Source organism: Mustela erminea, chromosome 1 (genome assembly GCF_009829155.1).
Source record: "Mustela erminea isolate mMusErm1 chromosome 1, mMusErm1.Pri, whole genome shotgun sequence".
Taxonomy (NCBI): domain Eukaryota; kingdom Metazoa; phylum Chordata; class Mammalia; order Carnivora; family Mustelidae; genus Mustela; species Mustela erminea.
In genome coordinates, this window is record NC_045614.1 from 152,940,071 (window position 1) to 154,081,966 (window position 1,141,896).

A 1,141,896-nucleotide genomic window follows, 5' to 3' on the forward strand; every position below is an offset into this window, starting at 1 on the left:
TAGGACTGAATTTTACTTTAATCTCCTCTTTAAAGACCATATCTTCAAATAAATCACATTCTGAAGTCCTGGGAGTTAGGACTTGAACAGGTGCATTTTGTGAGGTCACAATTCAGCCTGTAACAGAGGCGAAGTGCCTTTTTAGGAATAGCAAGTGCAAAGGCCCTGAGTGAGTTTAAGGGAAAAGGAAGGCAGTGGGACAGGAGCAGAGTGAGCAAGGAAAGCCTGGTGAGACATGCAGCTGGATAGGTGGCCAGGGGCCAATCAGGGAGGCACTTTAGGTCACAGAGAGGTGCCCTCTCTTCTGTATTCAACCTCTGTCTCTGTCTCCTTCTCTATGTGTCTCTGTGTCTCAGAGGAGCAGGATCTGTGGGCTCCAGGGGTGATGTGAGGAACCTCAGAAGCCTCTCTTGTCCCTGTTTCCCTCTGCTGTCCTGGTGCTTGGTTCCTTCCGAAGGCCTTCTGAGCACTGACTCTGGAACCTCTTACAAATGGGGACCCTGGGGCTGCAATAAGGAGGGTCCTGACCTGGGTCCCCAGACCAGCAGTCCTGTGCTCTGCCATGTTCTTCATACACAGGTCCTCAGCCCCCCAAACCGCCATGCTGTCCTCTGCTCAGAAGGACCTCAAGGGAGTACAAAGCATTTACCCAGGACTGGGAGCACAGTGGGTTGGGGATGGAGATCTAAGGCCAGCAGACTCTTTTTTTTTTTTTTTTAAAGATGTATTTGTTTATTTGACAGACAGAAATCACAAGGAGGCAGAGAGGCAGGCAGAGAGAGAGAGAGGAGGAAGCAGGCTCCCCGCTGAGCAGAGAGCCCGATGCGGGGCTCGATCCCAGGACCCTGAGATCATGACCTGAGCTGAAGGTAAAGGATTTAACCCACTGAACCATCCAGGTGCCCCTCTACAGTCCTATTAACAGAAGAGTTATCTGAGGTCTTTTGTGCTATAGCCCTGTCCAGACTGGGGGGCATCTCTTCCTATTTCCAATAGCCCAGGGTGGTGATAGACATCAGACCCCAGACCCTGTCCTCTCCCAGTGCCCTGGCATCACCCCTGAGCTCCTTGGGGACCCCTTGACCATCAGCCTGGCCTGTCTCCCTTCCCCATGCTATGGATCTGGGTTCTTGCCAGGGGTCCTGATGCCCTTGCTCCATGGATCAGCTGTCTCTGACTTCTTTCTTCTTTCCCACTTATCACCCACCTTGCTCCCAGGGTGTCCACCCCTTCTGACCCTTAGCTGGGCAGTCAATGGTGTGTGTTGTGTGTGTGTGTGCAGGTGTGCATGCCTCTATCTGTCTGGGGATGCCCAGAGTCATGTACCCACGTGAAACAGGGTGGGTAGCTATCCCCGAGGATCTGAGGGCCTCTCACCCCCAAAGCAAACCTCATGGGAGGGTTGGGGCTGGCCTAGGACTGGAGAGCAGCCTTGCTCCTTGGTCTCTGTACCCCTCATTTGTCCTGGGCCCATCCCTACCTCTCTTGACCCCAGGTTCCCAACTCTCCCTGAGGGTTGGACATGGAAATGCTTGAACTTGGCCACTCCTCCAGGGTTAGGTGGAGGACAGGTGCATCAGGCACACAGACCTCCCTCCCAAGAGGGCCAGATATGCACAGGGGACCTGCACACAGCACCTGTGCCATGACCCAGCCCTGCAAGAGATGTGTACAAGACCCATGGCTCTGCACCTGACTGGTCCTCCATGTTCCCTCACCACTGCCAAGTGGTGGCCCCAAGTTCAAGGCCATGAACCCTGGAACCATGCCCACCCTGGGCAGCAAGCCTCAGCGTGCAAGGCCAGTTGGGTTGGACATCTGGGGATGCAAAGGTCACCAAATACTCCCCACCCAGCTGGCCGGGAATGCAGACTGCCTCCCAGGATCCAGCTAAGTGCAGGGTTGGGGCAGAGGACCTGGAAGCATCAGTGGAGGCCAACTCAGGGCAGGGAGAAGATCAGTCCAACCCTTCCCCTTCTCCTCTCCTCCTCCTGCCTTGTCTCCTGGTAGGACTCTGGGACAGACATCCAGCCTGTCCCTGGCTGTAGCCCTGGCTGTAGTCAGAGGTGTGGGAAACAGGCCGGGGAGGAGGGGCCCACCACCAGGATGCCTGAGTGTGAGGGTGTTGTTACTGTAATGAGGGACCCCATGGGCCTTCAGGGATTTCAGCCCTTTTTAGACATGAGCAGTGGCCTCAGGACGCAGTCCCTGCCCCATCCTTTACCCTCCATGAGGCCCCACATCTCCCCCAGGCCAGTCCTTGTCTGCAGCCGGTCCTCCCTCCAGCCCCAGGAAATCCAGCTGCTCTGGGAGGTTGCAAACTCATTACAAGCTAGAGCCAAGCTGGGTTCAGTTCCAGCTCCTGGAGCCCCATACTGAGGAGAGGTGATGCGGGGCAGGAGTGGGGAGAGGGCAGAGTGGACTCTCCCTGGGGGCCATGGCTCCCTGATCAGTGCAGACCCTGTTGTGTGCTGGCCCCTGGGGCACCCAGACTCCAGCTACCAGACAGGCTCTGGGAGGGAGACCAGGGTGTCACTCAGATGTGTCACTCTGTCCTGTAGCCACAGCCTGTCCTGCCAGCTGGACACCCTCTCCTAGTCAGCCGGCTGAGAAGAACAAGCCATCATTCAGCTCAGGGGGCAGTGTGTGGCTGGACAGGCAGTGGAGGGCTCCCTCTGGGCTTAGGGAGTCCCTGGTTGGGCTAGTAGGAGCTCAGAAGGGCTGGCCTTCCAGCCTCTCTGCTGAGCAGCCCTGTGACTAAAGCTATCTGCCTCCCTTCTCTGGGCTTCCTTGTTCACCTCTGTGCAATGTGGTGATGCTGAATGATCGCTCCCATGGCAGGAGCATGTGGGGTGCTGGTGACTGGCCGAAGCCGGGCACAGAACCTGGACTGCAGAGTGCAGTGGGGGATGGTGAACGGTGTCACTAGTGAGCACCCCTCCCCCCAAAACCAATCTCCCCTTTCCATGTAGCTGCCGGGCCCCTGGCAGACCACACTCCTGGCACCACGTCCCTGTGTGTGGCCCTTTGTCAGCAGTGGGAAATGGTGGGGAACCCGGGACACGGGGCCAGCTCCTCCCTCGGAGGGAAGGAGAGCAAGGAAGACTTTTCCTGGGGTCCCCCAATGACATGTAAGAAGGGAGGTGGCTATCCCCTAAGAGGACATGGAAATTCTGTTTCTGTTAGAACCTGAGCATTGGGGTTTGGTTCTTTCACTTGCTGGGTTGATGAGACACACACGCTCTCCATGACTCGTCCTGGAATGAAGAGCTCTTGCTGGGACCTGGGCAGGAGAGAGGGGCCAGTCCCCTCCCTGGCTCCTGAAGGAGACCTGTCCTCCCAAAGACATGATGGTTTCAGGTCAGAGACAGCCACTCACTGCTTCCAACTCTGGGGCTGAGGGGGCCTTTCTCAGGCACAGCAATGCCCCCTGGACATGGGGGCTTCAGAAAGAATACACACCTGGACCAGATCCTGTCCCAGGATGGTGGCTGCCTTCCCCAGCTCCGGAGGAAGAGGGACATCTTATCTGCTTCTCTGGCAGGGGTCCTTTGACACACAAGCAGGCCCTGGAAGTTTTCTAGTCCACCTCTGAAAGTGCACCAGCACTTAGTGGGCCAATCGCTGTGCACACACGAACGCGTACAGCATGCTAAGGAAGTGCTGGAGGTGATCTTGCAAATGGCCTGTGGCCAGCGAGGCTGGCTGCTTCAGTGCCCTCCAGTGGGCCCCCTTTCCCTGGGTGGGAATCTTCCTGGAGTCTGCTCTGCCCTCAGAGCTCCCTTCCTGCTGATTTTAGGACCAAGGGAGAGACTGTGGTGTGGCTTAGAAGGCTCTACCATAGCCTCCTCCCTTCCACACGTATCACTGCTCCCCCAAAAGCAGGGGCTGCTGCTCCTGTACTGCCTGGTGCAAGGCTGGTTTAAGGCACTCATTCACTTTAAAGCCCATCTGCTCTGGCTCTGTCACATACACGGTGGCCATGGCTGCCTGGCTGGGCCAGGAGTCCTAGGAGAGCTCTCCTTTCCTGGGATCAAATATTCCTGGCCAGAGAAAGAAGTCCTATTTGTCCTTTTCTAGGAAGTTGGCCTTCAGGTGCCTAAGGACATGTGGTCCCCTGCAGGTCCCCTGGAGAGAAGGGTGATGGGCACCCCTGTCTGGGAGAACAGTGACCAGCACCCATCCCAGGCTGCAGATGTACCCATCACCTAGCAGTGCTCATCCTCGGACTCACCCATGGAAACTCTGGCATGGTTTTTCACAGATGTATTTTCAGGAGTGTTCAGCACAGCAGTGGTGGAGAGAGCAGGAAATGCACCAATACTAATACCCAAGGAGATGGATGGTGGCTCAGTCAGTAAAGCCGCTGACTCTTGATTTCGGCTCAGGATGTGATCTCATGGTTGTGAGATTGAGCCCTATGTAGAGTCTGTGTTAAGTGCAGTGTGGGCTCATGATTCTCTCTTCCACCTCCTGCCTATCCCACCACTCTTGCGCCTCTCTCTCTCAAATAAGTCAATAAAACCTTTATAAAAATGGAATGTACTTTTATTTATTTTTTTTATTGTTGTTGTAAGGACATTTTTTTTCTTTTATATTTTATTTTTTTTGGTGTTCCAAGATTCATTGTTTATGCACCACACCAAAGAAGATGTGGTCCATATATACAGAATGTACTTTTAAAAAATTGTTAAAAATCATAACATTGTTTTTGCCATTTTAAACATTTCAATATAAAGTCTGATAGTGTTAAGTATATTTACACTACTGTGAAATGTATCGAGAATATTTCATCTTGCAAATCCGAAATTCTGTACCCATTATTATTTATTTTTCATGTAGAATGAATATATATATATATATATATTTATTTATTTTATTATGTTCAGTTAGCCATCATTAGTTTTTGATGTAGTGTTCAATGATTCATTAGTTGTGTTTAATACCTAGTGCTCAGCACAACACACGCCCTCCTTAATAACCGTCACCCAGCTATCCCATCCCCCTACCTGTCCTCCCTTCTGTAACCCTCAGTTTGTCTCCCGGAGTTCAGAGTCTCTCATGGTCTGTCTCCCTCTCTGATTTCTTCATTTTTCCTTCCCTATCCCTATGGTCCTCCATTCTATTCCTTATGTTCCACATAGAGTGAAACCATATAATTGTCTTTCTCTGCCCTACTTATTTCACTGAACATAATCCCCTCCAGCTCCCTCCATGTTGATGTAACTGGTAGGTGTTCATCCTTTCTGATGACTGAGTAATCTTCTGTCATATATATGAACCACATCCTCTTTGTCCATTCATCTGTTGAAGGGTATCTTGTCTCCTTCTGTAGTTTGGCTAATGTGGATGTTGCTGCTATGAACATTGGGGTGCCTGTGTCTCTTCTTTTCACTATGTCTATATCTTTAGGGTAAATACCCAGTAGTACAACTGTAGGGTACCTCTATTCTTAGCTTCCTGAGGAACCTCCATACTGTTTTCCAGAGTGGCTATATCAGTTTATATTCCCACCAAAAGTGTAAGAGGGTTCCCCTTTCTCCACACCCTTGCCAACATTTGTTGTTTCCTGCCTTGTTAATTTTGGCCATTCTAACTGGTGTAAGGCAATATCTCATTATGGTTTTGATTTGAATTTCCCTGATGACTAGTGATGTTGAACATTTTTTCATGTGTCTGTTGGTCATCTATATATCTTCTTTGGAGGAGTGTCTGTTCATGTCTTCTGCCCATTTCTTGACTGGATTTTTTGCTTTTTTGGGTGTTGAGTTTGAGAAGTTCCTTATAGATCTTGGATACCAGCCCACTGTAATGTCATTTGCAAATATCTTCTCCCATTCCATGGGTTGTTTCTTAGTGTTGTTGACTGTTTTCTTTGCTGTGCAGAAGCTTCTTATCTTGATGAAGTCACAAAAGTTCATTTTTGTTTTTGTTACCCTTTCCTTTAGCAATGTGTTTTGCAAGAAGTTGCTGTGGTCAATGTCAGAAAAGTTATTGCCTACATTCTCCTCTAGGATTTTGATAGATTCCTGTCTCACATTGAGGTCTTTCATCCATTTTGAGTTTATCTTTGTGTATGGTGCAAGAGAATGGTCGAGTTTCAATCTTCTGCATGTGGCTGCCAAGTTTCCCAGCACCATTTATTGGAGAGACTGTCCTTTTTCCACTAGATATTCATTCCTGATTTGTCAAAGATTGGTTGACCATAGAGTTGAGGGTCCATTTCTGGACTCTCTATTCTGTTCCATTGATCTATGTGTCTGTTTTTTGTCATTGTTGTTTTTGTTTGTTTGTTTGTTTTTGTTTTTGCCAATACCATTCTGTCACAGCTTTGTAATATAGCTTGAAGTTAGGTATTTTGATGCCCCCAGCTTTGGTTTTCTTTTTCGACATTTCCCTGGCTCTGTGGGGTCTTTTCAGGTTCCATAAAAATTTTAGGATTGTTTGTTTTAGCTCTATGAAAAATGCCAATGCACTGAAAGTGTAAATTGCTCTGGGTAGCATAGACATTTTAACAATGATTATTCTTCTAGGCCATAAGCATAGAATGGTTTTCCATCTTTTTGTGTCTTCTAAAATTTTTTTCATAAGTGTTCTATAGTTTCGAGAGTATAGATCCTTTACTACTTTTTTTAGATTTATTCCTAGGTATCTTATGGTTTTTGGTGCTATTATAAATGGAATAAATTTCCAAATTTTCTTTCTACAGTTACATTGTTAGTGTATAGAAAAACAACTGATTTCTGTGCATTGATTTTTTATACTGCCACATTATTGAATTGTTGTATGAGTTCCATAATTTGGGGTGGAGATTTTTGGGTTTCCCACATAGTATCATGTCATATGCAAAGAGGGTTTGCATATGACAAAGAGGGTTTGACTTCTTCACCAATTTGAATGCATTTTAATTTTTTTGTTGTCCGATTGCTGATGCTAAGACATCTCGTACTATATTGAATGGTATTGGTGAGAATGGGGATCCCTGTTGTGTTCCTGATCTTAAGAAAAAAAGCTCTCAGCTTTTCCCCATAGAGAATAATATTTGCTGTGGGCTTTTCATAGATGGTTTTTATGAAATTGAGGAATGTTCTCTCTATCCTTACACTCTGAAGAGTTTTAATCAGGAAAGGGTACTGTGTTTGTCAAATGTATTTTCTGCATCAATTGAGAAGATCATTTGGTTCTTGTCTTTTCTTTTATTAATGTGCTTTATCACATTGATTGATTTGTGAATGTCGGACCACACTTGCATCCCAGGAATAATTCCCACCTGGTCATGATGGGTAATCCTTCTAATGTACTGTTGGATCCTCACGCCTAGGATCTTGTTGAGTATTTTGGCATCCACGTTCATCAAGGATATTGGTCTGTAATTCTCCTTTTTGATAGGGTCTTTGCCTGGTTTTGGCATCAAGGTAATGCTGGCCTCATAAAACAAGTTTGGAAGTTTTCCTTCTGTTTCTATTTCTTGAAACAGCTTCAGAAGAATAGGTATTATTTCTTCTTTGAATGTTTGGTAGAATTCCTCTGGGAATCCATCTTGTGCTGGACTCTCATTTTTTGGGAGGTTTTTGATTGCTTGTTCAATGTCATTACTGGTTATTGGTCTATTCAGATTGTCTCTTTCCTCCTGTTTCAGTCTTGGTAGTTTATAAGTTTCTGGGAAGGCATCCACTTCTTTCAGGGTGGTTAATTTCTTGGCATAATTGTTTCTGTTTTCTTGGTGTTAGTTGTGTTCTCTTCCCTTTCATTCATGATTTCATTAATTTGGGTCTTTTCTCTTTTCTTTTTGATAAGTCTGGCCAGGGGTTTATCAATCTTTTTAATTTTTTCCAAGAACAAGCTCCTAGTTCTGTTGATACATTCTACTGTTCTTTTGGTTTCTATTCATTGATTTTTGCTCTGATCTTTATTGTTTCTTTTCTCATGCTGGGCATAGGCTTTCTTTGTTGTCGGGTTATGTTGTGTACTTGAGACCTTTCTTGTTTGTTGAGAAAGGCTTGTATTCTATATATTTTCCTCTCAGGACTGCCTTTGCTATGTCCCAAAGATTTTGAACACTTGTGTTTTCATTTTCACTTGTTTCCATGAACTTTTTATATTCTTCTTTAATATCCTGGTTGACCCATTCATTCTGTAGTAAGATGCTCTTTAGCCTCCACGTGTTTGAGTTCTATCCAACTTTCCTCTTGTGATTGGGTTCTAGTTTCAGAGCATTGTGGGCTGAAAATATGCAGGGCACAATCCCAATCTTTTGGTGCCAGTTGAGACCTAATTTCTGACCCAGGATATGTTCTACTCTGGAGAATGTTCCATGTGCACTAGAGAAGAATGTGTGTTCTGTTGTTTTGGGATGGAATGTTCTAAATATATCTGTGAGGTCCATCTGGTCCAGTGTGTCATTTGAAACATTTATTTCCAGGGCACCTAGGTGGCTTAGTGTGTTAAAGCCTCTGCCTTGGGCTCAGGTCATGATCTCAGGGTCCTGGGATTGAGTCCCACATGAGGCTCTCTGCTCAGCAGGGAGCCTGCTCCCCCCAGCCCCCACCGCCTGCCTCTCTGCCTACTTGTGATCTCTGTCTGTCAAATAAATAAATTTTAAAAAATAAAATTAAACCTTTATGTCCTTGTTGATCTTTTGCTTAGATGATCTGTCCATTTCAGTAAGGGGGGTGTTAAAATCCCCTACAATTATTGTATTATTGTTGATGTGTTTCTTTGATTTTGTTATTAATTGGTTTATATAATTGGCTGCTCCCATGTTAGGGGCATAGATGTTTAAAATTGTTAGCTCTTCTTGTTGGACAGACCCTTTAAGTACGATACAATGTCCTCTCTTTGCTTAGAGGACAACTTTCAATATATCCTGTAGGGCTGGTTTGGTGTTTACAAATTCTTTTAATTTTTGTTTGTCCTGGAACCTTTTTATCTCTCCTATTTTCAAAGACAACCTAGCTGGATATAGTATTCTTGGCTGCATATTTTTCTCATTTCGTGCTCTGAATATAACATGCCAGTCCTTTCTGGCCTGCCAGGTCTCTGTGCAGAGGTCTTCTGCTAATTTAATATTTCTATTGTTGAATGTTACAGACCTCTTGTCCTAAGCTGCTTTCAGGATTTTCTCTTTGTCACTGAGACTCGTAAGTTCTACTATTAGATGATGGGGTGTGGACCCATTTTTATTGATATTGAGGGGGGGTTCTCTGTGCCTCTTGGATTTTGATGCTTGTTCCCTTTGCTAAATTAGGGAAATTATCTACTCTATTGCTCCAATATACCTCTGCCTCCTCTTCTTCTTCTGAGATCCCAATTATTCTAATATTGTTTCATCTTATGGTATCACTTATCTCTCGAATTCTCCCCGTTTTGTCCCATAGTTCCTTGTCTATTTTTTGCTCAGCTTCTTTATTCGCCATCATTTGGTATTCTATATCACTAATTCTCTCATTTATCCTAGCAATAAGAGCCTCCATTTTTGCACCTCATTAATAGCTTTTTTTTATTTCAACTTGGTTAGATTTTAGTTCTTTTATTTCCTCAGGGATTTTATTTTTTCCAGAAAGGGATTCTCTAATATCTTCCATGCTATTTTTGAGACCAGCTAGCACCTTGATATTGTTATTCTGAACTCTAGTTCTGACATATTACTAATGTCCGTATTGATTAGGTCCCTAGCCATTGGTACTGCCTTTTGTTCTTTTTCCTGTGGTGCGTTTTTCTGCCTTGTCATTTTATCCAAATAAGAATAGATGAATGAGGGAACAAAATACTAAAAGGGTAGCAATGACCCCAGAAAAATATACACTAACCAAATCAGAAGAGACCCAAAACCAGGGGGAGAAGAAAGGGGGAAAATATATATATTAGACTGGTGTATAGAACAGAGCCACACACTTGACTTTGGGTGTATTTTGGTCTCTTAGAAGAAACTATCTCCCAAAATTTTAAAGAAAGAAAAACTTATATATATACAATATAAGGGTAAACATGATGAAGGGAAGGAATATGACTCTAAAGATGAAAATTAAAAAGTATTCTAAAAAAGGAATTGATAAGAAGTTGGTTGAAAAAAAAAGAGGAAAGAATGTGATCAGGCTGGAGACTAGAACAAAGCCATGATTTAGGGTATATTTTGATCTATTCGAAGAAATTGTATTCCCACTCCTCAGAGCACCCTCAGAGAAAAGCAGTCAATCCCTCCTCTCTCCCTGGTCTCCAGCTGCATTCTGAGCTCACCTGGCCTGTTTCTATCTCTGGTGCGTGGCCGCATTTGGTGTCTCCAAACCCAGCAAATTCCTGCTGCATGCTTCCATGCTACGCCTCTCAGAGGAGGAAGGGGGGCGGTTTCTCCGTATCTGCCATTTTTGGGGTCCCTGCTTGAAGAGCAGTGCCCCAACTTGCCTTGGATCATAGTTTAAGGTAAGCCTGAGCTGAGAGCACCCTTCATAGCTATGTCTCTGCAGCTGATTTCCCTGCTCTGATAGCTGGGAGCTATGCCACAGTCAGACACCCCTGGTCTTTTTGTGTTCCCATGGGTCCTGAGACCACACTGTCTCCACAAGGCCTCTACCACCCTCTTAGTCTCTGGAGAAATGTCCCTCAGAGAAGAAGACTTCTTAAAGTTCTGATTTTTGCTCCACTGCTCTCTCACTTGCTGGGAGCCAGTCCCTCCCCTCGCTGTCTATCTTCCCATCGCTTTGGATACACATCTCCGCACATTTTATCTTCCAGAAAGTCAATTTTCTATTCCTAGAATTGCTGCTGTTTTTCACTTCTATCTCCTATATAGTTTGTAAGTGTTCAGAATAGATAGCTAGAACTATCTAGCTGAAATCCTAGGACCTGATGATATTTTGGTCTCCTACTCCACCATCTTGCTCCTCCCCACCCTTTCCACTTTTTTGAGTGACTCTTGGATGGCTATGTATATCCCCCTTAGGGCAGCATTTGCATTATCCCATTGAGTTTAAAATGGGTCTTGGACTGATGTATTTTCATTCCCATTGGTTTCCATGAATTGTTTAAGTTCTTCTTTAATTTCCTGGTTGACCCAAGCACTTTTTAGCAGGATGGTCTTTAGTTTCCAAACATTTGAATTCCTTCCAATTTTTTTCTTGTGATTGAGTTTCAGTTTCAAAGCATTGTGGTCTGAGAATATACAGGGAATAATCTCAATCTTTTGGTATCAGTTGAGACCTGACTTGTGACCCAGGATGTGGCCTATTCTGGAGAAAGTCCCATGTGCATTCAAGAAGAATGAGTATTCTTTTGTTTTAAGTTGAATGTTCTGTATATATCTATGAAGTCCACCTGGTCTGATGTGTCATTCAAAACTCTTGTTTCTTTATTCATCTTCTGCTTAGATGATCTGTCCATTGATGAGAGTGGAGTGTTGAGGTCTCCTACCATTAAAGTATTATTATCAATATGCTTCTTTCTGTAAATTTCTGGTCTATACTACTCTTGGGGCCTTTCTTCTTTTATTGAATCCTCCTTTATATTTCTTACAGGGCTGGTTTGCTGGTCTCCTATTCTTTTATTTTCTCTTGGTCTTGGAATGTCCTTGTCTCTCCATCCATTCTGAATGACAGTCTTGCTGGATAAGGTATCCTTGGCTGCATGTTCTTCTCATTTAGTATCCTGAATATGTCTTGCCAGACCTTTCTGGCTTGCCAGGTCTCCATGGTCAGGTCTGACATTATTTTGATGTTCCTTCCTCCATACATAAGAAATCTCTTACTGCTGGTTGCTTTCTGGATTGCTTCCTTGGTTTTAAGACTTGCAAGTTTCCCATTTTTAATTCTAATAGTGTATTTATAGACTATTTTGGATTTTCTATGTACATCTTTATATTATTTGTGAATAGTCACAATTATCCCCTCAATAATTCTTCTCCTTTTTTTAAAAAAAGATTTTATTTATTTATTTGACAGAGAGAGATAAGTGAGAGAGGAAGCACAAGCAAGGGGAGTGGGAGAAGGAGAAGCAGTCTTCCCACCAAGCAGGGTGCCTGATGAAGGGCTTGATCCCAGGACCCTGGGATTATGACCTGAGCTAAAGGCAGATGCTTAACAACTGAGCCATCCAGGCACACACACACACTCCTCCCCCGCATTCTTTTTTTGTTTCTCTTACCTTATAACACTTGGTAGATTCTCCAATGCAATGTTGAATAGAGTAGCGTTGTTTGAAGATTTAATATGCCTTTCTCAAAAAGGAAACAAAAGCATTGGTAACAAATGTGACTAATTAACATATATGGATCATTACATAATAAGTACAGAATACATTTTATTTCAAGTGGTCCTAGAATATTTACCCACATAGGCAAAATATTGGGCCTCAAATCAATTCTACATATTTTAAAAGCCTGAAATTAACTGTATTATCTTTTTAGACCACAGGAAAATTGAGCCATAGTCATAATGAAAAGAAAACCAGGAAGTCCCTCAATGTCTAAAATTCATGTAACTTTGCTACATACCCTAAGGGTCAGAGTGGGAATCACAATGCTCATAGACAATGACACTCTACCTGTGAAGGGCACTATAATAAGGTAGAGAGTAGTTGAGTATTAGGTCAGAGTTCTGCCTTCCCCAGAGTTCTGGATCCTTGGCCTGTCATCTCCCTCAGTTGCTGCTGCCCTTTTTGGTGGTCATGAGCCAAGAGGGACAACACAGCCATATGGAAATGGGAAGCTCCGCACTCCTAGTGATGAGGGTGCCCAAGTTGCCACCCAAGCTGCCCTTTCTGGTGGCCCTGAATTGGGGGACAACATGGCCATGTGGTAATGGGAAGCTCCACACCCCTAGTGATGATGGTGCCATTGTATTGTCCTTACCAGTCCAACAACATGATTTCTGAGTGAAATATGACATAATAGCAACTTCTTGACCTTCCTTAAGATTTGAAAATAATCTTGTGAGTCATCTATTAGAAATATGGTTTCTGAAGAAAAAAAAAAAAGAAATATGGTGTCTGGGGCACCCAGGTGGCTCAGTTGTTAAGCATCTGCCTTCTGCTCAGGTCATGATCCCAGGGTCCTGGGATTGAGCCCTACATTGGGCTCTCTGTTCAGTGGGAAGCCTGCTCTCTCCCACTCCTCCTGCTTGTGTTCTCCTCTCTCACCGTATCTCTGTCAAATAAATAAAATCTTTAAAAAGAGATTTTTTCAGGGCACTGGGGTGGCTCAGTCATCAAGCGTCTGCCTTCAGCTCAGGTCATGATCCCAGGAATCTGGGATGGAGTCCCATGTCAGGCTCCCTGTTCAGTGGGAAACCTCCCTTTAGTAGTAGTTATAATGATAATGGAAATTATCTTCTGTCATCCATGGGCCCAGATCCTGGGCTCCCAGGGAAGCTATCCTTTAACATTTTACCAAGCTCAAAAATGACTGGGCAAAGCTCAGAGCATGGGCTCTATTTCTGCCCCAAGCACATATTGTACATTTGCTTTGAGAAGAAAAAGATAACCAAAAAATGTCATTGCAAACATAAAGATAAGAAAAACAAAAGAACCTCTCCTGCTCCCATAAGTTTAAAGTCATGTATTCAGTATGACTTGTACATACTGAAAACATAAGAAAAAGTCTGTAACTTTCTGGAATGTTCTTCCTCATGATGATGTGTAACTCTGTATGCAAAACAAAACAGAACAAATATAGAAACCTGCTTCAAACGTTCCTGCCCAGGAGCATTCCCTTCCTTGTGAAGATTGTGTCTCCCAAGCAGCTGTCCTGACTTGGGTTTGAATAAATCTCTCTTTCTTTCCCTCTAAAATGTTTAAAAGAGTTTTGTTCATTTAGTGTGTACAATAACAATATGCTTTCTTTTTAAGTGAAAAATCAGTGTTCCTGGTTCACAACTGCAGCAGTGCAGAAGGGGGGCTGTTTTTCATCCTGGAGGCTTCCCTGCAGAACTTCCAGCACAAATGGACTCACTCTAGAAGGATGCTTTGGAGGTCTAAGAAGCACTATCCACTCCATAGTTGAGACCAGAATGTGAAGCTCTTCCCGCTTAGAGCATTACTTTTTGGGTCTTAAAACCGCCTTGGAAATGGGGGAAACCATTGCATTTCTTAAGGCCCAAGCCTGGGAAGGTCTGAGAGCAGCTGACCTTGCCAGGGAGCTGAACCTGCCAGCTCCGCAGGCAGGGTTGATGCAGGAAGGGAAGGTGCAGAGTTCTGGGGGTGGTCTGCAGTAGGGGCCAGATGTCTGGGGCAGCCCTAGCCACTACCCTGCCCATGCCTGTGTCGCTGAGTCAGGTGCTGAGGGGAGAAGTCACCTCTTGGTCCACCTGCAGTTGCACGAAGGTAGGAGGTAGGATGTACCAGTGTAAGGCACGGCATCCAATGGCTCGGGGCACCACCCTCCCCAACCAATCACCACGTGGGGGTGGAGCTACCTCTCTGTGGCTGGACCTCTAGCTGCCTGGGGATGTGTAGGTGGGGTGGGAGAAGGCCCCTCTGAGAGAACCTAGGCCCCTGAGTGGGGATACCTGGGGAAGGGTGTGCTCTGGATGGGAGGCGAGTCCCTCGAAGGGCGCATGAAGTGAGTTCCTCGTGGGCACTCAGATGAATTTTCTTCTTCCTTTGACAATCTCTTCTGTCTGATGTCCATCAACTGGCCAGAAATCCAGGTGCCCGCTCACCCCAGGTTTTGTGGGATTGTTTGCAGATATCTCAGGGTTTCCCATGTTCCCCAGGAAGAGTGCACGTAAGGACAGTGCACAGGCCCCAACTTCAGTGGGGTACCCGTCCCCTGATACAGTGCAGGTGATGGACCTTGAGCAGCACCCCAAGTTCAGCAGGGTATTCCCTGTTCCCCCAAGCACAGGTGTGGTGCTAACAAGCCCCAGAGACATCCCCCAACTTCAGCGTTGTGTCCTGTGTCCCCTGGGGATGGTGGTAATAGGCTGTCAGAGTCCTGGAGGAGTGTCCTCAGGTTCCTGTTTCCCCATGCACAGGTGTGGCTCTAACAAGTCCCAGAGCTGTCCCCCACCTTCAGCATTATGTGCCCTGTCCGTGGGGGATGGTGGTAATGGGCTGTCAGAATCATGCAGGAGGGTCCTTCAGGTTCCCTCCCCTAGACATAAATGTGGTGGTAAGAAGCCCCAGAGCCAATTCCCAACTTCAGCATTGTGCCCCTTATACCCCCAGACCCATGGTGGTAATGGGTGGTCAGGGTCGTGCAGGAGGGTCCTCCAGGTTCCTGCTCCCCCAGGCACAGGGGTGACAGTAACAAGCCCCAGAACAGTCTTCCAGCTTCAGCATCGTGCCCCATGTTCCCCGGTGATGGGGGTAATAGGCTGTAAGGATCCTGCAGGAGTTTCCTTCAGGTGGGGGCCTGGAAGCTGGAGTAAACCAGATCCCACTCAAGTTTCATGAGGAACAGATGAGTTGAAGTGTTCATTTGGAAGAGTAATTTCATTATTCCAAAACAGACAAAGTCATTGGTCTGCTTTGGAATGAAGAGAATTACTACTTAAAAGACAAGTATGTGTTTCTCCTTCTCTCAGAAGCTGATGCAGGTGTGGAGTGTGCCTTCTTATGCCCACCTGATGACACTTCTCCACTCTGGCTCCAAGAGACCTGAAGTTTTGAACATCAGCATCTGAGTCAGTCGTGCAGCTTGTCACAGGACGTCAGCATCCTGAGAAAGCTGCAGGTACATTTGGCAAAATGTCTTACCCGTGTCAGGATATGGAGGTAAAACTTTTCATCGACCCAAGACCTCCTTGGCTTTTCTTTTCTCTAGTTGAGCCACAAAGTAAAACTTAAGTAACTGCCAGCATTCTGGGTTTGGTGCAGTGCAAGAGTTAATTAGTTTCCCTGCAGGTAGAACATTGTAGGGCATAACATTTTCTCTGTTCATTTATCACTTAGAAAATATATTCTGAACATCTCTTTCTTAGGAAATCACTTTTATTAAAAAGAGAAGATGATATTTACTCTTTGTGTGCTTTTAATATATAATTTGTTCCTTCATCTAACAGTGTTTATTCACTTGGGCCTAAGATATGGCTGAGTGGCCAGTATCTAGAGTTAGGTGACTTTTTGTCATCAGACACAGACTTTGATGATGTCATTTGTCAAAGGTGATATTTCACAATTGATTAGTCTTTTATTTTATTTTATTAGTAATTTTTAATTTTTTAAAATAAATATATAATGTATTTTTATCCCCGGGGTACAGGTCTGTGAATCACAAGGTTTACACATTTCACAGCACTCACCATAGCACATTGATTAGTCTTTTTATCAAAGGGTTACAATTTGGGTCTAGGGAAAATTCAAAATTATTCCAAGAAGACTTTTACCATTTAAAAGTTGAGCTTGCCTTTCTAGTTTGACTAAATGTATAATCTAGATTTTTCTAAAGATTTTATTTATTTATTTGACAGAGAGCACAAGTAGGCAGAGAGGCAGACAGACAGAGAGAGAGAGGAGGAAGCAGGCTCCCTCCTGAGCAGAGAGCCCAATGTGGGGCTCAATCCCAGGACCCTGGAATCATGACCTGAGCTGAAGGCAGAGGCTTTAACCCACTGAGCCACCCAGGTGCCCCTATAATCTAGATATTTTGACATGCTGTATTTTCTCTGCAGTTTCTTTGGTGGTGGAGTCAGAAGGAGACTGTTTGGGAATTCTTCTGGATAGAAGCATGCTGGTAGCTTCAAGGGGCTTGGTATCAGGAGCCCTGGGGTGAGTTCTGGAACTACTTGCCCAATGCTGAGTGAGTCAGGCTATCCCACAGAGTTTCTGTTTCCTCTTATGAAATTGCTGACAGGTCATATCTATGGAAAGGCTTTTTACACAGAAACTTTTCTGCCTTATTAAGAGCAACTAACAATGAGGTGATTTGGGTTGTTTTATTCTGTAAATAATAGTTTTAAACCCCCCTGTCAGGGGATATGGTATTTCATTGCACAAGGAGTCCTCAGAAGACTACAAAGAAAGATTCAGATCTCGGAGCATGTTCATGTTGCACTGATACGTTAGTTACAGTTTGCACTGTGGAGAGAAATACAACAGAAGGGAAAAGTAGGTGTTAACCATTCATTAGGTAGGTAGCTTTATACTTTTCTCATGGAAGACTTGGGCCAATGTAATTTTGGAAGAAGAGTGGGGGAATTCTGGAGCTTTGCAGTAGACAGGGCAGTTCCAGGTCTGGGGAGAGCTGACAGGGGTCTCGGAGGAGAGCCGAGTGCGTTCTGCAGGAGTGTGTGGGCAAGGGTGGCTGTGGGTCTCCTGTGTGACAGTTGTGACAGGCGAGGTCTGCGAGCAGGTTCTTGGCTGGGGACAGGTGAGGCACAGGTAGAGATCTGGCAGAGAACCTTCTTCTGTGCCACCGGCCTCACCCAACACATGCAACCTCATCGTCTGTCCCTGTCACGCCAATTCAGCCTTTTCAGAGTTGCCAGGTAGAGAGGTTTGGTTGTGCTTCTTTCTTGGTGTGTGTGTGTGTGTGTGTGTGAAGTTTCAAAATTTTGATGATGGGGATGCCTGGGTGGCTCAGTTGGTTTAGCAACTGCCTTAGGTTCAGGTCCTGATCCTGGAGTCCCAGGATCGAGTCCCACATCAGGCTTCTTGCTTGACATGGAGTCTGCTCCTCCCGCTGACCTCTCTCCTTTTATGTTCTCTCTCTCTCAAATAAATAAATAAAATCTCTAAAAGAAAGATTTCAAAACTTTGATTATGGAAATGATGGGTCATCAGGATATGTTACTTTTTTATTTCCTGCTCTTATTTAAGTCACCCCAGTGAATCATACCTGCTAGTGGAAGGTGCTATCTGAGCGTTTTAATTTCCTGTTTTAATTAAACAATGGGAAAACAATATTTTGAAATAGTAAAAGAAGCCTTTGTGAGTGTTCATGTTTTTCTCTTCCATGAACCACATTAGAAAATACTGTTTAAAGTAAAGCACAATCTCAGAGCTGTAACATGGCGTGGTGGCCTTTGTGAGGAGGAGAAATGGAGAAGGAGTGTAAGTTGTTGAGGAGCTCGAGGAATGGCTCATTGTGCTCCCAAAGGATACTGAGCCCCAGTTAGCTTTCCCTGGGGCAGGGGGAGCTGCTTACCTGGTGGCCTACCCTGGGCTCTGGAAGTTTGACTCAGTAAGTCACTTGTGACTTGAACTCAGGAATTTATGAAGGAAACAGAATGAATCCTGGAGGGTGCCTACATCCTGCATACACTGACAACTCCGTGTAGGAAAGGAACTCATCACCTGTAAGGCGTGTTGGGATCCCTGAGGGTGTGGTCTTGGCTTCATGGGAAGAGGTTGTGTCTTCATCCTTATCTGAACCAGAGCCATGTTGTCTGGTTACGGAGATCCAGACCTTTACATGATCATGTCATTATTATTATTATTATCTTAAGAAAGCAGTATAGACATTGTCTTTGAGATGCAAATATCAAAAGGAAAAGCACTAGGTCAAATATATATATGAAGTCTGAACTTGTGGTATCTCTCATTAGTATGGGTAATGTAGGGCTACCCATATGAGAATGACGAAGAAATATATTTTGATAGAACTGTGGAACTATGTTGTGCATATGTAGTGTTTTATTCTATCCTTTTCCTTACTTCTCTGAAGGGAAAATAGAGTGGTAACTGGAGCTTGGTTTCTGATTTTAAGGAATGGAAACAAGTGATTTGAAAGAGTAGTGTTCATGCTGATGTGTTTCTTTGTGCCCAGTGAGTGAGGGTTTGAAGCTTGGACTTGGAAGCATTGGTGTTCAGGGAGGAGTTTCCAGCATATCAAGTCATTTGGCTGGTCTGCCTACTCGGACCAGTTCCTGATTTTCTACGGGCAGCTTGAAAGTGGCTTGAAGCCCTAGGGTATTTGTGGAGTGGTCTGGGTGGGACCCTTGTGTGGGTCAGTGTAGATACAACCCAGGAAATTCAGAGCTAATGAAGAGCACATTTCTGAGGCTGGAGTTTGCTTCTCTGTGAGAAGCCTTGAGCTGGGGTTGAAAGAAGTCTCTGGGTCTTATGACTTACCGTGTAAGCAGGTGTGAAGCCTGGCAGGGTCATCGGATCAGATAGTTGGGAGATTGTGAGGCCATGGTTGTAGACCATCGCTCTTGATGGGCAGGCCAGCTTGCTCCAGGGACAGGGCTCTGCCCCCTGGCCAGCCCTCCTGCTGCAGTTGTGGTAAGACAGTTGCTTCCTGTTTGGTTCTCAAGCCTTGGCTCAGCAGGGGGCTTGGCAAGAAGCAGCCCACAGGCAGCATTATTAATTCTTGCCCAGCATGCCACCTGCTTCCTCAGAGGAGGAACAATGGGGGTCCTCTGCATGGTGTCTGTGAATTCAGCCAGCAGAAGTGCTTCTTCCAGAGCCATATCCCTGCACTTGTGGAAGATATCAGTGTTCAATTGGAACTGAAATCTCAGCTCCTGCCTTTAGGTTCCAAGGCCACAGGATGCACCAGTCTCCATGAAGCTCTAGTTCCATGTGGGGCCTGATGTGTGAGACTGAGGTTGAACCTAGGAAGCCTGTTGATGCTCCTACAGGTTCCTTCCTGAAAACTGTGCAGCAAAGTCTGCTTTGTGATGACATTCCAGGAAAGAGGGACAGGTGTTCCACTCTGCCCAGCCACAGGAGGTTTTTCTGATGTCAGTCACAGGTGGTTGGTGCAGGGAGGAGAGATGTTTGTTTCCCAGGACCTTGGCCAGGGGGAGATTTGGACCCTGGGATACTTCTCTGTTCAACTTTCTCAGATGAGCACATCAGGCAAGGAGAGGAAGTGTGTGTGCTCAACTATAATCAAGAAAGTTGCCTGGTTTCTGGCTTCATATGTAGGTAGATTCCTTGTGTGGCTTATTTTTCTGATGGTGTTCTGGGTGCTGTAGGTGGACCCCTTGTCCCCAGCATCCTGGCTGTGCATGAGCCCTAGGTCACCTTTTCCCCTAGGGCTTTGGACCGGGAAACCAGAGGGAGTCAATGGCAAAACCATCCAAGTAGGCCTCCGTTTCTCCTCTGCTGAGATGGACTGGTGACTGTGATAACTGCTGTGGAAATATAAAGCAGGACACAGGGCTAGGGTGCTGAAGGCGAGGTGGGGGTGGTGCTTGCTATTCACATTGGAGCCAGGTGGGACTTTACTAGGAGGTTGACACTTGAGTCAAGATCTAAAGAAGGTGAGTGATATCACATCAAGAGCATTCTAAATGGAGGATAAAACATGTGCATGTGCCTGTTGGCCACCTATGTTCCATCCTTGGGAAGTACTTATTCACATATTCTCCCCATTTTTTATATAGTTTTTTTGTTTTGATTTGTATGCATGTTTTGTGTATTTCAGATATTAGCCTCTTCTCATGCATATGATTCGCAGATATTTTTTCTCATTGGGTAGATCACCTTTTAAATTTTTGACTTTTTTTTTTTTGCCACACAGAAGATTTCAGCTTGATGTCGTTCCACTTGTTTATTTTTGCTTTTGTTGCCTTTGCTTTTGGTGTCCAATCTAAAGACTCTTTGCCAGGTGCCTGGGTGGCTCAGTGGGTTAAAGCCTCTGCCTTCGGCTCAGGTTGTGATCCCAGAGTCCTGGGAACAAGCCCCACATTGGGCTCTCTGCTCAGTGGGGAGCCTGCTTCCTGCTCCTCTCTCTCTTTGCCTGACTCTCTGCCTACTTGTGATCTCTCTCTGTCAAATAAATAAATAAAATCTAAAAAAAAAAAAATAAAATAAAGCCTCTTTGCCAAAACCGATGTTGAAAAACTTACTACTTGTGTTTTCTTCTCAGAGGTTTATGGATTCAGGTCTTATGTTCAAGTCATTCATCCATTTAAAATTTTTGTGTGCCATGGAAGAATGTGATCCAGTCACATTCTCCTGCATTTAGTGTCCAGTTTCCTCAGTATCACCTAAGAGCCAGTCCTCTCTGCATTGTATATTTTCTGCTCCTGTGTTGTAAGTTAAGACCACTGTGTGTGGGTTAGAGAGATTTCTATTCTGAGATTTCTATTCCATTCCATTGACTTGTGTGCCCCTTTTTATGCCAGTGCCATACTCTTTTGATGATTATAACTTTGTAATCTAGCTTGAAATCTGGGAGTGTGATGACTGCAGCTTTCTTTCTCCAGACTGCTCTGGGTATTTGTGGTTTTTTATGATTCCACATGAAATTTAGAACTGTCTTCTAATTCTTTGAATAATGCCATTGGAATCCAGATAGGGATTTCATCACCTCTGTAGACTGCTTTGGATACAATGGGCATGTTAACATTATTAACTCTTGCAGTTACTGAGCATGGTGTATGCTTCCATCTATTTGTGTCATCTTCCATTTCTTTGACCAAATATTCCTCCCCACCCCAACACACATATGTTCTTCCTTTCTTTTCTACCATGTGATCAGTGAACCAGGGCTTTCTCATTCTTGGTTACTTTTATTCCTAGATTTTTTTCTTCATGCAACTGTAAATGACATTGTTTTCTTAGTTTCTCTTTGTGAAAGTTTGTCTTCAGTATATAGAAATGCAACAAGTTGGGGCACTTGGGTGGCTCCATTGGTGAAGCATCTGCCTTCCGCTCGGGTCATGATTCTGGGATGTGGGGATGGAGCTCTGCATTAGGCTCCCTGTTTAATGGGAAAGCTACTTCACTCTCTCCCTCTGCTGCTCCTTCCGTTTGTGCTCATGCTCTATCTCTGTCAAATAAATAAGTGAAATCTTTTTAAAAAAGAAATGCAACAGGTCTTGGTATATTGACTTTGTATCCTGCAGCTTTACTGAATTTGTTTATTCTAACAGTTTTTTGGTGGAATTCTTAGGGATTTATATATATAGCAAGTCATCTGCAAATAGTGACAGTTTTCTTTTCTTATTTGGATTTCTTCTCTCTTTTTTTTTTCTTTTCTAAATGCTTTGTCTAGGACTTTCAATACTATGTTGGATGAAAGTGGTGAAAGTGGGCATTTTGTCATGTTCTTGATCTTAGTGGAAAAATTCAGCATTTGACCCTTGAGTATGATGTCAGCCGTGGGCTTTTTATATAGGGCCTTTGTTGTGCTGAGGTATGTTCCCTCTATATCAAGATGGTTTTGAGTTTTTTTCATAAATCCATATTGAATCTTGACAAATGTTCTTTCTGCATCTATTGTATCAATCATAAGATTTTTATCTTTTATTTTATTAAAGTGATGTATCCCATTGACTGATGTGCAGATGTGGAATCATCCTTGCATCATCCCTGGAATAAATCCCACTTGATTGTGTTGTGATTCCTCTGATATATTGTTGAATTCAGTTTGCTGATAATTTGTTGAAGATTTTTGCATGTATGTTCACGAGGGATATTGGTGTTTCCTTTTCTTATAGTGTCCTTGTCTTGTTTTGGTAGCAGGGTAATGCTGGCCTCATAAAATGAGTTTGGATGTATGCTTTCCTCTTTATTTTTTTAAAAGAGTTTGAGAAGGGTTTGTATTAATTCTTCTTGTACTGGCTGAAGTCCCCCGTGAAACTGGTCTTGGACATTTGTTTTTGATTATCAGATCAATCTTTTTACTAGTGATCAGTCTATTCATATTTTTTTTTCTTCACTGTTTAGTCTTTCTAGGTTGTTGGTAGGAACTTATCCATTTCTTCTAGGTTGTCCAGTGTGTTGGCCTCTACTTGCTCACAATACTCTCTTATGATCCTTTGTATTTTTGTGGTATTCATTGTCATGGCTTATTTTTCTTTCCCTTTTTTAAAGTTTTTCACATTTTTAAAATTTAAATTCAAGTAGTCAAGGTATTGTACATCATTAGTTTTTGATGTAATGTTCAATGATTCGTTAGTTGAGTATTACAGCCAGTGCTCATCACCACACGTGTCCTCTTTAATGGCCATCACCCCGTTATCCCATCCCTGTACCCATCTTCCTCTCTGCAAGCCTCAGTTTGTTTCCCAGAGTCTAGAGTCTCATATGGTTTTTCTCCCTCTCTGATTTCTTATTCATTTTTTTCCTCCCTTCCCCTATGGTCCTCTGTGTTATTCCTTATGTTCCACATAGAAAGGAAACTATATGATAATTGTTTTTCTCTGACTTATTTCACTTAGCATGATCCCCTCCAGTCTCATCCCGGTTATTGCAAATGGTAGGTTTTCATCCTTTGTGATGGCTGATTAATATTCCATTGTATATATGTACCACATCTTCTTTATCCATTCATCTGTTGGAGAACATCTTAGCTCCTTCCACAGTTTGGCTATTGTGGACATTGCTCCTATGAACATTGGGGTGCATGTGCTCCTTCTTTTTACTAAATCTGTATCCTTGGGGTAAACACCCAGTAGTGCAATTGCTGGGTCATAGGGTAACTTTATATTCAACATCTTGAGGATACTCCATACTGTTTTTCAGGTGCTTGTACCAGCTGGCATTCCCGCCAATTAGGAGAGTTCCCTTTTCTCCACCCTCACCAACATTGTTCCCTGTCTTGTTAATTTTTAGCATTCTAACTAAAGTGCTGTCTTATCGTGGTTTTGATTTGTATTTCCCTGATGGCAAGTGATGTGGAGCATTTTTTCATGTGTCCGTTAGCCATTTGTATGTCTTTTTTGATGTCTTTTTTGGAGAAGTGTCTGGTCATGTCTTCTGTCCATTTCGTGATTGGATTATTTGTTTTTTGGGTGTTGAGTTTGAGAAGTTCTTTATAGATCTTGGATACCAGCCCTTTATCTGACATGTCATTTACAAATATCTTCTCCCATTCCATGGGTTGTCTCTTAGTTTTGTTGACTGTTTCCTTTGCTGTACAGAAACTTTTTATCTTGACGAAGTCCCCAAAGTTCACTTTTGCTTTTGTTTCCCTTGTCTTTAAAGACATGTCTTGCAAGAAGTTGCTGTGGCTAAGGTTGAAGAAATTGCTGCCTGTGTTCTCCTCTAGGATTTTGGTGTGAGCCAGGAATTAATCATCTTTCTTTCCTGATTGTATTTGAGCCCTCTCTTTCTTGGTGAGTCTGGCCAAAAGTTTCAGTTTTGTTTATCTTTACAAAAAAGGCAGCTCTTATTTTCATTGATCTTCTTTTTAGTCTTCACTATATTTATTTCCACATTCCTTTTTTTTTTTTTTTAAAGATTTTATTTATTTATTTGACAGAGAGAGAGATCACAAGGAGGCAGAGAGGCAGGCAGAGAGAGAGGAGGAAGCAGGATCCCTGCTGAGCAGAGAGCCCGATATGGGGCTCCATCCCAGGACCCTGGGATCATGACCTGAGCTGAAGGCAGAGGCCTTAACCCACTGAGCCACCCAGGTGCCCCTCCACATTCCTTTTTGTTATTTCCTTATTTCTTCTGGTTTGGCACTTTGCTTGTCCCCCACCCCCCACCCCCCTGCCACTTCTTTCCCGTGTAAAATTAGGATGCTTATTGAAGAGCTTTCTGTGGATTGATGAGGACCTGAATTTCTGTGAACTTCCTCTTAGAACTACTTTTGCTGCATCCCATAAGTTTCTGTAGGTTCTCTTTTTTGTCTCTAGGTACTTCTAAAATTTCTTACGATTTTTTCTTTGACCATTGGTTGTTGAGTAGCATTTTGTTAAATCTCCATATATTTTTGACTATTCCATTTTCTTCTTGTGACTGATTTCTAGTTTCTTGCCGTTTTTTTCCTGTTTTGTTGTTGTTGTTTGTTTGTTTGTTTGTTTTTTCAAGAGCAGCGCATGAGTTCCATGGGGACAGAGGACGGTTTTGTGAGATGGGGGGGGGGCAGTGCCAACTCTTGTTAGAATTACTGACTACTGTTGTGCACCACCATTCACACCATAGTCCTGATGGACTTTTACTTCATTAGAAACATTTTCTAGGAGGTTTAGGGGTGGCCTTCTCTAGCAGAAAGGTGTCATGTGGGTTCATGGCATGGCCCCAGGTCAGCAACTAGGATGTATGGTATTGTGGGGTATCAGATTCAGGTTTTCTGTTGGAAGTGATAGAAGCAGGTCATGGTGAGCTCTGTGACAATAGCTGAGGCCCAAGTGACCCATCCGATGTTGGCAGTGGGTGAGGTAGTGGGGTCTATGGATCTTTCTTATCAGATCCTGTGGAATTCAGGGATACCCTCCTGTCTGGAGCTGTGTGGAGACAGGTAGACAGCAGTCTCTGGTCAGGCATGAGGGTTACACTGGGTCATCACCAAAGGGGCAGTGTGCAATGGGAGCCACTGTTTGATTTCCATTGGAGCTGACTGGGATCTGGTGACTGTGATTCCTAGCAGCAGCATGGAGAGGGGAGGGTGGTGGTGGTGGTGCACACTTCCTAGCATTGTGGTCAGGACTAGTTTGGAGCCCACGAGGTCAGCCATGTCTAGCACAGAAAGTACTCAATCACTGTAGCTGTGGGCACTGTGCCCGTGGCACTTTTGTGTCAGCTGGCTCCCATGCTGCCACCTCCTACTTTTCATCATCTTCATGCTCGTGAGTGTCTGCTCTTGCCCCATGGCCTCTGGGGTGTTTCCTTCCCTCCATCTGGCCCTCCTCCTCTGCCCTGTGCAACCTGATGCCAGTGTAGACTTCTTGAGAGGCAGCCCTGTCAGTCCCCTGATGGAACACTTCCATGGATCCCCTGTGAGGCAAGGACGATGCCCTGCCCTGGACAGAGGCTGCAAGTCCCCAATCAGGAAGGCCTCATCTCCCTTTTCAGCCTGACCTGCCCTTCCCTCAGTCTTCCTCAGGGAAGCTCTCCCCACTTTCTGAGCTGAGAGCTGACCTTAAAAATGAATATTGTTTTCTATTTCTCAATGCCTTAGTTCATCCATGGCATGTCTTTCAAACCTCTTAGTGGTTTTCAGCAGTCCTGGAGGGCTGCTCAAGAAGGGAATGACCTGGGAGCGGCAGCCTCCCCTCCCACCTCCCTCATCATGTACCTGAGTCCTGGAGCCAGCTGTCTCACTGAGGGCTAAGGGACCTGAGCTAGCCCATCCTGAGTCCAGGCTGTGTCAGCTGTGTAGACTGATGTATGTCAGGAGCAGTGGGCAGCTGGCATGGGCCAGGGGCAGGCAGTTTCTCCTTCTCATTCCTTCCTCGCCCCCACCCCCATAGGTAGCTCAGAGCAGCCTCCATGCCCCACATCTTGAGATCCTGTGACCTGTGCCTCCTGCCTTTAGCTGGTGACCTTGGTGGTTTTCCATTGCTTCTGCCTCCCATACCTGCTCCCATGGCTGTTCCTGGATTAGGGGATGGATCATACCCTTGTCTGTACTTGGTCCTCTTCCTGTCCTGCACCGATCCTACCCATCTTTGCATCTTCCATGTAGGTACTTGGAAGCAAGCCCATCCACAGGGAACCTATTAACCAACTGGATCCAGGTAATGACCACTGAATTAATTAGAGATCCAGGATATATAACAAACCTGCTCTGAAACCTGCCCCACAATCTGTGGCTATTTCACACTAAAACACAGACAATAATAGCTTTCTGGATTGTGAATTGGCATCTGTCTCTACTTACATATTGGATGCATAGGTGCTGATCTTGGACAGAAAGGGACCATGGCTCCCACGGGCTAGGATTAACAGGTAAAGTATAAGAACTCAGGGAAATTTGAATTCGAGGCATAGAGTGAGTAATTATTGTAGAGTAAATACTCCCAAGTAGGGCTCATGAACATTGCAGAGTGATAACTTTTTCAAATAGGTTACTGAAAGTAAATTCTTTTTTTTTTTTAGTGTTTATTTTAATTCTGGTTGAGCTAACATACAGTGTTATATTAGTTTCAGGTGTACAATAGAGTGATTCAGTAATTCTATACGTTACTCAGTGCTCATTAAGAAAAGTGTTGTCTTAGTCCCCTTCATCTATTTCAATCAACCCTCCATCCACCTCCCCTCTGGTAACCATCAGTTTGTTCTCTATTGTTAAGAATCTGTAGTTTGGTTTGTCTCTTCTTTCTCCTTTATGTATGTGCATTTGTTTCTTAAATTCTACTTAAGAGTGATATCGTATGGTATTGTCTTTCTCTGACTGATTTCACTTAGGATAATACTTTCTAGCTCCATCCATGTGGCTGAAAATGGCAAGATTTCATTCTTTTTATGTCTGAGTAATATTCCACTGTGTGTGTGTATTTGTGTGTGTGTACACATCTATCATCTCATTTATCACTTCATCAACAGATCCTTGTGTTGCTTCTATATTGTGATCTAGTAAAAAATGCTGCAAGAAACATAAGGGTGCATGTATCCTTTTGAGTTATTGTTTTCATATCCTTTGGGTAAATACCCAGTAGTGTGATTGCTGGATTAACGTCTTGAGGAAACTTTATGCTGTTTTCCCAAGTGGTTGCATGAGCTTGCATTCCCACCAACAATGCACGAGGGTTCCCCTTTCTCCGCATCCTCCTAACAGCTCTTATTTCTTGTGCTGTTGATGTTAGCCATTCTGACAAGAGGTAATATCTCATTGTTCTTTTGATTTGCATTTTTCTGATGATGGGTGACAGTGAACATCTTTTCATGTGACCATTGGCCATCTGTATTTCTTCTTTGGAGAAATGTCCATATCTTCTGCCTATTTTTTAACTGGATTATTTGTTTTGTGGGTGTTGAGTTGTATTAGTTCTACAGATTTTGGCTACTATCTCTTGATTGCATAGGATATTTGCAAATATTTTCTTCCTTTCAGTAAGTTGTCTTATTATTACTTTTTTCATTGTTTTTCAGCTGTGCAGAAACTTTTTATTTTGATGTAGTCCCAATAGTTTATTTTTGCTTTTGTATCCTTTGCCTCAGGAGAAAGTCTACAAAAATGTTGCTATGATCCATGTCAAGAAATTAAAGTCTGTGCCCTCTTGTAGGATTTTTATGGTTTCAGGTCTTCCACTGAGGTCTCGAAACTATTTTGAGTTAATGTGTCTGTATGGTGTAAGGAAGCAGAATAATTGCATTCTTCTGTGAGTAGATGTATAGTTTTCCCAGCACCGTTTGTTGTAAAGACTGTCCTTTTCCTTTTCAATATTCTTGCCTGCTTTGTGGAAGACTAATTGGCCACACTATTGTGGGTTTATATCTGAGCTTCTCTCCTGTTCCCTTGTTTACTGTGTGTATTTTTGTGGCAGTCCCATACTGTTTGGAGGACCACAGCTTTGTAGTGTAACTTGAAATCTGGAATCATGGCTCCTCCAGCTTTGTTTTTCTTCTCAACATTGCATTGGCTATTTAGTATCTTTTGTGGTTCCATACAAATTTTTAGGATTGTTTATTTGAGTTCTTTTTGCTTAATTTAAGTTCAATTAGCCAACTTATAGTACATCATTACTTCCAGTAATGTAGTATTCAATAATAGATCAGTTGTGTATAACACCCAGTGCTCATTGCATCACACGCCCTCCTTAATGCCCATCATCCAGTTACCCCATCACCAATCCCTCTCCCCTCTAGGAACCCTCAGTTTGTTTCTGTAGTTAAATCTCTCATGGTTTTCCTCCCTCTCTGATGACTTCCCATTCAGTTTTTCCTCCCTTCCCCTATGATCCTGTGTGCTGTTTCATATATTTTACATATGAGTGAAACCATATGACAATTGTCTTTCTCTGATAGACTTACTTTGCTGAGCATAATACCATGAAGTTCCATCCAGGTCGATGTTGATGGTAAGTATGCATCCTCTCTGATGGCTGAATAATATTCCGTTGTAAGTATGAACCACATCTTCTTTATCCATTCACTGTCCGAGGACATCTGGGCTCTTTCCATAGTTTGGCCTAGTGGATATTGGATCTAGTGGATATTGGATATTGGATATTGGATCTAGTGGATATTGCTGCTACAAACATTGGTGTGCAGGTGCCACTACTTTTCACTAAATTTGAATCTTCAGGGTAAATACCTAGTAGTGCAATTTCTGGGTCATAGGGTATCTCTATTTTTAACTTCTTCAGAAAACTCAATACCATTTTACAGAGTGGCTGTACAAGCTTGCATTCCCACCATCGGTTTAGGAGGGTTCCCTTTTCACCACATCCTTAGGAACATTTGTTGTCCCTTGCTTTGATAATTTTAGCCTGCCACCTGTTGTGAGGTTTTCTCATTCTCATTATGGTTTAATAATTCTCATTATGGTTTTGATTTGTATTTCCCTGATAGCTATTGATGTGGAGCACTTTTTGGTGTGTTTGTAGGTCGCTTGTATGTACTCTTCATAGAAAGGTGTGTTCATGTTTACACCTGTGTATTAAACAAGGCTAGAGATAGGCCAAGAACCATGGAAGGTGTGATCTGCTTAGGTGTGGAGACCTTCACAGAGCTCGGAATTGAGAGGTGGGATTAAGGAGAGTATTAGGCTCTGGTTTTGTGCTCAGTATGGTATTAAATTATAACAAAGCAGGGATATGTTTGAGACTTCAGTAAGATTTCTTCTTTCTTTCTAAAGCCTCTTGGAAGTTCAAAAAGGAATGATTTCTGACTTTTTTGTAGGATGAGTCACCTGCTTCGCTCAGGTGGCCCATTCCCTGGGATTTGGAGCCAGGTCCGCTGGGAGGGGTCCTTTAAAAAGTCAAACTAAAATTAAAGTTAGGACATGGGGGCATGGTAGGATGGATGTGCCAGCAAAGAGGAGAGTGGCCACGGAAGCTGAGTTGAGGGCATGGGTCAGGCTGAATATCAGGTTCTGAGATTGTTTCCTGGGGGCGGATGAGGGTGGGAGTGACCTCAGAGGGGCACAGCAGATATCTCCCGCTCTGAATGTTTTGCAGAGTTCCAAATGGCACAAGTTTCCTTCTGTAGGGTAGGCGGAGTCCTCTGATATGGCTCACATGTCCGCAATCTATGGGGCTTAAGGCCAGGCCTCTGGGAAGAGAAGATTGAAAACACAACATAGTGTTAGGGTTCTGGCCTGGGGGATGGTAGGCCTGATCTTTTGGTGCTGAGGTGAGCTCTCCCCTTGGGGCTGAGGAGTGGGAATGGGTCAGGCTGAGAGTAAGGCTCTGGAATTCTGTGTAGGAGGTCAGTGAACTTGGGGGTGGCCACAGGAGGGCATAGCTTATTTTGTCTGTTCTGAGTGTTCTGTCTGGTTCCTAACAGCACAGTTTTCCTCACAGTGGAAAACAGGGGGCTCTGGTATGGTTCAGGTATCCCCATTCTGCAGGGCTTAAGGGTCAGGTGCCTAGGGACAGAAGCCTGAAAATCTAACCTAGGGTTAGGGTTCTCCCACTCTGAGGGCTCTGAATAGCTCCAAATGGCATGGATTCCTCCTGGGTGGCAGGCAGATCCCTAGGATGTGGCTAAAGGGGTCCCCAATCTGGAATGCTTGATGGTCAGGCCTTGATGGATGGAAGACTGAAAACCCAACCTGAGCTAGGGTTTGGGCCTACGGGCATGGCAGGTCCCATATGCCAGCACTGAGGTAGGAACCCGGGGGGGCCCGAGTTGAGGATGGGGATGATTCAGCACATCAGGCTCTGGGTTTGTGGCCAGGGAGGCCACTGAAGGTGGGGGTGGCCTCAGGGCGGCATACAGGTTTCTCTTGGTCTAATGGTTCTGCACAGCTCCAAAGGCATGGTTTCCGCCTGGGTAGAAGGCAGATTCCTGGCGTGTGGCTCCAGGGTCCCCAATCTGGAGGGCTTGGGGGGATAGGCCCCTGGGGACAGAATCCTGAAAACCAGACCTAGGGTTCAGGTTCGGGCCTAGGGTCATGGTGGGACTGATCTGTTAGCGTGTAGACAGTCACCCCAGGTGGTTGACTAGAGGGAGGGTTTGGCTACGTGTGTACCTGGCTTTTAGAGTGCTTTCTCTCAGGTTTTGGGCCGAGACCACTTGGGACCTCAGTCTAGGCCCAGGAGGCTCCCCAAAGGCCTGCGCAGCAGGAAGGGAGTTCACTGGGGGTTTCTGGCCAATTCTCATGAGCTTTCTGCCCAAGTTGACATCGATTTGGGCAGAAAGCTCATGAGAATTGGCCAGCATTGTGCGGTAATTTGGGCCATGCTTGCTGTTTAGAGAGCTTTCTCGCTAGATGCATGTGGTGGCCATCCAGGATCTCTGGCCAGAGGCACAGGGCGCCTGTGAAGGTCCCTGCTGAGGGGAGATTTTTGGGGATAGAGTAGAGGGAAGAGCTCAGGCTGAGCATCAGGCTGCATGTCAGTGGCCTGGTGGGGCACTGTAGGTGAGGGTGGCCTCAGGGGGACATGCAGGTTTCTCCTGCTCTGAGGGTTTTGCGCAGTTCAAAATAGCACAGTTTCATCCTGGATGGCAGGCAGAGTCCTGGGGTGTGGCTCAGGGGTCCCCATACTGAAGTGCTTGGGGGCCAGGCCTCTTAGGACGCAAGCCCAGAAACCCAACCTAGTTTGTGTCATGCCTAGGGGCATGGCAGACCCGACCTGCTGGCACTGAGGCAGGATCCCTGGGGGTCTGAGTTGAGGATGGCGTTCATGCAGTGTGTCCAGCTTTGGGTTGATGGTCAGGACGGCCTGCCAAATTTGGGGGTGGCCTCAGAGAGGCATGCAGTTTCCTCTCGGTCTGAGGGTTCTTTGCAGCTCCAAATGGCACAGTTTCCATCTGGGTGGCAGGTGGACTCCTGGGTTGTGGCTCCAGGCTCCCGAATCTGGAAGTCTTGGGGGACAGGCCCCTGGGGATGGAAACCTGAAAACCCAGCTTAGGCTTAGGTTTAGGGCCTTGGGGCATGGCAGGCCTGATCTGCTGACGCTGAGCGGGCTCCCTGGGGGACTGAATTGAGAGTGGGGGCTGGCTGAGTATCAGCCCGCGGCTTTGTTTTCTGGAGGGCCACCGAATGTGGGGGTGGCCTCAGCTGGTTATGCTGGCTTCTCTGGCTCAGAGGGTTTTGTACTGCTCCAAATGTCATGGTTTCCTTCCGTGTGGCAGGTGCAGTCCTGTGGTGTGGCTCAGGGGTCCCCAGTCTGGAGGGACAGTGCCAGTGCGTCTTGAGACCAGCGCACAGTTGTGAGCTGCATTGGGAGATGCTGGAAGGCCGGGCAGTGCAGGTTCTCGCCACTGGAGGGAGTGGTGAGCTGTGGTGGGAGAGTCCCTGGAAAGCGTGGCAATGCTGCTAGCCACCACTGGAGGCAGTGGCGAGCTGCAGTGGGAAACACACTGGAAAAGGCATTCCAGCAATATGGGGGCTTTGAGGGTAGTGGTGAGGTGCTGGGTGAGAGACCCTGAAAGGTGAGGTACTGCAGCTTGTTTCTACAGGAGGGACTGGTGAGATGTCTAGTGTCTGTTTTCCCAGGCTCAAGAGTGGTGGTAACAACTCCTGGAGCCATTCCCAACTCAGCATTGTGCCCCCTGTCCCCAGGTTTGGTGGTAATGGACTGTCAGGATGGTGCAGGTGGGGCCTCCTCATGGGGGGGTCTGGAGCCAGGGGGAACAAAATCCGACTCATGCTGCATTTGGGACTGATAAATTGAATGTTTGGAAGAGTATATTCGCTTCTCCAAAAAGGACAAGGGCACTGGTCAACTTTAGAAGGAAGTTAATCATCACCTAAGAAACAAGCGTGTGTCTCTCCTCCTCCCAGGAATTGGAGCAGGTGTGCAGGCTTTAGGTGGGAGGTGCCTGCTTATCCCCACCTGACAACCCTTCTTCGCTCTGGCTCCACAGGCCTGAAATTTTGAAATCAGCATCAGAGTCAGTCTTGCAGCTTGTCATAAGATGTCAGCGTTCAGAGGAAACAGCAGGTCCATTGGGTGCAATGTCACATCTATGCCAGGATGGGAGGTAAAACTTTTCTTTCATCCCAAACCTCCTGGGCTTTTCTCTTGTCTCACACTGAAGCAGCTGTCAGCCATCTAGAGTGGGTGCCAGAGTTCCTGAGTTTCCCTGCAGGGAGCACATCAGGGGATTCCATTTTTTCCTGTTCATTTCTGGCTGATGAAGGTATTTGGAACATCTCTTTCTTAGGCAAACCCTTGGATTCGAAAGGGAAGATGAGATTGACTCATTGTGTGTTTTGAACATAGAATGTGTTCCTTCATCTAACAGTATTTATTCCATTGGTCCTAGGCTGTGGAGGAATGTCCAGCATCTACCGTTAGGTGACTGTTTGTGGTCAGATAGAGACTGGGATGATGTCTTGTCCTTTGTCAAAGGTGATGGTCCTAATGGATTTGTCTTTTCATCCAAAGTATTCCAATGAGGGCAGAGGGGAAATTCAAAATGATACTAAGGAGCCTTAGATGATTTAACAGGGAAGCTTGACTTTCTAGTTTCACTCAATGGGCCGCCTAGATCATTGGACATGCTGTATTTTCTCTGCAGTTTCATGGCTGATAAAGTCAGACAGAGAGTCTTTGGGAATTCTCCTGGATTGAGGCATGCTGGTGGCTCCAAGGGGCTTGGCATCAGGAACCCTGGGGTAAATTTCTGTGGCTGCTTGTCTGACGCTGGGTGAGTCAGGTTATCCTACAGGTATTCCGTGTCCTCCTTAGGAAATTGCGGGCAGGGAATGTTCTCCTTAAAGCAGAATCCTCCTGCCCTGTTGGTGGGCATATGGGTTGTTGCAGCCGCTCTGGAAAAGAGTATGGTGGTTCCTCCAAAAGCCAAAAACTGAACAATCCTAGGATCCAGAAATTGCACTCCTAGGTATCTCCCCAAAAGACACAAAAATGCACATTCATAACGGGTACAAGCACTGTTATGTTTATAACAGCATTATCAACAACAGTGAAACTATGGAGGGAATGCCATGTCCATTCACTGGTGAGTGGAGAAAGATGTGGGATGGATATCTATATATATGTATACAGAATGGAATAGGAACCAGCTTCAAAAAGAATGAAATCTTACCATCTGAAGGTATGGATCTAGAGTGGATTCAGCTAAGCAAAATCAGTAAGAAAAAACCAATACCCTATGACTTGAGTCCTGTGGAATTTCAGGAACAAAACAGATGAACATAGTGAGGGGAGGGAGAGAGGCCAGTGAGGAAACATTTCTGAGGAAACAGACTCAACCTTAGATCACAAACTGAGGTTTGCTAGAGGGCAGGGGTCTGGGGGGAAGGGTTAAATGGGTGATGGCTATTAGGGAGGGCACTTGCTGTAATGAGCTCTGGGTGTTCTATTCAGGTGAGGAATCAAGAAATCCTACTCCTGAGGCAAAGGAAGTAACATTGCATGGAAACCAATTGGAAATGAAATCAATGAAGAAAAGAAGACCGTGTTCTGCTTTTATGAAGAGTGAGGCAAAAATGGAGTGATTTTCACTATCCTATTCTGTGGAGGATCATTTTCAAACACACTGTGGTAGGATACGCTAGATTCTTATTGCATAATGGGTCCTCAGAAAACTGCCATGAAAGATTCCGATCTCAGAGCATGTCCATTTTCCACTGATATGTTACTTCCAGTTTGCCCAGGTACAAAGGTAAGTGGAGAGAAATAGGACAGAAGAGGAAAGGAGGTGTTAAGCATTGGGGAGGTAGTCTTTTCCCTTTCTCTTGAAAGCCTTGGGCCAGTGTAATTTTAGAAGAAGGAGGGGGGATCCCAGAGCTTTACAGCAGAGAGGGGAGTTCCAGGTCTGCCTAGAGCTGACAGGGGCCCCTCGCTGAGGAGAGCTGAGCTAGGGGCATGGCAGGCCCAAACTGCCAGTGCTGAGGTGGGTTCCCCGGAGGGCTGCATTGAGGATGGGGTCAGGTGGTGCATCAGGTGCCGAGGTGGGTTCCCCGGAGGGCTGCATTGAGGATGGGGTCAGGTGGTGCATCAGGTGCCGGGTTTGTAGCCGGAGGGCTGCAGAAGGTGGGGAAGTCCTCAGGGGAGCATGCAGGATTCTCCAGCTCTGAGGATTCTTGGCACCTCCAAATGGACTGGTTTCCTCCTGGGTGCAGGTGGACTCCTAAGGTCTGGGTCTGAAGTTCCCAATCTAGATGGCTTGGCGGACAGGCCATTGTGGATGGAAGCATAAAAACACAACCTAGGGATAGGGCCTAGGGACATGGCAGGTCCAATCTGCCAGCACTGAGGTGGGATCCCGGGGTGGGGGGCTGAGTTGAGGACAGGGTTCATGTGGTGTGTCAGGCCCTGGGTTGGTGGAGAGGGCAGCTGCCAAAGGTGGTGGTACCCTTTTTGGTGGAATGCAGGTTTCTCCCAGACTGAGTTTTCTGCACTGCTCCAAATGGTATATTTTCTTCTGGAGAGGCAGGAGTCCCCTATCTAGTGGGCTTGGGGGCCAGGCCTCTTGGAATGGAATGGAAGCCTGAAAACCCAACTAAGAGTTAGTGTTAGGGCATAGGGGTATGGGAGGCCCAATCTGCTGGCGCTGAGATGTGATCACCAGGGGTCTGAGTAGAGGGAGGGTTTGGCTACGTGTGTGCCTGGCTTTTAGAGCGCTTTCTTGCAGGGTTCTGGTTGCAACCACTGGGGATCCCAGGCCAGGACCAGGCAGTTCCCCTGAAGGCCCATACAGCCAGAAGGGAGGTCACAGCGGTTTCCAGCCAATTCTCACGAGTTCTCTGCCCAAATTAATATTGATTTGGGCAGAAACCTCGTGAGAATTGGACAGCGTTGTGTGGTGATTTAGGCCACACTTGTGCCCACTGTTTAGAGCGCTTTCTGGCTAGGTGCATGTTGGGGCCACATGGGAACTTGAGCCAGATACACGTGGCTCCTGTGAAGGCCCCAGCTGAGGGGAGATTTCTGGGGGCAGAGTTAAGGGAGGGGCTCAGACTAAGTGTCAGGTTGCCTGTTGGTGGCTTTGTGGGGTGCTGAAGGTGGGCATGGCATCAGGGGAACATGGTTTCTCCCACTCTGAGGGTTTTGTGCAGCTCCAAATGGCATGGTTTCCTACTGGGTGGCAGGCAGAGTCCTGGAGTGTGGCTCAGGGGTCCCCTATCTGGAGGACTTGGGGGCCAGGCCTCTTGGGACGCAAGCCTGGAAACCCAACCTAGAGTTTGTGTTCGGGCCTAGGGCCATGGCAGGCCTGATTGACCAGCATGGAGGAGGGATTGCCGGAAGTCTCAGTTGAGGACAGAGGTCATGTGGGGTGTCTGGCATCAGGTTGGTGGCCGGGGGGCCACCGGATTTGCGGGTGACCTCAGGGAGGCATGCAGGTTTCTCCCAGTCTGAGGGTTCTGTGCAGCAACAAATGACACAGTTTCCATCTGGGTGGAAGGCAGACTCCTGGCATGTGGCTCTGGGGTCCCAAATCTGGAGGGTTTGGGGGACAGGCCCCTGGGGACGGAAGCCTGAAAACCCAACCTAGGGTTCGGGTTAGGGCCTAGGGGCATGGCAGGCCTGATCCACCAGGGCTGGGGCAGGCACCCCAGGGGCCTGAGTAGCATGAGGCACTGGCCTGGTGTGTGCCTGTCTCCTAGAGGGCTTTCTCACAGGGTTCAGGCCTGGACCACTTGGGACTCAGGCCAGGCCCAGGCAGCAGCCCTGTGGACCCGTGCCGCCGGAAGTGAGTTTGCGGGAGTTTTCCAGTCAATTCTCACGAGCTTTCTGCCCCAAATGATAATGATTTAGGCAGAAAGCTCTTGAGAATTGGCTAGTGTCAGGCAGTGATTGCGACCATGCTGGTGTCTGCAGGCCTAGAGTGCTTTCTTGCTAGGTACGTGGTAGTGGCCATACGGGAACCTGAGCTGGGCCCATGTGGTTCCACCGAGGGCCCCCGTGCAGGGGAACTTTCCAGGATTAGAGTTGAGGAGGGGATCTGGCTGAGTGTCAGCATCCATGTTGTGGCCTACTGGGGCGCTGGAGGTGGGGGTGGTCCTGGGAGGGGGGAGGCATGCCCATTTCTCCCGGTCTGAAGAGTTCCACAGCTCTGAATGGCACGGTTTCCTTCTGGATGTCAGACGGAGTCCTGCGGTGTGGCTCAGGCGTCTCCAAGCTGGAGTGCAGGAAGGACAGGCCTCTGGGGACAGCAGCCTGAAAACTCAACCAAGAGTTAAGGCCAGGGCCTAGGGGCATGGTAGGCCCAATCTGCCAGTACAGGGCTAGAACCCCAGGTGATTGAGTAGCAAGAGGCCTTGGCCTCGGGGGTGCCTGGCTTTTAGAGAGCTTTTTTGCAGGGTTCGGGCTGTGACCTCTTGGGACCCAGGGCCAGGCCCGGGTGGCAGCCCTGCGGGTCCTTACCACCAAAAGCAAATTTGCCGGTTTCTCCGGCCAATTCTACCAAGCATTCTGCCCAAATTGACAATGATTTGGCCAAAAAGCTTGTGAGAATTGGCCAGCATTGGGTGGTATTTCAGGCTGCATGCTTGGGCCCTATTGGGAGCGCTTTCTTGCTAGGTGCATGTTGGGGCTGTACAGGACTGGGACCTGGGCCCACACGGCTCCCTGAGGGAGAAGAAGAAAGCTTCCTGGGGGCATAGTTGAAGGAGGGGTTGCGCATTAATGTCAGGCTCTGGCTTTTTTTGGCAGAAAGGGGCGCCGAAGGTGAGGGTGGCCTGAGGTGGGTATGCAGGTTTTTCCACGCTGAGTGTTTCCTGCAGCTTCCAAGGGCACAATTTCCTCCTGGGTGGCAGGCGGAGTCCTGCCTTATGGCTCATGGGTCCCCAAATTGGAAGGCTTGAGGGCCAGGCCTCTGGGGATGGAAGCCTGAGAACCCAACTCATGTTAGGGTTTGGGCCTAGAGGCATGGCAGGCCCTACCTGCCCAAGCTGAAGCAGGCTCTCTGGGGGCTGGTTTGGCAGGAATTCAGAGGCGATCTGGGCCGCGCCTGCATCTGGCGTTTAGAGCACTTTCTCGCAAACTTAGGGTGACACCACGAGGGATCCCGAGCTGGCTCGGTAGCTCCCCAGAAGGCCCCCCGCCATGGGAAATGAGTTCTCCGGGGCCTTCTGGCCAATTCTCACGTGGTTTCTGCCCAAATCGACATCGATTTGGCCCGCGCTGGCCTGCGTTTCAGGCTGCATCCTTGCCCCATACTGGGAACGCTTTCTGGATAGATGCGACTGTGATGCGACTGTGCAAGCCCGGGAGCCAGTCCCACAAGTCTCCCTGAGGGCCCTTGTGGGGGAAAGCTCTCTGGGGGCAGAGTTTAGTAAGGTGGGAGCATTACTGGCAGGCCCTGGCTTTTTTGGGCAGAAGTGGGGGGCCGAAGGTGAGGTGGCCTGAGGTGGGCATGCAGGTTTCTCCCCATCTGTGTGTTTCCTGCAGCTTCCAAGGGCACTGTTTCCTCCTGGGTGGCAGGCGCAGTGCTGTCCTATGGCTCAAGGGCCCGCAGTCTGGAGGCCTTGTTGGGCCAGGCCTCTGGGGATGAAGCCTGAGAACCCAACCCAGGGATAGGGTTTGGGCCCAGGGGCATGGCAGGCCCTACCTCTTGGTGCTGAGGTGGGCTCCCTGGGGTGCTGAGTATAGGGTGTGTTTGGTCAGTATCGGAGGCGACCCGAACCTCACATGCACCTGGCAAATAGAGCGCTTTCTCGCAGGCTTCAGGTGATACCATGCGGGACCCTGAGCTGGACCCAGGTGGCTTCCCTAAATCCCCCACCATTAGAAGTGCGTTTGCGGGGCCTTTCCGGCCAATTCTCACGAGCTTTCTGCCCCCAATCGACTTTGATCGGGGGCAGAAAGCTCGAGAGAATTGGCTGGTACTGGGCGGCGATTGGGGCTGCTCACTTGCATTGTGCTGGGAGCGCTTTCTCCCTAGGTGTGTGTTGGGCTGTGCGGAACTGCAAGCTGGACCCACGTGACTCCCTGACCCCCCCCCCCCCCCCCGCTTGGGGGGCGGAGCTCCCCCAGGGCAGAGTTGAGTAAGGTAGGAGCATTAGTATCAGGCTCTGGCCTTTTTTTTTTTGGCAGAAGCGGGCGCTGAAGGTGAGGGAGGCCTGTGGTGGGCATGCAGTTTTCTCCCTGTCCGTGTTTCCTGGAGCTCCCAAGGGCACAATTTCCTCTTGGGTGGCAGGCAGAGTCCTGCTCTATGGCAGAGGGGTCCCCAATCAGGAGGGCTTGAGGGCCAGGCCTCTGGGGATGGAAGTCTGAGAACCCAACTAAGTTTTGGGCCTGGGGGCCTGGCAGGCCCCACCTGCCAGTGCTGAGGTGGGGTCCCAGGGTGCTGAATAGAAGGTGGGTTTGGCTGGCATTCAGAGGCGATGCGGGCTGGTCAGTGCACCCAGCCTGGAGAGCACTTTGTCGCTGGTTTCGGGTGACACCACGAGGGACCCTGGGCCTGGCCCAAGCCACTCCCCAGAAGGCCCCTGCCATGGGAAGCGAGTCCTCCGGAGCTTCCTGGCTGTTGGGTCCATGATCAAAGGAGTGAGACTGATACAAAGTGAAGGTCAAGCAGAGCTTTATTTCATGCCAAGCATCAAGAATCAAACTGACCAGCTTTTAAGGGCAAGGGCCATGTGGTTGGGCCTGGCCACACACAGGTGACTAAAGAGATTGTAACACAGAGAAAGCTACACAGTCATGCTAGGTCACACATAAGTGACCAATTGGATTACAATTTACCCTATAGTAGATATTTGAACTAGCCTATCACCTTGGTCAGAATGGGTGCCCAAAAGGCACCCAAAGGGCGGGGCCCATACTCCTTGGTAGCTAGGAGACAGTATGCGCCCCCACTGATTGAATGCCTTCACCTGGCCTGACCCACCCTTGTATTTGGGCTTTGTTACCTGGGCCTGGTTTCTGGGGCCTTGTTTTTAAGTAAGTTCCCTGAAGGGGGAGGGGCAGGGCCAGGATGGAGCTGCTCTGGCTAAATAGGCCCTTACACTGTCCAATTCTCATGAGCTTTCTGCCTAAATTAACATCAGTTTGGGCAGAAAACTTGTAAGAAGTTGCCGGCACTTGGTGTTGATTTGGGCTGTGCGCCGGTTCCATGCTGGGAGCGTTTTCTCGCTAGGTGCATGTTGGGGCCCTGTGGGACTACTATGAGCTGGGCACACGCAGCTAGCTCCACGAGGGTCCCTGTGGAGGTGAGCTCCCCAGGGGCAGTTTTGAGGGAAGGGTGCGACTGAGAGTCATTCTCCGGGATTTTGGACCCAAGGGGGTGCTGAATTTGAGGGCATACCTGAGGGAGGTATGCAAGTTTCTCCTGCTCTGAAGGTTCTGTGCAGCTCCCTAGGGCACGTTTTCTTCCAGGGTGGCAGGCGGAGTCCTGGGGTGTGGCTTAGTTGTCCCCAATCTGGAGGGCTTGGGGGCCAGGCCTCTTGGGTGAACGCCTGCAAACCCAACCCAGGGTTACAGTTAAGGCCTAGGGCCATGGCAGGTGCCATCTGCCAACTATGAGGCGGGCTCCCCAGAGGGCAGAGTAGAGGCCAGTCTTGGCATGCATTCGGAGGCCATCCACGCTGCACTTGCATTTGGTGTTTAGAAGGCTTTCTTGCAAGCTTAAGCCTGCGACCACATGGGACCCTGGGACAGGCCGAGGTGGCCCCCACAAAGGCCCCTGCCTCCCTAAGCTAGTTCTCCGGGGGTTCCTGACCAATTCTCGTGAGCTTTCTTCCCAAATCGACATCTATCTGTGCAGAAAACTCTCAAGAATTGGCCATCATTGTGAGGCCATACCGGCTGTGCACCCACCCAGTGTTGCAAGCACGTTCTCGCTAGGTGGGTGTTGGGGATATTAGGACCATATTCCTTCTCCAGGTGGCTTCCCTGATGACTGCAAGGGAGGTGAGCTCCCCGGGGGCAGAGTTGAAGGAGGGGGAGAGACTGAGACTTGGTCTCTATGTTTGTAGGCCAGGGTGGCACAGAAGATGGGGGTGGCCTGAGGGGGGCATGCGGGTTTCTCCCATCTGAGGGTTTTGCAGAGCTCCCCATGGTACGGTCTCCTCCTGGGTGGCAGGTAGAGTTCTGGAGTGTGGCTCAGGGGTCCCCAATCCCAGATTGGGGAGCCAGGCCTCTGGGGACAGAAGCCTGACAACCAAAATTAGAGATTGGATTTGGGCCTCGGTGCATGGCAAGCCCTATTTGCTGGGGCTGAGGCGGGATCGCTGGGGGTCTGAGTGGAGGGTGTGGTTTAGATGCGTGTCAAGTCTGGGTTTGTGGCCTGGGGGGCCGCCAAGTATGGGGGTGGCCTCAGGGGTACCTGCAGGTTTCTCCTGCTCTGAGGGATCCCTGCAGCTTCAAAGAGGACGGTTTCCTCCGGGGTCACAGGTGAGCTCCTGGGGTGTGGCTCAGGGGTCCTCTGTCAGGAGGGCTTTGGGGCCAGGCCTCTGGGGGTGGATGCCAGAGAACCCAACCCAGGCTTAGGTTTAGGGCCTAGGGGCATGATAGGCCCATCTCCTAGTGCTGAGGTGGGCTCCACGGATGGCTGAGTAGAAGAAAGTCTTGGTCAGCATTTGGAGTTGATCCTGCGGGATTCCTGGTCCCAGTACCCCCACATCTGAACACTGGGGAGCAGGTGCCACTGCATTTAACTCAATCTGTATCTTTGGGGTAAATACCTAGTAGTGAGATTGCTGGGTCATAGGGTAGCTCTATTTTTAAATGTTTTTAAGTTCTGGGCGGTCTTCAAGATGGATTCTATCTCAAGAGTTCTGACTTCCACCATTTCTGCTCCTCTGGAGTTCCCCCATTGGACACAATAGCTGGTGAATGAAGATTCCCCATGGCAACAATGGATTAGCCAGTGTCTTCAGGGAGTGCCCCCAGACCAGCTGATGTGGCTGAGGGGCCATGAACAATTCTAAACTCAAACAAAGGTTTTGGGGGGTGCCTGGGTGGCTCAGTGGTTTAAGCCTCTGCCTTCAGCTCGGGTCGTGATCTCAGGGTCCTGGGATCGAGCCCCGCATCGGGCTCTCTGCTCAATGGGGAGCCTGCTTCCCCCTCTCTCTCTGCCTGCCTCTCTGCCTACTTGTGATCTCTCTCTATCAAATAAATAAATAAAAATCTTAAAACAAAACAAAACAACAAAACAAAACAAAACAAAGGTTTTGGCTGTGCAGCCTTACCTGCACATAAATAGCAGTGCCTGGCTCAGGCCTTCACTGCAACAGCTCAGCTGGCTTAGTGAGGACCTTGTCCAGGACACTAGCCCCATGACACTGTGAGGGCACTCGGAGTCCATAGTGAAGTCACGCAAAGCGACAAGGGATTCTACATCAGGGTAGTTGATGAAACGTATCGTTTCACAGCAAACATGATTTAAAAAAAAAAAAAGCCATTTAAAAGCCAGAAGAGTAAGTAGTTCAATGTACTCTCCATGATGGCAGCGATGGGAAAAGTGAATGATGGGGTCAGAAAGGGGAATGGGAGTTCTGAGAAGCGGACTGGAGTCGTCAGGAGGTAGGGAGTGTCTTGTAGAGGAGGGGACCAGGAAGCTCCTCCCGGGTTCCAATAGTGCAGAATCTCAGAGTGCACTCTGTCTTAGCCACCACCCCTGGGGGCAATGGGGGCATTCCACCTCCTGAGGATCTACAGAAATGCATATTGGCCCAAAGAGCAGAGCGCCTTCCTGGTCTGTCTCCTTGGGTGGGGCTCTTTCTCTGCTACTGGAGGCTGTTGAATCTCCTTTGTTTTCCTAGGAACGGCACTATTTTGTGTGGATTCAGGGCTGTTAGTTGACACAAATTCTTCCTGAAAAGAAGTGGAATAGAAGTCATCCTTGTTTCCTAAGTAGACCTGAATAGATTCTGTAAGAGTGGGTTAGTACAGGAATAGCCATCTTGAAGGCCGGGAAGCCATTTTACTGAGCATCCCTAACCAGCCCACAGGGCGTACATGACTTGAGACAAGAGAAGGTAGCTAAACCCTAAGAAAACAACTTAATCATATACCACCAGGGCAGTTAGGCGATGGCGCCACAGGGACCAAATGTTAAAGAAAAATAAATAGTTAACTCGCAGAGATCACAATTCTGCAAGACAGGAATCTCCCTTGGTTTGCAAAGGTTCCTGTGATTTACAACAAAAAGGGCTATCTCTTCAATGGCCCAATTTCCAGAGACAAATGGTTCAGTTCCTTAAGGCCTAAGGTGGCACCATAAAACTGAAGGAGGCTGAGGCAGAAGGAAATGTAAATAAAGTTAAATTTCTTCTAAACCTAAATCTCACTTAACTGCCAGGATGGCTCCAGGTTGACGCCAGGGTGGCAAAAGGTTAAACAAAGTTAAACTGTCAAAGTGGGGCATAAGAGATGTATGTAGCCATGAAAACGTGCCTTGAAAATGCTATATAAACCCTTGGCTTTGAGTGCTTGTGGTCCTTGTTGAAACCCGCGGCGCGGGGCGGATGCTTGGACCCCAGCTAGCTGGAAATAAACCTCGCTGTGTGACTTGCATTATTGAGAGTGTTCTCTGTTTAATTGAGGGGTGGTCGACTCCATACTCTAACAATTCCATAGTCATAGCCTTTTCCCAGGCTGGGCCTTCATGTGCTCTCCAAGTCTGAGATTTTAGAAAACCTCTTGTATTCTTAAAAAGTTGAAAGAATTAGTTTGGTTTTTAAAAAATTCAACAAAGTCACACTTTTCATCATCCCTATATGATCTGTAAACATTGAATGAACAAGGTAACGGGATGAAGGAAGAATGGGCTTTGCAGTGCTGCCACCGTGTGGCCACTCTCCAGATAGCACGTGGCTGAATGGGTTCTGATTCACCAGATTCAAGGGAGAATAAGACCCAAGGAGGTTGGTCCTTGAATTCCTTAGCTCCTAAAAACCATCCTCTAATATATGAGAAATTTTCGAAATCGAATACCTCTTATTTAGATATTGGGGTTAGGGTCAGGGTCAACTAACATACATTAACTTGGGACAGCTTTTTATAGGTCAATCTTACCTGCCTAAGGGTTTTTTTTTTTTTTTTAAAGATTTTATTTATTTATTTGACAGACAGAGATCACAAGCAGGCAGAGAGAGAGAGAGAGAGGAAGCAGGTGCCCTGCTGAGCAGAGAGCCAGATTCGGGACTCGATCCCAAGACCCTGGGATCATGACCCGAGCCGAAGGCAGAGGCTTTAACCCACTGAGCCACCCGGTCGCCCCTGCCTAAGGGGTTTTTAAAAAATACAGTGGGAGAGGATATAGTCACCAAGGCACTGAGCACATGACCTGTCCCCGGAAATAGGTCACTACACATAATGATTGTTTCATCTTAGCTGAGGACCAGGACCTGGCCCTCTAGGGACTTGGCAGGTAGCATCTGTGGCCAGTTGGCCATTTACCCCCTATAACCACACCCCACTCAGCCCATCCTCTGCTCTGCTCAAGGGCAGCACACAACAGACCAGGTGCAGGTGGGATCCCTCCTGTCAGGCATGGCTTGCTGCTGATTGGTAGAGAAGTGGGCCAGCTCACATGCACATGACGTCTTCCTTTGGTTCCTTGCTTTTGGCCTCCATTTTCTGTTGCCTTGGTCCTGAACCTTTAGCTCCTGTGAGAACTTGGGTTTGCAGATTTCTGTTGACATTTCAAAGTGTTGACATTTCGACTGTATTGCCTTTGTTCCCTGTCCTGGGGTTGGAGAAGAAGGTGGGGAAAGTCATCTGACTCTGAAATCCGCCCAAAGAAAGATCAATGTGCTCTGCCACCAGCACCATAGGTTTGAAAGCAATGGTGCACTATGTACTACATATTCTACACAGTCAGCTTTAGGGACTCACGGATGCATGTGACATGAAAGTGTACTGAAAGAAATTTCATAACTGAACTTTTGCCTTGCAAGAGACAGTTTAGGGTCACCGCCCCTCACCCACGCTGTCATTTCCAGTCTGGCCAATGCCCCGTCACACTGACACATGTAGCCACCCAAGGGCACAGCTGTGACATCCTCCTGGAGCACCCTTTGTCCCTCTACCCCTCAGTCTGGCCAACCCTGCACACCCCCAGTCCTCCCAAGCATCCCCTGTCATGACACAGCTGTGATCACCCTCCTGGAGTGTTCCCTGTCCCCCTACCCCCAGGTCTGGCCAGTCCTGCACACCACCAGTCCTCCTGAGTGTCCCCTGTCATGGCACTTGTCAAACAAGGCTATCATTTGTTGTCTCTCGGTCTGTCCATTCTACTCTGAGTGGATCTCTCTCACAGGTGTCTGGCTGGATGACAGGTGGAGGAATGGTTTTGGGATCTTTGGTCCTGGAACAGCAGGCATCCCTCAACAGCCTGATGGGCAGGGGGAGTCTCTGTCTCTCTGTGTGGCCCCAGCCTTGGTAGAACCTAGTGTCAAGGACAAGGGACTTTGGAGTCCTCCCAGATGAAGTTGGGACAGAATGCACACTACTGTATTGTGTTCTCCTTGCACACTGTGGCTACCAAAGAGGAAACACACGCTCACCCTCACAAGTTCACACTTACATCTCCGTTTCTGAGCATCACTACCATGGAAACAACAGTGAATTCCCATTGGGCAGCAGACCTGTAGACATGCTGTTCAAGGTGTCAGTGGAGGAGGATGGACATGGCATTGTGGCTAAAAGGATGGCAGTCCTTGCCTCTGAGGGTGAAGAAATTAGATTTGATCCAGACTATGCTACATTCTTCTCAAAGAAGGGACATGATCCTAAGATCTTTGAGACCAGGGATTGGCACAGACTCTTCTGGGAAGTCTTCTGTAAAGATTTTCTGTTAGGTGTTGCAGTCCATGTGGTGTCTTGCACTGTGGCTTGAAAGCAGCCACAGACCATCCACATCCATAACTAATGTTCCAGACACACTTGATTGTGAGAATATGGGGGGAAGTCCATTTGGCCCATGGCTGGAAGTTTTCCAAACCCCAGATCTGCAACATGATTGGCGAACACTTTTCTCGTGGCAGAGTAGGAAGACACTGGGTCCTATCCTGCTTGACCCAGGCCTCTGCATATGAAAGGGAAAAAAAGATGATAGATTGGCCAACAATGAAGGCCTTAGGAATTCTGCTCCCCCACCATTTCTCTGCAGGCCCCAAGCTTCCCACAACACGTTTGTCTGTGGTTGAATTCCATGTAGGTATTGTTTGGCTGAGTTAGTTCCCATTGCCTGGTGGGTATATCTTGTGGGTTCTATACCACATGGATGCTCATTTTGTGTTGCTTCAGGGCAAATGTGTGTGCTCATGTGTGGGCTTCAGGAAGAGTCTGATTGAGCCCTCAGCAATGTTATGGAGCACCTGGCCTCTTGTACCATCAATGAAGGAGAAGCCTAGCTTTTTCTATCTTCCTCTACCCTCTGTCAGCATCTGGGTTTCCCACCAACCATGTTTTTGCAGACAGGCTCTGAGAGGGTCCACAGCTTGGGGCTCCACTGTCATCACAGAGTCTCGTTATGACCAGTGTCAGAGGTTTCTGTGGCCTTGACATGACCTTTGTTCCCAGAATATGCCCCATGAAAATTCCCAGGAAAGTCTGGGAGTCCAGGAAAGATCAATGGGTGATTGCGGCTCTAGCTAAAGCCACTCTGGGGGATATGCTAGAGGCCATCTCCCATCTCAGTCTGGCTCTTTTGCTGATTGCCAATATGACCTAGGAGAGTCCCTTCATCAGAGCTTGAAGCTCTTCCTTTCCTTCCTTTTTTTTTTTTTTAAGATTTTATTTATTTATTTGACAGACAGAGATCACAAGTAGGCAGAGGCAGGCAGAGGGAGAGAGGAGGAAGCAGGCTCCCTCCCAAGCAGAGGAGGCTCTTCCTCTCTAAAATGAGGAAATATTTTAAGATGAATTGATTCATTCTAGACTATGGAATGAACTCCTAGGAAGTGCGGGGCAGTCTCCAAGATGGATTCTGACTCCCATAGTCCCCGCTCCTATGGAGTTCCCCCAGGGGACACAATGGCTGTTCCATGGATATTCCCAAGGGCAGCACTGGACTAGCCAGTCTCTTCAGGGTGTGCACTCACGTCATCTGATGTGCCATGAGCAACTCTGAACCCAAACCAAGGTTTTGGCTATGCTTGCCTTTCTTGCACACAAATAGCAGTGCCTGGGCCAGGCCTTCGCTGACTGCAACCACTGAGTCGGTTTAGTGAGGACCTTGCCCAGGACACTAACCCCATGACACTGTGAGGGCACAGCGAAGTCAGGCAATGCGACAAGGAATTCTACATCAGAGAAGATGATGTAAGCTACCATTTCACAGCAAATATGATAAAAAGCATTTAAACATTTGACAGAGTAGGAATTAGTTCAAGGTACTCTCTATGATGGCAGTGATGGGAAAAATGAATGATGGGGTCAGGTCAGGGAGGTGAATGGAAGTTCCAAGAAGCAGGCTGGAGTCATCAGGGGTGTCTCGTGGAGGAAGGGACCAGGAGGCTTGTCACAGGTTCCAACAGGCCAGCATCAGGGTGTGTGCTCTACCTGACCCAGGACCTCTGGGGCCCTGGGGACATTCTAGCTCCAGAGGATCTACAGAAATGCAAATTGGCCTGAACTGAGCCTTAGTGGTCTGTCTTCTTGATTCCTGGGTGTGGCTCTTTCTATGCTTCTGGGGACTGTTGATTCTTCTTTGTTTTCCTCTGAGCTGCACTATTTTGCACTATTTTATTGGTGTGGCTTCAGTACTGGTAGTTGACACAAATTCTTCCTGAAAAGAAGTGGAATAGAAATCATCCTTGTTTCCTAAGTAGACCTGAGCAGATTCCGTAGTTATGTAGCCCTTTCCCAGCCCCCTGGGCCTTCATGCTCTCCAAGCCCAAGATTTTATTTTATTTTTTATGTTTTAAAAATATTTTATTTGTTTATTTGACAGAGAGAAATCACAAGTAGGCAGAGTGGCAGACAGAGAGAGGGAGAAGCAGGCTCCCCACTGAGCAGAGAGCCTGATGCGAAGCTTGATCCCAGGACCCTGAGACCACGACCAGAGCTGAAGGCAGAGGCTTTAACCCACTGAGCCGCCCAGGTGGCCCTATTTTATTTTCCAAAGATTTTATTTATTTATTTGACAGACAGAGATCACAAGTAGGCAGAGCAGCAGGCAGAGAGAGAGGAGGAAGCAGACTCCCTGCTAAGCAGACAGCCCGATGCAGGGCTTGATTCCAGGACGCTGGGATCATGACCTGAGCTGAAGGTGAGGCTTTACTTTAACCCACTGAGCCACCCAGGTGCCCCCAAGCTCAAGATTTTAGAAAGCATCTTCTCTTCTTAACAGGTTGAACGAATTAGTTTGCTCTTTAAGAAATTCAACAAAGTCCCACTTTTTGTCATCTATACAATGACCTGTAAACATTGAAGGAACAAGGCTTGACAGGATGAAGGAAGAATGGGCTTCCCCTTGGTGTTTGGGGCGCTGTTTCCTCACTGCTGCTCCCGTGTGGCCACTCTCCTGATAGCACGTGGCCAAATGGGTTCCCATTTACGGGATTCAAGGGAGAATAAGACAGAAGAAGGTTGGGCCCTGGAGTCCTTAGCTCCTAAAAACCATCCTTTAATTTACAAGCAATGTTCTAAATCGAGTACATCTTCACTAGATATTAGGGTTAGGGTCAAGGTCAAGCTACATTCATTAACTATGGAACCTTTTTGTAGGGCAATCTTACCTGCCTAAGGGGTTTTAAAAAATACAGTGGGAGAAGATACAGTCACCAAGGTACTGAGCACATGACCTGTCCCTAGAAATAGGTCACTACATATAATGATTGTTTCATCTTAGCTGAGGACCAGCAGCTGGTCCTCTAGGGACTTGGCAGGTAGCTTCTGTGGCCAGCTGGCCATCTACCCCCGACAGCCACACCCCACTCAGCCCATCCTCCACTCTGCTCAAGGGCAATAAACAGACAGGCCAGGTGCAGGTGGGACTCCCTCCTACTAGGCATGGCTTGCTTCCGATCGGTAGAGAAGTGGGCCAGCTCACAGGCATATGACACATTGCCTTCGTTCCTTTTTATCAGCCTCCCCTTTCTGCCACCCTGGTCCTGAACCCTTAGCTCCTGTGAGATCTTGGGTTTGCAGATTTCTGTTGATCTTGCAAAGTGTTGATCTGTGTTGCCTTTGTTCCTTGTCCTGGGGTCAGAGAGGAAGGTGGGAAAAGTCATCCTACTCTGAAAGCCGGCAAAAGAAAGATCAAGTGTGCTCCACGCCCGGCACCTCAGGTTTGAAAGCAATGGCCAACTACATACTTCATGTTCTACACAATCAGCTTTAAGGACTCACGGACACATGTAACATGAAATCGCATTGAAAGAAATCTTGTTACCGAACTGTTGACTTGCAGAAGACAGTTTAGGGACACTGCCCCTCACCCACGCTGTCATTTCCAGTCTGGCCAATGCCCAGTCACACTGACCTGTGCAGCCACCCAAGGGCACAGCTGTGACATCCTCCTGGAGCACCCCTGGTCTCCCTTCCCCCAGGTCTTGCCAACCCTGCATACTCCCAGTCCTCCCGAGCATCCCAAATAGTGACACAGCTGTGATCACCCTCCTGGAGCATTCCCTGTCCCCCTACCCCTGGGTCTGTCCAACCCTGCACACCCCAAGTCCTCCTGAGTGTCCCATGTCATGACTCCTGTCACACATGGCTGTCATTTGTTGTCTCTCAGGCTGTCTTTTTTCCTTGAAGTAGATCTCACAGATACCTGGCTGGATGGCAGGTGGATGAATGGCTTTGGGATCTTTTTGTCCTGGAATAGCAGGCGTCCTTCAAAAGCCCAATGGGCAGGGGGAGTCTCTGTCCCTCTGTGTGCCCTCAGCCTTGGTGGAACCTAGTGTCAAGGACAAGGGACTTGGGAGTCCTCCCAGATGAAGCTTGTTCTATGAAGGTGGCTTCCTTCTGAGATCATTATTCAACCACATTGTGTGGCATTCCTGTGGAGCAGAATGCATGCTGCTATATTGTATTCTCCTTGCACACTGTGGCTACAAAAGAGGAAACACACGCTCACCCTCACAAGTTCACAGTTACACCTCCGTTTCTGAGCATCACTACCATGGAAATGACAGTGAATTCCCATAGGGCGGCAGACCTGTAGACATGCTGTTCAAGGTGTCAGTAGAGGAGGATGGAGATGGTGTTGTGGCTAAAAGGATGGCATCCCTTGCCTCTGGGGGTGAAGAAATTAGATTTGACCCAGAAGGTGCTATGTTCTCCTCAAAGAAGGGACATGATCCTAGGATCTTTGAGACCAGGGATCGGCACAGACTTTTCTGTAATGTCTTCTGTAAAAATTTTCAGTTAGGTGTTGCCGTCCATGTGATGACTCCACTCTTGCATTGGGGCTTGAAAGCAGCCACAGACCATCCATAACTAGTGTTCCAGACACACTTGATTGCAAGAATACGGGGGTGGGGGAGGTCCAATTAGCCCATGGGTCGTAGTTTCTGACACCCCAGATCTGCAACATTTTGGATGATGGGGGAGAGGGCTCTTTCTTTCCAGTGGCAGAGTGGGAAGACACTGGGATCTATCCTTCCTGACCCCAGCCCCTGTACTTGAATGGAAAGAAAGATGATAGTGAGATTGGCCAAAAGTTAATGCCTCAGGAATTCCCTCCTTCTCCCCCCATTTCTCAGTCAGCCTCGAGCTTCCCCCAACACGTTTGTCTGGTTGAATTCAACGTAGGTATTGTTTGGCTGAGTCAGTCCTCACTGCCTTGTGGGTAGATCTGGAGGGTTATATACCATACTGATGGGCATCTTATTCAGGCCAAGACCATGAGCACACTTAAGGTTCTTCTGAGTTAGTGGAGGATCTCTCATTTGTGGGCTTCAGGACAAGTCTGATTGAACCCTCAGTAATGTTATGGGGCACCTGGCTTCCTGGGTCCTCTGTGGCACTGCCATGGGCCTGGCCTAGGCAATAAAAAGCCTAGCTTTTACCATCTTCCTCTGCCCTCTATCAGTATCTGGGTTTCCTATTAACTGTGTCTTTGCAGACAAACTCTGAGATGGCCTATGGCTTGGCACTCCATTGACATCCCAGAGTCTCTTTATACCCAGTGACAAAGGTTTCTGTGGCCCTGGCATGACCGTTGTTCCCAGAATATGCCCCATGAAGAGTCCCATGAGAGTCTGGCAGTACAGGAAAGATCTGTGGGTACTGAGGTGGGATCGCCAGGGAGGTTAATGGAGGGCTGTGTTCACATGGGGCATCAGGTTCTGGGTTTGTGGCCAGGGGGGCTGCCAACGTTCATGGTGGCCTCAGGGGGGCATGCAGTTTCTCCCGTTCTGAGAGTTCTGTGCACAAAGGGCACTGTTTCCTCCTGGGGCCAGGTGGACTCCTGGGGTGTGACTTAGAGGTCCCCAATCTAGGGGGCTTCAGGGCCAGGACTCTGGGGACAGAAACCTGAGAACCCAACTCAGGGTTGTGTTTCAGGCCAAGGGGCATGGGGGGCTCACCTGCTGGTGCTGAGGTGGGCTCCCCAGGGGTCTGAGGAGAGCAAGGTTTGGTAGGTGTTTGGAGGAGATTCGGGCCACGTGTGCACCCAGTGTTTAGAGCACTCTCTTGCAGGCTTCGGTCCATGACAAAACAGAACCCAGGGCTAGGCCCAGGTGGCTCCCACGAAGGCGCTCCACTGCCGGGAGCAAGTTCTTCTGGGGATTTCAGCGAATTCTCACGAGTTTTCGGCCCAAATCAACATCAATTTGGCAGAAAGCTTGTGAGAATTGTCTGGTGTTAGGTGGTGACTTGGGCTGGGCACCTGCCTGGTGTTGGGAGTACTTTCTTGCTAGGTGCCTGTTGTGGCCATGTGGTCCACAAGCCGGGTCCATACAACTCCCCTGAGGGCCCCCACGGAGGCAAGCTCCCTGGGGTCTGTGATATGGGAGGGTGTGTGATATTCAAGGGGGTTGCTGTAGGTAGGGGTGGCCCAAGGGGGGCATGTAGGTTTCTCTGGGTATGAGGGTTTTGCGCAGCTCCAATGGTATGTTGCCCCCTGGGTGGCAGGCCGAGTCCTGTGGTATGGCTCAGGGGACCCCAATCCAGAGGGTTTGTGGGATAGGCTCCTGGGGACAGAAGCCTGAAAACCTAACCTAGGGTTCAGGTTAGGGGCTAGGGGCATGTCAGATCTGATCTGCCAGTACTAAGACTGGCATCCCAGGGGGCTGAGTAGAGGGAGGTTTTGGCCATGTGTGCACCTGGCTCTTAGAATGCTTCCTCACAGAGTTCAGGCCGTGACCACTCAGGACCTCGGGCCAGGCCCTGTTGGCTCTCCTGAAGGTCCGCACAGCTGAAAAGGAGTTTGCTAGGGGTTTCCGGCCAATTCTCCTGAGCTTTCTGCCCAAATCAATATCGATTTCGGCAGAAAGCTGGTGAGAATTGGCCAGTGTAGTGCAGCAATTCAGGCCACACTTGCGCCTGCTGTTGAGAGCAGTTTCTGGCTAGGTGTGTGTTGCAGCCATCCGGGAACTCGGGCTGGGGACACCAAATGTCATGGTTGGTGAAGTCAGAAGGAGAGTTTGGGAATTCTCCTGGATAGAGGCATGCTAGTGGCTTCAAGAGGCTTGGCGTCAGGAACCCTGGGGTGAATTTCTTGCCTGATGCTGGGTGAGTCAGGTTATCCCACAGGTTTTCCATTTCCTCCTTAGTAAATTGCTGGCAAGAAATGTTCTGCTTAAAGCAGAATCCTCCTGCACCGTCAGTGGGCATGTGGGTTGTTGCAGTCACTCTGCAAGAGTATGGTGACTCCTCCAAAAGCTAAAAACTGGACAACCCTAGGATCCAGCAATTGCACTCCTAGGTATTTACCCAAAGGACACAAAAATGCATGTTCAGTGGGGTAAAAGCATCGTGGTATTTAAAGCAGCAATATCAACAATAGCAAAACTAGGGAGGGAGTCCCAATGTCTATTCACTGAAAAATGGAGAAAGAAGATGTGGGAGATACATATCTATATATCTATATCTATATCTATACACAATGGAATAGGAGCCAGCTTCAGAAAGAATGAAATCTTACCATCTGCAGGAATGGATCTAGAGTGGATTCAGCTAAGCAAATCAGTAAGAAAAAACCAGTACCCAATGACTTGAGTCCTGTGGAATTTTCAGAAAGAAAACAGAGGAACATAATGGGGGGGAGAAAGAGAAGCCAATGAGGAAACAGACTCCACCTTAGAGCACAAACTGAGGGTTGCTAGCAGGCAGGGGTGTGGGGGGGAGGGTTAAATGGGTGATGGCTATTAGGGAGGGCACTTGCTGTGATGAGGTGTTCTATGCAGGTGAGGAATTGCGAAATCCTACCCCTGAAGCAAAGGAAGTAACACTGCATGGAAACCAACTGGAACTAAAGTCAATGAAGAAAAGAAGACCATGTTCTGCTTTTATGAAGAGTGAGGTACAAATGGAGTGATTTTCACTGTCCTATTCTGTGGAGGATCATTTTCAAACACACTGTGGTAGGATACGCTAGATTCTTATTGCATAATGGGTCCTCAGAAAGCTGCCATCAAAGATTGAGATCTCAGAGCATGTCCATTTTCCACTATGTTACTTCCAGTTTGCCCAGGTACAAAGGTAAGTGGAGAGAAATAGGACAGAAGAGGAAAGGAGGTGTTAAGCATTGGGGACGTAGTCTTTTCCCTTTCTCTTGAAAGCCTTGGGCCAGTGTAATTTTAGAAGAAGGAGGGGGGATCCCAGAGCTTTGTGGCAGACGGGAGTTCTAGGTCTGCCTAGAGCAGACGGGTCTCTGAGGTGAGCTGAGCTAAGGGCATAGCACACCCTGTCTGCCAGTGCTGAGGCAGGTTCCCTGGGGTGCTGAGTTGAGGGCAGGGTCAGACAGCACGTCAGACTGTGGGTTTGTAGCTGGGGGGGCTGCAGAAGGTGGGGGTGTCCCCAGGGGGGCATGCAGGTTTCTCCAGCTCTGAAGGGTTCTGCACAGCTCCAAATGGCACAATTTCCATCTGGGTGGCAAGCAAACTCCTGGGGTTTGGCTCCGGGGTCCTGAATCAGGAGGTCTTGGGGGACACACCCCTGTGGACAGAAGCCTGAAAACCCAATCTAGGGTTCGGGATAGGGCCTAGGGTCATGGCAGGCCCGATCTGCCAGTGCTGAGAATGAAACCCCAGGTGTCTGAGTATAGGGTGGGTTTGGCCAACATTCAGTGGTGATGGGAGTACACCTTACTTTTAGAGCGCTTTGTTGCAGGCTTCCGGCAACACCACGTCGGACCCCAGGCCCGACTCAGGCGGCTCCCCTGAAGGCCCCCACTGCTGGAATAGAGTTCGCCGGGGCTTTCCAGCCAATTCTCGACATCGATTGGGGCAGAAACCTCCTGAGAATTGGCCAGTGCTGGGCAGTGATTCGGCCAGCCTGTACTGGGAACGTTTTTTTGTTTTTTTTCTAGATGTATGTTGTGGCCCTTTGAGAATGTGAACTGGGCCCATGCTGCTCCCTGAGGGACCCCTCAGAGGACAGCTCCCATGGCACAGTTAAGGTAGGGTGTGAGCAATAGCATCAGGCTCCAGCGTTTTTCGACAGAAGGGTGCACCAAAGGTGAGGGTGGTCTGAGGTGGGCATGCAGGTTTCTCCTGCTCTGAGTGTTTCCCACAACTTCCAAAGGAATGGTTTTTTCCTGGCAGGCAGAGTCCTGCGTTATGGCTCAGAGGTCCCCAAACTGGAGGCCCTGAGTGCCAGGCCAGGCCTCTGGGGATGGAAGCCTGAGAACCCAACCCAGGGTTAGAGTTTGGGCTTAGGGACATGGCAGGCCCCAACTGCCAGTGCTGAGGTGGGCTCCCGCGGGGGGGGGCTGAGTAGAGGGCAGGTGTGGCCAGCATTCGGATGCCACCCAGGCAGTACGTGGACCTGGTGTTTTGAGTGCTTTCTTGCAGGCTTTAGGTGATACTATGCAGGACCCTGGGCAGGCCCAGGCTGCTTCCCTGAAGGCCCTGACACTGGAAGTGAGTTTTCTGGGGCTTTCCGACCAACTCTCAGGAGGTTTCTGCCCAAATCAACATCCATTTGGGCAGAAACTCCTGAGAATTAGCCAACGCCGGGCCGTGATTCAGGCAATGCTCTTGCGCTGCGCTGGGAGTACTTTCTCACTAGGAGTGTGTTGGGTCTGTGTGAACCTGTGAGCCAGGCCCACGCAGCTCCCTGAGGGGCCCTGCAGAAGAAAGCTCCCTGGCGGGGGGGTGAGGGGTGGGGTGGGGGGGATGAGGGAGGGGGTGCGCATTAGCGTGAGGCTCCAGCTTTTTTTGGCAGAAGGGAGCGTGGAAGGAGAGGGTTGCCTGAGGTGGGCATGTAGGTTTGTTTTTCCCCTCTTACTGTTTCCCGCAGCTCCCAACTGCACGGTTTTCTCCTGGGTGGCAGGCAGAGTCCTGTTAGGTGTGGCTCAGGGGTCCCCAATCTGAAGGGTTTGAGGGACCAGACCGCTGGGGATGGAAGCCTGAGAAACCAACTCAGGGTTAGGGTATGGGCCTAGGGGCATGGCAGGCCCCACCTGCCAGGGCTGGTGCGGGTCCCTGTGGGGGGGCTGAGTAGAGGGCGAGTTTGGCCTGCATTCTAAGGGGGCTGGGGTGGCACATGCACCCACCCTTTAGAGCTCTTTCCTCTAGGCTTTGGGCGACACCATGCGTTACACAGGGCAGGGCCCAGGTAGCTCCCCAGAAGGCCCCCTCCACCGGAAGCCATTTTGCGAGGGCTTTCCGGCCAATTCTCATGAGCTTTCCGCCCAAATCAACATTGATTTGGGCGGAAAGCTCATGAGAATTGGCCAGCATTGGGCTGCGATTTAGGCTGTACGCCAGCCCCATGCTGAGAGTGCTTTCTTGCTAGGTGTGTGTTGCGGCCATGCTAGACCACAAGTTGGGCCCACATGGCTCACAGAGGCCCTTTTCAGAGTTGAGTCCTGGGGGGTGGGGGGATGGGCAGAGTTGAGTTAAGGTGTTAGACTTCGCCTTGGGCTCCAGCCTTTTTCAGCAGAAGCGGGCGCCAAAGGTGAGGGTGGCCTGAGGTGGTCATGCAGGTTTCTCCTGCTAGGAGTGTTTCATGCAGTTCCCAAGGGCACAGTTTCCTCCTGGATGCCACACAGAGTCCTGCAGTATGGCTCAGGGGTCCCTAATCTGGCGGGCTTGGGAGCCAGGCCTGAAAACCCAAACTAGGGTTAGGGTTAGGGCCTATGGGCGTTACAGGCCTGATATGCCAGCGCTGACACAGGCTCTCCTCATGGCTGAGTTGAGGGCATGTCTCTGGCAGTGTGGTAGAATCCAACTTTATGGATGTGGGGTGGCCAATGGTGGGAGTGGCTTTAGGGGGGCATGCAGGTTTCTCCCCCTCTGAGGGTTTGGCACAGTGCCAAGAGTCACGGGTTCCTGCCTTGTGGAGGGCAGAGTCCTGGGGTGTCACTCAGGGTTCCTTAATCTAGGGGGCTTGGGTGCAAGGCCTCTTGGGATGGAAGGCTGAAAACCAAACTAGGGTTATGTTTAGGGCTTAGGGACATGGCAGGCCCGATCTGCTGGTGCTGAGGTGGACTCCCCTCAGGACTGAGTTGAGGGCATGCACCCAGAAGCGCAGTGGAATACGGCTTTATGGCTTGGGGGGCCGCCAATCGTGGGGGTGGCTTTAGGGGGCATGCAGATTTCTCCCCCTCTGAGGGTTCGGCACAGCTCCAAATGGCATGGATTCCTACCGCGTGGCTGGCAGAGTCCTAGAGTATTGCTCAGGGGTCCTTAATCTGGGGGGCTTGGGAGCTAGGCCCTTCAGAAAGGAAGCCTTCTGGGGGTTAGGGCCTAGGGCCATTACAGGCCTGATCTGTCAGCACTGAGGCAGGCTCCCTTCAGGGCTGAGTTGGCATCTGGCGCCAAGGCGGAATCCGGCTTTATGGCCAGGGGGGCTGCCGATGGTGGGGGTGGCTCTAGGGGGTCATGCAGTTTTCTCCCCTTCTGAGGGTTTGGTGCAGCTCCAGACCACAAGATTTCCTCTGCATGGTGGGTGGAGTCATGAATTGTCACTCAGAGGTCCTTAAACCTGGGACTTGGGGGCCAGGCCTCTTGGAATGGAAGCCTAAAAACCCAATCTAGGGTTAGGGTTAGGGACTAGGGACATGGCAGGCCTGATCAGCCGGTGGTGAGGCAGGCTATCCAATGGGCTGAGTTGAGGGTAGGCATCAGGTGGTGTGTCGGAGTCTGGGTTTGGGTCCAGTGGGGGTGCAGATGCTGGGGGTGGCCTGAGGGGGCATGCAGGTTACTCTGGCTCTGAGAGTTCTGTGCATCTCCAAAGAGCACCATTGTGCCCTAAGCAGCTGGTGGAGTGCCGGCATGAGTCTCAGGCATCCCCAATCCAGTGGGCTTGGGAGCCAGCCCTCTGGGCACGGAAGACTGTACACCCCACCTATGGTTAGGATTAGGGCCTAGGGGCATGGCAGGCCTGATCTGCTGGTGCTGAGGCAGGTCCCCTCAAGGTGAATTGAGGTTATGCATCTGGCATCATGATAGAACGCGACTTTATATGGCTGGGGGCCACCAATTGTGGGGTGTGGCTTTAGGGTGGCATGCAGGTTTCTACCCTTCTGAGGGTTCGGCGCAGCTCCAAGTGCATGGTTTCCTACTGCGTGGCTGGCGGAGTCCTGGAGTGTCATGCAGTGGTTGTTAATCCGGGGGGCTTGGGAGCCAGGCCCCTCAGAATGGAAGCCTGAAAACAAAAAATAGGGTAATGATTAGTGCCTTAGGGGCCCAATTTGATGGTGCTGAAGCAGGCTCCCCTCATGGCTGAGTTGAGGGCATGCATCTGGCGGTGCGGCGGAATCCGACTTTATGGCCGGGAGCCACTGATGGTGGCGGTGATCTTGGTGGGCATGTAAGTTTCTCCTGCTCTGAGGGTTTTGCGCATCTTCAAATGGCACAGTTTCCTCCTGAGTGGCAGGCGGACTCCTGGATTGTGGCCCAGAGGTCCCCAATCTGGAGGGAAGTGCCAGTTTGGCTTTAGATCTGTGGAGGGATTGTGAGCTGCATTGAGTCTGTGGAAGGCCTGGCAGTGCCCATTCGCGCCACTGGAGGGAGTGGTGAGCGGTGGTGGGAGAGACCCTGGAAGGCGTGGCAATGCTGCTTGCCACCACTGGAGGCAGTGGCGAGCTGCAGTGGGAAAGACGCTGGAAGAGGAGTCAGTGCATCCTGTTGGCACTGAGGGTAGTGGTGAAGTGCTGGGTGAGAGACCCTGAAAGGTGAGGCACTGCAGCTTGTTTCTACAGGAGGGACTGGTGAGCTGTCTAGTGTCTGTTTCTCCAGGCTCAAGAGTGGTGGGAACAACCTCTGGAGCTATCCCCCTCTCAGCATTGTGCCCCCTGGCCCCAGGTTTGGTGGTAATGGACTGTCAGGATGGTGCAGATGGGGCCTCCTGGTGGGGGGTCTGGAGCCAGGGGGAACCAAACCTGACTCATGGTGCATTTGGAACTGAGGAGTTGAGTGTTTGAAGAGAATATTTGCTACTCCAAAAAGGAGAAGGGCACTGGTTGGCTTTAGAAGGAAGTTAATTACCACTTAAGAAACAAGCATGTGTCTCTCCTTCTCCCAGGAATTGGAGCAGGTGTGCAGGCTTTAGGTGGGAGGTGCCTGCTTATCCCCACCTGACAACCCTTCTTCACTCTGGCTCCATGAGACCTAAAGTTTGGAAAACAGCCTCTGAGTCAGTCATGCACCTTGTCCCAGGATGTCAGCGTTCAGAGAAAACAGCAGGCCCATGGGGCACAATGTCACATCCATGCCAGGATGGGAGGTAAAACTCTCTTTCATCCCAAACCTCCTGGGCTTTTCTCTTGTCTCCACTGGAGCCACAAAATCACACTGAAGCAGCAGTCAGCCATCTAGAGTGGGTGCCAGAGTTCCCGAGTTTCCCTGCAGGGAGCATCTGGCAGGAGATCTCATTTTCTCCGTTTATTTCTGGCTTACAAAGGTATTTGGAACATCTCTTTCCTAGGCAATCCCTTGGATTTGGAAGGGACGATGAGATTGACTCAGTGTGTGTTTTGAATATAGAATGTGTTCCTTCATGTAACAGTGTTTATTCCACTGGGCCTAGGCTGTGGTGGAATGGCCAGCATCTACAGTTAGGTGGCTATTTGTGGTCACATAGAGACGTGGGTGATGTCTCCTCTTTTGTCAAAGGTGATGGATCCTGATGGATTTGTCTTTTCATTCAAAGAGTTCCAATGAGGGCAGAGGGGAAATTCAAAAGTATCCCTAGGAGCCTTGGATGATTTTAAAGGGAAGCCTGACTTCCTAGTTTCACTCAGTGGATCATCTAGAGAGTTGGACATGCTGTATTTTCTCTGCAGTTTCATGGTTGGTGAAGTCAGAAGGAGAATCTTTGGGAATTCCCCTGGATAGATGCATTCTGGTGGCTTCATGGGGTTTGGTGTCAGGAACCCTGGGGTAAATTTCTGTGGCTGCTTGCCCGACGCTGGGTGAGTCAGGTTATCCCACGGGTTTTCCACTACCTCCTTAGGAAATTGCTAGCAGGAAATGTTCTGCTTAAAGTGGAGCCCTCCTCCACTGTCGGTGGGCATGCGGGTTGTTGCAGCCATTCTGGAAAAGAGTGTGGTGATTCCTCCAAAAACTAAGAACTGAACAACCCTAGGATCCAGCAAATGCACTCTTAGGTGTTTCCCTAAAGGGCACAAAAATGCACATTCAATGGGGGTACAAGAACCGTGATATTTACAGTAGCATTATAAACCACAGCAAAACTAGGGAGGGAGTCCCAATGTCGATATGTCGATTGACTGATGAGTGATTATATATATGTATATATGTATATGTACACATACATGTATATGTATGTGTATATATGTATATATATGTGTGTGTGTGTGTATGTGTGTATATATATATATATATATATATATATATATATATATATATATATAATCTCCCACATCTTCTAAATGGAATGGGAGCCAGGCTCAAAAAGAATGGAATCTTCTGCAAGAATGCAATCTTCCACCATCTGCAAGGATGTGGATGGATCTAAAGTGGAATTAGCTCAACAAAATCAGTAAGAGAAGACAATAGCCTATGACTTGAGTCCTATGGAATTTTAGAAGGAAAACAGACAAACATAGTGGGGGTAGAATGAGAGGCCAATGAGGAAACAGACTCCACCTTAGAGCACAAACTGAGGGTTGCTAGAGGGCAGGGGTGTAGGGGGGAAGGGTTAAATGGGTGATGGCTACTTTCTGTGATGAGCTCTGGGTGTTCTATGCAGGTGAGGAATCATGAAATCCTACCCCTGAAGCAAAGGAAGTAACACTGCATGGAAACCAATTGGAATTGAAGTCAGTGAAGAAAAGAAGAAGACCATGTTCTGCTTCACAAAAAGTGAGGTAAAAATGGAGTGATTTTTGCTCTCCTGTTCTGTAGATGATCATTTTTTAACACACTGTGGTAGGATACGCTAGGTTCTTATTGCATAAGGAGCCCTCAGAAAGCTGCCATGAAGGCTTAAGATCTCAGAACTTGTACATGTTCCATTGATATGTTACTTCCAGTTTGCCCAGGTACAAAGGTAGGTGGAGAGAAACATGGCAGAAGAGGAAAGGAGGTTTTAAGCATTCAGGAGGTAGCTTTCCCTCTTTCTTATGAAAGCCTTGGGCCAGTGTAAATTGAGAAGAAGAGGGGGCGGGGATCCCAGAGCTTTGCAGCAGGCAGGGAAGTTCCAGGTCTGTCTAGAGCTGACAGGGGTCCTTGAGGAGAGCTGAGGTAGGGGCATGGCAGGCCCGAACTGCTGGTCTGGACAGGGGTTCCCTGAGGAGCTGAGTTGAGGAGTTGAGGATGGTGTTCAGGCTCTGGGTTTGTAGCTACAGAACATGAGGGAGTCCTCAGGGGGTCATGCAGGTTTCTACAGCTCTGAGGGTTCTGTGCAGCTCCAAATGGACTGGTTTCCTGCTGGGTGCAGGCAGAATCCTACTGTGTGGCTCCAGGGTTCCCAATCTAGAGAGCTTGGGGGACAGACCCCTGGGGAAAGAAACCTGAAAACACAACTTAGGGTTAGGGTTACGGCATTGGGGCATGGCAGGCCCAATCTGCTGGTACTAAAGCAGGCTTCCCTTGTGGTTGAGTTGAGAGAGTATGTCTGGCAGTGTGGTAGAATCAGGGTTTCTGGCCAGGGTGACTGCTGATGGTGGAGGTGGCTTTAGAGGGACATGCAGGTTTGTCCCTCTCTGAGGGAACTGTGGAGCTCCAAGTGGCACGGTTCCCCCTGCCTGGTGGTTGGATTTCCCGGTTGTCATAGAGGGGTCCTTAATCTGGGGAGTTTGGGGGCCAGACCTCTTGGGATGGAAGCCTAAAACAGAAACTAGAGTTATGATAAGGGCCAAGGGGCATGGCAGGCTCGATCTGCCAGTGCTGAGGGGGGCTCCCTGGTAGGTGACCTCAGGTGGGCGTCAGATAGCACATCAGACTCTGAGTTTGTGTCCAGGGGGGCCACAGAAGCTGGGGGTGACCTCAGGGTGGCATGCAGATTTCTCCCACTCTGAGGTTTCTGCAGAGCTCCAAACGGCACGGTTTCCTCCTGTGTGGTGGGCGCAGTCCTGGGTTGTCACTGAGGTGTCCTTAATCTGTGCCGGCATGAGTCTCAGTGGTGCCCAATGGTGGGGTTGGGGGACAGGCCTCTGGGCATAGAAGCCTGTACACCCCACCCAGGGTTAGGGTTAGGGCCTAAGGGCATGGCAGGGCCAATGTGCCAGCGCTGATGCGTGCTCCCCTCAGGGCTGAGTTGAGGGCGTGCATCCAGTGGCACAGCGGAATACGGCTTTATGGCCCTGGGGGCCACTCATGGTGGGGGTCACTTAAGGGGGGCTTGCAGGTTTTTCCCCCTCTGAGGATTTGGAGCAGCTCTAAGCCACAAGGTTTCCTCCTGCGTGGTGGGTGGAGTCCTTTGGTGTTGCTCAGTGGTCCTTAATCCGGGAAACGTGAACGTGGGGGCCAGACCTCTTGGAATGGAAGCCTGAAAACCAAAACTAGGGGTATGATAAGGGCCTAGGAGCATGGAAGGCCTGATCTGCTGGTGCTGAGGTGGGCTTCATGGTGGGCTAAGTTGAGGGCAGGTGTCAGGTGGCACATTGGATTCCAGGTTTGTGTCCAGGGAGGCACAGATGCTGGGGGTTGCCTCGGGTGGCATACAGGTTTCCACTCTGAGGTTTCTGTGCAGCTCCAAATGGCACCATTTCACCCTAGGAGTCCAGCAGAGTGCTGGTGTGAGTCTCAGCCATCCCCAATCTGGTGGGCTTGGGGGCCAGGCCTCTGGGTATGGAAGCTTGTACACCCCACCTAGGTTTAGGGTTAGGGCCTAGGGACATGGCAGGTCCAATTTGATGGCATTGAGATGGGCTCCCCTCAGGGCTGAGTCTAGGACATTCATCTGGTTACCCTGAAGAATCAGGGTTATTGCCGGGGTGCTGCCAACAGTAGGGGTGGCTTTAGGGGAACATGCAGGTTTCTCTCCTTCTGAGGGTTCAGCGCAGCTCCAGACAGCATGTTTTCCATCTGCGTGGAGGGCGGATTCCTGGGGTGTCACTGAGGGGTCCTTAATCCAGGGGGTTTGGGGGTCAGGACCCTTGGAGTATAAGCCTGAAAACCCAAACTAGGGTTCGGGTTAGGGCTTAGGATCATTGCAGGCCCTATCTGCTGGCTTTGAGGCGGGGCTGCCCTCAGGGATGAGTTGAGGGCATATGTCCAGTGTCACAAGAATCTGGCTTTATGGTCATGGGGGCCACTGGTGGTCAGGGTAGCTTTAGGGTGGTATGCAGTTTTCTCCCCTTTTGAGGGTTCAGGGCAGCTCCAGATGGCACGGTTTCCTACTGTGTGGCATGAAGAGTCTTGGGTTGTCACTCAGAGGTCCTTTATTTGGGGAGCTTGGGGGCCAGGACCCTTATAATGGAAGTCTGAAAACCAAAACTAGGGTTTCTGTTAAGGCCTGGGCATGGCAGGGCCAATCTGCCGGTGCCAAGGCAGTCACCCCAGGGGGCTGAGTAGCAGGAGGCCTTGGACTTGTGTGCGCCTGGCTCATAGAGAGCGTTCTCATAGGATTTCAGCTGCGACCACTCGGGACCCCAGGCTAGGCCCAGATGGTGGCCCTGCAGACATGCACCCCAGGAAGCGAGTTCGCCGGGGGTTTTCCAGCCAATTCTCACGAGTTTTCTGCCCAAATCGACACTGATATGGGCAGAAAGCTTGTGAGAATTGGCTGGCTTTGGGTGGCAATTTGGGCCATGCTGGTGCCCGTGGTCTAGAGTGCTTTCTCGCTAGGTGCATGTTGTGGCTATCCAGAAACAGGGGTGGGGCCCAGGTGGCTCCCATGAGGTACCCTGCCAGGGGTGCTTCCCAGGGACACAGTTGAGAGAAGGGGTTCTGGCTGAGCATCAGCCTCCGTGTTCGTGACCTGGTGGGGTGACAAAGGTGGGGGTGGCCTCAGTGGGGGCATGCAGTTTTTTCTGCTCTCAAGGGTTTTGCGCAGCTCCAAATGGCATGGTTTCCTCCTGGGTGGCAGGCAGAGTCATGGGGTGTGGCTCAGGGGTCCCCAATGTGGAGGACTTGAGGGACAGGTCCCTGGGGAAAGAAGCCTGAAAACCCAACTAAGGGTTGAACTCAGGGCCTAGGGGTATGGCATGTCCGATCCACCAGCATTGGGGTGGTCACCTCATTACAAGAGGCTGAGTAGGGAGAGGCATTGGCCTGAAGTGTGCCTGGCTCATAGAGGGCTTTCTCTTTGGGTTTGGGCCACAACCACTCGGGACCCCAGGATAGCCCCAGGCGGTGGCCCTGTGGATCCAATGCCACCAGAAATGAGTTTGATGGGGGTTTTCTGGCTGGTTCTCATGAGCTTTCTGCTCAAATTGATATCGGTTTGGGCAGAAAGCTCATGAGAATTGGCCGGCATTGGGCAGCGATTCGGGCCGCACTGGCACACGCAGCCTGGAGCGCTTTCCTGCTAGGTGCATGTTGTGGCCATCCCGGAACACAGGCCAGGCCCACGTGGCTCCCCCATGGGCCCCCGCACAGAGGAGCTTTCTAGAGCAGAGTTGAGGGAGGGATTCTGGCTGAGCATCAGCCTCCATTTTTGGGCCTGTGTGGGGTGGCCTCAGGGGGCGCATCAGGTTTCCCTTGCTCTGAGGGTTTTGTGCAGCTCAGAAGGGCACGGTTTCCTCTGGGGTGGCAAGCGGAGTCCTGGAGTGTAGCTCATGGGTCCTCAATCTGGAGGACTCGAGGGACAGGCCCTTGGGAACGGAAGCCTGAAAACCCAACCGAGGGCTAGGGCGAGGGGCTATGGACATGGCAGACCCCATCTGCCAGCATTGGGGTGGGCACACCAGGGGTCTCAGTAGAGGGATGTGTTCTCATGCGAGCCTGGCTTGTAGAGGGCTTTCTTGCTGGGTTCAGGCCGTGACCACTTGGGACCCCGGGCTGGGCCCAGGAGGCTCCCCTGAAGCCCCCAAACACTGGAAGTGAGTTAGGCTGGGTTTTCTGGCCAATTCTCATGAGCTTTCTGCCAAAATCGGCATCAATTGGGCAGAAAGCTTGTGAGAATTGTCTGGCTATTGGGTGGCCATTCAGGCCACACACTGGCGCCCTGCTGGGAGTGCTGTAAGACGTCTCCGTCGGCCCACTGGCAACCCTATAGCGCGTCCGCCAGGGCGTATTTGCCAGTCACCGCCCTGGGACTCTAACCCAGGAATACAGAAAGGACAAAACCCACAAAACACACAACGAGGACATAAGAACGAAGCATACAAACAACAGAGACAAAAGACAAAGCCGGCTTTCTCACCGATCGGTTGCAGCGACCTGTTGACCAGTTGTCTGGTGGGCTTGAAGGGGAGATCTCGGTGGGACCTCCAAATGTAATGCCAATTGAATATTACCCCCACCTTAAAAGACCACCAGAGACGTGAGTCAAAGCCAATCAGCAAGGGTCGTTTATTGCAGGTTCGAACCTGGACCTCTGCACCACTCGTTGCCGATAACGCCGAGAGGTCCAGAGCTGGGTTGGTGCAGGATTTTTATAGACAGATACAAACAAGTTTCGGGTGGGGCTGAGCTGATTGATTGATAGTTTGAACAGGCATACTTGGCGTCAGTGGATTGGGTCAGGGGACCCCGCACGAAAGCAGACAAAGCAATCTTAACAGAAGCAGATCTGGCCGGTTAGCCCACGCATGCAGAAAAAAGCACTACCAGGATATTGGAGGCCTGGTTACTTATCAAGTAAAGACAATTGGGAGTCTCCAGGTGGAATGTTACATTCCTGCTATCAAGCATCCTTGTTAATGAGATTTAGGTTTAGAAGAAATTTAACTTTATTTACTTTTCCTTCTACCTCCGCCTCCTTCGGTGTTTTATGGAGGGGAGGGTGACATTAGGGCTATTGATAAGGTAACTTCTTTGTTGTAAATCTCAAGGACATTTGCAAACCAAGGGAGACTCCTACCTTGCAGGACTGTGATCTCTGCAAGTTAACTATTTATCGTTTTATGGCAGTCAGGGGTGCCTGAGGAATGCTACACATATGGAGGGGAGCGGGTGAAGGGGGGGGTGCAAGGCACCAGTTTTTGCTTTGTCCTCAGCCAGCCTCCTGCCCCTTCAGTGCTTTCTCACTAGGTGTGTGTTGGGGGTGTGTGGGACTGCCAGCAGGGCCCACGCGGCTCCCTGAGGGCCCCTGCAGAAGAAAATTGCCCTGGGGCAGGTTTGGGAGGGGGGCAGTGGTGCACATTAGTGTCAGGCCCTGGCTTTTTTTGGCAGAAGGGGGCACTGAAGGTGAGGGCAGCTTGAGGTGGGCATGTGGGTTTCTCCCACCCTGAGTGTTTCTTGCAGCTCCTAAGGGCACGGTTTCCTCCTGGGTGGCAGGCAGTGTCCTGCCATATGGCTCAGGGGTCCACAATATGGAGGGCTTGAGGGCCAGGCCTCTTGAGATGGAAGCCTGAGAACCCAGCCCAGGGTTAGGGTTTCAGGTCTAGGGGCATGGCAGGCCTCAGATGCTGATACTAAGGAAGGCTCCCTAGGGCCTGAGTAGAGGAAGACCTGGGCTGGGTGTACACCTGCCCTTTTAGAGTGCTTTCCCATAGGTTTCTGGTGACAGAACTTGTGACCCTCTGCCTGGTCTAGGTGGCTCCCCAGAAGGTCCCTGCTGCTGGAAGCGACTTCCCTGGGGCTTTCTGGCCAATTCTCACTAGCTTTCTGCCTAAATCGACATCCATTTGGGCAGAAAGCTCGTGAGAATTGGCCGGTGATGGGCAGCGATTTGGGTCAGGTGCAGCCCCGTTCTGACAGCGGTTTCTTGATAAGTGCCTTCTGAGGTCTTAGGAGACCACGAGTCTGTCCAGCTCGGTTCCTAGAGTCCCCCCAGAGGGGATCTACCAGGAGGGGGGGGGCAAAGTTGAGTTAGGGTGTGACCCTGAGTCTCAGGCTCCAGCTATTTTTGGCAGAAAGGGGTGCCCTAGGTGAGTGTGGCCTGAAGTGGGCATACAGGTTCTCCAGATCTGAGTGTTTCCCTGCAGCTCCCAAGGGCAGGGCTTCCTCCTGGGCAGCAGGTGGAGATCTGTGGTATGGCTCAGGGGTCCCCAATCTGGAGGGCTTGAGGGCCAAGGTTGGAAGTCTGGGGTTGGGTTGGAAGTTGATGGCTGGGGTTGGAAGTCTGAAAAACCAACCCAGGGTTAGGGTTAAGGTCTATGGGCATGACAGGCCTCACCTGATGGTGCTGAGGTGGGCTCCGTGAGGGCTTGAGTAGAGAGTGGGTTTAACCTGCATTCGGAGGTGACCTGAGCTGCCAGTGCGCCTGCCCTTTACAGCGCTTTCCCATAGGTTTCTGGCAACAGCACACAAGACCCCGGGCCAGGCCCAGACGGCTCCCCACCCGATGGTCCCTGCTGCTAGAAGCGATTTTGCTGGGGCTTTCGGGCCAATTCTCCCGTGTTTTGTGCCCAAATCAACATTGATTGGGCAGAAAGGTCGTGAGAATTGGCCAGGGTTGGGCGGTGATTCAGGCCATGTGCCAGCTCCGCCCTAGAGCGTTTTCTGGCTAGGTGCGTGTTGCAGTGGCATGATACTGCAAGCGGGGCCCAGGTGGCTCCTGGAGATCCCCTGCAGAGGGTTAGACAAATAAATAAATAAATAAAATCTTATAAAAAAAGGAATAAAGGTAAAATAAGGACATTCTTGGATCAAGGGAAATACGAGATCAAGGGAAATACGAGACTCTGGCCAGTAGTCCTGTTCTATAGAAATGTTAAAGGAGGTTCTTCAGACTGAAGGGAAGTGATACAAAGGGAACATTGGAACTGCAGGAATGAAGGAGGGGCCACAGGAATGGTAAATATCTGGTTAACTCTAATCGACTAGTTTTCTCTTAAGTTATTTACACATACAAATACTGAAAGAAAACAATGATCACATTTTCTAGTTTTTTTTTTTTTTTTAAGTTTTAATTTTGGAATAATTTCAGGAGCACAGAAGTTGCAAAAAACAAAACAAAACAAAACGCCCAAAACAAAAACGTGTACAAGGTAGTCCTGTTAATCTTTCACCTCTCCCAGTGGTGACATCTTGCATAACTTCAGTATACTATCAATACCAGGAAAATGACATTGGTACAATCCATAAAGCTTACTCAGATTTCACCAACAGCATTTCTCAATTTAGACTGCACGATGGGTGAGCTTCTTCTACCCAGTCTTCCCTTCTCCTTCACTAGGGGTCAGGTTTGTGTTGTCGTCTGACAGCTCTTCCAACTTTCTCCATTTTATCCCACAGACATTTCCCCTAATAAAATCCTTGCAGGTTTAACCCTACCTGGCATGTGCTTCTTAGAGGACTGAGACTAATGCATTCTATTTTTGTGTGTTGTTAGTTAATCCATCCTGGACAATGGGATTCAGCTTGAGCCAGAAGCATTTGGGATTCTTTTGACTGCTGTAACTGTCCCTACTTCAAGGAGTGCTGTGGGTCCCCAGGAAAGGGGGGTCAGGCTGGAAGGAAGGTTCACTGTGATTAACTTTGCTTGCAGTATCATGTCAATGCTGTAATCATTCATGTAGATAAAAAGGATGGGTCTGGGAACAGGGCTTCCTCTGTTCATCTGGACACTGGAGGGCTGCATTGTTAAGTTTGTGGAATAAAGTTAACCAGGGAGTGGAGATGGAGAATGATGAGCTCATTCATTTCTTGGGATGCAGTATATTGAAGGTCACTGGGCTTAATCCCAGGTCACTCACATACTACCTCTGTGAATTTAAAGATAAGTGTTACTAAGCCTGTTTCCCCAGTTGAAAAATAATAATAATCTCTACCTCATAAGGCTGGGATGAAGATTCACTAAAAGCTTATCTTTAAACCACAAAGCTTGTTGCAATGGAATGCTCAAGGAGTGGGGATTGCTGTTATTTAGAAAAGTAGTTCAGACCCTGTAACGACCTCTAGAACCCTTCTATGACTACCCAGTGCAGGTGGGACAAATCCCACATCCTCAGGGGCTCTGGCCTAGGAAGACTTAAGGAACGAGCAGTGCCTCTTGTAGTTCTGGTAAAAAACAGCCCTTGTCTTGAGTTCCTTCATTGAATTCTGTACCTCTCAAACTTTAATAGGTATACAGATCACCCAGGGATCTTGTTAAAATACAGATTCTGATTCAATTGGCACAATCCATAAAGATTTGGATAGGGCTTAAGATCCTGCATTTCTAACAAGCTCCCAGATGATGCTGATATTACTGGTCTGTAAATAAGACTTAGCAAGCCTCTAAATGGGCCTCTTTTTTGTTCTTTTGTATGTGTTCACCCACTGGGCATAGTGTCATGACCATCTAGAATATGTGCCCACTTCTAAATCATACTCCATGTACCAGGGACCACATGATTTTCTAATGGCCCTGAGCCTGCACAGCCCCTCCCCTGAATTCATTCCCCTTAGGGGAGAACTTGCTGTCAATGTGCACCCCTCCCTGGCCCAAGACATGACCATGGGTCAAAGAGGTATCAACAGAGCCTGGACCTAGACATGCAGACAGGGGTGCAGAGTGGAGGGTGGAGGGGGTGGGGCTAGCTCTCCTTCCACTGCCATGTTCTGTGAAACTTCAGAGAATTCAAGAATTCAAAATCTGAATCTCAACTTCCAGGAAGATATATCTGCCAAGGTGGGCAAGTAGAACATATTTTACTTAACAGTTTGATAGTTCAGTTTACAATTTTTAAATACTGGTATGTGGGTCTTTTTAAATGGTACGTGGGTCTCCATTGGTATTCTTGTCTTGGCCTTGAAAATGGCACCTGCTGAGTTCTCCCCTCTTCTTGGCTGTCTGTGTTCTGGACACCTTAGGTTTCCTCCAATTCTTTGAGCAAGTCATGAGCTGCCTGTTTCCAGGTGTTTACATTTGCTCATCTCCACCATTATCTCCTGCTTAACACCAATTCATTACCCACTGCCTGTCTTTTCTCAGTTGAAAGGACAGGAACATGTAGAAGCTGATTTCTCTTAACAAACAACTTCACGATATTCCCTTAGCTCTTTCTTAGCACTATGGGCTTTTCCTTTTAAAAACAATTACAATTTTATTTACCCATTTATTTCGCTATTCCTGCTTTATTGTCCCTTTATTTTACCTTTGGAAACAATTGGCTATGAGGAGGTGATGTGTCAGTGGGAAGAGAATACAGATTAATTTTTCTATGGCTGGGTTTACAAGAGAGGGAAGGTGGGGAGGAGGGAGAGATGGAGTAAGAGAAAGAGGCAGTTACTATGAAAGATTGGATAACCTAGGGCAACAGTTCCCAGTGTGTTCTGAAGGCTCGTGGGCATCTCTGAGATCTTTTCAGGGGGTTCCCAAGGTCAAACAATATAATAATATTAACTTAATAATATTAAGTCTCCTTTGGAGAGCCCATTTTCAAGCCTGCTTGATACTCTCTCTGGAAATTGAATTTTTTTAGTGTGTCCTCATGATGAAATTAAATGTAATTTTTTGATACAATCAGACCCTTGCACTACCCTATAAACCTAAGGTCCTACCCCTCATTCATTCACTTAGTCATTTATTCATTCAATAATAGTGTGTTTAGAGACTAATATAATTGTTGCTGGAAACAGTCATTATTCTTTTTATACTCAAACTCTCTCTCTTTTTTTTTTTTTTAAATTTTACTTATTTGACAGATAATCAAGCTCTCTACTTTTGACTGACCCTTCAAGCTGGCTCCTGTGTTCTTTTAGTACCACCATCTCTTTACTTTTATACTTCCTTGTTTCCTTGTTTAAAGGGATACTTATATCTCTTTAATACAGCAGTCTGAATCTGAGAATTTTAATGTGGACTAAATCTGCTTATGTTTGATAAGATCATGATGAGTAATATGTTTGGACTGGTTTCTACTTCCTTATCTTCGTGTTTTTTTGTTTTTGTTTTTTCATTTTTCCTGCCTTTTGTTGACATGGTTACACTTTCTTCCCTCCCCCTTCTTACAATGGTATGTAATTACATGCAACATTTAAAGTAACCATTAATTCTTTCACATACATATTTGATTTTAAAAATTCAAAATTAATCCATTTCTCTGTACTGCTCACAAATATAATGCTTTTTCGATTCTTGACAGTGAATCCCATGCCTTCAGTCTTTCATGTTATTTTTGTCTGCTATTTTTGGTCAAATTTTCTTTATTGCCCCAAAAGTAGTCATTGTTATTTTTTGTCATAAATATTTATTTAGATTTACCCACATGTTTATCATGTTCTTTGGTCACCATTGCTTCTTTCATCCTCCTTTGTTCTTTTGGACACAGTTTTATTCTTCCTGAAGTACAGTCATTAGTAAGTTTTTTAGTGGTGGTCTATTCATTGTAAACATTTTCAAATGTTCTTGGGCTGAAAATATCAATGTCAATCCTGCATAATAAGTTAGGTGGGTTTAAACTAATTTATTTGAGAAGTCTACTGGAAGTCAAATTTTTATTCCTTTATAGGTGATCTTTCTCTACTCTTTAGTTGCTTTAAAAAGATTTGTGCTTTGTCCATAGTCTATGTGTTTACCTCAAAGTGCCTAGGTAAGATTTGTTTTTATTTATATTGTCCATGTCTTGCTATAAGTTTTCAATCTAAACACATTGAATTTCTTCAAGTATGGAAAGTTCTGAGTCATTATCTCTTTGCATAGTCCCTTTTTTTCAATGATCTCTTTGCATACTGTCTTTCTTATACTATCTCTACCAGCCTCTTTGGGAATTTTCATTAGATTTATATTAGACTTCATTCTGTTATTCATATTTTTTCAACTGTTGTTATTTTCCTTAACTTTTTGAACTGCAGCTTGTTTAGTCACAACGCCAAAATCTTGATATATATATTTTATCACTCTGGCTGATGTTTTTATTGACCCTTAATTTGTTTTCTCTGTGGTGCTTTACCCTCCCACCCTGCCAGCATCTTCCTTTAATGGACTGAAGTCTTATTCATTCATCCACTTACTCTTTTATTCACCCATCTATCATCAATTCCTTCCCTAATTTATTTATTTATTTTATTGAGTTATAATTGACCTATAACATTATTAGCTTCAGGTTTACGAAATAATTTGATATTTGTACATATTGCATATTAAATCTAGTTAATATCTAGTTTCAATTTTGTTCTTGTGACAACTTTAAGATTTACTCTAATAGCAACTTTAAAAATATATAATATAGTATTATTGACCTGACCCTTCTCAGCCCTCCCGTCAGCTAGCCCAGAAAGCCTAGGTCTTAGCCTAACCATAGATCTAGAAACAAAAGACAAGGTTCACACTCTGCATTCTAATGAAGAAAGGAGACGGAAACTCACCATATGACAAAAGAAATGTACCCTAAGTAAAGCACAAATATGAAAGAATGGACAATAGGAAGGAAAAGATTTAGGAAATGGGACAATAAATGAGAGATGTTCTAAAAAGAACACAGTACAGAGAGATCTCACAATTTATCCAAACACCACCCTCAAAATTTCTCTTATTTTTCCACCTCTCTCCAATTTCCAGTCTGCCTGGCTCTCTCTGGGTTTTACCTTGAGTGGACCCAGAGCATGGACCATCCAAGCTCTGCCCTCAGGCAGCTCCTCCTTCCTTTGCTCTGCCCCCCTTTCTTGGCCAGGTGGGCAAAATGCAGATTTTCCACTGCAGACAGAGGCCAATCTCTGTAGAAGTAGGACTTTGGGGTTGTGCTACAGCACTGAGGGGAAAAGAATGTGCTGGTTGCTGATGCCCTACAGAATCATGGCAAAAATTCCCAGTTTCAGAAGTTAGCGAGAAGAAAATGGTTGGCAGGGGTGGAAGCACAAAGCAAGTGTTGAGAGGGTGTGAAATTGTCTGGTACCCTAGGGATACAGCCTTATCCCCTGAGTAGGTCCTGTTTTGGAAAATCTGAATGGCTCATTCTTCCTCAATCCCAAGAAGGCTTTATTCCTGCTCTTTCTCTTCTTGGTCTGGGCAGAGATCTAAGACTCCTCCCTAAGTCTTACTTGACAGGGTCCTTGTTCAAACATAGAGAAATAATGGAAGGCAAAGGTGTAAAAAAGAATTTTGGCATTTCCTCCAGGAATCAAAATTACCCAAGATTAGTAAGTTTCAGGCAGAGGCTGCAGATAAAGAAGGAAAAGGAGAGTGAAAATCTAGAAAAGGGCCAGAATGTACACATCTAGGCTCCAGGGGGCAAGTTGCTTACCTCTCAGTGTGGTTCTGAGGTTAAAGTTGTATGCAACTGATGAATCACTGAATACTACCTCTGAAACTGATAATACAGTATATGTTAATTAAAATGAATTTAAATAACAAACCTTTTTCTTTTTTTAAAAGATTTTATTTATTTATTTGACAGAAAGAGATTACAAGTAGGCAGAGAGAGAGAGTTGAGGAAGCAGGCTCCCTGCTGAGCAGAGAGCCCGATGTGGGACTCTATCCCAGGACCCTGAGATCATGCCCTGAGCCGAAGGCAGAGGCTTAACCCACTAAGCCACCCAGGCGCCCATAATGAAACTTTTTTAAAAAAGCAATCAATGTCACCAAACAATTAAACAGAATAATTAAAGTAGTGGCTACCTCAGAGGAGCACTCGATGCCCCACGAAGACAGTAGGTCTGGAAGGAGACAGATAAAATAATAAATAACAGCTGTTATTAATTGATTGATTGCCCATTCTCACTTGATAGATCCTTCTTAAAGGTCTTCATAGTAATTCCCTTCCTCATGCCAGGAGGAAGAAAAAGGAAAATCGAACTGAGGAGAGTAGGACCCACATATCAAACTCCAGGAGATTCAAAGTTTAAGAATCCTTCTCAAATGCTCACAATTGATGTCCCTTCTATGAGCAGTTAATATTTTATCTCTCAGAGAACACAGCACATTCAATAAAGGCTTCCTGAGACTAAACCTCTATTTTCTAAAGCAAATAACAAGACTGAAAAATTTCAGAGAAGAGGGAGAGATGAATTAAGATCTGAAAGAGAGGAGACCATGTCTTTCTTTCATTACTGTATTTCAGAATGCAGAAAAATGCTTGACATAATTGCCATTCATCTAATCCACAAATATTTTGAGTGTCTATTGTGTGTCATAATTGTACAAAATGCTGGAAGTAAACAGAGAAGATGGCTTAGTTTCTGCCCTCATGAAGCTTACATTCTGGTAAGGAGATTATTCTATAAAAATGTAAAAAAATAATACATTTTTAAGCAGAAAGAGTTAGGGGGTCTCAGGAAAAAGAAAGACAAGACAAAGATTTGGGGATTGGAGAAGTCCTTTTAGTCCTCCAGCTATTTTCATAATCTGTGCCCTAGGCTCTCCTTGCCCAAGCGCCTTCCTGCCGAATTCCTAGGAGGTGTTAGAATTGCAAAGAAGTGCAAAAAACTCAGTAGTTAAGGATTTAAGGGAACAAGAGGAATGTAAAAACTAACAAGTTAGTTTGAGTTGGTTAGGCTGAGAAATAGCCTAACCATATCAGAGATAGTAAATTGATGATAAAACTCATAGTGCTGTTTCAAAAGTAAAGATAGAGCCCAAGTGTCCCTCAACTGATGAATGGATAAAGAAGAGGTGGTATGTATTTGCAATGGAATATTATTCAGTCTTAAAAAATGAAATTTTGCCATTTGCAATGATATGGATGGAGTTAGAGTGTGAAAAAGTCAGAAAGACAATACCATTTGGTTTCACTCTTATGTGGAATTTAAGAAACAAACAAATAAATATATGGAAGGGGAAAAAGAGAAAGAGGAGGCAAACAAGCTGTAAGAGACTCTGAACAATAGAGAATAAACTGAGAATTGATGGAGGGAGGTGGTTGGGGGATGGGCTAATGAACGATGAGTACTAAGGAAAACACTTGTGATGAGCACTGGGTATTGTAAGTGATAAATCACTGAATTCTACTCTAGAAGCCAATATTGCACTGTATGTTAACTAACTGCAATTAAAAAAAAAAACAAAACACCTAAAGATCAATTTAACACACATTCTTGGGTTATTTTTGTTTCTGCAGGATTTTAATCCCTTTGAGCACTCAAACACAGGACTATGTGCAGACTAAGAATTGATGATGCTGACTCTTGCTGGCCCTTGTGACTTCAATCAATTAGGACCCTGATTCTGGTCAACTTTTGCCCTAATTCTATACTGACCTCTCCTTTGCCAAGCCCTCCATGAATGTGCATGCACCTTTAGCTTAAAACTTCCCCAATTCTAGACTTCATCAGGATAAAAAGATTTTGCACAGGAAAGGAAGTACTCGACAAAACCAAAACAACCTATAGAATGGGAGAAGATATTTACAAGTGTATTATCAAATAAAGGGCTAGGATCCAAGATCTATACAGAACTTATCAAACTCAACAAAATAAAAACAAATAATCCTGTCAAGAAATGGGCAGAAGACATGAACAGATATTTCTCCAAAAAAGACATACAGAAAAAGCCAACAGGAAGAAAATGCCCCACATCGCTTGTCATCGGGGAATGCAAATCAAAACCACAATGAGATACCACCTCACACCAGTCAGAATGGCTAAAATTCACAAGTCAGGAGACAAAAAATATTGGTGAGGAGGTAGGTAAAGGAGAACCCCCATATACTGTTGGTGGGAATGCAAGCTGGTATACATTGGAAAGTGGTATACAGTGCAAGCTAGTATCACTCTGAAAAACAGTATGAAGTTTCCTCAAAAAGCTAAAAATAGGGCTACCCCACAATCCAGCAATTGCAGTACTAGGTATTTATCCAAAGGATACAAACATAGTGATCCAAAGGGCACCTGCACCCCAATGTTTATAGCAACAATGTCCACTACAGCCAAACTGTGGAAAGAGCTGAGAGGTCCATTGACAGATGTATAGAAAAAAAAAGATGTGGTATATATACAATGGGATATTAAATCAGCCATCACAAAAACTCTGAAATCTTACCATTTGCAATGACATGGATGGAACTAGAGGGTATTATGCTAAGAGAAATAACTGAATCAGAGAAAGACAACTATCGTATGATTTCATTCATACATGGTATTTAAGAAACAAAACAGAGGCTCATAGAAGAAGGGAGGGAAAATAAAGTAAGATGAAATCAGAGAGGGAAACAAACCGTAAGAGACACTTCACTATAGGAAACGGGGTTGCTGGAGGGGAGTTGGGTGGGGGATGTGGTAACTGGGTGATGGGTATTAAGGAGGCCACTTGATGTAATGAGCACTGGGTGTTACATGATGAATCACTGACCTCTATCCCTGAAACTATTAATATATGTTACTTGAATTTAAATTAAACAATAATAAATATTCTTAAAAAGGTGGTGAAAACAACGACAACAACAACTACAACAAAACCTTCCCCAATTCTGTGGTTCAAAGAGACACACTGCTTTGGGCAATATCCCCAGTGTTCTTCCTTACTTGTTGCAAGTAAAATCCTTCCTTTTCCTATGCTTTATCTGTTTGGCAATCCAGTTTCAGGTAACAATTTCAGAGAGTTATAGGTGTTATGAAGGGAGTAAAGCAGAGGGAGGGAAAATAGATTGCTGAGCCAGTGGATGAAGTTTAGAAAGGGTAGTAAAGGAAGACCTCTTTGAGATGGTAACTTAGAAAGCAAACAATTTGTTGAATAACTGCAGAGATTAATGTAATCTTTTTTCTTTCTCTCATTTATGAAAAAGATGGGTGGGCTTCCATCAACCAAAATTTAGAGGACAACAAAATACTTTAGGAAAACCTTAAGTCAGTGTTTAAAAGATGACCCTGAATAACTAAGTAACTCAAGATTTTCAAGTCCAAACAGCTTACTAAAAATTTTTCTTAAAGGACACAAGATAGTTAATGGAAAAAGAAAATTCAAGACCCTATTGTATCATCCCAGCTGCTGGAAATATCCTTTTCCCAGAGAGGGAGGGAGGAGAGATTAAGAGACAGGGAGAACAGAGTGGGAAAATATAATATACTGCTTTCTCTCTCTCTCTCTCTCTCTCTTTTTTTTTTTTTAAGATTTTGTTTATTTATTTGAGAGATCACAAGTAGGCAGAGAGGCAGGCGGGGGTGGGGGGAAGCAGGCTTCCCACTGAGCAGAGAGCCGGATTCGGGGCTCGATCCCAGGACCCTGAGATCATGACCTGAGCTGAAGGCAAAGGGTTAACCCACTGAGCCACCCAGGTGCCCCATATAATATACTTCTAAATGAAGAGCTGAAGGAGAGAGACAAAGTATAATTGAGCAGTACTTTAAATACAATATCTAATAATTTTCCAGAATGGATTCTGTACTTAGATTCTGGAAGCCCAAGAAACCCCAAGAGAAGATGGAAAAAATCCGCATGTAGATGCATTATGAACATCATAATGCTCATTGGTCATTACTGAATCACATGCCATACTTAACTGCAAGGAATGAAAAGAAATACAGTCTAAATGGTGGATTAAAATGGGTATATTTTTTTTTTTGTTTGTTTTTTTTTTTTTTTTTTTTTTTTTTTTTGGCTAGTTTTCCCATCAAGAGGGAGAGGCAGTAAGAGACAGATGGGATTTTTTGTTTGGGCTTATGGGCTCCATTGTGTCTTGGCAGGTTCCAGTTTATCCTCAATTTTCCCTGTATCACAACCAGGTTTCCTTCCCAACTGACCCACAGTGACTTCAAACCCACCCTGAGAAGCAGAGGTAGGAACAGTCTTTACCATATCCCACAAAAAAGTCTAATATGTGTAGTACATCTCTCATTCTGTTTCGTTCATACCATTCTGCCCTTTTAATCACACTATAGTCGACAGTCTGTGTTTTGGATGACAGTGGGCCTAGGTAAAATTTCGGAGTAGTTTTTACTGTACCAGAAGATGTGAATAGCTATTATGGGTTAACAGTTGGTTGCAATATCCAAGGAAGAAGAGTATAAGGAGTTTTCATGGTCCCCTCTCATTGCATTTTACTCATTTATGCTATTTTTCTGGGCTTTATAGCATGGAAATGTTTAAATGTAAGCAAATTAATGTAAAACGTAACAGCTCAGGGGCACCTGGGTAGCTCAGTTGGTTAAACATCTGATTCTTGGTTTTGGCTCTGGTCCTGTTATCAGGGTCTTGAGATCGAGCCTAATTTGGTCTTGCACTCAGTGCAGAATCTCAGCTTAAGTTTCTCTCTCCCTCTCCCTTTGCCCCTCCCTACCTCTCGCAAATAATTAATTAATTAATTAATTAATTAAAAAAAAGTAACAGTGGGACTCCTGGGTGGCTCAGACAGTTAAGCCACTGCCTTCGGCTCAGGTTATGATCCCAGTGTCCTGGGATTGAGTCCCACATCTGGCCCTCCACTCAGCAGGAGCCTGCTTTTCTCTCTGCCTCTGCCTGCTTGCATCCTTGTGCGCGCTCTCTCTCTCCATGACAAATAAATAAATAAAAATATTAAAAAAAAATGTAAGTGTGGCAGACATGGTAAGATCAAAATGGTATGGTCAGCTGAATTATGCTAAAGGGCTTCAGATTTAAAAAAAAAATTATTCTCAGTGGGGGCGCCTGGGTGGCTCAGTGCGTTGAAGCCTCTGCTTTCAGCTCCGGTCAGGATCCCGCGGTCTTGGGATTAGGCCCCGTATAGGGCTCTCTGCTCAGCGGGAAGTCAGCTTCCTCCTCTCTGACTGCCTCTCTGCCTACTTGTGATCTGTGTCTGTCAATAAATAAATACAATCTTAAAAAAAAATTATTCTCAACCTCTCTCTTTTTCTTACAGCCTACATTGACTCCATAAGCAATCTGCCTTCAGTATAGATGCACTAAATAGATGCATAATTTTCATCTGTTACCAAATTTTCACTGTTACCAAAAATCACCAATATTTCTTAAAGGGAGGAAGCCAGTAGTTATACAATACATTTCCTTCCTTCTGCTTTTGCTCCTTTGCATTCCTTTCTTTTTTCCCCCACATAAGACCCAGGGCCCTCTTTTAAAAACATAAACTGAAATGTGTTTTTCTTCCACTCTATAGTAGTTTTCCAGTGTCCAAAGAATAAAAGTTAAACCCCAGGACTTTTAAAGCTGTGCATGATCTGGCCCTTTTCTACTTCTCATGTTATCTTTCGCCAATTTCTCCCACCACTATCCAACATGTTGACCTTGCTTAAGTTTTCTAGAATTCTTCAAGGTCCCTTTAAAACCAGAGCCTTTGCTCACACTGGAATGTTCTTTTCTCCTGCAATATCTTCTAATGAATTTCTACTAACATTTCAGCTTTCAGTTCAAATACCCCATCACAGAAGCCTTTCCTGATAGGTGTCTTTGTTATAGGCACTCATATATATGACCCTAAACTTTCCTTTCTTGGTGCATAATGGAAAACAACTGTTTTGTTTATGTGTGTATGTGTGTATATACCTCTTTCCAAACACAAAACATTTATTTTTTCTAAATGACTTATGTCTGTAGAGTGTGTCTGTATATTTTTGTTTTCCTACAATATTTGGATCATAGTTCCTATTTTATAGGCCATTTTGTTCATTTTAATATCAAATATGAGAAATTTTAATTTATTTTGAAGTTAATTGCTCATCAGTCTAGCGTCAATTTTTCACTCTCTAACCCCTCTAAGGCAAAAGAGATACATGCCATCTGTACATATCATCTCCATCTCTACCACCCAGAGCAAACAGAATTAAGAATGAGAATTACTCATCTTACTGAAAATAGCCACAACGCATTATCTTTTTACCATGACATCATGTAGCTGATATCATGAATCTAAAAATTACAGTTGTCCCAGAATAAAATGCAAAGGTAGAAGATGACATTTTCATTGCTGTCATGGAACATCATCAGTGAGATAAAAATGAATCATCATAGATCCCAAAGAACCACCACACAACCACCAGCAATGGGTTAGAGTGGACTATCAACATAAATCACTATGGAATCACCATGAAATTACTTTGGATCACCATGAGTCATATTGAGATGCAGGGATAACAATATGTACCACTGAGCAATAGCTTTTATATAAAAATGCATGGGGGTGTCTGGGTTGCTCAGGAGGTTAAGCCTCTGCCTTCAGCTCAGGTCATGATCCCAGGGTCTTGGGATCAAGCCCCACATCGGGCTCTCTGCTCAGAGGGGAGCCTGCTTCCCCCCCTCTCTTTGTATGCCTCTCTGCCTACTTGTGATCTGTCTCTCTCTCTCTCTCTCACTCTTTGTTAAATAAATAAATAAAATCTTTAAAAAACAAAATGAAAAAATGCTTGAGGGGGGTGAATGTCTCTTCCAACCTCAGATTTATCCTCCTCTCTTTCTTTCCTCTCAACATACAACTAATATTGTCCATAAGGCAGGGATAATGTCTTGTTCATCTTCTTATGTCTAGCATTCATTACAGGCCTGCCAATATATATATATTTTTGGGGAAGTAATATAAATAGGAATGGAGACGTTCAGAAGTGTCAGTCTTGAAATCCTAGAACCATTGTGGGTTCTTGAGCAAAGGAAAGATGAAATGGAAGAGCCATTGGGTCGTTGGTATGTCTCACTAAGATTTTTGGGAATGGACTGGGTTGAGGTTCCTGAACATGAGGTGTGGTATTGTGAAGACTATGTCACTGGTCGTGGTAAGGGAGTGATTTTCTTTGCTGGATGGAGACAAGTGTGGAATGGTGAACAGGGATGGCTAAATAGGCAGTTTTTTAGATCCAGAATGGAAGACACCATAATACCCAAAGAGGTATAAAGGCTAAAATCTTCATATATAATGTTGAGTCAGTTTCACTCTTGTATGTCTCAACTAAAGATTTAAGCCCTTTATCACTGGCCCTAAAACTCTCTAACTTTGTCCTCTGCAATGCCCCTGTACACAACTAGGGTCTTAGCCTCTCCCACGGCCTCTCCAAATGCTTTCTATATACAAAGAGAGGCAGAAGAATATAGTAGTTAAAATCTCTGGACTTCGGTAGATCCAATCACGTCCTTGTTGAGTGATTCTGAACAAGTCATGTCAACTAGTTAAGGCTCAAATAAAACTAGGATAATAACTGCCTCAGAGCAATCTACATTCACTCATTGAGCAAATATTTATAGAGCATCTGCTACTTGCTAAACTCTGTTCTAGGCAATGGGAGTACGTCAATGAACAAAATACACAAGACTTTATCCTTTTGGAACTAATGTTCTAGTGGAGAGCTGGAGTGGAAGAAGACAAACAAGGTAGGACTTAGAGTAGTGAAGTACAAAGGACAGAACCTAGCCCACACAAAGTCCCCAGGAGTTATGTGTTAGCATTTTTATTCAAGGTTACCCCCCACCTCCAAAAATCTTTCAGATAATACCAACTTCATTCTCTTATTTATTTATTTATTTTTAAGATTTTATTTATTTGTCAGAGAGAGAGATCACAAGCAGGCAGAGAGGCAGGCAGAGAGAGAGGGGGAAGCAGGCTCCCTGCTGAGCAGAGAGCCCAATGTGGGGCTGGATCATGACCTGAGCCAAAGGCAGACGCTTAACCCACTGAGCCACCCAGGTGCCCCTTCATTCTCTTATTTAAATTTGGATATTGTTTAAAGAAAACCTCAGGATTCTAAGTACATACAAGTTTACAACTTTATCCCAAATGGTCTCATGAAACTATGCCCAGTGTTTGAATTCAAAGATGCTTACTTGAGCAAGTTCCAGAACTCTGAAATGTAACTTTTTCTTTAAATAGAAAAAAATATATATTACTAATAAACTCTGTAAGTGTTCTCCCTTTTAGTTCTTTTTTTTTCTATTCTTTTTTCTCCCTTGAAAATCTTGTTTACTTTATTATTATTTCCGAAGAACTATTTTTTGATAGGTTGATGTCTGTTGTTTTTCTTTCTTTTTCTTTTTTTTTTTTTGCTTTATCAATTTCTCCTTATCTCTACCATGATTTCTTATCATTTCTTTGAGCTTATTTTGCTGTTCTTTCTCTAAATCTTAGGTTGGTCATCTAGATTTAGAACTTTCCTTCTTTTCTATGATATATGTTTTTTTTTTTTTTTTTTTTTTTAAAGATTTTATTTATTTATTTGACAGACAGAGATCACAAGTAGGCAGAGAGGCAGGCAGAGAGAGAGAAAGGAGGAAGCAGGCTCCCTGCCGAGCCTAGAGCCCGATGCGGGACTCGATCCCAGGACCCTGAGATCATGACCTGAGCCGAAGGCAGCGGCTTAACCCACTGAGCCACCCTATGATATATGTTTAAGGCTAAATCTTTAGCTTGTGTATCACTGTAGCCTCATTCCACACATTCTGCTTTCAGTATAGATCAATGTTCTAAATATAAGTGTCTTGTATTTTCCACTGTGGCTTTTTCTTTAACCAATGACTTAAAGAAGTATGGCTTTACTTTCCAAGTGTATTAGTTTTTTTGGGAGGAGAAAGAAAATATTTTCCCCCCTTTACTTTTTATTTTATAGCATTACAGTCAGGGAGAAAGGTCAGTGTGATATGTTTTCCTTGGTATTTGTTGAGCTTACTTTTTGCCTTAGTTTATAGAAAATTATTATAAATTTACATTGTTATATGCATGTTTGAAATCAAAGTGTACTTCTAATTATTTACCCAAAGGATACAAAAATACTAATTTGAAGAGACACATGCAACCCAATGTTTATAGCAGCATTATCAACAATAGCCAAATTATGCAAAGAGCCCAAATGCCCATCAACTAATGAATGGATAAAAAAGTTGTCACACACACACACACACACACACTGAACTATTACTCAGCCATAAAAAATAACAAAGTCTTGCCATTTACAAGGACATGGATGGAGCTAGGGTGTATCACGCTAAGTGAAATAAGCCAGAGAAAGACAAGTACCATATGATTTCATTCATATGTGGATTTTAAGAAACAAAGCAGATGAACATAGGGAAAAAAAAACAGGCAAACCATGAAACAGACTTTTAAGTATAGAGAACAAACTGAGAGTTGATAGAGGGAGGTGGCTGTGGCATGGGTTAAATGGGTGAGGGGCATTAAGGAAGGCACTTGTTGTGATGAGCACTGGGTGTTATATGTAAGTGGTGAGTCACTAAATTATGTTCCTTAAACTAATATTACACTATATGTTAATTAGAATTTAAATCAAAACTTAAACAGGTGTTTTCTTATTATTTGGATTCAGAATTATATTTTATATATATATATATATATATATATATATATATCATATATGTCACGGCCGGCGTGACAAATCAACCAGGAACGTGAGGGTAAGAGGATGAAGAAAAGAAGTTAAGAGACAAAGAGATGGGGGCAGGAGGAGCACTGAGGAGGATTTCCAACAGTGCCAAGTTTATTCAAAGCACTAAGGCCATATATATAGTGATAGAAGCAATACATCTGTGCCTAGTTAAACAACCATGAGTTCCCATAATAAGTTTCACATTTAACTACAAGCAGACGTCGTGACGCCAAACGGCTGATGCCAATACAATTGTTCTGTATTGATACAGCAAACCTGAAAGTAATTTATGAGCAGTACTGGGGCAGCAAGGACCAGCAATGAACTTTTTTTTTTTTTCAATTTATTTATTTTAAGAAAAACAGTATTCATTATTTTTTCACCACACCCAGTGCTCCATGCAATCCGTGCCCTCTTTAATACCCACCACCTGGTACCCCAACCTCCTACCCCCCCTCGCCACTTCAAACCCCTCAGATTGTTTTTCAGAGTCCATAGTCTCTCATGGTTCACCTCCCCTTCCAATCTACCCCAATTCCCTTCTCCTCTCTAACACTCCTTGTCCTCCATGATATTTGTTATGCTCCACAAATAAGTGAAACCATATGATAATTGACTCTCTCTACTTGACTTATTTCACTCAGCATAATCTCTTCCAGTCCCGTCCATGTTGCTACAAAAGTTGGGTATTCATCCTTTCTGATGGAAGCAATGAACTTTTGACCCCAACCGAATTGTTCTCATTTGTTTAGCAAGCGTGTGGGAAGTCATGTAGGCGAGCGCACAACACACAGCACAGACCCTTTCTCAGTGCTACTCAACTTTTCCTGTCCTAAATCTTTTGTTAGGTTATTCGGACTTTAAAGGAGGCACAAGTCAGGGCCTGGTTTGGTCCTTGTCTCAAGCCTTATTGCGGCCTCCCACACATATATATCTATTTATAATAATATGTATATTTTATTATAAACAGAATATAAATGATACATATAAAAATATATATCTTATTCATTGTATTACTTACAACTTTTATAGCCTGATTGTTTTGCTTGTTTGATCTATCAGTTTCTTAGAGAGTTGTAATAAAGTCTCTTTAGTATATTGGTGGATATTTTTGTTTCTTTTTTTGATTCTGTCATTTTATGTTTTACTTATTTTGACTCTTTGTTTAGAGGCTCATACTTTGTAGAAATTGGTTAAAATAATTTGTTCTCTGAATTCCTTTCTTTCTCTCCAAATCTCTCGGTCCACCTGTGGACTTTTATGCCACAAGAGGAACTTTCGCTCTTTCTCTGCATGTCCCCCTCAACCCTCTTCCCATTTCTCTCTAATTCATACTTGGTCTGTGAGAGTGTCTCACCTAAGATTTGAGCATTTTCCCACAGGAGAGCAAGAAAGGGATATAGAGTCCAATGGGACTCTTCCCTTGGGAAGAGGGAAGAGAAGCACTGAGTAATGTATAGAATTGTTGAATCATTATATTTTACATCTGAAGCAATATAGCATCCCCAGGGCAATTCCTCAGAGAAAGGGGCAGCTGTGAGTTATCTAGGTAACTGGGGATTGGGTAAATTACCTAGTTAAAGGGATCTGGGTAAGACAATGACAATACACACTATACATGTCCGTTTGTAAAAAGACCATTAACAGTGTAGTCAAGCTTCTACTTCCGGTAAGATGAAATGGGTGTGTTTTTCCCTAGTCTCTCTGTTAACTAAAATCTAAGCTCTGAATATTACATATCAACAATCACAAGAAGATTCTGTAAGGTGGAGATAAGACAGACCAGCTAAGGACCTGGGTCCCCCCAAAATTCACTATTATGAATTCTGGTTTTGTTTTGTTCTGCTTTATATATCCAAAATTGGACACTAGAAAAGCCAACAACTCCAAAATCCAATGGGCACAGACCAAAAAAATGCCCCCCAAAAGCCTGCTCTCTATTGAAGGACCAGGAAAGGGGCAGCCAAGCAAGATAGACTATTAGACAATATGCTCTCTACAAGGAAACTACAACCCCACCTTTACCCTGGCCATCAAAGGCTGAATGAAGAGCCTAGACTTCCACTTTTGCCACACTGTAAAAAATGTATACCCTCCCCAGCTTCTTTGCACCTGGGAGGCAACACAGAAGATTGGGAATAGACCAGAACTTCCATTCCTGTAGGGTATAATAAGCACCTCTCCTTCCACACAGTGTCAGTTGAGACCAAGTGGGGAGCCTGGAGTTCTAATCTTACCCAGTGTTAATGAGGTGTTCCTCCCCATCCTTGCTGGGGTGGTATAAGATGAGACTTAGCAGAGAGTGAAGACTTTCACGACTTCTCAATAGTAGCAATCCTTCTTCCAAGCCCTCTCAACAGGTGTCAATGGAGGCCAAATACGGAGCAGTAATGAGGTGTCCCACCCTTTATTCAGGATGGAATTAACGGAGGCCTATTGGGGAACCTAATCTTCTACTCCCACCCAATTGTAATAAGTCCCTTCCCTTCCTTCTCCATGCCTCTTCCCCAGTGTCATGTGAGGCTGAGTGGAAAGCCTAGACTTGCACTTCCACCGAAGTGTCTGAGGAGGCCTTCTAAAATACAAGATTTAAATAAGCTCCTGAGTCTGGGGCGCCTGCGTGGCTCAGTTGGCTAAGCCTCTGTCTTCAGCTCAGGCCATGATCCCTGGGTCCTGGGATTGAGCCCCGAATCGGGCTCTCTGCTCAGCAGGGGGCTGACTCCCCTGCCCCCCTGCCTGCCTCCCTGCCTACTTGTGATCTCTGTCAAATAAAGAAAACATTTAAAAAAAAAAAAAAAAGCTCCTGAGTCTTATAACACAGTGAACAAAATGTCCAGGTTTTAAGTGAAAATCATGTCTTACCAAGAACCAGGGAGATCTCATACTAAGTGAGACAATCAACAAATGCCAACACTGAGATGACCTACGTGTCAAATTATCTGACAGGAATTTTGAGGCAGCTGACATAAAAATTCTTCAACAAAAAACATAGTTTCAGGAAATAGAAGACTAAAAAAAAAAAAAAAGAAAAGAAATATATAATGAAGAACTAATTGAAAAATTTAGAACCCCCCAAAAAATACAACCAAAAGAAAGAAAACTCAATGGACAGGCCCAAGAGAAAAATGGAGAAGACAGAGGAAGAATCAATGAAGTTAAACAGTAAAAGCTATGCAATCTCAACAACAAAGGAAAAATAGCCCGGGAAGAAATGAACAGACCCTTAGGGACCTGTCAGTAAAGATCTAACATTTGTATTATCCAAGTCTCAGAAGAAGAGAGTTGGCAGGAAGGCTGAAAAGTATCAAAAACAAAAACAAACAAACAAAAAAACAACTATGACTAAGAATTTACAGCATTTGGCAAAAATCTACATAAAAAGCATAAACCTAAAAGTTGAAAAAGCTGACCAAAACTCAGATGGATTAAACCCAAAGAAATTCATGCAAAGACATATAGTCAGTCTTCTGAAAACCAAAGACAGATTTGATCCTGAAAGTAGTCAGAGAGAAATGACATATTATTGAAGGGGAATTAAAGACATTCACAGATGAAGGAAAATAAAGAGAATTTGTTACTAGCAGACCTACCCTAAAAGAATGGCTAAAGGAAGTTCTTGAAACAAAAAAGAAATGAAAAAAGGACTTTTGGAAGACCAAGAAGTCAGAAGGAACACAGAGATAAAATTATAGGTAATCACAATACATTTCTTTCTCCTCTTGAGTTCTGTTTGATGTTTGAAGCAAAAATTATAATACTTTTTAGTGTGGTTCTCAATGAATATAGAGAAAATATTTAAACAATTATAAATGGGGAAAGGTAAAGGAACATAAAGGGAATAAAACTTCTACAGTTCACTCAAAATGTCAATACCAGTTGACTTTGATAAGATATATCTATAACATACTGTATAATAATATATTAAGAAGTTATATAAAGTATATAATTAATTATAATTAATTATATGTTATAAAGATTGTATCTATATATAATATATGAATGTATAATATTATAATTTAATACAATAATTTCAAATGTAATTATATAAGTAGGTTGAAAATTAAAGGATGAAAAAGATAAAATGCAAACATTAATCAAAAGAAAGTTGGAATGCCTTTCTTAATATTAGACAAATTATAGAGCAAAGCAAATCCCAAGGACAGAGAAGGATACTATGTAAAGATAAAAAGGTTAATCTCCTAAGAACTAGTCATCTTAAATGTGTATATACCAGACAACAAATATATGAAGCAAAAACTGATAGACCTGAGAGGAAAAATAGACAAAACCACAATTATATTTGGAGACTTGAACACTTCTCCATCAGTGATCGACAGAATTAGATAAGATTATTAACTCCCTTGGGGCGCCTGGCTCAGTGGGTTAAGCCTCTGCCTTAGGCTCAGGTTATGATCTCAGGATCCTGGGATCAAGCCCCACATCCGGCTCTCTGCTCGGCAGGGAGCCTGCTTCCCTTCCATTCTCTCTGCCTGCCTCTCTGCCTACTTGTGATCTCTCTCTCTCTCTGTCCAATAAATAAATAAAATCTTAAAAAAAAAAAAAGATTATTAACTCCCTCAAAAACCTGCAGTAAAGATTTAGGAAAGGAATGCCTGAGAAGCCTTCAATTGTCACCAGCAGGATAGGCAGAGTCAATCACAGTAGACTTGATCTCTGACTCCATGGAATTTACATCTAGTGGGAAAGACGGGTAATTACAGAGTCATGCTCAAGCATAGGTAAGCGGAGTAATAAGAAAATTCAGGATCCTTGAGGCACCTGGGTGGCTCAGTTGGTTAAGCATCTGCCTTTGGCTCAGGTCATGATTCCAGGGTCCTGGGAGAACAGGACCCTGCTTCTCCTCTGCCTGCTGCTTCCCTTGCTTGTGCTCTCTCTCCATCTCTTGGTTAAATATCCATTTCTCTGTCAAAACCTTAAAAAAAAAAAAAATTCAGGGTCCTATTAGAGTCAGAAAAGACTTCCTTTTGAGGAAGCATCATTTAAGCCAAGCTCTGAAGAATAAGTAGAAACTCTCCAAGTGAAGAAATGGATAAAAGTGCTTTAAGGATAGGGAATAGAGGGCGCCTAGGTGGCTTAGTGGGTTAAGGATAGGGAATAGCATTCAGCTATCCAAGATTCAAGAAAGCTTGCTCATCAAAAATAATAGTAAATCTGAATACTACAACTTATTTTTGTCTCAAATAGCTAGACTTCCCATTGATTCTAGGGTTTTCTATGTCAACTATACCTCAGAGGAAGATCAATCATATCTATCAATTATTGGATGTTTATTAAATACCAAATATGATACTAAGCACTACATATATAATATAATTCTTACCACAAGCTATGATAGAGGCATCTTTATGAATTCAACTTTAAAAAAGGAAAACTGAGGTTGTAAAAAGTTTTGTCTGAGGTTAGAGTGCTAGGAAATGGGAGATCTGGAGTTCAAACCTGTCTGCCTCTAGATTAGCTACCTGGCCTGCTGTGTTGGGCCGAGCCATGTAATTTTCATATTGAATAGGGGACATGTTACCTTCTGTTATGGACTGAATGTGTCCCCTCCAAACTCATATGTTGATATCCTAACCTTCAATGTGACCGTATTTGCAGGTGGGGGCCTTTGGGAGGATATTAGATCACAGACACCTTGTAAATGGGGTTAATGCCCTTAGGAAAAGGGCCCAGAGCACTTGCGTGCGCTCTCTCTCTCTCTCTTTCTGCTATGTGAGGATACAACTAGAAATTAGCACTCTGAAGCCCAGAAGAGGACTCTACTCAGAAGCCAAACATGCTGGCACTCTGGCCCTGCACTTCCAGTATCCAGAACTGTGAGAAAAACATTTCTGTTATCTTTGTATTTGGTTTTAGCAGCCTGCACTGACTAAAACACCTACGCTTCAACGATCTGTCACTTGCCTTAGAAAATGGTCCAAACCAAGTCATATCCTCCAGAGATTTTCCAACACGTTTGGAGTTTGGCAGATGATGAGATACATGACATTGTTGAACCAAAAGAAACACTCTTGCTTTGCCCTTGCCGGTGAGGTAATATACAGGAGAGGAATATCTATACGTCCTTGTCCTTTAGGATTGCCATTGACATAACCAAGGCTGTGCACACCATCAAAATGTGCTGTATAGATGTGATCTTTGTAAATTGGTCTCACCTTAGGAAAGAATGAGATGGAATCCTGAAATATATTTATTGAGGAATTCATGCCCAAAATATTATATGATATATAATAAAAATTACACTTAAGGACACCTATGAGTCACTTTAATGGCCATTTTATTAACCTGAGAACTACAGGTAAGTGTAGGTCCCCTTTAACATAAAAGAAGTCTTTCCTGGGCGCCTGGGTGGCTCGGTGGCTTAAAGCCTCTGCCTTCAGCTCAGGTAATGATCTCAGGGTCTTGGGATCGAGCTCACTGGGGAGCCTGCTTCCCTTCCTCTCTCTCTGCCTGCCTCTCTGCCTACTTGTGATCTCTGTCAAATAAATAAAATCTTAAAAAAAAAAAAACCCCAACTTTCTCATGGAAGCCATCCGAATTAAAGTCTTCAGCTCCCCAAATTACACCCAGACCAATTTACATCAGAATATCTAGGAGTAGGAGAGTAGTTTTAAAGCTCCCCAGGGAATTCTCAGGTGCAGCCTGAGAATGTTCAATTTAGAACCATCGAACTTCAAGCAGAAAAGCCTCTTAATTTGCATCTCTTTTTTTCTAAGCACATTAGCTCCAACTAGCACCACTTGCATCCCATTTCTTTTCTTGTATTATTTTCTGGTTCTTTCCTTTTTATAAATCACCTCCATTCATGTGAGAAGCACAGAATTTCTTCAGTGATTGATTCTAGACTTTGTTTTAAGTCAATTCACAAAGGTAGTTTGAGTAAATTTTATTTTTCTATACAATCTGCAATTTCAATAGAAAAATCACTATTATTTGTGCAAGCTTAATAAAATAATCAGATGACATACTTGAATGTTTATCTATTGTTATTTGAGTTTCCTTTGCTTGTTTTCAGCAATATTAGGCTGAACAAGAAACCACTTCTAGTACAACACACTTTTCTTAACATTCTGGATGTTATGTAACGAATACTTTTTAAAACATTCATGACTAAACTGGTAAAAATAAAAAAAAATAAACTGGTAAGATTCAAAGAACTCCTTGTAGGACAGAAATGTCAACCAAATAATCAAACATTCTAAAAGAGTAGGTGAAGCATTAAAACAAAAGTTTACCATAGTGATGTCTGCTGATCCCTGGTGGTTTAGTGGGGATTTTAATGGATTATGTATTCTGGGGGATAGGAGTCTGGGACTCCCAACAGGTGAGAGGTAAGATCTAAAAAATACAAACCTAAAACCCAAGAAGGGCAGAACTCTAAGTAAAGCAGAGAAATATGTGATCTGCAGATTGAGATGGTAAGGCTGGAAGCTCATCTAAATTTGTCTAGTATCATTTTACTATTTCTCTATCTTTAAAAAGCTTTATCCCAGAGATTCAGTTTAAAATGGCCCAGAATTGGTATGTCTCCCAGGTAACTGGAAGAAATACATCCACGTATTTTTCTTCTGGAAGATTTTATTTATTTGCTTTCTTTATTTTTTAAGTAAACCCTTATTTTTAAGTAAACACAATGGAACTCAAACTCATGACTGGGAGATCAAGAGTCACATATTCTACCAATTGTGCCAAACAGGCACCTCCTCTGAAAGATTTTAACTCAGACCTTGAAGAATTACCACAGGTAAAATTCCAAGGACACAAGCTCAGACACAATTAAAGGATGGGAAATACTTCTGGTGTATTAGCATGAATTATTACAATACCTGTTACTGTCACAAAATTTTTAAAAATTTTTGAAAAGTAGCTTTCTTTTCTCCATTTTTCTGAGTGTTCTTTTAAGTTAGAAACATGTTGAATGTTTGAAATAAACTGAAAATTTGGAAATATTCTCTAGGCTTTTTACTGGAATGACAAACTATTCCTTGCATTTCCTTTCTAATTATTTTCCTCATCCAATCATAGTTCACATAATAAAAATAGTGTGAAATTTGTGAGAGTTTTTTTTTTGTTGTTTATTATTTTCCCTTAAAATGCTGGATTTACACTGGAAGCATTAGGACGCTTAAAGATCACTTTCTTTGAATAGTAGTTATTAGTGGAGGGCACTTTCTAAGCACTCTACACACATTGACTTATTTAGTACTCATAATAACCAAATAGTTTATTATTATTATCCCTATCACATAAATGCCAAAAAGGAAGCCAAAGGGGTAAAGGCAAGTTGCCCCAAATCATACAGCTATTAAGTCTTCAAACCTAGACTGTTGGCTCCTGAATTTCACACTTGACCTCTATGCTATACAGCATCTCGGGAAGTTCTTCCATGACTGCAATGTAAATCAGGAGTCCGTCCGCTTCTTTGATAGCACTGTTCATTTTTGCCTGAATGTTAGTACAATTTAAAATTATTGATTTAATGTTTGTCTCCTTCTCCAGTCTCTTTCACTTTGAGAGCAGAAACCATTTCTTGCCATTTTCCTGCCATTTACCCAGATGCCTGGTACACAGAAGGTGCTCAATAAATGGTTGAGTGAACGAACGCAGGGCCCTAGCGTAAAAGAGAAGGATGAAAATGTTTTTCCTTCATGGAGTAATATCTCCATCTTGTGGAATTTTAGAATATTGCCATTCAAAACATTTTAAAAATAAGATCAGGTTTTCCCAGCATTTATTCTCAAATGTTATTTCCCAGACTTGTACTATACGTACTTGCACACATAATCTATAATAATTTTTTTTAAATTTTTTTAATTTATTTGACAGAGAGAGATCACAAGCAGGCAGAGAGGCAGGCAGAGAGAAGGAAGCTGGCTCCCTGCTGAGCAGAGACCGATGCGGGGCTCGATCCCGGCACCCTGAGATCATGACCTGAGCCGAAGGCAGCGGCTTAACCCACTGAGCCACCCAGGTGCCCCTATAATAATTTTTAAAACACCAATTTGTTAAGAGTTACTTCTCTGAGCTACCAATTATGGGCAACTCATTTTATGAAGTTAGCAAATCTTCCTATTCAAGCAAGAAATGGACAAAAAGAAAGTGCTTAGGCCAGGCTGATTATAAATGCAGGTTATACATACAGATCGTTCCTTCCGCCCCCAGCCCTTTATCTAGGTGCCGCTCAGTTTCTCTGACGCTGACCTCCAAGTGTGGTTAAAGACGGGAGGTCGAAGACACCAGTGGAACCGCTCCTTCCCCCACGATTCTATGGTTTTCAGGTTACTCTCACCACTGAGAACTCTATGGTTCCGGGGCGGGCTGGGAGGCCCGAGTTTGAAAGCCCAGGCGGGAAGATGGTGGTTGCACCTGTCACCAGGCCCGGTTTCTCTGGAGCGGGAGGACGCTGGCACTGTGGCTTTCCCTGAATCGCCCAGAAGAATTCGCGATGAATCCTCGGCGCTGGAGTGGGAAACTGCAGCGTTCAGCATCAAGCTCGGACTCCTCGGAAAGTGGCGGTGACGGCAGTGACAGCCTCCTGTTCCTCTCGGGCCCGTGTTGAGTCCGCCCCCGGGCCTGGGACGCTGCTTGAAGGGCCGCGGGCGCGGTGGGCAGCTCTGCCCAGCCCAGTGTGGGGAGGTGTAGTTTCAGCACAGAGCTTGTGTGTCTGCACAGCTTACTGAACTTCTACTCCCCTTCTCAGTTTGTGACTCTGGCCTAGCGTGGCAGGTCGCTTTCTGTTAGGACATGGACGTGCGGATTGGGCCACACCCTGGTAATGATATTCATCTGGTTTGTGGGTCTTTCGACCTTGACAGAAACGACTTTCTAGTTGGCCAAATCTAATCACCTATGGGAGGCTCACGCCTCATAGTGCCAAGTACTCCATACAGAGCCTTATACTGGAAGTGCTTTATGTCTGCATATGCTTTATATAGCCTCAGTCCAGCACGTAGGGACTCCAAAACACTGGAAGACTACTGAAGTCGTATGTTAGAATTAGGTTCAACTACTAATTTATTTATTTATTTTTTTTCCCTGAAAGGGGAATGCAAGCAGACAATTCCTGATGATTAAATACACAAGTTGCTGTTGGCAAACAGGGTCTTCCTGTAGCGGTTCTGGAGAAATACCACAGTTTTGGTGTAAAAAAGATGTTTGAATAGCAGGCAGAGTGCCTTTTGCTTGGACAAATCCTGGAAGGAAAGAATTTAGTCTACTCAGGTATTCAAATTTGTGTACATTAATTTCTGTACTACTTCATGACATGAATATAAAGGATACCCTTGAGGTAGTTATGAAGTAGTTTAAAAGGTAGTAGTTATAGGGTAGTTAAAAAGTAAATGAAACAGTGCTTTATAACTAGACACAGTCAAACTATGAAAAGTGGAGTCTCATCATACGCAATTTAAATTATGCAAATTCCATTATATTGGTGAGGGTGGGGAGCGAAAAAGCAGATAATTTTAAGATTACTATTCTGTTTGCCTTTCCTCTCAACAAACATGTTCCAGGATGAAAGTACAAGGGAAATGTAAATCTGCTCTTCCCCTGGTTGATCTCAATTCCTTTACAGCGTGTGAACATTATACATTACATATTTATAAATTGACCTGCTTGTGCAGGGATGTATACACAAAATCATATGTAATTTACCAAATAAAAGGCATATATAGGCTTTCAGGGTCAACTCTGACACTCATACTTTTTAACATTTTTACTCACTGTCTTTAGACCTTATTATTTGATAAGATGTGTTTTCTTTGTGTCCGTTTTTTTCTGAAGTTGTGAGTCATCCAGATTTTTCATTATGTCTTCAGCAGATAGTTCTTATTATGTATAATAAATTCAGGCTGTGGAGTCAGATTGGTTGAGTTTGAAAACTGTTACAGTTAATGCCTATGGTAATTAATAGCTTATTAATAGAAAACATGAGCAGATGCTCAGAAGAGTTGTTGGTATATACAAAGTACACCATAAATGTTACCTGGTGGCAGTGGTAGAATGGCCTGACCATTTCAACTGCTTAAACCAAAACTCGAGTGTCATTCATATTTCTGGTCACCAGCTTACATCAGTTAATCACCATGTCCAGTGTGTATTATCTCAAATATCTTGTTTTTTGTTGTTGTTGTTGTTGTTTTTTCAGATTTATTTATTTAAGAGAGAGAAAGAAAGAGAGAGAGCACACACACATGAGAGCATGTGTGGGGAGGGACAGAAGGGGGAGAGAGGGAGAGAAGAAGACTCCTCCCTGAGTGTGGAGCCAGACAGGGCCTCAGGCTCATGCCCCAAGATCATGACCTGAGTGGAAATCAAGAGTCAAATGCCCACTGACTGAGCCACCCAAATATTTTGATTCTGACTACTCTCTCTTTTTAGGTACACTATCTAGTTCACTATCCTCTTTCTTGTAGATTATGCTCATCTTCTAGATTATGCAACAGCCTGATAACTAGTTTATATTTTCTCTCTGGTTTTGTTCTGTCCTGCTTACAAAGTGGTCTTTATAAAGTACAAATATGATCTTAACACTCATTTTCATAAAACCCACTAGTCATTCTACATTGCTTTCAGGATAAATTCTAAATTCCTAAATAATTCTAAAATTTATATGGAACCAGAAAAGACCTTGAATAGCCAAAGGGATATTGAAAAAGAAAGCCAAAGTTGGTGGCATCACAATTCCGGACTTCAAGCTCTATTACAAAGCTGTCATCATTAAGACAGCATGGTACTGGCACAAAAACAGACACATAGATCAATGGAACAGAATAGAGAGCCCAGAAATAGACCCTCAACTCTATGGTCAACTAATCTTCGACAAAGCAGGAAAGAATGTCCAATGGAAAAAAGACAACCTCTTCAATAAATGGTGCTGGGAAAATTGGACAGCCACATGCAGAAAAATGAAATTGGACCATTTCCTTACACCACACACGAAAATAGACTCAAAATGGATGAAGGACCTCAATGTGCAAAAGGAATCCATCAAAATCCTTGAGGAGAACACAGGCAGCAACCTCTTCGACCTCAGCCACAGCAACATCTTCCTAGGAACATTGCCAAAGACAAGGGAAGCAAGGGCAAAAATAAACTATTGGGATTTCATCAAGATCAAAAGCTTTTGCACAGCAAAGGAAACAGTTAGCAAAACCAAAAGACAACTGACAGAATGGGAGAAGATATTTGCAAATGACATATCAGATAAAGGACTAGTGTCCAAAATCTATAAAGAACTTAGCAAACTTGGGACGCCTGGGTGCCTCAGTTGGTTAAGCAGCTGCCTTCGGCTCAGGTCATGATCCCAGCGTCCTGGGATCGAGTCCCGCATCGGGCTCCTTGCTCAGCAGGGAGCCTGCTTCTCCCTCTGCCTCTGCCTGCCATTCTGTCTGCCTGTGCTCGCTCTCTCTCCCTCTCTCTGACAAATAAATAAAAATCTTTAAAAAAAAAAAAAAAGAACTTAGCAAACTCAACACCCAAAGAACAAATAATCCAATCAAGAAATGGGCAGAGGACATGAACAGACGTTTCTGCAAAGAAGACATCCAGATGGCCAACAGACACATGAAAAAGTGCTCCATATCACTCGGCATCAGGGAAATACAAATCAAAACCACAATGAGATATCACCTCACACCAGTCAGAATGGCTAAAATCAACAAGTCAGGAAATGACAGATGCTGGCGAGGATGCGGAGAAAGGGGAACCCTCCTACACTGTTGGTGGGAATGCAAGCTGGTGCAACCACTCTGGAAAACAGCATGGAGGTTCCTCAAAATGTTGAAAATAGAACTGCCCTATGACCCAGCAATTGCACTACTGGGTATTTACCTAAAGATACAAACGTAGTGATCCAAAGGGGCACGTGCACCCGAATTTTTATAGCAGCAATGTCCACAATAGCCAAACTATGGAAAGAACCTAGATGTCCATCAACAGATGAATGGATCAAGAAGATGTGGTATATATACACAATGGAATACTATGCAGCCATCAAAAGAAATGAAATCTTGCCATTTGCGACAACATGGATGGAACTAGAGCGTATCATGCTTAGCGAAATAAGTCAAGCAGAGAAAGACAACTATCATATGATCTCCCTGATATGAGGAAGTGGTGATGCAACATGGCTTAAGTGGGTAGAAGAAGAATCAATGAAACAAGATGGAATTGGGAGGGAGACAAACCATAAGTGACTCTTAATCTCACAAAACAAACTGAGGGTTGCTGGGGGGAGGGGGGTTGGGAGTAGGGGGTGGGATTATGGACATTGGGGAGGGTATGTGCTTTGGTGTGTGCTGTGAAGTGTGTAAACCTGGTGATTCACAGACCTGTACCCCTGGGGATAAAAATATATGTTTATAAAAAATAAAAAATTAAAAAAAAATTCTAAATTCCTTACATGGTGGGATTATACAATTCTTTTTTCATGTGACATGTTAATATCTCTTCTCTTACTCCTCCTGGTTTTATTTCAGGCTTACTAAATTACTGTACTTTGAACTTACCACGCTTTCCTCTAGGCCTTTGCACATGCTGTTTCTCTTGTTTGGTATTCCTTTCCTCTTCCCTTCTCTTCTCCCAAGTTGCATTTCCTTTCTGTAAACTTCACTATAGCTCTTCTCTCTCAACTTCTATCATGGTTTTTTCCACAATATATGAAACTGTTTATCTCCTTCCTTAAAGCAGGGCTTTTAATCACTTAGTACTTAAAGAAAAGGATCATTAGGTACAAGGAGGGACTCAGTATTTATCGTTTATTGTTCATAAAAGGATTTGTTTAAGAATTCTCTGTTTTCAGTGTAAGGCTCTCTTGAGCACTGCTTTGAAGTCACGGTCATTCAAGTGAATAAAGTTTTCAGTTGCTAGTAGGGGACTTAATGATAGGTTAGTCTAAGGCTCTGTAGTTACTGAATTTGGTTTAAAACATTTATTAATGCAATATATCAAATATTATCTTTGTAATAACCTGTGGAATAACATGGAATAACAAGACTCTTGTTGCTGAATTACTTATGTTGAAGCGAGTTTTGGAAATGTGGAGGAAAGCTTTGTTTAGTTTGCCCTTTGTCTCTGTGGCTAAAGAGAAGAAATACTATCTCCAGGTAATGTTCTTATACTAAGAATATTATTGTAATAAGATCTATTACTGGCAGCTGTGTTAATAAAGGTTTCTTTTGTTGTATCCTGAAGTAGCTTTAAAAGTTGACCATTTATGAAGATAAACTTTTTTTTATTATTTATATAAAAGGAGAAAGGGTCATTAAATCAAAAGAATAATTGAAGATTGTGTTAAAATTTATGAACTTTTCCTTAGGAAGTAAACAGAATACTTCAATTGGTATATAAACATATAAATCAGAAAACAGCATTTTAACTGAATAGCAGTATTCAAATGAAGCCTGGAAAGGAAAGAGTGTTTAAGGAAACATATCCTATCTTGAGGGCCATTTGGGAGTAGTTAGGGGAAGAAGAGCCAGATTCATTGGTGCTTAGGTAAAACTTCAGGCCTGTGGTTTGTTCTTCTGCAAAAATGAATAATAACATTTTTCATTAGTATGATACTCACTGGTTTTTAAGGCGTTTTTACAAATACAATGTTACATTAAATTACATTTACTGTTGTGATTTCCGCAGGGAAAAAATGTATTGGAATGGCAAGATTATTATACTGGTGGTCCAAAAAATCTGGGTTCTAGTCCCAGTTTTGCCATTAACTATGTCTTTCAGGCCAGGAGCATAATCTCCTGGACCTCAGTATTTTCATTGGTAAAATAGGACTTTAACCCTAATATTATGGGTTAACACAATAACACTCAGAAACATTTTATTGAATGAATAGCTCTAAAGTTCTTGGTTCTAAATCTTTTTAACGTTATTTCAGAGGCCAAATAGCCAACAAAGCTGGTCCTACCTCGTAACATCCTCTCAACTTAGACCAAAGTAACAAAATGATTGAAAGGATCCTTTTTATTGAGAAGGTATGTTAGTTACAAGTTAGACTACCCCCCCCCAAAAAAAAAATTACATCAAGGTCCCATCGCATTTGACTTTTGAAAACTTCTATTGTATAAAGACTGTGGGATAGCAAGAATATTTTTTTATGAGGTATAAATTTGTTCCTTAAAGTGTTACATTTGTGTTAAAAAAAGAGAATCAGTTTCTTGCATGTTTATTAGATTAAAAGTTTAGTGCTTAAGATAGTTTTTTTCCAGTTTTGATTTCTATAACTCTTGGAAGTGCTTTGTAAATGTAATCGTTAAAGTGGCATACTTCTATTTGACTGTGTCTTAACAGAAAATCTCTGTTCTGTGTTTTGTCAGTTCTAAACTTCATATTTTTAGCATATGATTCTAAAAACAAAAACAAAACAAAACAAAACCCAGGGTGTCCTGGCCAGGAACAATCAACAGTAATCTAGTAAATATCTTTGGATACTGATGTCCGTATTCTGGGATAGAACCAATCTGTAATTCATGAATTTCAATTATTTTTACTTGTGTTATTCCTTTTCACTCAATTCGGAATCTGTTTCAGGAATAAATGGTTGGTTGGCATGGTAGGAATAAATGTGGATGGTTATACGGGCAGTGTCTCTCCAACAGGGTATTTCTGTTCCTTGGATATTGCTGTCTGCACAGTTGAGAGAGCCAATGGTCTGATCAGTTGCCTCATAGAGGAAAATAAAATGGATCTTTTAGGTAAAAAAAAGTAGGAAATAAGCAAATATTTTCTGTTGCTATTATTTGATGGAATGGAATGGAGTTGTTGTGATTTCTATGTCCCATTATTTTCTTATTGAGAATTGGCATCTGTAATGTTAGGAACTCTGTGTCAAAAAAAAAAAAGTTTTATGTCTTGCTTGCTGCTATTGACTATTTCTGTGTATGTTTGCACTTTACAAAACACAAAGGAATATCCTTGAGCCCTCAAGTCATTTCTTATTGCCTCTTTTCTGTCTGAACTTTACTGGGAATAGAAGGAAGCATGCTGGGACTGGTTCTTCCATATCCGCAGTTAGTGTGTATTCATTATCATATTCTGGTGCTAGGATAGCTAGATTTGGTCTTTACTCGGAGGTTACCATTTAGCAGGGAAGTGGTATGAAGCTATAGAAGTTGACACTGCATTTCAGTTAGAACTCTGTGAAAGCTTTCTACCTTAATGCTTTTTTTTTTTTTTAATTTTTAACCACTTAGGATTGTCTATGTAGGGGTAGCAACAGGAAGCGAATAGTTGTAGCATCAGCAAAAGCTGCAGGAATATCAGTTAGCTGCTCATTGAGATCCTGATGAACTTAAACAGTAAAACTGGGTAGGGTAGGAGTGAGGAATGAAATCAAAACTTAATAAGACATGGCTCTGCTTTATAAAGCTTAGAGAGAGAAATCAAATTCATCAGTTTGTATCAGAATTGTCTTATCATTTGTGACCCCATTGGATTTTATTTTATTTTTTAAAAGATTTTATTTATTTATTTGATAGATAGAGATCACAAGTAGGTAGAGAGGCAGGCAGAGAGAGAGGAAGGGAAGCAGGCTCCCTGCCAAACAGAGAGCTGGATGCGGGGCTCAATCCCAGGACCCTGGGATCATGACCTGACCTGAGCTGAAGGCAGAGGCTTTAACCTGCTGAGCCACCCAGGCGCCACCCCCCCATTGGATTTTATTTTTATTTTTATTTTTTTCTTATTTATTAATTATTATTATTATTATTTAATTTATTTTTTATTTTCAGCACAACAGTATTCATTATTTTTGCACCTACCCAGTGCTCCATGCAATCCGTGCCCTATATAATACCCACCACCTGGTACCCCGACTTCCCACCCTCTGCCCCTTCAAAACCCTCAGATTGTTTTTCAGAGTCCATAGTCTCTCATGGTTCACCTCCCCTTCCAATTTCCCCCAACTCCCTTCTCCTCTCTAACTCCTCATGTCCTCCATGCTATTTGTTATGCTCCACAAATAAGTGAAACCATATGATAATTGACTCTCTCTGCTTGACTTACTTCACTCAGCATAATCTCTTCGAGTCCCATCCATGTTGCTACAAAAGTTGGGTATTCATCCTTTCTGATGGAAGCATAATACTCCATAGTGTATATGGACCACATCTTCCTTATCCATTTGTCCGTTGAAGGGCATCTTGGTTCTTTCCACAGTTTGGCGACCATGGCCATTGCTGCTATAAACATTGGGGTGCAGATGGCCCTTCTTTTCACTACATCTGTATCTTTGGGGTAAATACCCAGGAGTGCAATGGCAGGGTCATAGGGAAGTTCTATTTTTAATTTCTTGAGGAATCTCCACACTGTTCTCCAAAGAGGCTGTACCAACTTGCATTCCTACCAACAGTGTAAGAGGGTTCCCCTTTCTCCACATCCCCTCCAACACATGTTGTTTCCTGTCTTACTAATTTTGGCCATTCTAACTGGTGTAAGGTGATATCTCAATGTCGTTTTAATTTTAATCTCCCTGAGGGCTAGTGATGATGAACATTTTTTCATGTGTCTGATAGCCATTTGTTTGTCTTCATTGGAGAAGTGTCTGTCCATATCTTCTGCCCACTTTTTGATATGATTGTCTGTTTTGTGTGTGTTAAGTTTGAGGAGTTCATTATAGACCCTGGATATAAACCTTTGGTCTGTACTGTCATTTGTAAATATCTTCTCCCATTCCATGGGTTGCCTCTTTGTTTTCTTGAGTGTTTCCTTTGCTGTGCAGAAGCTTTTGATTTTGATGAAGTCCCAAAAGTTCATCTTCGCTTTTGCTTCCTTTGCCTTTGGAGACATATCTTGAAAGAAGTTGCTTATATCAAAGAGATTACTGCCTATGTTCTCCTCTAGGATTCTGATGGATTGCTGTCTCACGTTGAGGTCTTTTATCCATTTTGAGTTTACCTAACCAAAGAGGTAAAGGATCTGTACTCGAGGAACTACAGAACACTCATGAAAGAAATTGAAGAAGACACAAAAAGATGGAAGACCATTCCATGCTCTTGGATTGGAAGAATAAACATTCTTAAAATGTCTATAATACCTAGAGCAATCTATACTTTTAATGCTATTCTGATAAAAATTCCACTGTATTTTTCAAAGAGCTGGAGCAAATAATCCTAAAATTTGTATGGAATCAGAAGAGATTTTTGTTTTGTTGAAAAACAAAAATAAAATGGGGGGCATCACGTTACCTGATTTCAAGCTTTACTACAAAGCTGTGATCACCAAGACAGCATGGTACTGGCATAAAAACAGACACATAGACCAGTGGAACAGAGTAGAGTGCCCAGATATGGACCCTCAACTCTATGGTCAAATAATCTTAGACAAAACAGGAAAAAATATACAGTGGAAAAAAGACAGTCTCTTCAATAAATGGTGCTGGGAAAACTGGGCAGCTATATGTAGAAGAATGAAACTCGACCATTCTCTTACACCGTACACAAAGATAAACCCCATTGGATTTTAAATAACTCAAAAATTGCAGTAGAATCTTACAAAACGTGATATCCAATATACCTAACCCAGTGCCTGGCACAGATTTTATCTGAATGACTGACTGAGTGAATAAATTCTGAAGTAACTTTTCATGCCATATGATTTTTGAGATAGCTTACTGATGAGGAAAAGGAGCATCATGTGCCATTACAAAATGGGTTTGAAAGATCTTGATTTAAGTGGGGAGGATTTGTCAGGGGTCAGGCGATACCAGTGCCTGTGAAAACCATGATCTTATGGCTGTGCTTAAAGAAGGCATTGGGTGGTACTAAATTTTCAGTACTTCTTGAGCATTATTCCAAGTGCACAGACTGGTTTGATTCTCCAAGTAGTGGAGAAGGGGATTCTGGTATACAAACATATTTATATTTTGTAGTAGGATGATTCATTAGCCTATCATCATCAAACAAAAACGTCCCTTAAAATAATTTCTTTCTTCTTGATCTGATTTTGTAGCTCTAAGCAACTTTCTAACATCAGTATGGTTGGTTGCCCTGGCTGTTTTACCCCATAGAGAAGTCAATACACTGAATAGCTATCCTAGGTGTATTTGATATCTCATTGTATGTATATTTACACAAAGTTGCCAATAAAGAAGTATCTGAGTAATGAGAGACAATTTCCTCTGAGTTAGCTAATCCTTGATTTTTAGATCCAGAATACAGTATAGTAGGACAACTTAAGACGTCTGAAATTTCTTCAGAAAAGATTGTCCATTATGTGAAATCTGATTTTTGTTTTATGGTTAGAAATTTGTATCACCTGCAATATATTGTAGTAATGGCAGCTACTTACTATATAAGATGCTGAGTCTTTAACAATTTTTACTGAAATTGTTAAATTTTGTAAAACCTAGTATCTGGACAATCTCTTTAGGAATGGTGGTTGTGGATGAATTGCATATGCTGGGAGACTCTCACCGAGGATATGTGCTGGAACTTTTGCTTGCTAAGATTTGCTATATTACTCCAAGTCAGCATCTTGGTGAGTACCTGAAATAATTGAGTTCCCGAGATTCTAAGCAGTGCTAAGGAAGTGTTTGCAAAAGTGCACAGTAAGTATGAATTAAATAAATTAAAGACGGACAGTAATACCTATTTAGAACAAAGTCAGGTATGGAAATTCATTTTTTTTTTTTTATAAAAAGGGTTGGTTTATTGTAGTTCAAATACATAAACTGAACATTCAAACATCTTAAAATTAACTTTAGAAACAAAAGTTTAACATTCAAACAGGAGTATAGTTTACAGGGAACACCCAAGAAAGATAATTTGTTGTCTAATCCAGAATATTGATAAAGATCACTTAATGGTAAATAAAATGTGTTTAACCAGCAGTCCTATTCTGACCAACATGTTAGTTATGACCATGGTTCCATATCTGAGAAGAAATTGCTAAATAAATCTTCTCTTAGGCTAAACAACAAGACTTGGCCTCTAATTCTGAGGGGATAATCAAAGCACATAAGTGAACAAACAAAACTAAAGTGTTCTTTAGAGACAAAGGTAAAAGTATGTCCATTATAATAATCTTAGCCTCTGGAAGATAAGAATTCAATTTTCAGTGTTTTCTCTTTTACCCGCTTTAAAAAACAAAATCAAAACAAAACAACCCCCAACTTAGGTTTTCTTGGAGTCTGTGGTATTTGCATTTTGTGAGTTCAAACCACAAATGCTCTTACGTCTTGCATGTTTAACACTGCTAGAAAGAACGTCACCAAAGTCACTGACTTCCACACCTCATAAAAGGATGATTTTTAGCTTCGAGATTTTAGATTTACTAGAGACAGCCTATATTTGAGTATGTATGTCAGTCATGCCACACAAAGAAAAGCATAAATTATTTCCAAAGTGTTCTCTGTTCAGAAACGGTTCACGAATGCTTCTCCTTCTGTTCGTCAGATGGTTCTGCAATAGTTTGACTAATGCACATACATGTAAAAACCTGAAAATTGGCTCATGCAAGCGTTCTGAATGAAGATCCCCCTGTGGAAGAGTACTGAGAATTATTTTGTTGATCGTCTTGTGGGCTCTGACGCTGTGGGAGGCGGGGGTGGACCCCGGCAGTCCAGGTCGTCCACATATGCCACAATCAATTTACGCCTCTCCTCGGGCACACAGTCTAGTACTAGATACCGTTTGTCGTTCTGCAAGATTTTTTCTACATCTTTCAGGTGCTGATCAGATTCCTGGATTAGCTTTTTGGATCTATAGGTTATAAATTTGGTCTCTTTCAAAAGCGTCCTGAAGTCAGCTTTGGCTGTGATGTATTTGTCTCTGATGTATTCTTCAAATTCTCTTTGTTTTTTCCTGTCACTGGAGGAGAACTTAATGCACCGAGGATCTTCTTTAATGATTTTTTTTACTTCTTTCCATGTGGATGTTAAGGTAATTGCAGAAGTTTCATCCAGAAGTTGCCTAAAGTGCTCCCTCTTCTTTTCGGTAAGTGCTTCAATGTGTTCATTAAAAAGCTTCTCTTTCGGGCGCCTGGGTGGCTCAGTGGGTTAAGCCGCTGCCTTCGGCTCAGGTCATGATCTCAGGGTCCTGGGATCGAGTCCCGCATCGGGCTCTCTGCTCAGCAGGGAGCCTGCTTCCCTCTCTCTCTCTCTATGCCTGCCTCTCTGACTACTTGTGATTTCTCTCTGTCAAATAAATAAATAAAATCTTTAAAAAAAAAAAAAAAAAAAAAAAAAAAAGCTTCTCTTTCTCCTCTCTTTCCAACAAGGATCCAGATTCCCAACGGTGATCTTTCCGCAGAGTCCTCCGAGTATCAGACCATGACACATCCGAAGACCATACCATGTCAGACAAAAGAGCCTTGAAAGTCTGGATAGCTTCTTCTCGTTTGTGTTGCTCTCTCTTGGTCTATTTCTTTTGTTTGCTCTGAACGAGCCTTTTGGACCTCTCTTTCTCTTTCTCGAAGGCTTGCCTCAATGCGGGCTTGCCTTTCAAGCTCCTTTTCTTTTTCTGAGTCTAAATTCTTGGCTATTTTTTCAATATACTGTTTGAAAAGGTCTTCTCTCATTGATGAACTGTCCACTGCTTTGTAACGTGGGTCACTTTCTACTTTGTCTTTCACTTTGCTCCATCGAGACTGACTGTCCAGGTGATGATTAGATAACAGTTCAAAGAAATCTGATTTAATCTTCTCACCTCTGGTCTTCGAATCTTCTTTCTCTTTCTTTCTTGCAGCTGCCACAAATTCATTAAACAAGGCTTCTCGATCTTTCAGCTTTTCAATCGCTTTGAATCTTGAATCTTTAGCATGCTTGGCTGCAAATTCACTAAAAGTAGCTCTGGGATTAAATTTTGCTTCTTCCATCATTTTTTTGAAATCTTCCTTGGCTTGCATTATTTTGTTTTTCTTTTCCCTGCGTTGTTCTTCTGCCCTCGTCTTTACATACTGATCAAATACCTGTTTTCTCTCTTTAGGATTGAGAAGTAAGTACCGAGGATCAAAAACTATCTTGTGCAACTCCTTCTCCCATGTTGAAAAAGCAGACACCCCTCTCTCTAGCAGCATGTCCTTGAACTGCTTCATTCGGGCCTCCAGAGGGACAATGGCCCTTTCTCGGGCAGCTTTAATTTCAGCTTCCATCGCAGCTTCTTTCTCTGAATCAATGTCTTTATTATCGTCTTTCCTAAATAGAGAAGCTCGGGCAATCCACATAAAGGACTTCTTTGACATTCTCTTCCGTTTTTTGGCCTTAACAGGTTCATCTTCATTAAGTTCTTCCATTAATTCTTGTTCTTCTTTAATTGCACTCATAGAAAACTGCCATTTTTGGATGGACAGCATTGTGGGAATTGGATGTCTTAGTTTCTTCACTTCTTCCATTCCTTTTTTATGAGGAGGCTCCTGAATAATTTTGTCAACATCTGCCCTTCCAATCAGATCATCAGGTCGGTCCCACATAGAAAGACAGGTGGTAGGATTATAAAAGAAGACCCGCTCATCACCAGTCCAAATGACACACCATGGAGTACCGGGAATAGGGGTAGTAGCTACTGGCTTTGCCTTCTGGGCAGCCTTTTCTTCTTCAGTCATCTCCTCCTCTTTGGGCTCCTCCTTTATCTCCTTTATTGGCTCTTCTTTAGGGTCCTCCTCCTCCGTCTCCATTGGCAGAGGTTCTTCAGAAGGTTCTTTAATTGGCTCTTTAATCTTCTCCTCTAATTTTTCTTTTTCCTTTAGCTCTTGGGGTTTTTCCCAGGTTGATTCTAAAGTTCTATTATTATAGTAATAGGTCTTTCCATCCGCTGTTTTATATTCAGTCCACTCAGAAACTGCCGTCGCTCCAGCTAAGGTAGCAGGGGAAGCTGCAATAGCAACCTGGGGATGTATCATAGGTACGATAGGAGGGGCCATGCCTGGCAACACACCTGGAAGTGGAATTGGCATGCCAGGAAGGGGAACACGAAACGGAGGTACCAATACTGGTGGAAAGGCAGGTATTGCTGCTGCTGGCTGAGGTACTGAATGAGGAACAGCAGGAGGTAACGTCTGGGGATGCGGCTGGGGAACAGTTTGCACAGGTGTGGTTGATACTGTCTGCGAAACCAAAGAGGCAGTTGTTGTGGTAGAAGTGGTAGAGGATGGGGTGGATGATGATGTTGAAGTGGACACTGCAGGTGCTGGGCTACTGGTTGTAGGGGTGGAAGCTCCTACTGCTTGTGCTTGTACTTGAGCCTGCACCTGGGCCTGAGCCTGGGCCTGCGCCTGAGCCTGTGCTTGTGCCTGAGCCTGGGCCTGCACCTGGGCCTGGGCCTGGGCCTGCACTTGAGCTTGTGCCTGCGCCTGGGCCTGGGCCTGGGCCTGGGCTTGGGCCTGAACCTGAGCCTGGGCTGCAAGCATAGGTGTCAGTTCTGACTGCTGAATAACCTTAACTCCATCTGGTTGGTCCATGCAGATTCACGTGTCCCAGCATTTTAATAATAAACCTTCTCATCTGGAGTTTTATTTTCAACCCATATCTCTTCAGTAGGAGGCAATGCTGGAGTACCAGGAGCAGTCACAGGAGGCATTCCTGGTGGAAACATCATACCCGGAGGAGGAGGCATGGTTCCCATGGGTGGAGGCATAAAAGGTGGTCTCTGGAGGTGCGGAGGGCCCATAGGTGGAGGAATCCCTCCTGGAGGAGGCATTGGCGGCATATTAGGATCAAAAGGAGGACGTCCAAAAGGGGGCCGAGGTGGTGGTGGAGGGCCTCGCATCATACCAAAAGGTGGCGGAGGCCGCAGAAGAGGTGGTGGGCCTCTCATCACTACATTTGGTGGGGGAGCCGGGCCTCGGAATCTCAAGGCCTGCTGTTGTGCCATCCTTAGTCTTCTGATTTCCTGTGAGTCTGCATCTCCCCTTTTGAAAAATTTACAGTAATTCTTTAGAATTTCACTTCCCAGTTACAGCTTGAAGTTAAGCATTTAGGCTCTGAGCTCCCCCGGGTTGAATCGCTCACCGTCCCCCCCCGCCCCACCGTCCCCGCCACGCTCTGCCATTACAGAGGGCCGCGTTCATCCACCCGCCCACTGAGCCTGGAAATTCATTTTTGTTTTAAAAGAAGTACTTAAGATTGAGAGTGATTTCAGATGATTTTGTAAACATTTCAAAATTTCGGGTTGTACACCACTTTTATGATAAAATTAAAAAAAAACCCCAGTTTTTGTATTTGTCAGTTATACATCATTCTATTTAAGCAATCAAAACTAATTTTGAAAAATAGCATTTCTTTATCCCCTCTTCCCAGAGGCAACTACTTTCAACTCTAGCAGCTTTAAAAAAAAATTATTTACAATGTTATTTCTAAATGTAGCCACTTGTGTTTTTAATTTTATTTATTTATTTATTTATTTGACAGACAGAGATCACAAATAGGCAGAGAGGCAGGTAGAGAGAGAGGGGGAAGCAGGCTCCCCGCTCAGCCGAAAGCCCGACACGGGGCTTGATCCCAGGACCCCGGGATCATGACCTGAGCTGAAGGCAGAGGCTTTAATCCACTGAGCTACCCAGGGGCCCCTGTATTTTTAGTTTTACACATTATATACTAACTAGTTATTATAAACGATGAAGACCTAGCTCTTCTCTAAAATTTTTACTCACCCAACCCAATCTCCTCCCACCTGACGCTACAGTCTCTCTTTGTCCTCTCATCATCTTCCCTTTCTCCAAATACTGTTAAGTCATAATTTTGCTCATATCAATATTTAACGTTAGACTGTTATGGCTATATAAATGCCTTTTCCAACTGAAGCATGTGGTATATTATGATTATGTTTATCTTCAAAATAACTTTTTGTTTTCTCTGACATTAATAAATATCTTTTTTGTTTGATGGCTTGGTTTGCTATGTACTTTTCACTGATTGATTCCTCAGCCTCTTTCCCATTTACGTAAATCTCCATCCAATATGTTTTAACACATTTGCTATTCTATCGAACTCATCTTCTTGAAGTTTCTCCAAAAGACTTCTGAATTATTCCAATCTGGATAGGTGGGCAAACTATACATGTGCTGCATAGTACTTATTTTAGGATCCTTTCTTTATTATTCATTCCTATTGCTTTGTGCTTCAGTCAGTGTCCCCCCCCCCTTTTAGATTACATATGTTTTTTTTCTTGATTTATTTCCTCATTTTGGTGGGGACACCTTCCAGGAAGTTCTACTTTATTTTAGTGTACCGTGTACCCATATGATTTTTTTGAAAGTTTGCATATCTGAAATGCCTTACTGTTATTTTGTAGATTGCCCAGGTACAGAAGTCAAGATTTTATGATGCTTATCCTTTATCCTTTGTATAATTTTTTTTTAATTCACTCTGGGAGATTTTAGGGGCTCCTTTTCTTCCTCCTCCATGTTGTGAAATTTCACACTGATGTGTCTTGGTGTTCCATTTTTGTTCATTGTGTTGGGTGCGCAATAGATTCTTTCAATGTGGGAGCTCTTGTATTTCAGTTTAGGGAGATTTAATGCTTCTTCTTCAGTATATGAGAAAACATGGAGATAATTGTTTATATACCAGATCAGTAGGAATATGGAATATATGACTCCTGTAATTAGCAAATTTGACCTAATGGATGTATGTAGAAGAATCACCAAATAAAAGCAGAATATATATTCTTTTCAGTGTGCATAGTAAAACTTTACTATATGCTGGGCCACAAAGGAATACATTTTAAAGAATTTAAGTAATTTAAAATATATTCTCTGACAAATGGAATTACACTAAAAAATAATTGTAGGAGAGGCACAACTAGAACAGTTCTCCTGGAAATTGGAACATATATTTTTACCCATTTTGGGTTAAAAAAATAATCACAGTAGAAATTGGAAGATAGTTTGAATTGAAAGTATATCTTCTAACAAAACTTGTGAAATGCAGCTGAAGTTTAAAGGGGAGTTGATAGTATAAAATGCATGTATTACTGAAGAAGAGAGACTGAAAAATTAATGTATTATTCATCTCAAGAACTTAGAGTAGTAAAATAATGCCACAGAAAGTAGAAGGAAAGAAATAATAAAGACAAGAGCAAAAATTAATGAAAGAGGGAAGCCATTATCCAGAACATTCAAGCAATTCAACAAATCAAGAAGAAAAAACCCAATATATCAATGGGCAAACACCTTCAACAGGCATTTATAAGATGGTATCCAAATGGCCCATAATAATGAAATGATACTTAATCTCATTGGCATTCAAAGCAATATAAACTACTTCTTCAAAGAGATATTATGACACACTCTCCAAAATAGCTAACATTAAAAAGATGGACAATACTAAGTGGTGACAAGTTGTGGAACAATAAAACACACATGGATCATGGAGATACTTTAGTACAGTCTCTTTGGAAAACAGTTTGACATCAATAAAACTGAAGATGATCTATAACCCAGTAATTTTACTTCTAGGTATATACCTTAAAAATGTCTGGGTGTATGCACCCAAGGACATGACCAAGAATAGTGTTAGCAGCACTATTTGAAACTAATTCAAAATGCATGAAAGACCTATCTGTAAGACAGAATGCCATCAGAATCCTAGAGGAGAGTATAGGCAGTAACCTCTTTGCCCTGGGCTGTAGCAACTTCTTACTAGACATGTCTAGTGGAGGGAATTTTAAAATTTCTTTGTTCAGGTTGCATCCTGATGCATTCCCTTTCCTCTCTGGAGGGAAGGGAAATAAAAGGAAAAATGAATTACTGGGAATTTATTAAGATAAAGAGCTTCTGTATAGTGAAGGAAACAATAAACAAAACTAGAAAGCAACCTTTAGAATGGGAGAAGATATTTGCAAATGACACATCTTTTTTTTTTTCTTTTAAGATTTTATTTATTTATTTGACAGAGAGAGAGAGAGAGAGAGAGAGAATACAAGTAGACAGAGTGGCAGGCAGAGGGAGAGGGAGAAGCAGGCTCTTTGCTGAGCAGGGGGCCCTGTGTGGGTCTTGATCCCAGGACCCTGGGATCATGACTTGAGCCAAAGGCAGCTGCTTAACCAACTGAGCCAGCCAGGTGCCTGGAAATGACATATATGATAAGGATTAGTACCCCAAATATAAAGAATTTATCCAACTCAACACCCCAAAAAACAAATAATCTAGTTCAGAAATGGAGAAGACATGAACAGATATTTTTCCCAAGAAGACATCCAGATGGCTATTAGACACATGAAAAGATGCTCGACATCACTCATCATCAGGGAAATACAAATCAAAACCACAGTGAGATACCATCTCATACCTATCAGAATGGCTAAAATTAAAAACACAAGGAAACAACAGATGTTGGCAAGGATTCAGAGAAAGGAGAATGCAAACTGTTGATGGGAATACAAACTGGTACAGCCCTTCTGGAAAATAGTATGGAAGTTCCTAAAAAACTTAAAAATGGAACTGCCCTATGACCCAGCAATTGCACTACCAGGTATTTACCTAAAGGATACAAAAATACAGATTTGAAGGGGTATATGATGTTTATGGCAGCATTATCAACAAATAGCCAAACTATCGAGAGAACCCAAATATCCATCAACTGATGAATATATAAAGAAGGTGTGGTATGTACACACACACACACACACACACACATACACACACATGCATAAATACATGTATACATACACATACATGTATGTACACACAATGGAATATTACTCAGCCATCAAAAAGAATGACATCTTGCCACTTGCAATGACATGGATAAAGCTAGATTATATTATGCTAAGCAAAATAAGGCAGTCAGAGAAAGACAAATACTCTATGGTTTCACTCATATGTGGAATTTAAAAAATAAAATAGATGAACATAGGGCAAGGGGGGAAAAAAGAGGGAAGAAAACCATAAGAGACTCTTAGCTATAGAGAACAAACTGAGGGTTGAGACAGAGTTGGGTGGGGGATGGGCTAGATGGGTAATGGGTATTAAGGAGATATTATAGTGAGCACGAGGAATGGTATATGGGTGATGAATCACTAAATTCTACTCCTGAAACCAATATTACACTATATGTTAATTAGAATTTAAATAAAAATTTGAAAAGAAAAAAAAGAATATATAGTTTCTAAAATTTTGAATTTAACCTTTTCAATTTATATAAAATTTTTATTATGCATATGTTAAAAAATATGTATATATATATACATACAAACATATAGAAGAATATTTTTATTGTATATAACATATGATGCATACTAATAAAATGATCCATCACCTAAATTACAAACTCAGTCCTTTTGGTTTTTTAAATAAAATTTAAAAATAAGCCAGGTAAGTATATATTCTTTATGCTGTTTTTCATTTACTCATTTATTTAATTCTTCAGCATTTTTTTATGCTGAAATGTGATGCATAAGCCATATCTCTACCCACAGTGACTTCATTGTCTAGAACAGGAGTCAACAAACTATAGTCTGCTGGTCAAATCCAGCACGCCATCTCTTTTTGTAAATAAAGTTGTATTGGAACACAATCCTGCCTGTTTGTTCTGTGGCTGCTACCACATGACAGTGCTAGGGCAGAATAGTTGCAACAGAGACCATCTGTCCTGCAAAGCCTAAAATGCTTACAGAAAAAGTTTGCCAACCCCTGGTCTAGAAGATGAGATAAAAGTATTCTAGGGTTGGCAGATTATACTCTTAAAAAGATAGACCATGGTGACTTCTTTTTTTATAGTCATGATAGCTTGAAAAAAATCTTTAGAGGCTTGTAGTAGATTACCAGATCTATTTGTAAGTGATCAAGTATGATATTTCTGTTATATTCACTAGTAAATATATGTTATTATAACTTCCTTTTGTTAGGTCTTACTTTTGAGGAGAGGGATATCGTTGAAGGAGGCTTCCGTCAAGGTCAGTTTAGGGTTTTGGCAGCAACTTCTACTCTTTCATCTGGAGTGAATCTACCAGCATGTCATGTGATTATTCAGACTCCTATTTTCAGTGGTCAACCTCTAGACATTCTTACTTATAAGCAGATGGTTGGTTGTGCTGGCAGGAAAGGGGTAGATACAGTAGGTAAGTGAATTTGAATTTAATTGTAATAGCATTGCTGAAGGACAGTGTCAGTCTACTTGAAATTTGACGAGTGCCTGGCAACTCATTTCTTATCATGCTGCATTTGTTATCCAAAGCACTAATGTCATGTTTTGCTTTACTTAATATATAATGAATGTAAGTTATAATTTTCATATATCAGCCATTGATTTTCTACTAATGTAGAATTAAAATTTTCTTTACCTTATGTACAGTGAAATGATTCAATTTTGTAGTCAAAATGACATCACATTAAATAGAAGATGATTTTTAATTTTCAGTATATTCTACTGCTAATGAAGGAAGTAATTTTCATGACTTTTAGTTCTGCTTGGGTGATTGGTCTAAGACTTCAAATAAGGATGATGAGAGCTGGGAAATACTCTCAGAGTTCGGGAATAGAAATGTTTTTGGAGCACCTGGGTGGCTCAGTGGGTTAGGGCCTCTGCCTTTGGCTGGGGTGGTGGTCTTGGGGTCCTGGGATCAAGCCCTGCGTCGGGCTCTCTGATTGGTGGGGAGCCTGCTTCCTGCTCTCTCTGCCTGCCTCTCTGCCTACTTGTGATCTCTGTCAAATAAATAAATAAATAAAGTCTTTATAAAAAAAGAAAAGAAAAAAAAAGAAATGTTTTCTCTCTAAATTGGTGCTGATTCTGAAAATAACTTTTAATTTCTTGTGTCAACAAGTAATGATAACCTTACCACAAACCATACAGAGGTTTTGTCTTAAGCAATGGGGAAGAGGTTTGTTTAATTAAATATCAAGATAGCAGAAAATACTATTTTTTTCTTTTTAAAAAAATTTTTAATTTTTAATTAACATATAATATATTATTAGCCCCAGGGGTACAGCTCTGTGGATCTCCAGGTTTACACACTTCATAGCACATACCTTCTGCAGCAAATACTGTTTCTAACGTGGTACATTATTTTGGGTGTGGCAAAATTTTTGTAAGTCTTCTAACATTGAAGAACTTTCAGAGGAACACTCTCTGTCATTCCATATTCTCTGGTATGTAGTTTATTGACTCCAGTATTATACTATATGTCAAACAGACAAACAGTTCTGAGACTGCTGAAGAGAAATTAGAGTATCTAGGAGAAAAGGGAAATTCTTAATGGGAAAATAAGTGGCATATTCTGGGTACAAAAAGCTGGATAGTATCTGAGGAAGTGACTTTTAGAATAATTTGACTTTGTCATCACATCTTCATTTCAACCATCAAGAAGGGAAGATGAGGAAGTAAAGGGCACAGCCTTCCCCTTAAGGGCACTTCCCTGGAGTTGCATGAAATATTTCTCCTCACATATAATCAGGGCACACAGTTACTTTCCCCAACTGCAAGGAAGACCATATCTCCAACTAACATATAGAGATTTTATTAAAGGAAAAATGAGGGGCACCTGGGTGGCTCAGTTGGTTAGACAACTGCCTTCAGCTCAGGTCTTGATCCTGGAGTCCTGAGATTAAGTCCTTCATCGGGCTCCTGGCTCAGCAGGGAGCCTGCTTCTCCCTCTGACCATCTCCGCTCTTATGCTATTTCTCACTCTCTCTCTCAAATAAATAAATAAATAAAACCTAAAAAAAAAAAAAAAAGTAAAAATGAAAGAGCAGCTGTCTGTTTCAGCCCTAGTAACAAATGATTCATCTACTTGAAATCCCTTCAGGGTCATTAGGCTGCCTCTCTTTTAGACCCTAAAAATTCTAACGATTAAAAAAACACCTTCCAACTCATTGGATTTCCCCTCTTATAGGCATCAGAGAAGTTTATCTTGCTTCTGTCTCTTACTTTACATATAAAATATGCAGGTTACGTGTGTTTAAAGAAGGCTGGAGAAAGACTATTCCTATTTGCTTCCCTCTTTTCTTTCCTCAACTGATTTCTTTGTAGACTTGTAACTCTGGAGAGGAAGTATAAGTTCATCTTACACACTGCTTTCTCTTAGGGTCAGAGGGTCTTTAAGGTAAGACAGAATATAAGGAGGTTTTCTTTGCCTTCCTACATTAGCTTGTACTTCTCTTTCTCATGGGGAAGAATAATTGGAAGGTTGGTGCCCTGGCCAAATTATCAAGCCTTAAATTAGATAACATTTAAACAGAACTAAAATATACCACAATAATTTTGTTTTTGACGTCTTGGAAACTTCTGAGATTTTGACTTTTTATAATGCTCCATTTCAGGATAGCATATGGCTTGCTCAGAACTTCCAAATTGGGGAATGTGTGAATAGTGTTTCATATCAATTACACAGATATGCGTACTTGGTCATGCTTTTTGGATTGTGTAGCATCTTTGTAACTTCTTGGCATTTTATAAATGATCTGAATATCTCCTAGACAGTTAATGGTGTTTTATTTAGATGATACTTGAATCTTTCTGTGGAATTCCCGGAACTTTCCTGGATAAGATGTTGGTGCTTTGTGCCAAAATAGTGATTTGTAAGTTAATAGTAATAATTGGTTTGATTCTAATTGACTTCTCTATTGTGGTATGCCTCTCTTTTAGACCCTAAAAATTCTAACGATTAAAAAAATCAACAACTTCCTCAGATGGGTTGAAGCAGGAATCTGAACTGTATATATTGCCATTAATTTGGACATTTTCATAAATCTTGCTTCATCTTGAAAAAGGTTATCCATTTTGTTGAATCAAAACCTGAAAGTGACATTTTTACTTTGCTGCTAATGCTAGTTGATACCTTTTGTAGATAATTTAAAAATCTTATGCTGGGCTATTTTGTAGTGCTTGCAAGAGCCTTGTGATACATTTTATTCACCTGTTTTTTTATTGTTTGTCTGATGGCACCTATCTTTTTGTAATTTTATCTGGGATAAATAATCAACACTCATCAAGTTTATAGTCCTTTATCTTTATTCTGTCTTGGTTCTCAATTTGGCAGTCAGTGTTAGGAAAGCAGCATTTTCTCTCTGCCTAGAATGGTTAGTATACTCTACCACAATGCCACTTTTGGCTTTCTCTAATGCAAGTGACCTTCCTTTTGCACCTTGAACATCTTATGTACTTGTATCTTTTCCCCTACTATTGGATACATTTCTGAAAAAAAATTATGGTTTTCTCTAGTTGTAATTGCTTTAAGTAGTATTTATGTTTGTATAAATTATATATTTGTATATGCTTATAAAGCATAAATGCTATCACATATTTTTATTCCTTTGTCACAATAACTTAAAGTGTTTAGATTAGTGAATGTTATAATTTCTAGGTTTCTGTAAATATTTTTGAATTCATATTATCATATATAACTAATAGTAATTTGCATTTGCATTTTCCTTTATAGTTTCCAAAATACTTCTATTATTATTATTATACACTTAATTAGCAAGAACTGACAAATGACAGTTTAATAGGACAGAAGGCCTACATATATTATTTGATATTAATATTTTCATTTTTTGCATACACAGAGGCTTTTATGGAAAAACAGTGAGGATCCAAAGAAGCAGTTAGATATTAGGGTCTTTATACCCTTTTAACAAAAGGCAATAGAATTGAGAAGTGACAAGGCAAAGGAAAAGGGCGTAGGGATTCTAGGGGTGGTAAATTGTAGGAAGGTAAATATGTACTGGAAACTAATGGAAGTTACAGATTTTTAAAAAAATTTTTAATTCAATTAGCCAACAAAGAGTATATCATTAGTTTCAGATGTAGTGTTTAACAATTCATCAGTTAAGGATTATTTAGAAAGGATTATGCAAAGCCACCCTGGTGCTCACTTCTGTTCAGTGGTAAGTGATAAGAGGAACACCTTCACGAAGAGAAATTTATATCTTGGTTCTAGACAAGCAGGGTGAGGGCAAGGAGCTCTTTCTGTTTCCTAAGTGCCTTCAGGTCACAATAATCCTTATGCCAAAGTGCCATAGGTATATTTGGATCCCCTTCAAAGTTCAGAAAATGAAAGCATCAGCAATAATTCTATGACCATAATAACTGCTATCATCTATTAACTTCTTTTTAAACAAGACAACTGAAATTCTCTTTGGCAGGTATCTTAAGCAAATATGTTGGGATTTTATAAATGTGTGGTTTTTTGGTTATAGATGAGTATCTTAGTTTGTAAGAACTCTGAAAAATCAAAAGACATAGCTCTACTTCAGGGATCTCTAAAACCTGTTCGTAGCTGTTTGCAAAGACAAGAAGGAAAAGAAGTAACTGCAAGCATGATAAGAGTGATTCTGGAGGTAATAAAGAGTTCACTAAATTACCATTTGCTCTTTTGTGCTTATAATATGATGGTAGAACGTAAACATGTGAAGAAAAATCTTAGTTTTGTTTCTTTATGTTTCTTTATAAGATTTTTTATAGTGTTTCTTTATGAGATTGTTTATAGTTTCCCTATTTTTCTTTATGTTTTCCTATGTTTATGTTTCCCTATGTTTCTTTATGAGATTGTTTATAGTTTCCCTAAGTCAGAATCTCTTGTATTTAAGTTATTTCCTGGAGTTTAATATAGCTAGTACTGTATCAGTACATTTCAAAACAGTAGATTAAAACCCAAATGCCAGATGATTCTTTTTATTTTTTAGGCATACTTTATTATTTAAGGTATACTTTATTATCTTAGGTATACTTTATGATCTAAGCCAAAATCAAGAGTTGGACGCTTAACCAACTGAACCACACAGGTGCCCCTATTTTCAGAATTTTTAAAAAGATGACAGAAATGGACAGTAGTTCTTCCATCCAGATAATACCTATGGCATTAAAATAAAATCAAATTAAGGTGCCTGGATGGCTCAGTCGGTTAAATAGCTGCCTGGGGCGTAGGTCATAATCTTGGTACTGGGATCCAATCCTGCATGAGGTTCCCTGCTCAGTTCCCTGCTTCTCCGTCTCCCTCTGCCTGCTGCTCCCTCTGCTTGTGCTCTCTCACTCTCTCTGTCAAATAAATAATATTTTTTTAAAAAATAAAATTACAAGTAGACATGCTTAGAAATTTCAAACAACATGGAAGGATCTAAAGTGAAAAACAAAAGTTTCTCTTCTGCATCCTCAAAGGTAACTGGCTTCCTTATTTTAAGTGTTTTGTGTAATTCAGGAAAGTTTTCTGTTTATATACCAACATGCCTTGCTCTGGGCTTCAGTGCTGGTACTGGGGGTACTGACACCTGTGCACATACTTTCTTCCTCCCACTTCCCTTTAGCTCTCCATTTGGGGGAGGGGGGAAAGAAAGTAATTAATACCATGGGGTTGTTAAGGATATAGAAAGTAGGCATTCTCATATACTGTTGAAACTCTTTTGGGAGGGCTACTTGGACATACCTACTAAGATTAAAACCAGGCAAGCCCCAGAACAAAACACATAGCCATTGAGCCAGTAGATTTACAATTAAGAGTTTTACCTAGGGAGGTATATGTGAAATTACATCAACTTAAATATACAGGAATGTTTATTATGGCATTATTGGTATTAAGAAAAAACTAGAAACAAACAAAATACTATTAATACTAAATAAATCTTGGTAAAACTATGTTTTGTGGTCATTAAAAAGTGTATGATAGCTCTGTTTAGGATGATTTGGTGTTTCAATATGTATTAAATGGAAGAATGCAAGGGAAAAATTAGTACATTTAATTAATTTATATATTTAATATAGTTGTAGGAAGATGATTTCCACAAGGCACAACTGACTTCATTTTTTCTATACCCATTCCCATCCTCTTTCTGAGTGGGAAATATTCAATACTAGCATTAAAAATTTTAAGGAAATTTTTCATATTGTTAGTAGGTGTTATCTACATGTACAATGAGTAATGATGGAAGAGTTAATTTAAAGTCTCTACATTAAGATGTTGAGAATATTTTAAGAGAATAAAATCAATACTTTTATATCATGAGGGCCTGCATGTCTTATTGAAAAGTTACAAAAACTTTCAAACCTCTTAACAGATAATAGTTGGTGGAGTGGCAAGAACATCACAAGATATGCAGACTTATGCTTCTTGCACATTTTTGGCTGCAAGTATGAAAGAAGGAAAGTTGGGAATTCAGAATAACCAAGATTCTGTTCAACTTGGAGCAATTGAGGCCTGTGTAATGTGGCTGCTGGAAAATGAACTCATCCAAATTACTGAAGCTAGTGATGGAACAGAAGGTAAATGTGACTTCTTAGTTGCAGTTGACTCATTTTTTCATCTTTTTTTTTTTTTAAAGATTTTTATTTATTTATTTGACAAAGAGAGATCACAAGTAGGCAGAGAGGCAGGCAGAGAAAGAGGAAGGGAAGCAGGCTCCCTGCTGAGCAGACAGCCCGATGTGGGACTCGATCCCCAGGACCCTGAGATCATGACCTGAGCTTAAGACAGTGGCTTAACCCACTGAGCCACCCAGACACCCTCATTTTTTCATCTTTAGTGACTTTAGACTGTTTAGTAAAAGAAAATTGACTTTTCAAACAGTATAAAAGGAAATTGGTTTTTCAAGTGGTATATGAAGCAGTTTTAGTAAGTCAGTGTTGCATTTAGCAACATCAGACATTTAACATAGAATCTGCTCATAAATATCCATGCATTGGGCAAAATTGATCGGATACTAAAAGGTTAATTACAGAATACAGAGAAACAGAGTTTTATTTTATTTTTAACATTTGGTTCATTATTTCCCTATTCCCACCCCTCAACCAGGAAAAGTGTATCACCCAACGCATCTTGGTTCAGCAATTCTTTCTTCTTTACTTTCTCCAATTGATACTTTAGATATTTTTGCTGATCTCCGAAGAGCAATGAAGGGTTTTGTTTTAGAGAACTATCTTCTTATGGTTTACCTGGTGAGTTCTGTTTTCTTCACTACTGTATTTGTGAAAATTGGGAGAAAATGTTTTCACAGAATCCTGAGCACTAAAGATACCCTAAGGGAACATCTTGTTTGTTTGTTTTGACTAGGGTATTAGTGGTGGGAATAAAGAATAGGTAAGAAGAAAGTTGTTTTAAAATAAGCTAAATGTTACAGTAGACTTTTATTTTATTTTTTTATTTTTAAAAGATTTTACTTATTTATTTGACAGAGAGATCATGAGTAGGCAGAGAGTCAAGCAGAGAGAGAGAGAGAGGAGGAAGCAGACTCCCTGCTGAGCAGAGAACCTGATGCTGGGCTTGATCCCAGGACGCTGAGATCATGACCTGATCCATAGGCAGAGGTTTTAACCCACCAAGTCACCCAGGTGCCCCTACAGTAGCCTTTTAATTTATTTGCCTATTTATCAATTTTCTCTAACCTCCTTTCAAAAAGTATTTGAGGCACTTTATCATAAATGACAATTAAGATAATAGGAAATTGAAAATAAGATCATAATGTAGAACTCAAGCAATAGTTGGTATGTAAATATGCATGTCTTTAAGTCATGTATAGTTCTGTACTCAACTTTGGTTCTGAGTTTTCTAGCAACTACAGCAAAGAGGAAAGCTTGATTAGTCTTAATATTGATAGGATACCTCTTAGGAAAAGTGGTACCTGGTTGGCTTAGTCTTGACTCAGACAGTAGAACATGTGACCCTTGATGGAACACTATCAAGCAAAACAATGTATACGTATTGAAGTCCAAGATGGAGAAGATAGAAGATGACAGAAAGTCTCTTTAAAGAAATAATAGCTAAAAATATCTCAAATATAGGGAAAGATATGGACTTCTATATACATAAGCTAAAGGGGGCCCCAAACAGATATAACCCAAATAGGATTTTACTGGGACATGTTATTATCAAACTGTCAAAAATCAAGGAATCAGAATTTTGAAAGCAGCAAAAGAAAAGATGCTTGTCATATACAAGGAAACTCATAAAGCTTCTGGTGGATTTCTCAATGGAAACTTTGCAGGCCTGTTTTAATGGTATGATAAACTCAAAATATTGAAAGAAAAAATTGCCAGTCACCAATACTGTATGTGGCAGTGCTATCCTTCAGAAAAAAAGAGTGAAAGACTTTACCAAACAAAAGCTGAGGATGTTCACCACCACTAGATGTGCTTTATAAGAAATGATAAAGGGAGTTCTTTGTGCTGAAATGAAAGGATACTAATTAACAAAATAAAGACACATGAATGTATAAAACTCACTGGTGAAGGTAAATTTCTAGAGAAATTCAGATTTCTGAATGTAATGGTATTATGTAAATAACTTCTAACTCTATACAAAAGCTAAAGAGAGACATATTAAAAATAACTATACCTAAGAGTTCTGTAGGAGACTCCAAACTCACCTTCTCCATGGAGCCCACAATATTATACCTATTAGTAGGCTAATTCCTCCTGAAGAAGAAATGTGGGCTGACTGAACAGCTACCAAATGACCAAAGACAGAACAGCAAGAGAACAACAAGAGAGACAGAGAGATACCGGAAAAAGGGAACCCTCCCCGCAAAGCTGCAATGAGGAGGGATAGGATTGAGGGACCTGGAACAGATCCCTCTGTCCTTGTGCACAGAAAAAGCATGGCTTAAAAGAGTCACTAGCATATAAAAGAGATAATACTAGAACTCTCCCAAGTGGTGGAGGAATTGTGGGAAAGTTCTTCAGGTCAGAGAGACTAGGGACCAACATGGTTTATATTCTTCTTCGAAGCCAGGACTAGAGCAATATCCAGACATTGTGGTGGGCATGTCTGGTTATCTCAGTCGACTTGTGACTTCAGTGAGTCCAGGGTCCACAGAACTACCCCAGCCCTAGAAGCACTAGCATGCAGAAGAAAAGCCACAGTTTAGAGAGGCTATGGAATTACAGGAATGCTCCCTCCTCTTCTGCCTTGAGGGTCCAGACCAGAGTAGTTTGGCCACCACAAGGGGCAGGTTTGGGTGCCATAATTGGAGGGTTCTGACTCCACAACTGGTGGGTCAGATCATCAGAGAGACTTTGTGAACTCAGCACAGCATTTCGAATTGTACTGGGGCACAGAAGAAATGCTACAGTTAGAAGGGCTGAGGAACTGTGGGAGCATACTCTTTCCCTCCACCTTAATACCTCAGACTGGAGCAGGGTCTGGCTCACTGTGAGCTTGCAACCTCAGCAAGTGCAGGGTCCAAAGCCCATACCAGCTGTCCTGTGGTTCTGGGACACAGAAGAAAAGTTGCAGTTTTGTATTGTTGTTTTAAATTTTTATTTTTTTTTAAACTTTAAAAAGTTTGTCTTGTTTTATTTTAATTCTTCCTTTTGGTTTGTTCTATTTCTTTTTTATATAATTTTTTTCTTTAATTTTCTCTGTAAAAAGTCAAAATTTAAAAGAGTAACTAGCGTATATAACCACAGCTCCAACCAGCCAACAAAGTCATCAAGCGTACACAGTCTGTTTAAGGGTCACCATACACAGTACAGTTCCTACAACTTTAGAAAAAGTAGCAAGCCATTTCGTCTAATCCATAGAAATAGACACAGAAAGTCAAGCAAAATGAGAAGACAGAAGTATATGCTTCAAAAGACAGAGTAGGGAAAAAACCTCAATAAAAGAATTTAATGAAACAGATAAGCAACATGCTTGATAAAGAATTTGAAGTAACAATTATAAAAATACTAGGTTGGAGAAAAGAATGAAAGAATTTAGTGAGACCTTCAATAAAGTGATAGAAAAATATTGAATGAATCAGAACTGAAGAATACAATAATTGAAATTAAAAAAAAAACACTAGAGGGAATCAACAGTAGATTAGAGGATGCAGAAGAAAATATCAATGATCTGGAAGACAAGGTAATGGCACATAAGTTGAACGGCAGAAAGAGAAAAGATTAAAAAAAAAAGGAGGACAGATTAAGAAATCTTTTGAACAAAAACAAACAAATTCATCTGATAGTGGTCCTAGAAGAAAAAGAAAGAAAGATTTAGAATACTTATTTGAAGAAATAATAACTGAAAAACCTCCCTAACCTAAAGAGGGAGATAGACATCCAAGTCCCAGATATTTCCAAACAAGATGAACTCAAGGAGGCCCACACTATAGCATAGACTAATTAAAATGTCAAAGGTTAAAGATAAAGAGAGAATCCTAAAAGCTACAATAGAGTAGCAAAGTTACCTCCATGGGAAAACCTATAAGACTACCTGTTGATTTTTCAGCAGAAGCTTTGCAAGCCAGAAGGGAGTGGCATGACATATTCAAAGTACTGAAAGGAAAATCTCAAAACCAAGCATACTTACACTTGGTAAGATTATCATTCAGATTTGAAGGAGCAGTAAAGAGTTTCCCCAGACAAACAAGAGGTAAAGGAGTTTATCAAAACTAAAGTAGCCTTACAAGAAATAATAAAATGTAGGTAGAAAAGAAATGGCTTTAGGTAGAAAAGAAGTGGCTATATTTACATATAAGAAAAATATGAATAGAGAGATGTAAAATATGACATGTACTATGACAACATGTTCATAAAATGTGGAGAAGGGAGTAGAAAGAGAAGAGGAAAAAGAAAAAAAAGGCCATCAGATTAATATGGACTATTTACTTAGTATATTATGTATGAACATTATGGTAGCCACAAACCCAAAATGTATGATAGATACACAAAAAATAAAGAGACAGAAAGACAACATTATAGATATTCATCATTATAGATATTCATCATTCCCAAAGAAAACAAGAGAAGAACAAAGAAGAATCACAAAAATAACCAGAAAACCAATTTTATATATTAAGTACAACAATTTTTTAAATGAAGTATATACCTATCAATAATTACTTTAAATGTAAATGGCCTAACTTCTCCAATCAAAAGACTAGAATGGTAGAATGGATTAAAAAAAAACCACAAGATCAATCTATGTGCTTCTTAAAAGAGACTTACCTCAAACCTAAAGATGCATATAGACTGAAAGTGAGGGGATGGCAAAACATTTGCCATGCAAATGGAAGCGGAGGGAAAAAAAGACCAGTGAACCCATACTTATATCAGACAAAATAGAATTTAAAAGAAAGACTGTAATGAGACAAAGAAAGGCATTACATAATGATAAAGGGATCAATCCAACAAGAGGATATAACTATAGTAAATATCTATATGCCCAACACTGGAACATCTAAATACATAAAACAAGTATTAATGGACATGAAGAGAGAAATTTATTGTAATACAATAATAGTAGGAGCCTTTATATTCCACTTACTTCAATAACTTCCAGACAGAAAATTAATAAGGAAACAGCGTCTTTAAATGAGACCTTGGACCAGATGTTCATAACAGATATATATATATATGAACCAGATGTTCATAACAGATATATATATATATATGTTCATATCTGTTTTATATATATCTGTTCATATATGTTTCATATATATCTGTTCATAACAGATATATATATCTGTTATGAACATCTGGTGTGTATATATATATATATATATATGTATATATATATATATATAAAACACAGTCCATTTCAAAACAAAAGAATACACATTCTTATCAAGCACACATGGAACATTCTCCAGAATAGATCACATATTAGGCTATAAAACAAGTCTCAATAAATTTAAGAAGATTGAAATCATAGCATGCATCTTTTCTGACCACAACAGTATGAAACTAGAAATAAATCACAAGAAAAACAAAAACTGAACAAAAAAACAAACACATGGTCTCTCATGGTTATGCTCCACAAATAAGTGAAACCATATGATAATTGACTCTCTCTGCTTGACTTATTTCACTCAGCATAATCTCTTCCAGTCCCGTCCATGTTGCTACAAAAGTTGGGTATTCATCCTTTCTGATGGAGGCATAATACTCTATCCCCAGGGATACAGGTCTGTGAATCACCAGGTTTACACACTTCACAGCACTCACCAAAGCACATACCCTCCCCAATGTCCATATTCCCACCCCCTTCTCCCAAACCCCCTCTCCCCAGCAACCCTCAGTTTGTTTTGTGAGATTAAAAGTCACTTATGTTTTGTCTCCCTCCCAATCCCATCTTGTTTCATTTATTCTTCTCCTACCCACTCTGAAAAACAATCTGAGGGTTTTGAAGGGACGGGGGGTGGGAGGTTGGGGTACCAGGTGGTGGGTATTATAGAGGGCACGGATTGCATGGAGCACGGGGTGTGGCGCAAAAATAATGAATACTGTTATGCTGGAAAAAAAAAAAAAAAAAAAGAAATATTAAAAAAAAAAAAAAAAAAAAAAGAAACACATGGAGACTAAAGGTGATACTAAACAATCAATGGGTCAAGAAGCAATCAAAGAAGAAACCAAAAGATACATAGAGACAAATGGATATGAAAACACAATGGTCCAAAATCTCTGAGACAGTGAAAGCAGTTCTAAGAGAAAGGTATATAACAATACACGCCTTCCTAAAGAAGCAAAAAATCTCTAACCTTACGCCTAAAGGAACTACAATAAAAGAACAAATATTCTTTTTTTAAAAGATTTATTTATTTATTTTAGAGAGAGAGAGTGAGTGAGCATGGAGAGGGGCAGAAGGAGAGAGAAACTTTAGTGGACTCCTTGCTGAGCTCTGAGCTTGATCCCACAACCCTGGGATCATAACCTGAGCCAAAGCCAAGAGTTAGATGCTTAACTTACTGTACCTTGGGGCCCAATTTGTTTTTGGTTTTGTTTTTAAGATAACTGTGGCAATTTCTTAAAATAAGATAATGATGAAATTTGCCACATCAATTGACTCACAGATGATTTCTTTGTAGCATGTGATGCTGTTTAATAACATTTTACCTGCAAGTAGAAATTCTTTGAAATTTGGAGTCAATCCTCTCAAAACATGCCATTGTTTTATCAACTAAGTTTATGTCATACTCTAAATCTTTTGTTGTTATTTTAGCAGTTCCCACAGCATCTGCACCAGGAGTAGTTTCTATCTCAAGGAACCACTTTCTTTCCTCATCCATTCAAGTTTTATTAAGAGATTGCAACAATCCATTACATCTTCAGGAACCACTTCTAATTCTAGTTCTCTTGCTATTTGCCCCACATCTGCACTTACTTCCTCTACTGGAGTCATGGACCCTCAAAGTCATCCTTGAGGGTTGGAGTTAACTTCTAAATTCCTGTTAATGTTAATATTTTGACCTCTTCCTGTGAATCACCAATGTCCTTATGGCACCTAGAATGGTGAATCCTTTCTGGAAAGTTCTTGATGTACTTTGCCCAGATCCATCTGAGGAATAACTGTCTTTGACAATGATATCCTTATGAAATACATAGTTCTTAAACAGTAAGACTTGAAAGTCAAAATTATAGTTGACCCTTCAACAGCATGGGTGTGAACTTTGTAGGTCCACTTGTACATGAATTTTTTTCAATGAGTATAGCACAGTACTGTGTATTTTCTCTTCCTTATTATTTTCTTAACATTTTATTTTCTCTGACTATATCATAACAATACAGTATATAATACATATAACGTAAAATATGTGTTAATCAACTGTTTCTGTTATTGGTAAGGCTTTCTGTCAACAGTAGGCTATGAGCAGTTAAGTTTTGGGGGAGTCAGAAGTTATATGCAGATTTTCAACTACACAAGCAGTTTGCACCCCAACCCCATATTGTTTAAGTATCATCTATACTCTATGACCCATGGACTGCAGAATGGATACTCAGCCGGCAGGAAGACATTTACCTTTACATCTCTGTCAGAGCTCATGGGTGACCAGGTGCCTTTCTGAGTAGGTCTCAACATTGGGTTTAAAATACTCAGTAAATCACATTGTTAACAGATTTGCTGTCATCGAGGCTTGCATTTAAAGAACACAGACAATAGATTTAGCATAATTCTTAAGAGGGTTAGGATTTTTGGAGTGGTAAATGAGCACTGGCTTCAATTTCAAGTCTCTAGTTGCATAATCCTCTATTAAGAGTCATCCTGCTTGACTTATTTCAGCATAAGGAATAGCATGGAGGACATTAGGAGAAGGAAGTGAAAAATGAAGGGGGGAAATCAGAGGGGGAGATAATTATGAGAGACTGGACTCTAAAAAATAAACTCGGAGGAGGAAAGTGGAGGGAAATAGGTTGGCCCAGTGATGGGTATTAAGGAGGGTACAAAATCCATGGAGCATTGGGTGTTGTGTGTAAATAATGAATCTTGGAACACTACATCAAAACTAATGACTTACATATGGTGTAATAACTTACAGTATGGTGACTAACATAACATTAAAAAGGAAGGGAAAAATGAAGGGGGGAAATCAGAGGGGGAGATAACTATGAGAGACTGGACTCTAAGAAATAAACTGGGGGGAGGAAAGTGGGTGACTAACATAACAATAAAAAAAAAAGTCATCCTGTACTTTGAAATTTTGAAGCCAGGTATTGAGTTCTTTCTAGCTGTGAAACTCCTAAATGATTTCTACTAGAAAGCTATTTTGTCTACATTGAAAATCCGTTGTTTGGTGTATCCACATTTATTAATGATTTTAGCTAGATCTTCTGGGTAACTTGCTGTAGCTTCTATATCAGCATTTGCTGCTTCATCTTGCACTTTTATATTATATTTAAACGTCTTCTCTTAAACCTCATGAATCAATATCCGATAGCTTCCTAGTTCTTGTGGGTAGCTTCCTCACTTCTCTCAGCCTTTAAAGAATAGAAGAGTTAGAGACTTGCCCAGGATTAGGCTTTGGCTTAAGGGAATGTTGTGACTGTTTTGATCTTTTATCCAGAGCACTGAAACTTTCTCCACATCAGCAATAAGGCTGTTTCACTTTCTTTTCATTTGTGTGTTTACTGGAGTAGTTATTTTAATTTAAAGGTTCAGGTACTTTTCCTTTGCTGTCTGAGCTGGGATAATGGAAGAGAACTATCTTTTGGCCTGTCTCAGCTTTTGACATGCTGCCACCTTCCTCCTCCTCCTCCTCTTCTTTTTCTCCTTCTTCTTCTTCCTCCTCCTCTTCTTCTTCTTCTTCTTCTTCAAGATTTCACTCATTTTATTTGAGAGAGAGAGAGAGAGTAAGACAGCAGGAGTAGGGGGGGGAGAGAGAGAAGCAGACTCCCTGCTGAACAGGGAGTTCGATGCGGGGCTCAATCTTGGGACCCTGAGATCATGACTTGAGCTGAAGATAGATGCTTAACTGAGCCACCCAGTTGCCCCTAGACATGCCTTCTTCACTAAGCTTATTAATTTCTAGCTTTTGATTTAAGAGATGTGGGACTCTTCCTTTCATTTGAACCATGGAGGCCATTGAAGGGTTATTAACTGGCCTAATTTAAATATCATTGTGTCTCAGGGAATAGGGAAACCCTAGGAGAAGAGAGAGAGAGAGAGAGTAGCAGTTGGCCAGTGGAGTAGTCAGATGACACATAATATTTATCAAATTCACCATTTTATATGGGTATTGTTATTGATTCCTTAAGACAATTACAATAGTAACATCAAAGATCACTGAGCATAGATCACCATAACAAAAATAATAATGATAAAATTTGAAATACTGTGAGAATTACCAAATGTGACCCAGAGACATTTGCTGTTGGAAAAATGGTGCCAACAGACTTGCTCAAAGCAGGCCTGTCACAAAACTTTAATCTGTAAAAAAGACAATATCTGTGAAGCACAATAAAGTGAAGTACATAAAATAAGATATTCCTGTATCTTTTTTTGTTTTATAAATATTAGCAAGAAGATATGTATGTTCTTAATCTACCTTCTTTTTTTTTAAAGATTTATTTTTATTTTTATTTATTTATTTGACAGAGATCACAAGTAGGCAGAGTGGCAGGCAGAGAGGAAGGGAAGCAGGCTCCCTGCTGAGCAGAGAGCCTGATGCAGGACTCGATCCCAGGACCCTGAGATCATGACCTGTACCAAAGGCAGTGGCCTAACCCACTGAGCCACCCAGGCGCCCAATCTACCTTCTTTTTATACAGAAGATATTATGCTATATACCTTTTTTGTACTATCTTTTTTTTTTCTTTCTTAACAATATATCTTAGAAATCACTCTGTATCAGCTCATGGAGATTTTTAATTTTTTAAAAAAATATCTGTATGACTCCACTGTGTACATACCAGTATTCAATCACTTCTCTATTGATGGACATTTGGATTATTTCCAGTATCTTGTTATGGCAAGTGATGCTACAGTGAATAACTTTGGTGCATATGTTGTTTAGTTTTGATGGGGTGTATCTTTAGGAAAGACCCCCTAAAGTACAATTGCTGGATAAATTATAAAGGCATATATAATTTTGGTTTTGCACAATTGCCCTCTGTAAGATTTCTATCATTTTCCAATTTTAACAGCACTATATGAGAGTAGTTATTTTTCCACAACCTGATGAATATATCGTCAAGCTTTTATACATTTTAGTATAGTTTTAATTTATATTTTAAAAATATGAATGAAATTGAACATTTTTTCCATTTGTTAAAGGACAGTATGCTCCTCCCCCATGAATTGTCCATATCTTTTGTTTATTTTTCTTTTGTGTTTTGATCTTTTTCTTAAGTTTTAAAGGTTATTTTATATATTAGGAAGAGTAGTGCTTTGTGGTATGAGTTGAAAGTATTTTTATCCTAGTTTTTTATGTGGCTTTGATTATTTATTGTATGTTTTTAGAAATGTAGTTGAATATGTGGGCTTTTCTATCAGTGAGGAATGCTTTTCTTGCTCTAAGATTATAAAGGAATTCTCTCACATTTTCTTCAAGTAGTTGAGTATGGTTCCCTTCTTTTGAATTATGTTCCTTTTGGAATTTATTCTAGTACAGTAGTCACTCCTATCAGTGGGGGATACATTTCAAGACCACCAGTGGTTGACTGACACTCAGTACCGAACCCTGTGTATATTTTGTTTTTTCCTGTACCTACATACCTATGATAAGTTAGACACAGTAAGAGATTAGTAACAATAAACAAGTATAACATAATAAGCTTTATAAGTGTGATCTTTCTCTGAAAATATGTTATTTAATCTACTAACCCTTCTTGTGAGGATGTAAGATGATAAATTGCCTATGCAATGAGATGAAGTGAGGTGAATGCTATAGGCATTGTGATGTAGTGTGAAGATACTATTGACCTTCTGATAGATCATCAGCTTCTGGACCATGGTTAACTGTGGACTACTAAAACCATGTAAAGTGAAATCACAGATAAGCCAAAGTGAAATCACAGATAAGCCAAACATTAATTTTTCAATTTTATCTTTTTTTTTTTTGATAGTGGCACTCTGTAGTCATAGGTTTATTTATTAAAAGGTTTATATACACACAACAAAGGAAAAGTTTTCTTCAGCTTTTATATTTTTTTTCTCCATTTTTTAAACAAGATTTATTTATTTTAGTGTGTGTGGGCAGGGGCAGGAGCAGAGGGAGGGAGAGAGAGAGAGAAAGAAGCAGACTCCTCACTGAGCACAAAGCCTGACACAGAGCCTCATCCTGTGACCCCAAGGTCAGAACCTGAGCTGAACTCAAGAGTTGGAGCTGAACCAACTAAGCCACCCAGGGTGCCCCCTCCTTCTTTTATAAGTTGATTGGTCTTATTCATGAAAAGGAATGTTCCTCTATTTTTTAAAGTCTATTTTTGGGCTTCCAAGAGTCTTCTGAAAATTTTTTCATACAGAATTTGAATATGTATTTTTAAAATAGCTTTGTTGCAATATGGTTCACATAGCATATTTACACTTACACATTTAAAGTTAAGTCAGTGATTTTTAGTTCATGCACAGAGTTGTGCAGTGATCATCAATATCTAATTTCAGAACATATTCATCACCCCAGAAAGAAACCTTGTATGCTTCAGCAGTCACTCCCAAATTTTATCCAATCTCCTCATTCTCCCTAAGCAACTACTAATGTAATGGAATGCCTTCTGTTCCTATAGACTTTCCTCTTCTGGAAATTTCATATAAATGGCATCATATAATATGTGGTATTTTATGACTGGTGTCTTTCACTTAACATAGTGTTTTCAGGGTTTGTCTGTGGCATAACATGTTTCCTTTTTAAATCTATTTTAGAAAATTAAAAAAAAAATTGAGTGTAGTTGACACATGATGTTATATTAGTTTCAGGTATACAACATAATGATTCAAAATTCTGTATGTTTTGCTGTGGTCACCACAAATGTAGCTACTATCTGTCACCATGCAGTGCTATTATAATACCATTGACTGTATTTCTTATGCTGTACTTTTTATTCCTATGACTTATTTCATAACTGGAAGCCTGTATCCCCCACTCCCCTTCATTCATTTTTGCCTACTCTGCCACCTTTTTCCCTCTGGCAACTCTTAGTTTTCTGTATTTATATGTCTGATGCTGCTTTTTATTTGTGTATTCATTTATTTTGTTTTTTAGATTCCACATATAAATAAAATCATGGGGTATTTGTCTTTCTCTGACTTATTTCACTTAGCATTATATAGTCTAGATCTGTCTATGTCACAAATGGCATGATCTTATACTTTTTTATGGTTGAGTAATATTTCATTGTATATCTGTACCACACACACCTTCTTTATCCATTCATCTGTTGATGGACACTTGGGCTACTTCTATATCTTGACTATTGCAAATAATGCTGCAGTAAAGCATGTAACAGTTCTTAAGTTTTTTATATTGCAGAATAATATTCCACTGTATGGATGTACTGCTTCTCTTCATCAATTAATGGACATTTGGTATGTTTTTGATTTTGGGCTATTATGAGTAATGCTGCTGTGAACATTCGTGTACAAGTTTTTCTTTTTTTTAAAAGATTTTTTCTTTATTTATCTGACAGAGATCACAAGTAGGCAGAGAGGCAAGCAGAGAGAGAGGAGGAAGCAGGCTCCCTGCAGAGCAGAAAGCCCGATGTGGGGCTCGATCCCAGGACCCTGGGATCATGACCTGAGCCGAAGGCAGAGGCTTAACCCACTGAGCCACCCAGGTGCCCCAAGTTTTTACATGGATATATGTTTCACATTCTCTTGGGTATATCCCTAGGAGTAGAATTGCTGGATTATATGATAACTTTATTTTTAACATTTTGAGAGTTTCCAAAGTCCTCAAAACTATCTGGATAATATTACACTTACACCAGCAGTGTAAATGGGTTCTTATTATTCACATTTTCTCCAATGCTTGTTTTTATTTCTCTTTTTTGAATATATCCTGATGAGTATGTGGTGCTCTTTCATTATAGTTTGGACTTGCATTTCCTTAATGGCTAATGATGTTGAGCATCTTTTCATGTGTTTATTGATTATATGAATATCTTAGAAAAATATTCAGATCCTCTGCCATTTAATTTTTTTTTATTATTGAGGTAAATATTTTTTATATATCATGGATACAAGACTTTTTTCAGATATAAGATTTGGAAATATTTTCTTCCCTTCTGTGGGTTGTCTTTTCATGTTCTTGATGATGATTTTTGAAATGCAAAAGTTGTGAGTTTTGGTCAGTTTATCAACTTTTTTTCTTTTGGTGTCATATCTGGAAATGTACTATGTAACTCAGTGTCACAAGGATGCATTCCTGTTTTCTTCTGAGTTTCATAGTTTTATCTTACATTGACACATATGATCCACTTGGACTTTTGTGACTGATGTATGATGAGAATCTAACTTCATTCCTTTGCATATACATATCCAGGTGTCCCTGCTCCGTTTGTTGAAAGTCCACTAATTCTTTTGTCATTTTTGTAAAAAAACCAATTGACCATGAATGTGAGGGTTTATTTCTGGGCTTTCAATTCTATTTCATTGATCTATGTATATCCTTATGTTGATACTGTTCTGTTTTGATCACTGTAGCTTGGTAGTAAGTTATGAAATCAGGAAATGTGAGCGAGCCCTCTAATTTTGTATTCTTGGAAAAACAATTTTGTTCCTGCTGGGTCACTTGCATTTCCTTATAAATTTTAAGATCATCTTGCCTATTTCTGCAAAGAAACCGGCTTAATTTTGATAGGGATTTTGTAGAATTGGTAGGTCAATTTGGGAAATATTATCATCTTAACAATATTAAGTCTTCTAGTCCTTGAAGATAAGCTGTCTCTTTGATTTATTTAGGTCTTTAATATCTTTCAAAATTTTTAGTTTTCAGAGTACAAGTTTTGTATTTTTTTGTTAAGCTTATTGCTAAGCATTTTATTCTTTTTGATGCTATCATAAACTATCAAAAAACTTATTTTTTCTATATTGATCTTGTATCCTGTAACCTATTAAACTTGCTCATTAATTTTAATAGTATTTTTGTGCATTCCTTAGGATTTTCTATATACAAGATCATGTTATCTGCAAATATAGATAGTTTTGCTTCTTCTTTTCCAGTCTGGTTGTCTTTTATTTATCTTTCTTTCTCCTAATTGACTTGGTTAGAATCTCCAGTAAAATATGGAATAGGAGTAGCAACAGCAGACATCTTTGTCTTGTTCCTTATCTTGGGGCAAAAGTACTCGGTTTTTCATCATCAGTCTTGGTGTTAGTTGTGGGTTTTTTGCAGATGGCATTTATCAGGTTGAGGAAGTTCCTTTCTATTACTAGTTTGTTGAGTGCTTTTATCATGAGAGGTTGTTAGATTTTGTCCAGTGTTTTTGCTGCATCTGTTGAGATCATCATGTGGTTTTGTCCATTTTATTGATACAGTTTATTACATTAATTGATTTTCAGATATTAGTCTTGGATTTTCTGGCCAAATCCCATTTGGTTATTTGTATAATACTCTTTATCTCTTCCTAGATTTGGTTTTTTTTTTTTTTAAAGATTTTTTAATTTATTTATTTGACAGAGAGAGATCACAAGTAGGCAGAGAGGCAGGCAGAGAGAGAGAGAGGAGGAAGCAGGCTCCCTGCTGAGTAGAGAGCCCGATGCGGGACTCGATCCCAGGACCCTGAGATCATGACCTGAGCCAAAGGCAGCGGCTTAACCCACTGAGCCACCCAGGTGCCCCTAGATTTGGTTTGCTAGTATTTTACTGAGCATAGTTTTATCTATATTATTAGATATACTGTCCATAGTTCTCTTTTCTCATGACGACTTTGTGTGGTTTTGAGGAAGAATTTGTGAAAGATTGCTGTTATTTTTTATTTAAACATTTGGCAGATTTCACCAGTCAAGCTATTTGGGACCATACTTTTCTTTAGAGTAAATTTATTACTAATTCAACCTCTTCGCTTGTAATAGATCTATTCATATCTTGTTTTTTCCTGAATCACTTTTGGTAGATTGTATGTTTCCAAGAATTTGTTCATCTCATCTGTTGGTATTCAGTTCACATTATTTCCTTATTAACCCCCCCCCCCATTTTTTCCTCTGTACATTCACTAGTGGTGTCCCTTCTTTCATTTCAGAATTTAATAGTTTAAGTCTTTTCTCTTCACTTCTGGACCAGTCTAGTTAAAAGTTTTTCAATTTTGTTGATTTTTTAAAAGCACTGTTAAAAGTGTTTAAACAAGAAGGTCATTAGACTGAGGTGATGCCCTGGTAGTTTACATAAGCAAACCAAAACTTAAGTCGGAGGCAGTATACTCTAGCTCAAGAAATTTAAACTTGAGAAAAACTAATCACAAACAGTTAATGAGGTTTCCCCAAATAAGGCAAGTGCTTCAGTTCTAACCAATCAAATAATTGCTTTGCTTTGCTTCAGTATTTTCTCTGTAAAAACATTGCTCCTCTCTCCTGTTACTGGAGGGCTTTTAACCAATGACATTTGGTTTGGCACTGTCCAATTCAAATCAATCTATGCTCAAATAAACTCTTGGAAAATTTTATGTGCTTCAGTTTGCCTTTTACCAGAATGATTTTTTTAAAGTTGATTTTTCTTTATTTTTTTTTTAGCTTTCTACTTCATTGGTTTCTGCTCTTTATTATTGTCTTCCTTCTTCCTTTGGTTTTACTTTGTCCTCCTGCTTGTAAGTGTCTTAATGTGGAAGATTAGGTATTGATTTGAGACCTTATTTATTTTTAGTATAGACATTTATAGCTATACATTTTCCTCAAAATACTACTTTTACTGCATCCTGTAATAAATTTGGTATATGATGTTTTCATTTGTTATATTCACTAATTTCAAGGTATTTTGCAATTTGTTATGATTTTTTCCTAACCCATTGTTATTTACTAGTTTCTTGTTTAATTCAGACATTGTAAATTTCCAAAATTTTTTTGTCATTTATTTCTAATTTCATTGTGTATGAAACATATATTGTGTAATTTTATTTTATTTTATTTTTTAATTTTATAAAACCTGATTTTTTAAAAGATTTTATTTATTTATTTGACAGAGAGAGATACAGTGAAAGAGGAACACAGACAGGGGGAGTGAGGGAGGGGAAGCAGGCTTCCTGCCAAGGAGGGAGCCCGATGCAGGGCTTGATCCCAGGACCCTGGAGGGGGTCTGAAGGCAGGTACTTGATGACTGAGCCACCCAGGCACCCCTGTTGTGTAATTTTAATAGAGACACAGACAGCCCCCCTCCACGTGTGTGTGTGTGTGTGTGTGTGTGTGTGTGTGTGTGTGCACAAGTATATATTAAGTAATCTCTATACCAAATGGGCTTGAACCTACAACCTTGAGATCAAGAGTCACACATTTCACTGACTGAGCCAGCCAGGTACCCTTATACTTTTATATATTGAAGCTTGTTTTATTGCCTGAATATGGTCTATCCTGGAGAATGTTCTGTGTGTTCAAGAAGAATGTGCAGTCTTCTTGGATGGAGTTCTATAGATGTCTGTTAAGTCTAGTTGATTTAGAATGTTGTCTTAGAAGACCAGGTTGTTCTGCTTGGTTGTCCTATCTGTTGTTGAAAGTTAGGGTGTTTAAGTCTTCAACAATTATTTTTGAATTGTCTTTTTCTCTTCATTTCCTTCAAGTTTTGTTCATGTATTTTGGCACCCTGTATATATTTATACTTGACAGATTGATCCTTTTATCATTATAGAATGTTCCTCTAATTTTTATTAACATTTTTTAACATTCTATTTTATGTTCTATTAGTATGGCCTCTCCATATTTATTATAGTTGTGGTTTGCATGATACTTTCCCTTTTCCCTTCCTTCTACTTTTGACCTATTTATAATTTTGTATCTATATTGTGTCTCTTACAGAAAACATATTGTTGGATTCAGTTTTTTTAATGTAGTCTGTTAATCTACCTTTGGTTATTTAACTCTTTCACATTTAATGTTATTAGGAACACATGTTTTATCTTTTTACTTTCTATGTTTTTTCTTTTTACTTTATATATCTCTTATGTCCTTTTGTTCTCCTGTATTTTTTTTTTACTGATTTCTTTTGAATTAAGTGAATATTTCTTAATGTAATATTTTAATGTATTTAAGTAATTTTTCTATATTTTTTGAACTTATTCCCAGTTGTTACTCAAGGTGTTACAATACAGCTTAAAATTTATACTAACTTAATTCCAGTGAGATATAGAAGCATAATTCTTGTATAGTGCTATTCTGTTTTTGTGCTATACATGCATACCTGTAGGTGTCACAAACCTAATAGTACATTGTTATTTACGTAATGTTGTGTGTTTAAAGAAGGTGAGAAGAGAGAAAAATGCATATTTACAGAGTTTGTTACATTAAAATTCTTAAGATTTGTGTTTTTCTTTATTTGCTCCTTGGATTTTAGTTACTATCTCTTGTCATTTCCTTGCTCCAATACAGTTTTGCTCTGTTAACTCTAAACAGAGCAAAGAGAACATTTATTTAAGTAAAAAAATGAATTTATTCAGAAATAGCAGAGGATTATAGTTTTTTTTTGCATAGTCTTTATTGATATATCTTCATATTTGCTCATTCTTCTGCTAACTTACATTTAATGCTGAGGTCTATAGTGATTTATTCTGTTATTATACTCTTCACCTTGAGTATTTCCATTTTTTAAAAATCATTTCTTTCCTTTTATTTTTATCCTCTACTTGATGAGACATTGTTGTCATACCTTCCTTTACTTCATTTAACACGTTTTTCTTTTGTTCTTTGACCACATTTGTCTTCTTTGAAGTCTTTGACATCCCCAACATCTGGAACCTCTCAAAGGTGTTTCTTGTGGAGGATTTTTCCCTTGTGACACACTTTCCCATTTCTTTGCATGTCTCATAATTTTTATTGTTGTTTTTGAACCCTGGATATTTTAGATAATATAGCAATTGTGAATATGGATTCCTCCTTTCCTTCCCTCCTTTTTCTCTTCTCTTGATTCTTTCTTGGAAATCAGAAAATACTTAAGATTGTACTTAGCTTCAGAATGTTGAGATTAATAGTGTCTAATTAAAGTTCTTTGAGTCTGTAAAATCCAGTTTGTATGCTCAGTGGTCTCTTTTCTTTTGGCTATGAGTTGTTTGTGAATAAATGAAATTTCCATATAAACAGATATTGTCACATTTAGAAATTTTTCCAAATGCTGAGGCCTTTGTTTTTAAAATAAAATTTATATTTATTTCTTTTGTAATTACGTTTGAGGATTGGACTACTATTGATTGGCATCAATTTTTCTGTTCATGGGAGAAATTGCTAACTCCTATGAAATGGGTGGCAGAGCTAGTGGGAGTTGAAGAAGGGTTCTTGGCTTGCTGTGTGAAAGGAGAAGTCATAGCCAGAACTGAGAGACAGCATCGCCAGATGGCCATCCATAAAAGGTAAATAACAAGAAGCTTGATTGTCTAGTATTTAACACAGTTTTAGATACATAGTAGTTGTTGAGTTTATTATAGTCACTTCCATTATCATTAAAATAAAAGTTTTAGGGGCACCTGGGTGGCTCAGTCAGTAAGTGTCTGTCTTCGGCTCAGGTCATGATTCCAGGGTCCTGGGATGGAACCTTGCATCAAGCTTCCTGCTCAGTGGGGAGTCTGATTCTCCTTCTTCCTTTGCCTCTCCCCCTGGTTTGTGCATTCTCTCTCTCACTCTCTCTCTCTCAAATAAATAAAATCTTAAAAAAAAAAGAAATAAGATCAAAGTTTTGGCTGAGTTGTCATTTTCTTGTGTTCACTGAATTTATCAATATTTCAGTTTCTCTTTTAATACTTGTTTAGAAGCCATTATAGATGAAAACCTTTTAAGGTAGAACATTTAAGGGGCACCTGGGTGTCTCAGTCACTTAGGCGTCTGCCTTCAGCTTAGGTTATGATCCCAGAGTTCTGGGATCATGCCCCACATCTGACTCTCCGCTCAGCAGGGAGCCTGCTTCTCCCTCTCCCTCTGCCTGCTGCTCCCCCTGCTTGTGCTCTCTTTTTCTGTCTCACTCTGTCAAAATAAATGAAAACAAAATCTTAAAAATCCAATTATTTTATTTATCAAATCTAATTATTTTATTTACTTATAGATGTGAATTAGAACTGACAACTTAGGGTAGCTTCATTTGAGGATATGCTTCATCTCATTATTATAAATGATTGATCATTACCATGGAGGAGTGAATTAAAAGATTCAGATGGGGAAATTGAATCATTTGTCTTCTTGGAAATATAATAAAATTATTTTTCTTAATAGTAGTCTCTAATAAATTATTTACAACATAAGCGTAAATTTTGTAAGGATTTATATACCTGGATTATTTGTGGTATTACTGCCATTCAAGTCAATACTGGTTTTTATTTTCAAATTCTGTCATTTTTTTGATATATGAGTAGGTGGTCATATAACTGTGTATCAAATATTCTTTTAAATTTTTTTGTGCCATTCTATTTCTTGAACTAAGTCTTATTTCTTGAAATTGGTTAGCAGTATTAAAATATGGAGATCTTTTTGTTATATAAATATTAGTTCCTTGTTATGCTGTAGTACTAATGTATGTCAGAATTTATTTGGTAAACATTGAGCTCAGTCTTTGTCCACTAATCCTATTTCCTATTAGGAATCTTCTCAGAGTATATAAATCCTCTCTTGTTTTTTGGCTCTTTCTTGTTTCTTAGCATATGTTGTATCTTCATTGTAGACATCTCTTACTATACTTATGGTGATTGACTTTCCAGGTTTTTTACTAGTCTTATGCTATTATATTTAATCAGTGAAGTTCTCTTAAAGGATATTAACCAGAAATATGGATGCAGTCGTGGACAGATTCAATCTTTACAACAGTCAGCTGTTGTTTATGCAGGTCAATTAAACAATTTATTGAGACTCTGTGGTTTGAGATCAAGTTAAGATTACTTTTTTTTTTTCCAAATTCCATTGTATTTTAGGCTTCTCTAAAAGTGAGTAGCTGAACATTTGTCTTCTTCTGTTGCTTAGCAACTACTGACCATCCACTTTTCTGTTTGTTTTTTTCCATTTTTCCTGTTACAAGAAGAAATAGACACAAAGTTGCCAAAAGTTTCCCTTTTCTCATCAAGTTACTGATTAATATTTGTTATTGATTAGGAGGATGGCAAATGGAGAGGGATTTCTGGATTTCTCTTGGACTGTTTTAAATATCTCTTATCTAGGAAAGCACTGATCTATCCTTAATAAATCTAAACTCTTATTTCTAAGCTAGGCAAACAGGGACGTTCTGGGTCTGATTTTACCAAGAAATTCTTACAGGCCCTTGGAAAGAAAACCTTGGGCTGCTGGAAGAGTATGGGAATATATATGTGTAAAAGGTTTCACTGTGAAGGTGTGTGCATATGTGAGCATACTGAGGGAAACATGGGAGGAGAAGGTTATAAAAAAGGAGAGATTCTTCAACTCATTGGCATGAAAGATCTCAAACTGCCTGTGGGACTAGTGTTCTCATAGGGCAGTGATTTTCTTAATGACTTGACATTGGCTCTTCTGGCCTCTATTTCATGGGGAATAGCTATTGAGCTGTACAGCCCTTCCTTGATGAAAATATCAGTGGGAGCTTCACTTTTTGTGCTCCTCTCAGCGCTTGAATATTTAAATCACCTCAAATTTTCTGTAGTTGAAAAGAGACCCTCACCTGTTTTTAAGAGTTCTCTCTTCCTTAAAAGAAAGTAAGGAAGAAAGAATGAGAGGAATGAAGAGTGGGAGCTTTTTGTTTGCTTTGTTTTAACATGCTCTACCTCAGTTGTTTCAAATATGAAGTTCGTGATTAAGAATAAATGAGAAGACATTTAATGTGTTTGGCCCATCTATTGACCAGTTAGCTAGGCCTTTAACATGTGTCTCTTATTCTGTTATTTACACTTTTTGACTCTTAAACTTTACAATTCTGCAGGTAAACAACACAACAAAACAAAAGTAAATCTAAAGAAATAGAATTATCTATAAAGAATTTTAATTCAATAAATATTATATGATTTTCTTAGGGATGATTACAGTATTTTCCAACTGCCTGGGCTGGCACAACATGGAACTACTACTTTCTTAATTTCAGAAGCGTCTTACATTTGGCATCCAGAGGGAGATATGTGACCTCGTCCCAGTGTCCTTACTTAATGCACAGCGAGCCAGGTTCCTCTATGCTTTCTTACTGTGGCAGATCTTACCAGAGCAAATATTGTGGAGATGGAGACTGTTGTGAAAAATGCTGTTCTCTAAGAGGTAAGAAAGTCCCCCTGAGGCGGCTAGGGACAGGGGCTTAAGTCTCCGGTCCCAGGACAGTATCCCCTGGCACTGAGGCAGAGATAGTGTGGCGGAGAAACCAGCTCTTGGTCCCTAAGCCACCAGCGCGTCTGAGAACGCTTGGGGTCCATTTGCTGTGAGGGGATGGGAGCCACGCCTGGCGGCAGAATGCGGGAGCCCTTCTATAGAGCCTGAGATACTCCCCTGAGAGAGATACAAAGGCCCAGCCAGTGCCCTTTGATACGCGCTATTGTTTCAGAGCCTAAGACTCTCCCCGCAGAGAGGTGCACGAAGGCCCAGCCTGGTGCTTTCGGACCCGCACCCCATTCTCAGAGCCTGAGACCCAGGCATGACCCACAGCCTCCCCTGAAGTTGGTGCATGCAAGCCGGGCGCTCTTAGAACCAGAAAGACCAGGCACTCCCAGCCTGGGCCAGCGGGAAAATCTCAGTGTGCAATTGCTGCTTGGAACCTCTCTGGCGGTCTGGAGCTGCCCAGACAGCCACCACTGCCTTGGCTTTGGGTACAAGCAAAAGATCCTCCATCTCCAGGGACTGCGACTTGGAACCTGCTCTGCCAGCGGCCAAGGGGGAACTTATTTAGGCTCTGCAGCCAGACTGAGGCCTCTCTCTGAGAGGGAGATCATGGTGCGGTTTGTTTTCCTCTAAAACTACAAAAACCATCAAAAGCGGTCAAAGTGAGAGAAAAAAAAAAAGTGAACAAACATAAAAACCTCCAGAGAACAAAAGCCTGAAAAAAAACCCCAGTTTCCTCAGAGCCCACCCCCTTGAGGGGGGTGGGAGGACTTAACTCAGGGAACATCATTGACTGAAAACCCACGTGGCAGGCCCCTCCCCAAGAAAACAAACCAAGAAAGAAAAAAAAAAAAAAAAGAGGAAAAAAAAAAAAAGAAAAAAAAAGGACTATAAGAGAACAACCACTACTTCATAGGAAAACTTTTATTTTTCATTCATTCCCACTATTCTGGTTCATTTTTTATTTATATATAGGTAATTTTTTAACCTATTTACCATCACAGCGAGCTGTCCAGTACATCATATTCCATAATAACCTTCTAACCTGAACTTTTTGATACATACACCTATGTTTTTCTTTTGCATTTCTATTTTTTGAATTCCTTTTAAAAAAAGTTTTAGTTTAGTTTAGTCTAGTTTATTCCTTTTTATTTTTATCTTCTAATATTCATACAGAGTTAAACTTCAAAGTAATCCCCTTTCCCCAATCAATACTACCCCTATAGGTAAACCAATTTTTAATCCCCCTTTATCTTAGGAAAGTTGAGTCCTTTAACAAAGATATCAAGATACATCCAGGAAGAATCAAAACAACCTTCCTCGCACACACTGAGAATTTATAACCACTCTCCCATCTTTTTCTTCCACCAGTGTTTCTGTGTTTTTGTGTTTGTTCTGATAGTATATAAATCTTATACTTGGGGTTCTTTTTGACAAGGTTCTTCCTTTATTTGCATATATATTTTTTTCTCTTGTCATATACTTTTATCAGTCTTTTTGTTTGTCTGTTTTTGTTTGTCTACTTCATAAATGTTACCTTGGGGCCCATTTGGGCTGAACCTTCTCTTTCATTTTCCCTTTCTTTCCTGTCTCTCTATCTCTTTCTTTTTCTTTTTCTTTTCTTTTGTCTCTCGTTTGGGTGGGGAATCCTGATTGCTCAGAAGTGTTCCAGGGTGCACCTTGACTGCACCATGGTTGATACATCCAGCTACATCTGTTCAGTCATCTCCCACCAAAATGACTAGGAGGAGGAATGCCCAACAGAAGAAAAATACAGAGGATGGACCTTCTGCAACAGAGCTAACGGCTATCAACATAGACAATATGTCAGAAAGAGAATTCAGGCTAACAATTATCCAGGCAATAGCTAGGTTGGAGAAAGCCATGGATGACCAAACAGAATTGATTAGGGCTGAGCTGAAAGCAACGAGAGATGATGTTCACAATGTTAGGGCGGAGCTTAAAGCTACCAGGGAGGAGGTTCACAATGCTCTCAATGAGTTCCAATCTAATCTAAACTCTCTCAAAGCTAGGGTAACTGAAACAGAAGATAGAATTAGTGATCTGGAGGACAAACAGATAGAAAGGATCAGGAGGATGCCTGGAACAAACAGCTTAGAAACCACAAAAAGAGAATCAGGGAAATAAATGATGCCATGAAATGTTCCAACGTCAGAATTATTGGAATCCCTAAAGAGGAGGAGAAAGAAAGAAGTCTAGAAGATAAAGTGGAACAAGTCATTCATGAAAATTTTCCTAATCTCACGAATGGAACCAGCGTTCATGTACTAGAGGCTGAATGGTCTCCACCCAAGATTATACATTCCAAAAAAAAATCATGACACCTGATAGTCAAATTGAGAAATTATGATTATAGGTATAATCTCTTGAAAACCGCTAGGGCAAAGAGGCTCCTTACTTACAGAGGAAAGCCCATCAGAATAACGTCAGACCTGTCCACAGAGACCTGGCAAGCCAGAAAAGGCTGGCAAGATATATTCAGGGCACTAAATGAGAAGAACATGCAGCCAAGAATACTTTATCCAGCAAGACTGACATTCAAAATGGATGGAGAGATAAAGAGTTTCCAAGACCAGCAAGGCTTAAAACACTATGCAACCACCAAGCCGACACTTGGGGAAATATTAAGGGGGGTTCTATAAAAGAGAAAAAATCCAAAGAATAGCATTGAACAGAAATATAGAGACAATCTACAGAAAGAAAGACTTCAAAGGTAACTCAATGTCAATAAAAACATATCTATCAATAATCACTCTCAATGTGAATGGCCTAAATGCGCCCATAAAATGGCACAGGGTTGCAGATTGGATAAAAGGACAGGACCCATCCATATGTTGTCTATAAGATACCCATTTTGAACCTAAAGATACACCCAGACCGAAAGTGAAGGGACGGAGAAGCATTTTTCATGCCAATGGGCCTCAAAAGAAGGCTGGGGTAGCGATTCTCATATCAGACCAATTAGATTTTAAACTAAAGACTGTAGTCAGAAATACAGAAGGACACTACATAATCCTTAAAGGGACTATCCACCAAGATGATCTAACAATTGTAAATATCTATGCCCCAAATATGGGAGCAGCCAATTACATAAGAAAACTGTTAATCAAGATAAAGAGTCACATTGATATGAATACACTAATCGTAGGAGATCTTAACACGCCTCTCTCAGAAATAGATCATCAAAGCAGAAAATCAATAAAGAAACAAGAGCATTGAATTACACATTGGAACAGATGGACCTCATAGATATATACAGAACATTCCACCCTAAAACAACAGAATACTCATTCTTCTCAAGTGCACATGGAACCTTCTCAAGAATAGACCACATACTGGGTCACAAATCAGGACTCAACTGATACCAAAAGACTGAGATTATTCCCTGCATATTCTCAGATCACAATGCTTTGAAACTGGAGCTTAATCACAAGGAAGAGTTCAGAAGGAAGTCAAACACGTGGAAGCTAAAAGGCCACCTTGCTTAAGAATGCTTGGATCAACTGAAGAACTGAAACAATTCATGGAAACCAATGAGAATGAAGACACTTTGGTCCAAAACCTATGGGATACAGCAAAGGCGGTCCTAAGGGGGAAATACATAGCCATCCAAGCCTCCCTCAAAAAAACTGAAAAATCCAGAACACAGCAGCTGTCTCTACACCTTAAAGAACTGGAGAATCAACAACAAATCAAACCAACTCCACACATAAGAAGGGAAATTATCAAGATTAGAGTTGAGATCAATGAGGTAGAAACCAAAGATACAGTAGAATGTATCAATGAAACTAGAAGTTGGTTTTTTGAAAGAATCAATAAGATCGATAAGCCATTGGCTACACTAATCCAAAAGAAAAGAGAGAAAGCCCAAATTCATAAAATTATAAATGAAAAGGGAGAGATCACAACGAACACCAAGGAAGTAGAAACAATCATCACAAGTTATTATCAACAGTTATATGCCAATAAGCTTAGCAGCCTTGATAAAATGGATGCATTCCAGGAAAACTATAAACTCCCAAAATTGAACTGGGAAGAAATCGACAACCGGAATAGACTGATATCTAGTAACGAGATTGAAGCAGTGATCAAAAACCTCCCAAAAAACACGAGCCCAGGACCTGACGGATTCCCTGGGGAACTCTACCAAACTTTCAAAGAAGAAATAACACCTATTCTCCTGAAGCTGTTTCAAAAAATTGAAGCAGAAGGAAAACTTCAGACTCTTTCTATGAAGCCAGCATTACCCTGATCCCCAAACCAGGCAAAGACCCTACCAAAAAGGAGAATTTCAGACCAATATCACTGATGAATATGGATGCTAAGATTCTCAACAAGATCCTAGCCAACAGGATCCAACAGCACATTAAAAAGATTATCCACCATGACCAGGTGGGATTCATCCCTGGGTTACAAGGATGGTTCAACATTCGCAAATCAATCAATGTGATAGAACAAATTAATATGAGAAGAGAGAAGAACCACATGGTCCTCTCAACTGATGCAGAAAAAGCATTTGACAAAATCCAGCATCCGTTCCTGATTAAAACGCTTCAAAGTAAAGGGATAGAGGGAACATTCCTGAACTTCATCAAATCTATCTATGAAAGACCCACAGCAAATATCATCCTCAATGGGAAAAAGCTTGCAGCCTTCCTGTTGAGATCAGGAACTAGACAAGGATGCCCACTTTCACCACTCTTGTTCAACATAGTATTAGAAGTCCTAGCAACAGCAATCAGACAACAAAGAAAAATAAAGATATCCAAATTGGCAATGAAGAAGTCAAATTCTCTCTCTTCGCACATGACATGATTCTTTATATGGAAAACCCAAAAGACTCCACCCCCAAACTACTAGAACTCATACAGCAATTCAGCAATGTGGCAGGATACAAAGTCAATGTGCAGAAATCAGTGGCTTTCTTATACACTAACAATGAAAATACAGAAAGGGAAATTAGAGAATCGATTCGATTTACTATAGCACCAAGAACCATAAGATACCTGGGAATAAACCTAACCAAAGAGGTAAAGGATCTGTACTCAGGGAACTACAGAACACTCATGAAGGAAATTGAAGAAGACACAAAAAGATGGAAGACCATTCCATGCTCTTGGATCAGAAGAATAAACATTGTTAAAATGTCTATACTGCCTAGAGCAATCTATACTTTTAATGCCATTCCGATCAAAATTCCTGTATTCTTCAAAGAGCTGGAGCAAATAATCCAAATTTTATATGGAATTAGAAGAGACCCCGAATCTCTAAGGAAATGTTGAAGAATAAAAATAAAACTGGGGGCATCACATTACCTGATTTCAAGCTTTATTACAAAGCTGTGATCACCAGCATGGTACTGGCATAAAAACAGACACATAGACCAGTGGAACAGAGTAGGGAGCCCAGATATGGACCCTCAACTCTATGGTCACTTAATCTTTGACAAAACAGGAAAAAATATACAGTGGAAAAAAGACAGTCTCTTCAATAAATGGTGCTGGGAAAACTGGACAGCTCTAAGTAGAAGAATGAAACTCGACCATTCTCTTACACCGTACACAAAGATAAACTCAAAATGGATAAAAGACCTCAACGTGAGACAGGAATCCATCAGAATCCTAGAGGAGAACATAGGCAGTAATCTCTTTGATATCAGCCACAGCAACTTCTTTCAAGATATGTCTCCAAAGGCAAAGGAAACAAAAGCGAAAATAAACTTTTGGGACTTCATCAAAATCAAAAGCTTCTACACAGCAAAGGAAACAGTAAAAAAAAAAAAAACCAAAGAGGCAACCCACGGAATAGGAGAAGATATTTGCAAATGACAGTACAGACAAAAGGTTTATATCCAGGATCTATAATGAGCTCCTCAAACTCAACACACACAAAACAGACAATCATATCAAAAAATGGGCACAAGATATGAACAGACACTTCTCCAATGAAGACGTACAAATGGCTATCAGACACATGAAAAAATGTTCATCATCACTAGTCCTCAGGGAGATTCAAAGTAAAACCACATTGAGATATCACCTTACACCAGTTAGAATGGCCAAAATTAACAAAACAGGAAACAACATGTGTTGGAGGGGATGTGGAGAAAGGGGAACCCTCTTCCACTGTTGGTGGGAATGCAAGTTGGTGCAGCCTCTTTGGAGAACAGTGTGGAGATTCCTCAAGAAATTAAAAATAGAACTTCCCTATGACCCTGCCATTGCACTCCTGGGTATTTACCCCAAAGATACAGATGTCATGAAAAGAAGGGCCATCTGCACCCCAATGTTTATAGCAGCAATGGCCACGGTCGCCAAACTGTGGAAAGAACCAAGATGCCCTTCAACGGACGAATGGATAAGGAAGATGTGGTCCATATACACTATGGAGTATTATGCCTCCATCAGAAAGGACGAATACCCAACTTTTGTAGCAACATGGGCGGGAGTGGAAGAGATTATGCTGAGTGAAATAAGTCAAGCAGAGAGAGTCAATTATCATATGGTTTCACTTATTTGTGGAGCATAACAAATAGCATGGAAGACATAGGGAGTTAGAGAGGAGAAGGGAGTTGGGGGAAATTGGAAGGGGAGGTGAATCATGAGAGACTATGAACTCTGAAAAACAATCTGAGGGTTTTGAAGTGGCGGGGGGTGAGAGGTTGGGGTACCAGGTGGTGGGTATTATAGAGGGCACAGATTGCATGGAGCACTGGGTGTGGTGAAAAAATAATGAATACTGTTATGCTGAAAATAAAAAAAATAATAAATTAAAAAAAAATCTGCCCATAGCCTTAAGTGGTTTCCCTTGTATGTAACTTTTTGCCTCTCCTTGCTCTTTTTAGAATTTTCTTTTTATCTTTAACCTTTGACATTTTAATTATATGTGTCATGGTGTGGACCTCCTTAGGTTTGTCTTGTTTGGAACTCTGTATCCTTCCTGAACCTGTTTTCTTTCCCCAGATTAAGGAAGTTCTCAGTTATTATTTCTTCAAATAAATTTTCTCCCCTTTTCTTTCTCTCTTCTCTCCTGGGACCCTCATAATGAAAATGTTTGTTCACTTGATGTCATTCTAGAGATTGCTTAACTTATCCTCATTAAATTTTTTTTTTCTATTTGCTGTTCAGCTTGAGTGCTTTCTATTACTTTGTCTTCTAGATTGCTGCTGATCTCCTCTCATCCCCTAATCTATTATTGATTCCCTCTAGTGTGTTTTTCATATCACTATGTTCTTTAACTTTGATTAATTCTTTCTCATATTTTGTATCTCTTTGTTGAAATTTTTCACTGAGTTCTTCCCCACTCTTGTCTCCAGGCCAGTGAGAATCTTTAGGATCATTACTTTAAACTTTATCAAGTGCATTGTTTCTCTTTGTTTCAAATAGTTCTTTTTCTAAGACTTTGACTTGTTCTTTTGTTTGGAGCATATTCCTCTATCTCCCCATTTTGCTTGATTTTCTGTTTGTTCCTTTGAATTGAATAGAACAGCTACTTCTGAATTTGAAGGAAAGGTATAATGTGTGATTATTCCTGTATAGTCTTTGTGTGCCTAATAACTTTGGCTGGCTGGCTGGAACTGTGACTGCCATGGGCATGGAGTCCCAGGTACTCCTCTTTTGGGCTGCTCTGGTAGCATGACTGGAGATGAAGTGGGCTTGGGTCAGGTGGTTCAGGGCTCTCTGGAAAGGGGTTCTGGCAAGACAGCAAAAACTGAAGTTGGTGCAGGCCAGGGAAGTCCCTGGGCTCTTTATATAGAGAACATCCTGGCAGGATAGCTGGAGATGAAGTGAGCATGGGCCAGGACAGTTCAGGGGATCTCTACCCACCGGGTTTTCACTGGGAGGACAGCTGAAGCTGAAGTGCGTGTTCTGGGGGGCTCCACACAAGGGGTACCCAGACAGGGTTGCTGGAACTAAGGTGGGTATGGGTCAGGGATTCTTGGAGCACTCTGTGCTGGGGGAATATTAGCAAACTGTCTGGAGCTAAAGTAGTATGGGCCTGGGCTGCTTTGCTCCTGGGTGTGCCACCTTGCTGCATCAGCTGGAGCTATAGTGAGTATTGACCAGGGATATCCTCCTGGTGGGTGCCACACTGGTGCTGCCTTGGTGGGAGGGCTGGGGTTGATGTGGGCTAAGGGTTTGGAGCTCATTGAGGTAGTAGGCCAGCTAGTATACCCAGATCCTGCTTCTGTCTTGCTCTCAAGGTGGAGGGGGAGCATAAACTGTGAAACTTGCTGCCCCTATGACCTGGAAAGAGTTCCAGCAGATCTTCCACCATGTGGCAAAATTCTAAGTCTAGTTTCTTTATGTTCTAGTTACTCTTTGTACTTCTATATTATACTGAGTCTACTATTGCTATGATTATGCCTCCTCTGTATGCCCAGAACTTTATTGTTCAAAATTACTAGTATCAGTGTTAGGACAAACCAATATCACATACTTCTTCATGTGACAAGTAAGAAAAACACAGCATTGTTTCTGGAGTATTCTTTCAAAAATGTCTAAAATAAATTTAATTATAAGGAAATATTAGACAAACCTAAACTGGGAGGCATTGTACAAAGTAATTGACTAGTACTCTTCAAAAATATCAAGGTCATGAAAAACAAAGACTGAGGAACTGTTTCTAATTAAAGAAAAATAAAGAGACGTGAAAACTAGATGCACCACCTTATTCTAGATTGGATTAGAAAAGGGACATAAGTGGAACAGTTGGTGAAATTTGAATAAGGTGTGTAGGTTAGATATAGAATTGTATTAATTTTCTGAATGGAAACTGGTATCTGGCAACTGGCTACCCTTTCCTTTTAGTACTTGGTACTTAAGAGCTAGAAAGCCCAGTTAGCCTTTTGATTTTCTCAGTTTGCCACTAACAACAATTCACAATGAATTATCTCTGCATATGTATTTTCATATTTTTGGTAATGTTTCCTCAGAGTAGATTCCTGTTTGGGATTTTCAAAGTTAAGGACTTATGTCACTTTATTAGATTCCAGACTGCCCTGCAGGTCACATTCTCACTAATCTATTACCCCACAGCCTTGCCAACAGAATCCATTTTTAGAGATTTTCATTTTATCTCATCTCATCTAACATTTTGAGCAATAAAGTTCAAAATGTTAGATGAGAAATTGTATCTCAGCATGGTTTAAGTGTGCATTTCTTCACTTGTGAGTGATGGTAGAGATGTTTTCATATGTTTCAGGATTTTTTTTCTTGGTTTCTTTGTGAATTTTCTGGTTATGTCTTTTCCTTATGTTTCTACTGGGTTTGGTCTTTTCCCTCTCCTTTAAAAGGATCTTTTCAAAATTGATTAGAGTTTTTAGCTGCTTTTATACATATATTACAAATATATTCGCAAAATTTATGAATTGTCTTTTGACTTTCATTGCATTGTTTTTGTCATGCAGAATTTTAATTTTTTACTGATTTTTAAAATCAGTCTTTTTTCTTTCTTTCTTTTTTTTCTCCTCTTGAATTATCATAGAAAACTTTGTACTGAGATTAAAAAATAATTCATTCAGGGACGACTGGGTGGCCCAGTGGGTTAAGCTGCTGCCTTCGGCTCAGGTCATGATCCCAGGGTCCTGGGATTGAGTCCCGCATTGGGCTCCTTGCTCAGCAGGAAGCCTGCCTCTCTCTCATCTCTTCCTGCTTGCGTGCTTTCTCTCTCTCTCTTTCTGACAAATAAATAAATAAAATCTTAAAAAAAATAATTCATTCATGTTTTCTTCTAGTATTTATAGGTTTGAATTTAGATTCCTGATGCATTTAGAATTTAATTTTGTGTATGGTGTGAAATCTGGTTTTAATTTCATTTTTTATCCAATGGTTCTCATTTATAAAAAAAAGGTCTATCTTTGACTTAGTAATTTGAGATGCTATCATTATTATATACTAAATATCTATAAATAACTAGGTTTATTTCTGGACTTTCTATTCTACTTACTATTCTTTTTGTCAATTCATGAGCAAGTGCCATATTTTTAATTATAAAGGCTTTATATAGGGGTGCCTGGGTGGCTCAGTGGGTTAAAGTCTCTGCCTTCGGCTCAGGTCAGGATCCCAGGGGTCTCTGCTTGCAGGGAGCCTGCTTCCTCCTCTCTCTCTGCCTGCCTCTCTGCCTACTTGTGATCGCTCTGTCAAATAAATAAATAAAATCTTAAAAAAAGGCTTTATATATGTTTTAATCTCTGATAAAGATCTTTCACAGATAGTTTTCAATATTTTTCTAGCTATTCTGTGTATTTGCCCATATGAAAGTTAAAGTGTTTGTTGATATTTTATTGGGATTGGATTGAAATGAAACTTAGAATCGACATCTTTATATTGTTTTGTCAACCTATCCAAGGATAGGTAACATCTTTGATTTTGATCTAGTTTTGTGATTTTCAAGATTTTTCAAAATATTTCCTCAAGTAAGTTTTTAAATGTTTTAGGTTTTACTCACACAGGTTTTATACATTTCTCATTAAGGTTTTCCAGCTTATTCTTTAGTGTTATTTTAATTGGTGGCTTTCTTCTATGATGTCTTCTACATAGTTATTATATGAGTATGTAAAGACGTTTTGTGTATTTTTTATCCTATTTTTAGAATTCTTTTATTGTTTGAATTACTTTAATCATTAATTCTCTAGAATATTCCAGGTGTATTATTGTATCATCGGCAAATAGCTATTTTACTTCTTCCTTAAGAATTCATGTGCTTTTAATTCATTTCTATTAATTGCATTAGCTGATACCTCTAATATGTGATAGTATTAGGGAGGGTGGTAATAGACAGTGGGCATTTTTGTTTTGTTTGGGATCTTAGAGGAAATGCCTCTGGTGTTACTTTAGGAGGGTACTGTCTTCAGGACTATGATGGGTGTGTATATATGTAGGTTTATATGTATGTATTATCATTTTAAGAAAGTGTCCATTAAATGAAACTTCCTTGAGTACTTTTATCATGATTGGATATTGAATTTTGTCAAAGGATTTTTTGGTATCTACGGAGATATTGATAGGGTTTTTCTCCTGTTTCACCTATTAACACAGTACATTATATTAATAGATTTCCTAACATTGAATCAAACATATGTTCCAAAATAAATTTAATTTGGTCATCTTATTTTATTACATGATGTTGGATTCTGTTTGTTAATGTTTAAAATAGTTAATTTTGCATTGTTATTTCTAATAATATTGGTCTATATTTTTCTTTCATTGTGTGTTTTTTGGACTATCTTTATTCAAGTTATGGTATCAGACTTTCTTCATAAAAAAGAATTATGAAGTGTTGTTTGTTTTTAGTGTTTTCCAGTAATTTATACAGTCTTGGGATCAGTAGAAGGTTTGATATGTTTACTGTATGAAACCACCTTGGATGGTTAGTTCTCAATCATTTTGTTGATTTCATTTTTTCAGAAATTAGTCTCTCTAAGCTTTCTATCTCTAATAAGGTCAATTTTAGTAATCTGTATTTCCCTAGGAAATTATCTGGATTTTCAAATATATTTTTATAGAGAATTATTTGTAAGTTAGTTTCTTAGGAATTTTAAGTATTTTTTCTTTTTCAATAGTTATTCCTTCTTTGTAATTTTCTTTTTTTTTCTTTTTTCTTTTTTAAAGATTTTATTTATTTATTTGACAGAGAGAAATCACAAGTAGATGGAGAGGCAGGCAGAGAGAGAGAGAGAGGGAAGCAGGCTCCCTGCTGAGCAGAGAGCCCGATGCGGGCCTCGATCCCAGGACCCTGAGATCATGACCTGAGCCGAAGGCAGCGGCTTAACCCACTGAGCCACCCAGGCGCTCTTCTTTGTAATTTTCTGTTTTGTGAATTTCTACTTTGTGTTTTTTCTTGATCAGATTAGCTAGTGGCTTATCTATTTTAAAATTCTTTAAAAATCTAGGATTTGGGGGCTCCTGGGTGGCTCAGTGGGTTAAGGCCTCTGCCTTCAGTTCAGGTCATGATCCTGGGGTCCTGGGATCGAGCCCCGCATCAGGCTCTCTGCTCAGCAGGGAGCCTGCTTCCCTTCCCCTCTCTCTGCCTGCCTTTCTGCCTACTTGTGATCTCTCTGTCAAATAAATAAATAAAAATCTTTAAAAAATCTAGGATTTTGTTTTATTAGTTCTATTTTTTAAATGTTAATGATATAGTTTATTTAAACCAATAAACCCCAAATATGGCATTTCAACTTATAATCAATGTAAAAACATGAATGAGATACTTCACAGTCCTTTTTATACTTAGAAATGGATGTATTTCCATCCATTTAGAAGAAATGGATGTATTTGAAACTTGCAACAGCCATCAATTCAGAAGCTATACTTAAATTAGAAAAAAAATGATCTATATTTAGATGTAATGTAACATATAGTAGAGAAAGTAGATTCACAGACTCAAATATTTCCAAATATACCTAAAGTTTGACCAAAAATTGAGTAGGGCATAAAAATAATTTTTATTTAAAATTTGTTTTTATAAAACCTAGTTTTTTAGAATAATTTAACTTCAAAGCAAACTGTACCATTTCAAAATTATGTCCATGATAAGTAAATTCACCAACTCACGTCAACTCTCTACTACTAAATTTGAATTCTAATGGGTGCTACATAAATTTGAAAGCATCTTTAAATTTATCAGTATCAACAAAATGTTCATTGAAAAATGTTATAGTTTTTGAAGCTCCCCATCATAAAATACTATCAGTTATAATTAAAGTCTTCTTCATATAGAGTTATATTAGGAAAAAATGTGCAAAATTATTATTGATCTATATTATGAAAAGTTTAAATTTTAATATAAACTCTTGCATTGTTTAGCTAAGTAACAAACTTTTCCCCCCTTACATCTTCAAATTCAATCTTTTATATGCAGTGGAATATTGGAGAGAAAAAATAAACAACATGACAGTATTTTTTTTTACCTTTTTTTTTTTTTTTTTTTTTGATTCTCGACTGTTTGGCAACCATTCCTTTTTTTTTTTTTTTTAAATTAACATATAGTGTATCATTAGCCCCAGGGGTACTGGTCTGTGAATCATCAGGCTTACACACTTCACAGCTCTCACTATTGCACATACCCTCCCCAATGTCCATAATCCAACCACCCTCTCCCTACCCCACTCCCCCTGGCACCCCTCAGTTTTTTTTGTGAGATTAAGAGTCTCTTATGGCTTGTTTCCCTCCCGGTCCCATCTTGTTTCATTTTTTCCTTCCCTACCCCCCAAATCCTCGCCCTTGCATCTCAAATTCCTCATATCAGGGAGATCATATGATAATTGTCTTTCTCTGATTGACTTATTTTGCTAAGCATAATACCCTCTAGTTCCATCCATGTCATCACAAATGGCAATATTTCATTTCTTTTGATGGCTTCATAGTATTCCATTGTATATATATACCACATCTTTATCCATTCGTCTGTTGATGGACATCTAGGTTTTTTCCATAGTTTGGCTATTGTGGACATTGCTGCTATAAACATTCAGGTGCATGTGCCCCTTCAGATAACTACATTTTTATCTTTAGGGTAAATACTCAGTAATGCATGTCCTGGGTCATAGGGTAGCTCTATTTTCAGGTTTTGGGGAATCTCCATGCTGTTTTCCAGAGTGGTTGCACCAGTTTGCATTCCACCAACAGTGTAGGAAGGTTCCTCTTTCTCTGCATCCTCACCAACATTTGTCATTTCCTGACTTGTTAATTTTAGCCATTCTGACTGGTGTGAAGTGGTATCTCACTGTGGTTTTGATTTGTAGTTCCCTAATGCCAAGTGATGTTGAGCACGTTTTCATGTGTCTGTTGTCCGTCTGGATGTCTTCTTTGCAGAAATGTCCATTCATGTCCTCTGCCCATTTCTTGATTGGGTTATTTGTTCTTTGGGTGTTGAGTTTGATAAGTTCTTTATAGATTTTGGATACTAGCCATTTATCTGATATGTCATTTGTGAATATCTTCTCCCATTCTGTCAGTTGTCTTTTGGTTCTGTTGACTGTTTCCTTTCCTGTGCAAAGGCTTTTGATCTTGGTGAATAGTTCATCAGGAACTATTCCCAACTAGAACATTTCCTAATAGTTCATTATTGCCCCTGCTTCCCTTTGCCTTTGGTGATGTTTCTAGGAAGAAGTGGCTGTGGCTGAGGTTGAAGAGGTTGCTGCCTGTGTTCTCCTCAAGGATTTTGATGGATTCCTTTCTCACATTGAGGTTTTTCATCCATTTTGAGTCTATTTTCATGTATGGTGTAAGGAAATGGTCCAGTTTCATTCTTCTGCATGTGGCTGTCCAATTTTCCCAACACTGTTTGTTAAAGAGACTATCTTTTTTTCCATTGAACATTCTTGCCTGCATTGTCAAAGATTAGTTGACCATAGAGTTGAGGGCCCATTTCTGGGCTCCCTATTCTGTTCCATTGATCTATATGTCTGTTTTTGTGCCAGTACCATACTGTCTTGATGAGGATAGCTTTGTAATAGAGTTTGAAGTCTGGAATAGTGATGTCACCAACTTTGGCTTTTTCAACATTCCTTTGGCTATTTGGGGTCTTTTCTGGTTCCAGATAAATTTTAGGATTATTTGTTCCATTTCTTTGAAAAAAATTGGTGGTATTTTGCTAGGGATTGCATTAAACATGTAGATTACTTTAGGTAGCATAGACATTTTCAAAATATTTTTTCTTCCAATCCATGAGCATGGAACATTTTTCCATTTCTTTGTGATTTCCTCAAATTCTTTCATGAGTATAGTTTTCTGAGTACAGATTCTTTGCCTCTTTTGTTAGGTTTATTCCTAGGTATCTTATGGTTTTGGGTGCAATTGTAAATGGGATTGACTCCTTAATTTCCCCTTCTTCTGTCTTGCTGTGGTGTATATAGGAGTTAATTTGATTTCTGTGCATTGATTTTATATCCTTACACTTTACTGAATTCCTGTAGAAGTTCTATCAGATTTGGAGTGGAGTCTTTTGGGTTTTCCGCATGTATCAAATTATCAAGTAATAGTTTGACCTCTTCTTTGCCAATTTGGATGCCTTTAATTTCTTCTTGTTGTCTGATTGCTGAGGCTAGGACTTCTAGTACTATGTTGGATAGAAGGGTGATAATGGACATCCCTTCTGTGTTCCTGACCTTAGCAAAAAAGCTCTCAGCTTTTCTCCATTGAGAATGATGTTCGCCATGGGTTTTTCATATATGGCTTTGATGATTTGGGGGTATGTACCCTCTATCCCTACACTTTGAAGAGTTTTGATCAAGAATGGATCCTGTACTTTGTCAAATGCTTTTTCAGCATCTATTGAGAGTATCATATGGTTCTTGTTCTTTTTTTTGTTAATGTATTGTATCACATTGATTGATTTGCAGATGTTGAACCAACCTTGCAGCCCTGGAATAAATCCCACTTGGTCATGGTGAATAATCCTTTTAATGTACGTTGCATCTTATTGGCTAGTATTTTGGTGAGAATTTTTGCATCCATGTTCATCAAGGATATTGGTCTCTAATTCTCTTCAAGGTAATGCTGGCCTCATAGCATGAGTTTGCAAGTTTCCTTCCATGTCTATTTTTTGGAACAGGTTCAGTAGAATAGGAATTAATTCTTCTTTAAATGTTTGGTAGAATTCCCCTGGGAAGGTTCTGGCCCTAGGCTCTTGTTTTTTGGGAGATTTTTGATGACTGCTTCAATATCCTTACTGGTTATGGGTCTGTTCAGGTTTTCTCTTTCTTCCTGGTTCAGTTTTGGTAGTTTATACATTTCTAGGAATGCATCCATTTCTTCCAGATTGTCAAATTTGCTGGTGTGTAGTTGTTCATAATATGTTCTTATAATTGTTTGTATTTCTTTGGTGTTGGTTGTGATCTCTCCTCTTTCATTCATGATTTTATTTATTTGAGTCCTTTCTCTTTTCTTTTTGATAAGTCTGGCCAGGGGTTTATCACTCTTATTAATTCTTTCAAAGAACCAACTCATAGTTTCGTTGATTTGTTCTACTATATTTTTGGTTTCTATTTCATTGATTTCTGCTCTGATTTTTATGATTTCTCTTCTCCTGCTGAGTTTAGGCTTCTTTGCTGCTCTTTCTCCAACACCTTTAGGTGTAGGGTTAGGTTGTGTATTTGAGACCTTTCTTTTTTTTTGAGAATATTTGTATTGCTATATATTTTCCCCTCAGGACTACCTTTGCTGTGTCCCACAGATTTTGAACAGTTGTGTTTTTATTTTCATTTGTTTCCATGATTTTTTTCAATTCTTTAATTTCCTGGTTGACCCATTCATTCTTTAGTGAGATGCTCTTTAGTCTCCATGTGTTTGGGTTCTTTCCAAATTTCTTCTTGTGATTGAGTTCTAGCTTCAGAGCCTTGTGGTCTGGAAATATGCAGGGAATGATCCCAAACTTTGGTACTGGTTGAGACCTGATTTGTGACCCAGGATGTGATCTATTCTGGAGAATGTTCCATGTGTACTAGAGAAGAATGTGTACTCTGTTGCTTTGGGATGGAATGCTCTGAACATATCTGTGATGTCCATCTGGTCCAATGTGTCATTTAAGGCCTTTATTTCCTTGTTGATCTTTTGCTTAGATGGTCTGTCCATTTCAGTGAGGAGGGTATTAAAGTCCCCTACTATTATTGTATTATTGTTGATGTGTTTCTTTGATTTTGTTATTAATTGCTTTATATAGTTGGCTGCTCCCATGTTAGGGGCATAGATATTTACAATTGTTAGATCTTCTTATTGGGCAGACCCTTTGAGTATGATATAGTGTCCTTCCTCATCTCTTATTATAGTCTTTGGCTTAAAATCTAATTGATCTGATATAAGGATTGCCACCCCAGGTTTCTTTTAATGTCCATTAGCATGATAAATTGTTTTCCACCCTCTCTTTATATCTGGAGATGTCTTTGGGTCTAAAATGAGTTTCTTGTAGACAGCACATTTATGGGCTTTGGTTTTTTATCCATTCTGATACCCTGTATCTTTTGATTGGGGCCTTTAGCCCATTTACATTCAGGGTAGCTATTGAAAGATATGAATTTGTTGCCATTGTTTTGCCTGTAAGGTGACTGTTACTGTATATTGTCTCTGTTCCTTTCTGGTCTACTACTTTTAGGTTATCTCTTAGGGGACCACTTTCAATACTTCCTGTAGGGCTGGCTTGGTGTTTACAAATTCTTAAAGTTTTTGTTTGTTCTGGAAACTTTTTGTCTCTCCTTCTATTTTCAATGATAGCCTAACTGGATATAGTATTCTTGGCTGCATTTTTTCTCATTTAGTGCTCTGAATGTATCATGCCAGTTCTTTCTGGCCTGCCAAGTCTCTGTGGATAAGTCTGCTACCAATCTAGTATTTTTACCATTGTATGTTACAGACTTCTTCTCCTGGGCTGACTTCAGGATTTTCTCTTTGTCATTAAGACTTGTAAGTTTTTACTATTAGATGACGAGGTGTGGACCTATTTTAATTGATTTTGAGGGGGGGGTTCTCTGTGCCTCCTGGATTTTGATGCTTGTTCCCTTTGCCATATTAGGGAAATTGTCTACACTAATTCACTCCAATATACCTTCTGCCCCCCCCTTTTCTTCTTCTGGAATCCCAATTATATTATTTCATCTTATGGTATCACTTATCTCTCGAATTCTCCCCTCATGGTCCAGTAGTTATTTGTCTCTCTTTTGCTCAACTTCTTTATTCTCTGTCATTTGGTCTTCTATATCACTAATTCTCTCTTCTGCCTCATTTATTCTAGCAGTAAGAGCCTCAGTTTTTGATTGCATCTCATTAATATTTTTTTTGATTTCAGCTTGGTTATAATTTAGTTATTTTATTTCTCCAGAAAGGGCTTTTATTTCTCCAGACAGGGTTTCTCTAATATCTTCCATGCCTTTTTCAAGACCAGCTAGCACCTTGAGAATCATCATTCTGACCTCTAGATCTGACATATTACCAACATCCATATTGATTAGTTGCCTAGTCTTTGGTACTGCCTCTTCTTCTTTTTTGTTTTTTAAATTGTGGTGAGTTTTTCTGCCTTGCCATTTTATCCAGATAAGAATATATGAATGAGAGAATAAAATTTTACAAGGGTGGAAAATACCCCAGAAAAATGTATGCTAATGAAATCAGACAAGACCCCAAATCTGGGGGGAGAAGAAGGGAGCTAAAAAGAAGTTTTAAGAAGATTTAAAAAATTTTTCAAAAATATATATATATATATTAGACTAATGAATAGAACAGAGCCACCGACTTGATTTTGGGTGTATTTTGGTCTCTTAGAAGAAACTACCTCCCAGAATTTTAAAGAAATTATATATACATATATATATATATGGGTAAACATGATGAAGGGATGAAATATGAGTGTAAAGATGAAAATTTAAAAATGGAATTGATAAGTTGGTTGGAAAAAGAAAGAAAAAGAAAGTGGAGAGAATTTGCTTGGACTGGAGACTAGAACAATGCCCTGTGCTAGATTTAGGGTATATTTTTATCTATTAGAAGAAATTGTTTCCTAAAACATTTTTAGAAGAAAAAACCCTATAACTATACAAAAAATAAAGTTAGATACACTGGGGGATAAAATAGGACTATAATAGTGAAGGTTTAAAAAGATTTTCTTTTTTTAGGAAGGTACTGTAAAGATAAACTAGTTAAGAAACTTTAAAAGAAGCAAGAGGAAAAGTTAAAAAAATTAGAATAAGAAAAAAATAAAATAAAAGAATAAATTTTGCAAGACTAAAGAATCATGTGGCAAAAGCCATGAATTCAATGCTTTGCTTTCCCCTCCTCTGGAATTTGCTCTTCTCCTTGATCAGTGAGCTTGGTCTTAGCTGGATGTTCTTGCTGATCTTCTGGGGAAGGGGCCTGTTTTAGTGATTTTCAAATGTTTTTGCCTGAGATGGAATTGTGCTGCCCTTGCCAGTGGTTGGGGTAAGTAATCTGCTCAGGTTCACTCTTGGGAGCTTTTTTCTTCTGAACGCTTTCTGTAGGGCTTGGAGATTAGGAATGAAAATGGCGGCTTCCCAATCTCCAGCCCAGAGGAGCCGAGAGCTTGGGGCCCCACTCACCAGTGCATCCTCGGAGAAATGCATTCAATCACTCCCATCTCCCTGGTCTCTCACACAGCTTGTGACTGAATGTTTCTGTTTCTGACACACAGCCCCACTTGGAGTCTCCAAACCCAGCAGATTCTTGCTCCTCTGCTCTTGCGGCAAATGAAGGTGGGTCTCCCCAGATCTGCCACTTGTGGGGTCCCTGCTCAAAGAGTAGTGGCCTGACTGTGCTGCAGATCACAGTTTAAGTTAGCCCCGAGCTGAGAGCTCACTCCTTGGCTCCATCTCTGTAGTCGGCATCCCCACTCCGATACCTGTAAACTCTGCTACACTCAGATACCCCCAATCCTTCTGTGACTCCATGGGACCTGAGACCACACAGTCCCCACAAGGGCTCCACCCCCACTTAGCCTCTGGAGCAATGTCTTCAGTGAAGCAGACTTTTAAAAGTTGAAATTTTGGGGGTACCTGGGTGGCTCAGTGGGTTAAAACCTCTGCCTTTGGCTTGGGTCATGATCTCAGGGTCCTGGGATTGAGCCCCACATCAGGCTTTCTGCTCAGCAGGGAGCCTGCTTCCCCTTCTCTCTCTGCCTGCCTCTGCCTGCTTGTGATCTCTCTCTCTGTCAAATAAATAAATAAAATCTTAAAAAAAGTAAAAAAAATAAAAGTTCAAATTTTGTGCTCCATTGTTCCACTGCTTGCCAGGAGCCTGCCCCTCCCCCCACGGTCTATCTTCTCATTTCTTTGGATTCACTTCTCTGCAGGTCCTACCTTTCAGAAAGTGGTCGATTTTCTGTTTCTAGATTTGCTGCTCTTCTTCTCTTCAATCTCCTGTTGGGTTTATAGGTATTCAGAATGGTTTGATAACTATCTAGCTGATCTCCTGCTACCTGATGTCATCTCAGTCTGCTACTTTTCTGCCCTCTTGGCTCCTTTGGCCTATTAGGTCTATTTTTAAAAATATACCTTATTAATTTCTTCTTTTAATATTACGTTTCATTCTTCCTGCTTCCTTTTTATTTTGTTGCATTTTTTCTAGTATTTTGTTGAACTAGGAATTTGCTGACTTATGTTTTTATTGATAAATGCTGTTTTTAGTGTAGTACTATGAATTTAGTACTGTGAATTTCCCTGTGGTCTCTATTTTAAGTATAGTCCACAGACTGTGTGACATGTAGAGATTTTTATTTTATTTGTTAGAAATTATGTAATTTTCATGTTTTCCTCTTTTGCCCAGGTGGAAGTGTTTTTTTTTTTTTTATTTTGTTAAATGACTTCTAGTCTTGTTACACTGAAATCTAATATTGTTCTTTGTAACACATATACTTTATGGAACTCACTGATGTTTCTTTGTGATGTAATACATGACCAACACAAACTAAATATGTTCTCTATTATAAAGATAAAATGTTTGAGGTATATTCATAAAGCCTGCTTCATTGGTTATGTTCATTAGGTCTTCTTTATTTTTATTTATTCCTCTCCTCAGCATTTCATCTGTCTTTTAATGAGAGTGGTTTACTGAAGTCCACTAATTGTTAATATATTTTTTCTCTGTCTCCTTGTATCTCTTGTCTTTGCTTCATTAAATAATTGCTTGTTACTTGGTGTGTATGTACTCATAATACATATGACTGATTGATAATGTTATCTTTATTATGATTGTTGTTTTTAGCAGTAAATTTTACTCTCTTTTGTTTAATGCAGTCTATCCCTCACTGCTTTCTTCTTGCTTTCCTTTGCCGAGAAATTTTTTTTGTCCATCCCTTTAGTTTTAGCCTTTTAGAATCAATTTGTTTTAGATATACCTTTTATGTACCACACTGAGATGTAATTATCTTTCCTTTTTGAACCAAATTGAAAAATCTTTTTATTTAAATTAATTAATTTATTTTCAGAAAAACAGTATTCATTATTTTTTCACCACACCCAGTGCTCCATGCAATCCATGCCCTCTATAATACCCACCACCCGGTACCCCAACCTCCCACCCCCCACCACTTCAAACCCCTCAGATTGTTTTTCAGAGTCCATAGTCTTTCATGATTCACCTCCCCTTCCAATTTCCCCCAACTCCCTTCTCCTCTCTAACACCCCTTGTCCTCCATGATATTTGTTATGCTCCACAAATACGTGAAACCATATGATAGTTGACTCTCTCTGCTTGACTTATTTCACTCAGCATAATCTCTTCCAGTCCGGGCCATGTTGCTACAAAAGTTGAGTATTCATCCTTTCTGATGGAGGCATAATACTCCATAGTGTATATGGACCACATCTTCCTTATCCATTCGTCCGTTGAAGGGCATCTTGGTTCTTTCCACAGTTTGGCGACCGTGGCCATTGCTGCTATAAACATTGGGGTGCAGATGGCCCTTCTTTTCATGACATCTGTATCTTTGGGGTAAATACCCAGGAGTGCAATGGCAGGGTCATAGGGAAGTTCTATTTTTAATTTCTTGAGGAATCTCCACACTGTTCTCCAAAGAGGCTGCACCAACTTGCATTCCCACCAACAGTGGAAGAGGGTTCCCCTTTCTCCACATCCCCTCCAACACATGTTGTTTCCTGTTTTGTTAATTTTGGCCATTCTAACTGGTGTAAGGTGATATCTCAATGTGGTTTTAATTTTAATCTCCCTGAGGGCTAGTGATGATGAACATTTTTTCATGTGTTTGATAGCCATTTGTATGTCTTCATTGGAGAAGTTCTCAATTCTCAAATTATTTTATAATTATGTGTATTGTATATTTACTATGTTTATTTTTCTGCCTAAGGATACTCTTTGGAGTTTTATTTTTATATTTGGAAAGGTATATATTTTTGTTCTAGCAGGTACCTGTGTCCTTTTTATTATTTGGTTTGTCAAGGTTTTTTTTGTTTGTTTGTTTTGTTTTTTTAAGATTTTATTTTTAAGGAGTCTCTACATCCAATATGGAGTCTCTACATCACAACCTGGAAAACAAGATTCACATGCTCTTCCAAATGAGCTGTCCAGGTGCCCCTGGTTTGTCAAGATTTTAATGGTATTCTGTAATACCCACATATTGCCTGAACAGTAGTCATCAACATTGAGCTCACTTTTTCTTTTTCTCTGTCCTTTTCCTTCCATTTAAAAAGTACATTATTTCTACTTTGTCTCAACATATAACATGTATACACTAATTTTCCACCCTTTTCCCCATCTTTGTAGGGTGTAGAGATGGAAAATTAATATAATCTACATTTTTATTTATTCAAATTCTTACCATTGGTCTTAATGCTGAACCACTTCTAGTCATCTCTTGACCGGATGAAACTTATCCACTAAGAGATTTATTGAGTACTAATATAGTATAGAATTTCCTACATCTTGTATGTTTAAAACTGTTTTTCCATAACCTTAATACTTGAGGCATATCTTGGCTGGATTTAAATTTTTTGTCCATGCTTTCTTTTATTGAGTTTTAGGAAAATGATCTTTCTTTGTTGTGCCTGCTGTTTTTAAGAATTTTAATGGGAATATAATTCTTTTGTGCTAAATATGTAGGTCTTAAGATTTCTTTTTCATATCTTTGAAGTTTGATAATTTTACTGGGCCAGTTAGTTAGCTAATGCTATGAAACAAATTAAGATCTTAGTAGCTTACGGGTGCGTGGCTGGCTCAGTCAGAAGAACATGCTATTCTTGATCTTAAGGTCATGAGTTCAAGCCCCATGTTGGGTGTAGAGATTACTTAAAAAAAAAAAACAACAAAACTTAAAAATATATCTTAGAGAACTTAGTGGCTTAAAGGCAACAAAAAATATATATTAACTCAAAGTTTCTGTGAGTCATGAACTTGGGAGCACCTTTGCTAGTGGTCTGGTTTGAGGTTTTAGTAAAGCTGTTGGCTGGGACTATAGTTATCTGAAGGTCTGAGATGGATCTGCTTTTAAGATCTTGCACACGCGGGCGCCTGGGTGGCTCAGTGGGTTAGGCTGCTGCCTTCAGCTCGGGTCATGGTCTCAGGGTCCTAGGATCGAGCCCCATATCGGGCTCTCTGCTCAGCAGGGAGCCTGCTTCCCACTCTCTCTCTGCCTGCCTCTCTGCCTACTTGTGATCTCTCTCTGTCAAATAAATAAATAAAATCTTTAAAAAAAAAAAAGATCTTGCACACGCACTGGCAAACTGGTGCTCAGTTCTCCATGTGAGCTTCTCCACAGAGCTGCTTGTTGTCCTTATGCATGATGGTTAGCTTCCCCTATAGTAAGTAATCCAAGAGAGAGAGCAAAATGGAAGCTGCAGTGTCTTTTAAGAGCTAGCCTTGGTTTTAGTTGTTTTGAGTGACAGGCTAACTTGGTCCCTATTACACCGTCCTTGTTGGAAACAGAAGTCTCTTGGCTATTACTTCTTTAATAATTTTCATATCTCATCCCATTTTTTTTTTCCTTTCTCTTCATGGTACTTCAATTTTGTGAATGTTCGGCCTTTTAGGGCATAGGATCTATTATTTTACATTGATATTTTATCAGTCAGCTTGATTGAACTCAAACTCTAAACTTTGTCTTCCTGTAGTAGACAGTAACTCAAACCCCTGTTCAATTGGTTAGACTTTTAACTGGCTGCTTGGAGTCTGCCCACACTTGCATAGATTAGAGGGCAGCTAGATATTTAGGCAGAATTTATATGAAGAATTTGGGGTTCTCCTTCTTTGGAGCTCTCATTTCTGAACTTTCTCCATTTTTTTTTTTAAATCTCTTGCAGTTATTCTGAGCTCTTTTTCAAATTCTGTCTATCAGTAAACTCCAAGTTTCAGTTTCTCTTTTTGGTCACTCTCCAGGTCCTTTAATTATTTTGTCCAGAGTTCATATTACATAGGATTTGTTTTTAATGAGAGTCTTATGACTCTATTTTGAATGATTTCTGCTTAATGGATCTTGGTGAGGCCTTCTCTAATTATGCCATTTAAAAATTACAGAACCACCCATCTCCTGGTGCTTCATTTTTGTACACAATTCTTACCAGTTGACATAGAATGCATTTTAACATTTGTTTGTTTTCTGATTTCCACAACTAGAATGTAAGCTCTAAAACAGTAGACATATTTCCCTCTTGTTCAATGCAATTTCTTCAGTTCTTAGAACAGATCAGATTAATGCTTAGTAAATATTTCGGTATGCATGAGTGAATCAATACATTATTTTTCCTGCATCCTTATATAGTGCCCAAAAGGCAATGGATGAGGAAGAAGAAGCAGTTGAAGAATATTGGAATATGTGAACTATTTGGGTGACTGGCAGAAAAGGTTTAACTGAAACGGAAGCAGCAGCCCTTATTCTGGAAGAAGCTAAAATGATTCTGCAGCAGGACTTAGTTGAAATGGGAGTGCAATGGAATTCATACTCCCTTTAAAATTCTGATACACACTCATTGACCAGCAGTGAGTCAGAAGTAAAGGAACCGAAATTTATACCCCAAACTAAAAGATCTTGTGAAAGGTTAACATCAAAGAAAAAAAGTAACTCGATGTTTAGTGATTCTTCTGCTAAGCATTCATAAAATACTGTGCAGGATTTAGAGAAAAGTGGAGAGCATACAAACTCCTTTTATTATAAGTTACAGAATGGGAATCAAGAATGCCAGGCACATTCCATTTCCAGAGCAAGAAAATGGGCTTCTTTGAGTTTAAGTAAAGAAAAGCTAAGAACCTCTCTGAATGAGGGAAAAAACATGCACTAAGAAAGTTGTTTGGATTCTCTTATTTGAGGAAACTAAAAAAGAAGCTGAGTTTCAATTCAGAAAAGATGAATCCTCTGGATCTTGGAAACATAGTAAACATGTAAAACAATCTAGACACAGTAGCCATATGAAAGACACTGAGATGTGTAGAATTGATTTATAGGAACAGACTATGTCTAATCCTGTTTATTGTGGAGATGCATTTACCTTAGATGAGAAGAATGTGGAATTTAGAAGTCCAGACCCTTTTGCTAAAAATGTATCATTCTGTGCTGAGGGAAAATATAGCAAAACATCATTCTCATTAGAAAGAGAACAAAGTTCAAAGAACAAAACAAAAACTAATGATGTTCTTGTGGAACATTTTATCACACAATCCCAGAGTAAAAAAGTGACTTGTCAACCCACTAGTATGGTTAGTGAAAATGGAAGAGGATTTGCTGTTGTTGAGTCAGAAAAAATAAACACAGTTTTGGTGGTAGAAAACGATTAAAGAGGGCACAGAATGCATGGAGCACTGGGTGTGGTGAAAAAATAATGAATACTGTTATGCTGAAAATAAATAAAAATTAAATTTTTAAAAATGCTAAAAAAAAAAAAAAAGAGGGAGTTGGGGGAAATTGGAAGGGGAGGTGAACCATGAGAGACTATGGACTCTGAAAAACAATCTGAGGGGTTTGAAATGGCGGGGGTGGTGGAGGTTGGGGGAACCAGGTGGTGGGTATTAGAGAGGGCACAGATTGCATGGAGCACTGGGTGTGGTGCAAAAACAATGAATACTGTTATGCTGAAAATAAATAAAAAATAAATTATAAAAAAAAATAAATTATGTCATACAAATATAAAAAAAAAATGCTAAAAAAATCCAGAATGTTTATCTAAAACATGACACCTACTTAGTTAACTACTGCCCAGAAAAACAGTCTGATAAACAGATGAACACTTATACCAAGCAGAAAAAAATAATAGAGAGACAAATGTCCTGTGAGACAGGCAGTAGTTATATGAATAAAGACTCAGATATTATTATCAAGTGTGGAATTATAAAGTTTAATAGTGAAGAAAATAAATCAAATAAACTTTAGGAATCAGGAGATAATACAAGCAAAGCTGAGATACTCCCAACTCGAGGATCAGAAGGCCAGCATGAGAATTTACTAAATATATCTAGAAAACAAGAAAAAACAGAAGCTTATGTGGCAAACAAAGAATAACTGTGTTTCTGAATTAGGTTTAGTTCCTTGTGAATTTGAAGATAGTTTCTACATGAATACTCCACCAGAGAAAATAATACAACAGATGGCAACTGAAAATGTCAAACCAGGAGCAAAGTGTGCCAAGCTGGCAACAGGGATGTTGCAGAAGAGCTTAGATGACCAGAGTTTGGTACGCTCTTTTCAGAATGAGATTTGTATTACATTTTCTGGTGAACAACATTCTCCAGAAGTGACAAATAAAGATCATTTGGAACTTAAGATTGTAGATACTATGAAACAAGACACTGATTTGGATGGGGTTGATATTTTGACTCCAAAAAGCTTAATTTTTCTTTCTCCAATACTCTTGAAGGTAAATGGCCCTTGTTTTAAAAGGAATGAACTTTCTGTCACTGACTCTCAAATAGTTTTCTTCAAGGTTATCAAGCACAAGAAGCTATGAAACCAGTTATATCTCTGGTTCTTCAAAAGAGAACTACCACTGGTATAGAAGCAGAATGTCTGCCAGTTTCTGAAACAAGTTTGAATTTGAGTCATGGCTTACTGTTTGACAGTTTGGTGAAGACTACCTAGTAAAAGAACAACCACCTGACATACAAGTGAAAGAACCCCTCTGTTCTTCACTAACATCAAACCATTTCAGTCATTCTGTGTGTCTGTAATGAGAGGGCACAATTAGAAAATCAAATGAATGAGAATCAAGATAATCAGCAACAGTACACTTGTTTCAGTGATGAGTCTATTATATTTTCAGAAGTGGATTCTGATCAGGTTGTTGAAGCTTTGAACAATGTAGAAATATGTCCTGTCCAGGAGAAACAGAATACTGCAGTTTTAGAGCATTAGAACTAAGTGATCCAGTGACTGTAGGTAATGATTATCTACAAAGAGAAGTAATTGGAGGAGATAAAGATGAAAGGTCTCAAAAACCCAAATTAACTGAGACAGGAAAATAATGCATTCATATGGTCAGGGGTACTATTTGATTTAAGTCCAGGACTGCAGAGAATTTTAGACAGTGTCCAGTCCTCTAGAAAATGAAAAGCAAAAATTAACCACTCTAAACTTGTCAATTTTTTTTAAAAGATTTTATTTATTTATTTGACAGAGAGAGATCACAAGTAGACGGAGAGGCAGGCAGAGAGAGAGATAGAGGGACACAGGCTCCCTGCTGAGCAGAGAGCCCGATGAGGGACTCGATCCCAGGACCCTGAGATCATGACCTGAGCCGAAGGCAGCAGCTTAACCCACTGAGCTACCCAGGTGCCCAAACTTGTCTAATTTGAAAGGAAAAAATGTAGAGGTAAATGACAGACAAAAAGTGATTTCAAATTTGGAGCGAAATCAAGTGCAGGGAATTTCATTTTCTCCCAATATTGAAGTAAAAAGCAAGATTGGGACACTGGGGACCAATGCCCTTCATGCTGAAACTTCATCCCACTTGCCTTGTAAGGAGAACTGTATAGTTGATAGTTGATGGTAATAGACTCATTCCTCTTACACCTCTTCCAGCATCTGCTTCTAAACTGATATTTCCAAGTATTTCTGGAACATCTTCTGTAAAACTTCAGAAAACACATACCGTTTTACAGCTTGGTGAAAGTTACTCCTTTGACTCATCTTCAAATATTAAAAACCAAGGTTTAAGTTCAGAGAGTAGAAATGGTTTAAGGAAGTCCTACTAGAGACACAACTTTTTACTGCGGTTATCACAAGATGGATTGCAGTTAACTCCAGCCTTATTCAGCTCAGGAAGTTTGGCCATAATTGATGTAGCTAGTGACCGAACTCTCTTTTGAACATTCATTAAGGAGTGGCAGAGCAAAAAGCGATTTTCTATCTCACTGCTTGTGAAAAGATCAGTAGTTTGACATCTAAAACTGCTGCTATTGGTGGTAGGTTTAAGCAAGGTAAGACTTAAAAAATTTTTTTTTCATATTTTCATCTTTATGTAAAATAGTGGGTTGGGATGGGCCTGAGCCTTTTCAGTATGGGATATTAAATGTAATAAACTTATTCAGAGTTCAATTAAAGTTTCTTCTATGTGGGTTTAGAACAGCTTTATTGTTGAGCACAACTAGATTAATAATTGTTGCCATCTGGTCTAAGAGATGGGTGACTCCAGGACATGTGGGTATGAAAGTCAAGCACTGAGGAAAAAAAGCTCAAGCGGGGCTACTGAACTCATGTAGACCACCAGGGCACTACTCATTTACCTAGCACTGATCCACTGTTGTAGCGGCCTATGTCTAATCAGGCCTGTGTCTGCCTCTTTCTTCACAAGCCACGGATCCCACCTAAACAGCCTTCCTAGAGTAGATCTCCACACTAGGTGGTCCAGAGGGAGTTCCAGATCAGTCTTTTCTCTCAGTACAAGGACATAGAAGCCAAGCTTCTTGCTGCTGCAGCCACCACAGTTGTGGCTGGTTTGAGGGCCAGCACTTGACCATTGGGTGTATCAGGAATCCATCTCTCAAATGGCAGCTCTTTCTCCAGGGCTAGTCTGGACTTGGCCTTGTGTCAGGCCATGGAACTCTTCTGTTTGATTGTTGACTTCCTTATCCTTTTCCCATTATGAGGCTTCACAGAGGTCACCTATCTGCCACTTCTTCTTCAACTCCAGGCCATATTTGGTACTAGAGTATGCTAAAATTTGCCGTTAAACATGGTGTTTCTTTTTTGAGACGATCATATGTGTGTGTGTGTGTGTGTGTGTGTGTGTGTGTGATTATTTATATATAATATATTAATATTAGAGTATAAGTTCGTAAAAACTATGTATTTTGAACAAGGATATCCTTTTTTTGGTATTTTAATGACATAGTGTCATGGTTTTTATTAATCATCAGTGCTCATGAATTATTTTTTATTACATTATAATTTCCTTATATACTTAAATAATCACAAAAGTACATAGAAAAAAGGCACTATATTTTAAACAATGTATATAACCTATATATTTCAGTACTTATGTCAAGTAGACTTGTACCTCCAACTGGTGTTCATGAATTCTGTGCCAAAATGTTGACCGTAAAGCCTCATAGAACCCTTCCAGGTTTAAGAGACTTGAACCTTTTGTTAAATAATGCCATTTTATATATACACCTGTCTTACTTCATGGCAAAAAGGATTTTGTATCATTGGTAATACCTGTAGTCAACTTGACAACCTTCTGTGGAAAGCAAAGATTTGATAAGGTTTCTTAAATCTCTGTATTTATGCATGATTTGTTCATCAAAATTTTATTATTTGGTCTTCAATTTATAGAACATGTATTTTTTAATTTTTTTATTTGAGTATAGTTGACACATATATTAATTTCAGGTATACAACATAGTGATTTGAGAAATTTAAACATTACACTGTGTTTACCAGGAGTATAAATACCATCTGTCCCCATACATTGCTATTACAGTATCATTGACTATATTCTTTATGCTGTGTCTTTTATTCCTATGACTTATTCATTACATAACCGGAAGCCTGTATCTCCCACTCTCTTTCACCCATTTTGCCCAACCCCCCACTCTTCTCTTCCCTCTAGCAACCACCAGTTTTTCTCTATATTTATAAGTCTGATTCTGTGTTTATAGCAGCAATGTCCACAATGGCCGAACTATGGAAAGAACCTAGATGTCCACCAACAGATGAATGGATAAAGAAGTTGTGGTATATATATACAATGGAATACTATGCAGCCATCAAAAGAAATGAAATCTTACCATTTGTGACAATGTGGATGGAACTAGAGGGTATTATGCTTAGCGAAATAAGTCAATCAGAGAAAGATAATTATCATATGATCTCCCTGATTTGAGGAAGTTGAGAGGCAATGTGGGGGGTTTGGGGGTAGGAAAAGAATAAATGAAACAAGATGTAATCGGGAGGGAGACAAACCATAAAAGACTCTTAATGTCACAAAACAAACTGAGGGGTGCAGGGGGAGGGAGAGGGAGATGGGGTTATGGACATTGGGGAAGGTATGTGCTATGGTGAGTACTTTGAAGGGTGTAAGCCTGGCAATTCACAGACCTGTACTCCTGGGGCTAATAATACATTATATGTTAATAAAAAAATAAAAACACAAAAAATAATAAAAAAATGTGATTCTGCTTTTTATTTATTTGTGTGTTTTTGTTTTAGATTCTACATATGAAGTGAAATCATATGGTATTTGTCTTTCTCAGTCTGAATTATTTCACTTAGCATCATACCCTCTAAGTTTATGTTGTCTTATAGGGCAAGTTCTCATCTTTTTTTTTTTTTTAAGCACTGTATTTCATTGTATATATGTACCACATCTTCCTTATTCATTTGTCTATCAGCAGACACTTAGGTCATGGACCACATGTGTTAATGACATGTTTTATGTACTTTTTGCATTGACTAATACTTTCCATTTTTTATTCAACATACATAAAATTGAGCACATTCTCTGTGCTAGGAGTTAGAGGGATAAAATTTTTCACTTAAATTTAACAAATATGTGCCATTTATTTTCAAGGTATTAGGGATCTTATTACAAATAATATATACTGGTTTTTGACCTATATTTGTAAAGTTGGAGATGCCTTATTTTAGAAAAAACATTGAATCCAGATACCAAATCATGCCTGATTCTTCACCAAGAAGTAAGATGCTTGTACTGTTCAAATGGTCTTTATTTCTGTTTGAGTTACAGCAATTCAAAATGCAGCTTTAAAAATATTTAGTTAATAACCATTTTACTTATTATTATAGATCTATTTTAGGAAATCTTTGGTAAATTTTTCATAGTGACAATTATCTTAATAGATGGAAAGCCTAGAAAGATCTTACACATATCTAAAAATGACCATCCAAATAATGCATATTTTAGGGATCTGGAAATTTTACCAATCAAATAGTTTTGTATTATTATCATTGTTTTTTTTAAATTTATTTTTTAAAATTAACATATAATGTATTATTTGTTTCAGGGGTAGAGGTCTGTGATTCATAAGTCTTACACAATTCACAGTGCTCACCATAGCACATACCCTCTCCAATGCCCATAACCAAGCCACCGCATCCTTCACACTCCCTTCCCTACAGCAATCAGTTAGTTTCCTGAGATTAAAAGTCTCTAGTTGTTTATCTTCCTCTTTGGTTTCATTTTGTTTCATTTTTCCCTCCCTTCCCCTATGATCCTTCATCTTATCTCTCAAATTCTACATATCAATGAGATCATATGATACTTTTCTTTCCCTGATTGACTTATATCACTTAGTGTAATACCCTTTAGTTCCCTCTATATCATTGCAAATGGCAAGATTTCATTTTTGATGGTTGCATAATATCCCCTTGCATATATACATCACATCTTCTTTATCCATTCATCTGTTAATGGACTTCTAGGCTCTTTCCATAGTTTGGCTGTTGTGGACATTTCTGCTATAAACATTGGGGTGCATGTGCCCCTTCAGATCACTACATTTGTGTCTTTGGGGTAAATACCCAGTACTGCAATTTCTGGATCATATAGTAGCTCTATTTTCAACTTTTTGAAGAACTACATAGTTTTTCAGAGTGGCTGCACCGACTTGCATTTCCACCAACAGTGTTAGGAGAGTTCCCCTTTCTCCACATCCTCACCAGCATCTGTCATTTCCCGACTTGTTAATTTTAGCTGTTCTGACTGGTGTGAGGGGGTATCTCATTGAGGTTTTGATTTTTATTTCCCTGATGTGAAGTGATGTTGAGCACTTTTTCATGTGTCTGTTGGCCATCTGGATGTCTTCTTTGCAGAAATGTCTCTTCAAGTCTCCTGCCCATTTTTTGATTGGATTATTTGTTCTTTGGGTGTTGAGTTTGATAAATTCTTTATAGATTTTGGATACTAGCCCTTTATCTGACATGTCATTTGCAAATATCTTCTCCTATTCTGTCAGTTGTCTTTTGGTTTTATTGACTGTTTCCTTTGTTGTGCAAAAGCTTTTGATCCTGATGAAGTCCCAAGAGTTCATTTTTGCCCTTCCTTCCCTTGCCTTTGGTGATGTTTCTAGGAAGAAGTTGCTGTGGCTGAGGTTGAAGAGGTTGCTGCCTGTGTTCTTCTCAAGGATTTTGATAGATTCCTTTCTCACATTGAGGTCTTTCATCCATTTGAGTCTATTTTTGTTTGTGGTGTAAGGAAATGGTCCAGTTTCATTCTTCTGCATGTGGCTGTCCAACACCATTTGTTGAAGAGAATGTCTTTTTTTCCATTGAACATTCTTGCCTGCTTTGTCAAAGATTAGTTGACCATAGTGTCAAAGGTCCATTTCTGGGCTCCCTATTCTGTTCCACTGATCTATGTGTCTGTTTTTGTGACTGTACTATACTGCCTTGATGATTAAAGCTTTGTAATAAAGCTTGAAGACCAGAATTGTGATATCACCAGCTTTGCTTTTCTTTTTCAACATTCTTCTGACTCTTTGGGGTCTTTTCTGGTTCCATATAAATTTTAGAATTATTTGTCCAAGTTCTTTGAAAAACATTGATGGTATTTTGATAGGGTTTGCATTAAATGTGTAGATTGGTCTAGGTAGCAGAGACATTTTCACAATATTGGTTTTTCTTATCCATGAGCATGGAACTTTTTCCATTTCTTTGTGTATTCCTCAATTTCTTTCATGGGTACTTTATGGTTTTCTGAGTGCAAATTCTTTGCCTCTTTGGTTGGATTTTTTCCTAGGTAACTTACAGTTTTAGGTTCAATTATTTTATTTTTTTAAATTTTTTATTTTTTATAAACATATATTTTTTATCCCCAGGGGTACAGGTCTGTGAATCACCAGGTTTACACACTTCACAGCACTCACCAAAGCACATACCCTCCCCAATGTCCATAATCCCACCCCCTTCTCCCAAACCCCCTCCCCCCAGCAACCCTCAGTTTGTTTTGTGAGATTAAGAATCACTTATGGTTTGTCTCCCTCCCAATCCCATCTTGTTTCATTGATTCTTCTCCTACCCACTTAAGCCCCCATGTTGCATCACCACTTCCTCATATCAGGGAGATCATATGATAGTTGTCTTTCTCTGCTTGACTTATTTCACTAAGCATGATACGCTCTAGTTCCATCCATGTTGTCGCAAATGGCAAGATTTCATTTCTTTTGATGACTGCATAGTATTCCATTGTGTATATATACCACATCTTCTTGATCCATTCATCTGTTGATGGACATCTAGGTTCTTTCCATAGTTTGGCTATTATGGACATTGCTGCTATAAACATTTGGGTGCATGTGCCCCTTTGGATCACTACGTTTGTATCTTTAGGGTAAATACCCAATAGTGCAATAGCTGGGTCATAGGGCAGTTCTATTTTCAACATTTTGAGGAACCTCCATGCTGTTTTCCAGAGTGACTGCACCAGCTTGCATTCCCACCAACAGTGTAGGTGGGTTCCCCTTTCTCCGCATCCTCGCCAGCATCTGTCATTTCCTGACTTGTTGATTTTAGCCATTCTAACTGGTGTGAGGTGATATCTCATTGTGGTTTTGATTTGTATTTCCCTGATGCCGAGTGATATGGAGTACTTTTTCATGTGTCTGTTGGCCATCTGGATGTCTTCTTTGCAGAAATGTCTGTTCATGTCCTCTGCCCATTTCTTGATTGGATTATTTGTTCTTTGGGTGTTGAGTTTACTAAGTTCTTTATAGATTCTGGACACTAGTCCTTTATCTGATATGTCGTTTGCAAATATCTTCTCCCATTCTGTCAGTTGTCTTTTGATCAGTTTTAGGTTCAATTATAAGTGGAATTGAATCCTTAATTTCTCTTTCTTCTGTCTTGTTGTTGATGTGTAGAAATGCAACTGATTTCTGTGCTTTGATATTATGTCCTGACACTTTACTGAATTCCTGTATGAGTTCTAGCAGTTTTAGAGTGGAGTCTTTTGGGTTTTCCACATAAAGTATCATATCAACTGCAAAGAGTGAGTGTTTGACTTCTTTGCTGATTCATATGCCTTTTACTTCTTTTTGTAGTCTGATTGCTTAGGCTAGGGCTTCCAGTACTGTGCTGAATAGCAGTGGTGATAGTGGACATCCCTGCTGTGTTCCTGACCTGCCTGTGTTCTTCTCAAGGATTTTGATGGATACACAGGCATACTTACTGCGGGCTTTTCATATATGGCTTTTATGATATTGAGTTATGTTCCCTCTATCCCTACACTGAAGAGTTTTAATCAAGAATAGATGCTGTACTTTGTCAAATACTTTTTCTGCATCTATTGAGAGTATCATATGATCCTTGTTCTTTTATTAATGTATTGTATTACATTGATTGTTAGTTAACATTAGTCAATGTTAATGTTAAAAAATAGGTGTTGACCTGTTTTTATTGATTTTGAGAGGGGTTCTCTGTGCCTCCTGGATTTTGATGCCTGTTTCCTTCCCCAAATTAGGGAAGTTCTCTTCCATAATTTGCTCTCTATACCTTCTGCCCCTCTCTCTGTTTCTTCTTCTTCTGGGATCCCAATTATTCTAATATCGTTTTGTCTTATGGTATCATTATGTCTCGTATTCTACCTCATGATCAGGTCGTTGTTTATATCTCTTTTTCTCAGCTTCTTTATTCTCCATCATTTGTTCTTCCATATCACTAATTCTCTCTTCTACCTCATTTATCCTAGCAGTTACGGCCTCTGTATTTGATTGCACCTCATTAATAGCCTTTTGATTTTGATTTGGTTAGATTTTAGTTCTTTTATTTTTCTGAAAAGGATTCTCTAGTACCTCCTTTGCTTTTTTCAAGCCCATCTAGTATTTCTATAATCATTATGAACTCTAGTTCTGATGTCTTACTAATGTCTATATTAATTAGGTCCCTGGAAGTCAGTACCGCCTCTTGTACTTTTTTTTGAGGTGAATTTTTCTGTTTTGTCATTTTGTCCAGAGAATAGATGAATGAGAAAGCAAGATGCTAAAAGGGTAACAAGGACCCCAGAAAATATACACTAAACAAATCATTAGAGATCCCAAACTGGAGAGAAAATGAAGGAGAAAAAGAAGGAAAGAAATAATATTATCAGGATAGTGAATAGAACAGAGCCACACACTACATTTTGAGTATATTTTGGTCTGCTAGAAGAAACTGCCTCCTAAAATTTTAAAGAAAAAAAATATACAAACATAATGGTAAATACAATGAAGGGATAGAATATGACTATAAAGATGAAAATTTAAAAAGATTTTTAAAAAGGAATTGATAAGAAGTTGGCTGAAAAAAGACAGAAGAAAAACTAAAAAAAAAAAAAAAGAGAGAGAGAGAATGTGATCAGGTGAGAGAGTAGAACAAAGTCATTCACTAAATTTAGGGTATATTTTGGTCTCCTAGAAGAAACTGTATCCCAAAACTTTAAAGAAAGAAAAACATATACAAAAAATAAGGTTAAATACAATAAAGGGATAGAATATGAGTGTAAAAATGACAAAAAGGATTTTAGAAAAGGAATAATTAGATAAAAAGATAATAAGATAAGCTCAAAATAAGGTAAGTTGAAAAAGGAAAGAAGAAAAATAAAAAGAATAGAAAAAGAAAAAATAAAGAAAATTAAAAACATTAATTTTGAAAGATCAAAGAATCTTAGAGAAAAAGTTTGAATCTATGTGCCCTATTCCCCTAGTGCCAGAGTTTTGTGGTTCTCAATGATTGATTAACTTGGTGTTGGCTGGGTATTCTTGCTGATTTCTGGCAGATCGACTGGTTGCAGTGGTTCTCAAAGGTCTTTGCCTGAGGTGGATGGAATTGCACTGCTTTGTCAAGGGCCAGGCTAAGTAATCTGCTTGAGTTCACGCTCACTAGCTTTTGTTCCATGAATGTTTTCCATATGGCTTTGAAAGGTAAGAATGAAAATGGCAGCCTTCCAATCTCTGGCCCCAGAGGAGCTGAGAACTCAGGGCCCCACTCAGAGAAAAGCAGTCAATCACTTCTCTCTCCCTGGTCTCTGGCTGCCTTGGATTCACTTCTTTGCATATCCTACTCTCCAGAAAGTGGTCGCTTTTCTGTTCATTGAACTGCTGCTATTCTTTTCTTTGATTTCCATTGAGTTCATAGGTATTCAGTATGGTTTGATAACTATCTATCTGAATTCCTGTGACCAGATAAAATTTAGGTCTCCTATTTCTCCACCATCTTGCTCCTCCCCAATCTCTGTTTTTTTTTTTTTTTTTTTTAAACATTCAGTTTAATGGCTTTGTTTTGAGATTTTAAACTATTTCACTTTTGACTTACTTTGTTGGCTCACCTCAGGAAACCCCTATTAGAGATGATGGCATTCCTCTTAAAGGTTGTGATGACATCCTGGTGGTTGGTCTGGCAGTATGCTGGGGTGGAAGAGATGCTTATGATTTTTCATTGCAGAAGGAACAAAAGCATCCTGGTAAGTAGTCGCTATTGGCTTAATCACCATATAATTTTAATTAACCTCTATCAGGATAATGACCTGTTTGTTGAGAATAACTTCCTGATACTTAACTAGAATTTATTTTTAGGCTTAAAAATTTTGGGTGGGATAGTGACTATTGTGTACCTTAGTTCATTTATTGACTAGAATGTTTGTCTTAGGCACCATCTTTATTCCCCTTTACTTATCCCATGGACTACTGATACTATTTTTTCTTCTTGAAGTCAGTGGAGACTTAGGGACTTCCTGGCCACCTTGAAAGTTTATTTTTAAAGATTAGATCATAGCAGTTTCTTTTCAGACTTTTTTCAGTTATTGACTGGGTCTGGAACTTATCGAGATACAGAGATGAGTTGAACATCTACAGTAGTTGAATCATACAGCCTTTGTAGATGTCTGTAGAACTGAGAGGTATGATCTGGAAATACCTTGTGATTTGATTACAGTTGTTGCATTACCTAGCTGATAGATTGGTTTTAGACAGTAGCAAAATTAACAAGTAAACATTTTAAATAATGCCATGAAGAATGGAATATTTTTCTGTTGTTTTGAGGGAAAATGTGTTATGTTAAATAGATACTTGAATTTCATTTTTTTTGATCTAGCATTATATGTTCATACTAAATCTTTTAAAAATAGGGAGTTCGTTTAAAATTCATAATACCTTTTATGTTTTTAACTCCTTATTCTGAGAAATGTAAATTTATTCCTAGAAATCTTATTTAAATATTTCACCTGATAGGTAGAGCATTATTAATTACATAGCACAAGCTGTAATTTTAAGAATATGAAGCACTTCATCTTTGTAGCCAATGAGACCTGAATAAGGTGATGCTGAATTATTGGTTCCATGGAGTTAGACCCTTAGGCTTTTCAGTCTTTTCATTAAAGATTGCTGCTTCAAATGAATGCATGTAATGTTTGCCTTAAGACTTTTTGTTTGTTTTCTAAAGAAATTAGTTCCAGTTTTGTCCCACTTTCTCTGGATCCAAGCCTGACTGTGAAAGAGGAAATGTGGTACCTTCTATCCTGCTTTCAAGAGGAATCTGATAGAGAACATTCTATTATCATCTATAACTTCATCCAGAGCTATAAGATTCTTCTTCTGTCTTGTGGTATCTCCCTGACGCAAAGTTATGAAGATCCTAAGGTTTCATGTATTATTTAATTTTTACCATACTTAAAAAAATTTTTAATGCATTGTGTGAATTCTTAAATGACTTGGTATTTATTTAGCCCCAACAATGAAGCTTAAATTTTTTATAGTAGTCACTCTTTTATCTAGTAATCTCATTCACCAAGAACAGAATGTGATGCACCAACTACCTCTGTGTAAATAAAAACAGAGATTCCACAAATTCGAAGCATTGAAGTTCATACCTTTCCTCAGAGATGTAAAAATTTTTTGATTTTGGTTATGTTTGGTTTTCTTTCTCTCAGTAAATTAGAAATGAAATGAGAACTGTCAGATTTAAATATATGATAGGAGAATGTTTCAAATATCAATGAAGACAGAGGCAGAAAATAGGAAAAATGTGTAAACCTAAGATGTCAAAAAGAATAGTAGTTAGGGCCATTTGGCATAAGACAGATTACCTTTCTAGCCCCTGAGAACTTTGCTATTATAATAGCAAAGCATGAAACACTTCTCATAATGATGATTCTGAGTTAAGGAAAGGGTAACTTATGTTATTGTAACATATATTTTTCAATATAATACATTTTCATAAGACATTTATTTATAATATCATAGCTTTCAAAGGAGTATCATTTTTCTTCCTGTTGATACTGGATACATGAGGCATATGGAATATTAATTTTAATTGATATATTATATTACTTGGTTCTTATTAGCAATATAATCATAATAGGATAAATTTTGATTTCTTAGTTTCTTTAGCTTTTTGAGGGAAAGACTTCCAAAGGCAGTATCAGATAAACTGAAGATATTGTCCTTTTCTGTAGTTCAGGCTAGGCTCGGTTTACATGTGATAAATTCTGTGTAGTTTTTTTTTTAATATTTTATTTATTTATTTGACAGAGAGAGATCACAAGTAGACAGAGAGGCAGGCAGAAAGAGAGAGAGGGAAGCAGGCTCCCTGCTGAGCAGAGAGCCCGATGTGGGCCTCGATCGCAGAACCCTGAGATCATGACCTGAGCCAAAGGCAGTGGCTTACCCACTGAGCCACCCAGTCGCCCTCTGTGTAGGTTTTTTTTTTTTTTTAAAGATTTATTTATTTGTCAGAGAGAGAGCGAGTGAGAGCGAGCACAGGCAGACACAGTGGAAGGCAGAGTCAGAGGGAGAAGCAGGCTCCCTGCGGGGCAAGGAGCCCCATGTGGGACTCGATCCCAGGACGCTGGGATCATGACCTGAGCCAAAGGCAGCTGCTTAACCAACTGAGCCACCCAGGTGTCCCCTGTGTAGTTTTTAAATTGACCTTTCCTGGATATAAAAAGTTGTCACTTAATTTTGATGTTCCATACTACTCAACCTTAAAAACAAAACAAAACAAAACAGGATCATAGAGAAAGAGAGGGAAAAGTAAAACAATACAAAATCAGAGAGGGAGACAAACCATAAGATACTCTTAATCATAGGGAAAAAACTGAGAATTGCTGGGTGGGGAGGGTATGGGGTAAGCACTGGGTATTATATAACACTGATGAATCACTGAACTCTATCTCTGAAACTAATAATACAGTATATGTTAATTAGTTGAATTTAAACAAAAGAACTCAAAAAAATTTTGATGTTCCAGAGTCCAAAATGAGAATATATTTAATACAAGTTTCTCATGAAAACTACTATACCAAAAACACAAAAACAACAACAAAAAACTATACCATCTCAGATTTATTATAGTACTTTTTGCATAAACTACTTGAAACATTGCATAGTTGGTTTTTTCAGTCATAACACTTTTGATGCAAGAAGATAAACTATTAATTTTTAAAATCTCACTTTTATAAGAAACATGTGTCAACTTTTACATCAAACTACCTTATTCAATATTCTCTAAAAGGTTTCTGATCACCAGTTTCTAATGTGGTGGTGGGGAGGTCCCCACACCTCCAGCAATTCCCTGGGTACCAGCTGATTATCTTACAGTTCAACTCAATTCTGACACTGCCTATGCAGTTGTTACCTGTCCTTCTGACCCACCAGCTATAAATTAAAGTTTCCTACCACTCCCTTCTTGGGTTCAATTAATTTGCTGAAGGGGCTCGCAGAACTCATGAAACCAGTTTATTCCTTAGAATTTTTTTTTTTTTTTTTACAAAATATATTCAAGGATATGAATCAGTAGCCAGATGAAGAGATAAATAGGGAGAGGTATGTAAGAAGGGGCATGAAGGGCGCCTGGGTGGCTCAGTGGGTTAAGCCGCTGCCTTCGGCTCAGGTCATGATCTCAGGGTCCTGGGATCGAGTCCCGCATCAGGCTCTCTGCTCAGTGGGGAGCCTGCTTCCTCCTCTCTCTGTCTGCCTCTCGGCCTACTTGTGATCTCTCTCTGTCAAATATATAAATAAAATCTTAAAAAAAAAAAAAAAAAAGAAGAGGCATGAACCTTCTATACCCTCTCCAAACACACCACTCTCCCTGCATTTCCATTTATTCGCTGACCTGGAAGCTCTCCAAACCTGCCTTTTGGGTTTTTATGGAGACTTCATAGATAGGCATGATTGATTAAATCATTAGCCATTGGTGTAGCCACCAGCCATTCCCCCGTCCCAGGAGGATGGGACCGAAAGTTCCAACCCTCCAATCACAGGAATGGTTCTTCTAGCAATCATCCCCCATCCTTAGGTGACCTAAGCCACCTCATTAACATAACAAAAGACTTCTTTTCTTTTCTTTTTTTTGGGGGGGGGTGTCTCTCAGTTTAGCAAATTTCAAGGATTTTAGTTCTGTGCCAGAAATGAGAAGGAGGACCAAATACATATTTATTATAAGTCACAATGTCACAGTCCACCCCTGGTCTTCAACCATTATTGTTAAAATGTGAGTATTATAGCAAAACAATAATCAGAGTTAAAAAAAGTTGGCACATTACTAGAATTCCATTTCAGTTATTAACTATACAGTGCATCATCATTATATGAAAATGTATCTCATGTTTGTAGACTTCCATTTGATTTTACCAGGTTCCAAAAACAAGAGGGTTGTCAGCAATATATGCTTTCAGGTGTCTAACATAATTGAACTAAAAGACAATATCATCTCTTGCTTAGAGCTTCTTTTGGGGTGTTAATATTGGATTTTCTTCATTACATAATCCATTTGTTCATTTCTTTACCCATAGCTACCATTTTTCCTTCTATGCTTTCCTTCTATGCTTCAATACTTTGTGTTAGAATTCTGAAGGGCCTGATGGGGTAGGATGTGCCTTCACCCCATCAGGCATGATTCTGGTTTCTTGCTTAGGAATCACCATTTCCATACCTTATACTTGTAGTCCTGGTCCTGTGACCCCTGCATCAGCTAGGAGGAAAGAAGTTGAGGTGATTTGGGGAAGAATGTATACCAACATCTTCCCCATCTTTACTTCCCCAGATCGAAACAGAGAAACACATCCAGTGGGGACACACCTTTAGCCCCATTCATGGTCATGTTGAATGGCAGCGCATACTCATGAAGACTTATATGCCAGCCCTTGCTGTCTTTGTTTTCCTCCATTTTAGCTGTTCATTCCAATTCTCTGTCAAACTAGCACTGAGGATATCTCTTTGCCCTTTGTTGAGTGTTATGGGCTATTAAGTGTCTTTGGTCTGAAGAAATGATGGTCAGCCATCCAAACTGGTGCAGTATCTTCTGTTCTGGTTCCTTTATAGCACTCAGAACTTTTGTACCTACACTCAGGAAAGCAAAGCATGGTCCAGAGTCAACGTCTGTTCCTATCTGGACCTATTTGTACCTCCCCAAGGCTACTAGCATTAGTATCACCTAACAGCTATATTCCTGGCCTTCCTTCTGGGGAATCCGCCAAATAACCATCTTCAGTCTCTGACTCTCTTGTTGACAGAATAGTTTGTTTTAGCTTTCTGTGCCTCAGAGGGTGCAGGAGGAATATGTCTAGATTCAGCCCATCTCTGCATTACTACAGCCAACCCTGTGCTCATTCCCCTCATTCATGGACCCTCATTCATGGGTCCAGGCAAGCATTTCAAAGGGACATGTAGGGACATCTACTTGATAATTCTAGTCACCTTCCTAACCTGGAAGGGAGTTCTTGTGAAAGGCATTAATGTGTTCTACTTTAATGCACTCTTTCAAATTTCTGTAGGAGCATCCGTTTCACAGGCTAGGTCTCCATTGCTGTCCTGACTGACATTTTGGCCAGGCTATCAGGCATTATTCATGAGCCAATGGAAACATAGGGCCTTTTCCCAGGTGTTCAATTCTTTCATCACTGCTAGGAAAATAGCATGCAATACAGCACACCAAGATGATCTGTTTCTATCTTCTTTTAATATAATGATGACTTTCCAAAACAGAGTATTGTCCATTCACTTTGGAACTGCCATCCACAAACCTAGCATCTTTTTGTCAGTCAAGAGCTGTTTATAGAACACTGTCATTGACGATAGAATCCAGCAGCAGCTCCTCATACAATTCCAGTATCAAGCCTAAGAAAAAAGAGGCTTCCTGCTCTTGAATATCTCTTCTTTGCATTCTCCAGGCAGCATGATCCTGTATAACCTTTTTCCAACTTATTATGGAACTCTCCTGGGCACTGCCAACTCCATTAGAGCATTTCTCAGATATTACCTGTGTTGGGTAGGTATTTCAGGTTTCAAGGTCATGGTATATCCTTTAGTCATAAGAATAACTTCAATTAATAATATCAGATAGCAAGGCCATAAATACCCTTAAATGGAAATCCTCTTGTTTAAAGTCCCCATAGTCATTGTTGGGAGGTACACCCAAGTTCTTGCCAGTAGCCCCAGTCTCCACATAGGGCTATTGCACGACGAATCTGTTGCTAGCAGCACTCAAGCTTCATTCTACACTGTGTGGGCTCAGGGAATCTTACTGGTTCACACTGAGCATTTAACATTGCTTGAAGGGTGGGACTTATATGCCTTGTGTTTTACAGTACTAATTACGGGACATATTCCTCTCTTAGACATAATGTCCATCCCTAAAATGCAATCAGGTAAAGACCCAATGACTACATCTAAAGCCTGTTCAAACATATCAGTTCTTCTACAGACTTTTTCCTTCATTCTGCCAACTCTGACATTTCTAATTATAATCTCCAGTAGGGCTTCATCAATGTGTTTTGGTTTTATAAAACCAGGTAGGTAGAGGAAGTGTTCCCCAGGCAGACATGACACTATTACCATAAAATATTCAGGTAAAGGTGATATTACTTCTTTTTCTTTTTTTCAAGGATTTTATTTATTTGAGAGAGAAAGCGCATGTGCTCACCTGACAACAAGTGGGGAAGCAGAAGGAGAGGGAGAAGCAGACTCCCTGCTGAGCAGGGAGCCAGGGCTTGGTCCCAGGACCCTAGGATTATGACCTGAGCCAAAGGCAGATACTTAACTGACTAAGCTACATAGACACCCCAGGAGATACAACTTCTTTACATAATACCTGCTTAAACATTCCAGTTTACATAATCCTATCAACCATTAAATTTTTGCAATTTTCTTATTCTAACTGTAGCCCAAGTCAAGTCTTTCTTTACCAATGGGTTTTAGTACTAAGGTTCTTATATCTCCCTTCAAGGAGTCCTAGGAACTTCCCTTTTCTACCCCCTGACAACTTTACCTACTGTTGTCTAAAGGCTTTGGGTCCCCAGAGAGGGGTTGAGCCAAGGGACCCCAGCCCTTTTATCAGTCTTTAACTTGATTAATCTGCCTAACCACTGATTGCTGGTCAGGTTTCTCATTGTAACTTAATGTCTTTAAGCTTCTTAAGTTTCTCCAAATTATGGTAAATAGAGCAGTCTTGTTTGGCCCCCCCCCTTTTTAAAAAAATTTTATTTATTTATTTGACAGAGAGAGAGAGAGATCATAAGTAGGCAGAGCAGCAGGCAGAGGAGAGGGGGAAGCAGGCTCTCTGCCGAGCAGGGCGCCCGATGCAGGGCTTGACCCCAGGACCCTGAGATCATGACCTGAACCAAAGGCAGAGGCTTAACCCACTGAGCCACCCAGGTGCTCCTGTTTGGGGCCATTTAATGGGGGTTGCTTTGACCCACCCAACCTTTGGTGATGATTTATTAAAATCTTTTTTTAATCCATCAATACAGATTTTATTCATCACTTTTCTTAATAACCATCTAAAATTTCCATCCTGCTGGGGTGAGTCCTGAGACTCTTTCCTTTCTGTTTCCTCTTTCCCTTGCTCCTATCAATATTTGCTTCACATTCACCTTATTTCTTAACCTTTTAAAAATTTCCACCTTGTTGGGTAGTCCCTTGACCTCCCCTGACTCTTCCCATTCTCTTGTCAATAAACCTAATGTTTTTATTACCATCTGTAAAGCCTATGAGAGAAAGCTGAGAAGGCAAATTTGATGAGGCTTTCCAAACTGTCTTTCAGTTTTGCAACAGTAAGGTTATATGCAGTGCCTGTGTGAAAGGGGCTGCCTTAAAGCACAGCATTTACTATGATCTGAGTAATGGTTAGATTTCAGCAGATAAATATCTCAGTTATCATAAAGCAGTCCCATATGGCTTGCATATGAAGAGTATCAGCTGCTTCATCTGGGGAATTCCAGCTGGCATTTGTAAGAGAAGAGGAACTGTTCCCATAGGAATAAACTCCCATGTGTCTGGATCACATACACTCAACTTCAATTGTACCATAGTGAGCTCTGTGTCCTACATCAACCCTCTCCTCTTTCATTCTGCAACATCCCAAACCAAACACTCCTAAATTACTCTCATTTTAATCCATTTTAGTAAAGGTTCCACAAGAAGTTGATGATACTGATCCACAAAATGAAACAACTCTGTCATACTATACTTCCTGGTTTTGATAGTTTCTAGGCATTGCACTCCTACAGGATTACCTTACTGGTGGCCAGAGGTCTTAGGGTTGTTTCATGTTGCCCCTGCACAGTTGACTTAGAGGCTAATAGCTAAAGTTCAGACCAACTCAGATCTGAGTTTTGTTTACCATTAAGTCCAGACCTATCACTTTCCTTTACTTTTATTTATCTATCGCAGATAACAGTAACCAAGAGATTGTATGTTTAGTATGCTTACTGTTTTTCATGTACTTATATATCCAATGAGCCAACTCCTCAGGAGTTAGGTCTGCCATTTCTAAATTGCATTAGTAACTTTTACCCTTAGTAACTGTAGTGTAGCTACAGTTTCATACATGGGTCACTAGGTATCCATCCAGGGATCAAAGCATCATCATCCCTATCCTTTTATCCTTTTTCTTTATATAAACTGTATGTTTCTGTGAGCCTGGCCCCTCTAGTAAGACCCACTTTTCTGACACCAAGTAAAATTGTTCTGAGACCAATTCTGATGTGTTTGTAGGGTTTCTCCCATATCATCAAGACATGTGGAAACACAAGCTGGGTTTCCTACAATTCAGCTCAATTCTGATACTGCCCCCCTGGTGATAGCATCAGGTTCCACAGGTTAAGGGTCAGTGCCACAGTACTGCCCACTATTTTGAGGCCAGCTGCAAGCCCAGGTTAACACCTGTGCTTCTGACCAAGTGACTATAAACTAGAGATTCCAAGGTTTCCCCCTTCCTCCAAGGACATCTGGCAAGGATATCAGATGCCAGTTCTAAGTTCAGGTCCTTACCTCTATTTCTGACTGACTATAAATGACCTCCTCCCCTTTCAGATTCAGTTAATCAGATGGAAGGGAGATTCCACGCTTGGTCTAGGCACACTACTCTTTTTTTTTTTTTTTAAAGATTTTATTTATTTATTTGACAGAGAGAGAAGTCACAAGTAGGCAGAGCAGAAGGCAGAGAGAGAGGGGAAAACAGGCTCCCTGTTGAGCAGAGAGCCCAATGTGGGGCTCGATCCCAGGACCCTGAGATCATGACGCCAGCCGAAGGCAGAGGCTCAACCCACTGAGCCACCCAGGCGCCCCTAGGCACACTACTCTTGCCAGCATCTCTGTGTTCATCACCTCGAAGCTCTCCAAACTCTATCATTTTGGGATTTTATGGAACCTTATTATAGGCACGATTGATTAAATCATTAGTCATAGGTGATCAGTTCAACCTCCAGGCACCTCCTAGCAGGTCAAGGGGCCAGGCTGAAAATTCCAACCCTCCAATCACAGGATTGGTTCTACTGGTAGCCACCCACCCTTAGATAACCTAGGGGCATTTCTAAAGTCACCTCATTAACAATAAAAGATGCCTTTATCTCACAGTTTAGGAAATTTCCAAGGTTTTAGAAGTTCTGTGCTAGAAATGGGGACAAAGACCAAATTTATATTTCTTATTACAATCCACAATATCACACTTCCCTATCAAACTACATTCTTAATGTACAGAAGTAATTGAATCATATAATTGTCAGAATTATGAAAAGGGATTAGGTTTCCTTATTCTAATTCAGTTTTGATTGGCTAGATCATCTAGTGTTAGAAACTACAGGAGATAAACCATAAGAGACTCTTAATCATAGGAAATAACTGAGGGTTGCTGGGGAGCAGGGAATGGGGTAACTGAGTGATGGATATTAAGGAGGTCACGTGATGTAATGAGCACTAGTACTATATAAGACTGATGTGTCACTGAACTCTATCTCTGAAACTAATAATATAGTATATGTTAATTAACTGAATTTAAATTTTTAAGAAAAGGAAATAAAAGTCATACACACACAAGAAACTACAGATTTTCTAATCTGGCAGGAAAGTTAAAATTAGCAATCAAATGATTTGTTGGATGGCCCTGTTGGCAGGCCCTCATCCTGAGGGAAAACTTAGAGGCTTTCTAAAATTTGGGATATAAAATTTTAATGGTATCACTTCTTATGATGTTGAAAGAATTTTTAAAAACCTGAAACTTATATAGGCCCATTTTTATTATACTAGCTTAACCAAAATCAGCCTTTGTCGAGAAGATTCCATCTACATTTTCAGAAATATGGTTTTAATTATCTGAGAGGCACTTGGATTTCAAGGCTATTTCAGAACTAGATCAGCAGGAGGGCTTAGTAATGGAAAAGTTGTAAGTTTTCTTTCTTTGAAAACTGCTCTCACTAGTACCAAAAATAAGTCCCTGTACAATTTACAGTTATACTTTCATTCTCTCCTGGGAAGACCACTGAATTATTATTAAATGAAAAGGAGTGAGATTAGAAATGAGCATTTTCCCCTTTTAACTTAAGTGTGTACAGATGTCTTTGAACACATTTAGGTGGTATGCTGGTTAATAGATCCAGATTCTAAGGAGCCAACTCTTCACAGCATAGTTTCCAGTTTTCTACCTCATGAGCTTTCCCTCCTGGAAGGAATAGAGACTGGACAAGGAATTCAGAGTCTGGGGCTGAATGTCAACACTGAGCATTGTGGGAGATACAGAACATCCATAGGTAAAAACAACCTTGTTGGCATTTTCATGATGTTACAGACTGGTGACTGTTCTATATTTAGCCACTTTTGATCACGGGTCTTCATCACTCTTTATCACACTTCCAACGCCAACTCTATTTTTGGGTTTTCTAGGACAGGGTCAACAAACTTTCTGTAGAGGCCCAGGCAGTCTTAATCATAAATATTCAACTCTGCCATAATAGAAAAGCAGCCATAGACAATATGAAACTAAGTGTTCTGATAAAACTTTATTTATATAAATAGGCATCTGGCCCCGGTTTGGCACTAGTTTGCAGACCTCAGACTCTATTGTGGCATTTTTGTGGCATTTTATCATTTATTGCTAATTTTATATTTAAAGTTTATCCAATGATTTTTATTCACACTTAAAACATAATCTATTATGGAATCTAAAAAGTGACCTGTTTTCTTTTTAGAACTATAAATCGTTATTTCTCTAGCAAAGAATATTCATGTGAATTTTTATGTCATGATAAATAGCATGGGCTTATTGTGCAGTCTGTTGGTCCAGAGTGAGTACCTTGACTTCAGAGAGCATATCATACGCTTATGGTAGAAATGATTAAGTGGAACAAAGTTGACTTCATTGTGAGAAAATTTAAACTGTGAATTTATTACCTGATCAAAAAATACTAGAAATAACAGATTGATGAATTTGCACAGACCAAGTTAAATATGGGCTGTATCACTTATTAGTGAGAGGCCTTGGGCAAGCTACTGATACTCTTTAAATCTATTTCTTATAATGTTATAAATATTAAATGAGAGAGAACTTAATGATGTGTTTGCTGGATTAGGTACTCGTGACTGTGTTAGTTGATGATGATGATGATGATGATGATGATTTTTATTACTAGTGTAAGCCCTCCATGCTGATACTAATGTTCTCCCCGGCATCACTGGGGTAGAATAATATAAAGATCAAACTGACTTGTTTGTTCATAGGAGACTTGCTTAAGTGATGTTAATTAGCAGCTCTTGAACATACACTGAAATATTTCAAACTCAGCTTCTCTAATATAGGCAGGCCAAGGAGTTGGAGTATATGGTACATATGCCAACAAGACACTTTCTGCATTCATGGGTGATAAGGCCGAATAAACATGGCTCTCTTTCCCTCAGTCAGCTTTGTTTGCCCTTAGAATCTAACGTTTGGTGCTGGTGATATGGATTAGTCTGTAACTTTTTATGAACATTTGTTGCCCATTAACAAAATTAAAACTTTCAATATCTTTGGGAGGGAACTTTTCCACTCTTAAAGACAATTTTTCACCTATAGGAAAAAGTATAAGCAATGCTCTAGATTCGTTATTTTTAACTTTTACAGTTTCAGTGTCCCTTGAAAACTCCTTTTTAAATGCAAATGTTCAAAAGTGAGTGAACTGGAGTTATTAAATGCATTCTTGTACAGTGCAGTCTTTCTTATTCATAGAGTCCATAGAATTGAAGTACATTGAGATAAAGTTTTTAGAGAGAATGTAAACAATTTTCAATTTTTTTGGAAAATGATTATTTCAGGATGTGTTTGAAGGATCTCTAGAATCTTCATCTTTTTCTTTTCTCATTTCTTGCCTGTTGGGTGAGTATGTTCTGGCAGCCCACCCAGTAAAGAAGTTCTTTACTTCTTTACTTCTCCCATTCTGAGCTGATTTTTTTGTGTGTGTCACTCAATTTTAATAACAACGTGACTTTGCTCAATGTGACTCAGGATCAAATATCCTGTTCTCTTCACATGGATCAATTAGGTCCTTTCTAAAGTGGTTTGAATATAAATGATTTTCTAGGGATGGAGTGAGTTGGTTTCTCTCTTTTTTAAAGTGGATCTCAACTATACAGATTTGTATTTGTCATAATCTTTCTTTCATGTACACTATCATCATTGGTCCCGTATGGTCCTCTTATTATTTACTATTTTTTTAATATGTAATATCTGTTAATTTACATCTTTAATAATAGACATTTGTGTCTGCCTATGTGGTCCTCCTTTCTTGCACATCCCAGCTTTTATGTTTATCATTCCCTTATTTTTTATTTTAAATTTTATTTATTTTTTATTTTAAAAAATTTAACATATATATGATAATAAATTTTACATATATATATATATGCTAAAATATATCCAAACAATATATTATTATATATCATTAATTTTTCTTGTTTTTGAGCTTCTTTATAAAACATATTTCACATTGGGACTTGCTTTTCTTACCCAGTACCATGTTAGTAAGATTCATGCATGTTATTACAAGAATCTATAATCTATTCATTTTCACTGTTCTGTTTTATATCACTGTGTGAATGTGCCAAAATTTTTTTTTTTAATGTGCCAAAATTTATTTGTCCATTTTACTGCTAATGAATGAGCAGGTTGTTTCTATTTTTTTTTAATCTTGTTTTTGTTTTTTTGTTTTGCTATAATGAGTAGTTCTGTATACATATTCTTACACTTATACATGCTTCCTGGTCCATGTGGGCAAGAATTTCTTTTGAGTGTGGAATTGCTCTGTCACAAGAATGGAAATATTCAATTTTATAAGATTATGCTAAATTGTTTTCCAAAATAATCTATACCTTTACTTTCTAAACAGCAATGTGAAAGAAATCTTGCTGATTCATATTGTCTCAACTTTGCCAATTCATTGGTTATAAAATGGCTGTAATTTTTAACTTCTTATGCTTTGTTTTTGGTAAAGAAGTTATTCTAGTTTCATGGGATGAGTTGATAGATATAATCTTTTTTTCCTTTGGAGGAGGAGTTTATATATCATAGAAATGTGTTTGTTTATATATCATAGAAATGTGTTTGTTCCTTGAAATTTTGGTAACATTTACCTATAAACTCTTTCTTTGTGGAAATATTTTTAGTTAATACTTTGATTTCTTTAATAACTGTAAGATGATTCAATTGTATCTTTAATTACGTTTGGTAAACTATATTTTTATTATATTATTGTTATATATTTTTATTATAATGAACTATATTTTTAAGAATTACCCATTTCATCTAGATTTTCAAATTTATCATCATTAAGCTATTATTGATTTTTTATAATAATTAAAAAAATTTTTTTATAAACATATAATGTATTATTAGCCCCAAGGGTACAGGTCTGTGAATCACCAAGTTTACACACTTCACAGCACTCACCATAGCACATACCCTCCCCAATGTCCATAACCCCACTACCCTCTCCCTACCCTTCCCCCCCAGCCACCCTCAGTTTGTTTTGTGACATTAAGAGTCTCTTATGCTTTGTCTCCCTCCTGATCCCATCTTGTTTCATTTATTCTTTTCCTACCCCCCAAACCCCTGACGTTGCTTCTCTACTTCCTCATATCAGGGAGATTATATGATAATTGTCTTTCTCTGATTGACTTATTTTGCTAAGCATAATACCCTCTAGTTCCATCCACGTCATTGCAAATGGCAAGATTTCATTTCTTTTGACGCCTGCATAGTATTCCATTGTATATATGTATACCACCTCTTTTTTAAAAAAAATAATTTATGTATTTATTTGACAGACAGAGATCACAAGTAAGCAGAGAGGCAGGCAGAGAGAGAGGAGGAAGCAGGCTCCCCAACAAGCAGAGAGTCTGATGCGGGTCTCGATCCCACGACTCTGAGATCATGACCTGAGCTGAAGGCAGAGGCTTAACCTACCGAACCACCCAGGTGCCCTATACCACCTCTTCTTTATCCATTCATCTGTTGATGGACATCTAGGTTCTTTCCATAGTTTGGCTATTGTGGACATCACTGCTATAAACATTTGGGTGTACGTCCCCCTTTGGATCGCTACATTTGTATCTTTAAGGTAAATACCCGGTAGTTATTGCTGATTTTTTTTAATTTTTAATTTTTAATTTTTTATAAACATATAATATATTTTTATCCCCAGGGGTACAGGTCTGTGAATGGCCAGGTTTACACACTTCACAGCACTCACCAAAGCACATACCCTCCCCAATGTCCATACCCTCACCCCCTTCTCCCAACCCCCCTCCCCCCAGCAATCCTTAGTTTGTTTTGTGAGATTAAGAGTCACTTATGGTTTGTCTCCCTCCCAATCCCATCTTGTATCATTTATTCTTCTCCTACCCCCATGTTGCATCACCACTTCCTCATATCAGGGAGATCATATGATAGTTGTCACTCTCTGCTTGACTTATTTTGCTAAGCATGATACGTTCTAGTTCCATCCACGTTGTCACAAACGGCAAGATTTCATTTCTTTTGATGACTGCATAGTATTCCATTGTGTATATATACCACATCTTCTTGATCCATTCATCTGTTGATGGACATCTAGGTTCTTTCCATAGTTTGGCTATTGTGGACATTGCTGCTATAAACATTCGAGTGCACGTGCCCCTTCGGATCACTACATTTGTATCTTTAGGGTAAATACCCAGTAGTGCAATTGCTGGGTCATAGGGCAGTTCTATTTTCAACATTTTGAGGAACCTCCATGCTGTCTTCCAGAGTGGTTGACCAGCTTGCATTCCCACCAACAGTGTAGGAGGGTTCCCCTTTCTCCGCATCCTCGCCAGCATCTGTCACTTCCTGACTTATTGATTTTAGCCATTCTGACTGGTGTGAGGTGATATCCATTGTGGTTTTGATTTGTATTTCCCTGATGCTGAGTGATATGGAGCACTTTTACATGTGTCTGTTGGCCATCTGGATGTCTTCTTTGCAGAAATGTCTGTTCATGTCCTCTGCCCATTTTTTGATGGGATTATTTGTTCTTTGGGTGTTGAGTTTGCTAAGTTCTTTATAGATTTTGGACACTAGTCCTTTATCTGATATGTCGTTTACAAATATCTTCTCCCATTCTGTCAGTTGTCTTTTGGTTTTGCTAACTGTTTCCTAGGCTGTGCAAAAGCTTTTGATCTTGATAAAATCCCAATAGTTCATTTTTGCCCTTGCTTCCCTTGCCTTTGGCGATGTTCCTAGGAAAATGTTGCTGCAGCTGAGGTTGAAGAGGTTGCTGCCTCTATTCTCCTCAAGCATTTTGATGGATTCCTTTCTCACATTGAGGTCCTTCATCCATTTTGCATCTATTTTCGAGTGTGGTGTAAGGAAATGGTCCAATTTCATTTTTCTGCATGTGGCTGTCCAATTTTCCCAACACCATTTATTGAAGAGGCTGTCTTTTTTCCATTGGACAGTCTTTCCTGCTTTGTCGAAGATTAGTTGACCATAGAGTTGAGGGTCTATTTCTGGGCTTTTTATTCTGTTCCATTGATCTATGTGTCTGTTTTTGTGCCACTACCATGCTGTCTTGATGATGACAGCTTTGTAATAGAGCTTGAAGTCTGGAATTGTGATGCCACCAACGTCGGCTTTCTTCTTCAATATTCCTTTGGCTATTCGAGGTCTTTTCTGGTTCCATACAAATTTTAGGATTATTTGTTCCATTTCTTTGAAAAAGATGGATGGTACTTTGATAGGAATTGCATTAAATGTGTAGATTGCTTTAGGTAGCATAGACATTTTCACAATATTTATTCTTCCAATTCAGGAGCATGGAACGCTTTTCCATTTCTTTGTGTCTTCCTCAATTTCTTTCATGAGTACTTTATAGTTTTCTGAGTATAGATTCGTTGCCTCTTTGGTTAGGTTTATTCCTAGGTATCTTATGGTTTTGGGTGCAATTGTAAATCGGATGGACTCCTTAATTTCTCTTTCTTCTGTCTTGTTGTTGGTGTAGAGTAATGCAACTGATTTATGTGCATTGATTTTATACCTGACACTTTACTGAGTTCCTGTACAAGTTCTAGCAGTTTTGGAGTGGAGTCTTTTGGGTTTTCCACATATAGTACCATATCATCTGCAAAGAGTGATAGTTTGACTTCTTCTTTGCCGATTTGGATGCCTTTAATTTCCTTTTGTTGTCTGATTGCTGAGGCTAGGACTTCTAGTACTATGTTGAATAGCAGTGGTGATAATGGACATCCCTGCCGTGTTCCTGACCTTAGCGGAAAAGCTTTCAGTTTTTCTCCATTGAGAATGATATTTTTGGTGGGTTTTTCATAGATGGCTTTGATAATATTGAGGTATGTGCCCTCTAACCCTACATTTTGCAGAGTTTTGAACAGGAAGGGATGCTGTACTTTGTCAAATGCTTTTTCAGCATCTATTGAGAGTATCATATGGTTCTTGTTCTTTCTTTTATTGATGTATTGTATCACATTGATTGTTTTGCGGATGTTGAACCTACCTTGCAGCCCTGGAATAAATCCCACTTGGTCGTGGTGAATAATCCTTTTAATGCACTGTTGAATCCTATTGGCTAGTATTTTGGTGAGAATTTTCGCATCTGTGTTCATCAAGGATATTGCTCTATAGCTCTCTTTTTTGATGGGATCCTTGTCTGGTTTTGGGATCAAGGTGATGCTGGCCTCATAAAATGAGTTTGGAAGTTTTCCTTCCATTTCTAGTTTTTGGAACAGTTTCAGGAGAATAGGAATTAGTTCTTCTTTAAATGTTTGGTAGAATTCCCCCAGGAAGCCGTCTGGCCCTGGGCTTTTGTTTCTTTGGAGATTTTTGATGACTGTTTCAATCTCCTTACTGGTTTTGGGTCTGTTCAGGCTTTCTATTTCTTCCTGGTTCAGTTGTGGTAGTCTATATGTTTCTAGGAATGCATCCATTTCCTCCAGATTGTCAAATTTGTTGGCATAGAGTTGCTCATAGTATGTTCTTATAATTGTTTGTATTTCTTTGGTGTTAGTTGTGATCTCTCCTCTTTCATTAATGATTTTATTTATTTGGGTCATTTCTCTTTTCTTTTTGATAAGTCTGGCCAGGGGTTTATCAATCTTACTAATTCTTTCAAGGAACTAGATCCTAGTTTCGTTGATTTGTTCTATTGGGTTTTTTTTGTTTGTTTGTTTCTATTTCATTGATTTCTGCTCTGATCTTTATGATTTCTCTTCTCTTGCTGGGTTTAGGGTTTCTTTCTTGTTCTTTCTCCAGCTCCATTAGGTGTAGGGTTATGTTGTGTACCTGAGACCTTTCTTGTTTCTTGAGAAAGGCTTGTACCGCTATATATTTTCCTCTCAGGACTGCCTTTGTTGTGTCCCACAGATTTTGAACCGTTGTGTATTCATTATCATTTGTTTCCATGAACTTTTTCAATTCTTCTTTAATTTCCTTTAATTTCAATTCTTTAATTTCCTGGTTGACCCATTCATTTTTTAGAAGGATGCTGTTTAGTCTCCATGTATTTGGGTTCTTTCCAAACTTCCTCTTGTGATTGAGTTCTAGCTTCAGAGCATTGTAGTCTGAAAATATGCAGAGAATGATTCCAATCTTTTGATACCGGTTGAGTCCTGATTTAGGACCGAGGATGTGATCTACTCTGGAGAATGTTCCATGTGCACTAGAGAAGAATGTGTATTCTGTTGCTTTGGGATGAAATGTTCTGAATATATCTGTGATGTCCATCTGGTCCAGTGTGTCGTTTAAGGCCTTTATTTCCTTGTTGATCTTTTGCTTGGATGATTTGTCCATTTCAGTGAGGGGAGTGTTAAAGTCCCCTACTATTATTGTATTATTGTTGATGTGTTTCTTTGATTTTGTTATTAATTGGTTTATATAGTTGGCTGCTTCCATGTTGGGGGTATAGATATTTAAAATTGTTTGATCTTCTTGTTGGACAGACCCTTTGAGTATGATATAGTGTCCTTCCTCATCTCTTATTATAGTTTTTGGCTTAAAATCTAATTGATCTGATATAAGGATTGCCACCCCTGCTTTCTTCTGATGTCCATTAGCATGGTAAATTCTTTTCTACCCCCTCACTTTAAATCTGGAGGTGTCTTCGGGCTTAAAATGAGTTTCTTGTAGGCAACATATAGATGGGTTTTGTTTTTTTATCCATTCTGATACCCTGTGTCTTTTGACTGGGGCATTTAGCCCATTAACATTCAGGGTAACTATTGAGAGATATGAATTTAGTGCCATTGTATTGCCTGTAAGGTGACTGTTACTGTATATTGTCTCTGTTCCTTTCTGACCTACCACTTATAGGCTCTCTCTTTGTTTAGAGGACCCCTTTCAATATTTCCTGTAGAGCTGGTTTGGTGTTTGCAAATTCTTTCAGTTTTTGTTTGTCCTGGAAACTTTTAATCTCTCCTTCTATTTTCAATGATAGCCTAGCCGGATATAGTATTCTTTGCTGCATGTTTTTCTCATTTAGTGCTCTGAATATATCATGGCAGCTCTTTCTGGCCTGCCAGGTCTCTGTGGATAAGTCAGCTGCCAATCTAATATTTTTACCATTGTATGTTACAGACTTCTTCTCCCGGGCTGCTTTCAGGATTTTCTCTTTGTCACTAAGACTTGTAAATTTTACTATTAGGTGATGGGCTGTGGGCCTATTCTTATTGATTCTGAGGGGTGTTCTCTACACCTCCTGAATTTCGATGCTTTTTCCCTTTGCCATATTGGGGAAATTCTCCCCAATAATTCTCTCCAGTATACCTTCTGCTCCCCTCTCTCTTTCTTCTTCTTCTGGAATCCCAATTATTCTAATGTTGTTTCGTCTTATGGTGTTATTTATTTCTCGAATTCTCCCCTCGTGGTGCAGTAGCTGTTTGTCCCTCTTTTGCTCAGCTTCTTTATTCTTTGTCATTTGGTCTTCTATGTCGCTAATTCTTTCTTCTGCCTCATTTATTCTAGCAGTGAGAGCCTCCATTTTTGATTGCACCTCATTAATAGCTTTTTTGATTTCAACTTGGTTAGATTTTAGTTCTTTTATTTCTCCAGAAAGGACTTTTATATCTCCCGAGAGGGTTTCTCTAATATCTTCCATGCCTTTTTCGAGCCCGGCTAGAACCTTGAGAATTGTCATTCTAAACTCTAGATCTGACATATTACCAATGTCTGTATTGATTAGGTCCCTAGCCTTCAGTACTGCCTCGTGTTCTTTTTTGTGGTGAATTTTTTTGCCTTGTCATTTTGTCCAGATAAGAGTATATAAAGGAGCAAGTAAAATACTAAAATGGTGGCAACAACCCCAGAAATATATCCTTTAACCAAATCAGAAGAGATCCCAAATCATGAGGGGGGATAAAGGGGATAAAAAGAGGTTCAGAAAGAAAGAAAGAAAGGGAAAAGAAAAGAATTATAAGAGAAAATGAATAAAGAAAAGTATAAAAAAGAAAAAATATATATATATATTAGATAAACTAGTTTAAAAACGTTAAAAAAGAAAAGGGTAAAAGTTAAAAAAAATTTAGCAGAAGAATAGAAAAAAATGAAAAAGAAAAAAAATTAAATTAACTGCAAGACTAAAGAATCATAGGGAGAAAGCCATGATTTCCGTGCTTTGCTTTCTCCTCCTCTGGAATTCTGCTGCTCTCCTTGGTATTGAAACTGCACTCTTTGGTAGGTCTTGGTCTTGGCTGGATTTCTTGTTGATCTTCTGGGGGAGGGGCCTGTTGTAGTGATTCTTAAGTTTCTTTTCCCCAGGCGGAGTTGCACCGCCTTTACCAGGGGCCAGGCTGAGTAATCTACTCAGGTTTGCTCTTGGGAGATTTTGTTCCCTGAGCGCTTTCCGTGCTTTCCGTAGAGTTCTGCAGGATGGGAATACAAATGGCGGCCTCCTGGTCTCCAGCCTGGAGGAGCCAAGAGCCCGGGGCCCCACACCTCAGTGCGCCCTCAGAGAACAGCGCCCAGTCACTCCCGTCTGCCTGACCTCCGTCCGTGCTCCGAGCTCACCGAGCCTGTGACCAGTTCAAGGTAACCCCGAGCTGGGAGCTCACTGTCGGCTCTGTCTCTGTAGCTGGCTTCCCCGTTCTAATACCTGTAAGGTCTGCGACACTCAGACACCCCAATCCTTCTGTGACCCTGCGGGACCTGAGGCCACGCTGACCCAGCGTGGGCTTCACCCCGGTTTAGCCTCTGGAGCGATGTCCCTCAGCGGAACAGACTTTTAAAAGTCCTGATTTTGTGCTCCGTTTCTCCACTGCTTGCCGGCATTCGGCCCCTCCCCCCGGGGTCTATCTTCCCGTCACTTTGGATTCACTTCTCTGCCAGTCCTACTTTACAGAAAGTGGTTGTTTTCTGTTTCTAGAATTGCTGTTCTTCTTCTCTTTGATCTGCTGATGGATTTGTAGGTGTTTGCAATCTTTAGATAAGCTATCTAGCCGATCTCCTGCTAGCTGAAGTAGTCTCATCCTGCTACTTCTCCGCCATCTTGATTCCTCCTGATTTTTTTAATATATCTGTGCTTTATTGGTTACATTGTCTTTTCTTTCACCATATTTGTTGTTTAATCTTATTAGAAGTTTATCCAATCATTCAGTCTTTCCAAAGAACCAACTATTGCCTTTGATTTTTAGTTCTGACTTTATTTTGCATCCCTTTTTCTAAATCCATAAGTATGACACTAAGTTCATTAGTTTTCAAATCATTTTTTCTTTTCTAATTGAGGTATTAAAGTTTATAAATTTCCCTCAAAGCTCTACTTGCATTATATCTTAGAAATTTTGACTTGTAATGTTTTCATTTTATCTTAAATACTTATTAACATTTTTTGTTATGACACTTTTGACTCATAAATTATTTAGAAGATTGGTTTTCAATTTCAAATATTTGGAAATGTTTTGTTTGTATTTTGTATGTTTGTATTTTTTAATATTCAAACTTAATTGTGTTGTGATTAAAAAGCATGACTACTCTTTTGAGAAGTGTCAGCAGATAGAAAAATCCTCTGATTCTTACTTTAGGAATCTTTCTCTTTATTCTTTGGTAAGAGCATTGGAAAATTTAAAAACCTCCATTTTTAGTTCTTTGTGCAAGCATTCATACCATGGAACCAGGAATATTGGAAATAATTTCAGGATATTAACTCATTGTAATAAGTTTAGCAAATAAGTTTGGTTTTCATGCTCTTGCGAAGAGTAGAAGCAGAACCATTGTCTTGGGAGAAATGCAATTTCTTGTAGTACAGACTAGTCATAAGATTGCCAGTTTTTCTGCTTTTTATGTAGGCAAGCGTAGTAGTCTAGTGCTGAAGTAGAGAAGTAGGAAGTACTTTTACGCCCTTTTTTGTTGGCCTGAGAGTGTTCCTCATGAGACTGGATCATGAAGAATAACTTGAGTAGCATCTCTGAATTTGCCTAGAAAAATTCCGTGTGTTTAGATGATAGTGTTGATCTAGTCACTTTACTGGCGAATTAATATTTTAGTTTTCTTTTCTTTCTTCCAGATATTTTTTGTAAAGTGGAAATGCCCCCTTGGTACTGCTTGGCCTTGATAGAGCTAAATGGAATTGGCTTTAGTACCACAGAATGTGAAATTCAGGAACACGTAATGCAAGCCAAGCTGGATGCAATCTGAGACTCAGGCCTATCAACTAGCTGGACAGTTTTTCCTTCACCAGTTCAGATGACATTGCCAAAGTGGTATCAAGGGAATGGGGAATTTTAGAGTTAAAAATTATTTGTGAAGACCTCGAATAGCCAAAGGGATATTGAAAAAGAAAGCCAAAGTTGATGGCATCACAATTCCGGATTTCAAGCTCTATTACAAAGCTGTCATCATCAAGACAGCATGGTACTGGCACAAAAACAGACACATAGATCAATGGAACAGAATAGAGAGCCCAGAAATAGACCCTCAACTCTACAGTCAACTAATCTTTGACAAAGCAGGAAAGACTGTCCAATGGAAAAAAGACAGCCTCTTCAATAAATGGTGCTGGGAAAATTGGACAGCCACATGCAGAAAAATGAAATTGGACCATTTCCTTCCTCCACACACGAAAATAGACTCAAAATGGATGAAGGACCTCAATGTGCGAAAGGAATCCATCAAAATCCTTGAGGAGAACACAGGCAGCAACCTCTTCGACCTCAGCCACAGTAACATCTTCCTAGGAACAACGCCAAAGGCAAGGGAAGCAAGGGCAAAAATAAACTATTGGGATTTCATCAAGATCAAAAGCTTTTGCACAGCAAAGGAAACAGTTAACAAAATCAAAAGACAACTGACAGAATGGGAGAAGATATTTGCAAACGACATATCAGATAAAGGACTAGTGTTCAGAATCTATAAAGAACTTAACAAACTCAACACCCAAAGAACAAATAATCCAATCAAGAAATGGGCAGAGGACATGAACAGACATTTCTGCAAAGAAGACATCCAGATGGCCAACAGACACATGTAAAAGTGCTCCATATCACTCGGCATCAGGGAAATACAAATCAAAATCATAATGAGATATCACCTCACGCCAGTCAGAATGGCTAAAATCAATAAGTCAGGAAATGACAGATGCTGGCGAGGATGCGGAGAAAGGGGAACCCTCCTACACTGTTGGTGGGAATGCAAGCTGGTGCAGCCACTCTGGAAAACAGCATGGAGGTTTCTCAAAATGTTGAGAATAGAACTGCCCTATGACCCAGCAATTGCACTACTGGGTATTTACCCTAAAGATACAAACGTAGTGATCCAAACGGGCACGTGCACCCGCATGTTTATAGCAGCAATGTCCACAATAGCCAAACTATGGAAAGAACCTAGATGTCCATCAACAGATGAATGGATCAAGAAGATGTGGTATATATACACAATGGAATACTATGCAGCCATCAAAAGAAATGAAATCTTGCCGTTTGTGACAACGTGGATGGAACTAGAACGTATCATGCTTAGCAAAATAAGTCAAGCAGAGAGTGACAACTATCATATGATCTCCCTGATATGAGGAAGTGGTGATGCAACATGGAGGCTTAAGTGGGTAGAAGAAGAATAAATGATACAAGATGGGATTGGGAGGGAGACAAACCATAAGTGACTCTTAATCTCACAAAACAAACTGAGGGTTGCTGGGGGGAGGGGGTTTGGGAGAAGGGGGTGGGATTATGGACATTGGGGAGGGTATGTGTTTTGGTGAGTGCTGTGAAGTGTGTAAACCTGGTGATTCACAGACCTGTACCCCTGGGGATAAAAATATATGTTTATAAAATATTAAAAATCAAAAAATAAATAAAAAAATAAAGCATAAAAAAAATTATGTGTGTGTGTGTGTATTTCCTAAATGTGTTTGCCTAAACACCGAAGATACTGAAGAACACAGTTCAAAAAAATTTTAGTTATCAGAGTGCTTTGGAGATAGAGTATTCTAGCATCTAATTTATAAATTATATCTGTGTTTATGAGAATAGAAGTTAGTAAAAAAGCCTCCTAGAATGTATGCTCCATGAGATCTGCCTAGAACAGAGGAGGTACTCTAAATATTTGTTGAACAAAAGATCCATAGTGATTGTTATATAACAATGTAGTTGTTTCTCCATGAAGTTAGTAATTTCATGAACTCTCACCCCTTCCATACCCTAAAATACCTTTTTGGACAATAAAATTAGATATTTTTCTCAATTATTACTGAAAAAGGATTTTTGGGATTGTTTGCTTTTTAAAACCTAAATAAGATTTTATAAACTTAACATAAATTTGGACACACTTTATTCTTATATTTATTTTTAGAGGTTGGTGATCTATTCTTTCCTCTCCCCACCACAGTCCACAAAGGATGGCTGGGTTCTTGTGGAATGGTTACAAATATAGGGTGGGTGCTTATACTTGATAGCATTGAAGTTCAGGTGACTTGTAGATGCAGTTCAGTAATGTAGCATGTTGTGAAGACCACAGGCTTTCAAGCCAGATTTCATGGGTTTGAATCCCATCTCCTCCATTTATTAACCCTATAACCTGGAACAATCCATCAACTCTTTGTATCTCAATTTCTACATCAGTAAACTGGGTTATGATAGGAATACCTCAGAATTGTTGTGAGGAATAAATGATGAATGTAAAACACTTAGAATAATGCCCATCTCATAGTAAAAGTTCAGTAAATGTTATGTAGACTCATAAAAAAATGCCCTTTTAAAAAAGCCACAGTGTTTTTTTTTTTTTTTTAAATGAGGAATTTTCATTTTTCCAAATCACAGGGTACATTTGTATGGAATTCAGAAGTGCTGTTTTTGTTTGTTTGTTTGTTTGTTTGTTTTGTTTAATTTTTTCTTTTGAGTTCTTTAGCTCGGAACACCCCAACCAATACCCAACTGACTGCACATAAAATTACATAGGGACCTTATGAAAAACAGAGGATCTCTGGATTTCAGCACAAGTAGGGCAAAGGCAGGAATCCATCCCTCTGTGATTCAGATACTAAGGCCATAGATTTAGACCAAACTCTGGGCCAGAATTAAAGGCCTTTGATGTTAATGGCTTGTTCTTCAGTCTTCATTTTAAAAGGGAAGTTATATTTAAGGTTATCTAACAGTTTCACATATTGACTTGTTAATCCTTGGTAATTTTAAGGGGAATCTTTGAACTGGGCAGGATAGTACTAATCCTCAAGAACTGTTATATAGCCACTTATAGCTATTTAAATTTGAATTAATTGGGACACCTGGTGATGCAGTCAGTTAAGCCTCTGTCTTTGATTCAGGTCCTGATACCAGGGTCCTGGGATTAGCCCCACATCAGACTCCTTGCTCAGCAGGGAGTCTGTTTCTCCCTCTGACTCTGCTGCTCCCCCTGCTTGTGCTCTTTCTCTCTCTCTCTAACAAAATAAATAAATAAAATCTTTTAAAAATAAATTTAAAAATCTAACTTAATTAAAATTAATTTAAATATCAGTTCAGTACCTTAGTTGTGTTAGCCACATTTTAAATGTTCAATAACCACATGTGGTAAGTGGCTACCATAATGGAGAGTGCAAATATAGAACAATTTCATTATTGCAAAAAGTTCTTTTGGATGACACTGGCCTAGAGTGGGGATCGGCAAAATACAGCTTGTGGGCCAGATTTGTTCTGCCACCTGTTTTTGTAAATAAAATTTCATTGGAGCATAATCGTACTTGTTCATTTACTTACTGTCTATGGCTCTTTTTGGTCTGTAGTGGCACAACTGAGAATTTGTGACAGTAAAAACTGCAAAGCTGAAAAAATCTGTTATCTGGCTCTCTTTGGGAAGTTTGCTGATCCCTGGTCTAGAGGGAAGCAGGAATTAGAGAAAAAGAAAAATGACATTTGAGTTAGAAGACTATGGTTTCTAATTCTTAATTTTTCTACATTATGGTCATGTAACTTGAAGCAAGTTTCTCCAACTGGTATAAACTTTTCAGAAATGTCACAGAATTATTGTACATATGACATGAGATGACACATGTTAAAGCTTCCAGCATGATGGCTGACACATAGTAAGTGCTCAATAAATATTAGTGCCTCTTACCCTCATCCAATTCAACCCCCTCATTTCACAGATGTATTCACTGAGAATTGGAGAGGTAATTTATATGAAGTTTTCACAATTAATTCTGAAGGTTTCACCAAAACAGGAATCTAAGATAAGAACTTATAAATATTAAGGTGAGATTTTTGAGTTGTCCTAATTATGGTAGGTCTCTCTTCCTGGGTTTGTTGATTTATTGCTATTTGAAAAATAATGTTTCATTTTTCTATTCAATTATTTGATTCTCTTTCCTCTCCTGGCATTTATATGCTCTTTGATATCTGTACTAGAGTTGCCTGGATAAAATACAGGACATTCAGCTAAATTTGAATTTCAGATAAACAATGAATAATTTTTTTAAAAGATTTTATTTATTTTATTTGACAGATAGAGATCACAAGTAGGCAGAGAGGCAGGCAGAGAGAGAGAGAGAGAGGAGGAATCAGGCTCCCTGCTGAGCAGAGGCCCGTTGCGGGGCTCGATCCCAAGACTCTGGGATCATGACCTGAGCTGAAGGCAGAGGCTTTAACCCACTGAGCCACCCAGGCGCCCCAACAATGAACAATATTTTAATATAAGTATGCCCCATGCAGTTCAAAATTTAACTAAACATCTTGTAATTTTATTTGTTATGTATGACAACCCTGATCCCTACACATGCAGCCTTCTATAACACAACTCTTGGGAAAAATAGTTATTAACATCCATAGCAAGCCTCAGTATCTTTCATACCTAAGATTCCAGTTATTCCTACTACTTAAAATTGAACCAGATCTTTGTTTCTATCATCACTGTTATTCTACAGAATAACAGATACAGATACAGATAACAGATACAGGCCTATCTTTCCTTCTACCCCTTGCCCAACTTGTGGCCAATAAAGATTCTTATATAATGCAAATGTTCTTAATTTTTAGGATTATTAAGTGGGAAAATAATCCAAGGTTCACTAAGCCCACTCAAGGTACATAAATGAATGAATGGAAGTAGTAGATAGTATTCTGAATAGCCTTGAGTTTTAAATTGAGCTAGTGATTTTAGGTATACATGGGAACTTCCTTTTGCCCCAGTACCTGGATCCTGTCCTGTGTAGGCTTAGTTTCTTCAGTAGGTCCTTATTAGCTCCCCTAGCTGTCATTACTGATTTCTGCATTGGGTTGGCCACCTTTCCCTGACTTTTTGTGTCCAAGGTTTCATAAGGTCTAGCCTTACTGTGGTGGGAGTAGATGGCTTTTTCTATCTCTTTCTACCTCAGTGTTCTCTGATTTTTGTGATCATATAATAGCCACAAAGGCTCCCATGTTGGTCCTTACTGAGGCTTAAATGATCGAGCAAACATGTTGATTAGTTTCCACATTAAAGGGTACTTAAGAGAGTTCACAGTCCTCAGAGAAACCTAAAGTCTCAATGTCAGTAGCTTATTTATCACTTGTTTAGTGATAAATAAAACTCAACCTGAGCCCTGCCCTCAACTCAGCATCCCCCAGACCCCAGTAGCTTGCCCCAGAACCCAAAGAGCAGTTCTGCCATACCCCTAGTCCCTAACCCTAACCCTTGGTTGGGTTTTCAGGCATCCATCTCTAGAGGCCTGGTCTTGATTCCCTCCATATGAGGGGACACAGTGTGTACATTCCTGTGTTCTTGACTTTTTAAAAGCCGCTAATTGATATTAATCTTATAGTGCCTACATTAGGTTATAGATTGCCTACTTGACATACGAATTTTCATTGTCATTATTTATCGAATGTGGTAATTTAATGTGTTATAAAAAGTTCTCACAACCCGTGTTGAATTGTATGGATTTTCTCAAATAACTTTTAAAAATGTTATGTGAATGACAATGCTTGTGATTTGATTCTTGACTAAAGAAGCATTAATTTCTTGCAGGTTTTATTTTTGGAATTGAAGTTGCCACCAAATGGAGAAGTACAAAACCAAGGCAGCAAGAAAACTTTGGGTTCTACCAGAGAGGGAATGACAATGGGCACAAGCTAAAGCTGGGGAAACAGTTCAGCACTAGTAAGGTGCTCTTCAGGACAGCTGCAGGGCAGAATTTGATTTACTTTTAGCACTCTGGTGTCTTGAAAGAAAGCTGATGAAGTCAAGACCTAGCATAGCCCATCATTTGAATGTATCCAGATTAAAACAAATTAGTTTGTGTTTCGGCTCACTGCAAAAACTGCAGAGACATTCCATCATGGAAAATCTGGACCAAAATCTGATTTAGCAGTTGTGTCCTTCCTATCATTAAAACAGTATAATGGTATATGAACTCAGACCCACAGACATTATTTAATTATTGGCATCTGATACTCTTGGACTTCAAGTGTAATATAATTTGAATAGTGTAGGAACATGAACAAAGATGTGGAAGAATTAAAAAAAGAAAGAACAAGCCATTACAAATAAACATTTTTTTTCAATTATAGGGCAAAATTTATATACATTTTTCAATTGTAGGGCAAAATTATAGGGCAAAAATTTTCCATGAGTTTAAGAATCTAGTCTACTAATTTCAAAGTGAAAGTATAAATTACAATCCATGGAAACCGTATGCTTAGGAGAGAAGAGAGAAAGTGCTTATTGTTACATTTTTACTGAATGAATTTTTAGTGAAATAATAAGGATAGAAAGTATCACCATAACAGGTAAGGAAAGAGCAGTTCAAGTTGCCATTTTGACCTTACTGTCATTAACTATGACTTACCTGCCCTAGGGAAGTTTCCACAGTTTCATTCTGTAACAAAACTTTTTGTTTTATCTTGCCCTCTAACCTCACAAGTTCCTGTTTCTTCACAGTTTACCCAAACTCTGTAGCATAGAAAGTTCAGAGTTTTAAAGATGAATGTCTTCTGACTTTCTTGATGTGGAAATGATCAAAGTATTAAGGCAAAAGGAAAAGAATGAGAAACTTCCAATCACATGAGAAGAGAGGAAGAAAATACAGACAAAGGAAAGACACGATATAGATTCTTGGCTGGTGTGAGACTGGGCAATTATAGTACCTTGTTAAGTTGACGTCTTTTTTTTTAAAAAGTAGATCTAAATTGATATTATTTGGCATTAACATGTTTGCATTTTACCATCTATAGTTGCTATAGTTTTATCATTATGGGGATGCAAAAACCCAAAGCGAAATTTTGAGTTATAGATATAGGAGTTAACAAATTTAGTTTTGAGATTGTATTATTTACCTAAGGGAGAGTCTAGTTTGGTATGGGATTTGGACAAGAATTTGATCTTACTTCATTATATTTCTTTGGCAAGATGTTTTAAATAAATTAAAGGGATTACATCATTTTCCAGGCTTGATATTAGAGTGGAGAAGAATCACTAATGCTATTACTAAAGTGGTCTTTCTTCTGCAGCGGGAAAAGCATCTAAATCTTTTTCTTGGAATGGAAAGAATCTATCCTGTATCACAGTCACACACTACTACAGGTAATGAGAAATCTTAAATATGGATAATACTCAATTTTGAAAGAAAACTTTTCATATCTAATATTTGCTTTGATGACCGAGGAATTCAAGTGTTGATCATTGGATTCTGTGAAGTTCCATAAACATTTATGTAACGCATTCTACATCCAGAATATAGATGGATACTATTTGCAGAGATGAGATTTAGTTAGAGTTCCAGCTTTCAAGTACTATATAGAGTAACTAGAATGTCTGTGACTGTGCTTCAGATCAATACTTATTTGAGTTAGTCATCTAATTTCAGTCCAGACCCTCTCCTGAACCTCCCAAGAGTCTGATGAATCTAGGTAATGCTGGAGAGCATCTGTGTAATAGATAAGTGTCTTATTTTACTTAACCAGAAAAGAGCTGTAGAGTCTTTTGGGTAACTTGTAGCACTCTTGGAATGGGTATGAGTAAGGAAGAAAGCATTCTTGTGTTAGGCAGTGCAAAGCTAAGTATCTGCCAAATGTAATGTGCATTAGAATAAAGGACAGCATTAATTCTCATCAGAGAGACAGTTTAGGTTGGCAGTGTAGAATGTGGGCTTTGATATCTGACTTTTACAAGTTTTGAATCTTTATTCAAGGTAGCTTTGTGCCTGAGTGTCCTCCTGTGTAAAACACAGTAATAATAGTCTCACTTCACCAGGGCATGCTGAGTATTAAATAGGCTAATACATTTCAAGTGTTTCGAATAGAGCAGAGCACTTTGTGCGGGCTCCTTACCAGCTGTTGCTATTATTACAGAAGGAGGCACCAGGAGGAGTTACTTTTTTTTCTGTGCTTTTTGTTGCCTGTTCTAAACAAACTCTTTTCCTTCTTCCGTATTTAGCTAAGCTCTTAGATCACCATAGCCATTTCTTGCCCTGTTGGTGTTTAAATCTCATTTTGAGATATATGCTAATGATGCAAACTTACATAAAATAAATCCTTGGTAAAAAACCAAAACCAGCCCAGAGTTTCTAAAGGTGTTGCATTTATCTGTTGCTTATAAAGTAGAAAGAAAGTAATCAATTCCTTTTTTTCTGATTGGTTTTCACCATACTATGCCTACCTTTAAAGAATATTTTGGAAATACAAGCCTACCTAAGCAAAGCAAAGCCATTTCATTAGAATTCATCTCCATGATGTTACATTCATGTTTTAGAATTTATTTTTGCCATCTTGTCTGCTAGTGTTAGTCTCATTAATTCAAAAAATAGACCTGAATATTAAATATTATTATAGAAAACAAGACAGTGTGCTGAGGCAGCAAGAGACTTGAACGCCTTCTGCTGTCAGCTAGTTTTATAAACATTGAGAAGGACATTTAATGGTAATAAGTATATTAATATCTACCATTCATTGAGCACTAATTTTTCTTAAAAGCTAAATAACAAGGACATATATCAGGGGTTTGTTCAGAAAAAGAGTATCCGAGGTACCTAAAATGTCTGACTCATCAAAAGAAGATGTAATTATATATACTAGCTGGTAGAGAGCCGTTACAATGAAGAGTATATTATAAAACAGAAGATTTTGTGTTGCTATATATGTATTGTAAAACTGTAATAAAAAAATCAGTTATAATAACAAAACCAGTTCCCCCAGACTCTTTGAATAATGCTTTCGTGTTTCAGAAAAATTCAACCAATAAATAAATAATCTGTAAAATATTTGGGGGGGAGAATAAAGGCTATAAGCATTAAAACATAGAGCTTTTTCTTTCCTAGAAAGTTCATTAATCTGATTCTAGTCTCTAGCTTTGTCAGTGCTACCACTGGTTCTCTTGTTTAGTGAGGATGGTGATAAAGGAAAGTGGCCAGGTGACGTCCGGCAAGTGATGTTCTAGTCATCACTTCTCATTACTCCATCTTCTACAGATTAGCTGGCCCCTTGGGCCCTGGGTTATCCCTTTCCAGCAGTCCATTGCTCTTTTGCTGCAGATCCTCTCTCTGTGTCTTGTGTATTCCTGAATTTTGAAGGTTTCTGACAGTCATTTTTCCTAGGATCCATTTGAATAGTCTTTACTCATTAATACCCCTGCTAACAGTCATATAGTGCTGACAGCTGGTATTCATTTTAGCACAGAACTAGTTCAACCTATCGAATTACTTCTCATCATGGGCTTGTTTTCTAGAGAGCTAGGTTAATGTAAAACATTCTATTGCAGTTGATGCATATATTCACTTACATTGGGATTGGTCTTGTACTTATTTTATCCTTGTTAGATGCATGAACATAATGAAAAACATTTATTTATTTATTTATTTATTTATTTTAAAGATTTTATTTATTTATCAGAGAGAGAGGGGGAGAGAGCAAGCACAGGCAGACAGAATGGCAGGCAGAGGCAGAGGGAGAAGCAGGCTCCCTGCCGAGCAAGGAGCCCGATGTGGGACTCGATCCCAGGACCCTGGGATCATGACCTGAGCCGAAGGCAGCTGCTTAACCAACTGAGCCACCCAGGCGTCCCAATGAAAAACATTTAAATACAAATTTAGTTTAGCATTGGTGAAAATGCATAATTCAGAAATGTAATTACTGTGAAAATAAATGTCAGATCCCCTCAAACATCTCAATTTTCTGTCTTCATTCTCTTTGATTTTAGGATGAATAACCTTTACAGAACCAAATATTCAGAATGTGCCAAGAGATTTTGAGATCAAAATGACAACACTAGTAGGAGAGAGCCCACCTTCCCAAGCCCTACTTCCCATGAACAGGTAGATGCTATTTCTCTGTATTTGTGTTATATACTTTTGTGAGTATGAAAGCCTCAGAACAAGACTAGTGGACAAAATAATGAAGTTAGTTTAATTTTCTGTTCTGGGCATACACATTTCTAGGTAATATCCATTTAAAATCCTGAGTCTGTCTATAAAAAAGCTAGTTGATGGTGAAAGACTGAAAACCTGGACCACGAATTAAATAATCAGCATGATGTGCTTTTCTAACTCAAATGTTACAGAGAAGAGTTTAACTATGTCAAAAGCCTCTCCCCCTCTGCCCTCCCCAAATTCACATGATTGGAAGGAAAAGCATAGATAATTTATGTTAGATATGGTCAAAAAGATTTGTTGACTTGAGATAAATGTCAGTAATTTTTTCAGAAGCAGTTTGTGGCAAAAGCTGTTACAGAAATGCCTTATTTTGTTTAATTAAATGTTTGCTAAAAAAGAAAATCTAGTATCTATGTTAAGCTTTAAAGTGAGTTTCAAACGATAAGGTTTTTAAGTTTCCTAGATGAAACTGTTGACTTCACTGAAAAATGAGACGTTCCTCATATATTTGAGACTGCTTCATGTCTATCTGCTGAAATTGTTTGACTGACGGAGGAAGAGATAAAGAGTCGTGGCCTGAACTGTGGATAGTAGGCATAGATGGAGGACAGAACCCCAGACAGAGGAATGCCATTTTCAGTCTGCATGCGGCATGTTTTTGTGCCTTTTCCAGGTAAGGTGATAGATGGTTTTTTGAACTTCTCATTGCTGTAGAAATGGTTTTCAAAGCACTGATAAAGCCTGCATTATGAATAAGACTCAGAAGTATGCATTGGTCCCTCCATCTTTCCTCTCTTTGGTGTAGCCTGTTTTTATCTTTGTGTAGCCAGGTTGTCAGTCACCATTGTCCTCATGATCTGCTCTGTGGAAAACTCCTGTGGTGTATGCTTGTCAGCAACAGTCTACAGAAACCATGTCTTCCAAAGCGATTGTAAACTTTTTTGCAAAGTCCAGCAGATTTCATTAGTCCTTGTACTCTTTGACAGACTCTTGTGCAGACTCTTCTGTACAGCATTTATACTGTTAATTAACCCTCCATTTCCTCAATTTCTGTCCTCCCTTGATCTCAAAGGGCACAATTTTCTTGTTTCTCTGACTTGCTTTGCTCTTTTGCTTCTATCCTCTCCATACCACTGTTTTCTATTGCATGGGTAACCCCCAAGGCTGCCCTTCTCTTGCCTAACCTTAGTACTCCAGACAACAGGCCTTTCATGAAAGGTTGAACTCAATAAACTCTAGTCATGAGACATTTGGAAGTCAGGATCTAACTCCTAAATCACCCCTACTATTTCTATATGAATTTGTGCCTTTATCTTCTGCTGGTTGGCAGGTCTGGGTGAGTGCAGCTAACTATCTGAATTGGTTTTAATTCTGTCAGAAAATATTCTAAGGGGGAATCTAGGTCCGTGACAGTGTCACCTGGTTGGTAATTTTCCGTTTTGCTCTCTCAGTGTAAACTATCAGCACTATATCATTGTAACCATCTTTAAGTGTTCAGTTCTTTGGCATTAAGTACCCATCATGGTTGTTTGTGCATCCATCACCACCATCCATCCCCAGAACTTTTTCATCTTCCACAACTGAAACTCTCTATTGAATAGTAACTCTCCCTCCCAGCAGCCCCCGGTCCCTGGCAGCCACCATGCTACTTTCTGTCTCTGTGAATTTGACTACTTGAGGTATCTACTATAAGTGCATTATACAGTATTTGTCTTTTTGTGTCTGGTTTATTTCTCTTTGCATCATGTCTTTAAGATTCATCCATGTTGTAGTATATGTCAGAATTTCCATTCTTTTTGGGTGCCTGGCTAGCTCAGTGGATTAAGCCTCTGTCTCCAGCTCGGGTCATGATCCCAGGGTCCTCTGCTTGATTCCTCTGCATCTGGCTCTCTGCTCAGTGGGAAGCCTGCTTCCCCCCCAACTCTGCCTGCCTCTCTGTCTACTTGTGATATCTCTCTCTCTCTGTCAAATAAATAATAAATAAATAAATAAAATCTTAAAAAAAAAGAATTTCAGTTCTTTTTAAGGCTGAATAATATTTGATTATATGTATATACTTTATTTTGTTTATCTGTTCATTCATCAATTTATTCTTACTTAAACAATAAAATTGTGTTTAACATGACCAATTTTATACTGCTTTTAAAAATTTTTTTAAGTTCATTGAAATTATACATATATGGATTAAATCTGAAAATTTCTGTCATTTAAATGTAGTGTTTAGGGGCACCTGGGTGGTTCAGTGGGTTGAAGCCTCTGCCTTTGGCTCAGGTCGTGATCCCGGGGTCCTGGGATCAAGCCCCACATCGGGCTCTCTGCTGAGCAGGGAGCCTGCTTCCCTTCCTCTCTCTCTGCCTGCCTCTTTGCCTACTTGTGATCTCTGTCTGTAAAATAAATAAAATCTTAAAAAAATAAAATAAATGTAGTGTTTAGTCCATTGGCATCTAAAGTAATCATTGGCATACAGTTGGTTTAACTCTACTGTCTTGTTATTTGTGTTTTATTCTATCTGTTCTTTATTTTTTAAAGCTTTAAGTGACCATTTTTATTGTGCTTCTTATTTCCTCTATCGTCTTCTTAACTATCTTAGATATTTCAGAGTATTCAATACGTATATATATATTCCATCACGTACTGTCTTTAAATAATCTTATACCACTACATCTGTAAAGTTTTTTCTATTTCCCCTCTTACATAATAGATTTAATTTCTATGATTTATAAACTCTACCATACAGTTATTATTTTTGCCTTAAAAAGTCTATTATCTTTCAAAGAAAGCAAGAAATAAAAAAGTGTCTTTTCTACCTGTCCACTTTTTACCATTTCTGGCACTTTTCATTTCTTGGAGTAATTCAAGGAATCTTGAAGTACTTCCTCCAGAGTACTTCCTTTAAGATTTCTTATAATGCAGTTCTACTGACAGTGATTTATCCCAGTATTCCCATGTCTCTAGATTTCTTTTGTTATCCTCACTTTTGAAAGATAATTTTATGTGACTTAGATTTCTAGATGTACAGTCCTTCTCCTTCAGCACTTTAAATATATATTTCCATTAGCTCCTGGTTTGTATTATTTCTATTGAGAAGTACGCCGTCATTTTTCTTGCTCCTCCTCTAAGCATAATACAACCAACTTTCCCCTGGATGCTTTTTAAATTTTGTTATTGAGACTCTTTGGGTAGTTTTTCATGCTTTGCTTCTAAGACTTTTGAGTTTGCTGGATATCCTAAGTTGGCTTAGTTTTTTTTTTTTTTAATATGTGTGCTTATATTTTTCAGTAAATTTGAAACATTTTCAACCATTATTTCTTGTAAATTTTTAATTTTTTATATTCTTTAATTTTTAAAAAGATTTTATTTATTTATTTGAGAGAGAGCAGCAGAGGAAGAGGGAGAAGCAGTCTCCACGCCAAACAGGGAGCCCATTGTGGGGCTCAATCCCAGGTCCCTGGGATCATGACCTGAGCCAAAGGCAGGTGCTTAACCAACTGAGCCACCTAGGCACCCCTCTTATAATTTTTTAAAAAGATTATTTATTTTAGAAAGAGAGAAAGAGAGCGTGCACAAGCATGGGGGTGGGCAGAGGGAGAGAATCATCAAGCAGACTCCCCTGCTGAGCACAGAGCCCCATGCAGGACTTGATCCATGACTTATGAGATCATGACCTTAGCTGAAACTAAGAGTCAGACTCTTAAATGACTGAGCCACTTAGATGTCCACTTGTAATATTTTTTGTTCATTTTTCTCTCCTCTCTCCTTTCTTCTTGTTGCTCCAAATATACATATGTAATACCACTTGGTATTGTTCCACAGGTCACTGAAACTTTTTTCTTTTTTATTCTCCCTCTTTTTTTTTTATTATTCTGTGCTACAGTGTATATTTTCTACTGACTGTTAAGTGTTCATGGATTTCTCTTCTACAGTGTCTAATTGCTGTCTTATCCTTCTAGTGAATTTTACATTTCAGATATTGTATTTTTAGTTTCAGAATTTTCATTTGATTTTTTGTCTGATTTTTATTACCTTATAGCAATTCACTATTTATTACATCATTATATGCGTGCTTCTTTAAACTCCTGAACATTATCTATGGTAGCTATTTAAAATTCCATCATCTCTTAATTTGGGGGTCATTTTTCTATTGATTAAATATTCTCCTGCTCAGCGTCACATTTTCCTGGTTCTTCTTATGTCTGGTATTTTTTTTTTTTAATTGTGTGCTGGGCATAATGGTTGCTACATTATTGACTTGGGATTTTGTAGTCTTCATTAGTAACATTTTCTTCTGGCAGATGATTACTTTCACATTCAGCTTGATCATTTTGTGATTTTTAAAACTTTGTTAGCAAATGTTTAAAGTGGCTTTTTTTCTAGGGCCAGATTAGCCCTGATTGTAAGCTGTGGCCTTGTTGAGGTCTCTACTTGGTGCTCAGCGTCTTAACAGGGTCTGTCTACTCGGTCTGGTCACAGCTTGAACATCTCTCAACATTCAAGAGGTTATTATTCAAGTAGTTGATCAGCTGACAACTATGTGATGGTGGCTGTTTCTTTGGTAGTAGTTATTTCTTTAGTATTGTTTTTTGCCTGGTTTCCTGAACTTTCTCGCTCCTTTAGTACTTGGTCAAATTACCACAAAATTCTAGCCTCCTCGGTAGGCATAAACTCTAGTCTCTGCTTCCTCAGCTCAGAACATAGTGCTTTGTTTCATCTCTTCTTCTCTGCAATGTGTTCTGGTAAATTCCTTTCAGAAAACTGAGAGAGTTGCATGGCTCCCCTTGTCTCCTTTCTCCTCCCTGCTTCTTAGAGACTGTAGTCATGCACTGTCTATTCCAACACCAAAAAACAGATTTGTCAGTTTTTTTCTTATTTATGGCAGGAAGGCCATAAAAGTTGTGGTAATTTGTTTTATATTATTATATATTTTTAAGTTGTTCATTCATTCTACATAGTTTCAAAATCAAAGTATATGAAAGGTATGTATGTATCCTATTGTCTACAGCTCTTCTAGATGACCTCCTATATGAGTTTCTTATATATTCCTGTAGTATTTTTTATGCAGAGGTTAGCAAATATGAATATATATTTTCTTCCTCTATTCTTACACAAAAGTAAAGATTCCAGATACACTGTTATGTATCTTTTCTCATGTAATGTTTTTATAATGGCAAGTTGTGATTATCAGTAAATAAATTTGAATGTAAACCAGTTTAATCTCTGTGCAGGTCATCTGTGTAACAAACTATGGATTTGCTGAGTCACAGAGTAAACCTGATCAATTTTGATAGATATTGTTGAATTGCATTGTAATAGGGGACAGTGACCATTTAGTTCCCAATAACAGTAAGTGTTTCTTTCTCAGCCTTGCCACAGAATGTACTGTCCAATTTCTGGATTTTTCACTAGAGAAAAATTGTTTCTTGCTATAGTTTTAGTTTACATCTCTTTTATTGTGAATGAAGTTGAGCATTCTTTGGTATGTTTGAGGTTCTTTTGGTTGTTTCTGTGAACTACTTGTTTATATTTTCTCTTGTTCTTGATTTGTAGCATGCCTTTTTTATAATATGGCAATGAGTGTGTGGTGATATCAGTCACATTTTCCCTCCTTTTTTCTTAGCCATAGTCTTTTAAATTTTATTTTTGCCATATATATCTAATCCAGTAATTTCCATTACATAGGTAAGCCTCTGAATCCTCTAAGTAACCCTTCTCCACATATCAACCCCTTGTTTCCACTGAATGCTTTTTTTCTTTTTAATTTTTATTTAATTTTTTTATTTAGGCTTTATTTTTTCAGTGTTCCAAGATTCATTGTTTATGCATCACACCCATGCAATACGTGCCCTCCTTAATACCCACCACCAGGCTCACCCAACCCCTCACCCACCTCCCCTCCAAAACCCTCAGTTTGTTTCTCAGAATCCACTCCACAGTCCACTGAATGTTTTTATTGTCAAAGCAGAGCACATGGTTCTCTCCAGCCCACTTACAATGTGCACACATTGCAAACCAGTTTCTTCATTCATTCATTCAACAACTATTTAAGGAGCTATGAAGTATCGGAACTGTGCAAGGTTTTTTTTTTTTTTTAATGTTTTCTTTATTTATTTGAAGAGAGAGAGAGCACAAGTAGACAGAATGGTAGGCAGAGGGAGAGGCTCCCCACTGGTCCGGGAGCATGACATGGGGCTCGATCCCAGGATCCTGGTATCATGACCTGAGCTGAAGGCAGACGCTTAACTGGCTGAGCCACCCAGGTGCCCCATGCATAAGGGTTTGCATAGAATGCAAAAGAAAATTAAGTATCCCATCCCTAATGGCTCTGTGCTATGTGGGAGAGGCACGAAAGAACCATTTTAGATTATGTGTCAAATGCTACAGAAACATTGAGGAAAGCACTAGCATAGTGGTTTAAGGGGCAGAAGTCAGGGGTGGCTTTACACATATTACATATACTTGAAAACTGATCAGAAAAAAAATTATCTAAGTTACAGAACTGAATTGCATCACATTAAGAGCAAAATTTTAACTTTTGGGCACATAATGTCTTTTTTTATGTTCAGTTAGCCAACATATAGTACATTATTAGTTTTTGATGTAATGTTCAATGATTCATTAGTTGCATGGCTCTCTTCACCACACGTGTCCTCCTTAGTACCCATCATCCAATTATACCATCTCCCAACCCTTCTCCTTCTGTAACCGTGTTTGTTTCGTGGAGTCCAGAGCCTGGTTTGTCTCCCTCTCTGATTTCCTCCCCTTCAGTATTCCCTCCCTTCTCTAATCTTATGGTTCTAAGTTAGAACTAAATTTCTGTCATCCTGCTCAGTTGCATAAAATGTGGACTTATTTTTGTACCAGCTTTTCTAAAATCATTTCTATTTCAGGTGGCTTAATATTAGCTGCTGTTTACTCTCAACTTGAACTGAGGATCTTGGCTCATTTATCCCACGATCATTGCCTCATTCAAGTATTAAACACTGGGGCTGATGTTTTCAGGAGTATTGCAGCTGAGTGGAAGATGATTGAGCTAGTGTCTGTTGGGGATGATCTGCAGCCACAAGCAAAGCAGGTGAAATGTTTAGCATATATGAGAATATTAATGATTTAAAAAATTTTAAAAATGCCTTCATCATTTGCAGTTGGGGAATAATGATTTCTCCATCTGTGGATCTTTCAAACCATATTCAGCTGAGCTTGTCTCATGGTATTCATCATACTCTCCTTCATAGAGTCAGTAGAAAGAATCAGCTAGACTTTGTCTGAGGCTAACTTGCATAAGGAAAGCCATCCACATTAGTGGTAGATATCGTGGTGGTAGTAGTTGTTATTTATGTGTATGTATGTGTATTTTAAAAAATGTCTTTCTAGTCTGTAAACAGTTTCATATTTTTATTTTTATAGGTGTTCTCTAAATGTTTATTGAAAAAGAATCACTGAACTGTGGATTATAATTAATAACTGATAGCTTTTTTGTTTTTTGAGATCATTGGTTAGCTAAACACATGTGAAACTTTATACTGTCCTTGGACTTTTTAAGGGGGTCCTTATTAGTTCTTACTCCTGGATGACTGTTACGCACAGAGAAAGTCAAAGGCCACATTTATACCATTTTCTGGCCTCTATTGACACTGATACTTCTTTCGCCACTTGGTCTGTGGGAAATCTGAAGCCATTTTTGAAAAATAGGATTGCTGGCTGAGACAAAAAACCATCACTCCCACTTTTACGATCCCACTGTGTTAGTTTTGCATTTATACTTCTAGTTACTCACAGCTGTAAGTCTTGACTGGCTCATTAGACATGAAACCCTTCCTCTCAGCCATTGCCTGTTCAGCACCAGCACATGTTTCTTCCACTCTTTAGAAAACCAGCTTTGCCCTCTCTGTTTAATAATCTCTGGGCTCCTGCATTCAGCAAGAATTGAACCCTGGATAAAGAACTAATGTTCCAATATTTAACCTTCATAATAAACCCATGAAATAGGTGCAATTATTATTGCCATTTTAAATAGGCATAAAGGGAAGCACCAAAAGTTAGTAATTTGCTAAAGATCATACAGCTATAAGTGGTGAAGCCAGGATGAGCTCAGAATGCCAGAACTTAGACATGCTGACTTTATCATCTAAACACTCATCCACTGATGATATCTGCCTCTTTTTCATAAGTTCTTACATGACTTAATAGTGTTTATGCTCTGCACCGTCTACTCCTTGGGTCTGACTGAGATCTCAGCCACTGCTGTGTACTAAAAAAAAAAAAATTAAAAAAGAAGCAACAGTAAAAAAACAACAACAACAACAAAAAAAACGTAGAACCACCAAAAAGGAAAAGATAAAAGGATGGAAAAAAAAAATCCTTCTCAATGTATTAAAAAAGACAGGTAAGGACAAAAAACTTGTAGTTGTTTTACCACATTAAAAGTAGCTTATGGGGACGCCTGGGTGGCTCAGTTGGTTGAGCAGCTGCCTTCGGCTCAGGTTGTGATCCCAGTGTCCTGGGATCGAGTCCCGCATCAGGCTCCTTTCTCCGTGGGGAGCCTGCTTCTCCCTCTGACTCTGCCTGCCACTCTGTCTGCCTGTGCTTGCTCTCTCTCTCTGACAAATAAATAAATAAAATCTTTAAAAAAAAATAAAATAAAAGTAGCTTATGGACTCTGATGATCATCTTTTACAAATTATATTTTAAAATTATATTTAATGATATTTATATGAACTTGCTTTATGTTAGTTTTCTGAACACTTAGAGGTAATAATTTAGTAATCTTCACAATTCCATGATGCAGGTATTACTATCCTCATGGATGAAGAAGTCAAGATATAAGAGTTTAGGTAGCTTCTGCAAGATAATCTTATAAATTCTGGAACTAGGATATAAACTGGTTATTTGGAACTAGGATTTAGTTAACTATTTATTTAAACTAAATACTTATTATTAAATTTACAGTTTCCTACTGACCTGTTTAGACTATTTCCTTCTACTACTCCCAAAATTTCCTCAGGAACTTGTTTAACCCAATTGAATTCTGCAATTGTGGGATATCAGGAGGCATATTTATTTCCAATCAAGTATTCCCTATTGTCGAACCCTGAAGCCTTCTCTTCCTGCTCTGTCCTATGCAGGATCCAGGATAGGAATGTTTGTAATGCTTCTCTTTCCTGACTCCTGGGTGCTTGTCTAAGCAGAAGTTAATGAGGTATTATTATGAGAGTAGAAAGCTACTCTGAAGACTACTGGATACATGACAAAGAGTCAGAAATAAATCTTCCTTTTAAATCACTAGGATTAGTTTCTTAAAACACACACATTCACAATTATTCATGTTCTTCCCCTTCCTCCCCCAGCCTGAAAGAATTGTTAAAAGGCAGAAAAGAGAAAAGATGTTCTCTGGATATCAGGTTCTATGAATTTAACCTACCAAAAGCAGATCTAATCATTTCTTTGACACACTATGAAATAAAATGTTTACCAAATTTCAATCCTGATCAACTTTTTATATTTGCAGTTTATGTAGTTATGACCTTTACTTTACTTACTGAGTGTGATGACTCCTTTTCAAATTTGCTATGGAATCATTTATGGAATGGGTACTAAATCAAAGAAAATGATACATTGATTCCTTCAAATCCTGATATACAGGTAAAGAAACATTAATTATTAGTTATCTTTTAGATACTAGTCAATTATCTTGCCATATTTTTTTTTAATTTTTTTTAAAGATTTTATTTATTTATTTGACAGACAGAGATCACAAGTAGGCAGAGAGGCAGGCAGAGAGAGAGAGAGGAGGAAGCAGGCTCTCCTCTCAGCAGGGAGCCCGATGCGGGACTCGATCCCAGGACCCTGAGATCATGACCTTAGCCGAAGGCAGCGGCCCAACCCACTGAGCCACCCAGGCGCCCTTATCTTGCCATATTAATTGAAAAAATAGTGTTACAAAATTTTCTGTTAACATTTCTATTACTGAAAAGTTTCCCCCAGATATTGTTAATTAAATAACATCATCCTTATGATTATTTGCTAAAATGGTCTTTTTTCATAAAAATAGGAGCAAAAATGGGATTAAAAAAACCCAACTGATGTATATGCTAGTTTGTCATTGTGAATATGCCATAAAGTCTTGGGATTGTGCTATGCTTTAGGTTTTAATAGCTTCAATTCGAAACAGTAAACCATTGATTGAATGTACCTGAAACTATGAAAGAACAAGAGCAGTTTGAGTATTATTGTTTAAATTATCTTGTATTTTGGCAATTTATTGAGGTACTATTTATATACAATAAAATTAACCCTTTTAAGATGTATATTTGTATAAGTTTTGGCAAATGCACAGAGTCCTATAACCTACATCACAACATAGATATGGAATCATGACCATATCATCCCAGAAGTTTACTTCATACCCTTTGTATTCAGCCCTGACCTCAGTCCCCAAAAAGAAAACTTTATTCACGTATGACATGATCTTATACATAAAAAATAATTTCGATTCTACGAAACAACTACTAGAACAAATAACTAAAAGTTTTTTTTTTTTTTTAAGATTTTATTTATTTATTTGAGAGAGAGCACAAGCAGGGGTTGGGGAAGTGGAAGAGGGAGAGGGGAAAAGCAGACTCCCTTCTGAGTGTAGAGCCAGGTTGGATCCCAGGATCCTGAGATCATGACCGATCCAAAGTCCGTGGCTTAGCCTACTGAGCCACCCAGGTGCCCCATCCCCATATAAAATTAATTTGTAAAAATCAGTTGGATTTTTGTATGCTAGTAATTAGTGAATGGAGTAAAAATAAAACCATTATGATAACATCAAAATACCTGAAATATGTGGGATAAATTCAACAGTATATGCAAGACTTTACTGAAAACTCTAAAACAATCCTGAAAGAAATCGAAGATACTTAGGTAAATGTGAGGTTTACCATCTTAATTTATTAGAAGGCACAATGTTATTGTGATGGCACTTTTCTATAAATTGTCCTATAGATTCAATTTAATTCCAGTCAACAGTTTATTAGATTTTTGTGTTGAATTTGACAAATTGATCTTAAATTTATATGGAAATTAAAAAAGCCTGGAAAAACTAGGAAAATTTTTTGGGGAAAAATACAGTGTTGAGTACTAACACTCCCTGGGTTCAAAACTTAGTAAAAAACTATAATAATTAAAGTAGGGATAAGGGTAGACATGAAAAAAAAAATGGGTCACAATAAGGGTTCAGAAATAGACCTATCGTGAGTGCTGGGAAGTGTGTAAAGCTGGTAATTCACAGACCTGTACCCATGGAGCTAATAATACATTATATGTTAATTTAAAAAAAAAAGAAGACCTTCAAAAAAAAAAAAAAAAGAAAGAAATAGACCTATACATATATGGTGGCTTTATTTTCAACAGTCACCATGGTTAACTCAATGGAGCATGGTCATGTCAACGATTGGTTCTAGAACAACTGGAGACCAGTATGGGAAAAAAATGAACTTCAACTATTATCTTATACTGTATTCCAAAGTTAGCTTTATATGGAGCATAGACTTAAAAGCTAAAACTATAAATCTTCCAGGAGAAAATTGGTGAAAAACACTTTGTGACATTGAGGTAGGCAAAGATTTTTTAGGTGATAATTACACCAAATTAAACATAAAATATAAACATTGGTAAAAGACACCATTAAGCAAATCTAAGGCAGGCCACAAAAGAGAAGATATTTGCAGTTCCTGTTGTCCAGTGAACTTGCATCAAGAATATGTAAAACACTCTTATAACTCAAAGCTGAGAAGGCAAACAATCCAATAAAATAAAGGTCAAAAGACACTTCACAAAAGAAGATGTATGAATGACCACGGCAAATGTTATCATCATTAGTCATCAGGGAAAAGCAAATTTAAACCACAAAGAGATACCATTACAAAAACACTAGAATGGCTAAAATAAAAAGCACTGTATTTCTTTTATATTGCTGATAGAGTTATACAATGGTACAACCACTTTGGAAAATGCTATGACTCTTTGATACAGAGTGAAACAATTATGTGATCCTGCAATTTTAGTATTGCATATTTGTCCAAGAAAAATGAAAACATATCCAAAGAAAGACTTATATGTGTATGCTATAGCAGTTTTATTCCTAACAACCAAATATCTATGAACAGGACCATGGTAACCAAACCAAACCAAAACAAATTTTGGTATATCTCTGCTGTGGAATACTACTTAGCAAAAGAAAGCAAACTCAAATGAGGATGTACAGCATAAGTCAATTTTTATGAATTTTAAAAACATGAAAAACCAAGGTATAGTGTTATAAAGCAGATCAGTGAGAGTTTGAGGCTGATAATGGAGGGCTGACTGATAAAGGTGATAAAAATTTTTCGTATCTTGAAGTGTACCTTTGTTAAATGCATCTAACTATTCACCTAAAGTGGGTTCCTTCTATGGTATGTAAATTATATATCAGGATTGATTTTTTTGTTGTTACGTACATTCCAGTTAGTTAACGTGCAGTATATTATTAGTTTCAGGTGTGCAATACAGTGATTCAGCACTTTCATACATCACCTGGTGCTCATCATTTAAGTATACTCCTTAATCCCCTTCCCTACTCACCCATTCCTCACCCACCTCCCCTCTGGTAACCATCAGTTTGTTCGCTAGAGTTGAGAATCTGTTTCCTGGTTTGCCTCCCCCAACCCTTCCCTTTGTTTGCTTTTTAAAAATAGTTCTTTCAGCCTATGAATGTTTGAGGACATCTGACAGGAGTTAGGTAAGAGAATTTGTAGAGATGCATTCTCTTCAATCTCATCATTTTCTTTGCTTTTCCCTCAATAATAACACAGTAATTCTTAAACAGAAAAGGTGAGAGCCTTATTGCTTTCTAATATTCTTATGCTGGTGGTTGAATACCACCAACAGCTTCATTTGGCAGCGTTTTCTCCCCTTCCTTTCACCCACAGTCTCCTCAAATGTCTCTCCTGTGCTAGTCACAAATGGAAATCCTCAAATGAGATGTTTTGGTTAAGGAGTTGTTAATGTTTATTATTTAGGATGAGCAGAGCTGTGAGAAAGCAGAGGTTGCACATATGAATAAAGATAGATCAGCACATATAAATAAAGATAGACCAGTTAGAGAAGACTTCTCTAACTCAGAGACAGGAATGAGCAGTGAAGACTTTGGCCTGCCGGGAACAACAAACTCACCCTGAAGATCTATAGGACATAATAATCTAAGGACATAATAATGAGCCTATATTGCAAAGGATGAATGCTGGTATAGGGAATATGAATTTGTTTGAATAGTATACTATACATAGTCTTTTTAAACTTTGTAACTTTTTAAACTTTTAAGAAGTGAATTGTATATATCCTAATGAAGTATTTATTATTCGTGTATTAATTTCAGTTTGGTCCTATTTGGATTGTAGCTTAGATGCTAACAAGGAGCTGTTAATGTTTTAAGCCTGGAAGTGGTAAGACCAAAGACTAAAAGATTAACATAATCAAAATGCAAGCTGGTGCAGCCACTCTGGAAAACAGCGTGGAGGTTCCTCAAAATGTTGAAAATAGAACTGCCCTATGACCCAGCAATTGCACTACTGGGTATTTACCCTAAAGATACAAACGTAGTGATCCAAAGGGGCACGTGCACCCGAATGTTTATAGCAGCAATGTCCACAATAGCCAAACTATGGAAAGAACCTAGATGTCCATCAACAGATGAATGGATCAAGAAGATGTGGTATATATACACAATGGAATACTATGCAGCCATCAAAAGAAATGAAACCTTACCATTTGCGACAACATGGATGGAACTAGAGCATATCATGCTTAGCGAAATAAGTCAAGCAGAGAAAGACAACTATCATATGATCTCCCTGATATGAGGAAGTGGTGATGCAACATGGGGGCTTAAGTGGGTAGGAGAAGAATAAATGAAACAAGATGGGATTGGGAGGGAGACAAACCATAAGTGACTCTTAATCTCACGAAACAAACTGAGGGTTGCTGGGGGGAGGGGGTTTGGGAGAAGGGGGTGGGATTATGGACATTGGGGAGGGTATGTGCTTTGGTGAGTGCTGTGAAGTGTGTAAACCTGGTGATTCACAGACCTGTACCCCTGGGGATAAAAATATATGTTTATAAAAAATAAAAAAAAATTAAAAAAAAAAAAGAGCAGAAGAAGCCTGTGAAAAGTATCATGGAATAATCTTAAAATCCTAGGTTTTAGTACCTGATCTGTTGTTCTGGAGTTTAGTTTCATGTTTTTTGTTCGTGATAGAGTTAGAGTATATCATTTCTTTTCTTTTCTTTTTTTTTTCATTTATTTTTTAAATTTCTTTTCAGTGTTCCAGAATTCATTGTTTATGTACCACACCCAGTGCTCCATGCAATACGTGCCCTCTATAATACCCACCACAAGGCTCACCCAACCTTCCATCTGTGGCCCCTCCAAAACCCTCGAATTGTTTTTCAGAGTCCACAGTGTCTCATGGTTTGTTTCCCCCTCCAATTTCCCCCAACTCCCTTCTCCTCTCCATCTCCCCATGTCCTTCATGTTATTCCTTATGCTCCACAAATAAGTGAAACCATATGATAATTGACTCTCTCTGCTTGACTTATACCAGTTAGAATGGCCAAAATCAACAAGACAGCAAACAACAAGTGTTGGAGAGGATGTGGAGAAAAGGGAACCCTCTTACACTGTTGGTGGGAATGCAAGTTGGTGCAGCCACTTTGGAAAACAGTGTAGAAATTTCTTAAGAAATTAAAAATAGAGCTTCCTTATGACCCTGCAATCGCACTACTGGTTATTTACCCCAAAGATACAGATGTAGTGAAAAGAAGGGCCATCTGTACCCCAATGTTCATAGCAGCAATGGCCACAGTCACCAAACTGTGGAAAGAACCAAGATGCCCTTCAACGGACGAATGGATAAAGAAGATGTGGTCCATATATACTATGGAATAAATAAATAAATAAATAAATATATATATATTCATCAGAAAGGATGAATACCCAACTTTTGTATCAACATGGACGGGACTAGAAGAGATTATGTAGATTATGTCATTTCTAAAGTCCCTTTAGTTTCTAACTTTCTGAGTCTGCAAAAAGGGAATGAAAGTTTATATGCAAAGTTTTTTTTTTTTTTAAGATTTTATTTATTTGACAGAGAGAGAGAAATCACAAGTAGGCAGAGAGGCAGGCAGAGAGAGAGAGAGGGGAGAAAGCAGGTTCCCTGCGGAGCAGAGAGCCCGATGCGGGGCTCGATCCCAGGACCCTGGGATCACGACCCGAGCTGAAGGCAAAGGCTTTAACCCACTGAGCCACCCAGGCGCCCCTATGTGCAAAGTTTTGATGATACAATATAATTTGAAGAATCATGGTAGGGTTTTGGCATATTTCACTATATTGAAGATAGTGAATGAGCTTAAGAATGGACTTTGGTTGCAATTATTTTTGTATTTTCTCTGTAGGCATTAATCAATTCATGAGAGAGACAGTGAAGAATTATAAAAGAAATGGGTTTGTTCAGACCATTTTGGGAAGGTGTAGATATTTACCAGGAATCCATGACAACAACCCTTATCATAAAGTTCACATATGTTGAAATGTCTCTGGATTTTTAGCTTAATATTTTAATGACATATGCTTTTTCTATAGACTAAACACTGCTAATTTTCCTTTTAGGGATCATTAGCATATTAATTGGATCTTCTGTTTCACTAAGGATTTTGAAGTGAAGGCTCATGCCTAAATTTGCTGAACACAGTCCTTAGAAGACTAATGTAAATATGGGTTCACTTAGTAATACTTCAAATACTTTAAAGATGTTCTGTTTCAGTAAACCAGTTACTTAGTAGTTTTGCTAATAAGTTATAAATTTAATTTTTATATCTGTTAATTGTTCTTTGTTTCAGTTATCATATACCAGTTTGTTGTATCACACCAAATTGCCAATGTCTCTAGAGATTAACCAATCATTATATGTGGTTCCTTCATTTTTGGTTCATTCTACTTGTGTGTTTGTTTTAAAAGCAGTGGCTCCACAGAGGTTAGTAGGATATCCAAAATATTGAAGAAGGCTGTTTTCTTAGCACCATTTTAAGTATTTATTGATGGTATGTGTTCAAATTATTATTAAAAACTCTGAAATCATTGGGATCCACAGAAAGTATTCTATGTATCTGAACATTTAAATTTCTATATAGTCCACATCTTCCTGTTTGAACTCCTTGTATTTCATCTTCTCCCAAAATTTCACATGTCAGTGCCCACTATACATTGTATATATTGAAAATTCCCAGCCCCATACTGCTAAACTTCTGTGTGGAGCAGGAAACCTTCAGAGCACTAGTGATCTTAGGGACCATGGAGGAATAGTTGGCTTTTTGTTATTTCTTCACTCTGTAGGCTCCCAAATAAGCAGACATCAAATATTTATCAGGCTTTTACCATATCTCTAAATCACTTGTCACTTAGGGGTAGATAGTTTTCTATTGGTCAGATGGAGTCAGCTAGTGGAAAGCTTTTAATGGCAGGCTGAAAAGTTAAGACTTGATCTAACAGGAGTTATGTTTCATGGGATTTTACATTATGAAAATTGGTAGATAGAGTCATATATGTAAATGAACCATGTAAGTTTTTGAAAATTAATATTTTTGCACCTAAAGATGTGAGAGTAAGCCTTTCTTTTTTAAAAATTTTATTTTATTTCTTCTCAGTGTTCCAGAATTCATTGTTTATGCACCACACCCAGTACTCCATGCAATACGTGCCCTCCATAATACCCACCACCAGGCTCACCCATCTCCCCACCTCCTTCCCCTCCAAAACCCTGTTTGTTTCTCAGAGTCCACAGTCTCTCATGGTTTGTCTCCCCTCCAATTTCCCCCATCTCACTTCTCCTCTCCCTCTCCCAATGTCCTCCATGTTATTCCTTATGCTCCACAAGGAAGTGAAACCATATGATACTTGACTCTCTCTGCTTGACTTACTTCACTCAGCATAATCTCTTTTGGTCCCATCCATGTTATTATAAAAGTTAGGTATTCATCTTTTCTGATGGAGGCATAATACTCCATTGTACATATGGACCATATCTTCTTTATCCATTCATCCACTGAGGGGCATCTTGGTACTTTCCACAGTTTGGCAACTGTGGCTATTGCTGCTATGAACACTGGGGTACAGATGGCCCCTTTTTCATTACATCTGAATCTTTGGGGTAAATACCCAGTAGTGCAATTGCAGGGTCATAGGGAAGCTCTATTTTTAATTTCTTAAGGAATCGCCACACTGTTTTCCAAAGTGGCTGCACCAACTTGCATTCCCACCAACAGTGTAAGACTTTCTTTACAACCTCTCCAACACTTGTCGTTTACTGTCTTGTTGATTTTGGTCATCCTAACTGGCATATGGTGATATGTCAATGTGTTCTTTTTTTTTTTTTTTTTTTTAAGATTTCTTTTATTTATTTGACAGAGAGTACAAGTAGGCAGAGGCAGGCAGGGCAGGGGGGGAAGCAGGCTCCCTACTGAGCAGAGAGCCCAATGTGGGGCTTGATCCCAGAACCCTGGGATCATGACCCAAGCCGAAGGCAGAGGCTTTAACCCACTGAGCCACCCAGGCACCCCTCAATGTGGTTTTGATTTGAATCTCCTTGATTGCTAATGATGATGAACATTTTTTCATGTCCCCTTTAGCCATTTGCATGTCTCCTTTGGAGAAGTGTCTGTTCATGTCTTCTACCCATTTTTTGACGTGGTTTTCTGTTTTGTGTGTGTTGAGTTTGAGGAGCTCCTTATAGATCTTGGATATCAGCCCTTGGTCTGCGGTGTCATTTGAGAATATCTTCTCCCATTCCGTGGGTTGCTGCTTTGTTTTACTGACTGTTTCCTTTCCTGTACAGAAGATTTTGATCTTGATGAAGTCCCATAAGTTCATTTTCACTTTTGTTTCCTTTGCCTTTGGAGACATATCTTGAAAGAAGTTGCTGGGGTTGAAGGGGTTGCTGGTTGAAGGGGTTACTGCCTCTGTTCTTCTGTAGAATTTTGATAGACTCCTGCCTCACCTTGAGGTCTTTTATCCATTTTGAGTTTATCTTTGTGTATGGCATAAGAGAATGGTCGAGTTTCATTCTTCTACACATAGCTGTCCAATTTTCCCAGCACCATTTATGAAGAGACTGTCTTTTTTCCAATGTATATTTTTCTCTGTTTTGTTGAAGATTATTTGACCATAGAGTTGAGGGTCCATATCTGGATTCTCTGAGAGAAAAACCTTTCAATCCAGATCTTTTAGGTGTCAAAGTTTAAACTGATTCATTATGTTGTTACTGAAAAAAGAAAAGAAAAGAAAAGAAAATTCCACCCTTCTGAATTATGAATAAACATAATCAGATGCAAAATTTGGTTTTGGTTTGGTTTTACTTTTTGTTTAAACCCTTATTATATTGAAAAATACACATAGGGAAAATACAGGAAACAAATGTAAATTTCAGTATATTATCACAGAGCTACACCTGTGTAGCAACTACTCAAGTCACATAGAAAATTCTTTTATGTTTCCTAATCACTACCCACAGCCCTTCCAGGAATAATTGCTATTGTCATTTCTAAGCCTATAGTTTTATGTATTTTTGACCTCTTTCTACATCATGTGTATATATTCTTGCATCTAGCTTCTTTCACTCAAAATTGCTTAGGTAAGTCATTCATGTTTCATTTGGAGTAACTATTTTATTGTAGTATATTCTATTATGTGAATATAGCACAGTTTATCCATTTTTCCATTGATGGACATTTAGGTTTCCAGTTTAGAGTTTATTATTATTGCTATTATTAATTTAATTTTATTTATTTTTTTAAATTTAATTTTATTTTCCAGTGTTCCAAGATTCACTGTTTATGCACCACACCCAGTGCTCCATGCAATATGTGCCCTCCTTAATACCCACCACCAGGGTCACTCATCCTCCCTCCACCTTCCTCCCTTCCAAAACCCTCAGTTTGTTTCTCAGAGTTAATCTTGCTGTTTTGAAAATTCTTGTCGAAGGTCCTTGGTGTGCATATGTTTCCATTACGTTTGGTAAAGACCAAGTCATAGAATTACTGCTTCTTCAGCTTTAGTAGGTAAAGCCAAATGGTTTCTTATGGTGGTTGTAGCAATTGTCCTCATCAGAAGTATGTGCAAGTTCTCATTGCTCTGCAACCTTGCCAACAGTTGCTATTAAGATGATACAATTTTAGCTATTCTGGTGGGTTTAAAGTACTATCTTGTTAGTTTTACTTTGCATTTCCTTGAATACTAATGAGGTAAAGCAATTTAACAAATATATATTAGCCCTTAGCTATTTTTTCTTGGGAGAGTACTTTTTCAAGTTTTCTTGATCATCTTTTGTTGTTGTTTTCTTTTTACTTTTTTTTTTTTTAAAGATTTTATTTATTTGAGAGAGAGAGAGAACACACAAGTGGGGATGGGAGGAGAGCTGAGGGAGAGGGAGAAGCAGATTCCCAGAATCCCAAGATCAAGACCTTTGTTGAAAGCAGATACCCATTTGAGCTACTCAGGCCCCCTGTCTTTTTCTTATATATAGGAGCTCATTATTGATTATATTTTTGGAAAATATTCTCTCCCACACTGTGTTTGGCCTTTGCATTCTTATCAGTAACTTTAGATGAGGAGAGGGAATTAATTTGGTTTATTCTTAAAATTTTTATTGAGAAATAACATGTACAGTGAAGGGTACAAATCCCTAAGCATAAAGCTGTAAGTCTTAATGTGTATACCCATATAACCACTATCCCAGTCATGACATAGAACTTTTCCAGCACTCAGAAGGCTTCTTTATGTTCCCTCAAAATCAATACCATCCACTTCCCACCCCAGCACACACATAAAAGTATAGGGTAGTTTTGTATGAAGTTGAATTTTATTTAAGTGTAATTGTACCGTATGTACTCTTGGGTCTGACTTTTTTCGCTCAAATATAGGTTTGTGAGATTCATTAGTGTCATACGCAACTCTAGCTCATGTCTTTATTTAACTGACATTATGGGAACACACCAACAATTTATTTATCTGTTTGAATGGTGGCAGAAATTTTCACTATTTCCAGGTTTTAGCTATCATTAATAAAGCTTCTATGAACATTCTTATTTGTGTCTTTTGGTAAACATATGCACCCAACTTCATTACCTTTAGAGTGGAATTGGTGAGTCATAGAATAAGCACATTTATGCCTGCAGTATATACTGCCTAACAGTTTTACAGAGTGGGTATCCCAGTTAACATTGCCATCAGCTCTGTTTATCTACATTCTTGCCATTGCTTACTGTCATTGTTCTTTTTAATTTTAGCCATTCTGGTAACTGTGTAATGGTACCTCACTCTGCTTTTTATTAATTAATTAACTAATTAATTAATTAATGTGTTATGTTAGTCACCATATAGTACATCATTAGTTTTTGATGTAGTGTTCCCAGATTCATTGTTTACATGTAATACCCAGTACTCCATGCAATACAAGCCCTTCTTAATACCCATCACCAGGCTCACCCATTTTCCTACTCCCCACCCCCCCCCCCAAAGCCCTCAGTTTGTTTCGTGGAGTTCACAGTCTCTCATGATTCATCTCCCCCTCTGATTTTTGCCTTTCCCTAATGACTAGTGATGTTGAGCTCCTTTTTTGTTTATTATCCATTTGGGTATCTTCTTTTGTGGAGGATATATTTAAGTCTTTGTCTCTCTTTTTTTGAATTAGCTATTTTTAACTGATTTATGAGAGTCCTTTATATATTCCAGATATGAGCCCTTTGCTTACGTAGATTTATCCATTTTTTATATTATTGTAGTATTTTCCTTGATCTGTTTTAACAAAGTTTTCTCTACCCCAACTTCAAGAAAATATTCAGTAGGAGCTTTTTTATTTTGCCATATATATTTGTATCTATAAATCAACCAAGAACTGGTTTTTATGTATTTTGAGAGACTGAGGGTCAAGGTCTTTCTCCTTCCCACTCAAGGATATACAGTTGTACCTAACTACTTATTGAAAAGACTGACCTTTCCCCCCACTACTTTACAGTGTCACCTTTGCCACAAATTATATTTTCAAATATGGATGTGTTTTTGGATGCATTACTTTTGTCTGTTGTATTTGATCATTATTTAGACAGTGCCACATTACCTTTGTGATACAACCTTGTAAGATGTCTTGATATATGATAAAGTAAGTCTTCTTATCTCGTTCTTTTGTTTGGTTTTCGAGTATTTGCCTGTTCTTGGTTCTTTGCATTGCCATATATGTTGTAGAAGCAGCACGTGAATTTCTAGACAAAAACAAAATCCTGTTGGGATTTTTTTGAGGTTGCCTTGAACTCATAGATCAAGATGGGATTAATGGACATATTTATACACTTGAGTTTTCTAATCCATGAACATGATCTATCTGTCAATTTATTTAGGTCTGTAGTTCTTAAATTCTCTTAATGTATAATTTTGGGGGAAGAGATCATATATGTATTTTTATTAGATTTATAGCTAGGTATTTGAAAATTTTGATGCTGTTACAAATGGCTTTTTTTTTTTTACTTTTTTCCTACTTTTTAAACCTTTTCTAACTCTTTGCTACTGGCACTTAGAAATATAATTTTTTTTTTTTTTGTCTAGAAGCCTTGCAAATATTACTTACTAATTCAAAAATTAGTAGATACTTGCAGATATTCTATCATCACAATTATCATCTGCAAAGTAGTTTTATAACTACCTTTCCAACTTTATTATTTTATTACTTTTGCTTGACTTACCAGCTAGGACATTGTTGAATATAAGTAGTAATAGTGAGGATCTTTGCCTCTTTTCTGATCTCAGAGGGAAATTTTAAGCATTTATTACTAAATAGAATTTTCCTTTAGGTTTTTAATTTTGCCTGTGTCTGATAAAGTAAGCTCACTTGTATATTTGCATATAGGGCATAGAGTCTTTGTCATACCTGCTAAATTCTGCTCTTACAGTGCAAATATGGTCAGAGACAATACATAAATGAGTGAGTGTGATTGTGTTCCAATAAAACATTTTTATGAAACAGAAGATAGGCCAGATTTGGCCTGAAGGCTGTAGTTTGCCCACCCGTGTTCTAACTGTCCCTTCTTTGAATATAATCTGCCTTTCTTCTTTAGGTTGCTTTCCATACAGTATTTTTCTTTCTGTCTCATTTCCATTAGATTTTCTGTGATATGCCTAAGTATGCATATGTTTTTAATTTATGTGCTTCTCTGTGAATATGTTTGTTTAATTGATCCTTTGAGGGTGTTAGGACTTTTTCAATCTGTGACTTGATACCTTTTGTTGATTTTGGAAATTTCTTAGTCATTTCTTCTTTAATTATTGCTTCATTGCATTCTTTCCTCTCTGGGACTCCTATTATAAAATTTCTTAATCTTAAAAAAAATCCTTATGTTTAATATCCTTTGTTTGTTATTTTTCACGTTTATATTGCATCCTGCTTAATTCTGGATATTTTCTTCTTTTAATTTTTTTTATTTTTAAAGGTTTATTTATTTATTAGAGAGCAAGCCAGCATGAGGGGAAGGGGAAGAGGGAGAAGCAGACTCCTTGCTGAGTAGGGAGCCTGACATGGGACTTGATCCCAGGACCCTGAGATCATGATCTGAACCAAAGGCAGACACTTAAATGATTGAGCCACCCACATGCCCTCTGGATATTATTTTCTTCTTCTTCTTCTTTTTCTTCTTCTTCTTCTTCTTCTTCTTCTTCTTCTTCTTCTTCTTCTTCTTCTTTCTTTTTTAAAAAAGATTTTATTTATTTAATTGACAGAGAGAGATCACAAATAGGCAGAAAGGAAGGCAGAGAGAGAGAGAGAAAGAGAGAGGAGGAAGCAGGTTCCTTGCTGAGCAGAGAGCCTAATGCGGGCCTCGATCCCAGGACCCTGAGATCATGACCTGAGGCGAAGGCAGAGGCTTAACCCACTGAGCCACCCAGGCGCCCCCTGGATATTTTCTTCTACTGTATCTTTCAATCTACTGATTTTGCTCTTCAGTTTGCTATTGAACTCAACTGTTGAGCTTTTTATGTTCTGAATCCTTTAGAACTTTTCCAGAACTCCAGAAGGTTTCTTTATGTTCCCTTCATGCCAGTACTATCCCCCACTGTACACACACACCAAACTACAAAGAAGGTACTGTTTTACGTGCTTTAAGTTTTGTTTTTTCCCCTGGCACAGAGTGATGCTTTTTAAAATTGGAGTATAATTAATATACAGTGTTATATTAGTTCAGGTGTACAATATAATGATTCAGCAGTTCTGTACATTTCTCAGTGCTCATCAAGATAAGTGTACTCTTAATTTCCTTTATTTCATTCCCTCACCCTCCCTTCTCTCTGGCTGGCAACTACCAGTTTGTTCTTTTTTTTTTCTTTGTTCATTTATTTCTTAAATTATACATATGACTGAAATCATATGGAATTTGTCTTTCTCTGATTAACTTATTTCACTTCACATTGTGCCCTCTAGGTCCATCCATGTTGTTGAAAATGGCAATATTTCATTCTTTTCTTATGGTTAAGTGCTATTCCATTGTAGGAATATACCACATGTTCTTTTTGCATTCATCTATGGATGAACAATTGGATTGCTTCATATTTTGGTTATTGTAAAATGCTGCATAAGCATAAGTGTGCATATATCTTTTCATATTAGTGTTTTTGTTTTCATGGGGTAAATATGTTTTTTGGTGGGGTCTTTAGTCTTTAGGTAAGTCACTGGATCATATGGTAATTCCATTTTTTAATTTTTTTGAGGACATTCCATATTGTTTTTCATGGTGGCTGCACCAATTTGCAGTATCACCAGTAGTGAACAAGGGTTCCTTTTTGTCCACATATTCAGCAACCCTGGTTATTTCTTACCTTTTTGGGAAAACACAACATCCATTCATAAAAAACAAAAAAACTTTCAACAATGTAGGTTTAGAGGGAACATGCCTGAGCATAATAAAGGCCATATGTGAAAAAACCCACAGCTAGCATCATACTCAATGGTAAAAAACAGATCTTTTCCTTCAAGATCAGGAACAAGACAAGGATGTCCACTCTCACCACTTTTATTCAACATAGTACTGGAAGTCCTAGCCACAGCAATCAGACAAAAGAAGGAAATAGAAGGCATCCAAATTGGTAAGGAAAAAGTAAGACTTTTACTATTTGCAGAGGACTTGATACTATATATAGAAAACTAAAGACCCCACCAAAAAACTACTAGAACTGATAAATTCAGTGAAGTGGCAAGATACAAAACTAATATACAGAAATCTGTTGCATTATTATGCACTAATAATAAAGTAGCACAAAGAGAAATTAAGAAAATGATCCCATTTTCAACTGCACCAAGAATAATAAAATATCTAAAAATAAACTAAACCAGGGAGCTGGAACACCTATACTTTGAAAACTATAAAAATGTTGATGAAACAAACTGAAGATGACACAGACAAATGGAAAGATTTTCCATGCTCATGGATGAGAAGAAAGAAATATTGTTAAAATGTCCATACTACTCAAGGAAATTTATGGATTAATGCAATCCCTCTCAAAATATCAATACCATTTTCCACAGAACTAGAATAAATAATCCTAAAATTGTTTTGGAACCACAAAAGACCCCACATAGCTAAAACAATCTTGAAAAAAAGAAGAACCAAACTGGAGGTATCATAATCCCAGATTTCAAGATATATTTCAAAGCTCTAGTAAGTTATTTTTATTTTTTAGTTCTTGAGTTGCCATTTTGCTCTTATTTTATGGGTATTTTGTTCTCTGTTGAAATACTCAATTTTGTCTTTTATTATCTTAACTACATTAAACTTTATTTTATAGTCTAATAAATTTGGTAATAGTCTATAGTCTAATAAGTCTCAAACTTGTATCCCTGTATTCTTTTCCTACTTTGTTTTTCTTAGTTTCTATAAGAACAGTTATATTGTCTCAATTCTTTGCTGTACTGGTAGTTTTTTATTGAGTGTCAAATGTTGATTATGAAAGATTGTGGGTATAATTTGAAGCTTGTATGATAATGTTACTTTGTTCAGAAGATTTACATTTGCTTTTGGCAGGAAACTAGAATGACCAACAGTCTAGGATGACTTTGATCCAATTTCAGGATTAGAAATTAATTGAAGCAAAGATGTTAAGACCAGATTATCTCTAATTTATCCTTTTTCCTAGGGTGTTAGTTTTGGGGTGGCAACTTGATGGTTTCCTAGTGCTCCTTCTACTTCTTGCCCCGTTTGTTCCCTAGGCCCCTCAAGACCATCAAGCTCTGCTCAGAGGTTCTTTCAGCTTCCTCTTCTGAAATCTGTTGATATCTCTGGGAGAAATGTGGCCTCCAATGCCAGGGTCATCTCCTTGGCTTTCTTTCTCCCGTGGTTCTCTAGGTTCTATAATTTCCCATATCTTTTTAACCATCTGATTCAAAGAGACATTCTCTATCCAGCTTTTCCCATTGCTATCAGTGGGAGGGTTGGTCCTAAAGGCCTAATCTCCCATTACCAGAAACCTATGTTTTTTATGCGTGTGAAAACCCCTGGTTGTGAAGGGATAGAGATTGTGAGACACGAAGAATCCCAAAGGCTGCCAAGTTTTTTTTATTTTGGAGAGAATCAGGGAAGTATAATATGATGAAAGTAAAGTGTATATCTTAGTTTTATTTTTATGCTTGCTTATGTCACAGTAAAAACTACCCTAAAATTTCAATGGCTTATAATAAGAAACTTTATTTTTAATTTATATTAGAGTTTGGCTCTGGGTTGACAGTGGCTCTGCTCCATATTTTCTTCATTCTGGAATTGAGAATGAAAGAAAAGTGTCTATCTGGGATAAGCCCTTTTTTTTTTTTTTTTGACAATGTTGGATAGCTGTAGATGGGACTATATGTCAATTTTATTCACGTTTCTCTTGCCAGAACAAGTCAAGGTCAACCTTTTAGAGTGAACATTTGAAATCACATGGCATTGGGTGGGGCAGCAAGTAAGAACAATAGTAACACAGTCCACTACAAAGTGGCCTATGGTTTCAAGAAGGAGAGGCATCAGTAGAACTCTGAAATTCAGTCACCCTTTAAACAGTGACAACTGAGTAAGTTTAGAGTGGATTCATCAGCATATGACAAAACAAAACAAAAAAAAAAAGAGGGGGGAAATTGTCTATCTCTTTAACAACTATTTACTATATTAGAAATTGGTTGTAACCCAGGTGACATAAAGCTAGTCTCAAGTTACATAAATCCTTCCAGAGTATAGACCCTTCCCACTCTCTGAGATCTTCTGGGACAGTAGATATGGTATTCATGGGTAGGTTATACCTTGAACATTAACCCAGATACCCATCCTTGCTACTTTAGGATGATCACTTTTAGCAGCTAGGGTTGCCTGCCAAGCAGTTCATGGCAGCAATAGTTTTGGGGAGGTCTAACTTAATACCTAGGAATCTAGGGTATGCATTTTCACTAGCAGCTAATGATTAACCCCAGCAGCCCATAAAAAAAGCTCTGATTCAAGCCAAGGGCTTCAGATGCTCTTGGGCCAAACTCTACATAGGACCAAGAAGCCACTTATATGGAAGATGCTCTTGGAACATTCTCACATCACAAAGAATAATATTCTACTTATATCTATTTAGGCTTAAAAGGAATTGTATCTTAAAGCATAGATCTTTTAGAGTGAAGTTTAGAACTAGAACATTGGTGACACATATGTTTATGAAATAATTTTGAGCTACTAAGTACATTTTAAGTGTAATACAGTTTTTGATTCTGGAATGTTGAAGATTTCTAAACTGAAGGGATCTGAACTTTTTCTATTTAGACTGTTTTCATGTGGATGATAGCCCAGAATCTAGAGCCCTAGATCATTCTAGTTGTTAGGATGCAGCTTAATAGTTGATGTCCTGGATTACATCTTGGTCCAGATTACAGATGTGAGCACTGATCTGTGGATGTGGATACTAAGAGCAGGTATGAAATCATGTAGGTGTATCTGATGGAGCCCTTGTTATTGATTTTCATAGGCGGAGTGTCAGGCTATCCACAGAGCAGTCCAAGGTTTGGCGGCTGATATTGTTAAAATAGCCACAGTTAACATTCAGAAGCAGTTAGAGACCTTCCATTCAACCTTCAAGTTCCATGGTCATCGGGAGAGTATGCTCCAAAGTGACAAAACAGGTTTGTTCATAAAGGAGAACCCTGCTATAATGTAGTAAGATTAATTATATCAGAAAAGAAAAAGGGAAGCATTTTACACATTATTTTTCAGCAGTTTTCAAATGTTTTGGTCTCATGATGTCTTTATATTCTCAGAATTACTAAGGGTCCCAAAGAACCCTTAGTTTATGTGGTTTATATATACTAATATTTACCATATTAGAAATTTAAACAGGACATTCAAAAACATATTAACATTTGAAAATAATAATAAACTCACAATATGTTAGCACAAGTAACATTTTCTTAAAAACAACTGAATGTTTTAGAACAAGAAAAAATTGGTGACAAGTGGTTTTAGTTTACATTTCTACAAGTCTCTTTAATGTCTGACTTAGGAGACGATATTTGGATTCTCTTATATATTTCTGCATTCAGTTTGTTCCAATCTCACCTATCCTGTAACCTCTGGAAGATTCTCTTATACAGTCTATGGTGATAAATGTCCCACTTTGTGGGGGACTGATGGGTTTCCCAGGATATGGGACTTCGGTGCTAAATCAGGACAGCTGGTTACTTTAGTGTGCACTTTGGAGAGAATGAGACTGAAAAAGGAAAATAAATTCTGAGTGTTATTAGGAAAACGATTTTGACTTTGAAGATACTTTGAAGGAATCTTAGGGGTCTTCTGGTTCTTGGATAACACCTTAAGACCATGTTGATTTTCCTATTCATCACCTTCCATGTTCTCGGAAGTCTGGGAATATATACCGAGATTAACTTCCTTATCACATATATTCTTTGCCAGTATTGCCCTCTGTTCTTATTCTTATTTTCCTAAGTTCTGTCCTTATTGCTTGGATAGATTATTTCTTGTTCTGACAAGTAGATCCCCTTCTCTATTTGTCCCGTGTCCATACTTTTGCTTTAAATACCATTTCACTGTGATTGAGATTGGCAAACCATACTGCAGCCAGGTTTTAAATTTTCCTGGGAGGAAGTTAAGGTTTGGGGCATAAATGGAAAGAATAAACTGCTGGAGATGAGTCAGAAAAAGTAAAATCAGCTGTTTAGGATGGAATTTGCTATTTCTAGAAGAAACATACATGTACATTGCAGAGAATAATAGAGACAGTCACACAGATATAAAGATGTTCACTTACATACAAAAATACATAGATATAAAGACTTGCCTATCACATGGGGATTATTAATTTTATTGTCTTACCTCTCCCCCTAATATCTAAGGCTACTCATTCAACATTTTTTGTATGGTAGTCAGTGTGCACACACATCACACTCGTTACCGCACACACCACACTCATTACCACACACACCACATTCTCTCTTTCTTTATAGGGAGAATAAATGATCAAACTAATTTGGGTAATAATACTATACTATGTGCTTCAGGGGATTTGGAAATAAAAGTTATCAATCTCTTTCAAGTCTAAAATTGAAGGAAAGAAAGGGAAGATGTGATCTGTGACTGAAATATTTACAGAACAGTTCACAGCAGAGTGATGCAGGGCCAGAATGAGGATAGGGACAATAACAGCTTTTGGAGTGGGTGAAAGGCAATATGGGTATGTTCCTGAGGATCACTTCCTGGGCTTGTGCCGGGGTAAAGGTAGTGGTAGGTCAGCTGAGCCCGAGGAAGCAGCCTGCGCAGGAAGCAGGAGGATCATAGCCAAAGAACAGAAGCCAAAGAACAACAGGAAATCCAGAGGATGAAGGTATGGTGACTGGAAAGCAGAAAAGCATCCTGATAACCAATGATGTGAGCTAAGTGGGGGCTGGTGGGGCAGAGCAGATTTTAGTCAGCTGGCAAAAAGATAGTTGCACAGCCTTTGCGGCCCTGGGATGGAAGCAGCTTGCCACAGCCTCATCTGTCTGTGCTCTTTGACCCTATAAGGGCCACCTGTCAATAAACTTGGGCTGCAGATTATGACAGCTGAAGAACCCTCTCTGAGGGAAGCACCAGATACTAAGGAAGATAGTGTTTGTGCTGCCTGGAACGAACAGTGGGAAATCTGGGTGGCAGAGAGGGAAATGATTAAGAGCAGTTACTCTAAAGTAACCTTATCTTAGTGATTAGTGGGCATAATCTGTGCCAGTAGGCCCAGCTTGTTAGGAGATGTAACTAAGTCTAATACAGTGGAGTTATAGGTTCTTTTGAGAATATACTGAAAGATCACTCTACAGAAAAATGTACAGATAACAGACTATAACACTTAACTTCAAGGGATTTGTACAGTCTCTGAAGTCCTCATTTGGACCCTGGGTTTAGAATTACTTGTTAAGTGTGGTGCAGTTGGGAAAACCCCAGTTCTACCTCAGCGACACTTCTGGCCATAAGAAGATATCAGGGAGTGCCCTTTTTATAAACCGCCTAAAGACAATACCAGCTTATTTTCCTGGGGGCAGAGATCAGGCCCCATACTACTCTGGTGCTATTATGCAGAGAAGTTGGTAGTAAGGTCGCCATGGAAAGTGAAGATGTTGGTTATTTATAGGAAATAAGTTAGACATCTTTTGGAGCAGAGTTCTTCAAACTGCATTTACTGACTTCTTTGTTACATTCCTCCTTTCTGGGAGAAAGCTGGTAGAGTTTTGAGTTTACCTGATAGGTGGGAAGTCAGCAAGTACATCCTTTCTAAATCTTACGTACTTTAATCTCTTAATTAAAATTCTCCAGAGTTTCTCAAAATCCCTAAAAAAACCTGTTCTTCTATAACACAGTGACATGCTGATCAGTTTTCCTACTTTTTTCATGGGGTAAGATTGTTACCAAAGAGAAAACTGCAAGGGATTTCTCCCCAATCAGGGGAAGCTTCTTTTTTTTTTTTTTAATTAATTTTTTATTTTTTATAAACATATATTTTTATCCCCAGGGGTACAGGTCTGTGAATCACCAGGTTTACACACTTCACAGCACTCACCAAAGCACATACTCTCCCCAATGTCCATAATCCCACCCCCTTCTCCCAAACCCCCTCCCCCCAGCAACCCTCAGTTTGTTTTGTGAGATTAAGAGTCACTTATGGTTTGTCTCCCTCCCAATTCCATCTTGTTTCATTTATTCTTCTCCTACCCACTTAAGCCCTCATGTTGCATCACCACTTCCTCATATCAGGGAGATCATATGATAGTTGTCTTTCTCTGCTTGACTTATTTCGCTAAGCATGATACGCTCTAGTTCCATCCATGTTGTCGCAAATGGCAAGATTTCATTTCTTTTGATGGCTGCATAGTATTCCATTGTGTATATATACCACATCTTCTTGATCCATTCATCTGTTGATGGACATCTAGGTTCTTTCCATAGTTTGGCTATTGGAAATAGTGGACATTGCTGCTATAAACATTCGGGTGCATGTGCCCCTTTGGATCACTACGTTTATATCCTTAGGGTAAATACCCAATAGTGCAATTGCTGGGTCATAGGGCAGTTCTATTTTCAACATTTTGAGGAACCTCCATGCTGTTTTCCAGAGTGGCTGCACAAGCTTGCATTCCCACCAACAGTGGAGGAGGGTTCCTCTTTCTCCGCATCCTCGCCAGCATCTGTCATTTCCTGACTTGATGATTTTAGCCATTCTGACTGGTGTGAGGTGATATCTCATTGTGGTTTTGATTTGTATTTCCCTGATGCCGAGTGATATGGAGCACTTTTTCATGTGTCTGTTGGCCATCTGGATGTCTTCTTTGCAGAAATGTCTGTTCATGTCCTCTGCCCATTTCTTGATTGGATTATTTGTTCTTTGGGTGTTGAGTTTGCTAAGTTCTTTATAGATTTTGGACACTAGTCCTTTATCTGATATGTCGTTTGCAAATATCTTCTCCCATTCTGTCAGTTGTCTTTTGATTTTGTTAACTGTTTCCTTTGCTGTGCAAAAGCTTTTGATCTTGATGAAATCCCAATAGTTCATTTTTGCCCATGCTTCCCTTGCCTTTTGCGTTGTTCCTAGGAAGATGTTGCTGCGGCAGAGGTCAAAGAGGTTGCTGCCTGTGTTCTCCTCAAGGGTTTTGATGGATTCCTTTCGCACATTGAGGTCCTTCATCCATTTTGAGTCTATTTTTGTGTGTGGTGTAAGGAAATGGTCCAATTTCATCTTTCATGAGTACTTTATAGTTTTCTGAGTATAGATTCTGTGTCTCTTTGGTTAGGTTTATTCCTAGGTATCTTATGGTTTTGGGTGTAATTGTAAATGGGATTGACTCCTTAATTTCTCTTTCTTCTGTCTTCTTGTTGGTGTAGAGAAATGCAACTGATTTCTGTGCATTGATTTTATATCCTGACACTTTACTGAATTCCTGTATAAGTTCTAGCAGTTTTGGAGTGGAGGCTTTTGGGTTTTCCGCATATAGTATCATATCATCTGCGAAGAGTGATAATTTGACTTCTTCTTTGCCGATTTGGATGCCTTTAATTTCCTTTTGTTGTCTGATTGCTGAGGCTAGGACCTCTAGTACTATGTTGAATAGCAGTGGTGATAATGGACATCCCTGCCGTGTTCCTGACCTTAGCGGAAAAGCTTTCAGTTTTTCTCCATTGAGAATGATATTTTCAGTGGGTTTTTCATAGATGGCTTTGATGATATTGAGGTATGTGCCCTCTATCCCTACACTTTGAAGAGTTTTGATCAGGAAGGGATGCTGTACTTTGTCAAATGCTTTTTCAGCATCTATTGAGAGTATCCTATGGTTCTTGTTCTTTCTTTTATTGATGTGTTGTATCACATTGACTGATTTGCGGATGTTGAACCAACCTTGCAGCCCTGGAATAAATCCCACTTGGTCGTGGTGAATAATCTTTTTAATGTACTGTTGAATCCTATTGGCTAGTATTTTGTTGAGTATTTTCGCATCTGTGTTCATCAAGGATATCGGTCTATAGCTCTCTTTTTTGGTGGGATGCTTGTCTGGTTTGGGGATCAAGGTGATGCTGGCCTCATAAAATGAGTTTGGAAGTTTTCCTTCCATTTCTATTTTTTGGAACAGTTTCAGGAGAATAGGAATTAGTTCTTCTTTAAATGTTTGGTAGAATTCCCCCGGGAAGCCGTCTGGCCCTGGGCTTTTGTTTGTTTGGAGATTTTTAATGACTGTTTCAATCTCCTTACTGGTTTTGGGTCTGTTCAGGCTTTCTATTTCTTCCTGGTTCAGTTGTGGTAGTTTATATGTTTCTAGGAATGCATCCATTTCTTCCAGATTGTCAAATTTATTGGCGTAGAGTTGCTCATAGTATGTTCTTATAATAGTTTGTATTTCTTTGGTGTTAGTTGTGATCTCTCCTCTTTCATTCATGATTTTATTTATTTGGGTCCTTTCTCTTTTCTTTTTGATAAGTCGGGCCAGGGGTTTATCAATTTTATTAATTCTTTCAAAGAACCAGCTCCTAGTTTCGTTGATTTGTTCTATTGTTTTTTTGGTTTCTATTTCACTGATTTCTGCTCTGATCTTTATGATTTCTCTTCTCCTGCTGGGCTTAGGGTTTCTTTCTTGTTCTTTCTCCAGCTCCTTTAGGTGTAGGGTTAGGTTGTGTACCTGAGACCTTTCCTGTTTCTTGAGAAAGGCTTGTACCGCTATATATTTTCCTCTCAGGACTGCCTTTGTTGTGTCCCACAGATTTTGAACCGTTGTATTTTTATTATCATTTGTTTCCATGATTTTTTTCAATTCTTCTTTAATTTCCCGGTTGACCCATTCATTCTTTAGAAGGATGCTGTTTAGTCTCCATGTATTTGGGTTCTTTCCAAACTTCCTTTTGTGGTTGAGTTCTAGCTTTAGAGCATTGTGGTCTGAAAATATGCAGGGAATGATCCCAATCTTTTGATACCGGTTGAGTCCTGATTTAGGACCGAGGATGTGATCTATTCTGGAGAATGTTCCATGTGCACTAGAGAAGAATGTGTATTCTGTTGCTTTGGGATGAAATATTCTGAATATATCTGTGATGTCCATCTGGTCCAGTGTGTCCTTTAAGGCCTTTATTTCCTTGCTGATCTTTTGCTTGGATGATCTGTCCATTTCAGTGAGGGGAGTGTTAAAGTCCCCTACTATTATTGTATTATTGTTGATGTGTTTCTTTGATTTAGTTATTAATTGGTTTATATAGTTGGCTGCTCCCACGTTGGGGGCATAGATATTTAAAATTGTTAGATCTTCTTGTTGGACAGACCCTTTGAGTATGATATAGTGTCCTTCCTCATCTCTTATTATAGTCTTTGGCTTAAAATCTAATTGATCTGATATAAGGATTGCCACTCCTGCTTTCTTCTGATGTCCATTAGCATGGTAAATTGTTTTCCACTCCCTCACTTTAAATCTGGAGGTGTCTTCGGGCTTAAAATGAGTTTCTTGGAGGCAACATATAGATGGGTTTTGTTTTTTTATCCATTCTGATACCCTGTGTCTTTTGACAGGGGCATTTAGCCCATTAACATTCAGGGTAAGTATTGAGAGATATGAATTTAGTGCCATTGTATTGCCTGTAAGGTGACTGTTACTGTATATGGTCTCTGTTCCTTTCTGATCTACCACTTGTAGGCTCTCTCTTTGCTTAGAGGACCCCTTTCAATATTTCCTGTAGAGCTGGTTTGGTATTTGCAAATTCTTTCAGTTTTTGTTTGTCCTGGAAGTTTTTAATCTCTCCTTCTATTTTCAATGATAGCCTAGCTGGACATAGTATTCTTGGCTGCATGTTTTTCTCGTTTAGTGCTCTGAAAATATCATGCCAGCTCTTTCTGGCCTGCCAGGTCTCTGTGGATAAGTCAGCTGCCAATCTAATATTTTTACCATTGTATGTTACAGACTTCTTTTCCCGGGCTGCTTTCAGGATTTTCTCTTTGTCACTGAGACTTGTAAATTTTACTATTAGGTGACGGGGTGTGGGCCTATTCTTATTGATTTTGAGGGGCGTTCTCTGAACCTCCTGAATTTTGATGCTCGTTCCCTTTGCCATATTGGGGAAATTCTCCCCAATAATTCTCTCCAGTATACCTTCTGCTCCCCTCTCTCTTTCTTCTTCTTCTGGAATCCCAATTATTCTAATGTTGTTTCATCTTATGGTGTCACTTATCTCTCGAATTCTCCCCTCGTGGTCCAGTAGCACTTAGCACTTCGGGTCTCATCTGTGTGAAGCATGAAGACCTTGGAACTGCTGTCTTAGGGGCATTTCCAGCCCTGTGCAGGATTCAGATGCTTGTGATGCAGACCCCAGCAGGAGCCATAGGCAGATAGAGATTTAGTTTCTCATAGACTACCACAGTTAGGCATTATGTGTGATTTTTTGGTCCAATATCAATTTAAGACTACCAGAGTAGTCTTTGTAAGCAGCATTGGCTAATAAATTCTGAAGTCTGTAAAGTGATAGGCTTGGTATGGATGTCGTCCAGGAATGGATTTTCATGAAATGGTGTTTCTTTTCCTTTTCCCTCCTCAATTCATACAATGAATGTATTTGTAATAGTTGGTATTATAAAATAAGCTACACCTCTTCAAGCGGTATCCTGTTCTGTAAGATCAGATATTTATACTGCAGTTTAATATAATAATGCCAGAGAAGGAAGACACCCCCATATCCATCTCTTAGTGCCCCTTTCTATGTTTGTGGCATGGTGAGGATACCCATACTAAAGAAATGATATTTTATAATTCCAACCAAAGGTGTATACTACTGACTTTCTTGCTGTTGAAATAAAATGAATTTATGAGAAATTTATATCATTATTTTGGTTTTTTAAATTGTGTTTCATCTAAGAGTGTCCAAAAGCTAAGTTCCTAGTTATTTATTCTAGGGTTTGCATTGTTGAGTTGGTTCAACAATGTCTGTGCACATAGGAAATGTTTCATAATCAGTTATCAGAAAAGTTCTTTTATGTTTATTAGCCAGAAATTTTAAAAAAGACAATTACTTTATAAACAAAGTGTAATACACTATTAGTAGTTGCATATTAGTGTACAAAATACTCAGACATGGTTTTTGGGAGGTGAGAGGGAGTAGGCAGAAGATGGCAAAGATAAGAGAGAAGTTATATCATTATTTCTTGAGTTTTTTCCATATTTACCTGTACCATGTTTTTCAGAGAGAAAAGCTGTAGTGCTGTCAGTATTCAGGTGGCCTTGAGATCCAGCACAAGAGAAGGCTCTTTTCTTCTCTAAACATGAGTGCAGACATATGGGTCATTTCCACCTGATCTTCTGGGGGTGGATGTGTAGTCCCATGCATCTTCTCATCCTTTTCATTTATCAGCTGGACTTAAAACAGGCAGCCCTTGCTATGCATGATTAAGTTACAGGCAAATTCCAGTTACCATGGTTTACTTAAATAAGACTAGTGCCCCTAATCACAGGATTGAAATTTCAGTTCTCATGGTATATTACCTGAGTAACTGTGGTAAGTTCACACTTCATTGGTAGCTCTTCAGTCCACAAATCATGATATAAATAAAAGACAAGCACTGTGGTAAGCAGAATAATTCCCCCCCATCCCCATCCTAATCCCCCAGACCTGTAACCATGTTATATTACTGTTAAAAGGGACATTGCTGAGGTGATAAAGGTAGAGATCTTGAGATGGGGAACCTATCTAGGTGGTTCCAATATAAACACATTGGTCCTTATAAGGGGAAGGCAGATGGTCAGAATCAGAGGAGGATGGTAAAGATGTTACACTGAAATTTGAAGAAGTTGCACTGCTGAACTTAAAGATGGAAGAAGGGGCCTTCATCCAAGGAATTCAGGCAGTCTCTGGAAGCTGGAAAAGGCAATGAAATAGACGTGGATTCTCCCCCTACAACCTCCAGAAGTGACACAGCCCTGCCAATGCCTTGTCTTAAGCCTAATAAGTTTATATTGGACTTCTGACCTCCAAAACTGTAAGATAATAATCAGTGTTGTTTTCTTTTCAGTTTTATTGAGGCATAATCAACACAAAGCACTGTATAAGTTTAAGGTATACAGCATAATGACGACATATATATTGTGAAATGATTATCAAAATAACGTTAACATCCATCACCTCATTTGGCTACCAAAAAAAAAAAAAAGAATAGGTTTTTTCCTTGTGAGAACATTTGGAATTTACTCTCTTGGCAACCTTCAAATGTACAATCCAGCAGTGTTAGCTCTAGTCATCATATTGTACATCACGTCCCCAGTGCTTATTTCTCTTGTAACTAGAGGTCTGTACCTTCAAATCATCTTTTCTAACTCTCCCCTTCCCCCATCTGGGACCTCTGGTAACCACATATCTGATCTCTTTCTCTATGAGTTTGTTTTTTTAAAGATTCTACATATAAGTGAGATCATGCAATATTGTCATTCTCTGTATGATTTATGATTTATTTCACTTAGCATATGTCCCTCAAGGGCCATTCATATTGTCTCAAATGGCAGAATTTCCTTTTTTTTTTTTTTGGCTAAATATTCCATTGAATATATAGTCCACAATTTCTTTATGTATTCATTCACCAATGGACATATAGGTTATCTACATATCTGGGTTATTGTAAATGATGTTAATGGGGCGCACAGATGCCTCTTTTTAAAAAATTTATTATTTTTTTAATTTTTTATTTTTTATAAACATATAATGTATTTTTATCCCCAGGGGTACAGGTCTGTGTACAGGATTACACACTTCATAGCACTCACCATAGTGAGACCCTCCCCAATGTCCATAACCCAACCACCCTCTCCCAACCCCCCTCCCCCCAGCAACCCTCAGTTTGTTTTGTGAGATTAAGAGTCACTTATGGTTTGTCTCCCTCTCAATCCCATCTTGTTTCATTTATTCTTCTCCTACCCACTTAAGCCCCCATGTTGCATCACCACTTCCTCATATCAGGGAGATCATATGATAGTTGTCACTCTCTGCTTGACTTATTTCGCTAAGCATGATACGCTCTAGTTCCATCCACGTTGTTGCAAATGGCAAGATTTCATTTCTTTTGATGGCTGCATAGTATTCCATTGTGTATATATACCACATCTTCTTGATCCATTCATCTGTTGATGGACATCTAGGTTCTTTCCATAGTTTGGTTATTGTGGACATTGCTGCTATAAACATTCGGGTGCATGTGCCCCTTTGGATCACTACGTTTGTATCTTTAGGGTAAATACCCAGTAGTGCAATTGCTGGGTCATAGGGCAGTTCTATTTTCAACATTTTGAGAAACCTCCAGGCTGTTTTCCAGAGTGGTTGACCAGCTTGCATTCCCACCAACAGTGTAGGAGGGTTCCCCTTTCTCCGCATCATCACCAGCATCTGTCATTTCCTGACTTGTTAATTTTAGCCATTCTGACTGGTGTGAGGTGATATCCATTGTGGTTTTGATTTGTATTTCCCTGATGCCGAGTGATATGGAGCACTTTTACATGTGTCTGTTGGCCATCTGGATGTCTTCTTTGCAGAAATGTCTATTCATGTCTTCTGCCCATTTCTTGATTGGATTATTTGTTCTTTGGGTGTTGAGTTTGCTACGTTCTTTATAGATTTTGGACACTAGCCCTTTATCTGATATGTCATTTGCAAATATCTTCTCCCATTCTGTCAGTAGTCTTTTGGTTTTGTTAACTGTTTCCTTTGCTGTGCAAAAGCTTTTGATCTTGATGAAATCCCAATAGTTCATTTTTGCCCTTGCTTCCCTTGCCTTTGACAATGTTCCTAGGAAGACGTTGCTGCGGCTGAGGTTGAAGAGATTGCTGCATCTATTTTGAGTCTATTTTTGTGTGTGGTGTAAGGAAATAGTCCAATTTTATTTTTCTGCATGTGGCTGTCCAATTTTCCCAACACCATTTATTGAAGAGGCTGTCTTTTTTCCATTGGACATTCTTTGCTGCTTCGTTGAAGATTAGTTGACCATAGAGTTGAGGGTCTATTTCTGGGCTTTTTATTCTGTTCCATTGATCTATGTGTCTGTTTTTGTGCCAGTACCATGCTGTCTTGTTGATGACAGCTTTGTAATAGAGCTTGAAGTCTGGAATTGTGATGCCACCAACTTTGACTTTCTTTGTCAATATTCCTTTGGCTATTTGAGGTCTTTTCTGATTCCATATAAATTTTAGGATTATTTGTTCCATTTCTTTGAAAAAATGATGGTATTTTGATAGGAATTGCATTAAATGTGTTGATTGCTTTAGGTAGCATAGATATTTTCACAATATTTGTTCTTCCAATCCAGGAGCATGGAACATTTTTCCATTTCTTTGTATCTTCCTCAATTTCTTTCATGAGTACTTTATAGTTTTCTGAGTATAGATTCTTTGCCTCTTTGGTTAGGTTTATCCCTAGGTATCTTATGGTTTTGGGTACAATTGTAAATGGGATTGACTCCTTAATTTCTCTTTCTTCTGTCTTCTTGTTGGTGTAGAGTAATGCAATTGATTTCTGTGCATTGATTTTATACCTGACACTTTACTGAGTTCCTGTACAAGTTCTAGCAGTTTTGGAGTGGAGTCTTTTGGGTTTTCCACATATAGTATCATATCATCTGCAAAGAGTGATAGTTTGACTTCTTCTTTGCCGATTTGGATGCCTTTAATTTCCTTTTGTTGTCTGATTGCTGAGGCTAGGACTTCTAGTACTATGTTGAATAGCAGTGGTGATAATGGACATCCCTGCCGTGTTCCTGACCTTAGCGGAAAAGCTTTCAGTTTTTCTCCATTGAGAATGATATTTTTGGTGGGTTTTTCACAGATGGCTTTGATAATATTGAGATATATGTCCTCTATCCCTACACTTTGCAGAGTTTTGATCAGGAAGGGATGCTGTACTTTGTCAAATGTTTTTTCAGCATCTATTGAGAGTATCATATGGTTCTTGTTCTTTCTTTTATTAATGTATTGTATCACATTGATTGATTTGCAGATGTTGAACCAACCTTGCAGCCCTGGAATAAGTCCCACTTGGTCATGGTGAATAATCCTTTTAATATACTGTTGAATCCTATTGGCTAGTATTTTGGTGAGAATTTTCACATCTTTGTTCATCAAGGATATTGGTCTGTATTTCTCTTTTTTGATGGGATCCTTGTCTGGTTTTGGGATCAAGGTGATGCTGGCCTCATAAAATGAGTTTGGAAGTTTTCCTTCCATTTCTAGTTTTTGGAACACTTTCAGGAGAATAGGAATTAGTTCTTCTTTAAATGTTTGGTAGAATTCCCCTGGGAAGCTGTCTGGCCCTGGGCTTTTGTTTCTTTGGAGATTTTGATGACTGTTTCACCCTCCTTACTGGTTTTGGGTCTGTTCAGGCTTTCTATTTCTTCCTGGTTCAGTTGTGGTAGTTTATCTGTCTGTAGGAATGAGTCCATTTCTTCCAGATTGTCAAATTTGTTGGTGTAGAGTTGCTCATAGTATGTTCTTATAATTGTCTGTATTTCTTTGGTGTTAGTTGTGATCTCTCCTCTTTCATCATGATTTTGTTTACTTGGGTCCTTTCTCTTTTCTTTTTGATAAGTCTGGCTAGGCGTTTATCAATATTATTAATTCTTTCAAAGAACCAGCTCCTAGTTTTGTTGATTTGTTCTATTGGTTTTTTTTGTTTCTATTTCATTGATTTCTGCTCTGATCTTTATGATTTCTCTTCTCCTGCTGGGTTTAGGGTTTCTTTCTTGTTCTTTCTCCGGCTCCTTTAGGTGTAGGGTTAGGTTGTGTACTTGAGACCTTTCTTGTTTCTTGAAAAAGGCTTGTGCTGCTATATATTTTCCTCTCAGGACTCCCTTTGCTGTGTCCTACAGATTTTGAACCATTGTGTTTTCATTATTAGTTTCCAAGAATTTTTTCAATTCTTCTTTAATTTCCTAGTTGACCCATTCATTCTTTAGAAGGATGCTGTTTAGCCTCCATCTATTTGGGTTCTTTCCAAATTTCCTCTTGTGATTGAGTTCCAGCTTCAGAGCATTGTAGTCTGAAAATATGCAGGGAATGATACCAATCTTTTGATACCAGTTGAGACCTGATTTAGGACCAAGGATGTGATCTATTCTGGAGAATGTTCCATGTGCACCAGAGAAGAATGTGTATTCTGTTGCTTTGGGATGAAATGTTCTGAATATATCTATGATGTCCATCTGGTACAGCATGTCATTTAAGGCCTGTATTTCCTTGTTGATCTTTTGCTTGGATGATTTGTCCATTTCAGTGAGGGGAGTGTTAAAGTCCCCTACTATTATTGTATTATTGTTGATGTGTTTCTTTGATTTAGTTATTAATTGGTTTATATAGTTGGCTGCTCCCACTTTAGGGGCATAGATATTTAAAATTGTTAGATCTTCTTGTTGGACAGACACTTTGAATATGATATAGTGTCCTTCCTCATCTCTTATTATAGTCTTGGCTTAAAATCTAATTGATCTGATATAAGGATTGCCACCCCTGCTTTCTTCTGATGTCCATTAGCATGGTAAATTCTTTTCCACCCCCTCACTTTAAATTTGGAGGTGTCTTCGGGTCTAAAATGAGTTTCTTGTAGGCAACATATAGATGGGTTTTGTTTTTTTTATCCATTCTGATACCCTGTGTCTTTTGATTGGGGCATTTAGCTCATTAACATTCAGGGTAACTATTGAGAGATATGAATTTAGTGCCATTGTATTGCCTGTAAGGTGACTGTTACTGTATATTGTCTCTGTTCCTTTCTGATCCACTACTTTTAGGGTCTCTCATTGCTTAGAGGACCCCTTTCAATATTTCCTGTAGAGCTGGTTTGCTGTTTGCAAATTCTTTCAGTTTTTGGTTTTCCTGGAAGCTTTTTATCTCTCTTTCTATTTTCAATGATGGCCTAGCCGGATATAGTATTCTTGGCTGCATGTTTTTTTTCATTTAGTGCTCTGAATATATCATTCCAGCTCTTTCTGCCCTGCCAGGTCTCTGTGGATAAGTCTGCTGCCAACCTAATATTAGATCTATGAGATTGCTGCCAATCTCATAGATCTAATTAGATCTAATTAGATCACATCCTGGGTCCTAATATTACCATTGTATGTTACAGACTTCTTTTCCTGGGCTGCTTTCAGGATTTTCTCTTTGTCACTGAGACTTGTAAATTTTACTATTAGGTGACGGGGTGTGGACCATTCTTGTTGATTTTGAGGGGCATTCTCTGCACCTCCTGGATTTTGATGCTTGTTCCCTTTGCCATATTAGGGAAATTCTCTCCAATATACCTTCTGCTCCCCTCTCTCTTTCTTCTTCTTCTGGAATCCCAATTATTCTAATGTTGTTTCATCTTATGGTGTCACTTATCTCTCAAATTCTCCCCTCATGGTCCAGTAGCTGTGTGTCCCTCTTTTGCTCAGCTTCTTTATTCTCTGTCATTTGGTCTTCTATATCACTAATTCTTTCTTCTGCCTCATTTATCCTAGCAGTGAGAGCCTCCATTTTTGATTGCACCTCATTAATAGCTTTTTTGATTTCAACTTGGTTAGATTTTAGTTCTTTTATTTCTCCAGAAAGGACTTTTATATCTCCCGAGAGGGTTTCTCTGATATCTTCCATGCCTTTTTCGAGCCCGGCTAGAACCTTGAGAATCGTTATTCTGAACTCTAGATTTGACATATTACCAATGTCTGTATTGATTAGGTCCCTAGCTTTCAGTACTGCCTCTTGTTCTTTTTTTCTTTTTTTTTTGTGGTGAATTTTCCCACCTTGTCATTTTGTCCAGATAAGAGTATATGAAGGAGCAAGTAAAATACTAAAAGGGTGGCAAAGACCCCAGGAAAATACACTTTAACCAAATCAAAAGAGACCCCAAATCGTGAGGGGGAGAAAGGGGATAAAAAGAGGTTCAGAGAAAAAAAAAAAAGAAAAAATTAAAGAAAGAAAACAAATAAAAAATATAATATATATATATATATATATATATATATATATATTAGATATACTAGTTAAGACACATTAAAAAAGAAAAGGGTAAAAGTTAAAAAAAATTAGCAGAAGAAGAAAAAAATGAAAAAAAAATTAAATTAACTGCAAGACTAAAGAATCATGGGGAGAAAGCCATGAGTTCCGTGCTTTGCTTTCTCCTCCTCTGGAATTCTGCTGCTCTCCTTGGTATTGAACCTGCACTCCTTGGTAGGTGAACTTGGCTAGATTTCTTGTTGATCTTCTGGGGAAGGGGCCTGTTGTAGTGATTCTCAAGTGTCTTTGCCTCAGGCGGAATTGCACCGCCCTTACCAGGGGCCGGGCTGAGTAATCCACTCGGGTTTGCTTTTGGGAGCTTTTGTTCCCTGAATGCTTTTCGTATTGTTCCGGAGGATGGGAATGAAGATGGCGGCCTCCCAGTTTCTGGCCCGGAGCTGCTGAGAGCTCGGGGACTGCCTCCTCAGTGCTCCCTCAGAGAATAGCACCCAGTCCCTCCAGCCACGCTCTGAGCTCACCCAGCCTGCAACCGGTTCAGGGTAACCCCGAGCTGAGAGCTCACTCCTTGGCTCTGTCTCTGTAAGCCAGCTTTCCTGTTCTAATACCTGTAAGCTCTGCAACACTCAGACACCCCTGATCCTTCTGTGACTCTGCAGGACCTGGGGCCACACTGACCTCGCATGGGCTTAACCCCGGTTTAGCCTCTGGAGCAATGTCCCTCAGTGGAACAGACTTTTAAAAGTCCTGATTTTGTGTTCCATTGCTCTGCAGCTTGCTGGGATTTGGCTCTTCCCCCCGCGATCTATCTTCCCATTGCTTCGGATTCACTTCTCCGCCAGTCCTACCTTTCAGAAAGTGGTTGATTTTCTGTTTCTAGAATTGCTGTTCTTCTTCTCTTTGTTCTCCCGTTGGATTTGTAGGTGTTTGCAATGTTTAGACAAGCTATCTAACTGATCTCCTGCTACCTGCTATATTCTCAGCCTGTTACTTCTCCACCATCTTGACTCCTCTCCCCCAGATACCTCTTTGATAAGTGTTCCCATTTCTTTCAGGTAAATACCAAGGAGTGGAATTACTAGATCACATGGTAGTTTTGTTCTTAATTTTTTTCAGAAACCTTCATACTGTTTTCCACAGTGGCTGTACCAGTTTGCTTTCCCACTAACAGCACACAAGTGTTCTCCTTTCTCCACATTTTAGCCAGCACTAATTTTTTGTCTTTTTTATGATAGCCATTCTAATGGGTGTGAGGTTTTGATTTGCATTTCCTTGATGATTACTGATGTTGTGCACATTTTCTTGTACCTGTTGACCATTTGTGAATCTTCTTTGGAAAAATGTCTATGCAGATGTTGACCCATTTTTTATTTGATTAATTAGGGGTTTTTTATTTTTTTTTGCTAATGAGTTGTATGAGTTTTAATATTTAGTAGATATTTACTCATCAGATTTGCAAGACTTTTTTTCATTCTACTGGTTATATTTTTGTTTTATTGATTGTTTCTTTTGATGTGCAGAAGTTTTTAGTTTCATATCATCCCACTTGTTTTTTATCTTGTCACTTTAGGTGTCTTATCAAAAATTCATTGCTAGGACCTATGTCAGGAGTTTTTTTCTTTTTTTTTTTCAAGGAGTTTTATGATTTCAGGTCTTAAATTTAAGTCTTTCATTTCAAATTAATTTTTGGGAATGGTTTAAGATAGAGGTTTACTTTCATTCTTTTACATGTGAGTATCCAATTTTCCCAACACCATTTTTTAAAAAGACAGTCCTTCCTCCATTAAGTATACTTGGCTCCCTTGTCTAATGTTAGTTGACTTACACATATCGGTTTATTTCTGGGTTATCAATTATGTTCCATTGGTTTGTGTGTCTGTTTTTACATGAATACCATACTGTTTTGATTACTATAGACTTATGATATAGTTTGGAAATCAGGCAGGGTGATGCCTCCTGCTTTGTTCTTTTTTTTCCTCAGGATTGTGTTATGAAAATTGTAAGTTGTAAAAAATTATAAAAACAATTTTAGGATTGTTTTGTTTCCTTCTGTAAAAAATGCCATTGGAATCTTAGGGATTGCATTGAATCTATAGATAATTTGGGGGTAATATAAACATTTCAACTTTACTAATTCTTCCAGTCCATGAACACAGGATGCCTTTCCATTACATCTTTGATTTCTTTCCTCAACTATAGTTTTCAAGGTAGAGATCTTTAACTGGTTAAATTTATTCCTAAATATTTTATTGCTTTTGATGCTATTGTAAATGAGATTGTTTTGTTTTTCAGATAATTCTCTTTTAGCATATAGAAACACTACTGATTTTTGTAAATTAATTTTGTATGATACAACTTTATTCACTGAGTAATTTTAAGGTTTTTTTTTGTGATCTTTAGAATTTTCTACATATAAATCATGTTTCTATAAATGGAGAAAATTTTACTTCTTCCTCTCTAATTTGGGTATTTTAATTTCTTTTTCTTGCCTGATTGTCCTGCTAAGACTTCCAATACTTTGTTGATTAGGAGTGGTGGAACTGGGCATTCTTGCCTTGTTCTTAGTCTTAGAAGAAAAGCTTTCTACCCGTCTCCCTTGAGTATGATGTTAGCTATGGGCTTCTTGTCATAAAACACTTTTATTATGTTGAGGTACTTCTTTCCATACCTAATTTGTGAACTGATGTTTAATTTTATCAAATGTTTTCTCTGCATTACTGAGATGAATATTTGATTTTTTTCTTTCATTCTATTAATGTGGTGAATCACCGTATTACTTTGTGTATGTCAAACCATTCTTGGATCCCAAAGATGAATTCCTCTTGATCATGGTAAATGATTCTTTTAATGTGCTGTTGAATTCATTTTGCTAGTATCCTCTTGAGAATTTTTGCATCTGTATTCATCAGGACCTTGGCTTGTACTTCTCTTTCCTTGTAGTGTCTTTTCTGGCTTTAATGTCAGGGTAATGTTGGCCTTGTAGAATGAGTTTGGAGAGTTCCCTCTCCTTTGATTTTTTGGAAGAGTTTGAGGATTGGCATTAATTCTTTAAATGTTTGGTGACATTCCCCCATAAAGCCTTCTGGTTTTGTTTGTTGGGATGTTTTTGATTAGTAATTCAGTCACCTTACTAGTAAGTGCTCTATTCAATTTTTCAATTTCTTTCTGATTCAGTTTTTGTAGGTTGTATGTTTCTAATAATGTTTCCGTTTCTTCTGGGTTGTCCAGTCTATTGGAGTATAGTTGTTCTTAGTAGCCTCTTAGAAATCTGTATTTATTTGATGTCAGTTATGATGTCTCCTCTTTTGTTTATAATTTTGTTGATGCAGGTTCTATCTCTTTTTTTACTGGGTTAGTCTAGCTAAAGTTTTCAATTTTATAATTTTAAAGAATGAATTCATAGTTTTGTTAGTCTTTTCTTTCTTTCTTTTTTTTTTTTTTTTGGTTCTCTCTTTCATTTTCTTCTACTCTAATCTTATTTCCTTCCTTTCTAACTTTGAACTTAGTTTTTTCTTCTTTTCCTAGTTCCTTGAGCCATAGAGTTAGGATAATTATTTGCGATTTTTCTTGTTTCTTAATATAAATGTTTATTGTCATGAACTTTCCTCTTAGAACTACTTTCACTGCATCCCATAAGTTTTAGTAAATTTTGTTTCCATTTTTATCTCAAATAACTTTTATTTTCCCTTTAGTCTCTTGCTTGAGCCATTTGTTGTTTATGAGAGTATTATTTACTTTCCATGTATTTGTGGTTTTTCCAGGTTTTCTCCTGTTACCAATTTCCAGCTTCACACCATTGTGATCACAGAAGATATGTGGTAAAATTTCAGTCTTCAATTTGCTAAGAATTGTTTTTACCTACCCTATGGTTTATCCTAGAAAGTGTTCCATTTGTACTTGAGAAGAATGTGTATTCTGGTATTGTTGGATAGAATATTCTGTATGTATCTGTTAGGTTTACTTGATCTGTAGAGTATTAAAGTCCCCAAATATTACTGTATTGTTGTTTATTACTCCTTTCAATTCTATTAGTTTTTGCATTACATGTATGTAGGTGCCCCATTGTTGGGTGCATATTTACAATTGTTACATCCTCAGTGGATTGACCCCTTTATTATTGTATAATAACATTCATCTCTTTTTATCAGTTTTATTTTAAGGCCTATTTTGTCTGATGTAATATACCTAACTCTACTTTTTTGTTGTTATTAGGATTTGTTTGAAATGTCCTTTTCATCCCTTTATTATGTCCTTTTTATCCTTTAGTCTATATGTGTCCTTGAGGTTAAAGTAAGTGTCTTATAGGCAGTATATCATTAGAACTTGTTTTTATCCTTTCAGCATTCTATGACTTTTCATTTGAAGATTTAATCAATTTACATTGATTAGGTAAGTAATTATTATTAGGAAAGAACTTACTGTTATTAGGTAATTAATATTAGTAAGAACTTAGTATTGCCATTTTCGTAATTGCTTTCTATTTTATAGATCCATTGTTCTTTCTTATCCTGCTACTTTTTAAAAATTTTGATATCTCTCAGTATCAGTATGCTTTGATTTCTTTATCATGTTCTTTTGTGTAACTACTGTAGGTTACCCTCTTGTGGTTACCATGAGGCTTACATAAAATATCTTAAAACTTTAACATCCTATTTTAAACTGATAACAACTTAACTGCTATAGCATTCCTAAACTTCATACTTCTTCCTTCCCTCACATTTTAGGTTATTGATGTTATACTTTACATATTTTTATACTGTGCACCCAATAATAGATTACTGTACTTCTGGTTATTTTTACTACATTTATTTTTTTAACTTTTAAACTAGAGTTAATTATGCTCCTCTGTTACCATATTATGGAACCTAACTTTGACTACGTATTTACCATTATTATTGAGTTTTCCATTTTCTTTTCTTTTTATGATGTTAATATCTTTTACTTCTGCTCAAAGAACTTTTTTTTTTTTTTTTTTTTTTAGCATTTCTAATAAGGTAGGTTTGTTGGCTATGAATTTCCTCAGCTTTTGTCGGTTCAGGAAAATCTTTATCTCTTCTTAGTTGTTTAAAAAGATTTTATTTATATATTTATTAGAGAGCTGCATGAGTGGGCGGAGGGACAGAAGGACAAGCAGGCTCCCCATTGAGTGGGGAGCCCAATGGATGGCTTGATTCCAGGATCCTGAAATCATGACCTGGGCTGAAGTTAGACACTTAACTGATCCCTGATCCCGGGACATCCCTCCAGGTGTCCCTCTTCATTTTTTAAAGGGCAACTTTGCTGGGTATAGAATCCCTGTTTGACAGTTTTTTATTTCAATATTTTGAATAGATCATCCCATTCTCTTCTGGTTTGGAAGGTTTCTGTTGAGAAAGCCACCCATAGCCTTATGGGGGTTTCCTTATGTATAATTTGTTTCTTCTCTTGGTGCTTTCAAAAATTTTGTCTTGGATTTTTGACCATTTAATAATAATGTATCTCACTGGAGTGCTATTGAGGTTGTTTATTTGGGGTTTATTGGGTCTCATGGATCTGAATATCTACTTCTCTTCCAAGATTTGGGAAGTTTTCAGTCATTATTGCTTTAAATATGTTTAAATATATTTTCTCTCCCTTTCTTTTCTTCTAGTTTTCTTATAATGTGGACATGTGGATTCTATAATTATATTCTATAATTCTCATAGGCTTTCTTCACTCTTTTTTTCTTGTTTCTTCTCTGAGTGGCAACTTAAATATCCTGTCCTTCAGGTCACAGTTGCTCTCTGTTGCATGTTTGAGCATGCTGCTGAAGCTCTCTATTGAATTATTCATTCCAATCATTGTATTTTTTGCTCTAGAATTTCTGTTTTTTGGGGTCTTTTTTGATAGTTTATATTTCTTTGTTGAACTTCCTTGTTTTGTTCATACATTGTTTTCTTAGTTTTGTTCAGTTGTCTATGTTTTCTGGTAGTTCTTTAAACTTCTGTAAGAGGATTATTCTGAATTCTTTTATTTATTCATTTATTTTTAAATAGGCTCCACACTAAGTGTGGAGCCCAGTGCAGGGCTTGAACTCATGACCTTGAGATTAAGACCTGAGATGAGATAAAGAATTGGACACTTAGCTGACTGAACCATCCATGTGCACCCATTTTGAATTCTTTGATCTTCATTTCTTTATGATTATTAGAGCTTCACTAGTTTCCTTTGGTGGTATCATATTTGCCTGATTTTTATTATCCTTGATTCTATGTGCTGGTTTCTGTGCATATGAGTAAGCTGTTTTATTTTTTAAACTTTATGGGTTCACTTTGGTAGAGATAGTTCCTCACCAGTTCACTTGATTTGTTGTTCTGGATGTTTTCAGCTGGTAATGTCCTTGGGCTAGTAGGGCTTATTATCACAGTCTGTATTTGGTCAAGGTCATTGTCCATCCTTTGAGGTCAAAGGGCAAAGAGATCCTGTTCACCAAGAACAGTTGGATAGGACTGATGGTTTGTTTTCCTGCTGTAAAGAGATTATAGAATAGATTCTGTGGTTGACCAGGTTCTCTGATCAGACTTTCTAGATGATTGGGAGTAGATAATTGTATTCAGCAGCACTTGTGGTTATGAGTTAGCTTCACTGTCCTCTCAGGACACCAGAATGGGCCCCAAGGCCTGCACTGCTCATTGTTTGGGGACCCAAATCAGGCTGGCTGCACACTGAATTTCCTGGCCAGAAAGGTTTTGCTATGCAGATGGAGAAAACTCCAATCTGTGGTTTCTTTTCAAGTGCCACTTTAAGTAAGGCTGTAGGATGGTCTCTGTAGCTTTCCATGTACTTTGTTAGGTCCTCTAGTTGGGAGTGGTGGGGTGGATGGTGAAGAGTATAACAGCAGTAGCTAGGATAGGAATTAATTTACTTGTCCAGACAGGACCCCATACATGCCCCAAAACTGTTAATTATCTTGTTTGGGAATCATATGAGACAGACCTACATGCTAAGCTCCCTGGGCAGATAGGGACACTATCTTGGTTCTGAGCATGGAGAGCTGCTGTCAGTGTCTTCACTTAGGTGTAATTATAATCAGAGCCATGGGTTGGTTCCAGAGATTACCAGCTGATACGGCCAAGCTTCCCAGTCTGGAAGGGCAGGGAGCTATGCTCAGCAGTGGGTGAGGCTTTAATTAGTTCCGTTTCCCAGGCAGGGCTGGAGAGCCAGCTCTAAGCAGCATCCCAGATGATCTGTTCCAACTTTCTGGTCAGGAGAGGCTAGGAGCTATACTCAACAGTGAATGAGACTATGAATTAGATTCTCTACCTGAATAGAGCATCAGAGCTGCCTCCAACTAGCCTCTCAGGTGTTCTTGTCAGGCTTTCTGGTAGTACAGGGCTGTAAATCACATTCATCAGTGAGTGGGATTATGAATCAGCGCCCCTTACGGGGTAAAGTCAGGTAATTGGCTCGAAGGCTGACAAGGCTCTTTGTTGCTGACCTGTGCCCCAAATTTCTGTCACACTATGACCACTGGCTTTGCTGTATGGATGAGCAGATCTGCCTGCTGGATTCTACACTTGAGCATTGCTGGGCTATGTAACTTTCAGATCTTCTGGTCAGGCTTTCTGGATAGGCAGGGCTAGGAGCTACATTGAATAGTGGGTAAAGATATGACTCAGCATCCCTGTTCAGCAGAAGGGGCCATGTGGGAGATGGGGGCAGACCAGGATCCAGGGCTGGAAAGACTCTTTGTTTGAGGTTCAAATCAAGCAAACCTGCACCCTGCCAAGTTCCCTGGTCAGACTATACCACTGTCTTGGCTTTGCAGATAAACATAGATGTTGTTTGTGACTTCTCCTTGGGTGCTCTAAGTGAGACCTTGGTCTGCCAAGATCCAAGTACTGGTTATTACAAGTCTCTCCCTCCTTCTCTGTCAGTCTGATTTCCAGCAGTCAAGCCCTACATATTCCCCCAAGATCCCCTTGGGGCAAGACTGGAGTGGAACTCACAAGAAGGGATTCATCATGTTAGGTGAACAGGATGTTCACCCTGGATTCTGATCCCATTGGAGAAACCATAAGCTTGGGGAGTGTCATGCTGTGCTGATATGGTAGAGAGACAGAGTAGTCAGTGTAGCCACTCCTTTTACCCTTCTAATGTGGTCTATCTCAGTCTCCTTGGTCCAGGGGGATGCTTCAGTCTAACCCTGTGTTCTAGGATTTTCCCATTGGTGTCTTATCTGTATATGGTTGTTAGTTGTTCTTGTGAGGAGATAGGAAGCTGGGAATGATCATGTCACCAACTTAGTGATGCCACTCTTCAATTTGTGTTGTTTTAAGCTGGTAAGTTTGTAGTAATTTGTTGTAGCACTAATAGGATTCTAATATATGCATCATGAGTTACAAGATACATCACTTCTTTCAAAGTCTGTCCATGATTTGTCACTGCACATTTGTCATTGATTTTAGGCATAAACAGTAAAACATGTAGCAGTGCTGACTTTTGGTTTCCCAGTATTAAATTCATGTGATGCTTTACAAAAATGGGTAATCAAAAGAGGAAATTGAAATTGTCTAATCAAGATGTAAGAAAAATAAAAAATGACAATACTAGAAGTGAAATTCAAATCAAACAGAGAGTCATAGAAGAAATAGCTCACTAGAAATATTGATATTGATAGTACCCAAGATGCTCTGGATGTTTAATGTAAAAAATTTAGTGACAGGGGTGCCTGGGTGGCTCAGTAGGTTAAGCCTCTGCCTTCAGCTTAGGTCATGGTCTCAGGGTCCTGGGATCGAGCCCCGCATCAGGCTCTCTGCTCAGCGGGGAGCCTGCTCCCCCTTCTCTCTCTGCCTGCTGCTCTGCCTACTTGTGATCTCTCTCTCTGTCAAATAAATAAATGAAGTCTTTACAAAAAATTTAGTGACAAAAAGAATGAAGATGTCCTGGAGGAAGTGATAGTAGCAAAAAACATTATTTGTTAACCTATAAATTTACTATAATTTCATTGAAAGTCTCAAGAGGACTTTTTTATTTTATTTTTAAAGATTTTTATTTATTTATTTGACAGACAGAGATCACAAGTAAGCAGAGAGGCAGGCAGAGAGAGAGGAGGAAGCATCCTTCCTGCTAGCAGAAATCCCGATGTGGGGCTCAATCCCAGGACCCTGGGATCATGACCTGAGCCAAAGGCAGAGACTTTAACCCACTGAGTCACCCAGGCACCCCTCAAGAGGACTTTTTAAAAAATAGGTGATATTCTAAAACTTTGAGAAATAAAATCAATATCTACCAAACTTGAAAAGGATCAAATATATCTATCAGGTATTAAGACAGATTATAAAGATAAGGTAATTTAATAGTTTGATATGGACAAAGTAACAGACAAATAATTACTAGGGCAGACTAAAGAATTTAGAAAACAGACATTTATGTATATGGAAAATTAAGATGTCATTTTAAATTAGTGGTAAAAGGATATCATTCAAAAAAAGGGGTATACTGATATGTTATCCATTTCTTAAAATATCAACTTAGATCTCTATTTTAAAACTCCAGGTGGATTAAAAAGCCTAAGTATAAAAATAAAACTATTAAATTAATAAAACTAAGAGGTTATGAGTTATTATTTTACAGACATAAAGACCTCTAGACAAAGTTAAAAGGCATAAAACTAAAAGAATATAAAATTTGATTACATTAAAAGAAAATCCGCAGTACGAAAAAAGAATGGCAGACATCTAAGACAGAACAGTCTAATCCAGGGCCAGGGCATGAGAACCCAAAAGGTATCCATAGCTTCTATGGGGCTGAATTAACAAGTGAAGATGAAAGGGCCCTCCTCCAAACAGGAGAGAAGACACACATTCACTAATTGTACTTCAGTACAAATCAGTGAAAGGTGCTAAAGTGTGTAGACCAGACCAGCCACTATTATAGAATGAGTGATGGAGAACTCACAGGGAAGCACAAGAACCACCACCCCTTCCCTTGCCATGAAATCCCAATGAACCTTCCTTGAAACCAGGAAGCCTGTCTTGCTAAAAGGAAAGGGAGAAATTATCTGAATGGCTTTTAGGAAGACTCAAGGAAAAATCAGTTATAGAAAACAAATAGGCTACATTAATTTCCTGGGCTGGAATAAAAACAAATAATAGAAAAGTGACCTATAATAAAGAGTCTGACTCCGTTTTTTACCGTTTGCTGACAAGTTTTAGGTCTCACCCTCTCTTACCCTCTGCCCCATCTGCCCCATATGTGGGTAAGTTGAGAAGCAGGACTGGATGCTCCCTTCTTTATTGTGCAAACTCCTTCCTGTAAATCCTGCACACAAAATTTGCCAGCCCGTCTTTTTTCCTTATTCTCTGAAGCTATTTTTGGCCAGTTTGGGAGCTATGGATCTCCCCAGAAACCTTGATTTTTCATACACTCTTAGGGTGTGTGTGGTGGATCAGTTTCAACATCCAAACCAAATGTTGGGTGGGATATCTAATCTTCTGTAGGATGGCCACAACATAACTATTCAGAGAATATAGTTAGAAATTATAAACAGGTCATAGAAGACAGAATAAGTGTGTTTGATTAAACATTAAAAGGTATTCAATTTCACTAATCAGGGAAATTTAAAAAAAACCAATAAGATCCCATTTTAGATTGTGAAACAACCTTTTAGATTATGAAAAAATTAGATTAATATTGTGATTAGGTGAAGATGTAGGGAAACAGTAATTTTTGTGTACTGGTGAAGAATTAGCAAAATCTATTTGCGAGGTTTGATTGAGCATGAATTTTGACTTAATTCCACAATATATTCCCTAGAGAACTGCTTGCAGATATGCAAAATGCATGTGCAACAATGTTTATTGCAGTCTTATTTGTAATATCCAGGGACTGGAAAATATCTAAATGTTTACTAGTAGAGGAATGGTAAGAAATTATGCTTTATGGACACCATGGAATAATATAAGTTAAAAAGGCTAAGTGATATTTATAAATATAGATGGTAGAAAGTTATCTAAGACATAATAGGTACATGAGTAAGCAAGTTACAGCATAGAAGAATGTTTGGAAGGAAAAAAAACTAGTAACTGAATAGGAAAGGGTAGGAGGTAACTGAGGGAAACTTTCACTTTATTTTGTCTTTATTATTTGGTGTGATTATAAATATATATATATTCATGTATTATTTGAGTAATTAAAGCACATTTTTAAAAGAAAAAAATTTTAAAAAATGGTTGGCTTCCCAAACAGTCTTAAAAAACTACTGGACTCTGAAAAACAATCTGAGGGTTTTGAAGGGACGGGGGGTGGGAGGTTGGGGTACCAGGTGGTGGGTATTATAGAGGGCACGGATTGCATGGAGCACGGGGTGTGGTGCAAAAATAATGAATACTGTTATGCTGGAAATAAAAAAAAAATGTTTGGAAGTTCAAAAAAAAAAAAAAAACTACTCTAAACCCACAAAGCAGTTGTCCATTTACTATGAAAGGTAGAAGACAATGTCATTGAAACGCAAGTAATTCGACAAAATTGAAAACATTTTATTTTTATAATTTTATTTTGAAGTAAATTCAAATGTAAGTAAAAGTTTCAAGAATAGTACCAAGAATCCCACAAGTGAGTTTTGTGAATTGCTGCAATTATGCTTTTAGAGCAAAAAGGTCCAATCCAAGATCACATGTTATACGCAGTTGTCATGACTCTCTGGTCTCCTTAAATCTTAAATCCATCTTTCCTTGACTTTCATGACTTTGATAATTTTAAATACAGGGCAGTCATTTTATAGAATGTCTGTCAATTGGATATTGTCCAATATTTCCTCATGGTTAGAACTGGGTTGTGTATTTTCAGCAGAATTATTACAGAGGTGATGTCTTCTTATTACATGCTGTCAGATGACACATAATGTTGATTTGTTCCCTTACTGGTGGTGGTAACTTAGACCACTTGTTTAAAATAGTGTCTACCAGGGTGCCTGGATGGCTCAGTGGGTTAATCCTCTGCCTTCAGCTCAGGTCATGATCTCAGGGTACTGGGATCGAGCCCTGCATTGGGCTCTCTGTTTGGTGGGGAGCCTTCTTCCCCCTCTCTCTCTGACCGCTTCTCTGCCTACTTGTGGTCTCTCTGTCAAATCAATAAGTAAAATCTTTTTAAAAATAGTGTCTACCATGTTTCTGTAGTTTAAAATTGTATATATATATATATTTTTTTGATTAACAAGTAGTTTTTGTGAAGATATTTTGGGACTATGTAAGTATCTTGTTCTTTCATTCCATTTTAACCCAGGAGTTTTACATTCATTAGTTTATTGCCCCTAATTTCTACAGTGACTGACAGAGTAATTTAAAAATTCTATCCACTTGATTGGTGGACATTCTATTGTAAGGATGAGCTTTCCCTTCTCCTAAATAATTAATTAACATCAGTGTGGACTCATGGTTAGCTTTTTTTTTTTTTTTTAAGGATTTAATTAATTTATTTATTTGAGAGATAGTGAGAGAGAGCATGAGAGGGGAGAAGGTCAGAGGGAGAAGCAGACTCCCCTTGGAGCTGGGAGCCCAATGCGGGACTTGATCCTGAGACTCCAGGATCATGACCTGAGCTGAAGGCAATTACTCAACCAACTGAACCACCCAGGCTCCCCATGGTCAGCTATTTTATTCGATTATTATTATTACTTTTGATAATCAAATTATCCTTGATTTGACCTGTGTGGGCCCTTTCAACTAGTTTCTGTGTCCTTTGGACACATTCCCAACATTCTTTGAATATTTTATTTTCTGGAATAAAAATATATAGTCCAGCCTTGAAACCAGCTATTTCTTGACAATCAAAATCCAAGCATTTTTTGTTTTTGGGGTTGTGTTACCATCCTCTCAGCATTCAGAAATAGAGTATGTCTTTGTGAACAACACGCACGTCGTGGATATATGTGTATGTATGTATTCACATAAAACTTACACTGATAGTTCCAATTCTAATCCAATAATAGAGGATTTATTCTCACATTCCTTTTTATTTGTACTTCTCCATCAGTGAGAAATCTGGATCCTGTATCCTCAAGATAATCACTTAATTGATCAGTCCCTAATCTGCTAACCTGCTGGGTTGCCTTCTGCTCTGCTCCGGTGCCTCTTTCTCACAGGCCATCATCATTGACTGCCTGAGCACTGACTGCAGGTCAGCCACCTCACTCCAGCTCTGTCCTCTGGGCAGTCACACTCACCCTGCTACTATGCACTCCTTGCACGGGGCTGCCACCCACAACTTGCTTAGGTTGATTGCCTTTTCGGCTGAATGAATGGAAAAATAGGAAAGGAGGAAAGAAGGGGTGAGGAAAAGGAAGGAAGGAAGTCATATCAGTATTTTAAATACTGAATTCGGTATGTGAAGCCCGAGTGATTGTTGTTCGAAGAAAGTGAGGATACTTTTGAGAAAATTCTGAAGAGAAGACTGAACATTTGGCTTTTAAATGGTCTGTTTTTACATTTGCACTTTTGATTGAGAAACATTTCTTATCCTCAGATTGGTTGGTTGTTTTTTTTTGTTGTTGTTGTTTATTTTATATGGAACCAAAACTAGGAGGGAAGTTGTGGTGATGGGAAAATCTTGAGATAATTAGCATTTGGAAGAATAAGCTTAACTGGCTAAGGCCACAGTATAGATCAATACAAAGAAAGTGTCTGAAGAGGAATTAACTGTGCAGATGAAAGCCAGGTGAGCAATGTCTTTCTGGGGAACTTTTGGAGGTTGTGGAGTTAACGAGTGTTCATTATAACCACTAGGAAGTGATATAAGCTCATAATGGTTTATGTTTTTTGCCTGGATGGGATTAAAGCCTGAGCTTTAAAGGATATTGGGTTTGTAAATATATCTTACTCAGTCTCAGATTTTTACTCTGTACCCTCACCAAACTTAGTTTTACTTGTAATTCACCAAAGGTCTAATCAATCAACATGCTCAAAAATTGTCTGTAAAAACATCCATAAAAAAGTTTCACAACTCCCCAGTTTGAAATCTGGAGAAAATACTCTAGCAAAATCTGTGATTCTAGAGAACTTGTGTTTAGTCCTTTCTTTCTGTTTTTTAGTTCAGACAAATGTGATGTACATGATTCCCCCACCCACCTCTCTGCCTTTTAAAAACAAGTATACTTTCAAAACCATGGTTCATAGTGTTGCAGATGAAAATCTTCCCTCTGCCCATCTTTAATCTTGGTAAAATGTTTAGTGGTGCATGACATCATAACATAAGAGCATCTATGTACAAACATATACAATTTTATTGATATCTCTACAGACTACAAGAATTTTAAGTATAGTCACAATTGCTGAGTGCAACAGAAAAATAGTAATTTGTCATTTTCTGAAAAGATGCAAAAATTCTGAAGATGAAAGAAAGATACATCAATGATGTCATCTGTTTCTTATTTCCTAGAATAAAACATCACATAATTAAGTACTAAAAATTACAGGTTATTAGAGATTTTGATTCTGTGTATACTTGTCCATAACCACCACCTAGTTTATTTTCTGGCTTTGCAGCTGAGAAGCACAGGCCAATACCAGAGGGGAGCAGTAAGAGAGGAGAGAACTCTCACATTTTCTCATTGAGGATTATTGCCTTGGATAGGCAGACTCTTCCTTTTTGAAGGTGAAAACAGTCTCTCAGGGTGCTGGAGGCCAGATAATAAGTTACAGACACTCTTCCTCCTTTAAACACGTATCCAGTAGCTAAGAAAAAAAATCCAAGTGGCCCTGGGAGCTAAGACAACAATCAAAAAGGAACTGCTGTTCTTCCTTCTTGCTAAGATCAAGTCCAATAAAATATACTATGGCAGAACAGGTACCTAGTACCCATGTTTCCTCCAAATGAAGAATGAATAATAAATTTGGGCCTGATTTAATAAATGCTTATTTTAATTTCCACTATCCAACTATTAAGTATTAGTTTTCCACTTAGCTTTACATGCTGTTGAGTTTCTTGATTTCTTCTGGTGTCTTGTGATGTCACATGTATAAGACAATCAAAACCTAGATGTTTGAATTGGAATAATGGCGAAGTCATATGGGAGAAAACCACAAAGACAGAATTATTATAAGTCAATGGGGCACTGCCTGGTCAGAAATTTGCACAGAACATTTGTTTTGGGTTACAACACAATAATTCTCAATCCAGACAACATTGTATCTCTTGCATCTTGCCTTCCACAACTCCTCAGAAGTGGGGCTTGGATACCAGCCAAGGTAGACAAATGTGTCTTCCTTAATCAGCCATAAAGCTGTGTTTATCAGCATTGGTTGACACTGGAACCATATTGGGGGCTTTCAAAAATAATAATGTTTGGTTCCCACTTCATGAGATTTTGATATAATTGGGATTTTAAAAGTTTCTTAGGTGATTCACATGTACAGCCAAGATTGAGAATCAGTTCCCTAAATAAATATATAAATCAAAGCAGCCATCTGTGCCTCTGGTTTCTCATCAAAACCTCTTCCACTTAACTCTGGTTTCTGTGTCCCTCACCATCCCAATCCTCTTGCACCAAATTGGCACTTCCTCTTACTTTCCAAAGTCAGACATTATCTTCTGCGTTATATCCCTTTAGAGCTATGTTATAGGCAAATATGTACACTAAACTTGCTACACAACAACCATACTCCCTGAAATGGTGCCATCCAGAAAGCATAACTTGTTGACAAGTATCTCTGGCACCTGGAACAGAGTGTATTTGAATTAGTATGTAGCCAGTAATGAGGTTGGTGTTACAGAAGACAAAGGTAAGGAAGCTGTGAAGGCTACTACTTTTCTCCTGATGCAAAGAGCAAAGCCTGATAGAAATGTCTGAGTCCTTTTGGCATTGCCCTCTCAAAGAAAGTAGTCAAGTTATAATGTCTTTCTGTAGAGCCAGACTATAATCATAGATATTCTCCTGGGTTGTCCCAATGATCCTAAACCAAGGAGAGGATTTTTAGCTTACTTTTCTAAACGTTTTTCATTTTCCCCCTCTTCCAAACATTTTAAACCAAGTATTTAAAAGAGCTCATCTTCATCTTCTTCAACTAACCTTAGGCATAATCTCTCTCTCTCTCTCTTTTTCTTTCTCTAAGCCCTGGAAATCCCTTGATGTAGATAACAGATAGATGGTGTATTTAAAACTGGACACAGAGGTCACATAAAAAGGGACTCCAACAGCAAACTTTTTCCTTTTATGATTCCTTAAGATCTTTGAGGAATAGAAATCTGGATTCTGATTTATTAACTTGAGAATCACTCCAAGGCTATATAAAAGATTTGAAAAATTATCTTTATGACGAAATTATCAGACAACATCTCTCTCAGTTCTATCACCGTTCTTCCAAAGTTAGATGATGACCCCGATAGTGATTGGGGCACTAAGTCTGAGTCTCAAGTATAGGAAGCAAAGTCAGTAATACTACTTTTGTAGGGAATTAAAATAATCATAATCATCCTTCCCTCCAAACACCAAGGTTAATGGATGATTTCATGGTAGGGATTATTGCTCACATTATTAGAATCAGGAAAACAAATACTTCTAGCTTCATTTTGGTAAATAGAGTGCAAAGACCCATTTTCTTCTGGAACATATAGGAAGGGCTTATCTCCTGAGGGAGTCATAGGGAGATAGAGTCAGCTTGGAGACTGTGGTTTACAAGCCTTATCTTCTGATGTCACCATAGTAGATATAGTGTAATTTTGATAACAAAGGCTCATTTTCTCTATCATTATCCAAGTTACTAGGAGTATTTTTCTTTTGTTCCAAGACAGAGGCAAGACACTCATAGAGAGGAGAGATGTAAAGAATTACATGGATCAACAGTACTCATTTTCCAAAGATGATGATGATAAGGTGGTGGTGGTGGTTGTGTTGGTGTATGCGCATGCACAAGCATGCTAAGGTCAGTGCAACAGAATAGAAATGTTTAAAGAGAAAAATCACATCCACATCAGATTCTTGTTATTGCTATCTCTTCGAATTATAAAAATAATTCTGATACAGTAAAACCTCATTAATTTGTATTCCACTATCAGGAGTTCAGGAGATGAAGTTACCTTACGTTAAGAAAGGGTCTTTAAAAACAACACTGAAAGACATATTTAAACTACTTAAAAATATTTATTCTTTTCAAGCATTTCAGAAGCACCTGTTTACTTCCACTTGATATGCTAATTCTAAGCATTTGATCTATTCATTAGAGCCAGAGTTTTAAGTGCTTCTGTGAAATGCTATGTTGTTTTTTGTGTTTTTCTCTGTATGCTTTAAAATATTCTGTAATTGTTATTTTCCACTGATTTGCATAAGCTTTCTCCAAAATAGGATTTTATTGCATATGAACCACATGTGTAATTTTGGGTATAATAATTTATCTTCTTAAGGTACTGTGTATTTGTGATAATTTAATTTTATGCAGGACATATATATTCACATTTAATCTGTCCTTAAATAATGTAGAGGAGTGGCTCTCAACTGGGAGCAGTTTTCGCAATGGTTGGAGATATTTTTGGTTTTCTTCTGGGCTTGCAGCTGGCATCTAGAAGATAGAGGCCAATGATGTTGCCAAACATTCTGCAGTGTAAAGGGCAGTCCCCCATAAAAAAGAATTTTCTATTAATAGTGAACTATTAACAAAATGTAGAACAAATTAAATCAAATCTTATGGAGGGCTTCAGAGATAATCATTGAAGTTGATGCCACTAAAAAAATATTTTTCTCTAAACGTTTTAAGCTTTTCTTTGAATTATAGAAATGATAAAGTATTTGTACAGAAAATCAGAATACTGGGTTCTTAAAACTGAGGTATAAATAGTGTACTATAATTTGGGTTCCATTGTGTTCTAAATTTTGATCCCAGGTTTCTATAATATTTTTACTGCATAATTTTATATGTGATGTTTGTATTTTCAAATCAGGTTTGGTTACTCTAAAGCTGTTCTCAGGAGTGGTGAGATTCATGGAGAAGCTTTTTTTGAGAAATTAGGAGAATTCAAGGACTCTAAGAAATGCTTTCCTGATATATATTTCCTACTTTATCATCTTTGCTCTTCTCAAAATTACTGGGAACATTTAAAGGAAGTGCAACTTCAAAAAAAAATACACTAAGAATTAAAAAATCTAAAAAAAAAAAAGAACTAAATACTATTTTAGGATACTAAAATAACCTGGACTTCAGAAAAAATGGTGAATTCTTAGGAAACACAAAAATATATCTAGTAAGACCTGGAAAATCAAAATTCATTAAGTCACACACATTTTTTTTTTTTTTTAATTCTCTTCGAAGGAACAACATATTACAGGATGGGTCCTAGAACCTGCGAATATTCATTTTCTATGACTTTTAGCTTCTAGAATCATGTTAAATAATAATAGCAGGTGTCTTTATTTATTTACTTTTGTCTCTAGAGTTCGTTGTTATGACAGGTAACTTTTATCATATTAAGGGTATTCCTTACTTCACTTTTTAAAGTGTTTTGAACAAGGAATAGGTGTTTGGTATCTATTGACATAATTTGTGGCTTATATCATTTAGCCTAATGAGTGACAAAATTATTCATTTTGTATCATTAAACTCTCTCTGTATTTTTGTTGCCCATAATGGTGACTAAGGCCAAGATAGCAAAAATACCATATTTTACAAAGATTTTCAATAATAAGTATTGAACTAAAAAATATTTACTAATGAAAGCCCTTGTTAATCAGAAATGTAATAAATCAGAATCCCTTTCCCAAAACATTTACTGAGGTTTTACTGAATCATACTAAAGAGAATGACCAGTTTGGTCTGTGAGTGTCAGGCTGCAAGAGCACCTTTGGATTGAAGACACTACTGGGCTGGAACAGTAATATACTGTGTGATTGGCAGACAAAGATACAAATGGAGCATTAAAAATATATGCCTTTAGAAACTGAAATCAGAGTGTGTGAAATCAGTTCTCAAAGATAACTGCACTGTTTCTGTAGTCTAGTTTCCCCAAACTTAATCATCAACTCCCCTATAGAGCACAAGCCAGGCTTGTGACCCAACCCTGCATGGTTTATGACTAAAAAATAGCCACTTGTTCTGAAGGTGACAAATGGAAATAACTGTTAGGAATGACTTACTATCCTGGCAATACTCAATTATGACTCATAATGGTGATGATGTAAAATAGTATGGAGAGACAAACAATCAGACTTCCCATAAGAATTCAATAATGTGCTAGTATAATGAAAGTTACAGATGAAAAGAAAACTCTAGTTTTCTTTTCTTTTTCTGTTGGGTATGGCAAATGTACTTGAAATACACTGATATCTTCTAATACAGATTTTTTAAATTGTCAGGTGTGGCCCAATTTATAAAAATAGTTTGTCATAATCTTTTTTTTTCTTCTGTCACAACATGCTTTTTTTTCTTTTCCTCTTAAGATGTTAATTTATCATGCAAAGATTTTTTTTTTCATTAAGTGCATTAATGCTTTTGTTTGTACAGGATTTTTTCAAATCAGAAGGACTCCCCATAGTTCCTAAATGTAAATCCTTAGCAAACAACATGCCAAAATGATAGCTCCATTCCACGTTAGGAAAAGGCAAATTCAGCCATGTCTTGGGATTTTAACCAGGGTTTCAGCCTTTGGGTTGTACAGTGTCTCTAATAAATTTCCCTTATGATAACTTCAGATAGACTGTAATGGAACATTTTGTAGAAGAAACTGGCTTCTAGCAAGTTGAATAGTGATGCTGGGAATAAATTTTGTTTCCCTGAATAATGGTTTCTCAAAGCAGTCACAGCTTCTTTAGAAGTTTAGAATTGGTACCATTTCTTATCCTTATATTTCAGCATTAACTGCAAGAAAAAATAGTCAATAAAATGTTTTTAAAAATCTTTAAAAGTACTAATCAAAGCAAGCTCATATTGAACCAATCATGCAGATCTAAATCTCAAAATTTATAAAATTTCCATTATTTTTTTAAAATAAAGTACATACGAAAAGATTTTTTAAAAATAATCAATCTGTAAAGACTCAACTGATTTTTAATGACTGAAGCAAAGAGGAGTGTGTGGGTTCCAGCTACTAGTACCCCTCCCACCTTTTTTGGTTGAGCGGGGAGGATCATGTAATATACCTAAGCACATTTTTAGTAGCAGATGCATAATATAAACCCAATATATCAGAACCAATGAATAATTTTTTTTAGATTATCTCCTAAGGTAAAGAAATATTAATATAGTATTTTAAAACATTTTTCTCCCAAATACTGGGGGAATCATAATACTTATAACAAGATCCAGATTACTCTGGCTCTCACACAGGATTATTTACAGTGGTATCTCTGGGCTTTCTTGTGCAAGGCCCAGTGTTTCAAGTTATTATTGTATGGAGATGCCTATATTAAGCCATTTACCTCATGTGCATGTTTGGAAAATGCTTCTGCACTGGTCATCATGCCTGCAGTCTTCTCCTCCAGCTCTCCTAGCCTCTGTCCTCTCTCATCAAGTGCGATCCGAGCGCGTGTCAGCTCTCCCATCACCCCTCCGGCAGCACCTTTCATCCCTTCTATACCACCTGGTCCAGGAATGTGCTGTGCAAGGCTGCGAGATGCTCTTCCCGCTGAAGCTTCCCCAACTGGGGATTCAAGCCATAGCAATTTAAGACATATTGTCAGTAATTCAAGTAATTAGGATGAAGTTTATCACCAAAACACTTACCTTAAATTCTGTCATAATTCTCATTGAGAGAGAGAGAGGGACATATTTGGTCCTATCATGGATGTATGTTTGGAGGTGCTGGCTTTTACCCACAAAAATGTCTGTGAAGGAGTCTGATACTGTGAAGTAACCGTATTTTTACTGCCTGTTTTTGTGTATATGTATGTGGATTCCATGCAATATGGCATTGCATTTCTTCTATGGCATTGAATTTCTTGACATTGCTGAATTGGGATGCTCACAATATATGATCTCATATTTAACCCATATCAGGGTCTGTTCCAAACTTAGGTCTGTTCATTTGTTTAAATTTCTGCCCAAGTCTTCATTCTTAACATCTCTCTTCATCTTGCTGTCATCCTTTGTAGGCCTCAGTTGTTGTTCCCGTTTTAAGATAGGTGTGTGTGTGTGGGAGTAAATACTAGAGAACAGGGTGTGCATGATGGACGTTAGTATACATATGTTGTAATTTTGTTACTTTATAAAAGAATAAAAATTTCCCTATCATTTACAAATTTCAGTTTAATTTCAATAATTTTTTTGGAAGTTTTTATTGAACGACAGCTATCTTGGTAGAAATTTAGTGAGCATTCTCAAGGATGTAATATTAGAAATAATATCAAAAGTTTTTTTTTTAAAAAAGAGTCTAATTGAGCTATAATTCACATACTTTATACAAAGTGTATAACTCGGTGGTTTTAGTGTGCTGACAGAGCTGTGCAAATTTTATCTATCTAATTTTAAAACATTTTCATTAATCCAAAATAAAACTCTGTGCCCATTAGCAGTCACTCCCCCTCCCAACTTGTCCCAGTGCTTGGCAACCACTAATCTACTTTCTGTCTCTATGGATTTGCCTATTCTGCACATTTCATATAAATGGAATCATACAATATGTGGCTTTATTTCCTTCTTTAATTTAGCATGATGTCTTCAAGGTTCATCCCTGTTGTAACATGTATCAAATTTCATTTCTTTTTATGGCTGATTAGTAGTCCATCACATGGAGGCATCTAGATCTTTTCCTTGTTAAAAGTTCAAGAGAAAAAGAATTTTGATCTGCAGGACCAAATAGGGTTGAGATATTCTGGGAAATACGTTCTTTCTGACAATGTTTTCTAGTGTCTTTCTACTCTTTTTTGATTATTCATCAGAGTTTCACTGGAAGAATTTTAATTTATTCTGTAGCATTGGTAAACTTTGTGTTCTGAATAAAGAATCTGCTTCCCAGCAGTCGTTAAAGGCAGGAGAATTCATAAACATTTTTTCCAAAATTTAGCAACTACCTTCACCTTGCCTTGCAGGTATGATCTATTTGCAAATGATGTATTTATTAGCTTACTCATTATTTGTTTGAACTGCATGTACTGTTTTTTTGTTGAACTATTTCCTAATATAAAGCAACTGATTTTATTCATGTTTGGAAAAAAAAATAATTTTCATGGTATAGAAGCAGAAAAAAAAACACCGTAGTCTAGAATTTGAAACCACCTATTACATTAAGTTAGACACACACACACACACACACACACACACACACACACACACACACAGAAATGGGTCTTCTGTGGTACAGTTTCATAATCAGTTTACTCACAGAGCTCTTCTCTGTCAAATGTTTGTCCACTGCCACCAAACAGCCCCTTGAGGAAGCCTCTGTTTTGAGCTTCTGGTGTCTCTATGGGAGTAAACAAATCTCCTAGCATGTCCTGTATCAAATTCAAACAAAAAAGCATTAGAATAACTAAAAATAAAGCAATAGAAAAAAGATAACACTATACTACGTTAAAGCACAGAATGAAAAGATAGTCTGCTTTCCATATATTTTCCTGGCAATTTTTGCTTTGTTCCCAGTTTTATTTCTGGCATTTCTTTCTCCACCTCCATTTCCTTTCCTTCTCTAATAACTGGAGTCTGAAAATTTTCATTTTTCTGCCCTGTTCTTTTCTCCCCTTTACTGTTAGAAAAATTGAGAAGCTAATATATTTATTTTAGGATTAATTTCCACCTGATCAATTACTCCCAATCTGGATTTCAGATACGTTTTCAATTACAATAGCTTCTTTCCTGTCTTAACCCCCTTCCCTGAACCAAGCACAGACCCCACTATGAAGAGGGAAGCCTTTGGTAATATGTGGAGAACATTTGGATTTATTTTTGTATGAAGTACATAACTAGGAAATGGCTCAAGACAAATGAATCAAAATAGCTCCTGCATAGTGAGACACAATTGTTTTCAGTACTTTTTTTTTTTTTTTAAGATTTTATTTATTTATTTGCCAGAAAGAGAAAGCACAAACAGAGGAAATGACAGGCAGAGGGAGAGAAAGAAGCAGGCTCCCGTTGAGCAGAGAGCCTGATGTGGGGCTCTATCCCAGGACCCTGAGACCATGACTTGAGCTGAAGGCAGAGGCTTAACCCTCTCAGCCACCCAGGGGCCCTGTTTTCAGTATTTTGATGTGTTTTAGAATGACTGGAAAAATACCTTGTTAGAAATACGGGTGCTTGGGCTTCATTCCTCACATACTGAATCAGAATCTGCATAGATGTGTTCTGGTTATATATATTTTTAATGTGCTCTCCATGCCTTTCTGAAGCAGACTAAAATTTGAGAACAACTGGTGTGGAGGAAGAAATGTTGGCCAAAAGTCTGTAGATCTGTGACCTAATATCAGTTTGTCTATGAACCTGCAGCCTGACATTCTTTATCCTCTTCCTCTCACCTCTGCTCACCAGACCTGAGCTCTTCCTCCTGGATCCCTTCTTTTTAGAAAATGGCACCGGTATCGACTTAGCCAGAAACCCAGGAATCATTATTAATTCCTTCCTTTCCCTCACTGCTACATCTAAGAACCCTCCAATCCAATTGATTACACTATATAGCTATTGAATATGCCAACTTTTCTCCATTCTCATTGCTGGCTGCCTTATTTTAAGACACTCATTTTTGGCCTTAATTATTAAAAAAAACAACAACCCCTCCTGATTGTTCTCCCTCATTCCTCGAAACCATATGCAACCAGAATATTAGTTTTCATAAACCAATCTGTTAAACCTTTTTAATGACTTCCTATTGCCCTTGGGATAAATGCCAGATTCCTTAGGCTCATATAAGGTGCTCCAAGATCTGCTCTGGAATAATTCTCCAGCATTATCCCTTCATCCTTTTCACTAATTCTGCACTTTGTTGGCAGTTTCCTGACCGCCCCCCGGGGTTTTGCATGCAACTACTCTGCTGGGAATATCATTTCTTTTTCCATTCTCAGCCATCCATTCTTATGAACAACTACTCAGCCCTTAAAACTCTTCCTAACTAGCCATCCCTGCTGTCCCATCAACCTAGGGGCCCCTCTTCCATGTCTCTCTGGTGCCGACACAGCCACATATAGGCAGTCTCTTCCACAAAGTGCTGTAGTTGTCTGTTTACTTAGCTCCCTTCACATTAATGGGTAGGGAGTCGTATCTTGTTTTATCACTGTATTTTATCATATGCCAAGTACCAGGTATGTATGTTAACAACTCAATAAGTATTTGTTGAATAACCATAATTATTATTATTTATTTTTAAAATATACTCAGTTCTAGGCACTACGTTCAGCATTTTTACTTAATTCTCAATGATGCTCCAAGATAGAGCATACAGGGTGTTAAATAAAATGCCCAAAGTTATACAAGTGGGCAAAATACAACTGAAATAGTTCAGAGCTTATACTTTCAACCTCTGTATTAAAATGGGTGAGTTTTAGTTTTCTTCTTTATAAAATAAGGGAGTTGAACCAACTAAGTCTCTAAGATGTTCTTTTAAAATTTTGTAACTGGTTATCCAAGGCATTTATATTTATTCTGTTTCAAGGCTCTGCTTACTTCTATGATAAAAGAAAAATGCCCATTTCTAACCTATAGGAAGTATATTTGTTCTGTATGGCTCTTAATTAAAATTTAGATTTCTTTAAAAAAAGTCCATGAGCTCTCTAAATTGTATGCAAAATTTTTGTGTGTACATGCATATTCCCCACCTTAGAAGGAAGAGTTTATAATCTTCTTTTTTTTTTTTTTTTGAGAGAGAGAGTTCATAATCTTACAGAGGATTCTCCATAGGCAAAAAAAAAAAAAAAAAGAATAATAAAATGAACAAACAAAAAATCACCCATTAATGTGTATGATCTTCACATTCTCTTTCTCACTTTCCCTTTTTCTAGACCCACATTAAACTTAACAGGATCCTAATGATGAACACATATTCAAAACATATTCTAGGGAAGGCATGTTTTTTGCCTGGCCCAGTAATATTTTAGATTTTAGATATCTCTCTCATTCTCTTTTTACAACCATGTCCAATGTTTTCATAAATGTGCCTGACCTACCTGTAGATTATCACACATCTCTTGGCTGTATGTTAAACGCTGAATTTCAGTAGGAGAGACGAGGTATAATGCCTGGCCTTCATTGGTAAAACAAAATGTCCGTGCTATCCTCATGTCTGTCAGTGGCAAATAATTAACATCCAACATTGGGCGAAGACTAGGTAGGCTGAATGGAAAAAAGCAAATCCACATTTCATATTCAAGTTGTTAGAAGCTTTAATTTCTGTGTTAAATGTGCAGACTCTTACATAAAAAATTATTTTTATACCACTATTTTATGGTTGTTTCTTTTTATTCTCTTGAAGTCTCAGTGGTAAAAAAACAAAAAACAAAAAAACTAGACTCATATAAAATCACATATATTCTCTTGAAGTCTCAGTGGTAAAAAAACAAAAACAAAAAAACAAAAAAACTAGACTCATATAAAATCACATATATACAAAAAATCTTGGGCCCAGTTCTTTATCTTAATCCACACAGATATTTAGCAGATATCCTTGAAGGTTGGATTAATGGTAGTGGCCAGAAATTTCAGGATATATTTTGCAACATTTCACAAATTCCTACAATATGGTTATAGTCTTTGGTTATGGCAAAAACACCATAGCTAGAAATGGCTGGCTACATAATTGGCCTACCATCTCCCTTCTAGGCAAAACTCCTGAGTCTGAGGAAGTTATGCACTAATGGACATGTGGAATGGATCAAGTACACTGTGCCCAGCAATTAATAAATAATCATGCTTGAGGTTATATGGGAATGAGAATAAATTACAGATAATAGATCAGAACTTGCATAGCCAAAGGAATATCACTCATGTCAAGTGTTTTACCAAATGGCTATAGTCTTATCCTAATGTTGTAGCCCATGATTTTGCTTAAATACTTATTAGAATGTCCCCTTGGATGCTGCCATGAGCCAGTTTTGCAAAATACTAAAGAAAATTAATCTCACTGCTTTTAGATCACACCTCTAATGCCAACAGGGGAAAAATCTGCAAACTTGTCATTAAATTTCAAACTTTGAATTCATGCAACTGATTTTGATGTGTATAATAATTTTAAATTATCCCAGATAATAAAACCAGTACCTTGAAAAAAAAGTACTGTTTTCTCTTATGAAAGTAGTTTGTAATTACAAGTTAAGCCTTCAAACTTCATCATATAAAAAGGGACCTGAAATCTGTGCAATTGGAATAAGCTTTCCATGAGTTTCTAGCACCAAATCATTCAATATGGTAGCCATTAGGCATATATGGTTATTGAGCAGTTGATATGTGTTTTGTGTGAACTGAGGTGTTCTCTAAATGTAAATTATATACTGGATTTCAAAGACTTATATGTTACAGCATTTCAAGTAATTAAGGTCTCTAAGATATGAGTCCAAAACAAACCCCATTAAACAGACTTCCATGATAGATTCAGTCAAATAAATGGGTAGCAATGGGGAAGGGATGCCAATAGACTTTTCTGATAAACTACATTATTTATGTAGCATAATAAAGGTAAGCCATGAAAACAAAAATGGTATAATTATTTTAGGGAGTAATTCAATTGCAAAAGACTAGGAACTAAATTTTATTATATGTGTTGTCTAAGCAAGCATGGAACTAAGTGATTTTAAAGCTGAAAAATAGATTTTTTTTTCTGTGCAGGGGACATTTTATAAGGAAATAGTTCACAAAACTAACAATGATTCTCACTAAATATGACTGTCACAGCCCAGTCTGAGAACTCATTTATAAATAAGCTTCTAGTATCACTTTCTACTATTTTCTAGGTCTGGGTACATTAGCATATAGATAATCATTAGCTACCCGCCAACTATCAGAAAAGTAGGACTTGAGAATGGACTCAGTAAAGTTCATTTCTGATAGGATTTGGGAAGATCTAGGAAAATAATAACTCTCCTGTTGCTAGGACTCCTATTGGTTTTTAAACTATTGTTTGTCGTTTCTCAAGAAATTTCCCTCCTCAAAGTGTCAGTGGTAGCACATATTTATTTAAATGGAAATAAATTTTCAGATATACCCCAAATCACTTGAGAAAACAAGACACACTAAAATTTTGCAAAAATAAGGTAATCACTATCAAGCCAAAAATCTCAACTGTGACAATAGTTTAATGTCTTTTAATTTAAAATAAAAATTTGGAGTGACTAAATGGGAGCTTAGGGGACAAAAGGATATGTGTGATATACATTTTTTTTCCCCTTGAAACTAAGGCATTCTAGGAGTTAAGTCATCATTTTCAAACAAGACTGGAATGATTTCCATGACAAATAACCAAAAAACAGTTTGAGAAAAAGAAACCAGATAAGAAGAGAAAGAACCAGAAATATCTAAGAGAATGAAAAGACAGTAAATGATTGTTTTTATTTTTTTTTAAACTTTAACTACTTTTCTTTGGATTACAAATATACTCATGTCTCCCCTATTAAAGAAAATAAAACAGTAAAAACACTCTTGAAAACCTAGTCTTGCTCTTGAACAACTTTCTTATTTCTCATCACTTTTTTTAACCAAAAAATTTCCTGAAACGATAATCTATACTGGGGGTTGGCAAACTTTTATTAAAGTGCCAGCTTGTAAATATTGTAGGCTTTGCAGGTCACTGGGTCTCTCTTACATCTACTCAACTCTACCTTTTTATGCAAAAGCAGCCAGACATTATGTAAGCAAATGGGTGTGGCTGGGTTCCAAAAATCCCTTTATTTATGGACATTGAAATTTGAATTTCATATATTTTTCACATATTATGAAATATTATCTGATTTTTTTCAATGTTTTAAAATTTAAAGTCCATTCTTACCTTGCAGGCTATACAATATCAGATTAGGGGAAGGTCAAGATAGATATAGTCTGTGGGTGGTAGTTTGTCAACTCCTGATCTATACCACTGCCTCTAGTTCCATTGAAAATTTACTTTTGTCTCTACCATGCTCCTAAGATTTGCCATCTCAAGGATCACTAGTACCTTTTAGTTGCCTGGCCTAATGTTTTTTCTTCTACCCAAATTATTTGGCTCTCTGCTATATCTGACTACTTTTTGACCATTGTTTTGGTGGTCTTCTTTCTTTTGTTTGGATACTCTTCTATCCTTTGATGAAGTTATTCTCATATTTTTCCTGTATCTCTGATGACTTCTCATTATCCTCTGCTGGATTTTGTCTCTTTTCTACTACATGAATGTAGAGATATCCTTAAGTTTTTGTTCCCAGATCAGTCTATTTCTCCTTTCTTTTTATACTATCTTCTTTGATGATCTCATTCACTCCTGTAACTTCCACTAATGCATTTACATGGATGACTTCCAAAGCTGGATATTCTATATTTTTTTAGAGTCCACACCTGAAATTGCTTGCAAAAGTTCTGTGGGATGGCTTAAAAACACCTCAAATTCAAGGCATTCATTCTCAAACTTCTCATTATCAGCTTTTCCAAATTTTCATGAGTTTCCTACCTTCTAATGGCATTACTGTTATTCAAGTTCATAAAAAAATTTTAACCTTTAAATTCTCTTCTAATCCCAAGATAAAATAATCTCCATTACCTTTCACAATCCGTTTTACATTCAGCAAGTTTCCCTCAATTATCCCTCACATCTGTTTCTACCTTGCTTTCTATATAGCTAACACTTTAGTTCAGAAGACCATTTCAAGCTCTCTGTATTATTTCCTAATGTATAACTAGAAAGGTTAGCTGCTCACTGATTAATATCAAACTCTTTAGCCTCCCATTAAAGTCCTCAATAATTTACCCCAATCTACTTCTTCAGGTTACTTTCTTTCCAACATCTCCTTTTTAATAACATATACTATCTCATGACTATGAATTCTGAGGAGTTAGTTTGTGTCTAGAAGATTTTACCCTATATTTCCTCTGCTGGGATATGTATTTTTTTGTGTGTTATAATTACTTGTGTATCTGTCTTATCTCCCCCAATTTGATAGTAAGCTTTTTAAGGACTAGGATTATGTTTTTACTAGCTTTTGTATCCTTCAAAGATATAGTATAATGCTTAACTGTCTCAGCGATTTTTGGAACCAGGTGAGTTATTAAAACAAATGATAGTGACTTCTACAGAGATTACGTTTATTAAGCGTTTGTTGAACTTATAAAATCATTATGTAATTAATTTTGTGTCTCATGAATTTTAATTTACTAACAGTATAATAAAATTTCTCAACTGATACATATTATTAAGATTTTTAAATTCTGGTGTTCTAATATACATGATGACTTACAGTTAACCATACTGTGTTATATACAGTATGTAAATAGTTGCTAGAAAAATAGATCTTAAAAGTTCTCACCACACACAAAAAAGTGGTAACTGTGAGGTGATGGATGTTTTAACTAATGTTATTGTGGTAGTAATTTCACAATATATACATATATCAAATTATCATGTTGTACACCTTAAACTTACACAATATTATATTTCAGTTGCAGTGATGTCTTTTAAAATACTGTTCAGTGCTATTCTTATTTTCTTAGACTTGCAACCTCAGGCAAATTTGAGCTTTAATTTATTAACATATGTAAAATAGAGAATGCAAATAATACTTTGTTTTCCTATGTCATATAGAAATTATAAGGACCAAATTTAACTCTATATGTAAAGTTCTTGTGTGGACTATAAAACAGTAAAAGTAAGTTCATTTCTTTTCCTTGTAGTTTATTCACTTTTATATTTTATGCCTAGCATAATATCTGGGAGATAACACTATTCAGTAAATGCTTGTGAATGAATGTGTGAATGACTAGAAAAATTACTCATTCCTTAGATTCCTCAAAATCAATGAAAATACATATTTCATTCATAATACAAAGCATTTTTAGCAAAAGCAAAAAGTAAAAAATAAAAACCTCATAGTCTCCTTAAATTTCAAACAAATCATTCACAAATATAATGAAGCAATAATCTCATGTTGCTTCTTGATTGCACATTACACATACTGTTCAGAACTGTACCTTGGTCACATTTTTGTGATTACCAGATAATTTATAAAGAAGGCAAGTACCTCATTATCATGATATGCCCATTGGCACAAAAGCATGCCAAGCAGGCACTGTTACACATGACCACCACATCTGCTTGCAGTATAAAAGATGTCTCGGTGATGTTATGAACATAAAGACAAGTCTGAGAAGGCAGTGAGAAGACTTTGGCTTGTTTCTCTGAGCAGATTATTGTATACTGATGATCTCCTATTTCTTGGGATGGAGAGGGGCAGTTCATGACCAGTTTCCTTCTCCAAGATTTTTCATTTTCATCTACGTTGTTTGGATCCCTCCAAACTTCATATGGCGGCTGCATTAATCCACCATTTCGGTCCATACAGGAGAATGTTAGCACAGCACCTTTCAGTGAGAGGAAGGTACCTATAAAAACAATGTGAAATTCAAAAAAAAAATGTGAAATTCTTTCTAAAATGGTTATTATTCATTTATGGGCAGTAAATGTTTTATAATGATAATTTATATCATGGTGTCATAATATTGCAGTAATATAAATAAACCAGTAGATTTATGAGTTCATCATTTGCAATAACTTGGCATCATAGAATGTTAGGTCTCAGAGGAGCCTAAGACATCAACTTATCAAATCTTTTCATTTTATTAATGAGAAAATGGAGACCCAGAAAAGTGATGAGACTTGGGGCACATCACATGGCAAATTAGTGGCTGAGCCTGAACTAGAACTCAGGTTTCCTAATTTCTAATCCAGCATTCTTTTACTATACTATATAGTCCCCCTTAACATCTTTTTTTAAAAAGCAAATTTTAGAAAATTCATAATTTTCATTTATTGAAAGAAGTTCAACTGAAAAAATCATACCATCTGATTCCATTTCCTTATTTTTAAAAATTATTTTTATTAAAATATAATGTATTATTTGCCCCAGGGGTACAGGTCTGTGAATCCTCAGGCTTACACATTTCACAGTACTCACCATAGTACATACCTTCCCCAATGTCCATTTCCTTATTTCTTAGGCTCATTTACTAGAAAATGTTTTTTTTTCTTCTTTTGAAATTGAACACTTCATGAAATTTTAACATATAAAATTCAGGCTAGCAATTTTGATTATATTAAAAAATCCTTTGGCTCTTAGGCAGGGTTATATATCTTTATATGGAAAAGAAATTTATTTACCTCGATTCTCCAAATTTGAATATCCATGACCAATTATTACCTATGGGTCTTTCTACCAGTCCCAGAGGACAGAATACGGTACAGCTTAGGAGGTAACTTGAGATAGATTGACCTTTGGACATCACCAGACTCTCCCTTAAGCAATGCCCCAGCAGTCTTTTCCTTCCTTTGTCCTCTGACATCATGCAGAGAGAGTAAGGGGATTAACCCAGGGTGATATGCCTCAGGAGTGTACATAAAACAGACACTTGAGAAAGGAAGGATGATAAATAAAAATATAGTCCATTTAGAAAGTACTCTATAATTTGAAGTACTTAAAATTGATAAAATTTTAAAATAACATGCTTAGGTGATTTACTATCCCATTTGTGTTTTAAAATCCACTTCAAGGGGCGCCTGGGTGGCTCAGTGGGTTAAGCCACTGCCTTCGGCTCAGGTCATGATCTCGGGGTCCTGGGATCGAGTCCCGCATTGGGCTCTCTGTTCAGTGGGGAGCCTGCTTCCCTCTCTCTCTCTCTGCCTGCCTCTCCGACTACTTGTGATTTCTCTCTGTCAAATAAATAAATAAAATCTTTAAAAAAATAAATAAATAAATAAATAAAAATAAATAAAAATAAAATCCACTTCAAAACTAAGAAGTCTTATAGTAAAGCTTGAAATCAGGTAATGTGATGCTGCCAGTTTTGTTTTTCTTTTTCAACATTTCCTTAGCAATTTGGGGTCTCTTCTGATTCCATGAAAATTTAAGGATTATTTGCTCCAGCTCTTTGAAAAATACCGGTGGAATTTTGATCAGAATGGCATTAAAAGTATAGATTGCTCTAGGGAGTATAGACATGTCTCCAAAGGCAAAGGAAACAAAAGTGAAAATGAACTTTTGGGACTTCATCAAGATCAAAAGCTTCTGCACAGCAAAGCAAACAGTCAAACTAAGAGGCAGCCCAGGGAATGGGAGAATATATTTGCAAATGACACTTCAGATAAGGGGCTGGTATCCAAGATCTATAGAGAACTTCTCAAACTCAACACTCAAAAAACAAGTAATCCAGTCAAAAAATGGGCAGAAGTCATGAACAGACTCTTCTCTAAAGAAGACATAAAAATGACTAACAAACACAGAAAAAATGTTCAACATCAGTAGCCATCAGGGAGATTCAAATTAAAACTGCAGTGACGTACCACCTTACACCAGTTAGAATGGCCAAAATTAACAAGACAGGAAACAACATGTGTTGGAGAGGATGTGGAGAAAGGGGAAAACTTTTACACTGTTGGTGGGAATGCAAGTTGGTGTAGCCACTTTGGAAAACAGTGTGGAGATTCCTTTTTTTTTTTTTTTTAAAGATTTTATTTATTTATTTGACAGAGAGTGATCAGAAGTAGGCAGAGAGGTAGGCAGAGAGAGAGAGAGGAGGAAGCAGGCTCCCTGCTGAGCACAGAACCCGATGTGGGACTCGATCCCAGGACCCTGAGATCATGACCTGAGCTGAAGGCAGCAGCTTAACCCACTGAGCCACCCAGGGGCCCCATAGAGATTCCTTAAGAAATTAAAAATAGAGCTTCCCTATGACCCTGCAATCGCACTACTGGGTATTTACCCCAAAGATACAGATGTAGTGAAAAGAAGGGCTATCTGTACACCAATGTTCATAGCAGCAATGGCCACGGTTGCCAAACTGTGGCAAGAACCAAGATGCCCTTCAACGGTCGAATGGATAAGGAAAATGTGGTCCATATAAACTATGGAGTGTTATGCCTCCATCAGAAAGGATGAATACCCAACTTGTGTATCAACATGGATGGGACTGGAAGAGATTATGCTGGGTGAAATAAGTCAAGCAGAGAGAGTCAATTATCATATGGTTTCACTTATTTGTGGAGCATAACAAATAACATGGAGGACGTGGGGAAATGGAGAGGAGAGGGAGTTGGGGGAAATTGGAGGGGGAGATGAACCATGACAGACTATGAACTCTGAAAAACAATCTGAGGGTTTTGAAGGGGAGGGGGAAGGGAGGTTGGGTGAGCCTGGTGGTGGGTATTATGGAGGGCATGTATTGCATGGAGCACTGGGTGTGGTGCATAAACAATGAATTCTGTTACACTGAAAAGAAATTAAATTAAAAAAAAAACTACAAAATGTTCATTAAAAAACAACAACAACAACAACAACAACAACAACTAAGAAGTCTGTTAATGTTCTACAAGGGTTATGAAGAAGATAGGAGAGCAGGGTTTAGGCATTTCAGTGTGAGGGTCAAGGACTAAAAAACAGTTGTACCAGTGTCCCATGGGAAAAAAGGATAATGCCAAAAACATTAGACTTTTACTTGGTATGAAGAAGAGTTTGAGAATAGAGTGTTGTAATCAAATTTTCATTTAACAGGATCACTATTCCTGCTAGGCATATTCTAGAGGGAATCAAGTTTGAACAAAGGGAGAACAGTTAATAGGCAAGAAATGGATGGAGGTTTCCTCCAGTGAGGTGTTAACAGCAGAGATAGTGAGCAATGATCAGAATATGATGATACTGTAAAGGTCAAGCCAACAGAATTTGCTAATAAACTGGATTTAGAGTGTGAAAGAAACAGAGTGGTCCAGGATGATTCTAATGTTTCTGACCTGAGAAACTGGAAGGATTGGATTGTTGTTAACAGATGTGGGAAAGAATATGGGAGAAAGGAAAGGAATACCAGGAACTCAGTTTTGGACATGGTAAGTTTGAGACGCTTATTAGACATTCAAGTGGATGTTATGTAGCTGGATATCTATGTCAGAAATTTAGAGATGGTTGCAGACAATAAATACAAATACATGACCCATCAGATTATCAATGGCACTGACGTCATGAGGATGGTAGATTTCATTTTGGCCTTGAATATAAATAGAAAACAGAAAAGGTTCAAGTCAGTCTTTGGGCATTCTGATGTTTTAAGTCCAGTGAAATGAGAAGGAACCAGTAAAGTGGACTGATAAGGAATGGCTAGAAAGTTAGGAAGAAAAGTAGGTAAATAAATTGTTCTGGAATCCAAGTGAAGTGTTTTTAATGTAGGGACAATGGTAAACTGTGCAATATGTTGCTGACATGTCAAGTAATATGTACACTGGGAACTCACCATTGGATGTAACCATGAGGTCAGTGGTGACCTAGATAGAGGTTATATTGATGGGTATGGGAGAAAGCTTCAGAATGGAGAGGAGAGAAACGGAGAAGAAAATTGGAAATAGTGAATACAACACAAGCATTTCAAGGAATTTTGCATTAAAGAAAAAAATGAAAAGGAGCATTTTGGAGGATAGATTCAGGAGAGTTTCTCTTATTTATTTATATAAGATTTTTTATTTTCTTTTAAGTAACTTCTACACCCAGTGTGGGCCTTGACGAACTCACAACCCTGAGAGCAAGAGTCAACTGAGCCAGCCAGGCACTCCCAAGTTTTTCTCTTTTAATGGGAGAACAAGCAGCATGTTTGTATAATGATCTAGCAGAAAGATAAGTACTGATTACCATTATAATTACACAATAAGGAGTAATAATGCAAATATAATATAATTATGTAAAGGAAACAGAGGAAAAGTTGCTGGATTGACTTTTTTGAGTGTACCAGTAGAGAAGCTGGCCAAGTTGGGCCGTTACACAGCTTAGTCATAACACAGGAGAGAATGTAGAGACCCTGGAGATATAAGCAAACAGGTTGGTAGATGTGGTGGTTGAAGTTGTTATCTGCTTGTTTCAATTTCCTCAGTGAAAGAGGACACATGCTCATTAGCTGACATTGAAAACAGCAAAGGAGATACTGGTGGTTTGAGGAGAGTGGAGAAATAGAATTGTTCAAGAGCATGGGAGAGAGGAGTAGGGAAATATAGTAAATATAATTATCTGGGAGCTTAGAAGCCAAGTTGAAGTTATTAATGATTTATTTCAAAATGAGACTATTTATTGTGTTTATATATTTTTCTCTAGGTATGTTCAGCTACACAAGTACAAAAATAAAATAGGTAGAATTAAAATTTTTTTTAAAAGATATTATTTATTTATTTGACAGACCGAGATCACAAGTAGGCAGAGAAGCAGGCAGAGAGAGAGGAGGAAGCAGGCTCCCTGCCAAGCAGAGAGCCCGATGCAGGGCTCAATCCCAAGAGCCCGGGATCGTGACCTGAGCCGAAGGCAGAGGCTTTAACCTGCTGAGCGACCCAGGTGCCCCGGTAGAATTAAATTTAACCAGAATTGTGATTAAGCTGAATATGCATGTGTAATACTGTGATTTATAATCAACGTATATTTGGTCTTTATTCTGTTTCTGACACAGAGTTCCTAAAACCCTTGGAATTTCTAAATGTGAGGGCAACACAAGTGTCTTTTATTATTGAGGTGACTTTTAGACCTCATCCAAGGATGGGGCTGGTTACCAGAGGAACCAACAATGTGATTAGAGGACTGGTACTTTTAGTCCCACCCCTTCCCCACTCCAGGGAAGGAGGAGGAGGAGCCTTGAGATTGAATTAAATCACCAGTGGTCAATGATTTAGTCAATCATGCCTATGTAATTAAAAACCCTCTGTAACCCACTTAAGCCCCCATGTTGCATCACCACTTCCTCAAACAAACAAACAAACAAACAAACAAAAAAACCCTCTGTAAGAACGCAAAAGGAAGAGGTATTGAGAGCTTCTGGGTTGGTGAATAGGTGGAGGTACAGGGAGAGGGTTTCTCTTGGAGAAGACATGGAAGCTCTGGCTTCTTTTCCCTATTCATCTCTTCCATCTGGATGCTCATCAGTATCTTTTAATAATAAACAAGTAAAAGGTACGTAAACAGTTTTCCTGAGCTCTGTGTGCTACTCTAGCAAATTATTTGAACCCAAGGAGGGGGTTGTGGGAACCCCAGATTTATAGCCAATGGGTCATAAGCACAGGTGATAAACTAGACTTGTGACTGGTGTCTAAAGGAAGGAGAGAGGGCAGTTTTGTGGAACTGAGCCCTTAACCTGTGGGATGTGATAGTTACTTGCAGATAGTATCAGAGTCGAGTTAAATTGTGGGACATTCTGCTGGTGTTGCAAAGAATTGCTTGCTATGAAGAAAAACCTCCACGCATTTGGTGTCGGAAGTGTTCCAAGTGTGGAAGAATGTGAAAGTAAAAGAGGTACATAGGACAAGCACAGAAGGAGGAAGCACTGGGTTTTTTCCACATAGGAGGCAAGAATCATAGCTTTTTCCATCGCAGCATGTAAAGTTGCATTTGTAGAATCACCTGGGAGCTTGTTAAAAATGCAAATCCTTAGACTCCACCCCAGACCTACTGAATTGGAAACTCTGGAGGTGGGGACCAATAATCTGTTTTGTAACATACCCTCCAAGTAATTCTGATACAGACTAAAGGGATAACTACACGGAATGGATAATCTTTAGGTGTTTTCAATTCTAAAATCCAATGATTTAGTTCACTTCAAATTTTCATATCCTTGAATTTGTTGTCAAGACAACCACAGTAAATAAATGTGAAAAGATTCCTTAAAAAGGAGAAGTGGGCTTTTCTTTGTTGAGAGGCTTTTGATTGCTGATTCAATCTCCTTGTTAGTTATAGATCTGTTCAGATATTTTATTTCTTCATGATTCAGTCTTGGTAGGTTTTATGTTTCTAGGAATTTATCTGTTTCTTTTAGGTTGTTTACTTTATATGCATATTATTGTTCATAGTAGTCTCTTAGATCGTCCAGTTAGGCTTTCTCTCTTTTCCATGGTTGTTTATGAAACACATCTGAACCTAGCTTCACAGTTAACTCTTTTATGTATCGCTTAAAAAATACTTTTTTTAAAGAAAAATTTTAGGGTTACAGATAATTGAGTACAGAGAGTTCTCATATGCTCCCTTTGTCCTTTGTATTTGTGTTATATTTGTTACAGTTGGTGAACTGATATATTAACTGAAGTCTTGAAAGAACTGGAGAATGACAGAAAATTGGAGAAGACAGGTTCCCATTATTTATCTTTAAATAGTTAAGGAAAAGCTTTGCAAATATTTACTAACCAGATACCACATTATTAAATTAAATCTCTACTTATTTTGTATTTTGCCATCATTTTTAGTCTATGTCGTTTGTTAAGAATGGTAAAGAACTTTCCTGTAATATTGAGAGATTCGTTAAATTAGTTCCAGATGTGTATATTTCTAGGCTTGTGACATAGAAAACCGTATTTGTTAGAATATCTCTTAGAAATTTGTCTTCCACTTACACTTGTAAACTTGTGTACACAAGAGTTAGATTTTCATCTTTAAACTTGTAAGGAATGCTTGGCGCTTATTAGGTATCCAATATGGATAACAATTTATTGGTTAAATAGTGGATTGAATTAATGTTTTATAATTCACTATGACTTTACTGATCTGACTCTAACTCAACCACTGTAAGAGAATTGTGCATATTTCTTTAAAATTAGGAATGTAGTAAAATATTTTCTCATCATGAAGTATGTTTATAATTAAAGTGACCCTAACAGATTAACTTTTAAAATACAGTGCATTTTGTGGGCTAAATTGTGTCCCACAAATTCATATGTTGAAGTCCTAAACCCTAGTGCCTCAGAAGGTGATTAGTTTAAGGTAGAGCCTTAAATTAATGAGTGATTAAGTTAAAAGGAGGTTGTTAGAGTGGGTCTTAATTCAAACTGACTGGTGTCTAAGAAGAGATTAGGGTACACAGGGTGATGCCAGAGGTACATGGACATAGAAGGACAGCCATGGGAAGTCATGGTAAGGGTGGCTATCTATAAGACAGAGGCTTCAGAAGAAACTAGAACCGCTGACACCTTAATCTTGGCCCTCTAGTATCCATAGTATGAGAAGATCAATTCAATTGATCAACACACACACACACACACACACACACACACACACACATCTAAATTGCCACACTAGTAGAGAGCTGACTATTCCACCTATAAGTAAAAATCTACATGAATTTAGCACACCAGTTAACAAAATATTACTCTAACCTAGTATTCTTTTTTAAAAAAAGATTTTATCTATTTATTTGACCCACAGAGATCACAAGCAGGCAGAGAGAGGGGGGGAAGGCTCCCCGCTGAGCAGAGAGCCCGATGCGGGGCTCAATCCCATGACCTGAGCTGAAGGGAGAGGCTTTAACCCACTGAACCACCCAGGCACCCCTCTAACTTAGTATTCTGTGTTTGTGTGTGTGTGTATACTTTTAAAATAAAATTCCTTATCCAAAAAAAAATTCCTTATCCTATATATCAATAAAAATCTTTGTTTTTCTACTTAAAAACTATCTGAAAACATCATACATAGGAAATACAAAGGAAGAGTTACGGAGAACAAATTTTAAAGTATTCAAAGGAATTGCATGAGGAATCACACTCTTCTCTTCTTTGGAAGGAAAGAAAGATAATTCAAGAGAATACAACACATGCTTTAGCAAAGTACTCCTAACTTATATTAAATTCTTTAGGCACTAGAATAAAAAGGAAATAAATTATGTGCCATGCCTTTGAAACAAGATGGGAAGGTTACCAAGGATTTTAGAAAGCCATGTCAAGTCAGACTGCTCCTAGATTAATCATTCTGAGTTCTTCAGGGATGATAAAAAATACTCATAGGATCTGATCTGGCATGGAACTTTAGAGAAATGTTTCAATTCATTAAATACTTTAAATTTTGCATTATGGTTTTCTTTCTCCCAAGGCATTGTTTAGGTGGGCAGTTCCACAGTTTCCTACCATAGAATTAATTGTATTATTTTATTCTAAGGAATGGTAATTTGCTGTATAACAAATGTTGGGATAGTATGATTTATGAAATTTTCAATAGTTTCCAGTACAGAGAATACTTATAAACTTTATTCCAGATCGATCAATACAAATTAATGTTCTACATTATTTTATATCTAAATGTTAAAAAGTAGCATTTAAGGAATAAATAAAAACTCTTACCACTTGGGAATACCATGACTGGCTCTGTAAATCTTTGTTCATCTGCTGAAGGAAGGTTCAGGGAGATGATTAACACCATTCCCAGACTAGTTCCAACAAACAAACAAGGAGAGACTGTAGGGTCATTTTTCCGAGCAAAGGACTCCATGAAGTATAGTGCTGTAATTGCTTCTTTTGAATCTTTGTCAATACTGGAGATGCTAGAGCTTCTAGAACGATTATAGGAATTTTCTCGGCTTTCTATAGAAATTCAGAAAAACAAAAATTCTTAGTGTATTTCCATAACAAGTAAAGTCAGACTTAGTTCATGAAAACCAAAATTATGAAAGGGAAGTAGAATTTGATTCCTTGTTAACTGATCTGGAAGACCTCTTCTCCAGTTCACCAGCTTATTTTGATAATAAAGAGACTGAAGCCCAAAAATGTAAATTATAAATTTGGCAGAGCTGGGACTAGAAGTGGTCTCCAGAGTTCCAGTTCACTATGTTTTTCTCCCTATATTACTTCACAAATTAGTTGAAAATTGTAATCTGGAAAAAAATATTTAGTCTGAGTTGTCAAGGTTATACGAATTTCTGGTACCATTTTAATTATGCTTTCTTTCTATCTCTCAATCATTGAAAATACTCCTAATGATTTCTTGGCAATTCCCACCTACTGACAACATTATGGTGATACTTACCTGAAAGGTCACAAGTGCTCTTGGTGAATACATTTCCCTGACATAATTTTTGGTTTTGCTATATTTGGAGTAACTATAGTCCTAAAAATTGGAATAGTTACCAAGGCCAAAGAGCAAATGCTATATTCCTGAACTACTTTCAGGCTACCTACCTGAATCCAAATCCAGTTCTAACTTTACCTGGGACCAAAGAAGCTGTAGGCAGGCCTATTTCATTGCTAATGGTAATCTTTGAGAGGGCTTCAGGACATCTAAAGGAAGCTGGATGGTTTCAAGTTTTCCTGCTCATCAACACTTATACATGAGCACACTCCAATAAGCATAAATGTACCTCCCTCAGTTAAATACTACTAGGAACGTTTTGTACTTATAATTGCTCCAGAGTTCAAGTTCCTCATACTCTTTTTTTCTACTGCATTCACTTTTTTTTTCTTGATGGGTGCCAGTTTGACTCATTTTTATAAAAAGAGACTCAATATAAGGTCCTTTGACTTTTTTTTTTTCTAAAAAGCAAAATGTAGTATTCCTGATTGCCTCCTTCTATCCCTCAACAAATTTGTAAAAATAATTATTTGTAACAGAATTTAGAGATGAGAAGGAGCTTGGATATAATCTATACAATTTTATAGATTTGGTGACAGAGACCTAGAGTTAAGCAATTGTCCCAGAATCCAATACAAGTTAGAGGCAAAAATATCTAAAACTCAAAATTCTCAACAATCCAGTGATTAAGTGTGCTACTTCTATAACTTTACATTTTGCTCCTATTATAAAATTCCTAGCTAATATGCTTTCAAAGTTTTTCCATTCATGGTTCATCAACATTCAAGTTTGTTACTCATACACCTGTGAAAGAGATAACTTCATTATCTGCACATCCATGAACTAGATTTAGTATTTAAAAATAGTAAATTTTTTAATCATTACTAAAAATTTTTTTTGAAGAGTGGTAAATGGGGAATTACTTTATAGAAAGAATTACCATAGAAAATCTAAGATTATTTTTTCCTGTCTTTCCTCAAAGTTCTTTGTCAGCAATACTGTTGCAACTAAGTTTCATGATTCCTTTTTTATTCTCCCTCTGAAAATTTGTGACCTTCTAGCTCTTACACTTTAATTCCTGCTCCAACACTCACTGCATAAATATGCAATAAATCCTTTTAAAAACATATGAAGATTGCAAACTTTAGAACTTAAGATTTTGCCTTTTTCTTGGTCTCATTCACTTGACAGTTGAGGAAATGAGGGTTGCAAAACATTAAATATCTACTGATAAAGACACTAAATGGCTTATCACTGAGATGGAAGGAAACTCAATTGCTGCTGGGAGTGTAGAGAACTGATTAAGGCATAGGTCTCCCCTTGAACAGGGGAGGTGTCTACCAATGAGAAGAACCATTCTGCTTTTAGAGATGAAGAAGGAAGTATAGTGAAGAATGAATTTGGAGTCATGGCCAACAGCTTGACCAGGCTTTCAGTTACTCATTGTCTAGAACTGACTGTAATAAGACCTATATCCCTTGTCCTCTAGCACCCATTATCATAGTATATAAAATTTTAGTTGTATCCACAAAAATTTGTATGTTTAACTTACCTTCTGTTGTGACTGGTAAAGAAATTTCCATGCAAGCAGCTGATTGTGCTTTCCGAAATGGTGGTCTTCCAGGACCCCAGCGATTTACTTTTGAAACATCAGCACTGGACAGACGTTTTCCAGAACTGCAACTCTGAGAAGTTGGACTTGTGCAGTGTCCATTTACATGATCTGTACCAAAAGGAAGAAGGCAGCATAAATATCATAATTAAATCTTCACATAAAGGAATCCAAACATGTAGATTAATGAAGAATGAGAATTCCTTTTTCACCAAACCATGTAAAGATGGCCAAGTCCTTGCTAGTTTAATATTTAGCTACATTTTTAGTAGTTAGCCAAAATTTCACAAGATTTATATTACACATAAATTCATTTTAAATATGTGGCTAATTAACATAGCTTAAGATTTATTCTATATCCGCATTAAGTATTATACCATTTAATGGCATTACAGAATAGATTATAGTATTTAACTTTCTTTTGCATAATTTAAAAATACACCTATTTATATAAGTTTTAGAAGTACCTCAAGTGTTTGGAGTTAAAAATCTAGAATGGAAACATCTTTTTAAAATTTAATTTAATTTTTTTCAATGCTCCAAAATTCATTGTTTATGCACCACACCCAGTGCTCCATGCAATACGTGCCCTCCACAATACCCACCACCAGGATCACCCGACCCTACCCTCCCCTTCCCTCCAAAACCCTCCGTTTGTTTCTCAGAGTCCTCAGTCTCTCATGGTTTGTCTCCCTCTCCAATTTCCCCCAACTCACTTCTCCTCTCCATCTCCCAATGTCCTCTGTGTTATTCCTTATGCTTCACAAGTAGGCAGTTATCATATGATTTCACTTACTTGCAGAGAATGGAAACATCTTACTGTGCAGTTGTGAATGTTAATTAAGAATATTGATTCTAGAGCCAGACTGCCTGGCCTCAAATCTCAATTCTACCATTTACAAGTTGTACAAATTACTGAAGTCTTCATACTTTAGTTTCCTTTTCTATAAGCTGGGAATATTATCTACCTCATGGAGTTTTTGTGATAATTCATGTCACATGCCAAAACACTTCTTGGTATATGGTAAATTCTGAACAAAAATTATTACTGTTATTCTTGTTTCAGACTGCTTTTGTCTAAGACAAATAGTACTATTCATTTAGAGCTTATGAGTTTATTTCTGTTTTGATATAACTTAAAAACTTGGAAAAACTACCACTAAAAATAGGTGTTTTGTTAATGCTCCTATATAATATAGGAAACAACATCTCATAGTTCTGTAATATTGAGTACATTTTAAAATGTACCTTGATCATTCAAAGGACAATAGAGTCCAATATGGACCTTGATCATTCAAAGGACAATAGAGTCCTACTGGACTTTGAATGATCAAGGTCCATATGGTACTAAGTACCTACTCCATTATAGCCTTTTTATATTGTAGAGTTTGAGAACTTAAAATTATTCATTTCCTGGTTTTCCTTGCAGTGAGTGTAAAGATGATGATTCAGTTAAGTTTCACCATTCATATGCATTAGTCTGTTTTACTATTTTTTTAAAAAGTGAATTAACATATTTATTAAATATTTAAATGCCAGGCACTTTATACACATTACCTATTTAATCTTAACAACAGCCCTGCAAAGAAGATGCTTTATTATCCTGATTTTGCAGTTGAGGAAACTGAAGCTCAGTAAAAAGAGTTTGGAAAATTGTCTTATATTACATAAATAATATTTTTGGAGGCAGAATTCAGATCCAGATTTTTTCACTTAGTGTCTATATGCTCAAAAACTGGGCTACAGCACAAACTAAAGTATTTGGTAAGGGGTAGCAACTTTGAAGACATATTTAGTAGGGTTTAGGTGTAGCTTATGTAATGCACATTGAGATCCAGGCCTTTTGGGGCCAGTCATCTTCCATATTAACACAGATATTGGAAATCCCAGATTTCCCAGATGGAAAGGCAGAACTATCCCTTAATGAGTTAGTCATGGGGAAGCTGAAGTCAAGATCTCTACCCCTTCTGCACTATCAAATGTAGTCTTATAAATAAGAAATACACTGAGAGTGACAGCTGGCACTATCAAAGACTTAGAATGAATTTAAAAAAATGGCAACTTTGGTGGCCCCGTCAGTTAAGCCTCCAACTCAGTTTCAGCTCAGGTCTTGATCTCAGGGTTGAGAGTACAAGCTCTGTATTAGGCTCTATGCCCTACTTAATGGGGAAAAAAAGAAAGAAAGAAAAATTGGGTACAAATTGCAAAAATGAGACCCCTTCTGGGTATATCTGTTAGGAAAAGTTGCCCCATCATCAGGCATGATGTCTTGGTTGGGGGACAAGTTGGCTTGTTAATTGACTTAATGTTGGTTTTCTTGATTAATTTGTTTTAGCAGGAAAAGAATTTATGAAGGATATTAGGCAGCTCAAAACTTCAAGGAGAACCTGTAAGGTATACTCAGATGCTTTGCAGCCCCAAACAGTGACCAACCACACTGGAGTTACTGTTGTTAGTGTCTCAGCATTGAAGATGTTGGTGTTAGATGCCAGAAGCTGTCCTCTTGCTGGCCTGATATAGCAGGACATCTCTGCCATCATAATTACCAAAACTGAGGTTTATGTAATTACAAATTAATTTTTTATTTTAGTGTTTTTTGACTATTCTCATTCTCTACCTTTTTCCTGACATTTTGAGGATTTTAAGGTCTTTATTTTTAGGATTTTTTTTTTTTTGAAGAATTTTAAGCTGAGACCCAAACGGACTGAATCACAGACTTCTCCTTGATCAAGTTAATTTTTATCTCCAGTTTTAATTTGATTCTTCTATAGCAAAATTTTCATAGCTATGATTTTGTTGTCAAAGCTAAAATTGCTTTAAATGAGCAAAGGTTTATATACCTTGTGTTTAATGTTTAGTTTCTGAAATCCAAAATTTCAAAGATCTTCTGTCTCTTCATTTCTCCATAATTAGCCATGGGTTCAAGTTTAACTTATAATTTGTTCATTTAAGTGGATATTTAAAACTATTTGGGACCAACTTTACAGCTTTAGAGAAAATAATCTCTTACTGAAAACATTGCCTAAGGCTTTGCCAGTGACGAATAGAATGTTTTAACTTGCAATAACTATTCTTAAAATTTCAGCTTCAATGAGGTAAAACTGACATAAAATTGTAATATACTTAAGGTGTATATCATGATGATTTGATGTAGATTGGGAAAGGATTCTCACCATCTAGTTAATTGACATGCCTATTTCACGTATTTATTTTTTGGTGAAAATATTAAAGTTCTCTCTTAGCAAATTCCAATTACACATTACAGTATTGTCAATGATAGTCATCATGTTTTACATTAGATTCTCAGAACTTACTCATCTTACAGCTAAAAGCTTGTACCCTTTTACAAATCTTTTCCTATTTGCCCTACTCCCCAGATCCTGGCTACCACTTTTCTACTCTGTTTGTATGACTATAATTTTTATTTTAATTTTTAAAAGATTCAACATATAAGTGAAGCCATTCAGTATTTATCTTTGGCCCATTTCACTTCACATAATGCCCTCAAGGTCTATCCATCTTGTTGCAAATGGCAGGATTTCCATCTTTCTCATAGCTGAATAATATTCCATTGTGTGTACATATACACACACATACACACACCACATCTTCTTTAGCCATTCATTCACTAACAGACACTTAGGTTATTTCCCTATCTTTGTTATTGTGAATAATGCTGAAATGAACATAGGAGTGCAGACAGTCCTTCAATATACTGTTCATTTCTTTTGAATATATACCCAGAAGTGAAATCATTAGATTATATGGTAGTTCTATTTTTAATTTTTGAGTAACCTTCTGTATGTTAAGAGCCAGATGGCTGGTTTGTAGAAGCACATCCTGAATGCCTCTGTTAATCATTATCTTGAGAATGTATAGATCTTGTGCATCCTTTCTGCTACTTTCCACAAGCAAGATAGGTAGAAAATGTTTTGTTCAGCATTCCAGGTCAAGGGTGCCAGGGTTGGCGAAACTGGAGTATCTCCTTGGTAATGAAGCATGTCCAGCTGGTGGGCTTTTATCTTCTTGGAATATTTGCCATGCAAGGAGGAGCAAGGCTACAGAGAACTGCTAGGATAATTACTACATTATAAAAGTTTGCTGCATTTAGTTTCCAGCAGCAGATGCTTTGTTCAGTTGGCCACTCCTGGACTCCACGTACTTGAAGTTTCCCCCATGAACTTAGGTCTCAAGCACTGTCTCTGGGTCATTCCTTTGGTCTCGCTGGGTCATCATCTACACTTTGCTGAGTCTTCAGAAATGTGGCTACATACCTCCACACTGTTTTTCATAGTGGCTGTACCAATTTTACATTCCTAACAACAGTACATAAGGGCTCCCTTTTCTTCACACCTTCCTTAACATTTGTAATTTCTTTTTGATGTTACCTACTGTAACAAGTATGAGTGATAGCTCATTGAGGTTCTGATTTGCATTTCTGTGATTATTAGTGATGTTGAACACCTTTTCATGTACCTGTTCACCATTTGTATGTTGTCTTTGAAAAAGTGTCTATTCAGTTCCTCTGCCCATTTTTTTTTTTTCCTTTTTTTTAAGTAGGCTCTGTGTCCAACATGGGGCTTGAACTCACAAGCCCTAGGGTCAAGAGTTGCATGCTGCCTGAGCTGCTTGAGCCAGCCAAGCACCCCCATCTGCCTGTTAAGTTGTATTGTATGAATCCTTTATATTTTTTTGAATTGTATGAATCCTTTATATTTTTTTGACATTAACCTCTTATCAGATATACGATTTGCAAATATTTTCTCCCATTCAGTAGATTACCTTTTTATTTTGTCAATGGTTTCCTTTACTATATAGAAACTTTTTAGTTTGATGGAGTGCCACTAAATCATATTTTTGCTTATTTATGCATATTTTGCTTTTATTGCTTTTGCCTTTGGTTTCAAATCCAAAAAAATTACTGCCAAAACCATTGCCAAGGAGCTCACCACTTGTGTTTTCTTCTAGGAGTTTTATTGTTAAGTCTTATGTTCAAGTCTTTAATCCCATTTGAGTTGATTTTTGTATATGGAATAAGATAGTGGTTTAGTTTTGTTCTTTTGTATGTGGCTGTATAGTTTTCCTTGTACCATTTATTGAAGAGCTGATCCTTTCCCTATTGTACATTCTTGGCTCCTTTGTTGTAAATTAATTGAAATATATATATAAATTATATATATGTTGTAAACTAATTATATATATAAATAATTAATTATAAATATATATAAATTATATATGTTGTAAATTAATTGAAATATATATTTCAATTAATATATATATATATTTCAATTAATTATGTATATATGTGTGTGTGTGTGTGTGTGTGTGTGTGTGTGTATTTGTTTCTGGGCTCTCCATTTTATTTCATTGATTTATGAATCATTTTTGTGTCAATACCATACTGTTTTGATTGCTATAGCTTTGTAATATAGTTTAAAATCAGAAAGTGTGATGTCTCTTTGTTCTTCTTTCTTAAGATAGCTTTGGTTTTTTGGAGTGGTTTGTGGTTCCATACAGATTATTCATTTCATTTTGGTGAAGAATGTTGTTGGAATTTTAACAGGGATTGCATTGAATCTATAAATTGCTTTGGGCTATATGGACGTTTTAATGAGATATATATATATATTTTCGTTTTAATGATATTAATTCTTCCAACCCATGAGCATGAAATATCTTTCCATTTATTTGTGTCTCCTTTAATTTCTTAATGTCCTATAGTTTTCAGTGCACAATTCTTTTATCACCTTGGTTAAATTTATTCCTAAATATTTTATTGTTTTTGATACAATTGTAAATAGGATTTTCCTAATTTCTCTTTGTAATAGTTAATTGTTAGTGTATAGAAATGCAACAGAGTTTTGTATATTGATTTTCTATTGGGAAACTTTGCTGAATTTATTAGTTTTAATAGTTTTTTATTGGAGCTTATGGTTTTCTATATATGTATTCTGCAAATAGTTTTACTTTTTCTGTTCTGATTTGGATGCCTTTTATTTGTTTTCCTTGCCCTAGCTTGTACTTCAGTACTATGTTGAATAAAATTGTTGAGCGTGGGCATTCCTGTCTTCTGAGCTTGGAGTGAAAGCTTTCAGCTTTTTGCCACTGAATGAGTTGTTATCCATGGCCCTGTCATATATGGTCTTTATTATGAAAGGCACGTTCCCTTTCTTCCCACTTGGCTATAATTTTTGTTATGAGTAGATAACGAAGTTTTGTCAAATGCCTTTTCTTCATCTGTTGAGATGTTCACGTGATTTTTATTCTTCATTTTGTTAATATGATGGATCATATTGATTTGCAGATTTTAGACCACCCTTCCATCCCTGGAATAAATACCACTTTATCATAAGATCCTTTTAATATATTGTTGAATTTGGTTTGCTATTTTTTTAAGGATTTTTGCATCCATGTACATCAGAAATATTGTGATTTTCTTTTCTGGTAGTGTCTTGAAAAATGAGAATGGAAGTTATCCTCACTCTTTGATGGTTTGGAAGAATTTGAGAAACATTGGTATTCTTTAGATGTTCGGTAGAAATCAAAAGTGAAGTCATGGGGCCCTAGAATTTTGTTTATTGGAAGGTTTTTAATTAATGACTTAGTCTCCTTGCCAGTAATTAGTTTGTTCAGATTTTCTATTTCTTCATGATTGTCTTGGTAGGTTGTATTTTTCTGGGAGTTTATTTTGAGGCTTTCCAATTTTTGTCATTTAATAGTCTTTTATGATCCTTTGTATTTCTGTGGTATCAATTGTAGTGTTTCTTCTTTCACTTGTGATTTTCAGTCTTTTCTTGGTGAATCTGGCTAAAGTTTTGTCTATTCTGTGTATCTTTAAAAAAAAACAGCTTTTAGTTTCATTAATCATTTTGATTATGTTTTTAGTCTCTATTTTGTTTATTTCTGCTCTGATATTTATTTCCTTTCTTCCACTAAATTTGGGCTTCATTTTTCCTTTCTCTAGTTTCTTGAGATATAAAGTTAGGTTGTTTAAGGTCTTTCTTGTTTTTTGAAGGGCAGCTATTGATATTGGCAGAGTATGAGAACCCCAGGCTTGCCTCCTTCCTGAAACACAGCTAGATAACTATCAAATCATTCTGAATACTCAAGACTTCAATATGACAACTGGTAGAATAAACTACACAACCAGAGGGAGGGTAGAGGCCATTTTGAGGAAGGTAGGAAGTGCCAAGACAAGATTGGGGGAAAAACAGATGGCAGGTGCTGTGGAGGGGAAGGAGCCTTGGTCATGGAGAAAGCTGAAAGAGTGGAATGCACAGACATATGCACAAGAACACTTCCCCAAAGCTACTTCTGAGAGAATGAGTGGGACTGAATTTTGTGAATGTTTCCAACCGCGGGACTCAAAGACTGGAGTTTAGGAAGTCCTGGGCTTGCCTGTGATAGAAACCTGAGGATGCTGCTCTACTCCTGGAGCAGAGGCAGGCAAACAACATGGGACAGACTATACAATCTGATGATTGTTTAAGGGGCACAGGGAGAGACTGTTAATTCTTTTGGGAATATATCTGTGAGAGGTACCATTTTCTCTCGGGGGGCAATAAAACTGAAAAGCACCATTTTCCTTCCCTGCCCCTCAGCCCAAATGTAGAGACACCTGCTAAGAGCTGCTAACTGAGACACTGGCTTTTTAGCTTGCATATTCCCAATCCCATGCTCCTGTGCTCTGGTGTGGCAGCCCTTCTGAGTCAAACCTGTATCAGTATCAGTCCCAATGCAGAAAGACCTTTTCCTAGAGGACTGACACAGGTCTTTGACACACCAGGTACCTGAAGTTTAGACTTCTGAATGTCAAAAGGCTTGAAAAGTGTAGTCCCCAATGTGTTCAGTGCTGCTCCAGGCAGGCAAGTGACCCAGAGACAGTATGAAATCAGTGATCTGAAAAATCCCTGTAACATGTGAGGGGAACTTATTCTTCTTCTGAAAGTGCTTCCCAGAGAGAAGCAAGCATAGGCCCCTGCTTCCTCAGCAGGGTCAGAGGAGCCAGCAGGTGCCTTCTCTCCTCTGCCCCTCAGCATAAACTGATTTCAGTAAGCAGCACAGTGCCAACAGTGACAGCATAAACCACTTACACCAATCCTGCAATCCCACCCCTTGCTAGTAATGCTTTTTTTTAGGCAACTGAGCCTGATGACCAGCACAGCTGGTCCCTACCTCAGAAGACCAAACACCTGCCCCCCCAACACACATACACACCAGGTCTATTGGCCATAGGGTTCTGCAAAACTTCAGCACTTGTAGAAATAGCATCAGGATTCTTTCAACCCAGCAGACCAGAGTACACCTAGCTAAAACTCACCACACTCTGGGTAAGGTCAAAACACTCCCCTCTGCAGGCAAGGAGAAACTCTGCAGAGGACTGACCTAGGGAAAGAACAGCCAAAGCACAGCAGCATAGTCCACATAGCACACACCAGAGACATTTCCTGAAGCACCAGGCCCTGGATATTGTATGATCTCTTCTTCACAACGCCTTTACTCTCAGAAGCAGGAAACATAACAGGCTTTCCTAACACAGAGAAGATGACAGAGACCTAGACAAAGTGACTAGAGGGAGGAATTCATACCAAAAGAAAGAACAAGAAAAGGTCACAGGCAGGGATCTAATGAGACAAATATAAGTAATAAACCTGATCCAGAATTTAAAGCAACAATCATAAGGGTAATAGCTGGGCTTGAGAAAATCATGGAAGACATCAGAAAGTCCCTTACTGCAGAGACAAAAGAGCTCAACCAACCAACCAACCAACCAATCAGGCCGAAATGAAAAATGCAATATCTGAGATTCAAAACCAACTGGATGTAAGGACCACAAGGATGGAAGAAGAAAAGTAACAAACAAGTTATAAAGAAGTTAGAATTACAGGAATTAAAAAAGAGAAAAAGAAAAATCTTGGATCATGAAAGAAGACTTAGGGAACTCAGTGACTCCATCAAATATAATAATACTCATATGAGTTCCAGAAGAAGGAGAGAGAGAAAAAGGTACAGAAGTTTATTTGAGAATATTATGACTGAAAACTTCTGTGATCTGGAGAAAAAAAAAAAAAAAAAACAGACATCTAAATCCAAGAGGCACAGAGAATGCCCATCAAAATCAACAAAAGCAGGCCAACACCAAGACATATCCTAGTTAAATTTCCAAAATACAAAGAAAAAGTCCTAAGAACAGCAAGACAAAGGAAATCCCTAACTTAAAAGACAAGATAAATAAGGTTAGCAGGAGACATATTGATAGAAACTTGGCAGGCCAGAAGAAAGTGACATGATCTATTCAACATGCTGAATGGGAAAAGTCAGCAGCCAAGAATACTCTATCCTACAAGGCTGGCTATTCTCCTATAAGGCTGGCTGGGAAACAAAGAGTTTCCCAGACAAACAAAAACTTAAAGGATTTCATGACCACTAAACCAGCCCTGCAAGAAATATTATAGAGTGGGAAAGAAAGACCAAAAGTAACAGACTAGAAAGGAACAGAGAAAATCTTCAAAAACAATGATAAAACAAGTAATAAGATGGCACTAAGTTAATATATATCAATAATGACTTTGAATGTAAATGGACTAAATGCTCCATGAAAAAGACACAGAGTGTCAGAATGGATAAAAACAAAACAAAACAAAACACAAAAACACAAGACCCATCTATATACTGCCTGGAAGAGACTTCTTTTGACCTAAAGATACCTGCAGATTGAACGTGAGAGGAGGGAGAAATATTTATCAGGCAAATGGATATCAAAATAAAGCCAGAGTAACCGTACTTGACTCAGACAAACTAGATTTTAAACACAGACTGTAACAAGAGATGAAGAAGGGCACTATTTCATAATAAAGGGGACTATCCAACAAGAAGGAACTAACAACTATAAATATTTATGCCCCTAACTTGGAAGCACCCAAATATATAAAACAATTAATTATGAACATAAAGGAACTCACTGGTAATAATACAATAGTAGTAGAGAATTTTAACACCTCACTTACTTCAATGGACAGATCATCTAAGCAGAAAATCAACAAAGAAACAATGACTTTGAATGACAAGCTGAACCAAATGGACTTAACAGATACATTCAGAAGAGTCCATCCTAAAGCAGCAGAATGCACATTCTTTTCAAGTGCATATTCTCCAGAATAGATCACACACTAGCTCCTAAATCAGACCTCAACAAATACAAAAAGACTGAGATCATACCATGCATGTTTTCTGACTACAATGCAGTGTACCTTGAAGTCATCCACAGGAAAGAACTTGGAAACCACAAATATATGAAGGCTAAAGAACATTGTACTAAAGAATGAATGGGTCAACCAAGAAATTAAGGATATAAAAGGGAACATGGAGGGGTGCCCGGGAGGCTCAGTGGGTTAAAGCCTCTGCCTCCTGCTCAGGTCATGATCTCAGGGTCCTGGGATCGAGCCCCAAGTTGGGCTCTCTGCTTGGCAGGGAGCCTGCTTCCTCCTCACTCTTTGCCTGCCTCTCTGCCTACTTGTGATCTCTGTCAAAAAAATAAATAAAATCTTAAAAAAAAAAAAAGAGAGTACATGGAAACAAATGAAAACATGACAGTCCAAAACCTTTGGGATGCAGCACAGGCAGTCATGAGAGGGAAGTATATAACAATATAGGCCTACCTCAAGGAGCAAGAAAAATCTCTAATACACAACCTAACATTACACTTAAAGGAACTAGAAAAAGAACAATAAATGAAGCCTAAAGCCAGCAGAAGAGGATAAATAATAAAGATTAGAGCAGAAATAAATGATACAGAAATTAAAAACAAACAGTAGAATAGATTAATGAAACCAGGAGTTGGTTCTTTGAAAAAAATTAGTAAAACTGATTAACACCTACCTAGACTTATCAAAAGGAGAAAGAACCCAAATAAAATAAATAAAATCACAAATGATAGAGAAGAGATCACAACCAACACTATAGAAATACAATTACTAGAGAATATTATGAAAAATCATATGCCAACAAAACAATCTGGAAGAAATGGATAAATTCCTAGAAACCTATAAACTACAAAAACTGAAACAGGAAGGAATAAAAAAACCTGAACAGACCAATAACTGCCAAAGAAATTGAATCAGTAATCAAAAACTTCCCAATAAACAGAAGTCCAGAGCCAGATGATTTACTATGGGAATTCTACCAAATACTTAAAGAAGAGTTAATATCTATTCCTCTCAAGCTGTTCCAAAAGAAATGGAAGGAAAACTTCCAAACCCCTTCTATGAAGCCAGCATTACCTTGATTCCAAGACCAGAAAAAGACCCCTCTAAAAAAGAAAACAAAGGGCCAATATCCCTGATGAACATGGATGCAAAAATTCTCAACAAAATACTAACAAATTGAATCCAGCAGTACATAAAAAGAATCATTTGCAACAATCAAGTAGGATTTATTCTTGAGCTGCAAGGTGGTTCATTCTCCCCAAATCAATCAAGGTGATACACCACATTAATAAAAGAAAGGATAAACCATATGATTTTCTCAATAGATGCATAAAAAAATTTGACAAAGTATAACATCCATTCATGATAAAAAAAAAAAACCCTCAGCAAAGTAGAGGTAAAGGGAACACACCCCAAAATATATAAAACCCCACAGCTAATATCTTCCTTAATGGGAAAGACTAAGAGATTTTCTTCTAAAGTCAGGAACAAGACAGGGATGTCCACTCTCTCTCTATTGCTATTTAACATAGTATTGGAACTTCTAGCCTCAGTAATCAGACAACAATAGAAATAAAAAGTATCCAAATTGGCAATGAAGAAGTCAAATTTTCAATATTTTCAGACATGTTACTCTATGTAGAAAACCCAAAGGATTCCACCAAAAAAATTGCTAGAACTGATATGAATTTATTAAAGTCATAGGATACAAAATCAACATACAAAAATATGGATTTCACTCATGTGGAGTTTAAGAAATAGATGAACATGGGAGAAAAAAAGGCAAATGATAAAACAGATTCTTAGCTCTTAACTATAGAAAACAAACTGAGGATCTCTTGTTGGAGTAGTGGGCAGGACAATGGTTTAAATGGGTGATGGCTAGTAATGAGAGCACTTGCGATGAGCATTGGGTTTGTATGTGAGTGATAAATCACAAAATTCTAGTGAAATTAATGTTGTACTATATGTTAACAAGAGTTTAAATAAAAAGTTAGAAAAGGCAAGTAGATAGAACAGTGATAATAAAATATAATCCCTTCTAGGCCTTTTTTAATCAAATAAGACTGAGGGCTATTTTAATAACTCCATAAAATGATAAAGGTTTTATCAAAAGAAAAAAATTACTAGTCAAAGCAATTAAATAAGTAAAATAAACATTATGTATATGTATTCAAAATAATGTGATAAGATTATACGTATAGGGGATAAAATTTTATACCTTAAATCTCAAGAGAATCAACTGAAAAACTAAGAATTCAGTGACATGGCTGGTTACAAAATTCATATATATATATCTATGACTAATATTAATAATTCATTTTTCATCCTAATCCATTTAAAGTTCAATCAGTGGAACAAAATAAAATATCTACAAGGAGACCAAATGGATAAAGAAATTTTGTAGTTGAAAATAAGTAACCTTAAAATGAGAGGGGTAAACATAATTCATTCAATAAATGCTTAGGACAACTAACTAGGCATTAAAAAACAATTTCTCTATACCAAAATAAATTCTAGATGATAAAAGTATAAATGTATAGAGAGAAACTATAACAGTGCTAAAAAAAAGCATAGGAAAATTTTTTTAATATTCTTAAAGATATATTTGCTAAAGATAGAACAAAACTTGGTACCCATTGTAAAAACCAGTAAATTTGATTATATATAAATAGTCAATATAGAGAAAAAAATGAGACAAATGACATTCTGCAATAAATTTGACAGAGGAAACCAATTTCCACAACGTCCAAAGTGCTTAGATATAAAAATAAGAAAAAAATAACACCAAAAATTTTTTACAATGTATTGGTAGTTCAGAAATAAATAGAAGTATGTTTAAATAAAAGGTTGTTCAATACTTATTAGAAATGACTATTAAAATAGTCTTTCAATTAGCTCAACAAATATGAAAGAATTGTATAAGCAAAATATTAGTGATGATGTGGGAAGACTGGAGTTCTTATACACTGTTGGTGGGAATCTAAGTTGGTTAAACATTCTTGGAAGTCATTTTGAAATCAAAATATACAATGCCTATTCTTTTGCCAAGCAATTTCAGTTGAAGCAATTTCAGTTCTGAGAATTTATTCTACAGACATTTATTCTACAGACATTTCAGTTGAAGCAATTTCAGTTCTGAGAATTTATTCTACAGACATAATCACATAAGTGTGCAAAGAAGTTATTACTATTCTCATTAAAGTTTGTTTTGAAATAGTAAAAGACCAAAAGCCTAATGTCTTTTAATAAAGAAATAGTTAAGTCAACTATTGTATAGCCTAAAATGGACACTTTATCCTTATATAAGCCATTATTTGATACTACAAAGAATTACATAGATCTGTATAGAATGGTCTTCAGGACACTGTAAAATAAATAAAAAACCACAAAATATTGTTAAAGTGCTTCCCCTTCTAATGAAAAAATGTTTAGACTAATTGTTGAATACTCAAAGAAGATATTAATGTTCTTTGTCTCAATGGATATGGGAATTAAGGAATTCTGAGATATAATTTTTAAATTATTTTAAAAAGAAAAAATAAATTGGTACAAACTACAATACCCAGAGAACACCCCTTGCATGTATTTTAAATGAAGTTTAGATTTTGAAGAACTGGCTCACTGAATATTAAGTACATGTATTTCAAACAAAAAAAAATCCACATCCTTTTCAAGGTTAAGGTAAATTTGTTCACATGGTGGGGGTGAAGGCATTTTACTCACATGATTATTATAGCTGTAGACATCAGCATTGCAAATGTCAGATAAAATGACTAGAAACAAGTAATCTAGCAACTCAAGAATTAATATTTAAGGAGGCTACAGTTAGACTAACTTTTTTATTTATCTCAGGATATGCTGTGCTTTTTTTTTTTTTCCTCTCCCCAGTCTTAATGTGAGACTTGATGTGAATATTTACTCATATGGTTCAGGACAAGGTGTCAGTTTGCTTTGTCAGTATCCATCAGGATAAATGGCATTTTAATGTTAAAATTTATTGTTATTTTGGGGTGCCTGGGTAGTTCAGTCAGTTAAGCATCTGCCTTCAGCTCAGGTCATGATTCCAGAATCCTGGGATCAGACTCCCTGCTCACTAGGGAGTCTGCTTCTCTCTCTCCCTCTGTTCCTTCCACTGCTCATGCTCTCTCTCTCTAACACTCACTCTCAAATAGATAAGTAAAATTTTTAAAAAATATTATTGTTCTTTTGAGTTCTGGTTCAAGACGGCAATACAGGAGGCTGCTGAATTCTTCTCTATCCATGGATACCACAGATCTATAGCTACACATGGAACAGTTCCCTCTGAAGGAAATCCAGACTAGCTGAGTGACTCCTATGCAGTGGATGAATGAGAAAGCACTTACACAGGGATGAATCTTTGCACACTTTCAGTTACAGGGAGACACTATGAATGAGAAATACCTCTTGGAAAATTGCAAAGGATTCAGAGGCCACTAAAATCTTGGGCCAGGGTGAATCATAAAGCTCATCTTTATGATTCTACACAGGACCATTCCATCAAGTCTGGGAGAGGTGCCTGTTTTCTCTTGTGTAGTAACCAATACAGAGAGTCAAGGAAAATGAAGAAACAGGAATATATTCCAAACAAACAAACAAACAAACAAAAAAACACACAATAAAACTCCAGAGACATATCTAATGAAATAAAGATAAGCAAGTTACCTGATTACCTGATAGAGTTGAATACAGTGGTATTAAAGATGTTCACCAAGGTCAGGAAAATCTTGCATGAACAAAATGAGAATTTAAACAAAGAGACCAAATACCTAACAATATGCTAACAAATCATAGACCTGAAGAACACAATAAATACACAGAGAAATTTAATAAAGTGGTTCAACAACAGACTGAAGTAGAAGGAAGGATCAGTGAATTTAAAGGCAAAGCAGATTTCATCCAATCAGAGAAGCAAGAAAAAAATGAAGATTACTCAGGGTACTAATGGGACAGCTTCGAGTGGAATAATCTCCACATTAAAAGGATTTGAAAAGGAGACGTGTGAGAGAAAGGAAAATTTATTTGAAGAAAAAATGTCTGAAACATTCTCTAACCTGGGGAAAGAAACAAACATCTAGATCCAGGAAGACCAGAAACTTTGAAATAAGCTAAACCCAAAGAGACCAATACCAAGACACAAAATTGTCAAAAGCAAGGAAGGATCTTAAAGACAACAGAAAAACAACTTGTTACATACAAATGAATCCCCATAAGACAATTGCCAGAGTATCAGCAGAAAATTTGCAGACCAGAATGGACTGTCATGCTATATTCAAAGTGCTCTGAGAAAATATTCTTGCTAACCAACAATATTCTACCCAGGAAAATTGTCCTTCAGAATCAAAGCAGAAATAAAAGAATTTTCCAGACAAACAGAAGCTGGAGAAGTTCATCACCACTAGACTGGCCCTACAAAAGTTGTTAAAGGGACTTGAAACTAAACAGTCCTAACTAGTAAAACATATAAAAGTATAAATGTCACTGGTAAAGGTAAATATATAGTAAAATTTATAATAATCAAATGCAATGGAGGTGGGTAAATCACTTATAACATCAGTCTGAAGGCTAAAAGATAAAAGTTGTAAAAATAACTACAATAATTTGTTAATAGATATGTGAGATAAGGTAAATTGTGATATCAAATACAAAATATGGGAAGAAGAATAAAAATATAGGCCTTTAGAATGCATTTGAACTAAAGTTATCAAATTAAATAGACCATTAAAAATATTTCTACACCTAAAACTAATATTTTATGTTCAAAAAGAAGATAAGTTTTAAATAACTTAAATAACATTTTTTATAATCATCATGGTAACTGCAATGCAAAAACCTATGGTGAATACATAAAAAAGAAATCTAAGTATACCACAAGAAAAGCATCAAACTGCAAAAGGGGAAAAAAAAAAAAAAGAACAAAAAAACAAAGCAGTTCTTCAACCACCAAAGACAATAAGGCAATAAGTCCTTAGTAAGTCCTTACCTATCAAGGTTACTTTAAATGTAAATGGACTAAAGCCAGAGTGGCTGAGTGGATTTTTTTTAAAAAAGGAGATACAACCATATACTGCCTACAAGAGACTCACTTTAATTTTAAGCTGAAAGTGAAAGTGTAGGAAAAGATATTCCATGTACTCATAATAGAGAGCTAGGGTAGCTCTGTTATAATATAAATATATATTATAAATAAACTTTGTTTATTATGACACTATAATATCTCTATTATAGGCTATAAAATAAATTTTGAGTAAAAAAAATTCAGCTATATGTAGAAGAATGGAACTTGACCATTCTCTTACACCATACACAAAGATAAACTCAAAATGGATAAAAGACCTCAACATGAGGCAGGAATCCATAAGAATCATAGAGGAGAACATAGGCAGTAACCTCTTCAATATCAGCCACAGCAACTTCTTTCAAGATATGTCTCCAAAGACAAAGGAAACAAAAGCAAAAATGAATTTCTGGGACTTCATCAAGATCAAAAGCTTCTGCACAGCAAAGTAGTTAACAAAACAAAGAGACAACTCATGGAATGGGAGAAGATATTTGCAAATGACAGTACAGACAAAGGTTGATATCCAGGATCTATAAAGAACTTCTCAATCTCAATACACATGAAATAGATAATCATGTCAAAAAATGGGCAGAAGACATGAACAGACACTTCTTCAATGAAGACATACAAATGGCTATCAGACACATGAAAAAATGTTCATCATCAGTAGCCATTAGGGAGATTCAAATCAAAACCACATTGAGATGCCACCTTACACCAGTTAGAATGGCCAAAATTAACAAGACAGTAAACAATGTGTGTCGGAGAGGATGTGGAGAAAGGGGAACCCTCTTACACTGTTAGAGGGAATGCAAGTTGGTGCAGCCACTTTGGAGAACAGTGTGGAGATTTCTTAAGAAATTAAAAATAGAACTTCCCTATGACCCTGCAATTGCACTACTGGGTATTTACCCCAAAGATACAGATGTAGTGAAAAGAAGGGCCATCTGTACCCCAATGTTCATAGTAGCAATGGCCACGGTTGCCAAACTGTGGCAAGAACCAAGATGCCCTTCAACAGATGAATTGATAAGGAAGATGTGGTCCATATACACTATGGAGTATTATGCCTCCATCAGAAAGGATGAATACCCAACTTTTGTATCAATATGGATGGGACTGGAAGACATTATGCTGAGTGAAATAAGTCAAACAGAGAGAGTCAATTATCATATGGTTCCACTTACTTGTGGGGCATACCAAATAACACGAGGACATGGGGAGATGGAGAGGAGAAGGGAGTTGGGGGAAATTGAAGAGGGAGATGAACCATGAGAGACTATGGACTCTGTAAAACAATCTGAGCATTTTGAAGGGGTGGGAGTTGGGAAGTTGGGTGAGCCTGGTGGTGGGTACTATGGAGGGCACACATTGCATGGAGCACTGGGTGTGGTGCATAAATAATGAATTCTGGTACACTGAAAAGAAATTTAAAAAATATAAAATATAAAAAAATATTCACAAGAGACAGAAAATGTCCTTGTATAATGATAAAAGGGTCAATCCAACAAGAAGATATAACATATTTAAATATTTATGGACCCAACATTGGAGCACTCATTATATGTGAGACATATATATATATAGATATAGATATATCTATATATATAGAAAGATATATATATATCGATTAACAGATCTAAAGGGATAAATAGCAATACAAATAATTAAATTCCCAACTTGCATCAATGAATAGACTATCCAGACAGAAAATCAATAAGGAAGTACTGTACCACTTTAACATGTTAGACAACATGTTAGACCACATAGACATAACAGACATACAGAATATTCCATCTAAAAGCAACAGAAGACAAATTCTTCAAGTGCACACAGAACATTCTCCAGGAGAGATCATATGGTAGGCCACAAAACAGGCCTGAAAATATGTAAGAAGACTGAAATTATATTCAACCTCTGTCCTGACAACAATGGTATGAAAATAGAAATGAATTAGGGGAAAACTAGAAAATTACAAATATGTGGGGATTAAACATTATATTGAACAACCAATGGGTCAAAGAAGAAAAATATATAAAAATATCTTGAGACAAATGAAAATGGAAATACAGCATATTAAAATTTATGGGATGCAGCCAAAGCAATTGTAAAAAGGAAGTCTTTAGTGATAAACGCATACATTAAGAAACAGATTTATTTTTTTTTGGTCCTGGTTTTTCAAGTCTTTATTTAAATTCCTGTTAACATACATTGTAACATTAGTTTTAAGTGTAGAATATAGTGGTTCATCACTTTCATTCAATACTCAGTGCTCATCGTAAGGAGTTCCCTCCATAGCACCTTCATCCATTTGACCCAGTCCTTGCCCACCTCCCCTCTAGTAACCCTCAATTTGTTCTGTATATTTAAGTGTCTGTTTGCTGGTTTGCCTCTCATTTTTTTCTCCTATGTTCATCTGATTTATTTCTTAAATTCCACAGTATCCATTCATTAGTATATGAGCATTTTGGCTCTTTCCATAATTTGGCTATTATTGATAAGGCTGCCATAAGTATTGAGATGCTTGTCCTTCTTCAAATCAGTATTATGGTGTATTTTGGATAAATACCTAGTAGTGGAATTGCTTGTTCATAGGGTAGGTCTATTTTTAACATTTTGAGGAACCTCCATACTGTTTTCCAGAGTTGCTGCACTAGTTTGCATTCCTACAGTGTAAGAGGGTTCCCCTTTCTCCACATCCTCGCCAACATCCATTGTTTCTTGTGTTGTTAACTTTAGTCATTTTGACAAGTCTGAGATGATATTTCATTGCAGTTTTGATTTGTAGTTCCCTGATGATGAATTATGTTGCGTGTCTTTTCTGGTGTCTGTTGGCCTCCCATATGTCTTCTTTGGAAAAATTCCTATTCATGTCTTCTGCCCAATCATTAACAGATTGTTTTTAGGGTGCTGAGTTTGAGAACTTCTTTATAGATTTTGGATACTAATCTTTTACCAGATGTCATTTACAAATATGTTCTCCAATTCTGAAGGTTAGTTTTTAGTTTTGTTTCTTTTGCTGTGCAGAAGTTTTTTTTTTTTTCATCTTGTGAAGTCCCAATAGTTCATTTTTGCCTTTGTTTCCCTTGCCTCCAAATATATACCTAGTATGAAGTTTCTATTGTTGATGTTCCAGAGGTTATTCCTTGTGTTCTCCTCCATAGTTTTGATGGTTTCCTGTATCACATTTAGGTCTTAAATCCATTTGAATTTGTTATATGGTGTAAGAAAGTGGTCCAGTTGCATTCTTCTGCATGTTGTTGTCCAATTTTCCCAACATTTGTTGAAGAGATGGTCTTTTTTTCCATTGGATATTCTATCCTGTTTTATCAAAGATTAGTTGATCACATAGTTGTGGGTCCATTTCTGGGTTTTCTGTTTGGTTCCACTGATATATGGTTCATCCACTGTATTGATGACCACATACTGTATTGATGACCACATACTGTATTGATGACCACAGCTTTGTTATATAGTTTGAAGTCTGGATTGTGAGGTATCCAGCTTTATCTTTTTTGAGATTGCTTTGGCTATTTTGTCTTGCTGTTCTTAGGACTTTTTCTTTGTATTTTGGAAATTTAACTAGGATATGTCTTGGTGTTGGCCTGCTTTTGTTGATTTAATGGGCATTCTCTGTGCCTCTTGGATTTAGATGTCTGGTTTTTTTTTTTTTTTTTTTCCCCAGATCACAGAAGTTTTCAGTCATAATATTCTCAAATAAACTTCTGTACCTTTTTCTCTCTCTCCTTCTTCTGGAACTCATATGAGTATTATTATATTTGATGGAGTCACTGAGTTCCCTAAGTCTTCTTTCATGATCCAAGATTTTTCTTTTTCTCTTTTTTAATTCCTGTAATTCTAACTTCTTTATAACTTGTTTGTTACTTTTCTTCTTCCATCCTTGTGGTCCTTACATCCAGTTGGTTTTGAATCTCAGATATTGCATTTTTCATTTCGGCCTGATTGGTTGGTTGGTTGGTTGGTTGAGCTCTTTTGTCTCTGCAGTAAGGGACTTTCTGATGTCTTCCATGATTTTCTCAAGCCCAGCTATTACCCTTATGATTGTTGCTTTAAATTCTGGATCAGGTTTATTACTTATATTTGTCTCATTAGATCCCTGCCTGTGACCTTTTCTTGTTCTTTCTTTTGGTATGAATTCCTCCCTCTAGTCACTTTGTCTAGGTCTCTGTCATCTTCTCTGTGTTAGGAAAGCCTGTTATGTTTCCTGCTTCTGAGAGTAAAGGCGTTGTGAAGAAGAGATCATACAATATCCAGGGCCTGGTGCTTCAGGAAATGTCTCTGGTGTGTGCTATGTGGACTATGCTGCTGTGCTTTGGCTGTTCTTTCCCTAGGTCAGTCCTCTGCAGAGTTTCTCCTTGCCTGCAGAGGGGAGTGTTTTGACCTTACCCAGAGTGTGGTGAGTTTTAGCTAGGTGTACTCTGGTCTGCTGGGTTGAAAGAATCCTGATGCTATTTCTACAAGTGCTGAAGTTTTGCAGAACCCTATGGCCAGTAGACCTGGTGTGTATGTGTGTTGGGGGGGGCAGGTGTTTGGTCTTCTGAGGTAGGGACCAGCTGTGCTGGTCATCAGGCTCAGTTGCCTAAAAAAAAGCATTACTAGCAAGGGGTGGGATTGCAGGATTGGTGTAAGTGGTTTATGCTGTCACTGTTGGCACTGTGCTGCTTACTGAAATCAGTTTATGCTGAGGGGCAGAGGAGAGAAGGCACCTGTTGGCTCCTTTGTCAGAGGAAATACCACCTCTCAGATGCATCCGGGAAGTGGAACACGTCTCTTCTGGTGCATTCCATGGGATCCTCTGTTTTTGTTGTCTGCTCCTGGGCTACCTGCCTTTCTCCACAGAAGCACTGCAGTTCTTCGCTCGTCTCCACACCTGCCATGCTGTGGACCTTTCTAACTCCAGTCTTTGGAGCCCGTTGGGTGTAAAAATGTTTGAAAATCATCTGCTCTCATTTTCCTAGTCAGTGGCTATGAGGAGGTGTTTTCTTTGAGTGATTATCTGTATGCTCTTCTCTTTGTCTTGCTTCTCTCTATGACCAGGGCTCTATCTTCCTTCTGTGGCATTCATGATCTGTTTCTCCCCCAAATCACATTTATGCACTTCCTACTTCCCACAGTGTGGCTTCTTCTCTCTGTATAGTTGTGCAGTTTGTTCTGTCAGTTCTGAGATAGATTTCTTGGGTATTCAGAATGATTTTATATTTATCTAGTTGAGTTGGGGGATCAGGCAAGCTTAGTATTCTCTTACTACTCCCGCATCATAGCTCCTGCTCTGCTAGTACTTAAATGTAAGTTAAATAACAAAATTGTGAACTCTTAGTTTTAGAAATCTGAGAACATCATTCTTCTCCCTCATTTTTAGATGACAGATCGTTATTTGACAATTATATTCTTCAGCACAGGTTGAGACACAATTGACATACAACAGACTATACATGTTTAAAATTAAAAGAAACTGTTTCAGTTGTCATAGTAAAAATAATGAATATATCCATCACCTCTCCCAGTTGCCTAAATCTTATTTTTAATGCTGCCATCCTGCCTCTCTCCCTTGGCTCTATATCCTCAACAACGACTGATGTACTTCATTACTCCAGATTAGTTTGCATTCCATGGAATTTTATACAGGAGCAGCCATGCAGCTTATATTTGTTTTTGTCTGACTTCTTTCATTCACCATGCTTAGTATGAGATTCTGCCATGTTATTGTATTTATCAAGAGCTCATTTCTCTTTATTGCTGAAGAGCTTTCCACTGTATGGATAAGGCATAATTTAACATTCACTCATTGATGGATTATTTTGGATGTTTCTAGTGATCAGTTATTTTTTAAAGAAATTTAAAAACTAATCTGTTTTACTGACCCACATATTTACCCTTTCCAGGGCTCTTCATTCCTCCATTTATATCTCAATTATCCTCTATATTATTTTTCCTTCTTTCAGAAGGACTTCTTGCAATGTTTCTTGTAAAGCTGAATTTTTAGTCCTGGATCTTTTCAGTTTTTGTATGTTTGTAAAAGTATTTATTTCACCTTCATTTTTAATGATATTTTGTTTAGAAGAGAATTCTAGATTGACTTTTTTTCAGTACTTAAAGAATGTTCTTTCACTATCTTCTAGCTTGTAAGTCTGATGTTATTCTTGTTTTTTTACTCTATTTGTTAATAATTTTTTTCCACCCTCTCTGGCTTTTTTTAAATGAATTTCAACTATGATGTACTTTGGTATAGTGTTCATCATGTTTCTTATGCTTGAAGTTCATTAAACTCCTTGGATCTATGGACTTACAGTGTTCATCAAATTAGGAAGATTTTTGGTATGATTTATTCAAACATTTTCCTGTCCCATCCTTTCTTTTCTCTTCTGAGACTCCTATTGTATGTGTATTAGGTAACTTGAAGTTTAACAATAGATCACTAATTCTCCATTCACTTACTTGGGTCTTTTTATTCCTTTGTATCATTTTAGAGTGCAAATTTGAGTTCAGTAATTCTTTTTTCATTGTCAGTTCCCCTGTTTGTCCCATCTAGTGTTTATTGCATGTAATCTCATACATTATATTTTTCATTTCCAGAAGTTCAATCTGAATCTTTTTGGTATCTTCCATGTGTCTTCTTAACATGCTTATGCTTTCTTCTAGCTCCTTTAATATATGGAGTATATTTATGATAGTTGACTTAATGTCCTTGTCTACTGAATTTATCCTATGTATTACTTCTGGATTAGTTTCTGTTGATTGATAGTTTGTCTTCATCATGGACTGTATTTTCCTGTTGATATGCTATCATTGCCTGAAAGCTAGACATTGTGAATCTTATGTTATTAGGTGCCATTTGGTTTTTATTCTTCAGCTATGCTTGAACTTTGTTCCAAGGCACAATAATGTTTCTTAGAAACCACACTAAGTTGCCAAAAAGTGTATAGGATAGCAGTGTAGTTTATGGATAAGTGAAATGAATGACAGTAGTTATTCAAGAAACAGGGAGAAATTAGGAATGCTTTGTTACTATAAGGTACTTGTACTTCCCATTAAGCAGTACAATGTTACTTTAAACAGGACTTAGATCAGTTGTAAATGTATATTGCAAACTCTACAGTAACCACTAAAAAATTAAAAAAAGAGAAATAATACAGATATACTAAGAAGTGGAAAAGAATCATATATAAAATGTGCAGTTTAAAGTAAAAAATCAGAAAAAAAGTAAAAAGAAAATAATAATAAGGGTAATGAATAGAAAACAGTAAGGACCATGGTAGACACTAATCCAATTATATTATCACTTTATAATCTATTTTTCATTTTCCAGCTCTGTATTTTGGAGCAATAACTGTATGCTGAAAATAACTATCATGATTTTGGCAGTTATTAGCTTATTAAGCTATCTCACAAAATTAAGTACTGTATAGAGCTTAAAGTGATGTTTGTTTTTTAATTTTCGCCTGGAAAATTAGCATGAAAAGGAAATGTCATAAATGTCATTCCTTTCCTCCCCCGCCCCCTTCTTAATGTGCCCTTTCTTATATATTATCACTTTAAATGTGCATGTTCTAAATAAACTAAGAGATTATCAGAGTAGCTCAAAAAACAAGCTCTAAGTATTATGTTGTCTACAAGAAAACCAGTTTAAGTATGAATGCATATATAGATTAAAAATAAAGGTATAATGAAAGGTATAATGAAAAGTAAAGGCTAACATTCATTAAAAATTAATAATACATATGTATCTATGCAGTTGCTCCAGGATAGTGGAGAACATGGTAAGACCAATGAACCCCATAACCACTTGCTCACTGCCACACTCCATTTGTTATGAAATTAATTTCTTGATGCTGTGTGCATTACCATGGTGGTAGATAAGGTATGCTGTAAGTCAATGGATGGTAGTTTTAGCAGAAACATTTCATGCAGGGAAGGTAGATCCATATCCAGAATAATATCTATTCCACTAAGAACAACATCTTTCCCTTCCTTGATGAAAATGATCCAATGTAACCAAGCTTCCACTAGGTAACTGGCTGATGACCCAGGGAATGGTGCCAAATTGGAAAAAGTGTTGGTTTCTGCTGCTATAAAATTGGGCACTCAGTAGTGGTTGTCGCCAGGTCAGTCTTGGTAAGTGAAAGTCCATGTTGCTCAGTCCATGCATAACCTCCATTTCTGTCGCCATGGTTACTTTGTTCATGAACCTATTAAGTGCTAAGAGAACTGATTGGGAAAGAGGCTAACTGGTATCCACAGAATGGGTCATTCTAACCAACTTGATTATTAAAATTTTCCTCTGGGGAGGTTACCCTTTGGTGAGCATTCACATGGGACAAAAAGGAACACTACATCAAAAACTAATGATGTACTGTATGGTAACTAATGTAACATAATAAAAAAAGATAAAACAACAAAAAAGTTTTCTATATACTAGCTATAGAATTTGAAATTAAAATTGGTAACATTTACATTGGCACCCTCAAAAATAAAGTACTTAGGCATAAATCTAACAAAGCATTTATGAGATCTCTATGGAGAGAACTATAGAACTACAAAAAATTTCTTTACTGAAGAAACTGAAGAACAAATAAAAAGATATTCTGTGTTCACAGGTGGGAGAACTCAATATTGTCAACGTGTCAGTTCCTCCCAACTTCATCTATAGATTCAACATAGTAAAAACCCCAGCAGGTTATTTTGTGGATATTGACAAACTGATTGTATACTTACATAGAGAGGCAAAAGACCAGGAATAATAACATAATATTTCAAGAGGAGACCACTGTCAAAGGACTTGTGCTACCTAACTACAAGACTTACCATAAAGCTAAAGTAAGGAGGACTGTATTGGTGACAAAACAAGACAAACAGATTGAAGGGGCACAGAGCTGAAAGTCCAGAAATAGATCCACATATAGTAGCCAACTGATCTTTGACTAAGGAGCAAAGGAAATACAATGGAGCAAAAACAGTCTTGACAAATTGTGCTAGAAGGAATGGGAACTCACATGCAAAAATATGAATCTAGGTACAGACACTATATCCTTCAAAAAAATTTTAACTCAAAATGAATCATAGACCTAAATGTAAACACAAAACTAGAAAATGACTAAAAGAAAATATAAAATCTAGAAGACCTTGGATATGGTGATGACTTTTTAGATAAAATATCATAAACATGATCTATTAAAGAAAAAATTGATAAGTTGGGCCTGCTCTGTGAAAGATACTATCAAGAGAATGAGAAGATGATACAGACTGGGAGAAAACAATTGCAAAAGATACACCTGATAAAGTTTGTTTTTTTAAGATTTATTTATTTTAGAGGGAGAGTCTCAGGCAGATTCCTTGCAGAGTGCAGAGCCCAATGCAGAGCTCGAGCTCATGATCCTGAGATCATGACCTGAACCAAAACCAAGAATTGGACACTTAAGTGACTACACCACCCAGATGTCTCAAGATACATATGATAAAGGACTGTTATCCAAAATACACAACACTTAAAGCTCAGCAATAAGAAAATAACCCAACTAAAACAACCCAACTAAAAAATGGGCAAAAGATCTGAACAGACACTATACCAAAGAAGATGGACAGATGGCAAAAAGCATATGAGAATATTTAAAATTACAAATTAAAGCAATGAAATTAATTTAGTGATTAATGAAACTTAATTTAGTGATAAAATCTCAGACACCATCAACACCGAATGCTAGAATGAATATGGAACAATAGGAACTCTAATTGTTAGGGGATGCAAAAATTATACATTGTCACATTGGAATACAGTTTGTCAGTTTCCTAAAATAAACATATTCCTATCATGCTTCTTGGTATTTATCCACCAAAGCTAAAACTTATGCCCATATAAAAACCTGCACATGAATGTTTATAGCAGCTTCATTCATCAATTGCCAAAATCTGGACGCAACCAAGATGTCCTTCAGTAGGTGAACAGATAAATTGTGATATATCCAGACAATGAAATATTCTAAAAAGAAATGAGCAATGAAGCTACCAAAAACATACAGAGGAAACTAAAATACATATCACTAAATTAAGTCTATCTGAAAAGGCTACATATTGTATGGTTTCAACTGTATGACAATCTGGAAAAGGCCAACTAAGAAGACAGTAAAAAAATCAGTGGTTGATTGCCAGGGTTCAAGGAGGAGGGAATGATAAATAGGCTGACAGATTTTTAGAGTGGTAGTATTCTGTATTATAGTGTATTACACGATAATGATGGATATGCTTGGTGTTTTGACCTATATATAATGCCACATGAGCTCTACTGTAAATATGAATTCTGGGTGATAATGATGTATTAATGTAAGTTTATCAATGGTAACAAGTGTACCACTCTCATGGAGTCTGTTAATAGTGGGGAGGCTATGAGTGTAGACAAAGGTATATGGAAACTCTACTTTCCACTCAGTTTTGCTGAAACCTAAAATTACTTTAAAAAATAAAGTGTATTAAAAAGTATATTAAACCTAGTCCTATCTGTTTTTTACAGTGGTTGTATCATTTTGGATTTTACCAGCAGAGTAAGAGAGTTTCTGCTGATCAGTGATATCTTCACCATGAGGTTGTTTTGCCAGTGTCTTTTATTATAGTTAATCTAATAGGTACTTATTTAGTTGTAGTCCATTGTTGTTTTAATGTGTATTCCTCTAGTGGCTAATGATGTTGGAATATCTTCCCATGTGCTTACTTGGCATCTATATATCCTCTTTGGTAAAGAGTCTATCCAAGTAGTTTGCCCATTTTTAAAAAATAAATGTTTTATTTTGGAAAAATTTTAGATTTAGAGGAAAGTTGCAAAGATGATATATAAATTTCTCACCTTGGTACATTACTCTTATCTAAATTCTAGACTTTGCTTCACTAGTTCTTTGAAATTTTTTCCTACATTTTTGATTGAAGTGAAATTCATATAATATAGAATCAACCATTTAAAAACGTATAAGTTAGAGGCATTTAGTACATTCATAATGTTGTATAACCACCACCACTATATAATTCACATTTTTATCACCACAAAGAATAGCACTGACTCATTAAGCAGTTATTGCCCATTCTCTTCTTCAGCCACTGGCAACCATCAGTCTGCTTTCTGTTTCTAGGGACTTAACTATTCTGGGTATTTCATATAAATGGAATCATGTAATTTGTGCCCTTTTATGTATGGTTTCTTTCACTTTATATGTTTCTGAGCTTCATCCATTTGTAGCATGGATCAGTACTTTTTAAACTTTAATAAAATATTTTAAAATTATGGTAAAATACATGTAACATAAAATTTATAATCATACCCATATTTTAAGTGTTCAGTTCATTGGTAGTAAGTATATTCATATTGTTTTGCAACCATCATCACCAGCCATCTCCAGAATTCATCTTGTAAAAATGAAATTCATTATTAATTGAACTGTAACTCCTCATTTACTCCTCTCCCAGGCCCTGGCAACCACCATTCTACTTTCTCTTTGCATTTGACTACCCTGGGTGCCTCATATAATTGAAATCTTGTATTTTTGTGTCTTTTTATTGCTGACTTATTTTACTGAGCATAATAGCCTCAAAGTTCATGAATCTTGTAGCATATGTCAGAATTTCCTTCCTCTTAAAAATTGAATGCATTCCACTGTAGGTATATATTCCACATATTGCTGATCCATTTTAACTCTTGTCAATACTGCTGTTATGAATATGTGTATACAAACATCCCTTTGAGACTCTGTTTTCAATTTTTGGAAATATATACCTAGAAATGGATTAGCTAGATCATGCAATAAATCTAATAATTTTTATTTTTTGAGGAACAGCCATAGTGTTTTCTATAGCTGCTGTACCATTCCACATTCCTACCAGCAGTGAACAAGGGTTCCAATATCTTCATATCCTTAACACTTTTTATTTTCCATTATTATTATTATTTATGGTAACTATCACTATTGTGTGTGAAGTGGTATTTCATTGTGGTTTTGATTTGCATTTCCCTAATGATTAGGGATGTTGAGCATTTTTTTATGTGCTTATTGTTCATCTTTATATCTTTTTTAGAGAAGTGTTTAAATCTTTGCCCATTTTTAAATTTTATTGTGGAACTTTAGGAGTTCTCTGTATATTCTGGGTAATAGACCCCTAGATGATTTGCAGAAAATTCTCTACAGTCTGTCTTTTCACTTTCTTAATAACAATCTTTGAAGTACTAAAGTTTTAAATTTTGATGAAGGCCAATCTACCTTTTTTTTTCTCTTTTTGCTTATATTTTTGTGTGCTAAGAAACCACTGCCAAAGCCAAGGTCATTAAGACTTTCCCCTATGCTCTCTTCTAAAAGTTTTATAGTTTAGCTCTTAAAGTCACTGATCCATTTTTTCTATGTAATGGGAGGTAATGGTCCACCTTCATTTTTCACATGTCAGTTTCTAGTTGTCTTAGTACCATTTGTTGAAGAGACTATTTTTTACACCATAGAATTGTCCTAGCAACTTGTTGAAAATCAGCTGGTCACAGATGTATGGTTTAATTTTTGGAATCTTAATTTTACTCCATTGGTATATATGTTTATCCCTATATATGTATTCCTACACTGGTAATGCCATTTTGATTACTATAGATACTGGTACTGGGAAGTGTGATTCTTCCTACTTTCTTCTTTTTCAATACTATTTTGGTTATTCTTGCTTCAGCATTTCCACACAAATTTTAGGATAATCTTTTCCATTTTGCAAAAAAGGCTTTTGGTATTCTGGTAGGGTCTGGGTTGAATCTATTAGATTGTTTTGGGTGATACTAATATTTAAACAATATTAAGCCTTTCAGTCCATGAACAGGTGATATCTTTTATCGGGGCCTCTTTACTTGCTTTAACAATGTTTTATAGTTTTCAGTGTACAAATCCAATATCTCCTTGGTTAAATTTATTTCTAGGCATTTTATTCTTTTGGAGACTTCTAAGAATTTTTAAATAGATTCTTTTAAAAAATTTTCCTTAAATAGCATGGAGGACATGGGGACTTAGAGTGGAGAAGGGAGTTGGGGGAAATTGGAAGGGGAGGTGAACCATGAGAGACTATGGACTCTGAAAAACAATCTGAGGGTTTTGAAGGGACGGGGGGTGGGAGGTTGGGGTACCAGGTGGTGGGTATTATAGAGGGCACGGATTGCATGGAGCACGGGGTGTGGTGCAAAAATAATGAATACTGTTATGCTGGAAATAAAAAAAAAAAAAAATTTTCCTTGCTGGTATATAGAAACACAACTGATTTTGCCTATTTATGTTATACCCTGCAAGTTTGTTAACTTCATTTATTCTAGTTGTTCTTTTGTGGTTTCTTTGGGAGTTTATACAGGATTATGCCGTCTGTTAGAAGGGATAATTTCATTTCTTTTTCATTTTGAATGCCTTTTATTTTTTGCTTAATTTCTCTGAGTAGAACTTCCAGTACAGTGCTAAAAATAGGCATCCTTATCTTGTGCTGAATTTTAAGGAGGAAAGTTTTTAGCTTTCATCATTGAGTAGGATCTTGTCTGTGGGTTTTTTGGGAATACCCTCGGTCAGTTTAAGGAAGTTCCCTTCCATTCTTAGTTTTCTGAGTATTTTTTTTAATGAAGGAGTGGTCAATTTTATTAAATGCCTTTTCAGTAACACTTGAGGTGTATCTGTATCATTTTTTTTCTTTTGTTCTATTAATGTTGTTTTTATATCTTTTATTTTCTTCTGTTGAACCACCCTTACATTTCTGGAATAAATCCCACTTGGTCATGGTACAAAATCCTTTGAATATGCTGTTGGGTTCTGTTGGTTAATATAGTATTGAATTTCTACATGCATATTCATAGGGGATATTGGTCTCTTATTCATTGTGGTATTGTCTAGCTTTGAAATTAGGGTGATGTTGATATCATAGAAGGAGTGAGGAAATGTTCCCCCTCTTCTATTTTTTGGTAGAGATTGAGAAGGATTGGCATCAATTATTTAAATATTGAGTAGAATTCACCAGCCATCTCATCTTTGGTCTTCCTTTGTTAGAAATTTTTGAGTACTGACTCAATATCATTACTTACTTTAGTTATGTTGAGATTTTCTTCTTGAGTCAGTTTTTGAAAATTCATGTGTTTATAGGAATTTACCCATTTCATTTAGGTTATCTAATGTTAGTATACAGTTGTTCAAAGTATTATCCTCTTTTCTGTAAGTTTGATATAAATGTCCCTACTTTCATTTTGATTTTAATTATTTGTATCTTCTCTCCTTTTTGATTAGTCTAGGTAAAGTCTTGTTGATTTGTTGATCTTTTCAAAGAACCAACTTTTGGTTTTGTTGATTATTGTTTTCCTGTTTTCTGTTTTGTTTATCTTTAATCTTTATTATTTCCTTACTTCTGCTAGCTTTGGGTTTAAGTAAGTCTTTTCTAGTTTGTTGAAGTATAGAGTTGGGTTCTTAATTTGGGATCTTACTTCAACATAGGCATTTAGTTATAAATATCCTTCTGAGCAATGTTTTTGGTATAACCCATAAATTTTGCTTTTATTTCATGTGTCTCAAAGTATTTCACATTTCACTTGTGATTTCCTTTTTGACCTTTTGGCTGTTTACAAGTGTGCAGTTTAATTTCCAAATTTTGTGAATTTCAGTTTTTACTGATTTCCAGTTTCATCCCCTGGTGGTTAGAGAAAAAACTTTGTATGATTTTAATCTTTTTGTTTTTTGTTTTTTTTAAAGTAGCCAGAGAGACAGGCAGAGAGAGAGGAGGAAGCAGGCTCCCTGCCGAGCAGAGAGCCTGACTCGCGGCCTGATCCCAGGACCCTGAGATCACGACCCGAGCTGAAGGCAGAGGCCTAACCCACTGAGCCACCCAGGCGCCCCTGATTTTAATCCTTTTAAGTTTATTGAGGCTTGGAGCCAAAGCTCTCTCTTCCTCCACCTCATGGCAGAACCCCAGGACAGAGCCTCAGATGAAAGAAACTATCATGAACCAGGAGAAACTCACCAAACTGAAAGCACAAGAGCGCATTGGTGGGAAAGGAATTACTTCCCAAAACAAGAAAGTGTTCATAGAACAGCTACAGCAGATGGTAAAAAACTTCAGTTCTCCTTAAAGAAGTTAGCGGTAAACAATATCTCTGATATTGAAGAAGTAAATATGTCCACAAACCAAGGAACAGTGATCACTTTAACAACCCCAAAGTTCAGGCATTGCTGGTGCTGAAACTTTCACCATTTTAGGGCATGCTGACACAAAGCAGCTGACGAAGTGCTACCCAATATCTTAAATCAACTTGATGTGGACAATCTGACTAGTTTAAGAAGACTGGCTGAAGCTCTGCCCAAACAATTCTGTGGATGGAAAAATACCACTTGCTACCTGAGAGGATGATGATAATGAAGTTCCAGATCTTGTAGAGAATTTTAATGAAGCTTCCAAGAATGAAGCAAACTGAATTGAGTCAAATTCTGAAGAAGATAAAACTTGAAGTTACTGGGAGCTATTATTTTATATTATGACTGCTTTTTAAAATTTTGTCCATGGATCTGATGAAATCTAGGTCTCTAATATTTTTAAGACCAAGCCCCTTGGATACTGCAGCTCTTTTCACTTTTTGCTTATACACAATTCATTCTTTGTAGCTAATCAGTCTGAAGAAGCCTAGGAATAATGTTGAAACAAGGTTAATAAAGTTTTTTGCCTAGGAAAAAAAATTAATGAGGTTTCTTTTGTGGCCTAAAACATGTTTTAGCCTCAAGAATGTTCCATGTGTACTTAAGAAGAGTATGCAATTCTATTGTTATGTGGAGTACTCTGCCTGTTAAAACTAGTTGGCTTATAGCATTATTCACATTCTCTATTTCATGTTTAATCTCCTGGCTAGATTTTCTATGCACCACTGAAAGCAGGCTATTGAATTCTTCAACTATTATTACTAATTCTCTAATTAGTAATTAGTTTCTAATTAGTTTAATTCTCCCTTCAATTTTTTTAAATGTTGCTTCATATATTCTGGGTTCTGCTGTTTGTGCACATTTGTCTGTAATTGTTATATCTTCTCACTAAATTAACTCTTTTATCCTTCTTTGTTTCTTGTAACAGTTTTTTACTTAAGGTCTATTTTGGTCTTAGTATTGCCGTACGAACTCTCTTTTTGGTCATTACTTGCATGGAGTCTTTTTCCATCCTTTTAATTTCAACCTATTTGTATTTTTTGATCTAAAATGACTCTCTTGTAGATACTATATAGTTAGATTATATACTTTTAAATCTCTTCTGCCAGTCTGTCTTTTAATTTGTGAGTTTAATCCATTTGAAGTAATTACTGATAGGGAAGAATTTCTGCCACTTTTTAAATTTGTTTTCCAGAAATGTACCTTTGTTTATGAATTGCTCCAATACTGCCTTCTTTTATATTTAATTTTCCCCAGTGCATCTTTTTATTCCCTTCATATTTCCTTTTGTTTTTTTTAGTTATTAATGGTTATGCTGGTGATTACAAATTCACAACAATGCCTTTTGAATTCTACCAATTTAGTTTCAATAGCATACAAAACTCTGTTGCTTTAAATGTCCATCACCTTCCCTTATATTGTTGTCTTCATATCTTTATTTATTACAGGTCCATTAAAGATTTATATCTTTGACTCTTAAATCATGTAGGAAATAAGAGTTGAAACCCAAAAATATAATAATATTGGCTTTTAATCTAACTATGTAGTTACTTTTACCAATGTTCTTTATTTCTTTATATGTCTTCAGGTTACTGTCAAATGCCTTTTCATTTCAGTCTGTAGAGCTCCCTTTAGTATTTCTTGTAGGGAAGTTCTATTAGTCATGAACTCTCTTTGCTTTTGTCTGTCTGGCAATGTCTTAATTTCACTTTAATTTTTGAAAGAACATTTTACCAGATATAGGAATTCTTTGTTGATACTTTTTCTCCATCACTTTAAATATGTTACCCCACTGCCTTCTGGCCTCTTTGGCTTCTTACGTGGATTTGGCTAGCAAAATTATTGAGGATTTCTTATTCATGATGAGTCACTTCTCTCTTGCTTCTTTTAAGATCCTCTTTTTGTAAAGTTTGATTATAATGGATCTGAGTGAGTATCTCTTTGAGTTTATTACATTTGGAGTTTGAAATATTTCTTGGATGTGTGGCTTATGTCTTTCCTCAAGTTAGAGAGGTTTCCAGCTATTATTTCTTCAAATATTGTTTCTTCTCCCTTTTCTCTTCTCTTCTTCTCTTTCTCTTCTCAAATATTCCCATAATATGTTGGTATGCTTGATAATGTTTCACAAATCCCTTAATCTCTATTCCTTTTCTTTTGTTTTACTTTTGTTCTTCAATGTCAGTAATTTCAATTGTACTTCAGGCTGGCCAGTTTCCTCTGCTACTCAAATCTGGTGTTGAACCTTTCTGGTGAGTTTTTCATTTTAGCTATTGTAATTTTAGCTCCAGAATTTCTACTTTTTTCCTTTACAAAAAATTTAATTATTTATTTATTTCTTTGACAGACAGAGATCACAAGTTGGCAGAGAGGCAGGTAGAGAGAGAGGAGGAAAAAGGCTCCCTGCTGAGCAGAGAGCCAGATGCAGGGCTTGATCCCAAGGACCCTAGGATCATGACCTGAACTGAAGGCAGAGGCTTTAATCCACTGAGTCACCCAGGTGCCCCTACTTTGTTCCTTTTTATAATTTCTATTTCTTTGTTGATGGTCTCTGTTATTCAAGATTCTTTCTTTGTTGATGGTCACTGTTATTCAAGATTCTTTTTTTTTTTTCTTTTAAGATTGATTTACTATAAAGAGAGCATGGAAGAGAGGGGCAGAAGGAGAGGGAGAGAAAAAATCTCAAGCAGACTCCCTGCTAAACAGAGATTCCTATGTGGGGCTCAATCCTAGGATCCTGAGATCATGACCTGAGCCAAAATCAAACATTGGATGCTCAACTGACTGAGCCACCTGGGTGTCCCCAATGTTATCCAAGATTCTTAATTGGTTTTTAATTTGGGCTTGCTTTAGATTCATGGTTTATTAATCTTTTTAAAAATTAGTTATTTTTTTATCATGTTTTAAGCATTCTAAAAAGTCACTGTATAGTACATCATTAGTGGCATGTGGCCAATGCCTATGTTCCCCTCTAAGATTTTGATGGATTCCTGTCTCACATTGAGGTCTTTCACCATTTTGAGTTTATCTTTGTGTATGGTTTAAGAGAATAGAAGGTCTCTGTTATTCTTTTAATAAAATTCATTTCAACTGGAATGAATTATTATGGTAAATTTTTTGTAGCATGCCAGAATTTTTTCTCTACCTTCCCTTCTTTACTCTCTACTGTAGGAGTTTTGTAGTTAGTCCACTATCTTCTAAATCCTTAGTCTATAATTTTCAGAATTCTTGATCTATGATATTACTAGAGATCTGAAACAAAAATTTTGCTACTGATCTAGTTAGTGAGAAACCAGGCCCTCACACAAGTGAGGGTTCAAAATCCTTCAGTCTTTAGGGTTTGTTTCTGTTTTTTACATTTTGTTTTTCTTATGTCATTAATTTGTAATTAAGGAATACAATTTGAAATAGTCTATAAATATTAAGGTTTTATTGTGGCTTTAATATAGGTTTAAATTTTGTAAATTTTTCAATGGGTACTTGAAAATGATATTTCTAAGATATAAAATTCAATATATATGAAGTAACTCTTCCATGTAAACTCTCTTTTTTCCTCAGTATTCTTTCTTATTTTTTGTTGAGTTATCATTAAATTATGTTGAAATCTCTCATTATTACTGCATTTCTGTTTCTTCTTATGCTTATGGTTTTTGAAGTATAATTATTAATCCACATTAATTGGTTTATTAATTTTTTTATGTTTACACTTTCATTTTATGAATTTTATCATTTATTTTCATTCATTCTTATTATTATGTTCAATTAGCCAGCATATAGTACATCATTAGTTTTTGATGTAGTGTTCAATGATTCATTAGTTGCATAGAACACCATTGTGGATGTACATTTCATCACTGTAAATATAAGCACTCTAATTTAATGTATTTTGTCTTGAACTCAACTTAGATATTAATATAATAACTCCTGTCTTATTTTTGCCAGTAGTTTTCTAATATATCCTAGTACTAAACTTTGAGTCACCTTGCTTTAGATTTTCTCTTATTGGATTTTATTATGTGATAAAAGCTGAAAAATCTTTTTCTTAAAATAAAAGCACATTAATATACTACATCTATTGACATGAGAGACAGTTCATCCTAGTCCTATTTTAAAGAACATATTGATTATTTTACTTAATTTTCTATGTGACAATTTACATACCACCTTATCTCCCCTCTTAAGTTAATGAAACAATTTTCCATAATGAACTGCTTAAAAGCAGCTTTGGTAAAGAATGGGATAAAGCAGCAAAAAAAAAAAAAAATTAAACATTTGCCAATGATATTTAAACACAACATAGAAATGATATTTGCATGATACATGTTTTCATTCTTTCCTTGTGGTTGGTTTTCCTCACCATCATGCAAATGACAGACCTGAAGTCAGGTACTGTTTGTCATACTAGGTCAAAGAGATGCACTCAGCTTCAAATTATTTGAAGGGCTTGGAGGGCTTGAAGATTCTAAGATTTTGAAATCCCAAATTTTCATGGCTCCATTAATTCCTGTGGGGCAGAGTTTTCAGCAATCTTGCTTTTCCACTTGAGTAATGCTATCTCTTCTGGCGCAGTATCTCTGATGCTGTGATGTAGTACTCAGTTGTGACTCTCTTGTCTATGTTCTGGAAGTATTCCATAGCTAACCTCCTGTGCTAGAAGCTGTGTTTTGGAATGTCCAGTTTGGAGACTAGAGCCATGGTCATCTTAGTTAAAGAACACTGGGTAGCAATCATGGCTGGCAGCTACACAACGCTGTATTGTCTGAGACAAATAATTCATTCAGCATTCAGGAGTGGCAGCAACTGTTTTCAGATGAAACCTGAACACCGTTTGAGGCATCAGCAATAGGCACATTGCTGTCATGGTTGACCTAGGTCATAGAGCTCCTACAGGCAGAGAAGGTGAAGCTAAGACGGAGTTCCCAGTACCAGTGAACAGATATCAGCTAACCAAAATGCATCTTGCTGCGCTACAGTATACTGGTTCATCTTCATCCACTTCTTCAATGTATACAGGAGCACTCTGCATTTGAAGTCACATAATCCTACTGCTAGGAAAACATTGTTGGGATGCCATTCCAAACCAAGGACATTTTAATGTGTTTGCTTATCCACTTGCCATTTTCATACTCAAGTAATAAACAGAAATGAATTGTGCTTCACTATTCACAGCAAATTTGTTCTCTAGAGGGGATGACTTCAGAAAAATGGTTACATAAGTAATTCTGAAGAGCAGGGTTAGCTTCCCGACACCATCTTTCTGACTTCAGCAAAGGACAATGTGGTCATTCTTGAAAGACCAACAAATACCTGCGATGTGTTCATTGTGTTCCTGGAGTTCATGCGGTTTCACCCACTGGCTCCCATTCTTATAAATGTGAACTCTGGTTATTGTGGCTAAGGTCGATCTCAGTATACTAAGCAGGACAAGTGATTGGCTCTAGTAAAAAGTAGTTGTGGTGAAAATATTCTTGGTGTTTTCAAATCATAGAAAGCTAGAATCAGGGCAGTCTTGAGAGTTTTAAAGTGGAGAATCTGAAGACTCTAGTCAATCAACATGACCAGGTTCTGTTGTACTCTCCCACTTTATAGTGGGTTGTATCTTCCTGATTTTTTTCATATGTATTCTCCTTTGGTGAAGTTTTGGAGTATTTTACCTTTTTTCTAGTGGTGACTGTGTATTTTTCTTCTTAAATTGTTATCTATGAATAATTATTTCCCCTTATGAAAAATGAAATTAGTGCAGTTCTTCTTCTGCTTGTCTTTGTTCTCACTTTACCACCAATTAACCACCAAATTTAGCTATAGAATTCTCTTTTTGGCAACTCTAACCTCCTCTCTACATTCCATCTCTCAATTTTAAAATTTCATTATGATTTCTATATTATTACAGATTTTAAGTTTATGATATTTGCCACTGTTGCTTGACTTTAGTTTTACACTTAAATAAGTTAAATAATCATTACAGTTCTTTGACCATGGCCTCCCCATGCATCTTTTCATTGGCTAGAATTCATCTTGTAATAGATACTTTTTAAGGGCTTATGGGTTTCATTTATAGTATTATAGTGTAAATATAAATATAAATATACTCTAAAGTGTTTCATTTATAGTATTCTATCATGCATCTATAACAATATATTTTTAATGTTATTTGCCAGCCCTTGGATTATGTACACTCAAGTCTTGAATTCTATAAGATTGATTTTTAGGTTTTTAATTCAAAATATTGTTAGGAAAGAGAAAAGTCTATTTTTTTGTTAAAAATGAGAAACAAGGGGTGCCTGTGTGGCTCAGTGGGTTAAAGCCTCTGCCTTTGGCTCAGGTCATGATCCCAGGGTCCTGGAATCAAGCCCTGCATCTGGCTCTTTGCTCAGCAGGGAGTGTGCTTCCTCTCTCTCTGTCTGCCACTCTGCCTACTTGTGATCTCCGTCTGTCAAATAAATAAATAAAATCTTAAAAAAAAATAAGAAACAAGATAGTTTTCTACTAAATGTAAAAATGTTAGGTATAAAATACCTCATAAAATGCTAACTACTTAAGAGTTCTAACTGCATTAGGTATGAGGTTTTTGCTGCTGCTACTATTATTTTACTGTTATTGTTATACTGTTCTTTATTTAAAGATTGTTATAACAAAGAAGTTGCATTAGTATCTAGAACTCTCCAACACCTTGTCATTTTTCCCTTTGTCTTCAGTGAATAGTTCATGTACCCAGTTACTAATACTTTGATATAAATGAAAGTTATCAATAATTTCTAATTTCTCATTGAATGATTAACGTGGATGTCTCTGTAGAAACTCAAACTCATTTTCCTTTCCTCTCAAACCAGACATTCTCCATGAGAACTATTCTTAACATTTTGTACTCGGTCTTGACTCCTCCTATTTCCTATGCATTAGGAACCCTGTTCCACCCACAGTCTGTAATCCCATCAGTTGTAAATTCTCCCATGGGGACTGCTTTTCTCTTCATTTTCTTTGTTGTTATTCTACTTTACGCCCTCATTTGGCCTTTGGCAATAACTTCTTAAACATCTTCCTCCTCACTAATGAATTATATACTACTGGAAAATAATCTCCCGAAGCATGTTATAAGCAACCTAGGTATATTTTATACCAAGATTTTATATGTCAGAATTTACATTTATATAGATATTTATCCTTGTCTAGAAGCCTTAAGATTTTTTTCTGGGAATTTCATTTTTTTAAAAGAAAGTACATTAACATAATTAGAAGTAGAAATTTAATGAGATTTTACTGTTAATCCTTCTAAGTGCAAAAAACCTTTAGTAAAGTGACAAGCACTTGACAATTTTCTGTATATCTGAATTTTCATAATTTATTTTTGCTCAAAATATGCATGAAAATGGTGGGAATGAAGCTGTTGGGAGGGAGACTTTGAGAAACTAACTGGAGACTGAGAGACTAACATTTATAGAAATTGTTAATGTTTATTAATAACAACTATGCTAACTGATCTCCAGATCAGAATTATAACTAATAGAATTATAACTAATAGCTTTCTTTGCTATTTTTAATAAATATAGAAGTGGATTGGAATTTTCTTTCTTCATTTGTAAAGTGGGAACAATATCAACTACCTTGTCTTGGGCAATATGTCCAAACATTTAGCATAGTATCTGACACAAAAATAGAACTTTCAATAAACAGAACTATAATGTTGATTCTTCCTTTGATATCCATTATCAATTATAATGGTAAAATACCAATGTATAACAATTTAATATTGAATTAATAATAATATTACCTAATATGTTAGTGCTTTGCATTTATAAAACATGAATTAATCAAATTCATAAAAGATTATATGTAATTAGATATTAAATGTAATAAATTATATGTTGTTTAACAGTTATTTAATTTAGATACAATGAGGTGAGATATGTGAATATGCTGCATAAACTTTGGGTAACATATTCTATGACCTAGCTTCAAATCTTTACCATTTATTAACATAACCTGTTTCTGCTCTGAAGAGAAAAAAAAAAAGTTTGGGAATACCAAGAGCAACTTTAAGGAGCTGCTATAAGTAAATCAAGTAAAATAGTCTATGTGAAGCAGCTTTATAAACTCTGAAAAGTAATGCAAAGACTAATTACTGTATTTTTATTGTTTTAAGCATGACATTAGCAGGATTTAATGCTATGGCTTTAAGTTAGAATAAAGGAGATGAAAACAAAGGTAATTAAATTAAAAAAGAACTTATGCTGGAAAAAGCAGATAAAAGTTCTAAAGGAAAAATTTATGAAGATCTATTTAATAAAGCATTATTTATTTCAGAGCTTAAATTATGAATAAGCCTGTGACCCCCACAATAAATAAACTAAAAGTGAATCAAATTTTATGTAACTTTTCTAAAATTAAAAAAAAAGCTAGGGCTCCATTCTTTTATGTATCATGCTTTTGTTGTTTTGTTGTTGTTAAATAGCACTAATTCTACATAATACTAATATGCAGAATACGGAAAATAATTCTGGGAAAAAATGATGCTCCTTTACACGATTACAGTCACAAAGGACAGGGTCCATATGCATGATTATTCAATGTTCAATAACATTTTCATGCTAAAAAGAAATGAAACATTATATATCTTGGTATATAATGATTTATCAAACATAATTTTGTAAAATGATTGTTACAAATGAAATGTTGAATGCTGCCAACAGAACTGTATGGTGATTTTTAAGAAAGCCTTTTTGGAAAGCCATCAAACACTGCCATCTAGGAAATTTTTCATTCATGGACTGGTTGGTAAAAATGTTCAGCCAAATGAATATAAGAAAACTTATGATTGTTGGCGTACCGTACCAAGATCAGCCTTAAGATCTGTTGGCAGACTTAACTTTCTTGATCCTTTAACTGAAACAACAGAAAAAGGAAAAAGGCAGTTGTTAATTATATAAAATTAAAGAGGAGTGTGGGGGAATAGTTGTTTTACAGTATAATTATTAAATCCTGATGAGCATTATATTTAATGAACATGTATAGAAGCAGAAATACTGTCTGGTGTTAGTTTGTCATCATTCAGTAGTAAATATTTAATATGTAAACAGAAACATGAGAAAAGCAATTATTCTTACAGTAAATAATTAAGTATATCTCTGCATATTTTTTTTTCACATGTGGTATGAGATGTGATTTTTTTAATTTGGGAAGAAGCAAAAATCTATTTCAGATCAATCTAATAGGTAAAGAAATATTGCAACATATGTATGAGCTCATTTCATAAATAACTGATAAGTGTAAAAACTGATGATAAAACTCTCAACATATTTTTGAAATAGAAAATTCTATTATAGATGTATATGATATAGTTAAAGAAACTTTACCATGCCAATGGCAGATGAAATGACTTCAGTATTCAATATTACAAAGTTAAATTCAGTACATAAGATCTTGAAAATAAAAAATATTTGAAAATGGATTTAATTATATTATAAATCAAGCTATCAGACAATGTTTGAATAGACAAAGAAAACACCTATAATTTATTTAAAAACTTTCCTTAATAAAAATTTCACATTGTGTATCTCAAAATATTTAACTGGAATGCATGTTATCATAGAAATGCACAAGGGGAAATCATGTTAGACGTTTTTCGTCAATACTTTAAGACTCTAATTGATATCATCAATTAATTTATACCCTCTAATCAGTGATTTTTCTTTACAAATAGGAAAGTTATTTTAAAATAAAGATGCAGAAGATAGACTTGAAAGAATATTCAATTTAAAATCAGAAAACCTGGCTCACAAATTTCTGAATTTTGCTATGTAATATTACTTTGAAAAAAATCCCTTCATCAATTTGTAGCTTAATCTCATAGCTTAATCTTATCTGCCAAATGACATTCTTTTTTTTTTTTTAAAGATTTTATTTATTTATTTGACAGAGAGAGATCACAAGTAGGCAGAGAGGCAGGCAGAGAGAGAGAGGAGGAAGCAGGTTCCCTGCTGAGCAGAGAGCCCGATGCAGGACTCAATCCCAGGACCCTGAGATCCATGACCTGAGCCGAAGGCAGCGGCTTAACCCACTGAGCCACCCAGGTGCCCCAAATGACATTCTTGATACTATCTTTAATGTTTCCACTGGAATATAATTGGGATACATTTTATAACAAACTTTAGAAAGCCTAAATTTATTATAAACTTAAATATATTTTTATGGGTCATAACATATTATCTCTTGATTTTCTCCCCATTTAAAAATTAAAAACCCATTCTTATTTCACAAATCATACCAAGATAGATGGCAAGCTGGATTTGACCTGTGGACTGTGGTTTGCTGACTACTATATTCCATGCTAAACTACTTGAAAAAGGAAACCTAAGTATTATCATTCTAATAAAAATAATAGCAACAGGCAAGTGTTGCTATAAAGAGACATTAAAAATAATTCTATTAAGATTAAGGCACAAAAAAGAAATCAAATTTTAGTAATTTGGGTTTAGAATTAGCATAAATGAAAGTTATTTATATCAGAATATGGCAAACTAAATATATGTCATATGCTTCATAAGAGGTTGCAAATGTATTATATAAATTCACAGTTCAGATAACCTGAACGAGCTGGGGTGTGTTCAGCATTTACAATAGTCTCTAATTTTTTAAATAACTTTTTTTATAAACATCTATTTTTATCCCCAGGGGTACTAATAATAATGAAAGGATTTGTATCATAATTTATCTTGTTTCTATTTTGTTTTTAAATATGGTATTTTGGGTCCCCTGGGTGACTCAGTCTGTTAAGTGGAAGACTCTTGGTTTTGACCCAGTTCACGATTTCAGGATCCTGGAATTGAGCCCTCTGACAGGCTCCATTTTCAGCGGGGAGTCTGTGGATTTTCTCCCTCTCCCTGAGCCCCTCTCCCTGCTTGTTCTCTTTCTCTCTTTTTCATATAAATAAATAAATCTTTAAAAAATAATGGATGGAACTAGAGCGTATCATGCTTAGCGAAATAAGTCAAGCGGAGAAAGACAACTATCATATGATCTCCCTGATATGAGGAAGTGGTGATGCAACATGGGGGCTTAAGTGGGTAGGAGAAGAATCAATGAAACAAGATGGGATTGGGAGGGAGACAAACCATAAGTGACTCTTAATCTCACAAAACAAACTGAGGGTTGCTGAGGGGAGGGGGTTTGGGAGAAGGGGGTGGGATTATGGACATTGGGGAGGGTATGTGCTTTGGCGAGTGCTGTGAAGTGTGTAAACCTGGCGATTCACAGACCTGTACCCTTGGGGATAAAAATATATGTTTATAAAAAATAAAAAATTAAAAAAAAATAAGGCATTTCAACATATCTATATAGTATTATTTTTATTTTTTTTAATTTTTATTTTTTTTTTTAAAAAGATTTTATTTATTTATTTGACAGAGAGAGATCACAAGTAGGCAGAGAGGCAGGCAGAGAGAGAGGAAGGGAAGCAGGCCCCCTGCTGAGCAGAGAGCCCGACGTGGGACTCCATCCCAGGACCCTGAGATCATGACCTGAGCCGAAGGCAGTGGCTTAACCCACTGAGCCACCCAGGCGCCCCTATATAGTATTATTTTTAAATGGATTAAAAAGATGTTTTCAAAAAGAGGGCAAAGAGTTCCTGCCTATTGGTCAGTAAGCCCAGATACATAACAAAGATCACAATGTCACATGCCCTCCCACTTCCCACTATTCTTTTTGATGGAAAATTCACATCCTACATTCTAATATCTAACTAACTCTGGCTCCCAAATCTGCTCTAGTTTTTTGGATCCCCTCCTCCATTTTGTTACCTCTTTTTGGTTTTCTGTGGAAAGCCTGAAAACTGAGGTCCCCTCACAAACCCTATCTTCAGTTGTATAACTGAGGGAGGGAAAGGGAATGATTCGTGGTGGGATTAATTGGGGAACTTTAGTAACAGTGTTAATAATAGATGTCTATTATTCATGCACAGAATGAGTCTCCTCACCTGTCCAACTAGTATACTTTTTTGGGGAGGGAAGGGAGCAGTGCTCCTGTGCCAGATAACTAGTAAACTCTTACTTGTTCTTCAAGACTCCTCAAAAATCACCTCCTTTCTGAATGTAGTTCCAAACTCAAGGCTTCATCTGATGCCATTATCTTAACCTTCATAGCCCCTTGTGTACATTTCCTTTATTACACTTAACACCTTTTATTATACTTGATTATTTTTTTTTTACTCCTCATTAATATCCTGAAACTGAGTTCTCCAAAGGTGGGGGTTGTATTCCCAATACCTAATAAAGTACTGACAGAGAGTAGGTGTACAATGAGTGTTTCTAAATAGATGTTGAAAAAAAAAAACACCTTAAAATCACAAGGTAGGAGTTACTCTGAAAATGATAAGCAAACAGAGAAAGTATGTTTAAGTATTAGAGAAATATGTTGTTACACAGGAATATTTGAGGAATTTGGGTTGGAAGATAAGTATGGCAATTTGTCTTGGAAATGTATAGAATGGAAACAATACATATTAACCTTTGCAATGTGCCCCTGGGAATGTCATTCTCTGAATTTCTACATTTTTACTCTTCTCTAAGCTAAAGTATATACACCACTGTGATTACATATTGTTAGCGGAAGGGGAGAAAATGGTTAACAGAAACTTCTCACTACACTCTGGCTCAGAACATTGCACAAAAAAGAGAATCTTGGTTCAAAGGAATCTTAGACGTCTTTTACTCCAATACCTTATTCAATGGAACTATTTCTCCTACAACATTCTTGATATTCTGTCTGTTTAAATAGTTATGATAGAAAACTATAAAGGTATAAAAAATATTATATTACTGTTATATTACTACAAAATTTCCTTCTATGTGAGCTCAAACTGTTTTCCTTTACCATTTATAATTTGTCCCAGTTCTAATCTCTGGAGCAATAGAGTAAATGATTCTTGCTCTCACATGACAGATCTTAAAGCGTCTATGGAGACTTAGAGGCCACCTCCAGGTTACTCTCAGTAGATCAGCAAGAATTTTTAAGAAGGTGATACTGATATGAAGAGGTTGGCAGATCACATTTTGAGAATAACATTTTATGGTTTTATGAATATTAACCAACTTATGGGACTTTCACTAGCGACTCTTCCACAAAAAGTATTTCCTGAGGTGCACCTCAGATTTTTCACATGAAAGACCATATTGTCCACAGTTGTTAAATTAGGTGTAGATACAATTACAGATAGATATAGCTAATATTTTGATAAGCTTTTAAAATTGATTATTATATATTTGTGTTGACAGTTACTTTTTTGATTCCTTTAAGTAAAAAAAAATTCATTATAACTTTGATCTTACATTTCCTAATTTTGAATGAAACATGGTAGTTATAAGGACAGGAAAGCCCCTGTTAGAAGAGGTTAGATGCCTTTTTTTTTTTTTTTTCCTCTCTGTAAATTTCTACAAAGACATTTGCTGTTATTTAAGGCAGGTTTTCTGGTATTTGATGAAGTAAAATCCAGTGATCCAGAACACAAGGGAGCTGGATTATGACTCAACCATTTACCAGATGAGTGATACTGGGCTATGTACACATCACTCAAGAGTATGTGCCTCTTTCTCTATAAAATGGGAGTAATAATAGTCCCTACTTCATAGGGACCTCATCAAAATTAATTAAAGGAATGTGTGTAATGCATTTAGCATTGTATGATATCTAATAGCATTTAATGTTAGCTATATTCATTACTAGTTCGCAAGAAAATATTGTCACTCTGTGGTATTCTATACAAAAATTACCTTTCTTGGCAACATGTCCTATTTAAAATTTGGTGCTTTTGATTAAACACTGAATACCTGAGAAAGTCTCCAATTGTATATAACACTATTATTTGTATGCTCTGCACAATAGGACTTCCTAAGAGTCCACTATCTTTTCAATAGTAGTGTCATACCATTAGTTCATCATGGGCTTATTTTCCATGCAAATCTCTTTAATCATGTGCATTATCATATAGAATAGTATCTTTCATCCTTCACATGTTGAAAAACTCTATGTCTTGGCTCATAGACTACAAGGCAGAAAATAATGCTATAGGTAATCTAACTGCAGGGCAGGGAATATTGCTGCATAAAATGTTAGACTTAAAACAGTTTGATTTCTTGTGATTTTAGTTCTGTTAGATTCTGAGAAAATTGTCAGGAAATCCTTGTTACTTTAACATGTAATGCATATGTTTCTTTAAAAAACCCACGAAATTTATAATTATACACTAAAAAGGTGTATTTTATCCTATGTAAATTATATCTCAATAAAACTGAGTCAGAAAAATTGACAGGAAAGCATCCCCACAGGTAGGGTTAATCACTTACCTAATCACAAATATCACCTTCTGACTTACCTAGAGAATATTAGGTAAGATGGTATAAGAGATCAAAGATGATGCAAATGAATGAAATGATTGGCTGATAGCAAGAAACATATTAGTATTTAATAAATTCAGGCTTAAAGGTCAGGTGGCCAAGCCCTATGATAGCACCAGATCAGAAACCTTTGCAAGATTATTTATCTCTATTCTAGATTTTCTGCCTCTAAATTCTGTTTCAGTTACAGCAATGAGGCAGGGTAGTCTGGTGGCTAAGCATAGCTTATGCCAGAATGAGGTCATATGCTAAGCCCTAAATATGAACAGAACTTTATTTGTATGCTCTGCACAATAGGACTTCCTAAGAGTCCACTATCTTTTCAACATTTCAACAGTATTTTGCATAGGGGTCATGTATATTCCATGCATCAGATCCTTCAGTCATTTGTATATTCATTTGCTTTTTTCCTAACTCTTAATTCAAGTCAAAGTCAAAGGAAAGTACAGCCTAGATCATCTGAGGGATGTTGTATTGGCTTCAAACAACTATCAGAATAATAGAGAACAAACTGATGGTTATCAGAAGGGAGATGAGTGGGGGAACAGGTAATACAGGTGTTGGGATTAAGGAGTGTACTTGTGATGAGCATGGAGTGTTGCATGGAAGTGTTGAATCACTATATTGTACACCTGAAACTAATATTATACTATATGCTAACTTGAATTTAAGTAAAATTATTTAAAAAAATAACATATAAAAAAACCTCCTCAAGTCATTGGTGCCACATTTGAATCAAAATTTTAGGAACACAACAAACCCTGATTCATTCTGAATATGGCTTACTACCTTAATGGGAAATAACATAAAGAGATAGGCTAGAAGCTTCTAATTCAAAGCTTTTGATTAGTTCTTTCTTGGTTAGAAACAACTGGATTGAACTTTTGATTTCCATTGAAGGATTTTTACTTTGTTATGGCTAAACTACAACTAGTATTAGAAATTTAGAATGGTCAAGAAGATCAAATTCAGTTTAGGCCATGGATGTCCATTATTATTTTTATAATAACCACTACTATATATTATTGAGAATCTGTGTTCTGGAATTAGTATACCATTAAGGTTGAGAAACTTGGCTAAAGTTATAATGGTAGGAATAGCAGGTAAGTTCAAATTTCTGACTCCAAATCTATGCCCTTTCCAGTAAGAGTACAATATGTATGTTATGTATGATATAGCAGATACCATGTGTGTAGGCCTAGATGTCTTCTGCAAAATAAATAAATCTAATACTAAATTAAAAGTTTAGATTAAAATGATTGTAAAGTTTATCTATGTGTTGATTCATTTACTGACTAGTTGGAACAAAGTAATGAATTTCATTGGTCTCTATCTTCCCTAAGTTAGAAACTAATATAGAAAAAAAGCCCCCAGTATGTATATAGGTATAGTACACACACACAATTTGGAGTTGCCATACCATGGTAGAGCCCTGGAAGGTCTACATACCTCCATATTACCACCTCCCCCACCCTTCCTGTTATGAAGTGATGACGATAAAGTTAGGCAAAGAAGGATCTTTATTTGAATTTTCCCAGCTTAAAAAAATGTTTAGGGTCATGACTCCACTTTTCTTGGTATATTAAAATAGTATTATGTTTCTATCTGGATAATGTTAATGAATTAATGACTTTTTATTAGTGTTGTATGAACAAGAGTTAAATGATTATGAAACTTTATTTCTGTTCTTGTGTACCTTGAATTATAAACCTCCAACGATTACTACGTTATTCAACACACTTTTTTTTTTAAAAGCATATATAATAGTAGGATAAATAACTTGGGATCAAAGGACCTTGCAGTCTGAAGATTTGCGTTGATTCAGACTAAGCCATTTATTAGCAGGGTAACCATGGGCAAATGATGAAATTTTTCCTTAGTCATAATTTCTCCTCCTGTGTAAAAGGAGAACAATGCTAACCTTATATGGTTGCTATAGGACTGAGTAAAATAATACATATGAAAAACACTTTGCTTTAAAGTACTATACCAACACTAATTTTAATTTTTAGCAAACAAGGCTTAATAAATTCAAAATGTGATAATTTGGTGATTCTATGAACTATAAAAACTTAAAAACGACTTTTGAAACCAGTTTTTCCTGGAACTTAAATGGTAAACTATATTTCTAATGTTTCATGTAAGGTATATTACTTAAATTCTTTTGAATTCTTTGCTAAAACATTCTCTTCGTAACTTAGTAACTTTGTCACTGCTTGGCTGTCCTTTAATTTCAACTGTGATTAGTTTTTTGCAATTCCTATATATTTTTTCTCTTTTTATTAATGAAATCCAGGAAAAGGCATAGGTTTTACAACTAAATGTAACCAAGTTGAAATTCTAGCTCTACTTATTTAATATGCTGAGCATCACTTTTCTCCTCAGAAAAAGACCTATCACAGGGGTGTTCTATTACACAAGAAAAAAAGAAACTAGTGTTTGGAAAACTGTGGATTACAATTATTTTTAAGTTCCCTGGTCACTGACTTTATTTGGAATTTAGAACATTGGTAAATTATTCTTAAAATTGCAAATCTGGTCACAACCATTTTGTAATGAATGCTTAATTTAAGGGAGCTATACAACCTGTGTTTGATTTTGATTTGGTCCTTCTGAACAGCATCAAATATTCAATGGCTATGCATGATACAGATTATAAGACCTTCCTTTCTGTTCTCTATTTCTGAGAGAACATTGCCTCTTTGAGGTAGTTCTTTGGTGGAGTTTCCATGATCATCATAGTAGTTTGTGACCTTAGATAATAAATAACTATATTATGAAGAATGAAGAATTAGTAGAATTTTTACAAAACCATTCTATTTTTTGGCTCTTAAGTTTCCCTAAGTTCTCTGTTGGTCCCCCCATATTTTCGTATAGGTATGATAAAAGTATACAGGTTTAAAGTAGAAAGATATCACTATCAAAATTATATAGGACACTTCAAAATCACAGATGTCTTAGGAATTCCCGTTTTATGTCTTATGAAGTCAGTGTCTGTGGTTTTAATTGATTCAGGGAAATTTGTCTTCATTCACGATGCGGGACCTGTATTTTCAGCACAAATAAGAATAAAGCTTTTGAGACAAATTGTGAAGTCCAGAAAATTGTAGAGACATGAAAACCTTTTTCGTTCAAAGAGATTTTCACTTTCACCTGGCAAGTGATGTATTTGATTCCTCTGTCTCACAGCTGGTATTTCATTCCTATAAAAGCCTGTTGTTGCCTCAGGAGTTCTGGTAGCAAGTCCTAAAGGAAGGGAATAAAAGACTATTGGCATTTACCTTCTTAGCCCAAGTGAACCCAGAAGCTTTATTCTAGAGGTGAAATTCATAACTATTTGGAAGGGTCTCTACTTTGTGCCTTTATTTGAGTATTTTTATACTGCCCCAACACAGGTCTATCTGGAGGGAAGAAGCTTTTTCTTTGAAAGATGGAGTGGGGTTCTAGAAATGTAGAACCATATAGAAGGAGCATTCAAGCTAGGCTATAAGATGTAGTTCTAACCCAGGATTGAGAACAGAGCTGGTTAGTTCTTTGTTAGTATTTTGTGATGTTAGTCTCTATGACATTTTAATAAAGATATCTTTATTAAAGATACTTAAATAAACATATTTTAATAAAGATACATATTCCTATCACCTTAGTCTTCACTTGAACTTGATAGCATAGTTAAGTCTGTTGTATATTGTGGACAGTGAGAATTATGAGGATTGATGCCTATATAGATAACAGCAGTACTAGAACCTATTGCTAGCTTAGATAGAAAAAATGTTCATTTGAGCAAATTATTTTTAAAGTCATACCTTAAAGGAAGAAAAATTAGAAAAATGTACATCTTGTGGACAACTCTACAGTTGAAGTCTTGGTTAATTTTCAATTCATTGTCCAAAGACAAAAGGCCTATTTACTTTAAGGATTGCAGCTCTGTTCCAGGTAAGTGGAACTAGGGCTGAATATTAGTTCAGGCTCATACCTTTGGGATGTTTATGTAGTATACAAATTGTACAGCCTTACCTGGTGAGTGAAAAAGGGTTACATAGCTTTAAGAAAAAACAACTATTTGTAAAATTATTAGTTTAATGTTGGTTCCTTCATATAGACTCTATTCCATCTGGCACAGAGTATGTTATTTTGTTCATTAGTTTATTCTCAGTAGATAACATAATATCTACATAACTGCAGATACTGGAAATTACTTGTTGAATAGTTGGGTAAATGAATAAATATTATGAAATGGTTATATTTTCCTGGAAGTTAAGAACATCAGCTTTCTGGTTAGCTCACTGGAATTCTTTAAGCTCCCAATTCCTACTCCGTTTCTCCCATTATTTTCAAATAAATGTTTAATAGTCTTAAACTTCACTCTTTTTACTTGCAGTTCATTGGGCTAAAGGGGAGTTTGAGATCCACGCCAGAAATCAGGGTTATAAAATGATTATCGATCTCTGGCTTGCCTAATTACCAACCATTTTTACTCAGCTATTTGAATTCAATATTTTAATCAGACTTTAAAGGGGTGAAGGTTTAAGATTACAAAATAGATACTGAGAGAGTTAAGTATTGAAAAAACATTTTCACAGAGCCATGATTCTCAAGTGGTCCAGAGACCAGAAGCATAAGCATCACGTAGGAACTTGCTAGAGATGCAAATTTTCAAGCCCTACTCTAGACTTGGTGAAGTAGAATCTCTGACAGTCAGCATTCTGTGTTTTAACAAACTCTTCACTTGATTCTGATATAGGCTTACATTTGAGAAAAACTGCATTAAGAAAAAAATAAAGAGAAGGCAAGAATAGTATTGGCTCTTAAATGTTATATATACATGAAAAAGGGGAGATATACCCAGGTACAAACATTATAATTGCCATTATTAATCAGACCTAGTGATCTGTTTCTTAGTGTATGAATCAAGGAGACATCAGGAGGCATGGTTGCTTTTCTTAGTTTTTCCAAAACTTAGGTATATTACATATATTCTAGTTTCCCTTAATTATATACTATTGATTTTGTCATTCATAAGTTAAACATTTTAACTGTTTGTATCTTCATTCTTTTCTACTTTTAGAGATCATAGTCTTCATAAGTTTTGTAAACTATTGTTAAAATAGTTTTTTCAGTTACATTTTAGTTTTATGAGGTTGGGCTAAAAAATCTGCATTTACCTTAACTATACCTTTCCTGATAATCTAGATACAGTAATTCCTACAATAGGAAGAGATTGCAGAATGTAATTTTATGTATATGTGTTGTTGTAGTATTCTAGGTATAGCATTGTGTGCATTCTCCATTGTCGGCTTAGAAAGACCCTTTAATACAATACAATTATTTTTCTTTTTCATGGGAAATGAATGGAATATGCAAATAACATTTCAAATTTTCTTAAGGTAAAATACACTTTTATGGCACTGTTCCCATGAGGATAAATTTCTTTAATTTTTAACAAATCTATGACTTAAAATCCATAGTAAGAAATCTCTCATTCCTCATTTATGAATATTTGTATTCTAAGGTTACTACTAAAGAAGAGTGGGCCCTGCCCAGCAAACCAGTTTCAAATAAGGCACTGAAGTGATAAATGAATCTTATCACAGCCAATCATTTCTGGCCCAAGTAACTTAACAAAGTAGTCGAAACCTTCCTACTTTGAAACAATCTACTTTATTGCATGTGAAGTCTTGACTCTGTCTTGCAAAAGAAGTGTGGTGGTGATATTTCTAGATTTGCTCTAACATTAATGAAAAAAGAAACATCAGAGACAGAAGGCTAAAAGCAAGATGTCTAATAAAAACCTACAATAATTATAATAATTAGTTATGATACTGCCTTATCCCTGAGATTGGGAAGAAAGAAGAGATGTTTGCTAACACCACATATATTCAACATTGTATTGGAGGTCCTAGTTAAACTCTTCCTTTAGAAATAAGAAACAGAACTGTCATTTTAATACTGGATATAATTGGATAGAGAGTCCAAAAGAATTTACAGATTATTGGAATTTATGAAGTTTTCTGGATATGAGGTCAATATACAAAAATTAATTGTATTTTTATATTCCAGCCACAAACAATAAGAAAATAATTAATTGACAGCATCTAAAAACACAAAATGCCAAGGAATAACAACAATGAAATGTATATAAGACCTCTAAAAAGAAAACTAAAAATTGTACTGAGAGAAAAGATGTATGTGGAACAAGTAAAGCTTTCATGCACTGCTAATGGAAGTAAAATTGGTGCAACCATTTTGAAAAACTCGGTTGTATTTACTGAAGTTAAATATAGACATACCTTTGGACCCCCCAAATTCACTCCCAGATACATGTGAAACAAAAATGAGTTTATATTTCATTAAACATTTTACAAGATTGGTCATAACAGCTTTTCTTAAAATAGCCTCAAACTATAAACCACCTAAATGTACAGCAACAATAAAATGCACAGATATACATACAGAAGAATATCACACAGCAATACAAATCATTCACCAATGTAACTGAATATCATATAGATAAGGCTGACCAAAATTAGCAAGAAACAAAAGAAGCAAATAATGCATGTTTTCATTAATATAAGAATCTAAACTCCACAAAACAGATCTATGGTTAAAAGTCAAAATAGTAGGTACCTTTGTAGGAATAAGTGGCTGAGAGGCATGAGGGAGATTTCTGAGGTTCTAGAGACATTCCATATTGTACCTCAGTTTTAAAAGTTTACTCCCAATGAGGTAAGACCAAGGTAAACAAAAAATTCCAAGTAAAAAAAGCAAGAGAAATAAAGCAAGAAAAATAAAGGAATTAAGCATCTATTAAGTGAAAAATAAAGGGAAGCAGAGGATGGAACTAATTAAAAGCCGAAGTTAAGTTAAAATCCCCAAACCCAGTAAAACTTGCATTTACAAACCATGAGAGACTGTGGACTCTGAGAAACAAACAGGGTTTTGCGGGGGTTGGGGGCTTGGATGAGTCTGGTGGTGGGTACTATGAAGGGCACATATTGCGTGGCGCACTGGGTGTTGTGCATAAACAATGAATTCTGGAACACTGAAAAGAAATAATAAGACAAACAAAACACAACCAAAAAACCTTGCGTTTAGGTTTAAAAAAAAAAAAACAAAAACAGAATAGATTGACTATTAACTAGCCTAAAAGAAAGATAGAACCACAATCTTTGCACATGTTACATTGAACATTGTTAGAAAATTTCCATAATGGAACTTTTTTAATGAAAAGTTTTCTTTACCGATACTATGAACATACAAAATAAGTAATTATAAAGGTTAAATGACTTGATGGAAGAATTCTACCAAAACTTTAAGATATAGTTAACTCCAATAGTATTTAAATTGTTGGGCATAAAGAAAATCCTTAAAAGAAATGTCTGAATGCAGAAAACTTATAAGACAAGAGATAACACAAGCAAAGTTAAGAAAAATATTTGGATCTCATGTCATAAAAGGTTAATTTTAATTTGTAAAGAGGCAATACAAATTGATATGAAAGGGGAAAACAACCCTATAGATCATGGGTAAATTGTATGAATAGATGATTTACAGAAAAAAAATATTTAATGAGTTCTTAAACAATTGAAAAGGTATTCAATATCACTCAATGTGAGAGATAAATTGAAACTACACTGACAAATCCTTTTTTCCCTAACAGACTTACAAAATTTTAAAAAATGATAAGCAATAAACATTGGTTTATTGATGTTATTAATAGAGGGAGAGAAAATTGGAAGAATTTATAAAGGTTAGACATATACCCTTTGACTCAGCAGCTCCAAATTTAGGAATTTATCTTATACCTGTACACATTTAAAATGAAGAATGTACCAAGATTAGTCATAGCAGCATTGTTTGGCATGACATAAATTTGATAGCGAATTAAGTGTCCTTTAATTGGTGAAATGACTATATAAATTAGAGTAAATGCCTGCAATTAAATATCATACAAGTATAATGATTATGTAATCAAATGGAAAGACAAGATACATAGTAAACTGAAACAAGCAAAGTATAGTGAAATGTATATGCTACTTGTGTATAAAACAGGAAGCAAAAAAGAACGCTTGTCTTTTTGATTTGTTTACAAACACAAACTAAAAGAATAAATAAGAAAATAACTTTATTTTTCAAAAGGATAGAGACAATGTATGGGGAACAATGGGAGGGAGAATTTAAATTCCATTTCTTTTTGACATTTGAACCCTATATTACTATTAAAATTCAGATTATGGATGATAATTTAAAGTGAAGTTATCTAAATGTTATAGAAAATTGAATCGAATCTTAGATTGAACATGAGAAAATGTCAAGGTAATATTTTAAGGAGATTAATTTTGTTACATGATATGCGAAATGAATTATAAGAGTGAGAGATGGATAGCAGAGACACCTGTATTACATTTTTGTAATACTCTAAATGTGGAATAATAAATTGTAATACTCTAAATGTGGAATAATAAATGCCTATGTTAGGATGGTGCCAATAGAAATACAAAAGAAAGGGTAATGTATGAGATCATGTTTAAAATAAAAGCAGTAAGTTGGGGGAAATTGGAAGGGGAGGTGAACCATGAGAAAAAAAAAAAAAAAAAAAAAAAAAGAGACTATGGACTCTGAAAAACAGTCTGAGGGTTTTGAAGGGGCAGGGGGTGGGAGGTCGGGGTACCAGGTGGTGGGTATTATAGAGGGCATGGATTGCATGGAGCACTGGGTGTGGTGCAAAAATAATGAATACTGTTATGCTAATAATAAATAAAAAATAAATTAAAAAAAATTAAAAAAAAATAAAAGCAGTACAATAAAGATGAAATAGATACGATTAAAACAAAAATTTTTATGGACACAACTAGATTCTACTTAGCCTATATTCCTGAAGAATAAGGATAAACAACCAACAACTCCTAAGACAGAAAACTGAAGAAATGTCACAGTTCTAAATGAATTTATAAAAGTTAAAATTAATTCCTTTTTAAAGTATTAAAGTTTTATACATTTGTGTGAAGTTAAAATAAAAAAACAATTTTCGATACTCAATGAAAACATATCTGTAGCTCATTATCACAGATATACCTATATTTTTGGTGCTTAAAAATTTACATGTTACTATATATGCATTAGAGAAAAATCAGATAAATAAATTTCAGAAAATAAGCTAATTGTTCATAATCCTACCCCCCAAAATTTCTACTACTAACATTTTTTGCATACCTTAAAGACTTATTCCTAGGAATATTTATACTCACATTTTTTATATATTTTATTGGGCTCATGTTTTATCTTGATGCTTTAGTTCCAGCATGTTATCAATTTTTCTTTTTTTTTTCAGTGAATATACATGTTTTCAAACTGTGATCCAGAGGTATGAACCAACTAAGGTCCAATGGTATCATATTCTCTGCACCTACAGTATGTATTTCCCACTTAATTCAACTCTAGCTATAAGAGGAAAGAGTTTCTGTGTATCATTACCAATTTTTACTTCACATTATTTATCTGTAAAGAAACCTTCCTTTAAAATGTCTTTAAAAGTACTACATTCATACCTCTGGTCTTAATTATTTGGAAGGCCAAAAATATTTTTAAAGACATTTATTTCTAATTGATTGTGGAATCAAATTTGTTTATGATTAAATTTCAGAAACTACATTACAATGACTAAAATTATGAATTTCACATGGTAAGAATTATGAAAATAAAGCAGTAGATTACTGCAGTGAATTACCAGAAGACTGAAAGTTACCATTCATGTTTACCTGAAGTGGGAGACTTGCAGCGCTCAAGTTCCAGGGAAACTGGACTGTCATTTAGCTCAGTTAAACCTAAAAATGAAATGATAATAAATGAGATGAATTTTGCTAACACTTTGTAGATAATTCCTATTCCTGAAAATTTAGAAAGGTTTTTCTTCCCCCTGTGAAAACTACTTTTGTAGTCTCATGTTATGACAAGGGTTCTGATAATTTGTTTCAACAAGTGATATCAGAAACAATAAGGAGCAATAATTAATAGAGATGCAAAAAAATAATCAAACATAATGGTAGAGAACTGTAAAATCTTTTTTATTTTCTTATATGAAATCATTACTTTAATAACCTAAGCTTCACCTGAAAATAGACCAAAAATTATACAATTTATAATGGGTTTTAAAAAGGCCTAATCAAATTTTCTGCTTTCAAGAGAAACACTTACTGGCTTTTATAAAGAACATGAAAGGTATGCTACAAACTTTAAATACTATATTTAGTTATAAAAAGGTAGTATTGTGGGTTGCAGTGGGCAGAGGGGTAGGGAGAGGGTGGTTGGGTTATGGACATTGGGGAGGGTATATGCTATGGTGAGTGCTGTGAAGTGTATAAGCCTGACAATCCACAGACCTGTACCCCTGGGGCTAATAATACATTATATGTTAATTTTTTTTTAAAAAGGTAGTATTGTGTAGTACATATTAAAGTGATTTATTTGATGGTATCAAATTCCTTCTTAAAATAAGCACTATATTTTTCTCTTTTTAAAATGTTTTATTATGTCACTGTACTGACATACCCAAGTATCTACTGACAAATACAAGGATAGGCACAATAGGTTAATAAACATTTTATATTCTCATTACTATGACATGCATAAAATATCCTTAATTATGGTTTTCCTATCCTTGTAGGAGATTCTTGTATACTTTTTCTTTGTAAATAAATATTCAGAGTTTCTACTTTAATATAAATCCCCATACCCAGCATACCCAGAAGTACTTAGGGCTATTGTCAATTACCAAAACTATCTTTGTTCGTATTCCTTGCCACCACCCTTTATGTAATTTGTATGAATTAACTTGCTGTGGTTTCAAAAAATCATAGAATTTTTTAAAAAGTCTGCTGTGGTACTCTAGCCCAACTCTTATATTTTACAGGTAAGAAACTGACAGTTTGAAGATTTTAAATATTTAAAGTTACAGAACCAAGTTAATGCCATAGCTTGAATAGAATTCTTTATATATTTCAGAGTCTTTTGTTAGAAGTAGGTATTGTGAATATTTTCTTCCCATATGGGACTTATCTTGTCATTTTCTTAATGAAAATGAAATCTTTTGATGATCAGAAGATTAGTTTCCTTAAAGGAAAATTTATCATTTTTTTCAAAATTCCTATATGAGTAATCTTTGCCTTCTCCATGGTCATGAAGATATTGTTGTTTCCTTCAAGAAGTGTTTTAATATTCAGCTTTCATTTTTAGGACTATATTTCATCTCAATTTTGATTGTGGTGTGAAGAGATTAAGGTCCATTTCCCCCTATATGTTTGTCCAGTTTTTTGCATCATTATTTGTTAAAAAGATTTTCCTTCCTTCATTGATTTTTATTAGTGTCTTAATAAAAAATAAATTGGCTACATAAGTGTAGGTTTCTTTCTGGACTTTCACTGTGTAGTCATTGGTCTATTTGTCTATTTTTTTTTTTTTTTTACTACCACACTAATTAATGTACATTTATAGTACATCTTGAAGTCAGGTAGTAAAATCCTCCAACTTTGTTTTTTTCCAAGAGCTTTTAAATTATTTTAGATTCTTTGCATTTTTTAAAAAAAAATTATTTATTTGACAGAGAGAGAGAGCACAAGTAGGCAGAGCAGCAGGCAGAAGGAGCGAGAGAAGCAGGCTCTGCTGAGCAAGGAGTCCCATGCAGGGGGCTTGATCCCAGGACGCTGGGATCATGACCTGAGCAGAAGGCAGCCACTTTACCGACCCAGGTGCCGCTGATTCTTTGCATTTCTAAATAAAGTTTAGAATCAATTTGTTAATTTCTACAAAAAGATATGCCAACCTTTTGTTGGACTGTAATAAATCCATAGATAATTTTGGCGGAGTAAACATTTAAAAAATAGTCAGTCTCCCAACCCATAAACATGGTGTTCTCTCTTCATTTGAATGGTCTTTTAAATTTTTCTTTCTGTACCAGTTAGCAGATTTCAGTATAGAGATTTTGGTCATGGCATTTTTCAAGCCTTCTATTTTCTTTTTGGTTTTCTACCTAGTTCTTGTATCATTATTCAAAGTGTAGTATTAAAATTTCTAATTGTCTTTCTCCCTCTAATCCTGTTAAGTATTGCTTCATGTACATCTTAGTTCTGTTGTTAGATGCACTGATGTTGATAATTAAGTCTTCTTGATGGATTGACCATTTTTCCATTTTAGATGTCTCTATTTCTAGTAACATCTTTTTTTGCTTTAAAATCTGTTTTGCCTGATATTAACTACAGCTTTTTTATGTTTGCTGTTTGCATGACCTTTTTCTATCCTTTTACTTTCAACCTATTTGTATCTTTATGCCTTTAGACAGCATAGAGTTTAATCTTCATTAAAAAAAAAAAAACTAGTCCAACAATCTTTACCTTCTGATTGGATTGTTAAATCTATCCATATTTAATGTTGTAATTGATATAGATGGATTACACCTGTCATTTTACTTTAGGCTTTCTGTATGTCTCATGTCTTTTTTGTTCCTCTAATCTTCCTTTATTGCTTTCTTTGGCATTAAGTATCTTCTGGTACAATTTATTCGTTTAATAATTCTGCCATATTTTTGAAGTTCTTTGTAATGGTTCTAAGACAACATATACATCTTAATTGACCAAAATCTACTTCCAGATGTATATTAACTTAATTCCAGGAGGATATAAAAATGTTACTCATTTTTGGCTCTATTTCCTCTTTCCCTTTTATGTGTATTATGTATAATACACATATATGTGTATTATATTGGCATACATATTATATCCCTATGTGTTAGAAATCTAACAAATTATAATTACTTTATATAACTTTGTTTTTTATAAAACCTGAGAGAAGGAAAAAGCAAAAATTACTTTTATAAAGTTTGTGTATCAACTTTCTAATTTACCATTTCTAGCTCTCTTCATTTCTTGTGGTCAATCCAGGTGGTTTCGTCTGCTTACTCAAATCCAGCTTTGCTCCCATTACCTCCTTAGTGCTGTTATGTAAAAATATATTACAGGTCTATATGTTATAGGCCCAACAATACAATTTTATACATATAATTTTATAAATGAGTCTTTAAATCAATTAAGACATGAAAAATGTGGATTTATACTATTTATAATTACATAATTACCTTAATAATGTACTTTTTTCCTTTGTGTGAATTCAAATTATCATCTAGTGTTTACCTTCTTACAGCCTGAGAAAACTTTCTTTAGTATTTCTTGTAAAGCATATCATTTTTTCATCTACATTTTTGAAAAATCATTTTGCTGAATATAAGATTCTTGGCTTTAGTTTTTTTCTTTTGAGCACTTTGATTATGTTGTCTAACTGCTTCAGGCCTCCATTGTTTCTGATGAACTGTTAATCCTACTGGAGTTCCCCCATATGTGACAAGTCATTTTTCTATCAGTTCTTTCAAGATTTTCTTATTGTCTTTCCGCATTTTTACTATGATGTGTCTGGGTTATAAATATCTTAATATTTATCCTTTTGAAGTTCACTGAGTTTTTGGACATATACATTAATGGTTTTGGAACTTTTCTGCCACTATCTCTTTGAATATTTTTCTGCTTCTCTCCTCTTCTCTCCTTCCAGTACTCATTATGGACATGTTGGTGCACTTAAGCTACCCTAAATTTTTTTTTCTCTTCTTTAGAATGCACAGTGTCTATCAGTCTACCTTCAATTCTACCAGTTGCTGATTCTGTTTCTACCAGTTTAGGTTGACTGTTGAGTCCCTCTAGTGAATTTTTCTTTCCACATATTGTACTTGGTCCTTGTTTTCCTTTGACCCCATTCACTCATTTCACCCCCCTTCCACTCTCTGCATTTGGAAACCACCAGTCTGTCCTCTGTATTTTTGTACTCATTTTTGTTGTTCTTTATTCACTCTTAGATTCCGCATATGGATATCATATGGTATTTGTTTTTGTCTTTTTTCACTTAGCATAATGACTCAGGTCCATCCATGTTGTTGCAAATGGCAAGATTTCCTTTTTTTTTTTATGGCTGAATAATAATCCATTGTGCGTGTGTGTGTGTGTGTGTATAGCTCAATTGTATTTTCTTTACTCGTTCATCCACTGATGGACACTTAGGTTGTTTCCATATCTTGGTTATTATAAATAATGTTGCAGTGAACATGGGGGTGGCATTTATCATTTTCAGTTAATTTTTTATTTCTTTGCATAGACATCCAGAAGAGAAATTGCTGGATCATATGGTAGTTCTATTTCTAATTTTTGAGGAAACTCCATATTGTTTTTCAGAATGGCTATACCAATTTACATTCCTACCATCAATGCACAAAGGTTTCCTTATCTCTACATCCTTGCCAACACTTGTTATTATTTCTTGTCTTTTAGTTATAGCCATTCTTTTTTTTTTTTTTTTTTGGAGATTTTTTTTATTTATTTGACAGGGATCACAAGTAGGCAGAGAGGCAGGCAGAGAGGAAGGGTGGGTGGAGAAGCAGGCTCCCTGCTGAGCCGAGAGCCTGCTGCGGGACTTGATCTCAGGACCCTGAGATCATGACCGGAGCTGAAGGCAGAGACTTAACCCACTGAGCCATCCAGGAGGCCCCAGTGATAGCCATTCTAACGAGTGTCAGATGATATTTCATTTTGGTTTTAAAGATTTGCATTTCTCTGATGATTAGTGATATTGAGTACCTTTTCATGTACCTGTGGGCTATCTGCTTGGTTTTTTTGGGGAAAAAAAAAATCTGCTCAGATTGTCTGCTCATTTTTTACTTGGAATTTTCTTTTCTTTTCTTGCTATCAAGTGGCATAAATTCTTTATATATTTTGAATATTAACCCTTTATCAGATATATGATTTTTAAATATTTTCTCCCATTTAATGGATCGCCTTTTCGTTTTGTTTATGTTTTCCTTTGGTCTGCAGCAGCTTTTTAGTTTGATACTGTCCTACTTACTTTTGTTTTTGTTGCCTTTGCTTTTGGTGTCAAATCCAAAAAATTATTGCCAACAATAATTTTTTATTGTTTTTTATTTTTTATAACCCAGTCAAGGAATGTACTGGCTACATTTTGTTCTAGTATTTTTATGTTTTTGTATCTTATGTTCCACTCTTAAATCCACTTTGAGTTAATTCTTGTGAATGGTATAAGATAGTTCTGTTTGCTTCTTTTTCTAACTTTGATCTGTTTGTTGATCTTCTCTATTTGATGAGACATTATCATCATAGTTTCCCTTCTTTAAGCATGGTGTCTTTGGCTCCTTAAAAATTTTTCATGGCTGCTATGAGATTAAATCCAACATCTGGGCCCTCTCAGAGGCAATTTCTGTTGTCTTATTTTTCTGGTAAATGAGTCACACTTTCCTGTTTCATTGCAGGTCTTATAATATTTTGCTGATAACTAGTCATTTTACAGTACAGTAATTCTGGATATTGATTACTGATGCCCCCGTCCCCCTAGTTTTTTTTTTTTGTTTGTTTGTTTGTTTGCTTGTTTAATGACTGGGCTAGAATATTTTAGTGAAGTTTATTTCCCTTCATTGTGAAGACTTTGATGTTGCTTATCAGAGGGCATAAACTTCAGTGTGTATACAGTCACCCTAGGATGGCAATAGTTTTAAAAGTGGTCTCCTCGTCTCGTTCCCTGGACTCTCTGTTGATACCAAATCCAGCTATCAAATATCACAGTCACAGCCAGGTGAATGTGTTATTGTTTTTGACAATGCCTCAGGATATATATATTACTCAATATTCTAATCCAATTTAGGCAGAGGCCATATATGAAGCCAGTCTTCAAGGTCTGTTCAAATCTCAGGAGGGGTATTAGTTGTCTCTTTGTTCTCATGGGTGAGCAGCTCACCTATGGTCTAGCTGGTTATTCTTAATTAAGAAGTGCTACCAGCGTCTTATTTGATTTCCACCAAATACGTTATTGGTTTTGAAGCATCCTTAGGCTTGAACTTCCCTAACTTGTGTTTCAATAAAGCTAGTTTCTTTGGGGAGAACTTCAGAGTTCTCTGTCTTATAGACTGCCTCTTCCTCTGGGCAAAACCTCTGAGCCACAAGTCTGGATTCTGGGCAGGTATGGTAACTCTGGCCTTCCCAGATTTACTTCTCTGGCATGAAACATTTATTCTATGAGCAAGCTGAGTGAGAGCAGTCAGGGACTCAGCATTTTGGCTTGCTATGGTTGGGGTAGACATTTTGTCCTATGACTGAGGCATTGACAGGGGAAGGGAGCCTTTGACATTTTGGCCACACTCACCAGGAATTTGTCTTTTTCAACTTGCGGTTGGAGGGGATGAGAAATGCTGGTAACATGAGAGCAGGAGAGGTACAAAGCAAGTTGTGGCTCAGTGTCAAAGAGTCACTTTTTGCCAAGTGTCAGATTTTTTTGAATAAATGTTTCTTTCTTTTCTATCTCCTCTTAAGACGATTTCCAGAGATTTTAAGTAATTATTTTGTTAAAAAATAGTTTTCACTGGTTTTATGTTTTCTCTGGAGAATATGTCCATGGTGTTCCTCAAGATGCCATTTGGAAGTCTATCCTGTACCTGGTATTTTAAAAATAAATACACTTCTTAATTGTTTCCTTTTATTATATAGAAAGATAATTGACTTTGTATACTGTGTACTCTTCAGTGTTGCTAAATTCACATACAGTTTTTATAGCTTTTTGTAGATGCCTTTGCGTTTCCTCAATATACGATAATATCATTGGCCAATAAAGTTAAATATTTTCCTTGTAAAGCTTAAACATATTATTTTTTATCTTGCTTTTGCACTAGGTCATCAAAGACAATGTTGAACAAAGAGAGTGAGAGTGGACATCATTGCGTTGTTACCAATTTTAGTGGAAAACATCCAATATACCGCAATTAAGAATGATGTTATTTGTAGGATTTTCATTGATGGTCTTCATTCATTTGTAGAACTATTCTATTTCTTGTTTTCCAGTGGTTATTTTAAAGAAGTGTCAACTGATGACAATTTTTTTTTGCATGTATTGAGGTGATACAATTTTCTCTTCTATCTTGTTAAACAGGTGTTCTGCATTGATTGGTTTTCAAATATTAAACTTATATTCCTTGGATAAATGTACATTGGCAATGGCATTTTATCTTTCTTATGTATGTTTGTCTTTCATTTGCTAATATTTCATGTATGATTTTTGCATATATGCTCATAAGTGAGATGGGCCTATACTCTTCCTTTGGTTTGTCAAGTTTTAGTTCTTAGCATTGTGCTGGCTTCAGATAAGCAGTTGGAAAGATTTCCTTTTTTTCTTTTTTCTAGTCCCTAAAGCTGTTGGCATAAGATTAGTGTTATTTCCTCCTTAAATGTTTGATAGAATTAATCAGTCAAGTTATTTGAAGACTGCAGTTTTCTTGTTGTGGGTAATTTTTTTTAAAAGATTTTATTTATTTATTTATTTATTTATTTATTTATGAGACATACAGAGAGAAAGCAGAGGGAGAAGCAGGTCTCTGTTGAGCAGGGAGCCCCTGGGATCAAGAACCAAGCCAAACGCACATGTTTAACTGAGTGAGCCACTTGGGCGCCCATAGGTATCTAATTTTGAATAAAGATAGGAAGCTATTTATATTTTCCAGTGTGTTTGGGTCAGTTTTTATAATTTTTTTCTTTCAAGAAGTCTCTTAATTTTACCTATTCTGTCAATTTATAGGCATATAGTTGTTCCTAGTCTTTATTATTTTTAATGTTTATAGAAAATTCGTAGTAATGCCCTCTTTTTCATTTGTTATTTACTTTTTTCTTCTTGATCAGTCTTACTAGGCTTTTATAGATCTTAGTAGTTTCTTTGAAGGTGTGATATTGATTAAAGATTAAGATCTTGTGTTTTTGTTGATCTACTCTATTGTTTGCCCTCTATTTCATTCACTTTTGTCTTTATTCCCTTCCTTCTGTTTACTTTGTGTTACACTGTTCTTTTTTAGTGTTTCAACAAGGTTTAGATTATTGATTTGATATAATTTCTTTTCTAATATATGTACTTATGTTCCAAATTTTCCCTTAAATACTATTTAAGCAACATCTTACAAATTTTGGTATTTTGTGTTTATACTTTCAGTTCAAAAATACTTTAAAACTGGGGTGCCTGGGTGGCTCAGTGGGTTAAAGCCTCTGCCTTCGGCTCAGGTCATGATCCCAGGGTCCTGGAATCGAGCTCCATATTGGGCTCTCTGCTCAGCAGGGAGCCTACTTCCCTTCCTCTCTCTCTCTCTGCCAGCCTCTCTGCCTACTTGGGATCTCTCTCTGTCAAATAAATAAATAAATATAATCTTAAAAAAATTATTTTAAATCTGAGGCACCTGTTGCTTGGTGGGTTGTCTGCTTCTCCCTCTCCCCTGCTCGTCCTCTATTTCTCTCTCACTTACTCTCTCTCAAAAAAATAAATGAAATCTTTAAAAAGAAATCTTTAAAGTTTCCCTGTGATTTGTTTTTTAAGTCATGAGATTCCTAGTTTCCAAATATTTGGGGATTTTAAGACATATTTCTGTTAATAATTTCTAACTTAATTTTTTTTTATGACCAGAGAACATACTCTGCTTGATTTCAGTCCTTTGGAATCCATTATATACATGTGAATATTCCATGTCCATTTTTAAAAAAGGCATATTTTCCTTTGATTGGTGTAGGCATCTATTGACTTCAGTTAGGTCAACTTGGTGAAGAGAGTTGTTTAACAGTTTTATACACAACAATTTCTATTTATTTAATCAATTACTGAGGAGAAATGATGAATCCCCAGCTATGATTGTAGGTTTGTCTGTTTCTTTCCTTCATTTCCTATTTTGCTTTCTATATTTTGAATATCTCTTATTAGGTCTATACTTGCATAGGATTTTTATACCTTTCTGATAAAGTGATTCTTTTATAATTTAGAACTGCCTATCTCCTTGTCTTGAAGTCTACTTTTTCTTATAGTTACATCAGCTTTCTTGAGGTTAGGGTTTGGATAAAATTATTTTTCCCTTCTTTTACTTTCAAAACATGCAGCTCTTATAAACAACATATAGTTGGGTCTTTTTATATATATATTATTTCACAAGCTCTGCCTTTTAGTGGGGGGCTTTGCTCCATTTACATTGGTGTTTGCTCCATTTACATTTAGCATAATATAATCATTGATATAGTTAGGTTTACATCTATCATTTTTTTCAGTTTGCCCTTCTGTTATTTTTTCCACTATTTCTCTTTTTCATCCTTTGAGAAAAACAAATATATTTTAATATTCTATTTTATCTTCTCTTTGGCTACTTAACTACACCTCTGTTTTATTTATTTATTTTTTCTATTAGTTCTAGGGATTATAATATGCATCTATAATTCTCACAATCTTTTAATTATTGTACCATTTCTCTTATAATGAAAGAAACTTATAACATTATGTCTTTCCCATCCTTTGTTACTGTTGTCATATATTTTTCTTCTACGTGTTGTAAACTCCATAATATAATTAGTTTTTAATTCAAAAATTAAATGAACTCAGGGATTTTAAGAAAAGACAAAATAATCTTTTATATTTACCCACATAGTTATTCTTCACAATGTTTTTCATTCTTGCTATATATCTAAATGTCTGGTATTATTTCCTTCAGCTTAAAAACCTCCTTTACCGTATCTTATTGTACAGGTCTGCCAACAACAAATTTACTTACCTTTATTTTTTAGTTTTTTTTAAAATGACTTTATTTATTTATTTATTTGACAGAGAGAGAGAGACAGTGAGAGAGGGAATACAAGCAGGGGGAGTAGAAGAGGGAATGGGAGAGGGAGTGGGAGAGGGAGAAGCAGGCTTCCTGCTGAGCAGGAAACCCAATGAGGGGCTTGATCCCAGGACTCTGGGATCATAAGCTGAAGGGAGACAACGCATGAGCAACCAGGAGCCCCTATTTACCTTTATTTTAAAATATTTTTACTAAATGTAGAACTCTAGATTTTCCTATTCTTTGCAGTCCATCCATTTATAGAAGGGCCACTCTTTTCTGCATCTGTGCCCAGTCACTTGTCCCAGGTATGGAAGCACCTACAGCTTTCTGCTCATCTACGAATGGTTCTTTTCACTCTTGAGTTCATTCAATCAAGGCTTTCTTGAATCCACCACTTTTTAATATATCCATAGAAAATTATGCTTTTAAATTTTATCATTATATTTATCACAGGGTTTTATTATTATGGTCATCATTGTTGTTTCCATGGAAGTGAATTTTCATGTCTTTCAACATCCTATCTGGATCCCTCACTTTTATTTTATATCTTGGAAATACTGTGAAAGCTGGATTGAAGACACAGAAGACCAAAAGAGTTAAAACTAGTGAGATTGATTAATCCATTACTGATACTAGTAGGTATCCAATGAAATGCTCAGAGTACATGCCAAATGTGCTTTTCCCAAGATTATAGTGAGATTTCTCAAAGAGATTTCCCAAAGATAAGGTGGAGAAAGTTATGTCTGATATGTACATATAGTAAAACAAATTGACTAAACTTGGAAGATTTATACAGTGATTCATTAGAAAATATATAATAAATCTTGGTTGAGGACAGATACAGAAATTTTATGGGAAATCACTGAATATCAGAGGACAAAACTCTTTTGGTTATAGTAAATTATATCAACTTTTATTTAAAATTTTTTTTTTTTTTTTTTTATTATTTTTTTTTTTTTTTTTTTTTATTTTATTTTTTTTTTTTTTTTTATATTTTATTTCCAGCATAACAGTATTCATTATTTTTGCACCACACCCCGTGCTCCATGCAATCCGTGCCCTCTATAATACCCACCACCTGGTACCCCAACCTCCCACCCCCCGTCCCTTCAAAACCCTCAGATTGTTTTTCAGAGTCCATAGTCTCTCATGGTTCACCTCCCCTTCCAATTTCCCCCAACTCCCTTCTCCACTCTAAGTCCCCATGTCCTCCATGCTATTTGTTATGCTCCACAAATAAGTGAAACCATATGATAATTGTCTCTCTCTGCTTGACTTATTTCACTCAGCATAATCTCTTCCAGTCCCGTCCATGTTGCTACAAAAGTTGGGTATAGAGTTGACCCTTGTGTAACAAGGGTTTAAACTGTATGGCTCCACTTTCACATGAATTTTTTTCAATATATACAGTATAATGCTACAAATGTATTCTCTCTTCCTCATTTGCTTAATTATATTTTCTTTAGTGGACTTTATTGTAAGAACACAGTATATAATACATATAACATGCAAAATATGGTTGGAAAGGCTTTTGGTCAATAGTAGGCTATTAGTAGTTAAGTTCCTGGGTAGTCAAAAGTTAAACACAGAGTTTTAACTGCACAAGCACCAACTTCTAACCTCACACTGTTTAAGGGTCTCCTGTATACCTTTAATGTATCTTAGTGTATAATATGATTAAGATAGTATTTGAAGTAACAGCTTGTGAATGTTAAATAAAATATCAGTATTTTTAAGGGAACTAATACCCAGTATGCAAGTGTCTCCATGCATATAACTAGTATACACTTTGGGGGATTTTCTAACAAAACTATGATTTACCGAATAAATGTTCTGGTCTGAATATTTTCCAGTATGATTGACATTTCTGTGAGATAATTTTTTTGTTATGGAATAGTATATTATAGGATGTTTACAGGCATTCTACTTACTAGATGCCAGTAGAGTACCCCTCCCCTAATTGTGAAGACCATAAATATCTCCCCACATTGACAAATTTCCTGTCAGGAACAAAAATCATTCCTGGTTGAGCACCACTACTGTTTAATTATATTAGTTTGTTTTACTTGTTTGACTCACACTATTACTAACTAAATTCTAGAAAACTCACACATATTACTAAGTAATAACTCCCCTACTTTTTTTTTTCTTTGTTCATTTTGTTTAAAAGAAGAAACCTTATATTTTATCTACTACAGTTCAATGTAGTTGCTTTCTGGCACAAAGTTTTGAGGTAAAAAAATTTACACTGTAAAACTGATTTCAAAAAGAAAGGAAACTTACTAAAATATAGATCTGTAAATCAGAGATAGGAGAGCCACTTGTTTAACCAATCACACGTTTTTTAATTTATCCTCCATTCTATAGATCTTTCCTTTTCTTTTATGTACCTATTACAATAACAAAAGCCTCCTATTAACTAATCTTTGTACATATGTTCTGATTCCCATCCCCTATCACTTTCTTAAGGATTTTGCTCCTTAGGAATCCCTTCTCTCCCTTATCATCAATCTCTCTTTCTCTAGGTATCATTCCGTATTCACCTTAACTTTAAAATATGCTCTTTATCTAAAATGAAAGCACAAATATTTCTTCCTCTTAACCCTTTATTTCAGTCCAGGTACTCACCTATTTTTCTCCACCCCTTCATAAGACATCTTAAAAAAGTTATCTACTTGTTCTGTTTCCTCACTTGCCATTCTTTCTAATATAATTTTGGTTTCTATCCTAATACTTTTCCCTAACTACTTTTTAAAGAGTCACAGAGCAAAACCCACTAGTCATTCTTCTAAACTTATCTTATTTTTCCTATCTGCAGCATTTAACATGGCTAACCATTTCCTGAAATGCTCCCCTTTATTTTGGGTTCTATAAGAGTCTCTCCATTTTTTTCTCTTCTCTCTGGCGAGACCTCTGTGCCAGCTGCTTCTCTTCCTTTGAAATTTAAATGTTGAAATTCATGATGTCTCTATCCATAATCCTCTTCTTCCCTCCCACTCTTCCTCTTCTCTCCCCTACCTAGGTAATTTCATTTATTCCCATGTCATTAGACACTATCTGTATGCTGAAGACTCAAATTACAGCACCGATATTCAGATTTGTTTACTTGTCCACTTGACATCTTCACTTGACAAATGACAGACATACCATAATTTAACATATCTAAAACTGAAATATTCTTCCTTATTACCGTGCTCAACCCTAACCCTAGCTTCATCTTTGTATCATGACACAATCAGTGTCAATCAGTTTAAACCCAAATCTTGGAAGAATCTTTGATTCCATTCTCTGATCTTCCACATTGAATTATAATTAGTAGCTCTGTAAGTACTAATGATTTTTGGACCTATCCTTTTTCTACAATAACATTGCTAAAACCCTAGTTAAAGCCACTTTCTTTTCTTGCCTGGAGTATAACACTGGCCTCCTAAATGGTATGCTAGCTTTTTTTTCTTTTTTCTTTTTGTCCCACAATAATTTCTTCACGCAGTAGTGTGGATGATATTTTTAAGACATAAAACATATCATTCCTCTGCTTAAAATAAAATGGAATTTCTTATAATTGACTCAGAAACATGTATAATAATGTCCTCGCTCATACAGTCATCAAAATCTTAACACTTTTTTTTTTTTTTTTTCTCAACAGCTTTCTACTACACTCCTAGATTCCTTGGCCTTCTATTTCTAGAAAATAGGTCTTTACCACCTTAGAACCTTCTTATAGGGTGTTCACTGCTTGGAATATACTGCTCCCTGCTGGTTATGTGGCTAATACTTTTTTGAAGAAAGCTTTATTGAAGTTTAATTTATATGTTTATAAAGCATATGATTTGATAAATTTTGACATACACATACACCTGTGAAACCATCTCCACAATCAAGATAATAAATATATCCCTTATCCCAAGAATTTTTGTCTTTTTGTAACCTTCCTTCCAGCCCTTCCCGTAAGTGCCCCTTTCCATCCCCAGGCAACCACTGATCTGCTCTCTGTCACTATACATTAGTTTTCATTTCCTAGAATTTTATATTAATGACCATACAATATGCACCCTTTTTTGCCTGGTTTCTTTAACTCGGTGTAATTATTCTGAGATTCATCCATGGTGCAATACTTCGCAATAGCACACTCATCGGGGAAAAAAAAGAAAAAGAAGGCATACCATAAGAGACTATAAAGAACAAACTGAGGGTTGCTGGGGAGATGTGGAAGGGGGAGAATGGGGTAATTCGGTGATGGGCATTAAGGAGGGCACTTGTGATGAGCAGTGGGTGTTATATCATTGATCTCAAATTCTACTCCTGAAACTAATTGTACACTATATGCTAATTAAAATTTCTTTTAAGATTTCATTTATTTATTTGACAGACAGAGATCACATGTAGGCAGAGAGGCAGGCAGAGACAGAGAGGAGGCAGGCTCCCTGCTGAGCAGAGGCAGAGGCTTAACCCACTGAGCCACCTAGGCACCTCCGCTAACTAAAATTTAAATAAAAACTTGAAACATTTAAAAAAAAGGAAATAATACATTCCTTTTCATTGCTTAGTAAACAGATGAATGGATATAAAAATTTGTTTATCTATTTACCTAATGTGGAGATTTTAGTTATTTTTGACTACTACAAATATTTCAGTGTTTGGTTGCTATGAATGTCTTTGTATTGACATAAGCTTTCCTGGGGTAAATAAATATAAAATGATGACTTCATATTATAAATGTATGTTTAAATCTTTAAGAACCTGACAACTAAGGTAGAATGGGAGAGCTCTGTTTCTTCCACTTTTTGCCAATACTTGGTATGATCAATCTTTTTAAATTTTGGCCCTTCTAATGATATCTCATTGTAGTTTTAATTTGATTTTCCTAATGATGAATGTTGAGTATCTTTTCATATGCTTATTTTTTAGTGTTTACTTCTGTAATTTGTTGATTGAATTATAACAAAAGACCATCATTACATTTCCCAAATATTCCCTGTTCAGTCATTTTTGACATTTAGTTAGATTTGATTTTCTAAATGTTTCCCTTTATTTTCCAAGTTTTTTAAAAAAATTCCAGTTAGTTAACATACAGTATAATATTAGTTTCAGGTGTAGAATTTAGTGATTCATCACTTACATACAACACTCAGTGTTCATCACAAGTGTTCTCCTTGACCCATCATCCATTTAAGCCATCTTCCCTCCCAAGCTCCCCCTCCAGTAACTCTCAGTTTGTTTTCTATAGTTAGGAGTCTGTTTTATGGTTTTCTAATTCTTTTTTTTTTTTTTTAAAGCCCCCATGTTCATCTGTTTTATTTCTTAAATTCCACACATGAGTGAAATCATATGGCATTTGTTTTTCTCTGACCTATTTCCCCCTTAACATAGTACACTCTAGCTCCATCCACATCATTACAAATGCAAGAGTTCATTCTTTTTGATGGCTGAATAATATTCCATTGTACATATATACCGCATCTTTAGCCATTCATCAGTTGATAGACATTTGGGCTCTTTCCATAATTTGGCTATTGTTGATGTTATAAACATTGGGGTGCATGTATCCCTTTGAATCAGTATTTTTGTGTCCTTTGGGCAAATCCCTAGTAATGCTGGACCTAGTAATTGCTGGACCATAGGGTAGTTCTATTTTTATTTTTTCTATTCTATTTTTATTTCTATTTCTGTTTTATTTCTATTCTAAATTTTTAACTTTTTGAGGAACCTCCATCCTGTTTTCCACAGTGGCTGTATCAGTTTATATTCCCGTAAACAGTGTAAGAAGCTTCCCTTTTCTCTCTATTCTTGCCAGCACTTGTTGTTTTCTGTGTTAATTTTAGTCATTCTGACAGGTGTGAGGTGATATCTCTTTAGAGTTTAGTTTTGACTTGTATTTCCCTGATGATGAGTGACACTGAGTATCTTTTCATGTGTCTGTTAGCCATCTGGATGTCTCTTTTGGAAAAATGTCTATTCATGTCTTCTGTCCATTTTTTAACTAGATTATTTGCTTTTGGGTGTTGAATTTTATAAGCTATTTATAGATTTTTAGATATTAACCCTTATCATAGATGTCATTTGTGAATATCTTCTCCCATTCTGAAAGTTTACTTTTAGTTTTGTTGTTTCCTTCACTGTTCGTATGCTTATTTATTATTAGTGTATCTTCTTTTGTGAACTGTTTATTCAATTTTTTTGCCCATGTTTTTATTGGGTTGTTTGCTTTATCATTGAGTTTTTAGAACTTTAAAAGTATATTTTAGGTACAAATCCCTTATAAGATGTATGCATTGCAAATATTCTCTCCTGGTCCGTGGCGTAACTTTTCATTCTCATAACAGCGTCATTTGAAAAGTAGAAATTTTTGCTTTTAAAGAAGCCCAATGTAGTCATATGTTCTTGTATGAAGTATGTTATTGGTATGTTATTTAAAAACCTTTTGTGTAAACCACTGTCACAAAAATCTCCTTTTTTATAAATTTATAATTTTAGATTTTATTTTTATTTTTAAATTTTATTTTATAATTTTAGATTTTATATTAAGGCTCATGATCTATTTATAAGTTAATTAAAAAATTTACCACAAAGTATTGATCAAAATTGATTTTTTACACAAGGATATCCAATTGTTTAAATACCACCGGTAGGAAAGATTCTCATTTCTCTACTTACTTGCCTTTGCACCTCTGTCAAAAATCAGCTGTTCATATATGTGTGGGTGTATTTCTGAAGTCTCTATTAAGTTTCATTGATCTATTTGTGTTTGGACCAACATTAAACTATTCATTAACGCCAATTTTATTTTATTTTTTAAGTCTTGAAACCAGGTAGTATTGGTCTTCCAACATTGTTCCTTTTCAGAAGATGTTTTGGCTCCAAATCTTTTGCCTTTTTGTATGGACTTCAGAATCAGTTTGTCAATTTCTATTAAAAGCCTCCTTGGCACCTGGGTGGCTCAGGTGGTTGGATGTCGGCCGTTGGCAAAGGTCACGATCCCAGGGTCTTGGGATTGAGTCCTGCATTGGGCTCCTTGCTTGGCAGAGAGGCTGCTTCTTCCTCTGCCAGCAGCTCCCCCTGCTTGTGCTCTTTCCCCCTCTATCAAATAAATGAATAAAATCTTCAAAAAAAAAAAAGTCTCCTCGATTTTTATTGGAATTATATCGAATTACAAATCAATTTGGAGAGAAGTGACATCTTAATATTGAGTCTTATGAAACATTAACATGGTGTAATTCTTCATTTTGGGGGGGTATTCTTTAACTTCTCTCAGCAATGTTCTCTGGTTTTCATATCTGTTGTCTTACTATAGCTAAGTGTTTCATATATTAGATGCCATTATAAATGATATTTTCAAATTTCAATTTCAGGTTGTTGTGGGTATGTAGAAATAAAATGATTTTTGTACATTGACCATATATCCTGCACTTTGTTAAACTCATTTATTAATTTTAGAAGTTTTCTGTAGATTTCTTTAGATTTTCTTTATAGATGATAATGCCATCTATGAAAAAAGATGATTTAAGTTTTTTTCCAATCTAGATAACTTTTTTTCCTTGTCTGGGTACACTGGCTAGAATTTCCAGTACAATGTTAGCCAGAAGTGGATGTGAATTAGAAGTTTTTCCTATAAGGAATAGGCACTATTTCCTTAGGGTGCTGGGCACTATTTCCTTTAATCCTTCAGATGGCTCTTTCCCTGGTTAGTTCATTATAATTATGTGCTGATCAGTACTTTGTTGGGGAGGAAACTCTGTAGATTTCTGGATTCCTCTTTGTAAACTCTAGCTGCTTTCATTTCCCTGGTTTCTCATCTCCATCTCTTCAACTCCAGTAGTCAACAGATTTCCTCCTAGGTTTCCCCTCCTCCTTTGCTGCAGTCTAGAAATTCTTGGGGGCAGTAAGCATGTGGTTTTAGGGTTCCCATTTGTCAGAGATTACTGTATTTCATTGCTTGATGTTCTGTGTCTTAAAAAAACATAGTTTCATTTATTATGTCTGTTTTGTTTATTTATTTCAGGCTAGAGATTAAGTGGACCTGTTTTTGTTTTCTTTCTGAAGAGTAAGTCTAAAACATTGTCTATTTTCTTCTTAAACTTAAATGTTTCCTCTCAGATAGGCCCTTCTGTCATAACACTCTCAAAAATAGGTTCACCTTTTCCCCCTTATCTCATTTTTCTCCCTGACAGCCTTGATATCTTTTTTTCAACTGTAACAATACATCTATGGATTCTTTATATGCCTAGAAAAATGTATGACACAGAAGATGCTTAATATTTTTTTGAATGAATGAACTTTTCCCATTTATTATTTACCATAATTTTTGTTCATTTTTGTTCCTTGGGGCATTCCTTCTTTTCTTATTCTTCATTTTACTCCTCCATTTTTGATGTTTTCCAATTCTTTTTTTTCTAATATTTATTTGCCTCTTTTTGCTAGTTCTTTCTTATTCTTTTCTTTAAAATTTTTGCTTTTTTTTTTTAAAGATTTTATTTATTTATTTGACAGACAGAGATCACAAGTAGGCAGAGAGGCAGGCAGAGAGGGAGGGAGGGGGAAGCAGGATTCCTGTTGAACAGAGAGCCCGATGTGGGGCTCCATCCCAGGACCCTGGGATCATGACCTGAGCCGAAGGCAGAGGCTTTAACCCACTGAGCCACCCAGGTGCCCCTTTTCTTTAAATTTTCATTTATGCTTCTATTTGTGTTTCCAGCATCTATTACCATTTCCTACACTCTGAAAAAAAACCATGCAGTGAAAGCAGGAAAATATCTATAGAAAGATTTGAGATTTTCTAAAGCGTCTCCTATTACATAACTAGGAATTGATGTGCAAACAAGTTTGTCTGGCAATATTCTACAATAAGCCCACTTAAAAAAATTCCTTTTTGTTCAAACAGGATACTACTATTCTCTAACTAGCAAAAATTTTGTCATTTTCACAAGTAGGAAAAACACTAGACTATGCGGCAGTTGACTGGGTATGAGTCTTACCATAGACTGGTTGTGATTCTAGAAAAGTTATGTAATCTCTTTGTGGCTTTGTTTTGTCTTTTATAATAATAATAATGTCTTATTATTTATAGAAATGTTTTTAAAAAAGTTAACCAAGAAAAATTCCATAAGTCTCTAAGGGAGGTAGGGACTATGAATTTTTACTTTATATAGGAGAAAAAAAAACTCAGAGAAGTTAAGTGACTTGCCAGAGATTTCAGATGTAATGAGAAGTTTATTAGAAAAAGTAGAACTTGGTATAAACCTTCTGACCCTATGCCTGTTGCTCTTTCCAAATCATTTCACTGGCTTCACAATCATAGTCTGTCAAATACAGAGGCTTCCTTTGAGCCATAGAGTTTTATTATTCTATGATGTGAAAGATTTGCAGATGGAATAAGGTTTTGGTGGGGAGAGTTACTTGGAACCTAAACTACAATACAAAATGATCACTGAAAGAGCCCAGGACAAGACTGAAATTGAGGTGTTTCTCCAGAAATGAAAAGTATAAAATTCAAAATAGAATGTGGATCACTTTGAGAGCAAAACTGATATAACAAAATATAAAAGCCAGATTTCAGAGATCACCTTGTCCAGTCTCCTCAATTTTGAGAAATAAATTTGAATTATTTCATTTTTGAATATATTATTTTATTGATTGTGGATAAAAAACAGAAAAAAAGTGGGTCCTGATTATAGTATAATGCAATTAATTTCCAATGACCCTGAAACTTTCAGATACTTAGAGACATTGAATAATACAAAGGAAAGCATATGAAGTCTGTTTTGCACCAGATAGGTGTAAGTTAGTTTCCACTAATTGTAACTTTGGGAAATTATTATCTTTTGACTTCATTTTTGTAATCTGTAGAGGAATCTACAGATATATCTATGCTTAAAAGGGTTACAATGACCATTAAGTAATATAACACTGAGTCAAATTGCTGAGCACAACCCTAGAATAGAATAGACACTCAAAGGAAGTGGGTTAAGTTTCCCCAAATAGGGACAATGCAGATATGCTTTCCTGAAAATTAGGAAACAATTCATGAAACTGGCCAAATAGTCTCTATTATAATAAAAAGGAACTATAAAGATGTAATCAGGTTATATGATTAAATAAAAGAAAATTTTCATAAAATTAATTTTTAAGACATATTCTAAGATATACCATTAAGTCATTAATCAGTCCCTTATCAAAATATAGGATCCTGATTATCAAGAGAAGACTTAAAAGAAATTTGATTTCAAATCTCATGGCTTGTCTGAACTCCTAGGGAGCTCACTGGTAGAGACAAAGAGGATCTTTTAATGGTCATCTAAGAACTTGATTTTACTTCTGTCTTAACATTTCAGATCTTTGCTTAGAAGAAATTATGATCTGTTTTGCAGAATTCCAGTGAACCCAGTAACTACAGAAGCTATTTCTGCTCTCACTGTCAAATCTGAAAAATCCTCTGGCTATTCATATGAGCAAAAAGAGCCAGCTAAGTGCTCTGTCCTAACCATAATTTAGTTACTGAGCACATATTTGTGCCAGGTGTAGAGGGTATAAAGAATTTGAAATCTACTCTTTAGGTCCTTGCCATGCATTTGGAAAGGTAGAGCATATGCATAAAAATAACTAAACATAGAAATGAATTTATGCTAAGCTCTAACTGGTTCACATACTTCCACATACAAGCTTATACATTATAGGAATTTAAATAAAGGAACTGGCACAGCAGGGCTCTGATGGCAGCAGGAAATGTTTACAATAGGAAGTAAAATTTGAGCAGGGCATTTCCAGAGAGGAAATGATGATATGAATAAATTATAAGAGTAGCAAGATCTAGATATTTGGCTTAAGGGGAGTGTTTTTATGGAAGAGTAGTAGGAAATTCATTTGAAAATGTAGGTAGGAATTATATTTTAGAGTACCCCAAATGTTCAAAAACTTAGCTTTTTAAATCCGAAGGCAGTATAAGAATTATTGAAGGGTTAGAAGTAAGTGAGCCTGTCTCAGAATTTCTTTAACCTTTATATCATGGTTGATACTGTAAAATTCTGATTAAAAGCCTACTCCTGCTTCTTGTCCTCAGTATACAATTTCTCTTCTTACTATAAAAACATTACATGTTTATTACAGAAATATCAGAAAATACATAAAATATAAAAGAAGAACTTTGTAAAATCCACAATCTCATGTTCGGAAACATTTTCTATTTGTATAGATGGATTCTCTCTCTTTCTCTATCTCAAACACACACACACACACACACACACACACACAATGTTGGGGGCATCTAACCTTGAGAAGGCTAAAGTGGGATTCAGAAGCTCGAGTATGCATGTTAAACCACCTGGAGAATCTGTACAGGAAAAGTTTTGGCTGAAACTTTTTATATGGCGGGAAATGGGTTTGAAAGAACAGAATTAGGGTAGAAGTCAACTAATTTTTTATGTAAAGAGAAATTAGTAAGAATTTTGAGTATCATGGGTCATATGATTTCTGTTCAACTCTGCCATTGTAGTGTGGATGTAGCCATAGGTAGTACGTAAAATATCAGTGTGGCTGTGCTCCAATAAAGTTTTATTTATGGAAACTGAAATTTCATGTAATTTTCAGGTGTCAAAAAATATTATAATACCTAACAGGTTCTGTTTTAGAAGAAGCAGAAGTCAACGTAGATATCAGTGTTCTATCACAAATCCAAAGGAGCAAAGACAGTGAAAAGCATCCCAAAAGGGGGTATTCTGCTAGACTAGAAAATGAGAGGATACTGATGATGAAATATAAGGCACACTATGGGCATTCCCAGAAATATGTTAAGGATTTTACAGGGTTTATCTTTAGCTACAGGAAGATAATGTTTTAGTTTATTATAAGTGATGTGATCCCATTAATCATCTACAAACTGGTGAGTTGAAGTCTGAAGAAATTCAAGATACAAATAATATGTATATGTGTGTATGTGTGTACACATATATATATTTGTACAAATATGAAGCCATCGTATATATTATTAAGCAACCTGCTTTTTAAAAACATAACATTGATCAGTATATTGTAAATCTCTTCTCATCAATGAATGTTTGTCCCTAATATCATTAGTATTATCTGCACCTTCAGTCACACCTTCATTCTCCATTCTTTCCGCACTAGTTTATAGAATTGCTTACTTCACCATCTTCAAATTTGCATTTTCTACCATGAAAAATGTTAATACTATTGACTTTTTAGTTTGTGACTTTAATTCTCCAACTTTATAGTGTTTAGTACCTAAAGTCACTATAGAAATGTGTGTTTGTGTATTCTATTTTAATAAAAAGCATCAAAATTTGGAATACTTAGCTAATTCTAAGAAATCTAATTCCTTAGAAGAAGAAAACATTGTGGCCCTTGTTAGAACACTTTTATAAAATGGCCAGAGGCACAAGTTTTCCAAAACAAGAAAGCAATCAATTGTTATTGATACTGGAATGTCAAGCTTACTGCTTATAAGGACACCATGGCTCTTCCTCCTCAAAACAAAAGACAGGGACTCTTGAACTAAAAGAATGTGGTCTGCATAGTTTGAAGTAAACACTGGAGTAAAGGGTGTGAATAAATGGATATATGACATTAGCTATTTGAAGTATTTACATACTTGTTAAAATTATCAGGTTGCACTTCCATAACAAAACAAAAATTTGCATGCATGCTGAATGTGTTTTTAAAAACACATTACTAAGCACAGATGTATGGGTTTAACCAGGCATTAAGACTTAAAAAGCTGTTTGCCTAACCTTTATAGAACTTACTCTGATAAGAAGTACGGATCCGTTTCGTTAAATCAGGATAAAGGTTAGACAGGCCACGCATGCAAAAGTTGTCTTTGGAACATGCCAGAACATCAGCATCAGCAGCAGGCAGAGGAAAGAGAGAAAAATAGTCTAAAGTGAAAGGAAGTGATATCATACCAGAATCTAGAACAGCCAAGATGAAGAAATTGCAGCAAGTTTAGGTAATCAAATTAGAAAAGAGATATTAAAAAATAAATCAGTTAGAAAGAGGTGACAGATGAATGATGAGAGTGTTGTAATAATTTTATTTAATCAAATATCCTGTAAAAATAGATGTCATATTTTATTTTTATAACATAAAGTGAGTACTCATTGTAGTGATTTTATACACTAAATATGAACAAAGCTTATGATTTTATCTTTTTTTCCTGATTTTAAAGTCATCAAAATTCTAAGCTCTAATCATAATTAAGTCTTAATAAGTTTAAATTAAATAATAGTTTTATGATGCTTGTCACAATATATACCTTGTCATCCCATTGTGTATATCCAGTAAGTGACTTGGATGCTGTCATAGGATCCACAGCTTTTTTAATTCAGTTTTTGCTTTCAACATACAAATGTTGCCTCCTATCCCCTAATATCTTCCTATCCTAGAGTCCATAAACTTTAAAAAAATCAAATGTTCTCTTTCCCAGTCAATGGATGGTATGTGCATGCGCAATTTCTCTTATTCTGCCTTCTTTTCAAAAGTCAGAAATAGTAGAGGCAGAACCTATAGAATTTGAACTTTCTAGCATTCCTAAAATACTGCTAAAAGCTGAGATCCCTAATAAAAAACAGAGACTCCAATTTCTGAAGGAGAAATTTTGTGCTCCTGAAAAGGGTCTAAATTTAGCAATGTGAAAAGAGTTGATGTTTATTAAAAAAAAATTAACAAAAAGGGAGAATTTCAGTATGTCAAGTTAATTTTTCATTAGTCAAAAAGGAATTGTATTATAACATTCCAATATTAAGTTTGGCACATTTGATATTTAGAAAATAACAGCTACTATCATGTTATGTTTCTAGTGTAAAACATTTTTTACATTAGTATATTTAATAAAGGCTTTAATAATCAACTGAGTTTTTAAAATCAACTGATTAAAAAAATCTAATAGAACAAAACATAATACTCTAGAAGTATTTCCATCTGCAAATCTTTGGGCTCAACTAATTTTTTATTAACTATAGTATGTCAGTGGACAGAAAATATACAAAATTTTGTCTGTTTACAAAGTCAACTATTTGGATAAATAATGAAATTTCAGTTTACTTTGGATAATTTAGCATATCAGAATTTGACATTATATAGAAAATATTTCTGTTTATATCTTAATTTACCTTATATGTTTTTCTTTTATAGTTAAACAAATTTATTGATCCTGTCAAGCAAACTGTTACCTTTCATAGCATTTAAAAATGTTAATTAATAATGTTTACTGCATTTGTGAAAATGCCTCCAAGAAAATCACCATCCTACAAGGAAAGGTGACAGCTAAAATATAGAGTTTAAAAATTTAAAATAGTGAAATACTTAAAATTATATTTTTAAAGAGTCCAGTTATATTCAGAGAAAATTATCCTGTTAAATACAAGCATTGCAAACAAAATTTTCAACTACAGAACCCGATTTTCATAACATTTTTATATTTAATAGCTTATTTTCTCTTATTTCTTAAGAATTCAACCTAAGAAACTTGAGATGCTTCCTAACTTTGACAACAAATTGAAGTTTAAACACTTCCTTTACCCTTTCAAATATTCTCACTACATTTCTGCCCAAATTTACTTACATATTATAAATTGTGTTGAATTTATGTTGCCATGCATTTGAACAGTATCATAGGGAAAAAGATAAGAAATCTAAAGGTAAAAAAACAGATGAACTAATCAAGTTCATAACCATTTTGTTTTATCTCCTACCTGCAATGAACTGCTTGTTTTTTCGAGGAGACCGTGGTTGACGTTGGTATAGGTCACTTGATTTATATAGGTCAATGGTCCCCATGCTTAACAGTACTGTCTTCTGTATAAAATCTACCACAGCCAACCCATTGCAGTTCCCAAACGCAACTCTGAGAGAAAAAAAAAAAAATGCAACTAGAATGTATCACAGCAATCATTATTATTTTTATCTTTGAATAAAAATAAGATAATTAGAGAGTAATGCCTTAGGGTTGGGGAGGTTAGATCATGGTTGGTATAATGTCAGGAAGGATATCATGCCTTTACATAGGATAGGGTAATCTTGTATAGTAGCCATGACCACTGCAGTCATAGTTTATCATCAGTTTTATTAGTTAAGTAGTGATTTCCCAATCTGCTCTTAAACTTGGCCTTATATTTTTATAGTAGAATCATATAAAATCTTTTTGCTATGCAATGGGGAAATACATCAAGAAATGGCACACTTTAATAGCTATAGATCGTTAGGTATGTAATTAGAGCCTTTTTAAAATAAATTAGAATTGTTAAGATCCAAATTATGTCTCTTCTTAAACAGAGAGTATGTATTTAATGCAAAATGTTACATAAAATTAACTTTTTATATCTAAGGTTTTGATACCACAGTAGATATAAACATAAAATTTTCATTCACAAAAAAATTAAAATTTTCTTACTCTCTATTCTTTATTTGTCCTACTTATTAAAAGACAAACACAATTTGATTAATTTCTTCTGAGAAATTAAAACAGCTCCACTAAGCAGGCATTTTGAAGAATTATTTATTTATTTGAGACAGAGAGAACACAAGTAGGAGGGACAGAGGGGAAGGAAGAGAGATCATAAGAAGATTCCATGCTTGGTGCAGAGCTGAGGTCATGCCCTAAGCTGAAACCAAGAGTTGGTCACTTAACCAACTGTGCCACCTAGGTATTTTAATTTAGATTAATTTTCCTAACTTAGTGAATGGAGAGATTTCCCAGGCTACAGCACAGGAAAATGAAACATCAGTGGTCATGTTGAATTGAGGAGAAGGAGATCAGAGTCTGATAATGTGAAAGCAGCCAAAATTTAAAATATAGAGAAATGAGAGCTGCATAGAAAGAGTACACCAGAGAATTTATAGAATGGTTCTCTCGAGTATCCATGTAAAGTAACTACCCCAGGCTCAGGAAAGAATCACCAAAGAGATAAAGCTGAACAATTCCCAAAGCTTACACAAGGCTGAAAATATTTCATGTTACTACCAGCCAAACTGCTGAGATCTTAGAATACATTAAAAAAAAACCCCAGATATAAGTAGTATCACTTTAGTAGTGAGGACAAATTAGCCATGAACTAAAGGCTCTTCTGAACCCCATCCAAAAAAAAAGCTTAGAAGCATGATTCTAAATAACATAACTGCCTTCCAGAAAAATCTCCAACACTATTAAAAAGAATCAACAAAATACCACTATAATGTAAAATTCACAATGTCCTCTATATAATAAGTAGCAGACATATATAGAATTAAGAAAACATGACTGGTAACCAGAGGAAAAAAAAATCGACAGAAATGAAACATATGACAAAAGTAGCAAACAAGGATATTAAAAATACTTAATAAATAGGGGCACCTGGGTTGCTCAGTCAGTTAAACGTCTGCCTTTGGCTTAGGTCATGATCTTGGGGTCCTGGGATTTAGCCCAGTGTCAGGCTCCCTGCTTATTAGGGAATCTGTTTTTCCCTCTTCCTCTGCTCCTACCTGCCCTGTTTGTTTCTTCTTTCTCTCTCTCAGATAAATAAATAAAATCTTAAAAAATATATATTGCAGGTATTTGCGAAGGGGGAGGAAAACCTACACTAGAGCTATAGGAATAAAACAGACTGGTATTGAAATAAAGATAAAAAATAAATTTAATGAAACAGAAGAGTGGCCATAAACACACATAAATGGTCATCTGATATTTGACAAAAGTGCCATGACAATTCAGAAGAAAGATATCCTTTTTGATACATGATGTGAAACAATTAGATTTATATTTGTATTCCACCTCTCCACATTTTAAGTATATGTCATATTTTGTATTTTCTTATTTTGTGTATCCCTTAAGTAATTATTAAAGATGCAATTGTTTTTTTGTCTTTTAACCATTATGCTAGCTTTGTAAGTGGTTGATCTACTATCTTTACTGTATCTTTGCTTTTACCTGTGAGGTTTTATCTTTTATAATTTTTTACTTCTAGTTATGGCCATTTCTTTTCTTAAAGAAGTCCCCTTAACTTTTCTTATATGGCCAGGTCAGTGGTGATGAATTCTTTATTTCTCCTTCAATTCTGAATGAAAACTGCTGGATAGGGTATTCTTGGTTGTATGTATTTTTCCTTTCCACTCATTGACTATGTCATGCCACTATCTTCTGGAACCTTATGGGGTTTCCTTTGTCCATAACTAGTTACTTTTCTTTTGCTGCTTTTGAACACTACATAAAAAACTAATGATGTACTATATGCTGGCTAATTGAACATTTAAAAAAAAAAAAAGCTCCATAGAGTATTATGCCTCCATCAGAAAGGATGAATACCCAACTTTTGTAGCAACATGGACGGGACTGGAAGAGATTATGCTGAGTGAAATAAGTCAAGCAGAGAGAGTCAATTATCATATGGTTTCACTTATTTGTGGAACATAACAAATAGCATGGAGGACATGGAGAGTTAAAGAGGAGAAGGGAGTTCGGGGAAATTGGAAGGGGAGGTGAACCATGAGAGACTATGGACTCTGAAAAACAATCTGAGGGATTTGAAATGGCGGGGGCGGGTTGGGGTACCAGGTGGTGAGTATTATAGAGGGCATGGATTGCATGGAGCACTGGGTGTGGTGAAAAAATAATGAATACGGTTATGCTGAAAATAAATAAATTAATAAAAAAAATTAAAAAAAAAAAAGCTCCATAGGAAGTTGTTAATAATTGGTGCAGTTTGCCTTGAAATAGAAACTATTTTCTACCCTGCAAACCCTAAGATAATGTTAATAAATGTACCCAATTAACTGTGCCTAAACAACAAACAAACAAAACCCTCTTTTTATCTCTAATTTTGACATTTATTATTATATGTCTTAGTGTAGGCCTCTTTGGGTTCTTCTTTTTTGGAGTTCTCTGTGAGATTTAGACATGAATATCTGTTTCCTTCCTCAGGTTAGGGAGGTTTTCAGCTATTTCTTCAATTAAATTTTTTGCCCCTTCCTCTCATTCTTCTTCGGTAGCCCTTATAATATGAATGTTAGTACCCTTGAAGTCACAGAGATCTCTTATATTATTCTCAATTTAAATTTCTTTTTTCTTTTTGAAGTTCAGCTTGCGTGATTTCCAATACCCTGTTTTCTAGATCACTTGGACTTCTGCAGCATCTTAGCTACTGTTGATTCCCTTGAGTGTATTTTTCATTTCAGTTATTATATCCTTCAGTACTGATTGGCTCTCCTTTATATTTTCTATCTGTCTGTTGAGGCCTCACTGTGTTCATCTATTCTTTCTTAAGTTTGGTTAGCATCTTTATGACCATAGTTTTGAACTTTTTATTAGGTAGATTCCTTATCTCAGTTTCATTTAGCTCTTTCTCTGGAGGTTGTCTATTCTTTCATTTGGAATATATTCCTCTCTCTCCTCATCCTGCTTGACTTTCTGTGTTTGTTTCTACATATTAGGTAGAACAGCTGTATCTCCCCGTTGTGAAGGAGTAGCCTTAGGTAGATTTCCTGTGTGGCCCAGAAGTACAAGCCCAGCTGTTCACCAGAACTAGGTGCTCTAGGGTATCTCCTATGTGGGTTCTGTATTTCATTCTGTTGTGGCTGGGCTGCAGCTGCTACAGGTCTACTGGTATGTGGGCTGACCCTTGACACACCTGGCTGAGAGGCCTGTCTACAGCTTCTGTGAATTTTGCGGGTGGTCATGGGGGGCAGGACTAGCTTCTCTTGTGTTTGACTGCAAGTTCTGGCCATGACTGTTGCAGCTGCCCTGGTGGATAGGCCCATAGGGAAACACCAGGGTGGGATGAGTAATGTTAACAAGGTAGACGGAGAGTATCAGAAATGGTGTCTACCTGTACCAGGCTAGTTAGGTAGAGGAATATGAAAAAGTGCATCTATTCCTAAAGGAAGTTGCTACAGATACTGTCTCTCCAGCACACGTAGTAAAATTAGTCAATAAATCTCCTTCAAGTAGGACCCAGGTTTCTTTTAAATTGCTGCCTCTCTGTTGGGTCTTGGTGTAAATGAGTTGGTGCACAGGCTCTTTATGAGTAGAGTCTCATTTTCCTACAGCCCCATAGTTCTCCCACAGTTAAACTTCACTAATTTTCAAAGCCAGATGTTATGGGGTCACATCTTCCCAGTGCAGGTCCTCAGGGCAGAGATGCCTAATGTGGTGCCTTAACACTTACCTTCTCAGGGAGTACCCCTGCCTTTGCGATATCCTTGCCACATGTGGGTTGCCATACTGGGGATATAGGTCTTAAGTAGTCTGCATCTCTTCCCCTCTTCCTGTCTCTGTGTGGCTTTTCTTTTATAGCCTCAATTGTGTAAGAGTTATTCTTCTAGTCTTCTGGTCATTCTCAGAGAGCGTTGTCCTATATGTAGTCATAATTTTAATGTGTCCATGGAGAACGTAAACTCAGAACCTTTCTACTCTGCCATCTTGATTTTCTCCTCATCTATAAATTCTTTTTGTATTTGTTAGATAAAATCACTCTATTATCCATTTACTTTGTATTCAATAAATAATGTTTAGTAATTATGTCTTCAAGCTATTATTTTATGGGTGGTTAATGAAGCACTATCTTTTTTAGCCCTGAGATAGTACACTATTTTATGTTTATCTACATCCTAGATAAGATGCCATTGGTTAAAAACTCTTCAATTATTCTATTTGGATATGTCATGTGTATCCTGCCCTGAGCCTTAAAGTTACATTTTATTTTATTTTTATTTTTTAAGTAAGCTCTATGCTTAATGTGGAGCTTGACCTCACATCCTGAGATCAACAGTCACAATGCTCTACTGAGTCAGCCAGGCACCCATAAAAGTTACATCTTGTATGTGTTAATACATTTAATCCTTTCAACATTTTATCTTATTTTACTGATATGGAAGTCGAGCACAGAAACTTTAACTTTTCTAAGTTTCAACAGCTAGAAAACAGAATTAAGATTTGAATCCCAAAGAATCTGACTCTAGCATTCAAGCTTTTTAACTCTGTACTTGATTAACTCTGTACTAAAGAAACAGAGCTTCCACTAAGCCTAACCATCAAACTTTATGGCTCTGTATCCTCTGGAAATTATGGGAGGAAGAGTAGCTCATAATAATAGAACATAATTGCTTTTATCTTTGGAATAAAAGTAAAATAGTCACATTTAATCTTCTCACTAGATTCATTCAATTACTTTTATTTCTCACCCTGTTTTTTCTCTACACATTTTGCTCTATCAGTTTTGATATTTACACTTTCAAATGACTTTCAAGTCATTGGTCACATATCATAGGTCCAAGATTTTCTAAGCATTTCCAATGGCTGATGATTCTCACCAATTCACATTGCCAAGTCCCAAAGAAAAGTATGTTCAGAGGCACAAAGCAAACTTTTCTCTTTTTTTTTTAAGTTTTTTTTTTTAATTTTAAAAATTATTTTTACTTTAACAATTTCAACAATAAATATAAGATGAAATTCCCCTTAATTGGCCCACTGTATGCCAATCCCTCTTTCAAAAATGGTTGCTGTTAACAGTTATTATATCCTTTTTGCCCTTTTTCCATGTTTTAACAAGCTTATATTTGTTCTATAAATTTCTTATTTTCACAAAAATGTCAAAGACATATTTTCTTGTCTGTGTTCTTTAACTATTGCATTGTATTCTAAAGTACAGAAGTAGCATATTTTTAAAAAGAGCATCTTCTTATTTATGGACATTTATATAGGTTCTAAATGTTTTGTTATTATGTGTAAATAGAACATCCTTCTACAAACTGTGCATAAGTTAGAGTCTTTAGAAATTGTAAAAATTGCACTCAGATTAGAATTTTAGGGTCAAAAGATATGCTTAGTTTTATTTTAAAAGATAAAATGTATAAAAGAGAATTCATTTCCTCTTATTGTTAACAGAAAGTATTAATGATATTTAAAAATTCTCTCATATAATGGATAAAAATTGCTATTCTATTGTCTCCATTTTTAAAAATTTGTTACTAGTGAAGTTATAAATCTTTTCATATTTATTGGCCATTTGTATTTCTTCTCTGAATTGCCTGCATAGTTTGCTTATTTTTTTTTCTTATCAATTTATAGGAATTTAAAAAATATACTCTGGGTGTTTATGGCATATTACAGATAAGCAATATTGCATAGTATAAATAATATCCTGTACCTTTATTTTTTTTAACTTTATTAGATGTCTTAGTAATTATTCTATGTAAATTCATAGGACATGAACTTTTTAAAATAACTCCACAATATTTATGTGTAATCTGATTTATTTACCTAGAATTTTATTAATGGACAATAGGTTGCTTCCAGTTTTTTGTTATTAACAATACAACAGTGAATAGTCTTTATAAATTACTTGCAGTAATGGAATATGGAATATGAGCATACTTATGAGATAAATTTCTAGAAATGAACTCAATTTGCAAAAATCTTATATTTTACTTTTTTATTCAAGTGAAACATTCATAAAGTATACATAATTGTACACTTGAGTGAATTATCATAAAGTGAACAAACCCACATAACCACCACTATGTCAAGAAATAGTATGTTACAAACAGCTGCCTCATGCTTCTGCCAATTACTTCTTCTCTTTTCTCTCCCCAAATCTGACTTTCTACACCAGTTTTCCTTGTTTATGATAGATGTTTTGCATTTTTCATATATATTGTTACATGTAAATTTAGTTTTTCACTTTAATTGCTGTAGAATTCAAATGGATATGTTAACTATTTATTTTATCTACTCTGATGGACATATTCTATTATAGTTTGGGGCTATTATGATATAATATTGCTATTGCAAATAATGCTACTGTCTTTTGAAACACATGTGCTTGCTTTTCATTGGTTATATACCCAGAAATGAAACTTTTGGGTTGTAGTGTATGCCAACATATTGTATGCTAAGATGGAGTAAATAATGCTAACAATTTTATAAAGGAGATTTGACAATTTATTCTCTTAACAGAAATGTATGCGAGTTCCTGCTGCCCAGTGTCTTTGCAAACTCTACCAACATTACTAATGGGGTTGAGTACCTTTTCATATATATATGATAATATATTTGTCATTTATGTATCTTTCTTCATGACATACTCAAATTTCTTCTGCATTTTTTCCATTATTTGAGTTTTCCTTATTGATGATTCATGAGACTCTTTTCACACTCTGCATATGAATGAGGCTGCTGTCAGATACAATTAATCCAAATATCTCTTTCTGTCCTGCCATTTCACTCTCTTAATGATGCCCTTTTTTTCTAAGATGTTCTTAATGTTTTTATTTATGGTTAATACTTTTTGAGTATTGTTGAAGAAATATTTTCTTAACACAAGTGTAATGAGATATTCTCCTATAATACCTCCTAGAATCTTTGTGTATAGTCAGAAAGAAGAGTCAAATTTCAGTTTTTCTATATAATTTTTCAATTGGCTTTGTAGTATTTATTGGGGGGAAACCTGTCATTTCCTCTATTGCTCTGCAGAACCAATTTGGCTAAATGCCTGGATCTCTTTCTGCACTCTTTCTTCTGTTCACTGGTCTTTTTGTCTAGCTCCCCTGTGCCAATAAAAACACTGTCATAACTAATTTATCTTTATTTAATTTTGTTTTCCAATAGAGCAATCTTCTAATTCTGTTTTTCTTTAGTACTGTCTTAGCTAGTGTGGTCCTTTGCAATTCTCTAAATTTTAGAACTAGTTTTAAACTTCCAGGGGAAAAAACTTGCTAAAGTTTGTATTGGCATTGTGGTAAATCTATAGATCATTTTGTGAAAACTCGATATCTTTGAGATATTACTGAATTTTATAGTCCATGATTTAGCTTCTTTAATTTCTCTTAAGTTTTGTAGTTTTCTGTGTAGAGGTCTTGATCATTGTTTATTAGTTATAGTCCTAGGTATTTTATTATTTTTATTTTAAGTGGAATCTTTATACAATTTTAGTTTCTATTTTTTTTTCAGTGTATGGAAATGTAATTTATTTTTACATTGACTTCATACCCAGCAATCTTATTAAAATTATTAGTAATTCTAATAATTTATCTGTAAAGTATTTAAATGATTTACATAAATAATCATTTTTTTCCATTTCCTTTTTTCTAATCTATGTAACTTTGATTTATTTTCCTTTCTGTACTGGTTTGGCTAAGATTTACAGTACGGTGTGAATAGAGGTGGTGATAGCAGTTATCCTTGTCCTGTTTTTATTTCAGAGGTAAAACTTTCAACATTTTACTGTGAGGTATGAATGATATTTGCTGCCATGTATCAGGTTAACAAAGTTTCCTTCTTGTTACAGCTAATTTTTCTTTTAAAATCATCAACAGATTATAAATTTTACCAAGTGTTTTTGCTTTTTGCATTTCATGGCTCACTTATATGGTTTTCTATTTTATCCTTTATCCTTTAATGTGATGAATTGCATCAATTCATTTCAAATGTTAAAAAAGCCTTGCATTCCTGGCATAAGCCAAATATGATTATAATATGTAATTATTTTATTACTAGATTTATTTATATTTTGGCTGGGATTTTTACACCTATATTTTAGTAATGGTCTCTTCAAATTTTGAAATCAGACTATGCTGACCCATAAAGAGATGAATATGACATTTTCTTTCTCAATTCTCAGAAAGATTTTATGTAATATTGGTATTATTTATTTCTTAAAATTTTGCTGGGATGTATATAAGTAGCCACTTAAGCTGGAGTTTTTTGGTGGTCCAAACTGTCTATGAGAAAGGTGTCCAAGCTGTCTTTCTCATGTAAGATTGGTTCTTGAGAGGTTCTATAGTGACTGTCACTCCCAGTTATTTGATGTTGAAAATATGCTCTCTAATATATTCTAAACAACTTTCAGCTTCTGAACCTGGTGATATACTTTCCTAGCCTCTTAATTTTATCATTCCTTGCCTTTATAGGCCAATCTTTTGAGTACAGAACCCTGAAAATAGCTTGAGGTCAGTCATTGGCCACAACTACTTGGACTATATTCTTGCTGTATCAAATAATGGGATTATTGACTGTCCCACACTTTCATCCTTTCCACCACTCATTAAAGGGCTGTTTCTGTCAGTTTTCTTACCAAACAAGTTTTCAGTTAAGAACAAGTGCCCCTTATGTATATTCACCAGTAGACTTAGCTTAGGGGAAGACTGGTAAGTATAGAAGTAGAGCCAAATGTATTTTAAAAAATGTATTATTTGATAAAAGATACCAAATTTTGAGGAAAAAGATGAAGTATTCAGGAAGTAGTGTTGGCTACAACTCTTAATCATGTGGAAAGAAAGTTTAATCTCTATTTCATACCTTATACATAAATTAATGCTAGTTAAAAGAAATACTTAAATATTTAAAAGAGAAATATATTAAAAGAGAATATGAATATTGTTATGCTGAAAATAAAAAATAAAAAAAAGAGAATATAAAAAGGGAGGAAATCTTTTCTAAGTATTACATAAAATCCAGAGCCATAAAAATAGAGTTATTTAAAAAAAATTTTTTTTAATTTATGCATGGAAAAAAACATCCTAAACATCCCCATAAACAAAAGCAGGGAAAATACTGGCAAGTTACATCACATAGAAAGCTAGCTTTCCTACTTTGTAAATAGTTTTCACAAACCTATAAGAGAAATACCAACAACTCTGCAGAAAAATGGACAAAGACTATAAAAAGAAATGTCAATAGTATAGAAAAATATACTCAAATTCACTTAAGATATGAGAAAATTCTACTTATATACTTCTTAAGAAAATGTTTGGTTATACACCATTGTTAAGAAGGTAGTGGAAGATCAGGCATTCTTAAAACACTGTTGGTGGGAGTATAATTTGGCACAACTTCTATGGACTACAAGCTAGAAATAAGGATTAATTATAATTAAATTAGCTTTTAAAGGGAATACAACCCAACTTTCAAAGAATATCTGACTGGATTATGTTGTTCTCAGCTTTCAAATTCCTCTTAGTTTAGCCTGTTAGAGGAAATGTGAATACTTTTTGGAAGATAACAATATCACTTAGAACCTGAAATCATCTTTATAATATTTATTTATTTACTTATTTATTTATATATTATGTTATATAAATTCATATAATGTTCCATGAAAAAATTAGAAACAAAATCAGAAAGCAAATCTGGGATACATGAAGATAATATGATCAAAACCCAAGACAAATAATAAACTAGATACCACATAGGGAGTTATCAAACACATATTTAAAGAAACTATATTCAGCATGTTCAAGGAAATGAAGGACAAGAATAATAATTTAGGAAGATAAAAGTAAGCTTTAGAAAGGGCCAAATGAAAGGCATAGAACTGAAAAATAACTGAAACTGAACTCCATGGGTAGATATAGCATAATATTAGAAATGGTTGAAGAGAGAATCATGAACTCTAAAAGACAAGTCAGAAGAAAGTATCCAAGTTGAAACACAAAGAGGAAAGGGATAGAAAATCAACAAAAAAAGTATGTGTATTAACATCTTAACAACCTCCTAACATTAAAAGTGGGAATATTATCACAAGTTTGACTTCAAGCAAGAACAAATAATCATAGGTTTTATTTACATTATTATTATTCTTATACCATTTTCAATCAAGTTAAAATCTAAGTAAGGGTTTCTTCCCATTTTTAGGACTTAGGTATTTTAAAAGAAACATCTAAGTATATCAAATATATTCAATAATACAAAGTAGAATGTTTAACTACTTACATTCCATATGCTGAGCTTACAGCAAGACTAGTAATCTGTTGGGGAGGCTCACCATCCACCCACACCAACTGAATAACAAGCTCTGCTTGATATCCTGGAGGCATCCGCACTGGCCGTGTCTTAACACTAAAAAAAGAGAAAAATTAGTTCTATAATATACAGTTTAAATAAGTATGCTCATGATTATCTTCATATAGAATCTTCTATATGATTATCTTATATAGAATCTTCCTACAGAAATATATAATACCAGACCCTGAGGATAATACAGAGGTAGACAGTGTCTACCTCTAGCTTTTTAAAAACACATCTGTTTGCTTAGTTTTTCTTTAAGTAGCTTTTTAATTAGTCAAGGTCACAACTTCAAAAGGCCTTGATCACTTCCTTTTTAAAAATTATTTATTATTTATTATCTTTTTTATTTATACTTATTTTATTATTTATTTCTTATATATTATATAATATAGTATAAATGTAATTTATTATTTGTTCTTATGAGGATAGTGTTTTAAATTATTTTTATTATTTATTTTCTTTCATAGTATTTGGTACATATATGTAAGTTATGCATGACAATGAAAAGAATGATCATTAATCTACCACCGAACTTAAGAGTTCAACATGTCCAAGCAGGGGTGTCTTGGTGGCTCAGTCAGTTAAGCGTCTAATTATTTTTTTTGGTATATTTTTATTTATTTATTTGACAAGGAGGCAGAGAGGAGGAAGCAGGCTCCCTGCTGAGCAGGGAGCCTGATGCGGAGCTCCATCCCAGGACCTGAGATCATGACCAGAGCCAAAGGCAGAGGCTTAACCCATTGAGTCACCCAGGTACCCCAAGTGTCTAATTCTTAACCTCAGCTCAGGTCATATCCTCAATGTGGTTGATGTGGTTGAGCCCCACATCAAACTCCATGCTCAGTAGGGAGTCTGCTTGAGATTTTCTCCCTCTGCATCTCCCTTCTGCCCATTCTCTCTCTAAAATAAATAAATCAATCTTTAAAAAAAGGAGTTCAGCATGACGAAAACCTGAATTTCTGCTCATCCCTATAAGTTTGATTGACCTGCAGCCTTATCTACTCCAGTTAATAACAACTTGTATCTTTCCAGTTGTTCAATTTACAAGAACCTTAAAATCATAGTACTGTCCTCTTGTATCTTACATCCACTCAATCATCAAATGCTGTTTGTGCCACCTTCAAAATATATCCAAAATCTGAGCACCTTTTTAAGATTAATTTATTTAAATTCAATTTAATTAACATATACTGTTTTATTAGTTTCAGAGGAAGAATTTAGTGACTCATCAGTTGCATACAACACACAGTGCTCATTATAGTGTGCTCATTAATGTCGATAATCCAGTTACCCCATCCCCCCACTTCCTCTCCAGCAACCTTCAGTTTGTTTCCTATAGTTGAGAGTCCCTTATGGTTTGCTTCCCTCTCTGTTTTCATCTTATTTTATTTTTCCTTCTCTTCCCCTATGTTCATCTGTTTTATTTCTTAAATTCCACATATGAATGAAATCATATGGTATTTGTCTTTTTTGGACTTAGCATAATACCCTCTAGTTCCATACATGTTGTTGCAAATGGCAAGATTTCTTTCCTTTTGGCTGAGTAATACTCCATTGTATATATATACCACATGCTTGCCTATTCAACAATTGATGGATATATGGGCTCTTTCCCATATTTAAATCTGAATTTCGAATAAACAATAAATAGATTTTCTTTTTCCCCTTTTTTTTCTGTGTGTTCCACATAGTATCTAGGATATACTGATACTAAAAATGTTTACTGTTTATCTGAAATTCAAATTTAAATGGGTATCCTATATTTTTTTTTTTTAAAGATTTTATTTGTTTATTTGACAGACAGAGATCACAGGTAGACAGAGAGGCAGGCAGAGAGAGAGAGAGGGAAGCAGGCTCCCTTCTGAGCAGAGAGCCTGATGCGGGACTCGATCCCAGGACCGTGAGATCATGACCTGAGCCGAAGGCAGCAGCTTAACCCACTGAGCCACCCAGGCGCCCCAAGTATCCTATATTTTTATTTGCTGAATCTGTCAGCCTTTAATGTCATCTCTACTGCAATAGTGCAATAGTGCAATAGCCTCTTTACTGGTCTCCTGGCTTCTACCCTTCCCTTCCATCTCAAAATCCATCTTCAACAAAGCCATCAAAGTGATCAATTTAAAAGTTAAGTCTGATCAAGTCTTCTTTCTACTCAAAACACTCTAATGAGCCCCCATTTAATTAGGAATAAAAGCCAAGTACCTTACAATGGCCTATATTGGCTATTATTCATCTAACTTCATCTCCTACTACTCTCCCCATTACTTCCCACCTTGCTCTTGTTGTCCTAGGTACACTGACATCCTTATATGTGAGGCATTTTATTTTTTAAATTTCTTTAAATCAAATTAATTAACATACAGTATACTTAGTTTCAGAGGTAGAGTTCAGTGACCCATCAGTTGTAAATAACACCCAGTGCTCATGATATCATGTGCCCTCATTAATGCCCATTACCCAACTATACCATCCTTCCACCTCCCTTCCCTTCAGCAACCCTCGGTTTGTTTCCCATGGTTAAGAGTAGCTTATGGTTTGTCTCCCTCTCTGATTTTGTCTTATTTTTTTTCCTCCCTTCCTCTGTGCTCTTCTGTTTTGTTTCTTAAATTCCACATATGAGTGAAATCATATAATTTTTTTTTTTTGCTGATTGCCTAATTTCACTTAGCATAAGACCCTCTTGTTCTATCCATGTTGTTGCAAATGGCAAGATTTCACTTTTTGATGGCCGAATTTTATTTATATATATGTGTGTACACACACACACACACACACACACACACACACATATATATGATGTGATATATATAGATAGGTATCTATATATATCACATTTTCTTTATCCATTCATCTGTCAATAGATGTCTGGGCTATTCCCATAGTTGGGCTATTGTGGACAGTGTTGTTATAAACATTGGAGTGCAGGAGCCCCTTGGATCCCTACATTTATATCTTTGAGGTAAATCCCTACCAGTGCAATTTTTGGGTCATAGGTTAGCTCTATTTTCAACTTTCTGAGGAACCTCCATACTGTTTTCTACACTGACTATACCAGGTTGCATATCCACCAATAGTGTAGAAGGGTTCCCCTTTCTCTGCATCTTTGCCAACATTTGTTGTTTTCTGACTTGTTAATATTAGCCATTCTGACTGGTGTGAGGTGGTATCTCATTGTATTTTTTTTTAAAGATTTTATTTATTTATTTGACAGAGAGAGAGAGAGAGAGAGATCACAAGTAGGCAGAGAGGCAGGCAGAGAGAGGGGGAAGCAGGCTCACTGCTGAGCAGAGAGCCCGATGTGGGGCTTGATTCCAGGACCCTGAGATCATGACCTGAGCCGAAGGCAGAGGCTTAATCCACTGAGCCACCCAGGTGCCCCTCATTGTATTTTCGACTTGTATTTCCCTGATGCTGAGTGATGTGGAGCATTTTTTCATGTGTCTGTTGGCCTTTTGTATATCTTCTTTGGAGGAAGGTCTGTTCATGTCTCTGACTATTTCTTGACTGGATTATTTGTTCTTCGAGTGTTGAGTTTGATAAGTTTTTTAAGATTTTGGGTACTAAGCCTTTATCAGAAAAAAACGTTTGCAAATATCTTCTCCCATTCTGTTAGCTGTCTTTTGGTTTTGTCAATTGTTTCCTTTGCTGTGCAAAAGATTTTTATCTTGATGAAGCCCCAATAGTTCATTTTTACCTTTGTTTCCCTTGCCTTTGGAGACACATCTAGCAAGAAATTGCTGTGGCCAAGGTCAAAGAGTTGCTGCTTGTGTTCTTTAGGATTTTGATGGATTCATTGAGGTCTTTCATCCATTTTGAGTCTATTTTTGTGAATGGTGTAAGAGAATGGTCTAGTTTCATTCTTCTGCATGTGGCTGTCTCATTTTCCCAACACAATTTGTTGAAGAGACTGTTTTTTTTCCATTAGATATTCTTTCCTGCTTTGTTGAAGATAGTTGACCATTTCATTGAGGGTCCATTTCTGGGCTCCCTATTCTGTTCCTTTGATTTATGTGTCTGTTTTTGTGCCAGTACCATACTGTCTTGATGATGACAGCTTTGTAATAGAGCTTGAAGTCTGGAATAGTGATGGCATACAGCTTTGGTTTTCCTTTTCAATAATCCTTTGGCTATTTGGGTTGTTTTCTAGTTGAATACAAATTTTAGAATTATTTTTTGCAGCTCTGTGGAAAATGTTAATGATATTTTGATAGGGATTGCACTGAATATAGATGACTCTGGGAAGCGTAGACATTTTAACAATATTTGTTCTTCCAGTCCATGAGCATGGAACGTTACATGTGAGGCTCTTTAAGGCATTTGCTCTAGCTGTTCCTTCTGCCTGGAATGTTCTTCTTCCAGACACATTTCAGCTAACTCCCTCATCTACCTTTTGTTTAAATTTCACCTTCAAAGCATTAGTTAAAAAGAAGAAAAAACATTATTTTTGCAATATCCTAGCAATCATGAGAGAAATCCTTCTTTTTTTCTAACATGGTATTCTTGTAGTAGATAATGTGGTTTTCCTTTGGACTTTAAGAAAACAAGAAATTCCCTAAACATACTTTTTCAATTAGGTGATACCAAGCAAGTGGCCATGTTTCTGCCCTGCCATACATGTTCCTATTCTATTAATGTCATTTTTTAGTATCCTTCTGGAAAGGAAGTCCATGAATTTGTAATGAGGGATGAAAATATTGTGTTGTGTTCATGGATATTCAAAGAAAGACCACTGTACCCATTGGTAGACTGTAGGTCAAATGACTACAACTTAATAAAAGAGAAGAATAATTTTATTTGGCACAGTTTCAAAGTATTATATGATTAATATGTAAAATTATTTCAAAATTTGGTAGCAAAACTTACTTGAGGCATGGGATACTGTCCTTTGTTCCTCCTTCACTAGCCACAGTGTTAGTGCTTCCGGAAAGACTCCTTGAAGAAGGAAGCTGGGATGAGGGATCTGGAAATGGAGGACTTGTTTCTGGTTCTGGAGTAATAATATCTTCAATATCATACTGAAGTCGTACCTCTAATGACTTAAAAAAAAGTCAAGTTTTAATTTCATCTAAGTCATAATAAGTAATCACATTAAAGTTTCTGATAACTTTTTGGTAATTATTACTTTTTCACATTAATAAATTCAGTTTTAATTTATAGTAAAGTTGAGATATCCCAAATTGATTTAAATAGTGAAATACATGGACCATTCATTGACATTCACAAAAAATGTAAAATATTTCTTAATATTCAGATTTATAAGAAAAATACCTACTAGTTGAGATAAAGTTTTTAAATACTAAATACTCCTTTAAAGGTAAAAATTACAACTCCATATATAATGAAATGAGAAATTGGTCATGGTTATTCCAGTGAAAGAAAATAAACTGAATATGTTTACACATACACAACACACAAATTGTTATTTGTACAAGACTTTTAGTTTTAAAAAAGTCCATTTTGACTTTGAATTTATTAAATGTTTTCCAAAATAAATTCTAATTTTTGTTTCATTAGCTTAGCTCAATTTCACTAGCTTGGTTAGAATTGCTTAGTTTAAAAGTATATGATAAATGTATGGAAATAAAAAGATGATCCAAAACCTTTTTTAACCTAAAAATGTTTACAAATTAAGTACTTCATGACTGCATTCAAAGCTTTAATTAAAATCAATTTTATAACAAACATTTACTTTACAATGTAAAAATTGGCATTTAAAAAAATTCAGTTAATTACCATACAGTGTATTAGTTTCATAGGTAGAGTTCAGTGATTCATCAGTCTTATATAACACCCAGAGTTCATTACATCATCATATCTTAATGTCCATCGCTTATTTTCCCTATCTTCCCCTCTCCTCCCCTCCTTGAGCAACCCTGTTTGTTTCCTATGGTTAAGTGTCTATTATGTCTCTGATTTCATCTTGTTTTATTCCCCTCCCTTCTCCTGTGCGCCTCTGTTTTGTTTCTCAAATTCCACATATAAGTGAAATCATATGATTAAAAAAAAATCAGCATTTTTGAGGCTGAAAACAAATGCCATTATGGGGTGGTAATACAGTAATATCAAAATGGCTGTCATAATTATCTTAAAAACTTAAAAAAAAATTCTAGTGACTGTAACAATTGCCAGTTATTGAGTGCTAACTATACCAAAACACTATATTAATGATTTCATAGAATCCTCATAAGAACCCTATGAAATTGGCCATTATTTGTAATTTATTATTACTTTGTATTTTTCCATTTTATTTATACAGAAAATTATATAAGTGTATGAAACTTGTTCTTACCCAGACTCTACTACTGACTACTGAAACCTCATGACTTGCTCAGAATCATGTAGCTATTCACTGGCAAAGCCAGAATTAAAACATATGCTTATCTGACTCCAAAGGCTGGGTGGGATTTTAACTCAAATACTTTAATAGGGCAGTCCTTAAATTTACTGTTGAGGTAAAAACATTTATAGACAGGCCTTTAGTAGATAATTTTTATTTTCTGATAAAATGGTAAAATGGACTCAGTAGGGAAGACCAATTACCTATAGATACCTTAATTTAGATTTAATTTATCCTATCAGAGAATAAATGAATAATTAAATTGCTTGATTAGTTTAAAATTTAGATAAAGTAGCCCATAATTATTTCTATCCTATAAAAATATTGCTATCTAGAAAATTACTAAAGATAATCATTATAGTTGAGAAATGATCACTTGTGGCAATTGATAAGACAACAAACTTTAATAAAGGTACACAACAAAGTCTTCACTAATTTGACATTTATACATATAGCAATAAATGACTGTATAAATTCTATATACACATAATCCATTCTATTAATAATAGAACATTTTGGTAGAGAAATGTTTTTTTCATTATAAGCCAAAATATTTTAAATATGTTATACTAGGTAATAAGAATAATTCAAAATCCTATGAATTGGATTACTGCCCAAATACAATAGTCCTGAAGGCTTAAAAACCCTACCAAACACTAGACAAAATCTGTTAAGTTCTTTCTTTTAGTAACTTTAGCTGTAAACATTAAATTTTAAATAACTTACCACTATTTCTGTTGTTATTTCGTGTCTGCTGAATTTATAAATTATGACATATGCAGAGACTCCTGATACACAGAATACTCTGCTCTCTGGACACCAGTAAATCATCTGAATGGCATATGGATCTTCCTCTACAATTTCACATGTCGGTTTTCCTTCTCCTACCTTCTGTTTTTCAAACACTTTCGACGTTTTTAGCTTGTACAGCATCTGCAGAGTTACTATAAGATATTGAAGCATAGTTATCTTCTAATTTAACTTAATTCTTAGATATTGTTGAAGTATTTTTCAATATATTTGTTAAAGATCTAAAACAAAATCCAAGTAGACAAAATAAATTATATTTTAATTTTTAGTAAGCATTCATCATTACATTTTATCATTACAATTTATCTGGATGGAGATTCTAGAGAAAAATAAATATTTATTGCATATATACTATATACCAAAGAATTTCTAGGTCCTTTGTATGCATTGTCTCATGTGATCCTCCGAAAAATCCCACGAAGTGAGCATTTTTATCCTCATTTATTGACAAAAACACTGAGGCTCAGAAAGTTTATAATGGAAATACTGAACTAATTCTCTCTACAATTTCTCCCTTTGCTATATGAAAAAATGAAGCTATTCTTAGAGAGCTTAGTCTTCTCAACAAATTTCTAGATAACCATTAAGATGAGAAATATTTGTAATTTACTAACTAGTAATATTGAGAGTCCAATAATCTGTAATTATTTTAGAAAGAATCTTTTCCAAGTTAAATCTAATTAAAAGTTAATTAAATCTAATTAAAAATCCTTAGAAAAGGATTAGTTATAATTTTAAAACTCTGCAGTAATGAATTGTTTTCAGGAATATTGATTTGGGGGATTTTTTTTTACATTATAGACCCTGATGAAAACTCTCTTATAAAAAAAGTTCTGATTCTACAAAAGATCCTTAAGAGAATCTCTAAAAATCTGGGAATTGCTGTCAAAAATGCATAATATGAAGCTAATCATGAGAAACATCAGTCAAAGTGAAATTGAAGATTCTACAAAAATAACTGGCCCAAGTCCTCAGAAATATCAATTTCATGAAATAAAGATTCATAAACAATTCCAAGTTGGGGAAACTCAAAAGATGATAAATGCAGTAAATAATCCTCAATTTTCTTTTATTATAGAAGATATTATTGGGACAATCGGTGAAAACTGAGAAAGGCCTGGAGGTTAGTTAATAGTATTACATCTATTACTCTCCTGATTTTGATAACTATAATTTGATTATGAAAAAAAAAAAGTCTTGTTTGTAGGAAATATACAGTGAAGTATTTTAGGGCCATGTGGTGTAAGAAGATCATCACTTCAACTCACAAATGGTTACAAAAGCTATAGATATAGGTGAATATATGGAGAAGAGGGAGAGGGAGGAAGGTAGAAGAACAAATGTAGTATACACTGACATTTGGGGAACCTGGATAAAAGCTATGGAACACTGCATGGTATTTTTTTGCAATTATTTTCTAAGTCTAAAATTATGTCAAACTGAAACATCTTGCAAATGGTTAAGGCATTAATTATACAAGGTGCTATAGCCTGCCCTCTAGGTCAGATGGGGTATCACTCCCAAGATTACTTTATGCGACAATAACAATGGTAAAAGGATATTGCTGACATAATTAAGGCTCCTAATTAGTTGACTTTGAGTTAATCAACAGAGGTTATCCTTAATTGGGCTGACATAATCATAATTAAGAGAGAGACTGATGCCCTCCCTGAGGTTAGAGTGACACTCCCTTGCCAGCCTTGAAGAAACAAGTTGCCATGAGTTAAAACGCTGTAAGAAAATCTCAGCTACCTGAGACTGAATGAGGACACTAAGTCTTAGATGAAACTGCAGCCCTAGCCAACACCTTTACTGAATACTCAGGAAACCCTAAGCAAAGAACCCAGCTAAACTGTACCCAGATTTTTGACACACAGGAACTGTGAGATAATATATAAGTACTGTTTTAAGCTGCTCATAATTGTAGTAATTTATTACTCAGCAAAGAAAACAAATACACATAGTAACAAACTCAATTATTCAAATTTAGTATAACCTTACTTCTGTACTGGACAGTATTCCTCAAAATTGTCAGAATAAGTGATTTTTCTTCAATGACATCCACTAAATTGGAAATACAACCTTATAATTGATTACAGTAAAAATATTAAACATGCTGCAAACCTTTATAATATATGATCTGAATTTGATAAAATATTTAAAAAATAACTTAAAATATTATGCATGCTTAAGGGTGTCATATACTCTAATCATTAGGATGTTAAAGTGTCTTCTCACATTTTAGAAGCTAAAGAGTGACTTTGAGGTGATGAGAAAGGAACAATAATAATCACTATAAAATTATGTTCTTGGAACAACGTTAGATTTACATGAAAAAACTCATCCAGAGAAAATCTTTTGTCCTTTGGAATTTCTCCCCGAGTCATTGATCAGTTACTGTGAGTTCAAAAAGTTGGCTCAAAATTCATGGTTTTACATATTTTAATCATGGTTTTACATAATTTTCTCTTGCTGTTGGTTTGCTCCACTGTTGAAAGAGTCTAGCCTGCAGGCCAAGAGTGTCACCAATATTCAACCTTCTTCCATTTGCTTTTGTGTTTATCAAGGTCTTCCTCAGAAGCTGTTTACCTCTACAACTTCAACTATTACTTTTATGCTGCTTTCTATATTACTGTCCATTCTTGAGCATTTTTCCTACCACCTAGACACTTGGACTTTGTGGTGTAATTACAAAATTCAAACCTTTAGCACTCTCTTGTATTTCTCATTTCCAAAAGATTTATCTATAGCTTGCTGGTTACTCATCCTCAGAAATTGAGTCATTGTTCACTTATTCTTCTCCTATTCCTGACTACTAAAATCTTAACTATCTTCCAAAACTCACATTAAATATTACCCCATCAAAACACCCTTTCTGGATCTACCTGGTTCAAACAAATCTCAAATTTCTGATAACAGAGTTTAAGTTATGTTACATTAAGATTTCTTATCAAACTGTTTGCCTACTATTCATATATGTGCATTTCTTTATCTGATTTAGTAAATAAAAGTTTTATAAAGGGTGTATATGGAAATAATCAAGTCTAAAATACCTTTGCATGCCCTTCAACACTGAGAAGACTACTTTATTCTTTAAATTATACAATTTTCAAACATCTTAAAAGACATTTTACATTTATCAAATCATTTCTTTTGATTCATATGAGGCTTGATAGACAAGTTAAAAAGTGGACTGGTGAAAGAAAAGAACTTCTCCAGGACAAGAGCTGGAGGTAAAGGAAATTCCTTTAACAGAGTTAATATGACAAAGTTGGTACTTTTTCAACATACCTTCCCTTTTGTAAATATAATGGGTTACTGACAGTGAATTCAGTCCTGTTTATATTATAAAGGAAAAGTATACTAGAGATAGTACTTTAAACTGATCTAACATAAGAAATGGGTTTCTATAACATAGCCATATATGCATGCTAAAAATGTATCTGAAATATTGACTGTCCAAACTAAAAAGTGGTGAATGGCTCTGAGTAAATATTATACAAGTGTTTTCTGTTATAGAACAAGAGACTTAAAACTTACTTGCAGAAGCATCCCAAAATTTTATTGATCCATCTGCATGACTAGATAAAAAATATATTAGCATTAATTACAGTAAATCTAAAAAACCATAATCTTCCTAAATGTATAAAAACTTGAGTTATTGCTGAAATGTGATTCAAAACCCCATTCCAGTGAGAGCTAATGTATGTTAAACCATTCCCAAGCTCATAGCCATGGTTTACTTTTTAAATAATGCACTAAAGTCTAGATTTAAAAAAGAACAAAAGATTTTACTGTAAGAAGATTTTATGTGTAATAGAGAGAACAATGAAAACTGGCTTGAATGAGCAATATATTTTTATATAAAATTATTTACTCAATAAAAAATACATGACCTAATTTTGATTACATTAAAATAATTTTGAAGTGAATGTCATAGTGAAACTAAAGTTAAGTTTCAAGATATAAAAAGCAAATCCTTAAACCTATCTAGAGTTGTATCATTATTTGGCAATGACATAATGGAAATTCTATAATAATTCATCTAGAAATAAAAAGGATAGAATAATTACAACATTTTATGAGGTAGCTTCTTCCTGACACCAATACCAAAAAAGAAAATTATAAAACCTTATTCCTCAAGCACAAGTATAAAAGTTGTCCAAAAAATATTAGAATAAAAAACATAGGATAATACATTAAGACTAAGTTGCAGTTCACCCTAGGAATGCAAGAGTAGTTAAACATTAAAAAAATCAATCACCATATTGTGTTTCATGATACTGACAATTAAAGATGAAAACCATATGATCATCTCAATAAAAACAAAAAAAATAGTTTTTACTTTTTGGCTATTGTCAATAATGCTCCTTTAACATTCATGTACAAGTTTTGTGTATGCCTAAAAGTGGAAGTGCTTGGTTATATGATAATCGTTTAGCTTTTTGAGAAACTGTCAAACCATTTTCTGTATCAGCTGCATAATTTTACATTTTCACTAGCTATGTATGTAGTTCCAATTAATCTATATCCTTGTCAACACTTGTTTTACTCTTTAAAAAAATTTTAGCCATCCTAGTGGGTATGGAGTAGTACACATGATTGGGGCTTTGATTTTCACTTCCCCATTGACTAATGATGTTAAGAATGTTTTCATATGATTGTTATCCATTTTGTAGGCTTTTTTGAAAAAGTCTACACAAGTCCTTTGCTCACTTAAAAAAAGTTTGTCTCTTTATTTTTGAGTTCGAAGAATTATTTTATATTCTGAATACTAAGCCCTATCAAATATGACTTGAAAATTTTCTCCAACTCAGTGTTGTCTTTTCACCTGATGATGAAGGTCATTTTATCTACTTTTTTCTTTTGTTATTTATGATTTTGGTGTAACATCTTAGAAACCTTTGCCATAATCAAGGTCATGAGAGATTACTCTTTTGTTTTCTCTTTGAATCATGTAGCTTTAGCTGTTAATTCAAGTCTTTCATCATATTTCAGTTAATTTTTGTATAGGGTATGAGGTAGGAGTCCAACTTAATTTTTTTGTTTCAAGTTTTTACTTATATTCTAGTTAGTTAACAAAGAGCATAATATTAGTTTCAGAAGTAGATTTTAGTGATTCATCACTTACATATAAAATCCAGTACCCCCCTTAATACCTATTATCTATCAAGCATATCCCTGCCCCCACTTTCACTCCAGCAACTCTCAGTTTATTCTCTATAGTTAAAAGTCTCTTATGGTTTGCTTCCCTTTCATTTTTTTCCCCTTCCCCTATGTTCATCTGTTTTGTTTCTTAAATTCCAAATATGAGTGAAATCATATGGTTTTTGTCTTTTTCTGACTTCTATCACTTAGCATAATATACTCTTGCTCCAACCACATTGATGCAAATGGTAAGATTTCTTTCCTTTTTTATGGCTGAGTAATATTCCATTGTGTGTGTGTGTGTGTGTGTGTGTGTGTGTGTGTACGTACACACACATACATACATACATACTACATTTTCTTTGTTCATTCATCAGTGAATGGACATTTGGGCTCTTTCCATAATTTGGCCATTGTTGGTAATGTTGGTATAATCAGTATTTTTGTATCCTTTGGGTAAATAGTTCAGTTGCTGGGTCTTAGGATAGTTCTATTTTTAACTTTTTGAGGACTTTCCACACTGTTTTCCACAGTGGCTGCACCAGTTTTCATTCCCACCAACAGTGTAAGAGCAATCCCCTATTGTTGCATCCTCACCAACATCTGATGTTTCCTGTGTTAATTTTAGCCATCTGAAAGTTGTGAGGTGGTACCTGATTGTTGTTTTGCTTTGCATTTCCTTGATGAGAAGTGAGGTTGAACATCTTTTCATGTGTCTGTTAGCCATCTGGATGTTGTCTCCTGTCTATTTCTTAATTGGATCATTAGTTTTTTTGGGTATTGAGTGTGGTAAATTCTTTACAGATTTGGGGGAGGTTCTAGCTTTATTCTTTTGTATGTGGATATCCAGTTCTCCTAACATTTGTTGATGAGATTATCCTTTCTCCCATTAAATGGTCTTGGCAGTCTTATAAAAAATCAGACATAGATGCATGATTTTATTTCTAGAATCCCAGTTCTATTTCATTAAATTATATCTCTAATCTTATGACCACAGAGTCTTGATCACTGTAGCTATGGAGGAAATTTTACATTTGGGAAGTGAGTCCTTCAACTTTGTTCTTTTTCAAGATTATTTTGATTATTTGGGGTTACTTGCAATTTCATCAATTTTAGGATAACCCCATTTGGTTTTTTGATAAGGACAGTAGTGAATCTCTACATCACTTTGGATATTGCCATCTTAACAATATTAAGTGTTACATTCATAACATGGGATATAATTCCATTTAATTTTGTTTTTTAAATGTCTTTCAGCCATGTTTTATAGTTTCTAGTGTATAAACTCTTCATCTCCTTGAGTAAATTTGTTTCTAAGTTTTTTGTTACTTTTTGACACTCTTATAAATAGAAGTGCTTTCTTAATTTCCTTTGTGAATTGTTCATTGTTAGTATATAATAACACACTAATACATATTTAAGATTATGATATTGGCAAATAGAGCTAATGTTCTTTCTTTCCACAATAGATGATTTTTATTATTCTTGTTTCACTCTTCTGGATAGAAATTCCAGTACAATAAGAAATAGAAGTAGCAAAAGCCAGGATTATTGTCTTGTTCCTGATCTCAGGGGAAAAGCTTTCAGCTTTTTACCATCAAATGTGATGTTATCTATGGGTTTTGCGAAATTCCTTTTACCATATTAAGGAAGTTCCACTCTAGGTTAAGGAAGTTCTTCAGTTATCTGAATGTTGCTGCTGTGGTGGTGGTAAATCATAAAAGGGGCATCTGTCCAGTGCTTTTTCTGCAAGAGTTTACCATGTTTTTCCTGCTTTCTATAGATGTATTATGTTGATTTGTATATGCTGAAACATTTCTTGTGTTTCTAGGAAAAATCTCACTTAATCATGGTTTTAAATTATCACAATAATATGCTACTGGATTCCATTTTCTAGTATTTTATTGAATACCCTTGCATCTATATTCATAAGGAATATTTTTGCATAGTTTCTTGTGATGTCTTTATCTGGTTTTGGTGTTAGGGTAATGCTGACTCCATAGAATAAGTTAAAATTGTTCCTCTCTATTTTTTGGAAGTGTCTGAGAAGCACTTGGTGTCAATTCCTTAAATGACTGGTAAAATTCATCATAAAGCCATGTGATCCTGACCTTTTCTTTGATGAGAGGTTTTGATTACTGATTCAATCTCTTGTTATAAAGTTGTTCAGATTATCTATTTCTTTTTGAGTCAGTTTTGGTAGTTTGTTTCTCAGAATTTACCCATTTCATCTAGGTTATTTACTTTGTTGGCATACAATTGTTCATAATATTTTTTTATAACCCTTTTATACTTAAGTAGGGTCAAAAGTATCTTTTAATTCTGATTTTAATAATTTGAGTGTTATCTTTTTCTGAGTTACTACAGTTACTAGGTCAATTCTGTCCATATTTTCAAAGAGCCAACTTTTGGTTTTATTGAGTTCCTTTATTGCTGTTTTGACCTGTTTTTATTTATCTGTGCTTGAATTTTTGTTATTCCTTATGTCTGCTAGCTTTAGGTTTTCCCCCCTGCCGCACCCCCTAGTTCTTTGGATGTAGAGATATGTCATTGATTTGAGAACGTTTTCCTTCCTTTAATGTAGACAGTATAGTTGTAAATTTCCCTCTGGGTACTGGTTTTGCTACATGTCACTACTTTTTTTTTTTTTTTAATTCATCTCAAAGTGTTTTCCAATTTCCCTTGGGATTTCTATTTTGGTCTATTATTTAAGAACATGTTGCTTAATCCACATATTTGTGATTGTTACCATTTTCTTTTAGTTATTACCTACGAGTTTCATTACATTTTGGTTGGAGAAGAAATGGTATTGTTTCAGTCTTCCTACATTATTGAGACTTGTTTTGTGGCCTAACAACTGCTCTGCCCTGGAGAATGTTACATGTACCTTTAATTATGTGTGTTCTCTGTTTCTGTTATTCTTGTGTTGAGTGCTCTATATATTGTCTTAGGTTAATTTATAATGCTGTTCAAATCCTCTGTTTCCTTAGTGATATTCTATCTAGTTTTTCTATTATGGTAAAACTATTCCATACTTTAATTCTGTCCATCTTTTGCTTCATATATCTTGGAGTTTTATTATTGTATATATATGTTTATAATATACCCATATAATATGCATTTGATCCTTTTATCAATATATAATCTCTTCTTTATTCCTTGTAACAATTTTAGACTTAAGATATATTTTGTCTAAAATTAGTATGTCTACAAAAAATACAGGAATAAAAAAATTAAATTAGTAAAGCCTCTCTCTGTCTTTCTTTAATTTACTGTTTACATGGAACATCTTTTTTCCATCTTTTCATTTTCAACATATTTTTGTCTTTGCAATTAAAATGTGTCTCCTGTAGAAAGCACACAGTTAGATCATGTATTCTTACCCATTCTGCCAATCTCTGTCTTATAATTAGTGTAATTCACTTAATTTAATGGAAGTATTGAAAAGGAAGGACTTCTGCCATCTTACTATACATTTTCTATGTAACTCCAAGACTGCCTTCTTTCATGCTTGATTAAAAAAAGTACTGTTTTGCTTCCTTTCTTGTTTCTTATTTATTTTTCTGTATGTATTTTAGTTGTTTCTTTAGTGGTTACACTGGGCATTAAAATTAGCCTCTTAAATTTATAACAATCTAATTTGAATTAATAGTAACTTCAGTAGCTTCAGTACCAAAACTCTATTGCTCTTTGTTATATATAGCTGTTGCTATATAAGTCAACTATGTTGTTATTGTCACAACTTCTTTATGTGTTTTGCCCATTACCATGGATTTATAATTTATGGATTTATAATTATGCTTTTATGTATTTAGAAAAAAAGAGGAGTTAAATACAAAAATAAAATAATGTAGGCTTTTATATTTACCTATATTTACTTACCTTTACTGGTGGTCTTTATTGTCTCATATGGCTTCAAATTACTGTCTAATGTGTTTTCATTTCAGCCTGAAGAACTCCCATTAGCATTTCTCATAAGGCAGATCTACTAGAAATAATTTCCTCAGCTTTTATTTATCTGAGAATGTTTTGACTTCTCTTTCAGTTTTGAAAAATAGTTTTGGTGGATATAAAGTAGTTGGTCAGAAGTTTTTTTCTTTCAGAACTTTAAATACATCATGCTACCATCTCGGTCTTCATGGTTTCTAATGAGAAATTACCTTAATCTTATTGAGGATCCCTGTACTTGACAAATTGTTTCTGTCTCAGTGCTTTCAATATCCCTTCTTTGGATCTGCTCAGTCTTTGTCTTTCAACAATTTGATTATAATGCTTCAGTGTGGATCTCTTTGAGTTTATCCTACTCAGATTTTACTGAAATTTATATATATATATATTTTTATATATATATATAAATATATATAAATTTATATATATAGATATCTATATATATGTTAATTTTTTGTCAAATTGGGGAATTTTACAGCCATTATTTCTTCAAATATTCTTTATATTCTTTACCTTCTCTTTTCTGAGACATCCATTATGTGTATTTTGTTAAAGTTAATGATGTCCCACAAGTCTCCTAGATACTGTTAATATTTTTCATTCTGTTTTTCTTTTTGATCTGCAGATGGAATAATTTCCATTGACCTATCTTCAAATTCACTTTTTTTTCTGTCTGCTCAAATCTGAGGCTGAATCCCTCTCATAAAGTTTTCATTTTTGTTATTATACTTTTCAGCACCAGAATTTCTATTTTCTCTTTCTTTCTTTCTTTCTTTTTTTTTTTTAAACAAATCTTCTCTCTTTATTAATACTCTCTTTTTGGTGAGACTTCATTCTTCTGGTTACCTTCAATTTTTGTTCATGGTTTTTTTTTTTAACTCTTTAAGCATATTTAAGAGAGTTGAGTTAAAGTCTTTGTAAGAAAAATGCCTTGGCTCCCTCAGGGAAAGTTTCAACCAAATTCTTTTTTTCCCTTCTGAATGGGCCATGATTTCTTGTTTCTTTATATGCTTTGTATTTTATTGTTGAAAAATTGACTTTTGAGTATAATGAGGAGACTGAAAATTATGTTCTCCCTTTCCCAAGTTCTTCTGCTGATGTGTATTGTAAGTTTTTGTTGTTAGTTTAGAAAAGTCACTATGTGACTTTTTAGAAAGTCATTTGACGGCAATTTCATTAAATGACTATAGCCAAATAATAACAGCAATGACAATAATAACAATAACAAACCACCTCCTTGTCTTAGCAAGATGATTCTGTGTTGGGAAACCGCTGCAATCCAAGGCAGGTTATTTCCAGCTCTTCATTAGCCTTCACTTCCGGTTTTCATGGTGTCTAAAGTTCATGTAGAGGGGAAATCTTGGAAACTTCTCAGGTATTTTCTTAGCATGTATTCAGCTATAGGCATGCATGTGGATATCTAGATTTTGCAGTATAAGTGGGACCTTTACAAAGCCTTTTTTCCCCTCATGTGTTTTCTTATACAGCCTATTCTTTCCAAGAGTACAAACTAACTCTTTTTTGCCCCTGTTTTTATACCCTGTCCCAGGTAAGCTGCAACTTTACATTTGCCTTTAATTACTCAGACAAATGCCTTCCAGGAAGCCACTTTAGCCCTGGAAAAGCTCTGAGGCAGGGAAAACAAAGGTAAACCCTTGAGCTGATCCTTCAGGGAGGCACCAAACAGGCAAAAACAAAGGGCAGGTACAACTACAATTCTTTGAGAATAAAGTCTGTATTTATTACTCTTTCTGGCACCAGAAACTATATAAGAGGAATGTGGGCTGCTATCTTCATGGCCACCATTGAGGTAGGGAGTGGTAGAATGTAAATGGGTAAGGTAAAATACCATATGTTCTTGCAAAAATTCAGCAGCTTTTTAAAAAAAATGAGGTATAGTTGATATTTAACATTATATTAGTTTCAGGTGTACCACATAATTAGTTGTTTGTAAATTTTGTAAAATAATCACCAGAAGTCTAGTTAATATCCATCACCATACATGCTAAAAATATTTTTTTCTTGTGGTGAAAACTTTGAAGATCTACTCTTCTAACAAATTCCAAATATATAATACAGTATTAGATAGTCATCATGCTGTACATTACATCCCCATGACTTATTTACTTTAGAGCAACTTCTTTTTTCATTAAGCATTCTCCTGGTTGTTATAAATTTTCTGTTAGATTCTAGAGTTCAGAAAAATTTATTCTGTTTTTGTCAGCTTAATAATCATTTAGTGGAGAAATCAGTCCTACTCTGATATTTTCAGTAATATAACGTTATATATTTTGAAGTAATATTTCTTTACTTAACTGTAACATACCTACAGGATGAATCATGAAATTATACCACAATGAAGTATCAAAAAGAATGTATCTGTATAATCCCTCAGGTTAAAAAACAGAACATCAACAAAAACACTTTCATTCTCTTTTCCAATCATTATTCCTATATCTTCTCCAACAGTAGCCACTATTGTCTTTTAACATTCTATATCAGTTTTACTAGTTTTTGATACCTCCATTTTGGAGCATTTACATACTTTATTAGATACATATCTAGGAGTAGAATTAGTGGTTCAAAGAGTTACTACATGCTGCCAAAGAATTTTCCAAATATGCTAACTATTCCACAAAAGAGTCCTAACTATTCTATAACATCAGAAAAAGGTATGCACAGTCTTTTAAAAAATTTATCCATTTTGATGGGTATGTGCAATGTTATCTCATTATGGTTTGAATTTACATTACTCTGATGAATGATGAACACCTTTTCACGTGCTTATGACTATTTGGTTACTTCTTTTGTTAGGTCTTTTGGCCAATATTTTTTCTATTGACTGCCTCTTGACAGTCTGTATGACATACATATGATACATATATTTGCCATAATTATTTACATACCTGATACACACACTTCACTGTTCACATATGATGTAAAAACCTTTTCCCTGTGACGTGTATTTTCAGTGTCTTAATGGTGTCTTTTGAGGAAGAGAAGTTCTTAATTTTAAAAGTAATCTGATTTATAATTTTTTCCCTTTCTGGTTAGTGTCAATTATATTTTCTTTATGAAATCTTCACAAACATCAAGAAAATATTCTCCTCTATTATCCTCCTGAAGGTTTATTGTTTTCTTGTAGTATTTATTTATTTTTTTGCTTTTGCTATAGTTTTACTGATTTCTTAAAATTAACCCATTATTCCCATGAAAGTAGTTGGATATGTGGTGGGCCAAGACTCTTTACCAGTCCTTGTTGCATTTAAATCTATCATTTACATCAAATAATTTTTTACTATGCTATGTGGTAAAATAGATTCCATATGAATATCAAATTAACCAGAATAACTTATTTAAAAAATTATTTCCTCACTGCTTTACAGAGTCATGTTCATAAAGAATCAATTCTCTCTCTATATGACAGGTGCTTCTGGACTCTCTTTTTTTTTTTTTTTTAGATTTTATTTATTTATTTGACAGAGAGAAATCACAAGTAGTCGGAGAGGCAGGCAGAGAGAGAGAGAGGGAAGCAGGCTCCCCGTTGAGCAGAGAGCCCGATGCGGGACTTGATCCCAGGACCCCGAGATCATGACCTGAGCCTAAGGCAGCGGCTTAACCCACTGAGCCACCCAGGCGCCCCGCTTGTGGACTCTCTTATTCAGTTTTGTCTGACAGTCTATATTTCTATACACAATCTTAGTCATTACAGTTTTATAATAACTGAATGACTAGTAATTTTTTTTTTTTTTAGTTTTTAAATTCCAATTAGTTAACAGTGTTATATAAATTTCAGGTGTATAATATAGTTATTCAGCACTTCCATACATCTCCAGGTACTAATCACCAGTGCACTCCTTAATCTCCATCATCTATTTACACCATCCAGCTACCACACCTTCCTTCTGGTTACCATCAGTTTGTTCTCTATAGTTAAAAGTCTATTTCTTTATTTTTTTAAAAAATATTTTATTTGTTTATTTGACAGAGACAGTGAGAGAAAGTATTAGAGGGGGGAGGGTCAGAGGGAGAAGCAGACTCCCTGCTGAGTGGGGAGCCTGATGCAGGGCTTGATCCTGGGACTGTGGGATCATGACCTAAGCAGAAGGCAGACATTTAACCAAATGAGCCACCCAGGTGCCCCAAAGAACCTATTTCTTAGTTCACCCCCCCTTCTACCTTTGCTTGTTTTGTTTCTTATACTGCACATGTAAGTGAAATCATGTAGTATTTGCCTTTCTCTGACAGACTTATTTCACTTAGCGTAATACTCTGTAGCTCCACCCATGTCATTGCAAATGGCAAGATTTCATTCTTTTTTTATGGCTGAGGAATATTCCATTGTATGTATGTATATATGTACATATATATGTGTGTACACACACACACACACACACAACTATATATATGTACACCCCACATGTTCCTTATACATTCATCAGTTGGTGGACACTTTGTTTCCATCATTTAGCTATTATAGATAATAAACATCAGTTAACTGCTGCTACATCAATTAATTCATTCTGGATTAGTATTTTCTACTCGGATAAATATCTTGATCTGTTATTACTACATTGTGAGGTAGTTCTATTTTTTTAACTTTTGAGAAACCTCCATATTGTTTTTCACAGTGGCTGCACAAATTTGCATTTCCATCAACAGTTCAACAGGGCTCCCCTTTCTCCACATCCTTACCAAAACAATTGTTTCTTGTGTGGTTGGTTGATTTAAGCCATTCTGACAATTGTGAGGTAATATCTCATTGTAGTTTTGATTTGCATTTCCCTGATGATGAGTGATGCTGAGTATGTCTTCATATGTCTGTTGGCCATCTGTATGTCTTCTTTGGAAAAATGATTATTCGTGTCTTCTGCCCATTTTTTAACTGGAGTATTTGTTTCTTGGGTGTGGGGTTGTATAAGTTCTTTATATATTTTGGATGCTAGCCCTTTATCATATACATTATTTGCAAGTATCTTCTATTCCATAAGTTTCTTTTTGGTTTTATTGATTGTTTCCTTTACTGTGCAGAGTTTTTATTTTGATGTAGCCCTGGTAGTTTATATTTGCTTTTGATTCACTTATCTTAGGAGAAATATCTAGAAAGAAGTTGCTATGGTCAATGTCAAAGAAGTTATTACTTGTGTCCTCTTCTAGGATTTTTATGGTTTTGTGTCTCACATTTATGTCTTTAAACCATTTTGAATGTATTTTTGTGAATGGTATAATAAAATGGTTCAGTTTCATTCTTTTCCATGTAGCTGTCCAATTTTCCCAATGCTATTTGTTGAAGATACTTTTCCCCATTTTATATTCCTTCCTTCTGTTTCAAAGATTACTTGACCCCATAATTCTGGGTTTATTTATGGATTTTCTATTCTGTTCATAACTCGAAGTCTGGAAATGTGATGTCTCCACCTTTGTTTTTCATTCTCAGGGTTGCTTTGGCTCTTTGGGGTCTTTTATGGTTCCATATAAATTTTAGGATTTTTTTTTCTAGCTTTGTGAAAAATGCTGGTGGTATTTTGACAGAGATGACATTAAATGTGTAGATTGCTTTGGGTAGTATAGATATTTGAACAAAATAAGGTCTTCCCAGGAGCATGGAACATCTTTATTTGTTTGGGTAATCTTTGATCTCTTTTATCAAAATTTTATAGTTTTCAGAATACAGGTCTTTTCCTATTTTGGTTAGGTTTGCTGCTTCATTATTGGTGTATAGAAGTTCAATAGATCTCTGTACTTTGCAGGATGCTTGGGTGGCTTGGTGGGCTAAGTATCTGCCTTCAGCTCAGGTCATGATCCCAGAGCCCTGGAACTGAGCTTTGCACTGGGCTCCCTGCACAGCAGGAAGCCTGCTTTTCCCTCTCCCTCTGACACTCCTCCTGCTTGTGCTGTCTCTCTGTCAAATAAATAGATAAAATCTTAAAAAAAAAAGTTCTCTATACTTTGATTTGTATCTTAGAACTTTAGTGAATTTATGCATCAGTTGTAGCAGTTTTCTGGTGGAGTCTTGGGTTTTCTAGATATAGTATCATGTCATCTGCAAATAGTAGAAGTTTTACTTCTTCTTACCAATTTGGATGCCTTTTATTTATTTTTCTTGTCTGATTACTGTGGCTAGGACTTCTAATACGATATTGAATAAAAGTGGTCAGAATAGACATTCTTGTCTTTTTCCTGATCTTAGGGGAAACGCTTTTAGTTTTTGCTGATTGAGGGTTATACTAGCTGTGGGTTTTTTGTATATGGCCTTTATGATGTTGAGGTATGTTCCCTCGTCCCTATTTTGAGGGTTTTTATCATGAATGGATGTTGTATTTTATTAAACTCTGTTTCTGCATCTACTGAAATGATCATATGGTGGAGTGTGGAGCCCAACAAAGTGCTTGATCTCATGACCCTGATCATAACCTCAGCCAAAATCAAGAGGCAGATGCTCACCCAACTGAGCCACTGAGGCAACCTGGATAGAGCATTCTTAGCTGTAGACTTTTCCCATTCAGCACTTTGAATATATTATACCATTCCCTTCTGGCTTTTCAAGTTTCTGTTGAAAACTTTGCTCTTAGCCTTATGGATTTTCCCTCACAAGTTAATGACTTCTTTTGCCTTGCTGCTTTTAAGATTTGTTCTTTATCACTATAATCTGCAAATTTAATTATGATTTGTCTTGGTGTGGACCTACTTTTGTTGATTATACTGAGTGTTCTCTGTGCCTTTGGGATCTGGATGTCTGTCCTTCCCCAGATTAGGAAAGTTTTCAGCTATTATTTCTTCAAATAAATTTTCTGTGTTCTTTTTTCTCTTTTCTTCTTCTGGGACTCCTATAAGACGAATGTTATTACATTTGATGGAATCACTGAATTCCTTTACCTATTCTCGTTTTGTATAATTATTCTTTCTCTCTTTTGTTCAGTTTCATTGCTTTCCCTAATTTGTCTTCTAGGTCACTAATTTGTTCTTCTGCTTCTTCCAGCCTGCTGTTCATTGCATCAAGGTTTCTAATCTTGTTTATTGCTCTTCATTTCTGATACTTTTTTAAATTTCTTAACTCTATGGTAGAGGTCACACTGAAGTCCTCCATTCTTTTCTCAAGCCTAGTGAGTATCCTTATAATCACTGCTTTAAATTCTCCATCAGACATGTTACTTATATTTGTTTCACTTAGATCTCTGGACATGGCCTTACCTTGTTCTTTCATTTGGGATACATTCCTCCATCTTCTCATTTTGTTGAAGTCTCTGAGTTCCTTTCTGTGTTAGAAAAGCCAGTTATCTCTCCTGCTTGCTCCTGAAAATAACGGCTTTATGGAGAAGAGATTGGGTAATGTCCAGGGCCTGGTGCTTCAAGGAGTGCCTTCAGTGTGTGTTGTGTGCCCTGTGCTGTTGTGTTCTGGCTATTCTATCCTTCAGGCCAGTCATCTGTAGAGGCTCTCCTTCCCTGTTGTGAGTTGTGTTTTGTCCCTTGTCTGAATGTGATGAGTTTTAACTAGGTTTGATTTGGCCGGCTTGTGAAGTGAGATCACCACCTATTTTGGAACTGAGGCCCTGAAAAACTTGCTGATCAGGAGACATGGTGTGGGCAAGGGTTTGTGCTGGTGTTCTGGGGGAAGATGTCCACCACAATAGAGTTGAAGTTGATTAAGAAGTGCAGTTCCACTGGGGCACCTGGGTGGCTCAGTGGGTTGAGCCGCTGCCTTCGGCTCAGGTCATAATCTCAGGGTCCTGGGATCAAGTCCCGCATCGGGCTCTCCGCTCAGCGGGGAGCCTACTTCCCTCTCTCTCTCTCTGCCTACTTGTGATCTTTCTCTGTCAAATAAATAAATAAAATCTTAAAAAAAAAGAAAAAGAAGTACAGTTCCACTGACAAGCAAGTTAGGCAGCTAGTGTCTGTACTGTGCTGTACAGGTGGCTCTGTGATTACATTGAGGAATAGAGAAGGAAAATAGCGGCCAGCCAGTTCTTTGTTCCTAGAGAGATGTCTACCTCTAAGGCTCATGGTCTGAGAATAGCAAATAATCTCTTCACTGTGTGCCCCAGATACCTTTCAGATTATTGTTTCAATGTGATATGGCCCCCAGTTGTTTTCCTGCCTTCTTTTCAAGACCAGCACAGTGCCCTCTCACTGACTTTTAAAACTCCAGGCTTGGGGCACCTGGGTGGCTCAGTGCGTTAAAGCCTCTGCCTTCGGCTCAGGTCGTGATCTCGGGGTCCTGGGATCGAGTCCCACATCGGGCTCTCTGCTCCACAGGGAGCCTGCTTCCTCCTCTCTCTCTCTCTGCCTGCCTCTCTGTCTACTGGTGATCTCTGTCTGTCAAATAAATAAATAAAATCTTAAAAAAAAAAAAACAAAAACAAAACAACTCCAGGCTTTAAGCCCAAATGGTTGTAAGAACTCATGAAATTCATTCAGTGAATTTCTAAGCCAGTGGCTATAGGGAGATATTCTCCTTGTGCGTTCCCCTGCTCTCCTCTCTTGCCCTTCTCTTTGACCATGATTCTCTTCCCTTCACTACAGGCAGCACTGTTTCTCACGTAAACCATGCCTTTGTACTTCCTACTTCTTCAATGTGGCCTCTTCTTTCACTTAAGTTGTGGTTTGTTCTGTCATCCTCAGGTCAATTTCTGGGGTATTTAGGATGATTTGATAGTTATCTAGTTGTATTTCTCGGACAAGCCATAGCCTAGGGTACTTCTACTCTGGCCACTTTCCTCAATCTCTCTCGTAAATTAATTTCTCACTTTGTTCTTTTTGCCATGTTGTTTTGCAATTGCTCTTTATATTTCTATACAAATTTTGTAATCGGGTCATTAATTTCTTCCAAAAAAATTGCTGCTGGCAATCTTTTATCAGGATTATATTAAATCTTTAGATCAAATTGGGAAAAATTGTTATCCTTACAATATTGATTCTAATTAATGATTATGATATATCTCTCCATATATTAAAGTGTTTTCCTACTTAAGTTTGTTTCACAATTTTAATTATAGAAGTGTTACATATATTTTATAGGATTACTTCTAGATTATGTGATTTTTTGTATCTTATTTTAAATTGAGTAATTTTGTATTTTTATTTTATAATTATTGCTAGTATATAAAATATACTTTTTGTTGATTTTTGCACCCTGATGTTTCCAGTGACTTGCTATATATTCAAATTAATTAAAATAGTTTATTTATATATTATTTTTCACTTTCCATACACATAATCATGTATACTTTGTATACTCTGAGTATTAAGTTTATATCTTCCTTTTCAATCTTTATATTTTTTATTTCCAGTGTTTGCCTACTGATCTGGATAGGTCTACAAGTTTAATGTTGTGTACTAGGTGTGATGGAAGGCATTCTTGTATTATTCTCAATATAGGAGACAAAACTTTAAACATTTCACCAAATAAGTACAATGTTTGCTTCAAATTTTTTTAAAATAGAAATGCTTTTCAGATATAGAATTTCCCTATATTCCTAGCTTGCTAGGTGATTTTGTCATGAATAGATGATGAACTTAATCATATTCTCATTTAGTTATATGATCATGAGATTTTTCCAACTGACTTACTTAACGTGGTAAATTACATTGGTAAGTTGTTTTTTTTTTTTTTTTTCCCAAAAGTTAAACCAGGATTGCATTCCTGTCATGAAGTTGACTTGGTTCTGAGATATCACCCTTTCATATATCACTAAATTTTATTGGCTGACATTTTACATAGTAGTTTTGCATCTATATTCATAAAAGAGATTGGTCTATAAGTCTCCTTTCTTGTGATGTGTTTGCTGAGGTTTTGATATAAAAAATATACTGGCCTCATAATATAAAATAATAAAATATTCCCTCTTTCAAAAAAAATTCCTTCTTTCTATTCTCTAGGTTTTTCTGAAAGACTTATAGTATTTTTTATTTTATTATTTTCAAGTAAGCTTTATGCTGAATGTGGGGCTTGAACTCATGACCCTGAGAGCAAGAGCTGCATGCTCCACTGACTGAGCCAGCTCAGCATCCTGATAATATTCTTTTTTAAATGTTTAGACAAGGGGTGCCTGGGTGGCTTAGTGGGTTAAAGCCTCTGCCTTCAGCTTAGGTCATGATCCCAGGGTCCTGGGATGGAACCCTACATTGGGCTTTCTGCTCAGCAGGGAGCCTGCTTTCCTCTCTCACTCTCTGCCTGCCTCTCTGCCTACTTGTGATCTCTGTCTATCAAATAAATAAATAAAATCTTTAAAAAAAATAAATGTTTAGACAAATTTCCAATGAATACATCTGGGCCCACAGTTGTCTATGTGAGCAGTTTTTAATTTTAATTCAATTTTTTAATAGATATATGAATATTCATATTTTCTGTTTCTTCTAGAGCCAGATATATTAGGTTGTATTTTTTATAGTATTATCTCTTAAATTTTACTACTATAGAGTTGATCATAACTATCCTATTATCTTTTAATTGATGGTAAATAGTAGTAAATCCTTTTTTAATCTTGATGTCCTCTTATTTCTCCTGACAATCTTACAAAACTTCACCAACTTATTTCCATAAACAAACAAGTTTTTTTGATATTTGCTATTGAACATTTCTTTTCTATTTCATTAATTTTTTCCTTAATATCATTATTTTCTTTTTTATTTTGCAGAGGACAATTTTGATATTTTTAACTCAAGGGTAATTAGATAATTGAATTTTAGTCTTTTTTTTAAAAGTAACATATAGTTATGGGTATGTTTACCTCTAGACATAAATTTATATGTATCCATATATAATGACATGTTTATTTTCACTCTCTTCTTGTTTGAGATATTTTTTAAAAATTCTATTGTGATTTCTTCATTAACAACTAAGTTAGTTGGAGGCAAATTGCCTGATTTTAAAAGATTATTTCCTTTATATATTTTTGTCATTGATTTCTAGTTTAATTCCTTTGTGGTCAGAGAACATTCGATATAATTATTATAATTTTTTGACATTTATTGGCACTTCTATTATGACCCTGCATATGATCAGTTTTGTTCTGTATCCCATGTGCATTGGAGAAAAAAATGTACATTCTTGAGTTGTAGTTTAATGTTCTAAATATATCCATTAAGTTAGTTATTATTTCTGTTCAAAACTTATTATGCATTCTTTTATGACTTTTAAATCACCTGTAGAGAAAGGTTTGTAATAATTTCTTTCATTTATTGCAAAATTATCTATCCTTTCTATCAATTTTTGCTTGAGGTTCTGATTTCAAAATCTTGGTGGATTCATCATTTTATTTTGAAATAGTACCTTTCAGCTTTGGTAATACTTCTTGCTTTAAAGTAATCTGTGGTAGGCAGAATTTTAAAATGTTCCCCAGGATTCCTGTCTCCCAGGATAATCCTGTATAATCTCTGGGACTGTGACTGTAATAGATAATATATCACTCCTATGAGTAGACTTTAAGAAGGGAGACTATCTGAATGGACTTGACCTGATCACATGATCCCTATAAATGTAGGTATAGAGGTCAAAGATAAAAATAATTCTGAGATTTGAACAGAAGAAGTATTAAAAGCATCGTCCCTGGCTTAAAAATGGGAAATCCACATGGCAAGGAATGCATGCAGTCTCTGGGAGCTCAGATGGCCCACACTGATGACCAAGGAAATAAGTGAGGATGTTAATCCTACAACAACAAGGAACTAATTCCTTTCAACAAAAATAATGTGTTTGGAAGCAAATTTGTATTCCTTCAGAGCCTCTAATGACAACTCAGTCTGGCTGACCTCTTAATTTCATTTTAGAGAGACAGAGAGAAAAAAAGAGAAAGCTTATGTTATGCACAAATAAGCTGGGCAGAGGGAGAGAGAGATCTTAATCAGGCTCCATACTCAGCCTGGAGCTTGATCTCAGGACCCTGAGAGATCCTGATCTGAGTTGAAATCAGGAGTGTGCCTCTTAACTGACAGCCACGCAGACACCCCATCAACAAAAAGAATACATTTGGAAGGAAATCCATTTTCCTTGTGCCCCCAGTACAACTCAGCTTGGCTGACTTCTTGATTTCAGTCTCATGATGCCTTCAGTAGAAATCCCAATCATGCAAGAGTCAGATACTTGACCTATAGAAATCTGAGTTAATAAAAGGATGTTATTTCAACTTGCCAAGTTATTGGCAAGTTGATTAGCTACACAGGCATGGAAAAGTGATAGAAGTTATCTACACCAGCATTTTGAATTATTTACATAGTATAATTTTTCATACATTTACTTTAACATTTTTGCTATGCATATATTTAATGTGTCTCTTGTAAGCAGCTTAGAATTTGGTTTTGTTTTTTATTCAAACCGACCATCTTTGTCTTATAATTAGAGGATTCAGTCAAATTACATTTAGTGTAAATAATGATATATGCGGATTAAATCTACCAACCTCACAATTATTTTCCATTTGCCTAACCTGCTGTGTTTTCTTTCTCTTTCCTTTCTGTCCTTATAAGGATTAATCACATTAAAATTATTATTCTATTAGTTTTTGAGCATTATAATAGTATACTATTATTTTGATTACCACAAATATCATAAAATCGATCCTATAAATAGTTGACCCAAAATTACCTTGGTAAATTTACATCTTCCCAGACAAAACAAAAAAGTTAAGTATTTTATTTCTATTTTCCTCTCCAATATTTTGTGCTATTATATTTTCATTCTACATTGCAATACTATTAAAAATTATTAAACATTTTAATACTTTTACCAACACATATTATTCTTCTAAAAATTCAATATTTATTTAAATTTATTCCTGCAATTTTTCCATTGTTCTTATTTAATTTCTGTATTTTAATTAGCTAGGATTGTTTTCCTTCTACCTAAAACATTCCCTTTAGTTTAGTTTAGTTTTCTTTTGTTTGTTTTTTAATTAGTGCTGTTCAGCTGGCAAGCATGCAGTATTTGTTCTTTTGAGATTGGCTTATTTCACTGAGTATAATATCCTTAAGGTTCATCCATGTTGTAACATAAAAAGATTTCTTTCTTTTATTAAAGGCTGAATTGAATAATATTCTATGTATGCAATACTTTTAAAAACCTATTTATCTTTTGATGGTTATTGAGGTTGTTCCCCCTCAATGCTACTGTGAATAATGCTGCAATGAACCTTTTCAATTCTTGTGAATATCTAGCTAGAAGTGGGATTGCTGGGTCACAAGGTAATTCTACTTTTCATTATTGAGGATACATAATACTGTTTTTGATAATAACTATACCATTTTAGATTCCAACTATCAGTGCACAAAGTTTCCAATTTCTCCTCATCTTCGTTAACTCTATTTTTTTATTGTATTTTATAGTGCCATCTTAACAGGTATAAAGTGATATTGTGGTTTTCATTTGTATTTCTCTAATGAGTAGTGATTTTGTATAATCATTTCTTTTTCTATTTATTTATTTATTTATTTATTTATTTATTTATTTATTTGACAGGGATATCACACACAGGCAGAGAGGCAGGCAGAGAGAGAGGGGGAAGAAGGCTCCCCACTGAGCAGAGAGCCCAATGGGGGGCTCTATCCCATGACCCTGAGATCATGACCTGAAGGCAGAGGCTTAACCCACTGAGCCACCTAGACACCCCTAATGGTAGTGATTTTGAACAGCTTTTCATATGCCTGTTAGTCATTTGTATATCTTCTTTGGGGACATACCTATTTAAGTCTTTCGCCCATTTTTAATTGGATTTTTTTTTCCTCTTGAGCTGTAGGAGTTCTTTATATTCTGAATATTAATCCCTTATCAGATACATGCTTTACAAATATCTTTTCCCATTCCATAGGTTGTGTTTCTCCTCTGTTGATTGTTTCCTTTGCTTCACAGAAGTTTTTAAGCTCGAGGTAGTCCCATTTGTCCATTTTTGCTTTTGTAACCTGTGTTTTCGGTGTTACAACCAAGAAATAATTGCCAAATCCAATATCATGAAAATTTCTCCCATGTTTTCTTTCGGGAGTTTTATAGTTTCATGTTTTACATTTAGGATTTTCCATTTTCAGTTGATTTTTGTATTTGGCATAAGGTAAATCCATTTTCATTCTTTTACATGTGAAAATTCTATTTTCTCAACATCATCTGTTGGAGACACTATACTTTCCCCACTGGATAGCCTTGGTAACTTTATCAAAGATCTGACCATATAGATGACAATTTAATTATGAGTTATCTATTCTGTTCCAAAGGTTTATATGTTTGTTTATGTTTGTAGGTCTATATATGTCTCTCTCTATATATATGTGCCAATATAATTCTGTTTTGATTACTTTGTATTATATTTTAATTATCATGTGTTGAATCCAGGAAGTGTGAAGACTCTAGCTTTCCTTGTCTTTCTCAGGATTGTTGTAGATATTTGTGGTCCTCTGAGATTCCATGTTAATCTTAGGATTTTTTTTTTAATTTCTGCAAAATACACCATGATGATTTTGATAATGATTTAATCTGAATCTGTAAATCACTGTGTGTAGTGTGAGCATTTTGACAATATTAAGTCTTCCAGTCTATGAACATGTGGTATCTTTCCATTAATTTGTGTCTCTAATTTCTTTCTTCAATGTTTTGTGGTTTTCATTATTAAGAGTTTGCTTACTTGGTTAAGTTTAATTCCTAAATTTTAAATTCATTTTCATGCTATTGTAAATAGGATTGTTTTCTTAATTTCCTGTCATATTGTTCATTGTCAGTGTACAGAAATGTAACTGATTTTGTGTTTTGACTTTGTAGCCTGCAAAATTTCTGGATTTTGTTGTAAGTTCAACAGTGTGGGTGTATGTGTGTGTGTGTGTGAATTTATCAATTCTTCATATAAGATCATGTCTTCTACAAATAGAAATTACTTTAGTTCTTCTTTTCTTGGGTGCTCTTTATTTGGGTATTCTTTACTTTTCTTCTGTTTTGCTCTGGATAGATTTTCTAGTATTCTGTTGAATAGAAGTGAGTGGGCATCCTTCCCCTGTTCTTGATCTTAGAGGGATGATTTTCAGATTTTTCCATCATTGAGTATGATGTTAGCTATGTGATTTTTAAATATATGACCTTTTTAAATATATGGCCTTTACTATGGTGGGGCAATTTCCTTTTATTACTATTTGTTGAATGGGTTTTTTTTTTTTTTTTATTTCCAGCATAACAGTATTCATTATTTTTGCACCACACCCCGTGCTCCATGCAATCCGTGCCCTCTATAATACCCACCACCTGGTACCCCAACCTCCCACCCCCCGTCCCTTCAAAACCCTCAGATTGTTTTTCAGAGTCCATAGTCTCTCATGGTTCACCTCCCCTTCCAATTTCCCCCAACTCCCTTCTCCACTCTAAGTCCCCATATTTTTTTTTTTAATCATAAAAGGGCGTTGGATTTTGTCAAATACATTATCTGCATTATCTGAAATGACTGTGTGCTTTTTGTCCTTCATTCTGTTAATGTGGTTTATCACACTGATTGATTTTCATACGTTGAACTATCCTTGCATCCTGAGGCTAAGTTCCACTTGTTCATTACATATAATCCCTAAATGTGTAGTTGTATTCAATTTCCTAATATTTTGTGGAGGAGTTTTGCATTGATATTCCTTGGGGATATTGATCTGTAGTTTTCTTCTCAGGTAGTATCTTTGTTTGATTTTCATATCAGGATAAAGTTGATCTTATGAATGAGTTTGAAAATGTTCCCTCCTCTTCAATTTTTCCAAAGAGTTTGAGAAAGACTGGTATTAATTCTTCTTTAAATGTTAGGTAGAGTTGTTTAGAGAAGACACAGTCCTAAACATTTCTATATTGATTTTTTTAAATTATTACTACTTATTTAGTCTCCTTCTTAGTTATTGGCCTGTCCAAATCTTCTAATTTCTTTGTGATTCAGTCTTCATAAGTTGTATGTTTTCAGAAATTTACCCATTTCATCTAAGTTATTCATTTTTTGGCACATAGTTTTTCAGAGTAGTCTCTTATGAACCTTTTAATTTTGGCAGCATCAATTGCAATGTCTCATCTTTCATGTCTGGTATTTGCTGAGTCTTTCATCTTTTTTATTAGTCTATCTACAACTTTGTCAGTTTAGTTGATCTTTAAAAAAATAATTCATTTTTAATATTTTTTGTTTTCCATTCATGATTCAATTTTAATTCTGCTGTAACCTTTATTCTTTTCTTTTTTCTACCGCTTTTGAGTTTGTTTTTTCCCTTCTTTTTCTAATCTCTTGAGGTGCATAGGTAGATTTTTTATTTCCGGTCTTTTTTTAACATCAACATTTCCTACTACAAAGTTCTTAGATGTTTACTTATAAACCTCTTAGTAGTGCTTTTGCTGAATCCCATGTTTTGGCATATTGTATTTTTATTTTCATGTCTCAAGATATTTTCAAATCTCCTTGTTATTTCTTTGTTAATCTAGTCATTGTTCAAGACAGTGTTGCTTAGTTTCCACATATTTGTGGCTTTTCCAGTCTTCCTTTTGCTATTGACTTCTAGTTTCATTTCACTGTGGTTGCAAAAGATAATGTTATAGTTTCAATCTTAGTGACCTAACATGTGATCTGTATTGGAAAATGTTTCATGTGTAATTGAGAATAATGTGCATCCTGCTGTTGTTGAATGGGGGCATTTTGTACATGTCTGCTAGGTCCAATTGTAGGTTAGGTCCTCTGTTTCCTTCTTCTTCTTCTTCTTCTTCTGAGATCTATTAATTATTGAAAGTGAGGTTTTGGTTGCTGGTAGGAATGCAAGCTGGTACAACTACCTGGAAAACAGTATGGAGGTTCCTCAGGAAGATAAAAATTGAGCTACCCGACAACCCAGCAAGTGCATTACTAGGTATTTACCCCAAAGATACAGTTTTAGTGAAAAGAAGGAGCATCTGTACCCCAATGTTCATAGCAACAATGTCCACAATAGCCAAACTGTGGAAGAAGCTGAGATATCCTTCAACAGATGAATGAATAAAGAAAATGTGGTTCATAAAAGGATGAATACTTACCGTTTACATCGACATGGATGGAACTGGAGGGTATTATGCTAACTGAAATAAGTCAAGCAGGGAAAGACAATTATCATATGGTTTCACTCATATGTGGAATATCAGGAATAGCACAGAGGATCATAGTGGGAAGGAGGCAAAGCTAAAAGTGAAGAAATCAGAGAGGGAGCCAAACCGTGAGAGACTCTTGACTGCGGGAAGCAAACTAAGGGTTGTGGAAAGGGAGGTGGGTAGGGAGATGGGCTAACTGGGTGATGGGCATTAAGAAGAGCACATGATGTGATGAGCACTGGGTATTGTATGCAGATGATGAGTCACTGAATACTACATTGAAAACTGGAGATGTACTATATGTTAGCTAATTGAATTAAAAAAAAAAAGTGGGGTGTTAGGACCTCCTACTGTTTTTGTGTTATTACTTCTCTCTCTCCTTAAGTCTGTCAATGTTTGCTTTATATATTTGGGTGCTCTGCTGCTAGAAACATATATTTACATTGGTCATTTTATCATTATACAATTGTACTTCTTTGTCTCTTATGACAATTTTTTTTGTTGAAGTATATTGTTCCTAATTAAGTAAGGTCATTCCTGCTCTCTTTTGGATAGCATTTGCACAAAATATATTTATCCATCCTTTCACTCTCAGCCTATATATGTCCTTATACCTGAAGTGAATTTCTGTAGATAGCATATAGTTGGATCCTTTCTATTTTTTAATACATAACAACCACTTGCTTTGGGAATTAATCCATTTATTTTTAATGAAATCACTGACAAGGAAGAATTTATTATTGTCATTTTAAAATTATATTCTTTCTATCTTGTATTTATTTTGTCCCACACTTTCTCTCTTTCTACCTTCCTTTGTGTTTCATTGACTTTTTATAGTGACATGCTTTGATTCTGTTCTCACTTTCTTTTGTAAATATTCTATGGGGATTTTCTTTGTGATTACCATGTGTATTACATAAGAGATTTTATAATTATACCAATCTATTTTAAATAGATACCAAGTTAACTTCATTTGCCTTAAAAAACTACTCCTTTACAATTCCCCTTTCATTTTATGTTTTACCAATGTCACAAATTACATCTTTTTAGATTTTTTAAATGTTAAAATAGTTTTATGTAGTTTATCAATTTATTTTTTTCATTCTAAGTGTACTCTTTAATCTCCATACCCTGTATCACCCATCACCCCATCCCTCTGGTAATGATCAGTTTGTTCTCTGTAAAGAATCTGTTTCTGTTTTGTTTCTCTTTTTTTCTTTGCTAGTTTTTTTTTTTCCCTTAAATTCCACCTATGAATGAACTTATATGGTATTTGCCTCTCTGACTTATTTCACTGAGCATTATACTAACTCTACCCTAATGTTGTTGCTAATGGCAAGATTTCATTATCATTTATGGCTAAGTAATATTCCCTTGTATATATACTACATCTTCTCTATTTATTCATCTATAAATGGATCCTTGAGCTGCTTCCATAGTTTGGCTATTGTAAATAATACTGCAGAAAACATACAGGTTCACGTATCTCTTCAATTAATGTTTTTGTTTTTTGAGGGTAAATACCCAGTACTGCAATTACTGGATTATAGGGTAGTTCTATTTTTAATATTTTTGAGGAACCTCCGTACTGTTTTCCAGAATGGCTTCACCAGATAACATTCCCACCAACAGTGCATTAGGGTTCCTTTTTCTCCACATCCTCAGCAACAATTTTTCTTTCTTGTATTGTTAATTTTAGCCATTCTGACAGGTGTGAGGTGATGTCTCTTTATAGTTTTGCTTTGTATTTCTCTGATGATGAGTGTTATTTGCCATCTATATGTTTTCTTCAAAGAAATGTTCGTTCATGTATTCAGCCCATTTTTAAATTGGATTGTTCTGAAGGATATTGAGTTGTATAATTTCTTTATATATTTTGGATACTAACCCTTTATCAGATATGTCTCTTGCAAATATCTTCTCCTATAAGTTGCTTTTTTTGTTTTATTAGTTGTTTCCTTCACTGTGCAGAGCTTTTTATGTTGATATAATCCCAACAGTTTCAATTTTATTTTGTTTCCTTTGTCTCAGGAGACATGTCTAGAAAAAATTGCTATGGCTGATGTCAGATTACTGCCTGTACTCTCTTCAAGGATTTTTATGGTTGCAGGTCTTACATGTAGGTATTTAATTTATTTTGAGTTTATTTTTGTGAATGGTGAAAAAAAGTCCAGTTTCTTTTGCATGTGGATGTCTAGTTTTCCCAATATCATTTGTTAAAGAGAATTTTTCCTGTTGTATATTCATTCTTTTGTTGAAGACTTGTTGACAAAATAATTGTCGATTTATTTCTATTTTTGTTGTTGTTCTGTTCCACTGATCCATGTGTCTATTTTTATGTCAGTACCATACTGTTCTGATTACTATCACTTTGTAATGTGACTTAATATCTGGAATTGTGAAACTTCCAGCTTGTTTTTCTTTTTCAAGATTGCTTTTTATATTCAAAGTCTTTTGTGGTTCCACACAAACTTTAGGATTGTTTGTTCTAACTCTGTGAAAAATGATGTTGGTATTTTGGTAGGGATTGAATTAAATCTGAAAATTGCTCTGGGTAGTAAAAACATTTCAACAATATTTGCTCTTCCAATCCATGAACAGAGACTGTCCTTCCATTTCTTTGTGTCATCTTAGCTTTCTTTCATCAGTGTTTTAAACTTTTCAGAATATAGGTCTTTCACCTCTTTGGCTAAGTTTATTCCTAGATATTTTGTTGGTTTTGGTGCAATTGTATATGGGATTGTTTTCTTAATTTCACTTTCTGCTGCTTCTTTATTAGTGTACAGGAATGCAATAGATTTCTGTACATTGATACTGTATCCTGCGAATTTACTGAACTCATTTATCAGTTCTAGTAGTTTTTGGGTGGACACTTTTGGGTATTCTCTGTATACTATCAAGGCATCTACTAATAGTGAGTTTTATTTATTCCTTACCAATTTGGATGCCCTTTATTTCTTGATGTTGTCTAGTTTCTGTGGCTAAGACTTCCAATACTATATTGAATAAAAGTGATCACAGTGGACATTCCTGTTTTGTTCCTGATCTTAGGGGAAAATTTCTGTTTTTCACCATTGAGTATGATGTCAGGAATGGGTTTTCCATATAAGGCCTTTATTATGTTGAGGTTTGTTCTCTCTAGACCTACTTTGAAGAGGGTTGTTGTCATGAATGGGTATTTGTTAAATACTTTTTCTGTGTCTATTGAAATGATATGATTTTAATCCTTTCTATTATTGATGCAATTTTATATAGTTTTTTAAAAAATGCTTTATCTTATAAATTCTAAACTTGAATTTAAAGTTGTTTATATACTACCACTATATAAAGTGGTATATATAAAACATATAAAGTTATTTATATACTATCACTATATATACCATTATATACTATGTTATAAGATTTTGGTTTTGCCTATATATTTTCTTATGCTTTATTTTGCTGTCTAGTGTTCATTCATTTTGACTTGAAGGACTCCCTTTAACAGTTCTAGTAAGGCAAGTGTATTGGTGATAAATATGCTCAGCTTTTGTCTTGGAAGTTCTTTATTTCTCCTTCATTTCTGAAGTAGTTTTCCAGATACAGTATTCTAGGCTGGCTTTTTTTTTTTTTTCTTTCTTGCACTTTGAATATATCAAACTAGTCACTTTTATTCCAAAATGTTTCTTCTGAGAAATCCACTGATATCTTATGGGACTTTCCATGTAACTGATGAGTAGCTTTTCTGTTGCTGCTTTCAAGATTATTTCCTTGTGTTTGGCCATTTGATTATGATGTATCTCAAAATGGGCCTCTTTGGGTTCACCTTCATTGGTGTATTTGGAGGTTCTGGAATATATATGTTCATTTCCTAACTCATATTTGGAAAATTTTCAGCCCCATTTTCTCTCTCTTCTCCTGCTGGGACCTCCACAGTGCTTATATTGATTTACTTAATGGTATTCAATAAGTCCTTTAGGCATTTTTGTTTTTCTGACTTGATAATTTTCATATTACCTATCTTCAAGTTTGCTGATTCTTTCTACTAATCAAGTCTTCTGTTGTATTTTCCTCCAAAATATCTTTTTGTTTCTTTTTTGTAGCTGCTCTTCATTAATATTCTCATTTCATTCACTCATCATTTTCCTGATTTTATTTAGTTGTCTGTGTACTCTTATAATGCATTGAGCTTCTTTAAGACACTTATTCTGAACTGTCAGGTAATTCACAGGTATCCATTTCTTTAGGGTCACTTCTTGGAGGTGTTTTTTGTTCCTCAACTGGGCCATATTTCACTATTTCTTTGTGCTTCTTGTCATATCTTGTTTTGGATATAGCACTACTGCCACCTCTTATGAATTGGCTTTATAGGGGAAGACCTCACCAATCAGTCCAGGTAGAAATCCTGGGGGCTTCTCAAAACTTTAAAGAAGATGTGTCTTCTTTGGGCTTGTGCATATAATTTCCTAATTAGGTTTCCTGTTTCTTTATCAGTAGCTTGTAGTCTCTTGCTCACTCTGTTGTCTCCCAGCAGCACTGTAAGTTTTTTGGTGCTTCAACAAACCACTGAGCTCTTTTATTCTCTGCCTGAAGGTGTCCATGTTTCATCAGTACTTTAGATTCTGTTTCACCTGAGTGAAATCTCTTGGGGATACCCTAGAAAAGGAGGAACACTGAATGTGCATTCTGTTTCTCTATTTCCCTCTCAAGAAAGAAGATGCAAGTTGGACTTTCCACCTGAATATGAGCTGTGACAGTTTTTGTTAAGTATAGGATTCTGGATTATCAGTTGTTTTATTTCAGCACTTGAAACAGATCAGATTTTCTTCTGGCTTCCATGGTTTTTGATGAGAAATCCACTGTCATCAATTGGTTTTACACTATCAGTAAGGCATCACTTGTTTCATTGTTTTCATGATTTTTTACTTGGTGTTCAGTGTTCAGAAGTTTGACTATGATGGGTGTCTTGTAGATGACTTGTTCATTCAACTTCTGGAATCTATAGGATCATGTCTATTGCCAAATTTAGGAAGTTTTCAGCTATTATGCCTTATGTGATTTTTCAGCCTTGTTATCTTTCTTCTTTCCTTAGTAGACTTGCAGTCACCAGAGAAGAAGAAAATGTGTGGCTCCTCATTATTGCTGGGTGGTGGTTGGAATTATGGTTCCCACATGATCTCCTCTAACACTACAGGTGATGGGTTTCATTACCACCCAGCAGGGTTAAAAGTTCCCCTACTCTGTTTTTGCTCAATGTGAGAAACTGTTGCTCCCCTCTTAGCCTCTGGTGGAGTGGTTTGTTCTAGGCCATAGATTTTTCTGTGGTGATTGGATTATTTTCTAACACTTTTCTGTCTTTATAGGTCCCCTTAGCTCATCCTTTGGCAGGCTTTTTTTATTGTTTTGTGTGTGCCCATTGGCAGTTCTAAGTTCCGAAGTACTTCAGCTCCAATTCTGGGATATATGGAGCAAAAAGAAAACCCAAGAAACTCACCATCATGTCATTTCTGGGGTGTTGGGGGACCCTAGACATCATCACTTCTCTCCACCTTTTCCAGTCATCTTATGTTTTTTTTTAAACCTAATACCCAGGGCTTTGGGTGGTACTTAGTGGGAAAAATAGGAAGTATATCTGTTCCATATCTCATAAGGACAGCCTCTTATAATCTTTTAAATATCATCCTTATCTGTTGTTCTGTCTATTTTCATTCCTAATATTAGAGCATGAAGTCAGTTGGTATAGGAAGTAATAATATTTCTGGTACTTCCTAGAACACAGTTATAGGAAAGTGTAAAAATTCAATAAAATCTTTTGTTGATTAATTGGTGGACTCACACATCACATCCCACTTACCCAGTAATAATAATTTCTGGATATGTTTGTGTTCCAAGGTTCCAAGCTCCTCCACTGATTGGCCACTCCTAAATAGATTATTCAGGAAGAATTTATGAGTTTTATTTTTTAAATTTAGATAACAAACTTTAAAAATGAAAACATTTGAAAATAATGGCAAAAAATTCACTTAAAAATAAATAGCTGTAAAGTAACAAAGGATGAAGTGTGCAGCTAGCTTTTAATTCTTTCTTTGGACAAAACAATTCCAAATGCACAATTCCCTCTCCTTTAAAAATATAAAGTTTAGCAAATATTACTATTTATTTAACAAGAATTTTAATCATACAACCACAGTGTTGCTATATTTGTCACATAGTCTGTGTGCCACCAAACTATCATTAATTCTGCTTAACACAGAATACTATGTAAATTGTACTCTCTTGAGTTGTCCATTCCAATAGCTTTGTGCAAATAGAAATCATAAAAAGGGAGTCTATTGCTATTGTAAGTATTTAAATCCTTTAAATATAACAAAATGTAATTTAGAAAATTATTTAACAAATGACTGTTAATTATGTCTTATTAACCATCGAATAACAATTAACTTAAGAGTTGACTCTTAAATTTTGAGAAACACAATCATATAAAATAATTAAAAACTATATTTTATGATTCAATTATATGCTAATATAAATATATACTTAGTTTATAAATATATATGATAGATAAGTATATCTCAGTATGTATGTATATACTAAGTATATAAGAAATGTGTACTCTTCTTATAGGTTTAAAGCTGTGTAACATTTAAAAAATTTTAATTTCACAAGTTATGTCTTTTATAGACAATAGCTTATGGCCTCAAAAGATTTTAGTTCAAGTCTTCTTATATGGAAGGTCAGAAAAGAACATGAAATAGTATGATCATATAATATGAATATAAAAAAACTTATTTTTCGTTGTTACTTTTACCTTATTACTGTATCCTTGTTTTTTATGCTTGACTCCTATAGAGTAGAGTACTAGAATCAGGTCTGGTGGGCAATCAGCAAAGTATGCTGTGCATGTAACTGGTGATTCATGAATGTCCATGGGATACGGATTTTCAAAGATTGGAAAACTAACAGATGAAGACAATATATTAGTGTTATTTTTCAAAGATTAAAAAATGAAATCACTTATAAAACAAATCCTAATATCTTCTAAATATTATACATTTCACTTAAGTATCATAAAATAAGGATCAAATACATGAACAAGAATGCTCTTTTAAGATTATCTGTTTCACTTATTTGTGGAGCATAACAAATAGCATGGAAGACATGGGGAGTTAGGAGAAGGGAGTTGGGGGAAATTGGAAGGGGAAGTGAACCATGAGAGACTATGGACTCTGAAAAACAATCTGAGGGGTTTGAAGTGGTGGGGGGGTGGGAGGTTGGGGGAACCAGGTGGTGGGTATTAGAGAGGGCACAGATTGCATGGAGCACTGGGTGTGGTACAAAAACAATGAATACTGTTATGCTGAAAAAAAAAAGATTATCTGTAAAATTTAATATGAATACAGGTATAATTTTACTTGAATAAATTCTGTCTTCTCTGTAATTCCAAAATTCCACAGTGACACCACTTTGGTAATATGGGTAGAATGAATTATGTTAAACTGAAAGTGTATTCATCATGTTGACTTATTAGTCAATGTATTAAAGCATATTAGGTGTTTTATCTATGTACAATTTCATGTAAATATAAATGTTAAAATATCTTAGTAATTTAATGTGTTTTCCAGTGAGGTAATACATATACAAATGTTTCTGTTTTTTTTTTTTTCTTTTGGCAGCAATAATTGAAAGATAAGTTTTCTGTTTAGGTGTGTGTATGATTATATATGCTTAAGATCATTTCCAAAGTAATCTAGAGAATATCGTGGGAATATAGACTTATGGATATGGTATATTTCATATTCTCAAGCCTACCATAATTTAAAAAATGGGTATCTGTATAGAACCACATTAAGAATTCTTATTGCTAAAATATATTGGCTACTAAAAAGTGGCAAAATGTCATTTCACATATTAATATAAACTAATAAAAAGTGTAATAATAAATATATATACTGAAAACACTGAGTATTAAAGCTATAATGGGCCTTGAAAGATATTATATAAAATATAATTATAAATATTATGTAAAATATAATTAATGTAATACAATAATATAATTGGTTAATAGTAATTAATATAATAAATATAATAAATTCTTGGTTAGGAAACCAAGAAATATGGCACAGAAAGAAGAGTACCACTGAGATCAGAACAGTACATTTTGATAAAACCAATATTAGAACTTAGAGGAATAGACATAACTCCATACATGTATATGAAATTTAATTAAATTTAATGTTGATAAATAGAGTATCTAGGCAAAATCAGTGATGATGATCTTATGACCCTAATCCTATATCCCCTTCAAAATACTGAAATATTATATGCTGAAAATGAACATAAAGAACTTGGCTCTGGTATATTTTGGTAAAGATTTATTTATTTGAGAGAACATGGTAGGGAGGGAGAGAGAGAGCATCTCCAGTAGACTCCCTGCTAAGTGAGGGGCCCAGTGCAGGACTCAATTCCACAACTTTGAAATGAAGAGCCAGACACTTAACCAACTGAGCCACCCCCAGGTGCCCATCTCTGATATTTTTAAATGACAGAAAGTAGAACTCAGGCTGTATGTCATTCAACAAAAATTTACTGAGAACCAACTCCATGTGCAGACAAAGCTCCTCCTTCATGATACCTACAGTCTAGTAGAGAATCTTTAAAACAATTGTAAACAAATGGAAAATTTTATCTGGGCCAGAGCTATGAAGGAGAGGAGCAAGGGAAGTATGCAAGTCTGTAATAGGATATTTGACCAAGTTATATAGGCAATGAAAAAAAATTTAATGAAGTAATGATATATGAGTTGAGTTTTTTACAGATAAGATGCGAATAAGAAGAAAAAGGAAGGGAAAATTAATACATGCAGAAGAGAGAGAATGTACAAAACTTCTGCATGTAAAGGGCTAAGAGAAGATCAGTGGGTCTAGAGTACAGAATGAGGAAAAATCAGAGTCAGGAGAAAGATAGCAGAGTAGTAGGATCCTGAGCTTACTTTGTCGCATGGATACACCAAGATAACAATGACATCTGTGCAACTAACTCTGAAAATGATCTAAAGACTGGCAGAAGAAGACTTTCCATAGTCAGTTGTAGAGAAGAGGCCACACTGAAAAAGGTAAGAGGGGCAAAGATGTGGTTAGAAACCAAACTCCTGATAGGGCTAAACATAAATGACAGGGATACCAAGCATGGAGAAGCAAGAAGATTATACTCCACACCAGGCATCCCAGGCATTGGGGATCTGCACTGGGAATGGGTTTAACTCCAAGAAAGCCAGAGGGAAGTAGGAAACTGAGACTCTGCCCTTAAAGAGCCAGCATAATAAAAAACCCCACTGAGAAATAGCATAGAATCAGTAGTTTGAAAATTTACTAATCTCAAAATGTACAATGGAGGGACAGTGATCTTCAGGAGACTTCTCCAAGAACAAGAGTTAGTGGGTGCCATTTTTCCTTCCATCCCCCAGCCTAGATAGCTGGACACTTGCAAGGCAGCCCTAATATTCTCCACCTATCTTGCTAGCACTGTGTGCCCTACCCAATCCATCCCACCTGCCTTTGCAGGCATCATTGCAAAGCAGCTCCTGCCCCTCTGTATCCTGCAATTATCCCTGGTAGGGACTAGTGCCACTCCAAAACGACTCCTGACTTGGGGAGAGAGGGAGATAACCCCACACAACAGCATGTCTACAATTCCAGCAACCAGGCCTTTTAGTGACTATGCAGAGAGAGAGAGCCCTATTGGTCAGTGTACCCACAGTTATTGTAGAGACTGCAAATACCTAGTCTAGTTCTCGGCCCACCCATCAACAAAAGCCACTGTGGGCCAAACAGGAGAAAACCTTGCCATGGGGTGTGCCTCTGCAGAGGCTAACTGTAGACAGTTAGGCTGACTGTTGACCCTACCCACCTATAAGCCCATAGAGACCTTAGGCCCCTCAACAGCACAGGGACAAAACCCTGTCCAATGCACTCAGAGCAGGCAAAGTGGATCACTGCTGATGACTGGGCTGAGGATAGATACTACCCAGTCACAAACTAGGGTATACACAACCCTAGAGATTATCCTCCAGAAGCATCTAGCTCTGGTGACTAGGAGAATTATCATGAAAAGGCACCACAAGATCTCTTCCTCTACATAAGGCCATGATTTTCAAGACCAGGTGATATAGCTGAGCTCCCTAACACAGTAAAACATAGAGTTAGACAAAATGAGATAGAGGGGATATGTCCCAAAATGAAAGAATAAAATCACAGCAAAAGATCTAAGCAAAGCAGAGACAAGCAGTATGCCTGATAAAAAAGCAAAGTAATGAGATGGGATTGGGAGGGAGACAAACCATAAGTGACTCTTAATCTCACAAAACAAACTGAGGGTTGCTGGGGGGAGGGGGTTTGGGAGAAGGGGGTGGGATTATGGACATTGGGGAGGGTATGTGCTTTGGTGAGTGCTGTGAAGTGTGTAAACCTGGTGATTCACAGACCTGTACCCCTGGGGATAAAAATATATGTTTATAAAAAATAAAAAATTAAAAAAAAATTAAAATTAAAAAATAAATAAATAAAAAATTAATTAAGAATGCATAAATAAATAAATAAATAAAAAGCAAAGTAATGGTTATAAAGATATTCATTGGACTTCAAAAAAGAGTGGATGAATTCAGTGAGAACTTCAATAAAGAGATAGAAAATATAAAACAGAGCCAGGCAGAGATGGAAAATACAATAGTTGAAATAAAAACACACTAGACAGATTAAAAAGCAGATTAGGGTAGGTGGAAGACAGGATATTGGAAAGGAAGAAACTAACCAAGAATAAAAAATATGAGAATAGGTTAAGGAAACTCAGCAACATCATTAAGTATTAACATTCACATTATAGGGAACCCAAAAGGATAAGAGAAAGAAGGAGGCATAAAACTTTTTTGAAGAAATAATAGCTGAAAATTTCCCTTATCTGGGGAAGAAAACAGACATCTGATACAGGAATCACAAAAAGCTCCTAATAAGATTAACCCAAGGAGGTCAATACCAAGACATATAATAATTAAAATGGCAAAAAGTAATGGAATTTTAAAAGCAACAAGAGAAAAAAACAAAACAGTTACATAAATGGAAATCCCATAAGGCTATCAGCTGATTTTTCAGCAGAAACTTTGTAGGCCAAAAGCTAGTCGCATGATATATTCAAAGTGCTGAAAGGAAAAAACAAGCAACCAAGAATACTCTGTCTAGCAAAGTTACTGTTCGGAATAGAAGGAAAGAGAAAATGTTTCCCAAGCAAAAGTTAAAAGAGGTCATCACCACTAAACCAGACTGATAATAAATGTTAAACAGAATTCTTTGAGTGGAAAGAAAAAGCCCTAACTAGAAAAAAATTATGAAAGGAAGAAAGTTCATGGGTACAAGCAAACATGTAATGAATGTAGTAGATTAGTCACTTAGCCAGTATGGAGGTTAAAACAGAAACATAGAAAATTATATCTAGAAAACCAGTAAAAGTATATACAAAATAAAAATATGTAAATTATGACATCATATACATAAAACATGGAGACAGATTAAAAATTTAATACTTTTAGAATGCATTCAAACTTAAGCAACCATCAAGTTAATATAAACTGCCATACCCATGTTATATATAAACTTATGGTAACCACAAATTAAAAACCTACAGTAGATACACACAAAATAAACAGAAAGTAATCCAAGCATAACAATAAAGAAAGTCATCAAATCACAAGAAGAGAGAGAGAGAAGAAGAAAGGGACAGAGAAGAAATATAAAAACAACTAAGAAACAATTTACTTTAAAGGGGATAAATGCTCTAATCAAAAGAATTACATGACTAAATGGTTAAAAAAACAAGACCCATCTATATGCTGACTACAAGACGCGAGACTCGCTTTGGACCTAAAGACACACACAGAGTGACAGTGAAGGGCTGAAAAACCATAAACCATGCAAATGAAAGCAAAAACAAAACAAAACAAAACCTGGGGGTACCAATACTTAGATAAAAAAGACTTTAAAATGAAGACTAATGAAAGATAAAGAGTCACTACATAATGGTAAAGGGAACATCCAAGAAGATTATATAACAATTTTAAATACCTATGTACCCAAACTGGAGCACCCAAATACATAAAGCACATATAAACAAACATAAAGAGAAAAAAATTGATAGTTATACAATAATATTAGGGGACTTCACCACCCCATTTATATCAATGGATAGATCAGACAGAAAACCTAAAGGAAATAGTGACTTTGAATGGCACAACAGACCAGATGCATAGAGATAAATAAAGATCATTCCACACCAAACCAGCAGAATACACATTCTTTTCAATTGCACATGAAACATTCTCCAAGATAGATCCCATGTTAGGCCACAAAATAAGTCTCAAAAAATTTAAGAAGATTAATATCATCTCAAGCATATTTTCTAATGACAAAGATAGGAAAATGAAAACTGCAAGAAAATCTGGAAAGAACAAACATATAAACCAACTATGAACCAACCAATGCATCAACCAAGAAATCAAAGAGGAAATTAAAAAATACATGGAGACAAATGAAAATAAAAACACAATGGTCCAAAATCTTTGGGACATGGGGTGCCTGGTTGGCTCAGTCGGTTAAGTTTCTCCCTTTGGCTTAGGTCATGGTCTCATGATCTCTGGGATCTAGCCCCATGTCAGGCTCCATGCTCAGTGGGGAGTCTGCTTCTCCCTCTGCCACTCCCCCTGCTAGTGCTCTTTCATGTGCGCATGCTCTCTGTCAAACAAATAAATAAAATCTTTAAAAAAAAATATTTGGAACACAGCGAAAGCAGTTGTAAGAGAGAAGTTTATAACAATACAGGCTTACCTCAAGAAATAATAAAAACCTCAAACAATCTAACCTTATAATTAAAGGAGCCAGAAATTGAAGAACAAAGCTGAAAGCCAGTAGAAGAGAGGAAATAATAAATATTAGAGAGAAATAAATAAAAGAGAGACAAATATGCACACACAATAGGAAAGCTCAATTAAATCAAGAGCTGGTTATTTACTTTTTAAAAAATATTTTATTTATTTATTTGACATAGAGAGAGCACAAGCAGGAGGAGTGGCAGAGGGAAAGGGAGAAGCAGATTCCCTGCTGAGAATGGAGCCTGTTTTGGGGCTCAAACCTAGGATATTAGGATCATGACATGAGCCAAAGGCAGGTGCTTAACCAACTGAGCCATCCAGGTGCCCCAGAGCGGGTTCTTTAAAATGATTTTAAAAAACTGATAATCTTTTAGCCAGACTCATCAAGGAAAAAAGAGGGAGTACACAAACAAAATCAGAAATGAAGAAAAAATAATTAACACCACAGAAATACAAAATGGATAAATTTCTAGAAACATAATCCTCCATAATTGATTTAGGAAAATAGAATATATGAACAGAACTGTTACTAGTAATAGAATTGATTCAGTAATCAAAAACTCCCAATAAACAAAACTACACTAGACAGCTTCACAGACAATTTCTACCAAACATTTAAAGAAGAGTTAACCTTTTTCTTAAATGATTCTAAAAAATAGAAGAGTAATGAAAATTCCAGATTCATTCTATGAGGCCAGCATTACTGTGATACCAAAAGTAGACAACTACAAAAAAATTTATGGGTCAGTATCTCTGATGAACATAGATGCCAGAATCCTCAAACAAAATATTGGCAAACTACATTCAACAATATATTAAAAGCATGACTCACATGATCAAGTGAAATTTATTCCAGGGATACAAGGATGGTTGTTATATGCAAATCCATCAATGAGATATATCACATTAATAAGAAAGAGGATAAAAACCATATGACCATCTCAATATATTCAGAAAAACATTTAACAAAATACAACATCCATTACTCATAAAAACTCTCAACAAAGTGAGTTTAGAGGGAATATACCTCAACATAATAAAGGTCATAAATAAAAAACCCACAGCTAACATCATACTTAATGGTGAAAATCTGAGAGCTGAAGAGAAGGATGTCCACTCCTGCCACTTTTATTCAACATAGTATTGGAAATCCTAGCTGCAGAATTCAGACAAGAAAAACAAAACACATCTAAACTGGTAAGGGAGAAGTAAAACTGTCATTATTTGCAGATGCCATGAGACTATATATAGAAAACCCTAAAGACCATCAAAAAACTACTAGAATGGGTAAATGAATTCAATAAAGTTGTGGGATAAATAACTAATATACAAAAATCTGTTGCATATCTATACACCAATAATGAAGAAGCAGAAAGACAAATTTAAAAATAATCCCACTTAAAATTGTACCAAAAAGAATAAAATACCTTGGAATATACTGAACGAAGGTAATGAAAGACTTGTACTCTGAAAACTATAAAACATGATGAATAAAGAGGACATAAATGAATGGAAAGATATTCCATGCTCATAAGTTGCAAGAATATTATTAAAATGTCCATACTACCCAAAGCAATCTTCACATTTAACTCAATCTCTATCAAAATACCATCAGCATTTTTCATAAAACTAGAAGAATCCTAAAATCTGTATGGAACCACAAAAGACCTCAAATAGCCAAAACAATCCTTTTTAAAAGATTTATTTATTATATTGGAGAGAGACTGGTGGGGAGGGGAAGAGGGAGCGAGAGAATCTCAAGTAGACTCCGCACTGAGAATGGAGCCCTATGCAGGGCTCAATCCCCCAAGCCTGAGATCACAAGCAGGGCTGACACCAAGGGTCAGATGCTTAACTGACTGTGCTACCCCGGTGCCCTCCACCAAAGTAATCTTGAGAAAGATGAACAAAACTGGAGGTATCTCAACAGATTTCAAGATGTACTACTAGAACTGTAATAATCAGAACAACATAGTACTGGCAAAAACAAAATAAAACAAAACAAAAATCCAAAAAAACTCAAGACACATAACATAGTCCAACAGAACAGAAAAGAATGTCCAAAAATAAACCCACATTTATATGGTCACTTAATCTACAACAAAGGAGGCAAGAAGACACAATGGGGAAAAAACAGTCTCTTCGAATAAGGTGCTATGAAAACTGGACAGCTACAAGTAAAAGAGTGAAATTAGACCACTTTTTATGCCATATACACAAATAAACTCGAATTAAAGACCTAAACGCAAAATCTGGAACCATAAAAACTTTGGAAGAAAACACAGGCAGTAATTTCTTTGACATCTGCTGTAGAAACCATTTTCTAGATACATCTCCTCCAGTAAAGGAAACAAAAGCAAAAATAAACTATTGGGACTATAACAAAATAAAAAGCTTTTATGACAATGAAGGAAACAATCAACAAAATGACAAGGTAACTTACTGAATGGGAGAAGATATTTGCAAATGATATCTCTGATAAAAGGTTAATATCCAAAATATATAAAAAACTTACACAAATCAACACCAAAACCCCTATAAATAATCTGATTGAAAGCAGACACTTCTCCAAAGAAGACATAAAAATAACTAACAGACACATGAAAAAAAATGTTCATTGTCATTGGCCATCAGGGAGATTCCAATAAAAATCACAGTTAGATACCACCTTACACCAGTTAGAATGGCCAAAATTAACAAGACAGGAAACAACAAGTGTTGGAGAGGATGTGGAGAAAGGGGAACCCTCGTACATTGTTAATGGGAATGCAAGCTCATGCAGCCACTTTGGAAAACAGTGTGGAGTTTCCTTAGGAAATTAAAAATAGAGCTACCCTATGACCCTGCAATTGCACTACTGGGTATTTACCCCAAATATACAGATGTAGAGTAAAGAAGGGCCATCTGTACCCCAATGTTCATAGCAGCAATGGCCATAATTGCCAAACTGTGGAAAGAGCCAAGATGCCCTTCAACAGACGAATGGATAAAGAAGATATGGTCCATTTATACAATGAAGTATTACACCTCCATTAGAAAGGATGAATACCTAACTTTTGTATCAACACAAACAGGACTGGAGGAGATTATGCTGAGTGAAATAAGTTAAGTAGAGAGAGTCAAGTATCATATGGTTTCACTTACTTGTGGAGCATAAGGAGTAACATGGAGGACATTAGGAGAAGGAAAGGAAAAGTGAATTGGGGGATATCAGGAGGGGGAGATAAAGCATGAGAGACTGTGGACTCTGAGAAACAAACTGAGGTTTTTTTGGGGGGGATAGGTGAGCCTGGTTGTGGGTGTTAAGGAGGGCACATATTGCATGAAGCACTGAGTGTGGTGCATAAACAATGAATCTTGGAACAATGAAAAAATAAAATTAAGAAAGGGCGGAGGACTTGAATAGACCTTTTTCCAAAGACCTACAAATAGCTAATAGACAATGATAAGATGTCCAACATCACAAATCATTAGGAAATGCAAATCAAAACTACAATAAGATGTCACCTTACACTTGTCAGAATGACTAGAATAAAAAAGAAAAGAAATAACAAGTGTTGCCAAAGAGGTAGAGGAAAAGAAACCCTAGTGCACTGTTGGTGGAATGTAAATTGGTATAGCCACCATGGAAAACAGTATGGAGGTTTTTCAAAGAGTTAAAAATAGAAATACCATAAGATCCAGTAGTCATACTAGTGGGAATTTACCCGAAGAAAACAAAAACACTAATTAAAAAATATGTATGCCCCCTATGTTTATTGTGGCATTATTTCCACTAGCCAAGATATAAAAGCAATCTATTTCTATCTGTTGATCTATCGACCTATCTACCAAATATTACTTAGCCATAAAAACTAACGAGATATTGATATTTGTGACAAAATGGATGGCACTGGAAGAAATTATCCTAAATGAAAGAAGTCAGACAGATAAAAATACCATATAATTTCACTCACATGTGGAATCTAACAAACAAAACAAGCAAAGAAACAAAAATACTAGAGTCATAAATACAGAGAAAAAGCTGGTGATTGCCAAAGGGGAAACAACGGGCTAATAGGTGAAATAAAGGGGATTAAGAGCTACAAACTTTCAGCTATGATATATGTAAGTCACAGAGATGAAAAGTACAGCATAGGGAACAAAAATAATATTGTAATAATACTGTAACACAACAGATGGTGATTACACTTATTGTGGTAAACACTAAGTAATGCTGAATCAATATGTTGTACACCTAAAACTAATATAACATTGTTGTTAAATATACTTCAATTAAAAAAGGAAAAAAGTAAAGGAAAGTCAGTTTCATGCCTATCATTTACAATAAAAATGTATAGCAAGAAGACAGTGTTCATAAATTTCATCTACTTTTACTGTCCATGCAGTGGAGTTGAGAGAGCCACTCTAACAGCAGTATTTTATATTTGTTACCATTGCTTTCAACATAACAAGAAAGAAAAGAAAGTGAAAGAAGACCTCCATCTTGTCTACCCTCCAGACCCTGCTCTTCTGTATTTTTGCAGCAATAGTCCAATAATATGTGCCATTTTTCTTTGGTCAATAGTCTAACAGATGGCCATACAGTACACTGTACAAATTTTCATAACAGTTGTGTTTGTTTAGGTTAACAGCAGACACGTGATCCAATTTATGTGTCTTCAGTCTCCAAATGCATCTTTCTAAACATCTGGTGTTGCCTTTAAAATGTGTTACAATTTTTGGGGCACCTGGGGGGCTCAGTCGATTAAGCGTCCACCTTCGGCTCAGGTCATGATCTCAGGGTCCTGGGATCGAGCCCCGCATTGGGCTCCCTGCTCAGTGGGAAGCCTACTTCTCCCTCTGCCTGCTGCTCCCCCTATGCGTGCATACGTTCTCTCTCTCTTTCTCACTATCAAATAAATAAATAAAATCTTTAAAAAAATGTGTTACATTTTTATTTACCATCTATATTTACCATCTATTATATACTGTCAGTTATCTATAAGATTTTCCTATATTTTAAATGTAATGAATAGAGTATAAAAACAGTATTAATCTGTAAATGAATAACTTACTTGCTTTGTGTCAGATCAACTACAATGAGATCTTTCTCCAGAAGTACTACAACAGCATAAGGTTCTTGAAATTCTACAAGTAAAAAATAAAAAGTGGAAGTTTTCATATTACATATTATATAAAACAATGAACTTTCATTTCCTTTATCTCCTTACAAATGTTATTTAAATGATTTCAGAAGACCAAAATATGAGCCAAAGTAATAAGTAACAAAGAGCACTTTAAATAAATAATGTTTCTCAGACTTAGTATTTAAGATTATAGTGAATATGAAAATGAAAAGTTGAATAGGCATAGAGTTAAACATTTCTCAATAATCATGAGGCAGTGATAGTAGATTATTTGAAGAGAGTCTGTCATTTCTTTCTCACAAACATTTATCTTATTCTTCCATAACCTTCTAGTTTAGATATGATTTCATTTGTACAAGGAGATGTTCTAAGGACACAGTAATCTGCCTTTCTGAGCTGTGATACATTTTTCACATCCCTATGAGAGCAACACTCCTTAATTTCAATTCAATGTGATTTATCATGTACTTAAAGATATGTCCTTAAGAGTATATACCTCAAAAAGACAGGGAATCTCAGGATAGTTTAGGATTTTCAAATTCCTAAACTGTAACCCCCTCCTTCCTTCCAATATGTTCCACCAAGTATTCTCAGAACAAAGGATTTATGGAAAATAAAATTGACAAGGTCCTTACTCTCACGGAATTTACATTCTAGGCATGTATACAAACCATGAATAAGTAAACAAATAAGATAAATTCAGAGAATAATGTGAGCTATCAAAAGAAATATCAAAGGTAATGTTGTAATAAATGACTTTTGGGAGAGCACTGATTTAGTTATTGTGGTCAGGGAAGACACTGCTTTCCATCTATAATACTTATAAAGGAAAGGCACAGTTAAAGTGTTCTCAATTTAAGGAAAAAGTATTTATAAAAACATCTTATATCATGATATTTGATTCTCTATAGCTAGAACAGGTATTACTATTTTTCATTTCATAGAGAAAACTGAAGTCCAAAGAGGTTATGAGATTAGCACAAATTTACAAAGTTAGTTAACTAAAAAGGTGGAACTTTAACTCAAGCCTTATGATTCTAAATTCTCATGTGTTTTCATTATTCCAGCAGTTTCCACTAGTTACTTTAAGAGTATTTAATCCTAAACTCAACAATCATTTGGTAGGAATTTTATTGAGAGTATTCAAGTCTTAGGTGAGAAACTGGAAAAGATGGCCTTCACAGCCCTTCACAGGTCGTTATCATCTTGAGAGGCTATAGAACCTATAGACAACCTTGAGAGGCTATAGAACTTACTCATATTTAGAAGTCACATGCTACAAGAAAAAGCTAGAAGCAGAAACCCAAAACTGAGGAGTATACCCTTGTTTGGGTGTATGTCTATATGACAATATATAGTTTTCATACTGTTAGCCACTCAATCTGTTCTCAAACTTCTCCCTTATCTCTTAGAGCTGTTTTAAGTTTTCAACATTATTTTAGTATTTATGAATTTAGGGTTTTTAGGGTTTGGGCTTTTTGTTTTGTTTTGTTTTGGTTGGTTGGTTTGTTTTTCAGTTGAAAGACACTGGAGTTCCATACTATTACTTTTTTTCTTTGTCTTCTCTCTAGGGCAATCATTAGGAAGCAACTTCCAAAAATACAATACTGAGACATTGGCATGAATAAGCAAAATTCACAATCATTTTAGGTAGTTACAGCTGTTTTGTCACTTTAGATAGATACATCTGTTTTAGATTATTATTGCTTCTTTTCAAATAATAATGGTAGCAAAAGTTTCACCTTTGTAGAAGTACTTGCTATACTGCAGTAATCTCTGAATAAAAAGATTTCTTTAGGAGTAAGTATTAGGTTCAATTTTCTTTCTATTATTTATTAACAGTTTGATCTTAGGGAAATTCATTAACTCAATTAAATTAATTCCATTTCTTTACCCATTGATATGACAAAATAATAGCTACCTTAGACTTTTATGAATATTAGATGTATATGAAGATGTTTAATGCAAAGCCTGACAGACTACACGCTCAGTAGATGCCAATAGTATCACTTCCTTATTAGACTGGTCTATTTTTGAGCAGACTCAGTCTTTTAACTTTAGCCCCAACAGGTAAAAGTTTCCATCATAATTACTATTTCTCTGAAGAGAAATGCATTATTTATGACACTTGTAAAAGACCAGATTTAGTTAAATGTAAATGTAAAATTGAAAAATTCTGAGTATGGTTGCTTAGGTACTCTAGGGAATACCCCTTGAGATAAGAGACATTTGTGTTCTTTGAAAAAACAAGTTGATTTGTCAAATGTCATAAACAATTTATTAATATTAAAAATTAATAGATTTATTTTGTGTAACATATGTGTAAGATTTATCACTACATGGCTATAAAGAAGAATAAAGTTCCATTATGGAATCATACTCAAAATATACTGTTAAGTGAAAAACAGCATAATATGGAATAACATAGAATATATTCTCATTTGTACAAAAAAGAGATAATGTATACATAGATAAGTACACATAGATATATGCATAAACTTTTGGGGCGAATACATAAACTTAGAAATAGTCGCTTCTAGAAGGGCAGTGATTGTAGGGTCTTCTCTGTCACTTTCATGTATTATTGTTTTAGCCAGAAATAGTGAACTATGTTTATATTTTATGAGTAAAGTTAAAGTATTTCTCTTAGCTCCTGATAAATAAAAATTCCATCCTCATTATCACTACTCTGAAAAACAAAGACATTTTTGTAGCTTGGAAGTGATTAGACATAGTTACAATAAATTCATAATTTACTTAATATTATTAGAAATTATCCTAACATCTCTACTGATGTGTAGAAACTTATATATACACACACACATAAAAATACGTGGTTACAGAGATCAAACACTATCAGCCTCTATTACCGGCACATACATTTTTCTCCAAGCTCTTTTTATAGGAGGTGTTTTCCTAAATTCAGCTTTTGGTCTTTTGTTTGTTCTTTATTCCTTTATCATTCATTCTCATAACTCCAAAGAACACCTATATTCTTATAATTCATAAATAAATATTAAAGACCTTTTCTTTCTCTTTATCTGCTGTCCAAGCAACTCTATTGACTTATAATCAGACATCTTTTTCTCTTTCCAAAAACTGTTATTATTGCATATGAAACCACTGTTCTTTTTTTTAAATTTTATTTATTCATTTGAGAGAGAGTGAGCAAGCAGGAGTGAGATGAGGGTGGGGGAGGCAGGGGCAGAAGGAGAGAGAAGCAGGCTCAATCCCAGACCACTGGATCATGACCTGAGCTAAAGGCAGGGGCTTAACTGATTGAGCCACCCAGATACCCCTGAAACCACTATTCTTAATATATGTTCTCTTTAACTCATCTATCATGTCACTCTCTAAACCTAACTGGTGACCAAATTCAGTGGGTTTCCTCTATCCATTCCTACAGGCAGCCCTGTGTTACAGATCTTGATCATTTTAATGAACACTGTCACAGAAACCTCTAAGTTGGAATCTGGAATTTAAGATTTCAGTGTCTATTCAAACCCATAAACTCCTTTTTGGCAAATTTTACTAAAAACGTTGCTTTCTTTCATCTTAATATTTTCTCAAAATTCTTCTATTTCCAAATACCTCTAAAAGGCTTTCACTTTTTTCTCTAAGTTGATCTCACTCTAGTAAACCTTAACAAGTTCTAAACCTTTACTCAATATCCTTTTCAAGTGCCAAGTCATTCTTCAAAGTCTATCTAAAGCCTACTTTTTCCATGAAGACTTGCAAGAATATTTCAGCTATTGACTATTTTACTACCTATAAGTTAGTACATTATGTAAACTCTGAATCATATAACTCAGCACTTAAATTTTTTAAACTTAAGTCATAATTATCTCCTTCATCCAACTAGATTTTATGTGATTTGATATCAGAGATCGGTTTCATACTTTATCTTTATTCTCAATAAGCCCTTGTAGTACTGAGGCCATAGAAGCATCCAATAAATATTTGTTGATTAATTAACAGCACAGGTAACTTGTCTGTCCCAGCAACTTTGGAAATAAAGTGCCACATTGTTATTTCATATCAATTTATCCCAGCTTTAAATATGAAACTAAAGAATTTAAAGCCAATTAATACAGTTGTAATAAAACAATTTATAGATCTTCATAGTTAGAGTATGCTCATTTTGGCCTTCCAATAATCATGTGGGATTAATATTATTATTCTCTTTCTAAAAATGATAAATCTAACTCATAAAAGTAAAATGACTTACCCAAGGTCACCTAGCTCGTGAATGACATAGCTAAATCATAAAACCAAATACTGTGCCTCCAAGTCTAGTGTTCTTTCTCTTATACACGTTCCCTCTTGAAATTGTAGTTATACACACACACACACACACACACAAACACACACATACATACTATGCATACTACATTGTTTTAATACACACATAACATGTTGTTTTAATCATAAACTCATATTTTATGTTTCAGCCTTCTCAATTTTTAGATTCTATTACTAAAAGATTTCATTATTATTATATTTCATTATATAGTTTGCACATAAGTTTAGTTTTTATGTTTACAAAAAGTCTTTATATTTAGGATGCATCTCTCCTCTGGAAAACTCTTCTAATTATTCTCAAAGAAATAAATCACTAACCACACATCAGCAATCCTAGAGTAATCAGAGGTGCTGCAGTTGCATCTGAAGCAAAGCCAGATGTGAAACAGATGCACTACCACCAGAGTTATAGATCACTGATATCAGGTAAGTGCTTTAACTTTGATTAGTGTTGGAATGGGATGGGTGGAGCTGGTCTAGGAGAGGCTATTAGGAGACCTCAGATTCCCAAAGTGATTTCACCCTGGACCCCTATCGGACCCTCCCAGCTCAGCTTCCACCATCCTTATCAAAGTTTAAAGCACTTACCTGATATAAGAACCTGAAACTCCAGCACTGCTGTACTACATTTGTCTTACTTCCAGTTTGTCAAGTAGGTACAATTGCGGAACCTGCTCCAGCACCTGTAGCTCACAGTGTTGTACCACAGTGGATGTCAGCTGCCAAAACTAAAAATATTTAAGCTTAATTTTATTAGGAACTTACTTCAAGAATGATTTTCAACATTAATAGTTTAATATTTGTTACTTACCATTTGGATAGGGTGTTTCACATAAAGTAAGAAATTCGACAATAGGATGATCCATTTCAAGCACTGTAATTGCTTTTCCATGCATGATGGTTAAACTTGGTCTTCTGCAAGCTTTGTCATAAGACAGTCCACCAGAAAATATTATGAATGGTTCACTGCATAGAAAAAAAGTTAATGAGATTGAAAAGTCCTTTAAGATGATACAATATCATAAGACTGAACTAATGAAGAGTAAGTTTGGTAAGGATTATACACAATACAATTTGACAGCAAATATCTTTCTTAGTCCAAAATGTCTCACCCAAATAATTTCCTATTCTACCATTTCCCTTTTTCTAGTTGTAAATTCTCACCATTAAAATTACTAATGAATCAGTCTAAAGGTGATGAGGTGTGTTGGGGAAAAGGTAGAGAAGTTGGGAGGAAACAGAGGTGCTCATCGACTCAAAAAGACATCTCTACACGTATTAGTTGATTCTCCAAACTCCGTATCACTACCATTATATTAAGCTACGTTAATTTATCATATTAACCATTGGCATGCGGGGTCCAAAATTCCTAAGGGATAAAAGAGGCAAATTTCAATATAAAATTAAGTGTGATAATAGCAAGCCCAGAGTGGTAGAAGGTAACATATAAATTCTATGTAATGGAGTTTCTGTGAGAAAGGGTTATGATAAAAAGATGGAGAAATCTAAGAACAAAAAATATGTTTTTCCCAATTTTTCCTTGGGTCAGCCAGTTCTATCTAGCTGCTAAAACTAACATCAAACTTTCTAGGTTCTGTTAGTTGCAAGATACAATTAGATAAATTGTGTAGGGCTGAGATTACTATAAAATACTAGTTGTTAGAAAGTTATAAAATAGGGTCATAATTTTTCACTTTTCTTAAATTAATACTATATCTCTAGTTTATGTATATAAAATAAAATATGTTAATGTAATATTTTAAATAAGCAAATATCAAACTGAAAATACTCTCCAAAAGTTTTTTAAAAAGAACTAGACAATTATTTTACCAAATTCTTTGAGAATATATGCTTCTCTAAATAATTCATTTTTATCTATTCACTAAAGAACCTAAAAAATTCTAAAATTCTTAAGATTCTAAATTCTAATTCTGAGTCTAATTCTAAGAGATTTTAATTCTAAATTCTAAGAATTCAAGATTCTAAAAATCACTTTATAATTCCTTTTCTCATTCATTTCATACTGTACATGGTACTCAACATTACCAATGGGGCATTTGCTAATATTATTAGGGTGGCTATATAACAAGAACAAAAAGAGCTTTTAAAAAAAGTTTCCATTAAAATCTACATATAAAATGTGTATACTGATTTTTATTTATAATTCTATCTTAATATTTTAACATAAATATTTGAGTTGTAAGCTAAATACGAAAAATACAAAAAATTTATTTTCCTTGAGTCCTATGTTAGTTGATGAGTTAGTCTTGCTTCAGTAATTTGGTGTACAAAATTACCAACCTAGTAATGGTGGTTCTAAGCAGCAAGTTTTTTCCTATAAAATAAATGCTTATATTATTAATACTTCTCCAGATTTAAAAGTCATTTCTAATGAAATTAGTAAGTGTTCTTGCACATTTTTGTGTTGCTTTGTTTTACAACAAATGTCATGACTTAGAAAATATATTATCTTTTCATACATATTGAACTAACTATCTGCTCCAAGTGTTAGTAAGGTCATAAGTATCTATTTTTTCCATGTAAAAGGGGGGGTAAAGTTAATCTCATCTCCCAGTATCCAAATATAGGATAAGAAGCAATTTATTCTTCCTTTTTTTGGTAAGCACAATGGAAAAGATGTCCTTGTTATATTAGAAGAAAGCAAAACCTTTTCTGCTTTTATTATGAATGCATCAGAAAACACTGGGTCTGAAGTTAATTACCGATATATATGCACTTCTCTGTAAGCTACTGAATGACTGAACAAAAAGTTAATTCCTCAGGAAATCACTCATCTATAATTGCATTAGATACTTAATTATCACATTAAATTCTCATAAGTATAATCCTCATTTTATTAATGAGGTTAAATAACAACTAAGCAGAAAAGCCCAAAAGAAAACATAGCTGTCAGATTTCAAAGCCTATTCTCCCAAACAGATTTCAAAGCCTATTCTCCTAAAAAGTACTGCCATTAGCAGATGAGTCTGAGATTAATACAGGTGAAGTTGTTTAGAGGCAAGCAGCTATGGAATGGAAGGATAAAAAATGAAATCCAGGGACGCCTGGGTGGCTCAGTTGGTTAAGCAGCTGCCTTCAGCTCAGGTCATGATCCCAGCGTCCTGGGATCGAGTCCCACATCTGGCTCCTTGCTCAGCAGGGAGCCTGCTTCTCCCTCTGCCTCTACCTGCCTCTCTGTCTGCCTGTGCTCGCTCTCTCTCCCTCTCTCTCTGACAAATAAGTAAATAAAATCTTAAAAAAAAAAAAAAAAAAAAAGAAATCCAGACTCCAAAGCAGATGAGTCTGAGATTAATACAGGTGTAGTTGTTTAGAGGCAAGCAGGTATGGAATGGAAGGATAAAAAATGAAATCCAGACTCCAAAGTACATGTTTTTTACTTCTAGTCTAATGTTTCTAAAACTGTGGAATATAACTTTAAAAATGTTCTGAAAAAAAGTTTTTTTTTAAAGGTTTTATTTTTTTATATGACACACAGAGAGAGAGAGAGAGTACAAGCAGGGAGAGCAGAAGGAGAAGCAGGCTCCTAAGCAGGGAGCCTGATGTGGGGCCTGATCCTATGACCCTGGGATCATGACACCTAATCAACTGAGCCACCTAACCAACTGAGCCACCTAACCAACTGAGCCACCCAGGTGTCCCTGAAAAATAGTTTTTAATTTCAAATTTGACAAACACTAACAAACCATATCTCCCTTTGGAAATTTTATATTTCAGGCCATATAGCAAAGATTCTAAGAAGCTATACAGTAAAGAATCCAATTTGCTTTCATATAACCCAGAATATCTTAGATCTCTCAAATGTATTTGATTATAGATTCCTAATTTTCCATGAATACAGTTAGTGATCAAAGGGACACAATTTGATAAATACTATACCATATCCAATTTACTTTCATATAACCCAGAATATCTTAGATCTCTCAAATGTATTTGATTATAGATTCCTAATTTTCCATGAATACAGTTAGTGATCAAAGGGACACAATTTGATAAATACTATACCATACTAAACTGACCTTTACTATTTACTACAAATGTGTCCTGGTAGACTGATCAGATGGATTACTACCAAAAAATAACTGCCTATATAATTAACAATGTCTTCATACATAAAGAAAACATTAATAAAAATTAAATATTATTTTTTAAAAGATTTTATTTATTTGATAGAGAGAGCCAGAGAGCACAAGCAGGGGGAATATCAGAGAGAGAAGAAGCAGGCTCCCCGCTGAGTAGGGAGCCCAATACAGGACTCCATCCCAGGACCCTGAGATCATGACCTGAGCTGAACGCAGGCATTGAACTGACTGAGCCACCCAAGCACCCCGAAATTAAAGATTATTGACAATACCTTGGATAAATCCCAAAGGCATTATGTTGAATGAAAGAAGATAGGATCAAAATGTTATGTAATATATAACTGTATTTATATGACATCTTAAAAAGACAAAACTATAGTGACAAGGAACAGATCAATGGTTGTCAGGGGTTAGAAGCAGAGAGAAAAGTATGAGTATAAGGACAAAAGGAGAGAATTTTGGGGGTATGGAAATGTTCTGTATTCTTATGTGGTGGTGATTTCAGGCATCTATATATGTGTTAAAATTCACAGTATTGTACACCAAAAGAAAAAAGTATTTTACTGTATAATTTGTAAAATAAATATAGAAAAAGCATTAAATTCTTTTCTCAGTGAAGGCAACAAGATTAAGCAATAAACCATGCAACATAATATAGTACATACTAAAACAAGATTTGCTGAATATTTATGATATTCTGGGTATTGTGTGAAGAAATTTACTTGTGTTATTGTATTGAATCCTAATAATATCCCAATGAAAAAACTACTATCATTCTTACTTAACAGATGGATATACTGAGGCTTAGAGAACTTTACACATGAAGTCTACCAATAGGTGGCCATGATAGGAAGGGATTAAAAGACAAGCAAAAAGTAATTTTTATTAATTACAGAGAACTTGAAAATGTTAGTGGTAGCAGGTAGAGAGATCATTATTCCTTTTTTTGAATAGAATAAATTAATTAAGCAGAGAGGTGACTGGGGACCAATGATTCTTAAGCAGAATGGTTCTTTATCCCTAGAAATGTAAAGCCATTTTGTGAATGGTTGATCTAATATGAATTAAGCAGAACATACCCCTTGCATCCACTACCTATGCAATCCTTTGAGACCCTATTGCTGCAGCATATTTAGTAGAACTCTTCTTAAAGTTCTTGCTCCTGCCACAGCCATCCCAATTTTTGACGTCAAAAGTTTCTACTGTGTACTAGCTGAAGCAGAGATATATCTATTTATTGTCACTTCTGGGGTATGGCCCATTTTACTGTCAGAATATCTTTTAGTACTCAGTTTTGGTGCTCCTCTGCTGTTTAGTCTCTTTGTGTACTGAGCTGTGGAACCACTGCTTGTAAAGGTGACTTTTCTAATACAGTAGTAATCACAACAAACATACACAACGTACTAAAGTGCACAATAAGTGGGATGACAGTAATTATAATCAATAATATATAATTATTTCACATTAGAAATCTGAAGAATTATTTCTACACAAAATTGGGTTACTAATCACTAGAATAACTCATTAAATTAGTATCAGTGGAATAACTTTAACAACGCGAAATGTAATGGTTTTGATGACAACAATAGTAACTTCTTTTTTTGTTTTTGATAACTTATTTTTATCAAGAAACCCACTATGTATCACTCATTAAACTTATGACATTACACACTTTATGCATAATTTCACTTATTCTTCACAAACGTCACAATGAGATAGGTATAATTAATGAGGAAATTAAAATTTAAAAGAGTTAATTTCAAGGTCACATAGCTGTCTTGCCCCATATGCCACAGATCTTAATAATTATGTTACACTGTCGTGACTACAATCCCTGATTCCTAAAGTACCTTCTCTTTACCTTCACCCTTTTCTTACTCTGTGTGTCAATCCTATTATCCCTTAAGACCCATCTCAGTTATTCCCTTTCCCAAGAAGAAATTTACTGATCTCTCTTCACCGTTCTCTCCCCCACTCACTCTCTAGGCTGGGTTAGGTATCCTTTTGTTGTGCTCTTATAGCATATCTCTATAAAAGCACCTCACATGTTACACGGAAACTACTAGTTTATGACCTTACTTCTTCTACTAGACCATAACAGATTCAAAAGCAAGCAGTATTCTCTTTCATTTTAGTACACCAAACAAGTTGCACAGTGTGTAGTAAGTAGCAATAACTAATAATATGTGTACATAATAATAATATATGTATATATAGAAAATGTTTCCACATTAATATACACATATATGTATATATAATATATGTAAAATATTTCCATCCATAATAATTAAATTTAAAATGTTTTAATACTTTAATTTTAGTAGTACAAAACTGTGGTCATTTTTACTACTTATGTTTAGTAACATTCTACTGGACTAAGGAGTTATTGATCTATCACGTGTGTATGTACACACATATATGTGTATATATATATATACTATTGTAAAAATATATATGTTAAGTGTATTTATATACAAAATATATACCATATATTATAGTTTATATATATAAGGTAACTCATTAAAAATGGCCATATTTTTATACTATTAAATCTTTCAAAGAGCAGGTGTCATACATCTATAATACTGAGAATACATTCCACATGAACATGTAAGTAATATAAAGTAGAATTACCCAATTTAGAGTTAAAATAAAATTAAGGTTTAGGCAAGATTTGTAATTATGGTAATTCTGGATGAGAATATTGCCATTAATAATTATTATAAGTAAAAAAAATTCTTGATTTATAGGATGTTTGCTATATATATATATATATATAACCTTTTATTATATATTATTATTCAATTTAATTTTCTATATCTTAAAATATAGTACTATTATATTAAGCTAATTGATATAACTCTTTATTTTTCCAACTAACTATAATCTTTCCAAGTTCAGAATGTAAAATCATGAAGTACAGAGACTTGGTTATGTATTTAATTCTTTCACACGCAGTACCAATAGTTATGCTTCTGCTTAATAATACTAAATGATTGCTACATATAATGTACATGGCCCAAAAATCTGACATTGTTAAATTTAGTGTACATAATATTCATCTGAATATTCATAGAAAGTTAAAATAATTAGATATTCATCATAATATCACAGATACTCATATTAATAAAGAAGTTGCTATTATCAGTGAAGAGGATTTAGCCAATTAATATACTTACATAATTATATGGAACTTTAAATAATACATAATCAGTAAAGTTCATTTTTGTCTCTGTTTCTTATATATATTCCCATATCACCCAAAATAAAAAATGCATACCTGTTTCTACAAGTCTTGTATTCTACTTTTAGGATTGGTTTACAAGATTCAGATTTTCTTCCTTCTCTTTGACTTTTTCCTAAAGAAAGAAAAATGATTTGTTAAATCATATTTAAATTCTATACATCCATGAAAATTCCAAAAATATGACTAAAAGAATATAAAGAAAAAATAAGGTAATTAATGTGTTTTCCATAATAGGATAAATAGAATTCTATGCATTCTAACATATTTGTTGAATTTGTAAACAATCTGTTGAATCTTAACAATTGACTGCTATATAAGCAATAAAATTATTTGTAAACGTACCATATCTAATTGTTCCATATTCTCCATGAATAAATCTAGCCTCATATAGTTATTTTAATTATTTAAGTCTTAAGATTACTTTAGAATTAAAGACACATACACATACATATTTCTCTGCATAATGAAATGCAAAATTATGAAAATCCATACTAGGGCCATTATATATTGTCTATAATACAAGCAAACCCTTTTCGCATGCAAAAAGATTTGCCATTTAAAACTTATAATAGACTATCAAAATCATTGCATTTTCATCAAATTCGTTTAACGGAAAGCCCATTAGACAATGAACACAGATTGTATATTTCAAATATATTTCATATATTTGCATAAAAATATTTTCTTGTAGGGAAATGTTATGTTGTTTAGACTTCACGGATTTTGAAAAATGATCAAAAAGAGTAGAAAATTGAAGTAAAGCTATTTCTGCATATAATGTCTTTCCAGTTGTGATTTTGCCTATACTTCTATGTCTCATTTTGTTAAAATTAAAGTTTTTGAGATATGTTTCTTTTTTATTTTAATAAGTACCCTTATTTATTCTTGTATTGCCACAACTGTTTATAGACACAGATACCTATTATGTAGATAAATGCTTATGTACATTTTTTTTCTTTTTTTTTATTTCCAGCATAACAGTATTCATTATTTTTGCACCACACCCCGTGCTCTATGCAATCCGTGCCCTCTATAATACCCACCACCTGGTACCCCAACCTCCCACCCCCCGTCCCTTCAAAACCCTCAGATTGTTTTTCAGAGTCCATAGTCTCTCATGGTTCACCTCCCCTTCCAATTTCCAAAATCCTTGAGGAGAACACAGGCAGCAACCTCTTTGACCTCAACCGCAGCAACATCTTCCTAGGAACAACGCAAAAGGCAAGGGAAGCAAGGGCAAAAATGAACTATTGGGATTTCATCAAGATCAAAAGCTTTTGCACAGCTTATGTACATTTAAGTTTAAATTTTTCAGGATAGCTTCAGAATGGCACAGTCATAATCCAAATAGGATGTCAAAATAACTTTGTTTAATTTGTTAAAGGGCAGGGTATCAACATGTAACATATTTATCTGCTCCATGGCATGCTTTCTGAATTTGCTTTCTCTTTCTTTTACCCTACATCAACTAAAGAAGTAATCAATAATAAAATATTGGTATAATTATTCACACAGTAAAAAGTTTTTTTTAAAGTATTATATATTTATATAATTAAAGTATTTATATATATATTATGTATTATTTATATATATATTATATATATATTATGTATTATTTATATATATATTATGTATTATATATAAAAAGGAATTGCTGACATTATATGTAGATCATGATGCCTTACAAAGATAGAACTTTGGCTCAGGGACTCTGAACAGTGGTCTTAGGGATAAGAAACAGCTGGTTGGTGATTCCTGGTTGGGTAACATGTGGGAACAAAGAGAACTGAAGGAAATAACACAGGAAAGAAAAAGACTCATTCTCCTCAGTTGATATCTTTTTCATCCATTTCTTCTCTAATAATCGCCAAGCCATAAATCAAATCAAGATAGTATATTTGCTGTTTTATATCTATACGTGTGTGTGTGTGTGTGTAACCAATTATAATTTTTCAATGGATAAACACTAGTATTATGCAATGATTTCAGTAAAAATGAATAATATTCAAATTAATTAATTATTTATTTTAATTTCTAACTCCAATAGTTAATTTTTGGCTGAAAGTTTTCAACTTTGATTATGTTCATTTTCAATAATTGAAATATGTTTATATGTCATGTTATAAAAAATTGTTATAAATATTGCATTTATTGATACTCTTTATGTTCAAAATACTATACTAAATGGCATGGTAAAAAGAAATAACTGACCACCAGGAAACTTAAAATTTACTAGTTTAAGCAAAGCATATATAAACCTTATAATATAAGGTATCCTAAACAAATAAGTGATAGACTTGAAGTATTGAGAATAGTAGGAGTACATGAAGTAGGAGTTAAGAATATTATGGTTTTACTTCATAACAGAAAATTTTACATATTTCTGCAGATGACTTTCTAGAAGCTAGATTAAGCATTAAAAGATAGAACTTGGGAGTTATGGTCCAAGACGGTGACATAGGAAGTCCCTGAACTCACCCTCTCCATAGACATACCAAGTCTATACCTACTAATAGAGCAATTCCTCCTGAAGAAGAACTGAGAGCCAATTGAACAGCTTCTGCACAAGGAAAGATGGAGACCAAAAAGAGAAAGCACAAGAGAGGGAGACATAGTGAAAAAGGGAATCTCTAACACCAACACTGTGAACTACGGTGTGGATGGACAGGACTAACGGACCATGAGCAGATTCATCTGTCCTGGGGTGTAGAAAAAATCCATGGTTTAAAAGGGCAACTAGGATATAAAGGAACCAGCTAAAAGGGAGAGGAGCTGGAAGTCTCTTAAGGCTGGTGGGACTGGGGAACACCACTGTTTATGATCCCCCCTCCACCATAAGAGCAAAGATGGGAGCAGGGTTGAGGTACCATAGCTGACCTCCCACCTCAGCAAGACTTGGGCCCCTAACCCATACCAGACCTTGATGGCCTGTGCCACAGAAAAAAAGTGCCACAGTTTAAGAGTAACTACCATATAAAAGGTCAACCCCTAGAACTTCATCAGATGGTGAGGGAGCTGCTGAAACTTTCTTCTGGCTGGTAAGCAACATGATTTACATTCTCCTCTCCACCTTGATAGTATGAACAAAAGCCATGATCCAGGCACCTTAGCTAGCCTGACACCTCAATATCCCTGGGCCCCTAACTCCCACCAGCACCAGCCATTGCGCCAAGACAGCCCCAGTGCAGTGGACACTGGAACACTCCTGCTCAGTGCTCACTACAGATCAAGCTTTTGCCAAACTAACACATGGACAAGGCACTCCAGAACATTCCGGGCCCACATAATGTTGACTCCAGACAATTTACTAAGCACCCCTTGAATGGAGCACTCCAGAAACCTCTTGTCTATGCCCACTTTGGCTCCAGCTTCTCCACCAGGGCTTCCTCTGCATGGAGCACACTGGGAACCTCTGGCTCACATTTCTGCCTCAGTTCCAGCCTCCCCACCAGCGTTTCCCCTGCATGAAATCACTCTGGGACACCCTAGCTTGCACCAACTTTAGCTTTAGCCATCCTGCCAGGGCACACTATGTATGGAGAGCCCCAGGATGCCCCCACCTCCCACCCCACCCAGCACCCACTTCAGGCTTAACTATCTTGCTTGGGTGTTCTCTGTGTGGAGAGTCCTAGGACATCCCAGCTTGTACCCACTTTAACTTCAGCCATCCTGCCAGGGTAGACTCTGCCTAAAGTCCCAGGATTCCAACCCCCAACACAGCTTACACCCACTTCAGCTGTCCTGACAGGGCATTCTTGTGTGGAGAGCCCTAGGACCACACTGGCCTACACCCATTTCAGTTTCAGCCATACAACCAGAGAGTTCCCAGTACAGAATGCACTAGGACCTATAATACACAACAGCCACAGCTCCAGCAAGCCAACCGAAGTCACCAGGCGCAGTCTACCAGGGGATGACAAAACACAAGATCATTCCTTCAAATCTAGAAGAAATAGCTGTTGCACCTAACTCACAGAAACAAAAAAGTCAAGTTAAGAGGAGACAGAAGAGTATGTTCCAAATGAAAAAAGACAAAATCTCAGAAAAAGAACTAAATGAAACAACGATAAGCAACCTACCTGATAGAGTTCAAAAGTAATGGTAATAAAGATGCTCAATGACAGAAGAGTAGATGAATTCAGTGAGAAGTTTAATATGAGATTAAATATACAAAAAACCATCATTAGAGTTGAAGAATACCATAACTGAAGTAGCAAATCCAACAGAGGGAATCAACAGTAGATTTTAGAAGGTGCAAAAGTAATCTGAAAGACAAGGTAATGGAAAGCAACAAACCTGAACAGCAAAAAAGAAAAAACACTGTAAAAAATGAGGATAGATTAAGGACTACCTTGGACAACATCAACCAAACAAACATCCTCATTATATGCATCTCAGAAGGATAAGGGAGAGAAAGGGGCCCAAAACTTATTTAAAAAAAATAAAAAATAGCTGAAAACTTCAATAACCTGGGGAAGGAAACAGACATCCAGGCTCAGGAAGCAGAGGTCCAAACAAGATTAATCTAAGGACATCCACACCATGAAACATAATAATTAAAATGTACAAGATTAAAGATAAAGCTAAAGACCTAAAAGTGAGACAGGAAACCATCAAAATCCTACAGGAGAACAAAGGCAGCAACCTCTTTGGCTTTGACTGTAGCAACTTCTTACCAGACATGTCTTTGAAGACAAGGGAAACAAAAGCAAAAATGAATTATTGGGGCCATATGAAAATAAAAAGCTTCTGCACAGTAAAAGAAATAATCAACAAAACTAAAAGACAATTTACAGAATGGGAGAAGATATTTGCAAATGACATTATCTGATAAAGGGTTAGTATCCAAAATGTATAAAGAACTTATCAAACTCAACACCCAAAAATCAAACAACCCAGTTAAGAAATGGGCAGAAGAAATTAATAGACATTTTCCAAAGAAGATAGACAGATGGCTAACACATGAAAAGGTGCTCAACATCACTTATCATCAAGGAAATGAAAATCAAAACCACAGGGAGATATCACTTCGCACCTGTCAGAATGTTAACAATACAGGAATACAGGAAACAACAGATGTTGGCAAGGATGTGGAAATATTAGAATCCTCTTACACTGTTGGTGGTAATACAAACTGATGCAGCCACTGTGGAAAACAATATGGAGTTTCCTCAGAAAGTTAAAAATGGAACTACCCTATGACCTATTTGGTATTCACCCAAAAGACACAAAAATACTAATTCAAAGGGACACATGCACTCTGATGCTTATAATAGCAGCAGTATCAACAATATCCAAATTATGGAAAGAGCCCAAGTGTCCGTTGACCAAACACACACACACACACACACACACACACACCAGAATATTACTCAGCCATCACAAAGAGTGAAATCTTGCCATTTGCAATGACTTGGATGGAGTAAGAATGTATTATGCTAAGCAAAAGAAGTCAGAGAAAGATAAATAACATATGATTTTATTCATATGTGTAATTTGAGAAACAAAACAGATGAACATAGGGAAAAAAGAGTAGAGGAAGCAAACCATAAGAGACTCTTAACTATAGAAAACAAACAAGGTTGATGGAGGGAGGCAGGTGACAGATGGGCTAAATGGGTGATAGGTATTAAGGAGAGCACTTGTGATGAGCACTGAGTATTTTTTTTTTTTTTTAAAGATTTTTATTTATTTATTTGACAGAGAGAAATCACAAGTAGATGGAGAGGCAGGCAGAGAGAGAGAGAAAGGGAAGCAGGCTCTCCGCTGAGCAGAGAGCCCGATGCGGGACTCGATCCCAGGACTCTGAGATCATGACCTGAGCCGAAGGCAGCGGCTTAACCCACTGAGCCACCCAGGCGCCCAGCACTGAGTATTATATGTAAGTGATGAATCATTAAATTCTACACCTGGAACCAATTTTACCATGTATGTTAATGAACTAGAATTTAAATTAAAAATTGAAATAAAAAAAGGAAAAAGAAAGACTAAAGATAGAATCTTAAAAGCTGCGAGAGAGAAGCAACTAGTTATGTACAAAGGAAGCCCCAAAAAGCTATCAAGTGATTTTTCAACAGAAACTTTGCAGGCCAGAATTAAGCAGCATGACATATTCAAAGAGCTGAAAAGAAAAAGAAATCTACAACCAAGAATACTCTTTCCAGCAAAGTTATGATGCAGAATTGAAGGAGAAATAAAGGATTACCCAAAGAAAAGTTAAAGGGTCATCACCATTGAACTGGTCTTACAATGAATGTTAAAGGAACTTCTTTTAGTGGAAAAGGAAAGGCTATAACTAGAAGTAAGAAAATCACAAAAGAAAAAAAATGTCATGAGTAAAAGCAAATATATAGTAAAGGTAATAGAGCAATCACTTATAAAGCTAGTTTGAAGGTTAAATGAAAAAAAAATGCAGTTAATTATATCTAAGAAATTAGTGAAGGGGTACAGAAAATAAAAAGATGCAATTATGAGAAAACATACATAAAATGTGAAGGGAGAAATAACATAAAGTTATTTTAGAATATATTCACACTTAAGTGACCATCAAATTAATATTCATTTTAATATACCTAGAATGTTAGATATGAAACTCATGGTAACCACAAACCAAAAACCTATAATACATATACAAGAAATAAAGAGAAAGAAAACCAACCGTAACACTAAAGAAAGATATCAGAAAGAAGAGAAAAAGAAAGGAACAGAGAACTATAAAAACTAACAGAAAACAATTGACAAAATGGCAACAGTAGATACCTATCAATAATTACTTTACATATAAATGGTGTAATGCCCTTATCAAAAGACACAGGGTGGTAGAATAAATAAAAATATAAGATCAACCCATCTGTATGCTGCCTACAAAAGACTCATTTCAAACCTAAATACATATACAGATTTAAAGTGAAAAGATGGAAAAAGATGATGCAAAGGAAAGTGAAAAAAAAGAGGGGGATAACAAAACTTGTATCTAACAAAACAGACTAAAAAAAAAACTTAACAAAAGAGACAAAGAAGGGGATTATGCAATGATAAAGTGGTTAATACAAGAGCCAAAACAATTGTAAATATCTATGTAATCAACATTAGAGCACCCAAATACATAAAAAAGGGAGAAATTGACATTAATACAATAATAGTAAAGGTCTATAACCACTACTTAATACCAATGGATAGATTAGGCAGAAAAACAGTAAGGAAATGATGTTTTTGAATGACTTAACAGAACTATGCAGAACATTCCATCCCAAAACAACAGAATACACATTCTGTTCAAGTGTACATGAAACATTCTCTAGGATAGATCACATGTTAGGCCACAAGACAAGTCTCAATAAATTTAAGATTATTGAAATCATATCAAACATCCTTTTTGACCACAATAGTATGAAACCACATGACAATCATAAGGAAAAAAAAAAAAAGGAAAAACCCAAACACAAGTAGGCTACCAATATGCTACTAACAGCCAATGGGTTAATGAAGAAATCAAATAGAAAATTAATACATGGGGGCATCAGGGTGGCTCAGCTTGCTAGGCATCATAGTCTTGATTTTGGCTCAGGTCATGATCTCAGGGTTGTGAGATGGACCCTCACACTGGGCTTTGTGCTGGTTGGGAATGGAGCCTGTTGGGGATTCTATTTCCCTCTCCCTTTGCTCCTACCTCCCACTCATGTTTACTCACTCTTAAAAAAAAAAAAAAAAGTAGAGGAATAAAAATGAAAACACAGTGGTTCAAATCTTTGATGCAGTGAAAATAGTTCTAAGTGGGAAATTTAGAACAATACAGGCCTACCTCAAGAAACAAAAATAATCTCAATAAACAATCTAATCCTACACCTAAAGGTACTAGAATTTAAGAACAAAGCCCAATGTTAGTAAAAGGAAGAGAATAATAAAGATAGCAGAAATAAATGAAATAAAACTAAAAATCAACAGAACAATCAATGATACTGAAAGCTGTTTCTTTGAAAGGTAAAAAAAAAAATTGATAAACCTTTAATTAGACTCATCAAAACCAAAAAAAGGTAGATCCAAATAAATAAAATCAGAAATTAAAGAGGAGAAATAACAGCTGAAATTGAAGAAATACAGAGGATTATAGGAAACTACCACAAAAATTATATGTCAATGAAGTGGACAAACTTGAAGAAATGAATAAATTCCTAGAAACATAGAAACTTACAAAATTGAATCAGAAAGAAATAAAAATCTAAACAGATCAATTACTAGTAATAAAATTCAATGGGAAATCAAAAAACTTTCAGTAAACAAAAGTCTACATCCAGATTGAGTCACAGATGAATTCTACCAAACATTTGAGGAAGAGGTAATATCTATTCTTCTCAAACTATTCCAAAAGGTAGATAAGAACGGAAAGCTTCTAAATACATTCTATAATGTCAGCCATATTCTGATAATAAAACCAGACAAAGACACTACAAAGAAGAAAACTATGGGGCAAGATCCCTGATGAACACAGATGCAAAACTCCTCAACAAAATATTAGCAAACTACATTCAATGATATATTAAAAGGATCACTCACCATAATCAAGTGGAATTTATTCCAGGGATGCAAAGATGGTTCAATATTTGCAAATCACTCAATGTGATATATCACATTTACAAAATGAAGGATAAATATGATATTATCATCTCAATAGATGCACAAAAAGTATTTGATAAGTTTCAACATAAATTCACAATGAAAACTTTTCACAAAATGAGTTTAGTGGGAATATACCTTAACATTACAAAATAGATACATAACAAAAACCACAGGTAACATCATACTCAATGGTGAAGAACTGAGATCTTTTCCTCTAAGATCAGGAACAAGACAAGGCCGTCCACCCCTGCCACTTTTTAACATAGTAGAGGAGGTCCTTAGCTGCAGCAATCAGACAAGAAGAAGCAATAAAAGCCATCCAAACTGGGAAGGGAGAAGTAAAATCGTCACTTTGCAGATGTCATGACAGAAAATTCTAAACCTCCACCAAAAAAATATTAGAAGTAATAAATGAATTAAGTAATGTTGCAGGGTACACAATTAATATACAAATATCTGTTGCATTTCTATACACAAATCATGAAGTAGCAGAAAGATAAATAAATAATAATAATAATACATACATACATACATACATATGATTCCACTTAGACTGAAAAGGATGAAATACCTAAGGATAAATGTAACCAAGGAGGTGAAAGGCCTGCTCTGAAAACTACAAAACATGATGAAAGAAATTAAAGATGACAGAAACAAATATATTTCATGCTCATGGATTGAAAGAGTAGCATTAAAATGTCCTTACCACCCAAAGCAACTGACAAATTCAATGATTCCTATCAAAATTCCAGCAGCATTTTTCACAAAACTAGAACAAACAATCCTAAAATTTGTCAAGCCACAAAAGGTCCTGAATTGCCAAAGTAATCTTGAGAAAGAACAACAAAGCTGGATGTATCACAATTCCAGATTTCAAGATTTACTACAAAGTTGTAGTAATCAAAACAGTCTGGTACTGTCACAAAAACAGACACACAGTCCAAACAGAATAGGAAGCCCAGATATAAAACAGAAATGGATCGTGCTTATATGGTCCATTAATCTATGACAAAGGAGACAAGAATATCCAATAGGAAAAAGTCTCCAAAAACAATGTTAGGAAAACTGAACAGCTGTATATAAAAGAATAAAAGTATATCATTTTCTCATGCCATAAACAAAATAAACTCAAAATGGACTAAAGTCCTACATGTGAGACCTAAAACCATAAAACTCCTAGAAGAAAATCCAGGCAGTTATCTCTTTGATGTTGGCTTTACCAACATTTTTCTAGGTATGTCTCTGTAGGTAAGAGAAACAAAACAAAAATAGATTATTGAGACCACACCAAAATAAAAGGCTTCTGTACATTTAAGGAAACCACCAACAAAATGACAAGGCAATTTACTGAATGGGAGAAGATATTTGCAAATGATATATCTGATGATACATCTGATAAGGGTTAGTATCAAAATATATTTAAAAAACCAAAAAAAAAATATATAAAGATATTATAAAACTCAACACAAAAAACAAAACAAAACAAAAAAACAATCTGATTGAAAAATAGGCCAGAAGACTTGAATAGACCTTTTTCCAAAGAAGACATACAGATCGCCAACATCACTTATCATCAGAGAAATGGATATCAAAACCAGTCAGATGTTAGCTTACACCTGTCAGAGTGGCCAGAATAAAAAAGACAAGAAATAACAAGGGTGTCAAGGGAAATAGACCCGAGTGCACTGCTGGTGAGAATGTAAACTGGTGTGGCCACCATGGAAAACAGTATGGAGGTTTCTCAAAGAATTAAAAATAGAAATACCATATAATCCAGTAGTTCCACTACTTGGTATTTACCCAAAAAACACAAAAACACTAATTCAAAAAGACATATGTTTCCCTATGTTTATTGCAGCATTATGTACAATAGCCAAAAAAATGGAACTGTCCATCCATAGGTGAATATATAAAGAAGATTTTGTGTACACACACACACACACACACACAATGGAATATTGCTCAACCATAAAAAAAATCACATCTTGTTATTTGTGACAATGTGGATGGACCTAGACAGTGTTATACTAAGTGAAAAAAGTCAAGAGAAATGCAAATATCATATGATTTCACTAACATATAGAATCTAAAAAACAAAACAAATGAACAAACACACAAACAAACCCAGATTGAAATACAGAGAACTGATGGTAACCACAGGTGAGGTGGGTAGGGGATGAGTGAAACAGATAAAAAAGGTTAAGAGGTACAAACTTCCAGTTATAAAATAAATATATTATGAAGATGAGAAGTATAACATAGAAAATATAGTCAATAATATTGTAATAATGTTGTAATATAATATAATGTAGTAATATTGTAATAATTGTAATGGTGATGAATGGTAACCTCACTTATGGTGGTGAGCACAGCATGACATATAGGGTTGTTCAATCTCTATGCTGTACACCTGAAACTAATATTGTATGTTAATTATACTTCAATTAAAAAAAAGTTATATATGAATTTTCTACTTCACAGAGGGTAAGCACCCCAAATCCTATGTTGTACAAGAGTTGACTGTATAATGAACTGCTACAACACCATAATAATAATTAAAAAAAAAAAGAAATTTGTAAATGGGCAAAGGAACTAAAGCAATGTTTCTCCAAAGAATATTAGAAATGAAAATAAGCACATGACCAGATATTCAATATCTTTATTCAGTAGGGAAATGCTAATCAAAACTATAATAATATATTACTACATATCTAGTAGGATGGCTGTAATAAAAGATAGATATTAACAAATGTTGATAAAGAGGAAGAGAAGTTGGAAACCTAATATTGCTTGTGAGTATGTAAAAGCCTGAGGACTTTGGAATATAATTTGACAGTTCCTTAAAATGTTAAATATGAATTGTTATATGATCAAGTAATTCTATTCTTTGATATATACCAAAGAGAAATGAAAATATATGCTGGCACAAAAGTTACACATAAACATTCACAGAAAAATTATTCAGAATTGTCAAAATATGGGAACAACCCAAATGTCCATCAGGTGATGAGTAGATAAAGAAAAGTGGTGTATCTGCACAATGGAACAGTATTCACCAATTAATAGATTTGCTATGCTGGAGGAGTAGGGATGGAATGACTATTAATGAGTATGGTGTTTCTTTTGGGGATGACAAAAATATTCTAAAATTAGATTTTGTTGATGGTTGCATAACAAATGTACTAAAGTCACTGAATTATACACTTTAGTGAATTGAGAACTATATTTCAATAAATTTGTATTTTTTTTAATAGGAGTTTAAGTTCTCTGAAGTGTAACATAAAACTACAGACAAGGGGTACCTGTGTGGCTCTTTCAGTTAAGCATCTGTCTACAGCTCAGGTCATGATCTCAGGGTTCTAGGCTGGAGTTCTCTGTCAGGATCCATGCTTAGTGGGGTGTCTTCTCCCTCTCCCACTGCACCTCCCCCAGCTCGTGCTCACTCTCTCTCTTTCAAATAAATAAACAGTATCTTTTAAAAAAATACAAATTCTTTCTTTACTATTTATCTCTCAGCATTTATAGTTAAACAACAATGTTTTTTGGGATCTCTAAGTTTAACTTGTTTTTATTGTTGTTAGCTCAATGACATATTAAAAACAATTATTTCATTTCAGTAAGTATTTATTTCAGCAATAATTGTTTAGGGCATCTAACCTTCCAAACTGCCTGTAATTGACCATTACTCCTTGTTCAAATATTTTTTCCTATTTTCATGTTTATTTTTGCTACACATAAGCTCATCTAATTTTTAAAGCCTATTATTTTTCTTGGGAACAAACTGAATTTTGAATTAATATGTGGGGAGCTAACATCTCTATAATAACTAACCTGCCCATGCATACATAGGGTATTTTTTTCATTTTTCAGATTTCTTCATGTCCTTTAGCAGACACTGTTATTTAGGACACTGTTATTTTAAGTTTAATTTCCAGGTATTTTTGTGGATGCTATTTTTTAAAATGGTTTTATCCATACTCTGGTTTCTCTTCAGGTTGCATAAATCTTTCTCCTTTTTAAATGGTTTTATCTACCCATCATATTTTGTTCTCTATTTATCTACTCATCATATTTTGTTCTGTGTACAGAGTTTTCATGTTATACTTAATAGTATTCCTAATTAGTTTCATTTTTTTTAGCTGTACAATTACATTATCAAAAAATAATTATAATTTTGAATTCTCTAAACTTTTAAATATCATATTTCTTTTTCAAGTCTAAATAAATGGGATAATATTTTTAGGAAAATGTTAAATAACAGTGATAATTGTTGACATCTCTGTCCTGTTTCTGAGCAACAATGTCACTATTAAGTATTAGATGTGATTTGGTTTAATATCATGTGTGTAGAATGCATGTGTATGTGTATGCATGTGTTTAGCTGAGGGCATTATAACTGAAGAATAAGTATTTGAAGCCATTAAAACCTACTGTGAAAGAAAAATAATGTCTGTAGTACTAGTGAAAACCAGCTACAACAAGGGCAATGTCACCACGGTACAAATCTCAAGTGAAATAGGTATTAAGTAAACTAGTCTGTGACCACCCTCCCTCTTTTTCTTACTACTGTTCAATAATCTGAGTTTCAGACAAAGCTTACTTTTGTAGTATAGAAAATATCGCTTTGTAGAAAAATGATGAATCTAGTTATCGCTTCCCAGTTTAGGAGACACATGGTAGGGAGGAAGGGGGTAACAAAATATATTCTATAATATATACAACATAATATCCATAATATGTGTTATACATTTCCAATTATTAGATATGTGAAGTAGGAAAATGTGAGCTATTCTTATGAACAGAGTCCAACTTCCGGGGAAGCAGATTTTGGTATCATCAAACAAAGATTTAAAGCAGTGATTATAAATAACGAAGCTCAATATGGAAAAAGAAAGGGAAAGGAAAGGACAGGTAAAGAAAGAAAAGGACTCATAATGACTAAAAAGAAGAAATCTCAGCAGAAAAACAGAAAAAATAAAAAGGTAGCAAGTGGAATAAATATCTAATAACTTGGGGTGCCTGGGTGGCTCAGTGGGTTAAAGCCTCTGCCTTTGGCTCACGTCATGATCCTGGAGTCCTGGGATCAAGCCTCACATCAGGCTCTCTGCTCAGCAGGGAGCCTGCTTCCTCCTCTCCCTCTGCCTGCCTCTCTGCCTGCTTGTGATCTCTGTCAAATAAATAAAAAAATAATCTTTAAAAAAAATAAAATAAAAATAACTTAAAGGGGACGCCTGGGTGGCTCAGTTGGTTAAGCAGCTGCCTTCGGCTCAGGTCATGATCCCAGCGTCCTGGGATCGAGTCCCACATCGGGATCCTTGCTCCGCAGGGAGCCTGCTTCACCCTCTGACTCTGCCTTCCACTCTGTCTGCCTGTGCTCACTCTCGCTCGCTCTCTCTCTGACAAATAAATAAATAAAATCTTTAAAAAAAAAAAAAACTTAAGGGTTTAATAGTTGAATGGATATTACAGAGGAAAAGAGCAATTAAATTGATGATAGATCAGTGGGAATTATCCAGTTTGAAATTCAGAGATAAAAATGATTAACAACAACAACAACAAAGAGAGGCTCAGAAACAAGTGAGACAATAGTAAAAATTCTACCATACAGGTAACTGGTGTCCCAGAAAGAGGAGTAGAGAGAGGTTGGAGCAGAAAAATATGTTTGAAAAAAATATAAGTCTGAAATTTTCCCGAGTTTTATGAAAGATACAAATTTATAAGTGTATGAAGCTCTGTAGCTCAGTAGAACTCTAAATAGAATGAACTTGAAGAAAACAAACTAGGCATATCATAGCCAAATTGTTGGAAATAAAAGTTACAAAAATTTTGAAAGTAGCCACTGTAAAATGACACATTATACACAGGGGAACCAAAACTCAAAACACCACACATTTCTCACAAAAGAAACTATGTAAACCAGAAAACAGTGGAGTATTTTTAAAGTGTTCAGCACCTTAAAAACAACATGCACACATACAAACTGTGAACCTAGAAATCTACATTCAGCAAAAACGTTCCTCAAGAATAAAAGCAAAAAAGAGGAATTTTTAGATAAAGGAAAGCTAAGTGAAATGCTAAATGATGTTTCTGTACCTTCAGAACAAATGAAATTATAAAAAATTATAAATATAAAGTTATATTAAAGGAAATAATAAATAAGAGAAAATACAAAAGAATCTATTCCTTTTAATTAAAAAATGCTTAAGACTACTTAAAGCATAAATTATAACAATGTATTTATAAGTAATACATATAACTATTGCAAAAGTAAATAAAAGTAAATAAATATATATGATCTTGAAGCTTCTGCATTTTTTGGTAAAGTGCTACAATGTTAACTCCAATAGACTGTGAAAAGTTAGGAAAGTAGGGTAGGGTAGAGTAACTGACCCAAAACAAAAGTTCTGAAGATAAAACACCTGCGTGTAAATTAAAATGGAATTCTAATATAAACTTTCAAATAATCCAGAAGGCAAAAAGGGGAGGAAAAGGGAACAACAACAACAACAAAAAGATCGAAACAACAAAACAAATAGTAAGTTGGTATGCTTAAATCCAATTCCATCAATAATTACATTTAATGTTAACCGACTGAACCCTCCAACCAAATGTTATAAAACTGAATAAAAAAGACCTGACTATATGCTCTCTATGGAAAACCTAATGGATTCCTAACAATTAAGCCTCAAAAATACATGAAACAGAAAGGACAGAAATAAAGTAAAAAATAGATAATTCTATAATTATTAGGAAATTTTAATACCACACTCAGAAATTGAAAGCCCTAGTCAAATATCAGTAAAATCAGAGGACCTAATTAATGCTATCAGCCACCTTGACCTACTTGACTTAAAAAGTATATAAAGCAGAAATGAACAAAATTACAGGGAAAAATCCGTAATAATAGAGATTTTGACTTACCTCTCTCAAAATTGAAAAATCAAAGAATAAAAACTGAGCAAAGAAAAAAAGTTTGACCTTTGTGTAACAGGAAATGTACATTTTCTCAAGCATTCTTGGAACTTCATAGTAATTAATTGTGTATGTATAATTTAAAGCAAATCACAGTAAATTTTGTAGAACTAGTATCATGCCACATTCTCTGACTACATTTAAAAATTTATAACAAAATATATTTTTAGAAATTAGAAAACAAATGTCTAACTCATAGAAATTAGAAAATATAGTGTAAATATAATTTCTATAATTAGAAATTAGAAAATACCTCCAACTGAATATTAGTGAAAATTACACATTTTTAATAAAATAATATCAAAACTTATAGGATACAGCTAAAGTACTACTTAGAGAAATTTTTATTTTCTAAAATAAGAATAGCTGAAATGAAATGTAACAGAATGAACCATAAGAATATGTCAAAATCACTGATATTTGCTTTAAATCATGGGTAAGACTGCAGGAATTTAATCTGCTCTATATGAGATATAGATGCTGATGTTTTCAACAACCTGTGAACAGAATTTCATCTTCTTCAACAAGAAATCAGAATTGCAGTTGACCCTTGAATAGCATGGGTTTGAACTGTATGACTCCATTTATACATAGTTCTTTTAAAGGTTTTTATTCAAATTTTAGTTAATTAACATACAGGGTAATATTAGTTTCAGGTGCACAAGCTACTCTGGAAAGCAATATGGAGTTTCCTCAAAAAATTAAAAATAGAACTACCCTACAATCCAGCAGTTACATTACTAGGTATTTAGCCAAAGAATACAAAAATACTAATTCAAAGGAATAGTTTTTTTAAAATAAATAGTAAATATATTTTTTCTTCCTATTATTTTCCTAACAACATTTTCTTTTTTACGGCTTGCTTGATTGTAAGAATACAGTATATGATAGACATGACATATGAAATGTGTGTTAATTGTGTTTATCACCAAGGCTTCTAGTCAACTGTAGGCTATTAGTAGATAAGTTCTGGAGGAGTCAAAAGTTATATATAGATTTTCAACTGCATGAGGATAAGTGCCCCATCCCCCATATTGTTCAAGGGTTAACTGTATAGAAAACAACCCAGACTGATAAATATGGATATGGTGAAACATATGCAAATAAGAAATATCCAATCAAGCCAAAAAGAAATTGCATAAAAGTTGACTGTTGAGAAGAATTGAAGTAGAAAAATTATGAATAAATCATATTTTACACATAAAAGTAAAAAGCATAAGGAATGGGGGTAAGGGGTGGGGAGAAGAAGTAAACTCATCATAGAAACAAATAATTCTACCTGAGTGGGATATATAGCAAACACCTATCCAAGGTTTCCATAATGTCAATCTTTAAATGAAGCATCTAAAACTTCGTGTGTAAAAGCAACGTAATCTCTAAAGCCGTTAGGTTAAATGTTATAATAATTTAGTCATTTGAAGGTGAAGCATGCAACAAAAAAAGGCATGGTATAAAAAAGGGTAAATGAACACAAGATGAAATAATTTCATCTTGTGATTTATGGGTCACCATAAAAAACATAATACAAAATTTTACAAATGTGATACTATAATAAGTGCTCAGAAACTATAAAATAGGATGTGTTTGATTAACTACTAGGATTTGACCTCTCTATTCTTATAAACAACCAATGGTATAATGGAAATATAGAACTCAGATCACCACTAACATTCTCAGAAATAATATGGTCATCAAATAAAAAATATTTATTCATTTGAACTTTTTGTTCTTTCCAGTTAGGTGGAACATAAACAATAAATAAATAACTCCTTTTGATAAGAAAGTTAATAAAAATTCAATCTACAGCAAAAACCATAGTTCTCACCTTTGGTGGAATCAAATGGTAGAAATGGAAATAAATGAGAGAATCTAGAAACTGACAAACTATAAAATAGTATAGGAAATAGGTCTGAAAGTCAGATCTATATAATGTCATTCTCACTACCTCCTTAACCCTAAGGACTGCTTCAGATACATCAACCATCCATTCTGCAATTTTTGCTTGGAAAGGTCTTTATAAAAGCATCACAAAGTAGGAAAGTGGATAAACAGGGAGAGTGGTATAATGAGGGGATCTGAAGGAGATATAGAAAGGTATTTAGAACCTGAAGGTATATCCTATCACTTTCTTCCAAACACACTGATACCACCTGTTTTACTTCAAGTCAAGGCACTGTATCTCCAGAGTTTATTTCTTTTAAAAGCATACACCTTACCATGTGGAATTGTGGTCTGGAAAGGACGACTTGGGCTTTTCAGGTTCCATAAGGTCAAGCTACCATCTGAATGGCTGCACATGAATTGTTTGCCCTCATGATGCCAATCAATTGAATGAATAGCCTAATGAAATAATAATTAAAGACAAGTAGGAGGGGGAAAGTTGACATGTTATAGCATTCTATATTCCAAAGGAAAAATATTCTGAGGTAAAATTATTATATCAAAAATACTTAAGAAACATTAATAATTTTTCTGACCCAGATCATACTATCGTCAGCTTCAATCCTCTATAAGCTTATAGAAGACTACAGAAACTCATCTCCCGAGAGAAAGAAAAGTTCAGTACATTTCATAATGTCATTATAGCCTAGAACTTTTTGTTGTAAATTCTATGTCCTTCTTGTATCCTATATGATCCTTTGAAAAGTTATTTACATAAAAGCAAAAGTAAGGTTATAAGAAGATAATTTCTGGAAAGGTAGAGGCTTACTTCCACTTAAAGTAGCCAATTTAAGTAATAATTTACATCAAGAGCTACTATCTGAGGCTTACTATGTGCCAGTTCCCTTGCCAAAGTATTTATGTTAACTCTTTTAATTTTATAAAGCAGGTACTATTTTTTTTTTTCCAATTTACACATGGTGAAATAGGCCTAAAGAAACTGATATGCATTCCCAGGTCACACAATTCAAAGCCAGCTTCTATCTAACTACACAACCCATAATCTCAATCAATGTATTACCCTAACATATGCTATTTATATGGCAATTTAAGGTTTAAGCAAGAAAAGTTCAAAAATTCTTTTGTAAATTTACTCGGAAGATATGAGTTACATAAAATTTAAAAGTAATTATTCCATTTCCATATATTGTTTTATTCCCAGTGGTAGCACAATGCTTTGCATAAAGTAGATACTCAATATCTATTGAATGAATAAGTAATGTCATTACATATTCCCACTTTGTATTCTTTCTAAACCATGAAGTTTATTTGGTCTTTCAGTAATGTGTGAATCACAATGAGAGAAGCTCTAGAAGACATAAAAGCTGAATAGATGTATACAATGTTACCCTTTACTTAAAGGAACTTTCAAAACTGCAAGATAAGGAAGACTGAAATAAATGAATGTTAATAATATTGTTCAGAACTTCTAAGATTTAGTTTTTATGTATATATACACTATACTAACCTAAAATATGTGTGTTTAAAGCTATTATTTGTTTTCTAAATAATAAGTATTATTATTTAGGGTTACAGATAATTGTTGGCTAGAGTAATCATTAGACATATCATAAAGGACATAGGATATGAGCTGTACCTCAAGATAAGTAAGATTAGTTAAATGAAACAGATAACATGAAACTCTGGGCTTATGTTTTCTCTCACTGTATTCTTCATTACTAGGTAAACACTTCTTTTTTTTTTTTGGCCAGCATTCAGTAGAGACAGAAAGAAAACACTTGTCATCTTCTTCTTTGCTTATTCTCACTTTTATAGATGGCTCAGTGGAAATGCCACTTAAGGCTTCTTCTATGTGTTAAACTTGATGAACCTCAGTCAATTTAAAGTTCTCTCAGACTGCTCTGCTACGAATGGTGTGGGCAGAGAGAGAATCTCCAGTCTTAACCCTTCTTCCTATCTTACTGAATTTCTACCTATTAAAGAAGACAAATAGAAAAATAACAGCTACAACACAAAAGCAAAATAAGTTCCATAAAAGAAGTATACTTATTGTACAAAAGAGTAGGCATATAAAACCAGCTTGCTATTAGAGGGCGTCAGTCTATTACTGAAGAGCTGGATTTGAATAAATTTAATGGATAAGTATCCAATTCTTTTAACTTCATTATACCCTACTCCTTTTTTTAAAAAGAGCTTTAAGAGTTTACTAAACATACACACACACGCACGCGCACACACACACACACAAATACAACTAATTCAAGAAGAATTTTAAAAGATAGAAAACAAAATATGGAAGATAAAACACTAGTTGGTTTGGTTAACTCATGGCTGTGATCGAGTTTCTCCAAAACAAAAAAAGAGAAAGAAAACCCAAAAAGCTGGGTACCAACATGAAAAAAGGAAAAACAGCAGCTACTCAAGGAATTAAAAGGCTATATCCTCATATCAAACTCTGAGGGTTTTCTCTGTAAGAGATTATTTAGAAATATTGATGTAATAAAATAAACATTTCACAGCTGATATGTAAATTCATATAGTTATTTCTGAAAATTATCTTGGATTTACAAAGCAAAACTTTCAATTCATCTATGGCTATTCAAGGGGCTACTTTCGTAGTTGAAATAGTTTTACAGTGGCTACAAAGTTAATGGGATTTGATATGCAAAATAGGAAAGAAAGGAGTTCATGATAAGGAATTAACTGGAGCAAAGGCTTTAAGGTAGGAAATAAATAATATGTTTAGGAAATAGTAATATGTCTGAAGTGTGAGGAGTGTATAGAAGCATACACTGCATTAAACTAAAGGGAAAAGATAACATCAGGGCCTTGAATCTCAAGTAGAGGAAAAAAAAAAACTTGTATTGTTGATAACTGGGAGCCATTCAGAGGTTCTGAGGTAGAGAATTATATGATCTATGGCTTAAAATGATAATCTTATTAGTGAAAGATACTGAAAAGGTAAGATATCAGAGGAAATGCAATTAGTTAAAAGGCTACCATAGTCTTTTAGGCAAAACGTAACAACCTAGACTAGGACATTGAATGTGGGACTGAAAAAAGAGAAGAAATGAATGAGGGACAGTATAAAAACAGAATTAAGAGACTACAAAACTGATAGCATATGAGATATAGAGAAGAAAGGATCAAATATGACTCTACGAGGGCACCTGGGTGGCTCAGTGGGTTAAAGCCCCTGCCTTTGGCTCAGGTTGTGACCCGAGGGTCCTAGGATCGGGCCCCACATCGGGATCTCGGCTCAGTGGCAAGCCTGCTTCCCCCTTCTCACTCTGCCTGCCTCTCTGCCTACTTGTGATCTCTATCTGTAAAATAAATAAATAAAATCTTAAAACACACACACACACACACACACAAATATGACTCTAATGGTTACAAACAAATAATTTTGAAAAAATTTAAGAATAAAAACTTTTTTTAAATTTAAAATAAAAAAAATTTAAAACTGAAAAAGAAAACAGAAAAGTTTTAGGTCTTTAAGTATAAATTCAGTACCAATGAGATATTTATCTGGGCTTATGCAATAGATCATTAGATATATGGATCAAGAGGTTAGGGGAAAAGTAAAGGTGAGAGATACAAGGACTTCAAATTTATTAGAATAAAAATTTATATTTGAAATGATGGGAGAAGATACAAATGCAACCTGGAGGTGAAATGAAGAAGGTAAAGACATAAAATACTCGAGTATCTATAATTTAAAGGAAAGCTAAGGAAAGAATCAGTGATGGAAAAAGGAAGGGTGAAAAATGAGGTAGAAAGACAAAAACAAGGGAAGAAACCATTTTGGGGAAGAAATCATTTTTAGGAAGGAGGGGCTGATGTAAAACCACAGGTTTAATGAGGAACTTAAAAGACTATGAATGGGTAACTATGTATAGTAATCAAGAGATCACTGTATTGTAATCAAGAGAAACCACTTCATAATAGTATTAAGTGAATTGGGGGAAATCAGAGGGGAGATGAACCATGAAAGACTATGGACTGAGAAACAAACTAAGGGTTTTGGAAGGGAGTGGGCTGAGGGGATGGCTGAGCCCTGTGGTGGCTATTAAGGATAGCACGTATTGCATGGAGGACTGGGTATGGTGCATAAACAATGAATCTTGGAACACTGAAAAAATAAAATTAAATTTAGAAAAAGAAAAGAAAAAGAATTTTCTAAATATGAGAGGTAACGTGCTGAAGAAAGTTTTAAAAGTTTGGCAGTAAAATCATGTATATAACTAACTCCTAAACTCCTAAAATCATGTATATAACTAACTAACTAAAATGATAGGATGTATAATTATGCATTAAAGTAAATAGATTGTATGCATATATACATGTATATGTGTAAGTCAATATTTAAAACTATTTCTAGGTATAAAGTAGGTATAGTGTAGTACTCTACTTACTTAAATATCACTAATGCTTATTTAAACACTTCATTGCAAAATTACTTTCACTCACTTTTTAAGGTTAGAAAGTCTTCCTTTTACAGTGTTTTAGGCCACAAAAAAACTAGTTGAGGGGCACCTGGGTGGCTCAGTGGGTTAAGCCTCTGCCTTGGGCTCAGGTCATGATCTCAGGGTTCTGGGATGGAGCCCTTTATTGGGTTCTCTGCTCAGCAGGAGACTTGCCTGCCTCTCTGCAAACTACTTGTGATTTCTCTCTCTGTCAAATAAATAAATTAAAAAAGAAGAGGAGGAGGGGGAGGAGGGGGAGGAGGGGGAGGAGGAGGAGTAATAGTAGTTGTAGTAGTAGTAGTAGTAGTAGTAGTAGTAGTAGTAGTAGTATTTTGGGCATCTGTGGGTTAAAGCCTCTGCCTTCGACTCATGTCATGATCCCAGAATTCTGGGATCGAGCCCCACATCGGGCTCTCTGCTCAGCAGGGAGCCTGCTTCTTCCTCTCTCTGCCTGCTTCTCTGCCTACTTGTGATCTTTCTCTGTCAAATAAATAAATAAAACCTTTAAAAAACAAAAAACTAGTTGTTTTATCATTTTCTCTGTATGTCCTTTTTAGAAGACCTACTCTTTCCAATTGGTTATTAAGATAATATTTGTACTCTTATCTAGTTACTAGTCTTAAGAGAGGAAGCAATATCTAATATCATCTTTGTATTTTGTATTTTAATAAAAGAAAAATCTAGCTTAGCTCCCTAGGACCTTCTTTCCTTATGATTCAAGATGCCCTAGAAGTTGATCACAAAGAGCATAATTATAAGACATCACCTGCCAGAATATTTTCCACCAGTCATTACCAGATTATCCAATTGCTGTATCATTTACCACCGAACTCTTTCTCACTACAAGAAGTATCTTGTATATACCATAAAATCTTAGTTTCCCAGAACTCTTAAGAAATGAATTGGGGGTGTGTATACTTATGAGATATCCAAAGGCATATATCTTTAAGCACCAAAACTTAAAAATGCAACTGTTATGAGGGGATGGGAGGTGGCACACAAAGAAATGTGTTTTTAAAAATTTTTTTCTTTCTATTATATCAGAGGTGCCTTAAATTCTTCTGCATTCTTCTCATATAAGTGCAGGTGATACCAGATAATGATTATTGGCCTGTATTTTCTTCCTATCTCTCCTTACTTTACCATTTTTTAAATTGAATTAAGAGTTTACATGATCACATTTATTCCCAAAATTACAAGAGGTAATTACACTTTTTCACTTTTTGCCCCAGTCTATCTTCACATTAACTTCCTCTGAATGGGGAAATCCTTAATGGCCTAGAATCAATCTTTGAACAACTAAAGTAAAAACCTAATTAAATCTCAACTATGTACAATAAAACTCACTTTAAGATCTTACCCTTGTTATTAAGGTTTACCATTTTCAAAATCAATATTTATTCCGAGAAGGGAAGTATTATATGATAAGGCCTTTCAAACTTATCTCTTAAGTTTTCTGTCACAGAAAAAGAATTTTCTAAGAAAGGTGTGAATACTGTCTTTAAAGATTTTAAGGACATTGAGGCAAGACATAATAACCATATAACCTAACGTAAGCAAAAAGAGAGGTACTAAGCATCAATGTAAATTTAGATGCCAAAAAGGACCCCAAAATAGTCAATCAAGGCAGAATTCTCATTCAGGAGAACAATCCAGAGTTGGAACCCGGGCAAATGCCAGCAGGCAATATGAAACACTGGGTCAGACCCGAACAGTTACCCAATGTTAAAAATATTTGTAACATACAAAGCTTACAAGTAGAAAACAGGTACAAAGTCATAATATTCTTTTCAAATTATTCAGTAGAAGTGACTTACCTCATCATAATAAACTCTTAGTTCTGCTCTTTTAGATTTCAAGTCCCAGAATACTACAGTACCATTTTCATAACCTATCAGCAGCTGGAAAACATTAGAATAATCATTTTTATAATTCTAACATTAATTTTAACTTGTTCCAAATAAAGTTTAATGTTAATACAATAAAGTAAAATCATACTGTAAAATACAATTATATTTAGAATGCCAATTTTTCCAGAACCTGAATATAGATATCCTACATTTAAAAAAAATGGCAAATAAACTCTGCTTCAATAAATATTCCCAATGAAATCATCCTCATTCCCAATTTTCAAGAGAAATTGAGGAAATGTGTGTGTGTGTGTGTGTGTGTGTGTGTGTCTGTATGTATACACATATGTACATAAAATTAAATAAGAAAATTGGAACAAAAGAAAAATGGGATAGAAAATGAAGATGAAATAAAGGATGAAATGGGATAACTTTAATAACCAATGTATATGCAATTCAGTCCTATGCATTTAAAAAATATGGCATACATTTGGCTTATTTCTTTATATTAAAATCCTATTTTCTCTTTGACTTATGTCAGTATATTAAACTGGTGATTTATGAACCCTCAGAAGTGGATAAGGTATTCTAGAGATTTGCATCATTAAAAATGGTTATTTATTTATAAATCAATAAATAAGACAACAAAATACTTGGGTTCATTTTAAAATAGAAGTATTTGAGAGAAGATAATGATTAATAGATAATCATATTCAAGATTCACTCAGTTAAATACTGCTAGCCATGTAGATGATTTTTATTATCATATAATTCTGAGTTATATTTGTAGTTATCTTTTATTAAATTTACTGTATCATTAGTTTAAAAACACAGGAAGGTTAAAAAGATTATCAAATAATGATAAATGATAAAATTTCAAATGATATATCTGATAAGGGGTTAATATCCAAAAAGAATATCAAATAATGATAAAAAAGATTATCAAATAATGATAATAATGATAAATAGTGATAATATTCAGGCAGGCCCATGAATTTGCCTTAAGATGATTTTCCTGAAATCCGTTAGTAGTATTTCTCTGATGAAAATTCCTACACAATGCATAAAAATGTTCCAATAATTCCAAAACACTAGTGGTAAAAATAGAAAATAGACAGTGGCAACTGGACATAATAAAATAAAATAAAATAAAATAAAATAAAATAAAAAAAGAAAAATTTACTCCTAAAAAGAAATAAAACAAAATAAAATAAAATTGATGTTTAAAACATCAAAAAAAAAAAAAAGGTAAGGGGATTAAAAAAAAAAGAAAAAGAAAATCGTGTGGTGGTTGTAAGCTACTCCTATATAGCATCCTGAGACCTAACCATTTACCTGAACATTTTATAACAGAACACAAAAATTGACAAAAACAAATGAGCTAGTTTTAAAAGGAAATTTAAAAATTCCAGCTAACAGGTCATGAAGTCAATGTATATTTTTTGAAGTTTTAACATATTTAAAGATTTTATTTTTACTATTTTTTATCTTTATTTTTTAACCAACATTTTTTAAGTATAGTTGATCCAGAATGTTACATTAGTTTCAGATGTATAACATAATGATTCAACTTCTATGTTATTCTGTGCTCACCATAAATGTAGCCACCATCTGCCACCATACAACTTTATTATAGTATCATTCCTGGGAGTTATTCATTCAATAACTGGAAGAATGTATCTTCCACTTCCCATCACCTATTTTGCCCATTCCCTACCTTTCTCCTCTCTGGCAACCATCAATTTGTTCTCTGTACTTACAGATTCTGTTTTTTTTGTTTATTCATTTGATTTTTTAGATTCCACATATAAGTAAAATCATATTTGTCTTTTCTAATATGATTCATTTAGCACAATACCCTCTAGGTCCATCCAAGTTGCCACAAACGTAACACTCTCCTTTTTTATGACTGCATAATGTTCCATTAAGAAATTCCACATCTTCATTATCCTTTTGTGTACTGATGGGCCCTTAGGTTGCTTCAATATCTTGGCTGTTGTCAATAATACTGCAATAAACATAGGGGTGCATCTATCTTTTTGAATTAATGTTTTTGTTTTCTTTGGGTAAATACCCAGAGTGGAATTACTGAATCCTATTAGTATTCTATTTTTAATTTTCAAGGGTAACCTACTGAATGGGAGAAGGTATTTTCAAATGATATATCTGATAAGGGGTTAATATGCAAAATATATAAATAACTTACAACTCAACACCAAAAAACAATCTGATTAAGAGGCACCTGGGTGGTTCAATGATTAAGTGTCTGCCTTCAGCTCAGGTCATAATCTTAGGATCCTGGGATCGAGCCCCATGACAGGCTCCCTGCCCAGTGGGGAGTCTGCTTCTCCCTCTCCTTTTGTTCCTCCCCCCTTCTCATGCTCTCTCTTATTCCAAATAAATAATTTTTTTTAAAAAGCACAATAATCCAATTGAGAATAGGCAGAGGACTTAGACATTATCTCAGAAAAGACATACAGATAGCCAATAGACACATAAGATAGTCAACATCACCAGTCATCAGGGAAATGCAAATCAAAACCAAAATGAGATATCACCTTACACCTGTCAGAATGGCTGAAATAGAAATTTCATCATTAAATCACATACAATTTGAAAATTGATTTGACAAAAAAATTGAACTTCTTTACATACTAAATTAAATGGCATAATCACTTGCTAAATTCAAAGTCAAAATTTAGTGTAAACTTTAAAAATATTTGTTAAAATTTATATAATGTCATAAATACTGTCGAAAGATGCATTTTAACTTCAAATCAGCTCTTTTTTACATACTAGAGAAAATGATGTATCATTAAACCAGTTCCTATGGAATCCAAGGAGAGGAGATTTGTAAGTCCAAAAAGTTTGGAAAATCTCACTTAGCAATAGAATGAATAATATGACCTTTCAAAATTTGAGCCCTAAGATGTAAAGAAGTAATAATCTAAAATGCTATTATATTTTTTCACAGAAACATCTGAAACATAAAACTTGCTTTGTTTATAAAACACTAGTAATAACTACAGTAAATAACAAAATATAAATTATATAACCTCAAAATGTAAGTTATTGAGATAGCTATACAACATCATGATATAGGAAGTATGAAAAAATATTAGAATCACTTAGGGAATTGAGAAAGAGAAAAGAAATTCCTGAAATCTAGGAGACATCTGACAGGATAACTCTGTGACTATGATAAGACAAATACAAAATCATGCTGCAATCATGTCCGACCACAACAAAACATGAGTATCACCTTGGTCACAAAAATATGTTATATATTACATATGTTTATATATAATTGTATATTATATTCTTATATAATACGTATATATAATTTTTAAAAATTATCTCTCACAATAGAATTTAAGCACTGTGAAGGCAAAGAAGTAAGGTGACTTCCTGTTTACTATATCATCAGGACCTGGAACAGTATCTAAAGAAAATAAGTACCTGATAAATATCTGTTAAATTAATTATTAAATACCACAAAATCAAAATCACAGATACATATTTCCTAACAACTATGAAATAAAAATTGAAGTCACTAACAAAAATATTTTGGAAACTAAAAAATATATTCTAAGTAATTATTGTCAAAGAAGAAATTATACTGAAAAGTATGAAACAGAACTAAATAAAAATTCCTTATATTAAAAGTTATGGAGTAGGAGTCAAGATGGCGGAGAAGTAACAGGCTGAGACTACTTCAGCTACCAGGAGATCAGCTAGATAGCTTATCTAAAAATTGCAAACACCTGTAAATCCATCGGCAGATCAAAGAGAAGAAGAACAGCAATTCTGGAAACAGAAAAACAAACCACTTTCTGAAAGGTAGGACTGGCGGAGAAGTGAATCCAAAGTGACGGGAAGATAGACCCCGGGGGGAGGGGCCGGCTCCCGGCAAGTGGTGGAACAACGGAGCACAAAATCAGGACTTTTAAAAGTCTGTTCCGCTGAGGGACATCGCTCCAGAGGCTAAACCCGGGTAAAGCCCAAGCGGGGTCAGTGTGGCCTCAGGTCCCGCAGGGTCACAGAAGAATCGGGGGCATCTGAGTGTCGCAGAGCTTGCGGGTACGGGAACGGGAAAGCCGGCTACAGAGACAGAGCCGACAGTAAGATCACAGCTCAGTGTTACCTTGAACAGGTCGCAGGCTCGGTGAGCTCGGAGCGCGGCCGGAGGTCAGGCAAGACGGGAGTTACTAGGCGCTTTTCTCTGAGGGCGCACTGAGGAGTGGGGCCCCGGGCTCTCGGCTCCTCCGGGCCGGAGACCAGGAGGCCGCCATTTGTATTCCCGTCCTCCGGAACTCTACGGAAAGCGCTCAGGGAACAAAAGCTCCTGAAAGCAAACCCGAGCGGATTACTCACCCCGGCCCCTGGTAAGGGCGGTGCAATTCCGCCTGGGGCAAAAACACTTGAGAATCACTACACCAGGCCCCTCCCCCAGAAGATCAACAAGAAATCCAGCCGAGACCAAGTTCACCTACCAAGGAGTGCGGTTTCAATACCAAGGAGAGCAGCAGAATTCCAGAGGAGGAGAAAGCAAAGCACGGAATTCATGGCTTTCTCCCTGTGATTTTTTTTAGTCTTGCAGTTAATTTAATGTTTTTTCTTTTTCATTTTTTGTTTTTTTTCTCGCATTCTGGTAAAATTTTTTTTTAACTTTTACCCTTTCATTTTTTAAAGTTTTTTAACTAGTTTATCTAATATATATATTTTTTCTTTTTTATATTTTTCTTTACTCGTTTTCTTTTTTTTTAATTCTTTTTTTTTCTTTTTTTCTTTTTTTTTTCTTTCTCCCTCTTTGAACGTCTTTTTATTAACTTTTCCCCCCTCACGATTGGGATCTCCTCTGATTTGGTTAAAGCATATTTTCCTGGAGTTGATGCCACCCTTTTAGTATTTTACTTGCTCCTTCATATACTCTTATCTGGACAAAATGACAAGATGGAAAAATTCACCACAAAAAAAAAAGAACAAGAAGCAGGGACTAAGGCTAGGGACCTAATCAATACAGACATTGGTAATATGTCAGATCTAGAGTTCAGAAAGACAATTCTCAAGGTTCTAGCCGGGCTCGAAAAAGGCATGGAAGATATTAGAGAAACCCTCTCAGGAGATATAAAAGCCCTTTCTGGAGAAATAAAAGAACTAAAATCTAACCAAATTGAAATAAAAAAGCTATTAATGAGGTGCAATGAGGTGCAATCAAAAATGGAGGCTCTCACTGCTAGGATAAATGAGGCAGAAGAAAGAATTAGTGATATAGAAGACCAAATGACAGAGAATAAAGAAGCTGAGCAAAAGAGGGACAAACAGCTACTGGACCACGAGAGGAGAATTCGAGAGATAAGTGACACCATAAGACGAAACAACATTAGAATAATTGGGATTCCAGAAGAAGAAGAAAGAGAGAGGGGAGCAGAAGGTATACTGGAGAGAATTATTGGGGAGAATTTCCCCAATATGGCAAAGGGAACAAGCATCAAAATTCAGGAGGTTCAGAGAACACCCCTCAAAATCAATAAGAATAGGCCCACACCCCGTCACCTAATAGTAAAATTTACAAGTCTCAGTGACAAAGAGAAAATCCTGAAAGCAGCCAGGGAAAAGAAGTCTGTAACATACAATGGTAAAAATATTAGATTGACAGCTGACTTATCCACAGAGACCTGGCAGACCAGAAAGAGCTGGCATGATATTTTCAGAGCACTAAACGAGAAAAACATGCAGCCAAGAATACTATATCCAGCTATGCTATCATTGAAAATAGAAGGAGAGATTAAAAGCTTCCAGGACAAACAAAAACTGAAAGAATTTGCAAACACCAAACCAGCTCTACAGGAAATCTTGAAAGAGGTACTCTAAGCAAAGAGAGAGCCTACAAGTGGTAGATCAGAAAGGAACAGAGACCATATACAGTAACAGTCACCTTACAGGCAATACAATGGCACTAAATTCATATCTCTCAATAGTTACCCTGAATGTTAATGGGCTAAATGCCCCTGTCAAAAGACACAGGGTATCAGAATGGATAAAAACCAAAACCCATCTATATGTTGCCTCCAAGAAACTCATTTTAAGCCCGAAGACACCTCCAGATTTAAAGTGAGGGAGTGGAAAAGAATTTACCATGCTAATGGACATAAGAAGAAAGCAGGAGTGGCAATCCTTATATCAGATCAATTAGATTTTAATCCAAAGACTATAATAAGAGATGAGGAAGGACACTATATCATACTCAAAAGGTCTGTCCAACAAGAAGATCTAACAATTTTAAATATCTATGCCCCCAACGTGGGAGCAGCCAACTATATAAACCAATTAATAACAAAATCAAAGAAACACACCAACAACAATACAATAATAGTAGGGGACTTTAACACTCCCCTCACTGAAATGGACAGATCATCCAAGCAAAAGATCAGCAAGGAAATAAAGGCCTTAAACGACACACTGGACCAGATGGACATCACAGATATATTCAGAACTTTTCATCCCAAAGCAACAGAATACACATTCTTCTCTAGTGCACATGGAACATTCTCCAGAATAGATCACATCCTCGGTCCTAAATCAGGACTCAACCGGTATCAAAAGATTGGGATCATTCCCTGCATATTTTCAGACCACAATGCTCTGAAGCTAGAACTCAACCACAAAAGGAAGTTTGGAAAGAACCCAAATACATGGAGACTAAACAGCATCCTTCTAAAGAATGAATGGGTCATCTGGGAAATTAAAGAAGAATTGAAAAAAATCATGGAAACAAATGATAATGAAAACACAACAGTTCAAAATCTGTGGGACACAACAAAGGCAGTCCCGAGAGGAAAATATATAGCGGTACAAGCCTTTCTCAAAAAACAAGAAAGGTCTCAGGTACACAACCTAACCCTACACCTAAAGGAGCTGGAGAAAGAACTAGAAAGAAACCCTAAGCCCAGCAGGAGAAGAGAAATCATAAAGATCAAAGCAGAAATCAATGAAATAGAAACCAAAAAAACAACAGAACAAATCAACGAAACTAGGAGCTGGTTCTTTGAAAGATTTAATAAAATTGATAAACCCCTGGCCCGACTTACCAAAAAGAAAAGAGAAAGGACCCAAATAAATAAAATCATGAATGAAAGAGGAGAGATCACAACCAACACCAAAGAAATACAAACTATTATAAGAACATACTATGAGCAACTCTACGCCAACAAATTTGACAATCTGGAAGAAATGGATGCATTCCTAGAAACATATAAACTACCACAACTGAACCAGGAAGAAATAGAAAGCCTGAACAGACCCATAACCAGTAAGGAGATTGAAACAGTCATTAAAAATCTCCAAACAAACAAAAGCCCAGAGCCAGACGGCTTCCCGGGGGAATTCTACCAAACATTTAAAGAAGAACTAATTCCTATTCTCCTGAAACTGTTCCAAAAAATAGAAATGGAAGGAAAACTTCCAAACTCATTTTATGAGGCCAGCATCACCTTGATCCCAAAACCAGACAAGGATCCCATCAAAAAAGAGAGCTATAGACCAATATCCTTGATGAACACAGATGCAAAAATACTCAACAAAATACTAGCCAATAGGATTCAACAGTACATTAAAAGGATTATTCACCACGACCAAGTGGGATTTATTCCAGGGCTGCAAGGTTGGTTCAACATCCGCAAATCAGTCAATGTGATACAACACATCAATAAAAGAAAGAACAAGAACCATAGGATACTCTCAATAGATGCTGAAAAAGCATTTGACAAAGTACAGCATCCATTCCTGATCAAAACTCTGCAAAGTGTAGGGATAGAGGGCACATACCTCAATATCATCAAAGCCATCTATGAAAAACCCACTGAAAATATCATTCTCAATGGAGAAAAACTGAAAGCTTTTCCGCTAAGGTCAGGAACACGGCAGGGATGTCCATTATCACCACTGCTATTCAACATAGTACTAGAGGTCCTAGCCTCAGCAATCAGACAACAAAAGGAAATTAAAGGCATCCAAATCGGCAAAGAAGAAGTCAAATTATCACTCTTTGCAGATGATATGATACTATATGTGGAAAACCCAAAAGACTCCACTCCAAAACTGCTAGAACTTATACAGGAATTCAGTAAAGTGTCAGGATATAAAATCAATGCACAGAAATCAGTTGCATTTCTCTACACCAACAACAAGACAGAAGAAAGAGAAATTAAGGAGTCAATCCCATTTACAATTGCACCCAAAACCATAAGATACCTAGGAATAAACCTAACCAAAGAGGCACAGAATCTATACTCAGAAACTATAAAGTACTAATGAAAGAAATTGAGGAAGATACAGAGAAATGGAAAAATGTTCCATGCTCCTGGATTGGAAGAATAAATATTGTGAAAATGTCTATGCTACCTAAAGCAATCTACACATTTAATGCAATTCCTATCAAAGTACCATCCATCTTTTTCAAAGAAATGGAACAAATAATGCTAAAATTTATATGGAACCAGAAAAGACCTCGAGTAGCCAAAGGGATATTGAAAAAGAAAGCCAAAGTTGGTGGCATCACAATTCCGGATTTCAAGCTCTATTACAAAGCTGTCATCATCAAGACAGCATGGTACTGACACAAAAACAGACACATAGATCAATGGAACAGAATAGAGAGCCCAGAAATAGACCCTCAACTCTACAGTCAACTAATCTTCGACAAAGCAGGAAAGACTGTCCAATGGAAAAAAGACAGCCTCTTCAATAAATGGGGTTGGGAAAATTGGACAGCCACATGCAGAAAAATGAAATTGGACCATTTCCTTACACCACACACGAAAATAGACTCAAAATGGATGAAGGACCTCAATGTGCGAAAGGAATCCATCAAAATCCTTGAGGAGAACACAGGCAGCAACCTCTTCGACCTCAGCCACAGCAACATCTTCCTAGGAACAATGCCAAAGGCAAGGGAAGCAAGGGCAAAAATGAACTATTGGGATTTCGTCAAGATCAAAAGCTTTTCCACAGCAAAGGAAACAGTTAACAAAATCAAAAGACAACTGACAGAATGGGAGAAGATATTTGCAAACGACATATCAGATAAAGGACTAGGGTCCAGAATCTATAAAGAACTTAGCAAACTCAACACCCAAAGAACAAATAATCCAATCAAGAAATGGGCAGAGGACATGAACAGACATTTCTGCAAAGAAGACATCCAGATGGCCAACAGACACATGAAAAAGTGCTCCATATCACTCAGCATCAGGGAAATACAAATCAAAACCACAGTGGGATATCACCTCACACCAGTCAGAATGGCTAAAATGAATAAGTCAGGAAATGACAGATGCTGGTGAGGATGTGGAGAAAGGGGAACCCTCCTACACTGTTGGTGGGAATGCAAGCTGGTGCAGCCACTCTGGAAAACAGCATGGAGGTTCCTCAAAATGTTGAAAATAGAACTGCCCTATGACCCAGCAATTGCACTATTGGGTATTTACCCTAAAGATACAAACGTAGTGATCCAAAGGGGCATGTGCACCCGCATGTTTATAGCAGCAATGTCCACAATAGCCAAACTATGGAAAGAACCTAGATGTCCATCAACAGATGAATGGATAAAGAAGATGTGGTATATGTACACAATGGAATACTATGCAGCCATCAAAAGAAATGAAATCTTGCCATTTGGGACGACGTGGATGGAACTAGAGCATATCATGCTTAGCGAAATAAGTCAAGCGAAGAAAGACAACTATCATATGATCTCCCTGATCTGAGGAAGTGGTGATGCAACATGGGGGCTTAAGTGGGTAGAAGAAGAATCAATGAAACAAGATGGAATTGGGAGGGAGACAAACCATAAGTGACTCTTAATCTCACAAAACAAACTGAGGGTTGCTGGGGGGAGGGGGGTTGGGAGAAGGGGGTGGGATTATGGACATGGGGAGGGTATGTGCTTTGGTGAGTGCTGTGAAGTGTGTAAACCTGGTGATTCACAGACCTGTACCCCTGGGGTTAAAAATATATGTTTATAAAAAATAAAAAATTAAAAAAAAAGTTATGGGATACAGATTTAACTTCAGCAAGAGGGAAATTTATTATTTTATAAAAGCATATGAAAAGAAGAAAAAAATTTTAAATAAATTTCTTTTATCAGGAATAGGTGTTTAATTTTTAATAAATATTTTTTATTAAAGACTACATAGAGAAAAGCACACAAACTGTGGATGTCTTTAGCAAATTATGATGTTGAATATACCTGTGAAAATTCTACTTGGATCAAAAAATGTAATAGAAAATCAAGGAATAGAAAAAAACAATCCAAGATACTGAGAAGCCTATTTCATACCCTTAACCAATCAACATTTCCATCTGCTTTTTATCTTCTCTTTTAAAGACTTTTAACTATAGGTTATTGGTATCTGTTTTTACATTTTATGAGTAGAATTATATATAACATATCCTTTTCTGTCCTGCTCCTATTTCTAATCATGGTGTTTATAGCAATAATTCATTCACTTTTATTATTGTTATAATATTTCATTGTTTGGGTAGGACAATACCATAATTTATTTATTTTATGGGTAATATAATAACATTACTGTAAACAAATTTGTATATGTCTTTTAGAGAATATATATATGAATTTCTGTCAGGTATACATGGATTCATGGGGTAAGAGTATGTCTAACTTTAATAGATACTGCCAAACAGTTTTCCAAAGTGGTTGTACCAATTTTGATTTCCATAAGCTGCACATCAAAGCTCCAGTTCCTTTTCATCTTTTTAAAATAATTAATATTGTTAATATTAATAATTAATATTTTAAACTCCAATGTTAAACTGGAGTATGATATAAATCTTTGCCTTATTTCAGAATGTAGGTGGAAAGCTTATTAATTCATCATTAAGGAGGGTATTTTCATAGTTCTGGGTAATTATGTTCAGATTAACAAAGTTCCTTTCTTCTAATGTAACAAGAAATTTTTATCACAAAGGGAAGTTGATTTTTGTCAAACACTTTTCTAGCTTTTTATTGTTAAACACTTTTTTCTCTATATTTGTAAATAAGAAAATTCCACTGATTTTTAAAAATTATTTAAATTCAAATAAAATTTAAATTTAAATTGCATATAGTACAATATTGGTTTTGGGATAGAATTCAGTAATTCGTCACTTATATACAATTTACATACTTACATACAGTGCTCATCATAACAAGTGCCCTCCTTAATAGTTATCATCCATCTAGCCAATCCCCCACACCATCTCCCTCCATCAACCCTCAGCTTATTCTCTATTGTTGAGAGTCCCTCAAGGTTTCTTTCACTCCCTTCTATCTGTTGGGAGATTTTTTTATTATTATTACTGATTCAATTTCTTTGTTTTTTTAATCAGTCTGTTCAAATTTTCTATTTCTTCCTGTTTCAGTTTTGGTAGTTTGTATGTTTCTAGGAATTTACCCATTTCTTCCAGATTGACCAATTTGTTGGCATATAATTTTTCACAATATTCTCTTGGATTTCTGTGGTGTTGTTTGTGATTTCTGCTCTTTCATTGGTGATTTTATTTATCTGGACCCTTTATCTTTTCTTTTTGTTAAGTCTGGCTAGGGGTTTATCCAATTAATGATTCATCTGAAGAACCAGCTCTTAGTTTTGTTGATATGTTCTAATGATTCTTTTGTTTCTACATCATTTATTTCTGCTCTAATCTTTATTATTTTCATTTTGCTGGATTTAGGCTTTATTTGCTGTTCCTCTTCTAGCTCCATAGGTGTAAGGTTATGTCATATATTTGAGACTTTTCTTGTTTCTTGAGGTAGGCTTCTATTGCAATATACTTCCTCCTTAGGATTGCCTTTGCTGCATCCTAAAGGTTTTGGACTGTTGTGTTTTCATTTTCATTTGTTTCCATGTGCTCTTTTATTTGATCTTAAATATCCTAGTTAACCCATTCAATCTGTAGTAGGATGTTCTTTAACCCTCATGTATTTGTGGTCTTTTCAAGTTTTCTTGTGGTTGCCTTTAAGTTTCATAGTGTTGTCTGAAAATATGTATGGTATGGCCACAATTTTTTTATTTGTTGAGGCCTTATTTGTCACCTATTAGGTGATCTATTCTGGAGAATGTTCTGCTTGCTCTCAAAAAGAATGTGTATTCTGCTGCTTTAGGATGAAATGTTCTGAATGTATCTCTTAAGTCCATCTGGTCCAGTACATCATTCAAAGCATTGTTTTCTGTTGATTTTCTGCTTAAGATGATCTGTCCATTGATGTAAGTGGGGTGTTAAAGTTCCCTACTACTATTGTATTATTATCAATGAGTTTCTTTATGCTTATTATTGATTTATATATTTGGATGCTACGAAGTTGGGGGCACAAGTATTCAAAATTATTAGACCTTCTTGATGGATAAACTCCTTAAGATATAATGGTCTTCCTTGTTTCTTGTTACATACAGTTTTTGTTTTAAAATCTAGTTTGTCTGATGTAGGTATGGCTAAGCCAGCTTTCCTTTGATATCCATTAATATGATTGATGGTTCTCTATCCCCTCACATTCCATCAGCAGGTGTTTTAAAGTCAAAAATGAATTTCTTGTAGGCAGCACATAAGTAGATCTTGTTTTTTTAATCCATTCTGATACCCTTTGTCTTTTGTTTAGAGCATTTCATTCATTTATGTTCAGAGTGATTATTGAAAGATATAAATTTAGTGCTACTGTTTTACCTGTAAAGTTGGTGTTTCTGGTGATTTTCTCTATTCCTTTCTAGTCTTTGTTACTTTTGGTCTTTTTAAGAGTTTTTTGTCTTTTTAAGAGTCCCCTTTAATATTTCTTGCCGGGCTGATTTAGTGTTCACAAACTCCTTTAGTTTTTGTTTGTCTGGGAAACTCTCTCTGTCCTATTCTGAATGACAGCCTTGCTGGATGAAGTATTCTTGGCTAAATATTTTTCCCATCCAGCACATTGACTATATCCACTGATTTTGAAAAGTCAATTTTGTATTCCTGGGAAGCATGCAAAGTGGTTGTATTCCTTTTGTCTTCTTTGATTATTGATCAGACTTGCCAAAGATGCATCAGTTTTATTAGTATTTTTTAAAAGATTATTTTAGAGAGAGAAAGAAAGGGGAAAGGGGCAGAAGAAGAAGAAGAAGGGAAGTAGACTCTACACTGAGGATGGGTCCCAATGCAGGGCTTGATCTCATGACCCTAAGATCATGACTTGAGCTGAAACCAAGACTTGGACACTTAATTGAGTCACCCAGGTGCCTAAGTTTTATTAGTATTTTTACAGAATTGTTTTGTTTTTGCTAATGTACAATATTTTTCTTTTCTATTTCTTTTACTGTTTGCTGTCTTTATTTTGCATTAGAATTCTCTAGAGAAATAGAACCAATAGGATGTATCTAAACAGAAAGAAATTTATTATAAGAAGTTGGCTCAGGGGATTGCAAAAGCTGACTAGTCTCTGGATCTGCAGGACTAGCTGGCAAGCTGGAAATCAATAATGTAATTTTAGTCTGAGTATAAAGTCATGAGAACTAGAAGAATCAATGGTGTAATCTCAATCTGAAGGCCATCAGGCTCCAGATACAGGAAGAGCTCATGTTTCAGTTCAAGGCCAGGGACAGGAAAAAGCTGATGTCCCAGTTTAAAGCAGTCAGCCTATTTTAACTTGAAGGAAGGTCAGCCTTTCTGTCCTATTCAGGCAACTGATTAGATGAGGCCCACCCACAATAGGGAGAGCAATCTACTTCACTCAGTCTACTTATTTAAATGTTAATCTCATCCAGAACATCCTCACAGAAACACCCAGAATAATATTTGAACAAATCTCTGAGCACCCCACAGTTTAGCTCATGTTAACACATAAAATTAACCATCATATCTTTATTATCTTTCTTTTAGTTTCTTTGAGTTTATTTCACTATTTTTCTATTTTTACACTAAGATCATTGATTTACAGTTTTTCACTTGAAAAAATCATAACAAAAGGTATATATTTCCCTCTAGGCACAGCTTTAGCTATATTCCACAAGTTTTGACATATCATAGTTCTTCTATAATTTAACCTAAAATATATTCTAACTTCGATACTGATTTCTTCTTTGACATATGTTATGCAGAAGTGTAGCAGTTAATTACTAAGCATTTAGGAAACTTCCTATTTATATTTTACTAACAATCTTGCTGAATTCTCCAGAGGTTAGAGGATATATTGAATATTATAATAATCCCAAAGAAATTTGTTCAAACAAATTTGAACAAAGAAATTTGTTCAAACAGGATTTATGTTCAACGAATGAACAATTTTGGTAAAAACTCCATGTACACTAGAAAATAATGTATGATATGCAGGTATTTGGTGTAATGTACTATACATTTCAATTATTTTCTTTATGCTCACTAATTACTTCTTTATTTGCACTTTTGCTTCCTATGTTTGTGGTGGTATTAGGAAGTAGAAGCTTTGGCGAGTGATTTGATCTTAAAGGTTGAACCCTAAAGAAAATGAGGAATACCCTTATGAAAGAGACTCTACAAAGCTCTATTTCCCTTTCTACGGTGTGAAGACACACTAGAAGATGGCCATCTAGAATATGGACCCTCACTATACACCAAATCTGCTGGTGCCTTAATCTTGCCTTTCTCCGCTTCAGAACTATGAGAAATAATTGTCATTTAAGTCATCTAGTCTATGGTATTTTGTTATAGCAACCTGAACCAAGGCATCTACTTTGTTTGGTATTAGTATAGCTACAACAGTTTTTTTGTTTGTTTTTGCTTAGGGTAAACACACTGTATTTTTTCCTATCTTTTTACATTCAACTTTTCTATAACCTTAAGTTTAAAATGTGTCTCTTGTAACAATATGTTATTTTAACACAGTCTGAAAATCACTATGTTTAGACTATTTGTTCACATGTAATATAATTGCTGTCATACTTTAAAGCAAATCTATTTACTTATATTATATTTGCTCCATCTGTTTAATGTTATTTTTTCCATTGTTGTTTTCTTTTGGGTTAATAATTTTTGTTATCTTAGTTCCCTATTAACTTACCCATTATACTTATATTTATTATTCTTTTAGTATTAACCACATGAATATAAAATGTTTTTATGACTTATTAAACTATAATGTAAATTAGTACTTGTGTTACTTTTTGGATGCTAGAAGAACCTTGGAACTTTAATTCAACAGACTTTATCCTAAATTTGGACCAATTTTTAACTTAAATATATATTATTTTTCAATGTATTACACTCCCAGAAGTAATTATTTTTATAAAATATTCCCTAGACTTACATAATTCTTTACTCCTCCTACATCTCTGTTCTTTTATAATCAATTTCATTCCCATAGAGAATTACAGTTTTTTAACAAGAGCAGATTTGCTATTTATTATTGCAAATTATGTTGGGTTGCTATAATTTCATGACATGTTTTTTAAGGGTGTTCTTGTAGAGCATAGAATTCTGGGTAGGCTTTTTTTCTGTAGGTGATTTTTTTTCTGTCAGTACCTTAACATGCTCATTGAATTGTCTTCACATTTCCTATTTTTCTGTTAAGATGTGTGATGTTAGTCTTACTTTTTTCTATACTCTGCTTTTAGGATTATTCTCTTTGTCTTTGATATGTCTAGGTGAAATTTACTCTTTGTTAAGTTTTCTTTGAGTCTATAGTACATATTTTTTATATCTGTCATCAGTTTGAAAAATCATCCATTCATTCTTCAAATATTGCTCTGTCACATTCTCTTTTTTCTTCCTCTGGGACTGCAATTCATATATATTCCACATTTCATTATGTCCTAATCTATCTTCTTCCTTTTGGCTTACCATGTTTTCATTTGGATATTTTCTTCTGACCTAAATCCCAGGTCACTAATTCTCTCTTCTTCTGTTTATAATCAGTTATTTTGTTTTCAGTTACACTTTTCATTTTTCTGCTGAAACCTCTATCATTTTTATTTATTAAACATTTCAATTATACTTATTTTAAAGTCCATATTTGGTAACTGCTATTTGAATTTCCTGTTGGTCTATCTCTACTTAGTCTGTTCTCTTGTTTCTGGTGAATTCTGATCATTCTGATCATTTTATATACCATGTTATTTTTACTTTCAGTATAGAAGTTAAGTGTGGGAGAAATATAGTGATAAATAAAGGCTCTGGGTGATGTTTTATTCTTCCATAAAGAATTTTTTAAAAATTTTATGTAAATTAGTACTTGTGTTACTTTTTGGACGCTAGAAGTTAAACTAAGGTAGATCAACTTAATCCCAAAAGGATTCAGATAATGTTAAGAAAAATTTCAGTTATTTAAAGGACTAGTTTATTTCTGGTTCAACCTTATTTGTAGGGTAAATCCCTTTGGAGTCACACTGAAAGCCTGGAGTGACTATCAGAGACTTTTATTTTTGGCTTGCCCTGAACTCCTTTCCTTACTCACACTACTCTTCTGCCCATAAAACTAGAGAAAACTCTGCTTATCCTCTCAGCCAATAACTTTGGTTACTTAATATCTTAGCATTCTTTTCAAATAGGAAAATACCTAGAAGGGAAAATTGTGGCAAGTGTTTCTGGGTTTCTTTCTGTGGAATCAAGAGCTTACAAATGTTCACTGCCTTGGTTACTCTCTGGTGCTCTCAAACAGACTTTCAAAAATATTTTGTCTAGATTTTGTAGTTCTCCCAGTGGTAGGACTGATCTGAAATAAGATAGCCTTCCATTAACAAAAGTGGAATTACTGTGGATGTTAAACTGTATTCAAAGATATTTTCAGCATTGATGGAGATGATCATATTTTTTTTTTCTTAGATCTGTTAATGACAAACTGTATTGATGGATTTTTCTCATAGTAACTATCCTTGCAATGCTTGAATAAAACACCATTTATCAGTGTTTTGTTTTTGAATATGATTTTGGAGACTGTGTCCTATAAGATATTTTACTTAAGACTTTTTCACTGATATTAATAAATTCAATAAATTCATGTTTTCCTCTGTGCAACTTTTTTCAGGCTTAGTTATAACTTATAAAATAAAAACAAGTTTAATATTTTCCTTTCTTAAACTACTCAGAACAGAGGATGGTAACTTTTTCACTAAAGGGACAAAGAGTAAATATTTTACACTTTCTAGACTATACAAAATCAAAAAAGAAACAAAACCAAAAATAATTTATTTACAATAACAGGAAATAAACCAGATTTGTCCCATAGGCCATAGTGGCAATCCCTGCTTTAGAATAGTTGATGTAGCATTGTATTAAATAGTACTTTGAAATTTAGTAAAATTTCCTTGTAAAACCACCTGGGACTGGTACTTTTATTTGTGCATAGTAATTAAATAACTTCCTCATTTTCTTAAACTTTCTCTCTTTATTAGTGTCAATGATGATATCAATGATGATAAATTTATTTCTCTGGGAAATTACCAAATTTACCTATGCTTTTAAATGTATCTGTTAGAGTTGTGTAAAATAGTTTAATTTGGATGTTTAAAAATTTCCTTAGTTTTAGTATATTTCTTCTTGTTTTGTGTATCATTTGTATAACTTTGATTTCCCCTGCTTTTCTTAATGAGGTCAGATAGTAGTTTGCATTTTTTGTTTATATTCTGTGCAAAGAACCAGCATATTGATTAATTTATAAGACAGTTTAAAAATGGGAGAACTTGGGGTGCCTGGGTGGCTCGGTGGGTTAAAGCCTTTGCCTTTGGCTCAGGTCCTGATCTCAGGGTCCTGGGATCGAGCCCCCGCATCAGGATCTCTGCTCAGTGGGGGGCCTGCTTCTTCCTCTCTCTGCCTGCCTTTCTGCCTACTTGTGATCGCTGTCAAATAAATGAATAAAATCTTAAAAAAAAAAATGGGAGAACTCCCTAAGTTCCCCTTTTATCTTTACATTTCCTTCTTGCTTCTTTTTGTTTATTTTCTTCTTATTTTCCTAGTTTTTTTTGTTTCATATTGAATTTATTTAAATTTCTAAATTTTATTCACATAAGTATTAAATGCTATGTATTATTTTATAATTGTTTTTATTTCACAGAAATTTTATTTCATAATTCACATGTAGTATTACAGTATTACAGTATTAATTTTAATATATTTGTCAATTTTGGTTTGTATTTTCTATTTGACCTCATAGTTATTTAATGAGAGTCTTTAAATTTCTAAGTGGAAACGAATTTTTGCTTTCAGATTTTTATTATTGTGTTTCACTCTCTATATGAAATGCACAATTATACTGCTTGGGGATCAACAATTTTACTTCATCAGATCACTCAAGTTCACCCCTAAGTGGAGATGTAATTGAGTAGCAATGTCTAAATAATAACAACCAATTATCTGACATGTGAGGCAAGCCTGAATTCTGTCTTCCTCCATCAGTTGGTTTTAGGTATTCTACCTCCACCCTATGAGACCACATATATGGGTTAAGAGAAAGGCATTGTTGCAACAGATGAAATTCTAGGACTGTTTATCTAGTTATGCCTTTTAGACAGCTGAAGGCTAATTTCCTAAATAAATCACTTCCCGTATAAAATGGTTTGTCAGTTCCCTCACCCACTTGTATGATTCAATGAGTATTATACCATCTAATTCATAACAGAGAGCTCAGGTTACATTGTCATTTGGTGTCTCATGGTTATGTGTTCAGTCTCTACAAGAGCTCATTATACCAGGAGTTGCTTTGAAAATGGAGAATAGCTGTTATGACTTTCTCGCTGGGCTTTCCAACAGATCATTTTTATCTACCAGATACATTAATCTCTGTCAGACCTATTAGATCATATGCACCAAGTAATAAGGTGGCCTGCAAAGCAGCTTGGACTTAGTGAAGAGCCCTTTCACCTCTAGATCCCACTTAACACCAGCAGACTTTTTGGATAATCATAAAAAATGACTTGAAACAGTAATTTTGAAGATATTATATACTATTATCTGAATCCAAAAAGGCCCATCAAATGATATGACACTCTCTTAGCAAAGAGAAATACATAAGCTTATGCTTTACCTTAGAGGAAATACCCCTGCATGCCCCAGACCACTGAATCCTCAATATCCTCACATATAAGACAAGGTCCTAGATCTTTCTGGAATTTTCTTCCCAGCCTCTGACACAAATCTTGTTAGTTACAGAGGTACTTGTCACTTTTTCTCACCACATCCAATTAGTATTATATAATAAGGAAAATGAACTCATATCCTTTCTAAAGAATGTCAAGACAACCAAGTTTTCCTAGGACTATATTATGACAGAATATAAAAAATAACATAGTCCTGGGAAAAAATCAAGAAGTTATACTGCTTTTCCTTTCTATAAAAGCAAACTGCTTTTGATCTTCTCTACTGAAATACTGAGAAAAAAAGTTCACTAAATCAATAATTGTTTATCAGGAGACACACTGATATTGGTCTGCACCTTTAGAAGTATCAACAGCAAAGCCACTGTCATTGGGGTAATCTCTTGGTTAATTTTATAGTGGTCTACTAACACCAAGCTAAATCATCTTGTTTTTTTGCAGAGCCCAGACAATGGAATTCAACAAGGATATATCAGTGACCACTTATTGAATCATTCAATTCTATTTGTGCTAAATCTCTGCAACTCCTCCAGAAATACCTCCTGACATCCATTTACAATCATGGCAAGGAGAGACAAGCTTTAGGAGTTTCCATTTGTTCCTTCCAATTGTAATGGCTCTAATTCCAAAGTCAGAAAACCAGTAAGAGAATTATGACAGCTTTTGTGCATATCTATACAGATTATACAGTTGTGGTGTAAAATAACTGGGTGTGTCTGAAAATCCATTGGACCTACTATGAGATACACTTTAGTCAAAAGATCAATTATCACCTAGTTACATAATCCATACGCCATGAGTCTAACTGGAGGATCACACTTTTTGGATCTTTTGACATTAATGCCTGCTCCAACCCTATAGCTAATAATACTAGAAAAGTAAACAGTTACTTTTGCAAATGATCATAGATCCTTCCATAATTACAGTATGTACATATGGAAGCACCTCAGGGTCCTTCTTCAGAGGCAACTGGCCTCTCCCTTTCCATCAGTGGGCTCTAGATCTGTGAGCTGGCTTATATCTGGAAACCTGATGAAGTGTTGTGAATTTCCACTTTGATGGTCAATGTCAAGAGCTGATTTTTTTTTTCTGATTGTGCAAATCAAACAATATCCCAATCAGCTGTTCACCTAATTTTGCTCCTAGAAACAGCATGATCTACATTAGCTATTACCATAGATATCTGCATTGCCATCCAGGCTTGCTATGGCAATTATGTTCATATTGCCAGATGGTCAAATATTACCATCTGGCCTCTACCAATCCATGATATTTAATCCCCAGAGATACTATGGAACCTGGATCTCTGCCATCATCTACTGTCAACAAAGACCAAAAAAAGATAACCCCTACCAAATTTCTCAAATAGACCTGTACTCATTTTTTCTAGAGCACTTATTAGGTTAAGTGAAGACAGTGTCTTTAAGAACCCTCTAGGAGGTCAGAAAAAATATAATATGTCCATTTCAACATTCTCATCTCCCTATCTTCTGACCTCCTCTTTAATATTATACCAAAAGCCCTAGCTTCTCTTCTTTATTTACCATATGTTTTTGTTAAATCCATCATCAAGGGGCCATTCCAACAAATGATTAGGACCAGATCCAGATGTCCTTCTCAAAATACTGTCTCAAATCCATGGTTGAGTGCCCCCATGTAATGAACTCCCCTCTAGGTAACTCCTATGATCAAACCCTTAAAAAAAAACAATGTTCCTTAGAAAACCTGAACACATAACCAGTAAGGAGATTGAAGCAGTCATCAAAAATCTCCCAACAAACAAGAACCCAGGGCCAGATGGCTTCCCAGGGAAATTCTACCAAACATTTAAAGAAGAATTAATTCCTATTCTCCTGAAACTGTTCCAAAAAATAGAAGGAAAACTTCCAAATTCATTTTATGAGGCCAGCATTACCTTGATCCCCAAACCAGACAATGATCCTAAGAGAATTACAGACCAATATCCTTGATGAACACAGATGCAAAAATTTTCACCAAAATACTGGCCAACAGGATCCAACAGTACATTAAAAGGATTATTCACCATGAACAAGTGGGATTTATTCCAGGGCTACAAGATTGGTTCAACATTTGCAAATCAATCAATGTGATACAATACATTAGTAAAAGAAAGAACAAGAACCATACTCTCAATAGATGCTGAAAAAGCATTTGACAAAGTACAGCATCCTTTTCTGATCAAAACTCTGCAAAATGTAGTGATAGAGGATACAGACCTCAATATCATCAAAGCCATCTATGAAAAACCCCCTGCAAATATCATTCTCAATGGAGAAAAACTGAGAGCTTTTCCACTAAGATCAGGAACACAGCAGGGATGTCCATTATCAACACTGCTATTCGACATAGTACTAGAAGTCCTAGCCTTGGCAATCAGACAACAAAAAGAAATTAAAGGCATCCAAATTGGCAAAGAAGTCAAACTATCACTCTTTGCAAATAATATGATACTATATGTGGAAAACCCAAAAGACTCCACTCCAAATCTGCGAGAACTTGTATGGAAATTCAGTAAAGTGTCAGGATATAAAATCAATGCACAGAAATCAGTTGCATTTCTATACACCAACAAGACAGAAGAAAGAGAGGTTGAGGAGTCAATCCCATTTACAATTGCACCCAAAACCATAAGGTACTTAGGAATAAACCTAATCAAAAGGTAAAGAATCTATACTCAGAAAACTACAAAGTACTCATGAAAGAAATTGAGGAAATCACAAAGAAATGGAAAAATGTTCCGTGCTCATGGATTGGAAGAACAAATATTGTGAAAATGTCTATGCTACCTAAAGCAATCTACATGTTTAATGCAATCCCTATCAAAATCCCATCCATTTTTTTCAAAGAAATTGAATAAATAATCCTAAAATTTGTATGGAACCAGAAAAGACCTCGAATAGCCAGAGGAATGTTGAAAAAGAAAGCCAAAGTTGGTGGCATCACAATTCCAGACTTCAAGCTCTGTTACGAAGCTGTCATCATCAAGACAGTATGATACGGCACAAAAACAGACACATAGATCAATGGAACAGAATAGAGAGCCCAGAAATAGACCTTCAACTCTGTGGTCAACTAATCTTCAACAAAGCAGGAATGAATGTCCAATGGAATAAAGACAGTCTCTTCAGCAAATGGTATTGGGAACATTGGACAGTCACATGCAGAATAATGAAACTGGACCATTTCCTTACACTATACACAAAAATAGACTCAAAATGGATGAAGGACCTCAATGTGAGAAAGGAATCCATCAAAATCCTTGAGGAGAACACAGGCAGCAACCTCTTTGACCTCAGCTGCAGCAACTTCTTCATAGGACCATCGCCAAAGGCAAAGGAAGCAAGGGCAAAAATGAACTACTGGGACTTCATCAAGATCAAAAGCTTTTGCAAAGCAAAGGAAACAGTCAATAAAACCAAAAGACAACTGACAGAATGGGAGAAGATATTTGCAAACAATGTATCAGATAAAGGGCCAGTATCCAAAATCTTTAAAGAACTTATCAAACTCAACACCCAAGGGACAAATAATCCAATCAAGAAATGGGCAGAGGACATGAACAGACATTTCTGCAAAGAAGACATCCAGATGGTCAACAGACATATGAAAAAGTGCTCCACATCACTTGGTATCAGGGAAATACAAAGCAAAACCACAATGAGATACCACCTCACAGCAGTCAGAAAGGCTAAAATTAACAAGTTAGGAAATGACAGATTCTGGCAAGGATGCGGAGAAAGGGGAACCCTCCTACACTGTTGATGGTAGTGCAAGCTGTTGCAACCACTCTGGAAAACAGCATGGAGGTTCCTCAAAAGTTGAAAACAGAGCTACCCTATGACCCAGCAATTGCAGTACTGGGTATTTACCCTAAAGATACAAACGTAGTGATCCGAAGGGGCACTTGCACCTGAATGTTTATAGCAGTAATGTCCACAATAACCAAACTATGGAAAGAACCTAGATGTCCATCAACAGATGAATGGATAAAGAAGAGGTGGTATACATATATACAATGGAATACTATGCAGCCATCAAAAGAAATGAAATCTTGCCATTTGGGACAATGTGGATGGAACTAGAGGGTATTATGCTTAGCAAAATAAGTCAATCAGAGAAAGACAACTATCATACGATCTCCCTGATATTAGTAAGTAGAGAAGCAACATGGGGGTTTTGGCAGGTAGGAAAAGAATAAATGAAACAAGATGGGATCGGGAGGGAGAAAAACTATAAGAGACTCTTAATCTCACAATAGAAACTGAGGGTTGTCACTGGGAGGGGGATAGGGAGAGGGTGGTTGGGTTATGGACGGGGAGGGTATGTGCTATGGTGACTTCTGTGAAGTGTGTAAACCTGGCTATTCACAGACCTGTATCCTTGGGGCTAATAATACATTATATGTTAATAAAAAAATAATAAATAAAATAAAATGTTCTTATACATTTGATGTACTCTCAGTATTATCCAGGTCCTAAATTCCTTTGATGGGGAGAGGGTTCCACATAGTGTCTATTTCTTCCTGGAGGAAAACTTATGCTTACATTTTAGGCCGGGCTGAAATCTGAGATCTGATTCTGATTATTGGCCTTGATGTAATGGAATTGAAGGTTGAAGTTGTGACAGTAAATAAACATCATCAGGCAAGAAAACTACCTCATTTCCTTGGTCATTTACAGTCTTCTAGAAAAGGAGAAACCATTCTCTGGAAATAGGTCAAGAGGTACTTTTGTTGGCTAGGAGGTTTCAAGGAAATTAGAGAGGGTGGGGTTTATAATATTTTCAGGCTTATAAACACAAATTTCCATATCTCAGGTGTAGTGGTTTAATAGTGTCCCCACAGAGCCTCAGAATGTGCATTTATATGGAAATTGAGAATTTGCAGATGTAATTTTTTAAGAATTTTGATATGAGATATGCCTAACTGGCTCTGTCAGAAAAGCACGAGACTGCTGATCTCAGGGTTGTAAGTTTGAACCCTATGTTGGGTAGAGAAATTGCTTAAAAATAAAATGTTAAAAAAATAATTTTGAGATGAAGTCATCCTTGATTTAGAGTGTAGGCCTTAAAACCAATGACTGGAGTCCTCGTAAAAGAAGGATACAGAGACATAAAGAAGAAGGTCATGTGGAGAGAGAGGAAGACTGGAGTTATCTGCCACAAATCTAGGGACACTGAGAATCACCAGAAGCTGGAAGAGGCAAGGAGGGATTCTCTCCTAGAGCCCTGAGGGGGGAGCATGGCCTGACCAAGACCTTGATTTTGGACTTCAGGCCTCCAAGCTGAAATAATAAATTTCTGTTGTTTAAAGTAACCCAGTATATAAAATTTTGTTATGGCCATGCTAGGAATTGAATATACCAGGAGTCAGAGTCACATTCTTTTCTTATCAAGAATTTGACTTTAACAAATAAGACCTATCAAACTACATATTTATCTCTTTATAAACAGGCCCATTTTTAGCAGTCTTCCCTAGAGCTGCAGGAAGAATTCCTTTAAAGCTTACTTAAGAAGCCTCTGGCATGCCTTAAGTCTGGAATTAACTGTTTTGAGTTAAGCGTATTATTTTCATTCAGTCTCCAGAGATTTGGTAGGCAAAATAATGCCAACCACAGATGTTTATGCTCTAATCCTCAGAACCTGTAAATATATGACCTTAAATGACAACAACAACAATAATAAACAACAATAGCAACACAAAGACTTATCGGTTGTAATTAAGATTTGAGAGATGAGGAGAGTATCCAGGATTATCCGGTTAAGTCCAAACTAATCACATGAGTCCCTAAGAGTGGAGAAACTCTCTCAGCTGTAGTTTAAAAGAGATGCTATGATAGCTTTAAAAATGAAGGAAGGGAATTACAAACCTAGAAATGTGTACAGTTTATAAAAGCTAAAAAAGGCAAGCAAATTAATTTTCCTCTACAGCTACCAGACAGGAGTGCAACCCTGTCAATATCTTGATTTTTAGCTCAGTCAGACCTGTATTGGACTTCCAACCTACGAAAGTGAAGATAAGACATTTGTGTTGTTTCAAACTACTAAATTTGTTAATTTATATCAGAATAGATATTAATACAAGTGGCATCAAAGGAAATTGTTTTTTTCCATCATAATTATAATCACCTTTGCTTTTTATCAATTAAACACCACAGTACTTGATCAGCAATTGTCTTAGCTTTCCATCAGCCCCTTTACCAATTAATCAAAGTAGGATGTTTAAGTAATTGTGATGTCACTTCATGATAAAACTACTTCACTTGGTATTTTCAATGGGTTCTTTAATTTTAAGTAGGAGACAATTCAAGCCCAAAGTCCCATCCTCAAGGTCTATAATCTAGAACAGGAGTCAGCAAACTTTTTATTTAAAGGGATAGAGAATAAATATTTTAGGCTTTACAGCCTTTATAGCTCTGTTACAACTGCTTGGTTTTGCTCTTGTATTTGGAGAGTAAACAGATAATAATGGTGAGCATGACTTTGTCCCAATAAACCATTTTACAAAAACAGGCATTGAGACAGTTTTATCCCATTGACCGTAGTTTTGAATCCCTTATCTAGAACAATTCTGATAACTATTGTCTTAACCAGGGTTCTGTAGAAAACAGCCTGAGGCTAGGCTTAAGTGTTAATGTTTCATTGAGAAGTGCAATCTCAGAGCTGTAATAATAAAGGAAAAGTGAAGTAAAGCAAAGTAAAAGTAAGATGATATATTATCACACTAATCACTATTTCACAGGGAGAAGCAGAAAAGGCACAGCCAATCACTTAGCAGGTGTATCTGCTTGGCCTTGCTGGATATCTGTAACAGCTCATGTGGAAAAGTCATAATTCAGAATAGCCCAACCACAGGGAGGAAGAAAAAGAGAACTTTATTTCTTGTGTCTTTTCTAATATTGGTCAAGGTTTTCTCTGTGGAAAATTAACACCCCTTCACTTCAGAGTTGTATCATTTGACCCCTTTGGCAGCCATTAAGGAAGCCAGATCTCATGCCTTATAGTGTGGCACATTATCTGAATCCAGAATTAAAGGGGGAGCTTAGACTTCACATAACCAGTCAACTTAAGAAAATAGTACTATATGAAGCTGATTAATTCTGCCAAAACTGAGATGAAGCAAAAAGTCAAGAATTTGGGAGACAAGGCTGAGAGATTTCAAGGAGATATACACAATACAGGCATCTGCTCAGTTCAAGAACACACTCTTCAATTTGATATACTTATTCATAGTTTCTTTAGTAAATGGTATCTTAGAGGATGGTCTATTTTCTAATTCCTTGATACTGTGCTGTTTCAATACAAATCTTAACATCAGTAATTTGTTCCTTCTTACACTTCACCACCAAACCTCCATGGAAATTTGTTTTTTCCAAGTTGAATTTATACCAGAAATGTAAATTTTTTTAAATGAGAAAATCCATTAACATTTCAATAAATTAACAAATTAAGGAATAGTCATCTTGTAGTGTAAGTACCTGAGAGTCAGCTTTTTGGATTATAATATAAGTGCCTGACATTAAGCTTTTGATTGCTGAAGAATCCTCTTCAGACATCCATCTTGAATAAACACATTGTCAGCTACATTATTAGGTAAGAAGCCAAGCTGCCCCACCCATAAAGTTCCTCCTTTTTAGAAAGCTTTGGTTGACATAAACTGACAATTTGGTTGACAACTGCTTTTGCCTTCCCACACTTTAATTCCAGCTCCAATGTTTTAAATTCACAAATAAATTGAACATGTGAAACCCTAGGCACCCTGCCCTCAATCCCATTAAAAGCAGAACCCCAGGTCCATGTACTCTGTTTCTCTACCAATAGCTTCACTGAGTGGCCCCAATCATGTTGTATACCCGCTAACACTTGTAAATAATAAACTTTCTTTTTCAAAGTTCCCTGATGGTTGTTGCTGAGGTACATCTTGACCACTAATTATAAGAACTGAGGCTTATCCAAACACAACACTGGCTCTGAAAAAGGGAAATGTCTGGTGGGGCTGGCCTCAGGCCCAACTGAGTATTCCCAAGTTTTTCTAGACCATAAAATCATTATTAATAGGCTGAGATTAGTACAAAATATGTCTCAATACATGTGGAAAAGCATTCAAAAAATTAACACTATTTAACACTCTTAGAACAGTGGAAGCAGGTGGAAACTTTTTAACTTCACTAAAGCATCCAAACAACAACCTATAGAAAACCTTTTTTTTTTTTTTAAAGATTTTTATTTATTTATTTGATAGAGAGAGATCACAAGTAGGCAGAGAGGCAGGCAGAGAGAGAGGGGGAAGCAGGCTCCCCGCTGAGCAGAGAGCCCGATGTGGGGCTCGATCCCAGGACCCTGAGATCATGACCTGAGCTGAAGGCAGAGGCTTAAACCACTGAGCCACCCAGACGCCCCTATAGAAAACCTTTTAATGTTGAAATCTTGGGATGTATTTTGTTTGCAGTTGGAAATAAAAGAAAGCTCCCATTAAAACCATTTATATTCAATACTGCACTGGGTTCCTATCCAAAGAAACAACTATATATATGAGTAGGTATAAATATAAATATATAAATTTAGAAAGAAAAAAACAAAATTTTCTACATTTTCTATACTTGTATATGTAGAATATTTCAGATAATCCAAGGACAGCTTTTAAAAACAGAACATCTGGTGATAAAATGAACGCAAAATAAGTATTTTATATACAAACATCAATTAAAATTAAAATTTAAGAAAATTAACTCACAGGATCAATAAAATTTGTAAAGTACTTAGAATTCAGCTAACAAAAGACATGTAAGAATTTTGTGGAAGGGCATCATAAAGATGGCAAAGGAGTAGGGGACTTTATTTCAACTGGTCCCCTGAAATGGCTACCAACCAGAGCACTCCAAATATCCACAAAATCAACCTGAGACATAAAAAGATATATCTGGATCTCTACAAGCAGAATATCTCTGGCAGTTGGTTTCTAGGTATGAAGCAGGGAATCTTGATTCTGTGGGCGGTTATCAGAAGATAAATGGAGGAGGGAGGGAGCCTCCAGGATCCTGTGCCACCCGCACATCAAAGCCTCCTGTGCTGGGGACCCAGCAAGGACTTACAAAGGTTGCAGGGAAAGGACCTTAGGACAACCCCTCAGAGTGAAACTGGAGCTGCAGTGGCATGTGCATGAACTGGGGGCAGCTGGTGGTTTTAGAAGTAAAAAGGGCAGAGAATTGCCTGGACAAGGAAGTGAGGGCTGGGAGTGCTGCTATGGGGTGCACAACCCAGGATGCTGAAGTTTTCAGTTGCAGACAGAAATGGAGAAAGTGTGGCGTGGAAAGCATACTGAAGAACAGACTGCAACCTCTCTGTTCTGAGACAGAGGTTTGGATATGGTCAATTCTGCTCTCTCAGAAGAGATGCAGAAAGCTGCCAGGGAAAGCTGCCAGATAACAAAACCCAAATACTGGTTTTCACTGAGCCCATTACCCCTGAAAGGGGGTAGGGCTACTCTGCCCAAACATGGTTGCCTGAGTAACAGCACAGCCAGGTAGGTCCAACCCCCAGAAGAGAGGCTGGAAGTACAAGAGGCAGATAACCCTAAAGTCCTAAAAAAACAGGTGCATCTTTCTTGGGTTGTGGTCAATAATTTGGATTCTATACATTCCTTCAACCACCCCTCCACAGAATGACTGAGAGGAGGAATTCCCAACATAGAAAAGACTCAGAGACTGTGACCTCTGCCACAGAACCAATGAATATGGATATAAGCAAGGTGTCAGAAATAGACTTCAGGGTAACTGTTATGAGGACAGTAACTAGGATGGAGAAAACCATTAATGGCAACATAGATTATTTAAGGGCAGAAATGATAGCTGATCTGGCAGAACCTAAAAATGCTATCTATGAGATCCCATTTAATCTAGATACTCTAATAGCTAGGGTAAAGGAGGCAGAAGAATGAATTGGTGATCTAGAAGACAAACTGATAGAAAAGAAGGAACAGGAGTGGCCTGGAACAAACAGCTCAATATCCATGAAAACAGAATTAGAGAAACAAATTATGCCATGAAACATTCCAATGTCAAAATTATTAGGATTCCTGAGGGAGTAGAGAGAGAGAGGGGACTGGAAGATATGTTTGAGCAAATCGTAACTGAGAACTTCCCTAAGCTGGGAAAATAAACAAGCATTCATGTCCTAAGGCAGATGGGACTCCTTCCAAGATCAAGAAGAATAGGCCGGGGTGACTGGGTGGCTCAGTGGGTTAAAGCCTCTGTCTTCAGCTCAGGTCATGATCCCAGGATCCTGGGATTGAGCCCCACATTGAGCTCTCTGCTCAGCAGGGAACCTGCTACCCCCCCCCCCACCTGCCTCTCTGCCTACTTGTGATCTCTATCAAATAAATAAAATCTTAAAAAAAAAAAAAGAATAGGCCAATGACCCACCATGTAATAGTAAAACTTGCAAATCTTAGTACCAAGGAAACCATCTTAAGGGCAATAGTGGGAAGAGATTCCTTATATACACAGAGAGGAGAATCAGAATAATGTCAGACCTGTCCACAGAGACCTGGCAAGCCAGAAAGGAATGGCAAGATATATTTAGGATACTGAATGAGAAGAACATGTAGCCAAGAATTATTTATCTGGTTATGCTGTCATTTAGAATAGACGGAGAGATAAAGAGCTTCCATAACTGGCAGAAACAGTAAGAATATGTGAACACCAAGCTGGCCCTGCAAGAAATAATTAAAGGGAGGTTCTATAAAAGGATAACGACCCCCAAGAGTGATATAGAGCAGAAAATTACAGAGAAAATCTATAGAAACAAGGACCTCACAGGCAACATGATGACAATAAAATCATACTTTCAATAATCACTTTCAACATGAACGGCCTAAATGCTCCCATAAAATGGCACAGGGCTTCAGATTGCATAAAGACAGGACCCATCCATATGCTGTCTACAAAAGACTGATTTTGAACCACAAGATACATCCAAAATGAAGGTGAAGGGATGGAGAACCATCTTTCATGCCAACGGACCTTTCTTTTTCAAAAGAAAGCTGGGGTAGCAATTCTCATATCAGACAAATTTGATTTTATGTTAAAGGCTATAGTTAGAGAGCGCCTGGGTGGCTCAGTGGGTTAAGCAGCTGCCTTCGGCTCAGGTCATGATCTCGGGGTCCTGGGATCGAGTCCCGCATCGGGCTCTCTGCTCAGTGGGGAGCCTGCTTCCTCCTCCTCTCTCTCTCTGCCTGCCTCTCTGCCTACTTGTGGTCTCGATCTGTCAAATAAATAAAATCTTTAAAAAAAAAAAAGACTATAGTTAGAGATACAGAAGGACACTATATAACTCTTAAGGGTCTATCAAACAAGAGGATCTAACAATTGTAAATATCTATTATATCTATTCCCCCAACATGGGAGCAGCCAACTACGTAAACCAACTTTAACCAAAATGAAAAGACATACTGATAATAATACATTAATAGTAGGAGACCTCACCACTCCACTATCAGCAACAGACATTATCTAAGCAAAAAGTCAACAAAGAACAAGACCTTTGAATGACACACTGGACCAGATGGACTTCATTGGTATATACAGAACATTCTACCCTAAAACAACAGAATACTCATTCTTCTCAAGTGCACATGGCACTTTCTCCAGAATAGACCACATAGTGGGTCACAAATCAGGTCTCAACCAATACCAAAAGATTGAGATTATTCCTTGACTATTCTCAGACCATAATGCTTTGAAACTGGAACTCAACCACAAGAAAAAGTTTGTAAGAAATTCAAACACTTGGAAGTTAAAGACCATCCAGCTCAAGAATGTTTGGTTTAGTCAGGAAATCAAAGAACTTAAACAATTCATGGAAACCAATGATGATGAAAACACATTGGTCCAAAACATATGGGAAGCATGATACGCTCTAGTTCCATCCATGTTGTCGCAAATGGCAAGATTTCATTTCTTTTGATGGCTGCATAGTATTCCATTGTGTATATATACCACATCTTCTTGATCCATTCATCTGTTGATGGACATCTATGGACACTGGGGAGGGTATGTGCTTTGGTGAGTGCTGTGAAGTGTGTAAACCTGGTGATTCACAGACCTGTACCCCTGGGGATAAAAACATATGTTTATAAAAAATAAAAAATTAAAAAAAAAAAAAACATATGGGATATGGCAAGGCAGTCCTAAAGGGGAAATACATAGCCATCCAAGCCTCACTCAAAAAAAAAAAAAGAAAAAAGAAAAAAGAAAAATCCAGAATACACAAACTATCCTTGCACCTCAAAGAACTGGAGAATCAACAACAAACTAAGCCTAACCCAAGCACAAGAAGGGAAATAATTAAGATTAGAACAGGTATCAATGAATTAGAAACCAGAAATTCAGTAGAGCAGATCAATGAAACTAGAAGCTGGTTCTTTGAGGGAATTAATAAGATTGATAAACCACTGGCTGCACTTATCCAAAATTAAAGAGGACCCAAATTAATAAAATTATGAATGAAAGGGGAGAGATCATGACTAACACCAAGGAAATAGAAACAATTGTCAGAAATTACTATCAACAGCTGCATGCTAATAAATTAAGCAACCCAGAAGAAATGGATGCCTTCTTAGAAACCTATAAACTACCAAAACTGAAATAGGAAGAAATTGATAACCTGAATAGACCAGTAAACAGTAATGAGGTTGAAGCAATGATCAAAGACCTCCCAAAAAAACATTAGTCCAGGGCCTGAAGGATTCCCTGAGGAATTCTACCAAACATTCAAAGAAGAAATGCTGAGTGAAATATGTCAAGCAGAGAGGGTTAATTATCATGTGGTTTCACTTACTTATAGAGCATAAGGAATAACATGGAGGACATTAGGAGATGGAAAGGAAAAATGTATTGGAGGAAATCAGAGAGGAAGATGAACCATGAGAGACTGCGGACTATGAGAAACAAACTGAGGGTTTTGGAGGGGAGAGGGGTGGGGGGTTAAGTGAGCCTGGTGGTGGGTATTAAGGAGGGTACATACTGCATGGAGCACCAGATGTGGTGAGTAAACAATGAATCTTAGAACACTGAAAAAATAAAATAAAAATTTTAAAAAAGAAGAAATAATACCTATTCTCCTGAAGCTGTTTCAAAAAGTAGCAACAGAAGGTTAGCTTCCAAACTCATTCTATGAGACCAGCACTACTTTGATCACCAAACCAGGCAAAGACCCCATCAAGAAGGAGAATTTTGGACCAATATCCCTGATGAACATGGATACCAAAATTCTCAACATGATCCTACCTAATATGATCCAACAATACATTGAAAGGATTATCCACTATGACCAAGCGGGATTTATCCCTGGGATACAAGGGTGGTTTAATATTCACAAAACAATCAGTGTGATAGAACACAATAAGTGGAGAGAGATGAACCATTAGGTCCTCCTGACTGATATAGAAAAAGCATCTGACAAAATACAACATGCTTTCCTGTTAAAACTCTTCAGAGTGTACGGATAGAGGGAAAAATTCCTCAATTTCCTAACCATCTTTGAAAACCATAGCGAATATCATTCTCAATGGAGAAAAACCGAGAGCCTTTCCGTTAAGATCAGGAACAGACAAGGATGCCCACTCTCTCTACTATTGTTCAATGTATTACTAGAAGTCCTAGCAACAGCACTCAGACAACAAAGAAAAATAAAATGTATTCAAATTGGCAAAGAAGAAGTCAAACTCTCTCTTCACAGATGACATACTTTATGTGGAAAACCCAAAGATTCCACTCCCAAATTACCAGAAATCATACAGCAATTCAGTAATGTGGCATGATACAAAGACAATGTACAGAAATCAGTTGATTTCTTATACACTAACAATGTAATTGGAGAAAGAGAAATTAGAGAATTGATTCCATTTACAATAGCACCAAAAGCCATAAGATAGCTTGGAATAAACCTAACCAAAGAGGTAAAGGATCTATACTCTAGAAACTACGGAACACTCATGAAAGAAACTGAAGAATACACAAAAAGATGGAAAAACATTCCATGCTCATGGATAAGAAAAGTAAACATTGTTAAAATGTCTATGCTGCCCAGAGCAATCTACACTTTCAATACCATCCCAATCAAAATACCAATGACATTTTTCAAAGTGGTGGAACAAACAATACTAAAACTAGAATGGAATCAGAAAGGACCTGAAATCACCAAGGAAATGTTGAAAAAGAAAAAACAAAGCTGAGGGTATCACGTTGCCTGATTTCAAGCTGTATTACAAAGCTGTGATCACCAAGACAGCATGGTACTGACACAAAAACAGGCACATAGATCAATGGAACAGAGTAGAGAGCCCAGATATGGACTCTTCACTCTGTGGTCAACTAATTTTTGATAAAGCAGGAAAAAATATCCAATGGAAAAAAGACAGTCTCTTCAATAAATGGTGTTGGGAAAATTGGACAAGCTATATTTGGAAGAATGAAACTCAACAATTCTCTTACACCAGACACAGAGATAAACTCTAAATGGATGAAAGACCTCAATGTGAGATAAGAATCCATCAAAATTCTAGAGGAAAACATAGGCAGTAAACTCTTCAACATTGGCTACAGCAACTTCTTTCAAGACACATCTCCAAAGCCAAGGGAAACGAAAGTGAAAATGAATTTTGGGACTTTGTCAAGATCAAAATCTTCCGCACAGCAAAGGAAACAGTCAACAAAAGAAAGATACAACCCACAAAATGGGAAAAGATATTTGCAATGACAAAGGGCTGATATCCAAGATCTATAAAGAACTCTCAAACTCAACACACACAAAACAGATAATCATGTCAAAAAATGGGCAGAATACATGAACAGACACTTCTCCAAAGAAGACATACAAATGGCTAATGGACACATAAAAATATGTTCATCATCATCAAATCAAAACTACATTGAGATACCACCTCACAACATTTAGAATGGCAAAAATTGACAAGGCAGGAAACAACAAATGCTTAATAGGTTGTGGAGAAAGGGGAACCCTCTTAACACTGTTGGTGGGAATGCAAGTTGGTGCAGCTACTTTGGAAAACAGTTTGGAGGTTCCTCAAAATATTAAAAATAGAGCTACCCTATGATCCTGCAATTGCACTACTGGGTATTTACCCCAGAGATACAGATGTAGTGAAAAGAAGGGCCATATGTATGCCAATGTTCCTAGCAACAATGTCCACAATAGCCAAACTGTGTAAGGAGCCAAGATGCCCTTCAAGAGATGAATGCAGAAAGAAGATGTGGTCCATATATACGATGGAATATTACTCAGCCATCAAAAGGGAAGAATACCCAACTTTTGCATCAACACGGGTGAAACTGGAGGAGATTATCCTAAGTGAATTAAGTCCAGCAGAGAAAGTCTGTTTTCATATGGTTTTCCTTATTTGTGAAACATAAGGAAAGCATGGAGAACATTAGAAGAAGGAAGGGAAAAATGAAGGGGTTGTTGGAGGAGGAGAAGAACCATCAGAGGCCGTAGACTCTAAGAAACAAACCGAGAGTTTAAGGGGTGGTGATGGTGATGGGTTAGCCCAGTGATGAGTTATTAAGGAGGGCACATATTGAATGGAGCACTGGATGTTATATTCAAACAATGAATCTTGGAACACTACATCCAAAACTAATGATGTACTGTATGGTGACTAACAATGTAGTTTATAAGAAAAAGAATTTTGTGGCAAAATGTTCAAAGCTATACATAGAAAAAGGCAACAAAACCAAAGGAAATATATCATGTTTATAGGAACACTTGTATATTAATGAAGTAAATTTTTTTCTAATCAATATGTCCAAGTTTCAAACAAAATTCCAGCAGGGATTTACATAGAACTTGATAAAGTGATTCTAAAATGTATATAGTACAATTAAAAATCAGAAAAAGCCTAGATAGAGAAGGGAGATGGGGCAGACCTTCCAGATAACAAGATATTTTCTGCAACTTTTATTAGTTATTTCTAATAAAAATGTAGTAAAAGTACAATAATAAATAAATATATCAATACAATAGAGGAAAAAGTCAGGAAAAGAACAATCCAAATATGGGAACTGATATGTGAATGAGATGCTCTTATACATTAGTGGTAACTGAAATGACAATTCAATAAATGAATTATTTATATTTAAAAACATAATCTTATCTCGAACCAACATAAATTTATTTAGGCTAAAATCTAATTGTGAAATGGTAAGATTTAAAACTGATTTTTTTTGAAGGATTTTATTTTACCTCAGGAAGACATGTTTTCCTGAAGAAGAAACAAAATGCAAGAATCAAATGAAGAAACTGAAAAGTTGAATAAAAAACTTCTGTATCAAAAAGCTGTTTATGGAAAAACTAGTCTACAAGAAGTCAAATAATTTATTCAAGATTATATGCTAATAAGTACTAGAGCCACAATTCAAAGATACAACCTTCTGACTCTACTACTAACTTATTTTGCATCCCTTTTAATTTTAATTACAAAATTAACGTATTATATTCTTTCATAAAGATTTTAACATAAAGGAAATAATCAATACCTTTGATCATTTTCCCCAGTTCTGATTTCCAGCATCCTACCCAGATTTGTACATATACTTTCTGTACTTTTTTCTTGTGCATTTGAATATATAATACAAATACAAATGCATTTTCAAGTGTTTTTAAAGTGTATTTATTTTTCTGCAACTTTTCTTTAAAAAAAATCATGGCTTCAAGAACTTTCCATATCAGCACAGCATTCTACAGTGTGAATATATTTGCCTTCATTTATTCAATTTTCTATTCTTTGAACTTCAGGCTGTTTTCAATATTTTATCCCCTTGATCATATGAATAGGATAGACATCTGAAATGAATTTTCCAAATCATAATGAATATATGTTTTAAATGGTGATAATGCCAAATTGCCTACACTGGTTTATATACCTATACTGCTGTATCTAGATACCCATTTCTCAATTATTAATATTTTCCTTTTACCTGGTATCATTAATATTTTTAATATTTTGCCAGTATAATATAGAAAAAATAGGATAATTCATTTCCCTAGTAATAATTAGTAAAGTCATTTCCTCCACTTAGCAGCCAAACACAACTGTCTAGAGGTAAAAGGCAACCACATCTTCAACTCATACAATTATCTTTTCTAGTAGTCTTACTCCCATATTTCTAAATATCTTGGTATTGCCATTTCATGATATATTAATTAGACATTATCTACTGATTTCCTATTAGGAAAGATGAGGATTTAGTATAAGTTTCTATATAATTTGCATGTTTATTATTTGCCTACTATATGTGTAAGCAAATATCTCCCAATTTCTTGCCTGTCTCTTATCTTGTCTTGTTATGGTATATTCCTTAAAGCTTTTAGGTTTTATGTCTTGTCCAAGGCTACCCTACTTCAAAGTAAAAACTCATTTCCTATAGTTTCTTCTAAAACTTTCAGAGTTGTGATTTTAACATTTACATATCTTATCCATCTGGAATTTATTTCTGTGAATGGTGTAAGGTAGAGACCATATACCCTTTTTCAAAATAGCCAGTTGTTCAACACCATTTATTGAAGTTTATTATGTCCTAAATCATCTTCTCTAAAATCCAAAAATTACACCAAATGTATGAATCATTTCTGGAATATCCATTTAGATCTACTGGTCATTTTTATCCCCTTGTTCCAATTGACAATGTACTGTATTTCTTCTAAATGATAGCCAAATTATGGAAAGAACCCAAATGTCCATCAACTGATAAATGAATAAAGATTACACACACACACACACACACACACACACACACACACACACACACAGGAATATTACTCAGCCAAAAAAAAGAATGAGATCTTGCCATTTGCAATGATGTGGATGGAACTAGGGAGTATTAACGAAATGTCAGACAGAGAAAGACAAATACTATATTATTTCACTCATACGTGGAACTTAAGAAACAAAACAGATGAATGGGGTGGGTGGGGGGGAAGAGAGGCAAACCAGAAAAACAGATTCTTAACTATAGAGAACAAACTGAGGGTTACCTCCCTAGAAGGGAGGTGGGTGGGGGATGGTTTAAATGGGTGATGAGTATTAAGGAGGGTACTTGCTGTGATGAGTTTGGGTGTTGTATGTAAGTGATGAATTACTAAATACTACACCTCAAACTAATATTACACTGTTAACTAACTGGATAAATAAAAACTTAGGATAAATAAATAAATAAATAAATAATGCCTTAGGGGCACCTGGGAGGCTCAGTGGGTTAAGCCTCTGCCTTCCACTCAGGTCATGATCTCAGAGTCCTGGGATCAAACCCTGCATCGGGCTGTCTGCTCAGCAGGGAGACTCTTCCCCTTCTCTCTGCCTGCCTCTCTGCCTATTTGTGATCTCTCTCTCTCTGTCAAATAAATAACAAAAAAATCTTTAAAATTTTTTTTAAAATGCCTTAAAACATTTGCTTTTTTAAAAATTTAATTACTTATTTTTTCTTAATTAAAGTATAATATATAGTTTATATTAGTTTCAGGTATGGAATATGTATAATTCAACAATTCTATACATTATTCAATGCTCATCAAGGTAAGTGTGTTCTTTTTTTTTTTTAAGATTTTATTTATTTATTTGACACAGAGAGATCACAAGTAGGCAGAGAGGCAGGCAGAGAGAGAGAGAGGAGGAAGCAGGCTCCCCGCGGAGCAGAGAACCCGATGCGGGACTCGATCCCAGGACCCTGAGATCATGACCTGAGCCGAAGTCAGCGGCTTAACCCACTGAGCCACCCAGGCGCCCAAGGTAAGTGTGTTCTTGATCCCATTTATCTATTCCACTCCTGTCCCCAACCTTCTCCTCTGTGGCAACCACAGATTGGTTCTCTATAATTAAGAGTCTAGTTTTTTGCTTGTCTCATTGTTCACTTGTTTTGTTTCATAAATTCCACAAGTGAGTGAAATCATATTATATCTGTCTTTCTCTTATTTCACTAAGCATTATACCCTCCAGATTCATCCATATTGTTGCAAATGGCAAGATCTCATTCTTTTTTATGGCTGAGTACTACTCCAATGTACTGAGTACTACTCCACTACTCCACATCTTCTTTATCCATTTATCTGTGTATGGACACATGGCTTGCTATCATATGTTGGTTATTGTAAATAACCATGGGGCTGTATATATCTTTTCAAACAGGTGTGGCTTTTTGTTTTTTGTTCTTGTTTTGTTTTTTTTTTTTGGATAAATATCCAACAGTGTTATTACTGGATCATATGGCTTATTTCCATTTTTAATTTTTTGAGAAACAACTATTTTTCACAGTGGCTGTATCAATTTGCATTCCCAAAGTCAGTGAATAAAGCTGGAGGTATCACAATCCCAGAATTCAAGATACACTACAAAGCTGTAGTAATTAAAACAGTAGGATACTAACACAAGAACAGACATATAGATCAATGAACAGAACAGAGTCCAGAAATAAACCTATGCTTATATGGTCAATTAATCTATGATAAAAGAGGTAATAATACACAATAGTAAAAAGATAGTCTCTTCAACAAATGGTCCTTGGAAAACTAATTTGCATGTCATCCTTGTCCAGGAGCCATGTTAATTTTCTTGCTATCATTCCAATTTTAGTATATGTGCTGCCATTGTAAGCATTGGGAAAACTAAATGGCTACATGCAAAAGAATGAACCTGGACCACATTTTTATACTATACACAAAAATAAACTCAAAATGGATTAAAGACCTAAATGTGAGATCTGAAATCAAAACTCCTAGAAGAAAACATTAGCAGTAATTTAATTTCTTTGAAATTAGCTATAAAAATGTTTTTCTAGGTAAGTCTCTTCAAGCAAGGAAAACAAAAGCAAAATTAAGCTATTGGGACTATATCCAATACCCCTTGTACAAGAGGGCCTGGGTGGCTCAGTCCATTAAGCATCTAATCTTGGTTTTTTCAGCTTACGTCATGATCTCATGGGTCATGGGATCCAGCCAGGGTGGGGCTCTGCACTCAACAGAGTTTGCTTAAAAGATTCTCTCCCTCTGCCCCTCCCTCTCACTCACACTCATGCTCCCTCTCTTTAAAATAAATAAATAAGTCTTTTATTTTTTAATTATTTATTTGAGAGAGAAACAGAGAGCACAATCGGGGGGGGGGGGTAGATGGAGAAGCAGACTCCCTGCTGAGCAGGAAGAGTGATGATTTTGGGCTCAATCCCAGGATCCTGAGATTATGACCTAAACTGAAGGCAGAAGCCAATGGACTGAGCCACTTATGTAACCCATAAATAAATAAAACTTAAAAAAAAAAAATAGCTGGGCACCTGGGTGGCTCAGTTGGTTAAGTAACTGCCTCTACCTCAGGTCATGATCCTGGAGTCCTGGGATTGAGTCCTGCATTGGGCTCCCTAATCGGCAGGGACTTGGCTTCTCCCTCTGACCCTCTCCCCTCTCATGTTCAATCTCTCTCTCTCTCAAAACAATAAATAAAATCTTAAAAAAAAAAAAAAACCAAAAAACTTTTGTACCATGGAGAAAACCATTAACAAAACAAAAAGGCTACCTACTGAATGGGAGAAGATATTTACTAATGGTTTATCCAAAAAGGGGTTAGTATCCAAAACATATTAAGAACTGATACAACACCAAAAAAACCCAAATAATCCAATTAAAATATGGATGGAAGACCTGAATAGACATTTTTCCAAAGATACACAGATGAAACACACACGAAAAGATGCTCAACATCACTGATAATCAGGGAAATGCAAATCAAAACCACAATGAGATGTCACCTTACACCTGTCAGAATGGTTAACATCAAAAACACAAGAAATAACAATTGTTGGTGAGGATGTAGAGAAAAACATTTTCTCTTTCTTAAGAATTTTATGTTCTTAATTTTTATTTTTTTTTTTAAGAATTTTTATTTATTTATTTGACAAAGAAAGCACAAGCTGGTGGAGTAGCATGTAGAGGGAAAGAGAGAGGGAGAGCATGCTCCCCAGTGAGCAAGGAGGCAGATGTGGGGCTCTATCCTGGGACCCTGGGATCATAACCTGAACTGAAGGCAATCGCTTAACCAACTGAGCCTCCCTGGTGCCCCTATTTTATTTTTTTTTAAAGATTTTATTTATTTATTCATGAGACAGAGAGACAGAGAGAGAGAGGCAGACACAGAGAAAGAAGCAGGCTTCCCATGGAACAGGGAGCCCAATGCAGACTCTGATCCTAGAACTCTGGGACCATGACCAGAGCTAAAGGCAGCTGCTTAACCGACTGAGCCACCCAGGCACACTTTTCTTACGAATTTCAGAATCATTTCCTTAAAAATAAGTAAATTCTGATGACAGATTAGAATAACACTGTTTTGGAGGGGAGGGGGGTAGAGGGTTGCATGAGCCTGGTGGTGGGTATTATAGAGGGTCGTATTGCATGGAGCACTGGGTGTGGTGCATAAACAATGAATTTTGGAACACTGAAAAGAAATAAAATAAAATAGTAAAATTTCACTCTATTTAAAAGTTTAAAACAAAACAAAAGACTGTATTTATGAATCAATTTGAATAAATTCAATGTTCTTTCTATTACCACTAGGCAGACTTGACTTTCAGGCTCAGTATTTATTAGGCAAATTGAGTTTTTATCATTTAAAAATAAGCAAAGAAGTAAATCTATACTAACTAATTTACTCAGGTGTTTTCTATGGTGCTTAGCTAAAAATAAACAAAGAGGCTATAGTTATGGTGATAATGATGCTTTAGATCTTTTTATATTATCAACTTTGTTTCCTCATCATCAAAAGAAAATTATGAATAATCCAAATGAATAAGGATTATTTCTGTAATCTGAGAACATTTTCTATATAATTACCTATTTATAAAATCATGATTGGCTAATTTATGATTATTTTATATTGGCCATTTATCATTACCAAAACTGAATAGCAAAGGCCAATGATTAATGATATTGATAAATATATTGTTAAACTCCAGCATAGAACATTTGAAAACTCAAGTTGTTTCACAAATTCCATACTTTCCCCAAAATTCTAGAATTAAATAAGAACTTTAGCTCTAGGTAAAAATAAAGACTTAATTTGGGACCATTATTAGTGTGAATAATTCATTTATTCATTATTTGCTCATTCATTCAACATACTTTAATTTTAGAAAACGCTGAATGCTTTGAACTGTGCTACAAGTTAGGTACAAAATAATAGTAAGAAACGCCTTCATTCAAGAATGAGGAAAATAAATGCAAGAATAATGGCATTGTAATACTCACTTTCCCTTCATCTCTTGGGCTATCACTTAAATGTACAACTGGACCTGGATGAGTCTTCGTGGATCTGTTAAATCAATTCAAAATAGTAATTAAAAAATAAAAATTAAAATACCTTACCACTATAGACTGGAACAAAGAAATTACACTGGAGCACACTCCCAATATTCTGAGGTTTAAACTTAGATTAATTTGAATTTTGGTTTTTTTTTTTTTCTTTAAGACTACTTTTCTTTCTCTTATTAACTCTATTAAAGCAGGTATAATTTTTTAAAATCAGGTTCAAGAACATATATCCACATAACAGCAAGATTCTTCATTTTTATAACATAAAAATTATATAAAAGAGATAATATTAATAATGAAAGTGATATTTTAGATCTTTCCATGTTATCAACTTTGTTTCTTCATTATTAAAGAAAAATTATTATAGTCAAGATGAATTATGTCTTTTCATCAAATTATGAATTTATGAATTGGTATTTATGTTTGTTGCCAAATCTAAGCCTCTGAAAATTTGAAACTGATCTTATACAAAGAAATCTTATATGGCCACAAGGCTAATGCTATTAGTCTGTTTCAGCCAAATTGCAAAGTATATAACTGATTTATAACTTCCTTTGATATAAAACCTCTGATTTTCCTCCTAAGAAAAGTACAATAGTTCCTTTGATTTACAGATACTCTCTCTAGTGATAGCCAATGCACAGAAAACTGACAAAGTGGGGAATCCTAGTTTGCTGGTTATGTCTCATTTATGTGTTAATCAATAACAAGGTAATCAATAACAGATAACTATGTGTCTAAGTGTATATTGTTAAAAGGACCTGTGCTCTGTAAATCTGACTTTGAATTTATTCTACTCCAGTGCTCGCTTCAGCAACACATATACTAAATTTATTCTACTCTGATATCTGGCATGTTTCTTTTATATTTCCTACTTTAATATATCATTGTTGAGTATTATGCCATGTTAAATACAATATGACCTGATATGACCATGTATTTATTATTATTCATTTTCCACATCCTTTCTTCAATAGTCTAATTATGCCAGATTAACCCTATTATGATTATATTTTCAGTTATAATTTATTTCTTTTAAGTATAATTTATTTCTTATGCATATATGAACATCATCAAAGATTCTTCATAAAACAGTAAAGATGAATAAATTTTAAAACTTTTTGGGAACAGATAAAAGTCACAAATTAAATAACTCCAAGTTTCCCAGATACTAACTCCCCACAGAGACTCAGAGGAATAAATACAGACTTATTAGATATTTTCTTAATGGTTTTATCCTGAATTTTCTTATCTAAAAGTGGAGATAGTACTATTAATCCTACTGAGTAATTATGAGGATTAGAATATTTATATATAGCCTAATATAATGTCAAAACATAGTAAGTACTCAATGAATAGTATGTATTATGACTGTTGTAAATCACTGGAATAATTGGAAACTAATACTATCTACATTATAAATGCCGTGTTTTATTGGAGTAAAGGGCCTCTCATAAGGAACAGTGTCCTTCAATTATCCCTTGGAAACTAATAATATCCAAAAAACTACAAACTCCTGTTTCTTGGTATGACTGGAAGAACAAATGCCAAAGTGTACTCCATAATAAGCTAATGAATATATAAGGTGTTTCACATAAAGAGTGTTACATATCAAAAAGTTTGAGAAACCCTTAATTAAACATTTTTTTTATTCTTCTTCAAAGCTTCTTAGAGCCATAATATGCAGTAAATACTCACTGAAATATATTTTGAGAAACACTAATTAGACCAAATGCAAAACTCTTATTTAGACTCTCAGTTTGTAAAACACTCAAGTTCAGAAAATAATTTAGCATTAAACTTCAGTTATTTGCATTGACTTTTTCAGACTTCAGAAGATATATTATATGTTGTTTAAAAAAAAATTCCAAACTTACAAGACACTAATAGTCAACAGAAAAAAATCTCATATTATTTTACTCCCTAAATGTAATGACTACTAACATTTTGATACATTTTTTTCTTACTTTCCCCTTGACATTATAATTCCAAAAACCATCAAGCATTCCTTGAAAGACTTATGGCCATTAGAAACTGCCTTAAAAAAAAAATTGGTGTACTCTGGATTCTATAAATTCTACAAAAATTACTTTAGATAGACTGATCAATGAACTTAAAATCATATGATATCCATCTAAATAATGCCCAATAATTCTTCTAGGTATCCCTCTTTATCTCTATTCTTCTCATTTACCATAATAGCTTCTTAATAGTTTCTTTTATGGGCCTTCTTTCTCTTCTTTATCTTAAATACTGATATTCCTTTGTACTCTATCCTAGTCTGTCATCTATTCCCATATCATATGTGGTCATGAATTCAAGAGCACACAGGAGCCCGGCAGATGCAACTGAGATGCAAATGAAACAAATATGCTGAATGAGAGCTGTAGCAAACTGGATAGCACATTATCCAACTACAAAAGGAAAACTATTACTCAGTTCCAGGGGGTTACTGACTAAGCAATAAGGAGCTAGAATTGTCTCATTAGGAATTTTCATGAAAATCTGGAAATCCCAATTTTTATTGCTCTCTAATATTAGAACTTAGAACATATTTAAATACTCTGATAGCCAAATAAAACATATATGTGAGTGAGAATTGGTTGACTGCTAGTTTGCTACTTGTTTTCCATGCACTTTTCATGCACAATCTCCTCTTTTCAATGACCATAAATTCTATCTCATTACCTTCAGATCCGTATTTCCCACTTCCTACCACTTTCCCATACTGATTCCATTTGAATGTCTTATAAACAAATATAACTCAACCTACCTAAAACTGAACTCATTAATTTTTTTTCCCAGCTTACTCAATCTCCTGCTTTCTTTCACTAAATGACACCCTTATCCACATAGTTGCTAAAGCCTACACCTGGGGGTCTCTCTTAATTCTCCTCTATTGTTATATCTCCCCATAATACCCAACTCTTTTCTCTTCTGTCTTCTACTTATTTATGTCAGTTTATCTCCAATCCTAAATCAATGATAATGTTTGCCAAGAATATAGTCTTTTCTCTCTTTATATTTTTTTATTAATTGATTTATTTTCAGAAAAACAGTATTCATTATTTTTTCACCACACCCAGTGCTCCATGCAATCCGTGCCCTCTATAATACCTGCCACCTGGTACCCAATCCGCCCACCCCCCCGTCACTTCAAACCCCTCAGATTGTTTTTCAGAGTCCATAGTCTCTCATGATTCACCTCCCCTTCCAATTTACCCCAACTCCCTTCTCTCTAACACCCCTTGTCCTCCATGATATTTGTTATGCTCCACAAATAAGTGAAACCATATGATAATTGATTCTCTCTGCTTGACTTATTTCACTCAGCATAATCTCTTCCAGTCCCGCCCATGTTGCTACAAAAGTTGAATATTCATCCTTTCTGATGTAGGCATAATACTCCATAGTGTATATGGACCACATCTTCCTTATCCATTTGTCTGTTGAAGGGCATCTTGGTTCTTTCCACAGTTTGGCGACCGTGGCCATTGCTGCTATAAACATTGGGGTACAGATGGCCCTTCTTTTCACGACATCTGTATCTTTGGGGTAAATACCCAGGAGTGCAATTGCAGAGTCATAGGGAAGTTCTAATTTTAATTTCTTGAGGAATCTCCACACTGTTCTCCAAAGAGGCTGCACCAACTTGCATTCTCACCAACAGTGTAAGAGGGTTCCCCTTTCTCCACATCCTCTCCAACATATGTTGTTTCCTGTTTTGCTAATTTTGGCCATTCTAACTGGTGTAAGGTGGAATCTCAATGTGGTTTTAATTTGAATCTCCCTGATGGCTAGTGATGATAAACATTTTTTCATGTGTTGGATAGCCATTTGTATGTCTTGATTGGAGAAGTGTCTATTCATATCTTCTGCCCATTTTTTGATATGTTTGCCTGTTTCATGTGTGTTGAGTTTGAGGAGTTCATTATAGATCCTGGATATAAACCTTTTGTCTGTACTGTCATTTGCAAATATCTTCTCCCATTCCGTGGGTTGCCTCTTTGTTTTGTTGACTGTTCCCTTTGCTGTGCAGAAGCTTTTGATTTTGATGAGGTCACAAAAGTTTATTTTCGCTTTTTTTCCTTTGCCTTTGGAGACATATCTTGAAAGAATTTGCTGTGGCTGATATCGAAGAGATTACTGCCTATGTTCTCCTCTAGGAGTCTGATGGATTTCTGTCTCACGTTGAGGTCTTTTATCCATTTTGATTTTATCTTTGTGTACGGTGAAAGAGAATGGTCGAGTTTCATTCTTCTACATATAGCTGTCCAGTTTTCCCAGCACCATTTATTGAAGAGACTGTCTTTTTTCCACTGTATATTTTTTCCTGTTTTGTCGAAGATTAATTGACCATAGAGTTGAGGGTCCATATCTGGGCTCTCTACTCTGTTCCACTGGTCTATGTGTCTGTTTTTATGTCAATAACATGCTGTCTTGGTGATCACAGCTTTGTAATAAAGCCTGAAATCAGGTAACGTGATGCCCCCAGTTTTATTTTTGTTTTTCAACGTTTCCTTAGCGATTCGGGGTCTCTTCTGATTCCATACAAATTTTTGGATTATTTGCTCCAGCTCTTTGAAGAATACCGGTGGAATTTTGATCAGGATGGCATTAAAAGTATAGATTTCTCTAGGCAGTATAGACATTTTAACAATGTTTATTCTTCCGATCCAAGAGCATAGAATGGTCTTCCATCTTTTTGTGTCTTCTTCAATTTCCTTCATGAGTGTTCTGTAGTTCCTCAAGTACAGATTCTTTACCTATTTTGTTAGGTATATTCCCAGGTATCTTATGGTTCTTGGTGCTATAGTAAATGGAGTCGATTCTCTAATTTCCCTTTCTGTATTTTCATTGTTAGTGTATAAGAAAGCCACTGATTTCTGCACATTGACTTTGTATCCTGCCATGTTGCTGAATTGCTGTATGAGTTCTAGTAGTTTAGAGGTGGAGTCTTTTGGGTTTTCCATATAAAGAATCATGTCATCTGCGAAAAGAGAGAGAGTTTGACTTCTTCATTGCCAATTTGGATACCTTTCATTTCTCTTTGTTGTCTGATTGTTGTTGAACTAATACTATGTTGAACAAGAGTGGTGAAAGTGGGCATCCTTGTCTTGTTCCCGATCTCAACGGGAAGGCTGCAAGCTTTTTCCCATTGAGGATGATATTTGCTGTGGGTCTTTCATAGATAGATTTGATGAAGTTCAGGAATGTTCCCTCTATCCCTATATTTTGAAGCGTTTTAATCAGGAACGGATGCTGGATTTTGTCAAATGCTTTTTCTGCATCAGTTGAGAGGACCATATTCTCTCTTCTCATATTAATTTGTTGTATCACATTGATTGATTAACGAATGAATGTTGAACCATCCTTGTAGCCTAGGGATGAATCCCACCTGGTCATGGTGGATAATCTTTTTAATGTGCTGTTGGATCCTGTTGGCTAGGATCTTGTTGAGAATCTTAGCATCCATATTCATCAGTGATATTGGTCTGAAATTCTCCTTTTTGGTAGGGTCTTTGCCTGGTTTGGGGATCAGGGTAATGCTGGCTTCATAGAAAGAGTCAAGAAGTTTTCCTTCTGCTTCAATTTTTTGAAACAGCTTCAGGAGAATAGGTGTTATTTCTTCTTTAAAAGTTTGGTAGAATTCCCCAGGGAATCTGTCAGGTCCAGGGCTCTTGTTTTTTGGGAGGTTTTTGATCACCGCTTCAATCTCATTACTAGATATCGGCCTATTCAGGTTGTCGATTTCTTCCTGGTTCAATTTTGGTAGTTTATGGTTTTCCAGGAATGCATCCATTTCATCTAGGTTGCTGAGTTTATTGGCATATAACTGTTGATAATAACTTCTGATGATTGTTTCTACTTCCTTGGTGTTCGTTGTGATCTCTCCCTTTTCATTCATAATTTTATGAATTTGGGCTTTCTCTCTTTTCTTTTGGATTAGTGTGGCCAATGGTTTTTCAATCTTATTGATTCTTTCAAAAAACCAGCTTCTAGTTTCATTGATACGTTCTACTGTATCTCTGGTTTCTACCTCATTGATCTCAGCTCTAATCTTGATGATTTCCCTTCTTATGTGTGGAATTGGTTTGATTTGTTGTTGATTCTCCAGTTCTTTAAGGTGTAGAGACAGCTGGTGTAGTCTGGATTTTTCAATTATTTTGAGGGAGGCTTGGATGGCTAAGTATTTCCCCTTTAGGACCACCTTTGCTGTATGCCATAGGTTTTGGACCGAAATGTCTTCATTTTCATTGGTTTCCATGAATTGTTTCAGTTCTTCTTTGATCTCCTGGTTGATCCAAGCATTCTTAAGCAAGGTGGCCTTTAGCTTCCAGGTGTTTGAGTACCTTCTGAACTTTTCCTTGTGATTGAGCTCCAGTTTCAAAGCATTGTGATCTGAGAATATTCAGGGAATAATCTCAGTCTTTTGGTATCAGTTGAGTCCTGATTTGTGACCCAGTATGTGGTCTATTCTGGAGAAGGTTCCGTGTGCACTTGAGAAGAATGAGTATTCTGTTGTTTTAGGGTGGAATGTTCTGTATATATCTATGAGGTCCATCTGGTCCAATGTGTCATTCAATGCTCTTGTTTCTTTATTGTATTTCTGCTTCGATGATCTATTTCTGAGAGAGGCATGTTAAGATCTCCTACGATTAGTGTATTCATATCAATATGACTCTTTATCTTGATTAACAGTTTTTTTTAAGTAATTGGCTGCTCCCATATTGGGAGATAGGTATTTACAATTGTTAGATCATCTTGGTGGATAGTCCCTTTAAGGATTATGTAGTGTCCTTCTGTATCTCTGACTACAGTCTTTAGTTTAAAATCTAATTTATCTGATATGAGAATCGCTACCCCAGCCTTCTTTTGAGGCCCATTGGCATGAAAGATGCCTCTCCATCCCTTCACTTTCAGTCAGGGTGTATCTTTAGGTTCAAAATGGGTCTCTTGTAGACAACATATGGATGGGTCCTGTCGTTTTTATCCAATCTGCAACCCTGTGCTGTTTTATGGGCGCATTTAGGCCATTCACATTGAGAGTGATTATTGATATGTTTTTATTGACATCGAGTTACCTTTGAAGTCTTTCTTTCTGTAGACTGTTTCTATATTTCTGTTCAATGCTATTCTTGGGATTTTTCCTCTTTTATAGAACCCCCCTTAATATTTCCTGCAGTGTCGGCTTGGTGGTTGCATAGTCTTTTAAGCCTTGCCAGTCTTGGAAACTCTTTATTTCTCCATCCATTTTGAATGTCAGTCTTGCTGGATAAAGTATTCTTGGCTGCATGTTCTTCTCATTTAGTGCCCTAATATATCTTGCCAGCCTTTTCTGGCTTGCCAGGTCTCTGTGGACAGGTCTGACGTTATTCTGATGGGCTTCCCTCTGTAAGTAAGGAGCCTCTTTGGCCTGGCGGCTTTCAAGAGATTATACCTACAATTATAATTCCTAAATTTGACTATCAGGTGTCGTGATGTTTTTTTGGAATGTATAATCTTGGATGGAGACCGTTCAGCCTCTAGTACATGGACGCTGGTTCCATTCGCAAGACTGGGAAAATTTTCTTGAAGGACTTGTTCCACATTATCGTCTAGACTTCTTTCTTTCTCCTCCCCTTCAGGGATTCCAATAATTCTGACGTTGGAACACTTCATGGCATCGTTTATTTCCCTGATACTGTTTTCGTGGTTTCTAAGCTGTTTGTTCCAGGCTTCCTCCTGATCCTTTCCCTCTATCTGTTTGTCCTCCAGATCACTAATTCTATCTTCTGTTTCAGTTACCCTAGCTTTGAGAGAGTTTAGATTAGATTGGAACTCATTGAGAGCATTGTGAATCTCCTCCGTAGCTTTAAGCTCTGCCCTAACATTGTGAACATCCTGTCTGGTCACTTTCAGTTTGGCCCTAATCAATTCCATTTGGTCATCCATGGCTTTCTCCAACCTAGCTATTGCCTGGATAATTGTTAGCCTGAATTCTCTTTCCAACATATTGTCTATGTTGATAGCCGTTAGCTCTGTTGCAGAAGGTCCATCCTCTGTATTTTTCTTCTGTTGGGCATTCCTCCTCCTAGTCATTTTGGTGGGAGATGACTGAACAGATGTCGCTGGATGCATCAACCATGGTGCAGTCAAGGTAAGATTTATGAAGTAGACAAACAAAAACAGACAAAAAGACTGATACAAGTATATGACAAGAGAAAAAAATATATATATGCAAATAAAGGAAGAACCTCGTCAAAAAGAACCCCAAGTGTAAGATTTATATGCTATCAGGACAAACACAAAAACACAGAAACACTGGTGGAAGAAGAAGATGGGAGAGTGGTTATAAATTCTCAGTGTGTGTGAGGAAGGTTGTTTTGATTCTTCCTGGATGTATCTTGATATCTTTGTTAAAGGACTCAACTTTCCTAAGATAAAGGGGATTAAAAATTGATTTACCTATAGGGGTAGTATTGATTGGGGAAAGGGGATTACTTTGAAGTTTAACTCTATATGAATATTAGAAGATAAAAATAAAAAGGAATAAACTAGACTAAACTAAAATTTAAAAAGAGGAGTTCAAAAAATAAAAATGCAAAAGAAAAACATAGGTGTATGTATCAAAAAGCTCAGGTTAGAAGGTTATTATGGAATTTGATGTACTGTACAGCTCGCTGTGATGGTAAATAGGTTAAAAAAATTACCTATGTATAAAAAAAAAATGAACCAGAATAGTGGAAACCAGTGAAAAATAAAAATTTTCCTATGAAGTAGTGGTTGTTCTCTTGTAGTCCTTTTTTATTTTTTCTTTTTTTTTTCCTTTCTTGGTTTGTTTTCTTGGGGAGGGGCCTGCCACGTGGGTTGTCAGTCAATGAGGTTTCCTGAGTTAAGTCCTCCCACCCCCTTCAAGGGGGTGGGCTCTGAGGAAACTGATTTTATTTTCAGGCTTTTGTTCTCTGGCAGTTTTTATGTTTGTTCACTTTTTTTTCTCTCACCTTGATCGCTTTGATGGTTTTTGTAGTTTTAGAGGAAAACAAACCATACCCTGATCTCCCTCTCAGAGAGAAGCCCAAGTCTGGGTGCAGAGCCTAAATAAGTTCCCCCTTGGCCACTGGCAGAGCAGGTTCCAAGTTGCAGACCCTGGAGATGCAGGATCTTTTGCTTGTACCCAAAGCCAAGGCAGTGGCGGCTGTCTGGGAGCTCCCGACCGTCAGAGAGTTTCCAAGCAGCAATTGCACACTGAGGTTTTCCCTCTGGCCTGGGCTGGGAGTGTCTGGTCTTGCTGGGTCTAAGAGTTCCTGGCTTGCGCACACCTCTTTCAGGGGCGGCTATGGATCGCGCGTGCGTCTCAGGCACTGAGAACGGGGCGCAGGTCCGAAAGCACCAGGCTGGGCTTTTGCGCACCTCTGTCAGGGGAGAGTTTGGGGCGCGCGGCTTAGGCTCTGAAATGATGGTGCGGGTCAAAGAGCGCCGGCTGGGCCTTTGTAACTCTCTCAGGGGAGCATGAGGGACATGTGCACGTATCTCAGGCTTTGTAGCAGGGCTCTCACGTTCTGCCCACCAGCATGGCTCCCATCCCCTCACAGGATCCAGAACCCACACATTCTCTGGCGCGCTGGTGGCTTAGGGACCAAGACGTGGTTTCTCCGCCACACTCTCTCTGCCTCAGCACCAGGGGAGGCTGTCCTGGGACCGGGGACTTAAGCCCCTGTCCCTAGCCGCCCCGATTCCCACAATTTCCCCCCGTGATCCTTTGCTCTTTTGGAGTGCTTTCAACCAGTCTCCAAGTCAATGCTGGTCCCCAGACACAGGGCACTCCCACTCATATTGGGGTATTACTTTTCAACCGGTCGCCTCTGGTGGCTCCCTCCCCCTTTTGTTTATCTTCCGATATCAGTCACGTTCCCACTCTGCTTTACCTGCCCACTGGCATCTTCTGCCCCTGTAGAGATCCAGACGTGTATAATTCTGATCTCAGGCTGATTCATGGGTGAACGGAGTTCTTTGGTAGGTAATCAGCTCACTTTGGGGTATAGGCTGAAAAGGCGCTTCCTCCTACTTCCCTGCCATCTTGTCCCCCCTCCGTCTTTTCTCTCTTTAATCATTTCTCTATACCTGCCTTCAGAGTAATCTCCCTAAATGCAAATTTGATCAAGTCAATTCTCTGCTTAAACCCCTTCAAAATCCAGCTCCTGGCCTTTTTAAGTCAACTTCTCAAACTGGCCTACAAGGTTTTCATATTTATACCCTGATTACCTCTCTTCATCCTTTACCTTTTATCATACTCTCTCCCAGGTATTCCAAACAACTAAACTACCTAAAATTCCTATGCATGGAACAAAAACTCTCACACTCCATCCTTTTAATCTTCTATCCTCTCTTCCTAAAATACCCCTAACTCTGTCTCCCAAGTCTTCACTCAACTTACTAAAATTCTCATCCTTTGGATCTCAATATAGATATAATTTCCTTTACAGATATTTCTTTGAGACCACATGTTAGGAGTCCTTCTTATAGCATTGCCACATTTTATTTCCAATATATTGTAATTGCCTTTTTAATTAATCTCATTAGACTGAAAGCCCCAAGAGAACAGTAACGATGTCTTCCCAGTTCATAGTTGTTTTCAGTATCTAGCATACCATAGTGCACAATAAACACATTTCAGTGATTGTTAGTAAAACATAAGCCTTATACTTATGATTTCTTAATCAATTTCATGCTCAAACATTAATCATATGTGGAAAACAAGGTTGCATTTTTTAAAAAGTTGCGGCTGCCCTGCAGAAACATCTACTTCTACACTATAACCTGGAATAACTTTCCCATAGAAAAAAAATTTTAATGTTCCTTCAGTTCTATGCTACTACTTTATGAGATGTTCTACAAACATCAATGTTTCTATGGAAAATGTGTTCCAATTTCCAAATAATCAAAATATACATTTTGGGAACACTATCTATAATTATGAGAACTGCCTAAAATTATAATCAGGACACTTCACTAATAATAGAAACAAACTGAAAAATAACATTGAATAAAAAGTATTTAAAGTAAGAACTTAAATTGAAATAATTTCACATATCTCTTAAAGACAATTCTGCACTTGTCATACTTAGAAAATGTATTGTTGAAATATGTGTGTAAAATTATGACTATGAAATGACTCTTTTAAATAAATATTTTATTATTTTCCCATACACCTGGCACATACGAATTGAAAGTGGCATGCATTTTCTAATGTATCTCAATAGGAAGAGAGCAATTAAAAGACAGTTCTAGAAGACTGGCAGTTGGAATTTTAAATTATGTAGATCACAATGGATCTATAAGTCTATGGAATACACTTCGGGAAAACTGGTCTAAGTAAACCAAGATATATAAATTTGGAAACAAAATAGCAAAAGTGGTGAAATACTATAATAATCTATTACTAGTATAACAATCTATTTAGATTATAAACTTCATAATTAGGAGCATTCAACTGAACACAAATAATGCATATATTATTATTTGTACTAATATTAAATTTGTATAAAAGTTCTATAATTCAATCTCTCAAGTTTATTTACATTTTTATCAATATCCTGAGAAAATTTTGAAAGCAAACATTAAGTTCAGCCCTATTTACAACTTTTATACCACTCAGATTATAGTGGGGAAACCTTTCCCAAATAGCTAAAAAATTAAATAATTTTTTGGGAGACATAATTCTAAATAGTCTATAGAATAAATGTTTTTTAAAATACACATGTAGAACACTAAAGCATATCAGTAAAATAGTGCATATTAATTGTAATTATAAATGAAAGCTCTAAGTCAATATTAGTGTGTAACTACCATACTAAGTCTTCAATAATGTCATCAGTTATTTAGTTGCCTCTCTGTGGAAAGCACCAAACTAAGCCAAGTATAAAGAAAAAGAAAGGATTAATGAACAAAGATCTTGCCCTGGGCAGTTCTTATTCTAATCAGGGAGGAAGAATTATCATTAACAAAAGACTCATTATGACATAATACAAAAGGAATATTGTAATAAGAATATAATTAGTAACAACATTTCTTATATATACAGGCACACTGAAACATTAAAAATAGGGAATAGTAGATTTATTATAAAAACCAGATTTGAGCCTCACTTAAATAGGCTGCTTTAATCAGAATTCTGGAGAATAATTATGTAACTCAGAATATATATTTATGTATATATATTTCATATATACATGTATAAAAATGTCATATATATGGAAATGAGCCAGTCTCAAGTTAAACATATTATAAATTAAGGACCTAATATGCACAGAGTATAAACATTTATTAAAGAAAATTTGTTTTTAAGATTAACACAGTGACCAGGAGAATTAATCGTATACATACAAAAAGATGGCTTGGAATTCCATTACTTTTATATGTGCATAAACTTAAGTATCAGCACCAAAGTCAAAGTGGTAATTACCACTAACCACATATCCAAATAGCTGTATATGTTGCAACATAAAAAATATTGATAAATTGGTTTTTAGAACCCTAAACAATATGTTAGTGAGGCAGGTGAGAATGAACTACTAGTGATAAAAAAAATATATGAACTGATCATGATTATTTTTACATAAAACTAAATATAATCACAATCTACTTGTCATTCCCATTGGAAGTGGCTATACTAAGAATGACTATAAAAAATGAGATGATTTCCACGTATAACTTTTAGAATAAGTCTAAGTACTTTATCATCAAATTTACATACATAACTCCTAATTATTCAGACACCTTAAATATTCAGAAAGTCTAAAATTATAATGTTAATACTACAATATTTTTAAAAGTCTTTAAAATTCTTTATAGTTGTAAATTATTTTAGCTGAACTTTTCACTCAAATTAACTATAAATGTTAATTATAAATGTTCACTCATAAATTGGTTATAAATGTTTCAAATAACTCTGTAATTTGACATGCTTTATAAGCCATATAAAATATTCAAGCCAAATAAAGTGGTATTCAAGTTCAAACTTACAGCTCAATTGCCTTGTTCCACATGATAACATATCCAGAAAGAATGAAAGATTCAATATTTACAATATGTGTATTTCCTCTTTCTGTTCCAACATAGAGCCATTTACTCTGGAAAGGTAGATGACAGTAAGTAATTCTGAAAGAAAGAAAATTATAATTAAAATATCTAAATTTTATGTTTGGTCAGCATTTTATTTTCCTTATACTTATTAGGTAGTGATAACTACATGAATAATAAGATTTACTATACACTCAAGTAGAATTTAGTTATTAGTAGAGGGTAGAGCATAAATAACAAGAGTATAATATTAAAAACAATAATGATAACAATAACCACTATTAAATAAGTGTCTACCATGGGCATTAACATATATTATTTCTAATTCTCTTCAGAATTAGAGCACTCCAAGACAAATATATAATTCTATTTTATGAAGAGGAAACTGAGGCCAGGAACTTTTATTTTAGTTTCATTGGACTGGCAGCTAGTAAGTAGAAAAACCACGATTTAAATCCATTCCTGTTTGGTTGCAAAATAAGCAAATTTCTACACTGGTGGTTTTTCTTTGGTAATATTAACTTCAAATAGAAATTAGGTACATCTAAAACGTATATTTCAGAGATAATCAGAGAATTTGTAGCTTTCTTTCATAAGATCATAAATTATTTACTTTTTATGCAGATGCTTGGCATCTTAATAGTATAAAATAAGCTTATAAGATCAGAGATCAACTCTACTATTTCTTTATTTTTTGTACTACCTGTATCTGCACAATGGGCCTTCTGACCAATTCTAGGAAATTATTCTATAGCGAAAGAAACCATGATTCCTATAATTAAAATCTGGGAATTTACCAGAACCTTCTCTTCACTGCATATAACTCTAGTGTTGCCTACTCCCACTCATTAATCGCTCATTAAAAAGGGGGAGATAAGTTCACAGTTATCCCTTGCCAAAACCTGTTACCGAATCATAATTTTTAAATTTTATTTATTTATTCGACAGAGAGAGAGAGGGAGATCACAAGCAGGCAGAGAGGCGGGCAGAGAGAGAGGGCAAAGCAGGCTCCCCACTGAGCAGAGAGCCCAATGCAGGGCTCGATCCCAGGACCCTGAGATCATGACCTGAGCCAAAGGCAGAGGCCTAAACCACTGAGCCACCCAGGTGCCCCCTGAATCACAATATTTCCTAGAATTTATTCAGAAAAAGAGCTGGTACATTGTTAAAAGAGAAGGACAGAATTCTGATGCCAGGCAGACAGACCAATATGGAAAGTAAATGGACCAAAAAGGAATGCAAATGGTAAATTTACAACAAAATTCCACCTTTGCCTTATACGTCTTTTTATATAAAAGCGAACATCCAGTCTGTCGAATTTATATTCTCACTCTGGTTCACTGAATTATTCAACAGAAACCAAACTTCATCTATTCAAAAGGATTCTGCTGAAGCCCCTTGCACATTAGAAACCCTGCTATTAAATATGCACTTATGGTTAATTGAAGATCTAATTAATATGCAACCTATATGGTATTGAACAATTCTGATTGAAACCCAAAGTCTAGAATTGCTGTTGTCAAGGGATATTTAATAATTTCCCACAGGAAGTAACTTGATGGTCATGTTTTTAAGGCCACGAAGCATCTATTTTCAATTCAGTGTAAGTAGAAAAAGGAAATTCATTTTAAAGAGAATTTAAGATCACCTTTTCTGAATCACAAGGGAAGTAGAAAAAAACACTAATCCAATAAAAGTAGACAAAAATTTAGGAGTTAAGGTAGAAAAAGAGCAAACGTCAATATGACATAGTCATTTTCAAGGTTAAGAAGAAAAGGCTGATATCCAGGATCTATAAAGAACTTCCCAAACTCAACACACACAAAACAGATAATAATGTCAAAAAATGGGCAGAAGACATGGACAGACACTTCTCCAATGAAGACATACAAATGGCTATCAGACACATAAAAAAATGTTCATCATCACTAACCATCAGAGAGATTCAAATCAAAACCACATTGAGATATCACCTTATACCAGTTAGAATGGCCAAAATTAACAAGACAGTAAACAACGTGTGTTGGAGAGGATGTGGAGAAAGGGGAACCCTCTTACACTGTTGGTGGGAATGCAAGTTGGTGCAGCCACTTTGGAAAACAGGGTGGAGATTCCTTAAGAAATTAAAAATAGAGCTTCCCTATGACCCTGCAATTGCACTACTGGGTATTTACCCCAAAGATACAGATGTCGTGAAAAGAAGGGCCATTTGTCCCCCAATGTTTATAGCAGCAATGGCCACAGTCGCCAAACTGTGGAAAGAACCAAGATGCCCTTCAACGGACAAATGGATAAGGAAGATGTGGTCCATATACACTATGGAGTTTATGCCTCCATCAGAAAGGATGAATACCCAACTTTTGTAGCAACATGGATGGATGGGACTGGAAGAGATTATGCTGAGTGAAATAAGTCAAGCAGAGAGAGTCAATTATCATATGGTTTCACTTACTTGTGGAGCATAAGAAATAACATGGAGGACATGGGGAGATGGAAAGGAGAAGGGGGTTGGGGGAAATTGGAGGGGGAGATGTACCATGAGAGACTATGGACTCTGAAAAACAATCTGAGGGCTTAGAAGAGGCGGGGGTGGGAGGCTGAGTGAGCCTGGTGGTGGGTATTATGGAAGGCATGTATTGCATGGAGCACTAGGTGTGGTGCATAAACAATGAATTCTGGTACACAAAAAGAAATTTTAAAAATAAATAATTTAGGGGAAAAAAAGAAGAAAAGTATAAAATCTTCCAGGTTTCCATATGGAGACCTGATGTAAGAGGCAGAATTCCAATAAAGACAATCTTTACAGTATAAGAGCAGTGGAATACATGAAAAAGATCCAATTATGATTAGTATTCCTTGAACCAATACTGTGAAATTCTCCCTCATTCTTAATGACAAGAAACTAGACCCTTGATAACAAAAGGGTTTCATCTTATACTCAATGTTCAATTGATAGGTAGTGGTTAAACAACTAATGAAGACCCCAGACTTTATTTGAAACCAATACCAATAAAAAAGAGTAAAGAGGGTTGAGGAGTCAAGATGGCGGAGAAGTAGCCCGCTGAGACTACTTCAGCTAGCAGGAGATCATCTAAATAGTTTATCTAAAGACTGCAAACACCTACAAATCCAACGGCAGATCGAAGAGAAGAAGAACAGCAATTCTAGAAACAGAAAATCAACCACATTCTGAAAGGTAGGACTGCGGAGAAGTGAATCCAAAGCGATGGGAAGAGAGACCCCGGGGGGAGGGGCCGAATCCCGGCAAGCGGCGGAGCAACGGAGCACAAAATCAGGACTTTTAAAAGTCTGTTCTGCTGAGGGACATCGCTCCAGAGGCTAAACCGGGGTGAAGCCCACGCGGGGTCAGTGTGGCCTCAGGTCCCACAGGGCCACAGAAGGATTGGGGGTGTCTGAGTGTCACAGAGCTTACAGATATTAGAACGGGGAAGCCAGCTACAGAGGCAGAGTGGAGGAGTGAGCTCCCAGCTTGGGGTTACCTTGAACCGGTCGCAGGCTCGGTGAGCTCGGAGCGTGGCCATAGGTCAGGGAGACGGGAGTAATTGGGCGCGGTTCTCTGAGGGCGCACTGAGGAGTGGGGCCCCGGGCTCTCGGCTCCTCTGGGCCGGAGACCAGGAGGCCGCCATTTTCACTCCCATCCTCCAGAACTCTACGGAAAGCACTCAGGGAACAAAAGCTCCCAAAAGCAAACCCAAGCAGATTACTCAACCCGGCCCCTGGTAAGAGCGGTGCAATTCCGCCTGGGGCAAAGACACTTGAGAATCACTACACCAGGCCCCTCCCCCAGAAGATCAACAAGAAATCCAGCCAGGACCAAGTTCACCTACCAAGGAGTACAGTTTCAATACCAAGGAGAGCAGTGGAATTCCAGAGGAGGAGAAAGCAAAGCCTGGAACTCATGGCTTTCTCCCCATGATTCTTCAGTCTTGCAGTTAATTTAATGTTTTTTTTCAATTTTTTTTCTCTTCTTCTGTTAAATTTTTTTACTTTTATCCTTTTCTTTTTTAACGTTTTTTAACTTGATTATCTAATACATATATATTTTTTTTCTTTTTTATACTTTTTCTTTATTCGTTTTCTTTTTTAAATTGTTTCCTTTCTTTTCTTTTTTTTTTCTTTCTGAACCTCTTTTTATCCTCTTTCTCCCCCTTAATGATTTGGGACCTCTTCTGATTTGGTTAAAGCATATGTTCCTGGGATCGTTGCCACACTTTTAGTATTTTACTTGCTCCTTCATATACTCTTATCTGGACAAAATGAAAGGTGGAAAAATTCACCACAAGAAAAAGAACAAGAGGCAGTACCAAAGGCTAGGGGCCTAATCAATACAGACATTGGTAATATGTCAGATCTAGAGTTCAGAATGACGATTCTCAAGGTTCTAGCCGGGCTCGAAAAAGGCATGGAAGATATTAGAGAAACCCTCTCGGGAGATATAAAAGCCTTTCTGGTGAAATAAAAGAACTAAAATCTAACCAAGTTGAAATCAAAAAAGCTATTAATGAGGTGCAATCAAAAATGGAGGCTCTCACTGCTAGGATAAAGGAGGCAGAAGAAAGAATTAGCGATATAGAAGACCAAGTGACAGAGAAAAAGAAGCTGAGCAAAAGAGGAACAAATAGCTACTGGACAACAAGGGGAGAATTCGAGAGATAAGTGACACCATAAGACGAAACAATATTAAAATAATTGGGATTCCAGAAGAAGAAGAAAGAGAGAGGAGAGGAGAAGGTATACTGGAGAGAATTATTGGAGAGAATTTCCCCAATATGGCAAAGGGAACAAGCATCAAAATCCAGGAGGTGCAGAGAACCCCCCTCAAATTCAATAAGAATAGGTCCACACCCCGTCACCTAATAGTAAAATTTACAAGTCTTAGTGACAAAGAGAAAATCCTGAAAGCAGCCCGAAAAAAGAAGTCTGTAACATACAATGGTAAAAATATTAGATTGGCAGCTGACTTATCCACAGAGACCTGGCAGGCCAGAAAGAGCTGGCATGATATATTCAGAGCAAAAAACGAGAAAAACATGCAGCCAAGAATAGTACAACCAGCTAGGCTATCATTGAAAATAGAAGGAGAGATTAAAAGCTTCCAGAACAAACAAAAACTGAAAGAATTTGCAAACACCAAACCAGCTCTACAGGAAATATTGAAAGGGGTCCTCTAAGCAATGAGAGACCCTAAAAGTAGTGGATCAGAAAGGAACAGAGACAATATACAGTAACAGTCACCTCATAGGCAATACAATGGCACTAAATTCATATCTCTCAATAGTTACCCTGAATGTTAATGGGCTAAATGCCCCTGTCAAAAGACACAGGGTATCAGAATGGATAAAAAAAACCAAACCCATCTATATGTTTCCTATGAGAAACTCATTTTAAACCCAAAGACACCTCCAGATTTAAAGTGAGGGGGTGGAAAACAATTTACCATGCTAATGGACATCAGAAAAAAGCAGGAGTGGCAATTCTTATATCAGATCAATTAGATTTTAAGCCAAAGATTATAATAAGAGATGAGGAAGGATACTATATCATACTCAAAGGATCTGTCCAACAAGAAGATCTAACAATTTTAAATATCTATTCCCCCAACATGGGAGCAGCCAACTATATAAACCAATTAATAACAAAATCAAAGAAACACATCGACAATAATACAATAATAGTAGGGGACTTTAACACTCCCCTCACTGAAATGGACAGATCATCCAAGCAAAAAATCAATACGGAAATAAAGGCCTTAAAGGACACACTGGACCAGATGGACATCACAGATATATTCAGAGCATTTCATCCCAAAGAAACAGAATACACATTCTTTTCTAGTGCACATGGAACATTCTTCATAATAGATCACATCCTCGGTCCTAAACCAGGACTCAAATGGTATCAAAATATTGGGATCATTCCCTGCATATTTTCAGACCACAATGCTCTGAAGCTAGAACTCAATCACAAGAGGAAATTTGGAAAGAACCCATACATGGAGACTAAACATTATCCTTCTAAAGAATGAATGGGTCAACCAGGAAATTAAAGAAGAATTGAAAAAATTCATGAAAACAAATGATAATGAAAAAACAACAGTTCAAAATCTGTGGGACACAACAAAGGCAGTCCTGAGAGGAAAAGCCTTTCTCAAGAAACAAGAAAGGTCTCAGGTACACAACCTAACCCTACACCTAAAGGAGCTGGAAAAGAGTAAGAAAGAAACCCTAAACCCAGCAGGAGAAGAGAAATCATAAAGATCAGAGCAGAAATCAATGAAATAGAAACCAAAAAAACAACAGAACAAATCAACGAAACTAGGAGCTGGTTCTTTGAAAGAATTAATAAGATAGATAAACCCCTGGCCAGACTTATCAAAAAGAAAAGAGAAAGGACCCAAATAAATAAAATCATGAATGAAAGAGGAGAGATCACAACTAACACCAAAGAAATACAGACAATTATAAGAACATACTATGAGCAACTCTACACCAACAAATTTGACAATCTGGAAGAAATGGATGCTTTCCTAGCGACATATAAACTACCACAACTGAACCATGAAGAAATAGAAAGCCTAAACAGACCCACAACCAGTAAGGAGATTGAAACAGTCATCAAAAATCTCCAAACAAAAGCCCAAGGCCAGATGGCTTCCCGGGGGAATTCTACCAAACATTTAAAGAAGAACTAATTCCTATTCTCCTGAAACTGTTCCAAAAAATAGAAATGGAAGGAAAACTTCCAAACTCATTTTATGAGGCCAGCATCACCTTGATCCCAAAACCAGACAAGGATCCCATCAAAAAAGAGAGCTATAGACCAATATCCTTGATGAACACAGATGCGAAAATACTCAACAAAATACTAGCCAATAGGATTCAACAGTACATTAAAAGGATTATTCACCATGACCAAGTGGGATTTATTCCAGGGCTGCAAGGTTGGTTCAACGTCCACAATTCATTCAATGTGATACAACACATCAATAAAAGAAAGAACAAGAATCATATGATACTCTCAATAGATGCTGAAAAAGCATTTGACAAAGTACAGCATCAGTTCCTGATCAAAACTCTTCAAAGTGTAGGGATAGAGGGCACATACCTCAATATTATCAAAGCCATCTATGAAAAACCCACCGCAAATACATTCTCAATAGCCGCTAAGGTCAGGAACACGGCTGGGATGTCCATTATCACCACTGCTATTCAACATAGTACTAGAAGTCCTAGCCTCAGCAATAAGACAACAAAAGGAAATTAAAGGCATCCAAATCGGCAAAGAAGAAGTCAAACTATCACTCTTCGCAGATGATATGATACTATATGTGGAAAACCCAAAAGACTCCACTCCAAAACTGCTAGAACTTGTACAGGAATTCAGTAAAGTGTCAGGATATAAAATCAATGCACAGAAATCAGTTGTATTTCTCTATACCAACAACAAGACAGAAGAAAGAGAAATTAAGGAGTCAATCCCATTTACAATTGCACCCAAAACCATAAGATACCTAGGAATAAACCTAACCAAAGAGGCAAAGAATCTATACTCAGAAATATAAAGTACTCATGAAAGAAATTGAGGAAGACACAAAGAAATGGAAAAATGTTCCATGCTCGTGGATTGAAAGAATAAATATTGTGAAAATGTTTATGCTACCTAAAGCAATCTACACATTTAATGCAATTCCTATCAAAGTACCATCCATCTTTTTCAAAGAAATGGAACAAATAATCCTAAAATTTATATGGAACCAGAAAAGACCTCGAATAGCCAAAGAAATATTGAAAAAGAAAGCCAAAGTTGGTGGCATCACAATTCCGGACTTCAAGCTCTATTACAAAGCTGTCATCATCAAGACAGCATGGTATTGGCACAAAAATAGACACATAGATCAATGGAACAGAATAGAGAGCCCAGAAATAGACCCTCAACTCTATGGTCAACTAATCTTTGACAAAGCAGGAAAGAATGCCCAATGGAAAAAAGACAGCCTCTTCAATAAATGGGGTTGGGAAAATTGGACAGCCACATGCAGAAAAATGAAATTGGACCATTTTCTTACACCACACACGAAAATAGACTCAAAATGAATGAAGGACCTCAATGTAAGAAAGGAACCCATTAAAATCGTGAGGAGACCATAGGCAGCAACCTCTTCGACCTCAGCTGCAGCAACATCTTCCTAGGAACATCGTCAAAGGCAAGGGAAGCAAGGGAAAAAATGAACTATTGGGATTTCATCAAGATCAAAAGCTTTTGCATAGCAAAGGGAACAGTTAACAAAACCAAAAGACAACTGACAGAATGGGAGAAGATATTTGCAAATGACATGTCAGATAAAGGGCTAGTATCCAAAATCTATAAAGAACTTAGCAAACTCAACACCCAAAGAACAAATAATCCAATCAAGAAATGGGCAGAGGACATGAACAGACATTTCTGCAAAGAAGACATCCAGATGGCCAACAGACACATGAAAAAGTGCTCCATATCACTCGGCATCAGGGAAATACAAATCAAAACCACAATGAGATATCACCTCACACCAGTCAGAATGGCTAAAATTAACAAGTCAGGAAATGACAGATGCTGGTGAGGATGCGGAGAAAGGGGAACCCTCCTACACTGTTGATGGTAGTGCAAGCTGGTCAACCACTCTGGAAAACAGCATGGAGGTTCCTCAAAATGTTGAAAATAGAACTGCCCTATGACCCAGCAATTGCCCTACTGGGTATTTACCCTAAAGATACAAACGTAGTGATCTGAAGGGGCACGTGCACCCGAATGTTTATAGCAGCAATGTCCACAATAGCCAAACTATGGAAAGAACCTAGATGTCCATCAACAGATGAATGGATCAAGAAGATGTGGTATATATACACAATGGAATACTATGCAGCCATCAAAAGAAATGAAATCTTGCCATTTGCAATGACGTGGATGGAACTAGAGGGTATCATGCTTAGTGAAATAAGTCAAGCGGAGAAAGACAACTATCATATGATCTCCCTGATATGAGGAAGTGGAGATGCAGCATGGGGGGTTAAGGGGGTAGGAGAAGAATAAATGAAACAAGATGGGATTGGCAGGGAGACAAACCATAAGTGACTCTTAATCTCACAAAACAAACTGAGGGTTTTGGGGGGAGGGGGTTTGGAGAAGAGGAGTGGGGTTATGGACATTGAGGAGGGTATGTGCTATGGTGAGTGCTGTGAAGTGTGTAAATCTGGCAATTCACATACCTATACCCTGGGGGATAAAAATATATTATATAGTTTATAAAAAATAAAAAATTTTTAAAAAAAGAGTAAAGAGATTTATTTAAGATGCTTGACATAGGAGAGGGAGAGGTCATGATTATACTTATGCTATATATTTTATAACCCTAATAAGTAATCTATACTTTACTGAATTTAATTTATTGTATTTAATAGCTATACTTTTATTTGTAATGCATTTCTACTACCATCACCTGCAAACTGATGAATTTTCTGTTATATAGGAACCCTGGAAAAATAATATTTTTCCTATGTCTATATCCACTATCATTCTCTATAGTAAATCATTTAAGACATTGTTAGTGTTCTTTCCATTTATCCATTAATCCAAACTTCACCAAATAATTCATTATAAAAAGCACTGTCCTTGATTACAACAAATTACTCTTTTTTACTCATAAAAAATGCCATGCAATAGGAGAAATAAGACAAGTAGACAAGTAAGAAAAATAAAAGTAAAGTGTGTGAATTGCCATAAAGAATTGAAAGAAAGAAGGGATTAATTCCAGTAAGGGCAATCAAGGAAAGTTAATGTAGAAAACTTTATTTAAAATGGGCCATTACATTAAAGATCACGTAATTCTATAATTTAAAATATGTGTTACATATGTTACATAAGCATATGAAATAAACAAAATCAACGTTTTCAAACTTGAAAAATGTACAGACCTTTAAAATTTTTTTGCTTATCCTCACTTTTGACTGACTTTTACAAATTATTCAACTCGTTTATAAAAATGGCTGTTATGTATACATAAAACAAAAAATACAAAATAAATACAAATAAAACTACCACTAGAATTCAAATTAATGACTAGTGTATATGACAGATGGATTCTTTTAAAGAAGTAATTAACCTCATGATATATTTCTAACTTCACAGATTCTATTGAATTTGGTATATCTATATTTATTCTACCCTTTCCTTTTACCACTTGTCTCCACTTGAACAGTTCTGAATTCTATTCCATAGTACACCATCACATAATTTTACAATCTTATGGCATGAACACATAATACATGTGCATAGTCGACTTCTATTATATTATTAATCCATAAAAATTAAAATGACACTATTTGGTGCCAACATAATCATCAATGCAAATTTAAATTCACATATTTCACCTGTGTGACAGTGTTTTTGAATGAAGTGGTTTGTTCAAACCATTCAGAATCTTTCCATTAGTGTGATTATAAAAATAAAAATATTACAGTCAAAATTTACTATGGAGGGGCGCCTGGGTGGCTCAGTGGGTTAAAGCCTCTGCCTTCAGCTCGGGTCGTGGTCCCAGGGTCCTGGGATCGAGCCCCACATTGGGGGTTCTCTGCTCCGCGGGGAGCCTGCTTCCTCCTCTCTCTCTCTGCCTACCTGTGATCTCTGTCTGTCAAATAAATAAAGAAAATCTTTTAAAAAAAAATTTACTATGGAAAATTTATAACTCCAAGACCATGGCTATGGTTCCTAATTTGAGAAACACTGTCAACACAAGTCCAAAATATGTTTTTAAAAAGTAAATGGTTAAAAAAAAAAAAAAGTAAATGCTTTTGGGTGCCTGGGAAACTCAGTCAGTAAAGTATCTGCCTTCAACTTGGATCCTGATCTCAGGGTCCTAGGATCCAGTCCAACATCAGGCTCCCTGCTCAGTGGGGAGTCTGCTCTCTCTGCCTCACCCCCCACCCACGCTGGTGCTCTGTCTCTGTCTCCCTCAAGCGGATAAATAAAATTTTTAAAACATATACAAACCCAGTAAATGGTTTAAAATTATAGAAAATTTGCTGTATGAAATTGAGTGAGAGACTTCAAGTTTGAAACTTTTTTCCCCTAAGTTTTAACACAGCTCAATTTTAGTCTATTTTTTTCTCCAGATTCCACGTAAAACCTCTACTAGCAGGCATGATGACTCTGGCTCCAGTTCTTTCTATAATGTTTATAATTATACTTTACAACCAGATTACACTCAGAATCAGGTGTATTCTGCATATTAAAAATATAAATGCCAGAGAGGAAAATTCAGCAGTTCTGTAGTAAATCTAGCAATAATGTTTTAAACTCTTTCTGGGTGTTTTTTTGGTGCACAACCACAATTAAGAACTACTAAATTATGGCAATAATTCTTAATCTTTGGTATAAATAAATACTTCTGCATTCCAGGTACACAAATTGTTACTCATGGACTTGGGATGGAACATATGACTGACATTTTAACAAGTAACCTCAGTACTTGCTATTCAAAGTCCATATACCATCATGGACATCACTTGGAAGCTTAGTAGCCCTATCCCAGAATCCAACACTACATTTTATGAAGAACCAAAATATTGGTCATTAAAAAATTAAAATTTAGTTAGCACTTATTCGCTGATTTTATTACAGATAGCCTATGAAAAAAATAAATCTTTTATGAGATACTGTTTAGTGGTTGAAAGACTGCTGCTAACTTACAATTCAAGTTTTAGGATAAGAACTTAAATTACTAAGTTAGTAATAGGGATAAAGCCTTGTAGCTATGTAGTTCCCCCAAACTGAGCTAATGAAGGTGATAATAAGAACACACAAGAGCCATGGAAAGAAATAGCTAGCTACCTTAAGATTCCCTCAGCATCTTAATTCAAAGACTGATACTTAGGAGTTTTAGTGGAAAAACTCAAATCATATAAAAGAAAAAAATAAAGAATTAAAAATTCTCTAAGAAAAAGAATGCTAATTTTAGACAATCTGCACCTAAACGGAATTTAAATACGAGACAAAATTAAAACAATAACTGAAAATTTAGTTGAGTTTCATTCACAGTCTTAATGAACTAACGAAACAGTAAAAAACTTACAATTATTTGGAAAACTACCAAACATAAGTCAAATTTTTAAATAAGCCAAATCTTTGCACTTCCATAGGGAATAACATCATGATTTCTGGCAAATCCAAGTCTGAGAAGCATATTCTCATTCTCCTCTAGCAAAAGAAATAACATTTTCTACCTTTATTTAAAGGTATTTAAATTCACAGAGTAAATGCCAATGGGGAAAGCTGAACTACTCGACCTTTTAGTAACAAGATGACATCTGTCCTTCCACTGTCAGAACAATGTCAAAACAACCTGCCACAAATAGAAGGTCTAAATAAGACTTACAATGTTACAACATAATATACAAAATATCCAGTTTTAATAAAAGCTCACTCATCACACCAAGAAATAAGAAAATCTCAATTCAAATGAAAAAAAAAAAAGCGGAAGAGATACCAACACCAAGATGATAAAGATGTTAGAATTCACAGATAAGGGGTGCCTGGGTGGCTTAGATGGTTAAGCACCTGCCTTCAGCTCAGGTTATGATCTCTGGTCAGGGGATCAAGCCCCACATCGGGCTCCCAGCTCAGTGGGAAGCCTGCCTCTCCCTCTGCCTCTCCCTCTGCTTGTGCTCTTTCTCTTTCTCTCTCAAATGAATAAATAAAATCTTTTTAAAAAATAAAAATAAGAATTCACAGATAAATATTTAAAGGAGTTATCATAAAAATGCAATCTGAGGCGTCTGAAGTGGTGGGGGGGTGGGAGGTTGGGGTACCAGGTGGTGGGTATTATAGAGGGCACGGATTGCATGGAGCACTGGGTGTGGTGATAAAATAATGACTACTGTTATGCTGAAAATAAGTAAAAAATAAATTTAAAAAATGCAACAAGCAATTATGAATGAGAAGAAATGAAAAATATCAAAGACTCAGCAAAGAAACAGGAGATAAAAGTCAAATGCAAATTTTACTACGAAAAACACAACAAAGAAAATTTAAAAATCTATGCATAAGCTCAATAGCCAAATGGACGGGACAGAAAATAAACTCCATGAACTCACAGATAAAACAATATAAATGATCCAATCTGAACAACAAACAGAAAATAGATATTTCAAAAAAAAAAAATCCAGAGACTCAGAAACCTGTGATACAAAAAAGAAAAGATCTAGCAATCATGTTATCATGGCCCTGGAAGGAAAGAAAAAGAAAATGGGACTTGAAAAACTAGTTTAAAAAATCATGTTTAGGGGCGCCTGGGTGGCTCAGTGGGTTAAGCCGCTGCCTTCGGCTCAGGTCATGATCTCAGGGTCCTGGGATCGAGTACCGCATCGGGCTCTCTGCTCAGCGGGGAGCCTGCTTCCCTCTCTCTCTCTCTGTCTGCCTTTCCGTCTACTTGTGATTTCTCTCTGTCAAATAAATAAATAAAATCTTAAAAAAAAAATCATGTTTAAAACATAATAAACTTGGTAAAAGCACATAAACAAACAAACAAAAGATTCAAAAAGCTGAAAAAAACTAAACAGAATAAACCTAAAGAAATAAAATTAGGACAGATCTCAGTCAACTATGTAAAAAAGAAAAAAAAATCTTGAAAGCAGCAAAATAGAAATAACACCTTAACTATAGGAGAAAATATTCTAATGACAGCAGATTTCTCACCAGAAAACCAAAGGCCAAAAGGAAGTAAAAGTGCTATTCAAGTTCTTAAAGGAAAGAACGATCAACCCTAGAATTCTATACATCCCCCCAAAATATCCCTCAGGAATAAAGAAGAAGTCATGACATTATTAGGTGAAAAAAAAAAAAAAAGAAAGAATTTGTCACTAAAAGACAAACTCTAAAAGAATGGTTAAAAGGAGTTCACTAAACAGAAAAAAAGATCAGAAACTTTTTAATATCAAGTGTGAATAAAAACTATAGGGTGAGTAAAAATATGGTTAAATTCAATATATTTTCCTCCTTCCTTTGAGTATCCTAAATTATGTTTCATAGCTGAAGTAGAAATTATAACATAGTCTGATCCAGTTCTAAATACAGAGACAGAAAATTTATTTAAAATGGAGAAGTAAGGGAAAATTAAGAAAGGAAAGATCTTTGTACTTCATTCAAACTGAGAAAATTCAATAACAGTAGTTTGTGATGAATTGTTTACACATAATAAAATGTCTACAGCAACCACTCAAGAAGTGAAATGATACAAAAAGATACATTAAAAACCATACATAAATCAAAATGGTATTCTAAAATTTAAAAAGATCAATTAAACCACAGAAGGCAAAAAACAAAACAAAAAGAAAACAAACAAACAAACAAAAAACCAAACCCACATTTGAATGAAAAAATAAGCAGACAACAAAAAATAAATTGAGAACTTAAGCACTAATATATCACTAATTACATAAAATGTGAACAACAATTAAAATACAGGTTGGCAGAATGAGTTAAAAAAAAACTACCTACTATATGCTGTTTATGAGAAATTAATTCCAATATATTGACATGGGTGGCCTGAAAGTAGCAGGAAGTTCAAAGATATATAATACAAACATTAATCAAAAGAAAGTAGGAATGATTATACTAATACCAGATAAAACAAAAACAAAAACAAACAAACAAACAAACAAAACTTGGAAGGTGAGAAAATGACCACAACATTTTGTAAAGATTAAAAGATCAATTCACCAAGAAGACATGGCAATCCTAAGTGTGCATGCCCAAACAAGAGCCTGCAAATTAAGTGAAGTAAAAACTGAGAAGAGAGAAAGAGAATCCATGATTCTAGTAGATTTCAACACCTGTTCCTAGTAAATCAGCTAGAATAGGGTACCCAACACAACCACCAGTCAACAAAACGAATTGACATTTATAGAATAATCTGGCAAACAAAAGCAAAACATTCTTGTCATCACAAGACAAGATACACCAGAGTGTGGGCTAAAAAATAAACCTCAACAAATTTAAAATAATTAAGTCATATAGAATGTGTCCTCTAAACACAGTGGAATCAAATTAGAAATCAACAAAAGTAAAAGAAACAAAATCCTCAAATACTTGAAATACACTTCTAAATTACAGGTCCTAGAAGTCATCACAAGGGAATTAAAAAAACGCAGGAAATGAGAAGTTTTGTCAAGGATGTAAAGAAAAAGCAACCCTCATGTACTGTACATGGGACTATAAGCTTCTGCAGCCACTGTGGGAAACAATATGGATATTTCCCAAAAAATTAAAAACAGAATTATGATATGATTAAGTAATTTTATTACTAGGTATTTGCCTAAAAAAAACAAAAACACTAATTCAAAAAGATATATGTACTCATATTTATTGCAGCATTATTTCTTAACTTAAATTCAATTAGCCAACATATAGTATATTACCTTCAGATGTAGTGTTCAATAATTCATCAGTTGTATATAACACCCAATGCTCATCACACCATGTGCCTTCCTTAATGCTCTTCACCCAGCTGCCCCACTCTCCCACCTACTACCCCTTCTGCAACCCTCAGTTTGATTCCCAGAGTCAAGAGTCTCTCATTGTTTGTCTCCCTTTCTGATTTTTTCCCATTAAGTTTTCCCTCCTTATGCCTCTGATCTTTGCACTACTTCTTCTATTTCACAGATGAGTAAAGCATATGATAATTGTCTTTCTCTGATTAACATATTCCACTTAGCATAATACCCTCCAGTTCCATCCATGTCAATATAAGTGGTAATATTCATCCTTTTTGATAGCTGAGTAATAATTTCATGGTATATATAAACCACATCTTCTTTATCCATTCCTCTGTTGAAGGACAGCTCAGCATCTTCCACAGTTTGGCTATTGAGGACATTGCTGCTATGAACGTTGGGGTGCAGGTGCCCCTTCAGATCACTACATCTGTATCTTTGCAGTGATAGCCAGTAGTGCAATTGCTGGATGATAGGGTAGCCTTATTTTTAACTTCTTGAGGAAACCACACTATATTGCAGAGTGGCTCTGTTACCTTACATTCCCACCAACAGTGTAATAGCATTCCCCTTTTCCCACATCCTTGCCAACATCTGTTGTTCTCCGTCTCGTTAATTTTAGCCAATCTAACTGGCATGTGGTGGTATCTCATTGTGGTTTTATTTGTATTTCCCTAATGAAAAGTGATGTTAAGAATTTTTTCATGTGTCTGTTGCCCATTTTGTATGTTTTCTTTGGAGAAATATCTGTTCATGTCTTCTGCACATTTCTTACCTGGAATATTTGTGTTTTCTTGGGGGGTGTTGAGTTTGAGAAGTTCTTTGTATATCTTGCATGCGAGCCCTTTAACTGACATGTCCTTTGAAAGTATCTTTTTCCATTCTATAAGTTGCCTTTTAGTTTTCAATTGTTTCCTCTGGTGTGCAAAAGCTTTTTGTCTTGATGAAGTCCCAATAGTTCATTTTTGCTTATTTCCCTTGCCTTCAGGGACATGTCTTGCAGGAAGTTGCTGCACCCAAGGTTGAAGAGGTTGCTGCCCAAATCCTCTAGGATTTTGATGGATTCCTGTCTCACATTGAGGTCTTTCATCCATTTTGAGTTTATCTTTGTATATAGTGTAAGAGAATGGTCCAGTTTCATTCTTCTGCATGTGGCTGTCCAATTTTATCAACTGCATTTATTAAAAAGACTGTCTTTTTTCCAATGGCTACTCCCTCCTGCTTTGTCAAAGATTGGTTGACCATAGAGTCCATTTCTGGACTCTCTATTCTGTTCCATTAATCTATGTGTCTGTTTTTGTGCCAGTACTATGCTGTCTTGATGATCACAGCTTTGTACTATAGCTTGAAGTCAGGCATTGCTATGCCATCAGTTTTGGTTTTCTTTTTCAACATTCCTTTGGCTACTCAGGGTCTTTTCTGGTTCCATGCAAATTATAGGATTGTTTGTTCCAGCTCTGTGAAAAATGTCAATGGTATTTTGATAGGGATTGCACTGAATGTGTAGATTGCTCTGGGTAGCATAGATATTTTAGCAATATTTATTCTTCCAACCCATGAGCATGGAAAGTTTTTCCTTTTCTTTGTGTTTTCCTCAATGTCTTTCAGAAGCATTCTGAAGTTTTTAGAGTACAGATCATTTCCTCTTTGGTTAGGTTTACTCCTGAGTATCTTATGGTTTTTGGTGCAATTGTAAATGTGATCATTTCCTTAATATCTTCAATCACATTGTTAGTATATAGAAATGCACCTGATTTCTGTGCATTGATTTCTTATCCTGCAACATTACTGAATTGCTGTATGAATTCTAGCAATTTTGAGGTAGACTCTTTTGGGTTTTCCACATATAGTATCATGTCATCTGCGAAGAGTGAGAGTTTGACTTCTTTGCCAATTTAGATGCCTTTTATTTCTTTTTGTTTTCTGACTGTTGAGGATAGGACTTCTAGTACTATGTTGGACAGCAGTGGTAGAGTGGCCATGCCAGTTGTGTTCCTGACAAGGGAAAAGCTCTCAGTCTTTCCCAATTGAGAAAGATATTTGCTGTGGGCCTTTCATAGGTGGCTTTTATGATATTGAAGTATGTATGCCTCTTCACTTTTGAAAAGTTTTAATCAAGAAAGAATATTGTATGTTGTCAAATGATTTTTCTGCATCTAATGAGAGGATCATATGATTTTTGTCCTTTCTTTTATTTATGTATTGTATCACATTGATTTGTGGATGTTGAACCAAAGTTGCAGCTCAGGAATAAATCCCACTTGGTCATGGTGAGTAATCCTTTTAATTTATTGCTGCATCCTACTGGCTAGTATCTTGGTGAGAATTATTGCATCCATGTTCATCAGAGATACTGGTCTGTCATTCTCCTTTTTGATGGGTCTTTGGTTTGGGGATTAAGGTAATGCTGGCCTGAATGAGTTTGGAATGAGTTTGGAAGCTTTCCTTCCATTTCTATTATTTGAAACAGCTTCAGTAGAATAGGTATTATTTCTTCTTTAAATTGTTTAGTAGAATTCCAGGTTATTGGTCTTTTCATATTTTCTATCTATTCCTGTTTTGGTTTGGGTTTTGGTTGTTTATAAATTTCCAACAATGCATCCATTTCTTCCAGATTGCGTAACTTGTTAGCATATAGTTGCTCATAATATGATCTTAAAACTCTATCTCCTTGGTGTTTTTCATGATTTCTCCCCTTTCATTTGATTAATTTGGGTCCTTTCTGTTTTCTTTTTGATAAGTCTAGCCAGGGGCTTACCAATCATATTAACTCTTACACAGAATGAGCTCCTATTTCCATTGATCTGTTCTACTGTTCTTCTGCTTTCTATTTCATTGATTTCTGCTATAGTCTTTACTGTTTCTCTTTCTCCTGCTGGGTTTAGACTTTGTTGTTCTTTCTCCATCTCCTTAAGGTGTAAAGTTAGCTTGTATATTTCAGATTTTTCAAATTCTTTGAGAGAGGCTTGTATTGCAATGCACTTCCCTCTTAGGACCACCTTTCTTGTATCCTACAGGTTTTAAACAGATGTATTTTCATTTTCATTTTTTTACATGAATTTTTAAAATTGTTCTTTAATTTCCTGATTGACCCATTCATTCTTTAGAAGGATACTCTTTAATCTTCAAATGTTTAAGTTCCTCCCATATTTCCTCTTATGATTGAGTTCAACTTTCAAAGCATTGTGGTCTGAAAATATGCAGGGAATTATCCCAATCTTTTGGTATCAGCTGAGATCTGATTTGTGACCCAGTATGTGATCTATTCTGGAGAAAGTTCCATGTGCACTCGAGAAGAATGAGGATTCTGTTGTTTTAGAATGGAATATTCTGTATTAATCTGTGAAGTTCATCTGGTCCAGTGTGTCATTCAAAGTTCTTGTTTCTTTGTTGAATTATCCATTGCTACGAGGGGGGTGTTGAAGTTCTTTTCTGTTAATGTATTATTATCAGTGTGTTTCTTCACTTTGGTTATTAATTAGTTTATATAATTGGCTGCTCCCATGCTGGGGGCATAAATATTTACAATTGTTAGATATTCTCATTGGATAGGTGCTTTAAGTATGATACAGTGTTCCTCTTCATTTCCTGCTACAGTCTTTGATTTGAAATCTAATTTGTCTGTTATGAGAATTGCTACTCCAGCTTTCTTTTGAGTCCATTAACATGTTAAATGATTCTCCACCCCACTCACTTTTAATGTAGAGGTGTCTTCAGGTCTCAAATGAGTCTCCTGTAGACAGAATATGGATGGGTCTTGCTTTTCTACCCAATGTGATACCTGTGTCTTTTGATTAGAACATTTAGCTCATTTCCATTCAGAGTAACTATTGAAAGATGTGAATTTATTTGATATACCCAGGTATTTCCTATGAAGTTCGTTTCTGTAGATTATCTCCATTTCTTTCTGGTCTATGTTACTCTTGGGGTGTCTCTTTGCTTATAGGGTCCCCCTTGATATTTTCTGCAGGACTGGCTTGGTGGTCACATATTATTTTAGTTTCTGTATGTCCTGGATGGTCTTTATCTCTCCTTCCATTCTGAATGTCAGCCTTGCTCGATACAGTATTCTTGGCTGCATGTTCTTCTCATTTAGTACTCTGAATATATCAAACCAGTTCTTTCTGGCTTGATAGGTTTCTATCAGTAGGTCTGTTGTTAGTCTGATGTTCCTCCCTCTGTAGGTTAGGAGCCTCTTGTCTCTTGCTGATTTCAGGATTTTCTTTTTGTCTCTGAACTTTGTAAGCCTTGTTATTATATGTCAGGGTATTGATCTATTTTTATTGATTTTGGGGAGAGATCCTCTCTACCTCTTGGACATGAATGCTTTTTTCCTTCCCCAGATTAGTGAAGTTCTCAGCTATGATTTGCTCAAATATACCTTCTGCCCCCACCTTCTCTCTCTTCACCCTTGGGCACTCCAATAATTCTGACGTGGCTATGTTTCATAGCATCACTGATTTCTCAAAGCCTCTCTTCATGGGCTATAATTTGTTTGTCTCTCTTTTCCACAACTTCCTTCCTTTCCATCAATCTGTCTTTTAGATCACTTACTCTCTCTACTGCCTCATTCACCTTACTTGTCTGAGCATCTAATTTAGCATCTCAGTTACAATATTTTTAATTTCAGCCTGATCAGATCTCATTTCTGTACTAAGAGATTCTCTAGTGTCTTTCATGCTTTTTTCAACCTCAGCCATTAACTTTATAATTGTTAATGTGAATTCCATCTTTGACATCTTACTTAATCCATATTACTTAGATCTATGGCAGAGAACATTACTTTTCATTATTCCTTTTGTTGTGAATTCCTCCCTCTCGTCATTTTGCCCAGAGAAGATAGGATGAGTGAATGAGCAGAATCAAAAATATTACCACAATCCAAGCAACATACACACCACCAACTCCAAAGAGGTCATAAACCAAAATAGAGAAGCAATAAAAAACAAAACAAAAAGAAACAAAGCAAAAGAAAACAAATAAAAGGCAGGGCTGGGGAGAGAATAATCCTCACAGGTTGGACAAAACAGGGTGATCCATTTGTTCCTGAGTGAATTTTGGTCTGTGTGTTAGAAGACACTAAATCCCAAAATGGCAAAGAAAGCAAAACTTTATATATACAAAAATAAAACTGAATAGTGAAAGGGAGCCCCAAATGAAGCATATATTTATAAAATATAGATGTAAAAAATAAAAGTTAAAAAGCAACTTAAAAACAAAGAGCTGATAAAGTAAGAAACTAGTTGAAAAGGGAAAAAAGAAAAAATAGAAATGGAAAATTTTAGATTTCAAGATAAATGAATCATGAGGGAAAAAACTCTAGTTCTATATACTATTTTCCCCTAGTGCTAGAGTTTTACAGTCTTGTGGGATCTGTAAACTTATTGTGCACCTGTTTTTCCAGTTGGTCTGAGGGAGGGGTCTGCTGTGCTGCTTCTCAGTTGTCTTTGCCTAGACAGAGTTTCACTGTCCCTTGCCAGGGGCTGGGCTCAGTATAAGCTGGTCCTCTCTGTGGCTTTTGTTCCCAAGTCTTTCTGAGTCTTTTCAGAGGATCAAAATAAATATGGCCATGCCCTGATCTCTGGCCCCATAGCTGAAAGATTGCTGCCTCCTCTCTTCAGTAAACTCTCTGGGACTTCACTGTGTGTGCCAAACTCTTCAGACTCCTGCACCATGTGCCCAGAGCAATCCTCTTGGGAGGAGTCTGAGGGTCCCACATTATTGCCCTTGTGGGGCCCTTGCACTGAGAGTGGTTGCAGGGTCATGCAAGAACCCGCTCTGCCCCTCCCAGGGGATAATGGATGGTCTCCACATTTGAGTCCATTGCAAGGTGCCCAAGTGAAGAGCATGCACCTGATGGGGCAGCTCAGGGTTTATGGTGACCTGAGGTGGGAGCCCCTTCTGGGCTCACTGACCATAACCAGTTTCTGCATTCCACTGCTTGGGAATGCTACTATCTCAGGCATCCCCATTAGTTCTGGGACTCCTGAGATCCTGAGAGCACAATGACCCACCTGAATTCTGCCCATTTCATCCCCTGAGTCCCTTTCAGACAGAGGTATCTCTCACTGGAGCAGATTTCTAAGGGTTCCAATTTTGCCCTCCAGGGCTATATCACTTTCCAGTGGCTGGCTTATGGAGGCCCTCCTCACTGCATTTTTCTTCCAGTATCTCTCTTCAGATTTACTTCTCTGCACCTCCAATCTTGTAAAAAGCAGCTGCTTTTCTACTTATAGAGTTCCAGATGTTTTTTTCCTTATGTCTCAGGCTGAATTCATGGCTGTTCAGAATGGTTTGATAGTTATCTAGCTAAATTTAAGGTATAAGATGAAACAAGGTCCCCTACTCTTCTGCCATCTTATCTTCTCCTTGCAACATTATTTTAATAGCCAACAAATGGAAGCAACCTAAGGGTCTGTGCATAAATGAAGAGATAAAGAAAATGTGGTGTATATATATACAAAACAGAATATTACATAGCCATAAAAAGAATGAGATCATCCTATTTGGAACAACATGGGATAGACCTACAGAATATAATGCTAAATAAAATAAGCCAAAGAAAAACAAATACCATATGATTTCACTCATGTAGAATTTAAGAAAAAAAAAAAAAGATGAACAAAGAAAAAAAAGAGGAAAAAAATAGATGCTTAATTACAGATAACAAATAGGTGGTTGCCAGAGGAGAGATGGGTGGGGGAATGAATGAAATAAAGGGTATATTTATCTTGATGAGCAATGAGCAATGTATAAAATTGCTGAATCATTGTGCTGTACATCTGAAACTAATGTAACAATGTATATTAATCATACTTAAATAAAAAATTTGTATCCTAAGCTCATGGAAAAAATTACATTGAACTGAATGATAACTGCAAATACATGAAATCAAAACTCATGAAACAAAGCTAAAGCAATGCCACAGGGGAATTTATAGCACTAAATACTTACAGTAGAAAAGAGAAAAAGTTTCAGGTCAATAATTAAGCTCCCACCTCAAGAACCTAGAAAAGTAAGCAAAATAAACCTAAACCAACTAGACAAAAGGAAATAATAAAGAGCCGAAATCAATGAAATTAAAAATAGGAAAGCAATGGAGATGATCAGTAAAACAAAAAGCAGGTTGCCTGAAAAGTTTAATAAAGTTGAAAAATCTCCAGCAAGATACACAAGTTAAAAAAAAAAAAAAAAAAAAACAATAAAAGACAGCTGACCAATATCAGAAATGAAACAAGGAATATCACTACAGATCGGGCAAATATAATATAATAAATAACAACTCTATAAAAATATATCTGACACTGTAGGTAGAATGGACCAATTCCTCAAAAAGCAAAAATTGGCACAATTCCCCAAATTTGAAATAAATTAAATAGTCCTAAAACTATTTTAAAAATTTAATTAACTTCTTAATTTCCAGAAAAGAAATCTTCAGGCTCAGATTCACTAGTGAATTCTAACAAACATTTAAAGAAAAATTGAAAATCTTTACCAGAAAATGCAAGTGGAAAAACTTCAAAATTCATTCTATGAGACAAGCATTACCTTGATACCAAGACAGATAAGGACTCCACTAAAAAAGAGAACTGCAAGCCAATATCCCTGATGAACACAGATGTAAAAATTCCTAATAAAATACTATCAAACTGAATCCATCAGTACATTAAAAGAATCATTTGCCACAATCAAGGGGGATTTATTCTAGGGATAAAAGTATGTTTCAGGGGGCGCCTGGGTGGCTCAGTGGGTTAAGCCGCTGCCTTCGGCTCAGGTCATGATCTCAGGGTCCTGGGATCGAGTCCCGCATCGGGCTCTCTGCTCAGCGGGGAGCCTGCTTCCTTCTCTCTCTCTGCCTGCCTCTGCCTACTTGTGATCTCTGTCTGTCAAATAAATAAATAAAATCTTTAAAAAAAAAAAAGTATGTTTCAGTCTTTGCAAATCAATCAGTGTGATACTTCACATTACAAGGGAAGGGATAAAAACCATATGATAATCTCAATAGATACAGAAAAAACATCTGACAAAGTACAACCTCAATTCATTATAAAAATCTTATATAACCCCTCAACAAAGTGGGGTTAGAGGGAACATACCTCAACACAATAAAGGCCATCTATGAAAAACCCACAGTTAATATCCCAAATGAGGAAAATACAGTTTTTCCTCTGTAGTCAGGAATAAGATAGGGATGTCCACTCTCACCACTGTTATTTAACATAGTACTGGAAGTCATAGCCACAGTAATCAGACAGAACAGACAGAAAAAAGGCATCCAAATAGAGGAAAGAAAGAATCAAAGGAAACAAGGAAAAAGTCAAACTTTCACTATTTATAATTAATAAGAATATATATATATATATATATATATATCTCCACATATATAAAACCTGAAATGTTCCACCAAAAACTTAGAACTGATGCACAAATTCAATAAAGTTAAAGGATTATGCTGAGTGAAATAAGCAGAGAGAGTCAATTATCATATGGTTTCACTTATTTGTGGAGCATAACAAATAACATGGAGGACATGGGAGATGCAGAGGAGAAGGGAGTTGAGGGAAATTGGAAGGGGAGATGAACCATGAGAGACTATGGATTATGAAAAACAATCTGAGGGTTTTGAAGGGGCAGGGGTTGGGAGGTCAAGGGAGTCAGGTGGTGGGTATTATAGAGGGCATGTATTGCATGGAGTACTGGGTGTGGCGCATAAACAATGAATTCTGTTACACTGAAAAGAAATTTTAAAAAAATCAATGTACAGAAATCTGCTGCATTTCTATACACCAATAATGAGGCAGCAGAAAGAGAAATCAGGAATAAATCCCTTAATTTACAATTGCACCAAAAACATTAAGATATCTTGGAATAAACTTAACCAAAGAGGTGAAAGACCAGCACTCTGAAAACTATAAATCACTGATGAAAGAAACTGAAGATGACACAAAGATAGTAAGACATTCCAGGATCATGGGCTAGAAGAACAGTTGTTAAAATATTTATGAAATAAAGGGTATATTTAACTTGATGAGCAATGAGCAATGTATGGAATTGCTGAATCGTTATGCTGTACATCTGAAACTAATATTATAATGTATGTTAATCATGCTAAAATAAAAAATTCGTATCCTAAGCTCATGGAAAAAATTAATCTACACAATTAATGCAAATCTATACATTTAATGCAAACCCTATCAAAATACCAACAGACAAGAACAAACAATCCTGAAATTTGTATGAAGCCACAAGAGACTCCAAATAGCCAAAGCAAGCTTGAAGATAAAAAGCAAAGCTGGATGCATCACAATTCTGGACTTCAAGTTCCATTACAAAGCTGTAGTGATCAAAACAGTATGGTACTAGCACAAAAACAGTCACAAAGATCAATGGAGCAGAATAGGAAATCCAAAAATGAGCCCACAATCATATGGTCAATTAATCTGTGACAAAGCAAGAAAGAATACCCAATGGAAAAAAGACAGTCCCTTCAACAAATGGTGTTGGAAAAACTGAACAGCAATAGGCAAAAAAAAAAAAAAAAAAAAAATCAAACAAACAAACAAACTGGACCACTTCCTTACACCATACAAAAAAAAAAAAAAAAAAAAAAAAAATTAAATGGATGAAAGACCTAAATGTGAGACAGAAAACCATAGACATCCTAAAGAAGAACACAGACAGTAACATCTTTGAAATCCAACCATAGCAAGTTTTTACAAGATATGTCTCCTGAGACAAGGGGAAAAAAAAGCAAAAATAAACTATTGGGACTCCATCAAGATAAACAGCTTCTACAGAGTGAAAGAAACAATCAACAAAACTAAAATGTAACCTACAGAATGGGAGATGATATCTGAAAATGAGGATTAGTACTCAAAATATAAAAGAATTTATAAAACTCAACATCTAAAAAAACAAATAATCCAGTTAAAAGATGGGCAGAAGATATGAATAGATATTTACCAAAGAAGAAATAGAGATGGCCAACAGACACATGAAAAGATGCTCAAAATCACTCATCATCAGGGAAATACAAATCAAACTTCAATGAGATATCACTTCACACCTGTCAGAATGGCTAAAATTAACAACAGAAGAAACAACAGTATTGGTAAAGATGGGGGAAAGGGGGAAACCTCTTGGTAGGAATGCAAACTGGTGCAGCCACTCTGGAAAACAGTACAGAGATTCCTCAGAAATTCAAAAATAGAACTACCCTACAATCTAACAATTGCAGTACTAGGTATTTACACAAAGAATACAAAATAATAATTTGAAGGGATACATGTACCCCGACATTTATAGCAGCAATATCAATGATAGCTACATTATGAAAACAGTCCAGTGTCTGTTGGATGAAGAATGGATATAGAAGATGTGGTGTATATAATATACAATAGAATATTACTCAGCCCATAAAAGAATGAAATTTTGCCATTTACAACAACATGAATGGAGCAAGACAGTATTATGCTAAGTGAAACAAGTCAGTCAGAAAAAGACAAATGCCACTGACTTCACTAATATGTGGAATTTAAAAAATAAAACAAATGAGCAAAGGGGAAAAAAAGAGAGGCAAATCAAAAAAAGAGTCCTAACTATAGAGAACAAACTGGTGGTTATCGGAGATGGGATGTGGGAGGGGTATGAGTTAAATAGGTGATGTATACTAAAGAGTGAACTTGTGATGATCATAGGTGTTGTATGGAATGTTGAATCACTACACTGTATATCTGAAACTAATATAACTAACTGGAATTTAAATACAAACTTTAAAAAAACCCAACTAACGTATACTTTAAATATATAAAATTTTAATTTGTCAGAACTCAAAAAAGAGTGTGAGTTCAGGAGGAATAAACTACACATCAATACTCCCCAGGAATACAGACATAAAAGTCCTTAATAAGAAATTAACATATAATTATGCAGTACATAAAAAGGTCAAGAGGGGCTTATTCCAGGAATATAAGGTTAGCTCAACACCAGTACATCAATGTGATTCACCATATTAACAGGCTAAAACAGAAAAGTAACATGATCACACCAATGATGAAGAAATAGAATTTGACAAAATTCAATACTCATTCATGATAAAAACTATGAAAATTGTTATTATGTAGTATTTTCTCAGCTTAATAAAGAGCAACTACAAAATCCTGTAATTAATAGTGAAAAACTTAATGTTTTCCCCTAAAATCAAGAACAAGGCAAAGAGGCCTCCTCTCATAACTCTCCTTCAATATAGTATTAGAAATTGTATCTGGAGCAAGAAAGCAAGAAATGGAAATAAAACATGTAGATCAGAAATGAAGAAATAAAGCTTTTCTATTTGCAAAAAAAAGTGATGATATACATGGAAAATCCCAAGGAATCTACAAAGAAATTATTAGAACTAATAAGTGAGTACACCAACACTACACCATATAAGACAAACACAGATGACTTAGTTGTGTTTGTACATAATAACAATGAACATGTGGAAAGGAACATTTAAAATGCATTATCATTTAATCACACTCAAAATATGACATACTGAGGTATAAATATTAAAGAAATATACAACTTGTATGCTAAAAACTATACAAACTAGATGAAAAAAAGAAAGATCTAAGTAAAAAGACATACTATGTTAATGTATTTTAATACTCAATAGAGCAAAGATGTATATTCATATTTTTATAAAACTCAGACAAGACACTTTTGTAGGTTTTGTAGACATGCTTTTCTAAAATTTATATGGAAAGGTACATATAATATGCCTTTGTCTGTACCTTTATCTGAAAGTAGAGTAGCTAAAGCAATTATAAAAAAGAATAAATAGGAGTAATAAGTCTACCCAATTTCAAGACATAATATATAGCTATAGTACTCAAAACTGTGTGTTATTGGCAGAAAGACAGAAATACAGATCAATTGAACAGAACAGAGAACACAGAAAAGTAAATCCACTTAGGATGTAAAACTGACTATTGAGAAATATGCAAGGCAATTCAATGAAAGCTCAACAAAAGATATTAGATGAATGGATATTGTGACAAAAATAAACCTCAACCTAAATTTTAAACATTATACAAAAATTAACTCAAATCATACACTTAACATGTAAAATAAAACTTTTACCAAAAAAAAAAAAAAAGAGGAGAAAATCTTTGGGATCTGTGACTAAGTAATGAATTCTTAGATTTGATGAAAAAGCATAATCCAAAATGAAAAAAAATAAATAAACTGGGCTTCATCAAAACTTAAAACATTTTTAGTAGGGATGGCAAGATGGCAGAGGAATGGGAGACCCTATTTCAACCAGTCCCCTGAATTAAGCTAAATATCTACCAGAGCACTCTGAACACCCATGAAATCAGCCTGAGAAGTAAGATTACACACTTCTGGATCTCTACAGGGGCATAAGATTGTCAGTGGAGAGGTACAGAGGTGTTGGGAGCGTGTGGACAGATATCGAAGGATAAACAGAAAGGGGAGGGAGCCATCAGAAGTGACCCATTGGAAAGTAATGCCCCAATACAAATCCCTGTGTTTGGGACAAGCATTAACTTGGAGACTGATTAACAGCATTCAAAAGAAACAAACAAAAAAAACCCAAGGGGTCTTTGGGATTGTTGGGATCGGGTGTCCACAGGCACGAACATAAGCCCACAATCCCAGGACAGCCACAACCAATGCCCATTGGTGCCTGAGAGAGTCTGGTACGGACTGCAGTTGGAGGTCCTTGGGTCCACAGCCATCTGCGGCCTGCACCGCCACCAGGGCTGAGTGCACCCAGTTTGGGCATGGGCTCCAGACAGTAGTCCCAGGAATGGCAGTCACCAGGATTGGGCTCGCTGGTGGTTTTAGTGGCAAAGGGGTGCACAGACAATGGGGGCCTCAGGCGACCACTGGGATGGTGATTGTGGGTGCAAACCGCCTGTGGGAGGTTGAGATGTTAAATGGAGTTAGCAGAGGAGGAGTCTGTGTGTTCTGGACCATTCAGATGGGAGCTAACTGTGGTTTCTCTCTGAGGTGGAGGTCTGGGTACAGACAAGTTTACTTTGCTGTAACCCTCCAAAAAGGGGCAAAAAGCCGCCAAAGAACAAAAACTCCCAGAGAACAAAAGCCTGAAAAACCAATTTCCACAGAACCCAGCCCCTTGATAGGATACAGGGCAACTAAGCCCAAGCAAGACTGACTGAAAAACAATGTGGCAGGCCCCTCCCCCAGAAGACAAGCCAAAAAACAAGAGGACAACCACCACAGGGTCCCCATAAAACTGTAAAACTCCAACATCAGAGGAAAACAATATATTAAGCTCCCAGTATTGCCCCAAAACATGTACATTTCATAGATACAACTTTTCTCTTCCCTCTTTTTTATTCGTTCTCATGATTCTTATTCTTTATTTTTTTTACCTACTAATCATTTCAACTAGATGTTTAATATAACTTATTGCATAATAACTTTTTAACTTGAACCTTTTTCATACATATACCTTTGTTTCTTTTTTCTTTTTTTTTAAATTTATATATATAGATATAAACTTCAAGTAGTCCTTTTTACCTATTCAGGACTACACTATATATATACTATTTTAATTTTCCTGTATCTTTGGAAAGTTAAGTCCCTTAACAAAAATAAGATACACCCAGAAAGAACTGAAATAACCTTCCTTGCCTACATCTAGGGTTTATTACCACCTTCCCGTCTTATTCTTTTGTCAGTGTTTCTGAGTGTTTGTTTTTGGTTTTGTACTTTATAAAGCTTATTCTTGGATTTAATTTTGGCTGGGTTTTTCTTTTTTTTTTTCTTTTGTTGGTCGTTTTGTTTTTGTATTTTATAAATCTTACTTTTGGGGCTCATTTTGGCTGGGTTTTTTCTTTTTTTCCTCTCTCCTTCTTTTCTTTTCTTTCTGGAAGTGACTTCCAATTGCTCCAAAACTTTCCAGGGTACACCTTTCCTAGATTGTGATTGATATATTCAGCTATACATCCCCTCAACCACCTCTCCTCAAAATGACTAAGAAGACGAACACTGAACAGAGGAAAAATTCAGAGAATGTGACCTCTGCCACAGAACTACTGGATATGGACATAAACAATATGTCAGAAATAGAATTCAGGGTAATAGTTATCCACACAATGGCTAGGTTAGAGAAGACCATTAGTGGCAACATAGAATCTCTAAGGTGGAAGTGAAAGTTGATCTGGCAGAACTTTACTATCAGTGAGATCCAGTCTAATCTAAATACTCTAACAGCTAGGGTAAATGAGGCAGAAGATCAAATTAGTGATCTAGAAGACAAACTGATAGAAAGGAAGGATCAGGAGCAGGCCTCTAACAAATAGCTTGGAAGCCATGAAAACAGAATTAGGGAAATAAATGATACCATGAAATGTTCCAATGTCAGAATTATTGGGATCCCTGAGTGTGTGGAGAGAGAGAGAAGGCTATAAGATATAGTTGAACAAACCCTGGATATAAATTTCCCTAATCTGAGGAATGGAACAAGTGTTCATGTCCTAGGGGCAGAGAGGGCACCCCTGCCAAGATCATCAAGGGCAGAAAGACCCCCAGGCATATGATTGTGAAATTTGAGAACCATAAATTCAGAGAAGATGTCTTAAGGGCAGCTGGGGGAAGAGATTCCTTACATACACAGAGGGAGGACCATTAGAATAACATCAGACCTGTCCACAGAAACCTGGCAAGCTAGAAGGGCTGGCAAGACATATTCAGGGTACTGAATGAGAAGAACATACAACCAAGAATACTTTATCTGGCAAGACTGACATTCAGAATGGATGGAGAGATAAAGAGCTTCCACAGCTGGCAGAAACTGTAAGAATATGTGAGCACCAAGCTGGCCCTGCAAGAAGTATTAAGGGGAGAGGGTCTATAAGAGGAGAAAAACCCCAAGAGTGATATAGAGCAGAAAATTACAGAGACAATCTATAGAAACAAGGACGTTACAGGGAACATGATGTCAATAAAATCATATCTTTCAATAATCACTCTCAATGTGATCAGCCTAAATACTCCCATAAAACAGCACAGGATTGCAGACTGAATAAAAAGACAGAACCCATCCCTATGCTGTCTACAAGAGATAAATTTTGAACTGAAAGATACATCCAGACCTAAAGTAAAGGGAAGGAGAACCATCTTTCATGCCAACGGGCCTCAAGAAAAAGCTGGGGTAGTGATTCTCATATCATATAAATTAGATTTTAAGTTAAAGACTGTAGTCAGAGGTACAGAAGGACACTACATCATTCTTAAAGGGTCTATCCACCAAGAAGATCTAACAATTATAAGTATTTATGCCCCCAACATGGGGGCAGCCAACTACATAAAAACAACTGTTAATCAAAATAAAGAGTCATATTGATAAGAATACATTAATTGTAGGGGATCTCAACATGCCAATCTCAGCAATAGACAGATCATCTAAGCAGAAAATCAACAAAGAAACAAGAGCTAGAGCTTTGAATGACACACTGGACCAGATGGATCTCATAGATATATACAGAATATTCCACCCTAAAGAAGAACATTTATTCTCTCTCATATTTTTTAATAAATGCCATTCCAACAGATGTGAGGTGGGGTTATGGTTTTGATCTGCATTTTCTCGATGATCGGTAATATTGAGGATCTTTTCAAATTACCTGTTGGCTATTTATATGTGTTCTTTGGAAAAAGTGTCTACCACCTTCTTTCCCCATTTTTAATTGGATTTTTTGCTTCTTTGCAATTGAGCTGTATGCATACTGCATATTTTGGATATTAACCCCTTTTCAGATAATATGGTTTGTGAATATTTTTTCCTGTTTTCTAGGTTACCTTTTCAATTTATTGACTTTTTTTTTTTTTCTGTGTGGACACTTTTTACTTTAATGTAATTCTACCTATTCATTTTAATTTTTTTGAGGTAAAATAATATTCAGTTGACCCTTGAACAATGCAGGAGATAGTGGCTCTGACTCCCCATGCAGTTAAAAAATCATGTATATCTTTTGACCCCCCAAATTTAACTATTAGTAGCCTATTGTTCATTGGAAGCTTTACCAATAATATAAATAATTTACACATATTTTGTATGTTATATATATTATAAACCTTACTCTTACAGTGAAGTAATCCAGAGAAAAGAATATGTTACTAAGAAAATCATAAAAAGGAGAAAATACATTTATAGTATTGTCCTGTGTTTTTTAAGAAAAAAATCCACCTGTAAGTGGACTCACACAGTTCAAACCTGTGTTGTTCAATAGTCAAATATATTACATTAGTTTCACAGATACAACACAATAATTCAGTATTTGCAAATACTACAAAGTGATCACCACAGTGACTCTGGTTACCATCTGTCAACATCCAGTTCACTCTCTATATCATATTTGTCTAAGTTTTGTTTTTAGATTCCGCATGTAATTGAAATCATATGGTGTTTGTCTTTCTCTGTCTGATATATTTCACTTAGCATAATACCCTCAAGGTCCATTCATGTCGTCACAAATGGCAAGATTTCATTCTTTTTATGGCTGAGTAGTATTCCACTGTGTCACATCTTTTTAATCCACTCATCAATTGGTGGACACTTAGGATTTTTGCATATCTTGTCTATTGTAATTAATGCTGCAATGAACAAAGGAGTACATGTATCTTTTTGAATTAGTGTTCTCTTCAGACAAATACCCAGAAGGGGGATAGGTGGAAATAAAATAAAATTAAGATGTTAAAAAAAAGGAAGTTCCATTCTTAATTTTTTGAAAACCTTCATACTATTTCCCACCGTGCCTGTACCAAGTTACATTTTCATTAACACTACTTCCTTTTGACTTCAACCTCACCAACAATTGTTATTTCTTACCTTTTTTGATAGTAGCCATTCTGACCGGTATGGGATGATATCTGAATGCAGTTTTGATTTGCATTTCCATGATAATTAATGATGTTGAGTATCTTTTCATGCACCTGGCCATCTGCAAGTTTGCTTTAAAGAAATGTCTATTCAGTTAATCTCCCCATTTTTAATTGATTGTTTTTCTGTTATTGTATTGTTTGGGTTCTTTATATGTTTTAGATATTAGTTCTTCATCAGTTACAAATATTTTATCACTCAAAGTTTCTTTTTCATTTTGTTGATGGTTTTGCTTGCTATATAGAAGTTTTTGTTTTTTTTGGTGTAGCCCCATTTGTTTATTTGGCTTTTGTTGCCATTGCCTTTGGAGTGAATCCTAAAACAGAATCACCATGAGTAATGTCAAGGAGCCTATGTTTTCTTCTGGGAGCTTTATGGTTTCTGGTCTTACATTCAAGTCTTTAATCTATTTTGAGTTAATTTTTGTGTATGGTGTAAAATAGTGTCCAGTTGTTTTTTTTTAAGATTTTATTTATTTATTTGACAGAGATCACAAGTAGGCAGAGAGGCAGGCAGAGAGACAAACAGAGAGGAAGAAGCAGGCTCCCTGCTGAGTAGAGAGCCCAATGTGGGGCTCAATCCAAGGAACCTGGGATCATGACCTGAGCCAAAGGCAGAGGCTTCAACCCACTGTGCCACCCAGGCGCCCCATGGGTCTAGTTTCTTATATAGTCTTTTACATGTGGCTGACAATTCTTTCTCTGGATTGCTTTAGGTATTCACAGTCTTCTGTGGCTCCAAACAAATATAGCATAATTTTCCTATTTTGGGGAAAAATGTCCTTGGAATTTAGATTAGGATTGCATTAAATCTACAGATCACTTTGGGCATAATGAACATATTAACACTATTAATTCATTGAAACTGAAAACATAGAATATCTTTCCATTTATTTGTACCTCTTCAATCTCTCATCACTGTTTTATAGTATCCACTGTACAGGTATTTCACATTCTTGGTTAAATTTATTCCTGTTACTTTTGATACTATTATAAATGGAATAGCTTTCTTAATTTCTCTTTCAGATCATTTGTTTTTAGTGTATAGAAATACAACTGGGGCACCTGGGTGGCTCAGTTGGTTAAGTGTTGGGTTTTAATTTTAGCTCAGGTCATAATCTCAGGGTTGTGATACTGAGTCCCATGTTGGGCTGCACAGCCAGTAAGGAATCTGCTTAAGATTCTCTTTCTCCTTCTCCTCTTGCCCTTCCCTCACCTGCTGGCATGTGCGTGCACATACTCTCTAAAATAAATAAATCTTTTTTTTTTTTTTAAGAATTTGGCTGATTTCTGTATGTTGACTTTTTATTCTGCAACTTCACTGAATTTATTTATTAGATCTAACAGATTTTTAGTGGAAACCTTAAGGTTTTCTATATATAAGAACACATCATCTGCAGACAGATAACTTACTTCTTCCCTTCCAATATGGATGACTTTAAGTTCTTTTTCTTACCTAATTGCTCTGCCAGGACTTGCACTCTGTTGCTTTAAAATGGCAAGAGTGGGCATCCTTGTCTTGTTCCTCATCATAAATGAGAGGATTTTTACTCTTACCATTGAGTATGATGTTACCTATTGGCTTGTCATATACTACCTTTATTGTGCTGAGGAACATTCCTACTATACCCAATTTGTTGAGCATTTTTATCACAAAAGAATATTGTATTTTCTTGACTGCTTTTTCTGTGTCTATCAAGATGATCCTATAATTCTTATCTTTCATTCTATTAATGTGGTAGCTCATATTGGTTTATGTGTACTAAACCATTTTGTATCATAGAAATAAATTCCCCTTGATCACACAGAATGAATCTTTTAATGTGTTATTAAATTCAGGTTGCTAATATTTTGTTAAGAACTTTTACATTTATATGGGGCGTCTGGGTGGCTCAGTGGGTTAAAGCCTCTTCCTTTGGCTCAGGTCATGATCCCAGAGTCTTAGGATCGAGTCCTGCATTGGGCTCTCTGCTCAGCAGGGAGCCTGCTTCCCTTCCTCTTTCTCAGCCTGCCTCTTCCTACTTGTGATCTGTCAAATAAATAAATAAATCTTTTTTTAAAAAAAAGAAATTTACATTTACATTTGACAGAAATATTAATCTGTAAGCTTTTTTCTTGAATGTCTTTATCAGGCTTTGTTACCAGGGTAATGCTGGCCTCACAAATTAAGTTTGGAAGTGTTCCCTCGTGTCCAGTTTTTTGGAAGAGATTAAGAAGGACTAGTACTAAATTTTCTTTAAATGATTGGTAGGAGGCTTTCACCAGTGAAACCATCTGGTCCTGGGCTTCTCAGTATTGGGAAGTTTTTGATTATTGATTCAATCTCAATATTAATCATTATTAATCTGTTATTAATTATTAATAATTATTAATTATTAATAATAATATTATTAATCTGTTAAGATTTTCTATTTCTTCATAATTTAGTCTTAGTAAGTCATATGTTTCAAAGAATAGATCTATTTACTTTAGATTAACTAGTTTCTTGGCATATAATTGTTCATAGTAATCTCCCATAATCCCTTACATTTCTGTGGTATCAGCCATAATATCTCTACTTTCATTACTGAATTTATTTATTTGAATCCTCTCTTTTTCTTAAGCTGTTTGTCTATTCACTTACCTTTCCAAACCAGCTCTTCATTACATTGAACTTTTCTACTATTTTTCTGGCTCCTTGTTTATTTATATCTGCTCTGATATTATTATTTCCTTCCTTCTCTCAACTTTGGGCTTTGTTCTTTTTTTTTTTTTTTTTCTAGATTCTTCAAGTGTAAAATGAGGTTCTTGAGGTCTCAATAGATCTCTGACTGTAACCCTTTCTTGTTCTTCCTTTTGGGATGAATTCCTCTATACTGGAATTTTTGTCTAGGTCTCTGTCTTCTTCTCTGTGTTGGAAAAGCTTGTTAAGTTTACTGCTCCTGAGAGTAAGGGCCTGATGAAGAAGAGACGTGTCTCTTTAGGAAGCATCTCTGGGTGTGTTGCATGCACTCTGCTGCTGTGTTTTGGTTGCTCTAGCCCTCGGATCAGTTGTCTGCAGAGGATTTCCTTGCCTACAGTGAGCAGTGTTTATACTTTAGTCAGAGTATGCTGAGTTTTAAATAGGCATGCTCTGGTTGACCTGTTAAATGAGACCTGATGCTACTTCCCATAGAACTTAAGCCTTTCAGAATTCTATGGTTGGTATACATGGCACATGGTGGGGAAGGGGCCTGCTGTGCTGGTCCTTATTAAGCACACTTGCCTGAGAAAAGGTGGTAGTTGGTGTAAGCAGGTTAGGCACCAGTGCTGATGTTGCACTATTTACTAAAGTTGGTTTATGCTGAGGAGTAAGGGAGGGAAATGGCACCAGCTAGTTCCTTTATCCCCAGAGAGGAGACTCAGTCCTTGCTGCTCTCAAAAATGTCTTCCCACAAGAGCAAATAATTTCCCTTCACATATCCCAGGTGTTTTCTCAGATTACTAGTTTCACCATTCCTGTCTCTGGGTTGCTTGCATATCTGGAACAGCAGAGTGCACTTTGGGCTCTATTCTAGCCAAGTCTGCTAACTTTGAAAACTCTAAGTTTATCAATGTGTTGTGCTGAGGGCCTGTACTGGGTCTTCTGAGGCAGGGACTTGTTGTCTTGGGATGAATGCAGGTTTTCATAAGAATGGCAGTTACACTAGAGTGCAGGGTCATAGGATTTGGGGTAAGCCGGCTTAACAGACAATATCCAGGTTAGCTGCCCTAGCAGGTATCTCTGTGACTATGCTGAGGGGAAGAGGAGGGAAATGGCACTTTTATGCCTAGAGTGGTGTCTCTGTGAATGTCACTTCTCACTGATAAACTCCAAGAGCAAACAGTCTCTCCCGTACAGGTCACACCATCTGCCCCAGGGTTGCCTGCCTGCTTGCTCTCCAGGAGTAGGGCAGCACCCTCAGATCTGTATCCCAGCCAAGCCTGACAACTTCTTAAACTCCAGTCTTGAGCCCTGCTGGTTACAAAAATGGAAAGATCACCTCTCCTCATTTTCCCAGCCAATTGTTTTTGGGAAGTGTCCTCTTCAAGCATATCCCTATGTATTCCACTCTCTCTCATCTTTCTCTAAGAATGGGGATTCCTCCTCACCCCATCACCTATAATCTGTTTCTCTCCAAACTATATCTCCACACTTTCTAGCTTCCTTGATGTGACTCTTCTCTCCCTGTAGTTGTACAGTTCTGTCAGTCTTCATGTAGATTTGCTGGGTATTCAGAGTGATTTAGTAGTATGCTAGCTATGTTCAAACACTAAGTTTGTAAGTGAAGGTATAGCAAAGGATGCAGCCATCTTATCTCCTCCATTTTTTTTTAAACATCCTTTGCCATACCTTCACTTACAAACTGTTAGTGTCCTTAGTATATGTTACTTGAAGGTAGACTTACATTAATTATAAATGCATATTGCAAACTCTAGATAAACCATTAAATATTTTTAAAAAGAAGTATACTTGAAATGCTAAGAAAGGAGAGAGAATCAAATCATATAAAGCCTAATGAAACATCTGCTAACTCAGCCAGTGATCTAAGAAAAGAATAGCTGCAACTCTACAATCAGAAAAGTGACCACTTTCAGCAAGTTAGGAGGTACGGAGAAGTGACTCTGAGGCAATATATGGGAAGGTAAACCACGGAGCGGGAAGGGAGCCTCCGTTAGCTGGCTACCAGCAAGTGATACAGCAGTAGAGCGCAAAATCAGAACTTTTAGAAGTCTGCTCTCATGAGGGACATCACTCAGGTGGCTAAGCAGGGTACACCAACTAGGACAGTGTGGTCTCAGGATCCTTGGGGTGACAGGAAGACTGAAGTGGCTAAGTGTGGCAGAGTCCCTAGGCATCAGAGCAGTGAAGCTGGCTGCTGTTAGCCCACAAGTGGGCTTTCAGCTTGGGGTTGCCATAAACCATGAAATGCAGCACAGACAGGTGACTGCTGTCTGAGCAGGGACCCAATAAGTGGCAGTACTAGGGAGACTCCCCCCTTCCTCCCCTGGAAGGAGCAGTACGGGAGCACACCAAAGGACTTTGTAGGGTTTGGAGACTAGAAATGAGATTGCGTGCCTGAGATAAATGCTCAGTCACAGGCTGGGTGAGCACAGAGTGTGGCTGGAGACCAGGTAGACAGGAGTGATTGACTGCTTTTCTCTGAGGGCACAATAAAGAGTGGGACCCTAAGGTTTCAGCTCCAGGGATGGAGACTGGAAGGCCACTATTTTCATTCTCCTCTTCTAAAGCTACAGGGTAAGCCTTCCGGTGAAAAAAGCCACATAGAGCAAACCAGATCAGGCTGCTTAGCCTGGCCTTCTAGGATGGGCAGTATAACCCCACTGGTGGCAAAGACACTTAAGAATCAATGCAACAAGCCCTGACCCAGAAGATCAACAAGAACATTCAGCCAAGACTAAGTTTACAGATCAATGAAAACTGCAAAACTCCAGCACTAGGGGAATACAGCACATAGAATTCATGGCTTTTTTTCCCATGATTTTTAGTCTATCAAATTTAATTTTTTTCTTTCTCTTTTCAATGAATCTCTTATTTTATCAACTAATTTTTAAAATCTTTTCTAATTTTCATTTTTATGGTTACATTCCAACCCTTCCTTGTATTTAAGATTATGTGTGTGTGTGTGTGTGTGTGTGTGTGTATATATATATATATATATATATATATATATATATATATATATATAAAGTTTTTCTTTCTTTATAATTTTTGGGATGCAGTTTCCTCTAACAAACCAAAATACACCCAAAACCTAGTGTATGATTCTATTCTATATACCTGTCTGAACATATTCTCTTTTTCACTGTTTTTTTCCTTGTTCTTTTTTTGTTTTATTTGTTTGTTTTGTTTTGTTTTAATGTTCAAAAGCCTTTTTAATAAATACAGATGGATTTGTCTGACTATTAAGAACATTTAAATATCAGAAGATAGATCCAAATTAATGTAAAGAAGTTTTTTTTCATTTTTTTCTCCTGTATATGCTTTATTATTTGTTAATACCATATTCATATAAATCTCACATTCTTCAAGGTATAAAAAATTCCAGCTAATTGACTCAGATAATTCAAACATTATAATTATAGTCTATGTTCTGTTTGCTTTTTTAAAATATTAATTCCAGTATAGTTAACATACAGCGTTATATTAGTTTCAGGTGTATGATACGTGATTCAACAATTCTATACATTACTCAGTGCTCATCATAAGTGTACTCTTAATTTCTTTTATCTATTTCACCCATTACCCACCCCTGACCTCTGGTAACCATCAGTTTGTTCTCTATAGTTAAAAGTCTGTTTTTGGTTTATCCCTTTTTTCTTTGTACATTTAATTTTGTTTCTTAAATTCCACAAGTCGGTGAAATCTTTTTTTGTTTTGTTAAAGTCTTTTTAAATTTTCATCTTTACATTTACAGTCTATCTTTTCATTATGTTTAATTTTATTTTTGTATATATGTTTTTCTTTCTTAACAATTGTGACATGTAGTTTCTTCTAGCAAACTGATCAAAATACACTCAGGAGATAGTGTATTGCTCTGCTCTCTTCACCTGTCTGTTTACATCTTTTCCTTTTTTTCTTGTTGGTTTTTTGTTTTTTGGGTTTTTTTGTTTTTTGTTTTTTGTTTTTTGCTCTTCCGTTTTTCTTTGTCTTTTAACTTCCATTTTTAAAATTACATTCTGTCCTTCTGTTGTATTTAATTTTATTTTTGTGCATTTATAAATTTTTCTTTCTTCATAACTTTAAGATCTAGTTTTCTAAGAAACAGACCAAAATACACATAGAATCCAGTGTATTGCTCTGTTCTATTCACCTGTATGATTATATTCTCTTTTTTTCTCTCTTTCCTTTTTAACTTTTTTTTTTTTCACGGTTTGAGATCTCTGATTTCCTTAGTATATATTTCTCGGGGGCCATTGTTGCCATTTAATATTTTATTCTCTTATGCACCTATTTTTCTCTGGACAGAGTGACAAGATGAAAAAACAACAAAGAGAAAAAAGGCAGTACTGACTGCCAGGGATCTAATCAGTATGGAAATAATCAAATGTCAATACTAAAGTTCAGAGTAATGATTATAAAGATACGAGCTCGTCTTGAAAAAAGCATAGTGACACTAGAGAATCCTTTCTGGATAAATAAAAGAACTAAAATCTAACCAAGTCAAAATAAAAAAAGCAAGTGATACAGCAGTAGAACAAAAATCAGAACTTTCAGAAGTCTGTTCCAGTGAGGGACATCACTCAGGTGGCTAAGCAAGGGTACACTAGCTGGGACATGTTATACCATGTTAGTATATTTTAGTTTTTGTTTACATAGCATATATTTAATTCTTTTTTAATCTACTTTGAAAATCTCTATATTTTAATTTGCTTACAAAGATAATTTATATATAAACTATTGATAGAGTTGAACTAATATCAGCTACATAACTTTTTTCTATACCCTGGAGATGTTCTTTCTCTCTTCCTTCTTTCTTTTTTCTTTTCTTTTTTTTCCTTTTCTGTTCTAATGAGATGCAATAAAAAATGGAGGGCTCTGACTGCTAGGATAAATGAGGCAGAAGAGATCATTTGTGATACAGAACACAAAATGATGAAGAATAAAGAAGCTGAGAAAAAGAGAGATAGACAACTACTAGATCATGAAGGGAGAATCTGAGAGATGAGTGACACCATAAAGCAAAACAATACTAGAATAAATGGGATCCTAGAAGAAGAAAAAAGAAAGAGAGAGACAGGTATATTGGAGCAAATTATAGCAGAGAACTTTCCTAATCTGGGTCAGGAAACAGGCATCAAACTCCAGGATGCACAGAGAGCCCCCCGACACACACACCAAAACTGGTAAGAAATGTGTAAAAATCCTGATATATTAGTGAAAGTTGCAACTCTCAGAGTCAAAGATAAAATCCTAAAAGCAGCTCAGAACAAGAGGTCTGTAACATACAAGAGCAGAAACATTACATTGGCAGAAGACCTATTCCACAGAGACCTGGCAGGCCACAAAGGACTGGCATGATAGTTTCAGGGTGCTAAATGAGAAGAATATGTAGCTGAGAATACTTTATCCAGCAAGGCTGTCATTCAATATAGAAGGAGAGATTAAAAAACAACAACAACAAAACTTCTAAGGCTAATGGAAACAGAATTTGTGATCACCAGACCCATCTTACAGGAAATATTAAAAGAGATCCTCTAAGCAAAGGGAAAGCCAAAAAGTAACATAGAACAGAAAGGAACAGAGACAATATATGAAAACAGTGACTTTATAAGTAACAAAATGGTACTAAATTCATATCTTTCAATAGTTTCTCTGAATGTAAATGGCCTAAATGCCCCAGTCAAAAGACATAGGGTATCAGATTGGATAAAAAAGCAAGACCCATCCATATGCTGTCTGTAGGAAATCATTTTAGATCCAAAAACAACTTCAGATTTAAACTGAGGGGGTGGAAAACTATTTATCATCCCGGGAAAGCTGGGATGGCAATCCTTCTATCAGACAAATTAGATTTTAAACCAAATACTGTAATAAGAGATGAGGGAGGATACTCTAACATACTTAAAGCATCTATCCAACATAAGATCTAAAAATTATAAATATTTATGTCCCTAACATGAGAGCAGCCAATTATATAAGCCAATTAATAACAAAAATAAAGAAACACATTGATAATACTACAATAATATTAGGGGATATTAACACTCCCCTCACAGCAATGGAGAGATTATCTAAGCAGAGGATCAACAGGGAAATAAGGGCTTCAAATGACACACTGGACCAGATGGACTTAACAGATATATTCAGAACTTTCCATCCTAAAGCAACAGAATACAGATTCTTCTCAAGTGCACGAGGAACATTTTCCAGAATACTCACATACTGGGTCACAAGTCAGATCTCTACCAGCACTGAAAGATTGGGATCATTCCCTGCATGTTGCCATCCACAATGCTTTAAAACTGGAAGTCAATCACAAGAAGAAATTTAGAAAGAACTCACGTACATGGAGGTGAGCATTCTACTAAACAATGAATGGGTCAACCAGGAAATTAAAGAACTAAAAAAAATTCATGGAAACAAATGAAAATGAAAACACAACTGTTCAAAATCTTTGGGATGCAGCAAAGGCAGTCCTAAGAGAGTAGTATAAAGTACTGCAAGCTTTTCTCAAGAAATAAGAAAGGTCTCAAATACAAAAGCTAACCTTACCTGAAGGAGCTGGAGAATGAACAACAAATAAAGCCTAAACCAGCAGGAGAAGAGAAATTATAATAAAGACTAGAGCAAAAATCAATGAAATAGAAACCAGAACAGTCAAACAGATAAATGAAGCTAGGAGCTGGTTCTATGAAAGAATTAATAAGATTGATAAAACCCTGGCCAGACTTATCAAAAAGAAAACAGAAGGGGCCCAAATAAATAAAATCACCAATGAAAGAGGAAAGATCACAACCAACACTGAAGAAATACAGTTTTAAGAACATATTATGAGCAACTATATGCCAACATATTAGGCAATCTAGAAAAATGGAGGCATTCTTAGAGATGTATAAACTACCCAAACTTAAATAGGAAGAAATAAAAAACTTGAACAGACCCATAACCAGTAAGGAATTTGAAGCAGTAATCAAAAGCATCCCCCAAAACAAGAGTCCAAGGGCAGATGGCTTCCAAATAGAATTCTACCAAATATTTAAAGAAGAATTAATACCTATTCTTCTAAGCTTTCTCAAAAAACAGAAATAGAAGAAAAACTTCCAAACTTATCCAATGAATCCAGCATTACCTTGATCCCAAAACCAGACAAAGACCCCATCAAAAAGGAGAACAGACCAATATCCTTGATAAACATGGATGCAAAAATTCTCACCAAAATATTAGCTAATAGGATCCAATACTACATTAAAAGGGTTATTCACCATGATAAAATGGAATTTACTCATGGGCTGCAAGAGTAGTTCAGCATCTGCAAATCAATCAGTGTGATATACTACATAAACAAAAGGACAAAAACCATATGATCCTCTCAGTAGATGCAGAAAAAGCATTTGATAACATTCATTATCCTTTCTTGATTAAAACTCTTCAAAGTGTAGGGATAAATGAAACATACCTCAATATTATAAAATTTATCTGTGAAAATCCCACAACAAATATCATTACTAATGGAAAAAACTGAGAGCTTTTCCCTTAGGGTCAGGAACACAACAGGGATGTCCACTATCATCACTGCTGTTCAACATAGTACTAGAAGCCCTAGCCTCAATAATCAGGCAACAAAAAGAAATAAAAAGCTCTGCATTGGCAAAGAAGTCAGACTCTCACTCTTTGCAGAAGAAATGATATTCTATGTGGAAAACCCAAAAGACTCCACCCCAAAATTGGCAAAACTCATACAGGAATTTACCAAAGTGGCAGATATAAAATCAACTGACAGAAATCATTTGCATTTCTACACACTAACAATGAGACAGAAGAAATAGAAATTAAGGAATTGATCCCATTTAGAATTGCACCCAAAAACACAAGATACCTAGGAATAAATAGGAATAAACCTAACCAAAGAGGAAAGGATCTATACTCAGAAAACTACAGAACACTCATGAAAAAAAAAAATGATGATGACAAAAAGAAATGGAAAATATTTCCATGCTCATAGACTGGAAGAAGAAATATTGTTAAAATGTCTATGCTACCTAGAGCAATCTACACATTCAATGCAATTCTTATCAAAAATACATCAACTTTTTTCACAGAAACAGAAAAAATAATCCTAAAATATGTATGGAACCAGAAAGAAACCCAAATAGCCAAACGAATGTTGAAAAAGAAAACTAAAACTGATGGCATCACAATTCCAAACCTCAAGCTCTATTACAAAGCTATAATCATCAAGACCGTATGATACTAGCAAAATCAGACACATTGATCAATGGAACAGAATAGAGAGCCCAGATACGGACCCTCCACCCTATAGTCTACTAAAATTTGACAAATCAGGAAAGAATATCCAATGGAAAAGACAGTCTCTTCAACAAATGTTGGGAAAATTGGACAGCCACATGCAGAAGAATGAACCTGGACCATTCCCTGGCACAGACACAAAAATAAACTCAAAATGGATGAAACACCTAAATGTGAGAGAGGAATCCATCAAAATCCTACAGGAAAACACAGGAACCTCTTTGACCTTAGACGCAGCCACTTCTTGTTAGGCATGTATCTAAAGGCAAGGGAAACAAAGGCAAAAATGAAATACCAGGAGTTCTTCAAGATGAAAAACATTTGCACAGCAAAGGAAACAGTTGACAAAACCAAAAGACAACTGACAGAATGGGAGAAGCTATTTATAAATGTCTTATGAGATAAAAGGTTGGTATCCAATATCTATAAGGAATTTACCAAACTCAACATCCAAAGAACAAATAATCCAGTCAAGAAATGGGAAGAGGTTGAGTTCTAGCTTTAGAGCATTGTGGTCTGAAAATATGCAGGGAATGATCCCAATCTTTTGATACCGGTTGAGTCCTGATTTAGGACCGAGGATGTGATCTATTCTGGAGAATGTTCCATGTGCACTAGAGAAGAATGTGTATTCTGTTGCTTTGGGATGAAATATTCTGAATATATCTGTGATGTCCATCTGGTCCAGTGTGTCGTTTAAGGCCTTTATTTCCTTGCTGATCTTTTGCTTGGATGATCTGTCCATTTCAGTGAGGGGAGTGTTAAAGTCCCCTACTATTATTGTATTATTGTTGATGTGTTTCTTTGATTTTGTTATTAATTGGTTTATATAGTTGGCTGCTCCCACGTTGGGGGCATAGATATTTAAAATTGTTAAATCTTCTTGTTGGACAGACCCTTTGAGTATGATATAGTGTCCTTCCTCATCTCTTATTATAGTCTTTGGCTTAAAATCTAATTGATCTGATATAAGGATTGCCACTCCTGCTTTCTTCTGATGTCCATTAGCATGGTAAATTCTTTTCCACCCCCTCACTTTAAATCTGGAGGTGTCTTCGGGCTTAAAATGAGTTTCTTGGAGGCAACATATAGATGGGTTTTGTTTTTTTATCCATTCTGATACCCTGTGTCTTTTGACAGGGGCATTTAGCCCATTAACATTCAGGGTAACTATTGAGAGATATGAATTTAGTGCCATTGTATTGCCTGTAAGTTGACTGTTACTGTATATGGTCTCTGTTACTTTCTGATCTACCACTTGTAGGCTCTCTCTTTGCTTAGAGGACCCCTTTCAATATTTCCTGTAGAGCTGGTTTGGTATTTGCAAATTCTTTCAGTTTTTGTTTGTCCTGGAAGCTTTTAATCTCTCCTTCTATTTTCAATGATAGCCTAGCTGGATATAGTATTCTTGGCTGCATGTTTTTCTCGTTTAGTGCTCTGAAAATATCATGCCAGCTCTTTCTGGCCTGCCAGGTCTCTGTGGATAAGTCAGCTGCCAATCTAATATTTTTACCATTGTATGTTACAGACTTCTTTTCCCGGGCTGCTTTCAGGATTTTCTCTTTGTCACTGAGACTTGTAAATTTTACTATTAGGTGACGGGGTGTGGGCCTATTCCTATTGATTTTGAGGGGCGTTCTCTGAACCTCCTGAATTTTGATGCTCGTTCCCTTTGCCATATTGGGGAAATTCTCCCCAATAATTCTCTCCAGTATACCTTCTGCTCCCCTCTCTCTTTCTTCTTCTTCTGGAATCCCAAATATTCTAATATTGTTTCGTCTTATGGTGTCACTTATCTCTCGAATTCTCCCCTCATGGTCCAGTAGCTGTTTGTCCCTCTTTTGCTCAGCTTCTTTATTCTCTGTCATTTGGTCTTCTATATCACTAATTCTTTCTTCTGCCTCATTTATCCTAGCAGTGAGAGCCTCCATTTTTGATTGCACTTCATTAATAGCTTTTTTGATTTCAACTTGGTTAGATTTTAGTTCTTTTATTTCTCCAGAAAGGGCTTTTATATCTCTCGAGAGGGTTTCTCTAATATCTTCCATGCCTTTTTCAAGCCCGGCTAGAACCTTGAGAATTGTCATTCTGAACTCTAGATCTGTGGGACACAACAAAGGCAGTCCTGAGAGGAAAATATATAGCGGTACAAGCCTTTCTCAAGAAACAAGAAAGGTCTCAGGTACACAACCTAACCCTACACTTAAAGGAGCTGGAGAAAGAACAAGAAAGAAACCCTAAGCCCAGCAGGAGAAGAGAAATCATAAAGATCAGAGCAGAAATCAATGAAATAGAAACCAAAAAAACAATAGAACAAATCAACGAAACTAGGAGCTGGTTCTTTGAAAGAATTAATAAAATTGATAAACCCCTGGCCCGACTCATCAAAAAGAAAAGAGAAAGGACCCAAATAAATAAAATCATGAATGAAAGAGGAGAGATCACAACTAACACCAAAGAAATACAAACTATTATAAGAACATACTATGAGCAACTCTACGCCAATAAATTTGACAATCTGGAAGAAATGGATGCATTCCTAGAAACATATAAACTACCACAACTGAACCAGGAAGAAACAGAAAGCCTGAACAGACCCATAACCAGTAAGGAGATTGAAACAGTCATTAAAAATCTCCAAACAAACAAAAGCCCAGGGCCAGACGGCTTCCCGGGGGAATTCTACCAAACATTTAAAGCAGAACTAATTCCTATTCTCCTGAAACTGTTCCAAAAAATAGAAATGGAAGGAAAACTTCCAAACTCATTTTATGAGGCCAGCATCACCTTGATCCTAAAACCAGACAAGGATCCCACCAAAAAAGAGAGCTATAGACCGATATCCTTGATGAACACAGATGCGAAAATACTCAACAAAATACTAGCCAATAGGATTCAACAGTACATTAAAAAGATTATTCACCACGACCAAGTGGGATTTATTCCAGGGCTGCAAGGTTGGTTCAACATCCACAAATCAGTCAATGTGATACAACACATCAATAAAAGAAAGAACAAGAACCATATGATACTCTCAATAGATGCTGAAAAAGCATTTGATAAAGTACAGCATCCCTTCCTGATCAAAACTCTTCAAAGTGTAGGGATAGAGGGCACATACCTCAATATCATCAAAGCCATCTATGAAAAACCCACCGCAAATATCATTCTCAATGGAGAAAACCTGAAAGCTTTTCTGCTAAGGTCAGGAACACGGCAGGGATGTCCATTATCACCACTGCTATTCAACATAGTACTAGAGGTCCTAGCCTCAGCAATCAGACAACAAAAGGAAATTAAAGGCATCCAAATCGGCAAAGAAGAAGTCAAATTATCACTCTTCGCAGATGATATGATACTATATGTGGAAAACCCAAAAGACTCCACTCCAAAACTGCTAGAACTTATACAGGAATTCAGTAAAGTGTCAGGATATAAAATCAATGCACAGAAATCAGTTGCATTTCTCTACACCAACAGCAAGACAGAAGAAAGAGAAATTAAGGAGTCAATCCCGTTTACAATTGCACCCAAAACCATAAGATACCTAGGAATAAACCTAACCAAAGAGACACAGAATCTATACTCAGAAAACTATAAAGTACTCATGAAAGAAATTGAGGAAGACACAAAGAAATGGAAAAATGTTCCATGCTCCTGGATTGGAAGAATAAATATTGTGAAAATGTCTATGCTACCTAAAGCAATCTACACATTTAATGCAATTCCTATCAAAGTACCATCCATCTTTTTCAAAGAAATGGAACAAATAATGCTAAAATTTATATGGAACCAGAAAAGACCTCGAATAGCCAAAGGGATATTGAAAAAGAAAGCCAACGTTGGTGGCATCACAATTCCGGACTTCAAGCTCTATTACAAAGCTGTCGTCATCAAGACAGCATGGTACTGGCACAAAAACAGACACATAGATCAATGGAACAGAATAGAGAGCCCAGAAATAGACCCTCAACACTATGGTCAACTAATCTTCGACAAAGCAGGAAAGAATGTCCAATGGCAAAAAGACAGCCTCTTCAATAAATGGTGTTGGGAAAATTGGACAGCCACATGCAGAAAAATGAAATTGGACCATTTCCTTACACCACACACAAAAATAGACTCAAAATGGATGAAGGACCTCAATGTGCGAAAGGAATCCATCAAAATCCTAGAGGAGAACACGGGCAGCAACCTCTTTGACCTCAACCGCAGCAACATCTTCCTAGGAACAACGCAAAAGGCAAGGGAAGCAAGGGCAAAAATGAACTATTGGGATTTCATCAAGATCAAAAGCTTTTGCACAGCAAAGGAAACAGTTAACAAAATCAAAAGACAACTGACAGAATGGGAGAAGATATTTGCAAACGACATATCAGATAAAGGACTAGTGTCCAGAATCTATAAAGAACTTAGCAAACTCAACACCCAAAGAACAAATAATCCAATCAAGAAATGGGCAGAGGACATGAACAGACATTTCTGCAAAGAAGACATCCAGATGGCCAACAGACACATGAAAAAGTGCTCCATATCACTCGGCATCAGGGAAATACAAATCAAAACCACAATGAGATATCACCTCACACCAGTCAGAATGGCTAAAATAAACAAGTCAGGAAATGACAGATGCTGGCGAGGATGCGGAGAAAGGGGAACCCTTCTACACTGTTGGTGGGAATGCAAGCTGGTGCAGCCACTCTGGAAAACAGCATGGAGGTTCCTCAAAATGTTGAAAATAGAACTGCCCTATGACCCAGCAATTGCACTACTGGGTATTTACCCTAAAGATACAAACGTAGTCATCCAATGGGCACATGCACCCGAATGTTTATAGCAGCAATGTCCACAATAGCCAAACTATGGAAAGAACCTAGATGTCCATCAACAGATGAATGGATCAAGAAGATGTGGTATATATACACAATGGAATACTATGCAGCCATCAAAAGAAATGAAATCTTGCCATTTGCGACAACATGGATGGAACTAGAGCGTATCATGCTTAGCGAAATAAGTCAAGCAGAGAAAGACAACTATCATATGATCTCCCTGATATGAGGAAGTGGTGATGCAACATGGGGGCTTAATTGGGTAGGAGAAGAATCAATGAAACAAGATGGGATTGGGAGGGAGACAAACCATAAGTGACTCTTAATCTCACAAAACAAATTGAGGGTTGCTGGGGGGAGGGGGTTTGGGAGAAGGGGGTGTGATTATGGACATTGGGGAGGGTATGTGCTTTGGTGAGTGCTGTGAAGTGTGTAAACCTGGTGATTCACAGACCTGTACCCCTGGGGATAGAGTATTATGCCTCCATCAGAAAGGATGAATACCCAACTTTTGTAGCAACATGGACAGGACTGGAAGAGATTATGCTGAGTGAAATAAGTCAAGCAGAGAGAGTCAACTATCATATGGTTTCACTTATTTGTGGAGCATAACAAATAGCATGGAGGACATGGGGACTTAGAGTGGAGAAGGGAGTTGGGGGAAATTGGAAGGGGAGGTGAACCATGAGAGACTATGGACTCTGAAAAACAATCTGAGGGTTTTGAAGGGACGGGTGGTGGGAGGTTGGGGTACCAGGTGGTGGGTATTATAGAGGGCACGGATTGCATGGAGCACGGGGTGTGGTGCAAAAATAATGAATACTGTTATGCTGGAAATAAAAATAAATTTAAAAAAAAAAAAAAAAAAAAGAAATGGGAAGAGGAAAGACATTTCTCCAAAGAAGACATACAAATGGCCAACGGACACATGAAAAAGTGCTCAACATCACTAGGCACCTTGGAAATACAAATCAAAACCACAATGAGATACCACCTCACCCCAATCAGAATGGCTAAAATTAACAAGTTAGAAAATGGCAGATGTTGGCAAGGATGTGGAGAAAGGGAAACTCTCCTACATTTTTGTTGGGAATGTAAGCTGGTACAGCCACTCAGGAGAACAGTATGGAGATTCCTCAAAAAGTTGAAATCCCATCAACTTCCAGTAACCCATCAATTGCACTACTGGAAGTCTACCCCACAGATGCAAATGTAGTGATCTGATGGGGCATGTGCACCCCAATATTTATAGCAACAATGTCCACACTAGCCAAACTATTGAAAGATTCCAGATGTCCTTCAACAGATGAACAGATAAAGAAGATGTGTGTATTAATCCACTGTGTGTATATATACATATAAACATTGTGTATGGAATATTACATGGTCATTTAAAAATGGAATCTTGCCATTTGCAATGACATGGATGGAACTAAAGGGTATTATGTTAAGCAAAATATATCAGAGAAAGCAAATTATCATATAATCTCACTGATATATGGAATTTGAGAAACAAGGCAGAAGAACATAGGGGAAGAGAACAAAAAATAAAACAAGTGAAACCAGAGAGAGAAACATTAGAGGTTCCTAATCATAGGAAACAAACTGAGGGTTACTGGAAGGGAGAAGGGTGGAGAGATGGGGTAATCTGTGATGGACATTAAGGAGAACATTTGATTTAATGAGCAGTGGGTATTATATAAGACTGATGAATCACAGACCTGCACCTCTGAAACCAAGAACACATTATATGTTAATTAAGTAAATTTAAATGAAGAAAGAGAGACAAAATAAAAGGAAAATTATACCATCTAATACTAATCAAAGAAACTTGAAGCAGTTATATTAATTTTAGAAAAAGCAGACATCAAAACCAGGAATATTTTTGAGTATAAAGAAGGGCATTAAAAAATGATAAAAGAATGCTCCAAGGCAGCTTAACAGTTTTTAATGTGTATGTACCTAACAATATACATCAAAGTACATAGAGAGAGACTGTAGTGGAGACTTCAACATCCATCTTTCTAACTGATAAATCAAGCAGGCAGAAAGTAAGTTAGAGTATAAGCAACCAAAACAACACCATCAGTCTACTTGATCTAATTGACATTTATAGATTACTCTAATTAACAAAAGCAAAAATATTTAGGTCAGACTTACATAAAATATTCACTAAGATAAGTACATTCTGGATCATAAAACACCTTTTACCAAATTTAAATTATAGTGTATACAAAGTACATTCTCAAAACATGATGAAATTGAGCTAGAAATAAAATACAGAAAGATAGAAAATTCCAACACATTTAGAGATAAAATCTAAATAGAGCATGGTTCAAAGAAGAAATCTCAAGGGAAATTTTAAAATATAGTAACTAAATAAAAATACAACTAATTCAAAGCTTATGAGGTGCAGAAACTGGGCTTATAGGAAATTTTATAGCACTAAATGAAAGTTTTAGTAAACAGAGATAAAATCATTAATCTAACATTAGGAAGCTAAAGAAAGAAGAACAATGTAAACTTAAAGGAAGGAGAATAAAAAACAATTAGAGAAGTAAAACAAACAAAAAAAGTAAAAATTAATCAAACCCAATGCTCATTCCTTGAAATGATTGTAAAATTGATAAACCTCCAAGCAGGCTAATCAACAGAAAAAAAAAAGAAAAAGAAAACACATATTGCCAATATTGTAAACAAAGGAAGATGACTGTATTAATGCCACGGACATTAAAAAGATCATTAAGGAATGTGATGAAAAATTCTATGTCCACATGTTTGATAATCTTAATAAAATGGACTAAATCCCACTAAAACTAAGTTCCTACTAAACTCACACAAAATAAACAGTATGAATAGGCCTAGATCTATTAAAGAAATTGAATCAATAATTAATTAACTCACCAGAAAAAAGCACAGCTGAAACAGGTTCATTAGTTAATTCTATTCAACATTTAAGAAACCAAATTATACCAATTATCTACAATGTCTTCCAGAAAATAGAAGTAGAGACAATACTTCCTAACCCATTCCATGAGACTAACATTACTGTAATACCAAACTATACAAAAACATAACAATAACAGAAAACTATAAACTAATACCTATCATGAACATAAATGAAAATTCTCAATAAAATATTCATAAATTAAGTCCAAAAATGTATAAAAAGAATTTTATACTAAAACCGAGTACAATTTATTCTAGGTATGCAAGTCTAGCTCAATATTGAAAATTAATGTAATCAATCATATCACCAGTCTAAAGAAGAAAGAATATAATCAATAGATGCAGGAAAATCATTTGAAAAAATCTTATATTCATTTGTGAAACACTCTCAGTAAACTAGGAATAGAGAGGAGCTTCTTCAACCTGATAAAGAATTTCTACAAAAATCCTACAGCAATATCATTCTTATAATGAGAAACTAAATGTTTTCCCCCTAAGATCGGGAACAAGAGAAAGTTATCCCCTCACACCACTCCTATGCAATATTGCATTGGAAGACCTGGCTAATGCAATATGACACTTAAAAAGAAATAAAATGTATATAGATTGTGAAGAAAGATATGAAATTATCTATGTTCATGGAAGACATGATGGTCTTATTAGAAAATTCTGAAGAACTGATGAAAGCAACATCCTAAAACTAAAAAAAACAGTTATAATAAGGTTTAGGATACAGGACAATTGCTATTAGTTGTTTCACTACATACCACAAACCAACATTTGGGTTTGAATTTTAAAACATAATACTATCTATAATAACACTAAAAACAATTAGATATGTAGGTATAATTCTAACAGCATATGTATAGGATCTATATGCAGAAAACTTCCAAAATCTAACAAAAATATCAAATGAAAGGATATTCCATGTTGATGGATTAGAGGACTTGATTTTGTTAATATATATCCATTACTCTCAACTAGATTACAGATTGAATCAATGCAAACAATCAAAATATCAGAAGGGTTTTGTTTTGTTTTGTTTTTGTAAATACTGACAAAATAATTCCAAAGTTTATACAGAAAGGCAAAAGACCCAGAATAGCCAACACAATACAGAAGAGGAAGGAAGTAAGAAATGGGGAGAAAAAAGGAGTCAAGGTAGCAGGGAGGGGGAAAAAAGTGGGGGAAGGAATGAGGAGAAATACAATGACAATAAAAAAAGTTGGAGGACTCATATTAGCTAATTGCCAGATTTATTTCAAAGTGTTTACAATCTAGACAGCACTATACCAGCAAAAGAATAGAAACACAGATCAATAGAATAGACTAGCTAGTCCAAAACTTGACACACACAAATACAATCAACAAAGAGCAAAAGCAATTTATTAAAGAAATTATAATCTTTTCAACAAATGGTACTTAAACGATTTGACATCCATATGTAAATAAAATGAATCTAGATACAGACTTTACATCTTTCACAAAAAATGGATCATAACTTTAATGTAAAATGCAAAATGACAAAACTTTTAGAGGCAAACAGAGGAAAATATAAGACCCGAATTTGGCAATGAATTTTAAGATACAACACCAAAGCACAATCCATGAAAAAAAAGTGCTAAGTTGGACTTCATTAAAATTATAAACTCCTGCTCTGTAAAAGACACTGTTAGGAGAATTAAAAAACAAGCCACAGACTTAGCAAAATACATACAAAGTACATATAGGATTAGGGTCTTCTTTTAAAAAGGTATTTATTTATTTATTTATTTATTTATATTTTAGAAAGAGAGAGAGAGAGGAGGGAGTGAGAGACAAGGTGTTGGCGGGGAAGGAGCAGCGGGAGAGGGATAAGCAGGCTCCGTGCTGAGCACTGAGCACAATGCAGACTTCAATTCCACAACTGCAAGATCACTACCCAAGCCAAAACTAAGAGTCAGACACTCAATTGACAGACACCTGGGTGCCCTTCCAATTAGGGTCTTATATCTGAAGTATATAAAGAACACTTATAACTCAACAGTAAGAACACCACCAAATAAAGCTTAAAATGTGCAAAACAGATGCCTCATCAAAGAAGATGTAAGATGGGAAATAAGATAAAAAGATGCTCAACACATCTGTCATTAAGTGAATTACAAATACTACATTAAGATGACTCTACACACCATTAGAATGGCTAAAAGTCCAAAACATAAAGAAAACAAATGCTTGCAAGGATATGGAAGAACAGGAACTCTCATTCATTTCTGGTGGAAATGCAAAATGGTACAACCACTTTGGAAGACAATTTGGCAGATTCTTACATAGCTGAAAACAGTCCCATTTGATCTAGCAATTGTGCTCATAAATACTTTCCAACTGAATTAAAACCAAGGAAATCTGCATGCCAATTTTTATATCAGTTCTATTCATAATCACTAAAAACTGGAAGCAACAAGATGTCCTGTAATAGGTGAATGGATAAACAAATTAGTACAAACATACAATGGAATATTATTCAGCAATTTAAAAAATGGTTTATCAAGTGGCTAAAAAGACATGGAGAAACTTGTGCATATTGCTTACTGAAAGAAGACTGCCTGAAAGGACTACATATATAAAAGTACAATCATACAACATTCTGGAAAAGGCAAACTATAGAGGTATTAATACAATCAGTGGTTGCAAGATGCTCAGTGAAAAGGGGACAGGGTTGAATAAATGAAAACCAAGATTTTTATGGTGGTGATACTCTTCTTCATGAAACTATACTGGTGAATACATAATATTATGCATTTGTAAAAAATCAATACAAGTTTACAGCACAAAGAATGAACCTCAGTGCATGCTAATTTTTAAAATCACTTCTTAGAATTGAGAGGATTCCAAGAGGGAATGTAGACTATAACAAAATAATTTAATTCTGTTTCAAATGTATGAAACCGCCTTAATAAAGACAGCTGAGGGAAATGGTGCTGATCTAAATAATTATGGAAATGAGTACAGTCTATAAGACAAAATACAAAAAGAACTTCACATAAACACTACACTCTAGTTGCTAAAGTTTCTTCCAACAGGAATATGGATTAGTAATTCTGATACTGATACACATGGACACTGGAATTGAACAACTAGATAAATGGATAGTAGACAATACAAGTCAAGTCTCAGTGTTTGGATAGAAATTTATAGATAAGGGGGGGAATGACCCTTTGGTAATGAATTATAGTTGGAGACATCAAGATGAATTCACAACTTGATGTGAAGATGTAGGGTAAACTCACATTTACCTTAATATAGATATAAATAGAGAATATATATATAAGTATTTGTACGTATTTGTTTAGACATGGATTAGTATAGAAACATATGTTTCTTTGCTAAGTTAGGTAGTTGGCCTAGAAGCAACCATGTACCAGTAGCAATGAGCACACCTAGTATCCATATTTTGGTATCTAATATAATAAAATGAAAGTGGAGAAAAGACTGATTCTAGGACTAGGGCCTTAAATATGTAAGATGAGTTTGATGGAGTTTGATAGGAGTTTGAGAAGAACTGATCTTTGTCAAAGATTAGTTGACTTATTTATAAGGGTCTATTTCAGTACTCACTATTGTGTTTCTGTCATTGTGGTTTTTTTTTTTAATTTTTTATTTTTTATAAACATATATTTTTATCCCCAGGGGTACAGGTCTGTGAATCACCAGGTTTACACACTTCACAGCACTCACCAAAGCACATACCCTCCCCAATGTCCATAATCACACCCGCTTCTCCCAACCGCCCTCCCCCCAGCAACCCTCAGTTTGTTTTGTGAGATTAAGAGTCACTTATGGTTTGTCTCCCTCCCAATTCCATCTTGTTTCATTGATTCTTCTTCTACCCACTTAAGCCCCCATGTTGCATCACCACTTCCTCAGATCAGGGAGATCATATGATAGTTGTCTTTCTCCGCTTGACTTATTTCGCTAAGCATGATACGCTCTAGTTCCATCCACGTCATTGCAAATGGCAAGATTTCATTTCTTTTGATGACTGCATAGTATTCCATTGTGTATATATACCACATCTTCTTGATCCATTCATCTGTTGATGGACATCTAGGTTCTTTCCATAGTTTGGCTATTGTGGACATTGCTGCTATAAACATGCGGGTGCACGTGCCCCTTTGGATCACTACGTTTGTATCTTTAGGGTAAATACCCAGTAGTGCAATTGCTGGGTCATAGGGCAGTTCTATTTTCAGCATTTTGAGGAACCTCCATGCTGTTTTCCAGAGTGGCTGCACCAGCTTGCATTCCCACCAACAGTGTAGGAGGGTTCCCCTTTCTCCGCATCCTCACCAGCATCTGTCATTTCCTGACTTATTCATTTTAGCCATTCTGACTGGTGTGAGGTGATATCCCACTGTGGTTTTGATTTGTATTTCCCTGATGCCGAGTGATATGGAGCACTTTTTCATGTGTCTGTTGGCCATCTGGATGTCTTCTTTGCAGAAATGTCTGTTCATGTCCTCTGCCCATTTCTTGATTGGATTATTTGTTCTTTGGGTGTTGAGTTTGCTAAGTTCTTTATAGATTCTGAACACTAGTCCTTTATCTGATATGTCGTTTGCAAATATCTTCTCCCATTCTGTCAGTTGTCTTTTGATTTTGTTAACTGTTTCTTTTGCTGTGCAAAAGCTTTTGATCTTGATGAAATCCCAATAGTTCATTTTTGCCCTTGCTTCCCTTGCCTTTTGTGTTGTTCCTAGGAAGATGTTGCTGTGGCTGAGGTCGAAGAGGTTGCTGCCTGTGTTCTCCTCAAGGATTTTGATGGATTCCTTTCGCACATTGAGGTCCTTCATCCATTTTGAGTCTATTTTCGTGTGTGGTGTAAGGAAATGGTCCAATTTCATTTTTCTGCATGTGGCTGTCCAATTTTCCCAGCACCATTTATTGAAGAGGCTGTCTTTTTTCCATTGGACAGTCTTTCCTGCTTTATCGAAGATTAGTTGACTGTAGAGTTGAGGGTCTATTTCTGGGCTCTCTATTCTGTTCCATTGATCTATGTGTCTGTTTTTGTGCCAGTACCATGCTGTCTTGATGATGTCTTTCATTGTGGTTTTAATTTACAATTCCCTCCTGGCTCATTTTGCTGGACATCTTTTCATGTGCCTATTAGCCATCTGTATATAAACTCTTCATTGAAATGTCTATTTGTGTCTTTTGCCCATTGTTTGGGTTATTTTTTTAATAGACTAGTTTTTAAAAACAGTTTTAGACTTACAGAGTAAAAGAAAGACAGTACAAATGGTTTCCGTATATCCCGTCATCTAATTTCCCCTTTTACTAACATCTTACATTTGTTATAATTAATTAACCAAATTGGACTTCTTGTTAAATTCCATAATTTATTCACATTTCCTCCTTACCTTTCTTCTTCTACTCCAGGATCTAATCCAAGATATCACATTACATTTAGTTGTCATATCCTCCTAGGAACCTCTTGTATTTAATAGTAGCTCAGATTTGTTGTTATTAATGACTCACAATTTTGGAAGCTGCCTGGTCAAATATTTTGTAGGATGCTCTTCTATTGGAACTGGATGTTTTTCTCACAGATAGACTAAGGGTCTGTGTTTGGGGGAGGATGATCACAGAGGTAAAGTGCCATTTCATCATTTCAAGGGTATATACTATCTATATGATTTAACACTGTTGATACTGACTTGGATCACTTAGCTGAGGTAGTGTTTGTCAGGTTATCCCACTATAAAGTTATTCTTCTACTCTTCCATATTGTTCTCTTTGGGGAGTCATTATGCATAGCCTGCACATAGAGTAGGGACTTATGCTCAACCTCCTTAAGGTCAGAGGAACTTTAGAAATTATTTGTAATTTATTTGAAAAGGAGATTTATCTTTTTTCCCATTTATTTATTTACATATTTTTTCATTTATTCATTCTATCATTTATTTGTTGCAATATGAACTCATAAAATTTCATTTCATACCTTTGGTTATAATCTAATTCTAGTTTACTACTTTATTGCTCTTATCATTCTAATTTTGGTTGTCATTAGATCTTTCAGTGTCTCCTGTGTCCCTTTAGCATACCCCATCATTATACACCTTAAGAAATTTGAAATATTTTCATAATTCACAGTTCCTAAAAAGGAACTCTCTTTCATTGCTGGTGGGAATGTATAATGGTACAGTTACTTTGGAAGATAGGGTAATTTGGCAGTTTCTAAAAAAAACAAACATATTCATATGATAGTATCCAGTAATTACACTCTTCAGTATTTACTCAAAAGAGTTAAAAACATACATCTACATCTACACATGGATGTTTATAGCAGCTTTATTCATAATTGCCAAAACATAGAGGCAATCAAGATGTTGGTCAGGAGATGAAGAGATAAATAAGCTCCGCTATATATTCAGATAATGAAATGAGATTCAAGTCATAAAAATAAGTGGAAGAAAAAAAAAAAAACATGTGAAAGAAGCCAAACAGCAAAGTCTACATACCCTGTGATTCTAACAATATGACATCCGGAAAAGGCAAAACTATGAAGACAATAACAAAATAGTCGTTGCTAGGGGTAGACTGGGTGCAGAGATGAATAGGCAAATTATAGTGTATTTTTAGGGCAGTAACTACTCTGTATGATATTATAATGATGGATACATATCATTATACATTTGTCCAAATCAATGTCAGTATCCTGGTTCTGAATTCATACCATAGTTTTGAAAGATGTTACTACCATTAGGTGAAACTGGTCAAGGAATATATGAGATCCCTCTGCATTATATATTATTACTGCATGTGAACTTATAATTATCAATTTTTTATCCTCCTAAGCTTGAAAAGGGACTGCCTAGGGAGAGCTGGATTCCTCAAAATAAAAAAAATATTAATAAAAGTAATTAAATTAGAATCACTAGTTCTGACCAAGGAAAAATAGCCCTTTTTCTCCCTGATCCTCTGTTTTTACAACTAAAATATCCTGGATATAACATAAATAATGCAGAGTCAGAAGCTGGGAAGATAGTAAAGTAGGAGGACCCTATGCTCATCTTGTCCCACAGGTACAACAAAATAATACAACATAAATAACATCAGCAGGAATAATCCAGAAAATGAGAGGAAGACTGGCTGGCTGAAGTTGAACAAACTCCAAAGCCAAAGGTAGAAAAGAGGCCACATTGAAGAAGGTAGGAAGGATGAAGACAGAGATTGGAAGTGAAATGGACCACAGCCATCTGGAGAGGGGAGGGAGCTTGTGGCATGGAGAAAGGTGAAAAACAAACTATCGTACTAGGGAGTTCACACATGGAAGAGGAATCTCCTAACATTTGGTTTGAAAGTGAGAGGGGCCCAAACTTGTGAGTTCTTACAACTAGTGAGACTTAAAGCCTGGAACTTTTTAAATCAGCAGGCTCCACTCTTGGAAAGTCCAGAAGGCACCAGGAAGTGAAGTCCCTGACCTTAAAGAGATGCCTGACAAATAGCCACTGGAGAAACAAGGTGGAAGCATCAGATGAAAAACACCCGGGACAGACAGGAGGGAGAGTTATTTGCTCATCCCAGTACATGGACTGGAGAGGCAGGGATCATGGGGAAACCCCTCCAGGAACAAGGGAGGTGTCAGGCACCATTTCCCCCCCAGCATAGTATAAACACATGGCCACTTGCAAGAACCAGCATGGCACCAACTCTAGCTACCTAACTTGTTTACACCAAACCCCACTTCCCTGAATTTCAGTAGATCTACCCTTGACAGTCATCCTTCCCTCTGTTTCACTGCTACAGGAGCCCTCCACCAGAAGACCCCACCAACACATCTCCTGACCTGCACATTTGGTGGAGCTTCAGTTCTAGTGGCAACAGCAGGCCTCATTTCACAAGACCAGTACACACCTTGTTAAAACATGCCGCATCCAGCCAGGGACCAAACACGACCCAAAACAGCCAAAGAAAGCTTCTGCAGATGACTGGAATGAAGGAAAACACAGCCAGGACACTAAAGGCACACACAAAGCACATTGGATATACTCCTGAATTGTCAGGTCCTAGAGAAAGGAGACACTGCACTGCAGGGCACTATAGGATCTCTTCTTCATAAAGCCATTACCTTTAAGAGCAGAGGCCAAGGAAACTTGCCACAAAACAAAAGCATCAAAAAATCAGTTTTACTCAGTCTATCGCCACCCCTCAACAGGGGGCAGGGCGACTATGCCCAGAGTTGTTAAGGAACAATGTAGTGGGCCCCTTCCCCAGAAGACAGGCTGGAGGCCAACAACCCTAAGGTCCCTATAAAACAAGTGCATTTGCTTGGGTTGTGATCAATAATTTGGACTTTGTACATTCCCTCAATCACCCAACAGAATGACTAAGAGGAGGAACCGCTAACAAAGGAAAGATTCGGAGACCATGACATCTGCCACAGAACTAATGGATATGGATATAACCAAGATATCAGAGATTGACTTCAGAGTGACATTTATCAAGGCAATATCTATGCTTGAGAAAAATACTAATCACAATATAGAATAAAGGCAGAAATGATATCTAATCAGGCTGAACTTAAAAATGTTATGAATGAAATGCGGTCTAAGCTGGATACTCTGACTGCCAGGGTAAACAAGGCAGAAGAAGGAATTAGTGAGATAGAGGATAAGATGATAGAAAGTAAAGAAATTGGTGTGGCCTGGGAAAAACAAATGAAAACCCAAGGTATCAAACTGAGAGTTTAGTACTCAATGACACCTTCCAGTATGAGCATTACTGGGATCCCTGAGGGGGTGGCGAGAAACAGAGAGGTCTAGAAGGTATATTTGAGACAAATCATAGCTGAGAACTTCCCTAAACTGGGGAAGGAAACACACATTCATGTCCGAGAGGCAGAGAGGACCCCTCCCAAGATCAAGGAGAACAGACTGACACCATAACATATAATAGCACGATTTGCAAGAAACCCTCTTGAAAGCAGTGAGAGGAAAGAGATTTCTTACATACAGAGGGAGGAATTTCAGAATAACTTCAGCCCAGTCCACAGAGACCTGTCAAGTCAGAAACAAATGGGAAGGCACTGGGTACTAAATGAGAAGAACTCACAGCCAAGGATACTTTATCCAGCAAGGCTGTCATTCAGAATGGATGGAGAGACAAGTGAATTAGAAGAACAGCAGAAACTGTAAGAATATGTGAATACCACGTCGACCCTGCAAGAGATATTAACGGAGGGTTATATAAAAGGAGAAAGACCCCAAGAGTAATATAGAACAGAAATTTACAGAGACAATCTATAGAAACAAGGACCTCACAGGCAACATGATGACAATAAAATCATATCACTCTCAACATGAATGGCCTAAATGCTCCCATAAAATGGCACAGGGTTTCAGATTGCATAAAAAGACAGGACCCATCTATATGCTGTCTACAAGAGACTCATTTTGAATGGCAAGATACATTCAGACTGAAAGTGAAGAGCTGGAGAATCATCTTTCATGCCAACAGGACCTTTCTTTTTCAAAAGCTGGGGTGGCAATTCTCATATCAGACAAATTTGATATTATGATAAAGGCTGTAGTTAGTGATACAGAAGGACACTATATCATTCTTTTCTTTTTCCAATTTTTTACATATTTATCTCCCTTTAGAGAAATTATTAGAATACAATGTTATCAAAAGGATTATGGAGCAAGCATACATTTTATTCCTTTTATAAAACAAGTGAAATGTAGTAGAATAAGAGGTAAACAACTAAGAATTCCACAGCTGTAAAATAAAATTAGTTGTTAAATCCCAGGGTACATCTAGTGTTTGTAGCATTTTAGGTGGTTTACTTAGCCTCAATTATCTATTTTTTTTAAAAAGATGGGTATTTCCAGGACTACATTAAAACTTAATTAACAGACATTACCTAAAATCAACCATTTAGTCTTCTGCATACCCTTCACAAATTAATAGTAACATATCACCCAAAACTGTAGGTAAAATATTTTTAATAAATTCTTGAAAAAGAAAGCATTTATAAAGAAAGTTTTATACACATAAAATTGATTAGGTAATTAAATGGTTTAAAGGTTCAAAGAGCCCTGTAAAAGAAACAAAGAGAATCTCTGGCCTCTCAAGTGACAAACATAATACATAATTTTAGAGGTATTTATCTTTTTATTTATTTTTTAAAATTTAATTTAATTTTCTTTTTTTTCAATGTTCCAAAATTCATTGTTTATGCACCACACCCAGTGATGCATGCAATACATGCCCTCCTTAATACCCACCACTAGGCTCACCCAACCCCCACCTCTCTCCCCTCCAAAACCCTCATTTTGTTTCTCAAAGTCTATAGACTCTCATGGTTTGTTTCCCCCTCCAATGTTCATAGAAACAATGGCCACAGTCACCAAACTGTGGAAAAAACCAAGATGCCCTTCCATAGACGAATGGACACTTCTCCAAAGAAGACATATAAATAGCTACCAGACACATGAAAAATGTTCATCATGAGCCATCAGGGAAACTCAAATTGAAACCACATTTAGATACTACCTTACACCTGTTAGAAATGGCAAAAATTGAAAAAAGGCAAGAAACAACAAATGTTGAAGAGATAGTGGAGAAAAGGAAAGAACCCTCTTACATTGTTGGTGGCAATGTACTTTGGAAAACAGTGTGGAGGTTCCTCAAAAAATTAAAAATAGAGCTACCATCAATTACACTACTAGGTATTTATACCAGAGATACAGATGACGTAAAAAGAAGGGCCACATGCACTCTTACATTCCTAGTAGCAATGTTCACAATAGCCAAACCATGGAAGGAGCCAAAATGCCCTTCAACAGATGAATGGGTAAAGAATATGTGGTCCATATATATGGAATATTAGTCAGCCATCAGAAAGGACGAATACCCAACTTTTGCACCAACATGGATGGAACTGGAGGAGTTATGCTAAGTGCAACAAGTCAAGCAAAGAAAGTCAATTATCATATGGTTTCACTTATTTGTGGAACATAAGGAATAGCATGGAGGACATTAGGAGAAGGAAGGAAAAATGAAGGTGGGGGAATCAGAGAGGGAGATGAACCATGAAAGACTCCTGACTCTGGGAATCAAACTGAGGTTTTAGAGGGGAGCATTATGGGGGATGGGTTAGCCAGGTGATGGGTATTAAGGGGGGCATGTATTGCATGGAGTCCTGGGTGTTATATACAAACAGTGAATCATGGAACACTACATCAAAAACTAATGATGTACTGTATGATGACTAACAGCATAAAAAAAAAAAGAATGATGCACTACAATCAAGTGGGATTTATTCTTGGCTTGCAAGGGTGATTAAATATTCACAAATCAATCAACCTGATACATCAATATTAATAAGAGAAAGGATAAAAAACCATAACCTCATTTCAATAGATGAAGGAAAAGCATTTGACAAAGTACAACATTTCTTTATGATAAAAATCCTCAACGAAGTATGTTAAAAAGGAACATACCCCATCATAATAGTCACAGCCAGTATGAAAAAGCCATAGTCAATATCATACTCAATAGGGGAAATCTGAGACCTTCCCCCTAAGGTGAGGAACAAGACAAGGATATCTACTCTCACCACTTTTATTCAACATAGTACTGGAAGTCCCAGTTGCAGCAATCAGACAGCAAACAGAAATAAAAGGCATTCAAAATTGGAAAGGAAGAAGTAAAACTTTCCCTATTTGCAGATGACCTGATACTATATAATAGAAAAACTTAGACTCCACCAAAAGACAACTAGAATTGATAAATGAATTCAGTAAAGTCATAGGATATAAAATCAATACACAGAAATCTAGTTATGAAGAAGAAATACTAGTAATGAAGCAGCAGAAAGAGAAATTAAGAAACAATCTCATTTATGATGGTACACAAAATAATAAAACACCAGGAATAAACTTGAGTAAAAGTACAGGTAAAAGACCTTTATCTGAAAATTATAAAACACTGTTGAAACAAATTGAAGATAACACAAACAAATGGAAAGATATTCCATACTCATGGAGTAGGAGAACAAATACTGTTAAAAGACCTGAATGACCCAAAGCAATCTACACACTTAATTCAATCTCTGATTTAAAACACAAACAGCATTTTTCACAGAACTAGAACAAATAATACTAACATTTGTATGGAACCACAAAAAAATATATATATATATATATAGCCAAAGCAATCTTGAAAAAAAAAAAAAAAACAGTACTCAATCCATCACAATTCCAGTCTTTGAATTATATTACAAAGCTGTATTAATTAAAACAGTATGGCACTGGCACAAAAATCAATGGAACAGAGGCCAAAACACAGAAATAAACCCACAATTATATGGTCAAGTAATCTTTGAAAAAGGAGCAAAGTATATAAAATAGGGAAAATACAGTCTCTTCAACAAATAAATGTTGGAAGACTGGACAGCTACATGCAAAAGAATGAAACTGCTCTACTTTCTCACAACATACACAAAAATAAACTCAAAACTGATTAAAAACCTAAACATGAGACCTGAAATCACAAAAATCCTAGAAAAGAGAAAAGACAGACATTTCTTTGACATCAGCTGTAGCAACATTTTTCTAGATCTTTCTCCTGAAGCAAGGGTAATAAAAGCAAAAAATAATTTATTGGAATGTAATCAAAATAAAATGCATCTGCAGAACAAAGGAAACAATCAACAAAACTAAATCAACAAAACTAAATTTCCTACAGAATGGGAAAAGATATTTGCAAATAGATTCCTGTCTCACGTTGAGGTCTTTTATCCATTTTGATTTTATCTTTGTGTACGGTGTAAGAGAGTGGTCAAGTTTCATTCTTCTACATATAGCTGTCCAGTTTTCCCAGCACCATTTATTGAAGAGACTGTCTTTTTTCCACTGTATATTTTTTCCTGTTTAGTCGAAGATTAATTGACCATAGAGTTGAGGGTCCATATCTGGGTTCTCTACTCTGTTCCACTGGTCTATGTGTCTGTTTTTATGTCAGTACCATGCTGTCTTGGTGATCACAGCTTTGTAATAAAGCTTGAAATCAGGTACGTGATGCCCCCAGTTTTATTTTTGTTTTTCAACATTTCCTTAGCAATTTGGGGTCTCTTCTGATTCCATACAAATTTTTGGATTATTTGCTCCACCTCTTTGAAGAATACTGGTGGAATTTTGATCGGGATGGCATTAAAAGTATAGATTGCTCTAGGCAGTATAGACATTTTAACAATGTTTATTCTTCCGATCCAAGAGCATGGAATGGTCTTCCATCTTTTTGTATCTTCTTTAATTTCTTTCATGAGTGTTCTATAGTTCCTCGAGTACAGATCCTTTACCTCTTTGGTTAGGTTTATTCCCAGGTATCTTATGGTTCTTGGTGCTATAGTAAATGGAATTGATTCTCTAATTTCCCTTTCTGTATTTTCATTGTTAGTGTATAAGAAAGCCACTGATTTCTGTACATTGACTTTGTATCCTGCCATGTTGCTGAATTGCTGTATGAGTTCTAGTAGTTTGGGGGTGGAGTCTTTTGGGTTTTCCATATAAAGAATCATGTCATCTGCGAAGAGAGAGAGTTTGAGTTCTTCATTGCCAATTTGGATACCTTTTATTTCTCTTTGTTGTCTGATTGCTGTTGCTAGGACTTCTAATACTATGTTGAACAAGAGTGGTGAGAGTGGGCATCCTTGTCATGTTCCTGATCTCAACGGGAAGGCTGCAAGCTTTTTTCCATTGAGGATTATATTTGCTGTGGGTCTTTCATAGATAGATTTGATGAAGTTCAGGAATGTTCCCTCTATCCCTACACTTTGAAGCATTTTAATCAGGAATGGATGCTGGATTTTGTCAAATGCTTTTTCTGCATCGATTGAGAAGACCAACGTGAGACAGGAATCCATCAGAATCCTAGAGGAGAACATAGGCAGTAATCTCTTCGATATCAGCCACAGCAACTTCTTTCAAGATAGGTCTCCAAAGGCAAAGGAAACAAAAGCAAAAATAAACTTTTGGGACTTCATCGAAATCAAAAGCTTCTGCACAGCAATGGAAACAGTCAACAAAACAAAGAGGCAACCCACGGAATGGGAGAAGATATTTGCAAATGACAGTACAGACAAAAGGTTGATACCCAGGATCTATAATGAACTCCTTAAGCTCAACACACACAAAACAGACAATCATATAAAAAAAATGGGCAGAAGACATGAATAGACACTTCTCCAATGAAGACATACAAATGGCTATCAGACACATGAAAAAATGTTCATCATCACTAGCCATCAGGGAGATTCAAATTAAAACCACATTGAGATACCACCTTACACCAGTTAGAATGGCCAAAATTAGCAAGACAGGAAACAACATGTGTTGGAAAGAATGTGGAGAAAGGGGAACCCTCTTACACTGTTGGTGGGAATGCAAGTTGGTGCAGCCTCTTTGGAGAACAGTGCGGAGATTCCTCAAGAAATTAAAAATAGAACTTCCCTATGACCCTGCAATTGCACTCCTGGGTATTTACCCCAAAGATACAGATGTCGTGAAAAGAAGGGCCATCTGTACCCCAATGTTTATAGCAGCAATGGCCACGGTCGCCAAACTATGGAAAGAACCAAGATGTCCTTCAACAGATGAATGGATAAGGAAGATGTGGTCCATATACACTATGGAATATTATGTCTCCATCAGAAAGGATGAATACCCAACTTTTGTAGCAACATGGACAGGACTGGAAGAGATTATGCTGAGTGAAGTAAGTCAAGCAGAGAGAGTCAATTATCATATGGTTTCACTTATTTGTGGATAGCATGGAGGACATGGGCAGTTAGAGAAGAGAAGGGAGTTGGGGTAAATTGGAAGGGGAGGTGAACCATGAGAGACTATGGACTCTGAAAAACTATCTGAGGGGTTTGAAGTGGCGGGGAGGTGGGAGATTGGGGTACCAGGTGGTGGATATGGTAGAGGGCATGGATTGCATGGAGCACTGGGTGTGGTGAAAAAATAATGAATACTGTTATGCTGAAAATAAATAAAAAATTAATTAAAAAGAAAAGATATTTGCAAATGATAAATCTAACAAATGGTCAGTTTCTAAAATATATAAAACCTGATACAACTCTACACCCCAAAATGGGCATAAGTTATGAATAGACATTTCTCCAAAGAAGAATACGACTAACAGATGCATGAAAAGATACTCTATATCACTCATCATCAGGGAAATACAAATGAAAATTATGAGATATTACCCCACAACCTGTCAGAATGTCTAAAATCAACAACACAGGAAACAACAGGTGTTGATGAAGAAAGTATTATGCTAAGCGAAATAAGTCAGTCATGAAGACAAATACCATATGATTTCACTCATCCATGAGTGAAACAAGAAACAAGACACAAAACAAATGAGAAAAAGGGAAAAAGAGAGATAGAGAGAGAAAGACAAAATAAGAAAAAGACTCTTAACCTGTTTGTAACCAGAGGGGAGGTGGGAGTGGGGTTGGGTTAAAATAGGAGATAGGTACCAAGAAGTCACTTGTGATGAGCACCAGGTGATGTATGGAATTGTTGAAGCACTAATTGTACACCTGCAAATATTACATTGTATGTTAACTATACTGAAAGTTTTTAAAAAAGCTTATGACTAAACCTAACAAAGTGTGGAAGACCTCAGAAAAATTCATTAATGTTATTTAGAGAACTCAAAGAAGACTTAAGAAAGTGGAGGATATAACATATACCATGGTTCATTGATTGAATGATTCAATATTGTCACTGTGAATGACAATGAATCAATATTGCCATCCTGCATCATCATGGGATATGTCAGTGCTCTTCAAAGTAGTCTACAGATTCAAAGGTTTTTTTTTTTTCTTATTTACTGTATAACTGGAGGTTTGACCCTCTTAATCCCATTTATCTATTTTGCTCACCACCCCCTTCCCTGGCAACCATGAGTTTGTTCTATTTATAAGTCTATTTATTTTGTTTTTTTAGATATCACATGTAAATTATATCATATGGTATTTTTTTCTGTTTGATTTATTTCATTTAGCATATTACCCTCTAGGTCCATCCATGCTATCACAAATGGTAAGATTTCATTCTTTTTTTAATCAATCAGTAATATTCTAGTCTATCTATATCACACACACACACATACATACATCTATACACATACCACATCTTTACCTATTCATCTATTGATGGACACTGAGGTTGCTTCCATACCTTGACTGTTATAAATGCTGCAATGAACATGAGTCCATATACCTTTTTAAATTAGTATTTCTAATCAAAACCTCAGCAAATGTGTTTGTGAAATTTAAGAAGTTATTTTTTTAACTTTATTTTATTTTTTCAGTGTTCCAAGATACATTGTTTATGCATCACACCAAGTATTTCTAAAATTTAAGTGGAAATACAAAAGTTAACTTTAAGCAAGAGAATTAAAGTAGAATGGTTAATCGAATGAAGAATATTCACTAAGTTGAATACTACATAACAATGAAAGTAATGAACTATAGCTACATAAAACATGGATGAAATTTTTAAATATAACATTACCAAAAGAAGCCAAACACAAACAAGAATGTATGTATGATATCATTTGTATAATTTTCCAAACAACAGATAAAACTAATTTATAGTGTTTAAAATCAGGATAGTGTGGATTAAGTAGTGACCGAAAGGTAAAATGAGGGGGGTGGTTGTGGGTCTAGTAATTTTCTGTTTCTTGATTTCTGCATTTGTTACAGGGTAAATTACCTCGAGGTGTAAATTTAACATTTACATTGCTTTTTTTAAATGTGTTTTTATTTTAAGATTATTTTTAAGCTATTTCTACACTCAACATGGGACTTGAACCCATAACCTTGAGATCAAGAGTTGCATGCTCTATCAACTAAGCCAGCCAGGCACCCCTACACAGTTTCTTGATTTGGTAACATTTACACACACAACCAAAAGAAAAAAAAATAAGGAAGTTTTTTATACACTGATAAGGAAGGATCTTTAGAATAAATTCCAAAGAGAATGAAACAAGATACAAAACTGTATAACATGTTACAATTTGTGTAACAAATATATATAATCATATTTCCTTACACACACACACACACACACACACACACACACACACACACGTAAGGAAAAAATTATGTTACATATAATTACCTTTATGCATATATAATTAATCTCTGGAAAGATATAATAAATTAATAAGTAATACTCTTCACCTCCATTGATGGGGTCTAAGGGTCCAAGTAACAGCAGTAGAAGATTAATCCTTCACTGTATATACAACTTACATCTTTTGAATGTCAAACCAGGTAAATATGTTAATTCTTAAAGAAAATTTTAAAATAAACATGATGCAAGTTTCCTTCATAAAGCAATAGCATATTTTAAATTGGGGTTATAAACTTCCCCAGAAGCCAACTCCAATGGATCAAGCTTGCTAGATAATTTCATAAATTATAGGGTTCTTAAAATATTCCTTCCCTTCAGCGTAGGTGATAGTCCTTAGAAACACTCTGATGATATCAACTAGCAGAATACCACAGAAATTAAAAAAAAAAAACTCTGATACAATAAGTACAAATAAGTTAATATCTTCATGTCATAGTCTACCTATTGAATTTTACTTGAAAACCATATTAAACAATGCTATGATTTTCCCGTTATATAATTTATGATCAGTGTTATCAAGGACTAGTAACATGTCTAAAATATGAATGTCTTATTTTATTCATTTTCAGATCATGCAGCACAGAAATCAAACCAATTGTTCTTCCATATTTAGCTTTAAAATCAGATTTGAAAGGAATCCAAGGATCATTCCTCAGAAGCAGCTGAAATATCTAAATCTATTTCTCATTACTGCCTTCAAAGATTATAAGACCAAAAGCTAAAGGTGCCCTATAAAAAATAAATAAAAACCTAAAATTTATAGCATAACTATATAAATTAAATATATATATGACAGAAACATAAGGATATATAGAAATTTACATAGTCAACTGCTTAATTTAAGAAGGCTCAGAGTTCCAAAAGATGGTTGGTTAAATTCTCCGTTACAGATCAAAGCCTCTATTCACCATACATTTAAAAATATATCCTTCCCTATAGGAACTGTGATAGTTACTGATTATTTCCATTCATGATATTTTCATATTCAAGATAATAAATTTATCTTCAAAAAGATAGATACCCTATATTTGCAAGCATTAAAATAAGCAATGCCTACAAAATTCTATGATTCTGATACGTCCCAAAACTGTCAGCTTGGTCTTTTATGTTGCTAACAGGAAAATCCACATCAATTGAGATAATAAAATTATAACTGAAAATCATCACCATCAATTGTTTCTTCCCCCTACCCCAAAAAGGGCCATAAAAAGGGCCAGAACATTTCCTTCAACATTCCAATTGTGAGGGTAAAAACTTATTTTGTCCATCCACACAGAAGTGTAGGGCCAGATCTACTTAAATCATTTAAACAAACAAAAATCTTACAAGCAGAGAAAGTGATAAAATCAATATGTCAATATCTGAGTAATAAATATTTTTAGAGATAAAAAACAGGAACAGTATAATAACTCTTGACTGATTTTTAAATTTTTTAATATCCTGAAATTTCTGTTGCATTAATTACTTTAAAATTTAAGATACAATAACCAAAATTAGATCTAATCTAAATAAAGAAATTCTATCTGGTTTTAGCAGACATCTAAAATATAAATTCCCTCCTCTCAAAATATACGGGATATAATGAAAATTCCCATTGATGCTAAATCCTAAAATACCATAGAGATAACACTCATGAATATTACTCAGAATATTGAAGGTTAATGACTTAAATTAGTACAGTATGCATATGAGTAGAAAAAGAAAAACTTCAGGTAAATAAAAGAATGTTTGCATAATTGCCATCCTTTTTTCTCACATACTTATAAAAACAGATTTACTTCTTCCAACTCTGTTCATGTAGTAACAATTCCTTATTAAACTATTATCATTCAACAAAATAAAATAAGCACTATCTTGAGTTCTTAGCAGTGAGAGCCTGCCTCCATTATTCACCTACCTCAGATTGAATAGTATTTGCTAATCTATGTAAATTTACTTCTCAAAGGTCTCTTTTTCTTTCATTAACATCAAATTTTCCTGTGATGAACCTTCTCCTCCACTGCAAAGAGTTAGATTGTTTTCCAAATTATAAATATCAGGTTATTTTTCAGTTAAATTACAGAGGCAGATAATGAAATACAAATTTTACTTATCTCCAGGCAGATTATCAATTGAGTAGATGTAAATTATGTTTGAGGTTTAACTGACACCAACATTAGAAACATTAAAGTTTGGTAGGTTGTTACAAATAAAATCTAGTAATTTTTCCTGTATCTATTCATTTAATTTTTTCTTTCAGATTATTAATATTTCATTCTAAATTGGGGGAATTGAAATTCTGGTCAAGTTACCATCTTGGAAAACATCAAGCTTTTATATATAATATTGTTCAACACTTACTACCAACATTTTTGGAATATAAAACTTTTGTTTCAGGGTTTTTTCATGGTAAAATATTTAAGCAAAAGAGTTTAGTGTAGGACATAACTGCCATGATCAAAAGGTATAAAAAGAATTTAGTATTTACTTGACTTTCAAATTTTAAGTCTGAGTTTTCAGCACCATGGCCTAGGGAAAAATAAATGCATCATTGCTGCAGTGCCAGTTTATAGCAAGAACAGAAATGTTAGGAGTTCCCCATTAGATGACTAAATCTAATTAATTATGAATTTTCTATGAATTTTACTATAAAAACAAGCATACCCATCAAATTTTTTCTAGATTTTAAGGTTCTGGAAAAAAAAAAAAACAAAACGAAAAACAACTAGTCTTCCAAAAGTTAACCTGAAACTTCTCAGGAAATACTTTTCTCATACATCAAGAAATTGTTTATCTCAGTCATTCTTACCGTTCTCGGTTAAATTTAAGAGAATGAAGAATAGCTGGCCTTTTTTGTCTGAGATTCCACAAATGAAGGGTATCATCTGAACTTGCACTAACCAAAGCACCCTGAAACAAAAAAGAAGAAAAATAAGTGACTTCCTTAAGAGATTTTTGTTAAGCAAAAACAAGCTAATTTACTAAATTTTTCACTATTTAATGAGTTATTTGTATCTCTATACCCTACAAATATAAAGAAAAACAATTGTATGTACTTTACTCAGGAAGGTTAAGAATGCTAAGTAGAAGCAAGTGAATTTCTGGACTGGTCTGGATGACTAACTCACAAAATATGCATTCACCACCAGAAAGAAATAATTATTGTAAGCATCTTTAGGACTATTAGGGATTATTGTATTTTCTTTAGGAAAACTAACTTTAATTTTCTTGTCTCTAATATTCACACACATACTATGTGTCTTATCTCCCTCTCTTATTGTGGTATCCCATAGCAAGTATACCTACAAGGTAAAATATGCTAGGTTTGTCTAAGGAGAATTTCACTGACTTCTGAGAAAGAGTTTGAACTGAGAGAAGTAAAAGGTGGACATCTGCCAACATCACAAATTTTTCATTTCTTAAGAGTCTCTGGCACAAAAGTCTATAAACCATTTTACCCATGTTTATGATTATAAAATTCTTAGAGAAAAACATACATGAAAATATATGGAGATATTGAATGGATTATTCACACCATAAGAAAACAATCAGCAGTACTTCATTTTTTTTTTTCCTCAAGGCATTGAGTTCAGTCTGCTAAAGTGCCTGAATTTGGTATGGCACAAATTTTTAAGGCATTTTTGCATTGACAGCTCACTTAACTGAAAACAGCTCTAAAAGACACAGTGATCCACTTAAAATGTGAAAATAACAATGAGCACAGAAGGCCTTAAGAAGCCTCTACCTAAAGGAATATCTGTAACTTTTCCAAGCTTTATAAATATATACTCTGTTGTTAGGAAGTTCTCATCACCACAGGTCTATAGAATAGGAATAGAGTAGGGAAACAATCATCATAATAGCTATGGATGAGTAAATAAATAAATATGCATATATGTACCAATAAATAAATCTGAATATATATACAGATAGCAGAACCTATAAGTAAATAACTGAAAAGGTTATTTCATGAAAGATAAGGGTAAAACATGAAGTTAATGCTGATTATAAAATTCAAATTAGTATCCTGAAGAAAAGTTTAATAGTCAATGGAGCAATCTGAATTTTAGTAATTTTTTTTAAATGTAAATAATTAATCTGTAAATTATGCTGCATAATAAGAACAGGATCTTCTGGTATATGCAAACTTTCTCCTTTAAAATTTAATAGACAAACACTGACGTAGTCTTTTATAAGAAATGTGACCATGAATAATATTGCACACATACATACCTTTAAATATTTAGAATATATAAAAAATAACATATTTAAATAAAAATAATATATTTTATATAACATAATATAAAAAAGGTCACATCAACTAATGTAGTGTGTATATGTACATCTCTGTGATAAATAGTCAAGATTATCCTTACCTCATTGATCAAGAATTGGAGCTGCAGGACAGCTGCACCACTTTCATGTTGGCAATAACAATCAACGCCAGGTCTCCCAAGTCTAGTATATTAAAAGTCAAGGATTCTAACATTTTAATTAGTATTAATATTAATGGGTCAAGTAAAAACTAACTTACTTAACATCTAATGTTTTGTTTTTTAGTTATCCTTATTTTGGTAAATATAGAGTAAAAAAATCTTAGTTGATACAAATTACATTATGTAGCATAAAACATTAACAAAATGGCCAAATAGGACTTCTCCTTGACAACAATAACTTGCCATCTATGCACAAACAAAAGTGCTTTCCTGGGAGCTTCCAGATCTAGATAGGAGACTGCAAAACCACAGTGTAGACCAAGAATGAAGAAAGTTGTTTTGAGAAGGCAGGCTTATGCCAGGCAGCTGATTTACTGACTGTAGTCTAGCTACAGAAACAGAAATACCTCTGTAACCCTGAGAATTCAGCTTCCAAGAGATCTTGGAAGCATCACCCATGCATCAGGTGATAGTTATACAGACCTCAATTCAGCTGTGGATCCAGAAGTGGTATTTGAACCAGCACTAGCTCTTTTTGGCTGCAGTGTGGGAGCCATTGGAAATAAGGACCCCCCAAATTCAGGCAGATGAAGGTTCTGAAATGGCCTTGTAACTGGGCTCAGCCCATCCCAGCCACAACTAGGAACAATCTTGCCAGTGCAGGGACCCTATTGGAGACACTTGTGTTTCTGGCAGTCTGGCAGTAGTCCTGAGGGTCCAGGGTCCCAGCAGAAGACGTTCCCATCTGTGCATTTGATGATCTGGAAAGGCCCTCATCCTCTACTCCCCGCCCCTTCCAGTCACGGACCAAGCTACAGATACTCCCATCTGTGCTCAGAGGGATCCTGAAAGGGCCAATACATGAACCCAGAGTCCTCAGAGTCATAGTCAGCAGTCCTGAGGGTCCAGGGTCCCAGAGGGAAACATTCCTAGCTACAAACCCGATTACTCTGAAAGGACCTTATGTTCAGCTCCAGCTCCTCCAACTGCAAACTGTGAAGAGTACTGCTGACACAGAAACCCAGCAGGAGACACTCCTGTTTGTACTCCCAGAAATCCCTATACTGGGTACCAGCCCCTCCTAGCCTCAATCCATGAGCAGTCCTACAGGCACAGGGAACCAGTAAGAAACAAAACTATACCTCAAAAGATCCTGAAAGGGCCCTATATTTGGCCTGGGCCCCTCTGGCCATGGTCAGGGGCCAATCCAACCTATCCAGTAACTTGGAGGGAGACATACCATCTGTGCCCCCAGAGCCAGTTCTGCAAACCTTAATCTTGGCTGTGGAATGTGAATCAGCCCTAAAGCTCAGTTCCAGCACTGCTTTGCCACAGTTCAGGATCAATCCTGCCCACCCAGGAGCCAGTCAGTAATTAGGCAGCAGTTCTCCCAGGGACCTGATGTGAGCCACATCCACCATTTACCTGATCATAGGCTCACTGACTATTTACCTGATAATAGGACACACATGTGGACCTTTGCCCAATACCACCCTACTGACAAGGTATTAGAAGCAGTTGTATGCACCCAGGGACCAGAAGGGATCCACACTGGCCTAAGCCCTTATAACAAGCCCAATCAGACTCCATTGCAGATCCAGTGACAGCATTGTAAATGGCTCCAACACAGCACGCCTGCAAGTCTGGAGATAATATTATCAGCCCAAGGAATGGGACAAGAAAAGGTCTTTATCTTCTAGTCTGTAAAGACTGAAAGAGGTGTTTGCCCCTACAAATACACAGACATCAATGCAAGGCAACACGGATCTTGAGAAATCAAATATATATGACATCACAAAAGACAGTGATAGTACTCCAGTAATGGACTTCAAAGAAATGGAGATCTATGATTTGCCCAACAAAGAAATCAAAATAATCGTCTTTAAAAAACTGAATGAAAATGGAAAGGAACAAACAGCTAGACAAAAACAGGAAAATAATTCATGACAAAATGTATTTAATAAAGAAATAGAAAGTATAAAAAAGAACCAAACAGAAATCCTGGAGTTCAAAAAAACAATGCCAGAAATAAAAAATTCAAAACAGAGCTTCAATAACAGCCTTAATCACACAAAAGAATTAGCAAACTCAAAGACAATTCAACTGAAATTAGTCACTTAGAGGAACAAAAAGAAGAAAGAGTAAAGACAACCTGAGTAAATTATGGGACACCAACAAGTAAATGGGCATTTGCATCACGAGAGTCCCAAAAAATAAAGAAGAAAAGCAACAGAAAGGCTATTTAAAGGAAAAAAAACAGCTGAAAACTTCCCAAATCTTGGGAAAGATATAGACATCCAGGTACAGGAAGCTTAGAGGAACCCAAGCAAGATCAACCCAAAGATTACTCTGAGAAACATTATAATCAAAATCCTTAAAGTCAGAGACAAGGAGATGATTTTGAAAGTAATATGTGCAAAGCAATTTGTCACTACAAAGAAACCAACATAAGACTATCAGTGGATTTCTCTGCAGAAATCTAGCAGGCCAGGAGGAAGTAGAATGATATATTCAAAATAATGAAAGAAAAAAACTGCCAACCAAGAATACTACACCCAGCAAAACTGTCCTTCAGAAATGAAAGAAAGATAAAGACATCCCAGATGAAGAGTAGTTAAGGGAGTTCATTACCATTAAACCCACTGTTACAAAAAAGGGAGTTCAAGCTGAAATAAAAGGATACTACATAACAACTTGCAAACATAAAAATGTAAAATTCACTCATAAGAGTATATAAATATAGTTAAATTCAGAATATCCCAGTACTGTAATGGTGGCATATACATCACTTTTTTCTCTATTATGAAAACTGGAGATAATATTTAAAATATTGTACCTACATTAATTTGTTAATGGATACACAATATATAAAGATGTAAAGTATAATAATATCATAAAATTTGGGGAGAGGAGAAGTAAAACTGTTAAGTATTTGTGATTGAAAATGAGTTGTTATCAGCTTAAAATAGACTATTATATCTCTAAGATGTTTTACATAGCCTGATGGCAACCAAAAAGAAAAAAAAAAAACTATACTATTTACATAAAAGGTAAGGAGAAAAGAATTAAAACACATAAAAATATATATAAAAAACAAACATATATTAAAAATAGATGAAAAAAGAACAAAGGAACTAAACAATTCAAAAATGGCAATAGTATTTACTAACCAATAATTAATTTAAATATAAATAAACTAATTACTCAATCAAAAGACACAAAAGTGGCTAAACAGATAAAAAACAAGATCCAAAGATATGTGGTCTACACGAGACACTTTTTTAGCTTTACAGGAGACACTTTTTTAGCTTTACAGATGCACAAAGGGAGAAATTGAAGGGATGGAAAAATATATTACATCCACTATACTGATGTCAGATAAACAACTTTTAGTCAAAATCAGTATGGCAAGAGGAAAAAGTCAAAACATAGGATAAGGGAGTCAATTCATCAAGAGGATATAACAGTTAAAAATACATATGCACCACACTGGAGCACCTACATATCTAAAGCAAATATTATAACTAGAGGGAGAAACAGAAAGCAGTACAATACCAGTAAGATACCTAAGTACCCCATATTCAACATTAGAGAAATCAACCAGACAGAATTAATAAGAAAAGAGTGGGCCTAAATAACATATAGACAAAATGGACCTAACAGACATATGAAGAACATTATATTCAAAAAACTGGAAAACACATTCTTCTCAAGGGCATATGAAAATTACCCAGGATATATCATATGTTTGAACACAAAGCAAGAAGACTGAAACTATTTCTAGTATCTTTTCTGACCACAGTGCTATTACATTAAAAATCAACAACAGGAGGAAAACCGGAAAATTCTATGTGGAAATTAAACAACACAATTCTGAACAACTAATGGATCAAAGAAGAAACCAAAAGGGAAATCATATAATATCTTGAGACAGATGGAAATTAAAATAAAACATACCAAAACTTATGGAATTCAGGAAAGCAGTTCTACAAGGAAAATTTATAGAAACAAATGCCAAAAATAAGAGAAAGTTTTCAAATAAACAACTTAATTTTACAACAAAAAGAATTTTAAGAAGAACAAACTAAGCCCAAGTTAGCAGAAGAAAGGAAATAATAAAGATCAGAGTGGAAATAACTAAAATGGAGACTAAAGAGACAATAGGGGGAAAAAATCAATGAAACTAAGAGCCTTTTTTTTTTGGAGAGATAAACCAAATTGACAAACCTTTAGCTGGAGTAATCAAGAAAAAAAGAGAAGACTCAAAGAAATGCATAAATAAAAGAGAAGACATTACACACGATCCCACAGAAATACAAAGAATCAGAAACTACTATGAACAATTATATCTAAACAAATTGGATGACTGAAAAGCAATATATAAATTCATAGAAACATAAAATCTACCAAGAATGAATCAGGAAGAAATAGAAAGTCTGAACAGACCAACAATGACTAGTGGGATTGAAGCAATAATCAAAACCTCCCTTGAACCACCTAGGTGGTTCAGTTGGTTGAGAGCCCAACTTTTGATTTTGGCACAGGTTATGCTCTCAGGGTCATGAGACTGAGTCCCATGTCAGGTTCTGTGCTCATTGCAGAATCTGCTTGAGATTTGCTATCCGTCTCTCTCTGCCCCTCCCCCCTTCTCACATTCATGCTCTCTCTCTCATTCTTTCTCTCAAAAAATAAATAGGGGTACCTGGGTGGTACAGTCAGTCAGTTAAGCATATGACTCTTGGTTTCAGTTCAGGTCATGATCACAGGGTCGTGAGATTAAGCCCCATGTCAGGATCCACACTCAGTGTGGAGTGTGCTTGAGCTTCTCTCTCCTTCTCCCTCTTCCCCTCCTGCTCATCCTTGCTCTCTCTCTCTCACACACACACACAAATACATATGTAAATCTTTAGAAAAATAATAATAAAACAAATAAATAAATCTTTAAAAAAATAATCAAAACCTCCTAATAAAGGAAAGCCCACGACCAGATGTTTCCAGAGAACATTTAAAGAAGTAATGCCAGTCTTTCTCAAAATCTTCTAAAGGAATGAAGAGGAGAAAATACCTTAAAACTCAATTTCCAAGGTCAACCTTACTCTGATACCAAATCCAGGTAAGGACAATATAGGAAAAGAAAACTATAGCCCATACCCCTGATGAACACAGATGTAAAAATTCTCTCCAAAATATTAGCAACCAAATTAATTCAACAGCACACAAAATGAATCAGACACCAAGACTAAGTAGGATTAATCCTTGAGATACAAGGATGGTTTGACATACAAAAATCAGTAAATATGATACACTACATTAGCAAAATGAAAAAGAAAAATCATGATTCTTCAGAAAATGCAAAAAAAATTTTTCTTTGAAAAATCCAACACATTTTCAGGAAAAAAATGCTCAATCAATTGGGAACAGAAAGAATATACCTAAATAAAATAAAAGCCATATATCACAAGCACACGGATAACATCATACTTGGTTTAAGAAGTTGAAAGTTCTTCCTTTAAAATCAAAAACACGGGCGCCTGGGTGGCTCAGTGGGTTAAGCCGCTGCCTTCAGCTCAGGTCATGATCTCAGGGTCCTGGGATCGAGTCCCGCATCGGGCTCGCTGCTCAGCAGAGAGCCTGTTTCCTCCTCTCTCTCTCTCTGCCTGCCTCTCTGCTTACTTGTGATCTCTCTCTGTCAAATAAATAAATAAAATCTTTTTTAAAAATAAATAAATAAATAAATAAATAAATAAAATAAAATCAAAAACACAACAGTGCTCACTCTTACCACACCCCTTCAGCATAGTACTAGAAGTCCTAAAAAGAACAATAAAGCAAGAAAAAGAAATAAAAGGCATTTAAATCATAAAAGAAGAAGAAGAACTATCTCTGCAGATGACATAATATTATACATAGAAAACTCTAAAGATAATACCAAAAAAATTAGATGCAATGAATGAATTTAGTAAAGTTGCAGGATACAAAACCAACATATAAAAATTAGTTGAATTTCTATACACTGAAAATAAAGTATCAGAAAGAGAAGAAAACAATCCCACTTATAATAACAAAAAACACAACAAAACAAAACAAAAAACAAATGACAACAATAAAATACCTAGGACTAAATTTAACCAAGGAGGTGAAAGATCTATAAAATTAAAACTATAAGTTAATAATAAAAGAACTGAAGAAGACACAGATAGGAAAGTACCTGTGTACATGGACTATAAGAATTAATATTGTTAAAATGTCCATACTACTCACAGCTATGTATGAATTTGTTGCAATTCCTATAAAAATTCCAGTTTTTACAGAAATAGGAAAAAAAATCCAAAATTTGTATGGAACTAGGATAGACCCCAAACAGCCAAAGTACTCATGAGAAAGAAGAATAAAGCTGGAAGTATCACACTTTCTGATTTCAAACTGTACTAGAAAGCTATAATAACCAAAACCATATGATTCTAGCATAAAGACACATGCCAATAAAACAGAATCAAGAGCCCAGAAATAAACCCAAGAGCCCAGAAATAAACCCTCCCATGTACAGTCAACTGATATTTGACAAAGGAGCCCAGATTACACAATAGAGAAAAGACAGTCTCTTCAATAAATGGTGTTGGGTATTTTCTATTTATAGAAATAGATATTCACATACCAAAAAAAAAAAAAGAAATTGAACTCTCATATTAGTCACAAAAATTAACACAAAATGGATTAAAAACTTAAATATAACACTTAAAACCACAAAACTACAAGAAAACAGAGGAAAAAATTTCCTTTACATTGATCTTGACAATGAGTTTTTACATATGACACCAAAAAGCACAAGCAACAAAAGCAAAATAAACACACAGAACTACATCAAACTAAAAATCCTCTATATAGCAAAAGACAATTGACAGAATGAAGAAACGACCTGTACAATGGGAGAAAATATTTGAGAACTATATATCAGATAAGAGGTTAATATCTAACATGTATAAAGAAGTCATAAAAATCAAAAACAAAAATTTTAAAAATTGGACAAAGACCCCCATACAGTTTCACAAAGACATACAAATGGCTAATATACATACTAGACGAGTCTCAACATCAATAATCAGAGAAATGCAAATCTGAAACCACAATGAGCTATTACCTCATATTTGTTAGAATGGTTATCAAGACAAGAGATAAGAGAAGATGGGAAGATGACAAAGTAGGAGGATGCTAAGCTCATCTCATGCCACAAATATAATGAGATAACACTAACATCAGTTTAAATAATTCAGAAAAGAACACTGGCAGAACAAACTCTACAACTAAAGGTCGAGAGTAGGCCACATTGAAGAGGTTAGGAAGAGAGGAGATATGGCGAGAAACTAAATGGACTATGGGCTGTCCGCAGGGTTGAGAGTGCATCCAGACATAAAGAAAGGAGAGAAATAGACCATCACAATGGAGAGTCCACATGAGGAAGATGAATAATATTTGGCTTGGAAAACCAAAGGGGTCAAATTTTGTGAGTTCTTACAACCAACATGACTTAAAGCCTGGAATTTTAAAAATCAGCTACTCAGTTCTGGAAGAACACAGAAGGCATAGGAAGCTGAGTCCTCACTCTTAAAGAGATAGCACTATAAACAGTCCATGGAGATATAGCACAGAAGCAACAGTTTAAAAATATCTGGGAAGACTGGAGGGAGAGTTATTTTGCATGTCTGGATGGGTAGGGCTCACTAAGGGACTTCTCCAGTAACAAAGGAGATGGCAGGCACTATTTCTTTCCTCTACCTGCCTCCCCTAGTATGAATCTTGATGCATCAAGAGAAAAAAGAACAGTTACATACTAGAGAAACATACTAGAGAAAGCTCATAAGGCAATCGGCAGAGTTTTCAGCAGAAGTTCTGCTGGCCCAAAGGGAGTGACATGAAATAGTCAAAGTGCTGAAAGGAAAAAAAATGCAGCCAAAAATACTCTATCCAGAAAGGCTACCATTCAGAATACAATGAGAGATCATGAGTTTCCCATACAAAGAAAAGCTAAAGGAGTTCGTGACCATTACACAAGACATACAAGAAATGTTAAAAGGGACCCTGAATAGAAACGAAAGACCATAAGTAAGAGCTAGAAAGGTAGGAAGCACAATAGCGTTACAAAAAATAATTTTTTTTAAAAAAGTATAGCTGTAAAACTTAGTCAATGAACTCACAAAATAAAAGCACGTAAATTATAAGACCATACCTATAATGTGGAGGAAGTAACAAGTAAACAATGGGTTCAAACTTTAGCAACCATCAACTTAATATAAACTAGTATATGCAGATGATGATATATGAAAACACAATGGTAACCTTATAGACACGTAAAAACCAAGAAATATGCAAAAGATAAAGAGAAGTGTTGCAAAGATGGTGGAGGAGGGTTGCGTGGGGGGCTCAGTGGGTTAAAGCCTCTGCCTTTGGCTCAGATCATGATCTCAGGGTCCTGAGATGGAGCCCGCATTGGGATCTCTGCTCAGCAGGGAGCCTGCTTCCCCCCACCCCGCGTCCCATTGCCCTGCCTGCCTCTCTGCCTACTTGTGATCTCTGTCTGTCAAATAAGTAAATAAAATCTTAAAAAAAAAAAAAAAAGATGGTGGAGGAGTAGGGGACCCTATCTCAATCAGTCTCTTTAATTGAGCTACCAGACCATTCTGAACACCCAGGAAATCGACCTGTGATGTAAGAAGATATATTTGGATCTCTACAAACAGAATATCTCAGGTTGTTGGTCTTGAGGTATGAAGGGAGGGGTTGTGATTCTGCAGGCAGATATGAAAAGATAAACTGAAGCAGTTGCGGGGAGGCTCTGGATCCTGTGCCACCAGAGCTCAACAGCCTCCCATGCTGGGGACCAGGACCAGGTAGCAGTGGGGAAAGGACGTGAGGTCACACCCCAGACTGAAACCTGGAGCTACTGAGGCAAGCGTGTGAACTGGGGCATCTGGCGGTTTTAAAAACACAAAGGGCAGAGACATGCTTGGACCTGGAAGCAAGGGATGGGAGTGTTGCTATGGGGCACACAACCCAGAATGCTGCAGTTTTTAGCAGCACAGACAGAAACGGAGACAGTGTGGCCCGGAGAGCACACTGAAGAAAATCCTGCAATCTTTGTTCTGAGGCAGAGGTTTGGATATGGTCACTTTTGCTCTGACTCTCAGAAGAGACACGGAAACCACCGGGGAAAGCTGCCAGAGAAAAAAGCACCCCCACCCAAAAACGGTTTTTACTGAGCCCATCTCCCCTCTGAAAGGGGGCAGGGCAACTCTATCCAAACAGGGTTGCCTGAGTAACAATGCAGCAGGCCGCTCCCTTAAAAGACAGGCTGAAAGTACAAGAGGCTGACAACCCTAAAGTCTCTATCAAACAGATGCATCTTGCTTGGGTTGTGGTCAATAACTTGGATTCTGTATATTCCCTCAACCACCCCTCAACAGAATGACTGAGAGGAGGGATGCACAACACAAGAAAGACACAGGGACTGTGACCTTTGCCACAGAACTAATAGATATGGATATAAGCAAGATGTAAGAAATAGACTTCTTACATCAGTTATGATGATGATAGCTAGGATGGAGAAAACCATTAATGGCAATATAGGTTAAGGGCAGAAACAAGAGCTGATCTGGCAGAATTTAAAAGATGCTATCTATGAGATCCCATCTAATCTAGATACTCTAACAGTTAGAGTAAATGAGACAGAAGAATGAATTAGTAGATCTAGAAGACAAACTGATAAAAAAAGAAGGAACAGGAGGAAGCCTGGAATAAACAGCTTAATATCCATGAAAACAGAATTAGAGAAATAATATCTCTTCTTAATTTTCTTCTAGAAACAATTTATAGTTTTCAGTGCACAATTCTTTTGCATCCTTGGTTAAATTTATTCCTAAATATTTTGGTCTTTTTCATGTTATTGTAAGTGAAGTTGTCTTCCTAATTTCCTTTTCAGATTGTTTACTGTTAGTGTATAGTAAAAACAAATATTTATTTGTTGATTTTGTATTTTGCACCTTTGCTAGATTCATTTACACTTACAACAATCTTGTGTGTGCAGAAGCATCAGGGTTTCTCCTTTACTCATGAAAGATAATTTCCTAAATAATTATATGCTGTTGAGTTTTTCTTCTAACACTTTAAATATTTTACTCTACTCTATTTTTTCTTCCACGGTTTCCAAATTAAAGTCCACTGTAATTCTTATCCTTGTTCTTCTGTGGTGAGGCTGTTTCCTTCCTATAGCTTCCTTAAACATTTCTCTTTGCTTTGCTTATCTACAGACATAAGCCTACTGAAATTTTCTTTATTAAAAATTTATCTTGCTTCATGTTTTCTGAGATTCCTTGGTCTTCAATTTGGTTTCTGTTATTAAATCTGAAAAGTTCTCAATTATCATTACTTTGAATATTGTTCTTCTATCTGTTCATTCTGCTCTTTCAAGTTGTTCAAAAACATTTATATTACACTTTCTGAAATTGTCACACAACTATTAATATTTTAATGTGTTTTTCTCCCATTATTTCTCTTTACATTTCCATTTGGGAAATTTCTATTGACCTATTTTCAAACTTAGTGATATTTTTTCCTTCTTTGAGTCCAGTCTGTTAAAAAGCCCAGTCAGTGTATTCTTCATTTCTCTACAGTGTTTTTGATATCTTACATTTCCTTTCGAATATTTCTCTTTAAAAAAAAAAAAAAGATTTTATTTATTTGAGAGAGAGAGAGAGAGTGCATGAATGAGCATGAGGAGCAGCAGGAGAGGGACAAGCAGACTCCATGCTGAGCAAGGAGCCTGATACAGGGCTTGATCCCATGACCCTGAGATCATGAACTGAAATCAAGAGCCAGGTGCTTAACAAACAGCCACCTGGGCGCCCCTTGTTTTGAATTATTTCTTGGAATTTCCATCTTTTTGTTTACATTACCCATTTTATATACATTTTATCTACTTTTAGATATGTTTTGTAGTGTATATATTAGAGCTCTTAGCATATTAAACTTATTTTAAAATCCTTGTCTAATAACTTCATAATCTTTGTTATAGCTCATTCTCGTTATGAAGCTTGTTTTACCTGCTTAGACTGCATTTTATCTGAAGTTTTCTGTTGAGAGCCAGGTATGTTGGTACAAGTTAATAAAAACTGAGGTCAATGGTCTTTAGCATGAGCATTTATGTTAATTTTTTTGGTCTATCTGGTTTTTTATGTAGCTATTTATGCCAGAGACATCAAATATCTCTATTGTCTTTGCTTTTTTCACCATTCTTAACTTTATATTTCTCTGTTACTCTGAAGAAAGAGCCTACATCTGTCACTATACCAGAGCCTGGTTAGTGCTGTGATAAGGTATGGGGTTGGGGGAGTGTTAAGTAATACTGTGATTAAATTTCAGTCTTTTAATAGTTCTGTGTGTCTGAGGTATTATCTTCACAAGTGTTTCTCCAGTGGTATAGTCTTTTCCCCCACTTTGTAAGAGGGAAGCAAAAGGGAGGTAAAGTTGGAGCACTTCCCTTCTCTTAGTTGGGATAAGGTTCTGGCAGTCTTTCCCCCCAGGAAATTAGATCTTTGTTATAGAATATACCCTGAGTTCATTTTATAATGATTATTTTTTTCTTCACTTTCCAGAGCCCTGAAGATATCATTCTCAGATCTTTACCATGAGAACCTAGTATACTTCTCAGAGGTAAAAAACCCTTGAAAATATGGGGGTTCCAGTAACACTCTGGCTTCCATGAGATTGCTTTATGATAGTCCACACTCAGTATCCAACAATTTGAGAAAATTACCTTTGAGTGTTCCTACCAGTTTATGTCTCCAGCAGCATCTGTACCAGCTGTGACTTTCTAGATTTGTTTTTCTTTCCAGATTTGGGGGTAGAGAATTTCCCTGTAAACTCAGTTCTCCAGTAGGTCCAGGAAAGGTTAATTTTAAGTGTAATGAACACTTGATTGTTGTAAGGATGGGAGTGATGATTTCTAAGACATTTGTATGCAGAAGTTAAAATCAGATAGGCCATAAGACAAGCCTCAATAAATCAAGGATTGAAACATATAAATTGTGTTCTCTGACCACAATGGAGTGAAGTTCAAAATCAGTAACAGAAACAAATTTGGGAAATTCAAAAATATATAAAAATTACACAGCATACCCATATATAACCAATAGGTCAAAGATGTCACAAGGAAAATTAAAAAATAATTTAAGAATGAGTGAAAATGAAAACAATATAATAAGGGATAAAAGGAAATACAACTAAAGCAGTTCTGATATTGAAATTAATAGCTGTAAGCATCTATACAAAAGATCTCAATTCAATAATCTAACATTTCAATATGAGAAATTACAGAAGTAGAATAAACTAGAGCCAGACAGTCAAAAGAAAGGAGATGATAAAGATGTGTATGTAAACAAAGAATAGAGCAATAAAGAGAATCAATGAAACCAAAAGTTGATTCCTTCAAAAAAAATCAATAAAATTTATAAATATTTAGATAGATCAACTAAGAATAAAAGAAAGAATACTCAAATAATTAAAGTTAGTAAAAAAAATTGGACAAACCACAACAATTAAAAAAGAGTATAAGGGGATACTATAAACAATTATATGCCCCAAAAATTAGGTAATTGATATTAAATGAAGACATTCCTAGAAAGTCACAAACTATTGAAACTGACTTGAAAAGAAGTAAAAAATTTAAATAGACCTTTAAAAAGATTAATTTAGTAATCAAATAACTACTCAGAATGAAAAGCACAGGGACAGATGGCTTCACTGGTGAATTCTACCAAACAATTAAGATTTATACTTGTTCTTCATTAATTCTTCCAAAAATCAGACAAGGAAACGCTTTGAAACTTTACTCTGTTAAGCCAGTATTATCCTGATACCAGAAAAAAAGACATCACAAAGACAAAAAACTAAAAATCATAATTTATTAATATAGACACAAAGATCCTCAACAAAATAGAAGCTAACTGAAACCAGCAAGATCTAGTAAGAATCATTTATCATGACCTGGTGAGATTTACCCCAGGAATGCAAGATTGTTTTAACACTGGAAAACCAATCAATATACCATATCAATAGAACAAAAATAACTTGGTCATCTCAGAAGATGCACAAAAAGAATTTGAGAAAATACCTTCAAAAAACTCTCCATGAATTAGGAATAGAAGGAGATTTCTTCAGTCTTATAAAGCACATATACAAAAAACCATCTGCTAACATCATACTAGTGAAACAGTGAATGCTTCTCTGATTTCAGGAAGACAAAAATGCCTGCTCCTGACACTTCTATTTAACAATGTATTGGAGTTTTTACCCAGGATAATTAGGCAAGAAAAATAAATAAAAGACATTCAGATTAGAGAGAAAGAACTAAAACTTTTTGTAGTTGACAAGATCTCGCACATACACAATCCTAAAAAACATACCAAAAATCAGTAGGACTAATAAAGGAGTTCGGCAAGGCTTCAGTTTACAAAACTTACGTACAAAAATCAACTATGTCTCTGTATACTAACAATATCCAAAAGTGAAATAAAATATTCAGGAATAAAATACCCAAAAGAAGTACAAAATTTATATTCTAAAAACTAAAAACTATAAAACTATAAACTATAAAGCACCATCAAAAAATTTAAGAACTAGTACGTGGAAAGACATCCCATATTCACAGATCAAAACTATTGTTGGAGTTGGCAAATTGATCTTCAAAATCAATGCAAATCCTATCAAATTCCCAGCTGGCTTTTTTTTTTTTTTAACAGAAATTGAAAAGCTAATCCTAAACTTTATATGAACATTCTAGAGACCCAAAATGCCTAAATGATCTTGAAAAAGAACAGAATCAGAACACTCAAGTTTCCCAATTTCAAGATGTAAAGAAAGCTACAGTAATCAAAACAATAATATCCAATATTCTATTAGATAGGGACAGACATATAAATAAATGGAATAGAACTAAGGTTTTCAAAATCATTACATATTTAGCAAGTTGATTTTCAATAAGGATATCAAAACAATTAAATGGGGATAGAATATTTTTTCAGGAATTAGTGCTACAACTGAATATCTACATGCAATAAAATAAATATAGATCCCTCCTTCACACCATATTAAAAGATTAACTCAAAATGAATCATAGTCTTAAATGTAAAAACTAAAATCATAAAACTATTAGAGGAAAATGTAAGTAAATTTTTGTGACCTTAATTTAGGCAATGACTTCTTAGATATTACATCAAAAACATAAAAAAATTACACACACACATACACACACACACACACACACACACACACACTGAATTTCATAAAAATCAAAAACCTCTGTGTTTTAAAAAAATACCATCAAGAAAATGGAAGACAATCCAAAAAAAAGATTAGAAGAAAATACTTACAGATCATAAATCTGATATAGGACTTGTATCCAGAATTTTTAAACAAATATTACAAGTTAAAAAATGAAAAAAAAATTAAAAATAGGAAAGGAATTTGAAAAAATATTTCTCCAAAGAAGATATACAAACTACTAACAAATACATAAAAAGATGCTCATCATCACTAGTCATTAGAGAAGTGCCAATAAAGAGCAATTCATAAGATACCACTTCATATCTAATAAGTATGGTTATAATAAAAAGACAGATAACTAATGTTGGAATATGTTCCATATCCATATGGAAAATATAGAAGATACAGAGAAATTGACATAATATATTGCTGGTGGGAAGGTAAAACCATTTAACCTCTTTGGAGTACAATACAGAATTTTCTCAAAATGTAAAATACTGTTACCATATAATGCAGCAATTTTTCCTCTGAGTGTATACCCAAGACAATTTTCTTCTGAGAGTATACCAAGAAAACTAAAATATGTCCACACAAAAATCTGTATACAAAAGTTCACACAATATATATAACAACCAGAAAGTAAAAATAATCTAAATGTCTAACAATTGAACAAATAAAATAAAAAGCAACTGGGTAAATGAGTTGTTATATCCATACAATGGAATATTATTTGTACTAAGTTAACTAGGCCGGTCATAAAAGACCACATATTATGTGATTCCATTATATGATATGTCCAGAATAGAAAAATCTATAGAGATAGAAATTAGGCTGGAGCTAGCCTGGGACTGGAGGACAGAGGGAAAATAAGGAGTAACTGCTAATAGTTACAGGGTTTCTTTTTAGGCTGATATGTTTTAAAAGTTATTATGGTGATTACTGCACAGATCTAAGAACATAGTAAAAAACCATTGAATTTGGAGAGGAGGAGTCAAGATGGTGGAGGAGTAGCAGGCTGAGATGACATCAGGTAGCAGAAGATCAGCTAGATAGTTTAGCAAACCATTCTGAACACCTACAAATCCAACAGGAGATTGGAGAGAAGAGCAGCAATTCTAGAAACGAAAAATCGACCATGTTCAAAAGGTAGAACCTGCAGAGAAGTGAATTCGAAGTGACGGGAAGATAGACTGTGGGGGGGAGGGGCTGGCTCCCAATAAGCGGAAGAGCAATGGAACACAAAATCAGAGCTTTTAAAAGTCTGCTCCACTGAGGGACATCACTCCAGAGGCTAAGCGGGGGTGGATCCCTTGCAGGGACAGCATGGTCTCAGGGACCACGGGGTCACAGAATGATTGGGGGTGTCTGAGTATCACAGAGCTCACAGGTATTAGAGACAGGAAGCCAAATACAGAGACAGAGCCAAGGAGTAAGCTCTCAACTCGGAGTTACCTTAAACTGTGATCCGTGGCAGTCATGCCACTGCTCTTTGAAAAAGGACCCCACAAGTGGCAGATCCAGGGAGAACCCCTTGGAAGGGCAACAGAGACCTGCTGGGTTTGAAGACTCCAGGAAGGGCTGTGTGCCAGAGACAGAGAAAATACAATCGGTCACAGGCCAGGTGAGCTCGGAGTGCAGCCAGAGGCCAACGAGAGGGGAATGACTGAAAGCTTTTCTCTGAGGGCGTACTCAGGAGTGGGCACTGAGTTCTTGGCTACTCCAGACTGGAGACAGGGAAGCCACCATTTTCATTCCTGTCCTCCAGAACTCTACAGAAAGTGTTCAGCAGACAAAAGCTCCCAAGAGCGAACCCGAGGAGATTACTTTGCCCAGCCCCTGATGAGGGGCGGTGAAATTCCAACTCCGGCAAAGACACTTGAGAATCGCTACAATAGGCCCCTCCCCCAGAAGATCAGCAAGAAAATCAGCTAAGGCCAAGCTCATTTACCAAGGAGAACAGCGGAATTCCAGAGGAGAAGAAAGCAAAGCATGGAATTCATGGCTTTCTCTCCATGATTCTTTAGTCCTACAAAGTTAATTAATTCTTTTTATTTTACTTTTTCTTTTACTCTAATTTTTCTTAACTTTTACTCTTTCCTCTTTTAACTTCTTTTAAAACTAGTTTATCTTAACAATGCCTTTCCAAAAAAAAAAAAAAATCTTTTTGGGGCGTCTGGGTGGCTCAGTGGGTTAAAGCCTCTGCTTTCATCTCAGGTCATGAACCCCGGGTCCTGGGATTGAGCCCCACATCAGGTTCTCTGCTCAGCAGAAGCCTGCTTCCCCCTCTCTCTCTGTCTGCCTGCCTCTCTCCCTACTTGTGATCTCTGTCTGACAAATTTAAAAAAAAATCTTTTTAAACTTTCATTATTATGGCCATATTTTATCCTTCATTGTATCTAACTTTATTTTTTGTATACATGTAGGGTTTTTTCTTCTAAAAAATTTTGGGATACAACTTCTTCTAATAGATCAAAATATATACTAAATCTAAAACAGGGCTTTGTTCTAGTATCCAGCCTGAGCAAATTCTCTCCACTTTCTTTTTCTTTCTTTTCCCGACCAACTTATCAACTCCTTTTTTAGAATTTTTTAAAAAGTTTCATCTTTACACTCATATTCCATCCCTTCATTGTATTTACCCTTATTTTTGTACATATATATGTAAGTTATTCTTTCCTTAAAATTTTGGGAGGTAGTTTCTTCTAAGAGACCAAAATATACCAAAAATTAAGTGGATGGCTCTGTTCTACTCACCAGTCTAATATATATATATTTTTTCTTTTTACTTTTCTTGTTTTTTTATTTTTTTGAACTTCTTTTTACCCTCTCTCTTCTCCCCACAATTTGGGGTCCCTTCTGATTTGGTTAATGCCCATTATCTGGGGCCTTTCCCATTCTTTTTCTATTTTATTCTCTCCTTCATATATTCTTATCTGGATAAAATGACAAGCTGGAAAAACTCACCACAAAAAAAAAGAACAAGAGGCAGTACCGAAGGCTAGGGAACTAATCAATATGGATATTGGTAATACATCAAACCTAGAGTTTAGAATGCTGATCCTCAAGGTGCTAGCTGGGCTTAAAAAAGGCATAGAAGATACAGAGAAACCATGTCTGTAGAAATAAAAGCCCTTCCTGGAGAAATAAAATAACTAAATTATAACCAAGCTGAAATCAAAAAAGCTATTAATGAGGTGCAATAAAAAATGGAGACTCTTACTGCTATGATAAATGAGACAGAAGAGAGAATTAGTGATATAGAAGACCAAATGATGGAGAATAAAGAAGCTGAGCAAAAGAGAGACAAACAACTACTAGACCACAAGGGGAGAATTCGAGAGATAAGTGATACCAAAAGATGAAATAACATTAGAATTGGGATTCCAGAAAAAGAATAAAGAGAGAGGGAAGCAGAAGGTATATTGGAGCAAATTATTGTAGAGAATCTCCCTAATATGGCAAAGGCAACAAGCATCAAAATCCAGGAGATGCAGAGAACCCCCTCAAAAATAAAAATTGGTCCACACTCCATCATCTAATAGTGAATAGAAAGCAGCCTGGGACAAGAAGTCTGTAACATACAATGGCAAAAATATTAGATTGGCAGCAGACTTATTCACAGAGACCTGGCAGGCCAGAAAGAACTGGCATGATACATTCAAAGCACTAAATGAGAAAAACATGCAGCCAAGAATACTATAACCAGCTAGGCTATCACTGAAAATAGAAGGAGAGATTTAAAAGCTTCCAGGACAAACAAAAGCTAAAAGAATCTGTAAACACCAAACCAGCCCTACAGGAAATATTGAAAGTGGTCCTCGAAGCAAAGAGAGAGCCTAAAAAATAGTAGACTAGAAAGGAACAGAGACAATATACAGTAACAGTCACCTTACAGAAAATACAATGGCACTAAATTCCTATCTCTCAATAGTTACCCTGAATGTAAATGGGCTAAATGCCCCAATCAAAAGACACAGGGTATCAGAATGGATAAAAAAACAAAACCCATCAATATGCTGTCTACAAGAAACTCATTTTAGACACAAAGTCACCTCCAGATTTAAAGTGAGGGGGTGGAAAACAATTTACCATGCCAATGGACATCAAAAGAAAGCTGGGGTGGCAATCCTTATATCAGATAAATTAGATTTTAAGCCAAAGATTATAATAAGAGATAAGGAAGGACACTATAGCATACTCAGAGGGTCTGTCCAACAAGATCTAACAATTGTAAATATTTATGTCTCTAACACGAGAGCAGCCAACTATATAAACCAATTAATAACAAAATCAAAGAAACACATCGACAATAATACAATAATAGCAGGAAACTTTAATACCGTCTTCACTGAAATGGACAGATCATCTAAGCAAAAGATCAACAAGGAAATAAAAACCTTAAATGACACACTGGACCAGATGGACATCACAGATATGTTCAGAACATTCCATCTGAAAGCAGCAGAATACACATTCTTCTCTAGTGCACATTGAACGTTCTCCAGAATAGATCACATCCTGGGTCACAAATCAGGTCTCAACCAGTACCAAAAGACTGGGATCATTCCCTGCATATTTTCAGACCAAAATGCTCTGAAGCTAGAACTCAATCACAAGATGAAATTTGGAGAGAACTCAAATACATGGAGGCTAAAGAGCATCCTACTAAAGAATGAATGGGTCAACCAGGAAATTAAAGAAGAATTGAAAAAAACTCATGGAAACAAATGAAAATAAAAACACAACTGTTCAAAATCTGTGGGACACAGCAAAGGCAATCCTGAGAGGAAAATATATAGCAGTACAAGCCTTTCTCAAGGAACAAGAAAGGTCTCAAGTACACAATCTAATCCTATACCTAAAGGAGCTGGAGAAATAACAGCAAAAAAAGCCTAAACCCAGCAGGAGAAGATAAATAATAAAGATAAGAGCAGAAATCAATGAAATAGAAACCAAAAGAACAGTAGAACAAATCAATGAAACTAGGAGCTGGTTCTTTGAAAGAATTAATAAGATTGATAAACCCCTGGCCAGACTTATCAAAAGGAAAAAAGAAAGGACCCAAATTCATAAAATCATGAATGAAAGAGGAGAGATCTCAACTAACACCAAAGAAATACAAATAATTATAAGAACATATTATGTTCTTATAATATTATACACCAGCAAATTAGACAATCTGGAAGAAAAGGATGCATTCCTTGAGACATATAAACTAGTCTCTACTGCACTGAACTGAACCACAACTGAACCAGGAAGAAATAGAAAACCTGAAAAGACCTATAACCAGTAAAGAGATTGAAGCAGTCATCAAAAAAATCTCCCAAAAAACAAGAGCCCAGAGCTAGATGGCTTCCCAAGGAAATTCTACCAAACATTTAAAGAAGAATTAATGCTCATTCTCCTGAAATTGCTCCAAAAAATAGAAATGGAAGGAAAACTTCCAAACTCATTTTATGAGGCCAGCAATACCTTGATCCCAAAACCAAAGACCCCATCAAAAAAGAGAATTACAGACCAATATCCCAAATGAACACAAATGCAAAAATTCTCACCAAAATACTAACCAATGGAATCCAACAGTACATTAAAAGGATTATTCACCATGACCACATGGGATCTATTCCTGGGCTGCAAGGTTGGTTCAACATCTGCTAATCAATCAATGTGATACAATACATTAATAAAAGAAAGAACAAGAACCATATGATACTCTCAATAGATAATGAAAAAGCTATTGACAAGGTACAGCATCCTTTCTTGATCAAAACTTCTCACAGTGTAGACATAGAGGGTACATACTTCAATATCATCAAAGCCATCTACGAACAACCCACAGCAAATATCATTCTCAATGGGAAAAAATTGAGAGCTTTTCTGCTAAGGTCAGGAGCAAAGCAGGGATGTCCACTATAACCACTGCTATTCAACATAGTAGTGGAAGTCCTAGCCTCGGCAATCAGAGAACAAAAAGAAATAAAAGGCATCCAAATTGGCAAAGAGGAAGACAAACTCTCACTCTTTGCAGATGATAAGATACTTTATGCAGAAAACCCAAAAGACTCTCCTCCAAAACTGCTAGAACTCATACAGGAATCCAGTAAAGTGTCAGATATAGAAGAATGAGAAATTAAGGATTCGATCCCATTTACAATTGCATCCCAAACCATAAGACACCTAGGAATAAACATAACCAAAGAGGCAAAGAATTCGTACTCAGAAAACTATAGAATACTCATGAAAGAAATTGAGGAAGACACAAAGAAATGGAAAAATGTTCTAATCTCATGGATTGAAAGAACAAATATTGTGAAAATGTCTATGCTACCTAGAGCAACCTACACATTTAATGCAATCCCTATCAAAATACCATCAACTTTCTTCAAAGAAATGGAACAAATAATCCTAAAATTTATATGGAACCAGAGAAGACCCTGAATAGCCAGAGGAATGTTGAAAAAGAAAGCCAAAGTTAGTGGCATCATAATTCCAGGCTTTAAGCTCTATTACAAAGCTGTAATCATCAAGACAGGATGGTACTGGCACAAAAACAGACACATAGATCATTGGAATGGAATAGAGAACTCAGAAATGGACCCTCAACTCTATGGTCAACTAATCTTCGACAAAACAGGAAAGAACATCCAGTGGAAAAAAGACAGTCTCTTCAATAATGGTGTTGGGGAAATTGGACAGCTACAGACAGAAGAATGAAATTGAACCATTTCCTTACACCACATGCAAAAATAGACTAAAAATGGATGAAAGACCTCATTGTGAGAAAGAAATCCATCAAAATCCTTGAGGAGAACACAGGCAGCAACTTCCTTGACCTCAGCCATAGCAACTTCTTCCTAGAAACCGCCAAAGGCAAGGGAAGCAAGGGCAAAAATGAACTATTGGGACTTCATCAAGATCAAAACCATTTGCACAGCCAAGGAAATGGTCAACAGTACCAAAAGACAACTGACAGAATGGGAGAAGATATTCGCAAATGACATATCAGATAAAGGGCTAGTATCCAAAATCTATAAAGAACTTATCAAACTCAACACCCAAAGAACAAATAATCCAATCAAGAAATGGGCAGAAGACATGAATAGACATTTCTGCAAAGAAGACATCCAGATGGCCAACAGACACATGAGAAAGTGTTCCACATCACTCAGCATCAGGGAAATACAAATCAAACCACAATGAAATACCACCTCATACCAGTCAGGAAGGCTATAATTAACAAGTCAGGAAATGACAGATGCTGGTGAGGATGTGAAGAAAGGGGAACACTCTTACCTTGTTGGTGGGAATGCAAGCTGGTGCAGCCACTCTGGAAAACAGCATGGAGGTTCCTCAAAAGTTGAATATAGAGCTACCCTACGACCCAGCAATCACACTACCGGGTATTTACCCTAAAGATACAAATGTAGTGGTCCGAAGGAGCGCATGCTCCTGAATGTTTATAGAAGCAATGTCCACAATAGCCAAACTATGGAAAAAACCTAGATGTCCATCAACAGATGAATGGATAAAGAAGAGGTGGTATATATATATACAATAGGATACTATGCAGTCATGAAAAGAAATGAATTCTTGTCATTTGCAACAATGTGGATGGAACTAGAGGGTATCATGCTAAGTGAAATAAATCAATCAGAGAAAGACAATTATCATATGATCTCTCTGATATGAGGAATTTGAGAGGCAAAGCAGGGTCATGGGGGGTAGTGAGGGAAAAAGTGAAACAAGATGGGATTCAGAGGGAGACTCAATCTCACAAAATAAACTGAGGGTTCCTGGGGAGTAGGGGGGTAGGGATAGGGTAGCTGGGTTATGGGCATTGTGGAGGGTGTGTGCTATGGTGAATGCTATGAAATGGATAAGCCTGATGATTCATAGACCTGTACCCCTGAGGCAAATAATACATTATATGTTAATAATAAATTAACTCAAAATGAATTAAAGACTTGAAATAGAAAACCTGAAACCATAAAACCCCTGGAATAAAATAAAGGCAGTAATTAGCTCCTAGACAATGGTCTTGGCAATGATTTTTTGGATACAATACCGGGACAAAAATAAACAAGTGGGACTACATCAAACTAAAAGCTTCTGTATAGCAAAGGAAACCAACAACAAAATAAATGGGAGAAAATATTTATAAATTACATATGTGATAAGGGGTCAATATCCAAAATATATAAAGAACTCATACAACTCAGTAACAAGATAAAAAACAATTACATTAAAAAATGGGCAGAGAGGGGTGCCTGGGTGGCTCAGTGGGTTAAGTCTCTGCCTTCAGCTCAGGTCATGATCCCAGCGTCCTGGGATCGAGCCCCATATCGGGCTCCCTACTTGGTGGGAAGCCTGCTTCTCCCTCTCCCACTCCCACTGCTTGTATTCCCTCTCTCGCTATGTCTCTCTCTGTCAAATAAATAAATAAAATCTTTTAACATTTTTTAAAAAAAATAAAAAATGAGCAGAGAATTTGAAACGACATTTTTCAAAGGCCTACACATGGCCTACTGGTACATGAAAAGTTGCTAGGCATCACTAATTATCATAGAAATGCAAACCAGTACCACAGTGAGGTACCAACTCATACCTGTTAGAATGGCTATTACCAAAAAGGCAAGAAAAAACAAGTGTAGGATATGGAGAAAAGGGAACTCTTGTACACTATTAGTGTGACTATAAATTAGTATAGTTACAATAGAAAACAGTATGGAGTTTTCTCAAGGAACTAATACTAGAACTTCTATATGATTCAGCACTTCTACTTCTAGGTATTTATTCAAAGGAACTAAAGAAAGGACATCAATAGTTATGTCAGAGACACTAAAAATATGCCAATGAACTGGACAATATGAGTTTTCACAATCATTACTTATTTCAAAGAAACCAAATTTATTTGATCATATTCCACTTACCAGAATATTTAAGGAAATGTAATTGGTATTAATGTAACAAATAATAAAACAAAAATTAAGGATACATTCGTATAGCACCTGTTCTTGTCCCAATAGCCAAGATTTTCTGAACTGGATCAAAGGCTAATGCTGTGGGCTGATAAGGGAAACCATGCCGAACTGTCTGAAAGAGAGCAGATAGTAAAAATAGTCATCAAGGAAATAAAAATTAATACAATTAAAACTATAAGATACCATTGTCCAACTACCATAATGAGTAAAATAATTATTTTTAATTAAAAAAATAACTACTACCAAATGTTGGTAGGAATATAAAATGACACAAACACTTTGGAAAATTTCCTTGCCATTTTCTCTAACACTATCGGTCCTATGACTTATAAATTTCACTCTTAGGGGGGCACCTGGGTGGCTCAGAGGGTTAGAGTCTCTGCCTTCAGCTTGGGTCATGATCCCAGGGTCCTGGGATCAAGCCCCGCATCAGGCTCTCTCCTTGGTGGTGAGCCTGCTTCCTCCTCTCTCTCTCTGCCTCCCTCTCTGCCTACTTGCGATCTTTCTCTGTCAAATAAATAATAAAAATCTTTAAAAAATAATAAAAATTAAAAAAATAAATAAATGAATAAATTTCACTCTTAGGTATACATCCCAGAAAATAACATATGGCCACATAAAAATCTGTTTAAGTATGTCCTTAATAGCTATATACTTAACGACCTAGAAACAGTCCAGCTGTCCAACAAGAGAATCAAAACCAAAAATGTGCTATACTCATACAATAAATTACCACTCACCAGTTGAAATATATAAACACTAATGATAGATGCAACATGGATGATTCTCAAAAACGTTATGCTAAATAAAAGAAGTAATATACAAAACAGTGCATACAGTATAATTATATTAGAATTTGAACAAGCAAAACTAACCTATGGTGAAAAAGAAAATCACAGCAGTGGTTGACTTGAGGAGAACTCACTGAAAGGGAGTATGAGTAAAGGTAATATTCTATATTTTAATAAAGGTGGATTACACAAGTGTATACACTGGTTAAAAACTCATCTAATTGTACAATAAAATTGATGATTTTTCTGTGTGTAAACTAAATGTCAAAAAAAGATAAGAAAATAGTATTATAAACAAATATTGAACTCCAGTTAATGATATGTATATTGAGTTTTTAAGATGTAAAGTCTACTGACATCTGCAACTTAATTCAAAATGCATCCATAGAAGTATTATGGTTCATAGATGGATAGACATACATTATAAAGTAAATATAGCAAAATGATAATTGTAAAATCTACATTCTGATTATGCATGTATATGTGTGTGTATACACATAGCTACATGAATGCTCATAGTATAGCTTTTCAACTCCTCTGTGTGTTTGAAACTTTCATAGTCATACAATGGGGAAAACAAGAAAAGAAAAATACGGAGTTAATAATATCATAAAGGTGACAAGACTAACAAGAATATGTAATAATATACAGGAATTAATTTCAACATGAAATATAACTTTTCAAAGAAATAGAGGACTCACATGGGTCAGAAAAAATAGATTCTGGAAGGAGCTGGGGAACATAGCAGGGTAGAAAGACCCTGAGCTCACACCATCTATGTTTATAACTTGGTATCATTCACATCCAAGTAGATTAAACCCTCCAATCTGAAGAAGGACAAAACAAACTCCACAACTAAAAACAGAGAAAAAGCTGCATCTGAAAGTTTAGGAAAGACAAAAAGGCAGAGGAAGCTGTCTGCAAGAGGAGGGGAACTAGAATATGCAGAGAGCAGAAAAATGGTCCTTAGGACCAGCATACAAGGGGGAAGACTTATCCTCGTGTTTGACTTTGAAAATGTGAGGGGCTGAATTCCATGAGTTTGTATAACTTGGAGCCTGGAGCTTTAAAAGTCAGCTGAGAGCACTGGGCTAGCCACAAAGGCAAGTGATAGCCTGGTCACTGCCGTTAAACAGACAACAGCCTACCTGGACAGGAAGCACAAAAATGGCAATTTACACAAAACCAGGGGCTAATGGGAGACAGATTTATTCATACTGATTCAGAATGTGTTCAGCAACTTCTCTGAAAAAGAGGGAGCTGGCAGGCACCATCTTCCTCCCCTGTTCCCCAGCATAAACAGAGGGTCATCTACAGGAGTCAGGCTATACAGGCATTTGCTACCTAAACTGCTAGCAGTGTGCCATGAGTTCCTCTGAGGATTACCTACTCCAAGCCAGCTAGCTTTGGCCCTGGGCTCAGTGCCAATTTTGTGAAAGCTACCAATGTGCCCATTGCAGTCACTGCTGCACACTGCACCCAGCCAGTGCATAGTCCCCAGCCATGTGTCCTCAGCCACCAGGGGAATGTAGCCCTCAGTTTCCACAGAACTTCAGGGGATCTGGCATAGGACTAGCGGCCCTGCACAAAATTGCTAACAGTGTTGTCCCATTCACAAATTCCCTCAAAGCCACATCCCCTCAGAGTTGGCCTGCCTGGGTCCCATCAACACCACTGAGAGCAAGTACAGCCCATAATAGGCAAAGCATCAGTCTGGCAACTGCACTGAAAAGAAGCAACTCAGACACAAAATCAGGACATAAGCAACACACGTAAGATACTCTCCTGAAGTGGCAGATTCTGGTGAACAGGGAACACTACACACCAGGGCACTGTAGGACTTCTTCTTCATAAAGTCACTTTGGTTCAAAAACAGAGAACATTTCCAACTTTCTTAACACAGAGAAACAAACACAGAAAGGAAAAAAAAAAATGAAACAGAGAAATTTATCCCAAATGGAAGAAGAGGACCAGGCCACACCCAGAGGTCTAAGCAAAAGGGATGTAAGTAAAATGCCTCAAAGAGAATTTAAAGCAATGAATCATAGATACTCCTGGACTTAAGGAAAGAGTGGAAGACATGAGTGAGACCCATAACACAGAGATAAAAAATAGCACAGCAGAGATAAAGGGCTCAATAAACAAAATGAAAAACATGCTTAATGGAATGAATAGCAAAAGAACCAAAGGAATGAATTAGTGACCTAGACAACAGAGTAATGGAAAGTAATCAAGTTGGACAAAAGATAGAAAAAGGAATTGTGCAAAATGAGACTAGATTTATGGAATTCAATAACTCCATCAAAAGTAATAACATTCATATTATATGAGTCTCAGAGCAAAAAGAGAGAAAAAACGGGGAAAGAAAATTTATTTAAAGAAATAATAGCTGAAAACTCCCCTAAACTGGGGACGGAAACAGATATCCAGATCCAGAAGTATGGAGAACTCTCATCAAAATCAAAAAAGGAAGTCCACAGGAGTGCCTAAATGGCACAGTTAGTTAAATGTCTAGGTGTCTACTCCTGATTTTGGCTCAGATCATAATCTCAGGGTTGTGAGATTGAGCCCCATGTCAGGCTCCACATTGGGCATGGATTCTGCTTGGGATTCTCCCTCTCCCTCTTTCCCTCCCCAACATTCATATTCTCTCTCTCTCTCTCTTTAAAAAAAAAAAAAAAAAAAGGAGGCTAAAAGCAGCAAGACAAAAGAAAATAGTAATGTACAAAGGAAAGCCCACAGAGCAAGAGATTTTTCACCAAATACTTTGCAATCCAAAAGGGAAAAGCATTATATATTCAAAGTGCTGAATGGGAGAAATCTACACCTAAGAATACTCTACTGCAAGGGTATCATTCAGAAGAGGAGAGAATAAGAGTTTTCCAGACAAACAAAAAACTAAAGGAGTTCATGTCCACTAAACCAGCCCTCCAAGAAGTATTAAAGGGGACTATGAGTGGAAAAGGAAGATCAAAACTGACAGTATGATGGTAGGAAACACAAAAGCAATAAAAATGAATATTTCTGTAAAAAATCAGTCAATAAACTCACAAAATAAAAGGATACAAAATATAACATCATATATGTAAAACATGGGGATAAGAATAGTAAAGAATGGGTTCAAACTTAAATGACTGTCCACTTAATATAGACTGCTATACATAGAAAGGTTATACACAAACCTTATGGTAACCATGTATCAAAAACAACAAACAAATGTGCAAAAATTAAAAGGAAGTAATCCAAATATATCACTAAAGAAAATCAGCAAAACATGAAAGACAGAAAGACAAGGATCAAAGAAAATCTTTAGAAACAGCCATAAAAGAAAAAGTAAAATGATAATAAATACATATCTATCAATAATAACTCAGAGTAAATGGACTAATAAATGTTCCATTTATGAAATGGATAAAAACAACAATAAATAAAAACAATAAGACACATCTATATGCTGCCTATAAGAGACTTGTTCCAGACCTAAAGACACCTGCAAATTGAAAGTAAGGGTATGGAGAAATATCTATCATACAAATGGATGTCAAAAGAAAACTGGAGTACCAATACTTACATTAGACAAAATGGACTTTAAAACAAAGACTGAAAAGAGACTAAAAGGACACTATCCTTATAAAGAGGACAAACCAACAAGAAGATCTAACAATTGTAAATATTTATATACCCAAAATAAGACCACCCAAATACATAAGGCAGTTAATAACAAACATATAAAGGAACTCATTGATAATATAATAGTAGAGGAACTCAAAACCCAAGTTAGAGATCATCTAACCAGAAGATCAGCAAGGAAACAATGGTTTTGAATGACATTCTGGATCAGATGGACTTAACAGATTTATTCAGAACATTACTGCCTAAAACAATAGAATATATAGTCTTTCCAAGTGCACATGGGACATTCTTCAGAATAAATCACATACTAGCCCACACAACCAGCCGAAAAATCTGGAAAGATCACAAATACATAGAGGTTAAATAACATGTTACTAGAAAATGAATGGGTCCACCAGGAAATAAAAGAAGAAATTTTAAAAGTACATGGAAACAAATGAAAATACAACAATCCAAAAACTTTGGGATGCAGCAAAAGTGGCTACAGAGGGAAGTTTTTAGCAATACCACTTACTTAAACAAGAAAAGTCTCAAACAACATAAACTTATGCCTAAGGAGCTAGAAAAAGAATGATAAACAAAATCCAAAACCAGCAGAAGAAAGGATTAGAGTGGAAATAAATGATACAGAAGTTTGAAAAAACAATAGAACAGATCAATGACATCAGGAGCTCATTCTTTGGATAAATCAATAAAATTATTAAACCTCTAACCACATATATCAAGATAAGGAGACTCAAATAGAATCACAAATGAAAGATGAGACCAAATAACAAATACCACAGAAATGCAAACAATTATAAGAGAATATTATGATAAACTATATGCTAACAGGTTGGACAACCAAGAAAAAAAGGATACATTCCTAGAAAAATATAAACTACCAAAACCGAAACAGGAAGAAACAGAAAATTCAAACAAACCAATAACCAGCAAATAAACTGAATCAGTAATCAAAAAACTCCCAACAAACAGAAGTTCAGGGCCAGATGGCTTAACAGGTAAATTCTACCAAGCATTTAAAGAAGAGTTAACATCTGTCCTTCTCAAACTATTCCAAGAAGTAGAAGAGGAAGGAAAACTTCCAAATTATTGTATGAGGCCAGCATTACTCTAATACCAAAGCAGATAAAGACTTCACTGAAAGGTGAACTACAGTTCAATATCCCTGATGAACATGGATGCAGAAATTCTCAATAAATACTAGTAGGCCAAATCCGACAGTACATTAAAAGAATCATTCACCATAATCAAGCGGGATTTTTTCCTGGGTTGCAAGAGTGGTTCAGTATTTGCAAATCAATCAATAAATCACATCAGTAACAGGAAGGGTAAGAACCATGTGATCCTCTCAATAGATGAAGAAAAGGCATTTGACAACGTACAGCAACCATTCATGATAAAAACCCTCAACAAAGGTTTATAGAGAACATACCTCAACATAGTAAAGGCATTATATGAAAAATCCACAGCTAACATTCTCAATAAGGAAAAGCAACCTTTTCCCCTAAGGTCAGGAATAAGTCAAGGATGCCTACTCTCACACTTTATTTAACATAATACTGAAGTCCTAGCCATAGTAATTAGACAACAAAGAGGAATAAAAGGCATCCAAATTGGTAAGGAAGAAATTAAACTTTTCCTATTTGCAGATGACATGGTACTCTATACAGAAAACCCAAAAGACTCCACCAAAAAAACTGCTAGAACTGATAAACGAATTCAGTAAAGGTGCAGGATAAAAAAACAATGTGCAGAAATCTGTTGTATTTTGATACACCAATAATGAAGCCACAGAAAGAGAAATTAAGAAAATAGTCCCATTAACAATTGTACCAAAAATAATAGACACCTAGGAATATATATATAAATGACCAATAAGCATATGACACCACCATTAATAAATCATATTCACAATGAGATACAACTGTATAGTCTCTAGGATGACTATAATAAAAATGATGGATGCTAACACATGTTGACAAAGATGTGAAGAAATTGGAGCCCTAATACATTGCTGGTGGGAATATAAAAATATGTGTAAAATCTTGGGAAAACAGCTTTGCAGTTCTTCAAAATGTGAAATATAGTGTTACCTATTATCTAAGGCTATATAACTAAGAACAATGAAAAAAGAAATCCACACAAAACTTTAATACAAATGTTCATAGCAGCATTATTCATAATAGCCACAAAATAGAAACAACTCAAATATGCATCAACTGATGAAAAGATAAATAAAATACAGTATAGACACACAGTGGAATATTATTCATTAATAAAAAGAATGAAGTACAGATGCATGCTACAATAGGGATGTACCTGGAAAATGTTATGCTATCTGAAAGAAGCCAGTCACATATTAATTCCATTGAATAGAATGAACGGAATAGGAAAATCTATAGATACATATACATTATATGTCTGGCTGCCTAGGCATGGGGGATAGAGGCTCTGGATAATGTGAATTGACTGCTAAAGGGTATAGGCAACCATTTTGGGGGTGGTAAAATGTTCTAAAATTAACTATGGTAGTGCTGCACAACTCTCTAAATATACTGAAAAACAATGAAATGTACACTTTAAATAGGTAAAATGTATAGTAGGTGAATTATATCTTAATTTGAAGAAAAAGAATATTATTTCCCCCAAGAATATAAAATATTCTGATATTGTATCATTAGATAAATTGTGCTGTAAGACCTTAGATCAGTTGGGGAATCTGGTTGATTTCAAAAGAATTAAGGCTATCAATCAGAATGACAAAATGAAGTAAAAATAAATGTAGCAGGAAAAAAATGCAGAACAGAGTCTGAAGACAACCATGTCAAGGTAACAAATTCACAGTTTTAGACAGTGCCAAGAAGGATTGTTGAAATACTATAGTTTATGCTCAGTTGGTAAAATAAGACGACAGCAACGCTGATCAAAAATAAAACAAGGTTTTTAAATACCTAATTTTTCTTAATGTCATTTTACTTCTCTTGTTTTCTTTCATTTTACTCTCTGTATTAGTCTGTTTAGGCTGATATAGCAAAATATCATATACTGGGTGTCTTAAATAAGATATTTCTCACAGTTCTGGAACCTGGGAAGTCAAGATCAAGTCATTTGCCAATTCAGTTCCTTCCTGGCTTGCAGAAGACCACCTTCTCACTCATCTTCACATGATGGGGAGAGAGCAATCTCTCTTTTTCTTTTGTAAAAAGTCACTAACCCATTATGAGGGCCTCACGCTTCTGACCTCATCCAACCTTAATTAACTACCAATTTCCCCTTCCCAAATATCAATACATTGGGGGTTAGGATTTCAAAATACAAATTTTAGGGGGACACAATTCAGTCCATAGCATTCTCCCTTGACATTATTATAAGGGATGACATGAGGTGGTCAACTGTGCCAACAGTTCTATAAATCTCTCTAGATACTTGAAGCAAAGAAAGATATAATATAGAATGGTTGCAAATATGTGGAAAGTTTTGGTTCTATTACCCTAAGTTCAGGAAACTGCTACCACCTCTGAGATGAAAGAAAATATTCTGTATTCACTGCTGACACTGCAAGAGGCACTACCAGAGACAACACTTTTATTTTCTCCCTGTCTTTAAATCTGGAATAAGTGCCTCCCATTGGCTGAATTTAACCAGAACGCAGCTAGCAAGGAATTCGAACATCTCTGCTCTGGTTTTAGTTTAGTTTAAATTTTAATTTCCTTAATGTATAAATAAGAACACAGAAGGACCAGTGTGGAACTGAAAGCAGTATAAGACAAAGCAGAATTCGTATCTTGCCTGATTGACTAAGGCTGAATACTATTATAATATTTCAAAACAGCCTCATAATCGCCTGTGATAGATACTCTGTGGCTCCCCAATATATTCTTTTCTCCCTTTTCTACAGTAATAAAATTTTGAGTTCAGCACATAGCAATCTAGTTCATACTATATTTTTCAGGCTCCACAGAAGATGAGATTAGATTCTGAAAAAGTAATGAGAACAAAAATTATATGACGCCTTAAAAGTAAAGCAAATACTTCTTTTTTTCTCACTGTCCTACTAACTAGAAAATGTATTCAATGGCAAGAGTTGGATCAGCCATCTTAGAACATGAAATGGAAGCTGTAGGTTAAGGATAACACAGTAACAAGATAGAAAGGTGTTTCATAACAGAAAAGAGGTTTGTTGGGTTCTTGATACCATATAGTCATTGAATCAGGCCTGGGTTATTTAAGCTTAGATTTCATGAAAGAGAAAGAAATTTCTACATTAAAAAAATATTATTTATTTATTTGACACAGAGAGAGAGAAAGAGAGAGTGCGCACACAAGCAGGCAGAGCAGCAGACAGAGGGAGAGGGAGAAGCAGACTCCCCACTGAGCAGGGCTCAATCCCAAGTCCCCAGGATCATGACCTGAGCCAAAGGCAGATGCTTCACCAACTGAGCCACCCAGGCACACCAAACTCTTACATTTTAAAACACAGCTACTGTGGTCTATTAAAACATCTTAACTGGTATCCTTATACCCACCTCAACCATCTTAACTGGTATCCTTATACCCACCTCAACCATTCCTAAAAGTAAATATTCACTAGACCACCAAGTTAATTTATGAGGCATGTTCCCTAGTTTTGATTATTACTCCAAAAAAAGAAAGCTTTTGATTCTATACTAAAATAACTCCAGCTCTCTACCATATTGATTTTTCATGCCTATATTTATCATTTTTATATACTACTGATAGGCCAAAGCTACCATTTCCATAACCTGAGCATAGAATTCCTAGAATCATGCACCAGGTTTCATCTAGTAACACAAAAGTGACTATTAGAAATTCCCAGATATTTGATGCTTTTTGAAAGTTCACATATGCCACTGTACTTTTATAAAAGACCTACATTAGTATCTGTTTTTGCCAAGCAAAAGAAATGTGAAAAGGATTTTCATTTTTACCAAAAAAAGGTAAAAAGTGAAAATAGAGTTGAGTGATTGTTTTGCAGCCAGCCATTATAGGGGCTATAAACATGCTATAAGCAGGAAGAGTGGAATGAATCATTGAACATTACATCAAAAACTAATGATGTACCATACAGTGGTTAATGGAACATAATAAAAAAATTAATTAATTCGTTAAAAAAAAAGAGTAGGGCCACCAAGCGTTCTCTAGGAACTACACTCAGCATCTCAGCATCAAGCTGCCATAGTTTTAAACTGTGTCTGTGAGCAATGCACTTTATTTCAATTTATTTTATGCATCTGTTAGCAAGATGTGGCCTAAGGCATTAGGAAAGTCTGAGAGAGGTTATTTTTGGGGTCTGGGAATGCTCAAAAAAATTTTCCTTATAAATTAGTGGTAGTTGCTTCTTTGCTTTATGCCCTTTAGGCTTATGAAGGTCTCACAGGAACACTCTACCTTCAGATAGTCAGGGATGCTTATATAGAAAAAATATTTATGGATTACAAAAGATAGAATATAACAGTTATGCCATAAATTTATGTTATTTAAAAATTCCTCTAGGTAAAAAATTTGCTTGTAAAGGTTTATAATTATATAATACATGCTTTTTTCATATAAGTTCACTTGCGTGGTTTGGTCTATAAATGTTACATTCAGGGGAATAGGTACAGTAAGGTAAATCTTTCCTGATTTTGAATGCAGAAATAGGAGAATAACTGCAGTCTCAAAATTTGTTCAGTAAGTCACAAATAATTTGAAATAAGATATCTGGTTACTCTCCTGTGTGAAAATGGACTTTTACATGGATAACATATTGTAGTAAGCAAAAAACAATCACTACTGTAACTGTGGAGCAACTCCACTGCTAGTAAAAAACCCTCAATTTCAATATTTGTTTCCAATAACAGCCAAATCACTTAAACTTTGAGTTTTTTAGGGCTTTGTGTATAGGTCTAAACTCTTCCCTAAATATGATGTCATCTTGGAGCACTGAAAGTATTGCTAAATGATTTCCTGCTATCTTAAATAAAGGAAAAGACGATGCAAGAGGACAATGACAGGCATATAATGCCACTGAGTGGCATAATGGAAACAAAATTAACAAATTCCTATGAATCCCCATCAAAATGTGCTAAAAAGGTAAAATTGTTCTATATGGTAAAGTATCTACTCATGTGGATTCCATTGGTAATTGAGGTATTGGTACGAGTTCTCAGGAAGAATTTTAAATCTCTTGAAAGAATGAGAAAGCTATCATATTCAAAGATCCAAAAGCAATTATATTAAAATAAAGAATAAGGCATTAATATGCCCCCATTTCATAAGTTATTTGTAAGCAGATATAATAGAAATGGAATGCTAATTAAGTCATTAATATTCTGAAATTTAATACCTTATTCTTTTTATCTTAGTTTTATTTTTATCGTAATCATACACACAGTTTAACAAATCAGACAAATCTAAAGGATATTTGAAAAATTAGAAAGGTACCCCCTTATCTCTCTGATTTCGTATTTCCCAGAGGCAACTACTTCTCAATATTTCTGCTATTTATTTGGGTATTTGCCTAATGTGTCTCAAAATAACATTTTTACATTGCTGCTTACTGACTTTTCAAAAAAAAAAAATTCTTTTTCACCTACCCCCTCATTATTTATACAAGCACCTTTGTCGTATCCCCAGCCCCCAATAAATCACAACAGTCAGTGTTAACACTATTGATATTAATTACTAATTTGGCCTCACAGAAGTTTTTGTTCTCTGGGGTTATCTTTTTTTTTTTTAAGTTGCATTTCTTTAGCTTTTACGTACTGACTAATTCGACCCCAAACTCTTTCCCCAGTTGCCGAAATCATCTTTCAGTGTATTAAATACATCAGGTATATATATTCAGAGAAAGGAAGAGTGATGGAGAGAGAGACAGAGAGGGAAGAAAGAGAAAGAAAGGGAATGATTATTTATGTAAAATTTGAATGATCCCTAGTGACAAAAAAACAAATTAGCTATTGCCTGGATCCAGGAGCAGAAAAAAAGAAGGACCACTATGAAGAACCAGGAGTGATAAGTATGTTCTCTATTTTTACTATAATAGTGATTTCACAGGAAACTCACCACATGGCTTAATGTATAGAATTTCAGATTGTTTTAAGAATTATAAATTAAATATTTATGAATATAGTTACAAAATACTAAATAAGATATTGGTAAATTAAATCCAGTAAAATATATTGACAATTATAAGCTTTGGCCAAATAAAATTTATTCTAGAAATGTAAGTATACATGTTAAATATATATACTTTGTATTCCATTTGTTACTAATATATTTCATATATTTCATCCTTTACCTTTCCTTAACTTAAATTTTAAGTTTTCCAGGCCTCAGTCTTGAAACTAGAGGCATTTCTTACTACTCACAGAATAAACCTTGGCAAGAAACAGATAGAGTAAAGCAGATAATATTCTTCAGCATATAAATGTCTTTGCAAATGTTATTTCTAAAAAGGAGGCTATACTTTACTGATTGCTGCCACCTCTTGTGAAAGTAATCTTTAGTTTCTAAGGAATATACAATTCTGTTTGGTTCTTTTACTAAATAATGTGTTCCCCTGATAATAATATTTAAGTTGACATAGCATTTCCAGGAAAATATATAAGTACATGTGAATTTTCTTTATTAAGCAAGAAGACGATCATTGGCATGTTTTCTTTTGTCTCATATGCATGGAGGAGAAAGAAAATTTTAAAATACGTCTGTGTTAGATTTAGACAAAAAGTTTGACTGCCTAATCTCATTTTTAGATTTTAAATTAGCACAAAGACAGGTCAGTATCAGGACACATACCAATGTTCATTAACTCAACAAATTAAAAGATAAAACCACATGATTATATCAATAGGCTCTGGAAAGGCATTTGACAAAATTCAACAGCCAATCCAAGTAAACATCTAATGTAAACAGGATTAGAGGGAAATTACATAAAGATGATAAATATCAACAATAACAAAAGTAATAACAAACATGATATTAAAGAACAAAAAGCTATAGTCATTTCTATCAAAATCAGGGAGAAGACACACATGTCCATTTTTTTTTCAATTATTATTCAGCTTTGTTGTTGTTTTTAAAGATTTTATTTGACAGAGACAGAGATAGGAAGAGAGGGAACACAAGTAGCAAGAGTGGGAGAGGGAGAAGCAGGCCCCCTGCTGAGCGGGGAGCCTGACATGAGGTTCCATCCCAGGAAGCAGGACCCAGGACCCTGGGATCATGAACTGAGCTGAAGGCAGATGCTTAACAACTGAGCCACCTAGACACCCCTCAGCTTTGTTTTATAGACTCAAGCTAATTCAGTAAGATAAGAAACTGAAGTAATACATATAGGTACAGAAAAGTTAAGGGAAAAATTTACAAAAATATTTTAGAAATAAAAGAATGTGGTAAGTTGTCTAAACACAAGGTAAAGAAACAAAAATCAGTAACTTCTATTAGCAATAACCAATTATCAGTAAAATTGGGAGGAAATCACCATTTATATTTTTAGTTGTTAATTTGACGTCGGTCAAATTTGTTAAAAGCCTAAAAACAAATGTTTACCCAATAGCATTGATTAATATACTTCCTAATATACAAAATGGTTAGGGAGATAAAATATTTTGCACTAGGCTGAATTTAATCTGATTAATAGCAGGATTATTTCCTATATATCAAGGTTAATTCAATACCATAGAAGTCACAACTTAACTCTTAGAATTCCATTAGATATACAGGGCTGATGTAATTAGTTGGTGTTGTAGCTATGACAACAAAACCCCATTAGAATTTAGTCTTCAAGAAGAAATTTTATATATATATATGTATATGTATATATATATATATATATATCTCAAAAAATTTTTCATTATTGTTCTATGATTCAAGCTACTGAAAGCATCTCTTTTCTAAGTATCTCTAAAAGCCTAACAGTGGAAGTTATTTATACATAGTGATAAATAAGTAAGATCCTAACTATTAGCATTTTTCAAAAATAAAATATCCACCTCTCAAATCCCAAGTCAAGGCGTCACTCCTACATGAAATATTTGCTAAAGTTCTGAGCCAATGCCACAGTTTAACACTTACTAAATATTACTGAAGAAATTTTAACTTACTTAACATTCTCTACATTGCAAATTAATTTTATATCACGCTTGAAAGAAATACATATATCTTTTATTGAATCTATTTTTATACATCTATATAGATAAATTTCTGTGAACATAAAGATCTCTTCTCATTGATATATAACAAAATGAAAATTGGTAGTCAGAAAAATAATTTGTCCATGGAGCAAAATAAAAAACATTTTTTTTTAAGATTTTATTTCTAAGTATTCTCTACCACCCAAAATAGGGCTCAAACTTAGAAACCCAAGATCAAGAGTCACATGCTCCCCTGACTGAACCAGGTAGGCACCCCAAAATAAAAATCACTTTTAAAAGAAAAGACTAATCTTGTGAAGCAAAATTATAGACAGAGTAACATGGAAGAATTTCAAGTTAGGAGTAGGGAGCTAGTACAGGTCCTAGCTATGTCACTGTCTAACCTGGACATATTACTCCTCAAGTTCTCAGCTTCTTCAACTACCAAAAAAAAAAAAAAAAAAAAAGGAGAGAGAGAAAGAATGAACTGAGTTATTTCAAGGTTCTTTTCAATTCCATTATATTCTTAATACAAATACTTTGTACTAGAAACCATGGAAGACCTAAAACACATAATAGACAGACAGGTAGTTCTGTATTTCTTGCTAAGAATGTATTCCTTAAAAGAACAAATAATAGGCTTATATTTAGTATAATGTTCCATGATTCAAAAGGACTAATTATCTAACTAGTTGTGGAGTTAGATTATTTTTTTTTTATTTCCAGCATAACAGTATTCATTATTTTTGCACCACACCCCGTGCTCCATGCAATCCGTGCCCTCTATAATACCCACCACCTGGTACCCCAACCTCCCACCCCCCGTCCCTTCAAAACCCTCAGATTGTTTTTCAAAGTCCATAGTCTCTCATGGTTCACCTCCCCTTCCAATATTAAAGACGATTCAGTGTTTATTTAGTTGGATTCCCCTGTGAGCTATACACTTGCATTTCGAAAAGTCCACTGAGATATTTTGTACTATTTTATTTCTGTAAGTATAAATAGCTGTTAAGTATTTGAGGGCTACCTCTCTTCTTCAGAAGACAACTTTTTAAATATCTAGTAATAAGGATGATGGACAATTTGAGCCTCCATTACAAATAAAAATAAGATCTAAATTTATAATCTACTTACAAAAACAGCATTTTGCAATGTCTTTCTTTCCTCAGCCTATCTACTGTTAGTTGCAATGAATATGAAAATGATAGTTTTCCTCTTGCTACATTAGAAATAAAATATCAAGACTATATGCATATAATCTTTATCCCCAAAGCTGCTGTCACCATTTGTTTTGTTTGTACAAGGTACAATGAAAAACACTTTACATGGATTATCTTACTTAATTTTCACTTATATCTATAGCCCCATGAGATATGTGGTGTCATTACAGATGAAGTTGAGGCCCAGTAAGGTTAATCAACTTGTCCAAGGTCACCAAACTAGTGAATACACAGGTTGGCAGCTTTGAAAATAAGAGCTATGTAACATTTCAGTACTCTAATCTTGTCTCAAGATTAAAGAATATAACCTGATTTGCATGATATGAATATAAAACAAGAGCCATAAAGAAATAACTTTCAGAGGATTATAAGAAATAACAGAGCTTCAACTTATGGTAGAATCAAGATCAGCCACTGAGTTAGAGCAACCAAAAAGACAATAACCAAACACTTCTCCTAACTTCAGTGGTATAAGTAAGATCAAGTGATCCTTATGCCTCATGCTTCAAATAAGAAATTAGTAAAAGCATATCAAAAAAGGAGGAGACGTGGTTATCTCTGATCTCTGTATCATAAGAGTATGGGAAAAACCATACCAGCAAAATACTTTTTTACATCCCACTTACAAGGCCATTCTGGAATATCAGGTTAAGAAAAAACTGATCCAACACATGGTTTTACAGTTCTTATGGCTTTATAACTCAAGGCACTTATAAAAGTCAGAAGCATTAGTTTATTAGTTTTTCTACAATGTGTAAAAACAGTTCATTTTGCAAATATAAGGCAAGAAAAAATGAGACGATGGGTGATGGCAAAATATAGTGGTTCAGGATGCAGTAAAAATGGACATGAGAACTCAGAAACTTATGATTAAGAATGGGAGGACAAGGTCCAGGCTCAGAAAAAAGAAAAGATTGGCAGAGATTACAAAAGAAATAAAAGATAGGCTAGTTATCCTGTGGTTTGTCAGGACAACTGCATGTCAAGTTGTGGTTGGTAAGAGGCCTCAGTCATAGCCAGTATAGTCCATAAGGTAATAATTGAGAAGCAAAAAGATATTGAAGAGACAAAATGTGACCCATTTATTCTGACTCTAAGAGTTCTACTCACCAGAGTCAGGAGAAATACAGGTGTTTTTTTGGCCCCATATATCCCCCAAATTTCCATTATTTTAGTCTGTTATCCAAAATTCAATTCTTACAAGGACAGAAATAGTTTTATACCAGTTACAATTAGTCAGAAAACAAAAACCTGGGAAAGACACCTGAGAGAGATATTTGATAAAATAATACATTGACTTAAATACCTTTTCACAGTGCGACTATCATCATAAGTAGCAGTGCTTTTATTCCTAACGGGGAGGAGGGTGTCTGTTTGGAAAAAATTGAAAAAGCGAAGACCAGAAGCTGAAGACCAACCTTATCTACAAGGTAGAAGTTTTGTATGGAAGTATTTTTCATATTGGAAAACACTAATTCCAAGGGTGATATTTAAGGACACATGAATTAAAATAAAATTAAAAAAAAAGATACTGGACATACTTCCTATCCCGATCCTTAGGGTAGTATTAGCACAAAGCTATGGAAAAATAAACCTCAAAGGGAGCCTGGGTGGCTCAGTCAGTTGAGTGACTCTTGCTCCTGGTTTTGGTTCAGGTCATGACCTCAGGGTCATGAGATGGAGCTCTGCATCAGGCTCTGTAGTTGGTAGGGAGTCTGTTTTCTTCTCACCCTCTCCTTCTGCCCCTGCCCCATTCATGTGTAGGTGCTCTCACTCTCTTTCTCTCTCAAATAAATAAATGAATAAATAAATATTTTTAAAAAAAGAAAGTAAAAGAAACCTCAAGAATGTCTTTGATGTGCAGAACTTTATTCCTTGATCAAATTTATTTCTAAATATTTTATTATTTCTGTTGCTATTATTACTGGAATTGTGTTCTTAATATCTTTTTTGGATAACTTCTTGTTAGTATAAACAAACACAACTGATTTTTAGATGTTTATTTTTAATTTTGTATCCTGCAATTTACTGAATTTATTTAACAGATTTTCATAGAGTCTTCAGGGGTTTCTATATGTAAGATCATATCATCTGCAAATATAGACAATTAATTTCACTTCTTCCTTTCTAACTTAAATGTCTTTTTAAAAAATATTTTATTTATTTGACACAGAGAGGGAGAGAGATCACAAGTAGGCAGAGAGGCAGGTGGAGAGAGGAGGGAAGCAGGGTCCCCACTGAACAGAGAGCCCGATGCGGGGCTCGATCCCAGAACCCTTAGATCATGACCCTATCTGAAGGCAGAGGCTCAACCCTCTGAGCCACCCAGGTACTCCCAATGTAGACATCTTTTATTTCTTTTTTTTGCCTAACTACTTTGTCTATGACATCCATTACTATGTGGAACAGAGGTGACAAGAGTAGACACACTTGTATGCTTTTAAACATAGAGGAAATGTTTTCTTCAGCTTTTCACCATTAAGTATGATGTTATCTTTGACTTACCACATATAGCTTTTATTATATAGAGGTACATTTCTTCTATACCTAATTTGTTGAGAGTTTTTATTATAAAAGGATACTGAATTTTGTAAAAAGTTCAGTATCATAAAAGGATACAAATATGATCATATGGTTTTCATTCTTTTTTTTTTTTTTTTTTTTTAAAGATTTTATTTATTTATTTGACAGACAGAGATCACAAGCAGGCAGAGAGGCAGGCAGAGAGAGAGGAGGAAGCAGGCTCCCCGCTGAGCAGAGAGCCCGATGCGGGGCTTGATCCCAAGACCCTGGGATCATGACCTGAGCTGAAAGCAGAGGCTTTAACCCACTGAGCCACCCAGGCGCCCCTGGTTTTCATTCTTTATTTTGTTATGTGTTAGATCACACTTATTGTTTTGCATATGTTGACCATCCTTGCATCCCCGGGATAAATCTTACTTGCACATAGTGTATAATCCTTTTAATGTACTGTTAAATAAAATATGCCACAATTTTGTTGAAGATTTTTGCATTAATGCCCACCACCAGGGATACTAGCTTATAATTTTCTTAAAATACTAATGAAAGGAGTGCCTGGATGGCTCAGTCTGTTAAGCATCCAACTCTTGATTTCAGCTCAGATCATGATCTCAGGGTTGTAAGATCAAGCCCCATCAGATTCCATGCCAAGAGTGGAGCCTACTTAAGATTCTATTTTTACTTCTAGCTCTCTGCCCCTCCCTGCTCTTGTGTGTATGCTCTCTCTCTCTCAAAAACTAAATTAAATTTTTTAAAATTGATGAAAGAAGCCAAAGATGATACAAATACATACAAAGACATCCTGTGTCCATAAATAAGAAATAATGCTGTTAAAATGTTCATGCTATAAAAAAACAATCTGCAGATTCAAGGCAATTTCCCATCAAAATTCCAATGACACTTTTCACAAAAATAGAAAAATTTCAAATAAAATTCTTATGGAACCACAAAAGAGGCCAAACAGTCAAAGCAATACTGAGCAAGAAGAACAAAGCTTCTCACTCTTTGACTTCAAACTATATTACAAAGCTGTATTAATCAAAACAGTACAGTGCTAGCATAAAAACTGACAGACCAATGGAACAGAATAGAGAGCCCAGAAATAAACCCATACATACACAACTAATTTACAACAAAGGTACCAATAATATTCAACAGGGAAAGAGTAGTCTTTTCAATAAATGGTATTGGGAAAATTGTATAGCCACATGCAAAAGAATGATATTGTGGGGCCCTTGGGGGGAGGGCATAGTCGGTTAAGCATCCAACTCTTGTTTTGGCTCATGTTATGATCTCAAGGTCCTAAGATTGAGCCCCAGATCTGGCTCCACACTGAACGTGAAGTCTGAGTTTTTCTCTCCTTCTCCCTCCATCCATCCCCAACCATCCCCCCCCAACTCTAAAATAAATGAATAAATCTTATAAAAAGAATGGCATTATATTCTCATATTAACACCATACATAAAAATCAACCCAAAATGGATTAAAGACTTAAACCTAAGACCTGAAACCATAAAACTCCTACATGAAAACAAAAGGGAAAATCTCCTTGACACGGGTCTTGACAATGATTTTTTTGGAATTGACACCAAAAGCCCAGGCAACAAAATAAAAAATAAACAAGTGGGACTACATCAAACTAAAAAGCCTCAGCATTGCAAAATTCTATTTATCAACAAAATAAAAAGGCAACCTATGAAATGGGAGAGTATTTGCAAACCATAAATCTGATAAGGGGTTAATATCCAAAATACATATGGAACTCATAACAATCCAATTGTAAAAAAAAAAATAACAATAAAATAACTGGACTAAAAAATAAGCAAGGGAATAAATAGATTTTTTTTCCAAAAAAGACATATAAATGGCCAATAGGTATATTAGAAGTTGCTCAATGTCACTAATTTTTAGAGAAATAAAAATCAAAACCATAATGAGGTATAATTTCACACCTTTTAGGTTAGCTATCACCAAAAAGTCAAGAGATAACAAATATTGGTGCATATGTAGAGTAAAGGGAACCCTTGTACACTGTTGGTTAGGATGTAAACTGATACAGTCATTATGGGAAATAGTATGGAGGCCCCTTGAAATAAAGAAGAAAACTACCATATGACCTAGCAATCCCACTTCTAGATATATATCCAAAGGAAATAAAATCACTATCTCAAAGACATATATACTCCCATCTTCACTGCAACATTATTCATAGTAGCCAAGATTTGGAAACATCCCAAGTGCCCACTGATAGATGAATGGATAAAGAAAATATGGGGGACACACACACAAACACACACAGAGTCTGGAATATTATTTAGCCTTTAAAAAGAAGGAAACTGGGCACATGGATGGCTTAGTTAGTTAAGCATCTGCCTTTCACTCAGGTCATAATCCCAAGGTTCTGGGACTGGACCCTGAGTCAGGCTCCCAGGCAGCCTGCTTCTCCTTCTCCTCCCCACTGGCTCATGATCTCTGTTGTTATCTCTGTCTTTCTCTTTCAAATAAATAAATAAAATCTTTAAAAAAAAAAAAAAGAAGAAGAAGAAGAAGGAAACTGGGGCATCTAGGTGGCTTAGTCAGTTAAGCGTCTACCTTTGGCTTAGGTAATGATCCCAGGGTCCTGGGATCAAGCCCCGCACCAGATTTCCTGCTTAGCAGAGAGTCTGCTCCTCTCTCTCCCTCTACTGCTCCCCCTCCGCTTGTATTCTCTCTGTCAAATAAACAAGATCTTTTTAAAAAATAAAAAGAAGGAAATCCTGCCATTGTGACAACATGGATAAACTTAGAGGTCATTATGCTATGTGAAATAAGCTAGACATAGAACAACAAATATCAGATGATCTTACTTATATGTGGAATCTTTAAAAAAAAAGTCAAACTCAGAGAAACAGAGTAGAATGATGGTTACTAGAGACTGCAGAGTGGGAGGAAAGGGGAAATATTGATTAAAGTGTACAAACTTTCAGTTATAAGTTCTGGAGACCCAATGTCCCACAAGATAACTACAGTTAATGACAATATTTTGTATACTTGAAATTTGCTAAGAGAATTGATCTCAAGCGTTCACACCACACACCACAAACAAATGGTAACTATGGAAAGTGATAGATTTCTTAATTAGTTTGTAGTAATCATTTCATAATGTAACTTGTATCATATTGTTGTAGCATATAATATCATATTGTATATCTTAAATATATACAATTTTTATTTTTCAAAAAATAAGTAAATAAATTTTAAAACCTACTAATTAATTTCACTTAGTGATCTATATTCATGATACTATCATGCTATTATGATAGTATGCTTATTCATAGTAGCAACAAGTAACAACAAGAACCCTGATACGGGAATCAAGAATCATAACAAGAAAAGTATGGGATAAAAAAGTTCAACATTAAGATTTGAAAAAATGGAGAAAGAGATCACATTCCTGTATAGGTGGGAAATATCTATATTATTACTTATTGCTCAAATTCATTTATATATTCAATATAATATAAATATTTTAATATAATATAACACACATATACATTATATAAATATTTTAATACAATATAAATATTTTTTAAAATAAAAATCTCAATGCATTTTATGTGTGCTGGAGGAGATAGATTTGGAGCTTCTTCAGTTCAATAAGAAATATATACACTTTGGGGCACCTGAGTGGCTTAGTCAATTACACATCTGCCTTCAGTTCAGGTCATGATCTCAGGGTCTTTGGATCAAGCCCTGCATCAGGGCTTCCCCTCCTCCCTGCTCATGCTCTCTCTCAAATAAATAAATAAAATTTTTAAAAAAAGAAATATATACACTTTTTTTTTAAAGTGTAACAAGAAAAAACTAAGCTGAGTTGAGGAGAAGGAATTAAGATGGTGAAGTAGGACGAGGACCTTATGCTTGCCTGGTCCCTTAAAGACAGCTAGGTAATTATCAAATAATTCTGAACACCCATGACATTGATTTGAGGACTAAGAGAACAAACCACACAGCTAGGGGAAGAAGCCACATTGTGAAAGGTAAGAGGTACAAAGACATGATGTGGGGAAAAAAGAATCATGGGTTCTGTGGCAGGGAGAGATCTTTGATCATAGGGGGTGGGGGGAGAAAGACTGAAAGTAGCACAAAGAGGATTGCACAAGAAAAACATTTCTCCAAAACTGCTGACTGGAAAAATGAGAAGGGCTGATCATCACAAGCTTTTAAAAGCAGTAGGGCTGGACGTCTGAGGTTTAACAAGTCTGCATCATCACCAGGGTCAAGCCTGGGACGTAGTTGTTCTCTTATGGAGAAGGAGGGCAGAGGCCCAGAAGCAGATAGCGTGTTCTGAGGATCCCCTAGATCACACTGGGAGAGACAGTTCCCCTTCTTGGAGTGCATTTGGGAGAGGTAGCACTGCCTCGCTGAGGCCAAAAGAGCTGTAGATGCCATTGAGTTGCTCTGTTCATTAGTCTATAAGCAGAACACTTCCTGAGGACAACTAACATGGATGCTGCTTTTTGTTATGCTTTACCATAAAATCCAAGTCCATGTGAATTAATGCAATTGCTTTTCTGGGACAAAGTGGTACTAGCCACTGTGCAGTGAAACCCTCATCCAGAGGATCAGCATAGGTCTCCACTATGCAGAGTCCCTACAATTTGGAGTTTTGAAACCCAACTACATGCCTGAAATAAAACAGGGCACTATACCACCAGGCAGGCAGACAACTCAGACACAGGCAGGATGAAGGCAGGGATCTGATGAAAGCCTGGGACACAAGAGGAGAAGTTATTTGTTCTTCTGTGAGGGCTTCCTGAACAGCAGAGGGTGCAAAGACCTCTCTCTTGGGAAGAGTGCTGGCTATCACCATTTTCACCACTCCATTAGCATGAATATACTTCAACAAGTAACACAACAAAAACAGTCAAGGCTTGAGTTGCTTATACCAAACCCCATCCTCCTGCACTTTTCAGGTACCGTTTTTACTGGAGCAAGTATAATTGAGAGCCAGAGCAGCAGCAGGTCCCTCCACCAGAAGACCAGCACAAACCCCAGCATGCACCAGGTCTACTGATCATTGAGTGTTACAAAGCTTCAGCTCCAGTGGAAACAGGACCAGTCACAGTCTTTTCTAACACAGAAAAGACAGAGACCTAGAAAAAAATGTCAAGACAGAGGAATTCATCCTAAAATAAGCCTAACCAAAGAGGTAAAAGATCTATACTTTGAAAACTAAAGAATACTTATGAAAGAAACTGAAGAGGACATAAAGAAATGGAAAAATGTTCTGAGCTCATGGTTTGGAAGAGCAAGTATTGTTAAAATACCCACAGTGTCCAAAGAAATCTACACATTTAATGCAATCCTTATTCAAATACCAATAGCATTTTTTACAGAACTAGAACTAACAATCCTAAAATTTGTATGGAACCACAAAAGATCCCAAATAGCTACAGCAACCTTAAAACAGAAAGAGCTGGAAGCATCACAATTTTAGACTTCAGGTTATATTACAAAGCTGTAGTCGTCAAGAGAGTATGGTATAGGAACAAAAACAGATACATAGGTCAATGGAATAGAAGACCCAGAAATGGACCCACAACAACATGGTCAACCAATTTTTTACAAAGTAGAAAATAATATCCAATGGAAGAAAAAGACAGTCTCTTCAATAAATGGTGCTGGGGAAACTGGACAGAAATGGGCAAAGGAGTAAAACTGGACCACTGTCTTACACCATACCCAATATAAACTCAAAATGGATAAAAGACCTAAATGGGAGACAGGAATCCCTCAAAATCCTAGAGAAGAACACAGGCAGCAACTTCTTTGACTTCAGCCATAACAACTTCTTACTAGACAAGTTTCTGGAGGCAAGGGAAACAAAAACTAAAAGAAACTATTGGAACTACATCAAGATAAAAAGCTTCTGCACAGAAAAGGAAACAATCAAAAAAACTAAAAAGCAGTTTACAGAATTAGGAAAAGAGAGGATTTACAAATACCATGTCTGATACAGGATTAGTATCCAAAATTTATAAAGAACTTCTCAAACTCAAGAACTATAAAACAAATGATCCAGTTAAGAAATAGGCAGAAGCCATGAACAGATATTTTTCCAAAGAAGACATACAGATGGCTAAGAGACACATGAAAAGATGCTTAACATCACTCATCATCAGGGAAAAAGAAATCAAAACAATGATGAGGTATCATGTCACACCTGCCAAAATGGCTAAAATTAACACAGGAAACAACTAATGTTGGCAAGTATGTGGAGAAGAGGGAACCCTTTTGCACTATTGGTGGGAGTGCAAATTGGTGCAGCCACTCTGCAAAAAAGTATGGAGGTTTCTTAGAAAAAAAAAAATAGGACTATTCTATGACCTAGCCATTCCACTACTAAGTATTACCCAAAAATTCTGATTCCAAGGCTCACCCCAACATTTATAGCAGCACTATCAACAATAGCCAAATTATGTAAAAAGCCCAAATGTTCATCAGCTGAGGAATGGATAAAGATGTGTTGTGTACACACACACACACACACACACACACACACACACACACAGGAATATTACTTAGCCATCAAAAGGAATGAAACCTTGCCATTTGCAATGACACGGATAAAACTAAAGAATATCATGGAAAATGAAATAAGTCAGTCAGAGAAAGAAAAATACCCTATGATTTCACTCATATGTGAAGAAACAAAAGGGATGAATATATGGGAAGGGGGTAGAGAGGGAAGCAAACCATAAGAGACCTTAACAGGGTTGTTGGAGGGAGGAGGATAGGGGGATAGGCTAAATGGGTGGTGGGTATTAAGAAGGGCACTTGTTGTGTTGAACAGTGGGTGTCATATGCAAGTGATGAATCACTAAATTCTAGTCCTAAAACCAATTCACGCTGTATTCTAACTAGAATTTTAATAAAAATTTGAAATAAAATGTCAATTATCATATGGTTTCACCTATTTGCAGAACATAAGGAGTAGCATGGAAGACATTAGGTGAAGGGAAAAATGAAGGGAGTGGGAAATCAGAAGGGGAGAGGAACCATGAGAGACTATAGACTCCACGAAACAAACTGAGGGTTTTAGAGGGAAGGGAGGTGGGGGAATGGGTTAGCCCAGTGATGAGTATTAAGGAGAGCATGTATTGCATGGAGCACTGGGTGTTACAGATGAACAATGAATCATGGAACACTTAATCGAAAACTAATGATGTACTGTATGGTGACTAACATAATAGTAATAGTAAGTATATATATATATATATGCTTTCGGAGATAGCTGCACAATTCCATGCATATACTAAAAATCATTGATTTGGCCTGATAAATGAATTGTACAGGACATGAATTATATCTTAGTAAAGTTGGTTTTGAAAAGAATGAAAGAAAAAGAAAACTTCTAGGCTGCCACTTCTTGAAATTCCAAAAAATAAAAGTGCAGTAAAGGGTGATAACTTTTTTAATAAACTCTAAAGGCAAGGAAAGAAAACGAAAAAACCAGGCCTACTCCTCAATAAATATTTTCTAAATCTATAATAAATAAATCACTATGGTACTGGGTTAAAAATAGACATAAATGAATGAAATAGATCTGATATCTCAGAAGCAAACAGATATGGTTTGGGTGATTTGAATATATGAATTTCAGTTAAATGTAATATTTAATTTAAAAACAAGAACCATTTGGAAAGGAATTAATTATTCAATAATTATAATTGAAGGTTCTCAGAGAAATAATTTTAGGTTCTCAGTCATATCATACTACATCTTGATGTTTAACTGAGCTCTAAGTCATGAATAAAATGTTTCAAAGCCCCCAGTGTGCTTTCCATCCTGGGGTTCTGTGACAGATGGGAAAATGGCCAAAAATCCATCCTTCTAATCAACAGGTGGATTCTATATCTCCACCCCCTTGCTTAGGTGTATGACTTGTTTTGACCAATAGGACATTAACACACATGATCCAACAACTTGAAAAGTGCTTGTGCACTGGCGATTGATATTTTGCTGCTCTGGGAACCTCGAGATCATCATGTAATCCAAGACCGAACTAGCCTACTGGAGGATAAAGCAGTCACAGAGATGAAAACCAAGGTATCAGAGCTGACAGCCAGCACAAACCACCATACATGAGTGAGGCCATCCTAGATCATCCTAGACCATCATAGCTGCCAGCCAACCCACCAGCTGATCCTAGATGTGGGAGAGAGCCAAGCCTGTTTGTAGTCAGCTAGTGGATCCAGACCAGAAAAACTGTGCACCCAACTCACAGAATCATAAGCAAAATAAATGATTATTTTTCATGTCAAAAGGAAGGAAGGAAGGAAGGAGAAAAGGAGGAAAGGAGGTAAGGAGAGGAAAGGAAAGGAAGAGAAGAAAAGAAACCAAAAAGAAAAGAAACAAAAAGAGGAAAAGTTTGGTAATAATAAAATTAGTATATAGAACAGCCTACTATTTTTTTATTCATTTCTTTTCAGCTAACAGAATTCATTATTTATGCACCACACCCAGTGCTCCATGCCATATTTGTCCTCCATAATACCCACCACCTGGCTCACCCAACCTCCCACCAACTGCCCCCTCAAAACACTCAGATTGTTTTTCAGAGTCTATATTCTCTCATGGGTCATCTTCCCTTCCAATTTCCCTCAACTCCCTTCTCCTCTCCATCTTCTTATGTCCTCCATGTTATTTGTTATGCTCCACAAATAGTGAAACCATATGATAATTGACTCTCTCTGCTTGATTTATTCCACTCAGCATAATCTCTTCCAGTCCTGTCCATGTTGCTACAAAAGTTGGGTATTCATCCTTTCTGATGGAGGCATAATACTCCATAGTGTATATGGACCACATCTTCCTTATCCATAGATAAGGAAGGGCATCCATCCTAAGGAAGGGCAAGATGCCCGTTGAAGGGCATCTTGGTTCTTTCCACAGTTTGGCGACTGTGGCCATTGCTGCTATAAACATTGGGGTACAGATGGCCCTTCTTTTCACTACATCTGTATCTTTGGGGCAAATACCCAGTAGTGCAATTGAAGGGTCATGGGGAAGCTTTATTTTTAATTTCTTGAGGAATCTCCACACTGTTTTCCAAAGTGGCAGCACCAACTTGCACTTCCACCAACAGTGTAAAAGGGTTCCCCTTTCTCCACTCCTCTCCAACACATGTTGTTTCCTGTTTTGCTAATTTTGGCCATTCTAACTGGTGTAAGGTGATATCTCAATGTGGTTTTAATATGAATCTCCCTGATGGCTAGTGATGATGAACATTTTTTCATGTGTCTGATAGCCATTTGTATGCCTTCATTGGAGAAGTGTCTGTTCATGTCTTCTGCCTATTTTCTTATATGATTGTTGGTTTTGTGTGTGTTGAGTTTTAGGAGTTCTTTATAGATTCGGAATATCAACCTTTTGTCTGTACTGTCATTTGCAAATATCTTCTCCCATTCCGTGGGTTGCCTCTTTGTTTTGTTGACTTTTTCCTTTGCTGTGCAGAAGCTTTTGATTCTGATGAAGTCCCAAAAGTTCATCTTTGCTTTTGATTCCTTTGCCTTTGGAAACATATCTTGAAAGAAGTTGCTGTGGCTGATATCGAAGAGGTTACTGCCTATGTTCTCCTCTAGGATTCTGATGGATTCCTGTCTCACATTGAAGTCTTTTATTCATTTTGAGTTTATCTTTGCGTACGGTGTAAGACAATGGTCGAGTTTCATTCTTCTGCATAAAGCTGTCCAGTTTTCCCAGCACCATTTATTGAAGAGACTGTCTTTTTTCCACCATATATTTTTTCCTGCTTTGTCGAAGATTATTTGACCATAGATTTGAGGGTCCATATCTGGGCTCTCTACTCTGTTCCACTGGTCTGTGGAACTCTGTTCCACTGTGTCTGTTTTTATGCCAGTACCATGCTGTCTTGGTGATCACAGCTTTGTAGTAAAGCTTGAAATCAGATAATGTGATACCCCCAGTTTTATTTTTGTTTTTCAACATTTCCTTAGCAATTTGGGGTCTCTTCTGATTCCATACAAATTTTTGGATTATTTGCTCCAGCTCTTTGAAAAATATCGGTGGAATTTTGATCAGAATGGCATTAAAAGTATAGATTGCTCTAGGCAGTATAGACATTTTAACAATGTTTATTCTACCAATCCAAGAGCATGGAATGGTCTTCCATCTTTTTGAGTCTTCTTCAATTTCTTTCATGAGTGTTCTGTAGTTCCTCAAGTACAGATCCTTTACCTCTTTGGTTAGGTTTATTCCCAGGTATCTTATGGTTCTTGGTGCTATAGTAAATGGAATCGATTCTCTAATTTCCCTTTCTGTATTTTCATTGTTAGTGTATAAGAAAGCCACTGATTTCTGCACATTGACTTTGTATCCTGCCACGTAGCTGAATTGCTGTATGAGTTCTAGTAGTTTGGGGGTGGAGTCTTTTGGGTTTTCCATATAAAGTATGTCATCTGCGAAGAGAGAGAGTTTGACTTCTTCATTGCTAATTTGGATACCTTTTATTTCTCTTTGTTGTCTGATTGCTGTTGCTAGGACTTCTAATACTATGTTGAACAAGAGTGGTGAGCATGGGCATCCTTGTCATGTTCCTGATCACAACAGAAAAGCTGTGAGCTTTTTCCCATTGAGGATATTTGCTGTGTGTTTTTCATAGATAGATTTGATGAAGTTCAGGAATGTTCCCTCTATCCCTATACTTTGAAGCGTTTTAATCAGGAACAGATGCTGGATTTTGCCAAATGCTTTTTCTGCATCAATTGAGAGGACCATGTGGTTATTCTCTCTTCTTTTATTGATTTGGTCCATCACATTGATTGATTTGCGAATGTTGAACCATCCCTGTAACCCAGGGATGAATCCCACCTGGTCATAGTGGATAATCTTTTTAATGTGCTGTTGGATCCTGTTTGCTAGGATCTTGTTGAGAATCTTAGCATCCATATTCATCAGTGATATTGGTCTGAAATTCTCCTTTTTGGTGGGGTCTTTGACTGGTGTGGGGATCGAGGTAATGCTGGCTTCATAAAGAGTCTGGAAGTTTTCCTTCTGTTTCAATTTTTTGAAACAGCTTCAGGAGAATTGGTGTTATTTCTTCTTTGAATGTTTGTTAGAATTCCCCAGGAAATCCATCAGGTCCCAGACTCTTGTGTTTTGGGAGGTTTTTGATCACTGCTTCAGTCTCGTTACTAGGTATCAGTTTATTCAGGTTGTCAATTTCTTCCTGGTTCAATTTTGGGAGTTTATAGTTTTCCAGGAATTCATTCATTTCATCTAGGTTGCTTAACTTATTGGCATATAACTGTTGATAATAACATTTGATAATTGTTTCTATTTCCTTGGTGTTAGTTGTGATCTCTCCCTTTTCATTCATAATTTATTAATTTGAGCTTTCTCTCTTTTCTTTTGGATTAGTGTGGCCAATGGTTTATCGATCTTATTGATTCTTTCAAAAAATAAGCTTCTAGTTTCATTGATACATTCTACTGTATCTCTAGTTTCTATCTCATTGATCTCTGCTCTAATCTTGATTATTTCCCTTCTTGTGTGTGGAGTTGGCTTAATTTGTTGTTGATTCTCCGGTTCTTTAAGGTGTAGAGACAGCTGGTGTAGTCTGAATTTTTCAATTTTTTTGAGGGAGGCTTGGATGGCTATGTATTTGCCCCTTAGGACTGCCTTTGTTGTATCCCATAGGTTTTGGGCCGAAGTGTCTTCATTCTCATTGGTTTCCATGAATTGTTTAAGATCTTCTTTGATCTCCTGGTTGATCCAAGCATTCTTAGGCAAGGTGGTCTTTAGCTTCCAGGTGTTTGAGTTCCTTCCAAACTTTTCCTTGTGATTGAGCTCCAGTTTCAAAGCACTGTGATCTGAGAATATGCAGGGAATAATCTCAGTCTTTTGGTATTGGTTGAGCCCTGATTTGTGACCCAGTATGTGGTCTATTCTGGAGAAGGTTCCATGTGCACTGAGTATTCTGTTGTTTTAGGGTGGAATGGAGAAAATCCTATTTTACAGATAGGCCTGCCGTCACTACTAGGCAGATCTGTCTACCCAAAAGAGACTAAAGAAACCAAGTATTCAAGTGGTTGGAGGTTATTTTCAGATAAATAAGCAGAAATTAAGAGTCAGAACTACTAGTGATAAATAACTTGGCGGTGGTGTAAGAAGTTAAAAAACTGGTCAATCTGACATGGTTTAAAGCGTCAATACTCAAGTTAAACAGAACTTTAAACAGATTTTAAAACACAATTCCACACTTATTAGTTATGCTACTTTAGGAAAATTAATAATCTTCCTAACCTTCAGTTCTTGTCTGATTTGCAAAAACAAGAACTTTTTACCTCACAGCAGTGTTGTGACAACAATCAAAAGAGGTAATTCTTCTATAGTGCTCTTTACATTGCCAGACCAAAAGTAAGCACTTAATAAATGTTAACTATTATTATAAGTGTCTTCTTCTATTACGTAAATGTAATATCAAAAATTATATCATACATTCATTTTGACTATCCTTGGTTTCATCTGGTTCTTAAAATCTACTTTTTCTATGTTTAGACTCTCAACTTACCATTACCTTCTCTCCCTGACAGGCTAATGATCTGTACTAGTTAGTGGGGCATGTGGGTATGTTTATCTTTCTGTGTGAGATGAAACATTGAAAAAAATGGAAAAAAAAAACATTGAAATGCCAATTTAAGTTCTATGGAATGGCTGAAAGGCATTAACTTGAACTGGTCATTACTGACAAGAATAGTTTATGTTCTACTTTATTCAGTTGTCTTTCCCTAGACAAGATAAAGCAGATGATTCAATAATAGTTAGGCCCCTGCTTCTAAATAAATTATTCTTAGGAGTAGAACAAGCTAATGAAAAATAATCCTTCATTTCTGTTTTAACAACTTTGAAACTAGAAACAGAGCAGGTCACACTTGTATTAGATTGAATGAAATAGAATTATAAGACTAAATAAACCCTGATCATATACTAAAATTGTTGCAATGACCATCACGCTAATTCAACTAATACTTTTAGACTGGACTTGATCCAATCTAAAATAACAATATGAGGTACCGTTGACATATACTGAAGAGCAAAGGCAAATCATGATTTAAGAATCATCATCTATCCCAAAGATGCAGTGAAAAGAAGGGCCATAAGTACACTGATGTTCATAGTAGCAATGGCCACAATTGCCAAACTGTGGAAAGAGCCAAGATGCCCTTCAACAGAAGAATGGGTAAAAAAGATATGGTTCATATATACAATGGAATACTACACCTCTATCAGAAAGGATGAATACCCAACTTTTGTATCAACATGGACCGGACTGGAGGAGTTTATCCTGAATGAAATAAGTCAAGCAGAGAAAGTCAATTATCATATGGTTTCACTTACTTGTGGAGCATAAGGAACAACACGGAGGACATCAGGAGAAGGAAAAGAAAAGTGAATTGGGAGAAATAGGAGGGGAAGATGAAGCATGAGAGACTGTGGACTTTGAGAAACAAACTGAGGGTTTTGGAAGGGAGGTGGGAGAGGGGATAAGTGAGCCTGGTGGTAGGTATTACGGAGGGCACGTATTGCATGGAGCACTGGGTGTGGTGCATAAACAATGAATCTTGGAACACTGCAAAAATAAAATTAAATTTTAAAAAGGATCGTCATCATCATCAACATTATAACAATTATGAAGAAGGCCTCCATCATGAAAATAACATGTCTTGGAACCAAGGTTCCCCTATAGATCAAAGAGAATAGGTGCTTTGTATCACTATTTCCTTCCCACATCACCACCTCCCTTTTAAAAAAAGACCTTATTTATTTATATATTTGAGAGAGAGAGAGAGACAGCAAAAGTAGGTGGAGAGTCAGAGGGAGAGGGAGAAGCAGACTCACCACAGAGCAGGGAGCCCAATGCAGGGCTTGATTACAGGACCCTGGGATCATGACCTGAGCTGAAGGTAGACACTTAACCTACTGAGCTACCCAGAAGCCCTACCACCACCTTCATTTTTAAAAAGCATGAGGATATGAACATTCAGTTGAGCATCAGCCAAAAACACAACTGAGAAATTCTGTAAGACAAAGTGACCTAGTTTCTCAACTATTAATAGTATGGGGAAAAAAGGAGAGGGAACTAGTATAAATTAAAATAATCTTAAGGGACATGTGCTAAGAAGTATAATGTAAGACTTGTATCATTATCCAAATAAATCTATTATAAAAAGGCAATGGGACAATCATTAAGATAATCAGGAAAAACTGAACAAGGATTAGATATTAAATAATATTTAAAAATTATTACTAATTTTTCTGAGTGAGATAGTAGCACTAGATTGCTTCTTTTAAAACCTTACATGTTAAAGATACATAGGTATTTTTAGGCAATATAATATATATCTGGAATTTGTTCTAAATTACTCCAGAAAAACCAAACTATTTCTACATTCTACAAAATAACTGATATGTACACTTCAAAAATACTAAGATGATAGAAGTTTAAAAAAAAATTACTGAGAAGTGCACCCATTTTAAAAGAGACTAAAAAGACATGATAACTAAATATATGATCTTGGATTAGATCCTGGCTCAGAAAAAAAAAAATTTTTTTTATTTTGCCATAAAGGACATCAGTGAGACAAATGGCAAATCTGGATAAAGTCTATAGATGAGATAATATTATGCTGATATATATGTCCTGATTTCCTTTTTTCAAGAAAATAAAAACGTATGTATTTAGGGACAATGTATTATCATATCTATAAGTAGCCCCAAACAGTTCAGAATATGAGAACAAACAGTAATTCAAATGTGACAAAATATTTGTCAAATCTAGGTGAAGATATATGGAATTTTTTTTGTACTATTTTTGCAACATTTCTCTAAGTCTGAACTTATTTCAAAATGAAAGTTAAAAATACTCCTTTATTTTTTTTAAAGTTGCATGTTTGAGTAAATGGGAAACGAATAGATAAAATGAGGACAACAAAATGTGATAATTTTTTGAAAATGGGTGATGGATACATACAATTTTTTATACTCTATTTTCATGTGTGTTTAAATTTTGCCATATAATTTTTTTAAGAAAGTTCAGGTTGGTGTGGGGGGGGGGGGTGCACCTGGCTGGCTCAGCCAGTAGAGCATACAATTCTTGATCTCACAGTTGTGAGTTCAAACCCCACATTGGGTTTAGAGATCATTTAGAAATAAAATTTTTAAAAAACAAATAATGCTCAGTTGGTCCAAAGGATAAATCAGAGAATAAATAAGCTTTCTTCATCTTTCAGTTTATTTATCTCTAGAATCCTCTGGAATATAGACTATTTTACCAACCAGATTAGTACTGTCCTTTAGAGGAATCAGATAAAATTGAAGTACCTTTTAACAATTCAAAGATATTTCAAAAACCTCACTAAATTGTTAAAATGTCTATGCTGCCCAGAGAAATCTATACTTTCAACACCATCCTGATCAAAATACCAATGGCATTTTTCAAACTACTGGAACAAACTATCCTAAAATTTGTATGGGACCAGAAAAGACCCCAAATAGCCAAGGAAATATTGAAAAAGAAAAAGAAAAAAAAAGCTGAAGGCATTATGTTACCTGATTTTAAGCTCTATTACAAAGCTGTAATCACCAAGACAGCATGGTACTGGCACAAAAACAGACCCATAGGTCAATGGGACAGAATAGAGAATCCAGATATGGACCCTCAACTCTATGGTCAACTAATCTTGGACAAATCAGGAAAAAATATCCAGTGGGGAAAAACAGACGGTCTCTTCAATAAATGGCGCTGGAAAAAATTGGACAGCTATATACAGAAGAATGAAACTCAACCATTCCCTTACACCAGAGACAAAGATAAACTCTAAATCGATGAAAATCTTGGGGCGCCTGGGTGGCTCAGTGGGTTAAAGCCTCTGCCTTCCACTCGGGTCATGATCCCAGGGTCCTGGGATCGAGCCCCGCATCGGGCTCTCTGCTCAGCAGGGAGCCTGCTTCCTTCTCTTTCTCTGCCTGCCTCTCTGCCTACTTGTGATCTCTGTCTGTCAAATAAATAAATAAAATATTAAAAAAAAAATAAAATAAATCGATGAAAATCTCAATGTGAGACAGGAATCCATCAAAATCCTAGAGAACATAAGCAGTAACCTCTTCGACTTTGGCTGCAGCAACTTCTTTTAACTTCTTTTAACTTCTTTTAACACGTCTCCAAAGGCAAGGGAAACAAAAGTGAAAATGAACTTTTGGGACTTAAGATAAAAGGCTTCTGCACAGCAAAGGAAACAGTCAACAAAACAAAGAGGCAACCCATGGAATGGGAAAAGATATTTGCAAATGATACTACAAAGGGCTGGTATCCAAGATCTATAAAGAACTTCTTAAACACAACACCCAAAAAACAAATAATCAAGTCAAAAAATTGACAGAAGACACAAACAGACACTTCTCCAAAGAAGACATACAAATGGCTAACGGGCACATGAAAAAATGTTCATCATCATTAGCCACCAGGGAAATTCAAATCAAAACCACCCTGATATACCACCTTATACCAGTTAGAATGGCAAAAATTAAAACAAGACAAGAAACAATAAATGTTGGAGAGGTTGTAGAGAAAGGGGAACCCTCTTACACTGTTGATGGGAACGCACTTTGGAAAACAGTGTGGAGGTTCCTCAAAAAGTTAAATATAGAGCTACTCCCTATTACCTAGCAATTCCACTACTGGGTATTTACCCCAGAGATACAGATGTAGTGAAAAGAAGGACCACATGCACCCCAATGTTCATAGCAACAATGTCTTTAATAGCCAAACTGTGGAAAGAGCCAATATGCCCTTCAAGAGACGAATGGATAAAGAAGATGTGATCCATATATTACTCAGCCATCAGAAAGGATGGAAAATTACTCAGCCATCAGAAAGGCTGAATACACATCTTTTGCATCAAAATGGATAGAACTAGAAGAGATTATGCTAAGTGAAATAAGTCAAGCAGAGAAAGCCAATTATCACATGGTTTCACTTATTTGTGGAATATAAGGAATATCATGGAGGACATTAGGAGAAGGAAGGGAAAAATGAAGTGGGGGGAATCAAAGGGAGAGAGGAACCATTAGAGACTATGAACTCCATGAAACAAACTGAGGGTTTTGGAGGGATGGGAGTGGGGGAATGGATTAGCCTAGTGATAGGTATTAAGAAGGGCATGCATTGCATGGAGCACTGGGTGTTATACACAAACATTGAATCATGGAATACTATATCAAAAACACTATATTGAAAAATTGTACGGCAACTAACATAACACCCAAAAACAAACAAACAACAAACAAACAAAAAACCAGAAAACACCTCACTAAGAAGAATTGTACAATGCTATATTAGGTAGAAGATATTTGCTGTCCTTATTAGTATTCGTTTTCATTAGGAAAACATCAGGGATGCCTGGGTAGCTTAGTCAGTTAAGTGTCTGCCTTTGGCTCAGTTCATGATCCCCAAGTCCTAGGGTTGAGCCCCACATTGAGAAGCAGGGAAGTATGATTCTCCCTCTGCACTTTCCCCTGCTCATGATCTCTCTCTCTCTCACTCTCTCTCTCAAATAAATAAGAAAAATCTTAAAATAAATAAAGAAAACATCAAATATACATATTTTCCAAATAAGTAAGGGTAAGAAAGATATTGTACAAAGAGGTGCTCCATAGCAGGGGCTGTTTTCCTACTTAATGTACACTTTTAACAAGGCTACTGTATCAATGTCTTGGGGCATAATACAAAGCATTTGCTTTTAGAAGTTGTTTTAATTCAACGCCAACAGAAGCTAAAACTGAAGGTTATATTTGTCAGCTTAGGGTAACTGACCTACCCTAAGGTAGTAGCAAGATAACAAGCAACTAAAACTCATCCAAATTACTTTGTCAATTGCCATTTTATATACCCATTGTGCTTCCTATTGTCATATAGTACTTCATATAGTAACCAATGTTCCCTTCATCCAAAGGAAAGGCCCTCTCATATCCCTTCATTGCTTCTTGAGCACCCTCTTTATCACACAGACAATTAGAAACCATTCCAAGAAAACAAAAGTAAAAATTTACGTGAAGTGTTCAAAAACATCCATATTCCCCCAAAATACTTTAGCTTTCCCAATCCCTCACTGAAAGCCTTGCAGGCTGACTGAATTTCCCCATAAAGTTCTCTTCCTATTTCCAGCTCATAAAAAGCAGTGGAGTTATTCACTAAGTATTTACAGAATTTTAATTCCCAAGTCTGAAGTTATTTTAAAATTTCTTTTGTTAAGGAGACTAAGAGAAGAACATCATCTAGTTTTCCTTTTAGAACCAATTTTAAATTAACAAAGTACAAAAAAATAATTAAGCTGTTTATAAATTACCAGTTGCTAACTTACTATGAAAGTAAAGCTAGGAAGCAGAGAAAGGAAAACTGAACTAATTTACCTTTTCACAGTAAGCTTAGCAATAATAACTTTCAACTTCTTTTTTCTCTTCTAACTTCAAACATCTTAAAGGCATGTCAAATGCCATTTATCTGAACCACACACCAAAAGCAAACAGCATACTTGATACAAACTGTCAAAAACGAGGTTTCTAGTTATCTTTCTCAAACTAAACATTTTATCCTGTGAAATCTGATATTTTCTACTCATGATATGTATGAAGCAGACATTTTATCAAAGGGATGAGGTAAGTACCCCATTATATAGTCCTATAATTTTAAAGAAAGAAAGTAATCATTTATACTGTCAACAGAATTTTTGAAAAACATGTCAGTTTCTTTTTTAAAAAAACTAAAATAAAAAGTTATTCCAAAATATACTTGCTAAGTACAAAAATGACATAATAAAAACACAGCTTTATTGAACACCTTATTAAAGGCAAAGAGACATATGAAAGCAGTATTTGAATAAGAACTGACATTCAAGAGATTAGCATTAACAAAAGGACACTGATGTGATATGGAGTAGCTTTGTTATATTGAATTATACATTATAAGGTACTTACTCAAATAAAGCCCTAAAATCTATCTCTACATCAAGAACACAGAATACAATATTTCCTTTCCAGAAATCTGGCAAAAATGTAAAAACATTATCTAACCTTAATGTTACCTTAATAATGTAATCTTAATGTCTTTGAGCTTGGCTTCTGTACCTTCAAAAGGCATACATTTGATTTGGTTATCTCTAAATTCTCTGAGACTAAAATCCTGTGATGATTTCAAACTATTTCCAAAGGTTTAATGGCTTCCCAAGATTTGCATCCCAGTCTTCAATTTGCATCCCAGTCTTACAAATCAAGAGGAAGAGTCATGAATTCAATATATGTATTCACATATCCAATAATGTGTTACATAAGGTGATTATTTAATTATGGAAGAAAAACACTAAATCATAATTTCTCAAAGTTACTCTGGGACATCAGTTCCACAGGATTTTATGTGGTGTTATATCAAAAAGGTCACACAGGCACACCTGGATGGCTCAATGGGTGGAGTGTACAATTCTGGATCTTAAGGTTATGAATTCAAGCCCCACATTGAGTTGTAGAGATTAATTAAAAATAAAATGTTTAGGAGGTTTCTGGGTGGCTCAGTTGGTTAAGCAACTGCCTTCAGCCTAGGTCATGATCCTGGAGTCCCAAGATCAAGTCCTACATTGGGCTCCCAGCTCCATGGGGAGTCTGCTTCTCTTTCTGACCTTCTCCCTTCTCATGGTCTCTCTCACTCTCTCTCTCAAATAAATAAATAAATAAAATCTTTTTTTTAAGTTTAAAAAATAAAATATTTTTTTAAAAAGTTATATAATGTCATATAACCACCAACACAAAACATATAAGTTTGAAAATTAGTGGCAAAGTTTGACATTAATCACATAAATTTAGAAAGTGCTCAGTTAAACACAGGTAAATGACTTTCTATACCACAGGACTTCTTATATATTTTATCATATAAAAAGACAACTTAAATCTCTAAGAGGGAAAAGTAGATTACTGCTAGGTTTACCTTATTATCAAGCAATTCAAAAGATATGTTACTCCTTATTTTATGTGAAGTCTTGGGTTTGTCTTTAAGTTTTGCTGCTCAAAAATTTTGAAAAGAAATGGAACAACATAGATTTTGAGGGGGAAATTATAACAAGGAATTTTCAACTATACAATTTTTTATTCATGCATTCAGGCTATGGAAAAAATGTTCTTAAATACAAAGAGCTCAGAAGGTGTTGTACATAATATCACAAGACAGGGAAGAATCAGAGATGAAAAGCACAATTAATGAAATTACAAATACACTAAATGGGATAAATAGAAGGCTGCAGGAATAAAAATGAACCAGTGACCTGGAGAACAGGGTAATGGAAAGTAATCAAGCTGAAGAGGAGAGGGGGGGAAAAAATGCAATGTGAGAATAGGCTTAGGGAACTCAGTGACTCCATCTAGCATAACATTCACATTATAGAGATCCTAGAAAGGGAGAGAAAAAGGGGGGCATAAAATGTATTGAATGAAATGATAGCTGAAAACCTTTCTAAGGAAGGAAACAGAAATCCAGGTCTAGGAGGCACAGAGAACTCCAAAAAACTCAACCCAAGGAAGTCCACATCAAGACACAGAGTAATTAAAATGGCAAAAAGTAAAGATAAAGAGAAAAATTCTAAGGCAGCAACAGAAAAGAAGATAGTTACATACAAGGAAAATCCTTATAAGGCTATCGGTAGATTTTTCAGCAGAAACTTTGCAAGTCAGATGGAAATGTCATGATATATTCAAAATGCTGAAAGGGAAAAATCTACTGCCAACATATACTATCCAACAACAGAAGGAGAGATAATGAGTTTCCCAGGCAAACAAAAGTTAAAGGAGTTCATGACCACTAAATAAACCCTAAGAGAAATGTTAAAAGGAACTATGAGTGCAAAGGAAAAACCATAAGTAAGAGTAAGAAAAGTAGGAAGCACAAAATTAGTAAAAATATGTATATTGGTGAAAATGAGTCAAGGGACACACAAAATATAAGGATGCAAAGTGTGATACCATATACCTAAAATGTGGGTACAGAGTTGGGGGAGAGGAGAAAAGAATGAGTTCAAGCTTCAGCAACCATCAATGTACTATAGACTGCTATATGTATGTATGTTATATGTATACATACAAACCTAACAACAACCAGAAAGCAAAAACCAATAACAGATATCCCAGAGAGAGAGAAAGAGAGAGAGAAAGGAATCCAAGTATATCACTAAAGAGAGCCAATTTATGGTGAGAGAAGAAAGACCGGGAAGAAAGGAACAAAGAAGATCCATAAAAACAACCATAAAACAAATTTTAACAAAGGTCAATAAACACACACCTATCAATTTACTTTGAATGTAAATGCACTAAATGCTCCAATAAAAAGTCATAGAGTGACAGAATGGATTAAAAACAAAAACAAAAACAAAAAAATCCCCAAAAAACCAAGACCCATTTTATGCTACCTACAAGGGACTCATTTCAGACCTAAAGACACATGTGGATTAAAAGTGAAGGAATGAGGGACGCCTGGGAGGCTCAGTTGGTTAAGAAGCTGCCTTCGGCTCAGGTCATGATCCCAGCGTTCTGGGATCGAGTCCCACATCGGGCTCCTTGCTCGGCAGGGAGCCTGCTTCTCCCTCTGCCTCTAGCCTGCCACTCTGTCTGCCTGTGCTTGCGCTCTGTATCTCTCTCTCTAACAAATAAATAAAATCTTTAAAAAAAAAAAAAAAAAAGTGAAGGAATGAAGAAACATCTGTCATACAAATGGATGTCAAAAAAAAGCAGGGGTAGCAATACTTATATCAGACAAAACTGACTTTAAAACAAAGAATATAACAAGAGACAAAGGTCACTGTAAAATCATAGAGGACAATCCAATAAGGAAGTGTAACAATCATAAATTTTTATGCATCCAACATTGGAGCACCCACATACACAAGTCAGTCAATTAAAAAAAAAAACATAAAGGAATTAATGAATAGCAACACAATAGTAGGGAACTTTAAGACCACACTTACAGTAATGGATAGATCATCAAAACAGAAAATCAATAAGGAAACTGGCTTTGAATAACACATTATATCAGATGAATTTAATAAATATATTCAGAATTTTCCATCCTAAAACTAGCACAATACTCATTCTTTTCAAGTGCACATGAAACACTCTCAAGATCAGACCACATATTAGGCCACAAAACAGCTCTCAACAAATTCAAAAACGTGAAATCATACCATGCATCTTTTCTGACCTCAATGCTGTGAAACTAAAAATCAACCACAGAAAAAAATCTGGGAAGACCACAAATACATGGAGGTTAAATATCATGCTACTAAACAATGAATGAGTCAACCAAGGAATCAAAGAGGAATGCAGAAAATACATGGAGACAAATGAAAATAAAAGTACCATGATCCAAAAATCTTTGGGATGCAGTAAAAGCAGCTCTAAGAGGGAAACTGATGGCAAAACAGACTATCTCAAGAAGCAAGAAAAAATCTCAAACAAGATGAAGAACAGAGAAATCTTGGTAAAAAATAAAGATTAATGGTTGGCATGGAAACAAGTAAAAATAGAGATAAGCTGTAATATGTATTTATTTAAATTAAATTACTTACATTTAATTTACTTTAAACCAGCTATAAAATAATGCAAAAATCAAGAACTGTCTCTAAATTGAGCAGGACTCTCATAAAAATAACATTTGACTCTAAAGTGAGGTCTATATTAATAAAAGTCTTATATGGGAGTAGAAGTACATGATAAAAATATGCTAAACTACATATCTCAAAATGAAGTTGAAAAGTAGGCCAAAAAAAAGACCCAAAAGATTCCATTTCATACTTGACTCTGAAAATCAGATAAGGAGGAATTAAAGAATGATTTTGAAAAATCTAGAAGTTATCACTTAATAAATAAAAAGTACAAATTCATTCACATGCATGCAATTCCTTCCTTTATTTTGCCTATGCATGTGTAAGTCTACCTATGTGCGCATGCGCGTACACACACACACACACACACACACACACACACACACACACTTTCCAACACTGAAAAGGGAAAGAAAATATAAGCCACAAAGCAAAAACCAAGAAAAAGAAGACAGAAAAAAGTATTAAAAATTAACATGTCACAAAAGCCCACATATCATATCATGCTTATTATTAAACATCCATATTAGACCTATGTGTAGAGATAGAAAAAAGATTATTGGTTTCCTACAGTGGAAGGGTGGGATGAGAGGATTAGAGAGTGACAGCTATCTTTTTAACGTGATGAATATATTCTACAATTGATTGTGAAAATGGAGACACAGCACTGTGAATATACTAAAAGCCAATTAACTCACGTTTCAAATATGTGAATTTTATGGTGGTGAATTATGTCTCAATAAAGATGTAAAAAACATAAAATTAAAAAAGAAAAGGACATATTAATTATAATAATAAAAATAATTGGGATAAGTTTAAACAACAAAATACTCATTTAAAATACTCACCTTCTTTGTTTAAGCAATTCCATTTCTAGGAACATACATACATAAGGCTTGTATACAGGAAGCTTATTACAACATGTAAATGTCTTTTAAAATTTAAATGTCCATCTATAGAAGACTGGTAGAATAAATTATGGGACAACCATACAATTAAAACTATGGTAGAGCTATATGGAATGATAGATATTTGCTTAGTTTTAAAAGTACAGTGTAAAAGTATGTATAACATACTACAATTTGTGTTATACAATGAAAATACATTTACACATACATGCAAAAGTTATCTCATGAAGGATATATTAGAGACTGATAATACTGATTGCCTCCAAGGAGAGGAGTTGTTAGACATTTTGATTAACAAGAGAAAAACATTCAGTCTGTGTTAAAAAGCAAAATCTAATTATAAAATTGTCAAAAGATGAACATCTAGAACAAACTCCAGAAATCTAATAAAAAAACAAATTTTAAGCAGTAGAAAGTAAAGGAAATTTAAAGCAGTAGAAACTAAAGGAAAATTGCGGGGGGAGGGTTGCTGGGTAAATCTGCTAGTTAAGTATATGACTCTTAATCTCAGCTCAGGTCTTGATCTCAGAGTCATGAGTTCAAGCCCCACATTGACCTCCACACTGGGCATGGTGCCTACTTAAAAATATAAAATTTAAAAAAAAAAAAGGAAAACTGGGATCACACAATTAATATCAGAATTCAAAGCAAAACACACTAAATGAGACAGCAAATATTTTATACAGTGAAAGGTTTTACTTCACAATGGAGATTTATCATAATGTTTTGGCACAAATATCACTAGATTGAAATATAAAAGAAAAATTAATAAAAAGAATAGGAAAGAGAAACAAAACAGTTGTATGGAATAATATATCTATTTGTTAATAACTAATCTGATAAGCCAAAAACAAGGATATGGAGGCACTATATATATATATAATTATTAAGATTTACAAATATATGATGAAATTTGCCTGCCCCAAATAGAAAATACTTTCTAGTGCTCCTTTCCAGGGCTATTGAAATCCTTGTAATGGTTTGTCACATACAGAATTACAAAAAAGACCCCTCAAATTCTAAAGACTAGATCTTATACAGAACACATTAGTGAAAGGCAAAAAAATTAAAAATTAAAAATTGAAATGGTTAAGTATCAACTCCATGAACTAGTTCTTTAAAAAGACCAATAAAATAGATAAACTTCTTGAAAAGTTAACAAAAAGAAAATATATAAACACATAATGTTAAATTGGAAAATATAGTCAAAGCTACACAGGAGCTTTTATTATAAAAAGAATACATAACTCTGTATTAATAAATATGAAACACTGGATAAACACAAGGCTTAATCCCAGGATCCTGGGATCATGACCTGAGCCAAAGGCAGATGCTAGACTACTGAGCCACCCAGGTGGCCCCTTTATGAGTATATTTTTAAAAGTATAACATGATTAAATAGAGTTTATTTGAGAAATACTAACTGGTACAATCCCTTAAATATCTCTCTATCCTAACCTGAATTTAGTAAGTTTATGAAATGGTCATAAAATAAATATGTCAAAATATTAACTTCCTTCTAAATTAGCATTAAACAAAAAATATAAGAGTTCCTATTCAAAATAGCAAAATAAATAAAACCAATAAAACTCTAGGATAAAGCCTAGCAAGAAATATTTCACTTAGCTATATCTAATCAGCCAACCAAACTACAGAACATCAATCAATGTAAAAAAAAATGAGTAACTAGACAAGAATAACATAAATTCAGAATTCAATATTTAAAATGTCAAGGGACACCGGGGTGGCTCAGTTGGTTAGTTGTCTACCCTCAGCTTAGGTCATGATCCCAAAGTCCTGGGATCGAGTCCCACATCAGGCTCCTCACTCAGAAGGGAGCCTGCTTCTCCATCTGCTAGCCTCTCTCCCTGCTTGTGCTCCTTCTCTCTCTCTCATTCTCTCACAAATAAATAAACAAAAATCTTTTTTAAAAATGTCAAGCTTTCCCCCAAATTAACATTATAATGTGTTGGGGGGTAGCTAAGATGGTGGCATAGTAGGATGACCCTAGGCTTAGTTCCTCCTTTGAACATAGCTAGATAACTATCAAATCATTCTGAATACCCAAGAAATCGACCTGAGGACTGATAGAACAAACTGCACAACTAGTGGGAAAAAGAGAACACATTGAGGAAGATAGGAATTGCACAGACATGATTTTGGGGAAAACAGATCACAGGTGCTGCAGAGGGGAGGGAGCTCTGGTCCCGAAAAAAGCAAGAGAGAGTGTAACATACGAAAATACTCATAAGGAGAACACTTCCCCAAAGCCCATTTAATGGGAAAATGAGAGCAGCTAATTTTCATGAGTTGTTGCAACCCGCAGGGCTCAAGGACTGGAGTTTTAGAGGTCCCCAGGCTTGGCTGGGATAGAGATCTGAGGGTACTGCCTTACTACTGGAGAGAAGTCAGGCAAGCAACCCTGCATAAGGCTCAAGCTAAGGATTATGTAATGTGTCTGGGAACTGTTTTCTCACCTTGGAGTGCATCTGTGAAAGGTGACATTTGCAGAACTGTTTTTCAAGGGACAAAACAGCCAGCAGGCACCATTTCCCTCTCCCACCCCTCAGCATAGGTGCAGAGACATCTGCTCAGGGCAGCTAACCTGAACGCTGGCTCTTTAGCTTCCTGCTCTGAATCTCATGCCTCTGCCTTCTGGCACAACTGTCCTTCACGGTCAAACCTGCATCAGTCCCAGTATGGTGAGATTCTCTTCCAGAAGACCAGCACAGGCCCCTGCCAAAGCCCATCACTAAAGCTTAGAGTTTTAAAAGTCAGCAGACTTGGCTGGGATAGATCCCAAAGTGCACTGTGCTGTTACAGACAGGAAGCAACTTGGATACAGGCAGCATGAAAACAGCCATATGAAAAATACCTGGGATGCACTAGGGGGAAATTACTTGCTCTTCTGAGAGTACTACCATGAGAGCAGCAAGCACTGAGTCCTCTCCCTGGAGACAAAGGAACAGGCTGGTACCATTTCCCTCCCCTGCCCCTCAGTACAAACCAACATTAAACAGCATAGTACCAACAGTGGCTGCCTAACCTGCTTACACCAAGTCCCAACCCCTGCTCTCTGCTGGTACTGATTTTCTAGACAAGTGTGCCTAAGGACCAGTGCAGGAGGTTGCTCCTCCAGACCAGCAGAAACCTCTGCATGAACAATGTCCACTGACCATCGAGTTCTGGAAGGCTTTAGTTCTACTGGAAGTAGCGTCACGTCTTATTTAACAGGCAGACCAGAGCAAGTTAAAATTCACCACACAGTGGCCAAGGTCCAAACACTGCCCACTACAGGCAAGGAGGTCTTCTGCAGATGACGGATCTGAGGAATAGAACAGCCAAACATAGCAGCAGAGTGCATGCAGCACACACCAGAGATGCGCCCCTGAAGTACCACACACTAGATACTATATGGCCTCTTCTTTAAAAGGCCATTATTCTCAGGAACAGGAAATATAGCATGTTTTTTTAACACAGAAAAGAAGACAGAAACCCAGAAAAAAATACCAAAATGGAGAAATTCATCCCAAAAGAAAGAATAAGAGAAGGTCATAGCCAGGAATCTAATCAAAACAAATATAAGTAAAATGTCCGATGAAGAATTTAAAGAAATAATCATAAGGATACTTGTTGAGCTTGAGAACAGCATAGAAGACATCAGGGAGACCCTTACCACAGAGATTAAACAGCTAAAAGCTAACTAGTCAGAAATGAAAAAATAATAACAATTAACTGAGGGATGCCTGGGTGGCTCAGTCAGTTAAGCATCTGCTTTCAGCTCAGGTAATGATCCCAGGGTCCTGGGTTTGAGTTCCGCATCAGGCTCCTTGCTCGGCAGGGAGCCTGCTTCTCTCTCTTCCTGCCACTTCTGCAGCTTGTGCTCTCTCTCTTTCTCTTTCTCTGACAAATAAATTTTTAAAAAAAAATCTTTAAAAAAAAAAAGAAAAAATGTAATTAACTGAGATTCAAAACCATCTGGATGTAATGACCAGAAGGATGGAAGAAGCAGAGGAACAATTAAGTTATTTAGAAGATAGAATTAGGGAAAATAATGAACTAAACAAAAGAGAAAAAATTTTGGATCATAAAAGCAGACTTAGGGAATTCAGTGACTTCATCAAATATAATAATATTTTTATCATAGAAGTCCCAGAAGAAGAGAGACAAAAAGGAGCAGAAGGTTTGTTTGAGGAACTAATAGTGGAAAACACCCCTAATCTGGAGAAGGAAACAGACATCCAAATCCAGGAGGGATAGAGAATTCCAATAAAAATCAACAAAAGTAGGCCCACACCAAGACATATTGTAGTTAAATTTGCAAGATATATTGATAAAGGAAAAATCCTAAAAGCAACAAGAGAAAAAAAGGTTCCTAACTCGCAAGAGAAGACCCATAAAGCTAGCTGCAGATCTCTCCACAGCAAGCCAGAAGGGAGTGGCATGATATATTCAACAAGCTGAATGGAAAAAATCTACAGCCAAGAATACTCTATCCAGTAAGGCTATCTTTCAGAATAAAAAGAGAAAAATAAAGAATTTCACAAAGAAAAAACAAATAAGTCTGTGACCCCTAAACCAGTCCTGCAAGAAATATTACAGGGGACACCCAGAGTGGGAAAGAAAGATCAAAAGCAACAGGGACTACAAAGGAACAGAGAACATCTCCGGAAATAATGACAAAACAAGTAATAAAATGGCACTAAATACATATCTATCAATAATTACTCTGAATGTAAATGGATTAAATGTTCAAATCAAAAGACACAGGGTGTCAGAATGGATCAAAAAAAAAGACCCATCTATCCAAGACACCTACAAGAGACAACCTACAAGAGACTCAGTTTAGACCAGCAAAACGTGCAGACTGAAAGTGGGGATGGAGAAATATTTATCATGCAAATGGACATCAAAAGAGAGCCAGAGCAGCCATACTTATATATAGGACAAACAAAATTTTAAATCAAAGACTGTAATAAGAGATGAAGAAGGGCATTACATCATTTAAAAAGGGATCTATCCAATAAGAAGATCTAACAATTATAAATACTTATGCTCCCAGCTTGGGAGCACCCACATATATAAAACAATTAATAACAAACATAAAGGAATTTATTGATAATATTACATTAATAGTAGAGTACTTTAACATCCCACCTACAGCAATGGACAGATCATCTAAGCAGAAAATCAACAAGGAAACAATGGCTCTGAATGACACACTGAACCAAATGGACTTAACAGATACAATCAGAACATTCCATCCTAAAGCAGCAGAATACACATTCTTTGCAAGTGTGCATCAGATAGTCTCCAGAATAGATCAGAAATAGGTCACAAAACAGGCCTCAACAAGTCAAAAACACTGAGATCATACCATGCACATTTTCTGACCATGCTATGAAACTAAAACTCAACCACAAGAAAAAAATCTGGGAAGAACACAAATACATGGAAGTTGAACAACATACTACTGAAGAATGAATGAGTCAACCAGGAAATCAAAGAAGAAATAAAAACACACATGGAAACAAATGAAAATGAAAATACAACAATCCAAAACCTTTGGGATGGAGCAAAAGTGATTATAAGAGGAAAGTATATAACAATATAGGCCCACCTCAAGAGGCAAGAAAAATCTCAAATATACAACCTAACCTTATACCTAAAGGAGCTAAAAAAGGAAGAAAAAACAAAGCCTGGGAGCTAAGCAGGAAAAGGGAAATAACAGAGATTAGAGCAGAAATAAATGAGCTAGAAATTGAAAAAAAAAAAAAAAACCCACAAAAACAAAAGCAGTAGAACATAACAATGAAACATGGAACTGATTCTTTAAAAATATTAATAAAATTGATTCAAAAAAACCATAGCCAGATTTATCAAAAGAGAGAGAGAGAAAAAAGAACTGAATAACAAGAGAGGAAAAATAACAACTGAAACCACAGAAATACAATTATAGAATAATCTATATCTATAATAATCTATATATCTATATCTATATCTAGATATATCTATATTATATATATATCTATATATCTATATATCTATATATATCTATATAATATATCTATATCTAGATTATTAACAACTGACACCACAGAAATACAGTTATAGAATAATCTATATCTATAATAATCTATATATCTATATCTATATCTAGATATAGATATATATATATAATATATCTATATCTAGATTATTAAAATCTAGAAGAAATGGATAAATTCCTAAAAACATACAAACTACCAAAACTGAAACAGGAAGAAATAGAAAATTTGAGCAGATTGATAACCAACAAAGGAATTTGGTCAATAATAAAAAATCTCCCAAAAAACAGAAGTCCACAGCCAGATGGCTTCATAAGGGAATTTTACTAAATATTTTAAGAGTTAATACCCATTCTTCTCAAACAGTTCCAAAAAATAGAAGTGCAAGGAAAACTTCCACTCATTCTATGAGGCCAACATTATCCTGATTCCAAAACCAGACAAAAACTCCACTACAAAAGAACCGTACAGGTGCCTGGCTTGCTCAGTCCATTAAGGGTCTGCCTTCAGCTCAGATGATGATCTCAGAGTCCTGAAACCTGGCCTGACATCAGACTCCCTGCTCAGAGGGAAGTCTGTTTCTCCCTCTACCTCGGCCTCTCCTCCCCACTGTTCATTATCTTGTTCTCTTCTCAAACAAATAAATAAATAAATAAAATCTTTACAAAGAGAGAGAGATAACTATATTCCTGATAAACATGAATGTAAAAATTCTCAACAAAATACTAGCAAATTGAATCTATGAGCACATTAAAAAAATCATTTACCATGATCAAATGACATATATTCCTCGGCTGCAAAGGTGGTTCAATATTTGCAAATCAATCAATATGATACACCACATTTTAAAAAAAATGGATAAGAACCTTATGATCCTCTCAAGAGATGCAGAAAAAGCATTTAACAAAATACAACATCCATTCATGATTAAAAAAAAAAAAAACTAAACAAAGTAGGTATTGAGAGAATCTACCTCAATATCATAAAGGCTATACATGAAAAACCCACAGGTACTATAATCCTCAATGATGAAAAACTAAGAGTTTTTCTTCTACAGTCAGGATGAAAACAGGGGTGGCCATTCTCACCACTGTTATTTAACTTAGTACATAGTACTGCAATCATACAAAAAAAAGAAAGAAAGAAAGAAAGAAAGAAAGAAAGAAAGAAAGAAAGAACATCCAAATCAACAAGGAAGAAGTCAAACTTTCACTACTTGCAAACAACGTGATACTTTATGTAGAAAACCCAAAGACTTCACCAAAAAATTGCTAGAACTGATACATGAATTCAGCAAAGTGGCAGGATATAAAGTCAATGTAATCTATTGCATTTCTATACACTGATAATGAAGCAGCAGAAAGAGAAAGCAAGGAATTACAATTGCACCAAAAACCATAAGATACCTCAAATAAACCTAACCAAAGAGGTAAAAGTTCTGTACTCTGTAAACTACAGAATACTTACTTATGAAACAAGCTGAAGATGACACAAAGAAATAGAAAAACATTCCATGCTCATGGATTAGAAGATCAAATATTGTTAAAATATCTATACTACCCAAAGAAATCTACACATTTAATATAATCCCTATCAAAATACCAACAGTATTTTTCACAAAGCTAGAACAAACAATCCTAAAATTTGTATGGAACCACAAGAAGACCTCAAATAGCCAAAGCAATCTTGAAAAAGAAAAGGAAAGCTGGAGGCATCACAATTCTGGACTTCAAGTTATATTGCAAAGCTGTAGTGATCAAGACAGTACGGTATTGGCACAAAAACAGACACATAGATCAATGGAACAGAAGACTCAGAAATGGACCCACAACTATATGGTCAACTAGACTTCAACAGAGTAGGAATGAAAATTCAATGAAAAAAAGACAGTCTCTTCAACAAATGGTGCTGGAAAAACTGGACAGTAACATGCAAAAGAACGAAACTAGACCACTTTCTTATGCCATACTCAAAAATAAATTCCAAAAATGGATTAAAGACCTAAATATGAGACCGGAAACCATCAAAATCATAGAAGAGAACATACTCAGTAACCTCTTTGACATTGGCTGTGGCAACTTCTTACTAGATATGTCTCCTGAGGCAAGCAAAATAAGAGCAGAAATAAACCACTGGGACCTCATCAACATAAAAGTCTTCTACACAGTCAAAGAAACAATCAGTGAAACTAGAAGGCAATCTTTGGAGTGGGAGAAGATATTTGCAAATGACATATCTGATAAAGGACTAGTATCCAAAATATATAAAGAACTTACAAAACACAACATCTTAAAAACAAATAACCCAGTTAAAAAATGGGTAGGAGACATAAATAGACATTTTTCTGAAGAAGACATATAGATGGCCAAAAGATGAAAAGATGCTCAACCTCACTCATTATCAAGGAAAAGCAAATCAAAACTATAATGATATTTAAAAAAAAAAAAAGTGTCCTACAATAAGATATCATCTCACACCTAGCTAGAGTGGCTAAAATTAACAACAGGCAACAGTTGTTGGTAAGGATATGGAGAAAGGGGAAATCTCTGAAACTGTGGGTAGAAATGCAAACTGGTACAGCCACTCTAGAAAACAGAAGAGAGGTTCCTCAAAAAGTTAAAAATATGATCCAGCCATTGCACTACTAAATATATACCCAAAGATATAAAAATACTGATTTAAAGAGATATATGCATCCTGATTTTTACAGCAGCATTATCACGAGAGTGAAATTATAGAAAGAGACCAAATGTCTAATAACTGATGAATGGATAAAGAAGATGTGGGGAGTGTGTGTGTGTGTTTGTGTGTGTGTGATGGAATATTACTCAGCCATCACAAAGAATGAAATATTGCCATTTGCAATGACATAGATGGAGCTAGAGTATTATGCTAAGTGAAATAAGTCAGTCAGAGAAAGACAAATACTATAGGATCTCCCTCATATGTTGAATTTAAGAAACAAAACAGATGAACATGAAGTGGGGGGAGCCAAATCTGGAAACAGAGTCTTAATTATAGAGAAAAAAATGAAGGTTACAGCAGGGGAGGTAACTGGGGAGATGGGTTAAATATTGATGAGTATTAAGGAAGGCACTTGTGATGAACACTGGGTGTTGTATGTAAGTGATAAATCACTAAATTCTATACCTGAAACTAATATTATATTGTATGTTAACTAACTGTAAATTAAATAAAAACTTGGGGATAAAGGAAAAAAATGTAATGTAGAACAATCAGAATCCCTTTGGATTTTTTTATGAAACTTCAGAAAAAGACTAGAATGAAAATAAGCTTGAAACTAATCAAAAACAATTTTTAAAATGAAAAACAAACAGTGTGAGAGATTTGAAATTCTGAAATATAAAACAATAATAATTTTAATTGTGGTACTACTCTAGGAAGACAGATTAATAGAATGAAATGAAGTACCAAAAGTAAGTAAAGTGAAAAAAACAATTGAATATATAATTAAAAGTAACAAATCAGTGAGAAAAATGGTTATTCTACAACTGGTACTGAAAAAAGTGATCATTTTACAAAATTAGATCCCTATCTCATACCATGTGACAACAAAATTCAAAATGTATCAAAATGCATTACTATAAAAAAAATATGAAAACTAAAGCAACAAAATATTACAAACTGTTTTGGGCCCATATTCATATAAGATTAAAGGAGCCTTAAAGTCTTTTTACATAATAAAGTGCTGTAGCATCTTTTAAATGCATAACACAATAGACAAAGTGTTAATATCTTAACTATATCAAGTGTTTTATAAACAGTAGGAAACAGCCAAACAAAACTGAAATACTCAAAGACAAAATCTAATTCAATACAGAAGAAATACAAGTGAGCAGTAAGTATTTTGATATGCAAAATTCACTATTAAACAATGAAATAAATACAAGTTGAAACAATCTCAAGTTACCATCTCTTGCCAGTTATATAGTCAGGTTTTTTAAAATAATGGCAATTTCCAGGGTTTTCAAAGGTAAAAGGAAACAAGTAAGATTTTCCTGACTCCCCATCTTTACTAAGGTATATACTTGACAAATAAATGTAAAACTCTAATAAAAATACAAACTTGTTTATCTTTTCAGTGAGACAATTTGGTTATATGTATGAAAAATCTTTAAAAAAATATTCTTATCCTTTAACTATGCATTTGTTCTTCCAAAAATATATGATAAGGAAAAATTCTAAGCAAATAAAAATGCACAAAGATATTATAGTATCTCATGAAAGTAAAAAAAAATAGAAATAATTGGGATTTACTTAAATAAACTAGAATCCACAAATATAATAGAATTCCAGGCAACCACTCAACCATATGAAAAAAAAAAAAAAAACAACTAAGTAACCACACCAGAAAAAATGTTCATAACACATTAAGTAAGAAAAAGAAAAAGTTACAAAGAATGCATAGACCCCATTTTTGTATAAAAAACTTTGTAAGTAACCATAAAACATAGAAAAACATCTGAAAATAAAAACTGCAAAATGTTAGTGGTGGTACTATCTGGGAAAAACAACAGTCTTCTTTTCTTTTTTTGCTTATCTGTATTTTCTAATTTTGCCACAAAGAATATATGTTGCTTGTAAAATTTTAAAAAATAGAAATTTAAAAGAAAAAGAATTCTACATTTAAATTCTACATTTAAATACGCACTAAACACTTCTTTAATTTAAAATAACTCACACTAGGGGAGCTTGGGTGGTTCAGTGGGTTAAAGCCTCTGCCTTCAGCTCAGGTAATGATCCCAGGGTCCTGGGATGGAGCCCCGCCTCGCCTCGGGCTCTCTGCTCAGCAGGGAGCCTACTTCCCTTCCTCTCTCTGCCTGCCTCTCTGTCTACCTGTAATCTCTGTCAAATAAATAAACAAAATATTTTTTTAAATAAATAAATAAATAACTCACACTAAACCTCAATATAATTTAAAAAGTTAAATTTATACCCTTACTAATGGGTTTCAAAATCAGATTTAAAGTCTATAAATAACCCAGTAAGTTGTATATTATTAACAATTATTTACTATTATTATAATGCTAGAACTCTTTCTTATTATTTCAATTAATTTCAGTTTAGACATCAAGATTTTAAGTTTAATCTATTGTTTTAAAAAAAATACTGAAGTTCTAATTTCTAGTCTGTCATATAAACCAGAAGTTGTAAGTCCCATCTCTAAGAAAAAAGCTAGAGAAACTGAAAATCAATAATTTTTCTATCTATCAGAGAACTGGAGTCACAGAGCAAACCACTGCCCCAAAACTGGAGAAAGAAGATAGGCAGATAAAGAGAATCACAGCTTGCTGGAACAGAACCCTAATAGCAGAAACCTCTACATATGGACCAGTACCAGACAAGGAAAATCTAAACTGCTATTGACAAACTGATGGAGGTTCCCTGTGGACAAGTTTGAGAGTTAACAAACTTCACAGATCAGTTTTAATGAGGCCCCACACTTTTGTGAGTTTTATCTCCTTCAAAAGCCCTATCAGGTTCTCACAGTGAAGACAAGAAAATTCCCTCCTGCTTCTGGCAGGAAGAAGGAAAAAAGAGTCATTTAGAAATATGCCCAGAACTTCTGTTGTTTGTAACAAGTACTGCCTTCAAGAAAATCTATTTTATCAGAACCTAATCAACTGGGGAAGAGAAATACTCAACTCTAGTCCCCCATCCCTCAAGATGTATAAGGGAAATATCAACTCTGACCTTGCCATCTCGCTTAAGGGGAAAAAAAATATGAAAAACTGAGACATAATTGTGAAAGTCAGTCCAAGGGCACAAGCTCACTAGAGTATAAGATGAAGTATAATTGCTAAGAAGAGAGAAAATTCAGTCATATAAAATGATTAAGGGATGCCTGGGTGTCTCAGTCAATTAAGCATCTGCCTTTGGCTCAGGCCAGTCCACATTAGGCTGTTTGTTCAGTGCGTAGCCTGCTTCTCCTTCTGCCCCTCCCCCTGCTTGTGCGGTGTCTCTCTCTCTCTCTGACAAATAAATAAATAAAATCATTAAAAAATAATAATAAATGAATAAATAAATAAATTAAATGAACAATAAAATCTGAAAAGGCAGAAAAAGAATAAAAAGAAAATGAAAGAAACAAAGAATATGTGAAACAAGTAAAAAATGATAACAAATATGGGAGTGTTAGTCCAACTATATAAATAACCATGTATTAAACATCAAGAGATTAAATACACCAATTAAAAGAGGGACACCTGGGTGGCTCAGTCAGTTAAACATCTACCTTCAGCTCAGGTCATGATTTCAATGTCCTGGGATCGAGCCCCATGTCAGGCTCTTTGCGGGGGAGCCCACTTCTCCCTCTCCCTCTTTTGCTCCTTCTGTTTGTTCTCTCTCTCTCTCTCTCAAGTAAAAGTGGCAACTTAAAAAAACAAATAAATACACCAATTAAAAGATAGAGACTTCAAAGTATATTTTAAAAAACCAAGACCTTGGGGCACCTGGGTGGCTTAGTGGGTTAAAGCCTCTGCCTTTGGCTCAGGTCATGTTTCCAGGGTCCTGGGATCGAGCCCCACATGGGGCTCTCTGCTCAGTGGAGAGCCTGCTTCCTCCTCTCTCTCTGCCTGCCTCTCTGCTTTCTTGTGATCTCTGTCTGTCAAGTAAATAAATAAAATCTTCAAAAAAAAAAAAAAAAAGACCTCAACTATATATTGTCCACTTTAACTGTAAAGACACAGATCAACTAAAAGTAAAAGGATGGGAAAACATGCCAGCTAACACTAATCAAAAGAAAGTGGGAGTAGTTATATTAATTTCAGGCAAAGCAGATTTCAGAACAAGGAAAATCATCTGAGATAAAAAGGGTATTTACATAGTGATAAGGGGATTAATTCTCCAAAAAGACAAAAAAACAAAAAAACCCTTAATATGTATGCATCTAACAACAGAGCATCAAAATACAGAAGGCAAAAACGGAACTGCAGTAAGAAATATACAAATACACTATTTTTAAAAAAAAATATTTTACGTATTTGACAGAAACACAGTGAGAGAGGGAGCACAAGCAGGAGGAATGGGATAGGGAGAAGCAGGCTCTCCACTGTGCCGGGAGCCTGACACAGTACTCAATCCTAGGACCCTGGGATCATGACCTGAGTCGAAGGCAGACACTTAACTGAGCCACTCAGGTGTCCCACAAATACACTATCATAGTGGGAGACGTTTACACTCCCTCTTAGTAATAGATCGAGCAGGCCAAAAATCAGTAAGGACATAGCTGAAATGAATAATATGATTAATCAAGTAGATCTAATTGACATTTATAGAATACTTCATCCAACAACAGAATATTCCTCTCAAGCTCATAGAGAAAATTCACCAAGAAAAACCATATTCTGGACACTTATTAACAAATTTAGAAGGATTGAAATCTTACAAGTATGCTATAAAACCACAATGGAATTACACTAGAAATCAACAAGGGAAAGATAGCTGGAAAACCCCAAAATACTTGGAAATTAAATAATATACTTCTAAGAAGTACATGAGTCAAAGAAGAAATCGTAAAAGAAATTTAATAAATATTGAAATAATTTCTAAATGCTTTAAGAGAAATTGGTATCAAAAATTATTCATTTAGCAATAGAGGCAGAATATGATTTGACAAAAACAATTGAGACAGTAAAAACAAAGGCTGAACATAGCAAGGTGAAAACCTACAGGAAAAAAGTCAATCATGAAGAAAAAGAACAGAGCAGTAGAACAAATCTGGGCAGGAAGAACAAAAGCAATAGGGGGAAAAAGCCTCAAAATTTATTTGTAGTGTGAAGTTACAAGAAGAAAGCAGTTCGATGGTTTCAGAAAACTACTACCATTCCTTTAAAAGTAATCCTTTAAGGGAATTAAGAAAACCTTGGCCAATAGATTTGGTATTAAATTAGCTTTGCTGTTGGTACCCCCAAAGATCTTTAATCCTGGTTCCCCAAGATCAACCTAAGCAATGGATTCTTATCCAGAATCACAGTTCCTCCTGCATCACTCTTGCCGCTACTCTTCTAGGTTATATAGCTTTTATTTTGAACCTTTATCTCTGCCTATATTTGATTACACTAAACCAAACAAATACAATCTTTAGATAACCTGCCATTTGTGACTATGCCATATGTACTTCCTTACCGGAAGCTCCACCAGACTCAGTAAATTAAGTTTCTGAGTATGATACATTCAACAGCCTGACCATCCTTCTATCAAATACAATGCTCTCTTCAAAATACACACTTGCGGGCACCTGGGTGGCTCAGTGGTTTAAGCCTCTACCTTCAGCTCAGGTCATGATCTCAGGGTCCTGGGATCGAGCCCCACATCAGGCTCTCTGCTCAGTGGGGAGCCTGCTTCCCCCTCTCTCTCTCTGCCTGCCTCTCTGCCGACTTGTGATCTCTGTCTGTCAAATAAATAAATAAAATCTTTTAAAAAAAAATACACACTTGCTAAATTTTCTTGCATAATTTTCTTTTATCAAAAAATCTATTTGCTAGTATGAGTGACTAAAAAGGAAAGTTTAAAAAAATGAAAGTAAGACCCACTCCAGCACTGTAAAATATTAGTAGTGATGCAGGCTAGATAATAATTCCTCTTCTGGTTAAAATAATTTGGTTAAAATAACTGGTTTAAGCTGATACCACATAGCTCAGGTGAAAAACCAGGTTATCATAAGCAGTTTACCTCATTCAAATTAATATAAATACACCAAACTTCCTATAGGATTTTTGAAAATCAGTTTTATTTCTATAAATAACTTAATTTTTAGAAATCAGTTTTATTTCCACAGTATAAGAATTTTGTATATTCACCTAGCTACATTAAGAATATTAAATTAAAATAAATTTAAAAAATACTAAACTGATTTGCTAGGTTAAACTCTCAGAAAAACAAGAGTTTCTTCAAATCTTCTATGTAACTGCTAGAGTTAAAATGGATGCCTAATAGAGAACATTATATGGAGGAAATAAAATCTGCATTATTTTTTCAAAATGGAGAGTAAGAGAAAATGTGTAAATGGAGAAACAGTGAAATGAAAAAGAGCACAAGCAATTGTTACACACACACACGGGCGCGCGCATACATATATATATACAATTTAGAGTACTTGTTTTCAAGAACACTACTTCAAGTATATAATTATACTAAACAGTAGTTGTTAATGATTACATAACAAATTAAAATCCACCAATATGGATGGCTGGTTGTCAACTAATAAAAAATTCTCTTACCTCAGTTTTGAACCAGGCCTACCTAGCAAGGTATTATAGCAACTTTAGCTACAAAAGCTACTTTGAAAGAAATTGCTGGAAGAAAAAAAAAACTCCAACTGTCACCTGGAGTGTGCCTGGCACTAACACCTGGGCTATGATATTCTCCTGTTGAACATGAACACTTTCCTAGAAAACCAACGTGAAACAAGGCCACTGTACGATCATGTGAAGCAAGACAAAAACAAAACCACTGCAGAATCACATCTCGGTACTGATAAATGTAAGAACACTGTGCAACCACACTAATAATTAAGTGCCCGCCACACCCAACTAACATAAATAACTGCTGCTTCTTTAGCCATTATAGCTTTAGACTCATTGCCATTCCTCTTGCCTCCTACATAAAAATTCTTAGAATTCAAATGATAGAATTGTCTCCCACTTTCTGACAACACTCAATTCACGCCTCTTTGAACTTTTCTAAAAATACCTAACATACCACATATCATGTGACAAGTCCTAACACCCTTTTAGTGAGATGTTTCATGGTTCCCTATCCTATGCAACGTCTCTTGTTGTAATAAACCCAACTTTGATTACAGAAATGCAGTCTGGCTGATGGGCACAGACACTGCACTTCCTTTCAAATGTTCTAAAACCCAGTCTACTTGTTATTTTGGTCAGTCTTCAACCTAAAAATTAAGTTAGTATGATATTGGCATAAGAACAGGGAAAAAGATGGAATTATATTGTTAACGCTGATACAAATTCTAGTATCTATCGAAAGTTAATAAATTACAAAGGAGTATCACAACTAGTGGGGAAAGAACCAGTTAATAGATGATATGATAAAACTGATTGGTTATAAGGAGGAAAAATCATTTTAGAGTCATACTGTATACACCAAAACAAATTCTAACTGGATTGAAAAATTAAAATATAAAAGATCAAAACACCATAAAATAAAATAAAATAAAATAAAATAAAATAAAATAAAATAAAATAAAATAAAATAGAAATGATTATTTAATCAAAACTTTGAATTTTAGAGGCAACTCTTTGTTTAGAGTAGATAAAAAGAAAAAGATCAATGTATTTAACTATATAAAAATATAAATATATATAAATATGTATAAATATATACACTATAAATATATACAATGTGTATCTATATAAAAATAAATATATGTAAATATAGATATTTATATATATACATATATAAATAAATTAAAAATATATATAATGAACAAGCAAAAAATGAGCTAGGGTGGGGCGCCTGGGTGGCTCAGTGGTTTAAGCCGCTGCCTTCGGCTGAGGTCATGATCTCAGGGTCCTGGGTTCGGGTCCCGCATCGGGCTCTCTGCTCGGCAGAGAGCCTGCTTCCCTCTCTCTCTCTCTGCCTGCCTCTCAGTCTACTTGTGATTTCTCTCTGTCAAATAAATAAATAAAATCTTAAAAAAAAAAAAATGAGCTAGGGAATTTTTTACAAAAATATAACGGGCAAAAGATTGATATATTTAATATATAAAAATTTTAGAAAAACTAATATAAAATTACTAAATCCAAGAGATGAGAAAGTAACAGATATGAAAAAAATTCATGTAAGAAGAAAACTAGTTAATAAGTTTATAAGAAAATACTCAAGATCACTGATAACTAAAAAATATAAATTAAAATAACTCATTTTGAATATTCATAGACTAAATTAAGAAAAATATTTTTAAATATTTTTTAAATTATTGTGACAGTATTTTTAAACTGGCAGTTATACATTCTAAGGTAAATTTAAATTGGTGAATCCTTTTGAAAATAGTTCAGCAAGATACAAATAAGTGTATAATTCACCTATTTTACCTTTAGGAAACTAGTCTGGGGAAATGATACTATACATGCTGAAAGTTTAATATTTACACATTATATTAAAAATAGAAAAATGGAAACAAACTGAATTTCCAATAATAAAGGTAAGTGTATCCACTAGATGGAATGTTTTAAAGCCATTAAATTTATATAAAGAAAACATTCCTAAGAATATAAAAACATATTTAAGTTCTAATGTTAATCCATAAAAACTAGGATGTAAAATCTATATAAATCCATAACATAATATAACATAATTTCCATAATATAACTGAGATACTACCATACAACATATAATGGCCAAACCAGGTATGACAACAGAATTTTGGTCCACAAATGCAGCAACCAGCCCAGGAAACTAAACCACAATCCCTGCAACAACCATTCCAGGAAGTCAAACCACAACGTCTGCAGTAATTAGCCCAGAACATTAGGACTTGGTCAATGACTGCCCGGTTTCCTAATTTTTATAGACTCCCTTCACCAACAACACTTCGAACTGAGTATGAATAAGAGAAAAACAAACATAATTTCCAAACCACAATCACATAGAATACCCCGTTCATAGTCAGCCTGCCTCCAGTTTCCCATACCAACAACCTCCTATAAGAACATATCTGAAGCCTACCCTTTTTTTCACTATAAAGCTTTCCCCATCCTCCCTGTTTACCTTTGAGTCTCTGCCAAATGCAAGTAATGGTGGCTGACTCCCTCACTATAGCAAGTTTTAAATACCCTCTGTTCTTATTTGAGTGGTCATTTATGTCCATATAACAAAAACTGAACATAAAAAAACACTGAAATAAAATGTACCCCAAATATCACTAATTATTATCTATATTACTATATCACTTTATATATTACCTATATATTACCTGATATATTACCTATATCACTATATCATAATTATTACCTATATCTGAGTATTTAATATATGGATATGTATTTAATATAAAATATAATATTTAATTGTACTTAATATATGGATAATTCAAGAATGTATTTCTCTCTGCTGTATTTTCTGTAATGAGCACATCTGTACTTACAATGGAAATGTAATTCTTCAATAAAAATATTTGATGGACTACTACTCAGTAATAAAAAAGGGACAAATTACTGATACATTCAACAACACAGAAAAATCTCAAAAACATTACGTTGCATGAAAGAAGACACACACACAAAATACATATTGTAAGATTCTATTTACATGAAGTACAAGAACAGGCAAACCTAAGTTATAATAAAAGCCAAAAATTCATTGCCTCAGAAAAGAAGTGGGAGTAGAAAAGTAACTGGAAAGGGCAGGAAGAAATTTGAAGAAAATTTAAGGTGTTCTATATCATATTTTCACTGATGGCTACATGGTTATATATAATTGGCAAAACTCATTGAACTGAGTATTTAAAACCTGTGAATTTTCTTATATATAAATTATACCTCAAATTCTTCCTTGTTCTTCCCAACTTTGCTTTCAGCTGTCAAATCCCAAATGTTCAACCCTTAGCCCTGTATCCTTTCAATAATTATGCTTTGCTTTCCTTAGAATGAAATATAGGGGCAGCATGAAAATGTTAAAATAAATTATTTTTATGATAAATGTATAATTCTGCTTTGAATGAAGGCAGAAATTAAATTAGTTATCAGGAATAAAAAAGCATGATTTGAAGACTATTCTTTGAAGATTAAACTGAACAGATCAAGATTAAATACTTTTTCACTCCTTTCAAGGAGAAATTGGTAATAAAAGAGAAATGTGACTTAAAGAGCTATTTTGGTATATTAATAGTATCAACAAAAGTATTAGACTTGTTAGGAGAGTAAAATTGTGGCAAAATAAAATGTTTTAAATATCTTCCAGGGTGCCTGGGTGGCTCAGTCAGTCTTTCTTTGGCTTAGGTCCTAATCCCAGGGTCTCAGGATCAAGCCCCACATCAGGCTCCCTGCTCAGTGGCGAGCCTGCTTCTCCCTCTCCTTCTGCCCATCCTCCCACCTGCTCATACTCTCTTTCTTGCTCTGCACGCTCTCTCTCAAATAAGTAAATAAAATCTTAAAAAATAAATAAATAAATAGCTTCCAGATTCTTCCATTTTAGAATAAAAGAGTTTTCAGCCAGAAGAATATAATTAGAAATTAAGCTAAATAAAGGACAAAGACTGGGCGCCTGGGTGGCTCAGTGGGTTAAGCCGCTGCCTTCGGCTCAGGTCATGATCTCAGGGTCCTGAGATCGAGTCCCGCATCAGGTTCTCTCCTCCGCGGGGAGCCTGCTTCCTCCTCTCTCTCTCTCTGCCTGCCTCTCTGCCTACTTGTGATCTCTCTGTGTCAAATGAATAAATAAAATCTTTAAAAAAAAAAAAAAGGACAAAGACAAAAGACAGCAAATATACTGTAAAATGATATAAAAAATAGAAATGCAAGGTAAAAAGGAGGGAAGTGGTAAGGGAGCAAAGAACCTAAACCACTTAAAAAAGAATAAAAGGAAGTTTCATAAAAGTTACCAAAAAAAAAAAATGAATTAAGTACATATGTTGCAAATCATTAATTGCATAAAAATATAAATGGTTCATTTAGTGTGTGCTGGCATCACAAATTCAAAAAATAATAATAATGGCCCAATTACAAAATGCCTAGTATAGCGTTATATATAAAATTGGCCTTCAATAAATAAGTACATAAGTAAATGAATTTTATGCTGAGTAATTCTATGCAGAATAAAAGAAAACTATGCTGAGTAATTGTCAAACACAAGAATATTGAGTATTACCTCAAATAGTAAAGAAATTTTGGTTATGATAGAACTAGAAAAAGCAAAGAAAAATCCAATAATAACTACCTAAGTATGGAAGAGAATCAGAGTAAGGAACTTTCTGAGTTATATAAATTATATAAATAATCAATAAGAATAATGTACAGATTATTTATAAATCGAACTCTCAGTAAATCAGTGTTCCTCATAAGTATTCTGATCCTCTCCTTAATGCCCTCCGTTCGAGTTCTTCAAATATAGTTAGCCTATTAACCTGAGTCTTGATATCCTATAACTTAAAAGAAATCTGAGAGAAAATAGAGTTAACTAATCCATTTTCAGCTTCTTCCTTTTTTAAAAGATTTTATTTATTCACTTTAGAAAGAGAAAGAGAGAGCTTGAATGAGGGGAAGGGCAGAGGGAGAGGAAAAGAAAGAATCTCAAGGACAGTCACCATTGATTGCCTAGCCCCAAAGGGGGCTTAATCTCAGAAACTGGAGATCATGACCTGAGCCAAAATCAGGAGTGGGATGCTTAACCAACTCAGCCACCCAGGCTTTCCTCAGCTTCTTACTATATAATCCTGAGTACTATAGAGTGAGTCTTTGTGAAGTAAATGCTTTATTTTTTCAACTGTTTTTTAAATATTCACTTAAAAGAAGAGATATGTGATACTGGATCCCATCCTAATCCTTCCAATAATATGTCACAAATAAAAATTAATACCATTGAATGTAACCTAAAGAATCAACTCCAGTCTTTTATGTCTCTTATATTTTCCTCTTTTTCAATGACCTAAGGGAAATCTACCTCCATAATAGCATCGCGAAGTAGGAGTAGCTAGGATGACTTAAAAATACTCTTTTCCTGGAGTGCCTGGGTGGCTTGTGGGTTAAGCTTCTGCCTTCGGCTCAGGTCATGGTCTCAGGGCCCTGGGATTGACCTCTACATCAGGCTTTCTGCTCGGTGGAAAGCCTAACTCCCTGCCTACTTGTGATCTCTGTCAAATAAGTAAATTTTAAAAAATATATATTCTTTTCCAATTTCTTAAAAGATGTCACCATCTCTAGAAAACAGATTTTAAAAGCCTAAAGTCTATTTTTCATCTTGAAGTACACCAAAAAACCCACCCACTTCCTCACATATAATCTAACAGTTCAGAAAGGAAATATGCAAAGAATTTTGTTTTCAACAACACATACAAAAGCATAGGATACCTGATCTTCAAAACAAAACAAAACTTTAAGACTTCACACAAACTAAATTAAAGATAACTTCATGTCAGATGCAAATGCAGTTGTGAACTTTGTTTGGTTCCCAATCCAAACAAATCAATTACAAAAAGATACTATGGGAACAACTGAGGAAATTTAAACATTACCTGCATATTAGAGTGTAAAAAGAAATTCTGTTAATGTTTTTAGATATGATAATGGTATTAGAGATTTTTTAAGAGGAAAAGGGAGGAAGTTTATATTTTTGAAAAGGAGAAGGAAGGAAGTTCTTATGTGATCTCAGAAATTTTTACAGATAAAATTGTATAATGTCTGAGATTTGCATTAAAACAACAAAATTGGAGATCAAGATTTGGAAGGTGGTAACTATTACAACTGGGAGTTTATTAGAGTATTCTCTGTTCATTTTCCAGAAAGTAACTTAAAAAAAAAAAAAAAAAGACAAGTGAAGGTAATGAACACCTTTGTAAAAGGCAGAATAATGGCCACCTAAAGAATCTGTGAATATGTTAGGTTTTATGGCAAAGGGGAATCAAGGTTGCAGATGAAATGAAGATTACTGATCAGTAGACCTTGAAATGGGGAAATTAACCTGGATTATCCTAGTGGGCCCAATGTGATCATAAATCTTTAAATATGGAAGAGGGAAGCAGGATAGTTAGTCACCGTGAAGGAATGTGAGAAAATTCAATTGGCCAATGTTGGAAAGAAAATAAATAGAAGGAATTATAAGCAGCCTCTAGAAGCCATAAAAGGAGAAAACACTTTCCTAGAGCCCTACTAAGACCTTGATTTTAGCCCAGTGACACTCATGTCAGACTTCTGACCTCCAGAACTATAAGCTAATAAATGTGTTGTGTTTTTTTTAAGATTTTATTTATTTGACAAAGAGAAAGATAAATCACAAGTAGGCAGAGAGGCAGGCAGAGAAAGAGGAGGAAGCAGGCTCCCTGATGAGCAGAGAGCCCGATGCCAGGCTCGATCCCATGACCCTGACATCATGACCTGAGCCAAAGGCAGAGGCTTAACCCACTGAGCCCCAATTTGTGTTGTTTTAAGCCACTAAGTTTTTGGTAATTTGTTGCAACACAAATGGGAAGCTAATACAATCTTATAGTAGAATAACATATTTTTATTTACCTGAAAGGAAATTAAAACACAGTGTGCTGGGAATTCAAATGAAATGTAAATCAGGAAAAGAAAAAATGTATTCATCAAGAAAAGAAAAAATGTATTCATCAAGAAAAGAAAAAAATTCCAAATCAAATACCTTTACTACTTTAAAGGAAAAACTTTTCCTCCTTCCCTACTCTATCTTTCTCTTTCTGGTAGCCCCAACTTCTTTTCTATGGTTTAACTGCATTACCCCCACAACAATATACCAAAATGATATTAAAATCTACCATTACTGCTACTTTCCTAACACTTTTCTCCGTACACATCTACTCTTTGTTTTTTATGTACTTTTCTTTTCCTCCAGATTTTATTTTTAAGTAATCTCTGCACCCAATCTGGGGCTCAAATTTGCAACCCCAAGATCAAGATTTACAAGCTCTACTAGCTGAGCCAGCCAGGCACCCCTTTACACATCTATTCTTTTTTTTTTTTTTTTCAAGATTTAATTTACTTATTTGAAAGAGAGAGGGTGGGCTCCAGCAGGGGGTGGGTGCAAATGGAGAGAGAGAAGCAGACTGCCTGCTGATCAGGGAGCTGGACATGGGGCTTGAGCCCCAGACCCTGAGATCATGACCTGAGCCAAAGGCAAATGCTTAACCAGGCAGATGCTTAACCGACTGAGCCACCCAGGCACCCCAACATATCTACCCTTAAAAATACTAATTCTACCAACTCTATTCTCTATTATAGCGTGACTTTAATTTTATCCATTATCTTAATGAAACTATTTTTATCCTAATCAATTTTCTCCAGGTCTAAATGGGCGCTCTCTGTTGATTTGTTTGTTTTTAATTTGTTTGCTTTGTTTTCACATTCTTGACCTCTCTGTAATGCTGAGACATTCTTGAATTTCTTTCTTAATATTCTTTCTGAAGAAAGTATCAGATTATTTAACTCTACTTTTAAGTTTTTCTCTTATCATTCTGCTTACTTCTATTTCTCCTTTGTTAGCTTTACATTTCTCATCTACTCAGATGTTTACAAGCTGTAAGCACTTCCCTCAGACTCACTCTAACCTCTCAATTGATTGTACTACTAATGGTTTTCAAACTTTTTTGGTTTGTAAATTTGTAGAAAAGTGTTTAGTCAATTTATAATGAATAAATTAGACTAAACATTAAGCAGTCTAATTAATTTTCTTGACAGTCTAACTTTATTGTGTATATTTAGGTAAAGTACTAGTTTTTAATATCAGTGAAATTTACTGATGATTAGCAAAGCAGAACATTTTTTAAAACGGAGTTTTCTCTAGCTACCAATCCTTACCTTTCAAATCCAGGTATCAGATCTACATCTAAAGCCACCATTACAAAATGGTCAATTTTATTTATAATAAAATGTATTTATCCAACTATAAAAATGTTTTTTATGCTGTTTTCAATCCAAGAGATGCTTACTGGATATATAATCCAATTATAAGACATTTACCTAAAGTTAAAACATTAAATATTATATTGGTTTTCAAATTCAGATTCCTTACATTGATTATGCACCATTAGATTGAAAATAATTTCATATACCATCAATATCAACTGGTAATTTCAGGCCACCAATGAAACTAAAATAGTACTCGCCTTTCTAATATCTTACATAAGTCCAGAAAACCTCTTAAGTGATTTTGTTGATAAATCAACCAAGAAGTATTATTTCACTCTTACTATAGTCAGTTAGCTGAGAATGGTTTACACCCTAATCATTTTTTAACATTGTATAGTAAATATCTTTTGAGCAATAAACTTGTTAAAATATCTCCTTGTATTCCTTCAATGACTATGAATGTTTAATTTAACCAAGCCTCTACACAGGTATTACCATGGGCATATTATGATCATTCTGGAGGTCTTGTAGTTTATTCTTTATAACTACTTTCTCTAAACTCTTTATGCTTTCTATTTTTGGCTTTCTAAAATTTAATCACTGATTTTTAAAAAAATATTTTATTTATTCATTTGAGAGAGAGAGCATGAGAGGGGGTTGGGTCAAAGGGAGAAGCAAACTCCCTGCTGAGCAGGGAGCTCGATGCGGGACTCGATCCTGGGACTCCAGGATCATAACCTGAGCAGAAGGCAGTCACCCAAACACTGATTTTCTAGCAGTCCTTATCAGTAAAATGTTAACATTATTTAGAAAGTATGGAATGATTCCCTAGTGTATTATAAACATTAAGTGATTAGCCTTTTAAATATTAAAAAGATACTTTAAGTTATTTAATTTAAAAAAAGAGCACTGCAGCTACAACCAAAATCTTTTATAAAGATCATTATTTTGACAAGTAGGAACAAAAAACTAGTTTTCTCTAATGGGACAAAAACTCAATTAAAAACAGGACTTCTACTTGAAAGCTTTAATGAATACAAAGTTTTTGCTATTAAACTAATATGTAAATGGTATATAGAAAAATGATATGGGAAAGCAATACAATCATTCTATGATTAAAAGTAAACCATGTAATTTAACCCTACGATTTGTTGCAGGCACATCTTCAAGTGAAGGCAGAAGGAGGTCTACAGAAATGCACTAAAATTAAAAAAATACAAATTTGGTTTAATCACTGGTAATAATCCTACAGGTAAATAAATTTGAAAACTATGTTAAGTTTTTAAGTTAGTTCTATATTGATATATATACAAAGTATGATAGCACTATTTTTTAATATATCTGTATTTTTAGTTGAAGTATAATTAACATAATGTTATATTAGTTTCAGTTGTACAATGATTCAACATTTCCACACATTACTCAGTGCTCATTATAGTAAATGTATTCTTAATCTCCTCTATCTATTTCACCCATGCCCCCACAGCCTCCCCTCTGGCAACTACCAGTTTGTTCTGTGTATTTTAGAGTATTTGTTTTCTTCTGTCTTTTTCCTAGTTTGTTTCTTAAATTCCATACATGAGAAAAACCATACAGTACCCGTCTTTCTCTGTTTGACTTAGCTTCAGTTAGCATTAACACCCTCTGTGTCCATCCATGTTGTAGCAAATGGCAATCTCATTATTTTTTATGTCTGAGTAATATTCATTATATATACACTACATCTTTATTCATTGATCTATTGATGGTCACTTGAGCTGGCTATATGACTAATATAAATAATGCTGCAATAAACACAGTGGTACATATATCTTTTTGAATTAGTGCTGTTTTCTTTGCACAAATATCCACTAGTGAAATCACTATCCAGATGGTATTTCTATTTTTAATTTTTAATTTTAATTTTTTGAGGAACCTCCACACTGTTTTTCACAGTGGCTACACCAATGTACATTCCTACTAACTCTGCACACAAGGGTTCCTTTTTCTCCATATCCTCACCAACACTGTTCTTTCTTGTCTTTTTTATTCTAGCCATTCTGACAAGCGTAAGGTGGTACCTCACTGTGGTTATGATTTGCATTTCCCTGATGATTGGAGATACTGAGTATCTTTTCATCTGTCTGTTGGCCACCTATACGTCCTTTTTGGAAAAATGTCATTCAGGTCCTCTGCCCATTTTTTCAGCAATTTATTTGGGTTTTTTTGGTGTTGAGTTGGATAAATTCTCTTCATGTTTTAGGAATTAACCTTTATCAGATATAGGATTTGCAAATATTTCTTCCTATTCAGTAGGTTGCCTTGTGATCTTGTTGGTGGTTTCTTTCACTGTGCAAAAGCTTTTTATATTAGTGTAGTTCCAATAGTCTAGTTCTGCTTTTGTTTCCCTTGCCTTTGTGTGGGGTTTAAGAAAGTGATCCAGTTTCATTCTTTTACATGTGGCTCCCCAGTTTTCCCAGCACCATTTCTTGAAGAGACTGTCTTTCCTTATTATATGTTCTTGCCTACTCAGTCACAGAGTAATTGACCATATAAGTCTGGGTTTATTTCTGAGTTTTCTATTTCATTTCATTGATATATGTGTCATTTTTGTGCCAGTATCATACTGTTTTGATTATTGGAGTTTTGTAGCATATCTGGAATTGGAATTTTGATACGTTCAGTTTTTTCTTTCTTAAGATAGGTTTCATTACTCAGAGTCTTTAGTTATTCTATATAAGTTTTAGTATTATTTGTTCTAGTTATGTAGAAAGTGTTGTTGATATTTCGATAGAGATTGCTAGTCTAATGATCTGTAGACTGCTTTGGGTGCTATGGACATTTTAACAATATTGGTTCTTCCAATCCATGAGCCTGGAATATCTTCCTATTTACTTGTGTCATTTTCAATATCTTCCATCAGTGTTTTATAGCTCTTGGAGTATAGGTCTTTCACTTCCTTACATTTATTCTAAGGTATTTTAATCTTTTTGTGTAATTGTAAATTTGATTGTTTTCTTAATTTCCCTTTCTGCTCTTCATTATTAGTGTATAGATACATAATAGATGTCTGTGTATTAATTTCGTATCCTAAACTTTACTGAATTCACTTATCAATCCCAGTAGTTTCTTGGAGTCTTGCAAGTATTCTATATGACATCATCTGCAAATAGTGACAGTTTTCCTTCTTCCTTACCAGTTTGGATGCCTTCTATTTCTTTTTCTCATATGATTGTAGGAACTAGAATTTCCAGTACTATGTTGAATAAAAGTGGTAAGAACAAATGTCTTTCTCTTTTTCCTGATCTTAGAGGAAAACTGTTTTTTGACCTTGAGTATGAGTACTATTTGCTTTTAAGATAAGAACTGCCATACTAAATGGGACCCATAATCTAATTTGTTGACAATATACTAGCACAAAAAAACTTTTTGTAAGAAAATGTGACTGTTCTCTATAGTAACTTTAAAAATGTATAAACATACTTTTTACAAGTCTATAATTCCTTACATGAGCTAGTCCCTGCACCTTTATCCTCTTAGGATAAACAAAGTGAGAGCCTAGAGTAACTGAATTATCTGGCTTTTGTGTGATTCTTTTTAAAAATTAATTTTAATTCATTTGGTACTTAAATTTCCTAACCTCTCACCCTAACAAGGTTGCTTAAATCTTCTGGTTTGCCTCCATTCCTATTCTTAAAGATGGCCACCCTCAATTGTCCATTTTGGTGACAGGAGCATGAAATCACTGTCAGACACTTCATCCATAATAAGTTATACTGCAGTATCAACTGTACTACCTTTTTTTCTACCAGTTACAGTATAAACTGAAACAAGTCCACACATCTCATAGAATATATTAATGAATGATAAAGGCAGATATGTAGAACTGTGATCACGCTCTTATGCCAAACTCAGTCACAAAGCCTCCCAAAAAAAATGATGTGAAATTAGAAGAATGTGGAGACAATGGAAAACCTAAAGATGTAGAACTGGGATCATGGTCTTATGTCAAACTCAGTTACAAAACCTCCCAAATAAAATGATGTGAAATTAGAAGAATGTGGAAACAATGGAAAACCTAAAGAAGAGATAATAATCCGAGATACCTAGGCATTTGACCTCACTCAGCTTTCCAAGATTCTGGAAAGCTTAATCCTTCACAGTCCATACCTATGTTTCTTTCTTTCCTTTCCTTTCCCTTTTTTAAAAGATTTATTTATGAGAGAGAGAGAGAGACACAGACAGAGAGAATGCACTGAGTTGGGGGGAGGGGCCAAGGAAGAGTGAGAATCCTCAAGCAGACTTCCCACTAAGCAGGGAGCTCAACATGAGTCTCATTCCCAGTACCCTTAGCTGAAATGAAGAGTCAGACACTTAGCCAACTGAGCCACCCAGATGCCCCTCTAACACCTATATTTCTGATTTTATAGCCATTTATCTAAGATCTGATGTTATATCTGGTATGAGGATATTACAAATCTGTTTTCTTGTAGAAGTTATACTATTTATCTACATGTTGCCTCTGACACCATGAACATTTATAAAAACAGCTTATAAATGTCGATGAATAGGGAGCTGGCCAATTTAAGGGTCTATTCAAAACTTTAGGAATCATCCCATCTGGTTCTGGTGATATATTTCTTTTTGTCTGTTTTGTTAATTAGGTCTAGAGCATCCCATGTGTTTGTCACTACCAATCTAGTACTTCTGAATTGTGACCCTAAAATGATCATTTAGAAACAAAAGTGTCCCTTAAAACTTAGTCAATAAAAACTGAGACTTAATTAATATTTCTACAATCTTCTTTTTCCTATCTTTTGGGAAATTATACACCATATTCCTAAAGTGGTATCTTTATGTGATGTAAATTTACTTCATAAAAGCCTTTGTCAAGAGACTGTTCAAAACAATACCTCATTTGTTTTTTTGTGTTGTTTCTGTTTTGTTTTTTTTTTTGTTTTTTTTTTTTACAACATGGAGCTTGAACTCAAAACCCTGAGATCAAGACCTGAACTGAGATCAAGAGTTGAATGCTTAACTGACTTAGCCACTCTGGCACCCCTCCAGTTTACTCTTAATACATCATTCTATTAGCTTCCATCTATTCATTCAACAAATATTTACTGCTTTCTATATGGCAGGTACTGTTCTATGAATTGGTAAGATAATTGTGAACATAATAAGGCCCCAACCCTGATGGAGTTAAATTATGATAGGAGAAGCAAACAATAAGTAAATAAGTATATATAATGTAATAATAGGCGGTTGTATTATTGAGAAAAAGTAATCAGGATAAGGGTAGAGAGGGAGTGAGCAACCATCAATGAAGAGCTCTCTGAGAAGTTAACAATTAAATTAAGAATTGAATGATGTAAAAGGAATATGTAATATAATTATTAGAGAGGATAGTATTCCATGTAAAGGAAACAGAAATGTAAAATCCTTGAGGTGGGAATCATGTTTGAGAAAAAGTAAGAAAGCCAATGTACCTGTTGCAGAGTTAGTAGCAGGAAATAAGTTGATAGTGGTGTCTTGCCAGGGCCAGACCATTTAGATCTTTATAAGACATTAATAGGACTTTTGTTTTTATTTTTAAGAGAAACAAAAAGCCATTGAAGTGTTCTGGACAGGAAGCACATAATATGATTTAAATTTTAAAAGGATTCTACTACTTATTATGAGAAGAGACTATGTAGTGAAGCCTGAGAACAGAGAAAATACCTAAAAGCTATAGAGCAGTAGTCCAGGCAAAAGATGTGGTGGAACTGAAGAGATATGGTCAGATTTAGGATGTATTTTGAGGGGGGAGTCAATAGAAAATTCTATCTTCTCAACATCTCTATGTTTCCTATGCAATTAATCATGTTACTTTTTTTTTTAATAAAAAAGATGAAACAGAAAAAATACTGGATTTAATCATGAAAAAGAACATAACATTAAACTTAGCCATGCCTCCTACCAACTTGGAGACCCAGGGATACCACTTAAATTCTCTGGCCTCAGATGTCTTTTTTTTTTTTTTTTTTAAGATTTTATTTATTTATTTGACAGACAAATCACAAGGAAGCAGAGAGGCAGGCCGGGGGGGGGAAGCGGGGGGGGGAGCAGGCTCCCCGCTGAGCAGAGAGCCCGATGTGGGGCTCGATCTCAGGACCCTGAGATCATGACCCGAGCCGAAGGCAGAGGCATTAACTCACTGAGCCACCCAGGCGCCCCAGATGTCTTATCAGTAAAATAAAAATATTTACACTTCATTTGTCTTCCTTACAGGACTGTTATGAAGGTCAAATGGGAGATCTTACAGATGAAGTTCTCTAACTTTAATTTAACCAACTTGCTAGATTAACAAAAACTTCCCATTCTCTTTATAAAACAGATTGATATTAGTGATTCCCTGAATAACTGACACTAGTAAACTTAGCTAGAATACCTAGGCTCTCCTACTCCAGACCTAATTATGTGTAGGTCAGTTAACTATAGAGATGAATAAATAAATATATATGTATCATATGATATATATAATATATTGTATATTATATATACATGCATGCATTTATCTTGTGTGTGTATATATGTGTATATATATATACTCATCCATACTTTATATATATGTGTGTGTGTGTGTATGTGTGTATGTATAGTTGACACACATGGATATGAACTGTATCGGTTCACTGATGTTTGAAATTTTTTTCGATAAATATAGTATAGTACTATAAATGTATTTCTTCTTATGATTTTCTCAATAACATTTTCTTTTCTCTAGCTTACTTTAATGTAAGAATACAGTATATAATACATATAAAATAAAGTATCTGCTATTTATGTTATCAGTAAGACTTCCGGTCAACAGTAGACCATTTATAGTTAAGTTTTGTGGGAGTCAAAGATTTCAGGGAGTAAATCTTTTAGGGAGTTGAATATATACAGATATTCAAACATGTGGTGGTTGTGTACCTTGTTCAAGGGTCAACTATATATTCATCAAATATATTCATCATATGTGCAAACTGTCAGATGATATTTATGTATCATCTAGAAGGACCTAACACCTGCTTCAAAAGCATATATAAGTTCTTATTCTATTTTAGATAAATTAAAACCAAAAACTATAATGAATTTCTGATGGCTTGTGGAAGAAAAGTCCAATTATAGAACTCCAATTATAGAACCAAAGCTTAACATTGCTCATTTATCAAGTGATTTGTAAACTGATGTATATGTTTTCATTTAAAATAAAATATTTAAGACATATCTTTATTAATAACTTTCTGCTTCAATCTCATTTCAGTTAATCAACCAACCATGTACATATTGTTTCATTCATAGAGTTAATCAAGTGCTTACTATAGTTGTTTTCAGCACAACCATGTATTAGAATCTCCTGTGGGGTCTTTCCAAAAAATGTAAGTGCCTAGGCCCAATCCTTAGAGACTGATTCTCTAAGATTGGTGGAGCTAGAAGTTTCTCTTTTACACGGAGTTAAGAATGGCCTGCTAGGTAATAAGAAGCCTAACAATGATACAGAAACAAAATATATTTACCACTCAAAGAGTTGACACTATAATGATAGTGACAGAAAAATTTTCCAATCACAGTAAGGTGTTAAATTAACTCTATAGGAATAAGCCAGGTGTTACAGGAAAACAAAAGAAGGAAAAAAAACTAACTATGCGTTGGACAGGAAAAGAGGAAGGCAGTGGTCAGAGTTGGTTTCGTGGAGGTAGTATTTTAACTATGAGATTAAAAAAAGTAATGGGGGATGGAGGGATTCCACCTGGGTAGCACAGTGAGTTAAGCATCCAACTCTTGATTTCAGCTCAGGTCATGATCTCATGTACTGGGATCAAGTTCCTGCTCTGTTCAGAAGGGAATCTGCTTGACGTTTCTCTCCCTCTCCCTCCCCACTCCATTCTCCACTTGCGCGGGCGCGCGCGCACATACACACACACACAAACACACAAACACACACTGTCTCTCTCTCTCAAATAAAGAAATCTTTAAAAAATAATAATAACTTGGAATTCTCTAATTTTACTAAAGCTGGAAAGGATATTGTAGTTAGAAGCAATAGATTGAGATATGAAAATACAGTGCTTTCAGGTAATGCAATATGCTTAGGAAATCAAGGAAATGAGGATGGAAAGGTAAACATCTAAAGGGAAGCCCATCTAAAATGAATGATATATGGATCAAGTTAAACAGTTTGACATTTATTGTATAGGTCAGTAATTTCAAATTCTGTTTCATAGAATTCAAGTTCAGAAAAGGCACTTCATGTATTTCACAAATATCTGAACAAATGGCATTCAAATGTATACATACTGAACTGAGATAGCAGTAAACCAATGTATTAACTTTTTTGCTAACCTTGAATTAAAGTTTCTTCTACCATTTCTGTGTTTTTGAACTTCTTATACATTTGTCACTGATTTTAAAGGTTGTAGTTTTATACTTTTACTTTTTAAGGCCAGAAAAATTCCTACTACCTGCCAGGGATAATATTATACAACAAAAACCAAATATAAAAAACAAGCCTTTTATAATATCTGTATAATTTATTATAATTTATTTTTAAGTGTAGAACAATAAAGTACATTTATTTGTTTTAATAGATGTTATTTATAGGGTTTCACATTAGACTTTTGTTTGTAGAGCATCACTGCTCTAGGGAAACCAACATAAAATTTTTAGCAGAGAAATTACATAATGAACATTATAGTTCAGAAATAACCATATCATAACATAACAAAATCAACTGAAATAGTGTAAAACAAGAGGTAAGAAGATCAGGTAGGAAGTGATTTCAAGAGACTAACCAAGAAAACACAATAGAATGAACAGGTACTGAAGATGGCGAAAAGGGAATAAATTTCAGAAACACTAAGGAATGGAATAGATAGGATTTGATAACTGATCAGAAAATAGAAAGAAGGATGGTTTTCAAAAGAGAAGATTACATATTTGTACTTTAATTTTGACCATGTTTAAAAGGTACAAGTATCCAAAAGGTGCCAACTGCTTAGTACTCAGAATAGAATGTTCTTTGCACATTTAATCAGTGAGTCCAAATGAAGTCCCCATTTTAGCAACAGTTCTAATTTTGAAATACCCTTAATCCATTTTTACATATTATATTATAGTCCAGGTAACCTAAAGTACAATCATAAAATCACTTTTTAAAATTAACTATATTGTTATCCAAAGATACCATAATACTTTCCCCCTTTACTAACATTTCAATACTATTAGTATTCCACTTATATAGCTATCTATCCTAATTCCTTTGAAAGTATAATTTTGTTACCTATATTATTATAGCCTACTGCTGACAGTCATTCCACCAAGAACAAGGTAATTTAAAACTTTAAGAATATTTACAAAAATAAATATTTTATCATGTTTTCCAAGTTATACATCACCTTCACCTAATTGTCTTGTTTGATCCTCTCAATAACCTTAAATCAGAAGAGCAAAAATACAATCTTGGAATGGAAACAGTAATATGTCAAAGATTAGATAATCAGGGCATTATTCTCCTGACTAGAAGTTCAAATTTGAACCCTAGGATCCTTTTATATATTTGTCTCATTACCAGTATTAAAACCCTAATGTGACAAACTATCTATTATTTCAAATTGAGAATGAAATTATATACAACCTCATATACAAAACTTTGTGCATACAAACCTCACAGGGTAGAATTATATCTTTTAATCTGACCTAATTCTAAATAAACTCATTTTTTATGAAAATTAATATGTAAGATTTTAATAACTACAGATTTAATGTTTTTATAATGACTCTACTGGGAATGAAGACTAACATAATAAATGAAACATCTCATTATATATGTTATTTACAACAAAAATCATTTTAATAATTTCAAAAAAATTCTTCTGAAGTACCAAAAAATTTAATAATTTATGTGATTTCAAAAATGTATGATTTGTTCTTATGTATTCAAATATTTTAAAACTATATTCATCTGTACCATATGAATGACTTAGTAGCTTTTAAAATTGAACATGGTAGGTCAAAAACACATTCTTAGGCTACCCCTCCAAAAAGAAACAATAAAAATTATAAACTATGTCAGAAAAAAACAATATCTATATATTAATGTTTGTTTTGTAAATTCTCATCTCTCCCCATCAGAAACTCTTTCTTTTGCTTATTCATTCGAAGTTGAACATTAAAGCATAATTACCTAAAATGTTTCCTCACTAAATCAGAAAACAGGCTATTTTTTTAAGTTCTTACAAGAATTAAATCCATCACTTTTTTGTTATGACTCTGGGGTGTTTTTGTATAGAATTTTAAACAATTAATGTAAAATAATACCGTTAGATCTTTTAAAATGGATGTATTCCTTTAGTTATTATCTACCTCCTTCTAGCAACATCTTAATAGCTTTAATCATTTTATACTGCATAGTGACACAAAATAACAGTTTCTCTGAATGTCAAGAGGGAATTAACGAGAGTGATTTTTCCTTCAGATTTCTACTTATACATAAATATTACATTAAAAATTTTGTCCACAGTTTGGTCTTAACATCGTGTTGCAAATTCTACTTTTTATGTTTGCTTATTTCCACTTTAAACTACTGCAGCTTTTTAAACTAATGCTGAAATCAATGCCTAGAATATCTTTATTAATTCAGACATCCATCTATAGAGTTCTCTGACCAGGACTGTCTGATGCTGGCATCTCAACAACTTCCAATCCCTAGTGTGGATGTTTCTGGTTCTTGGTTTTGTTTTTGTTGTTGTTGTTTTTAATGATTCTTTCCTCACAACAGTAAAATAAAGAAATAATAGGCTTCAAGCCAATTCAAAACTTACCTTGCAAATCTGGAAATACTCTGAAGTCAGGGTTTCCTGAATCTCCTCTTTGAGAACCCCTGCAGTCCCTCCTGGATGTATGGAACCACTTCCAGCCCCACCACCACTGTTACTGCCACTGCTGCTACCACTGCCAGGGGAAGAGGCAGTTAAGCCATCCAAAACTTTTCGGAAATTAAACTTCTTCATTTTAAAAACTGTTGAGAAATTCAAAGGAAAAGGTGACTTAACACATGGACTTACACCTGGGTAAAAGTGTTTAGCTTTTCACTAGTCAAGGCAGTAGCCAGGCCCCATTTTACGAGAATTGGCTATAAATGACTAAAAAAGAGAGAAAAAGAGTCCTACTTCATTGTGTCAAATTTTAATTCAAAAAAGAACATCTTTTAAAAGGAATAATAAAATATAACTCTAAAAGCAACAGTATTTCCTCCTCATACATCAAATTTTCAAGGGCTTTATCCCCAGCTGTAGCTACGCTTTATCAGCACTGGGGTAAAAATAAAAGGCAGTGTCATCATCGTCATTAGCATTATATCATCAGTATTATTATACAATCAGACCGGAGTCCAACAGACCAAGACTGTCTCTCTTAAGGGCGGGCTTCGCTTCTAAAGGTTCGGCTCAGAATATTTTCAGAAAAACGATGTTGGGATTGTGCGGTGGGAGAGCCGGTGTTTACTCTACTACCACCTTCTGGGCTCTCCCCCATCATCTTCAACGCTCCCTTTTTTTCAGTAAGTAATGAGGGGTAGGCCTTTTTCCATCCCCTATCCCCAAGAGCCGGACCCCAAAACATATGCGGGTGACCCAACAGCAACAGCCGACAGGAGCGGCGAGCGGCAGCGCCGGCTGCCTCCGCTTCTCCCTCCGCCCCCCCTTCCCTCCCAGCGTCTCCAGCCCTCCTCCCTCTTCTCCCCCTCCACTCATCCCACACCCCGCTCTGCCCGCAGCAGCCGCCGCGCTCGCCCGCCAGTGCGCTAGCCCGCCCGTCCGCTCTTCCCGCAACACCGCGGCGGCTCTTAGGGGGACGTGAGGCAGTGGCGGCGATAGCTGCGGCCCGAGTTCCGCCTCAGCCTAATAGGCGCGCGGAGCAGCCGCTCCCGCCGTCTCTCCCCGGGCCGAGCGCCTAGGCACCGAACACACACAAACACTCTCACACAGACATTCGCGCGCCAATCCGAAGCACACGCAACCCTCTCATAGAAATTCGCGCGCGAACGCTCACGCTCATGAACACACACACAGGTGTGAGGGAGCCGCGGCTGGACGGCGGCGGCGGCGTCCCAGAGGGATGACTATCTGACTCCCGACTTAGGCACCTTCCTCGGCCGCTACTAGCTGCCAGCCAGCCCGAGAAGCTGAAGGTGCGGAGGGAGGCGGGCTCGCAGGCGTCAATCCCTCTGGATTGCCGCCGCTTCTCCAGTCCCTCTGGTCGTGGCGCCCGGCGCTCTCCGAGGTCCTAATCAAGCAGGCAGGCTCGAAGGAAGGCTCCGCCCTCCCGCCGTGGGATGCAAGCCCCGCCCCCGAAACGCCCCCTCGTTCGCCCCGCCCCCACCACTTCGGGCTGGGCGGGCTGGAGAAAGGGGCGGAGAGCTGCGGAACGTCAAAGGGCGGGAGTAGCCTAGGCTCCAATCCTAGGCTCCATAGGGCCAAGTTCCTTCGTCGCGAGGCGCGGAAGAAATTTGGGGATAGGCCGAAGGAAAAGCCAATGAGAGGGGGAAGGGAGAATTTAGAAAGGTAGGTGAAGTATTTGATTGACGGCGAGATTGGCCAGTATGCTGGGGGGCCGTGTTTTGGGGGCTGTAATTGGCGCTACCTGTTGAAGGACGGAAGTGTGAATCAATAGAATGCGTAGAAGCGTGCGAACTTGGGCGCCCGGAGTCCGAGGCTGCTGGAAGTGTTTCCCTAGGTCTGACCGTGGATGATACTGTGAACTGGACAGGTGATTTTTCAGTTTATCTCCTCTACTCGCTCTCCAGGTGCATCTATTAGCCTTCCCTCCCTGACCTGCCACTTGCATAATTGCTTAACAAGTCACTCTGCGAGAGAGAATTGCATTTCAGTAGATTTTTGGAATATTTAGCCTTTTAGATCCTAAGGAATCGATTGCTTACCATGTTTCCCCTAATACGTAGAATTACCCCCTCCCCCCATTTTCACATACAGTTTTGTTTTTGGTTTTGTTTTGTTTTGTTTTTAAGAAACATTTCTCTAAACCGTGTTAGTAATATATTTTAAGCTTTGTCTTTGAGTCACAATAATCATTTTGAAAAATGCACTATTTGGTGCAGGATTAGAAACAACATCATCAGGATGGGAAAATTTGGTTCTGAGCTCTGACTTGATACTGAATTGTGGAAAATTTAGACCTTGACAGCTTTGTGGAAATGAAGAGCAGCTCAGGGGGCCATAGCTAGCTTTAGACTTCAGTTTGGGCAAAAGAGCTCACTAATAATCATCTCATATAGTCTTAACATTTTAGAGATCTTCTAGGATGACTTTTCTCTTCTTTTCTTTTTTCCTGGGGGAGGAAGAGGATGGGATGAAAGGGAAGACGTGAAAGAGAAATGATTTGTCCAAGGTCACATAACAAGGAAATAGAGATGGATTAGAGTTTTTCAGATCCTCAAATCAATGCTCACTTTTCCTTTTGAATTTTTCAGTATTTAATGTCTATTTTACTCCTTTTGAAACCTTTCAAAGACACCCCACCCCCAGTTGCCACAGCTAGACAATAACACTCTGGAAGGCAGGCATGGAATTATATATTTCTTCTATCTTGTTTAGCACCTAGCACAATGTTTCACATATAAGAGGCACTAAAGGATTTTGAACAGTTGGTTTGTTAATGGTTATTAGTGAAAGATTTACAAGATGATACCCAATTATATCCTATCCTATTTGGGGGAGGTAAAAATAGGGGCGGAAGCAAGAGTCACGTCTGATAAAAACTAGATCTTCATAAGGTTCCAAATTCTATATTGGTTTCCTAACAATATGTACCTTTGTCTTTATTCTCCTTTTCTACTTTTTTCATCTTTTCTTCCTGGCCCATTTCACCTCCAAGCACGGGTGCCTATTAAGGCTAAAGAGTTTGCTTTTTTCTTTTTCTTTAACTCTTTGAGAAGTAACATTATTGTCTAAAATAATGATTTTAGATGCCCTTCATCCCTTCATCAGAAAGTCTATTGACAACTCTTTAATTTTCAAACAAATGAAAATAAGCTTATAACAAGTGATGGTTTGGTCTTTTGATGAGAGTGAAGAAGATTTCCTGATTCAGCAAAAGGAGATGTAATGTTTACAAGAAAACCCCATAAACCATTCATCACTAACATTGTACTGTCTTAGCAAACTAGGTGGTGGTTTTATTCTGAAAACTGGGGAGAAACTGAGAAACAAAAGACACAAAACAGATTGGCACAGTCTCTGCTTTAAGACCCCACAGGGAATTCATTGGCCTACTTAACTTAAAAATAAGTGACAGAGTAGATATTCCTTCAGATGAGACAACAAATAGGAATGGGAAATGAAAGAAAAGACAAGTCAAAATATATAAATGTTTCTAACAGTATTAGAAGCCTAAAATGATTAGAATGCTGAGATTGTAGAATCTTTGGGATTATTTTAAATATCTTTGTTCTTTCACAGTAGATAGCATAATGCTTTGTACATAATAAATGTGTGGTAAATATTAATTTAAATAAATTACAGCAAGTAAAATTTTAACGTAATTGCAATCTCATAGAGTGGGAAACTGTGATATTGTAATGCCAGTTCACAAACTACACAAGGATAGAAATGAGCAAAAGACAGAGTGCATTATGTATGTGAGAAGACATCACAAACAATGATAGTTTGAAAGTTTTACAAGATGACAGAAGCTCAATGACATAGTTATGGAAGAAAATTCCATCCTTAATTAAAGAGAAATAAGATGTTATCCTATAAATCATGTGGTAAAGGGAATGACCAGACCATGAACTATACCATAAAAAGTTATGTAGAGAATTTTAGAATTGGTCCAGATAATAATAAAGGAGATCCTTGTTTATTCTACTACAAACTAGAATACTTCATTGGGAGGAGATTCTGATAAACCATAATATCTTCCTAAAATGGCAAGTATGAAGACTGCACAAGAAAAAAATAGTCTAAGCTTGGTCCCTGAAACAAAACCATCACATCATTCCATAAACCTAATACACTGGAAGGGTTTTTAGAATAAATGTTAAAAATATATTACAAGTCATTTTAAGGGTTTATGATCTTGGATTCGAGCCAACAATAAAGCTAATTTTCCACATCCTCAAAATAATTAAGTAATTATTGAAAGTATGTATATGTATGGCACTTCATGCAGAGATTTGCTAAACTGATTAAGTTTAGAGAAAACTAAGCCAGATTGACAAAACACATGTAAATGGTTTTGTACATTTATCTCTGTACATAAAGATAATTAATTCTTCTAGTTACTAAGCACCTATATATCAGATACTATACTATGGAATTTATAAACATCTCTTTTAATTTGATCCTTATTATAACTCTATGAGACAGGTGTTGTTTCATTTTATACATAAAGAAATTTGAGACTCTGAAACATATGAGAAATTCATTCAAAATCACCTAGGTGGATAACCCAGTCTTCAAATTCAAGGCTATCTATCTTCTAAGATTATACTCTTAATCATTCCCCTATTATTAATTAGAGGATTAAGTAGGACTTAGAATAGGAAAACAGTAAGGGTTAATTATTCTGAAATAGTGAACATATGTATATTAGTTTGCCGCAACTGCCATAACAAAGTACTACAAATCAGGTGGCTTAAACAACAGAAACCAATTTTCTCACAGTTCAGAAGCCTGGAAGTCCAAGATCAAAGTGTCAGCAGGTGTGATGTATTCAGAGGGCTCTCTTTTTGGCTTGTATATGACATCTTTCTTACCGTGTTCTCATACGGTTCTTTGCTCTGGGTATGCACATTCCTGGTACCTCTGTATGTCCAAGTTTCCTCTTCTTATAAAGACATCAGTCATATTGGATTAAGGCCAATCCTAATGGCTTCATTTTAACTTAATTACCTCTTAAAGGCCCTATCTCCAAATAAAGTCACATCTGAGATATTGGGGGGGACACAATGCAGTCCATAACAATATGACAAATTCCAGCATTCTTTGAAGAGAGCACCTACAATGAGCTGGAAATGTGTAAAGAATTTTACATTTAGTTTTTCACTTAATCTTCACAACAATCAGGTATGGTAGCTATTGATCACCCCAATTTATGAATGAGAAAATGGAACTAAAGAAAGTTTAGATAGTATGTTCAATATCATACATCTAGTAGGTTGTGAAACAGGGATGTGAACTTAAATAAATTGTATCCCAAAGCTATTTCCTCATGCTGTTAGTGTGAACCAAAAATTCCCGTTTCATTTATGTATATACATATATAGTATTAGAGAAATTACAAAATTTAAATATTAGAATAAAACAGAACAGAAAAAGGAAAATATCTTGCTAAGGAGTTTGGATACTAGAACTAAAAAGACATTTGGGGATTGGGGAGAATGGGACTAGAAGCAAAGAACTTCTGGGATGGCACGCTAATAGGACGTTCTTACCTCACAATAAATCTCAGTATAATTTGAAATATGTTAAGGGTCCCACTAAAACAGGAGAAAATCAGTTATTCAATCACTAATTAAACATAGCAAGGCAGAAGTAAATTGTTCAGAGAAACTGTAGTCTTAGTGAATATCATAACAGCTGGAAGGAGAATTTGGGTAGAGGGAGGGCAATGACACAAGACTTACCTCAAGGCCAGACTGGCAATTGTTGATATTAGCAAGTGTGAGTATTTCCGATCTGCTTGCTGTGAGGTGCTGGATCTTGAACTGAGCAACCTAATTTATCACACATTTCTAACCCCTTACTCAAGTTATAGCACTATCCGTTATTATTTGCCAGTTTAAGAGTTAGAATTTCGTTGAGAGAACACAGCTGGAAAACAGGTTCCACCTATGTCCTTTCCGGAAGAATTTTCAAGAGGATTAGGAATTATCTTTCCTTCCTAAATTTTCATCTTATTTTTTTCTACATCCTTCAGGAGGGGTACTGGTTGATACTTGTCAGCTTTTTGTCATATGGCAGGAAATAGCAACCAGTGTTAAAAAATCTCTTATTCAGCCTACTCCAAGTGCACAAAGAGAGAAACCACAGGGTTAATTAAATAATGCCATACCTCTCATGACAAACAGGCAGAGGTCATTAGGATAGACCCAAACCATGCAAAGTATGGCTCAGCAGACAACCAATGACAGAATTACAAACAGAACTCATGTGTTCTTGGGCAAAATTCAAATCTCTGTTATTAAACATGTAATTAAAATCAGCTCCTTGAGCCTCTTTAACTTTACTTTTGTTAAACATAGTTTTTTTTTTTTTTTTAAGATTTTTATTTATTTATTTGACACAGAGAGAGAGAGTACAAGCGGGGGATCCGCAGGCAAAGCAAGAAGGAGAAACAGGCTCCCTGTAGAGCAGGGAGCCCAAGGCCAGGCTGGATCCCAAGGTGAAGGCAGAGAGTTAACTGAGCCACACAGGCAGCCCTTTGTGCCTCTTTTAAAATAGATTTTCACATATCTATCCATCACATTGGATGTGGTAAAAGAAAGGGATTTAGTGTTGGGACAGTCTAAATTTCATAGCTGGGGCACTAGCAAGCCCTTTCAGCCTCTAAATCTTAATTTTTCCTTTATGTAAGCTATTTTAAGGAAAATGAGGTTGTATATGTAAAAATGATTTGTAGAATGCAAACGACTATACAAATATATTGTTACTATTATCATTATTCTTTTGCTTTAGTGAAACTGTTTATAGGAATTGACTTGAGTTGAATTTATTTTTCAATTATTAATATAAAAATCTTTTGCCTCTGTAGATTGACTGTTGCTGAAACTGAAGGAGAGGTAGAGAGCTTGGTCTGGATGATCTTTAATCTTTTAAATCCAAAATTCTCTTTGTATGATTTATTTAGTCAAGGTTTACTGCATTCTTTTCCTGAATACTACAAAGCCTTATAGAAAAGGTAATTAAAAGGATACCTATGTGGGTACTGGCCAACAGAGATGAACTGGAGCCTACAATAGATACAGAAATCCTAAAAATTATCTACTAATTAAATATTCCTGGAGATCACATTTTTATTAATATTTCTGCTTATGTACACTGCACATATATCTGATTATAAAAATAAGGTGTGCTTATTATAAAAACGTTCGAGGGGTATGTGAGTGGCTCAGTTGCTTAAGTGTCCAACTTTTGATTTCAGCTCAGGTCTTGATCTGTATTATGAGTTCAAACCCCACATTGAGTTTCATGCTGGACATGGAGCCTACTTAGGAAAAAAAAAAACAGCTTCAGAAAATTTACTCATACATTTCTAGTCCTTTTCAGAACTAAACATTTTTTAACTAAATATTTTCTTGTGAGCTTTTCCCACTTCATTAAATATTGTTCAGAAATACCATTTTGAGTGTCATATGGATATTTACAAAATGTATTTAATCATTTTCATAATTTTAGGTATTTCTAATTCAACACTATTATAAATATGGAAAGGATACTTTTATACTAAATCTGTGGCGAAGTTTCAGGATTTTTTTCATAATCGTGCTTTATATATTAAGAGTTTGCATAATATTAAATTCTTAGACAGGAACTTCTCAAATGGATTTTTTTTAGAGGGTATTACTATGTCAAAATTATATGTCTTCATACTTAGTTCTAGATTTTGTTTATTTCATTTTTATTTATCTGTTTTTAATTTAAGTTGATTCAATTAATTGACACAGTGTATTATTAGTTTCAGAGGTAGAGTTCAGTCATTCATCAGTCTTCTCTAACACCCAGTGCTCATTATATCAAGTGCCCTCTTTGATGTCCATCACCCAGTTACCCCATTCTCCCACCCCCCTCCAACAGCCCTCTGTTTGTTTCCTATGATTAAGAGTCTCTTATGGTTTGTCTCCCTCTCTGGTTTCATCTTGTTTTGTTTTTCCCTCCCTTTCCCTCTGCACCTTCCTTTTGTTTCTTAAATTCCACATATGACTGAGATCATATGATAATTGTCTTTCTCTAATTGGCTTACTTCACCTAGCCTAATACCCTCTAGTTCCATCCATGTCACTACAAATGGCAAGATTTCAGTTAAATTTAAATTTTATTTTTAAAAGGTTATACCAATTCAAGGGGCGCCTGGGTGGCTCAGTGGGTTAAAAGGTTATACCAATTCATATCTTCATTAAGAGCTTGGGTCCCTGTGGAAAACTCAACAATGAACCTTTTTGTAAAGTGATATCCCATACCACCTGCACTGACATTTTTTGGTTAGATTTGTTTTGTGTTTGAAAACAATTCAGAAAGTTTTAAAATGATAAGAATTTAAGTCTAATCACTAAACAAAGCAGGAAAAAAATGACAAGGAAAACACAACTTCAGTAAAGCTTGTATTTTTCAGACTGATGGAAAAAAATATGTTTTAATAAAAATATAAGGTTAGAAAGAAACTTATTAATTCATGTTTGATTTCTAAATTTAAAAAATAATAACAAACTTTTATTCAATTATATCAGCAAATAATTTTTACATGTTGTTATTTGGGGGACAAATGTGAGAAAATAAGCACAAGGGGAGCATAAAAATTAGACAAAGAAATATAGACCTACAGAAGAATAATTTCGTAAGAAAAAAACCAAGTCTTCAGAGAATTTTAAGGTTCTTGAAAACCACTTTAGATTTTTGCCACTATATACTAAATAGAGATGTGAACCCTTATAATTTGTTATATAAATTGAAACTAAGAGCAAGATGCAAACCCTCATCTAGATGATAAAAATACAAGGGTTGACAGTCTTTCTTGGGTTTAGAATGACTTATGAGGGTTATGCATTTGTTTTCATGATGGCAATCACAGTATACTGAATTAATTTTTTATAATGTCTAACAGAGTGTTAAGATATTAAGATTTTGTAAATATCCCTATTACTTATTAGCCCTGCTAAAATTGGCATATTAGAATTTTAGAGAATAAGCTAGGATGCAAGCATGACTTTGCTTTATCATAAACAAAAGTACCAAAACAGAATCAGAAGAGTAGAAAGGGAATGAGTGACTTCCTGCATGTCCAGTTACAGGCTCTAAAACAAGAGAGAACCCTTTAAGTGGGCCCTGTCTGGCCATGCAGAATAAGCTTTCTATTTCAGGCACCTCCTTGGCTAGTTTGGCTGGCAAAAAATTGTTGTTCTCTTAACCTTTGTAAAGCTAAGGAACTTTACAAGTTTGTTTTTTGTTTTTTTTGTTTTTTGTGGGTGTTTTTGTTTTTGTTTTTGTTTTTTTCCCAGTAACAGCCAGAGTGATTTTTGGCTTTTTTTAGCTCTCCTCCATTAGAAAAACAAAATTTATGTCATAGCCTTATTCTTTCCTTCCCATTATTCCCACTCTCTATTGTCTTTAGCCATAATCCTTCTATAATGCAAATATTACTTTATTTTGCATGTCTATGTTTAATGTGCTTTAATTATGGAAGCCAAATTTCTTGAATTTTCTAGGACAGTTGCTTTTTAAAATATTCTGTACCATTATTCTTACAAACCATCAAAATCATCTCATAACCCATACAATTCCTGAACAAACACCACTGTCTTACATGATGCCATTTTTAAATTTGAGTGGCAAAAACTATAGGAGAGGGAGATACACAATGGTTTATTTTTAAAAACAGGAAGTCTGATTTCAGACACACCAGAGTCTGCTACTTATTCAGTGTGTGACCTTGGACAAGTTATTTAATTTATCTGTGTTTCAATTTTCTTATCTATAAAAGGAAGATAAAATTACTAACTTCAGGGCTCCTGGGTGCCAACTCTTGATTTCTGCTCAGGTCATGATCTCAGGTATGTGAGATGGAGCCCATGTCAGGCTCTACCTTGGGCATGGAACCTGCTTAAGATCCCTGTCTCCCTCTCCCTCTGCCTCTCAAATTTAAAAAAAAAAAATTACCATCCTCATAGGATGGTTGTGAAAATGAAGTGAATCAGCACACCACCTGGCACATAGGAAATCCTCCACATGTTAGCTATTATTAACTTTCAGCCTCAAAAGTCTCATATGGATATTGATAAAAATTAAAGACTTGCAAGAAAAAAATTAAATTTACCACTAAAGTAAAAGACCTTAACATGAAAACTACTAAAGTGCTATTTGTTATGGTTTGGACCTGGGGAAGTAGGTAACTGGGTATTTGTAGATTGATAATTAACTAGTCCTTTAGAAAGGATATCTTTGTAGAAACTGTTAAACTTGGCCTAGACTCAGCAGGAGAGGCCCAGAATGGTAAATCTTAGGAAATAAGCAATTAACTTAGATTATCTATTTAATAAATATTGTATCTAAAGTACCTAAAGTACTCATTAGGATATGAGTAAAAACTCATATCCTAATGAGTATTAGCAAAATAGGACAAAAGGAAATGTATCTATAGATCAATAATGGTCAAATATTAGGCTTAAAGATTTTCAACATGGAAACATTAGTTTTCCAAATAGAAAGAAAATGTTTAAACCAAGTCTCTTTGTCCAGACTCCAGGATGGAAGAGAGTTGTTACTGTTATTGTTTGCTTGCTTATTCTTTGTTGTTGTTTTGTGGCCTTTGTTTTTGTTTATGTTTATCTCATTAACAACTTTTGAGATTGGAATTATCATTAGTACCCATTGATTATTGTAAAATCTTTCCTGATAATCCAAATGAAGTATTCAGAGACTTGCCAAGAAATGCTGGAAAAAAACTGGAAAGAATAAACAATTATTAAGCAAGCAGCATTCTTCAAACAAGTACAGGGGAGTAATGTGCCATTATCTCAACAGCTGATGATGAAAATGACAATGCAAATATTATAACTGTAATATATGTCTTGGCTGAATTTTTTTTATTTCTTTTCATGTAATTGTATACTTTTTGATGAATGTTGTTCATTATTTGATGTATAATTAAATGTGATTTAAATTTTACGCCACTGTAAGACTTTTGATTATTTTTCTTGAAAGAGTAATTCATGATAACTACCAATTCTTGCTTAAGTAAAAGAAAAAAATTGTTTATAAATAAGAAAATAAGGCTTTCACAGAACATGTGCTCTGATTTGTAAATTTTTAAATGTACCATATTTATAATTATTAACTCTTTACAGAGTTTTCACAGTTCAAAAAAGAAAGAAGGCTGAAGGAATCAAAGGTGGTAGCTATGAAAGCATATATTTTCCCAAGACTTGAGAAGCAAAGGAGTTGATAGAGAAGGAGCCATATTCCCCTTATGCATATCAGACTTAATGAAGGCCTAGCCTTGGACAGTACAGAATGAAAAAAGAGGAAAAGTACTGAGAATAGATATGAGTCAGCTTTATAATCTATAAAATGGCTTACAAACAGTGATTTTTGTCTATTTGGTTCATGGTTATATCTATGGTACTTAAAATACTGTCTGGCACATGGTAGGTTTTTCAATAAATATTTGCTGAACAAAAATAATACTACATGATATTCATGCTTAATGCTAGAATTTCAAACCTGAATTTGAAGTTGTGATTAAGCAATAAATGAGATAAAATGCTTCACTTATTCATGAATATGTTTTGTGTTTCTATTGTGCACTAAGTAGAATGCTATATGTTATAGGGGACAAAGAAACAAAGAAAAGAGTAATAGTGACTTGAAAAGCTGCTAATAATTGAGTATAAGGGTGACAGACATGCAAACAATTATAAAACACTGTTATGAGGTTATGAGAGTAATGTGAATGGTATAATTTAGAGTCCTGTGTTTGCATTGAAAGAATAATCAATTATTTCTCCCAGGTGCCTCAATAAAGAGGTGTATGATTGAGAAGGTTGGTTTAAGTTCTTCTTAAAGTTTAAGAAGTTTAAAAGAAGCCTTAAAGTTTAAGTTCTTTCTTTTTCTATATTTCTTCCTCAACATAGCCCTATGTCAATCACTTCTTTGAGGTCTCTCTTACCTCTATCACTGGATCATCTTCCTTTTTCCAACTCCTAGAGATTTAAGGAGCAAGTGGAATATGAGCAAGAATTAGTAGTTGTCATAAATTACTATTTCAGGAGGTTTGGTAGTAAAGGAAAAGAAGAAAGCAGAAAAAATGAAAACATAAAAAGGGAGGGGCGGTCGAGATAGGAATGAATTATATTTGAGGACAGAGAAATAAAAGCCAGGAACAAATGATTAAAGATTCAAGAGCAGTATAAGATAACCAATAAAACAAGGTCATAGTCTACAACAACTACTTCATAACCTTCCTACTTTTCCCAGCCTCCAACTTCTCTCCCACTGCAACCGCAGCTGAAGGCTTTGTTCTGAATAGAGAAAATGGAAGCCATTAAATTAAAATGTTCTATTCCTCCTACCCTCACTCTTGAAGACAATAACAACATCAGAGAGATTTCTCCTACTAACAGCCCTTACCTCCCACCTTGTTCCCACCTTCTCCCATTTAACCACACTCTTCTACTTCTACCAAACTTCTCGTATCTCTCTCTTTATCAGGATGACAAATAAGAATCCCTGAGAGTCTCTCACCTTTTCTACATGCAAAATTATGATAGTTTACCATGATTCTCCAAGCTGTTTGATTTGGGGGACAAAAATATCCATGAGAAAAAGAAAAGTCCTACTCAATTATAAGTGAACATAACATATTTATTCATTCTACAGTAGGACTGGTGAATGTATGGTGAAGGAAAGATTTTCTTTCTTTTGCCATACCAGAGAGCATGCTTTATCAAATTGGAAGGAAGAATTAGAAGATTCTTACCTTGCATTGTCATGATAGGCTTTATTTATGTTCGGTTAGAATAACAATTTCCTTAGCATATTATTTTTTAAAAACATTTAAACTTCTCTAAAAATCCTCAGCATATAATTTTTTGAATCACTTAAACTGCTTTAAAAATCCCAGATTAAACTCCTTTAAAAATCCCTACTTTAGAGTTTTCATGGTGTTTTGATTTTCAGATAAAAATAAACAGAAGCCCCGTATTCTTTTCACTTTGGCATTTAGATTCTTTTAATACAATAAAAAAGCAGGCTTGCCTCCTGGGTGTAAGGAGAGCTTCTAGATGAAAGAGTCAATCAATCGGGAAGGGTATTTGTGGGTAAGCATTGTGAAAAATTGCCAGCTTGACTTTGAAAATAATGAAAAATAATTGAGACTGGTAGCAATAAGCATTTATTTCCCACGTGCTGCAGTTTCTCTCACATTTTTAATTTGGTTTAAATTTCTGTCCTCTACCACCTACTCACATATATTCTGTGCACTATTAACATCATAATATATATTAACGAGCCCTCACAGCTGGATGAGAAGCTTCTTCTAGCAGGCTAATAACATCACTTTGACTCAATGCATAATGTAATCTAATAAAACTGTGTCATGTGCACTGAAAAGCAGTCAGAACAAAATAGTTCACCCATTGAAAGAGGCAGCAACTAGGAATACAGCTATGCTAGCAAAATCATCCTGATTTATATAGTGCAGTGGAATTTGTGTCCTTGTATATATTTCTTTGAATCCATATATACACATTGTGGTGGGTAGATATAAAATGATAGAATCTCAAGGGTAGAAAACATATAAAAATCCATCTACTATAATTAACTCTTTAATATTTAAATTATCTCAACAGCATTTGTTTCAAGTGGTCATCCAACATGTCTGAAACACTCTTTGCCTCCTCAACATCCTACCTTTAACTATCCCTAGCAATACAAAGAAGGAATAAAATATCTCTAGAGAAGAGGTTTTAAACAATGGAACATCCTTGGAAACTTTTTTTTTTTTAAGATTTCTATTTACTTATTTGAGAGAGAGGGAGAACACACAAAGGTGGGGAGGGGTAAAAGGAGAAGGAGAGAAAGTCTCAAGCAGAGTCCACACTGAGTGTGGAGCCACACACAGGGCTCAATCCCATAGCCCAGGAGATCACAACCTGAGCTGAAACCAAGAGTCGGACGCTAAAGTAACTGCAACACCAGGCACTCTACCTAGGGAACTTTTATAAATCTCTAAGCTAAGGTTGTAGACCGAATCCACTAAATCAGAATCTCTGGACTTGGAACCCAGAAAACAGAAAACATTTTTTTTTAACACTTCAAGTTGATCCCAAATCCATCTAAGATTGAGAATTATCTCTCTAGAGGCAACACATCTGAAAATAATAAATTGTTTTTATAGGAAGCTGAAATTAGTAACTCAGCAACTTTGACCTACTTGTCTGAAAAGAAGTTTTCTTGGGAATTCTCAGCTGAAGATAGGGGAAAAATTCTTTTCTTGGCAGATAAAATATTAAATAATAGGTTATTTTTATAAAGCCTGAGTAAAAGTTTCAGAACTATAAGTGACAGGCATCATATATAAGGGCCATTTATTTTTTAATCCTTGAAGGAAATAAACCTTTCTTCAAACTTTTGCACATTTGAGCAGTAAACCCTGTCTTAAGAGGATTAGATAGAGAAAGTTTCATGTGGAATCTGTCTCTATGGACTTGATCCTGTTACTGCTTCTCTACCTATGAGATGCCTGCCCATCTCTTTCTCAGGTGAGATAATGTTTTCTTTTAGGACACTGAATGATGGGCTCCCTCTATACTTTAGTAGAGATATCGCAAAGTATCAATCCTGCAAAAATCCTCAAGACATAGATTAAAATATTGAGACTGTAAAACATCTCAAGATAATGTTCCCTTCCTTTTTTGCTTTATATATATGTGTACCTGGATCATGTTCTAGTGTCCGATTATCAAGTCCATTCATTCTCAGAAGAAGAAACCATTGCCAAATACCTTATGTTCTATCTAAAGCTAGATGGGTAGTCAGTCTAAGTGTAGTAATCACCCTTACACATGAAGGACTTTAGAAATATTTAATAACAGATATCAATTCTTCAATGTCTTTCTTCTCTAGGTTGAATATATCCTCAAATTTTTCAACTATTTCTCATAAAACATGGCTTTAATTTCTCTCAGTATCTTGGTTTCATTCCTCCTATTGCTCAGCAGATACCTAGAGTCCTCTTAATTAACATTCCCAGAATTATGGAGGTTACCTTCTTGGTTCTAGATACAATAAAATAGAAGTCCTCTGAATTGAAACATTGATCAATGTTTGGAAAAAATGTACCATAAGAAAGAACTGTTAAGTTAGTGATAATCCACTACTACATGATGGTATGCTGTTGCTGAAATTTATAGTCTCAGGTCTAAGCAATTAAAAAATGGAGTTGCCATTAACTGGGCAGAACTTAAGAAGGTGAAAGTTTTGGAAGGACTTGGTTTTGGACCAATTAATATTTTGGTGCCTATTAGTTGGTAGCTGGATATTTAAGTCAGGTATTCATGGGAAAGGTCTGAGCTATCCGTATTAGAAAGATATAAATTTGTGACTCATCAGCGTTGAGATGGTACTTCTAGGGATGATTTTGGATGAGACCACCAAGGGAATGAGTATAGATAAAAAACAAAATGGGTGCAAAGATTGAGTCCCAGAGCACCCGAACATTTAGAAACAATGACCAGAGATAAGAATTGAAAGCAGTCAATAAACATAGGGGTGCATAAATCTTTCTGAAGTGGCGTTTTCCTTTTCTTTGGGTAAATATAATTCAAAAATATATACATATGCCTGTGTTTAATTCAGCATTATTTATAAGAGCCAGCATATGGAAGCAACTTATGTGTCTATTAATAGATGAATGGATAAAGATGTTTTACACACACACACACACACACACACACAGGAATATTAGCCATAAAAGAATGAGATCTTTCCATTTGAAAGAACATAATGGACCTAGAGGGATTAATACTAAGTGAAATAAGTCAAAGAAAAACAAATACCATATGATTTCACACATGTGGAATTTAAGAAACAAAACAAATAAACAAAAAAGAGACAAAAAGCAGATTCTTTTTTTTTTTTTTTAAGATTTTATATATTATTGGAGTGAGAGAGAGCACAAGCAGGGTGAAGGGGAGAGGAAGAAGCAGACTCCTCACTGAGCCAGGAGCCCAATGTGGGACTCCATCCCAGGACTCAGGGATCATGACCTGAGCCAAAGGCAGATACTTAACCAACTGAGTCACCCAGGTGCTCCAAAAAACAGATTCTTAAATAGAACGAAATGTGGTTGCTGGAGGAGAGGTGGGTGGGGAGATAGGTGAAATAGACAAAGGGGATTAAGAAGTACAAACTCCCAATTATAAAATAAATAAGTCATGGAGATGAAAAGTAGTATGGGGAATATAGTAAAAAAGATTGTAATTTCATTGTTTAGTGACAGATAGTGACTACACTTATCATGATGATCACTGAGTAATGTACAGAATTATTGAATCATTATGTTGTACACCTGAAACTACTATAACACTGTATGTTAATTATACTTCAATTTAAAAAAAACCTTAAAGGAGCAGTCAGTGAGATAGCTGAAAAACCAATACTGTGCATTCTGCATGCCAAGTGAAGGAAGGGAATGGTCAACTGTGTCAAATATTGCTGAAAGTCTAATAAAATGAGACTTGAAATCCTGGGTGATATTGATAGGAGTGATTATGGTGGAGTGGCAAGAATAAAAGCTTAAGCTTATTTAGATCAGATTCAAGAAAGAATGGTAGTAGAGGAATTGAATATCAATTGTACAAATACGTTTTTCTTTTGGTTCTTTTATAAAGGGAAGAAGAGAAATGGAATGTAGATAGAAGGGAAGTGAGATCAAGAGAAGGGTAATTTTTTTAAGATAGAACAAAAAAGTATGTTTGTTTACTATTAGGAAAAATCCATTAGAGATAGAAGAAATTAATGATACAAGAGAAGTGGGGAGAAGAGTTGGAGAATATCCTTGAATGGGAGAGAAGGGAAAAGATGTAGAATACAGCTGAACACCTGGCCTTGATTAAAAGTATATAGAGGTTATCCATAATAACAAAGGAGAAAGCAGAGCAGATGGTCACAGACACCTAGGGTGGATAGAAAAGGTGGTATTGCTTTTATAAGTTCTTTAAAAATTGCTTCCATTTTCTTCAGAAAAAACAGAGAAAGATCATAAGCTAGGAGTGAGAATGAGGGAGAAAGTGTTGGAGGTTTAAGGGAAAAGGATAGGAATACATTAATAATCTATCAGAGTGGGAGTATAATTGCTAGGCAGCACTAAAAGCCCACTTAAGTTTAATGATCATGAACAATAAAGTGAGACCGTCAACATAATTGTGTGTTTTTCTTCAGTCATGTCAACTAAACAAGATCAGGTATGTAAATTGCATTAAATTGGTTTTAACCAGGATTGAAGACAAATGAGAACAATATAGTGAAAAAGTGGAAAGAGGCTGAGAGTACAGATAGGTAAGTTAGTATAATGATTGGCTATATAATTCAGGCTGAATGAATAACCAAAGTGAAGACATGAGCAATGAGAAAAGGAAGTAGGGTAGATTCGTTATTTGCCTCATGGATTGTTGGAATTGAAATAGAGGAAGAAACCAACTGGTAAAGTTAGAGGAGATGATAATCAAGGAGGAGAGTCTGAAATTGTAATCATACAGGGGATTCCAGTTATTGACAAACACAAGGTTTAAGCTATATAACATGTAGAGTGGATGAGGTAAGGTGAAAGGCAAGGTCATTGGAAGAAAAGAGGTCAATAAACTGAAAAATCAGGCAAATGGAAAGATCATCTGTCTGTATAAAGAATCAAGACAGCTGTATTATTGGAGAGAATGACAGAAATAAGGAAGAGTGATCTTCTGAGGGTCAGTACATGATTGCAAATAGGTGGGGTAGTTGGTGGACTAGACATCCGATGACATAAGAATCAAATCTTGAGAGGGAGATGGTTTAGAGGTTGTTTTGAATATTTCTTCTTTATGCAGCATACTTGTTTTTGTCTTCAGCTTATCACTGATATACTTAATATATAGTCTACATTTTGCAATTTTGATGAAATGCTAGAACAAAACAAGTCTAATGATATAGCTCCAGATATGCTACTAGAAACCTCCCACTAGGTGATACTGACCCATTAATAAACTTCTACTAATTATGCTGTGGTTTAATAATTTCATATTTTGTCCATCCATAAGAATGTCCAGTGTTGTGAGACAGGTCATGCCTTATTAAAATGTTGATATATAAAATGCAGTGTTGTTCAGACTGTCTATGCTACCCCTAGTAGTGAGTCTACATGTATATCCTCAGAGGTCCTCAAATTCCTGTGAGAATTATTCTAATGTTGTTATTTGATTTTAATAAAAATATTTTAAAAATCAATACAGATTCATTATATTATATTATATTCAAGTTATATTCAATATAACTTGAATAACCACTTTATAATTGAGAACTGCCACACTTCTGTTCCTGGGTCTGCATTTATCCTCATACTGGTACCAAGAAGTACAACTTTAATTGTTCGTTAAAAAAAAAAAAACACAAACAGAGGATGGCTTAATACTTAAATGATGCATGCACACAGAAAGCAGGCCAAATGACATCATTGTGTCCTCTATAAATGATGATTTTGCAGTGTTTCAAATAAAGAAAAGACGTGGGTGACCTGAATCATCACATGGCATGTGGTAGAATTGGAAGATCAAACCCATGGAAGTCAGTACTACGTTCATATTGCTAAACAATGAGTTTAGTCTCAAATCTATTTTAATTAATCCAATCTATTTAGTTAATCTAAATAATATCACCTGTCACTTGAAATTTTAGGGATGAATTTAAGTAATAATCATTTTGTGGCTTTTTTAGCATTCATATTGAATGATCTTGATATATAGTTTATATTTCGTTATTGTTGAAATATAAATAACTTAGATTCTATCTTTTTCCTCTTAATAGGGTTTAATTATTACTCAAGTTGGAGAAATATCAATCTTTTTCATTTTCCTTATATTTCTAGTCTGACTCATTTCAAAAAATGAGAGTAAAATATCCAATATGTCCTATTTCTTTATGAGTCCATGCTGGCAACCAGAGAATTATACATTTTTCTTTAAAGTCACTCTTTTATTAGTAACATCACCCCCTCCAATCTCGTTAGCCTAAAATAAAAGTTTATATCTACCTCATACTACAAGTCTCATGCATATCAGCAGCAAAGCTCTCCTCTTCATAGTCACTCAGATACCCATTCTAATAGACTTCATCTGAACATGAGCTTCCAACATCATCAGAACAGTGGCAAATTGCACCTTGGCTTTTAAGCTTCCACCTGGAAATGCTATATATCATTACCGATCACTATTCATTGGCCCAAAAAAGGTACATGGCCATACCTCCAAATGGGAGTAGGAAGAATTGTCCTACTACATAAGTGGTGGGGAAATGGAAAGACTGGGTGGGTAATACTAATGAATGATTCTCTCTCTAGAATTTTATAAGATGAATACTATACTCACCAGTTGAGAATTAACATTTGTGAAAATCTGAGTTCTTTGTTTGCAAACAACATAAATCAACTCTAGCTAGCTTATGCAGTTAAAAGGAATTCATTGAAAAGACTGACAAGAGAAGATTAATCAGGTTTAGAAAGATAAAAAACCAGAGGAGTTCCAGATGTCTCAGAAGGAAAAAAAAAAAATGAATGGCCTCTTCAAGGTTTTCCTATTGGGGTGAATAAAACCTATAAAAATGCAGTCTTTTTGATACTCATGTGGCGGGTAGAAATTGATTGGTTATACTGAATCACATGCCCACTTCATGGCTAGGGGACATCAAGTACCATAATGTTCCATTCCAGTGGGGAAAGAGGTAGTTACCCCAAAGAAAAACCAGTGTTGTTGTGAAAGGGAAGATGGACACTTAAAAGCCAAATGCAAACTTTTTCCCTTCTGAAAATTCAAATTTCATTAAGCTGTCTCCTGACACCTCTTCTCCTCTTAATTCTTCAGAAGTTTATTGTTGTTCTCATGACCCATAGAACAGGAGACTAAAAGAGAAAGATCCTGTCTGCCCACAACTGTCTTTCCTATTGGCATCCCACATGGCTGAAATCTTTCACCAATATGGACATTGTTTTGTGTAGTCATCATCTCTATGAGGGGTTTACTATCCAAACAGTCATTACTAAAACAATTCATAGATAATTTGTGAGATTGGCCATGATTGATCAGAGCAAGACCGTGTGGGAAAAAACTGGAGAACCATAAGGACCATGAATTCTCTGCATCCTGGAGAACTTCCTGGAGAGTGATGATTTGGGAGGAGAGGGTCAGCTCTACAGAGAGGTCCTGGGTAGTCTTGAGTACTACTAGTACTATGATTGGATAAAAAGCGATGGACAAATAATTTTATAGTAAGAGTATTAATACAAAATGCTTTTTCTCATTCCACACTTGCAGCATCTGACCTTTGAAATTTGGCTACTATGGAGTTCTTCATAAGCACCACCTGTTTTTCCTACTTTGGAGAATCAGTTATAAATAAAATGAGTTATTAATATTTGGCAATGCAGCTTCAAACACTAAATAGAAAGTTTTACTGACTTCTCTGCTGAGTCCTTGAAGACAGATGGACCAGGCATGTGTGCATCATTTGAAAAGGCAGCAGTTTGCAATGGAGGGCCAAAAATTTCATTCTGTCCACCCCACCCCCACAAACATTGCTTCTGCAGGCTGAGCTCTCTGGATAATCAGAGAGAGTTCTGCACATGTGAGAAAAAGACAATCGCACAAGTCTGGGCTAGGTTTAAATTATATTGTTAACTTTTAGTTATTTAATTTTTTTAAAAAGAGACTGATTCCAAGGGGTCTCTAGATACAATATAAAGCATTTTATAATGAACCAAATTTTCCCAGTAGAATCTCTGACTGGTCATAAATTAAGCAATCTGGACTCTGCATTTACTCCCTCAGGCTTTAAGTAACTGCCACTTTGCAGAATAGCCCAAATGCAGAAACAAATACAAAAATAAGAAAATGGTCTTTCATGCCACTTTGCTAATAAATTGCCACTTCAGTTTCCTAAATGAATTCCTAGTGGCCTAAAAGAGTTGACATAGATTCTGAACTCCTGTCAAACTTCTAGAAAAGAGCTTAGAGGCTAGTAGAAAAATTGATAAATTATTTAGGTTTCAAAAGATTAAGATAAAATAAAACATTAGTCACTATATTCATTATTTAGGCCAAGAAGTTAAAAGTCAATTTTTCTGGGAGGTACTGTAGGACACAATGAGCCTATGTTTTAAGGCTCACTCCAAGCATGAACTTAGAAATGCATTATACACAATATTACTGGTTGTGATATGGAAACGCACTATATAGAATGCCCAAATGAGCCTTTCTTAGTCTTCTATAACTCCAAGGGGAGGTGAGGTTTCCTTATTACAATCTTTTTTTAAATCAAAGATAACAAAGTCAGGGTGATTATAAATTTATAGTGAGCAATAATTTATAATAGTGATAGAGCAAAGACATATCCGAAATTCAGAAGGTTTGTTTCCAAAACCTCATTCATACATAGATTTTTTTTTAAGTGTGGAATATATTTTTCAATCATGCTTGAAGTCCCAGGCTAATTCATAATGAAGCCAAACATGCTTGAGTATCATGCTGTCAGTACATTACCATCTCTATACCTCACTTCCCGTGTGACCTGCAATGGACAAACAAATAGCAGGGGTATTACACATAGGAAGAGTGGTGTGTAGAACATGGTTGTGAGTAATAATAAGAAAATATTTCAAATGTACCAGTTGTTTGTAAATCAGATGTTCTTATGTCAGAGAGTACTTGTCCTGATGTCTATTACCTAAGAGACATCCTTCCCAAAATAATAATTAGAAGATTTTTCTTAAACAAGAACCAGAGAGAAGGTATTAAGTAATTTATGCAAAATCCAAAACATTTATCCCTGCTTTGTCCAAAAAACACCTTGCTTGCAGCTAGAATTCTTGTGTCTGTCTGCCAGGCACACAGTGCCTTTATTTTTTTCCTGAATGTTCCTAAAGACTCACAATCTTTTTACTTTCCTTCTCTTCCTTTTTAATATTCTCTATTAGTCCACAAAGTGCTTCAGTCATTACAGCCTTACCTCTCAATATAATTTCCAAGGTTAGAGCTTATCCTTCATCATAGATTGGCTTCCTGATGAGATGTTAGCAAAGCAGGCACTTTAATCTCACCAGTAACACTTTATAAATCATATTTAAAGTGGGTCTCCTTGTGAAATTGTTTTGTAAATAATTCTATCTGCTATGTGTTGATTTCTGTGCCTCACTCCTAAATTTCAAGTTGTAACTTATGTTGGGAATGTTTTGATATTTTCTTCATCTTATGTTTCTCTTGTCTCATTTTCTATTTTTACTGTTTCAAGTTTATGTTAAAACTACCTGTGAATCTAGACAAAGGAAGAGGCTGGTGGTTGTGTGTCCGGGGTGGTGGGGAGGGTGGGTAGGGTGGGGATTGGGGAGTTACCAGAGGATATTTGTATAGAGGCGGCACTCTGATTGATGAGGAGGAGGGGGCTTCTCTTAAAGTTGTGAAATGAGCATCCTGGGGTTTTTTAGGCTTCTACATTTACCTGAGGTTAGCTTCAGAGTGGATGTGGATCTTTTGATTGATTTTTCTGTTTCACCATTTTTGATAGTACTGGTATGGGTACTCTACCATGAGGAATGTCAGTTGTCCAATTATGATAATAGGTGACAATTGACATTGATTGACATTGGTCTTAGTCAATTGTGAGAAGAGAAGTGATAGAAATACAGTAAAATGGACAGTGTTTCACCTAAAATAAGCAGCTGCTTCTTGGTTCAATTGGATTATTGCCATTTAGGAATATGGGCACTGTGTTATCAGTCTTTTCATTTTTCAAAAGAAACCAGAAATCCAGACTTTTATGTGAGCTCTCCCTTTTTTTTTTCTTTTTTCTTGTAGTGTTGGCTCAAACTAATGCTTTTTTGTGACTTTACAAGACAGTATGGCATCTTTTTTTCAGGAGACACTGACATCCGTTCTATCTCCACTGACTCATTTGGTGAGAACAAGAAGTCCACATGCCAATGCAAATCAAGAAGGGGGAAGAGGTTCAGGAAGAGGGGAGGAGTGGGGGAGACATTCTGCAATGTATAAAGAGAATGAGTATTGATGCTTTATTTTTTACTAAAATATATGTATAAATCTCCCACCAAACTGAGTTCTTGAAATGTCAAATACATGTATGATAGTGAGAAACTTACAATGTTAAAAAGTGCTGTAACCTTTAAAATAGAAGATGAAGAAAAAATATTGGGATATAGAACTGTGATAAGTCTGGGGTCACCTGGGTGGCTCAATTAGTTAAGTGTCCAACTCTTGAGTTTGGCTCAGGTCAGGATCGCTCAGGGTCGTGAGACTGAGCCCTACATTGGGCTCCAAACTGGGAGTGGAGCCTGCTTAAGATTCTCTCTCTCCCTCTCCTTCTGCTTCAAACCCCACTCTCTTTCTCTCTCACTCTCTAAAAACAAAAATAGGAAGAAAAAAAAAAAACTGTTGTAAGTCTTGTAAGATTTGTTCTCGTAAAGAATTAATGTTGGTTATTAGCAAAAATATAAAGAAGCACCCTGTATGATCACCAACAAAATTCAAGATACTGATGCAATCTGCAATTAAAGGGCTTTAATTGTACTGTTGGTGTTTTGTTTCTTAACATGGGTTGTGGGTATGTAAATGTTCATAGCAAATTGTTATAAATTTTTATATGTCTTAACTATGTCATAATAAACACACTTTTTCCTAATCACATTTTAAAAGAATAAATGCTAAACCTTTCTTACCTGTGAATGGTTGGGTTTTCTGCCAAATAATATTTTCTTTTCAAGGGCAAGAAGAGAAAGGGCTCTTGACTTTTTCTCACTAAAAATCTCTCAGCCTCTGACAGATGACAGGAAACTGTGAGCTGAAAAGCACACCTCAGGCTGGCAGGAACATTGAGGGGTTGCCAGAAATGTGCTAGCTGATAACACAGCCATGACTCCGGCAATTGGACCCTAGATTTCTGTTTATTTTCTGAACCCGGCTAGAAACATTTATAGAATGATGGTGTTCGGGAGTCTGCTGTGATTTCTAGATGCACGTAATTAAAAGATTGGTAATTCCTGAGCACAATCAGGCACCACACTGGTTATATGAATTGCTACCATCACCAAAATGATAACAATTAACATTCACATAACATTTAGCAATATAAAAAAATGTCTTATATACATTATTTTACCTCAGCGTACCAAAAATCCTGGAAGGAACAGAGGAAAAATAGTATTATAGTAATGGAGAAAACTGAGTGATTTCCCCAAACCCAGGTGTTCTGATTTCAAACATTCACTCTTTCTTAATATGTTCTTGGTCTGCTCAATGGTTGACCTTGCCCAATTTCTCATATTGAGAAATATTTGATTAGGGGGTTCTAAGATTCCAACTCTCAAAATATTAAGAAATAATTGAACATCTCTAATCCCTATAATAGTTTGATAAAGACCTATAGCTATAACTTTATCAAAAGATTTTCTGGACAGTAATCTACCACTGACTTACCTTCCCTAATTCCATAGTTGGAGTCCACCTACCCATCTTGGACCATGAATTTGTCCGTGCTCTAGACTTAATGACCAACCCTGTTCTTAATCATGGGTTATTTTTTAAAAACTATTTATTTATTTGAGAAAGAGAGAGTGTGTGCATGCCCAAGAAGGGAGATGGACAACAAGGCAGAGGGAGAGAGAAAAAGAAAGAAAGAGAATCTCAAGCAGACTCCAAGCTGAGCGCAGAGCCTATCTTGGGGCTGGATCCCACAACCCAGAGATGATGATCTGAGCCAAAACCAAGAGCTGGTCACCTAACCACCTGAGCCACCCAGGTGCCCCAATCATGAGTTATTTTAAAAACCTTACATGTGGGGCACCTGGGTGGCTCAGTGGGTTAAGCCTCTGCCTTCAGCTCAGGTCATGGTCCCAGGGTCCAGGATCGAGCCCCACAGCGGACTCCCTGCTTAGTGGGGAGCCTGCTTTCCCCCTCTCTCTGCCTGCCTCTCTGCCTAGTTGTGATCTCTCTCTGTCAAATAAATAAATAAAATATTTTTTAAAAACCTTACATGTAAGAATAATATCTCAGCATATTCTAGTATTATCTGTCTGACCACTAGTCCCATCTAATATACTACCTATGTTCTTGTAACTATCAAATATTTGTTAAATTATTTTCCTGTTTAAATTTTATATCCCAGCAACAATTATCTAATTATTTTGGTTCTTTTTGTCATTTAATTCTCATGGGCGTTCTAGTCATCTGTAAATGTTCATAATTTCACTTTGTTCTTCCTGTTTTTATACCTTTAATTTTTTTCTATCATACAATTGAGTTTCTGAGTAATGCCTCCAATGAAATATTAACTGGTAATGCTGACAGCAAGCAACCTTATCATGTTCCTTACCAGCAGAGGCTTCTCAGTGAATCCTCATTAAGATGTTTCTGATGTGAAGACATCTACCCTAGCAGCTTAAGGAGGTAGGTATCTGCCCTTCCTCACTGAGGGAGAGAGTATGTGTGTGTTCCAGCATTTTGAGATACTGACATGTAACATATGAAAGTTAATGTGAACATGATCATTTGATACACAAATATATTATGAAACAATTACCACAATAAGGTTAGTTAACACATCTATGCACTTAAATTATTACAATATTTTTGTGGGTGATAAGAACACTTAACCTACTCTTTTAACAACTTTTGAGTATATAATACAGTATTGTGAAGTATAGTCACCATACTGTACATTACTTATTCATCTTATAGCTGTTAGTCTATACACTTTGACCAACATCTTCCCATTTTTCCCATCCCCTTGCCCTTGAGAAACAACATTCTACTATTTCTATGAATGCAGCATTTTTAGATTCCACATATAAGTAGGAATGTATGGTGTTTGTTTTTGTCAGCCTTATTTCATTTAGCGTCCTGCCTTCAAGATTCAACCATGTTGCTGCAAATGGCAGGATTTCCTTCTTTCTAATGGCTGAATAATATTCTATTATCTCTCTTTCTCTCTCTATGCATATATATATATATATATGCCACAACTTCTTTATCCATTGATCCATCAGGTTACACTGATGGTTGTTTCCATATCCTGGCTATTATGAATAATCCTGCAATGAACATGGGGGTGCACACATCTTTCAAAATACTTATTTCAGTTTCTTCAGACTGAAGAAGGGATTGCTGGATTATACAGCAGTTCTATTTTTAATCTTTTGAGAACTTTCTATGCTGTTTTCTAATTTACATTCCCAACAATGCATGAGCATTCCTTTTCTCCACATCTTTGCCAACAATTGTTATCGCTTGTCTTTTTTGATGATAGCCATTCTAATAGGTGTGGAGTGCTATCTTGTTGTAGCTTTTATTTTGCATTTTCCTGATCATCAGAAATGTTGAGCATTTTTTCATGTACCTATTGGGTATTTGTAGGTCTTCTCTGGGAAAATGTCTACTCAAGTCCTGTGCCCATTTTTTATCCGATTGATTGTTTTCTTGCTATTGTTGTATGAGTTGTATGTTCCTTATATGTTTTGGATATTAACTCCTGGTCAGATAGATAGTTTTCAAATATTCTCTCTCATTCGGTAGACTACCTTTTCATTTGGCTGATTGTTTCTTTTGCTATACAGAGCTTTTTATTTATTTATTTTTATTTAAATTAGCCAACATATAGTACATCATTAGTTTCAGATGTAGTGTTCAATAATTTATCAGTTTCATATAACACCCAGTGCTCATCACATCACATCACATCACATGCCCATCACCCAATTACCCCATCCCCACTGCCCACCTCCTCTCCGGCAGCCCTTAGTTTGTTTCCTATAGTTAAGAGTCTCTCATGGTTTTCTCCCTCTCTGATAACTTCCCATTCATTTTTCCTCCCTATGATAGGATCCCTATGATCCTCTCTGCTGTTTTTTATATGCCACACATGAGTGAAACCATATAATTGTCTTTCTCTGACTGACTTATTTTGCTCAGCATATTACCCTCCAGGTCCATCCACATCAGTATAAATGGTAAATATATATCCTTTCTGATGGCTGAGTAATATTCCATTGTGTGTGTGTGTGTGTGTGTGTGTGTGTATACACATCTTCTTTTCACAGAAGCTTTTTAGTTTGAGGTGGTCCCACTTTTTTATTTTGCTTTTGTTATCACATCCAAAAAGTTATTGCCAAGACCAATGTCAAGGGGATTTTTATCTATTTTCTTCTAGTAGTTTTATGATTTGGGGTCATACACTTAAGTCTTTAATCCATTTCGAGTTAATTTTTTTGAGTGGTGTAAGATAAGAGTCCAGCTTCATTCTTTTGGATGTGAATATCCATTTCTATATTTTAGAAAACATCCAACACTATTTATTAAAGAGACTATCCTTTCCCTTCCCCATCGGGTATTCTTGGTTTATTTGTCAAATATCAGTTGACCTTATATGCATGGCTTTATTTCTAGGTTCACAATTCTGCCCATTGGATTATGTGTCTCTTTTTATGCCAGTATCATACTGTTTCAGTTAATATGACTTTGTAACACAGTTTGAAATCAGGAATGTGTTGCCTCCAAGTTTGTTCTTCCTCAGGACTGCTTTGGCTATTTGGGGTCTTTTGTAGTTCCATACAAATTTTAGGATTATCTTTTTCTGTGCAAATGACATTGGAATTTGGGTGGGGATTACATTAGGTCTGTAGATCACTTGGTGTAGAATGAACATTTGAACAGTATTAATTCTTCCAATCCATGAACACAGAATGTGTTTAATTTATTTGTGTCTTCTCCAATTTCTTTCAATAATGTCTTACAATGTTCAGTATACAGATTTTTCACTTCCTTGGTCAAATTTTTTTCCTGAGTACTTTATTATTTTTCATGCTATTGTAAATGGGATTGGCTTTTAAAATTTTTCTCAGATGATTGTTAGTGTATAGAAACGCAACTGATTTTTGTATGTTGATTTTGTATCTTGCAACTACTGAATTTAGTAGTTCTAACAGTTTTTTGCTGTCTCTTTAAAATTTTCTGTACATAAAATCATACCATCTGCAAAAAAAATTTTACTTCTTCCTTTCTAATTTGGATGCTGTAGATGGCCTTTATTATGTTGAAGTACATTCCTTCTATACCCAATTTATTGAGACTTTTTATTGTGAAAGGATATTGAATTTTGTCAAATCTTTTTTCTGCATCTATTGAGATGATCATATGGTATTAATCTTTAATTCTATCAATGTGGTATGTAATATTTATTAATCTCTATATGTCGAACCATCCTATATATGTTGAACCATCCTTGCATCCAAAGGATAAAACCCACTTGATCGTGATGTGTGAGTCTTTTAGTGTGCTGATGAATTCAGTTTTCTTTTTTTAAGAAATTTTGTATCTATGTTCATCAGGAAGGGCCTGCAGCTTTCTTTCCTTTTAGTGTCTTTATATGACTTTGGTATCAGGATAATGCTAGTCTCATAAAATCAGTTTGGAAGCATTCCTTCCTTTTCAGTTTTTAAGAAGAGTTTGAGAAAGATTGGTGTTAATTCTGTAAATGTTTGGTAGAATTTACAAGTGAAAACATCTAGTTCTGGGCTTTTCTTTGTGCAAGGTGTCAGATTACTGTTTAAATCTTACTTGTTATTCGTTGGTTCAAATGTGTTATTTCTTCATGATTTAGTATAAGATTTTTTAAAATACACACAGGCATTTTCTTAAGTAACTGGCAATAGGATTTAACTAAATGATTTATACTCATTTGCCCTGTCTTCACAGTTCTACCCCTATACTGAATCCCCTAATGGATATACATCTTTTATCCCAGAGTCTATTTTTACTCACTAATGAGAGGTTCACATTTAAATCTAATATGCATCTTAAATATGCTTCAATATATTTTCTACTCTCTTCTATGTACTGGTTATGATTCTTGTTTCTGAAAATCTGGCTAATGAGGGTTTAAACAAATAAGGGTTCACTTTTCTCATATTACAAATAGCCTAGAAATAAATGTTTATCTATATTGGTATTAGTTCATCTGTTCAACTATGCTAAGGATCTAAGTTCTTTTTATTTTTCTACTCTGTCACCTGTAGTGTGTTGGATTTTATCTTCATGCTAATTACTTCATGGTAACAAAATGGCTTTTAAAGGTCTAGACTGCACATCTGCATTTAGAGTAGGAAAAATGGGGGTAGAAGTAGGCAGGAATTAGGGGAGAACAGTGCCAGCAGCATATGTTCCTTTTTATCAGGGAAAAAAAAGAAAAAGACATTCCACATATATATTATCAGCAGATTTCATCTTTGGTTTTATTGCTACAGCTGAATGACATAGCCACCCTGAGCTTCAAGACAGACTAGGAAAGCAAAGTTCACTTTGCTTTGCAAAGCAAAGTTCAAACATGCTTCATTATCTGGGGTTAGGCATAAATTCAGGCTCCTATTAGCAAGGAAAAAGCAGGAATGGATTTAGAGCAGAAAATTAATGGTGTTTTGTCTTAAATATCCAATCCGAAATCATGTTCTTTGCATTTCTTTAGCAAGTAAGTGAGGTAGAGATCTAATAATTTCTTTTTTTTAAAGATTTTATTTATTTATTTGTCAGAGAGAGAGAGAGAGCTAGAGTGTGCAAGCACATGCAGAGTGGCAGGCAAAGACAGAGAAAGAAGCAGGCTCCCTGCCGAGCAAGGAGCCCGATGTGGGACTCGATCGCAGGACTCCAGGATCATGACCTGAGCCGAAGGCAGCTGCTTAACCAACTGAGCCACCAAGGTGTCCCAGAGATCTAATAATTTCTTATGAGTAATATATATATATATATATGCATACACACACACACACAATAAATTATGAATACCACATTCTTCCCACCCTCTCTTACCCATGGCACAATTAATTTTGATGAAAATCAATTATATAGCTTTTATTAGTTGAGGGAGGTCCATGAAATAGGAAAACTTTAGGCTTTCTATTCACACAAAGAATATTCTAGTATGTCATTTCTCTTTCTATTTCTCTCTCTCTCCTACTTGGAAAATTTATTCATACTGCTATTTCCAACATCATTTCTATAGGACACTGTTAGGTCTAGTGTACCCTAATTGAGAGAGAGCCTAATGATCACTTAACACAAAAAGAAATATTGACTAAAGATAGAGATCAAGTTTATATAAGTAGTACAAATTGCTTTGTATTAATGCTATAGGGAGGACAGTTTCCTTCTCTTGACATTTTTCTCATAAGTACATGACTGTTGCCTTGTGGTCTTGTAACAAAGTGCTGCAACCATTATCAGACATGTCAACTGCCACTTTGAACAAGTTTGAAATGCCTGGAGCTTTAAAAACTGATAAGAAAAATCAGAGCCTATTTTAGCTTCTCAAAAGCTTATTGACACTCCAGGTGACAGATATCCTCCTCAGAGTTTTCTAAGTAAAATCATAAAGCAGACTAGCTAGAGCCAAAGTGAGTCACTTTGTATTAATGTTCTTAGCCCCAACATGTGGATTTGGTCTTTTAAGCTGTTTGCTTACATGGATGTAAGAATTTTCCAGTTTTTCATAGTTTCCTCTCTGTTCTAAAAAGAAATTAAATGTACTTTTCTAAGTTTAATCCTATATGTTTAACCTCTGAAAACTCAAATTTGAATTTCCTATGCTTCAATATAAAGCTCAATTATTTAACGTTCAACAGGTATTTTTGGTTGTTCATGAACTGTGTGTAGACACTGTAAAGAAAACTGAATTCACAATAGTGAATAAGATAATGGTCCCTGTTCTTGCTGAGCTTACACTTGGGTGGAGAAGACAGATTTTGTCACTCAAAGAAAGTTTTCCAGGGAAATTTAAAACTAAGCTAAGACCTTGTGTTGCTTAAGGAAAGTAATGCTAGCTGCTGAAACAAATAAACCCCAATTTCTCAGCAGCTTAATACACAAATGATTTACTTCTTGTTCAAATTACAGTTACATGAAAATCTCAAGCACCTTCATCTTAGGCCTCTGTCCTTCCTGAAGTCTACTAAATCCTTTCTAGGTAGATAGTAGATGGAGAAACAGAGCAAGATTTGCTTTTGGCTGTTTTTTATGGACCAGGACTGACATGGCATGTCACTTCCATGACATTTTAGTTATAGTCACAACTAACTGCAAAGGAGGCTGGGAAATGTAGATTAGCCATGTGCTGATGATGAAGACAGAAAGATGGATACTGTTGAGCACAAATAGTGACTACTCAAACCTGAAAAGCAAGTAGAAATTAGCCATGAAAGTTGAAGGAAGGGAGGAGTTGGAGAGATGTAATGAAGAAAGTTACAGAGAGAACATAAAGTAGAAGACCTAGAGGTGAGTGAACTTGGCATGTGGAAGCTGAACGTGGTCCAGTATGGCCGGAATATGGAATTCAAATTGGTGAAGTAGATGATGGGCAGATCATGAACATATCTGTAAAACATTTTAAGGAATATGGGCTTTACTCCAAGAAAAGTGGAGCTCCATTAAAGGTTTTAACCAGGGGGGCGCCTGGGTGGCTCAGTGGGTTAAGCCACTGCCTTCGGCTCAAGTCATGATCTCAGGGTCCTGGGATCGAGTCCTGTATCAGGCTCTCTGCTCAGCAGGGAGCCTGCTTCCTCCTCTCTCTCTCTGCCTGCCTCTCTGCCTACTTGTGATCTCTCTCTGTCAAATAAATAAATAAAATCTTTAAAAAAAAAAAAAAAAAGGTTTTAACCAGGGAAGTGAAATGATCAGGTTAGATATTCTTAAAAACCATAATTCTTATAATATGGAAAAGAATTAGAAGAAATGAGAGAAAGACTGAAGGCCAATTAAGAAGCTGTTTATAATTTAGTTGCTAGGCCCTGAACTAGAATAATGTCTTTTAAAAGCTAGGAAAAAAAAAAAAAACTAGATTGATTTGGAAGATATCTAGGAGGCAAGTTGAAATAACATGGTTTCTGATAAGATATGGGTTGCATGTAGCATCAACTGCGATATTTCCAATGTTTTTCTGCAGTTTAGGTCAGAATACTTGTTTGTCTAGGTAAGCTAAAGTAAACACTCCTAGTTCTTCTAAGAACTCATTTATCAATATTTGGAAAGAGGTTAGGGTGTTCCTAAGTCAAAGAGTAAGATATCACACCAATATATTTCATTTAGAATTATAAATCTAGCTGGAGACTACTATTTGCCCAAGGTCACTTGCCTGAAATAATTACATAAATCAATAACTGAGGTGAATTAGGAAGTTCCTAATTGACTCTGGGCATCTGATATCTCATTTTTCTCCTTTCATAGGCTTCTAAAAATTACAGGATTGCCTAAGTTGAAAAAAATTTCTGCTTCATCACAAATCAGGTTATGTCCTGGCTTGGAGGGAAGGTTTAATTTTGTCACTGGCTGAAAATGTTGGGGACATCTTAGTCAGACAAGAAGCAAGAGGTGCCAGTAGCCTTGCTCTGCAAAGGCTTTTTCAGCATATTTCAGGACATATTTGTTTAGCAAAATTCCAGACTGTATTCTGGGACCTAACACCTGAAGACATTCTGCTTTTGCAAAATAAAACCTCAATTCTGCTTGCCAAGATTCACACTGTTGCTCACCTAGCCAGGCCTGACCATTTTAAGAATTGAGAACAGTGGGAGAGGGTCCTGGTTGACAGTGTAGAAATTGGGTCATGCCCACAGCTCATTTTTAGAAGTAACTGCCTGCTAGATCCTGAAGTGCCATGGTGTGTTCCCTGTTCTGTTCCTGACCAGTGATTCTGAGTGACGTCATGTTGTTCCTGACTTACTTCTTCATTCCTTTCTCCCCTAGCCATACTCAGTAACTTCTTACTTCCTTATAAGTCCCGCTTACTTCCTTGCGCAGCACATGTGTTCTGGTGCCATATCCCAGTCTCCAACCTGTCTGAACTTGGCATCTGGCTCCTCCCCAGGAAGGAGGTACGTTTTCTTTCTACCCCACTTGCATCCTGGAGCTTCCCTTTCCCTCTGGAGAGCCTCTGCTTACAACTATTGTCCTGGCCTCACCCCAGTTATTATAGCTACTCTCCGCAATTGAAATTATCTTTTGGATTCCATGTATACTGTTTGCTTTCCAGTGCTATAACGTATGGTCATAGGGCCAGCCCTATATTTCTCTTTTTTAAATTTGAGATTGAAAAATTTTGCAGCCGCAGGAATTAACTAATGACAACCACTCCTGTTTCTTAATAAATGTCTATTACTTTTGTTCTTAAAATTAGAAATACATTTTGAGTCTCAAAACATATTTTAAGTTGATTTTATCCATCATTTAGGTGACAAATATCTAACAAAACTGAGCTATATGATTCAGATACAGTGATTGCTATATATCATGGTTTTAAAATATTTTGAAATTTGTAGCTCTGAAGTTAAATTCAGAAAGTACTACCTTAGGTGGTTTGCTCCTGATTTTATGAGCACATTAAGATCATCAACAACTATTGCTATTTCTTAAAGTTTTTTTAATCTCTTTTTACCCTATCAAATTTTACTACAATATTTTAGCATTGTTTGCATTTTTCCCCTTTTTTGAAACAGAGGAGAATTTTTAAAATAGTTTCTTAACAAGCTACTTTTCGTTATGAGTAGGTTTTAGATGCATAGGTTTAGATGAGTAGGTTTTAGATGCACATTTACCTAAAGGTCTTTTGATGAATAATCATGTTATCTCCCAAACAGATTTCAAGTTACTTATGTTATTATTCAACAGAGAAAATATCTTTTTGTTCTCTACTGAAGGGCAAAACATATTTCAGTTAACAGTATTTTACAATGTACAGATGTTGTCCTCTTGTATTTCAGGGTGTCTCCTCCCCCTAAAATATCATTGGACATATTTTTGACAGTTTTATGGTTATTTATTCCTGAATATACATCCACCCATCAATAAATACTATAACATACAATGCCTCCCTGATTCTTCCTTTCAAGATCCAATTATATGTTCTTCTTCTAACTCTAAATTGAGCCTTGACTAAAAAGATAATGTGGTAGAAAAATGAAACAGTAGCCTTAAGAATTTAAAATGCCTTAATTGGGGTGCCTGGGTGGCTAAGTTGGTTAAGTATCTATTTTCTGCTCAGGTCATGATCCCAGAGTCCCAGACTGAGAGCCCTGCATTGGGCTCCCCGATCGGTGGGGAGCTTGCAGTCAAATATGGCTTCAATGCCTATGCAAACTCCAGTGCATTAATCACACCATGTTGCACAAACTGCATGGTCATTCTAAGGTTTAAAGTGGTGGCAGAATAAATTGGGGTAAGTCTAGAAGTAGGGGAATAGGAGAAATTTCAGGGTCATACAAAGACTGGTTCCTAAACATAAGGACATGTCCAGGTTGTATTAATTTTCTATTTTATTATTTTACAGTCCTGTATTTCAGAAGTCTGGCATGGGTTTTACTGGGCCAAAATTAAGGTATGTCAGCAAAGCTGTGTTCCTTTTTGAAGGCTCTAGAAGAGAATCCATTTCCTTACTTTTTCCAGTTTATAGGCTGCACACATTCCTTGGCTCATAGCCTCCACATCTACAAAGCCACAACACAGCATCTCTTTGGCCCTACTTCCCTAATCATATCTCTTTCTCTGGCTGCGTTCTTTGATCTCCCTCTTCCATTTTTAAAAACGCTGTGATTACATTGGGCTTACCTGGATAACCCAGTATAATTTCCCTATTTTAAGATCAGCTAGTTAGCAGCCTGGATTCTACCTGTAATCTCCATTTGTCTTTGCCATGGAACTTAACCTACCCACAGGTTTCAGGAATTAGGATTTGTATATTGGGGGGGGGGGCATTATGCTGCCTGTTCCACAGGGCTGGGCATAATTAGACATAACTCTCATAGTAGTTAGACATAGGACTTTCATATCCCAAGGAGAGAGAATGAAGATCATGAATATAGTTCAGTGAAATTCAAATCAAATCTAAGGTGCCTATCAAAGAATTGGTAGAATAAGCAATCAAAGGTAAGCCATATGTATACCACTGACAGAAAGTAAGCAGGACAGCATTTAGAAATTAGGTCAAAAGTTAGTAAGCTGTTTTGAGTTGAACTATGTCCATCCCCCCACCCAAGTCATTTGTTGAAGACCTAGTCCCCACCCCAGTACTTCAGACTGTAACATTATTTAGAAATGGGTTTGTTGCAGATATAATTAGTTAAGATGAGTAAGATAGGTTCTAAGTCCAATATGACTGGTGTCCTCAGAAAAAGAATGTCATGTGAAAAAATAAACACACACAGAGAGAATGCCAGTGAACATGAAAGCAGAGATTGAGATAATGTTTCCATGAACCAAAGAACACCAAATATTGCCAACAATCCACCAGATGCCAGGAAAGAAAGACATGAAACAGATTTTTCCTCATATCCATTAGAGGGAACCGACTCTACTGATGCTTTAATCTTGAACTTCTAGTCTCCAGAACTGTGAGGCAATACATTTGTTCTTTAAGCCATCTAATTTGTGGTACTTTGTTATAGCAGCCCTAGCAAACTAATGTATAAATGTCAGAGAAACATGAGATTTGAAAAAATTGGCAAGAAAGTCTGTCACTTATGTAATTAGGAGATGGGAAATGAACCTAACCTTGTACAGCTGGGACAACCGCGAGGGTTAGAAAGCAGACATCAACAACTCTGACTTGATCTCATATCAGTGAGTTGAGTAAGACTTATTCCAAATCTGGGAAGAAACAGAGCCTCCAGATGGATTTGGGAAGAAGCAGTCACCTGGGTTAGGGGAAGCCAGGGAGGAGGAAGCCAGTCAAGTATACTGTCCTTAAGCAACACAGCCCTGTGACAAATACATTCTTTTTACAAATGCTTGGTCAATTTATTTATTGATTCTCTGTGGTTACCTTGCCTACAAATGAAGGTTGCTGAAAGGTTTTTGTGTATTCATTTGTTTTAAATATTTGATTACTCAAGGAAGTTAATTGGGTATCCCTCTGTGTTCACTTTGCAGAAGTAGCAACAGAACAGGTGGTGATAGAATAATGGCAAAAACAACTTTTCTGTCTTCTTTATGATTCTTCCTCTTTTATATCCATTAAGGATTTATTTTTTTTAAGATTTTATTTATTTATTTGACAGAGAGAGAGAGATCACAAGCAGGCTGAGAGGTAGCCAGAGAGAAAGGGGGAAGCAGACTCCCCTCTGAACAGAGAGCCCGATGCGGGGCTTGATCCCAGAACCCTGGGATCATGACCTGAGCCGAAGGCAGAGGCTTAACCCACTGAGCCACCCAGGTGCCCCAAGGATTTATTTTTTTTTTAAACTGTAGTATACTTCCTATGTATAAAAATTGTTTGGTCATCTGGTAACACTGCAACTGTATGTTTTATTGGACAGTATTTGTGAAAATTTTTTCCATTAGAATTACATTACTTAGAATTATAAATGCAAGAAATCAGTTTTACCATTCTGCTATAGGGGAAACAAAGAAAAAATAAATAATTAACTAGTTTGCATATAAATGCCAACTTACATCATGTACCGATACAAGGATGGGTCCCTACAGTGTTCAATGTAAACCAATTTCTAGTCCCACATCCTCCACTTCACTGCCAAGCATGTAATTATGCAATAACACCAGATAAAACAAAATTCATGTTCATGAAACACAATTTCATGACAATTTATATAGTCTAGGGAACATGCTAATGTTGTTAAAACATAGTCTAGTATTCTCATTTATGTATATTTAACTCTTGTCAATAATGATCCTTCAACTCTGTGGATCAGGAAAACCCATATTCTAATTATTATAACTTTAGATTTATTTATTCTCCTCTCTCCCTCTCTCTTCCTTTCTCAGTGGTGTTTGAAGAATTAGGGCAAGATGCTTCTGGATTCTAGTCTCTAAGAGGGTAGATGTTTGATGCAACCACTGTTTAACTCCAGGTTTCAAGGCCTAATCAAGAGAAAAGGAAAACTCCCCAACTTTTAAGTTAGAAGTCTTTAAGTGAAAAAAGCCCATAATTCTTTCTTCTCTTCAGTTTGGAAAAATAGGAAGATATCCTGAAAATTATTTTACTTTTGTGTTCAAGAACTATGGTGTGTCACTTGTCACCTGACACTGCAAAGTAAAACATTGAAAGTACAAAATACTCCTTTCAAATTTGGGAAGTTCAAAGACCGATATCAATAGAGAAATGCCTTATTCTAAACATTTTACTTATCATTTAAATCGTTTTAGTATAAAAATATTTTTAAAGTTGTGTTTAGAGGTGTCTGGGTGGCTCAGTTGGTTAAGTGGCTGCCTTTGGCTGAAGTCATGATCCCAAGGTCCTGGAATTGAGTCCCACATCAGGCTTCTTGCTCAGCAGGAAGCCTGTTTCTCCCCTGCCTGCCGTTCCCTCCTGCTTGTGCTTGCTCTCTGTCTCTCTCTCTCACTCACTCTCTCTGTGTCAAATAAATAAATAAAATCTAAAAAAATAATAAAATATAGGTTTATAAGATGATTTTTTTCCCTCCTAACCACTCCTTCACTCTGCCTCAATTCTCCCACAAATCATGTGACGATTCTCTTTCTCTTAAGGAGGAAACAACAAACAAAAATAAAAAGACTAAAATCTTCCAAAATTTTACCCAAGCAAAGGGAATCTCTACATAGGAAGAGCCAGCAGACCACATCACCTCAACTTTGTTTCCTAGAGATTCACCTTTCCACTCAACACCACTGTTTTGGATTCTCAGAGGTCTACAGGTAAAGCTCCAACCCAAATAGGACCAGATCACTTTCCTTGGTTCCCTGAGACAGGACAGAACTTTCAACACAACTCTATTAAATAGGAAGAGAAGAAGAAAAAGAGAAATAAACAATTAAAAGCAATGCTGTTTACAAAACACGGGTTTCTGACAGTCCTGCAGCCAGCTTGCTTTCTATCCTATTCCATCTGTACCTGCTCTCTGAAGACATCTACTTAGCCTCAAAGCCATCTTTTAATAATCCTCAACAAAAGGTCATTTTAATCCTCTGTAACTGGATTAAACTAGACTGGGAGCCTTATGATTTTAACCTGTCATTGTTAGAGTTTCAGTCTGAAAAACTCCTTGTTCCCAATTACAAAAACCTGCAATAATCTCATCATTCAGGTGAGACCTCAAAGCCCTATAAACTAAGGTGTGGCTTAAACTAGAACCATATTTTATGAGACATCATGTAAACTTAAAGCTTAAGACAAATTACCTTCCCTAACAGAAGTCTTATTCCTTTATACTATTCTTTGTTACCATTGGAGGTAATAAAGAGAATACAAAATTTGAGTATTTTGAATCCCAAGTTTGAACCCCAAATCCATCATTTACTAGCTGTTTCATTCCGAAGAAGAGATTTAACTGAACTTCAGTGTCCTCACCTGGAAAATGGGAATAATAACATCACCTCCACCTGCCTCACTACAATGTTCTACTGAAAATGTGATCTATAGAAACAAGTTTTATAATTACAAAGTTTTAAACAAATGCAAGCTATTATCATTATTATTGTCTGTGACCTTCCTTAAACAAAGTGTTTTATTTATTTTTTATTGTGTTATTTAGTCACCATACAGTATATCATTCATTAGTTTTTGATGTAGTGTTCCATGATTCATTGCATATAACACCCAGTGCTTCATGCAATCTGTGCCCTCCTTAATTCCCATCACCAGTGTTTTTAGAGGAAGACAGAGGATAAACAAATAATAAATATACAAATAAACTAAATAAATATCTTTTTTTAATATCACATCACTCTGAAAGAAACAATAGTTAAACAGCCAAAATAGTAATGATAGTGATAATAATTAAAAAGCAATTTAAATCTTTACAGAAGTCTCTCAAAATACCAATTTTATTCTAATGCATAGCAAAAGTTCTTAAAATTTTCTTTCTTTCTTTATCTCTCTCTGTATACCTTCACCTCCCTAAATTCTATCTCCAAATCACTTTCAAAGCAAAATAAATCTCTTCTCCAGACCAGCTATTTTGGTTATTTGGTTTTGGTTTTTGTTATTATAGACTCTTTGCACCTTTTGGACCTATTATGTTATCCTTCCAGGAATCTTCTCTTACTCCTATAGAGCAAGCCCAGCTCTGTGGGTCCCCTTTAATCTTCTTCCACTCTCACACTGATTCTGTGCAAAAAAAGACCCATCACCTCAGATGGTGAACACATAATTCTCCTCTTGAATCAAAAGAAAAGAAATTCTGGATACTTGTGAGTTATTTTTTTCTGTCACAATAAATATTGTGTTTATTGCCATCACATCTTGCAAATTTAGAGTGAAACATATTTTCTAGAGTTTCCTCCAGAGCACTGTTTTGGACAAGGAGTCATGTGCTTCTCAATCAGCCCACTGGCACCATTCCGTCTACATTTGTTATTTACTTTCATCAGTTGTTCTTTTAATTTTTCAGGACTTTTGAGTATCTAAAGTTGAGTAGTTTCTTTAGATCACTTTTTTTGCATTGTATTTATCAACTCTGGGGAGGAAAAAAAAAAAACAACTCTGGGAATGAGATCACAAATACAGGCCTCCTTGCTGCCATCCCTCCCCCCCTTGTTCATAGATGACAACACTAATGGATGTCATTTTTTTCTCTCCACTGAACTCAGATTAGAATCCTTCTTTTTCTTTTTTTAAGATTTGATTTGTCAGAGAGAGAGAGAACACCCAAGCCGGGAGAGTGGCAAGCAGAGGGAGAAGTAGGGTCCTCGCTGAGCAAGGAGCCTGATGCAAGACATCATCCGGGGACCCTGGGATCATGACCTGAGCCGAAGACAGAGGGTTAACAGATTGAGCCATCCACGCATCTCCAGATTAGAATCCTTGTTAACACACTACTCTAGAAAAGTTTTTCCCAAACTGTGGTGTGCTTCAGAATCATCTTGAGAACTTACTAAGATAGAGATTGCCTCAGAGTTTCTGGTATGGTAGATCTGGGATAAGGATCAGGAATTTGCCTACCTAACAAGTTGTCAGGTGATGCTAATGTTGTTGGCTGAGGTAACCACACTGAAACTGAAACAGTTTTAGTCAATTACTATCATAACTAAATACAGTTGATTTAGAAGATGGAAATTATTTGCTATTCCTTGTTAGGACACATTATCTCCATGAGTCTTCAGAAAACAGATAATAGCCATCCAGAGCAGATGAGCACCCTTAACAGTTTATAGTACAGCTATCCTATAATGGTCTCTTCCCTTTAATTGAGAAAACTTCTGCTTTCCCTTCCAAGATGAATCTACTCAGTATCACATATTCTCAATCACAAATTCTTTGTCTTGGACTTAGTTCCAGATTTCCTTTTTAAAAATTATTTATTTATTTATTTTAGTGATGGAGGGAAAGGGGAGAGAGGCAGAGGGAGAGGAAGAAGGAAAGAATCCCAAGCAGACTCCCCACTGAGCAAGGAACTAGACACAGGGCTCAATCTCATGACCCTAAGATCATGACCTGAGCTTAAACCGTGTCAGATGTTTAACCAACTGAGCCACCCAGTTGCCCCTTAACTCCCGCTTTTTAGTATGTCTTTAGACTTAATACTTTGAGTGGCAATCTCATCTTTGGGCAGAAGGAAGCAGGTGATAAGCTCCCGATCACCGTAGAAGATCATCGGAACAGGAACCACAAGGTTTTCTAAAAGTAGGGAGAAAAACAGTTACCCAAACAGGACCCATATCGTCTAAGAAAAGTTTTGCTAGACTCTATTTCTGTCTTATCAAGCATTCAATTTGGAAAACAAGCTAAATAGTTAAGACTTACAAAACTAAATCTGTCACTCTTACAGGGAGGAGGGAAATGAGGGGAAACACCTGAAGTGAGAAAGGAATACCAAAGAAGCAATTAACGTCCTCTCTGATAAGCTGCAAGTAGATAGTTGAGGGCTTTTAACATTGTTCTCAAGCACAAATGTGCCTTGAGGTATACCCACCTACACAGATACATGTACCACAAAAACAGATTTGAAACAAAAAAGAGCTATATCCAACATGGTTAAATATACAGGGAGACTAACACTTTCTGAGTGCTCACTTTGTGCCAGACTGCTAAGCAGACAAAATTTGACTGGAGGCCAGACATAAATGACAACTGACCTGTTAAACTGATGTAAACATCCATTGAGTACAATTAAATAATCACCCAGAAGTTATCATTTAGCATACTTGCATAGCCATTCTCACGGACAGTGTAATGCAGAGATGACTCAAAACATTCAACAAATATTTATGGACTACCAAGTTGGCAAACATCAATGTACAAGACAAAAAATAAATCCTGCCTTTATGAGGCTTATATTCTAACTGAAGGAGACAGACAATAAGCAAGAAATGTAATAAATGAAAAAATTGTTAGAAGGTGATGAGTGCAGTGGAGTCAAGAAAACAAATAGAGCAGGACGTGAGATGAGGAGCTCTGAGATTGAGAGTGAGCTGTCGTTTTAAATAGGTCGGGGTAGATTTCATTTAGAGTTCAATGTCTGAGCCAAGATTTGAAGAAGGATCTCCAGCATTGGTAACTTCAAGTAACTTCTACCTTAACTACCTTTTGTATGTCTGGCTGTATATTTGTATGTATATCTGTCTGAATTTACTGATAGCACAAGCAAATCTCTGCTGGTACAGAATGCATGTTGGTTAACAATGGATCTTAAACAGGAAGGCTTTTTTAAGTGCAAGCTCCAGAAAGAAATAGGTCTGGTGTTTATCGAAGTGAAGTACTTGTTGCTTCTCCATCCTGATCTTTAGATTTTCAAACTACTGTTTCTTCAAACTGTTGACTTTTCCTGCTTTGATATATTCTTTTGCATTTTAGTGTTATAAATAAATAGGAAGAGTTAAGATTTATTGGATACCAAGCTAAGTATCAAGCTCAACATTAAGCACTCCATATACATTATCTCATTTAATTTTCACAACAATTCCGTGAGGTAGGGAATGTTATTATTTTCATTTCACAGATGGGAAAACGAGGAAGCTTAGGGAGGTTAAATAACTTACTCAAAATCACACAGATGGTAAGTACCAGAGTCAAGATTCAAGTCTAATTCTAGAGTCATTTTAGCCTCTAATTTAGTAACTAGATTTAGTGCTGATTAAATATATTCCTCAGTAAATACTTTAAAATTCATGGTAAACATTAATTCAGTGGGTTGTTTTTTGGTTTTTTGTTTTGTTTTTGTTTGTTTGTTTGTTTGTTTGTTTTTCCTGAAGACATTGCTTCAGGCTTTTTGGATAATGCATACTCGCAAAGACTATGACATTTGTTCTTACAATGCTTCTGATTGACCCAGTATTGTGATTGTCCAAATTTTATTTAGCAGTAGAATCCTTTACTAAATAAAATCTTACAACAGAAGATTGAATCAGTTACAGAATTAGCATTGAAAATTCAAACACAGGTGGAAAACCATAAAGGATAAGTGAAGAGGGTTTAATGAAAGGTCTACTCACAAAAGTCTGGGTGAAGTAAAGGAAAACCAGCAAGGGAAGGTGAAAGTACTTCACAGGGCTAGCTACAGTGGGATGGCATGGCTACTCCTAGGTCTGAAGGGATAAGAGAGTGGACAGAGTTCTTGCCAGGTTCTGGCAAGAACTGTAGCTATAGGAGGAGGCCACCAAATAGGAGCTGTGGACTTTGGTAGAGGAATGTTGCCATTGCCAAACCACAGCCTAGCAGGGAAGGATTCAGGGAATAAATAACCTTGTTTCTCTCTCCTTCTGTCCTCCAATCTCCTGCTGTTCCTCCCATTGGCTGAACCTAGTGGAGAAAGCTAAGGGCGAGGAAGCCTAAAAGATGCAGTTCATAGAAGTCAGCTTCCAGGGGGCAAAGAGAAAGAGGAGGAAGAGCAGAGAATGGATTTAAACAGGCAAACAGAAAATATCCAGCCAAAAACCAAATATGCAAAACTAAGCAGAGTTTCTCTTGTTGAATTGGGGGCGGGGGGTAGTCAGAGGCTGCCAGTTTATCTCTCTCTACAAACACTCACCGTCACAACAATCTCTGGGACACCTTTGTCAAGCCCTAGTTCTCTGGTCCAGTCTTTATATTATAAATATCTTAGTCACAATCCACAAGCCTATATGCTTTTTAAAAAATACAATTTGCATGTTGTTACAATAACCTGGACTTAGCACAAGAGGCAACAGACATATCCCTGAAGGTTCAGGGTCCCAGGCTGTGGAAGGAATCATCTGATCGTTCACATGATCATACTGAGGGGCCCCTGAATCTGGGAACCTGTGAGCTAAAGGAAAAGTCTATAGGAATTATAGGCCAGCAGAGAACCCTTCATAATCCCTGGGCCTGTAGGAGGCTAAGAGGCTTCCTCTGAATAGCCTTACCTGTTATGAAGGAGAACCCTCCCAAAGGGATTCACAATTAAGTTTCATTGTCCATCAGATTAGAGAGAAGACTTTATAGCCTGAAATACACTGAAATATGTAGTTATACACTGAAATATGTAGTTATTCAAAGGACAAATAAGGAGATTGATGAGAGACGAGAGAGGGGTAATGATACAGGATAGTTGGGAGGTGGCTTAGGTAGACAAGAGAACTGATTCATCAGAAGAGTGACCACAGAGTGCCACAAAATACAAAATCTAATGCTATTACTGGCAGCTGAGAAGCCATAACCTCCAAATGTGCTCTGAAATCTGAATCACAGCCTGGCCTCCTCAGCGGGGGCTGTTGCAGGTCCGTCAGTCATTGGGCAGAGCTGCTGAGCACACCCTCTGCTGCTATGCAGAGAAGTCTGACTAGGGAAACCAAAACTAGGATGGAGATGGGCGGGGGTGGAGAGGTGCCAACACACAGGAGCCAGACAGCCAGATATTCTGTCACTGGTGCTGCCACTTAAATCTCTTGGTTCACTGGATAGAGGATTTGGTGGGGGAAGGGGGAGTGTTTTTAATCTTAGCAGTTAGAGTGGCCTTCACAGGGAACAAAAATAAGCTGAGCAGAGGAGAAAGGCACAGCTGTTCTTTGCTTTCTGAGGAGTCTCCAAACCTCTTATTCCATACTGGTGCAGCTGCCCAGGCAGAAGAGCACAGTTTACCTATGTGACAGACACAGGTAGAGAATAAGGTGGTATGAGATTCAGCCTATGCCTGCCCTATATTCCTCCATTGTACTGTCCCAGCCCTGTTCCCTCACTGCACGTCTCTTGTAGGTTGGAGGGCTTTATAATACTAATATAAAACACTTGTTACACAGGAGATAGAATCAAATCATTTTACATATATGATCACATTTAGTCCTCAAAGCAAAATTATGAGGTAAAGTACTATTATAAACATTGTGTCTGTTCAGATGGGAAAATGAGGACTTAGGTCAAGAAACTCAGTAAATAAGTGGCAGGCTGGAGTTTGAATCCCAGTAGCCTGATTTCAGGACCTGTGCATTTAACTACTAGACCATCCTATCTTGTTTTTATGTGGTTATTGCTTTGCCTCTTCTCTCCTCTGAGCTAGCCTGGCCTCCATGTTTCTGACCCTGGACTGGTCACTTAATGTTTGATTTCCAATTATTTTCTCTGTTACAGATCCTGAGAAGAGAGGGCCAGATCCACTTCACTTGGCTTCTTTCTCCTTCTAAAAATAGTTAGTTCAAGGGGCACCCTGAGGGGCAGCTTGTCCTAAGTCAGTAAGGTAAGAAACACCTAGGGCTCTCCCTCAGAGGGTCACATCTCATAAACTTAAAGTCCTATTTTCAGATCCTAATCTTGAATGCAGAACCGTGCCTAGAAATGTTCCACTGAATCCAGAAGTCTCCTCAAACACTCTTACAAGGAAAAGGAAGCTGGGCTGTTATCCTGAATGGAGAGCAGTACTCATAGAAAGCAATGCTAATATGGCAAAACAGAGTCAAAGAGAAGAAAGAAATGAGTCACATCCCAAAATCAATTCATCAACTATTTTCAGAGAATTAAGAATGATTTAAATACTCACTTACAGAAAGTTGATTTCAATTCAGAAAGCTATTAACATTTCTCTTGATTAAAATAATAAAACATCCATTTCAAGTTTATCTTTGTGTGTGCTATAAGAGAATGGTTGAGTTTCATTCTTCTACACATAACTGTCCAATTTTCCCAGCACCATTTATTGAAGAGATTTTTTTCCACTATATATTTTTTCCTGCTTTGTCAAAGATTATTTGACCATAGAGTTGAGGGTCCATATCTGGGCTTTCTTCTCTGTTCCACTGGTCTATGTGTCTGTTTTTATGTAAGTACCATGCTGTCTTGGAGATCACAGCTTTGTAGTAAAGCTTGAAATCTGGCAACATGAAGCCCCCAGTTTTGTTTTTCTTTTTCAACCTTTCCTTAGAAATGCAGGGTCTCTTCTGGTTCCATACAAATTTTAGGAATGTTTGTTCCAGCTCTTTGAAAAATGCTGGTGGAATTTTGATTGGAATGGTATTGAAAGTATAGATTGCTCTAGGCAGTATAGACATTTTAACAATGTTTATTCTGATCTATGAGCATGGAATGGTGTTCCATCTTTTTGTGTCTTCTTCAATTTCTTTCAGAAGTGTTCTATAGTTCCTTGAGTACAGATCCATCACCTCTTTAGTTAGGCTTATTCCCAGGTATCTTATGGTTCTTGTTGCTATAGTACATGGAATCGATTCTCTAATTTCCCCCTCTAATTTTTCATTGTTAGTGTATAAGAAAGCAACTGATTTCTGTACATTGATTTTGTATCCTGCCACATTACTGAATTGCTGTATGAGTTCTGGTAGTGGGTAAAGATGATATGGTCCATATATGCAATGGAATATTATACCTCCATTAGAAAGGATGAATACCCAACTTTTGTATCAACATGGATGGGACTGGAGGAGATTATGCCGAGTGAAATAAGTCAAGCAGAGAATCAAGGATCATATGGTTTCACTTATTTGTGGAGCATAAGGAATAACATGGAGGACATTGGGAGATGGAGAGGAGAAGTGAATTGGGGGAAATTGGAGGGGGAGACAAACCATGAGAGACTGTGGACTCTGAGAAACAAACTGAGGGTTTGGGAGGGGAGGGGGATGGAGGGTTGGGTGAGCCTAGTGGTAGGTATTATGGAGGGCATGTATTGCATGGAGCACTGGGTGTGGTGCATAAACAATGAATGCTGGAACACTGAAAAGAAATTTAAAAAAATAGATAAAAAGCTCTAATGTTTAAAAAAATAGATAAAACTCTCCAACATCAAAAAAATAAAATAAAATAATAAGTGTAGATAAGGCCTTCCTACTGGTTATGCATAACACTTAAAACTGCTGAAGAAAATGAAAAACTTAGGGATTTAAGTTTCTTGAAAAGAAATTACACAATGTTTATGTGACGTGTACATTTTAGTATCATAGGAATAGATTTTAAAATGTTTGCTTTTTATGTTTATCATAGAATTTCATGCTTCAGTTCCATATCTTCTTTCCTTTCTAAGTAATACTCTAACCATTATTCTGATATATTTGGCATATGCATATATTTATACATATGTACTTACATATAAATGAAAATGTTATTTTTATAAGAAAGTTTCCATGAATCATGGAAGCAGCTGTTTTACTACTTTTGTTTCTCTTTCTCTACTCTGTCCCCTCTATATTGTACAAACTTTGTCCTTTGCTCTAAAGGGATATGTGGAATTACATATGTTCTGGAGTATATCAGTGATTATGCATGGTTTTAGTCTCTAAAGCTTAATCTCACTTCTAGAATTCACTTTATCTTTTGTATTACAGCATGTCTGTTTGCAAGGAAGAGAGATCTACTTAAAGTAGCACAAATAAAGGAGGATGTGGGTTTATTATAAGGACACAGATCTCCAACTAACGAAGAGGCCTCAGAAGAACAAAATCTAGAAGGCTCAGCAATAGCTATTCTCAGTTTTCAATTAAGAATTCCACCATAAACATTATTCAGCTGTCAATACCCTCAATTTATAGGCTTCTTGTTTCAAATGAGAATTAGAGAGAGAGAGAGAGAGAGGGGGAGGGAAATTCTAATTTGTCAGCCTGGCCTACACATTGGTTCTCTTCGAGTCAAATGACTACCTATTTTTCTACTAACAGGGTGGCCAGGGCTATATTGCAGAGTCTTTAAATAGATATATATTTAAGTGTATATGAGTGTATGTTTGAGGTTGAAAGGATGGGGAGAAGGGGCCAAAAGGACAAATTCCAATTTCTAACATATTCATTCAAAGAAACCTAAAATGAATGAACAATTATCTTTATTCAAGGTTTTTGGAAACTTCATATTATTTGTTCAAATCCTAGATTTTTTTCTTTTCAAAAAAAGTTTTATTTATTTAAGAGAGAGCTGGGGAAAGGGCCAGAGGGAGAGGGACAGAAAGAATCTCAAGCAGACTCCCTGTTGAGTGTGGACTGGATGCAGGCTCCATCTCACAACCCTGAGATCATGACCCGAGACAAAATCAAGAATCGGACACTTAACTAACTGAGGCACCCAGATGCCCTAATCTTAGGTTTGTATGGGACATTTCTAGTATGGTCTTTTTTTTTTTTTTTAAAGATTTTATTTATTTATTTGATAGACAGAGATCACAAGTAGGCAGAGAGGCAGGCAGAGAGAGGAAGGGAAGCAGGCTCCCCGCTGACCAGAGAGTCCAATGCGGGGCTCAATCCCAGGACCCTGGGATCATGACCTGAGCTGAAGGCAGAGGCTTTAACGCACTGAGCCAACCCGGCACCCCAGATGTTCTTATTTTAAACTTATTAGAATACTGTACATTAGAAGATATGATTGCTGACCCTTAAACTGTGCCAAGCTCTAGGACATTTGGCCATGAAAAATAACTTATCAATGGATTATGCCCTTAGAGTTTATTGGTGTTTTAGTTCACTAGAGCTGCCATAACAAAGTTTACAGACTGGGTGGCTTAATTTATTTTCTCACAATTTTGAAGGCTAGAAGTTTGAAATCAAGGTGTCAGTAGAGTTGATTTCTTCTAGCCTTTCTCCTGGGCTTGCAAATGACTGTTTTCTCCCTGTATCTTTACATTGTCTTCCCTCTGTGTGTCTATCTATATCCTAATGTGCTTATCTTATAAAGATACCAGTCATATTGGGTTAGAGCCTTCCCTAATAACCTCACTTATCCTAATATATCACATTCTGAAGTACTGGAGGTCAGGACTTCAACATATGAATTTAACTGAGGGGGGACACAGTCCAGCTCATAATACTTGGTAGTATTATGTGAAACTAGGAATAGAAGACACATTTTCCTATCTCTCACTTGTTTAGTAGCCTCCTAGTTGGTCCCCACTTTGCCACACTATGATTAATCTGCCAGAAACCCACCAGACTGATCCTTTTTTAAAATCAGTGATCCTTATCTAAATGAAAAATCTGATTTTGTCATTTCCTGCTTGGAGGAATCCACTAATTTCACAACATCTTCGTGTAAAGTTCAAATTCAAATGCTGACCACCCCCTCAACCTGCCCCACCTCCCATAGCATAAACAGCTTCTCACAATAAGCTCCAGGTATTCTTCTATGTTATGCACATGATGCCTAGACCACTAACTGGTAGCATGTTGAGAAATATTTGTATTATATATTTATGTTCTTATTTATTCTGTATGTTTAAACAAATTTCATAGTTCATTAAAGATAAAGATGATTTGACATTATTGCTATGCCTATTTCACTTACATTATAAGTTGAACTAGTCTAGGAACCTAATCTATTATTTCTGATTAGTTCCATAAGTATTTGTGAAGCACCTACCCTATGTCAGGCACTCTCAACATTTATTACATAAAGATGAAAAGTGAAGTCATTGATTTTAGTAAGTTCACAGTCTGGGAAAGAAGACAAGCAGGCAAACAAATAACTATAATACAATGTGACAAGAGCACAAATAGAAATATGCATGCAGTACTGTAGGAATGCAAAATGAATTAATCTTATGTGGGATGGTCAGGGAAAGCTTCAGGGAGGAGAGTTGATATTTGCTGGGAACTTGATAAGAAGGAGAAGGAAATTTCAGACCCAGAATAGCAAAAGCAAATTGTAAACAGATACCTGCCAAGACATCAGCTAACCCTGAACTACTATCCTTTTTCTCTAGTGAGGATCTGCAACTAAGGGATGAACAGACTTTTCTTTACAACGTTCAAAACCCAAAGCATCTGATCATATCCCTTCTTCTCTAGACAGTGACAGCTGAGTTCAGATTCCAGAGACTCCTATACACGTATCTGTCCAAAAGAAATCCCTTCAGATTCTAAAGCTAAAGTGCTTCTAAAAGGAAAGTCCTAAAGGAGAATCCTAAAGTGATTCTTTTTTTTTTTTTTCCCCTAAAGTGATTCTAATGTGCTTTACGGTACACCTCAAGAGAAGGAAACTTGATCTCTGAAAAGTTTCCCTGCTGCATATAATCCTTTCTTTTCAGAACATTGGTTCTCATCCTTGACTATTAGATTAGATTTACCTAGGCAGATTTTAAAGATTCTGATGACCAGCAGCACCCTAAACCAGTTAAATCAGAATTTCTGGGAGAATCCACGTGTATTTTTTTTTAAAGCTCCCAAGATGATTCCAATGTGGAGCCAAAGTTCAACATCACTTATACAGAATTTATAGGGATTTTCCCACTTAATATAGATCTTTGTCATAACCCTCAAGCTTCTCTGTCAAGATCCTAATCTTGACTTGTTTCCAGGTACCTGTTGATTAAGAGTTAGAAGGAACAAACATTGCTTTTATTCATTCCCAAAGTGAAATTTGTCTCTTCCTGTTTTGGTTTATCTCAGTCATATAGTCTCTCTGGTTTCTCTTAATGTTCTCCCCTTTAATGTGTGTGTTTCTCTCGGGCTCATAGCCTTGGGTTGGAGGACAGATTTTGGTGTCTTCCGCCAAAATCTGGGTTTAAGAGAAAGGCCTGCAGTCTACCCAACCGCTAGTTCACTTCTTCTGTAACTAGGAGGTCTCCTTAATTAAGGATGCAAAGTCCTGTTTTTACCTCATTTTGAGGGTATACCTTGGAACTAAATCTCTGCAGTTTCCTCTCCACATCTGGCCTAGTCTCAGGCCCTATCCCATAGGCTGAAATCTGGTCTGTTCTAGGCCTTCCCTTTACCTAAATCCTCCCAATGTGCTGATAGTGGAGGGGATGAGGGGAATGTAGATATCCTGACCCCAGGAGAGAAGGAAGAACTTCACATTCTTCCTGAAGAAGATGGATAATCAGCTCTTATCCTGAGACATAAGGCTTGATCTAAACCTCTCTTTCCCCCTGAGTTGAGAGGGCCGATTGTGAGAAGGCAGAGTACAAGTGGGGCTGGTCAGAGGAGAGAAGAGTGAGCCCAGTAGTTAGCCTACCAGAGAAGGTCAGCAGCAGAGTGGGGAAAGGGAGAAAATCAGAGTCCCAGCAATGACAGTGCCAGTGACTAGAAAATGAAGGCCAGACCAGGTGAAAGTCTGATGCTGAAGTCCATTGAGTCAGAAAGGACTGATTTCTCATCAAATTAACCAGCTAATGCCTGTGGATGAAGTATCCCACACAAGTGTTGGCTCCAGCCAGGGTGCTCATTTGTCAGCTTTGAAATAACATATAAATTCACAGGCCGATGCCAAACTTGATGGAAACTCATGATTCACTCTGTGTCAGTTGGGCATACACAGCTAACTGGATGGTCTCTAAGGCCCTTTCCGGCTTTTAAATTCTTGAGATTCTGTGCTCCCAAGTGACTAATATGAGCCTGGCACGTCCTGAAAAGTACAGCCAGGAGAATTTCCAAGAAGCTTTGTGTTCAAGTGCCATTGTGTTTTAGGTGAAAAAATGAGGGGCTCACCATGCTCGGGGAAGAATTTGCCAAGAGATAATTTCCAACAGGGGCACGGCTGCTTCTGTGTGCCCATTCTTCCTAAGCAGTCCTCTAAACAGCATTTACATATGTGGCCAACAGTCCCTACCCAGGCAATGACATTTTTTTCTGGCAGCAATCTAGTTCTTTTTCTTCCTGATTGCCCAGAGATAGTATTCCCTTAGGACCATACGATAGAAGGCATACCTGCCTCCCTTGCTATTAGCAATCTGTCCACCCTTCTGTGGCTTTCTAAGCTTACTTGTTCAAAGGCACCATGGGGGTGTTGGTCTTTATTTCTAATCCCTCCAGGTAGTAAACATTGTGCCAGTTCCTTCTGGACTGAGAACTAGAGTCAGCAGAGAACTCAGCGGAAATAGAGGCTGTGCAGGGATGGGAGCAGACCATGTGTTCCCCCCACATGCATAACAGGTCTCTGTTCTCATGCTGAGGTAGCAGCTGCAGCACCACCCTTATCCCCACCAGACCCTTGCCTCATTCTCTATTTAATCACTTATTCTGGCTGTTCCTCTTCCTGCCAACAATAATTCAAAATGATTTCACATATAATCCTCACATCATGGTACAGCATAAACAGTGAAATCACAATAAAAAGGATAAATAAAAATACTGCTTACACAATTCTTCATCTGCATGTGAAAACTGGGGGAAAGACTTAAAATATTTCACTTCTAATCATAAGAAGGGAACACTGACAGAGCTTGGAATACAATCACTTATTTGTTTGTTTTTAAATTTTTTCTACTCATCAATTTTCTTAGAGTAAAATGTCTGTTAATAGGAACCCAACTACTGAGGTTGGGTTCACTCAAGGATTATTTTTAAAGGACATAAGGAACAAGAAAAAAAATTAGATACTGTGGATTTAAATTTTTAAAAGAGCAATTTTAAAGCATATTCTGAAGTTGATAATGAACAAGTACACTCTTATAAATCTCTGCTGTGTATATCATCTGTAATAATAATAAGTAATGGACAGTCAGAAAAATTCATTCATTCTACAAAATTCTCAAACTTTGAAGAAATGTTACATTCTCTGGTAATTCCATGTCTTCATATTACCCAGAGTAATGAAAGTCAATAATCTGAGCTCAAATTGGAACACATGTCATTACTTTTGTCGTGGCTGTGGATAATTCATATCTCTCATGAGAATTTCAAATTCAAAGCAAAAACTCAAAGAATTCTGTTTTGAGCCAGAAAAAAAAAAAATCTTATTGGGAAGGCCAGTTAGGCCTGTTTGGCCAGTTTCTAGGAAACAGTATATAATCAGACCCCTAAATCCATATAGCCAAGACAAAGCTGAGAGAGAAGGTAGAAATGACACTTACAAATTTGTACCATACCTTCAGAACAAAGTGCTTTTATTTTAGGATAAGGAAATTTGAGATCCAGTTAAGTTTCTGCTATCTTTATTACAATCCTTAAGACCAAAAATATATTCTGTACTTTAAAAATTATATTATTGTAAAGGTCTTTATACGTCTTCTTATCTATTTTCTCATTCCATTAAATTATAGTGAGTTACCTTCATCCATTATTATCTTTTTTAAAAAATTATTTTTTCCTACTTTGTATAATATAACTTCTTCATTATAGCCCTTGATTTCGGACTATATCTTCCTGCCTTACTTGGCCCACTGTTAAGTGGTTACATTTACTAAGATGGAAAAGACTGTTATATGGTTTTTTCTTTTTTTAAATTATTTTTATTATGTTATAGTAGTCACTATACAGTATGTCATTAATATTTGATGTAGTGTTCCAAGATTCATTGTTTATATATAACACCCAGTGCTCCATGCAATACATGCCCTCCTTAATACCCATCACAGAGCTAACCCCTCTCCCCACCCACCTCCCCTCTGAAACCCTCAGTTTATTTCTCAGAGTCCATAGTCTCTCATGGCTCATATCCAACTCCAATTCCCCCCTCCTTCATTTTTCCCTTCCTTCTCCTAATATCCTGCATGCTATTCTTTATGTTCCACAAGTAAGTGAAACCATATGATAATTGACTTTCTCTGCTTGACTTATTTCACTCAGCATAATCTCCTCCAGTCCTGTCCATGTTGATACAAAAGTTGGGTATTCATCCTTTCTGAAGGCTATGTAATAGTCCATTGTATATATGGACGATATCTTCTTTATCTATTCATCTATTGAAGGGCATCTTGGCTCTTTCCACAGTTTGGCAATTGTGGCCATTGCTACTATGAACATTGGGATGCAGATGGCCCTTCTTTTCACTACATCTGTATTGTTGGGGTAAATACCCAGTAGTGCGATTGCTGGGTCATAGGGTAACTCTATTTTTCATTTTTTGAGGACTCTCCACACTGTTTTCCAAAGTGGCTGCACCAACTTGCATTCCCACCAACTGTGTAAGAGGGTTCCCCTTTCTCCACATCCTCTCCAACATTTGTTGTTTCTTGTCTTGTTAATTTTTGCCATTCTAACTGATGTAAGGTGGTATCTAAATGTGGTTTCAATTTGAATTTCCCTAATGATGGTGAACAATTTTTCATGTGTCTGTTAGCCACTTGTATGTCTTCATTGGAGAAATGTCTGTTATGTCAAGAATCATATGTAAGGTTGAAAATTTTCCCTAACTAAACTGGTAAGAAAAGTCAATTTCACAGAATCATTACACATTAATATTTAGTAACCATAGAAAATAGTAAAGCACTTGAAGACTGGAAATGCCAAATTAACAAAAGTGGCATGATAAAAAGAGTAGTGTGCATGCTCTCTCTCTCTCTCTCTCTCTGACAGATACTGTGGACAGATAAATATAAAATTGCAAGGAGATTTATTTATAATGGCTTGTAAGCACATAGAAAAAGGCCACCATCAAAAGCCAGCCTGAGGGGTGCCTGGGTGGCTCAGTGGCTTAAACCTCTGTCTTCAGCTCAGGTCATGATCTCAGGGTCCTGGGATCAAGCCCCGCATGGGGCTCTCTGCTCAGCAGGGAGCCTGCTCCCCCCTCCCCCCGGCCCATCGCATTGCCTGCCTCTCTGCCTACTTGTGATCTCTGTCTGTCAAATAAATAAATAAAATCTTTAAAAAAAAAAAAGCCAGCCTGAGATACTTAAAAAAATTATTTTCTTTAAGAATAGACTTCTGCTAAGCTAAAGCAATTCCAAAGACAAATTATGATTTCAGTAAGTCTCTTAGAGTGTTATGGACACAATAATTTGGTTGAGATAGGATGATGGTTTAGATAATGGGTTGAAATTTCTTTAGAATATGTCACTCTTTCCCACTAGACTGTGAGCTCAATAACAGAAAATGACATGTTTTATATTTCTTTGTATCTCTGGCACTTAATACAATGCCTGACAAAAACCAGATACACAACCTCCTTTTCCTAAATTCTTAAGCACTTAAACAAATCTACTCAAAATTAACTGCTTAATGGATGCAGGTCTCCCACAAAAGAATTCTTAGCAACATATTTTAAATGCTCTGTGAATGACCATTATCCTGTTTTAATACTCTGTGATAGCAATTAATAAGATTTTAAAGGCAAGTAATCCAGTGTATAAGAATCCAAAACTTATAAGCAGAAAGGGACAATGACCTGATATCTCATAATGCCTAACAGAATGCTATATACAGAATAAATGTTTGATGGCCATTTTCTTAAATATTTTTTAAAATTAATTATGCTATTCTCAAGTTTTAACATCTATGGTGATTGGGACAAACTAAATATTCACATTTTGTCTCCTACCTGATACCATATAAAAATTAACTCAAAATGGATCAAAGACCTATATGTAAGAGCTAAAACTATAACTCTCTTAGAAAGAAAATGTAGGTGTAAATCTTCATGATCATGGATTATAAAGTGGTTTCCTAGATAGGACACAAAAGATATGAACAACAAAAGAAAAAATAAAGTGGACATCATCAAAATTTTAAAACTTTGTGCTTCAGTAGACATCATCAAGGAAGTGAAAAGACAACATACAAAATGGGAGAAAATATTTTCAAATCATACATTTGATAAAAGACCTGTATCTAGAGTCTACACAGAACAATTACAACTCAATAATAAAAGGACAAATGATCTAATTTTAAAATGGGCAAAAGATTTGAATAGGTATTTCTTTAAAATACAATGACCAATAGGTACATTGAAAGAGGCTTAACATTATTAGCTACCAAGGAAATGCCAAACAAAACCACAAGAAGATACTACTTCACACCAATAAAATGACTATAGAATTTTAAAAACAATAACAAATGTTGATTATGATGTAGAGAAGTTGGAACCCTCATGAACTGCTTGTAGGAATATAAAATGGTGCAGCCACTTTGGAAAAAAGGGTGGCAGGTTCTCAGTTAAATATAGAGAACCAGCAATTCCACTCCTAAGGAAAATGAAAACATGTGTTCACACAAAAAATTTGAACATGAATATTGACAGCAACATTATGCATAATAGCCAAAAAGTGAAAATAGTACAAATGTCTATCAATTGATAAATGGATAAATAATATCCATACAATGGAATATTTTTCAGTAATAAAAGAAACTGAAGAACTGATGTATGCTACAACACTGATGAATCTTGAGAACATTCTACTGTATCAAAGAAGCTTGTCACAAAGGACTCATATTGTATGATTCCATTTATATGAAATGTCTATAATAGACAGATCTATAGAAATAGAAAGTAGACCAATAGTTGCCTAGGGCTGGGGAATGATAAGAGGAATGAGGGGAACAGAGTTTCTTTTTGGGGTAATGAAAATTACAGTGATGGATACACAAACACAACTCTGTGGATATACTTAAGTCACTGACTTGTATAATTTAAATGGGTGAATTGTTTGGTATGTAGATTATATGTCAATAAAGATATTTTAGAAGAAAATCTATGATGGGCCCCCTATTTGTAGTAGACATAAAGATGGATTACTAAACCCTCCCTTCATGGAAGGACCTGCTGCCTAGTTGTGAGAGCATAATCACCAGATATCCTATAGCCATCAACTCCTTCCAAGGCTGGCCTTAGCTTCAGAGAGCTGCCTTGGCCAATACTACAACCTTCCCAGGGCAGCGCATATCCCAGTAAGACAGGAGAATAAAGGCTTAGTCATTTCTCTCTCTTTTTTTTTTTTTTCTAAAATTTAATTTATTGGGGCACATGGGTGGCTCAGTTGGTTGAGTGTCTGCCTTTGGCTAGGGATGTGATCCTGGGGTCTTGGGATGAAGCCCTGCATGGGGCTCCCTGCACAATGGGGAGCCTCCTTCTCCCTCTGCATCTCCCCCTGCTCATATTTTGTCTCTCTCTTTGTCTCTCTCTCGGTCTTTCTCTCTTTTTCTAAAATAAATAAGATAAAATAAAATAAAATAGATGTATTTATTTGAGAGAAAGAGAGAGAGAGGGAGAGCTCAAGCAGAGGGGGAGTAGAGGGGAAGGGAGAATCAGGCTCCCAGCTGAGCAGGGAGCCTAATGTCGGACTCCATCCCAGGACCCTGGGATCATGACCTGAGCTGAAGGCAGTCACTTAACTAAGCCACTCAGGAGCCCCAGGGCTTAACCATTTCTCCTAGATGAAGGATCATTTTGGCTATAACTGCTCCTAAAAGCTCCTTGTTGGGTTGGCTGAACTTTGTCAGATGTGCATAATGGTTTGCTTTTCTTTCTACTCAAACTTCTTTCTTCCTCTTTCTTTTCACAAATATTGCTCTTTAACCTTAAACCTCAAAATATCTCAGCAACTGCTTCCAAGGAACCAAACTTGTGACATTAAACATGCCTGATTAGGCATCCATGTATCACAGGAACCCTACAAAATGAAGATAAATCAATTTCGTTATTTTTTCTAACTCACTCAAAGAGAACAAGAAAATAAATTTGGTATATGAAGGAATAATTGTCTTAGCAGAAAGAAGGAAACAACAAAAATGCTTGTAGAGTGGGATACCAATAAAAAGTTGGTGGCCTCTCTTATGGAGCCTCTCAAAGACTAGAACTTGAAAGGGAATCCCTGAATGCAGATGCAAGAATAAAGCTGATAAAAAGGGACTGATTGAAATCAACATGCCAAATGGGTATAGCTCCCATTTCTCCTTCTTATCTTTGCATAAGACTAGAAACTTATTTGCTGGATAATGGATGGGGAGAGACTCTGAATTTGAGGATGCAAGGATTATAAGATGAACGGAAAATAGGTAAATAAATCAGAGTCTGAATGTTGAATGGGAAGACTGCTCCCTTTCAGTCTGTTTCCTTCTATAAATTATCTTTACAAACACCAAGGCATTGGACCCCAAAACTGGAATTTTTTTTCTTTGTAGAAATTGAATGATTCCAAAGAAAACAGAGCTACCAAATACTGACATTTGGGAATTCTCAATGAAAAAAAAATCATGTTCTTCTATCACCCACCCTTCACTGCCCCCATACACAGAGATGCTAGTTTTATAATTCTTCATTCTTACATATAAATAGTCAGGCAAGGATTACCACATATTTTAAGTAAAGCTTTAATATGAGAAACAGACCAAAACAAACAATAAAGAAAGAGCATAGAAGAAACTGAAAATATAGGGAGAAAAAAATTTTCTAAAAACAAAATACTCATACTTAGTATTTGTGGGGAAAAAAGAGAAGCTATTGCATATGATGAGTATAAGAAGGGGGAAGAAAGAACACTATAGGCTAAGAAAGAACTTTTTATAAATACAAACATGATAAAATTAAAAGTCAGTAGAAAGTTTGAAAAATAAAGATGTGGAAAACTATAAAATATAGAACAAATGAGCAGACAGATAATAGAAGGGAAAGGATAAGAGAAAGACCCAGCACCAAGACTCATAGAAAATAATAGCACAAGAGATTAAAAAAAAAATTCTGAAAAAAATGAATCACAAAGGATTGGAAATCATTAGATTTGTTAATATCAACACTAGGATCTGCTAAAAAAAAATTCCCTTCAAATGTCTAAGGATGTATGACTGATACTATTTAAGAGCTGTATGACTTTGGTCAATATTTTTCACCATTTTACCATTTCATTGTATCATGTAAAAGAGGATTCATAACTTTCTCATAGGATTGTTGTGAAGCTAAAATAAGATAGTGCTTCTGGTACCTAACAGAGCCCAGTATATAACTGAGGCTTGATAAATTGTTATCATTAGTCTGATCTTTAGGAACCTCCATTATTCCCTTTTCCAGTGTCCAATTTTTTTCATTTCTTTTTTTTTTTTTAAGATTTTATTTATTTATTTGACAGACAGAGATCACAAGTAGGCAGAGAGGCAGGCAGAGAGAGAGGGGAATGCAGGCTCCCCACTGAGCAGAGAGCCCGATGCAGGGCTCAATCCCAGGACCCTGGGATCATGACCTGAGCCAAAGGCAGAGGCTTTAACCCACTGAACCACCCAGGTGCCCCTCTAGTGTCCAATTTTTTTCTCTCTGCAACTTGACAGGGCTTTTCTTTTGCTTTAGCCACACCTCCTTTCTCCATTTTTGTTATTGACTTGGTACAAGCTTTTATCTCCTAACTGGAAACATTTTCTCCAAATCTTTTCTTTTTTTTCTAAAATTCTATGGGCATCATTCCTTTGAAACTCACTTCTCAGTGTATCTCCAGAACTTCTAGATATAAGGAACTTGGTTTTGGGGAATGGCTAGCAGTCTTATCCTAAGTGAGATGAATGGAATATTTTTTATTTTTTAATCTGTATTTCCTTTTTTTTTTTTTTAAATTAGCATATAATGTATTATTTGTTTCAGGAGTACAGGTCTATGTTTCATTGGTCTTACACAATTCACAGCACTCACCATAGCACATATCCTCCACAATGTCCACCACCCAGCCACCCAATCCCTCCCCCCACCTCCCCTCCAGCAACCCTTAGGACCTTACTCCTGAGATTAAGAGTCTCTTATGGTTTGTCTCCCTTTCTGGTTTTGTCTTGTTTCATTTTTCCCTCCCTTACCCTATGATCCTCTGTCTTGTTTCTCAAATTCCTCATATCAGTGAGATTAAATAATAATTGTCTTTCTCTGATTGCCTTATTTCACTTAGCATAAGACCCTCTAGTTCCATTACAAATGGCAAGATTTCATTTTTTGATGGCTGCATAATATTCCATTGATATATATATACCACTTTTTTTTTTATCCATTCTTCTGTTGATGAACATCTAGGCTCTTTTCATAGTTTGGCTATTGTGGACATTGCTGCTGTAAATATTGGTATGTACATGCCCCTTTGGATCACTACATTGGTACCTTTAGGGTAAATACCTAGTAGTGCAATTGTTGGGTCATAGGGTTGCTCTGTTTTCAGCTTTCTGAGGAACCTCCATCCTGTTTTCCAGAGTGGCTGCACCAGCTTGCATTCCCACCAACAGTGTGAGAGGGTTCCCCTTTCTCCACATCCTCACCAATACCTGTCACTTCCTGACTTGTTAATTTTAACATTCTGTCTGGTATGAGCTGGTATCTCACTGTGGTTTTGATTTGTATTTTCCTGATATTGAGTAATGTTGAACAATTTTTCATGTGTCTGCTGGCCATTCAGATGTCTTCTTTGCAGAAATGTCTGTTCATGTCTTCTGCCCATTTCTTGATTGGATTATTTGTTCTTTGGGTGTTGAGTTTCGTAGTTTCATAGTTTCAGGTTCTTTTTTTAAATTGTTATATATATTTTTTTTCATTTCTTTTCAGTGTTCCAGAATTCATTATTTATGTACCACACCCAGTGCTCCATGTAATATGTGCCCTCCACAATACCCACCACCAGGCTCACACAACCTCCCACCTGTCTCCCCTCCAAAACCTTCAGTTAGTTTTTTAGAGTCCACAATCTCTCATGGTTCATCTCCCCCTGCAATTTCCCCCAATTCCCTTCTCCTTTCGCTCTTGCCATGTCCTCTGTGATATTCCTTATGCTCTTTATAGATTTTGGATACTAGACCTTTATCTAATATGCCATTTGCAAATATCTTCTCCCATTCTATTGGTTGTCTTTAGGTTTTGTTGACTGTTTCCTTTGCTATGCAAAAGCTTTTGATCTTAATGAAGCCCTAATAGTTCACTTTTGCCCTTGCTTCCCTTGTCTTTGGCAAAGTTTCTAGGAAGAAGTTGCTGTTATTGAGGCCGAAGAGGTTACTGCTTGAGTTCTCCTCAAGGATTCTGATGGATTCCTATTTCACATTGAGGTCTTTCATCCATTTTGAGTCTATTTTTGCGTGTGGTAAAAGGAAATGGCCCAGTTTCATTCTTCTGTGTGTGGCTGTCCAATTTGCCTAACACCATTTGTTGAAGAGACTGTCTTTTTTCCATTGGACATTCTTTCCTGCTTTGTCAAAGATTAGTTGACCATAGAATTGAGGGTCCATTTCTGGGTTCTCTATTCTGTTCCAATGGTCTGTGTGTCTGTTTTTGTGCCAGTACCATCCTGTTTTGATGATTACAGCTTTGTAATAGAGATTAGAGTCTGGAATTTTGATGCTGCCAGCTTTGGTTTTCTTTTTCAACATTCCTCTGGCTATTCAGGGTCTTTTCTGGTTCCATATATTTGTTCCATTTCTTTGAACAAATTATTTGTTCCATTTCTTTGAAGAAAGTTGATGGTATTTTGGTAGGGATTGCATTAAATGTGTAGATTGCTCTAGGTAGCATAGACATTTTCACGATATTTGTTCTTCCAATCCATGAGATTAGAACATTTTTCCATTTCTTTATGTCTTCCTCAGTTTCTTTCATGAGTATTCTATAGTTTTCTGAGTACAGATTCTTAGCCTCTTTGGTTATCCTTATTCCTAGGTATCTTATGGTTCTGGGTACAATTGTAAATGGGATCAACTCCTAAATTTCTCGTTCTTCTGTCTTGCTGTCGGTGTATAGAAATGCAACTGATTTCTGTGCATTGATTTTATATCCTGATACTTTACTGAATTCCTGTATGAGTTCTAGCAGTTTTGGAGTGGAGTCTTTTGGGTTTTCTACATAAAGTATCATACCACCTACAAATATTGAGGATTTGACTTCTTCTCTGCCAATTGGATTGCCTTTTGCTTCTTCTTGTTATCTGATTGCTGAGGCTAGGACTTCTAGTACTATGTTGAATAGCAGTGGTGATAGTGGACATCCCTGCCGTGTTCCCAACCTTAGTAGGAAAGCTCTCAGTTTTTCGCCATTGAGAATGATATCTGCTGTGGGTTTTTCATAGATGTCTTTGATGATACTGAGATATGTACCCTCTATGCCTACACTGTGAGAAGTTTTGATCAAGAAAGGATGCTGTACTTTGTCAAATGCTTTTTCTGCCTCTATTGAGAGGACCATATGGTTCTTGTTCTTTCTTTTATTAATGTATTGTATTACATTGATTGATTTGCAGATGTTGAACCAACCTTGCAGCCCAGGAATAAATCCCACTTGGTCGTCATGAATAATCCTTTTAATATGTTGTTGGATCCTATTGGCTAGTATTTTGGTGAGAATTTTTGCAACCATGTTCATCCAGGGTATTGGTCTGTCATTCTCCTTTTTGATGAGGTCTTCGTGTGGTTTTTGGACCAAGGTGATGCGGCCTCATAAAATGAGTTTGGAAGTTTTCCTTCCATTTCTATTTTTTGGAACAATTTCAGGAGAATAGGTATGAATTCTTCTTTAAATGTTTGGTAGAATTCCCATGGGAAGCCATCTGGCCCTGGGCTCTTGTTTGTTGGAAGATTTTTAATTACTGCTTCAGTTTCCTTACTGGTTATGGGTCTGTTCGGGTTTTCTATTTCTTCTTGGTTCAGTTTTAGTAGTTTACATGTCTCTAGGAATGCATCCATTTCTTCCAGACAGTCTAATTTTCTGGTGTATAGTTGCTCATAATATGTTCTTATAATTGCTTGTATTTCTTTGGTATTGGTTGTGATCTCTCCTCTTTCATTCATGATTTTATTTATTTGGGTCCTTTCTCTTTTCTTTTTGATAAGTATGGCCAGGGGTTTATCAATCTTATTAATTCTTCAAAAGAACCAGTTCCTAATTTCATTGATCTGTTCTATGGTTTCTATTTGATTTCTTTTGGTTTCTATTTCATTGATTTCTGTTCTGATATTTATTATTTCTCTTCTGGTGCTGGGTTTAGGCTTTTTTTTTTGCTGTTCTTTCTCCAGCTTCTTTAGGTATAGGGTTAGGTTGTGTACTTGAGAACTTTCTTGTTTTTTGAGAAAGGCTTGTATTGATATATACTTTCCTTTTAGGGAAACTTTGCTGCATCCCAAAGATTTTGAATAGTTGTTTTTTCATTTTCATTTATTTCCATAATTTTTTTAATTCTTCTTTAATTTCCTGGTTGACCCACTCATTCTTTAGTAGATGCTCTTTAGCCTCCATGTATTTGAGTTCTTTCCAACTTTCCTTTTGTGATTGAGTTCTAGTTTCAGAATACTGCTGTCTGAAAATATGCAGGGAATGATCCCAATCTTTTGGTATCAGTTGAGACCTGATTTGTGACCCAGGATGTGATCTATTCTGGAGAATATTTCATGTGCACTAGAGAAGAATGTGTATTCTGTTGCTTTGGGATGGAATGTTTTGAATATATCTGTGATGTCCATCTGGTCCAGTGTGTCATTTAAAGCCTTATTTCCTTGTTGATCTTTTACTTAGATGATCTGTCCATTTCAATGAAAAGGGTGTTAAAGTCCCCTACTATTATTGTATTATTGTTGATGTGTTTCTTTGATTTAGTTATTAATTGGTTTATATAGTTGGCTGCTCCCACGTTAGGAGCGTAGATATTTATAATTGTTGGGTCTTCTTGTTGGACAGACCCTTTGAGTATGTTATAGTGTCCTTCCTCATCTCTTATTATGGTCTTTGGTTTAAAATCTTATTTATCTGATATAAGGATTGCCATCCCAACTTTCTTTTGATGTCCATTAGCATGGTAAATTGTTTTCCACCCCCTCAGTTTAAATCTGGAGGTGTTTCTGGGTCTAAGATGAGTTTCTTTATCAGTGGTCTTGTTTTGATTTTGTTATTGTTGTTGTTGTTGTTTTAATCCATTCTGGTACCCTGTGTCTTTTGATTGGGGCATTTATTCTTTTTACATACAGGATAACTATTGAAAGATATGAATTTAGTGCCATTGTATTGCATATGAGGTGACTGTTACTGTACATTGTCTCTGTTCTTTTCTGGTCTGTTACTTTTAGGCTCTCTCTTTGCTTAGAGGACCCCTTTCAATATTTCCTGTAGGGCTGGTTTGGTGGTTGCAAATTCTTTTAGTTTTTGTTTTTCCTAGGAGCTTTTTATCTCTCCTTCTATTTTCAATGACAGCCCAGCTGTATATAGTATTCTTGGCTGCATATTTTTCTCGTTTAGTGTTCTGAATGTATCATGCCGATCCTTTCTGGCCTGCCAGGACTCTGTGGGTAGGTCTGCTGCCAATCTAATATTTCTACCATTGTAGGTTACAGACCTCTTGTCCTGAGCTGCTTTCAGGATTTTCTCTTTGTCTCTGAGACTTATAAGTTTTACCATTAGATAATGGAGTGTGGACCTATTTTTATTGATTTTGACGGGGGTTCTCTGTGCCTCCTGAATTTTGATGCCTGTTTCCTTCCCCAAATTAGGGAAGTTCTCTGCTATAACTTGCTCCTGTATACCTTCTGCCCCTCTTTCTCTTTTTGCTTTTTGAGGGATCCCAATTTTTGTAATATTGTTTCATCTTATGGTATCACTTATCTCTCAAATTATCCCTTCACGATCCAGTAGTTGTTTATCTCTCTTTTTCTCAGCTTAAGTATTCTCCATCATTTGGTCTTCTATATCACTAATTCTCTCTTCTACATCATTTATCCTAGCAGTAAAAGCCTCCATTTTTTATTGCACCACATTAATAGCTTTTTCTTAATATCAACTAGGTTAGATTTTAGTTTTTTTGTTTTTCCAAAAAGGGATTCTTTAGTATCTTCTATGCTTTTTTCAAACTCAGCTAGTATCTTTATAATTATCATTCTGAACTCTACTTCTGACATCTTACTAATGTCCATATTGATTAGGTTTCTAGAAGTTGGTAGGACATCTTTTTCTTTTTCTTTTCTTTTTCTTTCTTTCTTCTCCCCCGCCCCCCAAGGTGAGATTTTATGCTTTGTCATTTTGTCCAAAGAAGAATAGATGAATGAGAGAACAAAATGTTAAAAGGGCAACAATGGCCCCAGGAAAATATACACTAAATAAATCAGAAAAGAACTTCCAGAAAGTGGTTGCTTTTCTGTTCATAGAATTACTGCTATTCTTTTCTTCAATCTCCTATTGAGTTTGTAGGTGTTCAGAGTGGTTTGACAACTATCTAACTGAATTCCTGGGACCAGATGAAACTTAGATCTCCTACTCCTCTGCTGTCTTTGTCCTCCTGGAAAACTAATTAAAAAAAAAAAAACTTGGATGGTATGTTTGGGGTTTTGGGGAAGGAATGCTAATGGGGTTTATTTTGTCTAACCCACCTAAATCATCATTTTATACTGTTTCTCTTCTTTCTAAAAGCTACCCCATGCAACCCCACCTGATTCCTTTACTCCGAATTTCCTTAATCATCCTATATGTACCATCACGTATAATATTGGATGCCTATTTGAAGATTGCCTTTCTTAGATGATCACATCCTTTGCTTCCCAAATTAGTTGTGATGGCATTTGAGAGTTGGTACAGCTTTCTATTTGTTTTGTATAGTCCCATGACACCTGATACATACTCTACTCAAGAAATACTTCATGACTGTGTTTCTTGCTTCTTAGATATGTGGAGTGAGGTAGCCCATCATATAGAGGAGTGGAAAGGGAACTTAGACATCTTCTTAGAAGAAATAGATTGTCAAACATCCATGGGGAATATACAGTGGGCACTTCAAAATAGAAAATATGGCTGGGAGAGTAGGAAGGAAATAACTAAGGCAGGTATGGGGACAGCAGTGGTTTGGTTAGAGATACTGCATGAATGGGAAAGGGAATGTGTAATCAGCAAAATGACCATGTCTCTCCTTCAAGTGAAGCTCAGGTACTGCAATAGGAATAGTGCTGGCAGAAACACCATCACTATTATTATTTAGATCTTTAAAATGTGCCCATCACTGAGCCCTGAGGCACATGTACAGAAACAAACACATGTTTCAATATTTACTCTCTAGGGCCTGAATCCATGGTGGTACAGTTGTCGATCCTCCCACAGCCATCAGGCACATGCTTGACTAAACAGATGGCCTTGCCAGAATTTTTACTTGGGTAGGAGGGTGGAGGCTTGTACAGCCAGAATTCTTAATTCAATATGTCTTCCTGAGTATATTCTCTGAAGAGTCTACTGTAGAAGTATGGTGTGGAATGAGGAGGGCCCTGAGTGTAAGGGAGAGGCAGCAAGGGAGAAGGGTAGCAACCATTTCATAGCACACACACATAAAAAAACAACAACAAAAAACAAAAAACAAAAACAAAAAACCAACAACAACAGAATTTAAGGAAAGAAAATTCTAGTTTTAAGTCATTTCTTGCCACCAAATTGCTATGAGTATGCAAAACTTTTTTTAGTCTCAGTTTTCTCATCTGTGAAACAGGAATAATAAAGTTTCTTCATTTAATTCTCATACTTCATAAAGATTAAGCAAGTTTAATTTGTGTTAAAATACTTTGTGAACTGCAAAAGATGATATCCTCATGTCATGATATCCTAATATCTAAGACAACTCTTTTAAACATCTCTTTTCCCAAAGGAAAAATATTAATGCTTTCTTATTTTAAAAATTGGCAAAAAAAAATTTACTTATGTAACAAAACATTTATTTACTACCAAATAGTCTTTAAATTTCCACAATTGTTCAAGATTAAGGAGAAAAATAATTTATTTTTAAAATTTAGGATGATGCTCTGAATATTTTTCAAAAGGAAATAGAACTGGATAAAATTTTGTATAAGACAGAATTTTATTCCTATTTCAATATTCTTTTTTTTAATTTTTAAGGTCTTGTTTATGTATTTGGCACATAGAGAGAGCACAGCAGGGGGAGCAGCAGGCAGAAGGAAAGGGAAAAACAGGCTCCCAATGGAGCAGAGAACCCATCGTGGGGCTCAATCCCAGGACCACAGGATTATGACCTGAGCTGAAGGCAGATGCCTAACTGCCTGAGCCGAAGGCAGATGCCTAACTGCCTGAGCCACCCAGGCTCCCCCTTACTTCAATATTCTTATAACCTGGCCCTTTAAATTAGTGAAAGGTCTATAGGTAACCATTTTCACCAATGTAATTATTTTTAAATCATCTTTCAGCTGAACATAGAAATGAAAAGATTGAGGGAAGAAAAATAGGTAATGAAAAACTAAGTGAAATTGGGAAACAGCAGGGAAAAAATTATAGGAGAGAAAATGAAAGACAAAGAAAATATCCTTGTAAGAACACATTTTTTTAAAGAAGCACCTTTTGGGTACCATTTATCCTGCAATGTATATTCACAGTTCTATGATAATTATACCTAGAATTGTAAAACTGAAAATAGTTTTCTATTCTGTTCTATTCTGTGCCCTGAACTGAGCTGAAACTAGAGACTTAAAAATAACGTATGACAATGTGCATCACATATTGCCCATGGATTGGCATGGCTGGATTGGCCGGGGCTCTAGTTACCAACTCACTGCATCAACTTGAGTGAGTTATTTCACCTCTGTCTCCTCATCTATATAATGAGGAATTGGGCCCCAGTGATTGTTGGAGTTTTTCTACCTAGGACTACTGCCAGTGTTTCTTTTGACTTCTCAGAGTTTATCAGCTAATTGGAAAATAGTAACAACATTTATGTTAATGCTTCATTTCTAGATGGAAAATTGATCATCCAGATGTTTCTGAAGGTTTGGTATTCTGTAGACAAAAGAGCCAGTTGGGCTTTTTCATTTAGAAGCTATAGGCTGACATCCCAGGAATAGACAAGAGCCATTACAAATCAACCTATACATCTCATCCTATACATCAGTGATATCTGGGCTCAAACTATTGAACTCTGTTTTTTATCTGTGGCTTAACTCAGCAACCCCACTCAGGTCAGTGTTTTCAGGCACTCAGAAGAGTCTTATCAGAGAGTCATTTTTAGTTTTATCTCCTGTAGGCCACTGAAATTTTTGAGAATGAAAGCAATTCACTTACATAAATACTGTTTGAAAGAGAGATAAGATAAAATCTGGTAGTGGTATTGGAAGAATAAGTAACTTTAGTGTTATTGCTTATGTTAAGGAATAAATGGAGAACTTGTATCTAGTTTAAATGTATTTGAGTTGAAAACTATAATTAATGCTTTTTATTGAGTGTATTCCCCAAAGTGGCTATTGAACAGTTAAATGATGAGAAAATAGGTAAAATTTTCAAAGCAGTATACAGGTAATGAGCCTCACTGAAGATGGTGATTTCCTTTTCTTCTTTTTACCCCTTCCTACCCCTCTTTTCTTTTTCTTTTATCCATTCAGCCATGGCTTCCTGACAAAGTTCCCAGAATTTGGCTCCTCTATGGTACTGTGTTAGATAAGCTAAGGGAAAAAGGTAGGCTGTCTAAGCAAAAAGGTCTAGTAGCTCAGGCACCAGAAGGGAGTAATAAGAGATGGCACTAAGTGATGGGATTTCTTTTCTCTTTTCTTTCCTTCTCTTTATCTTTCTTCCTTTATTTCCTTAAAAAAATAAAACACACACACACACAAAACATACACACAAAAAAACTTTCTTTGATTCTCACTCTTTTATTTGCATTTGGCCATTTAAATCACTGTTTCTTGTTCCTCTTTTCTCTTTTAAATTTTCAAGATAACAACCAAAATGGTTGAAAGCAGAAGGAAAAGAGGGTAATAATTTGGTAGTTGGGAAAATAGAGCACCCTTAGTCCGCAAAGAGAACTACCTTTTAAAAACTTATATATAATATATAGAAAAGTGCATATACTTTTCACAAATTGAATACACCATTTAAACAATAACCAGATCAAGAAACAGAATATTAGCAACATTCTAGAAACCCTAAACCCCAGTGCTCCTCTCCAGTCTTTTCTCTTCAAGCATGACTGCTATCCTGATTTCTAACAGCATAGATTTGCCTGTATTCATATTTTATATCATTGAATCATATCATATATACTCTTGGTGTCTGTTTCCTTTTGCTCATTATTACATTTGTGAAGTCTTATATTGTCATGTACAGTTTTAGATCTTAATTCTCCAGTGCAGGATAGTATTTGTTTATTTTTTCATTCTATTTTTTTGTTAAGATATTTGGGTAGTTTCCAGTTTGAGACTACTATAAGTAGTGCTTCTATATACATTTCAATACATGTTTTTTGGTGGATATACATATGCCTTTCTATTGGATATATTCTATAAATGGAATTGCTGAGTCATATGGCATGTATATACTTGGCTTTAGTTCAAGAATCTCTTTTGAAGTTGTAATGGTTTCACAGTCCAGGAAAAGAACAGCCTTATTTTTCTATGACAGAAAAAAAACGACATTCTTCTTCCTCCCCTCTTATAGTCACATTTATCCACATTCATATATGTGTCATTCTTATACATGGAGTTTATTTGCCTTTCCTGGGTTTAATAAAGTTGAACAGTCTAATCCTACTGGAGCTGTCTTCTGAGAACAGAGTTTGAGAATGCTACCTATAAGCCTTCACTATGTTCCTGTTTTCCTTTTTCACAACCATGACTGAAAAGTGGTTTAATATTTTTCAGTGCTATTTTCAGGGAACTCTAACCATTTACTTAACTTTTCTAAAATTATGCAGTTTCATTCCTTAATCATACCATGTTGTACTTCTCTCCATTCACTTCTTGATTCACCTAGAGGCTTCAAATCTGTTTCTTTAAATGTACTGAAAAAAAAAAAAACTCTAAAAATCAATAGGGGATAAACTTTTCAGTCATATACAGGAGCTATAACAAATAATTTAAGGGCAGAGAAAAAAGAAGAATCTTTCAAGGGACAGACTAAAAATATAAATGTCTTATATCAGCTTTCAAACCATTTGAACAAGGAGGCACCATTAATCCTTTGTCTGTTAATCCAGTAATTGATCATGTTTGATAGTCTCAGGGGGGATTTCAGTAAAAACTAGGTCAAGAGACCAGATGTACTTGATTGCTTAGTCTTGAAATCTGTCTGGAATTTCTAGAATTATAGAACTCCACCTGACTCTACAGCCTTCCCATTCAGCCTTTTTCAACTCAGAGTTTTGGACCTCCATCATCACTGTGCTCTTAAAGCACTTTTTTGGTTGAGTTAATTCAGGCATATTTGTCTTCTACCAAGGTTACATCCAATTTAAGTATCTATTCATCAAGTATTTATTGAATACCTACAATATAACATGCTGGTTTATATATTTATTTAAATCAGTATGCTGGTAATTTTGGCTAACCAGACTCAGTTCCTGTGTCCCATAGAATTTATAGCCTACCAAATAGATTTAAAAAAAAAAAAATTAACATGATGAGTAAATATACAAGTTCAGCTTGTGATTAGGCTATGAAAAAGATAAGAAGAATAAAAGATGAAGCAAGAAGTTGTAAACTTCTTAGATAGGACTTCAGGGTCCCTAAAAGTTTATGTTTAAGCTAAGACATAAACGAGAAGAAGAAATGAGCCATATAAAGAGCTGGGGTGGGGGAGAGTTAAAAGAGAACAGCATATGCAAAGGGGCCAGTGCAGTTGAGGATTAGTGGGTCAACTTTTGAAGAAATGCATATTCCCTCTCAATTTACTTTGAATCTATAATATGAAATTTGTATTTTCCAACATTCTTTAAAGGTAACAAAGACAATTTATTAATAGTCAGGCATGTACAAATGTGAGAGTTGGCCCTAACTACTCTATGCTAAATACTTGTTGTTTGGCAACAGGTCTGTGAACTAGAACCAGAATATGAGGATAGAAACAAGAACTCCAAATTCAATGGCAGAAAATAATCAGTTCAATGGCATGCTCAGGGAGTTGACAAAGTCATAGTGCTAACAAAACTGAGGTCCAAAGTACTTGTCAGGAGCCAGATCTGCAGTCCAGGGGACCAAAGTCAAGTAAGACTGGCAAAGTCAGCATTCTAAAACACCTAGAAGATTGCTGTCAAACCAACAGGGTTTTCCTAGTTCTTTCCCTCGGAGGAAGCAAAATGGTGAGTTGGATAGTTTGGAGCAGGAAAAGGACCAGTGTCATGAGAAGGTGGGTCAGATATTGGAGAGCAAACAAGGAGGGAGATCACAAAACCAAACAGGGAGAGGTGATTGGTAGAAGTACCCAGAATAAAGTAGGACTTTGATAACAGAGGGAAGGGATTTTAGGCATTCATTTTACCATCTCAGGAGAGCTACAGTTCCAAAACAGGGACCAGGATTTTAAGAGTTTAAATCTCTGTAACTTCCTTATGTTTGTAATTTCTTTCTACAAACATAGTAGAAAAACAAAACAAAACAAAAACAAAACTGTTTTGCCAAAACATTAAGAACATCCTAAAACCAATAGTGCCTGTGGACCTTAAGAGACTGTGAGACTAAGGAGCTAAGAAGTCTGTATCCCAACCTGTAGCCAAGCTAGGAGTGAAACAGATATCCCAGGATGGCAATAGCTATAGAAAAAAAAAACAGGAAGACACAGAGAGCTGCTTTGGAAACCTTGGAGGGGAGTGGTAGAAGCACTTATGTGAAGTTCCCTGACATTTGGTGACCAGACATGAGGTTAACTGCACTTGAACTCATGTTGAGTCCCCCAAGAGGTGTAGCTGGAAGATCAGGGATCCAGGAATGCAGTGAAAGGAAGTATAACTAGGGCAGGCAGATGCAGTGGTGACCACCATTTCATTTTCAAATGAGGTAGCTTACTTAGACCAGAGCTAGGGTAGACCCCAAGAAGTAAGTCTTCAGAACCCTGCTACTTAGAGTGTGATCCATGGACCAATGGCTTCACCTCGGATACTGTTAGCAATTCAGAATCTCAGCCCCCAGATCTACTAAATTAAAATCTGTGTTTTAACATGACCCCCAGATGATTCCTATGTAATTTAAAGTACAAAAAACACTGGTCTAGGATATCTCTGGAGAATTGAAAAGAGCATTATCAACTACATAAAAAGAAGACAAGAGAAAGGGGTTAATCTAAGGAACAGGAGGCAGTAATGAGTTGCAGTTTGAAACAAAGATAGACTTGGGAAAACCTGAAAATAGAGAGCCAACACTACTGCAGGGGGCAGGATGGCACCTCTTGGGGAGAGAACAGATTCCTTTCCTCTGCCAGCAAAGCAAGCAAAAGTTAAAAAAGATCAGGCAGCTCTAAGGACCCTCTCAGGAGAAAGTTCCAGAGCAGTGATCAAGCCTAAAAGTAGAGGACTAGGAAATTACATGGCTATGAAGAACGCAAGAGAAACTGGTGACAGACTCTGTTACCAGACAAAAAAGATGAGAAACAGAAATATGGAGAATCCAAAAAAAGCAAATGGCAGCATTTCACACAGACACACACACACAAAACAAACAAACAAACAAACAAACAAACAAAAACCCCGCCAGTTCAAACCAAAAGATTTCCAAGTGTGCAGAACAAAGAGATTTGTTTGTTTTCATTCTTCCTCTGAACAAAGTTCTTTGGAATATTCCTATGAAGACTAGGTCCCATTTCATAAAAGCAAATTATGAAGAAATGTTACAGAGGCCAGAGAGATCCACTATGAATATTTGACTTCTTGTTTGTTCAGCTTTATATCCTACTAGGCTTCACTCCATACTTGATATTCTAGCAATAGAAGTAGATTTAGATCCAGAATTTTCCACATACCCTAGTATGTAAAAGCAATGCCATGTGATAACTGAGAGAAAACATGTGGCCCTTCTAAGGGATCCTAAACTACCTTGGAGGATTTTGAAAAGGCTGGGTTTTCTGCTAAGTAGATTGAAGACAGAGTTAGAGACAGTTTCATGATGAATTTTGTACCCTAAATTTTACCCTCAAACAAGGATAAAAGTAAGGTTTCATTAGGTTTCACTGGTAATTATATTTTTTATAACTATTTGTTTGGATAACTACTAAGAGGCCATCTTTTTGTCTTTGTGTTTACAGCACTCAGCATTATTTCTAACACAGAGAAGGTACACAGTTCATATCATTTGGATAAATGAATAAATGAAAGAATAGCCTTGGCTGAGAGGCTCATACAGGTTTCCTATAAAGATAGAGGTCAGTCTACAATTTAGTCCCAAGCCAAAACATAAAACAAACTAACAAATAAACAGAAAATCATTCCTAGAGTAGAGAAGCAATCAGGCTGAGAGGAAGGAAGACTCAGCAGTCAGCTACTTCTAGTTGTATTTATTTTAATGACACTAAAACTTAACAGGTCACTTTAAAATATTACACTTTCCTAAGTTCTCCTTTATCATTAATGACACATGTATTCTCAATCTCCCCTTACTCAGCTCAAATTTACTATTTTTTTTTCCTTGCTTTGTTCCATATATACATCCTGGTATGAAGTTCTGTGGTTTGTTTTACTAAACATCTTCCATTTTTCTTTTCCTATTTGAGCCTGTAGTCATCCCTTACAAGCCCTAATCACTGCACCTTTATATCATTACAGTATCCTCCCAGCTGGACTTTCACCTCTGGTCCTCAATTCTTCTTGGCACAATGTTTTAAAACAAAACAAAACAAAGCAAAAAACTTCTCTTCTTGTAATTCTCTTGCTCAAGAACCAATTTCTTCTAATTGCCTATTGACTCAAATATAAAGGGATATGTAGATAGGGGTATGTATTAATATTTCATCATTTCTTAGTATTCTCTGCTTGGTGTAAGTCAAATTGATAGTCGAACTATTTTCCTTCCCACTCTAGTTAATTCTTATTTTTGTTCACTTTTTAATAATTTTCCCTTTGCCTGGGTGGCTCTCAGTATCTCTTCATCAATTCACAGCCATCATTCAGTTAAAATCAGATTCAAGATTTACTTGCTACAGTTAAACCTAAGTGACACTAATGATAACTGTGATTTTCATTTTCATGTATGATCACCTATATACATATATATATATACACACCTCTATATCTAAATGAATATATATAATGTATTATATATATATATCTCTTTTTACATATTAATATTATTTATCTTTCAGACTAACTTACATAAAATTAGGGGGCTTTACTACTTTAATGTTTCATCAGTATAGACTGGAATAATACATAAACTATGTTATTATTCATATATTTGGAAGAACTAAGTGAATAATTTTGCTTTGTAATATTGGTATTGCTACTTATTTTTTTTGTGTGATTAAATAGTTGACTTTATTCATTCATCTGTGGATCCATACATTCACTCAACAGTTACTTATTGAATACCTTTTGTTCTGAGCCCTGAAGTTAGACCAAGAGATCCCAAAATGAAAAAGACATAATCACTACCATCAAAGAGTTTATACACTTGTGATGAAGACAGTGAAAAAAACTAGGTAACAGCAATTTTATCAAACACCTGGAATTGTCATCCACTTTTTTTTTTTTACTATTTTTTTTTTATTTCCAGCATAACAGTATTCATTATTTTTGCACCTCCATCAACAGATGAATGGATCAAGAAGATGTGGTATATATACACAATGGAATACTATGCAGCCATCAAAAGAAATGAAATCTTGCCATTTGTGACAACATGGATGGAACTAGAGCGTATCATGCTTAGCGAAATAAGTCAAGCAGAGAAAGACAACTATCATATGATCTCCTTGATATGAGGAAGTGGTGATGCAACATGGGGGCTTAAGTGGGTAGGAGAAGAATCAATGAAACAAGTTGGGATTGGGAGGGAGACAAACCATAAGTGACTCTTAATCTCACAAAACAAACTGAGGGTTGCTGGGGGGAGGGGGTTTGGGAGAAGGGGTGGGATTATGGACATTGGGGAGGGTATGTGCTTTGGTGAGTGCTGTGAAGTGTGTAAACCTGGTGTCATCCACTTTTGTAGCAATTCTCCGCTTTCCCACCCACACAGTCAAAAAAGACAGTATTATCTACTGTCTACTCCCAAGATAATTGATCCATCAGTAAGCAATTAACTCAGGAGCATTTTACATTTTTATTGAGGCAATGATTCTTTAGATTAATGGAAAAAGTTATCTTTCTCTCAGAACTTTTATTTTGTTTTATTTTATTTTATTTATGTTTAGAGAGGGGTGGGCAGAGGGAGAGGGAGAGAGAATCTTAGGCAGGCTTCATGCTCAGTGCAAAACTCGAGGTGGAGCTCAATCTCAACGACTCTGACATCATGACCTGAGCCAAAACTAAGAGTCAGATGTTTAACTGATTGAGCCACCCAGATGCCCCTCAGTTAGAGTTTTATTTGGTGCCCAGCAAAACAACAGCAGTTAGAATGAGTAACTCACTAGTGGTGATATTGGTCTACAAAGAATTACTAGAATTTAGAACCTAAACAAGGTTTATTCTCCATTGATCTCAAAGAACAGTGCTCTAAATAAAATCACATAAACTGAATTGTTTTAAATTGGATGAGCAGGGGATTTCTAAATAGCCTGTTAATTGAGATAATCCAGATTATATAATTTAACCCTGGCTACTTAAGAATCATTTTATTTTCAGTAAATTCGTCTTTTCCTCTTCCCTGGTGCTCTGTGTTAAATGGCTCCTATATGTTTTTCAATTACTGAAATTCTCATATCACTTTCTTTGTTCTTTCTCGTCTATGTTTTTCAGTAGAACCTAGTTTCTCTTGGTTCCCTTTTGGAACATATATTTTAGTAGTGCCATGGTTTATGACCTTCTCATACTATAGATTCAGGTATACATCTATTCGGTAAGATGAGGTGAAGAAAAAAAAATTCATAGTGACCTTGATAAATGAGAAAATAGAACAACAGGATGAAATCCAATTTTAAAAATTCAAGTTGGTTTATAAGATAGAGCCACAAAAATATAAATGTAAGGTAGGGAACAATACTGTGCAACTGTGTAGAACTTTACAGCTAATATAATGATTCTGAAGGGAAGAAGAAAAGAGGAATTAATTGCATTCAAACTATTTATATACTTGAAAATTTTTAAGAGACTAGTTGTTCTCCACTGACAGAAGAAAGAAAGGAAGAGAGAGAGAGAGAGAGAGAGAGGAAGGAAGGAAGGAAGGAAAGAAAAGAAAAGAAAGAAAGAGAGAGAGAGGAAGGAAGGAAGGAAAGAATGAAAAGAAAAGAAAAGAAAGGAAAAGAAAAGAAAAGAAAGGAAGGAAGGAAGGAAGGAAGGAAGGAAGAAGGAGGGAGGGAGGGAAGGAGGAAGGAAGGAAGGAAGAAAGAAAGAAAAAGAAAGAAAGAAAGGGCTCAGATTAAAGAATATTATATTTGGTTATATACCATCAAAGCTCTTTACTATCAGATTAAATACTAAGATGGGTTCCTAAGGGAGACTAGGGAATCTCTAGTCATTCAACAACTGTTGCTATCCCTGGGGAATCGTCCTAAAAAGAACAGAAGATTTCCTATGTTGGAGAATTTAGTTCTTTGCCTCCTTAAAGAAAGATAACTGAACAAACTTTCAGCATTCTCCCTGGGTCTAAAATACTTCCAAAAACATGATTAAGGGAAGCTCAGCATTTTAGAAATAAACCGTTCAGAGCTGTATATTGATTTGACTCCCATCTATAAACTTGCTTTCTAAACAAACAAACAAAATAAAAAACAAAAGAACACAAAACAAGAGGTACCTGTATTTTATATAGGCCTTTCTTCTAATTTCAAGTTTGATTCTCAGTGGCTTATTGACCTCTGAGGCTAGCTGTGATTTGTAGAAATGGTTTCTATTTTATACCAGCACTCCTCTCATTCACCACTCAAGACCGCCATCTTTTTCTATCATTAACCTCAGAATGAAGATTAAAGATAGAAATAATTCTTTCTAATTAGTATAACAACCAAATCAAAATAGCCTGTATTATAGTTGCTCAGACTTGCCTTTGTATACCATGTTCTATCCCAGAATCTAAATCCTTTTTCTCTCCTGCTTCTACCACATTGAATCTTGATTATGGTCCTGAAGTATTCTGAATTCTAGAAATGTGAACCCTGTGATTGCATTCCTTGACCCAGAAGCCACAAAGGGAAAACTTTTGAGGAATGCCAAAGGAAAGACATTCAGCAAAATGAGAGATGACTTACCTAGCAAAGCAAGACTGACATTTACTCTAACAGCAAAATCCCCATGTACCAGCTATGAGTTTCCCAATATAAATGTAATGTGAACAATATGCATTATTTTTTAAATTGCTGATAGCTACACTAAAAAAAGTAAAATGTAATTTTAAAATATATTTTATTTAACCCAACATACACAATATTATTATTTCAACTTGCAATCAATGCAAAACATTAATGAGCTATTTTACACTCCTCAAAATCTGTTTTGTATTTTGTACTGACAGAATATCTCAATTTGGACTAACGGCATTGCAAGAGTTCAACACCCACATGGAGCTACTGGCTACTCTTATATACTGGACAGAGAAGTTCTAAGTCATATATCTAACTTTGGCTAGGAAGGAAGGAAAAGAAGCAAAGGAAAGAAAGGTTGAACCATCTCTGTGGTGTTTGCTAGCACTTTTCTAATTCTTTCCCTTCTTACCACATAGGAAAGAATACTTTGAGAGAGCATTGGACAGGGCATTGTCAAGTCTTTGTTTAAATGGCATTTTCTCAGTCCCACCTGATCATTCTGTGTAGAATTACAACTTCTCCCCATCCCACATTCCTGATTATACCATAGCATTACAACCTCCTAATATACTATATTATGCATTTATCATATTCATTGTCTGTCTTTCTCCCATATAGAATGTCAGAGAAAAAGAAGGCAGAAACATGTGTCTGTTGATGTCACTAAGGTAGCCTAAGTAACTGAAACAGTGCCTCACATACAGTAGGTCTTTAAGAATAGCTGATGAGTGTTAGAGGAATGAGTAGAACTCTAATGCTTGGAATGTTACAAATGAGAATACTGGAGCCTAGAGAAATAAACTACTTGTCAAGGTCCAAGAGACTGGTCAATGGCAGAGCCAGTCCCAAGACCCAAGTTTTTGAACCACTTGTCTAAACCTTGAGGTTTAGAAAAAAAAAAGCAAAGCAAAAAAAAAAAAAATCGGTTATTAGATATGAAATACAAACTATGGTATTGATAGTGTAAGAAATTTTTTTGGATTATGAGTTCCTAGATAACAGAGACTGTCTTATTCAGTTTTGAGCTTTCTTTCCCACCCCCATAATTACAAAGAAGGTTTTATACTCTGTAGGTGTTAAATTAATAAAAGAATGGTCTGATATATGGCTTGCGATATAATGTGTGGTTTTTCTTTTACTGGGAAGACAGTGGAAAGGAGTTACTGTATTCACAAGATTATTAGCTTTTGATCATGGCTTGAAGAGGAGGTTAACATCTTCTGCTACTATTAGCAACTAGCCTCTGATACTCAAACACTAAAATCCAAGAAAAGAGAAGAATATTCTGAGGTAGATTTTCACAACTGCCTAGTTTCTAATTCTCCTCAAAGTTCTGTCAGGGCCATCAGTATTGCTAGTTTGAATCAACTTTGATATATATGTTTCTGAGAAATTGAATCAACTTGATATTTATGTTTCTGAGAATCTGACTTTTCAAACTGATATCAATGTGGTGGTGATGACAAAATGCAGCTGACTAAATGAGTAACAAAAACTGCTCATTGTATACACAATGTAATAAAATTCATCTATTGCCATAATGTGATTATATTCATGAGATTTTTATGTAATAAAATATAACCTCTTTTTTAATGATGTTCACAATATCCTTAATCCTTTGATACCCCTGGGAGAATAGAAAGAGACAAGTGTTAGTTTCCTTCATTAGAAAAGGAAATGAAGATGGAGGAAGACATCTGTTGGTTATTCAGCAAGCTTGCAGCTTACAGCCAGATCACAAATACAGATCTCTGCATTTTAGGGACACCTAAGAAAGACTTCGGATAAGAGTCTAGTAATCTTTGATATCTGTTTAAACTAAGAGGTCATGTCTCGATCTAAAAGCAACACTAACCAGAACTCTGAGAAATCCTATTTGCATAGGAAATCTACAATCGAAAGTTTACAGAAACATACTATTGGCATCCTAGTAGCTTGCTCAGCTTGAACATATGCTATCTGATCCTTTTTTAGACTCATAAAAAAAAACCAGTGCTGGAACTTTGGGTGCAGCTTAAAGTACAAACCTAGGACAACTAGGAGCAATGCCCCTAATGATTTAATATAAATTTGGAGAATTTCAGTAACTTTGAAAAACATCGTGAGCAACCCACAATCATTTTTTTAATGTTAAGTTTTAAGTTTTCTTTAAGGGATGAAAAGCTATTAAAATTAATTTTTCAGAATAATTTGGCTGGGTATGTCAAAATGTCTTCATTTGCCATGGCTAGGGTCCAGTATAAGGGAGACAGTCTTCAGAGGCTAATGTCCTGAGCTGGTAGTGTTTTATTATCAGGCAGACACCACAAATGTATTTTGGATTTCCATCTATGGGTTTTATCCTGTATTAATCTGATTCTGAAGCCAGCAGTTGGGGTTAAGGAAAGAAAAGACTATCCTGAGGATCAGAAGAATAGGTTTAAATCCGCTCAGTCACTTGCAGTACAACCTCAAGAAAATCATTAAACTTCTCTGAGGCTTGGCTTTTTCATTAAAAAAACAAGGCGGGGGGGAGAAAATTCTAGATGAAGAGAACCTTATGAACAGAAATGTAGGGGTAAAGTGACAGAAGATCCTGGGCTTGATTAGGGCAGAGACAACATATAGGAAAAGGGGGGTAGTATGGATAAAGTTAGATAAGTAGAGCCTGAATAAAAATGTGGACTTAATTCAGTGGACCATTAGCAGTCAGAATAATATGAGAAAAGGGTGTGTAAAAGATTGGCCAAGGGTGGTAGCAGAATGTATCAGAGAGAAAAATGCTTGGAATTGGGATGCTTCCCCAGAAGTGAGGTGCATTAATTTGTATGTGAGATGAGGAGATCTGAAATAGCATTATGGTGGAGGCAATAAAGGGAAGAAAATCAGTAGGACTTGGTGAGTCTTCTTCATGTTTATATATGAAAGGAAGAGAAGGATGAGTCAAAGATGACTGCAAATTTTAAACCGGGGTGGTGGCAAAGACAATGATGTAATGCACAGAGAAAGAAGATGGGAGAGGAGAAAAGAAAGGGTTTCCAAGATATTGAATTAGAAAGTGGTGATGGCAAGTCATCCATGGGGAAATATTGATTTAGCTTTTGGAATGTGAACCTGGTGGTGTGGACATATCCAAATTAAGTGTGATGGCGAAAGTTGAAGCCATTGAAACAGATGAGCTCCCCTGGTAAATAGAGAAAAGAGAAGCATAACTCAGGATTTAGGATGGAAACTTGGAGAATTAAATGTGAAAAAATATGTAAAATACTTAGCACAGTTGATGGCATATAGTAAGAGATCAATAAATGACAGGTTTTACTATACTTCAGAACCCACAGATTTGAAAGATAGGGCAAGCAAGGCACTTTTAAAGGAGAGAAGCTTGCATAGTGAACCATACTAGCCTGGATTTATGATTGAAAGTAGTCTTCATGGTAAGGGAGCCAGGGCTCACTGCAAGTGTACTCCAAGGCTCCCAAGGATCATCTTCCACAAAACTCTTTACCAACTATAAAAGAGAATTGAATATTAATAGCTTTGTTAGTGGGTTGAACTCTGGAGAAATATATTACTTGATGATTCAGGCATTAGCTGGAAGTGATATAAAATATGACCTTCAGATCTATTCTTTTTGTTTTGTTTTGTTTAAGCAAGAGTTTGTAAGAGTCTTCCACTACTCTTCTCCTAATCAGTTAAGTATAGATCAAACTATTCTTGTTTGGGTTGAATCTGTGGGCACTTAGCATCACCTGAAACAGGGACTTCAACTTTGTAGTATCTCTCAAACTTCATGATCACTTGACTTCTGCTCTGTACACCTGAACATCTCTCTAATCAAGCAGCTCTAACCTGAGCCCTCTTGCATACCATAGCACACATGGCAGATATTCCAGAAAATCATCGATTTATTGACTCTGATCCATGCATAATGTCACTTATATTCAAAAAAGGAGGTTCTAAAAAAGAGTAAGTCAACGAACAGGTAGAGGAGTGGTCGAAAAATGAAAAGTGAGGACTAAAGAGATATGGGCTGTTAATAAAATGCCACAAAACATTTGACTCTTGACCAATCTTCATAAACTCTCTCCACATAATAGCATAGAAGACAATTACATGAGCAGGCTACTCAATCCTAATTTCTGAATTCAAGAAGAAATTAATGTTTCCCGAAAGAGAAGTTTTTCTACTTTTCTTGTATCAATCCAGCATGAGCACAAATGTATCTCTGTTAAGGCTGGAGGGATAAAGTGAGAGAGAATATGATTACTGCCAGAGCAAGCTCAACAGACAGGAACAGAAAAGAATTTTACTGGCAGAAATTAGAAATTGTTCTTTCTCACTCCACCAACACATAAGTAATAAACGCAGAACTACCTTCTGCTGCCTTTATAAGCTGTGTTACAAAAATGATGCCTCAAGAGATACAAGTAGAATCTGCCATGTTATAGAACTGCACCACCCCACCTAGCACACCTGAAACTATTCTAAAAATATTTAATTTTTGTTCATAATATTTTTTATGGACCCAATAGTCTAAGTTAGTTCAAAAATGAGGATAAAACTTTTTGGCCATGGGCCTTTGCAACCTCTCCAGAACAGATTGAAAAGTGTATGATGCAATCTTTAGAATAAAAACTATCACACACACACACAAGTTAAGTGAGTATTTCATGCATGAGATATGTAATGTTTCAGAGAGTCCCAGACATGTGTAATGAGATGTTAAACTGAGACTCTGTCTGCCTTTGGCTAAAGCCACTAGGGTAATAAATGCCAGCTATTTCTATATTCCAAAGTGAAGTGCTAGATCTCCTAAGTGGGACTTGCTGTTTTGTAACCATTCGTTGATCACCCATTTTCTGCCCAGAAAAATAAGTTTGAATATGCTGAGACAGTTTTTGGGAGACTGAGAAAAGGATTTCTTCTAGAGTTAGTTGTAGAATTGTGATAGCCTGCAACTGGTTAGAATAGTGCCCAGGAGGGTTTTCTGTGAGGGACAAGACAACTTTCAGCAGAAGGAAGTTCAGAAATATCAGTGGGTATAGAAATTCTGGGAAGGTGCAGGGAGGGATTGTCAGCAGCCAGGAGAATGGGCTACAGCTCACTATCTACTAGGAGGGATCATCTCTGAAGAGGCAACAAAACACTAGTAGAGAGTGTGCTTGCATCTCTGCCCCAGTCATAAGAAATTAAGATCACTATAGTGGTGCTAGTAAGACTTTTGCTGTTCCGCATCTCTCCTGCTTCCCCACACTTCAGTAGTAAAGGAACCAGAGCAAGCCTAGTGAGTGGGGCAGAAGAAAAGGAAATAATCCACACCCACCTTCATAGCAAGCTTCCAGTTGAAGCAGATCCAAGTTAGGGGAAAGAAGTTGTAACTGAATGAAGTTTAGAATTTTTACTGTTACAGTCCTAGACATACTAATTACTAAATGAAGACGGTTTTAAAAACTCAAATAACCAGAGGAAACAAGACTTTATTATCTAATTGTGAGTGTAAAAACTATAAGATCTTCTTAAGATTTCATTAGGGAACAGAGGAAGGTATAACTGCACAGAGTGTAGGCAGTGAAGGAAAAGTACAAAGTTGTTTTCTGATTTCACCCAAATTTTTTCTATATGTCCACAGCTCCTACTGAAAGGACAGCCCCTAGAGAGTCATGTTTTGCCCCTTTTGACTCCATTTCACTCCCAACTCCTGGCCATGGTTAATTACACCAGGGAAGGTTATCTATCTGATCAAACTAGGCCAAGAAATAGCTCATCCAGAAACCTGTGACATGCCTTTGAGCAAAAAGACAAGTCATGAAAAATAGTTTCCTTGCATGGAAATATAAGAAAAAGAATAGTATGAATATACTTAATCATGCAACTTGAAGCTAAAATAGCATTTATTCTTTCAACATATATTTAATAAGGGCACTAAATAGTATGTTATAATAAGGAATAAGAAACATAAAGTCCTTGTTCTGAAGGACCTAATATTCTAGTTGAGAAGCAGAAAAAAAGCAGTTTAAAAAATTAGACTATTACAGATTATTTTGCCACAAAGAAAGTAAATAGGATATTTGAATAAGGAATAACAAGGGAGAGAGATCTAGAGTAGGTCCCTAGATAAGGTGGTCTGAGAAGGCCTTGCTGGGTGTGTTATCTGAACCAAGACCTGAAAAATAATATAGATCCAGATTTGTGAAGAGTCAGGGAAAGTATTCCAAACATAGAAAAGAAAATACAAAGACCCTAAGGAAGAAAATTGCTTAACACATTCCCAGGACAGACAAACAGCCAAGGCAACTAGATCAGAGTGAGCAAGAGGGAAAGAAGAGCTCAGGACAGAAGATTGGGTTCAGATTATGCTGAGGTTGGGAGGCCATGATAAGTCAATATGACCTGATGAGACAAAGTTGAGACCAGTGTGGACTGATATGGGAAACAAAAGCAAAAGAAAAAAAATTAAATTTTCTTACTGCCTATAAACTATTGACAAGTCTTTGAGATAGGCAGAGTGACTCCTCTGAGAACTCAACTACCTGGATGTTAATACTTTGCTAAGAGCAAAAGGCAATCTTATCTTAACATTATCCCTATCCCCCATGGTCCTGTAAGTCTACTTTAATATGTAAAAATTCCTTTGAAAACTTCCTTTATCTCTACTCCCAAGATGTATGTTGGCAATTATCCCCCAAGCATATACATATCCACCATTATACATCTGAAAGGTTCTCGTGACTAAGGTTTTATTAGACAATAATAAATGACCTTTTCCTAATATCCAGCCCCCTGCAGGTTGGAAACCTTGCTTCCAAAATTCCTTAGAGACTTATGCTATCCCTAACACCCTTCCATCTTGAAAGTGGGCCACTCCTCATGACCCCAGTGCAGGTCTTTGAACCCACAGGTCCTATTCCTGTGCTTTAATAAAACCACCTGTTTGTACTGAAGACATCTCAAGAATTCTTTATGGCCATCAGCTCAAACCCCAACAATTTCCTACACCGAGAACTATGTGAAATGTACTTTTAAAAAACAGCAGACACTTAACAGTAACTTTGAGCTACCTAGTAAAAATTATAGCTAATAATTAGTGAGTTCTTTCATGCCTGACAATGTATTACATTAGAAATCCACGAACTTCTTCAAAATAACTAGATAGTAAGTATTTGAAACTTTCCAGACCATAAAGACTGACCACACTATCAACTCTGCTGTTTTAGTGCAAAAGCAGCCATAGATAATATGTAAATGAATTAGCATAACTATGTATCAATAAAACTTATTTATGGACACTGAAATTTGATTTTCATACAATTTTTATGTGTCAGGAAATATCCTTTTGATTTTAAAAGTATTTAAAAATGTAAAAATAGGGCACGTGGGTGGTTCAGTTGGTTAAGTGACTGTCTTTCACTCAGGTCATGAACCCGGAGTCCCAGGATCCAATTCCGCAATGGGCTCTCAGCTCCACAGGGAGTCTGCTTCTTGCTCTGCCCTTCTCCCCTCTCATGCTCTCTCTCACTCTCTCTCTCTACCAAATGGATAAATAAAATCTATTAAAAAAATTTTTTTAATGTAAAATTTTTTTAATGTAAAAATTGAAGAAGACACAAAAAAATGGAAAAGCATTCCATGCTCATGGATAAGAAGAATAAAAATTGTTAAAATGTTTGTCTATATTGCCCAGAGTAATCTCTACTTTCAATGCCATCCCAATCAAAATTCCACCGGTATTTTTCAAAGTGCTGGAACAAACAATCCTAAATTTTGCATGGAACCAGAAAAGACCCTGAATTGCTAAGGAAATGTTGAAAAAGAAAAACAAAGCTGGGGGCATCATGTTGCCTGATTTCAAGCTTTATTACAAAGCGGCGATCACCAAGACAGCATGGTACAGGCACAAAAACAGACACATAGATCAATGGAATAGAGTAGAGAGTCCAGTTATGGACCCACAACTCTATATAGGGTCAAATAATCTTCAACAAAGCAGGAAAAATTATCCACTGGGGAAAAAGGCAATCTTTATTTTTATTTTATTTTATTTTATTTTACTTTATTTATTTGAGAGAGGGAAAGAGCACATGCACAAATGGGGTGAGGGGCAAAGTGAGAGGGAAAAGTAGATTCCCCACTGAGTAGGGAGCCTAGTGTGAGGCCGAATCCTGGAACTTCAGGATCATGTCCTGAGCCAAAGGCAGCTACTTAACTGACTGAGCCACCCAGGTACCCCCTTAAATTTTTTTTTTAGATTTCCTTATTTGAGAGAGAGGGAGAAAGAGCATAGGGAGAGGGGTAGAGGGAAAGAATCTAAAGCTGACTTCCCACTGAGCACAGAGCCAATGTGGGGTTCGATATCATGACACATGAGATCATGACCTGAGCCAAAATTGAGTCGGATGCTTAACTGACTGAGCCACCCAGGTGTCCCCATTTTTAACTTTTTGTGGAACATCCATACTGTTTACCAGAGTGGCTGCTCCAGTTTTCATTCTCACCAACAGTGTAAGAGGGTTCCCCTTTCTCCACATCCTTGCCAACTGTTGTTTCTTGTGTTCTTATTTTTAGCCATTCTGACAGGTGTGCTATGGTATCTCATCATGGTTTTGATTTGCATTTCCCTAATGATGTGTGGTGTTAAGCATTTTCTCATGTGTCTGATAGCCATCTATATGTCTTTGAGAAAATGTCTATTTATGTCTTCTGCACAGTTTTTAACTGGATTATTTGTTTTTTGGGTTGGGTATTGAGTTTGAAAAGTTCTTTGCAGGCTTTGGATACTAAAAGCCCTTTAACAGATATCTCATTTGCAAATATCTTCTCCCATTCCATAGGCTGACTTTTAGTTTTGTTGATTATTTCCTTTGCTATGCAGAAGCCTTTTATCTTGATGAAGTCCCATAGTTCATTCCTGCTTTTGTTTCCCTTGCCTCTGGAGACATGTCTAATAAGAAGTTGCTATAGCCAAGCTCAAAGAGATTGCTGCTTGTGTTCTCCCCTAGGATTTTGATGGTTTCCTGTCTCACATTTATGTCTTTCATCCCTTTTAAATTTATTTTTGTGTATGGTGTAAAGAATGGTCCAGTTTCATTCTTCTGCATGTTTTTGTCCAGTTTTCCCAACACCATTTGTTGAAGAGACTGTATTTTTCCACCAAATATTATTTCCTGCTTTGTCAAAGATTAGTTGACTATTGCCCTTGGCCCGCAAGGACGACAAGAAGCCCCAGTTCAGATGCATCTTCTCTCTCTTTATTTCCGCAAGTCTACACACTTATATACGCTTACATGACCAATCAGCGAGCAGGGTACAGGAGGGAGCGAATCAGGCTGTGCACCTAAACGAACAACTTCGCTAGCAACCAATTCTGTTTACTTCCTCTTTGGGTGTTCCGCTTAGTCTCACGAGGCAATCCTAACCTGGCAACTAGCCAGGCACCATCTTTTAATGGCAGAGGCCACCCTGGCCAGGGGCCTGCCTCCGACAGTTGACCACATAGTTGTGGGTTAATTTTTAGGTTTTCTATTCTGTTCAATTGATAAAGGTGCAGAAATTAAATAGCATGCTCATAAATACCTTGTAAATCAAAGGAGAAATCACAAAGTATATTATTGGTACTTTGAGATAAGCAAAATGAAAACAAAATATACTAAAACTTATGGGATGCAGCTAAAGTAGTATTTAAAGCAAAATTTATAGCTGTGTGTGTGTAGGTTAAAAAAGATAGGAGTGACATCACCCAGATGGTAACATAGGAGGTTCTTGAATTTTCTTCCTCCCATGGGTGCACCAAATAGACAGTTATATAAGGATCGATCCTAAGAAAAATTGAGAAGCTAGATGAACAACTCCTACACATTAGGTGACTGAGAAAATACACACATCAAAATAGGTAAAAAATGCTGAGACACAATTTTGTCATAAATTGGTATAATACCTTATAACCATGAGGGAATGTCTAACTCTCAGTATCTCCCTGAGGAGTGAAGGGTTTGGACCACACATATCATTCCCTAACTTTTAAGTCACCCTCCCCAAGGGATGGGGCCCAAATCACCTATCTCTGGGACCCAATGAGGTTTGCATTCATAAGTCTAACAGGACAATAGCAATCAAAGAAAGAGTTATCAAAAAGGCACATGAACTATCCTCTCAGGCTCAGCACAGAAGGAGCAGACAAAAACACCCACTTCCCAGTTTTCCCCTGGAAGAGATTTGACTGCATAATTTACTGCTGCTACCTGAGAGTCTAGCCTCTAATAAGCCCGCATCATGATGCTGACTGGAATCTTCTCCAGAGCCTGAAAGAACCAGTTGGCATTCCCTCACCTTCTCTCTCTGGCTCTTCCCAACAGCAAAAACCAGCATCAGCTGGAAAGGAGCTAGTCCACACATCTAGCATCCCAACTTTTATGGCTGCCAAGTGAAGGACAGACCTCCCCCCCCACAAATTACCTTGCTCTGATAACCAATAGTGTTTGAATTTAGAGTCCCACAGGATAGATAATAGCAAATAAAGAAGAAGCTTTTAAAAAGGCATATGAGCTCTCCCTGTGGCTTAATACTCAGGCTCAGCATAGAGAGAATAGGCAAAAATGCCATCTCTGTTTCTCCTTAGAAAAGGTTTACTGCATACTTAACTAGCTGTTGCCTGAGGGTCTGACTTCCAATCAGCTTTGCATAAGTGATGACTTGGATTGTCCTGGGAGCCCAAAAGAGCTGGTAATTATCCTACATTCTACCTCTGGCTCACTCCAACAATGGAACAAGTCTCCAGCTTCTCCCTGGAAGAAGTTTGTCCACATACAGCATTTGAACTTTTGCATGTGCCCACCGTCCCCCAAAGGGATGAGCTGTCAAACCACCTAGCTCTTTCTGATAGCCAATGGAGTATAGTATTCACAAGACCCATGGGACCAAATTAAACAAACAAACAAACAAAAGTAGTTTTCAAATGGGTGTACAGACACTATGCCTTCACACACCCCCAGGCTCAGCACAGAGAGAACAGGGAAAAATGCCTATCTCCCAGTTTATCCCTGGAAGGCTTCTGACTTCATATTTTACCAGATGCTGTCTGAAATTCTGACTTCTAATCAGCCTGCATGTAGAAGCTAATTGGAATCCTTCCAGAAGCCTAAGTAGACATGTTTCCCATTGCCTCCCCTGTCTCACTCCAACTAACTGCCACCCGAAGGACTGACTTCCAAATCACCTAGCTGTAGGAGCTAACAGGGTTTAGTATTCATGAGTCCCCCATAATCACCTGCTCCTGATTTCTCCTACTCCTGATTTCTCCCTGATAGGGGCTAGATTACATATCAAAAACCTGCTCCTGATTTCTCCCTGATAGGGGCTAGATTACATGTCAAATATCCTGATTTTCCAAGCCACTGCATGAATGAAGGTCAAGCTTCCAATTAGCCTGCATCATGTAGCTGGGTTGGGTGTGGAGGGGAGAAAGGAATAAGTAGTCTTCTGGGAATCAGAACAGGCACGCATATGGGCATTTCCCATGCCATCGGACCACGAACAGGCCTCAGTGCAACCTCATCTACTGGGAACAAAAGAACAAAAATAGCAATGGACAAAGGCTTGATAGGCAATCAGGAATTTGGGCTGGGCTGATTGATGAGGTTCATCTCTTACATTATAGCAATCTATCAAGGCTAAGAAAGGTGGCTTTATTATTTAATGGGCAAAAACCAACACAGAGTTTCAAGTAAAATGAAGAAATAGAGGAAAATGTCCAAATAAAAGAATAAGATAAATCTTTAAAAACCAACCTTAATGAAATGGAGATAAGTGATTTACATGATCAAGAGCTAAAAATATTGATGAAGATGTTTACTGAGGTCAGGAAAATAAATGAGAATTTCAGCAAACAGAATATATTTAAAAGTACCAAACAGAAATCATAGAACTGAAGAATATAATAACTGAACTGAAAACTTAAGTAGAGGGGTTCAACAAAAAACCAGACCAAGTAGAAGAAAGAACTAGTGAATCTGAAGACAGAACAGTGGAGTTATTCAATCAGAAGACCAAAAGAAAAAAGAATGAAGAAGAGTGAAAATACCTTAAGGGACTTATGGGACATCAAGGAGACCAATATATACATTTTAGGTGTCCCAGAGGGCATAATACTATAGAGAGAAAACCCTAAAGACTCCACCATAAAACTACTAGAACTGATAAATGAATTCAGTAAATGAATACAAAATTAAAACATACAGAAGTCATTATCTTTCTATACGGTAATAATGAAGTAACAACAAGAGAAATTAAAAACACAATCCCATTTACAATTGCAGCAAAAATAATGAAATACCTAGGAATAAACTTAACCAAAGAGGTGAAAGACTTGTACTCCAAAAACTATAAAACACTGATGAAATTGAAAATTATACAAACAAATGGAAAGATATTCTGTGTTCATGGACTGCAAGAATAAATACTGCAAAAATAAATATCCATTCTACACAGAGTGATCTCCAGATTTAATACAATCTTACCAAAATAGCAATGATGTTTTTCACAGTACTAGTACAAATAATGCTAAAATCTGTATGGAACCACAGAAGACCCCCAAATAGGTAAAGCAATCTTAAAAAAGAACAGCAAAACTAGAGATATCACAATCCACAATTTTAAGATATACTACAAAGAGGTAGTAATCAAAATAGTATAGTACTGGCACAAAAACAGACACAAAGATCAATGGAACAGAATAAAGAGAGTCCAGAAATAAACCTATGCTTATATGGTCATGTAATCTATGACAAAAGAGGCAAGATCTCACAATGGGAAAAAGATTAGTCTCTTCAACAAGTGGTGTTGGGAAAACTGGACAGCTACATGCAAAAGAATGAAACCACTTTCACAATACACAAAAATAAACTCAAAATGGATTAAAGACTTAAATGTGAGAGCTGAAACCAGAAAATCCCTAGAAGAAAACAAAGTTATTCCCTAGAAGAAAACAGTTATTTCTTTGACATCATCTATAGAAACATTTTTTTTTTTCTGACAAGGAAAACAAAATCAAATTAAATCAAATTAAACTATTAGTAGACTCTCCCCAAATAAAAATCTTTTGCATAGTTAAGAAAGCCATCAAAAAGACATAAAGACAACCTACTGAATGGGACAAGATATTTGCAAATGATATATCGAATAAAGGGTTAATATCCAAAATATGTAAAGAATGTATACAATTCAACACCAAAAAAACCAACTAAATAATCCAATTAAAAAATGAGCAGAAGACCTGAATCATATTTTTCCAAAAAAGACATACAGATGGCCAACAGACACATGAAAAGGATGTTCAACATCACTAATCACCAGGGAAATGCAAATAAAAACCACAATGAGGTATCACTTTACACTTAACCAGAATGGCTAAAATTAAAACACACACACACATACACACACAAGAAACTAGTGTTGGCAAGGATGCAGAGAAGAGTGAACTATTATGTGCTAAGTTGGTGAGAATGCAAACTGGTGAAGCCATTCTAGGAAACAGTATGGAGTTTCCTAAAAAACTAAAAATAGAATTACCATACAATCCAGTAATTCCAATATTGGGTATTTACTCAAAGAAAATGAAAACACTAATTCAAAAAGATACATACACCCCTATGTTTATGGCAGTGTTATTAACAAAAACCAAGTTATGGAAGCAAACCAAGTGTCCATCAATAGGTGAATAGATAAAAAAAGATATGGTATATATACACAATGAAATATTACACAACTATAAAAAATAAAATATTATCATTTGCAACAACATGAATGGACCTAGAGAGTATAATGCTAAGTGAAATAAGTCAGTCACAGAAAGAAAAATACCAAATGATTTCATTAACATGTGAAACTCAAGAAACAAAACAAAAAAGTAAAAAGACACAAGCAAAAAACCAGACTCTTAAATACAGATAACAAATTGGTGGTTGCTAGAAAGGAGGTGGTGGAGGGGTGGAGAGCGTAAAATAGGTGAGGGGGAATTAAGAGTATATTTATTGGGATAAGCACTGAAGAATGCATAGAATTGTTAAATCATTATATTGTATTCCTGAAACTAATATAACATTGTATGTTAATTATACTTGAATCTGAATCTAAAAAAATAAAATAAAAAGACCAAATAAACAAATAAATAAACTGATGGATGTTTTTATTAACTTGATTGTAGGAATTTTTCACAATGTATACATATATCCAACTATCATGTTGTGTACATGAAATATAATACAATTCTACTTCCCAATTATACTTCAATAAACTTGGGAGGAAAAGTTTTAAAAATCATAAATCAGTAATCTAATCTTCTACCTGATGAAATGAGAAAACGTCTACCTAAATCAAACAGAAAGAAGAATATAATAAATATAATAGAAGAAATAAATGAAATAGAAAAATATCAAGAAAATAAAAATCGATCCTTAAAAAAATTCACCAATTAATATATCTGTTAGACTGACCAAGAAAAGAAAAAGAGAGAATATCCAAATTCCTAAAGTCAAGAATAAAAGAAGGCATTATTAATGACCTCACAGAAATAAAAAGGTTACACAGAAATACTATGAACAGCTGTATGCCAGGAAAATACATAATGTAGATGAAAATGGACAAATTCCTAGAAGGACACAAACTACCAAAATGACTTGAGAAGAAATATAAGATCTGACTACACCTATAACAAGAGTTGAATTATTTATTGACACACTTTCTCCCCAAAAAGCCCAGCTTTCAATATTTCACAAATTCTTCCAAAAAGGAAAAGGGGAGAAACAATTCCTAACTGATTCTATGAGGATATTAGTATCCTAATACAAAAATGAAACAAATAAATTCCAAGGGGGGGATAAAAACTACAGACTAATATCACTTCTTGGTACAGACACAAAATTCCACAGCAGAACACCAGAAAATAGAATTATACAACCCAACCAACTGGGATTCATGCCAGGAATGCATCGGTAGTATGACATACAAAAATAAATGAATGTGATACATCATATTAATAAACTAAAGGACAAGACCACATGAGGTAGTAGAGCATAATGGTAGTAGCATGAGGTGGGACCAACTATCCAGTTTTCTCTAGTTACTCTGGCCATTTGCTATGTGACCCAGGGCAAGTCAAAAACATAATTATGCCTTTTCCCTTGATTATTTTGAGGATTAATTTAATAGAATGTAAATGACTTAGAAGAGTGCTTAGGAGCTAGGAGCTAACAGGGTTTAGTATTCATGAGTCTTCTGCTCATGACTAGTACATAGAGGTAGTAAGTTCTGGTCAAATATTTTATGTTATAATTATATAGCTACTTTAATTTTTTTTTTTTTACTAAACTTGCTAAGGATCATAAAATTTTTGACTTATTTAACTCCAAATTGTATTTTTGGCTGTGCCACAAGTCTCAACTGACATGTTCAATTTACTATCTTTAAATGCTATAGAAATAGTTCTCAAGGAACTAGAAAAAGATGAGCAAAGCTCAGAGGTAGTAGAAGTAAGGAGATAACAAAGATTAGAGCAGAAATAAATGAAATAGGTGTACCTAGGTGGCACAGTCAGCTAAGCTTTGAATACTGGTTTTGGTTGGTTTTGTAATCTCAGAGGGAGTCTGCTTGGGATTCTCTCTCTGTCCTTCCGTCCCTCCTGCTTGTGCTCCCTCACTCTCTAAAATACATAATTAGATCTTGAAAAAGAAAAAAAACAAAATAAAGATTAAATAGACAAAGAAAAGATCAATGAAGCCAAGAGCTGATTCTTTGAAAAAAATTAAACAAAATTGACAAACCTTTTGCTGGGCTCATCAAAAGGAAAAAAGGGAAAGGACCTAAATAAATAAAGTCAGAAATGTTACAACAGATAACAAAGGATCATAAGAAACTATATAAATAATTTTATGCCAATAATTTGGACAATTTAGAAGAAGTTGATAAATTCCTAGAAACATACAGCCTACCAAGACTTTCATCTTTCTCATGATGAAAGAGAAAATATGAACAGACTGATTACTAGTAAGGAGATCAAATCAGTGATAATAATAATAAAAATTAACAAACAAAATTCTAGGACCAGATGACTTCACTAGTGAATTATACTGAACGTTCAAAGAAGAATTAATACCAATCCTTCTCAAACTCTTCCCAAAAAGAAGAGGAGGGAAAGTTTCCAAACTCATTTTACAACATCAGCACTAACCCTGATTGATACCAAAAACAGATAAGGATTTCACAAGAAAAGAAAATTACAGGCCACTATCCCTGAAGAACATAGATCTAAAAATCCTCAACAGAATAGTAGCAAAACAAATTCAACAATATATTAAAATGATCACACACTGTTATAAAGTGGGCTTATTCCAGTGATGCAAGGATGGTTCAACATCCACAAAATCAGTTAATGTGATATATAATATTAACAAAATGAAAGAAAAAGTCATATGATCATCTTAATAGATATACAAAGGCATTTAACAAAACTCAACATACATTCATGATAAAAACTCTTAATAGAGTGGGTGTGGAGGGAGTATACCTCAACATAACAAAGGCTAGTATATAACAAGCCCACAGCTAACATTATACTTAATGGTAAAAAGCTGAAAGCCTTTACTCTAAGATCAGGAATAAGATAAGAATGCCACACTTGCCAATTTTATTCAAAATAATATTTGAAATCTACCCAGAGCAATTAGGCAAGATAAATAATACATACATACATGCATATATACTATTCAGAAGGGAGAAGTAAAATCATTACTATTTGCAGATAACATGATATTATATATAGAAAACTATAAAGGTGGAATCAGAAGAAAACTGTTAGAACTAATAAAGGAATTCAGTAAAGTTGTAGGATACAAATTCATACATAAAAATCTGTTGTATTTATATATCCTAATAAAGGACTATCAGAAAGAGAAATTAAGAAAACAATCTCATTTACAATTACATCAGAAAGAGTAAAAAACACCTAGGAATAAATTTAACCAAAGATATGAAAGATCTGTATATTCAAAACTACAGTATATTAGTGAAAGAAGTTGAAAGAGACACAAATAAATGGAAAACTATTCTACACTCATGAATTAAAAGAATTAATAATTTTAAAATGTCTATATTACCAAAAGCAATATACAGATTCAGTGCAATCTCCATAAAAATTCTAATGGTAGGGGCACCTGGGTGACTCATTTAGCTTAGCAACCAACTCTTGGTTTCAGCTCAGGTCATGATCTCAGAGTTGTGAGATGGAGTCCTGCTCTGAGCTCCACACCCAGTGTGGAGTCTTCTCAAAATTCTTTCTTCCTCCTTCCCCCTCCCCTTTGCTCCTCCCCCTGCTTGCACTCTCTCTCTCTCTCAAATAAATAAATAAATAAAATCTCTTAGAAAATAAAAGATTTCTAATTTTAAAAAATTCTAATGATATTTTCCAAAAAACTAGAACAAATGATTCTATAATTTATATGGACCATAAGAGACTCCGATTGCCAAAGTAATCCTGAGAAAAAAGACCAAAGTTGGAGGCATCTTGCTTTCTGATTTCAAACTATATTTTAAAGCTACAGTACTTAAGCAGTGTGGATTAGCATAAAAACAGACATATAAATCAATGGAACAGAATAGAGAGCCCAGAAATAAAACCACACATATATGGTCAATTAATCTTCAACAAAAAAGATAAGAACATATAATGGAGAAACATTAGTAAATGTTGCTGAGACAATTAGCTGTATGCAAAAGAATGAAGCTGGGCAACTATCTTATACCATACACAAAAATTAACTCAAAATGGATTAAAGACTTGAACAAAAGACCTGAAAGCATAAAACTCCTAGAAGCAAACAGAGGCAGTAAGCACTTTGACAAGCATCTTAGCAATGATTTTTTTAATCTGACATCAAAAGTAAAAGCAACAAAAGCAAAAGAAACAAGTGGGGCTACCTCAAACTAAAAAGCATCTCCACAGCAGAGGAAACCATTAACAGAATAAAAAGAATAGGAGAAAATATTTGGAAATGATATACATAATAAGAGGCTAATATCCAAAATACATAAAGGATTCCTACAACTCAATAGCAAAACAGCAACAACAAAATCCAATTAAAAATGGAAAGAATGTCTGAATAGACATTTTTCCAAAGAAGACATACAGATGGCCAACAGGTACATAAAAAGATGCTCTACATCATTAATCATCAGGGAAATGCAAATCAAAACCACAACGAGATACCATCTCATACCTGTTAGAATGGCTATTATAAAAAAAAAAAAAAACCTAGAAAAAACAAGTACTAGTGAGGATGTGGAAAAAAGAAAACACTTGTGTGCTGTGGTGAGAATGCAGAGTGGTACAGCCATTATGGAAAACAGAATGGAAGTCCCTCAAAAGTTAAAAAACAAAACTATCATATGTTCCAGAAATTCCACTTCTGGGTATTTATTCAAAGAAAACAAAACCACTAATTTGAAAATATGTATGAGTCCCCATGTTTGTTGCAGCATTACAATAGCCAAGATTTGGAAACAACTTATGTCCATCAATGGATGAATGGATAAAGAAATTGTGGCTATACACTTACACACACACACAAAGGAATATTATTCAGCCATCAGAAAGAATGAACTCCTGTTATTTGTGACAAAATGGAAGGTCCTTAATGGCATTATACTAAGAGAATACATCACAGAGAGAAAGACATACACCAAAAGACCTTTCTTATAAGTGGGATCCAGATAAAGGTGTGTCTCTCCAAGCTCATAGATACAGAGAACTGATTGGTGGTTGCCAGAGGCAAAGGGTAGAGGTAGGAGAAATGGGTGAATTGTTTTGTTTTTTTAGTTTAAATGATTTTTTCAAAGGAATGTTATTGAGAATTAACAAATGCTTTCAGAAATTAAAATAAACTTATCAATATAAAAAAATTACTATAATCAAAACCTTGATATTCCCCTGCTTAAACCTACTTTTCCTCAAATATTTTCCTTCTTAGAAAATGACACCATAGAGTTTCTGAGGCCAAAAAGAATTTTAAGTTCTCTCTGATTTCTTTTTATTCTCCCTCATATTCAATAGTCAATGCACAAACTTTTCAAAAAATCATCCCAATCCATCCACTTTCTGCCTCCTCAGTAGCATGCTAGTCCAAGCTGTTCTCATCTCTGTTACTACCATACTAGCCTCCTGACTGGCTTCTCTGCTTTCACTCCAGCTCCCATACATCTAGACTCCACATGACAGCCAGAATCACAATTTTAAGCTGTAAACCAGATCATGACTGTTTTTTACCATGCCTTACCTCCGTAATCTGGTCCCTGACTTCTAACATTAACTTTTCCTACTTTCAAAGCCAATGCTGATTTCTGTGTTGATCTTTTAACATGACATCATATTCTTGTTTCAGGGTCTTCTCATGTGCTGTTTCCTCTGCAGGAACACCTTTCCCTCATGGCTCCCTCTCTCAATTCACTCAGATCTGTACTCAAATGTTACTACCTCAGAGAGGATTGCTCTGACCAGTCTATCTAAAATAGGACCCTTCTACTCAATCTTTTTACCCTTGTTCATATTTCTTCATAACATTTACTGCTACTTGACATTGCACATTTATCACTTGTTTATTGTCTGTTTCTTCCCATTCAAGTTTAAACTCCATGATTTTGTTGTTTTGTTTATTGCTGCATTCTTGGTGCTGAGAGAATTAACCAGCATGTGGTAAGTAATCAACAAATACTTGGCAAATGAAGGAAGAAACAGCCAATCAGGAGATCAAAAAGAAAGTAGCAAAGACAATATTATTTAGAGAAGCCATATGTTTCTCAGAGAATTGGAGAAAGCAGCCAGTCTCCAGGACAGCTTTGGTTCCCGCCAGATTTCCAGACTCAATTATAGTCCAAGTAGATCTTCAGGATAGCCACCCCTCTTCCTCACTTGTCTCTGTTCCTTACAATCAAAAGAACTTAACCTGAAATTGTTGCTAGGATTGGAGTGTCAAATATTGGGCATGAAGAAGTGTTACTCTGGATTACTGGCTCTGGATTACTACCAGGGTAAGGAACAGGGGCAACTCCCCACCTTAGTATGAGAAAGTGGAAGTGTGAAATTTGGGGAGGTAAGGCTGGAAAGATAAGCCATGGGCTGGGATATCTTGGGTCCCTGAAAGACAAATTTTTCAGGAACTTTGTGGTCACTGCCTTAGAGCATTTCTGGGGAATGAAAGTAAAGAATAGTAGTTTATTACTTTTCACTTTCTTAAGTAAAGTACAGCAGGAAAGGAGTAATCTTTGTTTCCAGGCTGCCCAGCTAGTTGCATATGGAGAAAAACAGGAGCAGTGTGTAATCTTTTTGCCTCTGTCTTATGTCTTACAAATCAACATGGTAGGGATAATCCACACCAATGCAAAGAAGAGACAAATTATTTTGCCCCACATGGGAGTATCAGGCAGAACAGGTCTGCACTGCAGGGTGTTCCCTTACAGGTAACTCCTGCAATAGTGTGAGAATTCAGGCAGTATGACTGGTATCCAAAGAACAAACTCCTCTCCAGTTAATCGAGAGTATAAGCTGATACTTATGGGGACCCCCTGGTTCTTCTCATGTATTCTGTCATCCATATAAAGATGGCCTTAGAGTGCAAGCTTGTGAGGAGGGAGCAGGCATTGCTGTAGATTGACAGCCTGGAGTGCAAGTAGGCAATAGATAAACTGTATATATACCCACAGGGTTTTTCCTAGAGGCACTGCTCTCTTCAAGCACCCTGATGCTGTAAATTTAACCTGGTTATAAAGCATAACCTTTGCCCTGTTGCCTTAACAATTGTTGCTGAGCGAACCAGGCAGGCTTCAGATCCCAGGATTGTTTAATATGTTAGTAAATGGTTTTTTTTTTTCCCAGTTGCCTCTCTTTGTTATCTCAATTCATAAGAAGAAATGAAAGTTTACAAGCTATAGTACAAACTTCGATAAATTCAAATAGACACCTGCGTCCTCTTCTGCCACTTTTTTTTTTTTTTTAAAGATTTTATTTATTTATTTGTCAGAGAGAGAGCGAGCGGGAGCGAGCACAGACAGACAGAGTGGAAGGCAGAGTCAGAGGGAGAAGCAGGCTCCCTGCGGAGCAAGGAGCCCGATGTGGGACTCGATCCCAGGACGCTGGGATCATGACCTGAGCCGAAGGCAGCTGCTTAACCAACTGAGCCACCCAGGCGTCCCCTCTTCTGCCACTTTTAACAACTGTGAATATTCAGCCATTTAAATATTAAAATGATCATTTTTTGAATAGTCATTTTAAACATTACAAAAAGGGGCGCCTGGGTGGCTCAGTGGGTTAAAGCCTCTGCTTTCGGCTCAGGTCATGATCCCAGAGTCCTGGGATTGAGCCCCACATCGGGTTCTCTGCTCAGCAGGCAACCTGCTTCCCCCTCTCTCTCTGCCTGCCTCTCTGCCTACCTATGATCTCTGTCAAATAAATTTTAAAATAAATAAATAAATAAATAAACAGACATTACAATGAAACTCATCTTAGTCTTTGTTTCAGAAATTTTTTTCTTATTCAAAATTTGAAACTCCAGATCTATTCATTAGGATTAGGTATGCCAGTCAGTAACAGTGACTTAAACAATGTAGAACTTTATTTCTCTATCTGGTAAAAGTAAGGTGACTGAGGCTACTATGAGAATTGACAATCCTCAATTTTAATTAGGTATTAATTTTCTTTCCAGCTCACTGTTTTGACATTCTTTTGACAAAGTCTTTGTCTTCAAGGTCCAAGAGACTAGCTAGAGTTCAGTCATCACCTTATTTTTTTCAGATGGAATGATGGCAAAAGGGATGAAGATAAATGGGAGAAAACATTGACCAGATGCCTTTAAAGATGGTTTCCTAGAAGATGCTGTACAATATTTCTTTTTATTTCACGTTAGCTAGGATTTAATCACTTGGCCATCTCAGCTACAAGGAGACCTGGAAATATCTATACTCTGACCGGCTTTCTTAAGTAAAGTACAGCAGGAAATATTGGTAAATATTGGGAGTTATATTATTAACAAGAGAATAGATTAAATATTGAGGTTAATAACCAGCCGTTTATGCCACTCTTCAGGCTAGAGCTCTGGAAATTCTGTTTTCAGAGCATGTTAGCCACAGTTGTTGCTAAGGATGAGAAGATTAATCCATGTAATTATGAAGATATGCCTAGCTAGAGGTAGACTATAAGTGGAGGTGAACAAATAGGTTAGAAAGCAGGGATAGAATGTTTTGAGTTTAAAATATAAAAAGGAAATTACTAATAAAAAGTACAAATGGGGGTTGAAAAGGAGGGCTATGCTCTTAATGAATATTTCAACTGCTCTTCATGCTATAGAAGGGAGGGGGTAGCAGGGTTGAGAGAGGGTCATGTTAAAATGATGACTAAAAGCAGGGGTTGACAAATTGTCCATGGACCAATTCCAGCTCACTGTTTTTGTAAATAAAGTTATTAGAACATAGCCACACTTGTCACTTACATCTTTTTTATTATTTTTGTATTTTTTTATTTAAGTATAATTAACACACAGTATTATATTAGTTTCAGGTATACAATATAATGATTCAACAATTCTATACATTATTAAGTTCATCACTTAATCACTTAATCAGCCTTACCTATTTGACCCATCCCTCCATCAACCTCCCTCTGGCAACCACCAGCTTGTTATCTGTATTTAAGAGTCCGGTTTTCTGTCTCTTTTTTCCATTGTTCATTTGTTCTGTTTCTTAAATTCCACATGAATGAAATCATATAGTATTCATCTTTCCCTGACATATTTCACTTAGCATTATATCCTCTAGATCCATCCATATTGTTGTAAATGGTAAGATTTCACTTTTTTACAGCTTAATATTCCTGTGTGTGTATGTGTGTGTGTGTTACATCTTTATCCATTCATTTATAGGTGGACACTTGGGTTGCTTTTATAGGTTGGTTATTGTAAATAATGCTTTAATAAACATAGGTGTGCATATATCTTTCTGAATTAATGTTTTTATTTTCTTTACATAAATAAGCAGTAATTACTAGATAATATGGTAATTCTATTTTTAATTTTTTGAGGAAACCCCATACTGTTATCCATAGTGACTGTACCAATTTATGTTCTATCAATGGTGCATGCAGGTTCCTTTTTCTCCACATCCTTGCCAACACTTCTTATTTCTTGTCTTTTTTTACTCTAGCCATTCTAACAAGTGTAAGGTGATATCTCATTATGGTTTTGACTTGCATTTCCCTGATGAGTAATGAGCATTTGAGTAATGAGTAATTGAGCACCTTTTATGTGTCTGTTGCTCATTTGTATGCCTATTACAAAAACTCTACTTGTAGAGTTCTTTCTATATTTTGGATCTATACTTTATCAGATGTCATTTGCAAATATCTTCTGCCATTTAGTAGGTTGCCTTTTTGTTTTCTTGGTGGTTTCCTTGACTATACAAAAGCTTTTTTGTTTTGATGTTTAGGCCAAATAGTTTATTGTTGTTTTTGTTTCCCTTGCCTGAGAATATGTATCTAGAAAAAGGTTTCTATGGTTGATGTCAAAGAAATTATTACCTATGTTTTCTTCCAGAAGTGTTAAGGTTACAGGTCTCACACTGAGGTCTTTTAAGTCATTGTAAGGGGATTGTTTTTAAATTTCTCTTTCTGCTACTTCATTATTAGTGTATAGAAAGGTAACTGATTTCTGTATATTAATTTTATATCTACCAATTCTGGTAGCTTTTTTGGTAGTCTTTGGGGTTTTTCTATGTACACTATCATGTCATCCATAACTAGAAAAAATTTTATTTCTTTCTTACCAATTTAGATGCCTTTTCTTTCTTTTTCTTTTTCTTTCTTTTTTTTGTATGGTTGCTACAGTTAGTACTTCCAGTACTATGTTGAATAAAAGTGGTGAGAAAGGACATCTTTGTCTCATTCCTGATCTTAGGGGAAAAGCTCTCAATTTTTCACAATTGAGTATGATGTTGGCTGTGTGTTTTTCATATATAGCCTTCATTATGTTAAGGCGAGTTTCCTCTAAGCCCACTTTGTTGAGAGTTTTTATCATGAATTAATGGACCAATATAATGGTCAAATGTTTTTTCTGTATCTATTGAGATGATCATATGGTTTTTATCCTTTCTCTTGTTAATATGATGTATCACTTGATTGATTTGCAAAGATTAACCACACTTTTATTCCTAGAGTAAATCCCACTTGGTTCTGGTAAATAACTTTTTAATGTGTCATTTGATTTGCTTTGCTAATATTTTGCTAAGGATTTTTGTATCTGTGTTCATCAGAGATATTGGCCTGTAGTTTCTTAGTTTGGAGGGAATTGGGGGTTGTTTCTGATAGTGTCTTTATTTGGTTTTGGTATCAGGGTAATGCTGGCCTCAAAGACTGAATTTGGAAGCTTTTCTCCCTCTTTTATTTTCTGGAATAGTTTGAGAAAAATAGGTTTTAACTCTTAAAATGTTTGGTAGAATTCACCTGTGAAGCCATCTGGTCCTGGACTTTGGTTTGTAGGGAGGTTTGGTTTTTTCAGTTTTTATTTTTTATTGTAACTGATTGAATTTCTTTGCTAGTAATCAGTCTTTTCAAATTTTCTATTTCTTTCTGATTCAATTTTGGAAGATTTTATGTTCGTAGGAGTTTATTTATTTCTTCTAGGTTGTTCAGTCTGTTGGTATATAATTTTTCATAACATTCTCTTATATTGCCTCATATTTCTGTCATGCTGGTTGTTATTTCTCCTTGCCTATGGCTGCTATATAAAGGCTGAGTTGGGTAGCTGCAGCAGAGACCATGTGGTCTGCAAAGCTGAAATGAAAGTATTTGCTATCAGGACTCTTACAGAAAAAGTTTGTTGACCACTAGTTAAAATACCTGAATGAGGCAGCTCAATCTCTGACCTCAATACTTGGTGTATTTTTAAAGTAGTTTCAGTGAATTATAAATAAGATCTGAGCTATTATCATAAGGAGGCAATAGTTGTATGTTATTGAAGAATGGGCAGTATTCCTTTTCTTAAATAATGTGTTGTCATTTGCTCTGGAGAAGTTCCTATTTTGTATTGTAGCTTGTGTTCTCTCTGGACTGCACATTCTCTCATTTCCATTAGATTCTTTGAATGGCTCTTGGAACAACTGAATATGGACCAAGGCTCTTATATAATAATATCTCTATATATTATATAGATATATAATAATAATATCCCCAAGGAGTCATCACACATATTGTTGCGGCTGTTGGTTTAATATAAAATGGAGATATTTAACTTTCTTAAGTTAAAAAATTTACCTAATAAGCAAAATATTAAATAAATAAATTTACCCAAATAAGCAAAAAATCAATGTGCAGAACTTAATTAAAGAAAAGGAAATCATCTTTCAAATTCCAGATTAAATGTCACCTCCTCCATGAGGGTTTCATGATCTACTAGATGGAACTAAGCTTAGCCTCCTCCATCTTCACTAGTATGCAGCTTGTACTTCTATTGAATCTGTCACATTATGCTTTGTTTTGATATTGTCAATCTATCTCCTTCTCTAGATGTGAATTCCTTAGTAGTTAAACTTTCATCTTGTTAGCTTGAATGCCCAATGCCTGGTACAATGCCTGGCACCTAATAGGTGCTCAGTAAATGTTGGTTGAGTTTAAATGTGACAAGAGCCTCTATCACATCTCTTCTCTTTCTTCCACATTGTAGAAGTTGTCAGATTTGCCTCCAGCCCATATTGTTTGGTCCATTATATTCTTTTTCCCTTCTCATTTTATTGGCTCATTAATGGATCTACATAAATTATATATTGTGCAAAAATGTGGTTTTCACACAGAAATTTTGAAAATATGGCTTTTCTTCTATCCCTAGAACTTTTCACTCTTTGATACTTTTCTTCTCTGGACAATATCTTACCTCACCTCTTTCCATGTCCTGAAATTATATTTACCTTCACGCACTCTGCCAAGCAATGAAAACAGAAGAAAGAGAAGGGGCTTTATTTTCCTATATTCCCCACCTCCATTACTCTTGCTCTATCAATCCAAAATACTTGGACCTGTCTTGGCAAAAGCTGACTGTGGTAAGAAGTACAGCATCTTCCCTACCCTGAATTTTAAGCTTCATAATAGAGAAAGCTTCTCTTCTTACCTCCACTTCATCAAAACACTGCTTTTGCTACAAAGACATATTATTCCTAAGCTTTAAAAACAAACTTATGAAAAACTAATCATGATGAAAATGGGAATCCACAAGAATAGCTACTGCCATGATGCCTTCTGTAGGCCATGGAATGGCTCTGTCTTTATTAGCAAAGAGCCCATGACAAAGGCCAAAGAATGGGTTCCTTTCCGGCTCTAGTCTACTGTCTGTGAGCCCTTTTGCCTTTTACTGGTGCTGCTGCCAGGGCTGTCTCTTAGTGTTACAGCTTCCTAGGCACCCACCAGATACAGCTGCCAGGCTGAAAGGAAAGAAGAATTGATTTCTGTTTCCAACTTGAGAATGTCCTCACTGCTCTGACCTTGAACAGACTATTTCACTTTCTTGCCAGTCCTCGATACATAGCCAGAATTTTGCCCTCAGCACTGTTTTGATGCATTTCCCCAGGATTTTTTTTCTTTGCCTCTTCTTTGTGGCCTCTCATCTTGGCTGGCCCTGTGCCCTGACCCTCTCCAAACCCAGCAGGTCCTCCTCGCCAACCAGGATAATAATGGGCACTAAGAGAGCTGCAGTACTGGCTCTTGGCAGGCTGACAGGCACCAGGGAGGACCAGTGGCTAGGAGAGAACCAGGGTTACCTGGTCCATCTCTCCTAGTTTGAGAATCTCCTTGACCTTTGTAAACAAAGAGAAACTGGTCCTAATATCAAGGTGTTGTGACCTTTGACAGGACCTATTTTTGCCTCCTTTCTTCATTTATGTATAAGATTAAAATAAGACCAGGAAAGCACAAATATTCACCTAGATACAATCAATGTCAGAGTAGTAGCAAGAGCTCCTTGGAAAAAAGCAGGGATTGTTTGGGGGCTAGAACTATGAAAGATTTGAGAATGTAGTGCAGAAGCACTCAAATCCTCCCAGACTTTCCTGCAGTAAGGTCCAAACTAGATTAGGTAGCTATGTAGTCAAGTAATTGTGCTTTTCTTTCCAGTGAGGGTATCTTATTTTCAGAAGTCAGACTTATCTAGGAAATACTGATTCTTTCATAGTACTGCTATTCTAAAACGTTTTATGCATACCCACAGTCCATTCCTCTGCCCTTGGACCACATTCCATCAAAAGGTGGTAGGGTGACTCTCTGAAGCAAACTTTAGCCTTACTGCTAGGAAACAAAATGGAGATTCTTAGTTTCCTCTCCAAGCTGGAAGTCAGAAATAAAGAGACACATGATCTGGTACCAGTTCTATCTCAGCTACTTGGGCAAGATGCTTTACCTCTCTCAGTCTCTCTTTCTTTTCCCTACAAAGTAAACAGACTAAATCTTTCTCTAAGTTGCCTTTTAGACTCTGCTGCAATAATTCATTCTTAACTGCATCAAGTGTATCACAGCTCTGAGGGCAAGAGGAAAATGACTCTCAGATGCACTGATTTCTCTTCACAACCCAAACAGAACCTTTGCAGAGGACATTCCCAGGTAACCTTAGACATGGGGGGAAGAGAGATATGATTAAAGAAAGTTATACTCCAGAGTCATTGGACATCGATTCCTCTTGAGAATCTGTAGCGTTAACTCACTTTCCTCTACTGGTGTCTACAGAAGCAGCAAGAATCGTCATCATCATCATCTTCTTTTTTTTTTTTCTCCAAAGATTTTATTTATTTATTTGACAGACAGAGATCAGAAGTAGGCAGAGAGGCAGGCAGAGAGAGAGGGAGGAAGCAGGCTCCCCGCCGAGCAGAGAGCCTGATGCGGGGCTCGATCCCAGGACCCTGAGATCATGACTTGAGCCGAAGGCAGTGGCTTAACCCACTGAGCCACCCAGGCGCCCCTTCTTTTTTTTTTTTTTTAAGAATCATCGTCCTTAAACATCATTCCTGACCTCCACTGTCCCTCCAGTTTAGTACACATGGAATGAGCACTTTATGTGCTGGGCACTATGAGAAATGCAAAAAATAATTAGGTAAGATGGTTTTTTAAATCAAGCTCATGATATACAGTAGGAACAAGGACCCAGCAAGGCAAAAACCCAAGGGTCCTGGTTGAAGAGTCATTCTGATCCTCTTTTTCACATTCTCAGGAAGGGAATTAAGTAGAGGTACAGAAGGTCTTTGACATCACACACACTTGGATTCAAATTTGAACAAATTAATCTCTGTCATTCAGTTTTCTCCATCTTCAAAATGACATAATAATAAAACCTCTCTCAAAAGATTAGTGAGATAATCCATGTAAAAGTTCTTACTGTCTCGCCACAAATGATTTTTGAAGGCTGTTATGTACTTTGGAAGATACTTTGGATATAATTTTGAGTGGACAAGTGGCCTCCTCCCTCATGAATTTTCTGTGTGGGGCAAACACTAATTAGATACTATACAAATATATATGTTTAAATAGTGATAAGTGGTATGTATCATTTGAGTCCTCCAGGGAGCAGATGAGAAGACAGAATTAGAAGCATAAGAGATTTATTGGGGTTAATGCCTGAGAACCATTAAGAGCAGAAGAAGCAGAACTGGGCAGGAAGAGCTTCAGACTGCAATGCAGATCTGTCAAAGGCTTGGCTAGTTTGAGAGGGACTTAGAAGCACAATTGCCTATTTGAGGAATCCCACATTGGACAGAAATGACCAGGACCACCCACTAGGACCACCCACTGTGTCCAGTGGTTAGATTCAGGCTGCCCAGGAAGAATGTGGCCTTGGCTAGAAACCTGAGGCATGGCCAGAAGGCACTAAAAGAAGGCAGTCAGTCAACTGCACACTTTGCAGCTGAATAGCAAATTCTTGGAGGGAGATCCACTTGGTATACCTCCATGAATGCCCATACTATGAAGGAAAGCTGTAAGAAAGGTTAATGTAGAACCTAACTGAGGCTTCCTTGACAGTGTTATTCAAATGGAGATGAGACCAAAATAAGGGCACCTGGGCAGCTCAGTTGGTTAAGCAGCCAATACTTGATTTTGGCTCAGATAATGATCTCAGGGTCCTGGAAATGAACCCTGTATTGAGCCCCCCATTGAGTCCCATATTGAGCTCCTCACTCAGCAGGGAGTCTGTTTGAGGATTCTCTTCCTCCCCTTCCCCCAACTCATGTGTGTGCACATGTTCTCTCTCTCAAATAAATAAATCTATTTTTTGTTTTTTAAGGAATGACTAAAGAGAATAAGACTTGAAGCTTAAGAGGTTTGAGCAAGATCTGGCAGGACCTAGAAGGTAAAGTTAAGGATTTGGTCTTTATCATAAGAGCAAAGAAAAGCTGGTGAATGGGTGCCTGGGTGGCTCAGCAGGTTAAAGCCTCTGCCTTCGGCTCAGGTCATGGCCCCAGGGTCCTGGGATCAAGCCCCACATCGGGCTCTCTGCTCAGCAGGGAGCCTGCTTCCTCCTCTCTCTCTCTGCCTGCCTCTCTGCCTACTTGTGATCTTTGTCTGTTAAATAAATAAATAAAATCTTTAAAAAAAAATAAAGAAAATCTGGTGAAGGATTTTAAGAAGGGTAAGGGAGAAGCCAATAACATGATCAGATTTGCATTTTAAAAAACTACTGTGCCTGCTATGTTGAGGAAAGAATTAGCAGAACAAGAGGAAATAGAGGGGGACCATTTAAGAGGTTCTTGAACAATACCTTGTATATAGTAAGCCCTCAAAAAATAAGACTGATCATCATTGTTAATAATTACAAGTCTCAAAGGCATAGTATTACTTTTGCTCCCTGCATTAAATCTAGACATTTTTTCATTTCCTTTAAGTTCTCTACCAATTACCTTTGGCCTAGTCTTCATTCATCACAAATCGTATGATTTAATAACCTCACGTTTTATTGCTTTGTTTTAAACATTCTGCTTCATTATAATGACCTTACTCTTGCCTTAAACAACTTATACATTTTTACTCCAAATCAGAGTTCATGCCCATCTGAATGCCCTTCCCCATTCTCTGCCAAAAATTATTATTTTTTTTTCTTCCCAATTCTGATAAAGTCTTCCCAGTGCACTCTGCCTAGCTTGATATTCATCCCATTGCACCATCCTTCTGGCACTAACAGAGCTCTCTGTGAGGCCATGGTACATGTATTACAATGCATTCATTTCATACTGTTTTTACCTCTTTTCAACTCCTAGGAACCAAAGACTTTAGGAGATTTTATGTACTTAGAATAAGAAAATGTAGAATATCTTATCTTTCCAGAAGCTTATCATTTAAAATTTTTTTTAAAAAAGGAAAGAATAGTTATAAATTGTTGATATAGATTGTTTGTGATACAGAATAGGAGCAAATGGGAAATAAAAAACTGCCAGAAAAGGAAAAATAAGTGACATGCCAGGAAAAAGTAGCTAATAATAATAGAAACAAATTGTATTTAGCACTTACCTTGTACCAGTCCCTATTCTAAGAACTCATATATATCATCTCATTTCATTTCTCACAACAACTATATGAAGCATGATTCTTGTTCCTATTTATAAGGTCGAATGATGAAGATCATCCAGTATCCTGAGCTCTGAAGAGAAAGAACATTTTCTTCAGCAAATTGTTATTGAGCTTTAGTTGTACCATGTGGTGTGGAGGGGAGAGGGTCACTGGAAAAGCTGATGGAATCCAAATAACTTCAGAGATGAAGTTGAAGAGGGAAAGAAGGGTTGTAGGAAGCACAAGGAGAAGATGCAGATAAGAAGGAAGTAGGAATTGGAAAGGAGAAAAGTCCACAAGATATTTAAAGATGTTTTGCTTATCTCTTCTTCAACTCCTTAGGAAACTTTAGGGAAGATCTACATTGCCCTTTACAATTTTCTGCCTCAGGTTTTCTTGAGTCTCTATGAATGTGCTAAGTCTGGCCTTGTTGAGAGCCTGATAGCCCAGCTCTTTCAGATATTGGGAGGTAAGGTCTCAAAGAATTTTGAGAAGGTGTGAATTAAAGAAATTAACTTTAGAGAGAGAGGCACCTCTTTCCCTGGATCTGTAGGGTTAGATGAGGAACTAAGGATGGGGAGCATTTTCTCTGTGTCAGTAAAGGAAGATTTTGAAAGAGCAGTTTCATGGAATGACGTCAGTGCCATGTGCTAAAAATGAAAGTGGAATCTTGGAGCAGAAACCTTAGAACCTCCAAGTTTATCAAAGCAGTCTGAAGGCTTAGGGAGACCAAAGAATAGAGGCGACATTGAGGCCACAGTGAAGGTGAAGAGCCTAAACTACCACTGATTGTGGGCTAAGTCTGCACTGTTCTGCTTCCTCTTGCTTAACATTCTGCTCATTGACTTTCCCCCCAACCCAGGAAACAGACTTCACCTCTTATCTTCAAGTTGCTGGCAGGAAGAATGAGCAAAGCTTTGCTCAAAGAAGAGCTACGTAACTAAATAATCATAATTAGTGTGATAGTGCAGGGAGAGAAACTCCATTTCTTTTGTAGCATTCAGGACCTTATTTGCATTTGAAAAAATCTCATTAGAGCAATATATTAGATTATAAGATATTTTCCAGGAAAATATTTTGGAACAGCCACAGTAGTCTCCTGCATGTGCGCACGCACACACACACACACACATGCACACCCTTCATTTTCCAATTAAAATTACATACATACTTTCTCAATTAAAAAGCATTCAGAAAGTAAGATAAACTGATCACTAGATGTTCCTAAATTTAAAGAGGGAAAGACTTGTGAGGGTTTAAAGAGAAATAGACTGGGAGTTTAGAGGAAAAGACATTAGAGAAAGCTATATGGCAAGGTTAAGAAACTTATAGAAATTAATGCTATTTAAAAATCATCCTGTTAAACATATTTCTAAGGGAATTAGTCCATTTCAATGAGTAGGTGGTTGTAAAAGTAATTTCTTGTTTCAGACATTTTAATTGGATGACCATTGTTCATGGGGATCCTCTCCTGGTGCTGGAGTTGCAATCAGCATGTTCAATTCTTTGACAGGGTCTGGTAAATCCCCCAATCCAAAGGGGTTCCATATAGCTACCATGCACCAAAAATCACCCCCAAAGAGTTTTTACTCTAGGCTAAACCTCTTTCTATGTTAGGCTATTTACTTTGTTTTCATTCTCCCTTACCCTTACCTTGAAATATATTTCATAGTTTTCTCTTTGTTCAACAATCACAGAAAATCAAACTAGGATTGCCAAGAACAATAATGGTCATCTTGTCCTATTCTCTCATTTTATAAGTAAGAAAATGAGAACAAAATAGGTTAATTTTCCTGCGATCATGCAGCTGGTTGAAGGGAGGGGTGGTGAAAGCCCTAGAAACAGGGTCCCCTCCCACAGGCCTCCTGCTATGCTAGCTGCTCTTCAGTAGCTTTCCTGGGGCAGTTCTCTCATCTTCTAATTTTCCCTCCTGGGGGCCTTTGCCAGCTCATTATGGCTCCCCTATGACACGGAACTCACCATGACTCATACACACAATATGTTTATGCAAGGGCAATCTCAAATGCCCTGATTTGTTTCCTAAACACATTTTGTGGCCTTTCGGCCTACTTTGCACATCGGGCATATGTCTCATTTTAAGTAGGCTGGGCCAAATGGCTTCCTTCTACAGGGAGTCTTAAAATAGGAAAAAGGAACTTAACAGAAAATCCTCTGTCTTTTAAAAGAAAATTTAAAATAAAACAAATGTACAACAGAACACTAGAAAAGTCATGATACTATTATTTTACTGTCCACTGTAAAGATCACTATGATGTACTTCCTCCAGGCTGTCCTCCTAGGCATCATAGTTTAATATCCTTGTACCTAATCTTCAACTTTATTTAGCTCATACAAGTATTGAAAAAAACAGAATACAAACTATCTTTCTCTTCCTCAGGATAGTGAAAGGACATCCAGAGAACACCCATACATCTAGAGCCTCACCCAACACATAACTGGGAGTTAAAATAATTTTTTTCTCTCATCTTATGGTTGGGGGGATTGTGGCAGAGAATGCTACTTCTTACTTAATATCCATATTTACCTTTTACCTTACACCAATTTTATTTAAGGCAACTAGCTGTCAAGCTTAAAAACTATATTCCTACAGACTATCTTTCAATTAGGATAGGTCATATGGAACAGATTTGATGAAAAGATGTCAGCAGAAATAACAGGGTATCAAACTGCAGAGAATCCTCTTCAAAGGGGACATTGATAAATGCGTGTGCTCTCCCTTCTTCATCCTACCTGCATTGTAGATCCGATGGCTGGAGCTGCAGAAATCGACTGTGAACACGAGGCAATCTTGAAATGGAAGCTACAGGCTAAGGATGTTGGCATCTGAAAGAATAAGACTGGGACATCAGTGGCATTGTGGTGTTACTATACCAGCTCTGAACTACCAACTTCCCAACTTGATGTTATTTAAGAGAAAGTATATGTCCATCTGGCTTAAGTCATACTTTCATCAGATTTCTTTTTTCTTTCTTACCTTCTTTCTTTTTTTAACTTAAAGCTAAACATCACTCGCTGATACAGTGGGCGGGTGGAGGGGGACAGTCAGCAGACAACCCTGGAATGTTTCCGGGGAGAGTTTCCCCTTAAATGCCTTTTTTGGATGCCTTAATGGTTCTTCAAAGTCTGGATCTTTTGGTTACTTGGGATCTCCCAGTCCTCCCTTTGCATCCTTACCACCCACACTGGTGTCTTGGCAAGGCCAGACCCTCATACCTTGGACTCTTTGGACTTGACTCTCTGGACTCGCCTGGCTGGATTCTTTCCCTCTTAACTTCACTATTTTAAGTTGCATTCCCGGAAAGTGTCTGGCTTTACCTGGGAAGCTGCTATTCCCTCTAAACCCTACCTCCCCCTCACTCCTACCTTCTTCTTAATTTAGTTTGTGCACCTGCTACTGGTCATTCTGACCAGCTTTCCACTAAATGCTTAACAGAAGATTTACATGTAGCATTTCTTTGTAGGACATCCTATAAGGTCTTCTTAAATTTTATCTAGAATTTCCAGACTTTTCTTTTCCCTTCCTTACAGTCTCTATCAAACCGACTAGTACCCAAATAATTCCAGCAAGGGGTAGTCATGGCTGATTAGACCCATCTGAAAATCTATCCATAGGTGGTTAATGAAGAAGCTTCTGGCTCTATGAAATTTCCCTCTGAAGGTTAGCCGTAGAAATAAGGAGGTCCTTATTTCATTATTTTACCCCTTAATCTTTTTCATTGAGTTATGGTTCTGATACCCCAGGATCTCAATCCTTGGGGTCCAGGTTTACTTAATGGATAGTGAGAACTTTCTTTAAAACCTGTGGCTATAAATAAACAATGTAAAGCAGAGAAGTAAACAGTAACATAGTTGCCTAGATTTTAGTGCTAAGTAAAATTCTTCCCCGGGCTATCACTCAGTAACATTAGCTTGTGATTATAAATTAGTCTGGTCAAGTATTTTCTCCTTGGATTTTCCACCCATAACCCAAGCCCTCAGGGAAGTGATCTTTCTGGTCCAGGTTTCCTACTAATAAAGCACTCACAAGAGTGCTTTATTAACTAATGTGATTTAAATTGGCTCGTGTGTGTTCCCATTTCTATAAGAGCATGACTTGAGATAAGGAAATAAAGAGACCTTGTTGGCTGCCCCTGGGGGGAATGTCAGAGAAGACTGAATTGGAGGAGGTGGAGGGCTAGAGCAGTGGCTCTCAGCACAGCTGTTTCAGGCTTGGCTCTCAAAAACTTACCATTGCATCATTGATCTCAATGAATTGAGAACTGGTGTAAAAGACATCACAAAGGTAGCACAAGGGCAGTTGTAAAACTTAGGGCCCTCTATGGCTTCCTTCTCTGTCTATAACAGGGACTGCTCAGAAGAGCTAATCCAGAAATAAATAATTTCTTCCCTGGGGAATGTCATTTACTTCCCTGTATTATGCAGAGTAATTCTACATACACACACACACACCCAACTTTTAACCCTGCTACCCATCATGACTTGACAAGCAGAGAGCATTCTAGCTACCAGGACCCTCTCTCAGAATTATAAATAGTGGAACATTATTTTCTCTTACACACAGATTAAAAACATGATGAAAATGGCTCCAAACCAATTCAGGTCGTGGAATTATCAGTGGTTTCTTTTTTCTTTCATCTTTCTACTTTCAGTTTTCCCATACTTTCTTTGATTATATTACATATTAATGAGCCCTAACATTTCCTGAGTACTGACTTTCCTGAGCCAGGCACTCTGCTAAGCACATTATATATTTTACTTTATTTATTCTTCTTTACAAATCTATGGGTTTACATGTAAAGAAACTAAAGAAATTAAGTAACTTATCAATGGGGAGCCTACACCTGAATTCAGGTTTATCTGATATTAAAGTCAAGTCTCTTAGCTCCTACACTATTACTTTTATAATGGAAAAGGTACACATTTTTTTAAAAAGATTTTATTTATTTATTCATTTGAGAGAGAGGAAGAGTAAGAGAACACAAGCAGGGAGAACTGCAGAGGGAGAAGGAGAAGCAGGTTCCTGGATGATCAGGCAGTCCAAGGCAGGGCTCCATCCTAGGATACTGGGTTCATGACCTGAGCCAAAAGCAGATGCTTAACCAATTGAGACACCCAGGCACCCCAAAAGTACACATTTTTAGAATCGTTACAAGATGTTGAAACTAGAAACTTAAGTCATGGATTTATCTTCAGGTTTGATAGTATGTATAGTAGGGTGGTTAAGAGCGTGGATTCTGGAGCCAGAACTTGTGAACTCCCGGCTTTACATCTTGCTAGCTTTGTGACCCTGAGCAAGTGACATAACTTCTCCATGCCGTATTTTCTCCATCTATTAAATGGAGATAACATAACACCTACCACAGTGTTATTGTGAAAGTTAAATGAATCATATTTGTAAAATGCTTAAATAGTTCCTGGCACATAGTAAGTGTTATAGAAATCATTTGTTATTGTTGTTATTCTTGTTGTTGTTTATTATTACTGGTATTTTATTCCAAAGGATTTTGAAGCCAGGCTTGTATTCTTTTGAAAAGAAATTTGGGCTGTAACTCTCCTAAGCTCCTAGATCAAGGCTTTTAAGAATGAGACTGCGTACCTTTCCCTATGGGATAACTATAAGGTAAGGAATAATGGAGGATGGTGATCAATCTCTTTAGGGGCTGAACAGAAGCACTTTGCAGGAAGAAGTCTCCTGGTATCATTTTAACTGCATTTTAACTGATATCATTTAACAGAAACTTCCTGTTCATCTTTTTATTTTTTCCTTTGTGTAATCCATTTAGCTAGTATCAGAATTATCATATTACCAAAGGTTTATTCATCATTTTTAAAGCAGGAAAGAAAGTTTCTAAGATTTATCAAATAAAACTCAAAGAAATTAAGGCCCAATTTGTGGAATAGTAAAAATATTTCTGCAACAAGAACGATAATTGCCTAATATAGGCTCAAAAATTAAAGTGAGTCTTTCCATTTTAAGGTAAATGTATGAGTACAAAAGCTGGAGTGCCACTATGGGGAGAATGGCTGAGGGGCTCATGCTTTCCAAGGGGGAGGTCCTTACTCAGAAAGTCACAGGCCTTGAATCCTCAGGCCTGCTCCTCCAGCTGATGTCAGGAGCTTCTGTATTGAGGCCCAAGGAAAAATATGAAATATCAGGTGAAATCAGGGAAATGAATCCAACTGGGGAAAAGACAGAGACAATGGTGGCTCCTTTGGTATAGGGAATATAAATTACACAAATAATGCTTCCTCACCACTCACCTGGCCTCCATGCAGTAAACGGAAGGTCTCCTCCCAGGTACCCTTAGCCAGAGTACTTCTAGAATCTAGGAGATCCCTCTCTTTGGGACAATGTCTCAACTGTTGAAAAGCCCCTATGCTAAACTGACACTGTCTCTTTAAGTTTTACTCCTTGGTCTAGCTCTTCATCTTGACAGGGAAGAACAAATTTATTTTGCCTGTCACAGAAAAACCTTTGAAATATTTGCAGACAATGATATGGTGTTTTGCAGGTTTGGGGTTTTTTTAAATTTGTTTATTGTTGTCTTTTTGGTTAACTTTTTTTTTTCTGTCCATACTAACAGCGATCATTTCTATGAACTATCTCTGATTTCCTGACTCTCCTTATCCTGTTTGCCTTACTCTGGATGGTCAATATCCCCCAAGAATTGTGGTCCCTACCACAGAACCCAGTATTTGAGTGTGGTCTGACCACAGCCCACTGCAATAGGACCAGGGCTGCCTGTTATCTCTTCTTCAATTCCATTCATGCAGTCAAATATTGGGTTGTTTTTTTTCCCAAGAGACACATCATGGTTTTGGCAAATATTCAATTTGTGGTTAAAATTCCCAGTTATTTCATATAAATACTGTCCAGGTAATCTCCTCCATCCTAATCCTAAATAGCTGGTTTTCTTTCTTTCTTTTTTTTTTTACTCTAAATATAAAATTCTGCAGTATTTCTGATACACTTCATCTTATTGAGATAGACAAAACACTCCAGACTGTCTAGACAATTTTGAATTCTGATTTAGTTCTGTTACTCTGCTTTCTAGCTTTGTGTCACTTGTAAGCTTAGTAAAAATGCTATAAACTATTGATGCATTGCAAAAGTAAAGCAAACTTTTCTGACATTATTGAAAGTGTAGGCTTGGGTACACTGTGCAGAAAGACTTCTAAATTAGCTTGAGCAATTTATAGACAGTCTTTTTTAATTCTCTCCAGCCCACCTGCATGACATATAATACAAGGCATACAAAGAAGAAAAAGAGGTCTTTTTAGTGTGGGTAGTGAGCAAGGAGAATAGGAAAGTAGTAGTGACAATACCTGTACTTTCCTCCCTATTCTCCTATTTTTGTCTCAGGATTGGACATCCTTGTGGTCTGATCCAGGAATACTCCCCTGGAGGTAGATGGGGCCAATGATGAGTTCATAATTCCTCCTAGACCATGGCTCATCCTCGTCACCCTATTTTCCTGTACAGGAAGATCAGAGGCAACAGGTTGGTATCATTTGAAGAGAATGGACGTAAATGTCCTAGCCCCAGTCTGTACAAGATTCAGCCCTCTAATTGGTCCCATCTTCCTGACAGCAATCATCACTTCCTCCTTCTTCCCTTTACTTCCACAAGATTGGTACCAGACAGAAAAGGAATTTTTCCCTCATTGATTTATTTCTTCTTAACTAGACCCAGTCAGAGGAACCGGAGCCTCGCTTTTATTAGCTTAGTGCTAGGAAAACAAAGTGTATTAATAAAGTTAATGAACAGAGCGATTTTATGGCCAGGGACTGCTGACCAGTATGTTTTCTTTGATACTGTTGAAACGAGAACATACTCTGAACCTAAACATACTCAGTCTGACATTTACTCCCCTCCCAAAGAGAAATAATCCTAACAATCATCTCTAGGAAGTTTCCTTACCTGAGCTGGGCTCCTTTTTCCTCATATTCCAAAGTCAGATAATTCAAATGTCCTCCACATCGGAATGGGAGCCATAAAACAATAGTGTACAGGGAACAGGATGATATTAGGGAGCTGGCCCAGAATCAGGTCTGGATTTCAGTACCAGCTTCTCTATCCACTAGCTATGGGATTCTGGGTAGATAAAAATACAGTTGATATGTTGAGACTTATTCGAAAGTTTGTAAATTAGTACAGTCCCTGGAATCTATGAAGTGCTTAATAAATATTAGTTATTTTCTTTTTTTTTAAGATTTTATTTTATTTATTTGACAGACAGAGATCACAAGTAGGCAGAGAGGCAAGCAGGAGGAGGGGAGGGGAAGCAGTCTCCCTGCTGAGCAGAGAGCCTGATGCAGGGCTCGATCCCAGGACCCTGGGATCATGACCTGAGCTGGGATCATAACCCGCTGAGCCACCCAGGCGCCCCAATATTAGTTATTTTCAAATAGTTTTCTAATATATATGTTCATTTCTTTTAAAAAAAAAGATTTATTTATTTATTTGAAATAGAGAGAGAGAGAGAGACCATGATCAAGAGGGGCAGAGGGAGAGGGAGAGAGAATCTTAAGTAGACTCTGTGCTGAGCACGAAGCCCAATGTGGGGCTCGATCTCACACCACCAGGATTATGACCAGGATTATGAAACCAAGAGTCAGAGGCTTAACTGACTGTGCCACCCAGGCACCCCCAGCTTGCTCTTTTCTAGTATTCAGTTGCTATGCTTTCATCTAAAATAGTTAAGAAACACAGTAATAGTTGTCACCAGCTCCTTAGAATCCTAGCATATTATTAGAGACCTAGTATGACCCTCCTTTTGCAGATGAAGAAACTGAGGCCCAGGTAGGAAAAAGGACTTTTTCAAAGCACACAGTCAGTGAATAGTAGAGCCAGGCCTCTAAACCAAGTATTCTGGTCCCTGACCCCCCAATCCTATCCCCAGTTATACACTCCTTTTTTTTTTTTTTTTCTTTTCAGGAAGGAGTAAGAATTAGCTGTATAACCAAATGCAGATTTAGATACTAGTATATATGATATATAATTATATGTATATAATTCTGTATAGAGAAATTTAAAGTATTATCTACAGTGCTTTAGCAAATCATAGCACAGTGAAGTTTATGCTGAAAACTCTCACTTCAAAACCCTGTTCACTAAGTAATATGGAATCATGGAAAGAACATAGAAATGAACTGAGTAGGCTTAGATTCAAGTCCCAATTCTACTACTTAACTGCCTGCATGACCTTTAGTGATTTGTTCAACACCTTTGAATTTAATTTCTTCATCTAGAAAATGGGGATGTTAACCCCTATCAATGGTTTTTGTGAATGTCAAGTACGGGGGCACAATCCTCATCATACATTGGCACCCCTCTTGATTCCCCTGATTTTGGTGCTCTGTGGGAAGCAAGACACTCTCAGAAGCTTGTGAGATGGGAACTATGTTTGAAAGGAAAGATAGTGATCTATTTTCTTTGCCACTAGTGGAACCGGAACATGGTACTTGGAGTTTCCCCTCAAGTTTGCTTGTGAGCCTGAAGTTGTTTTGTAGAACTGAAGTTGTTTTGTAGAAGCTCAGGAAGTATGACAAGACCTGGGGTTACTTACCATGGGGTTATTATATCTAGATCGTTCAATGCTGGGTCTTGGTTTTATTGGCTGGACATAGAGCCACCTATGAACCAGGATTATATATATCCTAATCCTCACAACATTCCCTTGGTAAACCTTCTTATGCATTAAGTATTTATAAATATTTATATTTATAAAGAAGGAAGGGAGGAAGGAGGGAGGGAGGGAAGGAAAAGAAGAGATGAAGGAAAGAAGAAAGGAAGGTTGTTTCGAGGATGCAACAGTGACTGGCTCTTGAGAAGTAGGAAATAATGTTTTGAGAGTTAATCTATACAATCAATCCATAATGGATCAGATCAGTATATGCAAAGTCATCTTAAAGAAATAGTATAGATTCTTAGACAAATAGAACTTGAATAAAATCAGTTGTTTCCCAACTTGGCTAATGATCCTTGTGAACATTCAGATTCCTAAACCCTTCCACAGACCCAATAACTTAGAATTTCTAGTAGATCCACAAAGGTCTTTATTTCGTTATAAGTCACAAGATGCTTTTGGGGCAATCAGCCCCACCCCGGCCAGCAGACTGGCTTTGGGAACTATAGTTCCACTTTAAGAAGTATGAAAATGAGAGGCAGCTGGGTGGCTCAGTGGATTAAGCCTCTGCCTTCAGCTCAGGTCATGATCTCAGGGTCCTGGGATTGAGCCCCTCATCTGGCTCTCTGCTCAGCAAGGAGCCTGCTTCTCCCCTTCTCTCTCTTTGCCTACTTGCGATCTCTCTGTTAAATAAAAATCTTTAAAAAAAAAAGTATCAAAATGATTAACACATATAAAGAGCAACGTGTAGGTAAGAAAAGGGTTGTTCAGCAATGGAAATGAGGGGAAAGGGCACACTTGGCACACTCTAAGGCAAGCAAGATCCTGGAATTTGATCCCCTGCCAGAAACATCTAGAACATCTGGAGGGTAGATTCCTGTTAAGAAGATGCAGAGATGAGCAGAGCTTGACATTATTGAACATTTGAATCATCTAAATCCCCTTGTCAAAGTTCCTTGCTCACTGAGCAACCTTCTGATGATCTCTCTTCCCTTGCAACTGGCCTATAGGGAGAAAAGGAGATAAGGTCAAATGTTTCCAACTGTAAATTAATAAACCTGTATTCTGGTTATATATCAGTCTCTTGCGAGTTAGTATGAGTCAGCATCCCTGAGTCTGACCAACTCAGGAGCTCTGCCAATATTGAGTTTCTGATGCTGCAAAGCTGAGAGCCTGAACTGGGACCCCAGTGGATTCACGAGTAAAAGTATCCCATTCAGGCCCCACGAAGCCAGCTGGTTAGCCTCTCCTGTGGAGAGGAGGTGAAAAGGAGCCCAGTTCCCAGGGAAACACAAGATGAAGGATTTTCTTGATACTGCATGTGCTTTACTGGGTACATGAATTTGAAAGAAAGGGTTAGATTCTTATTATAAGAACCTGTTTCTCGGAGATGAGGAATCTGAGCATAGTCACTTACCTCAGACCAAAAGTAAATGACACAGCTAGAACCAGAATCTGGATCTTTTGACTCATATTTTCCTCACTTCCTCTCTCATTTAATAAAGAGAATACCCTAAACAGAACCCTAAAGGAGCACTAGAAACACCTGAGTAAGAGTAGGGCTGTGTTTACATGCGTGTATGGGGGCTGGGTTAAAGACACAGATATGCAGGGGCAAGTTGAGAGAAGAGTAGTAGAGAAATCAGATCAGTGGTGATAAGAAAGTGCACCAGAATTTTTTCTTATCGAGGGGAATGAGAAATGATTTAATTTAATTGAACATATTATTTGTTGAGCACCTATTGTGTACAAGGCCTTTTGTGTTAGGTGCTACCAAGAGGAGCAGAACTCAGGAAAGAACACTTTAACATGTATTTTGGTGTGATGAAGATTGAACCCCAAATCTTTTTTCCTTCTTTATGATAGCATCAAAGAGTGCAATCAACCCTGAGGGTGTTTAAAGGGAGATGGGAGAGGGGAGATTGTGGTCGTTGAGAGGCTGGTAATTGGGACTCTGGCAGCCAAAATCATTTGGAAACCCGGGCTTGATACATCTCATCAGGGTTGAACGCTTGTGTAAAATCCTTGGGCCTGAGCGGGTGGGGAAGATGCAGCTTCCTCAACACTTTTTCATCATTGTATTTTATCTTAGGTCTTTAAGTCCTTGGTAACTTCACCAGTGACAGTTCCCAAAATAAGTCCTGGTTTTGTTTTTTTTTTTTAAATGCTTTTTATAATCACATGAAAACAAAATCTAGATTTTGGAGGCCCAGGAATTATGCAAGGGGCAAGTCTCTGGGCTCCTCTTTCTCCTGCACTGACCCACAGTTGGGACAAGGTGCTGCAGCCAGACCTCTTTTAATGAGCCCACAAACACTGCCCTGTGGCTTGCCTCAGTTCTCATATTTTGCTAACTGGTTGATCCATTTTTCTCTGCATAAATCTGTACATTCTGTGTGAGCAAACATTCTAGGGTGGCAAAGGGAGAGAAAGCTGCCTGTTCCCCACCCGATCGGTTCATGTCTGGCTGGATCAGCCTCCCACCTCTCTGGCTGATTCATCAGGCTCAGTCTATTCAAACAGATGGAACTTCTATTTAGGTATTTTAATAGCATGTATTTAAGATACCCTATTGAGAATTTGATCTTACAGAGGTTTGATGAAGTGTTGATGTGTTAGGCTTACTAGGCAAACAACTTCTCAAACCAGATAATTTAAATCAATTCAATCAAGTATGTAACTAAGGGCCTACTGTGTGTCAGTGTCTGCCCAGCATTGAGTTAATAGAGCCAGAAAAGAAATAGAATGCTTAGCAGACAGGCCCTTGGGAGCTTCTTTCTCTGGGGAGAAATAGCACATACATGGATGTCTTGGTAATTTTATGAACATTTTTGACTACCTACAATGTGCAAGAGGTTTACACAAATAAGCAGCTAAATAGGGTAGTGCCCACACCTCTTTTACATCAAGGTTACATCAAACATTTCAAGGGGGAAATGGCTCTTTTGTGTCATGATGAGAAAAGCACCTAAATTGAAGGTTCTTCAATGCATCATGTTCCTTCTTGACACCATGCTGTTGCTTTTACTGAGCTAACTTTAAGTGATATCCACTCTTTCACTTTGTGCTTATCCAAATGTCATCTTTTTTTTTTTTCTTTAGATCAGATCTGACCTTTTCCAAAAACTTCTTACTCCTAAATTTCAGGCAATAATGGTATCTCTTCTTCACAACCTTTGTTGGTAACATGTGTTTTAGGACTTCAGTTTAGTACCTAATAGCTTACACTGTCTTATATTTGTCTCTAATCTTTCAGGTTTGTGAGACTTGGATAATCAATACTATAAGCTCTTTGAGGGTAAAACTCAATTCATACTTATTTAATCAATATTTGTTGAGCAACTACTTTGCCCCAAATCACCACTGTAGGAGAAACAAATATAAATAAGAAAAGTTCTTGCTTTCAAGGAGCTTATATATGTTGGCTACTGTGAAATGGAATCCAAATCTCCTTCTGTAAAGTACTTAGCCTTGTGTCAGATATATAGTAAGTCTACTAAAAATGGACACCATTATTAATTATTTTTTCACTGAGACTGGATGGGAGACTGGAAAGTAGAGATAAGAATGGAGATAGGAAGCTACAACTGTTAGGTTTGGAGGTGTGTAACAGAAAACCCAAATCAAATGGCTTAGGCAGCAAAGGGAATTTATTGGCTTTTCTAACTGAGAAAGACCAGAGTTACCATAATGATTGCTTATGATTCAGTCAGGGCTTTGGCTTCATTTCTTTAGGACTCCTTTTGGTACTATCCATGTGTTGGCTTTATCCTCAGTCTGGTTGCAAGATGACTGTAATAATTCCAGGCTTCATATTTACACATAACGTCTAGAGGAAGGGAGTATTCATCTCTTCTGGTGGCTGTCTTAAAAGTGAGGAAACTTCTTTCCTCAAGACCCCAGCAAATCTCCTTTCTTATCTCAGTGTACCAAGTGAGTCACAAGCCCCAACCAGTTCCTTGACCAAGGAGTGTCATGGACTGCTTGGCTTAGGTTAATTAGGTTCCTTGTGCAGACAGGGTGAGATTACTGTGAGTTAGAATGGCCTGCTTATACTGTAGTTAACAGCCAACTCCCAAACCTCAGTGGCTTAATACAGCAAAAATTTATTTCTTGCTCTCTACAGGCCAATGTAGGTCGGCAGGGGGAGCTCTACCATTATGGTCACTCTGGGACCCAGGCTGATGGAGGCTTCATCTTGACAAATGATTTAGCATCACTGTAGCAGGGGGAAAATGACCTAGTGAAATCCTACACTGGCTCTTAAAAGTCTTCCACCTGGAAATTATGTAGATCACTTCTATTCACATTTTATTGGCCAAAGCAAGTCACATGGCCACACCTAACTAGGAAATGCAATCTTACTATGTGTCTAGAACTAGAATATTTACAAATAGCCTGAATCATGGCTACAAATACTCCTGGCTCAATCAGGACCACCTGTATGTATGACTGTAGAGTTAGCTTCTCCTTAAGTACACGTACTTCTTTGGAAAGGAGATCCCTTAGCAAAAATCAGGTACTACTAGGAAGGGAGCAATGGATGTTGAATAGGCAACCAGTAATGTTTATCATAGAGGTTATATGCAGGCAAACTGATCTCAGACATCAAAGAAATGGAGAAAGCAAGATAACATATAGTTTGGCAAAGGTCAAGAAGGAGAGAAGCAACCACTGTAGGAATGTTGCCATCCAGAGATCTGCACTGCTGGAAGGGCCCAGATGAAAATAAGCAGCATAGCCAGTAGGACATGAGTTAGTATCTTTGCTGCTGCACTCCCCAGCCCAGGCATAGGAACATAAAAATCAGATCAGGAAGATATGCAGGGATGATGGATGATTTGAAGGGCTTTGTGGGAGATCTTCAGTTGTTAAAGAAGTGGGAGAACTGAAGAAGTCAATGGGTTCTCAAATAGCCAATGGGGCCAAAGTTATAATATAACCCAGAGCCAGTCACATTCTGAAACTAGTTTGTCTTGAGAAGTAACCTCTAACAGTAACAAAGATTTGTAGTACAGACAGAGGAAATGGAATCCAAATCATAGAAAATGGAGAACCACCAACTGAGAGAGATACTGAAATAAAGATGAGGACTTCTGTCCCACTGGGCCTACCCATAAAAAGAGGGTCTCCATGGGAGAGGAGAGTGTGATTTTACATTAGAGCCATGTTTCTACCCAGGGGAGGTAACAACAGAATATAAAAGAGAATTCTTCTAGCTCCACAGTCAGAAAACTTGAGTTTGAGGTCCAACGGTGAATATAAATACAATACGGTCAAATCAATTTTTTCAACTTGTTTCCTTAACTGAAGAAAGAAGGTAATAATCTCTCTTCTACCTTCCTGAGAGCTTTATGTGAAGATCAAATGAGATAGGAAAGTGACTTGGTAGACTATAAAGCCCTGGATGGATTGTGTGTATGGGACTATAACACTGATGTGGATCAGTGGGAATAGTTAAGGAGGTTTAGGATTTAGGTGAAATGCTATCTCCAAGTGAATAAGACCCAAAGGGAAATACAGAGTGAAGGTAGAGATTATCAGTGGGCTGCCAGGCATTGTCTCAGACTTTTTTCTCTTTCAAGATCTTATTTAAATGCAAGATAGTTCACATATAGTGTAGTATTAATTTGGGGGATAGAATTTAGTGATTCAGCATTTGCATATAACACCCAGTGCTCATTACATTAAGTGTCCTCCTTCATGCCCATAACCCAGATACCCCATCCCCCGACACAACTCCCCTCCAGCAACCCTGTTTGTTCTCTATATTTGAGTCTCTTATGATTGGCCTCCTTCTGTCTTTATCTTATTTTCCCTTCCCTTCCCCTATGTTCATTTTGTTTCTTAAATCCCACATGAGTGAAATCATAAGGTATTTGTCTTTCTCTGACTTATTTCACCTAGCATTATACACTTTAGTTCCATCCACATCATTCAAATGGCAAGATCTCATTCTTTCTGAAATTATATATATATATATATATATATATACACACATATACATATATGTGTATATATATATATATATAAATATATATATATAATCTTTTTTAAAAAGATTTTATTTATTTATTTGACAGAGAGAGCACAAGCAGGGAGAGCAGGAGAAGGAGAAGCGTGGGGCTCAATCCCAGGACCCTGTGATCATACCTGAGAAGAAGGCAGCCACTTAACCAACTGAGCCAACCAGGCTTCCTTCATATTTTTTTCCATTCATCAGTTGATGGATATTTGGGCTCTCCATGTTTTGGTTATTGTGGATAGTGGTGCTATAAACATTTGTGGTGCCTGTGCCCCTTCGAATCAGTATTTTTGTATCCTTTGGATAAATACCTAGCAACGTAATTGCAGGGTAGTTCTATTTTTAACTTTTTGAGGAATCTCCATACTCTTTTCCAGAGTGGCTGCACCAGTTTGCATTCTTACCATATCCTTTCTCTGCATTCCTGCCAACATTTGTTATTTCCTGACTTATTAATTTTAGCCATTCTGACTGGTGTGAGGGGGCATCTCATTGGGGTTTTGATTTGTATTTCCCTGATGATGTGTGACTGAGCCAACAAATTAGGAAATCTGGAAGATTATGGATAAATTCCTAGAAACATATAAACTACCAAAACTGAAGCAGGAAGAAATAGAAAATCTAAACAGACCCATAGCCAACAAAGAAACTGAATCAGTAATCAAAAAATCTAAGGCCAGCTAACTTTCCAGGGGAATTCTACCAAACATTTAAAGAGTTAATACTATTCTTCTCAAACTGTTCCAAAAGACAGAAATGGAAAGTAAACTTCCAAACTCATTCTATGAGGCCAGTATTACCTTGATTCTAAAATCACAAACAAATACCCTTGATGAACGTGGATGCAAAAATTCTCAACAAGATATAGCTAATCAGAGCCAACAGTATATTAAAAGGGATTATTCACCACAACCAAGTAGAATTTATTCCTGGGCTGCAGGGATGGTTCAATATCTGCAAATCAATCAACATGATATACCACATTAATAAAAGAAAGGATAAGAACCATATGATCCTCTCAATAGATGCAGAAAAGGCATCTGATAAAATACAGCATCCACTCTTGAAAAAAAACTTCGAGGAAGTAGGGACAGAGGAAACATACACATCAATGTCATAAAGGCCATATACAAAAGGCCCACAACTAATATCATTCTCAATGGGGAAAAACTGAGAGCTTTCTCCCTAAGGTCAGGAACAAGACAGGGATGGCCACTCTCACCACTGTTGTTCTACGTAGTACTAGAAGTCCTAGCCTCAGCAGTCAGACCACAAAAAGAAATAAAATGCATTCAAATAGGCAAGGAAGAAGTCCAACTTTCACTCTTCATAGACATGATACTTTATGTAGAAAACCCAAAAAAAACCCACTCAAAAATTGCCAAAACTGATAGACAAATTCAGCAAAGTCACAGGATTTCTATATGCCAATAGTGAAGCAGCAGAAAGAAATCAAGGAATCGATTCCATTTAAAATTGCACCAAAAACCATAAGATGCCTAGGAATAAGCCTAATTAAAAAGGCAAAAGATCTGTAGTCTGAAAAGTACAGAACACTTCTGAAAGAAACTAAGGAAAACACAAAGAAATGGAAAAACATTCCATGCTCATGGATTGGAAGAACAAATATTGTGAACATGTCCATACTTCCACATTCAATGAAATCCCTATCAAAATAACACTAGCCTTTTTCAGAGTTGAAGCAAACAATTCTAAAATTTGTATGGAACCAGAAAACACCCCGAATAGCCAAAGTAATGTTGAATAAGCTAAGACTTTTAATTGCAAGGGATAGAACGCCAACTAAAATTGACCCGAGAATAAAATGTATCAACCCACATAACAATTACAAGAGTAAAATGGCTTTGAGTGTGGCAGGACTCAAGTGTTACGGTTAGAAGTCTTTCTCCATTTCTAGTGTCTGCCTTCATTTTCAGACAGGTTGTCCTCAATTGGTGACAAAGATTGTTGCCATCAACTACCAGTTAAGTAACTCTAGTAAAAAAAGAGAGTGGCTTTTTCTCATTTCAACAAAAATCCTGAGGTAACTGTCTGGCCTGATCATATGCTCCTCTCTGAATCAATCACTATGACTGGAATCAATCCCAGCTGAATCACATGGAAGGAGCATGGGGGAGTAAATGAAAACCACCCACTCCTATCATAGGAAATAGGCTAAAAGGCTTGTTCCGGAAGGGATGATTATGGAGACACAGGACAGAGGAAGGAAGAAAAACAAGGGAGAATTCAAGGCAGAGGGAAAAAAGCAAGTTTGATAACAGACTCACCAAGGGCACTTGGGGATGGGTACATAGTTTAATAAGAGCTGCAGAAAAAGAGATCTGTCCACCAAAAGGACGTATTTAAGAATTCCCAAAGTGGCCCATTGCACTCTTTGAGAAAAAGTACTTGAGGAGGCAAAAGTAGGCACTGTTATAGACTTACGGTCAGTTCTTTGCTTAGTAGGTGCTTTTGTCCCTGTTAGGGGTGAGGGAGGGTGGGAGGGAGGGAAAAGATAGTGTCTGTCTTATGGGAGGTAAACTAATGCATGAGGCATGGCCATAGATGCCCATAACACTGCCATAACTTTGTAGCTCAGTAGGAGAAACAGCAAAGAAATTATCACTAAATTTACTAGAAGTTACAGCCTGTCAAAGAGATGTGAAATATGACTGACACACAAAGCACAGTAGGTCCTCTCCACCCACCCACAAAACATAAAGGCCCACCCTGTTGTGCCTTTTTTCCACCCTCCTACATACACATTACACCTGCGCACAGGCACGTAACAGCAGGGAAGGATTCTCTTGAAACACTATCAGAATCACTCTTTAGATCTCCCAGGTAGATCACTACCCTGAAATGAAAAGCTGCCAGCCTCCCATTTTTGAAGCCAGTGGAAGATGGCTGATTAAAGCTGACTTCATACTGAGCAAATATTTGTGAAAGGCAATTTAGTTCTGGATCCCTCATCGGGATCTTAACAATTGTCTCACCACCACCCCTGACTGGTACACTTCCAAGCATGTTTCACCAGAAGGACCTCACTTCATGTTTAACCAAATGAAGACATTAGCCCACTTCTGACCCTGGACTTAAGGCTTAACTATGTGACAGAGAATAGGAGCAAAGAGATCACAGTTCCAAGTGACAGTACTGGGAGGCCAGGATAAGTGTCTCTTATGACTTAGAGTCTGAATACCAGAAATGGATGTAAAGAGGAACTCAGAAGCTAATTTCTCCAGGAAAGAAAATCCATGACTCTTGAATTCTTACCTCATACGTAGCCCTTCTATTACTCTGTCCTCTGTAGCTGCTGCCAGGAAAGGCTGTCTGGTTAGAAACCCTAGAATTCTGGTATTCTCTGCTAGCCCTCACATCCAAAACAGACATCTGGGTTATAAGCTTTTCTATATTCCCCAGTGAGTGACATTAATCATCACACACAGTTCTGACAAATGTATCACTTTAAAAACAAATGGCACAGAAACACAGAACTATTATATGACCCAGCAATTTCACCCTAGGTATATAACCCCCAAATTGAAAACAGGTACTCAAATGCTTATACACAAATCTTCACAGCAGTATTATTCACAACAGACAAAATGTGGAAACAATCTAAATGTCCATCAACAGCTGAATGGATAAACAAATTGTGATATATATATATACAATGGAATATATTCAGCCATAGAAGAGCGAAGTACTGATAACATGCATACCACATGGATAAACCCTGAAAACACAATGCTAGAGAAGGGAAAGACAACAGACATAAAGATCACAAACTATACAATTCCATTTATACAAAGTATCCAGAATAGGTAAATCCACAGACAGAAGATTGGCAGTTGCCAAGGACTGCGAGGAGGGGAGAATGTTGACCAACTGCTTGATGGGTATTGAGTTTTCTTCTGGGATGATGAGACTGTTTGGAAACTAGGTTGATATATTGGGAAGGAACTAAATGCCAATGAATTGTACACTTTAAAATGGTTAATTTTATGTCATGTGCATTTTACCACAATAAAGACATCCCATAATAAGGAGTGAGGGATACTGATCAGTTGGCATATACCTTTATCCCCTTACTCCTTCCGTCCTTCTACCTGAAGGTGTAGGTGGATCAGCCATTAGGTGCCCATGAAGCAACAAACATTTGCCAAGAACGGGTCTTTGATATCACGAAGAAAACCACAGTAACATCAATTTTATTATGAGACAAATAATACCCCCAATTGAAGAAATAGCATGTTCTTTGTTCTTACAAACTTCCTCTTCAAAAAATGACCTTAACACAGACTAAGTGAACAAATTCACACGTAAGCCTTAGGTTAGATTTAATTGTCATATGTACTTTTGGTTGGATGGTTTCACCAGTTGCCGGGAAAATGCCCTTTGCTATGCAGATCAGCACTCACCACCTGTAAGCATTCCAAAAGGGAGACAATAAATACAAAACAGCATCACAAACATTAGGTATACAAGTAACAACAGAAACTGAAAATAACTATCTTTTATATAAAGGCCACAGTTTACCCCTGGCCTGAACAAACATAATTGTGTAGTCCTTCAATATGTATTGATGACTACTTACTATGTGCCAGGCACCGAGTCAGAGATGGGAGCCAGAACACTACCATGAGCAAGAAAGATAAATTCTCTGCCCTCACGGAGCTTACATTCTAGCAAGAAGGTGATGCAAATGATAAACACATAAGCAATTTCGCATACACTATATATTAATACAATGCATAGGAAGAAGCATAGTGGGCTTCCAAACCTGATTTAGGATCAGCTCTTAGCTCCTCCATCTCTGGAACAGCTCTGCAGGGTCCTCAGTTCCCTCAGTCCCCTAGGAGTCAGCAGCACTTCCAACACCGCAGCTTTCGTCTCAAGTAGTCAAAAACATCTCAGTTCCCCACTACCATTGCTGACATTATCCCCACATTTTACCTAACTTCAGGAAAACAAAACAAAACAAAACAAAAAACAAATAAAAAACCATGCCTCACCCCAACCAATCCCAAACCTAAAAGGTGAAAAATTAAACCCAAAGCAAAATCCATTCTTGTTCCCAAGGACAAAGATCCTACAAACAAAACAAAGCTTATCTTTCTGGTAGAGAGCCAGGGAGGAAAGGAGGGTGGACATAGCATTCAGGTCAAAAACTTGTATATGGGGGCGCCTGGGCGGCTCAGTGGGTTAAAGCCTCTGCCTTCGGCTCAGGTCATGATCCCAGGGTCCTGGGATCGAGCCCTGCATTGGACTCTCTGCTTGGCGGAGAGCCTGCTTCCTCCTCTCTCTCTCTCTGCCTGCCTCTCTGCCTACTTGTGATCTCTGTCTGTCAAATAAATAAAATAAAATCTTTAAAAAAAAAAAAAACTTGTATATGAGGAAAAATGCAACTAATAACTAAGTACGAAAGATGTAACTCTAGCACCTGAAGAAAATGCCCTTGACCAGTGCTGTCCAATAGAAATATAATGCAAGGTACAAATGAGAGTCATTTTTGCAATTTTAAATCTTCTAAAAGTAAAGAGAGGTAAATTAATTTCAATAGTATATTTCCTCTAACCCAAATACCTACAGTATTATATTTTCAACATATAATCAATATAAACATTATTAATACGGTATTTTATATTCTGTATTCATTCCCATACTGAGCCTTCAAAATTTGGTATGTATTTTAAATTTATATAAAACTTATATATAGTACATCTCAATCTGGACTAGATACATTTCAAGTACTCAGTAGCCACATGTGGCTAGGGGCCACCTTACTGAACAGTGTAGCCCTAGAAAAAAAAATTACCTTTTCATGAACATTAAAGCTAATGGTTCCCCAGAATTGAAGCTTTTAGCTGTCTTTTTGGCTGTTCCTAAGAAGCTACATACTGGCACCCTCCATTCTTAGTCCTGGGGACATAGCTTTGGTACTATGAATCACAAGTTAACATAATTAACTGATTAAGAGACTATACATATATTTGCAATTCAAGTGAGGAACAAAATGATCAGCCTTGGCGGGAAAAAGGATGTGTTCATCTTGCCCATTCATCTGTCTATCCATCCATTCAACATTTATTGGGCCTACAATATGCCAGAATTAATTCTATATGCTAGTATCCTGCCTGCAGGGAGTTTAGCCTTTTAGAGGAAAAGTTGAGAGACATAAATAATTAAATAATAAACAAGTTCATTTCAAATAGTAATTTTTCTAGGAAGAAAATAAAACTGGAAAATACCATCATGAATGGAAGAGGAGATTACTTTAACTAATAGGGCAGAGGCTTCTCTGAGAAGGTAGCATTTAACCAGAAAATAAATTAACAGGGACATGAGGGGAGAAGAGTGTTTTACACAAAGAAAATCAGGCAGAGACCTAAGGCAGAAAGAAGCTTGGTATATTTGCAAAACAGAGAGAACGTCAATGTGGTTATAGAGTAGTTAACAAGGAGAAATAGCAGGATGTCATAAAAGTAGCCAAAAGCCAGATCACTTAAGGCCTAAAGAAAAGGGTATGGGCTTTAGACATTATTCTAAGAAAAAATCAATGAGGGGTTCTGAGTGGGGGGAGAATCATCTGACTTACATTTAAAACAAGACTGTGTGGGGGGAATAACCAAATCCTTGCATGTTTGGGGGATGGTTTAAGAGTGAAAGTGGGGAGACCAGTTGGCAGGCTGCTGCAGGAGCCAAGGAGAGGTGACGTGGCATGGAGTAGGCTGGTAGTGGTAGAAGTTGTGAGAAGTCAGATTTAGAATATCCTTTGAATTTACCAGCAGTTCCTGTCAGCTCTACCTTCAAAATTAGATTATATAGATTGTATTTTGAATCTACAGAACATGCTGATAAATTACATGGTGAGATGAAAAAAGGAAAGGCTGGCTAACTATTAGAATTTTGCCTGGAGTATATAGTTGGAATGATGATGTCACTTATGGAGATGGGGAGCTGAAACAGGAGCAAAACATGCCCCTCCTTCTGAATTTCCAATCTCAGTAAATGGAACCACCATCCAGACACCTGAGCTTCATCCAAGGTACTGCCCTATCCAGTCACCATTATCCACTAATTCTGTCTTCCCAGTTTCTCAAATCTGTACCCTCCTTCCCATCCCTGACTTGGTTCATTAGACCAAATTACCTACCAACACTACTGAAACTGCCTTAACTTAACTTAACTGCCACAGTTTTAAATTCCCAACTTAATTTCAGTGCTACAAATTATTACCCTGCTAACAATTCTCCAACAATCTTTATGAAGAGTAATTTGGCATTACCTATCAAAGTTTAAAATGGACAAGCCCTCTGATTGGCTCTCCTTTATGATTCCATCTTATAGAAATACTCAAAGAACAAAAATGAGGACACTTTAATAGTGGAAAACTAGATACTACCTTAATGCCATTCAATAAGGAAACTGTTACATAAACATCACACAACTATATTATAAAATTCTATTTAGTCCTTTAGTTGTGTATTTATTTAAGTAGACTCCACACTGGGTGGAGCTTGAACTCACCACCAACCCTGAGATCAAGACCTGAGCTGAGATCAAGAGTCTCATGCCCAACTGACTGAACCATCCAGACGCCCCCTAGTCCTTATTTTTTTAAATGAAGCAGATCTAAATATATTGATATGATAAGATATCCAAGATACTTGAAAAGCAAATGGCAATGTATACATGGTTGCATTTATTGGAAAAGCACCACAGTGTATCTAAAAGTTTGGTGTGTATGTTGTTTCTAAAGGCCTAGAGAAGGTCTAGGATGACACACATCAAATTATCAATAATGGTTTACCTCGGGGTAGTGAGATGGGGATGGGTTGAGGTGGGGGTTCTTTTTTTAAAACTATATGTATTTATCATTGGATGGATTTTTAAATATTTATATAACAGCAACAAAACTGTACAACCATCCTGTATGCCCTAACGTGATTCAAGGTACTTTAGGACCTTGCACTAGCCTTCTCTTCAGACTAGTTTCTCAAACTTATTTACATTAGGTAGGTGAGAGTATGTTTTTGTGTGATGGGAAATGTGGGTTGATTGTTGAAACTGGTCGTGTACTAAGTCTATCTGCTTTGCACTGGAAGAAGAAAGGCATCCTCTAGCACTCAGGATGGAAAGCTCTTTCTAAAGAGAAGTTAAGGGTGCCTGGGTGGCTCAGTGGGTTAAAGCCTCTGCCTTCAGCTCAGGTCATGATCCCAGGGGTCTTGGGAGGAAGCCCCACATCAGGCTCTCTGCTCAGCAGGGAGCCTACTCTCCCCCTCCACCACCACCACCCCCCGCCTGCCTCTCTGCATACTTGTGATCTCTGTCAAACAAATGAATAAAATCTTTTAAAAAAATAAAATAAAGAGAAGTTAAGGTACTCATATCTCTCCTTGAGGGCACAGCAGAATCAGTTTATTCCTTTAGTTCTTCAAAGGAAGAAATAAAACTTCATGACTCTTTTCTCAACCCATTTGCCTTTACGTGGTTTAAGAGTACCTGTACTTATCTTGTTCAGTTTGCTTCTTTCATAATATAAAAGGCCAACAGAATAGACAGTAAATTGACCGTAACACCAGTTCCTTTCTAAAAATATTCATTTCCCCAAGAGAGTTTTAGGTAATTAAAGAAAAACTGATAGCATTCCAGCTAGTGATCCGCTAGAGATAACACATGTGAAATAGCTTTGGTGGAAACAAAAAAATGCTAAACAAATAGAAGGTGGAATTAGACCTATTTCTAAATTCTAAAGAGTTTCATATTTATTTTTGATTTCCACTTCTTACTTTTTTAGACTTAGGAATAAAGAGAACAAGAAAATATATATTTAAGTCTTTCTATTGTTGTCCTGGCTGGGAATCTAGCCATAGAACCAACTGGTAGAAAGAAAAGGAACTGCTCTTCCCAATCTTGTTACCATTCAGTATCCAATTCTCTCAAAACAGTACCAGAAAGAGTTATGAAATATTCAATTATTTCTTCCTCAGTCATTCAGATAGAAATGAAGCACCTTGGCAAGATAGGAAAAGAGAAACCTAATTAGCAATTGTTTAGGTGAAGTTTGCTGCCTTATAATCCTAAACCTAAACCTATAAATAATCCTAAACCTAAACCTATAAACCTAAACCACCTACAGCAGTCCCTCAAATGAAATATCCTTCACCTGGTTTGAATTGCTATTGCACATCAGAAAACTTGTCAGCTGTGTTGTTATTATTAGGCCGCATTTACCTCCATAAGACATCAGAGCAGAAAGGAATCAGTGTGATTCTAGCATAATCCTCTCCTTATTGACAGCTGAGAAACTGGCCCAGAAAGACTGCATCAGGTGTCATCCTGCAAGTGTCTACTTAACTTGGAACTGGGACCAGAACCTAGTCTTCTGAGCTGGAGGCACGCCAAACTGGATAATTTATTTTTTTTAATCATCTAAACTTAACACTCCTTAAGTAGTGGAAATACTCTCTAAGTATTATTTTGGAGAAAAGGGGCAACTAAATGAGAAAAAGTCTTCCACTTCAAGGGCAGATAGAATGAAAGCAGTTTTCCACCAAATATAAGGTTATGTGGATCACCTAAAGGCCTAGACTGTTTATTCATCACCTTACTTTTGGCAAAGGATAATGAATAATATTATTTAGTGGCATGGGAAGAGAAAAAAATTCCTTTTAAAATCAGTTAACCTCTCATGCTGATCCTGTAGAGTGGGAAAATGGCTCTTTGGTTAGGGAAACATCTTGGATAGGTCACTTTGGACATAAGAGCTTTCAAGGTACTACTTGAAATAGAAATAAAATAAAGAAATGTTCTTTCCTCTAGTACATTTATAACTTTCCAAGGTCTTTGGGAAAAAGGGTGATAAAGAGAAGGAAACAGGAAGCTGAGGCTGAAGTTTTAGCAAGATTTGAAAGCAGGACTCTACTTGGGATGAAACGTGAGGATGATAGAATAGAAACTCTTTAAGAACAAGGTTCTATATGATCTACTCTTGTATTTCTTGACTCTGCAATGCCTAGACAAGATGGCCCATCGCTGCCCACCTCCTCCCCACTACTACAAAAACTTCAGTGAATATCTGCTACATGGGTCATGGGAGTTGGAATAGGTGGTGTGGAAGAGGTAGAGAAGCCAGGGAAGCAAGTAGGCAGAGTAGGAGGAGCCCTTTCCACAACTCTCCCCACTAAAGAAAAGAGAAATGAAACTGGAAGAAGTATCCCATGATGTGAAAAGTGTTCTATTTAAATCTTACAGGGGAGTGAAAGATTGAGACACCTGGGCGGCTGATACTTGAATAATAATAACATAGCCAACTTCGGAGATGAGTTCCTGGCCATCCCTTATTACAGGCTGAAAGTAGTAACAATTCCAGCCACCCTGAGATCCACAGACACTGTGATTACATCTACTGACCAACCTCCTGTGTGAGCTTGCCCTTACTAGAGCTTCAGAGGCAGACAATTGGCAGGGTTCCCATTTTTAATCATTTTTGTCACTGACTGGCTTTTCTCAACAGATTATAGTGCCGTTCAGTACACATAAATCTGTCTGATGAAGTAATTTCAAACTCTATTGAGTTCTCAGGTATGTTGTTGAAGTCCAAAATTTTACATACTGAATTATATTTTCCTATTAATTTTGAAAATCAGAGACCTTTCTTTAAGGAAATGATGAACCCAGGGTTTTTAAAAAGTACCTAAGTCACACCTACAAGCCCTAATATTAATATAAAAAGTTTGCTTTTGTTACCCTATTTCTTTAATGCTACTGCACATTTTCTACATGCACTTCTTCAAATATCTATTGGATCCTTTTTCTAAAATGGGAGTATCTTTTCCATTATAACACATTAAGACTGTAATTGTCATCTCTAATTATATATATCTTTAAATACAAATATCTACCTCACAGTTTTGCTTATACAGGAGTAAATGAGTCAATATATGTAAAGACACATAGTAAGTACTATCAGAAACTTTCTTCTTTACACACACACGTGGAAAAACAATCCTTCTATACTTAACACATAATGGATATCTTTTCCCATCAATATATTCTTTTTAATAGCTACAGGACTACATGGAAACATAGTTTAATTTCCGATCAATACATATTTAATACATCCATGTATCTATATACCATTTCAAGCACTGTTGCAATAAATACTTATTCATACTTGTATCTTCACTCACGACATTCTTCTGTAGCACAAATTCCATACACATACACACACACACAAAAAGAGAACAAACCATGCCTTGAGGTATGCTCATACGTACAGCAGAGGAAGAAATAAAGCCTGAAGACTGAGAAGGAATAGCCAATGAAGTAAGGAGAACCAAGACAGCATAATGGCTAGGATACCAAATGAAAACGTTTCAAAGAGAAAGCATGAATTGATAGCATCAAAAACTGAAAAACAGCCAAAAAGACTGAGGAGTAAAGGTTTGTTACATAGGACACTTATGACTGGAGAAAGCCATTTCAGTGTAGTAATTGGGAAAGACACAAACTGCAAACAGAGAGGAAAGAAATATGCAACTAGTTTATATGATTCTCTGAGAAGCTGGTAGATAACAGAAAAAGAAAAACTAGAACAGTAGCTCTAGGAAGTAGAAGATGCAAGTTGTCAGACTCCAGAAAAAATATCCAGAAACATTTATTGACTAAAATAAAGAGCTAAGAGTTCTTACAACTACTTTTTTTTTTTTCTTTTTTAGGATTACTTATTTGAGAGAGTGAGCAAGCAAGTAAGGGGAAGGGCAGAGGGAGAGAGGGAATCCTGAGCAGACTCCCCACTGAGTGCAAAGCCCAACGTAGAGCCCAACCCTGAGATCATGACCCAAGGTGAAATCAAGAGTCAGAAGCTTAACTGAACTAGCCATCCAGGTGCCCCTGAAACTATGTTTTTAAACACCTGATTCATGTTTTATTTAAATGAAGTTCTTTCTAGAACTATGAAAGTTTAAAAACAATGTTTAAAAGTTGAATAGGTCCATCCAAACAAGACACATACATAAAGTCTTAAGGCAGCTTATTGCCAGAAAAAAATTACACCATGTTAACAACTGCATCTGTTATTTGAAATATGACTATTAGGAGAAAGAAGTCTGAAACATTGCTTTAATGGGAAGAGTATTCATTTTAATTATGCTCCAAGATGTTACAGACCTAGAAATTAACAAATTTCAGTCAGTATAAAATAGATTTATTGTCAATATTCAGTCATGAATACAGCCTAGGTAAATGAAACAATCACTTCATACAAGGATCAGATACTCTAAAATCTATCTTCACACATGTACTATAAAATGATAAATACTTAAAAATGACAATGCAAGGAAAAAATATTATAAAAAATACAATCGCTATAGCCCCTTGCATGAAAGTTCTTTATTTTTAAAGTTCTGCTTTAGGGGATAATACCTGCTACAGATCAGAACCAAAAATAAACTGTTCCTTGAGGTTACAATGTTCAACAATGTACTGGATGCACTCTAAAACATCATGTCTGTCAAGAATCAAAAAGAGAGACAAAGGACTTCAATGATGTTGAGAGAAAAGAGAGAAGTTATCAATTGTTATATGCTGATTTCTGCTGGAATGGCCTCATTAGACAATTCATAGCACTGTAGAAGACAGGAGAAGGAAAGGGACCAGTCTTAGCTTTCAATAAAGGATTTATTTACAAATCAGCACAAACTCAGATGATTCTAAAAGGCACTGTTCCCAATGCTCTCCACTCTTCAACCCTGTAGGAACTCCTTGTTCCTATATCCATGTTTTTTTCCTAATTTCTTCATAAGCATTTACCAAGTATACTTTCTGTTTTCTACCATCCAACATCCAAACCAAAAGGCATTAAGCAAAACAACAGACTCTGTCAAGTCAGTTCGAAAGACATAAATTTTGGTTTAGATATTAATCAAGAGATTTAGGCATACCTATCCCTCTTCCTCCCTCACATATTGACTCCGATCCTCAACCATGTGGCAATATGCAGTTTTAAGATTTTTTTTGTCTCTCATCAATAATTTGTCTGTTGCCAAGCTGCTTGGCAGCAATACTGGGACTTGTTTAGAATGCTTGGTCAGAACAGATTTTTAAAAGGATGTGATCAGTGAATTAGTGATCATAGTGGGCTTCTACAGGGAGACAGGAAGAATTTACTGCACAGATCTCACTCATTTCAGAAGGGAGAAAAATGGGTCTCAAAAAGGAAAAAGATTAGGGTAAATATGAAATACAGTAAGATATTAATACTGTAGTAACAGCAGGGAAGGAAATGCTTATATAGCCAACCTACCTGTGGGGAAGCTTCTGGCATAAAAATCAAACCTTCTCTCCCATTACTGTTTAGCTGCTTTACTTTGAGAAGGGCAGAATGCCACTTAAACACTTTCCTTCAACAGTAAGGAATTTCTTTTTGAAATGAACATTAGAGAAAGGAAGAAAAGGTAGGGAAAGCTCACTCAAAAAGGTCCTCAAACATGCGTTGTCCCATTGCTATGTATGCTTCCTTCTCCTCTGGTGTCATCTGGGCCACCAGCTCTGGCCGCTGGCTCACTTCACTGTAGGAGAACGGACGGCCAGCCACCATAACAATGGGATCATCTGCTACTTCCTCAAACTCATCGTCCTCCTCCTCATCCTCGTCCCGATGATGCGCTGCCACAGCTGCTGGTCGAGGTGGGGAGTCATCGTCTGACTCACTGGTCTCACTTTCTGAGTCACTGCCATTGGCAGTGGTCACGGGAGCAGCTGCCCCCACTGAGCCTGCTGTGGCTGAGGGGGTCTTCTTCTCATGAATGAGTAGTGCTCGCATGACCTCTTCATTATCATCTGGCCCTGCACGGCCCTCCTCACGCTCCTGAAATGCGTCTATATCTATACCACCTGGAAAGAAAAAAACAGAATGTCAATTTCCTTAAGTAGAAAAGGCATTTCTTTCTAACTTATAAGACTTCACTAGTTCCAGTTTTTGAGGAACTGTCCATAAGATATTAAAAATACTTCGCACAAACTGGAACTTAAGTAGCATGGTTTAAACACATGTGTTTTAAGAATAAAAAAGCCTGAATTTGAATCTGGGTCCTTTCAGATATAAGCTGTACTACTTTGGGCAAGTTTTTAGTCTGTGAATTTCAGTACCTTTTCCTATAAAAAGGAGTGGTAAGAACATCTACCTTACAGAGCTCTGGATAAGAACATATGTAATTATGTCTAAGAAGGACCAAGTACTGTAGCTGGTAAAACAGGAACTCAAAAAATGGCTCCTCATCTTGCTTCAAGTAAAAGCCAAAAGCTTTACAATGGCTTAGAGAGTCCTATAATATTTGGGACCCCTCTTGCTCACATGCTCACCTTACTTACCTCTGCTCTTTCCCTTTGCTTGTTCTTCTCTAGTGACAGTAGCCCCATGGTATTCCCTATGTATATAACATTCACTCCGACCTTAAGGCCTTTGTACTCCCTGTTTCCTCTACCTGGGATATTTTTTCTCTATGTTACAAAGCTAACTCCCTCACATCCTTTATGTTTTTATTCAAATGTCACCTTCTTATAATTCACCCCACCCTATATTCCCAATGCTCTATTTTTTCCCCCATAGCACTTACTTTCTAACATAATAATTCTTGTCTACAGTCTCTGTTACCTCCTTTTCCAAGAGGTACATTCTCCACAAGCAGATATTTCTCTTTTTTTATTCAATGATATATCCCATGTACCAAAATAGTGCCTCCCACTTATTAGGCACCAAATGAATACATGAGTGAATAAATGCAATTTTATTTTCCTGAAACAAATTACACATACTTTGAACTCTTTATAAAAAGGAATCTAGTATCAGGAATGAAGGTTCTCTCACCGCACACCTCCTATCATTTTGCGTATATATCACGCCTGAAAAATTACAGATGAAAATTTAAGAAAAACACTTATATTCTGTATTCTGAGTACCAAGTATACTGCTATTTAAAACATATAAAAGGATTAAAAATGTTGTTTGGAACCTAACTCTTTGATTCAAATCCTGATTCTAACACCTATTAACTATGGTTTTGGCTACGTTACTTCATTTTTCTGCTTCAATTTTCTCAAGTACAAAAAGGTGGGAAAATGAGTACATATGTCACTGGATAATTATGGGGATTAAGTGAATATCTGTGAAGTGTTTAGAATGAGTCTGGCACTTAGCTTAGTGTTATCTATCATCAACATCGTCACCAAGAAAAGGCTCAGAAATGACCAATTCCAGCCATGAATGAAGTGAGAGCATCTTCTCATTCACATATTAGAATGGATTAGTGTAACACTGCACAATTTAGAAAGTGCAGAACTCCTGAGATATGAGATTGGGCAGCTTAAGAGACAGAAAGGAAACAGGAATTAAGAAGTTAAATGTTCAAGTCAGAGAATATAGGCTTTTGATAACATGGATGTAAAATCAAAGTTTACTACTTTAAAACATTGCTAAAGGCTGAGGCTCCTTCCAAGAGTCCTTACTGCCAATGCAGTATTGCAACAGGGGGTAAAAAAAAAAAGGAATTGTCTCTAAGGCAATCATCACTCCTATAAGAATTTTCCAATAAGCTTAATATTATCAACATAGTACTTTGATTAATGTTTAAAGTAAACATAAAATAAGGGGAAAAGCAATTTAGTTTTGTAAACTAAATCATATCTCAAAGATTTATGACAAAGGTCTTGAGAGGTTTGGGGAAAAAAAGGAGCTGCTCTGCTACAGATGAAGACAGACAACAAAAAATGAGGATAAATGAGCAAATATTTGGATGGTAAAGTAGAAACACTAGTTCTAGGAACAGTCTTATTTAAGTTATAAGTTACAAAAAAGACATACATAATGGGAAACTGTCAAGTTCACTGATGATGCTAAGCAATTCTGGATGCTTAAATAAGGCCAAGCTGATGGGGAAAAAAAAAAAAAAACACACAGGAAGAGCTGAGAGTGGGCAGAAAACTGGCGGATTTATTTCTATACTGGCAAGGGTAAGAAAATCTGCCTATAGAAAAACAATCTAAAACATATTGAAAGACCTGGTCCAAGTTATCTGATACAGAGCAAGGGAGGATCTTTAAAAATCCCTGTACATGGTTCCAAAGTTTTTGGTCTTAAAATATTGCTTCTTGACCCAAAGTAACAAAGTATTAGATAAAAACCAGAAGGATATTTTAAGTAAAACTCAAATCATTTATGATGGATCCATGCATAAACATATATTGTTCTGGTTACTAGATCTAAAGTAAAGTATATTATGCTTGGAGAAGGTCCAGAAAAAGACAATTTAAATAAAACCAAAAAATGTAGATGTAGGTGACTTCAGGAAAGAGGACTATTTGTAAGGAAAGTAGAAGGAAAGAGAATTAGAATAGATCACTATGCTTTCAGTATAGTAATGAACACATGATTAAGATCTGTAAAATTCTAAAAATATTAAAATAACTTGAAGTCTGAGGAAAATTAAGTGTAGGACAAAAAAGATTCTCTTCACACATTCACTAGAGCCTATCCTATCATAAAACTTAATACAAATTTAGACATGAGAGTATACTATCCTATTTTATACAGAAAGAAAATATTCACAAATCAGAATTAGGTAGACTTGATAACTTTTTAAGGGCCCTTATCTCAAATTCTATCATTCTAGGAATTGTAAACATTGAATGTTAAGCTTATAAACCTAACTGCATATAACATGGGCTAACAATGGTTTCATTTAATTCAATTTTGTTTCTAAGTTCAAAGAAAAGGTTTGGTAGCTTTAAGAATAGGCAAGAAGCCAAGTTGGGGAAAACAAGCCTACTAAATAGTTAACACTATCACTCCTATATAAAGTGAAACAATTTGAATCAATATAACTAAACATCATAGCCAAGCTTTTCAGTGCTAAGGAGGGTGGGTAAAGTAAGATTGCCAAAGAAAATTTTTTTTCTGATTGAAATCAAAACACCAAGAAGAATCCTACTAGAAGTATTACCTGATTTTATCATCACTATCTAACTCCATACTACTACTTAATTCTTAGGATACATAGTTACAGAAATGCTAATATAAAGGGGGAAGAGGTTAGGAGAAATACCAAAAAACAGGTAGCTTTCAGTTTCAGGGATTAAAGAACCATACTCAGGTGATGTCTTAGAAATGATACCTACCTAACCTGGGTGTAGGGCCATGCAGACTCTACCGCCAACAAAACCTAACCAGAAGTACTAACTCCCTTTCATCTCTGCTTCCCAGTTTCCGAGCAATCTCTGTCCAGTCTGAGCCTCACATTTTCTACTTTTTTACTCCCATACATCACCACCCAAAAGTCTTTGAATCCAGTAACTTTACAGGTTTAAAAAGTAAATTGCTGCAGTGCTCAAACTGCTGGTTATTATGTAATTCTTAAGTCTTGGGGATCACTGAGAGTTCTAAAATCTTCTAATATGGAGTTCTGTCAATCTTCTTGGATGATAAGAATCCTTAATCCTAGGGCACCTGGGTGGCTCAGTGGGTTAAAGCCTCTGCCTTCGGCTCAGGTCATGATCCTAGGGTCCTGGGATCGAGCCCTGCATCAGGCTCTCTGCTCAGCGGGGAGCCTGCTTCCTCCTCCCTCTCTCTCTGCCTGCCTCTCTGCCTACTTGTGATCTCTATCAGTCAAATAAAAATAAATTAAAAAAAAAAAAAAAGAATCCTTAATCCTTTAACCAGGTGGCTCCTTTTTATATATTTCAGGTAGCACAAACACACTGGTATTTATGAGGAGACAATATAAACAAGTTTGGACTGTATATAGTTTTGGTTCCCAATTCAGAGAAATAAAAAGGAATATAAGTTAGGGTAACAGAAGAATAAAGAAGAGGTGAATTTGGCCACTTTGAACATAATAGGACTTTTCCATGAAATTAAGACAAAGAAATGGGGGACGCCTGGGTGGCTCAGTTGGTTAAGCAGCTGCCTTCGGCTCAGGTCATGATCCCAGCGTCCTGGGATCGAGTCCCGCATTGGGCTCCTTGCTCCGCGGAGAGCCTGCTTCTCCCTCTGACTCTGCCTTCCACTCTGTCTGCCTGTGCTTGCTCTCGCTCGCTCTCTCTCTGACAAATAAAATAAATAAATAAATAAATAAATAAATAAAGACAAAGAAATGGTAATTTCTTAATTCTAAAAATGGAGATTTAGGGGCGCCTGGGTGGCTCAGTGGATTAAGCCGCTGCCTTCGGCTCAGGTCATGATCTCAGGGTCCTGGGATCGAGTTCCACATCAGGCTCTCTGCTCAGTGGGGAGCCTGCTTCCTCCTCTCTCTCTGCCTGCCTCTCTGCCTACTTGTGATCTCTCTCTGTCAAATAAATAAATAAAATCTTTAAAAAAATAAAAAAATAAAAAATAAATAAATAAAAATGGAGATTTAAAATTTACTTATTATTTCAACGAAGTTGAAGGCTAATACAAGTATATATTGGTTAGTTTTTGTTGTTGTTGTTGTTTTTTAAAGATTCTATTTATTTATTTGACAGACAGAGATCACAAGTAGGCAGAGAGGCAGGCAGAGAGAGAGAGAGAGAGAGAGGAAGAAGCAGGCTTCCCAGTGAGCAGAGAGCCTGATGCGGGGCTCAATCCCAGGACCCTGAGACCATGACCCGAGCTGAAGGCAGAGGCTTTAACCCACTGAGCCACCCAGGCGCTCCTATATTGGTTAGTTTTAATGCTTATTAATTTCTTACTTCCTGGCATAACACAACTGTTTTGTAAAACAGATATAATGAATTACCAATAAAACTAAGAATTGCCCACTAAGTCCATTTTCCACTGAACCCAAAATAAATTCATTTTAATGACTTCTACTCTTACCTTCCTTCATCTCTTCAGAACTATATGCTCCTTGGACAGTGCTCTCTCTCAACCAAATGGGTCTCTCTTTGGCAGATTTCCCCTCCAGTGAGGCTCGATGATCTTCTTGGTCATCCATGTTAATGACAACATTCTGAGTGTATAGGTCCTCATAGGAGGGACCTTTGCTGGCCCATGCTTCCCGGTGGTGCCCACCTGGCAGGCCAGCAGCTCCTGCAGTAGTTGCTGCCCGGTCCTTGCTATAAAAAAAATGAGAAGAGGGCAAGAAGAAGAAAAAGTAAAGTCTTGGTGTTGGAAAAGAAGCAAAACTGGGGAGGTGGTTACTAAAGAAATAAATGCTATCTAGCAATCATATACACACGCTTTAGCAATTCTGAGAAATCGCTTATAACACAGGGTTATCATATTTGTATTTAAGTTTCTCAAACACTGGGTCCACTGGCACGTATATAAATGAATGAGGTTTCATAATTTAAGATGTCTCAATAAATCTACTTAAGAGGGGAGAATAATAAAGGTGACATAATCCACTTAAAGACACTAGCTCACAAAAATCTCTCAGTCACACCTTTCATGAGTATTCTGTTTAAAAACAAAAAAAACCCAAACAAACAAAACATGTTACCTTTTTAAAAACCTCTCTCATCTCAACCAAGGATTCAGAGTGGTTCTGTGAGCTTTTTTCTCTTTGTGTGCTGAGCTAAAAAGTATTCTACAAAACCAGGCCTCAACTTAGAATTAATGTTTCTCTCCTGCTATTCACCATACAAGGTATATCATTATGCACAATTAATCTCTTTTTTACTGAGTTGTATTGTCCCATTTCTGTACTTACGTTGACCCTGGTATCTATCCCCAACCATTATTTCCACCCTGCAGTAACTATGATCTATTTTTCAGTCTATTTTGCTTTGCTTTTTATCTCTACCACCCATGATCTACTTGCCTGTTCTAGGCCTGATCATTCCTTATCTTTCTCTAGTTACTTATGTTTCCTCATCTTAGTTAAGTCAGGTTTTCAGTCTTTGGCAGTTCTGTGTCTTATCTACTTGTTTCACTTTCAATCTGTTCTTCATTCTTTTTTTTTTTTTTAAGATTTTATTATTTATTTAAGAGAGAAGACAGTGCACTAGAAAGAGAGAGAGCAAGCACAAGTGGGGGAGGGGGCAGGCGGGAAGCAGTCTCTGACTGAGCAGGAATCCCACCATGCAGCTCCATCCCAGAACCCTGGAATCATGACCTGAGCTGAAGGCCTTGTCTTTCTCTGCCTGCTACTGATGTGTTCTCTACATGAACTTCTATGCATAGCTCTTCCTTGATCTCTATGTTTTATCCCATAAACTATCTCCATGTTTCATGAACTATTTGCTTACTTAGTGCCCGCTCTGTGTCTTTCTTGATACCTTTTGTTATATTCCTTTAAGTGTCTACTAACTCTCTTGGCCCACTTCTCCTTTACTTCCTTCCATTTTTCTCTGAATCTCTTCCATGGATCCTAGACTATCTTCTGCGTGGAGACCTGTCTCATTGTGCCTAATGAATAAATACTCATTTGGCTTTATGCCCTGTCCAACTCCACTCTCTCAGAAACCATTCACTATTTTCCCTTTTCTTTGGTCCTACTTCATCTCTGCTTACTCCATTGCTCTTTACTTCTTCCTGGGACCACTGTATCTACTTGAGTTTTTGGTCTCATGCTTGGTTGAGGTTTCTCTGAGGTAAATCTCTGTCCATGTATCTGACGGGCCAATTACATCTCTCCCTGAGAATACTGTGTCTGGTCATCCTCTGGCGGTAATCATGGGCTTATCCTATCTCTTCTGTTCTTCCTCTGGATATTTACAAGCCCCCTCCCACTTCTGCTATTTAAAAAAAAAAAGTGCTCTTTCCAGTCATTCAAACCACAATGATTCATGCCTCTAGTGGTACCTAGAGCTGCTCTATAAACCATTCTTTCCCATAGCCTTTGTATCATGTCAACTCCTACCTCTAGCGGTACCCAGGGCTGCTTTGTAAACCATTCTGTCACATAGCTTTTGTACCAGTTTATTCTCCCATTCTGAGTCTAGGCCTACTAGGCATCTCTCCATATCCCATCTATCTATTTGCACATTATATTTTAAAAGTCTTATGTTACAGATGCAAATAACTGGTTTCTCTCTACTTGTTCTTTCTTTCTACAATTATCTAATGTTACTTTTTGCCCTATTACTGTGTCTGTCTCAATTTAATCCCTATCTGTTCCTAGTCACTTTCTATCTCTATCCTGTTCCATGTTGTCTTCTAAAAGGCTGTGTCACTGCCTTCACTAGAGTCTTGCTGTTTGCACTTTGGTATAAATTAGCTTTTTGAATTCAGATCTCCCCTGAGCATTCACTTTTCTTTCTCTTCCTTTCTCTTTCAATCTGATCTGTGTTTGTTTCTGTGCTCACTCAACATTCTGACCCTCTCCTATCTTACCCAGTTTCTCTGACTCCTTTTCATGTCTCTTCCATCCTCAGTCAGCCTCCTTATCTTGCTGCATTGAGCCTGTCTGCCCCAACTATGTCTCCCTGAGCTAGCCTTATGCCTTTTCTGTCTCTCTACACCCACTCACTGTTTCTGTAGCTCTGACCTGGCCAACTACATCTGTCCTTATCTTTCTCTCCTTCATCCAGACTCCTAAATGATTTCCTCACTCTTTCTGAAGCTACTGTTTTTCTCTCTATATAACCTAGAACACACTGTTTTCACCTATGCTCCATCTTTAGCATTAAATCTGAAAACTATATTCTGAAGGTCAACAAGTATTCAGTACTTGAGTAGAGAACAAGAAGAGTAAAGAAAAAGAACAGGACATTTAAAATAAATGTTAACATGGGATTACTTTTAAAAGTTTTAGTTTTCAGTACTCCATTATGGAAACTCAAGATCAGTTTTATTCCAGTTTGAAGCAGGAGGGATTTCACCCCAAGTCAAACAAAAAAAAAAGTTTTTTTTTAAGATTTGTTTACTTATTTTAGATGGGGGAGGGCAGAAGGAGAAGGAAACAGAGAATCCCAAGCAGACTCCCCGCTGAGCACAGAGGCGGACACAGGGCTCGATCCCATTACCCCAAGATCACCACCTGAGCTGAGTTAGATGCTCAACTGACTGACCCACCCAAGTGCCCCCCTAAAAATCTTTAAATGTGGAAGAACTTTTTAAAAAGATAATCCAGATATCAACCCTCAACTCTACGGTCAAATAATCTTTGACAAAGCAGGAAAAAATATCCGGTGGGGGAAAAAAAAAGTCTCTTCAATAAATGGTATTGGGAAAATTGGACAACTATGTATAGAAGAATGAAATTCAACCATTCCCTTACACCATACACAAAGACAAACTCGAAATGGATGAAAAACCTCAACGTGAGTCAGGAATCTTATCAAAACCCTAGAAGAGAACATAGGCAGTAACTTCTTCGATATCGGCCCCAGCAACTTCTTTCAAGACATGTCTCCAAAGGAAAAGGAAACAAAAGCAAAAATGAACTTGTGAGACTTCATCAAGATCAAAAGCTTCTGCACAGCAAAGGAGTCAACAAAACAAAGAGGCAACCCACAGGAAGGGAGTAGATACTTGCAAATGACACTACAGACAAACGGCTAATATCCAAGATCCATAAAGAACTCCTCAAACTCAACACCCAAAAAACATATAATCATGTCAAAAAATGGGCAGAAGACACAGACACTTCACCAAAGTGTATATCTTCACCAAAGAAGATATACAAATGGCTAACAACACATGAAAAAATGTTCATCATCATTAGCCACCAGGGAAAGTCAAATCAAACCCACACTGAGATACCACCTTACACAAATTAACAGGAAAGGAAACAACAAGTGTTGGAGAGGTTGTGGAGAAAGGGGAACCTTCTTACACTGTTGGTGGGAATACAAGTTGGTGTAGCCCCTTTGGAAAACACTGTGGACATTCCTCAAAAAAATAAAAACAGAGCTACCCTATGTCCCTGCAATTGCACTACTGGGTATTTACCCCAACAATACAGATGTAGTGAAAAGAAGGGCCATCTGTACCCCAGTGTTCATAGCAGCAATGGCCACAATCGCCGAACTGTGGAAAGGGCCAAGGTGCTCTTCAACAGACAAATAGATAAAGAAGATATGGTCCACATATACAATGGACTATTACACAGCCATCAGAAAGGATGAATACCCAAGTTTGTATTAACATGGACAGAACTGGAGGAGATTACGCTGAGTGAAATAAGTCAAGCAGAGAAAGTCAATTATCATATGATTTCACTTACTTGTGGAGCATAAGGAATAACATGGAGGACATTAGGAAAAGGAAAGGAAAAGTAAACCAGGGGATATTAGAGGGGGAGACAAAGCATGAGAGACTGTGGACTCTCAGAAATAAACTGAGGGGTTGGGAGGGAAGTGGGGTGGGAGATGGGTGAGCCTGGTGGTGACTATGAAGGAGGACACGTTTTGCATGGAGCACTGGGTGTGGTGCATAAACAATGAATCTTGGAACTGAAAAAATAAAAAAATAAAATTAAAAATAAATAAGTAAAAATAAATAAAAGGTACTTTTAACTATGGACAGTTGAGTGTACAGATTTCATTTCTACCTTACAACAGTTACAGACAAATCTAATAGCAAATGTGACACTAAAGATAATCAAGATGAGAGACAGGTAGGTTCACTCCTTCTGCATATTTAAATTTCTTCTATGGAAAGAATGTACACATTCTACTTAAAGATGACAAAAGTGACAATTCAGTTTTGAATTTTTTTACATCATTTAAGAAATTTTAGAACTTTTAAGACCTATAACTCACTCAGGGGTGAGGGAGGAATATTTCAAAATTAAAATTTTAAAGATCTTTAAGGTGAGTTTTAGGTAAGAGATGACAAAAAAGGAAGAGATTGCTGACAAAAAAAAAAAAAAATCCATTTAAGAGAGAGACTTTTTAAATATCACCAATGGGTTGACTTGCTGAAAGGCTGGAACTGTCCATCAGCTCTTGAGTTAAGACTACAAAGAGTTCTGCAGAGGCAGCCTCTGGTTTCTAATCTAGGGATTAGCTAGAATTTAATTGGTTACAGATCAGTAACCCAAGTAACAATGAAGCCACTTGTTTCTTTTTTAATCAATTAATTACTATCATCTCTGAGCTCTCATGCTATCCTATTTGATGTTTTTCTTCTTATACCAGGAGCAAGACAGCTATTATACAACTGTTATGTTCTGAAGCAGATCCTACAGTGCAGAAAGGCTAAATCAATACCATTTCCAGGATGTCATATCCAAGCAGTGGAGCTTGTCAAATGCTTGGTGAGGCCATCTCAGCCAAGGTAACACCTTCTAACCCAGTTCCAATAGTCCTTCTCCTGACCACGTGAAAGCAACTGGACTTACTTCTGGCTGGCAGCTCCAGCTACTCCATTCTAGCTCTTGCCTGCCTCCATTTCTGCCTTTCTTCCCTAGTGACCAACCTGTCACCCTTTCCTGATCAGTCTGTTTCCTCTGTTTCCTGATTCTTCTTCATCCCTGGAGTAACCATCATTCCTAATGAGAATCCAGGTGACTAGATACAGAGCTACTGTCATGCCTGTAGCATTGCTATACCACCAAGACTTGTCTCTGGCATGGAGTAAGGAATATTTTTATAAATACAAATCCTTGAATGGGAGATGAACTGTGTAAGGAGGAGAATATTAGAGATGGAATGTTGGTGGTGTGCTGAATGAATGCTATTGTAATGGGAAAGCATCTTTATAAACAGAAAAATATCTATATTTAGAGAAGGAAACACAAGAATAATTCACAGATACTATTACATTGTGTAGAAAACAATCAGAGAATGTTGAAGCATATTTCAACATGAAATAACCCAGAGGCTTGGAAAATTATGTTTTTGTAAAATCAATTTCCTCATAGGCTTCTATGTCAGGGTTATGGTATTACTTAAGCCAACAGAGATCTAAAAAATACTTCTTGATAAGAAACCAAATGACCAGTACAAAAATTAGAAGGTATCTGTGATGTGGATGATATTAGTTGCCTACCAATTGTGGTTTCTTTCTTTCTTTGCTTATTGATCTTATTCAAATACCAATGGCTATTTGCTCCAAAGGACTCAGGGGTCTTCTCCAGCCCTAAGAGGTAAACCCTCACTAGAGGGTTTACTGGAGGTAAACCCTCACTAGTCTAAGCAGCAATCATGTGATCTCACTTCCTTTGCCAGATGCTGGTTTAGAAATAAACATATGCAGCAATTCTGATGAGACAATGGGGGATAGAATAGGATGAAGGGTGTCCTCTGGGAAAGCCTTCTTCAAACTTCAAAGAGGACAACAGGAAGAAGCAGTTCCCTTTTCTACACTTGGACTTGCAGAAAGAAAGACACAGCCATCATAGGCTAGCCCCTCTTGTGGTCCCAAGAGGAAAACCAATAGGCTGAGTTCATCAGAGCATAAACATGGAACAAATCTAGATCCTTGAGTATGTAACTGAGCTGTGAAATTACTTCTGAACTATACTACCTCAGCATTTCTGGTGATAGCAGGCAGGTTTTTCTTACTGTTTAAGCCACCTCTAGTTTGGTTTTCTGTTATCACAGATAAAGGCATCTAACTAATCCATGACATTAGGCTAGAAAATTCATAACAACTTATATAGACATAAAACTTTCCATACAATTGGATGGTTTTTAACCATCCAAAAGAAACTCAAGTTGCTCAGGACTGCCCAGAATTGGCTCTTCTATAACATCAGTACCACAGCATATACAATACTGAGAGTGCTCCTGAAAACCATACAGTTACAACACTGGGTTCTATGGAAAGGTATAAACTGTAAGCCTCAATGCGGCAACTGTAAGCCTCTGCCCAGAAAATGGGCAGAGTAGAACATTCCCTGACCCAATTCACATTTATGTTTTCCAAAAAGGAATATAAACAACTTTCTATGGCACACCAAAAGCAAGGTTACTTTTGTAATTCAAACTTTAAGGCACACTAATAAAAACAGGGAACCACAGTAAAAAGTATTAACTCATATGTAATAACTACTATACTTTACTTTCAAAGAAGTTGCACTGAAAACTAAGACAAGAAATGTACAGTTAAAGCTTCAAAATAAAGAAAAAAAAGAGAGAGAGAGAGCACACAAATGCTTTATTTCTCAAAGAACTTCGTCCTTCAGGACTTGGCTAGGAAAATTCAAATATCCCCAAGAGGCATTTCCAGTTTCGGATTAGCTAACAATTGGCTGATCTGCAGTGGGTCTAAGCGGACTGAGTTCTTAAAGTCAAACTTGACTATTTAAAGATTTTTGCCCAAGGCCCACACCATTCTGCTTTCAGTACAAACAAATTTCATCACAGGCACAAGTTAATAAGACAAATGTGGTAAAAGTGAGAAACTCTGTAACACCCGCTTTTAGAGTCGGGGGTATATTATTTACTCACTACTGCTCTCAAAAGTACTGGGAGTTAAAACAAGGGTCAGTTTAAAAGTGTTCTTGGTGAGAGCACAGGTCAACACTAACCTTTGTTTCAAAGCTGGTATTTCTGTGGGTTCTGGCTCAAGTATCTCATAGGCCAAGTTCACATCCTCTGTTTCCCGAAGCAAAGCATAAATGGGTTCAATTTGTTCATTAAATCTTGCCAAAAGTGTGCGTGCATCTTTTTTGGGCATTGCTGATTCATCTTCTTCTACCTCTGTATGGCAAAAAGTACAGCGGAAAGTTCCTACAGAGGAAACAAAAGTCTCAGGTCAGGCAAGAGAAATTCTCAAGACTACTTTTTTACCAAAGAGTTGTATCTTTATCCTCCTCTAACATGTTATTATTGAAACTTTCAAACGCAGAAAAGTTCAAAGAATTTTACAGTGAACATCAATGTGCCTGCCAATGAGATTCTACAATCAATACGTATCACATACCTGTCCATCTATCATTTTTAATGCATTTCAAGGTAGTTTCACTTCTACCTGCAGCACAGCAAAGTTTTTCATCGTATTTCTAACATACTTATATTTAAATATACTTAAAACCAAATTTTTTACATAAAAATTACCACTTACCACTGAAACCTGTACCCTTCTCCAACTGCCTTGCTTTTTGCACATTACAAATTGGGACCTGCATTATAAGGAAAGCCAAACAATACCTAAAGCCAAGTCCCTAGGCATCCTGTACATTGTCACAAGGCTGTTTTTTCAAACTTAACCATTTATACCTAAACATACTTAACCAATCCATTTCTAAAGTTAAAGTTCAAGAAGTCTTTATTGTTCTTACTTCTATATCCCTCACACTTAACTCATAACTATATTGTAGTAATTCCTTAGAAATACCTCAGATTTTTCACATCTACTGTTCTTTCACTAATCCAGGCCACCATTACTTACCCTGAAACAGCTGCCTCAATCTGATCTTTGAACCCCTAGGTTCTCCCTCTCCAATTCCAGTTTCCTATGCCACCACTTTTGTCCTCTCATCCCCCCACTCCTAAGTCTGTCTAGCTGAATTTATTTTTTTCTTTAAGACTTTATTTATTCATTTGACAGAGAGAGAGAAAGAGAGAGAGAGCAAGAGAGCGCACACAGCAGGGAGAGTAGCAGGCAGAGGGAGAGGGAGAAGTAAGCTTCCTGCTGAGCAGGGAGCTCAACATGGGGCTTGATCCCAGGACCCTGGGATCACGACCTGAGCCAAAGGCAGATGCTTAACCAACTGAGCCACCCAGGTACCTCTGGTGGCTGAATTTCTTAAGTCAACAACATTAAATCTAAACTTCTCATCCTAATACTCTATAATTTGGCCCAAAAACATCATAACCCAACCACAGTCCTTTACCTGTCAAGTAAATTCAAATACTTGAAAGATAATATCCTAGATATTAATTTGTATAGTGCTTTCTGTTTATAAAATACTTCCATGTATACTTTTTGATCCTTATACCAAACCTATAAAGTGACATCAGAACTGAGGCTCTAAGGAGGTTTTTTTTTTTTTTTTAAGATTTTATTTATTTATTTGACAGACAGAGATCACAAGTAGGCAGAGAGGCAGGCAGAGAGAGAGAGGAGGAAGCAGGCTCCCTGCGGAGCAGAGAGCCGGATGCGGGGCTTGATCCCAGGACCCTGGGATCATGACCTGAGCCGAAGGCAGAGGCTTTAACCCACTGAGCCACCCAGGCAACCCTCCAAGGAGTTTTGTGACTGGTTCAAAGTCACAGAGCCAATAAAAGCAGTTATAGCAGCTATTGTATATCTTGTACTTACTAAGTTATCACTAACCCTCAGAGGTTGGTGTAAATACAGAGGTCCTAAGGGGATAAGTAAATTGCTTAAGATCATGTAACTACTAACTGTCGGTAGGGAGGAGTCAAACCCAAACTCACACTCTTAAACATTACTTAATAGTCCATACCAGTAGCCTCACTTGGATTTCCAGTTTGGTTCCTAATGCCAGAGATATGCACCTTTCATTTCTAACCCAAGCTACCTGAGGGATTAAAAAAGATAATCTACATACTTAGTGCCTGGCCCACATTAAGCATGCAAACATTTAGCTTTAAAAAGTTCTATATGTGATTGATACATATGGATGAGACATGCTCTAAACCCCTCTTTTCCTGGTAAGGAGTAAACACAGTAGGCACCTCTAACTCAAAGTAACATTAGATCCTATTGATACATTTCAAGTAGAGTAAGTTTCACTGCCACTTCTCACATAAATAGCCAATATCATGCAAATTCTTTGCCCATATACCCTGTCTAAAATACTCTTCATTCAACTTCCTGCTGCCAAAATGGTACCTGACCTTTTATATCTATTCCAAATAAGTGAGAAAGAGAGAAAAGCAGCCCCTTACAGCAAGGAGGTGGCCCAGCACTCCTAGCTAGGCTGCAGTGTTTTCCTGTCAGACAGAATCTCACAGGTGACCAACATCAGCTGAAGTCTTCTGTGCACATGATGGAAGTGAGGCAAAACCAAGCCTGTCTGAGTCTGAGTCTGACAGAGTACAAGCAAAAGCAAGGTCTCTGTGTAATCACATAAAAAAATCCCACCTGCCATGAGTGACTGTCACTTCTTTACCAATTACAGTCCTAGTCTCACCCTGTCCTCATCCCCCTAGATAAGATTTATTAAGACACCCAAATCCTAGAATTATCCCCATTCCTGACAGTACCCAATACAAAACAAACCACCACCATTTCCCTGAATTCTCTCCAAATTACCTATCAAAACCCAAATTCTCTAAGTCTGTAAAGCATGATCTTCCCAAGAAACTCCATGGTACTCCATGTGGCTTCCTTTGCTGCAGAAAGCATCAATAAACCCAACTTTGTTTACCTATGGGCACAAAGTACCCTATGGTCTTTAACTACTGGACATCAACATAAAGACTCTAGCTTAACCAACTAGACAAGGATATTATTTACCAAAATAGAGAAAGAACAAGTTCTTTTTGCTTTGCAGAGAAAAGATGAAAAGTTGCTTTAGATATCTGAATCCATATTGCCCACTGGCCATCAAAATGGATATGTTAGAAGCCAATTCTTTTTTTTTTTTTTTTCAGCATAACAGTATTCATTATTTTTTGCACCACACCCAGTGTTCCATGCAATCCGTGCCCTAATTCCCACCACTTGGTTCCCTCAACCTCCCACCACTTCAAATCCCTCAGATTGTTTTTCAGAGTCCATAGTCTCTCATGATTCACCTCCCCTTCCAATTTCCCTCAACTCCCTTCTCCTCTCTAACTCCCCATGTCCTCCAGGCTATTTGTTATGCTCCAGAAATAAGTGAAACCATATGATAATTGGCTCTCTCTGCTTGACTTATTTCACTCAGCATAATCTCTTCCAGCCCCGTCCATGTTGCTACAAAAGTTGGGTATTCATCCTTTCTGATGGAGACATAATACTCCATAGTGTATATGGACCACATCTTCCTTATCCATTTGTCCGTTGAAGGGCATCTTGGTTCTTTCCACAGTTTGGCGACCGTGGTCATTGCTGCTATAAACACTGGGGTATAGATGGCCCTTCTTTTCACTACATCAGTATCTTTGGGGTAAATACCCAGGAGTACAATTGCAGGGTCATAGGGACGTTCTATTTTTAATTTAGAAGCTAATTCTTATAACCACTTAGAGTTCAAGAATGGGATTTACAGAAATTCTGATGGAGAATCAACAACATAGAGGTAACCAAAGCTAAAAAGTAAGTCAGAGTATCTAAAAAGGTAAGAAGAGTGAATAGCACAGGCAGTCAAGATATAAACCCAAAAAAGAGGAAGCCTTGAGATAAAAGGTACAACCAGAAGGATAGGATGTCTCAAGGAGGAAATGGGATGGTGTTAAGTTCCAAGGTCAACAAGAACTGAAAACCAGCTTTTACATTTAGTAACAAAGGATAATTAGAAAACTTGGCTAGAGAGGTTTTAGTTGGTATGCTCTCTTATTCTCTAACTATTCCAGGCTGCCTCAGCCTCTTTTCTTCAACAAAAACATAAAGAATATAATCCACACAAAAGTGAAAAAAATAAATCATATGAAGTCTAAATCAGAGTCCAAATAACTGCTGAATTTAAAAAAAAAAAAAAAACCCACACTGATGTGGGATTAGGTTCACTATTGAAAGATGGATGGGCACTTTCAGAGACCATGAATGAAAACTAAAGAATAATGCAGAAAAGTTATCTAATTCAGTAGTTTTCAAAATTATTTTTAAAGGAAAAAAAACCCCTTCCTCAAATGAAATACCTAACAGATAAACATAAAAAGCAAAAAGCAAATGTTCTCTTGAGGCACACAGAAAGACAGCTAAGACAAACGGTAACACTATAATCCTCTGAATATAACGTCTTCAAAGCATTACAGCCCAGCCTCCTCAATGTCTTGCACCACACAGAGACTTTGCTGTAGAGCCTTTGTACTGACTATTCACTCTGCTCAGAATGTTTTCCCTTCAGACAGTCAAATGGCTAGTTTCCTTACTTCAGTTCCTCACTCAAACGTCACCTCAGTTAGGCTTCCTTAGCCAACAGTATCTAAAATTTTAGCATTGTTGTCCTCCCTTTATCCCCCTTAACATTTGTCACCATCCAACATATTATTTCATTTATCAATTTATCAGGTTATCTATCATTAAAATTGTCATGTTATAACCAAATTAAAAAAAATCTTCTCAAATATCCCATTTCTCTTTTGAAGACAGCATACATTCCAAACTTCAGCTAAGTAAACAAATCAACATGCTTGTCAGTGTAGTTCCTCCATATAAAATAGCAATGCTTTTATTTTGGAAAAAGAGAGAAAAAAGGAGATTACAGTTAACATCATCATTTGACAGAAGGAAATCTCAGAATAACAGTCCTTTAACTTGACTTGATCTGATTTTACGAAAAATAAAAGGGGAAGAGAGAAGATAGTATATATCATAAGAATTCTAACCTAATCCCAGTAAGCTTCCAGAGACCCAGGCTTACTTTAGATTTAAGATTTAACAAGTTAGTTTCAGCAAGGCCTATTTTGCCGTTCTGAGAAGAGTAGCTTTTATATTACTGTCAAGAACTATGGAAGATCTGAGATTTTTATCCTACTTGTAAGTTAACAAATTATCCTTGCAGTTTCATGGATGCTAGAGAAAGACATAAGACTCCTAGGTTAAAAATAAAGAACTTTATTACTCATGGCAATAGCAGTAGCCAGTGTCAGCTTTTGTGCCAGTTCTCTGAGCCCCAGTTCCCACTGAGTGATGCAAAGAGGGCTGGGTGACAACTGTACATGCAGTGGGTTACGTTACAGGGGACCTGAAGTTAAGGAACACAACTTTCTTATAAAGAGCATAAACATGCCTATCTTTGCTCTAGAAGGTAATGTTGTCTTTACGATACTGGACACTAAGAAAAGGGAAACTCTATTTTTATTATACTGAACAATAAGCAAACTTGCCCTTTGCTCTAGAGAGAATATATCTTCTGAGGCTCCTCGTTAAATAAACATCCATGAAAAATAAAAGTCCAGAAAAAAGGCAGTCACTACCTCTGCTTGCAAGACATTCATAACATGTGACAAATCATGAAGTACTGTCTCCCAACAATCATCACGTCTGGGTAACATTATAAAAGGAAAAGACAGCTTGACATCTTAAGTTCTATGTTTATCACAAAAACACAAATTGTAAGTAAGAACCATCCTGTCAAAAGACAGGTCTGATATCCAAGAAGAAAAATAAGAAATTCTACATTTTACAGAAAAAGACTTATGATGACTTTAATAAACCAGAGCATTTTTTTTTTTTTTTTAGTTTCAGTGAACATTAAAAAATGAAAATCAGTTTGGGGTGCCTGGGTGGTTCAGTTAGGCATCTGACTCTTGATTTTGGCTCAGGTTATGATCTTGTGAGATCAAGCCCAGTACTAGGCTCTGTGCTGGGTACAGCGCCTGCTTAGGATTCTCCCTTCCTCTCTGGAAAAAAGAAAAAAAAGGTTTAAAAAATGCAAATAACCTTTCTCAAAATAAGAGGTGGCAGTGGAGGGGGTGGGTGTGGGTGGGGGGGCTTAGCACACAATATGTACTAAGTTCCCTTCTACTGAGTAGGTGGTGGTAGAACACACAAAGACACAAAATATATCAGCAAGAAGCTTAAAGCTTAGTAGAGATGAAAGGTATCTAGAGACTAATGTGAGATCAGTCCAAAAATAAAGTATGTTAAGTGTTCGGGAGTTCAAAGAAGGAATACGACTTCTAGCTGAAAGCAATTGTTGTAGAGCTCAAGGAAAGGGAGAGGAGAATAGGACATTCTAGACCATCATAAGAAAAGTAGTTGAAAATAATGCTTAACTGCAGTTTTGGTGTAGTAGGAATAGAGTTATCAAAAAGAATCATAGTTAACAGGATAAACTAGGGTGGTCACGGTGAGGCTTCAATGCCAAGCCTCATTTTGATTTTGATTTTTGAGTAAAAGAAAAGTGATTGAAGGATTCTGGGAAAGAACATGAGGCCATCAAAACTACCATTTGTAAATATTGATCTACCTTAGTGGATTGAGATAGTCTTCCAACAAGCCAGTTCTTCACTGAGTGTAAACATAAAAATTACTAGTGGAACTTTTAAATAATATGCAGGCTCCCTTCCAGAGATGCTAATTCAATAGGTCTAGAGTGGGGCTCAGGAATGTAAATTTTAAAAATTCTGCAAGGAATTTTAACAAATACTTCTGGTGGTGAGCTGCTGTTAAATAATCAATATGATAAATATCCCAACTTTTCTTGTAACTGGACTACTCTGTACTATGCAGTGTGCACTGATTATACTACTTAAGTATGAGAGAAGAAACAAGCTGAAACTCAGAGGTCTGTAACATCTTTCCTTTCAAGATTAAATAGGCAAAAACCGGAAACAGTGACCAAGCCACCCAGAGGGGAATGTGCAAATTAGATGTAAGAATGTGGCAGCAGGGAGAAAATGAGTCTACAGAGACTCAGACAAAGCAGGACAAATGATGGGATTAGGAGAAAAAAAGAGTCCAAAAATAACACATCTGTTTGATTATCTACACTCAGAAACCACAAAAGAACTAAGAAAGCTATTCACAAATATTCCCAGGTGTTCTTCACAGCCAAGTCTGTACCAACTGTATTATCCAAATCTAACATGAGGGAATAAAACTCAGAGTTTTAGGTTTACCAGGTCATAACTTAAAAACAAAAATCAATAAGCTTGGATGCAAATATGAATCTTTCTAACTCAAAAACTAAATGCACTTCACTACCCTGAGTTACATATTCTTTTCCCAACCTATCGTCCCTGCCAGCTACAATTTAGCAAACTTCCCCCATGTATATACATAGGTTCTAATTTCTTAAAATATAAAACAGGAGAGAGGATTTGTAACAAGCATTACATGCCTATTACATGCCCAGCATTTATTCAGCTGAGTCTTTACGCATCAGGTTCACCAGAAGATCAAAATATACCCAGTTGTAGATAACTAATAGGTATTGAAAGTAGGGAGAAAAAATATCTTTTGCAAAGAGATATTTCAAACTATATTTTAGGGTTTTCCTTTCAATAGTATATGAATGCCCCAACTCTATGACTTGGGACTCTTCTAATGAAGGTAAGTTATCACTCAAAAATGAGAAAAGAAATGGAGACCTAATTGTTGGCATGAGAGTGGGGAGGAAGAAAGAAGTGGTTTATATGATTTTAACTTTCTCCCAAAATTAACAAAAATGAAACTGAGGGCAGGGGTATGGAGTGGGGAGGGGAGAGAAGGGCTATGAACAAAAGAATAAAAAAACAGAAAAATTCAACAAAATTCGTTTTTCTTTTGCTTAACACAGAAGGAGAAAATTTATTATGCTGGCCAAAGTATTCCACTTCACTCTTTCTAACATGCTATTCATTTTAGCAAACATCACACTTATTTTAATTATCTGCATATTCAGTCAAGGAAAAATAAATATAAATAAAACCAAAGTGAAAAAATGTTTATCTTCCTTACTTTGAAAAAAGGAAAATGTTTTGGAAGTTTATCAAAACTGAGGAAAAGGGCAGAAGATATGAGTCAACTCCCTAAACAATTAGACATTATTTAAAATTATATTTTTTCCCTTTCTACTCCAGTACATGCAATGAATAGGTCATCAGCTAATGCCCAGAAATTCACTGTCAAAGATTTGCAAAGAGTATTAATTGCAACTGGATTACTCAGCCATTTTCCTACCAAAAAAAAAAATCAAAATAGGCCCAATTGCTTTGATATGGCATAGGTGCTGTAGTACTGAAGCTAGAGCCATGTTGCAGCCCAAATCCTCAAGGCTAGCCCAGGAAACAGCGAAAGGCAAATGTCTGCTACCACAAAGCCCTCACCCTAGTGTAAGGGCCTATTTAGCCAGAGTGATTTCACCTCGGTTGAACAGCCATTTTGTTGTTTATGCAGTAAAACTTAAAAACTGACCCTGCCCACGCCAACCCCCCCCACCCCCCCCACCCCCCCACCCCCCCCACCCCCCCCCACCCCCCCCCCCCGCCAAAGGAACTTACTTAGAAACAAGTCTGGGAAACCAGTAAAATATGGCCAACCAGCCCCTGATAAAAGAGCCCATATACCAGGACATGTCAGGTCAGGGAGAGATAACAGAGCCCAGATGCAAGGACCAGTCAGTCAGGCCAGATAGAGACATCCAATCAGTAAAGCACCATACTATCTCCCTGACTAACAAAGAATGTGGGTCCAGCCTTTTGGGCGCCAATTCTGACCAAGGTGATAGGCTAGTTCAAATAGCTACTATGGGGTGAACTGTAATTCAATTGGCCACCCATGTGTGACCTAGTATGACTGTGCAGCTTTCTCTTTATGTTGCAATCTCATTGGCCACCTGTGTATGGCCAGGCTCAACCACATGGCCTTTGCTCTATAAAAGTTAGTCTGTGAGGCTAGGAGGGGTCCCCTCTCTGTAAGAGGCGGCCCCAGCTAGTCGGTTTGGTTCTCGATGCTTGGCACGAAATAAAGCCCTGCTTTACCTTCGCTTTGTATTGGTCTCGTCCTTTTGTCCACGGATTCTTCACTAGCACAGTGCAACTGATGTCCTAAAATTTCCCACCTTCTACGTCTAACCCATCATCTTCTGAGATGTTTTTGTAGAGCTCACTTTCTAGTGGGAATTAGTCAAGACAAAGAAGTAACACCAGGTGTTGATAAGTACAATAAAGAAAAAGAGGATAAAGGAGAAGAAGCACAATGGAAAGGGGTATGCTCTATGGTGCAAGAAACTTGGGGAAGGCCCCTCTGATAAAGCAAGTGAGAAGAGACTTGATGGAGTCAGATATTTGGCAAGAAGACAAGGCATGTAAAAAGTCAACTAAGTGAAGATATGCTTGGTGCGGGCAAGGCAAAAGTAAGATGGCCAGTACAATGGTTGTGGAGAGAACACGAGAGAGAGAGAGAGAGAGAGACTCTCTCCAAAACTGGGGGCAGATAAAAGACCTTATAGGTTCTATTAAAGACTTTGACTTTTTTGAATGATGGGAGAGGCCTCTGGAGGGTTTTGAACAGAAGAGTGAAAGAGTCTAATGTGCTTTTTAAGAAGGGTCACTGGCTACTGTGACAAACAGTCCATATGGGCAGCAAGAGTGAAAGCATGGAGGCTAGTTAAGAGAACAGTGCAAAATCTAAGCAAGAGATAATGACTAAAATAACTTACCTGGACAATCCTGTGAAAAAACTGAACAAACTCCCCTCACTCAAAAACTTCCAGGAAAAACAAAATAAAACAAAAGACAATTGATAGTTCCATGTTAAAACCAAGTAACTAGGACTAGAACTCTGAGGATTTTAATGTGATAAAGAGGAAACTATAAAATTTCAAGACATATCACTAACATATGGGATTAATTTTATCATACTATATAAATCCAACCACCACATATACCTTAGGAAGCATATTTGGACATTGTTTCCCTTCTCACTGAATATTTCATGCATTACATATACATGGGGAAAGGGAGTGAACTGGAATCTTGGGAAAATAAAACTGACAAAAAATTGTAAATATTATTCTCCATTATGCCACAAAGTGTTCCTGAAGATGGCCTAATTAAATAGAGCATAATTCCTACATAAATACTACTACAACCAAGAGTTTCAATTCCTAACCAAGGCTTTCAAATTAACCCCAAATGACTAACATCATCTTCTAAAGCAGTGATAAAACCCTAGCCTAAAATACCTACTATTTCCCAAAACAAAGGGTGTTCTGAAATTAGAGTTGAGAGAAACCATATATGGTATAAAACAAACTGAACTTATCATTTTACACATGCTAAAAAAAGACCTAGAATGATTACAGGATTCACCAAAGGTGACAATTACTAACATAACCCAAGACTAAAAGTTAAGACTCTGGAATCCTAATACACAGTCCCTTTACTGTCACAGCTATTGCTTAAAGAAACAAAACAAAACAAAACTTCTGAAAATGACATGTGCACTGAATACAATAATTATGCAAAAGGACTCAATTGTAGTTAAGTACCCTAAAAATCCCTGACAATACTATCAGAATTAATCAAAATTTAATATTTAAAGCTGTTATAGCAACAACTTTTTAATGACAAATCACTTTGCTTTCTTAGACTTCAAAAGGGCTTGGGGGCAGTGAGGTGGGGTTGGAGAGATAAGATAGAAGAACTGGAAGAATAACCACAAAACAATAGTTGTTAATACAATGAAAAGCGGTGAGAACGGGAACTAGGTTGAGTGGGAGAGCACAGAGTGGAAAAACTAGGTTTGCCATTTGAGTCCTTAATACATCTACCTTAATACATTAGTTATGTATTTTTAGCAGAAAGAAAACAAATGTTAATTTGAATCCTCCAAAATCACTCAACTCTCTCTTAACAGAAGTCACATAGTCATTCTTAGGCTATTCTTTGAAAGCATCATCATGTTCTTTGTAATAACTTTTATAACTTAAAATATTCAGCGGCTTATATATTAAAATGCTAGTCTCAAAAGTCTCTTTTTATTCTAATTTCCAAACTATTTCATAAAGCAAATTTCTTCAGTTTAATTGGCAAGGGGAAACATACAGGAAAAGGAATTGTTATAAAAAAAAAATCAACAGACATGACAAGAACATAGTAATATATTTCCTATAATTATTTCACTGTAATAAAAAGTTATTTAAAAAACTATCTTTTAACAATTCACTGTAGAACACATAAGACTGTAAATAATTCACCTGTTTGCATGCAAAAAAAAAAAAAGCAGCCTTTTATGAATTTTTCAACTCAGAAGAGCTCAAACGTATTTGTGAATGACACACTCTAAAACTCAACTCAAATAAAATTGGCTTCTGTCCTCCCTTAACTGGACACATCTGTATTTGGTATAATCATACAACATTCCCAGATTCTGGATCTCACTATAAAGGGGAAGAAATGTACTATGACTGGGAAGCAAAACAACAAACTGAAGTAAAGTACTTATGTAAAAATTAAAGACTGCAATAAGTTCTCTAAATTAAGCCAAAACTGAACCCATTTCAACATGCACTGAGCAGGCAAAAAAAAAAAAAAAAACCCTGTGGCTTTGATATAACTATTTGAAAGACAATAATCAAAACAATACTGTATGTCAGCATCAAACTAAAAAGCAACCTTTCACAAATTAGCTTCTATGTAATCAGCATCAAAATACAGAAAGGATTAAACACACAAAAATATTTATTTTAAAAAAAAGTCCTCAAATCCTCAAGATTAAAGCAACAATATTTTTTAAAACATCAGACCTAAAGATTTTAGACAGGTAAAAGAGGGAAGGCACTTGTCCCTTAAAATCTTTCCCTAACTTCTTTTTATTTTCTAATTTATTCTAATAAGCACCCCCCCCCCCAAAAAACATATCCACACCTCTGAGCTTTCTAGTATGATGTTGTAATGAATCCATCCTGGGCAAGATTCCAAATTAGCAAAATGAGCAAAATAATCCTAGAAAGATTTTTGTGTGTGTGGTTGTGTTGTTAGCATTTCAGGAACTGAAAATACTGCTTATGAGACATCTCCTATACTAAGTAGGAAGAGATGAAGACATGAAAAAGGAGTGTGATATATGAATGTAAATATCATTAACAAGTCTTTAAGAGTCTCACAAACACAGGACCCTAACAGTTTAAAAATATTAGGTTAAGGAAATTGAGGAATTTTCATGATATGGGGACTAAGAAACTGACCTTATAAACCAAAAAGTTTCACCTGCAGTCACAAGGCAAGAAAGGACTCCTATGATTTAACGCCAAATTTATATATGATATCCCAAGTAGATAAGGAGTTCACACGAAATTTCCAAGTAACTCAGAACTAAGCAGTGGAAGAGTTACAATATTGTGGCTCTTTTTAAGAGTCATTTACGCAGGCACCTGGGTGGCTCAGTCGATTTGGCGTCTGCCTTCAGCTTGGGTCATGATCCCAGGGTTCTGGGATCAAGCCCCACATCGGGTTGCCGGCTCAGTGGGGAGCCTGCTTCTCCCTCTCCCCAACTCATGCTCACACTCACTCGCTCTCTCTCAAATATATAAATAATTAAATCTAAAAAAAAAAAGAAGAGTTATTTATGAGACACTTATTTTCTTTTGCAGTAAGTTATTAAAGACTTCTTTTATACTAATCCTAAAATCTGTCTCTAAGTCTTTTCCATGGATCCAAACAAAACAAGCTGAATATTCTTTCTTAATATTCAATCATAAACATCCTAGAAATCTATATAGCCCTATCTTCATTACTTTGTAGGATCCTCCAAACCCCAGAGCAAATCACAGGTATGTGTAAGTGTACCCACCCAGACATCAGTTGATGAGTTAAACTAGATAAAATAATCTCTAAATTCCTAAGATCTTATTAAATACTTAGCTAAAAGACATTTTTTTTATTATTATTTAACTAATTTAAAAGTTTATTTAAAATGGGATTCTCAGGGACGCCTGGGTGACTTTAGTTAAGCATCTGCCTTCAGTTCAGGTCATGATCCCAGGGTCCTGGGATCAAGTCCCACATTAGAGACTCCCTGTTCTGTGGGAGTCTGCTTCTTCCTCACCTTCTGCCTGATGCTCCCCCTGCTTATGAGCTCTCTAATAAATAAATAAAATCTTAAAATAATAATAATAATAAAATAAAATAAAATGGGATTCTTGTGTCTCTAGGTAAATTCAGTAATGGGGCTCCCAAACTATTTCAAAATCAAACACCTAATAATTTATCTCCCCCACAGCCCTGGATGAAACTAAGTATCATATATGCCTTTAAAGAAATATAAAACTATATTCTTTCATCCACTATTCCCACTGCTGAGAATTCTTAAGGAGAAACTTAAGCAGGAATAAAATGCTATATACACAGAAGTGTTCAAAGCATCATTATCTATACCAACAAAAAATAGATAAAATCAAAGTGCCCAAAAAGGGTAGAAAGGAAAACTAAGGGGGGAAAAAAAAATACACACACACCTATTAAAACATATTTTGAACACTAGATAAAAGCAGGAGAGTTTGGTACATTAAGGTATCAAGAGATCACAAAATATCTTTGGCTATGATTGTAATTACAGGTAATACGCAAAAGGATAATGATTCTGTGGGTAATTTTTTTCTCCAAAATTTTCTCTGGCATTATGGCTGCATAATTTTTAAATGAAACATGAAAAACATAAAGCTATTTCTATATCATCTAACCTTGACATCTAAAAAAGAATATGAACTTCCCCTTCCTTTTGAAGCATGTTGCTGAATTTAACTTACAAGTGCCATTAACTAAATCACCCACAGTTAAGACTACCAAAGTAGAAGAAATACTAAGTCTACCTACATGGTCACAAAGCTTGCTAAATCTAAAACATGCACTTATGAACCAGAAGATGCTATTTTGCTGATCTGAGACATTTCATGTCATGTGGACTTTGTTTTGTTTACATAAAACTCCCATATTTCATTAGAACGGTTTTTGCAGACCACCAAATATGTGGCGATTTTAACCCCTGCAATTCCCTGTGACACCAGCTGGGTGTCCTAATGTCCGACTTAGTTATGACTACTTGGAGATAGCATCAGACTCCACAAGTTGAGGGCTTGGTCCCACGAGACTGCCCCACCCCGCCCCCGCTACCAGTCACAAGCCCAGGTTATCATGGGTGCTTCTGACCAACAAACTATAGATGGGAGGTTCCAAAGACCTTCTCCTTGGATTCAGCTGATTTGCTAGAGCAGCTCACAGAACTCAGGAATATATTTACTTACATTTACCAGTTTGATAAAGGATACAGATGAATATCCAAATGGAAGAGATGTGTAGGGCCAACTATTTAGGAAGGGGTGCAGAGCTTCCATGTCCTCTCCAAGTGTACGGCCTCCCCTGAACCTCCACATGTTCCCCAACCTGGAAGCTCCCTGAATCCCATACTATTGGGATTTTTATGGAAGCTTTCTCAAATAGGCATGATCACTCAACTCCACTTTCAGCCCTTCTCCCTTCTCAAGAGAATAGAAGGTGGGCTGAAAATTCTAAGCTTGGTCTTGGCATAGTCTTTCAGGTGACCAGCCTTCATCTAGGAGCCATCCAAGAACCCACCCAGAGTGACCTCATTAAAACAGAAGACACTCTTCTCACAAGGGTTTCAGAAGCCAGGGTCAAGGACCAAATATTAGAATAAAAGAGGTTATGAGTGCTCTTATCACTTAGGAAACTGTAAGAGTTTTAGGGGCTCTGTGCAAGGAACTGGGGGTGGAGACCAATATGTTTTTCTATTATCTCACACATACCAAACATAAAACATTTGGAGAGAGTTCAACCCAAGAACAGCAATGGCAAAATCTAAATGGAAAGTATGGAAAGAATCCACAATCTTTAGAGAAAAAAAAGAGAAGGGGTAGGAAAAGCTACAAACTGAAGTAGAAAAATCACTGGCTTCTGTCAATTAATGCTGTTAAAACAATTCTTGCTGAACTCAGAATTTCCTTTGCCCAGAATTTCTGGACACTCATCTAAGACTCAGTACCCTTTGTCCAGTGGCAGAAAGCTGCCATACGCTTGAGTTAAAAACTTTTTATCAGGTTAACAGCAAAGTCTAGAAAGCTTTAAATCTAATTCCTGAATGCCCACTAATTACTAAGATAAACCACAGTTCAACCCAGTAATTGTTGGAAATGGAAATGGAGATAGATGCCCATCAAATGCCCCCATCATTTCGTCAGAAATATCAATTTCCGATAACAACCAGGAAGTAGAATAGCTTTGTACAAGACTGGGCTTAGAATAAAAACTATAATTCTGTCGATTTAAAGACAGCATAAAGATTACAGCAGAAAAAGTTCCCTCTTTCTCCTCTGATACACATACCAAATGCGTTTTTCCCATCTTCTTTAAAATAGCAGGGGAGGGCACAGTAAGGGAACAGAGAAAAAAAGACCAAGATTTCTAAAGGGAATGTATAACCGAGGGATGGTGTCAAGGCATTAATAATGAAAACACAAAAACACCAGAAAGGACACACAGACTGGGGCCTGATATCGCTGAATCAGCACATTCTCTCCTTAAGGGCAAAGTCCAAATGAAAAGCCAAATTATAATCAAAAGGCAGGTATATTCTCAGAACAAAGTTTCCCAATGACTAAGAATATTCAATCATGATACCATAGGCTTCACTGTATGGACAGAAATTACAATTAAGTTGACTTTTAGTGTTGGCAGATCAGTGATTCAAAAACCTTGATTCAAATAATCTTGACTATATTTCAGCATTAGGCCACTTCCTATACAGCCAACTGTTGATGACAACTAGTTTCATTCAGACAATAACCCTATGTAAAACACAAAGAGCTTCATGGATCCATCTCCTAAATACTGATTTATTAGTGGAAATATTTCCCTTTACAAAGTCTCATGAAATTAAGTAAGAATCAAATGAATAAATGTAGTAGAAGCACATTACTTTAGGTTACGCTCTCTGAGGGACTGACTGAATTACACCTTCCACTGTAGTCAAGAGTAATGAAGACAACCACTATAATACTAACATCCCAGAGAATCAGAAAACCAAAACCCAGAGTTCCTTTAAGAAATCTGTTAGAGTGGGGGCACCTGGGTGGCTCAGTGGGTTAAAGAAATCTGTTAGAGTGAATGGCAAAATGATGATACTTTTCTAGTCTATTCTCCAGATATATTCTACAACATTCCACTATACCAAACTCAAGCAATTCTTCTACTCAGGATGGTTAAAATTTTCTTACAACCAAGATCTCTTCCTAGTTAAGCCCTTTTAAGGTGAACAGTGAGGTTCTGACAAATTAAATATTTAATACAGACATGAATTCTTTAAATAACCTTTCATCTAAAATGACTCTTCACAATAAATAAGAATCATAGGCTTTTCTAGCTCTTTAGGTCAGTAACTTTAATTGGTATTGGGATTATTTCCCATTAAAAAATAACTGTAAAAGTCTTTAAAATATACAATACACAACATATACAAAAATTAGAAAATTCTACATACATAAATCGTTAACTTTTTTTGCAATAAAACATTTCGTGTGTGAAAGTTTAGATTACATTTTTCAGATAGTTTTTTAAAAGGCAGACCTCGAATCCTACCATAACAAGGGGCCCAATCTAACTTTATAATATTGGCTCTCTCTAAAGATTTTTGCCTCTAGAAAATATTACAAAAATGATACACTGAGTCATTAGCAAAATTGTAGTCTCTTTTACAGTTTACAAATAACAAAACAACTAAACAGCCTAGCACTTGAAAGTTTCTATTAATACTAGACATACTGCACTTTTAGAAAATGCATGTTTTACAATCCTGTGTTGATAAGAAAAAAAATCCTTAAAACTGAAGCAGTGAATTAAATGAAGCAATTATAGATGATGTTGATAATTATTTTCCACTAATGAATGGCCAAGAGACTAAATATCTACTTGTTAACTTGGAAAAGTTGTTCATCTTATTTCATGTGGCTAACTCCTATCTTTTAGCTCTCAGTCTTACTTAACTTCTTCCAGAGGCCTTCTCCGAAGGCAGATTAGATGCCCTAGTTACAGATTACCAATAACGCTTTGTACTTCCACTAACAAAGCGTTTAAATACACTGTATTGTACCTTTCTGGCAGTGACTGGCACAAGCAGGCACTCAAATAACTGTTGAATGAAGAAGTCAAAAGTAAACATGTCAGAATGACTTCAAAGTGGTAGAGAAGTCATCCCTTCAGATCAGGCTGTGGCTGCAAATAAGGGGTGGGAATGGGAGCAGAGGTAGGAGGGTCATGGGTGGGAAGGTACACTCCTTTGTGAATGAGAAAGGCTGTGAAAAAGCTTCTAAAAGTAATATGGTGGTCAAACATGACAGTAAGACTAAGAATGACCATAGGTGGACTTATACTAATCCATTCACCTTTATAATTATCTACATGATTGGTTTAAAAATTAGATGAATCAATTTAAGGAAAACAATACATATTTTATTTTTAAGTTACTTCAAAGACTCATAAATTGGTAAAAATCTCACCTGTCATGGGATCAAAGAGCTGATTAGCTTCTAAGTCTGTAAAAGTACTACTACAGACAGGACATTTGAAGGAAGCCCGGTTGGTGGAATCTCTCTCATCAGTTTCAATCCTCCGTCTCATGTGGTCCAATTTATACTTTACCACATTAACAAGAGTGCGATAATTAATAAAGTAGTAGTTATGGCGAGTGGTTTTCCCATCTGCAGCAGTCTCTACCCTCATTCTGCATTTGATGAACTTGTCTCCCTTTAAATTATTCAAAACTGATCGAAGTTGCTTCCGATCAAACTTGAGCAGCTCCAGCATATCCTCCTCTTTGACACAGGGGTTCCGGATCAAGATGTCCAAGGCCAAAGCATGCTCAATGCCATAAAACCCCCGGATCACATACTTGGCTAACCTCTTCAATGCTGCGGGAACCTCGGTAAGGACATCAGGATCTGCCATCTTTAGCAGCGAACTTCAACTTTAAATAAACCAAATTCAGAAAAAAATAGATTAGTTAAGCATAAGGACATAGTAATCATTTTAAATCTAGAATAATCAACCCATTAGGTAGCTAGCAGCTAACACCTCTGAAATGCCACAAAGGTACTCAAAATATTGTTTTAAAAGACTCACAATGTCTAAGCGTTAAAACAGAGAATAAGACTTTTCTCTAGAGTACAAGGATTACACTTAAAAAGCTTGACGTATTTCTTAAATGTTAATTTTTATGATCTACAGTGCTTGATTCTAAAAAGTAACTTACTACCTATAGCAAGCAATGATATATTGTATCAATCCCACTTTATTTCAGAAAGAGGAAAAAAAAAGATAAATGAGGTCTCACTACCGTTAATGCTGTAGATCTTCGGGAATGCGGTAAACCCCTGAGAAACTTAGCAGATAGCATATCCTTAAAGTGTCTTTATTTCTTGAGTAAAATTTTTCTATCAAAATCTATTCAGGGTCTTTTACATAGTCATGCTCTCACAATAAAATCACAAAAAGCCAATAAACACATAAGTAATCCCTGGATGAGTGTTTGGCAAAATTACTATTATAAATCTGAAAGAAATTAACACTTAGATCCAGATAGCTTTACCAACCTTGCAAAGTTAAACCTGATGACCAATTAAGTAAGCAGTCCTTAAATTTAAAAAAAAAAAAAAAAAAAAGCCCAAGATACCCTTAAGTATTGGATCCCTTCGTGCAGGACAAAGCAGAGGCTAACTGTACCCAATTCTCATGTCATGACCCAGAAGACTGTCTTCTACAAGTTCAAACTGGCATGGGTTAGCCTGTGTTTTGGAATTCAGTTAGCCTGCATTTTAGCAGCTATATGATCCTGAGCAAATCCCTTAAACAACTTCACATTTTACTCTGAGAAATAATATCAATTACCTAAATGAGGCCACTGTGGTGAATAAATGAGAATATTAACCAATATGCTTATTAGAAGTACTTGTTGATATCTTCCATATTGATTTAGTATGTCTCATACTAGAAATGACTAGGCTACCGACACACACTACAGCTAGTGAAATTTCCCTACACTATAGAGAAACTCTTAACAGAGACATCCCACTGAACTATTTCAGTGGAGAATTATATTGTTATTACCACTAGGTTCTAACGAAACTTTTATTTTATCATCAGTGGTTATCAATGAAATCAGACTTAATAGCTTTTTTAGAATATTTTTAGATCCACAGTACTATACTATCAAGATATTCCTAAACAACCAATCTATTTTGGGGGAGAAATACAATGTACTATGCATAATAAAGAAAAAGGAAAGTCAATTATAATATTTCAGATTGTAAGTAATCAAGCGTGGCTATACACAGGAGATAAAGCAGCACCTAGATCCTGAGGTCCTAGAACCTTCCTGTCATCCCAGCACTTCAAGATGCTGAGCAAGTACCTGGATTCAGCACCGGAATAGCATCATAGCAACTGGGTACACTTTGTTCTTCTTTCCAGTTTGACCTATACATTGTACTTGATCCCAGTTTTTTGTTTGCTTGTTTTACATGTCAACAATTGGCAGAACACAACACATAACCTCTGAAATATCCAAAAGACCAAATATGGCACACGTATGTCAAAATAAATTACTTTTTCAGTATTATTTCCTACAGTTATATTGGCCTCCCTGGCCTCCCACCCCATACATTCCATTTTCTAGACCAGTGATTTTCAACCCCGGCTGTAAAGCAGAATCATCTGGGGAGCATTTAAAAATACCCATCCTGGGCCCCATTCCCAGAGATTCTGTTTCAGCTGGTCTGGGAGAGCCAAACTAGGCATCATGTTATTATTTTTTTTTTTTAAGATTTTATTTATTTGACGGACAGAGATCACAAGTAGGCAGAGAGGCAGGCAGAGAGAGAGAGGAAGGGAAGCAGACTCCCCGGCAAGCAGAGCTCCCAATGTGGGGCTCGATCCCAGGACCCTGGGATCATGACCTGAGCCGAAGGCAGAGGCTTTAACTCACCGAGCCACCCAGGCGCCCCGGCATCATGTTATTTTAAAAGCTCTTTAGGTGACTCCAATACACAGAAAAGTCTCTGACCACTGTTTCAGACAAATCTGGTGGGTCGCTATTACGTGTCCTGCCAATGCACATTATCATTTCGCCTGTTTCCTTTGCCTGAAACACCTGAGGGGGCCCTAAAGATTTGAGCAAGGGAGTATTATGAGGCACCCTGCAGGGCAATAGTTCTGGGTTTTGAATCCCAGTTCCACCATTTCCTAGACGGTGACCCTGGAAAATCCTCAGTTTCCTCATATACAAAAAAGTGACTGACAGCACCTTCCTCATAGATTTGAAGTATGGATTAAATGAGATAATTCAGGTAAAGTGTTCTGCTTTCATGGCTGGAATCATAAGAGTACCGTTAAATACTGGCATTGATAATAAGACCCTCTATTAGGAAAGTGACTCTTAGAACAATAAGAGAAATGAACTGAAGTACTGAAGATGGAGGCACTGAAAGAAGTATTAGGAGCCAAAGTAACCAAACCTAAACTAAGGAAGATAGGGCAGAATGAATGAAATTTATTACAGAAACAAAATTAAAAGAATCTGGTAATGTGTTGGAAGAGGAGTAACAGAGTAGGAAAATTTTAAGTAGTAATTCGGGTTTTTTCTTTTTTTATAATATTTTTTATTGGTAAAATACAAATAATGTATAATTTATCAATTAACCATTTTTAAGTACACAGTTCAGTAGTATTAAATACAATCATAAATCTGTACAATCACCACCACCCATCTCCATAACTCTTTTCATCCTGTAAAAGTGAAACACTACACCCATTAAACAATGACATATTTAATATTATTAAATAATAACATATAGCTATTTGCTTTGAGCCAGTGTAGCTAGGAAGAGAATACTGCTACTGTGAAAAATGGGCTAACACCTGAAAAAGGAAGAGGTTTGTAAGAAATGAGGCATTCACTTTTAGATGTTTGTGTCTCTGAGGAAATAGAATAGGCCATAAGGATGTCCAGCAGGTAGCTGAACAAAAGAAAGTGAAGCTCAAAGAAGGCAGCTGTTCAGCTTATCTCTAAATTCTAAAATCATCCTTCCTGACCATTTTGTTCTCTCCTCTACAGACCTCTACTTCCCCACTTACAATGAATCTCCTACCCAGTCTTTGGATTTGTTATGTTACTAAAGTCAGAGGTCTCAAACTGGCAGCCTCTGTCACATTGTTTGACCCCAAAATTTTCTGAATTAGTTGTCAACATTGAAAAACTGTTAAATTTCACATAAATTTCCATTTTAAGCTTGAAAACTGGAAATATCTAAGGAAAAAAGTGAGACCGCGTTCCCACACGAAACAGTAACTTGAAGCTGAAGAGAGCAGTTGACAGTTTTAAACACGGAAGGAGACTGGATGGTCTCTGCAGACTTTTGGAAGTATGGCCTTATAGCACCAACGTCTGCTTCTTCTTTTTAGACTCAGAGTCCATCAGTCAACTCCTAGCCTCACCCACCTCCCTACCCATCCAGACCCCCAAAGGCAAGTTGGTTTTGTTTTTGAACCACGTTTTCTCATCATACAAAAATTTAGACAGGCACAGGCACAGAATTGGAGAAACAAAGTTGAAATGAATGCTTTCTCTGCACTGTTTATCCTTGTCAGCCTCATCTCCAGGCACACTGCTATTCTCTCAATTCCAGGAGCCACGCATGGTTTCTCCATCACCAGGCCTGAAAGAAACAGCACATGCTGTTCTTTATGCCCACAAAGCTAAGCTCAAACTCCCTTCTAATCATCCTTCACATATAAAATGACATTTCTCAGAGAGACCTTCCCAGATTCTCCTTAGTAGCTTAAAATGTTCCCCTTTCACACAGAGCTCTTCCCCTTTCTTCCTTGAAGTGAGTAGATTTGTACTTTCTTCGTGTCTCTCTCTTGTTCACCACTTCGCAACACCCAGCCAAGCTAATCAAGCACTTTCGTAAAACTTTCCCTAAGTCTCCTAAACACGTGTTCATCCAATATGCCCACCCCGCCGGCTTCCGCCCTCCCCCCACACCCAGTTCACTTCCTTCACTGCTGCTTCCAGAGCAGAAAAAGACAGGCTACTGAAAACCCTCACCTTAAACTTCAAATGGCTTTAAGTAGGAGGTGACAGGCTCAAATTCGCTATTTTAAAAGATTATGCTGACTACAGGACGTGAAATAAAGGAAAAAGGAGTAGATGCGGGAGTCCAGTTAGATTATTTCAGTATACCACTATTCCAGTTCTAGAAGAACTTGGATCCTATAGGACTAACTGTGATTTTTCAGTTACCATGTTTCATGGTATTTTCCACACCTTCACACACAAAGCGGCATATCACCACAAAACCTGTGGACCAGATGCCCTCCAAGAATTCGGTTCAGTAATGTTCTCTCCTTCCCACTGACAGACCCCGAGCCCCTAAATTCCCTCGGAATGTGCCAGGTGAGTCCTGGGGCCACACTCGGCACATCCAAGCCCGTCCTACCCGAGGTCGCACACTGGCCGCTCCGGGGTCAATGGTTCTTTGGAGGACCAAATCAAGAGAGTAGCTAAGGGGAGGCGGGTAGCTAAGGAGAAAGAGGGGGAAAGACAGGAAAATCCTGAAATGCGACGCGGACTGAGGAATCGAGAACAAGGAACAGGTAACAAGGTTTACCAAAACGAATCCTCGAACACTCCCACTAGAGCTGCCCTCAGCGCCTCAACTACCGGCTTAAACGAGCCACGCCACTTGTGCGACAAAGAAAACGCCTGAATCCTGCGACCGGCTTTGGAACCCCCTCACCACTTTTTTAACCACGCCGGCCAATCAGCACAGTGAGGCCTTCAATCAAGACAGTCACGCCCTGACTAGCCAATGAAATTGAAGGTTTTCCCTTCCATACCGAGCTCTGGTTGGCCTACCATCCCGGAACAGGCGTTAACTCCAGGCAGTAGCAAGATGGCGTCCCTGGATCGGGTGAAAGTACTGGTATTGGGAGACTCAGGTGAGCGATTTAATCCACCTTTAGGGCTCTTGATACTTTTTGAGTTATCCGATAACCCTCTTCCTTCACTATTTTTCCGCTCCCGCAACAATCTGGCTCCGGCCACTGCTGAAAGCCCTCTCAAGGTCTAAAAACTACACTTCCCAGAGGACTTCTCTGTACTTGAGGAAGGTGTTGCGCGCGGGGGTGGGGTGGGGGGGTGCGCGCGGAGGCCCGGCCTTTCTCCGCCTTCGCAGCTTTCCAAGTCGGTCTCCCTGGCGACCACAGTCTAGCTAGCTTGTATTCTCAGTTCCTTTGTTTTAAAAGATATGCAGACATTGAGTATTGTATCAGGCGCTGTGACGTTGGGGCCCTGCCTTCAAGAGATTTTGATCACTAAAGAATTCAAACGTGCACTAAGAATGATACTGTTCAAAATGCTTTACATATATCAATTCTTTTAACCTGATAGCAGCCCTATTAACCCCATTTTACAGATGAAAAAGTGAAGAGGAGAGAGGTAAATGACAGAACCTGCCCACGCACTTAAAACACTGAGCCATATTATGAAATGAAATATTGGGTGGTAGTCCTATTTTACTCTCAACTGGGTTTCTTGATTTCTTTGTTCTCTGTAATCCTAATTGAAAACCTATTATGTGCTAGGCTGTAAGGAAGAGCAATTAAGATAAAGCCATATTATGAAAGAGCTGGGATTTAATGCTGAGCTCAGTTTAATCCTAGTGTTAAAATTCTTTTGACACCTTGGACTTTTGAGAACTAAAATTGAAGTCTGTATTTCCTCCTCCTGCCTGTTTACCTTTTTTTTTTTTTTAACCATAACTTTCACTTTTGTGCTCTTTAAGAACTTGGAATAAATGCTAACCTTGCATTTCATAGATGTGATTTTCTGGAGTTGACCTGTGAATGTGTTCTGTGAGCAGAGACATTGTACCAGATGCTTGAAGGTGGAGAGAATATACCCCAAACAGCTTGAAAACTAGCCTTACAGACTGCGTACAATTGTGGAGAGGAGGAGATTAAGAACATTTCCACATAGACTGAAGATTATTTGCATTGCAAAATATTTTATAGATAGCATTATTTAATATTCCGTTAAGAAAGTTGCATTATGAAATTCTATGAATATAATCCAGTTTGTCAACTCCAGTTCTTTAGCTTGAAGTGGTGCTGAAATTGTTTTAATGAAGTCACTCAGTTTTATATAAATGAATAAAGTAATGATGATCTAAAAGGACTTGGCAAGAGTATCAGCAAGTAAAATTCGAGACTGGAATCCAGCGCTAACATGGTTCATGATACCTGAAGTAGTGTTCTTTCTCACTTTTAGTTCGCTTTTCTATTACATCTAACAAGCCCTTGATGTTACATATTATTGGAACTAGTCGGCTTTTTCTTTTTCACAAAATAACTTAAGTACCTGCTACACAGCAGGCACTATAGTAAGTGCTGAGGCTGTGGAATCAATGCATTACATAACAGGGTTGAATTGGCTGCTGCATTAAATGTGGAAAAGTGATCAGGCAATTAGTAAGCTTTTCTTTTTCCTTATAGTTTAGCTGTAAAATGGAAGATAGTCATGCCCATTTGATTGATCTTGTCACACATTCATGGATGTTAGGTATGTGTGCTGTCAGTTATTACCTTTTTATCAGTTCCCTTTTAACATTAATTTACTGACAGGTAAGGATATACTTTTTACACTTCATCTGCCTTTGTATTTAAACTTCAAAGTTGGCTTTTGAGTAAAGGCTTATTTCCCCTGTGAAATTTTGAGGAGTTCATAAATATATAAAAGGATGACTTGAGGGGCACTTGGGTGGCTCAGTGGGTTAAGCCTCTGCCTTCAACTCAGGTCATGGTCTCAGGGTCCTGGGATTGAGCCCCGCATCGGGCTCTCTGCTCAGCAGGGAGCCTGCTTCCCCCTCTCTGTCTGCCTTTATGCCTACTTGTGATCTCTCTCTCTCTGTGTCAAATAAGTAAATAAAATCTTAAAAAAAAAAAATGACTTGAAATTTAGAGACGTGTTTTGTATCCCCTAGAAATATTTGATGATTTAGTAAGGAATCCTGAAAGTCTCACTAATACACACATATTTTTCCCCCCTTTTTGTTCTTTCAGAGACAAGGGATGAGCTTAGCACATTAGCAACAACTATATTTGAAGCTGGTATTTATTTAATTATTTAGGACCTTTTTCCCCCATGCAAATCAAGTGCATTCTTTTGATCTAATTTGGTTGTTTGGTGAAGACAGAATTAGTACCTCCCAAAATTCTTAAAGAAATGAATAGTTAGCCAATTTTCCGGGCACTTCCATTGTTCTTACTCTTGACAGTCTATCCAGTGTCAGTCAATTCTTACCATTCACAGCAGTTAATTCGTGGAGAACCATACAGTGTTATTGCATAGATCCATTTACTGACACGGTTATGCTTAACTGAAAGTTCAAGGCTTGCATCAGACTGATAACTAAGTTCTTAGATACATGCCTCCATCATAAACACCCTATATACAAACACGGAAATCAACAGTGTGTCCTAAGGTCACAGATATTAGATGCAGTGCAGTAGATACAAAGAGCGAAATTTGAATACTCAGAAATCTTAAATGTCAGTATTGAAAAATATAAAAAGAATTAAAGGGAAACCTGGGAAAATACTGGATTCAATTACATGGGACAGCTAATATAGAAAGAAGTTATGTAAATTGATAACACCAAAAGCCATTAGATAAATGGGCAGAAAACATCAACAGATAATTCGTAAGAGAAGAAATATAACTGATTAACAAATGTAGTTGTAATGTAGATCTTTAACAGAAGGTAAAGAAATGCAGACTAAAGCAAGATGTCACTTTTTTGTCAAATTAACACAGTTGAAAAAGCAACTACATACACACTGTTGAGGTGCAACAGGACGTGCAGGCTTATATGTATGGCTGATAACAGAGTAACCAGATGAAAGTTGTCAACATATATCAAGAAGTTGAAATGTTCATTTCCTTTTACATACTAATTTTGCTTCTGGTAAGGTATACTAAGGAAATAATTTGAATTTGAAATGAAAATTGAAACAGTCCTCTCAGCATAACAAAAAATGTGAAACACCCTAAATACCTAATAATGAGAGGGAATGGTTATATAAATTGTTGTCTACTCTCTGAACTACTGTGGAGACATTAAAAATGTTTATGAAGATTCTGTAATAACATGGAAAATTTTGGCTACTAAATAAATACTAATTAAGGCCCTGTTCTGAATACTGGAGATAAAAACGATGAGTAAAACCCAGTCCCAACCCTCAAAGAACTTAAAGAGAGTGGATAAAACCTTAAACAAAGAAGTGTAATAATGTGTTTTCAGTGCTTTGTAGGAAAATGTACAGGGTACAGTGGAGACCCAGAGGATGGTGGATGGTGTTCTTAGTTCTCTCTCTGTGGAATTCAGAAGGACTTTATAACTAGAAAGATGCTGAGTCTTGAAAGATTAATTCACCAGGCCAATGAGGAGGGGGAAGTGAAGGGGGAGGATGGGGAGGATATTCCAGATAGATCCAGCTATTCAAGCAAAGGCATAAATTGTATTGTTTTTAAGTACACCATGTGCGTATTCATAGTAACTATGTGCTTTTGGCGAAACCCTGCTTGTGGTATTAAATAAACTTACATGTTCCTCATGGGGCTCTTCAGGCAATTTTTTCTTTTTTAAAAAAATTCTTTCCAGATTGTCTCTAAATACAACTTTTTATAATAAACATAACTTGTAGGTTCATACATAGTAATGCACACAAAGAGATTGTCTAAATTTTTGATACAACTAGTATTGCATAAAGAATCACCAACTATGCTTGTTATCATGACACCCCAAGATGCTGTTAATTCATTGAGTGACTCTACATACAGGTATACAGAAGAACTCATTCTCTTCCGTATTCACACAGATGTCCTAATGCTATATCTGGCATTAATAACTACATTAATGGGATCTACCAGAAAATAGGGTACTGCCTTAGAGGAGGGACTGGAGTGTTTCTCTTTTTCCAAACAGTTAAGTCTGAGCCAAGTTGTTGGCTGCCTTTTAAAAATCAGTATATGAGAAAACTAGAGTGTCTATAGAATTGTGAAATGGTGAATCCCTGTCACTGACTATATTCAAGCATAATTTGAGAGAACCACTGTCTTTAATTCTCTTCCTTTTATTATTAAAGCTTATTAAATGGTTGGTACAGTGTAACCATCCTTTAAACAACCATACTTTCTTTATATATCATTTTTACTGACATATGTTCAGACTGACTTTTGTCATAGTAAATATTTCAGCATATCTCTTGTATGACTAGAGTTCTTTTATCTTCTACAGGTGTTGGGAAATCTTCACTGGTTCATCTTCTGTGTCAGAATCAAGTACTGGGAAATCCGTCATGGACTGTGGGCTGCTCAGTAGATGTCAGAGTATGTGTTTCTGATATTTCAGTTTTTCTGTAGTTGTATTAAAGATACGTCCTTCAAACTACATGATCAAATTACAGTACTGTAGTCAAAATTAATAATAATAGCTGGGCTTTATTAACTATCTTCTCTGTTCTAGATACTATGCCAGGTGCTTTACATGTCTTTTCTAACTTAATCTTTTTAAACTGTGAGGTATAGCTGCAGAAACTGAGGCATAGAGAAATAAAGTACCTCAATCAAGTTGACTCAATGCAAAAAAAGCAAAATCAAGATTTGATCTTAAGTAGTCTTAATCCGGTCCACAGCCAGTATAGACCTGGGTATACACCCTGAATGGACCTGATCTTGTCTAAATAGTGTTAATCCAGAGAGTTCAGTTTTCACTGCTGTGCTATATATCTAGAGTTCACTTAACACACTCCCTAAATAATTCTATCTAATTCTTTGGCACTAAGACAAACAACTTTTGGCTAGAAATATATGTAAAGGCAAAAGCTTCTGGAGCCTTAGGTTTAGGTCTTCTGTTCCACTTCACATTTGGGAAACTCAGGTGCAGTGTCCACCAAATTAACCATCTTTGCAGATACTGTTGATCTTGGCTAATCCCAGCTAGTCCTTTTCCAATGTCTCTTCTGCTATCATAATCTCTCCATTGAGTTAAGAAATAAATAGGGAAGGAATGGTAATTAGCTCGATTGACAATTAGTTTCTTTTAGTTCTTTGAAGCTCTTCCACAGATTGTGACTTACATTGCTGCTGATTGGAAATCTTTTGTCAGCCTAGTTACTCCTTTTGAAGGTAATTTCTTCTATTTGCTTTTAAAAGATTTTTTTGGATGTTCTGTGGTTTTACTAATATATGTCTAGATATGGGTTTGTTTTTAGTCATCCTATCAGAAGGTTGTGCCTCTCAACAACTGTCTTCATTTTTCAGAATTTTTAGCCATTATCTATTGTCTTCCCTCATTCCCTTTATCCCCTCCTTTTGCACTTCTATTAGATTTTTGTCTTTTATATCTTAATTGTACTTCCATGTTTTCTGTTATTTATCTTTTGTGTATTCTGGATCATGTGCTCATATCTGCCTTCCAGTTAATTAAGAATCTCTTCAACTATGTCTAATCTGCTTTTTAATATATGCACTAAGTTTTCATCTTTGTAATTGTAATTTTTTATTTCTAGATACTCCTTTTGGTTCTTTTTCAAATGTCAAGATTTTTTATAATATCCTGATCTTTCATTATGGCTTTACTTTTTATTTTAATCACTTTCAACATACTATTTTATGGTTTCTTTTGTTTTTTTTTTTTTTTCTGAGTGAGTCTAGATATTCTAACATGCTCTGTATGCCAACCATGTTTCTTGAAAAATGTGTCTCTTTGTATGGTTTATAATTCTTTGAAGATGATCACTTCTTCAGCAGAATTTTTTTTCCCTCTTTTCTGTAGAAGTTCTGTGTGCTGTGCTGTGGAAGTAGGAATTTCAGTGGTACTTGAAATTTCAAAGCCAGGAGTTTCCATTCCATCTAGATAATGTATATTCTCCAAATACTTGATTGGAGTACAGGCCTGTGGTTTCCATTTTTTTGTGGACCCTTTATCCTGTACCAACCCTACTTAGGGTCCCTGACAGAAAGTTTTTCCTGCTTTCCTGAGCCAGTGAATGGTTTTCCCTACTCTCTTTCACTGCCTGGGCCAGATTTCTTGATGGGAACTATCATCTGGTCTTTCTCACTCACCTATGTATAGTCTTGCCTTAAAAGCCAGAAAACAGATCTCTATTCCTGGATGGGCACTAAAACTCCAGGGACTGGCCCCTGAAGCTATCTCTAAATCTAGGTCAGTTCCTACTTCTCACTCTGTTTTTAAGTTCTTTTCTAGCATCTGAGTATTTTCCTTTCTTTTTCTTGAGCTTGTCCTCTTTATTTTTAAAAAACATTTTTATGGCATTTCTATGAATTTGAAGTCAGAATGTCTGTGAATGTCTGTGTCATTTCAGCCTGCCATGTCCCCAAATTCTTAGCAGTAGAAGAAAACAAATACTAGATAATAAATGCAGTTGGCAACTTGTCAATAGCAAGTTCTGGACAAAATTTCCTTATGGACTTTCCTAAATCCCTTTCTGTGAGAGAGCACAACATTGAAAAGAAGAGAGACATGAAAAGACATTTCTCCAAAGAATATATACAAGTGGCCAACAGACACTTGAAAAATGCTCAACATCACTCAGCCTCAGAGGAATCGAAATCGGCACCACTATGAGATACCACCTCACACCAGTCATAATGGCTAAAATTAACAACTCAGGAAACAACAGATGTTGGTAAGGCCTTGCATAAAAGAGGGAACCTTCGTACAGTGTTAGTGTGAATGCAAACTGGTGCAACCATTCTGGAAATCAGTATGGAGGCTCCTCAAAGAGTTAAAAATAGGGGCACCTGGGTGGCTCAGTGGTTAGGACTCTGCCTTCAGCTCAGGTCATAGTCTCAGGGTCCTGGGATCAAGTTCCATATCGGGCTCTCTGCTCAGCGGGGTGTCTGCTTCCCCCTCTCTCTCTGCCTTTCTCTCGGTCTACTTGTGATCAATCTCTCTCTCTCTCTCTCTCTCTCTCTCTGTTAAATAAATAAATAAATAAAATATTTTAAAAAAAAAAATAGAGCAACCCTACAACCCAGCAATTGCACTACTAGGTATTTATCCAAAGGATACAAACATAGTGATTTGAAGGGGCACATGCACCCCAATGTTTATCACAACGATGTCCACAATACCCAAAATATGGAAAGAGCCCAGATGTCCATCAACACATGAACAGATGAAGATGTGTTTTATATATATACGTGTATGTGTATATGTGTGTGTATTTATGTGTATATGTATATATGTGTGTGTGTGTATACATGCACACACACACACACACAATGGAATATACTCAGTCATCCAAAAGAATGAAATCTTGCCATTTGCAATGACATAAAAGGAACTAGAGAGTATCTGTCATGTTAAGTGAAAAAAGTTGAAGAAAGACATATGATTTCACTCATACATGGAATTTAAGAAACAAAATAGATAAACATAGGGGAAGGGAAGGAAAAATAAAATAAGATGAAGAGAGAGGGAGGCAATCCATAAGAGACTCTTAACTTTAGAAACAAACTGAGGGTAGCTGGAAGGAAGGTGAGTGAGAAGGGGTAATTGGGTTATAGGCATTAGGGAGGGCACTTGATATTATGAACACTGGGTATTATATGCAATGATGAGTCACTAAATTCTACTCTGGTAATTGATAAAACAATATATGCTAACTAAATTGAATGTAAATAAAGGATTTTTAAAAAAAGAAATTCAGAGTTAAACTCCCACTTCCTGGGGCAGTTCCCATATTGCCTTTTGCTTCCTCAAGAGTGACCTTAGACTAATCAGTTTACTTCTCTGAGCCTTAGTATATCTTCTGCAAAATAGGGGTAAATTATATCTGCTTTAGCTAGCCTACAGGTTTGTAGGTGATGTTATACTGTGACTGATTTTACCAGAATGAGTATGGCACTCACTGACTCCTGTAAAGCCAGCTGGCCTGAATTGCATTATTGTCAAAGAATGGGGCATATGGAGGTGAAAGTTACCTTGCCTTTGTTAACTTTTCACTGTATCTTGGGCTTGTTGGTCTCTGTCCTCTGTCTTTGAAAAGAATGCATTTCTTGAATGACAACATGAATAAAAGGCATTTTTAAATGATAATCTTAAGGAAAGTTGCCATAGACATGTAAATTGTTTTAACTATTGCTATAATAAAGTGAACAGTTCTTTCCTCTAGCAAGAATGATTAAATCTGATAAAACCATTACGTAAATAGCTTGGAAGAACACTTTCTTCTGTAGCAGCTTTAAATTGCAGTTACAGCTTCTGTGTTATTGAAACCTGAGAGAAGATATCTCCAGAATCTTTGTAGATCCATGAATACACTCTCTTCAAAACTCTTAGGAACAATTGCCCCATTTAGCTCATTTCACATCTAAGAGCCAACTAAAAATAGAGCTGATAAAGGTGATAATGTAATTGTTTAATTTGAAGTACTGGGTGAACTAATGAGCTTAATGTATATACTCAGTAATTACTACCATTTTGGATTTAGTGTGTAGTGGAGAGGTGTTCATACTGAATTGAAGGGAAAAAAGAAAAGTTTTATTTTGCAGTATTCCTTATTCATTACTCTTCTAATTTTGTTGCCCCAAGTCTAATGGGACTAATATAAATGCATGGCTACTCTTAATTATAAAAATAAGACTTACAGAAACTAATCTTTTCACAAATTATAAATAAGGAAATTGACTTGTCATTTCTAGTTCACTTTAATGGGATTTTAACTTTCTAATTTACACATTGCATACAATCAATACTTATTGACTTTCTCTTTGGGCAGCATAGTAATGTGCAAGCACTGAGGAGAAATTAAAAAAAAAAAATAAGAATGTGAAGTAAGGTCTAGTAGCTGGGATAAGATTTATATATATGAATGATTTTAGAAATAATAATACAAATGATAGCTAATATTTCTTAGTGCTTACTTTGGCTAGACACCCATTTTACATACTAGTTTATGTAATTCCCACAACAACCTTCAAGGGAGGTACTAATATTGCCCCTATTTGATACATGAAGCAGTGGTGGTACGGACAGAGGTATTAAATGTCTTGCTCAAGGTCACATCGCTAGTAAGTGATGGGGTTGGGATTCAAACTCAGTCAGTCTGGTTAAAGAGCCTGTGCTCTTGGGCACTGCTCTGTACTGCCTCTTGTTCCAGAGTGGTATTAACAAAAAAGTATTCCACTGCTATTACATACAATAAGCACTAAAGTAATGTAGCAATTTAAATTTAAATTAACTGAAATGAAAAATTTAGCTTCTCCGTTGAGCTAACCACATTTGAACTGCCCAACAGTCACATGTTGCCAGTGGTTACTATACTGGACATTTCTATCATTACAGAAGGTCCTGAGATAGCACTGATAGAGAATATAAGTGTTACAGCAGCTCAAGAGAAAAAGTGATGTGCATATAAAGAATGGAATATTATAGGGACACCTGGGTGGCTCAGTGGTTTAGGCTTCTGCCTTTGGCTCAGGTCATGGTATCAGGGTCCTGGAATCAAGTCCCACATCGGGCTGTCTGCTCAGCGGGGAGCCTGCTTCCTTCTCTCACTCTGCCTGCTTGCTTGTGATTTCTCTCTCTCTGTCAAATAAATATATAAAATCTTTTTTAAAAAAAAGAATGGAAAATTATATTAGGTGTTAATGACTGAATGGACTATTCCTCAAGAACAGGGATATATATATTATAGGTAAAGAAGAAGGAAATGATAATAAATTTAGTTCTGGACATGATGAAGGGAAAGATCTATGAGCTATCCAACTGAAACTGTCCAGAAGGCATTCAGAGATGAGATAGGGAAGCTCAAGAGAGAATTATGAGTTGAATCATCTGCATGGTAATAATCCCAGATCTTGAGAGTTGATGCGTTTTTCCAGAAAGCAAATTTAGAAGGAGAAGAGCTGAAGGAAAACCTTGGGGTATATTTGGAGAGTTGTAGATGGGAAGAGGGGTCAGAGAAAGATTGGTCAAAGAGGTAAAAGGTGATGAAATACCAGAAGAGCAAAGGGAGATGAGAATTTTATGAAGGAAGGATTGAGTTTTGATAATGAAATGCTATAGACATATGAAGAGTTAGAGAGAAAAAAGAATTGGTAGTAATGAAGTCATTGCTGACCTTTGAAAATGTGTTGGAATAGAAGTAGCAGAAACCAAATGATGTGAATAGGCAGTGAGGAAATAGGTTTAAATCAGTTTTGCACAAAGTAGAGGTTAAATAAAGGAGTGAATGGGTACAGAATACAAGAGAAAAGTAACTTTTAAAAAAATAGGGGACATGAGTTTGGCTAAAAGCAAAATAAACTTAATGGAAAGGAAGAGGCAATCAGCAGTAACCATTATATTATTCATTCATTCATTCATTCATTTAGTACATATATTGCCTACCTGCTAGGCAGCAAATTAGACGAGTTCAGTTCCTACTCCTCTAGTACACTCTCCTAGTTGCTCTTTTTTATTCTTGTTTCTTTTCTTCCAACTCTCTCCTAAGACCTCCTGCCTTCCTGCAGGCATACATACTAAAACCATACTGTTAGAGAGCATCTACAGCATCCAGTGTTCTTTCTGGATGTGTATCATTTTCTTTACTAAATTTCTTTCTGCTTTTTATTTACTTATTTTGGGAAGGGGTACAGTATACTTTATTGATGTTACGTGACCCTTTTTTAAGGTGTCTGGGATGGAAACTGTAAAGAGGTCAGGAGATTCTCCATGTGTTTGAGGATGAGGTAGGGCAAGGACTCCTCATCAGCTGAGGGCCTCTCTCTTCCTGTTGCTGTCACTGGGTCTGGTGGTCCAGGGAGCTCTTATTCCTTAGAGGCCATATGGACCATAAGATCCACCACCCCACTGCTATAGCCAAATTCATTGTCATACCAGGAAATGAGCTTGCCAAAGTGGTCATAGAGGGCAATGCCAGCTCCAACTGTGATACATAGTATGAAAGGTGTTAAGGATCACTCTTAAGGTGTTGGCCCTTTAAGTAATTGGAAGGATGAAGTTGCCTTTTACTAGGAGAAAAACAGGCTTAAGGGGGAAGATCCGGAAATTATTTTCAGGTATGTTAACTTTGAGATGCCTATTAGACATCCAAATTCTTGTCTGGTGGATATGGGAGCCTGAAGTTCAAGGGACTAGTCCCGTCAGGATATAAATTTGGAATTCATCAACATAATGATCACATTTAAAATCATAAGATTAGATGACATTGTCAAGAGAGTCGGTAATAAAAGAGAAGAGAAGAGATCCAAGAACTCAACCTTGGATTACAATTAGAGGTCAGAGAGGTAAAGACAACCCAATGGAGACTGAAAAGGATTAGGCTGTGAAATGGGAAGAAAACCAGGAGAGTGTGATAACGAGGAAGCTAAGTGAAAAAAGTACTGCAAGGCATAGGAGTGGTTAGTTGTATCAGATGGGAGAGTAAGATGAAAACTGCTCATTGATCACTAGATTTAGTAACATGGAAGCCATTGGTGACCTCGATAAGGAATGTTTCAGTGGATAATTGGGGCACAAGTGTGGTAAGATTGAGTTCAAAAGAGAATGTAAGGGAAAGAATTTGAGACTGTTGAGAATAGACAACTCTCTAGAGGGCTTTTGCTGTAAAAAGGAATAGAGAAGTGCTATATTAGCTGGAAGAGGACATGAGGTCAAGAGAAGGTTATTTTAAGATGGGAAAAAATATGTTCGTATATTGGTGGAAGTTCTTCAACAGAGTGGGAAAACTTTGATGATAAAAAGGAGAATTGATAAAACTACACTTTTGATAAGAAAAAAGGTGATGGGATCTCATGCATAAGTAGAGGGTTTGGCCATGGGGACACAGTTTATCTGTAATGGCTGAAGGGAAAGCAGATTATATGGGCACAAATGCAGGGAGGTGGATAGATACAGGAAGAGCAGGTTGTAGAAATTCTCTTCTGCTTGCTTCTGTCTCAGAAAGCAAGGTTCTTAGTCATTCTTAAGGATGAGGAAGAGATATGGGAAATTTGAAAAAAAAGAAAATACGAAATCATTATGTAGGAGAGGACAAGAGGAAATGGACTATGAAACTGATTAAAGGGCAGTTCCAAAGGGAGACTTGAATTTAAAATGAATCTAGTTAGCTTAAATACATATTTTTCTGAGTTTCTCATCCAGCTAGCTGGTTTACAGACCTGGAATTGGGGAAAAGGTGGATATAGTCCAGGTTGGAATTTTGTCAGTTGAATACAGCAAAGGGCAAAGGAGTTAAAATGATGAATCATAGCATTTATACTTAGGAAGGAAGTGAGGATTTGGAAGTGGAAGGGGAGCTGTAAATAGTGGTAGGATTAATATAGAGAGCTGGAGTATTAGAGGGAGGAAGCTTGAAAGACAGGAGACGATCAGAGTCAGAGGTAGTATGGGAATGATATGAAAGAGTCATGCAGATATGGCATGTCCAGTGCTCTAAACTAGAATGAGGGTGCTACCAGTGTTCTTAGAGGCCAAAATAATTATTTTGATGGATTGATTTGTTAGGTTCATGACTACAAAGAAGGAACCCCAGAAGAGAAGACCTACTATATAGAATTATGGGATGTTGGCGGCTCTGTGGGCAGTGCCAGCAGTGTGAAAAGCACCAGAGCAGTGTTCTACAACTCTGTAAATGGTAAAGCATTTTTTATTTCTACCACATATTAATGGCTTAGAAGTATAGATAATCTCATATAGAATGCTGTGGGACACTAGCCACATCTTATTTTAAGAAGGCTCTAATATACACACAAGTCTTAATTTAAATCTGCATATCACATTTGAATTTGTGTTTCTAGATTCTAACCATGTTATTCAGAACATTAAATATTTTCTTTATCTAGGTGTTTGTATTGATATTATTGTCATAAACTAAATAAAACTTTGTTTTGGGTACTTGACATTTCTCCAGTCAGTGGAGTTCATCCAATAGAAGGAACCATTAGGAGTCCTATCGTCTAAGCCAGATGTCACAGAGATAGAGGGATTTCTTTCATCTGCCCCTTACAAAGAATCCTATGTAATTATAAAGCGCTGCCTAAGAGTGTTATTAAGGGTGCAGATAATCAGGTACCTGGAGCAGACTTCCAGATGAAGGTGTGTAATAGAGGACATAATTGGGATTCATAGAGTTCCAGGGACTATATCACCGATACCTGTAATTTGCCTATAGGGGTTTTTTTTTGTCTTCTGCCCCTTTTTGAGTCCATTTTTTAAATGCCTTTTTTTTAACTGTGTAATGTAATTTCATCTTGTCTCTGATTGATGTCCAAGATTTGGCACCTCACCCTTTTTCCTTCTGGTAGATGCTTAGCTCTTAATTGCACCTCATTTACACTATGCTTAGATCACACTCAGTGTCAGATAAACATTGCAGTTACTGAGTGCCGTCTTCATTCCTTGTATTCCTCTTTCAATATCCTATCTTCCCATATCATAAGGTGTTGTGGATAATACAAAATGAAGCAGAGAAGGTACTTGGCATTGGATATATAGTATAAAATACAGTATGAGTTATATTAGTTCAGACCTGTGCCCCATTTAGCTCAGAATTCTACCTGAATGTGTCACAATCTGCTTGAAGAAACAAAACATTCATAAGTGGAACAAAACACAGTTATAAGATGGTGACACTAATATATGACATTGTCATGCAAGAAAGTACATGATAAATGGCATATATTAATAGAATGTATTTAAATGAGAAAAATAGTAAGACTGGTATAGTGTTCGGTGACTAATTAGAGAATAGGAAAGAAAGAAATGAAGCCTGGTTTAGATCTAGAATCAAGTGATAAACTTGGATTATATCAGTCAAATGACTTGTCAAAGCTGTTATCAATCCAATCTGACAGAGAAGTTTGTACATGTAACACTTTTGCTATTTAGATCTTTTTGAGAAAGAATTCAGATAAAAATTATAAATAAATAATAAACTTAGCACTGAAGGTTCTTTACTCCATCTACCATCTTTAGTTTGCTAAGAAATGGAGCATAAGGATCACAGCATTCAAATGTGCAGACTTTATTCTTAGCAGTAACTTTCTTCTCTTAATACCCTGCCTTCCTTCCTCCCACTGTGATGAGAAAGGCTGGCAATCCCTAAAGGAAACCTGTGAAGTGTCTCTACCTCTTTCTAAGGTCAGAACATACTCTGATCAACCGTCTTTCCTTTGGGCCCCACTATGGCCCTTCTAGCCCATGGGCTACAAAGCAAAAACTCTCGGCCCAAATGAAAGTGGGAAAATAAGGGAAAAGGGTGCTCAGATGCCCTTAAAAGCTCAAAAGCCTTAAATAGAGATCCTCAAAAAATAAACTCCTCCCTATCCAGCCACTAGCTCATCTAGGCCTTTGTAATCCTTTAATCTCCCACCCAAAATTCTCACCCATAGTTTTTTTATATTTATGTTTGGGAAGTAGAGGAGAGGAGAAAACATCTACCACTCTTTGGCCTTAAAGTGACTTATTCTGCTTTCACCCAATCTTTTACTGTCAGATTACATGAATTCAAATTCTGGCTACCTCACTTACCATGTGACTTCAGGCAAGTGACTCAGTCTCACTGAGCCTTAGTTTCCACATACGTAAAAATGAAGATGCTAATTCTTTCTCATAAAACTGTTCTGAAAAGCAAATTAGATAACAAATGTAAGGCATAATGTATAGCACCTAAGTGCTGAATAGATGTTAGCTGTATTCTTGAATGGTAGCTCTTTATTCCTTTTTTAAATCTGTCCTGTATCTTGTATCCTTATTGCCTAATAGAAGCCCTTACTGTGGAAAGTAGAGGGAGTACAGTTGACTGTAGGGCAAGTAGCAGATCTCTATTTCTCTGTCCCAGATGCCAGGGAGGATACAGATTTATCTGAGCTAGCTAGACAAGACAGCTGTAACTTGCACAAGCACCCTATTTGCACAAATGTCTCTAAAAACCAGAGGAGCCAACTCTTATGCCCTTCTTTTTTGAAATGACGTATCTCACATCTTTTTTTTTAAAGATTTTGTTTATTTATTTGACAGAAAGAGACACAGTGAGAGAGGGAACACAAGCAGGGGGCGGGGGAGAGGGAGATGTGGGCTTCCCCCTGAGCAGGGAGCCCAATGCAGGCTTGATCGCAGGACTCTGAGATCATGACCTAAGCCAAAGGCAGATACTTAATGACTGAGCTACCCAGGCCTCCCACATATCTCACATCTTGAAGGTAGAAGAATCCTCAGTTTCACATCCTCTCATCACAGTAGAATCTAGATAATATAGGGAAAGTTTGAGGGTTTGAAAATCTGTAGTCTTCTGACCACAAGCTAATACTCTAAATTCTACTAGGTATTAAAGCTTTTCCTCTTTTGTCTATAATACTATAATAGTTATCTGCTTTGTTTGTCTGCTATCTTATTTGATTCTATTAATTGTATTTCTGAGCCTCATTACATTTTGTTATTTTTCTCAATCTCTCAAAAGTCCATATATTTTCTACCATTCATACTTTTTGACTATCTTTTCCTACCCTCTTCTAGTGACATACTTCTTTTGCTTTATTGACTAAAGTATTGAGCTTTTTATAGCTAGCCATTAATTCAAAGAACTAAAAAATTTAGATTTTTTGAGTTGATTGGGCTCAGGTGATTTGTCAGCTGAACAGTAAGCAATTATATCAAATTAAATCAATATCTTTTAAATAAATTTTTATGATTTAATATTTTATTGAGTATAAGTAATAGTGTATGTGTGATATCTATGACAGTACTATGCACAGTGGAGAAACAATTAACTTTGGTAGGAATATAATTTCTTATATACTTGATTCCTTTTATCGATGAGGTAGTTCAGGTAGGACCAGGCAGAGCAGGTACTCATTAAGTGTTGAATGAAGGAAAAAAGACAGTCTAAAATGACATTTTGTCAGCCCTTGTAGAATTAAAAAGAGTTATATAACTGACAAAGAAAACTGTTATTATTTATAGAAATTTGTAGAGGAAATTTTAAATTCTTTGTGTGAGTTTGTTACTAATACTTAAATGCTAGGTTTATTCTGCATCCTAACACTTGTATTCACTAAGCTTCCCTTTGCCAGTGTGAATTGAAGAGGAATTGTTCAGGAATTGTTCAGTACTGACATTATTTTCTTTGATTGTTTTAGGTATTATTTTAGTACATGACTTAACAAATAAGAAGTCATCCCAAAACTTGTATCGTTGGTCATTGGAAGCTCTCAACAGGGACTTGGTGCCAACTGGAGTATTGGTAACAAATGGGTAAGCCCAGATTTCTTCAGTTGCAGTGTGAAATGGTACAGCAGTCTTGGGAATGTACCCTCCGAATAACACTTTGTAACACTTTGTAAGAATAACACTTTGTTTGATTTACAAATTTTTTCTCCCAGTCTGTAGATCATCTTTTCATTCTCTTAACCGTCATCTCTCAAGCATTAGTTTTTCATCATGATGCAGTGTTATTGTGCTTTTGGTATCAACTCTGCCTAATCTCAGATCATGTAGGTTTTCTCCTGTGTTTCTTTTAGAAATTTTATTGTTGAAGGTTTACTTTTAGATCTGTGATCTGTTTTGAGTTAATTATAATGTGTGAGGTTTTAATTGAGGTTGACTCTTGTGTATGAATGTCCAGTTGTTCTAATACCATTTTTTAAAAAGATGATCCTTTCTCCATTGAATTGCTTTTACTCCTTTGCCAAAAATCAGTTCATCATATTTATATGTTTCTGTTTTGAGACTGTAATTCTTTAGAGTTGATCTGTGTGTCTGTACCTTGACCAATATGACACTGTCTTTATTATTGCAGCATTATTGTAAGTCTTGAAATGAGGCATTGTGCTTCCTTCCTTTTCAAAATTGTTTATCAATTCTAGTTCATTTGCTTTTCCATATAAATTTGAAATCAACTTGTCTGTATTGATAAAAAGTCAGCTTGGATTTTGATTAAATTGCATTAAGTCTGTAGATCAAATTGGGGAGAATTTTTGTTGCATCTTTTAATCCATGAACACAGTTTGTCTATCCATTTATTTTTTAAAGCAAATCCTAGACAATTGTATCATTTCATCTATATATATTTCTGTGTATTTTTATTAAAGATAATTGTATCTTTGTATCTGTGTAATATTTGTTACACATATTTTATCTGTGTAATTTAATTAAAGATAACTGTATCATTTCATTTATATATATTTCTGTGCTTAACTTTATATGATAAGGACTTTTTAATATAACCAAAATATAATTGTCACACTTAAAATTTGGTAATAATTCTTCAGTATCAAATATTATTTTAATTTCCCAAATGTCTTATAAATGTTGGTTTGTTCAAAATAGTATATAGATGTGGTCTACTCATTGTATTTAGTTTATTAAGTTTCTTTTTAATCTTACTTTCCCCTCCCTTTTTATGTTTTTTTTTTTTTTCTTTTACTCTCTGGCAGTTTGTGAAAGATGGCTTGCTTATCCTACTAGTTTCTTGTATTCTGGATTTTGCTGACTGTATCCTTGTAATGAGTGTCTGCTTAACTTGTTTCTCTGAATCCTAAGTTTTCCCTAAAATGGTAGTTAAGTATAAAAAGAAGGTCTAAAAAATGCAGGGTTTTGGTTTTTGTTCTTGCCAAGGCAGTATTGTACTTATAATTACAATACCTGGTTGTCTGTCTCTTTGTGATGTTATCATGTCACCAGCCTTATTATCCATGATAAAATTCACCATCAGTTTTTCACCTGTTTTTAAAAAAATAAAAATAAAAAAGGATTTTGAGATCAAAATTCAGATTGAATGTAAGATTAATGAAAAAGTGAATAAAAAGGAAAGCTAGAGCAAATTAAATATATATGGCAACATAGATATGATACATGTGTAATAAATATGTTGATGTGCAACATATGTATCACGTGCCATGTCTGTACGTATATATACAGTATATCAGTACATATATTTATTAACGTGTGAGAGATTATATACAGGACTATAAGTGACAGAGATAAATGTCTATCAAAGATGATGGTTGATAAAATATATATACAAAAATTTGTATGTGTGCCAGAGTTAGTGAGTATATAGGAAAAGGAAATAGTCCTAAAGGAGGACACTCTCAAAACTTTATTCTCTAATAAGGCAAATTTCAATTTTAGACAATGTCTCCTAAATTAGTGTTGATATTGGTAAACAGAATCAAAGGCCTTGAACTCACGTTGTCATTGACTTTAATGCAATAAATAGAACGATAATATTTTTAAGAAATGGGGGTTAAAAAAAAAAAAGAAATGGGGGCTATATAGTTCAAAACACCAGTGTTCCAAGGCTGAACAATAACTGAGGCTCTGTAAGATAATTGTGAAGGGCAAAAAGATTTGGTAATTTTGCACACACCCACTTACATACCCCAAGTTTAGATTATTCAAAGAGAAAGAAAAATAATGTCAAAGGAAGAAGAAAAGCTAGCTCAACTGGGTTTTATTGACTGTATTGTGCAATATTGATTTACTGTCATAAGGTGTTTGCAGCCAGATTTTGCTGACTATTATAAATTGAGCTTGTAACATGCCAGAAATCCAAATGTGTTTTATTTCTCATATGTCAATAGAATTTAAATTAATTGATCAATATTGGGCTCTATATTTCTTTCAGTAATAGAAGGAACACTGCTGTGTCCTTTAAAAATAGGGAGAGAAAAAAAAAAGATTGTAATAGCCAGTGACCCAAGGCCCCTAACTTTAAGTGATTCATATCGCCTGTCCTCTGTCTCCCATGGCTCTTATGTCAGGACAGACAATTATTTGGCACTTAATTCTTTCCTTTTACTATTCATTTTGCATTTCAGCCACTTCTTTTCCTTTCCATTTGTTGAATCCACCTTTCCCCAGGCTATAGATCATCTATGGTTGATTTTTCTGGCCTTCAGCCTCCTTGTTTCTTAATTTCCTAAAATGATCTATTTTTCTTTATTATTCATAGACCGAAATGTAGGTATAGAACTTAGGCATACCCCAGAAGCTTGCCATTTTTCCCTCTGGCAAAAGGTGTGAGTGCCATGCCAGGTTCTTGTGTTTTTGCTCTACTGAGGTTTGAATCCAGTCTTTCTATCTACTTAAAAAAATTCCTGAGCTGTTAGCCTCCAAAGACAGAGCTTTAGGAGAAGTCAAGTCAGCCTACATTCAGATACTTATTGGGCATTCATTTATTCAAATAGTCTATAGACTCAAGAAAATAAAATTTGAGTAGTTAGATGAGTAGTTGGAACTCCGTAGATGGCGAGGATGGGTTGATATATGAACAAGTAAATGGAAGAAATTGGGACAAAAATAAGTTTATAGGTGGTGGATGAGCAAGAGTCAGTAAAATAGTGTAAGCTACCTGCATTTAAACATTATGCATCTATATCAAAGTAAATTCTATTCAGCTGTTTTGTTTTTAAAGATTTTATTTATTTATTTGTCAAGAGAAAGAGAGAGAGAGAGCGAGCGCAAGCAGGGGGAGCAGCAGGCAGAAGGAGAAGCAGGCTCCCCACTGAGCAAGGAGTCCCATGTGGGACTCAATCCCAAGATCCTGGTATCATGACGCTTAACCAACTGAGCCACCAGGCGTCCCTTATTCACCTCTTCATTATTATTTATCACAGGGATTATGACCGGGAACAGTTTGCTGATAACCAGATCCCACTGTTGGTAATAGGGACTAAACTGGATCAGATTCATGAAACCAAGCGCCATGAAGTTTTAACCAGAACTGCTTTCCTGGCTGAGGATTTCAATGCAGAAGAAATTAATTTGGTATGTATTCTCACTAATCATTAGGTAAAGGCAAAACCGAAGACTTAAGGAGTCACAAATTCTTTTTTTTTTTTTTTAAGATTTTTTTTTTTTAAATTTATTTATCTGACAGAAATCACAAGTAGGCAGAGAGACAGGCAGAGATGGGGTGGGGGGGCGGAAGCAGGCTTCCTGCTGAGCAGAGAACCCGATGTGGGGCTCCATCCCAGGACCACAGGATCATGACCTGAGCCAAAGGCAGAGGCTTTAACCCACTGAGCCACGCAGGCACTTTATACTAAAATCAGGCATTTGGGTTCTGGTCCAAAATGTAATAAAGATTAGAATCAACATAGACTGTCAGATGGGGACAGTCAGTTCAACTTCCTTGAATGCCGATCTGTTGGAAGGTTCAAACTTTGTCCTATGAATAATATAAATCTTGGGCTTTTTCTTAAAAAGATTTTTTAAGATCACACCAAAATAATTAAATTAGGGTAACAAATAAAGGTCACTGACACCTTAATTATTCTTGCTTTAGAAAAGCCTCTTAGTTTCTTAAGCTACAGAATTTAACTTAAAGGGCAAACAAATAGATAAATGAGAAAACTACAAACTGTAAACTAGGAGTGCTTCATGAGCATAGTTTCTTCCTGAGATATGTGGCTCAGTTTGAACCAAACACTAAAAAGGCTAAGAAAAGTTCTCACATAAGCCAGATAGTGTTGCCCAGAGAAGGATCCTGGCCAATAGCCTCGGTCACCGTTTAAATGTTATTGTTCACAAGTTGGATTAATGCGACATATTCAGTGCCCTGGCAATTCCAGACATATGGTAGTAGTGGCTGTTTCATAATACTAGTGACTATCATATACTTAATTTGTGCCACACACTGTTCTAGTGCTTTATGTACATTATCTCATACTTGTCTTCACATCAACACTATAAGGTAGATGCTGTAAGTATTTCCATTTTAAAGATGAAGATTAGAACCAGAAAGAGGTAAGTAGGCCATGGTTATACGGGTCAAACCAGGCACTCTGACTCCCAAGCCAGTGCTCTACAATTAAGCCTATTTTCCACTTAATTATTGTCCAGCTAACATTTAGAATCTCAGAGTTGAAAGAAGTCTTAGAAATCATCTAGATCACTAATTACCCAAACCTGACTGCATACTCATGTTATCTGTGTAGCTGTGAAAAAATTTGAATAAGTGCCCCACAGCTGGAGCTTTTCATTCATAAGTTCTGACAAGAGGGCCAGGACTGTAATTTCAACTAATGACTCAGGTAATTTTGATGCCCTTAACCCTGTACATCAACATTGTGAACACTGCTTGCTTCAGACCAACCTCTCCCCCATAACTGCATCAACTTCTGCCTGCCATTCCATTGTTTTTTACATTCTGCATTGCCATGGGGGGTACCTTATTTTTCTCACCTGCCACCATGGAATATTCAGTGTAAATGCCCTAGCTGGTTGCACTGGACCATAGTATTCCAGAGGACTTCTGTTAACGTAGAATATATCATAGCTTTGTTGAAGCAGTGCTGAAGTTACTTTGTTCAAACATTATTTGCAGTGGGAAATTACCATTGAATACACTTAATTTGTTCCAGAAATTACTTTCAGTGTATTTTGGAATATATCTATTTGTAGTACTCATGCGTTTCTGTGACCATCACCTGGGTATGTATTTTTCCTATTTTCCTTGCAAAGGGAGGGCCATCTTTTAATTGTTAACAAGATATAAAGATACTCAGGTGGTGGTACTTTGGCACACATGGTTTCCACAGAGTTCACATACAACATACTTTTGACCTGTTATCAGTGTACAGATTCAAGAACACAGCAGAAACAACAGGAGGGTTTTGAGGATGCAGGGGAAGAAAAACTGAGGAGGAAAATTTGATATGAGTTTCAAAAAGAAATAGCAGTCAGAAAGACTCAGCAAGTAAGTATAAAGCCTCCAGTAAAAATGTAACGTGACAATATTAGTGCTAGCATCTTTGGTTACTATATGAATTTACTTAAAACTATTTAAAAAAAAAAAACACAAGAATCAACATAAATGTATATATCAAAGATGGAATCAAAGTTACCATCTTATGCCTAAACAAGTTGGTTTAAATTATAAATAGGGAGATGATTACTTATTTTTTAAAATCCTCTTAGGCTTATTGTGTCTAGGACAGATTTTTCTCTGTTTACTTCAAAGTGATTATATTGAAGCATCTTCCCTAGTTAATATTCCTTTCGCAAGCTTAGATAAGCTATTTAAAGCTATTAATCTTCAGTCTTTGCCCTCAGCCATGATCAGTGGCAGATGGCTCTTTAAACTCTAAAATTCTTATCCTAAGATCATAGGGTTTCTCTGGCCTGGTCAACCTATAACTGGGAGCCCTAGAATTAAGTTTTGGGAGGTTCTGCTTGTTTGCTGTTTGATTTGGTTTTTATATTTAGCACTGTAGCTCTATTTGGAGTCATCTCTGAAGTGTTGACATTGTGATGACTAATCAATATCCATTTTGTAAAACATGTCTAACACAAGTCTACCTCAGGTTTGTCTCTTATGTGCCCCAGTTGCCGTGTAAATGTGTTCAGACATTATTTCAAGTACAGCAGTTTATACATTGATGTTTCAGTCTATTTGATCCATACATGGAATTAACTTTTATTATGTTAGGCGCTTTTGTGCCTGAAAATTCAATCTGATAGCATTTTCTCAGCATGAAAAGAGAAGGGAACTAATATTTCAGTATCTGCTATGTATGTGCCAGAAGGGAACTAATATTTCAGTATCTGCTATGTATGCATTATCTTACTTGATTTTCACAAAAATCCTGTGGGATAAGTATTGTGTTATCCTCATAACACAAAAGAGTAAGCCCAAATCTAAAGGCATAGTAATCTAACCAGTGTCACATAATGTAGAGATACTATGACGGATATTCAGATTCAAAACTTGCTGGCTTCAAAGACCTAATTTTTCTAGTACTCTAATTATTTTTGTAAAGTTTGTTGTAGTCTCTTTTTTTGTGTGGTTTTGGAAAATGTATGCCAGCGTCCAGCCAAAATTAAAAATGTGAGCCTCAAAATATTATATGTGGATATAATAGGTGATTGTTAGAAAATTTACTGGAAAAGAATCGTGTGGGCTTAAGAGATTATAAAACAGAATAAATGCAACAGCAGTGATTTCAGTAATTGCCCAAGGGACACAGACCATCTGCAACTGAAAGACAAATACCATCTTTGTAAAGGAGCCTACACGGTATCTTCAGAGTTTGGTCTTAGGTGGCATTTGAAGTAAAATTCAAAGTGCTCTATCTCTTAAGGTGGCGAGTTAATTATTACAAGCAAAAGCAACTTAACAGTGAAATTCCAGGAAAGGATAATAAACCCTTTGAGATCTTTACTGATCATTGTAATTTACTAGTTATCTCATTTTAATGTTGCAGATTGTTTGTTCTCTTCTGGGCCCCATTTTTTTCCCTATTTTTCAAAATCCTATTTAATAGGATATATCTATCATTCATTATTATTTATCATTATTTATTAAAAATAATACTTAATGATATTTAATAATAAACTTACTTTTTATTGTTTATTACTATCAAAAAATATATCATTCATTATTATCTTTATGGCCTACCAGTTGGTGTAGTACTTTGCATTCAATCAGTGAGAAATCCCTGGCAGCTGTTTTGTGTGTTCTTTGCTCCTCTAACTCCTTATTTTCATGATTCCTGCTATTGATATGAACTGCATAGTACTTAATTAGATGATGCTAGTGGGTAACTAGTACTAAAAAATTAAGTGTTAACAGTTTTTAATGGCTCTGTTTCTGCTTTTAGGGTAAATGTAGGTGAGTCACATGAGTAGTGTCTTGGTTTTGTTATTAGTAAGATTAGCAATCCTGTCTTCCTTTATGAATTATTTGATGATGAATACATTGGTTCAGTGTCTTTTAAAATTCAATAAATAACAAAAAGTGGCCTTACCTTCCTTTAGCACTTTGCTTTGTGCGTCATAACTTGAAAATTACTTGAATATTTTATGAGAGTATTATGCCTAACATTTTTATTATAGAAATACGCAACAGAAACAGTAATGACTAACAAAGAGCTTGTGTTTCTTAACTTTTAATGGCGCATCTTGTGTTTTATCTTCTAGGATTGCACGAATCCACGGTACTTAGCTGCAGGTTCTTCCAATGCTGTCAAGCTCAGTAGGTTTTTTGATAAGGTAATAGCTTCAATTAAGTTATTTTTAAACTTAATTTATATATTATGAGAATTTAAATTCTTTGTAGAATGCTTTGTCTTTTTATTCTTTCATCCTGAACTTCATAGCCTGAATACTTGTTTTGCTCTCTCTTATCTGTTGGTATAATTGCTCAAGTCCTGCTGACGTATTTATTTTATCAGCAGTGTTCTCTAAGCAAAGGATGAAAGCTACCAGATTTAAATGAGTTATTTTAAAAGTTACCTGATTTCCCTCCTTAAAACAGATTATATTTTCCTATTTTCCAGCTCTTTTTGTACTTACTCACATCCCCTCAACCCCCACGAACCCAGGAGTTTCTGCTTAGTTGAAGCCCTGAGTTCTTTTTCCTCTCTCAGCTATTATTCTCCACATAAATGTTACCTTTATTTTTAAGGTTATGTCATCTCCTAGATTCCCTAATTTTCCTTATCAGAAAGCTTGTGTTCCAAATATTGACTCTTGCTAGCATCATCTTATGGCCTGAACTGGAATGAAAATGTTGAATGACTCAGCATACCGGTGATTTTGAGCACTGTTTGTCTTTCCTTCACAAGGCCGTGTGGCTGCATCACACATAGTATTGACCAAGTTTAAGGTGTTTGCCTAATGTTTACATGACATAGTAAAGTGAAAGAGAACATATTTCTATATGTAGTATTGAAAAAGATTAATTTCTGTATTACATTTCCTGTTAAGGTTATGAGAAAAACACAGCCCTTCTCATAACTCTTCTTTATGAATCATTTTTCTTTTACCATTTAGGGATCCCATATTTCACCCTTTTGTCCATTATGTCATGATAAGATAAGCCCCACACCCCTTAGACCACTGGGAAATTTTGCTTCATTGCACAGCTTCCCAACTGGAGTGTGGCAGAGACAGTACAGGTGTGCCGACATAGTCCCTCAGTTCAAGCAGCCAGAGTCCATCGGGCTGAGTGATCGGCAACCCCCTTCATTTAACCCAGTGTGCGGTACAAATATTAGTATTTTCTAAATGTGCCATGACGTGTAAAATGTTGGGAAGCACTGCAAGGGACCAGATTTTCTCTCCACATTTTTTTCAGACTTCAAACATAAGAACTTCTGTCTCATTTAGGCCCGTGTCCCCATCTGATAACACTCTTCTGTGCCCTGAGAACAACAGCTTGCCGATCCTTGTCTGACTCAGAAAGATTCCACAATATATTGCTTAAATTTGTTAATAACTTGTTAATTTGGAAGTTGGTGAAGGGAATAAAAAGGTACAAACTTTTAGTTATAAAATGTATAAGTCACAGGAATGAAAAGTACAGCATAGAGAATATACTCAATAATATTATAGTAACTTTGGTAACAGATGGTAACTGCATTTACTGCATTTTGTAATGTATATAATTGTCAAATTACTATGTTGTAATAACCGGAAACTAATATAATATTGTATGCCAACTATACTTCAATAAAAAACAAATTCTTTAAAATATGTAGTGGTGGGGCGCCTGGGTGGCTCAATCGGTTAAGCAACTGCCTTCGGCTCAGATCATGATCCTGGCGTCCTGGGATCGAGTCCTGCATTGGGCTTGCTGCTCAGCGGGGAGTTTGCTTCTTCCTCTGACCCTCCCCCGCCCCATGCTCACTCTCTCTCACTCCCATTGTCTCTCAAATAAATAAATAAATAAAATCTTTAAAAAAAAAATACATAGTAAGTTAGATCCTAGAAAAACAATGGGTTATAGACTCGGGTTGTGACCCGAGTTGTTCGGCAAGACTTGATTTTAAAAAAATCAGAGGGAGCTTGGTTAGTTTTAAGTTTTAAGAAGAGAGCAAGATTTGGTAAGAGAAAGACACTGCAAGTTGAAAGTAGGGAATTATAAGCAACAACAAAAAGGTACCTTCTCTCTTCATCACCTAAATCTCAGTGAAAGTTATGTGGATTAGGAAATTGGCCAGACCTCCAGACTAAGGTGGTTGCCTGAAACCATAGGACCCAGCAACTAAATTTTGCCCAGTTTTCTATTTTAGTATAAAGATTTATTTTCCAAGAGGGAACCTAGCTCCTCCTCCAGATTCCTGTTAGGAGTGATTCCTCCCTTCTTTAGAATGTTAGGATTTTCCTGGCGTATTTGGAGGGAAAGAAAATCAGCTTCTTCTTGGTTTTTGTGGGATCGAGCATTTTGAGATGTAGGCATCATAAACCAGCTTTTCTACCTTTGGGACGAGCGAATGCAACCTTACCCTCCGTCTCCTGGGGCTAAAAGTAACCCAGCCATAGTCTCAAAGAGAGAAAGAATCCAGATTTGGCCATCAAGCCAGTGAAAGCAAGGTAGCATAGCCCTGGAAGAAGATGCCATGCTCTTATTTAGGGGAATTCTTAGCTTCATAATTCTGGATTCCAGTGTCTTAGATTTAATCTGCAGCTAATGGCTTTTCTTAGCCACAACAATGCTGTGTAAAGAAAATCATACTGTGTCTGCAAACATGACAGTCTCTCCAGTGTTAGAACAGAATTCGTCATTTTTTAAAAGATTGATTTATTTGAGGGAGAGAGCAGGCATGTGAAGCCAGGGGGATGGGCAGAGGAGGAGGGAAAGAAGCAGACCCTCCCCCCCCTGCCCAATTGAGCAAGCTCCTATCACCACCCTAAGATCATGACCTGAGCTGAGACCAAGACTTAGATGCTTAACTGACTGAGCCACCCAGGCACCCCTCATTTTTTTTTTTTAATTATTTTCTGTCATCTGAATTTTAAACTCTAAACACATTTTAAACTCATTATATTAGGGCATATATTCTGAGAGCATTTTTTCAGTAGTAGTGATGGGTTTGTGCAGATACATCCACTGTTTTACCTCATTTCTCCTGCTGACCGAATACAGACAGTTCTGAAACTACTGAATCAGCAGTGTGGATTCAGACCATGGAAAGAAGCTCATTGAATGCTTCTGATCTCCATTGAGGACCTACTGAATTTATCACTGTGTTTACCCTGGGGATGTGGCAGTTCACTATATTTTACAAACTCCTTTGTAAGGAATAGCTGGACTATTATAGTAGTAAAAGTGCTCTGTTTTTATCTTGTGGATTCTGTTTTGTGTATCTGGGCTGACTGCTGGGAAATTTGAGCCAGATTTGCTTTCATTCATACACTAAGAACTGCATGAGTTATTATTATGTCATTCTTTGATTATTTAGTCATTTTTGTGTGTTCATTTATTTTTCGATCTATTAATACTTTGGGGAAAGAGGCAAGCTTTTATGGAAATACACCTACAATCCTGATCTTATTAGCTCTAGATGTAACTCATTGTACTAAATGTCAATTAACTATTGAAAAGACTCTTAATTTAGATAAATGCCTTTTAGTCCCATTAGTGGCAGCTGCAGTGAACCACTTTTCCAGGGATGGTTGTTAAGCCCTAAAGTCTTTATTTGTTTCTCACAGGTCATAGAGAAGAGATACTTTCTGAGAGAAGGTAATCAGGTCTGTATCTGTTCTTAATAAAGTGGGTTATTAAACTCAGGGAGAGGTGATTTCCAAATTTAGTTTCAGAAGTGGTTGAAAAAGGAGGGGGGAATCTTTTGTAGGCACAAGCGGTTTCTTCTGTCCTCAGCACAAAAGAAAAAAAAAATCAGATCAAGGGAAAATAAGGTTCCAAGAAACAAAAAGAACGCTGGGATAAGGTTATATTATAATATAATAGAAGGAAATCATTTCCTTACGACTCCAGAAGTATATATGCAGAACCCATCACGATGCAGGGAATTCTGATAAAAGTGCAACTGGTGGGTGTTATGAGATTCACCTTCATCTCCCCTGATTTAGACGACAGTACCACCAATTTGTTGGCAAATGTTTTCCATTTCGGTAGAATTTATTTTACTATTTGATCAGGGTAAAACCTCAGAGAGACAGATCTTTAAGGAACAACAACAGGCCAACATACAGACACAGAAAATAAGGGAGAAAATGGTAAAAGCTATTAGCATTTGAACTCCGCATGCTGATTTAACGTGATTCTCTTTCTTGCCGACAGATTCCTGGCTTTCCCGATCGGAAAAGGTTTGGGGGAGGAACATTAAAGAGCCTTCATTACGACTGAATCGCACTCATCGTCTGGAAGAGTGAGCAAGCCGTGGCAGTCGTGCATAGCCTTCTTCTTGCCGTGTTGATGATTATTGTTGCAGCCTTTTCACGGAATCATCTTAAAAGGCCACCCTTCAGCCCCACCTTTCAATGGAAAGCTGAAAGGAAGTGACCGTGTGAGAGGTCCAAACTTTGTCCCTGTCCTCTCTGTTCCTCACCTTTCTGTCCCTGTTTCTAGATTATGTAAAAGCCCTGTGGAAATAGGAGATGTTGTCAAAGTGATGCAGTAAATGAGCAGTGACAGAGTACTGCAGAGAAAATTTACTCTTCCCAGAACTGGAAGGTTTTTATAGGTCTGTAATTTTCCCCACACTCCTTGCTGGAGGCTTAATTAAGTACTTCAGAAATTTATCTCTGTTGTTTGACCCTCTTGAGGGGAAAGGTTATGTTAACCAGCCCTGAGTCATGCAACGCAAACAGTCTCTGTCATTTTCAAAGAAGCAAAATGGTGTTATTTAATTGTGGCCCCTCTCATCGCACACAGGGATGCCTAAGAATAGCAGCCCTAGTCTCCCTCTCCTATGCTTTGCAAGTGGTTTGGTGGCTAGAAGAGGCAGACTCAGAGCTGGAGTTAAATATAAATAGATTAATAATACATAGAGAATGGCAGTACCAGAAAAGAAGAATTCTCCGAGAGATGGACAGCTCACTCACTAAATCCTTCACTCTAGGTTCCAGATGTCTGCACTGTCTTAATTGTGTTCTATTTGGAAATAGATGGGGTGAGATCTCAGACCTGTATGAGGGCACCAAGAGAGAATTACGGCCTCTTTGGTTTCTGTGTTTTGTTTTTTTAGTTTTGTTTGTTTGTTTGTTTGTTTTTAAGGAAAGTCAGCTCCTGAAATGCCTCTTAACTGTAGTCAGTAAACTAAGAATTTTATTCTCTGTGTCAACAATGTATTTATGGAGAGAAGTAAAAATAAGTTCCACAGCAACACATTTACATGAATTATGGACTAGGATTCTTAGATTTCATAATCCAACGTTTTTTGAGGGTGGTGGTGTATATGTGCGTATGCATAATTGTTCGTTACTTTTTTTACCCATCTTTTCTGCTTGTTTAATTCTCTCTGCCCTGGTTCTTTAATATATAGACCTCGTTTCCAAAAACTGCAATTTGCTACCTTATTCAACACCCATTTTCCTGGTTTGGCTCTGCAGCAGGTCAAAAATCACTCCTGATTTTGTTCCATATTAACAAATAATAATAAGCCCACAGTTTCAGCTTTGCAATTTAAAACTAGGCAAAAAACACTAAATTTACTTTCTCTTGCATTTTAATTAAATTTCAAAAGTCCTTTGGAAATCCAGGTATGCTAAAAAGAGGCACTGAGAATAAGAACATTAGGCAGTGCTTTTAGAAAAGCAGTTGTAGGAATTTGGAAAAGGATTTTTAAAGCACTTTTCGTTAGCTAGAATATTCTCCAGGCTTTCTTCGCATCCTCAGCCACAAGAATTAGCCCTGATTTTTTTCCCACAAAAGAGAGCTATGCAGATCAGGCTCTGTATGTGGAGTTTGGCACAAGCCTGTTGTGACAGAGATGTGCAGGAAGCAGGAAGTCAATGCATAGACAAAGACCTGAGCCAACTAAAGCTCTTTGTGTTCCTCTTTTAAGAAATAAATTTTTTAAAATTAGGTTATAAAAAAATAAAATACAACAACACAAGAACAAAAATTACCATATAACCTTTCCCTCCTCTCCCTCTTTCTTCCTCTTTCTTGCCCTTCATTTAAAAAAAAAAAAAAAAAAAAAAAACTCAGTTTCTTTATTTTCTCCATTATTAAAAAATAAAAGTAACCCATCCCTGATGGCTTCAGGGTCAGCCTTGGAAACAGAATAGTATTCTTCAACTCCATTTCTTCTTGCTGTCAGGCTTGACTCCCTGGATTGTAGTTTTCTGGGAAAAAAAATGATTTTTAATCTAAGGTAAATTTGCTGCAAATATTAGTAACAGCAAAACAAGGGAGTTTGCCAAAATGAATGTTGTTATGTTATTAGCCAAAGTTCTTCAAAAAGAAACATAATTTTTCCTAAGATTTCCTGAGACTTGCTCATCAGAATTGCTTTTGGATAATCAACCAATGTAAATACTGAAATACTTCCTGAAAAGTGTTAATTAAATCTTTAATTTTCTTGATGAAACAAGTGACTGGCAATAGAGAAAGTTTTTTTTTTTCCTGTTGTGATTTAGATGTCTAACAAATGTTACTTATGGTGGAGGCAACCAGAAGTGAAGGCATATGGTCACTCCTCTGTCCCTGAGGTGGCAGGGCCCTCTCTTGGAGTCCAGCTAAAGATTGGATTGGCCTCTCCACATCCATGCTCTGAAAAGAATTGCTGCTCTCAAAGGGGTCAGTCCATATCAGCTATATCTCCGGTTCTCAGAACTCCCTAGAAATTGAGGCATCCATGGTGGATTCTGAGTGCCTTGACACTGCTGTTTATCTGTCCATTCTGAAAATGGACTGTGTGGAACTGATGTGCTGGGCCATCAGACTGAGATGAAGAGCTTCTAATTGCTGCCATGACCAGAGCTTCTGCGTGTCCATTTCAACAGTGTATGCCAGAGCACCCAGCCTAGGGAGGACCTGCTATGTGTTTTTAATAAATGTTGGTTTAAATGAAATTTTTAAAGCATGAGTAGCATCTATTTTAAGAAGTTTGAAGATCTAAAAGGATGTCTGCATTGACTTAATATCAGTTAAAATTCCAAGGAGGATACTGTTTGGGGGAAGGAGGAGAAGAAAATAAAAAATTCATTCCTCTGTAGTCCCCAGGCTGAGTTAAATCACTTAATAGGAGAGGAAAGTTTCTGGGAGATCTAGCCCTGAGAGAACCCCGAGCCCTTCAAATATTCCCTGGTATATTTTCCTGAGGCAAAATTTGAGCTTGAGCCTACCAGGGCTGCTCAGTAGAATACGAAAGGGGTCCGACTTTCAGTAGCTATTAGCATCTCCATTAAAGGGCTCAGAGCAATGGCTTTTAAACAAATGTGCATTAAATTCCTCTGAAGTTTTTAAAATGCAAATCTTGGGATTTCATCTCTCCCACTTGGCAAATTCTGTGTACATAGGACAGAGCCAAGGTTTTATATTTTTCATAGACAAACCAGGTGATTCTGATGCAGATAGTCCAGGAGCCACACTTTGGGAAAGATGATAAACTCCTATCACAAAGCAGAGAATACATCAATGTAGGCTCTCTACTTAATGGCACCTTTACAGTTCATCAAAATTCACCTTGGGCTTCCTTTCTGTGATCTCACCTTAATGAACTGAGCTGCTTGTCCCTCAGGGTTATACATGCCACAGCAATCATGAAATGATGATCACATCCTCTATTGGCAAAACAGGAAGTGATTGTTTCTGATGTACTGCTACCATTTTTATTATTACCATGTTCTATGTTCCAGGTATATCTATTTCTAATAAGATGACCTGCCATCTTATCTGTGGTCCCTTTCCTTTACCACATTTGTTTTCTCAGCTGACTAATCACTAAACTTTACCAAGGTCATCAGTAAGTACTGATCAAAGACGAAACCCCTGAACTCCCACCAAATATGTAAAATCTTGCTCAGTACACCTACCAGTGCCGTCTGTTTCTTGGAGAACTTCTAACTGTAACTCCTCTAAGTCCATCCTGGAGTGATTGCTCTGCAGGCTTGTCACACTCCTTCACATTGCCCTGTAATAATCCCCAGCTCCCAGGATGTAATGTTTTCCATTATCTTGGTGTGGATCAGTGGTCATCCAACTGGGATGGGTATGAATATCCTCCCCCACCGCAAGACTTTCAGTACCACCAAGAGGTACATGGGCCTAGATAAGTTTAGGGTAATCATTTTCCAAGCCATCAATCTGCACGTGTATGCTAAAGTTGATCAGCTTGTGAACACGGCTCAATTCCAGTTACTTCCCACTTGTGCGTGCTTTCACAATTGTCCTTTTCCCACAACAAAAAGATACCTTTTACATTGGAATATGATATATTGCCCCAGGGAGTATATGTCTTAGGATGCCAACAAAAAGACAATTCTAAATATTTTATTTAAGGACTTTATTCCACTCATACAATTACTATTAAAGAAAAGTACAGACCTCTTAAGGAAGTGCTCCTGAGAGCAAAGCAAAGAATTTTGGTAAGAAACATCCAAGGCTGAGGTGCCTGGGTGGCTCAGTGGGTTAAGCCTCTGCCTTCGGCTCAGGTCATGATCTCAGGGTCCTGGGATCAAGCCCTGCATCGGGCTCTCTGTTCAGCAGGGAGCCTGCTTCCCCCTCTCTGCCTGTCTCCCTGCCTACTTATGATCTCTCTCTCTCTCTGTCAAATAAATAAAATCTTAAAAAAAAAAAAAAATTCCAAGGCTGCGGCACATTCTTTCATGGCAAGGCTTCTTGCTTGATCTATCAAAATACCAAAATAACATTTTTGTGAAAAATAATTATACAGCCAAAGGAGTACAAAATTAATGTATTTTCGCAACTCTTTCTGAGTAAATGAGTTAGAAAAGGCCCATCCAAGTGAAAGGGTAACATTTAAAGTCAGTGATTCCAATAGGTGAGTAACCAAGCCTCTTCAGAGCAAGCAGTTTTCCAATTATGTCCTTGCAACAAAATTAAAGGAGAACCTAACTCAGTTGTTGATAGGTCATTAAAAATTATGTTTAATGATAGATCACTATTTGATTTACAAGTGAGAAATTACAAGTGAGAATTATTAATTCCATGGATGTATGATCTAATGGGGGAGGCATCCATCTTATTAAAAGAAATATTTCCAGAAAAAATTTACCTTTTATTTTTATTATTTATCAAAATATATAATATGTCTGGATTACTGTCCTAGAGAAGAATCTTCCAGTTTCCTACCTGGAGGTTAAAATACTTCCTGATAGCATTCTCTTGAAGTACAATGAAAGAAGGGGTCTGCAGTTTTAGTCAATCACTTCTTACACTTGGTTTGGGACCTACTCTCCACTCCCTGTTACTTGTGAGTCTGGACATTCTCTGACTTTTCTTCTGGAGCTTTTGTAGAGCGTAAACAATTTGTACTAGAATCTGAGAGAAGCAGATATGTGGTTTCTCCGATTCCTGGTCCTTTTCAAATTCTCCACCTCACATGCTCCCTGTATCAGTTCAGACTATCCTCCTTTGCCTGGTTTTAGCATCTTTGTTCTTGCTGCTCACAACTTTGATACTCTGACTCTGTCTGGTTCAGGATTTGTTTGCCTAGTCCTACACGTTGTGCTCTCTCCACTGGGTGTCTTTTTTTTTTTTTTTCACTGGGTGTCTTTTGAATGCTAAAAACTACACCCTGCCCAGAAGGCAGGCCTCTTCCCCAGCTCCAGTTGTCTGCCAAAATTCTCCCCTTCCAGATCTTTCCCTCACTAGACACCTCCATTTCTGCCCTAAACACGGTTCTTTAAAGACACTGCTCTTTCTTTTCTCCATGTTTGCACACACTCTTTTCCTCTGCTCATGCCTTATCCGATTAATTCTGTGTGACTTGGCTCAGATATCATCTACTTTGGGAAGCCTTCCCTGCCCTCCTATTCAGGACTGTGTGCCCCTCAATCCCTCTAATGGCACCCGGGTCCTTCCCTGTCACAGCAAGTATGGTTCTGTTATAAAAGCCTGTTTATTTTAGTCTTCTCCAGCATGTGCTCTAGTGAGAATAGGACTACATTAGTCATCCTTGTATCCTCTACCTCTCAAAGGATCTGGCACATAGCAGGTCCTCAAAAATTGTAAAATAAAGCAATGAGTGTGTGATTGCATTAAGAAAGGTGGAAAATCATCAGATATAAAATCAGATAATTCCTGAGTTTTATTTATTCTCATATCCCCTGTGTATATAGCATAGTGCGTGGCACATAGTAGTTACACAAAGACATGTTTTATTGCGTCACAATCATAAAAACAGAATAAGGAAATACAGTTAAGCCAGTTGGGAGAAATCCATAAAGTTCAGGGATAGGTTATTCAATTTTCAAATATCTTCAAGCCTCTCAAAGTAATTTTCATCCAGTCAGGGATCTGTGACCACTTTCTTACACTTTTGGAAATCTCCTGCACCTTAGGAAAGAACTTAGACACTTCTTAAATCTGGTTTCACAACTGATTCAGTGGAAAGAACATAAGAATTTATGGAAAAATAAAGCAGTAATGTTTTTCCCTTGTCTTTTATTGACTCTCATTTTTTTTTCCCCTAACCATCAAAGACGAACTTCCAGGATCAATAGATTTAAGATTCAAAGAGCCCATAAAGTCAGATGTAAGAAATATGTTTTCTTAAATTCATTTTTGATTTTGAGTTTGCATACTGCAGTAGTAACAAAAACAGACTCAGTAAAATTGGGGCCTCTCTCAACACACACCACTTCCTCCCAGGTGTGTATATAAATTCCGGGGAAGCTTGCATAATAACAGAGTCATCTGTCTATGCTGACATATGCTGAGATGTCCTATAACTGCCTGGAACTTAGGCTTCAAGCCACACAGTGTGCTACCAACCTGTCATTTATTGCGTTAGTCTGGCCCCCTCCCTGCTAATGTCTCATACACAGTCAAATCATTCTGCTACAACCACAGTATGCTGGAGCCTGGGGACCTCTGAAGGGAATTTAGACCCATTTATGTGGGGCAGAGGGTCTAAACTGGCAGCCCATATTTTCAAACCTACATGCATGTTCTTTACATCATTGTATCTGTTATCTCCCACTGTTTAACAAACCACCCCAAAACTTAATAGCATAAAACACACCATTCTGTTTGCTTACAATTCTATGAGTCAGCAATTTGAACAAGGCTTTGCTGGTGGTTCTCCTGCTGTTCTCACCTGGGATCATTCCTATGTCTGTCATTATCTGGCAGACCAACTGCCTCATTCACATGTCCGGCAGTTAGTGCTGACTAACCTGCCCAAACCTCTCTCTTTGTGTGGTTTCTCATTCTCAAGGAGACTAACTCAGCTTCTTGGCATGGTAATCGCAAGAAGTGGACAAATCCCGAGGCACAAGCATTTTTCAAGGCCCTGTGTGTGTTGTGTTTGCTCTTAATCAAAATTTAAGATTTAAGGAGTCAAGAAAAAGATTACTCTCCCTGGGGAGAGCAGCAAAGTCAACATTACAAAAGAGCATGCATACCAGGATGGAAGAAAATTGTGGACATTTTTGCAATCTATCACAATGGTTTTATTCATTCATTCATTCATTTCTGGTTGCCAGTGTTTAAAAACTGGAGCTTCATAAAGAAGTCTTAACTTGACAAACCACCTAGATTACATTTCCTGCCTGGTCTGTTGCATTAAAGTTTGTGATAATAAAACTTAGTACAAGATTGTTTTTGTGAAATTAAATGAGATAATGTCTGTGGAAAAATCTGGCAAAAACAGGTACTTGATATATGGTTTCTTTCTTCCTGAATACAATTAGCCAAGAAGTGAATGTCTGACCATGGCTAAGGAGAACAGCCAAGATGAAGAATGACGGAGTCATAGAAAAGATAGCTGGAAAGTAATCTCTCAATCTGTTTTTAGAAGGATAAACATATTAGGAAACAAGAGTCTTAATGAATTTATAAAAAAACACTTCATGTATTTAAGAAATGAAGAGGAAGGGTAGTAAACATCTCGGTTTGCTCTAAGTGAAGCACTTCAGGCTCTGGAAAGTTCACCCAGCTCATCCCTTGGAGGCACATGCAGACACTGTCAAGCCCCCATCCCTGTTTCAAGCTGTTGTGTGTAAACACCTGTGTCCAAGCACTGTTCATTCTGTCACACTCTGCAGAGAGTGAACACCCTGCCCTCTTCCTTCCGGGCCTGAGTCCGGACTGAGTGGGGAAGCCTCCGTCACATACAGCAGGTACTACCTACCAGGGTTCCCTTCCTGGAGAGCTTTACATTCTCTGACTTAAGTAAGAAACCTCCTTCTTTTCACTGGAACACGTAATTGGCTAATCTTTACCTCCGATGCAGAGAAGATAGGCCTCTGCAAACTCTTCCAGAAACAGCTGGGGGTTAACAAAAACCAAAGGCAATTGTGTAAGCAGTTTGAAAATAAGCATGCTGGACTTTCTCCCTAGTTATCAGTTAGCCAATTCTTGTCTCTCGTTTGAGCTGCCTGCTAACCAGGGAGCACAGTGAAGTGCTGGGAATAACATCCAGAGAGTGGGTTGAAGGAGGAACAGAAGCATTTTGGCTTCATACCCTCTCTGGGCCTGCGTTTCCTGAAGTCATCCCTCTTGCAGCAGAAGGACAATGGCCGAGCTGAAGGTAAGAGACTCTCTGCCAAGTTTGCTGCAGCTTCTTCAGCCAGAACCTGTGGAAGCTTCCGAGAATTCCAGAGTACCAGGGTCAGAAAGGACTTAACAAGGTCCCGTTCCAAAACCCTGTGTTCAGAGGCTTTGCCATTGTGTTCGCAGGCATGGCTGGGGCTGAGGCTGGGGGGTTGAGGGAGAGGTGATAAAGAGAAGAGATGAAGGAGATGACGCCTTCGTTGTCTGTCTCTTGCCTTTGTTCATTTGAAATGTCCTGGAAACCTGTAGACACCATAAGTGCTCCCCTTCACCATGGGCAGACACATTTCTCAGTGTCTGCTTCCCAGCCCCAAAGCCCCAACATCTTCCCACTGCTGCAGCTTCCTGGACTGTCTCCAGCCAACCAATTAGATTTGCTTTATCCAGTCAATTATTTTGAGGATCCACAATCGGCCCTTGGCCAGTAGAGGCCCTAGCACTTCCTCTAGGAAATAAGTACTTTTTATTATTTAATGTGCAATTGAAAAGTACATGTGGGTTATGTGCTATTAATGAATTAACTTATATTATAATCCTCAAAATAAATCCAGGATATAGGCCCTCTTGTTTCTATTTAACCTATAAGGGAAGGAAAGTTAGGAGAGATTAAGTGACTTGCCCAAGGTCACTGCTTCCAAGTGATGGAGACTGGATCATAACCTGGTTTGTCTGAATCCAGATCCCAGGCTCCGAAAGGAGTTTTAGTGGCATCTAATGAACTGAATGCCTTCAGTCCAGGTAAAGGGATTTTTTCCCCCAGTGTCTAAAACCATACCTAATACAGGGCCTGACACATGCATGTGGAACTGAATAGAACTGCCCAGAACTTTTACTCAAGCCAAGTGGCTGCACTGCAGGCTTCTTTCAGGATACAGAGTTTGAGCACTTCCCTAATGTCCTTCAGCTGATACTGAGCCTGAAGAATCAAACATCTCCCTAGTTGATAGGGATCCTGAAATCACTCCACACTGAGGAAAATGAGCTTATCTTCATGCCTCACCAAGAGTTAAAAAGGCTGCAAAAGAACGCTCATTCTTTCATTCAGCAAATATTATGTGTTAGTACTGGTGCCACAGATTATAATCAGAAAGGAACTGAGTCTGGACTGGGAAGGTCAAGAGAAACTTCTTGAAGGAGGCTGTTTCCGAGCTGAGTCTCAAGGGAGAGGTAGAAATTGGCTAAATGAAAAGAGGTCAGGGGCTAGAGGAAACACTGAGTACAAAGGCATGGCACCTGCAGACAGCCCAGAATGTTCTGAGAGCCAAGAGAGTTGCAGCTGAAGGGACAGCCAAGTTGAGATACCCAAAATGAGGTAGGATGTATGGGTCTGGATCTCAGGGAGTGGATTGGGCGGGGAGAATAGATATGACAGAGCATCATATCAATGGTGGTAGCTGAAGTCTCAGAAGGAGAGTGCCTAAAAAACTGTTTCCTGATGAAAATCCTATGGGGGAGTTCAGCAGGGGTTGGAAACATCCTTACCATTTATAAATAAATTATATCTAAAGTCCTATCCTGCTGAAATTTTTAGCAACTTATTATGCACAGCACCAGCAGACCAATGTAAATTGCATGCCGGTCTTTGTTCTCAATTTCAAAGGCTTTCTTCCCTGCCTGCTGTCTAATCTCCACAAGCAAAGGTTAGCTCTAGAGATCAGGAATCCAAATACAGAGAGCCAGATTGCATCATTCTAATCAATAAACATTATATAAGCCAAAAAAAAATATGCTTCTCAGCTTTTATTTCATTTTAATAGATATATCAACACAAAGCCTCAAATGAAATCACACTTAGATAAAAGCAGCATAACTGGGGAAGAAAATTCAAAAGACAAAATAATAAAATTAAATTTCAAAAAGATCACCCCATGTTTCTACATTGCTTCACTTCGACAAATCTTGATTTCCTCATTTCTAAAATGAAGGGCTGTTTAATATCCAAACTTTGCCCTCCACCTCCCACCCCACCAAATATTTTGATTCATTAGGTCTGGGTCTGTGTTTAACCAATTTCTGGGGGTGATTCTATTCTCCCTCAGAGGTGGGAACCCCTAATACTGTCATTTTATTTGTTTCCTATTTCTGCTATAACAAATGACCATAAACTTAGTGGCTTAAAACAACACCTGTTATTCTCTTACAATTCTCGGGATCAAAACTGTAAATCATTTTCCCAGGGCCAAAATCCAGCTTCCCCAGACTGCCCTCATTCTGTGATGGAGGCCTCTTCTCCATCTTGGATATGCACCACCCCAGCCTCTGCTCCCCTCATGGCACTGCCTTTTCCTCTCCTGTAATCAGATTTCTCTCTCCCTTCCTCTACGGAGGACAAGTGATTATAATTATGGTGCACCCAGATAATCCAGGTAACTCATCTCAAGATTCTTACTTCACCTACATCTGCAAAGTCTCTTTGAGTATATGAAGTAACGCTCACAGGTCCCAGGGATTCCGACAGAGGTAACTTTGAGGGTCATGACTCAGCCTACCACAATCACCTACAAGTCCCCAACAACCTCTGTTCTCTGTTCCCAACACAATTCATCAGAAATACTGGACCCTTTCCACAGGAACAAGGTAGCTCAAATTGCTTCTCCACCCTGACTTCTCTCTCTTTCCTTTATGCTCAGTGGAAGGCAGTGCCCATCCCACAGGAGTGTTACCCAGAATCAGAGTCCAGAGAGAGCACCTCATAAACTTACTCTGACACACAGAGCACATCTTGGGGACCAGATAAGGATTAAAAAGCGGTATACTAGGCAGCTGCCAGACCACCAGCAGCACCACCAGCAGATCACCTGGAGCCCCGTGATCTGCCCTTTCATTTAGAAAAGATTCAGATCATTCTCTCAGAAAAAAAGTGAAATCATATTTTTATGATGGGTCCAGTTATTCAAGAACCTGGACTGAAGGAAACATACAAACTCACTTGCTTAATGTTAGATTTTCTTTTCTTCTTGCATAAGGTGTATTTGTACACAGTCACTGAACCAGCTGCGGTGGAATGCTTGGATTTTCACAGCTGATATAAGCAGAGTCCCGATTCTGCCCTTGATCTCGGCGCCTTGGGAAAGCAGCTGCAGAATACTGCTTCCTCAAGTCAGGTGCCTTCGGCAGTAAGGGACATAGCATTTGAAAGCTCTAATAAACTCATCTGTAATTCTTCTCTCTGAGGATTAGAAAAGCCGACTGACTGGAGAGTGAGTCAGCATTTTCCGCCTCCTCTTCTGCCAATGCACCACAGCTTAGATGCAGAAACCGGCTCAGAACTCACACCTCTCTCGGAGCTGGGTGGCTCCCTTCCAAACTACCAGCTGTTCTTTCTCCTTTCTTTTCTATTTTTTAAAGCAGTCAAAAGCAAATGCTTCAGCACTACATATACTAAGTGTCTTTTCCCTTGTTCCCAAAATACATATAACTCTGGACTCTGTTCTGAGACCAGCAGTTGGGAAGAATGGGGAAGGTATTAATAAGTAAACCCACCCATGCCTGGAGAAGGTTCCTCCGTATTCCTCAGCACTCAAATCTCCCTGCCTCTCTTGCAGAGAGAAACAATAGGGCAGTTGAGCAAAGTGAAGGCGATGTAATGCTCAGTGACTTCAGTCACAAGACTGGTCTAAAATTCCATTCTACGGAATTGAAGATAATTTAGGATCATTACCATTTCTCAGCAGCTCAAATTCAATCCCACTGACGGTGAGCATGAGGTCCATTCTGAAAGAAGAAAATTGTATTCAGTGGAGAGCCGGAATGCTGGATGCTCGGCCATTTCCCCAAGAAATCAGCCCAAACTGCATGCTGCTGCTGTTAACCTATCTGTGTATAATAGAACTCGGTGTTTTTAGTGCTGACAGATTTCACATATACAAAAAAAAAAAAAAATGTGTCTGGAGGCAAAAAGAATAATTTCGCTTCCATTGCTTTCTAGGTCATAACTTTTCATATTTGATATTCCTCCCCAATATAGCAGTTATCGGCCTGATCATTGCTTACACGTCCAGGCATAATGCATTTAGCTCATCCTTCTCCACGCTGCTGAGAACTCTGGAGGGCTTACCCTCCACCCACTTACATCCTTCTTATATCTCTTAAAGACATGTGCTCAGATGGTGGCATTTCACTCACTGAACAAGGCTGCACTTTCATTATCCTAGGCTAAAATTAAGTACATTTATTAGGAACAACTCTGGGAAGAAAATGGCCTTTTTTTTTTCATATATTTAAGTGAGAGGAGAGTGGGTTCTAACCCCACTTTAAGCATCACACATACACTCAGAATAGACTCTAAGGGAAAGGCTAAATCAGACAATAGATATCTTCTGTTGAGTACCTTCTGGTAAACCAGGCACCGAGCACACACAGGTAAACAGGACTGTTCTAGTCACAGATTCCATGGGTCTTATCAACTGACAGAGAAGCCAGACAGTAAACAAGAACTCACAGGTGTGTTAAGTGTTTTAAGAGTAAATGCAGGGGCTCCCATACTTTGCTTTGTTAAGAAAGTCCCTAACTTTTTTCCCCTCTGGGTACAGAGTAAAAAGCTGGCACTCAAGTAGTTGCCATGGTACCATGGTGGACATGCTTGGTCTGACACTCCTCCTGAAAGCCTCTCATATCTTCCAATGTGTTTTCATGTATCACAAAAATAGAAATATATACACAAGTGTTCCATAGGTGAACCAGATAATAAGGGTTTGCTGTAGATTGGACCCGTATTGCCTCTTCATGGCTGCTTATTTCAGCCGTGTGGAGGGGAATGGGGCTCCCTACTCAGGGAGGTTGCCATTCAGGCCCAGCAAGATCCCAAGAATCTGGAGATGACAGGATGCCTGAGTTATCTCCCTTCTCCAGAACTCCCTGCTGGAAAAAAGAAATAAAGAAGCTGTTCTTGGAGTGGGATCGTTTAGAACAAGCCCATAAATCAACTAAGTACAGCTAAGGGTGGAGAGTCTATGCAATATGCTTCAGTCTTCTCCCAATAGATTGGTGGTCTTTAAAATTCACATAGAGCTTATTTCCTTTCCTGAATGGCCCACATGCTGAGACAAAAGAAAACATATTTTATATGAACATCATACACAAACACATGTCCATATGGAAATTCTTATTTTCATTTAGACTATCAATGTTGTGACATGCTCTTTTAATCCTGTTAATGATGGCTTTTGTGTCTTTGTCATATGTAGTACATTCCTGGATTTGGGAACGAGTGTGCCTCAGAAGACCCTCGCTGCCCAGGTGCCCTGCCAGAAGGACAGGTATGAATGAATAGAATATTAGCTCAGAGAGCTCTGAATTGTAGGAATGAATAAATAGCCCTCAGGCCAAAGCACCTCCACCCACCATTGTTCCTGAGATTGTCTAGGAGTTTCACAAATCTTTAAGACAGTTAGGATACAGAACAATGACAATACAAAGATTAAAGTGGGGTGGTGACTACTTATGGGAAAGCACCCAATCTGAAATAGTGAGACTAACTCTAGGACTTTCAGGAGGATCCCCTAGGCTCAAGGTTAAGAGGACTTCCTTACTGTCCCTTTGAACAGCCGGAGATATGACAGTGATAAGAAAATAACCAGTCCTAAAAATGTATTCACAAAGATGTTTACCCTAGTGTTGGTTACAAGAGCAAAAATATGGCAAACAAAAATTTTTTTCGAAAATTTTGAAGAATATTTTACAGCATGAAAAAATGCTTATGATATAAATATTTGCTCTAAAATAAAAAGGTGTGATCATTATAGGACTACACACATCATTCACCACGGGATCCCCATCTTGAAGGATAAGAATGGAAGGAAATATACCAGTGTGTTAACATTGGGTTATTTCTGGATGGTGAGATAACAGGTTATATTTTATAAATGTTCTACATTATGCAGGTTTCACTTTTCTAATCAAGGGGAAAGTCACCTAAACATTTGCTACAAAAAGTATGTGTATGGGTTAGGGATGGTCATGTGCAGTGCTCCAGAGCGTCCCCATCCAGGACAGAATGCCCCCACTGAATTGCTTGGTGGGAAGGTTGGGATGGTTTTCTGATTGAAGTGATGTTGTTTACCGCCTCCTTTGTTTTAGAACAATCCTCAAGTCTGCCCTTACAATCTGTATGCTGAGCAGCTCTCAGGATCTGCTTTCACTTGTCCACGGAGCACAAATAAAAGAAGGTACAGTATTAGGATAATTCTGACCTGCAGACTGTGGGATTTATGACTAGTACTTAGTGCTGGCTCCTATGCTGGGCCATAGCCTTCCACGGCTGCCCAAAATTCTGCTCTTCACAGGCTGTGCTCTGGGTGAGATCAGGGGATGGGCCTCATCTCCAGCTAGTATCAAGTGACTGGTGGAAGAAAGTGAGAGACTGGTTGCATGGAGTCTGGAAAACACACACGTCCAGCTCCATTTATAAATTCTCACTTATATTCAGAAGAAAATGTCCCTAATAAACTGGCCTTCCCCTAAGAGAATGCCCTCAATAAACTGTTCGGTTGAGTTTCCAATTTTGGTTTACTTGATTTTTTTTTTTTTTTTAAATAATGGTTAACTCAGAATTATAGATGATTCAGTATACCTTCTCTAGAAGATGAAGTATTATGAAGTATTATGTTCTTTGCATAAAAATATTGTATAACTAAACTTGGGCAGTTGAAAGTTCAAGTATTATGGCCCCTTGTGGTTTGAATTAATAAGGTTTTACTCTTTGGAATTTGCCTTTATTGGAAACCAAGCACATTCATTAGCACAATGTGTCATTTTCTATGTTTGCTCTAATCCCACAAGCCAGGTCAATGAACTCATTCCCTTGACTGACTCCCGTGGGGCAGGTTGAATGCAATAGATGTGTGGTTTAGGGAGGCAGTAAGTGCTATGGCTTAATCGAGTAGTGTCAAATTATAGGAATATCAGGCTAGGGCCTCTGTGAAGAGGGCTGCTCCTGATATTGGAGATCTGGGATGAGGGCAGTTGGTCTGGTACTGCTTAGTGGGAAGGACTGGGTATACCTGCACAGACTCCTCCTGAGAAGCAGAAGAGATAACCAGTACAACAGCACAATGGACCACGCAAATAAAAAAGGTGGTTCTCTTTGGTGGTTTATTATGCCCACTCTGGGGTAAGGTCCCGGAGTTTAAATCCTGCCTCCTTCTCTTTTCAGCTGTGTGACCTTGGGCAAGTCATCTACCCTCCCAGAGCCTCTAGTTCCTCATCTGTAAAAGAGATAATGATAGTACCTATTTCATAGTTGTGGTGAGGATTAAAGGAAAGAATGCCTATAAAATACTGAGCACATTGCCTGGCACACAGTGAGTGCTCAATGAACATTAATTTTCCTGATCATCATTACTGTTGCCATAGCTGAGTTTTTCCCGCAGTACAGGGTATCTCTAGGTTGTGTCAGAGAACTCAGTGTGAACTATGGCAAGTGCTATGCAATCGTGTCCATATCAATATTGCTTCTCTCTTCATAACTATGGGCATGGAGAGAAGAAGAGAGAGTTTCTCATACTTCCCAAAATTGGGGGTTAAGTCTATTGCCATTTAATCATCTCTCTCTTTCTCTACAATCCCAAACAGTCAAGGTAAGGTAAGCACACTGACAATTTCTGTCCGTTCTAATTTATGACAACCTAGCCTCCATGACTATGTTCTTGATTTTATGGCCCATTCGCTAATGGGACACCTGGACTCCAGATTCTGCTGCCTACCCCCATTATTCAGCGGTATCTTCAGCCAGCAGGAGCTTAGCTCTGTTCCAGGAGGCTGAAAAGGAGCTGTTGGCATTTCATTAAGAAGCTGGCACCTTTCCTTGAATCAGAATTAAATCTCTGTCCAGGGCAATGTAGTGCTGCCTGGGGAGTTTTGTAAACAGCTAAAAAATAAGGGACACTAGGCCTGGCTCACCCATCTGTTTAGAACTCTGCGAAGGTATCCACAATAATTTTGTGAAAATGCTCAAAATCCCAAGTGGAAAGAAAGAACCAGCTCCCTCCATAGGTGAGCAAGCCTGGGATTCTTAGAGTGAGTCACTACTCCTTTAAACCACAGAGTGGTGGGTTCTCACAAAACTATCAGAGATTACAACCACCAAGGGTTAATTTTTATCTGATTAGTTAGCTGAGCCCTTAGGTATTGAGAGGGGAGAGTCAATACAGATAATGTGGAAAATCTGGACCATGATAAAAACCTGGATGATTAGGGATAGGCAGACAATTCAACTTATATCTAGTAAGTGAGCACCTACTGTGTGTGAGTCATTCTAGATACAGAAGCTGAATCCTTGCAATCCTAGGAGATAAGGATAAGAAACAGGATCAGGGAATTTTTGTAACTTGCCCAGGATCACAGAGTTGCTTCTAAGATATACATACATTCCCTTAACTCTAGACACTACTGGAAGCTGCAGAAACTCAGTTTATTCATAGCCTGAAGTCCAAGGTCTAAGGTCATATCATTTAAAAGTGGAGGAATCAAATGGACACTAGACAAATCTACCCCTTTTATCTCCCCAATGGTTCATTGTGGGGCCAGGCAGACTCCAGCCCTTGAAGTAGACTGACATAGGGCTTAAGGGGCCACAGCCTGTTCAAGCAGGTCTGGTCTTCCGTTGTCAGAGGTAGTGCTTCTTATCATTCTGTACACTGCCAGAGTGATGGCCTCTGAAAAGACATGGGTCCCGCTTAGCGAGTTTCAGAGTCCCTCTCGACTTCTGGACAGTTCTCCTGGTGTCCTTCAAGACTTCTGCATCACTCTTCTTCTCTTCCGGAAGCCTGAGGTCTGGGTCCTGGCAGGGGGATCTTTGTCTCAGGCCTTATGTATACAGATAATAAAACTTGAAAAGGAAGGAAGGGAGGGAGGGAGGAAGAGAGGAAAGAAAAAAGAAAACAAAATTACAAATATACTTACTATAAGAATATATGCACAGATCTTACGATGTTGGAGTACAGAGTGTTAATTTCCTAAACATCTTACAAATTAATATAACAAAAAAAACCCAATAGAAAAACGGTAAAGGACACAAGTAACTCATAGTAAAATTACAAAGGACCAATAAACATACAGATTCTCGACCTTACTCATAATAAAGGAAATACAAAATAAAAATGAGATACTATTTGTTACCTATAAGGCCAAAATTATTTTTAATAATACCCCAGGGGCTCCTGGGTGGCTCAGTGGGTTAAAGCCTCTGCCTTCGGCTCAGGTCATGATCCCAGGGTCCTAGGATCCAGCCCCGCATCGGGCTCTCTGCTTAGCAAGGAGCCTGCTTCTCCCCCTCTCTCCGCCTGACTCTCTGCCTGCTTGTCTGTCAAATAAATAAATAAAATCTTTAAAAAAAAATAATACCCCATATTTCTGAAGACTTGAGTTATCAGTCACTTTCACTCATTATTGTTTTGAGAACAAAGTGGTACAATGATTTGGCAATTTTGTTTATATATGCACTAGTGATATATGAGAATACACAGGAACACTGGTAAGCTCTGATGCTGCTGGTAATTGGATCTGAAGAAATTGAAAGAGAAATTGAAGGACCCATTTGCCCTTAGGGAATTTGAATTACTTAAATTATCTCTACCAATAGCATGTATTACTGTTATAATTTTTTTTTAATTTCTCAAAAATAGCAAAGAAACTACCCATATTCTCTCAATCTTTGTAGGATTCATTGTCCTCACTTTCCAGAGTAAGAATTAGTATCCAATGACATATACACACTGATGTTTTTCTATGGATTTTCCTGTACACTTATCCCTCAAGGTACTTTTCCCCTTCCTTTGTAATTGTCATTGGGAAAGACAATGCTTCATTTTTTGTTAGCATGGGAACCACAAGAGCCAGGAGCCTCAGTTTGAAGAGTGATGGGTAGAGTGGAAAGGTGGGAAAAGGCCAGTGGCTATGAGCAGCAGTGGCTATTAAGAAGTAATGCTGTGTCATTGTTTCTCACATTAAAGCCCACAAATCGTTGACTTGAGCACCTTCTGGATCCTACTTCCTGAGCCAGTTTGCCTATCCCTCATAACACCACCCTAAGGCTTATGTGTCCTTGTTTTCCCCCAGTTGGCTGTATAGGATTCTACCTTCAGTGTCTCACAAGCCCTTTGAATCCATCGACCAAGGCCATATCACTCACAACTGGGATGAAGTTGACCCCGACCCTAACCAGGTAAACTGGTCCTGTGCGTTGGCACATGCCATGTATCCAAAACCTTGATTACAAATATTTAAGTCAAACCTGGGTCTTTGAGAAATTAGACATTGAAAAAATATCAATATTAAAGTGTATCTGTTCTTTTGCTCATACTTGGGTGGGAATTTTGGAATTGACTATTCACGTGCACGAGTGTGTGTGTGTGTGTGTGTGTGTGTGTGTGTGTGTGTGTGTTTTACTCTGCTTTTGGTAATGAGAGAGATGCAATACTATAGTGGACTGAGATCTGTTTTTGTTTTTTTACCTTTGAGAACTCCAGTATACCTCCTTTGTCCAGCTTAGGGACACGCCACGGATAACAGGTATATAATGCAGGAAGCAAAACAGACCCGGGTTTGCATCCCCACTCCCCCACTTACCTGCTGGGTCTTTGAACAACCGTGTTTCAACTCTACACCGAGGTGATTACATCTGCCATGCAGTGCTGTTGGGATGAAAGAACAGGTGTGAACGTGCTTCACACTGTGCCTGGCACATAAGAGGCAAGACCCAGGGCTCGGATACAGCCATGTTGATATAATCACTTAAAGGAAGCAATATAATATCGAGTATAAAACCTTGAATTTTATATTCAGGTCAATGTATTTATTCATTTTATATTATTTTTTTATTCTAAAGTCCCTCTCTGCCAAATTGGCAGAAAACAACTTCATGTCAGTCTTGCCTAGGAATCACTGGTTTTAAACAATGCCAAAGTAGGAGTAGGGGTTGGGCCTTGCTGGTTGGCCCTCCCTCCCTGGGTAATGTTGAGATGCGCACTGTTCTGCTGTCATCAGGCAGAGGCTTGGGCATGGAGTCATCTGCCAGTCCAATTTTGGTTCTGTTGTCCCAGGTAAGACACACAACTCTTCCCTCCTACTTGGAACTGCTGGGTACAGGTTCAAGACTCTTCTTGGTATTCAAATTCCACACAGACCCATCAGCCACCCATTCATTTCTCTCTCTCTCTCTCATTCTCTCCTTCCCACAGCCCACAGAAATTTGATGCCTCCTCTTTGTTTCCCAAGACATTATGTCTATACCTACAAATCCCTTTCCCCTAAATGCTTAACAAAAGCCAGCATAATCATAGTCACTTTTGATTTCCTGCTCTGCTCCACCTCTCCTAATTACGGAAATCTCAGAGAACTGTGTACCTGAGTGCTACCTACTTCTCTCCAGCAGGGACAGAAGGGAGGCCTTCAGAGTGAAAGCCAAATGTGAGTTAACAACTTAAAATGTTAGCCGTCTCATAGCCATTTTGAAAATAAGATATGTTGTCTAAATGACTGCCTCTTAAACTTGTGTGAAGTTTAATGCATGAAGCCAACATCCTCCCTGTTCACCACTGGCCTATTTTTGCCTCTCAGCATATGGGAAAAGGTCAGTCCCTGCACCAGCCCCCAACCCTGCAGGCACCGTGCCTACCAAGTCCCAAAATCCGGCTTTCAGCTCCTGTCCCTTTCTGCTTCCTCCAGTCAGGGCTCTTGTGCAGACCACAGTTTGCACCACCAACGTGGAGACTCTTGTCTTCACCTCGTCCTTGAGTCTCACCTGGCTTCCTATTCCAGGCCAATCTGACCACTTTCTCTCCCACCCTCAGGTTAAGAATGCCCCTGGCAGACCATCTTCATTTAACCATCTAGTTCCCCACTCACCTTGTAAAGGGCCATAAATCATTCTATCCAAAGTCACTGCTTATTCTCTGGGAATTTCACGGATTCCTCAATGGCTTACATCTCAAATTTGCTAATTCCTCTTTTAAAGTTATAATAGTCATGCTTGTTTGTTTTTGACCAATAGATAGACCTGATTGCTTAATAATGGAACTCTATCTTCTATTAGAAAATATAAAGGAGGGATACTTGTACTTTGATAGGATTCCTGGTTAAACTAAATAAATTAAGCATTTAATATATATACTAATTTTGGATGATTGAGAGGGTGTATGAGTCACAGGGATTTTCCCTATTCTTTTCTTCAGGCAGCATAAGGGAATACCCAATTAAATTTCTGCTAGCCCTCTCCAGTGGAGCCAAATCTCATACTATACAAAGGAATAGGGTGGTTGTAGAATCAGCAAGTAAGACAAAAATTAAGTACAAACAACATTATCTCTGAAAAATCCCTTGAATTACCCACAAATTATAGGATATGTGGTTTTGTGTATGCCATTCTGTATGGTAATTCTTATGTACACTGAATTGGAGAACTAACTACACAAGTTGAGCTAGACTATAAGAAGGATTGCAGGGAAAGGCCATAGGTAAATATTCAGGAATTCAAATTGTGGGGACTTTATTTTTTTTAAGAATTTATTTATTCATTTGACACAGAGAGAGAGCACAAGCAGTGGGAGAGACTGCCAGAAGGAAAGGGAGAAGAAGGCTCCCCACTGAGCAAGGAGCCAGATGCAGGGCTCAATGAGGGGCTCAGTGAGAGGCTTGGTCCCAGGACCCTGGGATCATGACCTGAGCCAAAGGCAGATGCTTAACCAACTGAGCCACCCAGACATCCCCCATGGGGCTCTTATGATAACTACCAAATAATTAGTGGTAAATAAGACAGAGTGGGAAATTTCAGTGCCCCTGACTACTCATATCATCCACACCAGTCATCAAAGCCTCTATAACCTTAATACAACTTCATAGATTTTTTTATGATGTATAGCCAACAGTGGAGCCACACTTATGTTTGTATAATTTATTTGGGGTAGAAGTCAGGTTTTAAGCCTGACCTTTAAGGAAAATGTGAGTGTGATGTGTTTCCTGTGAGGGTGAGAAGTAACATGCTCATGTTTTTAACATATTATTATTTCTATGACTATTTTAGATACATTTTATTTAACATGAATATACCCCTTTACAGTAATTATTTTGTAGTATGGGTAGGTTATCCATGGAAGCTAACCTCACCCTGATAGAATTTTTCTGGTTTTGTCTTGTTATAAAAGCAATGCATACTTAATAAAAACTCAAATGATGTAGATTAACAAAGGAGAAAATGGAAGTCTCTCATAGGCAAGAGTCAAGTATGCGATTTTTGCATGTTCTTTTATTGTTTCGTAACTGGTTAACACACACTTTGAGAGGGAAGTTTGAGTTAACTGTGTTGAAAAGCCTGAGTTACCGCAGAGGCATCAAAAGAGCTGCACCAACAGTTTCTGCTTGCTTTCTAGTAGATACTCAATATACATTTGTTTTTTCTCCTTCCCTGTGTTTCCCATTCCTGCCTCCCTTTGCGCTTCTCCTCCGACTTGTTACCTTTCTCCAGTTTTGAATTTCTTCGAACACAGTCTTTACGATGGCCACCAAGTGAATTTCTTCCCCATTATTTCCCTTCTTTCCATTTATGACCTTGTGCTCACACACCTTGGGACAGCCGTGCCCCAGAACTCAACACTGTCTCTGTGAGCAACCACTCTGCCAAGGTAGTGGTTTATTATCCTCTTGTCCTGTGACTTACCTCCCCTGCTGTCCAGCTTCCTTTGCCCTGATGCACACATCCTGGCTGTTCATGCTACGTCGATTCTTTTGTCTTTTCATTTACACCTTCTTGACAAGTTAATATCTCTTTCCAATTTTATGCTTCATTAATAACCACAGCAATCTGCATTCATCACTTCACCCCTCTCATAACCTCTTCCAAGTATGGATGCTAGACTCTCATCAAGAAAGTCTCAGAAAATTATATCTGGGTACCCATCTGACAGTACTTCTCTGTTGAAGCCTGTATCATAGGTATGTCTTCACCTGTCACAAACCAAAATAAATAATTCACCAGTTTCACCAACTCCCCAAATTAGTCATCTCTGGGAATTTGAAGACTTGAAAATCACCTAATATTTCCTTCAGGAGAGCATCATGGAGTATGCTATCATCACTGTCACCTTTGATACATTGCCAGGAAGACTGAGGATGATGTTCCCAAAACCTTTATTTCCTCTTAGCATATATTTAATCAATTGTCTAAGAATTTATGAAAACTCTTTTTGAAACAAACAAACAAACAAGCAAACAAACAAACATCTTTTTGAGTGTATTTAGATTCAGCCTATGGACTTAACAAGTTCAATCCATTAATATCTCACATAAGAAATATACCTAATTTTGCTCATCATGTACTTTCCTCTAACTTCTGGAATCTCAGAATCTAACAAACGAATCTACAACGAGTTTAACTGTGATTTTGCAGATTTCAATTAGCATTCCTGAATCAGCATTCCCCTCTAAAGATCAGAGTCCTTTAAAGTTTATCTTTCTTATTACTAAATCCCTAACTTTTTGACTTTCAGAAAGTCAGACTGAAGCCAGTTAAGACTCAGCTAAGGGAATTATCTCTTATTTCTCAACCAGTATAATTTGGACCAAGTGATAAACACCTCATAGCTAATTAAAGACCAAGCCATAAAATTCCCTTTTCCTCTAGGACATGCAAATTACCAAAAATGCTTCCTAAAAATACACCCTTCCAGGGTATTTGCTGTTTAATTTGTCAAACTATTCAGTTCTACTACCCCTAAAAGCTCCCTCTCTCCAAAAATGTCCTGGATTTCCCACTTCTTTAAAGCTTTTGACCAAGCCTCTCCTATTCACACAAGATTTCTAAGAAAGAAATCTAAATCCATTTTATCACCCCCACTCATCTCTCAACCCTTCATAGTTGAGCCTGCCCAGACTACCCTATTGAAACTGTATCTTCTTTAAACAACAATAATGCACTCCCCACTATTAATATGTTTCTATTCAAAACTTAAAATAAGAATGTCAATGCCTGGGGGCTCCTGGGTGGCTCAGTAGGTTAAGTCTCCGCCTTCAGCTCAGGTCATCATCTCAGGGTCCTGGGATCGAGGAGCCCCACATCAGGCTCCCTGCTCAGCGGGAAGCCTGCTTCCCCCTCTCTCTCTGCCTGCCTCTCTGCCTACTTGTGATTTCTCTCTGTCAAATAAATAAATAAAATTTAAAAAAAAAAAGAGTGTCAATGCCCAATAATCCCATCAATGCAGAACTAACCACTTGAAATGTTTCCGTATCCTTCTTTCTAGTCTTTTTTTTTTTTTTTTTTAAACATTGTAAATAAGATCTAGGGTCCCATGCAGCCAGAAACCAAAAGTAATTGAGAATAATTCCAATCTTCATTTGTTTCTCCTGAGAACACTAAAGAATACCCAATACATGACCTACAAGAACACTTGGTAAACTCCCCTTTCCCCAATTCCCCCGGACTCCAGCCATTTCACACCCAAGTCCTCTCTCATTTCACAGCGCATCTTCCCAAGCTGCTCAGCCCCTCATATGATTCACAGCCTGGCTCCTCCTCCTCCTCATTCTCCTCCTCCTCCTCCTGCTCTTTTCTGCCCCTGGAGAATGAACTTATGGTGTAGGTTCCGATCCCCTTTCCTAGGAGATTCACACGTGAAACATGGATCTGCATGGTGAGGCTGGAGTTCACAAGATTTGAAAGGAAGGCGTGAGGATGGGCAAATTGGAGTTTTCCAAAGAAGCAGGGAAGGGCAGAGGAAGGGCTGTGAATAATCGTATATTAATGTTGTTTTACAAATCATTTATACAAACAAATCAAAAGTAGAAACAGACCCATAAATACAGAGAACAAACTGATGGTTGCCAGAGGGGAGGGGGTGGGGTGCGGAGATGTGCAAAATGGGAAAGGGAGGGGGAGATACAGGCTCCCAGTTATGGAATTAATAGGTCATTGGGATAAAAGGCTCACCATGCGGAATACAGTCAATAATATTATAATAGCACTGCATGGTGACAGATGGTAGCTACACTTGTGGTGGGCATAGCATCATGTATAGACTTGTCAAATCACTAAGTTGTACATCTGAAACTAATGTCACATTGTGTGTCAACTATACTTCAATTTTAAAAAAATCAGTTATGTATATATTTACTCTAATGAAAGTCATGCTGTAATACAGTTTTACCTCATGGGTTTTGTTTTTTTTTTTTAATTTAAACATCATATTTTGTGCCTTTTCCCATGTCTTTTTTAAACTTCTTGAGTACAGGGAATTTTTAACTTGGCTTTATAATCCAATATATGTTTATAAGACAATTATTCTACTGTCAGATACTTAGAGTGTTTCCATTTTTACTATCATAAATCATCTATGGCTAAATACAATCCTTTCTCCTCAACATCCCAAAGCCTCAACAGTTGACTTCCCTCTCTTCTTCCTGTGCAGGTGTCCAAGATAAGCAATCAAGAGCACTAATTTACCATCATATCTTTCAAACCCTCCACTCTCTTCCATGTGCCCTACCCACCAGCCATACTGGAACTTTTACCATTTCAGGGCAATACCCTAATACCTGAGGCAATAGCTACCTCAGTACATTGTGCTCTTTCACCTATCTGGCATTTTCTCTTTTTTCCTTATAAATATTCACCCATCCAAATCTCACCCATAATTTATGATTCATCTTAAAGACCACTTTCTTCCTTGAGCCCTATATGTATTTCTCAGGGTATTTAAGAATATGTCTCATCATCTTCATATGACCTGCTGTGTTCAGCACATGTCTTCTTCCAAATAGTAGAACCACAAATACTTGTTGAATTAACTCCCTGAGAGCTCAGATCCCATCATTCTATAAACAGACTAGATTGCATTTTCCTAAAGGCATTCACTGGTGTTTACCAAAAGTATTAGAGAACAGGTTGCTCTCTGTTCAGCCCTTTTGGATAGCTTGCTGGCTCTTTTAACAGTAAATCTCCATCAACTTGCGTTTCACTCCTTGGAAAGATGTTGGTACTTTCTGAAAACTAGATTATTTCATTGTGTGTATCTCTTATTTTCCATATATAAGAATGTTAATAGGCTGTATGCCGAGACTTATTCCCGAGGGAACATTTCTCTTCCAAAGTCATTTCACTTACCTATTTCCTTGTTTTTCTATCAGAAAGTGCCCACACGTCCACCTTCCAAGGTCTTCTGTAACAGTTTCCCTGAGGGCAGAGACTGTCAGTGTCTACTGCCAGCATGGGACATTAAACCTGGCACACAGAGAGGTCCCCAATAAATCATTTGAATGAATTAATATAAGGGGATTGAATAAGAATGTTGACACTGAAGAACCTTAGCAAGGTTCTGGTCCCAGAAATCAGACTGGGACAAGAACCTTAGTAAGGTTCTGGTCCCAGGAATCAGACTGGGCAAGGGCAACTTAGCACTGGAGGAGTAATAAATAAGGGTAAGATTGGAAGACCAATACAAGACCGTTTAAGGGAGGCAAAGCCTGAATTTAGAAGCTATGCAGAACAAGATAGGCAGGGATATAAAGGCTCAGGTTGTAGGTTACTAAGAGAAACTGGGAGCATCTTGGTATCTGTTCTTAGTAGAGAAAACTTCTCTAAACCATCAGTCCTTTCACTTCTAAAATTGAGATGATAATCCTAGGTATCTCAGAAGGTTGTCGTGAGAATTAAATGTCATCCAACAAATATTTACTGAGTGACTATTATGTTTCATGCTCTATGCTAGGATCTAAGTAATGGATGTAATGCTCTTAGTTTTATACTCAAATGGGAATCCAGGTTTCTATTTGTGAAAAAAATGTCATTCAAATCTAATGAAGAGTTACTTTTTTTGTAGCTTGATGAAAGACTTTTTTAATTTAAATTTTAGTTTGTTAACATACAGTGCAGTACTGGTTTCTGGAGTAGAGTTCTGTGATTCCCCATTTACATACTACACCCAGGGCTCATCACAAGGCAAACCCTCTTGAATACCCGGCACCCTTCTACCCATCCCCCAACCACCTCCCTCCATCTACCCTCAGTCTGTTCTCTATTGTTAAGAGTCTCTTATGGTTTGTTTCCATCTCTCCTTTTCTTCCCCCTTCCCATATGTTCATCTGTTTTCTTTTCATGAAAGACTTTTGAAAGTCTGAATAAAGTATAGTGACTTGCATCCTCCTTAACTGTGTTCTTGCCTATTACTTTGAAGAACTCCAATGGGTCACTCAAAGCCTGATTTCTCTCCACAAATCATGCTGGCTTTCCTCTTAAATTACTAGATTTGCTGAAGAATGCAGTGAGCCACTGTTTTATTTTATTCACCCCCCACACATACACATAGCTTTCTGAGTCTGTACTTAAACTCACTGTAGTGGGATTACCCTGGGCCTCTCCATAGTTACTGCTAATAATTGCTCACACATTGTGGTCACTACAAATTCTTAGTTACTTCCAAATTCTTAGGTGATATCGGCTTCTAATGATATGTCTACTTTAGTCAGCCATTATTGTTCAGAGTATCTAACTCATCTAATCTAGTTGAGTCCAAGGCCATTTGGGAGAGAGTTTCAGTAAATTAAAGAATCTTAGTGTTGAAAGTGATACTCAGATCATCCAGTCCAACTCCCGATCTTCTGACTCTGGAAATACTGAGACCAATTCTCTAATTTCTTTTTCATTACTGAGCATGCATTTTAAATCCTGATCATTAAATGTTGCCACTGATTCTGTTTTTCTCCAGTAACCTTAAAAAAAATTTTTTTTAAGATTTTATTTATTTATTTGATAGATAGAAATCACAAGTAGGCAGAGAGGCAGGCAGAGAGAGAGAGAGAGGAGGAAAAAGGCTCCCCACTGAGCAGAGAGCCCAATGGGGGGCTTGATACCAGAACCCTGGATCATGACCTGAGCCGAAGGCAGAGGCTTTAACCCACTGAGCTGCCGAGGCGCCCCACCCTAAAAATTTTTTAATTCTAACTTGGTACTCCCTTGAAAATGCTTTCCAAATTATTTCTAACCACCTCATTTCTGGTAAGTAAAAGTTTATTTTCCAATGGAATTTGTAGGATACAGCCACAAAATGTGTGAAGCAATGATAGAAGTGAAAGAAACAGATAAATCCATAATTATAGTTAGAAACTTCAACATCTCTCAACAGTTGATAAAAAAACTACACAGAAAATCAGGATATAGAAGAAGTGAGGGTTTTTCACATACCTAAAGACTTACATTCTAGAGTTAAATTCTAGAAAAATTCTTTGGACTTTTAGAAACATTTCCCAATTTACTATTGCCAGAACGTCACTTGACCACAGATAATCCCACAAATTTTTTTTAGTCTTATTCTTTGAGATATTAGCAGGGTTCTTGGTGCCTTACATTTATTCATTCATTCAATCATTCAACAGAAATTTATTAATATCCTCTATTGCCAAGATACTACATTGAGTACTATAATTGATTTCATTATTTTTGAAATGTTTAATAATTAAATTCCTTGTGAAGGGTTATTTAGCAATAATATATAGTATAAATTTTAAAAACTGTTGAAAAAGTTATAGGACTAAATCAACTAACAAGCATCCTTTGTTACTCTTAGAAGCTCTTCTCTGAAGAGAATTCTGGAATTATAGTTTCCTCCAACACCCCATTGTTACATGTAAGAAAAAAATACAATCAAGAGAGACAAAATGACTTGACTTGTCTGAGGTCACAGAATAAATGGAAACAGAGGCAGTAGCAGGACCCAGATCTCGTTCCTGGCTCAGCCCGATGCACAGCCCCGCTTGGATCAGAGGTTACTGCTCCACAGCCTGCAATTAAACTGAACATCTGGCTTTAGCAGGAGATGTTTCTCCTCTCTGCTTCATGGGTTCTTCCTGTTTTTCATCTCCCCAAATCTCCCTCCTCACATTCCACAACATATCACACCAAAGTTCCTGACAAAAATCTCTTGCCCAAAGATCAAAAGCTGGCTTCTTGTGAGTCAAGGATTTATCAGAACCAGCTTGGGTTTTTATTACCCTTCATAATGCACTGAATATAGAACTTGTATAATCTGCTGCTGTCAGACCCAGCTGATAACTTACTTCTTTCTCTATACCATCTCCATCATTTGAAGGGTATCATTTTTGCATTAGAGAAGATTATTCAAGACCACTGCCTCATCTAGTGTGTGGGTCTTGTTGAAGGCATGCTCTCTACATCATCATGTAGGGCCTGTCCATCCGACAACCCTGGCTCTTTCCTCATGACTTGAGGGTTGATGTGCTATAGAAAACTAAAAAACTAACCAGCAAAAACCAGCCAAACCAACCTCTCAGCCTCTCTGACTTAGTTTTTCCCACTCATAGAAGACAAATCTCTTCTTTGGGATTTAGGACTTTTTTCTACCCTCAACAGATACTTCAATTTCAGGAAGATATACAAAGGCGTATACAACAAATCAGGCAGTGCTTCTCCTATTACTAGAATTTCTTCTCTTTCTTTCTTTCTTTCTTTATTTTCTTTCTCTCTCTTTTTAAAAAAGATTTATTTGAGAAAGAGAGTGTGTGTGCATGATAGGGGGAAGGGCAGAGGAAAGGGAGAGGGGAAGTAGACACCCTGCTGAGCACGGAGCCCTATAGAGGGCTGGACTCAAAGATCATGACCTGAGGGAAACCCGAAGTCGGACACTTAACTAAGCCACCCAGGCTCCCCTTCTCTTTTCTTGTTCTCCTTTTTTCCTTAGGTTTGTAAATCTTTATGCTGGTGCTATTTAAATATCCTTGCTACTTAGTAGCTAGCATGTCGCTGCCATATCCGGCCAAAGATACCACAATTTAGTTGACTGATTAATTTTTTGATTGGTTGACGGGAAGGACTTTTCTGTATATGATGCTTAGTTTAGCAATAAAAGAATCGCAGAATCTCTGGCTGGTTCTGCTGGTTCTTAAAATGTAGCTGTCCCGGGGCGCCTGGGTGGCTCAGTGGGTTGAGCCACTGCCTTCAGCTCAGGTCATGATCAGGGTCCTGGGATCGAGCCCCGCATCGGGCTCCTTGCTCGGCGGGGAGCCTGCTTCTCTCTCTGCCTCTGCCTGCCTCTCTGCCTGCTTGTGATCTCTGTCTCTCTCTCTCTCTCTCTGTCCAATAAATAAATAAAACCTTTAAAAAATTTAAAAAAAAAATGTAGCTGTCCCATTAGTAGACCGTTTATAAAATAAAGCTCTTATAAAATACAGAACAGATTCTGATTTAATTTAGTCTTGGGTCTCAAAGTCCTTCTGGGTAATTCTCATGAGTAACCAGCTTCAGAACCTCTGGAAAGGTCTAAGATGTTGCCCAGGCAACTGTTGATCTGATGCTTAAATCCCTTCCATTGGGAAACTAGACCAATGACTCTTCTTGGGACCAAGACTTTATTTAGGTAGTCTAGTCTTCCAGACAATCTTCCTGGCTGTACAAACTGCACACTTCTAACATAGAGGGAAGCAGTATGTGGTGATTAGTACGAGACTAGAACTTCCTCTCAAAAAAGCTGGTAGTGCTTAGCTGTGGCTCTTCCTGATGTCAGGGGATCACCCTCCTAAGTCAGTGGTTTTCAACCAGGGAAAAATTGTCCCTCAGATGACATGTGACAATGTCTGGAGACATTTTTGGTTCTTACAGCTTGGGGTAGTGCTAGTGGCATCTAGTGCGTAGTGGTCAGGGCATGCTGCTAGATATCCTACAACACAGGACAGCCCCACAACAAGGAGTTATGCAGTGCAAATGTCAAAAGTGCCAAGGCAGAGAAACCCTTTCCCAGATCCTTGCTCTCAGGGTCCCCTCCCTCCCAGGAAATATCACCTTTAATGGAATTAACCCTAAACCTTTTCCTTTCTTTTTTTTTTTTCCCCCCTTGGGGCTTGAACTCATGACCCTGAGATCAAAACCTAAGCTGAGATCAAGACTCGGATGCTTAACCAACTGAGCCATCCAGATGCCTCTAAACCTTTTCCTTCTTTCTGAGGCACGATTTCAACAACGTTTTTCAAACCGACATTTTATGTCCTTTTTAAGTGGTACCAGGATGAGATCATCCTGTTTGGCTTTTAAAAAATGAAGACCGCCACCTGACTATGTATGTCAGAGAGGCAGAATAATCCCAGTGCCACTTTTCCCACTTGCCGCTTCCTCTCCCACTCAGCTGCCTTTCTGGGATACAAAATGAGCCAAGCCCCATGACCTAGGGAAGGCCTGACTTGCCTGCACTGACTGGGCGCCATGGCCAGTGGAGTCGGCCATGGGGGCACAGGCCAGGGCATGAGATGTCCTGGGGTTTATCTGCTGCAAGGCTGGCTGGGGCGTGCCAGCTACCAGGTTGATTAATAAGTCCTGGGCTGACATACTTCTGGTAGGTCCCTGACTGCTGATTTTTCTCCCTACTTCCTTAGATCATTTCGTTATTAAATTAAAGATTGTTGTGATTTAAACTGAACTGCCAGGCAGCCTGGGGACAAATGTGGGGTTTGCTGAAGAAATGGAACCCGGTACAGCATTTACTAAATCCAACCTCAGTTGGGTGCTTTTTCTTTCTCTTAAAGAAATAATTCAAAACTCCCAAGGCTGGAAGTAGAAGTAGAACCTTCCCCTGCAGTGTCAGGAGCCCACACAGAGAGGCGGGCATGCCAGGAAAGGGAGCCGATTATAAATAGCATAAAAAGCAGCATCAGTCAAAACTCACCGATGTGCCTGAGCAAAATGTTAAAGAAAACAAACAGCTTCTGAAATAAGAAGCAATGATCCTTTTTTAAAAATTTTTTAATTTAAAGTGCTAAAGAATGAAAAATACACACACACACACACACACACACACACGGATTAAACACACACACATACACACATCCAGAGACCCTTTAGGAAATAATGAGTAATTATTAATTTCAGAACAACAAAATTACAAGCAGTCGGAGTCACACAGGCTGACTTGCCGTCCTTTCTCTGTGTAACTGATGTTATTTATTTAGAAGGCCTATGGCTTCCCCTTCTAAAATAATTTACTTGTTACGTGTATTTTTTTCCCCAGCTTCGATGGAAACCATTTGAGATTCCAAAAACATCCCAGAAGAAGGTGGATTTCGTGAGCGTAAGTCAATACCATCCACGCCTTCCCTCTGCTCTCCTTTCTTCCCCGGTGAGTGATCCAGCCATTGGCAGGCTGAATGCCAAGCGGCAGCCAACTCAGAGGTAGGCAGCAGAGACAGCACCACCTGCCCCTGCTTCCAGGGCTGGCCAGGGATGTCTTATTTACAGGCACCAAATGGCTGAGGACACTAAGGGCACTGGTGAGCGATTTACAACCTCTGAATGGCCAATGGAAATTGAGCATTTACCTGTTTCTGGTCTCTTTGTTTTGGGCTAGAACAGGGATTCTGAGCCTCCCCACCCCCTTTTTTTTTTTAATTTTGTTAGTTACCATACAATGCACTATTGGTTTCTGGAGTAGAGTTCAAGGATTCATTCCTTACATACAACACCCAGTGTTCATCACAACAAATGCCCTGCTTAATCCCCATCACCCATCCAGTCCATCTTCTACCCACCTCCCTCTGTCAACCCTCTGTTCTTTCTCTATAGTGAGGAGTCACTTAGGGCTTATTTCCCTTTCCATGGACTCCTATAATAGCCTGGTAAAGCTTGTATTTTTAAGTGAATAAAATAAATTATGTAAAATTACAAAGAAGTTGATCCTATTGAAATACAATGATAAAAATATTAAAAAAACAAATTTGGTTTTATAGTAAGTAACATATATGCTTCCTTATCAATGCACTGAGTCACAAAATCTATGGAAAGATCTAAAAGCTATAGTTGTTAGAAGTGTGAACATAAACAATATTCTGGAATAGCTTGTAACAACTATAATGTGATCTAAAAATATCCGTGATTTCTATCAGTGACCAGGTTACAGAAACTTCTAATATTTCTGTGGTTTGTTGCTTACATCATATTAATTGAAGGAAATGATACATTTCAGAGATTAGTGAAAATAAATATATAATTTTGTTCCCATCCAAGTTCATGAACTTTCTGAAATGGACCTAGAATAGCAACGACTCAGGATGACAACTCTAGTTAATGCAATGCTGATCAGAAGTTCTACTTGGTAGTTACCAGTGTTGGGAGTATTAGAACACTTATGCTCAGATCAAACCATATGTAGGGGAAAGGGAAGGGAGCTACAAGGCAGAGGGGCTCAAAGAAGCCAGTAGAAGCTTTTGCAGACCAACCTTATCCCATGGCTCACTTAGGGAGAGTCCAGGTGCCCAGCCATGGGTCAATTTGTTGGGCTCATGCAGAATTCCTTATGTATATTAAGTGCTCCAAACTCTATGTAGATTGATCGAAATAGACCCCAAACGGGCAAACTGAATTAAAATATGGAAAGAAGTCCCCCACTCTGGGTGAACTATGGATATCTGCAGGAGCAGAGCTCCCACCTTTCCATCTGCAGGTTTGGGACTGAGAGTTTTGAGAAGACCCATGTCTTAAGGTTTCTTGGACTGTAGATGATGAAGAGAGAGGATACAATTGGTCAGAATGCTTCCACTTCTCTATTATGGAAAAATTAGGGCTGATCCTATGTATAAGCATGGGATTGCCTAGCTGGTGAGGTGTATTTGAGGGGCATTAATTGGTTCTTAATGTGGCAAGCTTCCTCCCTAAGCATCCTAGGTGCTTGGTTTTACCTCTGAAAGAAACTCTCCTCCAGGCTGATCTTAAGCACCAAACAGATAAAATGCTAGGTAAGGTCATCTTAACCACTGACACAATTCAGATCTAGGGCCATGGCTGGCAACTAGGGTAAGCCACTACCTTCCAAACATAAAACCCATAAATTTTGAGCTCCTCAGAGGCAGGCTAGACCCCAAATGTTCCCCTTGTCACACAGAGCAGACCCTAGTAGAACCTTGTCTCCAGGCTCTCAGGGACCAGGAGGAGGGATAGCCTCTTGGACAAGACTTGCATACACCCTTCCTTCTCCCGTGGTTCCTTCTAGGGCCTGCATACCTTGTGTGGAGCTGGAGACATAAAGTCTAACAATGGACTTGCCATCCATATTTTCCTCTGTAACACCTCCATGGAGAACAAGTAAGTGTCTCAATGCTTGGGCAGAACATTCCTATTCCCCAAGAGCTGTTGGCCAGAGAGTGAAAGCCAGGTTGTTGTTTTATTGTTATCGACTCCCCCCACCCGCCGCCAGAGCAACATTGATATACATTCATTAATAAATGAGCATTTCAGTTTTGACTGATTCTTGTAACATGAACAAGAATTTCACATAACAATGCAAATAGAAAACCGACAGTGGGCATTGAGAAGCTAGACGGAATTTTGACTTTAACCAGATTTGGGTCAGAATATCTCTAATTTCTTAAAGTTCCCCAGGGCTGTTCCAAAGTCATACTGCATGAGCAGCCATTAAGGGCCACATGTTGGTGTCTGGTCAAGATGACAGACTTTGGCTTCAGTTATTAAATGTGTAAGTTTAACATTCCTTAGTAGAGGAGCTTACATTTTGGATTTTTTTTTTTTGAATCAGAAAAAAATATGTAAATGACATTCTGCCTCTTCTTGGAGAAGCAGAATCTCATAGCAGCTTTGCACACACCTCTGGAACCAGACTGTTACATCCAAAGCCTCACTCCTCCTGGCTGAATAATCTTAAATAAATCATTTAACTTCTCTGAGCCATGACAAGGCACTGAAGATGTCTCTTTGGATCCAACATCATATCATACTACTTCCTCTCTTTTCACCTGAGCCACACTAACCTTCACTCAGTTCTTTCAACCTGCCTCAGGGCATTTGCATGTGCTATTCTTTCTGCCAGAAATGTTCTCCCGACTCCCCAAACTCTTGCCTAGATAATTCCTTCAGATCTCAGGTCAAATGTCCCTTCTTCAGGGAAGCCTTTGCTAACCTCTCACATTAAATCAGGTTCGTTATTCCTTCATCCCCCTGAACTTGACTTTCATAGTGTCGTTACAGTCTACAATGATACAGTTCTGTAATTATTTGATTTCTATCTGACTTCCTACTAGACTCTAAGCTGCATGATGGCAGAGACTGGGTCACTTTGCTCACCAGTTTATATCCAGCACTGAGCCTGGCACATGGTGGGTGGTAAACAATAATATGTGGAGTGAATTAATTTGTCTGGACAGTGTTAAAATCGAAATAACAGGAATTATTTCTTATGTTTCAGATGTTTTTACAATTCAGATGGGGACTTCTTGATTGGTAAGTTCTGAAGATTTCACTGTGAAGTGATCCCAAGTCACAAGCTACTTTTCAATTAATACATATTACTTTCCTTTATCCTTCAGTCTGTCTTATGTAGTGCAATCTACAGACTGAGGTCGAGAGGCCATTGGTGGTCTGGAAAAGATTTCTGCTGTACCTCAAAGACCCTAGTTTATTTCCTGGTCTCTCTGTCTTTGCCCATCTCTGCAGGGCCTTTCTAATATGGGAGATCTGGGAAGCTTCCCAGAAATAAATAAATAAAGAGTAATACCAATATTTGATTAAATTATTAAGATAACTCTACTTGTCTTCAAACCCGCCCAAGAAAAGACCATCTGTCACTGATCTCTGCCATTTAGATAAAAATTTACATGATGCCATCTAAAACAGAATGCCTACTAGATATTTCTCTGGTCTACCCATTCTTTTTGATGGTTTCAGTATTGATATTTTGCAGTGACCATTTTGGTGTAGACATTAGATATGCAAATGCCAGACTCACTGGAATTATCAGAAATGAATGGTTTTCCATCCAATTTCTGCTGCCCTTTTTGGTCAATCCACAGAACTGGGCATATACAAGCTCCTTACCTGACAACCAAAAGTAAGCAGAACGATTTTTTTCATTCACTTTCTTCCAGTTAGTAAAATTGCTAACCTAGGTTGTCAGAATATACATTTCCCCCCCACGAGACTCAATAAAACTTTTCTTTTGGAGTGAAAAATCAGATGCAGCCCTTGAGCCTTTTACTCTTCATGAAGTGGTAAGAATTGTTCACTGCTGCCCTGTCTCTTTTGTTAGTTCCCCAGAAAGGGAAACTTCACATTTACACCGAGTTTGGCAAGATGCTTGTGCAGCCCAATGAGATCTGCGTCATTCAGGTTGGTGATGTGTCCCCTTCTCCCCTGCCTCTCCCTAATTTGGGAACAATCAGATGTTGCAGCTGCTGTCATTTCCAACTCTAAAATTTCTTGGTGGATCGTGTCTGAGCAAAGGGAGGGAGTTTTAGTCATGCAGGAGGCTCCTTGTGCAGAAGGGGAAGCAAGCTTGGATGCCTGATTTGTTTTAAAATAGGACATAATCACAAAGCAAAGAACATTGTCAATGGTCATGTGTATGTCAATACTCATACACACTTTGGATAAGGCTCTGTTCCCATGGACTGGTGTGGAGGGTGGGGTGGGGTGCAGTGAAGATTAATTTCTTAAAAATTTGGCTGTATCAGAGCACTGGTTTCTCTCAACCCAATGGGAGATTAGAGTAGAATTGGTTTGGGTCACAGATGTGATTAGGGGTTAAATATTTCATTTTAACTCATCTTTGAGCTGGTCAACTCCCAAATATAGCTCAGCAGACTATAGCTTTAGTTTTGCATCTGGGGCTAGCTGTAGCTCTGGGTCAGCTTCTTCATAGTCATACGTATGATTTAGGAGTGCACACAACTGTCTGCTTCCCATTCAGAGAGGAATGCGGTTCAGCATTGATGTCTTCGAAGAGACCAGGGGCTATATCCTGGAGGTCTACGGTGTCCACTTTGAGTTGCCTGACCTGGGACCAATTGGTAAATCTTCATTACAAACTTTTAAGTTCCCTTGAGATACAGGACAGATAATCACATGGGAGTTAAACATCCTTCTCCCCTCATGATCTCACTCAAATTTCAACTTTCTTCTCTAGACAACTTCTCTAGATCCAGCGTAGTTGGGAATTTCAGAAACCTATTAGAACTCTCTAAGCAACCCTAGACATTTTTTTTTTCAGACCTCTAAGTTTAGGGGTTCTGTGCATTGGTTGACCTAGTTGATGAAATGAAATCATCAATTAGCTTGTTAGTAGATCAGTCCATCAGCTAGTCTTGGCCCTATGTTGTGCTGAGAGTAATGATGGGAATCTCATCAAGGGTAACACAAGCCTCTTCCCATAAAATACGTACATAAAAGTAAACAATCAAAGCCAACCCATTATAAATCTCTCACTAGAGTAGTATATAGACCTTTGGAGAGCAAACAGTATGTAATAGATTTCTGGTTATACAGTGTACACGCTAAAGGATTTAGCAGTTTGGGTTACTGGGGGCCAAGTCACCAGGAATAGCGTTATAGAAGAGATGAGATTTGACTAATTCTTTTTTTTTTTTAAAGATTTTATTTTTATTTATTTGACAGACAGAGATCACAAGTAGGCAGAGAGGCAGGCAGAAAGAGAGGGGGAAGCAGGCTCCCTGCTGAGCAGAGAGCCTGATGCGGGGCTTGATCCCAGAACCCTGGGATCATGACCTGAGCCGACGGCAGAGGCTTTAACCCGCTGAGCCACCCAGGTGCCCGAGATTTGACTAATTCTTGATGAAAAGGGGAGGACAAATATAAAGGAAAGGGAACAGCTTAAGCAAAACCATACATGTAGGAATGACCTTTGTGAATAAGAGGGAGATCATTTTCTTAAGTCAATAAGTTGTGTGTAGACAATAAAGTGGGCGAAAGCCGTAAAAACGGCAAGGGCTGTACTCCTATGGAAAGGGGACGTGGGCTGAGATATGCATACTTTACAAACTTCACATTCCAAATCAGCACATTCCACAAAATCTACACAGATAACTCTGGGCCATGAAGGAACTAGAAACCTCTTCCATGAGGCAGCCTCCATGAGGCAAGATGAAAACTTTCAAAAGTGAATCAAGGTCCCCCCACCCCCGATTCTTCTGGCAAACTGGAGGCAGGAGAAGAGGAGAGAAGTGAAGGTGGTAGGAGGAGTTGCTCTCAAAACATCTCTTGGAGTGAAAGAAGTGGCTGGGAAAATTGGCCCTTGGTTTCATCTTTGACATGCTTGCTAAAGGTGGTGGCCACACCTCCCAGTTCTTCCTTTCTTTGTCAACAGCTTTTTTAGAGCAAAACAGGACAGGCCATCATGTGCCTTCTGGTCACTCCCCTGGGGAGATCCAAATAGTCAGAGGAAGGTGGGAGGCAGGAGAAAGGCAGCTGGAGCCATGGTGGGCCGTCTGTCATCCTGTTCGCCACCCGCTCTTCCCACTTCAGTCTGGCTTCCTGCTGCTCTACAGTCAGCATAGCCTCCAGGTTCTGTGGAACACGTACCCTCTGGAAAATATATATAATTTACTAACCAGCTGGGGGCTTATATTTTTTAACCCCAGGAGCTGGAAATGATAAAACACTCCCCAGGTCTCTCCTCTCAGAGTTAAATTATGTTTTTGCACTTATACTTTTTATTTTTGGTCTTTTGATTTATTTTCTTTCTCTGGAGGGAACACTCGCTCCTAAACAAAGGTAAGGAGGCAAGTCCTGAGTACTCTTTTCCTGAGTGGCAGACAGATTTGTCAGGCTGGAGAGCAGTTTTGCAGACTTGGATTCTGACTTCTGTCTGAGGAGCAGAGGCGTGCCTGGGGCAACAGTATGCAACCCTTCCTTTCTGAGATCGGGGACTGTAGATGAGTTCTAGAATCATCACGGTTTTCTTGGGGAAAAGTTCTAGGATTCTACCAGACCTTCCCTGAGCCTCTTTTCTAGTCTCATCCTCTCCCCTCACCTGCAGTGAGGCAATGATGCACGTAACATGGTCAATAAACCGCATTTACTCTACAACTTTAGAAGGTGATACTGGTGAGGATGATGATGATTTTCATGATTCTTTTTCCTAATCAAATTCCTTGAGTCTTCCTAAAACGGTACCAGATTGGGATTCCAATGAGCCTTTGGACAATGAAAACAAATAGTGCAATGGCTCCTGACATGGCCCTTTCTCTTTGTGCAACTATGGTTTCAGAATGTGATTTCCAATGTGATTTCAGAAGTGTCTAAAAGACTTTTGGGTCGCTGTGTTCTAGGAGCCAATGGCTTGGCCAATCCTCGTGATTTTTTGATACCCGTTGCCTGGTATGAAGATCGCCAAGTGCCAGGTGGCTATACTGTGATTAATAAATACCAGGGCAAGCTATTTGCTGCCAAACAGGTAAAGTAAGAGGGTCGGGGGACAAGAAGGGAATAAATAGTTATTAAGCACCTACTGATTGCTAAGGCCAGTGTTAAGTACTTTACATATATTATATCCTTTCATCTTTACTATACCACTGAGATATGACAAAAAAGGTACTTTTTGCCTCATTTGTAGTCACAAAAATGTAGTGACAAATAATTTACCAAATGTCATAGTAAATGGAAGACCTAGCATCAGAACCTATACCTGTTTGACTCCAAAGGTCGTGCTTTATCCCACTCACTAAGCAGTAAAAATCCTGGCAAATGTAGGTCTCTAAAAATGGTGTATAAAATATACTATACAGGCAGGGTAATATGTTATGAAAAAGGGAAATGAGTAAACAAGCAGATCATCTAAGATTTATATTACCAATGGCCACCATATTTCAAATACAAACTATGACTTATACAAAAGAAGTAGAAATTAGTTAATTAGCTTGGCTTAGTTTATACTACCAGCCTTGTAAACTCGGAAGATAAGCAAAGGCATAGATATTAATATGATGATAAATAATAACATAATATGTAATCTATACTATCTTAGCATATATTATATTATTATTCAATGTACTGAATATATATTAGCAGAAAGTAATTATATAACCAAAATAATCCAAAGATTTCTTCTGTTTACCATTATTTATTACCATTATTTCTGCCCATTTGACATACATCTTATATTTTTCAAGGCATTTTATTTTCCTTGGACAGCATCCAAAGTACATGGTATGCTAACCAGCAGAGGCCAACTAGTTTGGCACTTAAAATTAACCCCTGAGAGATAATTGTCAGCCTCATTGACACATTGTCACTTTCATATTGTCTGGGTCAGGATTTCTCAAAATGTGGTTTAGAGGCCATAAGCGTCAGAAATCCCAAGGGAGGCTTGTTTGAAATAAATGCAAATCCTTCAATGTTACTCCAGCCCAGCAAAAATAATAACTTCTGGGCATGGAGTGTGGAAACCTACATTCATTTTAAGCATGCTTCCCATATTATTTTTGACATACAGTTGATAGAGAACCACCATTCTAAAGGTAACCAGCAGCTCCATGAGTTTCCACATTCTAAGTGGACTCTGTGCTCGTTATTCCCTGTGTGACCTCCCACACTGATCCATTATCCCTTCTTGGCCATGATCTGTGCCCTGGCAGCTTAACCTATCTGGGCTCCCCAGCCAGCCGGTTTGGGTTTGGATTCAACTAGTGGGAGGTACTCACAGGAAGTCGCAGGGCAGGAGGAAAGACAAGTTGAGGGGTTTCTTCTCCTGTTTCTCCCCTATTTGGGACTGTGTCCCTACATGATCTCAGTTCCTGTTGGGTGGCCCCAGTAGCATGCTGGAGCCAGGCATGAGAGAGCTGACAGACTCTTTCTTCCCAGCTTTCTGTTCAGCAGCATTTTATTAGTAGCCCAAAGGTGATTGGGGCGGAATATTTATTACCCCCGCCAAATTAGCAAACGCTATAAAACAGAGAATTTTTTTCCTCCAGAGAGCTAGCTGCTAGTTGTTAAATATTTACCAGCACACCACTGAGCGGCCCCTTCTTCATGGTTCTAGCTCTTGTTGGAATCCTATAACAACATCTTCCTCCCATATCCTACAGGCAAAGGGATGGCAATGTCTTCCCACTGTTGTAGGCTCAGAAACCTCAGCATCTCTAGTCAGTTCACCTAACCCTAATCACAGCTCTGTGAGCAGTCCCTTCAGTAAAGTCTCTAGAATATTTTTGAGTTAGATACTGTTTCCAGAACAGATGCATAGCTGCCGTGGGGACTCCTGTCACAGAGCACCGATCCTCTCCTAACCCAGAGCAGGCCCAAGGAGCATCACCTCGGGAGGTCTCTAAAAACTCAAGTCCTTAGGACTGGAATTTTAGATACTGTCTCACCGTCCTGCACTCAGCAGCCCAGGCACTGTGTGTACCAGAAGCTCCTCTGGGCAGTAATTACCTGGAAAGCAGTCCCAGCAAGTGCCTGCCCTCTGCACCAAGAAACCCAGACGGTGGCTCAGATTGGCTAGGAATTGCTGACCTCCACAGATGCTCACAACTCTGTTGAAAATTGTTGAAAAGGCACTACTTGGAGAATGTGCTGTGCTTCTGCTGCACATGTGATCGGAGGCAGCTGATGCTTATGAACTGGAAAAATAGGGTTACTGGCTGAGCAAGGGACAGTTTGAAGGCACATGAAGCAACCACAAAATGATTCAGGGTCGTAATTCTCCCAAAGGATGCCATGACTACATTATGAGAACAAAATCAAACCTAAAAGAGAAACAATGATGCCACGTACAAACTGTGGCAACTACGGAAGCATTAAGCACTAAGATTATCTTTTCCTGCTTTTTTGTGTGTATCTGTATGTGTGATCAGGACGTCTCCCCATTCAATGTTGTGGCCTGGCACGGGAACTACACCCCATACAAGTACAACCTGGAGAACTTCATGGTCATTAACTCGGTGGCCTTTGACCACGCAGTAAGTCTGCACCATGGAGGGGCTCTGGGGATATGACAGCCCTTAGGTGGGAGGGTCCAGAGTAGGTCCCCGATATTCAGATTTAACTTTTCCAAGATCACCCTTGGAAGCCCAAGATATTGTCATTCCTCATTGTGTGGACAGGAATTTGAATCACTTTTGGTCAGGTTTTGGGGAAGGAGTAAATAACCAGCTACTGGGAGAGCTAAGCCTGACATGCCACACTCACCCTTGAACTCGGCTTAGTTCTTACACGAAGTTTCACAGTAACTCCCGTAGATGGCTAAAAACTTAGTTTCTTCTTGGCAAATGTATCCCCAAAAGAAACCAACTGCTAATGTTAGTGATAAAGTCATGAGAAAGAAACAGCTCTGGATTTGGAAAGTTCTTGATCCTGCTTACAAGTGCTGAGTCTGCTCTGTCCGGCTGCCTACTCCAGTGCCTCCACTCCGGGCTGTTTTTAGCAGTGATGGAGCAGACAGCCCTCTTCTAAAGTTCCTCAGGATATTCAGTGCCTGAATTTAAAAACAGAGAAGGTCTAAAGCGTGAACTCAGGGATATTTTTCACTCAATTAGAGGGCCACAAATAGGTCCCTGGTCTATAGGGCAAGCCCCCAAGGCCCCACATTCGTGATAAAGTGCTAGTTCTGTGATCCTGGGGGAAAGTTTATTTTGCAGCCTAGTTCATAATAGATTAACTTTAAAAAGCTGGAGGGATAATTAGAGCAGAAGCCAGAGAACCAGAGACAGAAAGATTACTCTGAGCCAGCTCAGCTCATCTCTAGGGGAACAAAACTACCTTTCTGAAGAGCAACAACTCGTAACAAAACCAAAAGGGAAAAGAAAATGAGGCATCAAGCCCAAAGCAGCATTAAAAAAGATCCAGAGACATGGATAGAGCTTTATTTGCGTCTCACTACCCTTTCTTTAACAATTTCAGATAATTTCTTAAGGCAGATGAAGAAGTGTAAAGTCTCACAGCAATAGGGTTGGGATTTTGACTTGCACAGGTCCAATCTTTGTACTGCTGCTACCATTATTCTCCCAAAATCCAGGTCTGATCATTCTACCGCTGCATTAGAAAACCTTTGCAGCCTCCCCATGTGTTTAGGATTGTCTGAGCTCTCAAGCATACTATCTGATGCTCTCTACCATCTGGCCCTAGACTAGTTTTTTCACTACCAACTCTTAGCCCTTGTGCCTTCTGCCAATGCATTCTGGGCTTTAGCTTTCTTGCCTCTTAAAAAAATCTCTGTGCATTTTGATGTCCTTCTTGTTTTCTATGCTTAAAATGCCTTTTCCTTTCCTTTCCCTTCCTTCTTTCTTTCTTTTTCCTTCCTCCCTCCCTCCTTTTTTTTTCTCCTTTATTTTCCAAGACCTTCCTCAAATATCACCACCTCTTTGAAGCCTTCCCTGATGCTCTTAGGTAGGTAGGCACTCTCTGTAATCCCTTGGAGTTCTACTTATAAAGTGAGATCACTCTTGGCACCTTGCTGTGGTCAGTTGTCCACACACCTGCAACCCACCACCACGACTAACAATGCTAAAGGGGCAAGGAATAGGTCTCTTTGAATCCCAGACCCTAACATGGCATGTGAGAGCAAACATGATCATTGATTTCAATGAAATTGAATCTCAATCTTTCCAATTTTAGAAAGGTTCTAGAGTTCTTTTAAAATTTCAATATTGTCCCCCCAGCCTATGCCCTCTACATTACCACCACCTAAACTAATGATATAAGTGATGTATTTTAGATATGAGAGTCAAACAGGGGTAAGGAAAGCAATGAGGATACCATCTGGAATCTCTGTGATGCCCTAAAGAGAAGTATATCCTACCTACATCTGTACCAAAAGTTTGATTCTATTTTCACCTCACTCTGAGCATCCATTCTGCAGAGAACTCCCTGCAGCACATCCTAGCTCTGGTCATTCTGACCTGAGGTTTGGAGGCAGGCATGAACAGGGTCTCAGAACCACAGGGTGATACTTGCATGAAATGGGGGCTCAGCAGGGTGAGAAAGCTGCTCCAAATCCTCTTAGTTGGTGTTAATTCATTTTGCTTCAAGCACAGCAAGAGCTGAATGTCAGATGAGTGATTTCTTCACCTCAGCGATAAGCTCAGTCTTCTTAGCTTGGCTTGTGTGGCTTCATCAGAAATTACAGTGTCAGGGTGCCTGGGTGGCTCAGTTGGTTAAGCCTGAGACTCTTGATCTCAACTTCGGTCTTGATCTTGCCGTTGTGAAGTCAAGCCCCAGGCTGGGCTCCAGGTTGCGCTCCACGATGGGCTCTGCGATAGGCCCAACAATGGGTATGGAGCCTACTCAAAATATCAAAAACAAAAACCTAGAGTCAGTTTGGAAATCCCTTCCAGTGTGGGTGACATGTGTACCATTGTCCAGTCACCTCCCTTCCATCATGGGCTCAGCGTCTCCTTGTGCTTTCACAGGACCCATCCATCTTCACAGTATTGACCGCCAAGTCTCTCCGCCCAGGAGTAGCTATTGCTGATTTTGTCATCTTCCCACCTCGATGGGGGGTTGCTGACAAGACCTTCAGGCCTCCTTATTACCACAGTAAGTCTCTATTTTACCAAGCCACATTGGAAACCAAAGAGACCACAAAGCGTGGAACATTAGCCTTTGAGAATACCACTTAGGGGTCTCTGGACACCATACTGTGCTGGCTTTCAGGATCCTGTCTCTGGAGGCCCTAATGCTGCTCCTTAGATATGTAGTTGCTGAAACCCCATGACTTCCATGGAGATGGTAGTGATGTATTAACTCTGAGAAGGAAGTACTGCCTACAGCCCAGTTCCTCTGGCCCTAAAGAGAGCAGATAGGCCAATAAAGTTTGAAGCAAGATGTTTCTTTACATTTCGGATGCTTCTTTGTGGGGAGAGGGAATGGTGGGATATTGTTGGTTAGTTTGATGTTTTTGGAAAGTTCTTTTCCTAAGTCTGGTTCAAGAGCCAGTAAAATGGCCTTCTCCAATTATTTTGGTGGGATAAAAGAAACTGCAGTCTGCACTAGGGAATGGACCCCATTCTGAAAGCAGTTTCTGTGGAGCATGTGTTGCCTAGAAGACAGATTTAGATCTTACTAAATCTATTATTAGATTTTATTTATTTTTATTTTATTTATTATAAATCTATTATTTTATTTTATTTATTATTACTAGCTGCTAATAATTACTGACCATTTTCTATGGTTCTGTTATAAGGTCTATAAAACTATTAAACCACTTAATCTTCAAAGCAGTTATAAGAGGGAGGTAGTATCATTATCCCCTTTTTTTCAGAAGGTAAAACAGGCATGAAGGATTAAGTAATTTGGAAAGATGGAGTAACTTGCTCAAGGCCTCACAACTAGTTAAATGGTGGAGTCAGGATTTAATTGAAGGCAATCTGATGCCAGAGCACACACACACTCATGACCACTAACTGATGTGCCTAGCACAGTGCCTGATACACAATATGCATCTAATAAATATTTATTTTATTAGTAAATGAATCACCACAAATGAAAAAGGTATTTCATGGCTGCAGTTAATGAAGTTGGCATGTTTAATAGTCCAATAGCTAGCCATAAATCCAACCTAAAGGTCAGTGTACAATTCTACTTCCTGAAGATTTCATTTTTGTACATAGAGTTCTGGAAAGACTCTGAGGTGAATTTCAGCAGGAATATTCATAAAAACAAATCCCTTTCCTTAGTCAACCTCAGGGCCTTCTCTCCCTATACAGCTCCCCTTTATCTGTACCAGCTCCCAAATACCCCAGCTTACCAAGATACAATAGTGCACCGAATAGGCAATTTAGGCATTTATAGGAGGTACAGAAGTAGGGCCCTGAGGATGGAAGAAAACCACTGCATGGTCAAATTCCAGCACCACATTTTTCCGGGGACATCGTTATAGTGGAGGAAAGGATACAATTACCACTACAAAGACACCGGAGACTTTGTAAATAGAATCAAAACAAACTACCATCTTCTCTGAGGAGTGTTCTCTTGGAAGTTAGTCCCCTAGAAGACGCGATATCCAGGAGAGAGAATTGCTTTAGCTTTAACTTAGCCTGTACCTCACATGCTAGTTCTTGATAATTCATTATCTCACCTAGTGAAGTTCTTGTGGTAGAGGTTTTCAAATTTTCTTGTGTCACTATCACGGGCGGGCTTGTTAAAACACAGATTCTTGGGCTCCACCCCCTGAATTTCTGCTCCAGTAGGTCTAGGATGGGGCCTGAGAATCTGCCTTCATAACAAGCTCCCATAGGCTGCTGATGTTGCTGTTCCAGGAACCACACTTTGAGAACATTAGTAATATAAAAATCACTTAGAATGCCTACTAAAAAAAAATTCTTCCCAGCGCCCACTCTCAGAGAGTATAATTAGTTGGTTCTGAGGTGGAACCTCAGAATCTGCATTTTGAATTAGCAAGTCAGAGAAGTCTACAGGCCACACATGGAGAGATGCTGCCCTGCGGCTTGTCTCCCTGCCTAGGGAGCAGCCTACTAGAGCTATCTGAGACAAGTTTGTATTGTGCTACATACAGCTCTCAAGCCACTTTGGTTTGTATGTAGTTCAGTCTCCTGAAACAAATGACCTTGTGAAATGGCTCATAATATTTTTTTAAAAGACTCTCAAGTACATTTGGCCCAGGATAGATAGATATCAGAAAGCTATGGTTGCCTGAGTTAGTTGGAAAAACCACAGAACCCCAAGCTAAAATTATTTTTTCCAGAGATATTAAAATTATTGCTTTAGCAATAATCAAAATCTTTGCTACCTTGATGTGACTTTGTAGGAGAAGTGCAGAATTATTTCTGTAGAAACATTGCCTCCAGTCATCTTAATGTAGTTGAGCCAACTGGATTCAGCATTAATCAGAGAGGCAAGGTCTACCCTCCCCTGTCCTTTGAAATATAGAAAATGATATAGAAATGTCATCATCAAAGTCCTTGCTACCTAAATTCATATTCAGATCAAAGTTGAATTCTGGTATTGCTCTCTTCTTAAAATTAGGCTATGAAGGTGACCCTGAGGACACATCCTAGGTTGAGGAGGATGACAACATATTTCAGTCATGAGCAGAACTGCTTTGAAAATATAGACATCTTACAGTTGCTTCTTTTCCTCTATTTCTGTTTCATGGAGAAATGAGTAGAGCTATGATCTGGGTCTTACTTTCTCTACAAGGGCCTGCAGTAGCATTTTGTTTCCTAGGCAGGATGACTATGGCTGCGTGGTCAATGGCAGAAATATTCTGACACTTGGTTATACTTCACATGTAAGGAAGAGGGTTGGGGCATCTATCGTGCCAAATGTCCAGCTTTGCAGGGGTTGCCAATGCCGTAGCTTTCTGCTCTGTTTGTGGTCTGTGTTCTCAGACCTTTCATGGGACAGACTATGAGAATAACTTTAGATGAGCTATTTCTTACTCATCTATTTCTTACTCACAGCATTTAGCACAGTATCCAATGACACATGTGGGTGGATGGATAGACAGATGGATGGGGTGGGGAATGGACAGATGGGTAGATGGGTGAATGAATGGAAAGGTACCTCAATTTTCTCAGGTATTGTATTTCTTTAATTCTTGCCCTAAGTATGTGGCTTTTCTAATAAAGAGCTTTCTTTCAAAAGAAACATATGATTGAAAGAGTGCAGATGTGATTTTTGTCAAATTTTGCTGACTTCAGAAAGCACAACTAGGACCAATGGACTTCACTTATATATATATATATTTTTTAAGATTTTATTTATTTAATTTGACAGACAGAGATCACAAGTAGGCAGACAGGCAGGCAGAGAGAGAGAGAGGAGGAAGCAGGCTCCCTGCTGAGCAGAGAGCCTGATGCGGGACTCGATCCCAGGACCCTGAGATCATGACCTGAGCCGAAGGCAGTGGCTTAACCCACTGAGCCACCTAGGCACCCTGGACTTCACTTATATTAAAGCAAATTTCCATTTAATATGGAAGACCTTTCTAAAACCCAGAGCTTTCTAAGAGTATGGTAAGTTGCTTTGTTGAGTAGAGAGCTCCATTCATAGCAAGCATGTAGGCAAACCCCAGGAAGTAATCTGTCAGGAATAATATAGAAATTCTTCTATATTAAGTAGAAGTAGTGATCCTTTCCAATTTTAAAATTTTAGGATTCTATGAAGAGAATATCAATGGAAATAGAAAAGAATGAATCTAAGAGTCATTTTGGAGGGTGGAAAATAAGATGACAGATTCAGATACAGAAGAAAATGTTTGTTATGCTCTATAGCATTTATGGAATGGTTTTTATAGCCCTAAAATCCTTTCACACAGATTATTGTTTGATAATAGTCTCCAAGTCTGGGGTTCTTTCCATTACATGACTCTTCCATCAAGACTTTCCCACACATACATTCCATCTTGGTTTCCTGGATTGGGAACCAGAAATATGGTGATACCATGTACTATTGTGGGGCTATCAGATCTGGGAAAGAAGATGATTTTAATATAGGATGTATAAGCCTAGATGATAGGGCACATCTATTCTTTATTATAACTTTCATTTTAATTATTATTAAAATTCTTGTCTGAGCAATGATTTTCTTTAGATCCAACATTATTTCTTTCAGGCAGTGGAGCTTAAGACCTCTAATAATCCACATGGCCATCAAGTAGAGTTTTGCCTACCTAGAGTTTCACACTAATGAATGTTTGGGGGGAGTGGGTTCCCATCTATCAGTATTTGTTGGGAATCCTTAAAAATTTATCAGATTCTCCTACCTTCTTGGCATTCCACAGAAATAATACTTGAGAGGTCTTGGTACTTTACAGGTCTTGCCTTGAATAATAAAAATAATACTCTTTCAACCTTCCCAGGGAACTGCATGAGTGAATTCATGGGACTTATCAAAGGTCATTATGAGGCAAAGCAAGGTGGGTTCCTGCCAGGGGGAGGCAGCCTGCACAGCTCAATGACCCCCCACGGGCCTGATGCTGACTGCTTTGAGAAGGCCAGCAAAGCCAAGCTGGCACCCGAGAGGATTGCTGATGGTACCATGGTAAGCCAATCTAATGCCAGGCTCTGGCAGCTTCTGGGCTTCCCAACCTTCTCGAGAGGAGTGGCTTTTATTTATTTATTTATTTTTTAATTTCTCCAAAGACACAGACATGGAGTCAGGAGAGGAGAGTGTGTCTGTGTGTGTGTTTATTCCCATGTGTGTATGCACACACCCCTATATGTATACTAGACACCTGATGTGGTTGGGTGGAAAGAGCTTTGGACTCGAATCAGACCTGAGATCAACTCCTAGCTCTTAGTTCCTGCATGACCTTGACCAAGTCACTTAACTTTGTGCTTTCATTTTCCCCATCTGTATAATGGGTGTGGTAGCCATCCTAGCAGGTGGCTATATTCAACCTTATACACTGTCCAGCACTGTTCAAATACAAGGGAATATTATTAATATTATCTGTATCCAGCCCAGAGTACATATGCAGTTGAGGTAATCCTCTAGGGCTACAGTCCCCAGGGATGCAGGATGTCACCTTCTGTGGGGTTCAAAGCCAAGGAGGATCAGGAAGCCAGGGCTTGTGAGCAGCAGTTCTCAGCTGTTTTCTCATTTTCTTTTGCTCTACTTTGACATGGGATGAAATTGATGGGACTGAAAACTTGTTTTGTATTCTTCCTGTATCAGGCTATAAACATTAAGCCTGAACACAATCACAGTTGGTGGCGGTACTTGATTTTTATTTTATTTTTGCATTCTTGGAGGTGGAGTTTATGGACCACAAGGAGTAATTTTATGCTCAATCATATGCAAATTTGCTTTACATTTTAAAACAAATGTCTTCAATGCTACCTGACTTTAAAATCAATAGCACAGACCTGCTTGACTGCATGCCCAGATTGCAAACAGAAAACATTATCTGTCCCTCTATCCAATGCAGTTTGTTTTCAGTCCCAACTCTAGGACCAGAGTTGATGGAGCTGATCTGCACCAGGAGGGTGCAGAGTCCCATCTGCTTGGCCTTGGCTCTCTTTCTCTTTCCAAGGGCCTTTGCAGAATTATATCTCTGTGAGATGTGATTTGACAGTCTCAATCAAGCTATTGTATCCAAAGGCTCTTTGAGGTCTATGGGCTACCCAGACTTGTCACTCAGTAATCTTTGGTGTCCAACTTGGCTTTGGACAGTCAGTGTTGTCAGGAAGCAGTGTTCTGCATCAGAGGGGCAATGACAAGACTGTTTATATGAGGAACAAGACTTTGGGAAATGCCTGGGGCACTAGGCAGAAAGAGCTCTCCTGTGGAAGGGATTAAAGGCAGGGGAGACTCTGGGTAGCCAGAGAGCCCAGACTACTTGGCAGGGGAGGTTCTGGCACACTACCTAGACCTAACTTTGGGTCTCCATCACCATTTCCCATTATATAATTTGGACCCAGGCCCATCGATACACCTTACCCTTATTCCAGTTTGGAATAAACAAACTTTATACAATACTTTCTTCACAGCTCAGCTGGAATGGGGTTTTGTCACTCCAGTTAGACAGCAAGGCTTTTAAGAAGCAGTCCTCAAAGAGACAACAACAAGAATAGCCATAATAATAACATTTATATCTGAATAGGGCATTATAATGTACGCAACACTTCCATATGTTCTCATCTAGACCTCACATCAAGCCTGTCATGGGAAGTCAGGCAAGGACAATCATCTCCATTGTTCTCTACATGAAGAAGCCAATGTATATTAGATACCAAACATTAATGTGGGTTCTCAGAGTTGTGACACAGTAGAACTTTAACTTCCTTTTGTCCATCTATATTTTTAAAATTTCTAATAATGTGAACATGTAAGAACTGTAGGGTTTTATTCCGTTTTTGGTTTTATTTTATTTTTATAAGCCACACTGGGTAGGGAAATCAGCAGTTGGTGAAGCTGGAATGTCTAAGATGCACCAAGTACTTGCATATTCTTTCTGTCAGAGAGAAAATCCTCCTGAACACAGTGGGATATCCACCACGCAAAATCTTCTAGGATAGGGTTTTTTAAAAGTGCTACAGCCCTTTCTGCTTCCTCCTTCCTACTTCCTCCTCCTCCTTATGCTGTTTTCCTCCCTCTCTTTTCCCCAGCCCATCTCTTGATCAGAGTTCTAAAAAAGAAAGTTCAAATCCTAGCTCTTCCACTTCTTAGTACCATCACCAGCCACTTCCCAGCTTTGAGCCAGAGTTTCCTCCACTACAAAATGGGGAGCATGGCCTCCCCACAAGGACATAGCCATAGTGAGTGATGGCCCCTAAGAAGATGAATATTCCTAGGATGTTTTTGCTTCTACCTTTGGATGTAGTAAATTTAGGTCCATAATGCTATAGGACAATGTGAGGCTTACATGCCCAATTCCATTTTAATTGAATTAAATGAAACATGGAAATCAGAGAAGTTAAGAGTCTTGCACAGAGTCTCACTGGCTTCTAAGTGGTGGCACCAGAGCCGGAACCCCAGGTGTGAGCCTGCTATCCTCACTATGTTAGCACACAACTTATTATTCAAAGATTCTGCCTACCTACATCTTTATTCTTGACATCAAATTGAATATGTTTTATTATCCAACTCACTTATTTCTTGCCCCCCTCTTCATTTCCTACAGGCATTTATGTTTGAGTCTTCTCTAAGTATGGCTGTCACAAAGTGGGGGCTCAAGACCTCTAATTGTTTGGATGAGAACTACTATAAGTGCTGGGAACCTCTCAAGAGCCACTTCACCCCCAATTCCAGGAAACCAGCAGGACTTAACGGAGCATTGCTGCCATAATTGAAAATGGGTTTGTGTGGTTTTTGTTTAGAATCATGCCCTCTGGCAGTATGGAAGAGGGGATGGGTTAAAATGGGAACTCATTTTTTTCACAGGCAAGTAACTCAGGCATTTGGAGAAATGTATTTGAAAAGTTCTATGTCAGCTTAATTACTCAATAAATACTTGGCTGGTGTTCTGTGGAAGTAGCAATTGGTCATAATCAAGTCTTGATGAGGCATACCTATATTGGCCAGGACTAGGGGTCCATGAGATTGACTCAAGATCAAGAGCCCTTCACATGAGTTTAGCCTGCATGCCTTTATTCCAGGAGTGCAAATCCATGGTGTCTATCACAGACCACAAGACCAAGCCACAAGGAAGGACCATGATCAAGGGTCCACAAGGAAGGACCAAGGCCAAGGTCCCAGGCATAGGAAAGCATAGGTGTTCAGCAGAGCTCTATACATCCAGCACCATCCTAAAACAGATGGACAGCCAGGCCAGCAGGCTGTCTGATCGTGTAGTCATGTAGCAGCCAATATGGATGATTATGGACAAGAGGCCCAGCCACTAAGAGTGAGCATCATTCACTGAGGGGACCAACTGCCCTGATTTCCCCCATTGAAAGCCCCATATCTCAAGAAATGCTAGGCCTGATCAAACCAGAGTACTTGGGCCCCTATTATTCACTCATATATCAGTCCATTTGGCAACCTTTCACTGAGTCCTTCCTATGTGTCATCTACAGCATGAGACACTGGGGGTGAATGATTGAGAAGAAAGAAGTCATCTCTTCCCTCTCTTAGTGAGCTCACAGTCTGCGGAGATCAGGGCCGAAGAAGATTAAGGCCCCAGCACAGCAGAAAGCCAAGCAAAACTGAGGCAGCACATGGTGTATAAACGCTGTTCCTAACAGCTTCCCTCCTGTGGCTGGCATCCCTTCCAGGGGACTGGGCTGTCCAAGATTTTGGGGGTGAGCTGATTTGGTTCTCTTGGAGAGAATAGACAGGGAAATCAGAACAGAAAAGAATGGCAAGTGTGTTTTTTACTCTTCTAGTTCTATAGATTTAGCATATCACTTTGTTACCCTAGTAATAATTTTGATATGCTGCTATCAAGTTTTTATTTAACAGCATGTAGTGAGAGTCAGCTATATATCAGGGCCTAGAAATTAGGGTTGCTAAATAAAACACAAAATGCCCAGGTAAATTTGAATTTCAGATAAACCCTGAATAATTTTTGGTACAAGTTCAGACATATAAACCTGTATTTTTATTTGCTAAATCCAGCATCCCTATGTGGGATATGGTGCTCCAGGAGATAGAAATGGTTCTCACCCTTATGGAGGTTACATTCTGAAGAGGGAGACTGATGAAGTAAACAAAATAATTACAAATTGTGAAGCACACCAAAACAAAACAAACAGGAACTGAGATGTGAATAGCATATGGGAAGGGGAAATCATTCTTTAGAGAAGATCTTCAATGAAGAAGTGCCTACAAGATAAGAAGAAGCAAGTCATTGGAAGGGTAAGGTTGGGCTGGGGGTATAGCACAGAGGAGGAGTCTTCTAAAACAAAACAAAACAAAACAAAACAAAAAGCCTTGTAGTTTCAAGGAACTAAAAGAAAAGCAATTGTGCAGAGCCCAGGAAGCAGGAGCAGGCCATGGCGATAGTCTTGGCAAGACACAGCTTTGTCCTAGACTAATGAGGTGACAGCAGAGACAGAAGTGGGTAAATCCTGAGAGCCCTTGTTCATGATCTGTATGCAAGGGATGAAGGGAGGAGCAGTTGAGGACAGAGCCAAGATGACTGGTAGGCTTCTGGCAGTGGTATTTCATGGTCTCCAACAGTAAGGTGGTAACAGAGGCTGGTGTGCCTTCCTAATGTTCCTTAATATAAAGAACTCTTCATTAAAAATGGAACATTGTTAACTAGTAAACCAGTCAATACCTTTAAACAAGCATTGAAACTGGCCACTGTAGCAGAAGTTGCTAGTAGTCTGCCCATCTCCCACCAGCAAGCACCAACCGGTGCTGACCAGCCAAATCCACTTGCCTGCGCCACACTCTCAACTCTGCCCAAGGCCCAAACCAGAAGCCACCAGAAGTGCTGGAATTGAATGGCCCTGGACACAGCCCTCAACCCATGACAAATGGGAATTCGTGGATAAACACTCTAGCTCACTTACCCCACACCTCTGAGGCTTGTGTTTGGCCCGGCCCCTTGAACTTCCAGAGCCGGATGAAGCTCTGCTGCCCACGGAGGCCATGTCCAACAATGCACTTGGGATTAGCTTCCCTGGCCTCCCTTCCCCACACTCCTGGGTGCTTCCTAGGCTCTCCTCTCAGATGACCCAAACTAAGAGGACCACTCAAATAGTTTATTCCCAAACTCCAACTTTTCCAGAATAACCTCCTCTAAATCTGCTCATACCCACGTACCTAGACTCTCATCCATTTCTGTTCACTCCATCATCACTTTGGTGGCTGAGCCTTCCCAGAGCTGAGGAAACATTCAGCGTTTACAACCATGCGGTCCCAGCCCTTGTGCTTTATCTCCTCTACTTTATCTTGTTGGCAGCAACTCCTCAGCAAGAGACAATATTTCACCCACCCAGGCTGTTCACGCTAATTAAAAAAAGATTTAGTTTCCTTCTGTTGTGCTTCAGATCAGCAAGAAAGATCTGTGCCCTTTCCTTAATGCCCTATTCTCGAAGATACCTTCCTCTATCAAGCTCCTGAAGAGATATACTATCTCTTTCCTGAGAAATAAAAATTCTTAAAAAATTAAGTTTCCTCCTGATTAAGTTTCCTCCAATGACAAGAGAGTTTTCTGACAGAACCCCTTGGCATCATTACATATTTTCCTATCTGAGATGCAATAGAAGCCACTCTTCCTCTTTTTCTCTTTGAGACACTTCTCTCACAGCTTGGACAGTAGCAATGGCTCTAGAGCAATGGTTCTAGGGCCAATTTTGTGCGTCTCCCAAGACATCTGACAAAGTCTAGGACATTTTTAGTTGTCACAACTTAGGAAGTTGCTACTGGCATCTATCAGATAAAAGTCACGGACCCTGGTAAACAGTCTAAAGCGCACAGGATAGTCTCCTACAGCAAAGAATTAGGCAGTACTGAATGTCAATGGTGCCAAGGTTGAGAAATGCTGCAGCCACCACAGTGGTTCTTAACGTCAGCTGGACCTTCCATCTCCTGGCAGCTTCTAAAACTGCCTGAGGTATGTCTCAGATCAATTAAATTGGAAATGCTGGGGATAGAGCCCAAATGAATTTATTTTAAGTTCTTTTAAGTTTTTAATTTTAATTCCAGTATAGTTAACATATAGTATTGTCTTCGTTTCAGGTGTACAATAAGGTGATTCAACAATTCTATGCCTTACTCAGGTGCTCATCATGACAAGTGTCCTCCTTCATCCCCATCACCTGTTTCACCCATCCCCCCACCCACCTTCCCTCTGATAACCATGAGTTTGTTCTCTATAGTTAAGAGTCTGTGTTTCGGTTTGTGCCTTTTTTTCGCTTGTTCATTCATTCTGTTCCTTATATTCCACTAAGGTGTGAAATCATAATGGTGTTTGTCTCTCTCTGACTTGTTTCACTTAGCATTATACTCTGTAGCTCTGTCCACATTGTCACAAATGGCAAGACTGCATTCTTTTTTATGGCTGAATAATATTCCATTTTATTTATAAACTGCATCTTCTTTATCCTTTCATCTATCAATGGGCACTTGTGATGCTTCCATATCATGGCTATTGTAAATAATGCTGCTATAGGGGTGCATGTATCCTTTCAAATTAATGTTTTCATAATCTTTGGGTAAATACCTGTAGTGCAATTACTAGATCATAGGGTAGTTCCATTTTTTTTTTTTTAAAGATTTTGTTTATTTGACAGAGAGAGAAAGAGAGATCACAAGTAGGCAGAGAGGCAGGCAGAGAGAGGGGGAAGCAGGCTCACTGCTGAGCAGAGAGCCCAATGCGGGGCTTGATTCCAGGACCCTGAGATCATGACCTGAGCCGAAGGCAGAGGCTTAACCCACTGAGCCACCCAGGCGCCCCGGATAGTTCTATTTTTAACTTTTTGAGGAAAAACCATACTCTTTTCTACAGTTGTTGCAACGATTTGCAGTTTTGCAGTTTACATTCCCACCAACTGTGCATGAGGGTGCTTTTTTTTTTTTTTTTAAATGCTCAGGTTCTCAACTTTATTAAATAAAACAACATCAGTGAGAAAATTGTCAATTCATCTTTTTTTTAAAAAAAAGATTTTATTTATTTATTTGACAGAGAGAGAGATCACAAGTAAGGCAGAGAGGCAGGCAGAGGGTGAAGGGGGAAGAAGGCTCCCTGCTGAGCCCGATTGAGGGGGGCGGCTCTATCCCAGGACCCTGGGATCATGACCTGAGTCGAAGGCAGAGGCTTAATCCACTGAGCCACCTAGGCACCCCTGTCACTTCATCTTTGACACAAATATAAGTTTGTATCCATATTTGTGAAGTAGCCATGCAGATACAGATTTCTAACATTTTACCCTGAAAGCAGATAGACGGTTGGGTTCCTTTTTCCCTACATCCTAACTAACACTTGTTTCTTGTGTTTTTGATTTTGTGCATCCTGACAGGTGTGAGGTGATACCTCGTTATAGTTTTGATTTGCATTTCCCTGATGATGAATGATGTTGAGCACCTTTTCATGTGTGTGTTAGCCATCTGGATATCTTTGGAAAATGTCTATTTCATGTCTTCTGCCCATTTCTTTCTTTCTTTTTTTTTTTTTTAATAAACATATATTTTTATCCCCAGGGGTACAGGTCTGTGAATCACCAGGTTTACACACTTCACAGCACTCACCAAAGCACATACCCTCCCCAATGTCCATAATCCCACCCCTTCTCCCAACCCCCCTCCCCCCAGCAACCCTCAGTTTGTTTTGTGAGATTAAGAGTCACTTATGGTTTGTCTCCCTCCCAATCCCATCTTGTTTCATTGATTCTTCTCCTACCCACTTAAGCCCCCATGTTGCATCACCACTTCCTCATATCAGGGAGATCATATGATAGTTGTCTTTCTCCGCTTGACTTATTTCGCTAAGCATGATACGCTCTAGTTCCATCCATGTTGTCGCAAATCTTCTGCCCATTTCTTAACTGGATTATTTAATTTTTAGGTGTTGAGTTTGGTAAGTTCTTTATAGATTTTGGAAACTAACCCTTTATCTGATATGTTATTTACAAATATCTTCTCCCATTCTGTAGGTTGCTTTTAGTTTTGTTGATTGTTTCCTTTGCTGTGCAGAAGCTTTTTATCTTGATGAAATCCCAACAGTTCATTTTTGTTTTCATTTCTCTTGCCTCTAGAGACGTGTCTAGCAAGAAGTTATTACGGTTGAGGTCAAAGAGGTTGCTGCCTGTGTTCTCTCCTAGGATTTTGATGGTTTCCTATCTCACATTTAGGTCCTTCATCCCTTCTGAATTTATTTTTGGTATATGGTGTAAGAAAGTGGTCCGGTTTCATTCTTCTGCATGTAGCTGTCCAGTTTTCCCAACACCATTTGTTGAAGTGACTGTTTTTTTCTAATTGCATATTCTTGCCCTAAGTGAGAGGGTTTTGTTTTTGTTTTTTTGAAAGTCCTCTAGTTAATCCAATGCACAGGCAAGGCTGAGAGCCACTGTTTTGGAAAACTACCTTAGAAGCAGTAGAGCAAGATTTGGTGCCCAGGTTGGGGCATCCGGAGAATGTGGGAAAGAGGAGAGGAGTTAGAAAAGCTAAGGCCTAGGTGTAAATTCTTTATAAGTTAGAAGTTAGTGTGCAGTTTCTGTGTTATGATTTTCCAGAGTGATGAAAAAATTCATCACTATGGATTTGAAGTAAGTTCTGTCTCAGAAAGTTATCTTACTACTAAAATTAAAAAAAAAAAAAAGGCTTGAGAGTTGACATTTAAACTTCATTACATTTAGTGATCAACTAACCTTCATTTTCATATTATCAGCTTTAAATATAACTGCATCACAAATCTGAGGTATGCCCAGAGTTTATCCTTTTGTGAGTTAGTATAGTACATAGTTAAGAGAACAGATGCTAGAGCCAGACTGCCTGGGTTCAAATCCAGGTTCTACCACTTATTAGCTGTGTGACCCTAAGAAAGTTACTAAACTTCCCTCAGCCTCTCTTTCCTCAGCTGTAAAATGCAGGTACTTAATTACCAAATCCAAGACTCTGGAATTGAGACTGTGCTTTCAAGGCTGAATAAGTTTGAGCAAGTGGCTTAACCTCTCTGAGGCTCACCTTCCACATGTGAAAGAGGGAAATTATTTGTTTCACAGAGATTTGGTGGGGGTGAAATAAAACCAGGCATTGAAAGCACCCAAGCTGGGTTTGGCACATAGTGAGCATAGGGAAATATTAGCTATTACTTTTTGCTGTTGTTTATTGCTGTTGTAACTCGGTGAATATGTATTCATTCCTCCCTCAGCGAGGCTACTGTGCCACTTACTGTAGGTGACACCGGAATGAATAAATCAAGATCCTTGTTGCTAAATAAACAAGCATTTATGGGACACCTAGGTGGCTCAGTCGGTTAAGCATCTGCCTTCAGCTCAGGTCATGATCCCAGGTTCCTGGGATTGAGTTCCGCATGGGGATCCCTGCTAAGCAGGGAGCCTGCTTCTCTCTCTGCCTGCTGCTCCCCCTGCTTGCGCATGCTGTCTCTGTCTGACAAATAAATAAAATCTTAAGAAAACAAACAAGCATTTAGATGATGATTCTCATGCAATAAGTAACAGAAGCCCGAAGTGTAGAAAATTTAGAAGGATTTCTTTCATCATCTTTTAGGTCTTAAAGCAAGAAAACGATATTAAAGCTCAATTTAAGATCTCAAGAGTGCATATTAATAGCTCAGTTAATGTGAAAATTAAGACAGACTCTACACTTTGATGTAAGTAGTTTGCATATGACTAGCTACAGAACTTTTCCTGGAGGAATCTTGCCTCATCATGTGTGCCTTTGGGACTCTAATTAGCCTACTCTTGGTTTTTTTAAATCTAAAATTATGGGGTGCCTGGGTGGCTCAGTTGGAAAAGCATGTGACTCTTGATCTCCCGTAGGGAGATGGAGCCCTGGAGTCCAGGGTAAGGCTCTGTGCTCGGCAGGGAGTCTGCATCTCTCTCTCTTCCTCTGTTTCTGCTCCTCCCCCTGTTCACACCCCCCCCCAAAATAAATAAATACATCGCCTAAAATAAATAAATAAATAAATAAATCTAATATTACATCAGAAGCTTCCACATAACTCACCACAGCACTATCAGCAGCACATACCTTGTAAAAACCAAGTGTATGCAATGCTATACGTTACCTGGAAGAGAAATTTAACAAATAGAGCAGTTTTGCTCACCCGTGAGCATTTATTGCCTTTATTTTGGATCCTATGAATAAAATTAAAATCTGAAAGACAGGTATATTTGATGACATGATTTCTCTGAATAAAAAGACATGGTATTTAAGCATGCATTCAACTGTAAAAAATTGTAAAACTGAAAATCTAGCATTAGCTTGAGAACTAGGACTTTATCTCATAAAAAGGAGTCTGAGGTTGGCAGGTTGGGCACCGAGTGATCCTGGACTCAAGTTCATTCTGGTTTTCCACTATGCAATTTTTGGCAAGTTGTTTTATCTTCATTTCATTTCTAGGCTTTATATCCACACTCTTAGAAGAAGAGAAAGAAAAAGCAGGACGGGAAAGGAAGGATTTCTCCTTGGGAATTGTCCTTTTTTTTTTTTTTTTTTCCAGGAAAGGAAGCCCTTCCCACCAGACTTTCCTGATGTCTTATGCTCAGGCTGGATTCCATGCCCATTCCTGCCCAATCCCAGATTCATTCCCTGGGGCTAGGGTCATGTCTACCCTGCCTTGGATAAAAGGACTTCCACCAACCTCCTGAAGAAATCAGGGGTTCTATCAGAAGGAAAGGAGGGGTAGTAGGTGCTGCTGGGCAAGCTGGTGCCCACCAGGGATACATTCCTGTGGGAATCCAGCAAGAACAACATGGAAGGTGTTGGGTTTGAATCTAACATCTTCACTCTCACAGCCCCAAGAGACAAATCTGTGAATACTTGTTTTACACAGGAAATGCTCCAAACATCTGCCTGATTTCTCCAAATACATCTTTATTAAAATGGCTTTTTGAGTTTCCTGTATATATGAGATAAGGAGGTTGGTAAGCAATTGTCTCAATTATCCCAAGTCTCATTTTCAATCTCAAACAGTGACATGGACAATCAGAGCCATTGTTCTTAATTGAAACCTAGACTCCTAATCCTCAAATTAGCAAGGTTTCTTGAAGAGTAAGACAAGTTATTTCTCCTCCCTAAACCTTTCCTATAGAATTGGGCCGTGAGACTGGCAGATCTTCAAAGATTTTTCTGACTCTAATGTCCTGTATACCTGTGAATGTGCTAGAAAATCTGAAAGTACAAGTGGCAGGCCCTAACTCTAGAAAGTGCTACCTCTTAAGCCCTCCAGAGGCCCCATTCTTTCTCAGTACCCAATTCCACAGAGCATCAGTTTTCATCCCATTGAAAGAATGGTTAAAGATCTGCCCTCTGGAGTCAGCCTGCCCAGATTTAAGTTCTGACTCAGCTGTTATTAGCTGAGGACTCAAGCAAATTATTTAACCTCTCTAAATCTCTTTTGCATAATGGGGATTTTTAAGGTATGTTGTGAGCTGTGTAAAGCCCTTTCTTTAGTTTAGTGCCTAGAATACAAGTAAAAGTTTAATTAAGTGCTAGCTGCTATGTTTTTCTCCAATGTACTTTCCTCCAAGAAGGAGCTCTATCTTCTTCATAGAAGTATCCTCAGTGCCTAGTACATGGCCAGGGCTCAGTAAGTGTTTGATCAATGCAGGAGATCTGACAGCCAGTGTCCTAGAAGTCAATAGGACACAGGCTCCTCCACCCAAAAGGCTCCAGGAAACAGAGCATCTCCAGTACCAGCAGACTAACAGCAGCTCACTCCCCTTGCAGCTTGCATTGGTGCTTCCTCCCAAATACCCTGATAGGACCAAACACTTCTGTGCCACCCCTTCTGCAGAGCATGATTTTGGAGGAGAAGCTGACTCCTCCTAGATAGAAGTCTATCCAAACTCTAATAGATGGCTTCAGGGTAATTGACCTCCCTTATTTCCATCTACCCTCACCCAAGCCACTTCATATAAAAAGCAGTAACTCTTTGACGCTGTCTCCATCCTATATGAAGCATAAATAAAACACTCTCTAGCAAATTTCATGTTTTCAATTATGAAACATAATGTAAGTAAAAAAAATATATGCTTAACCATGCAAATGCAGTTTCAAGAGTTTACACCTTCTCCTCCTACTCACAACAATTTCATATTGCAACCACTGAGTCCTTCCTATATTGATTTCTGGAGCAGCATCAGCCAATTGCCTCCTTTCCCCATTCCCACCCCCAATATTTTTAGAACCTAATTATTAAATAAGAGAGGAATGATTTCAATGCAATTGGTGATAGAAGTAAAGAATTAACTCAAAACTGATCAGGTGATATTCCTTGTGATTACGGAGGAAAATAACTTGAATTCTTCTTTTTTTTTTTTTTTTAAAGATTTTATTTATTTATTTGACAGAGACAGAGACAGCAAGAGAGGGAATATAAACAGGGAGAGAGGGAGAGGGAGAAGAAGGCTTCCCGCCAAGCAAGGGGCCCAGTGCAGGGCTTGATCCCAGGACCCTGGGATCATGACCTGAGCCGAAGGCAGATGCTTAATGACTGAGCCACCCAAGGGCCCCAGAACTTGAATTCTAAGGGTAAGTTTGCTGCAGAAATCTCAGATGTTTCATCAGCAACATTCAGAGATCAGATTTCAGACTTTCAGCTTGACTTTAATCTTTCAAATCCTGAAGCTTGGCAATGAGACCAAAGCACACTGAACTTTCTTGAGATGTTGAAGGGTATACAGGTGGATGACTTAGTTCAATGTCGCTCCAGGTCACAGTATCAACAGAAAGGGTCTCTATCTCTGCTAGGGAAATGGTAGTAAACAAGGAGGCCAGCAGGGAAATAAGTGCAAGCATTACAATCAGAGGTACACACAGATCCTCTGCTAGAAAGATGATAAAATTCTATGTGAACACCATGTGTCCTATGTGTTTCTGCTGCTAGAAAGTAGCAGCAGAAACTTTGAAATTTAGTCTTTGAATATATTTAGAGCTAATTTTAAGGTGTTGTCCATATTTTTAAATCATGCATATTTGATCAAGATAGTTTCACATACAGATCTCTAATCTTTTCAAATACTCCATTAATGATCCTGAAGAATGGAGAAATAACCAGGACTCTGTATCTTCCCCAAAGTTATGAGACTGTGTCAAGTGCTACCAAGAATGAGGAAAAAATAAAATGGAAAATAAGTCAGGGAATGAACCCAATGGAATTTTGTCTGAGCATGAATGTAATCTTTTCCTCTAGGCAGGATCTATAATAAAGGGTAAAAAGACATAGTATTTAACAAACCAGCCTGTTACGAAGCGATATTGTCCTGGAGAGGGGAAGGGATGTCATATACAGATAAAGGAATATTAAGAAGACTGGCTCCTCGTGCATGTGCATAAAGGGGAACTAATAGAGATAATATATTTAGACTTTCATAAAGCTTTCGACAAGTTCACATCCAAATGAGTCATCCTGGGATTAGCAGGGACTGCTTTGTTCTTCATACAGGGCTGTCTCAAAATTGAAAATCATTCTTAGCCTAGTCTTACAACAGCCTGATTACTGGTCATCCTCTAGCCTTTCTTGCCCTGAGATCTTTGTCCAGATTTAGAATGATCTTCCAGGAGTACAAATCTTATCAGTTTATTCTTGCTTAATACCTTCAGTGACTCCCATTGCCATCAGGATGAAGCCTAAGGGTCTTAATTGTGGTAAGAGCCTTATGATGTGGCTCTAGTTCCTTGTCATTTTTGGATGCTCAGCATTTAAACCACTTTCTTGTTTGGGAATTCCTTATCTGCCTCATACTTTAGAGCTGAACATGCCATGCCCTTGCTTTTTCAGCCTTCCCTGCTGATAGAAGTCAGGCACAGCCAATCACATTTTCCCAAATTCAGGAGCAAGTGATGGGAAGATATGGGAACCTTGAGGATCTCTCTCTGGTTGTTTGGTGTTTTTTTGTTTTTGTTTTTGTTTTGTTTTGTTTTGTTTTTTTGACAGAGAGATCACAAGTAGGCAGAGAGGCAGGCAGAGAGAGAAAGAGGAGGAAGCAGGCTCCCAGCCAAGCAGAGAGCCCGATGCAGGGCTCAATCCCAGGACCTTGAGATCACGACCTGAGCAGAAGACAGAGGCCCAACCCACTGAGCCACCCAGGCGCCCCTGGTGGTTTGGTTTTAATAAGCTTGAGCTTTTGGGCCAACAGAGGAGGCAATACCAGTGTAGGCCCCTGTGCCCAGTGCTCAGGGCCAGCAATAATGATCAGACGCATGATAACATTAAGCACTCAGAGGAGGTGGTAATTGGTATTCTCACCAGACCACTTCTGGGTGCGATTTGGGGCATTGTTTGTGGTAATAAAAAATCTTTAGGAATTGATTAAACTCTTAGGAACATATTGCTCAATAAATTCTTGATGTTAACAAAAATGTTTTACAATCAATAAAACTAAAAGGCAAGCTATGGAATGGGAGAAGATATTTATAAATCCAATGATGGTGTTGGTGAGAATGTAGAGAAAAAGGAACTCTTGTGCACTGTTGGTAGGAAAACAAACTGGTACAACCACTTGTGGAGAACCGCGTGAAGGTTCCTCAAAATTTAAGAATAGAACTATCCTAAATATCCTAAACAGTTCCAACCTCTCATCACTGTTGGTTCCCTTGGCAACCAGACCCAGGCTTAAGTGTGGTCAAAACTTAGCTCAGTAACCTAACAAGACACCTCTATTTTATCATTAGAAAATCCTGAGGGTTTTAGGAGCTCTGGGCCAGAAACAAGGACAAAGACTAAATATATATTTATTATAAATCACAGTATCAGAGGATTTCACTTTAATCTGAAGCTGTGATTACCTCCTGGTCATTTTGGACTTCTTGTGCCTGGGAAATAGACCAAAAAAAAAAAAAAAAAAAAATTCCCTATTAGCAGCACTAAATGACCTTCATAAGGAGCTAGGGTTGCTACTACAGAATGGGGGCCCAGGGGATATATCTGGAATCCAGGGGAGTCACTGGTGCTTCTCAGTACTTCCACGTCTACTGATGAATGTGAACAGGTAATTGCTGCATCAAAGGCCTGATGATACAAGAGCAACTAAGGTTCTGGCCTTGCAGATAAAGGTTCTCTGGCTCCCAACAGGCAAGCATTCTAGATCTTCTAAAGTGATGGCCAAGGAACGAAAATCTAGAGTGTTGTGGGGGGAAATGATGAATCTGTTACAGCTTCAGACCAGTTTCAACAGTGTGGGACTGAATCTTGTTCCACTAAACCTCCTATATGGAGATGGTACCTAGCCACCTCCCTGAACGGCACTGCAGATGAATGTGCACAGATCTAAGCAGGACATGGAGTGGATACGGAAATAGTCTACCTTTTGTGCCTATCTCACTTCCTCTTGGCCCATCATTTTACTCCAGTTGCTGCTGCTGCTCTGAGCTCCTGTAGATGTGACGTGACAATATGCCACCTCAGCTGTATAGCACATCTCCTTCTGCCCCACGCTTCCTTCCACCTCCACGTAAGAAACCTGTAAGAACCTTCAGCTATTCTGAGGCTCACCCATACCTAGAAGTGAAAGACAATTAACTGCATGAGACAACCTGTGACCAACTAGGGGAGTAGCTAGTGGATAATTGTTTTCTCCTTGTCAGCAGGGAACATTCTATGTACATTCCACAGGGCTCTTCAGAAGGTCCCTAGTGGGAATGAGCCCACCACTCTGAGGCAATTGGCCAATAGCACGTAACTTGATGGGCTGTCCCTCTAGCTATTTTACTCTTACCAGTCTGACACTTGTTCTTCAATGACTCCCTAATATAAACTACCTGCACAAAAGCTTGTCTCTCAAACTCTGCGTTTCAGAGTATCTCAGACTCATAAAAGAACCTGATGAAAATACTTGTATGCTCTGAAAGTTAAAACCAACATACTAATGTAAATCAGCCCCAAAGAGCATGTTCTCCCTATAACACTTTATTCCACCTTCATAGGTGAAACTGTTACCCTACTGTTTCAAGACAACTATAAAGCATGTAGCTTTACTTTATTGAGCAGTACTATTATCTCACTTATCTCACTTTTATTTTTATGACCTTATGAGAAAGTAGGCATTACTATCTCCATGCCAGAGATAGGGAAACAGGAGGCCTTGTATTCCAACTGTTAAGCCTGAGATGGGATTCTGACCCCAATTTAACCTCCAAAGCCATGTGTTAAACCATTTTACTTCCATTTAATGTGGTCTCCTCTTGTCTTATCACCTGACAGTGGCCCTCAACTTGCCATCCTCAACACATCTTGCCTTTTCATGCTTCTGTTTTGCCCTTTCAGTCTCGTGACAGTTGTCAATAGTCTTTAAGGACAGAGCCTCAGTCTGTTTTATTGACTGCTGTATTCTGGGCACACAGCACAGTATCTGGCTCACAGCAGATGCTCTTTTGCTGAATAACTAAATGAATGAACATGAATCTGTTTCTCTATGCAACTGTGAACTCTTATATTGTATATCCAGCAAATGTTTGTTGACTCAAGGAAATAATAAGAAAATTTTTAATGATTAATAGAAGATTTATTTAAACAATAATACAGAGAGTCATCACTACCAGACTTAGTATGAAATATTCCATGTTCGATCCAATTTTCCTTCCTGGATAAGTTTTTCTTTCCTATCCTGTAGAGACAGAAAAAAAAAAACAAAACAAAAGCTTCATTAGAAATAACACATTCTGACCCGTGTTCATTGCAACATTATTTACAATAACCAAGATACAGAAATAACCTAAGTGTCCATCAATGGATATGTATATGTATACATGGAACACTATTCAGCCAATTAAAAAAAAAGGAATGAAATCTTGCCATTTCATAGGTACAAGCTTATAGATACAGAGAACATACTGGTAGCTGACAGAGGCAGAGGGTGGGTGGTGGGCAAAATGGCCGAAAGGGGTCAAAAGGTACAAAGTTCCAATTACACAATAAGTCATGGGGATGTCATGTACAATAATAGTGACTATAGTTAATAATATTGTATGGAATATATGAAAGTTGCTAAGAGAATTAATCTTAAGTCCTCATCATAAGAAAAAAGATTGTCTTTTGTAACTATGTATGGTAAGAGATGTTGCCTAACATTTACTGTGGTGACCATTTTGCAAAATATACAAACAAAAAAGGTACTGGAAAATACAAAAATGTTTACAAAGAACCAGTGTAATCTGGCATAACCCATGGTACAACTCTAAAAAACCAGACTAAAATACTCCAAACCTAACTCCAATCCCCCACTGTCTAAAGCCTATAGGGTATGTGTGAGGAAGCAGCAGTCTGAATAAGGGAACGAGAAAACACTCCTATTGAAAAACAATTTATGCACAAACTCGAAGAATTATATTACTCCACTAAAAAGTGTATATCAAAAGCAAAATGCAAACACCTTCAGATAAGTGTGGCCTAACTTTTTGTTAAGCGGGTACTTTATCAGGCAATCAAAATATGGAAGCTCTTACAGGAGAATGGACTGGCCAGTTTAAGACAAACCTAAATGAATGGGCTCCATTCTAGATGGCGACACAAGGCCTTCTAGGGCTAGGACCAGGATGGCCTGGTGTCAAAGATAAAATTGGCTTTCTCTGCAATCATATGGCCTCTAATGGCAGATTCCCACCACAGGTTGCTTATGCTTTCCTACTGTTAGTATATTACAAAGTTTTAACATTAATCAACAAAATGTGACCAACACTGATTAGAATTCATACAAACTGGTAACACACTAAATAATTTATGTATTCTGTTAATACTTAACCCAAATGACCATCTTTTTAAAATAATGAACTAAGAAAACTCAAGATAAAGGTTTGCAAAGATAATATCTAAAGTTAAGTCAAAATAGGAAAGTTTAACTTCTGTATTAACTTGTATTTAATTTTTGAGACAGAGAGAATGCACATGCAAGCGGGGGTAGGGCAGAAGAAGAGGGAGAGAGACAACCTTAAGCAGGCTCCATGCCCAGTGTGCAGGGCTTGATCTTAACAATCCTGACTTCAAGCCCAGAGCCGACATCCAGAGTCCGACACCTAACCTACTGAGCCACCCAGGAGCCCTTAGTGTTAACTTTCTAAAGTTACTTCTGTATTCTCTTAAGTCATAGCACAATTCCTTTACATCACCTAAAACACACCAGGAAAATGCTTTCATTTCAGTCTAAGTTCAAGCCTTAGAAATTTAAACTGACCAACTTATTATTTTAAGTTGAAATTAAATTTGAAAGACTCAAAGACTATTGTGATTTTTAGCAAAGTATTATTTCAATATGAGTTAAAATGATAAAGCAATGCAATCAAACACATACTTGAAACTTCCTGTTTTAACCCCTGCTGGAAACAAATAAAGATAAAAGAAGAGAGAAACTGAAGGGAGAGGAGAGGACTGAGGTGGGAGGAGCACTGGTGGCAAATGCCGAGAGAAAGAGCTGCAGCCAGCACAGGGGAACCTGTCACACAGAAACTAAATATCAGGTCCCAATACTTACTCTGTCAGTTTTGAATACATAAAACCAGAACAAAAGGGGCCCCATTCCAAACAGAGCTCCTAAGAGCGAGGTCTTGGGAGTGGGTCTGAAATTGGGATAGATGTTTGCTGATCTTGCATAGGTCCAACGAAGCAATGCAGGATCTTCCTAAAATTCAGGAAAACAAAAAGTTACAGAACTTAAGTAGGGCCACACTGAAACAATCTCATCAAAACTTCTGTGTGTGGGAGGGCAGAGGGCACCTTTTGTGCCCCACCACAGTTAAGGGTATACCCTGAATATTCCTGAATAGCTTCAGGGAAGATCTTTCATTTCTAGTATTTGTTGACTAACTTTCTGATGATCCTATCCCGTTCAAGTCCTTCAGAATTTAAAAAGTTCTTCTATCAACCTTCAGCTTTCTATTTACTTAAGATTTAAGAAACCTAATCTTTTTAATCCATCAGAGAAACCACTTTTTCTCTTTGATAATTTTTTTTTCCTGGATTGTTTTGTAGCTTCATTGTCTTTCTTGAAGTGACCAACTGAATCACAGTATTCCCAATGAGGACAGATTTCATATGATTTCTATCATACTTTGTGCTTTGTTTCTAGGACCCTTTCTAATGCTATCCCCTATGCTGCACTGTCTTTCCAGGCTTCAAATAAATTGCAGAAGGTGAAGACTGTGGTAGGCCAACTCTGAACTTTAAGATTTTTAAGCTGACTTGTTTGATACTTTATAAGCAAAATTATTACATCTTATGCTATTAAAATAATTTGTAGTGAGGACAAGATTGTTGTTAATGAAAAATAATCAGACTGTCTTGGTTAAGGAAAAAAACTGTCCATTTTAATGTATTTATACTAGAACAACTATGTAAGACAGCAAATCTGCTCCAAACACATAATTAAATTTAATTAGCTATATCCCCAAATACTTTATAGAGTTATTTGCTCCAATTAACTGATAGGCAGATTAAAAATAACCAGATGAAATCAGCTTTAAAACTTTAATACCAAAGGAGAACATTCAAGGTCCTATACACCACCAAGAAGTCATGATTGGTAGGATTGAAATAATTAAACTGGATCTTCCACAGATACATTTTAAACCAAACTGTTTGCAAAAAACAGTAAAGGTGAAGACCCAGGTTATAGACAGGTTCAAGGGAATATTTGAGTTTAATACATCTATTCTTTTTTTTTTTTTTTAAATATTTTATTTATTTATTTATCCCTTCTATTAAGGTATTTGAATTACTCTCACATGACAGAGCTCTCAATCCACCAGTCACCTCTCTACGTATTTATCTGCCAAACTGGTCTTCCAGAATCAGACATTTCATTTCATAACACTATCAACAGCCTCATGACCATAGTTCACTGAACCTGTACTGTTGTTAAGAGGCGTTCCGAAATATACTCCATGGGAAACAGTTCTCCTTTTTGGACACCATTCCATGTCCCAAGAACTATCAGGAGCATGTGACATGGTGAAAACTCCTTGAAACTGTTTCTTTTGCTTTTCAGGGCACACACCAGCCTGGTTTTCCTCCTAACTCTATGGCCATTTCCTCTTGGTCTCTTTTGCTCTCTTCTTCCTTATCTCTCCAATCTCTTAATATTGGATCTTAGACCTTGTTGGTCTTCTCTATCTACATTCATTCTCTTGATTATCTACCTCCTCCAGTCACATGGTTTTAAATATCCGACTATTGGCCAATGTCTCCCAAAATTATACCTTCCCAGACCTCTACCCCAAACTCCAGACATAAATCCAACTGCCTGCTCAACAATGCCATGTTGTCTAACACGCATGTCAAATGTGATGTATCCCCAACTGATTTACCAATATTCCACTCCATCTCCATCCCTGCTCCTCTCACATTCTTTTCCATATTGGTAAAAAGCAACTTCATTCTTCTGATCACTTAGGTCAAAAAAACCTTGGAATCATCACTGACCCTTCTCACTCTTACACCTCATATCAATCTGCTAGCAAATCCGGTTGGCTTTACTTTCAATACATACTCAGAACTCAATACTTTCCACCTCCACTGCCAAAACCCTAATTACCTCAAAAGCCTCCTAGTCTCCTTGCTCTCCTCTGTAACCTATTTTCAACTAAGCAACCAGAGAGATGTTAAAAATGTAAGGGCAGATTACCTACACAGTAAAATGCCTTACAACAATCTGCAAAGCTTGGTGTGATCTAGTTCCACTTTGCTCTCACCTTTCTCCACTTTAGTCACAATGGTCTCTTCAGTACTTCTGGAACTAACCAGGCACACTTCTGTCTAAGGACCCCTACACCTGCTATCCCCTCTACCTAAAATGCTACTTTCCCAGAGAGCTGTGAGCGGCTAGCTCCCTCATCTCACTTCCTTCTTGTCACCTTCTAAGGATGGCTTTCCCTAGGGGTATCTAAAATTTCAGCAGCTATCCCTTCCTACGACACAACACACATTCCTAATCCCTTCCTTGCTTTATTTTTCTTATCACTTACCACTAACACGCTCAACAATTTAGTTTTTTAACTTGTTTATTACTTGTCTGATTCACTGGAGAAAGCAAGCTCTGCAAGGACAGGAATCTACACTGAGACCTCAGCATCTAAAACAGGGCCTGGCCTATATCAGCAATTACTTAATCACTGAATCAATCACTGGTAAAGATTAGGCAAGGAATTTCCATGTACTGATCATTAAATGATTAAGTGCCAAGCACTCATTTAACAGAACCACCAATGAGGCAGGTATTACTGTCTCTTATATGACAAAACTGAAACTGTCCTAGGGCACAGAACTAGGGAAGAGAAAATCTGGGGTTTAAGCTTTGGCTATCTGGCACATCAAACCTGTGTGAGTATGTCAATAACAAATGTCTCCCTCCACACCTTCTCAAGTAAACATGGTTCTGACTGGAGATGGTACAACCAACTGGTTAAGCAAATGTTTTGGGTTACACAGTTCAAAGTTTAAATTCTGCTCTATCACTTGCTAAGGGGGTATCACTCTATAACCTACTTGTCCTTCCCATGTTGTCTTCTCATCCGTAAAATGGGGATAATAACAGGGCCTACCTCTTTGAATACTTTGACATTTGAATAATATTCAGAAAGGGTTTAGATAGTGCCTGCACGATGTAAATTTCCTTCAATTCTAGTAACTTCCAAAAAGTCCTACAGAACACCAATGCAACTTTTGAGGGAAGTTCTGGTTGTTTTTTTGTTTCTTTAATATCATATTTGACATCGTAATTAAATAGCTCCTGTACAGAAAATTACTGAAAAGCCTACTCACTAAATATAACAGCTATCAGTTTACTGGTAACATATAAAGTGCCTGCAAAGTTATATAAATATCTCATTTACCTTAAAATGATTCCATAAAGAATGTACTATTCTATTCTTCCCCACATAAGAAGATCAGAAAACTAACCTTTGGAGGGGTTTGGCAAACTAAAGTCATCTAGTTCGCCACTATGTTCTGCTTTGGCATCTAAATCCAAAAACCTGAGTTTCAACTAGCTGCATAGTTTTGGGGCCTTCAAAAGATATAAACTGAAAAAAGATCACTATATTCCCATCAGGAGAGAGCAGTATTGCTAGGAACTGTGAACTGAAAGGTGGAAACCCGTTTTTTAAAAAAATTACACACACATTTTCTGAACAACTCATTACAGCTCAGGCACTGTGTTGGCCAGTCATATGCCTTATCTCATTCAGTCCTAACAGCCTCCTGACTGTAAGTACTGTGTTATCCCCCTTTTTCAGACAGGAAAACCGAGGCTGAAAAGCAGAGTTGAGTCTCTTAAGATTACCCAGGCAGGAAGTGATCAAGTCAGGACTCAAATCCAACCGGGTGTGAATCTAGAATCGTCCTCTTGACCACCAAATTCTCCGCCCAAGGTCAAAGGGCTAGAAGGTGGCCCTGCTCTCTCCGCCTGGAAGTGGGCCAAAGTCTACGATACTGATCGGGAACGGTGGCCGCCCCGCTGTGTGGCCTCCCTTGGCGGGTTTGGGCTGCCCGGTCGGGGAAGGGGGACCGCCCGGACTCTGGCCCTCGATTCCCGCCCGGCTGGCCCACGACTCACGATGAGCCCTTGGCGTTTGGGGTCGTTGTACTGAAGCAGATACTCCCGTTTAAGTCGGGACCTTATGGCCAACCGCTCGGCTTGCGCCTTCCGGGCTTCCGGAGATACGTTGTATTCGGCCGGGTCGAGGGTAGAGGGTAGGGTAGCCAGAGGCGACGGCTCGTACTTGGGGAACGACATCTTGGCACTCCGGCACACAACTGCGCCTGCGCGAGTCCGAGACCCTCCCCCTTTAGTCTGACAGTCGTCCTGAGGGAATGCGCCTGCGCGTTAGCGGAAGGTAGGCTGTAAGTTTCCTCCCGAGCTCAGCTGCTTTCGTTAACCTTCCTCAAGGTCCTGTACCCAGAATAGCGATCTGCGCATGCGCAATGCGCTTTCCTTGCCCTTTCTTCTCCCCACCCCCGCTTCCTCCTTTTACCTACAACAATCTGTTGCTTGTTGCTTCTTTCTAGCAGCTTTACATATCTCTAGGGACATAGCAGAGCTTTGTTTTGTGAAGTTGAGCTGTGTGAGACTGGCAGACAGAAAATGGGACTGGATGTAGCTAGAATCCTGTTCAGTGTGGGTCCCTCCAAGGTGTGTGACTTTGGACAAGTCACTCAACGTCTCCGAGTTTCCTCTTGCTCATTCTGGATAATGACCCCTATTCTATCCACCTAGCAAACCTTTTGTGAAGATTAAATAAGATAATAAATACGTGCCAAAGTGTTTTGCAAAACACAGTGTTCTAACCAAGAAAAAGAATACGCTTTTCTGTACGTTACCACGTTAGATCGGTACAGCATAAGTAGCGGTGTGTTTTTCATAGGCACGAAATAATGTTCAATAGGAGAATGATGTTGTAAGAGAGATGTTGCCTGCCTGACTATAGTAAGTCATTAACAAATGGAAGTACTGAATAAAGCTCGTTAAGAAACAGTATTTAGTTAAAATACTAAAACCTCTTACCTAAAATCTTTAGCACTCTTAGGGTGCTAAGAAGAAAAATTATCTTTAGATGATGCCTTTATGCATAAAGGCATTATATCTTAATGTGAAAGATGACTTGGGGAGAAAAAAAAAAAAGGTGGGTAACCGGAAAGGAAACCTTCTTCATTGCTACGGTCCTCCTCCTACTATTACCAGGGGAAAAAAGCAACTTCAAGTTGCACAGCAGGGTCTGCGGGTACGAGTCAGACATTCCACAGGGGAAAACATGTGAACAATATTCCCATAACTCAGGGAAGGAAAGCTGGATCAAAAGAGAGCTTCAGCTTGGATGAAATGTCTGGGGACTATAGGTATGTTGGGAAATGGTTGCTAGGCAGAGAAGGGACCTAGAAAGTGTTGGCATTTGAAGCGATGAGGAGAAGCACTGCTGTCAAATTTATTCAAGATTTTAATACTGTTTTAAAATATTTATTAAGCACCCACTAGGTGAAGCATTCTGCACACTAGTCAATCTTAGTCAATCTTCTAGGCTCAGTGGGGGAAATGCAGAAGAAATGAAGGACGTGGTGTTTGTCTTCGGGGAGCTGACAGTACAGGCAGTACAGAAAGAACAGACAGGGTATGATAATATTTGCAAAGCAGTTTAAGGTCCAAATGAGCAAAATGGACTCATGAGAATACAGGCTGAGGGAATGTAGAAAAAAGAAATTTGAAGCAAATCACAGACACTCAATTTTAAAGGAATGAGAAAAAAAAGGAGTCTTTTTTTTCAAAGGTGTTTTAAAATACCATAAAACAAAATGAAATGCAGGAGCAGTTTGTAAATTCTAAAGATAACCTTGATAAAGTTTCAGAAACCTTTGATTTATAGATTAGACACTGATCCGGGAAGAAGGGCATGCAAAAAGGATAAAAGAGAGAAGAAAGGAGTACAATGACTACAGATGACAAAGTTTTAAAGACTTTGTAAAGTTCAGAGAGAGGGAAAGAAAGAGAATGACAGAGAGAATAAATTACATCATGTCCCTTTGGAATAGTTGAGGTGTTTATTCCTACATTTGCTTGATTATCATAAGGATCCCTTAAGATGATTGCCAAAAAAATGGAGTCCCAAGTTCTGTTCTGCTCTTGAAGATTCAGCAATGATCTGGCAGGGGAACCCAGGAGCCTGTAATTTTTACAGTTTCCTGAGAAGATTCTTCTACAATTGTGTTTGGGAAACATGGAGATGAGGACAAAAGGTCTTCCTTTCCCTCTTCCTTTTTCCAGGAAAGGTCCTCCCTTTGATTGAGACTTTATCTTGAAATAATGTAATCAAAAAATTATTAAAATGAATTTATCTTATAATAAACATTTAAGACTACAATGGTGTGCTAATTCTGATAAATCAAGTGTTAATTTGTGGGTATGGTTATTTTTATATAGATCATTATCCTTCACTTTGCATTTGATTTTTGCAGCAGGGTCATTTTGCAGAATATTGGAGAGTTTTATTCAGTTTTTCCAAGGTCCTCTCCTAATCCTTTGAAACTAAACTATTTCCTTTTGAAGCTTTAATTGTCGTCATCATTCTTATTGATTGTCTTTTTTTTCCTTTGTTATGGTCCAACTCTGAGATCCTCCTTTATTAGTCACCTTGCATGTGGATCCAGCAGTTCACCAACATCACTTTAATTAATTTTATGGAAGTCCACATCTTTTGCAAGATTTGCAATAAATTTCTACTCTTTTTAAGGACTAGATATTTCTAAATGGATGACTAAGACTTTGGTAGGAGTGGTTGTAGGCGCTAAGGTTAACAGATGGAACAATTCAAGCGGGAAACAATTTCATACGTGGTCATTTCACCAAAGAATGTTTCATGTTTTGAAGACTTTTACTTCTCCTAATAGGATTTATCAGAATTTATTGGGACATGGATTACAAGGGCTAAGTATATGTACCTATGTTTGATGGGAAGAGGGAGGATGAAGTGGTAAAATGGAGGAGAGAAAAGCAAATATGTGGGGGTGGTCAGTTTACAAGACTGGAACAGGATTTCAGGGAACAGAGGATAGATAGGTGAATACAAAAACTGTAAGAGGCAGAGAAGTTCCTGTTTATGAAAAGCACTCTTTCTCTTATTGGGTAGGATCATAGGTAAATTTGTGAACAAACCCAATGCCCAGAGATTTAACTTATCAGTGATTAACAGCAGCTGATGTTTAATGAGCATTTTCCTTTATTCTTGTTTTAAAAAATCTTGTCCTAACATTGAATATCAGCAACGGATGTTCTGCCAAACTAATGCAGGGCCCCTCCTTACATGAACCCTCTCCAGAAATGTGTTCACATGGCCATTCTGTTTTTGTAAAATTAGAAAAAGTAAGATATTTAAATCACGATTGCCTAATAAGACTGTTGTGTTTCTCCTCTCTGACTTCCTTACCTTCTATCACATTTTCTCTCCTGTTGGGTGGATCACAGTGGCCTGAGGCATTTGGGCGATCTGGGAAAAGAGATTTAAATTTAGTGGGATATATTTACTTGATTCACATCAATTTCAAGTGGAATTAAATTACTGCTAGCCATCCAGGTGCAGGAATGTCTTCCAGGGGTATTGTCGACTCCCAGTGTGCCATGAAGTTACAGGATGGGAATTTGTGTTGTGATGTGAACGTGTCCTGTGAATCCTGGCCCTGGAAATACATGGGTAGAGAAGGAGAAATAAGGTTAAAATATACAGAACCAGAAGCTAATCTGTGGGATATTCTTCTAGTCATCATTGGCATTTTTCCTTAAAGAAGCACCTCCATCCCACACCCATCTCCACCCTGCCCCATGCCCCAAATTATGTAACTTTCAAGTCCCATCAAAGCCTGATCTTCCCGTTTATCAGTCTTGTTAAGACTGCAAGGAAGAGACAAAAGTGCTATGTGACTTGACTTAATTTAATTGCAAGGAGACTCAACTAAACCACTTTCTCTTTGTTTACCTAGCATTAACTCTTCCTCCAAAAGAGGATATTATTGAGTCAGTTTGACAGTATTCAATCTAGATTGCCTTAAAGCACCACATGGGAGGGTGGCTTTCTCTGTATCCAACTTACCTGTGGCTTTGTTGATTTGGACACTGTCCAAATCAGTCATGAAGAAGGTTACACGACTGTTTTTACCCAGTAGATACACTTAAGTCACAGAAACTTACTGTATTTGGAGAAGACTCACATGGAACTACTTGCTTCAGAAATGGTATATTGGGCAGGCACGTTAAGACTACACAGCCTATTACAAACATACATCACTTTCTATCTGTTTCTACTATAGCTTTATAATAAGTCTTGGTATTTCAAGGGGATAAATCTCTCCATTTTCTTTTTCAGATTAATTTAGTATTAAGTGGTTAAGTTCCATGAGAAGAAAAATCTATTGGAATTTTGATTGAAACTGCACTAAATATATAGCTTGATTTGAGGTGAAAAATATCTTTATATTTCATCTTCCCATCTGTGATCTATTAGTCAGGTCCTTTATGGCCTTCGATCATGTTTTATAAATTTCTCCATAAGGAATTCTCACCTCCTATATTAAATTAATTCTGCTACATTATAGATTCCATTGTTATTGTTAATTATTTCTTTTCCTGTTACATTTTTTAAATGGTTATTGCTGTTGTATAGTAATATTACTGATTTTTATACACTGAACTTGGAACCAGTACCCTTGTTGAACTTTTCATTAGTTCTGTTGGCTTTTCCATTCATTCTTTTGGATTGATCTATGGAGTTGGTCAGAGCTTGTGAAAATAGCAATTTTGCCTTTTCTTTTCCAAATCTCATACTTGTTTATTTCTCTTATGCTTAGCTAGGACCTACAGTACAATGTTTTATAATAGTAGAAGCAGAGAGTCTCCTATCTTGTTCCTAGCTTTAACAGGAATTTTGTTCACCTTTGAATATTTGCTGTCGGATTTGATAGAAGCCCTTTATCAGGTTAAGAAAATTCTCTTATATTCCTTGCCAAAAGTGGTTTTTTAATCATGGATGAGCGATAATTGATCAAATACTAATTCTACATTTTTGTTATATAGTCATATGGTTGTTTTGTTAATCTCTTAAAAACATAGAGAACCTTAGTAGGTTGTTCTGAAGTGAAATATTTTGCATTCTGAAATTGACTCTATTTCATGGCATGGTATGTTTTTTAATATACTGATCAAATAATTAAGTTGAATTAAATTTATTAGCATTTTATTTAGAATTTTACCATTTAAGTTCATAGATGAATTGGCTCTATAATTGTCTTTTTAAATTTTGTTCTTGTGTAGTTTTGGTAGTATATTTACATGAAATGAATTGGATACATTTCTTTTTTTTTTTTTTTAATTCTCCAAAATGGTTTATTCAAGACAGGTGCTATATTCCCTGAAGACTCCGTAAATTATCTTTTAAAACTGTCTGGGTCTTTCTTTTTATTTTCAGAGGAGACTTTTGACTATCAATTCAATTTCTGTAATGGCTTTGGGTGTTGTCAGGTTTTCTTCTCTGGAATGAATTTTGGTTATTTAAATTTTCTTAAATATCTTGTTTGAAGCTTACTGCTATAAACTTTCTAATTTCATCTTATGATTTTTTTTTCACTCTCCACTGTCTTTGTAATTATGATCCTCTTTTTGTTTCTAATATTGTTTTCATGCCCTCCTTAATCCCCATCCCCTATTTTTCCTATCCCTCACGCATGTCTCCTTTGGTAACCATCAGTTTGTTCCCTATAGTGAAGAATCTGCTTCTTGGTTTGTCTCTCTCTCTCTTTCATTTTTTTCCTTTGCTCGTTTTGTTTCTTAAATTCCACATATGAGTGAGAGCGCATGAAATTTGTCTTCCTCTGGCTGACTTATTTCACTCAGCATAATACTCTTTAGCTCTGTTCCTGTTGTTGCAAATGGCAAGATTTCATTCTTTCTTATGACTGAGTAATTTCCATCTTCTTTATCCATTCATCTATCAATGCATACTTGGGCTGCTTCCATGGTTTGGCTATTGTAGATAATGTAGATAATGTTACCGTAAACATAGGGGGGTACATGTAGCCCATTGAATTAGATATTTTGTATTTTGGGGGTAAATACCCAGTACTGCTCTTCCTGGATTATAGGTAATTTTATTTTTAATATTTTGAGGAAACCCTGTACAGTTTTCTACAATGGCTGCACCAATTGTTTATTTATTGCTTCTTTTTTTCTTCATCCATCCTGCTAGAGGATGGGTGTCTACCTTGTCTTTTCAGAGAGCCCACTTTTTATTTTGTTTATCATCTCTAATCAATTTTCCTCTTATACTTATTTCTTTTATTTTTCTTGAGAGTACTCTAATGTTCTTTTTCCAGTTTCTTAAGCAGAATGTTTACCTCATTCATTTTCATTTTTATGTTTTATAATTTTTTATGCATATAATTCTGTACATGTCATTCTAGCAGTATCCCCATCAGTTTTTATTAATATTTTCTTTTTTTCATTTTTTAAAAGATTTTATTTATTTATTACAGAAAGAGAGAGTGTGAGAGGGGTAGGCTCAGGGGAAGAAGCAGACTCCCTGCTGAACAAGAAGCCTGATGTGAGACTTTAATCCCAGGACCCTAGGATTATGACCTTAGCCAAAGGCAGCCTCTTAACCACTTAATTGACTCTGCCACCCAGGTGCCCTTTAGTAGTATTTTCATTGTCATGTAGTTCTTAATATTTCATAATTTCTGTTGTGTTTTTTCCTTAACATAAGTTATTTAGAAATGCATTTTCCACTTTCCAAAGATTGTTTTGTTTTGTCTATTTTTTTTGTTAATTTCTAATGTAATTGCATTATTGTGTAGTATTAATCCCTTGAAATTTGCTGAGAATTTTTCTTAAGGTTTTATTTATTTATTTGACAGAGAGAAAGAGCACAAGCAGGGGTAGCAGTAGGCAGAGGGGGAGGGAAAAGCAGGCTCCCCTTCCTGCTGAGCAAGGAGCCCAATGCAGGGCTTGATCCCTGGGATCATGACCTGAGCCAAAGGCAGACCTGAAGCTTATCTGACTGAGCCCCTCAGGTACCCCTGGCTGCGACTTTCTTTGGGACTTCATTTATGGGCAGTTTTTGTTTGTTTGTTTTTGTTTTTTAACAAACCACTTTTTTGAAATTTAACATACATATAGAAAGAAAAATGCACAAATCATACCTATGCTCTTCAGTGAGTTATTACAAAGTGAACAAAGCCTTGTAATCATACATGGTCATTTTTACAACAGTTCCATGTGAGCTTAAAAAAAATTGGATACTCTGTAGTTGTTGAATGCAAGGTTTAGATCAAGTTTGTTAATTATGTGGTTTAGGTCTCTTATATCTTTATTCACCCGTGTGCCCTTGATCTATTTCCAATATAGAAGTGCATACAATTTTCCAGTGCCATTGTGGTTTGTTCATTTCTCCTTCTGCAAAATTAGAATACAGAGGGTGAATTGAAGGTGATATGTAAACAACTTAATGTGCATGCATCTGTGAATTGTTTTTACCAAAAGACAAAGCAACTCATACATAATGGTTTGCTCATTCCATCCATTTAGTGTGCTGTATACAAACCAGCCAGGAAAAAAAGATTCCTGCTTAAAATATACAGTACACTTAGAAACACATCTGTCATGTAGACATATCCAAAAGCTTATGAATATTACATTTTGCATTTCTCTCCTTCAGAGACAGTCTTTTCTTCCTAGTCTTAGCATATATCTGTTCTTATTACTAAAGTCACTTACATAAGGACATATTTGTACTTGAAAGGAACAATAAGTTTCCTACAGAGTGTAAGGTGACATTTTCTTGCAGGGTGTCAATTTAACATAAAAGAGGGTTGATCCTCTTAGCTGAGGTTATGTCATGCTTTTTTCTGTGGTATAAAGTGCTGCCTTATCATCATCTTTTGCTTGGGGAGAGTGATATCCTCCTGGCTGATTTTCTTACCTACGTCCACCCTTACCATACTCCCATTTCTTTACCATACAGCACTTTTTATTATTTTTTAAGACTTATTTATTTATTTTAGAGAAAGAGTGAGAGCATGTGCACATGTACAGGAGTAGGGGGAAGAGCAGAGGAAGAGAATCTTAATGCAGACTCCCCACTGAGCCCTGAGTCCTGACATGGGCCTCTGGACAGAACTTTATCTCATGACTCATGAAATCACAACCTGAGTTGAAACCAAGAGTCCAACACTTAACCAACTGAGCCAACCAGGAGTTCCTAGAATGACCTTTTAAAATATATCTTATCCTACCACCCCCTTTTAAACCCTTACTTGACTTCAAGACCCACTAAGGTCCACTTCCTGTCTTTTCAGCTGAGTTTGATTCCATGCTCCCCATCACTGTTCATTCTCCAGCCACACTGGCCTCTTTTCACTTCCTTCCTTCCACAGGGCCTTTGCATTTACTCTTTCTTCTGCCTTAAATAGTACACACTATACTCCTATTCATCCTTCAGAACTAACACAATTCTGTAGGCCCTTAACTAATCCATAAGGTCAAATCCCTCTACAAGCTTTTGTAGCATTGTAGACCTCTACATTATAACACTAATTACAATCCTTTATGTAGTTAATCTCTGTCCCACCTCCACCCCAACTAGACAGTGGTCTCTTTGAAGGTCAGGCCACAGCAAGCTGGACTCACCCTGCATCCCAACACTGGCACAGTGCCTGGTGAAACACTCACTGATAAGTCGCCTTTCTTCACTTTAAAGTATGTTAACCAAATATACCTGCATCCTTCTTGCTGCCCCTACTTTCATCCCCTGCTCACTTTCAGCCATTCTCCACACTCACTACTTTTTCACTCCCCTTCACCTGTGAATTAAAAGCTCAAGTCCAATGTAGCTCTTTACTGAAGATTTTGTGTGGTTAAAGAGGAGAGAGTACATTACGAAGTAAAAAGCCCTAACAGTGCCCTCTTAACATCAATGCTTTCCCCCCAGGCTTGTCGCTACAGCAGCTGGACTGTCTTACAGCTCTTCTTTTGCTCCCCTGGTGAGTGTGCTCTGGAAACCCCTCTAGCCAAGCAACCTCCTCCTCCACCTGCTGCCAAGTCTGTTTTCAGCAAAACAAAGTGCAGCCATGGGCCTAGCCATGACCCCGGGCTCCTTAGTTCACAGGGCCACTTCCATTTACAAAAATTTGGAACAGAAGTGTTGACTTTTTATTCATCTTTGTGTTTGCTTGCTGATAGTTTTCCTTTCATCAGTGCCATCCATGCCCTCCCTCCATGCTCTCTGTGGCTGACTAAAATCTTATGTCTATCAAGGTCCATTTGAAACACCCTAACTTCTGGAATCCTTCCCATAAGACCCTTAAATCGAGGTGATTTTTCTCTTCCCTAAATATGCATACTACTTCTTTTATTCTTCTTGATATTACAGGCAATTTTAGGATTATTTTTTTTCTCCCTCTCCTTAAGAGCAAGTTCTATTTCTTACTCTGCATGTCTCCTGAAGAGTCTGGCTCAGGACTCACATTGTAGGCTCCAGCGCTGGTTGAATTATAACAAAACATTTTGTATTTCTTTTCTTAGGTTCTGGTAAAAGCCTCTTTGAGAGAGCTACTGATACCCAATATTTCAATTTCAGAGTCAGTGAGTAGAAACTATTCTCACTGCCCCCCTCCATGAAGAAACTCTGTACAAATTGTAAGTGGGAGTAGTATAACTTTCAATTTAACAGGTTTGGAGAAGAGGTCTCTATTCGAATAAAAGATACTATTGACATTTTTGGATGCATTGACTCTGATTTCTAAAATGCAGCAACATTCTGGCCCCTGAAAGATTATCAGGGCCCCTGAGAGAGAGAGTCTAACTCATATGACTTTTTAAAAATGCCGAGGAGATGACTAAGTGAAAATGTTGGCATATGGGGTGCTTGGGTGGCTCAGTCAGTTAAGCATCTGCCTTTGGCTCAGGCCGTGACCTCAGGGTCCTGGGATCCAGTCCTATATGGGCCTCCCTGCTCAGCGGGGAGCCTGCTTCTCCCTTGACCTGCCACTCTCCCTGCTTGTGTTCTCTTTCTGTCTCTCAAATAATAAATAAAATCTTTTGTTTAAAGGTTGGCATATGAATTTAAGCTCCTGAGGTCTAGAGAGACCTGGCTAACAGTCTGTGCTCTCTTACCATCAGTGTGATCTTCAGGTGAGCAGATCTCTCAGTGATTCACGGTCATCTTGATCAAACAGAGGGTGGAGGCCCAGTGAGAAGGTTGGCGCACTTGCAGATGGCTGACTGAGGGCAGCAAAGATGCAAGTCACGATCACTTGCTCAGATTTTCTACCAAATTCTATTTCTTTTCTCAACAGGAAGCCATAAATATCACTCAGTTCTTTCATTTGTATAAGCATCTTCATTACCCTGGATTAAACAGGATAAAAACTAAAATGTATTTCTTTGATTTACTTCTTAACCATTTTTTTTACATTCCCAAAAATAATACATTTCATTATAAGAAAATAAAACATATAAATTATAGAATGAAAAATTAAAATACAAAAATTCCATATTTCTACAATGAAATCCACAAGTTTTTTCAATTTTTTTCTTCCAATATTTCCATCCACATCAAGGATGTTTTCAGAACATTGTAATCATGCTATAGATATATTGTATTCTGCTTTTCACTTAAGTTTTTAAATAAGCATTTTTCTGTAGTCTTTATTATGGATAATAATATCTGTACTATTATGGAGACATAATACTCCAAAAGGAAGAAATTATTATAATTGAATTATCTCTTTTGGTGCACCTGGGTGGCTCAGTTGTTAAGCGTCTGCCTTTGGCTCATGTCATGATCACAGGGTCCTGGGATCGCCCTGCATCGGCGTGGGGATGTGGGGAGCCCACATCTCCCACTCCCCCTGCTGTGTTCCCTCTCTTGCTCTCTCTCTCTCTCTCTCTCTGTCAAATAAATAAGATATTTTTTAAAATTATCTTTTACTTAACCTTAAAGTTGGTTTAAAAAAAAAGTATAAGTAACTGCTTAAACACTGATTTTTCTGAACATTTTACATTTACTCGTGGAGTTATTTGCTGTGTTATAGTTCAGTTTATCTTTGCTTCTTGCCCCTATTGGCTCTTCTGGCTACTGTGCCCACCTCAGGCTTTTCTGGCAACCCATGCTTCCTTGACACTCCATACTTCATCTGTGAGCTTTTATCACCCTGTTGTCTCTGCCCAGGAGGACATGCTCTTAATTTCTCTTGGTTTCAGCTCCATCTAAACAGAAGCAGGCCAAGCCCAGAAAATCAGTTCAGTGGGAGTCAGCTTGTGAGTGACCACGTCTCTGAATTGCGAGTGGACCTAGGACCGACCACAGTGGGTCTGAAGACTGTGGAACAACAGCAAACTTTGAAACCAGATGCAATGGAGCTTCAGACCCAGGACCCTCTCCCAGTGCTCCTGAGATTAATTATCTTACGGGTCTTTAGGCCGAAGAGTTAATCTCTTTAGCCTCAGTTTCTTAAAATGAGAGCATTCATTCCAAGTACCTGACGATAGAACCATTATGGCAGGGCATGAGAGGAAATTGTTAGATACCTTCTTCTTCTCAAGAGAGTGGTAGTAAAGACCCATTGGCAAAATGATATTCTACATCCAAGTCCTAGTTTCTTTTCTCTTTAAACTCTTGCTCCTAACAAGTCTATTTATTAAAAGGACCAGCCTCCTTTTATTCTAAATATTCCAAAAATATAAAATCCAACCAAAGTTTTAATACACACTTTTGTGGTTGTTTTTTACAAGTGATAAAAGCAGTTGGATGTGATATCTTCCCATTTTTAAGATATTGAGGTAATATATTTCTTTTATCATGGAAATTTTTAAATGTACACAAAAGTACAGGAAATGATACAATGAACCCCTTATACTCACCCTGAGCCTCTTACAGTTTTAAATATTTTACCAATGTCATTTTATCTATCCTCCTGTATATACATTTCACTTTTCTTTTTGCTGGATTATTTTAAAGCAATCCCTGACTGTTTCATTCAACCCATAAATACTTCAGCCTGTATTTCTAACAGTTGAGGAGGTTTTTTTCCTACATAACCACAATGCTATTATCACACGTAACAAAATTATCAATAATCTCAGGAGCATTTTAAAAATAGGATTCTGGAAAAAGCAAGCCAAAGGAATGAGTAATTTAGAATTTCAAGCACTATGGTAAGCAGTTTGGGAAGATGCTTTTAGCAAAGGGGGTACTTTCATTCTTGCAAATGACATCACAGAGCCAGATGCCACTTTTCTCCTACATATCCGTAATTGGATTTACTTTCTTACCCCCAAATATATTCCTTAGTTCAGTTCAAGGCATCAGCAACCACCCAGAAGCTCAAGCCCCAGATCCACAGTCCTTGTAGCATCATCCCTCTTCTCCCTTCTTCGGCACTCTGTTTAACCAGTTTAGCAATCCTAAACCTCAGGATGAATATTGCTCATCTCCATCTCCTTCTCTTACACCCCCACTTCTGCTCCTTTTGTCTGGGGACCTGTTTTCTAGCTCTACACTGAGGTTATTGAAACATTTTCATTTGGGTTCCCCCCCAGAAACAGAGCCTGAGACAAGGATTTGAGTATAAATTGTTTATTCAAGAGTGATCCCAGGAAACCTGGAAGCTGAGCTGGGGAACAAGACAGAAGTGAAAGAAGCCAATACAGGATGTGTTATCAAGCACTGGACACTGGAGCTCCATCCCACTGGAAAAGTCTGGGAGACAGTACAGAATATGCCTCAGCCTTATCCCAACCAACAAGCAAGGGAGTTGGGCTACTATGTATCTATCAGTTCTCCACCTATCATTGCTTTATGGCTGCTCCCAGGGGCAAGAAGTCCCTAGCACTTCTGGCCTGCACTGTGCATGGGCTGAGCATGCTGCCAGCCAGGACCCAGAAGGTCATGGGCCTTCACTGTATAATGGTGAATGCCCAGGGAAAGGCAGGGCACCAACAACATTGTATTACCTACCATCTTGCTCCCTCCCACCCAGAGATGAGGGACAGCTTTCTAAAGTGCATATCTGCTTCTGATACTTCTTTATTCAATCAAAAGGCTATGTGGATTATGCTAAAGACCACTCTTGCTTATTTCCCCCTACGGGAGTGACTGCTTTGAGTGGTACTGAGCTCTACGGTCCTGGGCATCTTTGGTATACCTACTGTAGGTGCCCAAAGTTTGGGTTGGACTCCCAAGTTCAATGGATATGTAGCTTTATAGCTTTATTCATAGGTTTATAATTAAAACCTTGTCTATTTACAGAACAGGTTAAATGATTGCCTCTGGTTTGGATTCCACTGGTGCAGACCTTTACCTCCCAATACTTTTGTATAACCTTTCCCAGACAGCAGTGTGCCTTTGTCCCCACTGGTGCACCGAAGCTGTCATGGCAATACTTTTTCCTCCTTTATGCACTCGCATTATCTGGGAATCTCAATGTGATTTACAAGCTTACATAACTTCCCAAATGAGTCAGCATGCTCATCAAGAAGGCAGCATGGTGCAGTGGAAAGAACATGGTATTTGGTGCCAGAGAGAAAGTTCAGTACCTGCATCTGTCACTTCCTAACTGTGTGCTAGACAAGTCATTCTACCTCCCCAAGCCTCAGGTTCTTCCTATGACAAACGGGGATCGGAATACCTACCTCGGAGGGTTATTACAAGGATTAAATGAGGTGAAGAACACCGTGTGATACGGAACAGGCCCTGAGTCACTCCCTGTTCGCCTTCCCCACCCCATATCCTGATTTTACTCTACTGGCAGCAAGTTGTTCAACCTTTCTGACCTGCAGTGAGCAGAAAATGCTGATTTATCTTTATCTCCTCTTAGCACTAGTGGATTTTCGATGAAAACCCAAATCAATTCTTTGTAAAGGAAAAGTGCTCTTGCTCCATTCTGGGCAGGGCAGCCACCTCGTGTGTGAACTAAATCCGCACCAGAAAGAGCTTAGGGTGCTCGAGGAAGGGCTGGGCGGGCACAGCCTGGCTCGCACCCACTGCGATGGCAGCCGGAGACCGCTGGCGTGCAGAGGGGACTCGGGGAGCCCACAGCGAGACAGACAGCCCCCAAAACGAAATGTGCCAGAGAGGATGTGAGAGCCCATCTGCATAGCCACTCAGCACGGTGGGGAGCAGTGAGGAATGGCGATGCAGAATGTCCTTCGGGAGACAAAGCCACAGCATACAAATGAGGGCGCTGCTGTGCCGGCCAGGGCTGGGGACGATTCTGGAACTGTTTTTCCAAGGTGGATGGAACAAATGCCTGCAAGTTAAAATAATAATAATAAATAAAATCCCCGGTCAGCAAATGAACACTGCTGCAAATGTTCTTCCCTGCCGGTTGAAATGCTATTAAGGCAGGATTACCAGGCAAGCTGATTTCCAGGATCTTTACGGCTGGCATAATGCATAGTTAGCAGTCAGCTAGGGGCAGCAGAGGAAGTGTTTATAATTAAAGGGTGATTGGTGAGTGTGTCCATAGCAGCAAAGAAACCTCTAAAAAGAAAAAAATTGGGAGCAAATCTTTGAGCTTAGAAACTAGAGAATGTTAGAACAAGAAAGATTCTTTCAGAGCATTGAGCTGTGCTGGTGACTTTTAAATGCTAAAGAAATAGCAGAACCTTTCCTTCAAATAAAATCTCATGTAGACTCTCCCCCTGGAAGGCAAACAAAACAGATGTTGCTCTGAGTAGGGGATGGGAGAAAACAGTATGGCTGTGGGGCCCCAGCCTCCCACACCCCCAGCCTCCACATTAGATCGGCCAGTGAGGCCCAGAACATGTCCTGCAAATCCTTAAGCCCCACTGACCACAGTGTGAAAACCCCCAGGCCAGTCCACCCCATGCATTGTACGAACATGGAGTTTAGGCTCAAAGAGGGCAAGTGATTAAGCTAAGGTCACCCAGCAGAACTGGGACTAGAGTCCAAATCTCTTTTGAGTTTAAGTTCCTTGCTCTCCTAAAAACCTTCTCCCCTTAAAAAAGAAAGGAAACTATCTTTAAAAATAAAGTTACCTATGAAATAGCTTGTTAAAGTAGATGAGAAAGCAAGAGGCATCCAAGTGTAAACACTGGCTTTGGAAGGAATCCAATTTTATCCTCTTGACTGCTGGACCCAAGTGCAGCTTCTTATTACGTTTATTTTTAGGACTTTTAGCATGGCAGTCACAAAATCCAAGTACATTTGCTAAATGAAGGGTCTCTTAAAGCAGGATAAGTCTAATCAGTTTGTGCCTTCTAGAAAGCACCAACCTAAAACAACTACAATAGCTTAGTACCTGAAAAAAAAAATTTCTTTTAAAGATTTTATTTATTTGGGAGACAGAGAGAGGGACAGTGAGCACAGTGGGGCAAGGAGTAGAGGAAGAGGGAGAAGCAGGCTCCCCATAGGGCAGGGAGCCTGATGTGGGGCTCCATCCCAGGACTCTGGGACCATGACCTGAGCCAAAGGCAGAGGCTCAACTGACTGAGCCCTGAACAAAATTATTTTTCCTATATTGGCACAGTAAGAAAGGACTTTGAAATGCATGACAGATGGAGATGGCCAGACCCAAGCTCTCAGGAGGGCACAAGCAGCTTCAGATTCCCAACTCTACGTAGATGCTGGGACCCTGCGCAAGTCACGACCTCTCCCCGCCTCAATCTTCTTTCAGAAATCCATGAAATGACTAAATCATTTGAGTCATTAAAAGTCCATATTTAGCAAAACCCTGAACTCAGCCAGCACGGTGCCTGTTTTGCGCACGGGAGAGGCCTCTGTGTCTAAGTCAGGGGGCCCTGCGCACAGTTAGCGGCGAGGAGTGAGAAGGAACCGCAGGGAGGGTGGAGACTGCTGCACAGTGAAAGGAACGAGGGAGGAGAGAAGCCGAGGCAGAGAAAAGCAAAGGTTCTCCTTTTATGTGTCAGAAGACCGAGACCCGAGGACTGGATTTGGATCAGCGTCTGTCCTGTCCTGTTTATGTGACACCTATTACCCTGAAGTCCTCGGAATGTTTCCTAATGGCCTCGCTCTGGCGTTTCCATTCAAGGCCTTGACTAACCTTAAACTAGGAATGTTCAGTGAAAGACGCTAGCATGTGGTAGTAACTGATGAAATGATACCACGTGTTTATAAGGGGAAGAAAAGCAGCCGTTTTTAAAATGCAATATCCTATCCAGTGCATTTTATTTATGTGATTCAGCTTAATTCTTACTATAAGTTTCAAATTAGGTATGCTTTCTCCCCCTGCATTTATAGCTCTAGATGCAGAAATGTTTAGCAACTGCTTTAAGAAAACAGGTGTTTTAGGAAGCTGTGGGGACTGTGAGCTCCCTCAGGACGGAGACTGTCTCGTTCTTGATGCTATCCTCCGTGCTGAACACGGTGCCTGATACACAGAAGGTGATCGATGTACATTTACTAGAGGGATAGCTGAAGGAAAAGGCCAAGCTTTAAATCCAGATCTGCTCAACACCCGAATCTAATTCTTACTACCACTGAACTCATATAATTTATTAAAAATGATTGGCATTGGGCCAGTTGTTCTTAACCCTTATTTACCATGTAATTGGAGTGTTGTGAGCTCTGGTTTCTATGCCTGTTGGAAGCTCTAGCTACATAATTAGTTACTGAGTTCCCATCACTTGGCTGAATCTGTAATTAAGCAGATTTTTTAAGACATAGTTAGACATGGTCCCAGGTTCCCTAAAATGCGTAGTATTCACCCAGAGGACCAGACTTGAAGAAAAACACGGGACTGGAAAATATTTTATCATACTCCAGTATCCCTGCTTTCCCTGGTCACCTTAAGCAATTACAGAACCAAAAGTTGCTATTTCTTTTTTTAATCAGTAAACACGTTTTAAAACACGCACTTTCATAGTATTTCCTCACAGTGTATCTTAGAGATGAAGCAAATTCTGACTCCCTAGTACACAGTAATATTAATGAATAACAGTTTGTGTTCAGGAACTGGGTGAAAGTAAGAAAGGAAAGACTTGTCAAGCATGTTGTACTAGAAGGACGCGCTCAGGTGTGCCTGGGATCTTGCTCTGCTTCATGCCTCAGGACTCAACAAGACAGGCCCAGTGACATGTGAGTGGGTGGTTCCGATAGAAAGAATGAGCAAAGTCATGTCTCTTTGTCCTTCCCTCTAAGGGACACTTCCTTTGTGGTGTGTTGGCCAAGGCTATATATCGCATGGCTCCAGTCATCCCAGGGTACTTCACTAAGCCTTTTAGGTTGTATCTTCTCTATTTCTTCCTTCTTCCACTTTTCCCAAGTATTTACTAAGGGCTCGCATGGGCTCAGCCTCTGCAAGGTGCTGTGGGAGCTACAGAAAGAACAGGGAATTAGCTTCTAGATTCTCATGGGCATTACACATTGTACACATGGAACTCAGGTGTGACCACACCTTCCTTCTTCATCAGCCCCTGAGATCTCGGAAAATCTCTGTTGTTATTGTAGCCTGAGGAGTGTGACTCTCCCTTCTTTCCCTCTGCCTGGGGGGCACCATGACATCGCGCAGAGGTGACCCTCTCGCCTTGAGGGGAATAGTACCCATATTGCCATGCCTGTACCCTCACAGAGGTGTCAGCCCTTCACAAGTCAGTCAGTTGGAGAAGATACAGGATCAGTTCAGCTTTGTGGAAAATTCTCCTTGCCTTCTATACTGGCTTTGGCTACCTCTATTTCCAGCCTGCACTAAGCTACCAAATATATATATAAATATAAAAACTAATACACACACACACACACACACACACACACTTATCTTTGCTTGGTGATAGGACTGGGTTTGGATCTCTCAGAAGCCAAATATTCTCTTTATATTCTCCTTATTTCCTGCTCTGAGTTTCCCTCTAGAACACCTGAGCTAGTCAAAACCTTTTTTTAAAAAAAAATTACAGTTTTGTAGTGTACAATTCAGTGCTTTTTAGTATATTTGCATAGTTGTATATCACCACTATCTAATTTCAGAACATCTTCCATACTCATTAACTGTCACTTCCCATCTCCCCCTTCCCCCAGCAACCACTAATATATTTCTTGTTTCTATGAATTTGTCTCTTCTGGACATTTCATGTAAATGGAATCATAACAATATGTGGTCCGCTGTGATTGGCTTCTCCCAGTTAGCATGCAGGGTTCAAGGTTAATCCATGTTGTAACATGTATTAGTACTTCATCCCTTTTTATGACTAAATAATATTCAATTGTATTTATCCATTCATCAGTCCGAGGACATCTGGGTTGTTTCCATTTTTGGGCTATGATCAATAATGCTGTTATGAACACCCATATACCAGTTTTTGTGTGGACGTATGTTTTCACTTTTCTTGGGTACTTACCTAGAAATGGAATTGCTAGGCAAAAATCTTCAGGAAGCATTTCTAATGGTCTTCATTCCTATCTGTTTCCCAGAGAATACAGTTTCTCTATATCCAGCAAAGAAAGGGGAATGACCAACAGCAGGAACTTCTTCACCATGTCTGGGATACAGCACCTGCTTTTCCAAGTCAGTTACAAAGCCCAGATGTCTCCACTCTAAACAATATGCAGCTCTGAGTGACCATGGCAGGCCTGGGACACGGGGACAAGTCATTGCAGCAACTCACACTGAAGAGGAGCTTGCCGCACCCGGAGGGTATGCAGAACCAGCCTCCACTCTTGTAAACAAAGGGACATTTACAGTCATGTCAGCCCCTGCTTAGAACTGATTCCTTGAAACCTAGTTTCTCCTATCCTGTCCATAATCTTGGATTCTGATCTTCAGGGTTATGCAGAGCATAGAATAAGCAATTTGCAACCTTGGAATCCTAAATTGCCCTTTCCCCACCGTCTGCTCTGCATGTTTCTGTTTCTAACTGAAGTCTGCCCTCTGCTGGTCATAGGCAGCCCAGACCCGCAACATGGAGCGGCTAAGCAGGTTTCTTCTCAAATCATTTCTTCTCCAGGAGCGGTTAGAAAATTGCTGCAATTTATTCAGCTTATAGAAATACGGAGAAATGATATCTTCTGCAGAGCGTTCCTCTTTTATTTTTTACTTTTTGGTGTTTGTGAATTTTTTTCCTTTTATTCAACAGAAGCAGACAGAACTGGGCCAGTTTCAGTTACTTATGAGCCGCTTTCATTTGTGATAAATAACCATATTTGTATTTATGCACTGCCTGCCAAGGCCTTGACTCATGAGTCACTACCATACTCTTTTATGGTGATAGTGGGCAAAGGCTATTCGAGAAGGGGGACGGTATGAGTGGTGGGCTGTCAACTGTCTGTCTAGTAGTTTTTCAGAGGTGGTTGGTAGACTGCCTTGAGTAAAGGAAGGCCCAGAGGCTGATTCTCCTTGAGTTCTGTGGGGTATCTGCTTGCCCTGTTGGAAAGCTGCACAACACCAGACATTTGAGGATCCCAAACAGACATGGCAACTCTTTCTCTCCTTTCCTTCCAAATGGGCACTATGGCCAGGGACGCAGATCTGGGAGGGACATGAAAGGTGACTGGGGAAGGAACTCAGAGCCTGAGGAGACCAGGAGACAGTGTGAGCAAAAGGCTGAACCAGTGGCAGGAGGAAAGGAGGGAGCTGGAGGAGGGGAGGTGCGTCCACAAGGACAGAACAGTGGACTAAAGGAGTAACTGCTTCCCTGAGGGCCATTACTGCTTTCTGCAATGCAGTCAACTGTAAAAATCTCTTTCGTTTTTAGTTAACAAAGGAAAGGGAGTCCTGTCTGATATTTTCATCCAGAGTCCTTGAGAATAACCCCCTGACCGTTTTAGGAGCATTTATACCTTCTGCCCTGAAAGAAATGCAGGACTTCCATGAAAGAAAATGTAATTTTTGAAAAGATTCCTTGGGTTTTTAACCTCTGAGTAGCTGGGAGGCAGAAGACTCACAAGGATTCCTTACGGTGAGTATACATCCCAGCCAGAGGTCTAGAAATCTGTCCCCCTTTCCCAAAGTACAGCCAAACTGGGGCACTCCGTTGCCTAGATTCTCACGGAGTTCCTCTGCTCACCCCAGGGCCAACCCCCACAGTCCCACTATCCCTGTCAATCTCCTGGGGACTGCAGAAGCCTGGGCTCAGGGTGTAGCAGAGATTTCTGTGTCCTATTCTTTCTCTTCTTCTCCATTTCCCTCTTGCCTCCTTCTTCATCTCCTTTCTTTGTCCTTGGGGATTCAATTTTCTCCTCCCACATTGCACCTCTCCAGCCTCTGTGACTCCAAACTAAATCATTTTGGGAAAGACAGGGCTTACTGCGTTCCCGTGGCTGAGCACTGCCCCTTTAAAATCAGCCTTCAGTTGGAGGGGGAGTTGAAGGGAAGAAGAGAGAACCAGGTCTTCTGCCTTTCCTCCCAGAGATAAAAGCTATTCTTAGCAGTAAAATCGGCTTGGCATTTGGGGTTTCTCTCCTTTCCGCCCCAGGGGTTTTGCCATTGCCATTCTTCTTCTTCATGCAGAGAAGATGAAGGGAGAAAGGGAAGGGGGGGATAAAAGGGGGTCACCATCACTCCTACCCTGATAGGCTTCCTTATTTTGAAAGACTGATCCAGTTAGAATGCCCTCACCCCAACCCCAGAAGACCAGTTTAATTCTTGCAGTCATTTTTCAGGCGAGAAGACTAAAAGCCAGATGAGCTCCCTTCAGGGCCTTCCACAGCACTTTGTATGTGCCGTGTGTTCATTAAATATACTTGCTCAGCCAGCCTCCTGCCTGCACCCCCATTAGGGTGGGTCTCTCAGGACTGCCCTCACTGGGCATATAGGGCCCTGGTAATCAGTCAGGGCATTTAAGACCCAGTGTTAGAGAGCAGCCTTCGGAGAAACCAGGAACTTGTTACATTAAAAATAGAGAAGAAGAAGAAGAAAAAAAAAGCAACCAAGGGAAAAAGTGGGTGGGCAAAACTCAAGAAGACTTACGTAATCTGATTCCACTTTGGACACAGATGATGAAATTCTGCAAACGGGCCAGCAGGGGGAGCTCAGGCAGTGTGTCAGAACGCCAGCGCCCAGGTTGACGGGAGCCAAAACTGCGGACAAACAAAACAATGAACCTTTGTGGTTTCTCTTGGGTTTTTAAACCAGGGAGGCTCAATGCAGGACGGCCTGATCCTCATTCTGGGGGACTCAGTTAGCATCTCACAGAACCACGACTTAATAGGTCTCTCGTTGTCTCCCTCCCCCTCTCTCCCTCAAATTGTTTTCTCCGTGTCGGAGTCTCCCGCTAATCTCTTTTCTCAAGCTCTCTGGGTACCTCTTTGTATCTTTTTTTATAATCCGGTTTTCTCTGAATCTGTGTTTCTGTCTGTGCTTCTTTCTTGCTATTTCTCTGTATCATCCTAGGCCGGCTTCATCTAAATGAAAAATAACTGGAAATGAACCCATCCATAGGCTGAGCTCAGAAAGCTTTCAATACTTTGCCAAAACCAATACTTTCAACAAAATGTATGCTGTGCAGCAGAAGTGGCTAACTCTGCCACCACTTAGCTGTGCAGTCATGTCTTTCATGTCTATTCTCTCGTCTCTGTCCTCCAGGCCTGCTGCCCATGCTCCCCTACAGTCTCTCCACTGCCATTTGGTTGCTGCCAAGCCATTGTCCTCCTCCCCCAAACCACTGACCTCCAGTAGTTGTCTCTCTACCTGACCAGCAGGACAAGGTCTTCCAGGTCTTTTAGAGAAGAAGCCCACACCTCTCGTGACATAGTATTTTGTTTTTTAAGTAAGGCCCAGTCCCCTCATTTCCAGAAGACACTGCAACTCTTGTGGGATCAGGGGTTGAGGGGCTCCAGGGGAGAAATAGAGGGACTCAGCTTTGCATTCCACCTGGAACCTCTTCTTATCCAATGTTCAGGTGCCTGGCTGGATCTGGTGCCTGGCTGGATCTTGCCCAGAGTATCTTCCTTCCTGGTGACTTTCTCTCAGGGATCTTCCTCATGTCCTTCCTTCCCAGACTGACCCTTGGAGACCTCTAGTTTATTACACAATCTGTATATGTCTGACCCTGTGGGGGAACAGAAATTAAATTCTCTTTTCTGGGCCTTTGAGCCCCGGAAAATTAAGAAATGTAACTGAGGATGTTTTAAGGTTCCAGAATATCCCATGACAGTCAAGAAGCACCCACAGTGTTTGATGGAAGGCAGCCCACAGAGGGCCGAATGAGGGCCCTGAGCAGGTACAGCATACAGATGGCTCCTGGGCAGTGACGCTCAGCAGAAGCTGGTTCAGTTCCAGCCCCAAACACTGTGACTATGGTGATGGTCATGATGGATCCCTCTGACTCCTATGTTGTTTTCTGTTTGTTTGTTTGTTTTTTTAAAGATTTTCATTCATTTATTTGACAGACAGAGATCACCAGTAGGCAGAGAGGCAAGCGGGGTGGGGGGAGTGCGGGTGCGGGAAACAGGCTCCCTGCTGAGCAGAGAGCCAGATGCATGCAGGGCTCGATCCCAGGACTCTGGGACCACGACCCAAGCTGAAGGCAAAGGCTTCAACCCACTGAGCCACCCAGGCGCCCCTGATTCCTATGTTTTATGGTCCCTCCCTCCAAATCTGTTCTATCCAGATTCTCATTATTTTTCAGATGCTAATCATATGTACCCCTTGGAGGCAGGTTCCAATATCGGATCTGCTAGGACATGATACTCCAGTCTCAACACTTTAACTTTCTTTAAGTCTCCTGGATTCAAGGAAGGTAGCATTACTATGATCTGATCACAGTCGTCCCTGCCCTGTTCAATACTCAGTAACCATCATCCTTTCCTAGTTCCAGAACCTGTTTGGACCAAGTTGAAGATCAAAGTAAGGAGTAAGGGGGCAGACAGGCAATGCAACGCAATCTATCATTTAAAGACATTGGCCACTTGCTTGGCTTTGCTTGGCCCTGGCCATACAGAATGTCTGAATGAGACACAGGGTCTGTCCTCAGGGAGCAAATGCTTCTATTGGAGGGACCCGCTGTGTCTCTGAACCAGAATGAAAATGGAGCTGCTGCAGAAAAGCCCAGCACTGCAAAGTGCTAACATCATCAGGCAGGTTGCCTCTGCAGTGCAATCTATGATCTCTGAGACTCTCAGAACCAAAAGAATTGCTATATGACTTTCTAAATTAAGCTTTGCATTACTTTGGAAATTAACAAAGCATTCCTTCCCACAGACACTGTTCCCAAATTAAACATTTTGTGCTTGTACAGCTGTTCAAACGTCAGTGAATTGAAGATGAAAAGGTTCTTAGGAAGGGAAGAGAGGTGGGTGCCTAAAAGGAGAGAGGAGCACTGCGGGGGAGTTCTTAGAGGGCAAGCTGGGGGTCAGGGAGCAGAGATTATAGAACAGTGGAGAAGTTTATGATCCAGTTAGTGAGTACATAAAATGTTTTTTCAATTATTAGGTTTAGATAACTGTAGGTTAAGGGGGCCCATTATGATCAAGTATTTAAAGGCATACTCTTAAGTGGAAACCTTGGGGAGTGGCTATTTCCCACCTCTAATCAGTAGGAGCCAGAGGAAACAGAGGAAATAAACATAAACGGCCAAGATGGTATTTTAAAAGGTCCCTGTGAGGCCCACTTTTCAAGATCTGACAACAGTCAAACACCAGAATGGTCACAGAGGATGGCTGGGCACTCTCCTCTGGGGCTATTTATTGAAAGAACAGAGGTTTGGGTTTTGCAATGTTGCAAATGACATTCAGTGTAGAGACAGAGGCAAGTCCTGGATGAGACAGCTACCCCGGTTCTCTTCTAGATTGTGAGAGGAGAGAACTCCTCTAGGATTAGACGCCTTTTGCAGCAGCTAGAGGGAAATGGACTGATGGGAAGGCCCACAGTCCCCACTGGTCCACCTCCCTGCACCGTACCAGAGCCCCTTCCATTAAGCTGCCTTTGTGTCCTTTGTTTCATGAACTTGTCCTTAGATCTTCGCTTGCAAAGACGTGAGCCATCTTGGCAAATGGTTTTTGTAAAGCCCTTGCTCACAAAAATTCTGTCTGCAATATTTGAATTGGCCCGCAATATTTGGATTGGCTACTGGGCCTCTCATTTTCCACACAAGTTGCTCCTAACTTATCTCTGGGTCTCTTCCAGAGGGGCAGGAATTATTTGCCAGTGGTGTAACTTGAAACCCAGATTCTTCTTGGAAACCATTTTCATAAAGGTTTTGAAATGGGGACTGGAGCAGAAGAGAGTGAAGAGGTAAAAAAATATAAATAAATAAATAAATAAATAAAATGCAGGTTTAGTCAGATAAGATTTTTCCATGCAGCTAAGGGAGCAAGAGGCCCTGACTTCAGCAAACAAGGCCCAAGGGCTTACAGAGGCAGAGAGCTGTGCTGGGCACTGGCAGCCAGTTCCCCTGCGGCTCCAGGAAAGAGCCCTGGCAAGGCGTCCTCTCATCTTGGCTGTACCTTAGACCAGACACTTATCCTGTCTGGCTCCCAATCTTATTGACTGCAAGAGGAGAATATCCATATAAACTCTTCCAAGTTTCCATAAATTCTATATTCTGACATTTTGTATGGCCTTTGGGGTTAGTTTTAAAGATTAATGACACTTTTCACCTGTACAGTGCTTTGTGGTTTAGAAAGCACTTTCACACACTCATCTTATTTGATCCTCCCAATTATGCTCTGAAGGAGGTAGGACAGAAAATATTTCCCCCAGTTTAGAGATGAGGAAATGGAGGATCAGGGCAGTTAGGCAGTGTGTAGACAACAGGCAGACATCCAGGACTCCAGTTTAGGTCTTTCAACTTGAACTCAGTTATTCATCCTTGTAAGGTGTGCCTTTAAAATCAGATAACTATGGATCATCTCTCCAGAGAGATGAACTTAGGATTTTTAGATGTTTAAGCTCAACATAGATATCAGGTAAAATTCCCCTACTTCAGGCTTTTATGAATTCTTGCAAATGTATGAATGTCTTGCTTCTCTGGCCAGATTGCAGGCCCCTTGGAGGTTCAAGTCCTATGTTTTGTCTTCCTTCCCACTCCCTCCAGCAACCGTCAGAGAGCTAAGCACCTAGCCGGGGTTGTCACACTGCTAAGAAGAGGTAATCCAAAATAAGTAAGTGGGACAGATATCCATTTCCACATCTAACTACTTTCCCTACAAGAACTGGTATCCTTATACATGTTCTGCCCTAGATAGCCTTCTGCCTGCCACACTATTCCCCAAAACCTAGAACACAGCATAGTTTCCCATGGTGGCATCAGTAATATCCTCCTCTTTGACATGATGTTCCAGGCACAAGATGGGCTCAGAAGCATGAAGAGCCATGACCTCAGGGATCTCAAACGCTAGGAGCCTAATGTAAGTAAAGAAGGCAGACTGGCTTCCTTAGCTGAGGAAGCAGAAGTGACTCCATGGAAGGGACTATCATGAGCTTAAGCTAAGAAGGAGGACTGGTACTGAAGCAGGAACAGCCAGGAGCATCTGAGGAAAGCTACTGAGGACATCTGTGTGACTGGAAGGAGAGAGTGCCTTCTGCAGTGGGAGGGGTGGGTGGGCCTGGGAAATGCATCAATAAGCCAGTGTAGGTTCTCTGACCGCTTGTGCACACTTGGCCTCAGTGCAGTCTTGCTTCATCTCCCTAGACCTTTACCCTCATCGGCAACCGTGACTCCACTCATTTCACCAGAACTATAAGGAGGAAACAGTGATAAAGCAAAGGCAAGGACAACTGACCTGATAACAGAAATGGCTCTAATTTAAGACTTTTGCCCCATTATTATCCTGCCATCTCTTTGTTTTCTGTATCTCGAGTCCCTATTTTCCCAGATTTGGTGGAGAAGGAAAAGGATTCCAAGACTGTTGTAAGCAGGGCCACTCCCAATAAATGAGACCATCCCATGCCCTAGAGACTGACTCAGTTGAGCATCACTGGTCAGAAGACTCTGAATTTCTGACAAAAAAGGTCTCTGTCGATAATAAGAACTTGTAGATAATAATGGCTCTACTATGAGAAGAATTCTAGGGTGATAGATTTTTAGAAAGAACTGGGACTTTAGGGCTTACATATTGATTCAACACTTTCATTGACAGATGAGGGGACTTAAGAGTGTGGCCATGACATCAGTGTTCAGGCCACCCAAGGAGCTAGTGGAAAACATCTGTACTAGATCCCAGAAGTCTTCTAATACCACACTAGCCCTTCTCCTATCTTACCTACCCTGGACCTTTTAAATGCCAAAGGTTTTCACCCAGGGGCAACTCTGAGCAACAAAGGAAAGAAGGTCTGAATTGGTGAAACTTCTTTGTGGGAACTACTGTTCTTTAGGAGAACGTTTGGTGTAGCCAGCCCTGGAGACTCTGTCCCCGCCTCCCTCCATCCTGCAGGGAGAGAAAGAACAGATATTTCTGTTCTAAAAGCCCTTCTGGCTGCCAAGCCTGCCCGTTCTGGCCAAACACAGTATCTGATCTCATCCTAGTGGATTTCCTCCCATCAGACAGTCCTCACACCACCTCCGGGAGCAGAGGGGGTGATGCCCTGTCAGGTCAAGGTACACATGGAGTATCTTGCACAGACACTTCATAAATGTTCTACAAGTGAAAAACTGGTTCCAGCTCTTCTATCCTGCCTCCAGTTCCCCACTTCCCAAAGCGTCCAACAAACTTGCCTTCAACCTGTGGATCAAATCAAGTCAAACCAACAGACATTAATTGAGGTATTATTGGAAAAGCAATGTGCAGGTGCTGAGTTCTGTACAAAGACACGTCCGAGTCCACACCTTCAAAGGACTCACAGGCCAACTGGGGTAGACCAGGTGATATTACATTTTAAGTTAATATCACAGGGCAACAATACAAGAAGTGCCATGAAGCAATGAATGACCATTTGCCAAATTGCTGGAGTAGATAGTCTGCGCATCGGTACACAGAAAAAAGATCACTGGGAACTGAAGAGTCCAAGGAAGTTTGTGGAAAAGGAAAGATTTTGTCAGGACTTTGAAGGATGGGTAGAATCTAGAGGAGGGAGAGAAGAAAAGAGCATTCTAGAAATTGGTACCCAAGAAAAGATACAAAAAATAGAAAATGCAAGTGTGCTGAGGGCAGTGAGTAATGCTAATTGCAATAGTGGGTGCTGCTTATCATGTATCAGACACTATTCTCAGCAGCTAACATTTAATAATTCTCTTGATTCCCATATAATTCAAATTATTACTATTATTATCACATTTTTACAGGCCAAGAGACTGAGGCTTAGATAGGTTTTAAGTTACTTACCCAAGGGCACAGCTGATAAGGGATTGAGCAGGAACTTGAGCCTAGAGACTACACATTCAGCCACTGCTTCTCTCACTGTGGCTAGAAGAGTTGATTTCTTAGAGCGATGTATTGGGGGCAGAGCACAGAGGATCTGGAATACTATAGTACAAACTTGGACTTGGTTTTGTGGGCATGGGAAATCATTAAACGTCTTTGATCAGGGAAGTGGATCTGCATTTAGGGTTTTAAACTGAGACACATACAGGAAGGAAATCCTAAGGACGCCTTAATATTTTTTAAAAAACACATAGAAGTGTAGTAGCATGTAGATAAAGATATCCTTCCTTTTTATAGAGAGCTTTGTCCAGAGTTACTTCCAGTGGCCTCTTAACATCTTAAACTACTAGGGGGTCAAATCCTTGATTGGTGGTACTAAGGAAACAACCAAAATGTAAACAGCCCCAAAGCTACCCAGGTACATGCTCACCAGCTAAGGGCCGAGACAGGCTTGAAGGATAGTGTTTGCAGGGAGCTAGGACATCAGATCAGGAGAGAGTGGGAAAGAGTGGAGGGAAGAAGATGTCAGACAGCAAAAAAATGAGTTGGGACCTTGGGTGAGCAATTCAGCAATATCTTAAGCATGGTAGAATCGAAGCTTCTGGAAGAGGAAAAAAAATATTGTGAGCTATCTCCTTGATTATTTTGTAATAGCAGATAATTTCTTTAGTCCCTTCCCTCTTTACAGGTTAAAATGGAAAATCTTTTCCATTTCCATGCACAGAATGCTTTTGTTTCTCTTTCTTTCAGGACTCAATTTTGCTAATTCATTCTATCCAGAACTATAATGTTCTCATGACTATCCACTCTAATGAACGTGGGACAGATCGAGTAATAAGAACTTTGAAAGGGTGATGATTGAAATAAAAGCATCTTTTTATATTCTCCAGGAACTCTGTATACAAAGAAGCCTGCTCAAACCAGTAGAGCAAAAACATTAGATAATTTGATTTCTGAGCACAGATTAGATAATTGTCTTGGATGGGATTTTGGGAATGGTCATAGGGGATGAGGCATCATCCTGTTGAGGGGGTCTTCAGGGAATATTGGGTTTATGTGAGTGTCGGTTAGCCCCTGAGTCACAAAGCATGGGTTTTAGGGCTGGCCTTAGTCCAGGCTCCAGGCAAAATTACATACTTATCCTGGTGAATTGTGGTATTCAGTGTAACCATTGCCTTGATTTATGGCCACACCTTCATGACCCCACTTTTGGAAATGGTTTCCAAATCTGAGTCCCTGGCAGCTGTTTTGTGTCCACCCACAGGAAGCCAAAAGATAAATGATGTGGGGGTGGGTGAAATGGTTTCTGAATGCCCAAATCTTGTTCTCTTGAACAGGTATTTTTGTTTGAAGAATGAACTGATTAGTTTGTGTTTAAGTGAGGCAAAAATCACTCCAATATAAGAAAATCAAATGCTGTATAGACATTCCCTCTCTAGTCAATGTGTGGTGTTGATAAACTGTGACTGCTGGTCTTTCCTTCCTTTGCTATCTTCCCAGCTGCCACTATTTGAGAAGACGTAAGCCCGACGCTGAGTCACTTCTGGTTGGTACTATGTGTAAAAGGTTTGGAAATAAATCACATTCCCAGATCCAAGTCCTAGGAACCAAGTTACTACTTCCAGGCTCCTGTGTTGACCTGAAATCCCTCCCTTCCAGCCAGGTCTGGGATAACTGTTCCCCAGAACTAACCTGGGTACCTGTGTGGCCCCAGAGCCAAAGTTCTTTCTCTGTTGGTCCCTCCCTATATGTTGGCCCAAATCCCAGAGATGAACTATTACCCTGGTTTCCTCTTCTAAATTCTTAATTCTTGCCTTGCCTAGAATTCTGCTTCTCCTTCTAGAACTAGATACTCTACCCACATCCATCCTTGTCCCTTCTGGGGTTTTCTGTGATACCAGGTCATGGAATGGTTGTGCTTTGGGACAGGGTACATTTGTCTTATTGGACCCTCATGATTGATTTCTTTTGACTTAAATCAATGTCTCTCAACATGAGTGGAACCACCATTAGAAACTCAGGGGGGCACGTATTAGAAACTCAGGAGGGCATTTTTTTGATTGCCACAGGTTTTGGGAGGGGCATTAGTGGCATTTAGTGAGAGGGAAGTCAGGATACCATTTTCCAATCATGTGCACCACAGGCCCCTTAACCAAGAAATGTTGTGTGTCCTGGATAACCTTCAAAACTCACACTGGATGTTTATGTGGGAAGACCTGTTTATAATTACCTGGGTGTGGAACTCAATCCCATTTTACTTGGAAATACAATTACTTTTGCATAGTTTTAATATACATGGAATTTTCCATAAATGTCCTCTAAGCATTTTTTTTTAGATTTTATTTATTTATTTATTGGACAGATGGAGATCACAAGTAGGCAGAGAGGCAGGCAGAGAGAGAGGGGGAAGCAGGCTCCCCACGGAGCAGAGAGCCCAATGTGGTGCTCTGTCCCAGGACCCTGAGATCATGACCTGAGCCAAAAGCAGAGGCTTTAACCCACTGAGCCAGCCAGGCGCCCCTCCTCTAAGCATTTTTAAAGGAAGTGATTATTGTACTGTGTTTGGTTCAGAACTTTACCAGCAGTAGTCACAATCTCAGAAAAGCACCTCAGTGTCAGTGTTATCGTTCTTGCTATTAGAGTTGCCAGCACACCTGTCTGTATCTACATATGTCTCTGTCACAGTCACTCTGATCTCAAAGCAATGGACTATTGCATTCTGTCTTCTAGTTAGTCATCCCCAAACATTCATATACTCTAATACATATTATTTTATTATAAATTATTCCTCTTCCACCCATATTTTTCTTTATTTTTATAGTTAGGACATCATAATAAAATATGTGTATAGGTGGTTTTTTATCTATGAATTTCTTTTCAGAACAGTAAATGGAACTTAACAAAACATTCATTTAAAATTAGGTCATTTGCTTTCCATGCTACCCAGGGAGGGGTCCATACAACATTGTTCTGTGTTCCCGTGGCAACTTAAAGGGAAAATTGCACAATATCTGCAGAACTGATGTCCTGTAAATGAAAGAGGAGGATGTCATTAAATTCCTTGCAGCAGGAACCAACTTATATGGCACCAGCTTTGACATCCAAATGGAACAGTACATCTACAAGAGGGTGGCATCTACATCATAAATCTGAAGAGGACCTCAAAGAAGCTTCTGCTGGCAGCTCTTGCCATTGTTGCTATGGAACACTGAGCTGATGTCAATGTCATATCATGCGGGAATACTGACCAGGGAGCTGTGCTGAAGTTTGCTGCTGTTATAGGAGCCACTCCTATTGCTGGCTGCTTCACTTCTGGAAGCTTTGCTAACCAGATCCAGGCAGTCTTCCGGGAGACTTCTAGTGGTTACTGACCACCAGCTTCTCACAGGGGTTCTTATGTTAACTTGCCTGCCATCACTCTGTGTAACACAGACTCTCTACCACACTATATGCACATTGCCATCCCGTGCAACAACAAGTTGCACTAGTGGGTCTGATGTGAATGTGGACCCAGGAAGTTCACATGAGTGACACCATTTTCCTGTGAACACCCAGGGAAGTCATGCCTGATCTCTACTTCTCCAGAGACCTTGAAGACATTGAAAAGGAAGAACAGCTATTGCTGAAAAGGTTGTGATCAAGGAGGAATTTCAGTTTGAATGGGCTGCTCCAGCTCCTGAGTTCACTGCTCCTCAACCTGAGGTTGCAGATTGTTCTGAAGGCATGCAGGTGCTCTATGTGCCTATTCAGCAGTTCCCTACAGAAAACTGGAGTGCTCAGCTTGCCACTGAAGACTCCCACTGCTCAGACCACTGAATGGGTAAGAACAACTACTGAGTGGTCTTAAGCTGCTCTTCCAGAAAGGCAAGCAAAATGGAAATAAAATTGAAAGAAAATAAACAATTTCTTAAAAAAAAAAAATCAGGTCATTGAGTCTAATCAGATTAAGAATCCTTGACCTAACCTGATACCATAGTACTATCTGTTGAAGGCAAGAAAGGATTGAAGATGAGGTCAGGGCTTTCCTAGGACAAGGCTGTGGCTGCCTATCAAGAGGTCTCATGGGTCATATCCTTTTGAGAAACTTGTCACTTTCCAAATTTTATTGTTTATCCTCATCAGGAGCTCAGCAGTTTTCAGGATTCAAGATCACTTGAATCAGGTGAATCTGTAAGGTTACTCATAGTCAACTTACAAATTCACACTGGGAGATATTTCTTCCCAGGGACTAAAAAGCTTATGTCCACCGTGTAGGGCCACCAGTCCTAGGAACAAAATGAGCACAAATGCTGAGCAAAGAGCATACAGGGTACAGAAGAGAGATCAGAAGAGGCACTCCAGTCCCACAGCTGAGCATACTTCTCCAGCAGCCACGAAGGGCAGGGTCTCTCTTCTGCACAGTGCTTGGGTTTTCACTTTCTGTAGCCCAGCTTATTACTTCCCCTTCTGTCCACGCCTCCACCCATCTTCACAGTCTTCCTCCAGGCAGTGTATAATACAATTGATTAAATATCATCTACTAAATGACATTCACATTCTAGACCTGGTTTCCTTTGATTACACTAAATCGCCCACCTTGATTGGAGTTTTTTGAGGTCTATGCATTTCAGTCTGTTTTATTCCCACAGATGACTAATCATATCCATTGTCTGTGAATTTCACTAGTTCCACTCAGAAGGTGACCTTATGTCCATGATCTCCAAATGCATGGAAAGGCAGACTTTCTACTGTTGCATCCATATCCTAATGTCAGAAATGAAGGCTAAGTTCCTGTCAGACTCTTCTCCTGCTCTGCACTAGTCCCTATAGCTGGGACAGTTTTCTGATTCTTATTTCAACTTGATAAAGAATAGTCCCACCTCCGTTCAGCCCCTTTCTGACCCTTTCTGCCCCCAGCCAACCTGGGTGGAAAACTTCTAGCATAGATTAAGCTGGAGGCCATCCAAATTATGACAGTAACTTATTATGGATCAGGAGAAATAACTCAAGTATTTGTTTTGGGGGAAGAGGTTGTTTTTCAGTTTGTTGCTTATGAATAGAGTGGTTTCTACCTATGCAAACTGGTCAGATGAACTGAGGAGCTGATTAAATGAACAGTTTAGTTAATTAAGAGATAGTATATATAAAATAGATGCATAATGATTTTCATAGAATTATTAATGAGATAGAGTTAATTTAAAACCTACATGAACTATAGTTTAGTTATCTTCTTATGGTTCAGAAAAGAAGAGTTCAGGGGAGTGTTCTCATCCTGCTGCACCATATTATATTATGGACTGAAATAATGTTTCCTCAAGTTTTTCATTTCAATCACCCAGACCTTCTCTGTCCTAATTAGTGTTTTCTGTGCTCTTTGACTTTGCTGAGCTGAAATTTTCACTATTAAATGTGCATCTGTAAGAACCTTACTTTAACTTTAAAAGGTTTCATCCCATTCTTTGATTAGGTTTGTTGAGTATGAAGAAGCTTCCCTTACCAAATCAAAAATTTATGTTAGTATATTTCTGTAAGGCTTTAATTTAATGCCTTCCATCCTTCTCCATTAGAAGAAGATGACAGTAAATATGGCACAAGTTCATCATTTTCTCTAAGAGTTTTTAAATATTGAATGAACATTAGCTGGAATTTAAGTGTAAGAAATATCTGAAATTGTACTGCATTTATTCATTCATTTAATTATTCATTACATGAACATTTATTAAGCATCTATCACATGGCAGATACTGTAGTAGGCATTGGAGATAGTAAAATAGTAAGTCATAGTTCCAATTCTCGAGGCGCTCACAGTTTAAGAAAGGAGAGAGAGATAATGTAAAAATAAAATTTCCATTCGGTATAATGGGTACAACTAAGGAAATTTGATGGAAGTTCAGTGGTAGCACAGAAAAACTAAATGATCAACTCTACCTAAGGAGGTAGGTAAAGCTACGGAAAGTTCACAGAGGAAGATGCTTATACTGAGTTTTGAAGGAGAGGTAGAAATTTTCCCACTAGACACAGGAAAGAGGGATATTTCAGAAATATGGAAGAGCATGTACTAATGTAACAGGCAAGTAGCAATAATGCAGCTTCTGGGAACTGGAAGCAGTTTGATGGGTCTGGTGCCTAAGATAAGACCTCATTAAGATAAGGCTGGAAGAGCTAGATCTTAAATGGCCTTGAGTGCCCTGACAAAGGGTTTGTATGTCATTCATTTGGCAGCGGGCAGTAACTGATGAGTGCTAAAACGGAAGTGACACAATTATATCTGTGTAAGGTCGGATCACAATTGCTTCCATGTGGATGGATATATGGTAAGACCAGAAGTAAGAAGTATAAATAGCTGAAATAGCTGGCTGTCTACTGAAGATACATGATCGCCTTGTACAGCATAGATTGGATGTTGGGAAACATTTCCTTCACAAGGGTCAACATTTCCCAATTCTTTCCAAGTGGAACCATGTGACTAGATTTGGTTAAGGGAATGTGAGTTAAGTTGTATAGGATATTCTGAGCCAAAGGGGTTAAGGGAATCTATCCTATGCAGTTTTCACTTCCACAACAAACCTGTTTTTGAAATAGTTGTCTCACAAGATGGAAAAAACCTGGATCCCTGAATTAGAAAAGAGGTGTCCAGGAGAGCCACTCAGCCAATTACACTTGTGTTGAACTTCGTGTGAGTAAACAAATTTTTTGTGTACTAAGCCTCAGAGATCTAAATATTATATTTAAAAAACTGTTGGATTGTTCTAATACAGAAGGAGTGTTAGGAAATGTCTGCAATTCTTCAAATAAAAATAGAGACTTCCCATGTTATATGCTGAAGTATAGGAGCCCTTAAAGAATATAAGTGAAGGGCCACCCACAGAGCCTGGGTGGCTCAGTGGGTTGAGCCTCTGCCTTCGGCTCAGGTCATGATCTCAGGGTCCTGGGATCAAGTCCCACATTGGGCTCTCTGCTCAGTGGGGAGCCTGCTTCCCCTCTCTCTCTGCCTGCCTCTCTGCCTACTTGTGATCTCTCTCTCTCTGACAAATAAATAAAATCTATTAAAAACAAAAACAAAACAAAAAAAAGAAGATAAGTGGAAAATGGAAGAAAGAGGGATAATAATTTATAGATAATATTAAGAATATAGAAGAAGATGGGATCCGGAGCTAGGAAGCAAAAGCTCCTTCAGTAGGAGAAGGGAAGGAGTGAGTCTCTTTATTTAAAACAGGAGAAAAAACAGCTATATGTAAGCAGTAATAAGCTGCCTGGTAGCTACATTTTCTCTGAGAAATAACAGGTAAATACATCTGCTGAGAAAGTGAGAGTAAAGGTTTTGAGGACAAGAAAAATTTTAATAGTAATTTCTGTGAAGAACAGGAGAGAGCGGTACAGAGATATTTGACAAGTGAAAGACCACCAGCCCACACAATTGAATGAATTTTCTCCACCTCAGTTCATCATTCTGACTGGAAGGGTCAGAAAGGTGGGTTTTAAGATTAATCCAAGATTGAAAGATTCCAGAATAGGTGCAGGTACAAAACAAAGGAATGGCAGAAATGATCTGATAAGTTAGGGTATATTTCAGTGCTGTAATCAAGAACCCAACAATAATTCAGTGGTTCAAACAAGATAGAATCTTCACATTCTGGGTACAATGGTAGTAAACATATTCCACATTGGATGTAAGTAAAAACCTGGACAGAAGACATATAACAGCTTTTCAAGGACTCTGAAAATTAAATAATAGCTGGTGATTGGGGGAAAGGACTAGAATTTGAAGTACCATCAAACTGATGGTGCATTTATCATCTTTTTCCTTCCATATACCAGGTTCAACTGGAAGCAACACAAAACCTGAATGTGGGCATCTGCACAGACAGAGGGAGCTCCAGGAGAGGTTGTCTAGTTCTGGCTCAAAGAGCAGTGAAGAGTCTCCTAATGCTCAGAGTGGGGTGGGGAACTCCCCCGGCCCCCCACCTTGTCTTTTCTTCATTCTTTAATACTCCAGCCTCTAAGAAATCTCATGATGGCAGTGGTAGTGACAGCAAATGTGGTGACAGCTGGCCTACAGGATTCTGAGAGAGGGGAAACTTCCTCCCTGATCAGAGGAGCTATGATTCTCAGAGGGTGAGACAAACCCTCGTTGCTTTTTGTCTTCTCTGTGTCCTCCTACTGGTTAGCCCTGGACATCATTGTAGTGGTAAAAAGTGTGCAACAGGGTGGATAAATATTGCCCCAATTCTGGTTGGAGAACTCCAGGTAACCAGAAAGTACTGAAGAGATTACTATAGGGAAGAGATTGGGTAAGCAGCCCCATAAAGTTGGTTATGAAATCCTGGGCTCATTTCCAAGTGTACAGTCATGGATTTGACCCTAAACAGCATACCATAGACTATAAGAACTGATATAAAGAATAGAATACTGCCAGGGTCACAAACTAGCCACTGGGTGGTTCACATACAAGACAGATTTGAATAGCACTGAGAAAGCTTCACAATTAGACATTACACAGAGACCACAGAAACCTGGCTGGAACTCGTAACTGAACCAAGCTGGGCTGGTTGTCTGTTAAAACAAAACAAATACTCAGGATTCCATAACATAATATTCTAAATGTCCAAGATACAATTCAAAAGTAATCAACATATAAGGAACCAGGAAAATCTCAACCCTGTGTGGTAAAAGGCAATCAATATATGCCAATGCCAAGATGGCACACATGTAGGAATTATCTGATAAAAACGTCTAAGCAACAATTATAAAAATACTCCAGAAAGTAAAGACAAACACTCTTAAATGTAAGAAGCTAAAGTCTCAGCAAAGAAATTAAAGATATAAAGAAGAAACAAAGAACAATTTTAGAACTAAAAAAATACAAAACTGAAAAGAAAAAAACCTTACTAAAGGGACCCAACAAGCAGAATAAAGATGGAAGAGAAAAGTGTAAATGAACTTGAAGACAAATCAATGGGATTTACCCAAAGTAAATAAGAGAGTTTTTTGTTTTTTGTTTTTTAAGAATAGAGCTTCAGACACCTGTAGAATATCAAAAGATCTAGCATTGATGTCATCATAGTACCTCAGGAAAGGATAAAAATAGTGTAGAAAAAGTATCTGAGGAAATGATGGTTGGAAATTTCCCAAATTTTGTCAAAGACATAAATCTACAGACTCAAGGAGCTCAGCAAACTTCAACAGAATAAATCCAAAGAAATCTGTGCCAGACACATTGTTAGCAAACTTATAAACTAATCACAAAGAAAAGCACTTGAAGGTGACCAGAAGAAATAGACATATTATTTGTAGGCAAACAACAATTCAAATGACTGTGGAATTCTTAAAAGAAACTATGGAGTACAGAAGGAAGTGGAACAATATTCATAAAGTGCTAAGAGAAAAAAAAAAAACACTGTGCAAATCAGAATTCTAAATCCAGTAAAATATCCTTTAGGAAGGAAGGTGAAATAAAGACATTCATACTGAAGGAAAACTAAGAGCCAGTAGACCTGCCCCAAAATAACTGATGAAATTCTTTCAGATAGAAGGAATATGTTACCAGAGGAAACTTGGGATATCAGAAACAAAGAGATCCACAAAAACAGCAAATATATAGGTAAAGATAAGACAGTATCCTCCTCTTGAGTTCTTTAAAATACTTTGCTAAAGCGAAAATTAGAAAATACCTAAAACTGAACAAAAATGAAAATATAACATATCATAATATGGGGATGCAATTAAAGCGTGGCCTAGAGAGATATTTATAGCATTAAATGTTTATACTGGCAAAGATGAAGGTTCTCAAATCAATATTCTAAACTCCACCTAGAGAAACTTAAAAAAGATGAGTAAAACAAAACTGAAATAAGCAGGATGGAAAAAATAAATATAAGAGCAGTAAAAAAAAAAAAAAAATCAATGAAATTAAAAACAAAGCCAGTAGAAAAAAATCAATGTGATCAAAAGCTCGGTAAAACTGATAAATCTTAAGCAAGAGAGAGAAATTGTCACTATCATAGCTATTAAGGAGATTGAATCCATAGTTTAAATCTTTAAAAAAAGAAAGCTCCACACCCAGATGGTTTCACTGATAAATTTGCAAAATGTTTAAAGAAATAATATTATTTCTGCATAATTTCTTCCAGAAAACAGAAGAAGAATGAATACTTCCCAACTTACTTTATAAGATCAGCATTATCCTGATACAAAAAACAAAGATAGTACAGAGAAAACTAGAGATGAACATATTCTAAAACCAAAAACACAAAAACCCTGAAGATACTAACAAATTGAATCCAGTAATATGTAGAAAGAATAATATACCACAATCAAGGGAATGTATCCTGGTAATGTGATATTGGTTTAATATCTCAAAGTCATTCAATGTAATCCATCATATTAATATCAAAGAAGATGAAAAGGCAAATCACAGACTGAAAGTATTTGCAAAACAAAACATGTATCTGACAAAGGACTTATATTCAAAATATTAAAAAAAAAACAAAACTCTCAAACCATGACAGGGACAAAAATTAGATAAAAGATTTGAGGAAATATTTTACCAAAAAACATATATTGATGGCCACAAGCTCATAAAAGATGTCCCAAATCATTGAGCACTAGGAAACTGTAAATTAAAACTAGAGTTTACTCAGAAGGGTGACTGAAATGAAAAATATTGACATTATTAAGTCTTGGTGACTATAGAGCAACTGGGGTCCTCATTCATTATAAGCAGGAATGCAAAATGGTACAGCCACTTTGAAAATCAGTTTAACAGTTTTTTATAAAAGTTAAACACATATACCTACCATATGACTTAGCAATTTCACTCCTGGGTATTTAATCAAGAAAAATGAAAACATATCCTCACACAACTTGTATATGAATATTTACAACATAAGCATTCATAATAGCCACAAATGTAACAATACAAATGTCCAAGATCTAGTGAATGGATAATCAAATTATAGCATATCCATGCAATGGGCTATTACCCAGTAATTAAGAGGAATGAACTACTGATACACATAACAATATGGATGAAACTCAAAAACACCACACTAAATGGAAGAAACCAGTCACAAAAAGCAACATACTATATGGTTCCATTTTTATGATATTCTAGAAAAGGCAGAACTACCATGACCTGAAGTAGACCAGTGGTTCCCTAGGGGCAAGGACCAACTGCAAAATGGCAATAGGGAAAGTAGAGAACCTTTTGTGGATGATAGAAGTTTTCTAAAACTGGATTGGGGCGGGGGGAGGGGAGGCAGATGCATGACTGTATACACGCATACATGTGATTTACCAAAGTTCACCAAACTTTACACCTAAAATGGGCAAATTTTATTATACATAAATCATGCCACAATGCAAATGGACAATAAAAATGAAGGTTAAGTAAAGAAGTTTTCACGAATAAAACCTAAGAGAATTCAGTGCCAGCAGCTGTGAACCAGAAGAAACAATAGAAAGTTCTTCAGACTGAAGGAAAATGATCTCAGATGGTAGCATGGAAGGGCACTGGGAAAGGTGAATGCATGGTTAAATATAAAAGAATATCAACTGTTGACATCAAAACCATAATAAATGCATCCATAGAAGAGATGACAACAATAAGCACACAGTGGAGGGCACTCATGTAGTTAAACCGTTGCTAAGGTCCTTGCCTTGTTTAGGAAGTGGTAAAAATCAAAAGCACCGAATTAAAGTAGACTGTATTACATCAAGGATGCCTATTGCAGTCTCTTGTGTAACAACTGAAAGAACTATGGAAGACATAACTAAAAAATGAAGAAAGAGAAATAGAATAATAAAAAACTTTCCTCATGCAAGAGAAGGCAGGAAATGAGAAATAAAGGAACAAAATACAAGAGGACAAAGAACAAGATGTTAGGCTCAAACTCTATCATTAATAATTAATTATTTTAAATGTCAATGGCCTATAATCCAATTAAAAGGCAGCTTGTCAGACCAAATTTTTTAAAAGGCAAAACCAAGCTCTATGCTATTTATTTACTGGAGTCCCACATTAAGTAAAAAGATAGAGAAAATGTGAAAATAAAAGGATGAAAAAAGGTATCCTACACAAACACTAACCAAAGTAAACCTGATATAGTTAACTTAATATCAGCAAAGCAGACATTGAGGTAAGAAGTATTGCTAGAGACTAAAAGGGATATTTCATAATTATCGGAAGATATTTTAAAATACTGTATCTATCTTCCTTGTGTTAAGTGCCATAATTATCTAATAATAGAATAACTAACTACCTTCAGGTAAGATGATGATTTCCAAAATGCCTTGTCATTTCAAGCACAAAAGTATGATGAAACCGATTTTTAAAAAAGTATTGCCCATCCATGCAGGACATTAGACTTTTAAGAGTGACACCTTTGAAAATGTTAGGACTATTACATTTGCTGATCACCAAGGGTTTTATTTGTGCCTATGGCATTAACATTTGTAAAAATATTCCCTGTGTCTGTCATGTTTAATAGTCTATTTCTATTTCCTCTTTATTCTTCTGAAGTCATGAGTAATAAATTCACTCAGAAAACAGGAGTTAGTTAGCACTGCCAACACAGACCAGTTTCATTAGCTTAATGAAAATAGTTTGGGGCAAGACCTTCAACAGCTGTTATATGTCTTGATCAGAGTTCAGTCATTACCTGTTTTTAAAAAAATAACTTTACTGTAACTTCATGTTCAGCTCTTTTTATTCTGGGTCCACATGTAGCTTCTGATATACCCTTAAATAGAAAGTAATGAATGCAAAAGCTATAGAACTTTGTATAAATGTCAGGTTCTGTTTCTGTTTTTCACCAAACTCTGAATGTCATCATTCAGAAACTACATATGGCTCAGTGAGGTGCCTTTGTTCATAAAAACCCTTTCATTTTTCTCAGTGAGCTGTAGCCAGAGGTAGAGACATTCTCTAAATGTTGAACTGGGAGCTATTCAGATAGAACGCTGTGTAGGATAAGAGAACGTGTCCATCATTCAACAAATGACTTCATTTGAATGAGGACAAACAACAGAAAAACAAACAAACAAACAAACAAACAAAATGAAGGGGCAGTCATTTCTCAGCCTTGATGTATTATAAGCTGGTCAAACTAAAATTAACTGCATGGCACACTGAGACTGGGAAGCCTGGGAAGCTGTGGCCTGGGTGCAGGGTCCTCCGGAGCGGGGGAGGAGCTTGGAGTGAGAGGGAGCTGGGGATGGGAGCATAAAAACCTTGGCCTTACTCTCCTCCCTCTTTTCACCTCTGGCCAACACCTCCCAATGGTGAAACACAGCTGGAAACCAGAAGGCACATTGGGACAGCCTCTCCAAGTGCAGAGTAAGATGGAGAAGAGTAGAGAGGGCATCTGGATGGATATAGGGAAGCTATCTAACACAGGAAGCTGCTGCAACTGTCTAGATAAAAACCACCTGCTGAATTTCAATCTTGGTTCTGCCATAAACTATGTGCCATGGGATTTTGTGGACGCCACTTAACTGCTCTGAGCCATTTTGTCCTATTCCGTTCAGATGAGGGGACTATGCCTCCATCTCAGAGTTATCGTGAGGATCAGGTTAAGACTTGTAACATTTAGTGCCGTGCCCCACACACAGTACAAGCTAGACAAATGATCTCATCTTCCCTTCCCCATTAAATATATTCTCTGCTTGCCTAGAGATCTACTTTCCTTTCAATATTAGCATGCTTAGGAAAATCCTCTTATTCCTAAAGACCCTAGGGAAGTGTCAGGATCATTCCTATGTCAAATATGTTATAGTAATAATTGTCTTGGTCAGGACAATTTAGGCAGAGAAATATTTTTTATTCTTGAGTAAAGTGGCGTATACTACAAAGGACTAATTTGGCCCTTAGCAAATAACTCAATATAGATTCCCACTTATTTACCAGAAGCAGCAGTTTATTTCCTAGGACTGCCAGACACTGACATCAGCTGTCCCCTATTTGTTTGTGTCAGGTAATGAGAAGCTCTGCATGCAGAACACTTTCATTTGGGGAGGCTCAGAAGATTTGCTGTAAGCCAATTGTTCATTCCAAGGATTAGAAGAGCATTTCTGTTGTTGTTGTAAATTGCATACCAATTTGCAGTGCCATTTCCAAGTTCTGATGGAAAGTCTATAATGTATTTCTATAATCATCTGATGTTTTTAACTATGATCTCTCAAGCTGGCATATTTTCTGCTATCCCATCCACCCAGATTAATTCCCAAACAATGATGCTTGTCCTGCTGGCAAGGCCTCCAGAGGAGTCTGGACCACGACCAGGGTGCAGGCTTCTTTTGTGGGGTGCTCCAATGACAAGGGAAAAACGGAGAGTATTGAGTGCAATATTGAGAAAGGCTTACAAAATGATAAGTCTTACTTACATCTATACCCACTTTCCAGTTCTCATGTTGATTGATGTTTACCTCCTTGTTTTTTATAGATGAGAAAACTGACACTCTGAGACATTAAGTAGCTTGCCCAAGACGTTCCACAATTTGGGATGGCGTGAGGATTAGAATGTAGGTCTTCTGATTCTAATGTGCTTGTCCAGAATGAAAAGGTAACATTACCTTCTAGAGTAACATGCTGACTGCCTGCTGTCTGTAAAGGACTAAGACAAGACCACCCGAGTTTCACCCAGGAAAAAGAAAGCAGACTTTAAGATTTCTTTATTTACCTGACAAGAAGACACTCGTCAGTAAAAAGAAATTCATTGACTAGATTGCTGAGGGGGAACAGTCAAAATTTTGTAAGTGCTTTAGAAAAGTAGAAGAGATTCGAGGTATTTATGCCAATCAAGCATTGAAAATGAATGTTCTAGATAGAATGGAGCCAGTCCAAAGGTCTTACATGATTGGTTAAAACATCATTGGTCTGGAGAGCCTTCAGCTGGGCCCAGTAAGGGTCTGGATGGGAGGTGGGGTCACTAGAAGCTGATATTTCTTTTTCACTCCAGCTGATTATAATAGTTAAGCATAGCATTAAGGTTGACATCTCAAACTTCCAAACCTCTCAGGCATTCATCAGAATCACACCAACGGCTTGCTGAAACAGATTGCTGGACCCAACCACAGTTTCTGATTCAGTAGGTTTAGCATACAGTCTTAGAATCTGCATTTCTAACAAGCTCCCAAATGAAGCTTTGCAGCTGGTCCAGGGTCCATGTTTTGAGAATGACTATCCTACATACATAATGCTGAAAGGGGGCAGTTTTAATTTTAAACTTCCTTGACAGCAACCTCCTCTTTAAGATCTGACTACCAGATGACTCCCTCGCACCCAAGACAGACAGAGGTCTTTCCTGATCATAACCTTCATATTCTACTTATGGAAAAGTTCTCAGAGGAAGGAACTATTTTTCTGGGGCAGGAGGAATAAAGAAATTGCTCATGGAATCCCAAGTCAACACAACTTACACCACAGCCTCATACCCATATCTTTTCATTTCCCTTCCTTGGGAGGAATCAATACTGAATTATTTGACTTGCCTTTTTAAAAAACAGCATTACATGCATTGATTGAGTCTCATGATATTTACGGTTTGCTTTTTATTACCTTACCCTTCCTGATCAATAATCACTTTTCCCATGCTCATAACTTTATCCTATCTAATTTTTGGAAAGTGTACAGTCTGATTTATTTCTACTGTGACTCAGCCAGACAGTTTTCCAAAATCACAGTTCTCCTTGTAAAAATGCAACATTCTCCAGTTATACCTTCTTTGTTCCTTTGCTGGGCTCATATTCCACCCCTGCCCCATGGTAGTTATTTGTGTATTGGTTTATGTCTTCCAGTGGATTGGTGTCTATGGAGAAAAGGATCTCATCATAAAGATTTGTTTTCCTTATACCACCAGCCCAGGCCCTGCTCATAATAGATGCTCGATAAATATAGATTTGGATTCATTGGCAGTTTTAAATAAGATGCTCCTTAGCTGATTCTTTTTTAATCATATGAGTGAAATTCATACTTTTTGGCATATTTCTGAATCATAGATGCATGTAACCACTACCACAATTAAAATACAGAAGAGTTCTATTACCCTAAGTAAACTTCTTTGTACTGCTGCCCCTTTATAGTAAAAAATTCCCCTTCCCCTTAGTCCCTGGCAACCACCGGTCAGTTCTTTGTCCCTGTAGCTTTGGTCTTTCCTGAATGTTGTGTAAAGGTGATCATATGTAGCCTGCGGATTTGTCTTGTTCCTCTTAGAAAAATGCATATGAAAGTCACCCATTTTGGTGCATGTATCAGTAGTTTATTCTTTATTGCTGAGAAATATTCCATTCTATGGCTGTCCAACTGTTTTTTTATTCATTCACCAGTTGAAAGATATTTAGGTTGTTTCCAATCTTTGGCAATTATGAACAAAGTTGTTGTAAATATTTGCAGATGGGGTTTTATGTGAATATAAATTTTCATTTCTTTTAAATACCTAAGAGTGGGATTGTTGCATGTTATGATAAATGTATATATGATTTTATAAGAAACTTTTAAATTTTCTTATAGAGGAGCTATACTCTTTCATAGTATTCTTATCAACAATATATGAGTTTCAGTTACTCTGCATTCCTCATCAGCTCTTAGAATTGTCAGTTTATTTTGTTTTAGACATTCTGGTAGGAATTTAATGTTACTTCATCACAGCATTAATTGGCATCTCCCTAATAAATAATGATATACTGATTATCTTTTCATGTATTTATTTGCCATCTATGTATTATCTTCTTTGACAAAATATGTGTTCAAATCTTTTACCTACTCTTTAAAATTTTTTTAAGATTTTATCTGGTTATTTATTCAAGAATGAGAGAGAGCAGGCAGGGGGAGAAGCAGAGGGAGAGGGATGAGCCAACTCCATGAGCATGGAGCATGGAGCCCATCGCAGGGCTTGATGTCATGACCCTAGACTGAGTTGTTTCCTTACTGTTGAGTTATGAGAGTTTTATATGTTTTGGATAATAGTCCTTTGTCAGCTATGTGATGTGCAAATGTCTTACTCCAGTCTGTAACTTATCTTTCGTTCTCTTAACAATGTCTGTAAAAAGGAAAATTTTAAATTTTGGTCAAGTCCCATTTCTTAATTTTTCTTTTAGGGATCATGCTAACACTATTTAAAGAACCCCGCCTAACTCAAGCTCACAGATTTCCACCTATTGTTTCTTCTAAAAGTTTTATAGTTTTACATTTTATAGTCAGTTCTGTGATCCGTCTTAAGCTAATTTTTGTGTAAGGTTGGGAGTATAGTTTGAGGTTCACTTTTATGTTTACTGGCATCCAATTGTTCCCATAGATTTGTTGAATTGCACTTGCACTTTTGTTAAAACCCAATTGACTCTATTTGTGTGAGTCTGGGTTCTCTATTCTGTTCTACCAATCTATGTTATCTATCTTTTCACAATACCATACAGGTTTGATTATTATACTTTTTAGTAAGCCTTGAAGCCAAGTAATATGACTCTTCCAAACTTGTTCTTTTCCAGAACTGTTTTGACCATTCTAATTCCTTTGCCTTTCCAGGTAAATTTTAGAATCAGATTGTGAATATCCACAAAAAGTTCTACCCTCGGTTGATTCTTAACCTAAACTGTTTACTTGGGCTGACCTGTAGTTCTCAAACTTCAATGTGCTTCAGAATTATAAAAATGCATGTGCTAGGGCCTGACTTTGAATATTCTCATTCAGTATTTCTGCCAAGGGCCTGGGAATTTGCATTTTTGACACTGTCCACGAGATGATCCAATATACATGGTCATGGAAGATGATTTGAGAAACATGGTTCTGGATTCCCAGAACCTAGGAAATTGTCCACAGGCTTTGAAGAATTCTTAAAAATATTACATCCACAAATCTGGTGAAAGGATATGGCATTGGGTTTACAGTTAAATCTAACACCTGATAATATACATCATACAATATTATGGCTGATTGGTATTGTCAAGCCTGTGTCGAAACACAAACCAGACCTCAAAGGTGTCTTATTGTCATTTAGGTGATGAGAAAAATGATGTGATTTTCCATGTCCCATAAGTAGCTCTTCTGTGATATTTATCCCATGGAGTAATTCCATGAACATTTTCTTAAATTCTTAAACCATTTTCAAACAAGGAGAAACTAGATTGGGGAGATGTACAAGCTAAGGAAGAGAGTTACAAGGAAAAACATCAATCAAATGAATAGACTCTTGAGAAAAATTAAATTAATGACCATAAATATTAACTTTGTTTTACATTGAAATATGGATTGACCAGCTTGCTCTGGGAATTGGACATTCTTGTTAATTTAATTTTCTATGTAATAAGAGATGGAAGGTTAACTGGAAAAACCTTCCAGTAGAAAATCTTTCTAAAATGAATTAGTGTATGTTCCATGTTAATTTATTATTAAGCATTCATTGCCTTGCTTGTTTCCCAAAGGTAGGAAATAACAACATAGAGAAGACCAAAGTGAATTTGAGAGGCTTCCCACAGGCCTTTAGACCAAGAGGCTCCCTGAATGAATGGTCCTGGCAAACAGATGGGAAGAAATTAATAAATTATTCTAGAATGCCACCAGGGAAATAAGCTCCTTTACAGATGTTAATTGCTTTGCCAATAGGCCATGGCTACATATAATGGGGAGTGGAGAGTAACAATTTAGAGGGAGACCAACCTTCAGACTGAAAAGAGCTGTCTCCACGGTACTAGAATCAGCAGTCTTCATGAAGTAGGCTGGCATATGGAAATATTGCCCTCGATTGGGAGAAACAAGAGAGTGATTTCCCCTGGCAAAGGACCCTTCTTTGGCTAAAATTTTATCAAGTAGCCACCTATTCTTGAAACTTCCTGTAGGATTTCTTGAGGCACCACAGGGAGACTTGTTGAATGTTTTGATGGGCAATGTTGTCTAGGAGTTCCTAGGTGGACTCAGAACCTGTCTCCACTGCCTGCTCACAATATGACCTTGGAAAAGTCACTGCACTTCTCTATTCCTCAGCTTCACTATCTGCAAAATGGGGGGAACAACAGTAAATGGATTGAACTCACTAATCAAAAGTCAGAAAGCAGCTGGATGTATAAAAAAGAAAACCCAACTGTATGCTGCCTGTAGGAGATTCATTTCAGATCTAGAGACACATAGAACCTTAAAGTAAAAGGATAGAAGATGACATTCCAAGCAAACAGAAACAAAAAGAAGGTAGCTATAGCCATACTTGTATCGGACAAAATAGACTGCAAGCCAGAAAGGGTAGCAAAAGACAAGGTGATTATAGAGTGATGAAGAGGTCCATACATCAAAAAGATAAAACAGTTGTAAATAGATACACCCCTAACACCTGAGCACTGAAATATATTAAACAATTAATAACAGATATCAAGAAACCAATAGACAACAGTGCAAAATCATAGGAGACCTCAGGACTCCACTATCAGCAATATATAGGTCATCCAGGCAGGAAATCAACAAAGAATTGATAGAGAATTGAATCAGACTTTAGAGTAAATGGACTTAATATACATATACAGAACCTTGCATCTAATAGCACCAGAATATAAATTTCTGTGTGTGTGTGTGTGTGTGTGTGTGTGTGTGTATGTATATATGTATATATGTATGTATATATATACCACATCTTTATCCATTCTTCTGATTCTTCTGTAGATGGACATCTAGGCTCTTTCCATAGTTTGGCTATTGCGGACATTGTTGCTATAAACGTATATACAATGGAATATTATGCAGCCATCAAAACCCCCAAACTCTTGCCATTTGCAATGATGTGAATGGAACTAGAGGGTATTATGCTAATAGTAAGTCAAGCAAAGAAAGACAATTATCATATGATCTCACTGATATGAGGATCATCCAACCAGAGAGGGAGATAAACCATAAGAAACTCTTAATCTCAGGAAACAAACTGAGGGTAGCTGCGGGGGAAGTGTAGGAGGCATGAGGTGTCTTGGTGATGGACATTGGAGAGGGTATGTGTGATGGTAAGTGCTGTGAATTGTGTAAGACTGATGAATTACACACTTGTACCCCTGAAACAAATAATACTTTATATGTTAATTTTAAAAAGAGAGAAAACAAAACAAAAACTACAAAACATTTCAAAAACAAATTAATAAAGAATTAAAAATGGTGATTAAAAAGAATACACATTCTTTTCGAATGCACATGAAACATGCTCCAGAATAGATCATATGATGGGCCACAAAATAAATCTTAGCAAATTTAAGATTGCAATCTTAAGATTAAGATTAAGATTGCAACCATCTTTTCTGATCACAATGGTATGAAACAAGAAATCAACAACAAGAGTCGTTGAGGAAAGTGAGCTCTACAAATACATGAAAACTAAACAACGTACTTTTAAACAACCATTGGGCCAAAACAAAAATCAAAAAGGAAATAACTATCTCAAAACAAATGAAAATGAAAACACAACCTATCAAATATTGTGGGATGCAGAAAAAGCAGTTCTGAGAGGAAAGTTTATAGAGATAAATGCATATGTTAGGAAACCAGAAAGATCTTAGATAAACACCTAACTTTGCACCTTAAGGAACTTGCAAAAAAAAAGGAAAGAACAAAATAAGTCCAAAGCTAGCAGAAGGAAGAAAATAATAGGATCAGAGTAGTAATAATTTAATAGAGATCAGAAAAACAATAGAAAGTGTCAACAGAACTAAGAGTTAGATCTTTGAAAAGATAAATGAAATTGACAAACCTTTAGCTAGACTTAACTAAGAAAAAAAAAAAAGAGGAGACTCAAATAAGCAAAATTAGAAATGAAAGAGGAGAGCTTACAACTGATACTACAGAAATATATAGAACATAAGAGAATACTATAAACAACTATAGGCCAAAAAATTACATAACCTAGATGAAATAGATACAATTCTAGAAACACAACTTATCAAGACTAAATCAGGAGTAGAAAATCCGAACAGATTGATAACAAGTAGAGAGATTGACTCAGTAATCAAAAAACTCCCAACACAGAAAACTCCAGGACCAGATGGCTTCACTGGAGAATTCTATCAACATTTAAAAATTAACATCACTCCTCCTCAAACTCTTCTAAAATATCAAGGAGAGGGGAATATGTTCAAACTCATTCTATGAGGCCAGCATTACGTTGAAACTAAAACCAGGTAAGAATACCACAAGAAAGGGGCGCCTGGGTGGCTCAGTGGGTTAAAAAGCCTCTGTCTTCGGTTCAGGTCATGATCCCAGGTCCTGGGATGGACCCCACATGGGCTCTCTGCTCAACAAGGAGCCTGCTTCCCTTCTTCTCCCTCTGCCTGCCTCTCTGCCTACTTGTGACCTCTGTCTGTCAAATAAACAAATAAAATTTTTAAAAAAAATAATACCACAAGAAAAAATTACACAGACCAACATCCCTGATAAATACAGATGCAGAAATTCTCAAAAAAAATTAGTAAACCGAATACAAGAATATCTTAAAAGGATTATATACTATCACAACCAAGAGGGATTAATCCATGGGCTGTAAGGATGATCTGACATATGCAAATCAATAAATGTAATGCATTATGCCAATAAAATGAAAGATAAAAATCACATAAGATTTTTTTAATAGAAAAATTATTAACAAAACAATATCTTTCCATGATAAAAACCTTAATGGACATATATAGAAAGAACATACCTCAACATAACAAAGACCATATAAGACAAACCCACTGCTAACATACACAGTGGAGAGAAATTGAAAACATTTCCCCTAAGATCAGGAACAAGGCAAGGAAGCCCACCCTCACTGCTCCTATTCATTATAGTCCTGGAAGCCCTAGCTAGGGCAATTAGGAGAGACAGGGAAATAAAAGGCATCCAAATTGGAAAGGATGAAGTAAAACTGCCATTATTTGCTAATGGTAAGATCCCGTATGTAGAGAATCCCAAAGAACCAGTTGAAAAACTGTTAGAAATAATCAATGACTTCAGTAAAAAGGCAGGATACAAAATCAACATACAGAAATCAATTGCATTCCTTTATATTAGTAATGAAACATCAGAAAAAGAAATAAAACAAAATCCCATTCACAATAGCATCAAAACAATAAAATATTTAGGAATAAACTTAACTGGGGATGTGAAACATCTATACAGTGAAAACTGTATAGCAAAACTTTGCTGACTGAAGAAGAAGGGTCATTGAAGAAATTGAAGAGGGGACAAATAGAAAGACATCCTGTGTTCATAGATCAGTAGAATTAATGTTCTAAAATGGCCATACTACCCAAAGCCATCTATAGATTTAGCACAATCCCCATTGAAATACCAAAGGCACTCTTTATAGTAACTAAGTCATAGAGATCTAATGCACAGTACTGTGAATATAGACAGTAATATTGTACTATAATTATGTAACATGATAAATATTGCTACATTAGCAATCATATTACAATATATAAATGTACCAGAAGTAACAGGCCATACACCTTAAACTTATATAATGTTAAATGTCTAATTTATCAATTTTTTAGAGATTATTTATTTATTTATTTGAGAGAGAGAATGAGCAGGGGGAGAGGCAGAGGGAGAGAGAGAGAGAAGCAGACTTAGTGCTGAGTGCAGAGCCCAACTTGGAGCTCTGTCCCAGGACCCTGGGATTATGACCCGAGCTTTTATGCTCAGATTTATGCTTAATCCACTGAGCCACCCAGGTGCCCCTCAACTTTTTTAAAAGAAAAGAAAAAAAAAAAGCAGCAGCAGTACATCCTCCCCTGAATACTGAGTGGCACATGTTCTCTTCACATCCTAGAAAGATAGCTTCCTTATAAGATTAAATGCTTTATTTTATAGACAAGAGTTTCCTCCATCTACCTCAAACTAGATTTTTAGGCCCCCTGATGATACATTACCTTGTAAAGCCATGGTCAAGCCAGGATGTGTGACTGTGCCATCAGAAGGGGTGAGAGCTGGCTCCCTAATGCCACGGAGCCGGAGTTAGCACGCTACAGCTATGTGGGGGGGGGGGGGCAGAGAGACCTTCTGATCAGATTCTTCCTTCCACAAAGAACTGACCACTGCCTGCAGCTGCAGTGCCATGGCCATGTTTGTGCCAGGCAGCCCCAGTCAAGGGCTGAGGCCAGGGTCTGGTCACTCCGACCGTGCAGTCCATGCAGGACTCCTCCAACAGACCGTCTTTGATGCAGAGCTCCCGAAGGCTGGCTGAGACAGTCAGACCCACATATAGTCCGATGCTCTTGCTTCCTAATTCTACTTCCTTCCCTCTTTCATTTCACAGATGTCAGATCTGCATCACGGTCTAAGGGCTTCCTTAGACCTTTACCTTTCTCAGGCATTGTCCCCTCACTCCCATCAATGCCTTGCACTTCCAGTCCTGTCTCAATAGCTGCTTCCTGCAGGACCCAACTGTCCTAGGCAACGTAGACAATGGTTCAAGAAAGCAGATGATAAGATGAGGTGCTGTGCCTGGATCTTCACTGTCTCTCCAGAAATGAAAACCCCATTCTGAATGGTATTGTGTGCACATGGGGACTGTGGCTCTTCCACTGACCTACCTCTTCTACATTTGCCCTCAGGCAGAGAGGGGCGCTAGAATCCTGGAGGGACTGCTTCCTGAACATGTATAGAGAATGAGACCCTAATGACTCAGAGAAAACTATGGCAGCCATGTGGGTGCCCCACTTGGATCTCTCTTCAAGAAAGAAGGTGCCACTCAGCTGCAAGGAGTGTGGTCCCTGAGGGTCTCCAGCTGCCGCACCTTTGGCATGTGCCTCAAGTTGGAAGCTGGGGCCCTATGCTTCACCAGCAGCCCTCAGTCAATGGTGGAGCATCCGGAGCGCTTCTGCCCATCGCAAGCTAACCCTAATAATAAGCAGGCTTTGCTCCAAATCTCCCCCAGTAGACAGACTGAGACTCTGCTAGATCTACAGCACAGCCTGAAACTCTGCCTGCTCAGTTCTGCATCTTTCCTACATCCCTTTCACATGTGCAGACCACTTCACCACCTGGAACTTTCCCCACACCCTAGCCGCTTGTCCCTCGTTAGCTTGACTCCAGACCCCGCCCGACCCTTCTCCTCAGGGGACCCAAACTGACACACAGAGTGCATTGGCGCCCAAGAACTCCGCCAAGGATGTGAACACAGTGGGCCCTCCCTTGAGAGGCAGTGCCTCACGCTAAGTCCTCTCGGTGGAAGACCCTTGGACAGAGGCTTCGGAGCTGCTGGTGAGTGGGCGGGCTGGGGGTGCTGACAGGCAGAGGAACGGACTGTACAACACCATCCTGGCTTCTCTGGCTGAAAGCTCTGCCTTTGGACAACTAAGAAGATTACTGGAAGTAAAAAGGTGTTTCAGAAGATGGTGTCAATATTTTTCTTCTCAGCTCTGATTCATAATACCATAATAATAGACTCTTGGCAAAGCAAGAAATGCATGTTAAGAAGATTAGAAAAAAAGTGTTTTAGGGACAAAGGTTCCTAGTCAAAGGGCTTCATGTAAAGTTTGAAGGGAAGAGAGAAAAAGGCTCAGAAAAAACTTCTAAATCACATAAATGGAAGTTAATCTGAATGGCGCAGAAAGAAGATTCACAGTGAAAGAAAGAGAAGGCCAGTAATTCTAAGGAGATAACGGAGAAGCAGACCAGGAATAATATTTAAGGCTCAATTATTCATGTTTCAACATACAAGATAATACAATGTAACTGAGATCTTAAAACAAGTGGATTGTCCCCGGTTGGGTTTCTCAGGAAGCCAATCCTGAGATGGAGATTAGCTTGCAGGAAGTTTATCTGCGAGCACTCTTGGTATGAACACCTGTGATGGGAAGGGAGAAGTGGAACCAAACGGAGGGAGAAGTGGCATTCTGAGGGCTGGTGAGGTGCTCTGAGGATGTGATAACCCTTCAGAGCCAGCCTAAACTGGGACAAGAGGGCCCAACCTTTTATACCCACGTCAATCAGTCACTGGATGCAGGCCACCCTGGAAGGGACATGACCTTGGGAGACAAGACAGTGCTCTTCAGCTGAGACAGTCCTGGCAGAGATGGACAGGCAAAGACCAGCTTTGGTGGTGCTCCCAGGAGCTGGAGTAAAAGTTCCTTTATTATTTTTATATAAACACTTTTATTTTAGAATAGTTAGAGATTTACAGAAAAAGTCGCAAAGTTAATACCAAGTTCCTGTATATCCCACATCCAGTTGCCTCCCGGTCAACATCTATAACAGTATCTCACCTTGGTCACAACAAATGAAGCAATAGAATACATTATTACTAAGCGTCACACCTTATTTGTATTTCATTAGTTTCCTTTTTGCTGTTCTAGGACCCTATCTAAGATATCACATTAAGTCCCAGTCATATGTCCTTAAGACCCGTCTGGCTGTGACAATTTCTCAGACTTTCCTTGTTTTTGATGACCTTGACATTTTTGAGGACTACGTGGGGATACTATAGAATGTCTCTCAATTTGAGTTTGGTTGACTGGGAGATAATTCTTTTATTTCTGAAGGGAAATGGGCAACACATCATGTGTGGGTGCACCACACTTATAACTATGATTTCCTAGATGTCCCTGAAACTTGGGGAAATAGAATCAGTTTAAGCAATGAAATGGTATATGATTTCAATATAAACAGATCTGATAAAAATGGATATATAGTACCACCATGTGTCAAAACTGCAAATCTATGGAATCCACAAGTACAGCATACAGCATATGGAGAAGACTAAACATGAGTGAGAGATTACTGCTATTTGTGGGAGCGTGCTAGGAATGCCAGGCTAAATGGAAGAGCTGGAGGAGCTTTCCTAAATCAAATGATAAAAATGTCACAGAGGCAAGTTGTAATATTGATGTGCTCTTTCAAGTACTTAGACATCTGTTCAAAATCTCTACAACAGTCTCAGAATTTAATACATTCTTGACTTGCCTTCCTGATAATTTTATCTTTCAAAAAGTACAAGGAAGGAGGAAGTGCTACATTAGCCTCAGTTCTGACCAGAGAGGAAGGATTTGGTGGTGATGTTCATATGATAAAAATATTTCAGTGAACATATGAAATAAAATGCTGTCTGTGCCATCCTGAAGATGAAAGAAAGCAGTCACACCATCCTAGATTCTGTAGTAGAAAAGAAATGAAGAACCTTTGGTTATAGTAGACATGTAATTGAGGCTTTAGAAAAATGAACTTCCAAAAGCTCATGGAAATAAAAATAAAACCCCAAAACCAGAGGCAATAAAAAACAATACATTGGGTTTTTTTTTTAAATAATGAAACTCTGAAAAATTAAACTGTGTTGTAATCATTACCTGCAGAAACCAATATGACCCAATTTGAAGTTTTCAAATGAGTCTATATTTTGAAATGACATACAAAAAAGATGAAAGAAAAGACATCAGGTGAATAAGAAAGATAAATAAGAAAATTATACAGACCTGTAAGAAGGTGACAGAAGGTCATGTGGAATGCTAGATGGTAGGAGCCACAGAGAGGGCTTTGAAAACACACACACAGTGTAGAGCAAGAAGATGAAGGCAAGTATAAGCTAACTGCTTAGAGAAGATCCTGTTAAATGATAACAGGGAAAAGGCAGAGCTACTCAATTGCTTCTTTCTTCTCCAGCAAGGAACACGATCTTCAAACTGAGAAGGGTATAACAGATGCCACAGAGAATAAATTGGGGCCCAACCTAAATGAGGAGAGGCAGAGAGAACCCAGGATACAGGCTTTGCAAAATAAATAAAGATTATAAGTCTCAAAAACACTGTTCCTTGTCTCAGGGAAATAGAAAATAGGACAGATGCCAGAAATCTAAGCCAGACAAAAATACAGATTTTCTCAAAGGAGAAAAAAATGGATTATGGAGTCTACAGCGTGAACAAGTTTAGCATTACGTTCTGCAATACTCTGGAATGGTTATTACATAAACATTAGTGAACTAACAATGAAGACAGGTTAAATTAACTTCATATTATTATAAAAGATGAAGTACAAGAGTACCAGGCACAATCTTTCTCTCAACACAGTGTTTTGCAAAGATGCTCATAATATTTATTTGAGCAAGATGGAAGGGTGTTGCCCAGTTTGTAAGCTGGTTAGAGGGGTCCACTGCCTGCCAGACAATTGCATTCAAATATCTGTTAGTGGATCAATGTTCAATCATAGAGAAAGTCCTCTAAGGCTCTTTATAGCTCTGGACATGTCCTTATCTTACTCAATACTCTTTTTTTTTGAGGTGTACATGAAGACAATGTAAGGGATAGTTGAGAGATAATAATAATATTACATAATAATGATAACATTCATAATAATGAAAAGAATAAGAATAAATAATTCATAGAAAAAAATATAAGATGCTCAATTCAGTAATTAGAGCAATTCAGACTAGTATAACCTAAAGGAATTAGTACCAATCAATATTACTGAAATGTGAGGAAATACTACCCTTGTACATATTGGCAGAAATACACATGGTAGACCTTTTTAGAAAACAAGTTTGGCATTTGCTATCAAGATTTTACATGCATATCATTTCAAGCAGCAATTCCACTTTTAGGTATCTAGCTTAGAAAAGTTCCTACACATTTACCCTAAGAATCGTGTCCAAGATATTTTATACAATAAAATAATCTTAATGTCTATCAACAAAGGGAAAGTTAAATAAGTTGTACACATCTCTACAGTGGAGCACGGTGCATCAGGTAAAGAGGTGAGAATATTTGTAAATGCTGACACAGAAAGGGCTGTAAAACGTGTTATGAAGTGGAAAGGACAAATTTCAAAAAACAAGTATAATATGCTGTCCCACAAAATGAACTATTTCCAAGAGTGAAGAAGTGCATGAGAAGCTTCCTGAAGAATACATTCCAAGCTGAGTTGGCTTACTCTGTTGCAGGAAGGGTTGCAGGAAGGACCAAGGGGGTGTTCACTTAATCTATTGTGTTCAGTTTTATGCAATGTTAATGTACAAAATGAAAGACCTCTTTTTAAAAATATATTTTAAAGAAAGAAAGGGCACCCAGGCACTAGTCTGAGGACATGTATCCTTGTCCCAGCTCTGCACTTACTGCTTCAGAGCATCCACACCTATAAGAAAGAGAATAAGTACTGCCTGGAGACATTGATGATAAAATGAGATAAAGTAAACAACAAGGTTTTCAAGCTCCATAGTACATTAAAATTCCTTAGATATAGGATACATCTAATATGAAACTTCATGTGACCAGTGTTTGGAGAGGAAACTTTTTACAAGCTGAATGATCAGAACAAGATCCAAATTAGTCTAATGAATTGGAACAATGGGCCTCAAAGAACTAGCGTAATGGAATAGGGATGAGCATGAGGTTTTATTTACAGCTTCAGAAAATTGGCTGCATAAATACAAGATTTAAGAAACCTAGTGTTAGAATCATCATTGTAGAACTTTTTAGAAGCAGTCATCTGATGTGAATGTGAAAAATGGAACACAATTTCAAGCCATACAAAGAGATCGCTTGGGAAGAGCGATGTGGTCACTGTTATTAACTGGGTCATCTCCTACCCACTTAAGCCCCCATGTTGCATCACCACTTCCTCATATCAGGGAGATCATATGATAGTTGTCTTTCTCTGCTTGACTTATTTCACTAAGTATGATACGCTCTAATTCCATACATGTTGTCGCAAATGGCAAGATTTCATTTCTTTTGATGGCTGCATAGTATTCCATGAAACAAGATGGGATTGGGAGGGAGACAAACCATAAGTGACTCTTAATCTCACAAAACAAACTGAGGGTTGCTGGGGGGAGGGGGGTTGGGAGAAGGGGGGTGGAGTTATGGACATTGGGGAGGGTATGTGCTTTGGTGAGTGCTGTGAAGTGTGTAAACCTGGCGATTCACAGACCTGTACCCCTGGGGATAAAAATATATGTTTGTAAAAAATAAAAAATTAAAAAAAAAATATCTGGGTTATCAACCAAGATTGACTGGTCTAAGCTGGTTGACCAATCAGGAACAATGAAATATGTTATGCAGGAACATACCAAACTTCTCTGAACTTCTTTCCATTGAACGGCACATAATTAAGCATTTAATATGGTTTCAATAATTTTCACTGTCGTTCCCATTACATTGAACGCTCTTGTGAGTGTCACATATTGTATTTCTTCACCGCTCATAAAATTTGGAGAAGAGCTAGGATTATAAAAGGCACCCAGTAAATATTAAATATCATCAAAAAATGTTTTGAGATGAGAGACAATGGAGTTCCCTCATCCATCATTCTGAAGATCTATAATCACATACATAACTCTACGAGTAGAAGGGGAAGGGGTTGAACCTATAGTAACAGTTGATTTTTTTTTATTTGTCATCTTTATATGACCTTCTTTTCTTGAATTTTTTTAAAGCAAAGTAGAGTAATTTTTAATTGATTCATTACTGTATCAAATTAGTAAAGGTTTTATGGGCAGAGGATTTCATGTTACAGGTGTCAGAAATAGCTAAGACATCTGTTAGATAGACCGTGAGAGGAAATTATACATCAATCAGAAGCTATTTCAGCAAGGAAGTCCTTTGTAGAGCTTTATGAGAATTCAGACACATAAATTTTTCTCTCTGTAAAAGAAAATCCACTCAGGGTATTCATATTAGCCTCCTCATAGTTGTGATACTTGTGAAGGAAGTAATATGTCCATGGGGATCTGTGGAAAGGTAAGAGCAGTATTTATCATTTTGTATTGTTTCTGTGAATCCTTCTTCCTTAGCATCTATCTGTTTGCCTCAGCACCAGCTAATATACTTTTTTAAAAAGATATGTATGACTCAGTCTCCCTCGTGGTCTGAAATGGAGTCCCAAATTCATGACTTTGGGTGTGGAGGGGCACTTTTTATGATGCATGGCCAAGCTATAGATCTAGAAAATATATTTTGAAAACTTAATGATAGATTTCTCCTGCTGTCATATTTCAAAATATTGTTTTCATGGAACTCAATTAATCTGTGATTTGGGTTTGAGATGGAAACAAAAGAAAATATATTCTAGCACTTTGATCAGCAAGATGAGAAAATAAGGTCTCATCATATGTCATGGTGGGGATGTAGGTATTATTCAGGATCCTGGTGGGGAAATAGAACAAGCTAATGGGATAATCGAGGAGAGTTTATTTATTTTTTATTTTGTATTCTTTTTAAATCAAGGAGAGTTTAAATGAAGCTATCTATAAGGTGTGGAAAGGGGTAAGGGAATACAGAGTGTTAGGTAAGCCCCCAGGGCTAGCAGTAGTGGGAAGCTGATGGGGCAGGAAAAAGGAGTGGTAGCCAGAATCCCAGCTGTAAAAGAAGGTCACCTAACAGAGACCTTTCAGGAGAGAAACAACCTGCAGTCCAACCAGGAGGGAACTGGTGCACTAAATACCCAAATCTCACCCTTCTGCTACTTTCCCATCTCCTGCCAGCCCCTCCCACCATCCCAAACCAACAGGAAGCAGAGGGCAAGGAAGCTGGTTGATGCAGTCTATGAAAATCAGCCTCCAGGGAGCACAGCACGGGGTGGAGAAGGATGGATAGTGGATTCAGAGGAGTAAATGGAAAATATTTAGCACAATGGATGTTCTTGCCCCTTATGCAACCTCATGGGCACTTCAACTGCTTTATTTTTTGGAAACTGTGTTTTATTAAATGTAGTAAGTGTTGGCAAATTTCTGGTTGCCTTGTACCTGAACATTATTGCTAAATTTGGAGAAATGTCCATATTCAGAGCCCTGGCTCTGTGAGACAGCAAAAAGGAAACTTGTTCAAGTTTGGTCATTTACAGCGCTTATTAGCATATGAGCTAGAGTACATCAATTAGACATATCCAAGCACAGCAGATTCCTGCATTGCTGTTCTTCCCCTAAACATATGGCAAAGATAAACCATAAAAAAGGACACAAAAATGACATTGCAGAGTTAAAGGGGGAAAAGACTGCTATATCCATCATGCTCATCTCCATCGATGAGTAAAAGCAACAGAATGCCAAAGAGTGAACTGGGCTGAAGCCATCGACCTGCTAGTCTCTAGGCCCAGAATTAGGTAGTGGTGGCCACATAGCAGGGAACCTATGCCATTTGCAACAAGGGCCCTAAATTGGGATGACCAACTTAGGCTGCCTGAGTTATGAGTTAGAAGAGTCTGTGTACCTGGAGAGATAAAAAGAGATCCAGCCATGAAACCAGGAAAAGAACCAAGCCATGTGATTGGCCAGTGACTGGACCCAAGTTATCTCTGACATCACCTTGACCAAGAGCCTTGAACTGCCTTTATAGCATCTGGTTCTGAAATGGAATTCCAAGGGGCCAAGTAAAGAGACAACCACAAAACCAGTGGATTTAGACAAATAGGAGAGAGAGAGAGAGAAGATTAAAAACAAACAATAAAAAACATTCCAATTCAAAATAAGCTTGCAAATCAAAATTCTAAAATCCATGAAATCCTGTCCTTAAAAAATACACATAAGGGGCGCCTGGGTGGCTCAGTGGGTTGGGCCTCTGCCTTCGGCTCAGGTCATGATCCCGGGGTGCTGGGATCGAGCCCCGCGTCGGGCTCTCTGCTCAGTGGGGAGCCTGCTTCCTCCTCTCTCTCTGCCTGCCTCTCTGCCTCCTTGTGATCTCTCTCTGTCCAATAACAAATAAAATCTTAAAAAAAATATATATACATAAAACACCAAATCAAAACATGAATTCATTGCAGAAAAAAATTAATTTTAATGAGTAGTATAATAAATCGGTTAAAACAAGGAAGCCCGAAAGGATAAGGGAATAATGGTGATAAATAGAACTAGCCATATAGAACAAAATCAGGCATAAATGAAGCAAGAATAGATGGATGTGCAAAATAACCAAGAGAACTCTTGGAAATAAAAAGGTATTCCTCAGAATTTAAAAAAAACAAAACAAAAAAAACAAAAAAAACTTAATAGTTGGAATGAGCTTTGGACTCACTAAAGGAAGTGCTGGTGTCTGGTAAAATCAAACCAAGATGCTCACCCCAAATTCAACACAGAGACAAAGCACTTAAAGCACTTAAATACATAAAAGCACTTAAATACATAAAAGAATGATTATGTGCATATAACATGAGACCCCAAAAAAGAGAATGAAAACAACAACGGAGAAACAGTATAAGTTGCTTAACATAAAAGTAATGGCTAAGAATTCCCCAGAGCAAAAGAAAACCATAGGTCATCAGATTGAAAGTTGGCTCTAGGTGACAAAAGGATAAATAAAAATAAATTCCCACCTTGGAACCTTGTAATGACACTTAGAACATAAAGAATAAAGTGAAATCTTTAATATGTCAGAATGAAAATACAGATTATCACACAACAAACAGAATACTACCAGACTTCTCAGCGCAACATTAAATGCCACGGAAGGATGAAAAAGCAATGTATAAGGTGAACAAAACTCGATGACAAAACTTTCAACTTAGACTGCTATATCCAGCTAAAGCATAATTGAGAGATGGAGAAAAGTAAAGATATTTTCAAACACACAAAGTTAAACTATAATCCACAGACTCCCTTTGAAAGAACCTCTGTTTAACCAACCATGCCTCCCTCCTTCCCCCCTCCCCTCCCACACCCCCCACACCCGTAACCCCGCCAAAGGCATGCGTGGTGCCCTGACCTTGCCCACGTTATTCACCCCTTCTCTCCTGTCTCCCTCTGCTCGTCCTCGATTTACTCTTCCTCTCCTCCAAACTGGGTTTCCTTAACCCCATGGTACAGGCACCAGACAAGTGTGTCCTCCTGCATCCCACCACACTGAGCCAGCCTGCCCAGCCTCTGAGGTCTGGAGTTTCTGCTCTCTCCTCCCCTAGAGCGCGCAGCCATCCTAGGCTAGAAGCATAGAGAAATGCTGCTCCGTCATCCTTCATGCAGCGACTTTGTACAATGGGTGGAGTGGAGGTAAGAAACATGAGTGCCAGGGGAAAAGGAGGACCTCCAAGTCATGGGTAGAGAGCTGTGGTGGAACACTGAGAACTCCAACCATTGCTCTAATGAGTCCTGATCTTAGGATGTCTCTCTTTGTGCTGCTTTGGGAGAAGGCAGGTATTTTGTAGTTTTGTAAAAATACGTGCCTCAAATCAAGAGCTACTAAGACAATGACACTGTAGTTTCCTGACAATCTTGGATAATAGAGTTGCATAGAATTTCCTAGCTAGCCAAGAGTTATTCTCATATGTGCAGTGAAATTGTAGCAGACAGGGATTCTCCCACATAGGAGTGTTTTGACCTAAGTCCTGATCTTTCCCCAGCTCACGGTCTTACTGGCAGAAGCCTCAGTCTTCCATCTTCAGATAAGTAGTTTGATCTGTGTTCTGCATGCTGGGGCACCCGGGCTTAGGGTGTGTCTTCTTTTCAGATTCTGGGGTTTCCATGTAGCTTTGAGGGGGGAGTTTATCCGTGGAGGTTTTTGCAGTGATAAAGAACCACTTTATTTCAGGGCTGGTGGCCTCTCGACCAATTTAACAAGCTATTAACACCACCAAACAACTTTTAAACAGCCTTCACAGAAACAAAATTAAAGGTTTTCTGATTACTTTGACACAATCAAATTTAATTTCCCCAAAGCATTACATAAATGGAGAGCAGAAAACCTCCAAATATGATAGGAAGTGACAGATATTTTTAAAAATTGATGAGAAATATAAAAAGTAGATGAATCTCTAAAAAGCCAAGTAATTTGGGAGTTCTAGTTTAAAAATAAGAGATTAAAATATGTACCATCTCTCAGCAGATTTTGCAAACAAAATATCTTTTTGTGGCACTTATTTCTCTGTTCTTTGAATACAAAAGTCTTATAGAAAAGGACAGAGAAAAAAATTCAGTTTTTTTGGCATTGTCTGAGAGATAGCTACAATTAACTTTTGGAGTCTATTATTTTTTAGCCTGCCTTTTTTCTCTTAACATATATAAAAATTAGTTTAATAAGCTGTAGTTTTCTTATGAATTTTAATATTACTACAACATAACATTATTTTATGATTTTGTTATATTCCATTGTGTAAATGTATCATAATTTGCTTAACCAATCCTCTTTCTGGCTATTTGGCTGTTCCCAATATCTCACTATGACAAATAATGTTGCAATGAACACCGTCCTACAAAAATGGTTTCTGCCATCTTGGATTATCTTTTAAGGTGACTTCTGAAACTTTTCTTCCTCCAGAAAGTTGGAGTAACTGACTTGGGAGAGAACTTTCAGTATATGTGCTGTCAAAGCAAGCACGAGAGAGAGAACTTTTAAGTGACAATTTTTTCTAGCTCAGGCTCTCCCAGGAGTTTTGACCTTCTGGTTCATGGTGTTATCAAATACTGGAAGGCTTGATGTTACTGGCTAGGATGGCTGCATCATTCCTAATAAGTGTGCTCATGAACAGTAAACTCTTCATTTCCATCTTGAAACCCTAGAATTATTTTGCAATTCTATTCAAACCAATTAAAAAAAAAATCCTGGACTGACACACATGCCAACTTTTTGATGGGGCTGAAATTAATTTTAATGTTTTTAATATGAGGTTGAGAACTGTTCTCTGAGAGCTGTTTATTTTTAGAGTTCTAGTTGCTGTTCCTGTGCCTTCTCAATGCCTATTTATTGCTAAGTTTATCAGATTTATAATGTACGTTCTAATTAACTCCACAGTTGGGCCAAGTAGAAGTCTACCATACTTAACTGAAATTTTGGAGAAACTTGGTAGCATCTTAACACACAGTTCAGTTTTACTTAACATGAGTCAGAAAAAAAAAAAGACATCTTTGGCTCACAAATCTGCCGCCCTTACATTAGCAGTCTCTCTGAAATCCCAGCAGGCGGAAAATGAAGTCACTTTGGACCAAAGCCCAAGAATACAATGACTTCAGAACACAAATCTTCACTTAGGGAAGAGTTCATAATAGTCATCCTAACAAGGAGAATTTAAACTCCCCTGAACATTAATAAAACTGTTTATGTTCAAATAGCCAAAAAGGGGTGTGGGGAGGAAGAGGGGGATAGAGTTTTCTCCTGTTTCATTCCATTGTTTCTCTTTTGTTGGTGTTTTTTGATAGCACAATATCTAGATGCATAATCATGGGATACAATAGTTCTTATAATTTCATCACCACTATAAAAAGAGGGGGAAAAATGCAGGTTTATCCCAGCTGACCTAATTACTGGCAAAGTAAATCTGATTGATTAAAAAAAATTTTTTTTCTGAAAATAAATAACAACGGTCTAAGTGTCTTGGGTTTCTGAGGTGCTGCGGCTGAAAATTAAGTTTACGGTCTATGGCAAAGGCAAGCAACATATCTTAAGATATGTCAGATTTTCTGGCTGTGAACAAATAACTGGGGGAAATGGGCATAATGAAAGCAGAGAATTTCCAAGTCAATTTTTAGCAGTCCTTAGCCCAGAAGAATTATAATCGGTTTCTAATAAGGGCCAATTCTGAAGCAGCCGTATGAGAACTTGATGTGCACGGCAACTTTCACAACTCTGGCTTGTTTTCTTACAAACTTCTATCATACAGTTTATAAAAATCAGATAATGCTGTCTGGCTAATTAATAGTTTACATTAGTTCAAACTGAAAGGGTGCCAGAGAAAGAAAGAGAAGCCTTCAGAAGGGCTGGGGGAGGGGACTCAGAGGAGAAACAGAGGCTGTGCTGAGAGCTGGGGGTGCCTCGGGGCCTGATTCCAACCACATCCACCACTCCAACACCCGAGCCGGCACGAGTGGGGAGCAGAGAGGGACTGCAATAATAAATGCTCCCTTGTGTTCTCTCTTCATAATCAAACAGAAGAAAACTATGTGCTCACCCATCATCCTTGTGTAATTCAAGGTGAATCCAGGTTGGGAAATGAGGTAAGTGCCTGGGGTCAATGTGCATGGGCTTTGCTAAGACTATGAGAAGGAAAAGCACAATCAGGACCTAATGAGTCTGGGCCTCCTGCCAAGGCTGGCCCGGTTGCAAGGATCAGATTGGGCTTCTCCGCAGGGAATTTGAGCATATAAGTTACCAGCTGACAGGGTCCTGCTTCCTGACTCAGCGTACAGCATATAGAAACCACGGGGGGCAGGGCCACGGGGTTTTCTAGGGCAACAACAATAATACACAAAGAACTTTCATCTTCTTTTGTTTTCATTTTTATTCCATGGATTCTTCACATTTCTAACTGTGCGTAAACTCTTAAGAGAAATGATGCCTGAAATAGAGTTTAATTTCTAAGTTGCAAGGGCAAGGTTTAGTAAGGGGTTCTACATATAATCACGTGAGACCCAGGTTCTGAGGAGGTAGTTAGCACACACTGCTGCAGACTTGCTGCACTGGTGGCCTCACTCAGTAGGCTCAGTTCAGTTCTGCTCCTTTGGGGGTGTTCAGAGAGCTAGAATGTTCCACCATTTATGGAGAAGAGCACATGCAGGCTAATCCTACCTAGAATATGGTAAAGAGCCACCAAATGGAACTTGGAAAACTTTGATGTCTCAAGCCCTCATTCCTCTCCCAGGTGGACATGTAACATTTCCAGAAGAAAATACTATTCATTCATTTTCCAATCTAGTAATGCTGACATTCCCAAGTAGGTGAGTCAATGACCAAGACTAAACTCTCTCCCACGGCATGGTTAGTCCCTAGGAAAGAAGTTTCCACATTGGTACAGTCCCACTCATGAAGATTTACAAGCAGACTACAAACTACAATACCTAGTCTTGCCTTCAATATCATAGCTCTGTGTGTGGCTAACACAATCTACACCTATGAGAAGCATGAACTCCTGGAGAACTATCTCATCCAAAGCCAACAGCTCTTTAATGTTACTACCTGCAGCAAGGCTCTAGCATTTGTCAGAGCCAGCTTTTTTCTTTGCCCCTTTATGAAACCCTGTGACCCTAAACTGTCCTGGACCATGGATGCAGCAGCACCAGCTATGGGTCCAGCAATCTGGGCTATTTCAAATGTTAATCCACTTGTAGAGACTAGAGTGGTCTTTAGCTTCAGGGGATGGGGAAGGCATTCAATGGAGGTGCCCCACATCTTTCTCTAAGCTCAAGCTTAAGTCCACATTCAGTCTCACGGCCCTGAGGGTAAGTGAGGAAGTTCCTGGGTCTGCGGGAGATGGGCCAGGAGTTACCCAGGACTTGGGGTTAAGCCCTCACTCTGGTCCTCAGTGTCTGATACACACTATTTTCATCCCACCTTTTGACTAAACCTCTTAACAAAAATGTTTGCATTAACATGTTGGTGTCCTTCTTTACATTTCATAGACGGAGACATGAAGGTGGGGACTGAAGTGTCCTTGTTCAAGAACACACAGTGAAACAGTCAGTGATCTTCCCAGCCCTTCATTTTTCCTTTGGCCTTTGAGGAGTAAAATGTCTATTGATAAAGCCTTATCCATTTTATGTTCTTTGAAATCTCTCTCTTAGTGTTTTCCCAGGTTCAACTTGCCATTGCTTTTCAGAAACCATCATATTATTGTTTTTTCAGAATTCTACTGAAACATCAAAACAACGAAAACAATTACAGAACCTGAAAGATAAAAGCAACTTTTGCAATCATTGAGCTCAATCGCCTCATTTTCTAGATTAGGAGCCTGAGTGCAGTCCAGTGAGGTGAAGAGGTTTGCCAAAGTCACGGGCTATGCAAGGAAAGCTAGGACTGAAGTCTAGATATCTTGATTCCTAGGAAGCTGTCTGCCCAAGAGTCTTAACAGACATAAATTTGTTTCCTTTTTTATACTCAATCCAAAGTATTTAGCATTCCAAGAGCATTCCAAATGGGTGAACAATAGCAGAGAACTCAGTGTGATCCAAAGCAAGAATCTTCAAGAGTGTTTTTGGCTTTTAATCTGTTAACCATAAGGAATATTGAATTTAGCAAAGTACATTGATGTTTTCTAGGCAACACGTTAAGAACAGCTGAAACCAATTAAATGCTAATCAGTTTTACCCTGTCTGATGCAGAGTGGAAAAAATGTTCCAGAGGTCTCTCCACCCTGAGATGTTCTTGGCAATGGGTCTCTGTGCTGTGGGCCCCCTCCCATCTCCCTTAGTCATATACACACAGGAAGAGAAGACCTGGCCAACTCACTCAAATCTGAGAGGAGAGTAGAACCAGCCCAAACTTTCCCCTTCAAATAAAAGTGCATCCTGGGAAAAAAAGGCTGGAGACTCTAAGACAATGCACAGCTCAGTCGTGAGAATATAAGAGACTGAAAAATGCAGTGAAGTCTAGCCACATCAATAGATCCTCTCTGGCCACCTCACGAACTGATCAACCATCACTACTACCAGACATGGCTTTCCCCAAAACCCCACCTTCTTTCATGGGAGATAAGGAGCAAAGCATATTTTCAAATTCAACAAATTCATATTCGAATTTGGGCTTTGCAGTTATTAGATGTGGTCTTAAGAAAGTTATTTAACTTCTTTAAGTCTCAGTTTACTTATTTGTTAAAAGGGAGTAGTAATATCAACCTTTAGGAATTAAATGAGATAATACTTACAGAGTATCCAATTCATAGTATAAGACCAACAAGTGTTGGTGTTATTCCACACCATGCTTCCTAATTAATTGTTCACATACTCTTTTCTTATATTAAAACCATTTTAGTCACTTTTCTATTAGTCTAGTTCAAGTGTGTCACAGGAAGTACGTGTGTCTGTCTGACTATACTGCTGTGTCTGTCCTGGAAGACAGTTGGGTAAGAATATGTGAATTAGGAAACCAAAAGCCAAGGTGCCCTGATCTACTGTCTGTGTGCAGAATAGGGAACATATTACTCTTGATTCCCCCCAGAGTTTTTGGTCCAGTTTAACTATCAGCTTCTATCCCTAAGGCCTGACAGGCTCTAGAAGATACCCAGGGTTCACCAGTTTGCAGCATCAATGTGCATACATTTTTTAATCTGTTAACTTTCATATAACTACATGCATAAAAAATTTACATAGGTAGATAGACATATGTCTTAATTTATATCTTTATTTTACTTACTTTTTTCTTTAAGTCACCTTTTGGTTAAATAAAATATTTATATTATTAATTAATTAAAGATATACTACTAATTTGGTGTTTTTATTCTTTTGTATTTGTGTCAAGGGTAGGAGTAGGGAGGGAGGAAATGATATATCCAAGTCAAATCACCAAGTGTTTATTAACATTAAAAAGATATTCTGTGACTTTTGTTTCCAGGAAGACTGAGGAGATAGATGTACTCTTCCCATTGCTCCCAGTAAGCACAACTGAAAACCCTGAACATAAAATATAAAACAAACATAAGAAGATTCTGAAAGGTGGGCAGAAGAAAGGACTTTGAGATCTAAGGAATGGCATGGTGGTGAACTCCCTGGGTTTGCTTTTTGCCTCATACAACTCAGACATGGAGTTAAAGAAACATGCAACTCAGAAATGGCAAAGAGTTGCAGACAAAGCAAACAAATAAACCCTTAACAAAAGCCTGCTCTCTTAGCCAAAGGGCCAGAAAATGGGCATTGTAGCAAGACAGTTTTTAGGCAAAATACCCTCTACTCTGAGGAAACACCAAAGGAAAAATAATGCCTCAAACTCTCTCATACCAGCAAAGTCTTGGTGGGGATCTTAAACTTATACCCTTAGGAAGCTGTAATGAGTCATCCCAACCCCCTTGCTGGGGTAGTACAACAGTCAGTGGAGACCATGTGGGGAGTCTGCTTTCCATTTCCACTCAGCAGCAATGAGACATCTCTCAACCTCCCTGCTTGGGTGATAATCATAGAAGGCCTAGTGTGAATCAGGCCTGTCACCATCACCCTTCCTATGGTAACCAAGACACCTCTACCACAGTGATGGTGGAAACACGTGGAGAATCAGAGCTCCCGACTTTGTCCCATAGTAGCAAGAAGGTCAACTACCTTGGGTATCCATGGAAACTGAGTGAGGAACCTGGATGTCTACCTCCACCTGGTAGTAGCAAGGTGGCAGTCCCCTTCTCTTACCAGAGCAGTGTCCTAAAAAGCCAGACATAATAGGTTTGAGTAAGATCAAGAGACTCATAACATAATATGAAAAGGTCCAGATATCAATAAAAAGCCACTCATCATACCAAGAACCTGGAATATCTCAATCTGAATGAAAAAAAGACAATAAATGCCAACACTGGGATAACGGAGATATTAGAATTATCCTACAAAGACCTCTAAGTAACCATGATAAAAATGCTTCAGTGAGCAACTAGAAATACACTTGAAACAAATGAAAACTAGAAAATTTCAGGCAAACAATAGAAAGTCTCAGCAAAGAAACAGGTGACATTAAGAAGAACCAAATGGAAACTTTTGAACTGAAAATACAAAAACCAAAACAGAAATCTCGTTGATGGTCTTAACAGCATAATGGGAGGTGGGGGGGGGGGTATACAGGAGAGAAGCAATAACATAAAAGATAGAAAAATAGAAATTACCCAACCTTTACAACAGAGGGGAAAAAAATAGACTGGAAAAATTGAACAGAATCTTAGACTTCTGGAATCAGAAGAAAAGATGTAACATTTGTATCATCAGAGTCTCAGAAGAGAAGAAAAAGGATGGGGCTGAAAAATTATTCCAAGACATAAGAATCAGAAACATCCCAAATTTGGCAAGATACATATACCTCCAGATTCAAGAAGTTTAGGAAGCTCCAAATAGAATGAACCCAAAGGAAGCCATGCCAAAACATATCGCAATTAACCTTTGCAAAACTAAAGGCAAAGAAAAATTCTTGGAAGCAGCCAGAGAAAAAATGACATGACATGAAACCTATAGTAGAAAAACAATTTGTATAGCAGCAGATTTCTCATCAGAAATCATAAAGGCCAAAAGAGGTGGAACAGTATTTTTAAGGGCTGAAAGAAAAGAATTTTCAATTCCAGAGCCCTATACGCAACAAAAATATCTTTCAGGAATTAAGGGGAGATCAAGACATTCTTAAGTGAAGGGAAACTAAGAGAATTTGTCACCAGAAGAACCATACAAAAAGAATGGCTAAACAGAGTTCTCCAACCAGAAAGGAAACAATAAAAGAAGAAAGCTTGGGACATCAGCAAAAGAGGAAAAATGGGTAAATACAATAGAGTTTTCTTGACTTTTCAAAATAATGTTTGACAAGTGCAGCAAAAGTTCTAACACTGATATAGTTCCGGAAGTAAAATATTTAAGGTGTTCCTGCGTGGCTCAGTCAGTTAAATGTTGGCCTTCAGCTTAGGTCATGATCTCAAGGTCCTGGGATAGAGCCCTGCATCGGGCTCCCTGCTTGAGAGAGCCTGCTTGTCCCTTTCTCTCTACCACACACCCTGCTCATGTTCTCTCTCCCCTCTCTCTTGTAAATAAACAAAATCTTTTTAAACATGTAAAATATTTAAGACAATTATAAATGGGGAAGCTTAAAGGGATATCAAGGGAGATATGACTTCTCTAACATTTCTCAAACTGGCAAATTGATGACACCAACAGACTGACATGTAGATATCTATAATGTAATAGAGCAACTACAAAAAAAGCTATGCAAAGAGATATCTCAAAATTATTAAATTTTGAGTATAGAATAGTATATCTAGATTTCTAAAAAATATTAAAGTGGTCCATATGGAGGCAAGAAAAAAAAAAAAAACCAGAGAAATGAAAATCAGAGAGAGAAAACAGAATATAGGAAACAAAATGGTAACAATAAAAAGTGTTCAGGGCTTGGTAGGTGCACACATGATCATACAAGCCAGCACACAAATGCCAGGGCCACTAAGCTGCCACTTCTGTCTGCCCGCTGGCCCAGCCTCACCGCTGCTACACACATAGGTCAACCCTCAGCTTCACCTAGGTGCTATCTGCCACTGGTGGGGGAGGGGAGGCATGTCACATAAACTAAATTTGACTGCACAAATGACCACGACCACCTTCAACAAGGCTAAAAGATCCACATAACTTTTACCTTCATGGCAGTGTCCTTATGGTACTGGTGGCTATTGAGTGACTATAGGCCACCCTCCCTAGGCTACACCCAGGAAACTGGCAATAGCCACGTGCCTTAAAGCAAATATGTGGAGCTGCTGGCCATCATTGAAGAGTTGGGGAAAGTAATCAGAAAGCACCTCTGCTGAGGCATTCTTCAGGCTAAAGGGCTCCTTTTCGCCTGGGCATTTCCAGAGATTGCTATCACTTCCTGTTGAGGGGCACTTAACTCAAGCATCTCTAGTCGAAGTGGTCACTGATGACTCTTTCATAGACCCTCAGAAGCCAGCATTTCCCCTAGTTCTTCTTGCTGGAGTTCCTCTTGGCCATTCAATCAGAAATGCCCAAAATGATCTGACTATACTCCAGCTGTCTTTCTCCCAAGTGGCCTACATCTGGTCCACAAGAAACGGTCACACCTTCCTTGTCCCCTAAACTCTACCAGTACAGCCCAATCCTAACTTTCTAACACAGCCACTTCCACCCTTTCTTAATTAGAGTCAGTTGTTTTTACTCTATGTCCCCTAACTGCAGGAAACACCTTCTGTAGCTCTCTGTGTGGTCCTTAGTAGTTTGCCATGTTAGCCTGGAAGAGAAGGCCGTCCTCCCCTTGGGTCTCCGGCACCAGCTGCCTCCTAGGCATCTCCTTCACAGATCTTTCTCTCTCTCTCCTCTCCCACTCATTTTAAATACCATAGATCTGACTAAAGGAAGCAAAAACCAAGGAATCAGTTCTCCACATTTTCCTTGGTAAACTTTCATGGGAGGAGCCCACCTATACTAACTCTGGTAATGTAACTATTATACATTGTGTATTGCACTGGGGCTTCAGTCAAAACAGTGGTGGGAAGCCACATTCTAACATCCTGCGACATTTGTTTGTATGATTACCTTCTTTAAGGAAAGTAATATGAGTTTCTCATTAATACTGGAGAGTTTATGCTTTTAATTAATGTATTTAATTATACAGTGAGCTGATTTTTTTCAAAATATTAAGCAATGATATACAGGCAATACATAGATAAGACTAAAATAGAGATTGTGTGTGAGTAATAGTCATTGCAGATTATAAATCAAAGGCATTTCATAGAGATTGATTAGGAAAAAGTAAGAATACATGGGAGGAAGGAGAAACTGTAGTTTTACCATGAATCCTGAGAATATACACAAATAAATAATGATGAAGAAGACTTAGTAGATGATACAGGAAGCACTTACAAATAGAATGCCCTCCAAGAATTTAAGTATGACACAGACTGCAGGAGACAATTATGCCCTTTGTTTGCCATGTTCTCCAACTTTTAACCTATCGCTCCCTAAAGGGCACAAAATAAAAGCAGTATATTCAAAGGAGCCTCCTTCCCTAGCCACAGTAGATTGTTTCAGGGTAGAAAATTGACTTTTTTAAAAAAAAACTAACCCCTTAGGAATTTGGAATTAGGACCAATCTATTACAACTCAGTTGGCCCCTTCAGGGACAGATTTACTATTAGTATACTGGCAAATGATATTATTTCTGAGCTTATAAACTAGGCAGTTTGCATCTCAGAGACTGATACATGGTACCCAAACTCATAGGAATTAGTGAGCAGAAAATAAAACAACAGAATTCTGATTTTTACATTTATAATAAGAAATACAATGATCCCACAAACTATATACTTTGGCGTAAAGATCAGCCCATTTTGTCACTGTTGGTTAATCTACATAAGCAGACAAATTTTTAGAAAGTTCCTTGAAATCAGAACAAACGATGCTAGCTGAGGGTTTGTGACGGTTGGTGCCTGGACCAGGATCTAATATGAGACATCCATCTCCTCCAGGGGCCTATGCCAACCTGGAGGGTCAGATCCTGTGTTCTTTGGGTCTGGGTGTCTTTATATGACCTGGTGCTTTCATTGACTCTACCTTTCTTTACCATTCCACTATAAGCTATCACCCTTTTAAACTGGCATTTTGTTTTTTAAATATCTCAAATGTGGTAGGTTGAATAATGTTCCCCTGTAAGATATCCACCTCGTCATTTGTAGAATCTGTGAATGGTCCCTTATATGGCAAAAGAGGTCTTTGCTGTTGAAATTACATTAAATACCTTGAGATGAAGGATTGTTCTGGATTATCTGGCTATACCTTAAATGCAATCACAAGTGTCCTTATAAGAGTGGGGGGATTCAATGCACAGACAGAAGACAAAAGGGAGAGACCACAAGTCAAGGAATGGTTACAACCACTAGCCGCTGAAGAGACAAGAAATCAACTAACCTCCTAGAGCCTCTGGAAGGGGCGTGGTCCTGGAGTAAGCATTATGATTTCAGCCCAGTGATTATGATTTTGGACCTTTGGCTCCAGAACTGTGAGATAATACATTTTTCTAGTTTTAAGCCACAAAGACTCTGGTCATTTTTTATAGCAGCCACAAGAAACTAACACCAATACATAATTTCAGCTGGAAAGTCGGATTTTTCTCTTACAGGTGACTTTACGTGCCTGAATCCTGACTCATTCTATATGTGACGTAACAACCATACATGTAACAGAAACTGTCTTTAGTTACCATAAGGGAAAAGGGAATTTGTCATTAGGGTCCAAGGGACCTCAAGGAGCTCAAAGGCAGGAAAGCAGCTGGACATCAAAACCAGGAACCAGGCAGACTGAGCATCATCTTTCGCCATCTCTCATCTCTGCTCCTTTCTGAGCATCTCTCTGCTTCATGGGCTCTCTTGCTGCAGGCCGGCTTTCTCTGTCACTCTGCCCGCCTAGCAGGTAATGGTTACCTCCAATAGCTCTCAGCTCTCAGCTATAAATTGTGTCTCCTCAGCTGTTAAATGAAGAAGCTGGATACCTTGCTTTGCAAACTCCCTCTGGCTCTGAATTCTTTTTATTGAGGCATAACTGACATACAGCATCCTATTGGTTCCAGGTGTACATCCTAGTGATTCGATATTTTTATACATTACAAAATGATCCCCATGATAAGTGTCTCTACCATCTGTCACCATAGGAAGTTATTACAATATTATTGATTATTCTCTATGCTCTGCATTACATCTCCATGACTTTATAAAATAAGTATTCCTCTTAAATTGAATGGAATTCGAATAGGAGTCCCGTGTGGCGGGTGTGGGGAGGGATCCTAAGGAGTGGAAGTGCTATAGGCAAGGCTGCTGCAGGGGCGAGGCTCAGAGTACTAAGCTGGGATCTCTTAAGGGGTCGGGTGAGATCATGGACCTGGCCCAACTGGAGAGGAAATTTTGGCGTGGAGGAGGGCTCACCCTTACATTCCACTTGTAAGCTGGCACTATCCCCTTATCCCTGATGACTGACAGAAACTCCTGCTAAATTGTCACGTACCTCTGGTTAGCATCCGTAATTTATGAATTTCTTCCTCTTTTGAAATGTATCATGTTGCTCCGTTCTTTCTACATATGAGTTCCTTCAGAGCACTTCCTACCAGCCCTGGAGCAAAGTTCAGCCTGGCTCTGGAACTTCATTGTGACTGGATGCATCTGTGCCCATGCAGAGCCCAAAAAATCCAACTCTACCACCTACCAAGACCAAAACCCTACTCTGGAGGCCTGCTAGCTCCTTGCTGAGCCTGATCTCTAGGTTGACATCAGCACAAAGCCCAAGGGGCTTTCTTGCTATGGCCATATTCGCTCCATTGCTGGAGACCTATATCTCTAAACCTGCCTTCCAGCTGTTCCTGCTCCTAACCAAAGAGTTTCTTACGTAGATTCTTCCAGTCACACCTCTCTAACCTCTTCTGCTAACATCTCGCACCCACACACTTGACACTATCTACTCCAACCAGACTAAATTGCTCCCAGTCCGTAGTCTCTTTCCTCCCTGGGCCTCTGAATTGCCTTTGGCTTGGAATCCTCACTCCCTGCCCATCCCACCAACCATACCATTCACCTAGATAGCTCCCACCTGCATACATGATAACTCCTCTGGGACTCTTTCCCTGACTCCATCTCATCTAGAGTACCTCTCATGTGTACACATAGCCCCCCTTACTCATCATTAGGATTATTATACTGGCTGGCAGTCAGCTATTTGCCAACCTGTTCCAAGCTACATCTTTTCCACCTGCATCTCCCGTGCCTAGCACAAGCATTGACCATATTAGAAGCCCCATAAATATTGAATGATAAGAGGGTCAAGTGCCCTGTTTACCCATCCTCATTATACTATTCTTTTGACAGAGACCACTGGCTCCTTCTATGTTTCTTACTTTCAAACTGTGATTCCTTTCATGTTATAATGAATATTTCATCAGGAGGCATAGTAAAAAATGAGATGTTTAGTACCATAAACAGCAAAGAGGCAGTGTTTTCTTTGATAAGCTTGATTTTTTTTTTTTTGGTCCAAAAATACCAAAATGAGGTATTTCCAAACATGGCAAATGTTCTGGGAGGTACAGGAAGGGCTACAGGGAGGAAAGCCAACCCCTTCCTGTCCTGCTCCCAATAGACTCTAAAGGGAAGGTTTCTAAACATACTACCAATTTTTCTGTAGAATAAAATACATCCACCCTCTCTGAGTTGTCATGTGACTTTATTTCTCATTGTCCTATCATTTGAGAAGCAGAGTGAATTCATTTTGAGACTTGAACTTACCCGCAGTATTCCAGTGATTAAATCCATCTTGGGAAACATCACTCCCTGGTCTCACTGAGGCTATTGTGTGTGTAGCTCAGCATATATTTCCAAGCATGAAAGGAAAGGGTTGATGTAGGGAGACTCTGAAGAAATATCTTATTTGGCACCTGCTCCACCTCCTTTCTCAGAACCACTCCTGCCCCAGGTAGACCTACATTCTTTCAGAAGTCTCAGCTCCTATCCAGAGACCCAAGGGTTCAAAGGAGCTGTGAAACACCTGGGGAAGGGAATCCCACTCAGCGAGGAGGCATGCTTCTTTCATGAAATGAGGCTAGGGAAGAGAGCCCCAGTTTTACAGGACTGAAAGCATGACTTTCTCTCTTTTTTTAATACTATGCAGCATAGTCATAATTTCTGCTTCTGCTGATGTCACATTGCTACTTCCTATTATCAAAGTGAGTGTCTCTGTTGGAGTAAGGGGCTGGAAGCAGAGATGAGATCATGAGGCAAAGAGGAAGAGCCTCTCATCTGACTCTCCACAGCCAGGTGTTTGGGGAAGTGCATACAAATAAGTGAGGCCCTTCCAATGTTTTTGTCTCCCTGGGCCAGGAGCAGTTTTGCCCTCTAAGCAGCATCTGACAAAATCTGGGGAAATTTTCGGTTGTCGCAAGTTGGGAGTGCTACTGGCATCTAGTAAGTAGAGTTTAGCCAAGCTGCTAAGCATCCTACAGGGCATAGGACAGCTTCCCATAATGAAGAATTACCCAGCCTAAAATGTCAATAATGCCCTGTTCTAGGCATTTTGATTTAGTGACCTCATTCCTGTTCATTGATTAACCATCTTCCCTAACTCCAGCTCAGAACAACCTCCTGAGCTTCTGCCTTACACAACCTACTGCTTAGCAGGTGTCTTTACCTTGAGGTTGGGTCTCAAAGGCTCCTCAAACTCAACAGGCCAAAAACTCATTTTCATTCTCAATCATTCAATAAACATGAATAAGCACTTACTGTATGATAGGCTATACTCTTGATGAAAATATAGGGGTAAAGAAGATAGAGTTCTCAGTCACCTTAAAAATTCTAGTTTGGTGGAAGGTTTAAGCCATTAAACAGACAAGTATAACATTGAGTAAAAAGTGGTCACTAGTCCAACAGAAGACAGTTTTAGAATAGCTAAGAACTAACAATCAAATAGATTATATGCAAATTTTACTTGGCTGCTGCAGGCTTAAAGGCTAGAACTGTTGGAAAAGGATACTCGCTATCAACTGGAGATGCTTGGGAGGAACAAATTCTAGGATGTCATCTAGACATTCCTGACACACACTCTCTGGTGGTGGTAATGGCAAGCCTGGGGTGGGAGTTGGGAAGTGAGGTCCTATCAGCATAAAGAAAGGCCCTTGAGCACATTACCCTGAAACTTTAGCTTAATTACCTACACTGGTTGTAATTCCCTTTTTCCTTTTCCTTAACATCAAGGTTCAAGATATTCTTTCTTACTCTGCCATAAATGGCACGTTTTTGCATTAACCACAGGCTATAAAATAATAAAGAGACTCTACACAGGAGACCTAGCATTGCTTTTACATAAACCACTTTTAGCCTGGGGGCATGCAGAATCATTTAACCATCATACCACAGGACAAAGGATTAAACATGGCAAGCTAGTAAGTGCTTTAAAAGAGAAGCTCTAACTGGGGCTTGGAGGTTGAGGGAGGATTCTGGAAGTATCTCCCCGAGATATGCCCTGAATACTAGGGAAAGTTACACCCATGAAGGCTCTGGTAGTTCACGGGTTCCTGGAAACTTTCCCTTGTTTTATGGATATTGACCTTAAGTCCAGCACAAGTATAAATTCACCCAATTTCTCTGGATGCCATGATTTTGGATATCTATCCTCTCTCTCACTCTCAGCCCTGGCCCTCAATATTCCTAGCTTCCTTCTCTTCCCAATGCCCTGCCCTGCTGGTGAGTCCCCACCACCCTGTGGTTGGCTCACCTACATACAATCTGCTTGTGTCCTTATCCTTACTCCACCACTTGCCAGCTGTGGAACATCAGGTGGCACCACATTTCTTATGCACATTATTGTCCCCCAAGAACATAGCTAAACCAAAGTACCAAAGGACAGTTGTTCCAGAAACAAATTAATTTAGAGTTCAATGTACTTACTGGTCAGCCCCTCATCTGTTACCCTTCTCAATGTGGCTTCGCATTGGAATCACATGAAGTTTTGAAAACTGAAGCCCCCAGAGAGCTTTACTTAATTGGTATGAGATGCATCCTGAACAGCAGGATTTTCAAAATCTTCCCAGGTGATTCTAATATGCCAAGTCTGAGGATGACAAAGCCCTGTCCAAGCCTGCTGGGCCCATAACTCACAAAGAGTGAGCTGATGATCTATGGCCCCACACATGTGCTCAATGCACTCTGCCCTAATCTGTCAGGTGTGTGCCTTGTCCATCTGTTCCCACTGGTCCTGCCTTGGCCCACATGGAGTTGTCCATTCATTACTCTTAACTTGAAACAATGTTATTAATTTCCTCCCATTCAGAGTCTGTTTAGCTTCCTCGGATGCCTTCCCATCTATTCCACTCCACCCAAGTGCAACCTTACAAAAGAGGATCCCCCACAACAAAGGACTGTTTGCCTGCTTACCATGTTCCCCTGTGTATTAGTTTCTTGCTGCTGTAGCAATCTACCACAAATTTATTGGCCTAAAACAACACATATTTATTCTCTTATGATTCTGATGTTTCGATTTCTGAAATGGGTTTCAGTGGGCCATCATCAAGGTATAGGCAAAGATGCACTACTTCTAGAGTCTCTAGGGAAGAATCTGTTCTCTGTGACTTTCCACCTTCAAGAAGCTGTCTGCATGGTTGTCCCTTCTTCCATCTTTAAAGCCAAAAGCATAGCATCTTCTAATCTCTCTCTCTCTCTGACCTTGCTTTCATCATTGCTTCTCTTACTCCCCAGTGATTACATTGGGTCAACCTGGATAATCCAGAAGTATCTCCTTGTTTCCATGTCTTAAACGGAATCATACCTGTACAGCCTCTTCTGCCAGTAAAGTGACATATTCACAAGTTTCAGGAATAGGACATGGACATCCTGGAATGGGGCTATTATTCTACTTACCACACTCCATTTGAGGCAGCTATCATCTTTGTGATCTGTCAGCTTTCAGATTTTTAGAGATATTGAGATCCTTGGAACATGGGGACGTTATAACAGGACTTCAATATCCAATAAAACAAGGAAGTTGATTTAGAGCAACATGGTAGGGGATATTGGTAGTAGTGGTGATTTTGCCCCTCAGGGAATACTTGACAAAGTCCAGAGACATTTTTAAATGTCACAACTGGTCCACAGTGAGGGAGTATGCTACTGACATCTGACAGAGGCCAGGGATGCTACTGAATACCTTACAATGCACAGGATAGTTCCCTAATTGTCTGATCCAAAATGTCAATAACACCATGGTTGAGAAACACTGTATTAGACCAGTCCTATTCAAAATGTAGTTGGTGGACCAGCAGCCCTGAAGTTACCAAGAAGCTTTTAGAAATGCAGAATCTCAGGCTCCAGACTCAGAACCTGCATTTTCACAAGATTGCCAGGTGATTCCTATACATATAGAAGTTTGAGGAACCCTGAATGAAAGTACCGATTCTCAACCCTGGTTGCAACCCTGGTTGCACCTCGGATGCTTTTAAAAAAGACACTGCTGCTTGAGCCCAAACATAGACCAGTTAAAACAGTTAAACTTCTTGGGGTTGGGAACCAGGCACGAATATTTGTTCAAAGCACTCCAGATAATTCCAATGTGCAGCCAAGTTGAGAATCTCTGCTCTATGATCCCTTAAGCTTTGGTATTCAGTGTGGCCAGTGGACAAAAGGTATCAGCATCACCTTGTAACTTTTTAGAAGTGCAGAATCTTAGTCCCCACCCCAGATGTCCTGAATCAGAATGTGCATTTTTAACAAAATGCCATGTGATTTGTATTCACATTGGAGTTTGAGAAACACTGCTAAATTCTTCCCAGCCTGAAACAGTGTTCTCCAGAAAAACAGACTCAGTAGGATATATATATATATAGAGAGAGAGAGAGAGAGAGAGAGGAGAGAGATTGATTGATTGATTTTAGTAAATGTGCTGCCGAAGTGAGCAAGACATATTGATTGATTTAATATCAAGCTTGGTTCACATGGTTATGGAGAATGACAAGTCCCAAGATCTGCAGAGTGAGTAAGCAAACTAGAGATCCAGGAGAACCAAAGGTGTCGTTCTAGTAGGAGTCTGAAGGCCTGAGAATCAGGAAAGCCAATGGTATAGTTCCAGTCTGAGGGTCAGCAGTCTCAAGACCCAGAAAGAACTGATGTTTCATTTTGAGTCCAAAGTCAGGAAAAAGTTGCTATCCCAGTTCAAAGGCAGTCCCAGACAGTTGGAATTCTCTTACTTGAAAATGTCAGCGTTTTTGTTCTATGCAGACCTTCAAATAATTGGGTGAGGCCCACCCACATTAAGAAAGGCCATCTACTTTACCCAATATACTGATTTAAATGTTAATCTCATCCAAAAACACCCTCACAGAAACAACCGGAATATTGCTTGACCAAATATCTAGGTACCGTACAGCCCTGTCAAGTTGATACATACCACTCTAAAAATCCCATTTCTTTTCAAAACGTTATATAATACAAACTTCACAGAGACCTTTCACTGTATCCCCACATGGTAGAAAACTGTACAAAATCTTGTTTAAACAATGTTCTTCTGTTTCAAAATATTGCATTTTGATGACTATATTTAGCTGGGCTGTTCATAGGTAATGGTTATATTTTAAGAAACTCACAGCTTGTCAGTTTCCAGGAACAAGGATTTCTAAACAAAGTAGTGTGTGGAAAAGCACTCTCCCCTGAGAGGTGGGGTATGGTTAGCAGCAAGATACTTGGCCAAGATTTGTTTGGGAGAATAGGGTCTCTAACAGGGACACACCCAGATCAACTTAAAGGGAACAGAGAAATGAGTTATGGAGCAAAAGGGGACCAGGAGGGAAACCTTGTGGTACCCCCTGAGTTAGAATAAGAGTTGCAGAGAGCTGTTAGTGGAGGTGTGGCTTTTCAGGACTGAGTACAGCCCTCACTCTATCTTTTCTTCTCAATAGGGTAAGAATAATAGAGTGAGCAGGGCAAGATGAAGGAGCAACATGTTTATCTTCTCCGAGAAAAATACAAAAAGAAAAAAAAAAGAAAGAAAGAAAGAAGAGAGAGAAAGAAAGAGAAGGAGGGAGAGGAGAATTTGAGATTTTTTAAAATATCTCATTTAATTTTTGATGTAGGAATTACTATATCCATTTCATAAAGGATAAAAATTGAGGTCTTGAGAGATTAAGCTACTTGCTCAAGGACCTGGAGCTAGAAGTGGGCTAACCAAAAGCTAAACACACAGTGTTTTCTAACTGCTATTCTTTATGCCGAAGGCCACTGCTCCAGGGTGAATTGTGTCTTCCTGACACATTCTGCAGTATCTGTATGGTGGAGTCCTCACCCCCAGTACCTCTAACTTTATTTGGTGATAGGATCTTTACAGAGGTAATCAAGTTAAAGTGAGGTCATTAGAGTGAGCTCTCATCTGATATGATCGGTATCTATAGAAAGGGGAAATTTGAAGACAAACACAGAGCGACGTATGAAGATAGCCATTTACAACCTTCCCTCCCAGGCCTCAGAAGGAGCCAACCCTGCCAAGACCTTGATCTCAGACTTCTAGTCTCCAGAACTGTGAGACAATAAGGTTCTGTTGCTTAAGCTACCCAATTTGGAGTAATTTTTTACAGCATCCCCGGCAAACTAATGCAGTGATTTTGTACTAAGGATTTAATCAAGAAAACAAAAAAGAAAAAGAAATTATCTGAAGAAACTGGTTAGGCAGGTGTTGGGGACTGGAAGCCAAAGGGAGAATACTAAGGGAACACAGAATTGCTGGAAGCAGCTACTATCCCTAGGGCTAAGAGTGAAAGGGAAAAGGTCTGGGTTATCAAAGACTAGAAACTTAAAGAACAGGTCTGCTTAGCTGGAGACGAGACCTGGGGGTTGCCTATCAGTGTTCGTGTCTCTTGAGCTCAGAGGAGGGACTCTCTAAGCTGCAACTCACCTCTCTGAGAGGAAGCCAGCTGGTTAGGGCTGGTATCTCCAAAGGGATGTTATGAGGTTGGCTTGGAAGTGTAAGAAAAAAATGGAAACTAGAAGCAATTATCATCAACAGGGTGAAGATTGTTCCCTGGGGTGACACTGAGAGGAACAGAAAGTAAAACAGTCCCAAGAATCTCTTCCAGCCTTCCAGTCTCCCCTTAGCATCCCTGACAATCAGTGTCCCAAGGAGCCTGCAGGCCAAGGAGAAATGACATCTCCCTCTTTTTAAAGGTCTAGATGGACTTCCTTTAAAAGGACCCTGCTTACCATCCCTTCTTTGGTTCCATTACCAGTCACCCCCAAATTCGGCAAAGCTTACCAGCAACATCTGGTATACCAGCACTTTAAATGTTTCCAAAAATACATTTATATCACATTCCTCTCCTCAAAAACCGTTAGTGACTCACAGCTGTCTCTACAACCCTATTTTCTCTCAACCTTGATCTCAGTCCTGACTAGCAATGGTTTCACTCACCCTATCAATCATCCTTTCTCATTCTCTGTGTTGATAACTCCATACCCTCTCTATAAGCCCTTTATCCAGTCCAATCCCCTCAATCTCAGCAGTTGAGATCATGTGTCACAAAGAAAATGAGCTATCAGACAGGAACCCTGCAATTCTTCCTCCTTCCGCCTCTAACCTTCCTATTATATCCTCCCTATTAATGTTCCTCCTCCCTGCCTGTCCCAGAAGAAGAGCTTGCAGCCCTCCTGCGCTAGGCTAGTCTCCTCACTTCTGTGGGTCTCAAACCCAATTCCTCCTGCCTCCCCCAGTCCTTGCTCTCTTGTCTTTAGTTTTATCATTACCCTCTCTAGGAGCTCCTTCCTTCCACCCATAAATACATCCCAGTCTGCTTCTACAGACAGCACTCCCCCCAGTCTAGCTCTCTTCCCACACTCAACCATGTGTGTCCGTCTCGCTTCTCTGTCACTCCTTCCCCCTCTGCACTCTGGCATCAGCCACTCACTGTCACTCAGTTCAAATCTCAGCAATGACCAGTCTACCAAATTCATCATAGACTCTCTTACCTAGCATCTTGATATATTTTTTTCTTGGTTTAAGCCATTATAGACATTTTGGAAAATAGCAGCAAGAATAAAATATAGTAAAAAAAAAAAAAAAAAAGAGAGAGAGAGAGAGAATAAAAAAGGATATTCTCCTTAAAAAGGAGAATAGAGTTTGAAAACAGTTCAGAGGACACAAAATATTTATACCAAAATCTCAACTCCTGACAGCCTTTGGAGAACGGTTCAGGATAATCCAGGATTCTGAACACCTAATGCTCATCCCTTTAGCCACCCAGATATTTGAATCTTAATACTTAAGGCTAAAAATCTATTTTAAAAATGACATGTTTCCCCTGCCCTTTCTCAACAGAGAATACCAAGGTCATGATGAATGAGGTCATGATAAGGTGATTAGAAATAGTAATAGACTCATATTTGATTTCTGCCTATTATGTGCCAGACCTGTGGTGGGAATTTTACATATGCAGCCTAAACATGACCTCATATAATTTTTACAACTCATCTGTGTTTTATTAATAATCAAACTGAGGCATAGAAAAGTAAAGGAGAATTTAAACTCTAACCCATCTTCTAAGTGCAAAGGCCTAGCTTTGAACCTAAAGGCTTATGTTCTTTCTGTTTTCCTAAGCCACGTGCACAGAGAGAAGAACACTGAGGTCAGTTCTGTGTCTTCCTGGAGACCTTGGAAAATCTTCTGGACTGCTCTTTGACTAAATTATATAGCCTCGGGTGGGCTTCCGCCCCACCCCAGTAGAATGCAAGTAATAAAGAAGTTGATTCTTGATTTGGGTTTCAAAATAGTCTTTGTATGAGTCTGCCAGGGCTTCCATAAAAGGATACCACAGGCTGGACAGCTTCAGCGGCAGGCAGAAAATTATTTCCTCATCCATTCTCGAGGCTGGAAGTCCCAGATCAAGGTATCAGCAGGTTTGGTTTCTTCTGAGGCCTCGCTCTTTGGCACCCAGATGGCTCTCTTCTCATTGTGGTTTCACATGGTCTTTTCTCAGTGTGTGCACATCCCTAGTTTTCCCTGTGTGTCCTAATCTCTTATCACAAGAACACTAGACAGATTGGATTTGAGCCCATCTTAATAGCCTCATTTTAACTTAATCACCTCTCCACAGACTCTATCCTCAAATGCAATTACATTCTGAGGTACAGGAGATTAGGTCTTTAACATGAGTTTTAGGGAGATGTAATTCACCTCATAACAGACTTTGCAAAAAAAAAAAAAAAAGTTTGAGATCGAAAAGCTTGACTTTTAGTTTTGTAAAGTTAATGCTCCCAAAAGGCATAAAATCATGTCACACTATTATAATTAAGTCACATTATTAAATTATGAACCCCATATTTCACACTTGGATTAGATGCCTCTGAATTCCCACTGAGCATTATGACACTTATCAATCACAGTCCCGGTTACAGGAAGAAATGAGAAATTTCAGACATGTTATCTTTACACTAAAGTCCCAAGATGGCATTGATGTTTGAAGTGTCTGTGCCTGATTTTTACCATACTGTGACTCCTCCGTTGCTATCATGCTATGGCAGTTTTCCCCCCTGCTGTTTGCAACTAACTGTCACTTACTGTTTGCACCTCACTGTCACTTACTAACTCCAACCCAGCCTATAAACTTGGTAACAGAGTGTTTGAATATGTAAGTAAAAATGAATAGGCTTTATTTGAGGGCTTAAAGGCTTGCCTATGAATGAACTCTTTGGTGTGTGGCTTCTGTGAAATCTGTTCTGGTAACTTAGACGTTTTGCTTGCTGTCTCCTCTCTCCAGTGGTGTTTAGATTGTGTAGGTCACCCCATCCAACCCAAGTTTCAAGTAGATGAGATGTTACCATATAGTAAAATCTCTGCAAGGGAAAATCTTTTACCTTTCCATAGAGGAAAACCTTGACATTGGCGAAGGAAACTCTGGGATCTACTTAAATCCCCCAACTCATGAATACCACTTTGGCATATAAAGTAGATAATATAACCTGATTGTTCACCTCTTATCCACTCCCCACACTTTTATTTCCCTTGACCAGTCTCCATTTGACCCAGACCTGAAGTTGTCATTGCCTCAGAGTAGGTTTGTTCAACAAAATGCAAGTAACACTGTTAGTTCTTAGCTTTTGTGTTTCAAAATAGACTTTGCAAGATAAAAGCATTTTGAGATCCAAAAGCTTGGTCATTAGATATTGAAAGCTAATACCCCAAAAGATTCAGGGCAAAAAATCATACCATATTATAAATTATAAATTATAAATTATAAATTATAAATTTCATGTTTCTAAAAGAGTAATAAAGAAAGTCTGTTAGTTCTGGTTATTTTGTAATTAAAGAAAATAGAATATAGGAAAACCAAAACACTAAGTTTTAAAAGGAGAGTTGCCATACACAGTAGGTTGAGAACAATTCCAGGGCTCTGTGATCCAGTCTGCCATCCCACGGTTGCAGGACTCTAATACCCCATCTGCAGTCTTAATCACTATTCTGTATGTAAGAGCATAACTTTGCCCTGAATGCTTAAGGAAGCTATTCGTGTTCTCCTCCCCCTTTAAAGAAGGGAAACTTCAGCCCATTCTTAATAACAAAGGCTTGAAATTGTCCCAATACTAAAACTGGATAGTCTCAAACAATGCTTATCACTTTTACTACAGGAAGCTCACTAGGGAGCAATCATTCCAGAGTAAGTATTCTCATGCCACTTGGTACTATTTCTGAACAACCCCAAATACTTCAAGTACAACTGAAAGGTCACATGCCAGATAAAGAAAGGTTATCCTTTCCTCAAGAAGGAGATGGTGCTGGAATGAAACCATCATTTCTAATCACAGTTCCTGCCTCAGCCAAGGGCATGTAAATGGGAGTCTCTGAATTGTTTAGCCAGATGGCAGGTGATGTGTTGCCCAACACCACCTGTGTGTTCTGAAGGGCCTGCTACAAGAACATCCGGACTAAACAATGTCCATGGAATACACTTCTGATCACCCTCATCTTTGCAGAGTCGCAAAATGTTGACTCAGAATATATTTAATCTACAGAAAAGTTGATAAATACACTCTACTCCTGTCCCGAGGCCTGACTTGGATGCAGGGGTTGAGTATTGCCTCCCACTGAACCCATCAGGATGCTTTAGCTCACCTTTCAAGTCTGGGTTTGGGGCTTCCACGGCTCACATTTTCAGGGGCTATTTTCAACTTCGCAGCCTCTGTTGGCAGTCTTGTCAGGAGGAACCCTTGCTCCAAACCAGACCATCCTGGGTTCATCTTGCCCGGCATTTTACGTGCCAAGGACATGAGAGTTATGCCATCAAAGATCATTGCTCTCTTGACATCCATCTTGTGGGAAAGGAAATAGTCCCAATATATCTACTTTCCCAATGACTCCTTGTGACCCAACCACACAGATAATTTTTAAAGTGTTTCTTAAGCCTACTTATGTTTTCTATTTTTGAGAGAGTGGGGTGTGTTCTGAAACTTCCTTTTTGCAGTGTAAGATGCTACTTCTTGTTGTTGACCTAAACTATACTCTTCCAAGTGTCCCTGGATGCCCCCTAAGCACAACTACTGTTATTTTAGTTGCCAAATCCTTTTGTAGAGGGAATATTTACCCTGGTATTAGCTAGTTTCATTCAGACTGCTTAGAAAAGACACACTCCTATTCATGAAGGAAATGTGTTCATTGCAAGGATATGGTAGAATCATCCATCTTGACGGTGTACCATCACCTGTCTTGTCCATAGACTTCCAAGACTGAGGAGCACAGTAGGCTTCACAGAGACCTGGAGCAGTAACCCAACATTTGTTCTCACTCAGTCAGAGCATTAGTCACTCACCTTCCCTTTCTCTGTCTAGCATTTATTATTCTAAAAACAGTGGCTTGGATCATTTTTGTCACCCCACATTATGGAGCTCCCCTACTGATCAGACTCTGTGAACTTGGTCTCCATTATGTCCAACTATACCTCTTAGCTTTTGACTCAAGGAGAAATCCCTTATTCTATTATTTATGGCCAGGACAGCAGGATAGACACATGGCATGTAAGTACCATTTGAAAGAAAGCTGGACACATGAAAGACATTTGAGTCTGCATGGTCTGTAATTTATATTAATAAGTTCTGCTCTATAACTTCACTTTCTTTTAATGTGGAAAATGCTATGGCCATTGGTAAACCATGCAGATTAAAGAGTTTGCATAACAAGCCTAAGACTTCTATCCTTAGAAATTCCTGACTGTAAGGGTGGTCCATGGCTGGCATCAGAACAGTTGGATTCCAGGAGGGATCTCACCATACCTAGAAATAATGAGCCTGGTTCATTGTACCTAAACTGTGCAAAGACTACGGCTTAGGCCAAACACTTGCTTTCCTTCTAGGAGTCTGGATTTCTGTATGTACAAGGCAGAAAGTGCCTACGTGATCACCCCAATAAAAACCATAGGTCCTAAGTGTCTAGTGAACTTCCCTGGTAGACAACATTTCACACATATTGTCTCAGGTAGTAACCGGAGGAATTAAGGGCATCCTGTGTGACTCCACTGGGTGACTGGAGTGGACTCTTGGAAGCTCCTGCCTGATTTCCTCTGGTCTCTGTCCCACATGCCTTTTTCTTTTTACTGTTGTGGCTTTGAATTATCTCCCTGTAACAAATCATAGTCATGAACTCATGTATGTGCCCAGTCCTCTGAGACCTTCTAGCAAATCCTGGAATCTGGGAGTGGTCTTGGGGATCCCCAACGTGCAATCATGTCCAGAGATTTTCATTCACATTGAAGTGGCACCATTTCCTCACATAAGGGGAAAAAAAAAGAAACATTAAGTCTCTTCCTTGCAAAGGTATTACATCCTCTTCCTCATACATCCATTACAGCTATTTAAGTCCATAAGTTAAAAGAGTTACCTTTCTTTGAAAGTAGCCGTAAGTGAATAAAAATTTAATGAGGGCAGAGAGGAGACACTGAGGGGGCACACCCAGCTGGAGGGGCTGTCCAAGCAACATCTCTGGTAGGCTCAATCTGAGTGGTATTTGGCAAGTTAATGGCAACATTTCTATTTACCATGAAAAGCCAGTAAAAATAAGCATTTTCTGCCACATTCACACATTCTTAATGAGCCAAATTATTCTACTGCATGACCTTCATGTGCAGGTCAGTACCTTTAAACAGCTGCATTTATTCACTTCCATTTTTAGCTTTTGTTGGTCAATTAAAAGTAATACCTAAGGGTCTGAAAGAAGCCCAGTCATTGCTCAAAGTGCTTGATTTACTCCCAAGGATTAGCCCAGGCCCTGGGAGAATCTCAGTCAGTGAGATTTTATGATAAATGTCAGTGATTATGCTGATAATAGAGTGTTCCACCAAAACTAGTCAGGAGAAGGCATTTTCTTTTCAAAGGAAAAAAAAAAATTAAAAAGCACAAATTGCTTTTTGCAAAGCCCATGGCTGATGCATAAGCCTGCTGCTTTTTTTCCCAAGGGTAGGAGATGAGCGGGAAGAGAAGAAGAGAAGAAGAAGCGGGGGAGAGAATTAGAGACAGGGAGAAAAGAAAGGAGAAAGAGAGGGACATAAAGTGGCCAGACAATGAGGAACGACTCTCCAGACTTGGGCTCTGGCCATGAAAACCCTTTTCCCCAGGGATCATCTCAGGAGAGCCCCCAAACACTCCATAACCTGATGTTGCCAGTTAATTTCATGGTGCCTCATGAGGCCACAGAGACCACCCTCTTCTCCAGCCTAGACTAGTACCACTCTGACTAGAACCTATAGAGGATGGGCCCATCATTTTGATCAAACATGCAGCTTTTCCAGTCTCCACATAAATTCCAAAGGCAGGTGTTTTCTTCTATGTCTGGATTAGAGGAGGGAATATCCAATGTTCCACAACTCAGGGACAAGTCTGTTGTTCTTTTGTTCAAGACCTTACATGTCCTCATGGTGTCCCAGGCTGGGAAAGAGCCCAGGAATCTGGCTGACTGCTTTGCTGTGGATATTTGTTGTTTTAGCCTGCCCAGTGTCTCTTTGGAAAAACCTCCTCCCTCGTGCCATGCAGCTTGTGGAGCTATCAATAAGCGTATGCTGCTTGTTAGAGGGATGGTAAAACGACCCACACTCAGCCAACCACAGGACCTCCCCTTCATCCATATGCTTTGTCCAAGGAGGGTGGGGAGCATAGGACATAAAAGAGGACCAATCAGAATCCATCCCTGGCTTGTATGTATGGACCTTGGTAAAGTAAATGCTCTCTTCTTGCCAAGGTTCCAAAGCTAGGAGGATGCAATTTTGGGACTTGCACTAGCCATCTCCTCAGCCATATGGAGAAACGGAACCTGCAGAATAAGCTGAGAGTCTAATGAGACAGAGACAGAGACAGAGAGAACTTACAGCATTGAGTCCCTTATTCATTTCCTGGGGCTGCCAAGAAATAGTACCACAACCCAGTGGCTTACAACACCAGAAATTTCTTCGCTTCCAGTTCCGGAGGCCAGGAGACTCAAATTAAGGTGTCGGTAGGGCAGCGCTCCCTCTGCAGAGGCAGAATCTGCTTCTTGCCCTTTCTTGCTTCTGGTGGCTGCCAGCATTCTCAGGAGTTCCTTGGCTCGTGCCTCAATCTTCATGTTGCCTTCTCTGTGCATGTCTCCTCCCTTGTTCTGTCTGTGACTAATACACTTCTGCCTGTCTCCTATAAGGATGCATGCAATTGCATTTAGGGCCCTTCTGGATAATCCAGGAGAAGTTTCTCCTGTCAAGTTCCTTACAAGATGTGCCATATAATATTCTCTTTTTTGCATGTAAGGTAACATTTGTAGGTTGCAGAGATTAGGAAGTGAATATCTTGGCAAGGATGCAGGGATCCCTTTTTTATCCTACCATCAGTCCCATTCCCTCAGACCTTAGTTCCTGCAGCTCTTCCTATAACCCCATGTATCTTCACCAGCCAATAAGTTCCCACTTGGCTTAGGCAGTATGAGTTTAGTAACTTGCATTAAGGATGTCTGAAATAATACACATGCTCCTATTTGTAGCAGGCTGGGGAATGGAGGAGGCAGCCTCATACAGTGGATAGAATGTCTGCTATTCTGCAAGCATTTGAGTAAATCATTTCCTTTTTCTAGCTTTGATGTTTGATAACTCTTATAAATACTAGACTTAAAGGACTGTCGTTCATGTTAATTATATTATTGTTTTAAACATTCTGTAATTATATTATTGGCTCAATGATCAGTTGGGAATTTTTTCAATTGGGACCCAAAACAAACAAACAAACAAACGAAAAACAGCTTAAGAGACTTGAGCAAAAACAAGCCGACAACAAAGTGAAAGAGTCTGATACCAGTCAAAAAATAGTTCGGTTTGAGGCCTTGATGATATTATTGGGCCCCATCTCTAGGTTCTGCCTCTTTAGGGTTGGCAGTATCTCTGGCCCCAGGAGTGGACCTCCTGCAACTTCAGACTCACATTGCCTTGTATTTGAGCCAGTGGAACAGTGGATTGTTTTGCCCGTTGGATAGAACAAAAATCTTGGAATTGGAACTCATTGGCCTGTAGGTCAATAAACACATAAATATTTTATAAAAACTTTACTCCCCCAGGTTGGTAAGGAAAGCATCTTGTCACAGGTACTCTTGATGATTAGACAAAAATGTCACAATGGATTCAATTAATGTCACAATGAATGTGATAACAATAATAAATACTGTACTCGATTCTAGAAGAGCTCTTTTGGTGTGTGAGATTTGGCCTGACTTCTGAACTGAGACCAAAGGAATGAAAGGCACTGATTGGCTTACTCTAGATCACTGCTTTACCTCTGGAGTGGAGGAGAACACACAGATAGAGAGTGGAAGAGGAATGGGATTTTAGAGGAAAACTATAGGGTTACCTGAAGTGAAGTGAAAACATGCTGACTGCGAAAGGAGTAGATACGTGCTGTGTATCATGAGGATTTCATCATATAAAATTTTCATACTTATCCAAATTAATAGGCCTGTCAAGCTCATGACGAGTAGATTGATTATCATACATCATAGTTTTGTGAATAAAACATGAAATTTTTTACTATCAATTATGGAATTTCCAGAAATTAACTGGAAGGAGATTGTGTGGATCTAGCACCTTTAGACAGAGCAGAATAGGCATACATTTAAATGACATATCATTCTGCATATGTCAATAAACACATAAATATTTGATAAATACTTTATTTCCCTAAGTTACTGATGAAAGCACCTTGTCACGGGTGTTCTCGATGATTAAACAAAATGTCACAGTGAATTTGATTGTCACGATAAATGTGATTAAAAGTAACTAATACTGTACTCAATTCTAGAATTGTTCTTTTGGCCTATGTGTGAAATTTGGTTTTCTGTGGCAATGGTATTCAAACTTGAAGGTCACATACCTCCACCAGTAACAATGAGCAAATATAGTATCCATACCATAAAACATATGCAAAATATAAAATAACAAAATTAGTTAAAGATAAAATAATCAACATTTTAAAAGCACTTCATTTTGCTTATTAATGATTAAGAAACCTTTTTTGTCTCACTGGGAAGAATAATATATTTAGTGAGAGTGCTGTTTTTATTTCATGTGGAAACATTTACTTAACATTTTGTGACAGAGAGAATCGAAGGTTTAAGTCCAGGTTATTTCGATATTTGGTTTTACAACTGTCAGAGGTAAAAAAGTTAACTCACTGTGATGGATTGAATTGCTTTTCCTCAAAATTTATATGTCAAAGCCTTAACCCTAAATGTGGTTGCATTTGAAAAGAGGGCCTTAAAGAAGACAATTACGGCTAAATGAGTTTGGAAAGGTAGAGTCCTAATCCCACAGGACTGGTGTCCCTACGGGAAGAAAAAGCACTACCAGAGAAGCATGCACACAGAGTAAAGGTCATGTGAGGAAACAGCCAGGAGGAGGCCATCTGCAAGCCTAGGAAAGGGAGCTTACCCGAAATCAACCTGGCCAGCGCCTTGATCTTAGATTTCCAGGCTCCAGAACTGTCTGAAAAATAAATTGCTGTTATGTAGCCAACCAGTTTGTGGTATTCTCTTATGGCAGTCCTAGCAGACCAAATACATGCCAAATACACATAGAAATTTTGTCAAAATTTATATTAAATGTCTAAGACTTTCTTTTAAGTTTCTGACCTAATGGCAAAAGACATACCTTTAGGGGAAAAAATCGTCTTCCTGTTCTACCCAGGAATAGTAGAAATAGTGCAGGGAAACTGATATGCTGACAAGCTCAAGTGTACCCCTTGGTCAGCCTATACCATTGGAATTAGTAAAAAATTCAATAAACTCTCTTTCTCTCTCTCTCTATATATATATACAAAATCTCCATATATCTATATATATGAAGATGAGCAGGGAAAACAAGTATTTGAGCAAATTCATGCAGATTTGCCATATAGTAAGTGAAAACACACATGTTTCAAATGTATCTCATCATCCATTCTGTTTCAATAATGAAATAAAGCAATGGGCACCTGGGTGGCTCAGTGGGTCAAGCTGCTACCTTCAGCTCAGGTCATGATCCCAGGTCCTGGGATCGAGTCCCACATCGGGCTCTCTGCTCAGCAGGGAGCCTGCTTCCCTCTTTCTCTCTCTGCCTGCCTCTCCATCTACTTGTGATCTCTCTCTGTCAAATAAATAAATAAAATCTTTTAAAAAAAATAATGAAATAAAGCAAGAACTAACTTTTTTTGTGAGCAACTATACAAACCTCAACTAGGAAAGATACATTCTAAATAATAAATGACTTCTGTAGTGAAAGCAGTATTTTCTGCAAGAACCATGTAAGTGAAGCTATAGAGGAATGATTTCTTTGAATGGAACAGGAAGATTCAGGGTAAGTTCCAGGGCTATGCTCACACATGGCATGCTTTTTTTTTCCCCCCCTTTTTTAGACTTAGTATTTTTAATTAATTATTTATATTAACATATAATGTATTATTTGCCCCAGGGGTACAGGTCTGTGAATCATCAGGCTTACACATTTCACAACAATCACCGTATCACATACCCTCTCCAGTGTCCATAACCCCACCACCCACTCCATACCCCCCTCCCCCCAACAACCCTCAGTTTGTTTTGTGAGATTAAGAGTCTCTTATGGTTTGTATCCCTCCCATTCCCATCTTGTTTCATTTTTTCCTTCCCTATCCCCCAACCCCCCCACTCTGCCTCTCAAATTCCTCATATCAGGGAGATCATATGATAATTATCTTTCTCTGATTGACTTATTTTGCTCAGCATAATACCCTCTAGTTCCATCCATGTCATTGCAAATGGCAAGACTTCATTTCTTTTGATGGCTGCATAATATATATATATATATATATATATATATATATATGCGCCACATCTTCTTTATCTATTCATCTGTTGATGGACATCTAGGTTCTTTCCACAGCTTGGCTATTGTAGACATTGATGCTATAAACATTCAGGTGCATGTCCCCTTTCAGATCACTACATTTGTATCTTTAGGACAAATACCCAGTAGTGTGATTGCTGGGTCATAGGGTAGCTCTGTTTTCAACTTTTTGAGGAACCTCCATGCTGTTTTCCAGCTTGCAATGGAAATGCAATGCTGGAATGCTGCACCAGCTTGCATTTCCACCAACAGTATAGGAGGGTTCCTCTTTCTCCACATCCTTTTCAACATCTGTCATTTCCTGACTTGTCAATTTTATTCATTCCAACAGGTATGGGGTAGTATCTCATTGTGGTTTTGATTTGTATTTTCCTGGTGCCCAGTGATGTTGAACATTTTTTCATGTGTCTGTTGGCCATCTGGATGTCTTCTTTGCAGAAATGTCTGTTCATGTCCTCTGCCCATTTCTTGATTAGATTCTTTGTTCTTTGGGTATTGAGTTTGATAAGTTTTTATAGATTTTAGATGCTAGTCCTTTATCTGATATGTCATTTGCAAATATCTTCTCCCAATCCGTCAGTTGTCTTTTGGTTTTGTTGACTGTTTCCTTTGCTGTGCAAAAGCTTTTGGTCTTGATGAAGTCCCAATAGTTCATTTTTGCCATTGCTTCCCTTGCCTTTGGCAATATTTCTAGGAAAAAGTTGCTGTGGCTGAGGTCAAAGAGATTGCTGCCTCTGTTCTCCTCAAGGATTTTGACAGATTCCTGACTTACATGGAGGTTTTTCATCCATCTTGAGTCTATTTTTGTTTGTGGTGTAAGGAAATGGTCCAGTTTCATTTTTCTACATGTGGCTGTCCAATTTTCCCAACGCCTTTTGTTGAAGGGATTTATCTTTTTTCCATTGGACATTCTTTCCTGCTTTGTCAAAGATTAGTTGACCATAGAGTTGAGGGTCAATTCCTGGGTTCTCTATTCTGTTCCATTGATCTATGTGTCTGTTTTTGTGCCAGTACCATACAGCTTTGTAATAGAGCTTGAAGTCTGGAATTGTGATGCCACCAACTTTGGCTTTCTTTTTCAATATTCCTCTGGCTATTCAAGGTCTTTTCTGGTTCAATATAAATTTTAGGATTATTTGTTCCATTTCTTTGAAAAAAATAGGTGGGATTTTGATAGGGATTGCATTAAGTGTGTAGATTGCTTTAGGTAGCATAGACATTTTCACAACATTTGTTCTTCCAATCCATGAGCATGGAACATTTTTCCATTTCTTTGTGTCTTCCTCAATTTCTTTCATGAGTACTTTATAGTTTTCTGAGTATAGATTCTTTGCCTCTTTGGTTACATTTATTCCTAGATATCTTACGGTTCTAGGTGCAATTGTAAGTGGGATCAACTCCTTAACTTCTCTTTCTTCTGTCTTGTTGTTTGTGTATAGAAATACAACTGATTTCTGTGCACTGATTTTATATCCTGACACTTTACTGAATTCCTGTACAAGTTCTAGCAGTTTTGGAGTAGAGTCTTTTGGGTTTTCCACATAAAGTATCATATCATCTGCAAAGAGTAAGAGTTGGATTTTTTTGACAGTTTGGATGCCTTTAATTTCTTTTTGTTGTCTGATTGCTGAGGCTAGGACTTCTAATTCTATATTGAATAGCAGTGGTGATAGTGGACATCCCTGCCGTGTTTCTGATCTTAGCAGAAAAGCTCTGTTTTTCCCCACTGAGAATGATATTCACTGTGGGTTTTTCATAGACGGCTTTGATGATATTGAGGAATGTACCCCATCCCTACACTTTGAAGAGCTTTGATCAAGAAAGGATACTGTGCTTTGTCAAATGTTTTTTCAGCATCTATTGAGAGTATCATATGGTTCTTGTTCTTTCTTTTATTAATGTATTGTATCACATTGAGTGATTTGTGGATGTTGAACCAAACTTGCAGCCCAGGAATAAATCCCACTTGGTCTTGGTGATAATCCTTTTAATGTAGTTGGATCCTATTGGCTAGTATTTTGGTGAGAATTTTCGCATCTCTGTTCATCCAGGATATTTGTCTGTAATTTTCTTTTTTGGTGGGGGCTTTGTCTGGTTTTGGGATCAAGGTAATGCTGGCTTCATAAAATGAGTTTGGCAGTTTTTCTTCCATTTCTATTTTTTGGAACAGTGTCAGGAGAATAGATATTAATTCTTCTTTAAATGTTTGTTAGAATTCCCCTGGGAAAGCACCTTGTTTATTGGGAGATTTTTGATGACTCTTTCAATCTCCTTACTGGTTATGGGTCTGTTTTTCTATTTCTTCCTGGTTCAGTTTTGGTAGTTTATATGGCTCTAGGAATGCATCCATTTCTTCCAGATTGTCAAATTTGCTGGCGTATAGTTGCTCAAATATGGTCTTATAATTGTTTATATTTCAGTGGTGTTGGTTGGGATCTCTCCCTTATCATTCATGATTTTATTTATTTGGGTCCTTTCTATTTTCTTTCTGATAAGTCTGGCCACGGGGTTATCAATCTTATTAATTCTTTCAAAGAACCAGCTCCTAGTTTTGTTGATTTGTTCTACTGTTCTTTTGGTTTCTATTTTATTGACTTCTGATCTGGTCTTTATTATTTCTCTTCTCCTGCTGGGTTTAGGCTTTCTTTGCTGTTCTTTCTCCAGCTCCTTTAGGTTTTGGGTTAGGTTGTGAACTTGAGACCTTTCTTGTTTTTCGAGAAAGGCTTGTATGGCTATATACTTTTCTCTCAGGATCACCTTGGCTGTGTCCCACAGATTTTGAAAAGTTGTGCTTTCATTATCATTTGTTTCCCTGAATTTTTTCAATTCTTCTTTAATTTCTTGATTGACCCATTCATTCTTTAGTAGGATGCTCTTTAGCCTCCATGTATTTGCGTTCTTTCCAACTTTCCTCTTGTGATTGAGTTCTAGCTTCAGTGCATTGTGGTTTGAAAATATGCAGGGAATGATACCAATCTTTTGGTACCAGTTGAGACCTGATTTGTGACCCAGGATGTGATCTCTTCTGGAGAATGTTCCATGTGCACTAGAGAAGAATGTATATTCTGTTGCTTTGGGATGGAATGTTCTGAATATACCTGTGATGTCCATCTGGTCCAGTGTGTCATTTAAGGCCTTTATTTCCTTGTTGATCCTTTGCTTGGATGATCTGACCATTTCAGTGAAGGGGGTGTTGAAGTCCCCTACTATTATTGTATTATTGTTGATGTGTTTCTTTGATTTTGTTATTAATTGGTTTATATTGCTATTTTTGTATTTTTGTATTTTATATTGCTATTTTGTTATTAATTGGTTTATACTGCTCCCAAGTTAAGGGCATAGTTATTTAAAATTGTTAGGTCTTCTTGTTGGACAGACCCTTTGAGCATGATATAGTGTCCTTCCTCATCTCTTATTATAGTCTTTGGCTTAAAGTCTAATTTATCTGATATAAAGATTGCCACCCCAGCTTTCTTTTGATGTCCATTAGCATGGTAAATTGTTTCACTTTAAATCTGGGGGTGTCCTTGGGTCTAAAATGAGTTTCTTATAGACAGCATATTGATAGGTTTTGGTTTTTTATCCATTCTGATACCCTGTGCCTTTTGATTGGGGGCATTTAGCTTATTTACATTCAGGGTAACCACTGAAAGAATTTAGAGCTATTGTATTGCCTGTAAGGTGACTGTTACTGTATATTGTCGCTGTTCCTTTCTGGTCTACTACTTTTAGGCTCGCTCTCTCTCTGCTTAGAGGATCCCTTTCAATATCTCCTGTAGGGCTGTCTTGGTGTTTGCAAATTCTTTTAATTTTTGTTTGTCCTGGAAACTTGTTATCTCTCCTTCTGTTTTCAGTGATATTCTAGCTGGATATAGTATTCTTGGCTGCATATTTTTCTCATTTAGTGCTCTGAATATATCATGCCAGTTCTTTCTGGCCTGCCAGGTCTCTGTAGATAAGTCTGCTGACAATCTAATATTTCTACCATTGTATGTTACAGACTTCTTGTCCTGAGCTGCTTTCAGGATTTTCTCTTTGTCACTTTGACTACTAAGTTTTACTAGTAGATGACAGGGTGTGGGCCTATTTTTATTGATTTTGAGGGGGGTTCTCTGTACCTCCTGGATTTTGATGCTTGCTCCTTTCACCGTATTAGGGAAATTCTCTATTATAATTTGCTCCAATATACCTTCTGCCCCTCTCTCTGTTTAACTTCTGGAATCCCAATTATTCTAACGTTGTTTCATCTTAAGGTATCACTTATCTCTCTAATTCTCCCCTCATAGTCCAATAGTTATTTGTCTCTCTTTTGTTCAGCTTCTTTGTTCCCCATCATTTGGTCATCTATATCACTAATTCTCTCTTCTGCCTCATTTATCCTAGGAGTAAGAGCCTCCATTCTTGATTGCACCTCCTTAATACCTTTTTTTATTTCAATTTGGTTAGATTTTAGTTCTTTTCTCTCTCCAGAAAGGGATTTTATTTCTCCAGACAGGGTTTCTGTAATATCCTCCATGCCTTTTTTGAGCCCAGCTAGGACCTTGAGGATCGTCATTCTGAACTCTAGATCTGACATCTTAACCATGTCTGTATTGACTAGGTCCCTAGCCATTGGTACTGCCTCTTGTTTTTGTTGTTGTTGTTGTTTGTTTGTTATTGTTGTTATTGTTTTGTGGTGAGTTTTTCTGCCTTGTCATTTTTATCTAGATAAGAATATATGAACACGGGCACCTGGGTAGCTCAATTGGTTGAGCTACTGCTTTGGCTCGGGTCATGATCCTGGAGTACCATTGGGCTCCCAGCAACATGGGGAGGCTGCCTCTCCCTCTGATCTTTTCCTCTCTCATACTCTCTCTCACTGTCTCTCTCTTATATAAATAAATAAAATCTTTAAAAAAAGAAGAATATAAGAACGAGAGCATAAAATACTAAAAGGGTGGTAACAACCCCAGAAAAATGTACACTAACCAAATCAGAAGAGACCCCAAACCAGGGGGAGAAGGAAGGAGGTAAAAAGAAATTAAATATATATACATATAATATATATGTATATTAGACTGGTGCATAAAACAGGACCACCCACTTGATTTTGGGTGTATTTTGGTCTCTTAGAAGAAACTACCTTATCTTAAATTTTAAAGAAAGAAAAACTTATATATATACAAAAATAAGGGTAAACACGATGAAGGGATGGAATATGACTGTAAAGATGAAAATTTTTAAAAAGTTCTAAAAAAGGAATTGATAAGTTGGTTGGAAAAAGAAAGAAGAAAGAAAAAAAAAAAAAGATTGGGGAGAGAATGAGCTTAGGCTGGAGACTAGACCAAAGCCCCATCCTAGCTTTAGGGTATATTTGGATCTATTAGAAGAAATTATATCCCAAAGTATTTTAGAAAAAAAAAAAAACCCTATATGTGTACAAAAAATAAGGGTAAATACAATGGAAGGGTAAATTATGACTATAATAATGAAGGTTTAAAAAGATTTTTTTAAGAAAGGTATTGTTAAGATAAACTAGTTAAAAAACTTTAAAAGAGGAAAGAGAAAAAGTTAAAAAGTTAGAATACGAAAAAAAGAAAATTAAAAAAATTTAATTTAACTTTGCAAGACTAAGGGATCTTAGGGAGAAAGCCATGAATTCCATGCATTGCTTTCCCCTAGCTCTGGAGTTCCACTGTTCTCCTTGATCAGTGAGCTTGGCCTTGGCTGGATGTTCTTGCTGATTTTCTGGGGGAGGGGCCTGTTGTTGTGATTCTCAAATGTCTTTGCCCAAGGCGGAATTGCACTGCCCTTGCAAGGGGCCAGGCTAAGAAATCTGCTCGAGTTCACTCTTGGGAGTTTCTGTTCCCTGAACGCTTTCCGTAGAGTTCTAGAGGATGGGAATGAAAATGGAATGAAAATGTCAGCCTCCCAATCTCCAGCACAGAGGAACTGAATGCTCAGGGCCCCACTCCTCAGTGCGCTTTCAGAGAAAAGGGGTCAATCACTCCCATCTCCCTGGTCTCTAGCCACACTTTGGACTCGCCCAGACTGTGACCAAGTGTTTCTGTTTCTGGCACACAGTCCCATTTGGAATCTCCAAACCCAGCAGATTCCTGCCTCCAGAGGAGGAAGGTAAAATTCCCTGGATCTGCCACTTGTGGGATCCCTGCTCAAAGAGCAGTGGCCTGACTGTGCCACGGATCACAGTTTAAGGTAACCCTGATCTGAGAGCTCACTCCTCAGCTCTCTCTCCGTAGTCAGCCTCCCTGCTCTGATACCTGGAAGATCTGCCACACTCAGACACCCCCGATCTTTCAGTTACCCTGCAGGACCTGTGACCACACTGTCCGTGTGAGGGTTCCACCCCTGCTTAGCCTCTGGAGCAATATCCCTCAGTGGAGCAGACTTCTAAAAATTCAGATTTTGTGCTCCACAGCTCCATGGCTTGCTGGGAGCCAGCCCCTCTCTCCCACCCCCCCGACCCCGATCTATCCTCCCATCACTTCAGATTCACTTCTCTGCACATCTTACCTTTCAGAAAGTGGTTGATTTTCTGTTCCTAGAATTGCTGCTCTTCTTCTCTTCAATCTCCTGTTGAGTTTGTAGGTGTTTGGAGTGGTTTGATAACTATCTAGCTGAACTCCTGAAACCTGATGTCATTTCAGTCCACTATTCCTCTGCCATCGTGCCTCTCCTCTCCACCTGGCATGTTTTGCTGCACCATTCATAACTGAGCTACTACAGCAAGGACACCTGGGCCAGAACTGCAGAGCATCCTACAGGAAGACACTGATGTGGTTAATTTTATAAATTAACATATAGCAAATATTTTTATACTTAAAGATCATATGGGAAATAAGGAGCACCTGGGTGGCTCAGTCGGTTAAGCATCTGAGTCTTTATTGTGGCTCAGGTTCATGATCTCAAGGTAATTGATCTCTGGGTTCTGGGGTCAAGCCCCACGTAGGCTCTGTGTTCAGCTAGAAGTCTGCTTGAGGTTCTCTCTCTCTATCCCCTCCACCCCCACCTGAATGCACGCCCTCCCCCTCAAATAAATAAATAAATAAATAAATAAATCTTTTTAAAATTATATATGGAAAAAACAATATGGAAAGTGAAATGCCATGGGATACGAAAATATTTTTTACCACACTGAGGCAGAGGCTGTAAATATTATTGAGGTTGAAGACAAATCTTTGACATAAAACAGTGCTTCCAAATTTGTTGTCTTTTTGTGTGATAAGTAGAATGCTACCTATCAAAATTTTTTTTAACCTATCAGATTTTTTTTAACAATCTACCACTTAAAGGAAAACTTGTTATGCTAATAATGAGTGACAAGGTAATTGCTTTTTAAAATAAACTTGTGCTGTGGAGAAAACATTCTCAAATTGCATATTTGGAAATATTTCATCAGGTGATTTTGTTGTCTAAAACAATAAAGATGTGGCATCCATAAAAACTCTCATACATGCACATTTTTAAAACTTCAACAGAAATTTTTAGTCTGTTCAAAAATCTTCCAACAAAGAGTTCCAGTGATTTATTTACTTATTTGTGAAAAATTGAGAGAAATTTTCTAAAGAATTTAACTGTGTATTGCATATCTTCAGACATCACCAAGGGAAAAAAAAGCAGATATTTATTTTTATATTCTAGATAGTTTCTAAAGTTCTTGTCCATCCTAAGTATTTTTAACTGATATCTTAAAGCATACTTAGGGTGAAGTTATTACTAGTAACAATGAATGTGAACCAATATTTCAAACAGTCTTATTGTTACTTCTGAGGTTTTTGACTGACTTACTCTCAGATATGGTCAAGTGATTACTTTTACCTTGTTTATGTGAAAGACAGTTCTTCCCAGAAGTAGTACACATGTCAGTTCTGCCCTTTTCTTATTAATAGGAAAAAGCTTTAGCCTCAAATTATGGTTTCAAAGCTGAAATGTTTTTAATCTAATCTAATTAAAACTAAATAGTATAATATGTAAAACCATTTAAATGGGCATACTGCAGTATATTACAATATGTTAAAAGGAGCTAACTGCTGTCAGTCCCTTTGTGTGGGAGAACGCCCACTCTCCTCATGGTACTTGGCAATGGAGTATAACTCATGACTGTCTGACATATGGATTAAATATGAGCGCCAGAGTCTATCTACTTATTTGTAAAGTCAAATCTATTTGACTATTGAATAGAAACTCTAGTTTCTGTTTTTGGACTAGAAATAAGTAAAAATAGAAGTTCTAATATTCTTTTCTCATGCCCTCTGGGGAACCTACACCTCACTTCGGAGTCTACTGGTTTCATAGTGTAGGTTGGTGGTTTGTTGCTGCAGTAAGACATTGTTTGGCTAGTCCCAGCATTCAGTTCCTTCTTTTCCTGACGTAAGACTGATTTTCTTTTGCATCATCCTTATTGGCTTAAGCCTATAAAGCCCAGCCCAGCCCCCCAGTCACAGTCATCAGCGTGAGGATGTCAAGAAACTGGATTTAGGCTTTAAAAAACACAAATCTGGGGCACCTGGGTGGCTCAGTGGGTGAAGCCTCTGCCTTTGGCTCAGGTCATGATCTCAGGTTCTTGGGAACGAGCCCCACATCGGGCTTTTGGCTCAGCGGGGAGCCTGCTTCCCCTTCTCTCTCTGCCTTCTGCTCTGCCTACTTGTGATCTCTCTCTCTCTCTCTCTCTCTCTGTAAAATAGATAAATAAAATCTTTAAACACACACACACACACACACACATCCTAAGACTTTTGTAGCAGCTCCCAGAAGAGGCTCTCTCCTTCACCCAGATGGTGTGGTCCAAAAGCATGAGGAGGCCAGGACTATACCAGTTTCCACTCTCAGAGAATAGACTGGAACTCCCAGGAGCCACTGCGTGAAACCCAGGGATAAAATAAGATTGCTTAAGGTAAAGGTGAGAGGTGGCAAGAAACTGGATCCTTGGCGACCTGGATAAAGTCGTTCCTGAAGGGAAAACTACCCCCTGGAATTATTAGCTAGATGGCCAATAAATTCCATTTATTTAAGTCCACTTCTCTATTACCTGTAACCAAAAAAATTCCCCAGTTATAACTGTCAAATCTTTCATGAAGTTTGTTTTGTTGTTATTGTTTGTTCTGCTCTTTGTTTGTGGTAGAGAGTTACACTAACCATTCTGTAGCACAGAATTATCAGTACCTGCAAGGACCTTCTATTGAACTGCTCCCTTAGTAGCACACAATGATTATTTATGAGACACTATTAAAGTAACATATATTTACACATTTAATCTGTGCAATAACCCTACTCTATGGAATCAGTACTATTGCTATCCCCACTTCACAAGTGAAAAAAGGCAGTTGCAGAGAGGGTACATAGCTTGCCCAAGGTTACATAGTAAGTAGGTAAGCCAAGATTTACTACCAAGGCAATCTGGCTTCTAAATCCATGCTCTTAATCAACAATACACCAGAAAGATTCTACTACTCACACACTAACATTTAGCATTGTCCAACTGTCTAATTTTTGCCTCTGTGATGATTATAAAATAATATTTACCACTTAATATATAACCTTGGACAAATTACATAAAACCTCTGTGTCTCAATTTCCTTACCTACAAAATGGAGGTAATAAAATAATACTGATTTCATAGGATCATTGGCAGTTTAAATAATATCATTGATTTTTTTGCATCTTTTCCCTAATTGTTGATCATTTGGGATTCCTTTTCTTGGGAACTGCCTATTCATACCCTCTGTCCATTTTTCTCTTGGGGTTCCAGTCTTTTTCTTACTGATTTTCAGGAGTTACATTTATATTGTACTTAGGAGTTCCATGTCAGTTTTAGATATTGAGTAACTCCTTCTAATTTATCATTTTTTATGGTGCCTTTGATTAAACAGGAATCTGTAATTTTGATAAAATCAGATCCATTGTTTGTGCCTCAAGTGTAGAGAGAATAAAGATAAAACAAAAAACAAAAAAAAAAACTTGTTTATGCCCTAAGCATCTTAAAATCTAGCTGGAGAATCAAGAACAACAATTATGTGAACAAGTATTAAACATTGCATAACAGTATACTATAAAATGCCAAGTTGTAAGACTATATAATCAACTGTTAACCTTGGAAAAGTATACAAATTTTTCTAAGTTTCAGTTTCCTTATTTGGGAAACGGAAGCAATGAAAAAAATGCATTTTCTGTTTGTTGTGATGATTAAATAAAATAAGATGTGTTGAATGGCTCTGTAGTACCTAGTACACAGTACCAGCTGCAACTCAGATGCAAAACAGGGTCAATGAAATAATGGCTACCATTTATAGAGGTCTACAATTTGCCAGACACTTTCTAGAACCTACCACATTTACATTTCACAATCCTCTGCAAGACATTATCATTGCTATCTGTCAGATGCAGAAACCTAGGTTCAGAGAGCTTAAGTAATTTGATGAAGGTCACACAGCTAGTAAGTGGTAGTGGCCACATTGAAAGCCAGGTTTGTTAGACTTTAAACCTCATGTCCACTACGGCCAAGTTATTGTCAGAAATGGTGCTAGAGAAGCAAAGAAACTTCACTTGGGTCCTGGGGAGAGAAAGACAGACTTTGACTTTGAATAGACACAAGGAGAAAGAGAGGAAAGGAGATCATGCCAGATTCTGAGGGGGTGCAATTGATGTGTGAGGGATACAAAGTATTTTGAGTTATTAGAGGGCAGGAGCAAAACCTTATACATCACATTTGCCTTCAGTCCTAGCACAGAGACGGGAGCAGAGGGCTGGGAGGACTTCTATTCCTACCTCTCTTTTTTCCATATCAAGGGAGTAGAATGAGTTTCTGACTGGTGAGCTTGAAAGAGGAACTAAATATGTGTCGCTCTGACCCCTCAAGTTTGGGGAGCTCGCCTGCCCTAGAAATCATGTGTTTTCTGCTTTTCCAAAAACTGCAAAACTGCAGTCAATTTTATAAGAGCAGATTTTCACAAAAGGGGTCCCTCTGCATCTCCAGGCTTCTATCAGTCATGAGGAAGTTGGGGGGCAGTTCTAGCTTCCCAGTGTTACACAGCAAATCGTCCAATCCCTCTTGGCACTGCCAGGTACTATGAGATCCATTTAACATGTCTTATTTTATTTAATTCTGGGGCAAAGTACATGCAGATCCATTGTCCTCCTAGATCCAAGCCATGGCCACCCTTCCAGTGCCTGCCCCCAGGACAAAGCTGAGATTTTCCCTTTGGTGAGTCTGACTCCAGTGGCTATCTCAATGAGTTGCGAACCCGCAGGGGGAACATGGGTGCTATCTGAAACCCCCTATAATCACAACAGTAAGCAATCAAGAAACCGATGCATATGAAAAGTTCAGAGGTCAGTGACAATACTGGCCTGATTTGAGCAAAGGGACTGTATTAAGTAGCTGAAGTACAGTTACATAAATAGTTTGGCCCGGGTGATGGGAGCCTTTCAGGAAAGGGGGAGAGTGAATGCGATGTGTGGAAGAAGAGTGCTAAAAGTTTCTGAGGAGAGGAAGAGCCTGAGGAGTACAGTTGAAATTAGGTAGTGAAAACACCGCAACTGTTTGCAGGGGAGACTAGGGGAGGAGAGTCTGGAGCCAGAAAGCAACCAGAGGTGGTTTCCAGAATTTCCGAACGAGGGAGGATAAAGGTCTGGCCCAGGGAAGTGGAAATGTGAATGGCCGTGAAGCGATGCACGTGAGATCTCGAAGGGAAACCTGCCAGCACGCGTTGAAACCAGGGTCTAGGGAGTGGGGAAACGTTTTGATGGCGCTCCACTCCTCGGAAAGAAGTAGGTGAGCAGGCCCGGGAGCTGATGAGAAGGGGGGCTCAGCCTCGGGCACGATAAATCTGTCAGGTGTCAAGGGGATTTGTTTCGGTACCAGGGACACGAGGCACAAGGTGGGAAAGACGCCGCAGCCAGGAGTTTGGGGGAATTAACACCTTCAAAGAGGCAGCGTAGGATCCTGGGAAGAAGTTGGTGGAGATGGGAAGCAAGAATAGGGAGGGGACCTGGGATGACGGGGGTGGGAGAAAGGGCACAGGTAATGGGGGGCAGACAGAAGAAAGAAGGGGGTCACCACTCTTGGACCAGAGGAAAGCACGGGATGAGGTTGCTGGCAAACGCCGGAGTCCATATCTTCTTAGCAGAGGGGGCCGGCTCCCAGCTCTCCCCCAAGGAAACTGACGGTTGAACCCAAAGCAGCCTTCCCCTGGCTGGCTGGTCTCCCGGCCTCTGCACCCACTTCCTCACACTCTGTCTGCCGTGACGCCCTGGTCCCCGGGCCGTGAGGGGGTCCCTCTGCACCTCTTTCCATCAGTCGTGGGGGGCGGCTCCGGCTCCCCAGGCCGCAGGGATCCCTTTCCTGCACACTGCCGCCCCAGACCCGGCCGGGAGCCCCCTGCTGCACCGCCCACCTGGCCATCGCAGCAGCCCGCGCCCACGGCCCGCCAGAGCTGCAGCAAGCCAGAGGGCCCTCCCGGGGGTGGGGTTTCGGCCCCCCATCCCTCTCCGCCTTTGTTGCAGCGCCCCCCGGATACCCCGTCTCTGCCTCTGCCCCCAGGTTCCCGCGGCCTGAGGAGAGAGGGGTTTGTTCGGTCGGAGCCAGGACGCACGCGGGCTCCCCAGAGCGAGGGGCGGGGAGGACCGAGCGGAGCCGCGAGCCGCGGGGGCCGCTGCTGCAGAAGGGGAGGAGAATGGGGAGGAGCTGGGGGCCAGGCAGTCGGGGAAGGAGGGGTCTTAAGGGGCGGTGAGTGCAGGTCGGATTTCCTCGGAGGCTGCCGAGCGGCGGAGCTCCCACCTTCCCTCAGAGCTCGCTGCGGCCGCCCTGCCCCGCGCCCTCAGGAGACCGGGACCGGACCATGGTGAGAGCTGGACGCGCGGCGCGGGGCGCGGTGGTCCAACCCCTTCGCGCGGACGAGGGTGACCGGGCGGAGGGGGCGAGTCCGCGGGACCCCGCGAAGTTTCCCGGGTGGGCGCGGGGCCCGGCGCCTTCAGTCTCGTTCTTCCCTCTTCCGCAGATGTGGACACGCTGGCTCGCGCTCGCGCTGGTGGCGGTCGCCTGGGTCCACGCCGAGGTAGGTGAGCGGCCGAGGAGGTCCGAACTCGGGCTTCGGGGCCACTGGGGTGTGCGCGCCGGACGGGCGGGGAGTGCGTCCTGGGGATGTTCTCCCGGGGTGGGACTGGGAGTTTCCATGCGTGGGGCGGGGGGGCGCTCCGAGCAGAAATGCTACTTGCGAAACTTAAACCTCCAAATCAGGAAAAGTAGTTTGGGCCATAAGCGGGAGCCCCACCGCGGCTAATATGGAGGGAGAGTGAGGAGGGGGAAAGAGGACGAGCTGGGCGGGTTGGGACGGAGGCGGCGACGAGAGCCGCCCTTGAGTTCAAAAAGGCGACTTTGAGTTCTTTCCTTTAGTTAAGAGGAAATTAAAAATAGTTGGGGGCTTTTTCCTTCCAAGGCTAACTCCTCGGGGAAAGGGGAGGGGAGAGATTCTTCTTTAGGGCGGAATGCTTTTTTTCTTTTTTTATAAAGTAAGATTGTGATTCGCAGCCCTTTTTTTTTTTTTTTCTTTGTAAAGTGCCCTCGGATTTTGTGTTAATATCAGGGCCATATAACAGTCTTTTAAAAGCTCAATTTTCCCGTAATCCAGCGTTGCGCAAGTGTAAGAGATCCGTTGCTCTGCTCTTTGGGGGCTCCACGTTTCCAAAGTATTTAAGCGCTTTTTTGGTAATGTTTTCCTTTCAACTCCAGTGACCTTCCTGAGATACTACAAACAAACCAACAAACCCTTCACTCACAAGCCCCTCCATTAACTCAAAGGTTTATGGACAGAAAATAAACAATTCCAAATTCCCTGGGCTCTAGTCTCCAGAAGAGTGAGGTCAGAAACCAAACATTTGATAATTATGGCAGGAAATGTGGAAGGAATTAAAAAGCATGAGGGAGAAGAAATGGAATGTACATTACAAAAGAAATAGCTCCCTGGTGGGTGGTTATTCCCCCTCTTTGAATTTTTTCTTCGAGTTACAGTTTAGCCCCACCCTTTGCATCACAGATTGACTCTGCCCAGCAAAAAAATCGCAAAAGCATGCAAGTCTTCATGAGTCAAAAAAAAAAAAAAAAAAAAGCATATATTACTCTCAATTCATCCATAAACTCTCACTTAATTCATTACTGTGTTATTGGTTGCACTGGAAACACAAACTCACAATGAAATTTTAAAAATAGCTAATATTTACTGGATATCTACTTTGTGTTGTAATGAAACCCCATTTTAATGATGGGGAAACTGAGTCAGAGGTTATGTATTTTATCCAGTGCCCTAAGGTGTTACATGGTAGGGATAGGGATCTGAACCCCAACAGTCTGGCATCATACCCCTGGTTCTTAACCACTACCCACAGAAGGAGTTCACATTTGGGGCATTTCTTACATAGCAGACTTTGGACTGCATGTGTCATTTCTTTTAAATCTTCACCAACCTTATGAGGTCAATTTTTTTAGCCCCATTTTACAGAAGAGGAAACACATTTAGGAGATTAGATAATGTGCCCAGGGTCACACAGCTAATTAGTTCTGAAGAAGGATCTGAATCCAGCTCCCTCAGTGTTTGGGGCCCATCTTGAACTCCAGATCTGCTTCTCATGCATTTTGTTTTCCAGGGTTTGAATTTGAGGGAGGATCGCTCTTCACTGGCTGATTTAGCCCTGGCTAGGGAACACCCTTCCATCCCTGCTATGGCCCTCAAAAGGCAGCTGCAGTCCAATGATGGATGAGGTGAATCCCTGGTTGGTTTTACGGGAGGCTTAGGAATTGCCAGCTAGTGTGTGAAATCACTCAGTGAACTGGAATGCAGATGTGAGGTACGAGGAAGCTGTTGGTTCCTGCACCAGAAGACTGAAAGCTGAAGGCCCTAATACAAGGTCCAGGATCTTTTCTAGGCAGCCTGCACTATTCCCCCCCCACCCCCACCCCACCAACTAGCATTGACTAGCATTGCAGGGAAAAGTTTTGTTCTCATAGGAAACTCCCCCAGCAGCAATTTCCTGCTTTGGGTAGAAAACCAGAGAGTTCTCCCACCAAATTTCCAGACAAAATCAAGGTGCCAAGGCATGAAAACTGAGAGAGTTGGTGCAGAAAGTAGACACGAACTCAGAGTACCTGAGGAGTAAGGAGGAGTAGGTATGATCCTGGTTACATTTCATGCCTCCAGATTATTAAGGATTATCCTTTTTTTTTTTTTTTTAAGATTTTATGTATTTATTTGAAAGGGTGGGGAGAATAAGCAGAAGGGAGAGGGAGAGAGAATCTGAAGCAGACCCCCATGCCGAGTACAGAGCCTGCCGTGGGGCTCGATCCCACCATCACGATAGCATGACCTGAACTAAAACCAAGAGTTGGACACTTAACTGACTGAGCCACCCAGGTGCCCCAAGTGAACTTTTTTTTTTTTTTTAAGATTTTATTTATTTATTTGACAGAGAGAAATCACAAGTAGATGGAGAGGCAGGCAGAGAGAGAGAGAGAGGGAAGCAGGCTCCCCGCTGAGCAGAGAGCCCGACGCGGGGCCTCGATCCCAGGACCCTGAGATCATGACCCGAGCCGAAGGCAGCGGCTTAACCCACTGAGCCACCCAGGCACCCCCCAAGTGAACTTTTAATCAATCCAGTCTCTTGATGTCTGGCCTGAGTAACATGTGGCAAGTTTTTAATCCATGTTAGCAATTTGTATATTATTTTAAGTCTTTTATAATTGTGCTTGGGATAGAACTTTTTTCCTTACCAGCTATAAGAACATACAGCAAACAAAGCCAAATAATGATATTTACAGCCTTTATTGACATGAATCCCTGTTAGTAGACCTTAGGGGTAAAGGTATACAAATACTGTTGAATTTTTTCAAAAAACGAAATTTAAAAAATCAACTTAGTTTTCTTGGTGCTTTTTGGTTTAATACAAGTGCAAGTACTTAATATATGTGATTCCTTGACAAATCATGTTGCTGTTGGAAGGAGCCAAGACTTCAGAATCAGAGGTGTCCCAGGCTTGGGAAAAGGGGGTTGTCATGATTAATGCCAGTCTGTAAATCCTGTTTGGTTAGATTCGGGAAACTATTAACAAATCTCATTAAGGGAAGTGTTCTATTTCAAATGTTTTCTATAGTCTCTTACTCACTTGGTACTACTTGCTTTTTTGATTGCTTCCTCTCTTTTACTTTCTCTTTTCTTAATACTCTTTTATCACCAATGTATGCCTTCTGGCAGCCTCCCCACATTCTGCTCCTTCCACCTGAGCTCACTCTTTGCAGTCTATGCTTGAGAGGGGATATTGGCGAGGGTAGCACAGGTCTGCTGAAGAGTATATGTTAGCATCTATATGGGTGAGGAATGGGGGGGGTTGGCAGCAGCTTGAGGGAATGCTTCAACTAACAGTGACAAGGCTACCCCTTTTCTAGATTCTGTTGGGAGGGGGGTATGTGGGCTTGCTCATTCTTCACCCATTCCCCTCCCACAGAGAATTACTGCAGTTAAGTGAGAGGTGTGGACAGAGGCTAGGAAAGTTGGACAGTCCAGGCATGAGAACATGTGCCCTTGGGCCTCAGTGGGTGGATCCAAGTCCACTCTAACATGGCAGGCTGGAAGGGACCCTGTGGCCCAGCTGCCTGCTTCTGAAAGACAGCCTTGGCGAGCACCCAAGCACACTTCCGCTCTCCCTCAGAGGCTGTGTCTGCTAATGCTCTGATTGCCAGCATCCCAGGTCTATAAAATCACCATGATAAGTCACATGTGCAAGGGAGTGATGCACCAATCAGAGCACTCACTCCATTAAGGCATAACTTGACCCATGAACTGTGAGTGCATCACTTCAGATAATAGTAACAATAATAATTACCCAGACAAAGGATTATTAGGTCCTTGTCCTGTTGAAGCCAGATTTCTCATTTATAGCCCATTATCAACGTACAAGTTAATCAATCACTAGTGGGGTTTTATTGGCTGATGTGGGATCTTCTCTATATCCTTCAGAATTATTCTAATGGTGGATTCATGGAGGTCCAGAGTCTGACGCACTTTCTCTGACTCCTCCTTAGAGCCACAGCAGAACTAGGATTTTAATATTCATCTTGTACATTAACCTCTAAAATAATATCTTGTTTATCCATTCACAAATAAACTACTTGCTGTGATTCTAAAGACCATTATTGGAAATCAGAATGTTAAAACATAGCAGGGCCTCTGCTGAATAACCAGAACGGAAGGGCAAGCACCCTGCACACTGAGGCCTGGCCACTGAAGCTGTCTTTAGAAAAAGGACATGTTAAAGTTCCCATGCAAGCCTCTGGATTGAGTGATGGAAAGCAGGAGTCAGTTCCCAACCTCAAAGGAGCTAGTTGGGAAGGAGCGGTGAGGTGGCAATCAGTGGACATGAGGCTGCGATTGATGTAATGTCCAGGAGAAGAAAATAAAGTCTTCAAAGTCAGTGGGTCAGAAAGATGTGTTTCTAGGAAAACAGAGAAAACGATGAACTGTAAATACCAGTGGTCACACACCATGAATTGAAAATGTCAGTGTCATTTTCCTACTCCTCTTCAAATAACTGGACATCAAGATAAAATTCCTAGTAGCCATAAACAGAATGAATGTAATGACACCAGATATTATAGGATTGAAAAAAACCTTATACTTAGATGGATTAATTTTGTAAGCCAGGTGGTTAATGTCACACAAGTCACTGCATAATTTTCTCTAAGGTTGCTGTCTTCTGGTGCCTGTGACTTTGGTGTGGGGTGCTTTCTGTGGGAGCGAGTCATTACCAGCACAGACCTTCTCTTCACAGAGCCCATCAGGCAGTACTGCAACGGGCTGAGCACGCCCTGCACACAGGGCAGAGTCATGCCTGAAGTGTAGACATGGTCTCTGCCCTCAGGTTGCTTTCAGTCTAAAGATGGGCCAGGTGCTTAAAACTGTGGCAGCTATAATATTGTTATACCTACAAGATGAACAAGTGTCTTTATAATTGTAATTATTGCTCTTTTATTTTACATTAATGTAGGGCTTCCCTGGTTTTTAAAGTTTTTGTGGTTTTTTTGTTTGTTTAACGTTAGTATAATGCACAAATCCTTAAGGTACAGCTTGATGAATTTTACAGATAGATACATCCAAGTAGCCACTGCCCAATCAAGAGTGAGGGAATAGGTGCAGAAAGCAGGCTGTGAACTCAAGGTATGTGGAAACAGTTACAATGAAAAGAGTGAGAGGTTGATATGATCAGTTACATTTTATCACTCATCATTTAATTAGTCCAAGCTCTTCATGGTTGGCCCTAGTAATATTTGGCAAGCTTTTAATTCATGTTTTAACAGTGAACCTTTAATAATTATGAAAAGGTATATTGACTCTTTCCATATGATAATTGCAATTTGGATATTATTGTAAGCATTTTAGCTTTTAACAGTGTTTATACTAGAAAATTGTTTTTCTTGTTAACTACACAGGCGTAGAGCAAACACAGTTAAATACAGTCTTTATTGACATGAATCCATTTTAGCAGACTTTGGATCAGCTTTGGGGGAGCTGACTTGGCTATTTTGCAGCTGGATATTCCGAGGCTCAATATAATCTACACTGAGAAACTAAATCAAGGAAGGAAACTAAAATAATTCTTTTTGACCACTTTGCCCTGGCCATTATTACTTTCAGAGGGACTACATAAGATGTCCATTACATTATTTATGATGGCAGAAAACTTAAAATCTACTGCATATCCAACAATAGGAGAAGAGTTAAGGGTTAACAACAATACGTGCCACTAAAAGTTGTGTTTACAAAAATTTATAAGGCTCTGGCAAATGTTTACAATTTAAATTAAAAAGCATAACACTTGCCACTCTGCATTATCCTCACAACTGCATACAGATTTATAGAGAAGTATAACAAAGTGCTTTAAAATTCATCTTGAGTATTCTTGTGACCCCTCTTTTTCAGGAGGAATTTACCCTCCTAATATATGCTATTCTATTTAAATTTAAAAAATGAGCTATTTTCTGATAAAATATGAAAATGTAATATGCTCCTGAAAAGCTTAGAGAATATAGAAAAGACCTGAAGAAAGAATGAAATTACCATGATTCTACTACCTAAAGATAAATCAGCCTTTTATCCCTCCTTTCAGAGAAATTGTCAATCAACAGATGTATGTGGTGAGCCTACTAGACACTGTAGGCAATAAAATTAAGTATCTCACAACACTGTGAGATAAATGGCCTACAGTGATGGTACGAAGATGGCATGCATGTCACAACTACCCTCTCCCTAACCCATGACAGACATTGCTAATCAGTCATAGAATACTGTCCTCCTGAGTCTGGAGAAGCTTTGAAAATCCTCAGCGAGGTTCTGGGTAGCCACTAGCAATTAGTTATTCTGTGTGTGATATAAAAGATACTTGCCATTCCTTCTAGAAACATCAATCCAATCTGACAGACCTTGGTATATCTTTAAGCAAAATTAAGGTGATTAGAAGGCAGAGGTCAGGACTATGTGAAACAAAGAAAACATGGGGTAATAGATGGTGTGACTAGGGTAACGAATAGATGAAAATGTCAAAAAAAGAAAAGGGGGGGCACTTTATTCCTTCCCAAGCTTTTGACTTCTTAAGACAAATTCAAACACCTTGAAGGGAGCCAAACCCTCTAATGCTGGCTATCAACAAGAATATGATAATGAGAATTTTCTTGGCTGTTCTGATGGAGTAAACAGTTGTTCTTGCTAAGGCTCTACGAGCTGCTGCTGTCATAGATAACAGCTCCTGCATTAGCAGCCATCTGGCAATAACTTGCTAATAGAAAGCTCTTTGGGTAGTTGGAGTACAAAATATACCCTATAAATCTGCATTTTCTGCTGTGGTTGGAGGAGTTCCATGAAATCTCTTCACAGACTTTTTATGTGCTCATTTGGAAACCATCACCAAGAAGCTATTCCCAGGATTAAGTCTGAATTTATGACCCTTAAAATGTTCCCTGAATAATCCCGGACACTATTTTTGACCAGCTTAACTGGTGCCAAAACAAGTCATGTGACACATGGCAAAAGCCATGACATGTTACAGGCCCGGATTTATACGTGTGTGTGTGTGTCATGGGATATTGGCTTCAATTGATAGAAGGAAACTACCTCTTTGTCGTTACTTTTTATCTTGTTCAAGACTTAAAATTTTTGTGTCTGAGGCAAAATTTGTCTTTTCCTCCACAGTCTTTGATTCTGTTGTGCAGTAATAGTAAATGAATATAATTTATTGATCTATGGACATGCCAGGCATTATGCCAGTCCCTATGACCATATGCTGCTACTGAGAAGAGTGTGGAGCTACAAGGCAGTACCGGGTAGATCCCTGTTCTGAAGGAGTTGCTATTACCATAGCTCCTGTGCAGCTCAATTGGATCTGGCCAAATTTAGGGGGCCAGATTTATGGCTTTCTCAAAAAGTACCACCCCCTTCTTCAACTCTGGCTGCTGGTCCAGAAATGCAAAATGCAGCAGGATTTTCTGAGAAATTTTCTCAGAAAATCCTGTTGTATCCTTCTGAGAAGGATGCCTTCTCAGAACTTGGGAGGCCCTGCTTGAGTCACTGGGGCCATTTGCTGCCTGTCCACGTGGACTACTTGACCAGCCTGTCCAGTAGGTGGCAGCTTTCTGTGTGGAAATTGTGTCTATTCCTGGCATGCTGATCTTTTCTCTTACATTCACACCCCTCAGGCCTTCCACGGAGTCCCTTTCTTCATCCTCTTCTCTTGTTTGCGTATCTGGGTGTTGCCAAGTTTTATCTTTTACACGGACCCTGCTACAGCTCCTTCTTTTCACTAAGAAGGACGTTATAAAATAAGGAGAGTCCTTGACTTCGAAGTCCTGCTCTGCCCCTTTCTTAAGCCACCTAATATCTGACTTGCAGCTTCAGGTAATAGCAAGGGCTCTGGGTAATGCGCTGGTTTGAATGCTGCCCTTGTCTGGCTGTGAGACCTTGTATAAGTTACTTAACCTCCCTGAGCTCACTTTGCTTATCTGTAAAATGGGGATAATGGCCATCTCTCTGCATATCTCCAGTTAGATAATGGATAAGGTTTCCTCTACTCATGGAACATAGTCAACACCAAACACCTGCAAGAGATAAGTGCCTGTTACCAGCTCCTACAATGCACTGACAAAGGCTGTTTTTGACTCTGTAACGATTTCAGTAAGAGAATTCTCAATTTATGTATGAACATCCACTAGGCATGGTCTGTATTTGTACAACCTGTGTGCTGGTTCAAGGTCACTGTATTTCATTTCTGATTTATCTTTGAGAGGAAGGACAGCATAATTGTTCAGTGCTAGGACCTTGAAGCTGGATTACCTCAATTCAGTACTGGCCCTATCACCTTGGGGGAGTTACTTAACCTCTCTCCACCTGTATCCTCATCTATAAAATGGGTTTTACTAGAGAGTTTTTGCTCCATAGGCTAGTTGTGAGCATCAAAAAAGCTCTTACATGTAAAGCAGTTAGAAGAGTGGCTCAGCCCATAGAATGTGGTATTAGCTACTAGTATCGTTCTTGTGGTGTCTATTTATTGGAAGAGCTCCAGAACTCTTGGGGTGTGGGAGTGGGTGAGGGTGTACACGCCCATGGCTTGCAGAAAACTCTCCTTGCCTCTTTTACTCTCTCCAGAGATTAAGGATAACCTGTTTTTGAAATGACAATAAACGACAAGTAGGATATTTATTTCGGTGGATGGTTTGATGCCCAGAATTTGTATCAGAGCCCTTGCTTCTACTGAGCCAATCTTGCTTTCAGACTTCTAGATAGTATTTCCTATCCTGCAGGAAAAGAATTAGGTGCTCATTGAGCACCTCCTGTGCACAGGCAGTGGGCTGTGCCAACCAGCAGAGGTTCTTCCTAAAGACAGTGAATGAGGGAGAATAGCAGAAAAGGAAGAAGAGGGAGAAGAATCAAAGAGAGACTAAAGCTCTGGAGTTTTTCCACTTTCAGTTTTTCTCTCCCCTGGGCCCCTTCTTCTTACATATGGAGATGGCCTCCGATAGATTGGATTTTTTGTGGGATGGTCATTTTCATATTTTCTTGCTGTCATCCCTATAGCACACCTGTTAGTGGGACACGAATTCTAAATTTGGGGTTTGGAAACTATGATCAGGCAAAGGACTAGAACCCTTTAGGTTTCATTGCTCGAAACATAAATACCTACTCTCAAAGACAGGGTAGGGGAGTATTCCTGGAACAGGCTGCGATTTGTCCCTTTGGGAACCAAGGCAACGCTCTAGGTGTTTTGCACACAAACCTTAAGTCCTCTGTCTGGGCACTGCTGTGTCTGGCAGCGAGCCCTGACTGCAGCCCCACGTGGTCACTGATCCCAGGACCTGGAGCTGGGTCTTTATTGCTGCCCGTGTTGCTCTTTCCTCTTCATCTCTCCCTTCTACCTCCTTGTCTTTCCTCTTCTTTCTCGTGTTCCTCCAACACCATTACGGAGAGGTCATCCTGGAGGGTTCAGGCTGCCTTGGGAGCTGCCAAAACATACACCGACCACCAGGTTCACATTTTATTCAGAGACAAACCTACACAAAGTGTTCCTGCAGTGTTTTGCCTCACCCCTCCAGGACAAAGTAAAATTTCACAAAGGTACAAAGTTAACTCAAGGAAAAAAGTAAAAAGTACCACAACCCTGTTCTCTGTCAGACACTAAAGTAGTGCTGGTGACTAAGATGTAGACCGTGTTCCTCAGGAGCCTGCCGTCCAGTGGGGAAGACAGACAGGGACAGAGGCTCAGAGTGACCCAGTGTGGGAAGTACCAGGATGGGCCTGAGAATCTACCCCATTACCGGGGGCTCTGGGAAGGCTTCCAAAAGGTCTCCCAAAGCTGCACCACCAAAGATGAGTGGTAGTTAGCCAGACAACTGCAGGAGGAGAGGGAAAGAGCCTTGTTTTACTTAATTCTCACAACCTGATAAGAAGATATTATAATCTTCATTACTTCATCAATGAAGAAACCGTAGCTCAGAGAATTCAGTTAGTTACTCACAATCAGCCACCTAGTAAAGAGTAAAGCTAGTATATAAATTCACACTTCAGCTCTTGAAGCAGTTGCCCTCTGTGCTAGGCCCATCATGTCTTAATTTTGAAAGGGACTCTGAAAACAAATGAAAAACATTTTTTGCCAGGTCACATGGACACGATAAAAACAAACCAGCAAAACCCCAGACCAAAAACCTGTACAGGCCTCCTCGTGTTTTTAAACTTTTTAAAAAGATTTATTTATTTGACAGAGATCACAAGTAGGCAGAAAGGCAGGCAGAGAGAGGAGGAAGGAGGCTCCCCACTGAGCAGAGAGCCGGATGCAGGGCTCGATCCCAGGACCCTGAGATCATAACCTGAGCTGAAGGCAGGGGCTTTAACCCACTGAGCCATCCGGGTGCCCCACTGGTCTCCTTGTGTTTTGTTCGAGAAGTGTCTGGATCCACATTTCCGTGGACCACATAGGCAGGGTATGACCTCCACCTGGTTCAGGTTCAGTGGCTTCTTTAACTTAGGGCACCTGCTGCATTGTTTTCAGTGGTTTAAGGAATGTTTTAAGACAGTGTATTTGTGCTTCAGATGCATTCACCAGTGTTCCACATTGAGTCAGACCAATTTGAAGACCACTCCAAAGCTCCAGCTGAGCTGCTGTGGGTATGGTCGTTTGGGGCCAGTGCAGCTGGCCAAGGAGAATGGGGTGACTCCATCATGCACTCTCTGTGCCCTGGCATAGAGCTTGTCTTTATGCCCAGAGGAGGGGGTGTCTTCTTTCTAACCGATACTCAGACTCTCCAAACCCAGCATTTTCTCTCAGATGTGTGATGCTTATTGGACCATGGTGGCCATTTCTCCATCTGTACATTTTATAAATCGTTATCAGTAGTCATAAAATTTTTGTAACAGGCCTCCATCAAAAGCCAGTTCTGTATCTTTGTGGGTTTTCCTCATGGATTTGGCTAAGATGATACAAATGAGAATTTTTTTTTTAAAGATTTTATTTATTTGACAGAGAGAGAGATCACAAGTAGGCAGAGAAGCAGGCAGAGAGAGAGAGAGAGAGAAGGAAGCAGGCTGAGCTCCCTGCTGAGCAGAGAACCCGATGTGGGGCTCGATCCCAGGACCCTGGGACCATGACCTGTTCTTTTGTACCCACAAATGTGCTCCTTTGGGCTGCTGCTCAATTCCATCTAGTTTGGGGAACTATGATTCCACAGGAACTAGGAAAAGCATTCCCAGCTTCTCTCTGATTGCTGGATTAGCACAACTTCCTTCAGCCCACAGCTGAATTCCAGCCCCCAGGAAGAAATGTCTTAGATTGAGTGAACTCCCAGCCTGGAGCATGTCAGAGGCTGTGTCATGTGTTTGCATTAGCTGAACAAAAAGAAAGCAGGATTTCTGGCCCCGCTCCCCCACCTCCCGCAGCCCCCTCTGGAGGGGCCAGTTAAAGTCTAGACAGTGTCTGCTTGGCACCATGCCTTTCTAGCGCGATCTGCACAGTTCTGTAGCTCTGACTTGTGTTGCCTCTCCTCTCTCACTTTCCCAGTTTTCTTAGTCTGTCTCACACTGTCTCAGGGGGAGAGGGGGCTTACTGGCCTGAGCTGCATGCATAAGAAGCAGGTTAGTGAATTTATGAGACTGTCAGGTTTCAGCTGTCTTGAGACGGTGGGAGTCACGGAAATGCCAGCAGTGCTGGCCAAATCTGTGGCTGAGCTCCCAGAGATTCCTGATGTGAGCCAGCTTCAGACAAGCCTCCTCTTATTGGCCGGAGATGGACTGGAGTGAATGACTCACGTCAGACCGTGGCACCTGGGTCAGAAGCCTTGTGCCTTCCGCTGGTCGTATGACCTTGGGCAAGTCACCAGGCCCCTCATCTGCAAAATACGGGAGTTGGAGCAGGGGAGCTCTAGAACCTGGCCGACAAATCCTATCCATAGGAGAGGAGGCAGACAGGTTGGATTGTCAAAATATTCTTAATGAAGTTAAGATATTGATTAGCTCCTGTCTTAGGGGATGGCCCAAGGGGGAGCAGTTTGAAAAGAGAAGCTGGCCAGGAATGGGAAGAAAAGAGCAACTAAAAGCAGTAGGCCTTTTGTGTCTCTTGGTTCCTCCCGCGTGTGCCGAGTGCCCTGTGAATAGTACAGCATGCGGCCCTTGAACAGTCTGCGTGCCTGAGAATCCCAAATGCTGGTTGCCCTATAGAGAGGAATCACTTGATTTTCCACTTCAGAAACCAGATGCTCAACATCACTGGGCAAGAAATGAAGGATGCTGGGTCTGCTTGGGGTTGAGCAAATAATTTTTTCAAAAAAGGAAAACAATTCAGAGTTCTAAAGTGTGCAACTTGAGCTTCTATTGAGCTTATTTAAAAAAAAAAAAAAACTTTCCTCTGATCTTTGAAAATGTTCTTTTAAAGCTAATGATGCAGTATTGAAATGGCTTACAAAAATAGTTGTCTGGAAATGCCGTGTGGACCCCAGTTTTGTTTTTCTGGAATGCATCTTGCCTTCTCACCATGCCACCTGGCCCATGACCAAGATCCTAGGTTTCCTGACTAGGTATTGATGAAGTTGATGCCCTGGTCCCCAGGCCCTTCTCCAAATCAGTTCAAGGCTATTAACAGCTGAGGCCTTGACCTTGACCTCTTTGGCGTTGACCTCACCAGGTAAATCAAGTGACCTGTGAGGGTGAACTCAATAAGGAAACAGAGGCCAGCACAGATGTTTTAGTCCTACTGAAAGGCTTGATGACTTAACTGCACTCCAAATCCTAAACCCTGCTGGATGACCCCAGTATGCTATATTATCAGTCCTGCGTGGGGGCACAGCCCAATGTTGCCTGTGGCTTTCCTAATAAATCTACTTGTACAGTGTCAGAATTGAGTTAAAATTGGCTGTGCCCCAGAATAGACTGTATATACAGACATACACATAAATTTCACTACTTAATTGACTTAACTGATATTACTTAATTGAATTAGATTTCACTACTCAGAGAATAGGACTGTCGACCTGTAGCTCAATATACTTCCACCACAAAAAGAACCCCAAATTCCTATTGGAACTTATGAAGAGAAGCATGTATGTTATTAAATTTCCCTTAATGTGACTCTTCTAATTTAGTTTAGTATGTGACCTCCATTATACTGTCCTGATTCCTTCCTAAACCAAGGCACATAGAAAACAGTGATGAGGAGGGATTATTTTTGTGCGCGGGAAGTTGGCTTGTTAATGAACATTACGTAATCAATGTATGGTATTCATTTGTTCATTCATTCATGTCCTACCTCATTTCGAAAATTAGAAGTACATACTGTTTTTCCAGTCAAATCCCATAGCTAGCAAGTCCAGCTAACTTCTGTTAGTGTTAGGCTAACTATTTTCAGCTATGGAGAGGGACCCAAGTTTGTGGCATATTTGCAAGAGAGGAAAATAAAATACGTAAGGAACTCAGCAACAGAAAAATTTCTGGTGACTCTCACGGGGATACCTGGCTCATCTAAAGCTTAGTAAGAAATTGATAAATGTGCAGAGTTTCTCTTAGAGCAGCTAAATCTATTGAACGGAGCACAGACTCAGACATGCCTGAGTTCCCTTCATGGCCGGGGTCCTTATCAGGAGAACCCAGGTAGGGTTTCTGAGGTAGCCCACTCAGCTCACAAAAGCCTGCTTTGGAATGCAGGCAGATTCACAAATGCTCCGAATGCTTAGCTTCACTTCTCCAAGGGCAGCCTTATCCACAGGTCTTCCCTATATGCTATCATTATGATGCTACAGTTGATTAGGGGCAGGCTAAAGTCTATGTCAGAAGCAAGAAATTCAGCTGGCTTCCCCTCAGAGTCCTAAGAACTGTTCTGGACTGTGTCCATTTGTGCTTTGTTCCCCTACCCATCCTCTAGTCTTCTATCCTTGGCATTTTCTGTTTTCTTTCCTTTCTCAGCCTGTGTGACCTTGGCCTTGCTGACAGCCAGATGCAAAGAAGCAGACTTCCTGGTTTAGCTATTTTATTTTAAGGGTAAAGACTTCTACTTTATGCATTAATTGGTGTTTGCATCATGTTCAACAGAAGCATAATTTTCTGCATGGCATGAACAGCTGGCTAATGATCAAAGAAAACCCCGGCACAAGGACCCCTACTTCAGGTGTGAGTTCATTAGGGGTTTCTCAACCTCCTTTCTTGAGGGGACAGGACTTGAAGGGAGAATGGCTTTGGGAAGTGTTTTGAGTAAAGAGGCCAGACACTGAAGTCTTTGCTAAATATGAGATATAATAAATTCAGTACCCACTGCAGACTTTTTTTTTTTTTTTAAGATTTTTATTTATTTATTTGACAGAGAGAGATCACAAGTAGGCAGAGAGGCAGGCAGAGAGAGAGGAAGGGCGCCCCTGTAGACTTACTTTTTTTTTTTTTTTTTAGAACTTATTTATTTATTTGACAGAGAGAGATCACAAGTAGGCAGAGAGGCAGGCAGAGAGAGAGAGGAGGAAGCAGGCTCCCCGCTCAGCAGAGAGCCCGATGCGGGACTCCATCCCAGGACCCTGGGATCATGACCTGAGCCGAAGGCAGTGGCTTAACCCACTGAGCCACCCAGGCGCCCCTGTAGACTTACTTATTAATAAATTTCCTAAACTACTTGTGGGCCATATTGTTTAAGGAACAAGTACAAAGTTAATACCATTTATGTCTGAGAGATACAACTGGGCAACTGTCCCTTATATGTAACAATATATATGGGTAATGAGTCTTACAGTAGGGATTATTTTGTAATGTATAAAAATATCAAATCACAATGATGAACACCTGAAACTTAAATTATGTGAGTTAAACATCAGTAAAAAATTAATTAAAGAAAAAAGCATGTAGCATACAACCTGGATAATAAGGAAATATAAAAGTTGGGTTTTTGGGCGCCTGGGTGGCTCAGTGGGTTAAAGCCTCTGCCTTCAGCTCAGGTCATGATCCCAGGGTCCTGGGATCGAGTCCGGCATCGGGCTCTCTGCTCCGCAGGGAGCCTGCTTCCTCCTCTCTCTCTGCCTGCCTCTCTGCCTACTTGCCATCTCTGTCTGTCAAATAAATAAATAAAATCTTTAAAAAAAAAAAAAGTTGGGTTTTTGTGTGTGTTCATTTCATGCCTTATATGGGCATTCCCTTTGCTTAGACTAAAATAAGGAAACCGTAAAGATTTGAAATCCTCTAAGAACAGCCAAGGCTGAACGGTGTTCATCCACAGTGTTGGTCATTTTACAGCTAGGAAATTGCATTTCCCCACTAATTTCTCTTTACACATTGATCAAATAGAGGGCTGTTCATTTCCTGCCTAAGCTGTATCCTTGAATTGCTGGTGGATTAGAGTAGAGCAAGCTGCAGTCTTCCCCAGTGGCTATATTTCAGTTGGTGGTTGGGTTATTTTTCTAGGTAATGCTATGATTATTTTGCCCAGTGTAAAATAAATAGCATTGTCATTTAGTAACCATAATGACTCATGTTACAGTAGCCTGGAATGTAAAGACCTCCCCACTCCCCAGTCCAGGAAAGGTCTTCTTTGTGCTGAAGTTGGTGAAGTGTGTGTGGTGTTTGGGTGTGTGGTATTTGTCTCCCAGATGATTGAAGGTTATTATGGGGCAAGGGGAGAGAGAGACAGACCTCCTGCTGAGTAGGGGGCCCCACATGGGGCTCAATCCCAGGACCCTGGGATCCATGATCTGAGCAGAAGGCAGACACTTAACTGACTGAGCCACCAAGGCACTCCCAATCTGAGGGTTGAGATGGGACAACAGCGACATTCTGAAAGTTATGATATTTTCTTTGAGAAACAGAAAGTAGGGAAACCTAAGCCCAACAGTGTTCAAAGCAGGTGTGAACTGCCCGTCAAATGGTTCTTATCTTAGAAATAAGTGAGATATTTAAGAAGAAGGAAACTAGTGAAGAGGAGGGCTGAAGGAAGAGGGAGGCAGTGATAAAGTGTGAGAAGTTCTTACTCTTAATTTTCATGGGGTAAGTAAATAAAGATAGGGCGATAAAGTGAAGAATTTTGGGTCTTTATATTAAGCACTGCAGGAGGAAGTACAGTGAATGAACACTACTGATCTATATGATCAGAGACGATATGTCTTCTTTTGCTAAGTGAACGCACGGTCCGTAAAGCGAAACTCACAAGAACGAATGATAATGTAAAAGCTATATATTTAAATGGCACCTGTATATAGTGTCCTTAGCAAGGGAGATATTGATACACTTTACTTCCATAAAGTAAGTGCTCAGTAAAAACAAGAGCTGCTCTTCTTGTTTTTGCTTGAATTTCAGGGGACATAAAAATACAGGGAGAGACCTACAGAGCCTAGACCTGTGTTTCTCAAACTGTAGTGAGTCATGTTAATCTATGTGCTAGGTTAAGTGGTTCTTTAATTGCAGATGTTTTTAGAACTTGACAATGTTCGTGAGCATCATTTATTTTCTTCTCTGGGAGGAGAGTATTATAAGCAATGTCTCCCAGACATTTCACCATAGGGCACCATTTCAAAAAATACTATAAATACTTCAATGCTGTGTTCCATGTAACAGTTGGGAACACGGGTCAACTCTGGACAGATTTTCCTAAGCAGAGTCTATTTACATCTGACACCAGGTCTTAGCAGGCTTGATGAACTCACTTCCTAAAATAATGCAGTTTCATTGAGAAGGCATGGGACATATCTGGACCTCAGGGTCAGTCCAAGGGAAGATCCTTCTGGAAGTAACTCCATACTAGCCCATTGTCATGGCCATGTCCATACCTACCAAGAACTGGCTGTGGTATTTTTTGGTTATCAACTCAAAGTACCCAGGAATCTTCTTCAGGTGTTTTCACTCTTCCTATCCATTTCCAGTCCATCAGCAAGTCATGTTGGCTCAACTGACAGAATATATTATCTCTCCTTTGACTGTTTCCAGTTTCCATCACCACAAACCCAATCTCTGCCATCATTTTACACTGGGCAATTGCAGTAGCCTCTAAGCTGCTCACCCCTTTTTCCTTCTTGCCTCTCTCCATGACACATATCTGATCACATCAGTCTCCTCTAGTGTTCCATTTCAGTAAGAATAAAATACAAAGTTCTTATCAGTGCATACAAGGTCCTATGCCTTGCCTGCTTCTCCCAGCTAACCTCTCACTGCTCTCCCTGATAGACCCTTTGTAGCAGCCACACTAGCCTTTTCCTGTTCCAGGAACATAATAAATTCTGCCCTGTATCACAACCTTTGCATTTTTCTTCCAATTGTGTGAATTGCTCCTTTCATCCTTGGGTCTTAGCTCAAGAGAGCATTCCCTTATTCAGTCTAAGTGGTGTCACCTCTCCCAGATTTCTCTGTCAAACATATGCCATGTTCTTCTAAATGTACATCATACTCTGAAATGATCTTGTTAATTGTATTTTCACTCTCCTCTCTCTAGAATATGTACTTCTTCAAGATGTAGTCCTTCACTGTCTCATTCACCAGTGAATCCCCAGCACCTCGAACTGAGCTTAGCATATACTAGGTGCTCAGTAAATTATTTGTTGAATTGATCCACTGATCAAATGGGTTAATTAATGAATCAAAGTGTCTCATATGTAATATGAAGAGATGCACAGTATCCTGCCTATAATCTCTGATCTCTATGTCAGGCTCAGGTCATGATCCTAGGGTCTTGGGACTAAGTCCCACATCGGTCTCTTCTCTCAGAGGGAAACCTGCTTCTCCCTCTGCCTGCTGTTCCCCCTGCTTGTACACACTCTCTCTCTCCCTCTTTCTCTCTCTGACAAATAAATAAATAAAATCTTTAAAAAATATATTTGAAAGAAATTCTGTTGTTGGTGATTCTTTGCCTCAAAGTCTCTGGTTACTCTGTCTTCTGGCATCACCATATAGTGAGACCTTTATTTTGGGGGGATTCTTTCTGCTCTTGCTCTCTCTCCTGTTCATTTGAATAGCACCTTTGATGTCCCCAGTATGGGCAAAACAGTGTCACTAGATTTGCACACTGGATCTTAGAGGTATCTTTCATACTGGGGAAGGTTCCACCAATGGCCCAGTCATCAGCAGTGCGTGGGTTCCTGCAGCCTTACTCCAAAACTCCGTTATTGTTGACCCACAGACCAGTTTGTTGATTCCATAGCATTTTGCTCCACTTTCCAGTGGAGTCAAGGTAATCAAAAGCGGTTAAATATGTGGCATTTCTCTAGTGTTTAGTCAGTTAAAGAACAGAGCTTTGAGAACTAAACAGCTACATAATACTAAGAAAGTGTTTTTACTGCAAATGATAATCTGTCTGTAGCAACTAAGCTAGTAGGTTTTTGTGTATAGTTTCTAATGTAGTCCTTGGGGGAAAGCACAAATTGAACAGAAAAAGAGGTCTTTGTGCATTGTTGGTACAGTTTGAAGGTCTCACAGGATTTTAATCTTTGCAAAAATTGGGAGTTTTGCTACTGCAGTGGAGCAGAATACCTGGTAGTCTCTCATTGGTGGGTCTCCTGACACAGATAAGGCCTGATTGGCCAGCCCATGTACGTTTAACAGCTCCTTCCCCCACCCCCTGTGACTTCCCAACTACTCCAAGAAAAGAATGCAAGGCAGGAATGTCTCAAGAAGAATAGAATGTGCATATTTTCATTGACTTTAATCTCAAGGCACTAAAATTGTGTGTGTGTGTGTGTGTGTGTGTGTGTGTGTAATATTATTGAAAGTTGGCAGCGAGAGTGTAACAGTTGAGCCAAGAAATGGGAGGAAGAAAAGGTTTTGAGAAATATTCACTACATTGCCAAATTTGTCCATGGACTTTTATGCAAAAAAAGTAGAAGTATTGTTAAGAGAAGTTTCAAAATATGTAGTTTAATTAGGCCCTTAATTGTTTTATGAGATAAGCCATACAAAGTACTAAAGGAGGTGGCACCTCCTTTATCTTAAAGAGGAGACTAGAAGGGTGACTTAAAAGCAGAACCAGAATTGGGCTTAAGTGCCCAGAACTGCCTGTTTTCAAAGGCCTGGATGTTCATTACCTCGGTATCCCTGTCCATGCAGCCCAGCATGCTGCCTTACCGAGGTGTTCAAATGTCTGTTGACTTCAATTATATACACCGCTCATAAGACATTCCTAGTTAAAGAAAGTCTTTCTCTTTCTACCTCAAGTCTCCTCCTCAATTCAGCCCTCAGTAATGTGTCAGCATCCAGAACTTATTAGAGCTGGGCTGTTCTGTAGGAAAAGCCACAAGCCACAAGTGAACATTGAGCTGTTGCAGTGTGGCTGGTCTCATTGAGATGTGCTGTAAGTGAAAAATGCATGCCAGGTATCAGATACTCACTGTGAAAAAAGCGTGTAAAACATCTCACTAATGCTGTTGGTTACAAGCTAAAAAGGTCATATTTTGGCTGTATTGTCTTATGTAAACAAATTATTAAACTAATTCTTTCTTTTGACTTTCTAAAATGTTATTAGAAATTTTCACATCCTCTGTGAAACTGATATTATATTGCTATTGGACAGGGCAGCCTAGACACTTGTCACTTAACCACAAACTACATTTAGCTACACATTGTCTTGAGTTTTCGCTTATTAGATTGTGTTGTTATTTAAAATTACATGTATTGGGGCACCTGGGTGGCTCAGTTGGTTAAGCAGTTGCCTTCCGCTCAGGTCCTGATCTCAGTATCCCGGGCTCAAGCGCCATGCCAGGCTCCCCGCTCAGCAGTAAGTCTGCTTCTCCCTCTGCCCCTCCCCTGCTCCTGCTCTCTCTCCCTCTCAAACAAATAAAGAAAATCTCAAACAAAATAAAACTAAACAAAATAAAATTTCATGTATTGGGGCGCCTGGATGGCTCAGTCAGTTAAGTGATGGACTCTTGATTTTGGCTCAGGTCATGATCTCATGTTTGTGAGATCATATATCTTGCTGGGTGTGGAGCCTGCTTGGGATTTTCTCTCTCCCTCCTCCACTTCCTATTCCCCTCCTACCCCCTCTCCCCGTCTCAATAAATAAATAAATAAATAAATAAATAAATAAATAAATGATTGAATGATTTATTTATTTATTTATTTGCTTATTTGTTTATTTCCATGTATTTGTATCCCATCTCCTCAACTCCTCGACTAAACTGTCAGCAGCTTAGGGACATGGACTGTGCTTGATTCTTCCTTGAGTCCCCACATCTAGCTCGATGGTTAGTATTCTGTTGCTCAAATACTTGCTTGGAAATAGGTTTTGTCCAGTTCCACTCTGGACAGTGATAAGGAAATGCAGATTAATTTGTATCTGCAGTGTTGTTGTTGTTGTTTTCCCCACAAAGAGATTGATTTTATCAAGTTCTTAATTTGTTCCAGAAAGGTTAATGTTCCTCTAAATTGGACTATTAAAATGCAGGGGAGGTGCAGTAGGTGTCAGGACTTCCCACCATACACGCCTAGCAGAGAGCAGTGGTGTTAATTGCTGATTACAGGTTGTAAGTAGTCTTTTATTGCCATCCAAAAATCTTGGGGAAGCTCCACATTAAGTTCAGAGTTTGGCACTCTAGTCTAGAACCTGTCTGCATTTAGGTGCAGGTAAATAAGGCAAATTGGTCCCAGTGGTTTCCCGGCCTTGAGCCAGGGTTGAGAGAAGAGGCCCATTACTAGTCACGGTTGTCAAGGAACTGCCAGAAACTTTTATCGAATGGCTGTGATTCCCACAGTCCCTGAGAAAATGCTAGGGGATGCACCCTGGGTGGGCCTTACCCTCTGAACATCCCGCAGTTCTGTAACTGAGCTTGTGGGTGAACCACATTCTCATAATTTCTGGGCTGGTTATATTGTGCCGAAAATACAACCATTTCTGCTGGTTCCCTGGGAGAGTCTAACCTTTCCTTGGGTTTTGTTACCACAGAATCCCTGAGCCACTGTTTCCGGTTCAGTTGTCAAGGAATGTGTAAGAACATACACCTGGAAACCTCCACTCTTCAGCAGGAGATTTATTAGGTTTCTCTGCTGTGGAATGATCCCACTCTACTGACCACATTAGTGCCATAAATCCATAGAGAATCATCCCTCTTTGGCAACAATGTGTAAAATGAATGTTTTTCTCTTTAGAGAAGCAGCTAGAAGGATTTGTAAGACAAAGAGATTTTAAAGGAAAGCGGTCCCGTCTGCTCAGGCTCCCCAGCTTTGCAACAGCAGAACCCCATGAATAGCCTCATGTTGCCATCGAATTGAGAGATTAAGGCAGTTCATACCCAGAGTAGTACTTTCTTTGAGTTTCTCATCTTTTCTAGGTTATGCTTTAGGAAAATCCAGTCCCAAAATCCATAGCTGGGTTTCTGGGGGCTCATAGACACCAGGTTAAAATTTCCACTCCGTAAAATAAAAGTAGTAATTTCCCCCTTAGGTGGCCTGTTAATTGAGGTGACCAGATGTCACAGTCTATGCCCATTGTCCAAGTAGATCTATTTTAAAGGTCCCCCTTTACTCTGAAAATGTTCCAGTTTGGCTGATAAAATGCAGGGTTGCCTACTAAGAGCAGACATTCCCCTGCTCAAACTCACGTACCCCTACTTGTCCTGTGGTACCCATCCAGCCTCTGCCTCATAGAGGAGCTGGGTTCCAGAGTGATATGTAAATTAAGCTTTCAGCTTCTCTTAGCGATCCCCACACTCAGATCTAGAAAGCCCCTGGGACCAGAGACTGCCCAGAGAACAATGTCACCTGTACAAACTCTCCCAAGATTCGACTTCTCCTTAATTGCTGCCTTTGGATGCCATCTGAAGGGAATGCTTCATCTGCATTTGAAGTTGCTCTGGGTGCCTATCTGGGGCCTAGAAAGTGGGGATGAAAAGGAATTGGAGAGGGAGGGTCCCCAAGAGTGTAGGACTGTGCAAGGGTAGGGAAACAGGGGCAGGGGGGTGGGGGTAGAGAGGCCCTGCCTGTGGAACCGGAGGATGATGAACACCACCCGCCTCTGGCATTTCCTTGGAAGACTGTATTCCTTGGACTCCAGGTTCTCCTGGCCGACAGTTGCCATGGCAACACAGTGTCTTAAGAACTTCTAATTACATCTGTCTGCTTCTCCTAGAACCATACGGAGCCACACATATGGTGACTTCATTTAGCGTGGAGTTTCTTGCTGTGTTTTAACCCTTATGCATTCCACGGGCTGGAGAATAATTGCCAGGATGCTAGAAACTTGACAGCTGCCTTGGAGCCACACTGCCCCCTGAGTCCCAGGGCTTTGTCTGTGTTTTTAAAGTAGAGATTCACACTGGTCTCTGGGGTCTCTCTGCTCCATTTTGTTCCAGTCAGCCCTCACCTCCTTGCTATCTTCCCCCTTGATCCCTGCCCATCTGTCACATGGTCTCAGCTCTCGGTTGGACAGCACAGTTCCTTTCAAGATGCCCAGCACCCTGGAAAATAAAACGCTTGGGCACAGCAAAGGTCTAGCCCTTCCCTGGCCACTCCCATTTCAGTGTATTCCAGCCCACAGTAAAGTCAGCCTAGCAGATGGGCCAGAAGGGAGTGCTTGGAGACCCTCAGAACCTTCTGCACATGGGGGAGAGGTGGGATAAGGCAACGGCAATTTATTCTTTCTCATGTCTAGGCAGACTGACCATCTTGCCTCCCTACTACTACAGGACAATGTAGGAGCAGTGTTCCTGAGAAGTGTTAACACAAAACAGTTGCCTTGGGTAATAGTCCCGTTTTCACAATTTCTCTTGGCTCCTCTTACTTATCTTTGTCTCTGCTTCTCCCTTGTACAGGTCACCAAGGTGGCAGTCAGCTCTTCGTCAATCTCTGCCCTACACTCTGAAGTCCCACCCACTTTTGCCTTCCTTCGAAGTATCCTGCGTTCCCACATTGTCTCCTCTTCCATTCTTTTCCCTTTTCCCATTCTCATTCCCTCAGCACAACTGCTAGATTATACATTAATTGTGGACAAAGGAAATGACTGAAAGCCTTTTCCACCCCCCATTGCTCTCCTATCCACATCACCCCCCACACACACACATGTACCCCAGTGTGTTTCCGTTGGTCAAAAACAATCTCTCATTAGGGAGATTACAGGCTGAATATTTATGGCCTGTGGAGAAGGGTGAGTTCTTTAGGTTATTTCCCCCCTCCCCCTGCTAAGAAAACCCCGATTCTGAAAGGAGGCAGCCCTAGGAGAGGAATTGGCCCAGGGGCCGTCTTTCTGCCCCTGCTCTAGGTCCTTAGGGCAGTGTGGCTCAGTTGCTCTTGGATACTTTCAGCAAAAGTAGATGGCATGGCACCGTGTACTATGCCCGGACCTATGAAAGACTTTAGAACATAAGCCTTGTCCTCTAGGAACTTAGAGTTCAGCTGGGAAGACAAAGTCTGCATAATCAATTACATTTTTTAGAAAGTGATCAAATGAGTTTGTGCAGAGAAGAATGAAAATTTAGAGATGGAAGGAGGAGCTCATAGCACTCAGAGGGAAAGGTCACCGAGGATAGAGTTGTGTAACTTGAGCTGAGCCTTGAAGGACAGGAAGAATTCGTGTAATTCAGACAATAAATCAGACTTCCCAGATGGTGACATTGTTTTTTTAGCTGGTCCTTTGGGACATTCTCTGCCCATTTGAAGGTTAGAGAGGCATCTAACAATACTTCACGGTGCTGACATTTTCAAAGGTAATGAATTTTCATTTCAAAAGGACCTCAGGAGCCCTGTACCCTTTATTTTAGTCTGCTACAGTTACCTGCTGTACTCACAAACACTTCCTGAAGCTCCCCATAGCCAGAGGACCTCAGAAGTGAGGCTTACTGGAGGTGAGGAGGTCAAGGATCTTGAGGCCCCAGAAACAATGAAATCACCCGGGAGACAGGAATAAGACTGAGTCATTGCCAAAGGCCTTGTTAAATAGGCCAAGTAGATATCAGTAGATGACAGTGTCAGGCATCTGAATCAGTGCCAGTTCACGTGCACCACCTTGGGAAACAATGGGTTAACTTCGGTTAGTTTTAACGGAAGCCATTTGCAAATTGGGATCATGGAAAGGAGCTGAAGATGTGGGGACTGTTCTCCCGCTTGGGGAAGCTACCACTGTTCTCCACACCCTGGATTTCTTCCCTAGTCTGTGATATCAGGAACTACCCAGGGTCTACCTAAATTCAGTAGAGCCCAGGGCAAAAGGGGTGAAGAGAACCTGTAGCTCTTAGCCTATGTCCATCTCTTGGGCCTTCCACCAAAGCAGGAATAAATCCTACATTCCACTCAGAAGTTCAAAGAATATGAATTGTGTTTGGTTCAGTGCTTGGCGAAGCTTGGAGAGGTGGAGGATTGGCTTGGGATGGAGTGCTGGGAATGTATGGAGGGATGTGTGGGGATGTTGGTGTGATGTGGCTGGCTGTACAGGGGACACTTGCAAAACATTCTCTCAGCAACCTCTTGGAGCTACTCTGGAGCTCCTCCCCCATCTTCTTAGTGGAGGGTACTGGGATTTAGGTGTGTGGGTGTTTTTTGTTTTGTTTTGTTTTAACTTTTAATCAACCATTTGCCTTGAACTACATGTGGAAATAATTATGAGCATGGATGCTGAGTAAATGTGAGCCCTGGCAGTCCCAGACATACTTCAGTGACAGGTTCTTGGCAGGAATGAAGAATTGTGAATCTCATGTGAATTTCCTTTAGCTATTCTCTCCCTTTTCTTCTTGCAAGGCAAACACAAATAGAATAAAAATGTCATTAATGGCATTCAAAGGGAGTAGAGAGTTTCAACCAGTCAACTAAGAGTGAAATCAGGGCACTCAATTGGGGTCCCATTACTGTTCCTCTGATTTCCTCTGTCATGACCCAGGAGGGAATGAAAAAGACATTGCTTATGAAAATCCTTGGACTACAAACTCAACTTTAATTCTACCACCGAAAACCAGAAAAACCCTGAAATACTCACAGGAGGCTCTGTACATAACCAGTCTCTAGTCTGGGCTTCTAGGTTAACCTTTTTAGGAGATTAAAGTTTGAGATTCAAGAATATCTGAAATGGCAAATGTCTGTGTTTTCTAGTTAAGAGAATCTTAACAGCTTAAGGGACTTGGGCATCATCTACAATTCTTTTATGGATGGGGAAACTGAGGCCCAGAGAAATCGGGCACCTTGCCCTAAGTCACCCAGTATTGGAGGCAGAGAGAGGTATGTTCAGGGCCTCTCTTCAGGTTCCTGTGTAGGTTCTCCTTACGTAGGACCTCACCACCTCTGTCTGGTCTGGCTTCTGGTTCAGGTTTCAGCAAAAGTTTCAAAGTTGTTTTGTAGTTTTTTGTTTGTTTTGTTTTGTTTTGTTTTCGCTGATTCATCCCAACATTTGCCAAATCATCTCTCCTACAATGGCATTCCTCATCCATTTCTTGGAGCTCTCTAGACATCCTGATTTTGCTCCCAGTTTTCTCAATGTGCCTGCTCTGCCTTCTTGGCTGCTTTGCCCTCAGAGTCCTCCTGACAGTCATACATGCTGTTCACTGCATGAGGAGGGGAAGGCAGCTGAAATCCAACCTGGGTTGCTTGCTGAGCCCTGTAACCTGGTCCAGAGTCACATCTGCTTCGATGGGAAGGCACCTTTTCTTTGCAGAACCCCCCCAGGTGGAGCGGGGGTGGCAGCCTCTTCTTCCTGCTCCTTGGCCACCTCAGGCCTCCATGCGCACCCTTGCTTCCTGAGCTCATTTGTTCCCTTGGCCCCATTTCTCACTCCTACCTGGATCATGTCCAGATGGGCTTCTCTAATCCTTTATTTTCAGCTGTCAGGGGGATGCTGTATTGTCCTCTTAGACTTAAGTCCATAACTGACAAATCCTCACCGACCCCTCCCCTCCTCAGTCTCTGCCTCGTCTCTGATTCTGGAAGACACGCTGCCAAACTTCAGCCTCTCAAAGCCAAGGATCTTGGCAGTTCTCTAGATTCTCACCTTCCTCTCTTCTATCTGCTTTGTTGCCAGATCTCTGTTCTTTAGAATTTTCTCCCGAATTCCCGCCTTTCTCTGTATCCATGCCACCACCATACATGAGACTTTCATCATTCCCGGCACTTTCTACCCAGTTTCCTGTGCCCCCATTTCTGCCTCACCCACTTCCTCCTGTGTACCACTGCCAAACTAGACTTAAGACCCTCTTGCTCAAAAACCTACAGTTTTTCCATCTAGATCCTACCATTTTTTAGGGCTCAGCTCATGTCCCCTCTCATCCAGGAAGCCCCATCTCCTGGAGTCAGCAGCCCCCTTTACTCAGGACTGTACTTTGTTCTGTGTTTGTGAGTTTCATTGCCCCAAACCAAGGTTAGAAACTCCTGAGAAGGTGGAGGCCATGTCCTGCCCTCCTTTCGGGTTTATGACATGGAACTTGCATCACACCGGTCACAGGCTCTTATCATTCGTGGGTTTTTTAATAGGCACTTATCAAATATGCTCTCTAGTGGATTTGAATTCTTTGTCCCTGTCTTTACTGAAGAAGACTGTAGGACTATCCATACCCCAGCCTTGTCCTTTGAAGTGGACAGGTCCTACGCAAATGATTGGAGAATGGAAAATGAGTACCACGATCAAACCTAACAAACCAATTCAGGGCAAAAAGTGGTTTGGCTTAAAAGGTCCCACCTAGGAATTCTAAAGAAACTGAAGGGTACAATTGTACAACTAGGGGCCTTACTGAAAACGCTTCTTAGGAAGACTGACAGGATATCTTGGAAACTCCCAGGAATCACTATGAGAACTATAGAAGGATACCGGGGAGCCTGGTAGACCCTGTCAGTCAGAGTGGAGTCACTGATGTGCCTAAGTTGGGGAGACAGTGTGGCACTCCACAGGGACACCCCAGTGCATCACTGTGACCCATGCTATGAGGGCATGAGAGCAGAAGCGCCCTCCGGGGGTGCTAGAATCAGAGCCTCCTCACTGCCAACAGGGATGAATCCTCAGACCTCATAGATCCATGTGGGATTTTTCTCAGTCCTGGGTGAAAGAACCTAACATATTTCCAACTCTGTGTTTACTAAATGCTGCTATATTTCTACTAGGACTAAACAAGGCCATCACAGAAAATGGAATTTAGGATTGTATAGAAACCAAGCATCTAGGCTGCCATGCTGGGGCTGGGCCATGTCAAGAAAGACCTAAGAATATGAAGTGGGAGTCATTCCAGGGATGGGGAATGTGCCACCGGGAGAATGAGGAATCTTCCCTAGGAGCAGTTTAGATCCTTGAGTCTGACAAGACAAGACAGAGAATGTGACAGAATCCGTAAGATAATGGTTAAGGTAAACAGCCTGTCCCTTTGGAAATTTGAAAGTAGTAATTTCTAGACACATAATACATTATCACATAATGAGATGAAAATGTCAGAAACATGTTAATCCCATACGCTGTGATAGAAGCTAAACATAGAAATTATACAAAGGGGCGCCTGGGTGGCTCAGTCAGTTAAGCATTTGCCTTCAGCTCAGGTCATGATCCCAGGCTCCTGGGATCGAGTCCCTCATGGGGCTCCTTGCTCTGAGGGAAGCCTGCTTCTCCCTCTGCCTGCCACTCACCCTGCTCATGCTCTCTCTCAGACAAATCAATAAATAAGATCTTTTTTAAAAGAAGAAATTAATAAAAAGGAGAATTAGTGGTTCTTAAATGACAGGTCCATAATAGACTTTTTATTATTATTTTTTTAATCCTAAAGTTAATCCTCTTGGGGTGATACATCCCTTATTTTGATGTCACGAAGGCCAGCCACACTTTCCCCCAAATATCCTGAGTGCCACTGTCACTGGCTGCTGACATTGGCACTAACTTGGACCCCTCCCCCCTGCCAGTGAAATTTAATGTAAAAAACATTTATTGTGGATTTTCTCAGGCAGGGCACTGTGGTGGGTGTGTCAGAAGCCAAAATGTGCAGACACTTGGAGTTCACTTGAGATAAGCTATACATGTATAAAATATTAAAGAGGGTTCTAATAGACTAAAGGCCCCAAGACCTTCTTGTTTATGAAGAAAATAATAGGGTAGGTAGAGAGTCAGATTTATTGTGAGCTAATTAAGCTTTAGTTTCAGACCTTACTCACAAGGCCCCAAGCCCAATTTTGCATAATTGTGTATTCTATTCCTCAGGGAGAGCCCCTCAAATTGTTTAAGCTTCAGGATCCCTCAAACCCGGATCTGGCCTGGTGCATTCACCTAGAGGTGAGGGGCTGGTTGTGACCACATCTGCGGAGGCATACGGTCCCTGCAGATGCAGAGCTCCTGCCCCGTGCCTCAGAACAGCTGCTAGAAATCGCCTTCCACCTCTTTCCTTAGCGTAGGTGGGATGCAGCAAGATATTCCTTTTCAGAGCAAAAGAATCGGAGAGACTTGAGCAAGGTCACATGGCGCTCCAGCTAGATTTCAAGGTCCTGAAGAGGTTTGGCTCTCTCAAGCCTGTGCTACTGGGTTCCATGCCAGAACGCCTGAGAGCAGCCAGCGTCCCACCCTGTGCCCCACCCAGGCCTCCCCCAGGCTCTCCCCAGTTCTGTGAATTCCTTTGTCCCAAACTCCGTGGTGCTCAATGTATCCGAGGGGCCCTGGTGTTCCTGTGAAGTTTCCATGACTAATTCTGGCAAAGCAAGGAGAGCCTTTCTCACGTCAACAAAGCTGCTCTGTCACAAAATAGTGGCCAGTGGAGCCAAAATTCCACCTTGGCGCAAGTAGGGTTTTTTTTTTTTTTCCCCAAAAAGAAAGTTGGGAAGGAGGAAAGGGATGGGGGTTTCAGAGCTGACCGAGTTCGCTTTCGTGAAATGATGATCTATTGGGCTGACAGTTTTATGGTTTTGCTTACAAGCTTCCTCCCCTGCCAAAGCACACTGTTCTTCCAGAAACTGTTTGACTTCAGGCTTTTTTTTTTTCTAAACATTCAAAGTATAGTTTGCGTTTGGATGTAATGCTGGTCGGCCCGGCAACTCAGACGCACCATCACCTTTTCTGGCGGTTTTGCAAATAAGTTGCTTTGGACTTTGTTTGCAAAGGATCTTTTTTAATTGCAAAACTAATTTGTGTTTTTAGACCTTGGACCCACAGCAACACCTTTTCTAGCTTTGATTTGTAAGGAGGCAAAGTGGTTTGTGGAAAGTTTGCTGGAATTAAAGTCTGGAGACCTTAGGCCAGGACCCAGCTTTGCAACTGTGAGGGCTCGGACCAGTCACAGGTAGCCCCAAGCCTCAGTATCTTCTTCGTCATTGGATGTTGAGTCTGGAAGTGCCTTAGAAGTAACCCCTGCCCACCTATCCTCAAGGGTTTTGAGAATTAAAAATGATAGTGAAAATTACAGACTAGTTGAAATTGCTGTGCTAGAATAAAGTATTATTGTCATGGAATGGCTAACAGTTGCTCAGAGAGTAAGGTTTTCACCTAGTGAAAGTTCGCAATGTTCCCAGTCAGTCTTTTACCAAGGGAACTACACAGAAGCAGGTCAGGGGGATGATGCAGAACATCAAAGCTAGAAATCCAGTGTTTCTCCGCTTGGAGTAAGTATTCTGTTGACTTTAATTAACATATCAGTGTCCACACTTTCAGAACATGCCCCCCTTCCCAGCCCCATTCCTAGAGCAAATTCATATGCCAGTGTGGTTATCTAGTCATAGATGAAATTCTCACATAGCCTTGGGACCTAATTCCTAAAAGAACTGCCTTGTGCTCTGTGGCCTCTCATTGTGCCAGCCCTTGTAGCTGTCCCCTCTGCTCACAGCTCCCTTCCTTGACTCGTCCCTGAGGTTCCGGAGCCTTCCGGTCCTGACTCAGCTCTCCTTCATTATGTGGCCTCTGTATATCACAGAGCTTTTCTGACTCTTGAATTCCTCCCCATCTGTTAGATGGGACTAAAATTATGGAAACTTGTACAGACATTGTGAGGACAGAGATCACTATGAAGAGTCTCACTCAGTTGTTAGTGCTCTAATTAATATTAGCATTGGACTTTCGGCCCTTGTCACCCCCACTAGATCACGACCTTCCACCTGGCAGGTTCCCCTGCCTCCAGCCTCTCTCCATTGAGGCTGCCCTGTGCTTTGAGTCAGAATTTCTGAGGTGGAAGGGACCAGACACAAATTAATATTCCAAAGCACCACATTCTCCCTGTCACCTGCTGCCCTGCCTCATTTCTGGGTCTCTCACCCCACGTCTCCCCAAAAGACAGCCATCGATTGCCCTGTCCCTGGAGCCTGTTTATGCCATATGTATCTCCTCTCAAGATGCTCTTCCCCTCTGCTTAGCAGAGGGTAGGGCCACCCACCATGCTAAAGGACTTCCTGGGAGCCTCAGGGGTGCTCCTGAAAACCTGTTCCCCCAGAAGAGAGGGCTTGAAGGGCTTTCTATGGTACAAAGAGGCCCCCTCTAGGTAGAAAATTTTCATTGTTGTTTTCTGCATGGAAGCATGCCTGTGAATGGGAAGACCTGGGGAGGATGGAAGACTTCACGTAGAACCTTCTTTCCCAGGCCGGCAAAAATCCAGTTCTTTGTACCTGCTGCCTGTGGCTGTAGGGTGCTCGCCCCACCCTGCTCTCCCACCTCCTGCCCCAGAGCTCCCTGGCTGGGAGGCTGGAGCTGCAGGAGCCAAGGCTGCATCTCTGCATTGCGGCGGCGGGTTCTGCAAGACAAAGAGGGAGATTGCCACCTATTGACAGATGTGCCACCTGCAAAGAAGAATGCCTGTGTGACTAGAGCCGGAGGGGGGCCCCCTCTTCTCTCTGCTCTTAACCGGGCAAGGAGGCGGGATGGTTAGCCCTTGGTTTTTTCCATTCAGTCAGTCCTTCCGCTCTCAGTATTATCATTTCAGGGTAACCACAGCTGGGTGGGGGACATGGCAGCCAAGGTGGGAACAGCACTCAGCAGGGAAATTGTCTGAGAGTCAGTAACCATGGCAGCTCTCAGCTATGTGGCAGGCACGCTACTGCAGGCGGTATCTCTCCTTTACTGCTCACACACCCCTCGCGGGGATGAGAGGTCCCATTTCACAAGTGAGGAAACTGAGGTCTAAAGGAAGTACCTTGCCCATGGCTGTGGCAAGGAAAGAGCAGAGGTGGGATGTGGGAATTCAAATCTAGCTCTCTGACACACCTGTAAGTGCTTTCTCACAGGTGCTAATTATGCAAGTCACATCGTTATCACAATCTCCTTAACCTTAAATTTTCTAGCTATGAAGGTCAATCAAATAGAAGAAAACTGCTTTCCCTTTTGTTGGGTAGGAGTTTAGCTCTGTCATGTTCTAGTTATTTAACCTACTCATCTGTTGTCTGAAGTTCCAGGTTGGAATCCTCACTCCTCTCAGTTATAGCTCTGGGACCTTTGGGCAAGTCACTTGACCTTTCTGATCTTCAGTTTCCTCTCCTATAAAATGAGGTTAATAATAGACATGTTCTTGCAGGGTTGTTCATTCAGTGAGATGAAATCGTATGTGTGAAAACAGTTTGTAAATTTGAACTGGACTGTTCAAATATGAGGCTTTATATTTTAAATAGAGACTGTTTCTTCAAATGATTTTGGAGATCTGTTTCTGAAAAAATGACTTAGGTTGAATTCAGCTTGGAAGGAAAAGCGTTTCTCTATTCACTAAAAGCAGCAACAGAAGGTAAAAGGAGCTCTGTGCGTGCCGCAGGCTATTCTGCAGGAATCTGCTTGCTTTTCAGTTTATGATGCCCTTCCAAATACACTGTTTCATCTTCGCAAGACAGGGCTGGTATTTACCCCTATTTTACAGATGAGGAAACTAAGGTTCAAAGAATTAAAGCGACTAGTTACAGACGTACAGCCGAGTATAAAAGGTCTGCCCGTGCAGCTGGATACTGGTGTCTTTTGAGTGCAGGCCTACGTCAGGGCATGCCTTTTCATGAACTTATTTGTCTGTATCTCTTGGTTAGAGTGTTGTTTCATGAAGGAGCGAGAAGGTGGTCTTATCTGAGATTTTTTACACTGGTCAGCGATAGCCTTTTCCTCTTCCTTTTTTAGAGCTGCTTTCCCTTCCCAGGCACAGTTAGGGCCGGCCCAGAGAATATGCTTGATTTTATCTCCACTCCTGGTTTAGGAAACAACAGCTCTCCAGTCATCCCAGCAGTCTGGGAATTACTTCCTCTTTTCTTCCCTGCTTGCCAGCTTTATTGAATTCCCCTTAGCAACATCCAAAAAAGAATGGGTTTAGCAACAGCCTATGAACCAATGAAATGTGAGCATGGCGCGAGTTTCTGGACCAATGGGATCCCTGCAAGACAGGCAAGATGGCTGAGGGGAGACAATAATAACCTGGAGTTTGCAAAGCAGCCTCCAGGTGGCAGCAGACCAGCTTGTATTGGGCACAGCCCTCAGCTCTCAGTATCTACTTTGTTTTTTGTTTTCTTTGACCTCTTCTTAGATACGAAACATTTACCGACCACAAGAATTTTAGTATTACGAGCTTTGTGAGTGTGAGTTGCATGGTTTGAAGGGTGGAATCTGAGGTTCCTCCTCTGCCTTTATGGACACCTCCCTCAGCTCCTGCCATGTTTGTTGGTTTTGTCACAGTCATTGCTACAGAGGGGGCGGGAGCAGTCAGACAGAGGCTGGAGGAATCACATTCTCCTTTCTTCAACCACCACTGCTGCCGGCCTGCATGGCAAATGAGGTGGCAAATGAGGTGGGGCTGCTTTTTAGCCACCAATTAATGTGAGAGAAGGAATGTGTCACCGACAGATTAGTGCCTACAGACACTCTCATTTTCAGTGGCGTAGACTGGGACCATTCCCTGCCTGCAGGTTCTGCTGAGCATGTCTGAACAGGAATGTGTGACCACAAGTGGTTTGAGGATAATTCTGTCTGTCGGCCGAGTTGGCCCTCTTGGTCTTGGAGCCGGAGGCAGATATGGACAGGGGCTGAATAAGACCATACTGAATAATAGCAAATCCACGTTCCCAATGGTTTAGCTGTCTTTCTTTTGCCTTTTGAAATGATATGACCTTGAATACCACTCAGAGAGATTTTGGTCCTTCAGATAGCTGTATTTTTCTCACATGTCTCTATTTCTGTCTAGTTTACTCTTCTCATCCTTTAGGAATTAGTTAAGGCATCCTCTCTTCAGAAAGCCTCATTTGATTCTTGCCCTCCTTCTGCCCTCTGACTCCTAGTGTTCCTGTTCCTGCATCTCCATGTTTCTAAGTCTCTGTTTGGGAGTTTCCTCAGGGAGCCGTGGAGCTTCTGAGGACGGAGACTGCCTTTATGGCTCTTTACTGTAGTGTTCACATAGAAGGGGTGTTCATTTCTATGAACCATTTCTAAAGGAAAGGAAGCACGTAAGAAAGCGTTTCTTGCTCTTTGAGAAACAATCTGAGGGACTTTGAGGTAGCTGGTCCTAGGCTGGAGCAGTGCCAGCAAGTCTGGGGCTGGCTCTTGGGGATGGCTTCTATCTGTTTTTCAGGACCCTCCAACAACCCTGAGCTCCAACTCCAGACCATGACCTAAGTATGGAAAGTAACTGCCACAACCACTGGCTTACACCCTGACAGTCTCATCTCCGTGACATGGTTTCCTTTATGATTTTGTGTTTCAGGAAGAACTAAGGAGCAAATCCAAGATCTGTGCCAATGTGTTTTGTGGAGCTGGCCGGGAATGTGCAGTCACAGAGAAGGGAGAGCCCACCTGCCTCTGCATTGAGGTAAGTCCTGAGCTCAGGAGCCAGACAACAATAGCCAAGGTCAAATGGTAACCTTGCTGGAGCCACTAGTCAGCACGGCAGAGCCAACAATTTCATCACCTTTATAAAAGCATACTGTGTCCCTCTGAAGGACAAGGGATTTTGGTCCCAGAAGTTAAAAACCAGATGCAAATGCAGGGATATTCTTTCTTTTTTTAAAAGATGTTTAGTTTTATAAGATTTTAATGCTTTATAAATAAGATTTTATATTTTATAAGATTAATAATGCTTTATATATGTCAAGTAATACAGACATTTATATAAACATAAAATTAATCATCTTCCCAATAACCTTCAAATCCTATTAGTCTGAGATGACCGGTGTTCACAGTTCAGTATATATTATTCCACTTGCTTTTCTATGCCCCTATAAACATACAGGGTCCCCCCCCATTTTATACAAAAATGGGATCATAATAAATACTTTGTAATGGCATATTTACGCAATAATTTTCCCACAGGTGGACATTAGGTTGTTTCCCGAGTTGTTTGCCACTGGAAACAACAACACCGTTATGCAAATATCCTTACATGCTGCAGCCTTTATTTCTATAGGATTGAGTCCCACTAGGGCTTGCCAAGTCAAAGGATATGCACATTTTTAGAAAACCACTAGATGAAATGAAGGTTTTTGTCTTTTTTTTTAGGGGTTTTCATTTATTTGTTTTTAATGAGGTTTAAAAAGCCATGTGAGCTTTTGAAGACTACTTCTTTTGTAAGCAGGATTCTGATAACTTCTCACTCTTCAGACAAACATAAATCCCATCCTTCCCCTTTCTGTCAAATCAACACAAGCCTAGAAATATATCCGCCTTTCTGCAAATAAATATACCTAATTTAGTCCCCAGGTGAAGAATCAGATTCATTGTCTCGGAAAGGAAGTCCCCCAACTTAGAAATGTGTTAGCCAGATCCATTGGGAACCTTAGGAGGCCCTCCCCAGAATGTAGCTGGCCATGGTGTGGTGATGTGAGCCTGTACTTGGAGTCAGGAAACCTGATTTCTAGTCTCACCTTAACCACATACATTTGTGTGATTTCGAACAAGTTAATTGCCGCTGGATGCTGTGAAGACAAAGACCGTGTTTGCCCAGCCTGTAGAATATTTAGTAAGAACTCCCTAATAAATACTGGTTAAATAGTTTGTCGTCCCAGACTTTGGTATTTTTATCTAAAATTTGGAGAAGCAGGACCGCCTTCCATCTCCAGTATTCTGTGTTTCTTCTTCCCACTTCTGCTCTTTCTGGCTTTGGTGCCTTCTTTAGGGCTGAACTGAACTTGCTTGCTCCTTACCATCTTTCAAAATCCACAAAATTCTAAAGAAACCGAGCTTGCCTGTGACCATGGCCCTTTAAATAGCCAATGTAGCAGAGTTGCCAAGTGAACTTGAGTCCATTTCCCTGTCCATAACGATTTTCTGCAGTACTTCACAGAGACCCAGTGTCCCCAGCCTTGCCTCACAACAGCCCTTGCAAGATCAAGAGGAAAACAAAATGGCCCCCAAATACTACACAAAGCAAGAGAGCAAAGATCCTTCTAGTTAAACCCCTGAAGAATCGAAGCATTGGGCTGTGTGTGTGTGTGTGTGTGTGTGTGCACGCAGCACACTCGTGCCTTTCTGTGCACCTGTCTGTCAGTTTTCACATGCCCCACTCTCAGCTCTGGCTCTTGCGTCATAGAATATTGGTGTTTTAAGGGATCTGAGATCATCCAAAGACATCGAGTGACTTTCCCAAAGAAGCAGAGTGTCCAGATTCCTGGCTTCTAATAAAATGCCCTTCCTGCTGATTTGAAAGGGTCAGGGTTGTCCATTCCTTTACTGAATAGAAGAGATGGCCGTGAACCAGCATTAGCATGGGGGGCTGTGCAGTGCTGCAGAGTGAGGGGGTGCTTCCAACACTGAGCGGGATAGTCACTGATGGCCAGAGCTGAGGCTCTCTACCAGGGTGTACTCACAGGCTGCACGTGTGTGCATGTGCGTGCTTGCATGCGTGGGTTGGCACCCTGACTGCACAGACCTCCTCCTCGGGTCTATTTCAGCAATGCAAACCTCACAAGAGGCCTGTGTGCGGCAGCAACGGCAAGACCTACCTCAACCACTGTGAGCTGCATCGAGACGCCTGCCTCACTGGGTCCAAAATCCAGGTGGATTACGATGGACACTGCAAAGGTAAAGAGTGCTGTTACCACCATCTCCCAGGTCCAGCAGAGGAGCTAGGGGATGTCCCACACTGCTTTCCACTAGGGCCACGGACACCACCCAGCTACTTGGAGATGCGTCCTCTTGGCGCTCATGAGCCTGCTGGCTTTGCCCTGGATACTGGCTTTGCGTGGGGTTTCCTGCATCAACCTCCCAGGGGAGCATCCAGTACTGTCTGAGTGGGTAGGGAACCACATCAATAATCAACAGAATAAGGAAGTGTTTAAACGAACTCTATGCTTTTTCAAAAAGCAGGGAAATTTCACTTTTTATTTATTTTTTAAAGATTTATTTATTTTAGAGAGAGAGTACGGTGGGGTGTGAGCAAAGCGAGAGGGAGAAAGAGAAGATCAAGCAGACCTCACGCTGAGCACAGAGCCCCACGCAGGGCTCGATCTCATGACTGTGATATCACAACCTGAGCCAAAACGAAGACTCCGATGCTTAACCAACTGAACCACCCAGGCAACCTGAATTTCACTTTTTAAATTTGGGCACCTCTCAGCCCTGGTATATATATTTCCTCTATTTTGTACTCAAACCATTGCCATTAGGATAAGAGGGAGGGGGTCCCAAGCTCATTGCTAATTAGACACCAGCACCCTGCCAAGCCGCAGCCCCACTCAGCCCCTCCCAGCCTTGAACTGCCCTGGTGAAACAAAAAACTGTTTCAACGTGTGTGTCTCCACTCCACTACCTTCTATATAATGATTCCATGGAAATTCTCAAAGTCCCAGTAACCCATCCCCACCCCTCAACCTGAAAGGAGGAGGAATGAGACCAGGAGGGCAACTTAGTAGCCCAGAAAGGTCAAATAAAGCAGAGGAGAAGAGAGCTCCATCCTTAGGCCCTAGAAGAAGGAAGGGAGACAGGAAACTAGGACAAAATGATGAAAAGATTGTAAGTGGTCCCCTGAACATGGGATGAATTTAATCCCAGTGATACATGGATGTGTTCTTTGGTCCTCACTTGGCCTTATGCATTTTCTCCTTTTTGTCTTGCAGAGAAGAAATCCGTAAGTCCATCTGCCAGCCCAGGTGAGAGCCTGTTTTTTCTCGAGGGTGCCTTTAGGGAAGCAATTCTTTTTCTGATGGAATTTTGTGTTTCACATTCCCTGCTGAAGCTCACAAGATCTGTGTGTCAGAATTTGTGACCCAGAATTGGCCATTCCTCAACACAGCTCAGAAAAGCTGCAAAACTGCCTTTTTGTGTGTGTGTGTGTGTGTGTGTGTGTGTGTGGTGCTTGATGTTTGAAGTGGCTAGTTGGGTCCGAATGTTGGCTGTGTTTTCAGTTTTTGTTGAGTAGTGACTGCATTAAAAGGACAGGAAAGCCACTGAATCTTTCCTTCAATGCTCTGTAACATAGGCTGATGTCACAGACGGCACAGAATCAGAAGGCACAACCTTTTTTGTAAAGAGATAATGGAAATGCCAGCAGGAGTTTTTCCATAGTTTTCTATGAATTGAAATTAAAATTTCATCATTATAGTTACAGAACCTTTATCATATGCTTTTCCTTAGATCTTTACAGTAATCTTGGGAGGCAGACCTTATTGTAATGACCTCATTGTAATGACCTCATAGATGATGAAATCGAGGCTCAGGTTAAGTGAATTTCCCTGCATTACACAGCTTGGAAGTGGCAGCCCAGATTTCCGTTCCCCTGGCTCGGGGCCCTTAGCACATCCCAGTGTGTGTTGTCTTCCAGGAATTTCCTCTTGCCAAGGCTCTCCCTCCCCTGTCCCCCATCTACCCGACTGGTATTGCCAACTGCACCTGGTATTGCCATGAGTCTTGCAACAGCTGTCCAGAGCAGAGTTTCAGCATGGCCCTTTCTTGACCTTGTCTTCTGTGGTTTAGAATAAGGGGTAATGCAGACAGGGTAAAATTTTAAGTGGGAGAGTTTTGATATACCCAGTTGTTAAGGGGAAAAAGCTATAGAGAATTTAAGATCTGGTGGCATGAAAAATTATAATGTGCTCCTTCATTCTCTTATTAGTTCAGCTCATCTTTGAGCCGAGAGAGCTGTTTATCGATTGATTTTTTTTTCCCCCTCAGCTTCCTAAAGTTAATGAAAATGTCCTTTATTTTTCTGCTGATGTTTTTCTCACCGAAGCAACATAGTCTCTCTCTTTCAATATTCTCAATTCTTTTAAGTGTTTTAGAAACATAAGCTTGAATCCTGGTTTAGTTGCTTCCCAGTTGTCTACCCTGCGTTGACTTCTATAAAGTATGTGTGATAATTGTGTGTCCCTGGAACACTCTGAAAGTTCAGTGCAATGTTGCATGCAGGGCCCCCAGCACAGAACCTCCCATGTAGTGGATGCTGGGTGACATTGGGGTCCTCACCGCTCAGCTGACCTCCCTCCCCCTTCCTGCAGTCGTTTGCTATCAGTCCAACCGTGATGAGCTCCGGCGTCGCATCATCCAGTGGCTGGAAGCAGAGATTATTCCAGATGGCTGGTTCTCTAAAGGCAGCAACTACAGTGAAATCCTAGACAAGTACTTTAAGGTAATCCAGAGTTGGGGTCAAATACTCTTCAGCCCCAGACAGAGGGGGAGACTTCCTCTCGCATTGCCTGATCACATCTTCCCATCATCCCACGAAGCTATGATGGTTGCTTTCTGATGAGTTTGGTAAGTGAGATTCCAGCAGTAGAGGCTTTGGGATCTACTGCTCCTGTATATGGCCAGGCTCTATCCCCCTACCCTGTATGTATCCCCTACACTCTACCTCGCAGAGCTCGCTGTTGATACAGTATACCTTCTGACTGCACCCAGATCCAGGCGTTTCCCACCCAGTTTGACATTTCTTTAAGTCATTAACTTGATCATCCCTGGCCTGTAGAGCTCCTCAGCATCTAAGAAGAGTCCATGCACCGGCATTCCATGGGTCCAGGATTCTTTACGAAGTCTACATACTGCTTGTCCCATCGCTTAGTTTAAGAGACAGGTTGTTCCAATGGGAGACGGGAGAGATGCTTCCTTGAAAAAAGTCGGAATTAGTGGTTAGTGATGATTAGGGCTCCCATGGCTTGGAGATTTTTCAGAGAGCCTGAGACATTGTGAATGAAGCAGTTAAAGATACTCCTGCAGCTAATTGACAAGAACACAGACACACACATATGTACAGCACACCCAGAGATAAATACCACAAGCAGAAGCATGCACACCACACATACACATCCCACATACAGAGATGCACACCCCACACAGACACAGCCTCCTCCCAGACACACATTCATGTGCTCACTCTGCCATCTAAGCAGAAAGCCCCCTGTGCTGACAAGCACACATCTCTAGGTAGATGCTGTCAGATGGATATGTTCTCACGTGTCTCCAGGGCCTTCTGTCCAAGGCCATAACCAGCCTGGACTCAGAAGCATCCCCAGGCACATGAGCGATTTCTCCATGGCTCTGTGGCTACCACGTGTGGTTAAAACCAACCTAGTCTGGGGATTCCTCTTCCTAACTGACTTTATGGACCCCACAGATGGAGAAATATTGGATTGCATATTTGGTCACTTAAGACTTTGCTTGTGTTTCTTTCTTCAGTGAGTTGTCTCTCCCGTGGCAGAAAGTATGTCTCTCTGGGTTCCAAGTGTTTGAGATCACGCCTGGCTGGGAGAGCCCAGCCCTTCTCAGTCGACCCTCGGTCTCAATCCACCAGCATTACAAGGCTTTTGGGGCAGAGGGTGGCTCCTCATCTCCAGAGAAACACACAGTTGTGCAAAGACAGGACAGTCACACAGGAACAGAAAGTAATTTGAGGGAAATGATTTTGTAGAAGCTGAGTGAGCAACACCTGCCAGGTCGTTGCATGCAGTGACTCGGCCATGGCCACGAGGGCCTAGGAGACCCAGAACACTCTTTCCGAAGGTCCCCTTCGGACCCTGTAGTCATTCTTAGTGGCCCCTTTGTGTCCATCAATGGCACCTGCTATTAATTTGATTCCCGAGTAGCTGGGTCCCATACCGCTGCCCCCAACAGCTCTCCACCTGCTCTGGCAGTAACTTCTCCAGTAGGCTCCCTCGGAGACCCCTTGAGAAAGTAGCTTCCTCTAGGGCCTTCTCACTCCTGACCACGAAAGCTTGATCATGACTGACACACGCAACAAGGCTTGCTTTTCCCAGATATTCTGGCAGTGTCCTCTGAGAAACTAGGGGATTCAGTATCTACCTTTTGATGGTAATAGCCATCTAATAAGAGTCCTGTGTTGTGCAGTCTTCAAAGGGACATGCGTTCCACTAGGCATATAACTGCCTGTTGGTGAGGGAGTGGATATCTCTCAGAAACAGTTACTGAACCAGGAACTGTGCTCCAGCCCAGCTGGTATTCCTAACATCAAAATTAGTTGAAAAGAAAATCTAATGAGAATTTGGTTAAGACCAAAACCAGACTCTCACTTCACCTAGTGATTCATTCATGATTTCTCCAGTGAAAGTGTAACAGACCCAGGTAGAGAGAGCCGGTATGGTCCACGTCATAGACACACGCTGGACTTCTGGTGGCACACCCCTGGTGGCCAGGACCACAGCTGAAGCCAGACTTCTTACCTCCATTACCCAGGTATCATGTCCCCCATCACCACAGCAGCTGTGTGTGAGCAAGTGCCTGTCCTAGCCCATCCTCTGAACGTTCTCCAGACTTGGCAATAAGCCCCAAACATGGGTTTTGTATCACACACCTTCTTGCCTTGCTAGAACTCTGGAGTTACACAGAAGAAAAGGGTGCTACCTCAAGTATACATAAAGCTGGGAGAGCAGGCACGTGAGGTACTGTGCCTTCTGTCACTGCTTGGCTGAACAGAGGCCAAGTAAATTAGGTTGGTTCATGGTCCAAGATCACGGCCTCTGAGGCAGGCCCCCAGGCAGTCCAGGCTAGTTCTGGGGCAGGTACCAGACCTCTGTTTTCTTTTGGATCCACATGCAGAGTTAGCCTGGGAGGCCTGTTTCGTCCTCCTGAGATGAGCGTGCAGGCTGGCTGGCTCTCCCCTCAGCTTCAGGCCTGGATTCTGGCCCTGCTGAATGTGCAGTGTGGGCACTTAGCACTGCCTTTTGAGAGCTGCCATAGTGGCAGGTTCCTGGTGCCCCCAGCGGTCACGTGGCCCCAGGTCTGCCACCATGGCTGTGCAGCTCCTCATCAGGCTCACTCTCTTATTAGGCTGTGAACTCTGTTGGGGTCTGTGAGGGCTGCTTCTGTCTTTCCAGCACTGGGACCATTTGGATTCAAGAATGTTCTGTACTGCTTAAGAATGACCCTTGGCCAACTTTATTTCCTTTCTCTCCATTAGTTAATCAAGCCTTCACAAGGTGAATGGCGGTTTCCTCAGGGTGGATGTATAGGGACTAGAGAACATCTGAGACCTCTTGCTGGGAGTGGAGACAAGAATGATGAAAAGGCATTAAGCAAGGGCTGGCATGCTTTGTTTTAGACATACCTGGCATTACACGTACTATGGAAAGATTTACAACCTTAGAGTAGACTGTATGTGACACATGACAGTCATGGAAGAAGAGACCCTTCTACCTGGGAGCCTGGACAGACTTTTCTTCCAGAAGCCCTTACACCATCTGGGGAGCCATCCTGAAAGTAACATGGGAATGCTGAGTATTTCTTAAGGCAGCAGGACAAGACAGCCTAGGGAAAAAGAATTTTTCAAAAACAATTTTCCCCCACCAGAACTATTTAGGAGAGCAGTGATATCAACTTAAAATTTAGTAAGACCTTGACCTCGACACCCTCCTCTTGTAGTGGGGGCCTGAGCATGTTTAATGGTCCCAAATGGTTTTGGTTTAGGTTTAGCATCTTGCCAAAGAGGGGTAATTCCTGAGCTCACTTTACCCTCACCTTACATCGGAAACAGGCTCCCTAGGATCAGGCTTGTGGGATGTCAACTGGGTCATGAGGACAGCCTGCGCTCTGTAAGCCAAGGACCTTGCACACATCTGCAGTGGGGCCCCCAGCCCAGAGCAGAGGGGTGGGGGGCGTTGCGCCACCTCTGCCTGCAGGTTATCAATTCAGAGCCTTTACTTGTGACTTTTCACTGATGTGCTTGGTTAGGGGTACCAGTGTGAACGTTAGGTGTGAGAGCATGCCAGGGAAGTCAAGCAGCAAAAAGTGGTCTTGTGACTCCCAGAGTGAGCTCAGAGGGTCACCTGCATTGCTGTTCCCAAGCAGCTGGTTAGAAACACACATCCTGGGCTCTGCCACAGATTCTGATTCAGAATGTTGTTACATTTCCACTGAGGTTTGAGGACAGGGTATGGTGGCTGCCTGAACCCAGATGTTCCCTGGAGAATGTCTGCAGGACAGTGTCAGGGATGAGGCCACAGAGCGTCCTCAAGCCCCCCAGGCCGCTTGGGCAAACACAGGCCTGTGTTCCGGCTGCTGCTCTGAGCAGGGTCTGGGTTTGAAAGGCCCTCGGTGGCCTCTGCCTGCACACCTCCACTCTCTCATCTTAGAGTGCAGGTGCCATCTCACATCTCCAAGCCTGTGTTGCTAGAGCTCTGAGGCCAGGGCAGGGTTAGAATGAGCAGGATGAACCAAAGATGGGTCAAGCTGAATGGGAGACAGTTGTACAAAGTGTTCCTTCTTCCCCTTTCTAGAACGTCGATAATGGTGACTCTCGCTTGGACTCTAGCGAATTACTGAAATTTGTGGAGCAGAATGAAACTGCCATCAACATCACCACATATGCAGACCAGGAGAACAACAAACTGCTTAGGTGAGTAAAGTTGAGGGCTCAGGGGTGGTCCACGAGGCAAAGGCTGGATAGCAACGGGAATTTGAGCTCCTTCCTACCTGCAAGGAGCCGCCAGGGCAAATAAAAAGTAAAAAGCAAAAATAGGGATTCCGTCCTGGTCTATTTTGTGAACATTATGAACTAACATGTTGAGCACCCCTGGCATCTGATCAAGTAGTTAGTTTTTGGCCAGAACTTGCAAGCAATAGAATGTAATCTTAAAATAAATTATCAAGGTCATATCAGAGCAAAAGCATTCCTGAGTATCATGTGTAATGGTTTAATGGTTAATTTTCTCATGGAATTACATTACTGTATTATTTAACCACAAGTCTAAAATAGCTTTAGTTCTGACTTTTAAGATAATTGGTGCTATTTCACATAGAGAACCCTAATTGCCACAAATGAGAGCCTGTCCCTGTCCTTTTCTGACATTATTCCAGAGTAAATATTAATCAAAATGAACCCCTCAGAAACTTCCAGTGTGATTCTAATACATCAGCGAGAATTAAAAATAGGAACAGCACCTCTTTTGTTCAGAAGAAATCGAAAGCATGAAGCCCAGATTCTGCAATTCATGACCTTAGCAGTTCATGACCTTATAGTATAATACCTGAAAATCCTTCAGATTTTGATAACTTGAAATTAGATAATATTTTACAAGTTCAGTGTTTGATCTTCCTAACATCCCAGTGAAGAAGGGCTCCCTGTCCTCGTTTTACAGATGAGAAAACAGGCTCAGAAAAGTTGAAGAGCTAGCTCAAGGCCATTTGGGTAGGAAGTGATTGAACCAGGGCTCAAATCCAGGCCAAGGGGAGCATGAGGGAACTGGAGTTCTGTAAAACTTTTCTGAACATACGTTTCTCTTTTTGGAGTAGTGATGGTGATGACGCCGACTTGAACTCCGTCGCACATTCCATTCCTGTCGTCTATTCATCTCCCTTCTGTTTTGACTTCCCTAGTGTGGCTGACCTAACCAATACTGTGGGGAAAGGCAGTTGCTCATGGAAGGTGCTGCATAGGCAGTGAGAACATTTGTCAGTCCAAGTGGACAAAACCTTTCAGCAAACTTCAGCCTTCTTGGGCAGAACATTTGAACCATGTGAATGATCTGACAAGTATACAAAATAAATGTTGGATGCTCACAGGAGCCAGGATGGATGATGCTTGTGGAAAGGCAGTGCAGAAAGTTCTTCAGTTAACAGTTGCCCCCTTGGCCTCCTCTGGAGGCCCCAGGAGTATGTGATCCCGATGTTTTGTTGCTTTCTGTGGGAGTGAAGCTGAGGTCTTGCTGACACATTTCTCCTGTGTTTTGTTCCAGAGGACTCTGTGTTGATGCTCTCATCGAACTGTCTGATGAAAATGCTGACTGGAAACTCAGCTTCCAAGAGTTCCTCAAGTGCCTCAACCCGACCTTCAATCCTCCAGAGAAGAGTATGCTTCACCTAAGAAATATAAAGCTGTAGGGAATAGGGGCCTTTGGGGAGGGCCAAGAGAGAGAGACTTGATGAAATTTTGCAGAGCTTGCTAAGAAAATTCCCTCCCACAATTTCAGACTGGGCCCTAGCCCATCATCAACAAGCTGAGCATGTTTGTTGATCCCAAAATCTTTGGATCGATGATGTCATTTATCCAGTTATGTTGCCTCTGAAGGATAAGCAGAAGCAGGTCTTGTCTGGGAGAGGGGTAAAGTGCATAGAGAGTAGCCAGCATGTCTTGTTCCATCCTCACCCTAAACCATTGCCCCTTATTTCCCGTCCCAACAGAGTGTGCCCTGGAGGATGAAACCTATGCAGACGGAGCAGAGACCGAGGTGGACTGTAACCGTTGTGTCTGTGCCTGCGGAAACTGGGTCTGCACAGCCATGACCTGTGACGGTGAGCTGTCCCTCAGGCAGAAGGAAGGCATGGCAAGGAGAGAGCTTCCTTTGTGAACTCAACATAGGAGAAGTCAGAGTGGGGATGACAGAGAAGAGTCATCCTAGCAGGGACTAGGAGCAAGGAACAGACTCCAGTTGTCCAGTAGTGTCTGAAAGCCCCGTGGGCAGCATCAAGGGCAAAACACTTCTGCCAGATGCATTATGTTCAATACTCGTTCCAGAGGTGTGGCAGCAGAGAGGCTTAAGATGCAGGGCAAGATCAAATGTTGATATGAGGCTGGCCTAATCATGATAGAAATAGTAATAATAATGATGATGAAAGCAAATTCTTAGTGAGAGCTGTGCGCCAGGCGCTCTTCTACGCACTTTACATATTAACCCACTTAATCCTTAGGACAGCTTAGGAAATCCTCTGTGTAAAAGACTCATGTGGTTGGAAGACAGAATGTCTCCTCCTTGCCATCCACACCCAGGAGAAAAAGGAGAACTGTTTACAGGCCCTCTTTGAATTAACAGACTTGGGTAATCCCTAAGAAAAAAAACTTGAGTATGGTCAGGGTGGGTTGAAGAGATAGAGACATCAGAGAGTTTGAGGGACCAGAACAGAAACCCCATGGCATGATGGAATGATGCCAAAGATCAAAAGAAACGCTTAAATGGGAGCCAGGTCATAGGGAAAAACAAGCACCATTCAGATTAGAGGAAAGAGAGTGAGGGTGAAGCCAGTTCTAGACTGGAGAGCCACACTAGGTTTGAGAAGAAAGGTCAGTTGGTAGGAACCAATCCCAAAATTTATACCAGATGGGGTGAATTTAAAATTATATCTTTAAAAAACTGAGACAAAAAAGAACAGGCTGGTCTTGGGATCATATTCAGAAAGGTCAGGAAAGACAGTAACCAGGAGAGAGGTCAAGGACCCAGAAAAGGTGGTTCTAGATAAGAAGCCTAGGCAGCAGCAACAGTACAAAATGAGCTCAGACCTGCCAGGGGATCCCTAGTCTGTCATTGCCCGAGACCAAGTCTCTTCTCCATGTGGGAAAGCAAGAAGCCAACACAATTCCAGAGACAAATGGAAGAGTGGGAAGAGGCTGCTTAGAAACTAGAAATCCTAGAAGTTGCTGGAAGTCAAAACTAATTCAGCATAGCCAGGCTAAGCACACTGTAGCTATTGAAGCTAAGAGAGAATGTCTCAAAACTCTACCCAGCATGCCTCAATCAAGAAGCATCCTACACTTATCTTCCCAAAACCCCTGCGGTAGCTCTCAACACTAACTGTGCCTGCTCTGGTTTTGGAAGGGTAGCCATCCATTTCCAGGACACAGGCAATTGTTAAATAGCTAGCTGTCATACAGAATAAGCTTGATCATCTGGATAATAAGCCCCATCACACATATCAGACAAAACCCAAATGACCGTCTCCATCGGACAATGCCTATTTCCACAGCCACACTGGACAGCTCATCCTCCCTCTCCAAATGGCCCAGGTTCGCGGCTCTCTAGGGTATAAACAGCACTGGAAATGGGGGTGCCCCAAGGTGAGCCTCTCTTGGTGTGTGGGCCATGGATCTGAGAGCACACTGCAGAGGCAGCATTCCAAAGTCAGTACCCGAAAGGCAATCTGGTCTTAGATCACCAATTCCAATGGGGCAAAGAGAAAGGTGGCATCAAGATGTGAAACCAGGGGGAGCCAGAGGGAAACTGCCATGAGGGGCAGATTAATGCCAGACTTGAGAACCATGCTCGAGAAGCATGGTGTGGTGTTTCCTCACAGCAGACACTGCTCAGTAAACATATAGATTCCATCCCAAACCTACAGAATCAGAATCCACAAAAGGGTAGCTTGGGAACCTACATTTTTAGGATGTAGTCTATGATTTATTATTTATTTATTTATTTTAGCCACCCTGTAAATTTGGGAAACATTTGCTTGTTATAGTGCTTATCAGCCCCGGCTGCACATTAGAATCACCTAGAGCCTTTATAAAATCCTGGTGCCCAACAACAGTTAAACCAGAATCTAAAAGTAGAATTTAAACAATGGTATCTTGAAAAGTTCTGCAGGACATTTTGCAGGTGTGGGAATGGTTGAGAATCACTGGTCTGTAGGATCTCCTGAGTCAGGACCCAGGTAACTCCCCATAGCTTTCCCTTCCGGCCCGCCCCAGCATGACTGCCCTGGAAGTGGGGGAAGAAGACACCAGGTGCAGAGGCCAGGGGAAAGTGAAGGAGATTGATTTGTTCAGTGTTCCTCTGAAGGTGTCCGTTGCACTGGGACACTTCATATTCACAGAAATGCAGGCAGTTCACCCGTCCTTCTATAGGTTAATCGGAGAGGAAATCAAGACCCTAAAAGGTAGCTCTTGGTGGGATTCTGAACTGGCTTCTCTCAGTGTTACCAGCTCTGAGCTTTGGTTCTTCTTACAGGAAAGAACCAGAAGGGGGCCCAGAGCCAGACAGAAGAGGAGATGACCAGATATGTCCAGGAGCTCCAAAAGCACCAGGTGAGTGGCTGCCTCCATGCTGACTTGGGTTCTGCTGCTGCCATTCGGCCCTTCCACCATTCAGGTATTGCCTAATGCTCCTGGAGACCAAGGAGCCACTCTGGTGCATGCAGTAAGTCCCGAATGGTAAACCCACAGTATCAAATCATGATCTAGATAGTTCCCTGATGGAGTCCCTCCAGCGTCCCGCAGGTCTCAGCAGATATAGGCTACAACTTGGTAAATTGCTTTATAGGTAAGAATTAGGCAGGTAGTGATCTGTAAGTTGGTTGACAGTGGTTTGCAAATAAGCAGTGTTACTGTTTCCTATCACGAGCAGTGCCCAAACCCAAAGACTAGGAGCTCCTTGGGGGCAGTGAACAGAAAATTAGTGAACATGGACCACAGTAGAAAGGATCTGTTAAATGCCAAGCTGGCTAGAGAACAGCCTGGGATTGACAAGGCCAAAGTACTTAGAGGTTCTGCTTCCTGGAGACTTGAGAAGATAATAAATAAAAATTCTGCTCAGGTGCTATGTCATTAAGTTGAAGGCCTTCCTGGGAAAAAGGCTCTTGGCAGAATAGGGATTCACTGACATACTTTGGTAAGGGCTGGAGGGAAAACATGAGTATGTGGCCTCTAATGGCCTATCTTCCCGCTGGCTTATAGGATATAGGTCACCTATCTGCAGACTGGGTCTGGTATACAAGCCTTCTGTCTGACTTAAGTTCTGAGGGAATGTAACAGTCGCAAGAACTGCTGTTGTGATGAAGTATTTGACTTGAAAATAATTATTAAGTGCTCAAAAATAATAATTGCTCATATTAGTGGCTTTTAACACACATTTTGTCACCATTGTCACTGATAATGTAGAATCTTCATGTCAGTTTTTTAAGCCAAAGCAGAAGCTCCTGGCCTTCTGTTTTTCCATATTTCATCAGCCTTGAGTCTCCAGACAAGTCCAACCACATAAAAGAAAGAAAGAACTTAATAGGAATTCCTTTCCTCTGGGGTGGGGAAATGATCAGAGTAGACAGTGGGGAGTGAATTATAATAGCTCACATTTTTATGCCTTTTATGTGAGTTCCCTCAGAAAGTAGACGCTAAGTCAAGGACTCGAGTACAAATAGTTGATTTAGCAATCCTAGGAGACACCAGAAGGGGAGTTGGGAAGCAAGCCCAGGAAAGGAAGGAAGCAATAAAGAGTGTATATCCAGGCATGTTACCACTGTGGGCGGGTGGCGCTTAGTCCTCCTGCGGAGGGCTGGGACCAGAGCTCCCGAGCCGGAGAGGGAAGGGAACAGGAGTATTCCTCCACAAACTCCCCAGCCGCCGTTGGCGAGGGCCGCCACCAGCAGCATGAATTCCCGAGCATCTCTGGCCCGCCAGCATGTGTGTGCAGAGCAGGCTCCAGCAGCCAGAGAAAGTCTCAGGCAAAGAGGTGCAGGTGCTGGCAGGAAGAAGCCATGCCAGTACTGAAACACTAAAGGGGCTACAGATGGGAAGCCAACAGTGTCTGCTAGATGCCAGGCACTGTTGTTTTTTATTTCCTAATTAGTTTTTTATTGAGATATAATTTATATACCATAAAATTCACCCTTTTAAAGTATACAATCCAGTGGTTTTTAGTATATTCACTAGATGATCAACCATCACTACTATTTCCGGAACATTTTCATCAGCCCAGAAACCCCAGGCCCATCAGAAGTGACTCCCCGTTCTCTCTTCTCCCAGCCCCTGGCAGCCACTCATCTACATTCCAGCTCTACAACTTTGCCTATTCTGGACATAGACAAATGCAATCATACACTATATGTCATTTTTGGTGTGACTTCCTTCACCCAGCATAATGCGTTCAAGGCTTATCCTTGTTTTAGCATCAGTCAGTACTTCACTCCTCTTCATGGCTACATAAGATTCCATTGTATGGATAAGCCACATTTGGTGGGTCTGTTCACCAGCTGACAGATATTTTGGTTGTTATCCCTTTCCGGCAATGATGAATAGTGCTGCGGTGAACATTCTTGTTCAAGTCTCTGTGTAGACATACATTTTCAGGCCTCTTGGTTCTGTGGGGTACAATTGCTGGGTCATATGGTAACTCTGTGATTCATCTTTCGAGGAACCGCCAGACTGTTTTCCAAGCGGCGTACCATTTTACGTCCTCACCGGCAGGGTTCCTGTTTTTCCACAAACTCACCGCATTTGTCATTGTCCCTTATGTTCCCTTTTAGCCAGCCCAGTGGGTGTGAAGTGGCATCTCATTGTAGTTTTGACTCGTGTTCCCCTAACAACTAATGATGTTGAACATTTTCTCATGTGCTTACTGGCCATAAGTAAGAATGGCTTCTTTGGAGGAATGTGACATGTTGTAAGAGGTGGTCCTTTATTACCCTCGTCTTGTAGATGAAGACACTGAGGCACAGTTTTTATAATTTGCCCAAAGTCCCCCAGAAAGGAGTACATCCCTGACTGAAGTTCAGACCATCTGCCTCCAGAGCCTGTTGTCCTTAACTCCTCTCTGGACAGGGATTTTGGCACATCTTGTAGCACTTGCATTTAGCATCCTTTTCTTCATCTTTAAGATGGGGATAATCGTGTCTGACCTGTGATTTCATAGGCATTCAAATGGGCTCAGCTCTTAATGACAGCCCCTATGTGACCATGTCAAAAGAACACATGATCTTTGCCCTCAAAGATTTATATGGTATATAAATTATATCTTTGTTCTCATCCACCGAAGAGACAGACAAGTAACAGAACGAAAATTTAGCAGAAGCATGTGTCTGCCAATGCTGTATAAAATCTTGAGGACTAGATAGGTGCCAGTGATTTCTTTTTTTTATAATTCACAATGCTTATTTTCTCCTGCTTCTCAAAGGAAACAGCTGAAAAGACCAAGAAAATGAGCACCAAAGAGATCTAAAGAGGTGGCACCTGGGAAGGGTGTCCAGAGCCTGGCACCTTCTCTTCCACTTCCTCGCTGAGTCCAGTATATGCAAGTGTCTGCTACAATCGCCCAATCACCAGTATTTGCTTGTATAGCAATGAGTTTTTATTTTGTCTACTTGTTTTGCAATAAAGGAAATGGGGGTGGCTGGCTAGGAGGGGCAGGGCCATAGCCTTCATTTCTAGGAGTGCTTTGAGAGAAACTGTAAATGGTGCTCAGGGGCTGGAGACAAGTAAGGAAACTGCATCAGGGTTGGGAGAGGAGCGGACCCAGATCTGAACCCCAGTCTGCCACAGCAGTAAACACACTATGGGGAGTGCAGGCAATGCTGGCCAGAACTTCAGGCTGCCCCAGAGTGGAGGCAGGGGTGGGGGTGGTTGGAGGCTCAGTGGAGAGGAAGGCATTCTGCATCCAGCCCCTCTCTGTCGCCATCAGCCTAACAGACCTCCAGCATCTGTGCTTCTCACGGCCCCAACCACTGCCTTTAGATAACGCAGCCATCATTCCAGGTACCCTGTGTCCCTTAGACTTGGGAATTGGGGGGAGGGGGGAGTACATGCAAATGATGCAGATATTTGTCCACTTTGAACCCCTTAGAGACCAAACCAAATTTTTAAAATACTATTTACCAAAGGTGCTATTTTTCTGTAATACTTTTGTTGGCAAGTTGACTTCATTCTTCAGTTATTATCATTATATTATTGTTGTTGTTTAGTATTTTATTTTCTTGACTAGAAATTGAGCTTCTATAATTATTTTTCAGTAGTCTTACCATTTCAGGGGTGGGACAGTTTGGGGTTCTTTCTGGTGCAGGGACCGCTATAACCCAGACCCCACCCACCCTGCCACATATTAGACGCAGCCCAGAGATCTGTCTCCCTGGCTTCCAGTGGATCGGCAGTCTGCCAGTGGGTGCCTCAGACAAGAAGCCAGGGGAATACGAAGCATCTCCATACAAAGTTTTTAAGATCCAAAAAGCTAGTTTGTTTCCATTTTATTCTAATACATTCATGCAAATCAGCGTTCCAAAGGATGGAGACAAGTGCAGCCAAGCAAGGCTTAGCCTATCAATATGCTCTTTGATCTACCACTAGCTAGGAGGGGGACTTTGGCCCAGTCTCTTCCTATTTTGGAGCCTCAGTTTCCTCAGTGAACAAGTAGGATTAACCTTTCAATCTGATAAATTATAAATTCTGTGGTTCTGATAATTGGTCCAGAAGGATACAGGTTCCTATGATTTCCCTTCTCCATAGGATAAATGAAGCTTTACTATTAAAACAAAAGGGACTGACAGCTAAAAACAAGATGACCAAATATGACCTCTGTCTCAGAGGCTGTGCTATGATGTAGAGCTCTCTCGGGTAAAGTCTATCCGGGAAGAGAATGGGAAAGAGAACCCCTCCACTTTGCCCTCACTTTTGTGCTCCATTCTTAACCTTCTTGGAAACAGAAATATCTTTCCCTTTCAAGATGAGGACAAAAGAATTTCACATTTTAAGGAGGCAGGAGGGAATGGAAATGGAGTCTTCAAACCTTGATTGGGAGGAGGTCCATCATTCTTATCTTTTGGACTCTGATTATTAACCTCACTATTTACCATATATAAGATGCACTTGGAACAACAAAGATTAAACACTTGACTTGAGAGCTCATTTTCAGAAAGTAGATTACAGATTATGAGAGGGAAATTAGGTAGATCGCACTGCCCAGGTGACTCTGAGAAGGTTGCGCTTGAATGTGGAATTCCTTCTAAAGTTTCTTTGTTCTCCTTTGAAAGGACAGCATTCCGTTTTGTTTAGAATTCTGAGCTTTTATACACATCCCATTTAAAAGGTCTTTTTGAGCCCCACTTGTGCACTCTGAAATGCACCTTCCTGTCCAGTCACCTCGGAGAACTCCCAACAGCACAACTCGACTGAGTTTTGCCAGCCCCTGGACACTGAGGGCGAGGGCAGGAGTACCAATTTGTTTAAAGCAAGAAGCCAGAGTGTCTCCTCCCCAGTTACATTCAGGACAGTGGTTGCAATCTAAGACTACCCTACCCTGCAACATGGAATCGCCAAGAATAACTCTGCATTCCACCTGTAAATAGGGCCGCTATTGTCTGCGCCATAGAATCACAGTATCTGATGACCCTTCATGGAAAGCTGCTAAGTAGCCTAGTTTGGGGAGCGTTGCATAGAGCTTTGCATGGAGCAAATAGGATTAAACCAGGTTCAGTTCCTCCAGCTCTCTACAAGCACGGGGCTTAGACTGCAATCTTCCCAGGGCTTTTTCGGTGTGTATGTGATTTTATTAACATATTACAGCATCTGTTAAGATTCAGTGTTTATGGAAACCTTTTCACGTGCCATGACTCTGGATTCCATCACTGTTTTTTAGAAAGCAGGTCTCCTCCACCTGCTAATAAGCCCATGTAGACAAATCTGAATGTCTTTCCTTTACACATAAATTTTTAAATAATCAAATCTCCAGAAGCAAATCTGAACAGGTTTCCGTTGCTTATGTGTTTGTGAAATGTATTTGTATTAGTAGGCTTCCATATTGCATTTAACTTGTTTTTGTAACTCTTGATTCTTTGTTGTTGTTGTTGTTCCTTTTTTTTTTTTTTTTTTTTGGATACTATTGGTAAATAAAGAAATTAAAATAGTCACTGTATTGTTTTCCTCCCGCCTCCCCCACCCCCAGTCAAGACCAAATAAAGTTGTGAGAACATTAACCATTTACCTCATAAAAGCAGATTTGGCCTTCAGGAGCCTTAAAAGAGGCCTGAAGAGTTTCTCCTAATAAAATGTGGGAGGGGAGCCTGGGTGGCTCAGTGAGTTAAAGCCCCCTGCCTTCGGCTCGGGTCATGATCCCAGGGTTCTGGGATCGAGCCCCGCATCGGGCTCTCTGCTCAGCGGGGAGCCTGCTTCCTCCTCTCTCTCTCTCTGCCTGCTTCTCTGCCTACTTGTGATCTCTTTCTGTCAAATAAATAAATAAAATCTTAAAAAAAAAAATGTGGGAATGCTGCTGGGAGGGCAAGTTTACTCAAGGACCAATAGAACAAGTTTATTTAAACGAATCCTGGACCGCGTGTCTGAAGTAAGAAGGGATGAGAAGTCAGGGAGCGCTCCTATACTGGGAAGAGGTTAAAGTAAAGAGCTCCTAAAGCCCTTGAAGGTCTTACGAGACTGGAATGACACGCCGTGAGACTGGCTGCGGGTGAAACTGAGAGACCAAGTAAACCTGGGGAAGTGACCCAGGGAGCCAGTCTCTGACTAGACAGCCTTAATGGCTTTCGTCTGATACATACCCCATAAGGGTAAACATTTCCAAGTGAACTGACTGTTGGTTCGTTAAAACCTTCTGTTCTGCTTCATCTTGGGGTCACATGACCAATACTTGCTTTCCACCTCCCTGTGCAAGTCTTACAGCTATCGTCTACTCCATAATCCCAATAATTCTGTCTTCCAAAATCGCTCATTCTGGCTGATGAGGCTTAAGCTTTCTTCATTTTAGTCCTATGTGGAGAAAGCTTGCTGCTCTAAAATCAGTCAGATCACCTTGATTGGATTTGGGGTATCACTCAAGTGTTAATCAAATATTAAACACGGGAATCTCTGATTGTTTTTGCTACAGATTACTGGTCTCACTAATCAATTTGGTTCTTCAAAGTTTTATTCTCAGAAGGGAATTTAAAACCCAATTTGAAGAGTACCTTGTCCACCACTACTTGTAAATCCTGGCTGGCCTCTCACAATCTTCTTCCATGTTCTGGGAACACTCCTATTACAGTATGTATGTGCTAGCAAGTGAAAATGAGTTAAAAATACCCTGGGGGTGCTTGGGTGGTTCAGCCAGTAAGCATCTGCCTTCAGCTCAGGTCATGATCTCAGGGTCTTGGGATCCAGTCCTGCCTTGGGCTCCTTGCTCAGCAGGGAGTCTGCTTCTCCCTCTCCCTGCAGCTCCCCCTGCTTGTACTCTCTCTCTGTGTCAAATAAGTAAATAAAATCTCTTAAAAAAATAAAAATAGCCTAAAAAGCTTAATTCAAATGGTTTCTTATCATCAAAATGTAATACTATGAATTGTGCAAATTAATACAAATTACTTTGATTAACTTTAGTTTTAGAGCACCTGTATGAACCCCCATTAGTCCTCTCGAATTATCTCTGAAATAAGGGGGAGGTGGGAGGAAAGAAAAAGAATGAATGAGTGGATCGCTCCAAGCAGATGTCATCAGAGCTCCGGAGGAGATGCAGCATGGATGTGTGATGTGAAGGTAGGAACCCACGGGTGCTGCTGGGGGCTGTGCCATGATTAGAACACAGGAGGCATCATGTTGCTGCCCTAATGAGAGGGTCTTCCTGTCAACAGAAGTCAATTTTTTAACACATTTCTTATTGAGAAAGTAATCTATGCACATGGCAAAAAAAAAAAAAAAAAAAAAAAACCGTTGTGTCAAAGAAAATACAATTAAAGATCCATCCTCTTAGAGGGTGTGTACATTTATTGCTTGGAATTACCAATTGTCCTTCAAAGAAGTTGCACCCATTTACATTCCCACCAAATATATGGACACTGGTATCTATTTACCTACATTTTTGCAAACACTGTGTCTTTAAACTTTGGACCTATTATAGAGCAAAAGTGGTAACTTGTTTTATTTTAAATTTATTACTCCCTTTGTGAAAAAATCTCAACTTTCTGTGGATTATTGGCTCTTGCCTTTTTCTTTCATACCTTTTATTCATTTTTCTATTGGCTTTTGGTCTTTTTCTAAGTGGTTTATAATAATCCTTCATATATTGTTATTAACCTTTTGTCTGTCACAAGGGTGGCAAGACATGGCAGTGGTACAGTCTCCAAACTGTGGAAAGAACCACGATGTCCTTCAATGGAGGAGTGAATAAGGAAGATGTGGTCCATATACACTATGGAGTATTATGCCTCCATCAGAAAGGATGAATACCCACCTTTTGTAGCAACATGGATGGGACTGGGAGAGATTATGCTGAGTGAAATAAGTCAAGCAGAGAGAGTCAATTATCATATGGTTTCACTTATTTGTGGAGCATAACAAATAGCATGGAGGACATGGGGAGTTAGAGAGGAGAAGGGAGTTGAGGGAAATTGGAAGGGGAAGTAATCCATGAAAGACTATGGACTCTGAAAAACAATCTGAGGGGTTTGAAGTGGCGGGGGTAGGAGGTTGGGGGAACCAGGTGGTGGGTATTAGAGAGGGCACAGATTGCATGGAGCACTGGGTGTGGTGCAAAAGCAATGAATACTGTTACGCTGAAAATAAATTAAAAAAAAAATTAAAAGGAAAAAAAAGACATGGCTGTGGTAGCCTGAATAGAAGTTTAAGGTCAGGAATGAGGTGAGAATATGGTGACTTGAATTAAGATGATGGGCAGTGGGGATGAGCAGAAGGTCCAGGAGGTAGCATTAACAGAAGTTGGGTATTAATTAGATATGAGAGTTAAAGAAGACTTAAAGAAGAGATTTAAAGAAGTCAAGAATGACTCCAAGGTTCCAGCTTGGACAACTTGGTAGTTACGCTATTTCCTGAGACTGGTAAGAGAATAGGAGAAGGAACACGGCTAGGGAAGGAAGGAAGGAATGGAAAATGATGAATTAAATTTTGCACAGGTTGAATCTGAGTTTCCTAAAGACATCCAAATGGAGATACCTTGTGAGCAAGGTGGACAGAGGGTTTCTGGAAGAGCTCTGGGCTGGAAGTTCAGATCGGGTAATAGTGCAGAGATAGCCTTCCTTTGTGTAGACAAGATGGTCTATGAAAAATGTATCAAGTGAGGAAAAAAGACCTCAAAAAATGTTGAGTTGAGAGGGTCCATCATAAAGAAAGATAGCTCTTTTGAAAAACTTGGGTTTGCCTATTTCTTCTGCTTCCTCATGGCATCATTAACAGAAAGTGTACACAGTTATAAATAAGGTATAATGGGCCGGGCTCATGTATGAGATTCATTTATACAACATGTAGACAATTCAGACGGGAAATGATACTGTGGAATTCTATGGAGAGCTCAAAACTGAGACAGAAGCTCCATGCACATCAGGAACCAAGTAGTATAGGAGGAGAACAAGCTATGTGAGTACAGGAGAATGGAACAGGAAATGCAGCCCGCTGGGCAGCACTGGAATGCACAGGTCTTATCTCACCTTTTGTGGTCAGATATGAAACACGCAGGAGCTGGACAATAATTAGGGCCCGTAAAAAGAATGTATTGTCAGGAAAATAAGAGACATGATTGTTAATGAATAAGAATATAATATTTAACCAGGAAGTTTGTATAAAATTGTCAAAAGGATGAAACATGTTTGAAAGGAACTTTTTGCCTTCAAGAGAAAAGGGACTTTATCCTTCTAGTTCCTAGCCTAGTTTTAAATTATACACGTTAGCAGAATTTGTTATTTTCCAGGGAGCAGGGATAACTCAAAACAAAATGTCTGCTCCAAAATTCTTCAACCAGACTCCACAGCTATAGCTGGTTGCCAGTAATATTTATATTCTCACATGCTTTGTCTTTCATAAATGCCAGTCATCCTCGTTCTCGTGTTTCAACTTCTTTTTAATCGACCCCTATCAAAACAATGTTCTTGTGATTGATACCCTATTGTAAGACAATGTAATGTATGTTTAAAACCAGCTTTCCTGGGTTTAAATCCTGGCCCTGCCTGACCAGGCCCTTTATACTTCTGGAAGTTATTTAACCTTTTTGCATCTTGTTCCTCCTTAAAGAGGCACAATTATGTACTTAACTCATTCTTTTTCTTTTCTTTGAGGATTCAATGAGCATATAATTCAAAGAATATACAATTTTTTTGAATAGTCTCTGGCACAAAGAGAGTGCTGTATAAGTGTCAGGTATCATTGTTATTACCAATTATTTTCACCTATTAGATATCCTTATAATTATCACAATGACCCTGTGAAAAAAACGGTTTGCTAGATAAGGAACATACATTTCAAAAAATTTCAGGAACTTGTCTAAAGGCCATACAACTAGCAAGGAACAGGGTCGAGGATTCAAACCTGGGTCCTTCTCATACCCATTCTACCTTGCTGCAATATTGCCGTTTATTTTAAAAACCATCACATCAGTATGAATCATTAATTCCTAATTAGTATTCTCTATTATTTAATTACTAAGCACATAAAGGTAATTCACAAGTTCCTTCGTTGAGTTCTAACAACTGTCTGCACATCTTTTCATTTTGTTTGTTTGTTTAAGTAGATTTGTGAGTGCAGTTCAGGCCAGGCCTCTGAAGTCCCTGTAAACATGATCCCCAGTCCAACTTGGTCTCCGCAGAGATGATACATCCAGGAGACATGCCAGCCATTTGATCCCCCACGACCTCCAGCACACATCACAAAGTTTTGGCCTGGTGAAAAATTCCTTCAGAATGCAGATATCAATCTCCTGCTTCTGGTGACATTCTACACAGAGGTTTTAGAAGCGAATATATATCTTATCTCCACTGAAATTATTTTATCACCTGAATCCACTGATTCAAAAAAATTGATTGTGCGCCAATTAAAATGCCTGGTTCTTAAGACAGTTTTCTGTGTTGGCTTTTCTCTTACGTGCTTTTTCCTCCTCTCTCCCATAACCTAATCTTGATTCCTACAAGGCCCAGGACAGATATCCTCCTCCAACCCCTACCACTTCGAAAGAACAGAGGGGGAGAATCTGTACAAAGAGCCTAGAGAGAGGAGAGATTTGAAGGTGAGATGTGGGAGAAATAAAGAGTTGATTTCAATCAATTGGGCAAGTTAGAGAACTTTTTCTTTTAATAAAGATTTTTTATTTATTTATTTGTTAGAGGGAGAGAGAGAGAGCACGAGCACAGGCAGGCGGAATTGTAGGCAGAGGCAGAGGGAGAAGCAGGCTCCCTGCCAAGCAAGGAGCCCGATGTGGGACTTGATCCCAGGATGCTGGGATCATGACCTGAGCCGAAGGCAGCCGCTCAACCAACTGAGCCACCCAGGCGTCCCAAGTTAGAGAATTTTAAGAGTTAGTCTCACTTTCTTTGACTTTCCAAGATTTCCATAGCCTTTGTCCAGTAATGCCCAGATAAGGATTTTACAAATATAATGATCCCAACCATAACCAGTTTTAGAAGATGTCCCTTACTCAAGTCCTCCTTTATATCAGCAAAATGCCCATGTAATATCATCACCAAAAAGGAAAAAGTGGCTTAGAGGAAACCCGCTCTTCCCTGAACTCTCCACCAGACTGTCACTGAAGTACCACATCAATGAAACATACACAATGTAGACAGCTCATCAGGCTTTTAATCATCTTTTTTTTTTTTTTTTTTTTTTTGCAGTTAGGATTTTAAAATTCTACTCAGAGAATTTAACATGTGAGAGGCATAAGATCAAATGAAAGTAAATCTTATAGGGAGAGGTGCCCGGGTGCTCAGATGGTTGAGCGTCTGCCTTCAGCTCAGGTCACGATCACCAGGTCCTGGGATCAAGCCCTGCATCGGGCTCCCTGCTCAGCAAGGAGTCTGCTTCTCCCTCTCCCTCTGCTTCTCCCCCGCCCCTGCTTGTGCACTTTCTCTCTCTCTCTCTCTCTCTCTCTCTCTCAAATGAATAAAATCTTAAGAAAAAAAAAAGAAAGAAAGAAAATCTTATACATAAAACAGAATTAGAGATAAAGAAACAAGACTTTGACGTTCAGGCCTAAGAGAGACAAATAGGGGAGCTCTGTAGTTTCAACACACTGAGCCTGTTACCTCCTTGATTTTTCTCTGTTTAGGATAGGTGCCTGGAACAGAAAAGAGTATCATCCACAAGAGAAAAACAGGAGCTCCACAGGCTATAGGCAAAGCAGTTTGGTCTATAGGCAGACATTATTCAAATTTCTTAATAGTAGTCCTACAAACAGGGATACTTACTCTCCATAAAAAAGAAAGAAAATGGTGAGCCTGGTGGTGGGTCTTAAGGAGGGCACCTATTGCATGGAGCACTGGGCGTGGTGAATAAACAATGACTCTTGGAACGTTGAAAAAATAAAATGAAATTTAAAAAAAAAAGAAAAAGAAAAAAAATGTAGTAAGCTGGGGTTTTGTACTAGAGGCAAACCCTGCATTCAGCTACAATGCATCTCTGAAAGTCTCAGAGGAAAGAACAGTTGAGAAAAAGGAATTTTCTCTGTTCTCTGTTCCCCCTGAGAGCAGCAGCATTCAAATAACCCCCGTTCACCATAGAAGTTCTCTTCATTTGTGAGGCAAAATTTTGATTTACTCATTCATCAGTTCAACAATATTGTTTAGGGAACACTTAGAGAAGCAAAAAGAGAAAGGGGAAGTCGATGGGGTATTTCCTACCAACTTTTAGAGAGGGGAAAACAAAGCAAAATAGGCCTTAGGGCCTTGAAATCGCAAGACTGTGTCTGTTAAGTTTGTGAGACTGAGACCCAGGTAAGAAGAGCTGATGTCACCAGTCAGCAAATCTGAGCAGGTTTTAGTATTCTCTGGAGGGAACCACTCCCAGGTAGGATCTGCTTATTAGCTTGTGAGTCCACAGAGGAAGAAAGGAGGGGGGAGCTCCTGATGTGATCTGGAGAATGGAATAAAAAGGTCACATATTTCCATATCAAGGCTCCGTTATCTTGCACCTCTGGAGCCATGATGATAAGACTCAGGAATTAAGAGCTAACAACACCTATTCCAAATGCCTACTATGTTTCAGAGGCCAGAAAAGAGAGATGGTTCCTGCTTGTGAGGGATTTGTGACAAGATGAATAATAACAGACCTCGGCAATGTTGAAAGTTTACAAATATGATGTATTTGAGGTGCTGTGGAGAGTGTATTTCTCCAGGGCACTCACATTGCACTCCTCCAAGAGGGTCAGTTCCAGTAGAGTCTACGTAAATCAAGTACCCTTGACTTGTAATATGCACAACTTGAGCTACTGTATATGGTTGTCTTACTGATCTTTTTTTTTTTTAAAAGAGTCTATTTATTTATTTATTTGACAGAGAGACATCACAAGTAGATGGAGAGGCAGGCAGAGAGAGAGAAAGAGAGAGAGAGACCCTCTGCTAAGCGGAGAGCCCGATGCGGGACTCGATCCCAGGACCCTGAGATCATGACCTGAGCCGAAGGCAGCAGCTTAACCCACTGAGCCACCCAGGCACCCTCTTACTGATCTTTTTCCAGCTTCCATATCATCACCCACAAGAATCGAATGGGACTCCCAGATTTCCACATGCTCCAGGTAAGTCTATTCAACCCTGGCCTCCACTCCTTCATCTTAGAGAGTGAAGAGGGGACCTCAGAACTCTGTGTGTTCCTGCCAACACCCTCAACTTCTTTCCCTCCACAACATTCGCTGCTTTGCTACCAGGGTCTGTCTTGAGACAACCTCATCTAATCTCATCCTATCTTTTTCCCTATTCATGTTTAACACAATGAGAAGACCAAGATCCCCAGTATATCCTCACTCTAAGCCCCACATGGCTCTTACCCTCCTTTTTCTGACCCTATTTCTAACCCATTCCCAAGTTCTGAACCTCTTCAACCGTGCCCTTTGGAACTTGCTATCAATCATCAGCAAAGCCCTTCTATTCTCAACTTTGTTAACATTTCCTTCACCTTCCTGCTCTAACTGAAATCCTGCCCTCCTCTAAGGACACTTCTTCCCTCAAGCCCTTTCAACTGGTGCTGGTTTTCTTTCTAACATCCTTCATACACATGACGTAAGTGAATTCCTTCTCATTATGGCTTCTAGATCATTCTCTCTCCCTTCTCTCTGTGCACTTCTAGCTTAAAATCTCATCTCATTAGATTTTTCTATTCACCACCCTTCCATGTTGCAGTCTTCTGCTGCTCCCCACCACCATTTAGCTGCTGGCCCTGCCAAGCTATCCAACATTACTTCTGTCATAATTCTTAGTATCACTATCTCATGTATGATCAACCCACGTATGATTGACCTTCTTTGGACATGGACCTTCTTTCCTCCAAGCACCCCATTTTCCATTTTACCTTAGTCACCCTCTCCATGATTAGAGCTTAGATTTTGTCATTAGCAAGAACCATAACCTTTCTATTATCTCAATTTCAACTACTGAAACTCTTTAGCCATTATCTTCTACCCCCTCCTGCTCACTCTCTCTAGCACCTGACTCTAAAAGTGCTTTGGCTGTCATTAGGACTTGGAACCCAATGATCCTATCACTTTCTCACTGTCTTTTCCCCTGCCTCACTTCCCTTAAACTTTCTTCCTTTTTTTTTTTTTTTTAAGATTTTATTTATTTATTTGACAGAGAGAGATCACAAGTAGACAGAGAGGCAGGCAGAGAGAGAGAGAAGGAGACTCCCTGCGGAGCAGAGAGCCCGATGCGGGGCTTGATCCCAGGACCCTGAGATTATGACCTGAGCCGAAGGCAGAGGCTTAACCCACTGAGCCACCCAGGCACTCTCCCTTCAACTTTCTAGCCCAGTTTAGATCCCCCGAGTATATCATTACTTGCTAGCACATATCTGTCTTCCTTCGTCATACCTGCATGTCAAGACCCCAACCCCTGGATAACCCTACCCTCCTCCCATTCTGTGCTCACACACCAGCAACTGCATGTGGCTGGAGAAAAACACACAGCCACACTAAGTATCCTCACTTTACTAAATTTACTAACATAAACCTCAAATGTTCCTTCTGTGCTGCCCAGGAAGCCCATTATGTTTCTTTTCAGTTATTCTCCTCTCCTAGATGACTACTTCATCCTTTCTCCTCACACGTCCAATACCATTATTCTTAGCTTCATATTCAGCTGATAACTTGTCTCCTATTTCACTAAGAATATTAGAAGCAAGCAAAAGAGAATTGCTACAACTCCCACTACCACACTATTCACTTTTCTCATCAGCGCCCACGTACTCTGCCTTACCCCTTTAATATAATCTTGGCAAAACTTGTGCATAGCGCGGGAAAAGGGGGCAGTCTGGAGCTCTAGGCTGTGTTGCTTGGACCGGCAGTTTCTGTGGAGTTGCCGCTCGCTCTCTGTCCCTGCCGGCTATGGGGTTACTGGAGCTGTGTGAGGAAGTGTTTGGTACCAATGACCTCTACCGAGTGTTGGGCGTGCGGCGCGAGGCCTCGGACGACAAGGTCCGACGCGGCTACCACAAGGTATCCCTGCGGGTGCATCCGGACCGGGTTGGCGAGGACGCCAAAGAGGACGCCACCCGCCGCTTCCAGATCCTCGGGAAAGTCTATTCTGTTTTGAGCGACAAAGAGCAGAGAGCATTGTACGATGAGCAGGGAACCATAGACGAAGATTCTGATGTGCTCAGCCAAGATCGGGACTGGGAGACGTACTGGAGGTTACTTTTTAAAAAGATATCTCTAGAAGACATTCAAGCTTTTGAAAAGACATACAAAGGTTCTGAAGAAGAGCTGGCCGATATTAAACAGGCCTATTTGGATTTCAAGGGTGACATGGATCAGATCATGGAGTCTGTGCTGTGTGTGCAGTACACAGATGAACCCAGGATAAGGAACATTATTCAGCAAGCCATTGATGCTGGAGAGATCCCGTCCTACAATGCCTTTGTCAAAGAATCGAAGCAAAAGATGAATGCAAGGAAAAGGAGGGCTCAGGAAGAGGCTAAAGAAGCAGAAATAAGCAGGAAGGAGCTGGGTCTTGACGAAGGAGTAGATAACTTGAAATCAATCATTCAGAGCAGACAAAAGGATCGGCAAAAAGAAATGGACAATTTTCTGGCTCAAATGGAAGCAAAGTACTGCAAACCTTCCAAAAGAGGAGGGAAAAAAACGCCTCTCAAGAAAGAAAAGAAATAATGGGATTTTCTCTTCAGAAGTCCTTAGCTGTTAATTGGCGCCATTGTAGGCAAGATACAGTCAAGATTTGAAGAAAGAAGTGAACCCTGCTCTTGAGAAAAGCTGTCTTTCCAGCCTAAATTCAGCTCTACTCTGTAAACCAAGCAGAATCTCTCAACCTGATTTTAGTAATCCTAGAAATCCCCTGACATTCTTTGAGGTCCTACATGAAGGAATTTGGAGATTTTTGTGGGAATGGGGGAGAGTGATGTACTTCCTGGCAGTACTGGCATCTGTGATCTTCTGTACAATGAACTTATATCTAGAATGTGGGTCTGTCACATATTGCCTTTAGCAGTTGTTTTGCTGCATGAGTGTGCACACAGCCACAGAGTATTCGGAGTAATGTGTGTGATATTAGAACAGTAATTCTGTCCTAGCTCTGCCTAGCTAGAATGTTTTCAGAACACTTGGTGAACATCTTTCTTTCAAATATTTGCCAGTTTGCTTTCAGGCTTAATGTTCTTGAATAGATCCTCTCTCCTTTTTGTTTTACACAGCCAGGTTTTGTACTCTTTGCTAGAAGTACAGGAGAAACAGATGTTGAGATTACTTTAAGCATCTTTGTAAGACTTGTACATGATGAAATAAACAAGTTAAAAATGACTGTTAAGTTCTGGGGCCTTTTAAATGATCTCAGTGATCATTTAAACTATGATCTAGAAAAACTAGTGTTGAGAGAAGAGAGAAGAAAAGTAACCAAATTCGCTTTATAGTAGGTAGCCAGATTTAAGTAGTATAAAGAAGTTGTCCTGCCTGTAACTGTTCAATATCTATCCTTAGGTCACAGATCTTGTTTGAACTTGTCATCTGTAAAGGGTGAAGGAGTTGGGCTAAATGACTTCCTAGGGGTTCCTTCGGATTCTCTTAACTTTGAAAGGCAGGCCATCTTGATCCAGTGATTTGTTATGCACTCATGTATTGATTTGTGAGAAGAGTATAGAGATGTTTACATATATTTAGTCAAATTGGTATGTACTCTTCGGAATATATGGACATTTGTTGGCAACTGATAAAGTCTTTGAGTTACAGACTTATGCATATGGTATTGAATATATAACAACCCTTCTGTTACTGAGTTTTATGTATGATTAATCTGAGGTAAGCACATGACACATTTTTAGTTTATGATTACAAATAAGTTAAAAAATACTCTTTAATTATATTAAAATATAATTTAATGCAGGTTGTTTGAAGCATGTCTTCATATGATAGCATTACTACACTTTGATAAAATAAATATTACCCCTATTTAAGATCTAAAACTGGTATCATCAAAATTAAAGTTCAGTGAAATTTAAATAAAATTAATTTAAGCCGTAAGAAAAAAAAAACCTGTGCATAGGACCCATCCCTCTGCCTACTGAGAGATATTCTTGAGTAATTCTTCCCCCTTTCCTACATCAACTTTACCCTCTCCATTTGTTCATTATCAACATACAAACATGCTGTTATTCCTCTCATCTAATAAAAGAAAAAGTGAGGGGCACCTATGTGGCTTAGTTGTTAAACATCTGCCTTCAGCTCAGGTTATGACCCCAGGAACCTGGGATTGAGCCCCCCATCAGCCTCCCTGCTCAGTGGGAAGGCTGCTTCTCCTTTTCCCACTCTCCCTGCTTGTGTGCCCTCTCTCACTGTATCTCTCTCTCTGTCAAATAAATAAATAAATAAAATCTTAAAAAAAAAAAAGAAAAGAAAAAGTGAAAATATATAACGCTCTTGGTTAACACACGTTTCTCTGCTGCTCCCCTCTGAAGCAAAGTATCCTCTGTGCTTCCTCTCCAGTGAATGTTCTTAGCCCTCCAAAGCTACCATGTTCCCTCTCTCAAATGATCTGTTCTTAGTCCTCCTCTGATAGACTTGTGTGCAGCTTTTGACACAAGTGATCACTCCTTCCTCCCTGAAAGATTTCCTTCATTTGGTTTCCAGGTCATAACACATTCCTAGTTTCCCTTCTATTTTACTATCCTTTCCTTCTCATTTTCCTTTGCTAGTTTCTCTTCATCTGCCTGATCTACACATGTTGGGAGGGGGGTCCCCAGGGTTCAGTCCCTAGAACTCTACTCTTTTACATCTATGACTGATCTCTTATAAGCCCATCTAATCTTAAAATTTGAAATACCATCTATACGTTAACAATTCTCAATTGTATGTTTCAAGCCTGGACTTCCCTCTTAAACTCCAATTTCATATCCAACCTTCAACTTAACATGGCTCCTCAATTGTCTGAAATGGGCATCTCTAATTTAACACATCCCAAACCAAATTCCAGACTTCCTGATCAGAATAAACGGTGACTCCATTCTCCCAGTTGCTCCAGGCAAAAGCCTTAGTCATCATTAACTTCTCTATTTCCCCAAACACCCCTCATCTAATCTGTTAGCAAATCCTACCTGCTCTGCCTTCAAAAATATGTGCATAACCCACTCTCTTCTCACCAATTCCACTACTACCATCTTGGACAAGTCATCATCTTTTCTTACCTGGATCATTGTAACAACCTCCCAACTGGTCGCACTCCTCTCACTGTTGTCTCTCTTGGGTGCTCTCTCAAAAGTGGCCGTAAATACACTTTTAAGATATAAGTCAGGTCATTTCACTCCTCTGTTGAAAACTTTCTAATAGTTATCCATCTCTTCTCATAGTATGACCAAAAGTCAAAACCCTTACAGTGGCCTTCAAACACCATGCATTCCAGCCTCCTGTTACCTTTCTGATGTGATCTCTTAACACTCCCCCATACTCCTCATATTCGCTCCATTCCAACCAGTAGCCTCCTTGCTGCTCCTCAAATCCACCAGCCTTTGCCTACCCCAAGGCCTGGCTTCCTCACCTCCTACAAATCCTTGTTAAAATTTAGCCTCTCAGTAAGGCTTTCTTTGGACAGCCCACGTAGAATCACAACCCTCCTCCCCTCCCCACTCCACTCTCCTTTTTCCAATCTGCCTTCCCTGCTTTATTTTTCTCTATATGACTCTTCACCATCTGATTTACTACATATTTACTTTATATTGAAATAGAATATACACACAGAAAAGTGCATGCAAGTGTCCACCTCAAATAATTTCCACAAACTGAATACAACCAAGGAACCAGCATCCAGACCAAGAAACAGAATATTACCAACCCCTCCACATACTCCCTGTGCTCTCTCCTAGCCATAATTCCCTCTCACACTCCAAGGGTATGCATTATTCTAACTTCTTTTTCTTTTTTAAGATTTTATTTATTTATTTGACAGACAGAGATCACAAGTACGCAGAGAGACAGGCAGAGAGAGAGAGAGAGGAGGAAGCAGGCTCCCCACTGAGCAGACAGCCCGATGAGGGGCTCAATCCCAGAACCCTGGGATCATGACCTGAGCTGAAGGCAGAGACTTAACCAACTGAGCCACCCCGGTGCCCTGCATTATTTTAACTTCTAACAGCCCAAACTGATTCTGCCTGTTTTTGTATTTTCACAGAAGCGGACTCCTACAGTAGCATACCCCATATTTTAATGATCTATTTATTTACTGCCTATTTCACCTCACTACCAACAGGTAAGGTCCATGAGGGAAGGGATTTGTTTTGTTTATTGCTGTTTACCCAATGCCTAAAAATGTATGAGGCACAGAGTTGCAGTCTGGCAAATATTTGATGAATGAATGAAATACTGAACAGATGGAAATGAGACTAGGAGATTTAAAAGCCAAATCCTGAAGGATGACTTGAAGTCCATGAGGCAGTCCAGAAAAGAAAGCAGCCTAAGCATAGGCAGAGTCTGCAGTGACTTGGCAGAATGAAAAACGAAACACAATCTAAAAACCATGAAAAGTCAGTCAGCTGAAAGCAATGGCAATAGCCATGTGTTGAAAACCAGCAAGTTATGAGGGTGGAAAAATAGGCAGATGCTAGATCTCAAAGGGCTTCATACAAATAAGTCCATGAATGGAGTTAGAAAGGAAGAAAAGTAAAATCTAGGGGCCTTCTAGGCATTTCCAGTATACTAGGCATTTTTAGGCATGGACATTTAGGGGAACACAGAACAGGGATTTCTTTGAAGTCAGCTTATTAATAACCCTTTGTAGTGTCTCAGGAAAGAGTCTATGCCCGCCCCCCACTGTAATGGTTAAAGACCATTTCTGGAAATAGTTAGAAAGGCTTAATAGTCTGGGGAATAAGTAACCCCCACTTTTTTCCCATTTAAGGGAAAGGACAACTCAAAATAGGGCATTTGTATCCCTGAGTCTATCTAATCATCCTTGTTTTACTGGAATGGAGCAAGGAGCCAGCAGTTCTGCTCTCCTAACCAGCTGTCCATGACTTTGAGGAGATGGCACCCCATCTGGTGTGGTGGAAAGGATAGGCCAGTGATACTTTGAGTGTCTTCACCATCCCTGGGGGCTGATGCCCTACATCAGGGGTTCTTGAACCTGAGAGTAGGTCAGAATCACCTGGAAGCCTCATTAAAACACAAATTTCTAGCTAGGCCTACCCCCAGAGTTTTTGATTCAGTGGATCTTGGAGGGGGGCCTGAAAATCTGCATTTCCAACAAGCTCCCAGGTGGTGCCAAAGTTGCTGAACCAGGTGAGGAGGCCCTCTGCTCGTTCCTGCTGCACCCAATTTCGCTCCATCATAATTCCCTTCTCCTGCAGTGGGCACTCATTTAATCTGTGTCTTCCCCACTAACCTGCCCACAGCCCAAAGGGCAGGAGCTACTTCAGTCTTGTTTATCTTTGTGGTGCAGTGCCAATGTCTGGCACCAACTTAGCATTCTACTAATATTTGTTGGATTAATAGATGGCTCCAATTGGCTTCCCGAAGACACAGAACTATGGGAGAGGAAGGGGCCTTCAAGGAACTTGGTTCCAACTCCCTCTCTTCTATAGATAAGCCCAGAAAGCATGAACGAGTGGTAGTTCTTTAGTTTCTTCTTTCTGTTCTTGCAGTGAGGTTTGAATGTTCCAACCCCACCATGCCTGAGCTTCAGCTTTCCCATCTATTAGATGCAGGTTTACCAGATAAAATACAGGACACTGTTAAATTTGAATTTTAGATCAATAACAAATAATATTTTGACCTATGTAGCAATATTTGTTGTTTATCTAAAATTCACATATAACAGGGCATCCTCTATTTTTATTTACTAAATCTGATAAACCTATTTATATGTGGGTAATAATGTGACTTAATCTCATTTGGTTCCCACAATGATTAAATAAGCAAATATATGTAAAATCCTAGAACAGCAACCAAAATCAAGTAAAAGCTCTATTTAAGTATTCGCTATTATGTTTATTGTACCCATAGAAAACACACACACACACACACACACACACACACACACACACACACACCACACAAACTGGCTAGGGATTCAATGCCTTTTTTTTGTTAACCTACTCCAGTTTTGAAAAATTTTTTAATGATATTTTAAAATCTTGATATTTTACTTTATGACTATGCCATTTTATTATCTCTTCCATAAATATCATGAACAAGTCAGTATCTATTTTAAAAGGACTTTTAATAAAATATAAAGGCCTAAATAAAATAAATAAATAAAATGAAATAAATAAAATAAAATTGATAATAGTAATAAATATAATATACTATAATAATATATATTTATAATATAACATATAATATAACATATAATAATAAATAAATAAATAATAAAATAAAATATAAAGGCCTAAATAAAATAATCTGCTAATCTTTTCATCTTAGGGTAAGCTTCTAATTATTTGATCTTTTACTATATGAATCTGTTTCTCTTCTCTGAGGGCTAATTCCTCCACATTATATTTTTTCTTTAGTTAGGGAAGTACAAATTTATTATTATAAACTCATAGGAAGGAAAATTATTCTTTCTTCTTGCATTATTGTCTGAATTTTCCATAATCAGTACATATGTAAAATAAACATATATGTGTTTTTTTTAGGGTTTCCTTTTTTTGTTTTTGTCTTTTTATACTCAGACAATTACACCCGACCAACTTATTTAAACAGATTTTCATGATTTTTACTTTAAATTTTGCACATTACTAGTGATTTTATGACTCTGGAGTAAAGTATAAAGGACACAACCTATAACCCTACCCTCTTAAAAATATTCTTAATATGTTGAAGTAATAAAAATAAAAACAAGAACATTTTTATTGACAATAACACTTAACATTTATTGTTATTGTACTATGTCCAGGAACTATACTAAGAAGTTTAACTTTATTAAATCTTTTAATCCTCATAAGAAACGCCAGGAAAAAGACAATTATTATCAATCCTCAATCTTTTCTTCTCTGGTTGTTCGGTATTTGCTCCACTGAACATTTCACTAAGGTCGTGAAAGATCTGCAAGCCTCTAAATGAGATAAACATTTTCTGACTTTATCTAACCTGTCAATACATGTTGCATTCTCTCTCTCCATACCTATATCCCTCTGTCTTTTCCCTTCATTCCTCTCTTTCTCTTCCTCTTTTTTTTTTCTCTTCTCTTTCTTCCTTCCTTGCAGTAAAACAGAAGCAAAATTATATTAAAGTTGCTTTACCTCTCTAGTATGTCCCATAGCGGTCTTTTTTCTCTCCAAGTTTACTTAAACTCATGGCCTCCACATTTTACTTCACATTTCAAAAAAATATATACCTTTAAACAAATGGTAAGGTATCACATGTCCATGGGTCAAAATCTTAATATTGTTAAAATGACAATGCTATCCAAATTAACCTACAGATTCATTGCTATCCCTATCAAAATCTCACCTTGCTTTTGATTAGAAGTTGACATGTTGATCATAAAATTCATACGGAAAGACAAGGGCTACAGAATAGACAAAACAACTTTGAAAACAAAGAACAAAGTTATGAACAAACAAACTAAAAAAGAGACCAAAAAACCCAAAAAAAACCAAAAAAACCCCATCCCCCCACTCAAATACAGAGAACAAACTGGTGGTTGCCAGAGGGGAGGTAGGTTGGGGGATGGGTAAAAAAAAGAAAAGAACAAATTGGAGAATTCACACTTCACATTTTCAAAGCTTATTAGAATGTGATGAAATCAGAACTCAATAACAGAATGAAATTTAGGAAATAAAATGTATATGGAAATTAAACAGAACAATCCTAAATTACCAATAGGTCAAAGAACAAATCTCAAGGAAATTAGAAAATACTCTGGGAAGAGTAAAAATGAAAGCATAATATACCAAAAATGTATGGGATGCAGCTAAATCAGTGCTCAGAGGTATTTATTACTGTAAATGCCCATATTTAAAAAGAAGAAAGGGGCATCTCGGTGGCTCAGTTGGTTAAGCATCTGACTCTTGACTTCAGCCCAGCTTGTGATCTCATGGTCATGGGACTGAGTCTAGCATCCAGGCCCACACTCGGCGGGGAGTCTACCTGAGATTCTCTCTCTCCTTTCCCTCTCTCTTCTGTCCCTCTCTCTGATCAAGTTCTCGCTCTCTCTCTCTCAAATAAATAAATCTTTTAAAAATATAAAAATAAAAAAGAGGAAAGATCTTAAATCAATAACCTAACCTTCAACCTTAAGTTACTAGGAAAAGAAAAGAAAACTAAACTAAACCCAAAGCAAGCAGAAACACTAGAGTGAAATAACTGAAATAGAGAACAGGAAAGCATTGGGAAATTAAACCCCAAATTTGAAGAATTAAAGAACACCAATCCTTCACAAACTCTCTTCCACTCAACACAGAAGATAAAGGAATGCATTCAACTTATTCTATAAGGCCAGTATTATCCTGATACCAAAACCAGACAAAGACATCACAAGAAAAGAGGCCAATATCTTTTATAAATATAGATGCAAAAATCTTTAATAAAATGCCTGCAAACAGAATCCAATAATATAGAAAAACGATTATATGCCATGATTAAATGTGATATCTTACAGGAATAAAAGGCTAGTTCAATATGCAAAAATCAGTGTAATATACCATCTCAACAGAATAAAGGACAAAGATAACACAATCATCTGAATAAATGCAAGAAATGCATTTGGCAAAATCCTAAAATTCTTTCATGATGAAAACACTCAGCAAAACTGGTAATAAAAGGCAACATTCTCAACTTGGTAAGAGTCCATGAACAATAACAACAAAAAAATCCACAGCTGCCACCACATTTAATAATTAAAGAATGAATGCTTTGTCACTGAGATCAGGAACAAACCAAAAATTTTTATTCTTACTTCTGTTCAACACTGTGTTCTAGTCAGGCCGCTTAGACAAGAAAATTAAATATAAGTAATCAAGATTGGAAATGAAAAAAACTATATTCATAGATAACATGATTTGCATACAGAAAATAGTAAGGAATCCATAAAAAATACTATTACAACTAATAAATAAATTCAACAAGGTTGCAAGAATCAAAATCAACAAACAAAAATCAATTGTATTTCTTCATGCTAGCAAAGAACATTCCAAAAATAAAATTAAGAAAGCAACTGCTCAAAAGGACATCATCAAGAAGTAAAAAGATGACCCACCGAAGCAGAGGAAGTATTTGCAAATCATACATTGGATAAGGGACTGGTATCCAAAAGATATAAAGAAGTCTTACAACTTAATAATAAAAAAATAACTCATTTTTTTATGGGCAAAGGACTTGAATAAGTATTTTTTCAAAGAAGATATACAAACCACCAATAAGCACGTGGAAAGATGCTCAACGTCATTAGCCATCAGGGAAGCGCAAATCAAAACCACAATGAGATATTACCTATATCCATTAGAATAACTAAAATTTAAAAAAAAAATAATGAATGCTGACAAGAATGTTGAGAAATTGGAACCTTCATTGGTGGAGTGTAAATGAGCAACTACTTTGGAAAACAGCCCAGCAATTCCACAAAAGGTTAAAAATAGTTACCATATGATCTAGCAATTCCACTCCTAGGTATAAACCAAGACAAATGAAAACACATATTCACACAAAAATTTATACACCAACGTTCACAGCAGCATCATTTATTACAGCCAATAGATAGAAACAGCCCAAATTTCCATCACCTGATTAATGGATAAAGGGAATATGGTATAGCCATACAATGGAATATTATTCAGCAATAAAAATAAATGAACTGCCAGTACATGCTACGACATGATGAACCTTGAAAACACCATGCTGAATGAAAGACGTCGGTTACCTCTTATTGTATCATTCCATTTACATGAAAGGTCCAAATAGGCAAATC

The 1,141,896-nt window shown here is 37.8% G+C and overlaps 8 protein-coding genes, 1 long non-coding RNA gene, 1 other non-coding gene and 3 pseudogenes across 27 annotated transcripts; 6 read left to right on the forward strand and 7 right to left on the reverse strand.

The window, feature by feature from the left end:
• Positions 1-47,829: 47,829 nt before the first annotated feature.
• LOC116593309 lies at positions 47,830-91,582 on the reverse strand. 2 transcript variants are annotated; one of them, XR_004286860.1, is made up of 4 exons: positions 91,471-91,582; positions 58,139-58,261; positions 57,171-57,296; positions 47,830-50,160 (listed from the first exon to the last, which is right to left on the reverse strand). It is a non-coding gene; the product is annotated as an uncharacterized LOC116593309 (long non-coding RNA). The 2 variants fall into 2 exon arrangements; XR_004286861.1 differs by lacking the exon at positions 47,830-50,160 and having other exon boundaries at positions 57,101-57,296.
• A 93-nt stretch (positions 91,583-91,675) lies between these two features.
• Positions 91,676-237,239, forward strand: LOC116591295 (annotated as a pseudogene).
• Positions 102,044-106,248, reverse strand: LOC116593300 (transcription elongation regulator 1-like). Its single transcript, XM_032347379.1, is given in 4 exon segments — positions 102,044-103,308; positions 103,535-103,690; positions 103,692-105,723; positions 105,726-106,248. Coding segments are annotated over 4 exon segments (3,081 nt in total). The 5' UTR covers positions 106,144-106,248; the 3' UTR covers positions 102,044-102,833.
• A 24,612-nt stretch (positions 237,240-261,851) lies between the features above and the next one.
• On the reverse strand, positions 261,852-804,421 carry STXBP5L (syntaxin binding protein 5 like). Of its 9 annotated transcripts, none has more exons than XM_032347423.1 (29): positions 804,402-804,421; positions 694,817-695,013; positions 619,491-619,588; positions 596,123-596,204; positions 594,556-594,656; positions 523,283-523,417; positions 510,215-510,278; positions 468,780-468,863; positions 462,811-462,934; positions 445,040-445,118; positions 438,471-438,625; positions 433,286-433,358; positions 422,124-422,271; positions 421,170-421,237; positions 392,743-392,783; positions 389,119-389,336; positions 386,919-387,091; positions 381,981-382,106; positions 370,996-371,147; positions 369,049-369,120; positions 346,341-346,406; positions 339,739-339,831; positions 290,682-290,852; positions 288,406-288,645; positions 279,317-279,677; positions 274,292-274,457; positions 271,525-271,636; positions 269,624-269,844; positions 261,852-269,063 (listed from the first exon to the last, which is right to left on the reverse strand). In XM_032347423.1, exons 2-29 carry the CDS (start codon positions 695,003-695,005, stop codon positions 269,022-269,024), a joined length of 3,654 nt encoding a protein of 1,217 aa, XP_032203314.1. In that variant the 5' UTR covers positions 695,006-695,013; positions 804,402-804,421; the 3' UTR covers positions 261,852-269,021. The 9 variants fall into 9 exon arrangements, with proteins under 9 accessions (XP_032203314.1, XP_032203307.1, XP_032203301.1 ...); XM_032347416.1 differs by lacking the exon at positions 804,402-804,421 and adding an exon at positions 696,063-696,082; XM_032347410.1 differs by lacking the exon at positions 804,402-804,421 and adding an exon at positions 695,395-695,662.
• Positions 326,539-338,040, reverse strand: LOC116567648 (annotated as a pseudogene).
• LOC116581638 lies at positions 507,475-507,581 on the reverse strand. Its single transcript, XR_004282145.1, has one exon. It is a non-coding gene; the product is annotated as a U6 spliceosomal RNA (small nuclear RNA).
• A 17,076-nt stretch (positions 804,422-821,497) lies between the features above and the next one.
• GTF2E1 (general transcription factor IIE subunit 1) lies at positions 821,498-866,948 on the reverse strand. 6 transcript variants are annotated; one of them, XR_004286875.1, is made up of 7 exons: positions 866,423-866,561; positions 861,257-861,723; positions 843,731-843,932; positions 836,185-836,423; positions 830,804-831,227; positions 822,112-822,288; positions 821,504-821,752 (listed from the first exon to the last, which is right to left on the reverse strand). XR_004286875.1 is itself a non-coding variant. In XM_032347517.1 (6 exons), the coding sequence occupies exons 2-6, from the start codon at positions 861,702-861,704 to the stop codon at positions 822,285-822,287; spliced, it is 1,317 nt and encodes a 438-aa protein (XP_032203408.1). In that variant the 5' UTR covers positions 861,705-861,723; positions 866,423-866,561; the 3' UTR covers positions 821,498-822,284. The 6 variants fall into 6 exon arrangements, 5 of the variants coding, with proteins under 5 accessions (XP_032203408.1, XP_032203390.1, XP_032203383.1 ...); XM_032347517.1 differs by having other exon boundaries at positions 821,498-822,288; XM_032347499.1 differs by lacking the exons at positions 822,112-822,288; positions 866,423-866,561 and adding an exon at positions 866,652-866,948 and having other exon boundaries at positions 821,505-821,752.
• Positions 866,693-897,624, forward strand: RABL3 (RAB, member of RAS oncogene family like 3). 3 transcript variants are annotated; one of them, XM_032347534.1, is made up of 8 exons: positions 866,693-866,753; positions 871,112-871,203; positions 879,353-879,482; positions 882,985-883,099; positions 886,465-886,615; positions 890,771-890,842; positions 894,287-894,325; positions 894,879-897,624. In XM_032347534.1, the coding sequence occupies exons 1-8, from the start codon at positions 866,708-866,710 to the stop codon at positions 894,942-894,944; spliced, it is 711 nt and encodes a 236-aa protein (XP_032203425.1). In that variant the 5' UTR covers positions 866,693-866,707; the 3' UTR covers positions 894,945-897,624. The 3 variants fall into 3 exon arrangements, with proteins under 3 accessions (XP_032203425.1, XP_032203435.1, XP_032203443.1); XM_032347544.1 differs by lacking the exon at positions 890,771-890,842; XM_032347552.1 differs by lacking the exons at positions 894,287-894,325; positions 894,879-897,624 and adding an exon at positions 888,426-888,548.
• Positions 897,625-902,961: 5,337 nt separating this feature from the next.
• Positions 902,962-945,945, forward strand: HGD (homogentisate 1,2-dioxygenase). Of its 2 annotated transcripts, none has more exons than XM_032347560.1 (14): positions 902,962-903,261; positions 908,471-908,542; positions 909,363-909,451; positions 913,341-913,446; positions 926,279-926,338; positions 928,253-928,344; positions 929,462-929,496; positions 930,302-930,381; positions 930,962-931,061; positions 933,339-933,463; positions 935,862-935,966; positions 938,415-938,541; positions 942,827-943,008; positions 945,593-945,945. In XM_032347560.1, the coding sequence occupies exons 1-14, from the start codon at positions 903,247-903,249 to the stop codon at positions 945,755-945,757; spliced, it is 1,353 nt and encodes a 450-aa protein (XP_032203451.1). In that variant the 5' UTR covers positions 902,962-903,246; the 3' UTR covers positions 945,758-945,945. The 2 variants fall into 2 exon arrangements, with proteins under 2 accessions (XP_032203451.1, XP_032203460.1); XM_032347569.1 differs by lacking the exon at positions 902,962-903,261 and adding an exon at positions 906,958-906,980.
• Positions 945,946-959,527: 13,582 nt separating this feature from the next.
• Positions 959,528-965,812, reverse strand: NDUFB4 (NADH:ubiquinone oxidoreductase subunit B4). The gene is made up of 3 exons (XM_032347584.1): positions 965,589-965,812; positions 961,512-961,658; positions 959,528-959,651 (listed from the first exon to the last, which is right to left on the reverse strand). Exons 1-3 carry the CDS (start codon positions 965,766-965,768, stop codon positions 959,589-959,591), a joined length of 390 nt encoding a protein of 129 aa, XP_032203475.1. The 5' UTR covers positions 965,769-965,812; the 3' UTR covers positions 959,528-959,588.
• A 29,999-nt stretch (positions 965,813-995,811) lies between these two features.
• On the forward strand, positions 995,812-996,625 carry LOC116591299 (annotated as a pseudogene).
• A 72,995-nt stretch (positions 996,626-1,069,620) lies between these two features.
• On the forward strand, positions 1,069,621-1,121,230 carry FSTL1 (follistatin like 1). The gene is made up of 11 exons (XM_032347595.1): positions 1,069,621-1,069,742; positions 1,069,899-1,069,955; positions 1,103,444-1,103,548; positions 1,105,626-1,105,755; positions 1,106,790-1,106,822; positions 1,108,167-1,108,297; positions 1,112,394-1,112,512; positions 1,113,852-1,113,964; positions 1,114,297-1,114,407; positions 1,116,834-1,116,910; positions 1,119,771-1,121,230. The coding sequence occupies exons 1-11, from the start codon at positions 1,069,740-1,069,742 to the stop codon at positions 1,119,813-1,119,815; spliced, it is 924 nt and encodes a 307-aa protein (XP_032203486.1). The 5' UTR covers positions 1,069,621-1,069,739; the 3' UTR covers positions 1,119,816-1,121,230.
• A 10,557-nt stretch (positions 1,121,231-1,131,787) lies between these two features.
• On the forward strand, positions 1,131,788-1,132,789 carry LOC116593409 (dnaJ homolog subfamily C member 9-like). The gene has a single exon (XM_032347669.1). It carries the CDS (start codon positions 1,131,876-1,131,878, stop codon positions 1,132,656-1,132,658), a length of 783 nt encoding a protein of 260 aa, XP_032203560.1. The 5' UTR covers positions 1,131,788-1,131,875; the 3' UTR covers positions 1,132,659-1,132,789.
• Positions 1,132,790-1,141,896: the final 9,107 nt, after the last annotated feature.

Bases quoted from the DNA above. Each gene is read 5' to 3' on its own strand.
- STXBP5L (XM_032347423.1), bottom strand. From the start codon at position 695,005: ATGAAGAAGTTTAATTTCCGAAAAGTTTTGGATGGCTTAACTGCCTCT. The intron at 422,272-433,285 runs GTAAGTTATTCA...TTCATCTGTTAG, and splicing joins GTTGATCTGACACAAAGCAA to TTTTCCAATCTTTGAAAATC. The intron at 371,148-381,980 runs GTAAGTAGTTAA...TTTTTCTCTCAG, and splicing joins GTAAGCTCAGCATATGGAAT to AGTTGCGTTTGGGAACTGCA.
- GTF2E1 (XM_032347499.1), bottom strand. From the start codon at position 861,704: ATGGCAGATCCTGATGTCCTTACCGAGGTTCCCGCAGCATTGAAGAGG. The intron at 836,424-843,730 runs GTTAGTGTTGAC...TTTTTTTTATAG, and splicing joins ATACCAGCTTTGAAACAAAG to CAAGGACCGGGCAGCAACTA. The intron at 831,228-836,184 runs GTAAGAGTAGAA...TTTTCTTTCCAG, and splicing joins TTCTGAAGAGATGAAGGAAG to GTGGTATAGATATAGACGCA.
- RABL3 (XM_032347534.1), top strand. From the start codon at position 866,708: ATGGCGTCCCTGGATCGGGTGAAAGTACTGGTATTGGGAGACTCAG. The intron at 883,100-886,464 runs GTAAGCCCAGAT...TATTTATCACAG, and splicing joins GGAGTATTGGTAACAAATGG to GGATTATGACCGGGAACAGT. The intron at 890,843-894,286 runs GTAATAGCTTCA...TGTTTCTCACAG, and splicing joins TCAGTAGGTTTTTTGATAAG to GTCATAGAGAAGAGATACTT.
- HGD (XM_032347560.1), top strand. The intron at 926,339-928,252 runs GTAAGTCAATAC...GGTTCCTTCTAG, and splicing joins AGAAGGTGGATTTCGTGAGC to GGCCTGCATACCTTGTGTGG. The intron at 943,009-945,592 runs GTAAGCCAATCT...CATTTCCTACAG, and splicing joins GGATTGCTGATGGTACCATG to GCATTTATGTTTGAGTCTTC.
- NDUFB4 (XM_032347584.1), bottom strand. From the start codon at position 965,768: ATGTCGTTCCCCAAGTACGAGCCGTCGCCTCTGGCTACCCTACCCTCT. The intron at 961,659-965,588 runs GTGAGTCGTGGG...CCTGAATTTTAG, and splicing joins CCAAACGCCAAGGGCTCATC to GAAGATCCTGCATTGCTTCG. The intron at 959,652-961,511 runs GTAAGTATTGGG...CTGTCTCTACAG, and splicing joins ATGTATTCAAAACTGACAGA to GATAGGAAAGAAAAACTTAT.
- FSTL1 (XM_032347595.1), top strand. The intron at 1,103,549-1,105,625 runs GTAAGTCCTGAG...GGTCTATTTCAG, and splicing joins CCACCTGCCTCTGCATTGAG to CAATGCAAACCTCACAAGAG. The intron at 1,114,408-1,116,833 runs GTGAGCTGTCCC...TTCTTCTTACAG, and splicing joins CACAGCCATGACCTGTGACG to GAAAGAACCAGAAGGGGGCC.
- LOC116593409 (XM_032347669.1), top strand. From the start codon at position 1,131,876: ATGGGGTTACTGGAGCTGTGTGAGGAAGTGTTTGGTACCAATGACCTC.